The sequence below is a fragment of the Drosophila serrata genome, unplaced genomic scaffold, assembly GCF_035046125.1.
Source record: "Drosophila serrata isolate PLE 108 unplaced genomic scaffold, ASM3504612v1 contig_241, whole genome shotgun sequence".
Taxonomy (NCBI): Eukaryota; Metazoa; Arthropoda; class Insecta; order Diptera; family Drosophilidae; genus Drosophila; species Drosophila serrata.
The window spans coordinates 333,736-1,392,601 of record NW_028257139.1 but is presented as its reverse complement, the minus strand read 5'-3'; the positions used below and the strand labels follow the sequence as shown (position 1 = coordinate 1,392,601).

Sequence of the window (1,058,866 nt, the reverse complement as noted above, 5' to 3'; positions counted from 1 at the left end):
ATTGATTCCTATATTATTTTATTTTATTCTTATATATACATAAATCATATCGGTCTGATATAATTTACAAAACTCGAGACTTGACTATAGGTCAGATTAAAAACAAAAATCGTTTACTGAATAATTTCTCGTGATGAACTTGAAGCTTCCAAAACGATCTATGTTTGATTAAAATAAAATAATTTACTTGAACAATTAAGCTATATGCTAATATAAATAGAAAAATACATTTTCAATCAAGAAGTTTATGAACTTAATACCATTAAAAATGTGTTATTTATATAATACCTAAAATACTAAGTAAATTACATTGAAAGGCAAACCATTTGAATACTATTATTTCGTTTATAAGTCACCATCTGTAACATCCGTGCTCTCTTTAAGATTTGATATCACCCTTCTTACCCCATTTCTCGCAGTGCATACGTGTGTGAGGCGTATGTAGCTGTAGCTGACAGCTGCCAAGTGCCAGGAGCTTGTCGTCAACAAGTCTATCAAAAGCACGTTTGTCATTTTTGTTGCAGTGGCCCCAGCTAGCAGGTGGCGCCAACCCCCTGCCACCCCCTGGCAGCCCAGCTACCCCCTGGCCGCCCCCTCACTCGCCTGGCTATGTACTAAGTGTGCCAGTGTGTGTGCGTGTTTGGCTGAGAGTTGCTTTTGTGTGTTCGCCAATTGGAAGTTTGTTTGAAACTACATTTTATGCTCGTTCTGTCCCGCTCTGGCGCAAGACCCTTTTTCCCATTTTCATTTGCATTTTCCCCGTCTCGCAGCGAAAATCAATTGTTATATGCAATAAACGCAAGACAAGCCAAGCGCTGCGAACCAGTTTTTGTAGCGGAGCCAAAATCGTTTTTTATTTTTTTTAGCTTACATAAACTCGCGGTCAGAGTGTTTGTTGGATGTAAAACAAGTTTATCAAATTATATACAAATACATTATTTTCCCTTTGTTTTTTAATTATTAATTGAAAAAAATATAGAAAATAGTATCTACCATTTATTATTCATACTTGTCATTTTATTGTCATTTATGTGTATAATTAATAAACTAAATAATTAAATTTATTTTAAAGTCATCTGTAGAAATTTATTTGGGCAAAAGAAGCTTAAAAATTACATTTTCTTATGTTTTAAAATGTGTAATGCTTTTAGATTTTAGAAAATTGAAAAAGAACATTCTTGCCACATTTTTTGTATCCTTATCTCGAAGGTGTTGTTAAAAATTGTTAATTTATAGGTATTTTTTATCTTTAAATCCTTGAAGTGTTTTATAATTTCAGTCAAAAGCTTTAAGGGGGTAGACCACCCTGACATTTTTTAAAAATGTAATTTTTTTTTTTTAATCAATCTTGATGCTGATATTCTTACGGTCATTTTAAGACATCGGGCTTAAAAATATCTCGTTACTTGTGGATTCTACAGCCATTAGAAGTGAGCGCTGCCGGTATACCGTAGAGTACTTTCTTTATCTTCTTTTGCGTTTTTCTCAAAACAACGTTTTTTAAAACGGTGTACATGATTTCTCAAAAACCGCCGGACCGATTCTCTTCAAATTTTTTACACAGCTTCTCTATAATGCCCTCTATGGCATGACGTAGGATATGTTTTCGATATGTTTTTTTGTTTTAAAGTTATAAATTTTTAAATCAAAAATTTTGTTAAAAAAAAAAATTTTTTTTTTCAAAGTGCTCCCATTTGCTCAAAAAAATTATTTCCAAAAACGGCTACGTCATGCTATAGCCATACTTATATAGCTTAGAAAAAATTTTTGTTTTTGAATTTCGGATAACAAATATGGTGTGCAGCATGTACACCATCCGACCATTCCCTAAAAAAAATTCGTTTTTTGACTGGCTATATCTCCGAGGTTCGTAAATATTTTTTTTTCTTTCAATAAGTATTTTTTAGTTTAACATATGTACTTTGATGTACTAATAAATAAAAAGTTGTATTCCCAATAACTTAGTCAAAATGAATTTTTGAAAAACCCTCCAAATTTCATGCGTTCAGGGTGGTCTACCCCCTTAAACGCAGTGAAGAAGTCATTTCCGACCCTATAAACCATATATATTCTTGATCAGCATCAAATGCCGAGTCGATCTAGTCAAGTCCGACAAAATTTTATATTTTTCAAAAATTTAAAAATTTTATAAGGGGTTACATCGTTAAAATTGTCGAAAATCGCGAAAAAATTGATTTTGTAAAATTCAAAAACGTAGTGTGGAAATTTTTTTACCTTATAAAAACTAGCATAGAAAATCTTTCCGAATTGAAATTAATTCATTTCTGACTTAGTTATGATGATTTGCATGATGAAAACTTCAAGGGTATACAAACTTCGGCTATTTTCAGTTACCTTTTTATTTCTTCTTGCTGAGACATATATTTAACCTTAAAGTTTAAACCCAAAAAGGCAATTGTTGGCTTAAATTTTTCAGCAAAAAACAATTTCCTTCAAAGCAGCTACCAGAAGCTTAGTTGACTTTAAAGCTGAGCTCCACAGTTTACACTTCACACCTCCCATCATCATTCAGCGACGTCGACAGCGCTGCTGTTGCTTTATTCAAATTGAGTTGTTGTTTATTCATGCATTTGTTGCACTCCCCAACGGTTTATTGTTACCCCCCCCCCCCAACACCAACCCCTGGACACACACACACACACACACTCATGAACATATATTCGTTTGTAAGGGGTTTCCCCAAACCCTTCCACAACGAGCCCCTTTTTCGCCACGCTTCCGAGTCATGACATTTCTATGCTCGACTCAAGTGTCTGTTACGTTTAAATGTCGACTCACAGTCACATCTACAAGTACGGCAACAGCTACAACCACAGTTGCAGTTAAAATTACAAACGCACACGTGTGTGCTAACATGTGGCATTTGGTGTATCTATATGCATTAGCGGGTCTGTGTGTGTGTGGGTGCGGGTTTGTTGGCTTAAAGCAAACTTTCACTTTTATACGGCCAAAGACAAAAACTGGCAAAACGACAGTCGTGACCCCACTGCGTTTTTGTCTTTGTTTTGTGTTTTGCTTTTTTTTTTGTTTATTTACAGTTAAAGAATTGTTTGTTGAGGAAATGGTTAAGCAGAGGTGACATACTTTTATACCCTTGTAGAGTGGTATAATTTTAGAGAGTGAAGCATTCATTTCTGACTCTACAGATCATGGTTTAGAAACAAAAAGCAAAGTCCCAATCTTTTTAAATATTGTAAGATTACATCAATCAAATTGTCCAAAATATATATATATTCTTCAAGTCTCTTCCTAAACCTAGTAGAAAACGAATCGTGGTTGGTTTGCAACCGGTTCAGAGCCCCATTCCCAATTCCCAATTTCCAGCAATGCAACACAATAACCCAATCGCCAATTCGGCACCTAAATACATTATAATTAGACGCATATTTAGTTTCGATCGATACGGTTTCGAATATGAGAATTAGAGCACAGCGAGTGGGGAACAGCAACCCAATAATATTACACATACGCCGTGGTGTACCAATTTAAACCTTTATGCGGTCTGTATAAGGCTGGGGAAAAACGTGTTATTCATGCCGCGCTGTTTTCTTTTTTTTTTTGTTGTGGCAACCCAAATTAAGCCTAATCAAATTGCAATTAAACAAACGTAGGGCAGGCTCAAAAATAGAATAATAAATTTGCTGGGCGATAATCTTGTTGGTTTGCTCAGTGAGGCGGTGGTTAGCCCAGATTAGCTTAGTTAATCCACTTTGCAGTAATTATCCCAGAACTAAGGCAATCTGTTTTCCTAGGACCGCCCTATTTTTCCGCAAAATGTCCGGTTTGATTGATTTACCAGAGCTGGTGAAACTTATCTTCCGAGCTATGCAGTCGGGATCCATCCATCAATGTCAGTAGATTTTTGGGGCTGCAGATAACGTATTTTTTTGTTAATTAAAAAAGAGCTTTATATATATTTTATCGGACTTACGGAAAGTTCTTTCGGGCTGTTTATTTGGAAGGCACTGGAAAGCTTTCTTACCATTTCCAACTACGGCCAGAAAATGCAAACTAGTGAGTGAGTAACCAAGGAAGGAGGAAAGGATAGAAAGGGACAATCAATTCTATAATCCAAACAGCAATCCACTCCCAACTGGAGACTCCAATTTCCATTTCGTATTGCCCTCAAGTCTTGTGCCATTCGCTTCGGTTCACTGGGAGTTGGCCACCAACCCGCTCTGTTCGTTCGATTCCCAATTTCATCCGTTCTCCGGTCATGGAACACCTAATAAAAGATCATTTGCATATGAATGCTTCGTCAGAACACGGAATCCAATGTGTAAATTGTTCAAAAATGCAAAAATGAACTCAGCTCGGGTCGCGTGGCTGACACTGAGACTGGTGGCGAACCCATCACCTGGCATCTGGCTGCAAGGACGATGAGTGCCAATGTCGTGGCCCCGAAGGCAGCTGTGCGCGTGTGCTCGGGTCGGGGCTTTTGCATTCAAGTGCATCCCGAGTTTTGTTGTTCACTTTGCCGGATTCCGGGTACTTCTCCAGTGACAGCATTGCGACCTCCTTCATCTTGCCTGCCACCTGATGCAGTGTCAGAGGGATTTCACTGCCGTGCACCAACCACATTACGTATACGACATGTATGCGCGGGAAGAACTCGAGTGTCTTATTGATTTTGTATAAATAATTTAATATGGTAAATTTATACCTAAATTAAATCAAGCAATTACTTTGTTAACTTTAAGTTTTTACCAGTACCTGGTCTGAAGTGGAAAGAGTATTCAGAATCGAGCGTGGTTTTCCTTCATTAAGCTACGTTCCATCTCTCCGGTGGATATTTGCATTTGCAGTGCGCTTTTTCGGCATTTTCATTCTCTACAAACAACAAACAAATCAACTTATTTGTCTGTTTCCTGCTCTTTTTCCATTCGCTTTCCATTTTGGCTGCTGGTTGTTGGTGTTGCATCTTGTTTGCTTGGCACTGATTGAGTGCAGTTTTCGCACATGCACACCACACGCAGATGGGCCAGCTTTGACTTTGCCCAGAAGAAGAGTTGATTATGACCGCAAAAAAAATGCTTGCATATGTATATATTTCATCCAAGAAAGGAAATGAAAAACGTACAATATCATCCTAGCAGGCGTACCTGGGAGATTAAAGTTTAAACCAATATTAATGTTCATGAACTGTGTTTTAAGTAGGAGGGATTATCCCAAGGAAAAACTCCTTTGCTAATTGGCCTAAATGATGGGCTCAAATGAGTTTCTGCTGCTTAAACTTTGCTTCATTAAAAAGTTAAATTAAATCTATAATCTCCCGTCGCCCCAGCTTACCGCCCCTCTGTGGGTGTTTGTTTATGATAATCCTTCTCAACAGCAACATTATTATCATCGTCATCACCATCGGTGATGCCGCTCAAAAGCTCAACAAATCGTTTTTCGTTTTAATTGAAATGACAGAGTCTCGAAAATTGTTATGAGCAAAAAATTTAAATGGATTTTCCTATGCATATTTAATGGTATGTTGGCATGTTGCGCTGTTGTTCCTCCCGTTTCCATGGTAGCTCCTATGTACATATATTGTGCCCAACGGGGTTGTTGCGTGGTTTTTGGTGATTTTGTTGATGTTCAATTAGGAATAGGGACAGAAACGCAGACATTGAATGGTCAGATAGTTGGAAAAAAATATTTGGCTGCTCGTGTGCGAGTTTTTCATAATTAATAATATTGATTTGTCTCCGTTTTGGATTACTTATTGCTGCACAAATTGAAAATGAATAAAGGCAGAAATGTACAAAACTATGAATGCGTTTATACAACGAATGAATAAATATCTAAGACCACTAAGTTTTTTTGGGGGGTTATAGAAATTCTTTGGCTATTTTTGAAATAAATAATAAAAAAGTAATTTAATTTGTTTTTATTTATTTTGCTATTGTTGGAGGCTTAATTATCCATCTTTAATAATTGTTTTGAGTGCTGAAGATGGTAGGGAAAGTTAGTTTAATGTAACTTTCTCGCGTCAGCAGCTTACCATAAACTAATCAAAATCAATTTTCATTTTATGCTTAAACAGTTCAAAATCGTTAGGGATTTGAATTGCATTGGAAGCATTTAAGGAATGAAATCCTAGCATTTTCCATCTCCGATTAGCTTCTCCTCCCTGACATAGCTTTCCCTCAATTCGATACCGCACCAACATTCTTGAACTGCCAGTATTTAACTTGTCTCTGTGCCGCTCTGAAGTGAATTTCTCTGGGAGCAAACAATCAAACTGTTATCCCTCAACTGTGCGATATTTCCCATCTCAACTGGCCAATCATCCGCTCCTTACCCACCGCCCCAGTGCTGCTTTGCTCATCCTTCACACAGGATAGATCCGTCAGTGACTGAACAAACATTTCATCATCGTCATCGTTATCATCGATTTGTAATGCCCGGGGCGGAAGCGGAGAATTCCCCCATCACAGCTCTTGCCAAATCAAATCTTTAAACTTGTGCAGCCATCCAGAGATTATCGCTGAGTTTCCAGGCAGACAGAGTTTCCCCATTTCCCACATCCGCACCACCCCATTCCACTTGTCTGGCAATAGTTGTGCAATAAAGTTTAACGCATTTTTTTTTAAACCCTCCCTCTCTCACTCTACACTTTTTTCTTCTACTCTTTTTGCCACATCATCGATTTTTATTGAAATTGACACTATCTGAGGGACGCCTTAAAATGGGCGTCCAACATGAATCCTTATAACAATCTCATTGCAAGGGACACTTTTAATGAGCAGTTACTGAAGCACATCCACTTTGGCTCTTCAGGCGACTTGGCTGGGAAATGCAAGAGGAAAATGGGGAAATGCGAAATGAAAAATGGGAAATGGCAAACAGGCAGTCAAGAGGAAAGTTCTTAAAAAGTTGCTAATTGGATTTGATTTCCCGATATGAGCGTAAATTTGATTAAAAAAATCTTCTATCTTTTGGTTCTGTTGCTCCTCCATTTGTCTTTGTCCCTGCCAACGCTTTGCCCGATTTTCATTAAGGTTGCACAGAAATTTCATTACAAATTTATTACCAACTTTTTTTGTTGCTGTTGTTCCTCTCTTCTGGGTCCGCTCCCTTCTCACCCAATTGCCACACTGGACTCCTACGATGCCATCTGTTTGGGAGTGCGGACAAGCTAATAACCAACAAGAGTTCACAGAGACATAAAACAAGGTTGCAGCCAAAAGGAAGGGAATGGGCCAATGGGAAAGAGAAGCAGTTAATAACTAGAAACGAAGCTTATCTTAACAATTCGAATTTGGAATACCCTAAGGCAATGTAAGTTTGTCTAGGAAAGACGGTTGAATAGGACCAATGACAATTATAGATAAAGGAATGTAATGTATTTTGATGGGAATATATATATAAATTTCCTTTTCTGTAAGTTCTGATTTCATTTGGTCTGTGATTCATTATATTAGCTCATCAATTGGCATCCTACATTGTTTATAGAGTTCAAGGCGTTACAAACTTCTGATCAGCATGCTTATACCCAGCAAGGACATAAAAGCTGAAAGGGAAAATAAAGAAAAGAAACGGACAAACAGTAAAAATGGCAACAAAGAATGGAAATGGTTAAATGTTGTTGGCCAACACAACACACACAATACCCGGCCGACTACGAATGAAACATCTGCGACTCGCTTATGAGTTTCTGAGTGTCTGAATAGCACTCCAGTGGACTTACAATAGGAAAGCCTGTACATGTTTCCTTTGACACTGTAAAATAAAAACTAAAAGGTCTTAAATAATGATGATTTATTAATGTAAAAATACGAACAAACTAACTAGTTAAAAACTAAGACAGTAGATTTGGGTTTTAAACAATTTCGCCTATAGACTGCACTTTCATGATTCATCTTAGTCTTCTTAACCATTTTCCCCAGTGTAATACTGTGAACTTAAAAAGATGCTCAACTGGTTTTCTGTTGGCCAATAAAAGACAAAAACAAGAGCAAACCAACGACAAGCGCAGCCAACGAAATGAAACGAAAGCGAAAGCAAGCCACGCGAGACAATGGCGTTAAAAAGTGTGGCAACAGACCAAACACATTCCCATCGCTGGCAACAGCCAGTGAGATCATAAAATGTACAGATACATATACAGATACAGATACTCGTAGATATGAGCACATATGGACACATGTGCAGCATATTCAGAAGAGCAAATTGAGTCAGTAAGTCAAATCGAATTGAACATGAATCGCGGAATCGTGTGCCATCGATGAGTGTGGAAACTGCTCTCGATACACAACTGAGCATCGCTGAATAAGTGCCAGTTTTAATAAAATATTAACTCAGAGGGGTAAATATATAATTATATTGGACTTCAAACGGGAAATCGGTAGGCATATATTGGAAAAGCAATTCCGCATTCAATTGTTTACAGTTCAACGGAAGTTTTCCATAACTCAACAGTCTGGATAAATATAATTATATCAATGTACGCAGTGGTGAAAGGAAATCCTTTCATAGAAAACTCAATAGGTCATGAAATCCGGTCCTTAGGGCAGATTATATTACTGCTCTACTCAATTTAAATCTCTTTAATGGCAAACAACCTGCAAGACTTTATGCAGACGCCTATAAATACCTATGGCCCGGGGTGTCACGAGCTCATCTCATCTGAACTCTCATCTCATCTTGTCTCATTTACGACTTCTCTTTTACTACTTTGTATTATGCAAGTCATTAGGATGGCCCCCTTTTATAGCTGAAGGATGTTGCAGGAGTCCTCTCCCTCAATAATGAGACAGAAGTGAAATTTATGGATGTTTTTAATTCGCTCGTTGGCTGCTTAATGACTGCATCCCCTTCCACCTTTTGACCTTATTTATTTGATTTCGCCCTCATTGAGAAGCACAGAGATTCTGCGATGGCTAATTAATAACTTTGTGGTAAAAGTTTGATGGCTAAAAAAGGGAGAACAGAAAGAACAGTAATACTTGACTGAAGTAGGAGCTCTTAAAAGAGGAAAAATGTTGAGTGTAATATAATTTATCTTTTAATTACTTATTCATATTTTTATAAATCAGTTGAGATAACTTAAATTATATGTAATAAATTATTCCAGACGAAGATTAACATGCTTAGTCCATTTACTAAGTATACGTGATATACAGTGCGTATACGTAATATTTATTAAGTATACGCCACCGAAACCAGTAACATAATATACAAAAACAAAAAACAAACTTTTATAAATTTTCTTTTCCAATAAAGTAAAGACTACACAAGAAGCTATGCATTTCACCAACGCAATTTTCCCAAAATCATCTTTCTTATCCCTATATTTACATTTAATCAAGATGACAGTGCCATTGCAGCATCGGAATATTTGCATCTCGGTTCTGTCATCGTTATCCACTGAACCGAATTCGCAATGTGAAACGATTTTCTTAACTTTATTTTACTCATGCCAAATCCATTTACTTTCTTCTTTCCCTCTGCTCGACAGGCACACCACCATCATCAACATTATCAGGACGCGTAATGGAAATGGCGCCCCGAACAATCATGTGAAATTGGTGTAAAATGCAGACAAGATGGAGCCCCGGCATAAAGGAAATGGGAATTGTGCGAACGGCAATAACACATCAAATTGGTATTAGAACTTGTTACTTTGGCGCCCCGTCCTAACTATACAAAAAGAAGGGGCGGTAGCTGGGCGTGGCCGTGGTGAAGCAAATTGGAACAAGAACGAGAACGACTTCGTTGTCTGCCTTGTCGCTGGTTGCAACATAAAAGTCAATTAATGTACAATTACAACAACGACGGCAACAGGAGCAGCGGCAACAACCAAAGGACCTGCTGGCTCCAAAAGGCAAGGCAAGAGAGAGAGCGGTGAAATTACAGCAAATTACACGCAACGAGTCCTAAAAGCTGCGGTCCAAGTTGGAGCAGGATCCGGAAACCGAGTGGTCCGAGGAGGAGGAGTCGGTGTACCAGAATCTAGAACTGGTACCATCATCGCCACCACTGCCTCCCCGTCGCCATCAGCATCACCGCCATCACCATCAGCCACACCACTGCCATCCATTGTCCGGCGGTGGCAGGGACAGCAGCAAGAACGACGGAAGCAGGACCCAAAAGGACGACGAGGACGTCCACGAAGGCGGCGGCAACAAAATGACTTTCGTTAACAAGCTGAGCAAAAGCTTTCGCTGGCTGCGCTGCTCGACATTGTGCGCAATTTTGTTTTATATGTTCTTCATTGGCCTGATCCTGCACAGCACCAGTCACAAGCTGCAGCAGCAGCTTAAGGAGCAGGGCAGCAGTAGCAGTAGCAGTAGTAGCAGCAGTAGCAGTAGCATAGCCTCAGGCCCAGCCGAAAATGGTGCCCAACGTGGGCCAACTAAATGCGATGCAGGAACTAGAGCAGCAGCAACAAAAACACCACCAAAACACCAGACTAAAGTCCCAGCCCATGGCGAACAATTTGGATTTGGGGAATGAGCATCAGAGTCAGCAACGGACACACAAGGGACAGGAGAAGAGGCCGGGTAATGCCAGCCAATCCCCTAACCAGCCCGAAACTGTTATTTTGGCGGCCAGCAATGTGAACGAGAAGCAAATACTGGCAAAAGCATTCAAACGGTAAGTTGCCCCTGTAAGGGGGTGCCTGAGTTATGGCCTTGAGTCCTGGGGCCCCTCCTCGGTTTGTTCGGTTGAAAATTTGGCACTAGTTCGGTGGCTTCTTTATTGTTGCACACAACGATGTTGCTGCGGCTGCTTTCATCGCCCCAACGCTCTTCCGTTCATGGTTCTCCTCTGCCTCCCTGTAGCCAACGAAGCTCCTAAAGTGACCGCCATAACTCTGTGTACGACAAATTGTAAAAATTAGTGGCAAAGGCAGCTAAAATTGATGGATGTCCTCCTATAGCAGCGTGAAGATTGTACAACGTTAGGGGGTAAAATCGGATCAATACGGACCGAGATTTGTTTTCTACCACACTTTTGATTCGTTCCGAGCAACCAAGATAATCGAATTACAAGCTGGCTGTCATGCGAAGATAATAAACTTTGATTGAACAGTTTTATTGTTCAAAAACAAGATTTATTAAATTATAGCGGCAAGTCCTATGAGGATTAAGAAAAAATTCGAAAATATATTCCATATTTACTTAATTCAGGCAGGCATTAAGGCATATATTTCGATACTAATTATTTAAACGAGCTTTAAAAAAATGTCCTCAGCTCCTGCCTAAGCGATTAGGCCAATTACTCGGACTTACTAAAACCCGTAATGGATTAGTTACTGCGGCGAGTACCGAGGTGGTCAGGCGTAAACTGAAAAGTTTTTAGTCCTGCGCCGGGGTCCTTGGGGGGAAAAGTGCATTCCGATGCTCTAGGGCTTTCGGGGGTAATCAAGCAGTCAAAATGCCAGGAATCTCTCAACCAAAAACCGAGATGGCAACAGGAAAATAAAACTTGAGGTGTCGAAAAGGATTTGCAAGAAAATACATTTTTTTTGGGTCAAATAAATAAGTGAACGAGGGAAATCAAACTGTCACAGCAATTTTCATATTTATTCGACTTGTTTCCTTGCCCTTAACCAAAAGTTTTCCCATCTCTTGGCAGTCAAAGTTGTGGTTTGCTAAACTTGAAACTTATTTTTGCTAAAACTCATTTCGATTCAATAAACAATAGAGTGGAGAGGATTCCTTTTAGCTGTTGAGCTTCTCTCTGATATTAAGATAAATGACATTGGCTTCAGGCGATTAAACTCAGCTAGGATTTTAATTACCAGCAGAGACTTGCTATTTACCTTGGCATTAAATAAGAAATTGTGTCATTTTCATTGGAATAAATGCAGATTAAATAGTGGGAAAATAGTTCTTCGGCTTATAAAATCAATTTAAAAGCTATATTAATTCACAGGTTTAACTTTTAAATATATACATCATTTCCAGATGTGTTATTTATTCTAATTATTTTCCTGACTCAATTTTTTTGCTATTCAAAATTAATTTCAACCACTTTTATGGTCAGCCTCAGACCAAGGCCATTTCTCTTAGCTTCATTTACCTTTATATCCTTTTTATTCCTTTCTAAACCGACTTTCGCCACTTATGACAACCAGTTCAAAACCCCAAAGGCAGCCCCCCAGGAAAGCTGTCCATCAGCGGAGCTATGGCTGTAGTTTTCTGTAAATATAAACACGGGAAAGCTTAAAGCAAATACGAGTATGGAATGCCCGGCACCAAAGTCCGGCTAAACTCCAGAGGATCTCTTTTTGGAGGGGAGGCCCGGAATCCAGGCGTGAAAGCATTTGGCGTTTACACTGGTGTCCGTATTTGTTAGCAAATATATATATATATTTGCTGCGTTCATGTGTTCGGGACACATATTTGCAAAGGCTTTATTAATATTTGATGAAGGATAACATTTAAAGCCCCAAGGTCCTGAAACCGAGTTCAGTTGAATTTCTATTCAGACGAAATTAAAATTATTTGCATAGCATTTATTGCCTCTAACAACCTGATTGGGGGGGGAAAAAAATTCAAATCAAATTAAAACACTGAAAAGCAATTAAAGTGCAACAGGGGCACAAACGCTTTAAATGTCTATTGTTTTGCGTATTTTGTGGATATTTAAGGCCCCTCGGGGGCTTTGTGAATTATGTGGAGATTTCCACTTGTCTCCTTCGCATTAAACTGCAATTAAACCGACCAGAAATGTTGTGATAATTGCGTGGCTGAAATTAATAGCCGTCATTTGGTGAACCCAATTCCCGCTCGTGACCCTCCTTCACCTCTTCTGTATTTAAATTTCATTTTAATAATGCGGTCAGCTGGGGGAATGGGCTTGGACGAGGGTTTTGTGCCCGGGTGTCCAATTTTTAGGAACAATTAAATGTTATCTGCAACTGTCTACGCTGCCAGTTGATAGGGACATTGTCATACATTTTAATTGGGCGCTCATTTTACCCTCCCCTTTTCCCCTTTCTGTGGACAACCACATGCCATCGACAGTTGTGGGTGCAGTTTTGCAGTTCCAATCTCATTCCCCATGCATGACCGATGCGACCAGTGAGGCGAGCTAATGTCCACTGTTCCGTGTCCCCTATCCGATGTACAATTTACCGGGTCCGTGTCCACGCTGACTTTTGCATCCAATTAGTCCTGCCTGCGGCGACCGTGACACCCACCCACACCGCCGGCTCTGCCTTGATTGGGTGTTCTCCTAAAATTGCACACTTCCTTCTGCAGGAGCCTGTCGCCCCTCCGGCAGCGCGCAAAAGTATGCTATAAACTTTGGTGGCAAGTATGAGCGCATAACGCGGAAAACTTTGTTTCCGCCCACTATTTTAGCGATTGTTGTGTGTGGTGGTGTATGGTTCGGCGTTGTTAATGTGATTTATGTATTTTTATGAGAAGTTAACACCCAAAGACTTATGCTCACTTACGGAAGATACTTACTTTTGTACTTATAGTGAATGGAATGCTTAAATTTATGTTTAATTGAATATTGCTTTAAATAAATGGGAAGAGCACAAACAAGTTAATCAAAATTTATGAAAATGTAGTCACTTGTTGAACTTATACATAAAGATTTCAAGTGCACTACCTGTAAAAAAAAAATAAATTGTTTTAATTTAATTTGTAATTTATTACCATATATCAAATGTAATTATGCCCTTACAGGGTATTATAATTTCAGTTAAAAGCTTGGAAAGCAGTATTTTCCGACTTTAATAAGTGAGTCTAAATATATTCATAAACAATACTCGTTCAACTGCCTTAAAGAAATAAGTTCTTTCGGACTAAAGCCAAAGTGGTTTACTTCTGACTATTATTTTCTTTTTGAATTTAAAACTACATCTAACAAATGATTTATTTACAGACTTTTATTCGAAAAAGGAAAGCAAATTTAGCAACTGTCTAAAGTACTAAGACTTGAAATTTAAGTCAAGAGGCCTAGGCCAAACAGTCGAAATAAAGTTTTGAGTAATCCCATTAAATTTTCAACAGTTGAACCTAACTCTGCCATCGGTTTTCAAAGCCAGAGACAGAACAGGATAGAGAGAGAGAGAGAGAGATAGAGAGAGAGACAGAACAGGATAGAGAGAGAGAGAGAGAGAGAGAGAGAGAGAGATAGATAGACAGAGCAGGATGGAAAGAGAGATAGGTAAAGGGGTTAAAAGAGTTGTGCAGATGAATGTAAACACAAGGTTACTAGAGCCCCGTGTATATGCAATCAAATAATAGTTTTATGCACCACTCAAAAGTCCTTCTATGCAATGCATCCTGTCTAACAAATCCTTAGACAGAGCATGATAAAAAAAATCTGCAAGTAGAGAGTGTGGAACTGTGCAGGAGCACATCGTCTGTGGCAGAAGCAATTGGCCAACTTCGGTGGAACCGCAGGCTTATGCAAAATGCACTTGCCGCTTTGCAACAAATCCCCGAAACTCAGACCAAGGGGTGACCCTGGAACCCAACCCTTTTTGATGCGAGACCCTCAATTGCAGAAGGATTCTTTCAATGAAAAACGAATGGAAAAGTTATTCCCATTCACATTTTTTGCGAGCCACTTTCTTGCACGTACCAAAGATGCCAAAGGAAGAAAAATGCAAAGAGCAAAAACTTTCTTTTTATATTCGAGGATAGAAGGAGGGTATCCTTTCCGTTTTGATCCCACTCGAAAAGGACCGCAAACGTTTCTTATATACATTTCAGCTGAAGCTGGTACTAGGACGTGACCGAAACGAGGAATTAGGTGGACCGGGCGGAGCATGAAGGAGAGCAGCAAACTTTCCCCTCGCCAAAGGAAGCGGGAACTTGAAACCGTTTTAGTTGCAACTTTATTTATTTATCAACTATATGCTAATGAAACCACTATGCGGCGGCGTTTCCGCCTTCTGGCTCTGTCTGTGTCTATGTCTATGTCCTTGTCCCTGTCCCTTCTGCTCCTCTGCGGATGCGGAGTTCCCTTCCTGACGGTTCCCACACACTGGCACACAGACTTCATCCATATACAAACACACAAAGAGACACAATCGCAGGCACAAACAATTGGTCTCGACTGCCTTCCGCTGATTATTCCAGTGGTTTCCTAGTCCCCAGTAAGGAGCTTTAATATCACACCTGTTTTGGGCAATCGCACTTCATTGTTGGGGGCGGAGAAAGGTATACCGCCTACAGGCACACTACGAGAAAGGAAAGTCGAGAGGCTATTACTTTAAATAATGTTTGTATTCTCTTTATAAGCATCACAAGTAAATATTATTATTATTATTATTGTTTGCTTGCTAGTTAGTTAAGTTTGAGTACAGTTATTCGCTTGCTGTTCTACTTTACCTTCATTTAATTATTATATTTAATACATTTTTCCAAGTGCAAAGTTATTCTATGGGCTTAAGAAATCATTAGACAGCTGTCATATGCAGCATTCGGTGGCACCGCTTGTCTGTGGCAAGGTAGGCAGTGGGGGAACACGGGGAGGTGCTCCTGGCAAGGACCGACAAGTAGGAAACGGGGATTCTGCGTGGAAATCCAGTCACTCCCATTTAATATATAATGAACATTTGATTAGACTGCCGTAACACAGTTAAGTTTGGAATTATTCAACAAATGCTTTCAGTTATTATTTCATTTAAAATTTCGAGACAACTGCAAAACGATTTCAATATAACTAAAATAAAGAAACGATTTGTTATTTGCCATTAATGTGGGGTATTTAACACACAAAACTTTCATCGTTTCAAATTTTATCTTAAATTAACTTCATTTATTAATAACTTTCAGAGCCGATCGAAATCGAGATGGAAAGCTGTCCATCCAGGAGTTAGGCCAGTACATTAACCGGCGAATTGTGGAGCACATCGATGAGGCAATCTTGAACAATGCCCGTGAGTTCCGGCGCGTGGATATTGGACCAGCGGATGGGCTGATCACCTGGGATGAGTACCATCGCTTCTTCCTGCGAGAGCACGGCATGACGGAGGCCGACATCGATGAGCACGATGAGATTCGGCACACGACACTGAATCGGCGGGCCAGGGAGGACATGATGCGGGACAAGGCCCGCTGGTCGGAAGCCGCTCGCACCGATCTATTCACTTTGACCATCGATGAGTACTTGAGCTTCAGACATCCCGAGTCCAGTGTGTCCAATTTGCTGGAGCTGGTGGATGACCTGCTGCGACAGTTCGATCAGGATGGCGACGACCAGCTAACGCTGGAGGAGTTCTCCGACCTAAACGTGGACGATGATGATGATCTGCTGCGCAAGTCCCTGATCTCCAAGACGCTGGTAGAGCGGCGCGAGGAGTTCAAGCGGATCATTGACAAGAACCATGATGGCAAAGCCGATCGCGGTGAGCTCTTGAACTACGTGAACCCGAAGACCCCGCGATACGCCCTCCAGGAGGCGGCCACCTTGTTCAGTCTGTGCGACGAGAACAAGGACGAGCTGCTGACCCTTAAAGAGGTGAGAGTCCAGAGAGCTTCCTAAAACAAGTTTGTATGTGATACTAATTTAATGAAACTTGATTCTTATCTTTGCAGATGACTGACAATGCCGAGATCTTTCTGCAATCCAAGATGATAGACACGGCAAACAGTTTTCACACAGAATTCTAATTATCGGTTGCGTTGCCTTTACCTATACCTTTCCCTTTGAGCATTTATAGTGATATTAATTTGTAAGTTTTTGCACCTAAATACTACAAGTTCGGTTAAACGCAATGCATTTTGTGTTCAATTTTATACTTTAGAAGACGTAGGATCAGATGTAAAGCATGAAAGGAAAAAATTTCTCATGTGATTCTTCAATAATTAACTTGTAAGCATGCAAAGCAAACGTAAATTGGCACACACACAAACAGATATATGTACCAACTAAATATACGTAATTTTATGTAACCCTAATTATAAGTGTATGTGTGTGTGTTTTCTTTTGTGGGGCGCGATATCCTTTGGCAGACATGTCGCCATTAATTTCCCTACTCATCTGAACTCATCTGGCCTCGCTTATCTCAGATTACAAATGAGTTGCCCCTTAACAAAGTATGAAATTAAATTGTAGCCGCCCTCGAAATCCCCTTAAGGACATCCTCCCGCCGGGCTGACAAATCACTCCACATTAAGGCTAAGTCCTTGTTCAATTTATTTGTCCCTTGCTGCCGCCTCTGCTCCTCTCCTGTAAACGAAACACGATGATAAATAAGGCAAGGCACGAATGATAAATAAGTGTCACTTGCAATAATTTCCCAGGAATCGACGTAACTGCTCAAAATTGACTTTTGTCATAGAAAACACAGAGCGAGATGCGACTGGTCCGCATCATGGCGCTGCGCCAGCGTCTGGCTGACAAGCTGGTCATGCCGGAGCGTCTGAGGGACACCATCGTGGAGAAGTGGATAAAGTGCTGGACCAGTGTGGTGCGCGACTACACTGAGGTGGCAGTTGGAGCGGTGCGCGAGTCCTATGCCCATCCCAGGAGGGCGCTGGCCTATGGCACTGGACTGGTCCTGCTCTACCAGACTGTGGCCAATAATCCCGGCGAGGAGTATTTCATGACGCAACTGCGACGGGACAACAGTCTGATGATCACTGTGGCTCCAGATCAGCAGAATCCCGTTTCTGCGGAATATTTGCTCATGTTGGAGCGAGCCATCAACCAAAAGAAGCTCCGCCTCCTCTCGCTGGGCATCTGCACCCTGGTCTGGGTGGATCTATACGGCGAGGATGACTGCACTTATCCGGCTATTTGTGAATACACCAAGGTGAGCTACCTCAACTTCCACGAGCGCATCATCGATGTGGGCTTTTGGAGCCAATACTGGCGGCTCAAGTGGAAGATGCGCAACTATGATGTGAATTACCTGTAAGGGATCTGGATCTGGATCTGGAGTAGCTGCTCTTCCCTTAAGTCAACCTATGTTTATTGGTCCCTCTTTAAAACCGAATATAATGTGTTATATATACAGCCTGACGAAGTCAAGGAGATCTCCTTGAGAGGGCATTTCACAAGTAATTGACTTTCTGAGGGGTGTTAATACTCTTCCAGTTTGTTAGCTCAGAAAATCATTTAAAGAGTACGCCAAATAGTGATGGATTTGTTGTATACAAGATAAGAACGAGCAGGAGTCGAGGCAGGATGTACTTAGCTACGTGACATGTGTGTGGGGGCAAAAGAGGCCAGTGAGGATAACGTTACGGGCATGATAATCCCCAGTCCAAGTCGTATCTAATCAAAGGCAGCCCCGCCAGCCACTGAAGGGAGAGGAGCTGAAGGATCAAGGGACTTGCTCTACCCGGACCCAACAATAAGCGAGCGGTGTTGGGTAATTGAATCTAATTGTTCGGAAGCGCAGATAATGAGTACGTAAAATGCCAAGGACACGTTGCCAGCAAGTAAGTCCTTGCAGGGGGAGAATCAACTGGCTGGATGGGGAGCCACGAGAAGAAACATATACCCACCGACATTAAGTAAATAAGCAAACACATCAATTCGGTTAATAAGATACATGCGTAGGACATGCCAACAGGACGATGCTTACGAGATGAGGTTGGGACGGACCAGGATTAGCATGCTCCTTCTCGATTATTTGAGTTCGGTGCGAAGTAGACTTGGAACAGAATATGGCTTAGATCGATCAAACTGGATTTTAAATTAGCTCTTCTGTTGAAAAGATAGATTGACGGATTGAGATTTTATATAATACATTTTTAATGTTGTAAATGATATACTTAGGGTAGTCTAAGAAGTTGTCTTTTTGCTGATTTAAAGGTATGTGAAAAGTTAGTAAGCACAAGCAAAGATTTATGTGAATGTAAAGTAACAACTTATTCATTTTATAAACTATATTTAGGGTATTTTCATCTTCATTTTATATACTCTATATTTTATGTAATATTATATTTTAAGTTGTAAATACCCCTAAGAACCTTTCCAAAAATCTATAACTTACAAAGCTGTGTTACCAACTCGAAATGGGCCATAATTCTGAAATGTTATAAGCCCAAAAAGGCATTTACAAAAATTCTCTTTTATCTTAATAACCTTTCTTTCACATTTACTCGCTGTTGGAGAAGACTAAAAGAATGGTTCAAAATCCCCATGATTCATGAGTGGTATTCATAAATTGAGTTAGCAACATAAAACAAATGGCATAGGGCTAGGCTAACGCAACGAGCCGCAAAAAATGACACCTTCCTACATGCCACATGATGGCAGAGATACCAGACAACGCCGCCACGAATCCCGGCCAGCTAATGGAACGGTCTTGTTTGGTACAAATGCTTTGCATTATTGGGGCATCATGGAACGCGGTAAAGGACTGGTAACGAGAGGAGGAGTTCCAGTCCACATGGAGGATACACGTAAGTTACATTAGTCAGTCACTTGCCAGTGGGAAAATTGCTGAGAGTGCCGAAAATACTTGCAGGCATCGGAGGAAATTGTTTATAGAGAAAGGCAAAGGGCCGGCCTGAATCGCCCGCAACCTGCATAAATATTCCAAACACATACCGAGTATTCTATCTGCCACTGTGTGCCTCGTTGTGTTGCGTTGTGTTGCCATAAATGCTTCATCTTCAACTCATACATATTAAAATCTGGCAAAATAAACTTCAACAGTTCACAAAGCACCGCCACACACATAACACAAACATGCTGGCAGGACCCTCAGGTCGCAAACAGGGAAGGGGTTGGGTCGCTCATGCATTTTAAAATTCCAGCCATTAGAGAAACCAAGTTATTTTGTATGCATAATATTATTCGAGTTCTTCTAACTCGTTTCATGTTGCTTGTTGTTTCTTCTCGTGTTTTGCTTGACATTGCATTTAATATTTTTTGGCAGCACAAACCGCAAAACACTTTGTAAGTTGACAGTGGCAAGAGGTGAGTCTGTGGTCTGAAGTCGAAGGAATTAAATGTTTTTCCTTCAATTTGCTGCATAAATCAGTTTTAAATGTTTTAGAGTAAAATAAACTAAATAAGAGCATGTCCGGCAAGCGAGAGAACACACATTTCTGCTTAAATTGGTTCACAACCCATCGTTTAACAATACACGCCCTTCGAGCCGAAAAGGCAAGCAAGGACAATGGCAAAAAGACGTGTTTTTTGGGCCTCAATTTGTTATTGTTAAAAAAGTTTTCCAAAGCACAAAGGCAAGGTATTTGGGGTCGTAATAAATGTTTATCTGAGTTAGATCGCCTACACAGGGAAATATCATAAAGCTTGGGTAAATAACTTAATACTTGGCTTTCAATAAAGAAATACCTCCATCAATAAGAGGGAAATTTTATTTCATTAAGTGGAATCATTGAAAAATTATTGAAAATTTAATTGGCTTTATAGTTTATTAAGCCAGCCACTTAACTATAATTACCAATAATTAAATTGGCCTTTGAATCGATTGCAAAATTGATAAGTAATTAATTATGAATATTCCCGAGCTGCTATTTTTCTCTCAATTAAAAATATTAATATTCTCATTATGAATTTTTAAACAAACGACATAGAATTCAACCTAGAGAATCAGTGATAAACGAGCTTGATTTTAATTTGAATATTTATTTAATTCGGCAAAATCAGCGGTAGAATCTCAGGACATTGTTTGTTTGTGAATATGAATAAATCCCTCCTTGATAGCATTCGAATATATAAGAGAACTCGGCTACAAAGAATGTTGTGTCCATAGTGCGGGCGAGCCCAGAAATTACAACAAAAGGTAATTTAGCAGTAACAACTTCAAGGCAAACACTTAACTTACCTGCGGCTGTATATGTGTGTGCTGCGGAGGTGAACTCATTCACCTGCATGATGGGAAGTAAAAAGCAATTTTCGTAACATTTGCATGCCTTAAACTAACACAGACGAATAGAGCGCCGGCAGGATAAGGATGAAGCTCCTGACGATGGCGATGGCGCTGGCGGGATGGTAGAAAAACCTACCGGCCTACCTCTTGGCTCAACGGCGGTGGTGGGGTGAGTGTGAGAAGTTCGAGGTTGTGCGTGCGAGTGTTGGTATAAGTAGAATGGAGTACGTGTTATGCTGAAAATGCAATTTGCCTTCTGTGCGAAATGTACGGAAAATTTATGCAAATTTATCCCTTGACCCCCACAGTGTCGCTCGTGTCCTCACTTTACGCGCTCCCGTCCATAGCCCTTCGCCAGCATAGCGGAAACAGGAAGTGCGACCATTGTTCCTGCGCGTATGTGTTTGTGTGTGTGCATGCTTACACTGTGTGTGAGAATTTGTGAAAGCACTAAAATGAAAATATAGTGAAATATGCGATGGAAGGGAAGGAAGGGAAAGGAAGAGGTCTCCCCGCAGCTAGAATGAAGTATGCTTGACATAGACTTGATAGACGATGGAAATTATCTACAAATCTTGTATTTAATATCTTAATTTCTCATTAAATAAAAATATATAATAATTATATAGGAACTTACCTTTTATTTTATTTAATTGTAAATATAACAACACTAAGTGGCGAGCAACGAAAAGTGTCATTAGTTAGTTTTTGGAAATCTAACAAAATAACCTCCTTTTAAACTGGGTAAGGACATTTTTCTAAACATTTCCTCATAAAAATAATATAATAAAATATGAGATAAATGAAATTAGGTTCATTTATCGAAATATAGAAGTAATTTTTGACACATCTTATAAGAATAGCGTCTTAAAAGTACATATTTATTAATATTTTTAGCTTTTAGTGTTCTTATTATAAATGACCAACGAAAAATGACTTATTACAGGGTATTCAATGGGAACTATCTACAAATACGACCTACCAGATGCAACAACTAACGAAAACAACAAATACAACAAAGAACAGCAACTGGGAACGCGACTGGGACCGCGGCAACAAAAAATATGTGTTCACAACGTGGTGTAAATTCGCCATCGATAGTTTTGACATTACGTATACGCAGTGAGGGTCGTGTGTTACTGCCATTGTGGCACCCCCTGCGGCACCACTCGGCGGCAGCGCAACAAAATGGGCCAGACCACGGCGTCACAACGTTAAAAGCGAAAAAAATTCGAAGGATAAAAGTGGGAAAATATTGCAAACATGGCCACATTGGTGAGCACCACAAGAAGCTGAACCTGGCCAATGGCAAAGAAATTTGTGTGTGTGTTTGTGAGCGGCGGTGGAAAAAAAAATGAAAAGCCCCCGGTTAGTTCAACAGAGCCATTCGCTACGGTATATGTGTGTGTGTGTGGAAATGCACAAGGGAAAATTAGTGGTCATTCTGTAATAGATTTTGGAACAACAATACAAATATTACATTTCTAGATGAAAAAGAAAAGTTGTGAGGAACTAATTAAGTTAAATAAAGGGTTGGGTTTCTATAATAATAATATATGCCATTGTTGAAATCGAAGGATAGACTTAGCAAAAGGCTCTTTAACCTCATAAGACTTTTTAGTGCACCCCATAAATAATGATACTTAATTATTATTCAATTTTTAACACACTAAGCAGGTTCCCCGAACGGGTGTTTTACTTTTGATTTAAGATTTCGAGTTGTTGACCCATTTTATTGCTATTTTTCTGTGCGTGCATGTGCGGAATTGTTTATATTGCGTTGCACGTGCCTTTGACATGCCGATCCCTGGCCTGGTCCCCGTGCCTATTTATGGCTCCTGGCTCTCCTCTGTGTGGCGAATGTGAGTGTGGGAATGTTTGCCAGTGTTTTGGCTTTTGGGCAAAGAAGTTGAAGCGTATTAGGCAAACACAAGCCTCAGGCGTTTAGTACAAACACACACTAGCACACACGTGTTGGCTTCCAGAATGCTTGAGTGTGTGGGGAGTGTGAGGGTGCTGTTGACTCCTCCCGTCGGTGTGAGCCAAGTGGCAGATAAACGACCATGCTTAATGCGACCAAATCTTTTTAACGCCGCATCAAGCCATTTTTCAATCCCGATCTGGGCGCAAAGATTAAGTTGTCTCTAAGTCGTAACACAGCCGGAGTCCTTTAGTTCGGGGCTAGTGGCAAGGACTTTGGACAATGGGACAGGGGTTCTTAAATAAATCACACTAATTTCCTATTCCTTTTTGTTATAATGTGCATCCTTTGCGAGATTGCATTGAATGTTGTATTAAGTTATGGGTTTGGTGCTTTAAAAAATATTAGGGTACTTTCAATGTACACTTTAATAAAAAAATATAAAAAAGGGAGGAATTACAGTATAGTACATATTTACGAAAATCAGTATCCATTGGATTAAATAATTTGTAGCATACTTATTTGCAACTTTTCAGTGAAAAATTTTAAGGTATTCCTGTTTGACGTTAAATAATAAGAATTCCCATATAATAAAATATCCGAGGGTTTTTTTTTGATACGATATTGCAATATAAATATTTATTCCTCTATGGAACTATTTATCGATTTCTGTTCTATCCCATCGTCCAGTCTGCTCTTGCACCTGGTCAGTTTCACCTGGCACAAATTGCAGCACTTCACGGCAGAGTCGAGGTAAACAAAAAAAAAAAAAACGAAGAATGGCAAAAGAAAAAGTTTAATTTCTCGCATGAAAATTAGTTCAGTTCAGTTAAGTTCAGTTCAAAACAATTATTCCAACTTTGCGAATTGGAATTCTAGGAGACTCTGAAAGACGTAAATGAAGCCTGATGAAAGTGGAACTTTTATAGCGGAGAGCGGCGTAAAAAAGTGAGAGAAAGAAAGTTTCGCTTACATAATTTACAATATACTTTTATGAATGCCCAGGGAGCCAGTGAAGCCGACTCTGTGCCAGGATCCATATATATATATATTCACATTATTGTGTCCTGGACAGAGACGGAGATGGAGACTGAGACTGGCGGCATTTTTAATCAGACCGGATTTCGTTCGCTATCTGTCAGCGTTCGTACTTTGCGAGCAAAAGTTGTATAATAATATTCATGCCTGACATCAAATTCATTAAGAGTGATTAATATTTGTTTACTGTTTACGTCTCCTCCGCCAGCTGGCAGCTTTTGGTGTGGCAAAAGGAACATTAATTAAATGGTTTCCTAAAAGAGAATCTTTATACGAAATGTTATATGCGATGTGACATTCGCTGTTCGCTCTCTTGTTGGCTGCAAATTAATAGCGAACCGGGGATTTACGGCTTGAAATATTTCAGGGATATTAGCCAATTTCTGCTGCCAAACCAGAAAGGGGTTTTTGCTCCTAAGTCGCCGGACAAATGACTCCAGACCGATGCGATAATGCGGCTTAACGAGTTGCATATTATGGCAGTCATAAATGTGGCCAAGACTCCGTCTTTGTATGGAGTGGTTCTGCTTGTTTACGGCGGAATATTGGGTGAGTTCTGGCCTCCATGGGTCCTGGAATCGAGTTGCTCAAAGCACTTGCTTTTTCGCCTGCCCATTGCCTCTCCATTTAATTAAGCCTACAGCTGCAGTACCCGCACAACGGTTCGATAAAGTGAAACATATTCCCCAGTACACTTAAGAAATTTGGGTATTTAATATATTTATTGTCATATATTTATTTTTAAAACTCTGTGGACAGAACAAATTGTTCTCTTGCGGTATGAAATCTCCTTTAAAATGTATCTAAAAGTATTCAATTGAAAAGAGTACCGAAATGTTTTAAATCCATTACAATAATTTATTACATCTTGTAGTTATGGACATTTTTTAAGGACTTTTAAATTACATCTTTGTAAATAATAAAATCAAATAGATTTTCCCAGGAAAATATAGTCCGAAAATGTATAAGATTATTATTTACCATACTATTGAGTTTTATCATCAAGATTCTATAAATATTAAAAGTAAGCTTTCTCTCATTGTGTATTCTGTCCCCATTACCTGAACAACCCGACTTGTTGGGTTGGCGAAGGTCCTTGTGCTGTGGCCGGGACTGATTCTCCCGCCGCGGCGGTTGACTTCAAAGGTTCCTCCTGCTTTACATAAATATTTATGCGAGTTAATTTGTCGGCATATATGCCAAAGGGTGGTCAAAAAGAGGAGGGGACACTGGTTAACAGAGGTCAGAGAGGTCAGTTGGGTGCAATCAATCAGACAAAAGGCAATATTTACAATTTGAAAGCAACGTATGTAAGGAATTAATACGACTCGGTTGACGTCAGGCTGTGCACCAGAGAGGGGTCGCTGCGTCTGTCCATGATACCCGCAGGTAAACAAACAAATAAGGACGAGGTCCTTCGATCCTGCTGTCGCTCCACCCTCCTCTTGGCACCATTCCGTTCCGGGGTTCAACGTTTCGCCCCGACAGGGTAGCGCCTGTCGTTGACAGCCGCCGTACACACACACACACGCACACTCACTCAGTCGGACGCTCTGATAGGCACGAAACCCGTCACTTACATGTGGGCATAAGTGTGCGTGCGCCCACCATTTCGACTAAAAATAAACAATAGTCAAAAGCAGCAACAAATAACAGAAAAACAAAAAGGAAAACTAACTTCGGAAAGCCGAAGGTTGTATATCCTTGCTGGATTATGGAAGTATGCATGAAAGAAACCGAACTATGTTAGTTTTCATATAGCTTATTTTCTTGTTCTTATTACTATTGAATCTATGTCAGCTAGATAATATAGTATATATATATATATTTAGACATATTTATAAATATATCACTTATACGGAAATTAGATGCTTTGATGGTTGGATCGACACGGCTGTCAACTCTGATCAAGAATATATATAGTTTATAAAGACACGTTCTCTTCAGTGATTTGCAAACTTATCACTAAAGTTATAATACCCTAAAAGCGCATAACAAATGGACATAAAAATAACAAGTTAGAGTTTCTGTCTGGGCTAAATAAAACTGAGCTCAAGTACTCTTTCAATGGTCATAACGAACGACAGACGGATAATAAAAACAAACTTTAGTTACATATATTCAAGGGATATATTCATTAAGGAATTTTTAAAGAATTATGAATGGAACGAAAAGCGATAGAAATTTTTATATTTAGTACTTATAAACACATTTATTGAAACATTAAATAATTCACACCCTAAGTCAAAAGCCCTTTGCATACACAAATCATTCACAAGTCCTTGTACATTTTCCTCTAAGAGTACTTAAGACCCCCTGCCTGTGTATTGTATGCACATAAAATTACATTAAATATTATTTCATTTACGGTCCGTTTTCCACGGAATTCGCTGACTGTGTGTGTATAGGATTGGCGGCACAAAGGATCCAATGGTGCGTATGATTGACATATTTGATTGTTTAACTTGTATTAGTAAAGTCAGTAAAGTCCACGAAGAGGGCCAATAAAATCACAAAGGGAAAGAAAAGGATATACGGTCATAGGGTAGAAGGTTGTGTCACGAAGGCTATCCTAAAAAAACACACTAACATATACTAGGCTTTAACCCTTCGAGCTAGGCATTATATAGAGTGGTTTGCGTATAAAAAAAAGTGTAGTAAAAACTATAAGGTTAAAGGGTGTGAAAAGGAACTACTATTCATCGGCATTCGATAGAAATTATATTTAAAAAAACAACTTAGTTCGATTTAATTAGTTAATAAATAGATGACAGTTCAAATTTCCATGATAATGAAACATTAAATTTGAAAGCATCAAACCCCTTCATTAGTGAAATTATTTTGACAAATTTTCATCTATTTGTATAACCAACTGCCTAAGATTGCGTCACATGAACTTGGTAATTTGGTGAAGGACTGGGAAATCTGTGGCACATTCTATTTGCCAGAGATTTGCTTGGTCAACTGACTGTGGCTTGGGCAGCGTAATCTCCTTACCAGGAGTAAAGGGAAAAGCTCTGTTGTTTCACATTCTATGAATGCAAATGAAGGTTTCTGTGCTTCCATACAAATACACACATGAATGTGAGTATTTTGGTATTTATCAGATTTATGTCAAGCTTAATGTGTGCAATGATTATTCATTTAAATGTACACATATGCAGCTCCAGCTCCAACCTTGTCGTCCTGTCAAAATCACTCTGCAAGGTAATCGATTTCATAACCAGTTCTCATAAAAAGGAAGTGTGATGGATTGCCACAACTGTCATCATCATGCAACGGGTTCCGAGATGCCTTTTCTTTTCAAAAAAGTGAGCTGTTACATATTGTTGTCTGGCGTCCATGTAACTTGTCTAAAAATACTCCAAGGGAAAATCAAACAGAATAAAATTCCTTTCGCAATCTACCCCTAACAAGCTGCAATTCACGGCCTGGCAATCGTGTAATGTAGTGGGGGTGGTGGAGTTCATGCTGCTGCTGATTGCACAAAGGATGCCCCTCAAGTCCTTGGTGACGTGTTGAGCGAAAGAATGAAACCTGCGACCAACAGTTCGGCGGAGAAGGACTCGCTGCAACCGACCTGTGAGCCTGCAAGGTGGAGGTGGATGATAAATTATAGTGCGAGGTAACCTGCTCGTACCTACAATGAACAGTTTATCCTTGGGGGTAGGATGAAGCCATACGGGGGGCAGCTGCACATGTTAAAAGGAATCCCATTGATGGTCTTGCCCTGGTCCCAGCTGGCGAATGACAAAAAAAGAAACGAATATTCCGCAACAATTTCAATTTCTCAGTTCGCATTTCGGTGCTTTTCAAAAGTCGTAAATGTACTTGGCAAATGAAAAAAAGTTTATTCCACGAATATATAAACTCTGAAAGAAAAAGTTAACTTAATATACAGGTACCAGATATATCCATCTAGGTGTAATAACCGGGAAAATAAATAAGAGCATTTCCAAATGGAGGTAAAAAAGGAACCAATGGCAACGCAAGATTAAATTGGGATCACCTGGCGTATGAGTAATTTCCGATGCAATCAGCAATTTTTCGCCTTTTTAGTCCTTTCTTTCAAGCAATACCAACGAACGTAAATTAGTTTCGTAAAAGCTAACAGTTCAGGCTAAAATTCTTTTGTGTTCTGGTTTGGGGTTTCGACTCTATTGTTCATTTTTCCCTATGATTCAGAGCATCCTGCTTGCTTTTAACTCTCCCTCCCGTTATCCTGGTTTTTAGACGAGGTCCCACCACCCAATGCTCATTATTGGCATCATTTGAATTCCCGCTTGATTGTTGCAACTAAAGGCAAATTCTAGTAATGTTATTGCTCCTGCTCTTTTAATACCCTTAAAAGATTTTTAGTTGGAATAAGCAGCTAGGAACGTGGCAGTTAGCAGTACTTGGAGAAAGGTTAGTCTTTTGAATCTACCTAGGTTCGTTTATGCAGGTTTTAATTGCAAGGATATACAACTTTCGACTTGCTTTCCAGCTTGTTGTTGTTTCTGTTGTTGCCAGGACACGTGCATGGCCGAGCTTTGCAGTTGACATTCCGCTACGCACGTTGCTGCTCTTCGTCCTGGCTGCTGCTCCTGCCGCTCCTCCTTTGGCTGTGAATGTTGCTGCTGTCATTGTCTGCACAACAAGCAACGCTAAACTTTTCTGATGCAACTGCGTAGTTTTCCTGGGTCACCGAGGTCGCCCAGGGGTGGTCAAACCAAGACAATTCAAAGCTATGGCAAGGGGTTAATTGTTTGAATTTGTAATAGTTTTCCCTTGGAAGAGAACGAACTGTGAGTTGTTGATAAAAAACTAATCAATAGCAGGAGAACGAGTCTAGGAACTGAGTGTCCAGAGAAATGAAAAGTTCTATGTCAGATTTGCGCACTTAATATCAATCTACGAGCCTAACAATTCACAACGAATAAGAAATAAATGTGATTGAAATATGCCTAAAGTATGCTAACCAAGAATACATGTTTATAGTTTATGCTAATTATTGCTAATATATAATACTAGAGACTATATTTTATACAGACTATCTATTAGTTTTTGGTAATACCCTTGTAACATATGAGTTCCGAGTATAAAAAGCTCGCTAACTAAAAAGCAGCAACAGTTGTGTTTTGTCAACTACGAGAGTGAACTACATGGGAGCTTGTTCGGAAAGCTAGATATCAGCAGGGCTGTTTGGGGGAGAGGATTTGGGGGGTTCTGGGGGCTCAGCTGACTGAGCGCAGTGCGATGCAGTGCCCCAAGTACTCCAAGTGCAAGCAACCGTTGGCTGAGTGCCTCACTTATGCTCGCACACAGTCTCGCTCTCGCACACACACAAACATGCACGCCCCTAGCTTTTGTGTTGACGCACTAGAACGAACGGGTGGCTTCGAGTTACCGGTTCACAGTTACCGCTTCCAACACTGAAAGAAACTCTATTGAATATTGAATATGAATATCTGAAAAACATGAAGGAAAAAGGGGAAGCCGAAGCTTGATATTTTATCATGTAAATAATCATAACTCGGCCAAAAATTCATTAATTTCAATTCGGAAAGCTTTTCTGTGCTAGTTTTTGTTGGGTTAACAAATTTGCATACTACATTTTTCAATTTTACAAAATCAATTTTTTCTCGATTTTTGCCAATTTTAATGATGTAACCCCTTATAAAATTTTCAAAATTTCAAAAATTTCGGAAAAATTTTAATTTAAACCGGACATGTCTAGATCGATTGGGCTTTTGATGCTGATCAATAATCCATATGATTTATAGGGTCGGAAATTAATCCTTCACTGAATTTTAAGCTACTAATTGAAACTATAAGACCCTTGTAGTTTTGCAATTTAATCATAAAATAAAATATATTTTAGCTGAATATAATTTCTTGCTGTGTACAGTTCCCACAGGTCTCTGGGTCTCTCGCCCGCTACCCGTTTGTTTCTGGCGTCGGGTGGAAAATGCTGAGCTGCTGCCGTCAGCGAAGCTACTCTCAGCTCTAGCATTTCGCATTCCCATTCGCCAATTAGAGACTGGTGCGAGCGTGTCGCGTGTACGGAAAATAAATTCGATATTCCGGTAATTTTCCGAGCGGGAAAAACTTTCTCACAGGTCGATATAGAGAACGCGATCACTTGATTATTGAGTAGCGAGCTTATTCCTTCGTCCTTTCAAGATGGCGGTACGTGGAGCGAATGTGATGTGGTTCCGGCATGGATTGCGCCTCCATGATAATCCCGCTTTGGTGGCTGCTCTTAGTGACAAAGATCAGGGAATAGCACTGATTCCAATATTCATATTTGATGGAGAGAGTGCAGGTGAGCGAAGCACGTGTCTGTGTACCAACTAAACAATTCACAATTCTCATATTTGCATTTGCCATTGAGTTCATTGAAACTATATGCATATAAGAATCGAACTTACGGCTGTCATGGGAATAATTAAGAGGGTTACGTGGTTTGGATCAATTGGTATCTCTTAGCTTTTTATTGAATATATATACAAAGTGACTTAAATCAACAAATATAATCGTTTTTTACGACTTAAAATTGAACGTCTATATATCATTTTATATACAACCGAATTGCTACCTTTTTGTTTTATGTTTGTTTTCATTCAAAGTCAAATAATCTAATTGAAATTTAAGGAATATAATAATGTAATTGACAATGTTATAAATGTTTACTGATGCCAAACATTGTATATTAGTGGGTTAAGCAATAAATAAAAATGCAAAAAAAGCTCGATTGCAATTACACACTCATTGTACGTATGAGCTAATATCATTTTTTTTTTGCGACTTGCCTGTGTTATCAAATATTTTCCCTTACCCCGACCTCCGCAAATTCAGCGTTTTCGCAGCTGTGCACCCCAAAAGGGGGGTTGGGGGAATGGAAATCAGATGGCCGCGAAAAGCGGTAGGAAAAGGAGGGGAGGAAAAACCTAATGCACTTTAGCTTGGCAGAGCAAAACAAACGATGCGCTATAATGCGATTTGCGGCTGGCGGTTCCATGAATGCACGAGTGCACCATAGAATATAGAAAGACAATGCAAAATCGGGTAAGGGGAGGGGACAGTGAGAGAAAACCTGAATGCAAGTATAATGCCTTTTCAGAGAGAGAAATTCGTATGGAACCCATAACTTGACCGATAAGCGTCATTTTGCGGGTAAAATCGGAAAAACAAGCAACCGAGTTTAGCTCAATGTTTTGTCAAAGGAAAAGCTGCAAGATAACAGAAAGCTGGCCAACTTTAAAATGCAAAAAATTGAGGTCGGTTATGTAATCTCAAGAACTGGTAATTTGAATGCACATTGTTTAAATAAAAATAAATAATTCAAATTCAAGAGACAATGCTTTGCGAATATTTTAAAATGTACTACATTTTTATACATTTTTGTATTATTATACCCTTGCAGGATATTAGAATTTTAGTCAGGGATTTGCAATGCATTAAAGTAGTCAGTTTCGACCATATAAAGTAGATGATATACTGATCGATCTTATCCTTTAGTAATTTTGGCTTAAAGCAGTTCATGGTTTTTTAAACATATACGGATATAAGACTGTCTATCCCTTAATTTTTACAATAAGATATGATGTTACTTACCATTTCCGTTTCAGGCACCAAGTGTGTAGGTTACAATCGTATGCGCTTCCTGCTGGACTCCCTGCAGGACATTGACGATCAGATTCAGGCAGCAACAGAGGGAAGGGGACGCCTTCATGTCTTTGAGGGTGAACCGGTGAATATCTTCCGTCGGCTGAATGAGCATGTGCGTCTGCACAGGATCTGCATGGAGCAGGATTGCGAACCGATATGGAACGATAGAGATGACTCCGTCCGGTCGCTATGTATGAGTTGGGCATTGACTTTGTGGAGAAGGTTTCGCACACTCTATGGGATCCGCGGATGGTGATTGACACGAATGGGGGTATTCCACCACTAACGTACCAGATGTTCCTTGTAAGTACTCATCAAACAAATCTCTAGAGTAATTATATTTAGTAATAACAATTTGTTTTCTACCAGCACACTGTTCAGATAATTGGCCTACCACCTCGCCCTGCTGCCGATGTCCACCTTGAAGATGCTACTTTCGTTGAGTTGGCCCCAGAGCTGCGCCGCAGTGTGGGCTACTTCGAGAAGATGCCCAATCCGGATCACTTTAATGTCTACGGCGACAACATGGGTTTCCTGGCCAAGATCAACTGGCGTGGTGGCGAAACCCAAGCCCTTTTGCTGCTGGAGGAACGACTTGAGGTGGAGCAGCACGCCTTCGAGCGAGGCTTCTACCTGCCCAACCAGGCTCTGCCCAACATCCATGACACACCCAAGTCTATGAGCGCCCACCTGCGCTTCGGATGTCTCTCGGTTCGTCGCTTCTACTGGAGCGTCCACGATCTCTTCAAGAATGTCCAGTTGCGAGCCTGTGTGCGCGGCGTTCAGATGAGTGGCGGAGCCCACATTACGGGACAACTGATCTGGCGAGAGTATTTCTACACGATGTCTGTGAACAACCCGAACTACGATCGCATGGACGGCAACGAGATTTGCCTGAGCATCCCGTGGGCCAAGCCAGATGAGGATCTCCTACAGCGCTGGCGCCTGGGCCAAACAGGCTTTCCACTGATCGATGCTGCAATGCGGCAACTCTTGGCTGAGGGATGGCTGCACCACACGCTCCGCAACACGGTGGCCACCTTCCTAACCCGCGGCGGCTTGTGGCAGAGCTGGGAGCACGGACTGCAGCACTTCCTGAAGTATCTGCTGGACGCCGACTGGTCGGTCTGTGCCGGTAACTGGATGTGGGTATCCAGTTCGGCCTTCGAGAGGCTGCTGGATTCCTCGCTGGTCACCTGTCCGGTGGCCCTGGCCAAGCGCCTCGATCCGGAGGGGGTCTACATCAAGCAGTATGTGCCGGAGTTGATGGGCGTGCCCAAGGAATTTGTGTGAGTGGATAGAACTTAAGATTCCTTCGGGAAAGCCCAATCTTAACATCCATTTCCCCCCAGGCATGAACCATGGCGAATGTCTGCGGAGCAGCAGGAACAATACGAGTGCCTGATCGGAGTCCACTATCCGGAGCGCATCATCGATCTCTCCAAGGCGGTAAAGCGCAATATGCTGGCCATGAAAGCGCTCCGCAACTCGCTGATCACTCCGCCGCCGCATTGCCGACCCTCCAACGAGGAGGAAGTGCGTCAGTTCTTCTGGCTGGCCGACCAAACGGTGTAGAGTGGAGCAGCCCGTAACTGTACACACACACAAAAATAATAGGACTATTGCCACTCGTATATTATATATCATTAATAATGCTTTATTTCTTCAATTAAAATAATTACTACAATACAATTAGTATTTGTTTCATTTGGTTTCGATTTATTTTTAACAGCTCATAACGTGTTACTCATATATCAATTGTATTCAGCTTACTGTAAAAATCGTTTATGGTGTATATATATAATTATTATTATCATTTGTATTACTTTATCAAATTATATGTTAATCAACAGTATTAATTATGGTTTTTATTTTTTTTATTACGAGAAAAATTGAACGCGAATTTATTTCAAATATTGAAATGTAATTTTATGTCGATCTACTGATCTCCTTCATTTTCCTTTCGTTAATTGAGAATGCCGCTTGCTTGTATCTTATTAGTTTGTGTATATTTTATTTTAATGCCTAAATTCTGGTATTTCTTCTAGATGTGCGCCATACAAATTAGATATTTTGGGGATTGATAGGACCTATAAGGATTTATTGTTGAAGTTTGAGTCCCTCGACAGTTTGCTACAAATAAAATTGGAAAAAATTATCCTCGAAACAGACCGAGGTCCTGGTTTTCGTCCCCTACAATTTAGGACCTTTTGTACACCCTGAATCGCCAAGAGATATAGAAATTTGGAATCTGAGAAAATTTTAGATCTATAATCTAGAAATTTAAGGGCCATGTTTAACTGTGGGGAATCCACATTTTCACTTAATCTTGCACATTCCTTAAATTGGCTAAAGTAAACATTTAGAGCGATGATGCTGGCCATAAGTTAGATTTCTGGTAAATATTAATGTAGATTTCACACACACACATAAATATATATGTTTTTGTATACGTTAGCTAAGTAAATAAATAAATCGAAGTAACCAATTTGCAATTAACCAACGAACGCGAACAAACAAGAACGCACACAGCAAATAACAACTTGGCGCAGTTTATACATTATGGAATATGTTGTAACGCAGCATTTTTGCCTTTTATAATAATTACATAGTATATTTTTATTAAAAGTACTCCCCGTGTTTCAAGTGTCCTCTGTGTATGTATGTACAAATGTATAATATCCTGCCGATGCTGATGCATTCTCTGTGTGTCGAGTGGGATGTCTGTGTGTTCGAACCGATTGGCTATAAAAATAAAACCATTTTGTGCAGGCAATATATTTAAAATCCTTTTGAATTTTCCCTCGACTATTCCATTCTCCTCTTCTACATGTCGCTAGTTGAATGCTTTAAGCCTATGAGGTTCTATTAAATTCATTTGCCTTTTAATTCCTCCATTATCCTTTGGGTCTCTAAGTGCCGCCGCGTGTGTGTGTTTCAAGATCATGAAAATATATGTAGATTTTGTTAAAAGCTTTCATACTTTTTGGTTTGACAGGTTTTAGTTAGAGTTAAAATGGACGTTTCATAGATATATATTTAGTTTTACATATTGGGGTAACTCTCAAGTGTTACTTCTAGGTTTGAGCAGAAGTTAGCGGTAATTAGGAAAGTGCTCGAGGCGATCTTGAAGGTGTGAGATGTATCTAAGGTGGTTTAATTTAAAGATTTCTTTAGATTTCGAATTATTCAGATATTGGCAGTTTCCTAGTGTCTCTTGCTTGGTAGTGTGTGTTTGAAAACTTGTGAGAATGGAATTGTACATTTCATTTGGGGAAAATCCCATCACAATCCTAAAATGATATACAGATATACTATCATGTTCGTCTGCACAAACTTACATAGTCCAGGGGCTAACTCCACTCGCAGGCGGTTCTTCATACATACATAAATCATTCAAACTCAAGCCCATGAAAGGCAACTGTTTGCTCAGTCAATCCTAGACTCCGTTCCCGTTCCCGCTCTACCGGCATCTTGAAATTTGGTTTGTTGCATTGACTGCTGACTTTTTGAAATGCAAATCGAATGCCGGCCACAACTGCATAACCAATGAATGCAAATAGACGTGCCTGGCTGTATAGGCTTCCATGTACATATCCTCAGATGTCTCCGCACATCACAAATTCAAAATGCTCCGAACTCCGCCCGCCGCTCTGTCTCGATTCTCGATTTGGTTATCGAACAGGATGATTGTGTTTAACTTTTTACATTAACTTTGATCTGGTTTATTTTTACAATTTTTAAAACTGCAACTTAAACAATTGGATTTCACGTGTAACAGGCTGTCCTGTCGCATTCTGTCCTGTGTGTTTTTGCTCCTGTAACATACAGTGCAGGGAAAGGAACTTAACTAACTTACTGCGGTTGCAACTCGGCTTTCTCGGGTTCTCTTTAATTTGTTGGGTTGTTGGGTGCTACACTAGAACTCAGCTCTGTTGCTGCGGTTGCAGTACACTTGGTGTTTTGCTTTTGTTTTAGTTTCTGCTGCTACTGTTTGCTTCGAATTGCTTTCATTTCGTTTCAGTTTTGCTTGCTTGGTGTTTGTTTGGTATTGTAAATTTATTTATGCAATTTTATCTCAATTTCATTATCGCCTGCTCGCCTTGCCATGTCATCTAGTTTCTGCTTTGTTTCTCCAGATCCTTACATACACATATATAGTTTGTTTAGAATTTTGTAACTAGACTTATTCGGCGTCCGCGCGCATGCCTCGCACTTCGCCAACCTGCCGCGCCTTGTCCAGGTCTTCCTTGGTCTGGTCCTCGATGGCGCGTATGTCAGCCATTGTCAGACCGTACCAGCGATCAGTTGAACAGAAAACTTGGCTGCAAAGGGAAAGAAGGGAGGTAAATCTATAATATCTGCGGTCTTATATGAGTGTTTTGATTTGTGTTTCGAACAAATTCAAAATGCAACGCCATTTACCGATGGAAGTTTGTGAAGAGACGGCGCTCCGATTTCTGAATGAATGTTTCTACTCTATTTTGCAGGCCGAACCATTTGAACTCGCACGTCACCAACTTGTAGCAGGTCATGACGGGTTTTACTTTCTTTTTCCAATCGGCTCCCACCAGGGGACCGCGGCCCGTCTTCTTTGAATGGTAGCTGAAATCGGAAAAAATAACCTATATATTTTAATCCATTTTAAAGAGTCTTCTGATTGTCACTTACGTGGTTGGATCCTCATCGGGTTTGTAGTCCGCAGGCAGGACAGGATCGTTGGCAATGTCAATATGCACCACCTCACGCATTTTCAGCTTATCCGGCGTCAGCTCATGCACCTGCAAATACGGATTTTGTGCGCAAACCATTTAAAAACTCTGAGTCTCTGCACTATGAAACATTTAAAGCGATTATCTACTGACAGACATGCACATGGATCAATCAATGGCAGTTTGGAACTACAAAGCTGAACAGAGCAGACAGCAAATGAAATGATAAATCAACTACACTCACGTTCTCGGTCTCCCCAATGTTATAATCAAGGTGTTGCGAATAGACATCTACTCTAAAGTTCTTATTCATGTAACCGGGATTCTTAACCGATAATCGATAACAGAAAGTAACCAAAAACCGAAACCAAAACAAGCCCAACCAAAAGGAAATGAACTCAAATGGCAATCAAATGTGGTTAGTGGTTAGTTAGTCATGGTTAATATTCACAATGCATGATGAGATGAAGTGATGGTTTGTGGAGAGAAAAGGGAAAAAACACAAGGTTAGTAACGTCTGACAATGGATCCTTGACTTACATTTTCCGAGTCGCCCTCATCGCCGACGTGGAGCGTGTCGATGATTATTTTAAACGCCTCTTTCATAAATTTGGGGTTCTAGAAATGCAATGTAATTATAGTGTAATCAGATTGTCGTGCACTCATCCACGACGCACTCATCCTTGCCGGAAGTTTACAAAATAATATAGACCCCCCGTGTTCCCATTAAAACCCATTAATTACCGTAATAATCGTTCGACAATAGGGATAGGCATTCCATGCCTCCTCATGGATCTCCAGTGAGCCCTTGGGCGCCAAGAGTCTTATATAGGCTGGAACTTTTGATTGCAGATGATAGATCTTATATGTGTATTGCCCGGAGTTGTATTTTCCACCTGCAGTAAACAACGGAAACGATGTGTCAGTTGTGAGTTCTCAATTATAAATTTGCGAAATACTTTACCCAGCAGGGGAACATCATGGAAGGGTTCGTTCTTTAACACCTCGATGCCCTCGCCACCGCCCGTATTCTCTTTTGATGCCTCGGCCACCGAGAATAATTGTGCTACTTGATACTGTGGCAGGGGATAAAATAAAAGATACGAGAAGTGGAAAGTTATTCTCTGGGCTTTCATCAGAAATTTCCATCAGGACTCACCTCTTCCACAGTTAATGGCAAGGTCACACGGCTGCAACGAGAAAAAAGAACAAAGGATGACACTGTCAGTGCGAGCGAATATATATGTATGTATATGCGTAAAGGATACACGTTTTAATTAAGTTTGTTATAACAGTTTTAATTAAATATCAGGCCTGTGTATAAAAAGAAACGGACACCCTTGATAGTATGGGTTAATATGGGCTTCAAACATATCGTTAAATATGAAATTAAAATGGCTTTTGAGTCTTAAATATTTGCTTAATAACAATTAAAGTCAGTTGCCATACTGAGAGCTTTTTGGTTAAAGTTTACTTTGATAAGTGACTCAACTATTGTGTTATTATTTCAAAGGCTTTCATATTTAAAGATAAATTAACTAAACAAACAAAGGTTAATTGCGGCATAAGCACATTTGCTTACAAAATTTGCATAATTACACTAATTTTACACATTCTGTGCACTCAACTCGAGCCCTAAAGTATGCAGCATTAAAGGGAAGAAACTATCTTCGGCCACTTGTCAGAATGACCATCTGTCTAATCACAATCAATTGAAGTTTATTGATACTTGTTGAGATAAGATTGGAATTAGTTGGCTTACCCGATGGCAAATAATATAGCAACAACAAAATCCAACCTAATTGTGTGAAAGCAAGACTCTTGAAACATTTAAATGACTTAGTTTTAATTAAAATACTACATAAATGGGCGTTGCTTTGCAGAATGCTGCAGTTATGCATTTCTGAAATGCTGGCAACATAATAGTTTTGCAAACATTTTCTAATTTTATTTGCCTGCTAAGTATAAGCGGCCTTCAACCAACGCAACCCACCCACTTCTGGGCCAAAAACACTCATCCTTTAATTACCAAAATAACAAAAAAGGTCGCAAGCAACGGAAGCTGCAGGAAATGTTTTGGGTGCCCCATATAATTATGACAGCCTTGAAACTCGTTGACATCGCTTGACATTTGTCGCGGTTTTGCAGGCAACATTTTAATTCCCAAAGCTGGAGCAGTTAAATTCCAACGAGTTAGGAGAATGCTCTTAAAAGTTGGCTTAAACTAGGGAAAATAATTTAAAAACAGGGCCTGTAAAAATATTATTTTCTCAATGCAATGTTTGTACTCCTCTCCAAAGAGGTTTAAGTACAGCAATTATTCAATATATTAAATCCAAGAAGCAACTCTAAGCATTATTTATAAAATAGAAACTTCAAATTCATATAATAACGACTCCCAGCAGAGTCCTAAAAAAATTTTATAAAAACGATTTCCAGCTGAGAAACTCATTTCCTTTAAAGGGGTAATTTAAGGGACAAACTGTAATCAACGGATAGTCAAAAGACCTCATGTTTTCATATAAAATGTTTTCCGGAAAGTAAAAGGATAAATTACTCCTATGAGGCGGGGTAGCCTTGGCATGCATTCGGAGTTTTCCCCCACGACATTGGCAAGGTGTGAACGGAAGCTCCTTGGCCATAAAGCAGGCAAGCTCCGTGCTGGTTGGACTTTATGAGTTGCAATCCGTATACCGTATACACTACGTTTATACATATGTACATAAACACCAAACAATGCAACACAGCAGCTGGAAACACGACACGACTCGAAAACAATCAAAGTGTTGTAGGTGAGGGAACGGATCCTGAAAAGGAGACCTCCTTCCTGCTTTTGTTTGCCAAGCGTCTTGCAGGCGCAATTAACCTTTTGGTCCTCTGTTGACACTCATAATGATGTGCTTCCTAATTGCCAGCCGACTTGAGCAACTGGTAGGCGTGGCCAGAGGGACTTTAAGCCTTTAATGTACTGGGCCTCCTGCACAGTTGGCCAACTATGCACCGCCCCTAAAAAGGTTAAAGTTCGCCGAGCAACGGTCGAGGTGAGAGGGTGGAGATTTAACTTTTGCCCCGAGTTCATCGGGGGATTTCCCCGAAAACAAGATGAATGATTCAGCCGGGCGGGGTGTATGGAATCCGCAAAGTTGGAACTATAAAGGGACTCGGGGCAAGTTTAAACACTGTTGTGGTGTTTAATTATTAAAAAGTTATGTGAAACTTTACTTAATCATTTGCGCTTCATGCATTTGAAGTCCAAATGAGCGTATGTTATACTTTTGTTTAACTTTATAAATTTATAAAATGTCAGACTTTAAACTTTAATGTGTGATTCCTTAAGATATTAACTGAATTCACATAATTGTGACAAATAAATAAAATAAAAATAGATATATTTATCCATAGTGTTTAAGTTTTTAAAACGTTTAAATGTTATATTTATAAAAACTAACCAATTTTCAACTAAGCTATACATAATTCTTATCAAAATCATTCATTTTTTATCTCTTACAACTTTATTCGTTATTTCAAATGGTACAACTTTAACACAAATAAATTGTCATAAGACACACTTTATTAAGCTTCATTTTCCAAGAAACTACTAAAATAAAAAGTAATAATAACAAAATACAAAGACACCCAAGAACAGAGGCAACACAATACGTGATTTTGTGACAAATAAAAAGAAAGAAATACAAATAAGTAAGTAAATAAGTTTCCAGCAAGGGATGAAGGGAAATAACAACTTCCAACTGGGTCACAATATCCCAATTTCGAAAGATCAAACGATTTATGGTATATTTTGTTGCGAGGGTTTTCATGAATCAGAGCACAATGGGAGCAATAAACAAATTATGCAAAAACAAAAACAGAAACATAAAAGAAATCGCCACATATGGCAGAGAGAGAGAGAGGTTAAGAGCGAAGGTTTGGCGCAAAACAATAACATCAGCAGCGGCGGCGGAATATTGAAGAACTCTTAATGAGACCAATGTGGCCCAAAAGAAACACACTCAAGGGTCCCCCCACTGACCACTTTGGGCCCCCTCCCTGGTGTCCGTAAACAAGGGAAATTGTTTGGGTTTTGTTGCCATAATTAAAAATGGAAAGTGATTGTGTTTGGGGGACTACCCGAGAGTGTGTGTGTGTGGGCTGCGTCGTGGAGGTCAAGTAGAAAGCTCTCGGCCAAGGCTCTTGCGGACCGTCCAAAACTGAAAGGCCAGTAATAATTGATTTACCCCGCAATAAAGATGTCACAAAGAGATTGCCATTGTGCTTAATAAATGCCTTGACACTGACTCATTCAACCAAATCCACAGAAAACTAAAGCTTTTAACGCAAGCCTTTTGCGTAATGATTTGGATTATTACACACATTTTGTAAGGCATGAGTAAACGTAAAGAAAACTACACAATATTCCGCATGGAATAGTATATACATTTAGTCAATATTTGAATTAATTCGAATGTGTTGTTTGCTTTGCTAGAAAGACCATCTTGCAGACTTAGTTCAAGGTCAAAGCCTAACCTCCGACATCCGTATAAAGCTGTTTTAAAATGGAAGTAAGCCCAACTTTTATCTGGTTTCGATATTCAGGTTGAACTTATAAGAAACAATTCAAGGTCACTTAAAGAAATCTAACTTAAAACCTGATGAAAGACATGAGTAGGCTTATGAAAAAACCTAAAAGTAATAAAGTAATTGTTTACAAATTTAAGAGCCATTAAGTAGTAAATAACACACATTGGCCAACTCTTTTCAGACCTCTTTTTGAGCCAAACCAACAGTCAAGCGTCACACTCAATTGCCAACAATTTTTGTAATGAAATAACTTAAACTAAACACACACACTCTCTCTCTCTCTCTCTCTCTCTCTCTCTCGAGGTGTGTGTATGAGTTGGAAACCACAAATACAAACCGAAAACCAAACGCTGTCTGTTATCTTATCGCGGAACATAAAAAAACACAAATGGCGGAACTAAATTGGAGCTCGTGCCATTTTCGAATTGATTGCGGCGGAATGGACGAGAAGACCAACAGGGGAGGGTATCCGACAGATATATGTGTAGGGGATACAAAGTGCGCCAATCAGTTGGGTCAGTAAAAGTCACGCCAGAGCAACTTTATGACGAGTGCCAGGCCGAGGTGGATTGACATTGAAACAAGCTTTTCCTTTCAGAGATCAAAGTTGAAGCGGGTTAAAAGTTAAAAACTCTGTATTTTATAACGATGAGATGGGCAAAATTGAATCTCTAATGTATGTACATTTATGGATGAAAAACATTAGTTAGTTAAAAAGGTTTGAAATTTACAGAATTTTGTCAGTTCCCAACGTTTTCAATTTCAGTTATTTGTTGATATTCATGAACTGCTGCTCACATTACTGTGAAAATAAATATAGTACGATCTTTTTTTATAGTAAACAATAAAGTGTTGACCGACTGCACACATTATCAGATGAAACATACAAAGTGCAGCCTATCGCTTTTGATTCATGTTGCCACTCTGCCCCGTGACCATTTAAAATTGTTTATCCACCTGAGGCGATCTGCCACCACCACCCGGCACACGTTGCCTTCATTCCCACATTCTTTTTTCCTTTTATTTAATTGTAGCGTTGAAATGTTCAGTGCGCCAAATGGTTTATACTCCCACAGCAGGCCGCCGGGAAATGCAAAAATCTGGCAGGAAAAGGCATTTGGAAATGCGAAAGGCAAAAGGCTCTCGGTGGGGAAATTACGACATCAATAACAATTAAACATTTATGGCATTACTTCTGTCAACTTATGGGGACTATAATACCAGGAATTTCATTAAAGGCTCTCACAAAGCTGAATTGTATACTTTCAGCCTACAAATATGGGCACGTAATGGCACTTAAAGCTAAATATACACAAATCGCCGGTGCACACGGAGAATGTTGTAGCTACTCTAATTAGCACTAGATGCTAATCTGTGACTTTCAGTCAAATATCGGACTAACTTACAGTTCTGTAAACAGTTCTTTTCTTATAATAATTATACTACTGATATAATTCTGGTCAGAATCTAATACACAGAGCTATACCTGACATCCATATTTATTTGTAAAAACGGGGCCTTAAGTCAAAGCCCACTATTCCTACCAATATTTTGCTTGTATGACTAGGTTACTTGGTATTTCTATTTTCCTGTCAAGTAACTACCTGGGACTTTAACAGTAAGACGAGAAGCCAGCCTTATCAATCAATTATCTGAAACAAACCCTTTATATAGTCGATCGTAGCTTATAACCAGATTGATGTGCACGATAAGGGTAACGCCGGCTATAAAAAGCGATAAGAATTGTGTGATTTTGCAGTACGACTTTTCCACGTGCAATCTGTTTTGTATGACCTTGGCTTTCCAACAGCTGCCAAAGTCAAAATCAATTATTAACTCGGCAATTTCCTTTCGCCATGTTTTTGTTCCCCATTTTTGTTAATGAATAAAAAGTAACTTTGGCAAATGTGAGGATGGATGGGAATACAAAAGCACTCAGTCCTATAGAGAAATACAGACGTGTGTGAGTTTTTTGCAAATAAGAGTGAATAAAATTTAAATTAAACAAGAAGGGAAAAAAACTTCGGGAAGTCGAAGATAATATACACTTGCAGTTTGAAATCCCATAAAGTTTAAAATATACGAATTCATTTAATCGATATTTTTATATGCATATGGGCAATTCTCCAGAAACGTGCACCGCGGCCAAAAACTTAAAATTGCTTAAAAACGAGTATTTTTAACATGATTATATTAAAAATTGATCAAGATGATCAAGACTAAGAGAATTTTTCATTTTCTAAATTAAGTTTCAAAAAAATCGATGTCAAACACGCGCAAACGCAAAAAATGTTGTTTTTATCAAAAAAAGGCATAAAAAATGGCATGTTTTGTTTTGATGCCAATCTCTGAAACCGAAGCATTTTGCTTTAACTTTTGGTTTCTAATATGACATAAAAAACCCAAAGATTCAATATTAAGTGCAAAAGGACATATCCGATCACCAATATTCGTACAGTTTCAGTTTGAATTAGCGCTTTCCAAACTGTCGCGTGCGACCGGGACAAAAAATTGAATTTAAAAAATAACTACTTAATATTTTAAAATCAAACAAAATACGTTAGTAAGATAATTCATTGCGTAATTCATTAAAATTTATTGTACTACAATTTTTCATCACGTTTCGCTGAAATCAGAGCTTAAACTGGTTTTTTTCTCATGTAACTTCTATTTTTGTCGCGTGCGAACGCAGTACATTTTAGTGAATATCTTGAAAACAAACAAGGGTTCAAAATCGACCTTTGCACCAATTATAGTGCTAGCCAAGAGCTATACGTTTCAATTTTTATAAAATTAAAATAAAGTCTTGGCAAATGTGTTTTTTTAGTTTGAATGCGTACGAATGTCGCATTCGACACCAGAGAATGCCCATATATTATCAAAGTTAAAAAAACGCATAACTAAGCCAAAAAAGCATTAATTTTACTTCTGAAAGCGTTCCTATGCTAGTTTTTATGAATTTAATAAATCTGCATACTCAATTAAAAATTAAAAATTTTTGCAAATTTTTGACAATTTTAAAATTTTGAAAATTTATTTTTCTACCGAACATGGATAGATCGACTTGGCTTTTAATTCTGATCAGTAATATATTTCTAGGGTCGGAAATGACTCCTTCACAGCGTTACAAGCTTCTGACTAAAACTGTAATACCCGGCCAGGGTATAAAAAGATATATTTCTATGCGGGTTAAAGAGAGAGTCTCAGTGTGTGCGTGTATTTTTTATACAACCGCGATAAACAGCGTAAAAATACATACCATAAATGTTATCATTTAATTTGTGTACAAATTTAAAAGCCTCGGCTTATTCGTATGTTTATTTTAAATGGGTGGCACTATTTGGATATAGGAAAGGATTCTGGTCTGGCAAGAGTGACTAACGGAGTGGCGGTTATCGAATTCGTTTACGCAACGACCTTATCGCACTTTAACAACTTGTTTGATTAAATTTTGCCGAAAGCTGGGCCGAAAACCTAAAGAGAGGCGCAAAAGAGAGCGACGTGAGTCACACAAAAGCGACAACGTGGCGCCGCTAAACAAAAAAATAATAATAAAAAAAAAAAAAAGGAAAGTCAAGAAAGCCATTATGAATCAAGTAAATTTTGCGATTCTTACGTTGGCTTACGTAGAAACTTGCTTACGTAGCTTCGATTCCAACTTGAAACTTATTACGTCATCACAAACAGCTGCATGGTGGGCAACGAAGAGATTGTGAGAGCAAAAGCAAACGGGGTGGCGGAGAGAGAGGAGCGGGCTGATAAGAACAATATTCTGTTGTTGTTCTTGTGGAAAATGCCCGCAAGCTTAATTGCAAAAGCAACAACAGCAACAAACAGCCGACAAGACGCCAGAGTTCTTAAGAGAGTGAAAGAGAGGCGACACGCGACAGAGACCCACTCACTGAAAGAGAGAGAGCGGGAGTCTCGGAGTGAGCGGAAAATCGATTTGTCACAAACCTTTGGCGGCTTGCACGGCTTTTAGGGAAATTTAATAATCACAGGTAAGCTGAATAAAATGTCAATACTCACAATTCTTTGATCTGCATCTTTTCCAAATATTTCAAGTTGTCCTTTCCTCCTTGAATCGCTGCGGGCAGAAGATTCCGAGGGGCGGCAATACGGTGACAGAAAGGGGGAGAGCGAGAATATAGCATTAGATTTTATTTGAACTTTCTTTTTACAAGTTCCAAACATATGCAAATGCACTTGCACTCGACGCGTAACCTTCGCACGCACTTGCTATATTTAATTTATATATCTGCAGGTCCCGTTCGACTCGATGCCAAATGCTAGAACTCTGCGCTCGCACAGTTGTTTATGTTTATGACTTTTACGCCACCGTTTTAGCGGCTTTTTAGTTGGAAACTTTAGTTTCCTTGATTTTTTCTCCAATTGTCGGCAAAAAAACACGAGTCATATGCACACACACACACACACACACACACCCAAAGAAGCACACGCACTCACACACTTCCAAGCGGAATCGCAACTATTTCATATGCCGATAATTTATTACAGGAATGCTGACGTACAACTTGCGGTAGCGCTGGTTGCCTGAGCTCGGTATCGTTTCGCGCTAACTAAATCGACGGCAGTAATATTAGTAATGAGTTTTTGTTGTTAAGTTACTGCGTGTCGGTCGGAGTTAAGGTTCGATGTTCATGCAAAAATATTTCGATTTCGATAACTATCGACTTTACGATTTTGATATTGGTTGTGCTGCGGTCACACTTAGCGATAGTATCTGAAAAACTATTCAAAGTAGATATGGTGCGATTAATATGGAGGTGGTCAGTGGTCCACAGAAATTAAGGGAGTTCTCTACCTACTACCTACCTCTACCTAATTACCTATACAAATAAATGACTAATTTTCTAAATAGTCATGTAGGGACCATACGGAAAGTGTAAATTTTTTTATTAATAAAATAAACATTTTTTGATGATTTTTTTATTCAGGTAAAGTATAAGAGTTCTTGATTTAAATATTTTTATAACAAATTGGCTTAACTTTCCAAATCGTCAATTAGTTCAGGTTTTGGCGGAACAGGTTCAACTAAGCGCAATCTAAACTTGGCGGACCCTGCCTTCAGCGGGATATTCTTTGCCCATACTTGACAATCGATAAATATATCGCGGTTAGGCGGGATGTTAAGGAATTGAACACCAATAAAGCGCTTCAAGCCAGGATCTTCGTCATCGCCTTCATCCAGGTTCTTGGAGGAGGTATTATAGGTTGTGAACAAATCAGTTATTTCGAAGTAACGTTCCGGAATATATTTGATCTTGATGTTTAATCCGTCATTCTCTTGTACTTTGCAAGCCGGCCAGATGCGGTTAACCCGCTGATCTTTGGGACGTGCAATTACATGGTAAAACACATCATGTGGAGCTTCTTCCGGTAGATCCAAAGCAGAGTTGTATGTTATAGGTTTAAAGCCCAGCGACTGGGTAAGTTTCAGCAAAATGCAAGGTTTACCGGTGGCATAGCCCCAGAAGAGGTCTGTGTTACACTCCGTCATACGTTTTTGTCCAACGATTCCGAATTCATCGACATGACGATCTATCTCCCGTCGAAAGGCGGCCATCTCTTTAATGAGGTTGTGGCCAAACACAATATGTTTCTCGTCGCCCACATGCGTTCCGGGCACGGTACAGAGGCCGGGTATCTTGGTCACTGCCGGCTTGTCAGCCGGTAAGCGGAAGTGAATTATCAAAAGCACCATTGCACCTGTAACTAGTGCCAGCACAGCAAAAAAGATTGTGATGTAGATCAGATATTTTATGATACGGCACATGGTAACGGGAGGCGGCGGCTGGTAGACTCGACGGGAACGGTGATGAATGTATTCCTGTACCCGGCGATCGCGACGCCGTCGAAGTCGATCTAATTCGTAGACACCTGAGTAGATTACGGCTGAATTCGGCATGTGTAGTACGTTCTGAATATGTATAAATTGAGAGCTGTTAGAGTTTTTTGGAAAGCCTGCTGGGTACGAAATTTTGAGCTTTGAATAGCGGAATATTATAATTGCTGAAGGAAACTCAACAAAACTTTTCCTAAGGTGTTGAAATTTCAAATTTAAATATAGGCGATATCAAGTGATCGATAAATTCAGGTAGCCCTGGTCCGCGAAGCCATCGATGGAACTTGTCTTCGTCCAAGTAATGGTCACACTGACAGCTGAGAAACCAAAATAAATGAAATAGCTTCAAGCGAATATGAACGCAAACCGCAATTCTGCGCCGCTAAACCGGATTCCGGGCTCCAGCCAGGCGAAGGAGCAGCACTGCAAAGACTTGAAGAGCCTCACCCGCGTCCAGTTATTGGAAATGAGGGACAGGCAGGGGCACTACATTTCGTCCACGTGAGTTCATAGTCAACCTGTGGAGTTTACACTTACTTTCCCGCTTTTTCCGGCCAGTAAGCGTCTGCATCAGTTGCCGGACAAGGGCAAGCGTCTACTAGACTCGTATGCCAAGCTCCTGGATGAAATCAAGCGCCGGGATGAAGTGGAGGAGGCTACCCGACTTCTCAGCGGTCTCAACATTGCGGAGAAGGGAAAGGTGGCTCTGAATAATCTAGAGTGGAATGGTAGAACTATGGATGAGGGCGCCCATGTGGACGACATATTGGACAGTGACGACGAGGTAGAGATGGATCCCTTGCGCATCATCGCCCAAGGCACCATGCATGAAAAACGAGTAAAAGTACTGCCACCGCCTGAAAGTCTAATTACAGCTGCTGATCTGGCAGACATTGAAGAGTTCAAGAAACCTTCCCATTCCCCGGATTCTGCCCTTGCTGGTCACAGTGACACTAGTTCACAGCCCGCTGAGATCATTGATCAAGGGTTGTCCAAGGAGCAGCATGTCGACCAGCACGCCCTCTATCTCATTGACAAAACAGAGGGAAACGTACATCCGCCGGCAAGAGAGAAGTTTAGACCCTTTCGCACCACGACATCTAATGTCCACGATCCCGATAAGGAGCGTGTGCGCAAGAAGGGCAAACACTGGGAGGTGACGGCGGCCACTCCCCCGCTAATTCAGCACAAGGAAGTGCAGCTGGTGCCCCTGGCGGAATCGGCGGCACTTCAGTTACACTTTATGCAAAAGATCAAGGTGAGCTTCTAAATAATTTCCTTCGAAATGTCTTATTTAAACTTAATTCCGCAGGAGCTCCGCATTCAGCAGGCTGAACAGAGGCTCGCGAAACTAAAGGAATCAAGAAACTATCCTGATGAAGCAGTAATTAAATCAAAGGAATCCTTTCGCCACTATCGCAACCCCCAGCCACATTTTCTCATCGAGGGCAGGCCAGGGGCCAGCGAGTCCAACGAAGTGCAGGATCCGACGATCCAGGATAAGGCAACAGGCACTAGCGACATTCACTACACAGTTTTCGAGTAAGCTCCTTCTGCGTTTTTTCCAACAAACAAACATTGTGAACTATTTATTTGGCGTAGGCAACAATTACTAAATAAGATTATTACTACTGGCATAACTCACTAGGTGCCTGTGCTCTTTATATAGAATAGAATTGTGTGGCCGTGGAGGCCTGTAGCTCGATTTGCCCCATCTTGAACTGGAGTCGCTGGAGCCACTTCAACAGCGCCTCTGACTTGAGGGCCTGCTGCTCCTCGTAATCCGGAGCATAGTCCCGCACATTTTGCAGACGGACGTGCAGAGTATCTGAGAGTTGGGTCTGCGAGGAGAGTACGGGACTCCACATGGGCAGCAGTTTTCCGAGCACCGTTGAGTTGGTGTCCTTAAGCGCCTCCAGTAGACTAAGGAAGTGCAGGTTGACCATCTCAGACAACTTGGAGTTAGCGCTCTGCGTCTGGAAGTCCATGGTGGTCGGCTGTTGGTCCTTGTTGACCGTTGGCTTGGCGTGGGACACCAGCTGCAGGATGCAGGGCGTGACCTTAGCCCAGAACTCGAAGAGCACTCCTAGCGTGCTGCCCTCGGCATTGCTGTTCGTGTTATGGGCCATCTGCTCCAGGTATACGGTCCACAGTTGACACAGAGTAAAAGCATGGAAAAGCGAGGACATGTGCAGCACCGAGGTCTTCGATTGTTCCGCAAACCCGGCAAAGATCACCTGAATGTGATCGGCAATGTGGCAGGAAGCCTCCTGTGGCACTGGCTGCGAGTAGGTCACTCCCTGGTGCTGATAGTGGACACCAGCTGTTCCCTGTCCGGGCGCTGAATTCGGGGGCAGGGGCGTGGGTATGGTGTGCGTCTCTTGGCGACGCTGCATTAAAGCCATGTGGGTAAGGGAGCCGAGCAGGAGCCAGGAGAGCAGACGCATGTGGCCCACGCACTCGGTAAACTCCTTGGGCCTGGGAAGAGGATTATATTTTATGAAAATTCTAGAGTTGGCACCCGCAAAGTGGACTTACCCCTGCTGCAAAGAGGACGGAGCATTGTTTAGCCAAGGCAGATATCGGGAGACGGCCTTGTTGTCCCGGGAGTTGCCTCGCGACATCTCTAGGGCCAGGTATTGAGCCACCGCTCCCTTTAGTACCCCACCCAAGGTGTCCTCTCCAAGGCCATTGCTGGCTTGGCCGTTCTTAAAGTTCTAAAATTGTAGGGAAAGATTTTTGTCAATTGAAATCGATGTTTTAAGTGAGCTCCTACCTTAATCTTGCTGAGCGTATGGAAGTCGGCCAAGAAGTCAATCACGTCGTTGATGTATTGCCTCAAGCAATCGGCTGCATTGGTGGTCAGCATGGGAGCCGCATCGGGTAGGCCAGGTGCAGATCCTGGCGGTAATGTACCCCCGGCATCGAGCAGCACGAACCCGACGATTGTGAGGAGATTATGATCCGGGATATTCGACTTGAATTTGAGGGCCTGGACAAACTCAAAAATCATCTGGCGGCACAGCAGGTTCTTGTCGCGATCCTTGCTGAAGGAGCGAGTGTTCAGGGTGCACAGTTCGTAGAGGGTTTGGTACTCCAGATTTGTGTGCTGCACACAGTAGGCCATGATCTTGGAGTATGGATCGAGCAGCGTTTTCGGAACACAGTTGAGCCTCAAGGTGGCCGCAATAATGTCCAGCATGTACTCCGCATTGCTCAGGCTAGGCATGATCACGATAACTTGGCGAAGCAGCGACTCCATGGCTTGCATTGCCTGTGACCAGACGGCCAAGCCCACACCTGCCTCGGCCGGCACACACTGGAGGTTGAGATACTCGGCCATGTTGCGGAAGATCACAGGCAGCTGGTCGACAGGCAGCGCCTTCTTGGACGTCAGCGATTCGCACACCATGTAAATGGGACTGGTGGCATTTAGATCCTGGAAATCCTGCAGCGCCTTGGCAATACTCCGGAAATGGTTGTGGCGTATTTTCACTGGAAGAAGGAAGTGGTCGTGGTCAAAACAATTCCTCTAATCTCGGATGATCATTACTCACTCTTCATTTGGGTCTGGAAGACTTGCAGGAAGATACCATTGGGGGCCAGCTGGTGAAGAATGCAGCGGAAGAACTGGAGAGCCACCGCCTGGGCACTGCTGGCCAAAGGTGGACCATTCTCGCCCTGCCAGGCATGGGTGCAGCTCAGACAGATGCTGAAAGGCAGAGCGAAGTTTGAAGTTTAAGGAGGAACTTCAAATCTAAAGTGAACTTACCGCGATGTCATGGTCAGAATCTCGGGCAGGAATGGAGCTGCCATAGCGGGTTCACGGTGGATAAAGGTGCCGAGAATAACGATGAAAATTCCAATCTCTTCGTCTGTATACTCTTCAATATGGGCACCACAATCCGAGCAACGCTCTACGATGGTGTAGTCACCTACCCGGCGGGAGCTCTGCTGCTTGGGAGATGGGATTGGGTTTAAAATTTTGTTTAGTTAGCTTAATCCAGGGTCTAGTTTTAGTAATATGTATAAACTTACCCCACGCCCAGCATGGGAGGTTGACTGCGCTCCATGACCATTTGTAGTCTCAGCCCCAATCTCATCTCCATCGTCATCAGGTTCGGTATCCACGGGTTGAAAGGGTGGCGGAGGCCAGGAGCCCGCATAGCGAGATCGGATGTCCGGAATGGCATTGGTGTCCACATTGAAAGGGGCCAGCTTCTGGCGAGGCCGCTTGATGCTGTTGCTGGTGGTCAGACCTCCACCGCCATTAGCACCCGCATTCTGCTTGAGCTCCTGTTGAACATTCTTCAAGATGGAGGTGTGAAGATCAGCCGGAGGCTGGGAGGGTAGCTGAGCATTTGGGTTTGGTGGTGACTCCAAGGCCACCTGCTTAATGAGACGACGGGGGGAGTTGGTACGACTGCTGGGCGTAACGTCGTCCTTGGTGCTCTCCGACACATCCAGACTGTCCTGCTTAAGATGACTTATATCCGGGATGTTAAGGCCATCCCTAACCCGCTCCACCAGCGTGGCCACCGAGTCCTGGGTACCAATGGGTAGAAGGCGCTCCGGTGTGGGAATCTCCAGGGCGGCAATGCTCTTGGGTGGCGGCAAGGTCTGCATTCCTTCGTCCACCTCATCCCGCGGGTTTGGCATCACGCTCATCTTGGAAAGCGGCGACTCCGGCGAACCATAGTTCTTGTCAGTGCGCTTTAAGGACTTGGTCTGGGATTTCTTTTGCCGCGAGTCATCTGCCGAGGAGCTTGAGTTCCCGGCACTGCACTCCACGATCGTCTTGTGACGTCCAATGGGCTTGGTGGCCACAGTGGGAGCTGCTGTTGAGGATGTTGCCTGGACGGCAGCCGGAGCACTGCCTCCACTGTCATTGCCATTGGCTGAACGACTGCCACTGCCACTGCTGGATCCTGCCTTCTTTTCCACCGCCGCTGTGGTCGGCACATCTTGTAGGGCTCCCAGAGCCTTAAGATGATTCGTGGCTATGGCGGCAAACATCTTTGAAGTGGAAGCGGCGGCGTTCTCCAGCGACTTGTTGCGTACGGTCACAGCTCGATGAACATCCACTGGAGGACTCACAATGGCCGTCTCAGTGGTCTCCGCACCCACCAGCGGGGTGACGATCATGCGCACGCCTTCCTGCAGGCTATGCCTTGTATGGGTCGTTACCAGGGTCTCACTGGTAGTGGTGGCCTTGATCTTGGTGGTGTATGTATCGCCCACCTTGGTGGTGATCATTGACTTGTGGGCTTTGGTGGATTTCTGAAAGGATTACAATCGTTCTCTATATCATATACATTTAATGGAACTTTTGGACATACCTCCTCGGTGTACTCAAGGGTTCGACGATTCCTTGGCATAACATCCTCGAAATGTATGGTGTCGTCAAAGGATCCCTGTAAGTAAATAAAAAATTGTATTAAATAATGTAATTAGTATAAGAACTGGAGACCTACCGGTGCACTGCTGCCATGTAGAGTACTGTCCGAGAGATCGCTCTCGGGTATGGCCACCAGCTCCGACTCCGTTTCATCCGCATCCAGGCTGGAGTCATTGTACTTCCGGAAAGCATGTTGCAGCTTTGGCGTGAATGCCACGTTCTGGCCCTTGCTCTTGGAGGCGGCACTGGTTCCCTCTGAGGGGAACATGGGGCTGGCCGGCGGACTGGCCTCCTTGTCGTCCGGATCGGTGCCCAGCGAGGGCTGACTGACGTCCCGTGAGCGAGCTGCTCCGCCCACGCCCTGTATGTCCAGGATTGTGGTAGTGGGAATCCGCCGACATTGATGGAAGTGGCCGCGCAGACTGTTCATTATCATCCGGATGGCCGAGATAACGTAGCCACTGAGTGGAGGTTGGGTGTAGGAGTACTTGTAGAGCACAACCAGCAAGGTGAAGAGCCAGTTGCGGCGCGGATATTGCTCCAAGTGCCATAGAGAGTAGTTAAAGACAATATTCTGGTACTCGCCCGTGGTGCTGGTCGGATTGGGAGCATATAATATGATCTGCATAACCGAGGGCAGAATGAGGCCACCGATCAGGTGGTTCTGGTCCAGGACCTGCGGCAGGTTGGCCAAAAAGGCATTGAACACGGCCGAGACCCTAGAAAATAGTATGTTAGTTATATATCTCAACTTCTTCATGACTCTCACCTTAAAGACTCTGGTGTTGTGTGGAAGGTCTTGTCGATCTGGTTGTGGCCGAGCAACAGGAAAAGGTGCTTCAATACTATATTTTGGGTCTTGGTCACGGGCTTCTCCTCCGAGGGGAATGCCTGATCCGTGCGAGACATGAATTGCATGAGCATGAAGACCAGAAGGTGAATGGTTTCCCGATCAGACTCCTCCAGCTCTGTGATCCTCGAGAGCAAACCGATGAGGTTCTCATCGTTTAAGCCGCCCAGCGAGTGGATGTGACCATCTACATGGAATTTGAAAAATAGGATCTTTTTAGAAATGATATTATATAGTGGAAACTTTACATCTGCATAGAAAGGAATAGGGAAAAACACCAATATCTTTTTGATTTCTTTTTTTTGTTTTGGTTTTCATTTACAGCCACATGCCAATTTCACAATTAGATTGATTTTCTTATTTGTAGATTTAAAAATTTGTACGAGTCTTGTATAATGTACAGTGAAGTCTCTGTTGAGCAAAGGCCAATAGGAATTAATTTTAAATTTTGATGGGGAGTTATAGAAAAGAGAGGTTGAGGATGGAAGAAACACAATGTTCTTTTGTAGAGATAGAGAGTGGTCCGCGGTAGAGATGTTGAGCATACGTACCAGTTCGAGGGGGGAACACACTTAAAATGACATTTTGGATAAAAGCAGAGTTACACACACAACTATATATGAACGAATATATATATTATACAGATAATACAGATATATAGAGTAGCGAAATATGGTTTAATTGATAGATGGTAAATAATGTTATGTAAATATGTATATAAATATAATAATATTACATGTGTCTGTTTTTCATGCTTCTTCGATTTTATTCTGCCTTAAAAAATAAAACAGTATTACTTTAACAAAAAGGGGAAAAGTTAACCATTACAGTTTGTTCACACAAATCATCATAACTAAGCCAATAATACATTAATTTCAATTCGGAAAGCTTTCCAATGCTAGTTTTTATTAGGTTAACATATCTGCATTATTAGTTTAAAGATACAGAGAATTTAATTTTTTTATGAATTTTTGAAAATTTTAACCCCTTATAAAATTTTCAAAATTTGGAAAAAATTAAATTTGGACCATACATAGCTAGATCGACTCGGATTTTAATGCTGATCAAGAATATATTCGGTTTATAGGGTCGGGAATTACTCCTTAAGCTTCTGACTAAAATAATAATCTTTGCAAGGATATAAAAAGTCAAATAAAAAAACTATATCATTCGAACAAAGTAGTTCAATATACTAATTTTGCTTAATATTTAATGCCCTTTATAAAAGTTCTGTAGTCACGATATAGTGTAATAGTATGTATGACAAGCTTATTAAATATGATATACAATTGTAAGAACTAATATAAAAAACTTTTTCTTAAAAAGAATTATGGAAAAAATATACGTGCCAAAATGTTTTTTAAATTGTTTGTTTGGTTTTTTGTAAAATTAATATCTTTTAAATGGAAATCTCATTCTGATTGATCATCATGAGTTGAAATGAGTTTAATATACAGAACAGGCTTAATGAACACCGACAATTAATGGATATGCCACTCATAAGGAAAATATATTTAAAACTTAAAGTATTACAACAAGATTATCTTAAGAAATGTTTAAAATTATTTTCTTTTTAGTTAAAAAGTTTAATTTTCCTTTAAATAAAGTGCTTTTAAGTTCCATTTCCTCAGCAATAAGAACTATAAAATTATAAATAGTAAGATTGACTATTCAAATAATTCGAATATAGCAATAGACACTCGAACTTAGGTACGATTTTTTGATATTTTGGAAATCATGATTGCAGATCCCTTATGAGTGGCACACCACACATTATTTTCTCCGCTAAGACACCGATCATCAGACACCACTGAAGGAAGGGGTCACACAGAGCAAACACAGAGATACGGTGGACACACATGCTCTATCACCTACCTGGGTTCGCCGTGCCGCCGGTGGCCGCCGCACCCGAGAGCTGGGGATGAGAATGGGGTGCGGCATCGCAGGTGCAGTGCAGGGGGAAGGCCAGAGTCGAGGGGCTGGGACTGGGGGCCGGCACGATGGCTGACTGCGGGGGCAGCAAATTGGGGGCCGATGGATGCTTTTGGAAGTGGGAGTGAAAGGAGTGGGGGGTAATCGGATTCCCTGTGCTGCTGCTGGTAACTCCCGCAGCTGCTCCCGTTCCTGCCGCTTCCGCTGTCTCCTGGGCGGATGATCCGCTGGCTGCGGCTGCATCGGCGGCCGCCTGGGAGCGCAGCAGCGTCTCCGCCTCCTGCAGCGTGGGCATCGGACTGTGGTGGCTGGGCGGCACGCAATGCACTAGGTACTGGTGGCTCTGGCTGTGCGCCGAAACCATGCCGGCGGAGGAGGAACTGGTGGCTACGTGTGCACTACTACCGGCATAATGATGTGACAGGTGGTGGTGGTTGTGTGGGTAGGAGTGGTGTGGGTGTGGGTGTGGGTGGGCGTGAGGATGCGGGTGGTGGTGGTGGTGGTAGGGAAAGGCCGTGTGGTGGACAGGACAAGGCGGCGGCTTGGGTCGTGTGGAGCCCGCTGCCGTTGCTGCTGGATTCGCCGCCTGGCTGCTGCCAGAGGCACCCCCACTACTACTGCCCAGGAACTGACCCAGTCCGAAGCGCGAGGTCTTCCGCTTGAGGATCGGCGCAGACACCTGCCGGCTGTAGATCTTCTCCTTCTCGGGCACTGCAAGGTGAGAGGAATTAGTTGGAATTACCTTCTCTGTTGCAATAAACTCACCAAACTTGCTGTCCTGACGAGGCGCCATGCTGGCCGGTGCGGACATGGTCCGTTTATAGGGCCACTTGGTGCCGAAGGAGGCGCTCAGCGTCTTGGCCATGCTGCCACTGGTGTCCGACTGGTTCAGTGCCTCGCGTGCCTTCTGGATCTTGGCCGAGAGCGCCTCGCTGCCATTGTCCGAGTTTCGCAGATCCCGCAGGTACGAGATGTCACCACATTTCTCCAGGCTGATCTGTGCCTCCACAAAGAGCGTGTCGAAGCGGTTGAGAAAGAACTCCCAGCCGAGCATCTTGCGGTCGGAGAGGGAGTTGTGCAGCTGGTAGACCGACTGGAGCACCACCGGTCGGTCCACGATGAAGAGATCAAACTGCGACTCCAGGCAGAAGAGCAGCGACCGTATTGCCGTGTCATGGATGGTACCGATGTACAGGGTCGCCCGCTGCGCCACATACACATTGATGTCATCCATACTGGCGATCAGGTGACAAAAGGCGGTGGCCAGCGCCGTCTGCAGACCCACCTCGGAGCGCAGGGGCGTCGAGTCCATGAACCGGGTAATCACGGTAACGCGCTCCACTGCCGTGAAGCGGACACGCCAGTCCGTGTCGTGGAAGGCTTCCTGCACCACGCGCCAGAAGACATCGGAGCCCAGCGGCAGCGTGATGCAGTGCAGCAGCAGAGGCACGCCCACCTGGCAGATGTGAGAGTGCTCCGCGTTGCATAGCTCCCACAGGCTGAGGGCGAACTCAGGGTCAGGAGATCTTCTTGAGGGTTGGGTCATTACTTACTTCTTGATCAGAAGATTCTCCTGGCACCAGATGAAGAAGCCACGCTGCTCCCGAGCGGCCTTAGCTAAAGCATCGCCATGAAGGGCCATTGTGTTGAGACACTGAAGGACATAGTAAAGAATCTCCGGCTTCTTGATGGTAGGGATTTCCTGTGAACAAAAGTCATGTGAGGAGAGATCTCGCCTTTGAATTCTCGATTAAGGTAATTATATCCCTCATTCTAATCCGATTCAATTTCATTCAAATAACATCCATACCGTCAGAAGCTGATGTATGTACTGCAACGGCTGGGGCAGCGTGTCCAGGGTGAACTTAAACTTGCCGACGGAGGTGTGCCAGAAGTCGTCGCTGTCCTCCTCCTCCTCTTCCTCCTCGGAACCGCTACCATTCTCACCGCCGCCACACGCTGCTCCGCCATTGGCACCATTTTCACCCATGACCGAGGCCCGGGTGACACTGACATTGGCGCTGCCCACATCCGCGTCCGAGAGGATACGGGCTATGGCCCTGTCGGTGGGCAGGATGGAGGCCAGGTCGAGTTGCTCTGAAACTGTCTCTACTGTGGCCGTCATGATCTGCACGAGACAACGGGGAACGGGATTAACACTCGGTGACTCGGGTCGTGGATCTACACAGGATTACATCGTATTATATATACACGGGTTTACGTGGTGTGTGCGGTATGTTACATTCCTTATAAACAACACATTTAGACAAATGCAATGTTCGGGGAGTTTCGACATTTCATTTACACTCCTCGGGCCGTCCTCAGGACGAGTAATTCGGTTAGGTAACAAAATAGTTTACATCAAAATTTGTACAGAACACACTTAAAATTGCAAAAAACTCGATACATTTTCGGTGCATTGCTGTGAGTAATATTTATAATATCTTATTTTTTGTCTCTGCTGGTGGCTGGGGACAGTGCTGTACATTGAGCATGCTATTTAACAATGAACAAATTAGGAGAATTATGTGAACAAATTATCACGGAACGCAAATATTTACATTGTTAACAAAGGTATGTAAAATTGAGACGGACAAATAAAATGTACATTTAAGAAATTTGTTATTCGATTTTTGGTTCGTTTTACAATAACTTGTAATTTATTTTCACACACATACAAGATACTTTGAGACACAGTAGTTGAATAAAGTAATTAACAAAAACTAGTAATAAAAACTATGAATAAAGAATCTATTATTCTGTTAAAGAAGCTAATCTGTGGAGACCTTTCCATTAGCCATGTAAGATGTCTTTCGACCTAGTCTTATCCTCTAATAATGATTATAACCACAAAAAATAAAAGATTATGCGTTCAGAAATTAAGGACACTTTACTTTGTTCTAGATTGGTAACTCCTAGGACTTCGTTTTCCGCTAGAATGCCTCTAAGGCTAAGTAAGATTTGGAAAACTCCACTAGAGTGCTTTAATAATTCCTCTAAGACTGCTTTTATAAATAAATTTCAATTAAAATAGCATGGTTATCAAGTCAAATGATAAATAAAACGTAATCAATAGCAGGAAAAATACTCTGTACATTTATTTACACTTAACACGAAGATTACAATTTTTGACTGGACATAAACAAGTATAGATATTGAAAAAAGAATTATACAATTATCGAATCGGAGGAGGGTTTCATAATTGGGAAAAATGAAGAAACTTAAGATTAAAATAAAGTTGTATAGCTTTTGTTGGTTGAATTGATTGTCTTTTGGTTTAGTATTTCTTTTTAAGAATGCACAAAGTACCTCGTCTGTGGCGTGAACTTTTCTCAATTCATTACTATCAACTGAATGCCCATATTCGTTATTCTATAAAAAATATGTGAAGAAATGAAAACGTTTGTATAATCGTTGGACAATTATCGATGGTCAATTGTTGGGGAAATAAAAAACATTGAATTCGAATTTGTGTTACGGAACAACACAAGATCAAATGAAACAAACTGTGTGTCGAGGAAATAAAACAACTGGAATGCTCACTTCAACTTAGTATTGCTTTGTTGCTGTAATTAATTTGAATATTTATAGCAAAAATATTGAGTAGATATATGTAGAGTGTTTCAATATACCTACAGTCAACGCATAATATTTTGATTTATATATCTATTTCATTTTTTTTTTTTTTGTTTTTCATATTATTTTTTGTTTGTTGTGTGTAAAGAACTTTTGAATTCGATTATGGTCGTCAATAAAAGAGTGACAACTAAAGAACATAATGTGTCTTAAGGATTGCTTATGAGCGAAATACATACGGAACAGACGTGGGGCATGTGGACGAGCACTCCGCCCACGGAGTGGGGTTCCGGTTGGGGCACGGCCACCGGCACAGGACCTTTGTAAAGAGAAGTATAAAACAGGATTAGAGTCGGAACTGAACCGATCGGGAGGCGAGTCCAGCTAAAAATGAAGTTGGCTTTAGTGGTCAACACAGAACTGATTGGCATTCACAAATAGATCATGCATCCAAGTACATACATATAGAAAATCCTTTGTGTCTTAAGGAAAAGGTGGAACAAATGAATTTCTCTGAAAGTATCTCATGCACAACTTTTCAACAAGTGGTTTCATTTACTGCCAATCGGGGGATCTACGCGGATTATATGTAAACGTTAAACTGTTTTTCAACGATTTGAACTAAGTACCGCCTACCGAGAAATCATAGGTCGCATTAAAAAAATCAGACAGTATAATGTTGTATTCTGTGCTTGCAGTGTTCAGACTTAAACTCGCAGTTTTCTGTGTGTCGGGTAAAAGGAGTTCAACCGAACCGAGGGAAAATCGATCTATGGCAAAACGGAACTTAACTCACTAGGGACGGTCAAGCTACAGAGGTCTACTGGATATAAAGCTTGGTTATTCTAAATCAAATACTCTAGGAATGCTAAACAGTGACACAGAGCTGTTCATTTGTTACGCGATCATTGATCAATACGCGATCATTGATCGTAATACGCACAACATTTCAATAGCAAGATGCATAGCGCCCATAAATTTAAATTTGAATATGCAAGAAACTAAAATCGAAGGTGGTATCAAGGCACTATAATTCCTTTAAATCCTTGATTACCTAGGGTTAGTGATCACGTAATATATGAACAGCTCTTGGAGAGTTGTGTGTGGACTGTGAGATAGAGTTTGAGTGATTGAGCGGAACTATTGTTGTCTTTTTCTGTGTGACATTTCTGTTGGTGTCATAATGTTAGGTTAATAAAAAGATTGTTGTTTTGAGTTTGAGTAACGAAATCGAAATGTTGCAAAAAATGCTTCATAATGTAATGTTAATTTGTATTCTTGATTTTTTTTTTAGTTTTGGTTTTTTTGGTTTTTGTTTTGTAACGAATGAAAAATTTGCTGTTGGTGCATCACCTGCCATTATAATAATTTTTCCATCGTCTGAAAAGAATTGATCTAGCTTAAAGATATCTGATAATGATTGATAGAGTTTAAATTTAGTTTGGTATTAGTTTTGCAGTTTTTCATGAGTCGACATTTTTTTGTAGAAGATATTATATATTATTGGGCATAGACGAGAAGTTTTCGATAGTGTGACAGAGATAGACAGTTTCGTACGCGCGGAATAGGGTGCGAGCGAGCGAGCGAAAGAGAGAGACAGCGTTAGTTATTTTATTTTTTGTACAGTACAGGCAGACGCGTAGTAGAATATGTTAGAGACAGAGAGAGAGAAACAGATATACATATTTATGTAGAGAGAGATAGCAAGATAGACAAATAGTTATGGTTTTTGAAACAGATAAATACAGGTGATGGGATGACGGGTTTGATTGATGGATTGGTTGCCTCACAAATGATGATCTTTTAGATGGTTGTTAATTCATACTTCTGGGATCAGTTTAGTCTGGGGATTGTTTAGCTGGGTCAAGTAAGAAGTTTACAAGGCATAGCAGTGCAGGTTTCTAGTAGTAGTAGGTTGTAACAAAGTTTGGTTTGCACTTTAACGTGGGTTTTTAGGCTAAATCGGGCTGTTTATAAGGACACTCGACATGGCGAGAAGTCACTCCATACCATCCGCCCGTATTATGTATTATATTTTATATATATATATATGTTTGGTCCATTCTGAAGTACTGTCTACAATTAGCTACTTTTTTGTGACGTTTCACTGCTTTACTGTTACGGTGGGAACTTTATTTATAGGTGGATTTTTGTGGGGTTTCGGGATAGAAACTGGGACAGGTCTTTACAGACAGTTTATATGTTACAACCGGGCTTCGTATCGGGGGCTTTAAATAAGATAATGGAATTTGGAAAGTGTCGAGTTTACCTGCAAATCCTCCTAGGGGTCCCAAGGGTATCGGTAGCGGTGCCATCGAGAGGGAAACATCTCGATCACGGGTCTTTTCCTTGTCCGATTCGGGTGGGGACTTGCGAGAGGACTTCTCCTCCTCGATGATGTCCTCGATGGGTACCTAAAAACAATAATTTAAAGACAAATCCGGAAATCTAGAGGTTCGACCTACATCTGGTGGTCTGACAGGATTCAGGGGAGCCATGAACTGGACCAGCTTAGTGGAGAGCTGATGCCACATGATCGAGGCCTCGCAGTAGGCGCATTCCGCAACCTGGAATTTATTTCAGGAAGATACGCAAATATTTAAAATATTTATATTAATATTAATTAGAAAACTAAATAACCTTTAGGGCACAGACATGGCTGCTGAGACCCACACGAGCAGCTGTGACCATGCATTTGATCAGCCGCGAGACGTTCTCGCAGACGCTCGTGTGGATGCCCATGTGCTGTTCCACGTCCTGTAGCTCCATCTGCTTCAGCAGAATGTCCAGCATGAGAATGCAGCAGGTGAGGTTGTGCTCAGCATCCGTGGAAAACTCCGTGTGGCGGTTGGTAGGAGCCTCATCATCCGAAATGGCAGATGTGTTGCCGGAGTCATCCTCAACGACAGGAGCTGTGGAAAAGGAGAATCTATTAGTTTACTAATGGCTGATGCACTTCTCCCTTGACTATCTCACAGATGGAACTGCGCCTGGGGGGATTGGCCATCTCCGCCTTGGTTTCCTTGCTCTCCTTGCATGGAGTCTTAGGAATCTTGGCCTGAGACTGGGCATCCTTCTCGCGCATTAACTCATGCTGGATGCCGTACTTCATGATCCGCACTCCATCTCCGAACATGGCAAAGAGCTGCACCAAGGGAATGAGAATCTCCAGCTTGGTGAGGATCTGCAGCCAGTGAAGAGCCTGTTGTTGCACCTTGGCCGTGGTCTTCTCAAATCGAATGGCAACAAAGTTGTACATGGTCTTTGCGTCGAAGCCCAGCGGCGACATCTCCGGATCGAGGATCTTGCTCAGCACGATCTTCAGCTCGTTGAGCTCCTTCTCGGCCACGTCATTGGTGATGGCCTCCATCCAGTGCGGCATGACGTAGTCCCAGATCTCGGAGGTGATCACCTCGTACGGCACCAGGCAGATCAGCCGCTGGAGTCCTTCCTTCAGGTGGCTGGTACGCGACGCCAAGGTCTCCCAGTGGCCACCGACCCGGGCGTACTCGGGGGGATGAGGCAGGAGGCAGGAGATGAAGACGTTGTAGTGGATGCGACAGATCTCCTTCAGCCAGTTACATACATGATCCACCTTTAGCTTCTCAATCGTACTCTCCACCTGACCGGCAGCTAAAAGGAATTATTAGATGAAGTCAATGAGGGTCCTCTGAATTCCTTACCGTCGTATGAATAGGCGGTGACATGGAACCAGTGGAAGAGCATGCTCAGGATTCTGCCCAGCACCTCGACGGGTGTATCGGCGGTGGGAGTGCAACGACCCACCAGCAGCCAGATGCCATAGCGGCCCAACCGCTGCCGTTCCTCGAGAGAAATGTTGTCGGCGGTGAGCGCGGAGCCATTCTTCTTGGCATCGGACGACGAGGACTCCTTGCCCGGCTCGAAGTTCAGCGGCTTAGCCTCGCGGAGCAGACTCACCACCGACTCGACCATGTGCATCTGCATCTCGGGGTCCATCTGCCACGCGGGCTGCAGGCTGCGATGCACCACGTGGTCGCCACCACGGCGGGAGTTGTGCCTATTGCTGTGGCACTGGCTGCAGTAGCGAATGGGATGGTTGCCATTGAAGCTGGCGCACTCCGTGGAGAAGCAGATGGAGAAGGCGGACTTTTCGTTGGAGCGACAGTTCTTGTTCTCGCAGACCATGGACACCTGCTGCATGGGATGAAGGATGTCGCCGAACTCGAGGCTGCCGTGCTCCCGGTGGATTTCATTGGCGCACTCGATGCACAGGTAGAGCGGCGGTGGACAGTCCGGTGTATAGGTGATGCTGATGCTGTGGTCGTAGCACACCTTGGCTGCCTCCGCGTTTCCGGCATTAGGACAATGCTCCCGTTGGCAGGTGAAGGGCACCAGGTCGTCTGAATGGGGTTTAAATGAGAATTAGTAATATTATATCTTAAAATATATTAAACCATCTAATGTTAACTTACTAGTTAGCTTTGAAAGCAGTACTTTCCGGTCAAAGAGATTAGCGTCGAAGGCTGGCCAGTAGTAGAAGAGCAGCTTGGCGGCCGAAGATCGGGAGATAGCGGTACCATAGGCCACCACACAGAGGATGTCCTTGACCACGTTGTGCTTGAGGGTCATCAGGCACTCCAGCAGCTGACAGTGGTGGGCTGGGTTATTGGAGTACTGCAGCACCATCATGATCACCGAGGACACGGACTGGCAAGCTTGGCATTCCTGCTCATCGGAGCTGCGACGGGCTGGTTGGATAAAAAAAGTGTTGTTAACCAATATTTCTAGATATATAGATAGATATAGAATCGGACTTACTTATAGTAAAGGGCAGGATATAGTAGCATAGAGCGTTGACAATATCTTGGTGCAAAGCTGGCGGTAGAACAGATATAGTGGAGCTGACAAGGTAAGGTAGATTATCAATAAGATCCTTGTCGAGAAAGGGGAGGATGCAGCTTAGGCATTGCAAGAGAGCTTTTCCAAACACTGTAAAAATATCCAGGTTTTATAAAGAAAAGAGCGAATTAGTGTGGGGTATCTATAACTTACCGATTTGTCCATACTGGATACAAGGTGCCACATCAATGAGCATAGTAAGAGCGTTGTATAGGTTGCCATATTCGAGATTGGGATAGGCAGACATGCGAGTGGGATCTTCGAGGGGATCGCGTATAAGCTCGTGCGGCGAGGTTCGCACATCCTTAAGGACAGCTGTGGAAACATTTTACACCATTAAAAATCAATCATTAACAAAATATTATATGTATAGTACTTACTTAGTAGAGTTTGAGAAAAGTATTTGATATTGTTGGCAATATCTACGCCAGAGGGCGCGGGTAAGACGTTGTGCAATAGACGTACATGGTATTCATGAAGGGCTCTCAATTTTGCCTGAACTGTATGGGGAATAGGTAAAATTTAGCTCCCTGAAAAGTTGAGACTCCTGGGGACCACTTACAGGCGGCAGCACGAGTGCCCATGTTGATGAGTTGCACCTTGAAGCTGCCAGTCATTATATCAGACAAATCCTTCGCATTGCCGAAACTGCTGCCGAGGGACTTCGCATTCTTTAATTAAATAAATTAAAACAGATTTGTAAAAGTTTAAACTAAGAATGACGTAATACATTCGTGTGTGTGGCATCCCAATCATTAATACCTAATTGCAGGTTTATCTTCATAGATAACTTGAAAGTTTCATATGCCATGGACGCTTAGAGATCTTGAAATAATATTTTTAATACATTTACCTCGAAATTTGTTAGTTTCTTCAAAAGATTTGCAATTTTTTACGGGTTACACTGCAAGCCACGTCCACGAAGAAAAATCTCTATAACTAAACTGAGTTTATGGTGTGTATCTGTGCAAAAGTTCAGCTATCTGTTGGCCGCATTTTGACCCCCACTCAAGGAATTTTACTTATTTATAAAGTATTAACCCAATTTTATACACCGGTTCCCAGCTAAATATATTTCAGATATATTAATTTAGTTAAGTATAGTAGTCTTGTATCAAAACTCTTAATAAATGTAAAGGAATCTGTGAAAATTAAAGTTGGGGGTTGGGCACTTGACCCACTTTTACCACCCACCCTGGGCAGCAGCTTCGGAAAACAGCTGCTCCGAAGTAGGACATGCGCATATCGCGTGTTTATCTTAAATTTTCCGCACTTACCGGGCGGTTTCCAACAAGTGTTTGTTTTCCTCGGACCGACGTAAATATTTACCATCTGAAGACTGTTCCGGAGTTTGCGCAGATTGCATTCGGTGTTTGTAAACAGACTACAGCTGTTTATCCCGATTACTGGCATGCAACTGGTATCTTTTGAATAATATTTCCCGGTTCCATAGATACATACATACATATATGGTTGTCACCAGTAAACAAATTTTTTATCATATCCTAGGAAAATTCAGGACTATGATAGATGCTTCCTCCTTTGCAGATATTTTCTATAGTTTTCCGATTTTTACGGTCTGAAAAACATTAATGATGGTTTGAATATTAAGGTAAATTACCAGCAAATTTAATTAAAATAAACGATTTAAATTTTTGCTTAATTTCTTGTTAACTTGATTTTACAAACCAACAATCATTACCACCCCTTCATCATTACCACTCCTTCCCATAATAAAATACTCATTACAGCATTTAACAAATTCGGGGGTGTCTCACTTTAAGGCTTCGCTGGAAAGTGAAAACCTTGAGGATTTCGTGGGGTTGTCCAGTGCTTTGTCTGGCTTATGTGGAACCCTTTAACCCCACTGTTTGTAACTTAGGACTTGAAACTCGTTCTGGAAATCGGAGCCTCTGGTTCAGATATTTTAACAACCGATTTAACTGAACTCTGTGAACCCACAGACGGCCCAAAACGGATTGGTTTACTGGCCAGGATGAGTGCGTTTATTTTAAGAGAAACTTGCAATTACAATTTTATGAACTAATATAATAATGAATTTGGTTGGCAATTGTCGTCGGAAATTCTTAAAAATCTCTTCTAGAGGCAGTAAACTCCCAGTTCTGGCAATGTCCTATGGATTCGGATTGATTTCATCGGAAGTTGGACGATTGGGTACCGCATCTTCTGGCTCAGATGCATGGGACGATGGCTTATTGGGCTCCACAATATCCTGTTCAGTCGCAATGGGAAGATCTTTCGGTTCGAATGTGCTCAGAATGTGCTCTTCCTCGGACATGTTTCTGGAAACTTTTTTCTTTGGTGTCTTTGGCTTTAAACGATCTGGCTCGTGATCGATTGCCAGACTGACTTCATCGGAAGCTGGATTATTGGGTTCCAAATCCTCTGCCTCAGCCACATGGGATGACACTTTATTGGGTTCCACATTCTCTGGCTCAGTGGCAATGGAAAGATTGTCACGTTGAAATGATCTTAGAATCTGTTTCTCGGATACATTGCTGGGAAATCTCTTCGTTGGCGGCTTGGGCTTCAAGAGCTGTGGCTCCGGGTCAATTACCAGATTGATTCCATCCAATGATGGTTGATTTGGTTCGGCATCCTCTGGCTCAGCCGTAATGGAAATATGTTCCTCGGACACATGCCTGGCCAGTTTAATCATTGGGGTCTTGGGTTTCAAGCCCTCTGCCTCCGGGTCCATTGTCAAATAGACTTTCGCCTCTTCCTGCTCAGCCGCATTGGATGATGGTTGACAGGGTTCCACATCCTTCGGGTCTGTCGCAATGGAAAAAAGATGGTCTGGTTCGAATGTACTCAGAATATCTTTCTCGGACACGTTCCTATAAAATTTCTTCTTTGGTATCTCGGGTTTTAAACGCTCTGGCTCCGGGTCCATTGGCAGATTGTCTTCACCGGATGCTGAATGATTGGGTCCCGCATCTTCAGACTGAGCAGTAACCGAAATATAGTCACTCTCAATGGGCGTCTCGTGCTCCACCCGCTCTTGATCCGCCCTTATTGGCTGCTCCTCACTGGCACCCTGAGGTGGTAATTCAAAATCGCTTGCTGACTGCGACTCTGGATCATCTTGCACCAGTTGCAGTTTCGGCACCCGCACCTCCTCCATCTCGTTTCCAGCAATGGTCTTCTGCTCATGGGCCTGGTCCTTGGGCTGGCTCTTCGTACGGTGGAACCATCGCTTCCAGTAGACTTCCGCCTCATTCGCAACCGGAAGTTGGTCACTGTTTATGGGGGTCTCGGGCCTCAAACACTCTGGCTCCGACTGAGTCTCCGTCTCCGAATTATAATGTTCTTGCTGCAGTTTCAGCACCTTTATGTCCTCCTCCGCTTCTGGCAATGGTCTCCTGCTCGGGAGCCTCGTCTGTGGGCTGACTCTTTTGGCGGTGAAACAACCGGTTCCAGTACAACGATATGGACATCTTGTGGGCTGTGGGCTTTGGGCTTGGCAATGGCGTGTCCTGCGGAATCGGATTTTCCACGGAAGTATGCTGATCACGGGTACTTATAAACGACAATGTTCTATCTATAAAGAAAAATTCGACCAATTAGTAACACAAAAAGGACACCATAAATAGGAAGTAGGGTAATTCTTCCTAAGGAAACTCTTACCAGGAATAGGTGCAGGTTTTCCTGCAAAGACACTGGGAACGGTGTTGGTATCCTCACTTTCTTCGTAGAAAGAGGTAGCGCTCTTACTTCTCAAGTAAGCCATCATGTGCGGCTTATTGCTAACCTTGAAGAAGCGCTTCAGCAAATTAGTCCTGGACCAGGTTTTCGGAGATTCGGCGAGTTGTATATCCCGTATGTATTGGAGTAATTCATCCTGCCTGTTTTCGACTGGTACACCTTGCAGTTTGGACAGAGCTTTCTCCTGCAGACTTGACATCTTCCTCCCAAATGTTTTTGGGGTTTTTTTAAGTTAAATTTCGAATTATATATAATAGCCTAATGATTCTTAGCCAAGTAATATAATGGTTTGGCGAGAAAATCCATAGCCTACTGTTCGGGGTCAGATCTTAATACTAAATTGATTTGGATAAAAGCGATCTGTGATTTCACAATTTCCATTCCATTTCACCATTAAAATATGCTCAAGTTTACTTTACTTTTAATAAACTTAACTGTAAATAAACATGAACGGAAAATAACTTCGGTAAGCCGACGTTTATATACCTCTGCAGTTTGCCATTGAATTTAATTTTCAAAAACGCATAACTAAGCCAAAAATGTCTTAATTTTAATACGGAAAGCTTTTATATGTTAATTTTTACTAGTTTAAGAAATCTGCATACTCACTTATATATATATGATTTATAGGGTCGGAAATGATTGCATCACTGACTAAAATTATAATACCCTGTCAGGGTTTAATAATTCCAAATGACCAAAATTGTTGTTGTGTTTCTTTCTCTGTGTGTGTTGTGTGTGGCAATTTGGCGATGCTCTGTTAACATGTGTTAACAGCGACATCGAAACAGGTTTCAATTGATACGATTCTGATTTCACTGGCTCCTGCACTCTCTCCCTGTCTTTGCAATCGAACTGTTTCCTCGGTCAGGACAAAGCCAATCGAAGCCTGGCTGCAGTCCCAGAAAAAAAGAACTGAAAAAGCTGAAGCCAAAGGCAATTCATTCAATATGTGCACACAACACAATACCCCTTGTTATGCTGCCTGCTGTCCATTGTTTCAAATGTTCGATATCCGTTGTCGGTTGTCCAGTTGTCCAATAGTCCGGCAGTCCAGTTTGCCTCTGAGCTCGGGGCCCACCAACAAAGTGGTTTTGAAAATCAATTGAGGAACTGGTAGCGATTCCTGCTGTCGACACTGCGCCATCCCATCCCATTCCCGAGCATAGTGGTCCGTTAATTTATGTAGTTATGTATTGGCCGTTGCCAGGATAACCGAAACAATGAGCAATTGCTGCAGCAGTTCCAGCACAGCAGCAGCATTGTCCACCAAAAGGTGTTGAAATTGTGAAGAGGCACGGATTATTGTTGAAGTTTTCATGATTACTTTTTAAGGGAATTTTTAAATATACGTACATGTATGAACATTTTTGCAGGTTCAAGTATGCAGAAAGATTGTTAGTTTGATTCATTTCACCTTGTTTAATCCTGTAGTTCCATTAAAAAATCCCTTCAAATTTCGTGGATATATTTATAACGATTTAAATGATCGTTTTTGAATGAGTAGCGGTTTTATTTAAAACTGTCATAAGAACCCTTTAAATTTACCTCCTTTTCCCACTCTTGAATTTCAGAAAAAGCTAATGGAAAAGTCTCCCTCGCACGGATTACAAAGGAACATCAATAAATCATCAACAATAAAACCATAAGGGAAATGAACAAGGATATTGCAAGGGCAATCCTTTTGCCAGCCAACAGCTGCTCCTTCCTCACTCCTTCGAAAAGTGTGAAAATGTTAACGTCAACGGGGAGTTGTCTCCGCCAGTCATTATTCTCGCTTATCCGCGGGGTGGGCGCCACATAATGGCCAAAACGGAAATGTTGTTTGCAGCCAATTCATGGCCAACACACAACATAAACACCCCCTGGAGGTACACACACACACACACACAGAGTAGTGGTGGGGCAGTGGGAACAATGGCATCAGCGGAATCAGCAGAAGCTGCAACTCCAGACCACAAAATGTGTTGCCACAACCCTCGGGGCAGTGAATCAGGAGCTGGAGCAGGAGCAGGGTCTGCTACTGCAGCTGGAGTTGGAGCAGGAGTCGGGAGTTGCCGAGGGAAACTCATAAGTTGGTCTGGCAGACAAATCTTCGGAGCAACTGCATTCATTCATTGGTTATAACAATCAAACTGCCGTTGGCAGTAGCACTACACAGGAGCAAAATAATGTGCAATTTGTAGTTAAATTTAATTTAGTTTTGAAGTTAAATTCTATACAGTTGGGGTTACTAGAAAGGGGTTTATAGTTTTACTCTTTAAGAAAATTTCAATCAAAATGGTATCACATTCCAAGGTCTAAATATCTTAGAGTTTTAGGTTTGAAATAAGAGTCTGATTAAGATGTGCTCTAATGACCCTATGTCCTGCCCTTTAAAATTGATAAATACTACCTTGGATACCAGTTAAAAATATTATTTACAAGCCAATTTTCTTTATTTTCCGTGTAGCAATCCCTTTCATCTCTTGTCGCTCATTTGCAATGCCATTCAACTTGTTTGCCGACAATAGCAACAGCAACAGCAAGAGCAATGTGCAAGGGCAACCGCAAACAATTCTCTGCTGTTGACTTTAATATTTCGGTCTTCGTTTATTACAATTTTTCCCCCCTCGGAAAATCGTCATAGATACCGGGAAGTACGCGTTTTATGTGGGAAAGGTAAACCTTAACCAGTCACTCGGGGAGATCCGATAAAGGAGTCATAAATTCTAGAGCTCTCTCCTTCTCAAGTTCAATTTGGCACTGCCGTTCGGTTTTATAGATTTACAATATTTACATAGTTGCCGCAGATAACTGATAGCTAAGCGATAAAGAGTTCAATCGCATCGGTTTATTGGCCAGTCACCACGTTTGTCTCTCCGCTTTTAAATAAATAGTATTGTGTAATGATAATAATAATCCAGGCATGAGCGAGGTTGAGTGTGCGCAGTGTGTGAGTGCTATCATTGTATAAATAGTAATTTCTTTTACGATTTCTCACTTTCACTTTTTACCCAACCTGAGGTAGATGTAACTCTGCCACAAGACTTGGATATGTTCCTTAGGAGAAGAGTATTTCCTACCAATAAGTCACAAACATGGCCATGGAGTACATCAAACATGCAGGTCTCCATAAATCGGAACTGTTGCAGGCGCCACTCCTCTCTTGCGGAATATCGGCCAGATATCGACTGATGGCTATCAAAGGCGCCAGAGTCGGCCAACCAGAATGTCAACAGTTTAATAAATAAAATCAGTCGGCTTGCCAGAGCCAGATGGGTTACCAAGTTTGCCCTGGCAGGCGCGCGACTGCAATTAAAAGCAAAAAAAAGGCATTGAAAAGGGGCAAGTTGAAGCCAAGATCGACGGGGATCATTCTCAGGTGCACAGGGAGAATTACTGAAGAGGTTTTTGGGAACAAATATAACAGAAAGTATAAAACTGTAGAGTATTCCTTTAGCAAAAAGATTAACTAGATCATAAATTATAACATAATAATGAACAAATATTAAGAACTACAACTCAACCTCTACAGATTACTCTTAGTTTGAGGTTGTTGATACTAGCTTAACTTAATCATCTTTCTGTTAATTTTAAGCTAGCCCCATGGAATGCATTCCCATTTTTATATCTCAAAATCCCAAATCTCAGATTATTTCTCTCTGTGTGCTAGTGCATATGATGCTGCTGATTCTGTCTCCGCTGTCGTCGTGTGCGACAGGAGCTGATTGTCGCTGGTCGCAGATCAGAATCAACAGCGGCATCGAAATCAGCGTCGACACATGCGATATTTGAGTCTCGGCTGAGAATTATGATCGATTTATTATGCGACAAAGAACGACGGCAACACAAGCGGCAACATGGCCAAGTGGCTGCGACAGGTTTTGGCTCCGGCTTCGGGTTCTTGGCTCACAGAATATGCGCAAGACATTGATTTTCGCCAAGTAATGAGGCAACTCATTAATCATTTTTTCGTTGCGCACTGGCTGGGGGATTATGTTGCTGTTGCCGTTGCTGTTGCTGTTGCCGCTGCCATCGCTGTTTGTGGCGCATTGGCAACAGTTGCTGCCCCTGACGGAATGCTGGCAACATGTTGAGCTTGCAGCTGCAGCATCCTGGCTGGCTGGCTGGCTGGCTGACTGCCGTCTCCTCTTGTTCTCTGCCTGATTTTGTTAACCTTTTGACCATTTCAAGTTATTTTTGTATGCTTTACTGCCAATTTGGTGGTCATTGGCCATTCACTTGACTTGCGCCTGTTGCCTGCTGCCTGTTGCCTGTTGCCTGTCCGTTGTCTGTTGGCTGTCTGTTGCTGTAGCTCTTGGCACACAACGCACCATGTCTAACAGTTTGGCCGATTGCCCTGTCCCGACTCCCATCCCCATCCCACCTCCTCCGCCTCCTGTCCCTGATGTCCCTGTTGCCTTGATATTGCTCTTGAGCTTGCTCATGTTGCTGCTGTGGTTGCTGTTGCTGCTGATGTTGCTGCTGCGGCTGTGGCTGTTGCTGTTGCTGTCATGCGTCGCCATCGTCTTGGTCGCGGTCATCTCCTGGGTTGTGGCTCATCCGCTGACTGATGCGGTCTGGTGGATACACTGGATGCACTACACCTGCAACTAAAGGAACATTGGATAAGAGTTTGCTTTAAATTGTTTATTTTATTAAGAAGTGTAAAGCTTCTTTCTTTCTATAACAAAAACCATATATGTAGAAATTTAAAATTATAATGTTACTATGATATTTTCTTGGTTGGAACAAAAAAGAAAAGCTGCTCTCACAGGACCAAGGCAGGGTGTAGAGGATTACCCTGGGTGGAGTCATCGCCACTTACCTGCACTTGTCGCACGCAGTTGGCCAAGTTTGTAAATGCCTGTCGTTGCGGTCGTTTGGGGGCCATTAGCCTTCGCCTTCGGCTGAGGCTTCATTTTCGGGTTAGCCGCACGCACAAAATGCCGAAATTCTGGCAAAATTTCTTCATTTCAGCGAACGAACTTTCAGCTCTTGCAGTTGTTGGCCATTATTTATAGTTTTTGATGTATTCAATTTATTATGCAGATGGTTAGAAAGTTGCTAAATACTTGATGTACGACTCTAACATATTGGAGGTAATATTTCTCCTCGAGGAGTCGAAGGAAGTTCGAGGGTAAAACAGCCAGATGCAGATGAGTTTATTAGCCATGCATGAGTTTTTCTGGGCCCCCAGAAGGAAACATTCAATTATCGGGAAATTTACGATTTTCTCACGATCAGTGGTGATCACTCGGTGATTTATGGCTCATCCATCCAGTGGAAATTCGTCTGCATAATTCCGATCCGTAAATCGATCCATCCGCTATCAAAGTGCGCTTAAAGTTCATCACACTTCTGAGGGCAATTAATTACTAAAGCTGGCTAAAAACTCACCCGCAGATAGAAGCCAGAAGCCAGTAATTAAACACAAACGGCCAAGACAACTTAATTTTGAAGGTTGGCCGAATCGAGCGATCAACATGCAATTCTCCATGCATTAAAGTTTAAAGGCCAGCTGGGGGAAAAAAATTTACAAAGCGGAGCGGGAAAAACATTTTCTAATTTATTAATATGTTTAAAGGGGGAAAAAATCTATTTAGCCAACAAGCCAGCCGCTTGACAGCTAACATAGATCGCCGTGGTCGGCGGAGACCATTAGAAAGCGATTAGATAGCGATATAGATGCAGATACAGATACGGATAGTCGCTCGATCCCCGATCGACATATGTAACCCACGAGCTCCGCGGCGGCCAAAACAATGTCTGCCCGCCGCCGCTGCAGTCTGCAGTCGAACAATGGCAGCTAAACATGGCAAGTTAACAGTTTAATTTACCAGGAGACAAACAAAAAATGCCGCTACAAGCTGTAGCTTAGCTATCGATACGCGGATGCTTAATGCATCCGCCAGATACGTAACATAGAAACCCGAAAAAAATAGATTACTAAATAAAATACCGCTCTCAATCTCAGGACCAAACAAAAGCCGGCTATCCGAACCAAAAAAAAGGCCCCACTGCAGCTATCGCTCATTATGGGGCTTGATCAATGGCCGGAGTCTGTGAGACCCCCGAAAAAAGGAGTCCAGCCGCAAGATAAACGCACTCTGTAGACCCCGAAACAAAGGCTCCAGGTCAGGCCAACAAGTGTATGAAATACGGCTAGAAAAAGTGGCCAATAAGGCAACGGAACGGTAACAATCTGGCTAAGAGCTGCAAACGGCTTCCGCCTGGCACCCTTTTTCGGTCCTAATTTTGCATGCCTTGGCTCCGAAAAACTCAGCACAGGCGAAATAATCAAAGACCCAAGGCTAAATGACCGTTGAAGATTAGCCCAAAATATCGGTAGTGGCCAAGAGGCACTGCGTAAGGCCCTACTTTAAGTTTTAAAACTTATGTTTCGGCACTCTGCTCTACAATTTAGCGAAATTGGGTTCAATAAAGTTTAATATCCGAATAATTATTGCAAATTGATTAATCTTTTCACAATTCTTTCCTTGCCCTTTTTTTATATTAATAAAATATATTTTATGAGCAGTTTATTAAAATTATTTATTATGGAAATAAAAGATAAAAATTGTGAGATTTTGTACACAAATCCTCTTAACATCATTTTTGTGGGAATTCTTTTATATATTTCTTTTAAAAAACTAAGTTTATATACATTAAGTAAATAAAATATTATTTTGTGTAGTGAATGGTTTTATTATAGATTTTAAAAACATTTTATATGAAGCGAAACTAATGTAAAAACATTACAAATTCAGTAAAAAAATGAAGATAATTTAAAGATATATTTTTACTTTATAAAGAGGCTATATTTTAAGGTATCAAGATATACCTCCTATGCCAACCCCATATTGCATTTCGTTATGTTAATAAAACATTTAATTAACGCACCATTTATGGCCATCGGCCCCAATCGAATGCAGTCCTTTTGGCCTCCACTCGCTCCTTCCGCATCCACATCCTCATTCACATCTCCATTGTGGTGCGTGCAGCGTATCTGAAGACAAGAGGTTAAAAAAACTCCGACACAGCTGCGGTTTAGGCGGCATTATGGCTAAGGCCGCAATAAAAAAGATATATATAAACACAACACAAAAAATGCGGTAACCGCAAATGTTTTTGGTGTAATTTCTGGTGTTTTTGCTTAAACGCTTTAATTTGCATTCGATATGCCACAGATGCTGATTCCGATTCAGATATAATTTTAAGATACACTTTCAGTGTTCTTGGCCTTTTGCTTTTTGCTCCAGCGCCAAATGACATTGAAATGAATAGGGTTTTTTGTGTTTATTGCAAAAAATCGGTTGCCGAATCGGTTGAGTTGGCTTATAGAAGGTTGTTCTGGAAAGTTTTTATTAAGTTTTTTAACCTTAACTTGCCATGGGAATGGTTGTTCAAAGTTGACAGGGAAGGTTCTAAAATAAAGAGTAAAGGTTTCGATATTTAAAAACTACTACCACTACTAAACTGGTTATTTACCATAATATTTTTATACTATTCACCAAGTCAGAATAAAAAGTCCTTCACAGATAGAAGCTTCACCGTCCAATCCTAAGTAGTTTTCTGTGTCACATTACCCACCCGATTTGGTGGCATTATAACCATTTTTCCATATTCATACGTTAAGACCATACGCATACTTTTTAGCTGTCAAGCGGAACAATGATTATTTCCAAACCGAAAACTGGCTTCCATGGTTCTCCAACTTCAATGAGTAAAAAAGGAAACATTTTGGCTTTACCGTTAGTCGGCTATAACCCATCAATTATATTGTAATGATGTCTGGCTGCCGCTGCTTCAGCTGCTGCTGCTGCTGCTGCAGTCGCATCTTCAGAAATCATGGGCAGGAATGGCAAGTGGGCAACGTGCTCATTATCAACGTCATCGTTGGCCATCCAGCCATTGGTAACGGAGGAGGGCGAGGGGCCATTAGAATGTGGCCAAACGTCCCAGTCCCAGAGCATTCGGATTCGGAAAGGAAAACTACTTGTAGCGCTGATGAGAATCGCGTTTTCCAAATCCACGCAGCTTCCACCAGGTCGACACTCGATCGGTGCACTCGGAGAAAAGTATTCCTCTAGGGTTAGGGGAAATAAGTTATCTATTTATTTTATTTAAGTAATATTTTAAATTTATTAAAATTCATACGTTTTCATATAAATATTCCTTTTAACCAATAAAAATAAGGGTTTATTTAATGGTTCCTGGGAAAAACAAAACCTTAACTGGGAGTTACCATAGAATTATGAATTTTCAATTGGCTTGATTGAAAAAAGCCAAATAAAGCAAATGATTCATTTAATGTTTTATCTGCTCTTTATGCAACACTCCAATAATTAAATATTTTCTTGATTAACATTAACATTAACTGCCCCAACTAAATAGTAACATAGAAAAGCTTCACGATCGAAATGGATGAATTAATTCATTCAATTTCAAGCTGCAAGAGCGGCATATCCCTTATCCCGAATCTAGTTTTCTTTCCTGTTCGACTCTCTTTCCCAGAAATCTTTTCCAGTGTACACCTTGAAACTTTTTAGCCGCTGTAGCATTTGCATTCGAGTGTCCACTAAACGTCAATTAAGTGGGCTTTAGCCACTACTCGCGATGGTCAGGCAGTTTGATTTGGTCACCACTTCGCCGCCTCCTCTTGACCCTTACCGCTTCCCCTTATTCAGAAGATTTCTGCGCTCCAACTGCGATTTTCACTTTGCCCCTTACAAATGCATAACATAACATATAAAGTGAAGTAATAGCTATAACAATATTGTGTACACAAGGATCGGGGAGGAGTACTGGGTGGGGTCTGTGGAGGAAACTTGGAGATGCTGTCTGCCTCACCGTTGTTATCATCATCTGCATGTGTGTGAGCATCGCCCAGCGGGTCCTCCAGTGGCTTTCCCAGACCAGTCGATGGTGTGGTGATGTGGTGGATGCGGTGGCGGCGGCTCCCTTTGTCATTTCGCCGTGACGCATGCGTAACGTTCGATTTGATTCAACTAATGGACGAGAATGATCTCTACGTGTGGTTGTGATTAGGTTGAGCTCATTATACCCTTAAAGGGTATTTTTATTTCATTCAGAAGCTTGTAACTATGTGAAGGAGTCATTTCCGACCCTATAAATTATATATATTCTTGATTAGCGTGAACTGCCAAGTCGATCTAGTCATGTCTGGTTAAAAAATAAATTTTTGAAAAATTTCAAAATTTTATAAGGGGTTACATCGTTAAAATTGTCAACAATTGCCAAAAATTTTAATTTTCTTAAAGGTGAAATTGAGTATGCTGATTTCTTAACCTAATAAAAACTAACATCAGAGAGCTTTCCGAATTCAAATTAAGGCTTTTTCGGCTCAGTTGTGAGTTGTTTTTAACCCTGGAAATGTCTAGAAAATTGTCATATAAAAATATCAAAAAATTTTGATTTAAAATCTGTTTTAAATTCATAGTCCTCAATATAATTGCAAACTACAAGGGTATATAAACTTCGGCTTTTCGAAGTTAGTTACTCTTCTGGATTTTGTTTGGTTTTAGATTCGGTATTGGTTTGTGGTCTAGGTAGACTGTGAGGCAGACTCATCTGAAGCTGATGGGTGGATATGTGGCTGAGTATATGGATTCGGAGATGTAGCAGAAGCTGGAGTGCTTTGTAAACAGATAAAGTACAGGTGAAGCGGTCTCGGCAAGTGGAGCCATTCGCAGAAGAGGCTTAAGATGCTACTAGGGTCTGTGGTACAAATATTTGTTTACAATAAAAATGTATTATTGTAATACCTTTAGAAAATAAATTAATGTTTTCTTTCATACACTTACTTATCCTTGAATACCAGCAGGTAATACAGAATAGATCAATAGATAGTTATTTTAAATATTTTCTATAATAAAACGACCCAATTATCTTGAGCAGTTCACACACTTCTTAACAAGTACAGATCTGTTTTATAAACAAACAAAAATTTATTGTTACTACCATTGATTTCTCATTAATCACCTTTCCAGTTTAGCGGGGCATAATTAATCAGAGATTTTAAAACAATAAAACTGTATTGCAATAATTGATTGTGCTTCTATGCTAAGTATGTGTAGAGACTCTATACCCGATCATGATTAATTGCACTTGCAATTTCGTTTTGAAAACGCTGAGAATAAATCACGAAATTCCGAATACGCCCCCCGACCAGCCCCCAGTCGCTCATTACGAATAACCACTCATAATGATAATCTTTAAAACTAAACGCCCGCATTGTCGCGTCAGTAAAAATGCATCTTTACTATGTATATTGTCTCTGTCTGTCTCATCATATTTTCCACATTTAGCACGGTCCCCGGCTTTATTTGTCAAGTGCGCAATTATTTATCGTTACTTTTAGCCAACTGTTGGAGGCGCCTACGCCGAGTGACTGCAGCTGGGAGGCTCTAGCTGCCAGTTACCTACAGATGCTGATGCTGCTGCTGCTGCTGCGATGCATAATAATACCAATTTCTGGTGCCTGGCAATTAACAATCTTAACCTTGTTGTGCATGATGCATGTGGCTCCGATGATCATTTGCGCCGAGATGATGCTGATGCACTTAATCGTGTGTGCATAAAGAGTTGCTAAATGTTTTCGATTTCAGCCTCATGTCGAGTGCTCTTCGATTTTGCAATTGAAACGATTTTATTTTGAAATAGTGAGTACTGCCAATGCGATCTGTGTTGGCAAATATGAGACATCATCGACCGCATTTGCATAATCGATGGGTGATTGCTGTCGTTGGGTATTATTAATAACGAAAGTTTAGCTTGACTTTGATGGGTTTGATATTCTCGTTAGCATTTAACGTGGCTTCCTGCTAATGAAGTTGAACATTCGCACAAGTCTCCAGAGTGTGTGTTCCATTCCCTGCTGTTTTTATGGCCCGCAGCACTCAGGCCTTTTAATTTCTCATTTAAAATTAACACAAATTCCAAAAGAGCTTGCAGAAATTTCTGGCATAACATTTAGCCTGTTACCCACGACAATTCCACTCACAGCAGCAGCAGCAAAATCAGCAACAGCAGCAGCAGCAACATCAGCAGCAGCATCACAAGTGCAATCAGAGTAGCGTGACTTTGTCGTTTGATTGTTGCTGCAAAAGTGAAGGTTGAAAAATGCTCGAAAGGCGACAATTAATGCTCTAATAAAGCCAAAGAAAGATACCACTCGAACAGTAGTACACGGGAATAAAATATAATAAAACATTTCAATAAAAAACTATATTTCTGATTGCGTTATTTTTTAACACAAAACTTAGTTTGATCCAGAAATAGCTTTTAAAGTATACCTGGAAACCTTAAAGATCTCAAAGATGATTATGATCTAGTTAATATAATTTTCTTTCAGTGCAGCAGATGCTGCTGCAGAAGCAGCAACATGCGAAGAGGGCAATTTGCAGATGCAACTGCAACATCTGCCACAGTCGCCGCTTGAAGTTCCGTTAATAATGTTGTTAAAACACTCTGATGCCTTGATAAGCGCTTTCGTTTTGACGCTCTATTATGTGGGCGTGGTCGTTGGAAACGCATCCGACTTTGTGACCAAATCCGATCTGCGCAGGACCAGGCGTGGCCATTCACTATCCCGCCCTGGGGGCCTGATAATGGAAGGTATTGGTTATCAGTACACAATGCGCTATCAGCCGGGTTTCTACCTAACCAAGCTGGCCCAGCAGGAGGCCGAAGATCCCCCACCGGCGACGGAGGCTCCAATGCCCATGCCCATGCCAACGCCAGCTACTCCACCGCCGCAACCAGCTCCCACAGAAGCCGAGGAACCGGAGCCCACAATTCCAATGCGTTCAACATCTGCACCCACAGAGGTATCAAACATCAAAGAGTCCTGTTAGGATGCTGTCCAGTCAATCTGTTCATTATATCCTAGGAGCCTCCACCTCCACCAGCTACGGATTCCATGATGATGATGCCCACGCCGAGTAACCCGCCCAAACCCAGTCCCAGTTCCGGTCCTCGTCCTAGTCCCAAGCCCACGATGAGACCTTCAGTGCCTCCATTGCCTCCGACCAGCACCAAAACCTCCATCATGCAGCCCCATCAGACGCTGAAGAACCTCCTCTTTGGATCACCTATTGAGGCGAATTTGATACTGAAAAAGCCAAATGCACCTCGCTCCAAGGGCAAGGGTTTCCTCAGCCTGTTCGAGGTGATAAAGTTCCCGAATACGCGGTGTAGTGTGTCCATGGGTGACATCCGTAGCATGGAGGGCGTCTGCTATCACGAATTCGAGTGTAAGAGCCTGGGGGGGATTCCCACCGAGAGCTGTGCCGAGGGCGTGGGCGTATGCTGTGTATGTAAGTGAAAGTCCCGTGATCAAATCGATTGGAATTAGATATAACATCCGGCATCTTTCACTTGCAGTTGTCAACGGATGCGGTGATGTGACTAGCCAGCAGATTCTCTACTTCGAGAGTCCCAACTATCCCAATGCTGTGCGCGAAATGATGATTTGCGTTTTAATTATCAACGTGAAGAAGGGGGTCCAGCAGCTGCGATTGGATTTTCAGATGTTTGAGGTGGGTTTGCTCTCTTTGTAATAGCATATATATCCAGAAATATTCTCTGAAATGCAGCTAAGTCGTCCCACCAATGGAGATTGCCTGGATGATCAGTTTATTGTCTCAGGTCACAACACAAACTTTCAGATTCCCGTTCTCTGTGGCATTAACACAGGTCAACACAGTAAGTAATACAACAACATTAAATATAGAAAATGAGTATGTATAAATTACCAATTCCAGTTTATATACATGTTGGCGATTCTAACGAGGGCAAGGTGTATCTCTCGGTGTTCATGAAAGTCTCCGGCGGAGGACGTTCATTCAATATAAAGGTAACCCAGGTGGACGAAAACCTGGCACCAAATAATTGTCTTCAATATTTCACGGAAGGAGAGGGACTAATAAAGTCATTTAATTATGATTCAGATGGTTCAATTGTGGACAATCGGGAAGCCACTTACTTCGTAAGAATGCTTTACATATAATACTAATTAAATCATCTTATTTAAGTCTTTTCTCTTACCAGAACAATCTAAACTATGCCATTTGTCTGGCGAGATTGAAGAACGTTTGCAGTGTGAGTTACAACACCGAGCAGTTGGGTGGCGATCAGCCTGATTTTCAAATTGTCAACAAAGATGAAGGTGAGACCATTTATAACCAAATAACTTGATAATAATGTTGTTTATCTTAAAGCCGAGAACGATTTGATCTCCGATGGTCAGGCTGGGGCTGGAATCTTCAACTGTCCGGATGACTTTATAGCCATCAATTCGGTACCGTTGTGCGGAGAGCGATTCAACGATGGCCGGGAGACCGACGATTACACCGTGCACGCCACCGTGAGGGACACCGCCGCAGGACCCATCATCCTGCCCTTCCGAACCGATTCGGAATATGTGGGTCGCGGCTTTCGTCTGCTCTACAGACAGGAACTGTGTGTCTGATCGACATGGAGATCACTGGTCCATCAGATGCATATGTTCCGCTAGATGTTCCGCTAGATAGTACACTGTGGGAGAAATTTTAAATAAAATTTCATTCAGTTTTTGAGATATATTTAGCTTTAAGTATATTTTGGTTTAGAGAAAGAATATCTGTTAGAAAGTGTTTAAATTAAGATTCAAAATCGATTCATGATTGTAAAAATTTTGAAAGAATACAAAACCTTAGTAGAGCTTATATCTGAACCCATGAATTATGAACCGATTTCAAAATAGTTTTCTCAGTACATGCATTGAATTTTGCACGGTTTTTGTGTAAACTGCAGGGCATCGGAGTTGGGCATTGACTATGGGATTGCGAGGTGCCTCTATGGGAATAAGCGGCGAGGAACGTCCCGTCACAGTTCCGTTCCCAGGGCTGCCCCCGTGTTAATGTGTTTTATGTGATTCCAAGCGATTTGGTGGCTTAGTCTTGGCGCCGCCCACCCACCGACTAGGCGGTCTCTGGTGCCCGGGTTCGTAGTTCACACAACATACAAGGGACCATGTCGATCGGCGTTGGTGTTCGTTGACAGGTTTATTTCAAATTTTCACGTCTCGCCTTGGCAAAAGTTACTACTATGGGTATGACGAAATCTATAACTCGCCGCATCGCCATCACCATCGCCATCGCCATTGCTTGTCGCGGTCTCTATGCTTAAATTTGTAATAAATTTGATTTTTTCCTTTCGATTGCGATTCTCCTCCGGTTTGCTGCCCCTTTTGCCGCATGATAAAGTCACAATTAACCCACGCCTTTTTCGTAGCGGTACTCTTACATATATTTGCATATCATTTTGATTGTTTGGATTCGGGCTGAACTCTGATGCCTGATGCCGTCTCCGCTGACATGGTGATGACTGAAAGTGTGCACCAGCGCCACCAGAGAGCCCCAGACGGAGCAAAAGGCACCACCAGCCAGCAACTAGACCAAAGCAATCATGGAAAAAAACCTCCAACGAACCCACCTCGCGACCAACAATATAAATCGGAAAGAAGAAGAGGGCGAAAAATGGCATATTGCATGCACAAGTTTTGAAGTTTGTCATCAAATGACGTTTTTGGAACTCCGCGGTAAGCTTCATGGTGGCACACTGGTGAAGGTTAACATGATGAGGAAGTAAACATAGATTCATAAAAAACAAGACTTTATAAAAAGAATGGATATAATATATAAAGACGAAGGTGTGGGATAGTCAGTTTCATATTTTCCAGTATTGCAACGCTAACAAACTTAAATAAATTGATCTTAAATCTCGTTAATATTATTGAGTATTATTATTAGTAAATGGCTTTATTCCATCGCCTTTAGTTTTAATTATTTTATGCTCTACAATATAAATAAAATACCAGAAACCCTAAATTGAACATCATAACAGGATTAACAGGACTTCAAATTCATAGGTATAATGTTTATGTCAAGTTTAATTAAGTTAGTATTGTGTTGAGGATAAGATCTTCAAATACTATTATATTATTAATCAAACTAATGGCTAATTTAGCAGGATGTTCCTTTAGAAATATATCTACCTATTAAAACCTTTTCTAACAGAATTCATAAGGAATTCATTTATAAAATGCTAACTTTAATCCTCAAAAATTCACTTCAAATCCACATTAAAGTGACTATAGAAATTACTAATACTCAATGCTCAGCCACTTAATAAATTAACTTACACCCACTGTACCTTTTTGGCCCCAGCAACGCTGGCATAAATAAATAAAAAACGACAAAGCCACGAAAAAAATACAAAAAAAAATATTGTATAAAATAAAAATCCCTTCAGGGCGTAACGTGCACTACATTAGAAATTGAAAATCCACCGACGCCGCCAACAACAGCTCACAAGAAATCGCAATGACTATGACTATGACGATGACGATGGCGATGTAAATGTGGATGTAGATGTGAATTTGGATTTGGATGACTGTGACTAAGAGACGAGGACGTCGACAAGCAAGACGACATCCACTAAAAGACAACATGAGAATCTTTTTTGCCATGGCAAAAAGCTGAAAAACAAAAAAGCCAAAAAAATAAAAGCGCCGTTTGATGGAAATTAGGGAACTGAAATTCATTTTTGAGGTTTGGTTTGCTTTGGTTTTTGGCCGTGTCTAGGTCTTTTTCTGTGTTTTTCCTATTTTTGTTGGGGGTGTGGGAATCACAGGGAAATGCAGGCGAGCGTGCATGGCAACGCCTTTTGTCACAGTTGCAATTTTGTGCCTTGTGAGCACACCGCCAGATTTGCATAATTTAATCAATTCGGAATGAGTCGAGAGTTGAGCAGAGTCTTCAGTTTAAGAGTCTACAGGACGATTGCCAAATATTACCAGTCAAAGATAGGTGTTTTAATTGTATCCAAACCCCCAGGAAAAATACATCTATACTTATGAATACCCGATAGTTAAAGCACTGTCAATAAGACAAGATATAGAAAAGAATGTAACATATTCTGATTCAATTCAGGTATTCAAACAGAAATAGCTAGATGGTCTCGATAATGAGAAGGAAGTGCTAATGTCCCCCTTTTATTTACATGTCTTTAAGCAAGTATACCCTATAAGTGTACCCTGTATGAGAAATCCAAGTGGAAACCACCGACCACAGTCCACTCCATTCGTGGCATTCGGTTAGCATGCCTGAGATCGCAATCACAATCGAAATCAACATTGCCATCGCGGAACAGATCAATGCAGAGAGTGGGACACCGCGAAGATCGGTAGATTGAACCGACAAAATATTGGCAAAAATGCCAATAAATTTTTGACAAGACATTATACAAATGCTAACTTTATTAAATGGCTGCCTGCCTGGGACCACCGTTTGAGTTGGTTAATGGCAAAGGAGCAATGCAGTTGGCATGCGCCGATGCCTGGAATAAAGCGATCAAACCGGAGGGGCCTCCACCTTATCGCTGGGAGTCTATCTAATGAGCCAAGTCTTTTTTGTTTGCATCTGCTATTAATTTAATGACCAGCCGGACAGTTGATCATTTGGCCCAATGGAGCCTGGCTTTAATGATTGTGTAAGCAGCATGGGGTCCTGTGTTCAGAGCCAATTTTAATCGATAGTAAGCTCTTGCCAACCAAGTCGTAACTCAAAGTAATTAGTCATTGCTAAATTAATGACATATCAATCAGGATTCTGTTTGCCCAAAGGTTAACATTTTTGCAGGAGTGTCAGGAGTGCTTGAAAGAACGACAAGATCAATCTACAGACTTTGGTAATTAATCAATAAAGATATTTTTATATGAGAAATTGTTAAAATATGATGAAGAACTGAATATATAAACATAATACACCTTTCCTAGACACTCTAGAATAAAAAATGATTAAATAATTTTATAATGAACTCTATTATTTGCAAAAGTCATTTGTCTATGGTTACAAAGAACTGGCAATTGAAATAAATATGTTTCATCTAATGCAATTTCTCAACTGAGACGACCCAACCCACTCGGTGATACCAAGCCCCCATAGGAGGAGCCCCCAGCATGAGAGCTTTTTCTCAGTGACCCACAGTTCTTGGGCAAGATTCGCAACGGATTATTATATGGGCACCGGCACCCACTCGGGTACACCTGGTTTGGTTATAGGTTACGTTGGATTCTCGCATTCGGGCTCTAGGTTCGGGTTCGGTTTCGGTTTCAAGGCTTTGAAGACTCGCCCCGAACTGACACCAACACATCAAGTAAGCGTTTTATGATTCACGCCTGCATTAAAATCCCATCTCGGTGCGGGGATGGGGGGTCTGGTCGGGAAACAACGGACTCGGTGCGCAACTTCACGCCGTAATTAAACTGTCTTCGGGTGTGTAGTACAACCGCTCAAGCATTCAGACGTCCACAATCCATCCATCCATCCATTGCCATTTAAAGTTTCTCTTACTTAACAGATTCCGCCGCTCCTCCCGCCCTCTGAGTCGCTTTTCACACTATTTTCTACTAATTTAACGATTTTGTTCGACCCAACTCGGCGAATCGGTCCAGACCTACGCTCTTTTATTGCCGCACTTTTAGGACATTCCGACGATGGCGATGACGGTGCCGATGATGGTGATGGTGCCAACCCTTGGCCATTGCCACTCTTGGCCATTTATTTGCTTGTGTAAAAACTCCAAGTGTTTGCTGCCGGTCAACACACAATGGAAATTGGCACATGAGGCATTTTTCCGCCAGTTTCATTTGACAAAATGTTTGCTTTACGCAAAGCTTGATTTGCTTTTAAAATAAGAAAGGAAGCTAACTTAGGGCAAGTGAAGATTGTATACCTTTGCGGTTTGCAATTGGATTAAGGGATTTAACTTAAAGTCAATCATATCTAAATGAATTCGGGAAGCCTTCCAAATAAACATTTTTCAGTTCTTTAATATTCATTAAAATAAGCCAATTAGCATCCATTTAGAATCCTTCGATTTCGAGAAACCTCGTTATACCGTCTTGCTACTTTCAAGGCGCATTTATCAAAACATCACAACACCCCACCAAAAAAGGAGCCATTCGTAGCTTCTAAGATATTCGACAGGAAATAACAAGAGGTCCAAAAAGATGGCCACTAAATGGGTTTCGAGGCAAATAGGAGAGAAAGAGATTCCGGCAGAATGTGCATAAATCGCGTGAAAAATGTGAAAGAAGAAACAACATTTTGACACCAAAAAAACTAAGAGGAAATCCCAGTGCGCGACTCAGCGCTGACTAGATGATGATTATGAGTATGAAAAATTAATGATAGTCACAGCATGGCAATGGTTGCACGCACACGAGAAATGAACGAGGGGGCCAACGATGTAAATAGGCAGATTAAGCATACGCAACGTTGGCCACTTTGGCCAAGCCTTGTCAGCGTCAATTCTGCAAGGCTTATCCGTTAGTTACACACACAGAGGCATCGGCGCAGTCATGGACACAGATGCAAACAGCTTTCCACTCTCGGCATTTTTAATTTTTATTACCATTTGCCAGATTTTTGCATTCAGTTATGGCTCTTACTTTGCATTTCCACATTCTCCCCACAAATCTCTCTCTCTCTGTCTCTGGCCGTTGCGTGCATTTTTCAACGGCTCAGTAGCCGGGTCACACAGCCAAACTTTCTTTCTTTCCTGATTCGCCATCAACTTTAACATTACACTGTGACAAAACAGAGGCGGTTTAGACATATATTGATAATAGTTATTTGTATATACCCAACGCCTTGAGATAGGCTCTTTTAAACCAATAATTATACTTAAGTTAGTAAGTAGCTCAGACAATTAATCAAAATTTCTTTAAATTTTTCTCTCTGTAAAACCTAAGCCTAAGTCGCCTCATCTTCCACCATTCTCTGGCCAGCCAAGTGTCACAGTCACAGCCTCCGTCTCCAACTCCGTCTCCATCTCCATCTCGATCTCGATCTCCGTTTCTGCTCAATTCTCTAGAGAGATGGAGATGCGTGTGCCGTTTTTCACCTGGCATTTCTCACAGCAACTGCGCGCCGATTAACGCCGTCCAAGTTGCGTTTAATTGCCGCACTTTTATTTAATTCTTTGGCGGATTTACTCTGTCTTCGCCATGCTCTTGCCGAAGTTCAATTTTCCGCTTGTTGCCTTGCACTTAGTTGCAATTACATTCTGCAGATTATGCAACGTCGCTGCTTAAAGGCCTTAATTAAGAATTGGCAATTAACTTTGAGGTTTGATAAGTCTCTTAGGAAGTCGGGTTATGCTTGAGGTTAAACTGTTTGCTGATAAGCCTGGACAGGGGAATATATTTATGGTTAGAGGTTTATCCCTTTTATCTTCAACATTAAATTTACTTTTCCAACAAAATTTAGTCCCTTTACTGGGGGTGGATGTCACAAGTTCCAAGTCTGAGTAGATATTGAGTTTAAAGTTTAAAACGAAATAATATTAAATATGGAAAATTCCCATCGATTGTATTAATGATTTTCAGGTGATTATTTTGCCTGCTCATTAAGTTATTCCATTCTGCCCATTCAGAGTTATATTAATACAATCGTTTAATGCAGCAAATTAATGACGCATTTGAGAATTGGAGAACCTTGCCTTTGGCCTGAGTACTCATTTCGTAAGCCGTTTGTTCTGAGCCATGTTCTGAGAGCCAAGTACTTAAATGCAACTTGTTAGCCGGCGAATGGAGACTGCACAGCTCAGGATGAAAAAGTGAGCAGATCTTGGCAAACGACAGCGTCATCTGCTGCGCCTTCAGTTGTTTCTGGTGGCAAAGTTGTGTAGTATTGTAGTCATCGTTTTCGTTGTCGTGGTTCGCGACGCTCGTAAAACATGTTTTTTCAATTAAAAAATCTACGAAATGCCTCACCTCACAGTGTATATGCCCGCAGTCCAACAAGCTCTCTACCCGCTGGAGGCTCATTACTTGTTGCTCCGGCCCGATTCCGAGTCCATGGCCGTAAGCCTTCACTTGGTTAGTCAGCGAGCCCTAGAGACCAAATGCTCCTCATCCTCATCCTCTGAAACTCCTCCTCTAATCCTCTCCAGCCGCTGGCAATGATGATGACGGCCAGTAGGTAGTGTTGAGCGTGTGACTTTATGCGGTTGTTAATATGACAAATTAATTTGTTAGCCAGATTTGCCTTGCACCTCTCAATGATTTGCCCATTAGGCTCTGTATATGGATAGGGTGCATTAAGCTATCTTAGCCGAGGCCAGGCTAATTCCTCATTCTCCCAGTGCTTTTCTCTATGTCTTAACTCACAATTTTTCCTTACTTGGTGTTTACTTTAAGTGATTACCATAAGAGTAAGGATACTCTCTTGTTTATAAGGAGAGTTAAAGCCATGTGCTCGCTTTTCATCATAAGTCTCGAAACAATTAAAAATTGTCACCATAACTAAGCCAAAAAGGTCGTAAACAAAACCATGGCAAAATGCTCTGTTAGCCAACTTGGCGTTCAAGCAAATGCAAAAGCCAGCGCTATAAATTTCCTCTATGAATGACGCATCAGGGCCATCATTTTTGTGGCCAAACAAATATTTAAAAAATGGTTAATAGATCGTTGAAAACGGGATGTGCGCCCACATCGAAACGAAAATGCTATGGAAAATGTACCTGGAGCTTGGGCACCACCAAGTGACGGTGCCACCAATTGCTTTCAATCAAACACAAACTCTGTCATCGATCATTCGGCAACGTTTTGCTTTGGATCCGATCCGATGACTGACTGACAGACAGACAGAAGTCTATCCTTTGGGGCCAATAAAGCAAAAGCCGCTCCTGGGCCAACCCAGAGTTACCAAGCTCAAAATCACACTTGGAAAATTGGTTTCGGAAGGAAACTTTAATTTACTTAGATATAGCTGTTCAATTAGTAGGTTTGAAAGTTTAATGTATACATTTTAAATTCTGGAAAATGTATTTTAATAACTTAGCACTAAATTAAAACAAGAAAGAATGTTAAAAACCATGATATACCTTGCATTTAGTGAGTTAACTTCCTCTGCAAAGCTTTAACTATTACTTTTGCAGTCCTTTTTCTTTATAGCCTAACTCGTGTAAAGACTGAACTATTAAGAATCACTTTGTGCTGATGTATTTTTCTCAGTGCAATGACCAACAAAGACCCATCCTGCACCCCGAGAAGATGCAGCGTGATGACAATTTGATTTGCATGCAATGCAAGTGCAATTATTATGGCAAAAGGTGACCAGTTTTCGCCGATGGTTCGTCGATGGTTCTCCTCCGATGGTCACCCCCAGTGGATGGATCCAATTCAGTGTGCCCTGCACTCCGGATCCCCTTTTGCAGTTGCCACTCGGTGGCTATTTTGCATAAATGTCATTATTGTTGCCGCTGCAACTGAGAGGCAGTTGGATGTGGATTCGGTTTCAGGAGTAGGGAGTCCAAAGGAGTCGGGAGTCGGGAGTCTGGACCGGACACTATCTCAAACTGATTGACAGTTGAATTGAAAAGTTTGGCGACATTTCTCCTTATTTGATTTGTGGTTGCCGCTCGCGTCCTGGGCAAGATATGCAAAAATTGCGGAAAATATTTCTCTGCATTTTCATGTTCGCCATGTGTACTTTTCTCGCTTTACAATTTCTTATATTTTTACACTTTTCACCAGCTAGCTGATATATGTGATATATGGTTCATAACTTGTTATTGACTGTTGCCGGTTTTTTGTAAATTTTATTCATTTATATATGTCTTTATTCTTGTTAATTAACATCCAGGAGTTTGAGTGACATACAACGCTTACAGTTCCTATAATAAAGTTTCGATTAAACTATATTATATTAAATTATACATATATAAAAATCTATTAAAGTATTTATATTTCCCAACTCCACTCCTTGCTGCCTGCTCAGCTCTACCGCAGGCATGACACCCATTACCCCGAATTATTCGCAAAATATCCAAATTGTGCACTCCATTAACCCCAGGAATGGTATAATGCCAGTGGTTTTCCTTCGATTTGCACCCGGGAAAATCTTTTGACAAATCGCCCGAGGCTTATCTACGTGTTTAGCAACATTCTAACGGTGGTCACAGACGCAAGGCAACATTATTGACAAATATGACAACAAAGCCTGACACACATGCCACATGTATGCAAGCCGGGGAAAAACTCCTTCTGCTCCTTCTCCTCCTTCGAGAGGAGGTGGAAACACTCCTTGTTGGCCGCAAATGAAATGAGTTGACATGCATCGACAGCTGGAAAAATAGCAAAGAAGAAAAAAAGCTGATACATAAGAAAAATGCCCAAAAACCTGGCCAACTCGGCGGTAGTCCGCGAACTGTGCCAAATGACACTGGACGGTCTCGGAAAAACGCTTTTGGCAGCACCCAAATGCACTTTTCACATAATTACCAAATGAGCCCGGCTCTGCCAAAGCTGAAATTTGAATAGCCAACCAGACAGGCGACTAGGCAGGTTAGCAGGTAGAGTCAGGCAGGCAGGCAGTCTCATGAAGAGACCTGGCCAAATGCAGCCGGGGAGTTGGCCAAGCCGAGCCGGCCAAATGAATGGCATTTCATCGACGGCCGACAGAGCGGGCAGTTTAATTGCCAACGCAGGAGGCTTCAGCAAAAGCTGGAACTGCCATGAAAGAGGTATCGGTGCTTTGGCTACCGGCAGGCTCTTCCACGGGCTTGGCGGCATAATCATAAAATCCCCAAGTTTAATAAACATTTCCACAGAATCTTTGGCATCGCCAACCGTTGGCTAACTCGTTTCACGGCGTTCTGCTTTGGCGCTTCTCCTTTCGTTACCTGTCTTAAGGGTATTCAAATTTTCAGTTAAGTGGGGAAAAGTTTAGTTTTTTATCTATCAGTACTTTTCACAAATATTTTTGAAGGTCCATAATCGGTGTATTGTTAAGCTCACATTTCGTTTATAAGTAGTATTATCAATGACTTATGTTAATTATCTATTCCTTTATTTTGATTTGGGCTAATGTCCTAACTTTAGTTGGCAAATTAGTCTCTAGAGAAAAGATTTCTAGGGTATTTAAGCTTCGTTCTTAATCAGCTTTCTTCCTTCTTTTTTGGCCAGTCTTGGTTTTGGTTTTGAGTTGCCGCCCGTGCAGTTCGCTCACCATAAGAGTCTCAGTCGTTGACTCATTTATGACCTGCCACTGCCAGACGACCGGATCCCAAGCTCTCAGCTCCCAACGCTCGGCTCTTGAATGGCAGCCCTTCATGGTGAGCCATCGGCTGACTCCTAGCTCATTTGCAGGCTTTTCAGTAATTAAATATAAAACTGCATTTTTATGTCGCCGCACACCTAGTAATTAAAAGCGATATTAGTTGACGGTACTATTGCATTTCATTTCATTTTCCGCGTCGGGTTAGGCGGTCAATCCGCGATAGAGGAATGCCAGATGACTCTCCAGAGTCCGGACCACCAATTCAAGTTCAAAGTGCTTCTAATGAAAATTTATGGCCTGGCCAAAAACAAGATCAAAGCGCAGTGTTTTCCCACAGCAAAAGTCGGCTCCTTGACATTTATATGGACACATGAGGCAGCTACTTCAGCCAACAATGGGGCGCCACACAAAGAGCTGGGCTGCGGAAAAACAGGGAGAGCAAAACCTGAGAAGTCCACGAAGCATACATAATACAAATAAAATATCTAATGGTGACCCGGTAGCCTTAAATGTCAGCCAGACAATGTATAAACTATAGTGATGTCATATGCAAATACGGGGTGTGCGCTGTGTGTGTGTCTGTATCCTACGGAAGTGTGGCGACACAATGTTGCCGGGGCGTAATTAAAAATAACAGACATGCATCATCGATTCGAGTGACGTCTGCAAGATGGGAATCCCGAGTTGCACTTGACATTTCTCCACTAGATTTTATAACCCAAAGACGCCCTTTCCCCTTTTGACGTTGTGGCCACATCGTAAATTGCAGCAAGATGCACTTGTAAAAATGGTTATCTGCAGCTTAATCAAATTCCTCTAGACTAAAATAAATTATAATAATAAAGGTACTCTATTTTTGTACATATTTCTTAGTTTTAAATTTATTGTATGCTTTTGATTAACCTAATAGAATGGGTATGTATGCTCTTAAAGATTCCCTTTAGTTGCTGTTTTAATAAGGCAAACTTTTATGTTTTTTTATGTTGAACATTCATCATCCAAAATTTAAGGAATATTTCCTTTGTTTAAAAACCAGAACTTCCATTTATTTATAGTGTGACTTTCCGTTTTGTTTCGAGGAAAACAATCATCAAGCGGTTGACAGCAGACAGAAACCACAGGCAAACACTCTCCACCGCCGGCTATGCAGTCATAAAAATTAAGTTGCAAAAATTTCCTTTATCTCCAATGCTTTAAGAAAGCAAAAACAAAACCCAGATGCCACAAACTACAAAATACAATGACGGAAGCTGTAAAAGTTGATCGCCCCGCAAGTGTGAGAGAGCCGAGGCGAGTATGTAACTTTCTGATGGAGATGAGATGACTTGGAGATGCAATTACGTCAACAGAAGTGCCATTACCATGATGATTAGAAAACTGTAAATTGTTAATTCGCTAATTGTTGAGAATCTGGCTGTAAAAAAAAAGAAACTGTTGGAAAATGGCATACACAGAATGAGAGAGAAATTATCATGGTGTCGAGGAAAAGAAAAGCATTGTTACATCAGTTGAAAAGGGATATTTTCTTTTCAATTTTCTTTGAGTTTGCTTATACGAATGATCGTTTGAGTTTTGGTAGATATAATAATAATTTCAAGTGTTTTTTTTGTTTCCTCATATATTATTTCTAAGTTAAGAAGCGAAGACAATAACCTAAAGCACAGCTGCTGCTGCAGAAAAGAAGTGGCACAAATTAAAAATAATAAATCTTTAGGCCACCTTGGACAACCACTTAAAGTGGTAAAAATGCTTAAAAAAACATACAATTACTTGAAAACTTTTAGTTAAAATTAGGAAAAATGCATTGCAACCTGTCAGGGTCATTACTTAAAAGACGAGCAGCGCCCTATGTTGTGTAAATCTTTCAAATGCCTTTCAAAGCGATGCTAAACCAAAAATTGTAGGTTGTTCTCCAGCCGTTTTTTTTTAACTTTTCAAGCATTGTAAATCAATATTTCCACCTAAAGAAGCTCAGACGAAGCCGAGTTTTTATTGCGCAACATGTTGCCGGTGGAAACAGCATTTGGCATTCGAAAAACAACTGAAACACCGAATATACTAAGCACTGAACACTGAAACACACATGGCTCTTAACACGTCAGATAATTGAGTTTTTGGCACAAATTTGCATGAGGCCACAATGGTGATGATGACGATGATGTCTGTAGAAGGAATTCGCCATGAAGTGCACTTGAGACATGTCAAATGGAAGATCAAAGCGAAAGTCAAAAGTGAACCATGAGTAAATCATGAAAAGGCAGTCACCTCAAGGCATTTAATAATGTTCAAAGTTTCAGGTGTGTAATCCTGTGGCATTCATTAAGGAAATAATTACATCAAAATCTGTTTAATCGAATACTTCATTAATTAAATAAAAGGTTGCTTGACAACCCATATAATATAAAATATTTTGACTAGCAAATCGACTTTAAACAACTCTTCTTAATATCTTAATACTGCCACTTTCTTAATACTTATTCCCCTACGTATTTTCAAGACTATTTTCTCGTTAAAGCTTGAAAGTAGTTGAACTTATTGATTAAGGGTTGACTTCTCTTTACCCCCATCTCCATCTCCATTAACCTGCTCCAGTTGGCAGGCCACTCGAACTCAGGCTTGACACGCTTTCGGGCTGGGAAGTTAAGCCAGTTTCCGGGGCAGTCCACCCAACTTGACTAGCCTCGAGGTGCGACCATTATGTCCCGCCTGTCCAGGGAATCCGTGTCATGGCACGAATTTCCAAGTCGGAAGTGTCGGCACCTAACAAAGTACAGGCAGTGCCCAAGCCCACCAAGCCAAGCCCAGACCACCACCCACAGCCCACATTTTCGATGGGCTGCACCATTGCCATATCAATTCGATTTCCTTGCCATGTCGTGCAAGGCTGCATATGCACTGATATAATTCTTAAATCTTAAAATAAAATAATGGTATTATTCAGTTATACCAGCTAAAATAAACATCTTAAAATTAAAGCGTTTCAGAGAGCTTCAGGCAACTTAAAGAAGTTGAAGTCAAGGTTCTTTACTCAAGAAACTTACTTACCATTTAACTACTTACCATTTAACTTGAATATATTTATATTTTGTATTTAATAGTTATTCAAAATCTCTTTTCTTAATATTTTTCTTAACACTTACATACCCATTTTTCTCAGTTTATTGTGCATGTGTTTATGGCGAATATCCTTGTAAATCGGCACGCCAAACAAAAACTTTACCTTCTGTTGCCTTTTGTTTTGTCACGTTACCGGTGGCCCTTTACCTTTTAGCCCTTATTGTTGATTTCAGACTGCGCTTTTTGGCAGTGCCAGGCGAAAGGCTTTCCAATGGACTAACCTTGCCAGGCTGTGATTGAGGTGCCAGATGGCAGGTTGATTTGATTATTGATTGCCATTCATAAATTTGGAAATTAAAACAATTTTGCTGTATATAGTTTTTGTGAGTTTTTGATAAGGTTACGACTGTGAATTGGGGTTTTGCTTGGTTGCAGTCATCGCTAAATGTTTTTCAAACTTGTTTATTTAAGTCAAACTTTTGTTTTGGGGTAAGCAAAAGTTTTAAATCCATATCCATACCTCAAAAAAGTAAAAACTAGAACATATAAGTATAAATATAAAGTGAAATGAAAGGGTATTTAGAACACACACATAACCCAAATTTAAAGAATAGATTACAGGTTCTCTGTGTCTCTAATCCGGCGATAACAGAACAATGGAGTATCAGTGCTAATAATAGAACTGCCAGCAACTACAAAAGACAATTAACAATTATGGAAATGCCAGTAGAACCTGTCGGGCCAATTACCGGACAACACCCACGTAATAGTCACCTGTTAAGAGAGGAGACCAGCCGGGGGTCAGGTACAAGGAAGGGCAACCTGTAACGAGTCTGTGAGTCGCCGTTGCCGCCTACTCATCTCATTACCTGGACACCAGGTGAGCAAACACAATTAATGAAACCGCGCTCACATGGCATCACAGTTTCTATTTGTAAACAAAAAAAAACAAAAAACAAAAAACAAAAAACTGTAAAATACTCGGATTTTTTTCGGACTGACTGCGGCTTAAAAAGGTGTTAATGAACGGCCCGAAGGCATTTTTGTTTTAGACTCTTGTTGACACAACAGCCGGCGATTTCTAGGGAGCGAAACGGAATGGGCACAATAAACAATTGTTCGACTTTATGGAATGCTGAATATCTCTTTTATTTTTTCTTGAGGTTTTTGGCACCGCCATAAAGGTCAGGCTCAGCCTCGTAGCTGTGAGCCGTGAGCTGCAAAGAGGGTTTGTTCTGGGACCCCACCTAGAAACCATGATGAATCTAATTAAAATGCAATTCATTGCGGGATGCCTCGCTGTGCGCATCAACTGGAATGCAAATCGAAATATTACCCAATAGGAAGTGCATTCGGGAAAATAATAAAATCATCAGCCACAATAACAAACAGTCGGGGTAGCCGTCCGCCGCCGCTGGCAAAACAAACCCAAACCCAAAATCCGTCCAAATCATAATGCACCGCAGAGAAAACCTCCATGGCCCCCGCAACCAAAAAGCAGCAGCATCCACTGCAGCAGCAACATAAAAAACAGCAGCAACAGTTGCCATCTCATCCAGGCCGAGATCCAAGCAACGAAGGCGTTGAAAATTGTCAAAGAACGCGCCGCATAGAGGATACACTGGTCAGAGCTTGTAAAGTATTTCGAAAAGAGTTTTGGAATTAAAATTGCATTTTTTTTTTAAGCAATTATTTTTGATACAATTGATTCTGTTCCATGCCAAAGAAAGCCAAACATCAATCTAAGCTTTCATTGCATTATTGTTGCAGGCCAAACAGAAGCTTAGATTTTTAATATTTATATATTAATTTAAAATTCAAACTGAAAAACTTTTCTAAAAAACTAAAACGTAACCGTTGGTAAAAAATCGGATCATTTTTTTATGCATGAGATAATTAAAACGAATCTGCAGTTGATGCAATTATAATATGCTATGATTTATAAGGTCGGAAAGGACTTATAAAAGCGTTACAATTTTCCGACTAAAGTTAAAATATTTTGCAACGATATATGTACAAATAAGCTAAGATCCTGATACGTAACAAAATTTAATTAAGGTATAGGTGAAGTTTTATAATTCTATTGGTTTTCAAAAGTGGTCACAACCATTAATCTTAGACCACTGTGAGCAGTGGGCACTGCTCCAACTGCTGCCGGATTCAATATTCGATTGTTGGCAGTCATGACTCAAAGCATTCAGAAAGCGGCAAGACTTCGACGCCGCCCGCCCGTTGCATGCAACATCATCTCTCATCGCTCGGCATCTCCTCAGCATCTGCAAAGCAAAGCGAAAACGGTAAACTAACAGGCGTTGCATTTGGGAAACCAGGAGAGGACCAACCTCAAAAGTGCGCACCTTAAAAATAATCTTTAGACGTGTTGGCTGCTGGCCCCGGCTCCAAACTCCGAATGCAACTGGTGGAAAACAGTAAATGAGGAAAATAAAGGGGGGAAAAATTGTTGCCAATCGATTTCGCGAAATAGAAATAAGCGGCATCCAATATATACAATATATACAGCATTCAATGTGCAACTTGCTAAGCTCTGTGCCCAGCCAGCACTCATCGGCATCTCGGCATCGTCACAGTCATCGGTCCAACTTGTTGACATTTGCAGCATTTCGGTTTCAATAAAATATAAGTAGAAATAGTTTTTCAGAGTGCGATCGACTGCATTTAGTGGGGCAGCAGTTGCAGTTGCAGCAGCAGCAACAGCAACAACTTGCAACCTGCAACAAGTGCAGGCAACTTTTTCAGATTATGCCACTGCAGTAGATGGCATAACGGGTTGGGTCTCTGCAAAGCCAAGAGCTCTCCCTTCATCCCACTTGGTTATCGGGGTTTTTGGGAGGGTTTCACCTGCATCTACACACAAATATTTAAAAAAAGAAACTAAAAGAGACTATAAACTAAATATAAAGCTAAATATAAAGTCAATCAATCTCCATCTGTGTTGTTCCTAGGAATATCTAAAGAAGATATTATAGACTCATAGGAAATAAAGAATATGGCCAGGGTTTTAATATACTAACTTAAAAATTCGGAGTTGAACACTCATGATACGATTTAGAGCTCTATAACTCCACCGACTAACCCTTAAAAATATAAAAAGAATCGCATGGAAATAGACAATTTTTTAACCCTATCCCCCGCCCAATCACACCCACAAAAAAACCCTATCAAGTTAAACCTATAATCATCGGCATTAAAGCCATCGTGCCAGGAGACCACCCAGTTGTCAGACGATATTTTCCAATTAAAAACCGGAAGACTGCTAAATTATTGCATTAACCGAGCATAAGCCTTTAATTGCCCCCAAAGAATCGCTCCTCAGAGACTGACATAAATCAACGATGAGTGTTTACGTTGAACTCAAATAGTTGTTTGGGCCAGCAGGGAAATCCAAATCCTATTAATCAGCAACGGCGGCTAAAATCAGGCAATGGAGAAATGAATACCCAACCAACCTAATGCTAAATGCCGACAAAAGATGACGAACCGAGATCCCAAACCAAAAAAAAAACACAATAAGAAACAATCCCTGTGTAGACGCCGTCACCTATGTGGCTTTGATTCTGACACCCGGCTACGGTTTCCGATCCGGTCCAATCCTACTCCTCCGCCTCCTCGTCTGGCTGGCCGGCTGTTAATTGCGTCTAATAAGCAGTTTGGCGCTGTTCTCACAAAACGCCAACGACACGCGGAGGAGGAGCCATAGGCTGACCACTCCGAAATAAAAAGATATATATATGTATATACAACATATACACCCATGATTAAAGTCGTGCTCATTTGAATCTCCATGAGCGGCGGCTGTCGGTTAACTGCTGCCAGTTGCCAGGTTGCCAGGTTGCCTGCTGGCACTGCTGCCTGTTAATCTCAAGATCAACACATCGAACAGTGGTCTCTGCCCAGGGGTGAGGTATCTTTCTGGTGTCGGGGGAGTGGAATCCTCGCCAGACAGCGGCTCCATAAAACAAATATTGCTTCGTGTACGCTAACTAGTAGTAGTAGCCTTCCCATCCCCATCTCCAACTCCATCTCCATCTTCATCTCCATCGCATCTCGGGCTTTATTGAAAAGTTTTTGATTTCTTGCTCAATTCTGGGGCCGAGAGAACTTTGTTTTATTGATTTTCGGTTGAGTTTCGCTTGTAGATTGTTGTATTTTTTTCTGTACAGAAAATCTAATCATGCAATAAATTGGCCAATTGTTTGAGCAGGCAGCTTAGGAGCCGCCATCTGTTAACAATGGGCCCACTGAATACTGGTCAATACAAATACAGATTTCAGTATTTCAGTCGACTGCCTTGCACATTTTTTTTTTGATTTATAAGCCGGCGATTGAATTAAATATTGAATCGCCTGTAATTGATCGTTTTCAGCCTTGTAATTAGCATGTGGGAATTTGGGGCTACCAAAAGACTGGGAAATGTGGCTAACAAGGTGAATAACTTTACATAAAAATATATTTACACTTGTATATATTAAATGAAAAGTTTCTTGAAGCTTAATACCTATAAATTCAATTCAGTTTTCCTTTACAAAAAAAAAAACCATTTGATTTCCCCTAGAAATAAATCGAGAAATCACCAAGCTAATTTCATATTTCACCTTTTTTCCCCATTGCATTGCAAAATATATAAAAACTTTGGCTTTGGTTTTCCCTCCTTCAAGGTTGCTTATGTGTGGCTTTGCCGGATCAGTGAAAAGCCATCTTAAACTCAAATCCAGCGACAACTTGTATCTGGGTTATCGCCGTGTGTTTTGCATTTCTTTGCCATTTCCAAGTTAGCCAGCCCACGGATTTGAGCCAAGTCGAGGCTTATTGCAAGCCGCAGAAACCGAAAGAGCCGCAGAAAAAAAACTTAAGAGATCCAGCCGGAAAAGCAAATCCAACTCAGCCAGAGGAAGACACAATTAATGGCACACCTTGGCACGATAAAAAGGAAAACTCAGTCAGTGCAAAACGACACAAATATTTTATCAAGCCTGAGAGAAATGTAAGCAGCAAAAAATGTAAAATTAACACAAGGAAAAAAACCTAGGGAAAGGAAATCCACTTGTTGATTTTTCAGCAAACAGCAAATTCAAATATTATTTTATTAATAATGTATTTTTGTATGTAAACAACACTCTATTGATCTTTAAATAATTTTTTCTTATTTACAATACCTTTAACAGATTTTCTTCTGTGTAGAAAAACTCTTATTTTCTGAGCCTAAGTTGAAGTTGAGAAGGAGAGTCGGGACACACTTCAAAAGATGACAAAAACCAGCCATGAAAATCAAGTGCCACGAGGCATCTGGGGGAAAAATGGGGTAGGGCCGCAAAGAAAAGAAAAACTCCTCAGGCCCACTGCATGAAGGGGAGAGGCCGGGAAAGAGGAAAAGCCGCTGCTCAGCGATGCGAACGATATGGCAGGAAGCTGCAGCAGTTATCGTGTCGAGCAAATAAAATAAAAATAATAAACCAATTATGCACTTTGCCACAACATTGACTGGAAAAAGTGAGGCACTTCGTCTGGGGGTTTTCTCTGCCCTCGGAGGAACTGCTGCTGTGGTCAGTGGTGGACCAGTGGAACATGGAAATTAAATCAACAAAATGTGTAACTAAAAGATGACTACCAAAGATAGTCGCAAGCGAGATAGTTTCCCCCACTCCGCTGGGCTAATTTAACTAACCAGAGATGAGCCGCAGATTGCATTTGGGGGCTGGGCCTCCAGCATGGGCTTGGGAGGACCCTACCATCCGACTCCTCCTTGGCAAGTGCCTGGTATCTGTGGTGTAGGTTGTCGGCTTGATTTGCCATACATAGTTTGGCCTAGGTAGTTGCCTGGGCGGGCGTTACAATCTCGGGTCATTCCACAAAAGCGGAGGAGGTCACCAGCCACATTCCCCGCCTGGGTTTCACTCTTTAAGAAAAAAAGGTTTCACTCCTCGTTGGCACTGGAGTTTGCCTTGCTTTGTTGCTGTTGCTGTTGCTGTGGTTACTAATGAAGCCCCCAACTCCAACTCCATCTCCATCTCCATCCATCCGACAACAAGCTCTGGCATCCCATCCTCTAGCGATAGTTCCTCTTAATCTAGCCAGGCCGCCATGTCGATATTGTTATTGTTGATGAGCCAGCGATGATAGCCCGAACTGAAGGCCTGACGACAAACATCAGGGGCCAGGTCTTTGTTTATCGTGCATGAAGTGTTTAGTATTTTTCGGTCTCAATGCAGTGACAACGAGTCTATGGACTTTTCTATCTACTTTGTTAGAAATTATGATAAGCGATTTCTAAAGAAGTTACCTGTTGAATGTGATAACTTGAATTCATATTAATTACTGTATACATCATCTATCTATCTATCCTTAAACAGTCACCCTACCAAATTGAGAGTTCTACTGAAACCAAACCCTTATAGACCGATAAGCAGGGCATTATCCTCGTCGTTACTGTATGCCAAGTCTACTTAATTTTGCCTTCGTGTCCCTAGGTACAAATTATCTGCAACAATGCAATGGGGCATGCCAGCATTTTGGGAAGCTTAGTTTGGTAGGTGGGTCTGTTTGGTTTGCTCTCGGTCTCAGTCCCAGTCCCAGTCTCAGACTCAGTTTCAGTTTCGGCATCAGTCTCGGCCCAACCCCCCTTTTGAGCACCATGTAAATATGTGGCTGCGAATTTGTCTTGGTTTTGGGTCTTTGGGGTAATTAGTACCCCTCGAGGCAGAGTCGCAACAGGTTGATGGCTGTTTGGTCGTAGGGCCCTGGGTCTCGGCTTGTGCTTAAATATGACATTTGTTGCCGTTTTGTTTGATGTACACTCGAAATACATTGCAAACCGATGGAAAATATTTGCTTAAAGGTGAAAGTTTGTAGGTTGTCGCTTTGTCTCTTCCTCGGTGGCCTGTCAAAGCCTAATGGATTTAAGGCGAAACCGAAAGTTATTCGAAGAACCGGCAATTAGAGATGCATTTTTTTCGGGAGGGGACTGCAGTGGTAGTTGAAAGGGTCTGTCAAAGGTCTAGACAGACAGTCGATTAGGTAAAGATTGCCCACCTACAAATAATTCTTTGGAGAGGGGGATTTTCTGCACAAAAAAATACACCAAAAAAAAAGGAAAAAGTGCATAAAAGTGAAAGCTCATTGGGGAATCAAATGCATACATTTCATCTTCATCTGGCAATGTTTGCCTACCCGGGTTATTGAAATTCAATGTAAATCTATCGCGATATGTCATACAGGCGAGGAAAATGCGCCGACAGGTTCAAGACAACCAAATCCGTAACCACATCCACATCCAGCCTCGAATTTACCTGCATCTCAGGTGCTCCAGCGGCGAAAGGCAGCAGCATTGTCAGCCCGGCTCCATCGTCATTCACATCGACATTTGGCCAATGCATTTTGCAAAAACACACACACTCCACGTACAGACATAAGCTGATAAATGCATTTAATTCGAGTCAGCCGAAAAAAAAGGAAGGTGCACTTGGAAGAAAATTGTAGCCAAAAAAATAGGATGAAAATAATTTAAAATCCAGAGCATGCAAGCGCAGTCTATATATTTTAAAGTCTTTAAACTTTTGCGAGTAAGAAAGCGTAACCTTCTTCGCAAATGTAAGAGTGTAGCTCATCTTATTATAAAATATCCTTAGCTCTCGGCTTTCATGGCTTATTCCATTTGATATATTTTTTTGTGCAAGTGCAACCGAAACGAAACCGTGGCGAACCGAACCGAATCGAAACTTTCAAGAGTCAGTTTTTCCTACTGCAACAGGTTGCACAGTTGGCGAATTGCAAAACTTGTCAAACGCAAAACGCAATCGATACGAATATCAATCAAATCGTGGAGATAAACTACGCGTCCGAGTCACCGAGGAGACCGAGACCGTTGACAACCGTGGGCAGCCGCCTGGAAGATCGTGGAATCAATGGGGCCACATTTATGGCCGGTCGCTTATGCATATGAAATTGTCTTAAGATCTTTTAACGACAGCTCCCCAATCCGGAAGCGATAAATACTTTGTGTCTTGTGGGCTACCTATTTGGATTATGTTTTGTCTTTTTTTTTATTTCTATGTATAATTGTGACTCAGTCGAAGCGACATCTTCGACATTAATTCGAGTTTTATCTTATTTTAAAGATACTTTTGTAAAGACTCTTTTGTCTTGCCTGCGAGTCTGGATTCGAATCCAAGTCAGAGCCAGGAGTCTGGGGGAATCAGCGACTGGAGCTATTAAGGTATTTGGGTCACCATTTATCGGTGGTTTTCTGGTCTCCGTCTCTGTTTTCTTGTCTTCGAAAGATGCTCACATTGGGCCACAAAATTAATTATGACAGTTTATTTATTTAATTATTTTTAGAGGATTTCAAAGGGGAAACCGACACAGCTAAAGGAACGCTAATTATGTTGTGACTCAGGGAGGGATTAGGATGGTGTGTTGAAAGGGATTTAAGTCTGTGACAAACTGCGAAAGACTTTCCTGAAATATATGGGAGATATTGGATATAACTTAAACAAATTATAAATAGTTTTTAGGCGATAATAAGTCCACACCTAAAGGATCCACCACTGAATAATTGATATGTCTTTGGTTTCTTTAACCCAAAAATCAGCGTAATATTCGGCAGATCCCCTGATCATGTTGAAGTGCAAGAAATTTCCTTAATGTGAACGTATCAACACAGGCCAAACTCTTCTCTTTCCACATAATTGAGTTAAACTTTAAGACATCCTTCTTAAAAGTAAATCCTGAGCGGTAACAAAAAAGAAATCGGCGATAATTATGATGGAGTATGGAGCTCATTTCCAGCACTCAATGAGCGGTCGCTGATCTTTTTATTTTTTTTTTAAGGCGAAACTGAAAAAGATGAGGGACCCATCGCCGTGAAGGAGATACTGATTCCTGCACCGGAAATGTAAGCGCCGATCAGAAAAAGTTGCCAAATGTTAATTCAGCCTGCAGCTTTTCGATCGTTTCTCGAGGCAATAGAAATACCCGAGGCGAAAAAAGAACCATCCTCCAAAAGGGTATAAAGAATCACTTTTTTACTGTACAAAATTACGAGGTTTGTGAACATCCCGACATATTCTTTTTTGTATTGAAACCTGCAGATTTTTATGGCATCAATTTTGTGAGTAATAAAGTCAAGTGTTTAAGTTGAGCGCTTTGGTTTTATATAGCAAGGAGTAAAGTTGGCTAAACGCCATATTTTACGGCCTCGATTTCGGCTTATTTTCACCGGATAAGTCGCACAATTTTTGGGGCCTTAATGAGCTGCGACGTTTGTCTCATTGACTCCTTCTACTTGGCCTGGACTAATCTGTTTCCGAACTAATTAGGCTACACGCGAAACGGAGCAGGGAACGGAGATAAACAGAGTTCAGTTCAGAAATGCGTTTCACCGGACCTCTGTGTTCTGTCGCTGTTTTTTCTGTTTTTCTCGTTTCGGCTTTAAGGAGCATTAATTTTAAGCACATTGTCCAAAAACAGCGCCAGGTCAGCCAGCAGTTGTGGGAAACAGGGAGAGTAAAGGGTTAAGCGGAATGGGTTAAGCGGGACGCATGACGATTGCGGTGCGATCCTCACGAAGCCGCCTTCAAAAGCTGTCAAGTTAGCGATCCCCACAACACAGTCCCAGTTGCAGTCCCCGTCCAGGTTTCTGTTTCTGTTGCTGTCTCTCCAGTCGAGCCAAGTCGAGTCCTACTACTCCCTCCCAGACCAATTCTCCAGGTCCAGGTCCAGCTCCAGTCCAGTTCCAGTTTGCCGCTGCGTTGCTGCTTCTTCTGTCGGTTAATGTCATTATCAAGATCGTTTGCTTTAATCTGCATAAACAAATCAAATAAAGTAAAGCCCCGGTCTGGCAAAAGTGGCGCAGCATCAGCATCAGCAGAAGTTAACTCTGACTTTTTCCCCTTGGACTCCTGGCCAGACTCCCTCTTTGAGCCATACACTTGAGGAATGTTAAACGCAGTTTGCAGTTATTTCATGATAAAATATTTAAAATGAATATTAAAGTTTTTTATATTTATAGATCTTTATGTTGGTGTCAGTTATGATCTGAAGTTTGTGATTGTTAATAAGCTTAGTTATGTTTACAAGTAAGAAAGTTAAATTTCGAATGTGTAATCTATCACAACTAAAAGTTCTTATAGGGCTAACCAATCTGAATTTTAAATTCAATATTTTTAACTCCTTATAAAATTTAAACAAAAATGGGGTAAGCTAGTTGGATCATCTGACATGACTAGAAGGGTATGAATATTCGTGAATAATTTATAATTAAGTTAGGTTGCTAACTTTGAGTATAAGTTTGTAGATATTCTTAATATAATTTGCTGTCTCATTTTAAATTATAATTGGATTTCATTGCAATAAGATAATTAATTGCAAAATAAATTGCATCTATATACATGATAAAATAGGGATGGTTAAGACTTACCTCAGTAGAGATATCATGGTATCATCAAAGTGGGCTTCTTCCTGGTTATCCAGATGTATCACATTGCCCAGGTAATATTTTTGGGGTCGAAGGGTAATCACTATCACTATCACCGTAGATGTAAACACTAGGTAGGGCACGGACAGAATGAGGCCAGCGCTACGGCAGTGCCTCTATTTATAGTCCACGAGCAAAGAGAACAGAGAAAGTGAGAGCGAGAGAGAAAGAGCTATCTCTAGAGATAGAGAGATAGATAGAGAGAAATACATATACCGAAAATAATAGAGTTAATAGAGCAAGAGAGAGAGAGTGTCAGAGAGGGAGAGAGAGAGATAGAGAGACTGAGAAACAAAGCGATATAGAGTTGCAATTCGCTCATAAATAATTAATACAATATAAATTGTTTATATTTACTTAAAAAAAAGCAACGAAGTAATAAATACTTTAAATATATCTACCGATACAAATTAAATTTATAGTTTTACACTTACAGTTTTGCATTTTCTTTTAAATTTAACGATCGTTTCTATGGCTGATATATGATATAGTCGTTCGATCCGCTCCATTCCGACTTATATTAATATATTAAAGAGAGTATAAAGAAGACTAACTGCAAAGTTGCATGCATATAGCATTAAAATTGAGAGACTAGTTTGCAAAGGATCTTCTGATTAAAATTGCAAGGGTATAGAAACGATAGGTACTATCTTCTTAGATCTCTTTTTATTATTTATAATTATTCGAAATATTGAAATTTATATTTTTGTTGTAGTGTACCTGTCCAACTGTTTCTTCTCTCCGTCAATACATCGCGTTGGTAAATGTTGTAATTGTTGTTGCCTCTGCGATGAGTTGTGTGCCAGGGAGTGAGTTTGGAGCTGCATCGGGATGGGGGTAAGGCTGGAAGAAGGCTTAGGATTGGGATCGACTTGGTCATTGTCATCTGAAATTGGTAAAGCACGCAGCGGCAAATTAATTAGAACACCAGTTGGATATTGTTCCAGCTGAGATTCTTACGAAACTTACGAAAAGAAACAGTAAGGGAAAGGATATAGGATATAAGAAAATACCCTGCCAGGGAAGAGGCAGCAATTATTATTATGAATAAGCTTTCTGATATCTACCTTAAATATATTATTAAGGTCAGTAGAAAAATACTAGATGTATACGTTTTACGTTTTAAAGTCATTTTGTGCTAATCATAAATTTAGTTTATATGTATTAGCTTGAATAAATCTTTAATAATTACTTCTCCAATTTGTAATGTACACTTTTCCCTCTAATATATTATGTATTAGCTAAATTCTTAAAATCCTAACTTTTTTCATTGCATTCCCTTGAAAAATTTTATGACACGCATCTGAATATGCGTAAGATAAACCTCAGCCGAACTTTGTTGCACTGGCCAGAATCTCCTCACTCCACGCAACGGGGCCGGTCTCTGAGCCTGCTGATGGGGATCTCGGCAGTTCTCCCGCCTGCTTTCGCCTCCCAATTCTCCAGCTCCAAGTCCAACTCCACTCCAGTTCCCTGCCACGTACCCAACTCATGAGGACAGAGCCTCGAGATAATGACCACCTATAGAGCACACGCAGCATACCGGAGGAGATACACAGGCGGGTGCACGAGAAATCCCAGCAAAGATTGGGAAAGGGCTGGCTGGGACCTGCAACCACGACTGAATCGGGGACTGACACCGGGCAGGAGACTGCGACTGGAACCTGCTCATGCTGAGAGATCCGAGTTTGTACTTAGTTAAGGCTTTCTCGCCGATCGTCGCCGGCTGATTCCAGTGACGACCTTTGAAGAGCGAACACCATACGCCATATACCATATACACCATATGCCATGGCCAGGGCCAAGGTACTTTTCTTGATCTTAGAAGTGGCCCAGTGGTTCGGGTCCCAGCAAGTTGCTAAAAAATTACACGTGAGTGGGGGTACACAATGGCACTGAAAGAAAAAGGAGCTACACTTCAAATATATTAAATAACAAAGTATAACCCAAACTTAAAATTAAACATCAATGATACTTAGTTTAAATACCCTACACCTTATAACTTAAAAGCTATAAGTATCGGAATAAAATAGAATCAATTATTTTCGGTGCATAAAATCAAATATGGCATTAAGATCGAACCACGATCCATGCTGTGTTGCTCACGTTCGCCTCATAACTTCCTCCCCATCCGTATCCCGTATCCTTACATTTTAGATTCCATATCCCCCGGAATCCAGAATCCCAGACACAAACGGTCCTCCTCCCTTTCCCCAAATGAAGCAGCAGCAGGTTAATGAAATGCGTTTCGGCCAAAGTTTTCAATGATGTTGTTGCTGTTCCTTTGGGCCTCTCAGGGTGCTCTGAGCCCATCCTTTGGCTTTATTGCATTCACTTTCGGTGCCCCATTCGACTGGCTTAATGTTTCAATATTGTCGAAGGCCCCGGCCAAAGGATGATGATCAATGATTGTTAGCTTAGCGTGTGGCCATGCACGGGTAATAAGTTAAAGTCAGCACAAAGGTAATATTTCTGCGGTCATGCTTAAGATACAAATTGTTTTTGAACGGGAGGGCTACATGGTGGGTTCAAAAGGCACACGAGGATTTGGCCAAAATCGAAAGCAACGTGAGGGGTCTGCCACAGGTCTTATATAGCTTCATTCGAGTGTTGTCCTCTATGGGATTTTTATTCTAAACTAATTTCGAAATAACACACAAAATCAATGTTATTCATACGATAATTAAATTGTTCAGGAAACCCCAGCCAAATTGGAGTTCCCTCCCACGAAAAACGGCCTAAAACGGATTCCTGGAAGCGAATTCCTACAGTTGGAGCTGCCACACCAACATCCTCTCTATCTATGACTCATCAACACCAACCAAGTCCAAACTCAGGTCCAAATACGAATCGCCACGAATCTCTTGCCTGCGGGCAATCTGTCAACTGGCGTCAGACGATCTTAGACAACGTTGGGACCCGGCCAAAAGAGGGTCTCAAATGGCGAACTGGGCAAGCCAAGGAGTGAGGCTTGGCAAGTGGGAAAGTGGTTAAAGCCAGGGCCCGAGGCGATTTATACCGCGTTACGCGTAGACGCGGATAGTAGGAGTCTTGCCTGGTGACGATGAAATGCAGCGATGGAACTGAGACTGGGACTGAGACTGGGACTAGGACTGTCTTGCTACTGGTATATATCTCTCTTTTCACCGTTTGCTCTGCCCGAGGCTATCAATTGCCCAAAAATGCTGCACAAATTGAAACGTTTGACTATATTTGGGTCAGTTAAAGTGATCACATTAACAAGTCAATAGGAGTGCAGCATCCTTTTAGGGCATTGCACGTCAGCCAAACGGGATGGGGTTCGGTATGGGGATGGTGGAGTGCCACCGAGATAAGTTGGTCATGTCTTTGAAGCAGGAGCTGAAGTTGGAGCTGGAACTGGAGCTGGAGCTAGAGCTTGATGATGTCACTGTGGAAGGGGCGGTGGTTGACACAATCAGATTGATGTGGCTCCTTGGACACCGATACCGGCCAACTGGCCAGGCCTAAAGGTGAGCAAAGCGTGCGAACTAGATAGGGTTTGTGCCCAAGGGAGCTCCTTAGTACCTTAGAACAGCCAAGGTGATTCCTTCCAATTGCACTTGTTGGTATCAAGAGCTTAAAAAGTGGTCAGTTGGTTAAGTTTAATCCTATAAAATGTGTATAAATTTCTTTATGAACTACTAAGAAGGAAAGGAAATGCTAGAACCCTCTTTTCAACCCATACTTAAATTCAATACTTCATATATTATTCCTTACTTCCTTATTTTCTGTAATATTTTGCTAAAAAAATATGAGAAAATCCTGAAACCTAGAAGACCATAATTCAGGATGCCCCACAACGTACCCCCATATTAAATATGTGCGATCTTGGCAAAGAATAACCTTAAAAACATTTAATCTGACAAAAGAAATAAATAAAAGAATTAACATTTACTTTTAAGTACGCACACAAGTATGCAGCCAGCTTCTACTTCTCCTGCTCCTGCTGCAGCTCCTTCTGCTCCTGTAACATGACCACCCGCGACTCCTTATCCACAGCCACAACGATGACGGCGAGATGAACCAGGGACACAGATACAGATACACACTACACTACACACCGCCAGAAAGAGCCATGTCCGAAGCATTTTTGAAACATGCGAATTGCTTGTACGTGACACGCAACAGCAAAGGGAACGACAGCGGGCCACAAGGAGCGCGAGATGAGTCGCAGTCGAAGTCGGGATCGGGATCGGGATCGGTGTAGGGATGCTGCTGTGGCTCAGAGAATGCAGACGGCACCCAAGACGATGGGACCGCAAAAAGAGACGACCATGTCCAGTCAACCACTTAGCCATGAAAGCGGTAACTACATGCAACAGATGAAGCATGCGCTGGGGCATGCAGCAAGCAAGCAGCGAGCAGCATCACAGTCAACAGCAAAAGGTGAAGGTAAAAAGGCAAAGTTAAATGCAAAGGTAAGGCCAAGAGTAAAGGCAAAAGGTAAAGTACTTGGAATGTGGCCGTAGCAAGGAGCAGAAGCTGCAGCAGCAGCAGACGCGGCACGTCGCCTTGGATCACACCGATGGATGCTGCGTCGGGAACAATGGTCACAGTGGCGTGAATCCTTAAACAGATCTCGCACATCCTTGTCCATTAAGGAAACTCACCTTGAATAAGCTTAGCGGTTTAAGATAGTTACACTTCTGTTACTTCCATAAAATCCTTTTATGTCTAGGATCAATCAATCTAACCATTTCATATAATTAAAAAAAAAACATATTAAAATGAATGTTTTAAATATGTTAATCTAAACATCTCTCTTGTCCCACTGTGCAGCGATGCTCAATGAAATTTATTTGGTGATGGTTGAGCGAAGCGTGAAGTTGACTGCCGCAGAAGCCCCCGCGAAAAAACCAGAAAGGAGTCTCCATCTCCATCTTCCTTACCTCCGTCAATGCTCCCGTCTGTTCCTTTGGGTTGGTCCATTCGCGATCAATTTAATCCCACAAATAATATGCCTGGGCATTGGCCAGAATTTGCTTTCGAGACGCGAGTAAAAATAAGTAAATATGGAATAATCGGTTTGTGTGTTCCATAAACATTCCACAAAAACACAAATCTGCACGATTTCTATAAAACAGACTTACGAGATACCCTTTGAAAATAATAGTATAACTTAAAATTAAAAATAATCATACCTAAGCTTTAAATAGTTCATGGTAAAATTTGATACAGTTGGGTTTTAAGTATCTTTTGTTATATTTAAAATGTATCATTTTTTGACATAAAGAGGAAAATTACAAAATCCATTCATTTTGTTATATCTATACAAATATATAAGTTTATTTTTACCAACCTTATACCCTTATACCTTATACTGATTTCAGCGATATCAAGGCTCAGAAAACTGGGCGGGAGAGCTCAGCTCCCACCTTATCGCCCGCTGGAGATCAGAAAGTGTGTGACCAAGGGAGCTTCTCCAGGAAGTACACGTAACACACTGAACAAAAATTTTTAACTTAATATATGACTAAATAAAGTATAACCGGATCAAAAATATACTTGACAAGAAAGGAAGCTAATTTTCGAAAGCTGAAGTTTGTACAGCATATTTTAAAACAACTTATCTTTTTTTACACTTGCAAAGGTTTTATAAATTTAATCAAAAGATTGTAACTCTGTGAAGGATTTATTTCCGACCCTACATATCATATATATTCTTGATCAGCATCAACTGGCGAGTCGATCTAGCCATATCAGGTCGAAAAATAAATTTTCGAAAATTTTTCAAAATTCCAAAATTTTATTAACCCTCTATAAAATTTTGGAATTTTGAAAAATTTTAATTTAAATTTGTCAAAAATTGGCCAAAATTTTAATTTTCAAAAATATAAATCTGAGTATGCAGATTTATTAACCTTATAAAAACTAACAAGAAACAGCTTTCCGAATTAAAATGTATGATTTTTTGGTTATGAGTTTTTTAAGATTTGGTTTGTTGAAAAAAAGTGTCATAAAAATATGGATTTGAAGCTTAGTTAGGATCAATATCCAATTCAATTGCAAACTGCAAGGGTTTCCTCAATTCAATAGCCTTAATAAAGCATTAATATTATAAGAAAGCTCTTATATGGACATAATAGTCCCTGATTTTTTCTGTGTGCATTTGTGAGTAAGAGTTTGAGTTGGAGTTTATGCGACTGCTTTGCATTTCTTGGAAATTATTTCCACTGGTCAACCTGTGCAATGGACAACAAGGGACTGCTGACCCCAATCGCCTGCTCTTTCACTTTGACACTTGTCCGCATCTGCGTCTGCTTCCACATCCACTTCCAAGTCTATATCCACATCCAAGTCCACGTCCATGTCCACATCTGCGTCGGAGTCGGCGTCGGCGGTGATCCCAAGAAAATTACGCTAATTTCGAGAGCCACTTACGAATTGAATGCCTCGGCCGGACTCCGGCCAGCATCTGGGATAATCGGCAGAGTTGAAAAGGCAATTACATGGACCGGGGAAGAGACGCGGCGAGGAGCTGCTCCAATTTTCCTCCAATTTAATTGGCCTTTACACCAAACGCTTCTGCAGCAGGAGCAGCACGTCGCTCGAATCACTCAAATGTCACCATAAATTCCGCGCATGCGCACACATCGGTATGCCTATTTTTGGGATCTCTTCTCTTTCACCGGTCGCTGCTCCGGTTACCACATCCACATCCACATCCATATCCTCGCCACCACGACAACTGTTGGACGATCTTTTGTTACCATTTTACCATTTACCATGTGCAGCTCTCCTGCTTGGCGCTTACAAGCTGCCTATTTTGGGCGTGGGGCCGTTTCGAGCGAACCATTTCCACCGACTGACTCTCATTTACGCCGTCCGAAAATGTGGCCAAGTGTGAATGTCCAATTAGCGGGGTTGTGCCACAAATGGTCAGTGGACTCCCAAGTGGGTGGCAGCCAAGCGACGCAGTCAGATTGAGTGGTCAGGAGAAGCGAATCCACATCTGAGTGCAAATGCCAAGTTCACATCCACTCCCAAGACAAATAATACGTTTTAGGTTTGAGTTTGTACTTGAGAAATATTCGATTCTTGGAAAAGCTTGGAAATAAAGTTTATTTCAAGTAGAATCTATATTTAAAAGACTGGAAATAGTTTATTTAACGGATTATGCCACATTCACAGTAGAAGGAAGAGTTAGCTGAAAGTTTCAGTTCAGTAATTCATTATTTAACATCAAAATGTGTATCAATAAATTCCAACTATAAATTCGGCATTAATTTTAAAGATAGATTTCATGGCATGTGAATTGATATCTAATTAAGTTACAAATCTAGACTTTGCGTTCACGAAAATTCGCATAAATCCATGCTCACTTTATAAGCTCTAAAAATATACGTTTTAATTGAATCCTTAACGTCTATTCAATTCCCATTTTTCGATTGATTTTCATAGCCAAAAAACTCATAATGTATGTCCAGAAACTAAATGCAGTTTAAGTCACAATTACGCTTATTAGTGGCAATCAAAGCGTCGCTGTTTGAGTTCAATATGATTTTCGATCAATCACCCAGGAGGAGATCGAAAAGTCGAGAGGGGACAGCACTTTAGAGACAGGATTGGGACTCACATGGCAACAAAACACGCCTCCTTCCCGGTCTAAAGGAGTGCGATTATATCACACAAACACGTACCGCTCTCGATCATGTTTGGCAATGGCAACTGTGTGTTGCGACTGCCATGGGAGAGGAGAATCGAAAGTAAATCGAACAAATTTGCACGCACCAAATGCAGGTGCAAAAAACTATGCGAGCCTATTAATTAGATCAGCGGTTTTATGGTCATGCCGGCGTCATATATCTTGTTCCCAACCGTCGTCATAACGCTAAATGCGATCGCAGCAGCCGCAAAAGAAAAAAACGGAACCCGCATCATCATCATCATCATCATCCCGATGATCGTGCTGCAAGTCTCACGTGCTCTCCACCGGACCCCGTTTGATCTTTTCCAGCAGTTGCAGCACCACCAAATCCCATTCGGAACCCAAACCCATGCCCAAAGGAGGTAGAGCCAGAGCCCCTACACCATGTACCATGCACCGTGCACCATGTGGCGCCCGGCTGGAGGCGTCCAAAGCGATGGCGTTAGATGGCGCCTGTTCCGACCACGAACTGAGCGGGATTCGTCAATACCAAAAATGTTTCCCAAGGAGGGAGGTCACTTTACATCGAATGAATGCAGGGGTTACTTCAATAATTGGGTTATCTTTTCAGCTGGTGTGGATGGGTGAGATGGTCTTAAAACTTGGATAGAAATAGTCATATTTGGTTTCTATCTATAATCTATTTGGTATTCAAATATCAATAAGAATATGTCTTGTCTCATCATACTTTCAAGTGTTAGAGAAACAATTTATAAACTAAACATATAAGTTTATACAAACTGTCATTAACTAAATATGTTTTTTTAAAGAATTTCAATGTTGACCTAGTCATGAGATTACACGCCTTTCTTTTTAAAACTTTAATGAGAAGAACTGAACTAAAGAACTGATTAGCAGTTTAATTTTAGTATCATTATTTTATTTACATTTTCAAAACATAATGTTAAGCTTTAAGTCCTTTTTCAGAGGTAGTCTTTAGGAGATCTTTTTACTCAGCCTCCCTAATGTGATTTCACAACCGAATAGAAAATGGAGAGACAAGACAACTATTAAATAAATTTATTCAATGAACTCACAATAAATCCTTGCCAAGAACATACAACATAAAGTTAGAGCTTAAGTTTAAAGACTTTAATTTAATACTCTATTTGAATTTGAACACACATTTTACTTGTAAACCTATAACACTTAAAGATTTATATTAAATTGATTAAAGTAATCAGGTAAAAAAGACACAACATAAAGTGGGCATTACCAAACTAATTATTTGATTAAAGAAAAATAGCTAAGTGTATACCTCTTATTACGTATCAGGTTAAGTCCTGCAAGTTGCAATTTTAATGTCAACTTCGTCTTCTTATTAAACCTTACCGCACCCACTCCAAAGATACAAATAATTGTATAATTCCTTGCCTTTCCCAGACTCATTACAGCCAGCAAAATGCCAATTATTCAGAAACAATTGTCATTAAATGAAAATCGGTTAATAACATTAAAATATTTCGGTGCATATCAAACAGAGTGAGGCACAAGGAGTCGGCGGAACGGGATGCCGAGCGTCAAAGTCGGTGGAAAGGAGGACAAGGCATTATAATGATGATGCGCTCCTCATGTTTGTATCTCCGAGATTTCCAATTTCGAGGCCTGGGATTTCCAATTGATATTTGTCTGCCAAAGCCAAAGGGGGAATCTCTCAGGCCCCAGACGCGCTCAGGCTCATAAATTGAAAAAATAATATTTACCCAAAGTAAACGCATTGAAAACAGTTTAAACAATAATCGGTAAGCGGCGATCAATAAATGCAACGAGCGACGGATGGCAATGGCTCTCCATCTCCAGCTTTTGGCCACATCTTCCTCCAGCTTCTCCATCTGCGAGTCGTCATCTTCCACTTGGCGGCGGCAACTTCTCACGCAGATGTGTATAGTTTTTGTTTTTGTGCCTTGACTCATTTAAGCTTCTTTTTTATTTAATTTTTCCTTCACGTCGATATTTTCTTCTGGTTAACTTCTGCGTCGCTTTTCGAAAGTACAACATTTACAAATCTTTTAAGAAATCTTCACTGGCCAAGTCTTTCACATGTCTTTTGAGGTGGGAATGAGTCAGTGTACTAAGAAAGCAGTGTGGTAGGAATTTTTGTATTAAGTTATATTATAACTATTTTGAAGAAAAAACTTTATTTAATAATATTTATTTCCATATTATAGTTATTTATTTAATATATATTTCTAGCAATAAAAAATTAACATTAAATATGTATTCGTAAACTTACTTTTATTTCTTGAACTGTCTCTTGGCAAAGTTTGCGTTTTAATTACACGCAATGCTGTTGCCATGCTGCAGGGTCGAGACCATTGGGCAGAGGTTTCTCCAGTTCTCCACCGACTCCGATCCCCATCGATTCAAGCGTTCCTTCTCAGGCAACTGTCGTTGTCATCTTCACCTCGAGTGCTGTCCCAGCTCCGAGACACTGTTTGTCCCTCTTTCTTTGCGTTTAACAATTAGAGTCCAATGAAGCGTACTCCTTATTTTTATGCATTATCGACTTAGTGCCATCAGGGAGGTTGTGCGGGTGTGCAGAGCCAGAAGATCTCAGAATGGCCAAGAGATCCCAGGCGCTTAAATTGCAGGTGACTTTTGGTGAGACGCTCTTTCCGGTCTTCACTCAGATGAAATACAGTCGAACTTCAATAACTTAAAACTAAATAGAAGGAATTTTTAATCATTCATAAGCATAAGGTTAATAAATAAATAAATTAATTAAATATTTCCTTAGCATCAAAGTTAAGCTTGTTGTATTTCGAACAGCAGCCACACTAAATGTTTTAAATGAAGCACCGGTCACACTAATGGCTCTTCTTCTATATATTCACAAAGAATTATCTACAAAACTGTTTTGTATATTAATTGAAAGTCTTTAAAGTCTTTAAACTATCAAGTTCTGATTTATACAAGTTCAACTGTATCCAGAACATGAAAAAAATAAACTAAAACCAACCAACTTGTTGACATTATTGTCGTTAATTTTAACTGGCAAAAGCCGGCAATGACAAAGAGACCAATGCCAGTGTCTTGTAAGTCCTATAAACAAATGAAAGACAAACATTGGCCCGGAGGAGACGAGACAAAGCCTATCAGTCGACCGGTTGAAGGCCCGACTCGGGATCCTTCTCAGAGTTTCTTCCCAGCTCAGCTCTCCCGTTGTCTGGGCAAATGTTAATTTTGTCTTTTGCCAGTTAAGCGTGTCGATTTTTTAATTAGTCGCATCGTCTTCCCAGTGATTTATGGTCCAGCCAAGATGGCCCAACCAACCGGACAAAGGAGCAGGCGCAGGCGCAGGCGCAGGCACCGGGCACCGGCCACAGTCTGCACTTTGAAGTATTGGCTAAGCTAATAGGCGCTAAGGAGAAGAGATCCATCTGGAGTTTGGTGCCCGAGGTCCTCCATCTACTTGCTGGATGCTGGGTTATGAGAGAATGTGATGTCGCTTATGGAATTTCTGCATAACTGCCAGCTCGTTTGATATAGTCACCGCGCCTTTATGGCCCAAAGAGCTGAGAGCTAGAGCCAAGGTGGCTATAAGCAAACAGCTAACAAGTGCAGGCACGGGTAATGAGCTGACATTGAACATGCTAGGCATGTTAGAATTTTTCGTTTGATGGCAGCTCAGAAATAAGCCATATCTCTTAAGATTTATGCCTCGAGTTACAGAGGTCAACAATGCGTGAGTAGCCAAATTAAAAATGTACAAGACACTGGCCAGAAAGAAGAAAAAATCTAGTTAAATTTTAATATAGAAATGTTGTTTTTTAATTATATCATATAAAAAAGAAATCATTTCTTAAAGACTTGCAGTTTTTATTTGCCAGTGCATTTGTTTCTCAGATTATGTGAACTAAAATCAAGACGAAGAAAGGTATCCAAAGTGATCTCCGTTTTAGCGAGGCCAACATTAAAACAGTGTTCTAATTAAGCTAACAAAATTCTGACCATTCCTAGCCGAAATTGTCTCAGCTGGAGACCAGCTATTGGATCATGTTCGAAAACTCCATCGCATAGCACCCAGCTCACACAACTCGTACAAAGAATCCGCAAATCAGAGGTCTAACCATATTTGCCAAACTTAACGATTGCATCAACATTTTTGAGCTCACTCGTTACAGTTTCGTACAGTTTTCGTTGTGGGTCTTATGACAATGTCTGGTCTTGTCTCTTGGAATGCTTTAAATACACTCACGCAGTCCGGCAAAGCGATTTTAATGCAGTGAAAACCGTTTGATGGAATTTCCACTCGAATGGCCAAACACCTTTTCGGCCCAAACTTAACACATCGTAAACAATCCGCTGAGAAACTAGTCGGGACATAAATCAAACTGCAGCTGATGACCCCTTTGGGCCAAGACCTTTACTCTCACTTTTCTCCATCCCAGGCGGAATCCACTGTCAAAGAAGGCAGAAACAAGAAGCGCGGGCGTTCCTAAACATGTCCAGCATTAATATGCAAATCGATGGACCCAAACCCATCATAAAACAATGTTGAAAACACACAAAAACATCTTCGATATATGTGTCACTATGTCGCTGTGCGTGAGTGGCTTAATAGACAAAGTGGTAAAAGCCAGTTCCGGGAAGCAAGAAGCCACTTAGAGATGGGAGATGATGCCGCCAATTGGGAAATCTATCGGAAAATGCACTTTGAATTGTTAGGGATTGAGTTTAAAAAGATAATTCCAAGACTCCGTCGATACTTTTGATTATGAAACTTGGTTCAAAAGATCGTACTTTTTGAATGAAACAAGTGCAGTAACTTGTAAATTTATATCGTTCAGTAAACTTCTAAAAAACTTGGGAGAATCGTTCATGTAAGTACAATTTAGTTACTAAAAACAAACAATAAGATATTCATTTCATTTGATAGGAAGCTAAAAATTCGTGTAACACTCACGTTATCAGCTCTAGGTGCTCTGCTGAAAAACGCTAAAAGAAAAGCGAAGAAAAGCCATATCAAACCAAAGACACACTGAAAACGAACCGAACCGACGAACATCTTAAGCTCATTTGTCACATAAAAATCATATATGTAATTTGCTTGACAACCAAAAGTGGACACCGAACGTCACGCGCCCGTTGCAGCAAAACGCCTCCATATTGGTGTAGGCTTTTGGCCAGGAGACACAGCGTGCTGGAGAAGGGGACTGAGGATCGAGGAGCTGGATGCATCTGGTGGCATACCCGGCTTCAATCTCGACGGCGGATGCGTTTCGGTGTCGCGTTGAGTGAGCGTTTCCTTAAATTAGCTGCACTTTGGATGCACCATTATGCCCGGCACTTGATGCGGTGTCGTTGTCTTCTGCTTCGGCCCAGAGCCGGGCTCCATCATCTTGACCATTTTTGGGTGGGCATTAAGTGCCGGGCTCTCTGATGCACTGATGGAGTGTTGAAGCCAACGGTCGAGGTCAGTGGCTAAGAAATTTATGGCCCAGTGATGTTTGCATGATGCCTGATACTCGGTTTCAGGTGGGCGCAATTGAGTTGGATCATAAAGCGCCACAAAAGAGAAATTACAATCGCCATCGCATAACTAGCTTTTGGGGAGAGAGGGCTCTATGACATGAATAATTTTCGAGTTTATCGGATAAATAAAAAGATGGAAGAGTGGTTGTCAAACTACATAAGTTACTGCAAGGAAAATATTTAACGTGAGTAATATATATATTAGACTGGATTAGAGTTTAATATAATTAAGTCACATAAGAACTATAAGAAAGTTCTATACAATTTTACCCTTTGATACCCTTAAGAAACAAGAGGTTTTATAACTTTTTCTAGAAGAAAATGTAATCAACAGGCATACAAAGACATCACAAACTCCATACTTAATCAACAAAATAAGAAAATAATAGAAGAACCCACATATAATCTATGTATTTAAATGAAATTACAACAATGTATGCTCCAGGCAAATTCTTTCTACTCTCTAATCAGTTGAAAGTTAATTCCGTGTCAAAGCAAAGATGCTTAATCAATTATCCACCGATTTCCCACCTGACTTGCAAACTTGCGAATCTCCACTTCAACTTCCTTGTGGCACCTGCAGGGAGGCGGGAAAAACATGAGGAAAAACTAACTCTTACTCTCGCGCATCCGGTTCTCAGAGGGCGGGGGGAAAATAGAATGGAATATCTTCGGCAGAACCGTTTAAGCAATCCATTTAAACAACGAGACACTTCAAAGCCAAGCTGCTGAATGCTGAACGTCTATGTCTATCTGCGCTAAATGGAAAAGCCCTCAACGGCCTGGGTAAACATTTGCAATTACAATTTTAGCATATAATTGCAAACATGATAAACACTTTTATCTGCTGTTTGCTGTTTGCTGCTGCACTGCACTGCACTGTGATGTGATGTGGCCAAGACGAGCAAACCTGGCCCAGAGCCAGGCCAAGACCAGTCCGGAGTCGCCACTGCAACATCTCAGATGCAGCAGCAGGTTAGCTGAAGCTGCCAAGAAGAAGCGTGTCGCCAATTGATCGTGAGGTTTACCTAGAAAAATGTCGCGACAATTCTGCACGCAAAAAGGAAAACTAAACGAAAGGAACAAAAGACAAACGACTAAAGCAGGGACTTAGAGATGCGAAGTTGGATCTTATAGAAGATATATACATATAATACAAATCTTGTATAAAAATCGAACTTGAATAAGTTAATTTATTTAGAAACTACTTATCTTAAAAGTATGTCAGTCTTTGAAGAGCTTTAACTTTACAAATTTCAAATAATAATAATAGTAAATGCCATACTATATAGCCTCCATTTGGTATCGAAGCTAACCTAAGCCTTGATTTGTAACCTTTTCCAAGCTATTTTTAGCTGACTTGTCATCAGCAGCAGCATCAGCAGCATCCAGTTTAAGCCAAAGGCAAGGCTTTCGGACCGAGGCCGATGCAACTAGCGGAGTATGCAATTGAAATTGAAGAATTACGCGAAGAATGTCAGCGGACATAGTAGATGTTGTACACACACTCGGCTGGAAGAGCATCCCGATCCCGATCTGGCCTGAGGGTCGCATACATTAAGGCCGGTTTATAAGTAGCTTGGCTCTCAGATAGATATATAGTCAGCTGATCAGGGGGGAGTCGCCGTTGTCGTCGTCGGCCCCCGCCATTGCCATTAATTTTTTTTGCTTTGAGGCCGCGGCGGCATCTAAATGAACTAAAGATCAACTTCGCTTTAGTAGCCTTAGCCTCATTACGAATGGAAATGATGATGGACAATAATGACGCGACAACAGGAAGTCCAACTTGCAATGCCGACGACAAGTCGTCAACTCCACTCGTCGAGTCCCGTCCCCAGCAATCGAATCCAATTCGAACCGAACCGAACCGAAGTGAATGAATCCCCCCCAATCGAGAAGAAGAACTCAAACTCAAACTCGCACTCGCACTCGGTCTTGGACTCGAACTGGAACTGGGCTAGTGCATCGTTAAATTGATTTGTGTGTGATCTCCGATCCGACAACTAGTTTCCAATGCCTGAGAAAATGGCCAGAGATGTGTCGGCGAGGAAAACGAAATAGTTTCTGTTTCAATATTTGTTTGAACATTTCAAAAATGCCACTTAAACGAGAGTCTTCTTTTCATGAGCCAACTTCCGTTTAAGGAACGTTCTTGGCCTTATCATTGTCATAAGAGAGTTGTAAAGAATTCCGTGAATGTTAATGAGATGGGAATAAATCAGACTTTATGGACATCAACACAGCTGCACTTGAGAACATTTAGGCAGTAAGGTATATATATTTGTAAATTAATTATTAAGTTGGCTAAAAGAGTGACAAGTATGTATATTTGGTTAGGGAATCATAGAATCATATACAAAGTTTATATAATTAAAGTGCAGAAGTGATTTCTTCCCATTAAGGGAATATCTTATAATCCTTTAATCACTAGAAGGAAAGGTAATTCTTTAGAACCTCTCCATTAATATAAAGATCATAGCAAAATCCCCCTAATGGCACTCGACGCTGCTGCAAATTGAGTAACAAATTTACGAACAATTCCAGAAAATGGCAGGGCAGCCATAGCCATTGCCATGGCCAAAAGGAAACCGTTAAGACCCATTGCGAGGATTGTCATAATTTCGACAGGCTCACAATGGGAAAAATGAAGCTGGAAGCCAACACCCGCAACTTCAGAGGCTGGTAACGGGTAACCTGGCCCATTCGGCTGACTGTCCAAATGGCAATAGGAATTAAAGTTAACAAATTTCCGACAATGTTTGGACAGTTTTTCCGAAAAAGCCAGCCAACAACTGCAAACTGCAAATGACGCCAAGTACCGTAATTGTGGCTCTTTTGGGTTCTTTTGTCCGCATTCAAAGTTGTCAGATAATAGTGGAAATGCTGAAAGAACAGGAGAGAGTCCGGAGCCTGTGTAGGGTATGGTGCAGGATAAGTGCACTCAAAAAAAACAGGAATGCCGAAACCTTAATAATACTTTAATGGGAACTTCCAAGCACTTCAGTTAAGTTAAAAGAACAATAGTTTAAATACTTCCTTAAACCACAAAATAATTTATAAGAAATTCACTTGCTATCCTTTGTGGTAAGGCCAAAGAACCCCTACACTTTATGGCTAACTCTAGAATACTTCAGGTAACTTTACCCAAAATTATTTTAAATATTTCTAAAACCAATATAGAAATTCACTTGATATCTTTTGTATCAACTTCTAACCTTAATAATTCCCAGTGTAGACCTATTGCAGATCGTTTTGCTGACAATGCAACTCGTAGGTAGCCAGACCAGCTTCCTTCCATCAGCCAACGCAGACGCCCCAAAGGCCTAAAAGTTGCCGCCAACTTCCAATTGCCAAACATTTTCCCCTTACCCGTTTTTTTTTTGCGGGTTTCTTAGGTGGCTTAAAGGAGAAGGAGACTTTGGCTACGAGCTGCGAATGTGTGTAAAGTTAAGTTGTCGTCGGTCGATTGTTGTTCGATGAATCGTGATTTTGTCAATTGGAGCTCAAATTTTTTTGTGCTCGGCTTCCTTTGTGACTGTGAAATGTGGCATGATGGTGTCTTTGGTAATGGGAAATGGAAAAATGGGTGTGGGAAAGGCAATTAGAGCGATGGAAAGTGCCTCTAACTGGTTCTAAATCGAATGGGAACCGAGCTGAAGGAATCTACTTACCTGTGCTCAATTCAATGGATTGGTAAAAGAAAATAGGAATCTACATACATATACATATAGTTGTAAAGGTTTTATAAATCATTTAAAAATTAGCAAATTTAAGGCATTTTTTCATCCTGGGAAAAATTGGAGTATTTATCATAGTTTAGCCTTTCTCGTGAAGTGAATTAACATAATACATAATTTATAATTCAAAGACTAATCTTTGCAACGACTTTATTATTATGCTTATTATTAGACAATCAAAGGGGGTATCTTTTATATTTCTTTAAAATCTCAAATTTTACATGTGACCCACAAAGTCCTCGTCAAGTACTTATCCAACTCTTAGGCTTAGACTCTCCTCTAGAAGGTAGCACCAAAAATCAAATATTGATGAGTTAAGGCTAAAGGGAAGAGGGCTAGGCCGTAACTTACCACTTTTTAGAGGAACTCTCTTTAGAGGAATGATAACTGATCACTGATGATCACACCAAACAGAACGGTTCTCGGTTCGTTCGGTTTATTTACCTTTGACAAACAGAAAGGCAAAAGGGAGACCTGAAACGAACTTCAAATATATCAACACATGCCACAAATGTATATAAAAGATGTGAAGGCAACACGACTCCGGCTGCAGGCCTCATATTCATATTGATGTATTACGATAGTTTGGTGGAAGTTCCAACTCGTCCCAAGCTCGACTCTTGGGGCTGTAAAAAACGCTCGTAAAACCTACAAAAACATGGCTGGGAACGCGCCCAAAAAAGTAAGAAAAATACAAGACACAAATGAGTTGGGGAATAAAGAACCAACTGCAGCCAGCAAACAAGCCAAGAAGGTCTTAGCCGGCAGATAAATAATGAAAACGCATACTAATTAAATGGTGAGAACTCTGCCGAGCCAGCCATCTAAGCCATGTCCAATTATTTGCACCCGGAGAGACTCGTATCTCAGATCTCAGGTTATTTATCATCATCAGCGAGAGTATCATCACAAAAATATGTTAATTATGACGTTGAGTCTAATTGTTAATGTCCATAGACAGTGGTGTAGGTTTCCTTTTTTTTTAACATTTCCCCATTAATTGATTTCAATGAGATGATAATTACCGACAAAAGGGCAATTAATGCAAGCCACAGAAAAAGAGACAACGAAACCGATATATTAATGAAATGAAATGAAATTTAATGTAGACCCCCAAAAAAAATCAACGTTCAGCTCTCAGCGGCGCACAGAAGTTCCCACATCATTAATAAGAAATAAAGCTGAATAAAGGCAGCGGAGGAGACACACACGACGACCGGGAGGGCGCTACAAAAGCTGAAATTCAAACGAACCACGAGCACCAGATACAGATACAAAATAACAGATACAAATGTATCTACATGACGACAAATTATGCAGCGACAAGCAAGCGCAGCGGCCAGAGATTCCTCCTTATCGGACTTTTTTTTTATATACGGATTGCCTTGCTTTAGCATAACTTCTTCTTTTTTTGTTTTTGTTTGTGAAAATAAATTATAAACAGTTGGAAATTAAGCCGAACGTTTTGTCCGCTGTCCGTTTAGTGGAAATTTATTGGTCGGGCATCTTCGATGGCTACCTGAACGCAGACTTTGATCTACGACCAGATTAAGATTCTCTATTCCCGACAGAGCTGACAATTTATCCTTTTTACGTATCCTTGTTTTTTAATAGTATTACATGAAGGAAATAAAATATATCAATGTGTATAATTTTGTAAGCTAGAGAGCTCTAGATCTGTGAGCTGCAGATCCTGGATTCATTTCCTAGAACGGACAAACATCCTTCTTGTCGCACGATATATTATATATTATTTTTAAAAAATATCTTAAGTTGTATTTTCTGTTAATTCCCTTATTATATATATATTTTAGTTCTTTAATTCCAAATTTTTCTTAAGTAATTTAAATTCCAAAATAGTTGAGTGGCTGCACTGATTCCCGCTGGTCATCTTCACACTCTATTAGCTGCAGCTAAGCTTCTATTTATCAGTTCAAATCTAAAAGCGTTTACGGAAATATTTTATCTATTTTATTTACATATCCCACCAAATAGATATAGCCTGCTTATACTCTCGGCTACTTAAGTTGCTAAGCCCCACTCGGATGCGGTTCTTCAATGTGTTCTTTGGGTTATAAAACTCCATCGGTGAATCATGGTGAAGACCCCTGGTTCTTCGGTTCCCCCAGCTTCTTTTCCTCCCTCCCTTCCGAGGGTTCCAAAGGCGAAGACAGCCTCCCAATTTGAGTCTCAGACTCTCGGAGCTCTGATCTCGGTGCCTGCATTTCATTTATTGTGTAATTCCCTACAATGTACTTTTGGTTGCCACGGATTTCTTGTCTTCGCTTTTGAATTTGATTCTTGATTTTATGTCAGTTTATTTATGATAAGATGACCTTTTTTTCCCCTTTTTATCCGCTGGATTCGTCTTTCCCGTCCATTTATATTTTTTTTTGTTTACCTTTTAAAGGGTAATATAATTTTAGTCAGATTTTTGGAACGCAGCGAAGAAAGCGATTTCGACACAATATCTATTTATAAGAGCATCAACAATAGGATCGATCTAGCCTAGGAAAAAAAATTACAATCTTTTATTCCTATTTTAATTTTAAAAATTTCACGATTTTCCGAAACGCAAAGCAAAATTTAATTTTTTAAACTTTAAGCTCAATATGCTGGTGTTTCCAAATCTTGTTGGTTTAAATATAATTCTATGATATGATAATAAAATTAAGTATGATTTTAGTTATCAAGGAATATTTTCGATTTCGAAAGCGTCAAATTCACAAATTGCTCAAATGAATGATTGACAAAAAGTTAATATATTTCAATAAAAACTAACATAATAGAGCACCTTTTTTTAGTTGAGATCAATTTCCTTTGATACAATTTCTACCTGCAAGGGTATACAAACATCGACTTCCCAAATGTATTTTCCTGTCTGGGTTTTTTCTTTTTATTTATTTTTTTTGACTGTCTTAAAAAAGGAGTTCAGTTTCTCTAGTTCTCACTCAGTTTCGCTGCATGAATGAATGTATGAATGAAGCTCATTAAATTATGGATCCCTTTAGGAGGGGGATGTGGGAATCTGCCTGCAGAAGATATTGAAATATGAGTAGGATGCCCTGGATGTTTTTAAGGCGAATTCAGGATTGGGGATTGAAGAAGGATTATGAATTAATAAAGAGATTTGTGTTTCGGAAAGTAGTTCTTAAAATGTTCTTAAAATAAATATTATCATATTTTACAAGCTTGTGCTGTTTATGTATTTACTCTTGAATTATATGATCATATATTATTAATTTCATAATATCTATTTATTTATTTATTTGTTATTAGTTCCTTTTATGTTCTACTCTTGTATAAACCTATCTGTAAACATACTATAAATGTGCTTTACTATTTTGAATTCGAAACCAATTGGTGGAGATTTGTCTTGTATCAGCTTCTATTTTTATTTCTTATAGCCAAGATACAGATTTTCAAGATCAACAACGCAGCGTCACGAGAAGAGATGAAAAGCGAGATCTTTTTTTGCGATTAGAGCAAAACAATGAATGCACGATGGATTCGAAAACAAAAAACAAAAAACAAAAAACAACAAAACAAAAACAGACAAAAATACATAACCAAAAAGCATAAAAAACATTTTCAAACCTGAGAGACAAGGCAACAAAAATGAGAACAAGAACGTTGAATTGTTGTTGATTTTGGTTTTTTATTTTCATTTTTCCCCTCTGTTGTTGTGTTATGAGAAACCAAACCTTTTCCAACGCTCTCAGACAAAGGCATTAATGTGGAATGAGTCTGGTCCCGGGACATAATATCTTTTGGTTTTTTATATACATATATATTTTCCCTCTGACAGACTTCTTGGAGCAATATTACTGTCAACGAATGTTGTGTATGTGTTTATCCAAACATAATTGAAATGCGTTCTCAATGGGTTAATTTGGTGTGGACCAAGGGGCTAACGTAAACACAATTAGGTGCCAAAAACAAAAAAACCCCAAAATAAAAAGAAAGAAATGGTGGAGCAGAGTGAAGATCTTCCACTTATGACCATCTCATCTCCACACGGGCCAAGATGAAATGACAAAATCTAGAGTAAACCAACTTGATAAGTAAACAACGAGTGGTGGACAATGATCATTGATGATGGTCTGTTTGGGCCTCGAGGGTGTGCAAGGAAGACGACCTAACAAAATATTGTCTTAGTGCATTTTAATGGTTTAACCCTTGAGAAGCTGCGATGCATCTTTGCCGCAATTGCCGAGGAAAAGGTAAGCGATATGCCGACCACATCTCCCCAGTGCAACGTGCACCTTGCCCCGTTTCCCGCTGGCTTAATGACTCTCCAGTTTGCAATGCAAAGTTTACACTCGTCCAAAACAAAGTGCCTTCTAATGGTCCAAAAGAAAATGAAGTTACCTTCTCTTATTTTGAATATTTTAAATGGATTTGTAACTGGAAGTTTCTTAGGGATTTTAAACTCTAGACTAGCATAAAGTTGATCTTATTTCAGTTTCAATATGCTAAAAGATATGTTCATTAAATTAGTTTTTAAATACTCCTCGAAGCATGTATTTATTTAATTCATTTTCCCAATTTTTCCCAGTGCATGTCCGCTTAATTAGGCAGCATCTTCGCCAGAATCTTGAACTGGACGCCGTCTCGTCGCTTATTTCTCCTTTAGTACCAACCGCTCAGTTAGTAAATCAGACAGATATACGCAGTCGGCGGGCAGGCAACTTCATTAACAGACTCTCTCGGCCTCTTGGGACGTTTAAAAAGTAGAAATAAACTATTATTTATGATTATTGTGAGAATTTCACAATGGCATGCGAGAATTTATTGTTAATGTTCTCTAGCTCTCTTCGCCAATCTCTGCCGTTCTGTGATTTCTTAACATTTCTAGGAGATGCAGCACTGTGGTTTGGCATTTTAATGCAAATTGTATTTCTTGTTTTTTTTTTGTTTTTTTTTTTAAGTAGAAAAGAAAATATTTTTATACCTTTTACAGGAAATTATAATTTTAATCTAAAGTTTGTAACGCTGTGAAGAAGGAATTTCCGACCCTATAAATCATAATATTCTTGATCAGCATCAACAGCCGAGTTGATCTAGCCGTGTCCGGCAGAAAATACATTTTTACCCATTTTTGGAAAATTTTATAAGGGGTTAATAATTAAATTTTTCGAAAATTCAATAAAATTTTAATTTTTACTAGATTTTAATTTTGTAGGCAGATTTTGTAGCCTAGTAAAAAGTAGCACAGAAAAGCTTTCCGAATTAAAATTGATACAATTTAAATGTGATCTATTTAAGAAACTTTTCCATAATTAAACTGCATACCGCAAGGGTATACAAATTTCTGCTTTCCGAAATGCCTGTTTTTATTTTTAAATAAATAGTTTTATTAAATATGTATATAATTAATAGCAGAGGTTCCTAAGGACCTGACTGGCAAGTCGACCTCTTTCTCTGCTGAAACAAATGCAATTTTAATATGTGTATATTTTAATGCCTGATTATTAATATTTTAAATTTATTTTTAATGTGCAATAACATTCAATATATAATAGAAAAGCTCCCTTTTCACTTCAATTTTCCACTTTACTTGGTTCAAGTTAAAACCAAAATATAAGAGAGCCAATTGAGAAACCAATTTTTGTTTTCTGGCTTTACCGTATGCCTAATGAATTATTTTTTTTGTAAGCCTCCTATAAGAAATAAAATTGATCGTTTAAAATTTAATAATTTTCCCACGACGGCAACTATACACCTCGGATATTAGCACTTTAAAATTTATTAGCCATTTCAAAAGCATGAAAAATTTAATTCCAATCAGCAAACAATAAATAAATATTTACATCCCCATCCACCACCCCAATTGAAAAATAATAAAACGTTTGCAATTATAATTCATCCATAAATTTTTTTATTTTTTTTTTCATATTTTTGTTGTTTGCATTTTTTGTTTGTTTGTTTTTTTGTTGCTTTTTGTTTGGTTTGTTTTGTTTTTTAATTCATTTTTTTAATTACTAAAAAATTTCATAAAATTGTTTAGGCTAAGTCGTAAGTACAACACTAAATTACAATTGTATGCAAGTAACTACTATTTTTTATGGGTTTTCATTTATCGTTTTCTTCTGGTATAAATATTTGTGTGTTTTTTATGGTCTTATCAACTTTTTACAATTTTTTTCTCAAGTGTTTCTCTACTTCGTTTGTTTGTTTTTTTTTTTTAATTTTTTAGGTTTCCATTTTTAATAAAAATATAAATTACTAAAAACGACTATTTAAAAAGTAAATATTTATAAAAAATATATGTGTGTTTGAAAAACTTTATGTACAAAACTGGATGAGAGGAGAGCTGCGGGATAGCAAACGTATAAAAATATTTGTATTTGTTTATATACTGTGTAAGATTTATCAGATAAGTTGCTGCACAGTTTGTTTTTTTAGCACTTTTACAACTAGTTTTCATTTCTTTACACTAACGAGGAACCATTTGCAATTAAACACTGTAGTTTTATTGATTTAATTTTGAAGTTTTGGAATTTCGCAAACAGGTTTTGCGTTTTGCGTTTTTCGTGCTGCACATTGTCTGGTTTTGTTGTCTTCGGTTTTGAGATCAAAATTAAATTGTATAAACCTTTTTTGTTTTATTTGCCTTTTATAAAAAACATAATATTAATAATAAGACTATGTGAAGACTGTGTGAGAAAACACGAATTTTCAGTTATGTTTTGTGTATGTGTTTGTCTTTATATATTGTTTTCTATATTTTCATTAATTTATTGTTTTTAATTTTGTCTTGTCCTGTGTTCCAATTCAGTTAAATTTTTTGTTATTTTTCTTCTTACAATTTATAAATTCAATACATTTCGCTTGCAGTTAGACGCTAACTACACTTATTATTGACTTCTTTTGCGCCGCCAAAAAATTGATATATGGGTTGTAAATGGACAAAATTAAAAGGTAGAAATAAAATTAAAACAAAAAAAAGTTAAAAAGTCGAAATAAAAAAAAATACAAAATTATTGGTTGATAGGTTGAATTATAAGTACTTAAAATAGAATCACTAAATGTTTTGCTTGTCTTCGCATGTTTGTTTGTTTGTTTGGGGTCTTTAAATTAACACTAAGCTAGGGTCGAGTTAAGTTTAATTTTCCTTTTGTTTGCTACATTTACATATACATAGTTAGAAACTAAATAGTCGAGATAGTGTCAATTTATGTACTTATATATTTTTTTTTAGTTTTTTTTTGTGTCATGTCTTCATCTTTTTGTCTTATCCATTTCGTATATCGATTGTGACCTATGAGTACTATATACAAATCGCCCGATCCGGCCATCTGCCTTGCATAGAAAGACAGCACCGTTCCTGGGGGCGGCGTCATTGAGGAGATTGGTTTCTTTCCAATCGTTTTTAGCATTAGTTTATAATTACCATTAATATTTACAATTTATACCGAACTAAGTGAAAAATAGATTAATTGAAGCAGATTTTTCAGTAACATGCAAAACGTCAAAACGTGTGCAGAGTCGGCTCATCGACTCTGTCGTCCAGTGGTTCTTGGTCTTGGTCTTGGTCTTGGTCTAAATTTTAGCTAGCAATTGGTCAAGTGATTTTTAAGGATTTTAGGGGGGAAGCAACTGTTTCCGCTGGCTATTTCGATGCAATTTTTAGGGGGATTTCCTGCTGTGTATAAAAATGTATTTGTAAAATTTGTTTAAATTAAAATCTTTACAAATATGGATAGCAAATAACCTTCGAAATGGCTTTGGGGAACAACAGTCATGCTAATTACTTTCAAGGGACTTGAGGAAATTCACGAGTTATGCCTGTTACAGAGTTTCTACTATTTTCGTGACGACTAAGCCTGCTTCAATCAACAACAACATTTTGGCGTCTCTCTCCTATATTTCAAACCCAACCCAGTCTTTTCTTTGTGTGTGTGTTTTTGCTGTAAGCTCCTGGCGGACCTCCACATGTTCTTTTGGAGTTACATGTGCGGTGTGCCGCAGACCACGGATCTCTGCTGTTGCGCTGTCCCCGCTCCGCTACCCGCCGCCGAGGCGGCGGCCATCAGCTGGGAGGAGCATGCTCCCGCCACACCAGCCGCCGCCAGCGAGGGCCAACGCTGGCTGCAGTAGGATCCTTCGCCAAGGACCGAGATCCTTTTGCCCTCCGCCGCACCCGGTGCTCCCTTCACGGAGCTGCCGGCGGGTGAGCTGCGATGCATGAGCGTGGGATCCGTATTGAGTTGCTTCTGTGACTTGGCCCTCTGCAGGGGGGCCACACAAAAGTCCGAGTTGGCATTATTGTTGTCCGCCGCCGAGGCCACATATCCGCCGTACATTAGACACTCATCAGCCGCTGCTGCTGCCGCCGCTGCCGCTGCCGCCGATGCACAGATATTGTTCACCGACTTGTCCCAGGTGTTTTTGATTATATTCGGGTTGCCGCCATCGAAGGTCAGACCGCTGCTGCTGCCAGTTTTGCCGCCCAAGGACGCCGAGGCCAAGGCCACGCCCACAGCGCTGCCATTGTGATGCAGTGTGGCCACCGCATTCTGTTCGTTCTGCTTCCTGGCCTCCGCATCATCCTTCTCCTGGGCACGCTTCCTCTTCCGCTTCATGCAAAAGACGACACAGGCCGCGATAACCGCCACCAGGGGCATGGCCACGGAGAACACAGCTATTAGAACCACCTGGGCATTGGTCAAACCATCGGCTCTGGCCTGAGTGGTGGCTCCATACTGGTGGGCATCAAAGGTAACCGAGTCATACGATTCCTCGTCACACTGATTGCCGCGGAAGCCATTGGCGCAGACGCATTCAAAGGAGTTCACTCGATTCATGCAGGTACCGCCATTGTGACAGGGTCCACTGACGCACTCATCAATGTCCACAGAGCAATCCTTTCCGGTGAAGCCCGCTCGGCAGGTGCACTGGTAATCGTTGTTCAGATTCGTGCAGGTTCCTCCATTGGCACAGGGTCTGATGAGGCACAAGTCCACTTTGCTGCTGCAATGAGGTCCATGGAAACCGGCAACGCATTGGCAACGATATTGATTCACCATATCTATGCAGGTGGCTCCATTTTCACACTGGTGACCCAGACAGTCATCTATGTTCGTCTCACATTTGAATCCGGTGAATCCCGCTGGACAAATGCACTTGCCATTGGGCTGACAGCTTCCACCATTCAAACACGGATTCGGACTGCAGTTATCCAGCTGGAGTTCGCAGGTTGGTCCACTGTAGCCGATGGGACACTCGCATTGGTAGCCCTGACCTTTGCCCCCCAAACCGGGACGAACGTTGCGACAGGTGCCATGTTGGCATGGCTTATCGGAGCAGGTGAGCACTTTCTCCTCGCACATCTTTCCGCTCCAGCCACTGGGGCAATGGCACTTGTAACCCGTCTTCGAGGGTGGCTCATCCACGCAGGTTCCGCCATTCTGGCAGGGATTTACATCGGCATCGCAGGAGTAAATCTCAGTTTCACAATCGTCGCCACTGAAACCGGGTGCACATTTGCAGGTGTAGAGTCCCTCGCCGGTATTGAAGCAGGTGCCACCGTTCTTGCAGGGACGATGGTTGGTGCAGTAGTTCAGATCCTGGTTGCAATACAAGCCACCCCAACCCTCGTTGCAAATGCAGGTCCAGGGTTTGTTGCAGGTGCCATGGATGCAGTTGGGTTCCAGTACGCACTCGTTGCACAGAGCTCCCTTCCAACCCAGTTGGCAACTGTAATTAAAGAGAGAAAAAGAGAAAATAGTGGTGAGTGTGGGTGAAATTAAGAGTTCAGTGTGACCAAGCTTCTTAATGACCAACTTAATGTGACCAATCTTACTTTTAAAGCATGCCCTGCTTACTTATTACTTTCTTTTGAGTGCTGATCTTTTCTTAATATTTCTTCTTGTGTAGATACTGATCTTTTCTTTTCCTCTTTTTTTCATGCTTTTCAAAGGGTTAAAAAGAAATCTACAGATACACTTAAACCTCTTTGAGTCTGTTTATTGAAGCGCCGCGAGCGCTGGTTTACTTTTGACTTTTGAAATGGGCGCGAGCAGGACGGAAGGCCTGTCTTCCATCACCTGTTCCACGCATCTGTGCGTCCCACTCCCTCCCCCGACATACGTACATCCATACACTTGTTTGCATGCCACGCTTGATTGCAGTTAACGAAAACGAAGAAGTTGCACAAGAAATGAGCAAAAAGAGACAGAGAGACAGGGAGAGGGAAAGGAAGATGGCTTGTCATCTTGAAAAAGTCTCGTTCGCAATTGAAATAAAACGAATGTCTCTTCTGCCAGAAGTCATATCCGCACACTCGAAAAAGGCAAGAAAAGGGGGAGCTTTTTGAAGCAGTTGAGGGAAATGTTTAATTTCTCACGATCATAAATTGATTTCAAACCAATGAAGAAATAAAATAAAAAAGGAGTTGCTTCCTTTGCAATACAAAAAGCACGCTTGCACGCACATGCGTGAACATGCAGGCCAGATGCAAATGGCCAACTGTAATGCGAAAAAAGCCTTCACCCACAAAAATTTCAATAGTTAATAATTCAAAGTAAGACAGGTAACCTGTTGACTTGGTGTAAGAGAGGCAAGCAAAAAATATACAGACAGAACGACAGACAGTCACTCAGACAAGTAGTAATTGATATGCGTCAGCCAGTGTGTACACAAAGAAATGTCAAAAAGCAGCCGTCGTGTTGCCAACTTGCTTTACTACACAACACACTTGAGATTGTGTGTATTTGGTGTGGTGTATGCGCTTAGAATTATTAAAATATTCCCACAATCAAACAGCAAACTTGGCTAAGTGGCACGCATACCCGGGCGTCTCTGCGGTTTCCAGCTAACAATTCCGATTCACAAAACGAATCGATCCACTCAAAACTCTGAACAATGATGTGTTGATTTCGGTGCTCTTTTTTATTTGGCACAATTATCGGTGGACCACAAAATGTTTGATTTCCGCCTAAGCAGTGAGTGAGAGAAGGTTTATTGGCCAACGTAATGCATAAATAATGAGCAACATCCTCTGCTCCATGGAGTTTGAAAATCAATTTCGGAGCTCGCTACCGGTGGCAACACCGGCAATAATAATCTGGATATTTTCCTACTATTTTTCCCTTTATAATATTTCATTTAAATTTTTACTTAAGCTAGTGCAAATTATGTAAGAAATAAAACAATAAACCAATGCGACACGTTGTTCTCGATGCAGCACTTCTACTTTGTTGAAATTGTATGCTGAAAATATCTCAAAATATTTGCAAACGTGGTCAAAAGTGTTCCCTTACACCTTCAGGGGCAGCAAAAAAAAATGTGGGAAAAACTTTGGCTACTTGTAATTCAATTTGCCCGCCTGGCTTTTACTTCGCCTCAAAATTGTAATGCAAAACCCCGGACAAATCAAATGACATCGCGCCGAACCGAAAGAATTTCTTGCGGTCGCCGAACGAATGGCAGCAAACTTGCATTCAATCCAAAAGAGGGGAAAATAAATACAAATAAAATAAAATAAAAGAGCAAAGTGTTTTCTGCCCTTTTGCAAAAAGCTCACGGTAGCAGTCAAACATTCAGCATTACATTGAAAAGGTGTGCCCCCATCATGATCGTAGTCGTTTTACTGGGTGTTTCTTCTCGTTCTTCTTTTTTTGCTAGATGAGCCAAAGCAAAAGCAGAAAAGCTAAAGCAAAAAGCATTAAATAAAAGCAAACAAAAAGCACAAACAAATAAAACGTGCAAAGTACAAAAAAAGAGGACAAGAATCATCATTTAAATTGAAGGCAAAGGCACCCAAAGCAACAGTTAGTTGCTGTCTTAATTAAGAGACATGTTGCCAAAAGGCATTGAACTAAGACTCTTCCAAGCTATTTTCTTCTATTTATCTATAGCAGATTTCTAACTATATTATAAATTTTTTCCTATGATCCATTTCAATGATCCTAATTAATGAAATACATTCGAATAAATTACTTACACGCATTGATTGGGTTTCTCGCAGTGTCCATGCTCACAGCCCTTGGCGCATTTGGCTGCAAATAAACAAGAAAATGAGGGAAAAATTTAAATATAAATTAATTGAAATGTAAATGATACGGGTGGTGGGGCGAAAAGACTTTCCCAAACACACACAAAAATAATAATAGCCTAAATGGGCCGAAACTATGTAACTCTCCCCACCTGTTCGGGGGACACCCACTCAGCCAGGTGTGTGTGATCTGCCCACTCACAGACATTCAGATCCATCAAAGTGAGCCAATTCCGAGGCAGAAGTGACGAGAAAACTTTCTTTTTCACGCGTCTGGCAATGAAAAAAATAAGAGATGTCTCTTTGAGGAAATAAAACAACAGCCGCACGCCAAACAATAGAAAAACGCTTAAAAACGTTTTAGCACAGAGACTAAAAAAAAGAAAAACTATAAACTATAAAAATGAATCATGGCCAGTGGCTCTCAAAGTGTTCAGTGTTTTGGCAGTGTGCGAGAAGAGAGTTTTTAAGCGAGCCACAAAGAGCAGGAATAACTTGTTTCTAAGGCCAAAAAGGAAACACACAAAATGAAATAATCCCATGGCCAGGAGAAGATGAAGCAGCAGCTGAGGCGGAGGCCGTGGCCCAAAACAGAAAACAGATTCCCAAGCTCGAAAGGTTCGACGAAAACATCGATTGGAAGCCGGAGTTGGAGACGGACTTGGAACTTGGGACTTGGGACTCGGAGCTAGAGCTGGGATCTCTCCAAAGAATGTGGCAAACATGTTTCGGCCGGCGAGTGAAGCCGTTGAAAAAAAAAGAAGAATAAGTTGAAGGCAGCAGGAAGCTGGGGAGGAGTTTGCCACAAGGGCCTAGAGTTGGGGTAAAAGTCGTGAACAAAACTAAAAAAGGCAATGCCAAAAGGAGCCCAGAACGTGGAAAGGAGCTGTTGCTAGATGCTCCTCTTTAAACCAAGTTTCATTCAGAAGCAAGCGGCGGCGGCAGGAAAATTGCTAGAAAATCACAAAAACGTGTTCTCAGCCTTAGTCTTGGTAGTTCCCCTTTTAATATATATACATGTATAGAGGGAAAGAGCGTAAAATTGGCAATTGCCAATGATTTTTATTACCATCGCCCGCAGCCAGAACTGGAAATAGATTTTCGCAGTTGGCTTGAAAGTGAAAAAATAAATTCACACGCCGCAAGGCAACGATAATCGTTCCTAATCGAATGATATATATATCCTCACATTTGACTTTCACTTTTAGCCAAAGGGTTCTGTATTAAAGTATCTTGCAGATGCACCACACTCACAGCACCCACAGGCAAGTGGCCTGCCATTCATGAACTTTTAGCCCAAATAGCTCATTTCCTTGCAATTAACTTCATTCATATAAGCCAAAAAATAAAAACTAAAAAACGAGAAACATAAGGGTAAAAAGAGACCTTCTTTTGGGCCAATTTACTTGGCCACTTCCACTTGAGCAAGTCTCTCCTGTTCCTGTTCCTTTTTTTTTTGGTTTTTGTATTTTGTATATTTTATTTTCAAGCTGAAGGTTCTGTTTTGCACGTTTGGGCTTTTTATTTGCTGCTTCTGCTGCTGGAAAACAATTTTCACACATGTGTGTGTGAGTGTGTGCCTTAATTTTACCTCATTTTTGCGCATTTAAGTTGAAAATAAAATATAGCAAGCAGGAGCAGCTGCCTCTTCTGCTGCCAACTTGCTAAACCGGCAGCAGGACACAAAAATTATCTGCCCCAAAAAAACACAAAAAAAAGAGGTAGAAGAAGGAGAAGACGAAGGCCGAGAGACCAAGAATTGCCGAAGAAGCCAGCTCTTCCAGGAGACACGACATTTAAGGTGTAATCAGACGTTGCCCAACAGCCCTTAAGGAAGTCTTCTGTTCTTCGGTCATCTCTGGCCGGGATCCTCAGAAATGCTCGGCATGCAGACGATCAACCAAAACCGAACCGAAACCCATCCGATCCGAAGACCAAGAACAGGGAATCCAAGTACCGAGACCGAGACCGAGACCTTATGATCATCAAGCTGCTGCTGCTGCTGGTGTATCTGTATCTGTATCTGGTGGATTGAAGAAGAGTTGAACCCCTTACGCAGACATACAGATACCACACCTTTTTGGTCCGAAAACCCAAGCCCTTGCACTTGGCGTGGGAAGATTTTTGTATGCCTTGTTCGGTTCGTTTTGGCTGCTGCTCTGATTCACAGTTGAAAATGTTGGTAAAATATATATATATATATACATATAGTAGCTGGCAACCTGAACTACAAAGGGCTGCCCGAATTTCGGCTTTCGGCAAGTTTTTTTTCTTCTCTTTGGATACTACTCAAAGTTCGTTAGACGTTTTGTTCTTCGTCAATGACAAATGGCTTTTCCTGCATTTTCGGGTTTCGGTTTACGCATCCCAAACTTCATTGATTTTTAATTTATTTGTTTGACTTTGATTTTTGTTCCACTCGAACAGAGAGTAGTATTCAAATTTTTGTGTAGTTTCTCAATTTTTGTCAACTCATCATCATCATCATCATGGCATTCGAAAATAATTATACTTTAATTCGTTTTGGGGCAGCAGCAGCCGCTTTTTTTGGGCATTGTGTACAATCATCTCATTTGATTTGACAAGCAAGTGATTTTCAATAATAATGAGAGCTGCCAGGCTCTAAAAAAAAATGATAATAATAATAAATAAAAACTGAAGTTTTGAGCCACTTGAGCCAAGTGATCGGCCAGAAGCAACAACAAACAGAGGGCCAAGAAGTGTTTTCGGTCTAAAGAATGCGTGGCAAGATGATGGAGGCTATTGATCCGAATGGATATTTGAAGCTCAGATACAAATTTCAAGAAATCATGAAATAATTATAATGAAAACCACACAATTTCCCCAATAATATCTATAATATATAGTATCTAGGATATGTTCTACTTACGTATATGACAATAGTCTCCCTGCCATCCAGTTAAGCAAATAATATCACCCGTCTCCGAGCAGGTGGAGTGCCCGAAGGAATCATCACGTGGCCTGCAGAACTGGGAGCATCCTGATCCATAGTAATTGGCATCACAGGTGACACGGAAATCGTACTCCAGTGAGGTGTACTGTGACTCTGACTTGTTGGTCTTCCACTCGGAGGACACCTCCAGTACCTGCTGCACCAACAGCCGCTGGATAAGTTGATCTGTAACGAAGAGGAAAAGATAAAGATACAGATTAAGTGTGTGAGAACAAGTTGCGGGCAAACGATAAACTAATGAAGATTAATTGGGTTAAAGATGATCCGATGAGATGGCGCTCAAGGCAAGAGACCTATGTTTGGAATGCAGCAAATGGAAAATGGAAAATGGAAAACCCAAAAAAACCGAATCTGAAACTAAAGTCGAACGATGGAACTTGAATACCCCCGAAATGCAATTGCCTGTCACAGAGTCAAGTGCTCAAGCTGAGGTATGCGGCTCGGCTAGGGTACGGAGGAGTACCACTTGGTATTTGGCGATGAGAGAGGCAAGACTGGCAGACAGACACACACGGGGCATGGCACAGGCAAAGCCAACAAAAAATAAAAAATTAAATAAAATACTTGCAGCAACAAAAAGTAAAAAACAAAAAAAAAAAGAAGGCAGCAGTCAGACCGCCAGCCAAGCTCGTCGAAGCATTTTTCAGCTGTTCGACGACCGGTCTCGACTTTGGGAGATGGCTGGCTGGCTCCGCTGGCAACTCGTTTGTGTGCAGATACAACTACAGATGCAGATGCAGATACAGGTACACCCAAAGATACAGATACAGACACAAGCAGCGATGCAAAACAACAGATACATGTGCAGCCACATTATGCCATGGTCTATAAAGTAAATTGCAGGTGCATGACTATTCGAAATGCAAACCTAAAGCTAAAGCCAAAGCTAAATGCAAAGGCAAAGATAAAGTCTATATACTCAATGTCAAATGACAAATCAAACTAAACTAAGACACAGAATAAATCATAGAAATTCCATCTCTTCAAAACAGTGAAAGTAAAATCCAGTTAACTCTAAAAATTGAGCAATATATTGCCCAAATTTATACAATCACAGCCACAGACATACACACACATTTGGAGCAGGCTTATTGACAGGCCAACCAGTTGGCCAATAAAAATATTAAATGCAACTCCAAATACTCACTAATTAATTACCAAAAATATGCACAGACAACAAGAATTCTTGGCCAGTTAGCTAGCTGTTAGCTGTTTGCCGTTGGCAATTGCATTTTTTGTTATTTTTGGGCAAAACTCGTGTGCTTCACCTGCTCCACCAGCCAACGGGACCGGCTAACAACATGGAAAAGCATTCAATGCAAAAATCGCACCAACCGACAACATTCCCAAAAAATATATACAAAAAATAAACAACAAAAATGGAATTGTACTTTGTGGTTTTATTTACATTTGCAACAGACACACACTAGCAGTACTACCAATACTCCTCTGGCTTTAAGCCCATAGGATTTGTGGCATGACAGGTTATTAGACAAGCCGGCACAAGAGACGCACAATTTTCTGGCCAGTTTGGCAAGTTTTTGTGAAAAAAAAAGAAAAACGTGCAATAAAATATATATATCACAAAAATTTTACTAAAAATATTTGTATAATTATCTATGGAAAAGCTGCTGCGTGTGACAACTTTCGCAATGCCTGAGAAAAAGTGAGTAATGCGATGGCGGAAATATGGCCAAGATTTTCCAGTTTCCCTCGGGAGTTAATTAAATAATAATAATATTTGTTAGAGAATTACTATCCACATATCATATTTTAAATAAAACTAAAATCCATCCTAACAAATGAGTGAAATGAGCAACAATAAAACCTTGACTTGACTTTGTATACAAGAGACCTTTTTCCATCTCCTGGAGGACTCCCCTACATTTTATTTCCAGCATCCGCCTCCCCAAAAATGTATCGCTGACTTGGACTTGAGGAATTTTTTCAAAAAATACCATTTTATCAAGACACACGACGACAACAAAAACGAACAAAAATCGAAAACCGACAACGACAAGTTTTGTGGCAGACAGAAGGCTGGCAAAAATACAAAAATACAAAAAAAAGAAGATCGAAGGAAGCCAAGTTGGGCTCTTCTTGTTGCCGGGTCCATCGCTTCTTCTTGATCCAATGAGTTAAAATTAAAAGATAAGCATTTTAACAACATCGAACCAGGAGGAGAGAGAGAGCCGGCAACGTGCAACGTGCAACTAACAACTTTGGCATTGGCAGAGATTAATTGGTGGGCAGGGATGGAGGTGAGGAGCCGCAGCCGGAGACTGTGGTCCATGAGTTGGAAGATTTGCTGAAAACGCATCAAGCCAAGAGGAGAATCCGAGAATCACCTTGCAAAATACCTTGTGCACGGTAAAGAATATTTGCGATTATTAAATGGGAAAACAAACTTGAATTTTGCATAGAATTTAAAGTATCTAAAGGCGCAATATCCTAAGAAACCCATATTTCCTATAAATAAATAAATATCATATTTAAAACCTATTCCAGATTTGATTTTCCTGGAACCTTCCCAAATTTCCCTCTGTGCACTTTTGCCTTCGACACGAGAACATTTAGATTTCTTCTGCCCAGCAGGTCCGGTTGCCTCTTGGCTCTTGGCTCTGGGCGAAAAACCTGGCTAAAAAGGTCGCTTGGCGTTTAGCTCCCTGCCCCCCTGCTCCTTCCCTCCTTTATGTAATTTATGTTAAATGAATATAACAAAAAAAAGAGCTAAACTTGTTGCTGCGGCATAAACTTGCTATGCAAGTCCAAGTATGCGGGAGATCGAGGAGCAAAGAAAACTGAAAAAAAAATAAATATAAACTTTTAAATAATGAAATTAATCCTTGACAGGCGGCGGCGGCGGCTTCGAGACTAGGAAATCTCGGTGTGCACACAGAAATTGAAATTGCAATTGCTGGCCAAGGAGTTACTTGTACCGGTCTCTGTTAACGATAAAGATCTATTAGCCTGGGACCGCCTTGGAAATTAGCCTGCAGCCCAGCGGGTAGCCGCCAGTGGAGGGGAAAATCTGTTACGGAATGGAGCTCCGCGAGTAGAACAATTAAAATTCCTTCAAGGAATAGGGCAACTAAATATAGAAAATCAGAAAAAGGGACGACAACAGAAAAGAAATGATTATAACAAAGGGGAAAGAACAAGCTAGAGATTCCTATGAAAAATCCATAAATCTTGAGCCAAAAGAAAGTGCAGGTAGTTAAGCCCCAAGCAGGTAGCTGCTCCTCCTTCTCCTCAGCTCTTTCATCAAATTTTTGTGTGGGAAAATTCGGCCACAGAAAAAGAGTATACATATATGCCGGAGTTGAGGAATTCTCTTTCTGTTTCAAGGACTAGATCCTTGTGTGGTCCTTATCTGTGCAAGACAATCAGTTACTACACACAGAGATCCATGTAGCATTGTTCCAAGATGGATTACACACAAACACACACGATCTCTTTCCCGATCTGCGATCGAAGACTTGGACTTAGTTCGTGAGCCCCGCCAAGAGCTTAATTGCATTTTAACCAAATGAGGGATGGGCCAATCCTCAACTTCAAGCACACTTCCGTTCCAGCGGACAGACAACAAAAGGCGACAAACTCTGGCCCGGGTTTATCCATCCCCCAAAGAGAGTGTGTATCTGTGTGTGTTGTTTGTTATTTAAAACCACTCAATACCCCGGAAATCTTACACTGAGCGAGAAGAGCTAGAACCCAACAGAGTATCAAGTTGCGATCCTCGGTTACTTGGATCGCAGGAAGCAGGATGAGTTCATAACCAACCAAAACATTTTTGGAGCATGCAAGGAAGTAATTTTACAGGCTAAAAAGTATAGTAATTTAATAATATATATAACTTACTGTTGGAACGGGCATTGCCACTGTTGTTCGTATCATGCCAGGCCTCGACGATCAGCGAGAAGGTGCCCTGCAAAGGTAAAAGAAAGAAGGAAAATTAAAGAAAGTTCAACATCTAAACGGGAAGTGACAAGCAGTTGAACCTATCAAAAACCCCCATCGACTATAACCAATTTTAAGGCTAATGGAAAGCACTCATTATAAGGGGATTATGACAGTACGCCCACATGATCCGCAACTCCAACAAATATCTCTCGAATCTAATGCAACGCGAATGCATTTCAAATGCAAATCGCCAACTTCGAATGCAACCGGCAGGCAGCGCCCTCAATTCACACTTGATTTCGAATGCAGGCGCTGCTGGAAAAACCGGCAGAGATGACACAAAATCCGAATACTAAAAACCAGCCCATGGAAACTTTTGCAGAGGTGTCTCTGCCACAGCAAGTTTTCAACTTATATACATATACACATATATATATCTAATGCATTTTGATTCGCGTTGCATTGCATGTAAATGACTAATTTTTTCGACCAACTTTCGATTGTGCGTGGGACGTATGACTCTGTGGCAGTTGGAGATGTAGAATTAATTTGGTTGATAAGCCACAGTGTTGTTTGCTTTGCCGATTGATTGCATAACGATTGCTTTACTGTGCTGCGGATCTCTTCTATGTAGTTTGTCGTATTTGCAAATAAACGTAAAATTTATATGGGCACGACAGGAAGCAAATCAGACATAGATGATCACACAATGGGAAATGAGCAGGAAAGGTAATAACAAATGAAATGAAGCGCTGCCGATGGTTTATTGGTTTTATTGTGCAAAACAAAAAAGAAATAAACTTTTCAATGGTGGCTACGTGATTTTTCAAAATGTGGGAAATTCTGTGCAAGGTTTAAAGGGGAAATGTGTTTAATCAGTTAATTTAAAGCAAAGTACGTTAAAATTAGTAGGAAATTAAGGCTTTAAGCCGCTTCAAGGCTTTGAATATTTGTAAAACTCAAATCTTAATGCTTGCTTTGCTTGCCAAAAAGGGAATTCACCTGAAACTCCTTCCTGTAGCTGATAATTCAAGTACATATATACTTTTTTTGTATATATATATTGCAAGTACTTGTGCATTGGCGTATGCCAGATCCAAAAATAAATGAGGCAACATGCATCAGAGGCCGCTTAGTGAATATCGCGTGCGTCGGTGCTGTATATCAACGTCAATATCCAGCATATAGCATAGGGATCTGAGTATAGGGTGGAGTGCATATATATATGCCCGGGAGTAGGAGTGGTAGCCATGGACAGACACGTAGCAACAGCCACGGGGGGAGAACACACACCACCCGAAGAAGACTGAAGACACAACACAGAAGACACTGAAGACACAAGACACAAGACACAAGACAAGACTCTGTCTGACGGGGGGACCAAAAGTTGCAAAGTTCAATACGAACAAGAGGAGCGTGAATGCTGATGCTCGACTATTTTTAGTCACTATCAGGAGGGGGGGAAATGGGAGGAGGAGGAGGGAGTGGCAGACGACAAGGGCGGGTGAAGAAAATGGGGAGTGGCAGGGATAGGGACTGAGGCAACCCCCGTGCCACATCTTTTGGCGTGTCGTCAGGCATGCGTGGCTCCTCTCTCTTCGTTGTTTTAATTAAGTGCAACACTAAATTAGTTGATGAGGCGGCAGCCGACACAGTCATACTATAATTAAAATTTATAGTTTGACCTAGAAATAATTTGAAGTTGAAAGTGCGCAAAAACACACAGAAATAAAGTCTTAGAATGTGTTTAGAAGCCTAAAATAAACTAATAACTAATTTTAGCTTTTCAAGGAAAGAATGTAATATGTTCCTATAGTATATTGATCAAACTAATCAAGTATTTCTTAATACAAGATCACAAAGATGATCTTAGCTCAAGCTATATTCTTTGTATATTTCCCTTTTATCCAACCCCAATTTCCCCTTTTGGCTCGTGCTTTTTAACGCTCTTTGGCTTTATTTTAATTGTACCAACCCACAGTTTGCTAATTGCTTATTTATGTATGTAATGGTAATGCTCGCCCGCAGCTTAAACCGCTAAAAATGTATGCAGCTTACACATTTCACGTGCCACAACACATCTCAAGGTACCTGGGTCTCTTCACTTCCCATTTCTCCTTCCTCCCCCCATGACTCTGCACACCTGAACATACACCAATGTGTGTGTGTGTGTGTGTAATGATAGTGACGCTGCACATGCGCAGCACTGAACAATTAGGTAATAAAGTGTCTACGCAGAGAGAGAAATAGCAAAATAATACTGAAAAAAAAGAGGGGGATTTTGAGCTAGAGGTAAAAACCACCCCTTAAACTATCGGCGTGCACTGACACAAAAAAACGTTACAAACTCCAGTTAATGTTGGCATGGAATATTTTTGAAGCTTGAGTAATTTCTTGGTTTCTAGGGTGGACCCATCCTCAGTGCCCCAGAGACTCTTGCAGTAATAATAATTAAGAAATGCATGGCATGCCGGGGCCGTGCCACAACCGCAATCTATATATATATATAGTATATAGTATATAGTTTTCTTGGTCAGTCGAGCTGAACAGAATAAAGACGAGCGTCTCTCTCTATGGTGGTATTTCAAAATTTTTAGCAATTTATTAAGCACACGTGCGCTTTTAAAAACCTGGTAATAAAAAAGGGAACTTCTTTGACTTTAATTAAAAAATTATTTCCAAATAAAATTCAAATTAAAATACTCGATTTTCAGTAACTTCTTATGGTAATTTTACTGTTAGAAAAGTCAAGAATAGGGAAAGTTTAGGGCAAAAAGTAACGGCAATTCCAATAGCTCTGGGGTTGGTTTATATGCCATATAACCTTGTGAGAGAGCGATCTGAAAATTTGTCAAGGAATGGTTTGATATGCCTCGGATCTTATAGGATCCCCTTGGTAATGGTGGTGGTGATGGCTGTGAATGGTGGTGACGTTCCCGGTGATGGTGGTGCGGCGGCTTGCTGCGGTTCGCGCACGCGTTTTTCAGCGCATTTTTAATAGCCGACAGATGTTCGGTGCGCCAACAACCCTCGACAAGGACGCCCAGCGGAAATAAATGCGGCACAGGGGAGTACGTTATTCTTCTCCAAACTGGAGGAGGAGAGAAAGAGAGCGATCGGGAACGGAGGGACGGTCAGTGGCTATAAAAAGCCCAAACAAATTAGCTAAAGATGACGCACGAATAAGTTTTCTGGCGAAAAATCAGGCGACGGTAAATGTACATATATGCATATAAGGAAATTTTTATTGACTACCAGGGTAAAATCTAAATATAGAGTGTTCTCTTGAGTATAATTTTTCACCTAGTAATTTATCAATTTAGTCTTTAATTAAGTTATAACCCATAATTAAAGTCCAAAGCTTTCACCTTTATATTGTTTTTATTTCTAATTTCTATGCTACTTACCGGCCATGAGAACTGAAAGGGGAATTGGATGGGATTCGTGAAGCCCTTGTTTTGAAATCGCTGCGCATCGGTCAGGTTGACCGAGTTCTCGCCCAGAATGGGCGTAACCACATCCCCGTAGGTGCACTGGGAGGTGGTGTCAATGGTGGCCTGGTAGTGCTTCAGGCAGACGCGAAACCGCGTCTTGCAGCTGCCCAGACATTTGCCCGTCGCCGCGTCCGCATCTCCGCTGCAGCAGCGACCCTCATGGTCGCGCCCATGCTCATTGCTGAAGTACTTCAGACGCAACTCGAAGCTGCCGGAACTGTGAACCTGCAAGAACGAGGAGGGAATATATTTTATTAGTCAAATCAAATTAAAAAGCAATTCATTAAAGGGGGGGCAACACACAGGCACATACAGAACCCAAAAGAAACAAGGGGCTAAAATCGAGAAAACAAAGAATGTGCAACAGCAGCAGCAGCAGCTCCCTGGCAAGACGATAAATCTTTCAACGTGGTATTTGAAGCAAAAACTGAAATTGCAGAGGAATTTTTAAGCACAGAAAGAGAGAGAGAGAGGGAGAGAGAGAGACCCATGCAAAGGACAAAAACAGGCTTATGAAATATTAAGCGAGAACCGAATCGAAAAAAATCGAAACCGAAAAAGCCCGCCGCCACATGACAAATGCTCAGCAAGCGGTCGTTTTCTTCGCTTCGTTTCGGTCCGATTCGGTTTCTGCAATAAATTCCACTTGGTTCGCCTTGCCGCCTTTAACTCGACTTGGCTTTCTGCTCGACTTTCGTTTTGAAGCGCCGACAATATTTGCATATTTGGATTTGCAAATTTGTTTGATAGCCCGCGTCCCATAAATTTCTCAATTAATTTGCGAGAAGAGATTTTTATTTTTATGTGGTGTTGAGCGAGGTGTAAAAGGAAATTAGCTAAATGGGTCAAATGGAAAGTTTGACAGATTTTAGTTAATAATTCAAATGCTTTCTGGTAAGGAAGTTGGTTTTTATTCAGTGTAAGAATTTCCTAAAAGCTAAGATTTTACCTCAAAACAATAAATGAAACAGAGGAAGTCAATTAAATTCGTTGGTAACATATCTAAAATCTATAAAACTAGAGTTTTTTAAGCTCTTCTTTGAAGGGAGATTCACTTTACACCTGATTTTGGAGGTGCCACTTAAAATTTAATTATGACTTCATCATCTCGGCCCATAAATGGGTCTAGACAACCAGCCAATGCCCAAAAATAGGCGCACTGCAGAGTTATTGCTCCGTTTTTCTATAACTGTTCGGCAATTAACATTTCAGCCACAACAAGTGAAGCTTGTTAAAACGACAATTTAATTGTTAACAAGACATGAGCACAGCAGTCAGTCGTAGGTATATCTGTCTGTCTGTGTGTTACCTCTCCGTAGAGTGCTCCACATGTGGCTAAATAGGAATGGGAAGTTTTGTCGGTTTTCCTCTTCGCTTTCGTATGAACATGGGTGTTTAATTGCTCAATTAAGCAGAAGTGCGGTCCACACAGATGCTGTGTCTGCGGATCACAGGTGTAATCCTCCCAGGAAAATAGAAAATGGAGCTGGCGCTAACATTGCTTAAAGGCTTAACCAATTGTGATGGTTGGGTGTGGAATTTAGAGCAAATGTTTGACCTTAAAAGGTTTATTAAATTAAATAGACTCTTTATTTGTTCTATTCATAATTAATATTTATCTTTGTTTAGCAATTTTTAATCATTTAAGATGTTATTTTCCACCAATTCTTAATACAATTAATATAAATCGAGCAAAAATCAAAGAAAGGCAAAACGCCAAAACGAAAGACTTAGGCAACGAACGCAGCAGGCAAGCAGGCGAGCGCAGCAACAACAACAAATGTGTATTAATAAGCAGCCAACAAAAACAAAGCGGACGCAAAAGAGCAGCACACAAGAAAAACAACAAAGAGCAGAAGAAAAAAACGTACAACAAAAAGAAGCAACAGCAACAGCAGCAACAGGCAGTGACTCTGGCAGCGACGCCGACCGAGGCAGCAAAGAAAAACGATGAAAAAATGTACAAGTAAAACCGAATTGTTTCCCACGGCATACGATTTTGCCGGTCAACACGATGGCGGCGAAGAGCTAGAGAGACAGAGAGAGGGTGAGAGGCAGCGATTGGAGAGCCCAGAGAGCGGTGGCAGCAAAGGTGTAAGCGAAGCAACGCCAGGTGAAGAAGAGCAGTAAATGCAGCCATATTGAAAGATCGCCAAGAGAGGAAGCGAGAGAGCGAGCCAGAGCCCCCAAAGCTATAACAGTTTAACACACACACACACAACACACACAGGGAGAGCGGTAGAGCGCGACTTTTGTTGTTGTTGTCAGCTGAGCGCAAAAAGAGCAAAACGTGACTTAAAAGTGAATTGGAGTCGCGTGTTTCTCAGTGTTGTGTATGTGTGTGTGTAAGCTTACAAAAACTGCAGCTGGCAGCTGCTCCAAAGAGCGAGACAGAGAGAGAGAGAGCAGAGAGCGGCTAAAGCTGAGCTAAAACTGGTTTTCAACGGCGCTTTGAAGAAGAGCATAAATATGCGCAAAAAAAAGAACAAAAAGGGAGGCAAAAAAAGAATTAATAGACGATGCTTGCGATGCGTCTGAATTAATAAAAAGAAACCCGAAAGAGAAAGAACAACAAAAGAAATGTTAGAAAAACCATTGAGCGGAAGGAAGATGAAGATGGGGATATGGTGGATGGGGGAAAGTCAAAACTACATATTATGATTTTGATACGCCGCAAGAAACTGAGACAAACAAAAAGCCCAAAAACACACACACAAAGGAAGGTGCAGTCAAAATATGTACACAAGAAACAACAATCAATTTGCATAACACTAATACACACGTTGGGAATGGTGGGAAGCAAAAACAAAACAAAACAAAATGTGCAATCGTTAAAACCACAATAGTTTTGTCCAGCATTTGACACCAATTTTTGGTTACAGTTTATCACACTTTTCTACAAAAATACCACAAAAGTAATATTAATATTTGTTTAAGGATCACTTAAAAAAAGAAAGGCAATATTTTTACTTTTAGGCAATACAAATCAGAAATATTATTTTAAATTTAATTTAACGATGAAATATAATTTATTTCCTTTTTATCTAAAAGTTTAAGCTAAAATCTTTGGTTTATAGTATTTTTAGGTACATTCTAACTTGCACAATCTGCCACATTACTTTGGCACTTTGTACACTTGTTAAGGTTATTTTCCGCTTTTTGTTTTATTTGTTTTTGCCTTCAACTATGAACTCTCTAGGCCCCAAACTTGAAACCCCAGCTGTATGCTTGAAGACCCTTTTTTTGTACAGCTACGAGGGTTCCCCCAGGTGGAAACTTGAAAGCTGGAAAAGGCCAAGCAGCTCTCAGGTGGGAGACAGACACTTGCTAAAGTGTTAGAAAATAGTGCGTTGCATTGTTTACCTTTTGCTTGAGCCGTTCTTTGTCTTTGTGTCTCCGTTTCTTTCTGTCATTCGCTTTTTTTTACTGAACACACTGGGTACTACTCCTATTTTTACTGCGATCACTCAGGCTTGAAGCGACTAGTTAAGTTAGTTAGTTCTTCGTTTCTCTTTCTCCCTCTCTCCCTCTTATTTCTTGCCATTTCCACGTCAACTTACCTTGTTGACTGACAGACATTTAAACAACAACAAAAATAATGAAAAAGAAAAATAAGAAAACACAAGGGGACATAAAAATTTATGAAAGCACGCATTTTTATTATAATTTTCCACCGACTTTTCCCGGACTTTCGTACACAGGTGTTTGCTGTTTAGATGCCCTTTTTCTTCCACCTGGATGTTGTTTATTAATCATTTAAATTCATCATCATAATCAACCGTTAGCACAACGGGCCTGGGAAACAGTTAGAAGAAGCGCAAGTGAATCACCCATTTTCTCGCAGTGTGTGGGAGTTCGCCTCTAAATTGCAATTAATTACGTTATACGGAGCAGAAGAAAGGGGAACCGAAGAAATAGAGCTCGCTCCCCCAAGTGTCTTCATTCATTCATTCATTCATCTGCCTTCATTCCTTCACCGCTCAATGTTAATATGAAAATTGCATAAATGCAAAACCAAAAGACATGGGGGACGGGGGGGAGGACTGGGAGGGACTACGGTTATTTGATGGTTAAATTGAAATTGTGAGAATATCACATTATAGGATGGGTATGAAATTGAATTAAATTGCATTGCTAATGGCTGGCTAATTGCCCGAGATATTATTCTAAATGGCAAATTAAACTATTCTACATTCCACCTTTTGACTCGGAGTGAGTCAGAGTTTAGGGATCCATTAGGCAGATGTTCCCATACATACTACTTATGTATTTACGATCCAACTTATTCAAGACCCCAGGAGGTTGGCGTGGAGACACTTTTTTTTGGAACGTTGCTCAAATTAGCGACTAAATAAAGGCCCGGAAAAAAGAAGCTGGTACAAAGTAAAGCACGCAACATGCCAAAGTTGAGGAAAAAACATGAGATGTATGGAGAGTTTGGGAATGGAGCACATGCAATGTGCACCGGAAATAAATGGGGTTTCAGTGATATTTCTTGATTAGCTAAATTTCTTTTTTAATTTTCAAAGTAATTATTGCTAAGCTGAGAAGGAAAATTGTTGTATTTAGAAAATGGAGTTGATAAGTGAAGTTGAAGACATATTTTTAAGCACAGCACAAATCAAATTTTAATACAAATTCTTGCCTTCAAATTTAGGATTACATTTACTAAGAATAACTGTCTTAGAAAACGTTTAATATAATTTATAAAAATCGTTTAAAATCTTCCTTACTGTTCCCTATCATTTATTTAAAAATTTCCCGTAGACTCGACTCCCTTTTCTTGCCGTGTTGCCAGGGGATGCTGGCGTTAAAGATCAATGAAAGCATGGCAGAGAACGAGGCGAAAGGAGGAAAGAAGGAACGGAGCAAGTGAAGCTGCGCATGTGTCGCCGTTGACCTACGCAGAGCGTAAAGTAAACCGAAAAAAATCGCATGTAAAAAGCGCATGCAAAGCGGAGAAGGGAAGAAGAGATGACAGCGACAACGGCAGATGTTGCCCAGCATCATCATCATCATCGTCGTCATTGTCATCATCATCCTCATCAGCTTGTAGTGTTCGCCAAGCTTAATATTGAAATCGAGCAGTTTTTGTTTAATTTTTTGCTGCTGTGCAAGCGGCATGCGCCGTTGGTGGTAAATTTTAATGTTAATGTTGAAGAAGACTTCGACTTATTTTACACAGCAAAATATAAAGGAGAGGAAACCTCAAGTAAACTTCAAGATAATGAAAAAGACTATTCAGAGTTTTTAACTAAGAATTATTACAAATTTAAAACATCGAATTTTAGCCTGAAATTCTTTTTAACAAAACGATCTCCTGACTTACAAATATTTTCCTTCTGTGTAATTGTATTCAACAGTTTTTTTTATATATTTTATTTTTGGGAATAGACCTGTTTGGCCATTGGCCTTGCTCATTTCACAAACTAGTTTTCTATCTAGAAATATGTTACCCTAAAAGGGTGATCAAAATAACCACCCCTAATATCGAACCCGCTTAATTTTAGAACTTGCTCAGCTGTTTCATTTTGAAACTTCTCAAATTACAAGCGATAGAGGGGCACAGTTTTAGGATACATAAAAATACAATTATTTTTTCTAACGATTCTCCCAACAACGAAAAATTTCCTTTAAGAATTTACTAACAAATAAACATAATTTAAGGGAATAATCCAAGTTTTGTTTTTTAAATTCAAGAGCCCTGGCAACTCTAACACCTTCGCTCTCTTTCTTGCACGCGATGTCCCCGCACGGCAGCTGCAGAAAACGGTGCACGCATGTGTATAGCGGAATAGGGAAAAGTGCCAAAAACATAAACTGCAAAAGGGAACGACGAGGAGAGACTTGTTGGGGGCAAAAACTCACCTGTACGATGACTGTGCAGCAAATGAATGCCGTTAATAAACATTTAATCCAATGCATGTTTATTGTTTATGGTTTTTGTTTTTTTTGGGATGAATTGAGTGTCGCTTTTTAGTGTAATAATCCACGGGTGTGTGTCGTGTGTGGTGTGTGAGTGTGTGATGTGTGGTGCGTGTGTGTTGTGTGGTATGTGTGTGTATGTGCAGCAACTACTCAAATTGTTTACTGTATTTTTATTTTTTGTTGTATTTTTCGGTAATCTGCTGCCTGCGATTATTCGCCTTTAGCATTTTTGTTGTTGCTGCCAAGCTACACGTGCACGAGCCACATTGTTGTTGTTGTTGTTGCTGCTGTATGTTGTGTTTATTTATAATTTTCGCGAAAACTTATTTTTTAGCGGCCTGCTTCGCCTCGCCTCCTCCTCTTCGCGGAACGCAGAAAAGGGAGAAGGAAAACTAACGGCGCTGCTGGCGATTTTTGTTGTTATTCTTTTATTTTTTGGCGCAAACAACAGAGAACAGAACACAGAAATATGCACTTTTTATGTTTGGCGTTTTTAAACTAAAAAGATCACTTGCGGCTCTTTTTGGCGTCGGTTCTTTTGCACCGCTTTTGGAATATAAAATTCGGAACTGCCGACATTCGCGGAAAACTAAAATTTCACTGGCAGTTCGCGGCACACACAAATATTCTCGATTTATTTTTCAGTTATTTTAAGTTGCGCGACCGTTGGTAGTTAGTATGTGCTTTCGTACGGCCAGCTTGAGCTTGGGGAATCGCTACCGAGGCACAACCGCTTTCGATGAGTGAAATTTTTAAACTGTGAATGAACTGTGAATTTCGAACTGAAACAGGCTGGCACGTTTTTAGAAAAACGAGTTTTTGATAACAATTCGCTCTCGACGGCTAACATAGGGCTGTTAGCCCGTTTACACGTTTACAGATACATGGGGTAGAATTCTCTCCTCTGGGGTAGAATTCTTGTATATTTCGTCAAATCCCAGGTAGAAACTGCTCTCTTGGACAGAGGAGAGCGCAAGTTAACAGAGGTCCCTCTCGTTGGCTGTCGACGGGAGCGTAAGTTAACAGCGAATTTCTCTCGCTTTCACGAAGTGTGCTCTCGGGTTTGTCTTCGGCAAAATTCACGAAGTACTTGGTCTCTCTCTGTTGTGTAGCTTCTCTCGCTTTATTCCTTCACGTTGCATCCCACTCTGGCTCACCGACTGTGAATCGGGTGAATATGTTGCTGCAGCATTGTTGCCGGTTAATGTTGCGCTACTAGTTTCTTCAACATTTTATTGTATGTTAGTTTTCCTATATTAAGGTTTCATTAATAAAATAATGCAAAATTGGAACTAGCATGTGATGGAATTTCAAAATAAAATATTCATAGTTATTTTCTTTTCTTATTTCCCGCTCTTTTGGATAACGGAAAAAAGGATAAAAATTCCTTTTGTTCGGGAAATGGGGTTGATTGCCTAAAAAAAGGCATAGATAAGCCACAGGAACCTCGCTTAACGGGATTTTTGGCCACGCATTTTGATTTCTATTTTGCATATGAAAGGTTATATATCATTTATTATAATTTTTTTGTGCCGGAATGTGTTTTCTGCGATTTTCATTATTTATGTTGTGAAGCGTTAGGAAACTCGTTTGAATTTGCTGAAAAATAATATAATGATAGTTAATTTTATTTGATTTAAAATTAAGCTAAAAAAGGATTTCAAATAAACCCATAAAGAGATTTTTAATTCCGATTATTATACCCTTGTAAGGTTATTATAATTATTATTAATATAGTCAGAAGCCTAGCTCTGATCGTTTTCCGATTCGCTTCCATATTTCTATAGCTAACTTCGGTTGTCCTTTATTTTTGTAATAAAATCCTTAACGATTACAGCTTGGTGGTCTCTTATCTCCTGATATCTCTTATCTACCGTATCCTGTTCCCGATGAAACCAGGATTAATGGGAATCGCTTTCTTGATCAAACATTGTAAATCACTTGGTAATCGGAGTTCATTGAAAACTTCTGATAAATGGGACCAACGATGCTGTTCGGCCAGAACTCTCTTCGCGCGAAATAAAGTTGTTGAAATTTGTACAATAAAAATCGGTCTTCATTAATTTGCATCGTACCCCAGGTATATATTTGCATATGCATGAGACGAGACCCGGAGGAGGCCACAGAAAACGAAACCAATCACGTCAACACCCAATTTTACAAGGAGTCTCCTGGCTCCAAAGACCCCAAATTTCTCTTCCTCCGACTTTCAAGTGTCCGCCGATGATTTCAAGAAGGATACAGTGAAGCTTCCTTAACACGAAGCATTAATTTTAATAATTTTCTAAAAAGGAGTCGAAATTATGTATGAAAAGATTAAATTGCTTTGGTTGTAGACAATCTTCTCAGCAGATTCTTAGCCTTTGTTTTATTACCTTATTATTAATAGATCCTATAATAATATATATTCATGTTTTATTTATACCAAATTTGTACCCAAAAATATATATTTTTCCCAAATATTAAGGTACAAGAAAGGCGGTTTAAGGTTGATAGAACTTATCCTCTTTTAAAACGTACTATATTATTCATTTAGAACTTTAAAAAATTGAAATAACTTATAAATTCAGCCTCATAATAATAATTATCTACAAAATTCTAAAACTATTATTTCACTTAAAAACCATTTAAGATCTTTTATAAAATTCGAGATAAGAAATAAAGTTATAACCTTCACTAAGTCACCTCAATGGATATCCAACTGTATTTGTAATATTTAAACATAAAATATATATTTCTCGCCATCAATTCGGAGGTAAAACATTCGCACCGGGAGTTTTTCGAAGCTCGCAAAAGAGTGAAAAGTTTTTAAATTAAACACAAATTTATGATCAAACAACGGCAGAGGTGCAATATTAAAAAAAAATCGAAGAAAGAAATAAATAAAGAAGGAGCTGAGGATTGGGAAGATGAAGAACCTGGAGGCTGTGGGGCAAAGCCAAACGGCAGCCTCTCGATCCGGCGATCATGGTCGTCTCCCACCAGCAGCACCCCCTTTGCCCCCCCCCGCGATGCCCAGCGCCATGGTTAGCACCTGTAAACCGGTTGGCAGATCTCCGCAGGTAACTGAGAGAGACCGAGAGCTCAGTCTCACCCAAGAAACAGATGTCCTGCTGCTCCAAATTGAAAGCGCAACATACATCATCCATCCTTTTTGCGTGGACCCTTGCTCTTAACTTGAGGCAGCGTTCAGAAATTGGGGTCATGTACTTGGCCAAGACCAGCACGGAGACAGGTAACATCTTTCACTTGGCAGCAGCCTCCACCAGTGGAGCCTCGTATTTTATGCATGTATACATATATATATTTTTTGTGCGTTGTGTTTTTTTGGGCTTCATAAAATGATTTTTTCTGGTGGCTGAAAAACTTGAAAATTTGTCGCGTGGCGAGATCCTAAAGGACCTGGAGGCGGAACATGGTGTGGAGCGTGTGTCCCTCATGATCTGTTTATAGTTCAGATGAATGATGCAATGATGCAAGGCAACAACATGTTGCTGATATCACTTGTAACGCTCAAGTTTTAGAGCTTATTTTTAATGAGGAACGATTAACAAGCAAATGTGTTGAGAAGCGAAAGAGTGGGTAGTCTACGGATCAAGCCAGACTTTGTAAAGAGAAAGTATACAAATATTTGTAATACTTACAGTGTTATTTAAGATAGTTAAAAGTTATTCCTGTATTAAACTGGCATATGAATATTAATTTTCTAAAAAATTGCACCCTTTAGTTAAGATTTATTTAAAATATAAATAGTTTGTTAGTCTACGGATCAAGTCAGGACATTGTACAAAGAAATTATATCAATATTTATAATACTTACTCTACTATTTAAGATTAAAATATTAATTAAATTAAAGTATTAATTAAAAATACATTAAAATATTAATTTCCCAAAACTATGCAGTCTTTTCATTCACTTTCTTTACAACATAAATATTCCCTATTATAAATCTTGTAAAACATTGGATACTTTTCCAAGGATTATTACTATTATTATTCCCTTCCCTTTTTGCAGGTGTCGAAGCCAGAAAATTCCCATCCTTGATTTTCCCACACAGGATGCAAATGCAACAGGATCGGAGTGGGGAATTTTCATGCAAAAGACAAACGGGGAAAAGCGGAAAACCAAGAACCAAGGCATGGAATCTCCGAAAATAGTATCGAAGCATCTCCAGAGGATAAAACCGAAGGACGCCAGACAAGGACATGTGCGCTTCCCACACAGACGAGACTCTACAGCAGGTACATGTCCTATCCTAAAGGAATATCTATCCACAAAACGAAGGAAACTTCTTCCCAGGCAGCTCAAAAAAAGGAGGAAAATAAAAACCAGCTGCTTTGAAATCTCCTGTTCCTCTTCTTTAACGAGATTTTTACTATACACTGGGAGTTTTCTGTTTTTACTGGAAGTTTTTACTGTTTCAGGTGGAGGTGTCGCCTGGGTACTTCAATTCACTTCCGTGTGAATTCCTGGCTCCCAGGATTTCGCACAACAGCTGGACTAGTTAATCCTTTGGCAGTTGTTAGACGCAGGATTCCTCGACTTTCGCTTAATTGGCAAGCCAACTGGCCGTGGCCAGAAACCGCAGCAGTTGCTGTCGCTTTGTTATTGAATTCGACATTTTATCGGAAATCTTTTCTCTTTTTTTACTCAGATCTTGGGAACGGAAACGCGACTGGGATAGGGATCCTTAAGATTCAGAGCACCCTGTTTGCGAAACACGAAAATATGAAAGAGGGTCGAGATCAAATCAAGGAACATCGAATGCGAGGGTGGATCAGGTGCATTGCATAATCTTTACCTTTGTCTTCCTGCATCTTTTATATGGTGGGAATATTTTTATTGTTTAAAGAGCGAGAAAGCGGGAAAGATCCGAAAAAGCGGATCCAAACGGAAGTTGTTTAGCGTGGGAAGTCCTGGAAGCAAACAGAGCCAGTAACCCCTTCAGTGACTTTATCTAATTCCGGTGGAGATCATTTTTAAGAGGGTGGGATTATCATACAAAAATTTTACTTTGGTTTGGTTTTTTATTTATATTTATTAAGGAATTAAATGCTTAAGTTTATAGAAACAAATATATAAATCTGAACATGAAACTAGAATGGAAACTGACCTAGGGAAACCCTTGAAGTTTGCAATTGAATTCTAAGATCATAATTAAGCTTTATATATTCACGTTCTCTGAATCGATATTTATTGGAATTTTTATATGAAAATTCTTTGGACAAGCTGATTAAAGTTATAATATCCCCCAAGGATATAAAATCATATCCTCTGACCCTGATCTAAGACATCTTAAAAAGCTTTGCAGCTTTGCTTCTTGGAATCCACAGGACTCCGCTCATTCATTCAACAACGCGATTCCTGGAATTCCAGCCTCATGTCCTTGCCCATCAGCTGGACCATGGTACCACAACAACAAAAACAACAACCAAACATCCTGTTTTTTTTGGGAACTCAACTAAACTGTCCCAACTGCCTCGTTTCATTCATGAGATCTGTGGAGATCGCATCCATCGAGCAGCTTTCAAGGCGAAGAATGCGTAAAAGTTTCGCGTAAACAGAAACCGGAAACGTGAAAAGTGGAGGCCAGAAGGAAGAAGGAACTTTCGGTGATTCGTGGGAATTTCATGGGCCACTTCCTTCCGAGTGCGCGGGAGTCCTAAACGGAGTCCTTTTTGCTTTCTATGAGCGCGAATCAAGTTACGCGTTGATTCGAACTCAATCGGTTGGAACACTGAACGAAAATTGTATTTTCTAGTAGAAAATATTGTATTTAAAGAAGATTTTATAAAAGATTTTTAGAATATATTTATAGAACTATTAATTGTTTAATTTTTAAGATATATTATATTATAGAGCTGAAAAATTATACTTTAACGTAAAGAAGAGGGTTGAATAATAACTTTGAATCTTGAAATTCATATATAAAATTAATAAATCAAAGACATTCAATATATTATATGATATTTTGGTGCAGTTTCTTTAATTTAAGATATACATATATATTTTTTTCAGTGCCTCCTTGTAGAGATCTCTCTCTGTAGTTCAGCTTCGGCTCCATCCATCATCCACATGCTGTTTGCTGCCTTGGCTGCTGTTTTGTTGTTTTGCACCTTGAGCCTTGACTACTTCCGGTTCGCTGCGCGAAGGACGACAACTACATAGCAGGTAGTTATGTTGGTTGTTGTTCTGCCGGTTTGCTGCATCCTTGTGGCCGGACATTTCCTGCGGGCCACTGGCCATGCAAATAAGGATGTCGCCATTTGGAAGGCAAATATGTACATACGTATATGGCGGAGCCAGCATCAAGTGGCTGCCACAAGTCCTGCCATCAGGCCGGATGTTTGTTGCCATCAATCGATTTTGAGAATAGCGAAATTAAAGTGCTCTAAGAATGCGATTTAAAGAAAAGAAAAAGTAACTTTAAATGGCATACAATATATATTTAATTAAAGAATTTTCCATTCTAAAATGCATTTGTAGTCGTTGTAAAACAATACCTTATCATAGTAGCTGATCATTTCATTATCTCTTTCCACTGCAACCTAAAGCTTTATTTGCTTTGTAATTAAAAAAAAAACTTGTCTGGCTTGTTATTTTAGTTAATTGCTTAAACACAATTTTCATTGCCATGGCCAGGACCCACCTCGCAGGACTCAAAATAAACAACATTAGCCAAAACGGCAATTTGCTGATATGGCCACCAAACAAAATGTCTAGACAGGGCAGGTCCCCAGGTACACCTGCTCAGGTAGCTCAAAATTAATCATCCAAATAGGGCCGAGCAGGGCGGAACGGTATCTGTAGTGGGAGTTACTCTCCGAAAAAGTTACGAAAATAATTATCCTTACACGAAATGATTGCGCAAAAAGTACAAAGAAAATCTTTGTTAGATTTCCCTTTTGAAAGTACATTTTTGCCGATGCTCAGCAGGCTGTCGAATGGAGAAATCCAGAAATATCTTTCAAGACTAGACTACGCCATTACGTGTTGTTTTTTCGAAGGACTATGCTCGGCAGGATGTCGGTACAGTTAGGATCTTGGACAAACTATGGGTGGGACCGACATGTGTTGGACACAGGCCAGGGTCAGGCACGCACTTAACCCAGCGATAAGATATTTGAATACCGGCGACACAAAGAGATCCTTACCCAAAATATGGCTCGAGTTTGCCAAGTTGTGAAATCAATTAGTATATCTCACTATGAGCGAAGGATCTTTGAAGGACGCTTGGGTTATGGATGACTAAAAGGCATATGGCTTGGATAGAACTAGAACTTTGCCTTATACAATAGTATAGAAGTTGATATTTGAGAGGTAAATATAAATGAACTCTTGATCAACTGAAATTAAGATTTTTTTGTATATATTAGATATTAAATAACAGACTACATTTAGCGATCAAAGTGCTCTTAAAATTCTTATAAATTCATCGACTCACTTAAATATGTGATATAGAAAATCCATTTAAATACTGAAATAAACAAATAATGTGGTTCATTAGGATTAAATCTCTTTTTCAATAAAATAACAAGAAACTATGGGATGCAAAAGTTTACATAACCTTTCAGTTTGCAATTGAATTCTAGAATCAAATGGGAAATAGATCATAACTAAGCTTTAAATATTCACATTCTTAGAATCTATATTTATCGATATTTTTATATGAGAATTTTTTCAACAAAGCAAATTTTAAAAACTTATAACTAAGCCAAACAGCATTAATTTAGATTCAGAGAGCTTTCCTATGTTAGTTTTTATTCTATTAATAAATCTGCATACTCAATTTTACAATCTGAGATATTCAAATATTTTTTTAATTTTTTTTTTAATTTTTAATGATGTAACCCCTTATAAAAATTTGAAATTTTGAAAAAATTTTCGAAAATTTATTTTTTGACCGGAGACAGCTATATCGATTCAGTTGTTGATGCTGATCAAGAATATATATTATTTATAGGGTCGGAAATGACTCCTTCACTTAGTTTGAAGCTACTGACTAAAATTAAGATACCCTTTAAAGGGTATAAAAAACAACATGTAATTTTGAAAGCAACCAACAATATATGATCATATATAAAGATTCCCTTAAATAACTTAAGTCCCTGGAAGTCATCAATCAAATCTCTCACATTAAAAATCCCTAACTCTCTCTTAAAGATACACTATCTGAAAATCCGATGACAGTTCTACTCGGGTCTGTTATTAAACCTAGTAGTATTTACTTGCTGGAAACAACTGAACCATTGAGGAGATTTCTGAATCAGAACCGACTCGAAATCACAGGGAATATCTTTACCGTACGCACTCGAGCAGGTACAGTTTCGTTACGCCAGCTCCGTGGACAAGACAACAAACAACAACAACAAGAATGAGCCCGGTAATCATAATGAACAACGAATGTCAAAGCCAATAAAGAGTCGCGGAGAGAAGTCAACAACATCATCATCATTCGCATCAACGTGATCGTGATCGTGTCAGGTTTTTTTTCTTTTACTCTCTTCCTCCACCTTCACGTGGAGCCAGATAATCAGCCCGCATAAATACAAATTAAAGTGCAGCCAACTTACGGTTAATATATGCAACACCAACAGCAACATCAGCAGCAGCAGCAGCAGCAGCAACAGCAACAGCAGCAACATCAGTAAAGTTAAATAAAACGACGAAAGAAATAGCATTAAAATTAAATTTGTCGCGTGTTTGGTCGCCTGCTGCTTCCAGTCATTTCCCTTCCTGCCTCTTGAATTTTCCCCCAACTGAAAGTTCGAGGGTGCTTCGAGGGAAATCGAGGGGTATTATATAGTACAGCCACTGGCACTGGCAAGGGTCTTGGATCTTGGATCTTGGATCTCGGGCCTGGCCAAGGTAAGTTGCTGGTCCCAGCATTCGTCGCCGCTAATCATGGTAATTATGGCGTTGAAAAAGTTGCCAAGCCGAAAAGCAAGACAAGCACATAGCAGTCGAAGAAGATATCCGCAAAAAAGAGCAAAAAACACCATCGAAAAAGACACAAAAAAAACATGGCAAAAATAAATAAAGGCCGAAACTGGGGAGCAGTGCCCTAGGATCCAAGGAGAAAGGGTATATGTACGGTTATGTGGAATGTTAACTATCAAACGGGGGGTATTACGTTTAATTTTATTATTAAAGATTTGCAGATTAGAGATGTTAGTGAAGCTAATTAAAAGTAAAATGTCTTAATTCTACAAAGTATTAAATATTGAAAAATATGAATGCTATTTTTAATGCGAAAAATTAAGATCAATCAATCAATCCTTTGAAATCTTTAAGGTATAGTAAACCGATATGACTGGTTCTGTATATATATTATTTGAAATAAAAAGAAAACAATATTGAAAGTTAAATCTATATGTAGTTTCTATGGCTTCAAAACTGATAGACTTTCATATTAAGGAGCATTATAGACATACCTAGGTCGACTCTGCTGTTGAAGTTCATGAAAAATATACACAGAATATTATATTTTATTCTATCTAAAAATGAATTTTTCAGATTGTACAAAACATTTAATAAAATGTATAATATTTTGTACTTAAAAAACATTCAATTCAAAAGAACCTTTTACTTTAAAGGGCATCCACAAGTCCACTTATCCCTTATCTCCATTATTTTTGTTGCTTTTTCCATCGGCCTGGTGATGCGCCAGCTCTCTCGGCTGATAAACAATGCTGGAGTGAAATGAAAGAGGAGCAACAGTAAATACACCTGTTGACGGGCCGTCGATGTGACTGACTTGTGGCTACGCATGCGCAACACCAAGAAGCAGGAGCAACTGAAACTCAAAACAGAAACTGAAACATCAACATAAGTTTCTTGAAGATTCCGGGCCTGTTCGGTGCTATGGGGAAGCGGAAGTTTATTCGCATAAACACAAACACCGGATGCAGCTTGCTTCCAGGACACGCTGGAGTATATGGAGCCCGAGAAATTAATTTCAACTGCAGCAGTAAACAACAGGTTGGAGTAAATTATTTTTTTTGCTCATCGCAGGGGGGCATAAACCCGTTTAGGCTTATCTCACCGAACATCCCCGAAAATAAAGCGAGCGAAAATGTTCAATTTCGGCTAATCTCCTGCTCCTTAAAAACCAAAAAAGAAAAAAAGGAAAATAACCAGGCAGCTGCGACTCTTTTGCAGATCGCCTCTGGCAACTTTCCATGAACTTAATCTGTTTGATATTATATGGCAAAACTGATTTTTCCATTATCATAAATGACAAAATGCATTAAGTGCTGCCGTCCCCCTGGTGAAGGGAAATATTTTGATATATCATTTAATACGGCTTTGCGGCATATCTGGGTCAGTGATTAAGATTTTTAAATGCCAATTATCTGCACTGCTGCGCGATTCCCGCTCGACAAGTCGTAAAATATTTCCAAATTCGAGGGGGAAAATATTGACAGACAGGCACTTGGAGCCTTGGCTCGTGCTAAGCTTTTTTGCCAAATGCCACAATCAATATTTGAATTTCTATATGCACGTATCGACATTCCAAGAAATATTGGGGTTAAGTTCAGTTTCGTCTCTCTCAGGTAGCAACTCCAAACGAACTCTATATAAGGTATAATATAGTATCCAGACCCCTGATAAGGTCGCTAAGCAAACGAGATAAGATAACTCTTCGTGCAATCTAAGCAAATATAAATCGAAATATGGAATGTTGAAAAGTTTAAAGAGTTCCTCGTAAATACATTTTTTGTACCTTATCAATCCGCCGCCAGGCAGCTGTTCCCGAAAGATAACCCAGACAGGCACGCGCTTCACCCAAAAACCCATCGAATCCTATTGCATATAACATATCCCCTATAATATATCCATATCCCATTCTTAGTGTTTGCTCAGTAGTGCCATAAAACCCATCGCCATATCCTTCCGCTCAGGCATCTGCTGTATTTTATGGCTCTGATTAAGCAATTTGAAACTAAGTTGCGCCTCATTAAGTGAACTCGCAGTTTTATTGGTTATGCCTAGTAAAATGCAAGGATCTTTTATGGCTAAGTAAATAGCGGCAGTTGACAGCCAGGACTTGGTTGTGATCTCCTTAAATTGATATCTCTTAAGGACCACCCTGAAAAAACCTATAAATGTCTATAGGAATGCTTCTTTGCTAATGCTAGTAATGCCATATGGGTTATATTAAAGATACTTATGATATTAATTCAAAATACACTTTTTAAAGGTTTAAAAGTAAGGAAAACTATTTTATTTTCCTGAAAATATAGACCTGTGTAATGTCACTAAGCAATTAAGTACCAATAGATTTACTAAACACTTTTAAAATATAAACATCTTAGCAAATACTTTTCAGAATGTAATATACTTTGGTTACCTGTAATAATTAACTATATAGTAGCTTTTGTTGGTAATTTTTATGGGTACTCCTTAGTTTTTCATGAGGCAGTCTAATCCAAAATGAAATCAATCTATATATATCCCACAAAGAACCAGGTAAAACAACTTCAAACCTTCGCAACTTCTTTCAGAAGCTCATCTTGGCATTAATATTATCTTTATACCAAGGAGACCACAATGATGACTGCAAGCTGTGTTTGATATTGATACCGAACCAGTAGCCCTAACAATAAGCCATAAAGTCAGACAAAAGATCAGTCTTAGATCATACTCTTCCCCCAAAACTCATTCTCTGGCCATTCTCAGATCCACCCCTGAGCAGATGAGACGACGCCTACGGTTCTGTCGCCCAATTTCTGATCCAGTTTATGTCTTCCTTTGTGCCACAAAAAAATGTTATACATTTCGCATTAGATTTCCCTTTGGAACCATTGTGCCCCGGCAGACTGAGTGACTGACTGACTGCCTGTCAGTTTTCTTGCCTTCTGTTTATAGAATTTTGTGGTCGATCAGCTCCCGGATAAGATATTTTCGTGGGGCTAGGATCCTTAGAGTCCATCCATCCAACCATAATTACAAGGATAATCGGCTGATTGGTTATCCATCATGTAATATTTCAATTTCCATCGAGTTGCCTGAAGTCGAAGTCGATTGTGGATCGATCGCTTGAGTGGTTGGCTAAGTGTTTGCATCTCGTCTTTTGATATGGATAGAGATGGATATCGAAGGGGCATAATGTGCTATCAGCCAGGCAGCTGAGGTAACACGATGATCGCATGTATATTTGATATGGATTTAGGTCAGTAAAGGGAATAGAAATGAGAGGAGTTTAAAGTATAAAGTACAGTAGTTTCAAAAGTAGGTTGCATTCTGAGTACAGACAATAGTTTTTAGTTTCTATTCTTATTAAAAAAGGGAAGGAGAAGAGCTAGAACATGGTCTTATTTGTGATTACTTAATGAGTACTCAGTTTTCATAGGTTTATAGCCATGAAATCATATAATATCTATGGGATACTCATATTAAATAATGCAAAAACGAGGTAACATTTTTACAGATTAATTTAATATAGTTATAATTGAAATCCTTTAAGAATTCTTGGCAACATATAAAACTTTAAATTTACCCAAATTATTAGAGTAACCAAGCGAACACCTCAATTGAGGGCAGACGACCCTTGGCAATCTTCCCAACTTCCCAAATTACTTTACGGCTAATCGTTTTGTGCAGCAAAAACAAGGGGAAAGATAAATGGTAAATACAAAATGAAAACAAAGCAGAGTGGAGAAATAGAACATATTGCTGAAAAGCTCGTAACAGGCGCAAAACGTTGCCTGGGCCTGACCCCGCTGGCAACCCCAGCGGCAAGGCAAGTCCAATCCCCCAAACCCACGACCACGACCACGTCCAGAGATCCACATCCCTATCTCGGCCAAGAGACAACAGTTGGTGTCTGACAGCAACCTGACTCTCCTCCGATCAAACTGAGTACCCGGGAGACTCGGACTCAAACTCAAACTCAAACTCCGGGACTCCGGACTGTGTGAAATTGCCAATGCGCATGCGCGCAAACAATAACAACAATTTCCACATTTAATGATAATAATGATGGCGATAATAGTCCGAAATTAGTTAAACACGAATTATAACAAAACAAAACAAGAGGAAAGGGTGTCTCAAGATAAAGAATGAGGTAATACCCTATCTTTAGATAAAAAAAGTAAAGTATTTGATGAAAAAAAAAACATCAAGTCAAGACAAGCTCTTAATAATATTAGAAATTTTTACAAAAATATTCTGACTATGAAACTTGATTTGGTTAATAAGATCTTGTCTAAAATATAAATCTTGAATTAAGTTAAATATTTTCTTTATATACATCTCTTCATAAACTTAGTTACCACCTTGAAGGGTACATCCTGGAGAAAGATATCCGTAGCTTGAGGTGGTATAAGGGTGCTTGGGGATCAACTATTTGAGGCCTTAAGTGCCGCCAGCTGTTGCCATGAGCGGAGGAGAGCTTCGCTTCGAACTGCGAGCGAGATTGCTTTAGCCGAGTTTAAGTCCCAACTTAATTTGGCTCAGGTGGCGCGCATTCATGGAACAAATTTATAACAATTTTCAGATCAGCATGGGTAGTAACAAAACAACAACGAGAAGAAAATACAGGGACTGAAAATTGCTAAAGGGTTACTAGGCAATCCAGCAATATGGCCATTAGCGGAAGCATTCATCTAGAAAACAACATTCATTATAAGTCTAAGGGAATTCTTTTCATGAAGGGTTCCGTCCACCCGTCCCCCCTTTGGTCTCAACCTGCTTATATTTTTGTCACGTTCGAGTCAAGAATTTCCATTTAGCTACTTTATGACATACTTATTGCATTTACGATTTGCCTCCCCACCTTTTGAACTGCGCGAGGTTGACTTTTGTCTCCAAAAGGAACTTTGAAGTGACCGCTCGGGGCGGACAAGTTGGTTCATTAATGGGGGTTTTTCCTGACTGATTATCACGTGTTGATCCACTCAATTGGACTGTGGATGTTGGACGACGGTATATTTTTAAGAACTAAAAATATTGCCTACTGACGGAGAGTTTAAGAATCATATCAAGAAGTTCTAAGAGACTTATAAATGTGTCAAATAAGGAAAGACCTCCCACTTCCAATGGTGAAAAGTAAAAGGTTATGGTCAGGAAAATTCTTAGAACAGTCAGTAATAAAAAAAATATAATATAAGGATTTTTGAGTGAATAAAGTAGAGAGGTTCTTGATATTTCTCTAATAAGATTAGATAAGAAAAGTATATATTACTACTTTGATTTCAAAACATTAAGACTTCTAAATGATCAATTAAATTAGACCGCAATTTGTCGTTTTATTTATTTAATTAATTAATTCTTGGAAAATTCCAAAGACCTATGATATTTGATAACTTAATTATAACTTTAACAAAAAGTATTCTAGAAATTCCAGAAAGTCTGCTCATTGCTGCTGTTCAACATTCGATACCCAGTCACCGAATATGTTGAACAATTGCAAATAAATTAGTGAAAATAATACGAAACGAATTCGAAGGTGAAGGAGGATTTTTCCGCCTTGGCGGAAAAGAAGAAAATAAGTGAAACAAAGGACGAGCTGAAAGACAGAGGTGAAAACCGCAAAAATGACAAACGTAAACGGCACCGCAGGATCTTTGGCATCAGGATGCTGAAAAGGCAGGCAGGCAGACCTTCGGGACACCAGTTTCTGGGTTCTGGGTGGGATGATCCCGACAACACCCACAACCGAATCGTGATTCGTGTCCTGCCATCCTTTGTTTTTTTGGACAGGGTTCTAGGTCTAGGTCCAGACACATGCGGCGTTGCAGGCGGCGCTGTAACAAACTGTCTAGACCTTGTCACTGATGCTTGACCGAAAAATACACTGAGAGAAGAAAGAACCTAATAGAAATTGAACTGAAATATAGAAAAATAAACTACAAATATAACTTAGTCTTTCTAAATGAGACGAACTGCTTTAAGTGAAATTCAATCAAATGTTTAAAGGCTAAAAATCTTTCTAGATCACTTCAATTATATAGGTTAATAACAATGTAGTACATTTTTCTCAGTGCTTTGACCTGGACTAGCATTTAGTTCCGTAGAAAATCAAGCAGTGTCCTGGCTTGTCCATATGTCAGCAGCAGCAGTTGGTTGAGTCGTCCTTGGCTACCGATAGGGATATTGATATCTCCTGGCCGTATGTCTATAGTTACTATACTCCCCTGCCTAATCTTTTTGTTATATATATTTATTTTTTCTCGGTTGCCGCAATTGTTCAATTTTGCTGACAACCTTCGGCAAATTGCTACTGGGAAACCGAAGGATCCCGGCAGATATATCTCAAGGAATCTTTTGGATATTTTGTTAACCAAATTTACACGCGACAGGCGGCTGCAACTTTATCAGCTGAAACAGATCGTTCGAGCAACCTGCAAAAGAAACCCTTCTAACTTAACTCACAAAAATTCAATTTCGAGCAGCTCCAAATCAAAGGTGTTTGCTTGCTGCTTGACCCTTCAGCAAAGGATACTTAGTCGAAGGGAAAAGAAACCTGAAAAGGGAAGCACTCCGACGAGAGGAGCATCTGCCAATGAATGCGTAATGACCAACTGCCAAAAAGCAGTGAGGGTTAGGGACCGGGGGACTGGGCACAGGGACTGGGGACAGGATCGGGAGCACAGGACCCAAATCGAGACGAGACGGCTAATGAACGACGATCTACAACGTGGCTAAAAAAAAAAGCCGAAACCCTTGCTCCTTACAGATGCCAACGGGTTGGACACACGAGGAACAACACAACAAAAAAAGGACTAAAAAATATATATAAAACAAAAACAGTTGCCGAAGGGTTCGAGTCAAAGTCAGTCAAACGATGGCATGGCGCAATTATCGAGGCGGGTTAGGGATTTACCACCTGGAGTCTTGGATCTCGCTCTTGACCAGCCGGCTAGAGTCAGCAGCCGTTTTTCCTACACTTTAAGAAAAAAAAAGCTGGTTAAAGAAAAGGATTTTTAATCTTGAAAATTAAACAAGTAAAAGTAAATAAAGAAATATGTAAAATATTGTTACACAAATGGGAATTAAGCTTGTTATGAAGGTTCAGCAAAGTTATTCTTAACAATATCAACAACATACTTATTAAATCTTTTAAAGAATAATAGGATAATTCTTAAATGTTACTTTATAATTTCTTATTTAAACTTTCTCCAAAAACATTTTATTGCTTTATCCTGTAAGTTTTTCTCTGACTAATATTATTTTCGAAAGGGTTTGGCATTAAATTTAATTGAGCTGTATCTGTTTTCAAAATCGATTCGAGTTGGCATCTGCAACAGAGTGACCTTTATCTTTTTCTCAGCGTCTCTAATGCCTAGCGTAGGGCACGTGCCCAGCTTGACTTCGGGTATATATTTTTGATCCTTGAGCCAGGAGCGTCGACTGTACCCAGGAACAACGTCCTTGCAGTGGCCGTAAACAACAGCGACTGCCGGCACCAGGTGCTAGCCGGACGGCATTTTCTTGGTCTTATCACTCGGTCCGTGATCCTTAGCCTAGTCTTTCTTGATCCTTTGTCCAATTTCGAGTGGTTCGGCGACCCATTGTCCTGCTCTGTCGTCACCCGCTTTGTCCTGCGCAGCGTGCGTGTCCTTGCATCTTGGCCTATTGTTTTGATTCATTTTGTCAAATTTATATAAAATTTATTACAACTCACGGAGTCTGCGCTAGCGAAACCAACCAAATATCTTCTTTTAATGGTGTCAAAATATGGAATGGCAGAGGGAAAATTCATTGGACCTTAAATCAATGTTTTAAAGGATGGGGGAAAACTGGATCATGGTTGGATAGTCAAGGATAGAGAGCAGGAAGCGGGAAAATATCTTCTCTTTAAGAGAAATTCTAGAATCTTTTGATGGTTTAATTTGAAAGGAATTTTCCAGCGGGAGGTATACATGGCGATTTTCTGGAAATTATATACATTGTATACTAGGATCGAATATTCTTTAGTCAAAAGGATTCCTATACCTGGAACTGGCTATAATCTCTTACTAAATACTCTTAAATCCTTCTGATATCCTTTATAGATAACATGAATTTCCAATAAAATCCTCTAGTTAGATGTACGATAAAAATCATTTGCTTGCTAATTACCAGAGCAGATCTGGCAGGAAATCTACACCCACGAGGAAGGGAAAACTGTAATTCCACAACTCAAATATCCTTGCAGTATTTAAGCCGGTCAGAGGTCAGTCTGGGCCAAAAAGCACGTGCCATTGTTAGATTCTTCGAGCAGGTGATACATGAAATACAGACTACATCGAGGTCTCCCATTGTTTGGCCAGAAACACCCACAGTGCGTGCACGTATGCAAATATTTTCAAAGGCCAAAGCCAAAGGCAGCTGCAAGCCACCGAAAACTAGACAAAAGGAAGCAACAGGCACGGGATCAAATAGGATTCAGGACCACAAATCGAGAAGGACCAATGGCAAACAAAGGTGAAACGCTCTGAACCTGCTGCTGGCCAGGGTATATGTTGTTTTGAGGTATTTGCATTCCGGCAATGGTCAAAACAGATGCAACATTACAGCACAATTTCCATAAAAAAATCACACTTTAGTGTGAATCTCTCATTCTCAATGTGGATTTATGGCCTTATAATAGAAGTGTTCTGAGAAACGATTTGGTTTAAGAGGTGAACCCCTGACTTGAAATACATTTGAAGCCATGCAGATGTCTTCGTCGATTTACCAGCAACATTCAAATATAACAAACACTAACCCTTTTGAGTTGAATTGGGGATATAAGCCGGATTCCTGATTCCTGATAATAATAAACAGAATAAACATTTGCGTAAAATTCTACGGGATTGAACAATCTGAGAAATGTCACAGACAAGCTGCAAAAACTTTCAATTGATTGATAGAACCAGCGGATTGAATACAGGGAGTGACATCTATCATTGAAAATGAATAAGTGTAGGCAATTTTCGCCTTGACATCAATGGGTTAATTCAGTTTGTGGACAAACAATGTGAGGGAGCTAGAAGCGAGATACAAATAAATACAGCTGCCAATGAATTCACGCAAATTTTAGCAAAAGGGTTATGTTGTCATATTGTCAATATAGAGTGGCTACTTCACGGTGGTGGAATATATTATACATGGGTTAGGAAATATAGAGCATGAATAAAGGGGAATATACATATAATAATTAATATATCAACTTCGAAGCTAAGAATCTCACTTATTTTTCTAGCATTTCTTTGATATTTTACCACACCTCAACTTCAGTGGTCTTTAAAGATCTTTCGTAGTCTTTTTGGCTTACTCATGGCTCAAAGTCAAGCGAAACTTGGCCAGCATGTGTTGGCCTCCACCTGAATTGAATATGAAATGAGAGCCCATGGAATGGTTTATTTCATTTCCAGAAGCATTGAATCATCATCAAGTATTTAAACCTCAGGCGAACCCGCACTATTCCGGCTTCACGATGATTCCTTGATTCATTTCAGCCGAAAGAGATTTTGCTTTTTACCAAAGAATAAAAAAAGAATTTAACAAAGAGAAAGAAGTCGGACGATGGCATTGTGCGTTGTGCGTGGAGGACAATGCTCCAAGTCTCTTTTTTTACACAAAAAGGAGCGGCACGAAGGACGAAGAAGGACGAGAGCTGATCATGCGTGGTGTTATGTACGCTGTTTGCAGCCTGTTGAGGAAACATCTGCCCCGCTCAATTTTTTCCTCTCCTTTCCTTTTTATGCCACGTCTTCTTGTTGCTTGCTGGCTTCTTGGTATTGTTGTTGCTGTTGTTGCTCTCAGCACGCAGGACCTCTTGGAATAGGATACTTACAGAAAGTAATGAGTAACATTAAAAAACCAGACTACACCGAGGAAAAAGTGGTTTAGAAAATAAGAAAAGAAGCCTTAAACTTAAAATATTCTGCCGGGAAAATGTTTGAGCTATTAATAATATATTTATTTTAAATTTTTTAATAAATTCCATGTTTAAAATACACTTTCTTTATTTTTATCCTCTCCCTTTTTAAGTAAAAAATAGTTTAATCTTTAATAAATATACTAGATTAATCAGTACTTATAGTTATTCCTAATACCTAATATTAAACTTTATATATGATATATTTTTCAATTGAATACTATCGATATTTTCCTGTATTCTCCACTATATCCTTCTATAAATTTCTCTAGTATTTGTTCTCAGTGCACACTTCAGCGTTGGCAGTCTGTACATCCGTTCCCTACTCCCTGCTAGCTCTGTACAGTCCTTAAGAAAGGACTCGCCTGTCATCTAGGAACAATGTCAAGGTCAAGCGGAGCGCGTGTCCTCCCCGCCTACGACAATATATCCTCGCTGTTTTTTAATAGAAAAAATCTCTCAATTTAGTGAAGGCACATGCAGGATATGCGTATCCTGCTTTAGTTGCTTGTGCGGCATGTGCTCCTGCGCCGGCAGCTGTCACTGGCAATGATCGTCCTGTCATTTCATCCTTGGAGCGTGCGTAGACTGAAAAGAAGACTAACAAAAAAGTGAAGCCTAAGTGTACCAAGAGTGGGGAAAAAAATGATTTGATATTTTTTAGTCTATTTCCTGCCTCTCAGCTGCCGTCAATTAACATACTGTCCTGCGCCCACATAATGTCCTCGGCCAGCAGCCAGACATCTGTCTGCTCTCCACCTCTGGAGAATATATATATAAATATATATATTTCAATTCAGTTTTTGACAATATTTGGCTTCTGCCAATCCTTTTGCTTTTGTAGAGCGACAATTGCCCTTCGTTTGACGCAAAACCTAATGCACAATACCAGGATTATCCTATATTCATGTGCAATCCTTTCATTGTTGTCTACATTTTAATACGGTGCCTGTATTTTCGCCATGGTTTTCGCAATTTTGCAACTGTTTTGGTTGTGGAGTAAATAGGGGACATCCTTTGGCAGATGGTTTCAAGGGAACAGAACAGATTTTGGTTGGGATAGCCATACTTTAAGTTCTATAATTTAAAGTAAAAGGGAACCTCTGAATAAAGTAAGCTCAGATAGATGGGGGTTTCAGCAACTTCAAGTTCACTTTGAAAAAAAATATATATCAAAAAGTATGTCTTTATTGTTCGAACCTATATTTTCTTAAACAATTTTGACAAAGTTTTTATTTAAGGCCTATTTAGACTCAATATTCTACATCTTCCTTAAAGGATATTCACAATCTTTAAGAATAACAATCTATCTATATTCACATTGGTCATAACTCATCAACTGCCTATCAATAAAAATTAGAAACAAATTCCAATTAACATGGAAAAAAGTCTATTGTACCCCTCCTGCTATTCCAACGAATTTCTATAATTCTCTAAACAATATCCATTTGTTTTCCATTTTTTATAGAACACGCTCAGGTGAAAAACAGACATTTAGGCGTATCGAACCCCTGGGGCAGAAATGACCATATCCTGGTGTTCGTCCTTGGCCAAGTCCTAATCTCTAATCGCTCGTCACGCTGGCAGGAGTCGCTGCAGGACTCATTTGAGACGCTTTAGACCTGCGATAAGAATCGGCAGGTTCAAGCCGCTGGCCAAGGGCAGGTAGGCCTGCCCCATTGTCCTGCTCACGATTTCGTCCTGGCCAGCAGCAGGAGCAACAGTCTGCCGATGTCAGCCGGCATTTAAAACGTTGCAATGTGCATTGTATAATTTATATCATAATTCTCCATGCATTGTGACCATGTTCCCAGTGTTTCCTTCTTTATGATCGTTCTGCAGCTTTATCCTGTTGCTCGGGCTTATCTTGATTTCAATTGTTGCTTTCCGAGGTCCTGAATTCATAGCTGTTCGTATGGGTTTTTTACTGTATTCTTTTTTTAAAGCTGGGAATTGAGAAATTTAGGAAGATTAGTTTGATATGAGGTTTATAAGTTAGGTAGATAAACAGGGGGAACAAATCTACTATATCATTTTTATTCACTGTTTTAAAAGGTTTTTTAATACATATATTGTATGAAATATTCTAATTAAAATCATGTATAATTTAAGTAAATTTTGATTACAAAGATTTAGCTATTTAATAAAAATGTTTTAACAGGAAATTCACCATAAATTTTGAATTGTAAAATTCTCTTTTCCCCTACAAAACTCTCCAAAACAGATTCTTTATTAAAGATTTACAGATTTCTTAAAGATCTCCTGCTAAAAAACATATTGATAAGGTTCCCCTTAAATATATACATATTTTTATCTTTTCTCCTAAAGGTTTTCTTTCCCATAATCGATCCATTGTTGCTTTGTTCTTCCATAAATTTCCTCACAAAATCCCTGTAATTTTCTTATCTACTCCCATCCAATTATAAGTCCCTTTTGCAAACATATCTTTCTCAGTGTCATCTTTCGTTTTCTCAAAAGAGCAAACGACTTCCTTCCGATCATGCAAATTTTTGGGACATTGAAATTAGAGTGCAGGAAGACCTGCTCCTTAACCTCTCTGAACCTGTAACCGATAGTTTCCTGGGAAAATCTTTGACCCGCCCTGTTGTAATTTGCAAAGATCCCTGATCCCCGAATGATTACAGTTGGCCAAAGACACAAAAACTTCCGGTTTGCCGAAAAAGAAGAAAAAAAAACGAAGAACAACAATAGCGGGGAAATAGGAAGCGCAGGATTCGAATACGGATACGGATTCTGGGACGTCAGACAAAAGATGCGTAGGTACCTGTCACTGCCAACGACAGATGCGTTCCAAGGATGCACAAGGATGCGGAAGCCTCGAATCAAAACAAAACCAAAGAAATCGGGTATGGGAATGCGAGTGAGCTGAAAGCGGAAATAACAGAAGTCTCGTGGTTCCGAGATCCCGATTTCAGTTCAGAGCAACAGTTGTCCCTGCACTCCCGAAATCACAACTGTTCTCTGGGTCTGTTTTGAATTTATTTCCATTTTTACTGCTGCCATCCAGTATGTTGTTTTCGTTTCTCGGTGTTTTTTTCAGGTCCAGCATGTGCGAAGAGCATTAAGCATGGTCCAAGCCTTGAGGAAGATGGGATGCTGCACTGATGCTGCGGTTTTATAATGTCAAACATGTGTCCGTCGAGCCGCTGCGCATGCCTAATGAGGAGATGGATCTGGGATGCTGGAAAATATATGTATCCCAGGTCCTAACGGCAATCGAAATTGTTGAAGGCATATTTCCATATTGATTCTGATTGAAAATAGCTTAGAGTTTTTTCATTTCAATGGTAGGAAAGGAAGGAAGAAAATATTACAAGAGTTACTAAAGTTCTTAAGAGATCTAAATGTATACTCACCAGTCTACTAAATCTTCATTAGTACTTATTTATAAAAGTTTATGAGCATTTCATTTATAATGTTCAAGTTTCTCTTATTCACTCCCCCTCAAAGAAAACTGACTCATCCCAAAGCCCAGCGCCACTTCAATCCCATTTAAAGTCCACTCACAATTTGGATATTTGCATTTGTCCAAAAACCACACGAAAATGGAGCAGTTGCGAAGGCATTGAAATGCCCGATGCGAATTTATTACGTTAAAAACCCCGGCTGCATGCCTGATTAAAGGCCAGTGCAGAAAATTAAATGTAACATGCTCAATAAAAATAAAGATTGAATCAAAATATGCACAAGGAATAAATATAAATTGACCATAATAATCAGCCATTTGCTCTGTCACAATCCAATTAAAGACAACTCGAAGAAGCTCAGAGACTTCGCGGCTGGGAAACGATCCTGGTAGCCAGGGACGTGATGATAGCATTTTAATGAACAAATTAAAAATCAATGCCCGCTCCCGCACCGCCCGATAATAACACGTACATTGTACTTAAATTAAACAAATCCCGAACACAACCCACAAAATTTGTTGTGGCGGCCAAAAAAGGGAGTCCATAAAGAACTGTCGATCGAACACCGATCGTGAGAATGGAAATGGCGACAATGTCGAATGCCGCCGAATGCCGTCGTCTTCTTCGCCTGCCTCCTGAACCCCATAAATCTTCATAAGCTTGTCACGTTTCCAGTGCAACAGCTACTCGTAAATATCTACCGGCTCACCGCTGACGAAGCTCAAGATCTTCCCCCCAAAAAAACACAGAAAAAAAAGGGAATTAAAAGGTGCCTCAGGTGAGAAACTTGAATGCTCTTTAGGGAGTATTTAGTAGATACATTTGTATTTTAGCTAGAAAGCTCTCAAATCTGTAAGATGTAAGATATTTCTTCGGGTTTTTAATCATTTACTTACTTTTTAGATTATTTATAAACTTATTGAATGATATAAGAGTGCCCAAAAAAATGTAAAGAAATTAATATATAAAGATCACATGTTTTTGGCTAATAACTATGTATTCTCCTATAAATTACACTCGCTTTCCAACAAAGGAAAATATATAATATAAGTTGGATAGATCCAAGTGAAACCTATATAAGAAATACTCCCCAAAAAGAGCATTTCTGAGGAGCTACCAACAATTATTTTGACATCAAATACCCGCTCGCCCGTACCAGAGTTTTGGAGCTGAAGAAGCGCTCTTGGTAGTCCCATCTTAGCCAGCGATGACTCCCTTTCCAGCTCCCCGATCGTATAATGGTAATGACAATGGCAATGGTAATGGTGACAATAGCCCGCCCCACACAACACAACCCGAGTTGGTCGTGAGTGCGAGTGCTTCTTGGTAACACGTAGAGGGGACTCCTTACCCCGGGCCAAGATGCTTTCTGGACTGACTACCGTTTTGGTTTTTTTATATTTTTGTGGCTCTGGGATTGATTCTGATTTGGCAGTCGGGACACGTGTGAGAGAGTCGACGTCTCGCCTCCTCAATTTGTGGGCAACGTGCAATAAAATTTGGTTGTAAAAGTTGTTGTTTATCGTTAATGTTTTGCATTTCGGAAATGCTTAAACTGTTAAGAGGGCGAATGTGGAAGGGAATTGGGCGTAAATGAGGCAAGGAGTTCAACAACTTTTAAAGGTATTTGGAGCTCTGAATGAGCAGGAGTTAATAGGTCTTTAATCCTTAAATGTAGCTTTATTTAATGCACCATTTTAAAATGATTTTCCCTATACAAAATCTATATAAACCAGCTTGAAAATGTATATATTGTATGATGTATAAAGGTTCCTTATAATAAATACATATTGGCTGATATTGCTTGTATTTAATTGTTTCCATTATAAGATGTTTTTTTTATATGATTGCTCCATTTATCTCAACCCAATTCTCACCAAAAGATTTCGCTAACGAGTCTATAACTTTCCTAGCTCTCTCCCCGCTTGGAATTTCCACTTGGGGAGAAATCTTTTCCCAGGCGGAGAAGAAGGAAAAAAATAGAGTCGACCCTCACCAACTAGTGCGACTCAAGCGCTGACAGGCCCAGTTAGTGGTACTGGCCAATTGGTAAGCCAAACAAATGCCGCCACCGATGACGGTCCACTCCACTCACTCCACTCATCCGCGATTGACATCTTCATCATAAATAAAAGTGAAAAAAATACCAGCCGCTACAGTTTTCCTAGAGATCTCAATCTGAATGTGGCAAGTGAATGCCAATCAAGGGGACAAACAAACCAACAGACAGGCGATATATGTTGGGGCTGCAATCATAACAATAACAATGCCATTGACATTACAATTACAATCGCTATTACACTAACAATTACCATTTCAGCCGGCAATCTGGCCTAATGAAGACATGTCCCCCAGCGGAGGACAACGCATAATTACACCAAAATATTGCGACTGTCCGCTAATGGATCCAGCAAAGTGTCTGCAACTCCTTTCAGACAAAACAAGTACACAGAAAGTTTAAGTTTAGAAATTAAAAAAAATCTTAGAATATAATTTCGTTTAATTTGTTTCAAAATATTAACAATTTGTCCATTAAAGTTTTCTTGTATTACTTATTTTCCAACCAAATTTTGCCTATTAAATATGTTAATATTTTGCAGACAATTGAATACATTTCCTCTGTTAAACTTCTTTCAAGAATCAACAAGTGGAAATAGATGGAAGATACTCTTCATTATTAAACTGTAGTGAGCAATCTTTAGCTATGTAAACCTTTTCCATATATAATCATAAAGTTCCCTATTAACATCTAATTTCTCTGACTGCATTTTAAAGTGACGCACACTTAATTATCGGTGGATGGTGTGGCACGCCCGCCTCGTTTTGGCTAGGTGTTAACAAATTCATTTCACTCGGCAAACTGAGGCACTGTAAAGTGGTAACTGGTTTGGTTTCCATCACCATCTCCATCACGTAGCTTCCCCCTCAGAGCCTTCCTTCACGGTGGCTCTATCGCAGTCACATGGCGGCGGCTCTTGAATCTGGGAATCTGGAATCTTGGTGTGCCAGGGAGGCGGCAACAGTATTTGCATGCTGATTAGCCTTCAATGTCAGACAGGTTGCACCTCACTTTCCCATGGGGCCCGAGACTCGCCGCCACAGGTCTCCACCTCATGCTCCAATTTTCAACACTTTTGACGTGCCTGTTAATTGATTTAGAGTGCTAGCTGGAGCAACTCCATCTCGATCTCCATCTCCATGTTGGGCCTATGATTATAGAGCGCCACTTGCTCGTTATGGCCAACTTTGGCTCTGCACTGGCCACTGTAATGACTCAAGCTACTACTGTTGCCGGTAATTGTTGGCCATTTTACTCTACGTGTTGTCTCATGGGGGGTTAGTTGGAGTTTGGAGTTTCTCCCCCTTCACATCCATTTCCTTGGCTGGTAGAAAATGTTTGCCTAACTGCTCAATCGTGCAGAAATGACAACTTTATTAGCAGTTGGTGGGCGGCAACGACAACCAGTGTTTAAATGGGAGATTTATTAAATAAAAACAATAAAAAAGGGCTAAATTATGGAGTATTCTTTTTGGTAAATATAATTCTTAGTAATTTTAAATCAATTTATATGTATAAGACCTCCTTAATTCTTTGGAAATATTAGAAACCAATATCCCGTAGATGCTTCTTACTCCCACTTGAAGGCATACTTTCTACCAAACTGTACCCGCATTAGCTACTCTAGTTACCCCAGATTTTCCATCTAGGTTTTCCTCTAGCAAACGGCACCATGTGCTGGAAATTTCCTTCATCCAGCATTCCGCGAAAAACAAAAATCATTTCTAGAGGTTCAGGATCTTTGGAACACCTTGCAGGGTCATCGAATTCGGCTCGCCACCATTTCATTTTTTTACGCTCGACGGGAATCGAGGACATGTGCAAGAGCAGCAGCTTGCCGAGGGGACGACTCCGGATAGGTACCTACCTATAAGGATGTGCAACAAATGAAACGAATCTCAGAGGGTCGGGCAGCAGGTACACGGATTGGACTGCAGGATCAGCAGAATCCCAAATGCAACAGGCTGTACTAACCCAAATGGATCCTTTTCTCTTTTTCCTTTTTTTAAAATGCAGGAGAGATTTACTTTTGTGTTTTTACATTTTCTGTTTTGTTCTTGACCCGGCAGCTGCTAGGCGAGAGGAGAACTCTTAAAAATGGTAGCACTCACAACAAAACAGCAAGGTTCTAGATCCTTTGCCAGTATCTATTTCTGTGGATCGAACCGCCTGTTGCTGAAGAGGTTTCTCATTCCAATCGTGCCCTTACTAAGGTATTCCTGTAACAATTCTGCGATTTAGCCAACACCCAACAATTTAAAAGCGTCCAAATAATTATAGCAGCCATTGGCCATTTCCATGGAAGTCGTCTAGATCGATAGAGGACTGATTTGTATTCGTGTCTGGGTTTCCATATGCAAATAAGCCAATGTCTGGTTGGCCAATAATGAGTATTGTCTATGGCCAATCGGAATTTCAGGCTGTGACGGGTTGGATTTCTAATGGTTTCTGAAGAAGATTGAAAAGGTGACACAATCTAAAGCTGAGGGAGACTTATTGCAATTTTCCAGGAGAGAATTATATAAATAATACAAATACAGAGACCAAATTTAATGCAATTAAATTTCACTTTTCCTTTCTTTCCTTTTTAATATCAGTTCATCCTCTTTTAGGAATAATTATTAACCAACAAAACGCATTGAGACACGACAACGGGCCATCACACTTATAACATATACCTTCCTACCATAATATTTAATCAACATTAAACAAAATTATACACATCCAAAAGAAGAGCGAGCCAAAACAACTTTTTAAGGGAGAGCTTAAAAAATAATGCCAAAATTTAACGATTGGAATGTTTGCGGCATGATGTCGCCCTTTCATGCCACACACGATAAATTACAAAAAAAATTAAACAAAGTACGACAAAAAAAGGACGCGAAGTGAAGCCCGATGATCACCGGCTGCCCTGGTTTTGATTTACGTATCCTTTGTTTTGTCTGGAGTCGCGAAGCCCATCAAAATCTGGTCAGTAGCAGCAGGTTGAGAGAGTGGACTATGTAAATAAGTGATCAGCGTGTGGCGATCGAAGGTTTTTAATTACACAAAAACCAGCAGTTGACATTTTCGAGGACTGGCATATGGCACGCGTTGGGGCGCAGAGGTCTACTAAAAAACTTAACCAGAGTTTGTTGACACTGGGGACAGATGTCTCGGAATAGAAGTTTAATCTTTTAAGAAATTAAAGAATGTTTGAGTAAAGGTTTAGTACAATTTGATGATGAGGGTATAAGAAAATAAATGTGGCATGCTAAGGATCAGAACTTCTATTCGATGATTTTAATAACCGAGGGATTTCTTGAAAAATCATGTCTACATTATACTTCCAATACGAAGCTAAAAAGCTGACCTAAACTCGTTTTTAATACTTTAATAATTCTGCATATTCAAATGGCTAGAGGCTGATCAAGAATATATTCAATTTATAAGTTCGAAAGAGACTCCTTCATAGCATTACAATGTTCTGACTAAAATGATAATACCCTAGCAATAGTATAATAACTATAAAACTCTATTGACACTTGGGGCCAGCTGTTTGGTGTAAATGTTTGAACAGCTTAAAGTTAAAGACGAGCTGCTGTGTTAACATTGCGCAAACATGCCACAAAAACGATACATGGGGCAAGTCCTGGCCCGAGCATTTCCGCATAAATGTATTTTCCTTTGTGGCATTTCTTTTTCAATTCATTTCATCCCAAAAACAAGCCAAGAAGTCAAAGGCAAAAGGAAATCATTCTGCTTCTTATTCTTATTCGCATTTACTTACTTCCACCCCAGGAACTGTGACGACTTCTGTGTCCTTTTGTCCTGCCAGAAGTTATTTTTTTTCATTCCTTTGACAGACACATTTCATACAATGGCCTGGCATTGTGATGATTTTCCATGGCTGTTAAATTGATGGATTGCCGTGCGACTTTTGACACCAATTCCCCCATGGCATTGATGTACTATGGAGGAAACTCCTTAAGGATCTCCGATTTTTCTCGGAGAAATCTTAAGCAAGCATGCATAAATGCTGGGGACAACTGTCACGGATTATTTGGATACATTCGGTAATATGTGATGTTGAAATGACATTTACTACGTTTTTTGGGGATTTATATGCGACAGTTTTATGGAGGAAAACGAAGAAGTAACGATAAAGAACCAAGTATTTGGCATAGAAATTAAATTAATGAAGAAATACGTTTGTACTTTGAGGTTAAAGGAATGTAACTGATTTATACTTTAATTCCCGTGAAATTTTGCAATAAATTAAAGCGCAATTTCAAATTAAATGTATTTATAAAGGATACAAAAATGTATTTTTCTTGTTTCAACTTTGCAATGTTTTATAATGTGGATCAGATTCTGTAACTATACCTTTAATAATTCCTTTAATCATCAATTGATCAATCTAGACATTAAATATATTAAAGATGTTTAAATATAAGTATGAGAATATACAAAATTTAATAACGATAAAACCGAAGGCATTAAATTAAAAGTTATGATGTTTTTTTCTTTAGAGTGTTCGTATTTAAATATTCAACAATTATTTAAACAATTAAATAAGTTTTTTTTATAATTCAGTATATATTCTATAGGGCTAATCATAGACTCGTATATCTAAAACACCAACATCTGGCAATGCATCCTAAGCAACCCTTTATTCTAAGACACACTTGTTTCACTTGGCACACCAAGTGCACAGTCCTCCGTCCACAGATGTATCTATTTCCCTCCAGAAGTTTTGAGTTTCTTCACCGGGGAGATGGAGCGAGGCAAAGGGACTGAGAGGAGGAGAGCCAGGAAAGCGGACGCAGCCACTTGAGAAATCCACCTGCAAGACTGGAAACGATCTGAGATCTCCGGCGATATATATACACACACTACACTACACTCCTCCTCCTTTGCAGTTATAATTTTTGGTTGCGTGGCTGGACTGCCTCGTCTTCTCGTCGCCGAAGCTGAAGCTGAAGCTGCTGTTTCTACTTGAGCAAACTGCTGCAGATTACCCAAGTTGAGCCCTTAAGTGTGTTCCATATCGGGTTTATCATTCGCTGTCATTGTCGTCGTGGCTACGAGACAGCCATACGCTTCACTGACCCAACGAGCGACGCGACGAACGGATTAAATACATCATTTTTGTTCCTCCTTAATGAAGGGGTTGAGCCGAATTCAGTTCGCTTCGATGGTCAGTTGCTTGCTGGAAGCTCTCTTTGGCCAACACCTGAAATTGCAGCTTACCCGAAAAAAATTACAACCGAAAAATGAAAAAAAGTAAATATAAAACGGAAACTTTGTTTCGGGGGACACTAAATATGCTATATGAAGAAAGTCCTGCCATGGATATGGGGCTCCGGGGCTGGTAATAAACCCGAGCGCAATGATTGATATTGAGGAAGTTGTCCCCTCCTCCTGTGGTCGTATTACAAAATGCAATTTTTTAACGGGGGCTTTACACTGAAAATTATAGGAAAATAATTATCAAAAAAGGAAGTTAACATTCATATTTATAAATTATTTAGTAAATCATATTTATTGTTAGGTTACAGTACATGAAAGTATAAATATATTATAATAAGATAAGTTCGTGCTTATAAAAACTTCTTAATATATATTTTTATTTATTCGTTTAATTTATACTTCATTTAAAAATCCCTAACTTAAATCTGAAAAATAACTATATAACTAATAAAAAGTTTTAGGCTTTACAAAATATTACTTTTTATTTTAAACCTTAATTTTCTCAGAGTGCTTGTTAAATAAATTTGCATCGCGGGGATTGGGCTAATAAAGTCCTTAGCAAAGAGTTAACAATTAAGCAAAGGGATGAAAGCCAACAGGGTGACTTTGGAAAAAGAAAGGGAGATATTAAAGGATATATATACTCTAGAGATAATCATTAAAATATAGTTTAATAAATTTGCTATATAATTACAGAATAAAAGAAACTATTGCTCTTCTACAAATAATTCATGAAATATATCTTAAGACTTGTATATATTACATACTAGATCATGGATAGGTTTCAAATAGAATATTATTATATTATATTATAATATATATATATATATTATTATATTATATTATATTATATTTTAAGCTCAATAAGCCATTTATTGTTAGTTTCTATATCATGGATAGGTTTCAAATAGAATTATATTATATTATATTATATTATATTATATTATATTATATTATATTATATTATATTATATTATATTATATTATATTATATTATATTATATTATATTATATTATATTATATTATATTTTAAGCTCAGTAAGCCATTTATTGTTAGTTTTAATGTATTTAGAAGTTCTGTAAAATGAGAATAAACTTGCAAACCTTTCCCAAATTGATCATTGTGCTGCCCCTCCTGCACTTTATTCTGGGAAAACGCCTTCAGGCCGAGTCTGACGAACTAAAACGGCGCAAAGAATCGGGTAAGTTAATTAATATTTTTTAGATCATTAAAAGCACAAATAGAGTGTCTTGTCAGAGCAATCTAAGGCGCAGAATGTGAATATTGCGTGGCTGATGAGGCAGCAGGATAAGTTGCAAAAGGACACCCTGTACGGAAGGAAGTAAGCTCACACAAATTACCCCAAGCCGAAAAAACAAAAAACGTATCGACATGCGTCGCTCGAGCTGAAACGGAAGCAGAAAGTCAAGGTGCAAACCAAAAATCATTACACCTGTTCACGAACACAACAACCAGAAGAAGCCGCAGCAGAAGATGTGAGTGTAGAAAGCGTAGAAATCGAAGGGCAGAATGGCGGGGAAATAAAATAAAATTTAACGCTCGTAGTTTAACTGCAAGGGGTTGAAGACGTTCCTCTTTTTCGGGGTTACTCTGTGTATATAATGTTTATTTTCGGGGAAAATTGGTCACGGTTGAGGCACCGCTGGTTACTGCTGTTGCATGTGACAGGCGACACAAATGCAAAGCAAATGAAAATTTTACTGCCTTGATATCAGAAATTAATAAACTTAATGAGCGGCCATCTGCAAGTGGTTCCACTTGTTGCAGCTGCAACGACGATTTTTGCACGAAATTGCATTTTAATTGTTTTTGTTAAATTTAATTTTCGGGAGGGGCATTAGCACTTTTGCAGCTGCCTTTCTTTGGCCATCGGAGAAAGGTGTATTAGGAAAGGGTTTCCACCTTTTATAGGTATTAATTAAAGACATTATTTGAGGGTTAAGCAGTATAGTGGCAGATGCAATGAATAATTAAAAGAAAGGTAAAAGGATTTGTCTAAGACTATAACTGACTTCTCTTTTTCATTTCTTTCGGTTTCATCCAAAGAATATAATTACATGTCCGTTAAGGATAGCCTTTAAATGATAATGTACTTGCCTTTTTAATGGTCCAGTATTAACTTTATCATATTATGTTAATCTTTTTAACCGAACAGTTTAATTAAAAGGGCCTAGCCTGTTCTGCTGATCTCAAGGAAACCATTTAGATCCCTCAAGATATCCACCCCTTTTTTATTTAAGTATATAATTTGCACGCCTTATCAGCTGGAAACTCGTATTTCCCGCCACAAATATATGCATATTTTTGCATTTTGAAGGGGATCAAAATTACGTCACTGGGATATTACTTAATCATACATTTGACTGGATACAACATACATATAGTATATTTTATGCTGAACGTAGGCAGGAGCACCTTGCAGCCAAGCTTTGGGGGAAATCGAAGTGACAGTTGAGTTTATGAGAAAACGAAGCGAATACTTATTTTTTCGGCAAATGCGTCAGTTGCAATTACAACTGACAGGGGCAGAGGATATGACAGTGGGCGATCGGTTGGGGATCGGGGGAACCGGAGAACCCGGGGAAGATCTCACCGATGACAACCTGCAACTGTCAAAATGTCCGACAGTGGCAAAAACTGTCAGCGATGCCGGGCGGCATGCGGAGGAGAGACAAATGTGACGCCATATAAAATCAATAAATTATGAAAGCCAAAGGGGCGGCGGACTCTGCAACACACCAGTTGTGTTGCATAATGTATTCTAAGGACGCCAAAAAGGAGTGTCGTCAAACCGGTTGCAGCTCCATCGGGCCAGTGTCCTTAGGGAGTCGCCCGATCACCTGCATTTGGCGTTGATTGATTTAGTTAGTCGGAAAAGAAGAATATAAAAGTGAGGCCCACTCTCTGCCCTCGGCCGCCTTAATGAATTAATTAATGAAGGCCGTAATTAAATTTGCACTTTGCTTCTGGGCCTGCTGTTGCATGTGCTAATTTATGAGTTTTTAATTATTTTAGCAATTAATGCTACTTTTTGCCAAGGCGCTATAATTATTTCCTGCCAACAGGATCAACAGGATATGCTGCTCATTTGTCAGTTGCGAAGCGTTAAATCGAGGCAAAAAAAAGGGGCAACTTCCTTCATCCAACCAAAAAACGAAAGACTCAGGCGACGAACTTGTTTTCAGTTTTTTTTGGGGCGCCGAAAATTTAATATTTTTTCCCCCGTTTCTGTTCGTTTTTTTTCTGCAGCTGCTGGTGCTCTTCTTTATTTTGTTTTATAATTATGAAAAGGCATTATATTCTCTGAGCCCAGGCAATAGAAGCCAGCTTCAGGTGCATTGCCAGCTCATGGCATTGTTCCAATTTCCATCGCCCATCGAGAAAAATTGTCAATTCCAAAACTCAATTGTCTGGAAATGCTTCACTTGCAGCAGGTACTCGTAGATCTCTTGGTTTTTCGGCCTCCATACATACATTTTTTGGGGGTGAAAACCACAGAGAGATCTTCTTTCCACCATAGTTTTTAGTTTCCAGTGTCTCTCTGCTGCAGGTGGACAGCTCGAAATGTTCTCAGGCCAAAGTGAATGCCTCTGGTTCGGTACAGTTATAAAACTGTTTTAGATTTTATTTTTCTTTTATTTTTTTGCCTTGGCAAAACGTGGGAAATGAGTGGCCAATGTTGATGAATAGGTTTCAGTGTCAAATAAAAACCAGGTGAAGCTGGAACAACTATCTAGGAACAAGCATCGGTTGTGACTTTTACCCTTTTAAATGGGTTTTAACATGGCTTCAGCAGAAGATTTTATGCGAAAATAATTTAGGATAACACTGTATAGAAAATACTTTCATTAAAACTAAAATGTTATTTATTTGTACATTTTCGTAATTTGTAAATTTCCATTTTCTTGTAGTAATATTTTCCATTCTCCCTTTTCTTTCGATGTACAAATATTTGTGTTATGCATTAAATGGACTGTTTTCTGTTTGCTCACCTCACTTTCCTAGCAATTTTCACTGTCCATAAATATTTTTCATCTCCGGCAGCTGCTCTCCAATCTCCAATCTGCAATCTGCAATCAAATGACTCGACAAGTTTTAGTAAAGATTTCTTAGGATTGGGGTTTTCTCTTTCCCTGACTTTGCTTAATTGTTTGCAAATGAGCTAATTAGTTAATTAAGATGTGATTACAAGGGCAAGCTACTACTACTCATATTGTTGTTCAAGCTCCCCAGGGTTAGTAAACCGATTTGGGCATTACAAATTTCCGCAATTTCAACTTGAGATGAGATATACAGAAAAACGGCAAGGAAAATACAGAGTTAAAACAAAGCAGCCATAACCATAAGAAAATTAAGCCAAAGATTTAAAAACAATGAGCTTTGAACAACTTAATTGAGACGTTGTGACTGAAGTCTGAGCTGGCTTCTTGTCATCGTTAAGGAGTTAATTTATTTATTATCCACAGATTTTTACGGCTCCATTGTTTTTCGCTTATACCAAGAGGGGGGCTGGACCCAAGAATAATAAAATATTAAACGGACGCTGTGGCCGACGAGAAAGAGGTAAAGAACCGGCTTTGGCTAATTAGGAGCTTCGAGGAAAATATATGTAACACCGAAAACCAACTCGAAAATGTTTCTTTTTATGGACGCTCATCTCTGTGCATGTTTTCTGTTGTCTCCGCTTTTTTTTTTTTGTACCACCACTTTATGATGTCGAGAGATTTTGCACCTTATGAGAAAATCTCGAGACCTGCTGGCCATCTCCGCATCTGCGCAGCCGTCGACTTTTGCTGCCAATCTTGTTAAACTTGCCTCAGAGCCGCATTGACACTTTGTTGCGCTTTGGCTCGTTACAATCCCAATCCCAGAGTTTCGAGCGGGAAGTATGTCTCTGCTCTTTTTTCCTACCATTTTTCAGTTTTTAGTTTGTGAGGCTCTGTGTATTTGAAAGTCCATTTGGCTGTCAAAAGTGTTAATTTTTAAGTGCCTAGTGAGAGTTTTTTTTTTCTTCTCCCAAAGCGAGGCCAAACAGCCACTCAAAGGCGGCTTTCATCTCAGAAGCAGCTGCCGTGTAATTGTGTTATGTGCACCGGTGTGGGGCTTAATGAGAGCACGGGTTCAAGTGGCAAGTTGCTTGTCTATTTTTTATTTGCAGCATTCCTAGACCCAAAAGTGAACTCATTAATTTGTTGCTCCAAATGGGTTGCCAACTTGACACTTTATACCCTTAAAGAGTATTAAAGTTTTAGTCAGAAGCTTGTAACTATGTGAAGGAATCATTTCCGAGCCTATGAATCATATATATTCTTGATCAGCATCAACAGACGAGTCGATCTAGCTATCTTTGACAAAAATTTAATTTTTTCAACATTTTACAAATTTTATAAGGGGTTACATCATTAAAATTGTAAAAAATTGACAAAAATCGTAATTTATTAAAATTTTAAATTGAGTATGCTGATTTATTACCCTAATAAAAATTAACTTAGGAAAGCTTTCCGAATTAAAATTAATGCCTTTTTTACTTAGTTCTGATATAATACTTTAAACTTTGATTTCCCGAAACAATTGTTATACTAAAATATTATCAAGTATCGATTGAAAAAGTGTGAATATTTTAAGCCTAGTTACGATGGATTTCCGATTTTGTTCTATATTTCAAATGCCAACTAGAAGAGTATTTGAATTTCATCTTCCTGAAGTTAGTTGCCCTTCAAGTTTCTCTTGAAGTTTTTCCACTAACATGTGTTGGTTATTGACCCAGCTTTTTTTTGGCATTCTTGCGGTTAATTATGAGAAGATGTTTGGCACACAAATTGTACTTGAAACGGTTTTAACTTAAGAATAACCCGAATTGGAAAATATTAGGTGTTAATGTTAATGACATAGTTTTTAAACTGATGTGCAATATAAAGGACTTGAATATGGGTTAAAAATTTTGCATCGTTTCATAAATAAGGAAAAATATATACCAAGGCTATTGTCATAAATTTGGTATACAAAAAACAAAAAATAAACAGATATTTTTAAAAATAATTTTAATTATATAAAATGTGTCTTCGATTGGGTAATGAACTAGGAAAACATCTTGCTTTCATTTGTACTCCTTTTTAAATGCTAACAAGAACCTCTAATCCTAAGGCGATCCAATACGTAACTTTACCCTATTTAAACATATAAGTTAAATACTGATTAGTTGTTTACATGTTACCTCTCTATATACATATATTTATATTCAACACTAATATCCTATTCAATCATTCAATTTCAATACTAATTAGTTCTTTACATGCTAACTTTCTTGCTTTCTATATTTATATTAGATCCAGAATTTATTTTTATCTTACTTAATCTTAAAAATTAAAATACCAATTAGCTGTTTACATAAAAGTTTTCTACCTTAATCCATTTATATTCATTCTTTGTGATTAAGTTCACAACTCGCCTTATTCCCACCATAATTTTCCCTAACTGTTCATTCATTTTTCCTACCCTCAAAAATATATTCCATCGAAAAACCAACAAACCAGTAAGCAATTTACATATATACATGTTTTATATGTTCTGCTCAGCTAATTGCAAATAAAATGTTGACCCCAATATTAAGCGAACAGGAGAGTTATTTCAAATTTTCGTGGCATGTGAGAACCTTCTTCAAGATGTTCCCCAAAAAAGAAATGTTGGCCTTCATATTTAATTATTTCAAAAATTGCATTTTCTTTCGTTCGCTTTTTGCTTTTATATCATTTCACTTACATATTTGTGGTGAGCGAGTGTCATTAATTTGGCCAACAGGTGAAGGGCATTTAGGGGGCGAGGGGAGGTGGTTGCAGGAGGCCGAGCATGACAGAAGAATTGGACAAGTTGTAAAGGAAATATTTTGATGTTACCGTTATTTCTGTGGCAAGGCAGCAGCTTGTCCGGGCCGAATTAATTGATATATATGTGAAAATGTATATAAAAATATATTTACCTGTTTCTCAGGCCACTGGGAAGAGGCTTATAAGCTCAATTAAGCCGAGTGTAAGCGTGTCCAGAGCTCTGGACTGACAGTACATGGACACTTAATTGATCAGCACCACATTGAGTTGCGTTTCAGTCGAGAGTCCCAGGTCTCACTATGTGGAAAATCCACAAACTAAATCCAAATTCAAATCCTCAAAACCGATTCAAACGCATTATCATCTCCATAATTCAAAGGCTGGCTAAGACATTGCATGACTCGGTGGGATCAGATAAAGAGCCGGCGAAAAATTGTTGGACACACGAGCAAAAAAGCATTCCGCACAAATAAATATGAAGAAAGGCGCAAATAAAGCTTTTCGTGGCCAAACGGTAGCTGCCAAATGCTGTTGACACTTTTTCCCCCAACTTTTCAGAAGATAACGCGATGCCCTGGGGCTCAGCGTGAGTTACACTTAAAGAAAATGTGTATACATGAGAAATTTAGAATCAAAATGTTTGATAATAACAGCTTTCTTGTAATACTCGGTTCCCTGTCAGGAAACCTCTTTAGTACTTGGTCATTCTAAGGGTCAATTCTTGGAAAGACTTATGCTTAAAGGATTCACATTTAAAATATCCATCTATAAAGTATTGTATCTGGAAAAGCACAATCTTATAATTAATTACAGAAGAAAGCAAAAAGGTTGTGACTCCAGTATGATATAGTATATATTTGAATTATATATTTTTCTTAAGTGCATTGCCACTGGCACAGAGTCAACTGCAATGCCTCCTCCATCGCTGATCACAAACGTCGCAGACGGCGTGAAAACTGAAAACCAAATTCTCGTACGGCAAACAAAAGCAACGCAATTTCCATCCATGACTATGTGGAAAATAGTTACGTCCGTCTGACTGGGGACTCACTGCACAGCATGCGCCAATTTCCCAAGAAACTCAAGTCGAGAGGGATCCGGGCAGGGCTTGGTAAATATTTTGCCACTGTTTTGAATTTAGATTTTTCTTCTTTTTTTTCAGCCTTTTTGTTTTTTCTGCTGGTATGTCTTTTGTTCTGCGCCTTGACAATCCAACTGGCAGATGCCACCGGTTGTCGGGGGAGTTGGGAAAGTGGCAGAAAAGTTCAAGGGAAATGATCAGACAGTCTTGGTCTAAATATTTCCTGTTTACGAAACCCACTTGGGGGTCGAAAGCATAAATCACAGGATAGCTACCTAGGAAGTAGTGGGAGGTATAAAGGTGCGAATAACCACTCACTGAGTTTCTCTATATGATTATTTATACTAAACAAAAAGTAATATTAGTTCAAAGAAATTAACATGATAATGTATATAGATATAGGTTTTATTTAACTCTCAAGAATTGTGAAAGTGTATCTTCTTTTTTTGTATATATCTTCTCGTAAGTATGTCAAATGCAATTCTCCTCCCTTCGCTGACTGATCCAAAATTAATCGTTGTCGCAGATTTATATTTAGGGCGTTCATCACACGTTAACACTGGTTACGCCCCCCAAAGGGGACCATCTTGAACGTGGCTTAATCGATTTCACGACACTCTCTGTCCTTCCCCCGGCTGCTCTTCGATTAATGCTGCTGCAAATCCTGACCATCATTCATGGCAACTCGAAGACAATGCGTGGACATTTGCGCCTCATGTTTGGCTGCTGGCCCTAAGTTATGACCAACAGGCAAAACAAACAGAAACTACTCGCAGCAGAAATCAATAAGGAGAAAACGCCACAATAGGCCCAGAGACATTCTCCGTTGGCCTATTGTGCGTGTGAGCCTTCTGTTTACACTCGCTTCGATTGTCCCCAGGCGGCGGGATATAGTAGCGTGAAATATCGCAATCGCAACAATGGCATCATATATTTCCCGAATGCGCATACTCCTCCATCCGTGTAATGTGTGTGTGAGTGCCACTCTTGATGCCCCGATGATGCATGGGCGCCGCATCTAACGGGGACGGGACCATCTAATGCCCAAAGCATTTTTCGACCGTTGAAAACAAAAGACTTAAGCGACAAACTTGACTCAGGCATTGGCCACGGTTGGGTCAATCGAAAGCGAGGGTATCCTGGAGGGGAACAAAAACCACAAAAGAGAATTTTGCAATATATTTCCTATACTTTCGTATAATTTGTATATAAAAATTAACACTTTATATGTTAAAACAGCCTTATAAGGCAATAGGATACATATATTGCTCAGAAGAAACATGAGCTAAAGTTTCAAAATTAGTTTTTGGTTTTATCTGTGAGATGGATTATTTCTCTATAAGTTATAAAGTATAACCTTTAATTAGAAGGGACATTTTTATTAATATAAAATGTATTATGTTCATCTAAAGCAGGGTCTTATTTGAATGCAATAAATGTAAATGCGTTTCTGGATCGAATGATATTTCATCGTTGGTATTCTCGCTCAATCTTGTAGTCAACTGTAAGTTTCTTTACTAGAACAAACTTAAAATATTTCAGCTTAATGATTAATAAGAAAAGTAACAAAATTATGAATGGAGTGGCATACAAGACAATTTCATTCATGCCTCAATTTTCCTTAAACCTTTTAATTTCTCTCATATTTACAGCTGGAAAACACTACTGAACCATCTAAAAACTTACTCACACCCAAATCTAAAAGTATTAAAGCATATAAATATTATCTCTGCTCTATCATTTCTTCTTGAAAGTGTTCCCAAGATTTCAACCGAAATCTAAACGTTTCTGCAGGCTGTCGACCCTTTCACTTCACGCCACTCAAAACTTAATGCGTACGTGCCTGACCACACAAAATATGGCTTAAACGGCGGCACAAAATCTCGGCAGATACAAAAAATCACACAACAGAGAAAGATTTATTATATTAAATGCACGCATTTAGCGCCACTTAAGACGCCACTGGAGCGAAGCAGGAAGTCAACATAATTCTCATCAATATCAATAATACTTTTTGTTCGGCTTTCGTTTTTGTTTTTCTTTTTTTCCTTCTCTTACCCGTCCACTTGTAATGATTGTTATGTTTATATTTTTCGAGGAGAGCGACGTGAGAGCTTGGCAGTCGCCAAGCTGCATGATGCAAGTTGCAGGTTGCAGGTTGCAGGTTTTCCAGTGGCCAGTTGCAAGCGCCAGCGCCAAACTTCAAATGACATTGCGCGAGGCGAACAGAGGCGAGCACATCAAATAATACTACTAATAATAACCATAATAATAACAACAAGCAATTTCATAAAATGCAGCACGTCGAACCAGCTTCGATGAAGGTTGCCACAGCCAGCAGAAGGCAGCAGCTTTGCCATCGTCTTAGCCCCGATGAAGTCAATAACAAAAAGCCATGACAATAACAGCCAAGCAGCGGGAGAAGCAGCAGAAGTTGGCTATTGGCTACTGGTTTCCTGCATTTCTAGATAAAAGAGCCAAAGAGGGCCAGTAAAAAGTTATTTTCAAATTGATTTCGATCTCACTGCACTTGGACAGAAGGTAAAAATAATAATAAAATAAAAGTAATTCTTATGTGATTGCTGATGAAGATGTATTAATAGATCTTAAGGAACTGCTGTGACTTCCTATATGGTGGTATAAGTGTGTCTAAAAAGTTCTGGGAAGATTACTTTTACAATTAAATATTATATATAAAATGGAAAGCTTTGATTTATAGTATTATAAAGCAAGAGAGATCTAACATTTACCATTCTATTATAAAATATCCTGCAAGTCTTTTTGAAATCCTAATAGAATGTACCTCAAACTCAGTTTACTATCAACAAATTTCACTAGACATATTTTATTTTAAGAGCTATATTCCTCACCAAGCAAGTACTTGATATTAAACTAAAAGCTTAACATTTGCTTGGTCATTTCCTTTTTTTTTTTTTTGGCAATTTACCACGCTTTCCTCTGTGGACGTTCGCAATCAGTGTTCAGTAGCTGATAATTACGTTTCCCTGTGGTTTCCCTTTCATGGGGCGTTTTCAATTTAATTTGGCCCCGACCATCCTGCCCAAGACCTTTCACAATCTGCGACGCCTGGTCGTGTGACTTTTAACGCACATTTTCGGGCACTTTAACGCCGCCACCGAGCAGGGAGCACGACTCCACTGGTGGATCGTGGACCATGGACCATGGACGATGGACCATGGGACCCCGGGACAGTGACGGTTGCATTGACATAACACCTCATAATTTGCGGTACACGTTGAAGGCTACAGCCACGCCCCCTGCACACGCACTTGGCATGGAAGCGACTTTCGCCTTGAGAATTCTCAAATTGCTGCTGCACAGAGAGAAAGTTTGAGAAGTTTCAACACAATAAAGGAATACTAACTTGCGAATCACATTTTGTTTAGATTTTTCAAGGATCCTTTATCTCAAAACTATTCATCTCTTTTATACTTTTCCAGGGTTTTATAATTTTAGTCAAAAGCTTTTAATTCTGTTAAGGAGTTATTTCCGACCCTATTATAAATCATATATATTCTTGATCAGAATCAAAAGGCAAATCTATCCAGTCATGTCTAGTCAAAAAATAAAAAAAAATTTAAAATTTCAAAATTTCATAAGGGGTTACATCATTAAAATTATCAAAAATTGACAAAAATTTTAATTTTTCTAAATCTTACTTTGAGTATGCAGATTTATTAAACAATACAAAACTAACATAGAAATGGTTTCCGAATTAAAATTAATGCTTTTTTGACATAGTTAAACGTTTTTTAAACTTGTATTTATTGAACAAATTGTCATATAGAAAGACCGATAAATATCGATCAAAGAATGTGAATTTTCTAGGCTTAGCTATGCCCGATTTCCCCTTTGATCGTTTAACTCTTTGCCTTTCCGAAGTTAGTTTCCTTTCGTGTTTTATATTGTTTCCTGTGTATTCTCACTTGGAAAAGAAAGTGTCATCATCAGCGGCAACACGTTGGAATCGCCGGGGTGTCATTGCTGGCACTGAGATCACAGAGGGAACACAGGCACCATCATCACCCAGAGCAACCCAGAGCAACATCCACATCCATGTCCACATCCATATCCAATCTGGCCGGCGCTCGCCAATTCGGCCACACCCCGAATCGCTTTTACATGGCCGCGGGGCGCTCACAGGGCCTCACCTCGCACTTTCTTTTACGCGTGTCCAGCTGGGATCCCGATCCCCAACCGATCTCCCCATGTCCCCATGGAGCAGGCTCTGTGATGTTCACACTTTAGGAAAGTTTGGTTTGGACGCACCAGGGCCGTGAGGTGCGAAATCATTGTCGCCCGAAGTGTGGCCATCATCATCATCGCCGTCCTCGTCTTCGTCGTCAATGCTCTCAGAGCTACGAGCCTTTTCCGTTGAACTTAAGTGCATATAATTTATATGGAAATTGTCCGGCCCAGTAATGTCATGCATTTAATGCTTAATTTATACAGATTTTTGCTGATTTTTCTGTATTATTTTCGTTCCCTGAGCAATTTTCGGGGTTTTTTCTTCTCTGCCGTGGGTTTCAGGAAACTACTTCTTTGGCTGAAATGACTTGCTTGGGAAGTTCATTGCTGAAATAGTTAATTGTTCATAAATATTTTATCATATAAATTATGAATTTCATTCGCCATTCCCAGGGAAACTTTTCTTGCAATCTGCCAACAGTCATTAGCTGGAGACGCTCTAATAAGCACAAGCCAAAAATTAAGACGATGAACAGTGGTAGGAAAACTAATTTAAATCGAGGAAATATATAATAAAGGAGAAATAATATGTAAAGCATATTGTAAACAAAGATTTTAATGACAAATATTTTCTATTATTATATTATATTATATTCCTTAACTTATAAAGTGTTTCATGCTCATAATTGTAAAACAATTCTCATGAAAGGAAGACTCTTCTTCTAAAAGTAAACATTAAATTTAATTTATTTTATCTTTATAAATTTCTATGGTTATCTATGACTTCCTCACCCACAGTACCCACAAATTGTTATGCCCGAAAAATGTTAATAAAATCATAATTAGTTGGCAAGAAGCCGAGCTCTCCTGAATGGGCACGCAAGCATTTCCCCAACGAAAGGCCCAAACAAAACAAATAAAAAACCAACGAAATAATACTTAAATTAAATGCTCAAGTGAAATTGTTTACATTATTGTATTGTATTAGTTGGCGGTAATTATAATTCTGTGGAGGAAAATTGCATGGCGCTTGGCGCCACCTTGACGTCTTCGACTTGGAGGACTTTGACAGACCTCCTCCAGCAATAGCTCATCTTTCCAAAGCACCTCCCTCCCATAGGGAATACGTGCCCGGAGTGGTGAATCAAGTTGCCAAAGTTCCGAACGGTTTCAGGCGTAACTAATTATAAAAACATGGCCGAGGGAGAGATGCCAAACAAATACTAATTGGCGGCTAACGCGTTGTTAACTCTTAACTATATGCTGTAAAAATGAATAATCGTGTTATGCTAAACACTAGTGACAACAGACTTGGGCTTGTGTCTACCTATCTTCTCTATATGCAAATGTCTTTTCTCTATATTTTTAATAGCTGACAAAGTCAGATCATCACCAGAGATAGGCGTTCCTTACCCACAGATAAGTTGGCGAAAGGGCGTAAACCAAATTGAAATGTTTCATCATTTTATGGACGATGACGCTACAAGCTCAAGTTTCTTTTTTATTTTGGGAATTCATTTTCTGTTCACACGCGAATAAAAAACGAAGCAAATAAAGTCCAGAAATACGAGAAATTTTAATACAATTTAATTTGCTACCATTTTTTTTAACTTCCCCCCTCCGGTTGACATTCACATTTTCATTTCGCGTAATTACAGACCGAAAGGGGCTCCCCGAATCGGGGTCACACGACCACATCCAGCTCCTGGGCACCGAGCATGCTCATCCAGTCATGCTCTCCTCGGGTATAATTAGGCCCAAAAGCATATTTGTCAAGTTTCGGTTTCAGTTCAGGGATCTGCGGATCGTCGTCCACAGATCAACAGGATGCGATATGTTAATGGCGAATGCATTGCCAGCCTGGGGAGCGCCTTCGAATTGAGTAATTGTTTAGTTTGCGAAATGTCCGAGGGAGCTGAGCAAATTGAATTCTGCCAGAAAGACGGGGAGGTTAACTTAATTAAATTAAAATATTAAAGAAGTACAATAATTTTGTACCAATATGATATTGTTTGCCAAAAAAGTCAAGTTTATTATCGTATTTAATAGAATCGTTGAATTTTTCTTACATTTGATTCTAGCTTAGCTTCAATCACTTCGAATGGGTTTTAGTAAAATCTTTAAATTTCCCACATTAAAGAAATGCCAGATGTACACAACAAGTTTTGCCAACTTAATTGACTTTTTGTTAACAATTCCGCTAAAAAAAAAGTGGTTATAAAAACAATAAAGCCAAGCTTAGAAAGAATTAGTTCTGCGAAGGCGAATGTAAAAATACTCTATCAGATTTAGGATCTTTGTGAATATAATATGTAATTGTAAAACACATTTGTTTCTTTATTTTATTTAATTCCTTATTTAAATCAAGAAAAGGTTTTATAAACCTATGAAAAATGTTGTTGTTTTGCCTCACAAATTCGTTACTGTTTTCCGTATGCGTTTCTCAAATTTGGAAGTACTTTTTGAGTTTTTAAAGTATGGTAAAGATATATTATAGTAGAAAAAGGAACAATAAGGATACCTTTTAGTTTGTTCCCTTAAATAAATATTTGAAAACCAATATTTCAGTAAAGGTAAAGTTAATTATCAATTGAATAAAATAAGTTTCCATCAAAGCTTCTTAGAAAGTAGAAAATATTACCTAGTCTGAAAAACATATCCCTTATACTCCCAACCGAGAGTATATCAAAATCCAGCAACATGAACCACAAACTAAATTCAATAATGAACACATATCAATAAACACACGACGCAGCTGTGGACAAGTGACTTGGCCTGGCTTTCAAAAACACTAAACACGAGCTTCCAAGATGCCCCAAGCAGGCAACAATTTGTGCAAAAAATAAATATAGAAAAAAACAAACCGAGCACAGCATGTTGCCTGACAGGAGTAGCAGGAGCAAAAAGCCACCAACAGCAGCACAACAGCAAAGAGCAGCAGTCAGTCAGTCGCAACAACAATTAAAAGAAAAAATTTAATTGATGCATTAAAGCTGGTAACGTGTTTTCCACTCGATTCCCGGCCAAGCGTTTTTTTCCTCCCCAAGACAGAGACTCTGCTCCGACTGCACTATTTTTAACTGACTTAGACTAGGACTAGGACTTCAGCATAGACTGAAGAACAGAGCTCATTATGGCAGTACGACGGTAGTGGCATGTTGTTTCAAATATTTACATTAAAATTGTTTGCATTGACTAGGCGGATGTTCCCCCTGGGCGGTGGATTTCATAGGTTTCCTCTAGACATTTTCGGAATTTTGATTTCCAGGCATAAATTTCTTAAAGAGTTGTAAAAACAAATGACTTAGACAACGAACTTTGGTAAGAAAAACAGCTAGTGGGGAGGTCTTTGAATAATTATTTTATATTCACAATTAGAGACTTTATATTTTCTAGCGTAATTCAAGCTATAGTATCTTAAAGATACTTTCCTATATTCTGTTCATCTTGTATGCTTTAGTACATTATTACATTGTGTATCGCCGACACTGACAACAGCCGCCTAAAAAACAATCAAAGGACATCTGCCCCTACAGCTAAGTTTGCTCTACGCACCGTCATTATATCCATTATGCGGAGATATAAAAAGACGTTGACTTTGTCTAAGATAAATTGAATTAGAGACGCCAAACGCGCGCATTCATCATCCATCCGGCTTTGGGGGATGGGGACATATGATAGATAGTCGCTGGAGGGATGTGCCCAGAGACCGGAGAGGCATTAAAAAAACCAGAAGACCGAAACCGAGGCTGAACCCTCGCAGACAAATAGTAGGAGTAGACATTTTAATTTTCCCGAAAGAAAAAGAAGACTGCCAGATGAATGGCATTCTCTAGTTCTTTAAGGGTTCATCCCATCGTTGCCGTCCCTTCTGTTGTTCTTAAGTGGCAGGGAAACTAGAGCAGCCGCCGTGTTCTTCTTTTACGTTTTTTTCCTTTAAGGATGAGCCCAACTCGAGGACTAAGCCGCCGGGATGCGTAGGCAGAGTATGAAAGGAGTAGGACTTGGAGTTTCCCCCTTTTTGTATCTCGCTTTTGAAGAAAATTAAATCCTTTTGCTTATTTTTTCAAGGTGTGGCCATGCAATCTGCACGGAGCACAGATAGATCCGTGTTTATTGTCTTGATTTATAGACCACGGAACATCTTGGCCGGCTTAGGTTGGCAGTAGCCCAGGAAGGAGGCTCCCGATGAATAACAGAAAAAGGATTCAAGTCTTGCGGCTTATTAGTTGCGCTGGATTAAGTCCCGAGAAGGGATTGGGTCCGTTTTTTCTCTTCTTTTTTTTTTGTTTTTCAGCCTGCTGCTATCACGGAAGCAGCTGCATTCTGAAGGATTAACTTTAACTTTAAAGCGAGTTCACCAAGTTCCTGGCACAGTAGTTCATACAAATCGCTGCATACCACTGACCAGGACAAGATATAGTAACTCCCCGCAACTTATCAACTGACGCCAATGAGCCAGGCTAACCTGTTGCCGGCTTTTCAACAATTTTCTTTTCCTGCATCCACCACAACAACTGCTGAGGCAGCCAGCAGTAGCAGACGACAACGATTGAAATGCTGTTTGTGATTTTTAATTGAGGAAAAAAAACTAGAATTCAAGGATTGTCTGGGGAAAACGAATCAGAGAGTACCCTGGTTAATGGGAAGTTGAAGAAAAGAGAGAGAATTTATGATTTAAGATGATGTATTTTATATATTTAATTGAATAGAAGACAATTGAGATACTTTAAGCTCACTGCAATTATAAAAATATCACTTGGTTGTCTGATATAATATTAGAATATATATGAAATAATGTTTTGAGCTGTGAAGATAAATATCTGAGTTTCCCTGACAACAAATTTAAACTATACTAAGTAGCTGAACTACATAAATTTAAGGGGGAGTTGTCTTATACTATCTTAATATATTAAAAATGGTACAAACTCTTTAATACAAGGGTATTAAGAGGAGTATTCGTGTGTTCCTTTCTGGACCTGCTTCGATGGAGTTCTGGGATGGCTGCTAATTAATAAACGCACCGGGGCAGTGGGAGAAAAGGGGGAGGAGAGTGGCTGCCCGACGCCGCCGCAGATGCCACTTGGCATAAATGCACACTTTTAACATTTCTCGGATTCCCCAACTGCAGCGAAGACGGTCGAAACGTGCAGCTTTATGGCAGTTCTCCAAAGTCGTCAACTGGAAGTCGCCAGTCACTGAAAGGAAAACAAGTTGCAGTTGGAATATTAAGAATTGTCATATTGAAAAGATAAATATGCCACTGGAGGCCATGCTAGGCAGAAGCAAAGCTCAGCGGAAAGAAAACAAAGCTAAGATTTTAAAAAATAAGCTATATACTTTACAAAAGGCTATCGATCAGTTAATAAATACATTTTTAAATACAATAAAATGTATATTTTATTAAAGAGAATATATACTATTGTTCCTATTTCTAAAATATTTCAGAAATAGTTATAATTTGGCTTTGTTTTCTTCAGACACTGCTCTGCCTAGAAGCGAGACCTCTTTAAAACAGTTTGGTTCTTATAATATAATAGCTATAAAATGTATATGTTTTGTATATTACTGACTTAATGTTCTTTCTGTTTGGCACAAGAAACCTTTTTGTACCGGGAATCATGCTCCGTTACTAATTGCCAAATATGACAATGATTCCAATGCCCTTATGAGCTTCGCTTTCTCACCAACTTTTTATAGTTTTTCTTAATTTAATTACGAGTATGTATTATTTTATGCTCGATTGTTGCGCTAATTTCAACGCGTTGGCGGTGTTGATTACGACAGAAACTTGCCTTGACTCGAAACAAAATTTTTACATTTTTTTATTACACCTCTCATTAGAAGGTTTTTGTTTCCGCCATCAGCAATTATGTTGACGGGTGATCCGTGAATACCTGGCTTTTAAAGGTCTTGGCCAACGAACTGGACGCCATCAAAGAGTCAGGCTAATTTGACGAGTGTCAACGGAAATGTTTTAACAGTTTTACAAGTATATTAATTTACGATTGAAACTGCCATAAAAATAACATTATGTTGCTCATCAGCAAATGAATGGGAATTTGATTTCGGTTACTAAAGATATTCATGAGATATAATTTAGATTTTAATACAAATTTAGGTTTAAAAAATAGTACCAATTATTTAGAAATTGTAAATACAATCTTTTAAATAAAAGATTTTAGCGAAGGATCGAAAACTATTTCACTTTGAATTCAAATTTGGCAGTGGAAACTGATCATTTTGTTAAATGCGTATTACAATTTATCGGTTAAAAGAAAAACAACTTATCTATTGTTTGTGGGGAACACACCATCCTTATTTACACTTTAAAACAACTAATTTATTAACAAATATTTTCATCTTTATTAATTTTGGTTCGTTTCAATTTATATTTTAATACAGTGAGAGAACTACTCGGTCCCTCCACTGCCATGAGGTCCTGTTGATGGACTCGGCGCTCGACTTGTGGCCGGACTGCTGCTCGGTGGCGTGGCTTCCGGACTGCGTCCCAGTGGCACCAGCAGAGGACCCACGGGTCTGCGGGCACGTGGAGCTCCGCGGATTCCCCGGCTAATAGGGGTGGAGGTCTTGGACCTAGGTCGTCCTGGTCCACGTTTGCCGGACATTCCTGGCGATTGTGCGGAATGAACGGGGCTTGTTGTAAATTCTGTTTTAAAAGAAAAAAAAAAGATTTTAAAATGTTGGTTTACAAAGTATATTACAAATATGATTTGTACTTTAAGTACGAAGATTTAAAAGTTTTTCAAACATAAACTGAAAACTTCTAACACATTAAATAGAGAAGAAATTAACAAATACATTGGAATATATTAAGATGAAGCAGTTGACAGAACGAAATACACACTTAAGTAATCTCTCTCAGAACCTATTAGCTGATTCGAAATATGTCCTTTCGAAGGGTCAGCAACATTCTTACTAATTCCCCTGACATTTATCGCCGCACGTTTCATTGTATCCTGGCATTTACTCGTTTACCCCTGCCATGCATGCAATTGTGGTTTTTTTAATTGCCAAAAGTCCTTCGTCTGGCCGAGTGTAATTTATGCAACGTTGCGTATTTGTCATTGCGATTATGCCTCCATTTTCGACCAAACGTGTTCCTGTCACGTGTTTCTCCCCCTCGTCAGGCGTCTGGGTTTTTAAGCGGATTTATTCAATTATCATTTGTCGTACTTCCCCAAAATCCAACTGAAAATTGTTACATTGTTTGCGGATTTTTCTCCCTTTAAATTTATGTGATTTTAAATTCAGGAAATTTACCATGTTCCAGATGCGAATTACTTGGCTCAATTATGAACCAAATCCGAGCCTTGCAACGTGTTCTTGCAAATTGCTATGGCATTAAATCTGTAAATTAGTTCATGTCCTTTTCCACAAGTCAATTCAATTAACAGCTTTGATACTTTAAAGGAAAAGTCACGAGGGGGAGACATTGACAATGCAGGCAGATGCAAATCTTTGAACAAATATTTGTCTTGACTTGACGCCGCCCCGAAAGGGGATCTCAATTTTATCAGAAATTATTTCCTCAAGAGGAACTTATTGTATAAAATTTAGATGCAATGTAGAGTTCCCCTTTTCTGGAAGTGCGTTAAAATTGTCACGTACCACAAAAAGGCGGCAGTATTCCTGCGGGCCGTACTTGAAACCTATCAAAAAAACAACATAAATTCATAAAAAAGAGAATGAAGGGGGAACCGGTAGATCAACCACAAAGCTAGATTCAGATAATGCAACCTCTAGGGGAGGAAACTGACAATAAGTACCCGAAAATACTTGTTTCGTATGAAAAAAAAGGGCAGCGATAAACGTGATTATGACAAGCGATTAGCGACAAGTGACACTCGATTCAACAGAGGGGGTAATCCTTACAGAGGAAGTGTGGGTTGTAAGGCGGAAAGAAAAAAAGGGTGCACTGGTAAAAACAGGTATAAAATTGTAATAGGAAAATATTAAGAATTTCCTATACATTGTAAGGAATAAATAATTGTTGAATTGAATGTTTTCAAATCTTGTGTCTTCATTATCAATAGAACCTTTCTATATTTGTTAAAGCCTTTCCTATACTCCCTTCTGCCATACTTAACAAGCCAGAAATAGTGGACAAATCTATAATCAAATCCTGATCCTGATATGATTTCGAATCAATATATGATTTAGTTGTTTTCTTTATAATTTTTTTCGAGTGTCCTTACCTTCTTCGCCGACTGCAATTCCGGCGCTCTCGCCACCGCCGCTTACTTCCTGCTTGGGCTGCGGCGAAGACGTTTCTCCTCCTGTTCCTGTTCCTGTTACCGCTCCTGCTCCCGTTCCCGCTCCCGTTCCTGCTGCGGTCGGCGTCTGGGTCTGGGTCGGCGTCAGCACGCGCTGGATCGAGCCATGTCCGCCGCCGCGCCGCGTGCTGCCTCTTGGACGACCCCGCTTGGTGCCGCGCGGGTGGTGACGTCTCCGCATCGGCGAAATGCCGCTCAGGTCGCCGAGGAAGTCTGCAAGGCAAAAACAAAAAAAACAGAACGGAAATTTATAGGTGACTTGGTATTGATTAATTGCGGTTGGCGGTTGAAATATCAAGAAACATCTGGCCCAATAAACTATACTATATAACGAAAAACAAACATTAAAATTGGAGTTTCGTTACATTTACCACAATTTTATGGCTGGCAACCGAAATGTTTAATTAATGGGGATGGCTCGGCTCGTCCTTTTTCCTTCTTGGATTGCCTTAAGAACTGGTCTAGAGATCTCGTTCTCTGAGTATGCAATAGCACCCACAATCCGCACCATCGTCGTTATTTGTGCCATGACCATATTTGCGCATTCAACGTGTTACTTTTTATGCCCCCGCAAGACAATGGCACAGTGGCAGCCACAAACTAGTTCAACTTTTATCATGGCCTAGACTGGGGCAACTGTCAAAGTCAAAATATATATATGTATAGGAATGTATATATTTCCATGTTATAAATCTTAACCCGCGAATAAAAGAAGTATGGAATTTTAGAGGGAATAATATAAAAGGTATTTCACTTTTTATCCTCTTGCAGTGTGTAATTATGTGAAGGAGTCATTTCCGATCCTATAAATCAATTATATTCTTGATCTAGCCGAATCGATCTAGGCATGTCTTGTAGAAAAAAAATGTATACAATTTTTTCAAAATTTGAAAGGGATTACATCGGTAAAATATTCAAAAATTAAAAAAAAATTAATATTCTAAATTTTTATCTTAAGTATGCAGATTTATTATTTAACTAAAAACTAACAGAAATTATGTTCGAATTAAAATTATTGGTTTTTTGACTAAGCTATGAGATTTTTAAACTTTGATTTCTCGAACCAATTGTCATATGCGAATATTTTTAGCTTAGTTATGATCTATTTCTGATTCTATCCTATAAATTAATTGGAAACTACATGGGTATATAAACTTGGTCCTCCCAAAGAAAGTTTTCTGTCTTGTTGGATCCTAAGAATGCGTTTCCCCAGAGTCTTGCTTTTAAATATGATGTGATATTTGAAATAATTTTACTTCACGATCTGCAATTTGAACAAGACAATCTTAGCTCACTTCTAAATACAACTTTCCTGCAATAGTTAGAACCTGTATAACACCAACATCAATCAAAAGAATTCAGCCTGAGACTCCAACATCTAGGGTTAAAGTTTCGCCAAGTTATATCTGTATATATCACCGACTCAAGTCGCCTTAACTGTAAATTGCATAAATAAAACAGCGACTGCTGCGGCAAACAAACAAACAAATAAACAAGGAGAAAAAAAAGCGGAAAAAGTAGCAATCAGCGGGCAGACGAACATTGTCAGACAGCAATGTTGCTGTTCCACTGGTGCGGTACAGTGCGGTACATAGATATCTCGTCTGGTGCCCCGGCGACAACACATCACCTGGCGGCGCTCAGCTATTTTGGTATGCTGTGCACACAAGTGCCAACAGCATCATCATTGGCCATCAGATGATCATCTCTGCGCGATGATCGGCACTCATCATGATCGACATTGTCTAGTCGGTACAGTGATCATCGACAACAGTCGCCAAAGGAATTGGCAACAGGAGATTCATTGCCATGAGAATGAGAGGTCCCCCCTTTTAACGATAAAGGGGCTTTGGTTTACTTTTACTATTGCAGTGCAATATTATTGAACTGAACTCTCTAGATGCCAGCTACAAGTTTTATCAATAATATTCAATCCAAGGCATTTCTTTTGGGGTTTTTTTGGCAGTTCGTTTTCGGTTTGTTTACATATATTTCGGCCAAAGGCAGTGGCATTGCAGCAGAACATCAAAAACACTACCAAACAACCAAATTTTAGCTTTATTATTCATCATTATTTTAGCATTATTTAGTTGTCAACTGAAGGGTTGATGGGATTTCAGGAAAATACCTGGGAAAGAGGGATATGCTGAGCTGGAAAGTTGCTAGTTTCCGGGAAACTTGAATATTATTAATCAGCTTACTGAAAATTACTTAAATTTCTCATATTAAATTATAAAGAAATTCTGTAAACTAAAAGATCAAATCTATAAATATAAACTCCTAGAGTTTCTATGAAAATTCTTAATTGTAAGATATCTATATAAATATTTAAGAAAAATAATTTTCAATGATATTCTTAATGAACTTAATCTTTTTAAAGAATTCCCCACATCTTTTTACCATGCCTAAAGGACTCTTTTAAACCCTTCAGAAATTATGGAAAATAAAATTCCTTGACACTATCCCACCCCACCCCTCAGACCACCCTCCGAATTGAACTTATGTTTGAGCTCTTGCTATCAATAACAAGTATTACCTTCGCCCCAGTTGTATATAAAGTTGTAATAATATTTTTTGCTACATTCACTTTGGGGTTTTGGCCCTCTTCATATTACCAATTGGCACGAAAGCCAAAGAAACGGCAACAACAACAAGCACCCGGCAGTCAGGAAAATATACTACAAAAACACGGGAAGTAAAATGAGAAAAATAATATAAGCAGAGGAGGAGAATGGAGCTCGGGCTGCGAGAGAGAAATAAGAATCCGGCAGGCATAATCGGATTTTACAAATCATTCATTCAATTATCTAATTGATTTGACTGATGATCATTTGTGAACCTTGATCCTAGCTCTCGGGGCCCGGTGCCAAAGTCAATGTGACGCATGTTTGTTACGCCTGATAAACGAAATGAGGTACGGGAATCTCGGAGCCCGGATGCCTCACCTTTGACTGTAATGCGCCGTCCATGACTAAGTGGCCTCTTTGCCTTCCTTGGCTGTTTTTCTTTATTATATTTTTTCCATTTTTCCCCTGAGTTCTTTTCTGCCTTGGCAGATTTGCAAGCTTAGATTACATTTCGCAGTTGCTGCCACTGCCTTCAGTGGCAGCTACTGTAAGCCATAAAAGTCGAATAAATTGCGATTCTTATCTGTGTGTGAAATTGTTAATTTTTTAACGGATTAGCTAAAGTCGGTTTCGTCGCGGACGGTATCATAAGTAGCCTGAAAATCGTTTAAAGGAAACATTCTTAACGTAACTCTTACTATAACACAAAATCATTAACTTTTTATATAGTCAGAAGTTTAAATATTCTGTTTTGAAACGTCCTTACTGTTACTGATCGGAATTCAATATACAGAACTGAGACTTGAGCATTTCTAGGATACTTTTTAAAAACATTTGGTAATATTATGATTTCCATTAACAACTGGTAACAAATATTTAAATTTATGCAACTTGGAAAAGCACACAGATTTGATTTCAGTTTCCAAGCCAAATTAATTAATTTGGAAAGGCTAAATCAAATTTAACATCTATAAATGATTCAATATAAAGGTCATATAAGAAACCAATGATCTATTGTCGATTTATTACAATTACTTTGGATTCAAATACGTAAATGGTAAGAGATCTCCCTGGCAGCAGCATAAAATCACATGTAGAAATATTCATATTCCCGTCGCGTCACCGGTTGTGAGAGATACAAAAGCCGGATCTGGTGGAGGCGCCATCCCTGAGGCGTGAACTTCTTCCTCTTCATGGGCGGCTTGACATCCAGGATGTCGTAGACGTGTTCCGGATGATAGCAATGCGGCGGGAACTGTGGTGTAACCTTGGGCTTCGACAGACTGAGGATACGTGGCGAGATCTTGGCCTTGAGAGCGGCTGGGCGGATGGGGAAGCGCAGATTGGCCCAGAATTCACCTTCAACATCCGAGTTGGCGAAGCAGCACGGGACTTTGGGTGGCTCGAAGGGTCGTCCCTTGTCATGATGCGCTGGCTGACCCCAGACAATGACGGGGGAGTATGCGTTCACGGGGTAATCATACTCGTGCTTCGGCGTCATCTTGCGCTCCAGGGGAGTGGCCAGTTCAGCGATCCTTTCCTCCAAATCTTCCGGATCGATCTGCCTTGGTGGCTTTGCGCAGGGCAGATACTTCTCGGGGCAGGGTATCGGCTCCACCTCCACCTCTGGCAGCTCCTTTGGCAAGGACTTGGTGGCAGCCCATACATAGAAACGGCGCCAATCCGAGTTTTTCATTGGTCCTTGTTTCTTCCATCGCGTCACAATGCGAGGCTCCCGGTTGATCCGGCGCTTGATTGGCTTGGCATTTCGCTCTACCCATTCCAGCCAAGTGGGCTGAAAAGAACTGTCAAAGGCGATGATGCTCTCCTTGGTTTCCTCCGCCACGATGCTCATGTTGGCGGCTCTATTGCTGGCAAATTACTCTTACTTAAAATTTTGTCAAAAAAAAATGGGATTGTAAAATCCTAATCGAACTTAAAACATAAAATAAAATTTCTGTTGTGCCGGGTGGTGGTTATAAAAAGACTGATACATAACCGAGTGACTCTAGGAGAGAAGCATACTTGGTCGGATCTTATAGTTCAAAGCGGATCTTAAGAGTTTTCAATCGCAGTAGTCAATGAAAATATTGCTGCTTAGAGAGCACTTTAACTTTCGTCTCATTCAGATTCCCGTCCCGGAAAAAAATTTTAAAAGTGAAAAGTAAATACTGAATTTTTTGTGGAAATGACGCCAGGCGAAAGTTTCGATTATGTCCAACCGCTTATTAGTTTTCCGGAACTGACCGTTCCCCAGGTGCAACGCATCACGGATGTCCGCGAGTTTATGTCCAGTCCAGAGAACTACAATGGCGACATTGAGGATCTAAAGGAGCGACTGGGGGCCAAGTTTCAACAATGCAAGGATCTACTTAAAATCCTCGGTGATAGGCTGCAGTTGAAGATAGACGAGCTCAAAGAAGTCAGGGAGGAGATGATAGTCCTCAGTGTTGAAATGGAAAAACCAACGGCAGCCCTTCGTTTTGTTACTAATCACGAAAAGGTTAAACTGAATTGCTTGGGTGAGTCTGAGGATAAAGAATATGAAATTTCCGATGCCCTGGGATGGTTCAACGTCAAATTAAGCAGAGCAAATTGTGAAATCTTAAGCCTGAAGAGCGATTTGGACTATATTAACTATCTGCTGAGCATTTCCCAACTGAACATCAAAACTGTGATCAAGTTTTATAATGTTTCAAACCAATTCGAGGAAGAGCACACTATATAATTGCCAAGTCGATATAGGCAACAAATAAGAATTCATTTATGAAGCTACTGTAAACAAGCAATAAAACCCAAACCTTTAGCCGAAGTTTAGACGTTAGTTTACTAATTACAATACACGAACGAAATACAATTCAAAATCAAACTCCAGCAGCATTATGGGCACAACAAAGACACCCTGTATAGAAATAAAATTCTGCTGCTGTCCGGGACACAGGTTGGGATAGGTATAGCAATCGGAGCTGATGCTGTTGCCATCCTTTCCTTGTGAATTTCTTTCTCGGTGGCGGTTCAATATCCAAGGGGCCTATTGGCCTCTTCGGAGTGGGGTAGATCCGGGGCTTGGACAGATTCATAAGGCGCGGTGAGGCCTGGCCCAAGAGGGCTGCACGGCGGACACGAAACCGTAGCTGAGACCAGAATTCAGCCTCGATCTCATCATTTGGAAAACAGCACGGGACGCGTGGTGGCTTGAAGGGTCTTCCCGGATCGCGATGCGGCATGACGCCCCAAGAGATCATAGGGGAGTACGCGGGCGAGTTGTCTGGCTTTTTGTACTTCTCGGTGATCTTTCGGGGCGTTGCCAACTTCATCATTATCTCCTCCATCTGATCTTTGTCCAGATGACGCTTCGGTCGGCCACAAGGCATGTATTCCGCAGGACAAGGCTCCTTCTCCGGTTTTGGCAGCTCACGTTCCCGTGGAAGTGCCCGTTCGAGAGCCCAGCCGTAAAAGTTCTTCCACTCCTTCTTGGTCATGGGTCCAGCCTTCTGCCACCGGGTAGGACAGTGGGAGTAATGAGGCCTTGGTCGCTTGACCGGCTTCGAGTTACGTTCGCACCATAACTCCCAGGATGGTGGTTGCTTGGTATGAAAGACAGAACTTCGTACCTTAGAGCCTTGCGGGGAGGCCAACGTTTCCACAATATCATTGCGATCAACTACGATCTCTAACTTGGCATTTGACGGATCTCCGCTCTTCATATTGGCCCAAAACTAACACTTACAAACTTACACAATTTTGGTAATTTTTTCAGATTTTTTTTTTTATATGAAAACTCTTTAATTTTTTTACTGTTGTCTTGCGACTTACCAGGCTGGGAATATCTGAGAAATGAAGCTAAATAACTGATAAGTTAAGCTGGGCCTACTATTACTATTACTATTCATATTTTTAAGGATTTTCGAAGCGGAATAAAGTCGAAAACTTGGAGAGATCTTTTCCTTCATAGTGATAATATCCACATAGAATAATAAACCTTAAACAATAATGATAAATGAGTTCAGTATTAATGCTTTTCCAAAGACTTTAGCATGGAGTTTTTTCAATCCTTAGATTTATTTTGGAATCATGGTTTTAAGCTTATGATTTTCTATTCGTTTTTATTGCCTTATGTAAAGTTTCGAGTGTACCTAAAAAGATTTACAATAAACTACAGTTGTACCAACTTAATGCTTAGCTCAAAAGCTTGAGTCAATACAACTGTAGTCTATGGTAAATCCTTAGGAACTGACTAAGGTTCAACACTGTCCCATTTCGGCTAGAACCCGGAAATTTGGCAGGCTCAAATACTGAAGTCGTTCCAGATGACATCGCCACTGTCTAGGTGACATTTTCCTGCGACAGTAAATTTCCCCTTCGAACCGAGGCGGTTCCCAGCAAATTTCACGGGGCCGGGATAGCTTGCAAGTCTTCTTGCTGGGAAGGGCTTCAAGGGCCTTCCGAGAGACGGGAAAACGTAAATTGGCCCAAAACTCTGCCTCGATATCCTCGTGCTGGAAGCAGCACGGAACCTTTGGCTTCTTCGTGGGTCGACCTCGTTCCGGACAAGGATATGGTCGTCCATTGGTCTTTGGCCGATAGGTAAATACCTCCTTTGGTGGCGGAATGTACTTGGAGCGTTCCCAGCGCGGCCTGCTCAGTCTCCAAATGTGCTCCTCGCGAGCTTCTGTGCTCTGCGAGGCCACACTACCGCCTGACCTGAAGAAGGTTTAAATTCTAGTTTAAAATAATTCATTTTCGCTATTTTTTTAACTCCGATGAGTGAAGCTTTAATCACTCTGATTATAGAGTAATTTTTGAAAGTCAAAAAGGGACATTTACATGCGGTTACTCAGCCTGCCTTTGGATGCTTCTGCCTTAGCGGCAGATGCCGCATTTTCCTGATACCGACTGTGGAAAATTGCCCACTCATTACGGCTCATAGGTCCCGGTTTCTGCCATCGCGTTGTTCCCTTATATTCTGAGGGATAAGAAGGGGGTACCCTAAACTCCGAAGTCGGCGAAGAGTTTCGACTGTTTTGGCAAGGCATTTTTAGGAAACTTTAAAACTCTGATTTATTTATTTTTTTTTTCTAATTTTATTCTTATATTTTAAGTAAAAAAGGAAATTTTAAATATATTTTTAAACGTTTTTTACATTTTGTTTTGTGTAAAATATTGGCCTTAAGGGTTCGCCATTTATTGATTAAGTAATTTCCATTTTTATTAACAAATATTTTGTTGTCTATAAAAGCTAAGGTTACTGAACCTTAATATTCATTTTAGTTATAATATGGATACCAATCTTCATAGGTTAAAGTATTCAAAGAAGAACCAGGAATTATCAATTTTCCATCTTCACACTTCAAATTGTTCATTTTTATGAATAACAAGTTAATTTTAAATAATTGAATAAGTTTTGTTAGCTTTCTACTAGTTTAGTAATTATTCTAACTTGCTTTACTGAAAGCGGTACCAAAACACACTCTAAAGAATATTTCTTGTGATAGGATAAACAATGGAATAACTTAAAGGAAAATCCAATTTTTACTCAACTTTTCCTTTAAAGACATTTCCCCCAAACTCAGCTGAGATTAATGCTTAAAAAATGTAAAAGAAACGTAAGTTTTTTCTACTCTCTAAGCCCAAACGGCTCAATCACAAGCGGACCACGGATCTGGGAATCGTTGGAAGCCAGAAGTTTAAGGCAGATGCATAGTGGCATTGCCCGTGGCGACACGCATTCGAGGTCATAACCCAATTCCTTTCATGGCCAACTGTTGGTGGACAACCTAGCCAACTGTATTCCTCTCCTGGAGCCAATTGAAATGCGGTGCGCAATGCAATCGATCGCACTTTTTGCCTGCCTTTGGATACCCGCTCTTCTGGCCTTTCTAACGCCATCTCCTCGGGTGTCTTCTGGCCCGATTGGAGGAGTTGGTCTCTGTTGGCCATGTCGCCCAACTTCATCATCGTCTTTGCCAGTTTGTAGTTATTGTCATTGTCATGATTTTCAACCGCCACACTGGCTTTGCTACAAGAATTTTAAATTAAAGACCGACCAAGCACTGGACACTTCCTGGCCGGAACTGCGAGGGACTCGAGGATTAGCTGGCAAGGACAAGGACTCATCGAAAGAGTCATCAATCTGGGGACCGCAAAGTGCTCATAACATGTGTGAAATTGACACCACAGATGCGACTCGAACTAACGGAAACGCCAGCAATTTTACGCTACATTGGCTTAATGACCAACAACCCCGCTGGCAGATGGCATAGCCTTCCCTTTTTGGAGCCAGCCCTAAAAAAATTATACACGAGTGCGATAAAAAAGGACTGACTAAGTGGCGAGAAGTATGTTCCTTTTTTGGGATCATTAGGGGTACGTTCAGACTCCTATTAAGTCCTTGGTTTCATGGTTTCTAAATGAAACTTTCAGCGAATCAATAAATACCAGAACTAGAAAGTAATTTAATAAACATATAAGTCTAAAAATAACTTTATAAATCACTGTGAATGTATAGCATAGAGGGACGAAGAAGTTGTATTAAAATGTCTACCTATTTATGTATTTTAAATGTATTAAATTGGTGTAGAATAAAGAAATATATACAGATGTCAATATTTATATTTTAAGATTAACCATTAATCATTCCCCAAAACTCTATTATTTCTTTTTTCCTTTACTTAATACCCAATTAATATTTATAGCATTTAAATTCCTCGAATGCAATGCAAACACAAATGTCTAAATCGGAATTCTTAAGCGGATTCGTTTCATTTTCACATTGCAAATATGATTAACCAATTTGAGTCAAAACCACTTTAATTATAGAGTTTTCAATCGGGCTGGCCAACAGCAATTGGCCAAAACGAAGCTGTACGAAGCCGAGATCCACGGCACGTACTCGCTATGGGCGCTATGGGGGCCAATAAGGTGTAAATTTATGCGGCAGAGCGAGTTGGGCTGAAATCGAGGCATTACCATTAGCAGCCGGGCCTATGCAATTGATTGTTCAGTTAGTTTTCAGTACTTCTGAATGCTCAACGAAAACGCACATTTTTCGTATGCCAGCGAGAATGAATTTTATGTGCTTTTTGTTTTGTTTTTACCTTTTATAATTAGCTGCTGCTGCTGCGTCTGTGTGAATTTTTGTGGCCAATCAAAGTTTTTGTTAGCAGTTTTGATTTGCTGCCAAGATTCGCAGCGTAATTGTATCTCATGGCTAACGTGTATTCTATGAGATACTTTTTTGCCACTGTTCCCTGGGAGCTCCGATTTATATACGTATGTAAGTGCATACGGGTCGGGTCTGTTTATCTGTTGAACAAGTGTTTTGGTTTAATTATTTTCATGTCGCACAAGCTCCGCTGACAAAGTGGACAAGGATCTTGCTGATCCTAATGAATATTTAATTTGGGGTGGAGTAGTGGAGTAATAGCATCGCCCAGTGCTTGGTCTCAGCAATGTGGCAGGCATTATGTTTTTGGGCTCATGTGAAAGTTGCACAAATGTGTGGCACGTGTCCCAGTTGAGTGGGGACCAATTAAGAAATTGTTTCACTTGCTGTTGCACAAGACAATTAAAACGGGAGTGGAGGGGAATGCGAAAGGCGGAAGAGTGCAGCACGCACTGGGAAATTTGAATGATGGTAAGCTATGAAAAAAATGGGGAAAATTTCCTCACAATAAAAGAAAGAAATGTGCTGCTGTGTAAGATGGAACCTTGTTTAGAGAAAGCTTAGGTATTTCAAGAAGCCTGAATGTCATTGTTTTTAAAGGATAGTTTTTTATGTCTTCTTATGTCAGAGCACAGATATTTTATTACATTACTGAATTGTTTAAGGACTTATCAGTGTGGTGAAATTTTGGGTAAGATCATTAGAAGATTGGAAGATCATAGGGTGGATTTTTGTACCACTTTTATAAGTGGTTTTCAGGACTAAATATTAATATAAAATTTGAATTTAATATATACATAAAATATATATATTTCTATGAGATATTAGACCTTATTACAGAACTTGTATCTGAATGCTTTTTGGGAAGAATAATAATTCTATATATACTATTAAACATTTTGTTTATCATTTTATATATTGATAGCTATTACCATCAATATAACGATTTTTTCATAAAATCTTGAAGTGACATCGATTAATAAGTGTATTTTTTTAATATGCCTCAAAAAAGCCTTTGTTTTTAGAGAGACTTACTCTGGGATTCATGACAATTCCTCATTTTGTCCGGCGGAAAAATAAACGGGCAATAAATGTCGGTTAACATTACGAAATCAAAACAAAACAAGAGCAACCTGCTTGGATTGGCAATTTATGTAGCCACAACACGTGAGCTCATTGATTAAATTAGTTATGTCTTTTGGCCAAGCCCTGTGCACATAAAAAATTATTTATGAGCCGGCAATTCGGTTGGTTTTTTCTTTGACTCTTTCTACGGCTTTCCTTAGCTTTTTCGTGGCATTTTTATGCTAAGCTAAAAAAACAAACCAAAGTCAACAAAAAATCGAACGACGAGTGACAAGCGAACCAAACATAATCAACTGCGTTCACATTAAATTGGGTTGCGTGCTGGAGAAAAATAGTTCAACAGTAATGACAATTTATTTTCCTTAAAAGAAATATATATATATTTTAAACTCCTTCACAGTAAGCTGGTTTAATTCAATTTGTTTGCTATCCTCTCCCTTTCAATAGTTTAACTCCTGAAATTTATTTCTTATACAATGAATTTTAGTTAAATCTTTCCAGTTTTGTGCCATCACTGTCTCCCCCAAGGAGGGTGCCAGGGGCGGAGTAGGATTGGTAGGACTCACAACCCGCACATCAGGTTGTAATGAAAATGTTATCAAACGACAGACGAGCATTTGCAGTAACGAGAGGAAACGGGGACATAGGCAAAATTAGCTGCGTTCGCCAGCGAATTGCGGGCCAATCAGTGAGTGTGCCACAATTTGGCCAAACAAACAGGCAACAAACTGGTCAAGTCACAAGATGCCATCGGACCAAGTCCCCTCCTCAAGCAAAACTGTCGTTGCAACTTGCAACGTGCAACGTGCAACTTGCAATCTGCTGAAGCTGCACTTGTCTCGATTTCACATCAGTTTTTTATTTAGTTTTCTATGTTTGCTGTTACGGCAGTTTTTTGCCCGTTGCCTACTTTTCAACGTCTTGTACTTTCGATTGGTTAATTGTTAAACAAATTTGAAATGTTTCTGCTTTTTGCAGTCACCCCGACAAATCCCCTCCGCGAATGCAAATCGCATGAGCTAACAAGCTGCAATCGTTGCACATCCCACATGCAATTGGCAACTCATAACAACCAACATGCTTTCGGTTTGAGCCATGCTTGTAGCAAGTTGGTAGACCACATTTTCGGCTGCCTCCATATTGCTGGTGATTACCAAATATAATTTGAGTTATTAATCATTATAAAAGTGATCGGTTTGTTGGGGGGAAAGAAATATATATAAAATACATATAAATGTTTCGAGTTTAAGTTATGTGTCATTGGTACCCACATTTTTCTGGGTAAGCCGAAAGCTGACTTCAGAGGAAGTCACGGTTTAGCAACCAAATAAATTATACATAAGATGGATATATTTTCTTTTAAGGATAAAATATAAGAACTCACTCATTGACTCGTTTTGACCCATCAGAGTGGGACTGTCGCCATCCACCACGAGAGCTTCATTATCGGAATCATTATCCATATGCTGGACACTGGTGGCTCCGGGCACATAGGTCTCCTGGCTAAGGGTCGGATGGTTGCTATCCGTGCCCACACTGGAGGCAGACGATTGTATGCCCACATCGATGAGATCCTCATCCGGATCTGGCTTTAGCCGCTTGGCTGCCGAACTGCAGCTGGCCACATCGTCGTCGAAATCTCGTAGAACCGTAGTTGAAGCCGGAGTGGTTGTGCCACCCACATTTACATCCTAAGACAATAAAAGCAAATATCATAAAAAGTTATACCTCTTAATTTTCAAAATGTAACAATCAAATCAATTAGCATTTTAATGGTCAGCGGAAGTGAGATATATACAAATATATTCTTATACAGCGATTGTTTATCTGCTTGTATCTGCTTGGGGGTTCCCCCCGTACACCGTTTATAATTTATGCCAAGCTATCTTTATACTCCATCCCCTCCTTCTGGTATGTGGCACTAAAATCATTCATGCCAAACTTAAACAAAACTCAGACTTGAGTTATGGGCTGGTCAAGGAAGAGGTTGGTGCTAAGAATGGGACGTATTCAGGGGTTGGACTTGGGTCTTCTGGTAATTGCCATGCTTGAGGAAATTGCTCGGAAGTAGGGTAAAGAGTTTTGCATACATTTTGCCCAGATTTTGATAGTCAATTGCTAGGGAAAACAGTAGCAATTTTCCTACATTTACCCCGCTGCTAAATCGTTCCGAGATTAATGATATTACATTGTTAAAGTTTAAAGCAAAATGGTAAATGAGTTGTGAAAGTTTAATTTAAAATAAAAAGAAGAAGAGTTCTGCTTTTTATAAAATAGTGTGCATTATATATAGCAACTTAAAACCTAATTATATTTAATATTTTATAGCTATAAGGAAATGGGAAATTTAACTTTATTTCAAGCTTAATATTAATTTGAAAGAAATGATTCTTGAGCATAGCTGTTTGCTTCGTTTTCTTCTAACTAAATCTTTATTTTCCTGTTTAAAATTAATGGACTGATAAATCTTTTGCTAAATAAATTTGGTTTTTCTTTCTAGAAAGCTAAGGAAGAAGAAATAACCGGTGTTTTAACACTTTAAAGTACAATTTGGGAGATAATCGGTCAGATACGGATACAAATGACATATCTTCACCTGATTCATTTTGATGAGGAACTTTAGAAGTGAAACTAGAAACTGACCCTTAGTAGTAGAGTAGTCTTGTATTAATTAAACTGAAATTATTGTCAATACTAGTTATTAATAATCCATGATAATTAAATCAAAATTAGGGAAAAAGATCTTAGTTAAATTTCTCCACCAATAAAATGCAACAGGGCATAAAGTACTAACTAAAATTATATACCATTATCTATCAGAGAAAGAGAAATAAACCGTTCCATAATAAACAACTGCGACACACATCTTTGGCAACAGAATCTGTTCCAAATGAATGCGTTTCTCTCTTCTCCCGATCAAAAAGGCCAAAAGGAAGACACTGGCTGCACTTAACCTGCAAACGTAAAATGTAAAACGTGCTACTTGCCATTCGAGCATTGGAAACTCGAACTTCCGACCGTAAATGAAATGAAGTGATACTTTGTCGGAGGAGAGGCCAGGGTGAGGGATATGACTGCGTGCCATTATATAGCATTGTGTCGGCCGGTGGCATATGAACTTGAGTGGAGTTCGAGTACCCGATTTACTACAAAAAAAGAAGAGAAGATGTACACGCAGAACCAAAAACGGAAGAAGCCACCAAGGCGAAGACACAGGCCCAAAGGCAGACGGAGCAGCAGCAGCAGCACCACACACCATAATCAGTGTTCCATTGAACGCACAAAATCATTTAGCGAAACCAACAAAAACAAAGCACAAAGAAGAGCGAGGGCCCTAGTTTGGAGGTGGATAGTAGTATGTAGTATGCAGTGGTGCTGTGGTGTGGAGTAAACTAAAGAAGCCTGCCACCCCGACGAGATCCAAGCCGAGGCAAACCAATCCTATCCGAAACCAAAGCGAACCAAAAAGCACTTCAAACTGTTTTTTAAAAGAGTCTCCGAGAGACAACGAATGCCAGTCCAAGTAGGGTAAGAGCAAAGTGTTTGTTTTTGGAGAGTAGGGATCACAAATGCACAGAAAGAAATTTCTCGTCTTGAGTTCAAAAAACATTAATTTCAATCATATTTAACATGGTTAAGATATGTATTAACGAGAGAGTGAAGAGAAGATAATGATTTGGATGTATTAAGACGCATATTTCTGACTATATCATTTAGATAACTTTAAGAACAGAATTTGCTTAATACAAATGAATATATAATTAAGCAATTAATGCCATTTTTGCTACCTGTACAATAGTTGAATGAATGAATATAGTCGGCTGGCAGTACTAGTGGCTTATGGAGTAGGTTCAAAGCACGCTATGTAGCAGACCAAGACCAGCCAAGAAGACGATGAGTTGAGTTTTATAGCAAATTGAATTGTCTTTGTTGCTGTGCGTCTGTGTGTCCGAGTGTGTATGTCTGTCTGGTGATGTTGCATGAATCACGTGACCATGACCACCTCTGCAATGCCATAGGCCAAGAACAAGATGGCCCGGACCAGCTTCTCGCTTTTGTGCTCTGTATATGGATGCATCCGCAATTTGAGCCTCGCTCAAAGAGATTATTTACTTTCATTAGGGGGCAGCCAGCAGACGAAACTTGTCGTGTAGCAAGTGCAAACTTGGTCTAATAAACAGCCATTAGACGGTTGGCTTGGATCATGCATGAAATGGACCGAAGAACGCTCGGTTCTAACAAGATTTACTTCGGGTCGAATCGCTCTTACCTTATTCGGATGACGTCTTTTGCGTTCGCCTTGCGTTTCTGCTGGAATCGGTGAGGACGACTGTAGTTTGGCCTCCTGGCGATCTGCCATCAAAGGAATTAATAAATATAAATTGGGAATTAAACATATTTCTCTTCCATAAATATCTCTAATCAACTCACATTTCATTTCGATCTCCTCGTCGTCCAATAGCAATGAGACCACTTCCTTTGGCTTGAGTGTGTCGGGTTTGAAATTGCCGCCACTTATGACCATGCGTTGTATCTGGAAAATAAAATCGAAGGGGTGAACAAATACCAATATTCAATGGAAAGAAAGATATTAGAAATTCCAGGCAGGAAATGAAATAAAACTCGTACAGCGTTAGCGCCTTAGAGTTCCGGAGTTCGTCGGCAGCTACTTATTTGTCGGCCCGAAATACTTTTATATGGTAATCGAGGGATTTCTGTTTCGGTAATTAAATGCAATAAATGCACAAGAGAGCGAAGAAGTACTCGTACTTATAAAGAACCCAGGAGGCGTAACAGAAATGTCGCCTAACCAATTGTATAATTAATTTCCGGTGTTGGTTTACTCTACCAACTCCAACCCATTCCGATCCCATCCACAAGTGCTCGTGTTTCGCATTGAGGATTTGTTTTTATAGAAATCCAAAGGCGCAACAGTGCCTAGGGATGGGGATTTTAGGATCGCTTTTTTGTTATCAACAAAGCACGTGCCTAATATGCGACTGAACAATGGAAAAATGGTGCAACCTGAAGAGTTTGCGGTTTGGTTTGGGTTTTCTTTGGTTTTCGTTCCCCGGTTTCCTGTCCCTGATCACTCACCTCGCTTTTTTCTCGAGCCCTCTGCAGAATCCTCTCCTCGATGGTTCCCTTGCAGATGAGTCGGTAGACGGTCACCTGTTTGGTTTGGCCCAAGCGATGAGCTCGATCCATGGCCTGTTGATCCACTGTGGGATTCCAATCGGAATCGTAGAAGATTACCTATAAATTTGCAAAATGATTAAATATTTGTACAAATAATGAAGTATAGATTCTTATAGAGATATCAATGGGAAAATATCATATTATAATAATAACATACTAATAATTTATAATTATATACGATAATATAATTTTAGTCTTAAGTTTGTTATATCTATTTTGTTATCATCTTTTATTTACTTCTTTTTAATGCGAACTGGATCAATAATTGTTACTAAAAGCCAAATAATTACAACCATTAGAAAACCATAACTATACAACGAATAGAAGGTAGGTATACTATTTTTTCTAGCTGAATTTTCCCAATTGGTATGCAAATGGTAACTGCACACGCACATCCTTTCGCGACTCTTTTGATGATTTCGAACCTGCATAAATTAATAGTTCCTTCCCCGAATTCGGGCAACCTATAATCCACTTTGTAGTGTCACGCATTTTCCGCTTTTCCTGTCCCTACCCAACTATTATCTGGAGTAAGAGAAATGTCTCTCGGTTAATATTAACCCTTCGTTGCCCTTGTTGAGCTGCACTTGGTACGTGTTTGATGTGCAAGTGTTCAGCGATTCCTCGTCGCCATCTCTCAAGGGGTTTGTCAGTGGAGTGGCATTTCCGGCTGAGAGAGATGGGCCTAATTAAAATCGAACTGCTTAAGGGATTGATGTTTTCCTTTTTATTTGGAACACGTGTTTTGAGATCTATTCAGAAGCGAACAGAATGGGTAACCCCTGAAGGAAAATGTCTATCAAATCGGAATTGAAATGAATATATATCGCACGGGAAGTCTGCTATAAAGGAAAATCTAAGAACCCCTGAGAACGTCTAATGTTTAAGGAAGTTTTAAGATTTGGAGATAGATTTTTACATGTGTCTCAATAATACGATTATTAACTATTAACATATATATAGAAGTTGGAAATATTCAAAAATCAAATGAGTAAATCCATAGGAAAATAGGAATAACTTAATGTTGGTTTTAATTTCTCGAGCATTGCAAATCTCTCTTTAAAAGTAAATCACACTTAGAGAGAGTACATTAAATACCTTGTACAAACCTTATCGGGTAACTCTATTACCTACATTTTAAGTACCCTTAAAGTGAGTGAAACCGAAAGATTGGTAATCGAAAAAGCCGCTGCCTGCCACCACATTCACAATACTGCTCGATAAGGCGCCGCATGGCTTTTTGCGGTCCAATAAAACGGCATAACAATCTATTTAACCCAGTTGACAATATTATTTACTGGCTTAGAAGAAAAAAAACGCTAATTAAGTGCTACTTTGCCGATAAGATTTGGCTTTCAGCTAAAGCAAGTAATTTAGTTGGCACATAAGCAGCTTGATCAGTCCCATTCCAACACCCAACGATTAACGATGAAGTTCTGGCTGGGAATTACTTTGGCTCTTTTGGCTTTAGCTCAAAGCAATGGAAGTATCTTTGAGAGGACCTTTAAGCGTCTTCACGAAGAGCCCGAACAGCCTGCCACTCAGAACCGAGCTGATATAGTGCAGACCCTGTGGATTGAGCAGAAACTGGATCACTTTGATGCCTCAGAGACACGCACTTGGCAAATGGTAGTTAATACTTTGTTGCATAATCATTTATAAGGTATTTCAATTGGTAAACCTTTTTTCCCTTTAGCGTTATATGCTCAATGATGCTCTTTATAAATCTGGTGGACCTCTATTTATTTATCTGGGCGGAGAATGGGAGATCTCTTCGGGAAGAATAACTGGTGGCCACATTTATGACATGGCTAAGGAACACAATGGTCTCTTGGCCTATACAGAACATCGCTATTACGGACAGAGCAAACCCCTTCCGTAAGTAGTTCGTTTGGATAAAGAGATATACTTCTGATGATATAATATTTCACTCTTTATAGTGATCTTTCCAATGAGAACATCAAGTATCTTACTGTTAATCAGTCCTTGGCTGATCTTGCTTACTTTATCGATACCATCAAATCGACCCATGAAGGTCTTGCCGACTCCAAGGTCATTATTGTGGGTGGTTCCTACTCTGCTACCATGGTAACCTGGTTCAAGAAGGTCTACCCCGACAAGGTGGCCGGAGGTTGGGCCTCCAGTGCGCCACTCTTGGCCAAGCTCAACTTTGTTGGTGAGTTTAGTCTTCAAAGAACCTTGCAGAATCTTATTAAATAATTCATTTTGCAGAGTATAAGGAAGTTACTGGACAATCCATCGAACAGATGGGTGGCTCTGATTGTTATAAACGTATTGAGAATGGCATTGCCGAGATGGAAACCATGTTTGCAACCAAACGAGGCGCTGAGGTTAAGTCCCTGCTCAAGCTTTGCGAACCTTTTGATGTCTATAGCGATCTTGATATCTGGACCTTGTTCAGCGAGATTTCTGACATCTATGCGGGAGTAGTGCAGACTCATAAGTAAGTGAAAAGCTATCTCAACGTTATATTAAATAATAAACATTCCACTTATTCCTTAGTGCTGGTCAAATCGAAGGTGTTTGCCAGAAGATTATGTCAGGATCGAATGATCTCACAGGCGTTGCCGGCTATTTGTTAGATGTTTTCGATGAGAGCGGTGCCAAGTGCTACGACCTGAGCTATGATGCCATCATTGGAGTGCTTCTTAACACCGCCTACACGGGCAATATCAGTAAGTTAACTTTATAAATATCATTTAACACATTAACAAATATATTAATTTATATTTCCTATTTCAAATATAAACAGTGCGCCAGTGGATTTTCCAGACTTGCAATGAGTTCGGTTGGTACCAGACATCTGGTTCCAGCGCCCAGCCCTTCGGTACCAAGTTCCCTGTCACCTTGTATACCACCATGTGTGCTGATATTTATGGCTCTCAGTATAGCAACGCGTTTACCACCAACCAGATCAGCACCACCAATGCGTACTTTGGTGGATTGTCTCCGGGTGTGGAAAATGTTTACCTAACCCATGGACAATTGGATCCCTGGAGGGCCATGGGAATTCAGGATGCAGATCAGGCAACCGTCATTCCAGGTGGGTTTTCGATGGTTTAATTTCAATTGATGAAAATATATTTATAAAATATATGGTTATCCTATAGAGTATGCCCACTGCAAGGACTTCAATTCGATCAGCTCCAGTGACACGGCTGAGATGAAGGCCTCAAAGGAACGCATTGCCGAATTGGTTCGCGATTGGGTTAAATAACCTGAGATAATCGATTTGTTAATGGGAAATTCTGTTAATATGTACACTTCCTACATACTGCTTATATACATTGACTAAAGCGAGATAATCGACGATAAGATTTAAACGAAAATCTAATCAATATGTGTTACAATTTAACCGATTAGTGATTGTTTGTTTCGATATGTCAAGAATTGGCACACACCTTTTTTTCTTAGAAATAAATATTTAATGAAGACAGAATTAAATCAAAGTATTATTTTTATCAAGACAAACTGAATATATATCTATAAACCTTGCACGCTTCTAAAATAAAATCAAATTAATCTATAAAAACTGATAAATCAAATACATTTCATGACCAAATGCCGGCTGATTAAGTAATCATGACCCATCTGTGATTTTGATTGTCGTGGTGCTATAAATAGGGATTTTCCCACTAGTTAAACTAAAGATTCACATGAATTCCGATCGATTTACGATGGACTGCAAGTAGGAATTCTAATCTCAAGTTTGGAGGCTATCACATCAAGTCGCCTGGTCCCTTATCACAAGTGTAAAATTTACAATCCTTATCGTAGCCGCAAATTACTCTCTAACGCGACAGCGTCGATGGTCAGCTTATAAGGCTTAGTCAGTCCAGTTAGTGGGTTCATTTGTGAAAATGGCTGCGATTCGTTTGGTTTGCCTGGCTGTGGTTTTGGTCCTGGCCTTAGGCCAAGCTTTGGAGACCTCCAAAGTGAAGGATGTGCCCGTTTTGGTCAGGACTCTCAAGAACTTAAACCGCGGTCCGCCACGGCAAGTGGTTACCAAGCGTGCAAATGTTCAGGAAAAATGGATTACTCAAAAGCTGGATAACTTTGACGATGCCAACACTGAGACCTATCAGATGGTAGGTTAATTCAAAAATACATACTTTCAGTGAAGTTATATAAGAAATTCATAATATTTGCAGCGTTATTTAATCAACGATGAATTCCAAACTGAGGGAAGTCCCATTTTCATTTATTTGGGTGGCGAATGGGAGATCGAGCCGAGCATGGTCAGCGCTGGCCATTGGTATGACATGGCCGAGGAGCACAAGGGTGTCCTTGTCTATACCGAACATCGTTACTATGGAGAAAGTGTTCCAACCTCGTGAGTTATCCCTCCTTCAATACATTCTCTGTTATGGTAATATAATTTAGTTTGCTTTGCTCATAGTACCATGTCAACGGCTAATCTCAAGTATCTCCATGTGAAGCAGGCTCTGGCCGACGTGGTCAAAGTCATTGAGCTTTTGAAGTCGGAGAATCCTCAGCTGGCCAACTCGAAGGTGCTTCTGGCCGGAGGTTCTTACTCGGCCACCATGGTGGTGTGGTTTAAGCGCCTGTATCCTGAACTGATTGTTGGTGGCTGGGCCTCCAGTGCCCCGCTTCTGGCCAAGGTTGACTTCACCGAATACAAGGAAGTGGTGGGCAGGGCTTTCCTCGAGCTGGGCGGCCAGAAGTGCTACGATCGCATCCAGAATGGCATCGCCGAGCTGGAGTCCATGTTCGCCAATAAACGTGGAGCGGAGGCCAGGGCCATGTTGCGACTGTGCAACAGTTTTGATGACAAGAACGATCTGGACTTGTGGTCCTTGTTTGGCAGTATTTCGAATGTGTTTTCCGGTGTGGCTCAGTACCAGAGGTATGGATATATAGTTGGAATATATAAATTAATTAATTAATTTGTAAATTAATTACTTTCGTAGCACTGGAGACATTGAATATTACTGCGACTATCTGTTGAGTTTCCGCGACGATGCCACGGCCATTGCCAACTTTGTGTACTGGGGCTGGGGCATGCCCACCTGCATCGATGCCACCTACTCGAGCACCGTGGAGTACTACCTGTGGGGAGTGGATCATTTCGATGCTGGTATGTTGTTTGTCCCTATTCCAAAGGTCACCCCCTAAGTTCTTGTTCTCCATCGAAGGTCGTCCCTGGTACTATCAGACTTGCAATGAGTACGGCTGGTACCAGAGCTCTGGATCCAGGAATCAGCCCTTCGGCACCAAGTTCCCCGCCACCCTGTACACGACCCTCTGCGGAGATGTCTTCAGTTCGCAGTATGGAAATGCCCAGATCAACAGCAATGCGGCACAGACCAATGAGGACTTTGGTGGCATGGAGCCGGGAGTGGAAAATATCTACATGACCCATGGAGCTCTGGATCCCTGGAATCCGATGGGTCATGGCGTCGCCGAGGGAGCCACCCTCATTGCCAATGCCTCGCATTGCTCCGACTTTGGATCTATCAAGTCCACTGACTCCGCGGAAATGCGAGCCTCGAAGGAAAAACTTGCCGAGTTGGTGCGTCAATGGTTGGCCTAAGTGTTTGCCAAATATCAGCAGAGATTCTTGAAATTATTTTATGTAATAAAGGAGTTATACAAATTCATCCCGTTACTGTTTTCTTTAAATATAAAATAAGCTAAACAATCATGAATATAATAATCGTAATAATTGATTATGAAATGTAAGCATTTCCTACATTTGCAGGTAATTTTTCTATTTATCTTCAAGCTATTTAATAAAGCTGCTGACTGACTTTTAAAATAAATGAAAATGTTAAACATCAAGAAATCTTAAGAAAAAACTGGTTGGAAAACAAACACAAGGAATTGTAGGGCTAAATTGAAAGCTTTACTTTCTTTGCTTTTAGTACCATTTAATAATGTATAGGAAAATTATTTTAAAACTTTTCATAGCTATTTGTAAATTTAGCTTTTCCTTCTAGAGGTAGACGCCATAGAGTAGGCAACGAAAGTTAACTTAGATACGTATAAGTGTTACTTGAAAAATTATGAGCCTTATATTATAAGGAAGTAATGATGATACCAATACAGGTTATTATAATTATTATTCAGTAGATATCATTCATTCAATTTACAGTCTTGGAATGTTTATATATTCATAATCCGCATCAATAGCCGAGGCGAGCTAGCTATGTACATGTGTACGATATTCAAGGAGTCATTACAATTTTGAAAAGATTATAACAAATTATATTTTTTTTTAATTGAAAATTGGGATGGAAAAGATTAAAAAAAAAATAAATAATGAATTTTTAATTTTCTTGGTCGAATAACAAACACCCAGAGTATACAAAATATTAAAGCATTTCTTCTTGATAAAAAATAACTTTTAAAATATTTGTTTATTATAATTTATAAACGATCTGTCAGTGTATATAAATTCAGTTAAGGAAAAAAGAAAGTTCTTTTATGTATTTAGTGAATCAGGACAATGACTATAAATTGTAGTATTGAAATTTGATCCAAAACGTATTCTGTGTCAATGAAATGAAATTAAATAGCATAAATATAATCTTGCTCCATACATTTCAGGATTTTAAAGTTTAATGTAAATAATTAAAATACATATAAATTATTATTATACCAATTGTCTCACTATAGTTACATGAGTTCTAATAATTATATTATAAGTTCCTCGTATTTGATAATACAGTTACGTTTACTGATGTCTTTCATCATGATAATACCCCGGTGTACTCTCAAAGAAACAAGTTAAATCAATATTTATCAATAGACAAACAATGGTCAATAAAATGGTCAGGTTTGATTGAACAATTGCGAAATGATTACAGCGCACGTGTAATGAGCACTATCCTACTGGGTAAAGATCCAATAAAACGAATATAGAACACGAGTTTTGTTGCAAAAATAAATGTAATTAATATTTTTGAATTTGAAACGATCACAGTAGAAGCTCCGTGAAAGTTTATAAGTTATTGGGAATAAAAGCTAAAATTAGCAAATCCTGAAAGTTATTTAATTGAGTATATTTTCGAAGTAAAATACATATCTCTTGTTTTTTAGTAAATGGAACATTTTATAACCAATATTTGCATTCTTAAGGTTCGTTACTTAACCAAATCTTTCTCTTCCCTTTGACTTTCAAATAACTTACATGTAATTATTGATTTAGAAAATATACAAGACTTGTGCAAGTTCTTTGTTTTTGCGATAGCTTTAAATTGAAACGAACGCAGAGCTCTCAACTTTATCAGGGCAATATATTTTCCCATATTTGTTTGTCTTTCAATTAAGTCATCGAAGACCCTATCTCAAGGGTTGAAGCGGTTGTTGGTAGCGAATATTTTGAATAAATAGTCCGCCCACCGCCGTGGGAAATCATTCGCAAACAGGTGAACTATCAAGCAATATGAAGTATTTCCTAGTTATTCTAGCCGTAGTAGCACCCCTGACTGCAGCAGCCAGTCTGGGCGAGGAGAAGCCAAAGCCTAACGCCTTCGTCCAGTCCCTAAGGGACATGCATCGGGGTCCACCAGTTGAGCCCTCAAAGTTGAGAGTCAAGGTGGAGGAACGTTGGATCGACCAGTGGCTGGACAATTTCGATGATCAGAACAATGCCACTTGGAAGGATGTAAGGACTGTCCAGGAATGTACTGTAAGGAGGACTAACCACAACATTCTGTCTGCTTCGTATCCTTTAGCGCATCTTCATTAACGAGCACTACTTTGTCGATGGCTCGCCCATCTTCATTTATCTGGGTGGTGAATGGAAGATTTATCCCGATTCCATCACATCTGGTCTATGGAAGGACATTGCCAAGAAGCACAATGGTTCCCTTGTTTACACCGAACATCGTTTCTTTGGAGATAGTATCCCAATAACGTAAGTAAATTTGCGATTTTAAAATTAATAGATTAATAAAAATACTTTCATTTTAGCCCCCTCTCTACTGAGAATCTGCAAAAGTACCAAAGCGTCGAACAGGCCTTGGCCGATGTTATCAATGTCATTGAGACCCTAAAGGAGGAGGACAAGTACAAGAACTCCAAGGTTGTGGTCTCCGGCTGCTCGTACTCGGCCACGATGGCTGCCTGGATTCGAAAGCTCTATCCTGACACCATTAAGGGCAGCTGGGCCTCATCGGCTCCGATTCTGGCCAAGGTGGACTTTAAGGACTACATGAAGGTTGTAGGCAAGGCGTATGCAACTCTTGGTGGACAATATTGCTACGATTTGATTGACAATGCCACTGCCTACTATGAGGATCTCTTTGACAATGGAAAGGGCAAGCAGGCCAAGAAGGAGCTGAATTTGTGCGACAATTTCGATGTTGATAGCGAGCAGGACCGCTGGCAAATCTTCAGCACCATTGCCAATATCTTTGCTGGCATTGCCCAGTACCAAAAGTGGGTTGTAATGTGAAAACAGATTATTCTGACGGTAATTAATTAATATTCTTTAGGCCTGAGAACTATGACATTCCCCAGTACTGTTCGGTGCTGCGATCCTTCAGCGACGACGATTCCGTGGCCCTGTCCAAGTTTATTAACTGGAGAATCCATGAGCATTCTGGCGAATGCATCAGTGCCACCTACCAGGGAGCTGTGGGATACTACGAATGGTCCAAGGAGAACTACGAAGACAGTAAATTTTTGTCTGTCTTAAATATGTTCCCAAGCTAATCAATCTTTTCACCTTTTTAAGGCGATCTGCCCTGGATCTTCCAGACCTGCAGCGAGTTCGGTTGGTTCCAATCCTCGGGCAGCAGCCACCAGCCCTTCGGATCCACTTTCCCTGCCACTCTGTACGAGGACACCTGTGAGGGTGTCTTTGGCTCCAAGTACGACTCGGCTGGCATCCATGCCAAGATCAGGAATACCAACAATGTGTTTGGTGGCCTGGACGTGAATGCCACCAATATCTACTTTGTCCAGGGTGAGTTGGATGGCTGGAGCAAGGTGGGCGCTGGAGTTGCCCAGGGAGCCACCATTATCCCCTTGGCCTCGCATTGCCCCGACCAGACATCGATCAGTGCCTCCGACAGTGCCGAGCTGGTGGCCTCTAAGAAGAAGCTAATCAAACTGGTGGCCGAGTGGCTGGCTGATGAGTAGATATAATTATGCCTAAATATGTTTTTTATTAATGCCTTTAAGGCGGCCCAAAATTGTAATCAATAAATAGAATATTTATTAATCATATGTATATTTTTACTTTGAATTTCACAAAACAATTTGATAATACTTCTGTATAAAGGTTCTAAATCAATATTAATACCTCTAGACCTCTATACCTATAACTCTATAATATAATACACCTATTTCACTTCATGTCGTAGTTCTAAAGAGGCCACTTGTCCTTTCAACAATTAACAAATAGCTCAAGTGGTGTCTATAATAACGATTGCCATGAGTAACAAGAGCTTAAGTGGAATTATAGAGAGTTTTCAAGACCCTAGAGATAGCAAAACTTGAACTTGATGAAATGGTCTTCAAAGTTTTAGAAAAGAGACAAAGAAACAGCTCAGAAAAAATTTCAAGCTAAAATTATTTGCAAATATGATGCCATAAAAACGGATAATTTATGTACGCCACAAATCCATCAAAAAATGTTTCAAAAGGTGTGACCACTCAGACAGTCCATCACGGACCTACTTTAGGCCCCAACCCCAAAAAGTATGGTAAAGGGGGATGTATAGGATGAAGAGCGTCCATCTACACCCAATGAATTGCACTAAATCCAGAAACGTGCTTGGGATATCAAGATCAATAGACAGCTTTGCTTCCCTGCTACTGAAATACTTTGCATTGCTTTAGAAAATGTCATAAATCTTGAGGCTCGAAACGAGTCACGTATTATAATGCCCTGAAGAGGCTCCAGCATAGCATAGTTAATGAACAAGTTCGCGTCAAACTTTTCAATATGAAGATCTGCTTATAAATACATGGCATTAAGTACAATTAAATCGTTAAATTCGTATCATTTCAAATGTAACTGGTACAGTTTTCTCTCTTCCCCGTTCAAGTTCTTTTTTTTAGCATTTATTGCCGAAAGGCAGAAGAAATGCCAAAGTGTTGAGTTTTGGTCAAATTATTTCGGTATGCGGCCAATACATGAACGGGAAATTCTTTTGTTTGTTGGCTTAAAGGTTCTCAAAGAAAACAGAAGGAGAAAAGAGGACTCATTTCGTTGGTGTTTCAAGAAATTTATATCGAAAAAGAAATACAAATTTTTGACATAATTTAAGAGCTTGCGGAAATTGGCTAATGTTTAAAATATGTGCATTCTGTATACCTGAGAGGAAGTGAGTGAGTATACTTTGTTTCAATCTTTTTAAATAGTAAATGATTATATCCTAATTGTGCATTACTTTGTTTAGTTCTTGCATATCTTGAAGATTAAATCCTATAAACTTAAATTACATATTCTTCGATTAATACCTTTTCTTAACAGATTCACCAAGAAATCAAGTAGGGAATCAAGAATTCCAGCATCGAATTAGTCAACGCAGAATATAAACCCAAGAAAACAGAGTGAAAAGACAGCCACTTTGAGCCTGAGAACCTGGCTATAAAATGACAGGGAAGTTGGTGCTGGAACCAAATTACTCTCGGCCAGGGTGCACAAATAACAAATCAAAACCGGTGACAAAATGATTTAGGATCCGATCGAAAATGTTCACACGAAGTACCACAATTCAGAGCTGAGAGCCCAAGGTACCTACCCAAGGCAGGGAAGGTCGGACATAAACGTTGAAATCGAACAAGCAGAAGCAACTCTGCGGGGAGAAACATGCAAAGATTCTGTTCGATATTGAATCCTTTTCGCTGAGAATTCTCCTACGTGGTCGCTGGACTCGAATTGGTGGGTCTCATTGTTACGCGGCGATAAAGATCACACGAGTAAATCATGGTCTGCCGCCGCCACTCACTACCAGCTCATCCCCATCCGCATCCCATCCCCACTGTCCAAGATCGGGCCTTGACTGTCGCAATGCATGAACAAGTAGTTGAGCAAATGGATACAAGAGCCACGCAGTGGTTTTTCCATGTCCCGAACGCCGTCATTCCGTCATTAAGTTCCGAGACAATGAACAAGGAGTGAGCTTATCTAAATATCACCCGGAATACTATCCAAAAATGTACAGTCTCACAAGTCTTAACTAGAGCTGTTTTTAAAAGGACGTAAAGGAAAAACTTTAAACAAAAACACTCGAGAAAGGGATTTTCCCCTCAGACGTAGAGCAAGCCCAAATAGGTTTTGGGAAATGTTTCTTAAAACAACTCAAAATCAACTCTTATATATTAAATATATTTTAAAGAACCGTTAGCTGATTTGATTATCATATTAAAAGTATGGCAAGCATTTTTATAAAAGTAGTCCTCAATTATTATTATTTGCTTACAAACGCGACGATTTAATGCGCCCAATTTAGAAAACCTCCGATAATCCTTTTTAAATTACTGAACCCGCACATTATCGTAGACCTTCACGATATCTTGGTCCTGCTTGAGCCGGTTGAGAAATTCCTGGTAGCTCTTCATTTGACGATCGTTCAAATGGACCATCGGCTTGTTTGGGCAGTACCCCAGCTCGGTGTGGATAATCTTGTAGCCACAATGCCTCAGTTTGGCCGTCACCTCTCGCAGGTCATGGGGCTGGCACTTGAACAAAACTTCATTCTTTTCAAAATCTGTGATGCAGCTGCCAGTAGCTTTGCACCACATTGCATCTGTGCTCAATGTTTGATGAAAGTCGTCGGGACTCAACATTGACTTGGGGAAATTGGCCTTTATAAAGCCAGTTTCCGAAAGTAAATGACGATTGAAAAAGCGAGATTTGTTTTGCCTCAGGAAATTGGCCAAGCGGAGCTTCATCTCGTTGAGGTTATTAGTCCTGACCTTGCAAACCATTGCCACCAGTTGACGACCGTAGTCCATGTAAAGGAAATAGGTGTTATAGTCACGCTCGTACAACTCGCACTCCTTCAAGATACGCTGAACCTGACTGTAAGGCAGCTGTAAGGGCGAAAGATGAGCTCGCAGCTCGAAATTCTTCTCGGGATCGATGGAACCACCACCGCGATGCACTGCCAGCCGCAGCTCATGGGCCAGTCGCACCTCATCTGGTGTATCCTGGTCGAATGGGATCTGTTTTGTGCTCGATGGAGTTGTGTAGTTGAAGCACTTACTCGAGCTCCTGGCCCCAATAATTGGAGCCCAGCGCACTTTCTTCACGATCACTGCTTCCGTATCGTCTGATAATTCCAGATCCAAACCATTGCGCTTATTGTTTTCCAGTTTCTCAGAATAATTGCGGATAATCGATGGCCTGGGTAGCGCGGGACTTGTGCTAGCCTTTAGCTGAGTGAGTTTTTTAGGAGGTAGTTCGGTCGCGGTTTCTAAGTCGTGATTGTAGGACATTTTGCCAAAATTTTTAAATTTTTTACTAGGAATTTTTTGTTCAGCACTCCGAAGGTTTTCTTAATTTAATACATTAAAAGTATATGTGTGAAACTTCGATGCTGAATAGATTGAAAACTTTTATATAGGCTACCAAGATGACCAGGATAGTATATCGAGAGGTAACAATATACAAAATAAGGCTGTTATCAAATATATCTGGTATTGGTTTTGCGTTCTCTCTCCTCTCTAATCACATTACTTAAAATAAAGTCAAATAAGAGTGATAGAAATAAGATAGACTCACCGTATCAGCGGCTGTTAAGTTAATACCGAGACCTCCGGCTCTCGTGGATAGCAGGAAAACAAATATATCGGCTCTGGTTTGGAAATCGGCGACCATATCGCGACGTGCTGAGATTTTACTGGAGCCATCCAATCGCATATAACGATGCTTGCGATGCCACATGTATTCCTACGCGTAAAAATTGCCCAAAAATTAGTTAACAATAAGGATTAACTTAACCCTTAAGCTCTCACCTCTAGCAGATCGATCATCTTGGTCATCTGTGAGTAGATGAGAACACGATGACCATTCGCCTTCAGGCGGGTCAACAGTGTGTCCAGCACAAAGAGTTTTCCGGCATCCGTGATCAATGTTTCCTTGTCGGGCACAACAATCGAGGACCATCCACTACGGGGCTTGCATAGGGCTAAGCCATTGGAGACGAGCTCCCTGCCCATGCTATTCTCACACTGATCGTGGCGAATCTGTGTCCATGCAGCAGCGCGGCTATCACAGCTGCAATAAAAGATTAATCAATTAAAAGAAAAAATAATAATTATAATAAATCTTTCACTTACTATGAATGCCTGTCCACCGCCTGCACCTTTTGGCCCAAGTCATAAAGAAGGCGCGGCATTGACAGAGGTTCGCATCGATAGCTTCTGGGCTTCCTGGGGCGATGGGGAAACTCAGGCAATAGCAGAAGCGTGGTGACCTTTACATCGCTCTTAGCATTCACTTTGGTTTGCACCTCCACAGACTCCATCTCCAGCTCCTGCTTGGCCTCCTCAGCCATATCCTCGATCCCCGGTGTGGAGTTTTGTTTAAGTATCTTGGAGCGTATCACACGATGTTCAATGGTTTCCTGCATGTTATAGGTAAAGTAGTCGCCGAAGGCATAAACGCTGCTCTCATTTGTCGTCTGGAAAGAATAACTGAGTGTTTAGATTCTACCATTTATTATTCAAGTTATCCACTTACCATTGCTGTGAAAACAAAGTTCCTGAGCACACAGTCGGTGAGCATATAGTCCGGTATGAGTTTATTTTCTAGCATCGGCTCCAAGAGTTGATATCTGCTGGCACTTTGTTTTTTCCACCAAAAGCGACGATATGCCAAAAGTGGATATTTCTCTAGAACCCGGTGAAAGTGTAAGAGGCTGTGGATTTTATAAAAAATTTTAAATTAAATTTCATTTGTTTAAGAGAGCGCACAATATTACTCACAAACTAATCAGCCCATTGAGGGTTACATCTACCATATCGCCCACAGATAAATCACACAAACGAGTAAATCCAAAGCAACTGTCCACATTGACATCCTCAAACAGTGATCTTTGCATATACTCGGACTTAAAAATATTAAACCTGACGAAGAAAATATAAATTATTGAATCAATTATATATGAAAAGCAGTTAATGTTTCACTAAAACGTCTGAAAGTGTGGTACCTATTATAGAGCAAGTGCCGTCGACTTGGCAACGATCTATGAAGCAATCCGTTCTCGTAAATCAATCTGGGCATCGTATACTCCGCACAACGCATGAAAAACGGACTTCTGGCATCCCGCCTTTCAAATAGCTCCGGATGATTGCACACTTTACGGAACTGCATGACCAGGTTCATCAGATTCGAGGCCGAAGAGGACGACGAGGTGGCCGTGGAGCTGCCACTGGTCAAGTGCAGGAGATCTTCGATTCTGATTTTTTGTTTTAGTGCCCGGTACAGTAGCTTTTGGCGAATGGTCAGGGGACAGTAGACCATGATCTCGATCTTATCCGATAGCTCGTTCTCTACATCTTTTTTGATCCGCCGCAGCATGAAGGGCTTAAGTATCATGTGGAGTCTGGAGATTTGCTTTTCATCAATGCCTGTTTTGTTTTCTGCGTGCGATTCAATGTCCTTGGAGAACCATTCGTTAAACTCGTCATGGGAATCAAAGAGGGTGGGCATGATGAAATGTAGCAGTGCCCACAACTCTGCCATGCTGTTCTGTATGGGAGTGCCACTGAGGAGCAGACGATTGCGACAGCTGAAGCCAAGGAGCAGCTTCCATCGCTGCGACGCGGCGCTTTTGATGGCCTGGGCCTCGTCCAAGACCATATACTGCCACTTGATTCGGTTAAAGTATTTGTAGTCGCTGACAACCAGCTGGTAGGAGGTGATCACCACGTGGAAGCTGGCGTCGCGGGTGTGCAGATGTTTTTGGTCCCAGAACTGTCGGAGGATCTTCCGCTCTCCGGGAGATCCCCAATAGGGGACCACATTGAAATCGGGCACGAATCTGGACATTTCCTGCTGCCAGTTGTGGAGCGTGGAGGCGGGTGAGATTACTAGGAAGGGTCCCCACACTCCGTAGTGTTCGGCAATGTGACAAAGGAATGCTATCGATTGGACTGTCTTGCCCAAACCCATTTCGTCCGCTAGAATGCCGCTGATTCCCTGATCGTAGATATTGGCTAACCAGGTCATTCCCTTGATTTGGTAGCCTTTTAGGGTTCCCTTGAACATCTTTGGCTGCGGCAGATCCTTCATCTCCGGCCTGGGTTCTGGCTTTGATTCTACCAGCTCTTCCTGTTCCTCTACGTCTTCTTCCTCCTCCTCTTCCTCTTTTTTCACAAATACGTCGAATGCTCTGGTTTTGTCCAGATCCCTTTGCATGGCCGCCTCAGCGTGCTCTTGGGCCAGTAGCTTCATTTCCCCAGCATCGTAGTCATCTTGCACCATCAGCCGTGCATTGGTTTCCTCATCCAGCTGGCTAAGAATCCTTAGCTGATCCTCCTCACTGCCCTGGCCCAGTTTCTTGGACATGAAGTGAGCGTACAACTCGGTTTGGGTGATCAGGAAGTTGAGCTTGCGTTGTTGGCGCTTCACCTCTATCAGCTCCACGTCTTGCTTGCGCTGCTCTTCTGCTTCGCGCTCTTGTTTTCGTCGCTGGTCCCGCTCTACGCGCTCATAGCGTTTCCAGTAGGCCAGCATTTCTCTGGTCAGTCGCTTGGCCCGCCACACTGTCTCCTTCATGATCCGCTGGGAGTTCAGGGCTCGCTGTCGCACTACTTTGGCACACATTCCAGCTACCCGTTTGCAATTGGCCAGCATCTCTTTGTGATTGTTACTTTTAATGCGCTGAAGGCGGCCAGTTTCCTTTTTGGACATAATCTGCCAAATGCGACGACGACGGGCGGCCAAGGCAGCAGGATTCTTTCTCTTTCGCCGAACTTTGGTAACCTGACCCTCGGTGCCGCCGACCACGTCCACTTCCTCCTCGATTTCCTCCTCTTCCGGGTAATCCAGGGCCAAACTCGCCAGCTCTCGTTTGTAATCTACCTCTCCACCGTCCTCGTCTTCGTCATCGTTGGCGGGCAGTGTGTCAGCAAAGGTGTATTTTCCCAGCTCAGAGGCAGGCACCTCCCCAGACTCTGGCGATCCAATGGTATTACGCTTCTTGCGTCCTCTTCTTCGTTGTTTGGGTGTCTTTGGACCCGTCTGCGCTTCAGCCAAACGGGCCATAAGAATCTCTTGCTTTGTGCGGCGTCGTCGCTTACGCACTCCAGCGGTGGCCTGCTGGCGCTCGGCGAAGACATCGTGATTGGACAGAAGGCCACTGCCATAGTAAGCATACTGGGCATTCTACAGAGATAAAGTGATGTTTTGATTTAATTTTATTACTTAACTTAGTATGATTTAGTAGGACTCACTGTGGCCTTTTTGTAGTAGTTCTTACGCTGACGTTGCTCTCTTATGTGCTCCCTCAATAGCTGATGCACATACTCATCCTCCGTGATGGTGGGATCATCGCTTTCCGTATCGCTTAGCAGGAGATCGTATAGCCACTCCCGATCACTGGTCAGGTCGTTGAAGTTATATAGCTGCGCCTTTACACTTTGTCGCTCTGAATATATCTTGAATGTTATCCAAAATCCACACATAACCCCCTTCCGTCAGCCACTCACCTTCTTTGCTCCCCAGCAAACGGTGTTTACTTTTGCCGGACCGCCTCGGTTTGACCACGCCTACTGTGGAGAAGTCATCGGAGTCCTCTGCCTCCGGCTCCTTTTTCATCTCCCTCTCCTCGTCGCTGTCTTCGTTGCTACTCAGAGGTCTCCGCAGGGCTCTTTTGGTCATGTCCATGAATGGGCGCATGTTGAGGGCCGCCTCCAATCGTTGGATGTGCAGCGGCTCTGCATTGGCGCGAGGCCGTGGCAGGGACTGCAGCACGGGCTTAATATCCATGCTGGAGGTGGTTTATATCCGCTTTTAAGTGGAATTATCACGTAATTAAGAAATTCGTTCGGCATGCGTCGAGGTAAACAACAATGTGACCGCGCCACGAGCGGCAAAAAAATACCATAGCCAACCAGCTTACAGTGGGCTAAAATAAAAGCCAAAAGGAACTAAAACGCAAGTTAAAAAATGTCCGTGAAATGAGCGTCGATGAGTTAGCGAACGTAACGGTGGGCACTAATTCAAATAAAATAAAGTTTTTAAATGCTTCAAAACGAATTTACTATTGCTTTTTACCGGGTTTGAAAGTATTTCACATTTGGATATATTAAAAAAAGCATGTGATAAATCGTGTTTTCACGGATTTCTTAATATCTCGGCTTATCAAACAAGTGCAGCAATACCCGATACCTAAAAAAGGATATTTATTGTAGTGTTACCCCACCGAATTTCAATTTTTCAACCCGTCAGTTTTGAGCAAATTGTATAAAAGTGATCTAACCTCGGGGTCGGCTCCATACATAACAGGGCATCCAAAATTGTACGGCTTATAACTTCGATGTACGAACGCGTGCACATATGCACGGTATAAAGGCATACTAGGGAAAGATTAACGAATATTTAGTGAAAATTTCAATTGTTCTTAACCGTCAGATTTCGAGAAAATCGAATAACAGTGGGTGGTGTATATGGACTGATAGCTAAGCCGCGAACTTTGAAAATGGAACCAAATGGGAACCAGCAGAGAACCACTCGCTGAACCAGACCATGGAACCATGCTAAGAAAAATACTAAATTAAAAAAAAAAAAACAAATTGTTGAATAAAACATTAAGAAAAGTGACTGCCCAATAAATGGAAAAGCCATTTAAAACAATTTGGTGGAATTTTCATCCAAATCAGGGAAAATGTCCTATTTCGTTCTTTTTAGATTATTTTAGTATATACCATGGCGGAATGTTTTGCCCCTCCCCAACGAGCAAAATCGACGGTAACATTTACAAAAATCTTACGTACTTAAATGCGCGCTTGCAAACTTGTACGGTATCTCACAAGATAGGGAAAAATACTCTCTAATTTCGAATTAAATATTAATTCGATCTAACCGTAAGATTTTGAGAAATTCAAGTGTTTGTCTTTTCCGACCTAATTCACAAACATATCGATAGGGGAGCTTCCCAAACCCTATCGATGAATAGCCCGCCAGAAAATATTCCTATTAGCCATTTAAACAATTATATGAAATATGCATGCCACATGAATGGAATTGACATTCCAAGCATTTTGGTAGTTGTTTTATCAAAATCCGTTCAGCCGTTCATGAGAAAACCCCACTTTAGCATTTATTTCCATTAATGTTCATACGAAGAATAAATACACCTGGCAGCACTGTCTGCCTAACATCAAGTCAATTTCATTTAAAACTTTATTATAAAACTTATGCATACTGAAGATCGTACCATTAACGGGATTGCAATTCTGAATATTTTGATCCACGATTCGTCAAAATCCGTCCAGTCGTTCATAAGAAATCCCGACTTTTTCATTCATTCCCATTTATGTACCGGTGAAATATAAATATATCCGGCAGCCCTGCCTGCATAAAAACAATAAAACTTTATTTAAACTTTATGGTTAAGCCTATGCAATAGGAAGATTGTCCCATAGACGGCATCGCAGCTCTGAACATTTTGATATATGTTTCATCAAAATCCATTCAGTCGTTAAATAGAAATCCTGACTTTTCATTTATTGCAGTTGGTTACCAGGGGTGCATAGTCATGCCTCCTTAGTATATAAATTAGTAATACAAATGTTAATTTCTCCAAAACGACTGAACGGATTTCGATGAAACACCTACCAAATTGCTTAGAATAACGATATTATTTATTGGGCAGACTATTAAATGTTATTTCGAAAATTTGCATCTCAAATCTAGCGCTTCAATGCCCTTGCTTTGCAATATGATTTCAGGTCAAAAATTTGCAACGCTGTGAATAAATTATTTTCGACCGTATAAAGTATATATGTATATTCTTGATCAGCATCAACAGCCGAGTCTATCTAGCCATGTCCATTTGTCTGTCTCTTCAATTATAAGCAAACTAGACCCTCATATTTAAAGCTATCTAAATAAAACTTTGCATTTAGTCTTCTATATACTCTTACTAGTGTATAATCCATTAAAATGTTCAGAACTATTCCATTTCCATACATTTGTCCCACCATTAAGTTTAAATCACTTTATTTTATTTAATATTCTTCGTTGAACATACACACAAAAATACATACATTTACGGTAATAAATTAAAAAGTCGGGATTTCTCATTAACGACTGAACGGATTGTGATAAAACATATATCAAAATGTTCAGAATTGCGATCCCTTTAATGGTACGATCTTCATTTTGCATAATTTTTTTTAAATAAAGTTTAAATCAAATTGACTTAATGTTAGGCAGACAGTGCTGCCAGATATATATTTTTTTCGATTAAACATTTATGGAAATAAATGAAAGAGTGATGTTTTCCCTTGAACGGCTGAACTGATTTTGATGAAACATCTACCAAAATGCTTGGAATGTAAATTTTATTCATGGGGCATAAATATTTTATACAATTGTTTAAATGGTCAATAGAAATATTTGCTGGCGGGCTATTCATCGATAGGGTGTGGGAGGCGCCCCTATCGATATGAGCCAGTGATTGTGAATGGGATCAGAAAAGGAAAACGTTAATTTCTAAAAATCTGTGGGTAAGGTTTAATAGAGATTTAATTCGAAATAATAGAATACTTTTCCCTATCGGTTGAGATACCGCACAAGCTTGCACGCGTTTGATTAGCCGAGATATTGAGAATCCGTGAAAACACGATTTTTTACATGTTTTTTTAAATATATCCATATGTCAAATACTTTCAAACCCATTAAATAGCAACCGTAAATTCATTTTGTAGCATTTAAAAATTTTATTTTTTTTGAATTAGTGCCTTAATTACGAAATAAATTAGAAATTAAAGATCCCCTCTATGTTCCCATTTCCCACCGTTCCATTTCGACGCTCACTCATCGACGATTATTTAACTGACAGTTAAAAATTCAAGTTAATGCTTTAAAGACTGCAGTCTGATAACATGCGGAAGTTCAGCCAGCTGACTCAAAATTTTTATCATATTTCTTCTTCTTTGGGTAGTTAGAAGAAAATTTGATAGTCCGTGTTGGACACTGCCGTCGGACTGTGCCATCTCTTGCAGTCTTTCTGTGTTATACAACACTGGTATGCACAAGTTCAACAGCTGTTTTTGTGTTTGTTTTTATTTTGTTGCCATTGCGTCGTGAAATTAACTTGACAAAATTAAATCGATTTAATATTCAATCAGTGCATGAAGATCTATTTAAAAATAAATTACATCTGTTATGTCTTGGTCAAACGGTCTAATAAAGGAAATTCTAAATCCGAAAAACTATATTATTTCATCGGAACTCGGCGTGGTCATTGCGGACAAGTTTCCGAAGGCGCAGCATCACTACTTGGTGCTGCCATTGGCCGATATTCCCAGCATCTTTCAGGTGAACATAGCATTAATATTCCACAAATCTTATTCAATTAATAACCAATACGACTTACAGTTGAATCGAAGTCATCTGCCCCTGTTGGAGGAACTGCATCTGCTGGCCAGGAACGTGGTTGAGGTGAAGGGTGTCCCCTGGACGAACTTCCAGGTGGGGTTCCATGCAGAGCCTAGCATGCAAAGGCTTCACTTGCACGTCATCTCTAAGGATTTTGTGTCGCCAACCCTGAAGACAAAGAAGCACTGGAACTCTTTCAACACGGAGCTTTTTGTGCCCTACGAAAGTAAGAATGTCATGTCTTGTTATTACATTAATAAATACATTAGCAATATAGAAAAAATATTTAATTTTTGATATGTCGCTCCTTAAAGAACTTCCTATAACTCGATAGAATCTTAAATTGTAATTTTGTATCTTATCGATAAATTAATTTTCGATAGATTAATAGTGATGATTAAGTTATTCATATTTAAAGCGCAGTTATAAGACAACTTTATGATTTAACCCCTAAATGCACAGTATTCCTTATTTAATTGTTTTTATGATTACTTCTTGTAGAACTCTACGCTCTGCTAGAGAAGGAAAACAGCTTTTCACGCCTGGAAAAGTCACTGAGAGACGAGCTGCTGAATAAGCCTCTGCTTTGCAATCAGTGCGAATTTGTGGGGAAAAACTTGCCAACACTTAAGGAACATCTGCTGCAGCACCTCCAAGATTCAAAGGGAACCACTAGTAGGTACTAGTTCCAGTTCTTTCAGCTGAAAATCTGTTCCAGCCGGTTCTCGAATGACAAATGACTCTGAGCTTTTCTCGGTCAATTTCGGTGATTCCTCTATAATTTAAACAGGTAATAAAATGGAGAAAAACGAGAAAGACAAGAAAGCCTTTTTTCGCGATGAGCTGAAGCGTAAGTTGAAGGATAAAAGGAACTTTCTCATCGAAACCGATCGAGCGGTAGTTATTAAGGCAGATTTTCCAAAATCGCAATTCCACTTCCGTGTAGTGGCTAAAGAGGAAATCAGAGATATAACTCAGGTTTGTAATTGCCAGGTGTTTCTTTTCTCTACTAATGTTTCGTCATGATATTTAGTTGACAGAGGAGCACTTGCCCTTGTTGGATCACATGATGGAGCTAGCCAACCAGATCATCGAACAGCAGGATCACCTAGAGTCGCGAAACTTTCGCATTGGGTTCAAGGTGCACGCCTTCTGGAATAGCCTTAATTTGCACGTTATCTCGGATGATTTCTACTCGATGGGCATGAAAAGGATACGTCACTGGAATAGTTTCAACACAGAGCTCTTCATACCCTTTCAAATGGTCCACACGTTGGTGAGTCTTCAGGGCTCCATTGAACCCATCACGGATGAGAAGTACAATGAGCTGGTGAACCAAAAGCCGCTCGTGTGCAATCAGTGCGAATTTTCCACTGAATTGCTGCTGGATCTGAAGGCGCATTTATACCATCACTGGATGCGCAAGGAAGGTGAGCGGGAGCAGAAGAAAAAAATGGGAAAAATAGTTCGTATGTTGGATGAGGCAAAGCTAAGTGATGATGAACAAGCGGTGGCCAAATTGGATGATGAAGCGGCTAAGCCGCCAAAAATGGCTGAGACTAAAGCCGGAATTCCTACTCAAAACATCATGGTGCAGTTCCAGCAAGGAAAAGGTAACGGAAACTTAATGTACGGACCTCCGGTCAACATGATGAATCAGCTTAATCCCAACAATCCGTTCCGGAATACGCCGCCCCTTAACATCAACTCTTTGAATCCGGCGCCTCGACATAACTTCAACTACAGACCATCAAATTGTAGTCCGAATAGGATGCCTGGCCCCCATGGACCCCAGGCGCACTTTAATAGACCATGCTTTCCGCCAAATCCGAATTGGAATCAATATTATCTTCCGCAGTCGGGATTCAATATGTATGCCACAGGTCCACCTATAAACCAGCTGGGTCATCCTCAGCCAATGTGTGCACAGGGATATGGTCCAACTGGTCCACCCAATTCAGTCAGACCGAAATTGGTACAAAAGTCTAAGCAAAACAACAACTTTCCTAACACTAACAACCAGAATCCAAACAAGGCTGAACAGAAACCCAATCTACAGAATCTGAATCAACAAATTCCTCGGCAGCAGAAACCGCCTAATCAGCATCCAACTCAAAATGCACGTCCCAAACAGCAGAATCGTCAGAACTCGAATCAAAACAATCGTCAAAATCCACAGAATCAACAAAATACCCAAAACCCCAATAAGCAAAAATACTATAAGAAGCCGGCAAACCAAAAGCAAGGAACTCAAGCTCCACCACCTACTTCCAATGCCAAACCGACTGGGGGCTCCTAAACAGCAATTCAACGGATAGAATTTCTTTATTTTTTTAAATAAAAATGTTATAGTAAAGAAATGAATTTAGAGACACCAAAAAAAATTTAAATGTCCTAAAGATAAAACAAAAAATAATTGTCTTCTCGCCATTAAATTATCGTTAAAATACGAATTTAATTTCATAATAATTAAAAACTAAATTATATTATATTTTAATGTTTTTGCGGGGTATTATTATTAGACGTTTCCGGCCTTAAAAAGTATGTTTAATCTTGACCACTATCAATCGAGTCGATCTACCCATACGTCTGTCCGTTGCTACGCTATCTAAATCGGTCTGTTTTGATACTTTCTCTGTTCTTTTCTTTACTCAGAGACCTCATTCTGTCCGTCGCTTCCCCAATGACAGTGAATGTGGTGCTGACCTTAAAAATAACACCTGACCAGTGCAATATAACAGGAAGAAGCTTATTATTCAGGGGATTCCCCTATATGAGACAGAATTACTAAGAATATTTAAAACCGAATCAGCTGACTGAAATGAATGAAATTGTTCCTTTAAGAAACTACATTGATATCATCAAATAAGCTCAACTTTAACTACACAAATTTATTGAAACCTTCAGATATCGTTTTAATTGTACTTGGAAAAACATGTCCTGGAAACCATGACTTACCAACCCCACTTGTACAATCATTTGAGAGGTTCAATTAGTGTGCGTTGGCCAACTGGAAAAATATTAGCCCACGGCTAATTAGGCAGCTGCTGGTGAGCAACCCAGCGGAGATGATTCGCCCCCTGCAGAGCCAGCACCACTCACTTATTAAATTATAATTCTAAATTTGAAAAACGGACAAAGTTTGTCGGAGGATAACTGCAGTTCCCACGGGATAACTTTCTATCTTAATTATCGATTCGAGTCTGCTTTAAAGTGAACTTCAAGGTAAACCGTACACTTCTAGGACTTGGAAATGGTACCTAACTGCTGGGGAAGCTGGAATATGTATGTTCGTTCCTTCAAAAATAATACTTAAGCGATGTTATATTGTAAATTGCTGTTATTGTAGGAAGATATATTGACTACAATCATTATGGTTACTTCAGTAACTGCATCCATAGACTTCGATTTTCTATAAATAGCATCCTTGTTAGTTGGAATATTTAAGAAAATGATGATGATGATGATCTCCCTGAGGAACTTGCTCATAGGAAACCGAATTCCAATGACTGCTTAATTATTTAAACCAAATCATCACTGAAATACAGAATAAAATATTTAAATAAAGAAATGAATAATATTCTTTGAGTATTTCCTTAAGAGTAGTCCAAGTCCCTGGTGTCTTATACATGTTCACAGAAGCCCGAGCTAATCCACAGCAAAGGCCATAAACAAAATTCAAGGCAACAGCCCTGAGCCAGACGCAGGGCTCCCAGTGTTTTTGTTGCAGTAATTTAAATTCGCCTCGACATTTTTTAGTGTGTCACAGTGTCAAGGTGTCCGAAAGCCAGCACTCAAGCCACATCCCCATCGATATGCTTTTGGGGGTGAACTTGTCTCTCCATTCGCTCCACTCGTTGAGCAATCAACAGCTCCATTAAAGCTATCTCTCGGAGCCTTGCCACCTGTTATGTCTCGAGCAACAGGAGGCCATTCATAAAGGACGTTACTTTGGAGCCAGAGAGGGCCGGAAAGCTCATCCTTTTTGAGGGGCAGCCCTGAGTTTTACTCGATTTGAGTCCTTTTTGTCAGGCGCATGCTCGCAGACGGAAGCTTTTTACATTTTATATTAATGGAAATCCTGATAAAAAAAGACAACATGAGACTCTGCTGTGCTTTTTATTTAAATTGTCTGCTTCATGATCTGAAGGTCTGGCTAAAATCACTCATAATATATTTATATAACTTAATAATATTAATTTTTTTGGGCCTGGTAATAATAAAAGTAATTTGCTCTTGCTTCTAGATTTTCCCAGTGTTTATTCTGATGGCTAGATCGACTTGGCTGCTGCTGACAATTAAAAATAACTGTTACATATCTTTATGTCAAATCGAAATGCTGAAAATGCAGAAAAACCTTTCCAAAACAGAAATGGTTCGTTTTGGCAACCATAATATTTTATAGATATTTTACAAATTATTTGAAGGCCCTTAAATTATAATTTTATGTGTTTTTCATATTTCTTTAGAAAACTAACATACTCAAAAAATGCATTATAAAATTATCATTTTATAGTTGCCTTACATTTGCGAGCTTGAAACCGTCTTTCGCAATATTAAATTCTTTTTCTCACACCAACCAGTTTTTCTTTTTAAATATTTATAAAAAGTGTAACCGCCGTGTTGGGTGTCTTTCGAGCACATGTGCAGAGAAAAATGTTATTTATATGCTGATGCCTTTCTGCCAGTCAATTTTTGGGACGATTTTCTGCTGCTGCCAGGGATTGCTTTTACGTTGGATAATCCTTTTCTCTGTCATTACGTCGAACAGCGCAGATTCAGAGGACAGATACGGCCAGTTGCAAATAAGAGGCTCAACATCAATTCCACGCTTAAAGCAATTTGCAGGTTCTTCCCGGAAAAAAGCAAAGAAATAACAAGGACCAAGTAAATGTCGAGAACGAGTAATAATCATAATAATAACTTTTCATTGCGCCATTTGTCGCTGAACGCCCCCAAGTGAACAGGAAAAGAGTGGCTTGTTCCTTTCGAGTGCTTCGTCTGTCGACAGGCAACCAAATTTAATTAATTTGACAAAAAAAACAATATAAGAGGAAAGTGGCATGGAAAACTTTGCTCAGAGAAAATATATATACTTTATATATCATCTTATCAGGTGTTATGTATAATAATTTAATAATTATGTATCTGGTTATTTTGAATTGATGTAGCTTAAAAAAGAATCTGCCATTGAAAGCCATTTTAAAATTCTCATCCCATATACTTTATTATTTATTTTATTTATGTGATTTTATTGTGTTTTATAAATGATTTATATACAAATGACTCAACAAAACTTTATATATTTTTGGTAGTTTGTAAAGAGATTTTTGCTAACTTAAGTTATTTTCTATATATTTCAAAAATATTCGATGCTATAAAAGGTGAACAAATAAAATTTATATGATGTATATTAGTATTTATCGTAAATGAATAAATTTCTTAAGCAATTTAAATAAATTCTCTTCTTATTTCTTCGCTTTTCTTTTTTAAATCATTCCTTCACTTAAGTTTACCCATCTTAACTTTCGTTTCCGCAATCCTTTCTGTGTGAATGCTGAGGACACGAATCCTGCTGAGATGCTCCGTTGTCGTGTGGCATTTTTCACAAGGATAAGGAGCATGTGAGGAATATGCCAATTACACATTTTGTGCATTCTCCTGTTGCCTACTCGCATCGTTGCGTATATTTTTATGTTCAGCTTTTTTCTGTGTCAACGCTGTAAAATGTTTTTATGCTTTCTTTTTCGCGTTGTCTGCACTACCCTGCAAACAATTTGGCGATTGTTGAATCGCCGTTCGCCAAGAAGAGTATTCTGGGAGTCGCAAAGAAGAGTCTTCTGGGAGTCGCCAAGAAGATTTGGCGATCATTAGGCGATCATTGGCGATCATTGGCGATCATTGGCGATCATTGGCGATCATTGGGAGTCGCCAAGAAGATTTGGCGATCATTTGGCGATCATTGGCGATCATTGGCGATCATTGGCGATCACCGCCGATAAGAGTCCTTGGGAGTCGCCAAGATGATTAATATACTTTATATATTTTTGATAGATGATAAAAAGATTTTTTCTAAAGTTAGTTAGAATACTTAAAGAAGTATTCTATTTCTATATTATTTCTATTCTATTCTATTTGATATAGATAGATAGAAGATTGACTTTATATAATTTTGATAGTTTGTAAAAAGATTTTTTCGAAAGTTAGTTAGAATACTTAAAGAAGTAACAATAGCTATTTCGATGCTATAAAAGTTGAACAAATTTATATATTCTATTTAGTATTTATCGTAATGAATAAATTTCGATTGGCGATCATTGGGAGTCACCAAGAAGATTTGGCGATCATTTGGCGATCATTTGGCGATCATTTGGCGATCATTGGCGATCATTGGCGATCACCGCCCGCCGATAAGAGTCTTTTGGGAGTCGCCAAGAAGTTATGATAATATAAAATACTCAACAAAACTTTATATAATTTTGATAGTTTGTAAAAAGATTTTTTCTAAAGTTAGTTAGAATACTTAAAGAAGTATTCTATTTCGATGCTATAAAAGTTGAACAAATTTATATATTGTATTTAGTATTTATCGTAATGAATAAATTTCTTAAGCAATTTAAATAAATTTACTTCTTATTGGCGATTGTTGAATCGCCGCCCGGAGTCGCGGTAGCGATTACTGGCGATTTTTAAGGTAGCGTCAAACAATGAAGAAATATGAAACGGTAGTTCCAAAAAGAGTCTTCTGGGATCTTTGGCGATCATTTGGCGATCGTCTTCGCGGTGGCGACTGCTGGAATATTGAATTTGGCAAAGCAAAACTATCGCTATTCCCAGAAGACTCTTCTGGCAATCGCTGAAAATAATTTGCTGCCAACTACCTTTTTCTTATTTACTTTCTTGTTACTTTTATATTCCTTCAATTCCTTGTTTTTGACGCTACCTTAAAAATCGCCTGGAAGATCAATCTTCTAGAAGATCGTCACAAAAAAGTCCTCCAGTAATTGCTACCGCGACTCCCAGAAGACTCTTCTTGGCGAGCGGCGATTCAACAATCGCCAAATTGTTTGCAGGGTAGCACACACGCGTGTGTGGGTTTTATTTGAGAGTGTGTTTGTTTTTGTGCCTGCAGCGTCATTGCGCATACGAGGGGTTGGCTCCAAGCGGCTTAAAGCAGGCTAAACTGGGCTAAGTCATTGGGAGACCTTTAACAAAAAAGGTGAAGGCAGTAAAATTGTTAGAGCTTTTTGAAATATATTGAGGCAGACATGGATATAAAAATAAAATCGGATTCAAAAAGTGTGAATAAAAACCCAATCTATGCGAGAGGGAAATATATTTTACACATAAGACATGTATGAGTCCTGTTTTTATTCAGTGTCTCTTTTGTTCTCTCAGTACTTTTACTGAATTCACCTTGATCTAGTTTAGTAAAACAATTTTTTTGAATTTAGATAACTTAATTATTCATTTTTCTCTAGTACAAACAATAGGGGTTGCTTGATATTGGTTAATAAAAACTATGAGCAAAACTGTAAATTTATTCACTCAACATGAAGCCGCTTTATGCAGTGCAAATTTTATTTTTGCTGCCAAATTTAATGGCTTTTAAGGCCAATCCCTATAAAAGGAGCTTGGAACTACTTAATAAAGAACCCATTTCAGGATTGTATACAAAAAAGGAACTGGCCTCAGTGGAGGAACTTTGGTTAGACCAAAAAGTCGATCACATGGATGAGAATAACAATAAGACTTGGAAAATGGTAAGATAAATATCCATAAAATCAAATGTGCATAATATAATTATAGTTTTTGTAGCGATATTTGCGCAATGCCAAGTATCATGTTCCCCAAGGACCCATCTATATATTCCTGGGCGGAGAGTGGACCATCAGTCCCGGATTAATGGGAACGGGATTAACCCACGACATGGCTGTGGAAAATTCAGGAATGCTCTTTTACACTGAACATCGCTACTACGGATTAAGTTTGCCGCATGGGTACAAGTACAACTTGGCTTAGTAAATCAGGATTTAATCATTATAAACTTTTCCCTACTACAGAGAGAAGAGTTTTCAACAGCCCTATTTGAAGCAACTGAATCTTCATCAATCATTAGCTGACTTGGCTCACTTCATACGCCATCAAAAGTCAAAGAGTTCTGAATTGAGAGATTCCAAAGTAATTTTGGTGGGAGGCTCTTATTCGGGTAGCATGGCAACTTGGATGACTCAACTGTATCCAGAGCTAATAGCTGCCAGTTGGGCTTCCAGTGCTCCCTTACAGGCCAAGGCAGATTTTTATGGTAGGTGGGAATTTCTACACTTTTATATCCTATATTCAAATCTTTCATCTTTTAGAATACATGGATATGGTCAGTAGCTCTATTAAGCTGAGCTATGGACAAAATTGCTCTTTGCGGATTGAAAAAGGTTTAAAGCACTTGGTGAAATTATTTGATGACAATGATATCAAAAATTTGCTGGATAAATTCAATGCTTGTGAGAATTATAATCCCAGAAATCCCTTGGATCGAGCAGCTTTCTTCAATGGCCTGGGCAACTATTTTGCGTTATTGGTGCAAAGTTATAGGTGCGATTAATATTGCATTTGTTCAATTATTGTATTTATTTAAAATACAAATTTTGCAGTGCCTATATACCCCGACTTTGTGAGACCCTCATGTCCCTGGACACCAATGATGAAGTGGCATTCGTGGCTTTTTTGGAGCTACTCAATTCGGAGGGCAGTCGCACGTCGGAATGCCAAGACTTTGGTTACACTTCCATGCTGCAACTTTTCAGCGAAGGAGCAGATCAAAGTTCAGGAAGTATGACAGGAACTGCTAGATGACTTTTTATACTAATAATAAATTTATTTTTAGCTCGTGCGTGGTTTTATCAGACTTGCAATGAATTTGGCTGGTACACCACCACAAAATCGTCATCCTCCTTGTCCAGTGCCTTTGCCAGGGAAGTGCCCTTGTCCTACTTCGTGTTCCTTTGCCAGGATGCGTTCGGAGTGGAGCAGACTGCCCAGAAGTTGGCCCAGGGCGTCAAACAAACGAATAGCCAATTCGGCGGATTCGGCTTCAATCAGAGCGAGCGTTATGCTCAGGTAATCTTCACGCATGGCCAGCTGGATCCGTGGCGTGCTCTGGGCCAGCAAACGGGGGACCAGGCCATTGTCCTGGCGGGTAAGTCCTTGTCCCTGTCAAATGATTGAGCGACCCCACTCAGTTTGGTGCCACGTGCCGCAGGCTACTCGCATGTGGAGGATTTGGCCAGCATCCGAGTGTCGGACAGCGTGCAGATGAATCTGGCCAAGCTGCGTGTGATGTCCTTTCTGCGACGCCACATATGAAGCGTCCGGAATCCACTTGAATGAATTATTGAATAAACAATGCGTCGGGTGATGAGAGCCCATTTGAAAATGTCCTGGAAGTAGCTCCTCTGGGGTCCCTTGTCCCTTGTCCCCTCGTTCGTGGGTAAACAGTGACAAATGGAGTGATGCTGGACACTAAGTGATATGTCTTGGCTGTCCTGGTTGGGCAAACAAATTTCTTGAATGCGGCATCCTTGTTGATTAGGAAATTGCACTTGTCCTTTAGCCTGTGCACTTTCTTCGCTTTGTTTGTCTTGCCCTGATTGGCTTGATTAAGGCTCTAAGTGAAGGGACACCTACGCCGGCTCTTAAGATTGAGGTTTGGCCTGTGAAGTGTAAACAAATAAAAGAAAACAAAGGCATTGGCTAGTACATTTTTTAAACGTAAAATTAACACATTTTTACTAATAATATAAACAAGTAAAAGCTGCTAAAACAGATTTGATTTAATATCGAAAAGATCAACTGCCTCCGAAGAGTACACAAAGCTGTCATGAACTAAGCGTTATAGCAGATTTTATTATTTTTAAATAAAAATATATAATATATTTATAAAATACACTTATGTATTTAAAGCCCCCCTTAACCTGAACTGCGATAAACTTGCGGAATATGAAAATCGTGAATATCTTACCATAAACCTCGTATCTGATTATTTCCCGCCCTCGGAAAAGCTTTCGCCCGCCACTTTTCCCCACTTGAGTGCAACGCCAACGCTTTGTGGACATCGTCGAATCAGCGTCACCTGCTGTCCTGCGTGGGCGCCCAGGAACGATGCCCGGTTGGCACCACAAAACTATTGGATACATTCGCACGGACTGTGGGATTCGTGGGGTTCTGAGTTCTGAGCTGGGGAGGACATTGCGTGGGAGGTTGAATTGGGGCGGGCCGGCTTTTCCAGCTCACGCTCTCTCTCTATCGCTCTCAAGCATCTCTCTTACACTCACAAACTTTAGCTTTATTTACATTTTGACCCACTGTCTTGCTCTGCAATTCCTCTCTCTCTCTCGTCTTGGGCCATGTTTCATTGCTAAACCACGGCCATGCGGATGCTGTTTGGTCTGTTCGCGCTAATTAATATTTGTTGCTTCATTTATTGGTTAAATTACGACGAGACTAGGTTTTGCGTGAGTTGCCTTAAGTGGCGAAAGGATTATCAGGCTGTGGTGAGAGAGGACTTGCAAAAGGTTATATATATATATATATATATATATATATGTCCTTGGATCCAACTATCTATTTAACCACATTTTTAGAACTCTTAGCAACTTAATTATCTTGTCATATAAATTAATTTTAGTTAAGCTGGAACTTTATTTGAAAACTGATGTCTATAAGAATTTGTAAGCCCAAAACTTATAAAATTTCAACTCAAATATACATTTATGGAATAATATTTTCTTTAAAACATTTCGTAAAACAGAATAAAACAGAAGTATAATATAATTTTGAACATTTTCAGATTATTTGATTAACTAAACATAATATATATTTTCATAGCTTAAACTTTCATCGTCCATGTCACCCCAATTAACTCATTAATGACAACATTTAAGTGTTCCCTAAGTGGTCGAAATTGAAACCCAATCATGGCCAATAAATTCATAACCAAGTATCAGCTTTTAGAGGTTTCGAAGAATCCCTTACCCCTTAGGGCTCGGGAGCGCTCCTGGTAAGCCAGCCCAAAGCCCATCAACGAAACCAAAGAAATATGGCCCAGAGCCAGGTGCTCGAGTCCTGCGAGTGGCATTGAGAGGAGCTCGGCAGAGAGCGAATGCCGCGGGGGAAAACTCAAACGCACAGGGGAAACAAGAGAGAGAGAGAGAGAGAGAGTGCAAGTCTCCGAGAGACTTTTCCACTCACCACAACGGAAAACTCACTCGAGAAGGACTCGTGCGTGGGAAGCTCGGAAAAGTGCTTAAAAGTCGAAGCCAAAGCGCTCAACGCTTCAGTCGAGTTTGAAACTTACACTCAAGCGGAGTTGTAAATAGTGGTTCGAGTTGTTGGCTCGTACTCAAACGTACTGTAAAACCATTTCTATTTTTTGGCAACTTTTGTAAACCTAAGCAGACTCTTGGAAAATATTTTAGAATATAATATATATAAATAAATAAATGGAGTTTTAAAACTAAAGTGGAATTCAAGTGGCTAACCTTACGCGTGTGCTTCTATATGACTCTGTGACTTTAAGCCCTTTAAGATTGTGCAAAAAAAAGGAAGAAGAAAACTGTCAAAGCATCCGCAAATCGCAAAATTCCCACGAAATTTGAGTTGAAAAGAAAAATCTGTGTGTGTGCGGAAAATTGCTTCTTTACGGCTCCGCTCTGTTGCTGTTGCTCTTCATTACCTTTACGTTATACTTACTACCCCATACCAAGCTCCTTCAGCACTCTTCTTATATTTATTTCGGATTTTTTTCTTTTGGCAGGCCTAGGCCTCGTTAGTCCTTGCCCAACCCCCCCTGTTCCTACTCCCATGATACACGTTGCGTATACGCCGTGTGCGCCTGGTGGTTGTTCGTCTGAGGCTGAGTCTGAGTCCTGTGCCTGTGCCTGTGTGTGCGTGTGCTTTGAATAACAACACGCAGTTGTTGATTGTTCCCAACTTCTTTGAGCTCCCCTCGCACGGTTAACCGCCCTGCTCTGGCTTTTCAGGCTGCTGTTAAATTATGCATTAAGAACCCTCCTCCCTCCTCCCCTGAAACCCTACAAACCAGTACAATGGAGAGGAGCAAAAGAATGCAAAAGAAATGGTTTCAAAAATACTGGCAGCCAAAATGCTGGCACATTTTTGTTTGGGTGACCGCCCTTCAGACCTGATTTGGTCGCCTCTTCTTTGGTGTTTTATTTTTAAGCCAAGGTAGCCAAAGAAAATGCCTGGATTTAATGCTATGAAAAGTTTTCTGGCTTTTCAGTTTTTCTCTTATTTCTATACAAAAGAACAACTTTACCTTCTAGCCACAACTCCCATTTAATCGGCTTAAAAACGTTTGAGGTATGAATATCCCAGGATTTTAGGGATAGGAAATAAAGGTGTTCTTGAGCAAATGTGTGTGATTTTGTTCTTACAACTATTATAAGGAAAGAAAAGTGCAATTACTATTAAAATATATGTTAATCAGTCACATTTTCATATCTAAATTTGTGGCTTGAAGTTTTTATAATTAGATAAAAAGTCTCAGTTTGACTCTTCAAAAAGTTAACCCTTGCTAAATGCTAAATTTTAACAAGAGACATCATATCAAAGAATGTTTTATTCCCTAACTTATTCTGATATCTTTAATTTCCCACAAAGCTCAGTGGTGGCGCCTTTGAAACTCTATTTCTTAATTCTCCTATAAATCGTTTTCACCTGTTTTATTTTTCCAAATTTTACAAATGGCTTTTTACACTTAACCTCATGCTCTTTTTACCTTCAACCCCGACCAATTCGCGTTCAAGCGTTTTACGCCGCATTATTTGGCCACATTTTGGTAGTAATTCACTTTACTTTTCCCCGCATTTCGCCTTTGCAGGATATTTTTCCTGGTCTCCTCTATTTGTCTGTGAGTCTCCTGTGGCTGATATTTACTATTTGGCTAACGTGTCTTAGGAGTCCAATGCTCCTCCTTCCTGCCAGGATATCGTTCTGTATTTCTGCGTGTTTTCCGGACGACTCTGATGCCGTGTGCCTTTTTAGGTGTTTATTAAATCGGTTTAGCCAAGGCAGAAGTTTCATTTTCAGGCTATTAGAGAGAATTTTATGTTCTTTATTTTTGTTTTTATATCCCTGGCTGAGGGTATTTTATGTGTTCCTGGGAATTGTTACAAGATTTAACGGCTTAATTCACTGGTGGCTGAGCTAAAATTTTCTTTTGTCCTTTTCGAATAGCTTAAAATTAAAGCCAATCAAAACTTTATAGTTTGGTTAAGCGGAAACTTTTTAACAGCCTGGAAAAAGTTGAAATTTCAACACGAAACTTATCTCTCAGCTAAGCTCTGCTTATTCGAATAAATATTATTCTGTTCATTATTCAATTTTCAAGGCCGGAGAGGAGAGATTTCGAGAGCTAGGGAAAAGGACTAATTAAAAAGCCTGACTGCGCTGTCCTGCCCTTAACTTTTCCCTTTTCAAATTAAAGGGGGGCCCAAGGTTTCGATGGAAGGGCAAAAGTGTGTTTTGTCGTGTGTCCATTTTTGATTGCCCCGAAAAGTATACCCGAAAGTTGAAACACTTTCCCACTTTTTTCCCAAACTTCTGCTGGCGCAGAGAAAAGAGCAAGAAAAAAAAACGGAAGGGTTAACTTGGCCATAATTAAAGGTTCGTCTATGTCTGGCCTTCTTTTTGCCCATTTTCCCGTCGCTTTCATTCTTTTTTTACTGCCGCCTTTCGGTTACACGCTCCGTATGTGTTCTGGGTGCTCGAGAGAGTCATTAAGGGTCGCTCGAGTGTGTGAGTGTGCTGGAAATCCATCTAAAAATTATACGAAAAAGGGTTGTTCAACTTTTCTATTCCCTGGTGAACTGGCGACTGTCGCCGTTATATGCCCAAAAAAAAAAAAACAAGCAACGGAAAATGAGCGAGGAAAAGTTAAAGTTAAAGTTCGTTAAGCTGATTAGGTGACTCGAGTCGCTGCGGTATGTAAATTGCTTCCAGGAGACGACTCAGGATAAGCCAAAGGACAACTCTTGAGGTCTCAATTCAGGGTTTCTGTTGCAGATTAAAATGTCTTGCCAGAATAAGTCATCAAATGTGGCAATTAAATGGGAATATATTCTCTTTTGGACTCCTATTTTGTTTAAATGAAAGTCAGACTGGGAAATTCTTTTGTATTAATATAAATAATATATAGTATGTAAATAAAACCTTCTTGCTAATGACCTTTACCCTTTTTATCTTATCGTTGCAGTGTAGAAAAATGTAAAAAGTCGACTAAAAACATATATCTATATATACACATATAAATATTTGTTTGCCTGCAAAATTATTTTCAACTTTAATTTCAACAAAACGACAAAAACAAAAACGAAAAACGAAAACGAAAATCAACAAAATATATACAACAACAACAAAAAAATATAACAAACAACCGAAAAACAACCAAACGGGTTAAAGCTTGCATGTAGTCCGTAGAAACCACGTAGTAAACGTAAACGAAACGTAACGAATCGAAACTTTATAGTAACGTTAAAGATAGGGAATACGGAAAAAGGTCGCAGCTAATTTCTGGTGCGTATAACTCCATTAGAGAACGATTAGCGTATCGAAGGACGAACGAAAGGACGAAGGGAGAGCCCGTTGCAGTGGCTGAGGGGGCCAAAGCGGTAATTCAATCAGAGGGCCGCCGAGTGGCACGAGGAAAAGTTGCCGGAAAACTGCTTCTGCGAAAGAGCAGAAACCCCTGAAACTAAAGTGAAAAAACGAAGATAGAAAACCTCATCAAAACACTTGGTTAAAGTGGAAAACGTGTGCGGGTGCGTGCGCGTGTGAAAAACTTTTCGATTCCAAGGCGAGTGTTTCAATTTTTCGACACCCCGGCAGTCCATGGACGTGGACCATCATCATCATCACCACCACCTCCACCGTCATCTCAACATGTGGCCCACCTACGCTGTGTGCCTGCTGCTCCTGCAGGCCACCACCGGCACGATGGCCATCGATTTGAGTCGTCTCTATGGCCACATGGCCAATCCCATTGTGAAGCGGAGTGGTAAGTAATCGAAAGAAATTGCAACTCCATCTATTTGATTTCGGTAGCTCATTAGGGCACACCGGGCGTATACGCAATATTTCTTGCTTTGAGCTCTCATTATTACTTTTTTGTTTTCTTAAAGCAAATTTCCTCACAGATTGACCTTTATTTTGGAATTGGGATTCTTATCTATCTGTTTTTCTTTGATATTATCCTACCTTGGTTGATTTATTGCCCCACGTAACCACCTTTAATTGGAATGTAAAAATGTTGCACTCCTTTATTTTTGGGAGGCATTGCAGTTTTATTTTATTTTAATTTCATTTGACTTGATTTATTTTTTTTGTTTGGCAGGTGAGCTGCATAATAAATGTGTACGTGCTTTTAATTTATGTTTGTTTCCTTTTTTCCTTTTTTCATTCAGTTCCTTGTGTAGTTTTGGGACTGGTGAGAAAAAACTTTTCCACTTGCGTGTTTCGTCAGAACGATGGGAATCTTTTGGTTTTTCCGTTTAAAGTTTATATTAATGGAACTGTAAGGTAGATGGAATTTTTTAATTGGCTTAGCAGGTTACGGGTTTTTCCAGCTTTCAGCTCGTGATGTTATTTTCCAGAATTTTTCTTTTGTAGCTCAAATTAAATTATTTAATTTAACACCCACGGACCGCAGTTGATTTGTGGCATTTGAAACATGTCGATCACGGTTCGCGGTGATTTGTTTGAGTTTCCATTTAATTAAATTAACTAATTGACGTATGTCCCCTCTAACTAAAGAAGTAATTAACTCGAACTTCAACAATAAATTGGCAGAACAAGTGTTTGCCAACTCAATTTGCGGCATTATGGCAGTGGGCCACGACCCCATAGACTTCAATTAGTCATTGCCATTAAGTGCCGCTGCCCGCCGCATGACCAAGTCATGAATATGCATAGCATAATTTATGTATTATACTAATTTTGGTAAAACACACCATTAAACGCTTAATGCCATTTTGAGCGTTCAACCAATATAAATCGGTCTAACTTATAGAGTCCTTTTGGATTTCGTTAATGAAAGCTCTTGCTTTCGTTGCAGTCGACACATTGACAGTTTCTTGCATTCACCTGAATTTCTACTCAATTCCTTCTCAATTCCTTTCTAGTCACAGTGTGTCAGTTGCAGAAAATGCACTTTTGAAAAAAATCTTGAGAAACCTCATTTCCTGCCGCATGACGAATCACAAAACTGTTAGCGTCAAAGTGGCCACAAGAGAGCACTGAAAACCTCAGCAAAAACAAGCAAAACGTAGGAAACAAAGTGAATTTTAATTGGGAATAAGTTCATAAAAGCAAGCTAAAAGCATTTTAAATATATTTTATAGGATAACATATATATTTATGTTTAAAATATAAATGTTTACACTTAATATATTTAAAAATTTTAAGGCAAAAAGCTTTTCTACCAAAATATGTTTTAAGTTCTAGATACTTAAAATCGAGACGTTATTTCAAAAAATCTGATCGGGATAGACTGTAAGTTGTAAATACATCAAATAGAGCATTATTACTATGATTTTCGTATGAAATTATTATATCTTTTCCAACGGTTCTCGTCAGTACCTATTTTCTAATAAATCCTCTTTAATATTTAAATGCCAGTGTGTTCCATTTTAATGTAAAATATATAGGTCGCAAAAAATCGCTTATAGAAAAAGAAAAATATTCTTTACCTTTACTAAAAAACTACATTCCTTATCGATAATTAAAAATCTAAACCATCTGCGTTGGTTATTATTAAATATTTATAACTCCACTTTACTTCAACAATACTGGCTCGGGAACACTAGAAACTTTTACCCTGGATAAACCTTAACCAATTTGTCGCAATTTCCAGTTCACAAAACTCCATGAATTGGAGAGAGTGAGAGCTCACAACTTTGGTAGTGGGCAGTGTAATAATTTCAGTTTTTCCTGTCACTGACAACATATTTTATGCTGCAATTTTCCGTAGAATAAGAAAGCGCGGGTGCATTTTCACACCGCTTTTGGCTGCTTTTAACTCAGCTTTGGCGCCTGGCCACGGTTGGGCTCTGGTTTCGGTTTGGTTTTTGTCCTGGTTTCGGTTCGTTTCGGTGTGGCGGAGCTCCTGAGTTTATTTATTGTGGCTCCCTTTTGTGTCCCGTGGCATCGTGGCTTCCTGACGAAGGATAACGAGCGTGGGCTGCCATCAGGTCTTGGCATTGTGTTGCTCGTAATTTTTGTTTTCTTTTTGGTCAGCTTCCCGATCTCGTGGCTGTTAATAAATGTGCCACGGGAGTCAGAAGGACCAGTTACCACGAATGACAGCTTGAAAGGGTTCTGCATCACTTTCATTTTCTGTTTTTAGTGGTTGAAAAGCGTCAAAAACTTGATTGACAGTTTTAAAATTGGTTTTCCCTTCATTTTAAAGTTTTAAAGTGCTTAATAGTCAATTTTTTAATTAGGTACTATCTCAAAATTTAAGTAATTTCATACTAAACTTGTTTCTATACATTTTAAATGATTAATCAACTTATACATATATCCTTTATTTTACCTCATCATATTCCTTTGCCTATTTATCTACCATGTGTTTGGCTCCTAAATTTCCATTTCCTTCTGTTTAAATAATTAATTTAGTGGCATCGCCTAGAGTATCATAAATATTAAGCGAATAATTCAATTAGTTTTACGAGGCAGTCGTATAGCATAAATTATGCAATATTTGATTTGTTTCTTTGCCTAATGTGTTCGAAGGAAAAAGAAAAATCCTGGCAGGTGCTTGTGGCTTGGGGTTTTTTTTTCGCGCCGGCTTTCCCTGGTCCCAGCTGCCCCAATGTGCGGTGACTTGAGCGGCAACAAATGGCAAACAAAGCGTAGCATTCTAGATGCCAGTCGCTGGAGCGTGCCCCACATGCAAATAGCAAATAGCTTGAACAAGAAACAAAAAAACAAAAAAAAAACATAGGAAAAGAAAAAGAAAAACGTAAAGAATCCATCTGCAAATGGTGCAACCAGCGTGTGCAATGGGAGCTCTGAGCCAGCCGAGGACATATTGGCTTACAAAACATTCCGTGGACTTGGCCATTTGCACTTACGTGATCGCTCCAACTGCAGCTGGCACAAAATGAAATTTCCATAAAAGGAAAGCCGCAAAACGGCAAGGGAATGGCGTTGGGGCCCGGGAAACGGGAAACGGGGGCTCCGAAAATCAACAGAGCGCTCAGGCAAAAGCTGAAACGTGATTACGCCTCGCATAATGGCCAACAGAAAAGCGTTTTTCGCATTCAAAAGGCAGCAGCAGCAACTAGACTTTGGCTCGGAACTTCGAAAGCATTTATGCCAACCCTGGGACAGTTGTGTGTACTTGAACCTGAAACTCTCTGAATAATTTTATTAACAACTTTCGGCCTCGGCCAAGTCGAGTCCGCCATGTTTCCTAATTAATTTCCTTCGCCGAGTATTTCCCGTGGTCTCTAATGGCCTCCAGGAAAGCTGAGAAGTACGAAATTTTAGCTGGTGTTAAACTTTTAATGGGATCTTAGCCGGGGATTTGTGATTGCAACTAAAGAGAACCGTAATAAAGCGCTAATTAAGAATGGAAAAGAAGTTGCTAAGTGTAGAATGTATTAAAATATTTTTTAGCAAATTTTTAAGGGACATTAAAGGAGGAAGAAATTAAATGGGAATATGTGTACAAGTATCAAAGGCTTTACTTAACCAATGTTTTATTATAGTTTAAAGTTAAAAAGATAAATTACAAAATGCAGGTGTCTGCAAAACAAATGAATACTCGCATCTGACTCGAAACCAATTAATTTTCTATAAAATTTGAGATGCTGCAGTATTTCTACCTTCACACATTTGTCCATGTGGTCCCTTGTCCCTGTTGAATAAAAGGAAATATTTATTGTTATTGCCATTTGGTAGTTTGCAGCTTCTGGCATAAATAATAGCTATATAAATTTACAAAGAAAGTTGTGGAAAATGGAAACAAACATGGGTTCGGACAGGCCAATTTTCACAGGCTATAAAAACGTGTGCCAAAAGGTATGAAATTGAACGATGCTACGCATACAATGCGTACGATAAATTTAATTACGTCGACAGTTTAATTATGCTTGATTGCCAAGATTTATATCAGGAACATGTCCTGATAGAGCCCAACCAGTGTTTGCCGTCAGTGATATGCAAATCTATGAATATTTAGTATGCAAATTGAGGTTCTCCATAGGCGAAATACCGCCCTAACTTTGACTGCATATACAAGTTACATATACTATATGCCCATGGACACCGATCAATCCTCACTTTGTCCCCATTAAATCGTTAAACTGTCAACTGGCTCAGCGGATATAAGCCAACAAATGGCCATCATCGGGTTGTGTGTGTGTGTGTTTTTGGCCGCGAAATTGGCTGTGGGAAGGTCATTAAAAAGTCTGTTGTGACGCCGGCGGATTCCATTTTCATTTTAATATGAAAATCATGCGGCATTGAGTCCAGTTGGGAAAATTTCAGCTGGCTTTAATTTCCAGTTGGTCCTTCGTTGCCATCGATTGCAATTGATTTCCCCCGCGTTAAGCGGCAAGTTTAACACTCCTGCCCCAGATTATCAATTTGAGTGTAAAAATGTTTATGGTTTCTGTCCCGCCTTAAAGTCGTCCTTAAGCTCCAGACGGAGACGCGTCAAGTCATAACTAAATGTATTTTTCTTTTGAATTTTCCTCATCTTCTCTTTTTATTGGGCCGTATTATTTTACGATGCTCCTCGACGGCAACTTTCTGTTCTCGCCTTCCTCCGTCTTTATAGAAATATTGGTTTTATATCTTGTCAATTTTTACGGCCCTGTCTGCCGGGCCGAGGAAAGTGTTTTTCCTTTCGTCGCTGGCCGTCGCCCATTCATTGTTGCCTCATTTATTATTTATTTTCTGCGCACTAAAAGTTGGTCAGGCCAAGGAAAGAACGCAGGCAAGCCGCTCGTGTAATATGCAAAAAAAAAAATAGGGAGGAAAAAGCAACTAAGAAAAACGTATAGTACAAAAGAGTTGGTCAAAAGGGGGCTTTTGGCCGCGTTACTCATACGTCAAGGTGGTTATATAAATAGAACTATTGACTTCGGCGAAAACACCAGTTTTTCATTAACAAATGTGTCGTCAATGGGGGAGAATATCGCGTCCTATTGATTTTCCAGCAAGGAATACGGAAAAGTTAAGCACTTGAACTTGAATAAATAACCATTGAAATCACGAATGCTATTTTTAGCTTAACTGCTTTGCTGTCTGTTTGTTGGGAAAAGAGATATAGAGAATTTTATGGGAAAATGTACAGACAGCTAAGAGAGTTGGCAACTGCTTAGCATACTTACACATTTATGGCCACAATGCCAGGCCACGATATTATTTCGAATGGCAAATGCACAATATATACAAAATCCAATTTCCAGCAACAGAAGCACGTTTTGCATTCATACAAATGGAAATCTGTGGACCGCATAGACCAAGATTTGAGCTCTGGGGAAAGAGGATAACCACAAATGCAGACTGAAGGGCTTTTCCTGTCGAAAATCCACTTGTGACTTGCGCATTTCTATGGCTCTAGCCACAAGAATTCTTTGGCCATTCCACCATCTTAGTTTTGCATTTCCAATGTATAGTACATAGTAGTAAGTGTGTGTCGACTGGGGAACACGTTCAAATGCAGGATCAGGTTTTTTTCAATTGCAATATTTAGTATAATATTTTTCCGCCGCACAATTTTCCCCTGAAAATTGCTTCGGAAAAGGTGCGCAATGTGGCAGGGCACAGGTGGGCGAGTTTTCCAGACATTTACCAATTTCCAGTCATGTGCAAAGTATGCATAACATTTACCTTTTCCCTGAACGCTTCGTGGCATGTTTGAGAAATTAACTGGGCCCCCACTTGCGACATGGACTAATGCAGAACAAAATTTCATTTTTCCTTAATTAAGTTTCTTTTACGAGTAAGGGAAACTTCTGTCTGACACTTGACACTCTCGCCTTATGGTGGAATTTGTAATTAGTTTGAAAGCTTCTTACATTGCGCTGCAATCAGCCTTCATTGCTCTGTTTAGACTTACGATTATTGCTTACCAAGACTTACCACCTGAATTTCATTAGCCAAAAAATCCATTTAATTTCATGACCAGGCCGAATAATGCCTTTAAGACCTGGTAATGGAAATGTGAGAGGCTTTTTCTCTTTCTGACTTTTCCAACTAATTGAATTGAATATTTCGTTTGTTTCGTAGCCGTTGAATAATTCAATAACTGATACAATTTTCGTGTTGTCTAAAATGCGAAAATATAATTATCTGAACATCAAAATCATCAATTATTTATGACCCATCTTTGAACCACAAAGCATATTTGAATTTATTTGCAATTTGCTGCGGTCGACAGGTGTAAATTTTCATTTGTTTGTGTTTCGTTGTTATTTCTGTGGTCTGTCGATGATGCCTAACCCACTTGATTACACCAACAACCTGGAGAGTACCGCTCAAATTTGGTTTTAAATCAAAATGGAAAATGGGTAAATGGAGAAAGTGGAGTGTGGAGAATGAAAAATGGAAAAGTTTCCACCTAGCCAGCCACATGCGCCGACATTGTTGGCCAAAAACGCGCCAGTGAAAATTGAGTGAAATACACACATACTATACATAAGCCGGGAAAAGGGGGAAAGTTTTCATGCATTCACAATGCCAGTGGCAAACTTTTGCCAGAGAAGTTCAAGGCAGCCATCGCCTCGATGGTCAACATTTCAGCACTATTTCCCTTTTCTTTTCCTGCAGGTGAGAGAAGCTCACCTCAGGGTTTCCCAGAATGCTCCACATCTCCCTCTTAGCCCTGTTGAATGGTGTCGTTGTGGGGGTTCTTTGGAGCGTTAGTACTGTGATGAAGTGTGCCCAAGTTATCTGCTGTGGGAGATGCACCATAAGCCAGATTAAATGTATTTTCTATTACTGTTGCATGCCACTTTCGTCCAAGTAGACACCCAGCAACGAGACGCTCTTTTGGCCAGTTTACCACTGGCCAAGAGCGTGTGTGAGTGGGTGAAATGGGAAGTGATGGCCACGTTTACCTCAGCTCAGCTAAGTGTGTCACCTAAAAGCCAACACAATTTGCCATCAGTAGCTTACTCGGTTGGCAGCACGTGTCTATCTTATTTACAACCAATTAGTTCTATTCATTAGAAAAAGGTTGTATTGAAGTCATGAATTTTGACCAAAACAAACATTGATTTCGGAGCTTTAATTGGGTTCTTTTTCCAAGAAACGAATTGAGTGAGAACTCGAATGGTTTTCGTGGTTTCGTTAGCAGACAATATCCAAAATAAGATGAGTAAAGCTAAAATAATTTGGCTTCTTCTGTATATATTTTAAGATTTGTAAATAACATGCATATAATTGTATATTATATTATATATCCTTTTATAAATATATGTTATAATATATTTTATAACTTCTTCAGTTGGCATAAATAACCAAAAAAGAACCCATTTTTTCGCATATTTTCCATATCTTGTATAAAATGATTTATTTCTTAAATTTGGTCTGCATCACCTTGAATTTGGTTGAAGGACTCCCGAGAGTATGTATAGGGCTAAAACCAGAACCGAAAAGCGACCCTATCTACGAGTGGGGCTTAGGCCTCAACAGCTTCCTCGATAACGGATCCTTGTTTTGTTGGCGAACCCTCGGCGGTTGTTTCGGCTGGCTGGGTGCTGGGCAGCTCCTTGCCAGCAAGGGCTAGCAGAGCCTCCGCTGGCATTTCCGGAATAATCTCCTCCTCCTCGCCCTCTTCCCCGTCGCCGAGCTTCTCTTCTGGTTCCAATGGCACCCAGCAGGTGCCCTTGACCAGACGATCCTCGATTTCGGCAATCTCGTTCTTGTAGTACTGATTGAAATCGGGTCGCTCCCAAATGCTCCTGACCCATTGCAGGTTGAAGTCCATCTTGGCACAGCAACAGAACTTCCTCGACTTGTGGCACTTGGGGCACTTGGCCGGTTGGCGGGCTGGATGTGTATATTGTTGCTTCTGTTTCTTCTTGCAGCAATAGGGACACACGTGCCGGGTCTTCTTGGGTGCAGAACTACATGGCACCGGCTCCTTGGCATATACCAAATGACCACGCTTCTTGGCACAGAAGCAGCAGTTGCAGTCATCGCCCTCCGGCTGCCGCTTGCGGGTCTGCATCCGGTCATAGAACTTCTTGTAGACGATCTTAATCTTGGCCTCGTAGGCCAACTGCTCGGCACAGGACAATCCGTCGAAGCGGGCACAGCTCTCCGCCGACTTGCGAGCGGCATGGACCCAAACGCACTCATCATTGTAGGAGGGTCTGCCCTGTTCGTCATAGGTCAAATCCTGCTTCGGTTCGTAGTAAAAGGCCTTGAAGCCGCGCTTTATAATGGCATAGGCCAGATGGGCCTCCACCTTGTTCATCAGCGACTTCTTGCCCAGCTCGTGGAAGAGGTCCTCCTTCCGCAGCCGCTTCTTCGGTGTGGTGTCCAAGCAGTAGCACACCTGGTCATAGTGCAGGAAGGCATAGGAAATGATGTCCACCGTCGATTTGGCCTTGCACTCGTGCAGTCCGCAGATGATCATCACCTGGGCCAGCGTATTGGCCAAATCCAGGACGTTCTCCAGGAATATTGAGGAGGCATTCACCTCACCCAGGCACTTGCACTGCGTGTGCTGGTCAATGATGCCCAGGGGAGCATGCCTCTGGCACTCCTTGTGCTGGCAATTGTTCCGGCACCGGAAGTCGGGCATCGCGTGGTGAGCCTGCATCGCGAATCGGTCTGGATGTTACTACAGATTTGGATGCCTTCTCTTCTTTTCCAATCGTCATAAAATTTTTACAAATTTTTATTTTTTCTAAATAAATTTTCCAAGTTGTTAAAACGAGAGTAGCCAAAGGAATGTGTTGGCTAAGGGGGAAGACCCCAGCCTGACATAACTAAGGTTTTTTGGGCAAAGGTTGCTCAGTTGAGATTACATGAAAAAGCAGAAACCATTCATTTAAATTAACATAATACCTAGTATTTACTAAGTCACTTAAAATTTACAATTTATTTCCAATTCATTTGATATTTCATATTGAAATTCTAGTGTTAAATCTTAGTCTCGCCACATAATTTGAAACAATTTATAGCCAGAAACTTTGTGCATAAATTGAGTCATACAAATTGTGTGTTTTACACCCATCCTTCTTGATTTTCTTACAAATTTGGTTACTTTCTTGGCTTCGTGTTCACTTCGATGGGGGGCTAAACAGTATTTGATACCGCGGCATGGATTGTTTGACTTGTGTTTCGGTTTGTTTGCCCATTCCTCGTAGACACGTATAACTTTCGATGGGCCAAATATTTGCTTAGCCAAAAAGGGACAGTGGAAAATTTCAGGAGCTTCCTATTTTGTATGTCCTTTTTTGTTTTTTGTTCTTTGGTCAAGATACATTCGTAATTGTTGATGACGGCATTGAGTCAAGTTTATGATTCGGTTTGGGTGCGGGTCTGGCAGTGGCATAAATAAAGTACGACATTCTACTCACTCAGCTCGCTCCCGGGGGAGTTGTCGGAGCAAATACATCAAAGAATTTATTGGACAAGCTCTGTCATATCCGTTTCCTGTTGACAAATACCACGGGAACACAGGGGGACTCATCTAATAACATTTTTCCAAGTAGCAAAAAAAAAAAATGCTGACAAATGTAAATCCCCATTTGCCCAACTTGACCCCTTGTGTGTACACGGGTATCTCTGTGTTTCTGAGAAATTGTTGCACTTTAACCTTTCGCCATGAGTGTAAGTATGCTGCTGTTGCTGGCCAAGAAGCCAACGCTTATACCCTACTTCCATATATATATAAAAGCCGCTTAATCTGTCTCTGGCAAACGGGCTTTGGCACAAAAGGCAGAGAGTCGTAAAAACTTTGCTTAACTCATAATGAAATAGCAGCAGGGCGCGCGCCTGAAGATGAGCGATTTCAAGCCAGATAGGATTTTCCCAGCCCGCCCGACTTATCCTTTTACCATTTTCTTTTTTGCGCTTTAAGCTGAAGTGCAACAACGTAACTCGTAAACCTGGGGCAATCGCGCATAAATCTTGGCCAGACAAAATGGCCAACTGTTGGCCGGCAAAACTTTTCTTGGAAAAGAAAGCGAAGCAATCGCAGTGCTTTCACCGAACAATAAAAGTTGACAGGCTGGAAAGGACACGTGGCATTGTTTAGGTGGCAACCAGAGAGAGAGAGAGTCTCAAAGAATTAAAGTTAAATTCAATACATTTTTTTGAATACATTTTTAGGTATATCAAATATATTACTTTATCGATATAATATGTTACCAGATTTGTATATATTGTAATATATTTATTACATTTGATCATTATTCTATAAAATTCTTAAATAACAAACATAACAAATTGAATAATTATATTTAAATTCCTTTTAGGGATCAGTATATAATATCAAGTTCTTATTTTTTAGTTAAACGTACATAATTTAGATGCAATATAATTAATAATAACTTTTAATAGTCGTCCTAAATACGAATGTACCGAAATTAAATAGATTTTTGCTGTATCTCACTCTCAAATTAGAATTTTAAAACATCGCAATAGTATTTCCTAGTTTAGTATTTTTAAAACCATTCAAATTGGAGTAAAGTAACCGAGTTTATTTGTCTTTGAGTTTTAAAATAAAATACGAAAGAAATATTTTAAATATTTTTGTTTTAATCTTTATTGTGAATGATTCCTTTTTAGAATTGTATGGAGATTCCCTAAGGATTCCCTTAGTATTTCTGTTTAAAAATGTGGACTTTTCTCCTTTTATCACCCTCACTTTAACCCCTCGTAAAACTTACACAAATCTGTAAATAAATCCAGACAGCAGTTGTTGATTTTTTGCAGCCTTAAAAATATCAATCAACGGAATTTCGGGGACCATCCAAATATAAGCCCGCCTAACCCACATTTATAACCCCCAAAACGCATAGACTTTGGCACGTACCTAAAATTGGTCCCAACGCCTCTCCTCTCCCCCCTCCCTCGCGAAAACACACTCGCATGTAACGTCCACGTCATTCGCATAAAACCCTTTAATGGTTATGCAGGCACCAATTACCATTAAAAACGGACAGCCTCGCCTGAAACGTATACATGCACATTCGCATGGAAACAGGAAGTGGGAAAGAAAAAAATAGCGAAAATCAATATATATGTATGCCGTGTGAAAGGCTCGAAAAACGGGACTGTGATTGAAAAATCCTCGGAACGGTGAAAGCGATTTTAGCTAAGCGACTCGCTATGATTTTCCACGTTTTTTGCTCTCCCTTGTTAGACGTGCCATGATTTATAATACCCTGCCATTGGGATCCACTCAATATAGGTTGGGAGCATATCGGAAGTTGCACAACCTTCGGGCTTCATAAACTACAGAAAAATCTGTTCTCTCTATAGTATATTGAGTAGTTTTTTTTGCTTTAGATTTATAGAGTTTTATTGGGGGAATTATGTGTGATGAGTCAGTTTAAATTAACACAAAATCAAACAAGTTGTAGGTAATATATAGAGGAGTTTTCTTTCATTTTATATAAAGCTAATTAATAGATTTTAATAAATTTTAATAAATTTTTAAAAGCTTAAGAAAAGTAAAACTAAAGGAAAACAGTTTAGTAATAATATTTAATTTAAAGTATAATAGTAATAATTAACATTTTTTGGATACTAAGGGTAATGGATCTATAGGAAAAGTTAGATTCAAATAGTATTTTACATCGATCCCTTAAAGGTATATTTACTTCTATGAATTAAGGTATAATTTCTGTATAAACTCAATATAAAATTATAAATAAATAGATTATTTCTTATATTTTAAATATAATACATATATTTAACTTATACTTACCCCTTGAAGAGCATCTCCGTAACGTTGCAAGTAGGCTAATTTACTTGAGCCCTGACTTTCCTTTGCCTTTTTTGTGTGCGTGGCCAAATGGCAGGACATAAATCTGCAAATGTGATAAATGGTTATAAAGCCAAGCGTAATGTTTATTTAAAATAATGATGATGATGAGCAGCTGCAGCTGTTTGGCATCCATTCCCCCCCCAGAAATTGCCTTTCCTTCTTTTTTTTGCTCATGTATGTAAATTGGCGCCGACCCTTTGATGGCCAAAAGGAATGTATATGGCATTGAGGATATGTGCAGGCTGACTGACTGGGTGGGTTTTTCATTCTGAATGGTGAGTGAGTGGCTCTTTTTAGCGCTACAGACAGCTGTTAAAGTTCAGCTGTCAATTATTCATAAAATTGCGCATACGTCTGCACTCATTACGCATACGCCTCGTGTGCCAGTTGGTCTTCTCGTTTTGCGTGCTCTCGGAATCGCTTTCATTTCACTGGATCGTATTAATTTGATTTATATACAGACACATTCGCATGCGACATTTGTCCTTTTTTATTCCACTCCTTATATTTATTGCGTTTTATGGTTTTGCTTTAGCATAAATTGGCATAATTGAGCCGCAGACTGCTCCTGCCAACCGGAATGCTTTGATTTATGTCCCGTCTCGGTTGAAAACTTTTGCGGCTAAGTTCTCATAATTCCAGGGGCAAGCGTTTCTAAGGATATTTGTGTTTATAATTTACGCACGAAATCGAAAAACTTTCTCTCGACTTTGCGGCGGCTTAATATTATTTCGAATGTTTGCCAGATTTGCATAAAATTTGTGCACTGTCTGATGGAAATAAATGTGCTACTGGCACTTCTGAATTTCACTTTCATTTGCATACCCCAACAGCCAAAATGTGTGGCAAATAAATCCCAAGTAATTTATCCCTAAAGTTATTCCATAGACCGAGTTTTTTTTTTGTAAGTTTTCAATTATTGAGGTTTAACAATTTGTGGCTAAACTTGAGGCACACAGCGATTCGCTGACCTTTTCCGAAAACTAATACCAAATCGATACATGTTCTGGGCAACCTCAATAAGCCGCCTTGACAAATGGCCCCGACGGCTAATTGGGTGAGCTGAAGCCTCTGTCCTATCGCTGGACATTGATCGGAAAACAAATTATTTTGGCCCTGTCCCCTAGGGCCAATCAATGTGGTATCATTACAAAGCCATTAAGTTGGCCAATCAAAACGATGCAAAAAGGACCTCAGCAAAGACATACCCAAACGAATCAAATCTAATTTAATCAGAGCGCCAGGCAATTGGCAAAATTAGTCTATATTATAGATATGCTGGTTTGATCCTTGAATTGATTAAAAAGAATATTACATCAGCCAGCATAAAATAATTGTCTAATGGAATCGAAAGGAACTATATTCATGCTGGTATAGGATATTTATGTGAAAAAATAATCTTAGAAATGGGCAACAGATATTTCCTTTCGTCTAGGCAATGTTAACAGAAGAGGCTTGGCCTTTGATTGATTGATTTGCCCTTGGCTTGGAAAAGAATTCATCATCCATGTTTGAGTGGTGTATTCCCGGCACAAACAAATTTATCATTCAAATCAATCAAACAGCAGCACAACGCAGTTTGAACAACTGAGAACGATACGAATTCGAAAAAGGGATAATAATTGGATAATTGAAGTCCCAGTTGATGTTTAGTGAGGAGTTTTTGGGCTGTAATTTAAGGCATATATTACAAAAAGCAGCTTGAAGCGTTGATTTAACTTAAAATTCATAAATTTAGAGAATGACTTTGTCAGGTCTTCTTTGCCCTGCTTTGGATGGAGTTTAAGTGGTTTAATATTAAATTGTAAAATTTCACATTACATAATAAATGTGTGAATATTATATATAAACAATGTAACTGTAACCTTGAGTTGTTTACCTGACTAAACTCAATTCAGGGATTCTGTGTCTGCGTTATAATCAATTTATGTCTGTCCATTACAGACTGAAAAGGCTCCATTACATGCGTGTGTAGTATCCTTGTAATTTGGATATCATATCCTTATGATATTGAAAAATATATATACCCAAGCAACAAAATTATAAGAAATTTAAATAATGCAAGAAAGATTAATTTTTGTTTGATATTAGCTATTAATTTACTTGTTACTAGAACTAAAATTTAAACCAAATAAATTCAAATCATACATAAAAATTAATATTTTACTGACAATAAACCAATTAAGTTACCGGACTTATTTTCCCAAATAAATTGTTTTAAAATTCTTCTTGTTATTGCTATAATATTTGTGACTTTTAGAGATATTAACACCTATTAAGAGAATAAAATTTTCTACCAGATTTATCAAGGACACATCTTTAAACTCAATGTTCACTGTTTGCTTTAGCCATTTGGCCTGTCGTTAAGGTGGATTTCGCAGCTGGTGGTCCTGAAACTGGTGGCTAATTTGGGGAACGGGGCTTCATTCGCATTAGGCCAACATCAAAGTCACAGTTAACATGTGAGGCGGGTGGTAAAAACGTTTTAATCTGAATAATTTATAAACTGTTTTATACATATATTTTTTTTTGCGCACACGTATAGCTTCCTCCATGTTGTTTATCCTATTGTTTTTCCTCCTCCCCCCAATGGCGTCGGGACCACCTGTGTGAGTTTTTCGCCATAATACTCTGGATTGAATTTACATATTTACATCCGGTTGCTAGGAACACAACCAACCATATGTGCTCTTCGTTCTGGTGGGGATTATACCTGTCTCCACACTGAGGCGCTAAGCTGTGGGCCCAAGGATATATGTGGTATATGTTACTTTTGTCTTATCGCAGACATGGGATGTTGTTGACTCCTCCCCGAAGGCTTATCGATTAAATGGGTTCTGGGGGAAATTTATTTAAAATTAAGTCCGATGGTTTATGGAGCGATTGATGGGTGAGCAAGGGATGTGATGGATACGCAGATATCTGATATGAAATGGAAAAAAACCGCTGTTCAACCCAGCCCATCGTCATAAACCAGACTGCGACTCGAATTGCCGTCGCATTAAATATCAAAGAGTCAAGCTATTTCATTATTGTGAAATGCAAAAGATACCTCCGCGACCTTCGTCGCTGTACATCCTACGCCTTTTGTAATTTGCGCATTGAGCCGTGTGATTTTCACCAGGTGACAGCAAAGAAAAACAGCTACAAAAAAAAGAAGGCTGAAAAAAAACAACGCCAAGGAATGAAGAATAACAAAATATTACACTTTGTTGGCGCAACTTTTGTTGCTCTTGGCGCTTTTATGAAAAAGGCAATATGCCATAAAAAGTACAGGTGGAAAGAAAGCTAAACAAAAAAAATGTACACAAAATAAAGATAGAAAAGCTTTTGCCTGGCTTTAATTTTCTGTACCTTTTTTCTTTTTTTCACACCCTCAACCGGGAAACGGAAAACTCAGCCAATAGAATGCTAATCAAAACGAATGTCGGTACCATCTGTCAATTACGGCAACTTGCAGTCAACATCCTGCAGCAAACGACTTCATTGTACTTCCGTAACGTGCCCTCCATTACGGTCTCAGGCTAAACTTGAACTTGGCCAAAACATTTTCGCCCTGATTAGGGCTCATTAATTTTGTGGCCTGTACGCTAATGTCTTGACATTTCGATGTGATTCTAAGGGGAAAGCTTTGTTCGTCAGAGATCAATTTGGTTGAGTGTGGAAAAGCGGCGAGAAGTTAAGGGAAACTTGTGGAAACAAGTCACAAACTTTTTTGGAACTAAAGTGTTTTATTTAATAGCAACAGGAGGTACTTAAATAATTAAACTAAGGCTTACTTAATTGTTTTATTTTATCGAAGGAAATATATGAATATATAACCATTATCTATATCATAAAGGGTTTATCATTTATTTACTTTTAAAGTTACGGGTTCGAATATAGTTCTCTTCTATTATTAGTTTATTTTCTAAGTTTATTTTCCACCTGAGTTACAGTAAAAACTATTTGAGAGAATACGGAAAAGTTAAACACTTTACTATGTTATACTTTTGGAGACCTTGAATCCTTACAACTTCGGCAAATAACTTGGCAAAATTCAAACTCGCTGGGGAAAACTTTATAGATAGAGAATGTTAGTCTTGTTTTTTCTTTAAAGGTGAACTTCTATCAAATACAACTTCCGAAAATTCTCTTTTCGTAGTATTATCTTAACCACATTCAACTTGGACCTTATGTTAAAGCCCTTATATGCCAAAAACATACATATATTAGCCTCAAGCTGAGCGGAAAACCCCAGCAAAACTAGCTTGTTAAACGTAAAACTCCTCGTAGTAGATGCGGTGAAAAGTTAAGCACGCTTTACTTAAATTTACTGAAACCATTTAATTGTTAGAGTCGTAACTATGGGGAGAATATGGCGAATTAAATGGCGAAATGCAGGCAGGCAGCAGGAGGGGAATATTTAGTTTTAATGCGAACCAACTGACTTGCCACCGGGGACACCACCAACCATGTCCATGTCCACGTCCGCGTCCTCCTGCGTTGGCGTAATTGTCATATTTCTTTGCCAGCAGCAGCAGCAGCAGCAGCACCACGCAACTCAAGTGGTAATTATTTCAGCGTTTTCCTTTGCAGAAAGCGAAGTGCAAGGTCCTCCGGAGCAATTAACATGAGCTGTGGCGTCTTGCTGAAATTGTGTCAGCCAGGACAAGGTGAGGCACTCAGGACCCAGGACCTTGGTGCTATTTAGGGCTTGACATTTGCATTTTAAAGCGCGGGGAAAAACTATTCAGACATTTGAAAGGGAAAAGGATTCAATGTTTATTCCTCACCCACCTCGTAGAGTGGGTCAAGGCGGATGAGTTTAAGCAACCGGAAAATGACACTCTGAAAGCCAAAAGCTTATCAATAACGATTTGTCCTGAGTCAGCCATAAAATCAAATGGCAATTAAGGGGGCAATCAATTTTACAACTTCCTGAAGCCAATCCCCCAGCAATTCTTCTTTTATGTTCAGAGTTCTTATTCTGTAATTCAATTACCGCTCCCAGGGAAGTGAACAGAAAGCTGAGAATTGACAGTGTCATTACCACGTGAGTGCATAAACATTAATAATTCTCGGTTTATTTCCACACCATCTCACAATGACAGTGAAGAGACGGGGCAGATGGAAAAAGTCACAGACGGAACCGGAAATTCCATCAATTTAATGACTTCCCTTTTCACGACATTGACATTGGCCATGGTCGTTCACTAAAATATGGGTCAAGGCAGTCCCGACTGTCAACTGGCAACGACCAAAAACAGCGGGATATCGTTACAATTCAGAGATTAAGATAGAGTTACACCAACACTCCCGTATTTATTACTGCAGTTGACTTTTGTGTCTCACTGTAACATTTGATAATTGCCTGCGGCACGACACTCGCACGTAAAAGTTGTTAGCCGCCAATTTGATGGCACTGCAGGCCATTTGTTAAAGCAATTAAATGGTACGAAATCATGTTGTGGGTACTAGAAATTGGTTAGTTATATTCTGGATATTTATTTTGGATTTTTTACTATATTGTTTACTGGTTTTTATGAGGATTTTCTATTGTTTTATTTACAATGTACATAGTTAATTCGGAAAGCTGTTTAATTTTTTTGAGCTGAATTTATTATTGTACATTACTGTAGTGTAGCAACTTATACAATAGTGAGCGTACAATATTGTGTATAAAGTTGTTTGTATTTAAAAGCAGCTATGACTCTTAACAATGATGTACTTAGACAAATTATGAATATATCGAAAAGAAAGGAATATATTTAAAAATAAAATAGAACCAAATACACCATTTTATATAAAACATATAATTCTAAAATAACTATCTTAAACCTTTTTAAACTCAAAATAACTCTGTTATAAGGCTTGAATATCAAACTCATTAGAAACCTTCAAATTTAAGTACCATTCAATTATATTTGTTTACTAAATAGTTGCAAAATTGATATAATATAATATGTTTATTGCTTTATTTTTGATTTAAAAAATGTATTAAAATTTATTTTTCTTAAAATGAAAAAAGAAACCATTATTTTACCAGTTTTCCCTATATCTTAAACTAGTTTCTCTTATAGATATTTGGAATGACTTGATTAAGCCATAATTAGTTAATCTTATTTATTTTATACCATTATTTAATTTATTTTTTATACTTTTTATTATTTTAATTAAAGTAACGCTTGTGCGTGACATTTAAATTGTTATAAACAAACCGCAAAGTGAACAGTTTTTCCTATTGCAAATTGCAGACAAACAGAAATATCCACATACCGATTAGGATCATGTGAAATGTTTTCATTGTCGTAATAGTGTCAGTGGCGTTTATATTTTGTTTTCGTTTTGTTACTATTTTAGTTGTATTTTTGTTGATTTTTTGCTATATTGTTTGTGTTTGCTTTTAAGTTCAGAGCACTTGCCCCACGCTTTGTTGGGTTTCTCATTCGCCTGGCATTTGTGTTTGCACGAAATTATTTCCATTCCGACTCGTTGGTGTCACGCTCCTAATGCGAACTTTGACTGGTATATATATTTCTAGGATATTTCTCTATGTATATATCTGTATATCTCGGTATATGCATCTCAGTTGGTATTTGTCTGTTTGCGGCTGCCATCGCCACGCCAACCAAATGACAATTGTTGGCCTAGCATTCATTCAGTTTGATTGCGTGAAGTGCAGCCACAGACGGTCCCACTATATTTTAGCCATTTCGTTCATTTTAGCCATTTTGCGAATATATATATTCTTAGTTGAGTAAAGGATCATTCAAAGGGAAGGGCGCTGTGGGGACAGACGACCTTTCACTCCCTCACTTGTTTTAGTTTAATGACGTTCTTCTGTCTGTCACATTTTCGGGGGAAATTCGCTAAAAATACAAGGGAACATTTTGGTGGAATTTGTAATTCCTTTTAAAGCACTCACACTAATTATGAACAGATATATATATATTTTATTTGTTACATATTTCTTTATTTTAATATATGATATAAATGAATCTGTTTTATTTATGTAATTCTTTAAAATCAGGATAGAACAAGATGACAAACTATATTTTTTGTTAGTTTAAACAACTCTGATTTATGTAATATTTACTTATTTTCACTATAATTTATAGCTTATAATTCCTTCCCTTTGCACTTAATCAAATTCCACCCTTTTGGGTGAAAAATTAAAATCAAATTCAGGCTTGGCATGTGCGTTTCTGCTAACAAGCCATTGCTGATGGGTTTGGCCCTAAAATTTCACCATGCCAAGGAAAAGCTTGTGCACCTTAACGATGTGCTCTCATTTCCGCTTCATTTCCCCTTCAACAATTTGCGTAAAAAATCAAATCCCACACGGACACGCCTAAGCCCTTCGACCGGAACAAATTGCATTAGTTTCCCGCACTCTCAACTGTTTGGTGGGTGGAGGGGGCCATATCCCATTCCGGCTTTTACGATTGCAAATTTTTTCCCATTTTCGCACATGTATTTTTTCCGCACTTTAACAAAGGCATTTCCTTTATGGAAAGCGTATTTTTTGTTCCATGTTTTTATTCGCTGTATTTTTTTGTTTTATTGATCAATGGTAGTGAAAAGTTTCACGGCAGACTTTCGAGAGTCATAAACTTGCCGCGCACTGGGTTTTCCTCTAGAGTTTTGTTTTAAACGGTTCTGATTTTCTGGTTGGCTGTGATTTCAGTTTGGTGCAACAGATGGCAAAAGTTTTTCCTGGTTGAATGCATTAGATAGAGAGAAGGACCAATCGATGGATGGCAGGAAAAGATTCTAATGCAATTTCCTTACTCTAGCAGGCGGCATAAATTCCCATTGCGGTGGAAGTAATTAAAATTGATTAGGAGTCGAATAGTAACTCCACTTTATAATTTATGGTTTATTGAGCCTTGAACTTCACTTTAAGATGGTAATTTATGTATCCTTCTTCTAATTTTAAATTTTAATTACCAGTTGACAGGCGTAGGGAAAGCTGGGAAATCTTAGAGACAGATAATGTGAATATTATATTACATGATGTGAGTGAACTTGCATGTGAGAGAGGGAGTGTGAACGGGTCATCTGGGGATGAATATAAAATTAATAGGTGTGGCATTGTGTCTCTACATATACCTTATCATGCAACTAATTAAACTCCACCCCATCTCCATGATGTACTTTGTATGCACTTGTCTGAGTGCATTGCCTTGGCCAATTTGCTTAAGCGGCCTAATGGATACTGGTAATTAATGTTTCAAAATGTTTGGCCAATGAATTATTTAAGAGTCACTTTGCTGGCTGAGAAGTAAATGTGTAGCGGTTGGAATATTAAATTGATTTGAAGAATGGATTTCCAGGTTTATTGTATTTGAGAAACAGAATGGGCTTATTTTTACTTAAATGATGAAATGCTGTTAGGGGAATAATATCAATTCTATATTATTAAATTTAATCTATGCTATTATACAAATCACATAATGAAAAAGATTATAGGATTATACAGAAATTTATCTTATTTTGTTTAAATTGAAAATCGAAGCTAAAGCTTTGTTATGTGTTTTTTATTGATCTATATGAAAGGTGAAAAGCTTTGATTTACACCTATATCATTTCTGTTTAGCATTGGTGGTAGTCAAGTTGTACAAATTATTTCAGAAAGTCTTTATAGTTGTAATTAAAAGATACAACCTCCACAGACCAGAGAGATATATTATTTTGAGAATTTAAAGACATTTGGCAGTTCACCCAAATGATTGCTATTAATGGCAATAACAACACTCAACAGACTTTAAATATATCTCAATTTGTATACATTATAGTGTCTCATTTTCTGTTTTAAGCAACTCATCTCTGAATATTATCGAGATTATTTAAAACCCCTGTAAACCTCATCTCCACTTCCCACTTTCAGCATTTCTCTTTTTCCAATTTCTGGCTTTTCCCCAACTCTTACCAATCGATTTCCCAATTTGTCATTGGCTCACATACACTCCTCAGCTGGCATTCGAGCCCGAACACACTCACAGATGCAAAAATAACGCCAGAACAGGGCTATATCTCACACTCTGTTGGCCATAACCGTAACCGTAACTGTGGCAAGACAATCGAAGCGACGCGATGGCGAGATGCATGTCCTCGATGGGGTGAGGGGAAAAGGGGAAAAGTACATTTTCTCATAGTGTGGCACCAATAAATTACGTCAGAGTTTTGTTTTGCTTGTGTGCACGTGGCAGTGCATACAAATGTGCTAATTTATAAGGAAAACAATTAGTTTCTTGCTGCTATTGTTTTTGCCAATGCAATCAAACTGGTTTCAGCGAGCAAAAGGAGGCAAACCCAGAACACGCATATGTATGTATGTATTTTCCGCCATCCAACTGTCAGCCAAGGAAAGTAATTTTCATTAGTGAGCGGTCCTGCCAAGGGTGTGTGTGCAATTATTTAGTTGATATTGCGTATACGTCATTTTGTGCCCTTCCCTTTTGTTTATTTCACCCAGTACAGTGCACAATACATAGTATGAGTATGACTTTGGTTAGTCACTCTGCGGTTACCATATGCAAACCTCAATTATGGCCAGGAAATGTTTGGATATGGTGAAAAGAAAGGCGGTTCCAAGGAAGTTTACTATGCCATTTGTCTTGAAGAAGAGAAAGTTATGACTTGAGGGGTTCCGTAATTAATCAGAAGTTGGCAGAAACAATGGGAAATTGTAAAGCAAGAGGTTCTGAAAGTAGAATTTGCATTGTACTTTGAGAAATAGTTAAAGCTTCAATTAGACAGATTAGCACATGAAATAACTATGAACCTTAGTAATTTAATATTCTCATAGTATCAGCATTCCTAGACTTAAACTATCTTAAAAACTCGTAGACATTTTTATTATCTTTCCTCCCAATTAACCTCTAGACTTAAGCAAACCTCCTCATAAGTACAATAGACACATCAGACACATCAGAAAGTCAGCCAAAACTGTACATAACTTTCCCCCTGTCGTCTTTAATGTAACTTTTGGTGATAACTGTACCTTTGCTGTCGCTTGTTAGCTTCAAATTTGTATCTTGGGTGTTCATAAGCCGGCATCTGTCAGCTGAATCGATGTCTGGCAGAAACTTGAACTGAATCCATGTTGTTTCAACCACAATGTTCTTGGACAGATATTGCCCGATGGCCATAAAGAGCAGCCACCCTTAACTGGGGACCCGCCCGGGCAATTGCTTGGGTCAGGTGAACTGCAATTGGCAGGCATCTTCTATACATAGAGGAGCAGCTGATATAACACACACAAGCTCCAGCCGAGAGCAATGAGGCAACATTACGTATACGCCATGCGTGACAACACTTTCTGATGTCGTTGCTATTGCTAGTCTCTTGGCAAATTGACACATGAAAACTAAAATTCTGTTAACTATTCTCACAGGTTGTGTTTATTACACTGGCGTACATAGAATTACTTTTATAACAAAGGTACTCTCTCTTTGTTTTCATTATTTAATGGTGTTGATTGCATACAGGGACAGCAAGTGTTTGCTATTATTTTTACTTAGGATTATATTACGTACAGATTATTACTATAAAAGTTGATTATAAAAATCAATAGTTCTGATGACAAGCATTTTCTTGCTTACAATTTTATGTCCTGCAACATTTTTAAGACTTATTTTATATCCTAAATGTCTTAAAGGATACTTGCTTGATCAAGTGTCAATTTTGTTGCATAGTGTTATTACACCCCTTTTACGGCCACAGTGGCAGCGAGTTAAGAATATTCCATAGAGGCAAGGCAACAAAAGCCGAAGGAAGAAATATTTCCTGGTGTCACGTGCAGCGCTTAGCAAAATCCTGTACAGGATAAAGGATAACATTTTGGCTTCTGGCTTTCGGACATTGTCAGGCGGAAACAACATTGTGTATGTGAAGAAGCTTTTCGCTTCATTTAACTCTGGGCTGAAGCCCATGTATACGCTTAGTATTTTTATTATTTTCGTATGCCCAGAGATAAGGAAAGTCTGAGCTGAGCTCCCAGGGGAGGCAGAGTGCTGCGTGCTGTCGTCTACTTATTTATGACATTTATGCAACATTATGTGTGCAGCACACGACTCTGTTGAGGCCCCACCCCGTCGATTTTTGAAAATTAATATATATATATGAATATGTGTGTGTCGGTGGAAAACCACAGCCGATTTAGTCTTTGGTGTGTTGTGTGTGTTTATGTTTATAAATATGTGAAAAGAGTGCTTGGCTTGAGTTTCAATGAAACCCCGGGGGATAGTTTTTATGCATCAGAATGGGGCAGCATTTATGTAGCATGCTTTTAAGAGAAAACTTATTACGAAACTTTTGAGACTCTTTAGGTATTTAAATTTATATTTTAGGAAATTTAAATTTAAGGAACTTTAAGTTTAAGGAACTATAAATTACCAATAATACACACATTCTATTTCATAAAAATTCCCTTCTAGTGTTCATACCCTTCCCGAAATTCAATAAACAACAAAAGAGAAAAAAGAAAACATCTTTAAAAAGAATTCAACTTGAAATTGCCAATTCTTTTACTGGCTTCCAATCACGTATAATCGTAAACCGGTTGGGCATTAAAAATAATAAAGTATTCAAATGGCAATCAATTGGCGTATAAAATCGAGAACCAACACCAAGACTAAACTAAAAGCGACTACGAAATATATAAAGGGAGGAAAAACAAAACGCTTTCGATGCCCACAACAAAGTACCAAAAGTTGTCCCTTTTATGCCTCATAAAAGCCAACTTTAAGAGCGGGTTATAAAGGCCAGCTTCGACACAGAGACCGAGACCGGCTAAAGGCCAGGCCAACCCTTTGGCCCCCCTTTTGACCTTTTCAATCTGCGCACCAACACGCACAATAAACCGAAACACTTTTCGCAGTGAATCATTCGCTCGGGGAACTGATTTTGGGGACTGTCGCCACTATATTGGATCCCTCTGCCTGTCAATTAGTAGGTAGTGTGTGTCCATGCACATAAATATCAATTGTTTTGACATTAACCGACGAAATAATTAATCACACGATATTAACTTGTCTGGTGCGTGCACAGGTTCATTTACCTTGGCAATATTAAGGCTTAAATGTGGCTCCAGTCTCAACATTTTTCCAACAATCATTCTGTAGATTTTATTATTTCTGGTTGTCACCCGCCCGAAAAGTTTCCAAGATAAAAGAAATTTGAGCGAAAACTCCAGCGTAACTTTAATAGAAAAATATGTCAAGGATGTCAGGATGGAAGATGGACTTATTCCTTTGGACGCAAAATTAAATTAAACTTCTGAGCTGAACAAAAAGGATTTGTTATTTGAATGCTTAACTTATTTGTGGCAGCCATAAAACAAAAGCCAAAGAGCCAACATTTTTTGTTTGCGGCCGGGATTTAACCCACAAATTCCGAACCGTGCGAAATGGCGTTGAAAAATGAAAATTGTTTTCCCCCAAAAATGCGACCAAGTCCACGTGCAGAGCCTAATAAAACCAATTTGCCTCTGCCAACAAAGAAGAATCCTACACAAAAAATATGAATGAGGTTTATATTGTAAACAAGCCGGGAAAATACGCTACACAATAAATAAAAGAAATTGTCTGAAATATGTTGAATCCGCCTGGCACAGCCGAAAACAATAAATTCAATTAACTTGCCCCTCTTGTTGTTCCCCTTTTTTTTGGAGGGGGAAAAGGATGGTGTTTGTGTTCCACTCTGATGGCAAAACATTATCATGCCGTTATCCTTTTCATTCTTTTACGTCCTCGACATAAAACTGAAAGCTTACTTAACGCCATTTTATGCGGAGCAAAAATGTTGTGAAGAAACAAAAAAAAAAAAGGAAACAGAAAAAGCTACACAAAAGCAAATTAATTTGCTTAATTGTCAGATAACATTTTTTGTGATATTTTTTCTTGGCTTTTAAGGGCAGTGTTTGTTCAACAATTTAATTGGATTTCATATTTTTAGGCTTCCGTAATGAGTTTTAAAATTATATTAGAATTGTGTATATTATTAATGAAAGAAAGTTTTACATATATACTAGGAAAATAGGTTTATATTTGTAGATTTAATTCAATTCAATTCAAATTAAATATATAGTATGGTAACCATTAGCTAGCATGTTTCATTTATTGATTACGTATACGCAATGTTGCCTCTGAACTAACAAGTGTCATATAACGACAAAAAATAAATAAGCAAATGCACATGAATAAATGAATGAAATAAATGTCATGCCAAGCCATTTAGCCCAATAAAAATCAACACAATTTCTGTCGTTTTTCATTTTTAAATCTCCAAATATTTTGGCTTGCCCACTAAGCTCCCCCGGCTTAAATCTTTTGCTGTAAAATATTTTTACCATAATTTTCCAAACGTTGGCTGGAGTTTTAAACATATTTTTCATTTCTATTTGCAGATGCCTGTCATCCATACGAGCCCTTTAAGTGCCCCGGCGATGGTAATTGCATTTCCATCCAATATTTATGCGATGGTGCACCCGATTGCTCCGACGGATACGACGAGGACATGCGCCTCTGCACCGCGGGTAAGTCATCATCATCCTTCTAACTCATGGAATGGCTTTGAAACTGGGATTCTAATTGATTGCCCAACATTTGCCCATAAATAATTCGGTTTAGCTAGCTCCATTGATGTATAGACTTCTGGTAAATGGGAATTGTGTCTCAAAATTATCCGGAAATTAGCCAACATATTCAAGGCCAGAATTGAAATTAATGCGGCCCAGAGTAGGATCGAAAAACTTTATCCTGCTGCACATTTTGTTACATTTTGCACCAGCTGGCAAACTAATCGAATTAGTGCAAGCTGCACATAAGTTTTTTTAACTAAATCTGAGAAACTTTCGCTCCCAGATCGCTGTTCGTCAACTGAGGTTTTTTTTGGCCAAGTTTCAAGTGGAAAGGAAATGAGCTCGCTGTCAAAAGCTGGCCAACAAAAGTTGCACAAGAAATCTTATTAAAGTTTTGCACAGATTTTTGGCCAAGCAAGGCTTTTAACCATGAAAGATGAAAGATATTTAAAGTTTTTAAAGGCACTCATTTTAAAACAAGGAAAGGATATTATGATCTTTCTGGAATTATATTCTTTTATGTTTGAATATTTAAAATAAATATTATACATTACTGTATTAATTAAAAGTCATGAGAATCATCTTGTTTTTCATTTAGCTTTATAATTAAATTAGTTCTTTTGATATTAAAACACGTAAAAGGCATCAATAAAATTACATACTCCACAAATCAAATCAACTTAAATAGTTATCTCGTCCTTGCCTTATTTTATCAATTGAATTTCCCCTTTTTAGTCATTTACCTAGAACACAAGAAGCACTTGATTGCAATCACCAAAGTAATTGCCTTAAATTGAAAAGCAATTAAAAGAAAATATCAAATGAATAATTTCATAATCGATGCATACTGCCTTACTTAATTTGTATATATATATATATAAATTATATATAAATCAGATGAAACACAATAAAATTTGGATAGAGTGACCAAGAATAATGTCTCCTAAAAGTTGTTTTATATATATACCCTAATTATGTCATGGATGGCATGATAAATTGTAAAATTTGCACACACAAAGGCCGTACAAATTGGGTGGAAAAACTTCACCTTATTTTATGGCCAAAAGAAGATTTCCCACCCGCTGAGCAAACCGAAAACGGAAAATGCGAAACTTGAGGCCAAACTGCAAATTGTTGCTGCTAATTGCCAGCAATTCACTTCACTTCGCCCGAAAGTTGAGATACAAGCCGACACAACTTCCCTCTCTCCTTTCCCAGTCTCTATATCAACTTTCCTTCCCGTTTTCCTTATCTCATACCTCTCCTTAGTTTCCCAACACAATAGCATAAATTTACGCTGGTTTTCCGCCATTGTTCGTCTCGACACGACCAAAAAAAAAGAACTATTTTTCGACAATGAAATCATTTAGGAAGTGTCGGCTGCCTTGGCGCTGGCTTAAGTTATTGCCTCAACCTCGGCGCTCTTTGATAAATTATTCGCCCACTTTCTCGTTATTATAGCCCCTGACTCGTCCTTTATCCTGTGACTCCTCCTTATTGGGTAGCTAGGCAACAGTTGAAACACAAAACGAAGGCAATTTTTGCCTGGCCATCACATGTTTAATTATGGAAAAGCCTTATCCCACAAAAAGTGCTTGAGAAATATGTACTTTAATGGGTCCTTATTATTGTACGATTAGAAATCAAGGAAATACAAGAAATATATATGCATTTTTTATTAGAAAATGTATTTTTGGCACTCTAACTTGAAGATATTAATTTCTAAAGATAAAAACTCTTTCACTTTAAAGAGAAAATAAAGATATACAAAGTTTAAAATGAAAAACATTTTCTATACTCTATTTCAAAGGATATTCACATCAGTGAATTTCAAATAGATTCAAGGCTCCATAGAAACTCCATTGGCATTTCTTTTTATAGAAATTTCGATATATTATTTTCTCTCTTTTGTATAATGAAAATTCTTGTTAAAAATATGCTGAATGTGCCAAAAACTTACCAAGAAAAGAACTCCAGGCTGAGTAAAAGTTAACCGAATTAAAGCGAAAGTTAAAGTTCTGCGTATTCCCTCACACATCAGCTATTTTTATATTTCAGAGGAATTTTCATTACGCATGCAAATTATTTTATTAAAGTTCCATTGAAAAGAAAAAAAGGAAAATATATATAAGAACGAGTTAAGTTACAATAAAAAAAGTATTCGATAAACTTTTTCAACGCGCTGCATTCGAATACCCTAGGGAAATTAACATAATTTTGCATACATTTTTATCAGGCAAAAGCAGCGAAAAGAAAGTTGAAAAAAAAGAAAAGAAATGGTTAACCCATAACCCATGCTGGCAGAGGGATCTCTTCGAGGCGAAATTGCCACGTAGTCTTAATCTAAACTGCTGATATACATCGTCCGGAATATGTAACAAGTTAAAGGCAAACAACAGGCGACAATACCCGCTCCCAGAGCTTTTCCAAACATCCCAGCCCGCCATTTGAGCCTCGTCCCTTGAGCGTGGCTCAGAACACAGGACGAATACTGAAGCTCATGTAAAGGATGTGAAGAAAAAAACAAAGCATTTTTAGAAATTCGTTGCGATTAAGAAATACCATAGATTTGAATTTTGTGGAATTTAGTTATAGAAGTAAATAAGTTCTAGCATTAAAAGTAATAATTTGATATAGAATTTGCAATTGTTCTTGAAAAAACTCTACTAGAGAGGTCTTAGAAGCTATTTACGTTAGTCTTACTTAAGCTTCAGGACATTCAGAGTTATATTTTCCTAATTAAGACTTATAAATCTTACTTCTCTTCATAAAATCCAAAGGCAAACACCTCGAAAATACAGGGTATGACAAGTAAAAAACGAAAGGAAGTAAAAAACGGTTTGCAAACGTCGCCATTTGCATAACAAATACAGTCAGTAACTGAATCAACACACACACACACATACACCCACTGAAAGGACAGCCATCTAGACCCCGTGTGTCCTTGCAGCCATTAAAAATGCCAGCATATGTAGGGTGGCTGGGTAAGGGTTAACAAGTGCAGTCAGTGGGTTAAAAAAAGGACCCAAGCGCCAAGTAAGGTCTGTCCTTTGTGCATGACTGACTGAGAGACTGAGAGACTGAGTGACTGAGTGACTGAGAAACTGTGTGACTGACTACCTGACCAACTGGCTGACTGATCCATAAATGTTTGCCGGAGCCAAAGAAAACGCAAACAAGAAAACAAACAAACACAAAAGAAAATGCGAATGAAAAACTTTCTCTCAACAGTTGAATGAAAGCGAAATGAAAAATATATATTCCTTTATGCTCAGAAATTGCCTTAGGGGGAATATACCTGAAAGGGAATTTCCAGTCTGGCAGGATAGCAAAATAATTTAAGGTTTTGCAGCAACAGAATTTAAACATTAATAAATTAAAATAGTTGTATCCGAGAAATAAGATTAAAATGCATTATCCTTTTAAATCCATTTAAATCGTCTCAATTGTATTCTGCAAAAAAAAAAGGATATTTACTTTACTATTCATTACAAACGGTGTTTTTTTGATTTCTTTAAACTTTTAATGCGTGTTGTTTTCTGGTTCTATGCAAATGAGATTTTTTATTGTCCTATAAATAGTTAAAGGACTCCAGCGTTGTCCATATCTCCAAGGACCTTCTGCCCTTCAAAATAAGCCCTTTAATAATTTATTCGAGAGTAGGGGAGGAATTTCATATGCACGCGTGCGTTGGAAAAGGCGAAAGTTGCTCTGATGAGCAACCAAAGTTCACTATTAATATTAATGCCTAGGAAATTGTCAGACGTCAGCAATAAAATATTAATTAACGCCTTATTAAATATGTTTACAACAGCTATTTCAATTACAATGGCTTGTAAGTGAAATGTATTGTTCGCGTATTGATTCCCACATTGTTTGCTTGTCTGCTTAATGAACAAAATTAATTTAAATCCGTATAAATTATGAATGCAAATGCATTAAGCTGTCTGTAATCAGGGCCATCCGAAGTTTATTAATTACTTTTTTTCGCTGGGTCATATCACTCAAACGAAACTTTATTTAATTGCATACGTTAAAAGTAATAATGTGTGTTTTATTAATTGCAGCCAAGAGGCCGCCGGTGGAGGAGACTGCATCCTTCCTTCAGAGCCTGATCGCCTCCCACGGACCCAATTACCTGGAGAAGCTGTTCGGTAGCAAGGCACGTGACGCCCTCTCACCCCTGGGCGGAGTGGACAAGGTCGCCATCGCTCTGAGCGAATCGCAAACGATTGAGGACTTTGGCGCTGCCCTCCATCTAATGAGGTGAGTGCCCCAAACCATCCACTTTCACTGCATCACAAGCTGTGGCAAAATGTGTGCACTGGGGGAATAATGTTAAATAATATAATAATATTATAATAATTATATAATAATAATATCATAATAATAATTATAATAAAATAATAACATACTATTATAATAATATTTAATATTATTAGTATACTAATTAGTCTATACGAAAATTTCATATTTCTATTTAATTTATTTATGGACTACGTGTGCAGATTTATAAGAACATGCTGTATTTCTAATAATAATGATAATAAAAGCTTAATAATAATATAGCTGAAATTTGTCTAGATTTATATTATATATATATTTTTTATTGCACATGTAAATATAGATATTGAATAATCAAAATTTTATTACTTTAAGATCATAAACTCTTAGTTAATACTTTTGTAATATTTAAACCTTTCTACAGATCAAAAACCTTTAGTAATGTAATTTATAATATTAAAACCTTACTCTGCTAATTTAATATAATTAAATATTGTATTCATATATTTAGTTTAAAGTCTGCTGTCTCAGTATACAAACATTTTCTCTGAGTGCATTGCTCTGGGGTGCAATTTATGTGCTTGGGTTGGTTCTTTGGCTGCCACAAAATCCTAAAGAGAAATTATTTCCCCTTTTTTTTGTCAACGGCTTTTCGTGCAGAAAATATAATTTTAATCCAGGTTCTAAGTTTATATAAATAATGAAAGCTCTTTAAGAACCAACTTGGCATTGCTCCGGGCTATTTTCACATTGTTGGGGAAAATCCTTTTATTCGGGAAAAACTATAAAAAGGGGGAAAGTCCAGAGGCAAGCCGGTTCCTTTTTAACTCACCCTTTCGCTCGCCCAGGACCTTTGTCCTTGTCCTTGTCCCTTGAATTATCTCTGAATCTGCTTATGTGTGTGCGTGTGTATTTCTGTGTGTATGTGTGTGTGCTTTTCGAGTCCTTTTCTCTGCACAGCTATTTTAGTAGCTGCAGGAACAATAACATTTGCTGCTCAAGGGTTCAAGGCAACCGCACACAAACAAACGTGTGTGTGTCATGAAATTTTAAAATATTTCATTCATATTTATCATATTTCCCTACTTTTTTGGCTTTATTTTATGAACAGCATCTTTATGGGCTTCTGGTGCTCCTTTTGCATAATATTTGTTTTGCTCGTCCTAAGTAAACGAAAATATTTCTCTCTGCTTAATGAATTAAATTATTAAATGGAAAGGACATAAATGGAAACTTTAGGGACATGATTTAATAGCAAGCACATATAATAAAACTGTGTATTTAGGGTTAGTTTAAGAAGATTTTATTATTTAAAAGAGATTTTATTTGTGTACAAAAAAAATCAACTACTTTATTAGCACAAAACATTTGAAGTATTTCTTTGCTTAGCTAAATTATCATAAATCACTATTATTTAAACAATAATCCCTAAGGCTTTGATATATATTTAAAAATAAAATCATTGACTAGATGCTTTATCCTTTCGATAAGGTTTTCCCAGACACATACACATACGTTTTCCCAAGCTGCCTTAATTGCATTACTCCCTCTCCATGGCAGCCTCCAGGCGGCCTTCGCCGGCAACTTGCTCATGCTACAATTTCCAAGATAAACAAAGGCACAAAATTAATTAACAAAAATAACAACAAGCTAACTGAACACAGACGAGGGAGATGGCCAAATATAAACACACACACCAACACACGAAATAACATGAAAGAAAAATTTTCATTAAATTAGTACAACAAAAACTAACCACAAAAATGGAGCCGCAAGGTGAGAGGTTGGAGTGGCAATAATAATAATCATAAAATTGTGGGCCATGCAGGCACAGGATCTCAACATGCGGGACAGACAAAGGACACGAAAATATTTGCCTTCACGCACATGTTGATAAATTAGCAAAACACCCAAAAGGAACAAAAAAAAAAAAAAAAAAAAGAATAAGTTTCAGGGAAATGGGGGTCAGGAGAAAATGTGAGAGGGCGCTGTGTGTCTGGCTGAGCTGGAAATTTACACAATTTCATCAAGGCAATTAATCGCCCAAGTGTCATAATGTCATTCTACCCGGCTCAAGACTCTATTCGAGCGACGGGAGACGGGTCGGAATTGAATGGATGTACTCGAACCACAAGACACGCACAAATGTTATTAATGTGTATTTTGCACTCTTGTTTTTCCAACCCAACTAAACAGAGAGAAAAATTGCAGAATTTTCAGTGTAATTAAAAGTTTTTTCCTTCTCATAATATATATGTTTTGTATACAGAATGAATCCTGCGGACCGTCTAACTTGAATTCCAAAGTTATATATTTTATCTATTAGCAAGTCTTGAAGTTGGATTAAGTATTTAACTGGCAGTTATTTTAAATATAATTTAAATGTGATGGTTATGGGTATCCCTTTGACTATTTCTCGTTAAGCTGATTTGGCAAAGAGACAATTTCTGGGGCTAACATAAATAGGGATCTGATCTGAACTCTCTGTCAAGTCTTTTTCGGGGCCGGCAAAATTAAAGATGATTTCATAAGATCAAGAATAAAATATAATCAAAACAGTAGAAGTGCTAATACTTTTTTAGCGAAATCAGTTTTAACCTATGATTTGTTTTTTCGTTAACATAAATTACATTTTTGACAGGTCGATTATAATTTTTAACAAGTTAAATAGTTTTTCACCTTTTCGAAGAAATGCTTTTTGTGGAGCTTAGAAGAAACATTCCTAATATTTTTTATTTATTGTATAATTTATTATATACCTGATGTAATTCAAGATTTTTTATTTAATCTGCTATAGTAAACACTTATTTTTTTCTGTGCACCTTTCCTTTCTGTTTTTCCCACTCACTTTACTAATTATGCTGATGATAATGAAGTTTATCTAGCAGCCGCAACAAGCTGAAAAATATATATGGGCACGGGTAAAGAGCAAAGTTGGGCGGTTTGGGGTCAAAGGACACCCCGGGATACAAGCCGCAGGAACAATAGCAAAAGCAACAACCCCACGTTACCTGCAGGGATTAATTAAGCAAAGCGTATAATTTGAGTCTCACCGCAGCAAAGCAACAACTTGTCCCAGGGTGTTTGTGTGTGTGCCAATGTGGGTTTGGTGTGTTAAAGGAGCTTTTGGCTTATTTTTTGAGTTAACAGTGGGTTATATAATGATGAAATTAAGTTTAAAGATAAGAAAAATAACTTAAAAATCAGTATTTACTATAGTGTAGATATTTATTTGATTGTAAATATTTATTATAATTTGAATATATATTTTTTTAAAGTGGCCTATTACTTGAGTTAACAGTGGGATAAATAGAATTTATATTTAATTAAAAAGCAAGAAAAATAACTTAAGAATAAGTATTTACTGTTGTGTAGATATTTACTATTTTATATATATTTTTTTTTATAATTTAAACATATAGTTCTTTATGTTATATGGATAGAAAGCGGACTTCAAATTCCCAAGTACAAATTCAACTACACTTCGTTTCATAACCACACTAAATTTTGAGAGAGATCCTAAACAAAACTATTAGATGAAATATGTTTCTTTGCGAGTAAATTAAATGATTTTATTTTATAAGCTTGCTGTTTGCCTTGGACCAAATATATATAGTTTTATATTAAATTATATTAAATATTATATTATTTTATATATATGTATAAATTAATTAAAGTCTTAAATATTATAATATATAAATTACCACTGTTTACTGGCTATTTTCCTCCACGGAACTATTGCCAGCTTAAAGCCACTTTGAACCCCAAGTCTTTCCAGCTCTTTGCACTTTCCTGGGGCTTTAGTCATTTGGCAAAGGAAAACTTTATTAAAGTTTGGCCATTACTCACAGAACAAACCTGAAAATGAAATCCAACTAATTCCGTCTTATTTTTCTGCATCTTATTTCACAGATCGGACTTGGAACACTTGCGCTCGGTTTTCATGGCTGTGGAGAACGGGGATCTCGGGATGTTAAAGTCATTGGGCATCAAGGACTCGGAACTGGGCGATGTGAAGTTCTTCTTGGAGAAGCTGGTCAATACCGGCTTCCTCGACTGAGTAGCGCCAGATCCGGCTTCTGGATTTTATTACGCACACGCACAACCCATCAATCCTAATTTCTATTCGTATTTGGGCACGCCCTATGATAATTATAATTATTAAATGCGAATCTCACCAACAGACAGACACACACCACACACGTATCTACACTCATCGTTCCGTTACAGAAAACACACATTACACCCATTTCCAATCATTTCAGCCAGAAGATATTTTCTCAAACTCTATTTTTGAGTATAATTTAACCTTTTTGCTTTCGAAAACCTCTTATTAAATATTTATTTATTTTATTTTCTGTTTCCAAAAAAACACTTTTATAAAAAACAAAAATCATGCTAACAAAACTGAAAAAAAAATTGCAAAACACCACGAAAAAGCTACAAAAAAAAATATATAGACGCGAAGAGAACATAAATATGCAAAGAAACCCAAAATTTCGATCACAAATCGGCTTCTCTACATCAAAAATAAATATATATACAAATATCTCAAGCTTTCTCCCAACTTTCTGCGCTCTTTCTTAAACTTTCTTTATGCGTTTCGTTCCTATCGCGATCTATATTTATTTTGAGAAAATCAATGCGCAAATTTCAGATCATTGCAAAAACTTCATAAGAAAAAATGAAATAATAAAATGTGGAAGCAGGATCGTTTGGCAAAATACAAAAAAGAAAAGAAAAAATAAAAACAAAAATAACAAAAAAAAAATGAACAAATTTATCAATGTTTATATAAAAAACTTTTTTCTGAAGCATATATATGTATACAGATATTAAACAATTTTTATTGATGTATATGTAAAGTGTTTCAAGGCTTCTTAGATCCGTCACTTATGGTATTCACAACAAAAGTCCCTAAAAAATTAATGCAAAACCGCAACCGAGGCTATCAGTAAAGAACCTTCCAACAATTTTCTTATGTACTAACCCTAAGTACTCTTTATCTCCTTTCGATATCCGTCTATGAATTGTATATTACAAAATATTACATTTGTTTATGTTTTTTTGTGAGTAAAATAAGCAAGAGCCCTGCAGGCTGCAGCTATTTATCTTTCCAGTAGAACCAAAAATGTTTAGTAAAAAAATAAAAATAATAAGTAAAAAATGAATAAACTAGATGCACAATATCACAGCTTCCCTGTCGAGCTACTGTGCAGGATATGAAAATGGCTCTGAGTTGCATAATTCACAAAATGTTTTGAATGTCTAAGCGAAAATATCTATCTCGATCATTCAGAGGGATTTCAAATACACACATATATATATATATATATATTCCAAGGAATAATTATAAAGCCTAACCTTAATTTGAATATAATACACACAAACTTACTCAACTCTCAATATATATATATATATTTCTTAGAAAGAAAGAACGAAATGAAAACACACACAAAAGCAAGTTGTAACCAAAATGAGATTCTTACGTTTTGAGGGCCAGTTTTAAAATTGCCAAAGAACTAAAACTGACCCAAACAATTTGGAATAACATCTAAGCAAAACCAAAAATTGGCCCTCAAAACACAAAAACACATCTTACTATTAGCGAGTCTAAGTCTCTAATTCAAACAATTATCAAATGGAGCACGGAATTGTTGAGCAGATAGCGTGACAAGTAACTAAACGAGGAAAAGTGAAAACCCAACGTTGAAGGAAAATTCTTAAAATTAAACCAAAAATTTAATGGAGTTATAAGTACCTTGAATTAGCTGATAGATCATACAACAACTACAGCAAACACGTAAACTACAATTATTTATTTAGAAGAAAAAAAACGAACAAAAAAAAGAAAGAAAAACTTTTATCTATATAGTTGTCTATTTAAAATATATTTATGAATAAATGTTTAAAGAAACTAAAACAAGTCAAGAGTAATATTAAATGAATGATAATGAACAGAAACTGATCCATTGAACTATATATAATGTATATGTATCTGACGAGTAGGAGAGGATGTGAGGAACGCCCAGTGTAAATAAGGAGAACAAACTACGAATTCCATAATCGATGCAAATGAATAAGGATAAACCCAAAAAATATTACAACAAACAACAAAGTGATAATTGGTTTTATTTTTGGGTTCCACAAACTGTTATTTGAGATACTTTAAATATCAAAAAAACATTTAAAAAACGAACAAAAAAAATGTCCCTTTCTTTGTGAATATTTTTTAAAAATATTATATACAAAAACCTATATACAAAGCATGAACATTTTTTAATCTTAAGCCACTGAACTTATATCGCATACATATCAGCAGAACTCTTGTTAAATAAGGAGGAAAATCTGCAAAAAAAAAGTTACAAGAACACGAGAATCTATCAAATACAAAATATATGCAACATATCAATTACCAAAACAAAAAACATATCAAATATGAAGCGCGAAAAGAAAGTTGAAATCAAAGAGAACCCACTCTAGTAAAGTTAAGCGAATTATATAAATATATATTTATGAGAAAACACACTAAAGGAAATTTTAAAAAACGTTTTACAAATCCTATTTATCATAACTATTTATTTATGTTTCAGTTTAAATTATTCCAACTTGTTACTTGTTTCAGGGTTTTAATACCAAAACTGACCCATTGAACCATTAAAATGCTGAAACAATTTAACAATCAGAAACCTTCAAATATTACGAATACAAAACAAAAATGCTTGGTCATATTAAACTTTTTTATTTTAATTTATTAATATTATTTTTAAAATGACCCCCGTTCCCATTTAAGTTGCTATACAAAATAGAGAAAGAACGTAAGAAAACTATCAAAACCACCAGAACAAAATACACAAGAAATAGTTGAACTATATATTTAAATAAAAACTAGTAAACGAAACATATCAGTTACCTAAATCGTAGCAGACAAAATACTCCAGCAAACAAGAGACAAATATCTCTTCAAAAATCATACAAAAAAATACTATACAAAATTATATGCAATACATTTAATGTTTGAATTAAATACAGATGAACAAATTCGAGTTTTATGATGAAAAATCACACGAGAAACGAAAAACAAAAAAAACTAAATCTATGTGTAAATGAAATTACAATTAGAATTGCAAAATAACCCATAGAAACAAGAGATGAAAACTAAATTAAATACAATTTTTAACATTCCAATGATGCTATTTCTTTGGTGTGCTGTTTTAAAAACAATTTAATGTGTGCTTTAATGGGTGGGGAAATGGGGAGTTTTGTAAGGTTATAGGAGGTAAGGTAAGGTTTTATATTTTATTGAGGAAATCATTTTAATTTAATTTGTAGGTGGTATTTATAATGTATTAGATCCTTAACTGAACAATTTTAATGCATACATATCAGTCTAATGAGTTCATTAATTAAAGGAATTCCAGACGGACGACAGTTGGGAGCTATCTCAAAGCAAGTTCTACCTGAGCGATAAGATATATGTGTGTCTCTCCCTCGCACTCCCACCTAGAAAGAACTTCCCTCTAATTACTTTCGCTGAGAGAGAGTGAGAACGGAGATAGCTCATTCTCTCAGTGGAAATAAAAGCGTATATTTTTATACCCTATATTCTTAAAATTAAAAAGAGTGGTATCAGGTCTTATAAATATAAAAATTTAATCTTTATCATGAAACTTTAATTTTTTTAAACTTTGTTTAGATCTAAACGGAATAAGGATAAATAATAATAAGTTCAGGAATTAATTTAATTGTCTCAAAATTGATTTCTTACTAGTAATACATGAAAAATAGAAATGGCAGATTTATCAAAGAAACTACATTTTAAACGACAGTTAATAAGTTCTTTAAAGAAATGTTTTCCTTATGAGATGTATCGACTTATTTATGATCAATTTATAGTTCTTATAGTTACTTATAGGTTTTCTAATTACCATTTTATTATTTATTTATATTTTTTATACATCTCTCTTTTGCCTAATCACTTTTATATAATTTCTGTAAGTAATTAAATTTGTACGAGGTATCCCCTAGTTGATAGTATCTTTTCTAGACTTCCTACTTGTTATACTACTTTAAATTCTAATCAGCCTTTAGATTTGTTTGTTGTTTTTGATAGCCTCCGTAGTATTTGCTCTTGATTAGCTGAGAACGGGGAGCGTCGGCGAAAACTCCCGGCTCACCTTAGTCGTGTTTAAATCGAAAGCGCATGCGGTTGTCGGTGCTATCAGTTTTCGAGCCTCCATTATCGGTGCTAGCTTAAGGTGTCATTAAATCTCTCAAGTGTTACGGCTTAACTAATATTGCAGATTGCATTTTATGTATTAAAAGTATATTCTGCAATATACTTATATTTGGAAAATATATAGAAGTCAGTGAATATTTATTGCTGCCTAAGAGTATGCAACAGTGTCAAGTGTAATCTTGTGATCTAATCAATTCAATATAAATTTCGATCGAAAATAATGCATGATCCCAGCGATTATGATTCCGTGTACAGTGAGGATGATTTTCTGGACACCGTCCGTGGAGCTGAGACTCCTCCGTTGATGAACTACGAGGAATTCCGGGTGAAGACGATGGGTAAGAGTCTGGTTTTTTCTGTGCACGCCATGGCCGAATTATTTCTGTCTTATCTTTTGTGTTTGTTATGGGCTTTAAAATGCGAACCCATTTTTGATATGAGCCTCTTGATAAAGTGTCTCTGGGGCGGTACTTTTTGCATATACGGGAAAAGAAAATTGAATATGGAATGGAAATAGAAGGTGGATACTAAATTTATTATTGGAAATTTCTTGAAAGAAATGTATTATTAAAAAAATGCAAATTTGTTAACGCCTATTTTAAGAAGTACGAAATATAGGTAGCATAAAATATATAGTGCTACAAAAGAATTTTTCAACAAAATTCTAATCGTGTACCAATTTTGGGATATAACAAATTAGAACTGTTTATAAAAATACACATATTTAAAAAAAGTTTTTTAATATTTCGGCACCAGCTAAAAATTTTAAGGGAGTATTGTTATATGTATAGTATTCTTTGTAGTAGTAGTATTTGTTGTTTTTTATCCAACATTCTTATAGATCTCAGCGCACAAAATTAATTCGTAGGGTAAGGTCAAAATTTCGGTCCCAAAAGATGGTTTAATAAATTAATATACTAATACTGTTGTAAAAATTAATAATAATAAATTATTAATATAAGTAATTATCCCTCATAAGGTTCCGTGAAGAATTAAATTTTATTCGACATTTAAAAAAAATGTGTTTTTGTTGGAAGATATGTACATAAGTCTATAAGATGTTTTCAAAATATATTTATACAAATAAAAATTACATAATATTAACAATAATCTATTTAAATATGGCTAACTTTATTAACTTTAATAATCAACTTTATTAATTTAGAGTTATTTAAAGCTAGGCAATACAATTTTTTTACTTAAGTATCTTGTCTTCTCATTTAAAATTTTATTTTTTTGAGATTTAATTTTTCCATCTGAATACCATTCTCAGCATGGCATACTTTTTAAAATCATTATTTGTATGGTAAACATTATTTGAGTATATAATTTTTTATATTTTACTCAAACAGGCAGGTTATTTTATAACTCAATTGGGGTGGTTTTTTATTCAAATATTTTTATAGGAAGAGAGGCTCTTATTGGAACTCTCAGAGAGAGTGCACAAAGAGCGAAAAGCTGAGCGCCAACCACTTGTTTCGTTTCCACCCGTTCCAGTCGAATAGATCGGCAGCTTGTGTTGCCCACACTTTGATTCGCTAAATAGCCAAATAGCTATTGAATTAGCAGAAAATAAATTACATAAATTACTACATAAATATAATATATATTATATAAAAAATAAATTTAAAGGACATTAAAAGTTTATTGTTATATTTCCTTTTTTAGGATTGGTCTATATTTAATAAATCATTTATTAACATAATTATTACTCTATTGAAAATCAATTTCAGTTGTCTGAAAATCATGTTTATAAATGCCTTTTTCGTCTATTATGATTGTATAACGTAGTCAAGAAAAATAAAGTTAAATTCCTGTTTATATATTTAATTTAAAAAAAACCCGCTTGGCTGTTGTCAGCACTGGCCAAGAAAAAGCTAAATTGTCAGCACACTTGATTCCGCTGAGAGAAACGGTTGGTTTTGGAGCCATTCGATAAAAAACTCGCGATCGCAAACAACGTAGTCTTAAGCCGAGAATAAATAAAAATAGAAAAAAGAGGAATGCGAATGAAGCAAAGTGCAAAAGGTGGCTGGTAAAGTGCGTGTTCTAATAGTGGCCGAAAAAATGTAATTAGATCACAAAGTGTAAAGAAAGTAGCTCTCTGGTTGAGCAGAAAATAATGAAAAGCGTAAAAAGAGTTGACGCGCTGCCAGCAAGTTCAAGGTGTATGGCTTGTTCGCGTGTGTATGTGTGTGTGTGCAACAAGTTGTTTAAACAAAAGTGACGAAATACCAAACAAATTTAGTGGAAGTTTGCAGTGAAACGTTGTTACCGTGCAGCAGTTTATGTTTTGCCTTGGTTTTAAACTCTTTCAACTCTTTTTCTTTTTCACAAACACACACATACATATACATTCTACTGACTGATTCTTTGACTCACAAATTACCCACGACGCCGGCAGCGACGCCGACTGCGCAGCCGTGCGATCAACAAAACTGTTGTCTGTTCCCTTTGCCATATTCCATTTCTGGTTTTCGCTTTTCATGCCGCCTGTTCCGTTTGTTCCCAACGTTCCGCCCCAACCGGTGTTTGTTTTTTATAGAGAGCGTAAGGGAGAGAGAGAGCGAGAGGGGGTCTTAGAGAGCGGGAGAGCGCCACCTGTATCGTATCGCAGAGGAAATTGATAAAGAAAAACAAGAAAAAAAGGAAAACAATCAAAATAAGTAAACAACGCAGCTTGTTAAAACTTACAAATGGTGGGCAAACAAACAAGAAAACTCATTAAAACCTGGACGAAAATGTTAACGGTAGTTTCGTGACTCTTTCAGTTTCTCTCCTTTCCTCCCGTTTTCCATTGTTTATTTTGGTCGCTGCGCGTGCGCAAAAGTTGGAATTTCGGTGGGAAAATCCAAGCAAAGCGAAATGGGGAAAACCAAACAGAAGAAGAGCAAATTGCAGGTGTCAACTAAAGTTTTCGGCCTTCTCCAATTCCTTTTCAATTTTGTAGAATTTCTTGGCGCACCTTCGCTTTCAGCATTTCACGCGAATCATTACGAAACGAAGCAGCAAACAAAACAAAAGGTGCGAAAGTGGTAAAAAATAAATAACGTCATAATAAAAACGGAATGTAGTGTGATATCAGTTGTCATTCCACGAAGTTGATCAATCAAATCAAAGTCAAACCCAGCGAATTGTGCTCCATGTGATTCAACGAGAGTTTTATTTATTTTTAATACGATTCGACGCTTGAAGAGCATAAATTTATATGAATTGTGTTTGTGTTGTGATTTTAACTTTTATCGAAACGAAACGAAACGAATTCGCCATTGGGATTAACGATCAACGAATATGGAACCGGGAATTTTAATTGGTAAGATTGATATTTAATATTAAAATGAATGTAAATACATGGTTTTATATTCTTTTGACTAAAAACCAAGAAAAACTTTATTACATAAATAATTCAATTTTCAACATCTTTTGCTCAGATTTAAAATCCTGAAATGTTTTTATGAATAGTTTTAAATGAGCTTTTCACAAGGATCAATATAAATGATTATTCTTCTCAAGAAACTTGGTTTAATTGTTTATTATTCTTAATTGTATTCAATATGGCAATTTTTTTAATTTATTCCTACACATGCTGAGAGATCCACAATTAAAACTAAGCCATTAATGATACCCATTCTGCTCAGAAATTAACCCCATTGAGGGGAGAGATGCAATCATTTTGAGAGCTCAAAACTCGTGCCCCCATTTCACATCTCTGAAATAATTTCCATGCTTTCTTCAGCTGCAAGTCTGAATCGAAGACAAAAAGGCGGCCACATGTTGCTCTCAAAAACATATGGAAACACTGTAAAAAATAGCTTAAAATTTAAAGTTATCAGGGCAAAAAGATTATGGATTTTAGCCGTAAAAACTTAGATAGCTAATAGATTACGCTCATCTCTTAGGAATGCCAATGGCTCGATGGAAAGTCCATTTAAGGGCAACTCTGTTTCCAATAAATAAAAACTATTACAGTTTTCCGACAGTGTAGATCAAACAACAAACTGTTGGCACACCCCATTCACAACCACAGCTATTTACCCATGTAGATGGCCTTTGCTCATTTGGTTAAGCATTTAATGATCAGAAAAATACTAAGCCGGCTGTGTTCTCATGGCGAGGGGTGAAAATTCGAAGAGGAGATATGTACATATGATGGAACTGTGGGGAGCCCAGAGAGGGTGTGGTTCAGTAACCAGTGACAAATGCTCTCTGCGTAACCCGCGCTCAGCTAATGAGAAGCCAAACCGCCAACAGAGGAGGAGGAAAATTTGTGGAAAATGCGGCTGAAAAAGGGGGTATACGCCGGGGGGCGAACGTGGTGTCGTATTTTGTTGTTGGTGCTTGCGTGTAATTGAGACTCGATTTAGAGACGAACCGCACCAATTTGTGCCAGAAGTCGAGTGTGTGTGTGGGTTTTTCTAATCGGTAACAGAAGCAAAAAGTGCGGGTATATTCTATATACAAAAGGACAGATATTTTCCGATCGATATGAGGGGGTGAAAGTATTAAAATATCATATATAACTAATACATAATTAAATAAGATTTAAAATAGGTCAAAATGTTATATTTGAATCATCTTTTATTGCCTTAAAGGGCTTATAATATTCATTTGACACACTTGGTCAAAAACAACACCTTAATTTCTACAGAATTTTCATTGTGTTCTAAATATAACAAAGATATAATTATCTAAGAACATATAAAGCCCGCGAAATTCAGTTCTCGCTCGTTTTTGGAATCGAATTTCGAATTAAGTTGGAATCCGACAAATGTATCTATGACTGTCTCTGGTTTGTCTGCGGCTTTAAGCCGGCAAAGCCGCCAGTTTGGATCAACTCAACCAGCTGGGCTTGGAATGCGACAAAATGCGCATTTGCATTTGGCCACATATGTGTCGGTTTTTATTTGATTTTATTTCACCAGTTTTTTGTGCTTTTTCTTGACTCGAAATTGCTGATTTGAATCTGGAGCACACACTACCAAAATGCAAACACAACCAAGTCCCACACACATGAAGGAGTGAAAAAATGTGCACGTTCATAAAAAATTACTCCAACTACTGCTTGCAATTTGTTATTCTCGCCATTTTGGTCTTTTTTTGGTTGTTAGGTTAATGGGTTTTCATTTGTTTATTGCTTGATTGGATTTTGTAGCTCAACTGTTGGGGGAAAAACTGGAATGGTTTGGACTTAAACTTGGATACTTTTTTTTTTAGACAAGTAGAAGATACAAAACATCAAGTAAAATGTATGTTCTTTAAGCCTCTATTCTTGTAATAGGTTTAAAGCCATAGATTACTGAATATTTACCCCAAAACTATTAAGTTTATAAACTGCAATACTGCAAATTAATGTTTTATCCAAGTAAAAACTCATTGCTAATGGATCTAGCTACCCTCTAAGACCTATAACTTCTCATTCAATTATTTCTTTAGGCCATCAATCTATAAGCTCCGCCTCATTCCGATCTCAGATCGCTGACAAAGCCCACCCGCTGAAAATCGAATAATAAATTCAATTCATAACTCAAACTGTCTTATCATTGATCGATGTAGCGTGCCAGTGAAGAACCAGGCAAAGAGTTTATATGTTACAAACATATATATCTTATATATATATATATATAGGAAAAGAGAAAGGGCTGCAAGAGAGGCGTATTCAGTTGGATATATATTAACAGTACGTGTGTGTACACACGTCTATATGTCAAAATGGTAAACGATCAGTTGCAGTCGATGATTTGTAACGCCTCAATGCGTTTAAGCCGGCTTGAGGGAGAAAAAAAAAGATAGTGTGGCGAAAGGAGAGAGATGCAGATACCCAGCTTTTGGTCAAGTGAGTTAGCCAACATTTCACTCGACAATCCTCGTCTGACGTTTTCTGTTTTGTTTTTTTTTTGTTTCAGCGATGATTGGCTTTTCAGTTTTTACCTTATTGGTCAATAAAACTTTCTAATTAGTTATCGTTCACCTCAACTTGTTGTTGCTGTTATTGCTGTTATTGTGCGAGGGTGAGCTAGCAATGGCAAAATATTGATTAAACCCGGTTAACAGTTTGTGCCATGTTTATTTTTAGTAACATTCATTGTTTAACTACAAGTGGTTGCTCAGTGTTCAACAGCCTAGAGTGCACCTGAGTAGACAGTGCGTTTCGCAACCATAGGTCAGGGCATACTGTACCATCTCCAACAAATTCCTCGAATTTTCATTGACAATTCATTTTATCAGTATCCAAAATACGTGAATTTATCTAAACGTTTCTATTAAATTTTGATAATAAATAAGGTCGACCTTAAAAGTAACTTAGTTATCAATAGGCAAAAGCAGGCTCGATGATTGAGGGGGGATATCAGAAATCTCAGTTGAATAAATAATAAAGTTATATACTTTAAGGAATTTGGGAGATATTTGTTACGTAAAGTAAATTAATCAAGTCATAATCAAAATAGATTATTTAACAAAGTAACATATATATTTACGCTTTATTTGTTGCTATATTTACAAAAAGAAAAGTTAAGTTTTTAGTTTGAAGCATGACCAAGTTTTGCTGAAAAATAATAACAACGATGTTAACCATTTTTTAAAGCAGATTCTCTGATATATATAAATATATACATATATACATATAGCAAATTCCTCTGCACTGTAGATATGACACGTTCTGATAACAATTGTCTTAACAAAAAACTTCGTCGGCAGGCTGTGTACACCTGTAACTGATAAAAAAGAAAATTGCCAGCCATTGCTCACTTGCTGCCAACAATAAATGAGAGTAATGGAAGCGTAAGATGAGCATCCAAATGTAAATAAATAAATCGTTAAGCTCACTGCTGATAAACAAACATTTTACTAAAGCTGAATCCGCCTGTCGCGGACCATCACATGCAGGGAATTCAATTAAAATGCCAACAGGAATAAGAACAACAAACAACCATCAGTTAATTGGCAGGAATAAAATGAAGCGAGTGGCATTTACAAACTATCTGTATTTTCCACACGAGTGTGTGAGTGTGCGTGTGTATGTCCGGTCATTATTTGTCCAATAATTTCCAGCAACGAATCGGTACATACATACATATGTATAAATGAATAACACATGACTCGAATGCTGCCAATTCTCACGCTCCGAGAGGAGGAAAAATACACATACTTAAGCATCTATCCATAATGGCGGGTCCAAAGACCCACAGGCTTTCACTCACTCACAACATATTCGTTCATAAAAATAATAACAAGGAAGCCATCTCGTTTTGAAGTAGGAGAAACAAAAAAAACATACAGGAGGCAGGATCAAGTACTTGAGGCAATTGAAGCGGCATTCAAGTTAAGTGAGCTTTAATAAGCCCTAAGAGAAATAAGATGTAAGGTAAAGTGAATGGCAAGAAATACAAGCTCATTTTTAAAATCACAATGAAAAGCCCCTTGGGCGGAGTTTTCCCTGCTAATGGGAATGTCTTAACGAAAGCCACACTTGTTTGGAAAACTACATACCGGTATTGAAAAATATACAATTTAGAGAAAACACATTTTAAAACAATAAATTGGGTTTTCTTTTGATTTTTATTTAAATAATGCATTAAAGAAATATTTTTTTTTACCATTTAATGTAAGAACAACTAACATTTACATAAATTAGGAAAGGCTTTGGCAATCAATGTTCATAAATCTTTTTAAGTATCTACACATTTGCCTGTTTAATGTAATTTTTAGTGAACCGAGAACATAATTTAAATGTATGTACTTAATGCAATTGAAACCTCATTTAAAGCCTATATACAATACCTTTTCACCGTCTTTAAACGACACCTTTCAAGAATTCAACTGTAAGACCGAGTTTATAAACCAGTTTAAGACAGTAAACAATAATCACCACAGGGAATTGAGAATTTGTCAACCGTAATGACGATGCAAGCCTTGTTGGTGCTGCTTAACTTGCAATTAATTTCTGAATGAATGAATTTCGCGATAAGTAAATTCAATTATCCGTAACATTAATGAATGCGTAAAATTTAAGCAGCAAACGGCGGCGGCACTCAAACCGGTGGCGGTTAAGTGATTTTGTAATCAATTTTCAAGCAAAAGTGGGCAGTCAGCAGGTGAACAAGAGACTTGGCCAAGAGACGCCGAAAAAATAAAACTTAATAAGGCGTAAATCGTTTTTAGTGTGGGCTAAGAGATATGGCTAAGTAATTTCATAAATATTTATAGATAAGTGACGGCCAGTGTCTGCAATATTGTGTAAGTGAGACAACTGAGCAGGAGGTTAAGGAAAAATCAAAGTCTGTGGAGTTTATTGAGGGAAAACTTTTAAATTTAAAGACTATTAGGAAGTTTTAAAAATTTAACTGCTTTATGAAAATTATAATAACAAAAGGTTGTATAAAAAGTATGAGTAAAAAGTGTTTGCTTGAATTTACCATGACACCATTTAAGCCAAACTAATTAATCATTAATATTTTAAACCCGACTTTATCAACACCCATAAACACTTTGGCTAAGAGCAGACCATCCGGCTATAGCCGGCGGAAGCGTCAAAATAGTGTTGACCAAGCTGAAGCAAAACAACAACAGCTCTGAAATGGGAAAATATGAAAAACAAAAATGAATTAAAACTTCCGCTTGCAGTTCGGTGTCTACAAATAAAAACAGCAACAAAATTGTGGGGGCGTTGATAGAGAGACGGTGAGGGAGAGGGAAGAAGGGGGAGATGGCCAGGTATTGTGGCCTTTTTTTGTTGCCCTGTCTCCCACATTGATAAAGCCTTTGGTAAGAAACTCACTCTCAAAGTGTCGGACATGCTGGTGTTTGCCAGAGGCGTTCGCTTGTTGCTGGAACAGGTTTTCCCAGGCTTTTACCCACCCCCCCAAAACCTCTCGAAAAAAAAAACAAAAATTCCTCTCTGCTTTGCATATATACGTAGAGTTTTTGGGCCATTGTAAATGCACCGGGCTTATTCTAATTTATGCGGGCCCAAAGTTTTTGTTCAAAAAATGTTCACTCGAACGATGCATTTAATTCTCGTTTCTGGCCTTAAAGTGTGTCTTAATTATGGCGTTTGGTATTTGAGGAATCCATAAACACTTTCCAGACGAGGCGTAAAATGTGAAAATAAATATAAAGATTAGCGCCATGTGATACATATAGTAATTGAGTGATTTTATTTAAGTAAGAGGTGTTTTATTTATTTTCGTTATGACTTTTCTATACACTTTCCTCTTTTATATAAGAATTTGTGAAGCTTAGAGTTTGGATTAAGTACCATACATTTTTATAACGCCATTTAACATTATTCAAAGAATAAAAAGCCTGCAAGGAGCTATTTCTATTAAAATAAACGTCACTTCCTCTACTCCAACTTGGGGAGCAAAAACTATTTGTATGAAAAGTTTTCCAGTTTCTCAATCAACAACTGAATAAAACATTATTCATTTGAAATTTCGGATTTGTTTTACTTCAATTCCGGCAAAACTCGATTGGAACACATAACTATTAAGCCAAAAAGCTGTTAAAATAAAATGTGCACCAGCACACAAACGATCATAATAATAGGAACAAATTTCAATGTAAAATTTAGCATGAAAAATCTATGGTTTATGTTACTGATTGAATTTTAACAATATTTATATAAAGGTTACTATCTCTATATAAATACAGCAGAGAAAGCGTTGTCCTTGCTTACAAAGTTATATGAAATCAGTTTTTAACCATATAGAACCATGACCTTATAGTAAATATTTAACACATTAGTTTCAATGTAAACCTATTATTATGATCCAATCTGTACATCTATATGTTTTGCAATAAGAACACAAAATGAAAAGCAATCGAAAAATTAAGGGAAAGGCACCGCACTATACACTCTTACGTATTGTACAAAAGTTCAGGCTCCAATCTAAATGCATGTCACATGCAATGAAACGTCGTAAGAAGTCACGTTCCAAGCCATACAAAAGTCGCCGGTAATCGAACTCAGTTTAATAATAGAAAGAAAAAACAAACAAATACTGGGAATTTGCTCGATATTTGTGACTGCGAGCAGAATGTTTGTCGCATAGCGATTGACAAAGTCTAAATTTCCCATAAGGCCTGTAAAACCATACAATTAAATTTTTCGCCTCCCTCACGGCCCAAAAAGAAAGCTTAAAATTTCCATTATAAAATCATGACAACGAAAACCCATCCAACCATAGGGGAGTGCAGAACATTTTGGTGGAGGCGATGTTATGGGCTTGGCTGTAAAGCGGAGCCAGATGGTGAAAATGTCTCATTTGCTTTTACATTTGTTACATTTTTAATTTTAGAAATTCCTTTTTAAATTCTTGTCATTTTATAAAAAGTAATTACTTCTATATGTTATTAATAAGGCAGAAGTTTGTCACGTAATTTAATAGACATTTCTGACCCTATTATGTATATAATACAAATCTTTCTTCTTATTTTTATATAATCAGAACTAATGGACTGTAAATATAGTTTGATATTTTTAATTTCCACTATATAGTATGACTTAATGCCATCATATTTCACTCGAAATCAGTGCCCAAGTATTATAGTAAAATTTAAATACGATTTGAAAGTACTATCCCACCCATTTAGATGTTCACCCGAATGGAACGCCTTGGCCCCTTCATTTTACTAGCAAAAGGCGTAACGTAATGTTTGCTTTTCTGGGTTCCGTTCCTTCTATTTCGAGACTGATAAGAGGTGGAACTACACACACTATATTGCTTAGCTTATCAATTTCGTGGCCGCCGATGAGAGTTCCTTCACCTCTTCTCCATGTTACTTGACACACATGCCGGGAAAACAAATAAATATTTGCTCAATGGCGCTATTGCTGTTTGTATCTCCAGTGCGTGTTTGGGTGCGTATATAGGTACATATATGTATATTCGTATATGTATATAGATTCAAAAACCGAGGAGTAGAGCTGTCTGTTGACCCACAATAAATGAGGGATCGAGCAGTTGGCGGCACAAGCCAAAACGGGCTTCCAATAATAAACAGACCGAGCAAAGTAGAGGCCAGTCCACGCCCCATTCCCTTCCCTTCGCTTTGCTTACATAAATAATTTTTTGTTTTCATTGCAACCGATACGGGTCATGCTTCGGAATGATAACAATAAAAATCCATAAAAAAATTAAACAATAATAAGAAAGGGTGCTGGTTTGGGGCATTGAAGTTTCGCCAACATTGCAAATTTTTTACCAATTAAATTTTTCAATACAAATAAGTCAAGGAATAAAATCAAATAAAACAACAATAAATGTGGTTTAGCTACATTTCCATTTTCAAAGGTAAAAACCCATTTTATCAATAAATGTTTATAACTAACATTTTACATTTATCTTGATGCATTTGAAAGGAAAAAATATTGTAAGGATAGAGATTTATGAAATAATTTCTTAAATATTAATCCCTTAAATATTAAATAAAATTGCAGACTTTGATTTAGAATTAGTTTCCAAAAATGGCTCACTAATTAGACAATTTATTTTTATTACGTGCTGCATAACAAGTATTTAATAGGCTTGCTAAATAAAACAAACTGCAAAATGATTTTGTCACGTAGCCATTACTATAAAAGAAAAGACATTGAGAAAATATTCAAATTAAATTAAAATAATAAAAATTATTAAATTTTCAGATATTCGTGTTGAATTCTCTATAATGTAATCTAAATCAACGTGAATCTTAACTATAGTTCTTTAAAGTATAAATTATCAAATTATTCAAGTAAAATTCTCTAAAACCTGTAGTTCACATACGCAACAAAAAATGTTTTAAAAAGTATTACTCACACGTGATTTTAAAAGTATATGTTTTATATAGCAGACCCCCAATAACTATATTATTCATGTATTGTTTTGGATTAGCTGAAACTCTATTATTTGCAAACTAAATTGGATATTTCAAGCTTAATAATTGGCTTTCAGCGGACTGTCAATAAATCAACGAGCATGTTCGACAAACTTTTCACACTCCATGGAGCCAACTTTCATCTAACATTAAAACATTTCGACGCACACACAAAAGCACAATAGAGCTGCCAAAAGAATAATGCCACAAAACAACTTTATATGATGACAGGAATAGACAGACAAATAAAATAAAAAAAATATAACGAAATTGTTTCGCTGCTCAACTGACAAAACGACTGGCATTCAATATATGTACATACAAACCTACATAAATTTATACATTTCCCTTACCGGCTTACGTATCATATCGAACTTTTGTTCTGCTCCTCTCGATTTACATACGGGGAGCTCCACAAACAAAAAGCTATAAAATATCAATTTATTGCTTTATAATTGAAGGCAATAAATGTTTGTAAAAATATTCAACGACATCGAAGACCGATCCAACTTTTTGTGGGCGGTTGCGGGTGTGAATCGAAAGGGGGCGGAGAAAGACGAACTGTAATGACATCAGTACATCATTCAGACAGTTGCTCCATTGGACACAATTCCCTTGAATTGAATTCAGCAGTTGGCACACAATATTTTTATTGTGCTTGGTTTTTCAATTTGCAATAAATTTGCGTCGAAACTTAACTATATTGAAATAATCAGAGATAGAACTAAAAATATATATAATAAAAATTCAACAAAAAAAAAAATATGAATTGCAAATTTTGTGTGATTGCTTTGCTTGCCAAGGTTATTTGTTGGTAACCCATAGTAGTAAATATTTGAAATTAATTAATTTATGTGTTTGACATAAGAGGTTTAAATCCGCATAAAACTATTTATGCAGCAATTTTTCATCTAATTATAATTGATTTTAAGCATGTTTAATCTGATGGTTTTCTAGTTATCTCAAGTTAAATATTTCATCTAATTTTGTGCAGTAATTTATAGCAATCTGATTTGATTCTGGAATGTGTCACTAATAAAGTTTTATAAATAATAAATGGTTTCTCATCACCTTGCAGATTATTCCATGCTTAAATTCTCTTTATATAAATTCTCGTTCATTGAAATAACTCAATTATGAAATATGTATGCACAGCTTGAGCCAAATTATTTATCCTTCATAAACTGTAAGGAAAAGTTTTCGTAAAAACTTTATGCAAAAGAAAAGCAATAACTATCATTAAAATAACAGTCTCTTTTGTTTTACCAATAAGTTAAATCGACTTGTTTTGCTTCCCATTGCCACAATAATGTAGAGGGGAAAGCCAAGAGAGGACTTTCAGTGAATTTGCCAGCATTGAAAGAGTTTTCCGGTGAAAAAACAATTTGCAAACAACTTTGGTAAAAACAAACAGAGCAGAAAAAATATAAGATGCTACCTAATAGCAGGCATTGGGCCAACAGTTTGAATGTGTATTATGGCATAAGAGGGGATAGGGGATAAAGTCATCATCACATACTCAGATGTATGCAACTTCCTAGTAAACAAAAAGTCAAGTTGAAGCTGCTTTTAAAATTGCAAGAGGTGGACTCTGATGAAATTGCAGTAATTGACACTGAAAAACACTGCTGTTGTTGTTTAAAGTCATGATAGGAGATGACGTCGGCGATAATGATGCTGCAGATCCAAGTTGATGATGTTGCAGTTATCCGGAGTATAGAAAACTATATACATATAATTGCAGACAGACCAATAGCATGCCTCAGAGGGGGAAAACCAACACTTTAAAGAGAGAATTTCATAATTTATGTTTTCTTTAAAGCATAGTTCATTGAGCCATTCCACTGGCTTTTTCCAGACCCGTCATTCTAGAGAGAGAGAGTATATAGTTAATTAATGCAAAGACTCTAAAGCTCAATTAATGAAATTTCATTTAATTATCAGCAGGCGGTCGTTTGGTCACCGAGAATTCCCAGAGAATTCGCATTTCACATCGACTTCGACGGCCCAATGTGTACGTGTCGCATCGTCAAGGACCATTAGAAGCAGGATCTATTCTGCTGGGTCCTTTGCATGGAACCCGCCCTCCTTTTAGGCCAACTACTTTACAGTTGGCCTCATTTGTGGGTCACATGCAACAGTTAGTCGTAACCAGGCGGCAGCATCGTGACTTGCCACATCGATCAATATTGTGTGTGTACGTTTTATTCTCGCACTGAGCGTACTGGAGCAACTTGGCTTTGGTCCCGCTTGGCAATTAGTCTCCGGGGAGGAGCATGCCTTGTCCTTCATTTATATGGCAATTAAATTTCGCATCGAAAACGGGTGTGGGTGTGCGGGTGTACGGGTATGATGGTGTCTTGAGTGAGTGGCTTTGCCACATTGCGATGAATGCGATGATTTATGGCCTACGGAATGGTATATTCTTGCCTGGATGTACATTCAAGTCTTCCTCTTTGAATTGGTAATGAGTTATTTCAGTTGGTAAATTGCAAATTCTATGACTAGAATTAAAGGCAAGGTTTATCTATGAGAAATTATATGAATTCTATGTTAATCAGTTTGCCTTTTGGAAGGTCCTAATGGAAATGTATTATTTGTAGAGCAATGTTTAAATAGGGTAAAGTGTTTCTTAAAGGATTTCTTAATAGATAAAACCCTTTAAGAAGTATTTACATAACTTTGTAGAGATTGAATTAGTTTTTGGAAGACTTTTATTTTAGTAATACATAAAGATTTTTAGTTAATAAATTTCACAGATAAAAATTATTTTAATATTTAAAGAAATTCAAGCTTACAAATTTGCAAATAATAAATATAACTATACAGTCTGACATAATAGATCTACAACTCTGATAACGCAAATAAAAAATATGCACAATCTATAAAGTTAATTTAGTGTCTATTATTACTCCTTATAATCGGTATTCCTAAATTATGTATTCATCGAAAAGAATTGCCTTAAAATGAGTAGTATTTATAGGCACAATTTTTCTATTCACACACTTGTCATAGAGTTCTTTTTAAATCATATATGCAAATATTTAAAGACAAATATTATTATGTGACACTTTCTAAAGATAGAAATTACTCCATTTCTCAATTTCTATAATCTAAATATAACGTTCCAGTATCACACTTAAGGAATCCTCTTACCACTTTTCACAAGCTTCGAACCCTCTGATTAGCCTGTTACATAAGTTGTAATTAGCTTCACTCACTTGAGTTTTGCCTCATCACCTCATCACCAAACCGATTAGAACAAGTTAATTACGGTAATCGGCTCAGAAAGTTGTCCAGAAAGCGTGACATGGCTAGGTTTTCTATGCATTCCGTGTGCTGTCAAGTTTTTCCCAAAGCCCAGTTCACCTGTCACCTGGCATAGAACATAGAAAATCCGTCAAATCAAGTAATATATTGCAGTAATTACTTACCCCCGAAATATATAAAACAAATCGATCAGTAATTACACGCAAGCCGCTGCCAATTCATTTAATTGTCTGCTCAAGGCGGCCATCAATCAGAGACTTCTTCCAGCGAGCGATGCAAATTGCTTTCGTCCAGATTGAGTTGCGGTTTCACACAAAACTAACAAATGACGCACACAAGAAGGTGGTACAACAATATCACAGCACAGAAATAAAAAAATTGGTAGAAAAATAGGTAACAAAAACGTAAGCTTTTATAAGCAAGATGTATAATAGTTTTTAACTCTTAAACTAGTTATTACTTATCACATACATACCGCAATGCATTTATTAATGCTGTCAGTGTGGTAGAAATTTGTTTTTATATTGCCTAAAATTGCATCTTTTTATATACTTCAAAAGTATAATATTTACCTAAGATTTATTACCTTAAATTATACATTTTTCCTCTGTGTAAATTCATCTCTATATGCTGACCAGAGCTCGGGGCTCTCAGCGATCGAGTCTGAAAACTGCAAGCGACGTCTCCGCTAATTGATTTCGAGCGAGTGATTTGGCACGTTTTGTTGCAGTTCATTAGCAAAGTTGGAGTGCGCTGAGTTGCGTTTTGGGTTGGGCCCTTGCCATAGACAAGACTTGGGGCCTGGATTCCACATAGTTGCGTTCCATAGAGACTCTTTTGGGGCTGGGCCTGGGTCTGGTCTGGCGCGATGGCCTACAATCTGGCCTTAAAGCCGGCTGTCTTGGCTCGAGGTTAAGCGAAAGAAAGAAAGAAAGTTGGCAACGATTTTGGCACTAATGGATCTAACCACTTCTTTCTTTTTTCACCCCCCTTTTTAGATGAACGACAGCACATACAGAAGAAAACCTTCACGAAATGGATCAATTCACATCTCATCGATACCCAGTGCACGCCAGTGAAGGATCTGTTTCTGGACCTGAGGGACGGACACCGATTGCTAGCCCTGCTCAGCACCCTGACACAAACACAGCTGGTCAGTATATATCATATATGAATAATGATGGGTGGTCTGACTATGAGAGATTTATTGGGGAGCTATGAAAACTTGAGACTTTTTCCATGATTTTTCTTTTATTTATCTGGTTCTTTGCAGAAACCCGAAAAAGGTCGAATGCGAGTGCATCACATCAACAACTTGAATAAGGTTATTCATGTGATCCAGCAGCATGGCGTTAAGCTGGTGAACATCTCCAGCGATGACATTGTGGGTGGCAATGCCAAGTTGACCCTGGGCCTCATCTGGTTAATTGCGCTTGAGTTTAATGGTCAGCATCTAGTCAAGAGTCATTCGAGTAATGGAGTGGAGAAGTCTCTATTGGCCTGGGCTAGGCAATACACGGAGCCCCATGGCCTGCAGCTTGGTGATTTCTCCAGTTCTTGGGCTGATGGAAGAGCCTTCCTAATGATCCTGGATGCTCATGTGGAGGAACTGCACCTGCAGTCAGCTCTGCAACAGCATGCATTGCAGCGACTCCATCTGGCTTTTGATTTGGCTCACCGGCATTTTAAGATCGAAAAGTTGTTAGATGCCGAGGATGTACACACTCACAAGCCGGATAATAAATCGATACAGATGTATGTAATGTGCCTGTATCATGCCATGGAGTCCATGAGAACCCGAGAGCAGGATCAGGACCAGGACCAAGATCAAGATCCGGGAAGAGTGCCTTGCACCAGCATCACAGACTTGGATGAGGTGCCACTGGATAATGATCGTGCCAGCTTGGGGATATACACTTCGGACAGTGCTGGCAGTATGGATCAGAGATCTTCAGAGGAACTGAAGGGCAGCTCAATGAGACCTCTGAGCACGGCAACCAATGCCAGTGTGGAGATCAGTGGATATCAGACAGCTCTAGAGGCTGTACTCACTCTGCTTCTAGAGGATGAACAGTTGCTATCGCAGGACCTACCCGATCCGCAGGACTTTCAGACAGCCAAACTGCAGTTCCATGAAAACGAAAGCTTCATGCTCAAGTTGACTGAACATCAGGAGTATGTCGGTGAAGCTCTCGAGGAGGGAAGCAACCTCATTAATGAGTCGCAGAAGGCGGGAGCCGGTCTCAGTCAGGAGGATCAGAACGAGGTGAGGCAACAGATGGTGTTACTCAATGAACGCTGGGAGACCCTTCGATTACGAGCTCTGGACGTCCAGGCGAAGATCCTAATGCGACTGGCAGAGTTCCAGAAGCAAAAGCTCGAGCAGCTGCGACAGTTCCTTACCAGCGTTGAGGATCGCATTTCCCACATGAGCGATATAGGACCAACCCTAGGAGAGGCGGAAAAGCAACTCCTAGAGGCTCGGCAGCTAAAGTCGGATCTAAGCGAGCAGCAGGAACTGGTGGACAGTCTCAGCAGCATGGTGGTCATTGTTAACGATACCTCTGGTAACTTTAATGATCTCGAGGATCGATTGAGTGCTTTGGGTGAGCGGTGGTCACATGTGGTCAAGTGGAGTGATCTTCGAACGGAGAAACTGCAGCAGTATAAATGCATTTCCCGGTGGCTGGATGCTCGGGAGCAGGATCTTAAGCTAATGGAGAGCCGGGATGTGACCGATGTAGGCGGCATTACGCAGCGCATCAACGAACTGAACTATTGTGCCAAGGATCTGCTGGAGCTTCAGAGATACCTCATAGATCTGCGACAAATGGTGGCTGCCACTCTGCAGGATGGCGACGACAAGGGGGAACGAGTTCTGATCCAACTGGAGAGCTACGAAGATCGCCTGGATGCACTGAAGCAAATTGTCGAAGTGCAAACCGTGCGCATTGAGACCAAGGGCTTTAACTTTGGACGAGATCGTGCCAGCTACGATGATAGTCGGGTGGTGCGTCCGGAGGGTTGGCTGGACTACCAGATGATCATTCGATTTGGCGAGGAGGAGACCGAAGAGGATGAGGAACACGATTTGGCTAGCAAAAAGCGTAAATTACGAAATGCCGACAACTTTTACGCACTGGAAACTCAAATTGTAGAGCACTTTGCGCAAGTCCAGGAGGTGGAACAGAAGCTTCAGCAATTGCAGAGGCAAAGTCTCCGACAACAAGTGGATTTACTCAAGGAACTTCAGGCGGAGACAAGTCGACGCAGTGGCACTCTGCCGGAACTAAAGAAGCTCTACGAGGTGTGTGAACTGGAGGATCCTTCGAGGAATCTCCTGTTGGAGGAAACCAATATTAAGCAACTGGAGCAACGATATGCAGCTCTGGCTCAAAAACTAAGCAGCCAGCAGAGTGAAAGCAACACGCTTTTGGCCAAGGAAAAGTATTACAATAGTCTCACCGGATTTAAGTTAGTTCTGGCCGATTCCAGAGATTGGTATAAGCAGCATGCTGGCTCAGCCAGTGGTAAGGAACTGGAGCAACGTCTGAGTCATATGGAATCCCTGGCATCCGAGATTGCGGAAGCCAAGAAGGCCACGGAGGACTTGGATGATCAATTGCATGAATGGAAGCAGGACTTTGGCCTGTTCTACGATAGTTGGCATGACATGAAGCATGCCCTGCAGGCTTTAATCCAACAAAGAGGTGGAGAAAGTCACTCCAGGCAATTAAAGCAAGTCCAAGACTTTGTGGCCAAGGTATCCAATCAAAAGGTTCGTGTTTCCAATCTGGAAGTAATGCAGAAACAACAGTATTTGCTGAATCAATTACTGGACGAATTAGAGTCCCTACGACCCACTTATGAGCATTTGCCAAGACACCTGCTTAGCGAGGAACTGCAGGCCACCTGGCAGAGACTTCCGGAGCAGCTAAACGAGCGTGTGATCAAGCAAACTACAGCCATAGAAAATCTAAATCACTTTACAGCTGAATATAATGCCATTATAGCCATCCTGCGAAGTGTTTCGGACAAGAAGTCGGAAGGAAGTGGCAGCCAGGACCTTCGCAAACTGGAGATTGATGTAATCAGTGCCAGGAATTTTAGTGAAATTTTAATCAAAGATGCGGAACCTGGCCAAAAGGAATCACTGCAATCACAAATTAAAGCTCTGAATGCTCTGTACGACCAAGTGGAGCAACTGCATCGCGAGAAGAAGCAACAGCAGTCGGCACTCCAATCACAGATTGAGCTCATCCAGCAGCGTCTCAAGCAAACCGATCACTGGCTCACCGAACTGGAGAATAATACACCCAAGTCGGGGATTAGTGATATAGGTAACTCCAATGAGCTCTTCCAGAGCAAGTGTCGGTTTCAGACACTCAAGGAAACCTGCGAACGGGAGACAGTGCAGTTCAGGGAACTCAACGAACTGGGCGGTGAATTGCTACTCCAAATGGATGAACTGCAGGACAAGAACAAGGAATCTAGGTACGGATCCCTGGCCAAGCAGTTTACCCGCCTCAATGCCCGTTGGACGGAAGTTACCGAGCGAGTTTATGCAAAGACCGCTCTCCTCGAGCATATATCCACGCAACTGGGCGAGTTCAAGAAGTTCATGGTAAGTGAGACGGGTTACCTGGACAGGTTGGAGAACAAGATACGCAACACACCCGAGAATGCAGCTGATGCGGAGGAGATTATGGAGGAACTTGATGTGAGTGTGATTGATTTTTAGATTGATTTTATAAATTTTACATATTTTATATCCGTTTATATTAGGATTTGGAGAATGTCCTGCGCTCACACTCTGAGGAATGGCTGGAAAAGATTCAAGAAATTGGCGCCGAGCTAATTGACAATGAATTCATGGCCGACTCCATGCGTGGGGATATCGATGGCATTGTCCAAAGGTGGACACAGCTCCAGCAGCAGGCCAAGAAACGTACCGAGCTTCTGGAGCAGAAGGTTAGCGAGGCGGAGCAATCCGAGAAGTGTATTGTCCAATTCGAGGCTTGGCTAACACGGGTAGATGAGATACTCAGCGATCATCTGGAAAACGATGTGACCATTGAGGATCTGCCAGAGGATTTTCAGGTGAGCATAATATCCTAACTAAGATTAATGAATATATTTAATTGGTAAATAATCAATACTTCCTTTTTTTACAGCGCTTGGCTCGTGAATTTGTGGCCAATGAGCAAAACTTCAAGGAAATCCCTGAACTTATTGCCGAGCATACGAAAAATGGCAAGATTGGTGCTGCCAATAGGCTCCAAGAGCAGCTCAATCTCATGGAGCTGAGATTCAAAGCTTGTCAGGCCAAGCTTAGCAAATGCACCGCCCCACAGCCAGCTTACGAATCCCGATTAAATCGTGCCTACGGTGATCTGCGGAATGTAGAGCGATCCACGTTAGTTCTGGATGTGGCTTCCGCCGGTCCCAGTACAGTGCAAGCTCAGTACCAAAAGTGTTTGGTAAGTATTTAAGAAAATATTGAAAGAAAAATGTTGAGCAAGTCTTATTTTCCACAGCAAATTTACCGCACTCTGTCTGAGATCAAGGCAGAGATCGAAAGTACAATCAAGACAGGACGAAGGGTATGTGAGGACAGGTACACTAAATCTCCTAAGCAGCTGAGTCAAAGGATTGATGCCTTGAAGCATCTGTACAATGCCTTAGGAGAGAATGTGACCCAGTCAAAGGCCTTCCTAGAGAGCCTTCTCACTTTGGCCAGGCAGCTGGAGGAATGCTTCGATTTGGCAGACACACTCATACGTCGCTTTGAGTCGCCGCAGGAGGTGCACGATAGAAACTCCATACTCCTGGAATTCGAGGATGTGCTGCGAAAGTGTGAGGCACAATACAATGAGTATAGCAAGTCCTGTGATCAGAGCTGCATGGTTGAAACACGCCAGAGGATCGATGGACTAAAGGCTGTTTACCACAAGCTGACCAGTGCGGATATTATTAAGCGTTTAAGGGAAATGAAGGCCACCTTGCAAAATCTGGATAACATATCACTGGAGACATTAAAGTGCGTAAAGAACTACACCATTCGGAATAAGGGAAAATGTTAATTTAATGAATTTAAGTAAACCTTGATGAGAGGGATATTATATCTCCTGAATCTCACTAAGTTGTATAATTAGAAAACCCTTTAATTTTCCGTCTGGTGTAATGCCTAATCTATTTCATTCGCTGTACTAATTCCATTTGTATTGCAGGGCAATGGAGCATGACCTGAAGGAGATAAATGTGCCATCGAATCCTGAAATTGAGAAACTGCAGCAGCAAGTAATTGCAATTGTCGTGGTGAGTCTGAGCCAGCAAACAAAATCCTCTTAATTAAGCAAAGCTTTTTCTTCCGCTCTGTCTCATATTATCCATCTCTTCTCGTATTTTCTCACTTTTAAATTATGTAAGCAAACATTCTTTTTTTTCTGTCTCGTGTTTATCGGTTTCCATTTTTTGCCTTTCTCCCCGGGTTTTGTGTGTCTTTATTTGCTTACCTCACATTTCGCTTTTACATCGGACTCCCATCACCACCTCAACTCATCATTTTCCCTTGGGGGAGCTGGGCTGCAGCCAACTGCCTGATTCTACTCGAACACCTTTTGGCCTGGCTCAAAGCGAATGGAATTGGGTTTCCTTTTCACTCTGCTTTTACTTATGTTTCACATCATTGCTTCGACATCATTTGATTTATCAGCATGAACAGAGAACTGATGTAAAATTTAAATTGTAGTCAATGGCAGAAGAAATGGGATCAGATTGACATTTCTGTAAACCGTATTAAAAGGTCTTATAAGTATGTGTCACCTTTTCGGAATAAAATATTAGTTCAATTGGAGGAATCTAGCTTGAAAAGGTTTCTTGTTAGATTTGGGGCAGTTTAGTCAATGCTAGTTTAACAGACTTTAAGAAATCGTAATAAATTTATAATACATTACATTTGGCAACTTTAAATTTAATTTTTTACTCTATGAAAACAAAGTTTTAACTACTCTTCTAAAGAGATATATGGTTAAAACTGTTTGAGTACTAAAATGAAACCAAGATTTCGTTTTGAAAAATCTTAGATTGGTACCTTTATAAGTTATTGATTTTTTATATAGGGTTCTGTTACCTTATTATAAAATATTTCCTAACTAAACGCTCTAACTTAAACATAACCAAAATGAAGTACAACATAATACATTAGGCTATTAAATTTATAAACTTTCAACTAATTAAACCTAAAATACATACTACTCTCGCCATAAACTGCTATCATTCTCTCCTCTGACTGTAATATACATAATTATTTTACCCAACTCATTATTGTAATTATATTTTGCTAATTCCATAAACCATTTAAAAATATTTCCACCAAAAAAAAAGCTAATCATGAATCAAACCACATTTACCAGTGTGGATAAATGCCAAACTGTCATTATATCACCCCCAGCTAAAGAATAAACCATATATATTATATTTACTCAATTAAACCAGAAATCACCGTATCACTAGAGCTCTACGGGATCTAACTTTGGTGTCATTTTCATGCTTCAAATTTTTCAATGTGTATAGTTTTATACCTGATAAATCCCTTCTAATTGTTATTGTTGTGGCGTTCAATTGGTTGTGGCTGCGTCAAATGTCCAAACCATGTATCCCAAAATGCAACATAAAAACGTAATCCTTCCAAACCACCGCTCACCACCACCACCAAAAAAAAAATATAAAAAAAAGAAACCACCGCTCACCACCAAAACCAACGCTAATAAATGGCCACTGCTTTTTTAATGGAGAATTGTACCTAAATGTAAAAAATATACCCACATATATAGGCTTCATGGGCTTTCAGAAATGCATATCCTTTAGCTTTCGGAGGCGTGTCCTTGTAGTGTCTTGTAATTTATACCAAAAACTATGCATTTATTGTGCAGGATGCGCTGAAAACGCGTTACAATGAAGCCACAACGCTGGCTCCACAAAAGTCTCCGGTTGCGGATGATGACACGGAAATCGTGATTGTCAGCGATACAGTGCGACAGCGACGAGCAAGGACTCCCCAGTCAGGGGAATCCCCCTCTTCGGCCAACACCAGTGCCTCAGAATCACCAACGAAGTCTGTGGAATCGGCGGCAGTAACGAGTGGAGACCAAGTCCTGCCCGATGTCCTGCCACCGCAAACATTCCGCTTGGCCGAGTCCAGTACATTGTTCTCTCAAATCTCCCTGAATCCGGACAAAGTTTCCAGGACGCCACCCCCGAAACCGGCGAAAACCAAACGAAAAGCGCCCACCTCACCTGCCCAAGTAGTGGAAATTAAGGTGAAGAATATTCAAAACGACAAGATGTCGGTGCAGAATATAGCCCTGGAACCTCAACAGGGTGAAATCGTGGACACTGTCAACATACTGGAGAGCGTGGAGCCCTTTGTACCCGAATATGTGGAAACAGTACAAATTGTGGACCTTTCCGAGGACTCGGACTCTTCGGTGCGAGTTGATAGCGAAGGCAAGGAGGTGCGACGCTCGAAGAGCAAACATTCCCTCAACGATTCTCCCCTGCCCAGGGTCTCGGATAATGACGAAGAGGAGGAAGAGTCCCTACTCCGTCCGGAAGCTGGCAATACAAGCACTCCTTTCCTGCGAGTTGAGAAGCATCGCATATCCTTTGATGAGAAGCGGAAACGGATAGCCAACGAACGTGATATCTTGCGGGATTCCGAGGAAGAGGAACCCAAATCACCACGGACACCACAGGTCTCAGTGTCCAAGCCAAAACGTTGGCGCCAGCTTCAACCGGAATTGGATGCCCTGGAGCCGGAGTCACCTGGTCGCGATAGTTTCTATAGTCCCGACAAAGAGTCCGGTTTTGATGTTGAGCCTCTTGTGTTTTCCGACGATGAGGATATACCGCGTTTCTCCATGGAAATGACACCAACAATTGACTCCGATAGTGATACGGTAATTTGGTTTAAATATATAGATGGATATATATTATAGTTTGCATATTATAAGAAGTATATCTTAACTTGAGAGATTCATGTTTTAAATGTTTGTTTTTCTACAGAGTCGAATTGAGTCGAAGCCTAACTCATTTTTGAGTAAAGTACTTGATTCAATGCCTTCACCAGCGGATGACTCGAATATCACTTTAAAAAGTCCCCTCAGTGAGGTGGAACCACACACTTTGGATGATAGAGTTCGGGAGTTTGATAAGCAGGCCAAGCAGATGATTTACAAGCTAAAGTTAACCAAGGCCAAGATTGAACAGTGTCACGAAAGCGAGGCGTAAGATTTAATAAATTCTTAATAAACCATATAATAACCTTTTAATTAAACAGAGAGGATCTTCGCCTGCTGATTGCCCCTGATGCTGCCACTTTGATATCCCAGGGAGACTCTTTGGTACTGGAGACCCATGGCAAACAGGGAAGTATATCCCGTCTAGTGATGCGCACACAAATTATATTAAGAGAACAGTTCCGCGAGGTACAACAAGCCAGGTAAGAGTCTGCCATAGGAATCACATAAATGAAATATTATTTAAAACATTTGTATTCCCTATAGATCCAAGACCTCAGGCAGTGGTGCTCCAGCTCCTCCATTGGACAGTGTCAATATTGAGGAGCTCGTCACAAAGGGACTGCGTCGCATTAATGTTTTAATAGAAAAACCTGTGGATCTAAAGTCTAGCTGTGATCTTGAAAAACGCATGGAGGATATCAACGTAAGTGGCCAAAACTGGCTAAATGCCAGCATTTTGAGGTGACAGCAAAGTATAAATTTCTAAAGACTACAATTAAATAATTCTATTTGAAGGCAGCCATTAGTCATTTATGTGGTTGGTTGATTTTTGCCACAAGTTAATTGACCCCTTGAGAATCTCAGTTCCTATATATATTTCTATAGATATGTGCAGTGGCCACAATGGCTAAATGGGGCCCATTAGAAGGCCCAAAAATAAACACATCTGACATAGTTACACATCTGTGTGCAGTTTGAGGGCGGTGAGGAGTGAACACAATATTTAGTGGGTCAAAAGAAAAGAGAGAGATCGATCAGACTGAGATTTTTTTCTAAAGAGATTTTAAGAGATTCTGCTGCAATTTTGTTGTGTCTTTGAAGGGATGGAGCACTGTAGCGACTTCTTGTCATGTTTGATTACATTTTCTACATCATTTTCAACATTTTAATGATGGATTGAGACATGAAAAGATTTAATAAAGTTGTCATTTCGAATAGAAATTGAAAATTAAATAAGTTTTTAGGTATTTTGTACAATGTTTTGTATGCTATGGGGTTAAAACATATTCCCTTATATATATAAATCTGATTTTTTATTAACAACATATATTGTTAGTCAAAAGTCAACTATACCAGGTAGTTTTTCGTGTATTAATGGATTCTTTAGTATTCTTATATTTTTATTAAAAGCATAATTGAAGAGTTTCATTATTAAATGATATAAATATGAAATATATATATAAATACAATCCCCTAAAAATGAAAAAAATACTTTCCATAGTTGACAAATATACCTTTATATATTTTTTTATTATTCCCATTTAAAACCCAACTGGCTCTAAAAAAATGTTTAACAAAAAATTAAAGATTTCCTTGCTGGCAACATATGATAAATCTAACAGTTTCAGCAAGTTCCATCCCTAGACAACAGAGTCATTAATCACTGCAGTCATTTGTTGTTTATTTTTATTTTTTATTTATTCATTTTTTTATGGCACCCGTGAGCGTAGCGACAAACGCCAGCGCTTCTTAAAAACATAAAACAAAAAATCAAAAATAGAAAAAACATTTTGTTTTCCGAGAGTAAAACACACACAGAGAGCGATAGTGGGAGAGTATAGCATATGGGAAAAAGCTGAAAATGGGTAAAACTAATTTGAAAGAGGGGAAAATTCCTCCTCTCTCTCGTTGCCGGCAAATATTTGGGCCTTTGTTTTTATTTTCATATGTATATATTTTTTTTGTTTGCTCCTCTTCAGTCGCATACGGTCTCTTTTGGACATCGGTTGCAGTGCTTAAAATATTTTGTATGTTCATTATTTTTTTTTTGGATTCGCTGTTGACTCGTTGATTGATTGTAAATTTGGCGAAAAATTGAGTTTGGCGCGAAAAGAAAAATCGAAAGCAAAAATCGGAAGACCAACACAACATTGGGTTGCACTGGCAACAGTTTGCATCGCGCTGCAGTGACGACCATCAAATGCAATTTTGTTGGTTGACAAACGCCGTTCGAGAGGTTGTAGGCGACACACACACACACAACACACAATCGTTCGCACACCCTCATCCCGCCCACTTGCTTTTGTTCTTTCCGGTGCGAGCGACGGGTTCCCTGCATGATTGCAGTTAAAATTGAATTCCAATCGCCGTTGGCTGCAGCAGCACTTCTCCCAAGCGGTGGCCATTTTGTGTGTATGTGTTTGTACAGCTTCCGTTTCCGCTTAAAGGCTGGAATTTATTGTTTACCTTAAGGGCACTCGTTGCATAAATTGAACGTTTTTATATCTTTATTGAAGCCTTTTTTTTTTTTGTTATAAATCGATCAAGGTTTTTTGCCTTGATTTCATGATTTTTTGTAAGGCTCTAAAAATATTTGTATTAAAGCTTGTTCTTGGGTAATTAAAAATTCACATTTGTTTTTATAATTTAAAATACCATTAAAATATAGCTATAGAGAGTATAAGTGTAAAGGTGGAATTCATTTTTTATATATTATAAATGTAATATGATTTATTAACTTTCTATTATGGCAGAATATTTTCATATTTAATTACAAGCCACAATGATGAGGAGACCTTGATTTGCATAGTTTCATATCTATCCATTTAAAGAATTTTTACACTGCGGTCAAAAGGAACCTTTAAATTAGGTTGAAAATATACAACTAAATTTCTTGAAATTAAATAAATGTATTTCTCTGGTTCTTTTACAGGAGCGTCACGACGATTTACAGGTGATTGTCGGTGCCATCGGCAAGAACGACCAAATGCCAAAGGTCACGCCCCTCATGATGAACGAAATTGAAAAGGTTTGGCCAACGCATTCACATCGCAGAACCTCCAAGCTCTTACAACTCACTTGTCCTCCTTTTGCAGACCAAAAACAATTTGATAGCTCATGCGGATTCCATTGAGCTCTCGCTAACGGAACTGAGAAATGGCTCCCGAATTTCGAATGGCAAGGAGCGAGGAGGAGATGCAGCCACCAGAAGTGCCACCATCAGTTGTCGTTCGGGTAAGCTAGCACCCACTCAATACTCAATACTCAATCCTCAATACTCAATTGTTTGTAATAGTTTTTATTTCGGGAGCTTTAAGGGATCCGAACCTAGGACTAGGACAAGGCTGGGCAATGTAACTGTTGATTGCCGGAAAGTCTTCAAATGTTTGCTTGGATTACGCTCGAGTTCGCTGCTTAAATGAGGGGAAAGTTTAGTGTCAAGTTGATTTTGCAGAGTGGTTCAACTTAAAGGCTAAGGGTTGCCCATCAACTGTGTGTTTGTCCTGCTAAAAGTCAGTTTATTTAATGCTGATAGCAATTGCAAATTTACAAATTGCTCAACTTAATAAGCTGCTTTAGGTGTTGCTTTTAAAGCTCTGGATTTCAGTGATTATTCTTTTGAATTCATCAATTGACGTAGGTTCATTTGAACTTAACATTTTGGGCCACTTCAAATCTTGATCACTTGAATTTCATTTAATATTTCCATTAATTAATGCTAGACAAATATAAATATCTATCTTTGAAATTTAATAATCATTTGTGGGTTGAAACAAAAAAAAATACGAAACTCGTTTGTAGATGTAAGACGCGGAAACTCTTGAAATAGCACGCACAATTTATTGTTTTCGTTACGGATTGGTTTCCGTCTGCGTTTATTTAGATAGCATGTTGATTTTCCGATTGTGGTTCAGCTTAATGGAATAGAAAATATAAATTTTTGGACAAAACTTAAAGAAATAATCTTCAGCCTGGTTTCAACTTGAACATTGATCTGCATATTGTGGAATTTCTGGTAACATAGGTCACGTTTATTGTCTGCTCTCCTTTCATATTTCTCTTGTAAAGTTTTTTGGGGGAAAAGGGCTATGCACGCTCCAAATGGGCCATGTCAATGGCACTTTTGACATTTTATGTGAATGTTTTCGCTGTTGACTTACCCGATGGGGTTGTCCATGTTGTCTCGTTTTCCTGTTTTGAAAAAACAGACGTACACATATGTGAATGGGATAAATATTGTAGCTAAAGTTGAAGTTGAAAGGGGGAGTTTGATTTTTATTTTTATTTTAGATCAATATAAAAAAGTCCCTTTGTTCTCTGTAATTATCTCTAGGCTTATTTGACTATAATCTTTGATATTATATATTCAGGGAAGGAGGAAGAGGAACCCGTGCATTTCACATTGAAATAACCCCTAGAATATATTAAGATATATATTAAAAAGAAAACTATTGAATATATATAGAAACTAGAGATGTATCCAAAGGAAAAGGGTTATATCATTGACTATATTTTTAAGTTTGATTTACTGATATTTAACATATCAAAAAGTTTACAAAAATTCTAACAAAAGAAAAAACTCCATTAGCTAATCGATTTATTAATTGATCTTTGAGTCAATTATCGGTACAATTTTAATCTATCTATCAATAACTGCTGACATCACCCCTACGGCCGTCCTAATTGGGTTTGGTTCTTTATTTGGTTTATTTTAAAAGGATTTTATTTTTGAATACAATAAAGTTTTGACCATAATTTAGCAAAATACAAGCTCGCAAATGTGTGGAATGTAATCACGCTTCACCGCCTAACCGGAGTGCTGGAGAAGGAAGAGTAAAATGTGCAGAATATCGTCTCCTCCGGCACTCCCACTAGAGGGCAAACTTATAGTTAATATCGGACTGGGTTTTGTTATTTTCCTTTTTGATTCTCCGAATTCCGGTATCTTTCGACCACAATGTGTGTATTATCCTGCATTGAATCCGATGAGGTCTCTTGCGACGTAAGGTCGAATTGTCGGCTCCATTTCAGTTGGTCATTTGAGGTCTTGATCAGTCCCTGTGCCTTGATATATTTTTCAATCTCCTCCTTGGCCTTTTTGGCAAATTGGGTAGTATGGTCGGCGAGCCTTTTCTCAAGTGTTGTGTATGCCATCATCATGTCACCCATTTTTTTACCCTTCCTAGCGATAGTGTACTCACCCTCGTCGAATAGCCTACGTCTCTCCGCAAAACTCGAGACAGAACTCACACTCAAGTGGCTATTTGCGACACTATAGTCTAGCCTGGTGACCCGCAGGCTGACATCACTCAGCCGTTCCGAGTCCAGTGTCGTATCCGGCTGGATCATAATCACGGTCGATGCGTCCATCAGTCGGACCTTTTTTATTCGCGATCTTGGGACATCCTCCGCCGTCGGGGAACTGGGTTGCGCAAATTTCAAATTCACATCGGTGAGGCGTGTGGACAGGGCTTTGGCATTCAGAGCCACAGACTTGGTGGGATGCGGAGTGCCGGTGGATAATAAAGTTTTGAAATTTGATTCCGAACCCGCCAGTTGCTTATTCATGTGGACACTCTGCGGGTAGGGAAATTTATAGATTGTAGATCTAAAACTCGGATATTCGCACTAGCAAACCTTTAAACTTGCAGTCAATGCGGACTTGGTAGTTTTCATGGTATGGTAACTTTCTATCTTGTCCCTCGATATTCCCGATATTTCTGACTGCTTGATCTCGAAATGGCGACGCATGGATAGGCGGGCCTTGAGCAGGTTGGCATCCACACCGGGATCCACATGAGGATACGGTGTCTGGGCCTTGGTGGAGGTCCTCATCAAACCATAATCCCTGGCCGCGATCGCCACCTGATCCTGAGTCGAAAACTCCAGATGGCTCACCTTCTTGCGGTTTGGTAGGCTAGGTTTCTTCGTCATTTTATATAGTTTTATATAATTACTTAATATATATATATATGAACAAGAAATCAATTGATTTTTATCTTGTTTATCTTTTTTCGTAGTTTTTTGTTGGTTATTTTTGTTTAGTGTAGTTTTTATAAATACGAATGACAACTAACAACCAGACGACTGCAGTTGTTTATTCTTTTGAGTTTATAAGGACGGGCTCAACGTTGGGCTTTAAATGTAACAGTAGGTGTTTTCACAAAATAGAAACTTCAACTCTTATGTCATCTGTTTTAGGAAAAATGGAGTGAGAGAAGTTTAATAATGATGATAGACTTAACAAGAAATTGGTAACTAGATTTATGAAAAATATCACAAGGGGACTTAAAATAGGTAAACAAATAAAGAAGATAAACTTTGAATACCATAAATGTAACTAGTATTTATTTATTTCGAATTTGGGCACAAAACAAAATTAAATTTAAACTTTGTCTTAATAAAAGATACAACAATTTTTAATTACTTTCAATTTAAAATTAAAATTTGTAATATCAAAACACTGCTTGAGAATGGACTGCTTGAATAATGGCGAATAAACTGCTTGCATAGTCTTCCAAAAGCTAGCTGATATGTGCCTGACAAAGCAGTGCTTTCTCCATAGATCTTTAAAAGGAAAATGGAAGGCAGTGACAAAATGGCGGAAAAGCAGTGCAAAATGGGTTCAAGGATATTTTGAAAATTGGCATTTTTGAGCTTTCCAAAGCTATGTTCACTAACTTTATTCTAGCTTTAGGCTTTAGGCGCTTGAAACAGCTGTTGGTAAAAAATAAGTAACATTTGAAAATAAATCGTTCAGCGACAAGGAAGTAAATAAACCGCCAAGGGGGGAATACCCTTTTTAAAATACAAAATAAAAGCAATATTTAACATTTTTAAATATATAAACCTAAAAATATAAACCTAAAAGTGTAACTCCGGCTTTCTTGAATTAACTAAATGTGCAATCTGTTAAATACTAGCCTCTGAAATCCAATCCAGTTATAAATATACTTCGAAAAGGTTTAGTTTAAATTTAAAAATAAATATTTATAACATCATTAAACTGAAACTTAAACTTGTGCCAAAATAATAAATTAAAACCCATCAAGGTCAACCATCCATCACCCAAAATGAGACTTTAAAAGCACTTTCCTTTCCGCCTAAATGTCACTCTGTGTTTTTTTTTTTGTTTTGTTTGTCTTAAAGTCATCTTTGGACTCGCCCTAAACGAGGGAAAAGGAAGCCTAACTGAGTGGCAAGTGGAAAGACAGGATGGCCAAGTAGATGGGGCCTCAGAATTTCACGCTTTCTTTGGCTTTTAATGAATTATGACATTTTCCTGGTAGAACCAGCCCCTTTTGGTTTGTGATTGAAAGTGTGGGAAGAGGAAGGAAAACGCAGGAGCCACTGTTATCAGCTCCTTTTCCTTTTCTGTATGTTTTATATTTTCCTTTCTATATATATACTTTCTTTTATTATCATTATTTTATTTTTTTTTATAAAATTTTCAACCATTTTGCACCTGTTCCGTCAATGCCACAAAAGGGGTGTGCAAAAAGTGTGTGTATGAGCCTACCTGGGACATTCATCAGAATGAGTGAAAAGAAATTTTACACTTAACGTGTTTTCCACTCCTACTTTACTGTGTTTTCCCGAGTGTGTGTGTGTTGTTGTTGTCAGCGGTGTTATTATTCCTTGCTGGTTTCCTTTTTTCTTCCTTTCTAATGCAAAAATATACAGGGTAAAAAAATAGATCCCTAACTAAACTCTTGAAATTATTAGATAATTTATTCAATTTATAATAATGAAAAATGTATATAAGTTTTAAAAAATTGCAATAGAATTATTATATCTATCAACCAATTTATCTATCTGACGAAGAAAATATGATCTATACAAAGGATCTTTCTGTTCGCTGATCGAAAATTCTGTGGCCAAAGGAAAGCATTTTAAATAAAAATCAAGTTCATGGATATTTGCCATTTTATACACAGAATTATTCTCGGTTTCCTGGTCACCAAATTTCTCCCAGTGTATATATTTGCTTAACAGCTTCTTGTGTGCTTGGAACTCTCATTCATTCAGTCGCTCACTCACTCTAAATGCTTTCAGACGCCTCAACTTGACACGGCCAGTATGGCGGCTTGCCAGGTTCCTAAGTCCTGAGTCCGGCGTCGTCCTTTTGGTAGGGCCGAAACCAGTTTCAGGACTAGGCGGCATTTGTCGCCCCAAATCCCTTGTCCTCGCAGACCAGCCTAATCCTGCCAAGGGACACTGCGAAAACTACAAACCAAAACAGGAAAAAAAAAATTATATATAAAAAAAGATAAAGCCAACGTGTCTTTGCTTTTTCGGTCTTGTTTTGGTTTTGTTTTCACGGATTATTGGCAAACTCGAGCCAGGAAAAACTTTCATAACTGTCGGCAAGACTTCAAGTCGGCTCCTTCCACCTGATCCTTTTCTATTTTTTTCCTCCTTCTTGCGTTTACTTTGCCCTGCGCCTACTTAAACTTTTCTCTGCATTCTCCTTTCGTCTCCTTTCATTCAAGTATTTCAAGTGTTTCCCCTTTGATTATTCAAGTTTTGAAATATTTGCACCATGGTTTGGCTTTCAATGGATTGCAATTGAAAATTGTCATTTAATAGAATAAATGTGGAAGTGGAAAAGTTGAGGAGAAAGCGTGAAAAAGAGCTTTCTTTGTGAAGCTGAAATAATATTATTATGTGCAGTCATTTTTATTGGATTGAAGTGACTTTAGTTTGGTTTGGGATTCAATATTGGTTTTTACTGTTTGTGTAGTTGAAGCATATGTTGAAAATCAAATTAAATTATTATTATATGGAATCTGAAGTGATTTTTAATAATTATTCGTTGGTTATTAGGACTTGATTAATTTGTAATTTATAAATTAAATGATAATATGTAGTATAAATTATGAAAAGAATCTAAAATCTACTTCATGCCACTGTGCCATCTCGTCAACTAAAGAACTTGAGACTTTTGCTTCATTGAAATAGTTTTTCATTTACTTGCCTCTTACTGAAATGTGCAACAAAGTCTAGAAAAGTGGGGGTTTAGGGAAAAATGCCCACAGAAAAGGAAATGAAAAAATAAGATAGATAGATGGCCAAAGTAGAGCGAGGCGAATGATAGAGAAAACTCCAGCATTCGAATCGCGGCTACAGTGACCCCAATAAGTACACCGCCAAGTTGTGGTCCAGAGCCAGGAACAGTGAAAACCACAGGTCCTACCGTTTAATGAGCAGAGTAGTCCGTCATCAGCAGAAAAGCTTTCTTGTGTGGGTGGGTTTTGTGGGGTAAAAAGGACACGCTAATTAACAAGTAGTTTGCCCCATTACCTCGTTTTTACTTGCCACCTAATTTCAATTTGTCCCATTTTCGCATATATTCGCAGAGTACAATAACGAACCGAGCGGGACTGGAGCGTTGGCCGGCAGCTTCGACAAGTCGGTGCTGCAAATTTCCGACTGGCTGACTTGGGAACAAAACATGATCAAGATACAGAGTGTCCTCATCGACGATGTCGATGCGGTCCGACTGGCCATTGAGAAGCAGGAGGTGCGTTGCCATAGTTCCACGGTTCCTGGAACATGCATCCTTAACTCATATTCCCATGTTTATCCCCCTGGTTTTTGTTCACAGAAAGTTCTGCGGGAGCTGAAAATGAAAAAGCCGCAGCTCAACGAACTGGTTCATACCGCGGAAGTGCTCAAAGGCGACATCAAGCGTCAACAGTTGCAGGAGAAAGGTGAGTCCTAGGGGAACACTAAAAGGGGGAAAATAGTACTTCCATATAGGGGTTCTTTGGGATGTTACCTGGGTCAGTTCTGCGGGCTTGAAGTACATACATGGGTCAAGTTTTTGTCACTGAAAACAAATCATTTAAATAAGTGATTTTATGTGTTACAGAAAATATTAATTAAACTAAGAAAATTTCCGGTTTGTTTATAAGAATTCTGATTTCAAAAACTATACATAAAATAGTATACGAAAGGTATACAAATAAGACTTATATTCTACTCCTACTCTCAAATATTAATGCAGTACATTAACATATTTATGGATTTTCTGAGAAGATTGACAGCACTATGGCACTTTTTTTTATATATATTCCTTGTTGTACCTAATATTTCCTTTTATTCTAGTCAAGATTTAAATGTAGTTAAGAATTTTATTTTTGCTTGTCCTCAAAGCTTATCCTTTTCAATGAATTAATGAATCTTTCCCTTTCTTTAATTAAAAGACCGTCAAATAGATTTGAATCATCAAACCCCGACTATGTCCGATAGTGAACGTACTTTCGAATCTCAATTAATTTTCCAACTATGCTCGACCAAATTGGCTCACATATGGAAATTTCATTAGACCTCGTTTAGCTGCCGTGTGCCTTTGCCAGGGAATTGGCCAGGGAAAATTGCAGATTGCTGATGGCAATGAAACACGGTTCCATTTCCTTTACCCCAAAAAACACTCTCTGCCCGCCGCAGAAATCACTTCGGTGCAAACAAATTTCCGCCGGGCGAGACAAAATGCACACACAAAGAGGGGGGAAAATGGAAAACTAGAAGCGAGACATATGAGTTTTGCGGAGAAAATAGCAACAGAGAACGGCCACTTAAAATTGCTAACTCAGTCGAGTAGGAGGAGGGAAAACTCCCTGACTCAGTATGTGGACATGTGATTAAGGTTGGGGGGACTGCTGTCAACATTTGCATAACGGGGCCGTGAACCTCGAGAGCCAGTTCCGATCTGAAAGAAAAAACCCCTCTTTAAAATGTCTGCCCTGAAACAATGTCACACAGACACAAACACAAGCCGGCAGAGAACAAAAGTCCTAAACAAAAACACAAACAAATATACAAATCGCAAATAAGAAAGGGCCATGTGCTTTTTGCTACAAAAATCATTGGATACTTTTAAGCAAGAGAAGGTTTCTCTTTTCTAAAATCATTGCATACTTTTGAGCAAGAGCAACGCTCTCTTTGCTAAAATCATTGCATACTTTTCTCTTTGGAAAGCCTTTATAAAAATCATTGCATACTTTGCAGTCATTCACACCAGTTTGAACATCACTGGACTAAGAGAAATTCCTCTCTTTGGTAGAGCCTGTTTTTTTTTTAAACTCCCTTAAAGTGTCCTTCCTTTGGCATCTTCTTTGTGGAATTTTAATGTGGCAGCTGGGCGCAAGCGGCATGCAACATTTATGCCAGTTGACATTTAATTGACAAGCAACGCAGCGAGCAGGGAAAATGGGAAAACTCCTCCGGATGCTAACTGAAATATTTTTATGCCCTCTGCGGATAGGGGGAGGAAGGGAAGTGAGCTGAAGTGAAGCCTGCACAGCACAGCAGCTTGTTACACATTATTATGATGTTTGGTTTGTCATAAACATTTGTAACTTGTCCTCCACGTTCTCCCTCGTCTGTCGTCTCTTGGCCATTTGTACGTGCATTTCTGCCTCCTTTTTGGTGGAGTGTGTGCTGTGTGTGTGTTTGGGCCTTTTGTAATGGAGAAATGCCATAGTTAGTTGCCTGCAGCAAAGTTTTTATTTTTTTGTCCTGACTCTTTGGTGTGTAACCTTACTTATGGTATTTAATTCAGTGAATTTTAATGTGCAAATTTTTACCAGAAACAATATATTTCACATTACGAAAATAAATGTTTATGAGCGGGTGTTTTTCTTTCAAAAATTTTAAGGGGAATGCTATAAATTTCAAAATCTTTGAAAATTGGGAATCTAAATTTGGTTAGAATATAGAAATATATAAAAAAAATATATAGAAAGGTAAATACAAGTAATATTTTTTGTTTTATTAAGAATATTTTGTATATACAAGTTATTTTTTTATTTGTTTTATTTTATGAGACCGTTGTTTGATGTCATTTCATGTCCTATTGTTGCTGAAGAATTTTTAAGGAATAATAAGTCATCTGAAGGTAAAACTTGTAAGACATTTTAAATATGAAATTATATTTAATTTTATTTTATATTTAAATGAATCCGTTTTTTTATGCTTAATTTGGGTTCTTTAAAATAATTGTACCTAAATTATATTAAGTATTTATATTCATTCCGTTCGTTCAAGCTTTTAAAAACTTAATTTTAATTGCAGGATAAAGCATATATATATATATGTTTTTTTTTTTTTTATATATATATATGATATAATCCTGATTCTCAACCGACTAGACATACCATTTACCATTTGATAAACTCTTTTTTAAATAAGTTTAACAAATAAATATATTTAATTATAATACTCGAAGATCTGAAATTTTTTCCATATTTCTCCACAATATTTTCACCGACTATTTTCCTAGTAATTTTCTTTACCTTCAAATACTAAATCCTTACCGACTCCCCTTAATGGTTGGCAAAAAGCCAAGGCAGAAAATGTAACTATTAGCCGAGCATTGTATTTCAATTTGCTCTTCAAAATCAGTTTTGGATTTCCCACAAAAAAAAAAACAGGTCATAGCCGGGCCTAGTTTATTATCTGGAAAAGTGGCTGATAGAAGAAGACAAAAAAGGAACCTGAAGCAAAGCGCTTCAATTAATTACAATTTTGTAGAGTGAAGCTTAATTAAACCATTATTCATTATCTCATTTGTTCGGTTGTTCGGCTGCACCCTATTTTTGCCACACTCTCCTCCTCAGAGCAGGGGCTCCCTCCCTTTTGGCCAGGAGTCCCACAAAGTTTTCGCCAACCCAAATGACCCCAAAAGTCCTTATCATAAATAAAACGAAGGCACTGGTTGTGGGGTTTTGTGGTGTGTGTGTGCTCGAGTGTATCCTGGGTGTGTGTGCGTTGAGGTTGCCTCGTAAATCTGTCTTTGACATGCAATTTCTGTGCAGCGGCTGTTGCTGCAACTTGGCCAACAAGCAGGCAACAACCACTCGGAGTGGGCATATTATCTGAAAGGACAACGCACTCGGTTGGCCAAGCACAGGCTCAGTGGCTTTTTTACCCCCCAAGCCCCTCCCTCAGTTTTCCCCCAAATTGCCTTTAATTGCAGCCTTTCGCCCTGCAACGCCTTCAACTTTTTCACCCCGCCGCCTGTCCTCGTCATCTTGTGTTTTGGCGCTACACACGCCCGCTTCACGCCATTACACGCTTTAATAGGCCTTACCCTTACCCTTATCCTTATGCTTTTCCCTCGAAGAAAAACAGGACACCCCCCATGCTCTGCCCTGTCCCCCTTTCTTTATCTAAAGTTGGTCCTTTCCCCCCAGTTGGGAGCTTTCTTTTCAATGGTCTGGCATAGCTTCCTGGCATGTGTCTGCGCTTTCGAGAAGTTCGTTGCTTTTGCTACTCTATATTTTGAAGTGGAAAGTCGATTGGTTATTACGTGAAAGTTGTGACTGAAAGAGGGTTTTCTTAGGAAAATAATTTTAAAATATATTTTTGGGTGGTTCATACTTTAATTTTAAAGATTATAATGTTTTGGAGGGTTTTTTTTCTGTCAATTAAAATGTTAAACCTTAAACTAATTTAAAAAAGATTTTAGCATATAACTATTCATTATAATAAAAAAATGTATTATAATGATATATATACAAATAATATATTTTTAAAAGGACCTCTAAACAATATTTTAAATATTTTTACACACGAACATAGTAAAGTGTTATTTTTAATTATTATTAGTTATTTTCCAGTTATTTTCTACATTCTATATGTATATAGGAATATTTTTAATAGGAACTCTTAGCAATTTTTAAAAAATTTTTAAACATGATCATAGTGTTAAAGTGAATACATATTGCTATACAGCTTTATACCTTTATAGTTTCTTATTTCTTATTCATTCTTTTACTGCATTCAAAATTCGTCTTTAACTTATTATCTGTCTTTCGGCGTCTTATTTCTTTTTTTAATTACTCCAAAATGTGAAGTGAAGCAGAGTCTCTCCTATGGCTGCTTAACCTCAGACCTTTTATGACACAAAGGCAACCCATTCGCACTCTTCACCCTGTTGGCTCGTAGAATTTAAGTAAGCATTAAGTGAAATTATTGTCATGGTTGTTAGACTTTTTAGCTTCGGCTTTTGAGCCCCTTTTTAGCCCTAAAAGTTAGTTATTTTCACTGAAATAGTTTGGTGCACGAATAAAATTTTGCTGTTCAGCGGAAATATGCGAAAAATTTGTGTCTAAACATTGCAGGTTATATGCAGGGTTTGCTTCTGGGAAACTTTTCAAAACGCAATATGTTTGCGGGTGTCCTTTGTTGGTGTGCGTCACCTAGACAGTCCTTGGGGAATATCGTTCCTTCTGCCAGGCATTCCCAGCGCCAAAGCTCCTCTTTCAGCAGAAGAAAAAAATTAGAAAAAAATCCCATTTCTCTACTGCAAAAAAAAAAGAAGAAAATGTAAAGGATTAAGAATAGAGAATTCTAAGGAAAAAGTGCGGGACCTGATGCACTCACTCATTAAGCAAATTGTCCTGGGTTAACACACTCCTGCTGTTGCATACGTGTCCTGTTTCTGGTCCTGTCTCTTTGCTTATGTCTGAGCCAGCTCATATGACCAAAATGCCATGGCGTTAACAATTTTTGTTGTCTAATGAATTTTAATTAAATTCATTAAGCCGGTTGCAGCACTTGTTGTGTGTCTCAAAGGGCATAACAATGAAGTTGTGGCATTTCACAGAATCTTTTGTTCTGCAGGAAATTTGCATTTATTTTGCCATGAAGTGGCCTTTATAGTGGGAAAAATCTAGGCTTTAAATTATTATTAAAAGTGGAAATGTTGAGAGAAACATATAAAGAATAGAATAGTTAAAAGTTTAGTTATTACAATGTTCAGACTTCTTATATTTTTCTTTCACATTCTTTTGCCTTCAACTAGTTCTTTGGTAACTATTTTCATAAAGAACTTTCTTATCACTTGTCTGCCGTTTCCTATTTTCCTCCCCATAGTTTTCTTTTACTAATTAAGGCCAATGCACACCAGGCACTTTTCTAGGGACTTGGCAACCCATAAAAGAAAATCTACATCTAGAGCCACAATAACATAAACATCAAATTCCATCAATGGCACAAAGAACAGCTCAATCTCCCTTAGACTCTCTCTCTCTGGAACACCCTCTTCCGCTCCGTTCCGGTTATGGGAGGGTGGTGGGTGGGTGGGAGCTACTGTTGCAACCCTGTGCAAAAATAATCCTTATCAGTTGTCAAGGTTCAGAGGCGTACGCACAACATGTGGCAGGAAGGTTGAATGTCTTCCGGCTAAAAAGTGTCGAAATGCGCATGTTCACCCATGGATGCCCAAGCAAAACAAATGCCAGTGGATTCGGAGAGCGAAAACTGAAGGAATGCCGGTGAAGTTATATTATGCAGAGAATATCGTAAAAGTAGGGGACAGAGAGAGAGAGAGAGAGTTGGGTTAAGAGAGTCATAGTGGGTGGTTGTTGGTTGGTGCACTGTGAAAAAATTGAATTTACTTAGGCTTTTACTTTGGAGAGAAATTATTAAAAAATAAACAAAAATGCAAGGAAGAGTTTATTGTCTTGTCTTATTCCTTTACACGTTTTGGATTATTTTATTAAACTATTTATTTTAAGCATGTAACAAAGCTACAGTTAAGTGTACTCCTTTGAGTTAAATTAGTATTTCTAGCTCTTGCTGGTTCTTTAACTTTCTTACTTGTTTTAAAGAATGCTTTTATAAGTCAGCCAAATGGCCTAAATCTTACCAAAACAGTAAATCGAAAATTCCTGTCACTATATATAAAACTAACCGCACAGTCAAATCCTCTTAAATAACACTATTAAATTTCCTTAATCTCATAACTTAAGATGATTAAGATGATTTATACCAGGGTAAATTTACGCCCCATAACAGCCCCTATTAATTAAACCAATAATTTATTTTAAAAATTTTGCTAAACTGTAGCCAATCTACATGACTTTTTTTTGCATAAACCATTTGATATCACCATCCTAAATGTTTAATTTATTTTCATACTGGCTAATCACCTCTTTATCTTTTAGAAATTATAAACTTTAATGGGGTGAAAATGAAAGATATATATATGTATATGGTCTGAAACTATGGTTTGAGACTCGACTACCCATCAAAGGAAATATGCAAGTGGGAGCAAGATAGCGAGTATTAAAAATCTATTGTCAAGGATTTTTTCTCAAATTCTTCAAGACTTTAAATAAATTATATTTAATTTTAATTTCAATTTTACTAAGTTCTTATTGTATCGCATCATGTATTACTTATAGCTTTTTATTGGAGATACATAAATTTAAATTAAAATTTGTATAAATAATTACCTTAGACTTACCTCAGACTTAATTTCTGCCAGTGGATAGGCATTGCATTTTCTTTTGGGGTTGCTTTATCCACTCCCCCTTTTTTGCTTTGTCTCCTTTGCCTCTATCCCCCCGGCCGCTCCCCTTTTTTGTCGCTCACCTTTTGTTTACCCATTTGGGGGTTGCAGGGTTCGCTGATTGCCGCTCTTTGGAGAGCGTCACAAGAAAGCTGTTCCGTGTTGAAATTCCCTCTCTATCTCCTTTGGCTTTGCGCTCTCTCTCTCTCTCTCTCTTTTTGGGGCCCGTAGTTTGCTGAAAATCCATGGAGGACATTCGTTGGCTTTGACTGCGTACAAACGGTTGTGAAACTCCTCCATATCCATATCCATTTCCAAACCCCCAAAATCCCGTAGAGTCATTGACGCGTTCTCTGCATCGTGCGCGTCGCGTAAAAATCTCCGGCAAAAAATATAAAAAACCAAATAAAATTGTAAATTAAATACGAAAATTCATTCGTATGGATTAGAAAACAAGTGCCAGTTTGTGTGTGAAAGTTATATATAGTGGGGCTAACATGCCGAAAGCCAAGCAAAGTCAAACCACAAAACGGCATTTAAAGTTTTGTGTCTGCGGCGGCTTATTGCCCTGCCCTGCTCCCTTCTCGCTCTCACTGTCTCCTTCTCTCTCTCTCTCTCTCTCTCGCACTCTCCCCATCTCCCTCTCTCTCCGCCGTATTTGTAAATCAATAAACGCGAGGGTGGTAAAAAGCCGCAAAATGTTGTTCAACAAAAAAAGGAATACTGCAGCGATAGCAAAATAAATAAATATACCAGAAATTTATCAAAACAGTTTGAGAAAAATTAAGAAATATGCATTAATTAATAAGTAAAAAATTTAAAAAAAAAAACATGGACTATGTCTACAATGACTAAACTTTGTATAAATTAAATATTCTTGAGAAGGACAATGTGTGTACTCTGTACCATGAAGCTGAGACTTTTGTAGATAAGTGAGACATTCTAGACTTATATAAAACAAATAACATTTGTATGAAGTTATTAAATTCATTTGCAACAGCCATTTATAATTTTCCAAACTTGTTTCTCCAAAATTTATATTAATGACAACAGTTAGCCTGTTCTCCAAACCTTTGATTTCTACAAAATCTTTAGTTAAACCGTAAGGCTTTTAAGATAATTAAGTTTTCCTTTTAAAACTTTAATATTCAACTGCTTCAAGATTTTGACAAAATCCCATTTTGTTGGCCTTTGTCCTAAAACAATTTTTTAAAGCTACTGAACTTAATGTAAAATGTTCTATCATAAAAACTAATTTATTCAACAACACCAACAACAAGTATAATCCGTAATATAATAATCCCATAAAAACTGTGTTATAAATTACTAAAAGCTCTTTATAAGCCCATAATAAATCCATAGAAATTAATTATAGAAAAATATGAAATACCATTACAAATGAATAATCAAACAGGCAAATTCAACCAGAAAAAACACACCAAACATTCACGAAAATCGTGCTCAATTTGCATATAAATATTCAATAAAGCAAACTCCATGCGAAACAAAAAGCAGACGCGTTCACCAACAAACAACAACAACAATTGGGTAAATAAAGTGGGCGTGTTTTCTGTAGCGGCTGCTCTTGTTCCTTGTTGTTGCTGCTCACATCATAGCGAGAAATGAATGTGTTTCAATAAATTACACGGAACGAAGCGAAGCTGAAGAGCGGCAGCGGAAAAGGAAAAAAAAGGAAAGCATAACTTAAGGCGTGATCACGTGTACGTGTACGTATGTGCGCTGGAGTATTAGTGAGTGTGTGTATGCGCGCCCAGCAATTCATTGGAGTCTACTTCATGCGAAACACACAAAAAATAGCAACGTTTGCGAAAAGAAACGAATGGAAAAATTGCGAAAAACAAAAACCAAGAGACTTTCAGTTCGCTAAAATGGCAAAAAAAATAAACAACTACAACTTTAACAAGGAAAGCTTAGCCAGCAACAGCTCAACATAAATTAAAATGACTGAGAAATCAACCCGTAACTGAACTACAACAATAGACTTTAACAACAACTTCAACCATACTTTCAACAACAAGCCACGGCTGGAGTTATTTGACTTGATTGCATACTTCTAGGCGGAGCAGCGAACCATTTTATCTCGCTCGTATCGCCCGCATCTCATCGCAGAACGTGTTTCGTACAAAAATAGTTTATCCATCTACCCCGAACAATGCCACTTTGCCTTCTCTATTCTTTATTGAGCCACCACAGACACTAAAGTTTTCCCGGGTATAGCATGCTTTCAAGCTATTTATAAGCAAATTTTTGTTTCCTAGTCCCAGTCGAAAACTTAAAATGAGAAATGGTCGAGATATTTCCTCTGAATACTGGCACTTTATTGAGGGGAAAATATGATTAATGCCTGACAGAGCCTAGAACAATGGATGTGTCAATCGAGTGTCGTGGAAAAATTGCTTCTCATTATTGAGGCCATTATTGTGTGATTACCGATAGCCAAGGAAAATAGTAAAGTCAATAGGGAAAAGGCGAGGGGGCAATGAGTACTGAATTTATCGAGGCTTATTTGTGGGCGGCCATCCAACATATTTGTTATTGAACTAATTGAGTATGTTGTTGGCCGAATGTGGAACATAATGCCGATAAGTGCAAGAAATTTGAGGAATTATAACTAAATTCGTGGGTTTGCTTGTAATTGATGGATGTCAAGTTGGTGACATATGCATAACATGCTCTACACATTTGTCAAATGTTTTTAGATGCTTGTGGAGAATAATATATTGACTAAGATCTAGGGTTAAGTCCTTCTAAATCTATGAAATCTTGTACATTAATAAACTATTAGTTTTTAGAGCACCATAGATTCTATATGGTTCTCAAAACATGACAAAAAATTCCCTTTCTCGGAGTATGCTCCAACTTTTGGCAGTATCCTTTTTCATTAGTTGGCATTCCACTGCCTGCTAATCCGCTTTGTATAACTTTCTGCAAAGCCTCCAGCTAATTGAGTGCAATTGTGAGGCAGTTGAAAAATGGTAATGGAAACTTTTGCCAGCTGAAAGTGAAGTTTTAAATAATCAACTTTTGTCATAAATTAAATAGATCTGGCGTTGGCTGCATAATCAAGGCGACTGCAGACGCGGCACTAAAAATTACGGCGTGAAAGCTATTAACTGTAAGTCACTGGCGGAAGGAAGCTATGAAGGAAGGAAGGACTCAGAGCTCTGAGCTCAGGATCCATCCCCAGTTGCCAAGAGGGGGTCACAGGATAATAGTTTTCAGTCCTGACTGACAGCTGAGCTGGGCGTATGCAACAGTGGCACTGCCAACAAAAGAATCACAAGTGGAAACTGAAATGCACTGTAAGCCAAATGGCCAACGTCCCGACATTGTTGTCTGCACTTGTCCGTGTTAAGGTTTGGGTAGGGATTCAGGTTGGAGTTAGGGTGTGGATCCGGGTGCGGGTCCGTGTCCGGGTCTTTGGCAGAAGTTAAATGCACCTGCCACCAAGTCGGCGGTGGACTCGGTGGCTGGGATTTTTGGGGAGTACAATAGGGAGCACTACATGTCTTGTCTGGTGCCGACGGAACCGTTGTTGTAGTTGTTATTGGTGTTATTTTTGTTGGTGTTATTGTTGTTGGTATGTTTGTAGGAGCAGGTGCCAAAAGTTAAATGCACTAGCAGCAGCAGGCCAGGATCTTGGCTGCGTGAACGTTTTTATAATGTCGCATGGAGAATAAGGATAATACTGTATCTAGTAGCTAGAAAGAACCCAGAACAGTGATGATTTCATTATAAAGACCTACAAATACATTATGAGACTTATGTTAGGATAAAATTTCATTAAAATGATCTACAAATTTTTTGTTATAGTTTTATTTGTGAGAAAAGATATACAGGACGACTAATAAAATTACTAAACTTCGGTATTCTTAAAAAAATATGTGTCTTCCTAAACCATTTTAATTTATGTTAAATATTATGAAATTCAATATTTCAACGACTTTTTTGTTTTTTTTTATTGTGATTGCACTTTTATTTTAACTATTAGCCTTCTAACTTTATGATATCAACTTTTACTGTAGAACATTTTAAGGTAAAATAAATAATAATTTCAACTGACTTTAGAGTTCAAGGAACAAGAAATTTGTTTGTACCTTATTCATTAAATTTAAAGGAATAAAACTTAAACCTATAGTAAAATTACTAGCATTTTTCCTAAGAGACTCCAATTAGGACTACTAACTGAATTCTGAGGACATCTTTTAAGAAAACTTACGAAATAATGATTAATGTCAGGACATCCAAAATGTTTAATTTCTACTTTTTGCTTTGTATTCTTTAACAGCCAAGAGCATATTCATTACTCTAAAATGCAATTATATTAGGAAAAAGCTCAAAATAAGGTTCATCATATTAGTTTTCGTAAAGAATTTAACAATTTAATTTTTATTTCCATTGTGTCCCACTTACTTGGTAATCACTGTGCCAAGCAAATAAACCGGCAAAGCGGACAGCGCCAAAAAGTATGCTACGAGAGAGAGCGAGAGCTAGCCGGCGCAGGCAAAGGCATAAAGTGTGGTGAAAATTGTGTAATAAGTGTGTGAGTAAGTGTGTGTGAGAGCGAGGGTGAGAAAGTATCAAAAGGAGAGAGAGTGTGATTGTAAGAGCACTTTCACACTCTCTTTTTTTGTGATTTGTTTTGCTCTTTGGCTTATTTGCTTGTGGCCGGTGGCAATGTTAAGTTTCCGGCACGTTTTATAAACAAACCGAAATCCCCCAAGAGAGAGAGGGAGAGAGGGATAAAGTGCAAGAGAGAGAGAGAGAGAGAGAGAGAGAGTTGTGTCTGGTGTTTACCATTAACATTTACCATTTTACCAATGTCAACAGTGCCGCCTTTTTATACACGTTTTTTATAAATTTATTCCGGCTTTAATTGAGTCGAGAGCCGCCTAACAAAACACGCACATAATGCGGCACAAGTGAAGTGTTCAAAGCAAAAAAAGACGTATTTTTTTGTAACCAAAACCCAAAACCCAAAACCCGGATTATTCCTTCAAACGCACAAAACCGGAAATGACGGCCAAGCCACCGCCCCCAGTGCCGCCCACCTTGAGCGGCGACAATGGAGCACCTCCAGGACCAAAGCTGGCGCCTGAGATACCACGTCTTAGCTCGGAACTGGCTGCCCAAGCGGCGCTTCGAGGTCAGCAACTGCTCAGGAAGCAGGGTTCCCAGGATCAACACTCGAAATCCGGCATTCCACCACCCCTGCCGCCCACCCAGAGTCGTCCTGTGCCGGCGATTCCCGCCCGTGGAGCCAGCGATCGTACCGCACCGCCAGAGATTCCCCCAAAGCGGCACAGTCTCAAGAGTCTGCCCGATGGTCAGGCTATGGTGGTGCCAGGTCTCCCACCACCAATGAGACAGCCACCTCCACTGCCCCGGAAACCGGCTTCCACTCAGAACTCTGCCCAAAACTCGGCGCAAAATTCACCGCTGGCAGGACTCAAGTTCAAGGATAAGCCACCGCCGCCACCTGAAAAGCATTCCACTTTGTCGGCTGAGGGAATGGCTGCCCGGAGGAGTTCGAATCCCTTTGAAATGCCACCACCACCACCGCCTCTGGTACTGCAATCGGCTGTAGCGGCTCTCAGCGAGCAGAGCTCCAAGAATGGCCTTAATCCAGTGCCCTCGCCGGCGCCCACAAGGGCCAGTGAGGCTAAGAAGATCAATCAGCAGCAATCCAGCAATCAGCGATCGATGGCCTCACCCACAGAGGAATTTGGTTCAGAGGATGCCCTGCGAGGCATTGAGAGTGGACTAAGGAATATGGAGCGGGCCATGCAGGAGCAGATGAACCTCCGCAGCCTCGAGGCAGCTGTCCAGAATAACTTCGATCTGAGCTTCAAGGCCAGCCTGGCGGCAGGCACTCGACACTTGGGTGGCGGATCCGTGAATCTGCGTTCAGTCAACTACGAGAGGAACCTGTCCCTGGACGAGGGAAGACAGTCTCTGGAGGAATTAAAGCAACTCCGAGCCCAGGCCCAGCAGCAGTCCCTGCACAACGCCTCCTCCTCATCGAGCTCCAACTCTCAGGTGGAGCAGTCCATGCGATCCACCATTGAGCATCACATGCGCTCCTTGGACAGAAATTTGCCACTGGAATTGCAATACAGTCGACATCGCTTTCAGAATAACTTGAATGCCGTGGCTGCCGCTGCAGCAGGTGGTGGAGGTGGAAATGTCGGTGCCGGAAATGTGTCTGCCAGCTCCAACACTTCCGGTTCGCAACAGCAGCAACAGCAGCAGCAGCAGCAGGCACCGATGCCATTGAGCAGTGAGTTCCGTGAGCAGATTCGCCAACAATTGCTGGGAAATATACCGCCACAGGTGGTCCATAACATGGGTCAATCGCCAGGATCCGCCGCTGCCGCTGCTCTGTTGCAACATCAGGCGCAGTCACGGGCCGCTGCTGCAGCTGCTGCTGCTGCTGCACAAGCCGCTGCTGCTGCCGCCGCTCAAGTGGGCGGCGGACTCTCACGGGAGGAGTTACGAATGCGACGAAGGTCATCCCACGATGAAACCCAGCTGACCCAAAACTCAGCCGGTGGAATTCAGGGTAAGGTCCTTTCGAGAGGAGATTCAAGGAATGCTTTTTTTTGCATTCATGATGATTTTTCATATTTCAATTTGATTTCGTAAAACATTTTAAGATCATTGAAAAAGTTGATGTATTGTTTATAATATATATTTTTTTTATACCTTTAACATTATAGTTATTGTTAGCATTATGACTTTTATTAAGAGGTCTTTTAGTAATAATTTGCTGATAATAGGTTAATTTTTTGGACATGTTGTCCGTTTGTCATTACTCTTGTTTAAATGAATTTTTTCTTATATTTGTAATATTAATTTGTATGCCAATTCGAGGCATATATGTTAATTGTCTGATTTATTCCATATAAATTAGGGTGGGACTATTATATATTACTGAATTAAAATACAAAAGTGTCATCTAAACGCAGCGTATAAACCCTAAGAGTTGTGTTCTATAATTCAGTTAATATTTTAAAAAGTATTATTAATAAATATTGTAATAAAGATATAGGCGCTATAAATTCAGTAATTCGATTCCTAACTTTTATAGTTTTATTGTTACTTTTACTTTAAGTTATATGCTCTAAAATTCGATAGGCATTGATTATATTTAGGTTTTTAGTATTATACATAATTATTTCCCTCACAAAAACTTGTACAACTTATCAACCATTTTTAATCTAATCTCATCCCCGTACAAAAAATCAAAACTACGGCAAATTAAAGATAATATTACATTCTACAATTTTTGGCTAAATATTTATGTTATTTTTTCATGATTTTCGACCACGTAGAGCTGAATCAGTTTTCGCTAGCTCCGCACTGTTCAGCGGACTTAGATTATATGCGTTGCTGTCTGAAAGGTAACCACACACCAAATGGGAAAAGAAAAAAGTGTGTTTGTGTTGTAACTTAACCCATCCAAACCTGCCTCCCGCACAGGGCTCCAAGCTTAACCCATAACAGCACACACACGAACCTGAAGCCGACAAAGCTGACAAAGCAAATTGCTAACGAAAGTTATTATTATCCTTATTATTATTCCTACTAAATTGCATGGTTGGGCAATTAAAAACAATAGCAAATATAATAAAAAGATAGGCAATAAGAATCTGGCTAATCTTTCGTTTATTTATTGATACCTAATATGGTTTTATTTAACTTTGATTTAACGGACACTAAAGCCATAAAGTGAATATTAAACTAATTAAATTTCTCGATTCGCAGTGACCCGTTTGCGTGAGCATTGGGACGAGACCTCGCAGTGTGTCCTGCAGCGAGCTGCCCAACTGAAGAACATGCTGAGCGACTCCCAGCGGTAGGTCAACACTTGAGTTGCACTTAACCCCTCCCCCAGCTTAACCCCTGACACCTTCCGCGTTTACCAATTAACCGCAGGTTCGAGGCCAAACGCCTGGAGCTCGAGAAGTGGCTGGCGAGGATGGAGCAGAGAGCGGAGCGAATGGGTACCATTGCCACCACAGCCGACATCCTGGAGGCGCAGCAGAAGGAGCAGAAGGTAACTGGATATTATCCTTAAACTTCGCTCTCAACTTTAATTATCCTTTGTTCCCCCGACACAGTCTTTCCATGCGGAACTGCACCAGAATAAGCAACACTTTGATATCTTCAATGAGCTGACACAGAAATTGATTGCAGTGTATCCCAATGATGATACCACCAGGATCAAGAAGATGACGGAGGTCATTAATCAGCGGTGAGTTAGGGGGAATATTTAGCAATAACAATATTTAAGTGATATATTAAGATAATAATAATAATATAATAATAGGTTAAATTAAGTTAAAAAATCTTTTAGATCATTAGAAAATAATATTTAAGAGTGAAATAGTATAGAACACATTTAATTCTTTAAACTTAAACACTAGAGGGTATAGTTTTTTATTATATCTACATATTTTAATTGCAATATTTTATCTCTTTTCCAGCTATGCTAATTTAAACAATGGAGTCATTAATCGTGGCAAGCAATTGCATGCAGCTGTCCATAGTCTACAGTCATTCGATCGGGCCATGGATCAGGTAAGCCGTATTATTTATTTTTCATTTACTTATTATCATATATTTCTGGTTTAATTTATATTAATTTTTTCTAATTGAAATCTCTTTACTTACAGTTCCTTGCATTCCTTTCGGAGACGGAAACACTTTGTGAAAATGCCGAGTCTGAAATTGATCGCAATCCATTGATGTTTAAGGTAAGTTTGCGCTTTAAATTTTTCTTGAGTTTTTGAATACAACCCGCTGCTGACATAATGATATATTCACTTTTGCAACAATTTAACGATACTTGACAGATTTATGCAGTGTTCGTATTATGTTTATTTTCTTGGAAAAGTTCAACGACTTTCTCTTTTGTTGCCTGAACATTTTGCAAATAAACTGAGAAAGATGATGAGCAGTCAGGGGATACAGTGGGGCCCAATTAAGGGGAATTAATGGTGAACTTTTAATATAAGCTCGGTACAGATTGGGCAATATTTTATAGTAAAAAGTTTTAAATATTATTGGGACTAACAATTAAATGTAAGTTATATATTTAAATAATTGGAATGTATTAAGTTTTCTTATAAAAGAAGCATTATAATTCTCCTAAATATATTTTTAAAAGAACTCTTTTCGCTTTTGGTATTCGTAATGCCACTGACCTTGTAAATTTCCATTCCCCTTAAGTTTTCTATTTATAAAAATAATTTTGTTTTGTATTTCCAAAGTTTCGCTTTGATACTGCACTTTGAAAGAGTTTTCTTTGGCTTTCTTAATTGCTTTTATCTTTGCCGATAAGATTTGGACATTACTTCGGCCGCTCAAGGGCTAACTTCGATCCACTTGAACTTGCCTATAATGATCCCAATCCGGATCCAGAAAGGGACTTCCACTCGGAGCACTTGTACTTAATGTCTCAATAGCAATTGCAATCAGTATTGGCATTGTGGCCACAAATGAGATCTGCCCACTTGCTACATGCACTTATTGATGGCACCCCATCTTAGGGGAGATGGAGGTGGCCCACCGCTCTTCCTCATTTTCATTTCCATTTCCCTATTTTCCATCTCCCCCTGCTCCTCACCTCCATCGGAATATATATTCTCGAGAGTTCAGTGTGGCGCGCGTTTCTCAAGTGATGTTGTGGCGTCTGTTTGTTTGTTTATTTGGTTTGGGGGATGGTTAAACAACGGGGAAGGCATCATCATTATCATCATCGCCACCATCTTCATTGTTCCTTCTTTTGTTGTAATTACATTCGCCTATTTAAGATAATTATTATAAGAGGCTTTCTCGCTTCTCTTTTCAATATTCCTGGCTTTGTCTCAACCATAAAATTTTTCGGTCTTGCCATTTCCCCATTTAAATTCAATTATAATTAGTTTTATTGCTGGGTGTTTGGAGGGTTCTGAAATTAAGAATTTTACAGACACAAATTTAAATACTTTTTGTAGGAGGAGCTCATTTTTTCGATCTATTTTTTGATTGGGAAATAAAACCTATATGTTTTTCTGATATTTTTCAATTTTTTTCTAAAATCATTGCTGTGAAAAGCCGTAATAAATATTGTCAATATATGTTAAAAAGGGAGGGAAGGAATTCATTTAACACCAAATTTCTCTCTTACTTTGTGCAAATCTGTTTTAAATATTGAATAATTTATAATACAAATAAATCATTTAATAAATATCCTTGGAAAGCTCAGAAGGAGAGCTTTTATTTTTGGTTTAAGGACATGATATATTTCCTATCAAGGACTGTTCCCACTATTATTCCTTTACAAAATTCCATAGCGCAGGCGTTATTTGTTTTAAGAGCTTTGTGAAGCTTTCTGTTGTAAATGTTTTTAATAGTGGGATGAAAAAGTCTCCAAATATAATGGGAAAAGTCCTGTAAGATATATTTCCGCCTCCACTTTCGTTTGTGAACTAATTTAAACTGTAAGACGAGTGTTTTAAGATATTATAAAATATTTAAAAATAATTTTACTAAATATTAATAATTAATTAATAATATTAATTTGTGAAAGTAAATTTATATTATATTTCAATACTGTTCTGCAAATTCATATTTAAAGACATTAGTCTGAAGTGTTGAACAGAGTATTCTGTAGTCGGCTATAAAAATATTTCCTTTGTTTTGTTTATTTTGCCGGTAGAAAATAACGGTATCAACCGGCTGTTTGTCACTCTCCCAGGTGCTACAACCTCATTGGAGACTCTCCGAGTCTCCACTATTATGGCCGCTCTGTTTTCGTTTATGCTCTCTGTTGTTGTTATTATCTCGGCAAGTGTCCAACTCCCACACATGTGAAGAGCCGACAGCCGACGAGCGGAGGGCTATGGGCTAGTGTTGACAAATTAGCTATTTTTCCATTAGAGGTAGCGCCTATTACGGGGCGTATGAGTAATACATTTTACAATTACGGATAAGTTTATCCTGTTTATCAAACTAAATCATTTATTATTAAAAAGGGGAATTAGTACTCTTTTAAATTAAATATCTTAGCTTTTCCTTTAAGCAAAAGAAGGCCGAAAAGTAATTAATAAATAATTAATAATTAAGTTTAAATTTCGATGGTTTTAAAACTTTTCTACTACTTCTTTTTAATAGGTTAATTTATTAAAACCATTTATTTCATTACCTAAACAATATAGTTAAATGCATAACTTTTAACTTTAAAGTATTTTTTGTCTTTAGAAAATATTAAATTAAAAAAAAAAACAAACCTATGAACTAAATAGATACTTAATTGACCTTTAAATGATGCCAATCCAAAATAAATAGGCCTACAACTCTATTATTTTCATTCTTGGAAAATAAAATAAAAATTGTTCCGATATTTAAAAATTATTGTCTATAATAGTATAGTTTAGCTTTTTTACACCCGAAGTGCGTGCAACACTTCGAAGACCCCGAGTAGCATGTGCCGAAGTTCGATAGACGAACGAACGAACAGAACTTTGTCTACTTCGGATAACTCGCCAGCTGCTGGCATCGCTGGATGCTGGAGCAAAGTTTTCGGTTTCGGCTTCAGTTCGTGTTTTGAGATGCGCCCGAACGCGCGTGTATAACGGAGAAAAGTGCCGAAGCGACAGATAGACCTTAACCGGTTCCGATTTTATCATAATTTTTTTTATTCATTTATCGTAAAAGTAAATAAAAACAAATATCTTAACAAATTAATTAAAAACCTAAATCAAAGATATAAATTTATCAAGAAACTGTTAAATATTTGTTTAAAGAATTAATTCCAAGTCGGAAAGGAACGAACCAACATGCGTTGCCTACTTTGAGGCGAGCGTTGCACTCGCACCAACACAAACAAACAAACAGTGCACACATGCAAATTGAATTCGCCATGCAACAATTAAACACAAATCTCGGCTCAAAGCAAATGGCGGAAAAGGCGTCACAGCCGTCGCCATTTTCTCCCCCTCAGCCGGTCTGTTAGTGTGTGTGCGCGAGTGTGTGAGTCGAGCTTGTTTGCCCGTGTGTGTGCGTGTGTGCCTGTGCATTTTAAAGTGAAATGTGCATTAATTATGCACACATATTTCACTCGAAACATACAAACACACACACACACATTCGAACAATGACCAACCGATGTTTTTGTGTGCGTTTCGCGTTAAATGAAATTGAAATTTTGTGTGCGAATTTATGAAAATAATACTCGCTGGCAATTATAATCGCCTTAAGAATATTGCACCAGTGCCACTTAAATGTAACGAGAAATATCCATGCAATTAACAAATGGAATTGCCGAGTGAAAGCAACCATCAATTAACTTGAATAATGTTGAATTTGAGTATTTTAACAAAATGTTGTGGAAAGTGTAACAAAATTGTATTCAAAGGTTTGCCAGGAAATAGTTATTTACATAAATCGATTGATTGTTAATTGTTCTTCGAGTTATAGAAAACTGCAATTATAGGGGAAATTTATTCCATTCAGAATTATATTTATTATAATACAAAGTGTTTATATATTTTTATTATTTTGTTATACTTTAGTAAATATTTATGTGGTTCCAATGAAAGTCTATAAATGTTCTATAAAAATTCAGAAACAATCAAAATGCCTTAAAACATATTTTATAGTTAAAAGTAAATATTCATTTAATTTATTTTTAATATATATGGTATCTTAGCTATCTTCATATTCGTAAGATTTCCGACTGACTCTCTAATATCACATGGAATTTTTTTATTATCTTATAAATCTTCCAAATGGTCCAAGGTACAAGAACTTGAGCAATACCTAAAAACTAGTACAGATATTTACATAGTCCACGTTTATCACCATCTAAAATATCTTCAGATACCATTCATAATTTTATTATGTCGTAACTCAACCTTAACCCAGATAATTATCTACTTACCAGTCTCAAGATTCATAAAAAAAAGCTCTTCAAAGAAGCATGAGGACTTAAAAAAAAACGAAAACAAATCTTGAGAAACTTTCAATTCTCGGTGAGGAATCAAAGAGCAGACCACATAAGATCCCAGACGTGTTAACACGATTTAGCATAGACGAAAACGAGATTAGTGATCGAGAGGAGAGGACAGGAGGGAAAGCCGATTATTTATCAAAACGACAACACAATCGACGGGGAAATGCTCATTCATGACAAGATTTCCACACTTTCGAGGCCTGGGGCCCTAGGAAAACCAGACTCTAGGTGTGGGAGACGACACTGGTCAACATGCAACACAGACCACAAATGTCAACCCGCCGAATAATACTTGACAGGTATCTTTTTGGATTTTACCTGTTGAAGCTCAGAAACAGAAACAGAAAACGAAACAAAAGCAACAAGTAAGCAAAGACAAAAAAGAGATACAAAAACAAGTTCACAACAAATAACAACAGAATGTGTGGGCTTTTGGAGTTTGTTTGTTAGAAGCACTCGAAGTCGTCTGACCGATTGTCAGATGTTGCTGTTGATGTTGCGTGGGTTCCCCCGAAAAGTTGTTTGATTTGTGGCGCGACTTGGGCTTATGGCCAGCAGCAGCAGCTCTTGAGCATTAATTGTCTATTTAGTTAAAAATTATAATCACCGAATCAGATTGGCTGGCTTTTGGCTAGGCTTGGCAGCGTGCTTAGTTATTTCGTAGTTTATTTTTTAGACCGCATTAAACAGCGCTTTTAAGTTTGTTTTCCGTTTTATGGAAATTTAAACGAAGCCTAAAACAGGCCATTAAACTTTGTGGGTGTTTATTATAAGAAGGGTTTCAAGCGGAAAATCGTTAAACGAAGTAAATAATAAATGATACTCCGCGACTTTATAATTTTAGAGATTTAAAATATTGTGAGAAAGTGTGAGGTGCTTAAAAAATAAATAGTTTCATTTGTAATGTGTGTTAAGTAACCCTTTTTTACTAAGAAAATTAAAGGTTTGCATTATCATATTAATAATAAAATAATTAAGAACATACTTAAATTAAATTAAAACAATTTAATACAAAAACTTTTAAAGCCTTATATTTAAGTTTAAAACTTATTAAAATTGCTAGTGGAAAAGAATAGACAAATTAATGAATTATGGAAATTAGGGCTTTCTTTCTTTTCAATCCTAAAAATAACAAGAAGTAATTTTATTGAATTCTGTTAAATTACAAAATTTATTAAAGTGTCTAATTTTTTTTTAATTTAAGAAGATATTTGAGTTCTCCCTTAAATTTCCTTAAATTTAAACAGTTTTCAGGAAAACATGAAATCAAAATTCTTGTTGAAAACATATTCCTCAAGCTTTGCATCTATTCTCTATGGAAAAACTCAATTATATTCCGCAGCTTTATAGTTTTCATCTCAGAATAGTCCCCCATTTCCATTAAAACTTGTTGTGGCAATGTCAAAAAAGTCAAACCGCTTGAAAATAACAATTACCGTTGGCTGCATTATGAAGCACTCGAAAATCTTTAATGATCGCCGGCCAGAATCAAAAACTCTCGGAAAGCCGCAGCCGAAAAACAACAGGAACTGCAGGAAAACTATAACAACTATAACAACGCATGCCCGCAGCACAATTGGAGTGCACTTTGTTAGACCAATTAATTTACATTTCCGCGCAAAGCGTGGCCAAAAGCAAAAAACAAAAAACACATTTGGGGAGGAAAACAACCAGAGAAGTGGGGAAAAACAAATGCAAAGCCAAAGCGAATGGCGGAGTGAAAAAGTTTACATAGAAACAAAAATAAAAAGGGACGAGAGGAGTTCCACTTGAGGGGTAAAGCAATGGCCCTTGACTTGGACGTTGAACGCCGCCGATTGACCAGGACCTGCAGCTACCCCGCCAGCTCCTCCAGTTTTGTTTTGTTTTTGTTGTTGTTTCCTCTCCATGTTTTTTTTTCTGCCCTCTCCTCCATACAAGTCCCCATTTGGACAGGCGGCGGTCACTCCTGCGGATGTGTGTGTGTGTGTGTGTGCCATGATGGTTAGTTCCCGATGACCACTCTAGCCTGTGTCGAGGACACTCTCTTGTCAGTCAGTGAGGGGCATACAAAAAAAAAAAGAGAAACAGTGCATTGCATACTTTTAAGCCGCGACAGGATTCGCGAGTCCTAGGAATGAGAGTAGTAAGGATCTTTGGATCTGACTAATTGGAAATATTTAATTAAGTTGTGTTTTAAATAAGAGGAAACATTGATTGGGAACTGAAAGGCAGGGAAGGTACCATCGGATGCATATAAATATATTTTTGTAAGAAAATTATTTGACTTAAAATAATATATAAATGTTTCCAATAAATAATATAATATATTTTAATTATGAATAACTTATCATCCTTTGATTATAATTATTTAATGCTTGAAATCAACCAAAAATCAGCTAGGGAACCCTGATTGACATTTGAAAGGCAGAAATAGGATGATTTAAAATTCATTTTTCTTGATCTAGTATTCTAGCTAAATCTATTGATGTAAAGATCTTAGATAGTTTTCAATAAATAAAATACATAATAATTTTGTTTACTTATTTTTCCTAAACAAAATAATAATTAATAACTATTTATTTTCAAATAACATATTGATAAATAACTTATCATTGATTATAAATTAGTTTTCCTCAACAAAATAATAATTAATACATACTTTTTTGTTAAATAAATTATTGATAAAGAACTTGTCACTCATTACTTACTTGTCACTCATTACTTATTGCTTAAAGTGAACCGAAAATCAATTAAAGTTGTACAAAAAATATAGTTAAATTATCTTCAATTAAGTTGTACCTTTGAATTAGTACCTAACTCATGTTCTTTTATCTCAGAATCATGTTCCCTATTCCCCTTATATAAAAACATATATCCAACTAGTCTCCCTGGCATCGCCATTCATTTCTCTTTCACGGCAGATAAAGTTATTTGTCATTGCCATCTGCATGGGACCCACCAAAGATTACAACTTCACTTTGACTATAATTGCTTGAACGTGGCACTAGTTCCTTTTCTATCCTTTGGCAATCTCTCTCTGTCTCTGTCTATAGGTCCTTTTCTCCGCGTTATCCTGCACAGCATTTCCGATGCGGCAGCAGCCTCGAGTTCCATGCAAGTCTTCTGTACTTGCTCTATCCTTTATTTCTATGATTTTCCTTTACTCCTTTTTTGTTTTCTTTTTCTCGTGTTATTGCATTTAATTTGTGCCAGTGTCGGGCTGACTGCTTCCTGTTTGCAGGACAAAAAAAAAAGTAGAAGAGAAAAACAGGAGTGAGTGGGAAGTGGGAAAACTGCAGACGCCTCACAGACACTGTGACATGTTTACAACGCCTCTATGGCTCTGTGCTAGTGTGTGTGTGTGTGTTGGTCCTTACAAATGATAACTCGCGGCCAAAAACGCGATAAAAGCAACAACACAAATACCAACTGGGAGAAACGATGAGAAAAAAATATGAAAAACTTGAAAAACAACTCTAGGATTTCAACAGCAGAATACCCGGCAATTAGTGTGTGAAAAGTGTAGCATACTTATTGGGTTTAAAGAGGTTTATTTGGAATATTAAGAAGATTAACTAAATTTTTCAATTAAATATTTAATATAATATTCACAAGATATAGATATTTAAATAATTAAATTGTTACTTTATTTGAGCATAAGATGTATCTTTTCTACTTATATTTAAGGGTATCAATTCAAACATTTTAAATATCTATAATTTTAAAGCCTTTAATTCAGGTGCTTCCTTTTCTACTTATAATTAAAATTAAAGAATTAATTTTTTTTCTAAGTTCTTTTTACCTCTAAAGTTAAATTTTCGAAGATTCTTTTATAACCAATCAATGCTACAAGCCTTTTATAAGTTACTTGTACTTTATGTTATTGAATTGAATTATATTTTATGTGAAAAAACCATTATACCCTTCACCTGTGCCAGTATAAAAATAGAACAAAATCCAAGGGTGTCCCTGCAAAGCGAATAAAATAGTGTTGCCAACGAAATTAAATGCGAACTTTATGCAGCTGGAAATGCAGAGACCGAGACAGAAATAAAGCAACACAAAGGATGCTTTGGTTCTTTCCATTGTTCCCTTCCCTTTGCCACACCCTCTTCCCTTCCCCCTCACACACACACAGACACACACACTTACACATTTTGTCTAGCCCTTGCATACTTTTGTGTGAAAAGTCCTCCATTTTCCGTTTTTTTTTTGTGACTGTGAGTGTGACTGTGTGTGTGTGTGTTTGCGCTTTCAATTCCATTTCCACTTCATTCGTTACTGTTTTGCAATGTTAACTACATTTTCGCATGTTCTCGGCGTTCACACTAAATGTTATTTATTCTGCTTTTCCAACGCTTTTCCGCACCCCCTTTTCTAACCCTTGGGTTTTTGTTGTAACTTTTCTTCTTGGGTTTCTTCTCATATCTTTGTGCTTTTACAAAAAAAAAAGTATATATATATATAAGAGAATTATGTGCATATTAAAAATGCATTATCATTTTGTGGGCAGATTTTAGAGTGGCAGGAATTAAATGAGGGTTACATCAGGGTTCTGTTTCTGCCATTACACTTGTTTTTATATTTTTTTTGAAGGACAGTTTAGGGATGACTTAAAGGATAAAATGGTATTTATTTAAATTTAAAATGTGATGTTTACTTAAATATGTGTTTGTTTAAAAAAAGTAAAGACTATGTAGTATGTCATTTTCCTGAAAAAGATAAAATTTTGTGATTACTTGAGAAATATTTATTTGGAAATTAACAAGATATTATGTTGCTTTATTATTGTTTTATTTTTTTTAAATATTCGACATTTTAAATCCTCTTACTTGTTCAGTATTTTAAATAAATTTAATCTTGTTATTTAATTATTCCTTTAAGACATGGTTCCATTGACTAGTAGTTTTCTTGCAGTTTCTGCCTTCCGTAAATTTTCTTCCTTCAAATTTATCACCTATGCACATTTGTTTATGTCCACTGCCATCAATCCAAAAATTTGCATTTCCATCAATATTTTGCTTGGACGCTCTGCAAAAGAAAAATATTTCACCAAATAAATCAACACAATCTTCTTTCGACAGTTGCATCGAAAAAAGAGAGAGATATAGAGAGTGGGAAAGAAAATCCGAAATGAAAAGAAAAACCAAATTCTTTTCCAGAGGCCAGAGAACGAAAAATGTTCGACACAATTCACTGACAATTGGCAAATGTCATGACAACATCTGTGGAATGGCAATAAAAATAAGAAAACTTGAATTTCATTTAAATAGCAACGAATATGGGAATACCCTTCCTAAATTAAAATATTTTAGAATTGAAAGAACTCTTTTTTAGAGAATTTTTAGATTTTTAAATGCCATACAGTCATTTATTATTTCCATCATAATTTTGAAATGACAAATTTCTTGTTTTCAAATTAACATTTTTTTCCACTATCTCTTATCACTTTATTGTACTTTATTATTCTTAAAAAATATGCTACCCCAAAAACTGCAGAACCGGAAAATATTTTCGCAAACATGTGATTGTCAATCAAAAATACCAGATCAGGAAAAACAAGCTCAAATTGTAAACAGAAAAATATGGTGCAGACTGTGTGTATTTAAAAAAAGAACAGTTGGAACCACATAAAAGATAATAAATCCACATCCAAACTTCAATGTCATCTTTCGCGTGGCTAAATAAATAAATCTTAATGCCATATTTCTATATACAGTTTTCCTCTATTTTTTTTTTTTTTTTTTTTATTTTTAGTTGACCAAATTAGCTTAAAAGCGGGCACACAAAACGAACCACAAAAGCCAAAAAATGTCAGTTACTGGGGACCAGAAAGTTACAGCAAATTATAAGCGACATGTGGCTGAAGGGGCAGGTTCCATTGAAACCACAAAATGTGGGTGGTTCTCTGGCGGTGATGCTCGTGGTTCTTGTGATGATTGTGCCCTGTGCTGTTGTGATAAAGTTCACAACTATTTGGAAATGCCAGCAGCAGAGCACAGAGAGAACACATGCGCCAGATAGGGCTTATCGGGACTTCAAGATAATACAAGTTAAATAAGATAAAAAAAATTGTAGAGAAATCATCGGAGAGAAGCGAAAGTTTTTTCACTCGAATAAAACAAAAAAAGTTTTTACACCAACTTGGATAATATTATTTCAAATGCAGTTGGCTTAACCCAATTCTTGTATTTCTTTCTTATTTTGTCAGTTCAGAACACATTTTCACGGTTTTTCACTTTCGTTTTGGGCGACTCTCTCTCTCTCTCGCTGTGCGGTTAATTAAATATTCAGTTAGATAAAAGAGCTTAAAGAAAAGGAGCTTAAATTAGAGACCCAGAGCCAAGCAGAAGGGTAAATAAGCTCATAAAAAATATGGCAGCGGTGGCGCCACAAATTATTTGCCCTTACCTTAACGGTGCGATGGCAACAGCAAAAACAACAATATCAACAACTCCGCCGGCGAAAGGCAATTTAAATTCTAATGATAATACCGCAAAAGCCTTTTGCCAGGATCTCCCCCGGGTAAGAGTTCGGTCTGGGGGACTTTACCCAGTTCCAATGTGTAAGCGAGCTTAGCAAATTAGCGCGCCTGGCAACCTGTGCCTGCAGCTTACCATGAGAAAATATCTTCAGGGATCCCCCAGGATACCTGGCCAACATAAATCGCAGCAGCAGCTAGGAAATTTGTACTTCATTTCCTGTTTTCCCTCTCTCTCTCTTATGCATAATTTTCAACACCTTCACGGAGAGCCCATCCTTTATCTTCCTTTGCCTGCTTTTCTTTTGCTAATTACGCTTTGTTTACGCTCTCTGGAATAATGTATATAAATGAGCCAGAGGCAGCTGGTGTTTACTAAAAATATAAGCCATATAAACCAAAATACAATCAACTATCGATCTTTGATACGATGAAGAAATCAGTGAGAAAACCCTCCCCCAAAAGATGATAATCTGGGAATGCATTTCAATGAGTTTCAATCAGAAACCCATTTAAAGTGCCAGTTATCATTGACGAAATTGAAATTCATTCGAGAACCCAACACAGCAGCCGCTTAACTCGCCTAATTAACCAACCAATTCAAAGCTCAAAGCAAATATAAATCATCATTAGGGGGAAACCGAATTCGAACCCCCAAGAGTTTGAAACGTTAATAGAAAAACCAATGGGGGAAAATAGTTGAAATTTCCCTTTGCCACTCAAGCAATTTGGTAAACTGAACGTAACGAAATGGAACTTTTGGGGGAGCCAGCGGACAAAAAGCTTTCCGCAAAATCAAATGCCAAAAGGGCTAAGAACACGATAATAATCCTATCAAATGGCTCGAACAACAAGCAACCATTGATCCCAAGGCCCAGTCCCTGCTGCTGGTGGTTCTTCCACAAAGTCAATTTTTTAGCACTTTGTTGCCTTTTGGCCAAAAACAAAACAGAAACTTAAATACATTTCGGCCATCCATTGCCATCACTCAGGCTGCGTGTGCCAACAATTATTGCGTCATTAATCAGTCGGCATTTGCAAATTCCCTTGTCTCCTTCTTTTTTTTGGATATATATCCTTGAACCAATATATATGTATATTTGTATATTTAGAAGGATGAATCTGGGCAGCAGCTGGCATGACTTTTGTGTGGCTGAGCGAAAAAGGCAAAATCTTCAATTTTATTGATTGTTGTAACTGAGTCGGTACAGAAATCCCAGCGAAGGAAGATGAATGAACACTCTTGACGCATGAGACTGGAAAAATGTTGGGGAAAAGTGTGCTAAAAAGATTATTGACCATACTCTGTGAAATGTTAGATACACTAACTGAAGCTCTCTTTCCCTTTGCCATAATAATTTGTATTAAATAATTATCACTAAAAAGAAAGCAAAAGGTTATTCAGTTAAATATTAAATAAGGTATTTAAATAAAATCATTTTCTTGACAAGTTAAGAATGGGTTCTGGTAAATCCTTTATAATCCAGTGTCCCAATAGGCTTTCAGTTTCAGTTTACTTTAATAAAAAGAAGAGTTGAAGAACAAAAGGAAAAGCCTTGTGCTGGCAATGAAAACTCAAAGAGTTTTCCATGTGACTTGCCGTTGGCTGTGAGTCCCCAGATGACTGCAGCGGAAAACAAGGGAAAGGATGAGAGTCCTCTGTAAAAGTGTGATCCCACTTCGGCCTCCTTGGCCAATGGCCATTTATTGGGCCATTCCACTTTTGTGAGTGCGTAAGACTCCTGGAGGCAAAAGGACCCCGAAATGCTTGCGAAACGCATTAAAGGCCTCGCAACACATTTTCATTTTTATTTCCCGCACACTCACACTCGTCCCCACTACCATTTTCTGTGTCCAATCGCCCAGCGGCACTCACAGTTGCGTATCAATAAAATATCCATACATGCATGTTAAGTAAGAGCTACCCTTACCATCGTCTGAGCTGTGATTCCTGCACCCGAAACGAATTGGGATTTAAGTGTTGTACAAGGAGGAAAGTGGAAGGAGAAGGTCCTGCCATTGTTGCCGCCATATAAAAATGAAATGTACAAGCCAAGATACATATACTGGCAAGGGAGTGAAGGGGAATCATCATCATCCCGAACCGGACTTGTAAGCAGTTAGCCAAGAAACGTGCCCGAGGTTATTTGCAAAAGAGAACCGAAACCGAACCCAAAAACCAAAAAAAGAATAAGATGAGAGCAGAAAAAGGGGAAGACAGTAAAGGGAAACTTGTCGTTATGTGCTTGTTCAAGTGGTTTTCACTTGATATTGCGTATACGCCGCATTGAACACTCCAGTTACAGTTGCAATTGGGAAATATCTAAACGAAAATTTTCCATAAACTTACATAAAATGGAAAATCAGTTGTGAACAGGAAACAGTCAACGTATAAATTGAATATAATATAATATAAATTGTGAATGTTTTTGAATAAAGTTAATTGATGGATTTTATTTTAAACAGAGTATATAAAGGCTTTAAAATAACCTTTTATAATAATTATCATTGACTGAAGAAAGATTACGTGTTTTTCTTATGGATTTATTTTAAAACCATTAATTTTCTATTTATAATCTCTTAGACTTTCTTCCAGTTAATGATTTTTCAAGTACTCGGTTGACATTACGTATACGCAGTCATTTTAAAATCATCTATCCTTTGTCAACATTACCCAAATCAAGGAAGAGTTCCTCTATAGAAAATTATTAATTTTCCACTTGTACTTAGTAAAATTCGTTTATAATTAATGATTTTATCAAGTTCTCGATTGACATTACGTATACGCAGTAATTTTTCGCTCATCCATTTGCTGTCAGTATTAAACTTCACTTACCCAGCTTGTCAGCTGCTCTACCTGCCAAATCCCTTTGCTTTGCTTTTAATTTGTTTGAAACACTTTGTTATTGAAGTTTCCACTTAGTTATTGTTGCTATTTTCCTTACCCGGTAGTTGTTGATTTTGCATAACAAATTCATTAATTTTACGACAACAAGTTAACGAAACTTTTGCCTTGGCCATTCACAGGACCTTCAAGGAAATCACGTAGAAGCAGCTGTGTGTGTGTGTGTGATTAAATCTCGGCAAAAGTTTTTGCTTCAATCCAATTGTTGCCGTTTTTATTGTGCAAATTATTATTGTTAGTCAATTGAATTAATTTCGCGCACACACTCCACATTCCCGTCGCTTTTCTGGGAAAACGATTTGCTGAATTCAATTAGTTTATTGTGATTTTATTTGTGCCAGCAGCAAAAAAGTTTCTCACAGCACAGCAATGGCAGCATGAAAACGCCCCGAAGAACTAGAAGTAAATTGAAATGCTAAGAATGAAAGTTTTTCCGGCATTTCCATTTGCCCGAAATTAATGGAATTTCCATTTTGGCAAAGCGACCACCACCAGCTCCAGTTCCCCCTTTCAATTAGGTGTTTGTGTTGGCTCTCTTAATAAATAGTTCCAGTTTCGATACTCACATTTTTAATGTTTCTTCTTTTCATAGCTGCCATTCTTTATTCCCTAAAAGTTTAGAATTTCGCTATTTGCTTTCGATGCACGTTCGTCCCTGAACTTTTATTATCGAAAATAATCGAGTTTTAATGTCCAGCTAGGAGACCCAAGAAATGGTCTCACATAAATAAATAAATGTGTTGGGCATAAGGAAAAAAGGGGCAATTTCTTAAATTCGCTTATGGTTCTTTTGAACTTGAGTCGTTATCAAGATGGTTGTTATGATTATTATACGATTTTTTGGAGGCTGAGTGGCATTAAAGCATCTCCAGCCTAATTGTCATAACTTAGGTCCCCCATTGCGTATACGTAATATTTATTGTGTTTTGCCCCCAGGCAAGGCTTTTGAATTATTTAGCGGCGAGGCAAGGACGAATTATGCTTATGATTAGATTTATCTAGTCGGGCTATATTCCTTCAAGTTTCTTCTTCAACTTAAAGTCTTTGCTGGAAATTCTTCAACTCATTTCGGCTGCTTTATTCTTTATTTATAATTTCCGTTAAAAGTTTTTTTTATAGCTCACACACCCACACACACCTTTCCCCATTTTCACACCTTCATCATCATAAAACCCATATAACCCAACGCAACGCACACACACAAAGACATGCCACAGTGGAACAAGCGTATCATTGGCATGCCAAAATCCCATAATCCTACTTCGGCTGGCTTTTAGCGGATTAAAACTTTTCAGTTGAGTGCCCGAAAACCGAACACGGACTATCTTCCCGGATGCGACCCCCTCTTCTCTTCGCACGGGAATCTTGATTGTGTTATTAACTAGCGTAAATGGGTGTTAATTCCCAGACAGGCCACCGTGCGTTTCGGGAGTATAAGAAGGGTTAGAGTTCTTTGGAACTAGTTTTGCTCAGGTTATGTTTGTAATTTTTTATTATCTATAGGGAAGCATTTCTTTAACTGTAGGGCTTATATATTATTTCAGCGTTCAGATAATGTTTAAAATATTTTGTTTTTAGTATAGGCAGTTATTTCTTAAATTACAGAATGAATATATTATTATTTATAAACAAAGAGCGTATCGGGAGTATACGAAGTGAGGTAGTAAGAGTTCCTCTTTGGAACTTGTTTCATTCAGATTATGTTTATAATATTTAATTATTCTTAAAATAAAGAAGCCCTTCTTAAATTGTAGGGTTTATATAAGAGTTCTTTAAAACTGTTTTCGTTCAGGTTGTGTTAATAATATTTTAATATATGTATATGTATAGGGATATACTATATAATATATAGGGAATCTTTCCTTTAATTGATGAGTCAATATATTATAAAAACGACTAAGACAGAATACATGTAGATTTTTAGAAGGTTTCTTAAGAGCTGAGTACTTTGTACTACATATTTATATTCTTTTATAGCTGCTATAATAATATTTAAGTTCCCTTACCGTAGACATAATAAATAGATATTATATACTGTAACAAATATAAAGCTTGAATTTCGCAATATTTTTCTGTTTGGTTAAAAAAACAAGAGTTCTTTCGTTTTACTTTTCTTAATAAATTCCATGGCTTTTTAAAATAAAAATTATTTATATACAAACTTTTTAAGTTAAGTATATGTTCAAAATATGTTTAAAGCATAAGGAAACATAAAGTTTAACCCAACATTTCAACACTTCTAATATCCTCAAAAGAATTTCCTTTTAATTGTCCTTACACTCTCTTTACGCACTGTATATCCTGTTATGGCCTGTGGCAGCTCATTTGTTGCTTGTTTGGTTATTTCAATTAAATGTTAATAAAATTGTCTAACCGAAAAAACTAATTTCGGTGCTTATTCGTGTGGACAGAGACAGAGACAGAGAGAGAGAGGGAGTGGGAAAGACTAGAAAGAAATGGAAAATTAGGGAGCAAGTAAAAGAGAGACAGAGAGAGAAAGAGATGAGGTAACTGTGCGGTCTCCAAATTGGCCAACTTAAGTACCGTTACGTTCTAGTTGAGCATTTCCTTTTTCTTCATGGCATTTGCCAGGGTTTTCCCTTTTTCTTTTTTCTTGGTGAGGGAAAAACTTTATGGGAGCGCTTACATTTCCCTAGCCATTAATTCTACCTTGCTTTTCAATTAGTGTTGCCTTCGGACCGGTTTCCTTGGCCAGTTTTGTCTTTTATCGTTTCCCTCCGTAGCCCTCCTGCTCTCCGTTTCTATATGTATATATATATGTATATCCTGATTTATGCTGTCGTCCTGTAGGAGGTATCCCACCCACATCCTGGAGCCTCGCCAGATGGCTTGAGGTGACTGCAACGGGGCTTATCTCTAGGCACCTCCCTTCCGGGCCCATTCCCTCCATCTTAACTAACTCGTCTTCATTTCTCAGCTGGCTGCGTATTTGCCGGGAATGGTATATAGCCATGGAGGTCGGTGCTGTCCATCGGTTTGTTAGTATTAGCCATGTTGGCCATGTCTATTGGCCAGAAGGTGTCGTGTTGATAAATTGCCAAGAAAACAGGGTTGGCAGGTGGTTGGTTAAAGCTTTTGCAAGAGTGCAGGAATTTGTTTTAAGTTTTTCTTCTTTTTAATATTTGTATATTTGTTGGAGATATTTTTCAATCAATTGGCGATTGTTTTTCTATTGAATTTTGTATTATTTATATCTTCAGAGCTCTTAAAATTAAAGATTTCGAACCCTATTGCCATTCTTCTTTGCAAAAGTTATCTTTCCTGTGGTTTAATTTAATCTTACCTACACATTGATTATTTTTTAAAGTTGTTTTTATAATCCTTTATATATTATATATAATTTCATTATCTGATTTATCTTATTCTTCCACCCCATCGAACACATCGACAACCCTTTTATGGAGAAGAAAACTTTAGTATATTTCACACTATGCAAATTGCAAAATCGTTGGCATTTCAAACGCGCTAACACCTGCTTGAAGGCTTAACCAAACACAGGCAGAACTCCCCCTTTTCACCGTGCCACGCCCACCCAGACAGCGACGCCCCCCTCTCTAGCTTTTCCTAAAGGATTTCCCAGCGCATTCGCTTCTGGCTTCTATCAGTGTCGTTTTGTTATTTATCCTGCGTGCCTCTTGACGCCTTTGGGGCATGCCACTTAACACACATCGACCGTCGCTCCTGCCACGCCCCCTTTGTTGGAAAGAGGCAGGGGGGGGGGGCAATGGGCGGGGGAGTTGGTGTAATCTTTTCTTGAGCTTTGCGTGCAATGCGTCGCGTTATTTGCTTTTCATTCAGCTTTCTTCTCCTTTTTTTTGTATTTTGTTGCTTTGCTCTCTGCTTTTTTAATTTATCATGTCTATTTGTTTAGTGTTTGAGCCTGGCCCATGGCGTGTAGTACAAGTGGAGTCCTTTTTCCTAGCTGCGAGGTCCTGTCCGTGCTCCTTTTCCTCTTTCTCCTGTCCTGTTCATTTGTTATCGCTGTGTTTGCTTGTGTTGCTCTTGCTGCTTTTCACTTTTGAATGCTGCGGATTTTAACTCTCTTTTTTTTGTTTTTTATTTTTTCGTTGCGGTTTTCCACTTAGTCGCTCGTTTTTTTTTCTTGTTTTTTTTTCCTAAATGAAACGTCCCTGGGCTTTTGCGGATTTGCTTTGGTTTCCATTTTCCTCCTCTACAGTTTTTCCCATATCCCCAATTTATCCTTTTTCATCGAGTAACCGCCTTGTGGTCAGACTTCCTTGCTGCTGCTGCTGCTAGTTTGATTAGGTTTCCAGCACTAATTGAAAATCATTGAATGAGGTTTTCACCATCGCCATGTGTCCGGTTAATTTGTTGTCTTTTAATTAATTTATGTCAAGTGTTATTAGCGAAAGATGCGGTTACCGTTGGATGATTGAAAATTTAATAATTAAACAGCTTGAGACTTCGTTTAAGTGGAAGTTCTACACATAACATAATTGTATAAATTTTGATAAAGAAAACGCACTTAACAAAAGATTTCTTAGATTGTATTTTATACATTTTCAATAGTTAAAAGTAGTTCCTCATATTTCATTAAAAACATTTACCATTTCCTGTGTAGAACAATTAAAGCCTGGCAATCAAGCTATAGTAATTTGAAGAATATTTCTTTAAAAGGACTTCCCTTTGGGCTATTTATCTTTGCCAACTCTGAATTCACTTTCTAAACAAACCACGGAACAACAATGCAAACAAATGAGAGTGGGACCCAGATAGAAATTCTCTGTCCTATCTCGAGACACTCGCTGCCGCAAATTAAATCAAATTCCTTGCTCAGACAGCGCGCAGGAGAGATAAAGACCAAGGGATTCGGGGAGATTCATCACACAAACACACACAACACAGGGTTCGTGACAGTGACAGGACATCTTATTTAATTTCCAAGGGCTCAGGACCAGGACCTGATTCCGCATCGGAGAACTGGAAACCGAGCATAACATTAATTTTTGTTAATCTATTTTCAAGTTGCTTTTTGGTCAGCTGCAGCTGTGCGTTGCCCCTTTTCCTGAACCGCAAGTAAATATGCTGTCATTAATTTAAAACTTACACAAACAAAACCGAAAACTTCCCTTTACTGTCTGTCTGTCAGCCGTTTGCAAGCTTCTGAGAGTTATGTTCATTAGCAGAGAAGCAATCCCCAGGAGGAGGCTGCATAGAACAGAGCAGAGCAAGGAAAGCCAGCTTGTGAGATTCTGAGAATTTAGTTGGAATTCCTAATGAGCGAGAGCAGGCAAATCTAACCCAAATATGTCAAGACGATGGCTTGGTATTTTCTATGCCCCATGCTTTTCCAGGGTGCAATGCTCCAAGGGGGTCAGCAGGTGTGTGTGCACTAACAGAAATGTTTAACTATAATTATAAGATGGAAAGTAGTGTCATTAAAGAGTTTTATTTATACCGAAAAGGTTACAAAAATCATTCGGAATTTGGGTCGTATTTGATAAAATTGATATAAATATATACTTATTTGTCTAAAGATTTAAAAATTCAGCTGGTTTTTGTCTCAGACAATTTGTTTTGGCTTTTAGCAAATTAAGCTACCATTAAGATTAAATAAATACGAATTTTGTTTCCTTTATCTTCATAATATTTACTATTATTTGTAAAATATCCCAATGGTCATATGAATTTTCTCGCAGTGCTGCACATGTGTGTGCAAAGTGGGTCTCTTCAGTTTGCTGTGCATGTGCTAAAGTGTTGATACAAGTTACTTTTGCCCATCCTCAGTACAGCCCTTCGTCGTCCTAACACACTGACACACTCGCCATGTGAAGAAGTGCCCTGCATCCTTTCGCTTCTCTCCTTGCTCTGTCAGTGTCTCTGTCTCTATATCCTATACCCTATACCTAGTCCCTGTTCCTTCAGCTGGTCATAAACCACAACGGAGACAGGGGTGTGTTGAGGAGGGGGAATCCCCAGGACCCCGGGTTCAGACAGCTGAGCACGTAGCATGACGAGTTGACAAAGTGCATCACGGGCCATGATGCAGGTCTTGCCTGCTTGCTTGCTATTTACACAGCTCAAAAATTGTCTCAGCTTATATGGTTTAATATAAGGAATATTTTGCAGTAAATTTACCTTAACAAACATCTTAATGGTGTACCTGTCAAATTTTCATTTCCACTCTAATTAATTGAAATTTGTAAAGTTTAGTCGATGTCAGGAGTGTTTGTCTTTGAACTAAATTGCATAAAATGAAATTGCATTGTAAAATGTCAGGCGAAGATGAAGAACCATTTGATAATATCTTTTAATTGGTAAATTTAAGCTATTTTCTTGGATATGGAAAATTAAATTCAAAGCAAAGGAATTTATAGTAAATAAAGGAAGGTTTACGAGCAACTTCAATTATTATTCAGGATTACATTTCCTTTAGATTTTAAATACTTTCAAGGATTACCCATCTACTTTCACCTTTCCCGACTTAAAAAACAACACAAAAGCACGCAGCAAATGTATGCAATTAAATATTTTAAATTTCGGGCAGTGCAAATACAGTGGCCACGTAAATTAATCTACCCACTCGGCGCATGTAACTCGGTCTGGCTTCCGCTCCTTTGAGCCCTCCATCGCTTTATCTCCATATTCATATGTGCATTTGGTTACATGTTCGCGCGTATTTCCCTCATGGCTTGTTTCAACCGTCCTTTTCCGCTTTTCCCAGCCATTTTCCCCCTTCGGCCCCATTCATTTGTTGGTTTTTTTATTTCAGCTCGAATTTGTGTTTTATAATTTATGCGCATTTTTTATTAAATATTTATGCTTGTTTCGAGTTCTAAGCCACACAATTCCCCACCTCTCCTTCGGGAGATCATTGTCGCTCATTTCCCTTTATGGCGTATTTACGCTCTAAAGCGTGTAAATGTTTTCCATTCCATTGTTTTTCCCCCCTCCTGTGATGACACGTGGAGAGGGGTTGGTTGGAAAATGGTAGTGAAAGGCTTGAGGTTGGGGTTACATCCCTTTTCCAACCCACACGCAGTGTCATAAATAGTTTTGTCAAAGCAACCACAGAAACTGCAAAAACTTAAGTTTTCAAACATTTTCGGCTAACAGAAATTCTTGGTCAAAACTTGGTGAAAATTTCAAGGAATTTTCTTTGTTTTCCCTTTCTCTTCTCATGTGCTGCCATTAGGTATTTTATTTGATTTTTATTATGTTTTTGAAATGTTTTAAGAAATGGAAATTTGTGTCAATTTAAATTCTCTCTCAATTATATTGTCAAAACAAATTGGTGGGTTTTAATTTCTGTGCTGGAATTGCTATCGATTTATTTAATGGAATTAGTTTAGTTAAAGTGAGAAAATATGTTACAGACCTTAAAGCAAATACGTTACACTTTCCACAACAAAAAATATAAATAAATAAATATATTGAAACACATTGGTTATGCTCGGTTATGCGTCAATGTGCATTAATTTCAAATAAGCAATGACTAATATAAACCATTTAATAAAAAGTAAAATAAATTAAACCAAAAAAAAATACGAAATAAAATAAACTATGTGATTACATTAATACAAAACTAGACTCTAATTAACTAAGGAAACTCTTGAAAACTTAGTTTAATCCCAAAAAAAAACGCTTGGAAGTGTTACACCTTCGAAAATAAATATAATAATCAATCCCCCGTGCGTATCCAGGATATAACAAATAAATGTTCACTAGTTGCACCTCGAAGTGCAATTAAATTGAATGTCAAAAAAGAAAAAAATAAATAAATTCACCCGTCCGAGTGATTGATTGATTGACGGTTTGATTGGCAAACGTACAGTTCATGGCTGAGTCAAAGGAAACGAATGCGCCATGACCACGACAATAACGGCGAAGATTGCGCAACAGCAGCATCAGCAACAACACCAACAACACCAACAACACCAACAACACCAGCAACATCAACAACAACAACAGCAGCATCAGTCATCCAGTAACATGAATGGTTTTCGAATTACCGGCTATCCAGCGGCTGCCACGCCCCCCACACGCCCCAATCCTATTTATGCCAAGCCCAACGCCCATGAACTGGACCTGCACATCAGCGAATCGCTTATGTATCCCGGCAGCACCCAGCAGCAGCAGCAGCAACATCAGCAACATCAGCATCATCAGATGCTACAAAGTTCGCCGGGTCCACCGCCACAATTGACCAGCATGCTGCCCAGTTCCGGATTACCGGGAGCAGCCCAACCGATCGCTCTCAAGGGCAACAATCCCTTCCTGAACAGCCCGTCGCCCACGGAGGTGGCACCCACGCCTAGCGTGTCCACCTCTATGCCAACACCAGCAGCAATATCAGCGACCATTTCCAGCAACTACGAAATGCCCGAGTACGCGGAGCCATCCCGATTACGCGGTCTGAAGCAGCGACCCCACAGCATCGCAGTGGGCGGAGCAGCTGCCTCCAGTTTCGTGGACTACAATGCCCAGCAGCAGCAGCGACTGCTGCAACTGTCGCGCCAGCAGCAGCAGTTGCGCAACGCGGTAACAGCAGCAGCGGCCACAGAAAATGGGGCTGGCAACGGAGGCGGCAGCGGCAGCGGTGGCGAAAAGGAGGCTCTATATGCAGCTCTCTTTCAGCAGTACCGGCAGAGTCCCACCAATGGACAGCCTGCTCCACCAGTACCACTGCACAGGAAACCTGCGGTGGCTCCGGTGGTTCCTCGCCGCTCGCAGAGCACTCCCAGGCCACCCCTGCAACAGCAGCAGCAGCAACAGTCTGGTCTAAATGGCCAACTCAATGGAAATGGCACTCAGCGCCCCAGGAGCTTGGATCGCTTCAATGGTGGTGTCCACACTGAAGCACCACCCATTCCCCTGAGGCGTTTTCCCAACGGAACGGGCAGCACCAACGGCGGAACATTGTCGCGCCAAAAGAGTCCCAAGAAGAGCAACAGTGCGGATAATATGCTCATGAGTCCGGCAAGCAGTCAGGTGAACACCATGCGACATTCGATAAGCTTTCACGGTGGTCAGGAGACGGAGAATGGGCCCAAAGGCGATCAGGCCAGGCCAATGAGTTATGCGGCACCTGCTCCGGATCAAGCGTATCTGGAGCATCAGCTTAGAGCCTACTCGGAGCAGCTGAGGACCATCACCGAGAGTGTGCGCAAGTACTCGGAGCAGGCCAAGTTGCTCTCGGAGCTCAAGAGGCAACAGCAAATGGCCAAGCAGAGCCAGACGAATCTAAATCTGTTGACGCCAACGACCTGTAATAATGGGGCCACGGGCAACTTTCAACCGAATATGATTTCCCCGGAGATTGTCAGCAAATCCCTGGCCTCGCTGTCCACCAGTCAGGCGAACGAGGCCCAGACGCCCTCCAATCAGTTGCGTCTCTTTCTGGACAACATTAGGAGCAGCATGCGGCAGGAGTATCAGCAGCATATGCCAGAGGATGTGCTGAAGCCCACTTCCACCTTGAAGCGTAACGGAGCGGATGCAGCGGCATCTGGTGCTGCTCCTGCCGCTGCACCTACTCCTGCTCCTGCCAAATCAGAGCCTGAAGCTGCACCCACGCCCTCGGATCAGCTGCGGCAATTCCTCGATGCGATACGCGCCAATAAAATACCTGAGAGCGTGGACAAACCCAAGATGACCAGCTCGCAGACCCTGGACTCGTTTATATCGAAGCCCTTGCAAATGCCAGATGTGACATCCGGCACGCCGGGTGGCGGAATTCCGGGAGTAGCATCAACAGGAAGTGGAGCAGGAGTGGGAGCAGCCAATGGTCAGGCAAATGGCCTGCCCACTCGAAGGAGACCAAAGAGCAGCATTTTACCCAGCAGCAACAATGGGAAACTAGAGCAGCGGGAGCACTCCCTGGTGACCTCCGAGAGCTTCCACCAGATCTCGGACAACCTGAGGCTGATGAGTGAGGATCTGCAGGCCCTGAGCCCCAGCAAGGCTGTGCCCAGTTCGGCCAGTAGCAATAGCCTCAAGAATTTGGCCGCCAATGGCAACAGTTCACTGACCACGGAGCTAAGGGTTATAACCAGCTCTCCGTACAGCACTTCCCCCAAACTGCAGCAAATGGTGATGAGCAAGTCGAATAGCTCACTGGGATCGGTGACCACGCCTTCGAGTGCCACCACCACGCCCTCCACAGCTCCCATGATCACCGATTTCAACGAGATCCTGGACAGCTTTCAGGCCATGGCCGATAAGTACAAATCGAAAGGTTCCTACGACTATTTGCGCAAGTGTTCGGAGGCCTTGCGACAGCACTCGTTGCAACTGAAGTTGCAGCAGCAACAACAACAGACACACTTGCAACACCTGCCCCACCAGCAACAACAACAACAGCAGCAGCAGCAACAGCATCAGCAGCAACAGCAGCAGTTGCAGAATGGCTTCTGTAGCGACGACAGCAGTTCGTGCAGCACCACTCCTGGCAGCATACGGGAGGCGGTTCAGAATCTCCTCCTGCAGCCGAGAAATGGTTTCCAGATCCTCGATGATCGCATGCGATTGTTTATCGATATTATCGATAGCCAGGATCGATTGAGTCAGGTGAGTGGAGGGATTTAGAGGTCGGTTGGTTGCATTTTTGGAGATTTTGAAAACGAAACCTTTATTTAAGGGGTTTATAAAAATTATTTCAAAATTATTTTTTTATCGATTTAAAAGTAAGAGCTGGAAAACAATTAAATATTTTAATGTTTTCATCGATTTTTTTTATCGAAAAAGCATTAAGTTTTACATAAATTAATTAGCTTTCCTATGTCAGCAGCTGGGTTTATTTAATTATTATTTAATCTCTTGCACAACTATAACTTTATTAAAATATATTCTCTTTCTTGCAGGTATGTACTGTTGACCTATTGAAAACTGAATTATACAGAGTAAGTCGAGCATGTTACCAAATTACATTTAAGAACCGCCTATTGCCCGAGACATAAAAACAAATGTATGAACATCAGATACACTTTTATTGGCTTACATAATTCATCATCTTCGAAATGACCAGGGCCGGGTCAATGCGCTTATCTTCCGTTGGCCAAAAGTCCCAACTCTCCTTCCTTGCTTCCTTGGCGGCTAAAAGCCATCAAATCAGTTAATGACCCAGAAAGTTAAACTTTGCAAGGAACTGGACCGGGGGGCGTGGATCAATTTCCATCAATTTTCACCAAATTTGCTCAAAGCCAATTAATTTTAATAAACTACAAAGTCATTTTGCGGTGGCAAGTAAACTAATCTCGGCCGGGGCGAAATTGAAATTTTAATCAACGGCATAGAGGCCATAAAACTTGACACACGCACACACGCACATCGGGTGACAGGGACGTATTGTAATCAAGTGAGACGACGACGAGTCGGGGAAAATTCCCAAAACAGTAGATAATCAAAATACACGTACCGCACCGGCTTTCCCTTCACCGTTGATATGCTAAATAAATCAGGTCCCGAGCGGAAATGTCTGCTGTCATAATAACACCTTTTCGGTCCAGCATTGCATTGTCCTTTGCCTTCTCGTGACATAAAACAATATTGCTAATGACAAATGGGAACTATGTTGTAGTTCTAATTGTGGCCTTTGTCTGGCACGAAGATCTCTGCCCCAGCCAGGCTTATCGCACATTGCCCTTACAGGACTTGGGCTTAATTTAAATTTATGTGGTCCTCTCCCACTCATCCCTTTGGGTAAATGTTTATGTGTGAACGTGTTGGGGTTCCTGGGGGAGGCATGAGCTCCTGGAATTGAGTTTATATGTCTCCCATGATAAGTTCATCGCACAAAACCGAAAAATCTGTCAAGCCCAGTGGGTTTGGTGTAGCTTAAGAATCAATATTTTACGGGGAAAAGGAGTTAACCTTTGTAGACCTTAGTTAGAAAGTAAGTAAAGCCTAGATAAGTGTGTGAAATAATTGCTACTTTGTATAATTAACTTAAAAGGCAGGAACAGGGGGAGTTTTATTCAGACAACTAAGAAATTTTTAGTTAATTAGCATAAGCAAATGTACACAACTCCCTTAAAACACTGACAGCTCAAAGCCATTTCTCTAATTATAATGACTAAGTTTTCCTCCAGGAAAAGTCTAATGTTCAATTTTACTGACTCCTTTATTCCCGCAGAAAATGTTAAACTCGTTCTACAAATAAATTTCTCATTATCATAGCTCTCCTACTGATATTATTGAGGGCAACAATTTAAGTGCCAGAGGCTGCTTATTTGTTTCATTTAGGCAAATTGCATTCGTATTTGTGTTTTGCCAACGCAAAATGCAAACAATAAAAGTTGAATGCCACCACCATCACCCATGACAAACACAGTGCACTGTGCACAGTGCTGCCGAAAAGTATGCTTCTCATAATGCAATTGCAAACAATTACCCCGGACTGAAGTAATTGCATTTCCAGTACACACACACGCACACAATTCACAATTTACAATTTACAATTTACAATTTGCATTACAAAGTAATTATTTCTGCAACAGTGAACCCCCCGGGCCGGAGAGAAAAATTCTCCAGCTTGCAGCCCACTTTTCCCCACCCGAATTTCACCAATTTTTGTTTAGTAAATGAAGTGCAAAATCAACGCAATGTGGCCCCTTTTTCCGACATTCCCACTTATTGACAGCCCTGACCGAATGACATTTATTTTAATTAGCTTCGCATGCCAGCGCTACGGGTGTGTATATGGCTCCAAAAGGACCCTAGGTCCTGTCAGGATACCGGAATTCACTTTTAGCCGTGGCGCAATTAACAAATGCAATTTTGTGGCCTTTAATGTTTATTGTGTGCATTTATTTGCATCGAGGGTGGATGTGTATGTACTGGATGATTGTGTGTGTGTGTTTGTAGAGGCGTGAAAACCCAAAAAAATAACTTTTTAATTACTGTAACGGACATTGCGGTTAATTACACTGGACAACATGGTTGGCGATAAGCCAATTTGTATGGCTTCAATGGGTCTCTTATTGCCGTTGTAATAGCGTTGATTGAAATAACGAACTATGCGGGTTTTCAATACATTGTATTCCTTATTTGAAATAGGTTTTTTTTGTTTTTGTTTTTTATAAATGAGTTATAAATTGAGTTAATAAAATGTAATAATTTTGAACTGAGTATCAAAAATTACAAAAAAATGTATAATAATAAAAGTTACATTTTCTTGAAGTCTTATTATGGTATAAATACAGAAATACAACTTTATATTCAAATAAAATGTAATAAAGTGTTCAATTCAGTTGTAAAACTGCTATAAAATAATTTTTTTTTAACTCTAAATAAGTCAATACTTGATTACAATGTAAAAATTTTGATCGCATTTATGCCTTGGTCACATACGGTGCGTATGCGTGATTTTCCCAATTTAAATTTTACGGATATACAAATAAGTGGCTTTATTTGATTTAAAAGTATCTACAATTTGTTTTCAGATTTTTAATTAATAATTTTAATCTAAGTAAGTCTATATTTAGCATTCAGGTGCTGTTGGCATACAGTGCGTATGCGTTATTTTCCCAATTTAAATTTCACAGATATACCAAAAATTTGTCTATATTTGAGATGAAAATAGCTAGAAATGATAATGTTAATCCAAATAAGTATATATTTTTAATTACAAAATACAAATTCTGGCCGCAGTTCTGCTTTTTGGCGTAGGTGCGTATACGTGATTTTTCTCATTTTTCTAAGATATACAAAGAAGTTTCTATATTTAAGATGTAAATAGCTACAAATTAGAATTTAACTCTAAATAAGTTTAGATTTAGTCACAAAATATAAATTTTGACTGAGTTTATGCCTTGTTGGCATACTTTGCGTATACGTGATTTTCCCAATTAAAATTTTACAGAAATACAAAGAAGTGGCTATATTTGAGATAAAAATAGATACAATTTTTTATCAAATGTTGAATTAATATTTTAACTCTAAATAAGTATGTATTTTTAGTCACAAAAATAAAAATTGTACCACATTTTGACCTTGTTGGCATACGATGCGTATGCGTGATTTTCCCAATTTAAATTTTACAGTAATACGAAGAATTTGTTATATTGGAGATAAAAATAGCTGGAAATTCTAATTTAACTCCAAATAAGTATATATTTTTAGTTACAAAATACAAAATACCGCAGTTCTACCTTTTTAGCATACGCAGCGTATGCGTGATTTTCCCAATGTAAATTTTACAGATATTCAAAAAAGATTCTATATTTTAGATGTAAATTGCTAAAATTTATAATTTAACACTAAATAAGTATATATTTAGTCACAAAATATAAATTTTGACTGAGTTTATGCCTTGTTGGCATACATTGCGGATGCGTGATTTACCCAATTAAAATTTTACAGAAACACAAAGAAGTGGCTATATTTGAGATAGCTCCAATTTGTTTTGAAATTTTTAATGAATAATTTAACTCTAAATAATTATATATTTTTAGTCACAAAAATAAAAATATGTGCGTATGCGTGATTTTCCCAATTTAAATTTTACCGATGTATGTAAATTCGAAACTAAACATTATTACTCCCTAATTATGTTATTTATTCGCCAATGTAACGTCGACAGATGACCGGCAGTAAAGTGTACGCAATATTTTTTTCGCGCTATTTGATTAAAAACCGCAAAGGCAACCATCAAAGTGCGTGCTTAAAATAATTGCAATTGTCAAGCGCTGAAAGCCGAGAGGCTCAGGTGGTCGAAATGGCAGGTGGTGGTGGGGGCAATGGCCTGGCCATTGTCAACGGCTTTCAATTGGAGGCTCAACACACACAGACATACCTTGTTTGCACCTCCCGCCATCCCCTTGACCGTGTCGCTTATTAATTGCATGTCATAAATCATGATTATGCCACTTGCTGACCAACCGCTGGGCTAGTCGCAGTTATTATTATTAATCTTTGTCGCCCACACACACACTCGCTCACAGCTAGAAGATGGGGCGTGGCAAGGATGTGAGAAGGCAAATGGTCTCGAGAGAGTCAGAGGAGCATAGCCATATGTTGGGACCATGTAAATTGCGATGTTCATTCCGGCGGCCAGCCTATCTTGATTAATTGCGAAAGTTTACCAGAACACAGGGGCCAGAACACAGGGGCCAGGACACGCGGATACAGGACACTGGTTCGCGGACCCATGGAAATATGTCAGCTGCTTCCCTTTTTCAGGGAAGAAAAACATTGGCAACAAAAGTGGCCAACAAGAGTGGCCAACGAGCGCCATAACACGCGTATGTTGTCGCGTAAATTGGTTTTAATATTTAAAGCACTTCATTACTTACATCGCTGTGATGCACTGTAAAAAAAAAGGAAAAAGCAGGAGGGGGAAGAACAGGGAAGGCCGAGTAAAGGCAGAGGTCAGGCCGAGTCGAAGGACAACACCCTGTTAAGCCGCTGAAAAGTATGCTACAAGCTGCTGGCTTAATCAACTGAAATTGAATCAACTTTTTTTTTGTCGCTGAGAGAGAATCCCTCTAGAGGAACTCGAAATTAAATTTCTTAAATTGCGCCAATAAATAATAAAAGTGAGGAAAGTTAACACTGAAAATGAGAGTATATTCAACAGGTTATGATTTGTTTATGTCAGTTTGAAGTCCCTTTAAAATTCAACTAAAATGTAATGCAATAAAATATTGGAGGTTCAAAGTTCAACGTTTTTTAGAACACGTTTTTAAGAGATTTCAAACCCTTTCCAATCTTTGTAGCTACTTGTTTTGTACTTATTTGTTTCTTTCTTTATCTTAAAAGCAAGAAATATTTATTTATTAAGATAATTATTACTCTTAATAATTTATAATCTTATGAACCTTATACTGTTTTTCTAAGCTTACTTGATTTTCATCTCAATATAAATGTTACCTTTCCCATATTTAAATCAAATACTCAATTTAAGAAAATATTTCTTGATAAATTTCAAATAATAATAATGCTTAAATAAATACCAATTCAAAGTGATGTTTACTCAGCAAAAACATTTCAATTCCATGGCAAGTGCCTTTCTAATCACAAATCAATTGAAGGATTCAGTATGGATTAGCTTTCACCTCAACTGAGGGTATCGGGGAATGAAAGGATATCGAAAGCTATCAAAACTGGAAGTTTGCAAAGTTTGTGTAAGAGTAAACAATTTCATTTTTTTTAACCTGTCTTGCAAAAACAATGCAAAACGAAGATCTAAAGCCGGCATCAGATGAAGCGAAATTGTTTGCATGCTTTCAGGCGCCTCAGCATCTCTGACAGGGCGTCATATGCAATACTCAACAAAGTGCATATGCGTATGCAATATGTGTGTATACATACATGTATTCTCGCTGAAACACACACACACACACACACACACTGCGGCAGCTTCAGGCAATTGAAGGCAGATTCTTGTCTTTTCCCATTTTTTTTCCCTTGCTGATTTTTGACATATTTTCTCTGGCAGCAGCAGCAGCAATGCCGGCAAACAAACTAACAAACTTCGGGGCGTTTTTCAGGTGCAACTGGGTTAACATGGCTACGATGGAAATTGCTGCAAGAAAAACAAGGTTGGCATGGGTGGTGGCGGGAATGCAAATGCTCTCAGAAAATGGATACAACCAAAAAGGAAATAGGGAAAGAAAATGGGTGGAAAAATCTGAAAAACTGCTCGCAGTAAAACGAAATGCATTCGCCGCTTTCGCAATTTGTTCAGCCCCCCTCCCCCCAAAAAAAAAGCTTTCTTTTTTTGAGCATATGCAACAGCTCAATTTTGTATTGAATGGCCCTGCACTTGCCTCCGATTTTGACTGCAGATTTTCCACGGTTTTATTTCATTTTTTTTTTTTTTTGTATATATTCCTGTTCAGATTGTTTGTTTGAATGGCAGCTTCATTAATGCGAATATTCAGCCGCCAGACAATGGGCTGAGGTCGGAAGCTTCTGTTTTAATGTCACTGACTTTGCCGTTCCTTTGCACTCCTGTGTCTGTGATTGTGACTGTGACTGTGACTGGCTGTGACTGTGACTGTGCTGATGAAATCAAATTGCAAGTAATTACTTTAATGCTGCCCCTGTCAACGCTCCCCCTTTTCCCCTGGCGCTGCATACCTTACATTTAAAGAGTGCAAAAGACCGCAACTCGTTTGCGGTTCGCGTACTCATCGTATTTGTATGGAACCGCCATTAACTGCGGTGAAAGGAGTACGCACATCCTTATACATACACAAAAAAAAGAAAGTAAAGTGTATTTCCCATCGGTGTGTGGTAATGATTACAGGTTTGATTGATTGCAATTGAATTCGAGGAAAATGAAGCAAAGATTTCGTTGGTATTCCCTTTGAATCTCATTCACAGTCTCGCCAGTCGGATTGTTAATGATGTGTGCCAGTGTCTGCACTATAATTAAGAGAAGAGTTTCACAGAAAATTAATGAAGTTAGTAATTGGTAGCAGAATACGGGTTTTATTTAAAAGGTTACTATAATATGTAAAGAACATATATAATAAGAATATTGTTTCGTGAAACGAAAATATTGCCTTGAGCTTGAGGCTTTCCTCAAAAGCAGTTTCTCTGTCAGAATATTTTTTTCTAATTCTTTATTCTATGAACTAAATTATAGGTATTTAAACCAATTTACTGACCAATTTCAATACAATCGAGGCAATAAATTATATCTTATAATTACAATTACAAATTTAAAAAAAATTCAACTAACAAAAACTGTATTCCTTGTTCAGAAAATAGTTAGCATTTTTGTGAAGATTATGTGCCTCTACTAAATGCTCTCATTTATATTCCTTTATTGAAAATTCTTAAATATTTAATAATTATACTCCAATTATATTTTAGAGTTTTCTCTCTAATATTAAAAGAATAATTTTTATTTATTACAAGAAACGAGGCATAATAAGTATAGATTCTTATTTATTCATTTAGCATCTTACTATTAGTTCCCTTTATTAGTTACCTTATTTTTAAATAGCAACTTACACACAAATACTCACTATTATTATTAAATTTAATACCAATCTCATCTAGTGACATTTAATTCTGTTACCGCCTTCCATTTGAATAATTCTCCATCAAAAAACCCCCTTAAAAAGCAGTAGAAACTCCTATTTTGTATGCAAATGCCACGCCCACCGCCCCTTCTCTCACATGATCGAAACGGAACCTTATATTTTCGATGACTTGTTTTCGTTGCACATCTTAGCATCGATTACATTTTTGCCAAATTGAATTGTGCAGCAAGGACTGAACACAAAAAAAATCTAGAATAAGGAAAAGAAAATGGAAAATAGAAGGAAAAATAAATTGCTTCCTTGCATGTTTTCCAACCCAGTCACCATGTGGGACTGGGGGAGGGGCTGAGTTTGGAAAATTGGGTTGCATGATGACAAGAGTTGAATTCAATTGAATACGACATGCTGGCAAAAAAGAGGGAGCACAATTTGCATCGATGTGCAATTTACGGCCTAAATGTCAATTTCACTTAAGACCGACTTTCACTAGATTTTATTTTACTCTTTCGATCGAAAAGTAAAGGCGCTTTAAGCTGGTGTCCTGTTGACACTTTAAGTATAATTAGTAGGCAAAAAAACGACAGAAGAAGATAGAGATAGAGAAAACAGAGAGAGAGAGCAAGGCAAACAGAAGGAGGAGAATAAAGAAAATCCTCGACTTTTCCAGAGTGCACTGCATCAAAGTCAAAATGGCGGTCGAGTGTGTTTGGCCAAGGAGTGAGACATTTGCAGATGCTCGACGGATTGGCCTCCCCCTTTCGAGCCGTCATAATTCCAGCTTATAGTCACCGTTTTGGAAAGTGGAACCCCGCTAACAGGGACGTTGCTTTTGTATTTTGAACATATTGTTTAAAATTCGTAAAGAAAACATCCGAAAATATTGAAAATAATATCATTTTCAGACAAGAATGTAAAAATTACTTTTTATTTATTTATTTATTTATTTTATTTATTTTCCCAGAGCATACTTTTAATTTACTTAAGTTAATATTTTAGAAAATAAAGGTATACCGATTATTTATCGATACTTAATCTGAAGGCTGATATACTGATCGATATTTTAAATAAGCGCGATATATCGATATTATATTCATTTCTTTAATATAATTTTTGGAACAATACAAATTTATTAGCTATGTTATTATTATAAACATTTTTATCGCAAATACTTTTAGTTCAAACCTATAGCTTTATATTTATGCTGATATTATTTTATTATATGCTTTCCAAAAATAACCAAGTTAATCCCTTTTAACTATATTAAAAATAGTTGTTGTTTGGTTTCTAACTCGCATAAGTTTGACTGTCATTCACTTTTAAGCCTACTTTTGTCAGACAGAGGAAAATGCAGTCACTGAAGGCAGGAAGGATAATTGCAATCCTCGCTAATGCTGGAATGCTGGTGATTGTGCACCGGGCTTTGTCTCGGCAACAACAATCGTCACTCAATTACTCCCTGAGCTTTGATGCATTTTCCTGGTAGGAACCCCGCATCCCTACAACAACTCTGCAATATCCTTTGTCAATCTCTGGCGGGCATTGTTGACATTTGTCAACGAACAGTTTTCCCACCGACCAGACGCGTTCTCGCCTTTTTTCGGGATTTATTGTGTTTAATGTGTTGAAAAGTCTCCTTATTTATGGCAACTGGATTTGTGGATCCGCTTTTCCTTTTCCCCTCTCTCCTCTCCCCTCGTTGCACTGGCAACAGCTGTGGAATAGTTGTCACATAGTTTCCATGTGTTGTCATTGTCTTTGTCTCGGGCTCGATTGTGTGGAAAATTGAAAAAGAAAAGAAAAAGAAAGTCAAACAAACCCAAACGGGGAAGGGCAGGCCCAGGAAGAAGGGAGTCTTTGGTATTGTCCTTTCACATTGGCTGTTGTTGTTGATGTTGTTTGGGGGACAAAAAAGAAATTCGATTTGCCAAGCGGATATTAAAGGTAAACATTGACTCGATAGAAGGGACACAGTAGTGGGTAAGATTTGATTAATTCCGAAATCAAAGTGAGTTGATAAGCAAAGTGAATTGTTGGCTAAGCAACAGAAGGAGCACTAGAAATGTTTGCCATCTCTACAAAATATCAATGTCATCGTAAATCCGACTTTAAGACGAAATCCCTGAACTGTTGCAATTTTTGCATTTCCTAATGGCATTTCTCTCACTCAACTTTGGACAGAAATTTATGGGGATTTTTGTACTATTTTTTTTGCCTGGCATTGGCTTTTTGCTCTGCTGGCAAACAAAATAAAGTTTTATGACACGAAAAATGTTGCAACTAATATTTTAGAGGTTGTATTGCTGGCTCGGGCTTCCCTTCTTTGTGGCTGATGTTGCTGCTTTCCGACAGAAAGCTAATAGTGTTTGGCCATTTTTCAAAACTCCTCCTCGCGGGGAGTTGGAGGATAACGTCCAGGATACACACAGCTCAGGAGCGTTGCGCTGTCGTTAACTCAAAGTTTGTTAAAAATTTTTATCAGCATGCCGAGGCAATGACATGACCACATCACAAGGACGCGAATGGGGATCGGGGGTCGGGGCAACAAGGACATGGCTGCCAGGCTACAGGATGTAGGAAGGATGGAAGGATGGTGGAAGGTGGGCCCGAGTGTGGAGGAAACCGCTAGCCACAACATGACGACGTCACTGACATGTGACCATACATACTAATAAAGCGTTAGTTGCTCGCCCCGAGCTGTTGAAATTTTTTTTCAACATACTCTACCATGCATCTGATGAATTTCGGTGGGGAATTTCAGTTAAGAAATAGTTCAGTGATTGATGGCTTAAAATTTTGTTCACTTTTTCTAGCTTTAGATGTTGCTATTGGAATAGTTAAAGCTCTTGCTGGAGGGGAATTCTATAGCTTATATTTAAAACTAATATTTGAAGTTTCTTTTTAGAGTAGAAATACTTTTAGGATAATTTATGGTTTGAAAAGAGTTTCTTGGAGCTGAGAAATCAAACTTATTTAAAAGTTTTTATATATTTGAATACTATTTTTAACAAATTGTACTTGTGGCTAAATAACTCCGGTTAAAACGTTAAACTTTCTGTTTGCAAAACAATTATTTGATCCTGGTGATAATTTATTAATTCGCATTTGTAAACAATTAAATGTGTTTTCAACATAAGTATATTATGCCTTCAATGTATATCCCAAAGTATCCTTATTTTCTACAAAACTTATACCAAAAAACTTTTCCTTTTCAAAAACTTCCTTAGACTTTGACATATGAATTTTGGTTGGTTGCATCAAAAGTGTGTAGCTTCTCCGTCTGAGATATTTTTTCCTTAAATTCTTTCCCGATCCTTTAGGACACTTTTTCTAGTGACAAAGTCCACGTGGCAGGAGATAAGGATTTTAGCTTTCCTGCTTTTCTATTTCTTTTTTCTCACTTTTCTTTTTTTGGCTCTGGGTTGGCTGATGCCTTCTGGTTGGTCCCTGCTCATGTTTCTGCTTTGCCAACCATTTCCCTGGCTGAGTCTGCAGCATTAAAGTTGTGTGTTGCATTTACGATTCAGCTCCGCTTGACACAGCCAAGGATAGGAGGGATCGGCGGCAAGAAGGGTACGCAGACTTTTAGTGGCACCATTATGAGATGAAGGACCCTTTTTAGCTCTCGCAGCAAAGCTCAGTCAGTCAGGCAACCGCTTTATGTGTGGAGTTCATTACTTTTATGTGATTATGTGTCATGTGTGCGGACAGCAAGTGTGTGTGTGTGTGTGTGTCCTGGTGTGCGACATGTCAGTGTGTCATTGGCATTATTAGTTTTCCCAGCACACTTTTCCCCGGCAGGGTTTTCTTTTGCCTTCCTTGGTCTGTGGCAGTTGTCCCAAAATTAGTTGCAATTATTTATGGCCTTCACTTTTTTGTGGGATTGTGGGATCCTCTGTTTCCGGTAGCTAATCAGATGAAAGTTGTTGATGGCATGTGGGTAGACCCGGGTCAACTAATTTCTATATTCTACGGCACAGATCTGTATCCGGAAACCCTAACCCACTTATGACAGATGTTGTAAGGCTTTAAAATTTCCTTTAAATTCTACCATTTTATCCTTGAAAAAAATAGAAAAATCCTGTGATAAGTGTGCGTTCGTTGGGCTCTGCGAACATTTGAGCATTTGCCAAAAAGTTCGGACCCGTTCCCTGTTCACATCTGCAGCTGGGCAGTAATGAGTTACCAGCCAGCTTCCATTCATTATAGCCGGCCAACACATGGTTATATTACACATACGCAGCGTTGTACATTGCGAAAACATGATTTTTAACAAGTGGGAGAGGGAGAGAAGGGAAAGGAACGAACTGAAAGCAACCTAAAAAGCAGAGGGGGAGAAAAAAACGTGATAGCAGTGATGTTCTCATCGTTGTTCCATTGCCAACAACATGTGAAACATGTGAGATATGAGCGAGGACCAAAACAGGGATTCCCCCTCTCTGTACTCCCTAGATGATTCCTACTCTTGGCCAACGTACATAGTTAACTGTCTGCGGATTTTGCTAACAAGACTCGTCAGTGATTTGAGTGCTTCCTGCATCCGAGTTTGTTATGCGAGTTGGAATTAGCATAGTTAGGGGTAAAGCGAGTTCTCTCCTGCTCGTAATGATGTGCAGCAAAATAACCTTTCAATGGGTCTTTCATATTTGTTGCCAATGAATATTAATTGCTATCAAATAAGTATCAGATGGGGAATTATAAAATAAACTCTTTCAAAGATTATATATTGTATATTCATTAAGATACTTAATTGGTAAGCTTAAGTACATGTGTTTCAACTGCTCTTCTGTCTCTCAATATTTTCTCAGGCTTCGCCTTTAAAGCAAAACTATTTTTTAAGTTTTCCCCATTTTCGCTTTTACCCATTGAAAGCCTTTTTTCTTGATTATTTTACCCCATCTTTTGTGCCCTGTCCCCATTTTGGGCGCAAACTGTTTGTGGAACTAAACCCAGCACATTTGTGGCCCACATTTTGTCTACTTGAAATGGTCCCTCTCACATTTTCCACTTTTTGGAGGGAGAAAGGGCTCTTTTGGAACCATTTTCTTGGGGTTGCCCAAAAATCATTAGCAGGCGACCAAAAATTCAGGTCAGCCGCTTAATGTGCCGCATAAGTACCTATAAGTATGCAATGCACTTTCGTCCAGGTATGCCACACTTTGCACAGACTCCAGGACTCACACCTAAACCTACACCCACACGCATAGAGAGAGAAAGACACCTGTTCAGGCCACGCACAGATTGCGGCAACAAAATCTGTACACTTTGGCTCCATTAAAGCCGCACGCACGAGGAGGCCACGGTTGCCGGTATTGCCCGTGGGCAGCCAACACAAAAGTGCGCTGTCAGTGGCTCACTTACCCACCACCCACATCACCCACCTCACCTCACCCACTCTTGTGACAACCACCCACCCCCTTGCGGTATTTATTTAGCCTATAAAGCTTCAGTTGGTTACAGCCATCTCACACAGCATCAAAGCGTTCAACCATAGGAGAGATGGTAAAAAAGGAAAGTTGGCATAGCCACGACTAGGAATACCCTTTTTCCAAAGCAAGTTTAATAAATATGAGAGAACTTTTCTTGCTTGAACCCCTTACCCCTATAATGTTACTCTGTCTAATTAAAAATCCTTTTTAAGATTTAAAAGAGAGCTAAAAGTCTGGGTTTTCCTTCTGCTTTAACTATTAGTTTTATATGTTCATAAAAATTAATCAAGCATCATGAATATCCCCACAAAACTCCACAGGTACCGCGGGGTATCTCAACTGGGAGGGCGGAAAATGAGTGGAAAGTGGAAAGTCGAGGGAAAAGTGACACACAAAAGCAATGGCAAGCACGGCGGCGGTTCATATGGCAGTTCAGGAGGCAGTTGCCGCTGGTTGGACTCTGTTGACCTAAAAATCTCATTTGCCGCATGCTCATTTCTGCCATCACTTTTGTTACCTTACTTTTGTCGCACCTCTTGGCGGTGTGTAGCTTTGTTTTCTGCTCTCAGTTCCAGCAAATGTGCCCCAGGCCAAGAGAAATAATAAAAGCACAACAACAGCACAGATTCTTTGATATATATATTTATATATATATATATATAAATATATATTTTTTAGCGCATGAGAAAAAGTGCAAAGAGGAAGTGCGAGGAAATGAAATTCGAGCCCGCAGCATGACCTAGAAGTGGTCCATAGACCATATGTTCTACTCCATTTTCTCTCAGTTAATTTCCTGAACATGACGAGCGGCTTTCCTTGTTTTTTCACTTTTCTTTTTCTCATTTTATTTTTGGTGCTTGCCATAATTTTCCTTATTGTTTGTTTTATGTGTAGAACAACATATCCAATTGAAAATCAAAGTTTCTGTCAATAACTTTGCTTGAATAAAATGAAAAGCATAAGGAAAATAACTCTCAAGAAAATACTAACCACAAACTCTTGTTCAATATTTTATATTCATGTTTTGTTAGAACTTTTACTAATAATTATTTTACCCTCTTTTTCATTGCAGGTAAGCTAAAACAAATCAAAGGGGTGCATAAAATAAGGTAAGATAATTAAATGCAGTTTGAGAAAAGCTCGAAATGGAAATGAATTGTAAGTACAATTTATTAAATATCTGAAAGATACTTAAAGTATTACAGCTCACAGCTTGTAATAATGATTAAAATGTAAGAATAGCGACAATTTAAAAATACTTAAAGCTATTTATGACAAATTAATTTTGTTATTTCTCAAAATCTGACTGCCATTTCCTCCATTCGATTCACGAATTGTCATTCACTAATTGAATTCAAATCAGATTTATTATCGTTGGCCAGTTGACACAGATTTTTGCTCAGCTGGGGGTTTCTCTTTCACTGGATTTTCCTTCCATTTTTCCCCTCCCCCGACTTTTCGGGATGTCAATCTAATAAAGTGCAAGTGAAAGCGGGGAGAATTCTGTGCAGTTCTGCGCTGTCACTTAATAATTCAATGCCCGAAATGTAGGCAATGGATGGTAGCCAGCCCTCAATGTCGAGCAGATTTTATTATTTTTCGGTTTCTCTTTTTTATTTTTTTTGCATTTTGTATTTTCTAATTTTTTTCCTTTTTGCTCCTTTTGTTTTTCGGTGGAAATGTCACATGGAAATCTAAATAAGCAAAGCAGCGAAAAGAAAAACGGGGAAAATTGTGTTAGCCGCGACAGAGCTGACAAAATGATAGATGGTAAGGGAAAGGCCCGTCAGCGAAGGAGAAAAAATTAGCGTGGGCCTTTAAAAAAAGCTTCAAAAGCAATCAAAATGACAACTTAAGTAGGCTTCCCAGGGAAAACCGAGCAAAAGGAAAAAAGGAGCAAAGCGAGGAAAGTGAAAAGAGAAAAAAAAGTTAAGTCAAAGTGAAATGAAAGTGGGCACGAGGCGGGAAAATTCCCATCCTGGGACAGGACACAAGAATGAGGAGGAATCTTGAGAAATGTGGGCTCAATTAGGGTATAATTGTTTGTTTTCTCACTTGGCTGGCTAGCCAGCTGCTAATTGAAGCATCAAAAGTTTTTCTTTTTTATTGGCTCCCGCCAAGTGTGAAAGGGCAAAGATGTAATTCAATTCCGGCTTTCCCTTTGCTCGCCTCCCCTGCCAAATGAAAATTGATGTGGACTCTCGGCTAAGCAATTATGAAAATGTTCGCCGGCTTAAAAAACAGCTCCTCTGCGGCGGAGAACTCCCAAATCGTGCGTAAAATTGTTAAACTTTACTGCACAAACCCAAGGCCGTGGACTGAGCCAAGAAATATATATGTGTGTGTGGAACAGATTTTCCTGCGGTTATGTGTGTGTGTGTGTGGGACCCAAATGCGCATTTAACTTAATCAAGATTTTAATATTTAAAGAATTTCCAGTCTGGCAACAAATTGTACTCCTCTTTTATCTCTTATCGTCTTCACTCTCCTTGACTGCCTCAGGCCAAAAAAAAGGGTTCTTGGCCCGAAAAGGAAAACTATTCTGCCAAGGACAAACAACATTATCTCTCTTACATGATGCTTGCCACACTTCAATTGCTTGTAAATGCCACACAATAGATATATATATGTGTATATATATATATATACGTTCACCCACTCCCTTCAACCCGATAAATTTGCAGCCAAACTAAGGTTGTTCTTTTTGTTGTTGAGCTAAAGTTTTCCTGTAGTTTTCCCTTTTTGCGGCTTCTGGCTGTCGACTTGATTTTCAGTCTTGTATGTTGCGCATTTATTTATTTCGACAGGTTGGAAAAATATATACTTCTCTTCTATATATTTTTTGCTGTGTGAAAATCAATAATCAAAATGACAGCAACTCTCGGGGCCAAATCCCCAAAAAGGTTTTAGGAAAGAAAAAAAGAACTAGTTCACCAAAAGATTTCTGTAAATATTTAAAATGTGGTCAAGGGAATTTAAAATGCTTTCAGCCTGGAGGTCAAGTTAACTTTCCTTGAAATACAGCAAAATCATGAGAACTCTGGAGTATTAACAAAGCAAATAATCAAGAGAATTATATATATTTAATAACTAACAACTCCTACTAATTTCCCTTAAGTTTATAGTCACCATTATGAACTTCTTCTAAGGATATCTCAAGCTGTAAAGCACTCACTCAAATTGTCTTGATGTCCTGTGGTCCCTGAGTCGTTAAAAAACTTTGACTATAAACTATAAGGGACTATTTCTTATAACCAGAGCTCTGTCATAACTCAGTGGTATTCACTGCTTGACTCTTTTTCCCAATGCTAAATCATATTTAAAGGCGATTAAATATAGCGAAGAGTGCAAGGCACATAAATTATGAAAGAGACCAATGGGGCGGAGGGTGTGAGAGGTGTTGGGCCAAATCTCATTCTAAGGCGACAAGGACACTCCAATGTGTATCAGGATCTGTATCTGCGTGTGTGTCTGTGTCTGTGCTGTGCTGCCAACAATGACAAATTACCCAAGAAATAAAAGTAAGAAGGAGAATCGCAGGACTCGAAGGCAAAAGGAGCACGCAACACACATAGAAAGTATCTCGCAGATACAACATGTTAACAGCGACAATAACAAGTTATGAGGCAGCTCCTCTCTCTCTTCTTCTCTTTCTCTGCATAACAATAAACAGCAAGTTGCTGAAATTTATTTCACAAAACTATTGTGCAAATAATGAAGCGGCCTCCGGGTCTGAAGATGCTGGGCGGGACTCCAAGTAGATGTAAAAGTTATGAGCATAATTCTTGCAAGGAGCTGAAGGAGCAGGAGGGAACACATGTTGGCATGTTGATTGTCGCCTCTAGTTTGGAGTCTACTTCTGGGCGGGCGGCTTATCCTCGGTCGCACACTGTGAGTGCCAAAAGTATTTGCCAACTAGATTTTTGACTTAGCCATGCAGAGTGCGTTGTGCTGCCCTCTTTCTCTTAGCCATGCCTCATTTTGATCCGCTTTTCGTGGCGTTTGCAAAAGTAGTAGTGACTCCCCTGCGGAAAAAGCAAAAAAAAGAGCCTAGAAACTTTGTCAAGGCTTTAGTGTGGCAAATCCCAGCGACCCTGCCCTAACCGCATCACATTAAGCGCCTGGGTCTTGTCGACTTCATCTGGCAAGAGGCTTAACTTTGATTTCAGCCACTCTGTCCCTGACTCTCTCTCTGTGTGTGTAACTAGCCCACTTAAATACGCGTTAGAGCAGGGACAAGCCTTAGAGGAAAGAGTGTCACATTGCAGATCCTAGTTTGGTGAAGAAATAAGTAGTTTATGGTGATAACATTAGGAATATGATAATAAAGATGGGGTAAATTCATATGTATAATAAAATATTAAATTTAAGGAAATATATAAGAAGTGCAACCATGACACATTAACTAAAAAAGAACTAAGTCATTTAATAAATGAATGGCATTACTTCTAAGTTAGGCTCTAATACCACTTTAAAGTAGAAAACTTCCCATCAATTCTAGCTTAAATTATAATTAAATAGTACTATAAACTTACTTGCTTCTAAGAATCTGTCAATACGGAAACTTAAAGCAAATGAACAAAGTCAACTTAAAAACCTCAAAACGGTTATTGCGGTCTTCTGCCTGTTGATGATGATGGCAACGTTGGAAAATTTAAATGAATTTAAACTCAGAGTACCTAGAAGTACCTGCGGTTCTCATTCTCCTCCTCCTCCCTAAAAATCATTTTCAAATAAATAAACTAAACTTGGCCGCCGTGGCGGAGAAAAGTTATCGGGCAAGGACTCTTATTAGCCAGGACTAAAAAGACAACCAAGAGGGAGCAAAGTGGCAGCACAAGTAGACAGGCAATTGCGATATAAACAGTCAGCTGAGGCAACTGGGGAAACTTACAGTTGACAAAGTGGGAAAGTGGGAAAGGAGACTAAAGTTTTTCTTAGAATTTGTGTTTGTTGTTTGCGTTTTGTAGAGCAGAAAAAAGGAGCCAGTCACATCACTTAGGGGAAAACAACTTTATCGCTTAGAGGGAATTGAAAATCTAGATTTTCAGCAAAAGGAGTAGATCGCATTATATCAACCAGCCGTTTTACCAATTTGTTTATGGTTTTTTTTTATTAACATAATTGATTGCCTCCGATTTGTGGGTGTGGGAGATGGTTCTCTGCTCTCAGTGTTATTAAGAAAGCTGCCACAACATGCAACCATCTGAGACATAAAGATGTTCCCCTCCTGGCGCCTTTAAGGCAAAATCGGTGGCGAAATCAAAAGCACGCCATTACACTTCCGCCCCTGGTGGAATTAAGTTAGCTGCTTATCCTTTATCCTTGGCTGAGCCAGCTGAGTTTTCTTCCTTATTTCCCTCACTCATTTCCCCCTCAGCTTTTTACTTGATTGATGACGCTCATTTGTGCTACGTGTGTTCGGCTTTCCCTCGTACTCCCAGAGTCCTCCAGGTTGTGCCAAATAATTTTGCTTAATTTTAAATCAGTTTGCAATTTGCTGGCAAAACTTTTCTATAGCCTCAGTCCCTGCTCCTGTCCCTGATCCTGCGGTTGAATTTGGTTTATTGCCTCTGTGCGTGTTGCATACTTTTTGCGGCGCCTGTCGGAAATGTTATTTAGCCGTTGTTTTTCTTGCCATTTTTTGTTTGTTGTTGTTTATAATGTTTAAGCACACTCACGGGTAAAGTTAACTGCAAGTTACCAACTTTATTAATGTGTGACGAGTATACAGCCTTGTTCACAGGCCTCCTGCTTACTTATTTTTTATGGACTGTCTGCGGTCTTTTGTTTGTCGTTATTGCCCTTCCAGTTTATATTGTTTACTCTCCGTTTTTTCCTTGCTCTTGTTTTTATTTACTTTTATTTACTTGTGGGCAAAAAGTTGACAGAGGTACCATTTTAGGCATTGATTTATTTTTATTATTTCGAAAAGGCAAGCAAATTATTAAAGCGGGTTTTGGGTGACATTACAACAATTTAGTAGAAAATTTTACTGGATTTAAGCTGTACAAGTTGTACATGTTTTTTGGTAAATTAATGGAGTAATAAATCAAAATGGAATAAATACTTAATTTTAATCCCTGTATAACGTTTTTAGATGTTATTTCTGGTATTTATAAACCACTAAATCATACAACAAATATTTATAAAAATGTGCAAGGATCTTTAATGCTCAATCCAAGATTTCTTCTTTTATTGAGTTAGAAATTCCCGTGAAAATCATTACCCTGAGAAGAGGCAACCACAAAGCTTTTGGTAAATATTTTCCAAGCTGAACTAGTCTCAACAAATACTTTCCAGGCAGGATTCTTCAACTCTTTCTACATTTACCTTTCTATATTTATTTTCACACTTAACACCTCAATGACATATTTTTTTCAATTTTCTTTATTTTTTTGTTGCTGGACTCTTTCTGTTTTTGCTTCAGTGCTATAAAATATAAAAGGAAAATGGAAAATGCTACTAAAGGGTGGTCCAAACATCCTGTATACATTATAAATGTTGGCCAGCCATAAAGAAATAAAATTTCGCACTTTCGTGTAGCATTTTTTCATTGCATTTATTTGCCTGCAAGGATTTTTTAGTCTTTTTTTGTAGAATCCTTTCCATTATTTACCCTTCCTTGTTATGCACTCATTTCATTAAAAGTTAAGTCGCTCTTCGGGACAATTTATTTTAATAAATTTAATTACCTTTCCCTGTTTGGAATTTTTTGTGTACTTTTTTCTATTCTTGACCAAGGAACATCGCTGGGTTATATTTTCCCTATATATTTTTTTGTAATTGTCTGGCTGATGGAAGGATAGGATGGGAGGTAGGAAGTGAAGTTGTCTGAAACTTTCATTACCTATTTGTATTACATAATTGCACTCACATGTGAAAGTCCCGAATGTATGTGTACATAACTACAGGGGAGTGTGTGCGAATTGCAGCAGAAAGTTTCACCGTCGGAAAGTTGCATTACTGTGCGTTGATAATTTGTTAAAAGTTTTCCTGTTTTCTTTTTTTCTCCCACTGTGTTTTTATGATAGTTGAGGGGGCAGTTCCCTTAGGTTAAGTTGAACTTTTTTCCCTATAATTGAATGAGTAAGAAGGCTGCTTAAATGGAATATTAAAAGTATATTATAGAATGCTTTTACTGGCATGTATTTTGCTTAAATTAAATTATTCCATTAACAACTTTAGATGAGTTAAATTTTCATCATTAAGGTTTATGGAAAATGTTTTTGCCTAAAAAAACCTGTAACCTATTTCATAAAAATAGTTATTACAAAAGCACATTAAAACTTTAATTAAGAGCAATTATAGGACTTTTATTTTATTTTGACCCCTGAAAGACCTGACCTGAATTTAATTTCATCGTTTGCAGTTCAACTCGTAGCATTTCTTCAACTCCAGCAAGGAAGCCTCAGCTGCAGTTGGGAAGAAAATAAAGGCACATAATGCCAACCTATATAGCTGGCAGCTGTAGCTTCTAATTAATGTCAGTCTGTATCTCTCCAACACTGCTCCTTCGGGCTTTCCTCTTTTTTTTGAGTTTTCCCAAACTCTGGCAGGGGCGTGGCTTTGAGTAGGGCTAACGCCTTTTTCATGTCATAATAATTTCTGGCTCCTTTTTTCCCTATCCTGCTGCTACTGCTGCTTTTCCTGCTCCACACAAAACTGAGAAATGGCACATGAAAAGCGCCAACAAACTTTAATTAGTTATGCAAAGCGAATGCAGCTTTGGAACTGAACAAAAGAACAGGAAAAACAACATAAAAATAAAATAAAGGGAAAACCGATTAAATTTAAAGCATAAAATAAAATAAAAGTCCATGGAAAACAGGATTTACAAGCACACACAGCTGGACTTTCCTTCTAAAAAAAGGGAAAAAGTTTCACATAAAACAATTGCAAACAAAGAATTCAAATTAATTGTGCGCAAAATCGTAATTGCATGCGGGTAATTAATAAATTATATCGCAATATGCAAATCCAAAAGCGAATGAATGTGTATTTTGTGATGTCATAATAACAAATTAACGTGAGTTTAATGTGCCGTACATATTTGATAACTGACCGCCTATATATAGTATGAAAGTTATGAAAACATTGTTTAAACATTTAATTGACACAATGTATGGAACCTGCAGGGCATGGCTAATAACCTGGCCTGACCTCATTTCGGGCCAAACTTATTTTAATTGAAATTTGAATTGCAATTGGTGAATATCTGCGATATGGAAAATTATTAAATAACTTTGCATATTTATTAATCAATTTTATTTGTATAAGAGAAAGGGTTTTGTAAACAGGAAGTTTTTTCTGCAAACGAAAATAAAATGAAATGAATAAATTTATAATATACTTCTATAAAAAAGTTCTTGTTATTTTCCTACATTTATTCTGTTTATAAAAGTTGCAATCATTTAACTTGACTCTAAGTTTTTAGTCTAAGTTTTTAAAGACATATTTTTAAAGGTCCCTTTTATTAATTACTTTAACATTTAAATAAATACATTTCATTTATTTTTGTACTATTTCTCTTACAAGAAAATATTTGTTTCCTTCTTCTTTTCCTTGAATCCTTGAATTTTTCAATTAAATTGTATTGATACTTTCTAATAAAAATAAAGATATTAAATTCTGTTATGAAGCTCAGCTAAAATGGACACATTTTGACATTGCTTTTGACCCAGTAAACTGTCAGTTTAGTTTTCCCTTCCCTTCCCTTTCTTTACATAAATTTATTGTGCAACTGACTTGCATCTCAATAAGTAAACTTCCGATCTAGAGGCTTCCCTCTTCTTTGATATCCTCATTGAGTATCCATAGAGTGTCCCTCCATTCCTGCACTTTGGTTTAGTTCATTACATCGTTTTCATTTGGCCAATTTGCTCACTTGACCATGGTTGATTTTTATTATTTTGTCAGACAGCAGTCGTCAAGAAAATTGAAATGTTTTCGGTTTTGTTTTGTTTTGTTTTGTTGCGTTCTGCCTTTTCCCAACAGGACGAAAGGACTTTCGGACTGACTGACTGCCTGTGTACTGTCTCCAACTAGTTGCATTTGGCTATCCCTTGGGTTAAGTGTCCTGCTCGGTTTCACTCCGTTGGTCCCTGTCTGTGTCCTGGGCCAGCTTTCAATATCTGTTATTGTCCTTCCTTTGACTTCCTGCCGTTGCTGTTTGCATGCTACTTAATGTGGCACTGACTGTTGCCACTACGTGACTTTGCTGTCATCTTCATCACGAAGCCAGTTAAAATGCGGTCGGTATTGCAAAGGCTACTTTCCTGCTTCGTTTGCTTTTGCTTCTGGCCCAATCCCCTGGCTTTTGCCCAGTTCAGTTTTGTTTCCATTATTCTACCATCGTTTAGAGAACTGGCTTAAGCGAGGAAATTAAATTGCCAAAGTAACTAGAGGACAATATTGTAATTGGAAAAATGATCACTATTACTAATATATTTTATAGTAAATACAACTAGCATTCAAACTTTAAATCAGGCATCTTGTTATACACAGATTTTACCTCATTTTGTGGCCTGTTAACTGTCAGGTCTTTTGCATTCTCAGCCAGCCTCATTCGTCGACCTCAAATTATTTACCCAACCGCAAAAACTTTTCCTCGCAAGTGGGGAAAAGTAAGGGCAAATATAAACTGCAATTTACCAGGTTTCATCTCCCTCTCCTGCAGCATCCCTTTTCGGCAAACAAAATATGCATGTGATATGCTTAATTATTTATTACGACTAATTTGAAAAGTCCCCAGCTGATCTCGTCATCGTGTGCAAACTTTCACGTTGCTGAGCCCAGAAAAAAGAGGAAAAAAAATACTATAAAGAGACAGAAACACAAGCCCAGCTGGTTAAATGCTGAGGCAGAGAGACACCGTCGCACCATATGAGTTTCAGTTTACATAGGTCAAAACAAGCCCAGACGGGGGGACTAAAGGGTAATACCCGAATGAGGGAATAAGACCCGACCCAGCACCTCACAAAGTTTAAGTAGTTTAAAAAGTGTCGTCGTCGTCGTCGGATTGGGATGCTGCTGATGATGAGCTTACCAGGCCAACTAACTCGAGACGAATCCTTCCAGTTGCCTCCAGTCACTCCTGCTCCTGCTCCTGCTCCTGCTCCTGCTCCTGGTCCTGCTCCTGTTAGAAATCCTGCCAAACGCCTTTTGCCACCCCATTCAGGCCGCCGAGCACACAAAGCTCGTTTAAGTTTTAATAAACAAATTAAACTTGCTGTCTGTGCAGTTTTTGGTGCTTACTTATTCGGGGGCCAACAGTGTCACCAGATATCTGAAATGTTTGAGGGCAAGTTGGGGTTAAGTTCTATAGCATTGGGGTTCTGTTTAGCAGGAATAAGTAAAAAAGGAAAAGATATATATATTTTTAAGGTTTTATTATGGTTTTTTAGTTCAATAATTGTAGTTGTAAGCAGAAAGACATATTAAGTTATATTTAAGAAAGCAATTTGAATGCTTACTTATTCATTTATAGAATCTAAAATATGTTTATTTTATATATGATTGGAAATATCTTATTCGTTGTAAGCTTCCGAAATTATAATACCCTGCAAGGGTATATTCAAATGGTATTTAAAGAAAGTGATTTATATAATTGTTCTATTTATAAAGTATACATCTAAAAGGAAAAAAAATATAAATAATTTGTAAATAAATTTCAAATTAAGAGATTTGTTGAATGACAATAAAGAAAGAATCCTTTCAAGGATTGCTTTTGTCATTTTCAGATACTTAAAAATGTTGCGTTACAATTGAATTCAGCTGTTCAAAACTGGAAGTGCTTCGTACTAAGAGAAAAGTCGCGGAATAACATTCATTAAATCCTAATTTGCTGAGGATTACGAACAGATATTCGCATATGTGGGATTTCTGTCTCCAAAATAAAAGACACAAATATTTATGCTGGCGCAGCCTCGAAGCCAGGATATGTGCCGAGCAATTTGCACATTTGGCCCAACGCCCGCAACAAGAATTTCTCAATTATTTTTACTTCTTTTTTTTCGTTTTGGTTGGTTTACTTTCTTTTTTTGTTTTTTTTGGTTAAGTCATGTCTTGGCGGAATTTTATTATCCTGGCTGAGGCTGGGAAGGATGCGCCACAGTTGCGCAATTATAACGCTGCCACAGAAATTTTGTTTACGTAAATTTTATTTCATTTTATTTCCCGCGCTTTCGTTTGCGATTCTCTGTACATTTTCCATGTACTTGTTTTCGCGAGTTCTTTGCTTTTACTTTACTTTTCCTTTATGAATTTTAATGAACGTTATTTTTTAGCTGCTGGCAAAAAGGCAAGAAAAAACCCAACTGCAATTTCTTTAGACACAATTTGGACACTTGAAATGCTCAATGCAAATGTCATTTCATTTGGCGCAGCAAGTTTTTTGACTTCACTTCCGTCGTTGATTCGCAACATATGCAGTTTTGGCTTTATTTTTGTTGCCAGCTTTGCATGGTAAACTTGCCAACTTGGCCAATGTGCCAACTGTGAGTCCTGTGTGTGTGTGTGGGGCATCCTTTGTTAGTCCTGCTAAATATTCGCCAACGTGGCGAGCAAATTTCGTTGGCAAACATAGCCCCTTTTTGGCGTCCGCGAAATTCTTGCTCTTGGGCGTTTGTCTCTCTATAAAATTCCAATTTACATATTTGCACATCTAAATCGCACTGAATTTGCATTGTTTGCCAGGGTTGACAGTTTAAAAGAACCGAAAAGGACGAGGAAAATCAGAAGGCTTACTTTGTCAAAGCCAAAAAGGAGCTTGTAACTCTTTTTTGAGTTACTCTTTATGACTATAACGCATATCAACAAGTTTTCAAATATTTATTCGGGGTTAAAAAAGCTAAATATTATAACTTATACAATAAAATAAATAGCTGACAATTACAATATAAACATAATGTTGAATATATTATTTATTTAATAGATGAGTTCTCTGAATTTAATCTCTTTTTTAGTACACTTACTTTGTCAAAGCCAAAAAGAAGCTTTCAACTTGTTAGTCAGTTTTCTAATATATATTTGGTTTAAAAAGAAACAAATTTAATAACTGCTCCTGTAAAATAAATATTACTGACAATATTGAAATATTCACATTCATACATTTGTGTTATTCGATATTTATTTATTTAATTTCAATATGAATATAATGTACAATATTTGATTTATTTATTCTACGAGTCCTCTTGTGTTAACCCCTTTTTTTGCTACACTCGTTGACCTTGAATTTTCCCCACATTTTATGACCAGCAGCTGGGCAACATTTTTCATGCTCGCCAAACAATTTCTTAATTAAAATATGTTTTACGCTGCTTTTAATTTGCATATGTGTATAACATTTAATGAATTGCTAACATAAATTGCGGGAATTTGCAGCAACTATTTTAAATTAATAAATAGCAGTGAAAAATGTGCATATTTAAAAATTAAAACAAAAAAAATAGGAGATGGAGTCGGAGATGGAAATGGAAACGTCAACTTTTGGCCAATTGAAATGCGGGGCGGCAAACATGGCGTATGATTAATATGCATTTAAAAAAGCGAGCAAAGGAATTTGTATTTTTTTATTTATGACTGAACGTTGAACTTTCCGCTAAAGTCAGCGAGGCACACACACACAACAACTGCCACTCGTGGGATTTGGGTTAATGGCCAGTGAAGGGGCACAAAGGGAGCCGAGGAAACTGTGGGAAAACAATGCCGCTCTAACCAATTCCACTGCCAACCCCCATGCCCCTGCGACAGGCCAAAAGGTGGCCGAGTGTACGTGCAAAGCTCGCGAAATAATGGCAAAAGGTTTTTGTGTGTCGTTGTTATATATATTTTTTTTCCTCCCTCTGCACCTAGACAGGTGGAAAAACAAGGAGTAACAATATGCAAAGGTGAGGCGAGTGAACAGGTGGAGGGAAAGGCAGGCGATTGTTATAGCAGCTTAACAGTCTGACACGCACTAAGACTGTGACCGAGATGGAAATAGAAGCCAAATGAAGAAAACCACTGAGACAAGGTAGATGCCTCCCCTTTTACACCTGCTCCACAAAGGATTCTCAGCAAGGAGCATCAGTTCCCAGCTGGACAGTTGCAAAAACACCTTTGCAAATTATTAGTTAGAAGAAAAAATCAAGGGAGCAGTCTTAAAAATAACAATGTGTACAAGAAAAATGATAGAATCTAACAGAATGATTATTACACTAACTAGTAAGTGACTAAAATGAAATATTCTGTAAATGGAATTCATGGCCAACGTTTATGGTATTTATTGTATTAGCAAATTGTTAGAAAACATCAAGCAAGTTGATTTAAGCTGACACATGCTGTACATTTTTCTTTCAAGGAAAAAAAAACACACAGCAAAAAAGGATGACAGCTGAGTAAGAGAACAGATCCCCAAGCACATAACGAGCTGAAAAAGATGCTTTGAATACGAAATACAAAGCCTGACATAAAAAGAAACAACAGCAATGAGCCGAAGTAGAACCCGAAACAATAAAGGTAGCACACAGTTCAGGTCACCAAAAAGCAAAGAAAAACCTGTTCAGGGAATGGGGGAAAAATAACACCGGATCTTGGGGAACCCCCCAAAGCCGTAAACTTGAGCCTCCTACCGAGTCCAGGAAGAGACGAAAAGGATTATAAGCGCCATGTGGGTGAAGGATACAAAAAACGAGTCAGAGAGAAAGATTGGGAGAGAGAGTCAACGATATTTGCCTTTCTGTGTCCAGAAGTGAATTAAAGCTGACACAGAGCACTGGCAGAGGATTTGGTACCAGACCCAGAACCAGACTCAGACCGAAAAGTGCACCCCGCATATGTGGGTGTCTAATAATATGGTCAGCACAGGACATCCGGTGGAGCTGAACCTGGAGCGTTGGCAGCCACAGGAGTTGGGTCAGAGCCGAGATAGCCAGGCAGGGAAACCCAGGACATTTAACTTCGGTTTCGGTGTAGTCACGCTCTCCTACCATTTTCCCCCCCGCTTGGCATTTGCTGTCAGCAGCTCAGAGGAAGAAACAAAAAAACCATAGGAAAATGGGGGAAAAACCGGCGCCACATTGATTGCGAGTCGTATCCCCTTTGGCCAACCGCTTCCTAACCTGGTTTGTTACCTGATTATACGCAGTCCCCCTGTATTTGCTCAGTGCAGCGTAAACTCTGCAGATAAGTCAAAGGCAAAGTGCAGCCAAGTTAATATTGCATGCGGATAAATTGAAGCTCATATTCTCTCCTTGGCATGGCTTTATGCATTTCTGATTTCAAAATTTTCCGTCTGCATTTGATGGCTCAACTTTTAGTTGTTATATACTCAGCAGTCTCTAAAGTTTAAGGGTTGTGTGTGTGTGTTTTGTGAACATAATCAAAGAGCTGGCCAAAAGGCAAAGCAATATCATGCTTATGGCTTCTTAAATTGGGTAAACAACTTTTGGCTCCTGATATGTTTTAAAGTTTAAATAATAGTTATTAAATAAATATACAGTCTAGTGGGTATCCTTTGGTCGTTTCAAACTCTCGTATCTGGTTTGTTTTGGCTCTTCTAAGCATCTCCGAACTTGGTCATATTTGAAGAAAATTGCCAAAGTAAGCAAAAGCTAAAGTTTTGTGAAGAGGGATAAGTGGCAGGCATTGGTTAAAGCAAAGCAATTTTTAGACTTAAACATAGAGGTCTTGAAGAAATCTTATATTTAAGATTCTGGCAATCTTTTAAACAATAATGTAAAACTATATCCTTATAGACTTTAAATTCCAGTAATCCCTCATCACATCATTGGCTTAAATTCAAGAGAAAAAGGGGAAAAAACTTGTGTGTTTTCCCATTGACCTGGAAACCGAATTTTCCTCTCTCTCTCTCATCTCCACTTTATAAATTCCTTCCCCCATCATGACCAAAAAGAATAAAAAATGAAATGTTTATAGAACATTTGCTCTGACACATCGCTCAAAATGATATAACAAGAAATAAACATAATCGAATAAATAAGCAAACGTGGGGAGCAGCCAAACAGCCTGATACAACCGAATCGAATTCCAGGCTTCAGACTTCCCCCATCCTGTGACTTCAGCTCAGAGCTTTGGCCATAAAGGATTTACACGGATGTTAACAGGGGCTGGCTAAAATATGTAAAATGCTACAATGGCTGTTTCAACAGCAGCTGGATGAGGATAAGGAAGATGGTCCCCTGTTTAAATTTGTTGTCATTTTTGTTTCGCCCGATGGGGAATGGGAATGGGACTGAGACTGGGGTTATGGCTGTCAGTAATGCTCGAACGCCCCTTGTGAGGACCACTTGACAGGTTTTCCCGGGGGCTTGAATGTGAGGCACAAGGATGCGATGTGAGGTCCTGGCCCTGCCCTACCCTGCCCTGCCTGGCCAAGTGAGCATTCGTCACTGGCGTTTCGCCGACATCACTTGCTGATGTGTTTATTATGTGCCTCTAATATATTTATGAGGCGTCTTATAAACGCATTTTCATTTTATTTACATTGCCTGTCTCCTTCGCTCAGCGAACAATCAAAGCACAGCCAGCAAAAAACTGAAGAGCAAAAACAGCAAATAACACCCGTAGGTATTTTTGGTTGCTTTCAAAAAATTTGATTTCAAATTCATACAGACATCTTGTGGGTCTCATCGCTTTTTTCTCCTTTTGTTTTGTACCCTGCACCCAAAATTTTATCATACGTCGTGTGTGTGAGATGATGCGCATAATTTTCCTTATGAATTTATATAGAGGAAATTATTTTTGGCAAGTCGCCTCTCTGAGTGGTTCAATCGCATGAATTACCGCAGTAATGGAGGTTTTTTTTCGAAAGAATTCCGAATTTGATTAAATACCTTTAAGGACTTTATGTGGTTTACCTTAAACTCGCATTTTCCATCAATTTTCTTGCTTAAATCTGGGCGCATTTTAGACACTTAAACTTTAGTCACAAGCATTTTATGAGTCCTGCTATAACTTGACCCATTCGAGGCGTAATTATGTGCAGAGAGTCATATAAAAGCCTTATTTACAGCTGTGATTCAAAGGCAGGAAGTTAGCCACGGCCTCCTAGTGCATTTTTCATTACATAAACACAAGGAAAAACGAAGTCTGGGGAATCTATTAAATATATAATGGGAAAAGGGTTAATTTGAACTGTTTCTTAAAGCTGCTTTACACAGATTTGATCTTGATTAACAGGTACTTAAATCCATATTTAAAATATGTATATAGACTTTAATGATAGGATTGAAATTGATTTTCTTTCTCTGTATCAGCTTCGGTCACTCCAACCGGTTCTTGGCATTTACTTAATTGGCGCTTTAAACAGGGAAAATGCAGTCACACACATATACTTTTCTATATACATATGTTACTATATAAAAGTATGTACGGGAATATATATAAAGTTATAGTGGGATCCCCGTAAGCTCTTGTAGATGTATTAGTTGGTCCATGTCGTGACTTGGCAAGGACAAGCAACGGAAATGTGAAAAATGAGGCAACAAAAGCGCGTCGGAAAGGCACACTCGTACACTCATACACTCATACACTCATACACTCATACACTCATACACTCATACACTCATACACTCATACACTCATACACTCATACACACTCACACACACTTGGAGAGGGGACAAGCACAACCATATATTTATAGCCGCTGGCACATAAGAGCAGCTTACGGCTGCATTTGTCCGCCGGCAGCCACGAAGCCTTTTTTCCCCCGGCTAATGGTCGTGGTCCGAACAATCCTACCACTTGGTCGTCCTTTCCACCCGCCATTATGACCAAGTCCCGAATATGGCCACGTTTTTATTCGCCATTAATAAACCCCACAAAGAGCATGGAAGGTTAAATGGTAAATCATCCACTGATACCCTATAGGGACTTATTTTTGAGCAGAAAACAAAATAATTTATGAAATAAATCTAATGGAAGTTTAAGTTTTATTGCAGCAAAAGATTAAGCCCACATAATCATCCTTTTAGTAAATAAAAACAAAATGATAAAAGTAAGAACTTAATTAAGTTTACATGTTAATAAGCTTAATTTAGTGCCTTACCTGCTTGTGGTATTTAATGCCAACCCCGAAGCCGTTTAGTTCGTTATTCACTTTTGAGTAAAGGACATCTGGCCAACACACATGCCACATAAAGAGGTAAGGCCATGAGATGAGCGTTAAAAGAGAAGGGGAAAGTGAGGAAGAGTGAGCTCTTTCCTCATGCAGGAAATTGTGGTCTTTCGTCGCACAAATTAGCGGCATTAGTTCGGTGAGAAGGGACTATGCCTGCCTCTGGCAGTGCGATAATGACCAAGGGGAATGCGTTACGTTCACTGGTGATGGAAACTGCCGCTTTGCTGGCACTTTTCCGGCGTTTGCCGTTGGCATTTTCTCATTTTAATTGATTTAATCGGCTTAGGTGCATGTGTCGCGATCCCCCAACTCCTTAATATTCCCGCTTAAATCCTGGACTTCTCATTAAAAATGCCTTGTGTTTTCCGCTATGCGTTGCCCCTTTTCTTTCCAGTTTCTGACTTGTTTTTGTTTGGGCCATTTCCGCTCTATTGACGTATAAACAATTTTTGCGCATTAATTGAATCGACCTCCCACTCTCATGTGTGTGTGTGGTGTGTGCGTGCATGCGTGGTGGTGTGCGTGCGTGTGTGACATGCATAAGCCAAATTAATTGGAGCTTCATTTCGCACACACGAACTCGTCGTCGTTGTCGTCGTCGTTAGCTGGGATTTCTTGCCTTTTATTTTCTTGTTTTTGTTTACTTGCAACAAAAGCCAACGAGCGTCCTAATGAAGGTTTAATTAGCAAACACACAATCACACACACACACACACACACACACCACACACACAGGGGTAGCTACACCCACACACATTGACTGGAAAAAGTAGAAATGGCGAAGCTGGATTGATTCTCGGATACCATTTCAATTATTTTATGTGTGCTCTGGGCCAATGCCTAATTCCAATTTTAATTAGTTTATTTGGTATATTTTGTGAGTGATTGATTGATTAAATTAGCTGAAATACAATTAAATAAATGCCTGGACAGCAACAGCAAAAGTGCTGCGAGGAGAGTGTATAAAATTTGGGAAAATAAATCATTAAATCACATTTAGCTAAAGAGCTTTCTAAAATAATCCTAATATATATATTTGAATGTATGACTTAAAAGTTTTCAAACTACAAAATTTTGCTCGAGTTTAGGAACATCAAAAAAAGTATAAATAAGTTTGAAACAAATAGAAAACTAGAAACCAAAACCAGCCAACATTTTTAAGCCCTTTTTGTGTCCAAGAGACAAACACCATACCTGTGACATGCGACAGGATCTCTGGGGGGAAAATGCCGAGAAAGCACAGAATATATGACAGCCTTGATGGGTTGGCGTGGCCACAAAAACAGCTAGTACAGATGCGGTTAATAATTGGCCAGGTGGAGAGCTTTCAGAGTTGTCACTCCGCTGGACAAGGCTCCCACGACCCGGTGGAAAAATCCCCTATTAAGAGTCAGTGTTCCAGTTTTTCCCCTCCAAACACCAATTTGGCCGGCTTTATAAATGAATTCCAACTACAAGCACACAAATTTATTAGCATTTTCCCCTCGTAACAAGCCAGTCGCCTCGTGTTCTCAATTCACAATTTTTCCCACCTTTTTTCCGCTCTTTTGCAGGACCTACAATCGGAAATTGAAACCCATCGCGTGGTTTACGATCGTCTCGATGGCACAGGCCGCAAACTTTTGGGTTCGCTCACCTCGCAAGAGGATGCGGTTATGCTGCAGCGTCGCCTCGATGAAATGAATCAACGTTGGAATAATTTAAAATCGAAAAGTATTGCAATCAGGTAAGTGCTTTCGGCTTCTTGTTTTCCTATAGCTTTTTTTTCATCCACTCCCCAACGCCTCCTGGTTACCTGCTGGGATTGTTTGGGGCCGTGGCTGTGGGTAGAAGTATTTCTGTTCTGGTTTTTGTTGTCGGTCTGCAATGTTTGCCGAGGAAGGTGGAGTTCCTGTGGTCGGAGGATGCTTGAAATCTGCTGAATAGAATTAAAGTAGCTTCATGCATTTTTCGTTCTTTCCTTTTTTTTGGCTCCAGTGCTTAAACGGGCATGGCACGTGAGGGGTCTGTGTAAAGTGTGCCCTAGCCCCGGGGGTGTTGTTAAACCGTCAACAGGGCGTATGATGAATGATGCCGAATCTAAGCCAAACTGCAGTAAAACCTCTCAGACAGGACTTACTCTCCCTTAAACTACTTAAAGTGTTAATTAAACGACGTTAAGCCCTGCACGGGGGAAAAAAGAGCAATACAGAGACAATGTTAAACAAGCTGAAAACAAGTGATTCCCCCCCACACACTTTTGCCTTTTGTGCAGCGGGTTAAGCAACTTTGTCCTGATGAAAATGGGAAAAACAACGACGGCAGGAAAAGTGCGCTGTCGAGCTGCGAGGAGATGAAGAGCGTGGCGCCTGTGACACTTTACGGCTGACAAAGCCTCGCGTCGAACTGAAAATCAATATTAAAAACGAAACGAAACGCGTGAAAAGTGATGGAAAAAGCGAGTGAAGAGCCGAGAGAGAGAGCTCCATGGTCCACGGACACTGTGTCATTGATGAAATCGACTGGCAAACACTGCCCCAGTATCCATGGTCCTTCGTCCTCCTCCTGTCCTTTTTTCCCTTTGTTTTTCTTTTTGGGCTTGTAATTTTCCCCATTTCATAAATAAAAGCTTGGCCAGAGCATACAAATATTGGACGCTTGTTGATATTGATGCTGCCGATGATGAAAGTCGAAAGACCGGCTGCGTGTTTACAAGAGGAGGAGGAGGAAGGTGGAGCCGGGGGAACTGGGGGGAAACTGGCCAAACTGGGCCAAAATGAATAATGATGATGGTGGTGACACACAGCAATGCGCTGAATGAGGAGCCGGCGAGATCGCATAATGAATATAAATGGCAATTATCCAATGACCGTGGCCACACGGGCGTATACGTGATGCTGCGCCCCAAAAAGTAGGCAACGTTAATTCGCTGATAATTCCAGACGCGTTTTCAATCGTTTGTATTGTTTGTTCATCAAAGCGTCTATAAAAGTAAATACGATCTACGGTTATAGTTAAAAATGATAGAAAATTAGGTTATTTTATATTTATTCTTGGTATGCAGGAGAATATATTATTTATTATGTTTATTATTTGTTTGTAATTAGAGTTAGCAAGTTTAATTGAATAACAATAGCAACTTGTGCAGCAGTTAAAATCATTAAAGCTGACAGAACGAATCCTTGTAGAAAGACCAATTTTGTAAAAGGGGGCTTCAACTTATAGGTACATTTGATAAATAATAAGAGAGTAAAATCTTCTGTAATTAATACATATATCTATATTATTTAACTGAACCTTTGTACTGGTTTATCATCCTTCCAAAATTTAGCTTTTACCCTTCAGGCCAGTCCTTTTCTGGTTTACCTTACATTTCACTCAAGAGCTTTTCAATTAGACAAAAGCAGACAGCTTGACGATTGACACCTCAGATGTGGTTAACCCCAACCGTATCTGGGCTTTTAGGCCTCATTGTTCCAGCGCTCTGGCGGCCCATTTCCGTTGGCCAAACTTGAGGTACTTCCTTTGTTGTTTGTTGGGTGGAACCACCACCTTCCTTGACGCTGTCTGGACTTCGTTGTTTGCGTTGCGCTGACTGACTTGCTGTTGGCTTATAAATTCCTATGAAATATTTTGGACCAGCACTTGAAAAGTTTCGCCGTGGTCGCCGTCATTTGGCCATCGCAGTTCCACTCCGCTCTGCTCCGTCTATTTGCTTTTGGCCATTGTTCGCCGTTTGCTTGTATTAGCCGCGGCACTTTTTGGCTTTGGTTCATTTTATGTGCAAAGTTTTCCCGGCTCTTTGAACTGTGCAAACTTTTTGTGTGTGGCATCTCTACAGGTGTGCCGGATCCGGAATCGGTTTTTTTCCTCCTCAAACCTCCGTCAATTGGGATGCTTGTGTCTGTCTGTGGGGGAAGATTGATGAACCCGTATCTGTTCCACGGATTCCCTTTCGCTTTAAGTCCGGTTTTTGGAGGGTTGAAAAAATATGATTAAATCGGTTTTTTTTTTGCGGTAGAACAATGATATAGAAATGATAGATATGAAAGCACGACAACGATCAATCATTGGGAGAATGAAAAGCACTTTAATTGAACTTAAATGGGTTGGAATCAGATCATGTAATTTCTATTAAAATTTTGAAGATTTGTGTGAATCAAAGTAATTCATTAGACTTTATATAAATTTATTAAAGGGAAAATGATGTTGTTATACATAATATTATGCCATTCTGTGCTAAAAAAAAATGCCTTTTTCAATTAAACTTTAACTACAATAATATCCGATGACCCTTTAGAAACCTTTATCCATATAAATTTCTTAATCAATTTGCTTGTCCCCCGTCAATAAGTGTCAGAAGCTTAGTCAGAAACAGAAAGGGAAATTTGGGGTAAAAAACAACAATGAGGCTGAAATTTGTAGAAAAATCCCCTTGTCTTGTCCATCTCAAGTTATTTCCTTTTATTATTTGCATGAGGAAAAGCGAAAGTGTGCGGCAAGCGGCAGAGTTTTCCCGGCAAAAAGGCCAACGATGATGTTGATGATGATGATGAGAGAGGTGCTAGAGCCAAGCCTTAATTATAAGCAAAACCAGAGCAGCAATAATAAAGAAATGAAATGAGCACGGGCAAAGGAATTCGCCAAAGATAAACGGACAAAAGGACAAGGCAGACCGAAAAAGAAGAAAATCACGAGAAAACGAGGAAAATAGGGGAAAAATGAGATGACAATGAGGCAGTGACTATTGTTATTACCGGGTCGCGGAGCTGGAGATTTTTCAGATTTTTCTCTGTGTTATTTTTGCCGCTTTTCACTCTCCCGGAGCACAATGCAGCCAGCACCCAAATATGCCAGGACAAGGCGGTGTCCTCAATGTCCGCCTTTCAGCTCCCCCTTCCCCACGTCCAAATAAAATGTGAATAAAATGTCATGGCATTTCACAATTACAGCGACAGCTGAATTTTAGCATAGACCAGGCCAGACCAGAGCCCCATTTGTGTCTGCCGCCCTGGCTTTCGCTCTGCCCTCGGCCAAATGCCAAAACAGGACACTTTAATAGACCTCACTTAAGGAGGAAATTTGTGTTTGAGGCAGAAGGATACCAAGCAATCCCGAAAAGGAGGACGGCAGGCGCCGGAAGGCGGTGCGGAAACACAAGGAAATAGACAAATTGTCGCTGACATTTTGTGGGTGCAATCAGCACAGATGCTTCCCTGTCTGCTCTAAAGTGCAAATTAAATTTAATATTATTACAGCACTTTTTCTTGTGCACTGCGGAAAGGAAAGGGGCTCTGTCATACTTTTAAAGCAAAATTAAATATTTTTTTTACAACTTTTCAGAGATTAAAAGTAATGTAATGTTTGTGGTTAAAATTAATATTATTATAACATTTAATATTAAGTATTTTCTTGTCGTATTTCCTAATTTATATTTTGGTTTTGTTTTTTGCCACAGGAATCGTCTGGAGTCCAATTCGGAGCACTGGAATGCCCTGCTCTTGTCGCTCCGCGAACTCACCGAATGGGTTATCCGCAAGGACACCGAACTGAGCACCTTGGGCCTAGGTCCTGTGCGAGGAGATGCTGCCAGTTTGCAAAAGCAGTTGGTAAGTTTTCATTCATTCTTTATTATATTTTTTGGGTCACTCAACCTTTTTCCATTTCCCACTTTTTCTTCTTTTTTGTCAACGACCCAATTTTAACCTTATTTTTGAGCGTTGAAGCTCCCCCGGGGGCAGCACCTCAATTTGTTGCCAACTAATTGTGTGGAAATTCTGGTTTTTGCATGGTCTCTTGACCCGTTTCCAGGGGGCTTAATGATGCCAAAAGTGGCTTGGATAGCTGCCACTTTTGGTTGCATAATTTAAACAAATATAGCTTTGTGCATAATTAAATAATAAACCCAAAGTGTAGGCTATTTTAATGTGCATTCCAATCAATTTGCAATTGTGTATTGATCGTTTAATGGCAATTGAACTAGGAAGCCAGGCAATTATTTTGCAATTTTCCCCAATTACATTTGCAGTCTAATGAAGCTTAATATTTTCATGTCAGTTTCTTTGTGGCTTAACTTGTCCGAATACTAGATGTTTTTATTTAACATATCATTTAATGCGTTATGTTTGTAACTTTGATTTTAGATTCTCGTGTTTATTAAGGAAACTTAAACTTGTCCTAGAATATTTCCTTCTTGTTTCCTTTTCTTAGCCTCGCAAAACCCATAAATTTCAATTGGCTTGGGTTACTGAACCCTCAACAAAAATGTATTTAATGGTCTGCAATACAAACCTGAGTTTAGTTTCGAAACTTTCGCCTAAGTAGCCATAGGACCTTCTCTATTGAACGGATTCATCTTGACCAAATTGCGGATTCGACCACGCCCACAGTTGAGCATGGAATTCTTAAATAATTGTTAAATGATGCTTGTTATGTCAAAAACACGAACCACACACGAATCACACTCACATTGCCCTCACATGGGGAAGAATCACTTAGGAACCTGCCAGGAACGGAAGGGAACAAGAGGTAGTTGGGGGAAATCCAAGGAAAAAAGTGGAGAACCAAATCCAGGCGGGCAGGCAGACCTCTTTCGGAATGGGGAAACACTGTCTAACACAGCATGAGCCACTTGAATTTCACTTGCCCCCACTTAGAGGAACCGGGACCAGGACCAGGAAAAGAAAGCGGAGAAGCAGCTGGAAAAAAATGAGTCAACTTTCACCCCGCTGAGAGAAGGAGGCTGGGAATAAAGCTGGTGAAAAGGGGGACCAGCAGGGGGCACACTGTATAAATCTATTGCCTGCCACTAAGTTACGGTCTGCCGAACATTTACATTTCGGCTTGAAGATTTTATTTGCCGGCGAACGAAGGATTCCAAGGGCCACAGCACAGATCCTGGACCAGAGTTTTATATTGTTGCATTTTGTTATTCTCCCAAAACTAAATGCATTAAACACGAGAATTTATTGCCACGAGCTGCAGAGGATGCCATTCCCCTTGATAGTTTATGGGCCCTGACCACTTGAACTATATTTTTGATGGTCCTGGCAAATATCATTGCCCCGAAAATATCCACCATTTCGTTTCGTTTCGTTACATATATATTTATTTTTGTAGAGCCAGTCGAGCCATTCGTTGATTCATGTATTGCATTCATTGCCTTTCCACTTGCAGGACGATCATAAAGCCTTTCGCCGCCAATTGGAGGATAAGCGGCCAATTGTCGAGAGCAATTTAACGAGCGGTCGTCAGTACATTGCCAACGAAGCCGCCGTCTCGGATACTAGCGATACGGAGGGTAAGTTTTATTTTTATGACCACCGCCACAGTCACCACAACGGCACCACACACTAAAAAGTCGCCCCACTAAACTGCCCATTAAGTGGACCACAAAAAGGTTCTCCACGAAGTGTCCTTTGGCCAGAAACTCAAATTGGATTTTTTTCGGGGTTTCAGCGTTTTGGGTAGAAAATCATGATCTATAAACTGTTAAAGCAATGATGGAGAATCCTCACATAATGTGATAGTTATAGGGTTAGTAGACACACTCTTTTTTGTCCTCCTTTTATAAAGATTTTTAAAGCTGTTGATTTTAACTTCATTTTAATAAGGTGTCTTGCTATGGAACTCCCTTCAAAATGCAAACAAAACTATACTACAACATTTTCCTCTATACAAAAAGAATGATTTAATATACATTTGGAATCATTTTGAAAAGAATTTCGTACTATTTTAAAGTGGTAACCAATTACAGAATTTTATTCAGCTTAGTATAAAAGTTTCTTCTTCCTGTAATCTTCTTTTAATTAACAAATGTTTCTTTTACTTTCGGTTGAAAAGCCAAACATATTCCTTTGCTGAACACCTAAAAATTTTCATAATACCTTCTCGAATAGTAGATTTTAGCAAATCCTATTTCATATTAAATGATTCTCAATAGAATTCAGCCAGAGCCTTTTTCATTTCAATATCCCCATCTTCCTGTACACTACATTCCCTTGAGGATTTCACAATTGATTGAACTTACTGTCGAATATCTCTCACGAATCAATGAAAACTAACATGTAAGAATTTGCTTTAACTATTTTACAAAAGCTTAGCAAGCTCAAAAACCGCACACGAACACAAATACACACAGAGCCGAAGGATACGAGTTTGGTACGTGAGCGCCTAAAAGTAGACAACTGTTGTTGGGTAACCAGAGAATTGCCAATTGATTTTGCACCACCACACACACACTGCCTGAGAACTGGCTTTAGTTTTCATCCTACTTTCTTTTTTTTAGACTGTAGTTAACAATTTAGCAAATGGCTGTGTGGCTGAAGCTCGGTGGGTGAGGTTAGTGACTGGCTGGGGATTTGTTTTTGGATTTTTTGTTCTTTTTTGTGACCTCATCCAGTGTCGGTGGGTGGCAATGGTGGGTGGAGCCGTCGACGATAATTGAGACCAGAGCAATTAGTACGATTAGTACGCTATTAGTGCCAGCCATCAGCTGCGGGAGAGAGATTTGGTTCGACCCGCTTTTGGCCTTTGATTTTGGCCATTCTGCTGTTTATTCTGTGGTCCACCAATCACTCTATCGCCTGTCGGTTCAAATGAATTTTAATGATTATTGAAATTAAATAAAAGAAGGCTAATCTTTAAAGCTTAGACATAGAAGAATTAAATAGAGAAATAATTGAATTAAATTCGGAAACACCAATAGAGAGTCCATAAATTTATTTAAATGCATTTTTGGATCATGGTTTTCAATGCAAATATCAATCAAACTTTTGCCAGAACTTTTTATAGTATTTATAGAAATGTCCTGCATCTATTCAGAACATATTTCAATATCCCATCATTTCTTCTTTTTTAATATTTCTCTGTGCATACAAAATTGAATACGAAAAGTTTCATTCAACGTGCCGCGACGAGTCAGTGAGGCGGGCAAAAAGCAGAAAACATGCAAAGCGATAAACTCAATCTTTAAATTGAATTTGAATATTACGACAAAACTTGGTGGCGCCGAGTTGGAGGAAAAGTATTCAACTCTCGATATTTGCTCAGCATCACATTACCAGCTGTCCAACCTCTCCTTTGGCCATAAAAGTTGCTCGCTGTCTCCGTCCGTGCATTAAATTAAATTCGGATTTAGCCAACTTTGAGCTGGAGTTGGCCCTGTTGTCGTTCTTTTTGTGTCACTGTGTTGGCTTACAGCAGCAGCAGCAACAGCAGCTGCCACTCGTCTGTCAGTCAGTTGGTGAGTCTCCGTCTCCTATTGCATTTCCCTTTGCCGCAAGAGCGCCTCAGTTTGTCTTTCAAATTTCCTGACACTTTTCCTTTTCGATCTTCCCTCTGCCTTTCATCTGCCATCATTGTTATTGCCACAGAGAAGCGAGAGAAAAGTATCCTAGAGTCTCATCGCAGCTAATCGATGGCTTAAAGACATTGATATTTATTGAATTTACCTTGGGACTCGAGTAGCGAGTTAAAGCCTGGCTAATTGATTACCCCGGTGGCCAAATTAGAGTTTCCCTTTGTTTTCACTCAACTTTGAGCTTCAGCTTGGACTTCTCCCCAGAGCTTACCTGTCCGTGGGATTATTTTATTGCAAACTTAATCGTAGCCTGCAATCAGCATAATCAAGGCTGCCTGAGGAGAAGAATCATCGACCTGGCTGGGCATTAAGAGCCATAATATCATCTCTAATTCATAAACTCCGGCACGTGAGACAGCATCCTCCCCCAATTTAATGGCAGAGCAATTGTACTTTGTTTTTGCAGAACTTTGTCTTCGACTCGAGTTGATTTTCATATTTTTGCACAGCGCTCTCTTATCATTATAATCTTTCGTTCTTTTTAGCCAACCATGATTCCGAGTCGCGTTACATGTCCGCCGAGGAGCAGAGCCGGGAGCTAACACGCAGCATCCGGCGGGAGGTGGGAAAACTTTCCGAGCAGTGGAACAATCTAATCGATAGATCTGACAATTGGAAGCATCGCCTGGATGAGTACATGACGGTAAGTCAGATTTCGAGATTCTCAACTTTTCCTCATCATTTTCGTGACATTTTCATTCATAATTTGAGTGGGGGATTATGGAAATGTTCCGAGGGCAAGAGCAATTTGCTTTTACAACTGCTCGTTAAATCGCATTATTTGGAGAGGAGCGAATCGCAGAGAGTTTGGGCGTGAAAATGCCAAAAACTACTTGGCTGAACTCTTGAATTTATTTCGGAATCCTGAATTTATTTCGCATTCCCCACACACACATTTTTCCACGGCCCAACCGAATGTGAAAAATACTTTATTCAATTACATTTTCTCTGGCCACAATGTGGAAAAAAAGAAAACACAAGTTTCGCCCGTTCTGGATACATTTTTTTTTTTTCGTGTCTTATTTTTTGTTTCTTTTTTTGTGAGTTTGTGGGGGGGAGGGGCAGTGCTAATAAATGCAAGTGTGTTTTTTATGACGCCTGTCGTTCGGGCTTCAGTCTGTCACAAGGCAACAACATAATATATTCTACCACAAATGTTTCGAAAGGGGGTTATTTCTGATGTCTGCTGCTACTGCCTCTCGTCGTCGTTACTCATACGCACCGTAAATTCGATGCAACAATGTTTGATGGCATAAAAATGTCACACAGACTGTGCAAACAATGGATACAACATGGGGCCACCATTGCGGACCAAAGCAAAAACAACTCACTGAGTGGGCCGCACAAAAATGTATAAAATATCAAAGCGCATAAAGTGCACATATTGTATGCGAAACTCGTCTGTATTTTGTGTGTGTGTTTGTTGTGCGAGTGTATGCTTGTGTTGTAGGTGTGTGTCAGAGTCCTTATGTGGCGTTCTCTTCGCGACCATTCGACCGAAAATCAATGCGACCAAGTTGAGCGAATGTAGTAAAGCGGGAAAACTGTATCGAGGAAAACAATGCCAGAACAGAATGGCTAGAAAACATCGGCTTAAAAAGGCAAGAAAAACATCATAAAAAGTGTTTACTAAAATATGGGATTAGACCAAATTTCACAATATTTTTGTGGGATATTTTATAAGTACAAGTAAAAGTTATAAAAATATTGGAACAAAGCTATTATAAGTAGTAATACCAAGTCCGATCCTTTAAGTCATTTTATCATGAGAAAGGTTTAGCATAAAAATCTAATTAAATAATAGCACTATTTAAAAACTAACCACAAAGAATAAGCATTTAAAAGCTGTAAAGAATAATATCTAAATTTAAACAAACTGCTAAAATCACAACACACAAAAGCACATATCATGAACCAGATAAATCATAAACAAGATTATTCACAAATAATAATCCTTTATGTATATTTTCCTTCTGGTTTTAATGCCTGTGCCTTTTTGTTTTACTGACAAATTTCACATTAGGGAACGATTTAACAATTTTACTGGGTCAAATTTAGCATTTTTCAGACAGATCAAATCAAAAAATGCAAAATGTTGACCCCCTTGTTGATGGTTCAATAGGAAAAAGCTGCAAATATTTATGTATATTTGATGGTGTCGATGGCCTAGTTAGGGTAAACCGCTTAAATCCAAAAATAAATATATATTCTTCAACAAAAAGCTTTACACTTTTCACTCTACCAGTTTGCCGCTTTTCCAAAGGATCCTTAAACAAAATTCGTTTGCCCAAGCAATCAATTCAATTTGCAGCGCAAATCGCTTAGAAAATAATCTCTCAATGCCACTCGACACCACGAAAAAGTGCAGACTCCTTGAAAAGTGCTCAACATTTTGTGCATTTAATATTTTGTTCAGTTTCCCATAAAAATTACCTTAAAAGCGGTGTAAACAAACTTGACCACCTTCATGGAAAAAGTTTTAAAAACTATTTTTGCTATACTGTTCCCTCCGCTTACACAAAAATGTATTTTTTATTTCGGAACGGGAAATTTCTGATAAGAAAAACTTGAACAAAATTAACAATGTAAAAAAAAAATACAGAGGAAGGAAAGGCATTAAAAAGGTAAAATAAAGTATAAATTAAAATGGGAAAATGGAAAATAAAGAAAAAAGTTTGCACGAAAGTTCTGGATCGCTGGGAATAATAAAAAAAAGAATGTTTAAAAAAGAACAAAGTTAAATGCACGTTAAAACAATTACAGGACAGGCCAAGGGATGGGTGTGAAAACTTTGCAATGGTTTTATGAAAGTCCGTTTGGGCCACGTTAAATGAAGTCGCCAAATAGCTGAGGCAAAGTTTTAGCTAACCGTTTTACCAAACCCCATTCTATGCCGCAGCCCAGTGGCCATGTGGTTAATTGACCACTCCAAGAAATTTTCTATTAATTGAATAAAAAGTTCCTCTGGGTGGAAATTTCATTTGCATGGCAGGAGGAAGAGGAAACTGTTTTTTTTTTCCTGCCTGCCATTGCATTTTTCCACAAGTTACGTATACGCCCCTTCGTACGTGGCCAGCAAAAAGTTGAGGAAACCGCTGACAGCAGGCCCACATTACACATGGTACATATACATGCCAATACTGCAGATGGAAAAATATGTATTCAATTATGGGTTTATAGATAACTGAAGATTTTCAATTTAATTATCAGTTATTTTTAAACTTCATGATGTCAATTATAGCTGTCTGCCATTTCTTACTGAAATATTTTGTATATCAAGTTCTTTATTGATCTTAAGTTCACCTCCAAAGAAAACAAATAAGTAATTTCTTTCCGTGAGAATAATCGAAATACTTTAGCATTCCCTGCTGACACTGACATTTTAAAATTAATAATGAAATTAAAGTGCTTCGCAGCAGGTGAGTGAGGAAATTCTGGCAGCAACTTTAAGTCGTTGGAATATCCTGCCTTCAGCTAGGATTTGCAATCAGGCCTGCGGCCTTAATGAACTCTGATTGGTACTTGCCTGGCCAGAACTCAATGCAGTGTGTGCCTCCTGCAGGGTCATCCATCACAGTAAGGGCAGGGGTCACCGTCAAACCCCTTTTTGGAATGATGCATCGCCACCCATCAGCATTCCTTGGCATTGGGGCTCGCAAACTCAATCAAATGTGGAATGTTGGGTGCCATGCTAATGAAAAGGATTGCTCAGAGACGAAGTCAGAGCATTACGAGGGAGACAATGCCCCTAAAACTACTACTTCTGGCTCATTTGGCAAATAATGCTGGACTCTGAATTTTATTGAGTTAACTCGACGAGAGAGTGGGGGAATTGGTTCCCCAAATTCCCATAGGGGACACGCTCCAGAGAATCCAATCCAATCGTATCGAACCCGAACCACTTAAAATGCGGATTGTGGGGTACAAATTGTGGGGGAATCGGTCATCCACAGTCCACAGTCAGCAATGGCATGCTGAATGAACGCTAAAAAGCAATTGCTTAACGCTTTGAAATATGTTTCATTGATTTCCCGGAAAACTGCTGGAAAAATAGCACGAAAATGGTGAAGGGCGGTCAGCTTTGGCCATAATTTAACCACATGTGGTCGATATTGAAGCAGGACACTACTACTACTGGCAACTCATTTAACCCCTTATGACCACTCGGGCACAGCTGCTGCTCCTTGGGCACCCAGAGTTCCCATGGCTACCATGGCATCCCAGAGTTGAACGTTGGTCCTTGTCCTCTGTCTGGCTCCTTAAAAGCTGAAAAATGTCCCATGTAAAAGTTGAAAGTTTTCGTTGCAGTTTGTTTTGGTTTATTATGCAGGCCAGGACACACAATGAAATCAATTTAGTTTCTCTCCTCGCCCTCTCGCTTCGGCACAAAACAGTTTAATAAATCACTCATACGCAGCGTGTGTCCCTGCCTGTGATTTATGTGCACACTTTACGAAGTTGCCCCCGGTTGACACGGAGACACGGAGTAGAAATATAATCTATGGAAATTTTTTGATTTAGCAACAGAGATTACTCAGCTAGTAACTAACTAACAAAAGCTAATAAAACTATTTTGTACATTTTGCGCAGACATCTGTGTTGTTGTTAGCCGGGAACAAAACCGGAAGAGAGAAACTGCCTCATAAGTATGCAACATTTAATGTTAGTGGTTCAATATACTTGCCTCTATTAAATTTAAAATAAAATCAAAGCTGTAATTAATAAAAGAGTATACTCATCTTATATGAAAATACAATTTTTTTAAAGAATATATAAAATATATGTGCTAAAAAAAACATTTGTTTCATAAGCAGCCTAAGGTAATATTGGTTATTAAAATAAGTACAATACAGTTGTGTTAATACATAAGGGATTTTTATATATCATTTATATAAATATATATAAAATATTGGCTTTATCGTTTAACTGCTTCATATACAATTTAATGGAGATTAAATAATTTAAAATTGAAGTTATCCTCATTTTTGTGTGAAAGTAATCCACCAACAAGGGACTTATATACTGAAATTTCTGGCCGTAATATAAAGCCATTATATACCATTAAATCCTTTAAAAGCTAACAAAAAATTGAGCAAAAAAAAAGAAGGAAAGGCTCTGATGTGGAAAGAATATGGCCCTTCAGACCATATAGATATATATTTCATCTCTCTCGTCAACCGCTTGGGAAATCAATTGATTGTGGCGCTAAAATGCTTTGACTATGCAATGTCTCGCTTGAAAGTTATTGTTAATACCTCGACTGTCTGTCTGTCTGACTGTCTATGTGTGTGTTTGTTCAAGGATCCTTTTCCACCCACAATCAATGTTTCAACCGCATATTGCAGTACACGCCCGTCTGACTTTTTGCGGCATCCTCCTTTTATTTTTGTTCCCATTTAGTCTTTTTCTCCACGCTTTTGTTATTTGCACCAACTGCACAAATATGCCACGAAATGTAACCAATGTATAATTGTCAAACGTGTTGTGCTTTATATTGCCACAGACACACACACACCCAGCTGCAGAACGTGGCTCACCATGTGGCCAATTCATTTGGCCTGTCAATATCCCAGCTCCCTTTTTTCCATTGGCCAACGGCGCCATTTTGTGCGGTAGTCAACTTTTTCCCATTTTCCAATTTCACCCTCTTGACCCTTCTAGTAGCGTTGAGGATTTTCATTTCATAAATATTTGCCGTTCCTTCCTGTGTATGTTTTTCTCTCGCTGGCGGGGCAAAAGCAATAAGTAAAAACAAACATTTGGTAAATATTTGCCCGGAGCCACAATATGCCATGAAATAGTTCTCTAATTGGCTTTGCTTTCCAATTAATTGAAAGGGGGTAAAGGATCCAAGCTGTAACAACTGGCATATTAAGTAACATATTTACCATTGCTATGAAAATATTTTCATTGAACATGTTGTTATGGCATCAGTTTTGTTTTTTCCCCACAAAAAACAGACAATATATCCTGATTAATCCTTAGTTTAAAAATCGTGTAGTATAGTCTATAAGCCTTCTGTAACAAACTTAACAACATAACTTATACAAAAACGTAAATACGTTTTCTAATAGTTTTCATGCTGATTTTTCAAAACCCAAACTAAACATTTACCAATTTACTGATTGAGAAACTTTATGGTGAGGAAGTAAACACAATTTAATCTGCAAATGTAAATGGCAAACAATAACTTATCTGGTGGCCAAAGGGGGAATTCTGTAGTTACTAAACAAATGCCACTACATCTAATGAAATGTAAATGTAAGTTCAGAGAAGTAAACATTTTACATTGCCTAGCTTTCCTTTTGTTAGCATTTCCAATTATTAGGTGTTTTCCTCGGGAAATTCCCAACCATTCATCAACATTAATAAACGCCACAGATAAACTGAGAAACTGGGAGGAAAATGCATCCCAAGACCACAAAAAACAATTAAAGGGACGAGCATTCAATTTCGATTTTTCGGAAATTCAGAAAATCCAAATGCAAAGCAAAATTCACAATTTCCTAGATACATTTTTGGCCTCTGGTTTTCGGAATTTCCATTTCTTTTTTCTTTGCCTTGGCAGACGACAAATCGCCTTGCGGAAGATAAATTTTGGGGAAGGGAGTGAGGAAAAACTGCCCTACAAGGTGGCAGACTGGAAAAGAAAATTATGCGCTCGAAAATAGATTTTTCCGGCTGCACATCGCAGACAAAGACAAAAAAGTGTGTCTGCCTTTTCGCTCTCTCTCTCTCACTCTCTGTCGCGTCTGCAGTTCATAAATTTGATTTTCCACATCCTTTTTTTCCCACCTTTTTGTGGCAAGTGTAGGCTTAAGACAATCCCAGAGAAAAAGGAAAACACCAAAGGCCGAATAGCATTTTCTCGCTTATGAGTTGGAGGCATTTTTCACACTTTGTCACGTGTGAGCGTCGCGACGGTCAAAACAGAAAAATTATTTGCCAATTTTGCATTTCTCCTTTTATTTTCATTTCTTTTTTAGGCTAGGAAAACACAAGGAAACACATTTTTTTTCTTCTGAAGTTTTCTTTATGAGTTTTTGGCTTGGCAAAAAATAACAGAGAGTTGACAGACGTGAGGGAAAATCGGAGTAAGAATGTAATAATTTAGAATATTTTACGGATGGGATTTATTTACATATATTTATTTTTACAATGCACTTTGGAAAATAATAGATTTTTAATTTAAAAAATAAATCTATTATTCATATAAAAATATATTTCATGCAATTACGTTTTTCCAACTATAATGAATGAATAAAAATAGTTCTACTCATAAATTGTAAAATACTGATTCAAACTTTAGTTTTCTTTTAAATTCTGTCAGTTGCACTATAAATTCAAACCAAAAGAATTGTTTTATATGAGCAGACTCTGAATAATCATTTACCCTTTATTTACTCATTTTTCCCCCTGAACATTCTCAATCATATTCATTGTGAGTCACAAATACCATTCATTCAGAGCCCAAAGCTTCCGAGAACGAAAAAAATCGCACAAGAAATGCGTGTAAATTATCAAATAAAAAGGCCATAAAAACAAACGAATAAAACCAAAACAAACAAAAACAAAGCCAAACGAAACGAATATGCGGGAAGATAAAAAACAGGGCATTCAAATGCATTTATAAATTGTATCGAAATAAAGCCCAAAACTCGGGCAATAAATAAACCAACAGCGGAAGGTAAAGGCAAAGTATCTGGCAGATTGAAAAATTATAACAACACTCTCGAGAGTGGCCCCACTCGATGGGTCCACTCAAAAAGACAACCACTTAATGAGTGTATGAGTGGGAGCCTCGAAGAGTGTGTGTGTGTGTGTGTGTTTGAGTGTGTGAGAGAGGGATAGGGCTAAGCACGGGAAGACAGCAGTAGCATAAACAATGCATAAACAGCACTCAAAGTGCGAGCAACAAGTTCGAAGAGAGAGCGAACAAGTTCCATTTTTTTTGGGAGTGTGAGTGTGAGTGCCAGTGTGAGTTCTTTGAGTGCTATTTTGAGTGCAAAGTGGCTGCAGCCGGCTTTGTTGTTGGCTCACTTTTCAGTTTTCAAAGCGGCGGCGCGTAAGTTGGTTGCGTTTTTTGTCGCGATCGCGATCTGCCGGTAAAAAAACCAAAAGATATAAAATAAAACTAAATAATTGCCAACGATAAAAATTAAAACAAAAAAAAAGAAAATTCCTAACTCAAGGATGTAACCTCCACAAAAGAAAAAAGTGTTTAAAGTGCGAAAAATATTCACCTTCTTTCCACACAAAATGTAAACCAACGCCGCGGAAAGAAAAATTGCAGAAAATAAATTGTTTTGGTGTTATTGTTTCACTTTTTTTTTGTAGCAAAACAAACGAGAGTAACAAGAGTAATAAGGTCGAATTTATAATAATAATTTTTCGTCAACGCTGCAACACCAACAATAACAACAACAATAGCAAAGAATTATAACAAGAATAACACCAACAATTTTGTGTGTGTATAAATGAAACAAAAATTCTTTGTAACAGTCACGTTTAAAATTGTGCGCACTTTTCACCAACTTTTCTTTTTGGCCGGATTGTGACAGCGCGTGTTCAATACAACATTATGTTAACCGCAAATAAAACAACCCGTTAAAATATATATGTATATATCTGTATGGTGTATAATCTTTCCGTTTTCTCTCTTTCTGGCGATGGGAATAAGCTGAATAATAAAAAAAATATGACAACGGCGTTAAGAAAAATTCTTGCTAGCTCAGCTTTTGACGAGTGAAAATTACAAAATTGCAAACGCAATGAAAATTTATTAAAAGAAAAAAATTGTAAACGGGAAAAATACTTATGTATTCTACAGTTAAAGAGTTCAGTAAATGACATGACTTTGTGGTTACGCTGTGCAGAGGGGAAAATTAAATTCATATATTTATGGTATTTTAAGGATTTTCGAACTGAATCAATACTAAATTTGTAAATTTTGTATATGGAGAATTTTAGCAATTTTTAGAATTACTTTTATTAAGTCAAAAAGGGAAAAGTTTGTAAAGTAAAAACAAAGAATAAATTGATCATTAATCGTATATGTAGCAACGAGCCTCATAAACCAAATTATATTAGCGACAGTATTTATTCTTCAGAATTATAATTAATATTATATTTATTAATCAAAAGAAAATGGCTTAAATTTCTCTGAATTTAAGCATAATTTTCCCGGTATGTTGATAGACAGCTTTAGTGCCACCTGTTGTTAACTCAATCCATAAGTCAATTTCCAAGTATTGTCAAATATTTGTATGGCGATTGGGAACGTTTGCCAGAGACTTGACCATTTAATTGCCTGCCAGGAGATGCTTCCATAGATAAGCTGCTCCAATTTCTTCAAGGGAAATCTCATTTGCATCTGCAGAGATTTTCCACTTTTAATATACCACGCAAAACTGTCAAAAAGGAAGATAAAGAATATATATATATATGTGTATGGATAACCCCGAGGTGCTTGCTCTCCCTGGCAAGGTCGTTTATTATTATTTACTTTGCATTTTATTGAATTTTTTACTGGATGGGATTTAGTCGTTGTGCTCAGAGCCCAGTTTATTTGTTAAAGTTGTCGCTTTATTTCGCCCCCCTTGTGTTTTTCCCCCATATCCTTGGCAGTGGCTCACTTTATTTTTGTCATCATTGGAGTGTTACTCCAACGCGCCTTGTTTCCATATGAGGGATGTGTGTGTGCAAGTATCTTTGTATCTCAACTGGATTTACATTGTCTGGCAGCATCTTTAGGTTGTGTATTGGTGTTTGTGAGGCTTTATCTTCTCCTCCGGCTCCTCTGTTGCTCATTCGCATACTTGTTGGATGTTTGCTCTGTGGATTCTTTTCCTCCATTTTTGGTCGGGTGTCAGTGTCAGCAGTTGGTTAATTAGAGCGCACATGACTCAAGTCCGATCGATTTTTCTCGCTTCTAAGCTAAAACTTTCTAAACTCCATCAATAAATTGTTAATTTATTATTATTCGCTGGTCCACCGCCTGCTGTGCCCCAAATTCTCATCGATTTCCGTTGTTAAACCCCTGCCAAAATTGTATCCCCTCTGCGATCGTTTCGCTGATGATGTCATCTTTGGAATTCGAGTTTCGAGTTGAAGCAAATAATACCCATTAATACTTACTGTGTTTCTTTCTAGCGATTAATTTCCCCTCTAAGTGATCATATTTCTTGTTTTTATTTTTCCAGCCGCATTCTGTTTCGGTTGTATCGGAAATTCTAATTTCCAACACGCTCAAAGTATGTTTTCCTTTCTATTGATTTCTTCATTTACTGTCTGTTGTTTTGATTAACCCATGAGCACAAGTGTTGGGCCCTATACCTTAAACAATCTCACCCAATAACCATAATTATTCATTTGGCACAGGGACTATATCCATATCCATTTGCATTCCAACTACCAGTAGAGCATCATCAATGTGACGCATTTATCTATAACAACAGATAACTCTTTCCACTTTAAGAGGGGTCTTGAGACCCATATCTTTCTTATGATATGGTTCTGTTTTTTGTGTGTGTTGTTTGTTAGCTCTTTATTGAAGCGAAGCTGTTGACAAGCATTTATAATTAATGCCGCCGCCGCTGTCCAATAAAATGCATGTGGGGATTTTTGAACTCGCATAGAATGGGGGTTGACCCACTTGAATTTACGAGATAAGAAAGTTGAATTCTTCCCCATCTCTCCATCTCAATTGGTTTCCGAAATGTTAATTGTGAGTCACAAAATGTATATTTTGATTTTTCCTGACTTCCCCCCATAACCAAGCCAATTATGGAAATGTTCTACAGCTGTCAGCTGGATTAATTCGAGGCGAACACATTCGTTTGCCTCAATACGGGAATCGCTACGAATCTAGTTCAAATCATTTGACACTGACAACCCGAAACCGATTCGACCTTGGAACCCGTTTGCACAACCGATAACCAAGGGGTTCTGGTCCCAGTTCCCACACAAAGATCGTCTTTCAGTAATAATCATAATATAAATACTTTTCGATTCCCCCGATATTCGATTCTGATGAGGCGGCGCTTTCCCGCTTCGAAGCCACGTCTTTCCCTTTTTTGCAAAATTCATTTAAATTTCACGAATTCACTTATTCATTTTTATATCTCTCTCTGTGTGTACTTGTATTTATTTGTGTTCTGTGTGGTATTTACCCGATGCGGGTCTGCGAATTTGCGATTGCCGCCTGTTGTTTGCCATGTGCTCGACATTTTCGTGCATTTCACGTACTAAACGCCATTTAAACACCACATTTAAATATGCATGTGCACATGCAGTGTGTGTGTGTGTGTGTATCTGTGTGTAAAAGTCTGTAAACAAACACCAGCGACTGCGATCGGATTCCCCATGTGCTCTGCTCATTTATTCCATTCCGCTGGGATCTCTGGGTCGAAGAAGAGGGCTCTGGACTTTGGTTACTTTGGAGTTTAAGTACATGCATATGTGTATACATTAAGAGAGCTTTTTGGGAAATAATAAGGAAGAGGGAGCTGAAAAGAATAAAATTCGTTACTTGAAACTTTGGCAGCTGCATAATGAAATCATCAGAGAAAAAGATATATGTACATATAATGGGTCACATTAGGGGAACTCAATGGGGTGTAAATTGGAGAGGAAAATATCTACAGACTTCAAGTATATTATAAGGACTTTCCCTAAATGGATAAAGAAATATGCAGTATAAAAGGAGGACTCATTAAGTAGTTTATTGATATTTCTATATATAATATTAAATAAGTATCAATAGATGCAGGAAGGAATTTCTAAAGAATTAAGATAACCTTTGTAATTTGTATAAAATTATAATTTACTAATTGAAAGGCTCTACATTTCATTAATGATCTTTCGCAAAATACTAACTCTTGGGAAAACAAGAAACTCCAATTTTCGAATATACAAATATACATTTCCCAAATCCCCTCAATGCATTGCGTCTTAGAAATCTCTGACTACCTCAGGAATATCTCGGTTTCTTTCCCAAATATACATTTTCCAAATACCCTCAATGCATTGCGTCTTAGAAATCTCTGACTACCTCAGGAATATCTCGGTTTCTTCCCCTCCAATCCCTCTACGATTTCCACTCCTTGCCAAATTTGGCCAAAAGTAATCTATCTTCAAAAAGCTGCATTTCTGGCCGCAGCCTTATATGCAGAACGTCTTGTGCATTGTGGCCACAGAATCTGTGTTGTTCCATGGCAACCATCGAGTAGCATGTGTTCGCCAGCTTCCCCCTTTCAAGTTGCACCCACACTCCTTCCCCCCCTTTTGGTTTGCCTCCCCTCAGCGCAGTTAAAAGCCGAAAATTGTTTATGCTAATTGCACTTAATTTATGCATGCGTTCAGTGTCTGATGAATGTGTGTGCGAAAGATTTTAGGAATGTGACTGCAAGATACTCGCTCCCAGAATGTGTAAAAATTAATGAAAATTAAGTGGGAACTACAATAAATGAAGTGCTTAAGGGTATAGTTCTTATAAAAGTCGTATACTTAATCTACTAAATACAGAAAACATGTTTTAAATGGTCAGAAAAAATGAATATGTTACAAAACTATTGTTGTCAGATGATATTTCTATAAGAACTTGAATTTTTCTTCTCAAAATGCATCCTTAATTCCCCGTGACATTAGTATTTTCAATTGTAGAAGCACACACCCCATGCCATCTTTGGCCAAAACGTATCTAAACTTGGACAAATGTCAGACGAGTGTCGACGCGGATCGTGTCTTAGTCCCCGGTGTCTATTTCGGCCAATTAATATGCAGTTAATGGTGTTAACGGTGTGACGTGCTTATTTATAGGCCCGCAGATGCCACTGCAAATGGCAAAGCGTCGGAAAGTGGAAAATGGAAAATGGCAAATGCAACTCAATTCCACCAGCGCCAAATAAATGGCTGGCATTCGCAGCTCAGACATCAGCAGCCGTGGCGCCATTGCACACATTTTGCATGTCAATTTGGTCTCAGCGGAGGATGGAGGCGGAGGAGGGAGGTTGTATCTGCCGGATTGCATAAGAAAGTCGGGCATTTTCGTCGATGTCAGGGTGTGGAATACAGCTCCAGTCCCCAGTTCAAGTTCCACTATCTATCTGCATCTGTCCTGGGAACGTAACTCACTCCAAATAAATATCTTATGTGCAAAGTTGCACCTAAAAGAAACGCAGATGAAGATGGAACGTTATAGGATAACTTGGCTAGATGGTAGATCTAAATAAGGTCAACAGAAATTCTTTCCAAAAACAAATAATATAGGATATAAAAGCTTAGAGATCAAAAATCATCAAAGCAAGTTACATTGTTCTCATGACAAAGTATCTGTCGGATACACTCGTAAGTTATCTCCAACCCGTTGAGCCAAAATGCATCTCTGTCTGGTGAATAATATATACATAAATATCTGGCCAAAAAGTGTGACAAATTTCCCGGAGAATGCAACTCGACAGTCGCATGCATGAATCAAAGCATGTATCTCAATAAACAAGTGGCATTTGCAGCCAAGTTATCTTCCAGGCGCAAAAAAAGTATCTGGCAAATGGCGCAATTCAGGTAATCGGAATTGGCAGCTTCACTTTGTTCGCATTGTTCTCGGCATGGCTCCATGCGAAATACTTACAGATTGGTACAATTTTATTGCCTAAACGGGGCTGATTCACACGTAATGTTGGGTTAAAAGGCAGCTGGCCACCGATAAGTTTTTTTGCCCCTCCTCACGCACTGCAAACACTGAAAACAGTGGCAGCTGTCAATGGGGAGTCGATGTCGGTTGTGTTTCAATCAATTAAATAAAAATTGCTGCACTAATTGTACGCTTGCAGTGCTGACACAATCACTTTAATTGAACAATTATGCAGTTGCACTCAATTAAATTTCCTGCGCCTCTCTTTTTCGGTGCAGAGACAGCTCAATTAAGGGCCGGCCTGGAATTTCGCCTGGCTGAACTGGCTGAGTTTGAACCCGGGGCAAAGTCAATGGCTTGGGATCCTCATCCATTGGGAATCTCATTTTATGCAAATCACTGGAGCAAACAGATTACCCGAAAGGCACTCACTCTGTGACTGTGACTCTGACTGAAGTCAAGTATTCATAATTCCGAATGCTCTAATGAGCCCGAATGTTTGTCCAAATGTTGACAACCCAATTGGGCGGAAAATGGCTTAGTGCGTTTAGGGGGGCTTAGAGGGAAGACTTGGGAAATTCATTTAGTTATCCATCCCCGAGTTTGGTCATTAATCAATGTCAGAGTTCGGCCCGCATCAAAGACTGCAGGCCAAATCGAATCCGGCGTACTTGGTCAGCCGTGAAGCATTACCAAGCAATTGTAAAACGGGCTTAGAGAAAAAAGGGAAAGTTTAAGTTAAAAACCTGCAACTTAAATGGGAAATTAAATATTCTTTCAGAGAGAGATATTCAAAGAAATGTAGCAAAAATATTCTGCAAACTCTACGTATTCAATTGAAAATAATTGTATCGATTTTTACCCGTCATGGCCAAAACTCGAACATGCATAACAATATTTTTTGGCTATTTTATTTATATTTGCACAGCAGCAGTATAAACATTTCTTTTTATGATTATTTTAATTGAATAAATTCGTTCGGTCTGTGACCAACCAAACAAGCAAAACAAACCATAGCTGCGCCATTTCTCTCCAATTTATTTATTAAATAAACATTTTCCGATTACCTTTATTGATGCTCTGTCGGTGGCTCGGTTCTTTTCGAGCTGCCAGTCTGATTAGTCAGAGCTTTTATCTAAAAATGTTTTGGCTTGGAAATTTGTTTTCAATGGGCAAACAACACAAAGCCAACACAAATTAGATAATTCGATTTAAGCTGGGATCTTTTAAATAATGCAGATACTGGTATGCTTTCCACCTGGAAATAATTTGTTTTTAAGTACAATTTATGAATATCTATTAAATTGCGTTCAAGATTGCGAATTAGGCACATCTGTTGACCGATGGACACCATCCAGCATCTGGTTTTCTCCTGCCTCTGCTCACCATTTGTTTATTTCTTCATAAATATTTATTCAGCCATTGCTGCGAATTGTTTCCATTTTTCTGTGCTTCAGTTCAGAGATCTTGAACCCATGCACTTTGGGTAATTAGCTGGTTGTGTTTGACCCTGAGAGGAGACCACTACTGAATTGCGCTAAATTTAGGCCGCTGGCCGAAATCTGTGGGAATTTATACAGTACTATACTATATAGTACACACAAAAAGCTTGCCCTGTGTAAAATCAATAATCATTTAAAATTCAAATTCGGGCAACGCATGAACCGGAAAATGGCGAGCAAGGAAACCGAAAAGCGAAAACCGGCGAATGCAAATTGGAAAAGCAGATAATGAAAAAAAAATCTAGAAAAAGCAGAGCCACTGAGTGGAGGGTTGAAGTAGGTTATGCCCTCCATGCTAATGAAATTAAAAATTGATGCTTTGGGGCCGCCGGCGACGGCATCTAGGCGCGGGTATATGCTAAACAAATGTCATTTAATAAATTGAAAAAGCCAAGCTAAGGGCGTTGCGGGTTGGCTTTTCTCATGCCTGATTGATTCTGCGGCGTTGGCGGTTTAAGTGGCGGACTTTGAGACACCGAGAGCTTGAACCACAAGAAAAGCCAAGCGGCAAAAGCCGCCTTCTGCCGCCAGCGAGCTCTTGACACGTCTTCGATGGAGTCGATAGAGTCGCCAATGGAGTCGGATCGGCTTTGGGATCGGATCAGGTCGGCTTGGGGTATAGGAGCAACATTTTGCGGTCTGGCCTGGTTGCTCAATCTTCCTGGTTTCAGCTGCCAAGCCGGCAAAGACGTTGACATCAATTAGCTAAAAGAGATAGAGTGCACTGGCGATATTTCCTAATAATCATAGGAAATTTAATATAACAAAATTAGCTGGGTTTACATAGATCTGTTCTAAAGTTAATATAAACTAATTTAAAGTTCATTTTTGATATACTTTCAACTCAAGTAAGTCTCTAGAATTTCTTACAGTATATCAATATACAAGCTGATACTATAAAAACGATCAACATTCGTTAAGGAAAATTATTGCCTTGCAGGAAGTTTTTCCAGGCGATGATGATGATGATGTTGATGACGATGATGATATCGTAGCAATAGAAGCCCCTTTTCAGAATCCATCCACTTAACATGTGGGCGGGTTTTTCTCCGGCGCCAAATGGCAACCAGCTTTCCCAGCTTCACCCCCCTTCTGGCCTTCGCTTCATTAGTCGCCGCTCAATTTATTTCTCCTTTACACGCCAATTAATCAGATTATGTCAAAATGTGTCACTGGGTTAATGCAAATATATTACGATAGCCAGCGACGAGGCATAGACCCCAGATTGTGGCTCTTCCCGGCGAGACTCTCCGATGAGTATCCCCATCCAATCCGGGAGAGAGGCTTCAGAGCTCTGCGTCTGGCATTCGCATTTGGTTTGTTTGGAAAGCGCTTAGATCCACTTAATTAGTGAACTGCAACTAACAAAAAAGGTGGGGGGAGGGAGGGGGAAAATACAGTCGCAGCAAATCACATTTAAGCTGATTTGGTCTGGGGCAAAAGCAAAGGCTGGGGCAATAAATCAGGAAATTGAAAATTAGTTTGTATACCTTCGTCAATTGATTTGGAATTGAAAATCGCTTCAATTGGATTTAATTTAAAGGGAAAGCGAAACAAGATTTTATCAATTTGGAATGTATATTGTCTTGATTTTAGTTTTAATAATATTTTATGATATATGTTTGACTAGTGATTCAGCAAATCTTTAAGATCTAAGTTAAGCCCTACACTTTAGTCATGACTTTTTAATGCAAAATGACCAGAAAAACAGCTGCTTTTCTTTTCATATGTAGCCAAAATGTTCCTTTTCTTAATCACACAATTGTATTTATAAAAAGTCATGGATTTACCTAACATGAATTAAATTGGTTTAAGTACATGTTCCTGTGTTTAAATCCCCCTTTTCTTTTGTTATAAATACAACCCATTTGTAGTACTTTTTTTAAGTAACTTACCCAACCATTATTTCCGAACAAAACAATCTGACAAATCGGAGTTCTGTTACCTTGGCAACTGGCAACCATTTCGATTTCATCAGAGAAGCGCTTTGGGAACAAAACAATTGCTGCGACTCCATCTGCTCTGGGACTTGTTCATTTGGCATTCAGCGGAAAAGTCATTAAGTGACACACCCGTATACAAAAATACTCTCCCACCCCCTTCGAAATAGATGCCAGCATATTTATCATTATTTTTTTCTGCTTCACTTTTTGTCCCCGTAATAAAGAGGGGAACAAATCGTGTATAGCTGGGCTTGGTGCAAAAAATGTTAAAAATAAAAAATAAAATTGGGGTGGGGATCTGTCGGTGCTTAATCACGCATATCACCCAACTTTCCGAGCTTTTGAGCCAAGTTGTTTGCTTTTTTGGTTTCAATTTTTCGTGTTTTAATTTTTCGTTTTGTTACTGGGCGTGTTTTTGTCTCGACTCGCTGAAGGCGGCGCACGGAAGTTGGCACCGCAACGGAAATTGAGCCATCAAAAGTAATGTATAACCGAATCTACATGATAAATATATGTATGAGCAGAGCACACAAATTTCAGGTGCCCGACTTTCGCTTTCTCGAGGCAGTAAAAAAAGAGTTGTAAAAATACTTTACAACTCATTAAAAATTATTATTGTTTCTACAGAAAGATGATGGCTAAGTACCAGGATGAGCCGGGGTCAGGGATTGCCTCAGAGAGACCCTTGCGTAGGTGTCAATTGCGATCCCTTTGGTCCTTGGGGGCAGCCTTTTAAGTTATAACAAAATAGAAAATTGCGTAAAATTTTGCGGCAACATTTTGATGAAACTCGAGGCGAAACACGAGTGGTGACACGGGGAGGAAGAAGGTGAAAAGGTGGCAAAGGTTAAAACCCGTTTTGTTCTTATTACAGTTGGGTTGGGAAGTTTGCTTAAGGCTGCTGCTGCTCAGTTCCCACGAATTTTCCGCCAAAAAGGTTACGCAAAGTTTTCGGCTCAACGTAAGGCGTTTTGAAAACGAGCTTGGGGTGCCTTGAAGTGCTTTCCAGAATGTTTAATTCAATTTGTTGAACTAATTTTTCCTCTGGTTTCAGGGGAAAGTTGATTACGAACAGCTGGTGTTGTGGAATGTGGGAAGTGAGGTGGAAGTGATAACGATAACAGCTCTTTGATTGACCCAATCGGTAGTATCTCCCGGAAGTGGTTGATATCCATAGATTAAACAGAAATTAAAACCTGTTGAGCTCTGTTTTGGATATCGGTTTTCATTATCTGACTTGCCCTGTTCAAGTTTTTCACTTAACCAGATATTGGTTTAATAAATTCGATAAACATACAGCTTGAGCAATGGATAAGCTTTAATCAGGGAAAAGAATTTTCAGAATTTCAAGTGGTTTGTCCTTTATTTGTGATAAATTATCAGCTAAACTGATAATGACACAACGATTAACAGGAAAAGACTTCGATTTGACCATAACTCTATAATATATCAAGCAGAAAACAATGGAGAATTTCACTCACAATGTGTAATCTCACTTCTGAAATCTCTGGCTCTACCATAAGTCACTCTACCTTTTAGTACATGTTTGTTCAACAATTTTCGCTAAACGTTTTACGGGCCAAAAACCATTGGGGAAACCATTTTCAGCTGAGTGCCGGGCAGCCAATCCAATGCACTTTATTAATGGCATCCATGACTTGGCTGACAATAGAGCCCAGCCCAGAGAAAGTCCGCCCATATCCTGCTGCGAGTCTCAGCCCTTGTCCTTGTCTGCTGCAGTTGCACTTAATTTTATCTATTATCCTCCATTTTTGTCGTTGTCTAAGGAAAATGAAGATTCAAAGCCATAAACGGGCAGACATGTGAGTGTGTCTGTGAGTGTGTCTCTGTGTGTGTGTGGGTATCCTGGCATCAATGGCAGGACAAAAGTTGCCAGCATGCTTTAGTTTTCGCCTTTGAGGCATTGTTGTTGCTCGGAGGATACGATTTATCCTGGCATCAGGTGTGCCTCCTCTCCTCTGCCCCTGACTGCTCCTAGCATCTCCCATCTGCTGGCTGCTGGAAAATGTGATAAAATGATTATAAAATAATTTTCACAAACAATGGGCCAGTCTCACGTTCTCATCCTAGCCAGAACTACGTGCAAAACGGTTTGCACTTTTTTTCTAGTAGCCAGAAGCAGGATGATGGTCCAGAGGCAGCTCTTCTAATTGAATAGATTAAGGGGTCAGTTCTTTAATGGCTTCAAAGCCACATCAAAGTTTCAACTAATTTTATTCCGGCAGAGCCCTGCTCCTGCTCCTGTTCCTGTTTCTGCTGCTGTCATAATCCGAATCTCTCATAACATTTTACTATTGCCATAAATATTCGCATATTATTATGCGTTCCCTCCACCCACACAACACACAAAGGCGGCATGGAGTTGCATTTATTATTAATCCAAATGCGTGCCCATAAAATGCTGTGAAAATGACTTTTGCTGCTGCTGCTGTTGCTGTTCCTGGCATATAGAGTCTTGATTTTGACTCTAAAAGGAAAAACCTTAAAGTGAGGAGAAGAAACTCGAGCTTAACTCTGTCAATTAATTTCAGTTCAAGCGAGACTTACCTGGACCACACATTCACATACACACTCGATAAGGCAAAAAAACTCCACCCACTCGAAGAGCCAAAAAGAAACATTTGTATCTGGCCAATAAACATGTCTTAAAGCTCTCCTGACAGGCTCCGTTTGAACCAGTTTAAGCACCAGGCACAGTATCACATACAGTGAAGTCTATAGATAATGGATTTCCCATTTAAGTATGTCAGTTTGTTTTTAAAGGAAGTGTGCAATAATAGAGTGATTAGATTAATAGACTCAATAATTAAATTGATCAATGATCTGTCATAAGTTACCTACAAATATAATATACATTTCGTTCCCTAATGAACCATAAAATAAGTAAACTTTCATTGAAAATGGTTCCCTTTATCAATGCTCCACTGTCTTCAGGCTACAAATGCAGACCTTCAATTTGTACGAATGCGTAGAGCTTGGCAATTCGAGGCAAATTGCCATAGATGAATAGGACAGAGTAGGAGCTGAGGCAGGAGCAGGAGGACCGGCATGAAGCCAATGCTCCTGGCTCCTGGCTCCACCTGAGCCAGATCCAACTGATGCAGTTCACATTTGCAACTTTATTTATCGCAACGAAAACATCTTGTAAATTTTCCACGTTATTTTCGCCTGCGGCCACGTTCGTTCGTTCTGTGTGCGGGAAAACTCAACAATTGAATCCGAAGCGTTTCTCCTCCACCGAACCACCCATCTCCACCCACTTACCAAGGCGAGGGAAATTGATATGAAAATTCGTTTTAGCCAAAGCCTTGCTGCCACGCCTCCACCAGCACCGCCACTACCACCCCCTCGGGGCAGGACTCTCGTCTGATCCTTTTGCCTTGTTTTGATCATTTGCCTGTGATAAATTGCTTCATGTCGCCTGGCACTCTTGACTTTTATTGCTGGCCATGGGCAAGTCCACAGTCTGGCCATCAAAAAGTCTTTGGCCGCCTTTTTTTGTACTATTTCCTTTTTTTTCTTGTTGCAACTGAAACTGGGTAACTTGGCCCAAATGCAATGCACTGTTGGTTTGGCTTTGTCAGTCGCTTTTGAGTTTATTTGCCGCGCGACAAGTTTGTGTGTGCCATTCGCAAATACAAATTTGATATCATTTTTCAACGCCAATTTCAGGCAGTATACCAGCACTCATATACATATAGAATTATTCTCATTGAGCCTTGGAAAATGCACTGGCTTTTGGTGGGCGTGGCCGGGAGTGACTTTTGCGGTTTCAATTTTGCCGCATGACGCATGAAATTTCCGCTTTTCTAGCGTATTTCCAATCCTTTTTTTTGTATTATTCCCCAGAGTTTGAGATTGGTTTGGGGGAAAAATATGTGGAGGAAGAAAAATAAAAAAATGATATTGAAATCTGTGTTCTTTATTGAGTGGATTTGATTTGGGTTAAGCAAGTGAAAGGAATTTAATTTCAATGGAATTCAAAGCGACAAACTTTGAGGGAATGGTGGCTTGAAATATGTCCAAGAGAATGGAAATTGTCTTTTAATTTTAACTAGTAAATCTTAAATTTAATTTGAGGGTTTCAAAGACATTTCTTAAACTAAATTTCGAATGTTTTCACTGATATTTTGGTATGCATATCCCATTAAAGACATTAACAAGCTCTACGCCCTCACATTTTTCAGCTTTTGTTCATCATTTGTATGGATTTGACAATCGGGAAACAAAAGAAGTCACAACTGGAAAATTATTCATGGTCGGCCACTCAGAACTCAGACAGGGCAGGGAGGGAAATTCGCTTCCTCTCTGTCTCTGTTGCTCTCCTTGGGAAAATGCATAAACCAAGCAGAGCGAGACCAACAACTCCTAAACAAAAGCCCCACACAACCGAGGGTCGCATAATGCACTTTTGCTTTTATTTTTTGTTGTCTTTTTTTTTTATTTTTAACTTGTTTTTCTTTTTCTACTTTTTTGGTGAGTCTCTCTTTTTTTGCCTGTTATTTTTTTCTGCTCGTTTTCCATCTGAAATTTCCGGTTGGGCTTTTGTGTAATCCGGCAGAGAGGCGGCTTTGCATGATTCGGATTCGGATTCTTATTTGTTATTTGTTGTTTTCAGAGTTGAATGACTCTCCCGCCCGGCCCCTGTTCAAAAATTCTGGACACACTGGGCTTGAGTTGAAGTCGAGCTTTCAATTCAATCAAATTGCAATTATCGTAAGCACGTGGTTGGGTCCTCAGAGTCGTGGTTACGGGGTGGGATCTATGGATTCGTGACGCTTTTGATTTATCTTGGGTCATTTTCATACCGATATTCCATTGCGATCCATGACTCAGCACTCCCCATTCTAGAGATCTTGCTGGATTTTAGGAATTTGTTACACAGAAAGAAAGTCTAGCTAAAATTATCTTTTAAAAACTTGCCAGTAGATGTTAAATACTTTTAATTAAAAGAGAAATTAAAGAGTCTAAAGTTCGAAATAATAGAGGTTAAGTAATAAATCCTCTTAATACATATATTAGTTATTTTTCCCAGTACATTTCCTAAGCTCACAAAGCGTGGAATGATACCAGAGTGTGACCGCAGGGCTTTCTATATCTTTTGTATCTTTCGGATACACGAGGTCTCAGAAGAGCTCTGCTGGGCAACTTAATTAGTTTGGTTGTTGATAAACAAAAGCCGAATCACAAAAGCCAGGTAAACGGATTATTTTTTCGGTGCTTTTCTCGCGTTTGACTCTCGACTCCCTGTGGCTTCTCACTTTGGTGATTTATTATCGTCTCAGTACTGAAGCCAGTAAAATATTTAGCTTCCCCACATGTGCTGAGCATTGTGGATTAGTTTCGCCAAAAACACAAAAAGAAACACAAACTGAAAGTGAAAATACACACACTTTTGTTGATTTGCGGAGCTGATAACATTCAAATTGCTTTTATTTGTGCGGGGTGAATAATTAAGCAGCATTGTATCGAGTCGAAATCTATAAGATTATTGCTCTATTTTCCCTTCGTTTTAATGCTTGGGGAATCGACTTCAATCTGTTGCATTTCAATTATTGGCAATATTGTATCTGTGCGCATCCTTTTTGCAGCCAAACTGCAAAATATTTGCATATTTCCAATGGCTATAACGAGTATGTACATTCCGCACACATTCTATCAATATCAATTCATATTCCTATATATGTATATACATATAGTATATGTAAAAAGGCGACTATTTTGTATGCAGGCCAACGTTGACTGTTATCTCTGCAAAGGGGGGAAAAAAAGTGAAAATTATAATGGAATTCATTTCGGATTTCCATCACGCAACCCACAAAGTACATCAATCAAATTGAAATGCAGCTCCCGAACCCTTCGGCATATTTCGTAATGCATTTAACCATGTTAATGGCAAAAAAATAATGCAATAAATATTCTATAAATATTTTCTTATTGCATTTTTTTGTATAAGGTCTCGTGCCACAAATATTGCAACCATATTGCATGGCGGCTTTAATTTCCAATTAGACGTTGGTTTTGCCATGGCAATGCAACTCCGAAAAACAAAATTTATGCAGAATCAAAGGGAGATAGAGAGACGGGAGGGAGTGGAATGTGGCTTTAACTAATTAGACACTTGTCATTCGTCGTAATGTTGTAATAAATACCGTTACAATGTCATTACTGACATTCCACTGCCCCCTGCTTCTTCCCTGACCATTTTCCACCAGCGAAGAGGGGACTTCCCCCTTTTATGCCGCACTCACTCATCAAGGCGGTGAAGTCTTTGTCAATGGCTTGTTAGTTTACTTGTCTCCACCCTGCCCCCTGCCCCCTGCCCCCCTTCGACTTTATTTAAAACTTTGTTTTGCTTTACAGCTTAGAATTTTTAATGAGCTTTCGTCTGCCTCGCACATTTTATGGCCTCTTCATTTCTTTTTTTTGTCCAGTAGTTCTCGTTGTTTTTCCGCTTTTCGTTCGGTCACTTCTTTCATTCTTGAATGTCATCTATTTTTGAAGCTTTTTTCCTTGCTGTTTTTCCTTTTGGGGCTTAAGCGGGGTCATTGCCTAGCCACTAGCCGCATTCACTTGAGACTTACTTTTCTGCGGAGTCAAGACCTGTACTTAATATTCTATGGAAAGCAGAACTGTTTTTACTATAGTCTCAAGGGTGACAGGCTTTGTGGGGAAAGCGAGTCCGGGGCCTTAACCTTCATTTTGAAACTCTTAAAAAAATTAATTATTGGAAATAGGTAGAAAAAAAATCATCCTAGAGGGATTTTCTTATTTTGTTTCTTCTTTTTGGGAATTTCATAAAATAAATTAAGAGCAATAAGTAGCACTAAATTGAAGTTTTATGTCCTAGCAGTTTGCAATCGAAGTATAGGATCGTATTGGCAATCGATCATAACTAAGTTTAAATTGTTCTTTATTGAAACGATATTTACTGACAATTTAATATGACAATTTTGTCGAAAAATCAACTTTTAAAATCCCATAACTAAGCCAAAAAATCATTAATTTTAGTTCGGAAAGCTTTTCTATGTTTGTTTTTATTAGCCTAATAAATCTGCATATCAGTTTAAAGATAAGGAACATTGAAGTTTTTTTCCAATTTTCGACAATTTAATATTAATATTTTTATGAAATATTAAAATTTTTTAAAAATTTTGAAATTTTATTTTTTGCCCGGACTTGGCTAGAATGATTCAGCTTTCGATGCTGATCAAGAATATATATGATTTATGGGGTCGGAAATGACTCCTGCACGTAATATTTACAAAAAACCGATTTTTGACCAATTTTCGCAAATTTGAATGATGTAACCCCTTATCATTTTTCGCAAAAATCTAAAAAATTTCGAAATTTTATTTTTTGCCCGGACATGTCAAGATCGATTCGGCAGGTGATGCTGATCAAGAATATATAAGATTTATAGGGTCGAAAATGAATCCTTCAATCCATTTCACTCTTCTGATTCAAATTAACATTCAAATAAACATAATATTCTTAAAGTTTATAAAAAGGCAGAATATTTGAACAAGTAGCAATTTTAATATGTTATATCTTATTAAATGCTTACCTAACTGACCCATTTACATTAATCATTCCCTTTTTCCAATAAAAAAAAGCTCAGAAAACGAAAAACTTTTAAACTTCTTTAAAGAACCCCAGACTTAGCCGTATTTCCTCATATTTCCTCACCTGTAACTTGAACAAGTAGTTCCCTTTAGTTTGTTTTGTAATAAACGATCGTTCCACTAACCTATCCCACTTTTTATTGGCTTTTCCCAAACACCTTTGCTCTTCCCGTGTCCCACACTCCATTCCATTTATCGCACCTTGGCAATGTCATGGGTCCAAATGAGCAGAACAAAACACAGACGAGAACTCAGAACTCAGAACCCAGAAAAGAACCAAGAACCCATCCCAAGACAATATATATCTTAACTGAAACATTGGAGTTGGCTTATCGGCGGGTAAATATTGCCCAACATAATTTACACACATCCATGGTAGAGGCAGACTCTAGAGGGGTGAGATGGGGTGTAGATGGAGGGCCCAAGGTAAACAGAATGCAGTCAACCTTTTTGCTTGGCAAACAACTCGCGATGTCTGGATAATTAACGCTAGTCAAAAGTTGGGCGGCAAAGAGGGTCGCGAGCTGGGAAATTTCGGCGTAATTGAGTGGCTTATTGACTCGGCCATGCATATTTGTAATGGGAATTAGGGAACACAAATCGTACTTGTTGTATTTGTGTGTGTACATCATGGGCATGCCTTTGTCATATTTGGCCAGAAAATAAAAGGGAGAGAGAAAACGGAATAATAAACGCTAAATCCTGTCGAACCGGTTTATATAAATAGATAAGCGCATAAAAACAACGTTCATTACGCAAGAATGTGCCCTAAAACGATGCAGCCAAGTGCCTAAGATTTTCCCCAGGAGAAGCAGCAACAGCATCATCGGAGAGGCGAAAAACCTGAAATCTGCATAGAGCAAGATTAATTAAGCAGCATCTGCAGCAGCAGAGAAGAAGGAATATCTGCAGCAGCAACAGGAGTGACAGCAGCAACATCTCACCAGCACTAAAAGCGGCTTCAACAGTGTCTTAAGCAGAGCTATATCTTTGAGCTAAACCTATTTAAATACCATTAAAAATAGCTACTTGAAGTTATAACCAAGATCTCTGGCCAGAATGCGACTGTTTTCAAGCCAAGTTGCAACATCTCCGCCTATTGGCAACAGTTCAAGCGATGAGGCTGGCGAAATTATTGAAAATTCCCACACCAGAAGCAATGGTGGCAAGTCAAGGTCATTGGAGCGTTATTCGGGAGCACCCAAGATTCATCCACAGACGGCGGAGATGTTGCCCCTCTATGCCACGCCCACCTGCAGCACTCGGCGTCGCCTCCTTGCGCCCTTTCGTTCGATGAAGCGTCGCAGCCGGAGCAGCAGCAGCAGCAATGAATCGCACCACTTTAGCCACCACCTGAGCCACCTGAGCAACCTAAACAATTTGGTGGTGGTGAACGTTGGAGCGGCAACCGGCAGTGTGGGCGTGACCAAGGCCAAGGCCAAGGCCAGCTCGCAGAGCGGCGACAGTGGCACCGGCGGCACCGAATTGGAGCACGACATGGAGCAGGATGAGGGGGAAGAGGACGAAGACTTGGACGATGATGATGAAGGCGGGGAGATGGATGAGCTGAGCCTGAGCTACTCCCAGCTGAGCAGCAGCGGATGCGATGAAGCAGATCCACCCATGGAGGCACCACCAGAGGATCCACCTGCCACAGTGGCTGCCAGTGTGCAACATGTTGCCGATGAGCGGCGACGGAATATGATGTCGTTGTACTCATCGTCCTCCGAGGAGCAGCTCCATTGTCGTCTGGGTGACATTACACTGGTGGATGACACCTACTCCAACTATGATCCGCAGAATGAGGCCGAGCGGATGTTCCTTCAGGTTGTGGGAATATTACGCGACGAAAATGAGGTTTGTGCATTGGCTAATAGTCGTGGTCGGAATATTGGTCAATGGTTGATAGTGATCAGTATTATTAACTTTTTTGTTGTATGTAAATAGTTATATCTTGAACCAAAATTTAACTCCACTACCTAAGAGGTTTTCCTGAAATTTCTCAGCTACAAATATTTCTTTATAATTATACATTAAGACTTAAGCTTATATTAATTCGAATATATCTCCTTGAAATTCATTTATTAAACGTTCTTGGTTTCTTTAAATTACCTTAACATAAGGAATAACCCTTTTAGCATATTGTCTGATTATAATACATACATTTTAATTTGCCATTTTAATTAAACAGCTTCTCTTCTCTGCTCTCTCGTTCTTCTTTTCCATCATTTCCTTTGAAATCTTGATTAATTCCCACCCACAGCCATAAAGGATTCATTTTCCTTGTTGGTTGTGATTTATTTAAGTAGATGTGTCCTTGTTAAAGAAATAAAAGAATAAACCGAGTTTTCCTCTCTCTCCTTCATTCGCTTCATTTTTTACGCCTCTGCCCTCTTTGAAACTTTTTTTTGGTCTCACTTGCAATTTCAATTAATTAATGCAAGTAAGGATTTCCGTTTCAAGCTTCAGTGAGTAAGGAGTAAGAAAGCGGAGAGGAGAATGTAAAGGAGTGAGCAGATGATTTGATATATTGATTGATTTAACTGCTGTTTAAATCAGTATTTTTCCCACAAAATGTCAATTAAAGGTAGAAATATAAGCCCGTGCTGTGGCACATGACTTTTCTTCTCAGAAAGGAAATGCATAACAAGCTCAAAAGGGGGTGCCAGTTATAACAGAAATATATTTATAGTGTTCTAAAGAAAATGTATATATTTACAATATAGCAGAAACAGAAATTACCAAGCAATTCCTTACTTAATTTCTATATTTCTTGGACTGCAAAACATGTTTAAATTTAACGAACATTTTCTATTGAAAGCTTGTTCTATTACCCATTTAAAGTCCCGTGGATAACTTCTTCCTGTGCACTCTTTGTTGATGCCATAGAAAGTATGGCGACAGAGTTTTCTTTATTTAACTTAACCAAGTCCCCCGCAGGTGAAGCCGAGCCTAGCAACTGTTATGATGGAGTCAAGCGGCTTGTATTAAATTACACAGAGTTGCGCTTTTTGAGCACACACACAGACACCATGGACAAACACCCACAACTATTGCCAAGGCTCCCGCTCCTTGTTGGCTTTTGCAGGGATTCCTTTGCCAGAGTCACACACAATGCACGTTCCTCCCACTCCTCCCACTCCTCCTCCCTCGCTCGCTCGCTCGCTGATTAAACACGGAGCTCAAGGAAAACAGGCAGCTTTAAAAGTGCAATGCCCTGTTATCAGTGCATCCCCCCGCAATGCCTTTTCCATAACGACTTCGATGGCAGACAGCCTTCATCTTGTGCCTTTGTTGCGGCCCCCACTTTGCTGGCTTTTTGCCACTAATTAATGGAGGTGCCGTCATTGCAGCGTTATATAAATGAGGGATAAGTGAGGGGACCGCGGGGGTTGCATATTTATTGTAAACAACAAATTATTGATTGCCAGCGACAAGTTCTGGCCGCTGCCTTTGTTGATCGCATTTCGCCGCTTCGCTAATTAAAAACAGAAATAGGAGCAGCCCACAACTCAAAGGGGATTTGCACAAAGGTTTTCCACTGGAGTTTGCAGGAAATAGTTTGTGTGCCTAATTAGCACGGAAAGATTGTGAAAGTGGAAAGAATTGCAACCAGAATTGTGAGGGGAATGAGAACGAACTTACTTTGTTTTCCTAGAACTAGATAATATCATTGTGTTAAAATATTAAATGAAAACTTTAAAGGAAATTTCGATTTAAATTGAGTTCTCTTGATAAACAAAAGAATATTTATATTTATTTAAACTTTTGCCTAAACTAAAGATACTTCAACCTGTGTCTAAAGGTTCAAGGAATTCTCTGCAAATACTATACACAATTTACACATTCTGCCACATGCCTTGAACTGATTCCTTAGGACAACATAATTTCTTAAATGGCTTTTTTCATTAGTGCACTCTTAAAGACAATATACAAAATTTCCATTTCAGGAAAACCCTTGGGGGAAATGCCACAAACAATACACATGGTCATATATGGGGGGCAACTGGCCATACAAGTGCATTATGGGTTTATACCCGCCCCCGGGAGCCACAAAGAGTTAAAGGCTGCAAAAGCTAAGGCAAAAGTCACAAACTCGAAGAAAACTAAATTAAAAACTACACAGAAGCCAAAAAGAAGAGGATCCGATGAGGCAGCCCGGGGAGAGTCAGGGAAAACTAAATGAAATAAAGTAAACGGAGCAGGGGCGGGAAAAGTGGCGGGGGGATGGCATCCAGGACTTCGTCCTGGCTCCTGGCAGAAACTTTTGCTTTGCCAAGGTAAATGCATTTTGCTTGTTGCATGCAAAACGCCAGGCAATGAAAGTTTTTTGTTGCCGGTTTATGGAAATGGAAAATGGAGAATGGCGAATAGAGAATGGGAAACGCCAAGGTAAAAATTGAAAAGCGAAAATTTTCTCAAGGGAAGTGTGCGAGTGTTGGGTGAAAATGGGCCAAATGAAACGTGCGCAGATGTTGCTCCTTTTCCTCCTGTTGCTCCATGGATCGAGTGCTGCCTTTTTCACAGTTTGGAGTTACAAAGAGCCAAATTGGTGCAACGGAAAGGAGCAGCCAGGAGTGTTACGAAGTGGGTTGGCCTGGGGTTTCTTGGGGATCTTGGTGCATACAAAGCACATAAACGTTAAAGCTCAAGCTGGCTGCTTTTAACTGCTAATGAAGAAGCGACTTTGGACACGTTCTAAAAACAGGAAGGGGAGAAGGATACGAAAATTGAGCAGCTGTCTTTGATTCACACATACTTGGCAGAGAAAAATTATGCTCTAGACCACTTTTGGGGTTGAATTGAGAGCTTAATAAGAAAAGAGTTCCTCAGACAACTCTATAAAATTAGTATTTAGGCTAAAAATTACCTTTACACAAAAGTTTCTAATATGTACCCATTAAGGATATAAATTTTGTTTAAGTTACTTACTATTTTGTCTGTAAAACTATCCCCTCGGTTGCTCATAATAAGCCGTTATGGCAACATAAGCTCAACTAAGCTCATAAATATAATTAAAAATGTAAAAGACGCCTGCAAGTGGGCAACAAAAGCGGTTGTTCTGTGGGCGGTTACATTAAAGGCATTTCCCTGACAGTCTGTGTTCATGTTTCTTCATTGTCTGGGGTAAATAAAGTCCTTTTACTGGGGAAAATCGGTGCAAGGAATTCACAATATAGCTAATTACACAATGCTGTCACATTCTGTTATTCCAACTAACTAACTCTTCCTTTTGTTAATTTACTTACTTGCAGAAAATGCGTCAATTCCAGAAGATCCTGGAGGATCTAAGCTCCCGCGTTGCCTCCGCCGATCAGACAAAGGCCTCCTGGCAGCCACCCTTCTCCGTGGGTGAGGCCAACGAGCAAATGCAACAGTTGCAGCGACTTCGTGACAAGATGACCACTGCCAGTGCCCTCCTGGATGATTGCAATGAGCAGCAGTCCTTTTTCACAGCCAACCAGGTGCTGGTGCCAACGCCCTGCCTCTCCAAATTAGAGGATTTGAATACGCGGTGAGTGGAGCTTTCTTTATTTCTTAGTTACGTATTTAAAATTATTTTATATTTATTATTTCGACAGCATGAAACTCCTGCAAATTGCGATGGATGAGCGCCAGAAGGTCCTGTGCCATGCCGGAGCCCAGCAGACGCATGAGAATGGCGACGATGGACGCACCACGTCGAACAGTGGCACCATCGGTCCTCTGCCTAATCTCGGCCAGAGCGTGAAGCCACCATGGGAAAGGGCCACCACAGCCGCCAATGTGCCTTACTACATCGAGTGAGTATACCTTGTACTAGCAAAAATTAAGACTTTAAAATTATAATTTAATTCCTGCAGCCACGAACGCGAGACCACACACTGGGACCATCCAGAGATGATAGAGCTGATGAAGGGCCTGGCGGATCTCAATGAGATCCGCTTCTCTGCCTACAGGACAGCCATGAAACTGCGTTCCGTTCAAAAGCGATTGGGTGAGTAACCTGAAAACCACTTCATTTTCCACTTTGTTAATTTTCTCCACTTCCCTTGACAGCTCTCGACAGGATCACCATGGCCACCGCTTGCGAATCCTTTGACCGTCATGGCCTTAGGGCCCAGAACGATAAGCTAATCGACATACCCGACATGACCACCGTGCTGCATTCGCTCTACGTGACAATCGATAAAATTGATTTGACGCTGATGCTGGACTTGGCCATCAACTGGATCCTGAACGTCTACGACTCGCAGCGCACTGGCCAAATCCGTGTGCTGAGCTTTAAGGTGGGACTCGTCCTGCTCTGCAAGGGTCACCTGGAGGAGAAGTACAGGTATCTCTTCCGGCTGGTGGCGGATACCGAACGTCGAGCAGATCAGAGACGACTTGGACTGCTGCTACATGATTGCATACAGGTAGAAAAAACGAAGGTTATATTAGCTAATATTATATTTAAAATTCTTCTCAGGTTCCTCGCCAACTTGGCGAAGTGGCCGCCTTTGGGGGTTCCAATATTGAGCCCTCGGTGAGATCCTGCCTGGAGCAGGCCGGCATCTCCCAGGAGGCCATCGATGGCAACCAGGAGATCTCCATTGAGCTGCAACACTTCCTGGGCTGGCTGCAGCATGAGCCTCAGAGTCTGGTGTGGTTGCCAGTGCTCCATCGACTGGCAGCAGCGGAGGCGGCCAAGCATCAGGCCAAGTGCAACATCTGCAAGGAGTATCCCATTGTGGGTTTCCGCTACAGATGCCTCAAGTGCTTCAACTTTGACATGTGCCAAAAGTGTTTCTTCTTCGGACGGAATGCCAAGAACCACAAGCTAACGCATCCCATGCACGAGTACTGCACAACTGTGAGTTTATTTCTATAATAACTTAATAGTTTATTTATTTAAAACCTAATCAATTAATTAATTGAAATGCAGACCACCTCCACCGAGGACGTTCGTGACTTTACGCGCGCCCTGAAAAACAAATTCAAAAGTCGCAAATACTTTAAGAAGCACCCACGAGTCGGCTATCTGCCCGTGCAAAGTGTACTAGAAGGTGAGTTTTCTATAGAAATGTTATTAAATTAAATATAAAATATTAATTTAAAATTCTATAAACCAGGTGATGCCCTGGAGAGTCCTGCACCCAGCCCGCAGCACACGACCCACCAGCTGCAGAATGACATGCACTCGCGGCTGGAGATGTATGCCTCACGTTTGGCTCAGGTGGAGTATGGTGGCACGGGTTCCAACTCCACGCCGGACAGCGACGATGAACATCAGCTGATTGCTCAGTATTGCCAAGCTTTGCCCGGCACCAGCAATGGCAGTGCCCCTAAGTCGCCCGTCCAAGTGATGGCCGCCATGGATGCGGAGCAGCGCGAGGAGCTGGAGGCGATAATCCGTGACCTGGAGGAGGAGAATGCCAACCTGCAGGCGGAGTATCAGCAGCTGTGCACTAAGCAGCAAAGTGTCACGCCCGACGATTCCAATGGCATGACACACTCCGGTTCCAGCATGACGGGTCTCTCTGGCCAGGGCGAGCAGGGACAGGTGGGTTTTGAATACTCTTTATATATGTTTATATTTATTAATTATGAAATTGTAGGACATGATGGCAGAAGCTAAGCTCCTGCGCCAGCACAAAGGACGTCTTGAGGCCCGCATGCAAATACTGGAGGACCATAATCGCCAGCTGGAAGCCCAGTTGCAGCGACTCCGCCAGTTACTGGACGAGCCCAATGGTGGAGGCAGCAGTGCCACTAGCAGTGGCCTTCCCAGCGCTCCTGGCTCTGCCCTGAACTCCAAGCCCAACACTCTGCAAACCCGCTCGGTGACCGCCTCGCAGTTGAACACGGACTCACCGGCCAAGATGAACCAGCAGAATGGCCACTACGAGCATAATTCAAGTGAGTGAGGGGTTAAGAAATGGGTTGGTTTAAGGAAAGGAGCTGTGTGCTGACATCCAGCCTTATAATAAGAACTAATTTGTAAAAGGTTTAGTTTGGCAATCTTATAAGAACTGAGTTATAGTAAGACCATTCAAACATAATTAACTTCAGAGATATCTTTATAGGGAATACTATTCAATATATGATGTAAACATCACGAATTAGCCTTTATTAGCCAGGTTATAGACTTAAAAAGGTTCAAAAAGAAGAAGTTCTATTTTATTCTTTATAGCTAAATATTATCCAAAGTAGTAGAGCCTCAAAGGGAGTAAATTTATGAAAACAAATACTAAGTTTAACAATTCTCGAAAGTGGCTTAGCGTTAAAGCACTGTCAGCTAAAGAACTTTACCCAATGTTTGGACAGTGACAACCTTTCAACCGACTGGCAAAGGTGTCTCTCCTCTTGCCAACTAACCTCTAATTGCGTGCTGTTCTTGTCTGTTCTGTCGTTTTCCCCCTCTTTAAAACTCCGTTCCTCTTAATGCTTACCCCACCATTGCATCGATATGCAACCCCATCGATAACGAAACCACAAACACACACACACTCAATCTCGCAGAGGGAATTATGCTGCCGGGAATGGGTGGTGAGCTGCAGCAGCAGCAACTGGCCAGTCTGGCGGCAAAGCATCATCAGCACCAGCTCAGCGGCGCCCTCAACGCACTGCATCAACAGCAGCAGCAGCAGCAGCAGCAGCAACAGCAACAGCAGCACCATCCGCAGCAGCCACTGCAGCATCCGCAGCAACATCCGCAACAGAGAAGCCTGTTGACAGGCAATGGAGCCATCGACATGTCCGGCGGCATGCAGACAGCGGGTGGCTACTTGGGGGATGACGGACGTCCGCCCCCACCACCGCACTCTAGCCTGATGCAGCACCAGCAGCAGTTGCAGCAACAGCAGCTGCAGCAACAGCAGCACTTGAACGGTGCGGAAATTGCGAACAGTCACTGTCATTTGTGGCGGGTTTAATTTTGTGGCCGCCATTGTACAGCTTGTGTTTGGTTTGTGGTGCCTACTTTCGGGCGCCGGATTTTCTGTTCCGTTTTTCAACAAACTCTTGGAAATTGATTGTAGAGATTGTTAAGATTTTTTAAGTTTTTAAATAATTTTGTTTTGCAAATTTAATTATCAGTAATTTATGAGTTTTCTTCAGTCGCCTGGTTTTAAGTTCGATTCTTTTGTGTTGTTTGTGTCGATGTTGTGCCTTGGTCGTATATTCTATCCTTGAAATACTAATCTCGATTATTTCTCTTGCTCTGCCTCTTATTCCTCCGCCCTCGCCCCACAGATCTTGCCTAGAAAGTGTTGGATTAAAGCGGTAATGCAAAACTTTTATGTTGTCACTTGAATTTACCTCAGTTTAAAATAGATTTATAATCTGTATTTTTCTCAATTTTTCTATAGAGAACGTTAGCGGCCTGGTGACCATCATAACCGAGCAGGAAATGGAGAGCACCAACGACGACCTGGACGAGTCGTCGAGCAGCAACACCACGAACACAACGACAACCACGACCACGGAGAAGACCTGCGTGGAACTGCAGAAGTAGTACCCCTTTCTCACCTGCAGGGCAAGGAACTTATCAAACGAAAACAAAAAGAAAAATAGTATGAAAAACCCAAAAGGAATAGCTGCAAGTGCGGAAATCAAATTGGCGGGCCTGCAACAAATTCTAAACAAAAAGAAAACATACCTAAACCTAACATAAAGATAATGTAAAATCCATACAACTATTGTGGTACATATACATATATTTATACATATGCATACGAGGAAGGAAAGAGAGAGTTTTGTGAAGAGCTTGCCAAAAGCTGAGGAAACTTTTTTAGTAGTTATGAAAGATACAAATCTATATATATTATATACACCTATCGAAGTACTATTAAGTGAGACATATTGAATGCTGGAAGAAATGCAGAAATGATTAATGATTAGATAAGCTGTAACGCCCACACATATATACCCACGATATAATAATGAAAACACCTATATCATAATCTAAGCATTATCATAAACTGTTATAACTCGCACTTATTCAAACAAAAAAAAACTGACAAAAAACAAAGAAGATCAACTTCAGAGATACAAAAACTTAAGGCAAGGCGAGAAAGTTCTTTGAATAGACCCCATATCATTTGGAAGCTTATACAATAAGCGATTTCAATGTAAATGTCGAGACATTCAATCAGTTTTTATTTGTATCCTTATTTATTCCGAGTTTCTTGTGTATTATTTCTTAATATTATTTAATATTAATATCTGTGCTAACTGAAAGTGTGCTGCAATGTTTTTAATTAAAGAACTATTATTGAAACTCATTGTCTATTATTATTTGTTACTAGCTCTTTGGTTTTAATTTTTGTAGATATCGCGATCACCGTGAACCTAATCATATGCTGACGAATACGATCACTAAATGGACCACCTTTTCTATATATTTTATCGAATCGAATCTATCTAATATCGAATACTACCAGAACCATGAAATACATTAGATAATCCACACAACATTCCAATGCAACTAGTCAAATTACACAAATGGATAACTCTGATATTCTTACGAATGAAATGATAACGAAAACTGCTTTAAACTTACCTATAAATACCACAAAGAACTAATCGAATCGATAAATTTAAATGTCTACCCAATATCGTACAATACATCAATATAAGCAAAGGATATAGCAAAAAGAGAGAGTGACGTTTTAACCTAGATATGCCCCAGATCGATAAATATATACACACACCCATATATTATATATACATATACATATATAAATATCAGATATTAGCTCTGTGTATAACTTCTAAAATCTTTTTTGAGTTGATTCGTCTTGAAACTTCCACCCTTAGTTAACTAAATTTATAAAAGAAATTAAGTACGAAAATGAGGACAATATGGAAAGAGATTTAGGAACTTTTATAATTTTGATTTCTAAACTATCAATATTTATTTACCTTTACTAGGTTCCACTTGTCACTAGAATTTCCAGGCACTTAGCGAACTAAAAAATGACTTAAGATATAGAATGAATTATATAAATAGATATATATTACTATCAAACAAATGCAGTTAGCTAAATTTTCATCCACTTCTGTGTAGTGAAATGTCCCAACTATGAGTATTTTTCTAACCATACCGTACCAAACCAAACCAAATCGAATTGTGGAATAGGAGTCCTACCAATAACCAATCAAGTTTAATAAATGAAAACCCTCCGTTTCAAGTTATAAACAAATGAACCAAAACCGAAACCAAAACCAAAACCAAAACCTAAAATGCTTAAATCAACTAATCTAATCGTTAGAGAAACATATCCCATTTAAAGGCATATACTCGTACCATTTATAGGAGTAGAGGACGAATTTATCGAGAGCAACTGAGATCCGAGTTGAGAATAGCCAAAGCTGCCATTTGTTTGTCTCCCCCCTAAATCCCAGTTTTATACTGATAAACGATAAACGATATCAAGCAAAGTAATTCAAGCATATCCCGAAATAGTCTTCATCATCCAGTGGTTGTCTATGGTAGATTTAAAACTTAAAACTCATAAATCCGAATATCCCAGGATATCGGAGACGACGCCAAACAATCAACGAAGAATTATGAAATAAATATTATACACTTGTCAAAGGAATATTGTGAGCTATATTAGCCGCTTATTTATCGTAAGTACACACCGTATATTAGTCTCTTATTCTAAGCAGATCCACTTAGCTAAATTGTGTCCAATTGTAAAGGCCTCAAGAGCGAGCACAGCACTTTGTATGGTATCTCAGCCTAAAGCCCTTAGTTTAAATAACGAAATATCACACATCACACACATCAGACAAAGGCGGTCGCAGGGCCCCGAGCTTGGCAACTAATCGTTTGTGTTGGAATAGAAGCTTGGAAATTAATTTAGTGGTAGCAGGCATGACTCAATCGTACCTATCTTTTGATACCGTTTATTACAAAACTAAGGACTATAATCGTATTTAAATTGTATACCTAAATCGAGTGCAGCGAGACCAAAACGCACTCAACATAATGATGAACTTTTGAAGTCAAAATCAAAGTCGAAGGAGGGGAAGTCTATATAACGATATCGTACACATTTCAATCTGTTCTACGAATGGTAGCTCATAGAACCTATTCAGAATACCACAAAGCATAAATATACAAATGGAAATTTGCATTGAACTAAACATATTTATATCATACGGCGACATACTCGAAACGTTTATATACAACTAACACGCATACATACATATATTTATACATAATCAGATAAATTATACATATGGAGATATGCCACATACGATATCATATAACATATACATATATGAAACATTGCGAAAAAGTTGATACAATAAATAAAACACATCAATTGCGTTAATTTTGTGTCATTTTTCTGGTCCTAGAAGGTTTGAAGCCCTGTAAATAATTAACAAAACGCTCTCTCCTTCTGGTTTCTTAGTTTATTTTTCTAGAGTCTAAACTAACCATTCAACAACATACACTTTAGATATGTACATAGGCTAGGCGTATCCTTAAATCAATCTACACATCGGATCGGCATCAAATCCCTCGAAGAACACAGCAAAAGAGATTAAGTTTGGCACAGAGTAAGCCGGTGATTCAGTTGTGGGTCAGTGTGTAAGCTGCGTGCGATAGGTGAATGGATGGATGTATGAAAGTCGAATCAAGTCAGATCAGATCGTTGCGAAAACATTGTTCCCTCAGTGGTGGTAATAGGCGTGCGGATCGACAGGTACAGGTGCAGGTGCAGGTGCTGGAGCCGGTCCCGGAGCCGGATAGTGAGCATAGGCGCTGTGTGCCAGGGCAGGATAGGCGGCATGGAAATGGGCAGAAGGTAAAACAGGAGCAGCCACAGGCACGGAAATATGAGCTGGTGCAGGAGCAGGTGCAGGAGCTGGGGCGGGAACGGGAGCTGCCCGGTGGAGAGCACTCAAGGCCAGAGGATAGGAAAGCAGGGGCGCCTTGGGCACTGGCGGCAATGGTGGTGCCGGAGCCGGGCCAGGCAAGTGATGATAAGCCGGTGCTGGTGCCGGAGCAGGGGCCAAAACTGGAGCCAGATGAGCTGGAGCCTTGTAGGCCAGCGGTTCCTTACGCACCACTGCATTGAAACCATGATGGGGATCTGCCGTGTAGTCAACGGTGCGCTTGGTACCATCAGGATCTACCACCGAGTAGCTGCCCTTCACCACATCACCGTGTCGCGTCTCATGCTGCGACTTTAGATCCCCTGTGTAACCATCCTGAATGTCATATCCAAAGGAGTACTTTGGATCGGGATCATAGGGTTCGGGAGCAGCTGGCTTGGGCGCCACATAGGGAGCGGGATAGGGGCCATGGGGCGGGGCATATCCTCCATAAGAGTGCAGCGGTCCTGGTCCAGCTGGGCCTCCATAATATGGTCCGGGTCCAATCACACCTGCATAGGCGATGCCAAGCAAGGCGCTCAGCAAGAAAAACTTAACAATATGGAATGGAGTGTTATTTAATTTATATTAAAATATATTCAAGTTAATTAATTCTTTAAATTTCAAGTTAAAATGTTGGACTAAGCTGAAGTTAAGCTAATTTTAATCGGTGTTATAATTTCCTTGAATTAGCAGTCTTAGGATGACTGCTTTTAAGTGATAAAATAAATCTTAAAATATATATAATTTATTCTCAACTAAAGTGGTTTCCCAATTCAAAATTGTATTACTTTTATTAGTTAAAAAGTTCCCAAATGTTTCTATGAATTCTTATCTTTATAATACCCCTAAGGGGTATTAAAATTTTTGTCAGAAGCTTGTAAAGCAGTGAAGGACGTATTTCCGACCCTATAAAGTATATATATTCTTGATCAGCATCAACAGCAGAGTCGATCTAGCCATGTGTGGCCAAAAAATTAATTTTCATAATTTTTTCAAAATTTTAAAATTTTATAAGGGGTTACATCATTAAAATTGTCAAAAATGGTCAAAAATTTTCATTGCTTTAATTTTTAAATTTTGTATGCAGATTTATTAACCAAATAAAAACTAACATAGGAATGCTTTCCGAATTGAATTTAATGCTTTTATGGCTTAGTTATGATATGTTAAAATGTCGATTTGTCAAAAAATTTGTCAAATAAATATATCAATTACTAGTGATGTAAAGAAAATAAATACTTTAAGCTTAGTTATAATCGATTTCCGATTCTTTTCTTCTTATTTATTCACACCTTCAGCATAACGTTGTCCTTTTTGCACGATATCCTTTTGCCACTCGCTCACAGTTGTCACAGGATCAGCTCGCACAACTCACACACCACCTCAGAGAGTGGTTGTTGAGAGTAGCTTTGAAATTCGACGACGATCGCGCTGGAAGGAGTAACCCAAACTGTAGGCCCTGGCCGCGGGTTCTGGCCATTTATACTGCCAACCGGCGCCAAATGTCGCCTGCTTCACATGGCGCAGCAGCCGAGGTAAAATACACTAATTCGAGATCAAGCGAGAGAGACCCGGCAGAGTTTCGGTTTCGGTTTAGCCAGCGATCATGCACATGGCGCTGGCGTTTGCAGAGGAGTTGCTGTTGGTTAACTAAACTGGCTAGAAGGGGAAAAGGGGTCCGGGTCCCGGTGGCCTCTTGCCCACCTGGCGGCAAAATCGTGTGCCTGTGCCTCAACTTTGGCGCAGTTATCGTGTCGACTTAGAAAGGTTATTCTTCCGCTAAACCACTTAAAGGGACCCCAGAGTCAGAGCCGGTCGGAGCGGTGCCCTTTCACTTTTGTTGCTTCGATTCAGCGACGGACAGCGCGACTTTTTTGGCAATTATGTGAGAATTTATTTGGCCGCACACAATTGAAATGTTAAATTAACATCGACTGGTGTAGGACCTGCTGCTGCTCCCCGCGTAATTAGCCGAACAGAACACAGCCAGCTTCGATCGGTTGGATCGATTCCATATGAAATGGCAATGTTGTGCATACGCAAAAGGTCAATCGTTCTGCAATTGAATTAAGAGTGCCTGGAGCTGTCCCACAGCCAGAGGGGTCTCAGTGCAGTTTGGGGGAGGCTTTAGCAGCCTAATAAAGCGGAAAGGTCAACGCGCCAATGGCCCACAGATCGAGCCAAAATAACCACTTGCAGTCTAGGCAAATAATGTCATTAATAATACCCTTCAAAGGGGTGTGTAGTGTCAATAGAGATTCACTTGAAAGAGACATTTCAGACTGTCTGAAAATAGAATAAATTACACACAAATTGCTAGGCATTAGATACCAATTCATCTAATCTGTAACCTTTATTTTTAATATTTACAAGAAAGAGTATTAATAACTTAACAGAGCACTTTACTCTTCGTGATTCATTCAAATTGAATTCACTTTCAATTATCCAACTTCTCACATTGCCAAGTGTCTGCGACAATTCTTCTGTTTACCGTTTTATGAGCTTAATTTATAGCCACAAATTTGTATCTGGCATCTGGAGAACTATTGACAGCTGCATGCATTGTTCCGCCGCGGTTGTTGTTACTGGCCAACAAAGTAAGTATAACACAGAGAATCAAAGTCGTGCCAGTTGATGTCGATGCCATATGTTTTAACTATTTTTAGCCTGAAGATCAAAGCAATTGATCAACACGAATGTCAGGCTAATGCAATATTGTCGTTAAGAAGGTTAAGTAGAAAACCCAGACACTAATTGCAGAGCCCTACCAATCATTGGCGATGGACGTGACATCTCTGGAGTCCGATTGGAAAGCAGTGGGAAATTTATCTTAACTTACCCAGAAGTCCATCTGTTTTTGGTGGACAAAACAATTGGTATTTAGTATTTGTACCATTGTGGCTTCATAGCTTTCGGTCAGTTCGCTTAGAGATTTGGAAGGTCTCAGTCGCTGGAATTGTTTCTAGTCAAGGATGGATTTTAGTCAGATTCTGGATAGGTGCGGCAACTATGGAAGGTTCCAAATAGTGCTCCTTCTCCTGTACGGCTACACGAATATTCTGGGATCGCTGCACTACTTCTCCCAGACCCTCATCACCTTCACCCCCGAGCATTGGTAGGACTCTCATCTGCTTAGTGAAGGAAGAATCCTAACAGGATATTCATCTATCACGTCTCCTTCAGGTGCTCCCATGTTGATCTCGTGGGACTCAGCATGAAGGAGCTGCAAAGGGCTTACTCAAACATATCCTACCCATCCTGCACTCTCCTTCGGGGCGTCATCAATGGCACGGGCGTGGTCGCAGAGGGTGGCGAGTGCAAGGACTGGATTTTCAGGCGAGAAAGTGGCTACGAGAGTATCACCACTGAGGTAGGCATTACAACACTGTCCCTTTTTTGTAGTAAATACTAATAATTACTTATAATCAGCTCAAGTGGGTTTGTGGCAAATCCCACCACTCGGCGGTGGGTCAGTCCTTCTTCTTCATGGGCTCTGTGATGGGCACCACAATCTTTGGTTACCTCTCGGATCGCATTGGTCGCCTGCCATCCCTGCTGATGGCCACTTTGTGTGGTGCCACCGGGGATTTTGCCACCTCATTTGTGTACACTTTGCCCGGATTTGCCGTAGCCAGATTTGTGTCTGGTTTGTCCACGGATACCATGTACTATCTCATGTACATTCTGGGTAAGTACCATTCTAATAAGGATATAAATATCCTTCTGTAAGGATGCTTAATATCATTTTATTTATATTTATCTTTTTAACGTTTTCAGTATTTGAGTACTTGAGCCCCAAAAGCCGTACCTTCGGTCTGAACATCATCCTGGCAGTTTTCTACTGTTTCGGCCTGGTCACCTCACCCTGGGCCGCCATCTGGATAGGAAACTGGCGTCGCTACCTCTGGCTGGCCTCGCTTCCTGCCCTAGGAGTACTCATCTATCCGCTGCTGATCTGTGAGAGTGCTCAGTGGTTGCTGACCAAGAGGAAATACGACGAGGCGGTGGCATGTCTGAAGCGAGTGGCTAAGTTCAATGGCCGCAAGGTGGAGGACTCCGTATTCGAAGAGTTCGTCAAGCACTATCACCTAAGGGCGGAAGAGGAGCAGGGTGTCACCATTCAGGATGACACTTTCTTTGCAATGTTCCTGACACCTCGCCTGCGACGATTTACACTGACTTTGTTGCTTAAGTCGTGAGTGTCCTTTTTCGTTTTATACCTATATATTATATTCTATGGTACCTCCTTCTGCTTCCTTTTTTATCCAGCGTCATCATAACCCTCTCGTGCGATGTAATCAACCGAAATATGGAGGGATTGGGCAGCTCGCCCTTTAAGCTCTTCTCTTTCACGTCGATTGTTTATCTACCCGCCGGAGTGGCCATCCTCCTGCTCCAGAACAAGATCGGGCGCAAGGGTATGGCCTGTGGAGCCCTCTTTGTGGGTGCCATTATCACCGCAGTGACTGGGTACCTTATAGCCAACCTAAATCCCATGGACAATGCTTTACTACTGGCCATAATGGTGGGTTTGGGCCGATTCGGAGCCACTGTCTCCTACGATGCAGAGATCCAGTACGCGGCAGAGATCATTCCGACGAGCGTGCGGGGACAGGCGGTGTCCAACATCCATGTGGTTGGTCTGGCCTCCAGCTCGCTGGCCTTCTATGTGATCTACTTGGCCCAATACTATAAGCCGCTGCCCTCGATCTTTATCAGCTGCCTGATGTTCTTTGGCGCTGGTTTGTGTCTTACATTGCCGGAGACCTTGAACAAGTACGTTGCAATTGAAGGATTTCCTTCGGTCTGCTTTACTATGCTTGTTTACTTTTACAGGAAGTTGCCGGAAACCCTGGCTGAAGGTGAGAAATTCGCTCAGGATGAGAGCTTCCTGTACTTTCCGTGCTTTCGCAAAAAACGAGAAACAACCAAGTTGGAAAGTGTCTAAGGAAAGACTACAGACTTTGGGGGATTTATTTGTTTAAGCTCATTGTACATTGGTCATTGCTTGTCATCTAATAAAATATCCGATCGAAGACTGATTACACCTATTTCCGAAAGTATATGTTGTGATTTTTTATCTTTTTATGCGAATTGTTCATTAAAGTCACTAAGAATCAGGCAAAAACAAGGCTTCAATTTTGACATTTTCAGTAAAAAATCATAAATTTCTGGATTTATGGAGAACAAAATGAAGAAGACTGTCGGAAAACTTGTATGCATTTTTTTAAATTTTATAATTAATTCATAATAACTACATACTTAGATTTCCAATGATTGACAATTACAATCCACTGCCAGATTTGACGTCACTCATGAAATCGTCGCAATAATAACTGTAAATAAATAGCTTTGCATGTTGGCAATCACAGAGCCGAAAAATCTATATTTATCTCCTCGTCGCTGCAGTTCGACCCCAACAGAGGCCTATAATTTTTTTTGGATTTCATCGTCACAATTATTTTGCTACTTGCCTAACGAAATTGTGTACCTTAGAGAGTATTCAAATATAATAATATTAATTATACAAAAAAAATGTTCCATAAAAAAAGGGATAGAACAACATTTAAAATGAGGCATAGGAACAAGAGTATTTCAAGCAAAATTAATAGAACAGTAATGAGTATGCCTGAGTGCATACAGTCTCCGTGTTATTCGTATCATTCATGTATTGTGCAATTTCGTTTTCGCAAAAAAATACGACTGCAGGCAAGTCGAAAGCCTCACATCAAACTTTACTTTCGTTCCGTGCGGTTGACATTGCAATTTCACTCGCAAATCGCGATTTGTCGGTCAGTGACTATACAGATTTAATCTATGGCAATTCGTTAATTCTGTTTCTTATCGAGAGTTTCTACATTGTTTTTAACAAAAAGACGTGCACCCTGGATCTCTGAGCTAGTCCATCTAAAAAGCTGGCAGGTTTGAGTTGTACAAGGAATAATTGAGACTTCGAGGTGCAACTAAGCACCTCTATAAGAACCTTGAAGAACCTTAATGCTTTGATTTCCTAACTAATTGATAAAACACACCGCTTCTTCAATATTTATAACCAAAATGTTTTTTTGGTACTATAATATCCAACAAGGCTCAAAGTCCGTGGCAGATTAAAAAGTAAAACAGTAAACAACATTTTGAGAGCATATGACGAAACGCCACAGCTGTCAAACATAATCTACGCGAATTATTTCTGATCTCGGTCTGGCAAGATTTGTCGAGCTCTCTAATTGGTTTTGCAAATTAAGCAAACGAAATTCAACGCGTGCAATTAAGTGAGTCGCAAATGCAGCGGGAAAGATGAGGACACGGGTTCTGGCTCTCCTCGGCGATCGGAGAGCAGTGTGACTGGAAGTGCATTTAAAACATCATGCTGGAGGTGGACAAGATCCTGGAGAAGTGCGGCGACTGCAGCCGGCTTCAGTTGTGGATGCTGTTGCTCTTCTGCCTGGTCAATGTGCTATCTGCCCTTCACTATTACTCCCAAACAATCATCAGCTTTGTGCCCACCTACTGGTGCGTATTGCGTGTGTGTCCCCCATGTCGTATACTTAATATATATTACTCATACGCCCAGGTGTGCTGACAACTTGCCCGCCAACTTTAAACCGCCGGAGACGTCTAGCTGTCTGCCATTGGGACAGAATAGCTCTAGCTTGTGCCACAGCTACGACTATGAGTTGTATATGAATTACCAAAGCTTAACCAGCGAGTTGGACTGGATATGTGGAGATGCCTGGAAGCTCACCCTTGGCCAGTCGATGTTCTTTGTGGGCTCTGTGGTTGGGTCTATGGTGCTCGGTTACCTGGCCGATCTTGTGGGGCGTCTACCCATCTTGATTGTGGCCAACCTGATAGCCCTGACTGGTAATCTCCTCACCATCTGGGGCACCAATCTGACGCTTTTCTGTACCTTTCGATTGATCTCGGGCATTGCCACGGATAGCAACTTTGTGATGATGTACATTCTGGGTGGGTTTTATTAGCTTAAAAATCAAATGAAATATTTATTTCTCCCTTGCTTAGTTATGGAGTACATGCGTCCATCTCTACGTACCCTTGGCCTAAGCATTTGCATTGGATTCTTCTACTGCTTGGGCTCTATGGCGGCACCTTGGATAGCCGTGCTCATGGGCAGTTGGCGGGAATTCCTGCTGGTCACCTCGCTGCCCTTGCTGGTGGTGCCACTATTCTACTTGATAGTTCCTGAAAGCATTCAGTGGCTGATCTCCAAGCAAAAGTACGATCAGGCAGTGATCTGCTTGAAGCGTGTGGCCCGGATCAACGGGCGTCATGTGGAGGAAAGCTTCTATGAGGAGTTTGTGGAGGAGTGCAAGTTCAGTCAACAGAATCAGAAGGCCTCGCCTCACCTGCTGCACCTGTTCAAGACACCTCGCCTGCGCCGCAACACCTTCATTCTCTTCTTCAAGTCGTGAGTACTCTTCGCGGAATATGGTTCCCCTAATTCCCCCGATCCACCCACACGAGCAGCATGGTCATCACCCTCTGCTACGACGCAGTCTCTCGGAACGTCCAGGGCCTTGGCATTTCGCCGTTCATTATGTTCTCGCTGAGTGCCACCGCCATTCTGCCAGCCTGCCTGCTCATCATCGCTCTCCAAGATCGTATCGGACGGAAGGCAATGGCCTCTGCCTCGCTGCTGCTGAGTGGCATTTTCATCTCGGTCACCGGGGGCATCCTCTATGCAGCCTCCGCCTCCGACAGAAGTGAGTTGAACTCGATCAACCTGGTTGGGGTTTTAAAAGTGCAATAATTCTCTAGCTTAAGATTGAAGTTAATTTAAAGAAAGAAAGGAAACTAATTTCAAAAAGCCGAAATTATATACCCTTACAGTTTGCAATTGAAATATAGAATCGAAGCGGTAATCGATCACAGCTAAGCTTCAAATATTCACATTCTTTGAATCAATATTTATAGATATTTTAAGATGACAATGAATTTTTCCAAAAAAATCTAAATTTAAAAAACTCATAGCTAAGCCAAAAATGCATTAATTACAATTTGGAAAGCTTTAATATGTTAGTTTCTATTTGGTTAATAAATCTGCATACTTAATTTACCAATTAAAGAAATTAATTTTTTTGCCAATTTTTGACAATTTTAATGATGTAACCCCTTATAAAATTTTGAATTTTTGGAAAAATTATGAAAATTTATTTTTTGACCAAACATGGCTAGATCGATTCGGCTGTTGATGCTGATCAAAAATATATATAATTTATAGGGTCGGAAGTGATTCCTTCACTGCTTTTCATGCTATATAATCCTGATATAATACCCTGCTAGGGTATCCATAATGAATTTGTTTTAAAGGCAAAAATGTCACCAAGAGTATAAAAATTGTTTGTTATATATTGTTATATATATTATTATTAAGACCATTAATCAAAATCCAATGCTTCTCCTTGTTTTGCAGCCACAACCCTGCTGGTTAGCCTTTCAGTGATCGGTCGCTTTGGGGTAACAGTGGCCTACAACTCGGGTGCCCAGTATGCCACCGAGCTGATACCCACCTGTGTCCGTGGCCAAGGTGTGGCCGCTGTCCATGTGGCTGGCTATGCTTTTACCTTCTTCAGCGCTTTTATCCTGTACACGCGGAGCATCTTCTCACCGCTACCGGAGATTATCCTGGGCATCCTATCGCTCCTTGGGGCCTGCCTGTGCCTCCTGCTGCCCGAGACGCTCAATCGAACGCTGCCCACATCGCTGGAGGATGGCGAGGACTTTGGCAAGAACGATCGATGGTACACCTTCAGTTTCCTGGACAAGCGTAGCCCATCCGCCACCACGCTGGACACCCAAAGTGCCAAGATGCACTCACAGTCCACAGATTCGTCTGTCTACTTTTGAATATATTTCTTCTGTGGCTTTCACCTAATGCTTTATAAGATGGGAAGGGGTTATTAATAACCTAGAATATATACAAATAAATCCAAATAGAATAAAATACACCTATAAACAAATCGCCTAAGAAGCTTTTTCTCTAAAAAAACAAAGAACAAAGTCACTTGCCGATCGAGAATATACACTTATCCTTTAAGGATCTTAACTAACTTTACAAGTTATTTTAAATTTAAAAAATGGCCACCAGAGACCTTTTTTGAAATGCGTAGCGCCATTATGAAATTCGAACTGAATTATATCTACGGAAAATTCTAACAAAGTGCCTACAACCTTAAGTCCCTGTAATATAGACGCGCCATTGTTTGGTTAGACTTACCTGTATCTATTTGCCAGACAGCTTCACTTTATCCACTTCCATAAAGATAGGACAGGTAAACTTATGCTCGGTGGGCGTCATTATTAGGTATATACAGATCCGATCCCAAACTCTCCCCACACGCCAACAGTAGCCAGACGTCGGAAATTGTTCAAACGCTTTCTTCGGGAGATAAAACTAGCAGAAGATATTCACTGTTTGCAGTGTATTACCGCAATATAGAGCCATATAGTGAGCACTCGGACTCGGATTCGGATTTGTACTCGGATTCCGATCCAGATTCGGGTATATACCCACCTGTTCGCACCGCTTCGCCGGCATCAGTCGTTCACTCGCGACCGCAGCAGTCTCGTGTGGCGAACAAAAAACAGAATAAGGAAAAATATGGATCTCCAGAGTGTCCTGGAGAAGTGCGGCAACTTTGGCCCCTACCAGATACTGCTCCTGGGTCTCTTCGGATACACAAATATAGTGTCCTCCTTTCACTATTTCTCGCAGACCCTCATCAGTTTTACACCCGCACACAGGTTTGAACGATATTACGAAATTTGTTGCCATTTGGGCTATAAAAATTGGAAAAAAAACAAGTGGCACAGCTTTGTAAAAATTTGTTGCCAAACAATAACAATTAAAACAATGGAATAGAAATATTAGAAACCACAAAATGGAAATGAATAAAAAGCTTTGTGCTCTAATAATAAAATTTTCTTTAATAAAGAAGAGTTTCTTTAATAATGTTTCCACTTATAACAAAGATTAATTAAGATATCCCCTCTAAATTCAATAAAATCCTTTGAAAGAAATCTCTTAATCATTAACCAACTTATTATCCCTTGTTTTTAGATGTTCTGCACCCTTTAAGGATCTGCCTGGCAACGTCACCCTCTTGGAGGTTGGCTCCTGCAGTGTTCGGCAATTCGACGATGACATGGTTTCCTATGGCGACATCAAGTGCCACTCATGGGAATTTGACAGGGAAAGCAACTATGAGAGCATCACCACCGAGGTAAGTGCTTTCAGCCTAAAAGTAGGAGACATTTCTCGAGACTAAACACTGTCGTCTGTTTCTATTGATTACAGCTGGGTTGGGTGTGCGATGATGCCTACAAACTGGCTGTGGGTCAGTCCTTCTTCTTCATTGGCTCTGCCCTGGGCAGTATTTTCTTTGGCTATTTGGCTGATCGCATTGGTCGGTTGCCAGCCTGTGTCCTGACCACCTTAACCGGAGCCTCTGGTGACTTCTTCACATCTTTTGTGAGCAGCCTGCCCTGGTTCTCGTTCACGCGCTTCATCTCTGGTCTCTCCATGGACACACAGTATGTCCTTATGTACATTCTGGGTAAGAGGAGTCATCTCGAGGCTTGAAAGATATTAGAAGTAATATTGTTTATTTCAGTCTTCGAGTACTTGAGCCCAAAGCACCGAACCTTCGGTCTGAACATCATTCTGGGCGTCTTCTACTGCATCGGTCTGGTGATCTCGCCCTGGATGGCCATCTGGCTGGGCAACTGGCGCAGTTACCTGTGGGCAGCCTCTCTACCAGCATTGGGAATGCTGATCTATCCTTTGTGCCTCCACGAGAGTGCCGAGTGGCTACTCACCAAGGGGAAGTTCGACAAGGCTGTTAGCAGTCTAAGGAGCATTGCCAAGTTCAATGGGCGGCATGTGGAGGACTCCGTTTTCGATGAGTTCATTAAGCATTATCGCGAGAAGCTCAACGCCGCACAAAAGACATCCTCAGATACATTCATTGGGATGCTGAGGACTCCAAGACTGAGAAAGTTTACCATTATTCTGCTAATCAAATCGTAAGTTGAAGCGTTGGTAATAGTTTCGTATAAGCTCTAAAACTCTTTTTCAAATCTTCGTAGAATGATCATCACCATAGCCTTTGATATCCTGAGCCGCAATGTGGAGGGCGTGGGCATCTCGCCCTTCAAACTCTTCTCTTACTCGGGACTCTGCTATTTGCCCGCTGGCTTAACCATCATTCTGTTCCAAAACAAAATCGGACGCAAGGGCATGGCCTGTGCCTCGCTCTTTGTGGGTGCCATCATCACAGCGGCCACTGGTTACCTGGTGGCCATTCTTGATCCAGCGGACTACTCCATACTCTTGGGCTTCATGGTTAGCCTGGGCAGATTTGGGGGAACTGTGGCCTACGACGCAGAGGCCCAGTATGCGGCGGAGATTATTCCGACCAGCGTGCGAGGACGCGGAGTTGCCAACATCCATGTGGTGGGCAATGCCTTCGCCTTCTTCAGCTCGTACATCATCTTTCTGGGCACCTTCTTTAAGCCCCTGCCCTCGCTGATCATCAGTTTCCTTCTCTTAATCGGGGCGGCCCTGTGTCTTACTCTTCCCGAAACACTCAACAAGTGAGTATTTGAATTGGATGTTTCCCTTTCTGTTTCTCCTATATAAAACTATATTTTCCTTTCACAGGAAACTGCCACAGACTTTGGAGGAGGGCGAGGCGTTCGCCAAGGGCGAAAAGTGGTACTATTTTCCCTGCTTCTCGCGCAGACAGCAGACAGACAAATCCTCATCTCAGTTGGAGTCAGCCAACGAAATTACAAAGTAGCCATAGTAAATGTATAAAAACACACAATAAAAACAAATTAAAAATCACAAATAAACAGTAAGATAAATGTATACACGGGACTTTTTATGAGGGGCAATCAAAGTAATTAGTTAATGACTTAATTCCTGAAGGGTATCGGGTTATGAAGGAGGTGCTTCTGTACCCGTACCCGATTTCACCACATCCGGAACGCATTTACCGAGTGCACATGTATCGTAAACCCCAGGCTCAGACATCTATTACGCTTGTTTAGGGTCCATTGGCTTGTTCAAACTACCCAGGAGCCTGTTTACGGCTTGATTTATGCGGATCACGCCGGCGGTTCCGGAACTTTTACTACACGCCAAGAGAGAGATTAGAGAATTCTTATTGCATTTCGAGAGGCTTCGGCTGGCGCCTCAGCGAGGCAGACCTGTAATCTATACTATATATAATCTATATCTCTAAACGGGAACTCCCATTAAAATGTCAGGCGCCAAACAAAGAGTTCTTAGATCCGGCTAATCCCAAAGTAAGTACACACCGTTTCAGGCGTGACTTACAGCACAACAGCGGCGGCGGCTTATTCTATAATAAATCTAAGACAAAGTCAACAAGCCGAAATTTTTCGAGAAAGTCCGTCACTCGGGCAGTTGACCAAGTTAAATGCCTGATAAGCGAGCAGCTGCAAAAGACGCAGTTCCTCTAAGCCCTGTTCATAAGGGCTTTTTTCATTCAAGGTCACGGTTGAAATGAATTATTAAAAAGTATTGCCACAAGGAGCAAAGCTAAGACATCTTAACTTTATGTACTTTTCGATTTCACTTGAGTTAAGCAAACAAATCCTGTGTGTAGGGTTGTTCGCTCACCTGTTCGACTGAATGTTTGCTCTGGTCTCAACACCTTATCATTGGCACACACCCCAAAAAATAAACGTGGGAGATACTCGGAGATAGCCTGGTCCAATCTCTGTTACTAATTACCCATCCTAATCAGAGGCAACGCCTATATCGTTGTACTATACTATATAAGGCAGTCGTCGGTCCAAGCCAAGCGTCAAAATACTGCGCGCACAGACAGAATGTAGCTGCTTTCTTCCCTAAGAGGTCTCAGCGCATAAACAAAAGTATATTCTTTCTATATAGTAGATATATCAAGTGATCTAGTTAGATTCTATTAAGATCGATATGGATTTCGATCGTGTACTGGAGAAGTGCGGAAACTTTGGCCGCTTTCAGTTTGTCCTGCTCATTCTGTACGGCTACACAAATATACTCAGTTCGCTGCACTACTTTTCCCAGACTCTGATTACCTTTACGCCAGAGCATTGGTAAGTCAAGTCACTTAATTAAATAAGTAAATGTACTAGATTTGTTTTACATCTTTTGGAATTATTTATATTCCATTCACAGGTGCTCCCATGACGATTTGATGGGCTTAAGTGCCTCTGAGCTCCGCTCCATTTACTCCAATGTTTCCCATTCCTCCTGCACTCTACTCTCGGAGGTGATCAATGGCACTGGGGTGGCCGCCCAGGAGGCCTGTGAGGACTGGATCTTTGAGCGGGAGAATGGCTACGAGAGTCTGACCACCGAATTGAAGTGGGTTTGCGACAAATCCCACCAGCCAGCGGTGGGTCAATCCTTTTTCTTCCTGGGCTCTGTGGTGGGCACCATTACCTTTGGCTTTCTGTCGGATCACATTGGCAGGCTGCCAGCCATGCTAATGGCGGCTATTTCCGGAGCAACTGGTGACTTCATCACCTCCTTTGTGCACACTCTGCCCTGGTTTGCCTTCTCCAGATTTGTGTCTGGATTGTCCACGGATACCATGTACTATCTGATGTACATTTTGGGTGAGTTGACAACTGGAGATCTTTTGTTGTTTTCTTGGATTATATATTTAAACTTACTTTATTTACTTGTTAGTCTTCGAGTACCTGAGCCCCAAGCGCCGCACCTTTGGCCTGAACATCATCCTGGCAGTGTTCTACTGCTTTGGCCTGATGACCTCACCCTGGATCGCCATGTGGATTGGCAACTGGCGACGTTACCTCTGGTTGGCCTCGCTTCCTGCCCTGGGAGTGCTCATCTATCCGTTGCTGATCTGCGAAAGTGCCCAGTGGCTGCTGACCAAGAAGAAGTATGACGAGGCGGTGGCTTGCCTGAAGCGAGTGGCCAAATTCAATGGTCGCCAGGTGGAGGACTCCGTGTTTGATGAGTTCGTGAAGCACTATCGCGAAAAGATGAACGAGGAGAGCAAGCTGAACAAGCAGATGGACACCTTCCTGGGAATGTTCAAGACACCCAGGCTACGTCGCTTTACTACCACTCTGCTGGTTAAATCGTGAGTTCTATATATATGATTTATCATATATTGATCTAACCAAGTCCATTTCCATCTCCAGGGTCATCATAACGCTGTCTTACGATGTAATCAATCGGAATATGGAGGGCCTGGGCTCTTCCCCCTTCAAGCTCTTCTCGCTTACCTCCAGTGTTTATCTGCCGGCGGGTTTTACAATTCTCCTCCTCCAAAACAAGATTGGACGCAAGGGCATGGCCTGCGGAGCCCTGTTGGTGGGTGCCATTATCACAGCCGTCACTGGATTCCTGATTGCCTTCCTGGATCCCAACGAGAACGCTGTCCTGCTAGCCTGTATGGTTGCTCTAGGTCGCTTTGGATCTACCGTCTCTTATGATGCGGAGATCCAATATGCGGCGGAGATCATCCCAACGAGTGTGCGAGGACAGGCTGTGTCCAATATTCATGTGGTGGGTCTGGCCTCCAGCTCAATGGCCTTCTATGTGATCTATTTGGCACAATACTTTAAGCCCCTGCCATCGATCTTCATCAGCTGCCTGATGTTCTTGGGCGCTCTGCTCTGCCTGTCGCTCCCCGAAACTCTGCACAAGTGAGTGGAAATTGCTTCAAATTAACTGGAATTTTTTAAAATTAAATTATGTGATTTAGAAAACTACCGGAGACCCTGGCCGATGGTGAACGCTTTGCCATGAACGAGAGCTGCCTGTATTTCCCATGCTTACACAAACGCCGCGAAAGTCTGACCAAGCATGAGGACCTCAAGTCTGAACCCTAGAGAGTGATGCACCTGATATGCGACTACTGCTTAAATTACCTGCTAATTGCAAACAACCTGATGATGGGGCCACCTAAGGACCCCAGTAACCCAATGGTCTGATAGTTATTACTCATGTGAAGGATGCATAGTAATTAAACCAACACCGTTTTTTTGTATAATACACCTATACATAACCCTATATACATATTCAAAACAGAACTGGTATAATGATATATATGATGTAATCCATTCTTTCACAAATAAAATGTATACTTGTAACTTAACTACAAAGGCTTACTATAAAGTATATTTGCTGTATTAGCAGTTTAGAGACTTCTATCTTGTATATGATTCAGCTCAGAAGGTCAATGAACGCATGTAATTGACTAATTTTACATTGAGCAATTATAAAAATAAAGCTTTTCATTATTAATCATATTAAAATCCAGCACGCTTATCTCATTAATTATTTTTCAAGTATCTAAACTTCCAATGAGGCATTGAATTATTACTCTCAGCTATCATTTGTACCTGATTTAAGACCTGTGATTAATGATAAGTGTTTTCAGACTACAAATTTGATATATGAACGCAGCAAAAAAACTTAGAATTAAAGTTTTATAGTATAACCACTATAAACAATTAGCAAAATTGAATTAGTAATGTTAGCATCAATAAAATGATTGCAATACCTTTTTCCAGTTTTAGCTTAGGTCCATCGTTGATTTTAAGGACATATAAGATAATCTCCAACACAATTATATAGAATTTGATTTGTATATTTCATATTTTGTTGTTTTCTAAATTTAATTAATTATTATCAGTTTTCTTAATGGTTCTCATTTGCTTAAAGATCGAAATCAAAAATAGAACATTCAGTTACTGGCCTAAGTAGTATATAGCACTTATGTACAGAATATATATATAGTGTATAGGATGTATGAAAAACTCTTATGTTAAGTATTCAATTGATTTAGTTAAGTGATTTTGTGCCGCTTAAGTGTTAACTATACGATTCCATCTTATACACAATCAGCGATTTGGAAAAAAACAATTATTTTCGACATAGTTAAATGTACAGATAAACCCTAGATCTTTACCAGCTAGAGTAGGTATACATATATAATTAAATATAAATTTATATAATCGGGTACACGTACACACTATACAAATATGAAAAGGCTTTCGCATACTGAGCACATTTAAGGGCCTCCTGGTGCCCACTGCATCCTGGGGTTTGGTCCGGCATGGATCTTTTGGGGTCTTAAGGTCTAGGCAAAAATTGGTTAGCTAAACTAGGATCTAAAGATCTTCCCCCTCAGTGCTTGGCATCCTTCAGGGCCTGCTCCTCGCGATCGGCATCGATCAGGGACTGCTTGCGCTTTCCATTCGAGGAGGACTCCATCTGTTTGGCATCGATCAAGGAGTGCTTCCGCTTGTACTTCTCCAGCTCCGAGTCGGACTCCTCGTCGTCATGGCGTTTGTGCAGGCAGGGGAAGTCAAACATGCGCTCGCCCTTGCCAAACACCTCACCCTCCTCGATGGTTGTGGGCAGGCTCCTGGATAATATAAAATACATATTAGTCAATTTATTCTTAACTTAACTTAACTTGATATTAAACTAACCTATTGAGCGTCTCTGGCAGCAGCAGGCACACAAAGGAACCAGCGAAGAAGAGCACTCCCAGGATAATAGAGGGTGCTGCCTTGAAGAAGGTGCCCAGCCAAAGTATATAGGGCGCAAGGAAGGATGCCGCAAAACCGGCCACATGAACAGCGGCCACTCCCTGGCCGCGCACACAGGTGGGAATCAGCTCGGTGGCATACTGCGATCCCGACTCATAGGAAATGGCCACGCCAAACCTGACAGCTATTGTGAGACAGGCCAGCAAGATGGCATTGTGGTTGTGCTGCTGATAAGCAATCGCAATGCCAGCGGCGGTGGTGAAGATTCCACCCACCAGCAATGAACCTGAGGCCATGCCTTTGCGTCCAATGCGATCCTGCAGCAGGACCAGCAGGATACTCGAAGGCAGTACGGCCAGGGCGCTTAGTGAGAACATAATGAAGGGTGAGATGCCCATGCCCTCCACATTTCGGGAGACGGCATCATAGCAGAGAGTGATGACCATGCTGCGGAAAGAGAAATCTTAGTAAATACATATTATACACATTGATTAAGCGAAGGACTCACCTCTTGAAGAACAAAATGAGAGTGTTCTTGCGCATGCGCGGCGTCCTGAACATGTCCAGGAGCGTGGCATGCTTCTTGTCATCGCCACCCTGCATCTCTCGGGTCATCTGACAATGACGCCGGAACTCATCAAACTCCGCCTGCGTCACCCGACAGCCATTGAACTTGGCCACCCGCTTCAGCCGCACAATGGCCCCATCAATGTCATTGCGCGTTACCAGCCACTGGGCGCTCTCCTGCACCACAAAGTAGTAGAGCACCACCAGAAGGATGGGCAACGAGGTGCAGGCCAGATAGATCTGCCAGTGCCCGGCCAGAACCGCCAGCCAGGGTGTGAACACAAGACCCAAGCAGTAGAACAAACCCACGGCCATGTTGAGGCCCAGGGTTCTCATACTAGGGCGAATATATTCAAGCACTAAATGGGAGATTTTAAAGGATTAATATGGATAATGAATTTAATTGAAATTAAACCCACCTATAATGTACATCAGATAGAAGTTGGTGTCGGCAGCAAGGCCCGAAATGAAGCGACACAGAGTAAAGGTGGCCACGCTCTTGGTGAATATGGTGGAGAAATCCCCGGCAAAGCCACAGAAGTTGGACAGGATGAGGGCAGGAACGCGTCCAATTTTATCGGAAAGCAGACCGTAGAAAAGGGTACCCACCACGGAACCAATAAAGAACAGACTCTGGCCAATACGCGCCTTGTACGCCGAATCACAGACCCAGTTTAGCTGCAGAGATATATCATTAGTTTTAAGTATAAGAAATGAAGTATAATAGACCCACCTCTGTGTTCATGCTCCTGTATCCAAAGTCATAGTTGTAGATCCAACGCTCGCAGGCCAAAGGGCTGACTGTGACATTGTGTCCATTGATGTCTTCCAGTCTGGTGCACGAGGGGTTCTTGAACTGAGAATAGATCTCACCGATCTCCTTGTAGGTCATATTCACTAGCTTATCATGATAGCACCAATGATCTGGCACAAAACTAATGACTGTCTGCGTAAAGTAATGCTGCACAAGGGGAATTTCTTAGTATTTAAATTGAATATAGGTCAAATTATTAACTCACCATCGATACGATGATATTAATAAACCCAAAGAGGGCGAGTATCATGAACTGGTAGCGATTAAAGTCGCCACATTTGGCCAGAATCTGATCGAAATCCATGTTGAGGTGAGTGTTAGATTGGAACTTAGTGAGTTTATTTCTGTATTTTTGTACTATGGATGCTTGTGACGATGTTTTCCTCGAGCGTTGAGGAGGAGATGCGGCAAGGCCAATTGCCAAAGGAGTTCACATGTGTTTTGGTATCACAATTTATTGTTAATAGTCACATTTGCTGCTTTGGCTTAGTCTGCAAGAAAGAGTGTGTTTCATTAATTGAGGTCATTGTGCTTTTCTCAGAAAGCTAAATATTTAAATCTTTGTTCTATATATATATCTAGATAAGATTATTATGGTTTTGAGACGTATACTAAATAAATAACACGGCGACAAAGAGCTCATAATAAATATTTCTACAAACAATTCGAGTGGAGAAATACCACTTTCTTTGATTTGTTTACACATTAAATATTTAAAGTCTGCCAAAAGTTTATTTGCTCACACTCAAAATCGTACAAAAGGAATGGATAATGATCAAGTATTATTATGTTGATTTGGTACTTAATTTATTTGTAGCTCATTGTGTCTAGCCACGTTCTGTCATCAATTTCCCTTCTAGTTTCTTTCTGCTAATTGGCTCAGATTTATTGTAATATTCAAATAAGTAGGTATATTTAGCATGTTGATGGGGAATTTTGCGAAAATATCAATTAGAAAATAACAACGAGGTAGACACATATTGGACAAAGATAAGCCCTCTGGCTACCGTAGACTAATCCGTAGACCGATGATAACCAACTGTGATCAGACTTTGGCCAAACATCGTTCGGTATGTTGAACGAGCTGGGAATTAAGGTCAACGGAGCGGTTACATCGGCTTATCACTGCTGGCAAAATATTTATATAGGCGTTCATTTAGATAAAACCCGAAAAAAGGGAAGGCTGGGGCACTGACTAATAGTTCCACTTGGCGGGCATGGAAACTGAGACTGCTGATAACTCGCTGTTGTCAAGTACATCGATTCTCAATTGGAGCCCCCAGACACGTGTGGAGTGATGACGCTATAGACCTCGTAATTCTCGTCTAGATTTCTCGGAACGGTTTTTGTATATTTCTAATGGAGTTTCAATGGACACTCGGCAACAGCGTGTCTGCCCTGGCAATTTGTGATTTACATCTTGGCGAAATAAATGAATAAATTGCGAAGAGCTTTGCGCATATTTCGGGTGACTGCAACTGGTTTCTAGTTTAGTTTTTCCACTCTCAAGAGGCGGGCAGTGTCCAAGAACCGAGCAACTTTTTCTTGTTAGTTTTGTATGAAATTGAAATGGATCCAAGGTTCCTGCTGATTATACATTATACACATATCTTGTCGGAGTGTTGCAAACCATTCAAGGCTGGGGCAAAACACATTTTAATTGATTTTACAATTAATAAACACCTTTTCGTATCTTGAATTTCAATTAATAATTCTAAAATTTTATTTACCTCTTACTCAGACCACTAATTTGTTTACGAAAGAAACAGCAAAGCAGAAAGTTAAATTTAAACAATTCTTGCAGCGTAGAAACAAGCGATTTTATTCTGCGACGCACCGCAAACAAATATATATTTTATATGTGTATTCTTGTTTATGTATTTTTCCAAATACTTTTCTTGTTTTTCAAAGTTCAATGGCTCTGTCCGCACACGCCGTGGCCAATATAAAATGAAAACACTCAACGGAGAACGATGTTCAAATTGTTTTGTCTATTTGGATAATCGCGAAAAGCGAAAAACAAATGCAAACGCTTGAACACACAATTTTCTACCGATTTTAAAACATGAACTTATTTTATTTAAAAGTTTTTTAGTTATTTGTTCTTTGGCTTTAACGCTTGGCGGAACCGTTTAGGCCCGGTTGGGACGAGCTGGCCAGAGCTCGATTAGTTGCGATGTGTGTCCGACGAACGCTCCTCACAAACTGAGCTGCCAAATGCCGACGATTGTTTATTAAAAACGCCAAACAGCTGTTCCGCTGCTGCGCCGCGGAGCGCCAAAAAGGCAGCGACTGAGGCGGTTAATCGAATTCAACAGGGCAACAAAAATAAAAATAATAATAATAATAATAAGATGAGGAGTGAGGGGGGGAGTGCCAGAAACAGGTCATAATTAAATCCAAAACTGTGAAAAACAAACAATTTGCCTGGCCAGGCCAAGCTCGAGATTTGGTGATTTTCGTGAGGCTTTTACGAGCGACCACACGGCGTATACTTGATTGGATTCGATACGATTTCATTTGATTTACATCCTCATACACTCCACCCTTGTGATCGAATTGTGGCACATGCAAGGGAAATAGCCTTGCTAATTATTTAAGCCAACGAATATTTTATTAACTCGCCCTATAAATAAGTTTAGTTTCATTTGGGCTTATAGTTGTTAAGTCTATTCGCAGTGTAGTCCGGATTAAGCAATTTCCGCGAACAACTTTTTGATAATGCAATATGAAAGGGGGAAATTCTTGACTGATTCATTCCATTACGATTATTCTGCTAATTATTCATCACAAACTTAACGTTTTGTTTGTGATTTTGTAATATCTACTAATTTATGGACTTTTTTGAGGTCGCTTTCTTTTTTTTATGACTGTTTTATTGGGATTTGTATTTATTTTCTTCTTTAATATATATAATTTCTAAGCTAAGCATTTGTAATGTATGTATTAATAAGTAATTAAATCTTGTCATTGTTTATAGTATTATATTATATACTTTATTTTAAACTTAATTTAAGAAACGATTGTTCAAGTTTTAAAAGAAGTTTTCGTTTTTTCTTAAAATTTAGGCTTAAAATTCCATTCTTTTTAATGCTATATAATCTTAATTGTTATTATTTCAAGATCTCCACAAAGCTACTGACCTGCTACCCTTCTTAGCTTTTATTTAGGCATAAACTGAAATATGGCTGTATTAAAGATTAAATGCGGGTGGAGTTTCTCATTAGCCAAGAACAAATAAATAATGAAACTGTGTAGCTTATCATTAAATGGACAAGATATGATACCGAAAGTGAGTGTGAACTTTGCCTCAGCTTACCTAAAAACAAACCACAAAGACTTTAGAAATTTATAGACAGCATGATTAAGCCACATTGTTGTGTGCTCTTCCGCAATTAGTAGACGACAATTTATAGCACACTTGAGGAGCTGTCGTGGTAGCTAACGCTCCGTAGTAAACCATAAATAAATATCAAGTTGTTGGCAACAAAAATCAGAAATCAAAGCTCACGGCTAATGCCGTAATGTAATTAAAATCCAATCAAGTGGGTAAGGTGATTAGATAACGCCCAATTTCAGACTTCGTAGTCCTCAAGTAGCCGACTTCCACCATGTGCTAACTAGCTAGTGAGTAGCTGCCATAAAATTGGGGTGCGTAGACTAAAAACTCAATGCCATAACGCAGAAATCGGATTCGATCTTATCGCACTTTCCCCGAACAAGACACAACACGTGCTGGTTGCCGTTGCTTATTTGGCCAACTGTACCCCCCGACAGATGGATGATCTTTCCACTAGAGACAGAGAAATACTTATTTATGGCTCTGACATTGCACTCTTCTTTGTCTGTATGTCTTGTGTGTAAACAAAGGAACAAAGACAATGTAGGGATGTCTTGGCCCTTTACAGACATTCAAATTCATAGAGGAGGAGACAACACACATTACTCATACGCCCTGTTATCCATGGTTCATATGGGGGATTTTCACCGAACTCAATGACTAAGCTGCATTTTTATTTTCAGCAATCGCGCTGCTGATCCTCTGACACTCTCCAGCTAACTTTAACACATACTTGAAAAACAAATAATAAGAAAGGCATCAATAAATCCAACATCAAATCAAAGGCGCTAACAAATCGGTAGTGAGAATTACGACTACCACCTTTTGGGTCTGTATTAATTCGTTAGACTAATATTAACAACGCCTAGATTATGCTTATGCAAAGGTGTTAGCCTTAACGGAGTATATTTGCCTTTAACTACAGAGTTTTTTATTATTATTTTGGACTTCGCAACAAAGCAAATATAGGGGAGGATCTTGGTGCCAAAAACAAAACTTATTCTGATCGATGTTCCACTTTTCACTTCGTTTTTATTATAAGCATAGATTTTCTTAATGTCTATTTCATAACTTTTTTGAGGAAATATTTAAGAAACTGGACCTAATTTTATCTTTTCATTACATTTTCACTATTTACTTTTATATAGTTATAGATTTTTAATCAAACTTTGATTTTGGGTTTTCTTTCTTTATTATATTCACTATTTAGTTTCCTTCAAATATAGGTCCTTGAACCATTTGTTTTTTTGGTTTTTCTTGGATGATTTTTTTAGCACGCAAAATCTAAATTTCGCTTGTACCATAAACTGTTATTTGCGTATTTTATTTAATTTTTTTCACACACACTTGCGAAATATTTCGAAAATGGATTTTATAATAATAGCCATCAGAGATTGAACTTACTAATTAAACAATTTGTTATAAATTTTACATTTCGCGTCTCTGCTCCTGGCAAGTGCACGAATGAGTGGAAGTGGAAAAACTAATTCTCCTCAGTCGTTCTCTTGCTGAATTTTTCTCTCACTGTATCACTGCGCCTTCGATCAGCTGTTCGCGACTCGCTTTACGATCTTTTGCTGCCGCTCGCGTGAACAATTGGTTTCGTTTTGACATCAAGTTCAACGAATGTTGTCGGTTTTAAATGCTTTCGCGTGCCAGCAGACGCAAGCTGCATGCTGTAAATGTAACTGCAACTGTAAATGTAACTGTAAATGAGTAACGGATTCTTTACTCAACGGCTCGTTCAATAGCTCCTCTCTCAGCAGAAGGGAGGGAGTGCATCTATCTCCCTCACTGCATCCCCAAACTTACAGAGGGAGAAACTCAAAGGTTGAAAAGAACATAGTATTCAAATATTACTAAGTATATAAAATGTTATAAATATACGTAGGCATCAAGTAATATTATAAATCAAAAACAAATCAAATCTACATTTGTATCCATCTACAAAATATCGCCCCAGTATATTAATAATTTAAATAAGGAAATTTCAATCTCACTTTTGCTCAGTGTATAACTCCCTACCCTTTCCTCTTAGCATCGAATTTCCCTTCAATTGATCCGAATGTTTGCCTTTGTTTGCCGCTGATTAAGCTTTTATGACACAATTTCTTTTGTTTGGAGTGCAAGCAGCAATTATCATTCTATGAATATTCACATAAATAGAGATAAAAAACTGATGGGATCAATTAAAACGCTTGGCAACAAACGCCTCGGCATCAAAGTGCTTTAATGGGTTAACAATAAGGGGAAAGAAAGCCAGATGGGATTTACTTGAATAAATATAATAAAATAAAGATAATGCTTGCAATTATATCTTTATACTCCAAAATTACGCCGCAGAATCGGGTCTACATAGTTTTTAAATGAGTAATGCTATAATCTCGAGACGAAGCACATTTCTGAAGGCCAGATTAGATAGATGGGGGTGTAAATGTTACACAAACAAACCGGAACCACACATGTAGTACGAAAATTCGAAAAACGAGTTCGAAATCGAAACCGAAAAAAGGGTAAATGAAAAGCCCGGGAGATTCGAATGATAACATGACTTCACACAGAGGGAGGAGCTCCCAAGAACAATTTATGATAATGATAAAGCTCACTTACTCTCTCCGGCAAACCCACTCTGTCTCTCTTCGAGTTGGCCATCCGATCCGGACTGGTTTGTGTCAGTTGTAACCAATTATGAGCAGGGGCTCAGTTCGAGTACTTTTCGTTACGATTCCGATTCGCATTCGCAACTCGTACAATCAGTCGACTCGTACAATGCGGCGTATGCTTGACGACGCCGAAAAATGGCGTCAGCAGTTTTTTTCAGAATAGCAAAATTCCATCTACCCCCAAAAGAAAATAAAACGAAACTTGAATGGCGCAACAAGTGCTACTCCATAAATTCCCTAATTTGCAGCTCTCTATGTTTCTGGTCCATTTTCGGTTTTATAGTGAGATGAGATATTACCCATCTGATATCCAACATTCTTGGCAAACAACATGAAATTCAATGCTTCGAACGTGATGCCTGAACTTGAAAAGAAAGTCTATAAAAAACCTTGATGTATGTTTGTCATGGAAGTAAAGACAAAAGACAAAGGCAACACTATATCAAGAACAACTTGTCAATGTCTATACATAGTTTTATTTTATATTTTTCTTCCTATTTACCATGAGGATTTGTTTTTGAGATTAGAAATCAAACGATTTATAAAATCTATAAACAATGTAAACAGTTCAAGTCTTTGCAACATACTAGTTATTACAATAATAGATTTTCTGCTTTATATTTTACTATTTGCCTTGATTATTACATAAATCTTTGAATATCAGTTCATTCTAGATCATATAGGAAACAATTTTAAAGACTTTTTTTTACATAAATAAGTTTAAAATGGAAATAAAACTAATCACTTCTAAGTAAAAAGCTTGTATAAACTCATTTTATATTGAACACACCCTTAACTGAAACTCTCCAGGAAACATAAATAATTTACGCAGCGGGGAAAGTGACACCCAAATCATTTAAAGCCAAGCAAGAACCAAGAAATATAATTGTCCAAAAATTCCCCCTACAAGTTCTTTGACCCACTCCACAAATGCTTCCTTGAAATGGGCACAAAAAAAAAACGATCACATTGATAAGAAAGCCATTCAATTGCTTGGCCAAACATAAACACAACAATCAATTATTGCATAAACAAATCGATGAATGAAAGTGCCGACTCACAGAGAAATTCTGAGCAATTTGGATCGAAGTCACCCGAGGAGACTTCTGCGGGCTATGCAAATGATGTCACGAAATGATGCCGTACCAGCATAAATGTTTTGGGAATATTCCACAGTACAAAACAAATTGATCAGAGGGTTGAGCCACAATCTGGTATGAATCGGATTGCCTGAACAAAAGGCAGCACAAAGGTTTACCTTTTTGCCAGCGATTGCTGCGAGTATATAGACTATAAACTATATAGACAACAGATCCCCACCCAGACACGGCTCCAAGCCCAGGCCACCAGACTGCCCATTAACATGTTATGGTCGCTGACAAAAACAGACTTTCGATCGCGAAACACGTTGGTCAAGTCTTTCTCCCTGCCAGACACGAAAAAAAATACAAAACTAGTGCAAAACCCAGACACACAGTGAGATTTTTCAATGGTGACCCTCAAATCGAAAACAACTGGGCACAAAAAAAATCAAACAAACAAAAATAAACCAATAACGAGCTTGGCAACGATGTCTCCGGCGCACAAAACTTTTAAATTTAATTTTATATAGTATATATATATTTGTTTATCGTATTCGCAGACACGCATACACAACCGATAGAAATGAGTCAAAAACGTGACTTTAATTTTTTTGTTTGTTCTTTAATTTATGGCCCTCGTATATGCGCATAATTACTGGTTAATCAAATGGATGTGTATCAAGCAAACCAGTTTTGCTACGGAGCATCAATCATAGAGTCCGGGCCCGATAAAGATCGACATAACTATTGGCTTAAGTTTGGCATCGGTCAAATGTCATTTGTCTATAGAAACCAGTTACAAAACGGCGAAAAGGCCAAAACACGTTACGAGATCCGCTGCACGGAGGAGGGAGCTCCGCTTCCACGAACGCAATCTAGATTATCTATCCATAGGAATATGAATGCCCATACCAGATCCAACTGGTTGTCCAGAGATAATACTATATGATATAGTTCTCCGTCGATCGCTTGATTTCCTTTTTTTCTCTCGCGGCATTGCAAAAACTGTAGCGGCAGTTCAGGTGTAATTGCTTTCCAAGTACTTTGGAGCACTTTAAACCAGCTATTGCACTTCCACAGCAAAACCCAAAGCACTTTGCTCACGAATAGCACTTGAGAAAATTATTGAACTACTCAAACTGAAGATTACTTGGTTAAAGTTTATTAAAGTTGTTTGTCAATGGGTAAGTTTTAAGTAAAATATTTTATTTTTGTACCCTTGAAGAGCAGTCAGAAGAATGCAAAACAGTGAAGTTAACTTCCTTTCTCGTTTATATTTTCTTTGATGTTTTTCCAATACAACTAAAATTATATTTGATTTATTACTTTTAGTTTGGTCTATAAAAAATACATACGCTTGTATATATTTATTAAGCTGTAAAAAGCTTTGTTTAATTAATTTTTAAGTGATTGAACTAGAACTTATACTCTCTTAACTTAAATACATTCTGTTTTCTCATTAACGAACATTTCTTTATAATTTTCTGTCAGCTTGAATCACCTTTATTATTTTCTTGTTAAAAAACGTTTCTTTTTTTATTTATTCTTTCACCCTTTAAAGTTCTTAAAACTGATATTTCAGCGAATAAAGTTTATATTTAATTTGGATATTACCACCGCCAGCTTTCAACTTTCTTTTTATCAATTCCTGTTTATTTAACTTAAGCGGGTATTTATAGAATTTGTGCCTTGGCAAGTTTAATCCCTTAGATGTTTATCAAAGCATTCCCCGTCTCCTGTTTGGGTCACTAAAGTATTTAGCAGCCATTTGGTAAATATGAAATATGAAAACAAGGTCATGCAAAGACCCTGCAGACCCTGCCCGCAGAGAACATCTCATTGGCATTCAGATGCGTTGATGTTTATCCTTTCCCTTTTCGCTGGTTCACAATTCCCAATCCCAGAAGCCAGTTAAGAGAACCCACTTGGAGTCATTATATTGGCCAAGGCAACGTGTGTGTCTTGGCCGTGATCCAGAAATACTTAATTGAAACCAGTTGGTCGACTGGGAAATGGGAAATGCATAGAATAAAGTGCGCCTGCATTCATTGGTCTATTTTTAAAAGGGGGACACAATCTCTTGTACACGTGCGCATAAACATTTTTGAAAACATATAACTGACCGAGGGCGATTGCATAAATTTGTTAATTGCTATTTATATGTCCGACACTTGGCGACACATCCACAAATAAATAGATCGATCGTAAAACTTTCCACTCGCCTGTGAGAAACTCTCTGCATGCTGCCTCTTCCGATCCGATCACCAACTGCACTTTAATTGTCGTCAATTAATTGTTTGTTTATTCACACTGTGACTTGGGACTGAGTGCACTTTGCCACGGACTCACTACAAACGATCCGATTGAGCATTAAAGAGTCTGCTCTCTACTACACTATACCCGTATATCTGATTGATATGATTCTTGAACCGATTGTATTAAGAATACTGAGATCTTGAGACTCTAAGATTTTGAGATTCCGCGTTTCCGATTTCTGGGTTCCTGAGCGAACGCCGTTTATGCGACTGTTCAATGCTTGCCAGGTATTCAAAAATATCGGCCATGACTTTGGCAAAGAAAAACTAAAGCAAGTACAAGGGGTTATTTGGTGTTTCGACTACAAGATGCCCTTTAAGAAAATCAAACCTTAACAAGAGTTCAGTTTCTTCTAAAGGAAATTGTTTAAATTATTAAAACTACTCATTATTTATTAGAAAAAGAAATGTATCTCAAAGGGCTTAATTATATTTAATCATTATTCAACGTAAAACCAAATTATTCGGATCGGTAAAAGTTGTTAAAAAACACATTATTTAATTGCATTGTTGTTTGATTTGAACTTTCTTCCGTTTAAAAATTCGATATACATTTACTCTATTTTTAGTTTATTAAGTTATATTTAAAATCATTACAAAATTCAAATCATTACAAAATGTAGATATAATTAATAAATAATACTTAATAAATGTGTTTAATATATATATCAATTGTCTAATATACCCTGTGTTATTAGTGGGTATAACTAGAATTTAATTTGTTTTCTTATTCTTTGTCTGTCTCTCTTTTTCTATCTCTTGTTCTTCACCTTTTTTTCTCTTTCTACTTGATTTTGTTTTTTGATCAGCTGTTTAATACCGTTCTTCCTTGGTTTTGTGCACGAATGCTCTATAAAAACAGGGTACCTTGCGTGATCTTCCTCAGGGATGATCATCTATAAGGGAATTTTCCAGTCGTTGCATTTGATAGATCAGATCAACCCCCTTACTGAGATAAGAAAACTACGCAATTTTATGTTTTCAGGATGCAGTCGATGCGTTACAACGCAATAAACCTGGTGGTGGCAGGTAAACAAACAAAAGAAATTTAACAAAACCAACATAATCCGAATGAGATTCCGAATTCTTCCGCTAAAAACAAATCCCCATTTTTCATATATACAAAATATAAGAGCGAACTGCGAGCTGAGAGCGTGAGCTGCATATTATAATTAATAAGATTTATGCATTTCTTTGTTAACAATTATTTATTATATATAATTTGTTTTAACCAAACGGAACCGGTTCAATATGCGTTTGATTTTTAGTTATGATTTATTTGATTATTTCTCTACCCCTAAACTAATGACGTCAGCAGCAGTCATTTATACCCTTTACAAAACCCAAATAAAATTATTTTATTTGTTTTGCTTGCGTCTCTGATATGTTTGAGAGCATTCACCGCCAGAGAACAAGTCTGATAAACGATCGAAGCGGCGATGTGATGCCAGGTGATAGAGGTGAAAATTAATCACAATCGTAAGAGACATTAGTTAATTAGAATTAATACTATAAGCCAAAAATAAAAACCTATATTCCATCAAACAATATTTCGTAGAACAATGTTGCTAATGGAAACATTATAATCCTTAGAGTAATTTAGAGTATATAATCTTAAAATATTCGTGACACGCTATCATCTCCATTGGCGACCTTCACATTGAGATTCAGCTAAGCAGGAATTCTTTATTTTCGTGAGATTTTCCGATTCTTGGCAACATCGTCGAATGAACCTGCTTATTCATTTGTTGACTGTCTCTCAGCTGCCAGCCTATAGGATTATAATTAGTCTTGTACTCTATATTTGCACTAAGAGTGGTATTAGACCATTCAGACTAGACTACATTGTAAATGGGTTAATGCCTTAGTGCCTTAGACGACCTTGCCCGACAATCGAGTTCGTCTCACACGATTTATTTGAGGGGCCTTCACCAATTGGATTTATTATTAACAATGGCAAATTGCATTTTTATTAACAATTTGCGACAGTTTTAACTTGCCTATGCCATTTAAATTGATTGAGGAATCGAAATATGGAATTATATATTTATTTTTTAACATATCACCCTTTCTAGTATACCCGTAGCAATTCTTTATAGATAAGAACCACTCCAAGTCAAAAACGTGTCGCTTATCGGTTCAATCAAATTATAATTAATTAGGTTTTTATGCATTAAATTAGATTTCTGGGTTTTATGACTGATATTAAGGGCTCAAGGCACATAAGAATGAATGGAATGCTTTCTTATAAGCTATACGATATTTCTGGAATAGTAAAACCAAATGATTTATAAGGGGAATATATAACATATTGCCTTATTCAATTTGCAAAGTATTTCTAGTAAATTAAAACTAAATAATTGTAAGTTTGCTTGTCATTTCCCCTTTTTTCCAACTGTTTACTATTTTAAACGTGTTGCCAAGTAGATAATTTATTATATTTCATAATCAAATAAATATGCATATGCTTGAAAGATATATTAATAATTTTCTTTTCACTTTTTCCCCAAGAAATATATAATTTCTACTATTCATTTTAGTAGGATTCTAAGTCATAACAGCACTTAAAGCACAATTATTTAATTGTTCTCTTTTTTGTGATTTTTTAAAATTAGTTATGCTTATGCTGGGTTTTTCTGTTTTTTCAATATTCCAATTTATGGGTTCGCTAATTTAAATGCGAATGGATGGCATAATAAACTAATTAGGAGTCGAATGACGCAAATCTGTGTTGTTTATCCCAAAAACGAAACCCGATATACTTTCACCACGGTAATCAAATCTAAACTGCTCCTGCAAAATCCATAGCATCGTAAATCATCCGGGGATTCATGTTTGCGAAGGGAAAATTACCATCTAATACTTTGCAATTTACAATTACAGCAATGCCAGCGAAATGGACAGCACTTGGGATGAGGGGCACTTGCTCCTCCGACTGAGAGGGTCTCTCCACCTCCCCCCCGTCGTGTAAATGGAACTCGGAACCGCTGTCTTCCGGAGGGGGGTGCCTGCCAGGTCTATTTATAGCAATGCTCAAGGACGTCAAATATACACAGACAGACTTTTGCCTTAATTTATAAGCACGCAAATCGCGTGTGGCATAGTGATATATATATACATATTCAGATGTTTATATGTACTTGTATGAATTTTCATGAACGCAAAGTTTGGGAAATGCATACAAAGGCCGAAAGTTGTTGCTATGACTCAACGGTTCTTTGATTTCCTCCTTTATGCTACAAGTCAAAAGGAAACTGCTTTCATTATGTTCTTGTTGTTTTCCTGGGCTTCTGTATTTTGATATACGAACAATTAGCCATGGTTTCTTATGGTCTGCGTGTGCTACTTTTATTTGTAAACACGACTCGATTTTAAAGGTGAAAGAATAAACAAGTAATTGTAAGGAAATTTCCCAGAGTCCATATAGTATATAGTTATATGTGTAAGGCAAACATACAAATTAAATTAGCGCATTTGATTTTGTCTGTCTATATCAATCTCTTTGGTTTAGCACCGGAAATGTTCATTTTAATAACACGGCGTATACGTAATTTGCGCAATTCGTTCCCAAAATTCAGATTGAAGCGGTTCCAATGATGATAAGTGAAATTGAAAGGTTAAATACGATTTTAGAAATTTGTGATTCATTGAATTTTAGTTTAGTAAATGCTAAATAAATTAGATTGGCAAATAATAAATTGATGAATGCGTATCACAACAGTTGCCCTTCGGTTTTATTCATAGTTTAATGGCCTGAAATTGTGAAAAATTGATTTGGCAAGTTTTGTGCAAAATCCCTGAGCCGTACCACATGACGTATGCGTAATTTTTCACACACTTCATTGATTTAACAAGGAAGCGGCGGTGTCCTGTTCCCAGGACGGGGGATTCTCTGCTCAATTTATGCTCGACTTGAGTATGTTGTCAGGCTCAGTCATGTTATTCTAAAATTTAATATTTACGCTTCAGAAAGCATTATCATTATTCAATGTCAAAGCAGAGTCTTGCGAGTATGACAGAACTCTGAACCGAAACTAGAACCACTTTCGCACTCTTCGTGCATTATTTAGCACCCATTCGAAGGCACAATGTAAATTTGTAATGCGAGAAGGTTTAGTAAAGAGAGTGAGTATTAAATATTGGTTATAATACGCCCCAACGATGGGTAATTACAGGCAGCCGGTATTCCGGCCCAATCCAGACTGAATGTAAATAATTGAAATGGCCCCAGCATAAGCGATCAAAGTCATTACGATTTTGTGTAATTATAATTATTGAATTAATAACCCGATATCACGGCTGGAGTGATTCACTTAGCCGGAATTATTAAATCAATAAAATTATCAATCTCATTAGCATGAAGGTTGCCAAAGCTCTTTCTTTTTTTTGCAAATGTTTCCCTTTCCCCTCTTTGCTTTTTGCACTTTTTGTTATTTTCTTTTGTGAAAGTTCAAGAAACTCAAACTTTGTACGTTGCTCTGATATAAATCGGTGCCCGTTAGTGAGTTTAACTTGTCTGTCAAGCACAAAGAACCAAGGTCCTGACAACTACTTTCACAGGGGAAAATGCACAAAGGACAATGCAAGTTAGAAAGACTTGCTAAACGGAACAATGATGACAGAAGCGATAGCTTTCTTTGCTTAAATAAAGATGTTATGGCGAAGCGGAGCACTAAAAATCGATACAAGGAGATGGGGAAATGCACCGAAAAAATTGGTTTATTGACCTTAAATTGTCAATTGTTGTATTAATTTGTTAATATATAAATAAAGTTGATTAGTGTATATAATATAAGGAGATGGGGAAATGCACCGAAAAAATTGGTTTATTGACCTTAAATTGTCAATTGTTGTATTAATTTATTAATATATAAATAAAGTTGATTAATGTAGTGCTATTTAAATAAATACGCGTTTAGGATATTAAGTTTCTCTTTTAATAGGTACCAGTTTGATACATATACATCTAATTTCTCTATTTATAGGGGTTCCCCGAGAACTTGTTTCCTTTTTCTATGCAATCTTCCCCTTTTTATAATTAAAGATAATAGTTTTTGTTCAGTGTACAGGTAAGCCTGAGACCAAGAAGCCTTTGGAAACTGCACCAAACCGCATAGCCTTAATTGGCATAGCATGACACCGTAGCTCCAAAGACTCCAGCGTGGAATTCAATTATGAAACTAATGAAAACAAATATAGCTCACCCAGAGATGCGGAAGCGGGGTGTCTTAACAGCTCAACTTGACCCGCCACAATCCCTTGGAAGGCGACTGCAAGTTGCCAGGACAACGGTTATGGAAACTACGCTTATAGTATATCCTAGGGCAACGCCGCCAGGAGCTCTGGCTCCAGCCTGGGCCACCACAACGCTTTGGGACAATAGACGAATGCACTGGTCATCGAGCCCGGCATCGCGTCGTCCTGCGTGCGTCCTGCGATGTTGATACTACCAATTCGCGCCGTAAACTGAACCCAAAAAACCAAGGCAGGAAAATCGTATCCACCGCTCGCTCAGCCTCTGCACTGCACGGAGCAAAGCGAATGAAAATGTAGGCGAGTTGTATTTTCACAATGCCGCCATGTGCGCGCCGGTGGCGGTCGCAAATCAGCTGAGAGACCGCCCCACATCGAGCGGTGGAGCGCGCACGCTTTTCTCGAGTGACGTCACTCCCATTGCGACTCATGCGCAGCCAACAGGGAGAGACAGAGAGAGAGAGCGAGATACTTGGATACCAAGTATCTGGCCATGAGTATCTGTATCTCGAGGAAGTCGCCTGCTGTGGCGCCGTGTGTGCTTCGAACGAATGCATGCTTGTTGCGCCATTCGAATCCCCTTCACCCCATTTTGGTTGAAGGAAGGAAGATGTGTGGACGCCGCTCTCTTATTAGACCAGGGCTGGTCGATGGCGTCACAGAGCGCTACAAAGAGAACAGGCGGGCATATCTATTTGTAGGGAAATTAGAATTATTAAATGTTAAAATATATTTAAGGATAATCAATAGGTCTACAATGTACTATTTTCTTCCATTCTTGTTAACACCTAAAAAGTCTTAAAAATGTATTAAACTTTTATGAAATATTATACAATACATAAAAAAAAATTATTTGGATATATACCTAGTTAAAAAATCAATGAAAATAATATGCTAAAATTGTACTTTATGTATTTTCATAAAGCTGAACAAATGATATTGTTACTTTTAGTCAGAAGCAGTAAAGGAGTCATTTCCGACCCTATAAATTGCATACACATATTTTCTATCAGCATCAACAAACTAGTCGATCTCAAGATTAAAAAAAATATATACCAATTTATACAAAATTTGAAATTGTAAAAATTTGGAAAATCTTTAATTCTTTTAAAATGTAATGTGAGTTGGCAGATTTATTTACGTAATCAAAACTAACGCAGAATAGCTTTTCGATTTGAAATTAATAATTTTTTACCTTATTTATAAATTTTGTAAACTATGATTTGTCTATAAAAAAAGATAAAAAAATATTGTGATCGATTCTCGATTCGATCCTGCAATTCAATTATATATATTAACTTCGGGTTACTTGAGTAAGTTTTCGTTCTCGTTTATTGTATCATTTTATTTTGGTCATGTGTTAATGATCAAATGTGTTAATGATCAAAATCTGTTGACTCCACATTTTATAGTTCTAAAAATACTAACGAATACAAAAACTTCAGATCGATTCGACTGTTAATTCTGCTGTCATAAGTGGTCCTTATGTTGATATCATCGTATAATATTATAACCTTAATTTTAGATTTACTTACATTGTCTAAAATTATATTTACCTTCTGAGGAAATATATCAAATAAAATTTTGGAATATTTTTAAATTGCAAAAACGGGACTAGTCCATCGAAAAAACTTACTCTTAAGTTCTACACAAGAAAAGATAATTAAGCTTTTCATATTATAAACCACCAATTCGTAGATGTTAAATCATTATTATATGTATATCTTTTTATTTTTTCAACATTAAATAGAGATTTCAGTATATTAACATCAATATATGTATATACAATTCAATGAATGCAATAAATATTTATGTATATGTATATATGTGTGTAACACTATCTAAAATAAATGTTCATTTACGAGTCATGTGAGAGCCTGAGTTTTTCCTTTAACAATGAGTAGTTTCGTCTGAGTTTCAAAGTATGTAATATTCACTAGTTTTATAGTTATAATAATTGTGCTCGTTTGTCGATTGGCACTCACTTGGGCTGCATTAATACATCATTAAGTATCCAATAAAGCATTTTTCTTTAAAAATTTCAATAAAAAAGGATAACCTAGATGAAGGTTACGTTGCTTTCATAAAAAAGTGTGTGACACAAGTAAAGCTAATAACCAAATTGCAAAACAATTGCAATCAATTTCCATAAATGAGTCATAACTAAGGGCTAATTAAGTGACTGAAGGAACATCCGTAACAAATGAATCACTTTGAGAACGAGCTTAAAACTAAAAGATTTATGTATCCATGGTCAGTGAGCATTTTGTGTCCTAACAATCTGCACCGGAGATTCCAGTTATTGGATTCTCGCCGTGAATAATCGCATCCATTTCAATTTGTGTGAGATTCTCAGTAAGCAGCTTTTCAATATTAATAAACTTGGCATTTGGCTCCTGAATTGAGGCAGCATCCAAGTCCTGGTCCACAGGAGTCTGAAGCACCGAACTGCTGCGCTTGGCACGCTCTAAAAATATTAATTATTACAATTATTATCAAATAAATTTATTTATTTATAAGTACGTACCGAAACGAGCTCGATGTGCCTCCTGCTCGATGATAATTTCATTGGTAACATAGACTTCTCGTCGAATTTGATCCCGCAGCTCCACACTCATGTCTGGGATGCACCAACGCACTAGAATCATCACCAGCGCCACAAAGTTCTGCAAGCAAAGAAATCAATGATATTTCTGCACCTTATTTCATCAGCACTTTTGCCCCTGATTTGTAATATTTCTTCAAGCTAATTTGGGGTCAGCAAAAGAGAAGCCTTGGAAATGCCAAACTTTCCAGCCAAGTTGCAGTAAATGCGATTGGCTAAATGCAGCTAAGACAAAGCGTTAGCCTCAACCCTAATATTCAGGGAATTGGGTACGAGCTCTCTCACGCCGCACTATTCTGAAGAAGAAACCCCATAGAACCAAAAAACCGGCACACCAAACACACCTTCAAGCCAACATGCAACATTATGTACTTCGGACTTTGGCTTTTTGCAACATAAGATACGGCCAGAGAATAGCGATAAAGTGCAAGTAAAATGAAATAGAATAAAATGTCAGCTAAATGGATAATTGGCCCTAGTTCTACTTAGAGTCTGACATTTGGTCAGTAGCTGTGAACAGCCAGAGGCGAGCGGACGCGATTTCCAAATAAAAAAAAAGGATAACAGAAAACTACAAACTTCAAAACAAGCGATACCAAAAGCGAATCAGCTATTAATTACAAGAAACAACAAATTCGGGATTTACTTAACATATCCTTAAAGCGTTCAAAATGAAGAACTTTGAATTCTTGAGCCTGTCCTCGGTGGGCATGAGCATAGCCTGTATGGAAGTTCTGATAGCTCTCAGTGTCCTGGCACCTTCAAGCTATTACCTGTACTTTGATTTCGTGGACATTGAAAAATGGGAGCATTCTGACGAAGTGGAGGCTTTAACGCCATTCGGCACCTTCTTCTCCACCTTGGGTAAATTATATAAATTTTAAAAAGTTCAAAATACATTTTGAATATGAATTTCAGTGGATTATCTGTGGGTGCGAGAGTTCTCGCAAGTATTCTACATGACAGCAACTCTTATAATTTGGGTGAAGGCATTGATAAATCTAATGGTGGCCTGCCTTCTAGTCGATGGCATCAAGCAGGTGAGGCTTTTCTTTATAAATATATTAAGAAAATCCTTAAATATAATGATACAAATTATGATCTTAGAAACGACTTGTATGCATTGCCCCCTGGTTGATCAATTCATGCCTTTCAATGGTCGTTGAGACGGGCATTTTTGTGAGTCTGGAGCTACGAATTGACGAAATTGATGCTGCCGTGGATCGTAGAATAGCAAGAAGTCTTATTTTTGGTATCTTTATAGGTAAGTTTCGATTTGAATAAGTTTAACAAAAATAAGCTCATGGTTTTTATTTACTTTCCAGTGTTAAATGCACTATTTTGTTATGGTATTTATGCTCTCTATCGGAAGCTAAAGAAGTCATCGCCCAGTGAAAATCTCGAAGTTATTCCCCAGAGCCCACACACATTCAATGCCTGAACTGATTTGGATTCCTGGTATATCCTTAAATCTTAAACTAAATGTCATGTCTCACACATCAATGTTTTGGAATAGGTAAATAAAATGATATAAAAACAAAATATTATTAAAATAACTTACCTCGAAGACCACCACAAAACCCAAACGACAGGCCAATATGATGTAGAACATGCTGCTCAAATTATATTTTTCCGGTGATGAGGGTGGCAATCGAAAGTCAGTATATCTGGAGAGTTAACAACAAGACATAAATCATATAAATATTATTAATTAATTATATTTACTACCTGCATGTGGTAATGTTACTGAGATCGCCAGCTAAGCTGTTCAAGGTGGGTGAATCAGAGACTTTAAACTCGGACAGAGTGAAATCCAAATAGCCACTCAGAGTGCCATCCTTTGAAATGTAATTGCGATACACCAAACGTGGGATCATGTCCGAAGTGAAGGCTATAATAAAACCCTACAAAAAAATATATAAACTTTTAATAAATCCCTTAAATCCCTATAGAATAATCTTACATTTGTGATAACACTTAGCTTTCCTATGCAATCCAGTATCCTGTACCACACACCAATATCCCGAACTCTCTGCGACACAGGACGTTTGTGGTGGGTTAACAGTTTCTTGGCGTCCAGTCGCATCTCCAGGATATTATTCAACAGGGCAAAGAACGGCGCCAGCGGAAAAGCAGCCACAAAGATGGTCACAAATCCATACTGCAAGACCATCTCTAGGTACTCGGGAAACAAACCACGAGCACCCCAATCCAATAGCTTGAAATCGCGCATCCAACGTTCGTCTTTCGTCTTATCGGGATTCGGGGTATTGTTAAATAGACGCGATAGACCCACTTGAATGGCCAAAACCTTACGCCAAAACATGGGCAGGTAAACCTCTAAGATGGTGTTAAAAGCCTGCTTGCCCACCATTATAATGGCCAGTTGGATGCACAGCTCGGTGAGGCAGCCGCCAGAAGAGCACTGTTGGAATAAATGATTAAGTATTAAATATATATAATTTATATTTATTATTCAGACTCACCTCCTCCTGGCGATAGTCAAACAGTTTATTATACTGCCCAGGATGTCCAACAAATTTACCCTTGAAAAAGGCTATGTAGAAGATGGAAGCATAATAGTTGACAAACTGTAGCAGGTAAATTTTGAGGGTAAGCGAGTCATCGAACTGCGTTTGAGTGCGCCACATTTCCAGCTCCGTTAGATATTCAGCCAAATGATTGTACATCTACAAAAATAGATGATCTTAATCAATATAAAAATAAATAACATGCAAACAAAACCTTACATAATTAAGTATGTAGAGCAGGCACAAATTCACAAAAGCCGCCGATGCGGTGGCCAAAACAATGGCACTCGAGGTGGTCATGGGACTGGCCCCCACTTTCAGAGCCGCCAGCATGGACATGCGGTAAACCACCACAGCCAGCAGAGCCACAAAAGCCAAGGCAATTAGCAAAAGCACCACAGAAAAGCTAAAAACTGTAGCCGGTAGCTTCATGCGCCAGAAAGGAACCGTTGGCTCCTTAATGTTCGTCACATAGTCCACTCTAGTCGGCGGTATGTGCTCCAAGCGGGCCAAATACTGCGGCCTCGGGTGCTCCTCATGCACATCGAAGCCTGTGAGATCCCAGCGATGTGTGATCTCAGCTGAATAACGCTTCCACAGCTCCAGGAACAGGGTGGCCCAAAAGGACATGAATACCGCAAAAAACACGGTGCTGGGATTGTCGATGAGGTATGTGACTTTGGCATAGTTACAGGTCTCTTTCAGGTCCCAGAAGTTGCACCAATCACAAAGCGGGCACATAGTAATATTTGTATTGCTACGTAGACAGATATCTTTTCTATAAACATTAAAACAGATTTTTGTAAGTACTTAATTAACACTTTAAAATAGTTCGAGAGTTACTCACACAGGCACATAGTTCTTAAGGGAGAACCAGGAGTATAAAAAGCAAATTACACCCACTATAGAGGCCAGCAGCAACATGTAAGTATAATACCCCAACCAGGCGAAGTACAGACCTGAAAAAGTTCAAGAGTTATCATATAATTGTCATTGTTTAAATAAAATTACTTATTTTCTTACCAATTTTGACGCCAAAATATTCCTTGATGTCATCCAAAGGCTGATAGCGATACCATTTGTGCACGCAGGCCCAATGTTTGTAAAGTAAAGCTCTCATGGTACCTGTCTCTGTTATTTCGCCCTGCAAATTATACAAATTTAAGTTTAAATTAATATGTATATAATATATATTAAATATATTATATATTTTGCACTCACATCATGCAAAGGATATGCAGCACAATAGACACCCTCGGCTATTAGCCGCTCTATGCCAAAGGCCATGTCATGCTGATTCTTGGCAGGAAATCGTTGACGGTCCAGGATAAACTCTACAATGCGAGAGCGAACGGCAGTGGTAAAGAAGCAGTCCTGCCGGATGTCGAAGCTTTTGGGAAATATAAAAAATATATTAGTACAACTTTTTATTAACAATTCCCATTTGGACTCACAGATACTCCTTGTCGCGACTGTAAATGGCGGTGAAGCGATGGGCTCTCTTGGGGAAAACATTCTCATCCACATAGATGTGACGCAGGAAGAATTGGCAAACGGTTTTGAGACTAGAAAATATGCTTTTCGTTGAGCGATTGACCACGGACATGCCTGGAATCTGAAAGAATTGAAAGTTTAAAATATAATACAGATTGAAAATATTTAAATATATATTAAGATAAGGCTTTGCTTTTGTATGCGATCCTGGTTAGGCTTGGGATTAAGTAAGTTTAGGGTTTAGACAACTCACTGTAGCAGTAGCTAAACGTTCAATTAATTATAATTAACAAGTTAAAAGGATTAATGGTAAAATATTTAACTGATTCAACGCTTTGGCCAACCTTCTTGGACAGGTATTGAGCCGCATTTTGTAGACGATTCGATCTTTCAAATATGCGCAAATTGCACAATGACTATAATCATATAAAACATAAAATAATTAAATAAGTAAATGGTAATACAAATCAATCATTAAGAAAATCAAACAGCCAAAAACGTATATTTTCTTGGTTTTTATACAGGGCCCAAAAGTATGCTTTAATTTGGATTTGGAATGATATAAAAGCCATATAATTCATTACAGACTCACCTCCTTCATGGGCATACGCAGCTTAAGTATCTCTGCATAGCGACGCAGGACCTCCAAAGGAGCATGGATCTACAAATGATTAAGATACATTATTAAACATCATCTTTATAGATTTATCTTTACGTTCACTCTCACCTTTACAAAGCAGATTTGATCCTTCTGGCTGGCCTCCACCTCCAGACCTTGGCTTGCAAGATTCGCCTCGAACACTCGGCGCTTCTCTGTGTTCTCCGTTTCCGTGGGTTCATGGGGATTAATCCTGTAGGCCAGCACAAAGTCAATGGATCGTATGCAATCCTCGAAGAACAGCGAGGCATTGATCTCTCCCCGCTGATAGAACTCCCTGGGGCAGCTGCACTCGCGATCATCGTAGGGGCCACCGCTTCCATTGCCCTTCACCGAGCCCGGCTCAGTCATTGGCAGGAGAGGAGTGGAGAGATTCGATGGGTTGGTCCTGTTCCCAGTGGGCTTCTTGCCATTGGCCTGGGGCCCGGCACCGTCTGGCAGTTGTAGGGTTGAGGCGTTGCTAAAGAAATTGACAGTGATGGAGTAATATTAATCTTTCTTGAGTTTGATTGGTATTAAAACAATTGAAGTGTAAGTTTAATTACACTTTTCCTGACTGCAGCTCTTCAGAATTGTAGCATTAAAAAACCTACACTACCTGTTAATATTAAACACCTTAAAATATATATTATATATATATCCATAATCCTAAAGAATAAATGTCACATTTTCTTAGTAAACTTCGTGTTCCTTGGGATCTGAGCCAAGTTTAATGGGCAACCCGGGAATGCTTTCAGCCTCTAATGTTTATGTGAAACAATTTGAAGGCCGTTAACAGGAGTCAGCCTTGTTTAATTTCCCGGGTGGCGACTCCTGGCGTGCGGAGAACTCCTAAGGGCAAAACGACCCCGTAACATATTTAGGTCACCTCAGGGGGGAAGAGCTAAAGCTGGTGAAATTTGATGAGCTAAATCATTTAATTAAACAATTATCCAAAGGGAAGCGCTCAATATGACCTCTGTCAATGTTTACTCTATTATCTCAGCATATGTTTTGACCTATTAAAAAGAGTACAGTAGTTCACTTTGAGTTGATAATGAGCTATAAACCGAAACAAAATCAATACACTTTATTACATACAAACATTTGCTATTTGCCAGCTAAAATAAACAGCTTCATGTGATTCGATTTCTGGTTGAGCTTGCTGGATGAGACATATCTAATGATTCATAGAAGATTTCTGATTTCAAATTGTCGATAAGCTCAAGGGATTTATGAATAAATGTCAGTAGAAAGTTTACATTCTGAAAATCAATTAGGTAATTACGAATTAATGTAAGTATCCGCTTTAATGATTCTGATTTTATTGTATTGCTGATAAGCACTGAAGCGATCTGTCTGGTCTGACTTTTAATAAATGTAAAAATGATGGCTTATGCCTTATCTTGAATTCAGCATTACACTTGTATAATACAGCTTTAATCTCAATCAATTTAAGAAAGTTGTGTATTCTTATACAACAATAAAATGAGCGGAACTTTAATTAAGGTCAGTACTTATTTATATGTTTCTTTAAAAAGTAGTAAGAATTTAATTTCATTTCAGCCTTTTTAATGATTGTTATTAATCATAATAACCTCACAAAAAAAATCAAATATTGATTGGTGGTTTTGTAATAACAACAAAATCCGAGAACTTTAACTAATTTCCCTTCCCTTCTTTCATAAATCTAACCCGCTTTTGGCATTTATTATTGTTTCGTTCTCTTTTGTTTATTGTTCGTCTGAGCTTTTTTTATTTCATCGGGCAGATTTTCAAATTTTTCGGCCTTCACGAGTCATAATTATCTCCAACTTCTTTGAACAAAAAATATAATGCTAAAATTTACATACAAAACACTTTTATGAAGACTAATCTTTTTCTAGGCCCACACATTGGCCTTTAATTTAATCAAGGTCACGAGAGTGTGAGAGAAATTAATTTAATAAACATGTGTGGGGTTTGATTTTATTCGAATATTTTTTTGCATCAGCGAAAGGTGGCAAAAATATATAGCTTATATAATTTAGATGCTCACTCATATCGGAATTACTACATATGTATATGCTTTAAAGGCTTATTCATCCGGCAAGATCGTAATACTCAAAGTACACAAAAAACGACACAGCCACGAATAAAGAAAATATTGTCTTTGGGTTTTCTGCCGAAACGAATGATTAATACTTGTTAAGGGAACTTGATACACACGGAAACAATAACCTGTTTTCTTAATGGGTAATCCGGATTTTAATTCGATAGTTAAGTTCACGACCTACCAATAGATTGTATCACATATGTCGCGGAAAAGTCTTGCGAGAAATTTTCACCTCTAGTCTGCGCAAATATTTATTAAACAATAAACTTAAAGTCCACGAGCGTTGGCAATGGCAACCCAGCAAGCTCATAAGCTGACGAGCAGAGCGCCACAAGTGCGCCAAAGAGCGAGGCCACAAGCGAAGAGAGTAAAGACGGGGTTATACGCCGGCTGGGGGCAGCAATCAGCTGTTTTGAAAGAGACCAAAGAGCTTTGAGCACATGCTGATCTCTCAAGTGTCAAGAAAGATGCAAAAAGTAAATAAAAGATTATTTCTGAGTTTTTATTTAGAAAAAGAGTCAATAATTGTTTGCTATTGCTCACACATATGGCAGATAATTATCTCAATGGATATTTACTGTAGGTTTCAGCTAATGTAATCAGTAAATGGGGAAGTACTCTGGCTTAAATGAGTCAACACAGTGATAAGCATATTTTCCTTATAAATATAATATAAATATGCAAATTATCAAAAGAAATATACATGTTATATAGAAATAAATAAAAGGAAATGTAATTTTTTCAGCTGTTATTAACTATTCACATTATTAATATCTGTTATATTCTATACAAGGGGAGCTACGAAATATGTACTTCCCTTTGTGCTACATAACCCACTATAGTTTAATATCACCGTTCAGAACACCCTATATTCCGAACGAAGAAAACTCAATTACAGAAATATGACAACAAAAAGCAGTCCAACCACTGACAGCGGCTTTAATTATCTTTAATGGGCACTTCCTCGGCCTAAAAAAACGGTCTGATTGGACTTTCCCCTCTCTTCGTGCTTACCTTTCCGCAAACCTGGCTCTCTTATCAGCGGTACTGAGTGATTCACGCGATGCTGATATTCTCTCTTGATCCACGAACCGCTGCGTTTCCTTTCCCCCCCAGATGCTCTCATTTGGCGCTAGCCGCTCGTGGAGCCCGGAACGCTTCATCAGCTCCATATCGAAGGGCGCCAGGGGAGTGGAGAAGGGGGGCTCTAGCGGGACGGCGGGGGAACCCCGTTCCAGCAGCTGGAAGCTTTCATCGTTCGTAGAAAGCTGAGGGGACTCCTCCAGGGCGGCCACTTTGGCACTGCCTAAATTTAGCATTTTGCTAATGTGCGTGTATTAAATTTAGCTAAAATCACTGTCCCTCTCCCTCGTCGTTCTCCACCTTCTGATTGGCTTTCACAAGACATCCAACAGATGCGCGCGCGTTGTGGTGTTAGTTGCCAAAATTGGCTGCGAGACCAGCAATGAAAAACTTTGCACCATTTAGTTGCATTTTTCTAAACTATAAACTAATATCACATTTAATTAATTATTGCACTAGTTTTGTTTAACACCGGATTCCCGTTGCGTCGATTTAACGGAACGATGAAACTACTACTATTTTTCTCTTAATTTTCATGTCCGTCAAATTAGCGTCGATGAGTTAGCGTCGAAACGGAACGGTGGGAAAATGGAACATGGAGGTGGCCTTTAATTTTTAATTTATTTCGTAATTAGGGCACTAATTTGAATAAAATAAAGTTTAAAAATGCTAAAAAATAAATTTACTATTGTTTTATACTGGGTTTGAAAGTATTTGACAGTTGGATATATTAAAAAAAAGCATGTGAAAAATCGTAATTTCACGGATTTCTTAATATCTCGGCTAATCGAACGCGTGCAGCAATACCCGATACGCCAGAGTAAAGGACATTTATTGTACTTTTAGCGTACCAAGTTTCAATTTTTTCAAACCGTCAGTTTTTGAGCAAATTGCATTACAGTGGTCCAACCTCGGGGTCGGCTCCATACAAAATAGGGCATCAAAAATAGTAAGGCATATAACTTCGATTTACGAACGCGTGCGCATATGCACGGTATATAGGCTTACTAGGGGAAGATTAAGGAATATTTGGTGAAAATTTCAATTGTTTTTAACCGTCAGATTTCGAGAAAATCGAATTACAGTGGGTGGTGTATTTGGGCTGATATCCAAGGCGCGAACTATGAAAATGGAACCAGATGGGAACCAGCAGAGAACCACTCGCTGAACCAGACCATGGAACCATGTTAAGAAAAATACTAAATTAAATGAAAATAGCAATTTGTTGCATAAAATATTAAGAAAAGTGACTGACAATAAATAGAAGAGCCATTCAAAACAATTTAGTGTGATTTTCATCTAAATTAACGAAAATGTATCTATTTTGTTATTTTTAGATTATTTTAGTATATACCACGGCACACCAAAATCGACGCTAACTTTTACAAAAATCTTACTCTCTTAAATGAACGCGTGCAAACTTGCACGGTATCTCAATAGATAGGGAAAAATAATCTCTAATTTCGAATTAAATCTTAATTCGATCTAACCGTCAGATTTTGAGAAATTCAAGTGTTTCTCTTTCCGACCTCATTCACAAACACTGGTTTCGTAATGACCCTAACGCCATGTGCCAAGCCCCAAACCATATTCCGACGCTAACTTTTAAAAAATTATAACTCCCTTAAATGAACCCGTGCAAACTTGCACGGTATCTCAAAAGAAAGGGAAACATATTCTCTAACTTCGAATTAAATCTTAATTCGATCTAACCGTCAGATTTTGAGAAATTCAAGTGTTTCTCTTTCCGACCTCATTCGCAAACACTGGTTTCGTAATGACCCTAACGCCATGTGCCAAGCCCCAAACCATAATCCGACGCTAACTTTTAAGAAATTATAACTCCCTTAAATGAACCCGTGCAAACTTGCACGGTGTCTCAAAAGAAAGGGAAACATATTCTCTAACTTCGAATTAAATCTTAATTCGATCTAACCGTCAGATTTTGAGAAATTCAAGTGTTTCTCTTTCCGACCTCATTCGCAAACACTGGTTTCGTAATGACCCTAACGCCATGTGCCAAGCCCCAAACCATATTCCGACGCTAACTTTTAAAAAATTATAACTCCCTTAAATGAACCCGTGCAAACTTGCACGGTGTCTCAAAAGAAAGGGAAACATATTCTCTAACTTCGAATTAAATCTTAATTCGATCTAACCGTCAGATTTTGAGAAATTCAAGTGTTTCTCTTTCCGACCTCATTCACAAACACTGGTTTTGTAATGACCCTAACGCCATGTGCCAAGCCCCAAACCATATTCCGACGCTAACTTTTAAAAAATTATAACTCCCTTAAATGAACGCGTGCAAACTTGCACGGTGTCTCAAAAGAAAGGGAAACATATTCTCTAACTTCGAAATAAATCTTAATTCGATCTAACCGTCAGATTTTAAGAAATTCAAGTGTTTCTCTTTCCGACCTCATTCGCAAACACTGGTTTCGTAATGACCCTAACGCCATGTGCCAAGCCCCAAACCATATTCCGACGCTAACTTTTAAAAAATTATAACTCCCTTAAATGAACCCGTGCAAACTTGCACGGTATCTCAAAAGAAAGGGAAACATATTCTCTAACTTCGAATTAAATCTTAATTCGATCTAACCGTCAGATTTTGAGAAATTCAAGTGTTTCTCTTTCCGACCTCATTCGCAAACACTGGTTTCGTAATGACCCTAACGCCATGTGCCAAGCCCCAAACCATATTCCGACGCTAACTTTTAAAAAATTATAACTCCCTTAAATGAACGCGTGCAAACTTGCACGGTGTCTCAAAAGAAAGGGAAACATATTCTCTAACTTCGAATTAAATCTTAATTCGATCTAACCGTCAGATTTTAAGAAATTCAAGTGTTTCTCTTTCCGACCTCATTCGCAAACACTGGTTTCGTAATGACCCTAACGCCATGTGCCAAGCCCCAAACCATATTCCGACGCTAACTTTTAAAAAATTATAACTCCCTTAAATGAACCCGTGCAAACTTGCACGGTATCTCGAAAAGAAAGGGAAACATATTCTCTAACTTCGAATTAAATCTTAATTCGATCTAACCGTCAGATTTTGAGAAATTCAAGTGTTTCTCTTTCCGACCTCATTCGCAAACACTGGTTTCGTAATGACCCTAACGCCATGTGCCAAGCCCCAAACCATATTCCGACGCTAACTTTTAAAAAATTATAACTCCCTTAAATGAACGCGTGCAAACTTGCACGGTGTCTCAAAAGAAAGGGAAACATATTCTCTAACTTCGAATTAAATCTTAATTCGATCTAACCGTCAGATTTTGAGAAATTCAAGTGTTTCTCTTTCCGACCTCATTCACAAACACTGGTTTTGTAATGACCCTAACGCCATGTGCCAAGCCCCAAACCATATTCCGACGCTAACTTTTAAAAAATTATAACTCCCTTAAATGAACGCGTGCAAACTTGCACGGTGTCTCAAAAGAAAGGGAAACATATTCTCTAACTTCGAATTAAATCTTAATTCGATCTAACCGTCAGATTTTAAGAAATTCAAGTGTTTCTCTTTCCGACCTCATTCGCAAACACTGGTTTCGTAATGACCCTAACGCCATGTGCCAAGCCCCAAACCATATTCCGACGCTAACTTTTAAAAAATTATAACTCCCTTAAATGAACCCGTGCAAACTTGCACGGTGTCTCAAAAGAAAGGGAAACATATTCTCTAACTTCGAATTAAATCTTAATTCGATCTAACCGTCAGATTTTGAGAAATTCAAGTGTTTCTCTTTCCGACCTCATTCGCAAACACTGGCTACATATCGATAGGGGCGCTTCCCACACTCTATCGATGAATAACCCGCCAGAAAATATTCCTATTGGCCATTTAAGAATTGCATAAAATATGCATGCAACATGAATGTAATTGACATTCCAAGCATTTCAGTATTCATATATATTATATATTGTATGTAATTATAAATTATATATTTCGATATATCGATAGGGCCGCTTCCCACGCCCTATCGATGAATAAGTCGGGATCTAAATTCCGGTAAATCCAATTTTCCAGAATCGAAGCACGCGTTCTAAATAATTACAAAATAAAGCATTTCAAATGATAAACAAACGACGATCGGTGCTTAAAATTAATTAAAACTGAACACTTTAGTCTTGATTTTGTTATATATATATTTATTATACTCTCCTGTGCAATGAAATCTAATCCTGGTCTTGTGTTTTCCCTAGCCCGCCTTCTATAGTGCCTTCTTGCTGCCTTTGCTTCTTGCCCTTGTAGGTTTTCGTTTTCGATCGTCGGTTCTCCTCCCAGTTCATTTGCTTGGTGGAGGATTTGTCCCTGTTGAAGACGGCATTGCTGGTGCCTTCTTGCAAGTTTCCTCCAACATGGAGGAGCAGTAGTCGGCGGCGGCAAACAGCGAGGACATGTCTAAAGAAAATTCAAGAAAATTGTATTAAAAGAAAGTTTCTCGGAAAAGAAAGCTAATCCTACCGTTACTTTGTTTCAGTGTCTTGGCAAAGCTGCGACCATTGAATCTTCGCCATCGTCGACGTCTTCATCGTCCTCCTCCCCTAAATCATCATCTCCCCAGTCCTCGTCTATGTCCTCCATATCATCCTCATCCTTGTCCGTTGTTTGCAGACCGCTCTGCACAAGGGTACGGCCAAGGATCGGGCCAATGCCGGCGCCTTGCTGGTCACGAGCAATCCTCTGGGCAACCTGGAAGCGCTCACCACTCTTATCGGCTTCTGTAAGCTCTCCAACAAGGCCAGCAACTATGTGATCACTGTGCTCACGGATTTATGGCAGGAAGTGCTGCTGCCGCCGAATAGGAAGCTCCTAGCCGTGCATACTCGTGGCGCTGATTGGAAAAAACTGAAAAAGGACGACAAGCTGCGGAATGAGCAGAAGCGAAGGGTCTACGCCTATAGATACTTCGAGGGAGAGCTAAAGGATCAGTACCATGAGTTCTTGAAGAATGTTATGCAGGGCCTGCAGACGGGCCAAGAGCACAACAAGAACTCGTCCATTGTGGCTGCATCAAAGCTGCTGGCCTACGCGCAGGAGAAGGAGCAGCTGCTGCTGACCATGCTGGTGAACAAACTGGGTGATCCCATCGCCAAGGTGGCCTCCAAGGCCCTGCATCACCTCAGCGAAGTGGCTCAGCGGCATCCCAATATGTGCGGCGTTATAGTTGCGGAGGCGGAGAAGCTACTCTTCCGTAACAACATATCTGAGAAGACGCAGCACTTTGCCCTGTGCTTCCTCTCGAGCATCGCACCCTCGGGCCGGCCCGAGGTCTGCACCAAGCTGGTCAACAGAAGGGTGCCGTTAACAATCGTACCATGCAGGCCATTCTGCGGTGCCTGCAAAAGGCCATTGTGGAGGCTCAGCCGGCAAAGGACAGCAACGGAGAGCTGCTCAACAAGGAGATGCAGGACACCATCTACCGACTGGTCCACTTGGCCGACATCCGAGTGAGTGTTCAAACGCTGGGCCTATTGCTGCAACTGGTGACAGTCAAGACTGAGAAATCGGATCGGTTTTACAATGTACTGTATGTGAAGCTGCTCGACCTAAACCTCATAAATGTCGGCAGCAAAACGGCGGCCCACTTGCTCCACATCGTCCATCGTGCCATCCATATCGACAACCACGTGGGGCGGGCTCAGGCCTTTGTGAAGCGCCTGCTTCAGTTGACACTCTACGCTCCGCCTCACATAGCCGCCGGCTGTCTGATTGTTATTCACAAGCTGCTGCGCATGCGCAAAGAGCTGGTCGGCGGCAGTGGAGCATCCGATGAGGTGGCTGCTAGTTAAAAATACATCTTGCCTGAGGATATGGATCTGCATAAGTTTAGCAGTGATGAGGAGGAGTTTTATGGGGAGATCGATTCCTGCAAGTACGATCCGTACCATCGTGTGCCTGCCTTTTCCGGAGCTGTTTATGCTCTGCGTCACGACCTTTTGCTGCTGAGACAGCATTATCATCCCACCGTGCAGGTCTTTGCCGATCGGATCCTAAACCGTAAGTTTACACATGAAATTCTTTAACCTAAATTCTAATATATCCTTTTTCTGCAGAGTCCCGCATTGATTACTATGGAGACCCGCTGAGGGACTTCGGTTTAACGCACTTCCTTGAGAGCTTCGCCTTCAAGAATCCCAAGAAACTGGACGCCAGCCAACAGACTGCGGAAGTACCACTGTGGCCCACAAGCGCTACATGGCACATGGGGCACGGGGTAAGTCTGTGCGATCGCTGACCAAATCCAATTGCACTGAGGACGAGATGTTCATCTTCAACTTCCTGGAGCACAAGCGCCGCCAGGCTGAGATTGTGGCGCGAAACAGGAAACAACTGGGCGTGAAGAAGGAGGAGCCAGCGGAAGGAGATCAGGAGAATGGCGAGGCTGGTGAGGAATACCTGAAAGAGGGCGAGGTGGACGACGGCGAAGTCGAGGCTTATTTGGATGGTTACTTCGGCAAGGAGTTCAAGGAGGGCGCCGATGCGGATGAGCAGGAGGACGAGGAGCTCAACTTTCTCGAAGAGCTGGGTGGAGAGATTCAATCAGATAAGTCTAAGAAGGACAAGAAAAATAAGAATCAGATGGCGGACAAGGATGAGGATGATATGGAGGACATAGACGAGGACTGGGGAGATGATGATTTAGGGGAGGAGGACGATGAAGACGTCGACGATGGCGAAGATTCAATGGTCGCAGCTTTGCCAAGACACTGAAACAAAGTAACGGTAGGATTAGCTTTCTTTTCCGAGAAACTTTCTTTTAATACAATTTTCTTGAATTTTCTTTAGACATGTCCTCGCTGTTTGCCGCCGCCGACTACTGCTCCTCCATGTTGGAGGAAACTTGCAAGAAGGCACCAGCAATGCCGTCTTCAACAGGGACAAATCCTCCACCAAGCAAATGAACTGGGAGGAGAACCGACGATCGAAAACGAAAACCTACAAGGGCAAGAAGCAAAGGCAGCAAGAAGGCACTATAGAAGGCGGGCTAGGGAAAACACAAGACCAGGATTAGATTTCATTGCACAGGAGAGTATAATAAATATATATATAACAAAATCAAGACTAAAGTGTTCAGTTTTAATTAATTTTAAGCACCGATCGTCGTTTGTTTATCATTTGAAATGCTTTATTTTGTAATTATTTAGAACGCGTGCTTCGATTCTGGAAAATTGGATTTACCGGAATTTAGATCCCGACTTATTCATCGATAGGGCGTGGGAAGCGGCCCTATCGATATATCGAAATATATAATTTATAATTACATACAATATATAATATATATGAATACTGAAATGCTTGGAATGTCAATTACATTCATGTTGCATGCATATTTTATGCAATTCTTAAATGGCCAATAGGAATATTTTCTGGCGGGTTATTCATCGATAGAGTGTGGGAAGCGCCCCTATCGATATGTAGCCAGTGTTTGCGAATGAGGTCGGAAAGAGAAACACTTGAATTTCTCAAAATCTGACGGTTAGATCGAATTAAGATTTAATTCGAAGTTAGAGAATATGTTTCCCTTTCTTTTGAGACACCGTGCAAGTTTGCACGGGTTCATTTAAGGGAGTTATAATTTTTTAAAAGTTAGCGTCGGAATATGGTTTGGGGCTTGGCACATGGCGTTAGGGTCATTACGAAACCAGTGTTTGCGAATGAGGTCGGAAAGAGAAACACTTGAATTTCTTAAAATCTGACGGTTAGATCGAATTAAGATTTAATTCGAAGTTAGAGAATATGTTTCCCTTTCTTTTGAGACACCGTGCAAGTTTGCACGCGTTCATTTAAGGGAGTTATAATTTTTTAAAAGTTAGCGTCGGAATATGGTTTGGGGCTTGGCACATGGCGTTAGGGTCATTACAAAACCAGTGTTTGTGAATGAGGTCGGAAAGAGAAACACTTGAATTTCTCAAAATCTGACGGTTAGATCGAATTAAGATTTAATTCGAAGTTAGAGAATATGTTTCCCTTTCTTTTGAGACACCGTGCAAGTTTGCACGCGTTCATTTAAGGGAGTTATAATTTTTTAAAAGTTAGCGTCGGAATATGGTTTGGGGCTTGGCACATGGCGTTAGGGTCATTACGAAACCAGTGTTTGTGAATGAGGTCGGAAAGAGAAACACTTGAATTTCTCAAAATCTGACGGTTAGATCGAATTAAGATTTAATTCGAAATTAGAGATTATTTTTCCCTATCTATTGAGATACCGTGCAAGTTTGCACGCGTTCATTTAAGAGAGTAAGATTTTTGTAAAAGTTAGCGTCGATTTTGGTGTGCCGTGGTATATACTAAAATAATCTAAAAATAACAAAATAGATACATTTTCGTTAATTTAGATGAAAATCACACTAAATTGTTTTGAATGGCTCTTCTATTTATTGTCAGTCACTTTTCTTAATATTTTATGCAACAAATTGCTATTTTCATTTAATTTAGTATTTTTCTTAACATGGTTCTATGGTCTGGTTCAGCGAGTGGTTCTCTGCTGGTTCCCATCTGGTTCCATTTTCATAGTTCGCGCCTTGGATATCAGCCCAAATACACCACCCACTGTAATTCGATTTTCTCGAAATCTGACGGTTAAAAACAATTGAAATTTTCACCAAATATTCCTTAATCTTCCCGTAGTAAGCCTATATATCGTGCATATGCGCACGCGTTCGTAAATCGAAGTTATATGCCTTACTATTTTTGATGCCCTATTTTGTATGGAGCCGACCCCGAGGTTGGACCACTGTAATGCAATTTGCTCAAAAACTGACGGTTTGAAAAAATTGAAACTTGGTACGCTAAAAGTACAATAAATGTCCTTTATTCTGGCGTATCGGGTATTGCTGCACGCGTTCGATTAGCCGAGATATTAAGAAATCCGTGAAATTACGATTTTTCACATGCTTTTTTTTAATATATCCAACTGTCGAATACTTTCGAACCCAGTATAAAACAATAGTAAATTCATTTTTTAGCATTCAGAAACTTTATTTTATTCAAATTAGTGCCTTGATTACGAAATAAATTAAAAATTAAACAACCGCTCAGTGTTCCATTTTCCCACCGTTCCATTTCGACGCTAACTCATCGACGCTAATTTGACGGACATTAATTTTCAGCTGTTTTTGTGTTAACGGATAATCGATAAGCATGTGGCAACCGATAAACACACTCGATTTCGAGACTAGTCGGAGTCACTCGATTGCAGTAGTCGATTTTTTTCGTGTGTTATTTTTAAAATTAATTCCGGTTTTATTTATGTTCAGTTATTATTATTACATATTATTAAATTCCAATGCTTAATATTTGGGTTTTAAAGAAAATTTGAGTTTATAATTGCCTCAGTTTTGTTGAACAGACGTTTTTGAACGTTGAAATTATTTTACAACTGTAAGAATGCAAAAAATTGCTTCACGAAACATTGTATAAATAAATTTTTTTTTTAAAGAATTTAAGATCTTGTTGTGCCACAAAGTAGCAAATATATATATATATATATATATATATATATATATATATATATATATATATTATTATATATTACTTTGATTACTTTCTATAGAATTTGCTTAAACAAATTGTTGATAACATAAAAGATATCTATAATAAAATGGATAGATCTAAGAGTATGAGTATAAGTTATATACTCTTTAGTTGTATATAGTAAAAAAAAAAATATCATTATTTTAAACTTAATTTCAATATCTTTAAATAGGTTATACTCATTTTTTTCCTTATTTCTCATGTACACATATGTACCTGTTTCAAAAATCTCAAACTGTGCAATATGTGAAATATTTAAATCTGAATGCGGATTTTATGCGATTAATGCATATATCTAGTGCAGAATATATTAATTTAAGCAACATATGCAAATAACAACAATTATAACTAAATCTCATTAAAAGATAAAATGGCATGAACTATGCTTATCACTATGCACCTTATACATCATCCAACCCGGTATCAGAAAAAGAAACTCAAATCAATCAAAACACATGACTTCTCAGATAAAACAACAACGTGTATTGGGCAAAACACAAAAACAGGAATAATACAATCCCAAATTGGGATGAAGGGGAGACAAACTCTTCTATTCTCGCTAGTTTTATATGGAACAACAACGCATTTTCACTTTAATGTATGGAATAATAATACAGCAGTGTTTCAGTAAAGTAACCACTATTATTACGGGGCTAAATTATGCATGGACATCGAATTTGGAGGGCACACTCTCGACGCCACTGCCTCTCTACTTGTGATTGTAATTCTTGTGGACCTCGGGCGAGATGTTGTACACGTACTGCAGGATCTCCTGGATCACGGGTTCCTTGCGGGTCTGGATGGCCCGCTCCATGTCTGCCAGCTTCACGCGGGTGTCCGCATCGATCTTGGCTGCCACCCCCTCGCGGCTTCCCATGTGCTGCAGGGGATTAGACATAAAAGTTAGCTCACAAGTTACACACATATTAAGCGGCTGTTGGAACTCACCTTGGCCTCGAATTCCTTGAAGGCGCGCTCACGCTCCTGACGGAACTTCTCGATCTCCTCGGTGGCCTCATCCTTGGCCTGCTTCAATCTCCTTGCCTTGCCTGCGGGAGCACCCCGGAAAAAGAAAAGGAGAAAAATCAGTACAACTCTGGAGCCCCTACAATATGTACTCTTTTCCACCACATCATGTGACCCAACACACAACGGTCATTTGAGGGGGGTGTGGTGAGGTGCAAAAACAGTTGGTATTCTGCTTCGCCCATATATTCCAATTGGAGTGATAATATTTTCTGGTTACTTACGTTTACGGGCCTCGGCGACCTTCTCGGCGGCCTTCTTCTCAGCAGCGAGCAACTGCTGGATTCCCTGCGTTTGGCTGGCCATTATTGTCTAACTTTTACTTCCCGTGGTGTACAGTGCAAGTCGAAAAAAGCAAGTGACGACGAATTAATTCCAGCTACGAACTGTGAAAATTGTCATATGACGAGGCACACACACGCAAACTCACCACGGATCTTTGTTGGTGTGCGTTCCAATGCTGGCACACAAGCTTCTTTCTAGCTAGATGTAGCATAATTAAAAATGTCACATCTTAATTTGCTAAATTAAGCTTATTATAAAATGTATTTAGCATTTATAAAGAATTATTTTGTTAAAAACATGTATTTTCGTCGCCAATTAAATATTTCATACGATAATAATGTCTCACAGCATCAAAACATAAAATAAGTTTTTGCAGCCTTTGAATGTCCTATTTCCATTAAAGGTGTATTGTGCAATGAAACGTTGATACTTTATATATTAGTTTGCAAATTCCTCATATTAATAAATGAATCTATTATAATAATAATGAACTATAATAATAAATGAATATTTAGCCGTATAGGAAATGACCCAAAAGTCACCGGTTAATTTTCAACCAAAACATAGTCGCATTAAATGGATATTTATTTTTTGTTTTTATATATAATTTTTAAACTATTCTTATTCTTCTTTTTTAGTTCAAACATTCCAAAACGTTAAATTCATACGAACTTGGTTTCGCTAAATGACTGCAAATATTGAATATAGATGCTTTGTACAAAGTCTGCAGTTTTTGTGAATTTTATGTAAAATTATAGTATATTTTAATTAACTTTGTTCGATTAGTCCAGAGAAGTGATATAATAAACACTATTGATATTCTAGAACATTTTTGTAATTTATATTATATAATTAATACATCTGTTATATATGACAAATACATGGGTTTAACTGGGACATTCAAATTAAATACTTAATTTGACATCTGCAATTGGTAGTTGTTTTAAAATGAAAAACATATCGTTTTTTTTTTTTAAACGATAGTTCCTTTACAAGTGTAGTAAAATGTATACTTTTTATAGTGAGTTCTGTAAGTCTGATGGTTTCTTATCATGTCAATAAAAAAGTTGATGTGGCTTTAGAAAGCTGTGCAAATGGTTATTAGAAGAACTATGTATTTTAAATGTATAGTAAAATTCATAGTTAAATAAATAATAATGGAAATGCGGAAAGGTTACTAAGCTTAAAACTCACCACGGTGCAAAAAATAGTTAGATTCTTGAAAAAGTAGTTAGCTTGTTACTCAGTATATTTTTGGTATATTTGACTAATTCTATTTTTGAGCAGGCCAGTATTATTTATTAATGATTTTGCGGTCACACTGGGCGACGCACATTACAAACATTATTCAGGTTTTTGTAGGGAAAAATATATAGAATTACTCCAAATTTAGCTGTGCAAAGTATTTAGAGAGCCCACCGAAGATGTCCTTCTCGTTTCAACCCACAAACTCCGGGATAGGTGGCGCCGCAGCTGCACCCGGTGCTCTTGGTTTTGGCGCGCGTCCGGCGACAACGACGGCTCCTCCTCCAGCCTTCGGAACAGCCACTGCCACCACAGCGTTTGGCGCAGCACCGGCAGCTACACCGGCTTTTGGAGCGGCAACAGCAGCCACTCCAGCCTTCGGAGCAGCTCCGGCTGCGACTCCTGCGTTTGGAGCAGCCCCAGCAGCCACGCCTGCCTTTGGAGCGGCACCGACAGCCACTCCGGCTTTTGGGGCAGCAACAGGTACCACTAGCGCCTTCGGAGCAGCTCCTGCTGCCACCACGGGCTTCGGTGCAGCGGCCACGCAAGCGCCTACCTTTGGAGTCGCTGCACCTGCTGTAGGCACCGTTGCACCCACGTTCTCCTTCGCAACGCCGGCAACTACTGCACCCACTACGGCTCCGCCGGCTTTTGGATTTGGGACAACTACCACAACTGCTGCCGCTGGTATTGGAACCTTTGCCTTTGCCAAGCCCCAAGCCACAACGGCAGCCAGTCTGAACTTCAACACCACCACGACGACGGCAACAGCGCAGCCCTTCAATACAGGATTAAAATTGGGAACGACCACCGCCACGACGTCGCTGGGAGGCGGCGGAATCTTTGGAAAGCCCGCCGGGCAGGCAACTGCCGCTGCACCCTCAACATTTGTGGGACTAGGCGGCATTGATGTAAGTGCAACGCAGCCCAAGTTGGGCGATAATAAACAGGATGGCATCAAGGTGAGGGTGATATTAAACAGCTTGTAGATTCCCAAATAATATGCAGACATTCCTTTTAGATCAGGGAGACCCAAGTGCCCGACGAGATTGTGAAAACCGTGGATGCCCTGAAGGTATACATTAAGCAGCAGAAGACAACCTCCTCGGATATTAGCCGGACTTCCACCTCCAAGTTCAGCAACGTTAGCCACGAAATCAACAACTTGAAGTGGGCTCTGCGGGATATGTCCAATTCGGTGGAGACCAACAATCAGCAGATTCGGCTGTTGCGCCAGGAAACATCCAAGGCCATTCAGTCGCTGGAGATGGCCCAGCGTACGCAGGACACGCCCGCTGGTCTTCAGTTCGAGCACAGTGCTCCGTTCCAGTACTTCCAGTGCCTCGTGGCAAAATACGAACAGGATTTGATAGCGTTGCGCCAGAAGATTGCTCATACCGAGAGCCTCATGCACGCCCTCTCCAACCCCCAGAGCATTTCTCCAACGGATATGATGCGCTGCTTCCGCCAGTTAAGCGAAAGCTTCATGTCACTGGCTGGACGTCTGCAGGAAGTGCACCAGCGTGTGGAGGAACAGAAGGAACACTACCTTAACTTGCGTCGCTACCGATTGAGGGACGCCACAAATGTCTTTGAACGGATCGACAACCCTCCTCTGCCATCGGTGGAGCCCCAGAGGATTAGCAGCGGCCCGACGCCCTTCTCCAATATCACGGCCATCAGCAGCCTGAATAAATCTTATACGTCAGCGGCGGCGGCAAATTCCGCCAGCAATGCGGCAGCCAAGTAAGATTGAATTGTTAGCATGTTTCAAATAAATCGTTATGTACCAGAGAGAGAGACTGTCTCCGGCTCGGCCTTTTAAGTATATAGCATAGAATATATTTCAGTTGCAACAATATTCACTTCTTGACCACCTGTATGACATCCTCGTCGGCCATTACATGGGCGATTCCGACGCGCTGTGGCGAGTACTTTGTGGAGGTGCCCCACACCAGGGCGTACTTAAACTGGGCAGCCAGTGTACGATGAATGGCATGGCACACGTGCTCCACACTGACACCCTGTGGGAAGAGAAGAAAGTTAGGACAGGAGTCCATCAAACATGCAGGAATATAAACACAACTTGCCTTCCTAAGAATCAGACCATCGTCAAAGTCTGGCGGTGCTCCGGGCTTCTTTGTGTATACCCTAATTAGCTGCAGCGCCTCCCAGAGGGCCTCCAGCATGTAGTCCAGATTAAGCTTCATGTTGCAACTGACGACAATTGAGTTGGGCTGACGCGCCAGGCGGTCCACCTCCTCAATGGAGATCTGATCGATCTTGTTGTAAACATACAAACAGGGCAGATACACACGATTCGCGGTGACGACATCGATGAACTCGTCCTCGGTGCAGTCCTCGCGGAAGAGAACCTCGGCATTAAAGATTTTGAAGGAGTGCAGGATGGTCTGGACCATTTTCTCGTTACACCGCGATAGCGAACAGGTGGCATTGAAACTCAGGCCACCGCCCTTCTTCTGCTTGAAGTAGATGTTGGGCTTGCGCTTGTTTAACCGAATGCCCACGGACTCCAGCTCGCGTTCGAGCAGCTCCCGATGGACATTTGGCTTGGTAGCATCCAGCATCATGAGCACCAAATCGGCAGTGCGGGCCACAGCGATAACCTGGCGACCACGCCCCTTGCCCTGGGCAGCACCCTCGATGATACCCGGCAGATCCAGCAGCTGTATATTGGCACCTTGGTACTCGATCACACCCGGAATGCAGGTCAAGGTGGTGAACTCATAGTTCGCTATGGATTTCCACAAATGGAAAAGGGAATTAGGGGATCTTGAGGGGTGTGGCTCTCTGGCTACTGCTTACCCGCCTCCGATTCCGTCTTTGTCAGGGTGGACAGCATTGTGGACTTGCCCACCGAGGGAAAACCGATCAGCGCCACCCGCGCATCGCCGCTCTTCAGCACATCGAATCCCTCACCCTTCTCGCCCTTTTTCGATGGTTCCAGCAACTGGGAGCGGTACTTGGCCAACTTCGCCTTCAGCAGACCCAAATGGTACTCGGTGGCTGGGAAAGAGGAGTAAACACACTCGGATTTAGAGACGCTGAGCAATTCCTAACCTAAATTCCGATGGCCAGCGCGGCGGATTTCGAAGGTGGCCTCTCTCATCCGCCTTTTTTGCCGGTTAATTACACAAAACTCACGCTAACCTTTGTTCTTCTGGGTTCGCGCAATTTCGCGCTCGATCTCGGCTATCTTTTCCAGGATTCCCATTCTGCTGGTGCTGTGATTAAAGGCCGGGCATGTGAAAATAAAAAAACACCAAGTTTTGCTTTTATTATTGAGCAGCGGGCCCCAGGGATGTAAAGCTTTGTGCGTCTCTGAGAGTTTTAGCTTCCAGCCCTGAACAGCTGATAGTTCCAAGTGTCAAGATAACGTTCCTAGTTGGACTTTCTATTTCCAATTTGAATTTGTCGTGTTTAAGAAATTTTAGTAATTCCGTCTTGGAAATTATTAATATAATTATAATATATTATTATTTGAATTATTCAATTTAAATTTCATTAAATTTGTTTATATGTATTTACATGGAAAAAAGAGTTTAAGACGAAGTTGGTCAATAAAGTGGAAAACATTTAGTCTTTTATATTTTACTTTTTTATGATTTATTATTATAAAATATTTTCAATAACATAAAATCATTTTATATATTTTTGTTGTTTTTATTTTGTTTTATTAATTTTTGTTTATTGTTACATTTAGAACAATCGTAGCCAGTATTGGTAACCAATTATTAAAAAATATAAATTTAAGAATGACAATCATTGCTATTTACTTTATAAATAAACAAATAAATAAATAAATAAATTAACGGAATTAAATAAATGAATTGGTATAGTTTTCCTGGTTATCCAGACGTATAACATTGAACATATTTTTGGGATCGATCACTATTACTACCACTTTCACTATGATGTAAACAGTAAGGAGGCCTCAGACTGACTGAGGTCAGAGCGAAAGCAGTGCCTGTATTTATAGTCCCCGAGTTAAGAGAAGAGAAAAATGGAGAGCGAGAACAGATTTCTCTAGAGATAGGTAGAGAGAGACAGAGAGATAGAGACAGAGGAAACAAGCGAGAGTAAAAGAGAGTCAGAGAGAGAGAAATTTAGAGAAGAGCAATGTAGAGAAAGACTTATAGAGAGACACAGAGAAAGTGAGAGAGAGAAAGTTTTTCTCTGCCATTACAATGTTATGTTATTACAGGAACGGAAGTTAACAGCGGGACGCCATGCAAACTGAAATTTAAAATATCATTTTTTAATGGAGTGATATCATATCCGGTTTGAATTTAAAATTTGGCGGGAAACTGTCTGGTTGATAGCTGATAATAAGAAAATTTTGTTATAAAGTTATAGGTATGATTGTAAAGCCTTTAAGGAAACGAATCCCGCAGTCCAAATATTATTTAATAATAATTATTTGCTAACTAGAACCTAGATTTCCTAGATCTTCAAATCTTATAAACGGCTAACACTTTCAATTGGATTATTTTTATTTGTCAAAAGAACTCGTAAAATATACGCAAATACACGCAGGTAAATACTGTTACGATTACAAGAAACCCCACAACACGCAAATGACAATAAATTACAATAGTGACTGTTGACTTGACAGAGACATCGAGAGAAAGAGATAGCGCGGCCGGCAAGGATGAGCTTTCCAGCATTGGTGGCCAAAAGGGCCAAGTCCTCCGCTGCGAAATCCCTCCCACCGGCAGCGATTTTAGCAATTAGTTGTTGGCATAGAAGCCATGTCCCGAGTTCCCCATGAACTCCCTCCAGCGCTGCCCCTCCAGCGGATCCAGTTCCGAGCAGACCTCACCTGGTCTCAGGGTTCGACAGGTGCACGTGATCCCGATGCGGGTCACCACCAGCTGTGACTCGAACTTTGGCAGAGCCGGTTCGGCGTCCACCAGTCGCTCGCTGAGGCACTGCTTGAGGAACTGTTTGCGCAATACGCGCAGGTTATCGATGGTGTAACCTGGAAGGAAGGAAGCTTACTCAGGAGTCTCTTGAAGCCTTTAAAATATAAACTCACTTTTATATGCGCTGATTTTCTCCTCCACACAGCTAAGATCCTGTGGCGAAAAGAGCGGCGGATAGGCCTCCGACTCTCGGATGTTGAGCACAAAAGCAAAGTCCAGCGAGGAGCTGGCATTACCAAGCGCCTTGAGCAGGACGCCGGTAGATGAGATGGAAGCCAAGTACCAATCTGGTCCGTTGGGATCATCGCCTCCTGTTGTTTCCTCTCCAGCTGAAGTGGTGGCACCGGAAACACTCTCTCCCTCACGTCGTCGCCGACGTAGTGTCATCTTACTTCTTTCCTCGGCAGTACCATCGGCGGCCTGCTCTCGTGCTTCATTATCTAGCTCCAGATCCCACAGGCTAAGCGGAGACTGAGCCACCAGGGGGATCCCTGTGGTGGTACTAGACCCTGTTTGGGCAGTGGTGCTGCTATCTTTATCAAGGTCATCACTGCGAACATCACGATTCCCGGAGCTGGGATATTTGGACCTCAGGCGGATGGGTCGATCGACCTGCTCCAGCAACGGCGGGACATCATCGTTGTACACTAGATCGTATTCCTCCTGGACGCGCAGTGGATTTGTACTCTCCGGCAGGGGATCATAATCCTTCTGTAGAGTGGGATAAGATTAGTTATATATAATCGGAAGCAGGATAAGATTCTACTTACAAACTCCTTGTAGGACTCCTTGGGATATCCCCCTGCCATGCCAAAACTGGGCAGCTCATTGTCTGCTCCCTGGGGCAAGAGCTCTTGCAGCTGTTGCTCCGTCAATGCATTATGTCTGTGGTGACCCTTTGTCCTTCTGCCCACTGGCTGCTCCGTTCCAGCTCCAATGCCAGATATCGCTGTTCCGGCTGCCACCTGGCGCAGTAGTTGCTCCCGATTTCCCGCCAGTAGCTTCTTGAGAAGTTTGGGATGCTTTAGAGGGGATTTCTTACCAGCTGGCGCCGGTCGTTGTGTGCGATTCAGCTGAACCTCCAGATCATCGGTGCTAAAGAGCACAGCACCTGGGGGTTCGATGTGTCTGGCAATCCCGTAGAGCTTCAGCACCGTGGACTCGTTGTAACGCAGGCGACAAGTATCCGCTCTGGCCTGCAGGATGATGTCGCTATCCGGCACGAATTCGTAGGCATCACGAGCTTCCGGACGATTCCGGCACTGCAGCTGCCAGTGGAGGAAGAAGTCCCCGCCAAAGCTCTGGGAAATGGAGACTCCACCGAGTAGGCTATTGGCACCACCTGCATCCGTCATCATGGCATTAAGTTGGGGCAATCCCGTCCGTCCATCCAGAATTGTGGTCTGTGAATAGTAGTAAACGGGAAAGCCTGGACCCGTGTTGTACTTCACCATGAAATCCGTCACATTGTCATGGTCAAAGTGTCCCGGCACAATGGCACTGACACATTCGCTGGCCGGAAATGTGTAATTCCACATCATCGTATAGTTGGCTCCATCGAAGGCGAGGACACTGCGGTTAAAGGCTGCCACCACCACATCCGAGATGCCATCGCCATTGAGATCGGTGAGCACGGCGGGCACCATGAGGCCCGATCCCTGTTGCCGGTAGAGCGGCGTGAAATGCTTCTCACTCGTGTGAGCCATCAGGGAATGCAATCTCAGGGAGTAAATGCCACCCGGTGTATTCTGACCACCAGTGAGGATCAGCAAGAGCTCTGTGCCATCTGCCTCGGTGATGAGTTGAATTGGCACAAACATCTCCTCCCTGTAGGGCGTTGGTATGCTGCGGATAACCTTTCCAGTTTTACCAGAGATGAGCTTTATGTGACCAGCCTTGGACTCTTCCCGCTCCTCCAGATGAGCTGCTATAATTTCTGGCACTGAATCTCCATCCAGATCTCGCAGCTCGTTGATGGTGTACAAGTCCATCACAATCGGAGAGTTGGTCTCCACCTCCAGTTCATGGAAGCGCCAGATTATGGAGCCAGTGCGTCCATTGATGGCATAGATCATCTGCGGGGTGAAAAGAAAAGATTAGCAAGAGAGGATTGAGTTGTATAGAAGGATTAAACTCACCCCAAGTCTGCCGGCAGCCACACAGTCCGTGCCACCGTCTCCATCTACATCCGCGCTGCAGTGGAGCGAGAAGACATTAGCCACACTCCATGACTGCCACAAGATGGAACCATCGCGTCCATTCAAGGCCACCACTCCGCCCTCACAGGGCACCTCCTCGCCCTGTTGGGCAGACTGACAGCGTGGCAGGGGAATACCCTCGTAATGGATGTTATCATCCACTCCATAGCCAAAGACCACATCCCTGATCCCATCTCCATTTAGATCAGCCGCACGCAGGGGACTTTCGCTATTCATCCGCGGCAGACTGCGGCTCCATCTCTTCTGGACACTGATCTGAGTGCATGGCACAAACTCACTGCCCAGGGAACTGCCATATCCAATGCGGGCAGAGTTAGAGGACATGGCCGCCAGCTGGGCAGGATCGGTGCGCCACCAGTGACGTATACGCTGGAGCGGCAGCGGGAAGAGCGTTAACATGAGAGCTGCCAGACTGAGCACGGCACAGAGGACCGTCAAGGCAGCCAGGGCATAACAGAAGGGTTCACAGCACCGACAACACCGACGTCTCCTGTGCTGCTTCATTATGGGAGCCGATCCTGATCCTGATCCATTTCCGGGTCCGCCAGAGCTGTGCTTCCGCCGCGGAGCCATTAAGGGTCGCTTAAGACCTTGCTCTTCGCTGCGCTGTAAGATGGAGATGAGATTGAGTTATTATTACTAATTAGTTATTTACAGAACCATAAATTTGGAAATTATATATTGGAAGTAATATGTAACTCAAAAAGAGTCCTGGTAGCGTATTTCAGTGTTTATCTTCTTCTTAAAGCTTTAACTAGCTTAAAATTCTGGTGTAAACACAGCTATTAGCTAATGTTAAGCTCAGATTTTATATTTTTAAGTGTATGTATTTTTAAAGATGTTTCTGTTTTCTCAGAAAACAGCACCCTAGATCCTGCTGTGAAAACATTCCTGACTTTGAACTATGATATTATTCCAGTTTCCTTTCTTTTTGTAAAACACACACCACTTTTTGCACTTGATTTAATTATCTATTTACACACAATGTTACTCCCTAAAGATGCAGCCAGGGGTGCTCCAGTCCTTATTTTACGTCTTAACTCTCCTTTTCCTTTCCAAAACTCTCCATAAACTCACCTTGGCTGACCTCGCATCCTTGATGAACACCTCGTCCTCGACATCATCGCTGGCATCCTCATCGATGGACGAGTCCCGTATGGCAATCCTCTTTGAGGGCACATATGGTCGCAGTTTGATCATTTTCTGTCCCAATGCCGCTGTTGCGGCTTCACCACCTAGCTGCACCTGCCGGAATGCCTTAGTTTTAGCCAATCAATGGATGTGTTGCAGATCCTTTAGAGCATCCTGCGACTCCTTTCCTCCTTGCAACTCCAATTGCAACGATGCGCGTCCGGCGATTGTAGAAAAATCAATAACGACGTCACGGTTTCACGCTCAGCTGTTTTCCGATTTCGGAGCATGCGCTCTGGAAGGGATTGTGGTGCCACCACCCAAACCACCACCCAGGGAAGCAGCCGCCACGTGTTGGCCAGCGGCTACAGGTTTGTTTGTCAACAATGTGGCGTCCCACCTGGGCAGCAGCCCACTCTTTGGCTCTCTAGCTCTCTTTTTGCCACCCTGTGGCTGGGGTTTCTCTCTCCGGGGCATCTGTTGCTGGACAGAACCACCACCACCACCTTGCCTTTTCCCTTGCCATTCCTAATCCCACCCAGCTCCACCCTGGAGCAACTCTCCCGATTAGCTTCGCTCCCCCCCAGCAGCGGTTCAATGTCCTCGCTTTGAGAATTTCATGAATGAAGTAGGCGGGGCCGTGGAGTTGGGCATGTGGCATGTGGCATATGGGGATGTGGCAGGTTGGGGGACATGGCGGGCTTCATTCACCAAACTTCCGCATGCTGAGAATATGGGTCACATATTCTGTGTGCCGCAGTATGTGGTTTTTGCCCGCTCGCTGGAGTTAGCGATTAATATTTAATGAGATTTTGTCTGCCTTTCAACAGCAGGAAATGATACGGAAAAGATATGTCGGGACGATATTTTAACAATCGATTAAGGTTAGTATTAGTATTATTTTTATTTGGGTATTAAAAGTATTATAGATTTTTTATATATTATTATTTATTTATTTGATTTGAGATTAAGCTGCAGGATAAATATCAGCATAGTTTTATATATTATTTGAGGTTGCCTTTTAAATCAATTTCTGGCTCAGGGTTTGATTTTTAACTTTAACTATGACTGTAATTATATTTGCACTTAAACTTGTGTTTAATATACAATATTTTCTACAAAATTATAGCTTTAAAAAATGTAATGAGAGCCTTAAAATAGTTTCAAAACTTTATATTAATCTTTAATTATTGTCATCTGATTTAAGACATATAAAATCGAGATTCTACTACTAAGACAGAGCAGCAAGTTTCAAACTTTTCAAGGAGTCTTATCAGTACTTATTTTATTACCAATTATATACACAATTTTAGTTTGGTAATAAAAAGGTTATTTGCTATAACAATTTACTAACAAAATACACTAATTTTAAAAGAAACCCTACTTAAAATCTAATTAATATGAACACATTACCTCTATGAAAACAATAAAAGCTTCGTCGGGATCCAATTCCTTGTTTATTATCACAAAACTGACTCTCATCTTTAAGGATCCTCGCTTTATATATCTCTCCATCGTGTACTAAATATATTCGGTGACCTTGTCGCTGCTTTATTTATCACCTTGCAATCCAAGAAAATGTATGTAGTTTCGCTTTCTGTATCTTCTTATTTTTTTCCCTCAAAATGTATTTCACATAATTTTCTATGACGTAGCCGTACACGCTTGTCAAAAGCCAAACACAAGCTAAAAAGCTGCCCTGTTCGTTCGTTTTTTTTTTCACCCAAAAATACAAAAAATAAAAAATAAAAGTATTCAAATTGCAAGTGCGGCAAAAACCTTTTGCGAATTTGCTTTAGCCACAAACCATACCCGATGATGATGCTGTTGCTGCCCTCAGCAGAAACTTAAGAGCACCACTTAGAGAGGAGCAGTGGGTGGCGGTGGGAGGGACAGGAGCACTCAGGAGCACAGGTCCAAGCTCGACTGCATTCGAATAAACTATAGAAAAATCAGCGGCTTTTTATAGCTGCCCCATCAATAGATGCAACGGGGGGCAGAGAGAGAGAAAGGGGGAGAGAGGTTGGTGGCAACTTAAGTGTGCTATTATCGCATCAGAGATAATTTAATAACGACGACTAGTCGTCGTCGTCCTTCTTCTTCATCTCGCTGCCTCGGAGGCCAGAAAAGGATGTGTTGTGAATCCTGTCGAGAGTGTTGCGGCAAGGCGTTGAGTAGTAGTGCTTGGTAGGGTCTATTTGGAAAGGGGTTCGAATAGAATAGAGTAGTCACCTTCTACTTCTGCACACATGTGAGGCGGTGAGGTGTCAGCTGCCTGAAGGTCACCAGGAAACTCGTGAGAGGAAACTACATTTTTAAGTCATTATAATTGTTTTCAGAGGCTGTAGAGGGTTTTCTACGAGTATTTTTGGTTTTAAGATATATTTGTACTTGAAAAGAAGATTATTTCAAAATATTTTAATTAATTAAAACAAGTAATTTAACTATGATATGCTATCAAGGTACTTAATATTTTGCAAAGAATAGAGGATATTTTTCACGCAAGTCTCTTAATTTGTTGATTCCGTCCTCTTGATGCCAGAGAATGAAGGGATTTTTTAATGAGTATTTTCGGTTTTAAGAGAACATTTTATATTGAAAATACTTTTAAAAAGTTTTTGTTATGATTTTATGTGTATTTGTTAAATTTAAATTTAATTTAAAAGTATAAAAACTAAAATATATATTTTTCAATCAAGCTTCTTTATTTTGTAGTGCTTATTTTATAGAGTTTAGGGTTCTTTTTACAAGTATTTAACAATTTGGAAAGTATTTTACATAGCAAAAAAAATATTTTAAAATATTTATAGAGTTAATTATAAAGTATGTATATTCAGGTGATTTCAGTATACACTGGAAGTGTCAGAAAAAAAGCCTTCATATCTATTTGTGCAAGTATTTCATTTTTTAGAAAGAGTTTACATATCAAATATAGTTTTACATTTTTTTCCTAATCAGTTTTACTCTGAATTAATTATAAAATAATGTTTATTACGGTATTTCAAAGAATAAAAAATATTTCACCAAAGAAGAAACGGATTTTAATCTATAAAACTAAGAATAGATAATAACCCTTAGTAGAAGAATTCCTTTTCCTCCTAAATTCTTACTATATTGCCTTAGCTGAAAGCCAAATAGTTTTTAAGTTCCACAATGATTTCGCCAAATCTTTAACTGTATTTATTATTTTAAGAATATAAAGCGCTCCAATGAAAATATAAACTATATAAATTTTATTTACTAAAAATTCATCTTTGAAGCCATTGGAATATATTAAAAATAAAGGTATTTTGATTAAAGCTAAGAAAAAGTGCCCCTAAGTAACCTGTGGTTATTTAATACATCTAATATAAATATAATATGGTAAAACAATGTATTTGGTAATTACCATATGTTATTTCTAGAATAAACTAAATTATTTTACGTTTCATTTGTATTTCGCAGCTTTTATTTATCCCCTTCTGACCCCCACTTATACCAAGTGCTTTTGTCATCTCATTTAACTTGATTTTCCATGCAATTTTCCTCTGTCATTTGTATTGTATTTGCACTTCTATTTGTGCATTCCGAGTTGACTTCAGTGGGGGGGATTAAGGGATTATCCTGGCACTGCATTCATTAGCTGGAGTTCCTTTCATGTTCGGACGCCATTGAATGCGACAAATGCCACTCCTGGGCATTGCCACTTGCCAACTTGCGGAGAGCTTGTTAGGGAAGGACAACTAACAAGCAAATTGATTGAAAAATGCTCAAAACTGAGGGAAATCCCTGTTCAAGTCCAAGTCTGAACAATGCAGCACAAAAAATAAAATCCGTAAACTTGGCCAAGCAAGGAGCATTTCCCTCCCTCCACCAACGAATTAAACAAGTTGCCGTCGAATCGATAGACATATGTCTCTCATCATTTGAAGGTCCTGCACCCCACATCCGGGGGGCAGATACATATGACAACAATGTCGATGACGACAGAGCCGAGCTCAGATTATGTGGCAAACGGAGGCAATGCCAAAGCACTCGAAGAAATTATGTTAAGTGACGACTCGGGCAAGACAAACACACAGGCGGCTCACGGCACTGGGGAAAAGGATATTTGCCTGTCCTATATATAGGATATATGCACAAACATTTGCAGCCGATAGTTCCTTGTTCCCGCCACATTAAAGTCTGCAGTTCTGGCGGCTTTCACTTTCACCAACGCTCTATCGTTCGGAAAGGGACTCTCGTCCTTCCCCAACATGCATCCTGCATCCTTCGTTGGTGAACTTTCGCTTCGTGCCTGGCAACGTTTTAAATTCAAATCTGTTCGCCACCAACTGTCAGTTGTCAGCGAAAGTTCGAACGGCCAAGACGTTCAAAACGGAAAGAAATCTTAGAATAAAATCCTGTCTGCTCTTTAATGAAAATTATTGAAAAAATATTTATCAAAGCCTCAAACACTTTTCCACATATAAATAAAGTTTTCAAAATATATTTTACATAACGCAAGAGATCTTGAAAAACGCTGTATTCTTCAAAAATGCCATCAAGTGCGTCGAGCTGATGGTTATGTAATCTCGGTGAAGATTCCAGAAATCCATCAGAAAATAGTGCAGTAATATCGAAAATAAAACGTAATCGTGTTAACCAGCAGAGTGAAGTTAATTCTCAATTCATCAGTTAACTGTGTAAGAATTTATAAATATTCATTGAATATAAATTGATATATCTTTTATAAATTGATGGATTAAAAAAAAAATTAATTTGAGTACGAAATTGATAAAAACTAGAATATGATTTTATAACAGTTTACTAATGTGACTTCAGTAAACCATTTTATTTTAAAGAAATTAATATTTTTAACAAGATCTGAAGTTAAGTTTGAAGACTTAAATAATTTAAAAACCATTTTATTTCTAATAAATGAAATTGTGCACCAATTTGTGACAAAGTTTATTACCTTTAATAATTTAGAAGTGTTTCATTGAGATACTAAGAAATCTATAAAAATTAAGGAACAAAATCATTGAATATAAATAAAAAACACATATACACTATGTTTTGATAAAGCACTATTAAAAAGTTTTATGCAACCCAAGATATTATTATAATTAATAAAACATTTTAGATCGTATGCAATACGATATTCTTGATCAGCATCGATTGTTAATATTTATTGTAGTAGTATGATATAAACTTCTTCTTAAGGCTTTTATGTAAACGATCGTAGAAAAAGTGGGATTTTTAATATAAAAAATCAATAAAAATTAATAGCTCAAGAAATTATTAATAAAATCGACGAATTGCTCCTATTTTGGAGTTAAATTAGCAGCAATCAATCTAAACTAATAAATTTGGCTAAAGTGATGTGATATTATGCATAAATGTTTTATGTTTATTTATATGTTTTAAATGTTTCCTTTCGCGTAACAAATTAACTAACATTTTTGCCCACAAGTTAAATTCATAATTTTTTCAGAATTATACAATTTTCAATCTCAAAAAATATGCTTCAAAAGCAAAAATCAATACAAAAATCATTATTTATTGATAAGAGATCAGTATTTAGTAAAATATCAGAGAAATCCTTGATGTTTTATATCCCGAGTCACCCAAGTTAATATTGCTTATATTTTGTTCTTAACAATTATAAATGATTTTTCAAAACCTTAATTATTTAATCAACAATTAATCAATGACGTCCATAAATGTTTTCCAAAATTTAAATATATTGATTCTTTAAGTTGGCCCAATTTGCAAAAAACCAGAAGGGGGGACCTATATAGACTTCTGCCTCGCCAAGTAGCGTGGCAATTGTCCTTGTCTAATGGGGGCTCTGCAGCATTGGCAGGATTCTTTCTATGCCCGCTTTCTTCCTTTCTCCACGCTCGCCATCTGAGCAGAGAGGAGAGCGACGAGCGACGAGGGGCGTGGCACAGGCATCCTCGCATCCTCGCGAGCGCATAGAAAGGCGCATGGGCCACTTAAGGCACGGCTCTCCATGCCACCAGGAGGCACCACCACCTCCCACCCACCTCCTCCTAGCCGCCCCTCGAGTGGCTTTAATTGTGAATTAAGACGGTATTGTGCGGCAAGAGACTGGGACGGCGACAGGTATCGCTGCCAGGGTTGCCAAACCCCCGGTCGTTTGAGACATCTGTCAATGCCGAGGCTACTCTATTGTCGAGGGCCACTGTCCCTTTGTCTCGGTTTGATTCTCCACCCTTCTTCCCCTTCATTTTATTTACTTTGTTAAGCGGCATAATTGTTGCTATTTTCGTGCCAATCGCTCTCGATGCATTGTCAATGCCAGGGGGAATCTTCAAGTGCCTTTGATCCTGCCCACCTGATGTCCAAGGTCAAGGGTGAGACCTGGAAATCGTTTCAATTTGTTTTCCAAGTCGGTGTCACCTTCATTTTGCAGGAAGAACCCTGAAACAGGGGAAGATATTATGAATAATAGTCATTGAAAACAAGTGTTTAGGACGAATTTCTGTTACCTGATAGTTATTGATTTAAATAGCTTAATATAAATATCCTTGATTAAATCTTATTGAAGGGTATATCCTGTGACAGTTTTGTTGAGAAATTACTATAAGGACTTTGTTTTAAGCTGGGTTTTGTAATAAAAAGGACTTTAACGGGTAAGCAATGAGTTCAATAATATTAAACTAATATTATTATATGGTATCTCCAAGCTTAAATATTTTCTAAAATCTAGACTTAATTGCATTTTTTAATTAGGCTTAAATACTCTTGTAACGTTTGAGTTCCTGTTTAAAAAAATATATTAATATAAATCAAAGCAAACTTTAATTGCAACCTCATACCCTTTTCTTGGTCCTTCCTTCAGAAAGATTGCCGAAATGGTATTCCAAATAATTATCCTGGTGATCTGTACCATCTGTCTCAAGCACTATGCCAAAGGGGAGTTTCAGTGAGTAAAACAAACCTTGAAACCTTAAAACCTATACAAAAATCACAAATGAAAAATCCATATAGACAAAGTCTGGCCATTACCGATATCCTGCCCGAGGACATCAAGCGATATGATAAAATGCGACCGCCCAAGAAGGAGGGTCAGCCCACGATAGTCTACTTTCATGTTACTGTAATGGGACTGGACTCCATTGATGAGAACTCAATGACCTATGTGGCGGATGTGTTCTTTGCTCAGACCTGGAAGGATCATCGTCTACGGTTGCCGGAGAATATGACGCAGGAGTATCGATTGCTGGAAGTGGATTGGCTAAAGAATATGTGGCGCCCAGACTCCTTCTTCAAGAACGCCAAATCTGTGACTTTCCAGACCATGACCATACCCAATCATTATATGTGGTTGTACAAGGACAAGACGATCCTGTATATGGTCAAGCTGACTCTGAAGTTATCCTGCATCATGAACTTTGCCATTTATCCACATGACACGCAGGAGTGCAAGCTGCAAATGGAAAGTTGTAAGGGTTTTGAAGAATATATTAAAGATTCGTTGTAATATTTGTTATTTATATATAGTATCCCACACCACGGATGACCTGATCTTCCAATGGGATCCCACCACACCGCTGGTGGTGGACGAGAACATTGAGTTGCCGCAGGTGGCTTTAATTCGAAACGAGACCGCGGACTGCACTCAGGTGTACTCCACGGGCAACTTCACCTGTCTGGAGGTAGTCTTCACCCTCAAACGACGCTTGGTTTACTATGTTTTCAATACTTATATACCCACTTGCATGATTGTGATCATGTCCTGGGTATCCTTCTGGATCAAACCGGAAGCGGCTCCTGCTCGTGTCACCCTCGGGGTCACCTCGCTACTCACCTTATCCACGCAACATGCGAAATCACAGTCATCCCTGCCGCCGGTGTCCTATCTCAAGGCCGTGGATGCCTTCATGTCCGTTTGCACAGTATTCGTGTTTATGGCCCTCATGGAGTACTGTCTTATTAATATTGTTTTGAGTGATACGCCCATACCCAAACCGATGGCTTATCCACCCAAGCCGGTTCCTGGAGATGGCACTAAAAAGGAAGGAGAAGGTGGTGCTCCGCCAGGTGGAAGCAACACGGCTGGGAACAAGCAGGCCACCATGCTGCCTTTGGCTGATGAGAAAATTGAAAAGATTGAGAAAATCTTTGATGAGATGACCAAGAATAAGAGGGTAAAGAATGATCATCCTTATAGTTAACATATATTTTTTATAAAATATATATTTCCCCTTAGGTTGTGACCGCAACTCGTCGTGTGGTTCGTCCTCCGCTGGATGCTGATGGTCCCTGGATTCCGCGTCAGGAATCACGCATTATACTGACCCCAACTATTGCCCCTCCACCACCGCCACCGCCGCCATCGGTTCCGGATCCGGAGTTGCCCAAACCCAAGCTGACCCCTGCCCAGGAGCGGCTTAAGAGGGCCATTTACATTGATCGCTCCTCGCGGGTCCTGTTCCCGGCTCTCTTTGCCAGCCTCAATGGCATCTATTGGTGTGTGTTCTATGAGTATCTGTAAGATCGGATCGAAACCTGACCTCTGACCTGTACATACTATACTTTCGCCGGCTCTCTCTCTCTCGCTCTCTCTCTCTCTCTATCTCTCTCTGTGTGTGTCGCTCCATCCGAGTGTTAAACGTTGATTGTTCGCATATATCGATTTACTCTTAAGCTTTCACGCACAAGCTTTAAGTCAATGAATTTTAAACTTAGACAATTGTTGAACCACAAAAAAACATAATGAGATAAAAACTCAAGATGCATTATAAATTATCAATTCAATTCCTAAGATGCTTAAAATTAATCAAGCCAATCGAGCTGTAGCTGCTGTAGATTAAGTGAATTGTAATTTAATGTCTCCAACAAATGCTTTTAATTGTAAATAAATAGAGAAATCATTCAAATAAGAGCACGAGCTTTTCTTGGTTGTAAGGATGTACTAGGTCCTTGAAGGACTAAAGCTTACAGCTTTATAATAGCTTTTGGAAAAAGTTCCATCAAAGGAACACAGTCTGAATTCTGGCCATAATAGTTTCTCGAGCGTTTTGGCCAGACCATTCATTTTTTAACACTTATTTTTTCTTCTTTGCTATTTATTTTTTATTTCTCGGTAGTTATAAGTTTATTTCGCGCTGCTTTTTCTTTTAAAGGTGTCAACATTGGTTCGCACAATGGGAACTGCTCGGATTTCTTTGGAGCCATAGACTTATGAATACCCAATTAATTATGTTGGTCACACGCTCTTCTACACTTTTTCCCTTTTCACGGTCGTTAGTGACGCCGCAGCTATAAAGTTAAAGAAAAGGTTAAAAAACGTAGACAAAATGTACCAATTGAGCAGAAGATAAGATGACTTTATGGAGAAGAGATATTTATAAGATACACCATCTGCCCGATTAAAGATACGTTGTATTTTTCATTAAGGCCTTGTAATTATTTACCACCATCTTATTTCCACTTAAATTTTTTGTTTAATTTTTGTGGGGTTTCTCCTACTAACATCAATCATGTGTGTTTATTTTTTCGGTTAAACCATTTGCATTTGAAGTAGACCAGGCCAAAAGAGTTCGGTTCGGTTTTTGTTTTGGGGAAACCACACCATGATTCACCCAAAAAGCCACACAGTACTCGATGGAGTGGATTGCATTGGCAAAAGGAAAACAAGCTAAGGTTGCGCAAATATTAAATATATATTTTGGTCTGCGGGAATACCTGAGTTTTGAGCCACTATGTGGGCGAGTGTTCAATGCAAATTAGTTTCGGGGGTTCAATGGGTTTGCTGGTCAAGGCAACTTTGTTTAAATATATTTTAATTTATAAAAGTACATCCATAGATAAGAATTATCAGAGTAAGAGAGCCTTACTCTGACTGAGAGAGAGAGAGAGCTAAAGTTAAAGTTTGAAGAAAGTAAAAATCCAGCTGACAACCTCACAGTTCCCCCTCTGTTACCTGCGATCTTCCCACAAACAAAAGCCGAAACGAAAACGAAACGAAATGCTCCAGCAGCGGCAATAACAACACGTTGGAGTTAAGGCCAAAAGCTGGCTGAAAACGACGCCACAAAATGTTGACTGAGTGTCTTCGGCTTTGCGTTTTGTCTTCTGCATTTTCAGTTTCAATTTCAGTCGAACTCGGGCAGCAACGGCACACGGAAGCAGGCCGCTTCACTACGCTTCCAAAATAATAAAAAATAAATAAAAGTAAAAAAAACCCTATATAGAGCAGAAATCATAAAATTTACTGGTGATTTAATTCGAGCAACAAGGCTTAAAAGTGAAATTTTTTGCATCATTTCGCAATCGGAGCATCGGGAAATAAAAATAAATATTACAAAATTCAATTAAAGCTATTAAACTGGCAACAAGTTAACACCAAGGCTAAAGTCATACCAATATATTGAAACCGAGAAAAAAATAAAGAAATAAAATAACAAAAATACAACACTTTTTAACACTTTCATTTTCGTTCAGAGTCGTCGCTTTTCGTTGGGTTCGTTTGTTCGTCATCGCATCGCGCCGTTCGTTGAGTGTGTTAAATAATAGTAAACAAAAAAAGTGAACGAAACGAAACTACTTAAATATTGTCGGCAAATGTTAAGCGTCTTTTTTGTTTAAACCAAAAACGGAAACTGCATTTTGAGGCATTTTGAAGTTCGTCAAAATGCAGGCAACGCCATTTCTGCTCTGCCTGGGTTGGTATTCAGTATAAATAAATAAATATACAAAACCCAAAAATTAACGCATAATTAACCTAGTTTTTTGGGCCTTCCAAAATCGATTTTAAATACATATGTTGTAATAGTCATTTATGTGCTGCTTATGGTTAATTTGTGCTAATGTGCTGCGCAAAAAAAAAACGAAACTATATAAATAAAAATAAAGCGAGGGAAAACAAAAGACTTAGGCAACGAACTCGAATGCAACCGCTGTTTGGGAGTCTTTCTTCGAATCATTATTCGTGCAACTGCGCGATGACTGCTTGCAACTTTCGTTTGCTGCCAATATAAAGCTTCCGCTCGGTGACGTCAGAGCCAAAAAGAAAACCAGCTGGCATGCAAATCACACAAATAAAACACGGCTAACACCAAGGCCAATCGGAGATCTCCCCGCGTCCCAAGTACACTTTCGTACGTGTTTCTTGGTATTATAACAGCGCCAGGCTTTACCATCTACTATTATGCAACTAAAAACACTAAAAATAAAAGCTAAGAAAAAACTTGTCAACGCCGACTGAATGTTGGTGCCAAGAAATAAAAAAAAACTCCACTCCCGGCGGGTTTTTTGCTGATGCCGCCTGACCATGAAGTGTTCAATTTTAATGTTATCTCCGCGGATTCGGAAGTCAGCTGCCAGTTTCACTGCCTCTACTTACCCCCCTAACTGGGGGGATTAGTAGTTGGTACTTTTCCAGCCTTTCTTTGATTATATTTTCACTTTCGTTGACCGAACAATTACTTGGAAAATCACTTGGCAGGAGCTTATGAAACTCTTTGCTCTTAATTGGATTACAGATGGAGTTAATAACAAAGATTGCTGTTACTTTAAGGAATATTACAGTTTATTGTTGAATTTCTGAATGATTTCATTTGTAAAATATATTATATTTATGTGAGGTTTTAACTATTACACTTTCCTTTCGAGCTTAGAGCACTCTTTCTTTATTTTACTGCAAAGCCAAGATGTCTGGAGAAGTGCTTTATGTTTATAAATGGTTTTTATAGTAATAAAAAAGTTTTCTCTGCCTGGAAATGTTTTAAAACCTTACCTTAAAATGTCTAGTTTAGATAAAAGTAAGCACTTAATGTGGTTTTGGCTTACCAACTTTTATTTCTTCTAGAAGTTGTTAACCATTTAAATGGTTTATAGCCGCAAGACAACTTTTATGAGCGCACCTTAATGTTCGACTTGACGGTACTTTATATTATTATAAATATTATCCAAAAACTAGAACGAAAACAGATATATTTTTCTACTTTAATTGTGCTCTTAAGCCTTTAAAAATATTTCATAAAAACAAGTGCTAAATCATTTTCAAATTAATTTTCCCTTTTTTGCTTTACGTTTCAACGAAATGTGTGACACTTTTTTTGGGTCAAAATGCAAAAGAGTCCAAAACAAATGAACAATGAACCGAAAGGAGAGCATTCGTATATGTGGCGAATGTGCTTAGTCTGTTTAGGGGCCCCTTTGGGGCATTCACTTTTTCCCAAGAAATCATTTCTATATAAGCCCTATAATTGGCCAGCATTTCATTGTGCTTTTTTTTTGAGGCGAGCAGACAAGCCAGAGCGGCGGCTGAAACACAAAATAAAGCATTGCCATTTGGTATGGGCAATTTTATTCCAAGTGAAAGTGGCAAAGTTGCAGTGCACACCTCGAAAAATGTTAATGAGGCAGCTTGGGCTTGGGGATCTTGGCTTAAAAGGAAAAACAAAATAAGAAAGAGGCAATATTAAACCGTAACTGTAGCAGCTTAACCCAAATCACTGCCAGATAATCAATATTGTTATCTTACCAAGCAGCCAGGTGAAATCTTTATTGTTTTGCCGACCTTGAGAGGTGCTTCATTATCCACTTATATAAAGAATATCCAGCGAGGAAGTTCCTCCTTTTTGATGGTATCTTTCCCTTAGGAAAAATGTCGAGTCATTAAGCAAACCACGAGGAGGCGAACCCATAATAAATATCATAAAAAACCAAAAGCAAACCAAGCCAAACGGACTCTGATTATGTCACGGCAGCCAAGCAAAGTAAACACACTGCTAAATAAACATTAAGCGCTTCAGTTGAACGACAAAACAGAAAAAAGGGGTTAAGACATGGGTGTACACGGGGGGAGAGGAGGGGAGTGGTGTGACGGGGGGAGCACTGGAGTCATAACCGGCGACATACTTTCCACATTTAAAGGGACAACGGGGCGGATGCGTAATGCCAATTTGTGACATTATTCAACAGACGGCAAAGCGACGGCAACGATTTAGCATAGCGGCCATTGTTCGATTTGAAGTGAGTTAGGTCAGTTAGGATCCAGTGGATATCAAGTGCTTCCTGGTTTTAAACAGTGCGTTTCATAACTTATAAGTGAACACCAATTACTAAAGTAATTATAAATTAAATGTTTATGGCGTATTAATTCACGAAGCAAGGGAATGCCAGGCAGCACTAATTTATTTGTGTTTTGTTAAATAAATAAATCTTGATTGCTCTAGAAAATATTAAAGACTCATTGGGTTTTCTGCTGTTTGATAATGCTTCTTTATGAAACAAGTACTTTCATATTATTATGTCTTTGATTATAGGACACATATGAAGAAATATTAGGCATCCAAGTATATGTATAAGCTTATAATCAATACCAAGCAGTACTAATTTATTTTGTGTTTAATTAGGGGAGAAATACTTGGGAGTCATTGGGTTTTTTGTTGTTCGATAATGCTTTTTCACAAACATTCCAAGATAATTATTAGATATCTTTTATTAAATTTTAGTAGTCCCAGTATGAGTAATTGTTGAAAATCAATAGTTATTGCTTATATGTACGTTATCAGGAAACATCAACTATGTATTAAGCCTTCTTATCAAGCAAATATAACAATTCAATACATATAGTTTTCTTTTTGTATGCATATACTATATTTTATAAGTACATATATAGTATATATATATGAGATATTTTGCATATATGTATATAAGATAACATGAATTAAATTGGATTGATATTAAAGATACAGCACTGGGGAAGCCTATAATAAATAATATTTGTTTTGTATTTTATTTGACAAGTTCTCCCAAAGCGCTATTTGTAACTAGCTAATTAATTTTCAGATAATACACAATATAAAGAGATTTAATTATTTCCAACTATTTACAACTAACTTAAACAAATGTTAAATAAAATATAGACCAGATATTTACTGTAAAAAAAAAAGTTTAAATTTAATTTAACTAATTTTTTATAATTTAATAACCTGTTCCCTCTTTCAGTACTCTCCGCTGGAACATTACTCCTCACCAGAGCACAATCACAAGATGATGTCCTTGATGAGGAGCAGCCTCTTCACTTGACCAACGACGGTAAGTGCCACCAGGATGCGTATAGCTGCCACGGACATTCACAACTTTAACTCTTAAGGCAGCGTCTTTCTTTCAGCCGCACCTTCATGACCGACGCCTTGGACGTCAGCTAAGTGAAGATTTGGGACTGAGTTCGGCCAGCACGGGGAGTGGTTCCTCCTTCGCCAGCAGCCAGTCCAGCTCTGCCTACGATGATGAGGATGATGAAGAAGACGATGATATCGAGGGCTCCAGCGAGTACTATGACAGCGATGAGGAGCAAACCGAGGGTAGCAATGAGTCACTGCCACGACAGCTCTCCCAGTCCACCTTCAAACGCATCTCGGAGACCCTGGGAGCACTAAACCATGTGGGTCACATGCTGGTGGACATAACACGCGGTGGACAGGATCAGTCCAAGACGGAGGATGTTAACAAGAGTGAGGACAAAACTGATAGCTCCTCCAGCTCTACATTGAGTGTATCCAGCACCACGGAGGTGGTTCCATCCTCCACATCCTCACCTCTTGGAAAGTCTGAAACCCTTCCCGGAGTCTCTGGGAAACTACTGGATACTCTGCCCATTACACTATCCGCCAATAGTTTGTTGCCAGCTGGCAAGCCAGCTAACTTGAGCGTTATCCAGGTGGCCACCAAGAGATTGGATGATCATTCGCCCATGTTTGTGGAAAACAAAGAACTTAAGCTAAAGAAAAAGAAAAAGAAGAATAAAAATAAGCAGAAGGTAAAGAAACCCAATGAGGAGTTGGTCCAAGGAGCACAGCAATCCCAGCAGAAAATCAAGATTCCCACAACACCTCGAACCACAACCAGCACCACCACAAGCACCACTCTAAGACCCCTGGATCAGTTGGCGGTGGCTAGTGATGAGGCGGGAACCGCCAAGGATGTGGAGAACTACTGCAAGACGCCGAGTGGAAGGCCAGGACGCTGTGAGGATCTTAGCAGCTGTCCAGCCCTGCTGCTGAACCTAAGCAGCTTGAGGGAATCGCTGTGCTTCAAGAGTCTCTTTGTTCCTGGAGTATGCTGTCCTTTGTCCTCAACCGCTGCATCATCTGAGAGTTCTACCGTATTGACCACTCAAAGGCCACTGAAGTTGACCACAAGACCACCTCCAATTACAACGACTACAAAGGCCTCTCAGTCCACTAAAAGGACAACACTGCGACCCACAACCAGACCCACCTCGGGTCTAGTGCTCATTCCCCAGAAGAAGCCACCAACGACAACGACGACCACGACGACAGAGGTGCCGCTGGAGCCGGAGGGTCTGGATGAGATTGGAAACAATATTGTGGATCCCGATGAGTGTGGTCAGCAGGAGTATTCCACGGGTCGAATTGTGGGCGGAGTGGAGGCACCCAATGGCCAGTGGCCTTGGATGGCTGCCATTTTCTTACACGGACCAAAGCGTACAGAATTCTGGTGTGGCGGCTCCCTGATTGGCACCAAGTATATCCTCACAGCTGCTCATTGCACCCGCGATTCTCGCCAGAAACCGTGAGTTTAAAGATAATAGAAAGCTCCTCTCAAAGGATATTAACTTCCTCTTTATTATAGATTCGCTGCTCGACAGTTTACAGTGCGACTGGGTGACATTGATCTGTCCACGGATGCGGAACCCTCAGATCCCGTGACCTTTGCCGTTAAGGAAGTGCGCACTCATGAACGGTAAGTTATCTATAATTAAACCGTTTGAAAATATTTATATAAATTCCAAAAATTTCTTTTCCAGTTTCTCCCGAATTGGCTTTTACAACGACATTGCCATCTTGGTGCTGGACAAGCCGGTGAGGAAATCCAAATATGTGATTCCTGTGTGCCTGCCAAAGGGTCTCCGTATGCCGCCCAAGGAGCGTCTGCCAGGACGCAGAGCCACCGTTGTGGGCTGGGGCACCACTTACTATGGTGGCAAGGAGTCCACCAGCCAGAGGCAGGCGGAGCTGCCCATCTGGCGGAATGAGGACTGTGATCGCAGCTACTTCCAGCCCATCAATGAGAACTTTATCTGTGCAGGATATTCGGATGGCGGAGTGGATGCCTGCCAGGTTAGTCAAAGCTATTTATCCTTAATAAAAAAAGGTATTAATTTTATATATTACTTTAAAAGGGCGACTCTGGTGGTCCCCTGATGATGCGTTATGACTCCCACTGGGTCCAACTGGGAGTGGTTTCCTTTGGCAACAAGTGTGGTGAGCCAGGATATCCAGGTAGGTTACTTAAAGACATATCCTTGGATTTTACTATACCATTATCTCCTTAAAGGTGTCTATACTCGCGTCACTGAATATCTGGACTGGATACGGGATCATACGAGGGATTGATCTTAAAGCAGATCCCAACCTATCCACCTTAGCCGTAACTGTAGCCTAAAATTTAGGTAACACTAGTCTATGTACTCTTAATGTCCCTACTTCTCCCCTCCTCTTCCTGTTCTATGTATGTGCAGTGTCTTATTTATTAACCGCAGCCCATTGCTATAATGAATAGCATTTGTTGACTAAATTATAAAATATTTAAAGATTATAAATAAAGTGTGTGAAGAAAAGATCTATGATTGTTTAGAAGTTTATTAAAAGAAATATATTCGAATTAGTAAATATCAATTGTTAATTGTAATCAAGATCAAGATGGTAACTTGATTAATCTATTAGATTTTATAGGTTCTTTATGCATATATTTAATATGCCTCCTATGAAAATTTCAGACCGACTTGACTAAATCGATTCGCCTGGTGATGCTTATACATACATACATATAAAATTTATATTTTTTTATGTACTTTAATTGCTTTTTAGCTGCTTTCTATTGCCTGTTCTGTTGCCATTAAGTTGTATTAACTTGTTACCAAATGAGTATAGTATATAACAACAAAGTTTTATTATAGTTTGTAAAGTTTTTTATATATTTTACAGCTAGTTACATGGCTTTATTTATATAGTTTGCTGTGGAGTGGGATTGTATAGATAGTGATGTAACCCAAACAGAACTTAATGAAACGTAACTAATTGATTGTGATTGGTGATTCACAACATTAGAAAAAAATGGGAAATGGGAGTTACATTACCCTCCAAGCCATCACCATATCTATCTACAAATATCTTATATTACTTACAATTTCCGGTAGCACACCGTAATTACAGTTCGAAATCAAACAAAATAGGTTATATTAGCTAAATATATAGTAATTCTCATGCTTACAAGCTGATTAACTATACTACTTGACATTCCCGAAATTATCAATGGTGATGCGACTTGCTGATAAGTTCATTCATCCTACTAACTATTGTTTTTTTTTATTACTTGCCGGGAAATACTTGGTAAACAAACGTGAGCAATTGCATAAAGTTGTCTTTTTTTCGCCGGTTCTCTCTCTTTCTCATGCTCTTTAAAAAAAGTCTATATATAATAAGCACTCAGTTGGCATTAAGCTTTCACAGCTGACGGACGCGAAAAGGTTTCCCTCCAACCGGCAAAGTTCGCGTATTATTAATAATTCATCAATTCATCAGTTCAATGTGTTTCGTCAAGTACTTAATTTACCATCTGTACTTATTGTGATGATTTACTATAATTATAAATCATAATATTGTTCAAAGTGTGCCGATAATCTTCCAACATTGTTGTTGTGCGTGGGACTTCAAAAGCTTTGTGTGTTTTGTTTATGCAAAGCTTTCGTTTGGCTAAACGCGTGGTAAGTACTATACCAAAAAAGTAAGAGAAAAAAGCTTATTTTTAAGGGAGAATATGCTATGCATATTGGGGAGAGATGTCAAAAAGGTCATGGAGGTATTAAGTTGGCACTGAAAAAAGTTGACTCACTGGGAATTGGATAATTATGTCATTTGGGTTACCTAATATATTATATTAATACGATATATTATTTACATCAAATCTTATTCCTCTTTTATGTTCTTAAGTGTAAAGGCTCAAGCTTTAAGCTTTAACATAGTTACTTATGTTATGTTAAGCTGAAATGTAAAAGCTTTATGCTTCTGTTATTTATGCGATGTAAGCATTTACAAGCATTTTGTGACAGCTTTCAGGGCGGTTTTAAAAACAATATTAAAATAAATTAAATCGTCTGAAGTACAGATTTAGTTTTATGTGCTATTTATGAAAAAATTATAAACGAACTATAATTTTAAATTATATTTTTTTAAAAATAATATTAAACTATATCTGTACTTCGAATTTGTATTTGTATTTATATACGATAAAGCTGGTGATGTAAGATCTTCTCATCATTTACAATTATTCATCGCTTTGTTGAAAAATTTATCATATAACCGGAATTGCTTTGTTTATACATAATTGGCTTAAATTAATTTGCCGAAATCAAAACTGCAAAACACCTATAAAACTTAATTATAGGTTTGTTAAAATGAATTTTACTCTTAAAATCCGTTCAACGAATTAACGTTTATAATAATTTCATAATTTTTCGTAATGGGATAAATTGAACCTTAACCTTCCTCACTTCAATTGAATGCAAATTTGCATGTTTTCAATTTTATAAAATAAAATAAATATTTACAAAAAAGATTCAGATTGTTCCCGCCCGGGTTCGAACCGGGGACCTTGTGCGTGTGAAGCACACGTGATAACCGCTACACTACGGAAACGCTTGGAGATCAGTCGGATTAAAAACTATTAAGAGCGAAACAGCTGTTTTCGCATACACTATTTCTATTTATATTCTTTTATGATTATTTAAAAGCTTTGCTAATCTTTAATTCAAGTAATGCTGAGGAAAATTATGGTGGCTGTTTTTTTTGTTTACAACATTAATAGTTAAAATATAGATTTCTGGGAACAATTAACACTTTTAAATTATTATTATTGTTAGTGTAAACTCTTAGGCCAGGAATTCTGCCTTCATCACCTATTTTTTAATTCTAAACAATCTACTCTTTCATTTCTATATATAGTTATCTTTTTATTTTTTTATAATAATATTTATTTTTTATTTATTTTTATAATAAAGTCAACTTGATTTTAAAAATAGATCTGAAATATAAAAACTGTCCGTAAAACTTTCCTTGTTTTTACAAATTACTCTTCGGATAAGATTATGTATTTTACTGCTTATCTGTTTTGCGTTATATTTAAATACTAACTGTAGTCTTAAAAAACAAAAATATGGAAACGAAAATTCCCAAATGGAAAATAATTATTTCTGGGTCTTAAGAATTTATTTCTGAGGGTATAGACATAAACTAATATTTGTTAAATTTAAATATTAGTGAATACATAACAAAATGTAGAAAAAGTAATTTGTGGGCCTTACAAAATTATTTCTAACTGAATATGCATAAAAAAATATTTGATAAATTTAAATATTAGTAGAAGTACTATTTATATAGGAAATATCGAAATATCGCCCGAAATAATAAGTAATTTTACAATGCAACAAGTTTTTAGCATCAAGTATGGCTTAACAAGAGATAAAAAATATAGATATATGTTTCGAAGAAACAGTATTATTTTCTTTCATACTATCATATTAATATAAAGACAAAAGTTATAAAATATTAAATTTTAAATATAAAAAATACAAAAAAGGATCTCAATTATGTTCCCGCCCGGGTTCGAACCGGGGACCTTGTGCGTGTGAAGCACACGTGATAACCGCTACACTACGGAAACAACTGAAATCAGCTAGTTCCAATGGTGGTCATATCCCGAAGATCATGGTTAAATACCATTCCATACCCATTATTGCTTGGCAGTAACAACAAATCCAGAGGCAGCCTAAGATTGCCCCGAACAAAATCCATTTCTCTGCCTTGTCATGCCGCTCTTAATTAGCCCTTACTTGTCCGCTCCACACACAATTGGCCAAGAGTATGGTGTGGTGAGGAGAGGTGCGGGGGGCGAGAGAAAGACATTCCCGACATGCCTGAAAGACGCTGACCAGATTACCAACCAATGCTCCCTCTCTCTCTGGGGAGGAGGAGGAGGAGCTAGGGATGCTGCGCTAGCCCACCTTTAAATAAATTCGAGCACGCTGATCCTTGATTAAAATTCCTATTGTCTTGTACGCTTTCGGCCGGGGCAAGAAACGCCGCCCCTTTCATTGCTCCGCTTTTGTGCGGCACCGTGAACGTAATTAATATGCAGGCCAGAACGGACTCTAACTGCTCTCTGGCACTCGTTATAATTACGCATTTAAATTGGCACAAAGGTTGAGGCCAGACACGAACACTGAGCCGAATAAGGATATCTTTAACTTTGGGTAATGGATTATGTATTTGAAGCTATTTTAATATAACAATATTTTAAATGGGAAACAGTTTAAAAGGATAAGAACTAGATAAATATTTCAACTAATTTCCATAGCAATAATTAATGACAAATAGAAAGGCTTAAAAATAATATCTAATCTCTTTATATTCCATTTATGAACTAGAAACTCTTTTCCGGCTCTCAAAAATTTATTTTTTTTAATGTTTTTTAGCCACTTTAAAACTTAGTTTATAGAATTATTCAGTTCTTTTTATTGGGTTTAAATATTTTAAACTTACTTTTAACATATTTTTAGTTATTAACAAACAAATTTCCACTCACAGTGCAATCATCAAGTCCTTCCGGATTCTCTAAAACTATACTTACCATTCCTAATATTTTTAAGCATTTTTTACATATGTTTATCAAATTCTTAATGTTTTGTTATTAAATTTTCATATTTTAAACTTATTTTTTACTTAATTTTATAATTCTATTAAAAAACAAATTTCCATTCACAGTGCAATTAAATAATCCTTTAAGATTCTCAAAAACTCCTTTTACTATTTCTTAATATTTTTAAGCACTTTTTACATTAATTTATAAAATTCTTATAATTTTTTTTAATAAATTGTAATATTTCAAACTAACTTTTAACAAATATTTAGTTATTAACAAACTAATTTCAACTCACAGTGCAATTAAATCCAAGAGTAACGCCAAGAGCTCACAAGGAAGCTCCTTCGTGTGTGAGTGTGCTGGGGTGGATATATGTATATATATACGTATATGTGTGTGTGGCCCCATAAATTTGGGTCAATGGGAAAAACGTCAGAATTGAGTAATTACAACATAATTTTCAATTTTGCAGTTTACGTTGTAAATTAATTTGCGGTCGACATTGGCGTAGCAGCCTCAGATCAAGCTGTTCCATTCCAACCGCCTTTCACCCCCTTTTCATCGCCGGGTTAACTTGGGTGGGGTTTTGATCTCTGTGTGCTGTGTGCTCTGAGCTCTTTGGGGTACTGAGTTTTGGGTTCAGAAGGGGATTGCACAACAATTAAAGCAACAATTACTGGACAGCTGGACAGCTGGAAAGCCATTGGATTTGGCGTTGTGTATTTGCGACGAGCTTTATACGGTAAATGTATATTGTTGTTCCGCCATTCTCGGTTGGGGGGTCATCCGTTTGTTGTGCATAATTAATTGTCCCCCCTTTAATATAAACGTATTGATACCCAGTAGGTGAAGAGGTTAATTGGACTGGAATATTTGCAAGCCAAGAGTAGCCTTTCCCTTGAAATTCCATTTCAATTGGTTCAAGTTATTTTGCAAGCCTTTAGCTATTTGCAAAGTAAAATAGACTTCCTTATAGCACATGTTTTCGAATTTATTTTGAATTATCTCAAATTTAACTTGATTAAATTTATATATTTTTTTGTATAATTAGGTATTTTATTATACTGTATAATACCTTTTGCGTCATACCTTTAAAATTCAATTGGTTACTAATTGGAAAATACAATTTATTCCACACCGGAAACGAATCTAATGCTTTTGTCCTCTCCACAAATAAATTATATACTATACAAAAATAAATAAATTAGCCTGGGTTTCACAACAATTAAGTTAATATGGTAATTTAGGGGTGGCCAGGAAATACGTTGACGTAGTAGAAATTTGTATTAGTAAAAATATATAACTAAGTAACTAAGTAGGAAATAAAACCGCAAACATTTTATGTTGTATTTTATAAAAATAGTCGTGTATAGTAAAAATATATTATTAAACCCTAAAAGATGATAGTTTAAGCCTAAAAACTAAGCTATGTGCTTTATTTATCACGAGGTACAGATAAGTTTTTCGTATTTGAAGCCAAGCCTTTGAAAGTCTTAGAAACAAAGAATTGTTTTAAGTATTTAAGTTCCTAAATAATTCTATATATTAAGAATTTATTATTCTGTTAATTCCGCTAACTTAATTTCTACAATAACACTTTGAAAAGGGCTTCATAATTTATTAAATTTAATTTCAAAAACCCAAAATGAAAAACAAATGAGTTTAGTGAAAACCACTGCAGTGCAAATTGACAGAAAATTCAATTTTCAATTAAATTTCAGTACGTGACAGATGGACATTCGCTCCAGTAATGGAGCCGCTCTTTATTTTATTCCCATTTTTTCCCCTCCATCTCTCTGCCATTCCCTTTGCCACTGGGTATCAATGTATTTTTAAAAGTGACAAAATAGTTTTCTCATCACCATCATCAGCAGACCCCTTGGGGACACTGACTGTGTTGTGTTTTTCTTTCTGTACAAAACTGTTTACGATTTTACAGCTGAATGGATTTTAATTGGAAGCACCAAAAGACACGCTAGTGTCAATGACAGAAGGAGAGAGAGAGAGGAGGAGGAGGAGCATGTAAGGGAGGTGTTATCCTGGCAGGATTTCTCCGAGAAGAAAGGAGTGGAAAGGACATGGGCAGCAGCAGCTGTGACAGGACTTTGGATCATGGGGAGGGTTTCTGTTGCCGCCCAACAAAGATGCAATAAAAAATTGACCCGAAAATGTGTAACAAATGTTGTGACATATTTTCGCAACGTTTTCTCACAGCTCCTACCAACGCTGCTGCCAATGATCCTGAAAAGCGCAAACGAAAAGAGTCTGAAAGGATGCTCGGAATGGGTTTTTCCCCCCGGGGGGTGGGCGGGTGCAAAATCGGTTTCGGGCAACATTTGTTTTGGCCCACACATATAAACGGTACGGAAAAGTGGGCAAAAATGAATATATGAAAAGGGGAGTCACTGCCAGAGCGGGGTGAAAATCTGTAACTGTAAATGTAACTGCAGCATGGCATGAACTTAATCTGCTGCCGATTGTTTTTCTTTTTTGCTTTTCCCCAAAAAAGAGGGGCAGCGGGCAGATTTGTTGCTCAATTTGTAGCCAGGGTGGGGGAGCTCTACTTTGAGCAACCCAAATACGGCAGCATTTTCAATATTGCGGCAACAATTTTCATGGATTTTTCGCCTTCTTTGTGTTTTTTATTTTTTTTTGTTTGTATTTGGCAACTTGGTAATAATGAAACCCGCTATTGGGGTCCAGGCTGCGGGAAGGGGTGTGTTCATTTAATTGAAAACGAGGCGTGGCCGTGACTGGGGGGAAGCACCCGCCGCACTTAAAGCGAAATTGAGAGCAGATGGAACGGCAAGCGAAAAAACTTACAATAATTGCCCACAACAGTTTGAAATTGAACGAGAAGCCACTCAAAATGGACTGAAGTCCGGAGCAGTTCCGGTTAACTGAGATGATTACCATCGGGCGGTAGATAAAGTTTCTGCGGCCACTTAATGGGTTATTTATAGAGCGTTTTCCCACTGCCAAAGTCTGAGTGTTGAAATTAATTAAATTATACAATCAAAATCTTCTTCATTGCAATGAGGAATGCTTTCTATTAAGAAGGGTAAATGAGAGAAAATAAGAAAAGGTGGCTTATTATGTAGTAAAGTATTTTTATTGAGCGTGGTAAAGGAGAGGTAGGAAAAGGTGGCTTATTATGTACTACAATATTATTATTAAGAAGGGAAAGGGAGATAAGGAAAAAAGATGTATTATTAATTATATAGTTCAGCGTGTTCAACCCTTTCAATACCCTTGCAAGGGTATTATAATTTAAGTCAGAAGCATCTCATGATGTGAAATAGTCATTTTCGAACCATAAATCATATATATATTCTTGATCAGATTCAACAGCAAAGCCAATCTAACCAACTCTGGCAAAAAATTACCAAATTTTTAACATTTTATAAGGGGTTACATTCATAAAATTGACAAAAGTTTGCCAAATTTTCAGTTTTTATTTCTCCATTTTGAATTAAGTATCAAGATTTATTGACCTAATGATTAATTAACCTAACTGAAACTAACATAGAAAAACTTCACGAATTAAAAAATTATTGTTTTGGCTTAGTTTTCCAAACATTGATTTTTGACCAATTTGTCCTATATAAATTTTGAAAAGTATCGTTCCAAATAATACTTATACTATTAAAGCTTAGTAATGTTCCATTTCCGATACGATTCTATTATTCAATTAAAAGGTATATAGGCTTCGGCTTACAAAGATAATTTTATTTCTTGTGCTTTGGCTTTACTACATTTTATTATTTAAATATTATGTTTTACAAATATTTCTTTGAAGGTAAAAATCAGCAAAATTAAAGATTAACTATTAACTTAAAATCACATGTTTAAAGGTAGAAAATCATTTAAAATAAAGTTATACAGTTATTAACTGTATATAACTTCGCTTTTTTAAGTCCCCAGAAATGATTTCAAGAACTATGTTCAATATATTTTTACTGATAGAAAAGCTGGAAAGTAGAAGCATGGGTCTTAAAACCTTGGGGATACGAATAATAATACGAATTTTCCAAGGTTAAAAAAAAAATACAAGCAATCTCATTGGATTAATGTCATCTCAAATTTCAACATCTATTGAGATTTCCTGAACATTTCCGATTAATTCACTTCCCCTCACCGATTTCCTTTGACCCCTTTCGAGTTCATCAATAGAACGTGATATCCATTTGATTGCCATTCGTAAACCGATTCACACAACAATGAACGAAGGAAATATCTCAAATTTTCAAAAGACAAATATGCGCCACAAATCACATTTCCATGAATATATATACTAAATATGTGTCGGGGATGGCGATGTGCTTTGTGTCCTGGCTGCGGACATGTGTGCTGTATTATTTATATCAATTTGAATGATATACAAATTGGTATTGCAAACAGCTCGTGACTATAAACAGAGAGTGTAACCTGATACATTGCTTGTTGCAGTCGCTCGCCAATTTCTTCTACTATGCAACACAGACGACGAAAGTGAGAGAGAGTTTTTGTGTTGGTTTGGACGTCATGGCGACCTTTTCTTTTGGAGCCTCGCCTTGTTCGCCATGTTATCTTTGTGTATGGACAAACACTGGCATATACACACACATCACACACACACAACACACAGACCCCACTGACACTGACAAAAGCAAGGACACAAGGCCATTGGGAGGTGGAAAAGGCAAACAGGAGACGCCCCTTCCATGTAAGTAAGCGGGCAAACAGAGCGATACCCTGCAGCTCAGATCCTTTGAGCAGGACGCATTTCGCACACTGACCCACCGTCCACTGACCACCGCCCACATCGTCCACCTGCCTGGCTTTCCCCGCTGCATTATATCGAGGAAAACCGGGGAGGGGGTTCCCGGGAACTACCATCTCTTTTTCGCCTCTCGACAAAAACCAATAAGTCAAATGACCGAAAAGGCTTAACAGACCATGAAAAACGTAAGAAAGGTAAGCCAAAAGAGGGTGGGGAGGAGGGACGGGGGGTTTATTTGGCGAAAAAAAGAGCCAACAACAATAAGCGGAAAATCAGGATAATGTAACAAAAAAGAATGTTGCCAGGAAATCGATGGGAAAAAATGAATAAAGAACGGGCGAATTAAAAACGATAAATAAACAATGATGATGCCTGAACGTCCGGGCTCGGAAGCTCGCTTTGGGTCTTTGAGTACGTTTTTACAATGTTTTTTGGGCGATGGTTTTCCACATATATCGGAATTCAAATATTTAGTTACATTTAAGAGAGATTTGAAAGGAATTCACAAGATAATTTAAAGTTTTAAGGGAACTTTTAAATACAGGGAAAAAACAAGGAGAGTGCTACAAAGCTATATACATAGATTCAAAAATTTAGTCATATTAAAACGAAATCTTAAGGGAATTTACAATATTTTAAAATGTTAACGGAACTTTTAAGTACAATATTAAAGGGTAAAATAATGAAATTGTTACAAAGAAATTAACATTGATTATTACTTTTAAACGTTTAGGAATTTACAATCTATTATAGCGCTAAGCAATTTTTTAAATACAAGATTGAAGGAAGAATCAAAGAAATTTTTACGAAAAACATTCATAGATTATTAGTCTCAGAATATAAAGTCAAATTTAAGGATTTTAAATAAATTAATAATACTTTTTGTTAAAGACACTTTTAAGTACAAGATTTAATAGAAACCAAATAAATTAGTGCAAAAAACATTCATAGGTTATAAGTTTAAACTTTTAAAATATTTTTAATACCTAATACTTGCACAATTTGTAACATATATAATTTATTAGTGTTTTGAAATGCTCAGTTTTTATTTTTTTTTATTTTAATTAAAGAAATTTCTTTAAGATATTAAAAAAATGGTATGTTAATTGAAGCATCAAGGCAAAAGTAGTTTCTATTTCAGAAATTGATATTAATTACTAAAATTACTAAGAACTAAAATATGTTTTCTCTAAATTTAACAAATACATGCCAACATTCCCCGCTATTTAAAGAATAAATGTTACTTTAAATATAAAAAACCAATTATAAAATATACTACTTCCAATGCAGTTTAGGTTTTGTATTTTTATACCCTTGCAGGGTATTATAATTTCAGTCAGAAGTTTGCAACGCAGTGAAGGAGGCACCTCCGACCATATAAAGTATATATATTCTTGATCAGGATCAACAGCCGAGTCGATCTAGCCATGTCCGTCTGTCCGTCTGTCCGTCTGTCCGTCTGTCCGTCTGTCCGTCTGTCCGTCTGTCCGTCTGTCCGTCTGTCCGTTTCTACGCAAACTAGTCTCTCAGTTTTGAAGCTATCTGAATGAAACTTTGAAGTTAGCCTTCTATATACTCTCACTCGTATATATGTCGGAACGGGCCGGATCGGACGACTATATCATATAGCTGCCATAGGAATGATCGGAAAATTTTTACAAAAAAAATTTTAACTTTTTCAGTTTTCAATAGAATTGGATCAAATTTGAGATATAGCCATTTCATATTATTCTACAATTTTGTATACAATTTTATGAAAATCGGACTTCTATATCATATAGCTCCCATAGGAACGATCGAGAAATTAATAAAATTAAAAATTATAACTTTTTCAGTTTTCAACAGATTTTCATCAAATTTGAGGTGTAGCCATTTTATATAAGTCTTAAATTTTGTGTCAAATTTCATGAAAATCGGACGACTATATCATATAGGTGCCATACAAACTATTGTTTGATGTAGAAGAAAAATGGAAATCTGTGAATATATAATTTATATGGTATGGATTCCTAGTCATAGAATTTCTATATGCAAGGGTATATAAACTTCGGCGTGCCGAAGTTAGCTTCCTTTCTTGTTAAACTTAGTTTCTCTTAAATTTAGAACATGTTCGTGTTAAATAATAAGTTACACTTCAAGTTTATTGCATTAAACACTTGAATTAAACCGTAAACTACAACTTTTCCCACTAGCAAAGCTTTATTACTGAAAGGAATTTCCTCAACATTCTTGTCCAATTTTTATGTGCTACAATATTTTATGAAATTCTTTGCACAGAATAGAAAACCATTACAGAGCTCACTTGATTCCTGTATTACCTTTGACTATTGCAGATTGCATTGAAAAGCTCTTAGACTCTTAAACCAAAAACAAATCTCATTGTTGACTGTTTGCTGCCGTGATTGCCGCATAAGAGTCGAGATCTACGAGGATGCTGGGGAAAGGAATGAACTGGGGGCTTGGTGTGGGTCCTGGTGTGGGTGTGGGTGTGGGTTTGGGTCCATGGGTCAGAGGAAACTGAAGGAAATAGAGGCAGCCGGCGATGTCCCATTTGTGCCAAGTGTGTGACAATAAAATGTTTACCGATAGCAATACCAGCAGCAGCAGTAGGAGCAGGAGCAGGAAAAAGAAGCCCGCCTAGGAACAAACTGGCAAAGCAATTGAATGTGGCACAAAGTGCTCTAGTGGATGGGTGGTGGATTGGCCAGGGATTGGAATTTTCGTGCTGGGTTAGGGATTGAGATTTGGGAATGGGAATGGGAATGGGTTGGGCCCGGTGCCATCTATTAGAAAAGGTTGCCAGGCAAAAAGGCGAGCCGTCGACTATTATAAATAATAAATGCTGACTGGTCAGCCAAAGCTGGTCGAAGGAAGTGTCCTTTTTTGCCTTGCTCAGGGTTGGAGGGAGAAAAAAATAAGGAAAGACAAAAACAATTTGCCGGCTCCTCACACTCTAAATCATCGTCTTTCGGCCCCCGTGTTCGAAGCATTTTTTTCCAGCTCACGCGCCCTTGGCTCATAAATCTCGGCCAAGAGTGAAATAAAGCTAAGCGTAGCTCCTGACGTCGGTGTCCTGGCACCTGGCAAATTGATTTGTTGGTTTATTTGGTATGCCGGAGCAAAAAGGTGCAGGTGGAGGAGTTGGAGACGGCGAAGTTGCCCCCAAAGGAGCAACGTAAATTCGGGCGCCGCCTGTTTGTGTCGTAAAATACGGGGACATAATATGAACTGAGCTATAGTGAAGTGTCCTGGTCCAGCATCGTCTTCATCCTTGGCTCAAGAAATGACATTACGATGAAGTTAAGCAGCTGAAGGCGCACATAAAGCAATTTTCAATTGGGGGAAATTGTGGTGCCTCGGTGTCGTCCTTGATCGATTAAATTCAACGTCCGGCCGACCACTTAATGCCTTTAATTTAAATCAATCAATCAATCAAGCAGCTGCTTCCACTTGAAGGGAGACTGTCCCCCACCACCTACTGTTATTTTAGTTTTCCCCTCAATTTTCCACAGTTTTCCCGCCGGCTTAGTTTTCGGTGGGTGGAATACATTTTTGGGTCCCTGATTTTAAGCAGCTTAACCGTTTGGCTCAATGACCATTCTTCTCCAGCCTTTTGTCTTTGTTAAGCTACTTAATTTATCTGCTCTAAAGGTCCTGCACAGCTCTCTCGCTCCGTCCTATCAGCGGATGCCCATCGGTGTGTCTCGTCGTCCTGCGTTTAGGTTAAGACAATTTAAAGTGGCCCGAAATTTAAATCAAATCAAATCATTGCCGCTCATCCACCCCGGGACTAGGCCCAGCCTCCAGGGCAGCAAGCGGACAAGAGCAAGTGACCTGAATTGAATGCCTTCACTTGTCCATTTGAATGCGTGTGTGCACAACATGGTCTATATATATTTACATATCTATACATAAACATGTATTTACTTGGATGTGTGCATGTGGGTTTCCTTAAAGGCTTTTTAGGTCAGAATATAGTTGGGGTTACGAAAAGGCACTTCCTTTAATCTTTCATTCAGAAAAGGGTCTTTAACTGAAGTTTATGTGGGCGTAGATATAAATATGGCTTAGGCTAAGAATAAATAACAATTATAAATTGTTTAAAATAAATATAATTAAACACAAACTAGTCAAATTGAAATTATTAGTAAAGTAAAGTAGTATTTTCTGCTTTCTTTAGTGATTTGAAAATGGAATTAATTAAATTATTTTAAACAATTTCTTAAAATCAGTAGTAAAGTTTGTATTTTTAAAATGTTCTAAGCAATTTAACAATTTCTGCAAGTATTTTTTAGGAGTCATAAAAGAATCTTACCAAAAGATCTTAATCGCAAGTCGACATATTTTTCTGTCCGCTTTGCCAGCACATGTACAGCTTGCACAGAATGTAAATAACGCTTTATTGAATGTTTTATAACTATACAGTCGAGTCCCGATAATTCGAAATGGCAAGGGGATCACTTTTTTTACGAATTAGACGGGAATTCGATTTATCGAGATTTCTATTTAAAGGGGCTCAAAAATGAAAGAGTCGAATAAACGGAGTACTTACATTTCACATAATGTTTACATATGTGTTTAGCTTTATTAAAATTAAACAAACATAATAAATATGTACATTCATGTGTACGTTTTTCAAATTAAAGGAAAATTAAACAAAAAATTAACAAACAAAATTAAGCAGAAACATTAAATTATTAAAAACGAAATTTCAAGCTTTAAAATAATTGGTAATTTTTGATTGCTTCGTGTTTTTTTCTTTTATTTTTTCCATTGCGTTTTCTAAACCTATTAGGTTGTCACACACTATTTGGCACATCATGAGTCGAAAAATAATGTTTAAGTTGAGGAATTAATGCTCTGGTTTGTAAATTCTATAAAATTTCTTCTCCGTTCTGATGTCTGCAAAATCTAACGTCGTCAAAATATTTCGCATCGCATTACGATTTATAAGAGGTTTCGAAACAAAATTACGATTTATAAGAGGTTCAATATTCTTTGCGTTGCGCCAAATACTACGAATTAACGAGGGGACCAAAATGTATGGAATTTTTACGAATTAACGAGTTTTTTTCAAGGGGACAGAATTTTTTACGAATTATCGCGATTTTCGATTTAGCGGGGTACGAATTATCGGGATTCGACTGTATTAGATATAGATAGATTTGAAGAGAATATGTAAATAGAAATTGTCGTGTTTTCAAATCATTATTACAATTAAATGTACTTATTTTTTCTTTAACATTTATACAATTTTACAATACAATTTTAATAAGCCAAACTTTTGTCTTAACATCACTGCTCTTATGAAAAGTTTGGATTTTGGTGGTATACCATTAATTATTACTCTTTAATTGTTTTACGAATCCTTACCCTAAAATCACATTTAAAAATTGTCAAATGCTAATTTAACCAAAAGAAACAAGCAGTCGATTTACTTTAGGGGAAAGAAGTGGTAGTAATAAAAAACAGATGACATTTTTCCCAGAACGACGACTAACCACGTCAAGCTCATTTCTGTTTTGCCATATTGAAAAATGAAATTACTTGAAAACTTAGTTATTGCTCTGACCTTTTCGGGTTTCTGGAACGGCCTTGATTCAATTTCGAGTTGGCTGCATGAGTTGCATTTCCTATTGAATTACCCCAACAAATCCCCACGATTCCCACGCGCAGTCAACCCTTCCGCCGTTCACCTAACAATCCTTCAATATTTCATGACGCAATCAATAACGTAAACTAACACAACACGTGTCCCGACAAACGTAGCGATTACAGTGGAACGTAACTAAAAGGGAATTGGGAATGTATTGGAGTGTTTTTATACCCTTGCAGGGTATTATAATTTCAGTCAGAAGTTTGCAACGCAGTGAAGGAGGCACCTCCGACTATATAAAGTATATATATTCTTGATCAGGATCAACAGCCGAGTCGATCTAGCCATGTCCGTCTGTCCGTCTGTCCGTCTGTCCGTCTGTCCGTCTGTCCGTTTCTACGCAAACTAGTCTCTCAGTTTTGAAGCTATCTGAATGAAACTTTGTAGTTAGCCTTCTATATACTCTCACTCGTATATATGTCGGAACGGGCCGGATCGGACGACTATATCATATAGCTGCCATAGGAATGATCGGAAAATTTTTACAAAAAAAATTTTAACTTTTTCAGTTCTCTATAGAATTGGATCAAATTTGAGATATAGCCATTAAATATTATTCTACAATTTTGCGTAAAATTTTATGAAAATCGGACGACTATATCATACAGCTCCCATAGGAACGATCGAGAAATTAATTCAATTAAAAAGTATAACATTTTCAGTTTTCAACAGATTTTCATCAAATTTGAGATATAGCCGTTTCATATTATTCTACAATTTTGTGTAAAATTTTATGAAAATCGGACTAATATATCATATAGCTCCCATAGGAACGATCGAGAAATTTGAGAGGACTGAGAATGGCGGTGGCTGTTGTCGGAAGACTGACAATCGCGGTGGCGATAACATTTTTAGTTTTCAACAGAATTTAATCAAATTTGAGATATAGCCATTTCATATTATTCTAAAATTTTGTGTAAAATTTTATGAAAATCAAACGACTATATCATATAGGTGCCATACAAACGATCGTTTGATGTAGAAGAAAAATACAAATCTGTGAATATAAAGCTGCAAATATAATATGTATAGGTGAATGAAATAAAAGCAGGTATTACTTCATTGTTTTTAAAAACACATATATATATAATTTATATGGTATGGATTTCTAGTCATAGAATTTCTATCTGCAAGGGTATTTAAACTTCGGCGGGCCGAAGTTAGCTTCCTTTCTTGTTAAATTTCAAGTTGTAGAAATCTTTTAGAAAATGTAATTTTACTGGATTTAAAAAAGAATTTAAAGTTGTAGACATTTACTTATGAATTTAATTAGTACCTAGATAGGTGCCTAATAATTTGTATTAATTTTATAATGCTTGCTTTTGAATTATGTATTTTTATACCCTTGCAGGGTATTATAATTTCAGTCAGAAGTTTGCAACGCAGTGAAGGAGGCACCTCCGACTATATAAAGTATATATATTCTTGATCAGGATCAACAGCCGAGTCGATCTAACCATGTCCGTCTGTCCGTCTGTCCGTCTGTCCGTCTGTCCGTTTCTACGCAAACTAGTCTCTCAGTTTTGAAGCTATCTGAATGAAACTTTGCAGTTAGTCTTCTATATACTCTCACTCGTATATATGTCGGAACGGGCCGGATCGGACGATTATATCATATAGCTGTCATAGGAATGATCGGAAAAGTTTTACAAAAAAAATTATAAAATTTTTAGTTTTCAACAGAATTTGATCAAATTTGAGATATAGCCATTTCATATTATTCTACAATTTTGTGTACAATTTTATGAAAATCGGACGACTATATCATATAGCTCCCATTGGAACGATCGAGAAATTAATTCAATTAAAAAGTATAACATTTTCAGTTTTCAACAGATTTTCATCAAATTTGAGATATAGCCGTTTCATATTATTCTACAATTTTGTGTAAAATTTTATGAAAATCGGACTAATATATCATATAGCTCCCATAGGAACGATCGAGAAATTTGAGAGGAATGAGAATGGCGGTGGCTGTTGTCGGAAGACTGACAATCGCGGTGGCGATAACATTTTTAGTTTTCAACAGAATTTAGTCAAATTTGAAATATAGCCATTTCATATTATTCTAAAATTTTGTGTAAAATTTTATGAAAATTGGACGACTATATCATATAGCTCCCATAGGAACGATCGAGAAATTAATACAATTTAATTTATAACTTTTTTAGTTTTCAGCTGATTTTCATCAAATTTGAGGTATAGCCATTTTATATAAGTCTAAAATTTTGTGGAAAATTTCATAAAAATCGGACGACTATATCATATAGGTGCCATACAAACGATCGTTTGATGTAGAGGAAAAATGCAAATCTGTGAATGTAAAACTGCAAATATAATATGTATAGGTGAATGAAATGAAAGCAGGTATTACTTCATTGTTTTTTAACACAAGTATATATAATTTATATTGTATGGATTCCTATTCATAGAAGTTCTATCTGCAAGGGTATATAAACTTCGGCGTGCCGAAGTTAGCTTCCTTTCTTGTTTAAATAGAATTTAAAAATGTAGAATATTTTTTTCGTAATTAATATAAGTATAAGTATAATTCGAGTCTACAAATTTGGTCAATTTAATGTCGCTTTTTTTAAATTTGTATTACCAGAATAATAACCTTTTGAGACATTATTAATAACTATACAGATTTTATAGTTCCTGGGGAACATGTTGGTGAATATGAAACCGAGACTGTATGAGAACGAAATTTTATATAAAATGATATCCTTAAAATCTTTGTAGACGGGATTTTGCATTATTAAAATATATTCTTTAAAGACGGAAATTGTATTATATAAATGCATTCCTTGAAGAGGCGATTTTGTATTTTAATAATATATTCTTTAAAGGCGAGATTTTGTATTATAAAAATGTATTTTGTACTATGAAAGTGCATTCTTTGAAGCGGGATTTTGTCTTTTTGTCTTTTGCATTCTTTCAAGAAGAGATCTTGTACTATAAAAATGTATTCTTTGTGGTAAGAGATCGTTTTTTATGAAAATGTATTCCTAGGCAAAGGATTTTGTATTATAAAAATGTTTTCTTTGAAGATGAAGATGTAATTTTCTATTTTAAAAATGTATCCTTATGCGAAGGGATTTTGTTACTACAAAATTTAATCTCTGAAGTCGAGATTTTATGGTACTTGGAAGTGATAAAAATTCAGTTCTGAGAACATTCACTGTCTTCGCTTGTGGCATTCATCCGGCATTACACTCCCTCCACAACTCGTCCTCAACTGACATTTCGCTTGCATTTAGCTGCAGTTCGATTCGCTTGCATATTTGGCCAATAAATTGCGCTTCCCGAGCGAAATGCAAACTGGAAGCCTGGCTACAGCCTGCAGCTGGCAGATCCTATCTGCCATCGCTTCGGCTCTGCCGCATTGCTATCGGAATGTCAAAGTTCAATGTGCAATTTAAATGCAACGCCCTGCAATTGGCTTCGCCTATCCTCCACATCCATGCAGGTGCAAGAGCAGCAGGAGCAGCAGCACCGTGTTCCGTGTCAAAATAGAAGAAACTGCAAACAATTTGTATTTAAATTTAAAATTCCCTGCTAGAGCAGCAGAGTGGAATGCAGAGCCTGCGGCTGTTTTTAATTGGCAAATAAAAATGCGCAAACGAAAAGCGAAATTTTTGCATATGAATGCAAAATGTGAGCGATTCTGAATTGAAATTTATGTGAAAAAAATAATATGAAATGGCTATATCTCAAATTTGATCAAATTCTGTTGAAAACTAAAAATTTTATAATTTTTTTTGTAAAACTTTTCCGATCATTCCTATGACAGCTATATGATATAATCGTCCGATCCGGCCCGTTCCGACATATATACGAGTGAGAGTATATAGAAGACTAACTGCAAAGTTTCATTCAGATAGCTTCAAAACTGAGAGACTAGTTTGCGTAGAAACGGACAGACGGACAGACGGACAGACGGACAGACGGACATGGTTAGATCGACTCGGCTGTTGATCCTGATCAAGAATATATATACTTTATATAGTCGGAGGTGCCTCCTTCACTGCGTTGCAAACTTCTGACTGAAATTATAATACCCTGCAAGGGTATAAAAATACATAATTCAAAAGCAAGCATTATAAAATTAATACAAATTATTAGGCACCTATCTAGGTACTAATTAAATTCATAAGTAAATGTCTACAACTTTAAATTCTTTTTTAAATCCAGTAAAATTACATTTTCTAAAAGATTTCTACAACTTGAAATTTAAAAACACTCCAATACATTCCCAATTCCCTTTTAGTTACGTTCCACTGTAATCGCTACGTTTGTCGGGACACGTGTTGTGTTAGTTTACGTTATTGATTGCGTCATGAAATATTGAAGGATTGTTAGGTGAACGGCGGAAGGGTTGACTGCGCGTGGGAATCGTGGGGATTTGTTGGGGTAATTCAATAGGAAATGCAACTCATGCAGCCAACTCGAAATTGAAACCCGAAAAGGTCAGAGCAATAACTAAGTTTTCAAGTAATTTCATTTTTCAATATGGCAAAACTGAAATGAGCTTGACGTGGTTAGTCGTCGTTCTGGGAAAAAGGTCATCTGTTTTTTATTACTACCACTTCTTTCCCCCAAAGTAAATCGACTGCTTGTTTCTTTTGGTTAAATTAGCATTTGACAATTTTTAAATGTGATTTTAGGGTAAGGATTCGTAAAACAATTACAGGGTAAACATTATTTTTCGACTCATGATGTGCCAAATAGTGTGTGACAACCTAATAGGTTTAGAAAACGCAATGGAAAAAATAAAAGAAAAAAACACGAAGCAATCAAAAATTACCAATTATTTTAAAGCTTGAAATTTCGTTTTTAATAATTTAATGTTTCTGCTTAATTTTGTTTGTTAATTTTTTGTTTAATTTTCCTTTAATTTGAAAAACGTACACATGAATGTACATATTTATTATGTTTGTTTAATTTTAATAAAGCTAAACACATATGTAAACATTATGTGAAATGTAAGTACTCCGTTTATTCGACTCTTTCATTTTTGAGCCCCTTTAAATAGAAATCTCGATAAATCGAATTCCCGTCTAATTCGTAAAAAAAGTGATCCCCTTGCCATTTCGAATTATCGGGACTCGACTGTATAGTTATAAAACATTCAATAAAGCGTTATTTACATTCTGTGCAAGCTGTACATGTGCTGGCAAAGTGGCAAAGATCTTTTGGTAAGATTCTTTTATGACTCCTCAAAAATACTTGCTGAAATTGTTAAATTGGTTAGAACAATTTAAAAAATACAAACTCTAGTACCGATTTTAAGAAATTGTTTAAAATAATTTAATTAATTCCATTTTCAAATCACTAAAGAAAGCAGAAAATACTACTTTACTTTACTAATAATTTTAATTTGACTAGTTTGTGTTTAATTATATTTATTTTAAACAATTTATAATTGTTATTTATTCTTAGCCTAAGCCATATTTATATCTACGCCCACATAAACTTCAGTTAAATCCCCTTTTCTGAATGAAAGATTAAAGGAAGTGCCTTTTCGTAACCCCAACTTTATTCTGACCTAAAATGCCTTTAAGGAAACCCACATGCACACATCCAAGTAAATACATGTTGATGTATAGATATGTAAATATATATACAAATATATATACCATGTTGTGCACACACGCATTCAAATGGACAAGTGAAGGCATTCAATTCAGGTCACTTGCTCTTGTCCGTTTGCTGCCCTGGAGGCTGGGCCTAGTCCCGGGGTGGATGAGCGGCAATGATTTGATTTGATTTCAATTTCGGGCCACTTTAAATTGTCTTAACCTAAACGCAGGACGACGAGACACACCGATGGGCATCCGCTGATAGGACGGAGCGAGAGAGCTGTGCAGGACCTTTAGAGCAGATAAATTAAGTAGCTTAGCAAAGACAAAAGGCTGGAGAAGAATGGTCATTGAGCCAAACGGTTAAGCTGCTTAAAATCAGGGACCCAAAAATGTATTCCACCCACCGAAAACTAAGCCGGCGGGAAAACTGTGGAAAATTGAGGGGAAAACTAAAATAACAGTAGGTGGTGGGGGACAGTCTCCCTTCAAGTGGAAGCAGCTGCTTGATTGATTGATTGATTTAAATTAAAGGCATTAAGTGGTCGGCCGGACGTTGAATTTAATCGATCAAGGACGACACCGAGGCACCACAATTTCCCCCAATTGAAAATTGCTTTATGTGCGCCTTCAGCTGCTTAACTTCATCGTAATGTCATTTCTTGAGCCAAGGATGAAGACGATGCTGGACCAGGACACTTCACTATAGCTCAGTTCATATTATGTCCCCGTATTTTACGACACAAACAGGCGGCGCCCGAATTTACGTTGCTCCTTTGGGGGCAACTTCGCCGTCTCCAACTCCTCCACCTGCACCTTTTTGCTCCGGCATACCAAATAAACCAACAAATCAATTTGCCAGGTGCCAGGACACCGACGTCAGGAGCTACGCTTAGCTTTATTTCACTCTTGGCCGAGATTTATGAGCCAAGGGCGCGTGAGCTGGAAAAAAATGCTTCGAACACGGGGGCCGAAAGACGATGATTTAGAGTGTGAGGAGCCGGCAAATTGTTTTTGTCTTTCCTTATTTTTTTCTCCCTCCAACCCTGAGCAAGGCAAAAAAGGACACTTCCTTCGACCAGCTTTGGCTGACCAGTCAGCATTTATTATTTATAATAGTCGACGGCTCGCCTTTTTGCCTGGCAACCTTTTCTAATAGATGGCACCGGGCCCAACCCATTCCCATTCCCATTCCCAAATCTCAATCCCTAACCCAGCACGAAAATTCCAATCCCTGGCCAATCCACCACCCATCCACTAGAGCACTTTGTGCCACATTCAATTGCTTTGCCAGTTTGTTCCTAGGCGGGCTTCTTTTTCCTGCTCCTGCTCCTACTGCTGCTGCTGGTATTGCTATCGGTAAACATTTTATTGTCACACACTTGGCACAAATGGGACATCGCCGGCTGCCTCTATTTCCTTCAGTTTCCTCTGACCCATGGACCCAAACCCACACCCACACCAGGACCCACACCAAGCCCCCAGTTCATTCCTTTCCCCAGCATCCTCGTAGATCTCGACTCTTATGCGGCAATCACGGCAGCAAACAGTCAACAATGAGATTTGTTTTTGGTTTAAGAGTCTAAGAGCTTTTCAATGCAATCTGCAATAGTCAAAGGTAATACAGGAATCAAGTGAGCTCTGTAATGGTTTTCTATTCTGTGCAAAGAATTTCATAAAATATTGTAGCACATAAAAATTGGACAAGAATGTTGAGGAAATTCCTTTCAGTAATAAAGCTTTGCTAGTGGGAAAAGTTGTAGTTTACGGTTTAATTCAAGTGTTTAATGCAATAAACTTGAAGTGTAACTTATTATTTAACACGAACATGTTCTAAATTTAACAGAAACTAAGTTTAACAAGAAAGGAAGCTAACTTCGGCACGCCGAAGTTTATATACCCTTGCATATAGAAATTCTATGACTAGGAATCCATACCATATAAATTATATATTCACAGATTTCCATTTTTCTTCTACATCAAACAATAGTTTGTATGGCACCTATATGATATAGTCGTCCGATTTTCATGAAATTTGACACAAAATTTAAGACTTATATAAAATGGCTACACCTCAAATTTGATGAAAATCTGTTGAAAACTGAAAAAGTTATAATTTTTAATTTTATTAATTTCTCGATCGTTCCTATGGGAGCTATATGATATAGAAGTCCGATTTTCATAAAATTGTATACAAAATTGTAGAATAATATGAAATGGCTATATCTCAAATTTGATCCAATTCTATTGAAAACTGAAAAAGTTAAAATTTTTTTTGTAAAAATTTTCCGATCATTCCTATGGCAGCTATATGATATAGTCGTCCGATCCGGCCCGTTCCGACATATATACGAGTGAGAGTATATAGAAGGCTAACTTCAAAGTTTCATTCAGATAGCTTCAAAACTGAGAGACTAGTTTGCGTAGAAACGGACAGACGGACAGACGGACAGACGGACAGACGGACAGACGGACAGACGGACAGACGGACAGACGGACAGACGGACATGGCTAGATCGACTCGGCTGTTGATCCTGATCAAGAATATATATACTTTATATGGTCGGAGGTGCCTCCTTCACTGCGTTGCAAACTTCTGACTGAAATTATAATACCCTGCAAGGGTATAAAAATCAACGTGGGCATGGCCATTGAAAAAAATAGCGCAGTTTCGCAATAGAAAAGGAAAATAAGCTGGGCAGGGCTCCTGCACAGGCACACCACTCTATACACACACACACTCCGCACACACAGCGGGCACATTCATGGCAGCAGGAAGCATCGATTATTCAAAACATCCGCAATTGGGAGCGCTTATCAACATGGGCGCCATCTTCAGCTCGCCATCTATGCGCAGTTTGTCAAAAAAATCTCTCATTCATTTTTTCCAACGCTTTTTCAGAGTTGAAATTTATTAAGCCACGGACACGTCAGTTACACAAGGGAGAGGTATTTGCACATTGGTCCGAAAGTTATGTTTGGAAAACTGTATTTTGCCTCGAGCAAATCATAGCAAAATATTTTGATTTGAAAGAGTATTATTTGAGGTCAAAGATTAAATATTACCGTGGGGGAATTCTAGAATATTTAGGGGATTAACCAAGAGCAATAAGCTAACGCTCCTATAAGTTATTATTAATATTATAGTTATAAATATTTTATCAAGATTAACAAGGGAGTTTATGTTTTGAATTATGGGGATTCCCTTTCTTTAGGTGTCTTAATAAAGAATAAAAGAGATAAATATATGTTTCAAAAACAACTTGAATATTTCCTTTAAGCATTTTATTCTTTATATTGAAATTTACTTATTTATTCGTTACCAGAAGCAATAGAAGTGTAGTTATGATATACTCACCAATGCATAAAACAGCAATTTTAAATATGATAAATGGAATCTAATGTAATTTAATTTTTGTCATTCTTAAATACTTAATACAAAATCTTAAAATAAGACCAAAGATTGCGCTACTTTCTTGACCAAATGTCACGATTTCATGACCAACAATCTTAATTATTTTGTCAGTCCACCGTTTGATTAGTGCAAAATCTAATTGTCCTCATTTTATTCACTTAAATCGAAGTTATACTCATTGCCAGATTAAAAAAAGTGATATTTTCAAAAGGAAAGTATAGAATGTGATATGTATATAGAGCTATTTCGTTCTATTAAAAACGGAAACGGAATGTGCTTCATTATACTTGTTGTTGAAGATCAAACATCAAGTTTTATAAATTACAAAATTTCTACATTTAATTAAACTCGATCAAAGATCTATAAAATATATAAACCTCTCTTAATCCCACACTTCTTACCAAACCGTTCAATTAATTTGTGCAAAAGTGTATCTTTTCCTCTAGTTTCCGCTTCATTCGACCCTTTTTATTCCTGTGCTCGTTTGTCGCATCCTGATGAGTTTTAGTGTCTATTGTCGCGTACGGGATAACCGCACCAGGACCTACTATACCCTCTGCCAAATATCACACACTCACACATACAGATGCGGCCACGTATCCTGTCACATACACATCGATGGGCACATCCTGCGCCGCCTTGGCTCATTCATATGCATGACGATGTGTCCATTTTTGTGGCTTGTCATTAATGCATAAAAAATGCTAATGGGCCAGCGTTTATGTCAACGCTTTTGCCAAAAAGGTGCAAACTGTTGTTGGCCATCAGAGTTGTTGGGCAAAATGTTTGTCGTAATGCCTTTTAAATGAAGTTGTGCGCCATTTGGCATTTGAAGTTTGCTCTGTTTGCAACTGTTTTGTCCGTGTTTTTGGCCGTTTGCAATGATGGCCACCAAATTGAGTTGGCTCTGCGGTGAGTGGTTTCTGTTCGTTCCTTTTTTTCTGTGCTGTCCTGTCCCGCCCTATCCTGGCTCCAGGACCCTCCTCCATCTCTGTCGTTTTGTTCGGGGGATAAGCTGCAATGTCAGATTAGTATGAGAGAATGAGAGGGGTTTGGGTTCTGCTGCTGTAATGCCAAAAGGGTTCGCATGGGTAATTGTGTGTGGATGGCTTCCGTATCGCAGGATGAGGAGGCGTTGGCTGAGAGTACGGCAAAGTGTTTATCACTAGACACCCGATAAGGTGTGAGGGTTAGTGGCCCGGGCAAGGACATAGGGACGGCAGCGACCCCAGGATTGGGGGGACAAGTCAGAGAAAAGCCATACTCAAGTGCGATTTCAATGGAGATTAAAATGGAATCGGGCAAAGGTTCAGATTGTTTGCAGTTAGCCATTGAAAACTTAATGAAACCATGTGCGAACTTCAATTGGCTTTTGACATTTGTGTGGTGACCTTTGATATGTTCAAATTGTACAGATTTTACTTAAATCAGTTAAGTGGGGATTAAGAAACTTTACTTTAATGGCGCGAAGTTTAGATGTGTAAGACCATTATCTGGGTTTTATTTGCTATTAAAGTAGCTATAAATAGACTACTAAGGGTGAGGTTTAGACTCTAGGAAAGAGTTCTTAAAACTGCTACTTCATCTGAAAATATATTTGAAAAGAAAACTTTACTCATTAAAGATAGACTTTCAATAGAATAAGATGCGTTTCAAGCTTCTCTACCTCAAATTTTTGTTTTCTATTCTGGATAATGATAGTTTGCGAAGCTTGAAACAAGAGTTATTTTATGATAATCTTATTAAATAATATAGAAATATAAATAATTTAATTTTTCAGAGAACAGGTTTCTTGTGTAAATTGTAATGTTTGTTATAGGAGATATATCGATTCCCTGTATATTTTCTCTGAAATGTTGTCTCAAAATGTTGTCTCAAAAAGTCACATTTAATCCGCAAGAACTCTGGGCACTCTGCTTCGCCGTGACCTCATTTTTAAATGGCATTTTCTTCAAATCCAAGTTTTCTCCAAGGTTCCATTAGTCTCTACCATTGCTTCACTGTACCCCCCGCCTTTGGAAATCAACGATCCGAGGCAGCCCATTAACGCTCTACTGTATCTGTTCCATCTGGGCATGCAGATGTGGGTTTGTGTGCGTGCTGTTTGCCTTTGTGTTGGTATTTGGTATTGGTATTGGTAATGGAAGTGGTAGTGGTAGTGGTGTTTACACGGCCCCACGTATTCGCGTTTTAGTGTTATCTGGGCGTCGACATCAGTGGCGCGTAACGTGGAAATTTTTCAGCCCAACTCAATGCGCCAAAAACAGTTTGCAGGCCAAAAAGCAGCAGCAGGCGAGGCCAAAAACAAGTAAGAAAGTGTAAAGTAAGGATGCCCCGACCATTCAAATACCGATTAGTTATAACTACAAGTTATTATTTTATAAGTTTAAAAGTTCTAACCAACTTGGACTTGTAATGATACCTTTTCTTAACCTATTTATGTCTCAGTTACCAAGATTTCCCTGAGAACATATATTGAAAAACATGGAATATATTAAGTTTTAACAACAAAAGAATCCATCTGATTCCTATTTATTGGAATACCATAATACCCATAGCTTAGTAGCATACTGATTGTAACAAAATTGGGACTCGGAGGAGTCGAGTTCATTGCGTTTCTGCAATGGCGCTGGGTCAAACTCTGGGGGGCCCTTAAAGGGGAGTTTGGTGGTCTTTGAAATTCGAATGGGGTTTGGGTTTTGGGCTGGTGCCGCACCAGGGACCGCAGTCAAAATGGCAATTTATCATTTTGTATTTAAGCGCGATGCACAGGTGAGTGCGGAGGGGGAAACGGAAAACCAAACGAAAAACCAAACCGAACCAAGTGAAATGAAATGAAATGAAAGGCGGCATGTGGGCCACGTATTTTTAGATACTAACAAGTGATAAAAGCCAACCACGTACCACCCAGGCAGACACACACACAACACACACTTGGTTGGAAGAGACGAAAGGACGGATGGATGGATGGATGGACGGATGGAAGGCTGTGATGACTGACGAACTGAGGAACCGACTGACACCTACTGCAGGCAAAGGCTGACTCGGCATTCCTTAACTGCGTATCCATCAATGTCGTAGCCTGTCGTCCTCCTGATCCTGCCACTGCTACACAGGAAGGCTGCTCCTTTCCAAATTGCTGCTGCTGACGTGCCTGCATTAAAGCTATACAAAGGACCATGGGAACAGGCAGGCAGTAAAGAAAAATTGAAAGCCTTTTATAGGCAGCGCACACATCTGCACTTTGAGAAATAATCACAAAACAGATAAGCAAAGGCTCTTTTTATACTTTACAAACATGTTTCAACATTGTAAAGCAATTAATCCTATTATATACATTTCAAAAGAAGGTCAAAGGCATACCGGACTCTATAAAAGCTATCTAAAAACAATGTAATTACTTGTTATTACTTATAATACTCCCCCCTATTAGAGATAACATATTTATTGAACTTAATAGAAAGAGAATTGGTTACCCGTTTTAATACAATTTTTCCTGGGTGTAAAACCAAACCATTTTCCCAGCCCTTCATCGCTCCCTTTTCCATCCACCCGGAATCCATCCCCATCCACCATTCTCAAGAAGAGAATGAGATCCATCCGAGCAGAAGCTGCTAAATTTTTTGGCAATTCAATTGACGAACCCCAGAGGCGTTTGCTTTTAAATGCTCCACTTGGCTCCTGCTTCCTGTGTCTGCCACTCCTGGCACTCTGGGGCTCCTGCTCGTGTCCTGGACTGGGGATGCGTGGTTTATTAGCTGATCCCATCGTCCTGACAAGCTACTTTTGACACGCCCACCGCCGTAACAACAAATACAGGAAGTCTTAGGCGGTAATTTACTTTTCAGCGCTCTGCAGGCAAATTATGCAAGACATTTTCCCGCTTTTCCCCCTTCAGCCCTTGGCTGGAACTTTTCCGCAAACCATCTCCATCTCCTCCCCTCCCTTTTTGGATCTGCTGAATTATGGTAGCAGCTTAAAGTTTCCCTCGTTTTTCCTGCTCGGAAAGAGCATTAGAAGTTTTCAAGTGCTTTGTGGATTCCTTTACCATCGCAGGAGACGGCGGAAGTTCCTGTGAAAATTGAAAGAACAAGTTCAATTTTTGGGTCGTGACTGTCTGATTAATCTGTTGGTAAATAAATGTGATTACAAAGAAGATGTAATTTGTCTAAGCAAATAGTGTGAACAAATAGAATATTCAATGATTTTAACAAATATAATTGGATATTAACTAGTTTATGGACATTTTTTGGTTGTTTTTAAATTAAGGTTTGAATAAATAAGAACAGAGAAAGATGTGGTAAGATTTTCATAAGTTTATACTGAAATACAATGAGAATATTAATTAATTGTAACATTGCATTAATAATTATAATAATTATTCTTGTGAATAATATAGTTGTCTTTATATTTTATTTTGTAGTCCCTATAAGGACGAGATTTGCGAATGTCTAACTATCAATAACAATTGTCCTGATATAACCAAACTCCTTTAGTTTTTAAATTATATGGAATTTAGTATAAAGATGAAGATGTTAGTCTTGGCTAACCTTTAGATCAAGTCCCTATAACTTTTAACATAATTCCACTTAAATACTCTACCATTTATTAACAATAAACCCCTTGAAGTTAATGTTTTCCTTAATCAGAACAATTATTTACCCAAGTGTAGTTTTGAAGACTCCTTAAACTCGACAAAAAATAAAATGCTTGCTACCTGAACTTATTTAACCTTCAAGGTTGTGCGGCATCACGCAGCTAACAGCAATTCACGGCCATCAAAATCTATTGGGGGCAAAACTTGAAATCTGTTCTGTGTTCTGTATCACAATTGAAGTTTTAACCCCCGGAAAAGCCCTCCATTTTGGCGTCACCTTTGGCAGTCAGACTCATAATCGGGACACGTGCTGGGCTTCGTTATTTCTCTCTTTATTCTTGGCCTGGCTTTCATTTACGGAACTTTCGTTTTTAGCCTCATCCACCCCCACCATCTTGGTCTTTTCAAATTGTCAAAGTTTTTTCTCTTACCCTGGGTTTTCCCACCATTTCCCAGGTTCTTTTTTTGTTCTTTGTTGGATGGGGCTAACTACTTTGCCGCTTTGCTTTTTTTTGTGCTCGCTTTTATGGATGCTCCTTATTTAGTCAATGACTTTGACGTCGACAACTTTAATCGAAAGCAATCTGAAGGCTCTGGGTCCCAAAGTCGACTGACTTTTCCTTTTGAGGTGAGGTGTGCGCAAGCGTTTCGCTTAATGCCGCGTAAATTGTTTCGCAGCCAAAGTTTGCACATTTCGCGTTATCCGCCATTTGCATATTAACCCGAAACGGGAACACCGGGGTCCGGAGACCCGAATCCCAGGACTCAGGACTCAGGACTCAAGACCCGAAAGCCCAAAGCCGAAAGGCTCTCTACTCTGCTAAAAACCCAGGACAGCTGCCGTCCAAAAATAGTTTTCAATTAGTGTGTTTTCGGGGCGCCTCTGTCTGAGCTGGGTTTTCCGATTGTATTTTCCCCTGAGGGAGAGGATGGCTCTCAAGTTTATTTTGGCCAAAAACTTTCTGCCAAGCTCAACGAAATTATGCGCATTTTTATCGCTCGCCGGCATTTTGTTCATATTTTTGTATGTTTATGTTTATCTGTGACCAGAAGTTATTGGCCGAATTAAACCGAAACTTGTTATTGTATCGGTAGGAATCCATCTTTTGTAAGCAATTTAAAGCGCTATTCAGCCTGCCTTTGATTTTTGTTCGTTTTTCCCCACCCCTCTCATAAATCATTGGCAATATTTTTTATTTTATTGCGGTCTTTTGTACCTTATTCGGCCGAAACATATTGTGCATAAATCTTTAATATTAAGTAAACACCACATATATTCACGTCTAAATTTAAATTTATCGCCTGCTGCGCATTAGTTGTACTAGAAGGAGGAAAAAAATCAGTCCGGGACCAGGACACATTGTTTGGGAGCTTAGCCCGGGTAGCTCTGGATGAAATAGGACTAAAAGTTAAATGGAAATCTATGGCTTTGTGGCTTATTGTACACTGCCGGTGGTATAAGCGGGGGACAAAAGGGGTTTTTAGGCCTTGGGAAATGGGCAGATGGAAAATGGAAATATTATAAGCTGCAGGTAAATGTATGCAGAAAAGGATATTTCTCTTTTATTATTTTTTGTTCTGTGTTTCGAGTAAAACGAAACTCAAATAAAAGAAAACCAAGAGCGGGCTTAAAAACTAAAATCTCAAAAAGGAAAGTACAACAAAAAAAGAAGACGACGGTGTGGAAAAGCGGGCAATGTGGGTGGTAGCACTGTCAGTACCATGGCGGAGTTACCTTGTTAAGTTGGATGAAAAGTTGACACTTGAGCGTTGGAGAAATCACTCAGAAATGCCAAAGCAGCCACAGCAATTGGCCTTGTTAGCGGAGGTGGCTCAGAAAACTTGGAAACAAGGGTTCATTCCTTGTGCGCAACTGTACTGGCTCCGACTCCTTTCGCTCCTTTCGATCCTTCAACTTCTTTCACTTATTTGACGCTTTTCAAAACGCTCTCACATATCCGCAACAATCAACTGCGATTCGTGCGACTTTGCGATGAAGGCGGCGAGGGTGAGGCCCGCATTTCGGGGCTAAATGTCAAAAACTTTCGCATTTCCCTCCTGGCTGGTGTGTCCTGACATTAACTGAATGCCTCCCAAAAAAAAAACATGGTGGGAAGCTACCGGAAAACACTGCATATGCAGAGGGAAAAAATACTTAAAAATGGTTAATTCATATATCCTTATTTCTTATAAAATTATTGTTGTTTGATTTGAGAATTTAAGCTTTTAATATATATATACAGCTTTTTGTTGATTTGTTAAAATTAAACATTGATGTTGCCAAATTCTATATTGAAAAACACTTTTTCTGAATTATTGATACTTAAACTACTCAAGAATCTAAAAGCCTGTATAAAGTAAACAAGAATATTATGTAAAAGGAAACGAAGATGATACTTTGATCATATAACTTTGCCAAATTCTAATTTCGGACTTTTAAGAACAATTTTTCCGAATTTTTCCCAAGTTATAAGTTATACAAATATTGTATACATTAAATCAAGACACTAATAAGGGGAAAACTGTCTAAAATGGGTTCATGGAGACAAAGATCTGGGACTTTAATATTGCCAAACTCTAACTTGGAAAAATTAAGAACAATTGTTGAGATTTTTTCGAAATATTTATACTTCAGCTATGGTAAAATAAGACAAGATTATTATGTAAAATGAAACTAATTATTTATTTATTTATTTATTTATCTCAAGTTAACAAATGGTTCTAAACTAAAACTTGCTTTGGGTTAAGAGCCAAGTCCGCTTATGCCAAAATTAAACAAAGATCTAAGGTTTTGATGTTGTCAAATTGAAACTTTATAATTTAACAACAATTTTTTTAGAATGTTTCTAAAACATTGAAACTTAATCTTAATATAATATTGATTGATTGCAGTGTAAAATGCGCACTTTTTGATTAGGAAAAACGCCAGGTAATCAAGTCTGCGGGTGCCGCCACAAAAGCTTACGGTGGTGGGGGCGTCGTGTAAATGGGAAATTCGGAAAACTGTGAAATGAGAACATTGGGTGGGGAATCCCACGCTTGCCTGGTGAAAATCAAATAAATAAAATAAACCACAAGATGACGTCGTCGCCATGACAATAATGGAAAAAGTGCGGGCGGGGTGCGAGGGGCGGAACAAGCGTTTGTTTATTCGATAAATCTATGGCAAGGCGAAAAATCAGCGTCGCTTTGGCCATCGGAATGGCAGCAGAAGCTTGTTTTTTAGTAACTGGCAAGCGTTCAAGCCGAGCGGGCTAAAGCCGGGCCCAGAGAACACCGCGGGAGCGAAAGAGAACGAGACTGTGAGTGCGAGGGTGACGACACTCCACGGTGGGTTGTAGGAAAACTTTGTAACTTGGCTGGGAAAATGGCAGGAAAATATGTAGTGTTTACGTGTGCGCTTCTCAGAGTGTGTGTGTGGTGTGTGTGGTGTGTCTGACTGTGTGCGGTTGTTATTATTGATGGCTTCACTTTAACTTGCAGCTGGCTGCGGAGCTTCATTAAGTGAGGAGTTGGCTGTTGGATTTGTTGGCTTTGTTTGGACGTTGGCAACATCGACGCCGTTATGGATTCACCTACACCGCCAATTGTCATCGAAGATTCAAACGGTTCAGCAATGGATGCCTGTTTCACGGCATTTGACAAAGACGGGTGAGTGGAGTGGGTGCAATGAGTGTAATGAGTGTGTGATATAAAATTCCTCAATAAAATGATAAAATTCTCACACAAATTTCGTATTTAATCAATTATTTATGTTAATCCTGCAATTATATAATCTTAATTTATACTGCCAACGATTTTGTTTGCATAATTATATAATTATTTATTTGTGATTCTATTGAAAACTTTCACACCGCAAGCCGCAAAGTAGATATTTGACAAAACAAAAGTAACCAAACGATTAAATATGCTTTTAAAAATATATTCGACACTTGATAATATAAATAAATAAACTGATATTTCGATACATTTAAATGTATTAGTTCGACAACTGCCAAAACTATTTGCTATTTGCTATTTTTATGACATCAAGTGCAAAAAAAATAAATAACCTTTTTAACACCGTGCATGCATTAATTCTAATTGACAGCTGGAAAAGTTTCATGTACCACAATTTATACTATCAAATCAATTTTTGCAAATGTAAAAATCAACGCTGGAAATTTAAATGAAAAAAACAAAATCCATCTGTTTTTACAAGGTCAAATTATATTATTTCAGTAAAAATGTGAAACGAAAAGTTAAGCTCATTAATATAAAGTGATTTTTAATTGTGGAATTGCAATACCTTTGGTGTGTTTATATTAAATGTTATTTTTAAAGGATAAAGTTACTTAAAACTAAACTGGAACTTTAAAAATGTGTTTAATGAGAGAGAGAGACTGAAACTAAAGCATTTAATTTCCGACATAAATATTTGAAAGTGATTTATTCAAATTCAAGATTTTATAAATTTCGATGCTCTTTGGTTCCCCATTTTTAAAGGGGAATTAAATATTCTTCTCCCATCTATTTTTCTCCCCTTAAATTACTCTGTTTCTAACCCTAACTTGTAATCCTTTTTTCACAGCGATGATCGTCTCAATCTGTCAGAATTTTCTTTAATCTGCCGTGCCCTATTCCGGAATGATAAAGGACATATCTATGATGTTCCACCGGAGCGCCTGGAGCAGATCTTTGCCGTTTTCGATACGAATGGCGATGGATTCATCGACAGGGAAGAGTTTAAATTCTGCTGGAATCAGTGGATAAAAACGGTGAGTCTCCTCCACATGCCAAATACTATTTATGGATGCTTGTTTTCGCGGTTAACGTTTTGCGTTATTCAGTGATTCATATCCGGGGACTCGTAAAATCATAAAAAAATGTGATAATAAAATATTTGTCAACATGTTTCCACCCCACACACATGGAGCTAAAATTTGCAATCAAAGTGGCCGAGTACTCGGATTGTGTGTGTAATTCAATCCTGATCAGTCCCAGTCCCAGAACTTCCGTCGGGGGTTTTTCATCTTTGGGATTTTGGGGGGATTGGGCAGCGGTAAAATGTCGCTTACAGCGAATGTCACACGTCATGGGGGGGGACATCAGTGCATGCGTTAGTGTGTGTGAGTGTGTGGGTGGGTGTGGGTGTGTGTGTGTGTTATGGGTGTGTGGGGGATTGCTTTCATCATCATTTCCATTCCGAATTTCGTATTTCCCATCCGTATTCCCATTCCCACTTCCATTTCCACATCCACTTCCATCATCATCATCAGGACTCCGCACAGTGGGATTTTATATAATACAATTTATACAATTTTTGTTTTGGAACATATAAATATTTTGTTGTATTTAAACATTAAAAATATAAGTATATATTTATAAAGTACTCCTTTTATTTTTGCTACTTCTTATTAAAAGGTATATTCGTACATTATTTATTCTTTTAATAAATTGATATCAGAATGATTTTTTTAAAATAATAATGTTTTTTGGTATTTAAAAAATGTAAATATGTGCATTTAAATAGTACTACAATTATTTTTGTTACTTTTTACAAAAAGGTATGACCTAATAATGTTCTTTTTTAATTTAATTGATATCAGAATGATTTTTGAGAAATAACAAGTAATTTTCTATTACTTAGACAATGTAAATATGTGTATTTGAATAGTTCTCCTATTATTTAAAAGTATGACTGTATATTATTTAAAACAAATAATATCATATCATATCAGTATGATTTTCATGTTTAATTATACAACTAGTAACGCTTTTGAATTTATATATCTCTTAAACATTTTCAATATAATCCTTTCTCATTTCCTTCTTTATTTTAAAATCTATATTTTTGCCCCACTGTCCCTTGCTGTCCTGTCACTATGGTGTAGAGTCAGAGGCAGTGGCAGTCGGCGGCATATGCAAATGTGATAATCCGATGCTGGGACTGCCTCACACACAGATACACAGCTATACACACAGGCACACACTCACACACACTTTCACACCCTCACACACACACACAGACACACACACGTGGCCACACTCCGCACGTAAAGTGATAAAAACGCGTGACAAATAAAATGCCACAGAACTGGGGTAGGGCAACATGAAGGGATTCCATGCTGGGCGGTTGCATTGAAGACATCTTCCCGGGCATATTAAAATAGAAATGAACAAAAAATTTCAAATAATTTTATTGTCGTAGTCTATGACTTTTGCACATCTCCATCTCGGGCATCACAACTTTGTTTGCCACAGTCTCTGCCATAAAATTGTGTACGTGATGGGAAAATTTTTGCAAGGACTTCTTTATTTTTCACGCTTGCTTTAAGCCCCACTTGAAGCTGGAAAGTAAATTTTACAATTTATTCAAGTTTTAAGCAATGAAATCAAAGTTCAATGGGAACATTTTCTTGGAAAACTTTCGATTGCTGATAAAACAATTGAAATGAAATGTTTTTGGGGGGAGACTTTTCTAAAAAAAAACCTCAAGTTTTGTTAGTATTTATTACAAATTTAAGATTGAAAATAATGGTTTTGGGAGAATTTTGTACTCCAAACATAAAACGCTGCCTATTCTTTATGTTTTTAAAAAGATCAGTAAAATGATTTCTAATTCGGTGCAGAAATTCGATGTATTTTTTAAATTATTCTATTTAACGATATGTTTGCAAAAGTTAAATAAATAATATAAATTAAATGGAAAATATAATAAAGGTAATGAGACTTAGTCTGCATCTTTCATATATTTCTGTTTAAAAGATACAAATGACAGCTCGAATTACTTAGCAAAACTTACTCTAATTAATATTTATGAACTTTTACATTTTATTAATATACTCTAATGGTTTATTATGACTTCATTAGGCATTTCCAAATTATTCCCAAAAACCCCAAAATGGGTAATGTAAATGCAAAATGGTTGGTGTGTGCTAGTTTTATAGCACTTTTATGACGCCTTTTGTTATTTTAATCCTATTTTTAGAACTTTACGAGCTATGGCTATGGTAAGCCAGCAGCGTGTTTATTTATCCCACCTATGGCAAAGTGGCATCAACTTTGATGACCCGGTGTCCCCCATACCCACTTCCTCCCCCAGACACACACACACACCTTCTGAAAACTGAAATCCCGGCAATATTACGTATACGCCATGGTGGTGGCAGCTTTATATGTAGCCTGTTGAGTCCTGCCCTCCATTGTCACGCGACAAATTATTTCTGATGCGGAGGCAAAAAAAAAGAAAGAATAATCATTTTATTTTTGATATGCCATTTACCCCGCCCCCCTGCCCCCCTTCCGCCTATTTACACCGAATTGCGTAATATTGTATAAAAAATTTATTAACGCATAAAGAAGCAGGCCGAATGAAATCTTCCGGCAGCTGATACTGTAATAACGGCAACACTTAAAAAATGAAACCCCACACCCCCCCAGGCCCCCTTGGGTAGTCACAGTTTTTCCCAGAAAAAAGTAAAAATAAAATAAATTCGATGGAAAAGACAAAGAGAAATGCTGGCCCATAAAATTGACTTTTGTTTGTATTTCCGCATGAATTGCATAAATGGTAATTTTGCAGTTTAACGTTTGCATAAAGCGTGAGGCGGGGGAAATCAGAAAGGACGCGAAGCGCCAAAAAAAATATACAAAGCAAAAAATAGGGAAAACAACAAACAAGCCGAAAAATTTGCATAATAAACAAATCAAATGGGATGGAGGGTTGAGCTTAGAATTATGAGGATGAAACACATACACAGCCACAGAGGCAAATTAAATAAACGCATAAATAGAACATTAACGCCATAAATCATTTGCAACGGTCGCTAAATATTTTGCGGCTCCTGCGGCTGCCTGTATCTCTGTATCTCTGTATCTGTGTATCTGTGTATCTGTGTATCTGTGCTGGGATTGCACATTGAAATCGATTGAAGTTGCGGAAACGGAAATGGAAATGAAAGCAAATTTATGGAAATAATATGACCGAAAGGCCCAATGGAGTGATTGCGCGTGTCCAGAATTCGTTTGAATGTAAAAGGTAGAATCGCGAACCCTGTCCATTATTTACCCCAACATTTTGATTTATTTGATATATATATATAATTCAATGTGACGCGCTTACGTTTTTGATGTTTTTATTGTATTTGCATTTGCCCAAGAGTGCGTAATTTATGTGCTTAAATGTGCAGAAAATGCTTTTTTAACCAGCTGCACAGTTAGGTAGAGAAGCGAAAGTGGCCCCGAGCGTGAAATGCTGCGGCTTTCACATTTTCTGGGAAAACAACAACCCCGGGTTTTTGACGAGGGACAAGCCTTGAGCCTGAAGCCTGAGTTTGGGTCCCAGTTTTCTTCCATTTCTTCCCCCGGCGGCAGGCGGGACACATAATATACTTAAAATACTAATTGACAAAGGTGAAAGGACACATTCAGGCGAGTTTTCCTGATAAACTCGCTGGACTGGCACTTTATTTAATGCGAATCTATTTCTTTTGTTTGTGCCTTCCTTTGACATTTTCGGTCCTCTCAATTGACTGCGAGAGGCGCATGAAAGGACCATTCTTTTCATGTACAAGTATCACATACACCTTCTCCACCTTCTCATTTTTTTTTCTCTTCATTTTGGTGCCTTTGTTCGTAAATATTTCATTTCTTTAAACTGCTTTTATTTCTCGTATAATAAATTTATGGCCAACTCACCTGCTCGTTTTCTCCTCTCGTAGCAAACACACTTTGTGCACCAAGAAAAATATGTCATTGTAAAGATTTAATTGATTTTAAAATTAATATTTGGAATTTTATTCATTAACGTTTATTCAATGTTTCAAGTATAATATTAAATTATACAATTTGAATATAATGGATTAACTTGACTAAATAAAGAACTCAAGACTGCAAAGAATAAACGAGTATTTAAAAAGGTTGTAAATACACAACTAATTTAATTTAATATATACACTTTTGTAAGACCTTTTCGAATCCTATTCCCTGAGTGTATTTATGAACAGAGGCTGCCTTGGCATGGGCACAAGTGGGAGTGGCAGCCATATATCATACAAGGCATCATCATATAGTTCATTGAACCCCTGGCCATAAAGCAACTCAAAAATCTTCAACAGCTTTAAGTGTCTTACAATGTCTACCGTTAATCTTGGCCCACACTCATACATGCACAGGCGGCACTCCAACATGGAGAAAGTGAGCAATACACACACACTCAGACACAGAGACAGTGTCGTTTATAATGTCTTCATTTATGGCACAAAATGTGGCACATTTTTTTGTGCTCAGTTACGCACCGACACCGACACCGACACCGACTTCGAAAAAAGGACACGGCGAGTCCTCTATCTCGGCAGCAGCAGGAGAAATTACAGTGAGTGCCAAAAGTCGCCTCACAACTTCTCTGCTCATCGAGCGGAAAATAATATCGTGCTATAAATTTCGCTCAGTTTTTCCACCGTCTCCTTTCCCAACATTTTCCTCTCGGCAAGCTTAATTTTTGCTGGTCGCTGGATTTTTCCCTCACCGTTTGTCGACTGATGAAAGTTTAACGACCAAAGTTGACACGCTGCGGCGATTATTTAGAAAGTTAATGACTTATAACATACCCCGAAAAAGTCACAGGAAATGAACAGAAAGAGAACCATAGGAGGCTGGGAAAGCTGGAACAAGATTCATTGATTTACTGACCAGTCTGAGAGTTGGTTTTAGTTGATTGGACTTTATTGAAAAATGAGTCGCCATTTCTTAAGCTCTTGAACGGAATCGGCGAAAAAAACACGATAAATGGAAGGTTAACTAGGATGGTCCGCCATTCATCTTGGCCTAAAATGTAAATTTACCAAAAATTCAAGGAGCACCCATTTGTTTTCCTGTCAGTAAGGTGACCAGGACATTAAGCTTAAATCATCAATTTAGGAAATTAAACTTATCAATAGATATACCTATAATAATGTAATATTTAATTTACTTTTATTTAAGATAGTAAACCCTTAAAATAACAATCCATAAATCCCTTGCCAGGTAGTACTCTTTTGGGTGTCAGGTAAGCATTTCCCCCGAAAAACTTTTCCCTTAATCGAAATCGGCTCTGGCAAAACAATTTCCACACTATCCATAAGTCGTGTTGGAATTTGCGCCGCCTTTCGCCCCCGATAACCCCAAAAAAAGTTCTGGGCGCTTATTTATAGTTGGTTTTCATTTCTTTTGGCGGCTGCAATTTCCACCTTTCGCCTGCTCCATCTCCAAGTCCCAACTCCAGGACCTGGTCCTGGTCCTGGTCCTGGGCAAAACTCCTTCGTCTGGCAGCCGCATAAATTGTATAATGTAATTTTCCAGCGAACTGACAGACCCAGCATGGCTCAGCCCACAAATCCACAAAACTGTCAGGACGATGAGAACTGTCTGCCTATGCCAAGATATATCTGTGCATATATCTCCGCATATATCGGTGTATATATGTATATATATTGGGAAGCCGCCGACCAACTTATGCAACAATTTCGGAGCGGAAATTGCTTTAGCACCTGCCTCCTCATGTTCGTTCCCAAAAGGTGCACACGTTTGTGGTGTATATGTGTGACACCACATAGATATATATACATATATTTATATATAGATATATAGCTATATATATATATATTGTGGAGGCGTCTGGGTTTGGGCCTGACTTCGGCACGTTCGCCTTTTTGGCACATACTTCAATAGCAAGCTGAATTCCATTCGATTCCGGGGCGCTCGTCTCGTCGTCACTCGTTTAGCTTGGCAACTTTTTTGGCTCACACTTTGACAGTTTGTCTGCCTGGCTGAATCCGAGACTTGGGAGGAGGAAGGAGGAAGGAGGAAACCCAAACCTGGCTCGGGAATAAGCTTTAACCCCAAAAACGTCGGCGCCCTGGGTTTTACTGATTTCGAAATCGACTCGAGCTGAGTCTGTGTAAAGTTTCACTTCCACCTTAGTTAGTTCTGCTGCTGTGTGTGTTTGTGGATCTGGCAGGAGTTATTTCTATAACTTGTTCCTTTTGTTTCCGGGGCTAAAGTGTAATTTGAATTTAAGATTTGCTGTGGTGTAGCCAAGAACTCTATACCCCAGCCAGTGTGTAAGTTGTGGTTCCTTCGCCCCGCAAACCCTCTTCAATAATTAATTTAACTGAAACATATTTGTGGATGGGGGTGATGGTACTGTGACTCCCCCCATTGCATCATCAGAGATTCATAGTTTTAACTATGAATTAAGATGTTTCAGGAGAGGGGGGGAGCTGTATAAGCCAGGCCAAAACAACGGACCAGAGGTCAGCTGAATCGGGCGCGTGTTAATTTGCCAAGTTTTGCAGCACCAGAAAGATGATGGGCCATGATGATGAGCCAGGAGCCAGGAGCCAGGAGCCAGAGTCCTGGGCAGCATCTGTGCCAGATGGGCCGTAATTGGATGCCCGGGATGCCCAGGTTTCTTGAGCCAAGCGAAAGGCAACTTGATGTGCAAATTGTGGCCAAGTCTTGGGCTCTCAGTCTGTTGTTCGAAGCCTTTTGTGGCTTTGGCCATGTTTGCCCCTCAGTTATCAACTGGGATCAACTCCCCTCCACAGCTTGTCTAATGTGTCTGGCTTAATTGTTTGGAGTTGGGTTCGGGTTAAGAGGAGGTTGGTTTTGATTTGTAGTTGAATTAACAAGGGCCGAGAGGCCTTGGGGCAACTGCAAATGAAGACTGACGAAATATCAAAAGTTTCGAATCAAAATGTTTCAATTTTAGCCAACTGTTTTGAAGCTATAAATCTTTGGCTGAGGAGACAACGTGTCGTATGCGTAACCACACTTGTTGCAGACAATTTTCATCCTTTCCATATGCATGTCGCCTTCGCGTGGAGAGTTATTATCGTTTTATCTGCAGATCCTTTAATGCCTTCCTTTAGTCACTGTCGCTAGATATATACCGGATATTTAATCTTTGCCGGGAATTCCCTGAATCCAAATTACCAGGCACTTCCTTTCACTTAGACATTCGGAAAGCACTCGATGCTCAAAGGGGGGGCAGGGGAAAAGTCTGGAAACCGGGGCTAAATTGATACATTAACTACCTTGATCCGACTATTATCTCCGCTTTTCCCTCAGCCCTTCTTCTGCTGGAAACTATTCTCAAAATGTTGAGAATGTTCGCCATGTAAATGTAAATCACTTCCTCTCGACTCGGTGCAGTACGTACCCTGCTCCATGCTCCTGGCATCCAAAGTGGTTGCATCCCAGTGGCAACTGCGACTGCCAACGTGGTGATAAATCATCAACTGCTTAAGCGGTGTCTCCTGCTGCCCGCCTTCCAGTCTCCTTCGGTTCACCTGCCCGCCTGCCTGCCCCCGGAGCCGCTGCAGCTCACGTTCCAGCGCTTTAAGGCATTTAGCTGGATGACATATTTTAAATGCCCTGCTAGCCCAAACAACACAAATCAAAAGGAGTAGCAGTGGCAGGAGCAGGAGCAGGAGCAGGACTAGAAGCAGGACGAGAAGCAGGAGCTGCAATTGCGTCTCTCGCCTCTGTTTGCGCATAGATCATAATCATTCATAATCAGCGTGCACATAAATAACAAATTAAAAGCGCTTCACTAATTTTAAATATGCTCGAACATAATCAGCTTACAGTGAGCCACAGCCAGCGACAAGGATGAGGATGAGCAAGGATCATGGGGGACTGGGAATGAGCTAGAGCAGGGAGCAGGGAACGGGGAGCATAGCAACGTTGATGATGCTTTCGCCACTGTTGATGATGCCGCTGCTCCTGCTCCTGCTCCTGCTCCTGGCTGCCAGTCAAGATAGCAATGACAACCTAACGAGCTGCCTTTTGCCTCGTGTGTGTGTGTCTGTCTCCATGTCTGTGTCTGCGCGTGCTGTGCTTACGTGTGTGTGTTTGGTGTGTGTGTGTGCGTAGGAGAGAAATTTAGATTCTCTTAAAAATAGGATATTATGCAAGTCTATTTAAGTTTGGTCAGAGGATTAATATGAATACTTAGTGGGGCTTAATGATTAACCATTTGGGATAGATTCAAAGAAGAAAAAAAGTTTCAAGGATATTTTATGTAAAATATTTTAGTAGCAAAAATAAGTAAATATAGTTATATAAATTAATATTTTTAAGTATGCATAAAATGGAATATGAAAGGTTTTTAAAAATAAGTTGTTTAAAATTGATACAATTTAATACTACGATTTTTGGATGGAATATGCACTACAAATAGTCTAAAATATATCACAATCATTTTTTAAGTGAAAATGTTAACAATTTTAAAGGAATCTATAACTATTTCTTTGTCAAATTTGTTTAAAGTCTGTACAAAAAAATAAGTTCATGCTTAACACCTAGAACATTTTTATTGTGGTATTTTTATGGAATGCTACCGATGTTTCCCCCTCTTTATTTTCCTTTTGTGTAAAAGATCAATTTTATTTTGCAATTGATTTTAAATAACTAATTTATATACTTAATAATTTAAACATTTTTAGAATAATATGTAAAATATTTCCAATAACTACCGACATACTTATAACATTTCAATAATGACATTATTAAGAGCATCTCATGTTCGTTGCCAAAAAGTCCTTTAAGATTTATATTTTCTTTCTTCGCTCAATCATTTATAGAATATATAAGGTATTACAAATGTCATACTTTTGTCAAAATAGCTTTAAAATCTCTAAAAACTAAAGTAAATGCTTCCGCGTCTTCTGCAATATTATAATTGTCGTATTTTTATGGAATGTTACTGATGATGTTGCTTTACTTAATATATCTTTGGTCTAAAGTAAAATGTTAATTGTCATTAAATAATAATAATAGGAAAATATTGAAATATTTATAGAATTAATATTATGATATTTCAATATTTAATGCCGAATAGTCTCATTAACCTGACTCATTTATCACATTTCCCGAGTGACATTATTCAGAGCATCGCATATTCGTTGGTACCTTGCCAAAAGGTCCTTTAAGATTTCTATTTTTTCTTATTCGCTCATTTTTTTCGACTGGCTTTTACTTCATTTAAAACGCATTTATAACGCAGGACGGCGAAAAAAGAAACTCATCAGTCGGCACACACACACACAGATATACACACACTCTCTCTCTGATACACCGCTAATGCAGAGCCCATATATGTATACAAATTTTCTTTTTAGCTTTTCATGTTTGTGCTTTGGGTACTTTGGACCCGCCCAGAAAGAAAAAAAAAAATCCCTCACCTCGCCGCTTCACTTACTTTTGGCCCATACAATTTTTCTTACGATTTTCTTTCATTTTTTTTTTGTGTGTGTGTCGTTGTCGCTGCTCCTGTTTTCCTTTTCTCACGTTGTTTTTTTTTTATTTTTTCGTGGCTGCTCATGTTGCCCAGCTCTAACATTTTCCAACCTTCTCCCCTTACTCTCTTTTCTGGCAGATTGTGCGACCGGTGAACGCGTTCCTCATTGTTGATGTACAAAATGATTTTATAAGTGGTTCCTTGGATATAAGTAATTGCAGTGCACAGCAGCAAGGACACGAGGTGAGTGCCGGAGTCACAAATGGCAGGGGTGCCAATGGGGGATGGGTTTTTGTGGGTGGTTCAGTCAGTGCTGTCAGCAAACTAAACAAGGGGGGGGGGGAAAATATGAAAAATTAGATAACATTTGCATAAGTTACAATTAGGGGGGAAAGTGTTTTTAAAGGAATATAGATAGTTTTTGCTAAACCTAAAGAAATGTCTGTGCAAGCACACAAAGTCGTAATGATTGGGAAATTAAATGAAGAAAGCTTAATTTAAAAAATATCTGGTGGTCAAAAAAAATTCAGAAATCATACAAGTTTAAATATCACTAAAAAGTATAACTATATAATTTTAAAACCGAAAAAAAGTAAAGTCACCTTGCCATCACTGTTTGGAGTGAAGTTCTGGCAGCAACCTGGCCAGCAGCTTAGCCCCGACAGGTGCGGTAAGCGGCGACGACGGAAGGACATAAAAAAATAACAAAAAAAAGAACGTTACAAGAAATGAAAATGAAGGGCCTTGGTTCGGGCTTGCCGCCAGGATGAGAGCCAAAGCCATTGCCGCTTCAGATGAGATGAGGATAAGCTGGTCCAAAGGGAGAGAAGTGGAGGGGATGGTCTGGATGTCAGACCTCAATACCAGATCCTGCGGTGGCACAGGCATGATAACGAGACGGAGGAGTTGCTTGGAGGAGTGCGAGTGAGAGAGTGCACGGAGCGGAAGCGGATATGCTTTACTTAAGTCGCATCCGCGCTGCGACACACGCCGGAAGTCGTCGAGATCTCTCGCTCCCTCGCACTTCCTTCTGCTCGGCAACACTGTCGCATTTCCATTTCCATCTGGCAACTGACATCGTCTGTGGCTGGTACATGAAAATTTGTCAAAATTAATAACACGCACTTCCGTCTCGTCGCATTACGGGGACTCGACGGCACTCGAGTTGAGTTTGTGAGGAAAGTGCCACCTTGCCATCAGTCCCTCTCAACTCTCTTCCGTTTCCCCAGATACTGGAGCCCATCAACAAGCTGCTGGATACGGTGGACTTTGATGCCGTCTTTTACTCACTGGACTGGCATCCCAGCGATCATGTTTCATTTATTGATAATGTCAAAATGCGAGCCATGGACGAGTCGTCGGCGGTAAGACAGCCACGGTAATTGCACGGAAGTGCCAGACTAAGTGTATTCCCTTCCTCCTAGTTGGATGCGGACTCTGCCCAGGTCTTTGACACGGTCATCTTTGCCGGACCGCCGCCAATGAAGCAGCGCCTGTGGCCGCGTCACTGTGTGCAGGACTCCTGGGGAGCCGAATTGCACAAGGACCTCAAGGTGGTGGACCATGGCATCAAGGTTTACAAAGGCACCAATCCTGAGGTGGACTCCTATTCGGTATTCTGGGACAACAAGAAACTCTCGGATACCACCCTAAATGCCCAACTGAAGATGAAGGGTGCCACGGACATTTACGTTTGCGGACTGGCCTATGATGTGTGCGTGGGTGCCACGGCTGTGGATGCTTTGTCCGCCGGATACAGGACCATTCTCATCGACGACTGTTGCCGTGGAACGGATGTACACGACATTGAGCACACCAAGGAGAAGGTGAACACCAGCGATGGCGTTATCGTGCACACTAATGAGGTAAGCGATGAGATTACTTCCAAAAAATTAAATAAAAATGGTAAAAAGTGGAGCTCTGTGCTGTGAACACTGAAGAAAAGGTTGAAAAATATCGAAAGGAAAGGTCCTAGACTTATCGCTATCGAAATTGTTGCAGCAGAATATCGATTTATATCGCAAATTTAAAATATCGATTTATATGCAGTGTATAAACACTAGAATTCTGTGTTATTGAAGACTGAAGAAAAGACTGCAAAATATTAAAAATATAGGTCCTATCTAATAGCTTTTCGCTATCAACATTATTTAAGCAGAGTATCGATTTATGGTACAAATTTTGCAAAGTTTAAATATCGATTTATAAACAGTATCGATTTATGGAAATTTTAATACTAATTGTTCCTGCTTTCTTAGTTACTTTACCTAAAAATATTCACTCTTTTTCTCTCTTAAGGTCAAGGCCATGGCTGAGGGTCGAGATCGCCGCCCCGAGCTGGGCTACAAGCTGGCAATGGAGCTGAAGAGCCCCGACTCGGTTCTTTCGCAACGCAATGGTTTCCGACCCACATACTAAATTTCGAAAATGGAAAACGGAAAACCCAACATCACGCTAGGCTTCTCTGTTCATGGATTCAAAAAAGATAAAGAAAAAGACAAAAGGCTTTTATGTAGTTAACGGTTAGAGCGTTTTCGATTAGACTAGTTTAGAACACCTGTGAAGTGCCTCGGTAGTTGGCTAGCTTTTGCTAAAGACATTCTAGAATTGGTAACCTCTTTTGTAAGCCTGTTATCCATGTGGATTTTACATGACATTACAGTACTAACCATCTTGCCGTCGGATATAATAGGTTTAAACAAATGACGTTTAAGTATTACAAAGCTCTCTCTATATACCCCAAAACCAGCACCCTTAAATGCAATTCCAAGAGCAAAAGAGTACTAAAAAGTTCTTAATGTTGTGCGATGCACCTGTTTTAATTAAAATTGATATTATATATTATACAAACAACAAATATATATACAAAGATATAAATGTAGAGAACAATATTTATTTTGAAATATAACAATAACAGCTTCAGTGAAAAAAATATTGTATGTACTTACCCAACGTTCGAATGGAAATAAACGAATGGATTTGTGAAAGAAAAAAGTATTTTTTCATTAAACGAAACCAGATATATTTATATTTAAGAGATATTTTTAGAGAGTGCAATTCTTTCCTATAAAAAATCATAGAATATAGAACAATATTGCCATTTTCCTCATCCATACAGATCACTTTTATCCACTTTGTGTGCACTTTTTGACGGATGAATACATATATGAGTGTTCTTTTTAAGCGAATTGCCAGTTGAGAGGCAAAAACTTGAAAACAAACCTTATAAATGTCCTGGCCGAAAGTGTGGCACAGACTGTTAAGCGCTCTTTTTTTTTTGTCCTTTCTCCGAACCAGCTTTTCTGAACGTGTTTTGCCGAGTTTTCCGGAGCTCTGGAGGCGGCATGGGGAAAATAGAAATAACAATCCGTGCAGCGTTTAAAGAAACTTTTCTGTTTTATGTGTCTGCCTGTGTGTGCATTTTTTTCTCTGCTTTTCCTCTCTGTCAGAGGTTTTTGTTTTTGACCAATTTTTGGTATTTTTGTTAAAGGGAAGAAGAGAAAGTTGCCGGCTGTTACTTTCCTGCCCGGCGACTAAAAACCAACTTTAAATTTATTAACACCCGGCTACTAAGCAAGCGGCTCAGAGTGGGCGTGGCCGCATTGTTCACAGTGTAAAGTGCAAACTTTTTATTTTATTTTATTTTTTTCACATTTCAGCATATTTTTCCATTTGCCAAATGGGCAAAAGCCTGTGGAAGAGAGTCCGAGAGTCCTGGCCAAGTTTTATGGTAAGCACTCCCCCTTAGCTAGGATACGAGAGAATGCCAGAGTCCTGGAATTCCCCCACCGATCCCCCTTCTATCACTTTATAGGGTGTGTGGTGTGGTGTGGTGTGGTTTTCCCCCTGTCCAAGGACTACTCTGGCTTTTGGTCTTTTATTCGGATCGGGAACAGAGCCTCAAATCGTTTACCTTTTGTGGCGTCGTCTGCCATAGACAATGAACTTTAGCTCCAGCCCTAGTTTGTCGTTCCACACCCAGAGACTCAGAGGTGCACTAGGAAAATATAAAAAATATAGTAAAAATATTAAAATAATAATTTTCAAATAATAGTACTCAAAAATACATTAAAGTTGCATAAGAAATACATATAAAATACAAATAAATACATTAACAAGATATATAAATGCATAGAAAAACGTTAAAAGTTTATAAAATTCATCAAAAATACTTTAATTCATAAAATGCATAATAAATACATAAAAATACATAACAAATATTTTAAAAATAGGTTAAGTAAATATTTTAATGGAATATGATGTAAAAGCAGGTAGCTCTTCTAGGAAGATACTTCTGACTCTATAAATATTGATACACTTTTGATAATAACTTTCTCTTATTTTCTTATTTTCAACTAAGAATTAAATTGTAAATTACTATAATTACTATACTTTTTCTCTCAGTGCAGCAAACTTTTGTTGTCATGGCGTCGGCCGTGCTGCTGCTGCTGCTGCTGCTCCTGTTGTTGCTGCTGCTTCTGGCTACTGCGATGGGCCTTGGCGATGTGGCGGCGGCGGCGGCATCTCCTGCGGTCATGCCACTGAAATCCACACGCTGCCAGCCGTCAGCGGCACTGGAAAATGTTCCACTCACATAGATACACACACACACACACACACATACGCACACGTGCGAGGAGGAGAAAAAAAAAGAAAGAAGGGAATCGCTGATGAAAATTGCTTGCAAGTGGTTTCTGTTTCTGTCCTGGCTCTGACTCTGACTCTGCCCCCAGCCCTTTCGCCATGTAATGGTCTCTCGTTTTGCTTGTAAAACTTTTGGATTATTGTCAGGCACACACACACACACACACACACATCCATTCGTGAGCCTGGCTATTTGCCAAAAGGCCTGGACTTGGACATGGAATAAGGACCACGGAACAGGGACCGCGGACCATGGACAACTGAGCTGAGGACTGACTACGGGTTCCATGGGAAACGGAATACGGACATGAGGGTTTCGTTCGCGTTTTGCTCTTAACAGCAAATTCTCGCATATAGTTTTTTTTCTCCTTCTTGCACTCTCACTCCCATATCCATATATATCTATCTATCTTCTACTGCGTAGGCGTCGCCATTTTGTCCATGACCTGGAACTGCAAATTCTGCCTGTGTGTGGCTCTGTGTGTGTGTGTGCTTGGGGGCGTCGAATGCAGATGAATCCAGGATGCCGGAAAAGCCGGAGATTCTCACAACTGCTATCTGCAGGCGACTGCTTGACTTGTAGCTTGTACGGAGGCGCTAAGCTTGTTGTTCGTGGCTTCTGGAGGGGGAGTACGAGTACCACGTAGCAGCTGAATCATTATGTTGCTTCTGGGATCTTAATCGGAAAATAAACGGATGATGTCACAGAGCAAGCCGGCTGCCAATAGTTTCGCGAAATCAGGTGAGATTTTGATTGGTTTATCAGCAAGTAACCAAAATTTAACTATTATATATAAAAACCCCAGATATCAGATTAAGGAAATGCTGATACTTATTTAATTTTATCAAATTGGTTTGTAAATTAAAAGCAAGAATTATATATTGCTCCATTTAAAGATTCTCCAAACTTGATATGATTATTTTTTGGAACATTAAATTTTTTTTAAGTCAGCAAAATTTGTTTAAAAGCGTTTCTTCCAAGAAATACATCATAAACTAAATATAATTCTTTGTAATTGTTTATTGGAATATTTAAAGTATAACAAGTGTTATAATATTTAATAATATAACTACTTTTAAGTTATAAGATTGCTTTAAATCTTACTGTGATTTTAATATTTTCCAATACAGGATTTAAAATAAAGACTACCATATAATTTTTTCAATGAATTTTAATAATTTAATCAAAAGTATCTCAACTTTGGGGTTACATTTTGTATTTTAGATTTTAAAATTCATTTTATACAATACAGTATATATACCTCATTTTATGCATTGATTTATTTAAATGTTTTCATAATCTAAGCTTTGTTCCTTTAAATTTTACTTAAAGACGTCTTGGATTATATATTTTTCCTTAAACGAAAGTCCAAAACTAAAAAAGAAAAGAATCAAATAGTTGCTACCCATCATATAGAGAAGTAAGTTTCTTTCGATTTGAGCAATTTAAAAGGGTATAAAGTCGATCGTGCTTTAAGTTCACGCCGAAACAGGGTGTAAGTAGGTCAGGAGAGGAGAGCCTAAATTGCAATATTCCCTCTGCCCCTCTCTCTCTCTCTCGCCTCACTTGCTATTATAAGCAAGGTGGCCTAAGCTCGGAAGCTTCCATTATCACGCTCTGCATTATTCCGCACTCTCATTAGAAGCGACCTCTCCCATAGGTAATTAAGAAAATCAATTCATTCAGTGACGTGGCGGTGAGTGAAACGGAGTTAAAAATTTGATCGCTAAGTATAGGATCGCGGCCGCGTGTAAATGCTAAGAAAAGTGCGTCGGAAAACCGCAGTTGTGAGAAGTGCCGATGTCTCTAGTTAAGATCTGTTAGTGTTTTGTTAGTTAATATTCGTTTGTTCTTAGTTTTTCGGTGTGTAAAAGTGTAAACAGAAATAATGCGCAATACCACGCCCTCTCTTGTCGCCGTTCAGTTCCGCTATCCGTTAAAATGTACACTATAAAAAATTAAAATAAAGTATGTGGATAAAGTTATACTAAGAAAAAAAGAAGAAGCGAGGAAATCTGAAGGAATGATGGATAGGAGAAGCGGCAACACCCTCAACAAATCTAAAGGTAAGTGATTTTTTTCGCGAGTAGAGAAGCAGCAACAACAATTTTTAAGCGAGTGAGTAAAACCAAATGATATCATTCTTTCTTTTCTCTATCCTCCTTTTTCTTTTCCCTTGGTTTTGCATTATCGAAACGCATCTTTTCCTTTTTCTTATTTGAGTGTACTCTCTCTTGTATATTATTTTCGGGTAATTTATTAAGAAACGGTTGTTAGTAAATTTGCTCAATTATCTGCTCCGAAAGTGGAACCTGAGAGCGAGAAAGCCACTCAATAAAGGCGATCCACTCTTGTGGATCCACTCAAGTTTTATATCAAAGCTGTGCTGCTTTTGTTTACCTTTTTTTTTGTGGGTTCCTTGTTTCCTTTTTACTTTTTTTTCTCGGGTGATTGTAATTTTAACATTTAAATAAATTGGAACCCATGGGCTTGAACCTATATTACCTATTCTAATACCTATTACCTATGTTTTTGTTAGTATTTCTATTTTTTATATTCTCCTTTATTGTTTGAATTTTATTATGTATACCTTGTACTTTAGGATTTATTCTTCTACCATTATGAATCTTTAGAAAAAATATTGGTTTCTTCTTTTTTAAATCAAATTCGAAAAAAATTAAGTTTAAAATGCCTTTCTAATTGTTCTATAATTAGGACAATTCAGGGACTAAAGCAAAGGGTGTCATGAAAATATTATAAATTTAAAAGTATTGTCTGCCTGCCTCCCTGGAAATTCAGCAACCAGACAGCAGCTAATAACAAAAACAAAACTGGTTGGAAAAACATCTAATACGAAAATAGCACCTAAAACAACTAAACGGGCTTAAATGGCAGGACGGTCGTTGACCGTTTTTCCGGGGCGGGGAAACAAGAGCGGGACCGGCAAATTAGTTTTTCACTCGCTGCTGTCTGCGAAGACCTTATTGAAATCATAATTTATTTATTAGCGGGAGTGGCAGTAGCAGCCAAGGACTGAAGGCAGCGAGGGGGAGGGGAGTTGCTGGATAAACTGAAAATGTCAAACCAATTTGCTGCGGAAAATTTCGGTCGCTGATTAGATTGGATGCCATGGCCAAAAGTTTTAATTATGAATATGAAAAATTTCGTGCACTCCTGGCTGGCGAAGCGAGTTGTAATTAAATTTTTGCACAGGTAAACGAACTTGTTTCAGAGATTTTCGAGAGGGCGGCGGCGACGGTGGGCGATAAAATCTTGAGAGGGTCCTTGTGTTGTTTTTTTGTTTTTTTGGCTTCCTTAACTGATTTAGCGACAAATATGCTGGAGCAGGAAACTAGAGCTGGGATATCTGAGAAGTTGTATCTGAGATGATGGTTCCGAAACTGCAGCTGAGCGTTGGGCGCAAAACTTTTGCTTGGTTGCACGGGTCGTATACGCAATGTTTTTGCTCCTTTTATGTGTGTGTGTCGCCAAGGAGGAGGAAAAGGATGAGGAGCAGACAGGAAGTGACTGCTGTCGCACTGAAATGTTAATTCTAATGCAGTCAAATGAGTTTGCCATGCTGGCTAGGCTGTGCTGCGAGAAAGTTTTGGGCTTCTCCACAGTTTTGTGCATTTGTGCAGGATGTGATTATGAGGTTTTCCATATTAGAAATATATACGTGTGTGTGTCACCCACGATTCTTGGGTATAAGAGTATGTATGTGTGTGTGTGTGGCAATAAAATGCTTTACTGATTTGCAAAGTTTTGTCATTAAGCACACTTGGTGCTGCCGCCATCACTTTGGCCTGATTACAGTTTAGAATTTCACAAATATTTGCCTGGGAACATTTCATCTTTCGCTCTTGCCCCTGTATCTCTTGCCTATTTAATTATTTATTTATTTATTTGCTGTCTTTCTTGTTAGTTTACTTGATTATTTGCCATTTTCCATGCATGACAGCGTGCTAATATTTGTCGACACTTTTATTCAGAGAGCTTCGCTAATGTTTCAGAAGATCTCACATTAAATCGATTAAATGAAATATGAATAATGCTTTTATTGTTTGACAGCTGCTAATGGAGTAAAGTGAGTGCAGTGATGGGGAAAAGTTTGGAGAGAAGACTAATGAATCGTTCGAAATTGATTCGGCATTATCAGCCCGAGTCCCGCTGGCAGTTACCATTAAATAACCGGGAAATGTGCGTGCTTCTTGGGCAATCAGCCATTTCACTTGCCTTTACTTGGGGAGGATAAAAAATATATAGCCATGCTGGTCGGCCATAAATAGGCCTTGCAAATCGGCCCCTTGGGGCACATGCGTCGTATACGTGATATTTTTTAATTACATTCAAAACGCTTTGTGAGTCCTGCGTGCGGAAAATTCGCTTTTAATTGCCCCAGCAACAAAAGCTGGTCCGCCCCTCCGCCCTCCCAAAAAGCCTCTGCTGGAAATTCAATTCGAAAGTGTCCCCAAGCGCAAGCCAGTGGAAACTAGGAAAACTCCTTGCCTTCCTCCCATGGCACAGATGGAAATATACTTAAGGAAAACGAGAATGAAAATGAAAATTTAATTAATGCCGCCACTAAAAACCAGAAAAACCAGGGCTCGCTGGGGGCGGGTATGGTGGAGAAAATTCCAAACTAATATGGAAAATATTTTGTATTTGCAGCAAAACTTTTCTACCGGCTGCGGCAAGCTTTAGCAGATGGAAAAACAGAGACAGTGAGAGTGGGAGTAGAAAGAGATAGCGAGAAAGTCAGAAAGAGAGGATAAGTTAGTGTCTGGAGGATTAACTTCACATATGAGATTAAAAAATAAAAAACTGAAATGTTACCATGGAAATATAAGAAAGATTTTAATCCTGAAAACTTGGAATAATTCATCTTCTTTGGTTAGTTAAATTTTAATTGCTTTTAAGCTTAAATGGTACTATGGAGATATAAGAAAGATTTTAAACCTTCATCTCCTTTTTTAATTGCTTTTAACATGGCTTACAACTTAATTCTTAGTTAGTTGTTTTATTTTATTTCTACATTATGTATAATTTTAAATTTTCTATGTGTAATGTGGGTTTGCTTTTCTATGTGCTCTTTAAAGCCAACTTTTTCTTAGAAAAATCCTATTTATATCCAATTGCTACAAGATTTGTTCATAGTTTTCAATTTAATGCAAAGTCAAGTCGACATTTGTGGCATTTAAAGTGCAAATGAACTGAAATTAGCGCCTGGCATCGAGGGGTTGTGGCGGGAGACAAATGAAAAGGCATTTAAAATGTCAACACGACCGCAACATCGTGTGCGAAATGGTCAGCAAAAGGTGTGTATCTGTGTGCAGGGATAACTATGGATGTATGGGTTGGTGTAAATGTATGTGTGGATTCTCCTACAGCAACAACGATTTTTGCGGTTGCACAAAAGTAAACCAAAGTGACACAGAGTCAAAGGTGAGGGCTAAACGAGTTTTTGGGGGCTCGGGCCCGCAACGCTTAAATGCTTGACCACGAAAAGGCCATTAGAAAATGGCCGCATGTGACCATCTATGGCTGTGTGAGTGTGTGTGTGTGTAGGGTCCGGGGGCCAAAAGCCATCTCCGGGTGACAGTTGGAAATTAGGCAAAAGCCAACCCGAAAAGGAAAGAGGGGGAAAAAAAATTAAAAAACTAAAGCCACAAAACGTTTGCCAACACGTGTAAAGTTCTGCAAGTTTTTCCACCAAGGCTAAAGTGGCCATGTGTCTGTGCCAAAAGGATGGACAACTTGTCAAAAGGGACACAGGACTGCCACTCACCTGAACTTGTTAAACTTTAATAGAAAAACTTTCATATTTTATATATAAAAAATAGAGAATGTATCCCACTTACATTTGAGTGGATAAACTACCTTGTGGTTCACTAGAAGAAATATATCGCATTTAAGTGTTTTATAATAATAAATTAAAGTAACATTAGGAAATTAAACTCCACTCATTTTTATTAAATGTTTTCTAAATAAATAAAAGGTAGAGGCTTTAAAATCAGTTCTAATTTTATTAAATGAAACTTAAAACTATATAATTTCTTAGGTTATTATATTAATTCGAAAATGTACCTACAATTTCCCCATTTATTTAATGATTTTAAGGTTTTTCTGTAACTATAGTTTGCAACTATACTTTCAAGCTAAATCTGAATTTAAGATCTGAAATGTTGTTTAATTTATCATTCCCTGCTCTTGAGTGGAACAAATTTTTCTTTTTGTTCATCCAGCTCATCCTTTGGGTGTCGTGCACACACACAAAAAAAAACCCACTGGAAAGCAAATTAAAGCTGCTCAAATGCAAACTCAGGGATCCAACCGAGTCACGCTCTGATTCCCACCTCTAACAACAATGACCGAAACACCTGAATTTCTGCGGATGTATTTCGAAAATATAATCTTTGCCGCATTGCCGTTGAATGTGTAATAAAGCACATGACTTTGGTCTTTTATGGCCGGGCCGTGTTAAATTTGCTTCCCAAACTCACCTTGAATCCACGGAACAATGACCAAGGCACATGGCCACATGGCACTCCACCGATGATTCTCCGGTGATTCTCCGCTGATGCGAAAGTGTGCGACGGTGGCAGACACCAGCGACAACAATGTGCAACAATTAAATGTCAAAGAGAAGCTCTTGATGGACGCTTAAAATCACTGCATCTGTCAGCTGACACTGGAGCTGGGGAGCTTCGTTTTTGTGGCCGTTGTTCCACAGGGGCAAAAGGAAAATCTGGTCATGGGAGTGTGGGAAAACACAAGTCACGGAACGGTCACACAAGTCGCACAACTCACACACACAAATACACATACACCCACAGCCATGACACACATATGGTGGAGCGAAGCAGGTGCTCATACCGTTTAAAATGTACACCCATAAACAAAAGTGCAAACAAAGCCATAAACAGGGGAGAAGGACCTCAGAGCAGGTGCTTTGGTAGCGAAGAGGCGGGTGCTAAACTTTCACCCCATCCATGTGCCAGGGACCATGTCCTTTGCCAGGACCCGGCCGTTGTCGTTTGTTAGTTTTGTCTGCCTGGATTGGACAGTGTTTGTAGGTATGACCAAAAGTTATTCCAATTCCAGACTTTAAGAACATATTAAATAATATTATTGTTCTTTTTATTATCACTAAATTTAACTTGTTTTTACTAGGTGAGAATTTCCTACTAGTTATTAGTTTTCTGGCATAGAAATAGTTTATTTCTCGCCATCCTGAGGGCACACTGTTCTCGTAAACATTGGTGGCAGCCAGCGAAGGACATTGAATGTCTGGGTGACAGCGGCCCCCACTCGAACCCTTTTCTAGTTCCCCTCCACTTTTCTTTAGTCCTTCCGGTCGCTGGCTCTATCCTGCTTCGTTCCCAGTTTGTTAGCTTTTAGAGAAGGGGTTTCAGTTGCCGGTTCGCGGCATCCCAGCATCCATGGATTCCATGGGAATCGTCAAAGGACGAGGACAGGGAGGAGCATCTCATGGAGCGGGAGATGGAGCTATTGCTGGAGCGGTCCAAGGCAAAGGGCCTGTCAGCGTTTTCTGTGCTGCGCTTTGTTTTTAATACATGTACGTGGTGGCATCGTTTATTATTATTTTTGTTTGTGTGCTACCACATCGGTGGCACCGAAGGACAACGCTGCGTATACGTAATATAAGCAATGCATGCTGCCTGGGCTGGGTGAGTGTGTAACCCATGGGTCCATGTCACGCACACATTAGAAGGTAAACACGCGTTCCACCACACGATGCATAAACATTTGGACATTCCATTCGCCCAGCTATTTCTCCCCAGCCATGTGAGTCGCCAGGATATGCGTGTGGGTTACGAACTAAATTAAATTTTTACATCAACATTTGCGCTTCATTAGAGGCTGGCGAATGGCAGCAAAGGGATGGATTGTCAGCGTGGTGTATTCAGTGTGTGTGTGGGACAATGCCAAGTGTTGCTCGTCGAGGAGTGCCCATCCTCTCCGGTGGGAATGGATTGGGCTAAGCAGTCCCAGGCCCAGACAAATGAGTTGCGAGTGTTATTGGTGGGGAAAATGGTAAAGCAAACTCGCTAAATTAGCCCAGGGCCTTCAGGCGCTTGGGCAGAGAGGGGTTGAATCCTGCCTGGTTTGGGGGATAAAAGGATGCTGGCCAGACGGAATGTTAAACTTATCGCAGGCATAACGATTCAATTGATGGACTAGTGGAATTGATAGTCTGGATAATTGGATAGAGTGCGTTCCGTGTGGAGGAGTTGTGAAAAGCACTGACAGCAAAAATGTTGAGAGCTAGGAGAGAAATGTAATAATTTTGATTAGCCTGCAGGGGAAATGAACGGAAATTCAATGAAGAGAATTCATAGATAATCAGACAATTAAAACCAAATTAAATAAGCAGAAATGTAGCCTTTTAATTCACTGAAAAACTCGAATTTAAAACAGATAGTAAATTTTTAAGAAATTCCCCACCAGTACATTGATTTTCTTTGGATTATACCAAAAGATATCAATTAAATGTCCAACGGTGATAGCAATTCACGATAATCCTCAGTATTATCTGTGGGCTGTGGATCCAGCATGCAGCACACCTTCCGCTTGTGGATACAGGTGGTAATATTCCGCCGATAATGATGGTCATGTTCACAGTTTTCCACCTCCAAACATTTACCGCCCACGTGGAAGCAGCTTGTCAGATCTGCAAAGAGATTGGGATCAGAATTGAAAAATAAGCATAGTTTTTGTACTCTCACAGTTCTCCTTTCTATACATGTAGGTGTAGTAGGCTCCAAATCCAAGAAGTACGAGGGCGATCAAGCACAAGAACACCAAACATGGCACTTGACTTGCCATTGTTCCAGGGTAGTTGCTCTATGGATTATCATTAATTTACAATGGGTATCTTTAGAAAGGTGAGCTTGAAAGGTAACTCACTGCCCCCTGAGAGCTGTGGGAAATGGGAGGAGCCGGGTGGAGAAACCTGAAAAGGCCTCCTCCGCTCCGCATAATACCCGCTAAGTGAGTAAGTAAATTATTATGATAATGCGCTTTTGGAGAGCCAAGTGCAGTCTATGGGCAATGTTAAATGGAAACTTCTTAATTAAAAACTTGCTGCATAAAAACCGGCAGCAGAAAATCGAGGGAAACTGCACTGCAAAAAGTTTATTTAAAAAGAAAACTTGATAACTTTGTTAAGGAATTTTTAGCTGTGTCTGATTTCCTTTAAAATTGTGATATTAATTCCTTATGAATATAGTATGTAAAGCAGGTGCAAACCAATCAAATTAAAATATAAAAATTGTACTCCTTTAAGGTGTTATTTTCTATATTAAAAGATTATTGTATATGACCTAGAATCCTTCTTAAAGAAAGCTTTTCCATTTTTTAATGAACTCCCATTCATAGCATTACTTTTTCGAATTCTACGGATAACTTTCACTTTTCCCTTTTGGAAAATGAATCGCATAATTTGAATTTAGATTGCAATAATCCTTATTTTTAATTTAAAGTGTAGAGAGTGGGAAAAGGGAAAGGACCCATCCTCGAGACACCTCCGTTCGTTCCCCTGCAAAATCAGTGTGAAGCAAAATAAACCGCTTAAGGACTTGCGACTTGGCAGCGCGTTGGAAATAACAAGGAAACTGCCCTCCAGCAGGAGTCTGCTCGTGTTTGTTAGTTCTCCAACTGGAGGGGAGGGGGGATGGAAAAAGGAGCTCTAACCCTCCCCAGTAGTGGGGGTGGAATCCAGGGGAGGCTTTGGCGGAAATGGCGGGGCGGATGTGCTTGGTCAGGCCATTGGACCATTGGCCAGTTAGTACGAAGCTACAGTGGGTAAGAAAAAAAAAAAATTCAATTAAAAGCAACAGCACGTAACTGAAACTTTTCCTTTCTCTCTTTTATTTTTGCAAGTTTTGTATCTTTTCACCGACACCAACATCCCAGCAGCACAGCATCCCAGCGAATGTGTGTGTGTGTTTTTATTCCTACTCTTATTCGAGGGGAGGAGTGGGCGTGCCTCAGGGCCGCCTCCCGGATCCACAGCACTTTGAGTTATAAGTTGGTGCCAGCTGTCAGTTCTCTTCGCCTTGCCTTGAAAGTTGCATGTTTGCCTGGCAATATTCTATGCCACGTTTTCTCTCTGTGCCACCACGAGAAGTTGCAGCTGAAAAATTTAAGATATCGGATTTGTGGCTGGTCAAAAGCAAGTCAAATCAAATAGAGAGAGCAAGCTGGCTCTATGAACTTCTATAACAGCTTCCATTAAACATTTATCTTTACCTGATTTGAATATAAAGTTTAATTTAGAAGTTAAGGTAAAAGCTATAGCTATGTTTCAATTAATTGAAGTTAGATCCTCTGATGGCCATACCTTTTGTCCTACTCCATTGTACTCGAACAAATGGCGTATTTCGCTGGGCCAACTTCCTATTTAATCAAGTTATCCACTCGGTTCGCTTGGCCAGCTTCCTTTTCTCCCTCCCCCACGTAAGTCTAATGCAGCCCCGATTCGCACATTACGTATTCGCAGTGTGGCCTGGCCGAATGACGTCACCAGAATCAGGTCAAAAAAGAAGCGGTGCAAAGGGGAGGAGAGGATAAATGGAGGCTGAGCTGCTGGGGGCTGAGGCGGGGGCTGGGGGTTTGGGGGTCTGGGGCATACAAATTATGTTGGAGCAGCAAAAATGGCAACTCACTGTGGAATATTTTCGGCTGCTTTTGCTCTCTCGCTCTCTCTCTCGCGGATGCTCCCGTCTCTTTCTGGCAAACTCACCTTGAGCTTGAGGTTCTTGGGGGTCCTTGCTGGGTCCTTTCTATGGGTGTGCTACTTAATGGCCATTCATTTGCCCACCAAAAGCAACAGCAACAGCGAGATGAAAACTGAACTGAAAAACCCCCTGGAAAGTTCATTTTCGTTTTTGACATTTTTCAATTTTTGTTTGCTGCCTGGGTTTTTTTTTTCTTCTGTTGTGTTTTGTTGTGTTCTGTGTGTGTGTGTGTGTACTTTGCGGGGGTAAATTAAATTCAGATTATGCGGCTGGCAGAGGCTCTTAACAAGATGAAATGAAATGCGATGAGATGAGATGAGAACGAATGGTGGAACAACCGAAAAGGAAAAGTGACTGGCATTTATTTTCCATATATTGATTGCTTTTTAATGGATATTTTCCTTTTGCTAGCGGCATAAGGTAGATACTGTCCGCTATCCTGGAAAATCCATTGCCCATTGCCATTCAAGTTGCCTCCACTTTCAGGGAGCATTAATTTTATTTACATAGTTAAATGGTTCAATTGTTTGGCTGTTGATTTAGTGCTGGAATTTCAGACAGTAAAATTAATTGTTTGATTTGTGGCGGCATTGCCCGTTTTCCGTCGCTTTTCCCCACTGTCGTCCTGCCTGCGTTTATTTTTATTCTATTTTCTTTTTTTATTTTTGGCGTTGCTCGGAACCATCTATGTAGGTCACTTTTCCATTTCCACTTTCCTTGGTGTGTTGTCCCTAGTGATTTACAGTTTTATTTGCACAGTTTATAAATAAAACTGTCAAGTGAGAGACGCCGTTCACTGACGTTGGCAGCTGCTCATCTAATGGCATTTTCCCATGCCTGTTTAAAGTCCCCTACCTCCCACTCTCCCTCCCGCCCGACAGAGCGCCCATCTCGACCATTTGTTATGCTGCAGGGATTCCCCAACCCCCCTCCGATTTCAGTCCAGTCCGTCAGTCACTAGTCTAGTCAATCAGTTGGAACGTCAATCAAGCAGCAGCTAAAGTTACTGACTAAAGCTATGGCTTTAGCTGGAACTGGAGCTGGAACCCAGCGCAGCAGGTAACTAACTGGGAAAAACTGGCAAAGTAAACAGGGAACAGGGCGCTTCCTGGAAAGTCCTTTAAAGCCAAATGAAACTTTAAACATTTTTGTGTATAGCAATGGAATCGTTGACCAACTTGGAATTAGATATGGAGTGCATTTTAAGGTCATTATCTATTGGCTAATTTTAGTTAAGTGTGAACTACAAGATCTTTACAAGAGTTTCAAAAATAAATACAAATTACAAGCCAAATTATAAATATATAATAAGAACTGTTACTTAATATTTTGTATTATTATGTTTGAAATCTAATTAGTTTTCTAATATTATAAAATCAGGTTTATCTATAAAAGAAATGTAAAATAAACGCATTTAATACTATGAGTTTTGGTTTACATTTTAAGCTATCATCTATATTGTTTATTTAAAGCTGTATGTAGATATTACTTGTTTAATCAGTGAATCTGCATTTACACCTGAAACTTAAGCAAATATCATTTTGAAAAAGTAGTATACATATTTAAAATGATTATTGATATTAGAACTACAGCTAGAATATTCCTACCTTATCTTGAGTACTCTACCCAAAATTCTTTAATCAGAATAAACTCTTGTTTTTTGTAATCTAGTTTGACGGCATACCCCTCTTGGCCTATAGGGTAAAAAGGACAATAACAAATCCATATACACACAGACCCAGCTCAGTCAACATAAAAAATTCACCACGCTTCGCTCTTTTGGGCCAACAACTCTTTGGCTTTGCCATTTACTTGGCTGCTTTCTCTTTCGTCTAGGAGAGCCGCCCAGCCTCTCCTCTCCTCTCTCTCTCTCTCTCTCTCTCTCACAGGGTCCTGGCTCCTGCTACATCCTTCAGCCTCCCCATTCCTGTGAATCCCGCACGCATAGACATGGCAACAAAAGTGGTAGCAACGGCAACGGCTTTCATCTTTGCTTTATTTTTTTCCTTTTTTTAGCACACGCGCCCAAGACTTGCCGCCTGATATGGCCGAAAGTTTGGCCGCATTCCGCTCCGCTCTGCTCTGCTCCCCTTCCCCCCTCTCCGGTCGTCTGTCTCCTGTCGACTGTCAAATCAATTTGTCAGAAATCACTGACAGCTGCTTACAGCCAAAAAAACACACACACACACATGGTTGGCCATCACAATCGTCATTCGGCCTCTGAAGAGTTGTCATGCCAGGAGAAGGAAGCAGCCAGGAGAGCGGCAAAGCGAGTTAGTTCCCAATACTGTAATGGCCTTGATTTTTCGGACTCGATGATACCCCTCAATTATATTAACCTTGCTGGATTCCTAGTACCTACGAATATAATTGCATTTTTTTGGGAATCAGAATCATAGTTTGGCATTGAAGGTTTCAGGGTTAGTGTGATGCTGAAACTGAAACTGAAACATTGAAATCCTGGACAAATGATAGCAGTTGGAAGCTGAGAATTTGGTTTCTTAAAATCAGATTGAAACTTTGTTAATTTATCGTTATGGATATATGCATTTCTGGTTTGATTAAGACTCAAATCAGGTCATTTTAACTATTAATTTATCTGTTAATATATGAATTAATTTATCGATTAAAGTTTCTTTTAATTCACGTTTTTCTGTTTCAATTATTGACTTATTTTTCCAGTTTGCTCAAGTCAAAACCAAGAATATAATTATTTTTAGCGATTTCTTATTTCTACATGGATATGGTAAATAAAAACAAAACATACAGTTTCTATTTTTCAGTAGCTCAATTAAAATTCTAAATGATTTATGGGATGACTGCTTGGACATACATTTTATAATAAGTCTTTTTAATGTGATGCATAAAATACATTTTTAGGGCATATATATTTCTTTTTCCTAGATTGATAACCAAAAGGAAATCAAAACAAAAATACGAAAAGCATTTTAGGAATTTAATGAGTCAACAAAAGAAAGATATTCGAAAGCCTTATTACTAATTTTTTTTTAAATGATTGTAGATTTATTAATGTATGGTTTTCATAAATATTTCCCAAACATATATTTCCTGATTATATAAGATCAACTGCTAAATGGTAACAAAATAATTCCGGTAGCATGTTATACCCTTCCGATCCTTTAGTACCGGGTAGGAATCGCATATAGTAAGGGACATGGGTATGGCGTGAAAAAGATTGCCTAGGGTGTAAATTATTGCGCATATTTTCATTTCTCTTCAAATTGCTTTGCAGATTGCCAGCATTTGAAAATTGTCTATGGCATCCTCCGAACGCTTTTGACATTTACAACTCATTTTTTTTTCTTTTTGGTTTATTCTTGTATTTTGCGCCCTAAACCGAAATAAAAAAAATGTCGACGCAAGAAAGTTTTCAAGTTCGACTCTGACAGACAGCGGCTTTTGTTTGCATGCCATAGACACACACACACAGAAATACACACAGAAATACACACACCCAAATGCACTAGCAGACGGTTCGGTTGAAAGTTGTGCGCTCCGAGGCGTATACGTAATTTAACAGACAATGCCAAAGCGAAGACGAGAGGCCCGATGTGAAAGAAAAGGCGCTTTTCCAAACAAAACAACGGAAAAAAGGTGGATAAAAAACAAGGAAAGGTCTTTGACTGAGACGGTTCGGGATGTGGAAGGATGCCCTAGCTGTCGGAAGGGTTCAGGTAGTTTTAATAGCAGTTTTGCCAGCTAAGGAAAAGGGAGAAATTTTACACATCACAAGGCAGGTCAATAGGATTAATGAAATCCTTAGGGTAGTTAAAAAGAAGTTTAGAAATATTTATGTTTTTTCACCTTTTCTGAACCTTAATTCTTAGTACTCATGGAAAGAACAGTAAAAACAACATATTTATGTTGTATTATACATATTTATCTGCCTGCTTAATAATTTGAATCCTTTTAAATGAGAATTTATAACTTAAAATGAAAAATATATAAATTTAACATTATTTTTATTGAAATAACAAAAGTAAAGCGTACGTTTCAAACTGTGTTTTCTTTAAAATGTCTTGCAAATACACATGAAATGCAAATATTTGTTGATTTCCATAGAACGAAATAAAGGTTGTGGCATACACAGGAACAGGAACCAGAAAAAATGGGGTTGATTATGCAAAGGTTAGAATGGTAAATAAAAAAGAGATTTCAACTCCTCTATATTATATATCTATATATATTTATCTATGAATGAACTTGGAATTCCTTAACAATTAAACAAGATTGAATGCTAACCTTAAATGTGAAAAAGTTTTTGAATGCCCAGACCCAAAAGTTATGCCAAGTATTTTTATACAAATGGAAGGAATTACTCCTCAGGCTCAAGGGAATCCAAAGTTCGTTCATCAGTTCTTTTTTGGGGGCATTGTTTCGGTTTGTTTTTCGATTTTCCGAGATGTTTTTTTTTTTCTTTTTTATTATTATTATTTTTGTTTTTTTTTTTTTTTTCGGCACGCCAGTAGCAAAGGCAGCAACAATCAGTAAGGAGAATCAGTAAGCAGCATGTTACTGCTGTTGCTTTTTATTTTTATTTATTTTTCGTTTGTAATCTCTACCCCTTTTTTGTTGTCTGTCTCTCAGGATGGGTGTGTGTGTGTGTGTGAGGAAAAGCCTGCTTTCTTTTTTCCCTCTTTTGCTATTTGGTGTATTTGACCAACTACAACATACAAGCTCATAAATAAGTAGGCAAAGGACCATGGACCAGAGCCAGTGTTAAAGGGGTGCGTGGCGTCTAAAGGGGGGAGCTGTGCGACTGAAAATGAAAAATGGATTTCTGTGTCAGTTGGTTGCCATAATTTCGGCTTTTCCTCTTTTTCTTTCTCCCCTCACCGTATCGCATCCAGCTTCATTCATTTGCTTTGGCTGCTTTGACGCGCATTCATCATTTGGCATTCAGTTTGGTTTTGTTTTCGGTTTTCATGCTCTCTGTCCCTCTCTTTTGGTTTGATTCCTTGCTATCTGCGTCCGTTTATTTAATTAATTATTTTAAAGATTCTCCTTCTCGTTTTGATCCTTTTTCTCCTTTTTGCATTTAATTAATGTGGGATTCGAAATAGGCGGGTTTCCTTCGCGGCGTACGAGAAGCGGGTTAAGCTATCTGGCAACCCATAATTAGTTTCGATATTTAGATAATAACCGATAGTTTTAAGACCTAATAATAAAAGCTAGAAGTAAGAGAGTCGTCGTTTGAGAGAGCTAGTGAGAAGTTGTGAAAAGAAGACGCTGTGTGTGAAAACGAAAAGAAAATGAACTTGTGAACCTAATCTAAGCACTTATGTTTAAACCAATCTTGTAAATAAATTATTGTATGTGAATTATTAAACTAAATTCCCTTTAAGTGCGGGGATTCGTCCCACTTAAAGAAAGATTGCAAGAAAAGGGACAACTACAATTGTTTTCGTTGCGGACAGCCAGGTCATCGTGCTGCACAGTGCACGGTCGAGGTGAAACAGGAGAGTAACACCAATGCCGTTCACTTCGAGAGTGAAGCCGCGAAACCAAAGAGCGAGTTTACTGTTTCCGGACTTGAACTAAAAGTTGTCAAGCATTCCGTCGTCCAATTCAAAGGACTTGTCGACACAGGTGCAGATTTATGTTTACTGCGCAGGAATATCTTCCTTAAGCTGGGCAGCAAACTTCTTACTGGGAAAGAGAAATGCTTGACAGGAATAGGCGAGAGTCAGGTGTTGACGTTTGGAAGTATAACTCTGCCAGTCGAAATAGACAACATACAAATGAATGTAGAATTCCACGTAGTACCGGAGGAAGACATGGGCTTCGAAGCTATATTGGGCAGAACTATTTTGGAGCAAGTGGACATGAAAGTTACCAAAGAAAGATTTTCCCGATCCACGCGACAAGAAAAGTATTCAACGATTCCTAGGTCTGACTTCATATTTCAGAAAATTCATTGAGGGATATGCTACCATTGCCAGGCCTTTGTCGGATTTGTTGAAAGGTGATGCCAAGTTTGAATTCGGGGAAAAACAACGATTGGCGTTTGAAAAGTTGAAGACTGCTCTCATCAGTGAACCAGTCCTCAAGCTATACAATCCAACTTTACAAACTGAGATCCATACAGATGCGTCCAAGTACGGTTTTGGAGCAGTCTTGCTACAGAAGGATCCCGAAGACAGTTTATTTCATCCGGTTCAATATATGAGCCGAAAGACTTCACCATTTGAGGAGAAATATGACTCGTACGAGCTGGAGGTGTTAGCTATCATTGGAGCTCTAGTGAAGTGGCGTGTTTATGTGTTGGGCATAAATTTCACAATTGTTACGGACTGTAACGCGTTCAAGATGACCATGAACAAGAGGGAAGTTCCTCTTCGCGTAGCTCGTTGGGCTTTATACTTGCAGGATTTTAGCTACAAGATTGAGCATCGTTCCGGTACGAAAATGAAACATGCGGATGCTCTGAGTCGAGTCTCGTGTTTCTTTTTATCAGACTCTATAACCCACCGTTTGAAAGAAGCCCAAACTAAGGATGAATGGACACAAGCAGTTAGAAGTCTTGTAGAAAGGGATACATACCAAGATTTCTACATGGAGAATGACGTTCTTTTCAAAGACCCGAATCGCGAACTAGTTGTTGTACCTTCGTCGATGGAAAATGAAATAATTCAAAAAGCGCACAATCAAGGACATTTCTCAGCCAGAAAGACACAAGAACTTATCGAAAAGTCGTATTTTATTCCCAAGTTAAAAGAAAAGACAGAGCGAAACGTCGAGAGTTGCATCAGATGTATAATTGTAAACGCCAAAGCGGGTAAAAAGGAAGGGTTTCTTACTTCAATTGACAAAGGTGACCGACCCTTCATAACATACCACATCGATCACGTCGGACCAATGGAGACAACGACCAAGCGCTACAATCATATTCTGGTCGTAGTAGATGGTTTTTCGAAGTATGTTTGGCTCTACCCAACTCGTAGCACGGGTGTGGATGAAGTCGTAAGCAGTCTGGAGAAGCAAGCTGTACATTTTGGAAATCCTTGCCGCATAGTGACGGACAGAGGCACTGCTTTTACATCTCAAGCATTCAAGGAGTATTGCGAGTCGAACAATATACAGCATTTGCTCATAGCGACAGGTGTACCGCGCGGAAATGGACAAGTCGAAAGGATTCACAAGACCGTCGTACCAATGCTTGCAAAGTTGAGTTATGAAAGTCCTTTTGCATGGTATAAGCACGTTGGAAGAGTTCAGCAGATTATAAACAGCACCGAGCCAAGAAGTACCAGGATCACGCCTTTTAAGCTTTTGACAGGAGTTGAAATGCGATTGACCGACTGCAGCGAGCTGAAAGATTTGATGCAGGAGTTTGCAGTAAAAGAGTTGGATGAAGAAAGAGAGAAATATCGCCAAACAGCCAGAGAAAGTATCAAACAGTTGCAGGAAGAGAATAAGAAAGCGTTTGATTTGAAACGGAAACAGGAAAGAGTTTATAAAGTCAATGACCTAGTAGCGATCAAGAGGACCCAGTACGGAGTAGGGTTAAAGCTTAAGGGAAAGTTCTTAGGGCCATACAAAATAGTTGCTGTCAAAGATCATGGGCGATATGAAGTTGAGCGTATAGGGGACACAGAGGGTCCGTTCAAAACATCAACCGTTTCTGAATTCATGAAGCCATGGCCAGGTCCATTCGGGGCGAATGAACAGTCAGGAGGGCCGAATGTGGGATTCGAAATAGGCGGGTTTCCTTCGCGGCGTACGAGAAGCGGGTTAAGCTATCTGGCAACCCATAATTAGTTTCGATATTTAGATAATAACCGATAGTTTTAAGACCTAATAATAAAAGCTAGAAGTAAGAGAGTCGTCGTTTGAGAGAGCTAGTGAGAAGTTGTGAAAAGAAGACGCTGTGTGTGAAAACGAAAAGAAAATGAACTTGTGAACCTAATCTAAGCACTTATGTTTAAACCAATCTTGTAAATAAATTATTGTATGTGAATTATTAAACTAAATTCCCCTACATTAATTTATCAAAAGTGCAAATGAAAATTTCTCGGCCTGATGCTGACGCCCTCCCTTTTCTTTTTTTGTTTGTTCTGCTGAACTGTCCCTTTTCGTTTATGCTTGTTTAATATTTTATTTTATTTTAAATAAAACAAACTTTAAATTAGCCTGAGAGCGAAGCAGATCCCTTGTGCAAAAGTGGGGTTAAGCTGTGTGGCTGTGGGGTTAGCCAAGGCCAAAGTTGCGGCAGAAAAAGTTTCATTCATGGTTGTTTTTTTTTCCCCCATTTTCCTTATTTTTCCTGCTGCTGCTGATGCTACCTAAACTCTGCTCTGGTTGTCCCTGCTAATGCTGATAGGTCTAATAACTCCCTGGGATGCTGTAATCCTTTGGGTTGTCTTGTTCGCGTCCTTGGTGTGCCGTCGTTGTTGTTGCTGTTAGTCTAATGGACACTGCGAGTCACGTAAATGAGCCCCGATGATTATGAGGCGATGATGATGATGCTGATGATGATGCTGATGCTTATGCCGGCTACGTGTTAATTTCTGTGACAGCGTGGCCAAAACTTTTGCACTTAGGAGCTCTAACCGAAGGTATAGAAATCGTGGACGTATACGTTATATTCAATAAACAGCTGTCTGGCCAATTTCGGTTGCATTAAATATTAATTTGTGCAACATTTTCGGAGCCAGACACTTTGCATATTTCCCGTACATCCGTTAGCCAAAAACGGAAATTAGTTACAGAAGTTATAATTAAATTCCTCTGGCTGCATGTGAGATAAACCCCCCTTAAAACATCTGTGCCTCTTGTGCAGCAAACTGAGCTTGTAAACAGGCCTGGGGACCTGGTGTGTTGTGTGCCCATGGACAGAGGATTCCAAAGTTTGGCCAAAACGTTGCCATGGAACAGCACTTGAGTGCACAGCCGGACAATGCTTGGCATATGGCAGGGAGATGGAAGAGCAACAAGGGGTTTTGGCCAGGACACTCTAGCCATCGAAGAGGAGTCTTAATTAGAAACAATTTGAGGCTGACTGATTGCCGGTGGCCGGAGAGAGTGGTCCCTAAAGTTACCCAAAATGTTGGCAAAACGCACTGTTGACTCTTGTTGATTAGAAACAATTCTTTGATTGAAAAGTAAAAGGGAAATATTTTGTTTCATGTTAAGTATATGTCCTTGTTATTATATATTAATAACTTCTAATTCAGTTGCCTCAGCAAATAAAGAAAAAAATCAATAAGTATCGGAAAACATGTCAAGAATAGGATATTGTATGACAAATGAGTCTTTTTTCCCCCCTAGAAACACCACAATACATTCTAAATTGTGTCCTTCCTTGGCGCTTCCAATGTCATAAATTTCCGCATCAAGACCGTTTTATGGAACCGCAAATTTAGGCTGAAGAGCTCTCCGGGGACCGTCGTGGGCCACTCCCTCCCCGGGGCACACATGTATCGTATCGTATCGTATAGTATCTATTATTTCATTTCGATCATTGCCGCCAACTGGTTGTCGATTATTGAAATTGATTTGCACAATTGAACGCGGTGGCGAGGACGCACATAAATCACACATGCATCAATTATGGAGCTCTCGTAGTCAGCGGCGCCGTCAACGATGCTGTGCATCAATATTTGATGCCACAAAAAAATACAGACAGGACCTCTCATCCACTTCCTCCTCCCCGAAAAATGGGAGGCGTTTCCCAGTGCGTGCCGGGTACGAAGTTGGCATGTTTTCCCAGCCGCCGACTAGAGCAGCTAACTCCAGATGGAAATGGAGGTCTGACTGACGATTACAATTCTCATTTGCCATTCGCGCTTCGCTGCCGATCAATTATGCAAATGGGATTGGGTCCTCGGCTGGGGAGAGGGTTTTTCGGGCGGATGACATATTCAATAATAAAGTGTCGCCGATGACAATGTTCCTGCAAAGCATGCCACAGCATTTATTACAAGTATTGCGTATACGTAATGTTTGCCAAAGGATTTGCCCTTTTTTCGGCGGAAGCTGGTGCACCACCAACATCCCCACCATTACCACCATTGGCAATTGTCTGCTCTGAAAAACAGCTGGGGCGTATACGTAATGTGAGGTCAGAGACCATATGAGGCAGTAAGTGGAGTAACTCGATTGAAGTCTGTTTTTTCCATGTTTTTTTTTTGTTGTATATTACGATGTGAGTTCTCTGTTCTCTGCTGGGGATTGCGTCTTTGGGAAATGGGATTTGGAGCTGGCTGCGCATTTTCATAGCCATAATTGGATATGCTGCTGGAGCCGGTCCAGCATTACGAATTCATGGCCAGCCAGTTGCCTTCTTAGCCCATTTATTATGACCCCCGTAATTAGCCGGGCGCGCTTTCAATATTTATCCCCATATCCCCCGTATCCGTTTCCGGACTTAGGCCCAGTAAACACTTGCCCGCGACCGCCATTAACACATTTCTGCTGAGGCCAGTTAAACTCAACTGGCAACCGGAGCCCGAAACTGACCCGCCAAAAGACAATAAAGTTCAATATTAATGCACCCTTTGACTCCAACGTGGGGCTCCATGGGGAGGAGTTGCCGAATCAAGCGCCATAAAGACAAGACAAACAGGCTACTTAAAATAAGACCCGACCCCAGAAAGAAAAAACATTTTTTAATGATCTGTCATAAAAGCGGCAGCGAAAATTGAGCGCCGGCCACATAAAACTGAATTTATTAGCATTGCATACTTTTGAGGGCAATCAAGTAACCAGAAAAAGGGAACCCCCCAGGAAACTGTTGCTCCAGGAGGGCAGTGATCCGGGATCCAGGGATCCAGGACCCCGAACTTAACTCGGAACAAGACACCCAAATCCTTTAAGCACTTCTACTGCAGTGTGGCGCCACCAAATCGCTCTCTCTCTCTCTCTCTCTCTGTGTATGTGTGGCGGCAATTAATTCCGAAATCACAATAGCCATAAAGATGATGATGCGACTACAATTTGAATGCCCGGCCACCACCACAGCAGCATCCCAGTACCGGGACCCTGCTGTCAAAGACAGCACCAAATTGACAACAATAGCGACAAGCGGCGTTCGTAATAAGTAGTTTGGCTGCTACTGCGACCCTTCTCTCCGCGGCCCAGGATTCCGCACAGCCACTGCCTCTGACCCTCAGGGGTGGCGGCCATTAAATCAACGCAGGACATGCCTGGCAGGACACTGCGCCTATTGCCGCACACAATATATCAAAGTTTATGTTGATTTGAGTGGCGCAGCAAACTTTTAGCACCCGAAAAAAAAGAGAATGTGTGCACAGAGAGAAATCCGGGGAAATATGTTTCATATAAAAGTGAATATATTTGAATAGTTAAAAATACTATTTAAGTATATCACATCACATCACGTAAACTAAAAAGGCCTGAAAGGTCTTGGCAATAGATTTGTGAAGATCGGAATCGGCGGAGATTTTAGCAAGTTTACTGCCAAGCTTTTGATATTCATCTACGTATGTAAATAGAAGCTCCTGCATTCTGCCAAGGATCCACTGGAAGCGATAATATTCATCGGATCCGACTGGACTTTCGGTTTCGCTACAAAGGATCTTTATGATACGTTGCATGATATCCAGAAGAATGCTTCGGATGGCCGAATCGGTCACAGTCAAATCTTGAGGCTCTTCCCTTACCGCGTGGCGTTTCTTTGGGCCCAATCTTTGAGGATTTTGGACAAAACGCACCGTGGCATGGAGTATCTCCCAAATGTACATCTTGGTGAGCTCCCTGCGCATTGCCGGTCCAAAGAGCCAGGACACCACATACTTGGGCATGAGTACCTCCATTCGGATCATTTTCTGAATTACCATGATCATGAATTGTTGGTTATTAAACCATACTTCGAAAATTCCCTCCAGAATTGTAAGCTGCTCATCCTCGCCTTTAGCCAAGTCCTGGCAAGGAAATGGGAAACAAGGATTAAGGATTACTAGAATTATGTAAGGGAACTCACCTTGAACATCTGTAGATACTTGGCTATCGTGGCGGAGGTATGAGAGAATGATTTGGAGCTCATATGCATACAGTTTTGGGTAAACACATTGATCTTGCACAAATCTGTAATGCCAGAGGCACTCTTTAGCATTGCCGAGATCCTGTCAACCTCAGATTGCTTGTCACGCATTGCTTCCAGGAGTTGCTCAGACAACTTCGCACCCGGAATTTGGGGATCGATGTACTTGAAGTGGGGATGAGGCTGGGGCGGAAGGAAGCTACCCAGACTTTGTGGCAGCAGTGTAGATATTTTTCGATAGTACGATAGTCTGTGTATCATAAAGAAGCAGAACGAACATTTAATCAAAAATCAATGAAAGGTTAAAGAACTCTTACCTGATACATTTGCCCACTAGCTCCCTGAGAAAGATTGCCTTTGGCTGATAGTAGCTATAACCTAGACAATCCTTTGCCCACTGGGCCCAGTGCCATTGAAATCCAAAGTTGGAGAGATGTAGCGATAGCCAGTTAACCAAGCGATCAAAGCAGGCCACGTTCATTGAATCTAGTTTTGAATATATGATATTCGAAGCCTGCACCACAATGGGAGGCATCTTGAACGGCTGGAGACGGCACAGCTCGATCAGAATGGATCCGTAATTGATGGCGGACCAGGCGGCATTAGGCAGGCGCAGCATTTCGCCCAAGATCACCTCAACGATGCTGTGGCACACAGCTAGTTCCGGCTTGGAGGCGGCAATGTTCAGAAGATGCTTGGCGCACTTCTTCCTGTCCAGGTGATGGGACTGAAGCACGTACAGGATCTGACCCTCCAGTAGGTATCGCTCAATGCTAAGCGTTGAAGGCAGCTTAAGCTCATCGTGCGATGTCACGCGGAATTCAAAGATGCGGAAGATCACCTCCGTTTGGGGATAGCTCCAGCCCCGCTGGTGGGGTGGCATTTCAAATTTGGGCAAGGAGTGCTGAAGAGCGGCACTCAGCTTTTCATCAAATGCCAGGTACGGGCGTGGCAAGAGCTGGTGCTCTGGCTCGGGCCACTGAAGCTCCTCCATGGTCTTCACCTGATTCCATAGCGCTTCCAACTGATCGATCTGCGGTGGCAAGGTGCCATCCCGCCACACACTTAGTAGGGGCAAATTCAGAGGAATTCTCTTCTTCACATGGATTTGAAGCGTGAGCATGAGCCGCGAGAAGCCTGACCTCTGATCCAGCTCCTTGCCCACGAAGGGCAATGCGGAGAGTACACAAAAGGCCAACCAATCGCGTCGGGCAAGCTCATCACCATTGTCCCTCGTCTCACTGAGATCCTCGCAATCGGTGACGAAAGCGTTGAGCAGTTTCATCAGAGACGCACCAGTGATCACATTGCAATTGAGTAGATCCGCCAGGAAGCGCAGAAGGACACGGACTTTCAACCACTCACCCTCGATTACATAGTGCCGCAGTTTCATTACCATAAACTGAATGCAGTCGGCCCCAAAGCGATAGCTCCTTACATTTGCGAGACCCACAAAGGTAGCGTAGGCACTCACATGGCCCGGATGCTCGAGCACGCAGGTCTCCAGGATGCGAAGGATATCTACCTTGTGGCTCTCCATGACACTGCTCAAGAAACAGGAGAGATTCTCCAGCTTCAATTCGATGGAGCTGCCACCCAGGTAGCTTAAGCCGTGCATCATCACATCCATCGTTTTTAGAATATTCTGGTCGACGACCAAACGCGGTTTTTTATCAGCTTGCAGCTCAGAGTCCTCATCGCTCGATAACTCGGACGCTCGGTAGTCTTTCTTCATGTCAATAGATCTAGGGATACATTATCCTCTTACCTATGAAATTATGTTATTTAACTAACCTTTTCATCGTTGCAGAATTAGAAGAAGCAAATATTCCAATTATTTTTTTAGGGCGATCTGCTTGGTTCGACTGGAATCGAAATAATGAGCTACAATTTCTATTTTTTATTTGACATTCAATACGACAGATTAAAACACAGCCTGCTTGTTAGTTATATATATTATATTTTATTTTACACTTTTTGAATAGGTTGCATAATAAACTAATAAAAAAAATGTATAATTCTTAAACTACATTAAATCTACTAGAATTCCTTCTCCAGATCAGACTTCAATTTGTGACTTTTAAGCTCTCTTTAAATGTTTGTTATTCATTTTTATATTTTTTACCGAAAAACAAAGTTTAATCGGATTATATCGTTGCTTTTTACGTCATTTTAAGAATTTTTTGTTTTTTTTAATATATCCCTTTTTGAATTTATATAATATAATATTATAATTATAAATATAAACATACTCTTAAAGTAGATTTCTATCCAAAGATCAGAATTTTATGTGTGAATTTGTAGCTCTCATTAAATGGGTTTTTACATACATTTTGCATATTTCAAATGGTACATTTTTAAAACTAAAAAAAAAGAAATAATTTTTCTTATCCTTCGCTTTTGACTTCATTTTATATAACAAAGAAAGTTGTATAATTTTTCTTTCCGTGCATGGGCAATGGGACCGAAATTCGTGTTATTGTCTGCTTTTATTGATTTATTTGGCTTGTGTCCACTTCCTTTACCGCCCTCCTATATATATATATATATATATTTTTTTTTTTATCATTTGCCATTTTATTTGTGTGCTTATTTTTGATTAGATTTATTTATTTTTATTTTCGCTGAGCCGCCATCGTCGGGCGTCGCCGATGAAATTTAATAATTCTACTTAATGCAATAATAATTTCGTCGCCTTTTGTTGCCGGTTCCAGGCTCGGAGTCCGAGATTCCGAGTTGGAATCTGAAGCGTCGCAAGGACGAAGGACGAAGAGGAGTCCAGATCCCAGTTTGGGTCGGGTTTCCCTCCCCCAGCATCGTTTCCGTCATCATTTTTGTGGCCAACGCATAATTTGTGCGAAATTTGTCAGATTGCTGCCACAGCGTCGGACGAGAGCGCTCTTAAGTCGGAGTAATGCCTGGCGAATCGGGCGACATTGAGTGGGTGGATGGGTGGCAAGGGGGGTGCCCAAGTCATTTGTAATATGTTTTATTTGACTTGCGGCAGATGCTCCGCTCAATGAAAGCTAAGTAATTGACGCTGCCAACTCCCAGCGGAGCAGGGCAACTTGCCTCCGCGGCAGCTGATTACAATTAGTTGGGAGAAGGAGAAGGGGGAGAAAGGAGGGAAGTTTCTCCTAAATTGTTGCCAGCCGGGAAAATTGTTGCGGAAAGTGTGCGGCGGTGGCTTCAAGCGTTTGACGTTGACGCCAATTGGGAGTTGGCATTTATTTACCGTTTATATGCTTGTTACCTATAAAAACACACGCACCTGACAACTCACTTTAATGTATGTCAAACCTCAGCACTTGGCAACTTGGATGGAAAAATGGAAATGGAAAAATGAGTACAGAACGTGGAAGAAAAAAAGCAAAAACCAAGAATTCCAGCGGCCTCTTTTTGACATTTTGAGTGACATTATTTGTGTCAACAATAAAACACTCAAGCAGCCATGAGCGAGATGCTAGAAGGTGAACGAGAGGTGTGTGGGGGAGAGAAAGCAGATCACGGTGCACTGAAATAAAAAAGGGGGTATGGAAAGCAAAATAATTATATTCTTATTAATTTCATTTCATCCTAGAGCTACAGTATTTTTAGTTAAGATTAACACGCTAGTTACAACTATTTTTACATGAAGCATTTTTATGACCTTTTAACTAAGTTTAAATATTCAAGACCTTCTCTTTTTATATTTAAAAGAATCTTTAACAGATTAGGTTAGGGTTTAATGCACATCTGTAATATTTGTCTATATATCCTGCTATACTGTATATATATCCTATCCCATATACATATCCCATATGTCCCCATAATGTCTCCTTAATGGTATTTTTCACACATTATTCTGACGTACAGATACAAAATAAACTATTTAGCGAATACTTTCAAGAAAATTTATATACTAGTTTTAAATCAATTATTAAAATGTGTCTTATATTTTAAATTATTATTTAATTGATATTTCAAATTAACGTTTCACTAATAATATAAGACTAGATAATCCTTTATTTTCCGTATTTCTTATTTCTTTACAATTTTATTTAACAAGTTTTAAAAAAGTATAGTTTCTTAAACGAAAATTTAATAGCAGCACTATTTTTTGCTTTTATTAACTAACTTTTTTTATTATTAAATAACTATAAACTTACAAATACTTTATGCCTTCTTGAATTCGAATTGATTTAGTAAAAAAATCAAAGTCTTGAGGATTACTTAAAATTAGAGTGGGGAATAATATAGGGGATGTTCAGGTAATTAGTAATTCTTTCTTCATACAACTCCCTACTAATATTTCTCGCTGTGTACATAGAGGGAGCTGGAAGCAAATAAGCACAAGTACAAAGTGGAAAGTGAAAATAAGCAGTTGAGGGAAAAGAAAACCGAACTCAAACCAAGGCCAGTGCAATTTAAAATTCAATAAAACTTCAATCAGCGTTTAAAAATGTGTTCGTATGTGTGTGTGTGTGCTTGTGGAGGGTGTGCCGTTCGGTGAGTGTGGCTCTGTCGATGTGTGTGTGCGAGTGTGGCAAGTGGAAAGACAGCGCCCAGCAATTTAAACAAATTGAAAGCAAGCGCAAATAAAAAACAGTTTGTTGCCACTTTTCACATCAATTACGCACTTCAGCCAAAATAGACGACGAGGACGAAGACGAGGACGAGGACGAGGGTAAAGACGAAGGACGAAGGACGAGACGAAAAACGAAGACGAAGACGTGAAAGAAGATGAAGGCAAAGCCGAAGACGAAGAAGGCATCGAAGGGAACTTGGCAACGAAGATGAAGGGGGAGAGGTGGCGGCAAGTCCTTCGACCCCACAACATCCCCCCACCCCTCCTCCTGCTCCTGCTCCTGCTTCTAGTACAAAAATAACACTTGAAACTAAACGCGCATTCAGGCGACGCCGCTGCCGCTGCTTCGGCCGTCGTTGCCACACCCACCAACAACAACAACAACAACAACAACAACAACAACAACAACAACAACAACAACAACAACAACAACAACAAAAACAACAACAACGAGAACAAGAACAATTTTCGCCTGTGTACCACGGGGCGTATGTATATTTTTCCATGCCGCTGTGTAGTTGTTGTTTCCTAGGCGGCGGTTAAGGGTGCGGGGGTGGTAAATTCTAAGGCGAATTGAAGGGGGGAGGGGGAGGATTCCAATTGCCACCCACTAAGCCACCATCCCAGCATCCACACCACACCCAGGACCCACAATTTGAATACGTGCCTCACCGCCGTTTTGTCTATGTTTTCCTTTCGCAAAAAAGCGAAAGTAAATGTTTGAAAATCGTAAGGAAGGAAAAATCAAGTAAGCATGAGTTAAAAATGTTAAATATTCGTCAGGCGATGACGAAGATGAGATGCTCTGGGTGGATACTGAAGGATATAGGGATAAATATTTATATATAAATATAATCTACAAGTTGTTGTTATAATAAGTTAATGTTTCGGTATTGGAAAACGCCGGGAATGAAATTTTGAAATAGATAAACACAAGACCAGAAAATAGTGCTTATTACGGCAACAGTTAAAAAATTGGAAAGGAATTTAGTGGAATTTACACAAAATGTTTTCTTAATTTTGTAAAATTTATTAGAAAATTATATTTTTAATTTGTTCCTTATAGTTTCTAACTGGTTTATACACCAAATTGTCAATGTAGTTTGGAAAAACTTATGCCATAGATCTCCATCTATGTCTCTCTATCAATTTATAATAAGAAGAAAGAAAATATAATTATAAAGAAAATTGGTTTACTATAAAACATATTTAAAAAAAATTTAAGTAATAGCTTGGTTATATTTTATTATATGGATTTTATATACATTTTTTGTATGATTATTTTAAAATTGAAGGTAAATCTTTGCTAGAATCCCATATTTTTTAAAGTTTCCTAGTGTGAAATTGCATTGTTTTTGTGCTATAGATTTTTTTTTAATAACAATCATATGAACTAACAAAAATTTTCAAAAGCAAACTAATATATTTTCCTGAGGGCCTAAAATATGCTCAAATTTTAAATGTGTACTTACCTTTACCTAAAACAGAAATTTTAAACCCATTCCAAGAATTGTGTTTAAAGCACTTTTCGGAATCTGTAAGTCTCTGTTTCCATGTTTTCCCCTGAGAGCCACAGCGAACGAAACATACCCTTTTCGCAGGGTATTGGAGATGTGGAGAGCAGAAAAAAAAAACGGAAAAACGGAAAATGCTGGCAAGCTTTTTATTGCGCGTGATAACAAGCGGGGAGGCTGGTGGCCGGAATTGTCCTAAGGTGCTGATGGACGGGAATCGGGGGCAGGGGCGTGGCAAAAAAGGGGGGGGGGGGGTGGCACAGCGATATACACAGCAAGAACTTACAGGGCTTGCCGGAGGGGGGCGTGGGGGAACCGAAATCTGCTGGGCCTCTGGTGTCTGGGCAGTGCGCTGTTTGATGTTATTATAGATGACGATGACGATGATGATGGCAATGCTGATGGCGATGACGACAGCGCAAGGATACATCGCCTCCTGTCCCATCCGCCGCCCCAGATCCAGATCCTGCCCCTCCCCCCCCCCCCTCTTTTACCGAGAAGGCTGCCAATCAAAGTCGTCGCGCAAAATGTCTTGTTCTTCGGCTTGTTCAGGTTGTCAGGACTCCTCAAGTACATGCGTGTGTCCTGTCTGTGTGTCCCTTCCGTTGCCGTGTGATTGTGACTGTGTCTATATATATATATTCTTAATATATAAATATATATATTTATAATAGTGTGTGTCTGCGTGTAGGTGGCTGTGTTCGTTTGACAGCCATTACTTTGTTGCCTAGGTGTCGCCGTCGCCATTGACAATGATTGGCCATGGCTTTAAGCTGCCCGATCCGCCAGGCATTTAATTCTCTGCCGTTTTTCACATATTCTATTTGTATTTTGTAAACTTTTAACCGGTTCCTGTAATCACATCACAACTTTTTCAATCGAAATTGGTTTTAGTTTTGGCTTCTTTTTTCTCTATAGGTTTTTAACATTCTATTATTAGAAAATGTAGGAATGAATACATTTAGTATAAAAAGTAATTCTATTGACCTAAGTTTGAACATTTTCTATTTCCAAAATTATCTTTTGGTTAATTTTATACTTGTTTTTCTTTTCTAAAAAATCGTTTACTAACAACAAACATGCATACATATGTATTTTATGTCAGAAAAATGTTGCAAAAAGTTGAATTTTTTAATGGCGATTAATGGTGCAGTTCTGCCTTAGCGGTCTTAATTAATGTACCCTTAAAAGGTAGGTTAATTTTAGTCAGAAGTTTGCAATGGAAGAGTTATTTCTGTCTCTATATATATCCTTGATCAGAATTACCTGTCCAGTCGCTCTGGCCATATCCTGTAAAATAAAAATATAAACATTTTTTGTTAAATGTTATACTGCTAAGCATTCACAAGGGAGAATAATTGTTAAGAGTTTATAAATCTATCACAGAAATGTTTTCTAATTTAAAATTAAAATATTTTTGGCTTAGTTATGAACTATTTCTGTTTAGATTCCACAAACCAATTAAAAACTGTAAGGATATACAAACTTCTCCTTCCTACAGCCACCTTCCTTTCTTGTTTACAAGTAAACAAAGGTTTGAGGAAAATACTTTGGAGTATTTAAATAAAAATTTACTGTCCATATAACTTAATAATCTTTTTATAATAGCCTGCACATACATAAATAATTGCGTTTACAAGTTTGTAACTCTTAGTTGCTTTTTATACCCATGTTTTTATTAGCCTGCCTGTTTCTACATAGTTAAAACTTGTCTCACAATTTAGTTGATACTATGTTTTGCAAGTTGTATAAAATTATTAACTGGAAACATTATACTAATTACCATTCGTGGAAAAATAAGAAATGAGGCTTTAAAAATCTTAGGTTAATACAATTTTTGGACGATTTCTAGAGTTTGGTATAAATTTAACCATTGTATTTATAGTTTGACTTCAGATAATATCCGTATTTCTTTGTTGCCTCTTTTAGCAGTAAAAGGATTTATCAAATTAAGAGCATCAAGGACAGTTCTTTACTGCAAAAGACAAATTTCCTTAATAATTTCATGAATTCATACACCAAAAACATTAAACTAGGGATAGGAATTTGATTTAACTTAAACTTAGCACTTTAAATAATGAAACTTTATCAGTTACTCTAAAGAAATTTTACTATTTTTTCGCTGTGCAGCGAATGTAAATCGAAAGTACCAGTTAGACATTTGGTATTCATTATTTAAGACGCAATGCGCGACATTTGTCAAATCTATGGGAATTACTACTTCCGGCGGAACTGGTCGGACCGCTCACCTGGTCTGCGTTTAGCCAGGAGTCCTTGCTTCTTGCCTTGGCGCTGTTATCCTGTTCCGCGGGGAGGCGCGTCGGCTGCTGGCGCCTAACAATATGCAATAATAACAATTTACATATTCATGAGACGCCCGACCCGCAAACAGCAGCAGCAGCAGCAGCAAAAGCAACAACACAAGGGCCGGCCAAAGGATGGGGCAAGGGGTGCCGATGGGTGGTTGGGTGGTTGGGTGGGGCGACAGTTTGCATAAAGAGCAGCAAAAGAACGCTTAAAAAAATCAACAAACCCACAATCCCCTCCTTTGCCCAACCTTTGTAAACCCGATTGGGCAGCAGCCCTTTTGTTAAGCCGGGGCGTAACTGTAGCTGGCCAAATATTTATATTTATTCCGCTGGGTGCCTCCTCTCCTCCCCTCAGCTCACTTATTTATTTTTCATATTTTTATGATATTTATTTTTGGGGCTGGTATTTTGTTTGCCCCGGCAGCGTAAATTTGTGCGCTTCGAATACTTTCTGCGAGTTGGATTTCGAATGCCAATGGATGCCAAATGGGTGTGGGTCACGGAGTTTGGGCTTTGAACTGTGCTGGGTGGCACAGGAAAAGGTTAAGCTACAAGTATTATTTTTAGTTGGGATGCTGCCACTGCCGCTGTTGGCTTCTGCTCTTACCATCCATCCGCTCTTTAAGAATCTCGGCAAGAACCTACCACAAAAATGAATCAAAACAATGGCTGAGGGAAATCGGAAAAGCAAGAGAAATCATCAGAGAGAGGGAGAGAGAGAGCGTGAGATGAACAGCATCCACACGGGATTAGAGAGTCGGCGCTCTGCCCTCTCTCTGATGATGATGATGATGATTATTTGGGGAAAAACTGTGAATTGAGAGCTGAGAGCACTTGGGAGCTGCGAGCTGCGAACTGTGGACTGCGAACCAAAGTCCGTCAGTCAGGTGCAGACAGTTGACGTGTTCGGTTGACAAAAGCGGAAACGTGCACTAGTTTATTTTTTCAAAAAAAAAGAACAAAAAAAAAATAACAGAAAATAGAAAAACACAAAGTAACAACGACAACAACAACAACAACAACAGCAACTGACACACACAGAGCGCCTCGTGAGAGCAGGACAGTGCAAGCAGGACAATAGAGTGCAAGAGAGACAGAGAGCGAGCGAGCGGAAACGGAAACAGCAATGACAGCGGCAACTAGATAAATGATGAATGATAAATGCTAAATGATAAAAATGTGAATAAAATTGCGACTGGCCAAATAGAGCAAGACGAAGAAACAGCAACAACAGCAAAGGAGCGCCGCTGTGTCCGTGCCCGTGTCCGTGTCCGTGTGTGTGTCCGTGTCGTGGCCTAGTGTGTGTGTGCGTGTGTGCGAGAGAGCGAAGCGACAGCGCGCGTGTGTGTGTGCGAGCGAGTGTGGTTTTGTACCCCAAGTGAGCCAGTGTGAGTGCGTGTCACATATCAGCAGCAGCAGAAGCAGCAGCAGCAGCAGCACCAGCAGCAGCAGCAGGAAAAGTTCAGTGGAAAAGCGCGCTGCCAAGCAGAAAAATTCAAACGTAAACGAAGTCAACAGTGGCAGCAGCAGCGACGCCGGCAGAAGGTAGGGCCAAGACATTTTCCCTTCACTATCCACAGCGGCAGCATAACTCACCACACCCTGATCCTGCAGCCAAGCAGCGTCAGCATCTGCGCACAGATTTTCCGAGAGTTTCCCGAGAGCGAACAGGGAGAGCCAGCATTTGGGGCTGCTGCACGTGGAGTCTGTGCAGAGCTGTTTGCCATCCATCCTAGCAGCAGCATCCAAGCATCCCATCCATCCATCCATCCAAAGAGCCATCCTTCTAACCCCACAAATAATGGCAGTGGGAAAAAACATACACAAAAAGTTATGAAAGTTCTTGGGCCAATTGTCTTTGGTGATTTCTCGTTGCCCCGGGTATACAGAGAGGGCAAGTAATAATGCCTTTTAAATTGAGACAATGTGCGCGAGCGGAGCGTAGAAATTGGAAATTGAATTTCCACGCAATCCTGACCTTGCCCCGGTTTTGATTTTGGCCGAGATTTTGGGGCAAAGATTGGGGATTGGGGATTCCTCGGCAATTACCACCGACATTGCAACGCGTTTTGATAAACTCTCGCACACATCCTTGCATATTCAGACCCCAAAAAGAGATGCCAATAAAAATGTAGGATACTGTGTCACACACACACACACAAGCAAAGGCGGCCAGATTGACGACGGGTGTACCAGTGTGTGTGTGTACGTGTAAATGACCGGAAACTGTGCTCAAGTGCTCTACGAGGCTACTTTGCCAGGCAGGAGTCTTCGTTATACTTTTTTCCCCCCCTTGTATTTGGGTCTCATCTTACTCGACACTTCAATTGTCAAATTGTCCTTGTTTATTGTTGCAATAGTTTTGCTGATGGACAGGTTTTCCTGCCTGCTCCTTTCACTTGTCTTTAAAGCAACTCCCGCAGACACAGTCGCTTTTTATGGGCGTCGTCCTGTCGTCTTTGCAGTTTCAGTTACCCAGCTTGCAAGTTTCCTTTTTCTTTTATTTTTTTTCTTTTTTGCAGGAGCAAAGCCTGGCAAAACGAAACAATCAACACGGAAGTAGATTCCTCCTTGTGTTCTTTTGCTCCTGTTGTCGTTGTTTTTTGTTAGTTGTGTTGTGTTGTGTTGTTTGTTATTCGGAGCCGTTTTGTTGTGCCTGTGTGTGTGTTTGTGTATATAAATCAGCGTGGCCTAGTGCGCTGCTTGAGGTTGACGGGCTTTTGTGCCCGTGCCGTGAAATGCGAGTTTTACGGCGGAGTGGTTCGGCTTCATCGGGTTGACATTTAAGTTGTTTCTTTCCTGTCATTCAAAAGCGAGTGTGTGAGCGAGTGTGTGTGTGTCAGTGTGTTTGAGTGCCATGGGAAAGTTCAAAAGTCAGCAGCTGCAGCTAAGGGCAAATGAAGTTCCAGGAAATGCTCTGCCGCTATGAACTTTTCCCTTCTATTTACGGCGCGTACGGGGCGTATGAGCAATGTCTGAATGTGCAACGCTCAAAGCCACAACTATTGGCAATCAATTAAATTAAGACCCAGACCCAGACCCAGACCCAAAATTGCACTGCACGTGCCACAGCAGCCGATGGGGAAATTGAAAATTGCATTTTCCCCGTCCCACCGAGGCACCGAGGCCGTGGAAAATTGAAATCTGTCAGCGAACTTGATTCTCAGATTCATAGAATTTCATAAACAGGACAACCGAAAATGCTGAAATGCTCTGGCAGGCAGATACAGATACAGATACAGATACAGATACAGATACAGATACACAGCCGCAGCTACAGATACAGATACAGATACTTGACGTTGGGCCAGACAAAGGCAAAAAGGCAATTATAGAAATACAGACGAGCAGCAACAAATAATAAAGGCAAGTTGCCATAGACAATCGCAACAAGAGCAACAACACCAAGGGGCAGATTGGAGGAGACGCTGGCAACGATGTTGACGACAAGTAGCTGCAAAAGTTCTGCGACGTTTTGCGCATATTAAACAAAGTTGACGACAGCCACGCCGGCAGAGTGAGCTCCGGATGGCGATGGCTCCGGACTGGGAGCTGGGAGCTGGAAGCTGGGAGCTGGGAGCAGGGACCAGGGAACTCCGCACGGAAAACTGCGTACTACGAACTCAGACTTGCGGCAGCCACAGTCGCCGTCTCATTATTTATTTGATTGCCCGCACAGCCAATGCTCGAATTACCCCCTGGGAGACCGGGAAAACTGTGGGCGGTGGGCGGGGGGAAGGGAAAGCTTGGGGAAAAACCCGAAAGCAGAACCGAAGCGAGAGCAAAAGAAAAAAACATAATAGTCAGAAGCATAAACGTAATTAATAAGGCAAATTAATGCAAACAATAATACAAATTCATTTTCGTGCACAAATGAAACTAAATTACAACAACGTGAGGCAAGGCAAGGCAAGCCCGAGCCAAGCCCTGCCCCAAACCCTGCCCCAAACCAAGCCAGCATCCGACAATAAGAGGGAAAAACATGAAAATTGAATGCTAATTTGGGTTGAGCCGAAAACTTGAATACCCTCCTGGGATGCATAGTGGCGAATTTTGTTTGCTGTCGGAGGAACTAATTTCAAGTATTTCTTGGGGCCAACTTAGACATGAGAAAGGAATCTGCTTTAATTTAATCTCTTGCTGCACAAGGATAATTTGGTCAGGGAAAGGCAATTTAAATCCGGAATTGGCACTTGTTGTACAAATGGTTTTAAAACGATTCCAGTACTTTTTTGGGGGGAATAAAAGGAAATATCATAGATTAGGTTTGAAGATATGTAAATGAATTTAATAAATAGTATTTATCTGGTTGGTCGTTGATACATCAAGCAATATACATTCTTTTAAGCTTTATATAAATTTAGTTTTATATAAAAAGCAAACAGTTTTGTGCTCTTTGAGTTATGCTGTCACATTTCAAAGTTTCTCTTGAAAACATTCTATTTTTTAAGCCAACTTATATCGTATTTTGTTTGTTTTTAAACCTCTTAAGGGCTTAAAGGGGAGTAGAAAATGAAACTGATACGTAGAGCTCTTGTCACTTTCTGTAGTAGAATTTATTTTACTTACTTAAAAGAACAATGCCTTCAAGTATCTAAATATGTATTATATTTCCTAATTATTATTATTATTTATAACATCTTAACTTAATTCTGCCAAAGTAATAAAATACAAGTGAGGCTGGTATCTTCTATGGATAATTCCTTGCAACAACAGCAATGGGCAAGTTATAATACCCTTTTCAACTTACAAGAACAACAATAAGTGGCAGCTAATAAGCACAGGTCACACACACACACACACACTCACACACACACCTGCATGGGGGAGGGGGGCCATCGACAACTAAACAGTTCGTTGAGCAGAAAAACGAGGAAATCTACTTAATCACGTTTAATTAAGGTGAGTTTATAAGTAGCCCTCCCTCGCCCTCTGTTAGGCACTCCATATCAATGTGTGTGTGTGTGTGTGTGTGTGGGTGTGGTGTGGCTATAGCTGTATTAGTCTGCTGGTATGTGTGTGTATCTGTGGAACACACCCACATAGATATATTTTTTGCGAATTGCTTTTATTGCCTTGTTGCCGAATGAGACAAAAGAGCTTGCCAGGTAATCACAACTGGCCACAGAGTTCTGCCCCTCCATTCAACCCCCATTTCTTCGGAACATAAATGCAAATTAAGGTTAAATGGGTGCGTCACTAGTTCAACGGATTATATTAATAAGCAAGTGCTTGGTAGCAAGTTGATTTATTAGTTGCTTATGCCATACTCATCTTTGGCCACATTTCCATTTCCGTTTCCGGTTGGTTTAGTATCTTTGCCCTGCTTGGAAGCCCTCATCTTCTCTCCTGGTGATCGCAGCCTTAACTCACTTATAGCCTGATCCTCAATACGACGAATTTCGTCTAGACCATTCTCCACAAAGATCTTGATCAAACGATCCGACATTTCCGGTTGCTGCTGGGCCATAATAATTGAAAGAGAAAATTCGAGTGACAGGAGCTGGGAGAAAAACCTAATGAGAAAACTAAAACCTGGCTTACTTAATGCTCGAGTTATTCTTTGGTTGCTTTCACTTTGATTTGTGCCAGGCCAAAATGTTTGTCGCTGCTGTCACATACAGGCGAGTCCTGCCATCCATCTACAGCCCCGAGCGAGTAGTTTTCCCCCTCCCCGTTCCCATTTCCCATTTCCCATTTCCCTTCTCTCTTTTCCCCAGCCTGCAATCTGTGCCGTATGTCACACATTTGGTTAATTGAAAAAGCATCAAGGCCCTCATCATTAGCAAAAGCTTCGTGACTTATGTCGCTGCTCGTCCGACCCCATCTCCTGTCAGCCGCACATCCTTCGGCACCCTGGCACCCCTCCTGGCACCCCTCCTTCCTGCTTTCCCGCTGCTTTCCCCGTGTATGTAATCGATGCATGTCGAACAGCAGCAGCAACAACAAGTGAATAGCTTGTGTGACACGAGCTGAAAAACGAAACGAACGAGCCAGAAAGGAGAGCACAGGCAGGAGCAGCAGCAGCAAGGACGAAAAATGGAACAAACAAAAACCTATCAAGTTGTATGCTCGTTGATTTCAATTTGTGAATTGTTGTTGCTCGGCGAATGCATTTGCATATTGCTGCACACACCATTCACCCCGCTGGCCCCGCCATTCTTGTATGCTTTTCTAATTAAACCCCCCAACTAACACTCATACAGAGGAAAATTGAAACAAAAAATAATTAAAAATCCCCAAAAGGAGAAAAATAACAAACAAACCACAGATAAGGGTGAAATTTGCTCTATAAATTGCGCTGTTTGCCGTCCTTTTTTTCTATTTTTATTTTTTGAACCCACTGTTTGCTATTTTCCTTTTCGGCTCCTGACTGGGGTATAGCTTTGCTCTGCTTTCTTTTTTTTTTGCCATGCTCTTGGCTAAAAAGTACATAAATTTCAAATAAGTCACGTTTCCGGCATAGTGCCCCAGCACGCATACATAGATACCAAAAGACCGTGTCCATGTATGGCGTCGAAAATTTTTGCTTTGCATTGTTGTGGTGTCTGCGGCCAACGGCAAATAAATAAAATAATATAGAGAAAAAAAGAAAGGAAAACCATAGTGATTTCCATTTTCCAAAAATAAAAAAATGGAACCGAGTCGAAGCAAATATTTGCCTGTTTAACTTACTTTGACTGCAGACTCTTGCTTCTTATTTTTCTGTCAGACAAATATATTTTTGTTTTTTCAAAAACTTTTTGATTTCTTTAGTTGAGTGTTTCTTAGATTTTTAGATTATTGTCAGGTAGTTGAAGTGATTGCAAGTGTCATTAAAAAGCAGAAAGAAATATGTATAAATTTAGTGAGGATATAAAAGCTTAATATCTTAACAATAAGTTTTAGAGGAAGAGTAGTTAAAACTATTGCTAAAATTAAAACAGAAAACATTATACAAATATATATAACAAAAATAGAAACAGCATTAAAAGTATATTAAGAAAACCCAGGAATAATACATATTTCATTTACTGCTAATATATATAACAAAATTATCAAGTGTCTTTAAAAAAGACAGAATATAAACCTATACAAAAATATATACAACAAAAATAGAAATTGCAATAAATGGCTTTTTTTAGGATTTCCAGAAATAATCTTCCATTTCCTGTTAATATATTTGTAGTTTTCCTTCTCAGAAATGTGAATAGTTCACTAAGAACCAGCTATAAATAATTTCAAGGTAATTTTGTAACCATCAACACAGTAAATTTAGTCCTCAAAGTAATAAGGATTCTTGGAATATACCATAGCCTAAGCTGTGTCTGCCTCGAACACTGTGCCTGCTGATTGCATTTCCTGGAATTAGAAAGTTTTCCTAGAAAATCATTCTGCATTTTCCCTCCCTCTCCCCCCCCCCATCTCTGACAGCTGTCATTTTGCTGCATTCCCTTTTCTGTCCCGCCCATTCCCCGCAAAGTCACGTAAATAAAGCCAGCAAATGGGCTACAAGAGCTCGCACATGGGAGCGTCTGCTGATTTATTTGCCACATTTGTGTGTGCTAGCTGGGTCTTGCCACTATTTTTTGTCTAGTTTTTTTTTGCACCAGCAGCTGCAACCAATATTATACACACTTTATGTGCATATTTTTATGCGGCATGCTCGTTGTTATGGCATTTGCCGTTGTTGTTTGCTCGTTTGCTCTGGTCGGTCGCCTGCCATTTGCCTTTGCCGGTTTTTACGACTCGAATTTGTCGTCTGCCTTCGGGGGCGGGAACTTTAATTGAATAAGTTTTAAGCGGATTTTGAAGAGAGAGGGAGAGAGAGCTGCTCCACTATATATCCTTGCGGTACCACGGGGCGTATGTGTAATGCTTAATTGAAATATGCAAAACGCTAAAGCAACCTGAGCAAGCTCAGCGATTTTTGCATAACAAATGCCGCGAGCAGCAGCAACAGCTGAAACAAAAGGTGTTGCAATTTGATTGCAGGAGCCGAGATTTGCATTCATAATGGGGGGGAATTGCTTGTAAATAAATTATGACCAGAGCTTGGCTCACCCAGCTTGGCCCAAAAGGCAGGCAGACAGTCACCGTCACAGGTGGCCTTAATGCTCCCTAAAAGTTGTACAAATTTACGGCTTGATTATAGTTGGATTATATTTCCGCCTTGATTCGGTTCGTTTTTCACTTCCGTATCCAGAGGTTCAGAGGTTGCATTACAAAATGAAATGCCATCCGATAAATTGATTTCTGCTGTCAATATTTTTGCGAAAATTAACAAATGGAATGCCGGATACAGAGTACTCAATAATTCAGGGCTTGCGATTGCAACCTTTCGGATCGATAAGAATATATATATATTTCCCGTTTAATTTACTCGCTTAATGGCTGATAAACCAATTTAATAATTGCCCCAAGGGGGCACCACCAAGGCGGGGCGGAGGCGGGGGCGTGGCCAGTGGATCATCATACCCTGTGCAGCGGCCACAAACGACTTCATCTCGAACGGAAGTCGTTCCCCCCTCTGCGTGTGGGAGAAATCCTTTTGAACATTTTTACATAAAAATCAACTCTGGTACCTTTGAGGCGCCGGGGACCTGAACCGGCACTGGCACACACAGTCAGTTTCGGGGGAAGGAAACTCACGTTGAAATGTAATTTCATGGCACACAAGTTTTTAATTAAATTTCATGGCAAAAAGAGCTTCAGCTTCAGCCGGTAGTAGTGGGAAGAGTCGCTGGCGAAGGCCTTTTAACATGCAATCAACAAACCACTCTGGCATGCATATAGGGCAGCCATACACCAGAGCGTATTATATATACACATATATATAATATATATAATATACGAATGCCGCACAAAACTGCAGCCTTAATGCGTTTTTCAAGTGGCAGCCAAGCAGCAGCAGCAGTTGCAGCATCAACCCATTCGTGGAGGGTTGGATGACTGGACCCGCTTTCTCCGGGTCTCCGGGTCTCCGGGTCCGGCGGCAATCATCGTCACATAATTTTATTAAGCTCTTGGCCCAGACACCGCCGCCAGCCGGAGTTGGTTCAAGAACCCCTTTTTCTGGTCCTCCTGCTCCTCACAGACTCCACTCTTGGGTCCCATTTTGTGGTTGGCCACATGCTGCCGGTTATTGGCCATCAAGGGGTTTCAAATAACTCTGGCTGTCAAACTGTTTATACGGATATTACGATTTTATGTATATAGTCTCCTTGGTGAGGGGAATCAAAAGAGGATATGCAAAGGAGGTCTTCTTGAAAGCAAATTCCGATTTTAGGAAATACAAACGGATTCGTGAAAAGTAAACTTGCACACGTTGAAAACTTTTAAGAAAACTCTAGAATTTCCCCGGAAACTTTAGTTCTCAGAAATGCACACACAATGTTTGCCAGCTTTTTAATTGCTTTGAGAGATCAGGTTTCCTTTTAGTTACGTTTGTTTCGAGCATATTATTCGTTTGCTTTGAAATTCTGTGTGTTTGCTGAGAGAAAAGAATATGAAACTATTTTTTTTTTCTTAAAATCAACTTTTCCTTCAACTCTTACTGAAAATGCTTTTAAAACCAGCTTTCTTGCCGTTTTCCTGATCAGGTTGCCTTTTTGAAATGAACTCCTTTTGATTTAATTACTCTTTGTCTGAAAATCCAAGTTTATTTTTGCTCTCCTTTCAGAGTTTGCATTTATATATTCTTTAGAGGGACTTTTCCTGCTATCTTTTTCCATTGGTTTCCCTTTGAGCTGAGCTCCTTGGTGGCAATTAGTACTGGCTGTATTTTTTCCCCGAGTTTTTCTCTCCATTCCCCTGCCTGCCTGCACTTGTCAATTGATATTTATTTCATTAGCCTGGCAAATCAAACAAAAATGCTTGTCAAGAGCTGGCTGACTGCCTGCCAGCCAGGAGACATTTGACTCTGTTTATTGTAAACAAGAGACAATCGATGTGGCCTCGGGTATCCCCTTATTTCACCCACAAACCCCCCCACTATACACACACACACACACACTCACACACCACTCACACACACAGATATCTAATGCAATTCGCTGTTGGCGCAATTGCTGTTGTTGTTGGCCATAGTTCTTAGACAGACGACAGCACACATTACGTATACGTAATATACACACATGCATGCGGGCGAACTGGCAAAACCCCCCTTTTGCCGCGCGAAACGGGGCGTGGCTCCAAAGGGGAGGGCGGCGCAACAAGTTATGTCGCCGCAATTAGTTGGCCTTGCCCCTCCGCAAAATTTCTTGGCACTAATGCCAAAACCTAACCAAAGGCAGCCAGACAACCGACAGCCGCGAGTATGTGCCAGAGTGTGTGTATGTGGTGATGGTGTGTGCCAGTGTGTGCCTTGTGCAATTGATGAGACTCATGGGTAAACACTCGCAAATTCAATGATATTTATAATAAACCACAAAAGCTACTTATAATTCACACAGAACAGGCAGAGCGGGCAGTGTTTTTGAGCGGGCCTAATTATAGCGACAAAATAGTTGACAAAATTTATAATATATTAGATATTATAATACATTTAAGGGGGCTTACGGAGAAATAGAAAGAACTTTAAAGGGGATTATCAAGCATTTCAAATAAATAAAATAAATTGTTATAAGTTTCAACAAATTATAAAAGGTTTTAAGGCGGATTTAGTTTGCATCTAAACTTGGTTTAATTATATTTTACTTTGAGATTGCAGGTTTTAGAAAAGGGTGGAATAATTGTGTTTTAAATAAGAAAGGAAACTAATTTCAGAAACTGATTTCAATCGATCATAACAAATCTGAAAATGCAATTAACTTAATTTTGTAAAGTTTTCTGTGTGGGGTTTTATACGGACACCATCATATTTCGCTTTAATACTTAGGAAATGTAACATTTTATGAATTTGTAATAATGTAAATTATATGATTTTATCCCTTAAAAACCTAATTCAAATTCAGTTACATTTTTTGTTTTTTAATTTCAAATTAAATTAAATTATTTGCAAATTAAAATATATATATTATCAATCATTGATTTTTTGTCCTTTGTATACCTCCAAGAAAACATAAAATATGAGTTTTTTAGGTATATTAAATCATATTTTTATATGCAAATTTTTTTCGGTAAATTCTAGTTTTTCAAAATATCATAGCTAAGTTAGAAATGGATTATTTTCAATTCAGATATCTGTTCTAAGCTAGTTTTTATAAGGCTAATAAATCAGCTTACTGAGTTTTAACATTTAAAAGACTAAATTTTTTGCCAAATTTTGTCAATTTTAATGATGTAACCCCTTATAAAATTTAGAAATTTTGTGAAAAATTTGTAAAAATTTATTTTTGTACGGGACATTGCCAGATCGATTCAGCTGTTGATGCTGATAAATAGTATATATGGTTTATAGGGTCAAAAATGAATCTGCTGACTTTCACTGTATTACAAAGCTTCTAACAACTAACATTATAATTCCCTAAAAAACTATAAGCATTTATATTTAATGAAATACTTAAATTGCTTTAAAACTATACCAAAAACACACACTTCAAGACCCTTAAATTCATTTATGCTAAACAATATTCCATATGAAATGAAAATATGTAAATGGCAATATATCAAACTCTCATAACACATTTTCAGTGATATAATTTAATAACTACAAAAATATAAAAAATAAACACACACACTTTAAGACCCTTAAACTCATTTACAACTTGCTAAACAATATTCCATATTAAATGAAAATATGTAAATGACAATATTTCAAACTCCCATAGATATACAGACATTTTGTGTGCCTGAGAGCCACATACCCCCATTTTCGCCCAGCCCCATTCCCTAATTCTAATAAGCAGGAACTCAAATATTTGCCAGCAATGCTTTGCTTTAGCCAATTTGAAATCACGGTGTGCACATGTTATTTGTGAAAGTACATTCTTGGCAAATAACTCGTTGAATATTTATAGTCAGCCGGCGGCGACCTTCACTTTGACACCCCGCCCACAACTCGGCACCTACAGTCCCCTCCGCCCCCAGTTGGTTGGGTCGTGTGAGAAAATTTGATTGCATGCATTATGCAAATGTATAAATATTTAGCAAATTGTTTGGTCAGTGCTGACACTATGTTTATAATAAAATATCTTGTAGTTTCTGCCCGGCACCTCCTTTGCTCCTCTTGTGCATACGTGCTGTGGAAATTTATGTGGCAATTATCAACACTCTGGAGGGAGCCAGCCAGGCTTCGACCCGAAAATATTCATTAAAATTTCCATTGTTTGCTTGGGAGATTTTTCACTATTCACTGTTTTCCCCTTGGTCGACCGTTCGGCCATTCCGTGTCCCTTTTGTTTGGTGTGTGGCTTATCGCAAGTGCAATGTGTCTTCGGTGTCTCTTGTGTAAATTTAGAAATTTATGGTTATTTAAAAATTCATCCCGCACACATCACAGTCTCGGGGATAGTTCGTTCGTGTTCGTGTGGCCAGCAAAATATGAATAAATTATCGTGTCCATTGTTGGCCAGACTCTGGGAAAAGTAACTGAATTGGGCCCGGGCCAAGTGGAGAAAGAAGTTTTGTTTCGCTCGTAAGACTTTGGCCACAAGCAACACGGATAAGGACACACCAGTCTAAAAACAACACACACACACACCCAAATAGAAACAAAATTGAAGTGGAGTGGAGTGTAGTTCACGGATACACACCCAGGGTATTGTCTTAACTGGAACTCGAACCCCGAACCCTTAAACATGCTGTTGACATGGCTTTTGTCATTTTCTGGTTATGGCCAGGCGGACAAAGGCAGGAAACTCCATTCGAAAAGGAAAGAGAGGTAAGAGTGGGGAGACTGGACAAACTTTGGCCACAGTTTGTGCCATGTTGTTGATGCCTCTGTATCAAATTTTAAAGTGTTGAGGACGAGGCGAGGATTTGGCCACATTCTGCACATTCAAGTGGCGAGAAATGATTTTAAATATTTTTCAACTGCATGCATTTTAATTGGAATTCACAAACGTGTGGGGCATACAAAATGCTTTTGCTTTTGTGGATTATGAAAATTATTTGGTGGCATTAGTTTCGGGGCTGTTGGTAAATTAATTTAAATGAGCGCCGTTGGGTATTTTTTAATCAACACGGATTGAATTTTGTGGATTTTGCCATTTTATTGGCATTTCCCTGATGTTGCAGGTTTAATTTGCGGGAATGTCCACTATGGAATCGTGTGTAAAACACATTTTTCTGAATAATATGCATTTATTAATTACAACAAGCTTCGTTTCCACTTATTCGCATTCCCTGAATTTTGTATTTATTCACATTTTCCGCGGAAGTTTCCCGATATTATTTTTACCTGTATTTGTAGTATTTCAGAGGAATATCTTTCTGATATGCATTTGTTAATTAAAACAAACTGCTCTTCAACTTATTCGCATTCCCTGAATTCCGTCTCGTATTGAGATTTCCCGGAAGTGGAAAGTTTCATCAGTTTACCGATTTTATTTTAGCCCTTCTCGTTCACCTTTTCCTGTTATCTTTTTTTCTCGGTTTTTCTCCTCGATCTTCTTCCCTGCCCTTGTAATTGACTTGAATGTTTACTCAGTTGAGCTTTATGCCATTTCTGTAATTAATAACAAACCCGGCCAGCATCCCCCTCTGCAGCCTCTGCCACAGTCCCCTCTCTCTCTCTCTGTCAACCCTCCTGAATGATTAATGAAGCTAAAAATGTCAACTTTTACCCCAGCCTCTCGACCATCAAAGGTGAGGGGGAGCGAAGTTTTTGCACCTGGTCAGGGTTCCGCATCAATTATGCATTAATCAACACTAAATACATTTAAGTTGATATTAATTTCCTACGGCAATTAATTAGCGGAAGTGGATCTCCGGATGCCTCCTGCCTCCTGCATCAGACTTTGTGGGCAAAAAAAAAAAATAATAGCACACATAAATCGGTCCAAAGTTGCAACAATTTCAATTTGCAGCGTTAACTCGCAACAAGCGCAGCGCTCAAAAACTTTAGCCGTAAACAACAAAGAGTTGTTGACGTTACGGCGGAAAAAGTAAAGAAAAGCGGAGGAAAGGAGCTTGCCACGTTGCCATCATTGAAGCAAACCGAAAGCAATAAGCAGTTGCCACTGGGCCATAAAACAAACAGCCAGCTGAACCATGGAGCACCCCCTAAAAACCCTACCAACCCTACCCAAACCCACCCATCTCCTCGATCCAATCCACTCACTCTGCTGCAGTCTGTGAAAATGCAATCAAGTCGCTGCAGCTGCAGCTTAAATCGCTGGCGACACCAGCAGCGGCAGCAGCGGCAAGAGGCAACAAAAAGTGTCAATTGACAATGAAACCGAAATGGGATGGCATTGGGGCCAAGCGGGGGGGTGTTGCAAGTCACTCTGCGAGTGGCGAGTGAGTCAGCAGGACATAAAATCCTCGCCCCGGTAAGTGAGTCTGCTTTCGGTTAACGATTTGGCCATTTGGCCAAGCACTTCCATCCGCCACCTATACACACAGTGGCAATATCAGTCTTACTATCGAGGTATCAGCTGCCACTGGGGGCGTATACGCAATGTGAGCTATTCTTTTTTCGGCTTGCAAAAAGTTTGGCTCTCCCACCGGAGTGTTTCATCTTGGCTAGCCTTTGCTTTTTGGCCAACTTAATTGAAATGCGAAATGAAAGATTTTCCCAGCAGAAAGTTATTACGTACAACTCCCATTACCCATCAACTAAATTGAAAGGCACTCGTTCTCGTTCTCGTTCTCTTATGGAAAAGTTTGCCATAGATGATCAATGGCCAATAAATGATTAAGGACCAAACAAGCAAATGTTTTCTGATTTTTTGGCCAATCAATATACTTGTATATATATTATCAAGATGTGTGTCTGCCAGCAAACAAGATTTGCACGAAAATAACTTTGAACACAAAGTGGGAAAACTTGAAGTTCATATTACTTTTTCAACTTGATTCCCAGTCCTCTGTCCGTCTGACTCTAAATTAAATTGTACGGCCAGCTATAGTGATTATACTGCATTTATTTCTGGGGTATGACGTGTCTGCTGAACATTTTACTGGCCAACTGTGAGAAGGAGGAATATGGCAACATTAAAATGCACTTTGACAGGCGTCGGATAGCTCAGTTGGTTGGCCTCTAGTTTGCACAATGTTTAGGCAATTATTTACTTTGGTTGCCACGCACACAGTAGCAGCAGCTTGGATATACGGGGGACTGACATGAGGTCCTGAATTGAGCCCCCAAAAAGCTTATCTTGACAGCCATTAAATGGCCGCAAAGCGCTGGAATATGTGATTTATGTATGTGAATTTAGCGGTGCGCTTGTGTGTGTGTGTGTTGGTTTTTAACAGACTGGGTGTGTGTGTGTGCGTGTGTGTGTGTGTGCGTGCGTGTGCATTTTTAAGGGGGTTCCCCGAATACGATAGAGGGAGCAAAAGATATGGGACATAGCATGACTGTTAAAAAGGGGAGACTTCTAATCGCGCTTATCTGCCCCGACTCTTGCCACACCCACAACCTAACCCCTCCCCTCCCCCTGTCTATCAACTTTATCGCCTTCGGGGTGCCGTTTAGTTTATTGACCCATCCGAAACCGAATATGTAGGTGTGAGCCGACTCATGTAATGGCCAATTTGTTGGCGGCAATAAATCCAGCAAATTATTGGCCAATTTTCATGCAAGTTAATTTCCAGTTAAAGTTCAGATTTCACCCACAAATACACACACCAGTGCACACATCGAACACGGCACACGGTACATCCTATAAATAGCTCAGACATATAGGGTCCTTTTTTGATAGATGAGTCCCGACGCCTCTCCTTCTTCGGTTCTAATAATAGAAGAAGCACACACAGACACACATCCCGCCAGAAGAACCCCAGCACTGTTGCTAGCTTTCATTAATATTTTCACTGGGTCGCCCCAAACAATGTATTGACATTTCAATTAATTATGAGTGCGAACCAGAAGGGGGTGGAGAGACGAGAAGCTGGACGCAGGCTGTGACCTTTGGCTCCTCTCAGCCAAGTGATACGAGAGAGCCTGACATTTGCGAGATGGAAGCGGAAAGTTTGCAAAAGTTTTCGCATTTGATGCGGAAAATATATATACATATATTTCTATAGGAAGAAAGAAAGTTTTCTGGAATTATTAAAATACAGTAACAGAATTCTGGATAGAATATAATATATATATAGGTTTTTTGTATTTATATATTTAAGATATATAAATAGCTGAAATTAACGTATTTTTCATTAGTTTTACTTGTTTTCTGTATATCAAATAAGTCAAGGAGGGTTTTATTACTCTTATAAAAGCAAGATGAAGCCGAATATTAAGTAAAATAATATCAAAATGAGTAATTCATAATAAATTTCTTTTAAAAAACGTATTTTTCTCTGGTATTATTGATATATATTGTTTAAAAATGTTTATATATATTAGCATATATTACTTTCCTTATGGATTACTAGAAAAGCTAATATAATTGAGTCTTCCCTTTCATATCAAGGCAACCAAAACCTGGTAAAGAGTGTGTTTCTTGCTTCAACCAATCCCATATGCAACGCACTTTGACCTTTCACTCTCTCCCTTGTTTATCCTGCATCATCAATTCAGTGACCCAAACGTGTCAACAGCTGCAGCCGCCCACAGAATTTTCTTTACCCTGTAATCCAACAACATTGGAAAACCATTTCTACTTTAGGCTACTGGGTATTCAGGTTAAGACTAGTGAAAATAACTCTTAAAGGTTTTGAGATACATCTTTTTATTAATATTTCTCAGACTTTTACTAGCTCTATTAATTTGTTTTTATGTATAAAAATAAATGCATAAACCAAGCAACTGAGAGAGCAGCTTGCTTTCCAAAACACACACACTCGCTGTGTGTTCAATGTTTATCAAACTGACTCTTAAATGTTAAAGTTAAGTCTCCAGACTCAGGTGAGCTTTATGCAAATCCTGGCGCTGCAAAAAAAAATCAGAGAAACACACACACAGGCACACCCATAGGGGAAAGAGTCCTAAACGGCAAAATGCTACTAAGCCCACTTACTTACAATTTAGCAGGAAAATAAAGCGAACGAGAGACAGGAAGAGATAGAGAGAGGGAGAGAGAGAGAGAGCAGAATCATATTGCGAAAACGAGAGTGTAAAATTTTTTGCATACATAAAATGAGGAGCAAAATGTAAGGGCAGCGAAATAAAACAACAGCAAACAAGCAACGGCAACAACATCTACCATCAGCTATGGCTATGGCGATGGCGGCAACAAAATGAATCCAGCTTTATGGCACGCACACACTCACACACACTCGCACACACACACACACAGACGCGCACAACACTTGACTTTATTCAGCCGCCATGGCAAGTGCCTTAATAGTGTGCGGGAGCAGTGGGGTGTGTGTGTGTGTGAGAGTGTGTGTGAGTGCGGACTACTTTCTTGTGCGGGCGGCACAAAATCCAATCAACATAACGAGCTACAAGCGCCGCTGAGCGGCATAAAACGCAAAAAAAAAACACATATATATATGTATATATACGACTGTGTGCGGGATGTGATTGTATAGCTCCCGAGTGTGTGAGTGTGTGTGATGGCACATACGCACATACAGCTCTTTTGGCCAAAACACTGTGAGAAATTATGCTGCCAACGGGATAAAGAAGATAACGCTATAAGCCAGGACCCAGATCTAAGCCCCATAAATCCCCCTTAGAGAAAAATCTCTTTCAAGCCGCAAAAAAATAAATGAATAAATCTAAAAATATACCTCTGAATATGACCAAGAATTAGGGTCGAAAATCAGCATCCTTTTGAGTCAAAATTTTGGAAAAATAAGAGAGATCCAAGGGACTTGTTTAAGAAAGTAAAAAATTAACTTTAATAGGTAAACTTACCAGGAGTTACTCTTTGAAATCCATCCATAAGATTATCTATAAATTAAAAATATAAATAAGTTTAAAATATAAATTTAGGTTTCCAGACTCAGGCTTTCTCCTGAAACTAGTAACAGATTAAATTATTCCCAATCCAGATCTTAATCTTAATCTAAGCAAATCAATAAGATATTTTCCCTTTTGAGCTCTTTTATACCTTAATTTATGTTCTTCCCCATTCATAGACAGAAAATGGAAAAGGACTGCTATAAATTCCTCATACAAAACCGCTTTCCATCTCAAATAGTTACCAAATATTTATATGTTGAGTAACTATTTTTTCACAGTTTTTTTCGACGTTCATTCAACCCACGAAGCTTGGCAACAACAAGCGGCTAAAACAGCTCAAAGCTTCGAGCTGAGGTAGACAAGCGCCCAAGTGCTGTTGTTTTTATTATTGTTGCTTTTTGTTGTTGTTGTTGGTGGTGGAACAGTAAAAACATTGCCAAGCTCAAAAGTGTGTCGACTTGACACAAACACACAAGCAACACAACACACACGACACACACGCAGAAGCAAATGAAATAAAAGTAAACCCATTTACACCGCACACGGAAAAAAGGGGGGAGGTTGGAGGGGGTTTTTGGCGCCAACTGCTTGGCAAGCTGCAAATGTGGGACATTTGGCAGTCGCAGTCGCATTGTTAACTTTCTTTGACAGCGGGCCAAAAACAAAACAAAAAAAAAAAGAAAATACAGAAAAAAACAGGGAACCCCCGGGTGCATGTCCTCAACTCAACGCCGATGTAGGTGCAGCAGCAACAGCAACAACTGCAACAACAGCAGCAGCTGCAACTGCAACTGCAGCATGTATTTATGGCACAAAATTGCAAGCACAGCAGCAGCAAATTAACACAGCACGAATGCAAATTCAAGCGGCCAGGCCAGCCTGTTGCCATTTTCATACCCATTTCCATTTCCATATCCATTCGGATTTCCAATGGCATTTGCATACCCCAAGCCCAACCTCAAGCCCCAAGCCCCAATCCGAATCCCAAACCCAATCCATTCCCGTTCCCATTTCGACAAATTGATTATTTGCATGGCGATCCAGCTGGCTGGCCACATGGCAACAACGATGGCAGCTCGCCTCGGTCAGGGCCATGCCAATGCTCGATGTTCTGGGGGCAGCGGCACATCCTTGGGAAGGGAGTGCCAAAAATAGGCGTGGCAGCGCACCACATGCAACACTTATCGCCACATGGACAGCACGTCGGGCCAGTGGAGTGGAGAAAAATGCTTATAAAGGATTAATTCGATTCCAATATTCGCATACGCACTTTGCATTTGCCATTCAGTGAGCTCTGGCATTTTGCATCTACGGCCTACCAAAAGCTGGTCATCAGAGATATATATACATATATAAATGAATGTGTGTGTGCATCTGGAATATTGCCGGTCATTGTTGGCATTGTTTTAAATGGGCAAACCATAATGATTGTTTCGAAATGAAAGTGAGCAGCAGAGCGTGAGAGGGTATACATAGTGCCAAGGGTCTGTAGCCTGAGGCATCCTGCAAGCCATAGATAAGCATATTCAATGCAGGAGATTATTTATTTTAAGTGCCTTAAGCTTGTGAATAATTTAACAGGGGAGTAAAGTTTAATTAAGTGAATTCATTTGATTATGCTTATGTGTCTTATGTATGATGGGGATAATCTTATTTAACAATAGATAAAACAATGCATTGAAGGGGTCTTGAAATAATAATAATAATAATCATAAGAAAGGGGAAAATGTTATTATCTCAGTGTCAGTTATATGTATTTGGAACAAATGGAATAATTAACTACAAACAAAAACGTCTTCTATAACTAGAAAGATAAAGAATTAATAAGATTTCAATCAAATACCAGCATTCCATTTGCTAAAACCATTGATCTAAATATTAGATTAAATATTGAATGAATGAAAAATCAAAGAGGAACTTAATCTTCCTAAAGATCTCTTAATGTAATTTATACAATTTCTATATGACAATAAATTATACAAAACATCAAAAGAGCATACATCTGGCAACGTTCACACCTTAAAAAAAAGGAAACAGTCTTTTGTAGCCCAGCTGCGATTGCAATTTGCATTTTTCATGAATGGCCCGCAGGCTGCAGGCAATTTAATGGATTCCCTGGGCAACAGCTTTAAGCGGCATTACGGTGTCAAGACCTTTTAAATTTTTCAATTTCCCATTGGGATCACATCGCAGATTTAATTGCATTTATGGCCACACTTTGCATTCGGAAGGCCCCATTAACAGACAGAGGCTGCCATGAAGACACTGTGTTCTATGCAGATTGAGATGCAATTCGATGCACCGAGCGACACAGATTGGCCAAATGGCATGTTAATTGGGCTAATACGATTTCAAATTTAATTTAACACGCCGCACACACGGCGTCGAATCAGAGCCAGGCATGTGTGTGTGTGGTGTGTGTGGGAATTAGTGAATGAGCACTGATTTTGGGGGAGAGATGAGATTAAACCACTATGATTATCTATTGAGATGGAATTCAGATTAATGTTTTGTAACATTATTGCTTACAGCTCGCAGCCAGCTAAGAGGAAGGACCTAGGAGAAAAGAGCAACGAATCAGGACGCAGGACACGCAGACACACCAGGAGGACACCATCACATTCCCCAACATGGGCAGCGGACACTATTTCTGGGCGATCCTATACTTTGCCAGCCTGTGCAGTGCTTCACTGTAAGTACTCCTTAATGCCTGAACTATCCAGATCCGAGTCACACAGAATACACTCGCCACTCGCATACAGTAGCTGCAATATTTAAACCATCACGCTTCACAAATTGTGTCTCTCGCGTCACTTTACCATTTATTTTCCACTTACTTTTAACTTTACTTAATTTTAATTCCGCGCGGCTCTTGTTTCGCGTGTTTCACACTGCACTTGGCCGGAAAGTGGCATTCAAGCTGCGATTTACATACAATTGTCGTTAATTTGGCCCAGCCACGCCCAGTTATGAAACAGCGATGCCGATTTACATATATATTACGTATAAGCCACTTCATATGTCTATACACTGAGGTTTAAAAACCATTGCGTATTATTAAACAAGGAATAAAATGTAGTTCAATAACTGAACTTTAATAAAAGAAATCAATTCTGGAAGAGAGATTTCTCTAAAGATTTCTTATTAAATAATTTGTAAAAACTTCCCTATTTTTGTTTTACAGTGTATATATGTATCGGTTTATACAGAAGTAGTTTTAGTAGCTTCCAGCTGTAGTTTGCTTTTCAGTTGTCGCTGATTTACGCCCACAACTTTAGTCACATACTTGAATTTGCATATCCTGTCTCACTTATACACACACTCACAGACATACACTCGCCACGAGGACACCTCATTAAAATGTAATTAATTTTCGTGTAATTTTTTGTCGGAGCATAAATTTTGGAATTATTTTCGCTCAAGTCGAGGTCAGAGTCAGCAGCTATGTGACTTTGCCCCGGCTTTTTGGTATGTGCGACAGTGTATAATACCAGCTACCAGCTAACGGATAACGACAATCACACCCTCCCACACCTCCAATCAATTTGTACATACCTTCTTAAAAAAAAAAAACAACAATAATCAATTAAGATAACTTGCTGTAAATTGTATGCAAACATTTTCCTTTTATGCGACATTTCTTAAAAAAAAATTAATAATTACTAACAATTTGCTCAGCTAATGTTTTTTCCAAATCTTCAATAACAACTTAATATTTTTAAATTCCAACAAAATTTGAACAAACACAGTGAAGCAACAAATTTTTAAATTATACATGCGTGCCTATCCATATCCTGATTTCAGAGCAAATAATGCCAAAATAAATTTCCGAGAAAAGGAGAAAAAAGTCTTAGATCAAATTTTAGGTGCAGGCAAATACGATGCCCGAATACGACCATCTGGAATCAATGGCACAGGTGAGAAAAATTCCAATTAATACTACATAGTTTTTAACCGAAATAATATATATATAATATATATCCTCTATGACATTTTTAAATAATTTTAATAACTTCTTTATATATGACTTTAATGCGACTTTTGTTTGATTGTGCAAATATGCCTTATTTTTTTGTTTGCTTTTTGTTGATTATGTATGCCAGGGAATAAACTATATCTATATATATACGATAACTGCTTAACAAAATTACCAAGCTGTTAGCTAGTGTAAGCCTCTTAATCGAAATTAAAAATATAATGAAAATCAAAACAATAGTGAGACATACCTGACGTAGCTTAGTATGCAAATCGGAGATCAGCATTATCTATATAGCCTAGTTAGATCAGATCTATAAGTTAATCACTCTACATTTACGTCGCAAAACTCACGTTTGAACCAACCTTTATGCCAGATGGTCCCGCCATAGTCAGAATCAATCTATTCGTACGCAGTATTATGACGATTAGTGATATTAAAATGGTAAGTTGCACTGAAGCAGAGGCAGTAATTCGATAACGATTCGAAAACGGTTCGATAGATTGACCCCTTCCACCAGACACCACCTTTATTCTCGAGCTCCCTCTCTCACTCTCTCTCTCTTGCTATTTAACTTTGCCTTTCCATTAAGAAATTAGAAAGCATTAAAACACACGCGCACTATAAACACACACAAACACAAACACATACACACACACACACACACACACTTGTTTTTGCGTTTTGCGTTGACTCGTTCTATATTTCCCTCGATACTTAAATATATATATATAAATAAATGCGTATGAACCATTCGATGCTAAGTATTTACGTTTGATTTTTGCCAGTGATTTATATGGCAAAATTCTACCAGTACATATTCCCCAGTTTCTCTTTCCGTTCCGATTGTTTCTAGAAACAGCGTTCCTTTCGTTTCGTTTGAGATTAACAGCAAATAAACCCAGCAAAGTCAATATAAGCGACACCTAACACCACCGGAAAACGGAAATCGAAATGAGAAAAATCCATTGCCTACTTATCGGGGCCCGCTTTGGCAAAGCGGATATCCGCTCTCCTATACCCTGCCGGCGATTCTGGCGCCATTTTCAATGTCATTTTAAAAACATTTTTAAATGTAATAATTATATATGTGTTTGTCATTTTAATATTGACTCTCTCTTACTAAAAAAAACCCAATTCACTGTCCAGTTTGAAGTGCTCATTTTATCGTTTCGACTTTTTCGTTTTACAATTATATAAATAACGTTTTGATTTCATTTGCAGTTAATTTTATTGTTGTCATGTTGACTTTTACCGCAGCAATGACATTATTAATAATGTAGGGGCAGCATAAATATTTGAAAATAGCTCGACACAGCCTCCTCTCCCCTCCCGTCACCGTTCACAGTCACATTCCCAGTCACATATTACATACATATATAGGACATAAATCATGGCAACGATGACTCATAGAGTCACGAATATAGTCCGCATATTTTGCCAGTTTGATAAATATTAACTATTAAGGCATATCAATTAGCATTAGCCACTCCGGAAGGCAATCACAGAGATACTACCACCCCACCGTATTTTGTTCATACTCGTACCACACACTCACAAGCCACACCATACACCCCCCGTACATAGAGCCACCAGAATCCAGACCCCCACCGTATAAGCCACCCTCTCGAAGGTCACAAAAACAACTCATAGACAAACAAAGCAACTTTAGTAACGTACATAAATTCTAGCTTAACTTAGGTATATAAAAAACGCAAACAAAACGAAACAAAAATCGAGAAGAAAATATTCTTTGACTTAGCTTAGCTTTGTAAGCAAAACTGGAAGTGAACTTGCTAGTAACTTTTTGTATCCTAGTAAGTAAGCAAAATCCAACAAAAAAAACGAAAAATAAGAAGGAAAACAACAACCGGGAGGAAGGCTATAAAATAAAACTTTATTACAGAGGGGCCACATAAAGGCATAAGGACTGCCAAAGGCCGAATATTCGAGGGTACAAAGGGTGTATCACAAAAAGCGGACCGACGGCGAAGGAGGTCGCATGCCGGGTCATTTTAAGTTTGTTTTAGGGCCGGACCCTGCGGCAGCTGTTAAAAAATCAAATCTCTTCTTGTATATTACATTGAAAGTATTGTGCAAATCGGTGAAAATGTCTATCTATCATGTATCGTCCTCCAGATGGTCCCGCCGTGGTGCGCGTCAACATATTCGTTAGGAGTATATCGAAAATCGATGATGTAACCATGGTAAGTTCGCGCCACCAAAAAAGCCAACCGACCCACCATGAAAATGAAAATAAAAACAAAGAATGAAACCCCACTTAGTACCCCTTGACCGCAAGTGGATGCTCAAAGTCGTATAGTCATAGGTCTCGGGTCAATGAACCCACCCAGTTGCTCTGTCTCTTTCTCTGGTCCCCCAGTCTCTTTCCCTCTCTCTCTCTCTCTCTCTCTCTGTCTCACTCTTTGGTGCCCGTCCAAAACTATGTTCTGGTCTCTTCACTCTCGTTAGGAGCCAAAAGGCAACTAAAAAACACTCGAAAGGAAACAAGAATATATTGTATAAACATGAAAAAAAAAACATATATATATGCTAACGTACTATATTATATATCTGATATTGGTATCTATAATACATAATACTTTGTTTGTTTGACTATCGGTGTAATTTGATTTTCGTATTTGATACTTGATTTTGATTTATTTACGTATTGGGTTGTTAGCAAATTAAAAGCCAAATTGTCTGATTAGTTTTGACTTTAAGTTGACGATTGCATTTTAACTTAGCGCCTTTTGTTCTGTCAGTTTGCATTGGTAACTTGAATTCTCTCACTTGCATTTCTCTTTGTTTTTTTCTCATGTCAAAGAATTGTAAAATAAAATACTCACTCCACCGTTTTGTAGTGAATCAAAAAAAAAAAACAAAAAGATATACAAAACATTATGCGAAAAAAAATGTCTTTTTGGATCTCTTTCCTACACAGTCTATCTACCTTCTAACTATCTCTCTCTCTATATATCTATCTCTGTCTCTCGCTGTGTCTATCTCTTTCTTTATTTCCAACCATAAAATAAAATAGTCCAATTTTTAGATTAATTTTCCCCGCTTTTCTCCTACACTCTCTGTACAAATTTTATAAATTTCCACTAACAATAATTAATTAATTAATCCCATTGAACTATTTATAACCGTGATGAGCGGATGCAGACCATTTACTATTTAGCCTCGGACTAATAATTATATACGAGTTTATTTTCAATAACGCCTTTTGCTTACTAAGAAAAAACCAATACTAAAATATCTGTGAATTAATCAAATTTATATAATTTATGCTATTCTCTGTACTTAGTAAAACAATAAATTCAACTGTGAACTGTTAATTTTAATCGTGTGCTTTGTATCTGTGTCGCCAAACTATTTTTTATCCTTTTAACCGCCCTCGTAACCAATCTTTTTCATCCCCTGTAAACCCGTTAAAAAAGAACTTAAACCAAAAAAAAATAAAAATAGTTTACTTTCTTCATTTAGTTAATTGAAACACATAAAAACCTGAATATAGGATCGGCTTAAATATTCTCGAAACGAATTTAAACGTTTGAGAACGGAATCTGGAACTGAATCCGAATAGCAGAAGGAAGGCATGCAATATTTATACAAATCTTTTAAATTAAACACACTAAAAATTATATATATAAATCAAGGAAATTAAATGGTAACCAAAAACAATTTTTTAATGAGATCCATACAGACATTTTCCTTTATTAACATTCTATTAAATTCACATCGTTTCCTTTATTTTATTTTCTTTTTAGTTTAGGTCTTCTTTTCAGTTTTGTTTAAGTTTGTTTTTTTCGTTGTTTTTGATTGACAAGCACACATTCCGTTCACACATAAAATTCATCAAAATTTAGCGTGTAAGTAAGAGTAAGCTCTAGCGTCTAATTACTATGATAGTTGGTAAGAGTGACTAGGCTAAGCGGATGCAGGAAAAGGCGGTGGAGAAACGATTTTGATATGCCGATTGATTCTAGCTAATTTGGCCACCATTGTGAAAGTCAACATGTTCCTGCGATCCATATCCAAAATCGACGACTACAAAATGGTGAGTTCCGGCCAAGAGCACAGCCCAGAGCACAACTACACCACCACCACAACTCCAAGTACAGAAACTACTACAGATAAATCCCAAGCGCTTCTATCTCACTTTGCTCTAATTGTGCGTGCGTGTGTGTATGTCTACAAAAAGATAATCCAGTAACTTGGGCCTATTAAATAATTGCATTACTAATAAATGTCCTTAAGTGTGTCTGTGTGTGTATGTGGGGGGACGTAAAATATATATATACTAAATCGGGTCACTTTCGATGCCTCCGATGCAACTTGTAAATTTTCTTTATATATATATATATTAGGGGAAGTCACGAAAGTCGCTGGTGATTTGAAAACACTTGCAATTATCCTTAAAAGAAGTCAAGTTAAAATTCTTAGCATACTTTTTGGGGCAGATGTAAGTGATTTCAAGCCACCAATATGTATATCTCTTAAGCTAGCCTTACCGATGTACTTGTATTATACAAACAGAATATGCATAACTATAATCCCGCTGTATCAATATATCTTAAACTATGTAAAATACCTATGATTTCTTTGTGTCCACTTTTTCATTTAACGAAACGCGAGGGGGCAAAACCTGCTTATTGCTTGCCACCACCAACCACCGCCCACCGACGACGATGCCGAGAGAACCGAGTAAAGGCTAATTTGAGTTTATAATCTAAGTTTTAGCTATAACCTAGGCTAGACTTAAGGCTTAAGTCGTAGCACCGTCAGACAACAAGAACAACAGACACCCACATCCGACATCATTCTTCAGCCACCAAGCCACAATCCCTCAGATCATTCAGTTCAGTTTCGTTCGATTCGATTTGATTCGGTTCATTCACTTATGGTAAACCATCATCATTTTAAGCCGCTAATTAAGAGAGTGTTCCCCTTTCAAGGGGGCCCTCTGACAGCAGGGCTAACTGTAAGTACTAACTGGGAGATGTCGTGCCGGGGCGACATGTGTTAACACTAAATGGGGGGAAGAGCCAGTGGCAATCTCCATCTGTCCAGTTCGGTTTCCGCTGTCAGGAAAATCGTTGGCAAAAAGCGGACAGCTCCGACAGCCAACGGCTGGCATAAAAAACCCGACAAACACATTTAATTTTGCGCATAAAAAGCAACGCGCTATAAATAATATGGAATTATTTGTAATAATTATTCAAATTTATTTGTTTTCACTTTGCTTAATTGGTTGCAATAACGTTTTCCCCACTTTTTTCTGGGAATCGCGCGAAGTTTAGAGGAATATACTAAAATATATAATGATACACATGTTACTTAACCAAACTAACAGCGTTTCTACGCAATTGGTTTTAATTCAATTTTTCATTAAGTCCCAATTATTTTTGTTAATCCCCCCGTCTCCTGTGGAAATGGCATGACTGAATGTTATAGTTACTTTTTATGGCATGCACTTTAGAAAGTTTTTTACTAATTAACCGTGGGGGGAAAAAGTTTGTGTTTAAAAAGCTTAGCTAAAGGGGTGCATTTTGTTACTTTCAAGACATCATTCGACCGAGGGTTCATCACAATTCAAGCCCTCAAAACTGCATCATTGTTTATAAACGATTTCTCAGCATGAAACTTTAACAACTTAAGGTAGTTTTAAGTTTAAATTTAATGAATAATTTCTCCTTTGTTCGGGGAATAAACAATTTATACACGGTTTTGAATGTACGTTTTTAGGTGCCTTGCTTTTCTGCTTGCTCGTTTTGCTTTTGTCTTGACGTGTTTCTTGCCTGCTTTTAGCCTGCTTGCATTTTTAAACAATTAAATGTGTGTGTGCAACACGTTGCATGTGGCATTTGCATTTGGTTGCATTCCGAACAATGCGAACATGAAATATATTTACTAGTCATGACATTCGCCTGGCCGAGAACATTGCAAACTAGCCGGAACCCAAGCCAAAACGACAGCTTTCCATTATACGCCATGTATCAATATCAATATATACGAATATCAATATCAAATATACCACTCAGTTATACATGCCAAATAACAACAATATTTCGCCTCGCCACGCCTTGCTCGCTCTTTCATACTCCAAAACCAAACAAATCTCTGTCCAACGTAAAGCCAAAGCCCCCGTCAACCAAAAAATCAAATCAAATTCAATTAAATAAATCGAACTGCAAGCCACCCTCCCTAATTGAAAAGCCCCTCAGTACACAGTCTAAAAATAAAGAATAAAATTGAAAAGAAAGGAAAGCTCGAAAGAAACTCCCCTTTCAATTCGACAAAGCGAAATTTGCATTGTAGTTCTGATTGAATCCTCAAAGAGTCCCTTTGATTTCGTCTACTAATGAGAGTTTCCCTCTGCCCAAACACCACCCACCATCACCACCCACTTCCGGCGCCCGCAGGAGTACAGTGTGCAGTTAACCTTCCGTGAACAGTGGACGGATGAGCGCCTCAAGTTCGACGATATCCAGGGTAAGTCTAGAGAGCACTCTAAATTGGATTGGCTAATCGAAAACTCTCCGTTTCCCATAGGCCGCCTAAAGTACCTGACCCTGACGGAGGCGAATCGTGTGTGGATGCCCGATCTTTTCTTCTCCAACGAGAAGGAGGGACACTTCCACAACATCATCATGCCCAATGTTTATATACGCATCTTCCCCAATGGCTCTGTGCTATATAGTATACGTATCTCGCTGACATTGGCCTGCCCAATGAACCTCAAGCTATATCCACTGGACAGGCAGATATGTTCGCTAAGGATGGCGAGCTGTGAGTATAGTCTTCTCTATTAATTTATATAAGGAAATTAATATAACTTAGAATAAAATATGTCTAAGAAACTTTAAAAAATGTATGACCTTAATGGTATATCTGCCTTAATGTCTGAGTTTTTTATTATCTTATTTTCATTGCAAGAAAGCTCCCGAGACCTCAATAATAATCAAACTATTATATTAATATGATTAAATTTGATTAATATTAGTTAAAGACATTTCTGTGGTACATTTCTGAGCTTCTAAAGTATTATTGTTAAGTGATAAAAACGTAATCTGTCCTGAGCTTTAACTCTTATTATTCTATAACAACTAATTATTATTATCATTAATTTTTATTAATCTCCGACAACTAATGGTGCTTGTGTATGTTCTTTCAGATGGCTGGACCACCAATGACTTGGTCTTCCTCTGGAAGGAGGGTGATCCTGTGCAGGTGGTTAAGAATTTACACCTGCCACGCTTCACTTTGGAGAAGTTTCTGACTGATTACTGCAACAGTAAAACTAATACGGGTACGTGCGTTTAGTATGTGTGTGTTTTTTGTTGGACCTTTCATTTCTCGTTTCCAGAGAACTCATATATGTATTTCCCAATAATGTTAACTATTCTCCTAGAACTCTCAGCTTTTTTACTCGTTCAACTCGCTGGTTGCGTATATTTTATGTTTTCGTTTTCGTTTTTGTTTGCATTTGTATTAAACGCTCCCCAGCGATTGCATGCCAAGTGGTTTAACTTTAGCTCTAGCCATATCGTAAATATGTGTGTTTGGGTCCCAACTGGAGAATATTATAAACGGCCCCATAACCACTTCATAGCACACACACCCAAGCATACACTCTCAATTACCCATACTACCGCACCCAGCATATATACATACACGTGGCGAATTTTATAAGATGCCGTTTACACATGCGCCATTTCAATGAGCATATCGTTTTGGGCCGTTATCAATGCCCGAAACGCATAGAATCAACTTTTTTACGATGTAATTCGCACACTCACACACACGCGCTTTCCACACACACACACACACACTAGCACACGCGTTTACCTTGCCGTTTTTTATGAGCACTTGGAAATCTGCGCGCGCTCAAAGTAAATGTTTACCTTGGCGAACAACTATTCCAGTTGCACGACCAGGGAAATGGTGGGGAGGGGGATTCCCCCACTCCCACCCCTCTGCAATTTTCCCCGTCAAAATGTGAAACGGAAAATTGAAGGCAAAAATGGCAAAAGCCGTACGGAAAGTAAATTAATCGAGGAAATTGTCTGCGACGACGTTGTTTAAACTTGCACAAAGACGATGCACTGAACAAGATGGCGATGTGGATGTAGATCCCAAAGTGGAGGTGGAAGTGGAAAATGGAAGCAAACAAGAAAAGAAAGCAAAGATTTTTCCACAAGTTGGCAGATTGTGTGTCAGCATATTAGGATAGTTAACGGCAAGCCCGAACAAACAGAGCAATCATTTGGAATCCGTGTATTTATCTAGTGGAAACTTCACCTAATTCAAACATGAATCCGCTGACTCTACACATTTATTTTTTGTTTACCAATTACTGAGAATGGAAGTCTCTCTCTATCTCAATATCTCTCTTTAAATAGTGCCATCATCCCCATCATCCATCCACAAATAAGTTAGCATGAGCCTGAATTTCATCACTCCCGATATATGAAACCAAAAAAAAAAAATAATAATAATCATATTTAGCTCAAGTCTAATTTATATCAACTAAATTGGGGTGGACTCATAGCTATATCTTTGTAAAAAATACTTTTTAAAGGTGTTTAAGAGAAGGCAATAATAAATATCCTTTGGACAAAGCTTTAAATAATCTTTCAAGATTATATATTATTGCCTCCTCTTAGATTCCCCTTTAAAAGTCTTGAAATCCTTAGATATTGCCTTGATGCGCCTCCCCCTTTAATATGACTTTTTCCACTTAGACGTTGCGTAGTTGTTGCAATTTAGATCTCTCGCCTTGAACCTAGTTGCTCACATAAAGTTTATTAATTTTATATCTTCTATGAGCGTTGAACGGGATTTAAGACCGCTCGTATCCGAGCTGGCCAGAATGAGAGTCATCGCTTGATTGATGATGGCCTGTCGCAAAAGCCAAAGGCACAACCGATGGCTGCTAAAGCTAAAGCCAAAGCCAAAGCCGCCGCAATGCGAACCATTCCAGATGTGATGCCATACCCGGGCACCCGTAACCAAGCCCGAGCCCGTGCCCGTGCCAGTAACCCAGAATCAGAATCAAACCCAGACCAAAGAGCCGAGCAAATAAACCACACACGCAGGCAGCACTCAAGTGCAAACAGGGAAATGAAAGCCTGGCCAAAACAGACACAGAGAGAAATCTTAATGAAACAGCAGCACGCTTAAACGAAACAAAACAAAAATTCCCCGAAAAAAATATGAGAATGTAAAATAATAAACAACTTTGTCTTGAAGAGTATGGAACGCTTTGCCAACAAATTAACGGAAATGAAGCACAAAAATCGAGGGGGTGGTGGGGCAAATCAATGAAGGCGGAGCTAGGCGCGTCCTTGGGGGCGGGGTTGGGAGCAAAAAGGGGGCGTGGCTTGTCAAGCGGAAGTCAGCGAAATGAAAAGCAGAAAAGCAACATGAACCAACTGAACACAAAAGCCGTCGAACTTCATTTCCGTTAAGATTTTTGTTGCAAAAAGTCAGAAATTGAATTCATGTTGATACCTTTTTGCCTATGATGCAATTTTTCATTTGATTTTATAATTTTTCAACTCTCTGTGTGCCAAAGCACCCTTACAACACCTCCTTCTCCGTATTTCTCAGAGCTGAGTTTATTTTTATTTTTTGTTTTCCTGTAAATACATTATGTCTTCTTAAACCCCACCTAAAAAAAGTCCCCGTTGTATAATATGTTTTCGCCACTTTTTATTTTCTTTCTTTTTTTTACGTTTCGGAAAACCCATTTTTTTGTACATACCAGAAAAGACTCGACATGACCCCAAAAAAACTAAAAAAAAACCTTCTGTAAATGTGTTTTAATTTCTATTCTTGGCAAAATTTCCGAGCAAGACACTTTTATGTTTCCTCTTTATTGGATGTCATTTCTTTGTACCATATATTGGATATCTATCTGTGTGTGTATATACCTTCTAAAACTGTGTGTGCGTGTGACAATTTAAACCAAAAAAGCGAAAGCAAACTTGCCTAAATCAAAAAGATGAAAGCCTCTTTTAATACATCCTCCCGTACATTTTGAGTTTGACACAATTTATATACCTTGTATACTCATAGGTGAATACAGTTGCCTCAAAGTCGATCTACTATTCAAGCGAGAATTCTCATATTACTTAATACAAATTTATATACCATGCTGTATGTTGGTCATTGTATCATGGGTATCATTCTGGCTGGATCAAGGAGCAGTGCCTGCACGAGTGTCACTGGGTAAGTTTCAATCAGTTTTCTATATATTTTGTGTGATCTTATCTATCCTTGTACTTATTAAATGTGATTTTTAATATAATAGGAATATCTGCTAATATATTTGCTCATATATTAATATTTTCGTGCCAGAAATAGTACATACAATTACATAATGGTTAAATTACAAATGCAAAATTAATACACTGAATTAGTATTTATTTAGACCAAAATATTTAATGATAATTTGTAATTTGTAATAGGTTAAAAAAATTTATAAAAAAGTATTTAAAAGTACATCATATTTGTTATAATGTAAAAAAAAATTGTTAGCAATATATTTAAAGAATGTGATGAAGTTTTGAAGCCTTAAACACAAAATTATTCTTATGTGTGTCTATTTAAAACGACCTCTGGCTATTAGAGAAAAAGATATATTTATATATGATTTCACCTTTACAGGATCAAGAGTAATACTAAATAGGGTTAAAAATTTAGTTCCTATTTATTTATAAATTTAAATAGTTGCAAGATAAAGAGTTTGAATTCAAATCCCTTTGATCAGCGAACAAGTAAAGGCACCAGTGAGTTAAGTTACAAAAACCATAGCATACTTATGGTCGCTACCTTGAGAAAGTATTCAAGAGAGTTCAGAGACTGACTCGCACACTCCATTAAAGTGTTTCTTGTAACTAAAAGTATAGTAAAATTTACCAGCTACTTAACTTTAAGATCCAATTACTTAAAAGAATTCAGAGACTGACTCGCACACTTGACTTAAGTTTTTCTTGTAACTAACTAAAGTAAAGTTTACCAACCTAACTATAAGATGCAATCTGTAACCCCTAACCATACATTGCTACCTAGTGAAAATGCATCCATCTAATGTAAAAATCCCTCTATATAATATACCACCTTTCCAGGTGTTACCACCTTGCTGACCATGGCCACCCAGACGTCGGGCATTAATGCCTCCCTGCCGCCCGTTTCCTACACGAAGGCCATCGATGTGTGGACCGGCGTGTGTTTGACGTTCGTGTTCGGGGCCCTGCTCGAGTTCGCCCTGGTGAACTATGCATCCCGTTCAGGTTCGAACAAAGCTAGTAATTGAACTTTGATATGCTTCTTAACTACATATAAATGTTAATTAATCGATGGTGTTTATCTTTTTTTACTGTTGTTTTATTGTACTGAGTGATGACGAATATATATCTATATATATACGTACATATCTATATATAGTATAACCATATATATATAAATGTCTACGCATACTTGTACCATACAAAAACCACACCGACCCGAAAGCTCGGCCAAAGCAACACTAAATACACCCACAACAACAACACACTCGATAACCAATGCCAGGATCGGCGTGGCACAAAACAACAACAACAACAACAACTTGAAACCACAAAAGTCCTGGGCCACATCCTTACTATATATAAACACACACACAGAGTCCCGCTGTGCCCACTCTCTTGTCCCCTATGTCTGACAATGAGCGAAAGCCAAATCGAGTTTAGTCGTAGCATTTTTGATAGATTTGTTTTTCCTTTTTTAACCTTTTGACTTTGATAACTAACCACGAAAAGGTCCTTCGAGTATATCAAACTAATCCAACGTTTTTATGTTTACTCTCTTATTTCATTGTGCGCCCGCCATTCATCGACATGCATCACACTGATCACCATCCACTCACACTCACACTCACACTCACACTATTCACTCTCACACTCACACTCACACTCGCACTATCCACAATAACGCGTTTGAAAAAATACAAACAAAATACAATTAACAAATTGGTCGACCTTCCCTTCTTTCGAAATAAAATCGAAAATCGATTTGTGTTCGGTTCCATCTCGGTGTTGTTTAAACAAAATGCTTGTAAATATATAAAACAAATATGTGTGTATCTGCAACCGATCTCTGGTTGATTTCCGTATAATTTGATATTATCCTGCGTACCCTTTGACCTCGTCGATATATGATTGCACTCGATTTATTGTTTCGTTTCCATGATTGATCCTTGATCCTCATTCATATTATTGTTTTAATTTTTACTAAACATTTCGAATCGTTTAACGTTTTTGTATGTGTGACTATCTATCTCTATCTCTCTTTTTCTGTCTGTCTCTATCTCTCTCTCTCTCTCTCGCCTAACACTATCGCTGTCTAACTGTATAACTGTGTATAACTATGCATCTAAAACTAACACACCCAATAAAACCTGTAAAAATCCAAAAATCAAAAAAACCTATCGATCTGCCGTGGAACAAATAAATTCTTGTCAAACATCTTCTATCACATGCAACATATATCTATGATATATACGGATCGGGCCGCAGACATGCATAAGGAGAATATGAAAAAGAAGCGCCGCGATCTGGAGCAGGCCAGTTTAGATGCCGCTTCAGATCTGCTAGATACAGATAGCAATGCAACATTCGCAATGGTACTTACCTCTTGATATATCTCTTTACGAAAAACGAAAACCAAACAGCTTTTCGGTTTATTGGGGGTCTTAGATACAGCTATGACAAAGGGTGTACTCTTCCGATTTTCATTTTGATTATATTGAGCTGAAACCAGAAAATAAAACGAAAAGTTTGTTAAACATTTTATTGTACAAATGATTTATAACATATTTAAAAGAACCACTCATTAAACCCTTACAAGTTATTATACATTTTCGTCAGGAGCTTTAATTTGATATCATACCACTGAGGGATTTATAATTTGAGTCAGATTTGATTCTTCAATTGCCATAAGCCCCAACTTTACCTTTTATTCTTTGGTTAGCTCTCATTATACTAAAGTCAATTGCCAGAAGGCTAAAACGGGTAACTTTAAGTGAGCAATTATTATAGAATCGCGTAAAATCCTTTACATTTATTTTCCTTTTTTGAACCCGCGGGTCTGGGCTTTAATCCAGCAGAAATTTATCTACTTTCATGTTGGTTTTTTTTTAGTGGAGTACAAAAACCATAATTGGCAACAACAAAACTGTTATGATAAAACTATTAAAACAACTATTTCCTTTTATATTTGCCTCTTTTTTATTACCACAAAAAAATGAAATACGAAACAACAACAACCACCTCCAAAAAACAAATGCAAAATTCAACAACTTTTTTCAAACGTGCTCATCCCAACTACAATTTTAACAACAACTACTACTAACCACCTCCCCCAACAACATCAACAACCATCCACAAATAAACTAAAAATAAAACCTGCAAAAAAACAAACCAACCAACCAACCACCAAACCATCACCGACCATCGCTGGCAACCAAAACAAACAACTCGACCGGAATTGAATTGAAATATTTGCAACGAAATTAAATCAAATTACGCACATGCCATTGCATCCACTCGACCGAACCACCTGAACCACCTGTGCCACCTGTGCCACCCAACCACCCAACAACCAAACCACCACCGATCGCCCCTCATTTGCATCCGACTACAATCGAAACTTTCATGTCAAACGGCGTCGCAATTTACACGCGGTGGCGGTGGCCAACAGAAACCGCTGGTCCGTCATCCCGGCGATCCGCTGGCATTGGAAAAGCGGCTCCAGTGCGAGGTGCACATGCAGGCCCCGAAGCGACCCAACTGCTGCAAGACCTGGCTCTCCAAGTTCCCCACCAGGTAACTGAGATTCGGAGCCACGCTCCGGACGCCCCATTAAAAGAGTATCCACTCATCCAAATGCCCACCGTGTAGATATATCGTTTAGTCCCCCACATTGTGTTCCGTAGTAGTTGATGGATTTACTTTTTGATGTTGTGAACATGTACTATTCTACTCTCTGTATCTCTTTCACTAACTCTTGTTGACTTTTTGCTATCACATTACAACTATTCAACAGTCATTTGAAATCCTGTGAAAGAAACCGAAAAAGATTAACGAAAAACCAAAACGAAACCAAAATAAAACCCGATATCTGCCGCTTGCTTGCCGTTCGTTCGTTCGTTCGATTCTGTTTGCTCGCTGTCTTTTGTTGCCACAAAAACTGAACTCAAAAAACTAAAAAAAGATATATAGTAACGACTTCTAATGGTATCTGTGAAATATTTAAATATATAATTGCATTTCAATTTGTTAATTTGAATTAAGTTAAACCCCTTTTGGATTGCCACCGCTTCTGGTGGCGTTTTGATAAAGTTATGCTTTGCTTTTCAGTCATTTTCTGTGTGATTTGTTTGTTTTAAAATATATATACATATTTAGTTGTAGCCATTGCCAAAGACCCTCCAAACCAACCCCCCCAAAACCCAGCCCAACCCAGCATCCCCAGCTTCTTCCACACTGTCGTAGATCTTAACTTTCCCCACCAGAAAGCGCACTTTTTTTGTTTGGTTTACCAGCACACGTAGTGTTTTTCCGCCTTTTAAAACAAACAAATTATTCTCTGCCAAATATTTGCAAAATTAACTTTTTAAAATGTTGAAATGAAGAAAAACAGTGAAAAAACTAATCACAAAAATCAAAAAGCCAATCTCTAGATGATCAATTAATTTGTATTTTCGTACTTGCTTAATATCCAAAGACAATGTTCTAGATCGAAGAGGATCGACGTTATCTCGCGGATCACCTTCCCGCTGGTCTTTGCCCTGTTCAACCTGGTCTACTGGAGCACATATCTCTTCAGGGAGGAGGAGGATGAGTAAATGCCGTTACCTATTGCCAAGAACCACCAATTACTTTATAGAAGGGTTGGCCGGTTGGCTGCTAGCCAATTAAATTGTACTAACCTATTTCTTTCACTTCTTTTTTCCACTTCCTTATCGGTTGACCTCATTTCATGCTTTTGTCTTGCGTTTGCGTATGGCTTCATTTCCAATTTGGTTGATTTCTTGATTGACACACGTATGATTGAATGATTGAATTTAAATCGCCAAAAAAAGGACCTTCTAAGGCGCGTCTCTGACACCCAGTGGCTATGTAGAATCCAACACGAAATTAACTAAGAATAACGTTAACAATGATCGAGGGATACGTTACGATAATGCTAAAAGCTATATGCTCTATATATGTTTGGTTATGTCTCTGGACAGTGCAGTATAGTTGAGAGCGTATCCTGGCACTTCCACTAAACGAACCGATGATGACGATGAGGATGAGCAATTTTCGGTGAATAACAAAAAGAAAACAAAGCTATATAGTTAAGTGTAAGTTAAATCGATCAAGGCGACGACTGCATAGTAGTTAATGTTATAAATAATTATACGAAATAACACACACACACACACACACACATGTTCCACTTGATTTGTTTTGAGGATGCTCTCCAAAATTGTTACAAATTGATGAATTATTTTAGCTGATAATCGACGATAATCGAGTTTTGTTCCAGACTCTAGCCTAGTTTAAAAAATAAATTGCAATTGATTTGTACTTAAATGCGTTAAGTTAGTTAAGCCGCCGAAAAGGATATATATGAAAGGAGAGGAGAGGCGAGGTCGTAGACAACAATTCGACGTTTGTAAATATGTCATACAATAAGTTTTAAGTCAACTAGTTTAAACGAATTCTAATTGTAAAAAGCGTGTAGATAAATTTAAGTTTAGTCGATAATAGAACAACAAACTAACCGAAGCGAGAAAACTCTAGGTAAATTCAATTTAATTATGTTCACCATCGAATTAAATAAAACAAAACAAAAAACGAATCGAAAATATCGAAGAAATTCCTTCAACGCACACAGAAACGAAAAACAGAATTTTATTTTCGCATTATTTGAAAAAGAAAACAAACTCTTAAATGCTAAGTTCAACTGGAATTGGTGGGTATCTGCAAGTTATTTTTCACTCGAATTTCTTAGAAGCCCTTAAATTAATTAATCATTTTCCTAAATCTATTAGTCGCTTGCGTTAATTTTAGTGTTGAATTTTAATTAATAGTAGTCAAGTAGCAATTACACTCAAGGGGGACTAAGCCCGCAATTCTGATTCCTGTTTGATTTGAATCCTTAGATTATTATATTCAATTTACAATTTACCATTAACCAATTTACCATTTACTATTACTTAATTATGTATTGGACCGCCAAGGTCACTTAGCTAGTTAATTTTGCTTAATTAGATTTATGAAATATAAATATACAAATGCAAACCATAAACCAATTAACAGACAATACAACAATATTTTATCATGTAGTGCAAGTCCCCGCGAACTTGATGAATACTACTCATAAATTTACTGCAAATCCAGTATGAATCGTGAATTAGATCGAGATATATGCAGTTATTTTTATATCCAAAATAATATCTTTGGTTATTTAAGTGCCTTTTGTATGCCAAGAAGATTCCTTTCTCTCACATTTTCTCCTTCTAAACAAAAAACGCTCTCTGTCTCTCTTGAAACTCCACTCCAATCTTTTCACTTTGATATAACCCCGAAAATCCAATTAGAGAAACGCACAAACGATACCCTAAATATATGGGGCTCTAATTTTAGAATAATAATAACTAATGTGAATTCTACATAGCGACAAACAGAAACAAAAGAAAACCACAACAAACAATAACTTCAGATAACTTTATAATAAAATCGTTTTTTGTAGATTTTTTTAAACTATTTTAATTAACTTTTAAAAGGCTTGTTTCATCTCTTCTTTCGTTTATTAAAAACTCTTTGTTTCGGATATGCCCATTTATTTGCTATCATTTCTAATCTAAAGGTAAGAAATTAATCATAAAGAGAAATCAAAAATCAATTGAAACTTATGCTAATATAATAGACACCACAAAAACACGAGGCACCCTGCATAGTAACTGTTGTCATTAAACAATTGTCACGTAAACCAAAAAAAACACGAACGATCTGAGAGACCCAAAGATCGAAACTCGGTGAATATCTAATAGATACTTTCATGTTGTAAAAGTTGTGCCAAGCAAAGCAAAGAGAAACCAAAAAAAAAACTAGTCAAAAAACAAATATCGAATGAAATCGAACAAGCGAAATTATAACTATAACTCTAGCTATAGTTGTATTGTATATGAAGCTATTGAACATACAGGGTTTTTAAATGTGAGCATATATAGTTGGTGAACAGAACAGGCAGATCTAGGAAAACTCGGGCTTTGTTAACCGGAAGGCGTTGATCGATGTACTAGGCAAAGAAGAATAATCATAGAGAAAAGTGAAAGGCGGAAAGCGAAGAAGATGAGAAATAATTAAACTAGTTATTACACCAGGTAGGTGGGCTTGGGGTGAGGGGCGAAACATCAGATTTCGGCATTTAATTTTAGTGAAAATAAACATTCTTAGGTTGTGTGCTGCTTCTCGTTTGCCATTATCCAATTATCGGTCAATTATCATTTTCCAGGCAAATCGTTCGGCAGCAAACAGTCCAGTTTCACTGTAAATAGTTTGGCTCAAAAGCATGTAAATGTCATTTAATGGTTAGGTTTACGAACAAAAAACGACTACGGGAGACGTAACACGAAATGTGCACAAGTTTATATAATATATAGATGCGTTCAAAAAAGACTTACAGGTTTTGATTAACAAAGGAGGAGCGTAGATATTAAAAATCATTGAATCCCATGCGAATGTGGTGACGGAAACCCAGACGAGGGCGACTAGATCGTAAGTTAACGTTAACGTATGTTTAGATCTTAAGAGACGGCGTTGAAAAATGCTTCGAAAACAGACTAGTTCACTAGTATTCACAGTACTCAGCTACTAAGCGCCAAGGCAAATTACTTCCACCATCACTATCTGAACGATTCACTCACCAAATTCACTCCACTCACTCGATGTTTAATCTTTGCTAATCACCAATCAAATCAAAACGACACACACAAATCGAAATCGAAATCGAAATCGAATCGAATCGAAAACGAAACGAAAACGAATCTAATCTTTGCACAATTTGAGCGGGACAAACGAGTTTGAGTAATTGCAAGTTAAAATTTAGATAAATCATAACACATATCTTCCAAAAATGGGGGCGTCTCATGGCCCATTTCTAACAATCAAACAACTCCAACTATAATTTCTATAGTAGAAATGTAAATACAAGCAAGACCGAATCTCATTTCTATCGAAATTGCGATCGAGGGCGCAGAAAGCGAACAGCAAAAAGTTACCCAAATCAATAAACACAAATCACCTTACTTTATAGAGCTAAGTCAGTCACAACCACACTTCAGCAAAAGATCACATAGTCTTAAGACCGAAACCGAAGCATTTCGGAAACAAATGACACAAGAATTTCGCTGTAGTGCAACCCAAAAACCCGAAACATAACCCCAGACAGCAACAACTAACAACCGAAAATAATTGATTAAAAAACGAAAGTACATATAGATCCGGCATAGGACACATCAAAGCCGTCAGTGGAAATTTAAAACAGCAAATCAAATGCCTAAGTGAAAGAATTAGTAGCGTAATTTTACAAAATAGTTGAAATAATTGTTGTCACCCAGATGGAATGAAATCCTGAAACGAACAAGAGAGAAATCCAAATAATTGTGTAAAACCCGCAGAATAAAGATGTTTGTGAAATGTTTATAAATAAATGAAACAAAACGAAATGAAAGAATACCTAAATGTGTTTCTTTTTTAATTGGATTTTTATTTAGTTTTCAGAGATTAAATGATGAATCTCTATCATTTTCAAGGTAAGTATTCACTAAAGAAAAGGTCTGCGATAAAGAGCATTTCTCAAAGGTAAAGATATATTTTTGATTAGAATATGGGCCTACATCGAATTACATCGAATTAAAGATTAGCATGTCCAAGTGGTCCAGAAGATATGGTATACGTTATGATATATGTAATGATTACACAGAAAGTAAAACTGAAACGATACTCTTCATGTGCTTAGAGGATAAGTTACAGCCAAGAAAAATGACCTTCAAAATAGCAAACCTCATGATTTTTATCAGACATTGTAATGTTACACGGCATATTTCCACACAAATGGAATTCGGTCAGAAATATTTTTACTTACTCATTTTTGCAATAAACTTGATTAACTTTAGTAACCTTCCTATGTTGGAACCATTATCTTTACCAAAATTGTATCTGAGTTTACAGCAGCTCGAGAAAAAGATAACCCAGTGAGCCAAAATACATATCAGTATGTGCTATCTTTGAGTTAGTTCTCTGCCGTTTCCATTTATCTTAATCCACTTCCTAACTCAACTACTACTTCACAACTATAAAAGGAGGAAAGCAGTCCAAATCGACAACAGTTTGAATTTAAAATTACTTAACAACGGAAGCAAGCAAGCATCTTACATAATGCCTTACTCGCCAGTGAACTTCTATGATGACGATCTCAAGATCTGGAGCGGAGAGCCAGTGGAACACTACTTTGACCCACATCTGTCTATCGGGGAGATCATCTTCCACGAGATGCGGCGTCATCCCAAGCTCATTGCCCAGGTGGGTCCATAAAAGAGTTTCCTAGGAATCAGAAATAAAATAATTTTACTTGAAGATCTCGGCCACGGAGAACACTGTGCTGACCAGACAAGAGCTCCATAACAACTCGATGAAAATTGCTAGCTATATGCGTTCATTGGGTCTCCTCCAATCCGATGTGGTGGGATTATTAGGCAGAAACACCACCGCCTGCTCTGGCATACGCCTGTTTCTTTAACGGAATCGCATTTCACTCGCTAAACATTAGCTATGATCAGAGCACCATAGAAAAGCTATTTGACATTACGAAACCTCGTCTCATTTTCTGCGATGGAGATGAGTTCGAGAAGGTGCGAGCTGCCACCGCATCCTTAGATGTGAAGATCATCACCATGCGCAATCATTCATCGGACTCTATTAGTATTGATGAAGTTCTGGCGACACCCATTGAGGAGAAGTTCCAACCAGCTCGCCTGGAACAGGGCAACGATCAGAATCTGGCTATTCTCTGCTCTTCTGGTACCACCGGAACTCCCAAAGCGGTTACCATTACCAACAGCCGACATATCCTGGCTGCCAACAAGTAAGTCCAAATAAGTTGCTCTTGATCACAACTAACTTTGCCCATTAAAACTGGTACTTATAGCCACCTGACAACAGCTGACATTCAATACTCCCACAACACCCTCGATTGGATAAGCGGTCTATTGACCACTGTAACCTCTGGAGTGTTGAGCACCACCCGGATCATTGCTGACAATGCCTTTGATCCCGCCTTTGCCCTGCGAATCATTGAGGAGTACAAGGTAACGTGGCTTATTCAGCCGCCATCCTGTATGGCCATGATGGTGAATTCTCCGGAATTCGAGACCAGTGATCTGTCCAGTCTGCGGTACTTCGTCTTCGGAGGATCTCGTGCTGCAATAGAGGTGCAGCAGGCCATCAGGAGTCGGCTGAGCAGCGACTGCCTGCAGTTTATGTATGGATTCACGGAACTCGGTGCCATGGCCACCTACAACTGTCACTTTGACGAGAAGCCCAACTCGGTGGGACGTTTGGTAAGGGGCCTCGAGATGAAGATCGTCTCTGAAGATGGCCAATCCCTTGGACCGGGCGAGATGGGCGAAGTGTGGATCAAGAATAACCAGCACTGGGCGGGTTACTATGGAAACCAGCTTGAAAGTCGGAACATGAGAGATTCTCAGGGATGGTATCTTTCCGGAGACCTGGGATACATGGATCAAGACGGCTTTCTGTACATCGTTGATCGCAAAAGGGACATGCTGAGGTTCCAAGCACAGCAAGCATAATGTACTATCCCCACGATATTAACTGCGTAATATCAGAGATGCCCGAAGTAGCCGATGTCTGTGTCTTTGGGGTGTGGGATCAAATCAACGGGGATTAGGCTGCTGCCGCTGTGGTAAAGAAACTTGGGAGCGATCTCAGAGCCGAGGATGTTGTGGAGTATGTGAGGAAGCGAACGGATTCCAAGTATAAGCACCTGAATGCAGGAGCCATCATTGTGGACGAACTGAAGCGCAGCTCCAACGGAAAGACCAACAGAATGGCCAACAAGGAACACTACTTGCAAGTGAAGTCTCAGAACTAAATGGCTAATAAAATTAAAGAATATTCAAATACCAAGTATATCATACATATATATATACATATATACCATATATATATACCAAAAAATTGTTCCTTACAACCTTTAAAGAAATATAAATGGTGTAAAGCTCTACAAAATATCTCTTGATTCTTAAATTCATATATGAATATGATATGATATAAACAAATAAACGAAAACACAGAATATATATATTGCTTAGTTGACCGATTTCAATAAAATAAACCTAATCATTACTGGTGGTATTTAAAAATGCCCTAAAAGGTTATAATAAAGATAGGCAGGACAAAACATCATAAAAATTAGTTTTCTCCTGAGAAGTTAGTAATATTAGGTTTGTATTAGCATATTTTAGACAAATTTAAATATGAAACACAAACATAATATATATTATTTTGGCCGTATAAAAATATATCAAGAAAAAATCTTGATTAGTAAGCGAGAGGATTTAAAAAAAAAACTACGGTTTATCTGATAATTTTAGGGGGGATTTGTTCTATTGAAAATGAAACCGAAAACTGCCTATAGGGTACACCAATTATTTTGTGATCTTAAAGAGATAAGCAGGCATTAATTAATGGCAACAAAAGATTTATTAAAATATATATCTTCCCAAATTATTAGCTCCTTTCTTTTAAATGCAAGTAGTGATTCTTGTTGGCAATTCGATTGGTCTTTCCATTGGCGCTGCGCATGAGATCATCCACAATGATGGCTCCTCCATTCAACTGCTTATACTTGGAGTCCGTCCGTGTGCTCACATATTCCACTACATCCTGGGCCTTAAGATCACTGCCCTGTTTCTTTACCACGACGGCTGCAGCCTCGTCTCCATAAATATTACTCCATACGCCAAAGACACAAACCTCCGACACTTGAGGCATCTCCGAGATGACACTTTCGATTTCGTGGGGATAGTACATGATGTTCTGGTATTTCAACATATCCTTCTTGCGCTCCATCACGTAAAGGAATCCGTCTTTGTCCATGTATCCCAGGTCTCCGGAGTGATACCATCGCTCGGGATCTCGCATCTGGCGGGACTCCAACGGGTTTCCATAGTAACCTGCCCAGTGTTGGTTATTCTTGATGCACACTTCACCCATCTCACCAGGTCCAAGGGATTTGCCATCCTCAGATACTATTTTTAGCTTCAGGCCTGCGGCCAATCGTCCCACCGAATTGGGCTTCTCGTCAAAGTGACAATTGTAGGTGGCCAAGGCACCGAGTTCCGTGAATCCATACATAAACTGTAGGCAGTCGCTGCTCAGCCGACTCCTGATGGCCTGCTGCACCTCTATTGCAGCACGAGATCCACCGAACACAAAGTAACGCAGACTGGACAGATCACTGGTCTCGAATTCCGGAGAATTCACCATCATGGCCATACAGGATGGCGGCTGAATAAGCCACGTTACCTTGTACTCCTCAATGATTCGCAGGGCAAAGGCGGGATCAAAGGCATTGTCAGCAATGATCCGAGTGGTGCTGAACACGCCAGAGGTTACAGTGGTCAAAAGACCGCTTATCCAATCGAGGGTGTTGTGGGAGTATTGAATGTCAGCTGTGGTCAGGTGGCTATAAGTACCAGTTTTAATGGGCAAAGTTAGTTGTGATCAAGAGCAACTTATTTGGACTTACTTGTTTGCAGCCAGGATATGTCGGCTGTTGGTAATGGTGACCGCCTTGGGAGTTCCGGTGGTACCAGAAGAGCAGAGAATGGCCAGATTCTGATCGTTGCCCTGTTCCAGGCGAGCTGGTTGGAACTTCTCCTCAATGGGAGTCGCCAGAACTTCATCAATACTAATAGAGTCCGATGAATGATTGCGCATGGTGATGATCTTCACGTCTAAGGCTGCGGTGGCAGCTCGCACCTTCTCGAACTCATCTCCATCGCAGAAAATGAGACGAGGTTTCGTAATGTCAAATAGCTTTTCTATGGTGCTCTGATCATAGCTAATGTTTAGCGAGTGAAAGGCGATTCCATTAAAGAAACAGGCGTATGCCAGAGCAGGCATATGAGTGCTGTTTCTGCCTATTAATCCCACCACATCGGATTGGAGGAGACCCAAGGAGCGCATATAACTGGCAATCTTCATCGAGTTGGTATGGAGCTCCTGTCTGGTCAGCACAGTGTTCTTCGTGGCCGAGATCTGCAAGAAGAATTCTAGGATATTCCTTTTCCGATTCCTAGGAAACTCTTTTATGGACCCACCTGGGCAATGAGCTTGGGATGACGCCGCATCTCGTGGAAGATGATCTCCCCAATAGACAGATGTGGGTCAAAGTAGTGCTCCACTGGCTCTCCGCTCCAGATCTTCAGATCGGCATCGTAGGAATTCACTGGGGTGTAAGGCATTCTGTAAGCTGCTGGCTTGCTTCCGTTGTAATTTCAAATTTCAACTGTTGTCAATTTTACGCTGCAATCTCTCTTTTATAGGCCAAGCCCTCGCACTCTGTTAGCTGATTTAGATAAGATTTATTTGCTGCACGGGACCAGTTGGAAGATATCGCTTTACGCCGCTTTTATGATATCGTTTCTGCTGTTGGGTGGCTTATCTAAGAGTTGGGTTTTGATTGCTCATGTAACTTCTTCTTAGTTTATTGATCTTTCATTTGGTAAGGAATATTGCAGATTTTATACGAGTATTCCTTGGTTGATCTAACGAAACGATGTAAGTCAACATTTTGTTGCGAAATTCAGACAGATGGTTTGTATCATATCTGTTTACGATATTTGCATCCAAGTTCCACTTGGATGGAAAGATTTGACGTAATTTTACTTGTCCCTGATAAAAGTCAGGGACTTGTTGTTTTGCAAGTAACTTCTTGGCCAGAAGCTTATCTTCTCACCAGCAGAAGACAGTTTGTTACATATCAGTTTCACTTTCTGTCTAATCATCGCTGTTGTTGACTTTTTGGGTGCGCCCCCTTTACTCTATGTCTATTCACTCTGAGTGGGTAATCTCAGAAATCTCGGTTCCGATTTGCGTTTTATCTGAGAGTTTTCACAATGCGAAAAACGCTTTGTCTTTGCCAATACATCTCTTTTGCGACTTGCCTTAAATTAAAGGTCAGCTAACTTGGTCAGATAAAAGAGAAGCATGCGCCAGAATTTATGGCTTCGTAGGGTCAATTCATCAGGAGTCAATATTTACATCGTCTTGGCTATAGAAGCTTTAAGAAGGCTTAAGTTTTAGATTAAAATTGACTTCTTTTTTTATATGAGATACAATTTTTGGGTTTTTATATCAAAACTCCTTGCAGTATTGACTGACCTAAGTTAAAAGTTAATATCGTACAAGGAAAGCAACTTTGTAATTTAGGTAGAATTTTAATTTAAAATATTGACAGAAGCAAGTTTAATAGGAGATAAGATAGGAATCAAACGGCTTTAACCAAGTCTCAAAACTATTTATAAATATAAACCTAACATTATTCCCTTATAGTTTCAATTCAATTAAAACTATTTAAAAACAAGAAAGAAAGCCAATTTCGGGTTACCAAAAATTTCTACACCCTTGCAGAGAAAATCCATCATAGTTCAATCAAAAATGCATTCATTTTAATTTGGAATGCTATCCCATCTTAGTTTTTATTAAATTAAGAAATCTGCATACTTATTTTAACATTTAAAAAAAATTAAATTTGGACAATTTTTGAAAATTTTTGAAAAATATAAATTTTTCTCTAACATAGCTGGACTGACTCAGCTGATGATGGTGATCATGAATATATATGATTTATGGGGTCGGAAATGACTTCTTCACATCGCTGCATGCACTTGACTAAAATTGTAATACCCAGTAAGCGTTTAATTTAAATTTATAGCAAATGAATTGGCAACATTTGAAATTATAGCACCTGCGTATAAGAACACTCTTATACATTTATTTTAGTTTAAGAAACCAACAACACCAGTATGTCAAATACATGGCGCTTCTGTATGAGTACTTGGAAATTAGTTCACAAAATAAACAACCCCACTTCTATAGCGGCGGTAGTGAGTAAATATAAGACTTGCACGATTTTAAATAATGGCAGAAGTTTCCGTAATAATTCTTTTTTAAATAAAATGGCTTTGGAAAAAGTTTCGCTGAATTTATAAAATTGTTATATATTTAAAGTATTTTTTTTAATTCTGTACTAAAGCCCTATTATGTTTATCGTAGGTATTATTATTGGAAATAAAAAACTGTTTTTGTGCTCTTTCTTAAAACCAATAACTTTAGTTTACGGCTAAGGTGCATAATAAAATATGCAAATAGTTTTATTAATATAAAAAATATTTATTTTTTAACAAGAGTTAAGCTATGTTTTAAAAATGATTAAGAACGGAAGACAACTATGGCTGGCCGATACTTTCATACCGTTAAAGTTTTCAATTGGACCAGTCGATTAATTTGAATTCGGAATGTTTTTGGTTACATCTGAATGTCAAGATAATTTTTAAAATTTTTAGTAATGCAACCCCCTTTAAAAATATGGTAATCATGCCCACTCCTATAAAACACATATTTAAGAAGATTTTAGAAATTGCAAGACGGAAATGAAGCTTCCACCAAACACAAATATTTTCAAAAACATTTTTTACCGGCATGAAATCGCTAAAGATAAATACTTGACCCCGCATTGCATGTTAAATTATTTAATATCAAATAACGGCACATCTTAAATATAATTAAAGCCGCCAAACGGTTTGCCAACCACAGCGATATCGTGTCAAGCGAACGGCTTTGCAATCAATACGTGAAATTAAATGTCCGGACACTTTAACTGCTAAATTGCCGTCTAATTTTTGCAATTTCGTTGACCTTTAAATAGGAGCGACTGCATCCAAGCGTGCTGCAGTTGCAAACGGCGCGTACATCACGATGTTGGATCTCAACGGCAATCCCGCGACCACCTACGATCCGATCCAGAAGGTCTGGAGCGGCACCAGCATCCAGAGCCTTTACAACGAGGACCTAACCGTGGGTCAGATTATCTACCGGCAGCTGCAACGGCAGCCCCAAAGGATATTTCAGATTTCACACACGGACAACACACGGCTGACCCGCTTGCAGATGCTGCAGAATGCATCCAAGGTTGGATGCTATCTGCGGGACCAGGGATTCGACACGGAAACGGATATGGTGGGTCTTCTGGCCCGGAACTCCACCCATGTGGCAGCGCTGGCCTACGGTTGCCTCTTCAATGGCACACCCTTCCATGCCGTCAATCCCAATCTGGAGCAGAAGACCATTGCCAGTCTCTACAGGATCACCAAGCCACGCATCCTTTGCTGTGATGTAGCGGACTACGAAAAGATCAAGGACATAGCTGCCTCCCTGGGAGCTCTGGTAGTGACGGTTAACGGGAAACTGCCAGGTGTCCTGAGTGCCACGGATCTACTGCAGAATCCCCTTCCCGAGGATTACGAACCAGCGCAGTTCCTACGGGGAGTCGATCGTACCATGGCTATCCTTTGCTCCTCGGGCACCACCGGAACGCCCAAGGCAGTGACTTTGTCCAACAGTCGCAAGCTGTTCGAGATGCACAGGTGGGTTCAGGCTTATCTTTCATATAAAGTTAGATATAAGATACATTTTCTCTTATCTTTTAGCTACCTAGGACCAGATGACGTTCAGTATGCTCCTAGCACCTTGGACTGGCTGACGGGACTCATCACCCTTGTCACAGCCGGGGTATTCGGTACAGTTCGTCTAATTTCCAGCGATATATTCAGCACCGCACACTTCCTCGATTTGTGCGAGCAGCACGAAATCAGCTGGACCATTATGGCCAATTCCCATGTGGCCATGTTGGCCAACTGTCCAAAGACTAGCACCCAGAGGCTACAGAGCCTGAAACATTTGCTCTTTGCTGGTGGCCATTGTCTAGTTGGGACTTTAAAGAAAATGCAGTCCTTCCTGCATGGTCCCGGTATCCTAAGGAATGCCTATGGCCTGACCGAGGTGGGAACGCTAATCTCCTACAACTACGACACCCAAACGAGGCCCACTTCGGTGGGTCGCCTCATGGCGAATATTCGAGTGAAGATTGTGGACTCATCGGGCCAGTTACAGGGACCCAAGGGTATGGGTGAGGTGCTCTGCCACAATGGGCAGTCCTGGAACGGATACTTTGGAAATCCCCAGGCCACGGCGGAGATGAGAGACTCTGAGGGATGGTATCACACCGGTGATGTGGGCTACTTCGACCAGGACGACTACCTGCACATTGTGGAGCGCAAAAAGGATATGCTAAAGTATCTCGGAATGATGTACTATCCCCACGAAGTGGAGGAGGTGATAGCCCAGATGGCCGATGTGGCCGAGGTCTGTGTCTTTGGCATCTGGCGGGAAATGGAGGGTGATGCTGCCGCCGCATCTGTAGTCCTCCGATCCGGCAGTAACCTGAATCCCAGCCAAGTGGAGCAGTTTGTGCGAAAGAACGTATCCGTGCAGTTCAAGCATCTCCATGGTGGAGTGCAGATAGTTCCCCAGCTGGCGAAAAGCGCCAACGGCAAGGTCAATCGACATGCTGTTAAAGCGGCATATTTAAAAAATGCGAACAAATCTTGAAATATTATACTGATATTTGCACTGATAATAAACAATTACCATGCAGAATCTTTGTTTAGTAATTGCAAAAACTGTGCCACGCAGCTAGAGATTATAGCCGTGTTTTTGTAGGGTATTATAATTTTAGTCATTGGTTTTTTAAAGCAGAAAATTAGAATGTTCCGGCACTCTAAATAATATCATCTTTATTTGTTTGAAATCAACAAGTTTGCTAACCTTTTCCCTCTGAAGAGTTTACTTATCATAACACCATACCAATTTTCCAGCTAAGCAGAAAATTTCAAGAGAAATTAAACACTTAAACCTTTCTAAGCTATCATACTCTCAAGTAAATAAAAAAAATACTCATACATTTCTCAAGCAATTAAGGAAAACCTAAAGTATGTAGCTCGGATGCACTCATACTAAGCTGATAAGACAGTGCCAAATGTCTGTGTTTACAAACTTTATAGTTATATTTGAAGATAGATTAGTAAATAAATGCTAAACCTACAAACAAGTTATTTAACTATCTAACCTCAGAATAGCTTCGCTCTCTAAGAAACTTTACGTCAATTACAAATCGATATGCGATAACGTAACCTATTAATGTCTATATTTACTTTTATCGCTGAGCTGGCTCTCAATTTCAATCTGAAAATCTGCCAAATCATGGCGTATCGCAGCCTCACTTGCCTGCTCAGATAGTAAGAGCAATAGTTCCCGGCAATTACCCCAACCAGAAGTCAAGTGTATTGTTATGGAGATTGGCTCATTGAGCGTCGCCTCCCCGCCGTTGATCTCAAGTGTGAATGCAATCGCGTGTCGGTGTAATCAGTGCATATGTTACCCTAGTAAATACCCCTTAAAGCTATCTAAATAGTTAGCGAATACAGAGCTCTCGGCTCTATAAAAGGAGGACTGTCGCTGCAGTTCGCAGTTAGTCGCGAATTTAGTTTAAAGCTTTACGGAATGCCTTACCGACCAGCAAACTTCTACGATGCCGATCTCAAGATATGGAGAGGGGATCAGGTTAAACACTATTTCGACCCACATCTGTCCATGGGAGAGATCATCTTTCAGGAGATGCGGCGTCACCCACAACTCATTGCCCAGGTGAGTGTTCTCTCAGATGGATAAAAGTGAAAACCTAAACATTATCTTCTAGATCTCGGCCACTGAGAACACAATCTTGACCAGGGAGGAACTACATGCCAACTCAATGAAAGTGGCCAGCTATATGCGATCCTTGGGTCTCCTCCAATCCGATGTGGTGGGCCTTATAGGCAGGAATACCACCCACATGTCCGCCGTGGCATATGCCTGTTTCTTCAACGGAATCGCCTTCCACTCGCTGAACATTAACTATGAGCGGAGCACCATTGAAGAGCTATTTAACATAACCAAGCCACGCCTTATTTTCTGCGATGGAGATGAGTTCAAGAAGGTGCAAGCTGCCACCGCATCCCTAGATGTAAAGATCATCACCATGCGCAATCATCCAACGGATTCCATCAGTATTCATGAAGTGCTAACCACTCCCATCGAGGAAAACTTTCAGCCGGCTCGCCTGGAGCAGGGCAACGATCAGACACTGGCCATACTCTGCTCCTCGGGCACAACTGGAATACCAAAGGCTGTGACCATTAACCATAGCCGCCAGATTTTGGCTGGCAACCAGTAAGTAGAAACAACATTGGGCTTACTCCTCTATAAAGATTCCTTCTGCAGATGTCTTACCACCAGCGACGTCCAGTACACCCACAGCACCCTCGACTGGATCACCGGACTACTGATCACCATCACTTCCGGGGTGTTCAGTACAAAGCGCATAATAGCGGACAATGTATTCGATCCCGCCTTCTTCATACGACTCGTCGAGGAATACAAGATCACATGGATAATTCAGCCTCCGTCGCACATGGCCATGATAACAAACTCACTGGCTTTCCAGACAGCGGATCTTTCAAGTGTCAGGTGTTACCTCTTCGGAGGATCCCGGGCTTCGGTGGAGACACAGCATCGTATCAGGAATCGTCTGAGCCGAGACTGCCTGCAATTTGGATACGGATTTACGGAACTGGGAGCGATGGCATCCATGAATTTTCACTTCGATGAGAAACCCAACTCAGTAGGTCGCCTGGTAAGTGGCGTCAAGCTGAAGATAGTCTGCGAGCAGGGAGAATCCCTCGGCCCCGATGAGGTGGGCGAGGTGTGCATTAACAATGGCCAGCACTGGGCGGGATACTATGGCAATCCGGAGGAGACCCGCAAGATACGAGACCCGCAGCTGTGGTTCCACAGCGGTGACCTTGGGTACGTGGACGATGACGGGTTTCTGTACATTGTGGAGCGCAAAAAGGACATGTTGAAGTATCAGAATATCATGTACTATCCCAACGATATCGAACGAGTTATCTCAGAGATGCCAGATGTGGCCGAGGTGTGTGTCTTTGGGGTATGGGATCAGATCAATGGAGACGAGGCCGCTGCTGCCGTGGTTAAGAAGCAGGGCAGCGATCTCAAGGCCCAGGACATTGTGGACTATGTGAAGGAACATATTGAGGCCAAATATAAGCAGTTAAATGGAGGAGCCATCATTGTGGAGGATCTTGTGCGATCGCCCAATGGAAAAACGAACCGCATGGCCACCAAGGCGTACTTCCTGGAAGTCAAGAACTCAAAGTAGATCAAAGGTCTCAAAGAAATCAGAAGAAATACATTGCAATCCCAAGATATTTCATAAATTCTTAAGTTTAAGTAGTTATACCTATATCATAAATAAAGAAATCTATAAATTAAATAAATTTGTATCTATCAAACACACCTAATTCTTTCTTTCAAGATGAATTATTACCGCTTTACAAGTGGGGCATTCACCCATTTTCCAAGGTCTTTCCATTTATCTACTCATCAGTCAATCAATCCCACATCAAAACTATTGTATCTAGAACCCCATTTCGACTGGCTTATCTCACTGGAACTGCTTATCGGAGAGCTTTCCGAGCTTCGGCCTCATATCGGTGACGTAGTGACCCGGTTGGACGATAAGATTCCACTTGGACTGGAATTGGCCTGAGCATGGCTAACAGTCGCCAGTCGCTGAAGAATCGTTATTGGACACGCACCCGGACTTGCGTCCGGATAGAAAACCGTTTGTTGAGACCCGGCCAGCTCTTATCAGTCGCCAGAATGGAACGCTCGAGCACGAATTTCGATAAATACACTAAAATTTGGAGTGGACCAAGGCCGGCGAATTTCTTCGATCCGGATTGTTCGATTGGTAAAATTCTATTTGCGTTTATGCGGAACCATCCATCCAGCATATGTCAGGTGAGTCAACATGTAAAGTTCCCTTTCAATGGGAATAATAATCATAATTTCTCTTTAGATTTCCGATACCGAGGGCACTGCTTTGACCAATGGCGAGGCCATCACCTTTGCCATTCGCATTGCCCAGCAGCTGAAGGCTCTGGGACTGAAGCAGGACGATGTGGTGGGCATTGCAGGGACCAATACCACCTACCTTATGCCGGTGGTATTGGGTTGTCTCCTCAACGGAACTCCCTTTCATGCTGTCAGTCCCTGGCACGATGAGGACACAATGAAGCACCTGTTCTCCATCACCCGGCCGAGGCTCATCTTTTGCGATGGCTACGTCTATCAGAGATTGAGCATTATTGCCAGGATACTGAAGTCACAGGTGTATACTCTAAAGGATCATCGGCTGGGCATGCCACGCGTAGAGGATCTGCTGGAGCCCACAAAAGCGGAGCTGTATTATGTGTAAGTTTATGAATATATTCAGAGACAATAAGGAATCATTCTAAGATATTTGCTACTCCCTAATCCAGGCCTGAGCACCTTCTTCTGGGCGGCGATCAAACAGTGGCCATTCTGTGCACCTCGGGCACCACGGGTCTTCCCAAGGCCGTTTGCATCACCAACTCAGCTTGCCTCTTTGACTTTGGGTAAGTCTTGGGCAAGAGTATTTTCTCATCTCTAATTATCGATCCCTTCCAGCTTTGTGACCGGTCAGGATGTGCTGCTCTCCTTTAGCACCATCGACTGGTCGGCGGGCATGTTCAACATGCTTTTCAGTTGCTGCCATGGCTCCACACGGATCATCACCGACCGGGCCTACACACCCGAGTACATGCTCCAGCTGGTGGAGAAGTACAAGGTGACTCTGCTGACAGTGGTTCCGCAGCAGGTGGCATCGCTTCTCAAGGCACCGACTCTCAGCAAACAGCGCCTCTCCAGCATCCGCTTTGTGAGCGTGGGCGGTGGCTCTTGCTATGTGGCCAATCTCCTGAAGCTACAGGACTTCCTGATCAAAGGACAAATATCCTATGGCTATGCCCTGACCGAGTGTGGTGGTGTGGCGGCCAACATGGGTGTGGCCAAGCCCTCGTCAGTGGGCAGAATTGTGCCCGGAGTGCGAGTGAAGATCCTGGATGACGCCGGACGAAGTCTCGGCCACGGTGACACTGGTGAGATCCTAGTGCACAACGGAAAGCAGTGGAATGGCTATTATGGCAATCCTAACGAGTCCAAGCGAATGCAGGACTATCAAGGATGGTTCCACACCGGAGATATGGGCTACTTTGACGATGAGAACTACCTGCATATTGTGGAGCGGAAGGGTGACCTCCTGCGCTTCCATGGAGCCCAGTACTGTCCCCATGAACTGGAGCAGGTCATAGCCGAGCTACCGGACGTGATCGAGGCCTGTGTCTTTGGACTTTGGAACGAAGTGGACGGCGATCCTGCGGCGGCAGCCGTTGTCAAAGTTCCGGGCAGTCGCCTCACCGAAATGGACATTGTGGAGTACGTGGCCAAGCGTCTGGTGGTAACCCACAAGCAGCTCCACTGCGGGGTATTCTTCCTGCCAGAACTCCCTAAAACTGGCAGCGGCAAGGTGCTCCGCCAACAGGCACGCGATCAGGCGTTGGGCAAGAAATGGGCCGACTACGGCAATGGACACTAATCTTTCCCTAGACTTAATTCTGTTAGGCTTAAAGACAATTAGTAATTAGCGCCGGGTGACTCATCCAGCCAGTGTTAAGAGTACTGCCGAAAAAAAAAGAAATTAAATATATACACCCAAACACACAGACAGGTAGACAAGTGTGTATGGTCGCGCTTTCGGGGGCCATTGCTTGATATCGCCGGCTTATCTCCCGATAATTGCGTTCCAGGTGCGATAGTTGCGTACAGAACACACATTGATCATCGGCGGTGTTTGAAGGGGGAAGGGAAACGGATTGTCGATCAAGGTAATGTTACCGATGGAGGTCAGCATTCTTGGGTCTACTGATAAGAGGTGACTTGGAAGGCAATCCTATATGTTGAGAGACAAACATCTTGTCGCGAATCGAGTAAAACAAGATCTTTAATTGCAATCATTTTGGGTGACGCATCTTGACGCATCTAATAAATTAATAAAACTGAATCAAATGATTTGTAAAGCTTGTAGAAATATGGTATTCTTTAATTAAATTACTTTTTACTGATCCAAAAATATGTTTTAATTTATATATAGTAATCTAATCCCTTTAAAAGCATCTCCCTGAGAAAGAGTCAACAGCTGTGTACGTGTAAAGCGACCCTCGCAGCGACATATCGAGTGCCTAATGATCCTAATGATCTGCATTCCAGTTGGGCAAACACCAAAACCCTTTGGTTCAAAAGCGGCAATGGAAGCAACAAATATCATTTAATTGACAGCGGAGCAAAGTTGCACTTTGTATTTGTACGTGATCTTGTAGCCCTGCAACTGGATACTTTGGCCCCCGCATCCTGAACTCTCTGATGAGTGACATGCCGCCCCGAACTGAGTCACGATCGATCGTTGGTCCCGAAATAAACTGCAACAATTAAGAGCCATTTGGGCTGGGAATTAATTCGGCGGGGATCAGTGATAATGATCGCTGGAAGCGGATTGACGAACGGAAAGAGCATCTTCATCTGCGTCGTGCTTGTTGTTTTCAATGTCAAGTTCAAGAAATACGATCCATGCGATGCATTTTCGGGGTATTAAGTAGTGCTCATTGATCAGAGTTGCAGACTGGAAGACGTCAGTCAGACTGACAGAATGGCTGCTGGTTGCCAGAGCTATGTCAAAACCTGCTTGGATATGCAGGAAGTGCCGGGCATGACCAATTGGATGCAGTGGAGCAGCTTCTCAAAGCCGCCTGGCGCCCATCCAATCCGATCCGATTCGATCTGCTCTCGGACAGCGGTTCTAATTGTCAGGCAAATACCAAGTACCAAATACCAATTATCATTTGTCAGTAACGCCACTTAGAATGTGTTCTAGTGTAATTAAATGCCTACGCTCTTTGTGCGACGATCGCCTGAATGGTTTCTGATCATGATCACAGATCCAGAGTCGCAGATCGGAGATCGCATATCTGCGATCTAATCTCCGCGCTGATTAATTCATTAGCAACTGTCGACCAGTTTGTCAGTTACATGGCAATGACTGTTGCCCGCCGCCATTGCAGCGATTAATTGGCGTTATTAATCGTGTAGAAAATGCTAAAATTGTTTGCACTTATTTATAATACTAAGAACTAATTTATGTCTCACGAAGTTACGGATTGAGGGATTGTTTAATTACTCCAATCATTTGCATATGTCACAGCACCAGTCTCGGCTAAAGCCCCCTCCCACCAGTATCCCCCTTTTTCGAAAGTGGACCCAATCCAGCTGCTTAACTTCACCCCACATCCAAATCTTGCCCAACAGGAATCTTATTAAGTCATCTAATGCAGCCTCACATTATTGGAGTGTACGGAAGGGCATCATGCTCGAGTAAGTCTCAAGGAGATCTCGAAGGATCGAAGGAATATTACCCAGTATGTCTGCTTGGTACTTATTTTATTTTAGCACAAAAAAAAAACAGAGAAAAGTATGACTTGCACATGCCTTTTACTCATTATTTCCTCTTAATTCATTCATTTATTAATTAATGAAATGACTGAAAACCTTCTATTAGAAGTTTACATATAGATTTTTTGTATCCACAGCTAACCTTTTTAATATCTTAAGACTTAAATATGATACATTCCCTATTTAAATAAATATTAAATAAAATAAATTTATTTAAATAAATATTATCTTTAAACAAATATTAAACCTTAGTTTTATATAACAAGTTATGCGATAAATCAAGGCTTTAAAACCTTAAGTAAGGAAAGAAAATCAATAATTGCAATTGCTAATAAATCTATTATTCTATTATTAAAATATCTATTCCATCTATAAACTAGACATACCCCTCTGATACCCTACACAGTACAAGGGCATAACAACTTTGACACATTGCCTTCGACATGGGGGGAGAGCGAGCTGAGAACACAGAATTTATGGCGCTTAAATTGCAGTCATGCGCATGAGCGGCAACGACTAACAAGATCTATGCATGCCTCCCCTGCCCCATCAGTCTATATCCCAATCCCAATACCGATCCCGATCCGATCCCGATCAGACTTCACTTCACGTGGCTAACCCCTTCGCTGTGGCTGCGGCTTAGAGCGGATGTTTGGTGTCAAAACACTGCAGCGAACCGATGCTGGATGCCTTTTCTATGGAATTCTATACCGGACCCGGGTCCTGGCCCGTAATTTATGTAAGCGATGTGTTCGCCAGTGAAAACAAGAGGAACGCGGGATCGATCGATCGGTGATCGTAAAAATAGTCCGGGCCCCATGTTGCTGTGTGCGTTGATGTTGCTTTTATCAATTTGTGTTAAGTTTGCTTCTAAGCACGGAGCAGGCATAGATCATAAAATGGCACCCCCCGGCATCCGACAGATGATGGTTGGGGATCGGCTTGGATCGCTTGGATCGCTTGGATGGCTTGGATCGTTGAGGATCGGATCGAAGGGGAAAATTTACATAATTACCGCTGGCGGTGCTTTGGTGAGAGCCGACCGAACGTGTCAAAATGAAAAGTGTTGCATGATTAGCGAGTAAATTACAGGCGGCGAGGCATAAATCTATCCCAGGCCAGTGCCTCAGGCCCCGAAGATAATCAAATAAATGTAGCGATTAATAATAGATGAAGATGCAACCGCAGTGGAGACAGCGGGCAGAGCGACGGCGGATCAATGGTGCCTGCTGGGTTCATCAGGGTCTAGATCTTGGCCAAGAGCATCTCGACCAGAGCAGCTGCCTGGGATCGACTGGCGCCTGGAGCGTGCGAATTTCTCGCCGCCCGTTGTGGGAGGTGTGAAGAACGATTGCGGCCATGGACCAGCGACTCCAGGAACTGGCCACCTCCAGCCCCAGGCTAGCGGCCAGGCCGACATGACACATTGTTGTTCGCGTAGCATAACTTGGTCAAAAAGCGATGATCTTGGGATGCGGCCAGTGGCCGATGCTGATGATGATGGAGGTGATGCCTCAGCCTGCAGCCAAAACTCAAATGAAACCGGCTGCCAAGTGCACTGAGAGAAGGGGTCTAGATAGGTTTGGTCTTAGTCTTATGTTATGGGATATTTACTGGTGTCAAATTATAATTGTGTTAATAACCCTTGCAACTTGAGAATATATTCCATATTTTTTACCTATAATTTCAAGAAGTTTTGTCTCCAAATTTTCCACTATTTAAAAAAAAGATATCCTTGAGTTTTCCTGTCAAATCTGTTAAATTGTATCAACTAATTCCTAATTCTAAGCAGTTACAAAATTTTCCAAGTGCCTCCTCGTTATGCAGATCCCAGCGATAGATACGCTTCCTTAACACGTCTTTGCAGCTCAGGAGCCGGAGGGGCAGAAAAAGAGATTCCGTCGCCGGGTGTTGTTAAGAGCAAAGTGTTGTTAGCCGGGCCCGGGAATCGGTAATATGTTCGTCACTTGTTCGCCAGTTGTTGCATTTTTAGCGGTGGTTTCATATTACCGTTGCCCAGTGGACGGGACCCGGTCAAGGTCTCCCTTTGCGGTGGTAACAAGTGTCCCCAAGTTGGCAGAGCCAGAGCCAAGAACCAACTTTCATTGAGCAAAGGCAGCGGCGACGGGTTTGCATATTGCATATTGCATTCCAATTCATCGAATCGCATCGATCCGAGTGGAGTAAGAGTGGCTTGGAGTCGCGTCGCCTGCATTTCCTGTCGCATGCGCCACATAAATTAGTTTTCCATGTTCACTTGTCACTTGTATCGCCATTGGCCAGTTGAACCCGTTTGCCGGCCATTGCGGGTGTCCATTCCACTTAGAATCCGCATCCGAGCGATTGCCCTTATCAGTCGGCCGCTTCCCCAGCACAATTTGCAATCAATTTTGGCAAAGAAGCCACCTAATTGCTTTTGCGGTTTATTTATAGGGCCGCCTCACGCACCGCCCAGTTAAATGATATCAAAGTTTTCCTTATTAAGAGGTGAGTAGGAAAAGGGAAACTCTCCCGCAGCTTATTCCCAACTATGTTTTGTAGTTCAAGTTTAAGCACCAAATTCCTAGGAGTTATCTTGACCAAGTCTAAACACTTTTACTCGCTTATCGTCATGACCATAAATTAGGGTCTCTGTCAACGCATTCCTGCGTTTTTCCCGCATGAAAATTATGCAAATCTGGCATTGATATATTGGGGTGACTGACTAACCAACACGGAAACTCGCTTCCTAATCGATTTTTGAAGCAAAAAAAGCCGGAATAAACCAACAGATCTTTAGTGAATGACTATGACTAGGATAAGCTAGATTCTGATCAGAAATTAAGCTAATATAAGAAGAATATAGTATAAGAAATGCTGAAAAAGAAGCCAACACCAAGTACGAGAATGTATAAATGTATGTATTTTCTTGCACTCACCTTTTATTGCACTTTCTCTTTGCATGTTTTAAACATGCATTAAGTACTTTAGGAACACCTTTTTTCTTATTAAAAATAAATCAGAAATCAAAGCATTTCACTTGACAAGCCTTCATTTCATATTAGAACATACATATGTATATACATAGGTATGAATGGATATATGTATGTACATATGTGCATATGTATGTTGTTCAGAGCAAAAGAAACGGGAGGTACTGCCGCTGTCGTACCTTCCTCTTTATATATGCATACACCTGCACATACATACATACATATGTACATACAGCAGAAAAAAGACACAAAACTATTAAAACACTTTCCTATGCTGAACTAAAGGCTTGTACATACATATATACATATTCAAATGTATAAATGCACTTACTATTTTTGATTTCTGATTGACAATTAACCGAGAAAGACACACACACTGGGAATAATTAATTATTTCTAATAATAACACATTATTGCACGTGATCTTCATCTTCACACTTTCAATGACACACAATGAAGTGAAAAAAGCTTCCGCGAAGCTGGGCTTGCGACCATTCTACTGAGAGGGGGGAGAGAGAGAGAGAGTATTAGAGAGAGGTTACGGTATTGCCAAATGAGAAAGGGCCCTCTCTTTAAAGTTCTCTTAACAGTGGATATTTCTACCTGAAATTTTAAATGAATAAATGTTTAAAATACGGTATATTTTACTAAAATTAATTAAATTAAATAATAATTTGACTGAAAGCTCCTCTTCTTACGAAATGGACCACGGCAAAAATGCATTTGAACAACCCAAAATACTCAAACCAATATAATTGTTTTATAAACTATTTAATATTTTTAAATAACATACAAATTAATTTCCAATAAGCTAAATCTAAGCTAAACTTACAGTACTGTATTCTGTTGCCTTTAGCGTATAACCTGCATTGGGCCGCCATCTCTCAGTTGTTTCCGTAGTGTAGCGGTTATCACGTGTGCTTCACACGCACAAGGTCCCCGGTTCGAACCCGGGCGGGAACATTCCCATAATTTTTTTATTTTTTATATTTTTCGCAAGCAATATTTATTCAATGCCAATTGACCCAACCTCCCAGTTTCCGCTGTTGTAGTTGAAGTTCATTCAATTAATTTTCTCTCAACCACATTTAATTTTTATTTCGATTTAATGAGACTGATTTTATGAGCATTTTCAGGTGTGTTTGTATTTATAAACACGGCCGACCCTCAGCACGCACGGAATTTCAACTGCTTTTACGACTCACAGCGTCCCGGCGTCACTCCCAGTTCCCTGGCGTTTTTATGACCTTCCTTGGCGGCTGCAGCCCTTGTCGACTGCCGCCACCCAGGGCGAAAGGTTGTCTGGAAATAGGACAGCATCCTATTAAAGAAAGTGCTGTTATTGCTTAAATATGTTGCATGCAGCGCGTATTCTTAGGCGCTGCGTTGACAGACGGTGCATCTTTCTGAATGCTTTGAACTTGACAGAGAAACTGGGGAAAATAAAATTAATGTGCTGAGTTTACTTTTGTTTTTAGATTTAAAATTACCAATCAACTGGACCGGAAGTCCTTTGTTATCCTTTTTGTTCCTTAGCTGTTGGGAGTTAGGTCGCGCCGCGCTTGTGGGTTTCCGTAGTGTAGTGGTTATCACGTGTGCTTCACACGCACAAGGTCCCCGGTTCGAACCCGGGCGGAAACATACTTAAATTTTATTTTATTAATATTATATAATTTCATGTTTGTATGAAGTAAATATTTTTAAATCAAAATCTACAATATACATAATTTGTTCAGTAAGCCATACCTATTTTATAAACTTAATTTTGTCCACTATAATTTTACATAAAAAGCTTTCTCTCTCTCTTCAAACTTCAAGCTTTCTCGGCTACACATAAAGGGCTCGACTGTTAACCGTGGGAAATGCCTTCACAAGCCAACTATGACATCCGTAGTCCATCAGGGGATGTAGCTCAGATGGTAGAGCGCTCGCTTAGCATGTGAGAGGTACGGGGATCGATACCCCGCATCTCCAAAATAATTTTTTTTTATTATTTTTAATACTTGTCATAAGGAAGTTCTTTTTTTTTGAGCTGCGGAAACATTTGCACATATCGCTTACCCAGAGTCTAGCCATCTGATGGACATGCTCTCCCATCGCCGGCGACATTTGTGTCCAATTATTTAGTAAATAGAATATCATGCCGGTTACAACTCCATTTCACACGCTTTTCCAAGCGACTGGCCGAACCGGCTCGTTATGCAATCGCTCTGTGACTTTGACTCCTTGGTCCCCCGTCTCCTCCACTCTCATTTCCCGGCGGCAGTGCGCGGCATGGTCACCGCCCGGCAGACATCGCAGCTAATCCAATTAAGCGTATTCATCATATTCACGCAATGCAGGCCATGAACTAGAAATGCAACTAAACCAGACTCGGCCAGAGGGTGGCGGCGGCGGGTATCATCGGAATCGCGGATCGGGGATCGGCGAACGGGTATGGAGAGAGATTCTGACATTTCCGTCATGTCCAGATGATTGAAATCTGTTTAATTGAATTTAACTTAGGAATGCGCTCAAGTATGCTGCTAAGGAAGTATCTGTTTATCTATTTTATTATTTGGTTATTTGTTGCAATAGAATAAAAGCTTTTTTGAGGTTCGTTTTCCGTAAATTTTACTATGATTTCTAAGGTTTTTATACCAGTCATCTATTAATTACATCTCCCTTGTCGCAAAGTCTTTATTGCTATGATGGATTTCCGATACTATAATTTCCGATCCTATAATTCCAGTGCAAACTGCCAGGTTATATAAACTTTGGCTTTCCGAATCCACTTTTCATTCTTATTAAATGTTATTTTTTCTATTTTTCAAAATGTATTCTTATTAAGATTTATGTACTGACTAGACAACACGTATTAAATTTGATATATTTTGACTCGTGGTTATAATTAAAAGAAAAGAAAGAATACCATAAATGGATTTGGTTTTAATTGACTACAGCAATAATGCCAAATGTACAAATATATAAATGTATAAGCCTCGATCAACCTAGAAGCTATATCCCACTCATGAGGATTCCAATTGCAGTTTGGTTGTTAGTTGTCATGTCGGTAAACTAATTTCACCGAATTTCAGTGGGCGTTCTCTATTTCTCGATTTTGCTATATACTGCTAATGGTCATGGCATTGACATTGATCAGCTGCAGCTGGTAAGACTGGGTGGCTTTTTGGCGGGTATACCCACACTCGATTTAAGTGAATAAGCCAAAAAGCCATGGGGCATATTCTCAATACGTCACGTAGACCTTAAATTGTAAATGCTGCTTTAAAAATTGTAATGTTTGTTGCAAAATGATCAAATATTTGAATGTAATGAAAGTTATTAAAGGAATAGAAATGACGGAGAAAAATTGTTTTAATTATGCAGTGCTAGAAATAGTTTCATCAAGAATAGAATAAGTATGCTGAGTCCAAGTCTTTATTTAATTGGTGATTTGAACTCTTAATCGACTGCTGAAAATGTGTAAGGACTTTAAAACAAACTATTTTTATAAATGTTATCTAAATATAAGTTTTCAAGAAGCCTTTTTTTAATAATCGTACCATTTCTTATAAATTTTTACCCTCAGAAAGATGCAAGTAATTAAATGACGTGCTTTAGTGAAAGGAAATACCTTAAAACAAAATGCAATCTTAGCTCTTGGGGGCATATTCCAGCTAGAAATTATAGCGGTCATTAGCTGCTGACAGCCCAAAACCCAAAGGTAAACAAAAACAACGCCTTTTGTGACATTGTGAGCAGCTATCAAAAATACAAATATATATACTATATATAGTACGTAAGCGCCACTAGTTCGCGGGCTTCTCCCAAATTGAACTCTTTTAATCAGCCAAGCAATTAACGCTCTCAGACTGCCAGCTACGATATGGTGGCCATATGATGATCATGATCATGATCCCCGTTAGAAGAGCAGCTGAATCAGCTGAGCTGATAAGGCCCGGAAATGCGCGTGGGGAGCGTGCGCCGGCGACGTCACCCGCTCATTTTATGCTTACGCCAGCTTTTTGCTCCCTGCTGGAAGCAGAATGTTATGTTGCCAAGAGAACTCGGATTCCCGATCTATCCGATGGTCCGAGCTTCGACCGCTGTTGGGTCTTTGGTCTGGGGGTTCTCTCTCTCTTTTATTATTCTGATTTCTGATCGTTTCGGCTCTTCTTTTTATCGGCTGCTGTGGGGGCTGGGCGGCCGCCGCCGCCTCGTGTTTCGCCTATTCATGCGAAAAATTCAGCAGCGTCTGAATGAACGCAAATGTGGGAACATGAGCGACGGCGAGCAGCAGCAATTTCGCCATTTCAAGGCCTACGTGACTTGTCTCACACAGGGAAATCGGAACGATTTCAACTGGGGAGCAACACACCAAATGCGGTTCCGACTGCGGTTCTGGGATATGGATGGGGATCGGGAGCAGAGCGGATCGGGTCTGGGTTTTGTGGGGGTGCAGAGTCTCCAAGCTTAAAGTGAACTCTATTATCCATTTATAATGCAGGTATTACAGTAGAAACTATCTGTTGAGGGATACATAATAAAACAAATAATAAATAAATTCATTAAAATGTTCCTAAGCCACTGAATAAATTATAAGATCTTTAAGAAATTCACCGGAAGTAATAGAATAAAACAAATAGAAATCAATCAATAATAATAATATAAAATAATTCAGTTAATATATTTACATATTTATAAATAATTCGTTGCTATTGCTTAAACAAAAATCAAAGTTATTCACACTTTGTAATTGCTGTTAATACCATTATTATAATAATAATAATTTTTATACAAAATTTACCTTAAATATTTCTGGTTAAAGCCAGTTCTTATCTATATAAAATTTATAGCAAAATAAAATCTAGTTAATTTAATTAGTTACCCAATCCTGGTTAATATATCTATAGATATACTACACTAAAGTAAAACCATAAATTTTAAGGTGACTACAAAAATTTTCCATTTATTTTTCAGTAGCACAAAAACTATTACGAAATGATTTAAGCTTATTTTGTTACTCTTATATCATTCAAATATACATTTCAATTTTAAATTAACAAACTGACATTCGAGTTTTTTAAATTTATGGACTTTTAATAGTAGTGATACCTGTAATTGCCGCACTTGTCGCGCTCTGAGATCTCTCGCGAATTAGTTGCGGCGACCACATGATCTTTACGCTTGCGGCACGTGCTGTCACCTACTGGCCATATGGGAAAGGTCTTTGACTGTAGTCAGCTGGTATCAGCATATTACGCCAGCAGAGAATGGAGAGCGGAAAACCGAGTGCTTCCAGCTCTCAGAGAAAGCCGAGCAAGGTGCGACTAGCTCTCCGGAGTAATCAACGCTATCTGCTCACCTGTTTCCAGCGTAATCAATGTGTGCCATAATGGTGACAGTTGGATTTAATCAGCATACGAAATATTCCCCGCCGCTATAAATTTTCCAGACATTTAGACATACAAACACTTTGGTTTTTTGAATATTTGAATACTTTATTTACAGTAGTTAGAGCTTAGTTGTACGCTCCGAGTTCTGCTTTCAGTCTTAATGATAAATACGAAAAGTAGTCTATGCTAAGTGTAGATTTAAAGATAGAACTCTTATGCTTAAAGATCAGGAACTTTAGCTTTGTTGTGTGGATCGGTGGTCCAATATATGAATTAACTTCCTCGATAGAAAAAGGGGTCTCTTTACAGGCTGACTCTTGTGTGGAGGAAAGCCCAGGTGATCATCTGCAGGATCAAGCTGGAAAGGGCACAAAGTCATTATAGAGGAGGGTTTTGGGGTGCGGACTTATAGAGAGGATATAACACAAAACCATGCCAGAACTAAATGAAATGTATAGTGATTTAAATTTATTCAAACTTTAATTGAGCAACGTGCAAAAAAAAAGTAAAAACAATTCAATTCCATGCAATATATACCCAGTATATCACTCATCTTACCATATTGACTAAAAAACACTTTCTCAATTTTGATATTAATGTACTTTTAATTTTATTCTTTTTTAGTTTAATTGCTTTCGCGTTTTTCTCATGCTCTTTTCATGGTTCATTTACTCACTTATCTGGAAAATGTTTGTATAATGCAATTATAACAGAGTTTTGTTAGTCTAAGGCCTAGAGTCATCTTAATTGTAGTTTTATAAATAAATATTTTCAAATAAATAAATAACTCAAATAGTACAGGCTACAATCTATAATTTCACGCTTATCTCTCGTCGAAATTAAATTAAATAAATTAATATTACATGTTAGTTGCATAAGTATCTGTAAGTAAAAATACAATGTTTTGATTTCTGGATCCTTTCTCTGGTTTCTAATTCATAATAGTTGTTTTCTTTTCGATGTATCGTTAGCTCCATAGTTTCGATTGGGGGTTTCCCTTGGGAAAATTCTTATTCAAAATTGATTTACAGAGCTTAGGCTAAGCACTGAGAAGCAGCGAGGTTCGATAATACAAAGATAAAAAACTGTATCTTACGACTAAGCCGTGTATCTGCATTTTGTCAAAATATTGCTTGCCAAAACCTTGATTTTCAAAAATTCTTATCCAAACAATTTTCAGACAAATCGGGTAACATATTCGAATTTTCTTCGCTTTGTTTTTTATTAACATTGGGAATAGCTCTTTGCAAGTTTTCAGTTTCTATCTGTTAGAGTTTGTTTCGGAGTGATCGTATTTCTGAGTATTTTCATCAACGTGAAATTTCCGCTGCAGAGACTCAAGTATTTCAATAGACTCTTTTTCATAAGGTTATGGGGATTTTCTATATTTTACATCTATATAATTGTGATTGGGATGGACGTGCGTGCATTTTATCATACATTTCGATTATATATATATTTATATATTCCAATGGGTTGAGAGGTTCTTATAAAATACTCGAGACTCCGTCGTAATACATTCGATATTCATCGTCTTTAAGGGGGTTCGCATCATCGCCGGGGAGACAACAGTCCGCTGCATCAAAAATATTATATTGAACCAGGGAAGTTGGTACGTTTGGGTGATGTAAAAGGTATGTACACACTGGCTTGGTGATGTATGTATGATATAATTCGGAAGGTGCAGTATAATGCGGTGTATGTATGTACATAGTAGGTGACTGATTGTGAAAACTTGCAATTACAATATCTTTTCCATACTCAGGCCAGTCTATTCTCGGTTCTCCCTTCTCGTTTCTCTCAGATTTTTCACATTTTGAACGTTTTGAATTGATGTTTTTCGCCAAACCAAATCTTAAGTTTACCCAAATAAATATTAAAATTTTGAAAAATACTTTGAAAAACACACAATAACCAAATAATAAGAAATCAAAAAATACAAAATGTGAGAAATAACTAAAGTAGATTAATAAATTTTGAAAGATATCTATTAAAATCTATAAAGATTTCAGATTTAAGGTTAAAGTTAATGCCAAAAGGTAAATGGTTTTAAATTTAGAAAAATATTCAGTTGCCAATCCAAAAAATAATATGTATAAAAAAGTTATTGCCAATACAAGTTATTTGAGGAAATGCTCAAAAATATATTTTAGAAAAATCTCTACTTAGTGTAGTTCGATTTGTGAGAAAAGATGGAGTTAGCTCTGGAAAATTTCGAATGAATTTGCTTAGGGTTTAACTTACAAATCGTAGTAGAGCGAATCATCGCCAACTGCTCCGCTGCGTCCCTGCGCCTCGGAGGTGGCGTCCTCGTAGCTGGCATCCTCCATAGAGCCGCCATCGGTGTCGGTGTCCTCGGGATCCTCGGGCTCCTGTTCGCCATCCTGCTCCAGATCCTCGCCGCTGGCCAGGCGCACATTGCGCTCCACCCGATCGCTGGTTTCACTGAGAGCCAATGCAGGCAGGGGTGAGCTGCTCTCCCAGTGACTCTCCGGTGGCGTGGCCAGGCTGGTGGCCATGGTGGTGGTGCTGCTGGTGGACAAAAGATCTTGCTTTCGCTGCTTGCGCTTGCCACCGGCAACAGCTTTGGCTTGGTGTTGCCTCTGCTGTTGCTGCTGTTGCTTCTTGCCACCATTCTGCCGCTGCTTTCCGGCCTTGTTGCCTTTCCGTTTGCCACCCGACTGGATGTTGCCCTTGCCCCGCTGGTGCTGCAAGCCCTTGCCCTCTGCTGGGCTAGGACCTGCACCTGACTGCTTCTTGCCACCATTCTTCTTGCCACAGTTGGGCGGCGGTCCTCCCTCGGCGGCCGCCTTCGCGCGCAGCTCCTTGCACAGCTGGGCCTTGGGACCCAGCTTCCGCAGGTTACCCGCTCCAGCTGCTGGCCGCTTCTGGCACTGGTGCAGATCCTCCTGCTCATGGGGCCGGCACTTGCGCCGCTTCTTCTTGTCCTTGCTACTGCTAGGGGTACTGCTAAGGGTGCTACTAATGGTACTGCTACTGCTAAGGCTACTGCTAATATGGCCGCTCTCGCTTTGACTACTGTTACTAATACTAATCAGGCTGCTGGCACTGCTGCTGCTGCTGCTGCTGCTGCTACTACCACTGCTACTACTACTACTACTTCCGCTTCCACTTCCACTCCCACTTCCGCTTCCGCTGCACTGCGGCGGCGCCTTAAAGTGGGCCACATCGATCAGCGGTATCAGCGGCTTGCCCGTATCACAGAGTTGGCGTACGCCGTGCTTGACGCGATTGGCCCCAAAATTCTTGGCGATCAGCTGCTCCACCCGATCCTGCGGCACCGTCTCCGTGATGGCATTGGTGTAGGTGCTCAGCTTCCGCAGCGATCGGCTGGCCGAGATCTGGGTGCGCCGGAGTTCACCCTTGCCATTGAGGGCCAGGTAGAAGACCCGCCGCGCGTTCGAGTTGTAGGTGGAGGAGTATGTGTTGTAGTTCTGCAGACCCATGTTCTCGTTAAAGACACAGTCGTCGGTGAAGTCTTTCTGCAACAATCAAGGACTGTGATTAAATTATTTGGCAAAAGAAAGATGGGAAGAGAAGAGTACTTAATACTAAGGAAGGAGTTTCAAAGTAAGGCTAAGTTTATGCTAAGGAAAATTCGAAATTTAGAATGCGAGAAACCATACTCTGGTCTTGAAATATTAAGTTAATAATATTTTTGTAAGAAGTGAAGCTAAAATTTCGGAAAGACACATATAGATCTCTAGTCAGCAATAGCTTCTAACAAATTCAAATTGATTTAGCATATTTAACTCAAAATCTTTAAATTATTTTAAGAGCAAAAGCTTAAAACTTAAGATATTAAATAGAAACTAACCCCTTAAAAGTATCAACCAGTAGCTATGGAAGTTCAAAGTTAAAAATCTTCTAACCAATAAGTGTTTAGGCTTCTTCAAAGGGTTACTAGTTGTCTTCTCCAAACTTCCACAGAATCCGAATAATGAGCCACATTCCCCACTGAAAATAAAACTTCTTTGAATTTACTGTCCAGGGGCGGCGTCTGTATCTTTTATCTATCGCCAGAGCAATCTGATGGATAAATGCGCTCATTATCACAGGATGTGCTCCTATCGGCGTTGACCATCGATAGCCTTCGATGGCCATAAACATTTCTACTTTATGAACACCTCATGACAGCCGAACAAAAGGACCCAAGGAGCCAGTTGAAATAATTACCTGGGACTGAGAATTATACATTTTTTTTAGCTAGGTAAGAAAAATGTAAATCGAGAGCGTGGAAAGAAAGGATTCTGAGCAAAGCCCCCGTATTCTTTTGTGGCCTTTTGGATGCGCCGACTGCCCCAGACATCTGCAGATCAAATTCAATTAACAACATTGAATTAAATCGCTTGTCAGGCAATTAAAATTGCTTCGCAAATAAAACGACAGCGAGGCACCCATTGTCGGTGAAATGTCGCCGCTTAAATTTAGAAATTAATCAGGCAAAAGGCGGCCCGAAATGAGCCATCAAATGGGTGAGGGCCAGGGCCAGGCCAGGAGCCCGATGATGCTACTCCCGATCCCGATCCCGATCCCGATCCCGAGGTCGAGTCAAGTCGAGACAAGTTTTTTGACATACCGAGTATGTGACAACAATGTGTGCGCCGCCCCTCCACTAGACTCCCTTTTTATGATAGGCATTTCCAGGCATTTTGGTTTATTTTTAGTCTTTAATGGCTTGCAAGTGAAAATTGGCAGACACCAAAGGGAAATGAAGTTGTACTTTGATAAGGTATGTTAGACCCGGAGACTGAAGCCATTAGACCCTCTCCCTCTCCCTCTCTCTTTCCATTGAAGCTTATCGAGTGGCGCCACCAGGTGACTCTAGGAGAAAGGTTCTGAGGAGATTACAGGGAACACCTACGAACGGTAACCGAACCACTTAGGGGAACTCAACCCGTGCACCGCGTGACGTGCTCCGCCACTTATCGCTTCGAAACAGGACAATAACGATGATAATGATGCAACATATTCATTGGGTCCGCTCCGCATTAATTGACCAAGCCCAGTCCAGGTTTACACCGCGGGCGGTCCGTCTCGCTGGGAGAGAACAAATTATGCAAATTAATAAGCAAAACCGTAATGTGAACATTTATGGCTACGACATTTTAATTGCACGAGACGCTGACTCACAAGAGGTTTGGGTTGGAATTTATGAATTGGCAAACGTTTCAGGCTTTTTGTATTCTTTCTGGTCAATTAGCAAGGCCGAAAATCACCTGCTTCGGTGGTGGTCACAAGATCGGACGAAAATACTTGAAATATTATGGTGAAATGTCATTAAAACCGTCACCAGGCAAAAGGCGCCTATGAATAGAAAATGACGGGAAATATTTAAACTGTGGGTAAACCACAGGGTTTTAAAGTGTTTCTATATCTCATATGCACTATATATCACAAAGTAATCACAATTTTTGTTTGGTGAACAAGTGTTAATGGAATGTAGATATTTTAAAAGTATTTTTGCGGAATTCTTTGTTATATATACTTTTAAAACGAGCCCAAAATGGATATGATTCTTTAATTTTCTAGAAAATATTTTATACAACAAATTCTTTTCTCTATTATATATATCTGAGAGATATTTGTTCCGAGTGTCCAAGATATATCCGATGCCAAAATAAACTAGACGGCCTAATATAACCGCCCACTTGACCAACTTAAAGATATGTTGGCTATGTTATAGACTCTTTTCTCTCTCTTAGGCACGCGGCGCCTTCAAAGGGCCGCCTACAAAGTTGCCGCTGGTGAAGCGCATCAATCAGCAAAGTATCTGTATCTGCAAGATACCAAGCGCGAGCGTGGATGCGGACACGCCTCGGCTGACAGAATTGGCACAACGCTGCTATTTCGGATGCGAAAAGGTCAAAGTGCTAGCGACGGGCGGAAAGAAAAGAAATAAATTCAAATCAAAAACTAATGTCCGCCGGACCATTGAAGCGCATCCGAAGCGGTTGCATGGCGCCAGCCCAAAAAAGGCATCCTCGAGGCAGACGAAATCGAGGATCGGAATAAAGTGTCGCCTTGACTCCGATGGAGGTGGAGGGAGGACTCACACTCACACTCGAGGACATGCGACCGCCATCAGTTGCCACTCGAGGACCTGCCCGATCGACCATAAGGACACATTCCGAGGGAAAAAGGGACAAATGCAGGACTCTCCAGTGTTTTGCTGCTGATCGTGTTGCTTTGTTTTTGTTCACATTTAATTTTTTATTTATTACCCGACCTCTTCGGTCGCTCTTTCATTTATTTGAGTGTCCTCCCTTTGGGTTCCTATTTTTTTTTTTCGGTTTACCTCAATCTTTTAACAGGCCTTTGTTTGTTTTTGTTTTCTCTTCCGAAGGGGTGCCAAACAATGAACTAGAAACGATAGATACCGATAGGAATATATGGTGCATACACCAAATTTAGTTATTTGGGAGTGGAAAATTGTAACTAGAAATCAATTTCGCGGTTCAGGGAGTTGGGATAATAAGGATGCTTTGTTTTTTGAGTTATTTTCTATAAAGTTATCAAGCTAAGAGAGTATATTTTAATCGAAACAATAGCAAACGACGGAACCAGACAATTGTAAATCAATATCATTCAGTTCATTGTTTAAAAGAAAGAGTCAAGATCAGATATGATTGGAATTTTGAAACTATTCCAATAAAAATTTAGGTTCAATACATATAGTACAAGATTATTCAAACTTCGGCAAGTTTATATGCTACTGCAGTTTGTAATAAAATTATACGATTAAATAAAAAATCGGTCATAGCTAAGCTTATAATATTTAAATTTTTTTTAATAAAGAAAGATTAATAGGGCTAAAAATTAGAAATAGTTTGTGTTAACATTTAAAATATTTAAGTTTTTCCAATTTTTCACAATTTTAATGATGGAACCCTTTGTAAAATTTTGAAATGATGAAAAAATTTCGTAAAATGTATTTTCCAACCGAGCATGGCTTAATCGACTCGTTTGGTGATTCTGATCAAGAATAATTATGATTTACAGAGTTGAAAAATACTCTATTCAGCGTTTCAAGCTTCTAACTAAAATTATAATATCAAATCAAAGGGTATAAAAATTGCTAATTAAAAAAATCTAGGTTTAAAGGAATATTATATAGGAGTTAAATTTATTTAAAAAATTATCTTTTCTGTTTGTATTTACACCTTCAAAGTCTTTTCCTTTTGCCCAGTTATCTCTTGTACATCTTCTAGCTTCCTCAGAATTTCCGAATTATTAAATTAACCCCATATAAAATATATTTATTTATTCTGTACAATATTTTAAGCTTACTTACCGAGCCATAGGCAACGCCGCACGCGTCCATGCACAGATACAGGCAGGTGGCCACACTCTGCAGCTTGATGCGTCCCACATCCACGGTGGATCGCTGGAGAATCGCTGCAAATGAAATGGGGAGAAAGCATATTAATTAATTATCAATCACACGTTTGCTGAAGTGGAGACCTGATTTTTGCGGGCTGACCCACTAACTGGGCCCAGGTGATGGCCAAAAGGCTTGTCCCTGTCCGAAAAGTTTGTTAATTACACATCCGACACCTGGGTAGCTGTCAGTTTGCAAAAGATTGAGTTAACCGCTCGAAGGCACGGGTTAAGCAATAAATGTTTAATAAAATACATAGTAGGGGGACCCGGTAAATCATAGATTCCCATTGCTAAGCAAATTTGTCAACTGCGCCCCTTGAGTGAGATATTATTTATGACTCGATTCGCGGCAGGTTAATTGAAATTGCGCCGCCTTGCACTTGAGGAACGAGGAAAAAGCCACACCAAATTCAAGTTCAGGTTCGCTTAAGGTCAAACCACTTGTGGGGTCCATGGCAGGAGGGCCAAAAGGAGGAGGTGGGAAGAGAGGGCCGGCCTCTTTGTCAGTTGGCAGTTGGATGGTTGGCTGGCCAAAGTGTGTCAGCACTTGGCCGCGGTCCGTTCAATGAACTCACTGCACTTAGTGCACACAATAAACATCAATTTATAAATACACAGCAGCTTGTTACGGGAGCAATTGGAGAAATGAAATCTTAGCCAGCTGCTGTGGCAAGGAAATGCCTGTGCTCCTAATAAAAATTATTATTAGAGATTATGGACGGGTCCCTGAGTGGCCACTTGAGTGATGGAAAAAATGCATTTCGAACTACTGATAGAAAGTTTTGAGCTGCGAATCAGCCATTAAATCCTTAACAAGACATTATTTATGGGACAGCTGATATGAAATCCTTGACATAAAAAAGGGATATAGAAGCACACACATGCCGGCCGGTATTTGTTAATAAAAACAATAAATACTGGGTAATAAACTGGGAAATATCTGATGAATAACTTGGGGATTCATTGCATATATCTGAAACTGTGCCAGTGGATAAACACTGGCGGGAATATCATAAAATATTGCTGTCAATAGGTGGGCAATTTATGGCCCACATGCTTATCCCGTATATGCAACTTTTATTGCAACTGCAACTGCAACTTCGGTTGCAACTTTGCCTAAACAAAAACAGGGGAAAGGCATGCGTTTTTTATTTACAGGGCATCATTCTACCTCCCCCCAAATACCCCTTAACCCACCAATAAAATACGGAAATTGTAAAGTTTCGGCGAAAGGAAAAAGAACATAAATAGTGTAAATTCAGTAGCAACAACAACAAGAAGAGGCTGTGCTCCCATTCTCCCTTCCCAATGCAGTTCCCTTTTCCGTACCCGTACCCGTACCCGTTCCCTTATCCTATTCCCTATTCCCTCTTAGATTTACAATTTCCCTCCCCCAGAAATTTCCCATTCCCATGAGTAATTGTTCCATTTCTTTTTTTCTGGAGTGTTTGGCAATTGCATTTTAGTGGATTTCATTGGATTTTCCGCTGCTCCAACTCTTTTGTAAATACTAAAAAAAAACAACAGAAAAAACAGAAGGAATAAACTAAACAAATGACATGCTAAGCGCGTCAGTTCATTTGTTAAAATCGAAGGGGTGGGGGTGACCAGAGGGGGACTTGGAGCCCAGCGACAGCCTTTCACTTCGCCGTATGCCATGTGGTGTTGCATTTCACTTGCGTCGTGTTGTGCCTGTCGTGGTGTGACTTTTTCTCTCCGAGCCTCATTTAAAAAACGATTTGTTTTGCTCGAGTTAACAAAAGTAATTTTTCTTCTTTTTTATCTTCTTGGGGTACACGCTGCCTTTCGGACAGCGACAACTTTTAGCGTATTAAATTGTTAAAAAGAATAATTTATATTTATTCTTGTGGGAAAGTTTTCTCCGGCCGCTAGTTCTGTCTCATTCACACACACTATATGTTGCTAATTTTAGCTTGAAGAACAACAAAAAGTTGAATGAGAGTGCAGAAGGAACACACACAGAGAGCGGGCTCTCTCAGCTTGAGACAGAACTTTAGCGAGGTGCTCGGCATGTGGCGCCGTGGCTTAGTTGGTTAAAGCGCCTGTCTAGTAAACAGGAGATCGTGAGTTCGAATCTCGCCGGGGCCTATGTTCAATGATTGAGCATTTCATTTTTTTTTTTTAATTATACTTATTTATTTTTTTATTTTTTATTATTTATTAATTTGTTTTAATGAATGATAAGTATATATCTAAAATTGTATATATATTCTATGAGAAATCTTCAAGGCAGTGAAGTAGTCATTTCCGACCCTACAAATCATCTCAAAGTGCTTTTCTTGTTAATTTAATGATTTGTAATGTTTTAAATATTATCTAATATTCATATCATAAAATTAGGATAAATATTCCCACTCGTTTCAATTAGAAAATGAATTTTCACCCAATCTTTCCATCCAATTTATCTTTTCTCCAGTAATAGTCATAGAAATCTGTTCAATTTGCTCAGCTCATTATTATGTGTGTTATCGCAGCCGCTACAATAACAATACGGAATTGCTTGAGGTGTGAAATAAGTGCATATTGATAATCGAACGATCTTTTATTGATCCATCAACGAAAATGTGCCTGTGGGGAAGTAAGTAGGTTCAATCAGGCGTTGAGTGCAGTTCATTGAACCAAGGGGGAATGGGAAATCCAAAGTTCGAACTCCAAAATTAAAATGTATCCGAATTCCTGGCACGCTTTCGAGCTGCTTTAAATTACCCACATATTAAGCACGTAGTTGAGCCCCCGAAGACACCAACAATAAAATCGCCTCCAATGGCTGTCACGCTCTGACAATAATTAAAATGTCAGAAAATATGCCTGTCAAATCGCTGGCATTTTCGGAAGGTGCTCGATTGAGTTATGTTTTGGGCTGGGTTCTGGGCTTCCTTGTCATCGATGGATGGATCGATGGGACTGCAACTTGGACAGGGATCCGTTAAGGCGAAGGGCGCTCAATTTATGCAAATGAGACCTTCATTTTTTCCGACAGACGATGGACTGGCTTTGGTAATGTTGAAATTTATGTGCAGGCCCTCAATAAAAGTTGGAGTTGACAAAAAAAATGAAATAGTCACCAGGTATTTAAATAAATCCATGCATATATGTATGGAATTGCCTTTTATTATATTTTTAATTATGCTGACAAAAAAGTGTGACGTTTTGGCGTGACATTTTATGAAAATTTACGATCACTTTTGTGGTTATTTAACATAATATGGTATGGTATGGCCAGCCATCAATGGTCGTAAAAAGAATATCTCTGGGAATATCTGAAAGCGAGGCATTATCCGCCTTTGTCTGGACCTCGAACCCCTCGAAGCATTCACTACCGTGCCACGCCGTCTTTTGTGGCATCTGTATAGTCTCCACCTAATTTATGATCGTGGGCAGCATATTTTGACAATTTGATTTGAATCGAAGGCGAGCATATCAATCAATGGGGACTTGAGCAGATGTATATGCATAAGCCCCGATCCAGATGAAGAGTTAACAACTGTCGCTGTCTATTAAAGCCCAATTAGTGGCGCTTTATTGAGTTGTCGTTTGGCCGGGTAATAAATCTTTGACAAGAAGCTGTGTGCCGCCTGCACTCGAGTAGATAAACGGCGATAAATCAAACCGCGGGCGGTATGATAAGCCGATCTGCTTAGCATTTGCAGGTGATTGCTTTTTTTATATATTCCGAGGGGGGAAAAATGCCAAGAGACCTACTTATGCGATGGGAAAACCTTGGCGACAGTTCCCACCCCAAAAAGAAATTGCAATCCGTATCTTTTTCGGGATTCCGGCATCTCAAATTAGCACCCATCCACAAACAAAACGCTGGAGTGCCAAATTGAATTCACAGTTGGCTAAACCCAACACTCGCACCCTCTTCCTATCTTTTGTGTGTAATCGAAATGCATTTTTGTGGATGGAAAGGATATCCTGCAATTGAATACCTTATTGGCCGATTTCCGATAAAAGCAAGTACGCAAAAGAATAAATTACAATCGCGTTGACAGTCCCACCCTCCAGGGGTTGTTTACCCGATAGAAAACGCCCACAAAAATCCATTTTATCTTATTTGGGAAATGTTGCAATATCTCCGGAATGACAAATCATAATGGAAAACGATGTCATATCGCCCGGATGAGATCTATTCCTACCGATGATGGGCACTGACATTACCAATTTAGATTGGAATTTCCCTTGCGGTGGGATTCTTGGCTTTCTCCCTGGGATACATTAGCTTTATCAACGCTACCGTTTTCAGACTAATACTTTGGCCTCCATCTGGGTCCAATTCATTAATGAAAAATGAATGCGACTATTGAGAATGCCTTCATTTGATTAAATTAGACTAATAATGTGTAAAGTATGGGCAGTTCCAGTTCGAGTGGCTTGGCCCACCAGAGGAGAGACCACGAAATAAAAGCCGATTAGGTAAAAGTTTTCCAGTGAAAGTTCACCACATTTGAATAACACCCAATGTGTGTGAGTTCTTACAAATTAATACAAGCCATCAAAGGGGAAAAACAAACGAAGAAATTATGTTAAAAAAAATTATGTATTTGTAAGCGGAAAAAAAGTTGTAAAATGTAAAAACAAACACATGTTAAATATGCCCAAAAAAATATGTCTTAAGAAAGATGTTAAAAAACTGTAAATTGTTTTACATGAATAAAAAAAGCGAACCGAACCACGCCCCCTAACCACCCTAAGCCGCCTCGGAGTGCGTGACCAGTGACAGGCCAATTTCAGAGGCGCCCGCAGAGAGATCCACAGTCTCCATTATCCCCCAGTTGCCCAGGTTTGTTTTTCCGCATTTTCTCGCTGGCCGCGGCTTTTTCTTGTCCACTAAACAACCAGTTGGAGTGGAAATGAAATATGTAGATGAGTCTTTAATTAATTTGAGACACGACAAGACAAGTGGCGTCGTCTGTGGCTGCGTCTGCGACATCGTTGTCTGCCTCCTGCCGCTCCAGCATTTTCCCCACCTCCTCCTCCCCATAGAGATCCCCACCTGATCCTCGCTTTTTAGGCCAAGAATCTAGTCGAAGGAGGTACCTGCTCTGCGGCAGGTGTTGAGTCATTTGGTTGACTGGCCATTAGAGTCGCCATTGATCACCTATCGATTGATCGAGTGCCACGGGTCTGTGACTTTGTAAGGCTTGAGGGATTGCAGTTGGGAGGATAAGTATTGCTGATTTTGTATGGGTTAAACTGAGAAATTTAAGGATTTATAATATTCTTTCTTCATTTCTTATATTTAAAAAGAAGTTCCCGTTTTATTTACTAGTCTTAAGATGACTTCAAAGACTTCCACGAGAAACCTTTCCTATATGGCAGCATCTTATGCCTTCCTTGACATTTTCTCATATTTTATTTAAAGTTCTCCTTTCATTTACCCTTTTAAGATGACTCCAAAGACTTCCTCGAGAAACCTTTCCTATATTGCAGAATCTTATCCCTTTCTTGGCATGTTTTCATATTTAATTTGAAGTTCTCTCTCTCTTCAGATCACCTTTAAGAAGAAACCTTTCCTATATTGCAGCATCTTACCCCTCCCTTGATATTTTCTCATATTTAATTAGTAGTTCTGCTTTCATTTAATACTCTTAAGATCACTTCTAGGAGTAACCCATCTCTCTTCATGGTCACACTCCTCGAATCCCGATCCCCTTTCCCCAATTCCATGTACATCACTTATATGCACTGCCTTAGATCTCTGACCTCTGTGCCAAATATTTACATTTGGCATTAAGTCGATCATAAATTTTGCGAACCGAGCAGTCTACTAAAGCCGGCTCCGCTCCACTGCGATTCTGTGTCACTTGGCGGAGGCTGTCAACATTGTCGCGGTGGTCGAGAGATAAGAAATTACAGCTGCAAGTACGCTGCACTATCAGACCGGGTGGGCGTGTCTAGCGCCCTCATCTGTGGGCAAAAGACAAGCAAACCTCATTGTACATACTCCCTCCCATATTTGCCTATCGCCGGAGGCATGGTTTTTAGCAATTCTATGACCCTTTTCCGTACAACATTAAATATTCAAATTCCCCGAATGATCCTTAGCCCATTTCGCTTATCTGACATAACAAACTATCAGGAATCAATTAGCCAAGAAGCACTCGAGCAAATATATTTGGTACGTATGTAACGCTTTTCGTTGATTTATGCAATGCTACAAATGGAAACTCTTAATTATAATTATTTGACAGACTTTTGCGGGGAGCTGGGGAATCAAACTTAAACTGTTATAAGTCGCATATATATTATTTAGCTGGCGTTGCCTGTCACAGCCGCAGTTGTCAAATTGTTAACCGTTGGACTCCGCTCCGGCCCAGTCGTTGCCCAGTTGCCCGGCCTGTCAGCGAAGCTCCAGCGTCTGGTTAGACGGCATTTTTCTACAGAGTTTGGAGTCGGAGACGGAGACGGAGCCACAAAAAAACAGAAGTCCATAAAACATTTTTAGCATGTGCAGACTGGCGGCTTTTAAAATATTCAATTTGGCCGAGGCGACAGATGCGGGCTGATGATCTGGTCGTGTCAATGGTTTGAGGTTTTGTTTTTGCATTTTATGGCTACAGAAATGATGGTCTATCGAACAAAGAAGGACAGAGTTTTTCCAAGAGATTATTCTATGTTTTTGTTGCACTGAGGAAAAAGGATGATACTTTTATCTAAATCCATCAAAAAGATTTTACCGGAAAAGGAAAGAAAAAGCCTAAGAGTTTCTGTACCCAAAGATACCCAAAGTAATTTCAGAAAAAGCCTTTCTTCTGGCTTTCCATTATTAACCATAAGGTTTTTCAGTATATACCGAAAAAACAAAACAAATATATAGCCTTCTGAATTTTTTATATCAAACTAGCTAAGAATATTAGTACCGCTTAGAAGTTCTGGCTTAAAACTGAAATATAATTCGCATCTGAATTGATGTGTAATAAATCAGCAAAGACTTTGAGTAAGCAATAACTATTCCTACCAAAGAAATCAAAAATTATATAAATCCCAATCCTACAAATAATATCTTTCTATCCCAAAAACTAAAACCCTATTTCTGATTTTATTTCTATGTGTGCTAATAGTTCCCTTGGCATAGGAAGTTTCCCAACCCAGCCGTGACCAGATAAATTAAGCCGCAGTCAAAGTTCAAAGAGTTTTTCCCCCTCTCGACGACATTTGACATGGCAAGCGATTCGTTGGTTCCCGCCTCGATGACACACATATTATGCAGTTCCCCAAAAACTATATCATATGTACATTTATATTGTCAGCCAAAACGGAAGCCACCAAAAACTGGAGCGTAACCAATGCGGCCAGAGGGTCGGGATCCCATAGCCAAAGTGTCGCCTGTCAACTGTGGGGGAATTGAAAATGGGTGATGGGAATGGGCCTCCGTATTTTTAGCTGTCGCCAGCCCTCGAGACATTTGACATGAGAAATAACATTTCAATTAGTTGATCGAATGCTCGATTTGAGCTAAATTGCCATTGGGGAGCGGAGACTCTCTGCCCTCTCTGCCATAAGGGAGCAATGTGGGGATAGCTTTAGCTAATGCCTGCACAAATGTTGATTCCCGGACACATTTGCAGCTGATCCAGATATCCACGTGCGAATGTGTGTGCGATATCGCGAAGTGTAATTCGAAATGGTATCTAACAGATACACGCGCCGCACGAGGCCACGAATGTAAATGCATCTGCCGGTGTATTTGTGCGGGGCGTAAATAGTCCAGAGCGCGCTTAGTTGCGTTTGCAATTAATTCACAGTAAACAGCAAATGTTGCAAATAAATTAGCAGCGACAAAAAAGTATCTGCAAGTGAAAACAACAACAGCCACAACAAAATCGAGTCTGAGCCGCATGGAGCGTGCAATTGAAGCCGCATGCGACAGAGCCACTTTGCTTATCGCCAGCTAACATCGACTTTGGTTTGCCAACGTCAATTGTTTCGGGGATTTGTTAAGGTTTTTTGATACCTCTTAAAATTACAATTAATTACAAATTAAATAACTAACTTTGAGGGTTAAAATTACTTGTACTTTTCGCTTTTTTGAGCTTTCAGAAAGCTGTTACAGTTGAGACGCTAAATTCCTACTTGGCAACAACATTTAATCTTTAAAAGCCTAAGAAAGTCTTTCAAGTGGGAATATCTTATATATTTTGTGGCTCATTAAGTACTCTGAAAGAATTATTAAGCCCTTAGAATTTAATTAGTAGGTAAATGCTGCAGTTTTTGGATAACCATTGCTCTTTAGAGGGTATCCCCATTTCCATGACTCAGTGCAATGAAATGAAATGCCATTGGAAAACGTCATAATTATCGGGGGTAGCTGGCTGAGTGGGCCGCCATCAGCTACAGCTACAGATACAGATACAGGGCGCTCGGATACAGATACAGATACACTTAATACTACGTTTGTTTGCCAGGCACAATGCAAAATATATTGACTTAGGTCAGTGGCTCATTGAACGCAAAATGCAAATTGTTGTTGCCACTGCCTGCCTGCCTGCCGGTCGGTAATTCGCACTTCACACCCTGACGTGCATGTGTCTAAACGAGTATATACTATCTGTGGCCATGTGTGTGTGTATCTGCAAGATACAAGACTGCAAGTAGCTATAGCTGGCAAATGTGATAAACAAACCTGACGCCAGACGCCTTGTGAGCAGTTAAAATTAAAGGCAAACAACGGAAAATATTACCTCATCGAGAGGGATGGCATAAGTTATAGACCAAACCAATATATATCTCCGACGATCAAGGTTACTTTTGGAATTTAAAATGCCCAAGAACTCTTTAGAATATTGAGTTACCGTCCAAACATTACCCGTATTCAACTATCAATTTACTAGAAGATCTAAAATTATTGACCAGTCCGCAGTTAATTTTTATTGGTCGCGTCAATCTTCATGAGAAATGATCAGAGAATATTCTGGGAATTCGAATACTCAGTGACTTCCATTTAAAGGCTCATTAAACAGATAATCATAAAGATATTATTGGACAGAGAATCTTAATATTGCTGGAAACAGCTAATAAAAATTCCCAAATATAATAGAGACATAAGAAATCTGTCAGAGCCTGACAGCCAGACAAATAAAAGCGCGCCCAGCTAATAAAGATATATGTAAATATTTCATAGCCATTTCCATTCCCCCTGAGTGAAAGTGAAAATCAGCATAAAAATTGTTGTTAACTAAATTGTTATTCAACAACCAAAAAAACTCACAGCAATAATAAACAACAGACTACAAGCACAAAATTTAGATAAGAGCCTCGAAGAGATACTCTGGAATTGCTTTATTGTCGCCGCCATGTATCATCCGATTCGAATCGATTCCATTCGATACGAATCGAGGAAATTTTAGCTTTCAGCACTGCCATATGCCCGAAAATCTCCAGTGCCGAGAAAATCTTTACGATGTGTCAGACTATTAAAGATATTTAGATACACTCCTGGGACTGCTGGGGCTCTATATTTAGCTCAACATTTGACTCAATTAGGTCCAAAGTGTGTGTGTTTTAATTCGACCTCAAAATGGGATTACACTTGAGCACAGTTGTTGATTGTCCAAGTGTTCGATTAGACCAATTACCGGCCCCCATTAGGTGGCTAATTGCATTGTCGCCTGTTGGCCAGCTTCGGACCACCTGCATTGAGCACGCGACTGCCATGCGATGACAGCCAGTCTTTTGTTCAACAAAGTATAAATGAATACCTCTGTCATAGTCTTACTTGGACTCCAACTCGGACTCCAACTCGTAGCACTTGTAGATCCAGATAGCTGGAGAGCTCAGGTGGAACTAGGCAGTTAACAACGTCGCCCGCGTTTATCGTTCATCGACGGACAATGTAATTGTGATTTATGCAAATTGCCGGGCTCAACAACACCTTTTGGGTGAATTTATGCTGGCATTCAATTTGACCACCTCCCATTTTCTCGGATTCGGACTTTCTTCTTTCTACTGGAATGGAGAAGGTTTTGCTTATTATGCTTGGCCATCTAGGAACTGTTTATTGACTTGGTCTGCGAAACAAAATAATTGGACAGAGATCGGGCTAAAGATGGAGGTGGTGGCTCCACCATGGAACCCACACGAACTCTCTTGTTTTGATTTCTATTAATATTTTCTTTGGAAAAAATGATTGTTGCACCCCATAAAAAGCCGTACACAGAGGCACGGACAGGCATTAATCAGCCGGAAAAAAAGGAAAGAAATCGGAAAGATCCGCAATTGAAGTAGTTCTGTTTGCATAGTGCTTGTATTTTTGCAGGCCAAATGAAAACAGGCGGCTGTGGCCAAAATATATCTGAAGATCAGAGGGGAGGGGAAATACTACCAATAAATGGGGCTGTGTGTGGGGAGGCCGAAACATGCGTCAATAACCCCATTTCGAATCGATCGCTGGCAATGCAATGCAATTGAGTTTGAGATCCTTTGCTGGCTGCCATCACATCAGATGATGAAGATGCTTTTCCTGTATTTTTATTAGCTCCACTCTCGTGCCGGCTAAGTGGGCAATAAAAGCGGTTAGGGAGAGCAAGAAAGCGAGTATCTAAGTATCTGAGTATCTCGTATCTGGTCAACCTGATAGTGGGCCACATGCTTTTTACTTATCTCTCATCTGACCACTCTCCTGATCACTTCCCTCTTGGCCAGTGGAATTGGCAATAGGTGTTAGTGGCCAGTGTTAGTTTATGCGTGCTCTGGTTTCATGATGTGTGAATGGGCTCGTTAAATGTTTGGCCAGCTTGATGGAGTGAGAAATTTGCCAGGTTGCCAGCTTTGTTGTTAGTATGCCAACAGGTTTGTAGAAGGTTCAGACGTGCAACACTCTTGATTTACTTATGGCTTGTTTCATTAGTTCATTACAAGATTAATTATTTAATTAGATACGTGACAACTTTGGGCTCTATAAAGTTTACTATTAAATCCTCAAAGTATCTAAACAAGTAGTATGAATTCTTTTTGAATGAGATCTTCAATTCAAATATGATAGATATTTCTCAAGCTTTGCCTTATTTATTTACCCACTTAATTTTATATGAATCGTTAAGCCATTTATGTGGCAAATTAGGCAAGGCAATGAATAATTTGCTGGCTAATTTGATGGTACATTTTTCAAAATAATTATCCGGCTCATTCCAATTGCATTCCGCTTGCTCGCTCTGTTTCAGTTTGGATTTCTCAATACATACATCTGCTCCACTGATGCAACATTGTTGCCCAATTGAACACTTGTCCAGCACCTGAGATTCTCTCAGTTCGAAACGAAAGCCATTCGAAATGAATGTCTGTGCCATAATTTGCGCTACATTTTGTAGGCCATGTTCCAGACATTTGTGTTTTGTTCAATGTTTGTTTGCTCGCTGTACTGTACTGTATATACAACGCACTCATAGAGTTGCATAAATCATAGATTCAATGCACAGAGAATGCGTAAATAATGCGAGGATTACGAAGTAAATTATAAATGGTGAGCCACTTAATTATGAGTACTAACTGCCAACGATATCTACACAGAACCAAAGTTTGGGATCTCTTACACATAACATAATATCATATAATATAAGTAATATTTTAAGGAGATACTATTGCGATCAACTTTTATTGTAATGCAATCCATTTAAGATCATTTTTTCTTACTGTCTCGAGTGTGTGTGCGACACTTTGGCTTCTGTCCCACTCGAGTGCATTTTTATGATCGCTCATTAATTTTATGGCTTTTCATTTGTCGGATGCGGAGGCGGAACTCTGGCGATAAGACTGCCACCGATCGCCATCCTCGATCCCACACACATTTGTATGTATATGGCTCTGGGAGCTCGTTAGACAGAGCCACTTGTGATTGATTGGTTCGAACCGTGGCGATCCTCTCCAGTGGCGCAATATCACGTATCTCGTCGAACACTTGCTCCAATGACCGCGATCAGGCTGAAATCGCATAACTCGCAAAGAGCAAAATCCCGATTTTACGCACCGTTCAAAGCCATGGCCAAAACACGTACCACAATCAGCTAATTGGATGGCCAACTGCCCGGTGTCGCTTTCATTAGCATGCAAATGCAGATCGCAGGCGATATCTGGTCCGCTTCTGTTCCTTAATGGCAGCGACGTGTTTCGGTGCCTGCTCTTTTGTAATTAATGTGATCCGCCGAATGACCTTAACTGTGTGTTGTCAGACTGATTAAAAAGTGTTGCAAAAACAAGTTGTTGTACTCAGCCCCCGCACCAGTTCCTGGGACACTGTCGGAAGGATCCTGAAAGCTAAACTGAAACCGAAAACTGGCTCGCGGGTATTTTGTCATTTTAATGGTGGCTCAGGAATTGGCTTTTGGCTTTCGGCTTTCGATTTTTTTGAGTCTAATTAAGGCGAACATGTGGCAAGATCAATGTCGGTGGCGCCGCGGTGGCGTGCGTACAAGTATCTGACAGATACTTACGCGTTTATGGCAAATAAAACCAATATGCTACCGAAAATTAATTATTTACGCCATTCGCAGCCTCCTTAATTGCACTTCGCTTTCTGACAAATTGCATTCGCGTAATGGGCTTTTCGTCTGGCATTGTTACTGCAAGAATTATGCGAATTTTGCATGCGATTTAAGCGAAATCCCCACCATGGCATTGAACCAGGCGGGGATATCTTCATTCGGTTCGGGTTCCATGGCTCTTTTCATGCCTTTTCCCTTCAAGTTGTCAGGCCACCGAAGGCAGTTTCCTTTCAGCCAGGGGATTTATGCAATATTTAGGAACGTTATTTTGAAGGAACACGCCTGCAATTGACAAAGGGCAACCAGAGTGGATAACAAGATCTACACAGAGGAATAAAGTTGTGAATAACAATTTATAGAAAATAATCTACACAACCGATTGAAAGCTGTTATACGTTCTATAACAAGTTTACTGGTTAAACTGTCTTATGTTTCCGCAAATGTAAAGGGATATTTTAAGCCTAAATTTAATTGTTCTCAGTGCACTTTTGCCCATGCAAATGCCTTAAACTGTGAGTGTGTGGGCCCCAGGTTCATGCCAAAGTCGTGAGGAAATAATAGACCAAGTTGATGAGTTAAGCCCTGCCTACCAAAAATATTGTCAACGATTTGCATGCAAATTGCACGCGGAAGTTGCTGCTAACAAGGTCGTTAACTCAATTGTACTTGCCCAGAACTTGGCTAGAACTTACCCCGAACTTGGCTAGAACTTTACCGTATCCTCAGATGGAGTTAACCAAGTCAAAGTGCAAATATGTGGCCACCCGACGCCTCTGCATTACTCAAGCTCACGCCTGCGAATACAATTCAATCCAGAGGTCCGCCCGGGGTCGAGCCCAGCTAATGAAGTTGAGGCGTATCCGAATCCGAGTCTGAGAGATATAGGAACCTGGCTAAATTTAGCCAAGTTTGGCCGGCTCTGGGCCCTGCCACCTACGATAAATCAAAGTTAATCAGATCTAGTTTCGATTGGGTTTTTATGGCTCGCTGCGCCTGCCAGCCATTCGGCTCCATTCGATGCCATTTAAATTAGCTGCCGGGTAATTTATCGCATTGTTGGCTCTTTGCAGGTTTCGTTTAGCGCCAGGATGCCGCTAAGTCCAGACACAAAGGCCCTGGGGTCCAGTCCTCCGATCCAGGCCTGTCTCAGTCGGTTGCACTCGACTGGAACTGAATGGGGAGAAGAGCTACCAGCCGGCCTAGTCGATAATTACGCATATTTTGTTGCCTGTTTTGACGCTGCTTTTTATTTTTATTCAATTTTATGCAGTCAGTCAAGTCAGTTAGTCCAGGGTGTAAGGGTATCGAAAGCTTGCCTGACTACGGAACAGGGCTCAACTTATCAGCAGATTGTCGTAAATTTCACTCCTTAATTGGGAAGCTGAATATTAAATTGTGAGAGCTGAAAACTAGCTCATAAGCCAGTTTATTATTTATGAAATATGACTTGAGGCAATTCCTGTTAATAGGTACTAAATATTAAGGCAAAGCTAATGGACCAATTAATTGGCTCTTAATGGATGTTAATTCTAATTGTGGCAGTTATTAGAAGAACTGGAGGAAGAAGGATTTCTATGAGATCAAATTCTTAAATTCTTCATTACTTTTACTTTTCAAATAGTTTATTTATTTAAGGCAGATAGTTGCTAGTACCTCGTCACCCTCTTAATCGACCATTTAAACAATTTCTTCGCCTTCTAATAATTCTATTTTTAGTCAACTTGTGTTATTCCTGACCTCTATCATTGATAGTTTATACAAGTGGGCATAGGAAAATAATCCACAAGGGCATGAAAACTTCGGCGCCTCAATAAAAATAAATGCGCCGCCGTAGTTTAATATTATTTTCCTACACTCCATTTAGCATGGCGGGCATTGTATTGGTGTGAGGATTGGCCATCTCTGGGTTTTTAGTAGCTGTTAAATGGCACGGACACAGTCGGTGGTCTCCTCTCCAGAGATCTAGGTTTTAACACCCGATCAGAGAGTCGGGACTCCAATGCTCTGGAAATGGGTTTCAGTTTACACACTTGTTGCCGACTCCTTTTTGCCCACATGGCATCGGGAGACGATGGAGTTTCGAGTCTTGTCATCGCCTGGAATAAGGCGCTTATTTATTTGCCAGAGTTCATAAGAAGAATCTCAAGGTATCGCATTGCAGAGACGTATCGCAATTATAAATCAGTTTAAGTCGCTTGGGCTCTGGACTCGGGACCCCCTGACATTAAGCAATGAAACCTTTTGAGCTCTGTTTGGCTTTGTCTTTGTCAAGTGGGCCGTCTGCAGTCGGATGTCTGCCCTCCACCGTCACCTGTCCGTCAATCCTGTCCAGAGATCGCCATCCACGCTCCGTGTGGCACCTTTGTTTGCACAACTCCGACGAACTGATTGCCAAACACCGAACACCGCGGACGAATGAATGATTGCCTCTTGGATCTTGGATCTGGGATCTTACGGATCTCTCGCCGATCTCTCTCACGGATATGCCATGTCTATGTTTGCTAATAACTCAACAGCTAATCAGCAGCAGATCGGACTGGGGGGAGGGAAGGGGTTGTGTAGCGCAGCGTGTAGCCCGCAATTAAGCGAGCAGAAATGTATCTTTCTATCGCAGCATCTCTGTATCGTTTGTATCTTTGTATCTGCATCAACAAACATGCATCAGCACATGCCGCGCTGCATTAGACAAATCAATTATGCTGACTCTTGGGTGGGGCCTCTCGATAGATGTTTAAGCATCTTAATGGAGATGGGGATAAGCCGATCAGTTGAGCTATGGGAAAGGAATTCAGAATTGCACCAAAGCAGCTTAGGTTACCTTCAAGGTGCACTGAAATAATAATGATCAAAGATTTAACAAAACAGGTTAAGCTAGGAATATAACTATATTCTTTGAATATTATATTATCTAAATACCCCTGAGATAACTTTATTAAACCAAGTGCAATATATATTTCCCCGACTGAATTTAAGACCCTTCCGCATGACCACAAAAAGTAACATAAATTCCCCGCAAAATTCCATCAAAAAATGTTTGTCAGCTGACTGCAAATTTGATTGTTATCGCGGAATGTTGGAGCAATAACCGATAAGGCTCAACATGGTTTATTTGCCGGACCCCCTTTTTATTTACCACTTATATTTATAGCTGGGGCAAGAAAAGTGCCGCCCAACTATTAACGCAAGTCCGCGCTTTTGGCCCGCTATTAATCAACATAATTGATGACAATTGGCGGTTAGGTTCTGGTGCGTTGTGTCGTAACAAAACGCTTATCGGCCATAGCTGAATCTAACACTATTAGTCAATGGATCGCATCGCACCAGCTGCCTATCATCAATTTATCTGCGAAATTCTCTGCGGCGGGTAGAACTGCATTCTTTGGCTCACTGATTTATGAATTTGACCGCCGAACCGAACCATTTGCGAGGCGGGTCGAAGGAGCCCCTCGATCAGTTAATGACCCTGCCAGGCATTCAATTTCTGGCTCCATCTCCAAGATCAATGACCTCCCAGTAAGTTAGTAGGCAACGGCACAGTCATTGAAATTGAAATCAATTCAAGGCACACACTCCTAACACACAAATGGCAATCTGCGGCTTGATTGGCCCACCGATTGACGCTTCTCGGGTTGACTGAGTGACCTAGTGCAGCTCGTGGAACTGCCAAGATCAATAGCTTTTCAATTGAACTCGATCTGGGAAATTTGCCTGCAAACAGATGGCTTGGGAAATCACTGGAAAGTCCCACAAAAGTTGTGATTCACTTTCAGGAATATCTAACTCTGTTTAATTTGAACAGAGAAAAGGTAGAAATATGCAAAGTAAATATTCAATGTATATTTTAAAATTCTAAAGAATACGGTACATAAATTGTTTATTTACCTATCCTCAAGCTTAAGTGGTTTCAAAAAAAAACCTTTACTTCAGAGGAAACTTGGAAAACCCCTTATTAAAGCCCTTAATAACGTTCAATTTTCAATTGAAACATTTTCTTTAGAAATTTGTAGAATGTAGAAAACCCTTATAAATTCACAAATAAGCAATTGTTTCAGTACCAAATTACCCAAATTTAACAACACTCTACATATGTTATTATTATAATCTTTGTGATAAAACCTAACTGATTCAACATAAATAATCTTCAAATTGTTTAAAAATTCCATTTAAATAATAATATAAGCACTTCCGTAATATTTCCATCATTTGCATGGCATTTGCATTCTTTAAGCTAACTTTCAATGATCCAAATACTTAGCACAATTTTCTTGGAAAATATATCGCTCGCGTTTTAAATCGCCAGCAAGGGTCTATGCTTTGTTTCTTTGTTTTTTTTTAGTTATTTAGTCAAGCGATTAGTGTCAATTTGTGTGGAGCATAACTATAAGTACACAGTCATAGTCATCTATGTGCACTTGTAGTTATGGCCATTGCTGGTTGCTTTCTCGCAAAGTTTTGTGCGGCGGCGTGTTTATTCAATTAGCATTTATTTTCTTACGTTTCTGCCCGGCTATTTGGCAACTCAAGAGGGCTTAAACCAAGGAGAAAAAATATATATAAAAAAAGAAGCCAGAGCAAGATGTTCCCCCGAAAGGGGGGAAAGACAACGATGGCATGGACATAATTGCAGGCTATTTATCACGGCCAGTTCGCCGCTGACAACTCAATGAGCAGGCTACGCAATCGCAGAGCTCGAATTAACACACCTAGGACACGTAGCAGATGCCATTGGAACACCTGCCCCACCTGCCGCGGGTTCAGGTTCAAGTCCCCATGCTTCCATCCCGATCACGATCCCCACTCCTCATCCTCATCCTCATCCGCATTCGCGTCCGCATCCTTGGACATTTAAATGCAGACAAAGTAATTGCGGAGCACTGGCTGATTAAAATGGATTTATAAATTATGCAGCGGCGCGATTAAAATCGCCTGAACAGTCGCGTCGGCGGCGCTAACAAAGCTGTCTGCGCTTCTTTTCCCGCCCCAAAGGCAAAAGGCTTTTCCCGCTGCTGACTCCTTACGTGCCCGCAGTTTGGCTAATAGAAAGATTTATCACCCCGTCGGCGACTTGCAGGCCAAGTTGCAGGTCTTGCATCCGCAGGCGCAGGCGCAGCCGCTGCCAAAGTCGCATCCAAGCGTCCGATTTCCAGCTTAGCGATAAAAACCGCCTTCAACTCGCGACCGCGTTACAATTTCAATTTTCATTTCATTTGCACGGGGCGTCAAATTTTCAGCCCTAAAGCATTATTTATAGACACAGAACATAATAATATTATTAATCCAAAATCATATAAAAATCTTATTTTTATTATGTAATATTTTTAGGAAATTTTAAGAAGTATAATAATATTTTTGTAAGCAAAAGTTGAACTTAAATAAATCTACATTTGTTCAATTTATTTTTCATTACTTAGCTTTCTTTGTAAATTTGAATTTTTCTCATTTTTTTCAGTGCCTATCTTTGCAGATATCTCTCTCACTGGGTTCTATCTTCGCTTTTCCTTTTAATTTATGGCATTTAAATTGCAATTTCTTGTCGATGAGCCTCGAGGGCTGAAACGTTGAAAAAGCTGGCCAACTCTACTCGGACTGCGATTTTCACACCTTTAAATTGTAACGCTTTTTCAGTTCCCCAAGTGTTCTTTCCATTAGCATCTTTGGACAGGCCTGGAATATGCATATCCGCCAAGTATGTATATATATATATATGTATATTTGATTTGGATCGGAGGCTGGGCCAGCCCACATGTGAGCTGGATATCCAACCACTTTTCCTTGATTTGTGGTCAACGCGAAATCACTTTTCATGGGAAATAAATTTCGTTGAATGGACAAACTAACGGATATGGGAGATACATTTGGCAGATTTCCCGCTGATTTGATAGATTGATTTTTTTTGGGAAAACTTGCTTAGGATATATGGGAAAGCTTAAGCGTTGTTTGAGTCAAGTTTTTAAAGAATACCAGAATACTAGAAAAGTATAGATACTACTTTCAGCTTAAACAAATTCAGTAGCATTTTATAATATTCTCACTATTATTTCTACAATATTTATTACATTGATTCAACTATTTGCACCGCCATTAATGGCTTTAATAAATCTTCCCATACCTAGTGCTAATTAAAAAACCAAAGTTACATATCACACAGACCCACCGTAAACGATGGCCATTAAAAAGCCATTAAAATGACGCAAAATGCAAAAGCGGAAAGCAAATAAATGACCACACGTACGTCATTCAGACAAGGTAAACTATTTAATACTCACACCTTGAAACGAAAAAGAAAGTGTCGCCGAAATGCCATTGATTTTACCTGCCTTCGATTTAAATGCAATTAACTTTGACCACCGCACATGCTCGTATCAATTAGGCGAACGACCGCCCAGATATTGATTGTGGGCCAATCCGAGAGCATTTATCTTCATTAGACCACCGTCGAGATACAAATCAATCTGCCTCAGCAAAGAGGGTGGAGACTTTACGATGCATATATGTAAATATCGACTGATGTAATGCCGCAGATAGGCTGGCTGGCCCATTCAGTTTTCCTTTTGGCCAACTGTGTGGCAATGGCGTGGAAAGCCTTCCCCCCCCCCACAACTCCATCGCTGTCGATAGGCAAATCAACAGGTTGGACGGGCGCCAGTCACCACCGGACAAACTGGTACCAGGGGCTCCTCGCCTCGTTCAATCTCAATCTCAATCAAAGTAAAATTGTATCTGCATCCGAAATGATTTGCGAGCTGGAGAGCAGAGTGGGGAGGTCTCCATACCAATCCTAATCCCAATACGAATACGAATACGAATTCTTCTATGAATGCAAGGTGAATTGAATCTAATCAAGGCACCGTTAGGCCAAGATCCCAGATCAGTATCTAATCGGGAGCTGTCCGAAGAATTTCAAAGCAATTAAAACGCAACGTCTGATGGATGCTAGGCCTTTCCGCACCTGGATCTCTGTATCTCCTCCTCCAGTGCTTTTTTTCTGGCCAAAACAAATGCAGTTGTCTGCGATTCAGCCTCAATCGACACCCACGGCGCTCGATATTTCAAATGGAGTTAATACTTTAATTGATCTTGCCGTAGGTACATTGATTTTGGTGTTACAACAGCGCAGCTGCTCCACACGAGCCACCCACGAGCTACCGTATTGGGGGATCTTCAAATGCACTGATAAAAAATTAAAAGAACGATCAAGAAAGTTATGGAAAATATGTTCCAAGATACAAGAAACAGGTATGTTTTCTTAGAACTTAAAAAACTAAGGAACAGAAATATATTCTGGAAAGTTATAATACTTAAGATGAGAGACACATCTTTATTTTATTTATTAAAATTCAGAAGACAGCTTAAGCTTTCTTTATTTAATTTCTATACCTCTTTCTTAGCTATAATTCTTTATTTTCAAATACTTTATTCCCAGTGTACTGCCACAGAATATATCTCAATTCTGGAATATGGGGATGAAAGTGTATTTCGAGTGCCTAGAGATGATTATGAAAGTCCATTCGAATGCGGGTTGGCGCTGTGGCTCGTGCTAATGTCAAGCAGCGTGGATGCTGCATCTCCCAGAGGAGTTTGGTTCCCCGCCTTGGTGATTAAGTGCACTGGATTTGTACTATATATATTTAGGGAGCAGCCACTTAACGCAATAATCCAATGGTTGCCATTGTTGAACTCTTTCTTTCAGCTCTTATATAGGGATTTATACTGCTAAGAAGTTCTTTATTTAATTCTCAGAGATTGTGCTTATTTCCCTTATTCCATTTGTCTTAATGTTCATTACTAAAGTTGAATGCTTAAAGTTATACTTGTGGCATTAGAGAAAGTATCTTTTAGGGGTTATAGTTTTTAACAATAAGGAAAAAGTTTACTGCAATCTTTCCTATTGAAAACTGATTCTCATAGCCTTAATCCCAACCTTAAGACCACCCACTTTTTGTGTATTCAGATTGACTGATCACCTTAGTTGCTCCCATTTATTAGCATCTGTCTCCCATAGAATGTGCTACTAATTTGGCACTCGGCAACAAATTCAAGTCCGCAAATGTCCAGCCGCCGTGATACCCCTCATAGATCACCACCAGAGTGTCTGGCGTGGGAGGTGTGTGTGTGTGTTGGATGGCGGGCTGTCACGGACTGTCAGAGACGTTGCAATGGTAATTAGCAAGGCACCCCACAATACGAACTCCGGTGACATTTGTCAACAATCTGTCAAAATAAAATGCAACAAAGGCGGCTATCTGGCAGGCTGGACGGCGACGGTCATAAATTTAATGCATTGCCTATTGGCCAGGCTTAAGCAATTTTTATGGCCGATATGCGATATCGGTGGGGCATCGTGGTCAATTAGGGGGGCACGATTCCGGTGGGCGAGAGGCCCGAACAAAGGCCAGCAGCAGCAGGAGCGGCTTCCCCATATTACTTACATTCTACAATGTACAATGTACAATGCTAATGGAATTGGCCTTTTCCTGCCACCGAATTATCATTCATAAATGCGGCTTATAAATGGGTCAATCAGTCTGCTGCCAAATGGGGTAAGAAGGCAAGAGAATTAATCGAGAGAGAAGAAACCAAGTGTCCCGACTATGGGATACCTGTTACTGGCTTCGAAACATCCTCAAAAGGTAATTTACTTTTTCTTTAATAATTAAGCCAGCTTTAAATATGTTTCACATGCATCGCTTTCCCAAAAATTGCTCTTTCCTTTTCAAAAATTCTTACCAACCAACCTGTAATAAAATTGTTGAACAAGTTAACAAGTTGCTTGCCCCTGGGGCACTGGGAGCACTTTCAATTGTCAGGGAGTCCGGCAGCAAATTGAACGTTTAAAATTTATTGTCGCTGTTCAGTGGCCACGTGGGTGGTCATTTCATACATTTTCCCTTTTTTTGTTGAATACTCCGGAGTGGGTCACTGGTTCCAGCCTCATTATGCAAGAGGGCCCTTTGTGGGTCATTAAAGCTGGCCATAAAAGCAAGCCGGCCGATATCTCCTGTCCGAAGAACTCATTCATCCATGATTGCAGATCTTCCGCCTTGAGAGGTTTGCAGTAAATAATGCGGAATACCATGGCGATCTGTTTGGCAAATTAGCGAGCTCGTTAAGAGGCCAGCCAGGCAGCCAGGCAGTGCAGCTTCTATGGGCCGAAAAATGCCATTGAAAACAAACAGATTGCAGCTCTTAAAACTTCGCCTAGCACTTTTAGTGGCGCTCATAAAATTGACCTGCCACGGAAGCCTTTTTTGCAGCTGTCCGTGGGGCAGGGCAAGTGTTTGATCTTCTTGGAAAGTGGACTCATAAAGCCCATTGATCCGACTATGATCATCGGGTAATCAAATTGGATAATTAATACTCTTCTCAGCCCTGTGAGTGGAGTGGTAATGTGAACCAGAAAGTGGAATGAAATGCAAAAGAATTTCCACCGATGCGGAAGCACTTTCCAGAGGAATGCCGCCTAACCCTCAATCGGAGCACGTTATGTCATTCCATTCTGGCCCGAGGCCGATCTGGATGAGCCCAATCAGCTGCCCATTCAACCAGACAGACTTCCTCATTGCCCTGGATAATCCGGCAGGCGGTCATAGATACTAATTGAAACTCATTGTTCACTTTTGACGCCCATCAATTGCCTGACGATGCCCTCTCTCTCTATCTCTCTCTTCTGGCCAGCCCAAACAATTGACACTTTTCCAATTGCACCTTCGTACACACACACACATGGCCATTGGGGAACAGGAGGGATCGAAGGGGGTGGCAGATGCCACGGGGAACCCGCACACCTTGCACCCATGCCGCCGCTGGCGTCAATTAGTTTAAATAAAGCGAGTATACACACAGAGAACAGGCTTCGAGTCAATGGCCCAGGCCCTTGCCTACACTGGGAAAAATATTCTTAACATAAGAGGTGATTTACTAAATTATTTTGAGGGCTTTTTTAATTACTGAATCGATGATTTCTTGCTTACAGCTTTTGATTTTGATAAGAAACATAGTTTACTTAAAAAATTCGCATGTTTCAATTAGTTTTTTGAAAGTTACAAAGTTACCTTTAGAGTTCAGGTATATCTAAAAAAATTTGTTATACCTATAAATATTTATAATAACAACTTCCTAGTCTAATTTAGTTACCTTTCGGAATTAAGTAGCTTAGATTCTTGGAACTATAAGGTTGATACATACAAAGAAGACTGCAATTATCTCACATACAATAAACTTAAGATGTGATCCCATTATAAAATCATTTCCCTAAAGCTTAGAAGATAACAGCCAACCATTTCTCTGGAAATTTTTATGGAGATAGCTTCAACACAGAGTCATTAGTCATAGGTTTTGCATAGAAACAGATGAAAGATGAGAGTATATGAGTGCCTGGTAATGGCAAAAAAGAATGTTAAGATATATCTAGGCGCAAATGGTTCTCTACTATTCTATATACTATGATGTATCTTATCCAAATTGTAGTAAAATTTATACCAAAAATCCTTTCTATAATAAAATTTTATCTAATTTTTTAGAGTGCAATCCTATGCCCAGGTTCAGATCCTCTTTCAGACACACGCCACCCTTTTCCTTACCCCAACACTCTTCCCGAGCTCCACCGAAAATCCAATGAGCTTGGTCATTAGAATTTTTTTTGTATACACTGCACAACAACTCGGGACTCGGTGTGTGTGTGTCATCACCTCAATTGGGTTCACTTCCTACTTGCAAGGCGGAGCTGCTGTGATCACGAAAATGTATCTGCGGCTAGCACGAGGCGTATCTGCAAGATACGCACCCGCCCATTAGTCGCATTTCGCTTTTCACTTTTCCAGCGGAAGTCATTTTCGAGTTAAATATTTTTCAAGTCACCATCTCGGAGAGAGAGAGAGAACCCCTCTACATCCATTCGTCGTTTTATCTACGCAAATTGCACACGCACTTAACCCGCTTCCAGTAGCTGAAATAGCTAATATAGAGCGGGATCCCAGGCACGCGGGTCTTCTGGCCCCCCAATCCCCCATTTTACTTTTTTTATGACCAACCATAGTCGCGCATATTAAGAGGATCGAGAAGGGGGCAGCATTGAGGCACGCTCTTGGCATGCAAAAATGCTTTTCAGCTCCCCGAAAATCAGACCGATCGCCGGGTAGATTAGTGCGGCAATTTGTCGATTGCCTCTGTAAACTTGAGCTATTAAGTGCGAACATATTTGAAGAGAAGGAGGAGGAGAAGGAGGTTCATGCGATCCAATCCAATTCAATCCCAAGGAGAGTCGGCTTTCGTTTAAACCGGATTCATAACGTGCCTCTTGTAAATTCAAAATTTGTTATTTTGCGCGCGTGTGTTTAGTGGTTGCTACGTTACTGAATCTTGTGCCGTGAAACGATCATTAATATGTCATTTACAAGTCGCCAAATTGTCTCTAATAAATTGTTTTCAGCTTGCTCACAAAATAATTTCCAACGACAAGCTGGTCAAGACTTTTCCTCCAGCTATTATTGAGTGTGGAAATGGGATTTTTCAATTTGTTTATAGACTGTAAATGAATTGTTTATGAATGAAATATGCCTACCTTAAGAGTATTCATAGGTAATAATAAAAATAGCAAAAAGTAATAGAATACATAGTAATAGAATTAATAGACATTCTTAGCACTTAACAACAAATTAAATACATATATATTTTTTGTGCATCATTTACATTCCCTGCTAAACATCCATCAATTTCACTTTCAACAATCATTCAGCACCCCTGGAGATATAGAGAACTTTCGCTTTTCTCGGTTTACCTTGAGTAAACAAAAGTTTTTCTTTTACATTTTTAAAGAAATTTGGGAAAGTGCCAACGTTATACATGTTGAAAAAGGTGTAACCTCAGTTTACTCGATCAATTCTCAGAACTCTTGGACTCTCTTATCAACTTCGCTTTCCTTTGACTCTAGCACAAGATTTACGATACCAACGGCAATTGGCAATTACAGTGCAATTAATTTATAATCCCCCGGGGGCAGGGCACTATTAGAGACCTACTTAGGCCCCTAGAGTAGGTGACACACTTTGGGCCTAAGATTATATGGGGCAATTCCAAAGATAACGCACTTGGAGCTTTCCGATATGATATTTATGATTGTGGGAGTTGGGGGGGGGGGAAATAGTCTTGAGGAATTTTCTCATGAAATATTCCAACTTTAGGTGTTGAGCAATGAGTCGAATTATCTGCACTATCGGTGAGCAATTTCGATTCGAATTAATCACAACATTTGCCCGAAAATCCGGTTACGTTAAAAAGGCTTCGAGTTACCGAAGAAAATCGTGTAAAAAGTGCATTTGCATCGCCAACGCAAAGTGCATTAATAAATCGATCCAGTTTCGGTTTCCACTTGGGTTTTTCCTGTTTCTTTTTTAGCATTTGCAACTTGTAGGTGGCCATGTTTTGACTGTTTGCCACTTGTTTGGGGCCCCTCAGCTCTCTGAAGTTGACCGCTTTCCGTATATATGTATACCCATCCGATTTCGTGCTAACCCAAATTTGTTTTTATACTCTGCGAAAACGCGTGTCTGGGTCTCCAGATTTACGACTCAAATGACCATGAACGTGTCGGTATGGAGATGTCTATATAGAGGAGTGTACGTATCTGGGAAATTATCGCTTTGCTATGCGAACCGCAAGTGAAATGAATCGAAACCAAAACCAAACCGAAAAGTAAAGAAAACTCTCAAAAAATGCAGTAAATGAAGTGTGTAAAGTGTCTTTATGCCGCTGTCTGAGTGTGTATTTAGAGTGTTAGCTTTAGTTTGAGTGATTTGTGATAACCTGAATATGAGGAAATTATAAGAGCACATCCTATCATTTTATTACAGGGAAGTATATGTCATTTTTCGAATTTCACTTTGCAGGCACTTATACATCACACAAAACACAACCATATAGTTCTGATAAATGTAGAAATTAGTGATAAAGTCCCTTAAATAATTTCCTAATTTAATATTCTACACAATTAATAATATTAATACATATTGTTAATATAAAATCCCAGCTTATTATCATATTACTCATACGCCCCATTTCCCTTGTTAGCCTTCACTTCAGTTATTTCATTGCCAAAAAAAAACAATATTGTTGCATTGTCTCTCGTGGTTTCTGTGCCACTGGGCTCTGCTTATATTTCTGCTGGTTGGACCTGAATCTCGAACGGAGTGAAAATGAATTGCCCGTGTAAAAATGATTGTAAAACAACGCCAATAACCACAGCAGCAGCACCCGAAGCAGAAACCACCGTCGAGAACTGCGTGCAAAATGTCATTAATCATTGTAATTTATATTGCGGGGCCAGCTTCATAAACCATCGAGATATCGACATCGACGACTTCGGGGGCCGTTTACAAAATATTTTTTGGTTTTATGAACTTACGCATAATTTAACATTGTGTCGTCAACATCTCCAGAAACAGGAGGGGCGTGGCCAGGTAGTTAACCAAAAGATACTTGTGACCAACTAGACCTAGACCTTTTTTTATGTAACCAGCAAGTGGAGGCGGAATGCCAGAAAGCAGAGAAAGGCGACCACCAGTTCATTGCCACCTGGCTAAAAATAAAGAAGTCATGAGAGAGAGGAAAATTCAAGCTGCTGCCGGAAAAACATGTGTGCAGAGGAAGAACTACTAGGTACCATCTAACCCACGCCAACTTGTGGCCAAATCCATTTGACATATTGCGTCGTCCGCTCGCCAGTTTGGGTTTGGCCATCCACGGAAGCTGAAGCGGAACATAATCTTATCTAAAACAAAACACTTTCGCGGTGTTTCCAAGTCCCCAAAAATGATCTGGCCCCGGGGCATAAATCAGCCAGCACTACCGGCACCACCGACAGATGATGAGCCACAACGTTGACAATAGGCTGTCAGGTGGTGTCTTCCCATCGCCACCCACTCGCTTACAAGCAGATATATCCAAATACCATTTTCCAAATGTATTTATATAGCCATCAGATGGAAAAGTCTGCTGCTTGCAACTATAATTTCCCAGTCTCCAAGATGTGAGTGTGTTGAATTAAGGGAAATATTTTAATATCTTAAATAAGGAAACTTTTGACAAAAATTTACCCAGGAATAAATATACTTTTAAGTAACTTCACTATATAAATTTTCCCCTCCATTAAGCTCTCGAAAAGAGTATTTAAAATTCTTGTAAACTTATATTTCGTTTTTAACTTTTTGTCTAAGCTGAAAAATCGAACAATAAATTCTTTTGTGTGTGTGTGCCGACGTCTAGCCAAAAAAAACGAAAGATCACCCAGTAGATCTTTCAGCATCCGTGACGTAGCCAGTGGAAAAATGTTTGTGTAAAATTAATTTATCGTATTATGTGCGGAAAGTGATATAATAGACATACTTGGGAATTAGCGATGTTGAAATTTCCTTTATTCTTTTCAAGTCTGATTGCTGCTGCCATGTCTATATGTAAGTATTTATCAAAATCTTGAGGGGGATTAAGGTTGATGCAATTATCTAAATTTATAAAGCTATACAAGAGAAGGAAAATCAGATCACTTTCCCTAAATCGAAGCCCAACAAAGACCAAACATCAAATATTTAACAACTCCAGAACATGTCTGGATAAAAGGTTGGGCTTTTTATTGTGTCACAGCAGACCTCTCATATTTAAAAAGACAATTAACACTCTAGAGTGTGGAGACTGGAGTCCAGAGTCTAAAGTCAAGAGGCGAGTGACAGTGAAAGTAACAGCAACAGCAGTCAGATCGATGCAATGTTGGCCAAACTGTCGGAGCAACTTCATCAACTTCAGCGGCCCCGAAAGACGGGCCGTAAATTAAGTTATCAAAAGATGCTGTCGGAAGCTCTTAGCATCTCAGACGGAGCAGCTGGGAGACCCGGTCCAACTTCAACTGCTTCACTCAACTTCACACCTCGCGGTCCACGCACTAAATCAGTCGCATAATTGCCAAGTGGCCGCCGGGCCAAGTACTCGCCATACATCATCTTGAAAAATATGCACGCCTCCCCTGAGAGAGTGTTTTTTTTCCACCCGGATAGGGATCGGGATAGGGTTCAGGTGTAGGTCTTGGTCTGGTCTCCAGCTCCTGCTCCTGCTCCGACACCGTTAGTCGTTGGAGCAATTTGTGGCCATTGCAACTGACTTTGCGCTTCACCTGACTTTTGGAGGTCAACTGGTTTTGGCAAAGATGATGATGAGCCCCGCAGATGTAAGCTGACAGAGTGGAAAACTCACGAAATTTGGCAATTTTCATTTTGTTTGGACAGCTTTATTTCAAAGCATTTGTCTCTACTGGCATTTTTATTACGAGTTTTGTTTTGTTGGCTTAGCGATACGTGTTTTTCCAGTGGCTTATGGAACTGTTTGGAGTATGATTAGCTAAATATAATATTTATTTAAATAGCTGAGAGGCTTCTATAGTATTAAAATACAAAGTAAAAAAACACAAAGATTGAACATAATAATTGACGCATAAAAAGAAAAATAACTCTTCTGAAACAACAAATATTTGAAAACTAATTTATTTTCAGATATAATAAGTTATATATAAGTGACCCAGTCTCCTCTCATTTGTAACCAGTTAAGGCTAGTTTTCAAACGAAAAAAACCATTTAAAGCATTTCTTTCTATCTTAGAAAAATACAATATATCTCAAAGATTTCAAAAAGAATCTTTCCATATCTTTGTCACAGACATTGTCGTATTCTTCTCAAAGCAAATCAAGTGCGAAACACGTTTATTATTTTATGTTTTTACCACCACAATAGAAATTTTAGCAAAAGTGTCCAGAGATTGTTCCGTGATCGTGATTTTTGGTGCACTTTGTACAATTTACAGTCCATAAAACCCTCACTAAGTCACTAATAAACACAAATTGCTTTGTTACTTGCCACTGATTTGGCTTGTGAAAGTCTTTGGGGTTTGAGGGCGAGAGTACCCATATACCAACAGTGGGGAAAGACTAGAGAGGGAGAGAGGGGTGAAGGAAAACCTCCCAACATTTTCCACTTGTTGCGTGACCATAAAAATCTTTCTCGACTCCATCAGAGCGGTCCTATAAAAAAGCTCTCTTAAATGCGGCAATTTCAATCTTATCGCACTCCACTCACATTATCGGTGCCGTTCGATCGAGTCGAAAAAAATCAAATTAACACCTGAGGCAGCCACCGTGAGTACCGAGGACTGTTTGGGGGAATTAAAAAATTTGTACCTGTATCAAAACAAAATCCCCGATATTGCTATCTATGCGGCATCAGAAGCTCATGATGTCTCAATGCCGCAAAAATAAAAAAAACCGGACTGCTGTGCTGTATGTGCAACAAGTTTTTTTTTATTATCAGTGCAAAGGAAGTCAATGAAAATGAAGCTGTAAATTAATTCCACCGGCTGGCTGGCTGCCCCGAAAAACGTGGCAAGAGTTATGCAAATCTCTGGCAGAGGAGCCTCATGATGATGATGATGATCATCATCAGACTGACCTGACTCATCCCCCTGGGAGGGAGCGGTTAATTAAGGCAAGATTTATGCCCTTAGCCCACTAAAGAATTTATATGCCAAATAATACAATGCCCGCAATGCCGCAGCATTGCCAAATCAAGTGTCTAACTTAATGATGCTCAACATAAACACGCAGACTAGGGTACAAATAGAAAAAAGAATAGGAAATAATCTTTTTCCTTCGTCGATTTCTTTGGCAGATCTCAGTGCGTGTTACGCAGTTTCTTGGCGTTTTATGAGAACTTTCAACTTGTGGGCGCTCCTCCACCTATGTATATGTAGGTACCTCCATCCATACCCAGACACTGTGGGATACATATACAGTATATCCCAGAGGTGGTGTGGGTGGGCAATGTATTATTTCTGATATTCTAAATATTTCATACAGTCATAGACATTAGTTTGTTTGGTTGTTTATGCAGTCCAAGTGGAATGGGTGGCACACAACAACAAAAAAAAAACCAAACAAGAAAACCCCTACGAAAAAAAAAATTGAACATAACACATATATTCAAAATAAACTGAAAAATTTAAGTGACTAACGAGGGATGGACGGATGGATATACTTTGAAGTTCATATTGGTTGGGGGGAGGTGGCCCCGGAAATACAATTCCTTAAAAAACACTTGGGAATTATAAGAGAATATGCCGAATCAATCATCAGATTTGCAGATGTTTTTGAAGTTTAAATAGAATAGGTTTCATTTGGTTTCAGAGATCTAAATGTTATGCTCTATTATATGATTCAACATTAAAAATGATTCAAAAATCATTTCGAGAAATTATATGGTTTGGGAATCTATTCGATATGATATGATATCTGATACATCAATCAAATATATACTCTGCTTTTATAATTAAAATGTAAAATAAATATATACAAAAATATTATTATATATATTGATTCACTAAATTTACTGTTCTCATCCTGATTTAAAAATCATATCAAGAAATTATATGGTTTGGGTATCTATATAATATGATATGATAACTGATATTTTGATCTGATATCTTCATCTCTACTTTTATAACTAACATGTAAATTAGATATATAAAAATCATCCTGGTTTAAAAATCATCTTATGAAATTATATGGTTTGGGGATCAATATGATTTGATATGATATGATTCATATCGGAGATATCATTACTATCTAAATCAGATATATTCCACTTAACTTTTATAATTAACGTGTAAAATATAAATATAATAAAAAAAGGTAGTTCACTGTTCTCATCCTGATTTAAAAATCATCTTAAGAAATTGTATGGTTTGGGTATCTTATGATATGATATGAAATGATTCATATCGGAGATATCATTACTATCTAAATCAGATATATTCCACTTAACTTTTATAATTAACGTGTAAAACATAAATATAATAAAAAAATTAACTTGTGAAATAAAAATATAATAAAAAAGGTATTCAGGACGAAATTCACTGTTCTCATCCTGATTAAAAATCATCTTAAGAAATTATATGGTTTGGGGATCTATATGATATCTGATATTTCAATCTGATATATTCCACTCCTTCTTTATAATTAACTTGTAAAATAAATATATAATAAAAAATGGTTGTCACTTACTAAATTCACTGTTCTCATCCTGAATCCCAATGACGGTTCCATCTCGCATCACCTGCAGCATATGATTTTTGATATACAACCGTATTTTGCGGGATGACCAGTCCAAATGGGACTGGGGCACGGTGGAGCGTTCGTTACGATCCAGATTGCTGATGGGAGGAGTGTTACTGCTACTGCTATTTATGCTTAGATTACTTCTAGGGTTGCTCAGTCTTTTCGATTTCGAACCAATGAAATTATTGCCAGTCGGCGACTCTTGCTGGTGATGAGGATGTGCGTGCTGCTGATGCTGCTGCTGATGCTGGAGGTGATGCTGATGCGGATGCTTCTTCTGCTGCTGCTGCTGCTGATGCTGGTGACGAATGCTGCGCTCGGTGCGAGACAGGACAGCCAGATGCTGACTCGGCACTGCCGAGATGACAAAGCCCAGGGGCTCATCCTTCTCCAGCTGCTCCTGCTCTCCTGCGGAGTCTGGCTCTGTGGAGCTCTCCATATCCCATGTGGGGGATGATGATTGGGGAGGTGTGCTTGCTGTGGTTACTATGGCAGTTAATTGCGTGCTTAAGCTCTGATTAAATTCAGCATTAATACTTTGATTTGTGGATTGATTTACATTACGTTCACTCACGACTACGCTTGCCACTAAACTACTACGACTATGATCACTTTGTATATAACTATTACTATTGTTCATGCTGCTGGCTGGGTAAGGGGATGAGGATGCGGATGCAGCTGGTAGTGTCTCCATCGCGGGCATCGCAAAGACCAGGCCCGGCCAGGCGATGATGAGCGAGAGGAGGGCGCCCAGCAGGGCCAGGGCCCTCCAGTCCAGGCGCAGGTTTCTTCGCATCAAAGATCACCACAGATTTCGAGCCGTGAGCCGCAGTATTTCGCCCCGAGTTGCCGAATGCCTGGGATTGCGTGTAAGTCGTCGCTCTTTCAGTTGTTTATTGTTTGTTTGCCAGTTTATTTGGGCGTATGCCACGCCCTCGGATGTCGTTGAAACATATGAACGCCCCGTTTTGAGAAATCTTTTTTTTTTATTTGTTTTATTTTACTTTCGATTCGTTCGCTTTTCGGTTTCACTGGAAGGAAGAGTCTCTCTCTGTTTTGCCCGTTTAATAATTTTGTAATAAAATCTCTTTTCTTTTTCGCCTCTTTACCGGCAGGAAAATTAGGTTATCATATCGTAGACTTGTTCAACACTTTTCATTTGCTGTTGCGGATCTTCATCTTCGTCTTCCCCGCTGATAATGCATCTTATCAACGCGAATGATTGTCTTGTCATGTCAAATCTTCCCTTGATACAGCCGGGGGATCTTTGAATGCCGCAATCTCTTAGCTCTTTTTCTTTTTTTTTTTGTTGGCCTAAGTTGAGGTGGCCAACATAGTTGGAGATGATGGGCTGTAAATAAAAGAATTTGGGTTAACATTTAATTGACAGCGGTAAAATTAGGCTTATCATTAAAACAGAGATTACATTGACTTAATTTAACTTAAGTAAAACCTATTCATTTCTCACATGTTCGAAATTTGTTGGTTAGTGTTTCTCTAGACCAAAATTTATGACATTCCCGAATTGGCTTTGAATATTCCATTGCTAACATTTTTGCACCTCAAAATTGGATTAAGCAAAGTCATACATAAATTCATCAGCTAAGCGCTTTCAACGCGATTTTTGACATTTTAATTAGTTGTCGGCTATATAAAAAACCCAAAGCGACAGCAAGTGGCCCAGTTTTGCAGAGAGTCAAGCCAAGGTACCAAAAAGATACAATTGTATCTATGGGGTGCGACAAGTGATCTGAGGGAAGTTACATAAAAACTGCCCAAAGGGAGCAGTTACGCAAAGCAGAAAAACACCGAAAATGACTTTCCCAGAGGCATAAAGAAGCGGCAAAGAGACGACGGGGAAATTGTTTAAAAATAAATTGAACAACAACAAACAATTCGCGCAGAAAACTGTGTCGAATTTGAAAATAATCACGCACTAACTGCGGCGTCAGGCGGCAGAGTATCTCTCTATCTGCACTCGGTATCCGTATCTTTGGGTGGCGCACAGGGCACACGGGGCGGATGAGTGACGTTGCCGCTGCACTTAGACGCGACTCCTGATTTTTTGGCACGTGTTCAGCAAAGAGCCTACGCAGCGACAGAGGCATTTTTTATGCAACATTTAAGTGCACCCCGTTTTAATTACCATAAACACACAAAAAACAAACCCAATTGGCGACAAACACAGACACCACTCATAACACACAGGGAAGTCATATCCCATCAAAATGTTAATTGCTTTTGCGTCCTTCTGGCAGACTGCCCTCGGAGTTACGCAATCCAAACCAGGCGTTGACTTTGAGATCAAGATATAATACATTTCGGTTACGAACATTCCCAATCGTAAAAATTTGGTATAAAAACAAGGCCAAATTCCAAGATTAGTATTTGTGTCATATTAAAATCGCCAAAGTTATTCCCTTACCTGGTGGCAGATCAAGAAATATATATTCCAAGTATGTGCGACTTTAATGCCTTTCACCCAGATACAAATATGCATTAAAAATATTTATTATATGTGTGCCACAGCAGGCAAAATGTGTGCCAAGCTTCACCGCAAAATCTGCGTTGTTTATCTCTTTTCTCTTCAGTTTTAGAGTTTATGTAAAATTCTCAAAGGGAAACAGCCTGTCCAAAAGATATAAAAAACTTCCCCAAGCTGTAAAAATAGCCTCTGCACACCTAATGCCTAAATATGTAGATGGATTATATAAAAATCACACCTTTGGGCAAACACAAATTAATCTGCTTTTACGACTCGATCCATCTGTCACTCATAAGCCTACTAAATTCAACAAATTATGAAGAACATAAAACATAATGAAATCTTTTGTGTGGTTCCCCCCTCTGCTTCTCCCATTCTTGGCAAGGAAGTATATAATCAAAGGCAATATTTAATCAGACTGAAAACCTGATTACAGTGATTGCTCTGGCAAATTACGCCCATTTTGCAAAACAAAGATTGGGCTTCCCGAAAGCGAAAGTCCAACAGTCACTGAACTTGTACCTGAACTATAATCACTTATGGCCCAAAGCCCAAAGAACTCTTTTCTTGTTTGACTCACTTAACACTTTGTCATTCGAGTGAATTTTTGGATCCGTTATAAAACTTGATATTCACTTAACCCAAATTTGAGTGCCAAACTTCGGTGGCAATCGCCTAATCAAATTAATGTCCAAAGCACAAAAAAACAGCGACATTCAAAATGCGAGATATTCAAAGAAAAAGTATATTAATGAATGGCCCAGAGTCGTGTGGCGGCAGTCTTTGTTCAGCGAATGAATACATTTTATAATAAAATGATCTTGAATATTGTACAATGGGTGTAAATGAGATAAAGTGAATGAATAGCAGTGAGCAGTGGCTATGAAATAGCATCATCTGGTGATAAGGGAAATTACATAGTAATGAGATTAATTATATTGCTACTTCTATTTAAAGTATTGAGAATTAGGTAGGGAATTGTATGCTTCGTTTTTGGGGTTTTTATGTAAATAAATATCATTATTAAACTTAAAGAGTTACAGTCTAGAGTTCATTCTCAAATACAAACTAAGCTTACTTATTGTAATTCTATATTATAAGTCTACTGCTGTCAACCAATATCTTATATGTCTGCATCCATTCTCATCCATCTCAAAACTTAATTACATATTTTAAATATCTCTAGAAATATACAAAAACTTCCATAAACCCCGCCCATAGTGCTTTTTAAAGAGCATCTCGTTTGATATTATCTTTGCAGCTTGACAACAAGTAGTCACTAAAACCGTTGAGCAAAATACTCAAGCCAAGTATTTAAATTAGGGTCTCCATCTGAAACCGAAGCCTAAGCCTAGTCATTGAACTGAAATGGCAGTCGCTCCACAAACTTATTAGCAAATTTCGCTATGTGGTTTTTGTTTAGCTTTGGTTTTGTTTCGTTTCGTTTTGTTTTGGTTTTTGAGCAACGCCAAATTTATGCGTTTCAAATGCGTTTGACATTTGCGCTAGCCGCTGTTTTTTTAATGGCTCCGCTGACAGATGGGCTTAGGCATTTGGAAAGTATCTACCGGATCGGAAAGCCTGGGACAGCGATAAATCTAAGCCGGGCTGCGCAACTTAATTAGTTCATGTCAGACGCTTGGCTACTCAAAAAAAAAAAAAAAAAAGAAAAAGAGCAACAAAAGGGGAAAAGCATTTATTACACTCTGAACTATTGGACATATGTAAATTTGATTAGACTTCCAGTTCTCGCGTTTGCCATTGCTAATATGCAAATGATTCACAACGAAAAAACATAATAATAACCAAACAAAATATATTATAAGAGGTGAATAAAAATTGTAATAGTCTCATAAAATAAATACGCGATGACGTTAGCATAATGTTAATATATTTATACCTTTTTCAGGGTATTTTAGTTTAAGGCAGAAGACTAAAAAAGTCATTTTCAAACATATGAATCCTATATATTATTAATAAGAAGTTTTCCCATTTGTTTCAAGTTGAATTAGTAAGAATTTTAATTGAGTGTGAAATATTATTATTAAAAAGTAAAAGAATTTAAATGAATGAATTTTGGGCTTAGTTAAGATCGATCAAAACTGCAAAGGTCTGGCTTTCTAAAATAAACTTCCCTTTTTCGCATTTTAATATTTTAAATTTTAATCCAAAACTTGGTAATAATTTATTTTCTAGTAAATCTTCTTAAAAAACTAAAAAGTCCATCCGATAACTTTCAATTTATCATCAGAGATCATATACTAGTTTTATATTATTTAAACAAGCGTTCTAAACAAACATCAAGTTGGTTAACCAGTTTAAGCATTTGAAAAGTTAATGTTTCGGGTTTTAATTATATTTATACGTTTCTTGGCTACTCTATTGTTTTTAATGATTTATTTACTTGTTTTTCAGAAGCAGTGCCAATTTCCTATATTTATTACCAGAATCCATTACGAAAAGAAACAATTTAGTAACACCATAATATCTCATGCTGCTTGCGGTTGGCAACGGGTAAAAAAATAAAATATGGTAGACCACAAATTCCCAGACTCTTCACTTACATGTGCAATTTATTCATGGCTTGTGGTTACTATAGTTTGGGCAATAAAATAAATAAGCCCCGAAGAATAAAAGAGACAATGTTGTGTTGCAACAATTGGAGGTAACACCACCCCCTACCGTCCTTCTGTGTATGAAAAAATATTTCAATGCCAAACAGAAAGCGAATAGAATTTAACAAGTATAAACAGATATATCATATGTATATATATCTGTGCTGGTTTTAACAATGAAATTCTAGTTCAAGAACGGATATATTTTCGATTCATTTTCCCTGTTTAGTGTCTGACGTTCATTGTCTTGTTGACACTTGTCACAAGATGGAACGAGAACAAATATACTTGTTTTTCCTACGTACATCTGTGTATTATGGAATGCTTAGCTAGAGATTGATGTGCGGTGGCATTCGCTGACAACTGGCTTATAGATGAATAAGTATCTCGATATAATGCAAACAAGAAGGTGCATTTGTCGCTGATCTGGTTCTCCTCAGACCCCTCGATGGAGCTCCATCCCCACCCCCGCCCCCGATTGACTCTCGTGTTTACAAAACAATTAATTTTCCTTGGAAAAACAAGAAATGCAGTTAACCCGGGGTGGGGGGCAGGGGAAATGAAAAAGATACCGAAACATAACTCAGGCAGGGAAATGCACTAATCGATGTGCCGCTTAAGATACTTGAAGGCAGCACTGTTAGATGCTACTTGCCAACAATCCTTTCCTCGGGGGAAAGCTGGCGCTGCGCCGGGGAAAATGAAAAAGAAAAGTACGAGCAGACAACCTGAGCAACAAAGGCAGCGCTTTTTGTGTAATCGATTTGAACCGGAAGCAATTGGGTTGCCGCAGTCTCCGCGGCAGCGGCAGCGGCATCGGAAAATAAAATCCTCTCAAGATGCAGCTATTTTAAATATTTAGTGCACGAGACAGGCGAGGGCAGTACACTGCAAACACACACACACCATTCTCACCATTCAATCACATGCGATCCGATGCTAACAACAAGGCAAATATCGGATAATATATAAGATATATAAGTTCTTAGTTAGGATTTATAGAGAGACAAGAGATACTTGCTTAATTTTGCAAAGTAGTTTGAAAGTTTCTTAAAATATTACTGTTCTTAGGAACTTAAAAGTAGTTAAAATTACAGATATTATATGATATGTGATATGTGATATGTGATAATATATGATATGATAAGTACATAGTACACATCACTTAATCATGCAAATTGGGACTTGGACTATAGAAAAAACTATCTTAGTATTTTATTTATATTTCCAAAACATTAATGTTCTAGATGCTATATAACATCATTTATTATATGGGAATTAAATGAACACTTTATTCAGTTTCTGAATGAATTTCACATATAAGTTCTATCGAACAGGAATAAAATAATAAATAAATATAAAACTGTCATTCAAAAATATATGAATATAAAATCAAAACAATATTTTTATAGGAAATGATCTAAGAATTTTCCCAACCATATATATTTTCCTAATGATTATTATTGATATTTAAAATGACAACCTAGTCTATACTGAAGGTGAAAAGAAATATATTTTAAAGTATTCTTAGCAATTCCTAAATATCATAAAAACGACAGAGTAGCCAAAGAACTTGTAGATATAATTAAAAATCCGAAACCTTTACTTTCATATGCTTAAATTGGTTCACCAATTTGAGGTATATTTAATTTTTTATTTAGTTTATTCATAATGTATAAATAATAGAATCTGTACTACTTCCTCCATATACTTTCACAGCAATTAAGAATGAATCAGCACACAAATTACACCATTCCAACTCATTAAATCTTTTAAATGATGTCTATCTTTAAGTATAAATTTAGCGGAAGTATCTTTACCATTTCATCCGCATATCTCAATATATTTGCCGCATTTACACCCATGTAAATTTAATTAAAACAACAAAATGAAATACAACTCACACACTAACCCACCGGCATACACTCAGCTCCCACACATTTTCGCACATTTATTGTAGTCTAATTAAAAGTCACGCACTTTACGTGCGAAAATTAAAAGGAAAACCGTCCGCTTTAGAACGAGAAATCAACGACAACAAAAAACGAAGAAAATCAAAGACAACGCGTCGTATTAGTAATGTGACAAGCAAAACAACAATAAAAACAAAAGCAACAATTGCGTCTAGGATATTTTTAAAATGCGTCAAACAACAAATACAAAAAAAACACTGCCAAAAAAAAACACTGCAAAAGAAGAAACAACCAACCTGAGTGGAAAACGCGACGATTTTCTCGTTTTCATTTCGGTTTTTTCCTTTTGTTTTTGTTGTTCGTTTTTTAACTATGGGGTGTACCTAAAGTTGTTGCCATGTGCTAACGTGTGTGTGTTGTGTTGTGTTGTGTGTGTCTCTAAATGTGTGCCGCACATTATGTGGTCTAGTGTTCACGCTTCATTAAAACAAACGCTGCATTTTTACTGAGTTTCCCGCATTTTTCTTTTCTTCTTTCACCTCTCTCCCACAGTTTAGTTTACTTTATTTTTTTCGCTGTTATGGTCGACATTTCTTTCCCAGTATTGGCTTTTCCAAATGCGCCACTTTTGGCCAAAAAGGTAAAAGGCAAACCGACAAACTATTTACACACCACCGTAAAACGTGTATATTTCTTCTTTTGCATGCGAGAGCGATAAGCTTTATCTGCGAATTATGATTGTTGTATTTCAAACTTTACCTTTGGCCACCATCAATCATCCAGCAATTTGTAAATGTGTCACAGAGTCAAGCGAAACAATTAAGTTTCAGAAGTCTAAACATATTAATTGAAATTCTCAAAGGTCCAATCAAATAAGAAATTCCTAGTTAAATGCCTTTTTAGTACCCGAAATTTCTTGTTTCCAATTCAATTCAATTCGAAACTGCTCATACTATTCCTTAATCATTCTTAGTTTTTTATTTGTTTGAATGAATAAATTTACGGCTTTATTTTACGATTTGCTTTTCACTTGATGAAATGGCATTGACGTAGCAACAAAAAAATAATATTGGAGGGTACAAAGTTACTTAATCAATTATTTCCTAGTGCCCTTGAGAGAGAGAGCTCAAAGATTTTTAGTTAATTAAATTGTAGCATGAGAAATATTAAGAAATGAAACACTTTGGTCACGATACAAATATGCACGCTATGAATTCTAATAAATTTTTGATTAAATTGTTTTTTTTTTTTTATAAGGTTATGTAATTTAATTAAATCATTTTTCAATTTCAATTTTATTTCTCTGAGAAGACTCATCAGAAAGCTCTTTGAAAAATATTTAAAGGCAGCAACAGGACTTAATCTATTCGCAAATTTATATGTCAAAATTTAAGATATAACATTTGTATACCTTTTTATAATTATATAATAAGTATAAATTTGTTTATAATTTTATAAATTGTTATATTTATTTAATTTGAATTTAATATCATAAATAGAAGCATATTTTTCAATATCTATTTAAAGGTGCCCCTTGATAATATTGATAATAAAGCTTATAGAAAAATGTTATAAAATTAAAAGGTGCAGGCAAAAAATAGTAATTTAAAAGAGGCATAAAATAAATTGTTTTCCAATAAACTTTCTAATAAAAAACGGGATTTCAAATAAGCACAAAGCACAATAAATTATTTGATTTGACAAATAGTGTCAATATTTGATTGATAATTTAACAAAAAAAGATTAAAACTGACCCACAACAAGAACAAAAAAATTATAATAATAATTTCATGCAGAGGGAATCTAAAAAATGCTTTTTAAAAATATCCAAGAAATGCCAAACACTTAATAGGTTCTATAAATAATCGCGTTGATTCGCGCTAAGCACTCGGTGCTGCCATTAATTATGAAGGATATCACCTTCAGCACTCTCCACAATTCATTCATTTTTCATTCTCGCTTTAATACGCGCTATCTCGATCCCCATATTTCGCAGCGTTTTGTCGCCCGTCAAAAACTATGATCCGCCGTGTGATTAGCAGTTGTTGAACCCAAAACGCACACACCTATACCTATGCGTACTATTTGACGCAATAGTAACGCAGATACAGATACAGATACAAAGTCAGCGGACAAGAACAACAACTCAGCTTAGATAATAGCGCAAAATGTTAGATAATAGTCAACGCCCGGCAATTTATAGGACAAAAACTGCACGCGCTCAGCAGTAAAAACAAAAAAAAAAAATTGCAGAAAAAAAGTTTGCGAATTTAGATAAAAAAGCGCCTGCGTACATTTGCAAATAAAGATACGCACAATTCACAGATACAGATACAGATACAGCTCTGTAGACGACGTTAGGGATCCGCGAATGTGAATGTTTCTTTTTTGCCAAAAAACTATAAATAATCTAAAAGAGTGGTGTGTGATTAAATTTATATAAATTTCGCTTTTATAGAGTAGAGTAGGTGCCCCTAAAGTCGTTTGCTTTCACCGGTTTGCAAAAATATTTTTTCTGTTTTTTTACTCGTGTGTTTATTTGGGGCAGATTAAGGCGGAAAAGTACTTGGAAAAGCGCAGAGTTTAGCCGTAAATTAGAATTAATTTGTTTATAGATTTAGATTCTACGATTTCAGTCATATTCTCCGAAAATATACAAAACGAACATGAATTAAATTATTATCAATTAGCATCGGACTAATAGAAAATCAGATTTTCTAATGATTTTATTTTGCTCGCAAATTTGTTTGTTTTGAATTGATTAATTTCGTATTTGCACTATTTATTATTTAATTACTTTCCCTCTTTTTTGCTCACGGGACAGTTAAGTAAACTTATTGCTCGGCTCGTTGCCAAGTGGAAAATGATTTCAATTCAAATTCAAAAGATGCCAAAATTCCACCAAAACAAGTATTTTAATACAAATGAACAAAGTGCAAAGAACTGGGAACTATTTCGGAATTCTAAATTGTATTTCCCAACATTTAAACTTTGGTTATATAAATCGTACAACACAAACTTGGTTATTAATTATTGGATTAAGAACACGCTTTTCGGTAAGTATTTTGCAACCAATTATTTTGGAATCTACAAAAACTACCAAAAAAATAGGAACTTATGTAACAGCATTTGAAGAGAACAATTTACGCACCTTATTTTATGTTTATTTGCCTTTTTTTCAGTTTTACGATTCTTTTTTTGGACGCGTGGTTTTTCGGACTCGATGTTGGGAGAGTAGTTGCACTTTGCACACTTTTTTTTATAAAACTTATTGCAACAACAATTCACCCATATATATATTCATTTTATATAGGTATTTTCCAAAAAACACAGCACTATAATATATATATTTTTTAATATATATTTTTCAGCTCGTAAACTTTACGATTTATGTGGCCTTTTTCAAAAATTGTAACGACTCGGTGGGCCGGCAATTCAACTTTGATTTCAAAACGAACTTTCTTGTTTCAAAAATTTTCCTTCCGATGAGATTATAGTTTCGATCTCGTTTAGAACACAATTTCACACAGAACCGGAACATCGAATATGGCGGGAATACGCGATATCTCGGCCACGATCACGATGGGCAATGGTTCAGATACGCCAGAAGATGGATCGAATGGATGGTTCGAATGATTCGAAAACGCTCGACGGATAAGCGGACTTCGAGTTCGAGTGCTACTGCGACTGCGGACGCTCCGCTCACTGTGTGTTTCCAAAGCGTGTGCCAGTCAGTGACTGAAATCTCAAATATGTAGCTATAGCGGCCGCGTATCCGTCAGATACTTCGGTGGCGCTTCGTGCGTCTACCCGAGCGCGAGTGCTGCCGCTGCCGCTGCCTTCGGGCCAGAGCGAGCACAGCGGCCGCAGCAGGGAGAGAGAGTGAGAGCGAGAGTTGTGGGTGGACGAGGGAAGCCGAAGACTCGGACAATCGGGCACTCGGACCGCTCGGACACTCGGACTTGCTCGGACTCTAGGGCGAATCAGGTAAAAGATTGGTAACAGTACTACCACCAGGCGGTATTAAGATGGTCAGCTTTGGGGACGATCACAACAGTCCGGAGAGCCTGTGTGACTTCCGACTTATCTGACGAAAGTGTGACAAGAGTTAATGAAAATCGATAGTGCTAATTTTGTGATCCAGTGATTAGATATTAATAAAGGGTACATCAAACTCAGCTGAACTCATTAATAAATAAATGTAAATATATAGGAAAAGTAAGAAAAGCAGTAGGATCTAGCAAAAGATTGTAGAAGTTAACAAACTTGTCTTTCTAAGTAAAAATTAACCAAATTAATCTGATATCAAGAAGTCTTGATGTAATCACCTAAAATGTAATAATAGTTTTCGAACATTAAGCAAATAGTTTCACAGATGGAAAAGGAATATATAATATGTAACATCTATATTTATAATTCTATATAATACATGTTTATAAATAAATTTCAATTATTATAAATATAGAAGTTTATAGGTGTTTTAACCACAGTAGTTTAAACAAATATTTTTATAATAATATAAGAATATAACAAATATTTAAAAATACATATTAATTATTAAAAAGAAATGTTAACTATAGTATTCTAAACAAATATTTTTATAATGATATAATAATATAATAAATATTTATAAATATATATATTAATTATTAGAAAGATATGTTAAATGTTTGACTATGGAATTTTAAATAATAATGTTTTTATTTAAATTAGATAATTATTTATAATTATATAACAATTATAAATATCTTTTCAAAACTTAAAAATAACCTTACTTTTATGCTCACAGAAAACACTTTGTACTCGTTTAGATACAAAATTAAACAAATTAGTAGGCAATATATTTATATCTTTAGCTCTCAAAGATAATGTACTTCGTTCACGACAATCTTCTATACATAATTTATTTAAAATAACCAATTAAAAATAACCAAGTTTGCGACAGATCCAATCCCCCATCACGTGCCGGCTTTTTTTTGCTTGTCAGTGTGAGCGTTCTGATTGCAGGTGCTTGTATTTTTGCTCGGATTGTTTTGGTGGCGGTTGTGCTTTTTGGCGCGTACACATTTCCAGTGCCTACGTATTTCGCAAGTGATTGTAGATTTGCACAAATACCCCTTAACTATATGGGCCCAAAGTGCAACAGCGTCATCAAGCACTTTGCCTAATATAATGGGATTTCGACTATGAATCAGAATCACCGGCAACTCATAGCTACGTTTATCACATTAGCTTTGGAAATGCTAAACTTTGTCAATCCAATTAACCTATCTGGACATAGCAATCGATATATCACTAAATCTATTAATGGTCACCGGAACTACCAGTACAAAATATAGGCAGTCCATATGGGAGTTATGAAAGCACTGAGCAAATTTCTTTGAATAAAGTGTATCTTATCTATGATGGCTTTTAAAATAAATAAAATCACATGGAACAAACTGTATGTGTTTACGTTGAACTTGACAGTGGCAGTGAATGGACAACGTCATTGGGCAGGCATTGGGGGTAGGAATTCCTGATTGGTTGACTGAAGATAAGCTAAGAAGTTAAGTATTTACTGAATTAATTGAGGCATTTATATTTTTAATGGTTTCCCAAATGCACAGAAGTTTCCTTGATATAAATTTACTATATATAGTAATTGTGGTTTTGCCTTTGCTCTGATTTCAACTTCTGACCTTCAAACCTCAAAATTTATTTTGAAACTGTTGCACATCGTCGGTTGACTAAGTGGTTTCGCCTGCCTACAAGCTGTCCCCAAAACAATTAACTCCATTAAACGGAATAGCTGGAACCACATTTTGTGCCCTGGAATTTGACGCTTATGAGACTGTGAAGCACATGCCAAGTGTCCCTGCCCTCGACCTTGCCCTTTGCCGGCAGGAGGTGCTCCTATAAATAACCTTCTCCCCCGCAGTTTACCAGATCAGCCCTTCTTTATTCCTTTATTCCCCACATTATCCTTCCTTCGGTATGCAGCAAGACAATTAAAATGATTAATTAAAGGCAGGAGCAGAGGCAGCGGCAGCAGCAGGACATTTTCGGGCTAATGACTTAATTAACTCGGGTGTTTGAGTGTTCCAGCCTAATGTGCTCGCCTCAACGACCCCTGACCCTTTTTCCGCGTAAGCCGAGTGCAGTCCGAGGCAAGATGTTGTTAAATTAATTAAAAAAAAAACCGTGGCCAACCGAAAATGTGGCAAGTGATGCTCGTCGAGGTGTTCAAGGGGCAGCTGCCCTGGTCAGCGCCCCCCAACCATCCGGATCCCGATCCCGTGACCGATCGATCCCCTATATAAACCTGACTTCCAGTCTTTTACACCTTAAGGCGGCCGCACGCGTTTCCAGCGCGATTAAAAACGCGCGGCGCCTTGTCTCAAGGTTGGCGGCTTTTCCTTCCTCAGATCTCCGACAGAAATGTATCTAGATTGCAATCGAAGCAATATTAAATTACAGAATAAACAATATTTACAATATTGTCATGTTGTCCACTGTCAGCCAGCATGTTTTCTCGTTGCAGTAGCGACACTTTTTCTGCAGATACAAAGGGATCCGTTGGATAGTAGAGAGTAGAGAACCAATCAAAACTGATTTTGGTGATAAATTCCTTGGCAGTCACCATACATTAACAACCATTAAGCATCCATTAGTCGTAGCATCGATCTGGCCGCTATAATTTATGTTAATAAAATTGTAATAGTCGCCTGTCAACGATTGGCGACGGAACAAGCGGCAGCCGACGCTCAGACTGACAGAAAGTCAATTCCATTGGCATCGAATCGAATCAATTAAAAACAAATCTCAAACTGATTGTGTCGCCAATGGGTGACTTTAATCTTAAGCCAATACGGCAGCTGATACGAAAACAAGTTAACCCATAGGAATATAGTATCATACGAGACAATTTTAATTTTAAATAATATTACAAATAAGTTTGTTTAGATCAAAACTTGGAAAAAGGGTTAAGGATTGGTTTCTTTTTTGACAGTTAAAATCTCAGATAGAGATTCGACTGTTAAAGGAAAATATTTAATAATTGCTTGGATTAATTGTGTTTCTTGGGACCTGTGATTTATCTGAACGATAAAGGATATCAGAGTGATATTTAGTACCAAATTGTTTACAGATGTGCAGGAAAAAACCTTTTTTTGGTTGATTCCTAAATTCAGCTATCCACTCGAAAAAGACTTGACGGGAAGTACCTGGTTCCTGTTAAGTTTAGCCTTTACTATCTATAAATTCTATCTATTTATCTATCTATCCGATAAATTTTAACTATAAAACGAGACACCAACCCTTACCTCATAATATTTTATATAAATACAATCACTTTCTCAAACTATTAAAAATATAAATTTCAGATCCTTGAGAACTATATTGAAAATTAGATACTTTCCAACGGGTTAAGGTCAATGCAAATTATGATTACTGGAAAATGCTGTTGTCGCCACCATGTCGATTGGGGGTGGGGTTCGCAGAGATTATAGAATAGTATCTCTGCCACGCAAGTGGAATCAATATCGGAATCGGAATGGGAATGAGAATGGGGGGTACCCAGCTGGGTGATCGATTATGGTGGAAGTGACTATGCGGCCGGGGGTCGCCAGTCACAGTAATTGATTTGTAAATATTTTGATTCAAATTGCAATGCTAATTGCGATGGCAGCCACTGCCGCAATAAATTATGAGTGCACTTTCCGAGCGGGCCTTGAGTCTTCACGCAGATCTATCGGAAAAGAAATAAATCAAAATTACCCCAGCACACGGAACTCAGAACACAGAATTGAAATATTTTCTGAGATATTTTATGCATGAAACTGATGCTCTCCTGCTTTTATTCAATCCTAGAGCTCTTTGTCAGTTTCAAAGCTGGACAGGTTTTGACACCTGACAGCTTTGAAAATGGTTTAAAGCTGCAATATTCAAAAATAGAACATTTCGGTCTAGCCTTTAAAAGTAATTCCTATACTTGTGGACCTAAATTTGTAGTTTCATAGTTCTATTAACAAGTTTCCTACGATGCCAGTCCTGGAATTGGCCATTGTCTGGGCCAACCTTTACCATGGTCTAAGACGTCGATTCATCACCGAGAGGTACTTAGCAAGGGTATTCCATCTTGATCTTATCTAATCATATTTTATGCAATTTAGTCGCACTGTGGCCACCCAGTTGACAACTCCAAATCCGCAAAAGAAGTCGCGGAATCGCCGCAGACAGATGTGCATTGGAAGAGGCCTTCGCACTTCACATCGTCTGCGGGAAATTCATTTGAACGCGACCGTGGAAAGCGTCAAATCGGAACTTGAGAACTTTTCTACTAGGGAAAACTTTTCAGTCTCTCTGACCTCCTGTCAAGAGGTTCCTTGCCTGCAGGTGATGCCTACAATGTCACCTGCGTTTCCTTAAGCGACAGCAATTGCAAAAGCGCCTCCAGGAACGATCCCTGATCCTCAATGCCATAAATGTGCTCCAGGTGAAGTGGAGTCACTGGTGGCACATTTGCTGGCCCTCTCTAGTGGCCGCCAGTGTGCAGGTGAGTACCACTTAATATTGTTATTATAAACATATTAAAAATTCAAAACATTACCAAGGCAAGCTTTGGATCTCCAAAACTTTGTCACTCACTGATGGGGTTGTACGAGGAGGGGGATCAAGAACCAACAATCCTGGCGATTGCTTGCTTCTTGGCACAACATTTTAAGAAGGTAAGGAATTTTCCAACGATTATTAAAATCTAATATTTAAACTGCCTTTAGCTTTGCAAGCACTCTAATACTGCACTTTGCAATGCTGGTCCCGGACCCTATTATAGAACCACCTCGGCAGCCATGGAATTGATTGACATCCGTGAATTCCTTCAGCAACTAAACGAAGCACTGGTCAACTATCTTCTTAGGCTTTCCGAAAGCCAGAGATCCTTTTATGAGTGAATAGACAAATAGCCTTGAAGTTATTAATAAATTGATGTAATAAACTAAATAGGGCAGCCCTTAACCATTCTAGAAAGTATATGCATGGCTTTAATTTTCATATCTAACCCAAATCTGTGTCAGTAAATCTTCAGAATGTTATTACATCGATTTGCTCCTTCTGCTGGCCACTTTCCATGCCAAGGTGTGGCCAGGATCATAAAGAAAGAAAGAAGAAAAAACCAGGCGCCAGTTGGGCACTAAAACTGAGCTTCATGTCCCGGGCAGGTGCTCCACAATCTTTCCCGGAGATTCATGAGTCAATTGAATGGCTCCTTTCGGCGGAAGAAATGAATATCATCATCAAGTCGCTTGAATTGCTTAAGAATTATGGCGGCGACACATGCAATGGTCGTGGCCCGATCTGATCTGAATCTGGCCGGAATCTGCATCGGATTCGGATTTGGACTCGGAATCGGGATCGAGGTCGGGACCAGGCTATGCTGTGGCATTCCTTGGCGCGGGTGCTTACCACATGACGATGACAGCCAAATGAATCTCATTTGGTTTGCCAAAATATTTATGCATCGCTCGCATTGACTTTGATTTGGTGCTGCAGTGGCTCGACTTTCAGCTCTGGGCCACGCCCAGAGACTTGGCGAGCTTTATTTATGGTTTCCATGAATCAAAGGAAATCTGTCAAACAAGTTTATGACACTTTTTTGCTCCCTATCCCCCTCTGGGGTCCCTAGTTTCGATTTCGGCAAGCCGTTGACATTTTAATTTGGCAGCCATCGATGACAATTTAATAAATTTGCTGCCTGATTTTAATTGGGTTCGGCTTGAGCAGTGTCAAGCAATTGATGGTATGATCTGGTCTGGTCTGAATCTCAAGTAAAGGGCACCTTGAGCACACTAAACTAGGTAATGAAATTGGGATAATACAGAGAAGAATATGGGACACTATTTTGGGAACTGACTGCACCCCTAAGTTTCTTGAAAGACATCATAGATTTTAGATTTTAAGGGATAAATGTAATACAGTATATAAACTTTATATTCATAGAATATCGGTTATGTGAAAGAATCCAACAGAATTAACTACTTTTCAGCTATCTCTGTATTTCGATCAAATGTTTTGATAACTTTTTTTTGGAAAACCACTCACTCCTCACTCACTAAATTCCGATATCGAAAGGCTTCTAGTCTTTGGATAGACTCAACCATTCTCTCACAATCAGTCAAGCTGTCTCATAAGAATGCCAGAGACACTCAATAGATCGCCTCTTTCTTCCACAATCTACATAAATGTGAGCAATTTTTATTGTGCCTGCCAACGTAATCGATATCGATATCATGGCTATTAACCAAATCAGTGGAACGGCTATCTATTGCCATGCATGGACGAAATTTATGGAACTTTGTGGCAATAACAATTAATAAAATTAAAAGAAAGACTCGTTGAGGTCCAGAGCTCGGGTTACTCCACTTCGAACCATAGATATCAGAACTTAATCAAAGCCGAAACAACAAAAGACCATTCAGAAGTTCTCTTTCGTTTTCATGCACTGAGAAAAGCTACGATAAAAAGACATTAAAGTTATATAAATACCCAGAATCTGGTATATAACTTTCTTCCTATTCAAAGTCCCCTGGTTTTCCTCAGTCTTATTTGAGTTTTTATATTTTGTGGCGGGTCTCTAGCGCCGCTCGTAAAGTTGGCCAAAACCGGCCAGCAGCCAACAGATGGACCGTTAACACATTCGTGTAGAGTAGAGAGCGGCGCGCAGAAGGAGGATCCAGAGCGGGATCTTGAGATGTGAAGATCTAGGCAGATCCCAAGTCTAGACTGGTAATCCTTCGAAGATCTTGTCCGGCGATAAACTGGGCTCTCTGTCTGATTAGAGCGGCCTAATGTGACAGCCGCGCGACTTTCCAGTTCCCTGCGAGTGTTTTTTGGTCACCTTAACTGTAGTTTGAGTGATGTAATTGGAGCGGATTCTATTGGTGGCGGCGGACCAGCTGCCCGGGCGCACATATTGTGCCCGGGGCGAGGCATAAATCACCCATGTTAGAGGGGCAACACAAAACCGGCTTTTGGTTGCAGCATCCTTTGGCCAAGACCCCTTGGCACCCTTTTTTCTTGCGGAGGTGATGCATCAGCAGACCCAGAAGTTGCAATCCCCTCGGTTCCCGCATGTGCCATTGAGATTTATGTGTGACAGGCAGCGCCTCTTGTGAACGGATTGCGTGTGGTCCCCCTTTTTTTTATTATATTTGTGTACTCCATTATTTTGGGTTTCGGTATGCATCTTTCTGTTCTTTATTTTAATTACAACTCAATGAACTTCGAGTGAACTGGCTCAACAGGTGGCCCCTTTCTCTCACCCAACACACACACACGGAGTGTTCTTTAACTGATTGAGCCGCGGCATCAAGCATCATTGACATTGAACTTTTTATTTGATCAGCGAGTGATATCATCTGCAGCCGTCAAGGTTCCAGCGAAATCAATAATCTCATCTCGTATCTGGATGCATCGCAAGGGATTTTTGTTTTTTTTTTTCGATTGTCAGCTCGTATATCAATTTCAATTTTACCGTTAAATGAGGCGGCGGCAAACCGAAGGTATTTGATATGGAGGAGCCCAACCCCCTGGAAAATATTACCTAATCACTTTGCCTAAAGACCCAGGAAAAAGCAAGTCGAGGGTATTAAGAGTCCAGAGAAAGAAAAGGTGTAATAAATTTGATGGTCAATCTGTTGAAATAATGCATCAGTGCCAAAACTGTTCAAGTTTTCCAAATGTCATTGATAAATTAAAATATTGTAAAATAATTTTAGTGTTTTTGAAACCTTATCGGCATATATCTGGTCTTGACTATAATGCTTATAACTTAAAAGTATATTGAGTTATAGTAAGACCATAGCATACATATTTTTCATATTTATATTTTCCATGCTGAATATTGGATATTTAATATTTATAAAAGTCAGAACAACGTTTCTATATGGCAGACGCTCTTTTTTCGATCTGCTTAGGTTTGAAATTGATTCCTCCAAGAAACATATCAATGATTTATTATCAAAAGATCTACTTATCAAAAATCGGTTAAACGAATTGAATCTTTTCATTCTTTTTAAAGGCTGTATACTAGTTTGTTAGGTGTTTCATAACTTTACAGCGGGTATTTGGGACAAGTGATATCTAATATCAATATATATTTTCTTTAAACTATATTCATATAGTTTAGTTAAGTTAGTCAAGTGACCTGGTATGTCCAAATCAAAGAATCAACTACCTCCTATATTCTCCTCAGTGTATTGACAGTTCTTTCGAAAACACTTTAAATGCCAAACTAATTAACCCGCAAAATGAATCCACCGCATGAATTATATAAAAGATCAAAATGCCCCTAGGCCCTGGCGCTAAAGGTTCAACCGAAATTTGTTAACCATCTGCAGATTTTTTACGGAACTTGAGAACGTCTTTATTACTACAAGAAGAAAGGTGGAACCGAAACGAAAGCCAAACCAAATACGACTTTATTACTACCAGAAGAAAACCAAAATATTAAGCATTCATATCGAACGTTTTGAGGTCTTTCTGGCCTGCCCTTGGGGCCTTTTACAAGTCCAAGGCCCGGCGGAGGCGTCAACACAAATCTTTTTATGTGCCAACGGATATCGGGAATCCTCTTTCGAGTCCGTTGGCGCCCGCGTGGAAGGTTCACTCACTTCTTTTACAACTTTAGCAGGAAATGGATTGGAAAAGGAAACACAATGCTCCGCTTAAAATTGAAACTAATAATTTACGAGCTCATAAGTGGCGAGTAAGCAAAGCCAAGGCTTTTCTGTGGGGGCAAAGGCGACGCTCAGACGACTCTCCTGATCGAGGTAATGGACCAAAACTCCCAAAGTGTCAACTATCCTGGGTCGTGAACTTCACCTGAATCTAGCCCTGCGAGAAAGAGAGAAGCAGAGCGGTTTCCAAAAGAGACGGACTGCGTCTAGGGTTTCGCGCGACAGCGGAAAGAAAATCAAGTGAAATTGATATTTTTCTTTGCCACAACAAGAGGAGGAATCTGGAGAACAGAGAGCGTTTCTATTGAATTTTTATTTTTTTTAATGGGGGCGGGGTGTGTGCAACAGGTTTCGTTAGATCATTTTATAGTCATTCAACGGGGACATTTGTTTTCCCATAAAATATTTCGACATTTTTATTGATTTCTAGTTGCATTTTTGTCATATTTCATCCCAACCCACCGCTGCCGGCGGTCAAGTGAGTCACTGGAATTTTGAACTTTTGACGGTCAATAAGATTATTTGTTTTGGTTTTTGAGTAGACCGAGGCGCGTCACAGCCGCAAATTGGGCATGTCCAATAAAAATCCCCATCCCGACCATAGTTTATAGCGAAATTTATAATAATACGTCAAGAAACTACCGCAGAAATTCACGTTGCCAGGATTTGTAATAAGCTTTTGGCTGATCTGTGTGGACTTGGGCACGTAGTCCCCCATTTCGAGTGAGTCAAAAAATTGGCAAGTGCCAATAACTAATTATAAGTTTTAAAAGGCAGTTATGCGGAAATAATTGGGGAATTCCACAGAGTGTTTTAAAATCCACACACAGTGACCAATACTTTTGAGACCAAATATGTACTTTGCTTATAAGCTGACGTTAGCGGGATTGTTAATTACTTTCTATAAATGTTTTCCAATATTCTATGTGAGTTTCGACACGTAGACCTCACACAAGCAATTTCTTCTTTTAAATTCATCAATTTTGAAAATAGTTTTCGGAAGGATGTGTGAATTTTAAAAATATGTAAACTAACATTAAATATTTTACATAATTTATAGAAAGTAGTTTTAAAGAAAAATATGTCAGGATAAATTGCACTTTCTTTCATTTATTTTTAAAATGCCCGCCAGATTGCCCTCTGGCAAGTGAATGTCGATCTGGCAACTCCGTATTGCTTACGTTAACAGCTCACATAGTTTACGTCTAATTTTATTTGTACGATTTAAATTTATTATTTAAAATGGTTTTTAAAATATTATTATGGGTGAAAATAATTAAAATGTTAACCTTATTTAGTTAAGCTTGCTTAAAAACCCTATGTTTTTGTTTTGTTTTTTTTTTTTTGCTGATTATTGTTTTGTTAATCATTTTAATTTAAAACGTTCACGTTCAAGTTTAGAAATGCAGCATTCCGTTCCTATAATCTATAAAAAATTTAAAATCAACTCACCCCAACTGCCAACCATTTTTTGCAGGCGGCTGGCAACCCTAATGTCCTACGTAGCATCTCAGCTTACGTTACGCACATCACGTCTTCCTATTTGTCACTAGTTGAGTTTTTTTCGTTGTTACAACTCGGACACAATGGCGGGCGCAGTGGTTAGATTAACGGTTAAAAGTGGTTCCTTAATCGCGCAGAGATCCGGGGTGGGCGTATCCGTTGCCCGATCGGTCAGATTCGCCAGCGGATCTTCACAAACGGGCGGTATTCCCGGCCAAAAAACGCGACGTCTGCTTACCATTGTAGGCGGCAGCACGGTGTCTTTGGCAGCTTTGGTGGCTTTCATCAAACTGCGCTCCGCGGAAAATCCTGTGAATGCTGTTAGCCTGAAGCGACGCATGGTAATTGAGTGTGGAACGCGATAACAAGTGTGCCAAGTGTTTGGTGTGGAAAAGTCAATAATTGGATGAAAAAGACCTGCGCAGCTATTTTTAGCTTGTGGCATGTCGACGCGTTACGTTACGTTATGTTGCGTTTACCGTAAGGGGATGGGAGTGCTTGGCTATCAGCTGTTTTTCTACGTTTTGTTTTGCCCAGCAACTTCGCTGCACGGTGTTTGTTTTGCTTTTTACGATCTAATCAGCGTTTAATTAGCCATTAAAATCAATTCGCCGTGTAAATTCTAGTTGCTTCTAAGCAGAAGCAGAAAGACGAGCTCACAGAAATCGGGCTCAGGGTCGTTATCACACTATAAATGATGTAAGGTTTTTGTTGTTGTTGCTGTTGTGCGTCTCCAAGTTCAATGAAGTTGCAATAGCAACAACAACTAATGGCTGTCAACCTGTTGACATTGTCTCTGGGGCAGGCCCAGCAAGAAAACAAAAGCAACAACAACAACAAAAGGCTGACAGAGTGACGTGCGTGATGTGCGATAAGCTTAATTTTTTTTTTGTTATGTGTGATTCAGGGTGTGAAGTTTAAATATTTACATTGAACGATTCGGCAATTGCTTATCAGGGCTTAGCTTTTTGGGCATGGGTGGGGAACTCCACAGAATTTTAGATTGTGTCGTTATGCACGGAGAGAAAAAGGGACAGTATTGTCATTCGGAAAAATTTAGACATAACACGTAATTAATAGTTAAAAGATATTAGGAAAAAGAACTGGTACCCGTAGAGAACAAGGCCATAGAGTATATATATTCTTGATTAGCATCACGAGACGAGTCGATTTAGCCTTGATTCTTATTTGATTCAAATTTGATGACATATTTATATACTTAGCGCAAGTTTTTTTAAACCACATTTAAAAATCATTAAAAATCTATAATTAAATTAATTAATTATATTGAAGTTATTTAACAGATTGGGTAACCCAATTTCTCCCCAAGTTAACTTTTTTACCAAAGTTTCTTTGTTACTTTTAGAATTTTTATCGGAGTTATATTTTCGGAAAATCGTTTTTTAAAATGAATAAATGTAAAATATGTTATTATCCTCTTCAAATACAGTTCATTCAAGTAGCCATTAACTCTAAATCTGGTAGGATTAGGTGCCTAATATGTATTATAAAAAGACTGAGTCTTAGTTATAGATATATTTAAAGATGGATTTCAATTCCTAGTCCATGTAAACCGTCCCACTATCAAATCCCTATGAATCTCTTCTCTGATTTCAAATAATCCTCCCATATTTGCATATCTTGAGATCGACAAATTCCAAAAACTCCCATGGCTGCAACCTTTCGGAATGAATACTCATTCCAGTTCCAAATGCCACACACCTTGAAAAATGCATGATGAAGTGGCAAAGTAGTTAGCCCGATACGCCCACGCACCTGCAGGCGGCGAATGATTCGTCCTAGAACTCACTGCCCCGAATGCTGACAGAACGCCAGTTACTGAAATTTATCTATCAATCGATCTGGTTGCCGATTTGATACACCCACCAATATCCACACAGCAACAAAAATGCCCATTGCCAGACGCAGGCGTGGCTTTAGTTTTTATTTTTTTGAGTTGCAACATTGAGTTCGGCTTGAGTTTTGGCTTTGGTTTTGGTTTTGGTTTTGGCCTGGCCCTGACATGTGTTATGACAACTGCGTCTGATGATGATGAATGAGTTTTAATTGTTGCCTATAAATCCAGTGCCTGCAGTCATTTCGAGTCTCCTTGTTCTTGGCCTACAGTCTTGGAACAGTGGTTGAGTAAGATCTTTCAAAATATATATTCAAATATTCAGTTTCCCTGAATATAAATCAATTTTGAGACCTAAAATCTGAGATATTGTTACCTTTATGTGTTATAAATATGGATTCGATCATCTTAATTTTATTTAAAGATATCCCTTTCTTAAGGATGTTAAAGTTACTATAACAAAAATACAACTTTTGCAATTTCAAGCTATGAAAGCTAATTAGAAATATTTTTATTGACGATTTTCCTATTTAAATATATTCAAATCTTTAAAATCAAACCCCAAGCATAGTTAATCTCATACTGAAATTATAAATTATTATTATAAAAGTATACATAACGAACTACTGTACCCTTTGAGTTGCAGGAGGAATGATGTCAGCTTTGCTTTTATGAGGAATTGTCCCCGATCCGCCTCTGTTTGTTTGGGGGCGTGGGCGTGGTCGCAGAGGGTTTGCTGCACATGTCTAACATTCAAAGTGGCCTTTGTTCAGATCGCTTTTTTTTGGGAACAGACCCGGCCACTGGGAGAGTTATGGCCTGGGAGTTGTTGTCTTTTCACCACAAATAAAGTACGATTGAGTCATTCGCCCTGTCTACGAGCATGCGGGAAAATGATTACTTGTTGTGGGTGGCATTAAATGTCAGATTTATGGAGGATCCACGGTCACAGCATGTTCTCAAATCAATTTGACACTTTATTTGCCAAACGACCGACGTGGGAATCCTGTCCCTGCCGTCCGTCAAAAGTCAGAAATTTGGATTTCAAAATTAAATGCAGATCATACATGTAATTCGCGATCTGAGAACGACAAACCGGATCAAATTAATATTTCTGAGGCACCTCAGCTGGGGCATTAATCAAAACGTCACCAGATCACAACCGTCCAGATTACAGTCCCAGCTTTTGTCCCTGTCGGTCGGTTAGCCTTTGTGACCAGGCGGCGGAGCTTTGGTTTCGCTGATTTATTTCAATTATATATTCCCCACCAAATACGCCCAACGGCATATTAAGTTACCATCCATCGATGGCCTGATTAATCCTTTCCGATTCCCTAACCCGCAGCGCGATGATAGCGAGCTGGAGAACGTAAAGCTTACAGCCCGAGAGCGTCGGTTCATCAAGTTTGCCTCCGTGGAATATGACGATCAGCTTTACATGACCCCACAGGACTTTCTAGACTCTGTGGTTGAGCAAGAGCCCAGACGTAAGTATACATTTCTGATTTTTATAATATTTTTAAATATTAATATATGCTTTATTATATTAGCTCGCCTGAAAAGACGACAACTTTCCAGCGATGAGGTGGAGAAATACAAGGAGAGTACGCCAGCTTTGAAAAAGGGTTCTACGCGACTATTTCGTAATTTAAGAGACAAAGGTATACGAGAAGTAATTAGGTTTAAGGATTTCAAATGACGTTAAAGGATATTAGGACCCTAAAAACAAATAAAATTTATTATTAAGAGTGTTTTCTTAAATATTCTTAATTCTTATAAGTATACAGCTTCCAACCTCTTGAGAATATTTCATATAATATTCAGCTTTCAGCCTCTTGAATTCGTTTTAATTGAAAATTATTTAACATTCCTACATAGTTTATTAGTGTATTTGCTAAATAAATTCGTACTTGTGGATTTCAAGAACACTTTCTCCAACAACTATTACCCCTAATATGCACTCTTCTCAGGGATAATTTAATGAATATTTCACTAAACCTTTAATTTCCTTTCAGGCATTGTCTCCTATACGGAATACTTGTTTTTACTCTCAATCTTAACAAGTAAGAAATACTGGTTTACAAGTAAAGAGCATTTTAAATTAATCAAATTCTTACTTTTTAGAACCCAAGTCGGGTTTCCGCATAGCCTTCAACATGTTCGATACTGATGGAAATCAGAGGGTGGACAAGGACGAGTTTCTAGTGGTAAATACCAGGGAATCATTATCCCCCATCGAATGCTCATACCTCCTATGGGTTTCTTAATTGATTTGATTTACTTATTATTTTGTATCATTTGAAACAACAACCAAATTTGACATCATTAGATAATTTCCATTTTGGCCGGCGCTTTCAAAGACATTCAAAATGTCGATCCACAAACCAAGCGAATTGTAAGCATTTTATTTATTAAGTTTAACCATAATTTAATGATATTATTTATGTATAATGAAAACTAATTTGTGATATAGCTGGCCCTACGGCGATGATGTAAGCTGCACACCACTTTCACTTTAGTTTTATTGTAGTTTTTAGTTTATTCTTGGTTACAACCCCTGATTTATGTATAATTTATTCTGTTTGTGGTCTCCGAAAACGATCTCGATCGCAGCTATCGCGTTTAGTTTCCTACGACGAGCAAAGCCAAATGATGAAGCCCATGGCGGTGGTACAAACCAAGAGGGGTCTAGTAAGTCAATCAGTAACCAGAGAGTTTATAATACATATTGGCTTTGCTTCGCGAACACTTCGCCCAAAAATTGTACAGAACTCGATATAAATATGTATGCTTGAAGCATATGTAGAAGCTTAGCGTAGTTATCCGTTGTTTATTTGTGTTTTTGTTAATTTTAATTGTACGAATGCTAAATTTGTACACGCTTTGCTTAAAGTTATCTTTATGTTTTCATAAGAATTCAATGTTACAGATTTTTTTGGCTTTGAATTTTGACTTTTTCCTGTTTGTAAGATTAAGTTTTTGTTTAGTTTCGTTTCTGTTCCTGGCGCTTTTTGTTTTGTTTACCAAAAAAAAAACAGGCCTACACCCTAGAATCGCTCCAACCAACCACTGTGATTGATCCTCACTAAACCACCTAACTTTTCTTCTCTCCAACCTAACCCCTAAAAATCCTGCACCAAAAACAAAAAAACTATCCCTCAACTCCGGCATGTACATAAAATCCCAGATGGAGCGCATTTTCAGCGGCGCTTGGAAGGAGAAGCACGGCGAACAAGAGCCGGAAGATCCCGAGCCCCAAGAGTCCACTTCCCTCGAGGTAAGGTCTTCCCGAGTCCCAAGCATGATGAGCCTGGTGTGACTAACGAGTCAATAATCCCAATTCAATCGATACCTAACAGTCCTCGTGTGCAATCTCTTCCAGCAGAACTATGTGAACGATGGCGAGGGACTGCAGCGACGTCATATGGTGGCCACCACCCTTCAATTTCATTTCTTTGGCAAACGCGGCACGGGAGTAATTAACTATGACAACTTCTACCGCTTCATGGACAACCTGCAGACGGAGGTGCTGGAGCTGGAGTTCCATGAGTTCTCCAAGGGTAACAGTGTCATCAGTGAGCTGGACTTTGCCAAGATTCTGCTGCGATACACGTATCTGGCCACGGATGAGTATGATATCTTTCTGGAGCGTCTGCTAGAGCGTGTAAAGGAAGAGAAGGGCATCACTTTCCACGATTTCCGTGACTTTTGCCATTTCCTCAACAATCTGGATGACTTTACGATTGCCATGCGCATGTACACCCTGGCTGATAGGGCTATATCGAAGGGTAAGATAAATATCTCTTATATCTATAAGATAAGTCTTAAAGATACACAAAAACTAATTATATCTAATGTTATTCTCTTCCTTTTGCAGATGAATTTTCGCGTGCCGTGAAGATCTGCACCGGCTATAAGCTGAGTCCACATTTGATTGACACTGTGTTTGCCATCTTCGATGCTGATGGTGATGGTCTGCTGTCCTACAAGGAGTTTATTGCCATTATGAAGGATCGCCTGCATCGGGGCTTTAAAGTAAGTGGTCGTTTCTTTGATTACAACGAGGCACTGGACGCCTATGACGAGCCCGCGTACCCCATGTTTGTGGCCTGGCGGCATCGGGTCTGCCGACACCTGGACTACTTCATCGACAGCGATGCGCTTTGGCACTGAACTCTCATATTTAGTTTAATTTATAATATTAATTTTAACACGTTTTATTACTCGCTTTATGTCCTTATTTGGCTGAATGTGTTACTCATTTGTGTTTCGTTTTTGTCTTGCCCGTAAGCGTTTCTTGGCTTTAAGCTTAGGTTTATATCGTTAAATCATTATTTAGTTTAGATTTTAAGACATTAACTCAACTGAAAATCGTTTAAAGACATTAATTATACATATTAAACATATTCATATTATTAGTTTTATTATATTAACCATTAAACACTGATAATACACCGAATTAATCTTTATTTTTAATCACATTTGTGTTTGTTTGTCCTTGAAAAACATTGTGGAAATGCAAAGGACAGGACTTTTGCACTGCACTGCTTATTTTTTAAATTGTTTATACTTTGTTGTGTTCCTGTTTATGTTAAACCCTGCTCATTATCACATTTCCGATCGATCACTTATCGGAGATGACTCACGAAACACACTCGTCTAACAGCGAACAGCGTTGTGATTATATAGTTTAGGCTGAAAGTCCAAGCCCAAGCTGATTAGTCTTGAGATGTATTTTCTCTCCCTAGCAAGATGTAGTTGACCTCGACCAGCGTGTAAAGGTTTCCATTGAGGTAGTCGCTCCAAAAGGTGAAAATGAGGTCAGTGGGCACTGGATCCCACGAAGAAGAAATCTTTTGCTTTTCTGCTTCTCTTCCTAATTTTTGTGTGTCTCCCCAATTTTCACTTTTCCAATTCAATCCATTTTCCATCCTGCGAAAGGGCAGTTACTAATACCAAATGTATTGCCTTACAGTCCGTGGCCAAATCGGAGGGCTGGGATGCCTTCAAGTACTGTGTGCGCAACGAAATGAAGACCATGATGAAGTCGGCCAATTAATCGGGACAACCTTAGGATGACAACGACAAGCAACGAGGCCAAAGTGAAACAAATTCTAGTTACAAATCTATTTCTTCTTCTAAAGAACCAAAATCTCGTGTATAGTAATAATGTTTTTTATATACATACATACATTTTGTTGATCCATCCAATTATTTATGAATTTGTTATTGAACGAACTCGAAATTCTCATCTCTCATAGCCAATATATTCGGAGAAATTGTTTTAAATTGTTACAAATACTTGTATAGTGAGAATAAAATTGTTTTGTAAAATTTTTAAATACATTTTTATTTAGCTTTTTTATGTTTTTTAAATTAGGCTTAAGACTTGTTAGAAAATGCAGCCCGTTGTCAAGCATCATCAACTGTAACATTCTATTTCTAAACTATTATACAAACCAGAGCTCGCAAGGTTGGTTCTCGTTTAACGATAAATTTTATTCTCTATCTTTTGGCTCTGCTGATGCCACTTGCTCCTGCTTTTACTCTCTCCTCTATGCCAAGTTAACTCAACAAGTTAGTTGTGTTTCATACAACTCTCAAAAAGTTTCGCGTATCGTCTCTCCGAATCAATTATGTCTGTGATTCTGTGAGAGAAGTGGAATGATCAAAATGCGTAAGACAATTTTACGAGCTCTGTTTTAATTTATATTAAATATTTATTTAATTAGGCTTAAGATTTGTTAGAAAATGCAGCCCGTTGTCAAGCATCTAGTTGTTCATCAACTGTAACATTCCATTCCTTAACTTTAATACAAAGTGCTTTTAGAATATATTGTATAGTTTCTGCTTGTCAAAGAGGAGTGTGTTGGTGTATGTATGTTGGGGTAGGTGACTACTTAAACTTATGGATAAATATTCAATAAGACTAATTACTAATTATAAAACTCGAACTATTCGTTTAGATCAATTTCTTGCACTTGGGCATTGAACAAAAATCAAAAATTATCACAGTTAAATTGCGTGCATTCGACAGACGACACACTACATTCTTATTGCTATAACTATAGTATACAAAATAGTTTCATTTTCATCTTTATCGTTGAATATTTTAGCTAGAACTGAATTGGGAATCGTTTTGGAATAGTTGCATATACACAAATTGCACAATTAAAATCAATAAAAATTATAATAATATTAATAATAAAATTATTAAATGATTAAAACTTAAACTTCTAGTTCTATTTCTTTTCTGTCAACTGCCCTAATCCTGCGCTGAAGGCGGCAGCGTCCAGCTTACGTACTTCTCCTTGTCCTGCGTCGTCTCCTTGCCATAGTTGCGATTGTTTCCCGGCTTGGCATAGCGTCGAAACTTGAAGTTTGCGAACACATCCCGCTTCCCCTCCGCCTCAATTGATTGTCCATCCAGCTCCAGATTCCTCTGCAGCCCAACACCCGAAATGGGCAGCTCATCGCTGGGTCTACGGAAATTGTAGATACCCTTCCTTTGCTTCAGCTGCTGAACCTGGCTGCCAGCTGGTGGCGGCGTCTTCTTGGGACTGCCTATCTTAGGCAGCGGCTTTGGATCCCGCATCAGCATGGGAAACAATGCGTCGTCTGCGTCGAAGTACCATGGACGCGAAAAGTGATAGCCGGCATTGTAGTACGGCTTGAAGATGGGCTCGTTTGAGCAAATACTGAACGCATGGTAAGCGTGTGAGATGAGCTGAGGGAAACGATCCACCCAGTAGTTGGTGAACTCGTGCGGTATGCAGCCCAACATCTCCTGGGCGGCCATGGTCAGCTCATGATAATGATGCTTCTTGTTACGCAGAGCCCGGAGTAGATCCCGAACACTGGCGCCCATGTACCCGCGATACTTTCTTAAATCATCTGTAATCATGGGGTCTAGATGGGTATTCCAGTCATCCAGCACGACGATGCGTCCGTTCTTTTCCAGCGATTTAAGCGGCTCGGCATGAAATTGTAACTTCTCAACACGATCGCTTACATCCTGCAGAAACGATAGCATTTTAGGCTCATCCCAGAAAAGCGGATGGTTGCCAATACAGCGGGCTGGAGGACGAGCCATCGGATCTTTGTGTATCATGTCCGAAATCAGCTGCTCAGCTAATACCTTTGAAAGATGAAAGAAGTTTGTTAATATACATTTAGATAAAGTAATCTATCATTGCTTACAATTCGGCTGTTCTCAGTCTGATCTTCGGCACGCAGCTTGGACAGATTGTACTCGTGCGAGAGTATGTTGGCCTGACGCTTCAGATTGTCCCCAAACGCATGGTGACCCCCGCTCAGTACATAGTAGTAGACGCAACCCAGGGAGAAGATATCCACTGCAGTTGTCTGTAAAGCAGAAACAAAGAAACGAAATATATTACTTTCCATTCAAAGAGACCCCTTAACAGCAAATTTCAACTCACCGTTCGCTGAGCACGCATCATTTCCGGAGCTATCCAGCCATCGGTACCTGTAACACCCGATCGCCGGGAGAAGCTCGTCTTGCCAAAATTAAGCTTCTTGCACAGACCAAAGTCTGAGATCATTACTCGCACCTTGCCCTTGGCATCTGGCAGCGAGATGAGAACATTCTGTGGCTTAATGTCCCGATGAACAATGTCCAGGGAGTGGAGGTGACTCAATCCAGCGGACGCCTGACTCAACACCTGCCACACATCGATGTGATTCTGCAGTTCCAGCGAACGCTCTCCCTCGGTATAATCTTGCAGTGTGGCGGCGCACAATTCCACGGCTATGTACCGGAACTGACGATCCTGCTCGGTGCAGAAGTAACGTACCACATTCTCGTGGGCATCCGATTCTCTGAGCAGTGCCACCTCCCGGTCGGCAAAGGTGAAGCACTCTGGCAGCAGCCGCTTGACGGCCACAAAACGTTCCTCAAAAGTACCCTTGAAGACAAAGGTGCCCTCGCATCCCTTGCCCAAGACCTCGTTTGAGTTGAAGCTGATTTTCCCCACTCGCACCTGGCCGCCGCCCAAGTCTACTAGATCCTGAGCACTCGCGTTGCTGCCGTTGCTTCCGTTGTTGCTTCCATTGGAACCGTTCTGAGCAATAGCAAAGGTCTTCGAGCCATTTTCGCTTTGCTTCTGCAACTCCCTCATGGTGCTACAAGTGTACCAGAACAGGGCAATCATGCCCAGAACGATTACCATTAGAATCTGGTGAACCTTTCCGCTCGGATGCTCCATGAACCACTCGTTGATAAAGGCCTGAACCTTGTTGCTGTTCTGCAGAATGATTGTCTTGGTTCGGTTTATGGTATTGCCATTCGCACGCTGATCAATGCCGATTTCCACCAGCTCAGGGTCAGTTTGGACACCAATATCGGCGGCATTCTTTTCATTATTGGCCAGCAATCCATAGCCATCGTTATAATTGTGTATGGTGGCCAGGCTGTGGATATCCTTGCTGGACGGCGTTGGCGATAGCTGCAGGTTGCCGGTGTTACCCTCATTGGGCATATTATAGTGTCCCAGCATGATGCCTGGGTGCTCCTGCAGGACATCGTTAATATAAATGGTGCGCGGATCTGTTTCCTGGCTATTAGACGTCTGCTCTCCGACTGCGGGTCCGTCGAGAAGTTTTATGGGTGGTGTTGTGGAAATACGGGGAGTATTTTTGTCCACCAGTGAGGGCAGAGCATACAAGCCCTTTTGGTGTTCGCCCACATAAAGAGATTGGCTGTGAAGGTAAAGAGGAAATAATGTAGGAATTAGGGATGCATATCTTATTTAGAAGTAAATTATAGTTTTACTTACAATAGCTTGACGGTATTCACATTGCCCGTTTTGGACTCCTCGAGAATGGCCTGATACGCCTCATCGGAGACCGTGGTAAAAGGCACACTAAGCAGACCATCCGGTCCCAGGAGAAAGGCGGCTACCACAGGACTGCTAAGATCCCGTTGCCAAAGAAATTTACCCTGCTTGCGATCTAGTGTTACTATATGACCATTGGTGGTAGTGGTCAGATGGATGTATTCTGGAAACGGAAAAAATAAAATAAGAGCTTGTACCAGTTATAGTTTAGTTTTTTGCCTTACCATATTCCTTGGCCAGCTCTGGTGGGGCGCTGAGAGCGTTATAGTCGTAGAATGTGATATTCCAGGGCTTGGCATTCTTGTCCTTGGCCAGACTATCAAACATCATCACTGTGTATTGAGTTCGGCCCAAATAGATGGCTCTTGATGTGGCCCAGCCAATCTGTTCGCCCTCCTTGCCATCCATGCTGGCGTCACCGAAGCCCATCACCTTTTCCCGCCTGCCAGTCTTGGGATCCACCATGTACCAGGTGTCGCTCTTCTTGCCCGAATACAGGATGCCATCGGATGAGCGACAGGGGGCATTGGCCACCAACTGGGGAATGGTGTATGGCAGCTTTTTGAGACTACCCATCTGACCCAGCTGGTAAATGCTGCCATCACGGGGATCGGGCAAAAAGTGGGGCACCTGTAGATTCTCCTGAGGTTCTGCCACTATGGGGGGATCTAGAGATAAGAATAAAGAATTTATAAATTAGCTTATTGGTGACTCGATGTCTTAGTCGAGTGATTTGATCCACGTAAATCTCATTCATATCCGTGTATCGTTTTCAGCAAAGTTTCTAGCAAGGAAATCTCAAAATGTGTATCATGATTGAAACTTGTTATTAAATTTTAAGCTTTTTCTAAAACGTATAGATTTAGATTCGTAATCTAGTTTTTTAAAAAATTTTGGCTTTGTATGACATTCTATTGCTTATGTTGAAAATGATTCCCCGAATAAACTTTCAATGCAAAAACAACTATATCATTATTTCTTAATAATTTTTAACAACACAAACAAAAAATTAATCAGAATGAAAATTTTGTTAAATGTTTTCTCAGAAATTTGAGTAAATCATAATTCTTATCTGTCACAAATTATAAAGTATAAGTAAGTTTAACGCATCAAACTGCAAGGCAATAGAATATGGAACCTCATTCGGTTTGAAATGAATAATTTACTAATTGACCCTTGGGAAAAAGAAAACTTGTTTCCAGTTCTCTAATCAAATGAGAATAGTATGTGTACATATGTATGTATATGTATTAAAAAGTAAGTTTACTACAGTTATAATCAGGTGTCTTGCCTTATATAAGATTACATTCATTATAATTTAAGTGGTTACGCTTAAAATAGCTTTGTAAGTTTGTTTATTTAATCGCTATTTTCTTTTCAATCTATCATATTAACGTGTTTGAAATGGGAAACCCCCCTTTTAGTTAAATATTTGTTGCAGGCACTGTTAACACATGTCATTCCCTTTAATTTCTTGATACTCTAGCGAGTAATTCGAAGTAGACTGAAGCGAGTGCAATAAATTATAACTAGAACTCGTTCTCGATAAGGCTTATCTTGTTGTACTTTCAATATAAGGGAACAGCGGTGTAATCTACAAAATAACCCCTTGGAAGAACACGGTGGCAAGCACACAGCAGTCTCTAGTACAAAATTCAATTCCCAAATAAACTTAAATAAAGCGCTTTTTGCCGCCTGAGACAATGTCAAGCCAAACAACAGTTGAGTAAATAAGAACCATAGACCTAAAGAGAGCCAAGGCGGATTATTTCCACGTTGTTTACGTCGCCGGATCGGCGTGTTGGCAATTTTTGTTATCGCCAACGATTCGCTTAAGGCAACAGAGTCAAATTATGGCTTGGCGAATGCAAGTGCCCAACGCATGTCCGCCAAGATAATGAGGGAATAATTTTAGCAAATTGTTATATATTTCCAAGCCCGCTGAAGTGTCGCAACAAATTCGAACAAATATCGAGGAAATGAAAGCAAACAATTTGGAGTATTACCCATCATCCTTATCAGTAATTAGTTACAGTCCCAGCACATGGCCCGGTAAAAATTCTTGGCATTAATCGAATGTTGCCGTTGCCACAATTTCTGGGGCAGGTCATTTAACCCGCCTCGGCAGCACTTTCATTAGCATAGGCATTCTAATTAGCTAGCGGTAGTCGGTAGACAAAACCTGATTCCCTCTTGTGGATGAGGTAATAGAACAGAGGGCCTATCGATACGCTGATCTTCCATGCTGGAAGTAATTACTCCGAATCAAAAACAAATTATTGGCCTGAACAACTCACAAAACTGTCACTGAAATAGGTATTTTTCCGTTGTATTTGTAATTGGGATGCGGATCATTTGGGAACCGCAGGTCAGATGCTGTCCACATGTCTACTGCCCAGAATGTTCAATCATTTGCAGTTCCACGAAGACAGACGGCAACCGGGCAGCATGAAATATCTAATAATACGAATGGACATATGTACATATGGGCATGTACATTGCAGTGCTATCACATAAAACAATCTTTACGGGGCGTGGGTTTTTGTGTATTAAAAATGTTAAAACAAAACATGTGTTTAGGGGAAAAAACCTAATTATTGTCTAGGGAGTCATTTGGCATACTCCCAATGCTTTCTAACTTGAAGCTAATGACGGAGTTTTCAAGCAATACTTATCAAAAAATTAAAGAATTGAAAACGGAATACAATCACAAACCCGAGAGTACTATAAATAGCGGGAGCCTAAGAGAACTAGGAAACAAGTCAATAAAGAACATTTGTATATGGCAGGGGTGATCTCTGAATGCTCTATTTGTAGGGCTAACGATTAATATCAACAATCTAATAATCGAAATCACTTAGGAATATTAAAAGAAATATTTCCGAAGTTCATTTTACCTATAGTTCAGTAAACATTTAGATGTGAAATCAATAACGAATCTTTATGTCAGTCACCCGCCAACCACTTTAATCGTTTTGGTAGTAACCCACTCTTTTAGTCATTGTGACTCACGTTAATATATGTATCTGGCTAAAATCTTACGAGTTGTATAGGGTAAAGCTATTCGGGGGCAAGATTAACACGTTGTTGCCATTAAAAATCAATACGTCACGCTGATGAGTATAGGAAATATATTCATTAAACTAGACGGAAGGGAAAATGGCTCCAAAGTTCGAACCACCCACTATAGAAAGGGTATGAGCAACTGGTGGTGGTGGTATCGCAGCAACACTTAATTGAAGGAATTGTGTGCCGGAGAACGCCTGTCGAGATTGCGTATATACGTGGGTCTGTTATCAGGCCTCTAGGCACCGTTCAAACATAACGCGATGAGAGTGAAAATTAATACAGCACCAGAGTGGCGGGAGAAAGATCTTTCCTATCCTACGCGACAACAGCTGTACTATTCGTGTGCTCCGATGAGCTCATCGAGCCGCATGTTTGTGAAATGCATTTCGCACTTTAAATTGCAAGTGCAACGCAGCCTGTGGAAGTAGAACACTTTTTCCAGTATAGGAAAACTATGCCCATAAATTGGCAATGGTATATTTAATGGTTAAGCTATTTTTAAGCTACAGGTTAAGGCGGCATTTGCAATGCAAATTACAATGTTTTTGTTACGAGTTTTTGAAGGGTTTTATGGCTAACTTTGTAAAAATTAAGTAAATTTGAAATTATTTTATATAGATGTCATAGATGTATCTACAGAGTTTCATCAAATAGAATGCCAATAGATGAATACTCGTCTGACTGATTTTGTAATCCCATTTTATCATTTCAATCGTATTTACCCTTAAATGGAAACCTTTAAAAACTACAAAAAATAGGTTGGCATAATCAACAACCTGCTTTCTATTTCCCACATGTTTCAAGTCCCACACACTCTGGAAAACTCGGAAAATGGGGGTGCAGTGGCAAATTGAAAACCGTTAAATGGTGCACGTAATTACCATCTGCTATTGTCCAGCGTATTTCACTGGTCACCGGATCGATGGCAGTCAGTCCGCCGCCCAAAGTGGAGAACACCATGAGGGCCTCTTCGTCCCGGGCGAGGTCCGTGCAGTCCTGCGGTGGGGAGGAAAAGGTGGCTTACTAATATGACCAACATATATCGGCGGCGTGATGAAATATTAATTGATAGGCTACTGTCCACCACCCTTAGTGGGTCATGCGTACCGCCCCTATACCCGTGTGTTCACGTCCACTCACCGTCTTGTCATCCTCGCCGCTGCTAACGACTTCTGCCGAGTCGGTTTGTTTTGCTTTGGCGGTAGCTGATGCAATATGCCCGCTGGCCAGCAAGAAAAACACGCAACAATAAGCCACAACGCAGAATCTCATTTTGCAAAACACTGTGCGCTCCGGCAGCCGGTCGGGGGTGGGTGGGGTAAGAAAGAGCGTGAGAGAGAAGGGCCGTGAACAAATATTTGCGATTTCCGTTCCGTTTTCAATTGCACTCGCAGTCACTCTTTGTTTGTTGTTTCTGGCATGTTATTGCCTCTTTTATTGCTTTTCAATCTGGGGACACTCTTGCAGGTCTAGCTGAATTTAAGTTAACATTTTCTTCGCACTCGCGATCAAAAAATTCCATTATTCGCCATTGTTGAGTAGTTTGAGTAGTATGACCGGGTGGTTGGTTGTTGAATATGCTTGATTCGTGCCGGTGTGACCATGGCGTGCATCTATAAAAATTACCATCACTCAACCATTATCGATAGTGAGTTTTAACAGTTATCGATAAATTACACAATGAGTCTTGTTTTTACGGGTAATTTTGTTTTTAAACGCCTGCTCCACACGAATGTCGGTGGGAACAATGCCAAACAGCAACCGCGCAACCTCAAGGGCCGCAGCAAGAGCTCCCAGGAGTGGCTCACCCGCCAGTTGGTGGATCCGTACGTGGAGAAGGCCCGGATGATGAACTACCGCTGCCGGAGTGCCTTCAAGCTGCTGGAAATCGACGATAAATATGGAATCCTGCGACCTGGAGATACGGTTCTGGACTGTGGGGCTGCACCAGGCAGCTGGACCCAAGTGGCGGTGGAGCGGACCAACGCAAATGGCAAACAGGAAAAGGCGCCACTGGGCGCAGTGTTCAGTATTGACCTGTTGCACTTCCATGCTGTGCCCGGGGCCACAATCTTCGGCGGCATGGACTTTACCACCTCCAAGGCACAGCAGCGATTGCGCGAATCCCTAAACGAGCGAAGGGTCAACTGTGTGCTTTCCGACATGGCGCCAAATGCCACAGGCGTTCGGATGCTGGACCAGGAGAGTATTACGAACCTCTGCTACGAGGTGCTCCGGTTTGCACTGGTCATGTCCGCGCCCCAGGCCCATTTGGTGGTCAAGGTGTGGGATAATGGAGATGTTCCCAAGCTGGAGCGCGACATGCTGCGCTTCTATGAGAAAGTGAAGCGTGTTAAGCCGCGTGCCAGCCGTGGTGATTCGGCGGAGCACTTCCTGGTGGCCAGGGGATATAAGGGGCCTGTAGATAGTAGTAGCTAATTGGTTAAGTTATTGTATTCATAAAAACGTTGTTGATTCTTAGATCTTTGTGTTTTAATTGATATTATGAGCGAAACAAGAGTTCTTTACAGAAAATCTAGGAAACACCATTTGAAAACATTGGCATTTATATTATAAAATATTTAACCAAACATTTTCTCAAATGTTTTAAAACTCAACATTTATTCAAGATAAGAATTTAAAAATATAGAAATTTTAAAAAAAAGGCCAAATGTTGAGACGCCACACCTTTGAGTATCCGACTCCTAGTGCTTGTAGTGAGTAAGATGATTGATCATCTCGTATAGCCACTTGGGTTGATCGTGGGGAGCCATGTGACCAGCATTACGCACCATGATCTCCACCAAGTGGCCGGCATGCTTCACATAACCAGCCACCTCGTTATCGATGCGCCAGATCTCTCGAGGAGCCACTTTGTACTTGTCAGAGCCCGGAAACTTGAGTTCTTTGAGGTAGTTGCGAGTTAGCGGATAAGCCACAATTATGTCCAATTGGCCGCTATAGATGCACACAGTGTAGTGAGCCAGCAGTTCAGCAATCCAGGGAGCCACGGTGTCCATGACGTCCTTCTTTAAATGGATTTCCACCTTGTTTTCCTTGTCCAGATCGTGGAACGGTTTGTTACCCACATGGATGGCCCGACGTGTGGCGCCTGCCTGTAGGAAGTCGCCCAATCCGGCGCCATCGTCGTCGTGCGTCTTAAGGTAGTTGTAGTACCAGTTGTAGCCCGTAAGGTTACTAAACAGGGAGCCATTGGTTAAATCCCCGTTGATCAGTGAGTCAAAAACGTCAAAGGCACACTCCATGTCATGCTTCTTGATGCATTCGGCTCCCTTCGCCTCGGCTTCGTGGAAACTCCGCAAGCCATTGTCATCGATTAGACCCAGTTGGTAGAGATAATCGCCGTACTTGAGCTGGTGTAGTGGATCCGACAGTCCGTTTCCAATGGCCACCCCCTTGAGCGGCACATAGACTCGCGTCTCGATGGCATTCTGCACCTTGTGAATGTGGTAAGCCAAGGCTGGCACATACTTGCCGGCGTAGGACTCGCCTGTGACCCAGAACCCAGTGGAGTTGCTCCATTCAAATAGCTCGTACAGCTGCATCACGGCCTCGTGGAGATTGCGGCCCACATCCTTTTCGTTCTTGGCATAGCCCGCCTCATTATCGGTAAAACTGAATCCGGTTCCCACGGGATTGTCGATATAGATCAGGTTGTGCGTCTTGCTCCAGGTACAGTTACGCCTCTGTGGTTTTCCATGGCTGTCCAGCTCGATGGGACCGTTTTCAGTAAACAAACCGAACAAAGAAGAGGCTCCTGGGCCGCCCTGAAGCCAGAGAACCACAGGGGCATATTCTGGCTCCTGCTCGGCAGGGAAGTACCAGAAGAACATGTTAGAGTTGTAGCCCGGATCCACTGTCAGGTAGCCGGAGTAGCTCTCCACACCATGAAACTGCGAGCCGATGACGCGGGCCAGCTTCTGAACATCCGCCTTGGGCATGGAGGCATTGTTGATCAGCGGCGTGAGGAAAAGAGGCTCACCAGGATCGACGCCGTCCTCGAAATACCGGTATCGCGGATACGGATTGATAAAGCTTCTTCTATAGGAAGGGCGCTCCCCTTCTCCCGCGGCGCTGCATATAGCCACCACTATTAAAAATGCGCAATGAGTTGCAATATTCATCGTTCGGCTGTTCTGCTTGAAGTAAAGAGAAGAGCGGAATGGTCCGTGATTGCTTTGCTTTGTTTCAGCGTTGAAGGGTTTACGCCCCGACCTACTCACCGAGTCGGCTGATAAGAGTATTCAGTTTTTTTTTTTTATAAATAATCAAAGTTCTTGCAATTCGTCTCTTTTCGCAAGCCGGCAAAATACGTCGACCACGCAACGGATTATTTTCAGTGCAGCCGTAGCGGTCAGTTCGCAGGGTTGCCAGGTTTTCTAAAAATACATATCTGTTGTGATTAAACTTTGATTTTGGCCAACTATCGAATTGAATATAGAGTAGAGTAATTTTTTAATATTAAGCCACGTACGTTTACATGTTTAAATTCCGCGTCTTGTATACGGTATGGGAATCTAAAAGTCACAAAAACTAAAAAAAGCGACAGCGTATAGTTATTTCTTACGATGATATCGATTTTTTGGGATTTTACTTATCGATGAGTGTTTTTGGTCAACTACCACCACTATGATTGAAAGTACCAACTTTGCAGATTCTTCAAAATTCAATAAAAAAAAAACAGTTGGCAAATTCAAACTTCGTTGACAGTCTTTCGCTTTAAGTTAAACTTGCTGAAATTTCTCTGATCTGGAATGCTGAGCATTAGTTGATTATTTCGTAAACTCTATGTAGTATTCGTTTGTCTTACATTAATCAAGAATAAATTCCTATTAGGTCTGAAATTCAGTGTGTTGCAAATAAAACCATTGGAAGCAACGACGATAGCCGACGATCTGGCAACACCCAGTTAGTTGGCATCAAAATTTTTGTAAAAGCAGTTGCCTTGACCAGCGGCAAACGGAGTTTGGGCAACAGTATAACACAGCAACATTAACATGTCACTCTGCGACACAATCGACTACATCACCCTGGGCAATCCTGTCAGCAAGATGGTCCTCTCAAGCGCATCCGCCTTGCTCCGCACTATGGTAAACAATCGGGATCTCTAGGCTCCCTACACTCTACGCATTAAGTTTAATTTTTCGCTTGCAGGGACTGCGTCCAAAGCAGGTTTCAGTACAGGATTCCCTAATGCAGGTCCAACCATCCATACATCAATACGTGCATCCGCACGGTTCACTGTACTGTCTCGCCGGTAGTCACTACCACTTCGTGCGTCTTGCCGGGATTGGCGGAGCATCGGCCATTTTCATGGGCGCCTACTGCAAGTACATTCTAAAGGATATCGGAGACCCCAAAGAGCAGATGGATTCGCAGGCCTTCGCCGATGTAGCCAACCGCATTCACTTTCTGCACTCCTTCGCCTTGATGGCCCTGCCCTTGGCCCACTTTCCAGTATTCGTAAGTTTAAAGCCAAGATCGCAAAGAACAGTTACACAAAAGCAGTAATAGACCGAATCAGTAAAGGAATTAATCTTCGGCACTCCGAAGTTTGTGTACTCTTGCAGGTTGCAATCAGATTATTGGAAATCAATCCAGTTCTGTCAGATAGAGTATATATGTATGTACATTATATATATATTAATTTATCAATCATATTCATTCGATTAAGAAAATTTCCATTTTATTCGTTAATTTTTTTTAACTAGATAAAGGTTTCTTTGTTATATCGTTTATTTCTCTGAGGATTTCTCCACCCCTCAAATAATCCCAACATTATAAAATCAATCTGGATCGTGTTTAGTTTATTTGTAAAGCTTTTCTTTGATGGTTTTCTTGTTTACATAAACTCTGTGTAAAGTTAGATCTCTGAACGGAATTTATAACAACTCGCGTTACTCTCGAATCGAAATCGAAACTCCAACAATCGTATAATTGACATCCTGCTTAGCTAGTCTAATGCGTTGATTGACATTACAAAAATTGAGCTATGAATGAGTTGGGTTTCCGCTTCTTGCTTTCATTCTTTATATATATATGTATATATTTATATATAATAGGTATGCGTACGTTTATGTATATGAAATGTTTTCAAAGCTAAAGCTAAATGTTCAACAACCACTAATTGCAGCTTACAAAGTAATTCTCATTTCCACACACGATACACTTGTATACTTGCATTAATTGGGTTAATTTTCTGTTTATTTTGTGATATGGAGCAGGTTCATAGCTGATATGGGTTCGGGGTTATGTAGGAATTTTCTTAATTTCTCTCATTTTCAATATTAAACATTTGTATTTAAAAATGTACCAAAAAGGTATAGATATTTATGATTTTGTTTTGTTTACTATTATTTTGTAATTGTTTTTCATTTTTTTTATCAGCCTTATTTGATAAGTAAAATATGGAGCCTGTTTTGCGCCCTCTTTTTGTTCGGGTTAAAGCCAACAACTAAAGCTAACATCAAAATACGCACACAAAACTCTTTTCGTCTTCTATACGCTTTGATCTTGGAATATACTATAACTAGGGGGCCTGTTCCGAATTTTGCTTGGTTAATTTCAAATGAAATCTTATTTTTAACAGAATAATCAATATTTAGGTAAATGTTTTGAGCACTTTGTTGGAATCTTATCTTGTTCTATATACTTTTTTTGTTGTTACACTATAAATTCTTTAATATGTTTGGCTCAAGGGTTTTTTTTAAAGGTCTGTTGCATTTTTTTTTTTGTCAATTTAAAATCAGAACAGGCCTCCATGAGATGTTGTGTGTTCTTGTGAATATTTTGAATAAATGTATCTTCTTTTTCTCCATAGACTGGCATATTAATGGCAACAGGCACAGTGCTGTTCAGCGGCTGCATGTATTACCGCGCCTTAACTGGAGAGAAGCGGCTGCAACCATACGCAACCGTTGGAGGATTCTGCCTAATGGCCGCGTGGCTGTCCCTGGTCTTTTAAGGAGGAAAGCAGGCCGACTTATTTATATCTTAAATATAGCACATACCGAACAGCTATGTCGTCGGGGGGCAACTAAAGCTAAGCCAAGTTAAACATATATATATCAGCTATAAATGATAAATACATTCTGCGTTAGTCTGCGTTACTCTTAGTGCGCTGGCAGTAATAATATTAATAGTATGATACATTTAATATTGTTCTAGTTTTAAAAGAGAACTCTAGGAGGGCTTTGCAGCTAATGGAAGATACTTTTTGAGTTAAATGCGTAAAATTTCTTAGAGTATATAACAGTTTGCGCTAAATGTGAAATATGAAATAAAAATGTTAATGGATTAACAAAAGAGCCAACCGAGCTGTTACATTTATTGTATACCTGTACATTAATAAATTACTATAAAAAACACACACATATATGTTAATACTAGGTGTAACATTTCTTAGAATTCTTCATCCTTTTTTTTGTGATTTTGTTTTGTTTTTTGTTTCTTTTTAGGGATTGTTATTGTCGTTTTACTGGAACACATAATACAAATGCAATGCGACCTTTTGAAGGCCACTGCAAAAAGTTCAGCTAAAATTAATTATTGCACAATTTTCATTACATTTCTTTCTATTCTTTTAAGGTATAAAAACATTGGTGACGTTCACCAGCACAATCTATTATTATTTTACAGAATCGAATCAGGAGGGGGAATATCTTATTGTCTTTACCATTTCCGGTACCATTATTTTTTTTTCAAAATGTTTTCAAAGCAAAGCCTAAGGATAACTTATTAAACTGTGCTGGTGGACGTTGCCATATACTTCTCCTACTTCAGCTTATTGTCTTGCTGTTTGATTTCCCATCTTTTGTTTCTTAGTTTTATACACCTGGTAACTAACAGTTAATTTGTTTTGTACATTTAAATTGTAAAAAAATTCCTTGGCGGCTGCTCAGTGCGGATGTCTGCTGCTGCTGCCGCCGCTGCTACTGTGCTATCCTAATAACTTCTGCTTTGAGGCCTCCGCAAAGAGGAAGGTCTTCTGGATGCCCGCATTGGCCGCTGGATGATTCGTAATTGGTTCCAGTATCTTAAGTATGTAATCTTTGAAGGCCTTCGGAACGGCGAAATGTCAAGAGTCCTTTTTCAGCCGCAAGTTCTCCTCATGGGCCTGGAAATCGAAAAGTGAGACACATACTCTACGATATTTTCAGAGTTTACTCACCTTTTGTGCGACCTTGAGCAAGGCATCGAATGTCGAGTCACCCGTCTGCTTCACCATGCTGTGGAACACCTTCTGCTCGCTGGTTGTGAGCAGTTCAAAAGGTGAGCCAAACTCCACTGCCCTGCCGGCATCCATGACCAAGACTTTGTCGGAATCCATTACCGTGTGCAGACGATGGGCTATGGTGAGCACTGTGCAGTCCTTGAACTTGTTCCTAATCGTCGTCTGGATGAGAGCATCCGTCTGTGGGTCCACGTTCGCCGTGGCCTCGTCCATCACCAGGATTCGATTTTCGCGGAGGATGGCCCTAGCCAAACATACCAGCTGGCGCTGGCCAACGCTGAAGTTGGTTCCACCCTCGGAGATTTTGCTTTGCAAGCCACTGGGCAGATCGGCCACCACATCCTTAAGCTTGACCTCCTCCAGGGATTCCCACAGCTTGGCGTCGCTGTACTCGTCAAAGGGATCCAGGTTATAGCGCATTGTGCCCGAGAAGAGTACCGGTTCCTGGGGAATAATGGAGATCTTGCTGCGCAAATCGTGAAGTCCCAGATCGTTAGTGTCGCGCCTGTCGATCAAGATGGCTCCCTCATTGTAGGACAGCCGGAATAGAGCATTGATCAATGAGGACTTTCCGGCACCAGTGCGTCCCACGATGCCCACCTTCTCGCAGCCTTCGATAGCAATGTTCAGGGATCGGAGTACATAATCAGCCGCCTTGTCGGGGAAGTATTTTAGTGACAGGTTGTCAAACACGATCTTTCCATCCTCTGGCCAGTCCTTTGGCGGCTTCTTCTTCGGCTGCGACTCAAAGTCACCCTCCGGCTCCAGATCCTCGTATTCCACAACTCGTTCCACTGCCGTCATGGTGTTTTCCAGCTCTGCCGACTGTCGCATGCCCCACTGCACCATACCGGTCATGCCCATTGCCTGGGTGATGGCTAAGCCCACATCTCCGCCATTTTCCGGGGAGAACAGGAAGAAGCTCAGCGTGATAACGGCGATGTAGACGACGCACACACAGTCTAGCCAGTAGCCGAAGGCTCGGCTCGTGGCCAGGAACATGTAATAGCCAGAGCTGTGCATATCCTGGTAATTGTCAAACTCCGCTATCAGTTCTTTCTGCGCTCCAAAAGCTCGGATGGTGGCCAGGCCATTAAGGGAGGCACTCAAGTGAGAGTAAATGGGTGATCGGGCTTTGGATGAAGAAGATATTATAAGGTATAAATAAATAATCAAATACATTTCAAAATATAATTAAAGTTTCTCCACTTACTGACAGCTTCGAGGCGCTTAACATCTCGGGACGTGTTTAGATAAAAGACTCGCAGTATGTAGAAAATTATGACCAGGAAGACAGTAGCGAGGATATACCAGACGTTAATGATGCACAGGACAACCACGATACCCACAATGGCGAGGAAAATCTGCATCACGTCCATCATCACGGACGGAAGAATCTCGTCCACTTGTCCCAAGTCTTTTGAGAAGCGGTTTAGGATACGGCCGGAGGGGTTCGTGTTAAAGAAGTGCATTGCCGCCCGCGTCACGCCCTGGAACATCGTGTTATGCAGGGTCGTGGAGCTACGCATGGCCAGGTAGAAGAAGAGCATGCTTCGAACCAGGGAAAAGACGATGACGGAAACATTGATGCCGGTAAAATAGTAAATGTCTATGGGGTCCGTGTCTGCATTGATGCGGGTTTCAGGGAATGCGCGCCGCAGACGGGCCATAAATGTATCGCGCTCGGCCTCGCCGTTTTTGTTTACCCTTAAATTCATTCATTAAATCGTTAATATTTACTTAATATATAAAAATGTATATGTAAACTCACCAGTAAGACAGGAATATATCACCACCAGAGGCCAGTATCTGGGCACCAATACAGAAGAATGCAAACACAATAAACAGTCCATAGCCATTGGCCCCAAAGTACTTCTTGTAGAGTTTCATTCCGATGCGTCCCTCCACTCGAGTTTCCTGCGTCTGCATAGGCGACTCCGCTGCCAAGGATTCGGCGGTAGACTCCATGGACGAGATGCTGCCGTGTCGGTCCCGCAGCTTGCTATTCTGACGGGAAAGGCTCTTCTTATCCGCTGCATCGCCTGCACCTTCGTCTTTCTTGCTGGGATCCGTCAGCATCTGGGCAAAGTCTAGACCACTCTTGCACATAGACTCATAGGTGCCCATGGCGCTGATCTTGCCCTTGTCCATGATTACTATGACGTCGGCCTGCTCCAGGAACTGCAGTTGGTGGGTCACCAACAGTACGATTTCCTCTCGCAGGAATCCCCGCATGCACTGGTCGAACAAGTGACGACCAACATGCGTGTCCACGGCACTGAGGGGATCGTCCAACAGGTAGATATCCGCCTTCCGGTACACAGCTCGAGCCAAGCTGATGCGCGCCTTTTGACCGCCTGAGAGCGAGGCTCCACGTTCTCCCACAATGGTCTTGTCTGCATACGGCAGCAGCTCGAAGTCCCTCTCCAATGCGCACTTCTTCACCACGGTGCGATAGCGGTGCTTGTCCATGGGCAGACCGAAGAGAATGTTTTGTCGCACAGTGCCGGTAAAGAGCCAGGGTTCTTGGGAGGCGTAGGACAGGGTGCCGTTAACCTTAACTGATCCCGAGTCCTGGTTCAGCTCACCCAACACGGCCTGAATCAAACTTGATTTGCCGGAGCCCACTGGACCAATGACTGCCACCAATTGACGGGGCTTGAACTTCAGGGAGATGTTGTCCAAGGTGTAATCGGTGCTCTTTGGATCCCACTTGGCCTTCAGTTTGCTGATGTTGATACTAGGCTCCGCTGCACTGCTGCGCCGGCTATCGGGCTTCAAGACTCCAGTGGCCTGGGCCAGAGCGGGATCGGTGATAAGACCCGTTTTGCCCAGCTTCTGCTCGTCCAGATCCTCAGACTTGTCTCGCACCTTGGTCTCCTCATGCAGCATGAAGGTCTGAATACGTTTGATCGAGACCAAGAGCTCTGCGAACTGCGAGATGCCCATGGGGAAGTAGACGGTCATGGTGTTGCGCAGGATATTATAGTAGGCGGTGATCACGAAAGCCTTCTCAGCGGTCAGCAGCTTTCCCAGCAGCACAAAGCCCACCAAGCTCACAAACACCGAAATCCTCGTCACAAACATAATGAAACTCTGCAGCGTGCCACGAATATAGTTCACATTTCGGATGGCATTCATCTCCTTGGTGCGTACATAGTTGATCATTTTGCTGAATGGAATCTCCCAGGCGTACATCTTGATCACCTGAATGCCCGAGATGATCTCGTTCATCATGCGCACTCGTTCATCCGTTCTCAGGGCGGTTTTTAATCGAAGCACAGAGGTCTTCTTGCCCAAATAAGCCTGCAGTGGGATAAAAAGCAACATCACAGCCACGCCGAAGAAGGCGGAGATCCCAATCTGTAAGGCAAGAAGTTTTTTTTAGTAATCTATACTTAATGGACTCGAAGGAAAATCAATAGTCTATATATAGATTTAAGCTATCATTAAATTACAATGTTTTCTTTTTAAACAAGCAACTTGACTCGAGTTCAGGAAGCTTTGTTCTTCTCTTAAGTGGCAAACAACGTAGATAGATAACCTACCTCCCTGTACATGAGATATGTGATAATGCCAATCTCCACGGGGCCCAGCCATAAATAATTCATGTGGATGACGGAGACGTCCAGCCTGCCCACATCGTTCGAGATGAGATTGACCACCTGACCGATGGTGGTGTCGCCCAGTGCCGTTCGGCTCAAGCGCAGCGCCTTCCGATATATCATGCCTGCAGGGGGATCATTATTCATGTGTCACAATAAAGAACCATTCGCTGCTCCAACTCCAACTCCAACTTACTTGTCATGGCAATTCTGGCCTTCATACCAACATGGAACATGCCCAGCATGTACGGATGCATTAAGAGCACGTTGAAGGCGCTGGTCAAGATCACGCCCAGGGCGTAGAGATAGGCCTTTGTCTGGTTATCGCCCTCTTGGTTGGCCGTGTCCGCATAGTAGGCCACCAGGCGTCCCAGGAACAGCGGCTGGGTAACTCTAAAGGAACAGGGATAATAAATAAATAAATCATTCAAAAATCTGCCAGTGGGCGGGGCCAGCCAGCTTACCGGAAACCGATCTCCAAGATAAAGAGCACCAGACCTAGAAGTGCCAGGCGCCAGCCGAACACGTTCATCGAGGCCTTCAGCAGGCTGGGGGTCTTCTTCTTCTTTCGCTTTTTCTCCACCTCCTTCTCCCACGCCGCGCTCAGCTTGCTGCCCAGGTGATCTGAAAATCATGGAGATTGAGATATCAACAAAATGCACCCAGCCCCAGTGAAGGTAATAAATTATTTCTGACGACGGGAAAATATGGTCTGGTTAGCGATGGCCAGATTATATGCGTTTGAAGATGCTTCCAAAACAAACAGCCAAGAATAGAGTTCCGAGACTTGTTCTTTTGCGTTGAATTATAATGCATGTGTACTAGAACAATTAATATTAATCATAATCTATTACATCAGATTTGGTAAGTGCAGATGCTCTGGACCAAAAATATGTTTAGATATTTATACAAGCAAAGATACTGTGCCTCGTGTGCTGTGTGTTCTATTTTAGATCTTTTCAATTGACTGTGAAATACCCCTTATCATTTTATGATACCCATTAAAAGGTAGTATAAAGATTTGTACGAAGGTTCTGCATTTAAGCTATATAATTAGTGTTATCTGTTTGATTATAGACATCGTTTCGTCATCAGTTCGGACAGAATACTTTAAACTTTTTTTGATAACTGGAGATCTATGAAGACTATTCTGATTTAGGAATTTCAAGAGCATTCTTAATTTTAACTTATGATTGCGCTGTTGTTGGGGGTTTTCTTTATATTTTCCACTTTGAAGTACATTTTAATATACTTTAATTAAAGCATCCTCTGATCCCGCAAACTATATTAGTAGAATTCATGCTGTCACATTCAGTCATGTTCACAAATAAACAAGTTTATAAGGTTGCGCTACTGTAAATGATGGCTAAAATCAATTGCTTTATCATTGCAGGCATAACCATGGGCCATAAATCCAGGGAATTGTCAATGGAAGTGCTTTGGCTCGACCGTGAATTATGGCTGGTAACAAACGCAAATCCCGGTCAGCTGCCAGCTGCATTTACTCCAATCGATCTTATCGGCCGGTATCCCCTTACCTCAATTGATTCCGGCACTTCCGCACTAAAGCCTTGAGGGCTTAGATAGCACACCGATTAGAAGGAATTGGAAACAAAAGCTTAAGCTCCTCAGTTGCAAATATACAAATGTATATAAATATTTGCCCAGATATGATGGCTATGCTATTATTGTTTGCATTGCATAAGTCCCACTCAATACAGTATCTCTAGGTGCCCATATATTATAAGTAAATAAGCCGGAGATAGCTAATTGTGTATATATCGGGGGTGTTGAATAAGTGTTATCAATTATATTCGGCAGTAAATTCAATTAATTGCGCCAAGCGGACGCTGTCAAAGATATCGGAGTTGTCAAAGTTTTGAATGTCGAAATCAAAGGTCTAAATGTGACAGAGATTGGATATCATCATCGCCATCGCACTTTCGGTGGATCATATAATTCAATGAATGATGGTGCAGAATGTTCGTATCCAAGGGCTATCTTATCACCGGGATTATAGTTCCGCTTAAAAATCTCAATGAAAGAGTAATGTCATATTGCAATAAGCCAGACGTGAGTGATATGCAGGGGAATCTAATCGCAACTTCCCCATTTGAAGAAGCGGAGAGCCATACAATGCTCGCCTGATCCTTCGAGGTTCGGACAAGCGGAATAACCGAAAGCCGTTTCGGTCAGCAAATGTGGACGCATGCTAAGCCGTATCTAATCGCAATGGTCGGGTGCCTTGAAGTGTCTCCCGGGCACTTCATTTGGGGAGTGTCTGAATGCTATAGATAGTGTGGTAAATATGCCGCTTTGCTGATTATATAAATTACAGCCCACAGCCCGGGGCAAGACAACGACCGGCTCGGGTACCAGGGATTTCGTGCGACTAATGTCCATCTTCAGAAAACACTTTACCGTTGGACAAAGGGCACTGAAATCGAAACTCGATCATTGCACCCGAGGACGTGGTGAATGGAGTGCCAGACCCACTTATTAGTCACCTCCACCTAAGCCCACCCACGTTCCATCTCATTAAATCTATGGCCATATGACGTCACGTATGGCTTAATCTCAGTTACGTGCTGATAAGAGTAAGCTCCTTGAAACTAAAAGAAACTTATCAGAGAAACTGCCTTAGCGATTTCCATTTAATAATTCAATTAATTTGATTATCGAATGGCCAGAAAGTATAGCCATAAATTATCTTGGTCCCGAAATCCCAATCCCTTACTTATTATGCAAGGCACGCCGGCCGAAAGGTATGCTCTTTTGAGTACTTTAGCACTAAAGTGCAATTACTCACGGAGTTTTTGGTTTTTTGAAGGAACAATGGAGGAGGAGTTCAATACAATCCAGTCCTAAACTCACCTGATCTATGCTCTTGAAGGGCCCTATATAAATCGCTCTCGTCCAGGGTCTTCTTCCGTCCTTTGAAGAATGTGGGCATGGCGAAGCTAAAAGAATTAAGAATTTACGAATTAAAAAGTTTATTTAAAAGTTGATATATGGAAACTCACCAGAACATCAGGGATGAGAAGATGTTCGACGTCTCGCGCGGATTCTCCGGCAGTTCATCGGCTTTCATTGACTGCATTTTGGTCGTTTGTGTGTATTAACTCTATCGATTTCCTAGGACATTGGTCGGGTCTGTGTCCGGGGTGCCGGTTACTCTAAAAAAGGATAAATCAAACAGAATAGATTAGTAAAGAGTTCGTTTTGTTAGAATCCCAAATGTTGGACATCGATTCTTAAGATTGTGGACGCACGATGACTTGTGCTTTTGTTGTTTTATTATTTTAGCTATTATTAGTGGTTTGTTTTCGTTTGAGGCAATAAAAGCTACGTGGTAAACATGGCCCATATATTTTTTTTTTTAATAAAATTGATGCACACGAATTTCCATGGGATTCCCGATCGTAATTGAATCGCTTTGAACAAGTCTTTTAAAAAAACTAGGTTTATAATCGACTTAGCAGCCAAAAATCAGTTGGAAAATTCTTTTTCAAGAACTTTAAACTATTTAAAGTCAAAGTTAAACGGTTAAAAATTTAATTAAAATTGTTTTGACCACAAAGACTTTGATTGTTTTGTATGAAATGATGTCACTTTTGTTTTGTAGACTTTATATATTGGTAGAATCCTTGCAACTTTTAGTTTTGCAACCGACAAGTAATAAAATTCACTTTTCCACTCGAGGCAGCGCACTGTTAGTAATGGGAAAATCCTCCAAGTCGACAACTCACGGTAGCTTTCCCACCTTGCGCGGATAAGTCGGCAGCTTCTCGCGTCAAACGAATGGGCGATCGCCAGGTGAGCTTGGCCCTTATATAGGAGCCGGGGCAGCACCTTACTCTCTTGTGCTCTCTCTTATCAAGAGATCACCTGAGAGGGAGCGAGAGCAGACCCACAGATAAACGATGCGAGCAGGAGCACCGACACCCACACCAGTGTACGACAGTTCTTTGAGAGCGGGAGAGCAGCTGTTCCTCCTCTCTTGAGGCTACTGGTGCTCCGCTCTGTTATCACTGGGAAAGCTCTTCTCCGCTGCTGCGTTTGTTTATTGTTTATATTAGCCCGGGGCTCACTACACATTGTTAATACCTCCAGGTTACGGACACAGCAGGCGGTGGATGCGACGGATGCGGAAATCAAAGTGCGAAGGAAAAACTAAGAACTCCAAAAGTGACGGCAAATCAATAAGACAACAAATGGGACTTCCTATTGCGATGCTTTTTGTTCTTGTGCTGGGCGTCTCTCTGCCTCCCTCTGCCTGGCTACCACGGGACTCGGCGAACGGATATAAAATAAAAACGCGTTTTCCTATTTGATTTGTGCTGAATTTAAAAAATTTGTGCAGAGAAAAACATAAAAACGTTAAACAAGTTCCTGTGCGTGCGCGTCAAATCTGCGCAGAGATGCAAGCGGGCTGTCAGAACGCAAATTTGGCAGATACACAGTCACACTAGAAAGTATTCGTGCACGAACGTGTTGTTGCGTGATTAGGGAATACAAAATGGTAAAACAAAAAGAAATCAAAAATATTAATTTGTAAAAATTACGCCTTTAAAATTAATTCGTTTTAAAGAACTATTTATTTGTAAAAATTAGAGTTTTAAATTATAAAATTACTCAGTTGAAACTCGTAAATATTCCAATAAAAATGAGCTAATTATAAAGTTAAAGCTCATTTAGCATCATCTGTGTGCTTATTGTAAATTGACCATTTCTAAAGGTTTAAGATGGATTCGGTTTTACAAACAAAAAACATCACTGCTTTTCAGTTATTTATAGAATTCAATGATTTAAATACTCTAGATATACAAAATTGTAGCTTTATAAAATATAGTGACTTGTATTATTACCTTTATACCAGCATACAAAAATGCAAGCTTTGCCATCATCAAGATTTGTTTGAATTCAAAATCTATTCGTTTCCGGTGATTATGTAATAAGCGTACTCCCCCGGATCGTCCTCTGTGGGTAGGTATAAAAGCTCTTCAGAAATCTTTTCCTCCACTGGCTCATACTCGATGATTTCGACCGTATTTGTTTGGACAATAGGGTCTGCATCTTCCAGTTCCTGCAACTTGGCCAGATGCTTTCTAGACTGCACGTGGCGGACGAAGCAGAACTTCCTGGCCGTCTTGTATTCACAAGCTGTGCACTCAAACGTCCCTCCATCAACAGCAATATAGTTGTCGAGCTCCCTATCGATCTCCAGAGAGATGGGCGAATTTTCCTCGTGTGCCGCTCGGTTAACTTCCTCCACTCCTTCATCCTCTTCTAGAGGGGCAAACTCAATGAACTCGCTTTCATCCGCTATGTTCTGCATGTTCTGTATGTGCTGAGGAGTCTTATTGTGTCGCGCCAGGTGTAATTTTTGGGTGGTACTGTAATCACAGAGCACGCAAGTCAATACCATGTTGTCTCTCTCTTTTACAGTATAAAGCGCTGGTTCTATAAGCTCTAGGCTTTCCATCTGCGAAGTTCCTGCCTTCTTCTGCGCCAGCTTCTCCTCCTCTTCTGCCGCTTGCTCCCTTCGTATGTGGCGCACCGATCGCACGTGCCGAACGAAGCAGAACTTCTTGGCTGTAGTGTATTTGCACAGTTTACAAAAAAACGGCGGTCGATCAATGTCAGAATCAGAGTCATCCGAACAGTAATCGTAGTCCAAGTGTTTCATAGAACGTTTATGGCGGCGCATATCTCTTCTTCTGTCCGTCTGGTATGTGCAGCCGTCGATATTGCACATTAGTCGTTTGATCTTCCATGGCGGCTCCTCTTCCTCATCTACGAGCGGTTCGATCTCAATAACTAAAAGAAACAATGCAGTCAATCTTCACATAGCTCTCTGCCGCTTCAGTTACTCACTTTCCGTTTCGTTATTGTAATTAAAATCAAGGGAATCAACCTGCGACATTTTGATAAATAATAAATGAAACCAAAACAATCCAATTGTGCAGCAGTATGCCCGAAGATGACAAAATACCTTGCAGCAGAGTTTTAGTATTTTAAAAAAAAGTATTTTCTTTCCTGTGCTGTAATCTGGAAAAAAATATAAAATAGAATATATATTATTTAAAATATATAAAATATAAATATAAATATAAATAAATAAATAAATAAATATAAATATATTTTTTTAAGAACGGTAAATTTAGAAATTCACGAATGCCCTACAACAATTTGTAAATACCACTTGTTACACAGCCGGTGCCCAACTCTGGCCACATTATACATTTTTAATATTCTTTTAATTTGCGAACTATTTTTTACTCTCGATTTTAACCCGTTTTTATGCAATATATCTTAACAATTTAAGCATTATCCAACACATATCTACCATGCAGTCCGTGCTCACCCGCTCGCTGAATATTGGTAAGACATGGCCACCAGTGGACTTTGATCTCCGCAGCCACCAAGCAATATTTGTATATGCAAGATCCTTGTGCTGATATTGGAGATCTTTTCAGCCCGAAGATCGTTAAATGTCCGTCAGATTGCCTCCCTTTCGGCACTGCCAGACACTCATCAGATGCTCCAGAAGACCTGTCGGGACTTTGCCAACTGTGAGCTGAGTGGAAATGCTGCAAAATTCGATCGGGAACACCTGTATCCGGAGAAGCAAATACGCCAGATGGGCGAGCTGGGCGTAATGTCAGTGGCAATACCCGAAGAGTTGGGTAATGATAGTTAAGCCCCCTAATACAGTCCATTTATAATCATATTTCCATCAACAGGTGGCACCGGTCTGGATTATGTGGCCTATGCTATTGCCATGGAGGAGATCTCACGCGGTTGTGCCTCCGCTGGTGTTATCATGTCGGTAAATAACTCCCTGTACCTGGGACCCTTGCTATCTTTTGGAAACGACGCACAGAAGAAAGCCTACATTACACCCTTCACAACCGGCGAACGTGTCGGTTGCTTTGCTCTGTCGGAGCCTGGAAACGGATCAGATGCTGGAGCTGCCTCCACTATTGCCACTGACAAGGGTGACCACTTTCTACTGAATGGAACCAAAGCGTGGATTACCAACGCCTTCGAGGCTGAGGCAGCCATTGTGTTCGCCACCACCAACAAGCAGCTGAAGCACAAAGGCATCTCCGCGTTCATAGTTCCCAAGGGTACTAAAGGCTTCTCGCTGGGCAAGAAAGAGGATAAGCTAGGCATCCGTGGATCTTCTACCTGTCAGCTTATATTCGAAGACTGCGCGGTACCCAAGGAGAACATGCTGGGCGAGCCTGGATTCGGATTCAAGATTGCCATGCAGACTCTAGATGCCGGACGCATAGGAATCGCTGGACAAGCTCTTGGCATAGGTCAGGCGGCCCTGGAACTTGCCGTGGACTACGCCCAGAAGCGACAGGCCTTTGGAAAGCCCATCTCCAAGCTGCAATCAATTCAGCAGAAGATTGCAGACATGTCGTTGGCCATGGAGTCTGCCCGCCTGCTTACGTGGCGCGCTGCCTGGCTAAAGGATAACAAGCAACCATATACCAAGGAGGCCGCAATGGCTAAACTGGCTGCCTCCGAGGCTGCCACCATGTGCTCCCACCAATGCATCCAAATTCTGGGCGGAATGGGATACGTGACGGATATGGCCGCCGAAAGGCATTACCGAGATGCTCGCATCACAGAGATCTACGAGGGTACCTCCGAGATCCAGAGGTTGGTCATCGCTGGTTCCATTCTCAAGGAGTATGCTAATTAAGAAGAGTTTTTACGTAGAATTAAGCCGAAAGTTGATTGATAAATGTAAATCTTTTTAAACAAAAATATTTTTTGATTGTAACTATTGTCCTGCTGTAAAATGTGAATGGGTAAATAGGAATCTTGTGTCGTATTTTTGGTGTCAATTAAAAGATTTAAAATAAATTGATTTAAAATATATAGATTTACTATAATTATTGCTGTTCCAAATATTTCGAAATTTATCATTTTTAACGGTTCTTATAAGAATTTATATATTTTCCTATTCCGTCTGATTAAATTGCAGTATGTGGTTTGTTTTAGTATATTCTTTCGCAGTTGGTGGTATATTTTAAGGCAAGCTGAAGCCTGGTCACACTGTGCGCCTTCCAGCGCATTTTCTAGATTTCCTTATTTATTGATATAATTTTCCGTTCCGCGGCAATTATCGCGATGCAACTGCAGCAAGTATGTGGTAATGAGACTGTTTACCACTAAGGTACGCGCGTTCGCCGAAAAGAAAGTGCGCTAATTGTCCGAAATCCGTCCAAAAACAGTGTGAAGTGAGCAGAGTGCCAGGAATAGCTGCGGGCAGATCGAATCGAATTGGATCCGAATAGCGATGGATGTGGTGTGTGTAATCGATACCGCCGTGGGCGATCATCTGGAGGACCGCATCTGTGCGCTGGAGGAGATCAAGCAGGCGGTTCAGGCAGCGGGAGCCAATTTTCAGCGGGTCCAGGTGCGAGGGTGGTTATACAATTTTGGCATTCCATATATCGGTGTGCGGGGGCAGTAGCCTGCGATCTGAATTCGAACCACTCTCCCGTTGCAGTTCGAGCGCCTCGACTTTGGGGAGACGAATGTGCTGGAGACGTTTTACAACGCCGATGTGGCCGTCATCGATCTGAGCATCCTTACGCAGCAGCGACCGCTGTCCTATCACTATGGTGTGCGGGAGAGCTTCGGGATGAAGGAGAACATCTTAATCTACAACGACGTGGAGTCCAAGCAGACACTCAGTCTCAAGGTGCGTATTATTTACCTGTCCCAGTCCGTCTGGGAGATCCGCAAACATCTTAAGGCGTGATCGGTTCGGTTTCCGATAAGATAAATGCCCAGCTAGGTGTGTGTTTGCGCTTACCTTTAAAACGGCAGCCAAGTCGTGACTCCCTGCTGTTGTTGCTGCCGCTGCTGCTGATCTTTCTATTTCCGCCGAACTGTTTTCGTTATTTTTGTTTTGGCCGCGGCAATAAAACAACAAAAGCGAAGGCTCCAACAATAACAATAACAAATGCGAGCGCGCCCACGCAAACACTCAAAGAGGCACGCACACACATTCACACAGACGCCGACACACGCCAACGCAGTGTGGGCCTGCATTCACAGTGGTGGCAATAAAATTGACCACACATCACATATAAGCTGTTCCCCTCCACTCCATTGCAGCTCTCCTGTGCCAACTACTTTTTTCTCAGCTACAAATTGAATGCGGAGAGCAATTCCTGCCATCTGACCAACCTTTTCAACAACAACAACAAGGAGCCCTCGGCCGAGGGTCGAGTGCCCACATTGCAGTGGCGTCTCAAGCGAAAACTGCAAGATGTGGAGATTCAATCGAAGTAAGTGTATTTCCCATATCCCAGCCATCAACTAGGTCATCCAATGTCAGTGAAAGTAATATATCTTCCGGAAAACCTTGCAAAATTCCCCTATAATATATATTTTTCGATTTTCCACAGAGCACACATGCGTGAGAAATTTCTCAGCGACATGCGAACGGCGAGGGATACGTATGCCACCAACGGCGCCAAGCTGCAGAGCATCCTCCACGAAATGCGAAAGCGATTGGATGATCCGCATGTCCTTTCCGGTGAGGTGGTGCATAGCTTTATGTGCTCGCTGAGGGATGTCCAAGACTACGACGCTATGGTGCGACTGGTCAACGACCTGAAGAATATCCCAAACACCCGCAAATATGTGGAGACAGGCAACATGAGTTTCTTGTACGCCTTTGCCCTGAACCGGAGAAATCGGAAGGGTGACAGGGAAAAGGCCCTTGAATCCTCGCTTAAGGCTCTGGAGAAGAAAGAGAACCATTTTCCGGATATGCTCTGCCTTTGTGGGCGCATCTACAAGGACATCTTCGTCGAGTCCGACTACACAGATGCCACTAGTCTGGCCCAGGCCATCAAGTGGTACCGCCAAAGCTTCGAGGTGCAACCGAATGAGTATGCGGGCATTAATCTGGCCACGCTGCTGGTGATCGAGGGCAAGGAGTTCAGTGACACGGAGGAGCTGCAGCACATTGGCATGACCCTGAACAATCTGATCGGCAAGAAGGGGAGCTTATCCTCGCTGAGCGAGTATTGGGACGTGGCCACCTTCTTTGAGATCTCTGTCTTGGCTAAGGATTATGCCAAGGCGATTCAGGCGGCCGAGTGCATGTTCAAGTTGAAGCCGCCCAACTGGTACCTGAAGTCCACCATTGGAAACATATCACTCATTCACCGGTTCCGCAAGCAGCCCGAGGAACGTCTGCCCGCCATTGAGGAGCAGGTCTTTCAGTTCTGGATGGACTTCTTCCTAGAGGCTACGAACACGGAAGAAGTGAAAAACAGTATTCGGTTCCCCATACTAGTAATAATCTATCTGTTATCTTCTATTGATCGTTTTATTAACGAATATATTCTTTATTCGACAGATTCTTGAGCCACAGAAGATCTACATGCCCAGTTACGTAACGATAAACATGGATGCGGATGAGAAATCCATACAGATCGTAAACATCTGCTTGGCCCACACAAAGAACGCATGTAAGAGGCTGCATGACTTCCTGTTCGTGGCCTCCAAGATCAAATCCGTGAGTCTGTACAAACGGGACGATCGCTGCGCCTATCTGTATGTGCATCACAACTCGGACGACTTTCAAATATACTTTCCCTCCACCGAGTGTCGGCAAAAGTTCTACGACCTGATACTGGAGATGACCGCCGATCAGGTGGTATTTGTCAATCTCAGCAACGATGAGGCGCAAATCGAGGTGGGTAATCTTTTTTAATTATTATTTAAAAGGAGTTTAACCCAAAATCTTCAATTGCAGTACGAGTACGACTATGACGATCAGAACCGAAAGATGGTGCTGGGTAAGGGAACGTATGGAACCGTGTATGCTGCCCGCGACAGGCAGACGCAGGTGCGAATTGCCATAAAGGAAGTCCCGGAGAAGAACTCCCAAGACGTACAGCCCCTGCACGAAGAGATCAAGCTGCACTCGCAGTTGCGGCACCGAAACATCGTTCGGTACTTGGGCTCGCGATCAGAGGACGGCTTCTTCAAGATCTTCATGGAGCAGGTGCCGGGAGGCTCGCTGTCCGACCTGCTGGAGACCAAGTGGGGTCCGCTCAAGGACAACGAGTCCACCATGGCCTTCTACTCCAAGCAGATCCTCGAGGGCCTGAAGTATCTGCACGAGCAGGACATCGTACATCGCGACATCAAGGGCGATAACGTGCTGGTTAATACATACAGCGGCGTGGTCAAGATCTCCGACTTTGGCACCTCCAAGCGGCTGGCCCGCATTAATCCCATGACAGAAACGTTCACAGGTACTTTGCAATACATGGCACCGGAGGTAATCGATCAGGGTGTGCGTGGGTATGGTCCTGCGGCCGATATTTGGTCTTTTGGTTGCACCAATGTGGAGATGGCCACCGGAAAGCCGCCGTTCATTGAGTTGGGCTGTGCCCAGGCGGCCATGTTCAAGGTGGGCTACTACAAGAAGCACCCCAACATACCCGAGGAGCTGTCACCCAACGCCAAGAACTTTATCCTTCGCTGTTTCGCCATCAGTGTGCTAGACCGTCCCTCCGCCTCGCAGTTACTGGACGATCCCTTTCTTGCCGAGTAAGTGCCTGACAGCGTGTTCCTTACTGGCATTTCTTTATATATATTCTGGTGTATTCAGTAAACAACGCAAGTTGCGCCCGGTTCTTCCTATCAACACGGAGTTTGGACGCAGCATTTCTGTGCCCGCCGATCGTTTAGTCCACAAAACAACACCGCCGCTGAGTTACAACACCACGTGCAACACGCCAACTACGCCGGAACTGGAGTAAGTTTTTACTCAATATATTTATATTTAACTGCGCTTTTAGTTATATCGTCTTCTATTCTAATCGCGTTTAATTTCTAGTAGTATATATATATGGGTTGTTGTTATCACTCAACAGCCTTATTAGTGATAAGCCAAGGGCGCATTTAAGTTTGAAAGTCAGGAGGGCAGCATGCAACCTATTCTCAATGAATATTGATATTAAATTAGAAATTATACCTTTCCAATTCCAGCATTACTCACACTTCTTCAGTGGACATTGACGAACTGCCCAGCAACCAGTTCCTTCTGGAGAGACGCAACTCTTCTGGCTTTCTGCTCTCGCCCGAGATCGAACCAACAACGCCGTCCCTGCGAACGAGCATCAGTGAAACGAGTGAGACTGACGGCTTCTATAGGCTGAAGAAGGATTCACAGCGCAGGACAACTTTGTCCAAGGTGCTGGCTCTCGATGAATCCAAGATCTGCGACATTTGGCTTAAGAAGGTGGAAGCCGATCAGAATGCAATTGCTATTCGGAAAAGTGACCTCGAGGTGCTAATCCGTGGCCTGCGGGACTACATCATGAACGAGAACGAGAAGCACTTGGAGGCAACCATCAACGAACTGAAGCAAAAACTGAATAACGACGCTGTTGCCTTGGACCATCTTCATCTGGCGCTGTACTCCTTTCAGGACGCGGTGGTCTGCGTGCTGCGATTACACTGCATCAAACCTCACTGGATGTTTGCCCTCGATAATCTTGTGAAAAGGGCCGTCCAGGCGGCGGTTACTATTTTCTCTCCTGAATTGGGCGCCAATCTGGCTGATAAGGATCTGTCTGGCAACGATGACGAGAGCGTACACACCAGCTTGATGCAGCAAGGCTCCACAGACAGCCAGGAAAAGCAACATCAGAGCCTGGATAAGGTGCTAGCCACGAGTAGCACAGCCGGAGGCGTCGGATTGATGCCAGCAGAGTCCGGGGGCGACGCCCTAAATACCTCGGTGGAGTGTGTCCGCATTTTAAGGGACATACGGGATCATCAACAAAAATTGCAACGTCAATTGATTGAGCAGCAGCGCCAGAGCATGAGGGCTCTGCACAACATTAGCCAAGAGTTGGCACACATATACATGGGGGGAAGGAAAAGATTAAGGTGAGTAGTGCTAATAATAAATATTAAAGACTTCTAACCACTTTTTCTACTCCCTTTGCCCAGGCGCACAATCAATGGATTTAACAAGAAGTGCCATAGAATGAGTCCCAGTGTGGGCGGAATCTCCGGTGTCCGTCCCTCTTCAGCGGGCAATCCACGGAGGCAGCAGCTAAACAAGCAACACTTTGGTCTCCACGAGGTAGACGAGCAGTTGGAGCAGTGGCTGACCCAGCAGGACATAGATGAGTTTTCAAAGACGCTCATATTAAATGAGGGTTTCACGTTTGAGGATTTCATCTACAATATGGAGAAGCTGGACCTCATGAGGCTGGGACTGCGGTGAGTTTAAAACTTAGAAATGTGGCCAGACAGATATCCATTTTTAATTAAATACTTGCAGCGTTGGCATCGAAGTGCGTTTGTGGAAACTCATCATACAGGAACGAGCCTGCACCTCATCCGATTGCGTGGACAGTCCAGCCAGCACTTACCACAAGCCCATTGGCGGCCATTGTTCCTTGGCACTGATCGACAATAACAATACGTTACCATCACCCACAACGACAACACCTGGAACGCCAGGCATTAAAACGAAAATCAAAAAGAGTGAAAGCGAATACGATTCCTGCAGCGAGTGACCATCTAGATGTCCCGATGGATAGTTGTGCCTTAACAGATACTATTGATGCGGATTAATTGTTGTAATTAATGTTGTCCATATGCTACTAACAGCTGTGAAGCTCAGTGAGATTCCCAGCCACCTTGATGTGGAACTCTTGGGTTAGGCAGACTTACGGCTGATTCAACTCGGAGTTGGGCAAGCCATAGGTCCGCTTGCCGAGCGTTTTGCCATTGCATGTTAATTTATCAAACAAAATGGAATTTAAGTGCCTTTAATTTAAAAAAAGAAACAAAAACTGAAACGGAAAATACATTGTGAAGTGCTTTACAAAAACTAACTAAAAATTGATTATTTGAGTTCTTTATCTTACCAAGAGGTTAATGTTAGAAAATTGGAAACTATGAACTTCCCAATGGCAAGAGAAGAAACACTTCGAGTAACTTTTCTAGTTCGTTTGCATTTATTATTATTTTTTTGTTAAGCTTTTGTTGTCTTTAATTGACATTGCAGAAGATTTAATTATTGAGTTTACATTGATTTTTGTTATGTAAGAAATTTGCATAATTTTTTGTTCATTGTTATTGTTGTTTTTGATGTTATTCGAAAGCGTTTCGTTCTGTTGCTGCAGTTGTTCTTGCCGTTGTTGTTGTTGTTGCTGTTGTTGTTGCTGTTGTAAATAGTTAGATGTTGTTGTTGTTGCTGTTCTGGTTGTTGCGCCAAAGGATTTATGCCTTGGACTCGGCCTCGCTGGCAGTGGCCTGGGACTGGGCATCGCTGGACTTGCCATCGTCGACCTTGCCGAACACGCAGCAAGGGCACTTCTCCTTGAGGGCCAAGCGGTATTTAGGATGGCTGGATGAGAAAGGAATCTGTCATGGACTGGCGAAATATATTGTATAAGGATCCACTCTCACCTGATGCCATATACAATGGGGTTGTAGCAGGCGGCCGACTTGGCGAAGCAAGCTCCCCAGATGGTGTTCAGTGGTGTGAGGCCCTCGAACTTGAACAGGCCCATGCAGTTGATGACCAGGTATGGAGTCCACGCCATGAACCACAGGGTGATGGTGACCAGGGCGACCTTGGCCAGCTTGCCCTCAGCGCTCTTCTCGGCATCCTCAGAGGAGCGGAGGGACTTGACATTCATCTTCTTGGCCTGCTCGCGCATGGCCTTCTCGTGGGCGGATACAGCCTAAGGGGGAGGGAAGTATTGGATAAGTACCCCCTTTTGTGTGGACAACCCATGGACAACTTACAGCAATGATGAACCAGTAGGAATAGCAGATCAGGAACAGCGGAATATAGTAGACGAAGATCGAGTAGAAGATCAGGTATGAGCGTGGATTCCAATCGCGCTCCAAGTAGTCAATACCGCACGATGTCAGGTTACCCTCCGGCACGTACCTGTAAAATTATTAAGGGTATATTTTTAGGAAATAAAATAGGTCTAGTTTATACTTCTCTTCAATTTTGTATCAGAATATAATATAAAACACAACTTTCACTCGAGGACACTCACCTACTCCAGCCGAAGGCGGGCGCCAGGCACCAAATGCTGGACATGAACCAGATGTAGGCTATTTTGCCCAGGGCCAATGGAATGGTCATCGGCCTGCCGGCCATGCCCTTGACAATCACTTGGTAGCGGTCCAGCGAGATCATGCACATGGACCAGATGGAGCTGCAGCCAAAGGCCGAGCCCAGTCCGGCATAGATGTCGCACATCATTGGGCCAAGCACCCAGGTCTCGAAGTACAGATTGATGCCCATCATGGGCGTATTGGTGATCATGATGCCAAAGTCGGAGATGGCCAGATTGATGACCAGCAGGTTAGCGGGCGTGCGCAACGACTTGGTGGTGGCGAATATGTAGATCACCACGCCATTTCCGCACCAGGAAATCATGCCGATCATGATCATGTAGGCTGTGAGGATCTTGGCCCAGATGGGGTCCATGGCGGGGAACTGGTTCCAGTATGGGCTGATGAGGTGGGCCATATCGGGGGTAACCTTGTCCACCACCGATCCATTGGACAGGGGGGCAAAGTGTGGCCCCAGTTGCGCGGCTGCTACTGCAAAGCTGCAACATCGGACCAAATAATTCCAAAATTATAAATGATTTACTCCCAGCGGATCAGGCCGTACCTCTCCATTGTGTTTTAGGTTCCTGGCTGCGTCACTATATCCCGCCTATATCACACTTTCTACATAAAAAGCTGCAAATTCACTAATAATATTTCAAACACTTTTTACATAAAGGATGCCTGAGTTCTGAATATTTCACTGGGGCGGACTATTCGCGGCGATTGGTCGTTGGAAACCTGCAACGCCTGCATTTCGGGCCCTGGCTTTTATAGTTTCTCCCGCCAGCCAAGAGCCCCTGCAGTTCAAATTCAATTAGCCAAAAATATACAAAAGTATATGGAAAGTGTACAAAGGAAAGTGTCGACGGACGGCTTTTGGCTTATAATCATAATAACCATAACAAAGGCGCACAAGAGCAGCTATCGCAATGGGCCAATGTCAATAGTTAAGTTCTTGCCGATGCCACATTTCAAAGGCTTCCGAGAACGGCTCTGGCCGAGCTTTAATTTTTGATGACATTGTGACATAAGGGGGCTGGTGAAGAAAGTAGCATATTTAATATGTCAATGCTCAATATGATTTTAAACGAAATGGTCAAGCAAAGAAAAACTAAGTAGCAGAAAGATTGTCAAGGTGCTGCCACAGTGCGTATGCGCAATTAAGTATACGCAGTGTGTGCGTTGTGATGGAGGAATGTTGCCTGATTACTTGATTTTAAACCCTTGACTGTCTCACAAGCCATTAAATAATCTCTTAAAATGACCAAAAATGCTGAAGCTCTAAGCTGCTTATGGATTTTGCTGAAGCGATCGATCTATTCGCACCTCCATTGTCAAGTCCAAACGAATTTTCCACCCATGTGCTTTGGGGCTTATGTTTGGGAATTAAAAGGGTATATTTGTGATAACTCAGAGAACAGTCAGATTTTTCATTTCTATATGTATTTGATTACTTAAGTTCTTATATTCAGGAACATTTTATTGTAAGAAACTTATGAAACCAAAAATAAAACTAGTTTATTATTTCAATATAATCTAAAGATAATTTTTCTTTTAATATATACTTTTAAAAGAGCAAAATTAAGCTCACAAAAATGTAGTCTAGAGCTTAGTACCAGGTATTCTATGGTCGTGTCACTGGTCTTTAGAGCACTTTTGGCTCTATTTTGTGTGTGTGTGTGGGATGCTTGCATTTATTTTTTGTCAATCCAACTTTGGCATAAAAGCCTTTTGTTCGCTTCGTGCGACCGCTCAACACATTCGGCTGAATTGGGTCAAGTTTTAGGCTAATCCAGCTGGCCGGGATGTCACGCTTAATGCCCAGCCCTAATATGGAACTTAACCGAAATAACTGTCACTCCATGTGACAGCCGACACATGTTAGGCTTGGCAGATCTTTCGGTTTAAATCAATTACATATACACCGCAAAACAATACAAAAAAAAGACTGCTAATAAATGTATAAAGTTAGACGGCAAAATACCTAAAAAAATGCTAAAGCGCAAAACCGGAAGCTGGACTCAGATCATCATCGTCATTATGATCATTACGGTCGCTATCGGCGTCATCGTTAGCCGCACTTGCGGTTCCTATATGTCTGTTGTGTGGGTGTGTGGGCTTTGCGTGTGAAATTGTTTTAAAGAAAAAATAGTATTCAAAACATGAATCGCATTTGAATTTATTCCACATATTCGGGTTTCTGTAGACAAAACGAAAAGTCACCCGCCCACCTGCTAAATAGCATAAACATAGCGAACCTACAAAATGGGTACAGCAACAAATAAAATCGAAGAAAACAGCAAATAAAGCGACGGCTCACTGCAACAAACATTGCGAGGAGGATGAAGGAGAAGCACAAGACAATCATTTAGCATTAGCAAATAAGCAAGATAAACGCTTCGATCCGTGGCTGTTGTTGTTTTCCTGCTCAATGAGGCAGACGAAACTGAAATTGGAGAAGAAATAGTAATTATGGGTGACGCTTTGGATGCCCTACAGGTGCTAAAGAAATTACTTTGTATAGTTTTTAAATTCCTTTTTAATGTATTCTAAAATGATGTTACAAAATGTAAGATAATAAAACTAAGACCAACTTTTTGTTGCATACTTATTATTGCATAGACTTAAAGCGAGTTTCAAACTGTAGCAATTTCTGTAAATATTTAAAAATAAATCTAAAATTTCAAATATTACATAAAACCGTTCTTGTTTTTATACTTAAAAAGGTACCGAATATATTTAAACGCTTTTATTAATATTTATTCAAGAACGAAAGCTAAAATTTTATCTAATGAGTGTTTGTTCCAATAATCTTATATTTAATATAAATAAATTGATATTCTAATATAAATAAATGTTTATAAATAAAGACAAAATGCTAAGGTTTGTTAAACCACCCTCTTAATTTTGTATTTAATGTTTTCAAAACCTTTCTTAGTGATATTCAAATTGTGCTTTCGAATAATATCTAAATAACCCATTCTTTACTTCTTTCCAATTCGCACGCTTTGTCAAAGCTGCCATGTGAACCATGACTCCCAGCCTCCAGGGCACAGTGTATAATTAACAAACACCTATGATTTGATTTTTGTATTTTCTATGTTCGACAATGGATCGGCGCTCGCCAGTGTGTGCGTCTGTCTGTCTGTGTGTGTATGTGAGTGGGTAAACGACGGCAAGTGTTCTGCCGGCGTCGCTGCTTTTGGCGCAGCGCCGTCGTGTGGGGGTAAGTGAGAGAATGTGCAGAGCGGGAGCAGCTGCTCAAAGAACGCCAAAAGTAATGAGCGCATCGCTCTCTCACTCAATCGGATAGTGATGGCACCCCCAGGCATTAGATGACAATATTTAAATATTTCGAAAGTGAAGGTGACTTTACAATTGCAAAATATTGTTTAATTTATTGGACAGATTTTGAAACATAAATTGTTATAAATATCCCTCAGGGGAAATTGTCCTTTGAATTGATTTTTTTGTAAAACTAAAGTTATGCTGTCAGTTCTTACTACTTTCGAACATATCTATTATATCCTTGAACTCCTTAACTTAAAGAAACTAAAGTTAATTCAATTTCCTAATAGTCCCAAAATATTATGACGGCATCACTGATCGCAGGTCGCGAGTGTGTGGGAGCGCTCGTTCTTGGTGGCTGCGAGTGTCATTAGCGTTGTTGCAGCAGCAACAGCTGAGATCACCTAGCAAGCACTCTCACTCACTCATCCGTTCGCTCTATCGTTCGCTCTCAGTACCGTTCGTATTGGATCTCGGAGGCTGATGTTATTTTCAGCGGCTGAAGATTTACAGTAAAAACACGGACCCAAGCAGCAGCGCGTGCACCGCTATACGCTCAGTTATACGAAATCTCCGATTTTTGAGGGCTGCTCCGCTCCGTTCTGATCTGTTGGCTGTTAATTTTAGACTTGCCAAGCGGAAGCTTGCCAGAGTTTTCCAAAATATTCAACGGGACGGCCGCCGCGTGTGTTTTCCTGTTTGGTCATCATCGTCATTGCGAATTTCACCCAAAAAGAAGGAGGCGAAAAGTGTCGTGCCGCGAAAATGCCGATTAACCTCTGCTCGGCACGGGTTGGTTAATTAATTAATGGCGGAATCTCTCGGTGTCTCGGCACGCCGTTGTCGTCAGCACGCGCGCCTCCGGGCCTAAATGCAATTAAAAAATTAATAAAGGCAGACAAATATCAAAACTATACATACATATGTACGTCACACGCACCACCACAGCCTCATGCAAACACACACCCCGCGGCATATGTAAAGTGCACTAGGTGTGTGTGTGTTTGTGTGTGTGCAGCAACTACTTCGAAATTTATTTTCGAATAAATAGTACAAAGTTGAAGAAGCAGCAGCCGCAAACGCAGCTCCCGGTCTCATCCCGTCGGGCATTTCCCAGCATCCACGATCTCGCGATTTTCTTCGTCTCCGTCTCCGTCTCCCATCCCTTACCCATACCATCCCCACGTAAAAACGGCGAAATAGTACAAAACACCGCCCCAACGGCATCGATGCAGCAGCGGTCAAGCTAGTAGCAGCGCCAATTTAATTTGTAGCATCTATCCCATGGATTACTCACCCCAGTATCTTTAGAAAATGATGTTTGTCTAAATGTTTATCGCAGCTATTTATCAAATTAACATCCAATTTGCCTATAAACTTTTTCTCATATGGTTTACTACCTGTATTTACGTTTAATCATGCTAAATTCCTTCCCTAAATTGAATTAAAAAAATTTGTAGAACTTCTATGCATATTAGGAGCTTGCATAAATTTTAAAAACTATTGAATTAGTATCTAGATATGTAATTAATTAGGAAAGTCACGTGGAAAATCTGTGGAAACCATCCCTAGTTCCTTATTCTTTCGACCAACGTTGTCCTATCTTACGCAGGCACAGTGGGCTGCACTTGGATTCAATTACCTCAATTGATTAATGTTTTGTTTGTTTACAAATGCTATCCATATAGAATGCAGAGATGACTCAACGTGACGCGATAATTGGCCATTTTTTTTAGTGCTTAAGGTGTGAGGTCATTAATTAATCCAACGATATGATAATTGTTCTTGACAGCTGTCACTGTGTTTTCAATACAAATTGACCTGCAACCACTGTGTCCGCCGTGTGTACGCGTCTTACGTACGGAGGAGAGTATCTGCTCGATATTCCGCTGATGCGATGCCTGGTCCCGAACCCATATATCCGTGTATACTTTCGTGGGGTGCGTGTGTCGGTGTGTGTGTATGTTTCGGATTCGGCGGCGTCTGAAATAAACGAAATAGGAAATTTTGGTATTTTCTTTTATATAAATAGATTTCGCCATACGCAGTCTCTACGGAGAAAAGTTGAAAACGCTGAAAATGTGAAAAGTGAATGAAACGCATGTGAATCTCGAGCGCAACGCAACAAAGCGAATTAAATACGGAACAAATTAAGAATTTAATAAATTATTGAAATGAAAATGTGAGCAGTGAAAATGTGATTTCCAAAAAACAACTCATATAGAGAGAGAAAGAGACGCGACAACTTAGTAGTAGTGACACACAGAGAGCTTTCGAGATACTACATCAAAATGCAGGCCAATTCGAGCACCACCACAACAACCACGACCACCAAGACCAAGAAGCTGAGCAGCGGATCGGCGGGCAACGTGATCAGTTCCGTGGCGGTGACGAGTGCCATCAAGACGACCACCACCACACGCAAGCCAGCGGGCTCTGGAGCGGGCGCCAGTCCCAAGTCGTCCCCCAAGTCACCTGGCTCCAGTGCGCCCGTCTCCGTCTCCGACATCGATTCTAATGCGGAGATCGCGGAGCTGTCAAAGAAGATCAACGAGCATGCCGACGCCATCTATCACACGTGGAAGAGCCGGGGTATTCCGCCCCCGGAACTGCTGCAACTATACACAAATGCCGGAGGAGCCGGAGACTTGTCCGACGTGGCCTCTCCCACGGCAGATACCGAGGGCCTCAAAAAGATGGTCACCAGCTTCGTGAACAAGGACAAGGAGCAGCGGGGCAAAACCAATAGCCTCAAGAAGTCCGAAATCACAACCAATGGCAAGGTGAAAAAGGCATCTTCTCCTGCAACCTCCAGCTATACATCCGTCCCCGAACCAGCCCTGCAGTCCCCCAAAAAAGTGGCCGCCATTTCCACCAATAAAGCCTTGCCCGATGTCAATCTCAACTACGACATAAACCTGCATCTGGACGTCAACAATCTCTCACAGCAGCAGACGCACAACCTGCTCAAGATCAGCGAGTTGATCCAGCAACAGAAGGATTCACCGGCGACGACGGCCACTGCCAAGAAGCGCCAGAGCAGCAAGGCCGCCGCCACCAACAGCAGTAATTCCCTGGGCAGCAGCAGCAGCAGCAGCGGCAGTAGCCAGAAGCTAGCAGCTACCGAGCAGCCCACCAAGAAGCAGAGCAAGGCCGGCATCAATGGCAGCAGGAGCGCGAGCGGGCCAGTGGCTGTTAGCATAGACGTGGTGGATGCGCCCGCCACGAGAGCGGTGACTGTAGCCAACAGCAGCAACAGCATCGCAGTGAGTGATAAAGGCAACGAGCCAGCGACCACAAGTCGCAAGTCAAGCAAAACCAAAGAAAACAGTGCCGAAGGCAAGCCGGCAACCAAAGAGAAGCCAGCGGCAACGGCAGCAGAAGCAACTGCAGCATCAGCAGCGATTGTAGTCACACGCAAGTCAACAACAAGTCGTAGCGCCACTGATAACGCAGGCCACACGGCTGCAAACGCACCAGCAACATCGACATCAGCAACATCAGCAACATCGATGGATGCAACGCCAGCAACATCGGGCAGCACAACGATGCCAACGTTGAATAAAGTCAAACCGACGAGCGGGGCGCGGGCGGCCCTCGCCAATGGCCAGGACAAGAGTAATATAACCGAATCCCTCTCCATTATAAACGTGTCCACACTCCAGGCGTTCCGTTCCGTCTACTTCCAGTTAACCTCCTCACCCGCGGCTCCGTGGCCGAGCGCGTGCTCATGTTTGAGAAGTGCCCGGATGTGCGGCACTCGTTTCTGAACATCAAGCGCCCGCAGGCGGACACTGCGCCCAAGAGTCTCCTCAAGGTGAGTGTTGTTCAATGGAGAATATTACGGGAAGTCGCATCAATTTGCAGGTCGATAATCGTGTGCTCGGGGGTGTTATCTAACAGTTGAAAATGCCAGAAGACACTGTGAAAAAAAAAAAAATAGACACTACCCCCCTACCCATCGCGACAACCCCTCAGAAGATCGAGCAATTGCAATTGCAATTGCACATTTGTTTTCTTTCGGCTCTTTGTGGGCCGCTGTTATCGGTGCGAGTGCGCTGCATCATTGATTGATTTAAGGTTACCTCAAGACGCCACGAGACGAGAAACGCTTGCCAAATGGCTGGGGAGGATCGGTGGGGGCTATATTAGAACCCAGTGAGAGTGAAAAGGGTTAGACCACACGAGGCCGATTCCATTTGGAACCTGAGTCACAAGCTCAGCTTTGAAGGATCAAAAATCTAAACAAAATAATTGCAAAGCAGCAGAAAAATAATGGGAAAACATCAACAAATTTACTTTGAGAACCTCGATCGAATTCCATTCCAGATTGAAGCATGTTTTAAACCATTCTATTCTTTTTTTGTACTCATTTTATTGTTTAGTTTATTTATTTGAGTTATTTGTTTTTATTACGAAAGGCAACATAACTCTTCAGTTAATGCAAATTTAAAGGCATTTGAATTTTTTTTAAGCGGAACGTTTATAACTAATCTTCAATTGATAAATCTGATCTTCTTAAATTAGAAATAAGGCGCTATTAAAGTTCAAACTTTTGAATTTACATAAAATGTAATTTAACATATAATTTTAAAAAAATACTCTAAATCTTATTTGTATGCTTTTCATTATATTAAAGAGATATACCTTTTAAAGGCATAAGATTTTAAAAGGAAAAGGGAAATTGCTTATTAATAGAGAATTTAATATATATATTTTGTTACATCAATCAGGTTTTTCTAAAATTATAATAATAATAATTCTAAAATGAATATATAAAGTCTTATATTAAACAGTTTTCCAATTTTAGATAAACTAATTGTGCTGTCAAATGATTTGCTCGACTTGGTTATAAATACATATATCAGCAGATTTATGAATTATTGCCAAAGTTAACTCTTAAGTATGAGCATATATTTTATTATAATTAAATTCTATTATAAATATTAATGAGATTATATTGAGCGTTTTGGGAGCAAAAGAATTTTATCAGAAAAATATATCCAGTGCAGATTAATTTAATTTAATAACAAGAAATAAGGCAGACTTCCAGTTTGTATTTGGATCGAACTTGATATTAATTATAACTAAGCAAAAAATCATAAGAAATTCAATTCCGTGTTGCTTTGATAACAACCCAGTTATGTTATAAGGTATTCCAAATTTTAAAAATTTAAATATTCCTTGAAATTGTTGATAATTTTAATGATGTACCTCCATTAAAAATATTGGTAAATTTTTATTCCTAGCGGAAAGGCCTAGATTAACTCGGCTATTGATGCTGATAAAGAAAATATACAGTGACTCCTTCACTGTGTTGTAAGCTTCTGTTTAAAATACCCTGCAAGTAAAACCAGGTTTCTTATTCGATATCATCTTTAACCAGACGTTACTTTTATATTAGCTAAAATCTTTCATATAAAGTCGTGGAATACATCCCTTATTTTATATAAAATAATAATAGAATTAATGAATTCAACAAGAAGCATTCCACTAAAATGTGCTGTGACGACGATCACAAGAGAACCTGTTGACTACTCAGCATCTTTCGTGGGGAGCTTAGTCGATGGGGATTTATAGTGGACTCACTTACCCACATCGAGTGCCCCTGGTGTTGTATGCATATTTTCGTATATAAACAATCAAATCAAGCATTTACGATCAGTGCGCGATCGTGCTAAAGCAAAATATATCCGAGGGAGGAGGCAAAAACAACAAAAATGAGGCGAGCAAACACAAAACCGAATTCAATACAACAATACAACACATGATCATCATCACTTTCAGCGATTCGAAATGCAATTTGTTGTTTTTGTTGACTTAGAGCTGATTGTTGCTTTGGTTGGTGGGGTTTTTTTATTTTTGTGTTTGTAGAATTGCTTAATTATTTAATTACATGTGCGGGCGGCCGCTTTTTTTATTCTATGAATGACTTACCGAAACAAAAAAGAAGAGATCTTTTGCCTCCTGAACTTTGCTTTACTACGATTGCTTGTGAAATTCATCACTTGGTCTCTGATCAAAGCAAACAGAACTGCTAAAAATACAGTCCTCGGAGAAACACCAAAAACTATTTTTGCAATTAAGTTCTTAGGCAGGCACAGACACAAGTTGAGCAGCATTTAGCATGAGTTCGATTCTCAAGTGTTTTTTTTTCGTGCTCTTTGCCTTTTGTCTATAAATTAGGCAACAATGCGTATGCGTAATATTTGACTATAAACGATGTGTAGCCGGGCGTATACGTAATGGGCGTAGATGCCAATGAATTGTTTGCTTTTTGTACGAAGGGGAGGTGAATGGTGATGATGGTCATCAGAGAAGATTAATATTTATGTTGCCGTTGACAGTTTTAAAAGCATGAATGACCATGCCTGGATTAAAGTCTAAAAGATATCCTCATTCGGTATATCACCAATGAGGTTATTGGGTGCAAAATTATAGGAAACTACAAATGTAATAGAAATATATAAAGTGCCTTTCCTTAAATATCTTATTTTCTAGTAAAGCTTTGTTATTTTATCTCAGTTTTAACGGTCCCAAAAATTATTTAAAGCGGAACACTTTTAGTGATAGGAATAAGTGACCGTTTTTTTCACAATTTGTTTTCAATATAAGGTCTAAGAATAGGTAAATAGAATGCTAATGTATTTAAAACACTTTTAGTGATAGGAATAAGTGATCTTTTTTTCACAATTTGTTTTCAATAAAAGGTCTAAGAATAGGTAAATAGAATGCTTATGTATTTAAAACGCCCACACAGGAGTATTAATACTTTTTTGTATTATATATTTATCAAATACAAATTGTTCCCCCAAGATGTCTTGCTTCCGCCTGCGCTTTTCCTTGATTTAATTTAATGCAATTTTTCCATAGAAATTCGGACTATTTTGTGTACTCCCCCAAAAAAATTCGCAACATAAAAATCCCACGGGCCAAATATGTTTCCATTATTTACCAAAGCGAAAAAGTTAATTTAAACAAATACCTTTTTTGTTGCTATTGCTCCCGTAAGCCACTCACCGCTTAAATTAGACAACAATTCGTGTTAGTGTTTATTTGAATGGCAAACATTTAATAATAAATTCAAAGGTAAAGGGCGAAAAGCACACAGACGTCGATATGGGCGTGGCTGTCTGCGGCTTTGTGGCCGAGAGTGAGAAAAAGTTTCCGCGAAAACGTAAACAAAAGAACATTTTTCGAGAATAAATTGCAAATTTTATTGAGTGGCGCTTTGGCAGCCACAACAAGCGAATGTAAACAGTTAAGTGAGTGATATTAATTTTCCCTCATATTTGCCGACAGGTCAAGCTGCACGCCACACCGCCACCGCCGCCGGAACAGAATCTGCTTCAGAAGGAGATCCGCTCCACGAAGAGCGTCTATATACCCAGGTGAGAGGATCCAAGCGTCGCAGTGATATCTATTTTCTGATTACTTCAATCCCCGACAGGTTCTACTTTCCCCATGGCAAGCCACAGCCCACGATTGCCATGGAGCGGGTTATCCGTGGCATTCTCTCCGCCTTCGACAGCTTTCCCAATAACCAGGTGACCAAGGATGAGCTGCCCCGCATCCTGAAGATATGCGGCCTGCCCTTTTACTGGCGCCTGCCGGTGATGGTCTTCTGCCAGTCGACCAGCACGGGTCTCGTGGAGCGCCAGCGGTTCGTCGAGTTCTGGAAACAGTAAGATCGAATCCTTCGTCGATCTTCTTCACCTTAATTAAAATTGAAATCAATTATCCTTTTAGAATGAACATATATTGCCATGAGGCGGCCTCGAGATTCGTGTACATTCTGTCGCGTGGCCAGAGATTCCGCTCGTACATCGTGCCCGAGGACCTGGTGCCAATGGTGCAGGATGTGGTGGACACACATCCCGGCCTGGCGTTTCTCAAGGAGGCCACCGAGTTCCATTCCAGATACGTGCACACAGTCATCGCGCGCATTTTCTATTCGGTGAACCGCAGTTGGAGCGGCAAGATCACAATATCCGAGCTGAAGCGGTCCGATCTTCTGGAGGTGAGCTACCTTTTCCATCTTCTTGAAGTCGCATACTAATCCTTCCTGTCCTTAGATGATTAGCCTGCTGGAGGAGGAGGAGGATATCAACCAGATAATGGCCTTCTTTAGCTACGAGCACTTTTACGTGATCTATTGCAAGTTCTGGGAGCTGGACAAGGATCATGACCTTTTGATCAGCCAGGAGGATCTAGCGAAGCACAGTGATCATGCTTTGTCCACACGCATCGTGGAGCGGATCTTTTCCGGCTGTGTAACGCGTAGTGACAACAAAAAGGCTCCGGAGGACGAGGCTAAGATGTCCTATACGGACTTTGTTTGGTTCATCCTGTCGGAGGAGGACAAGCGGACACCGACGGCCATCGAGTACTGGTTCCGCTGCATGGACGTCGACGGCGATGGGGTGCTCTCTATGTACGAGCTGGAGTACTTTTACGAGGAGCAGCAGCAGCGAATGGAGGGCATAGGCATCGAATGCCTACCCTTCGAGGACTGCCTGTGTCAAGTGAGGATCATACTTATTTCTTTATTAGAGTTCTACTTTAAATATAAATTTGTTTTGTTTTTATACAGATGCTAGACATGATCAAGCCGGCTAATCGCGACTGCATCACATTGGGCGATCTGAAGCGTTGCAAAATGACGCACGTGTTCTTTGATACCTTCTTTAACCTGGAGAAGTATCTGGATCATGAACAGCGAGATCCCTTCGCCTCACAGCGTGACGAATATGTTAGTTTCAAAAATATCTTCCGAGATATGGTGTTTCTTTAATAGCTTTATTTACTTACAGACCTCCGATTGGGATCGGTTTGCGGCACAGGAATACGAGCTGCTCATTTCAGAAGAGAACGATTGAGGTCCGTCAAAAGATATTTATTAACTTACAAATTTTTATACAAATTTATACACTACGAAATGAAAAAGAAACAGAAAAACAAAACAAAAACAAGGAACTACTTTTAGTCCATATGTGCAATAAATTCAGATTATTTATTATGAGTTCTGCAGATTTAGTTGAATTTTAATGATGAATATAATAAAAGTAATTTAAAACTTATCGACTCTTGAATTTATCTATAAAATTAAATCAATTATAATACGAGATGATGCGGCATCTTACAAGGAATCACTGGTGACCTTTGCCTCCATTAAGCATCATCCCAATTTTAGCCCCCTTCCAAGACAACCTTTTAACTTTTCGTAAAGTTGGGAAAACCTTTCATTTTAACAACAAAATATTCCTTTCCAAAAGTTTCCAATACGATCATTAATGAAAAAAAACCAATACAATTTATATTTTTTAATTTTTTTCGTTTTTTTTTATTAATTCTTTTTTGTTTTTTTTTTTCAAAATTGATTTCTCAACTTAAAGTAGTTAAAAGTAGAACTTGCTGCTCAGGTTTGTCGTCATTATAACGCTACCAGAACTCATTTAGAAACTCATTTTAGACTATGCAAAATTTGCCTAAATATATGTTTACGTTTGTATTTATATAATTGGTATATGCAAGAGAGGATCCTAGCGCCCAGAGGTACAGACCTCGACCACATCCCTGCCAACATTGCAGATTTCCGATCTTAAGTGTTTTGGGTATTTTAAAAAAAAACATGTGGCTTTTATTAAATGGAACCAACTCTTTAGGATTGGTCACTCTGCTTACTACTGTGTTGGGCTAAAAAGATTGCGCTGCTCGTCGATTATGAATCACAGATGCATATAGGTTTGAGGATGTTGCATACACAAAAATACACGGGGAGCTTTCTTTCATTCATTCCTCATCGGGCATATTTTACAGATTGATGGGGCTTGAGGGGAGCTACGACGAACCAACCAAGTTATCAGTCAAACCAAACTAAAGGATATATGTCGTGTTAGAATAGGTAGATTCAAAGATATATGAACGAGTAAGAATGGGGAAGGTTGAATAGTATTTTGGGAAGAAGAGGCAATTATTTGAAAGCTAGCAATAGAAAAGAATGAACAAGCTAAAGAGAAAATTTAAGACAAAAAGGTCTAAAGAGAAGATAGGTTTCTGTTTGTTGAAGTTTTGGATTGGTTTCTGTGTTTTGCTTGGCTTTGGATGTGGGTATCGGTATCGGTATCTCTGATCTACTGTTTTAGTCGTACTTTCTCACTATCCTCAAAGTTCTTATCATTATCGTTTGTGGTCTCCGTGTCAGCGGTAACGGTCCCAGATGCCGGGGCGTCCGCTTCGCGGCTGTATTCGGGCGTTGATGTGCCCTGAACGTAATCGGCGGTTATGTGAACACCTCGAATGTCTGATCCCGGCACTATGAACATTGGATCCAGAAGTAGTTGCTCCTGTGACGGGTTAAGAAAAAAGTTTTAAAACTAAGCCAAAGGGTCAGGAATCTCTTGTTTACCATTATGGAGCGCAGACCGCGTGCTCCTGTATGCCTCTCCATCGCCAGCTGGGCTATCGACTTGACCGCATCCTCTGTGAAGGTAAGGTCCACATCGTCGAGACCGAGCAGTGCCTTGTACTGTGGCACCAGGGCATTGCGCGGCTCCGTCAGGATACGGACCAGCATGTTAATGTTCAAACTATGGAAGGGTACAATTACCGGGAAACGGCCAACGAATTCCTGAAACACAAGACAAGATTATTGGTAAATCTAATACTGTATCATCACTTGCCTACTTACCGGTATCATGCCAAACTCAACGAGATCACGAGCCTGCACCTTGGTCAGGCATTTATCACGCTCCTCCTGATCGTTGTCCATGGGACTGGCGACTGCCTGAGCTGCTCGACGACCAGATCCGCTAGTTGAGGGCATGCCAAAACCCAAATACTAGAAAAGTAAAGGTTATAAAGATTGTTAGGATATGTGATGTTAGCTTCTGTCGATGATTTTTCCCTTACCTTCTCGTTAAGACGACGCGCGATAAGCCTATCCAGTCCTGTGTACGCGCCGGAGGCCACAAACAGAATGTTTGTGGTGTCTACCTGGACGGTCTCCCCTCGCAACTTGCGCGGCGAGTTGCGTTCTGGCACATTGACCACTGTCCCCTCGAGCATCTTGAGCATGCCCTGCTGGACACCCTCGCCACCGACGTCACGCAGTTGGTGGATTCCAGGAACAGCACCGATCTTATCCACCTCGTCCAGGAAGACGATGCCCGTTTGGGCACGCTCCACATTATAGTTGGCGTCCTGCAGTAGCTTAGAGATGACACTCTCGATGTCTTCGCCCACGTAGCCGGCCTGTGTCAGCGTGGTGCAGTCACAGATGGCAAAGGGCACGTCCAGACAGCGGGCGATCGTCTGAGCTATCAGAGTTTTGCCAGATCCCGTTGGGCCCAGCATGATAATGTTGCTCTTTTCCAGCTTAACATCATTGGACTGACGATCCAGGATCTCGGAGCCGGGACGGTTGTCGCCGCCGCCTCCTCGCGAGTTACTGGATGAGGATCCACTTAATCCGCTGCCCAGTCCGGGACCACCCATGCCGCCGCCCAAGCCCATTTGGGCGGGCGCCTTGGGGGGCAACTCACTGCCGGGTGTACTGTTCAGCGTGTGACCGATTCCGGTGATGTGCAGCAGGTCGGGTCGGGGAATACCATCCAGACCACCACCGCCGGAGCCACCAGACGCTCCGCTTCCCTGCTGATTCAACTGGGGCAGGTTGTGATGGATGCGCTTGTAATGGTTATAGACGGCAACCGCCAGCACTTTCTTGGCAAAATCCTGCCCCACCACATGCTTGTCCAAGTACTCCATGATCTTCTGGGGCGGCGGTGGCGGTTTGCGGTGGTTCTTGGGTTCATCCTTGGTGCGCTGCTTGGTCTCGACCTCGGAGAGCACAACGAAGAAGTAGTTGCACTTGGCGCACTTTACGAACCGCGTCGAACTAACGAACGTCTCGACCTGAGTGCACGCACTGCCGCACTTGGGGCACGACAGGAACTTGTCAGATCCACCTCCAGGTGGATCTCCGCTGTTAGTCGTGCTCGCTCCGGACCCCGATCCACTAGGACTTTTGTTGGAACCACCACCAGACGCACTGGTACTGCTATCGCTTCCTGTGGCGCTCCCACTGCCGCTGGCTCCGTCTCCCATATCATCAGTGGATCGTGTGGTGGCGTTCGTGATGTCAATGTAGGCGGGTATCGCCACCGCAGGCTCTAGCCTTACCAGTCGGCTGATGGCACAGTTCGAAGTGGCCAGGTGAAAGCGTCGCACACCCCAGATGCTGACCTCCGAGTTTGAAGTGCCCAGGATGACACATCTTGCTGTTCTCTGTGTCTGACCGACTGCGCTTCCTGAGAGCATAAAAAAATAAATTAAATTAAAACTCTCATGCTTATCAGAGTAGGGAACCTGAGCATGGATCCCAATTGAGGACAAAGCGAATAATGGAAGCAGCGAACCCGCCGCCGGGGTTAATGTTTCCTCTCCCAAGCACAGAGTGATATTAAACTGATAATTACAGGGTCTCTCGGGAGAGAAAATGCTCACTAGATTGGACAACAAAAAGGTAACAAATAAAGGCCAAGGGCAATTAGCATCTTCCGATATCATCAATGACTTGTCACTTTTAAAACTGCTACTACGTTTCTCCCAGTGCAGCTTTTATTGGCGTAACTTCCGCCGCTCCGCTTTCCTAACCTGCAGGTCGACAAATATAATAACCAACAGTTACTGGCCATTAAAAATGTGTAAAACAATTGCTCCGTCAGAGACATGAAAAAATAGTGAAAAATCCATTGCGTCAGAGTGGCAATCGCAATAATTAAGCTAGCTGGCCGTTCGGGCCCCTTATAAAACCAATTCAAGTTCAGTTTGACCAGCAACGCATGACGCCTCTCTGATTGGGAAGACGCTGACGAAGTCGGTGTGGACGTCCAATCAGATGTATATGTGATCGAACCCCCTTTCAAAGACGCCTCTGGTTGCCGTTGACCGCGAGCAGCTTTGATATCGAAAGAAGACGACCTTCACTCAGTGTTTTGGTTCGAACTAGACAAAAATTTACAATTTAGCGAGAGGCAGCAGCTACAGCTAAGCAAGGCTGATAAGCCAAATGGGAATGAGATCGGGAAACTGTTTTGCCAGTTGGGTTTTCGTGGTGTTGTTGATTCGCGGCGGCTACGTGACGCTGGCGCAGCAAATGACGCAGTTACGTATGCGATTTGCACAACAACAATGGGAGCAATAACAAAAAAAGTGGCCAAAAGTAACGCCAGCAGAGTGCACTTACCCTTCGACCAGATACTGTATTTGGGGCCCAGCAGGATGATCCGCCGCACCATGCTCATGGTGGCTGCTGCTCCTCCCTCGCCTCCTTCTCTTCCCCTGCTCCGCTACTCCTCCTCCGTGTATTTCTTCCTTCCTTTACTTCTCAGCTGGCCGCTTCAGTGCTCCTCTCTGCTTCTTGCTGCTCTTCCGATCTGCAAAGTTATTGTTATGGCTGCAGTCTGTGTTGCTCAGCTGGGGTTGCCTTGAAGTTCGTTGCTCGGATTCACCTTTGCAGTGCGAAATGCGTCGCAATTAGGCTGCTTTTCCGCCTGCCGTGCGCTTATTTTCAGTGGAAAATGGGGGAATAGATTGCGCTCTGCACGTAATTTGTGTGGCTGTGTGCGTGCTGTGTCTCTCGTTGCTTTTGCTCTTCTCTCGTCCAGCTATGCTTCTTCTTGCCGATGCCGCAGTCGCACGGAGTCGTAAGCCTCTTGGTTAATCACCTAAATTAATTTATTTGCAACCGCAACTCGCGACTTTTTGGCAGAAATATTGAAGTTTTGGTAAAATCTCAGCAACGTCTTCGCAATTACACGACAGCAATCGATAGTTTTTATCGACAACAGCTGTTTGGTCTCCTCCTCTTGTGGTGCACAGTGGAACGGATTACGCCGCACAGTGAAGCAAACACCAAACAGCGGACAGAAAACTATAAATTTTGGTCTATGAGGAAATTTGGTAAATGGCCGAGACCGAGAATTTCCAAATCAAAAGGATGACTATGGGGAATTTTCAAAAGATTACTCTTTTTTTTACAGTAATCTGAGTTGATTTTCAACGTGGATATTCAACTTAGATATTACACAGGATTTTAAACTTAATGCTAAAAGTCGAATTAGTAGCCGGGTATGATGCGACCCTTCTTGCTGGCCGTTTTCAGCTTTTTGTTGCGCTTGTCTTTGCTGCGCTTGTCGAGGTTCTCCTGGCGCTTCTTCTGCCGCTTCTGGATGTCGTGCTCCACCTTCTGCTTGCGCTCGGTCCACTTGGTCTTGGCCTTCTTCTTTTCCACTCGCCGCTTCTTAATGGCCTTTTGCAGCAGCTTTGTGTCGTCCTTGACCTTCTTGCCCTCGACCTTGTCGAAGGCCTTGCGCCAAGCGATGTCTGTCTGTATTTCGGCCGCCTTATCCGCTTCTCCCTGCTCACGCAGCTCTGTAAGGTGCTTCTTGGTGTCTCGCAGCTTCTTCAGGATCTCCTTGGGGTTCTGGTGCGACTTCTTGGTCTTGCCACCCGGATTGGCGGCAAAGTCCACCTTGGAGTAGACTATCTTGGCCTCCTGGTTGTACACCGGCTGAACCTTAACGGGTTGTATTTGTGCCTTGGTGTCCTCCGAGTCCGCGTCCTGCTCGGTCTTCACCACGCCGTTCTTAAGTTTCTGGTGCTTAACATTCTCGTTCTTCAGATTTTTGGCCGAGGAGAGGAGCAGTTTCTGGACGCCCTTGCTGCGCTTCAGCTTCTTGGCCTCTCGTCGCTTCTGTTGGCGCTCAGTGGTAGGGCCTTTTTTCTGACGCAGCTTGTTTTTGATGGACGCGATTCGCTCGTCTACATCCTCGTCGTCGGAACCTTCTACTTCTTGTTTGTGTTTTTGGACTTTCTTGTGGGCAGATTTATTGTTGTCCGGGAGCAGGTAATCCTCGTAGGTGTCTTCATCTACAAGGACAAAGGTTTAGTGACTTAGTAAATGGTTATAATTAATGTTTTTACCTTCTTTCTTCGAGTAGGGCACTTTGTGAATGGTCAGCAGGTTGAGAATCCGCTGGTGAAACCTTTTGGTGACGGCTAACAGGTCTTCCTTCTTCTTTGGCTTCTGTTCCGCGTTGCGCTCATTGTCGAACTCCTCACGGAGCCGTTTAACGATCTCGGCCTGGGTCATTTTGGCCGCAAAAATAATAATAAAACTATTATTTACGAACCGCACACGTGCGTTCCAAATAGAGATGCAAGAACATCGATAGTAACATCGATGCAACGATGATTTTGCCAATTTTCTAAATTATCGATGTTATTTTACAATCGATGTAAAAGCAAAGGAAAGGTACATAAAAGGTAATATTTTTAAAATTTAAAATTATACTATATATTATTATTATATAAAAATAAACAGGGCAATTTTAATGACCGCTGGACGCGCCAAGATAAAGAAATGTGTGACCAGATCCCACACATTTTCTACAGCGTTTTGTAGGGCTTTGTTGCGGAAATTCGGTATATATTAGCGCTCCTGCTGCGGTCACATTCGGCTCACTTTTCCGTAAAACATCGTTAAAGAATGACTAATTTGCCAGTTTTAAGTATTTACTCAATGGCCAGCTAATTACACTTTGGAAACGAGCAGAAAAAGCAAAGTTTAGTTAACGTTGGAGACGCGAGCGGGAAAAGCAAAGCAGCCAAGATGAAGAGGCAGTTTGCGAAAATCAAAATTGCAGCCGAAAATCTGTCAAGGTAAGTTCAAAGGCCAGACGACGACACTGCGGCGCTGTTTGCGTGTGTGTGTGTTTGTAGACTGCGCTCCAGGCGGACGGACAGGTGTTGCCTCATCACAACAACAACAACGTAAACAGCAGCATCGCCAACAAATGCAACAAAAGCAGCAACGCGACAAAAACAAGACGAATAGCAGCTGCTGCAATGACAACAACAATAACAACAACTGGCCGAGTGATGACCTAACGGCAACCCCTCTTCCCTACACTCTCCGCAGGTCGACAAAATCGGATTGCAAAGATTCGGAGCTGGAGACGATCGAGCGGCAGGTGGACAGATACCGAGACACCATCGAGAAGATCGTTCGGAAGCTGCCGGCACTGAGTGGCAGCGGCAACAGCAGCAGCAGCAGTGTCAATGGCCAGGTGAGCAGCGAGGAGCAGGACAAGCGGACCAAGAAAAACAGCCACTACAAGATTGCCCAGGCGCTGGACGAGTCCGCCAAGGAGCTGCCCAAGGATATGCCGCTGCAGAAGGTCCTCGCCAATTGTGGTTAGTTATCGGGTATCGGGAAGTGCGTTTGTGATTGTGCGAGTGCGAGTATGCGAGTGATTGTGATTGTGGCGTGCGCGTGTGTGTGTGTGTGGGTAACATGCCGTTCGACTGATAAGAGGCACAGTGGGCTCCAAATCCGATAATCGCTGCCAGACATGCACATATGCATACGTATGGGTTTTCACCTCCATTTCGGTTTGGTTCGCATTTGTGGGCAATGGAGAATACTCGCGGATGACTGTGTCACGGGCTTGCGTGTCTGTGAGTTTGTCTGCCTATGTGTTTGCGGCCTCGCCTTGTCGCTTGGCCTTGTGGCATTTACATTTCTCAACATCCACATCAACATGAGCAGCAACAACAACAATAACCATATTGACAGCGGTTTTAATATACAGTCAAAATTAGATAACTGAAACCATCAACAAAAAGATTAAGTAAATAGTAAAACTACATTTTCAAAGATAGATTTTGTCTAGAAATGTGCAAAAATTTTACATTTTGGGCATAAGCATTGATGCTTTTCCATACCTATCATAAAATTTGTCTAAATATCTATTTCGATATATTTTATATATCTTTTCAAAACTTAACTAATTTCCTAAATCAGTGAAAATTCATTAAAAAAATGCTTAAATATTTGTTTAATATTCTGGCTTATCTCTTAGCTTTCAGATCTATATATAATTCGAGTTATCAAGACCTCAGACAATAGCATTTTCTTCTAGTTAGGGTTCGCATTATCGAACTGCGTCTGTAGGGAGACCCCACTGTCGGCCTGAGCTCTTTTTTTTAATGATTATTATAATTTTTATTATGAATTATTCGCTGCTTTCTTTTCAACCCGCTGTTCGCATTCGTATTGGTTATACTTTTTTTGCGGTTTCGGCATTATCTATTTATATACTTTTTGTTTTGCCAGCTCGTTGGCCCGCCCCCACTTGCGCCCGCTTTTATTGCCCTTTTCTTATGCGATTTACTTTGCATTTCATTTAAATTTGTTACACATCCGTCGCTCACGAAATAGGATAATAACAAAGAAGCGTAAACGGCGATAATTATGCTGGCCCAAAGTAAAAGTAAAAGTCTGAGCCGAATTCATGCATCATCGTCATGATCAGGCTTCCATCAGCTGCGTCTTTGCTCTCCTACTCCTCCTCCACCTCCACCTTCAGCGATCTTCTCATTAATTTTGTGGGCGCTCCCCCTGGTCCGTATTACTCATTCCGTTTTTTGTTATTATTTTTTTTTGTGTATTGTTTCCATTCGCCGCTTGCCATTCTCGAGCACTTCGCATTCCACATACTCGCAGATGCGTGTGCGTCAATTGCAATTTGGATGCAATTGCCATTCCCAGTGGCCCCTTCGGTTGCAGTTCCAGTTGCAGATGCAGATCCAGCTGCAGATGCAGTGGTTCAAGAGCAGCCGGGGTTGTTGTGTAACCGTTGCCATACCAGGGATCTCCGTGCCGTGCCAAACCCCCGGTTGCTCCACTTCCCCACGTTCCTGATTAGACACGAACGTCTCCCCATGCATATTATTACGGGCACAGTGTGAACGTGTGTCCATGGGTTAAGTGTGAGAGCTCGGCTTGAACGCCTGGGGAATTATAATTGGGTCAATCTGGGGAAATCAATAATGGCCAGCATGGCAAAGCTCTAAAAAGTTAATTTTCTATCAATCTTGCTATTGCAGTTAAAAAAATTAATTTATTTCTGACGTTAACTCAGTAAAAGGTAGTTTTTATACCCTTGTAGGGTATTATAATTTTAGTCAGGAGCTCTCTAAAATTTATATATATTCTATTTATATATATGTTATAAGGTTCCGATCGAAAACTGCAGGGGTATACTTACTTCGGCTTTCTATCTTGTTTTTAACTCAAATTATGATGAAGTAAAAGGTAGAATGTGTATAGTTAACAAGGTCTTTCCGGATACTTCCATATATAATTTATATAATATAACATAATATAAAATATGTACCCTTAAGAGTACTTAAAATGTACCCAATATAAGGGGGTTTCCCTTTTTAGTTGGTAAGTTAGTATTGGACCAAACATTTCACTTTACCCATAAACTAACATTAAAAAAACACCTTATCTAGATCCCAGAAAATAGATTATTCATGTTAAAATGTTTTTCTTCTACAATTGACCTTGTGACTTATATAATTGTTAGTCATGATCACCTATAGTTACATAAATTGTTTAGACCAATCTCTACAAGTGCTCCAACTGAAAATTACCTCACTAAACAGAGATTTTTGTCGCCCATGTAATGGCCATAATAACTGAGCGATATCATCTCTCTTTTAGCCCACTGTGCGCCCTTTGCAACTTTTATTGTTTGCCACGATGCGCTTCAATTCAGCTCCGTATTCCACTGGCAAAGGGTGAGCGAAAAGCGAGCATATCTTGAACGTTATACTCCAGTGCCGTTGCCGCCGCCTCCGACGACGTCTTCTTCGTCTTGGGCACTCCTCCCTCTTCGCCTCCATGGCGGATTCAGCTGTCGAGCCTCAAGTCTCAGGGCACTCAACACAATTATCACAATTTTGCTTACTCAGCTCGTCAACCTATTCGGCAGTCACCTCCCCCTTTCGAGTCTGCCTCCCAATCTTGTCCCGCATCTAAGCTGAGCAACTCCAACAACTGGAAACCGGCACGCCAACATCTTTGCAGCTACCGCTTGGCGATAAGGTCTTAAATAAGCACTGACTTCCTCACTTGCGGGCGGAATAGCGACAAACACACTGAAAACTCTTAGTAGTTCCTCCAAGATTACTAACCTTAATGCGTGTTTCTAAATTTAAATACAAAATTCGAAAGTATTTGGGAAAATAATCTCTTGATTTTCGACTATAGCAATTAGAATTTCCATTTGTTTAATTGTTCTTAAAGCTTATCATTCAACATTTCACACTGTGGGGTAATTACGTGTCCAAGTTTCCATTAAACACTTGCTTAAGTACTCATTTCTCCATGTGTTTGGCATTTACAGGAGAGCTGGAGAAGACGATGGCCGAGTGCATCATCGAGAGCGAGTTGGAGACGGAGACCAGGGTGGTGCGGCGACTGAAAAACATTTTGGACAAGGAAATCCAGGAGATCTCGACGCTCAAGCGCAATGTATCGCGCACTCTGCAGGAATACACCTCGCTGAAGCGTAGTTATGAGGTGAGTGCGGATCATAAATCTAGCTGGGATTATCCATTAACTGAATGGCAGTGAGTAATGCTGGATTTCCGTTTTCACCAAAAACTTTTGCGCTCGCGATGACAATGGGAGATTGTTAAATTAATTAAGGAGCTTGGCTGAAATAATATCCCCGAAAAGCTACCTCCGCTGGTCAAGTTGTCTCTGATTAACGAACAATAACAACCACAGCCGTCGGTAGTGGTTGTTTCCTCTCAAGGAAATGGCACTGTGTTTCTTTTGATATTTGTTTGTAATCATTTCTAGTTTGATAGCAAACAAACAAGAATCAAATCGACTCAAACCGACTTCAGGCTTCAAGTAAAGTTCTTACAATGAAGTAACTTGATAGGCGGTTCCCAGAATAAAGTGTCATATATAACGACGTAGACAAATCCAATACACTTTTCCAATCAAAGCCGAACCACTGTGTCGAGGCGGATGCCAAGAAGCGCCTGGCAAAAGAAGCAATCAATTTTTAATTTCCATTTATTATTATTTCTATTGCCATGGCTTTATCTTACGCCAGTTTCTATTGTTTGTTGGCCACCAATCCGTATTTGTTGCTTACCGTTTTTTTATGATTCGTAGACGATTGTTGCCTTATCGCTAGCCTGGAGTGGGATGATATGGAGTGGCTCGGGATGAACGGCGTTTTTGGTGTTCCAATTTCTTGACACCCAATTGGTTCTGGCCATTGGAGACTCTACTACAAACAGTTAGAGCCGGTTATCCGAACACAAAAAGTTACTCTTGGAGTTTTATTGTTTTCGTGTTTTCTTCTCTCGATTTTTTTTTGCTTGCTTGCTTGCTTTTTTTTGTATTTTATTTTGCTTTCCGTTTTATATTGTACAAATCACGACTATGGCGTTTCAAGCCCATATCGAGCCAGTGGTCTCTGTCCGCGCTGTCTGTTTAAGGTGTCGGAAGACGTTCATTGACTTGGCGGCGGTGGTGGCAGCAGTGACATCATAATTGAAATGGATGCCCTGCAATCGCTGACCAGCCGAAGTTATTTACACTCCCCCGGGTATAGGGTAATCTTATCGCCGTCAGCTTGCCATAATTCGCTAATCAGGTGCTCTCGTGTTTGGGTGCTCTGTTCTAATTGCAATCCCTGACACGGATCCAAACTGAAAACAATACATATATGCACAACGGAGCTGCCTTTGGAAGTGCTAACTTTGGTGCCCGGAATGTGCCACTTGTAGTGTGATGTAGGTCACCGAGAGGTTGCTCCGGCCTCATGGAGATGATGATGTGACTCACAATCGTAGTCTCGAACTATTCAATACAATTCGCGAGGGCAGGAGTAGATATTGATAATGAGCTGGATGCCATTGTCTTCTGGATGGCGGAGATAGTGTCGTCGTAACTTGTCGTTTTGTCACGATTTGTTTATTTTTAGCTACATTATGATACGGGCAAAGATGATGATGAATGCCAGCAGTAAATTGTTTACACAAAACGCACAGCTGGCAATGCTGTTGTAAACAAAAAACTTGTATTGTACAATATATGCATGGCTCAATTTAGTACTGGATTTAGTGAGTTTGCCATATTAAAAGATGTATGGGACATTTCCTTGTCACAATATGATATAATTCCACCGATTGAATCACTATTTGTTTATTTATTTTTCTCCCAAAGATCAAGGTCTGATATATTTAGACGCTGAGATACGTTTGTTTGTTTCCTAAATTCCCTCGCATTTAATCTTAAATACTCTTTCACATAGTTCAATAGCACTTCTTATCGGAACAGTGTTTTATAAACTCCTTTGTGAGTCAAAAGCGGTGTCACCATAGTCAGTGGCCCCAATGCAACGCGCGTGTGTGTTCTGAATCCCATATTTCACCCATTGTCCGGCTCGAAACAAAGACCTTGATGGGAGCCGTAACAGCTGAGGTCGTTCTATTTTGAGATGGCCGCAAATCATCCATCCGACAACTTCTCCCTTCTAGTCATTGGGAAAACTATTTCCAGTAGTGGGTGTTGCGGCAGATAAGATATTTCACGTGCTTGAACTTTGGGCTATTTGGACTATGACGATTTCCATGGCATTGCCGCCGCTTATCTGTCATTCGCTAATCAGTGCTCTGTTCTCTCGTTCTCCCCGTAGGCGGCAATCCGGCTGGAGGAGCCGGCGTCCAAGGTGAACCACATCAAGAGCCAGCAGGAGGAGTGCGAACTGAAGCTGGAGAAGGAGCGAGATGCCTGGGCGGCCCAGATGCTAGAGCTGATAGCCAAAGAGGACGAGATCGTGAGCTGCATCCGCGACTATGTGCTTAACCAAAGAAACTACCACGAGCGGGCACTGCAGCATGTGAACGCCTCGCTGGCCCGCATTCAAGACACCATTCAGGGCACGGAGAAGTCCCGCTTTGGCACTTCGCTCAAGGAGCATCTGACATCCACCAACCGCGAGATCTCTTACATCGTTGAGTTGTGCTGTTGCTGCCTGCTAGAGCACGGCCTGGAGGAGGAGGGCCTATTGCGCGTGGGCTGTGCCAGCACCAAGCTGCGCCGCATGAAGCACGCCCTGGAGGCGCAGCACGTGAAGACCCCGTTGCCGCTGGACTACCAGGATCCCCATGTCATTGGCTCCATACTCAAGCTCTACCTGCGCGAGCTGCCCGAGCCGCTGCTTACCTATGGCCTGTACAAGGACTTTATCCGGATTGCCGAGCGGCAGAACGAGTCCGAGCGCAAGACGGAGATCAAGGCCATTCTGGGCAAGCTGCCCAAGGAAAACTATGTCAACCTGCGCTACCTCACCCGCTTCCTGGCCCACGTCCAGCAGCGCTCCGTGCACAACAAGATGAGCTCCCAGAACCTGGCCATCGTCATGTCACCGAACATGCTCTGGCCGCGTATCGACAAGAGCAGCAACGCTCCGGCCGACTACATCGGACAGGTGAACAGTTCCTCGGCGGCCAATATAATTGTAGAGATGTTGATCAGTCAGTGGGATTACTTCTTCACCGGCGATGTCGAGTTCTATCTGACGCTACAAAAGCAAAAACTCTTTGTCGAAGGCAAAAGCAAGTCCAATTCCTCCAACGAAAACCTGGACAGAAACGATAGTGGTAAGTATACTGCACAGTCGGAGTTCTATAGCTCCAGAGAATACCTGCCTAATACAGTATTCGACTTGTGAATTTCCAAGTCTACTTAAATTTCGTTACATTTTCAACAAATGAAAAATAAGAAAAACCTGCCTCGTAAGCTATTATTAAATGTCTTCCGTCTATTGATTAATTCTATTTAAATTAATGCCTTATAATTTGATACCTTTTGTGCAATAATAAAGTTTCAAGTTGAATTAAAATTAATCAAAACTATTCCTTGAAGCAGAGTTTGCAAATAACAGTCCCAGTCATATTTATGTACGTAAAATCGATGTTTTTCTGTACCATTCTCTCTTATATAATGATATTGAAAGGGTGTAACTTTAGGTAAGAACTATTAACCAGCGCTTAAATTTAAAAGAAATTACGACAAAACAGATCAACTGTTATTTACAAAGTCTGCGTGGAAGTGATTTCTGCCAATGGGAGAATGTATCACCTCATCCGTTTGCAAGCTCGTCTACTGTCCCATTCTTTTGCCTTCACTTAATTCATTACCTAATATTAACCTGGGCCATCCCTTGCAGAAGTCATGGAGAGTCCTCGCTACGGCACCTTGAGGCGTCAGAAAGCCAATGCTCCATCGCCGCCAACCACCAATGGCAATGGAACGAGCATCATGACCACATCACAAACGTCGCATCGCCCGCATGCCAAGGAACTATTCCCGCAGCAACAGCCGCCGGCGGAGAAGCAGCAGGAGAAGCCCGTCAAGCCGCCGCTACCAAATCTGCCGCAGTTCCAGTCAACCGCCGTCAGTGGGCCCATGCATACGCAGCTCGAGCCACTGCCCCCGCCACCTGTGACACCCGCCAAGCCTGTGCCGATGACAAGAACACAGTTCTTTGGTCTGGATAACTTGCCTTCTCCTACGGCTGATCGCAAGAGCACCGATAGCATTGGTAGCTTTAAACTAAAGCCAGATGTGCCGCAGAAACCGCAGCTGCCCAAGAGGCCGGTGGTACTAGGCGTTGGTGCGACCAAAGTAGATGGGAAGAGCGACGACGAGGGTGCCATAACGCCCACCCAGGCGACAATCGATAATGGCAATGGCTGTGTCCGCTACAAAACGGAAAACTTTCTGGATAAACTGCGCCAGGAGACCAGTGACACGAACGGAACGCGGGAGGAGGTGCCAGCGGCCAAGGAGAGCAACCACAACAGCGAGACGCAGCCGTCTGCCGTTACGGAGACACAACAACAGCAGCCACAAGCGCAACCTCAGGCTACGACTCCGATCTCGCCGAACTCGATTTCATACGCCCAAGAGGCCAACGGTGCCAGCACCGCCGCCTCCCACAAATCGCAAGCTCTCGGATTAGAGGCAGTCGTGGAAGGAAGTCAGAGTCACTAGGTGTTACTGTTTACTCGTTAAGACTTGAACGCACAGTAATCTATATATATATATATATTTAAATGATCCTTGCGGTTAAAAGAGGAGACGTTGTGCATTATAGAGCAAAGAGCCTCGTGTGTATTCTGCATTTGTATTTTTGCCTTGTCAATAAGCAATCTAATTTGTACGAGTTTAGCCATATAACATTTATCAAGCGATATCCACATACATATATGTACGCATATATATATATATATATATACATAGTCTGTAGTAGGCCACCGTAACTCAATTGTCGAAATTGGATTTGTTAGCGCCCAAAACTGAGCGAGCTCTCAATTGTTAATCCTTATTTAAAAGGTTGTGATACATCAGAAAGGTTTGTGTTTCCTTAATTTTGTTTTGCAACGCATTTTCATCGAAATTTCATTGTGATTTCTCTTAATTAATATTATTATGATTTCGTTAAAGGCGTAAAGTACGCATGCTGATGCTCCATTCTGAATTCGGGCTGACACAGAACTATTTCCAATGTATTCGTTTGATTTATTCAAATCACCAAGTATGATTATTATCATTTATGATGTACTATATATATTTTGTATCTTTGCTTTATTAATTTGTAATGCAACTATTATTATTTTTATTTAATAATAAATCTTATGTATGAAGCATTGTTGTGTATATAGAATATACATTAAAAAAATAACATGAGTATAATTTTACCAGAGAAGAATTTTCTGTCTTTGTTTGTTAATGTTTATTTTGTTAGGTAATTATTAGAGAAAAATGTTTGATATCATTTAATTCAAAAACATCGATGTATCGATCTTTACTGATATCACTAGTAACAACATTTAAATAGTCGGGGCAAACTAACCACGTGGATCTCTTGCACAAATTGGTAATAATGATAAAGACCTCTTGGAATCAAAAGATTAAACTATCTGCAGGAAATTCAACTGAATTGTGCCATAATAATGAATACCTGAATACAGATAATGATTTGTAGAAAAGAAACCTACCATTACTACCTAACTATAACTATCATATCTGCCTAAATATACTTTTTTTCAGACGCTGCTTCAAGGGTATAACTAGCAATGACCAAAACTTGATGTTTAGAGAGAGCTTACTACTTGGGAATAGTTTTGAAGAGTGCATAGGAGGACAGACCAAACCGACATATACTCCATAGTATTTGCAGAATTTAGAATGTCTTTACAGTTATGTGAATAGGTTCGTAAGTGGAAAGCTGGAAAGTATATGGAAATATATGAATATATTCTGCTAAAGTTTAAATAAAAAATCCAATACACCAAAGTTGGACCAAAAATTTGAAACTGAAGTTATTTGTGAAACTGGGAATTGCTTATTGTTAAAAGTGTGATGAAAACGTTAAAGAAATCTGAAAAATAATATTATAAATAAGCCCCAGAAGTATGCAGAGACATTTGATAGTGTTTTATGAGTGTTCATTCTACGAAAGGCATATAAAATACACTTAGTTTAATTAATTGTAACATCTATCTTATGCTGCTCAAGTTAAGGCAAATATCAAAGGCTGGCATAGTGCCAGTGATCTCCAAAAAGCGTAGGAGTGTATGGCTATAAGCTTTATCCATTAGCAGCGATGAGTATCCCTCCGTTGTGTCCTTGTTTTCCCTCTTTTCATCTGGTGTGTCCAACTGCCTCACGTAATCCATAAAGTTGTCCACATTGACGGGAGCCTCTGCCTTGGCTTGGGGCGCTGTTTCCGTCTGCAGCTTCCGCTGGAACTCGGAGCGGTAGTAGTCATTGATCATGGACATCATCCCCTTGGAGTACCAGTAGATAATGCCGATCAAAAACAGACCCTGAACGAAGGGTCCAACCATTTTGTATAGTCTTTAAGATAAATTGTATGTAAACTATTGACTTTTTGATAGATTCTTCACTGTTTGTGATCTTCGCGGAAGGTCTCCAGCCACTGATTAACCATGTAGAATTGCTCCTTGATATGCGGCCAGGCCATGGTGACAATTAACATTATTGTATTTGCAAAGACAAACAGTTTCATCATCTCAAATGCTATGGATAAAATGTGAGGTATTTATTACAATAAAGTAAGACTTGTTCGAAGTAACTAATTACAGACCCTCCGGTGTGCGAAGATAGTCGCCGAAACCGGAATTCAAATCCTTATCCTCCTCCTTCTGCTCATGATGATTTGGGGACTTTTCCTTGCCTGAACCCTCGGGTTTGTCTTTGCCGGAGTTTCCACCCTGACCATGGGCGTGTCCCTTCCCGTGACCGTGTCCGCTGTGCTTGTGCCTGCCGTATCCAGTGGACGTATTGGCAAAGGCCGATTTCTTCGATTTCATGGCATCCAGATGGATGCAGTACTTCTGTTTGGATCGTCCTACCACGCCAAGTGCTGCACCGCAAATGATTCACACCGATGGCCCAGTGCCGTGTCGCTGCTTCTGCATATATTCTATGGCTTCTATTTTATTGATTTGCGATTTCCGAGCTTCGCTTTGGGGGCAGACCAGGGGAGGATTGGGATAATGGGGGATGGGGAATAGGTGACCAAATAGCAATATGTGGCTAGTAGAGCAATGCGCTTGGATATTTAGTCAGGCATGTGTGCTTATTATATGTACTACCTGCAAATGTGTGTCAGCTTAGTGGATGAATTGGCTGGGTGGGCGGAGGAACACACTGGTCCCAAATGGATTTAGCTTCAGTAAAAATTAATGGGACAGGTAAAAAAGCTCTTATATACCCACTTAATTTGCATATTTAAAATCGCTCTAAATATTTATAATTGTAATTTTACTTTGTTTGGATTGAAATTTATACTGGGGGAAGATGAATACAATTTACTGGAACTGTTGAAACATTAAAACTAAATGAAATCAATGAGAAAATTACGAAAGGATTATCCCAACTTTCTGACAACTGCATTGCTGTTCACCTAGGATTTATACTATCTATTAAACGTTAAATTTACAAAATTTTTAGCACTGCTAAACTTTTGATTTATTCCCAAAAGTATGCAAATTAGTATAATAAAATTGTTTAATTTTTTAACAAGCTAAATTCGAATACTGATTGCGAATACTAGAGATGCACTTAAACTTAGAGTACTTAACATTAGTAACTCATTAGAAATATTACGTATACGTAATAAGTTGTTGCTTCTTAGGCAATGCTCCTGCTACAGGTAGGTGCTTCTCAGGCGGAGTGGTCAGACAGCAGGTGCAAATGCCACCCAGGATGACCAGCAGGCAAAAGGCGGACAGCGAGAGGGCGGGGCTTACCTGCCGGAGCAGGGTGAGAAAGGAGGCGGACAGCTGCCACACCCTTGCCCAAGTGACGGCCGAGAAGGAGAGGCTGCTCCTCTGCTCGGCGGGTACCAGTTCACCCAGACAGGCCAGGATCATGGACTGGGCACAGGAGACGGCCGCCTGGGGCAGGGAAGCCATAAGCAATCCCAGCGTGAGACCATACACCTCGGGCATATCCGCTTCGGCCAGGAACCAGCAGATGCTGCCAATGCTACCCACCACAATGGCGAATGCTCCCGCCCACTGCCACTTTAGATCGGAGCGGTTAAAGGTGAGATGGAGGGCTAGTAGGCAGCCCAGCATCTCGGCCAAGCCCATGGCCAGAGTATTGGACACCAGGTGCTCCCTGCCAAAGGATCGCACGTGGAGCAGCAGCCCCGTATTCACCACCATGAAGGTGGCCAAAGCCATGTGAGCAGAAACCAAACGGAAACTGCTCCTTCTGTCTCCCGTCCACAATTCCATCCAGTGAGCCGGTGGTGGTTGTTCCTGCATCCTCTCCCTAAGCTGCCCCAGTTGGTGAGGCAACTCTTTGGAGACCTTATGCATGCTTCCATTCATGCGAGATGCCTCCAGCAGTATTGCCACTGTTTTCTCAACGGCCAGCTGGGTGTCCTTCGCGTGCTGCAAATGCCAGCGAGGTGAGTCCGGAGTCCAGGGCAGCAGGAAGACTATCACCAGCAGGAAAAGGGTCACTCCCAGATATATGTGCTGCCAGCTAGGAACTCCAGACGCAATACCTGGGAGCAGGATCAATCCCAGAGCCCAGAAGCAGTCGTAAAGAAGCTGGGCCCCCAGTCGGTGCTTGCCCCCTGTTATGTCGCTAACTGCAAGGATATAATATGTTTAGTTACATCATCATACGTCATCTTGATGTATCACTTACATATGGCGTGGCCGGTGGTGATCATAATACAGCAAGAAACCGCCGCCAGGCAACGTAACCCACAATGAAGGCTGAAATCCTTGACCAGACCCATCAGGAGGCTGCACATCAGCAGGCACCAGATGCCTGCAGAATAAATCTGACGAGGACTCAGCACTCGCATCAATTTGGTGGCTGCCACGCCACGCCAGTACTGGGACCAGGCCACAAAGAAGTCACACAGGCAAACCAAATCGAACTCCATGGTCAGGGAGTGGAAGCCGGTGGTGTAGAGGAACTTCCGGCACTGACGCATGGCGTAGCCGGAGTCACCATAGTTCACCATAACATAGCACTGATCCAGGGAGACGGTACAATTGTCCACCGGTCCAAAGGAGCTCGTGTCGCAGGTGTACTCCTCCTCCGGATAAAGATCTGGGGCCGTAAACAAGATGCAGGCCATGAACCAGGCGGCCGGGATCTTGCAGAGAAACAGGATGAGCAGCGAGCGCAGTTGCCAGGGACCAAAGTCTCCCATAATTTGATTAATCACATCATCTTCTTTGACCTTTCCAGGGTCACTCATTACTTTAGAGGAGGAAGTGGCAGGAGGCAGTTCATTGGCCTCCGGATCAGTGCAGGTGAAGATGTGCGTGAGGTGGCCCAGAACCAGGGGCGTGGGCGAGTGGCGGCGGGCGCTTGGTTGCCAGCCTTGAAATCCGAGTGTCTCCTTCATCGTCCTTGGATTAGCGCCGAAATTTAGTAGCCACGTCTTGGGAGTGCCAACCCTCCAGCATGACTGCGATACCGCTTAGCACCTCACCTGGCCAGGTAAACGCGAGGGCTTCGCTCATCGGTGCCTGCCTACGATATCGTCGCTAATCAAATCAATCCAAATAAGCGGATCAATGTTCCTAATCGATTAAGCAAACATCGGACGGTGATCAGTACGAGATTGAAGGGAGAATACTAGCTGTAGGAGAGGACGGGCTGGGCACTTGACGTGATTGAAGCTAATAAATTGACCAGGTAAACATCGTTGGAATGTCGTATACCTTTCTGAAAGCCAAAATTTCAGCTCTAGTTGAGGCTGCGCAAATTCCTTGAACGAGTTTAACGCTATAAATATATATTACGTAAGGCTTATTTGATCATCAAGTCTACCTTGTTAGGTTTCCCGATCAAATGTCTTATGAACTTGACTTTTTATGTTGTTGAAACATCCGAATCTATACTTTATGGAAAATGTTTTGTCAAGAAAAGTTCAGAGGTAGAACTTAACTATGTTACCTTTATATACCTATTTTCCTCTTAAAACAACCATATTTTTATTTACTTGACACACTTGACTTGACTTTGCAGACTGTGTTTGCATTTTTTCCATTTTCTTGAATGAACTCTAAAGTCGATCATGAACCAAAAACCCAGCCTTGTCCACGTCCACTTCCATATATGATGTAATAGACGTATTTGCGCAAATGTTACGTCTGAGAGAGCTGGTTACTTTCGTTGGTCAATTGCATTTTCCACTTGCATTTTCACGGAAAACTTGTTTCGGGAGGACTAAGGCCTTTCTTTGCAGAGCAACTCGTTGTCTGCTGCTGGAAACTGATTCCACGATCAGTAGTGATTGTGGCTCCAAAGTGACAACATCATGGACAATGCTGGAGTGGAAATTGTGGATCACCAAGCGGACATCTATGATGATGCAGTGGTCTTCATAACAGGTGAGTCCGAGTAGTTCTCTGGATTAAATAAGCTTAGTTGATCTTGTAGGTGCCACGGGATTTGTGGGCAAAACGCTGCTGGAGAAGCTACTCTGGTCTTTTCCACGGATTAAACGCTTATATATACTAATCCGTCCCAAGGGTGGAGTCACGGTGGAGGAACGTTTTCGGGTATTCCTCCAGAATCCCATCTTTGAGCGTCTTTCGTTGGAGCACCCGGAGAGGCTGAAGAAAATCTTTCACTTTTCGGGAAACATTGAAGACGACAACTTTGGTATGGCATCAGAAAATTGCAAATTGAAACTGCAAGTGTTTACCAGAGACTTCCACCAACAGGTTTGAATGAAACTGACAGAGCCGTGCTATGTGCCGAGGTGAACATTATTTTCCACAGTGCAGCCACGGTAAGCCTGGGATGAGGGAACTCTATTTGCTTAAGCACTAAGTTGGGTTTTCTAATGGATTTGCAGGTTCGCTTCAATGAGTGCCTAAAGGTCTCGGCACGTGTCAACTCTCAAGCCACGTACAATCTTCTGGAGCTGTGCAGGGAGATGGCTCAACTGCGGGTAAGGAAAGCTAACGAAGTTCGTCTCTTTATGATCATTAATCTGGATAACTTTCTGCAGAGTTTCCTTTACGTTTCCACGGCCTATTGCAATCCGGGTCGCAAGTATGTGGATGAGCAGGTTTACCCAACGATGCCACCGGTGGACTGGCGGCAATTTCTCGCCTGCACACAGAAGATACCCGATGATTATCTGAACCGACTGGCGGATTATATAAAGGGTCCTCATGTAAACACTTACACCTTTACCAAGTCCATAGCCGAGCAGATAGTCAACGCCTATAGACACGTGATTCCCATTGTCATCGTGAGGCCCTCGATAGTTACGGCGGCCTATAGGGAGCCCTATCCTGGTTGGATCGATAATATTCAGGCTATCAGTGGTATTATGATGGAGATAGGCAAGGGAGGAATCAGCAGCATTCTGGGGGACAAGGATTTGATATGCGACATAATACCAGTGGACTTTGTGGTCAATGCGATGATTATGATGATTGGCAAGGCAAAGTTGGGCAGGTGAGTCCGTGGAAGTAGCTGCTTCTCGATGTATCTTATTCTATGATCTCATTAGCTTAAGCATCTGCAATGCCACCTCGGGAGTAACCAATCCCATCACCTGGCACCGTTTAGGAGAACTCACCATGAAGTGGTCCCGCATCTATCCCACACGGCGTATGATTATGTTTCCCAACTTCAAGTACAGATGTAGTGCCATCAAACATGAAGTGGCAGTGTGGGTCCTGCACTTTGTGCCCGCCCTGCTCATGGATCTGCGAACCCTCCTCCTGGCCCAGAAGAAGCGTCTGGTCACTCCCATAGCCAAGAAGTTTCGACAGGCTTGTCTGGCAGGTAATCCTCTTAGAAGTCTTCTTTTGAAATTAATATACAGTGAACCTGCTTTTAGGGAGCTTCTTTTCACTGAACGAATGGATTTTTAAGAATAAAAGTCGATACTATTTCAAGGATCTGATCAGTAATGGCACATATCCCACGCTCTATTGGAATCTTGAGGAACTTGACTACGATGACTATGTCCGACGCCACATGATTGGGATAAATAAATACCTTCATCGCGAAAAGTTCACCGTTGAGGCAAATAAATTCTCAGTGACTAGGTGAGTTATATAAAATATAGACCCTTTTTAACCACCGAACACTTAAGATTACTAGAATATTATAACTTACTGCCAAGGATGAAGCTTCCTTTTATGGTTAAAATTATAAAACCTCTTTTCACCTTACAGGATCTATTGGTTTTGGATCTTCCTGCACCTGATTTTCTACATGTTGCTGGTTCTCTTTATATTTTAGTTCAAGAGTGCCATTAATCTGTTAAGATAACTATAGTATTTAGATTAAATATTTCATATACCCTTCCAAACCGGATAAGCAGGTGACTATAATAAGAAACAATCCATTTTGTGTAGAATAACTGCGAACATTTAGAATTAACAATTCACTTAACCTAATCACAGAAAAATGTTTCATTAGCTGAGTAATACAGATACTTTGTTTGGATTGGCAAAAAAATAGTGCTCCTCCATCTACAGTCGAGTGTTATTCACATCCGATTCAATGGTCCACACTGGAGCATTTAATGGGGATTGCTCCTTCTTGTCACTGGGCTCCACCGCAGGCACAACTAGTGCCACACTTGTCCTGGGCGTGAGGAGCAGACAAGTGCATATTCCACCCAAAATACTGAACACACAGTATGAAGTCAGCGACATGGCGGTGTCGATCTTTCTGAGGACGTTAAAGAACGGGGCCGAGAGGAGCCAGATTCTCGCCCAGGTGACTACGGAGAAGACATAGAGCTGCTTCTTATTCGCCGGCATCAGCTCGTTCATGCAGGCCAGGATCATGGACTGGGCACACGAGACAGCAGCCTTTGGAATGGTGGCAATGATCATCCACAGGGTAACCTTCAGATCGGCATCCACTGGGGATAGACAATATTAATGAACACAAATCTTAAATGGAGACAAATAGATGAGTATCTACTTACTGGAGTCCGCGTTGGTGAAGATCCAACCCATGCAGCCCAGTATTCCAGCGAGTATATTGAAGACCCCGGCACACTGCCACTTCCATTTGTTATGCTTGAGGGTGAAGTGAAGGGCCAGGAAGCATCCAATGATTTCCGAGAAGCCTATGAAGGATACGGATAAGGAGTTAAGAACCTCAATATGTAACGATAAAGAAACTTATAAGTAAAGTATAAACCTGAAAAGCACTGAGTACTAATCAGTAAGTTATTCATATTTTATAAATATTAATTAAAACACCTCTCAAATTGTAATTAATAATTCACATTTTGTACGTCGATATAACTTATATTGTTAAAGCTTTAATCTAAAGTTCAAAGATTTAATGAAATTTTTTATATTTTTCACATTTTTTAACCTTTTGTTTCTCATGACTCAGATATATTTTATTCTCAATCTTTTTTCCCAGTCCATTTATAATGATTAAATCAAGCTTGATTGATATTTTAAACTTAATTTGGAGGTTGTCCCGATGATCAATGGTTTTGTGTTATTATTATAAACCTTAACTGAGCTTTATGATTTCACTTTTCAGCTCTATAAAGTATATATATATATTCTTGATCAGCATCTACAGTCAGATCGAAAGCTATCTGAATACAGTTTTGCAGTTACTTTTCTGACTATTCTCTTTGGTATGAAGGTTGGAAAGGCCAAGTCGGACTCCTATGTCATATACATATCTGGCATTAGAACGATCGAAAAATTGTAAGAAAAAAAATTATAGCTTTACGGGTTTTCATCAAATTAGTATCTACTTCAAGACATGCTAATATTGCATTATTTTAGAATTTGTATTTAAATTTGTATGAAAACTGGACGATTATTTATTATATAGCTGCCGTGAGAAGGATCTAGAAATAAATAGCATTTGCAAAAAAAGTTGCATTTTGTCGTCTATTTCACTCGGAATTAAGAGGTGAGTGTGAGTGCCTCTTGGGCTTCCATTTAGAATGTACAACAACAAAATAGATCGTGGTTCCAGGCGAGCCCTCGTAAATTGGGAGAATATTGGATGCCAAGAGTGGAAGCGTGAGAGAGAGTGTCACTCTCTGGACTCCGGCGCTCACCGCTTAAGCTCGTCCCGTTGTTTTTGCCGCATTCCGAACTTCCAATAATTCTGCAATTCCCTTTGCACTTTGCATTCGCAGTCGTCTAGTTCGGTCGTAAAACGCGCAGCGCGTGTGAAAAAAGTGCGGAAAACGGGAAAACTGCCGGAAAAATCGACGTCTTTGCGGATTCTGCTCACCGTCGTGAAAATTCAGTTCTCCGGAGGGTTCGCAACCAGATAAATGTGCAAAAAACCCGGTTGAAAGTCTGTAAATTCTACATCTGGTGGTGTTTGCTGTTTTTTTGCCCAGGGAGAACGAAAAATTGAAAAACAAAAACAACATTCCAAAAGTGTCAGTGTTTTAAACAAGTCCTCCTAGTTCCTGTCTCGGTTTTCGTTCATTTTTGGATGTTCAACCTGCGTATTTACTCCGGCCTGCCGTTTTTTCAGTCAATACCTCTGTGAATTATATATCAAAGAAGAGAGGAGGAGAGAGAGAGTGCTTTCGCCGTTTGGACCACCAACAAACAACAGAGTGAGTAGGAAGATCATTCATCTTTCTTGTCCTCTTCGTAATGCTCTTGCTGAGGCATAGACTTTGCCGTTAGGTTTTCTCTGTCTGTTAATTGCCCTTGAAAATTTAATGTAAACAAACGCAACATAACTGCTCTCTCACGGGGAGTATGTGGATCCTAAAATGCAATCCATATTTGTGGATTGAAAGCCTTAAGGCGGGGTATACAAAATGTATTTATATTTACAAATTGAAACATTCCGAAGTGAAATAAGCCTTAAATAAATTATTTTTAAGTGCCATTTTTATAAGTTTTAGTTCTTTTTTCTTTACATTTGATCAAATTGATCAACTCTTCGTTATCCAATTGCAAATTTCAAGGGTATACAAACATCGGGCTGTCTTGTTGGATATAAGATATACAATTATTGTGTTAATGTTGTTGTAATTAAGATTAGTATCAGAAATACTTTGAGAACGTGAAAGCCACTTTGCATACGTGGTTTTGATAAGGAATCTTTTAAGGGTTCTTTAAAGGATGTATTTATAGGTTATTTAACTCATTATAACTGCTATCTTGATTTGGGACCAATATATATTTTTAAATTATCTTATAAAATGTACAATTCTAAAAATCGCAAGTACCTATTTAAGGTTTTTCATAATCAACATTAAACCGTTGATTGACATCAAATTAATAGGGTGTAATATAATATTTTAATGAACACAGCTCTTAATATTTACACTCGAGCAGGGTATAACAATTTTCTTAATAAGCTTAAAAAACTGTGAGGGAGTCTTTTCCGACCCTATAAATCGTATATATTTTTTATCAGCATCAAGAGGCGAGTCTATCTAACCTTAGACACAAAACAAATTTTTAACCATTTTTCCAAATTTTATAATCGTCAAAATTATCAAAAATTGGGAAAATGTTTAATTTTTTAAATTTTAAATTGAGTATGTAGATTTATTAATCTAATAAAAGCTAATAAAGGAAAGTTTTCCAAATTAAGATCAATGATTTTTTGGTATAGTTATTCGATTTTAATCTTTAATTGGTAGAGAAGAAAATTGTATTTAAAAATATCGAGAAATCGAATAAAGAAGGCAAATATTTTAAGCTTAATAATGATAGATTTCCAATTGTATCCTATTATTTGATTGCAAACAGCAAGTGTATATAAACTTCGGCTTCCCAAAGTTGGTTCCTTTCTGATTTATATAAACATAGGAATTGAATCTTTATTTCAATTAAAGTGAGATTAGTTGGATTATATTTTAAATTAACTTTTTAAAAGATTTGTGTACTTACCCATGGCAATGGTGTTCGGCACCAAGTAGTCCCTGCCAAATGATCGAATGTTGAGCAGCATCCCCATGAAGTTGATAACGAAAAAAGCCTGTGCCAGGTGAGCGGCCACCATGTGCGTCTTGGCCCGCTTCCCCTTCCACAGCTCCCGCCAGGGGGCCGGTGGAGGTTGGGCCTTGAGCCGCTCACTCAGCTGTTCCAGCTGCTGGCGGAAGTCGGGTGGGATCTTGAAGGTGCGATCATTTATAGCCGCCCCCTCTCGCACTATCTCCTCAACGTTATCAATAGAGACGCGGTCTACGGCATGCCGGAGGAGCCATCGTGGCGAATCGGGTGTCCAGTAGAGCAGCACGATCAGCATGATGGTGGGGAAGGTTATACCCACATAGATCAGGGACCAGCTGTTGAAGAACGAGGAGAGTCCTGGCAGCAGGATAACGCCAACAGACCAAAAGGTGTCATATAGAATGATGGCCCCAATGCGATGCATTCCCGCTGTGATATCGGCAACTAGAGGAGATTAGGTAGAAGTAATATTAATAACAAAGAGCTAAAGAAAGTTTTCTCAAATGCTTACATATCGCCTGTCCCGCGGTGAACATGATCGCACAACAAACGGCGGACATGCAGCGGAAGGCACAATGAAGACTAAAGTCACGGGCGTAACCGGTGACCACTCCACATACGATCTGGGCCACAGCTCCTACGCAGTAGGTGTTCCTGGGACTAATGCCGAGCATCATTTTGGTACCCATAACGCCTCCAACAAGCACTCCAAACAGATGCCAGTACTGGGTCCAGGCCACGAAGATGTCCCTCAGACAGACCAGGTTAAACTGCATGATCAGGGAGTCGAAGCTGCTCTCATAGGTGAACTGTTCGCACTCTGTGCTACTTCCGGAGGCTTTATCCATCACATAACACTGATTTTCAGAGACTATATAGCTGGAATTATCTCCACTGTCAAGGTAGCTGGTATCGCAGGTAAATTCCGAGCCGGGATACAGCTCTGGGCCGGTGAATATGATGCAGGCCATGAACCAGGCGGCGGGAATCTTGCACAGAAAGATGATGAGTATCGTTCTCAGTTGCCAGATCCCAAAGTCCCCCACGACATCGCCAATGATGTCGCTGCCCGGAGGCACTGGTGGTGGCCCAGCTGTCATCCGCTTGGCCGCATCCGTTTCGATCTCATTGGGCAGGATGTGGGGTAGCGTTGTGGTGCCTCCACCTCGGGCTGGTGACTCGTTGACCATTGCTCCAGTGGCGCCTCTCTAGAAGAGCATTCTGCGAAAAGCAAGCGGAGATGGCGACATGCCGTTCCATTTGTTTGTTTATTAATATTATGTCAATACCCGTGGCACGCAATTGATATAAATTGAAAGCGGTTTACAGTTGAAGTCAGTTGTTCAAAGGCATTGAATATCACGCGGGATTCCTGAAATATCTGCGGTTACTATCTCTGATTGATTTTCAATATGAAACAGATGGGTGAATGTCATAAATAAACATGATTAAAAAAGACTTCCCTCATAAATATGGAAAATTTAGAAAGGCATTTTCTTTCAAGCTGAGCGTCTTAGCTCTATTGATATTTACAATTAGCAGCAGTAAAACTGACATATCTCGGTTTAATTTATTTATTGCCATCTTGATAATTATTTGTAGAGATTTATTTGTTTATTTTTTGTTCTATAATGTAACCTTAATTTATTTAATTTATTGACAGATTAAGTAAGCCCATTGGATTACTTGAACTGTCTCAAAGTTCTCGCTTGATATCATATCACAAATCACGTTCACACTGATTAGGGCTTTATCGATAAGCCAAAAGGAGGTTGATTAAAGCAGATAATAAGTACCGCTCCGTTCTGTCGTACTATCTGGTTGTTAGTCCCTTATTTGCAGGTCGCAAACCTTGCGACAGATTGGCAGTCATAAGATTTAGTTGTTAATTCCACAAAGATTTACTTGACGCCGCTTTTGTTGGACCAACTGAATACACAGAGTCTTTATGCTTCAGTTTCACAGGTGCTAACTCGCTATTGTCTGGCTGGGAAGTCCGTCTGTCCGCCTATTGGTCTCTTATTGGTCGCGCAAATATTTTAATATCTCATTTTCCAGGCAGTGCTAATTGCAGAAAACTGGTCCGTGCGCTGGTCGTGAATATTTGATTTCCCTATTTCACTAAAACACCGATATACCATCTAAGGCGGTGTCAGTGGGGGCAGGTGCGAGTTATTAGTTGAATGACTTGTTTCAAATGGAAATGCAAATTAATAAAAGCTTACGGAGGCAGAACTGAGCCCCTGGGAGGAGGCGGGTATTCGGATCAAATGAATGGAATGCTCGAGTTTTTGACAGGAGTATGATTAAGCGAACTCAATTTCCACCTAATATGCACTTTTCTATAATGAAAAACAGACATTTGAGATAAAAATGAATTACCCGCATATTACTTATTAAATTATTGGTTTTATTTGTCGTAAAAAGCTACTTTTTATATGATCACTATATTTAAACCGATCTTTTCCAAATATTTCCATAAATTTTCACTTCTTGCTTTATTGTTTGTTCGTTTAATTGCATTTAAATTACTTTTAATTAAGCGTCAGTAAAACTTATTCACATTTCTAGGTAACTTTTGATACTTGCAGGTTTACTGTTCGATATTTATTTATTAAGAATCTACTGTATTTGAGATATAGTGTATTGAGATACTTATTGAATTATTGGTTTTATTTGTCGTATTTATATAAAAAGCTACTTTTTATATGATCACTATGTTAAAACCGATCTTTTCCAAGTAAATCTGTAAGATTTTATTTATTGCTTTATTGTTTGTTCGTTTAATTTCAAAGAAATTAATATCAAGGGATAATCAAAATAATTCACATTTGTAGGTAACATTAGATACTTGTAGATTTGCTGTTCGATATTTATTTATTAAAGATCTACTGACCTCTATCAAAATTACACCTTTAAACTATCTTAGATCACTGTTTCACCGCAAAATAATTCCGTTAAATATGTTTCATTGGCCAGACAATTTGTTTCTTCGCTGTTTGATTGCATACAAATTAATGTAAATGAATTAACCGACATAAATGGCAGCCTTTCGATTCACACGTCCCACTCGGGGTTTTCTTCTTGAAGCACACGCGTCTCAATCGTCCGAGAATCAAATGGCAACTGACGCCAGAGTCGCTCTGTGGGGCTTCAGGCAGGGAGCGAGTCGACTGCTGTGTGTCCCCTCGAAGCGTTAATTTTCTTAATGAATTTGCTCAAATAATAAAAAATACAAATTCTATTGAGCGGGTTATATATGTTATTGAAAGTTTATTCTTCATATTTTTGGACTTTTAAAGTCTGCATTTTATTACGAAACTCAAAGGATTTTTGGGCTATTTCTCTGTTTGTTTGCACATTTAATATTTAATATTATTGACAGCCGGCCGGTGGTGGTGGGTCGATAGAGTGTCTTTCAATGCTCTTTATGTTATTAGTTTCAGTTCGAATTTACCCCTATCAGGTGTGCATTATCTTGGTGCGGGTTGGGGGGTCGTCTCTCTTCGAAGGAGGAGGGTTTATAGCCGGGAAGCCATAACGTTATTACTTTACGTTATCAGTGTGTTTGCCTTTCGGGCTTGTACAAATTCGTCTTCGCCTTCCTTGCGGATTTCTATTTTAATCTTTATTGTCTCTGCTGCTGCCTTTTTTTAGCCCATTTGGTGACACATCGCATCGATTGATGTAGTATTCTCTCTACATTAACCTACATCAATATCGAAACTGTAGATGTACTTGATTTTTAACTTTTATCCTGTTGAGTATAGTTTCAGGATGTATGCATACAAACGTCATGAATTGATTATCACAGAGTTGTCATTTAAATTTGTTTAATTTGATATAATTTGTAACGCACCGTTTTGCTAATTAAGACTAAAAAAACCAGAGTTTAAACAAAAGAAAATGTATAACTTAATTAGCAAGATCTGACTTTGAATGCTCTGATTTGGATTGGATTAATACCGGTTACCTTTAGGCAAGCCTTTAAATTTGTGGCGAAATTTATCAAAGTGATGAATGTGAGAGTGCTTCAATTTATACATTTTATATTTATTAATCAAATGCCTAATGAGTTTGAGGTTTGTTTGAGGTTTAAGAGAAGAGCTTCATTAGGATCCTTTTACATTTCTTATCAATATAATTCTTATTAGTATATTAAGGCACAACCAATGTATCTTCATGCTGTAGATCCTTGAAAGAGCCTACTTTTAGGCTTTCTTCAAGAAGCTCTTCAAATGGTCTCCGAGCTGTGCGATCTTAAAGCTTCGGGTTGTTGCTGTTCCATTTCCAATTCAATCTCACTTGAAGGGTGAAAGTTAATGTGCCAAATATCGGCTATGCTCACAGCCATATTCCGTTCAAAGTTACTCAAAAGTTCATTGCTATAGGCACTGCATTCCGAACTGGCAGAACTGCAGCGGCGCATTATGATGGCCGACTGGCGACGATAGGTGTTAGGAGTTGGCACCTGGCTGATGTGTGGCTGCTCCGAATTCCAATAGTAGCGATTGAGGCGACGCAGAGCCAAGCCATAAATCCAAGCTAAGGTGGCCAAAATGGTGATGGGCACCAGGTGATGGACGACAGTGAGGCAGCTGAGCAGCGGGGAGAAGACCAGGCACAGACGACTGAATGAGACCACAGATAGGAGTAGATACACTCGCTTCTCGTTGGACACCATTTCACCTGTGCACGTGGTCAGCACGGCTATTGAGGCAGAGTTGGACACCTTTAAAATGAGCCAGAAAAGCAGTTCCAGTCCTACCCGTCGGGAGTTGCGTTCTATTGGGTTATAAAATGTTTTAGATAGTATAGATTTCATGGTCATTAAATCCTCACCAGTTTCTGGTAGCAACCAGACAAGATATGTGCTGAGACCGGCTATAATCATGAGATTTCCAGCCCAGCGCCAATGACGACGCGTATACAGGATCATATAGAGTCCCACAAAGAGTCCCACCATCTCGGCGAATGCCAAGGCGGCGGTGTTTACGTGCACCTGTTGGGTCCCCAGGTTGCGGATCATCAGCAAGGTGATGTTGTAGATGACCATGGCTCCGCCCCAGATCCAGTGAATGTATATCACTTGGCTACGCTTCGTCTCTCCATCCCAAATTTGGCAGTAGCTGCTCTTTTGCTCGGCCTTTAGCTCTAGCTCCTTGGCGAGTCCTGTGAGTTGAACGTCCAGGGTGAGGGGAACCTTTCTATTGTTGTAGGTGGCTGACTCCAGCAGTTGGCTCAGAGCATCCTCCACACGTCTGGTGCTGCAGCAGCCAGCGAGGAGCATCTGCTATCCAGCGATGTAGCCAGACTAGTACAATGAGGGACGAGGAGATGGCCACGTAAAGGTAGCTCCAGTCATCAAAATATATGGATATGGCAGGCAGTAGGACGAGACCTATGGACCAGAATAGCTCCGACAGAGTGACCACAATGATGCGAGCCTTTCCTGAGGTGATGTCGTTTACTAAAGGAAATGCATAAAAATTAGTTCGTTTCTTGAGTCTTTTGATTTGATTTAATTAAAGACTTGACTCACATATAAACTGTCCGGAAGTGTACATGAGAGCACAGAATATGGAAGTTAGACAGCGGAAGTAGATGTGCAATTGATAGGTGTCCACCAGGCCAGTTAGATTACCACAGAATATCTGGCCAATCATGCCCAGCAACATCAGGCGACGGGGACTGATTCTGAAACATATAAATATATTTTAAAAGTTAAAATAAGAAATATATTTAAAAATACAAACCTCTTAAGGGCCGAGAAGGCCATTAGTCCACCAATAAGTGCACCGAAGGCATGCGAGGATTGCGTCACCGCCACTAGAACGCGGCGAGAGCAGATCAAATCGAATTGAGTAATCAATGACCTGTAATCGGTCATGTGCTCCACGTGCTCGCAGGGCAGCGAAGATCGTGCATGAGGCTCCAGCGATTCCGAGGCATTCCATTCCCTCCCATGACTCCGCACGAATCCTCTGGCCAGGGTCTGGGAATAGGCATTGCAGACATCCACATTGAATAGGCGATCAGTGCTGCGTGCATCCTGCGACAGCGGATGATTCCTGCTCAAATGCTCAGTCCGGGGCCGGCTGGCATTCCACTCCGATGGGTGGCATACCAGCTCACCCTTCCAGGGTATCGGAGCGGTGTAGACAATGATGGCCGTGAACCAGGCGCTAGGAATTTTGCATAGGAATATCAACAGAATGGTGCGAAGTTGCCAGCGTCCGAAGCTGCCGTGGACCTGCTCCACCACGTCCAGACCAGGGCAGGATTTCCCCAGATTGCAGACACTGGACTGCGATTGGGACTGAGATTGCGAGTCCGGCATGTTCCGAGCAAGCTTACACCTCGGTGTACGTCCGTGCACTGAGTTTGCTAATTTTTCATCGATCCCCATCGCCTGAAAACGATGTTTGCTCTTCCGTTTAGTTGTCCCCTCAAATTGGTGCAAATTAGTCGGAGATTTTCTGCCCCGACTGGGTGAGATGTCTTATTATTAGGTTTGTTTTCTTTATTCCATCAGTGACGTAGGAGTTGGAGGAACGGCACATCTACTTAGTACCCAATAAATATTGATTGTCTCTCAAAAGGAAGCAAATAAATTTTCCACTAATAAACCAATGTCATAATAGTGCCCTAATTAATATGATTCACACAAATGTTTGTTTATCTTTAATATAAACTGTGGCTTGATCTATTTAAAAGTCGGATGGCAGTGGAATATTAGGCTGGAAGTAGAAGGAATAAATCACTTAAGACCTAAAAGTATGCAGCCTCTAAAGTGGAGCCTTTGATTTTGTTTTGGAAATATATATTTTTTCATATCCCAAAAGTATACTTTACTTTCTCTAGGATTAACAATAAACTCCAGTGCCTTCAAAACCCATTCAGCCATAGAGAATAATAGAGAACAATGGTTTCATATATTCAATAATTCATTTGTTTTTATTCAATTTTACCTGCTCTTATTTCATGTGTTTGCATTGCTTTTTGTTTTTCTCAATGTGTGTTTTTGCGCGATACAAAATTGTTTTTTGTTTTGTTTTCTTCCCCCAAAATCATAATCATAAAAATGCAAAATAAAATTGTTTGTGAGCACGCTCAACATATGCAATTCCATAATTCCCATTATGGCTGCCTTTATATATATATAAAATGGCAAATTCTGAGTTTGCCTTACAGATTACAATTATGCAATTAATCAATATTGGAAATATTTTACATCATTTTTAGGGGGCAACATGTGTGCATGCTATTGAATAATTTAGGCAATTGGCTTTATGTATATATATTTCGTTGGCTTTTTGTTTGATCAAATTTTGGCTTTCGTTTGATATCAATCTCCAATTAATTATTGTCTGAAACAATTATGTCAGCTAACAACTCTAACGTGCTTTGTGTTGTTTTTATACCCTTGCAGGGTATTATAATTTCAGTCAGAAGTTTGCAACGCAGTGAAGGAGGCACCTCCGACTATATAAAGTATATATATTCTTGATCAGGATCAACAGCCGAGTCGATCTAGCCATGTCCGTCTGTCCGTCTGTCCGTTTCTACGCAAACTAGTCTCTCAGTTTTGGAGCTATCTGAATGAAACTTTGCAGTTAGTCTTCTATATACTCTCACTCGTATATATGTCGGAACGGGCCGGATCGGACGACTATATCATATAGCTGTCATAGGAATGATCGGAAAAGTTTTACAAAAAAAATTATAAAATTTTTAGTTTTCAACAGAATTTGATCAAATTTGAGATATAGCCATTTTACTATACTCTACAATTTTGCATAAAATTTTATGAAAATCGGACTACTATATCATATAGCTCCCATAGGAACGATCGAGAAATTAATACAATTAAATTTATAACCTTTTCAGTTTTCAACTGATTTTCATCAAATTTTAGGTATAGGCATTTAATTTAAGTCTTAAATTTTGTGGCAAATTTCATGAAAATCGGACGACTATATCATATAGGTGCCATACAAACGATCGTTTGATGTGGAGGAAAAATGCAAATCAGTGAATGTAAAACTGCAAATATAATATGTATAGGTGAATGAAATGAAAGCAGGTATTACTTCATTGTTTTTTAACACAAAGATATATAATTTGTATTGTATGGTTTTTTATTCATAGAAGTTCTATCTGCAAGGGTATATAAACTTCGGCGTGCCGAAGTTAGCTTCTTTCTTGTTATTTTTTGCTTCTGGGGGAAAACAGTAGAATTATGTGAATCTCTATGCTCATATTTATATTGTGTGTATGTTGTTTAACTTTATTCTGCCGTATTTACAGTGGTCTCTAATATTAAAATAAAATAAATGCGTTGTTGGATCGAAAACATTTCGCAAGCACTATGCTCTTAGACTAATTGTGGATTTGGCTTCGCAGAGACTTGGCGTAACAAAAGAACATAAACTACTACGTACTTATTACAAATTAATTAATGAATTATTTAATCTAAGGTATGGCCTGTGATGTGGCGGATGCGCTATGAAGGCGATGTTTCAATTCGAGTGTGTTTCTGCACTGCTCTCTCTTAACTGATTGAATTAAATAAAGTACACGCAAGTATTATGCAAAGTATTTACATTTCGTCTGAGGGTTACAGGTGCGACTTATTAGCAAGGAGTACAGTAGAGTAGGTCATATAGGACTTCTTCGGAGGTGTGCTTAGCTTAGGATTTAGGTTTTGGTTTAGATATAATGCGCGCACTGAGATTTCGCTCGATCGACCTCTAGTTACTTGAGGTGAGAATATGAAACAAGCCAAGTCTGCTAGATGTTTGTTCTTTATCTGCTTAATTAACATTATGCTTACGTGCTAGTTTAAAGTCCTTCGGTTGATTTTTTTTGCTGATGCTTTTGCGGTGCCGTAACCTTAGTGACCACCCCGACTATCTTATTATCCTTCTATTTTGCCCTGCCCAGCTACATATTTATGAGTTGGTGTGTGTGTTTGTGTCCTACAGCTAGTCTCTAATCATTAATATTTGGTTTGGAGTTCAATGATCCGTGCTGAGCCCATCGTCCACATTGCTGTCCCAGTTGAATTCCGTGACGCCCTGCTTGAAGTAGATGTTGCCCAGGTTGGCATAGCGTTGCTCGAAATTCGAGTCCTTTGCCTTTAGATGTTCAAAACTGCAAGGAAAACGAAATGATAATTTTTAGTAATTACTAGAATATTTATAAACAAATCAAGTACGGTTTCTAATCTGCCTAAAGCATTTAGTGTGGGTGTGGGTGATATAGATTAGAAGGCTGCTATTTTATAGTCTTATAAGTCTCATTGTACGTTTACAGGGTACTATAATTTCAGCCAAAAGTTTGAAACGCGGTGAAGGAATCATTTCCGACCCTAAAAAGCATATATATTATTGATCAGAATTAAAATTCAAGTTGAAACAGCTATTCAAAATTGTATAGGGGTTAACATCGTTAAAATTTTAAAAAATTCGCAAAAAAAAAATTGTATTTTTCTTTTTACTGAAAAGTAATTATAGATTTATAGATTTGTTACCCTAACAAAAACTAGCATAGAAAAGCTTTCCAAAGTAAAATTAATGGCATTGTTATTGTTATTATGGCTTATATTTTATGATCATGATGTTATGATCATGAGCATATTCAAACTCAAGGGTATTCTTTTTTTTTCCTTCTTGTTTTTATTATCCAATTGTACTCAATATTCACAAAACGAAGAAACCTATTCATTACAAAGATTTCTTAAGCCGAATTTAAATTTCCTTTAAAATTATTGCATTAAAATATATTTCATATGGCTTTCCTTTATTTCTTTCCGATTTCTTTATAATATCTTCAAAATACCATTCCGAAATGCATGTCCTGTATAATTAACCTTTTTTTTAGGTAGCCATTGTTTCTTCTGCCTTCCAAGTATTCCTCCAGGTAGGCAAAAATGTTAATCACTAGCACTTTGAGCGGGTAATCGACTTTCTTCTGGGATTTACAGGACAACTTGTGTTTGCATTTCCTTCCCGTTTTTCCCGTTCCACCTCCGTCCTCTTCCTTAAACCCGAAACCCTCGGCATTGTTGCTCTTCCGACAAAAGCTGCTCAATTTACTTCTGCGCAATAGAACCGCGTCTTATGTGTGCGAGTGTTATATGTGCACCCGTAATAAAAAGAACCCTCAATTGTTGATGCAGCTGCCCGGGTCTGGGGCGAGTACAGCTGTAGGCTCTGTGTACTGTGTGTACTGTGTGTATAAATCCAAGTCTTGGGCCGGGCAAGACTTCTCTTACCTTGCCCGGGGCACATTGTGAGCACTGCAGAAAATGTCATAGGTCATAAGCGGGCATTGTGCGGCCCAAGACAAAGGATATAAGGCAGGGATGCAGCCTTCAGAGATTTCAAGGGAAGGAGGAAAACGGAGGAAGGTGAAGGCGAAGGGAAAACCCCGTCAACAGGCTTAAGTCACAATTAATGAAGCGAGCTTGCAGCCACCAAAAGTTGTTGTTGTAGTCACTACCAAATGGTGGTGGTGCATGGGTATTTTCCTCCGTTTCCTAGGAGTATGGGTATTTAATGCAAGACGGTTTGAGGTTAAACCACCCTTGAGGAGGAAGCCCAGGCGCAGGCGCAGCTGTTCCGTTTCGCTTGAGGAACTGAGGAACCAAGGAACCGTTCCATCGGTTGCCCTAAGGGGAGGAGTTGAACCCAAAGGGCCACGTGTGCGTAATCAGCGTCGCAAGAATCCATCCATCGGCTTGCATGGCTGCCTTTCCTTTTTTTTGTTTTCTCGTTGGGAAGGGAGGTTCAGCCTGAGAAAATTCCGTCACATTTGGAAAGAGTGAAATCAAAATCAAGAACTCGTTCTTTAGGGTTGTGACTGAGCCTGAGAAAAGCCTCAATTTTCAAGTACACCTTCTAACAAAAAATGGGTTTTCACACCACAATAACTCACATATAATGTGCTTCTTTGATAATACATTTATTTTCCGGTTGAAGGGAGAACGCAACTATACAAATGCTAAAATTTAAAGATAATAATAATAAGACGTCATACATTTTCAGTAGGGAATATGTAATGCATGCTAATGAAGGGGATATGCCTCTTTTAACTGCTTCAATATTTAAAATCCAAATCAAAAATGAGTCAATTTACAACTAGTTTCAGAAATTCTTTAGAGAATTGATGCCTCTATTAAAAAGAAAGTGTTGAAATGTCAGCCAAGAGCAGTTTTAAAGGATATATCCAAAAACACCTTGAGCTGGATTGTGTGCCACGTTCTTTGTCGCATGAAATGTATATTTCTGATCAGATCTTAGCTAAGGTTTAATTTATATAATTTATAAATAGAACAATATAGTAAATGGTACGGATAAAATTAAGAATCGGCCTAGACGTTGCGCGCCTTAAGCACCTGCTTCTGGGGCGGACTGGGCACGTTCTCCTTGCCGGCGAACAGGACCGTCTTCTTGGGCGTGCTTCCTGCGGCGGACTTGGGAGTGCGAGGGGTGCGTGGCGTGCGCGGACTGCGCGGTGTGTGCGGGGTCTGTGGCGCCGCCTTGGGTGTGCGCGGAGCAGGGCGGGGCGAGGACTTGCAGGCGAGGAGCTCGCTGATCTCGCTGCTGCTGTCCTGGCGTACGCACTTCTCCGAGGAGTTTAGCAGCCAGGAGGTAATCTTGTCGCACTCGGAGCGCAGCTCAGTGTCGATCAGCAGATCCTCAATCTTCTCCAGATCGGTAGTGTTCGACCGGTTGGCCTTGCCGGGTGTTCCCAGCAGAACAGCTGCCGAAGCCGGCTGCTTAGACTTGAGGGCGATGTTCTCCAGCTTGAGCTGCTCACACTCCTCTCGAACCTTCACCAGCATTTGCTCCTTGTTGTCCAACTCCAGCTGGGCGAACTGCAGCACGGTGGCGAACTCGTCAAGGGCCCGCTTCATGTCCGCCATGTAGGCCTCGCGGGTCTCGTCCTTGCGACGCAGCTCGTGGTAGTGGGCCAGCTGGGCATCGCCGTCGATACGCTCCTGGAACGAGTTAGCAATCTGATTGAATTTTGCCAACGTCTCAGCCTCGCCGGCAAGCAGCTCGTGGAGCATGGACTCCTTCAACGATACCTCGCTTTGCAGCGTCTGGGAGGATGAGCGCAATGCGGAGAGTGCCTCCTGGCTTTCGGCCAATTGCTGTCGCAGCTGCTCCGCGTCCGCCTGGAGTCCCAGGTAGCTCTGCTCCAAAGCTCCCTTGGCCAGCTGCACCGATTCCAACTCCGCGCGGAACTGCTCGACGTCTGCGTCCGATTTCTTCAGTCGCTCCATCAGAATGTTGACGGTGGCTCGTGTGTTGGTGAGGGTCAGCTGGTAGTTATACTTCTCGGTAATGGTCTTGGCCATGTCCTGCTTGAGCTGCACCAGCTGCTGCTGCAGTGCATCGCTCAGCTGGATGTAGTAGTCGATGCCATTGCGGAGCTGCTCTTCGCACTTTTGCAGCTTCTCGTCCCGCTGGCGCAACATGTCATTGGTGGTCTCCAGCAGCACCATCACATCCTGCTTCTCCAGCTCGATCTTGATCAGCTCATTCTCGGCCAGCTTCTGGCGCTTGTCCAGCTCCGCGCGCCAGTAGCTCTTCTCGCGCTCCACAGCGCCCTCGAGGTCGCTCTCCACCTGCTGCTGCACCTTGGCCACCGCCTGCTGCTGCTCGGCATGGCGAGCCTGCTCCCGGCACAGCTGCCGGATGGTATCGCAGTGGGCATCAATTTCGCAGTTCTTGTCCAGCAGTTCGTCCTGCAGCGATCGGATGAGGGTGCACTTGTTGGCCAGGTCGTTCTTCAGTGTGTTGCGCTCCACCTTGAGGCACTCCAGCTCAGCCTGGCTGCTCTTGGCCTCCAGTCCATAGGCCAGGGCATCGTGCTCGATCTGCTGCTTCAGCTGACCAACATCGGCCATCAGAGTGGCGTTGCTTCGCTGCAGACTCTCGACCAGCTCAATGTTCTGCGCCGTCTTGGCCTGCTCCTGGCTGCAGTGTTCGCGGGCCTGGGCAACGTCCGCCTGGAGGGCAGAGAGCTGCACCTGCAGCTGCTGCTCCACTGCCTGGCGCTCCTCGTTGGTCGCCTGCAACTGCTCGTTGGCCAGACGCAGGGCCTCGCTCTCGGCAATCAGTGTCTCCACTTGACGCTCGTGCTCCTCGCGCTGCTGCTGCAACTGCTGCTCCAAGGCGGCGAATTGCTCCAGCATTTGCGAATGCTCCTGGCTCATCTGCTCATTGTGGGCCTTGTGCGAGAGGTTCTCTTCAGTTAGAGCTGCGATCATCTGCTCTGTCTTGGCAGTGGCCAGCTCGTGCTCCTCGCGCAGCTTGGCCTCGGCCTCCTTGAGCTGCTCTACATGGCGCCTGAGGACATCCAACTGACTCAGTTGACTCTCGATCAGCTCATTCTTGTGACGAATCTCATACTGCAGCGCCTCCTTGCCCTTCAGCCGGCTGGCGGACTTGGCCTCCTTCACTGGAGTGGTGGCAGCGGAGTGCAGAGGCGTTGAGGCGGCCGTGGAGGCTCCACTGGCAGTGCCACTGGCCCCCGCATCCGTGTGGCTGGGCGTTGGACGGAAGCGCAGGCGCTGCGGCAGGGATGGGGTACGGAATAGCCGCAGTCCCTTTGACTTCTTCTCGTCCTTGGGAATGGCAAACTCCTTGGCCTCCTTGGAGCTGGATGCAAAGCGCACGGCATCTTTGAAGAACTTTTCGATCTGCTCCTTGCGCTCCGGCTGAACGGTGGGAGCAGATGCTGCTGCTGCTGTGGGCGTGGCACTGCCCGCTGATCCTGCCGAGCTGTTGGAGGCAGCCGGCGAGCTACAGATGGCCACATCCACATCATTGAAGCGCTTCAACTTGGCCTTGGAGAACGACATTTTCGTGTGAACTTTTGTGTCTTTTTCCGGGAGGAAGGGATCTTCGATCAACAATATAACGATTTCTTTGGGATCGGTCTTAATAGCTCATAAACAACGATCGCTTTAACTTTTTGGTAATAACAATAACTCAATGATCAAACATAAACACAATTTTAACTTTTTTTGGTTTGTTTCGTTTTAAAGTTTGTTTTGTTTTTTGTTTCTTTTTGGTCGGGGGTAAATTTTGTAACAAATCGTCTGCTAGTTCGTTTTATATAATTTTTCTTCTGTATTTTTTTCGGTCCGTTCTATCCTGCAATAAACCCGCTTTCCCGTTGCTACCCGTTGCACTGTACCTACGCGTTGCGATGTCAAAACCTAACTGAATTCAACTTTCCACAGAGATCCCTGAGGCAGGCATTCCGTTTAGCAGGAGAAGGTTGAAGGAGAGTTCGGGAAAAAGAGATAGAAGGAGAGAGTGAGGGAGACAAGCGAAAACAACCCTCGATTAAGGGTCGTTGCAACAATGATCTCTCTCTTTCTCTCTTCGAATGCATGGGAAATACACTATGTCAGGTTGGGTAAAGCCGACATCTTTTACAAAGATGATTCGGAACAAACTTATTACGATGTTGTTTCTCTATAACTTCAATGTTTATATTTGTATATATATACTTACTTTTGTAAAGAACAAAAGCTTTACTTTAAAGGTAATGATTTTAAGCAGGAAAATATGTTAAAGGAATTGCAGATATCGAGAATATGCAATATAATATATTTTAAATTTGCAGTAAAAGTGTCACTTTCCAGCCTAAAAAGTATATATATTTTTTGATCAGCATCTAGATTGTTATTATTGTCAGTTTTTCGAATAAAAACAGCTGCAACTTTATCTTCTTTCAATACTCATAAGAACATAAGTTCTTATAAGGACAGATCTGACGACTATATCATATAGCTGCAATCGATCATAACTAAGCCAAAACAAAATTTTGTTAAATTTTTAGTACAATTTTTGTTTAATATTATATTAGTTATTGATTAAGATTTCTTTTGGCTATAATTGGCTTTTTAGTCCTTCGTATACCTCCAGGGTAACCTAAAATTTCTGTATTCAAGGTATTTTAAATCAATATTATGATATGTTAGTTTTTTGGGTAAATTAAAGTTTTTCGAATAACATAACTCAGCCAAAAATGCCTTGATTTCAATTTGGATAACTTTTCTTTGCTGGTTTTTATAAGGCCAACAAATCTGCATATTAAGTTAATATTAATTTACAAAATTAAAATATTTGTCAAATTTTGACAATTTTAATGAAAAATTTTTGAAAATTTCTTTTTCAACCCTAGATGTCTAGATCGATTCTGCTGTTGATTCTGATCAAAAATATATATAATTTATAGGGTCGGAAACGACTCCTTCACTGCGTTGCAAGCTTCTGGCCGAAATTTAAAAAAACCCTGCAAGGCTTTAATTACTAATTACAAATAAGACTTCCTAAAAGTTATTCTCCCAAAATTTCTAAAAAGATTTAAGGGTATTCCACATTCGAATATAACCCCAATAACTCTACTCTGTGACTCCTTTGTCGGTTTGTTTTGGTGGTGGATCGTGCCGCAGATCCTCGTCCCTTCTACGTCTTATCGGAGTATTTGTCAAGACGTCGCGACGTCGTGTGTATGCCAAGAGACCCATTATATGTTAGGAAATGTTTTCTTTTTAGCGCGCGCAAATGTTGCAATTGTATGTTAGTTGAAGATAGCACGAGGAGGGTTCCCTTCCAGGGTGAGATAGGACGACGGGGTTCCGCATTCCCTCGCTCCGATATGGGAAAAGTGCCGTGTCAAAGACGCTCGCGCATCTGTCTGCTCTTCCTGTATTTCCCCTAGATTGCTTCCAAGGATCGCAACTACGAGGACGAGTGAGTGCTCGTACAAGGATATGACTGGATAACTAAAGGGGCTGATTTATCCGTTAGCTCCAACCCAGCTGGCAACCAGCATAAGTTGTTAATTCGATACGAAATCCGATGCCCGCATAATTAGGAGGAAAATGCGAGAGAGTCGCGCCTGCGCGGTGAGTTGAATGGGATCGAGGTTGATTGAATTGCATGGAAAATGGAAAAGCGTCGGGTGCAAATTGATTTCCCCCGATCACGCGAGGGAGTTGGTCGCATTGGGTAGTTGGGAAAGGAGGGGAGATCCTGCTGATACTGCGGTAACAACTGCCTGCATTCCCCTCTCCTACCTTTAGTGAGACTGTCACAACTGCCAACTGCTGCTCAGCTGGTTGCTCCTTTCAAAGGCAAACAATGCCCGGAGAATATTCCAGCAAACGGAAGGTGATAATTCTAGGTTAAATCAGGCAGGCATAAAATTCTGGGTGGGTCAATCACACACACTTACAGCTGTGCCGGCGAGACAAGAAGATTTATTTTCTTATATATCTTAGGGTTTCGTATTCTATATTGATTGTTTGTAAGGAGTTATATATAGAGGGACCCTAAAGTCTTAGGCGCTTTCCTTAGCAAAGGTATATCTCTCTCCTTTATAATGAAAAGAATAGTTTTAATACATTTTAAAATGTTTTAAATATATAAATCATTTTAAAAACGCATTAAAAATAATGTTAAGCTAATCATCAAATTTTTATGCCCGAGCACAGGCACTTTCCATAGGTTTTCACAATGTAATTAACAATTTCCCAGAGCAAGGACAACCCTTTTGGTATAATTTTCCCATGCCTGCTCATGCATAACGATGATGATCATTGAAAGCGTTATAAAGTAACGCGATCTAATGATGGCACCATGGTCTCCATTCTCCTCTTATTTCCCTCCAAAACAATATCCTTGTGCCGGGGGCAATGTCAACACAACAGACGGAAAAGTGACGGAGACAAAGGACTCGGTGACTGGCTTGGCCCCTGAATGATCAAAGGGGTTTACGCACCCCCGTGGGACACAAAGCGCTACAAATATACCTGGACCTGAGTCATCGACCTCCGATCCAGATCGTTCCGTTCCGGGGGATGCTTGTAAAGAAAGAAGGAACACCAAGGAACCAAGAAACCGGAGTCATGTTCAGGTTTTTTCGACCAGACAAAACTAGCTGAGACAGTAAATAACTATCGGCACAAAAGCCAATTAAGTTGGGTGTTATAAATATCAATTCAAATATGTATATATAAGACAGGACTCACCGCTGAAAGAGTAACGTCTTGGCAAAGGCATACAGCTCAATGTCCAGGCCATTGAGCTTTTCGATGCGACGCCTCTGATCCTGTCGCAGATTCAGGACAGCAGCCGCCGAGATCGTGGTGTTGTGCTGCTCGAAGGGAATGGCAAAGCGCAGGTTGAAGGTCTCCTCAAATATATATTGGGACATCTGGCACAAGAAAATTGCAACATTTAGTAAATACATTTCTTTATAATCAGTGTTCAAGCTCACCTTTTGATACTCAGTCAGTCCAAAGTAGGCCATGGCGGCCAGATTGCGCTTGGCGCTGGCCAGCATCACGCGATCCCTCTCATGGGCGGGCATCGAGGACTTGTTGTAGCAACCAACAAGGGCCAAGTCGGCCAGCATGCGAGTCTGCCGGTTAGCCGCCAGATTCGACTCACAGCCGGCGAACTGGTCCAGGTCCACGTCCAGCCAATCCTTGCCTTTGTAGCAGGCAGGGAGCTCCGCGGCAGAGGCCTGGCGACCCAGGCACCAGTGCCGTGATCCCTTCCAGGTGGCTCCACGCCTTACGTGTCGATACTCGGACATGTAGCGGGCAATTGGCTCACGGAGCAGCGAAATGTAAAAGTATCGCCGCTTGGCAGTCTCGCCCTCATTCTTGTCCAGCTCCACGTCCACGCAGCTGGTCAACTCGGTCCAGTCGGCGTGCAGGCCACACTTCCAGCCCGTCGAGTAGCGGGAGAAGAGCCAGTTCTCATTGCGATGTGGCCGGAAGCAATAGCAACGCTTCCTTTGCCGCTGGCACTCGCAGGGACGCTGCAAGGGATAGGAAGCAGAATGAGTAGAGAAACTAGTTAGGATATTAAAGTCAATCTCACCTTGAGGTCCAGATCCCTGACCAGATGGCGGCCAAACGAGGTGCCGCCCGTTTTCTGGATATGCAGAAAGACCATAACATCATGGCCATCCATGTCGAACTGAAAATCATCGTTCAGCACATCCTCGTAGCTCAGCCCGGCATTGGCGATGATGTTCTGGGGGGCAGAGGCTGATGCAGATGAGGATGCCTTCGATGCCATGGCCGTAATACCGTTGGAATTGCCATTAATGCTGTTGGCCTGATGGAGTGGGAGCTCATTATAGGCGAGTATATCCGATGACTGCAGTAGCACGGCGCGTTTGGATAGGGCGCATACCTGTGGTTAAAGTGAAGGGAAAGCGGTGTTATATATTTACAGGATCGAATTTTGTTGTACCCTTAAAATTGCAACTCCCTCTGCACTCCCTATAATCATAAGCTGAGTGAAGCTTCTGTTTTAAGGCCATTATTTTATTTTACATTTTCTCTGTCGGAAATAGCCTTAAATTAAATTTATTGGCTGTTTGTTTTCAGCATTAATTAAATGCACATCGAGATTAAATGCATATTTCTGGTTCGACACAGGTGGGCCCTCCAACCGCGCGGAACTTCATTTACCGGCGTTGTGGAAAGGCAAGTGAAAATTTCCCACTCAACTGGCTGCATTTTCCTCCTTTTTTTTCTCTCCTTGTCGGTTTGCACTTTATTTGCTGGGCGCCGGTATGCGCCATTTTATTTATGGCACGTACTCAAGGCTTATTAAAATCGAACAAGGGTTTATCCCTTTTCATTGCACTCACACCAATTAAGTACCGTATATGAGCGATGTGAGTAAATTTAATGTTTACTTTCGATAATATTAATGGCTGCACACTGGGAAAGGGTTTTGTTTGCTTATATGATGGGTATTAAAAATATGATGGCATAGTTTCAGGCTGCAAAAAGGATATTGCAGGGGACTACGATAGAGTTGGAGGGTTTGGGAAAAGGAAAGTCTTATTGGAGTATGTGTATTTTCCACTAATTGGACCTATATAGATTCAAGTGGGAAACATTTATAGGTGCACCACTGTGAAATACCCGGTACTCAAAGAATTTTGCATTTCAGAAGATAAAAGCGTTTTCCAGTGATACGCCCCACAAATGTAAAAGGCCTTATGCAATCATCTTTTCCATACTTTCCATATTGAAACCACGTTTAGAGACTTTGATAAATGCCAGCGATATGAAAATAGAACTTTCCACCTTTAGTCCAATACGATTATAATTAAAAGTTAAAAGTATGTCCCTAAACGTACTTTTTACATATGTATATACAAACTATACATATAGTATCTATCCTCAGATGTTCTTGTTGTGTCCCTGTTGGAAATATTCAAATACAATCTAAGATTGCAACATATTTTCATCTCAAAACTTTCTAATTAGAACAAGTTTTGTCCCCGGCAGTTTCCAGTTGTTGCCATCATTATTTGCAAATTTTCCGAGCTGACGTCGATGGCAGATAAAACAAGACCTCAGCTGTCCACAAGTCGGGACATATACAAACTAGATACAAAACCAGATAGGCATGGATACATACATAGTTCCGAGCAATCAAACTAGACAAAAGTTTCTCGATTAAAATGAGCAACTTTTGTGAAATTCTCTTATCTGACAATTTCCGCTGCTTAGCAGGGACCAAAATGAGCAAAACACGCAACAAGAAACTGAATGGACGGGAGGGGGGGAGGAAAAACAACAGAGCGGACAGAAACCGAGGAAAACTCAGCTCATTAAACAATTGGCAGGCGGGCGGAATCGTTGTTGGTCATAAGGAATTAAGCAACCTCCAAGGGTTGCCATGGTCCTGCTTTCATTTCCACTACGTTTTTCCTATCATTGAGTCTCTCTCTCTGTTTTTTTTTTTTTAGCAATAAGTGTGTGTGAGAGCATCAGTGTTGGTAATAAGATAAATAAAGGGAAGTTAAAAAATACAAGTTTACCTAAAAGAAAGGTAAATACGGCATACACTGTGATTACTATATTTTGCAAATGAGAACAGCTGCAGGATATCCCATTATAGAACACGTTCCTTTATACCTTACATTCCTAGGGAAAATATCAAAAGTGGTAGTTAGTAATACCATTTGTGTATAATGCATTTAATGAAACATTTATTTAAAAACTATATCACTAATTTCTTAATCAAACGATCTGTGAATTAAATCAAGTCGACTATTCTAAGTAAACAAATAAAAGAATACTTTGCTTTTGTTTTTGGTGTGTAGTAAACCACGAATAAACTATATTATTATATTTTGTAAATCTAGACAGAATATTCCTGATTAGTTCTATAAATAATGCTTAGATTATTGTACCTTTTAAAGTAATTTCCCTATTATAAAAACAAAAAGCACATTAGTCCGAAAAAAAGATCAATTTGGCAGCACTGCGACGAAGCCTGAATGCGTGTAAGCTTGTTACCATAAAAGTTGGCCATTTAAATGGCCGGAAAACCAAGAGAGCTGCAAAAAAAAGAAAGGAAAATAATGCACAGCCAAAGAGGTGTGCTGCCCTGGGGGAAAGAAAAGTTTTGAATTTATTGTGGCCACCGCAGCGCAGCGATTCGATTATCAAAAGGAGAAAGCGAAGGAAGAGGAAAAGTTCCCCTCTAATTCTCTCAACCGGATCCGGGGCTATCGCTGGGGTCCTGTCCGGAGGCTCCTTACCGTAATCCCCATTTGTGGGTCTGCTTCGATTTATTTGTTTCTGATATATTGCTGTCAAGTTGTTTAGTGGCTTAAGTCAGTTTACCAGCACTTGAAAAGAGCTTTAAAACATTTGCAACGCCTGTAAAGGGCATTAGAAATGTTGAACAAGTGCGACATACCGACAGACAGAGGGCAATGCTTAATGACACTCCATAAATTAAAACATAATAAATGTATATGGAGCACGTAAATACGCATTAAATACAATTTGGGGCCGCAGAAAAAAAAGTGAGGCGAAAATCCACCACTAATGGGTAATTTAATTTTATTTTCGGTGCTTCGACGACGAAACTTAAATGAAACTGTGGCCCAGCAGCCGCAAACAATAAAAAAATAATAATAATAACAGTTTTGTGTATGCCAGCAGCATCCAGTGTGTGTGGATCTGAGCACTTTGCCGGGGCTTTAATTGCTTTTATGCCTCCACATAAAACTCCGCCCTCAAAATGTGTGTGTGTGTGTCCAGTCTTGTGCAATAATATAATAATACTCATTTTGTGCTAAATTTGTTAGAAGTTTATGTGCACACACACACACACATATTCCTGGCGGAAGTATTAAAATTTGATTTAGCTTAGCGGAAATGCAAAAATGTATAGCATGCTTTTCGGCCAGTTGAATTTTCGGAAATCAAATTCAGACAATTATAAAATATGCAGAAAATGTTGGCAAACCCAGAATATTCACAGAATTCTAATGGAAAAAGAGGGATTAATGCAAAATAGTTGAAATTACTCGGAAGTAAACATTTGTAGTAATGTAATGCAATTTCTAATTGAACAGGGACTCTATTCTCTTGATAAAAGCTTGTCATGTTTCGCTTTTTTTAGACAATTAAATAATATATAATTTACTCTTTCAGCGGGTTAAACAATTCCGGTTTAAAATTATTGTTTTGATTGGCTGATTTTTTTTTGCCGATAAAGATTTAATCTAAGCTAATTATTAAAAGTCAATCGTCCGTAATATCCTTTATATTAATTATGCTCTTCCCTAGAATTTAAATTCCTTTTACAGAAATTAAATAAATATATATATTTTATTTAATGATTCATGTTTAACCATTGTCAAAAAAAAAAACAGCTTGTTGAAATAAAATCCTCATTACTTTTGCCCTATTTATTATGGCTGCCAATCACTTTACTGGAGATTATAGCCATTAAAGTCAACAAAGAAGCCATTTAACTCCCACAACAGTACGAGTACCACAAAAGCTCGTAGCAATAAAAACAAGCTGAAAATATAAAAATGCAGAGCAATAATTTTCATTCATAAACCAAAGTGCAAGCAAACAACAAATGTCGCATATCAAATGTGGGGGCCCCAAAGTGAAAGACCGAAAGTAACGGCGGCTAAATTAATATTTATGTGGTGGTCGTTGGTGGAGAAAAGAGTCCTGGCTGAGATTTAAGATTGTATGCTTTATGAACTCGCGGCAGCTCAGAAAGAAAGCAAAAAAAAAAAAAAAAAAACCCATCGGAGAGAAAAGCTGAGGAAAAAATTCCGTGAAAAGTTCCCCTTCTGAAATGGGGTCAGGACACACAGACAGCGTCGTAAATCTCGAGTACCCGCAAAAATCAACAATAAAACTTTCGCTGCTAAAAACATAGAATTCCCAAGATACAATTTTGTGCTTTTGTCATAAAAGGAAAGAGACTCGTCCACCGAGTGGATGAAATAGCAATAGAAACCGAGTACAACAAAGTACGAGGCAGTAAAACTTCAGTTGCATGTAAATTGACAAAGGCAAAGGAAGATGGAAGGAGCAGAGTTATATCCTGGTCTCATCCATTGGCTTTATAGCTTCTCAATTAATTTTAAGCCAATAAAAGATCAATGAAAACTTTGTAAGTAAGGTATAGATTATGTATCTATTTTAATCCGAGGTTATGCCACTTCTTTTTCTGCGTAAACCTATCACCCTTTAAGGACCTTATTTCCATAAAGGAAGTGGCAGCGGAAGAGGACGCTGGGAGGTGTCGCATTGGTGGTTGGGCACACATCGGTTGGTGTCATCGTCTCGCAAATATCCGAAACTGCATCCGCATCCCAGGTGGCACAGGCTAATAAAGCGGCAAAGCGGCTCGTTGACGAAGGGTTGGGAGCAAGTTGGCTCACGGCATGGCAGGCAGGCGCGCTCCTCATGATCCCCGCAAGCTGTTAAGCGAAAGGGGGATGGAACTCTGTTTAGGAGCTACTCCTGGGGTTTGTTTTCCTTTTTCGCTCACCCACGTCCATTTAGGGGAACCCCACTGCAGCCCCGGAGGAGTAGCAGGAACACCCCCAAGGGTATTTGCGGAACCAACATGGACAATGGGTGAGAGGTGTCGGTTCCCGGACTTGTTTTCCCAAAACAAAACTGAGGCTAAGCTTAGTTCAGTTTGGAGATTTCAAGCGAATATAATCGTTTTAGGGGACAATTAGTTACGTTTTGGTCAAGCGATTTAGAACGCTTAATAAAGTTTCTTAAAAAAGTAAACTTATTGATTGAAGAAATATTTTATTAATACCCTTTTAGAGTATTTTCAAAATAAATTCAAAAGCTTCTATTTATATGAAAAGGAGCCATTTCCGACCCTATAAATTATATATATGCTTGTTCAACCTTAACAGCAGAGTTGATCTAGCCCTGTCCGGTGGAAAAATTAATTTCCTAATTTTTTTCAAATTTTGAAAATCGTTAAAATTGTCAAAACTTGACATAAAATTAAATTTTATATATTTTAAACCTGAGAACATAAACTTGTTAGCCCACACACATAAAAGCTTTCCGTATTTAAATTAATACAATGAGATTTTTATCTTTGATCAAAAAAATTGTCAAATAAAAATATCGATAATAATCGATTTAAGGAATCTATTTCCGTTTCGATCCTAAAACTCAATTGCAAACTTTATGTTTATAGAAGCTTCGAAAACCGTAGTAAGTTTAATGTTCTTTTTTAAATCGAAAAGAATTAAATTTTCAAGATTTAATATAGTTTTGTTTGCTTAGTCTTGCTTTTCCTGATAGCTTAACTGAGCACAGTTTTATATTTTTTTCTCCATAAAAACCTAATTGCTTGGCTTTTCCCTCTATTTTGTTTAAATACCATGGATAATTATGTTAAACTATTTTTTCCCCTTAAATATTTGCACTGCAAATACCGTTTAATACTAATTAATTGAATAGTTTCCCTCCTATACGGATTATTATAACTAACAAGTTAAAATAAAAAGCTATTAATACCATTAAATTATAATAAAAACATGTATTAAATAAAAAATAACACTGTATAATTAATTGATGTGGTATTTTAGCAAATAAAAGCACAGACAGACATTCCACCGCCTGTTAGCCATTAATTCAGCAATTATTTGCATCTATTTTGGAGCCAGTTAAGTACACTCGAAAGCCAAATTCCGCTGCATTTAATGGTTTGAACCGTCATTGGTTAGCTATAAATGTTGAGAGCATCCGCTTTGACAATGGCCGGTCATTCCCATTCCGATGTCCAACAGATTCCCAGGATAAAGGGAGAGAGACATAGAGAGAATGAGAGTGACCCAGGACCAAGGCGCTGTTCAAACTGTCGTTCGGACAGGGAACCAGAATCCCCGTGGGTTTAGTCTCAATTCCCCTCCCTTTCCCTTCCATTCCAGAAGATAAAACCTGGCTGGTTTTTAAAACGGAAATGGTGGAAATGGTAAAAAAAAGGCGTACCTGGCCGAGAGCAGGTGATAAATGAGGGTAGGTTGGTTGGTTGGCAGGTTGGGACCTGCATTTGATTATCGTTTAAACAAATATGCAGCTGAAATTGCGGTGGCGAGTGAAATTTACAATGAAAATTGTGTAAATTGTGGGCATTACATTTATGAAGTTTTGGCATGCCACCTGAGTGGGAGTTTGTATAAATATACATATGTGTACCTGGGTTTAGGCCAAGTCACGCTATTAGTGGGCAGTGTAAATATTTCATTGCCTACCTTTGTGGGCTGTGCAATTGCTCTTCCCGGAGGGCAATGTTTGGATTGGTCCCCAATCCCCAACAATAGCTAAGGGTGGAACGAGTGAATCGTTGGATACATTTCAATTAAAGGATTTTTCCGCTTCTCGGGGGAAGGAGAAACAACAAAAAAAAAACGGACTGTCAAATGCTCTGGCAGGCAATTCGGTTAAAAGGCGGCCGGAGCTCACGGTTTCGTCCATCTTTTGAAGAGCAAAAACCGTTGACAATTTGCATAAATAAACCATTTTAAATTTTTTGTGTAGCCTCCCCACAACTGAACCCTTTTCTTCTTTTTTTTTTACCCAAATTTTTTCCCGAGACTGTTAGTTGAACGATTGAGCGAGGCAGCTAATATTTTTGCCCTTTTTTTTGTGCCAACGCTCAACAACAGCAAGATGGAGGAACAATAATAGCGGCAGGATCTGTGGCAACAGCAGGACACAGATTGCGATGATGGGGCCACATGGAGTGAAAGAGCATTTTTAGTTTGGCCTTTTTCCTTTCGTAGCTGAGATGTGAGATGATGGAATGCGCTAAGAGGGTCGTCCTCAATGCTGCTATAATTTCGAAGAAGCCATGGTAAATGAAATATGGACGGGTTTGAATTGGCCATCAAGTGAGCAGATCCCTTCGACTAAGGACTAAGGACTAAGGCCTGGGATGTATCTGGATGGGAAAAAAGGAAAATAAATTGATTCGCTTCGAGTAGGGGAAGCTCTCTCTTATGATGTCTGTGATTTTGCAGTGCCAACAGTAATTTCCGCACCTTTTTGACGTTTTCCTGTTTTCCCTTCGCCCTGACCACATTTTCTGGGCTTCTTGCTTCGTGATTGAGAGCTTGTTGGCTTTCAAATATTTTGTCATTTCATTTATCAAGTGTCATTCTGGGGCCTGGGTCTGGGTCTCTGCGACCTGTCACGTATAACTATTTCTGATTCGGAGGAGCATTAAATCATTGACAGTTGCTTGTGTTTTCAATGGTTATTCTATTACCTTCTCCACAAGGAGAATTATGGTTGTGCAATTTATTATTTCTCTCATCCGTTTCGCCTTTTTTCAGTCCGTTTTGTTTTGCCTAAGAGACCGAAACGTTGAAAGCTAATCTATTTTAAGTGGCTGTAAAGCCTTCAAGGATGTAGGAATGTGTCTTGTGTCTGCGTTTCCTTAATGAAATGTAGCATAATATTTTCATTTCGACCAGAGCCCCGTGTGGGTATGTGTGATAAGCGTGTAAATCCCCAAAAATAGCCAAAGACAAGCACAAATCCCACAAGCATATATGATGAGGACGGGCAGTGGGAGTGGGAGTGGCTCTAGCTCCGAATGTGGCTCCAACTGTGGCTGTGGCAAGATGAGGAGCTGGTGGCGACCAATGACCATAAATCCGAGTAAAATGTATTTTGACATTTTGCACGCAAAGCGTGTTGCAGAAACTAACTAAGCGTGTGCGGGCCCGAGCTGGGTCGGTCTTCTCTTCACAAACGAAAGGTCATTCCAATGATGATGAGAAAGGACATCAGGGCAGGACTTCCCATGAAGTGTTAACATGCGATAACAGCGGCAACGAATAAAACACAATGAAGCGCAACTGATGAGGATGCGGTGAATGGGCATTCGAATGCGGGGACCTTGATGATGATGCCTAATGCGAATAGAAAGACCCCAAATCCCTACCAAACCCAATCCCGAATCCAAGTTCAAGTCCGACAACGAAGCCCCCAAATGTCGAAACTGAAACACACAAGTTAAATCGTTTCTGTTTTCTGGCTAGATTTTTTGGGGGAAGTAAATGAAGTGAAATGGCTCGAAACGAATGATAACAGACCAATCAATGTATATATTTTTCTTATACTTTCTCACCTGACTAAAATATAAATATATCGAATTCCTGAATTTAACTAACTTTAAACTTGAAACTAAACATTATATATTCATTTTTACACTTTTAGAAGTAATTTGAACTAAGAGTCTTTATCTTCCAGCGACATGCTTCGTTCTTGGCCCACAAAAACACATTTTTAATTACCTTTTCTTTTTTCTTGTGTACACTGCATAAAATGCCAACTTTATTTCACAAAAGCAAAAAAGGGCAACAAAAAACATGTTGGCAGGATCTCAAGCTCTAACCAGTAAACATTTTTTCACGCTCATAAACTCGGGAGGAAAATTGTTTCGGCTACTGCCTCGGTGTGGGTGAGTAGCGTAGAGAGTGTGACATAATGGCGGTGCCAGGCTGGGCTGGTTGGGAAATGGAAAAGTTGGAGGACGAGGACCGGACCAAGAGGAGCCAGCGGGACCAGCAGTGGGCGCCTTGGCCGCACTGTCACGGTCATAAAAATGTGCAACGTATTTCGTATGGCGCTACCTTCGCCCACACACTTTCGGAGCTAATAATAAGCGAGGCCATGGAAATGGTTTTAATGCATAGGGAAAACACAAAAAAATAAGAGGAGGGAAAAAAGAAAAGCTCATGGAAACAATTTTCTTGTTAAGTGGGCTTTTGGACTTTACATTTTACTTGCTCCGGCAGGCAACTGTTTCACATTTGCCTTTATTGTACTCAAGTTGGGGCGTAAATTTAAATGAAACACCATTTTTTGTTGCCTCATTTTCCGCGGACACAGGACGCCGTTTTTCATGTACTTCCGCTGATGATGCCAGGTCTGGATTTACATAAGGCTTTAAGCGGAAGTCCCTGAAATCATAGGTAATACCCAAGCCCAGACAGACCAGGATCCTGAGGCTGACAGATAAGGTAAGCTACTACCTCCTGTCTGCGGTCCATCACAGGAATTTGAATATTAAATTGGAGCGGGATAGGTAAAAGGAATCCATTTGGGCATGAATTCATTTGGCCTGAAAATGGGATCAGCTGAACGGAATACACAATTTCCGAGGCATAAAGCAGAGCTTTGACATTTATCTATAATCGAATTGTGTGTCCTTTTTCCCTATTAATTGACTAATAATATTATTATTTCATACTCGGTTTTTTTGCACAGTTTTCCGGCTCGTCTGCCGCGGACATGATGATGTGGGAAAAAAACTGACTGGAAAATGATATTTTTCATATACAATTTAATACGGATATTTCAACTTTGAGCGTTTACAGCCGTGGCCTGTTTTGGCTCTGTCATCTTTTTGCCACAATTCAATTTTCGTGCGACATTTGTTTTGGCAGGACATGAAAAATGGTCAAATGTTTTTCTATAATGCGATTTTCCTTAACGTTTTCTTTTATGTGCTTTGTGTTTATGTGTGCGAGCGAGTGGCTTGAAAATGCTGATTGAAATGTCACCGAAAAAAAAAGATTGGAAAAACAACAGATTTGTCCTTTTTTCTTTCTGTTTTCTTTTTTCCTTTTTCACACAGCATTTTTTTTTTGTTTTTTTTGTCCCTGCCTGCCTTTTTATACGCTTTTATTTTAGTCCTGTTTCTGGTCGGTTTTGTTTCGTGTTTGCAGCTGATTTGATTTGGCTTTCGGTCATTGTCCTGACCAACTCTGTTCTCCTTCTGCTAAGCGTTCGCACTTTAATCAAAGAAGAGAAAAGAATGCTCCGGCTAATCTGCTAAGCGTTTTGTGACCCTTGGGGGATATGTTTTCCTGTTGTTATTATTATTTCTGTTGATGCCGGATGGAGCACTTAACGTATTACCCCATATGCCAGGATGCCAGGATGCCAGTGTTGCTTTCGGTCTGATGAATCATCATAACTAAACACCACACAATGTTACTTAATTGAGATTTTGCTTGTAATTGAAACCGAAAACTAAACTTGCTCTTTGTCTGGCCATCAGAGCACACCCACACAGTGTCCAATTATAATTTAATTAAATTCGAAGCACTTTATATGCAACTATTTTCGGCCCCAACACATACCACACCGCATCAACATTGCTGGCAGTCCGGCATCTCAAAACTCTGAAGCTGGAGTCCTGTCAGTGGTCGGTTTTTGGGGCCAAATGCCGGGCACGTTTCCTTGTTTTTGCATATGTAGCTCTTCTCCACTTGGGAAAATGCTCCTCACTCTAAAGTGCAGAAAATATGCCATGAAATATGGAGTTAAAGAACTATAAGCCTCTGCATTGGTACTAGGAACTTTCTTATGTGTCTCTAGAGGACTCTGTTTACTCTATATAGTTCTTTAAACATTTGAATTCGATTTAAATTGCATTTTTACTAGCAGTGCATGCCTGTTGCCTCTCACTATGTGCAACAATATGCCACAACAATGAAGCGAGTCGTGCAGCAGGCCGTGCAACGAGGCGTATGAGTGTTGACTGCCGTGTGAGATGGATCTCTGTGTGTGTGTGTGTTTGTGTGTGTTGTGGGGGGTAAAGGGGCGTGGCAGTTCGCTTGGCTTATTATGCCGTTGCATGCAAGGCCGCACCAAATCATAACGAATGACAGAACCCATTGTGAAACAGAGGGAAAGCAGCCACCTGCCGGTTAGCTTTAAAACCCAAGTAAAAAAAATCAACAAAAAACAAGTATTCCAAAGAGAAAGCCCAGCTGCATTGAGTCACTTTACTTTAGTTTATTACTACGAGATAAAATATATTCCCACACATTTGCTTGTGGAAAATTTTTGTAGAAAAAACAAACAATGCGATTGCATTGCTGTTATTATTATTGTTCAGTTTCTTGTTGTTCTTGGCTCAATTGTTTGCCCATTCATACACCTAGACATTGTCTTTCCTTCCTGGCCATTATTTGACTTGCTCCCATTTCGGTCTGTGCCTTTGCCTTTGCCTATTTATTTATTTATTCTCCTAGGGACTAGAAACAGCAAGCCTTCTTTTTCAGTTCTTCCCTTAATGTGTTTATATAATAAATTTTGACTTTTCTTTCACACACACACACAAACCCAAAAAAAGGGTGCTCAATGAGAGACAAAAAGCTGTCAAAGTCGAAACTTTCTACAAAAAACAAACAAAAAGCAGGTGACTCTAGATATTGCTCATACGTGCCGTTGGCTGACACGACAACTGCATACCCTGCCTCAATGTTTTTACTTGAAATTACTAAAACAAAGTGGGAAAGAACTTAGGGTTACCCCTCATACTTTTATCACAGCTACATCCTTCAGCGGTTTTGGCCAAAATATGCTGGTTGGCTCCATATACATTTTGGCTTGGCATTGCATGCTATTCTTTATGTGATTTTATTTTTTATTTTGTGTTTTTGCCACTGCCATTCCACTTCACGCGTGCTTATCGCACACTCGTGAGGTGCTGACCTCGAGTGGCTCGTAAATAATAGCAGCTGAAAGCGCAAATAACTCACACTCGAAATCAGGCAGCTCGACATCTAAGACATGAAAGCGGCTACAATAATAATTGCAATTATCCTCCTTCTGCCGGCTAGCCAGCAAAGGTAACTTTCAACGACATCCCACCTAGGATTACCTGGATTAATTACGAAAAAATATTTAAGCTCTGCAGGTATGGAACGGAAAGTGCTGTCGTACAATCCCACCTATGAATTTTGGTTCTTTATGCCAACTGGCAGACCAAGTTATGTGCCTCAAAGCGTGAAAGACGTTTATTGGAAAACCAAATCGGTTTGCTACACCGATTTTTGGTTTCACTGCGGGAATGGTAAACCAATAGCAGTGTAAATTGATTTGTTACTGGTAAAAATATAAAACATTGGATGTGCTTAATGTGATCGTGCAGAAACCTTGTATTAAAAAAGGTATTAAAACGATATTATTATACATCATTCATAAATAAATAATGATTTTGAATCAATAAGAGTGCAAACTATAAAGACATTGTAATGTAATTTAGATAGTTTATTGTAAGGTGTTTGTCTTAAGACCTTATAGGGTTTATGAGTACAGATTACGGGTATATACGATTTGTGATAGGGATTATCAGCTGAGTTAATACGCACAATACTTTCTAAGTACAAAGCTGTTACCATCCAAGAAAATTTATAAAATGTCTTAGCAAGCTTGAATTTTATCCTCCCCAGTTTCTTCCACGATACAAATTTTATATTTCGTTACTATTTATGATTTATCCTATTTTATTTCGAAGTTATTGCCCTATATTTTGAGTAATTTGGGAAACTGGAAATCTTTGGTCCTTTAAGAAATTGTCCAATTATTTTGTGTGTTTATAGTTATTTTATTTGATGTATTTAATAAGCTGCTTCCTATAAGCAATAACTGAAGAAGATCCTTATCAATATCTTTAAAGTTAAAAAAAATAGCTTCAACTCTAACAAAGGTGAATAATTAACTCTCTTTTTTGAATAACAATATAAAAATTACCTAAACAATTGGCATTCCAGAAATCTAATATATGAAATGAAATCTAATATAAGTAGTTCTCTAATAGAAGTAGAGTCTAAAAAATCTAATATATGTAGTTCTTTGAGACATTGCAGGGCTAACAGCAGCAAATATGGCTATTCTCATTTTGAATAATTTAATTCAAATTTACAGATTTATTTTGCACATAACTAAATTTGACTCAATTAATACTAAACAGAAAATGAATGTGCAAAAAAAAAGAACTATAGTTTTTAGTTATTGCAACGTTCATGTGTAATGAACGTGATTGCAAATTTATAAGCAAATAAATTGTGATTTAAAATCAGCTTAAAGCCTCAACTTGATTATTATAAATAAAACATTTAAAGTGCCTATTTTATAATCCAAATTGTATTTTTAGTGCATTTATTGTAAATCTGATAGAGGATTAAATACATGAATATGACTAATGATAAAATCACAACGAATTAGTTTTGTTTTTTATATTATAAAGAAAAAATTGTATAGTGAGCTTTGTAGGAATATAAAAATGTGCAGAGCTTTGCTTATATATTAATTAATTAGCTTAATAATTACCTTATTAACTACGTTTTAGGTATTTTGATTTAGCAAACGTATACTATGAGTTCATTATATTGTTATTAAAGCTGAATTTAATATTTTATTTATTTGTTATGCAACCTGAATCTAATGATTTTAATTTACTCATTTTCCCATTATTTATCATTCGCCATTTGTGGGGTGTGTACATGTTAAAGAGTCTTGATGATGAAAATTCAACTTGCAGTTGGAATTATTATTAATATTATGTTTACTTTGGCCAAGGTTTGGACAAGAATGGAAGCGAAGGGAGCCAGGGAATCGGCACAAGCAGACATTTTATTGCATCGCCGTGGGGCAGAGACTCTGTGAAATAGAGTCCTTCCGAGGAGAGAACATTATGATTCCTCATATACAGTTTCCCAGTTTCGCAGAGCTCGTGTGCATTTATTTTTTTAACATTTGTATTATGTTGCATCACGCAGAGGAAATGAAATATGAAATAATTTATGAATCAAGGCGATGGCCAGAGAGAGATAAGAGGAGGAAGTGACAGAGGAAGCCGCATCAAAGCAATGCCATTGCGCAGTCAAATTTATGATAAATAACCAAGCTATATGAAATGCAAAACTACAACGAGTATTTGTATATACATATACGTATGTATAGCAGGAAGTTTGAGCTGGAAGCGATTGTTTGGCTTTTCCCGACTGGCAAAAACTTTCCCAAGCAGGAGAATGAAGTGCGTGGAAAATGAGTCATTTGTTGTAGTTGCTGCAGGCGTTGGCGTTGCTCCTTTCGCACAAATAACAAGTCAAAAGTGAAGACAAGTTTCCCGACAATCCCCGAAATCCAGCCAAGAGAGTTGAGCGGAACAAAGCCAAAGGAGCTCGGAAAAAGTCTCAGAAATGTTGAGACTTGAGAATGCTGTTGCATGTTATGTTTAAATACATCACTTGTCTCAGTGCATTTTAGCTTTGAATTTCATCCATTCAAAATTTTAAACGGCTCCAGAAAGTATGCAACACTTTGGGGGGCATCACGTATACGCCATGTGGGTTAAGAGATTCAATTATAAGTTATGTTAACTAATAAGTTTTTATGAATATTTAAGGAAAATCAGGAACGAGAGATGTGTGCGACTTATTTGATTATTTTTCTTAATGAAAATCTTAAGAGTAATACAATTATTTAAATTATTATTTATTTTCTTTCTTTGATGGAGTCTATTATAGGCAAAAGTTTTCTAAAAAAATATAATTAAAACTTTATGGAAATTTCCAAATACATATATTTTTTCAATCAACTTCTCGGAAAGTTTTTGTGGTGCATCAAAAATATATTTCAACTTATTTTAAACAAATCGAATTGGCATTCTGACTGGTAAAAACTTTGAACCAAATGGGAAAACTAACTGCCAACTAAATGTCTGCAAATCAAAACATATTTGATCGGAAAAAAATCGGTTCTTTGCTGGGGGAATTCACCACATATCTCTCAGGCTCAGACAAAGTGCCAACTAATCTCAGTTTTTTTTGTTAGCTTTGCACACACACACACACACACACATCGGAGCCAAAAAATTGAAATTGTTGCCGTGTGGGGGGGGGGGATATTGTTCACTAGTTTTTAGTTTTTCAATGTTTTCAATTTATTTCGACAGGTTTTAATTTTGGCAGTTGAAATGACTTTCGGAATCAAATTCTCTGAGCGGCTAAAACGATTTTATTTCATCTTTCATTCCACAAAATATTTCTTCATTTGTGTGAAACTATGGCCAGTATCAATTGACTTTGCTTTAAATTCATGGAAAATGAAAAGAAATACTGTGGATTTACGTTCATTTCATGTTTATACAACACGCTCATAAATATTTATGAGCATTATGATGCAAAAATGCTGCAACATAATCAAAAAGCTGAGCATTGCAGGGAGGAGAACCACCAGCAACCAAAGCCCAATGCAATCAAATCAGGCGAGATAGAGGTGATGAAGGACCCGCTGGCGGGTCTTTCGAGGAGCACAAGCAGCATCCTTACGAGCAGTGTGAAAATTATACACCGCTGACAATAAAAGACAGCCACCCGGAGTGCTGGCGGTTGAATGCAATGTCATAAAAGATTCCTTGTCTCGCATTTCCTTCCTTCCTTCCTTCCACAAATCGAAGAAGGCAGCGTGATGAAAAAGGTGAAGTGTACATACAGGTGCGATGGATGGATATCCCCCAGCTCACAGCTGGTCAACGTCAATGCGACAAATATGCAAAATATACAAAAATGTCGATGAGCTGGGATTGCTTGTGCGTTCAAATGGGATTTCTGAATACCAATTTACGAGAAATCAGCAAGGGAAATCGGAAATGTAGAAAGTCACCAAGGAAAGTAGTGATGATGAGCATCGAGAGTGTGAAAATAGCAAATCAGCTCAATACTTAAAGGATAATGCAGCGAGACCAATTAAAAACTAATTAAGAAGTCAAAAAATTTTATATATTTTGTATTAATTGAACCATTATTTGTCTAAAAAATATCTAGTAGGGGTTTTTGGATTTAAAAGTTCAATATTCACTAGCATTTTACCCCGTTAAGATCTGAATTTCCTTCGCTTAACTATATATTTCCCATACATCCTCAAAATACCTATCATTTATTTTAATCCCCATTTTGAGGTATTTAAGATGAATTAATCTCAAACAATCGCATAACCCCAGAATTCCTTTGCATACCAAAATGAAAATTTTATCTTAACCAAAAATAAATCTCCCCTGGTATGCATCATGATTCCTCCTGGGCTTCATTTTCAATTGCTAGCCATAAAGTTGGAACCATAAATAGCCGCAAAAATGTTGGGACAATCCTCATATGGAAGCCAGCGCAGAAGAATGCTCCTCACGGATATTTATTCCATTACCGAGCAAGTGACTTTTGTTTTCTCCTCGCCGCTGTTGCTGTCCAGCACAATGAGCTATTGCCCTGCGACCGGACCGGGATTGGGAAGTGACTTTCGCCTCCTCCGGCTCCTGCTTGTGTTCCTGTTCCTGGTCCCATTCCGGGTGGGATGACACCCTCTCCCCTGTCCGGTTACCATTCGTTTTGCGGACGGAAATTTACGATTTACACGTATGCCAACTGCAATGGCAACTGCAAATGGGAATTTGGGGGCAAGGATTTGGGGAGTCATTGCTGCTGGTCCTGCTGCTGCTGCTCCTGATGGTGGTTGGTGGCAACGATAATGGTTTCCAGGCAGCGACTGTTTTCCCTGTTGTTTTGGGATTGGTAAAAAGAAGCAATCGCTTATAGTACAACAATGGCAAGAGAGCTCCGCGGTATGCAATAGCAGTCTCAAGTATATCCAGCACATGCCACACATCAAGCTGAGAGACCAACAATTATTGCCAAGGCTGACAACAATAAAGGTGGGGGGTGGAGAGAGATGGCATTGAAATTCAATTTCATTGTTGTGCGGAAAAACAGCACCACCAAACACGGTTCCACGGCGGCAGTCTTGGGTGCTGCTGCTGCTGCTCACTGCTGTTTACACAATCATTGTGTTTGCATGGCCAATGCATTTTTCTTGTTCGCCTCTCTCTTGAAAGGAGGAAAACCAGAATGGGTAGGATGAAACCGTTGCCTTCGCTGCAGATTTTTGATTTATCGCAACGCACGTACCAGGAATTCGAACTGCTTCTGCTACTGTGCTGTGGTTGTTTCATGCAAATTTCTACTCGGTTTTTCCTCCTCTATCTGCTTTTTTTTTTGCCTAGCATAGGAGCAGCAAATTTGGTCCTGTGCTGGGGAAAAAGAGTTGAGCCAGCAATTAACAAAGGGGGGAGAAAATCTATTGAGGGAATTCAAGCAGGAAATTAATGATGCTAAAGTTGATAATGGGGAAATGTTGGGGTTGTTTAATAAACAATTTAAAATCATTTTCGTTTCAAGATATACAAGAATTCTGACCAAACTTGAAAGCAATCGTAATCTGAAAATGTTCTTTAAATATTTGTCTCTCCGGTGAGGCTGTCTCAAATAAAAACAAATAAGAAATAAAGAAAAATCAAACAAGGCATGCAAGTTTTATTATTTTTGAAATCATTTTCAGGCGTCAGAAAACCTGAATTTAAATTTCAAGTCACTACACTCAACAATCTCTGCTGAAAACTTTAGGATGTGTCAGAGACTTGGTCCCTGCTTTGATTTCCTGTGGCCTTAGCATGTATTGGTTGTCATTATCAAACCGAAAGGTCTATTTACCATTTAGGTTCAAAATGGCCCGCAATTTGGGGTAAGGCAAGGAGAAAGGCAAGGACCTGGAAAGTGCAAAACGAGACGAGAAACGGGAGAGAAACAACCAGGGGGGAAGTATGCAAATTTTTCCAGCTTTTGTCTACTTGGCTGGGGATATGTTTAGCTTTGGCCTCCCCTAGTATCTAGATGTGTATGTTGTATGGGTCCTGATCCTGGCGTTGGTCCTCCTTTTCCCCTTGTAACGAGTCCTTGTCTTTTGGTGGCTGGTGCCATCAGGTGGACGCATGGCTGGTGCCTCGTTTGCTGATGCATATCATGATTGCGGCACTTGTAAACACGGAGCCCAGGGTCGGTCGAGGAGCAGTGACAGCTGATGGACCGCAGAATCAATATGCATTTGAATATATGGTGGGAACTGGGGGAGTTTCCACCGCGGAGACCGCCACCGGAGACTGCCATCGCCGTCAGACAAACACACACAACTTTTCACGCACGTGACCCCACGTCTCAGTTTTTCGACATTTATTTTTGCCCTTATGCAGTGGCAAGGAACTTCCCGAAGGGGAACCATTTTGAATAAGAAAGCAAGAGCTATTTATTCCTGGGCACGAAGGGTATTGTATTTGTATAACCTGTGTCGGTAAATCTTCCCGCAATAAGTTATTTTGCCTAAAGTTTCTTAGTTTTATTACTATTTTTCTTTTTCTTTTAGCTTTTATGCAGGGAAAATGGGGTAGAAACTACACTTGATGAAGGTAGCTGAAGCAAGCATCTTTTTCATAAAATTTGTAGTACCCTCGGTCTATTAATATTTCAATCAAATGTATATATTATACATATTTTCTTGGTATTTAGTAAACCTCTAGAAAGCTCTTTCTGTAACGATTTTATAGGGTATTCTACCGTCGAATTTCGCATTTCTTTTTCGTAAAGTTTCCCCCCACGTATGTGAGAGGGCCCAGGATGCTGGCCAACAACATTTGCATAAGAAGTGACTGATGGCAGTCCGATGGGAGACAGGTGGAAGAATATATATCAAGAGCCAAACTTAATTATACACACTGCTGCTGCTGCTGTTCCTGGCAAAACAGTACGAAAAGCAAATAGGGCGCAAAAAAAGGAAAGGAAAGGAAATCCCAATTCAGCTTGAGCAGCATCAGCAAGTCCCAAATCCAATAAATAAAAACAGACGAGGGAAATGCTTGCCATGTGTGAAGAAGCCAATGAAAAGTCATCATAATAAGCCTGGGGAATACAGAACAACGGCAACAAATTAATGGAAACCCAAAGGCGTCGCGTCTGTGACACATATTAAAAAGGTTTTCAGGAGAGAGGCTTAGATGGTGATGTGAATAAATGTAATTAAAATAGGGATCCTGCTGGCCAGATGATTAATTAACGATAATAAATGCCTACTCTGGTTGTTAGCATGTGTAATTTCGAGAGAGAAATGGCATAATATAAATGGCTCTTTTGAAGTATCCGAAATTCATTAGCAAACACATTGACTGTACGGTTGGGTAATTAAGAGCAAGTTCATTAGTGGCAATCTATGGATTAATTGATTATGCAAATAATGTCAGGTAGATGCAATCAGCAAAAAGGGCCCATCCGAGGAGAGAAATGATTTGATTAACTCTTTCTGCAACTTGTATTAAGTAGAAATCTCTGCTCCATGAGCTCCATGGGGATGTTGAGCAATTAGTTCTTTAACCACAAACAGCACAAAGTCAGACAATACCCCGAGCAATATTAAATGATGAGCCAGACGACGGTGGGCCCTAAATTAAAGCGAGCAAGAGTAAAGTAACCCTTATCTAACAAATTGCTTTGGCACTGAGCGACGACCGAAACTAATTAAAATCCTAAACTTTTACCTGGGATACCGTCGACTGACTATGGCCCAACTATTCTTATATAAAATCCCTGTCATGACAACCGACGAACGACGACGAGAACGGGCTCCCAACTTTCCCCTTGGTTTTAGCCAATTTGAAGCCAAGTTTCTCTCTCCGCGGGCATACAAAAGTTCTGGCAATAATACCGAAAACAAATATGTTGGGGGGAAAAAACAAAAGCCCGGAAAGCGGGAACCCAACGCGAAACTATGTAAAGTTTTTAATCATGGAGCGGCAGGCGTTGAAATCAAAATCAAACGGTGGCGCAGAGTGGGAAAAACAACTTGCGACAAGCCAATTAAAATTTACCACAAGGCGGCTTACACGGCGTATGCGTAACATTGCCGCACGCCTACAAACAAAAAGCGATTTCAGTTTATTAAAATTTAATTTACCATCCCAGAAACATGGCATGGCCGAAAAGTTCAGTTCAGTTCCTGAAAATATTTTTCTCTCAATTTTGGGTTTCGTGTTTCCCTTTTTTTTCAGCTCTTTGAATATTGAGTTTCTGCCCGCAAGTTTCGGAATTTTTGAAGGCTTTTTTTTGTACTAGTTTTTCGTTATTTGGCACTTGAAAACTTTTTTGGCCAAACAAAAGGTGGGCTTCACATTTTTCGTTCCCCAGAAAAAAAATAATGAAAGTTTCTTGCGCTTTTGAATATCAGCGCCTGCGGTTGAATGAAGCCTTTAGAACCCACTCACACTCTCTTTTTTTCCAGCAACAATAAATGAGTAGAGATTGTGGGTTGTGAGCTTCACGCCGAAATTTTCAAAAAGTCTGTCAAATGCAGCCAAAGTTTCACAACTGTAACAGCAAGACAAATTTATGCTGAAGGATAAAGAAAAAATAAGTTTGAAAACTTGTTGGGGAGAAAAATCTGAATTGCATTATATATTGACTTGGTATTGTTGAAAAATCTCTAGGAAATTAATAAATATGATAATAAAATGAGCAAAAAAAGCAAGTTTAAGCTGAGTAAACTTTCCCTTTGGCCCCAAAAGGTAAACGAAAGTAATTCGCCCTTTTTGCAGTTTAACGAAGTAGAAAATGCCAAGGGTTATTAAATTTTCAAATTGAAAGGCAATTTTTCGTTGAGCAGTAAACTAAAACTAAAAATCTCTGGCAGTCGTTATGAAACTTTAATCAATTTAATTTAAGAAGCTCAGTGAAGTCGAAATTGATTCCTTTTGTGATCAATATTGACTTAGTTTTTGTTCAAAAGTTTCCTGCGTAATCTGGCCTCTCTTGGTTGGTCAATTTTTCATTCATTTTCCATATCGTCTTGGTGAGCATTCTTTGTGGTCAAGGAAATGGAATTAAATTACTTTTCACATACCAGAAGAGTACTGATTTCTCTTTGGCTGTCTTCAAGGACCCTTTGCCAATTGTCAAAGAAGGAATCTTTTGCTTCCAGCCAATCCAGTCGAGTGTGTGTATGTGTGTGTGTGTGCATTGAAGTTGTACAAAAGAGCAACAAACAACCAGAAAAAGAAGCTGAAGCAGAAGAAGTCATATCAAATAATGCACATTTGCGCTTCCGCTGTAAAAATGTCGAAAGGATATAGACAGGACCTGCTCCTGCTACTGCTCCTGCATTGACTCGCACAATATTGGCTGAGCGCGTTTTTCGCCTTGGCAAGTGTTTTAAAATAAACAACTTCAGTGTAAATTGCCTTGGGCAACATCTTTTGACTTGGCTCACTCACATGGCAGAGCTGTGAGTACACAGAGCGAAGCTATTAATTTTATAAAAGAAAAAGCAAACTGTAATATATAACAGAAATTACTGAATACTTTGAAGTAATATCTATTGAATATAGATATTAAATTAAACATTTTAAAATTGTTTAATTAAATATAATTATAAATATTTCAAAATAAAATCAGTTTATCAGAGAAACTCAAGTAATGTAATTTCTTTTACATTTTGGTCCTTCGACCCGGATTGCCACAATTCATACAGAAATTGTTCACTGTGCCCGGGTATGGCATTGTGGGTGTATCATCGCTGGGCTCTGCCATTTTCTTCATCAAGACAAACACAGTAGATGCTTGGAAGACATTAAGAAATCAACTTTAGACGCCAACGCGCCTTTTGTTATTGCTACAGTATGTGTGTTTTTGCACATTGTTTGCTGTTTTAGTCTTTGTCCTTGGCTTGCTATCCCTTCCCGGCCCGGCTTTTGGAAGTGTTTCAGGATCGCTGTTATTGTAAATTTCCCCCCACTCATTCGCCGGGAGGGGGTATAGTAGAGGGAAAAAGGACGAAAATCTACAACATAAACATAAAGTTATTATATAAATATGAAGTTACCAAGAGCAAAAAGTGGGACGAGTGAAACAGCTAAGCGGGTAGAAAACTTTTCTGCCTTGAAGGAAAGTTTCTTTCCCTTTTCACAGGGTTTTCTTCCCACCTCCCCCCTTTTCCCCTCATCGCTTTTTTTCGACGGTCTGTGGGTTCTGGTTTCGCTGGTTTTTGGCCTGTCAGGCCATGATGCAGAGGCTTTTGAATTATGCGGCAGATTAAGTCCCAAGTGCATGCCTTTCGTGTTTATTTAGCCCCGCAAAACCAAAGAAATCCTTCGGTTCCCAATCCGGGAAAATGATGAATGGGAGCGAAATCTCTGAATTGTGTTGAAAGGTTCATTAGGAGAAACATAACGATGTCGATGAGGTGAGGCAAGATATAAATGTTACAAAATAAAACTCTTTTGTGGGTTCTTGTTCCCCAGTTATAATGTAATACTTTTTTGTGTAGTATTTTCCCCAAACAACATGATATCATATATTAATCGATTGGCAAAAGCAAACGATGAAAATCACTATGGATTTCGTTTTATATTTTTTAAACAGAAGCTCAAAATATAAAAATCAATTTAACCCTCTGATCGGTTTTTAAACCTCATTGTGGCATATTTGTTTTATTTGTTTTTCCACAGATGAAATTGAACAAAAATTCAGTGTTTTATACATGGGCGTTACCTTTGGGAAACAATCCTTTATTCGTTTAACAAAACGCAACAAAGTATTCAATTTAAACAAACCAATTTGACAATGCAGGAGGAAAGCGACTGGGCGGTGGAAAATGCCAGTAGCAACACCAGAAACAAAAGCAGCACAGAAACAGATATATGTTCTTTAGTTTCGGATACAATCCATGTGCATATGTGCGATTGCGGACAGGGATAGGGACAGGGACTGAGATGGGGATTGTGGGGATTGTGGGGATTGGGATGGAGAAGTGATGGTGGTAAATGCGACCGCAGAATAAACAAGAACAGCGGCGGCGGCGGTGGCAGCAACTGAAATGCCGACAGTGCGAGACAAAAGCATGGCAGGCTAAAGCCATTACTCATACGTCATGTGGCACGGACCAAAGGGAATTTACTCGCACAAATACAAAATTCATAAAAAGCAACTAAAGCGACGGGGTGCAAAAACAACAACTGCACAGAGACACACAAAAACACACAGATATATACTATATGTATATATATATATGGAGGATTGGCAAGTGGATCAGGGGAAATCCTCCATTCCTCTACTCTCCTATGGCACCTCCCGGAGGGATTTTGGATTTCAAGCAGCTTCCCTCGTGCGTTTTCTGTTTCTGGTTTCCTTTGGCTTGGCATTATTTCTATTCCCCAATTACCCGTTGCCAGGACAACTTCTTGATTTTCACACCCTTTTCACCCCGTTCGTTCGTTCACCAGTCACGGAGCCATGTCACTGTCTGGGGTCCTACATGCGTCTAACTTGCGTTTAACCACAAATTAAATTATCCGACAATTTACAACTGCGTGCTGCAGTGCTCAGCATCCCCCTCCCTAAAAACCACACTCCGCTGGAGTGGATAACTCACCCGCAAAATGTATCCTTAAATTCCTCAGTCTATTTTTTGTTTCTTTTGGCCAAACATATTTTTAAGCACTCGCATGAGAAGGTAACGCAAGCTTATTTACTCAAGAAACTATGTATGTTGCTCACCTGCAAGAGAAGGGGAAAAGATTGGTTGAAAATCCGTAACAAGATTATTATACAAAGAAAGGGAAATTTGAAGATAATAATAAAACAAAATAATATTTATTTGTTAACTAGGAATATTGTCCTTTTTTTCTTACTCTAGGTTCTTAGTCGTCTGATTTAATGTACATATGTACATATATCAAATCTCGATTTATTATGACAAAAAAAACTAATATAGAGCATAATTCATGCCGGCATTGCACCTAAAATTTCCAAGTCAGAATTCTGTTACAAACTTCAACATACCCAAGCAAAGTTTACAGTTTGATCAGTCTTAAAAAAAAGGAACGATAAGGTTTACTTCCTTCACTAGAACTTAAGATGTATACAAAAACACCCACTGATTTTTTTAAAAAAAGATCTTTAGATCAGATCAGCAAAAATATTGTCAAAAAATAATTAATAGTAAAACATAGCTGCAAAAATTAAAATCTAAACATTTTCATTTAACTTTAAATGGATCTGAGCATTAACAACACACCATAATAATTTTAAATAAAATATAAATTAATTAAATATAGATTTAATTTGTGTAAAAAGTTATGATAACTTCCCTAACATATATTTATTAACAAAAAGATTTTACCTTAACAAAACATATTTCAATTCCTATTTAAAATGTAATAATAGAGTATTCATATTCTGACTCTTGGTTTAATAAATTTTCGCAACAACAATAATAACTAGAAAAAGACTATTTCTCTTAGCCCAAGAATAAGTGATCAATCATATATGTCCACATACATATGTCAACCAATTTCCTAGAAAAAAAATAAAATAAAATGCACAAAATTTATCTCTGAACAGTATTTTAGGCATTTGCAGCACGTAGCCGACGACCGAAATCAGGAGAGTAAATAAATAAAATATTTATATACGTACGAGTATATTTTGGCCCCCTCCAAAACTGGCATCAAACGCCAGAGCCGGAATTGACAAGAACGTTTCCTAAATGATTTCTTCCTGGTTATGTCAACAGGGACTCCTCCGGGGTCCCTAATTGCCAAGTATTCATCACACGTGCGGCCATGCGAGTAAACGTGACAGATGCGAGCCCATTTATGTACATACATCGAGCTTAATCACAAGGATACGGAAAATAGGGATAAATCCTCGACCAGAATTTTGTTAATATTTATGTATTAGAAGTTTGCTTTAAAATGTCCACCAAAAAGGTTATAATTCCCCTTACTTGGGTATTTCGTTTCTCCTGTTCAATCTTTGCTAAGGACCAAGGACTAAAACCAAAGCTGAGAAAAAGGAACAAAATTGGGTGGCAAGCCAAGTAAAAATATATATTTTGGCCCAGTTGCCAGAAAACAGAGAGGTGGAGAAGATTGCTCCTGCTAGCATTTAGATAACTTGGCAAGTATCTTGACTCAAACGTTGAATTATGGGGCTCGACTTGGATTTCCTTCGTTCCCCTGTTCCATTGGTTCCTTCTCTCTCTCTCAGTGGATATCTGCGTGCTTGCAAATGCATTTAATATTTTATAGGTAGCAGAGGGCTCAGTCCGTTGAGCAATATATCCCGAAGAGTAGGCTATATATTTGCCATTATCGGATGAGCAGCCGGGGCAAATGCATTCTCCTAATGATGCCAGCATGAAATCGGCAGGCAGCCTGCTCAAATCGAGATAATCTCTCTTGAGGAGAAACTCCCAAACGACTCCCAACTTGGCTCATTTGATTCGCTAAGCTGCTTAGCCCGGAAACAGCAGTGGCATGATGTACAACCAAGTGAAGCTCATAAACTTTGAGGGCGTCGCACAAAATCCATTTGCAACCTTGTTTACGCTGCGTTTGGGAAACAAATCAACGCGGAGTGCACAGAGTACCAGGTATAGGGTATAGGGTACCGGGTTCCGGGTCCAGAGTGCAACCGCAAGCAAAATGCCTGATTGGCAACATAAATCAGAGCGGACAGGCAGTGCCGCAGCCGCAGCCACAACACCTGCCCCCTCCAGCCACGCCTCCTTTGCGTTTCACCTGACAGCAACCCGACAGTTGCAATGCCCACAAAATAGTACCCAAAGAACGTCCAAAAAGTAGGGCAGGAGATCAACACCAAAGCGGATAATGCCCTTTCTGTAACATTATAAACAAAAGGATTGAAAATAATCTAAAGCTTTGCCTTGTTGATTTCAACTGAAACATTTTCCAAAGGGTTTTCTTTTATTTATAATTACCTAACTAGTAACTTAAAAAGCCTCAACTATTTAAAATGACTAAAAAGGACAAAATAAATCAACTATACAACAGTAAGAATATTAAAGAAGCTTTTTATTCATTAATTAAAAAGAAAATGTAATTTGGTTAAAACTTAAAGAGCCTCTCAAAGAGTATTCGGAGCACAGGTCGACGCACACACACACACATGCCACATCGACGTGGCAGAGTGGCAACATAATGAAAGCAACTTCGTGACGCGCTTTTTCGGCCAAGTTGCAGCTGCAACGTGGTGGGCATCCCACCACCAGCATCCCTGCCAGCCCTGCACCTCCACCACGCCCATGACACAAACGCTGAATGACTTCGTTAGCGGCACAGGCACACATAGAGATACCTGTCAAACTTATGCAAAACAGGGTAGCGGGACAGGTGAACGAGCAGCAGAAGCAGTAAAAGCAGCAGCCGGTGACAAAGTGCGCAAGATGCAGCAGGAGACAGGGGATTCCCCCCCTGCAATCCGTGCGAGTTCAATTGAGCAGCAAATTGTCATGGAAAATGCCCAAAAAGAAAAAATGAATATATGTATATATATAAATACATATGTGTGTGTGGAGTTAAGAGCGAAACGAGGGGCGGGGAAATGGGCAACGACAAAATTGTTAGCACAAATAAATGGCAAACTGCAGAAAGTCAAACTGCAGCCCGAAAACGTTTCAAATTTATTGCGCCAACCTGCGCTATTTGCATTCACTTCACTCGGTTTATGGCCCCTCGGGAAGGTTTATGGCCAGAGCAGAGTTTTGTGGCATTTATTATAGATGAGGAGTGAGGGATGCAGATTTTTAAAGGGTGTTAAAAATAACATCTAAAATAATAGTATCTATATTTTACATTTGGTGGGTATTTTAATTTTATTCAGAAGCTGGTAACGTTGAGAATTAGTTATTTCTGTCCCTATAAATCATATATAGTCTTGATCAGAACCAAGAGGCGAATCAATGTAGCAATCTATAGCAAAAAAAGGGAAATGTACCAATTTTATAAGGGGTTACATCGCTAAAATGGTCAAAAATTAACAATTATTATCTTTACTATTTTTGTTATACCCTTGCAGGGTATTATAATTTCAGTCAGAAGTTTGCAACGCAGTGAAGGAGGCACCTCCGACTATATAAAGTATATATATTCTTGATCAGGATCAACAGCCGAATTGATCTAGCCATGTCCGTCTGTCTGTCTGTCTGTCTGTCCGTCTGTCCGTCTGTCCGTCTGTCCGTCTGTTCTTCTGTCCGTCTGTCCGTTTCTACGCAAACTAGTCTCTCAGTTTTGAAGCTATCTAAATGAAACTTGGTAGTTAGCCTTCTAAATACTCTCACTCGTATATATGTCGGAACGGGCCGGATTGGACGACTTTATCATATAGCTGCCATAGGAATGATCGGAAAATTTTTACAAAAAAATTTTTAACTTTTTCAGTTTTCAATAAAATTGGATCAAATTTGAGATATAGCCATTTTGCAATACTCTTTAATTTTGCATAGAATTTTATGAAAATGGACTACTATATTATATAGCTCCCATAGGAACGATTGTGAAATTAATACAATTAAATTTATAACTTTTTCAGTTTTCAGCTGATTTTCATCAAATTTGAGGTATAGCCATTTTATATAAGTCTTAAACTTTGTGGCAAATTTCATAAAAATCGGACGACTATATTATATACGTGCCATACAAACAATCGTTTGATGTGGAGGAAAAATGCAAATCAGTGAATGTAAAACTGCAAATATAATATGTATAGGTGAATGAAACGAAAGCAGGTATTACTTCATTGTTTTTTTTAACACAAATATATATAATTTATATTGTATGGATTCCTATTCATAGAAGTTCTATCTGCAAGGGTATATAAACTTCGGCGTGCCGAAGATAGCTTCCTTTCTTGTTTTTTTTTTTAATTTTGAATAGAGTATGCAGGTTTATTAATCTTATTATTTTTATTTCCGAAATAAGATGACAATTTTATCGACAAATCAAAGTTGAAAAAACAGACAATTATAGACTTATTTATAAGTTTTTTCAACTTAGATTTACCGATACAATTGTCAACAAAAAATATCGATAAATATCGATTCAAAGAATTAAATGAATGAACTTAATGAAATAGTTTTAAAGATATATGTTTATTATACAAAATGAAAATAGTTTCTTTCTCTCAAAAACTATTTTGATAAAATTCTGGTCAACTGTAGAAAACTGTTTTAAACTAACTAAATACTTTGTTCTAATACTTTTATATGTCTTTTCGTTATATCTTTTCAATGGAAAATATATCCTTTACAAATGCTCTTTCCTACTTTTCCGTCAAGTTCATTGTTCCTTTTGGAAAATCATTTAAATTAAATGATGGTTAAGGAATTTTCCAGCTGCAGTTGAATGCTATTCTTCCTGAAAGTTAGAATCTCTGGCATTTACTGAGCTGAAGCAAAGCGCACGTGTATCCTTTATCCTTTATACCTTCTTCCCCGCCATCAAGACTCAACTGTTCGATTACCCAAACTTCGATTGGCGATTTCGTTTGATTTTCTTTCTTTTATTTTTCTCTCTGCTGCCGTTACACCTTTTTGCTGCACGCTGGAACTGATTTGCATGCTGTTCGCTTCCTGGCGCTTGTTTTTCCACCGATTTAGCACGACTGCCTCGTTCTCTGCCCCGCCTTTCCCGCAATGCACCAGCACCTGAGTCCTAACGAATTTGCTCTGCTGGCAAATTGAGTTCTCCGCGTCCAGCAAGCACATACACGAAGAAGCTGCCGAAAGTATTTGCTTTAGTTCTAGTTCTCTCGAGTCTTATTTATTTATTTCCCAGGGCTGTGCCGTATGGAGCTCTGAGAAAATGGTGTGCAAATTAAAATGCAACTCGAGTTGATTTCCTCCCATGTGGGTTAAGCAAAGTCTGGTCCTCTCACTGGAGCCACATCTCATTGGTAGATTTTTCCCAGTTGGCATTGCCAGCACTTGTTCAGCCCAACAATTAAAACTAAGCGTTATCCTTCGTGTCGCCCCTCAGAAGACCTAGTTGTCATGGGTTTGTCGGTATTTACCCAAGTGTACGTGTGAATCTGTCCGAAATGTGAGCTTGTTCTCCCTTTTTTTTCTCTCTATTTTGTCTAGTTTTTAAAAAACTTTTATACCAACTCATGCTTAGAAAAGTAAAGCGCAGCTGTGCGTCAACTGGCATTCCTGGCAGCCGTCAGGAGGGAAAGGGAATTAAAAATATTCCGAGTAGAGTTGAGTCCTGCTTTGGAAAACGCTTTCAATGCTCTAAAAACATTCAATCGGGGAGATTGATTCGCAGGGCCAAGGAAACCTTTTGGGATTAAAGTTATGTACTTTTTGAAAGTAAATATAAATTGCTTTCACAAATATTCAGAGATTTATGAGGCAACAATAATTGCTATCAATTTAGAATCAATTAAAAAGGTTTTTCAAAATATGTAAACAAATATTTTTGAATTTATTCATCATATATTCGATTTCTGAGACTCATATATATTCCTTGAAATCCCTAGTTGATACATCAGATTCCATATACATTTTCTTTAAGATATCTCTTTCCATTCCTTTATCCTAAATTCATTCATTTAAATCCAGCTTAAATGTCATAATTTTTTCTTGAAGCAAAGTTTTTTTTGCCATTACCAAAGCCAGCCAATGAAATCAATATGTTTCAGCATACGTGAAGTGCTCGGCGGCCATTTGTCTATTATGCGTGCTTCAAACTTTCTCAATTTGCTCTTTAAATATACATATGTATGCTTTTCAGCCGTTATCCACCCCTGAATCCCATATCAATTCAAAATAAATATGCTTCAACAAACTCATTGCCAAAGAAAGGACATTTTTGGTTCAAGGGGATATTCAATATGCTACGGCGGGAGTTCAGGCCGAAGGAATACTACAAAAAATTTGCCTGATAATCCAATAAAGTCAACGAGGAGTATGGAGAGAGCCACTCGACTAACGGCTTTATTGATACGAGGACGAAACCAGCCGCAGACTTCCCACTGCCTCAGTACACACAATCACGCAGACATCGAGGTCCACAGCACTCAGGACAAACCCAGATGGAAGCTAAACCACATTTATAAGCCGGGCCAAAGAAACGACATAGTGCATAGTGCCTGCCTCCTAAAGGAGTCTCTCAGTGTCTGTCTGTCCTGTTGACATTAGATTGTGTTTAAAGTGGTTACGCATACACGGCAGGATTAGGGTGTGCCTCAGAAACAATGTTTGGAAACAAGTAACTATATATCTCCTTGAAAACGAACAAGAAGAATAAGGTTAAAATGAGTTCTTCGACCGACAAAAAATCCAAAATCTTGATTTATGATTTTTTGCGTTCTTAAAAAAATCTTTATATAAGTACGAAAAGTTTTAATATCAAAAAAAATTTTAGAAAATATATTCAAGGTTATTCAACATGTTATATTGGATAAATAAATATTGGATTTTCATTATTTATATTTAGTATACAATTTTTTAAAACAAAAAGCAATAATACCCAGTGCTTGATTAGGATACCTGGGTTTTTAATGATGATTGGCACATCTTATATTTATTTAAGTTCAATTTTAATTGAAGTACAAGTCCTAAAACTAAAGTGTTATGAAGAAAAAACATCATCATCCCTATTTGATACTTACTATGTATGTACATAAAGTAAGTGCTAACGAAAGGCAAATAGAAATCTGCAACATTATTGCCAAGAAAGTCCCTTTTCTATCATTCAATTATATATAAATTTCCAGAGAATTCTTATACAAACTTATTTAAAACTTAGTATAGGATATTTTTAAAGGTTTTGAGATATTTTGTTTCAATAGTTATAACATCATTGGTACCTTGTATTTGGGTAACGAGTTTAAATAATTAATTTTAAAAACCATTTGAAGTTCAATAAAAATATCAAAAATGCTGAATTGTAACTTTTTAGTTCTATGTTTGAGTCCCAAATTAGCATACGACTCCGGTCCACCCTAACATACACGCGTACATTCATTTAGTGCCTTGAAAATTGTCAACTTACATATTTATGCAATGGCGGGATCATGCCACATGCCACATTGTCGCATACTTTGCGGCAGGCATTTGCGAGTGTGTGCGTTTATGTTTGACAATCGTTTGCTTATGTTCTTTAGCCGGCTTTATGAGACGGAGGAGGGAAAACGGGGCGCCGGAAGTCTAAATGACATTTACTCAATTTGCGCGCAATTGATTTTTTCCGTTAGCCCTTGCAAAAAAACAACGACGCAGGAAAAAATGAAATAAAAATAAATACGTGACTTTCAGGGATATGAAAAATATAAAATGAGCAGCGGCAGAAAGTAGAAGAAATAAAAAGGGCAAAGTTGAGGCACTTCACCATTGAGCCCCTACATAAGAAGCAGTTTGCCTTCTCTTTATATTTTATTAACTTCACACAATTTGCTCGCACTCCTCGCTTTTTTTTCTATCGGCAATATGTCGGAGGGATGACTGACGTAAAGGGTCTTAAGGGTTGGGCCAAGGACTTGGCTGATTGTAGTCGATATAATCGCACATTATTGACACATTATTCTAGTGGCACTTGTCCCTTGGCTGGCTTGGCAACTCTACGCCCTTTTCCTGTCTATAGAATACTTAAATTCGTTGTAGTTGTTGCATGACTTACATTATTTAATAATTTAATTTAATGATTATAATGATTTATGGTTAATATTTGAGCAGACATATGTTGAACATACATAGGCCATTAATTATAATTATGCAAATTGGTATTTTATTTCCTCTCTTTTTTTTGTAAAAATAAAAAGAGCACACGTACAGAAAGGTGTGGCTTATGAAAGGTAGTTAAATTAGTGATTATATCCTGGAAATATCCTAGTAAAATAAATAACTATTTACATATTTACATATGCTACCGATAAGACGAAGATAAGAAGATAAATAAACCAGTCAATAAATTAATCTTATAGGTTTATGCAATTACTAAAATCTTCAAAAAAGGGTATCTTCGAATCGAATCCTTTTTTTACATTTATTATATGAATAGCAAGTGTGCATGTGACATGGCAATTAATGTGGCATAAATCAATTGGTACGTGTTAATTAATGTGTCGTATTTTGAATTTAAATAAATATCTCGCAATTGTTTTACATCACAAAAATAAAAATTAATGAATGCCAGAAAGGCTCAACAAATGGCAGGAATCACCAGGGAAAAGGCCATAATTGAATTTTTATCTCCGGCAGCAGCAGCAGTGAAAACATGCCAGCAGAGAGGGGAGGCAAAAGTTCGACTCAATGAACAAGAAAAACGAACCCAGAGAAAGAGAGCAGGACTATAACTATACATGTATGTGTGTGTATATCAGCCAAAAAGTATGCAGCATAACTTCTGTAACTTGGGTAGTTAAAGGCGGGCATGCAGATACAGCTACAGATACAGATACAGATACAGATACAGCTAAAGCTACCCCAGCGATACGTGACCCACTTGGCAAGCACTGCAGAGATGCTACTCGATATGGAACCGATGCCGGAACCACCGGAACCCCTCCTCTCCTGCCTTCTATTTATGCATGCAAAATAGCAATAAAGTATAAATGTTTCAAACACTTTTGGCCTGCGAGCGTAAATACGATGGTGAAACGAGAGCCTGAACGTAATGAAATTGGGAATGCTGTGACCTGACCTCTTAACCTTATTGATTTACCGAGCAAGGCAAAAGTCACTTGGCCATAAATCCATAATTATATTAAAAATACTACTCTTAAGCAAAGTTCTTCTATATCTTCAAAGTATAAATAATTTTAATTGCTATTAAAAATGTAACCATGCTTGTGGATCAACAATTTATTAGCCACATAATCGATGATGGAACGAGTTCATAAACAAGAATGATCACATTTTTCGTCGTTATATATTCAAAACTTTACACTCAATTAAGCTGAGCACTGGCAAAATTGTCTAAAGTAGATGAAGGAGGATGCCAGGAGTGTTTAATGAGCGCTCTATAATTTGACATCATTTCGCAGTAAGTAATCTCAGCCTCCGCCTCCTTTGTGCCCCATTTAATTTGCATTGAAAATATGAATATTTAAATTTTTATTGCCAGTGCATCTAATTGCTTTTAGTTTAATTGCTGTAAGGACGTCTTTTTTGGGGGGTCTTGTAAGCCACTGTGTGCTGCTGAGTGGGAAAGGATTTGAAAACTGTGCTCTGTCTGTGCCAGCCAGGGGTTCCCTTTAATGGAATTATGCGCTTAGGGGCAAAAACTGATTCTAAGTGGAAAATCTCCTGCACCCTTGACTGGCTCAGAATTAAGTATAAAGTAGTTGAAGTTTTCGTTTCCGGCAATGCTTGTAAAAGCTTAGTCAACGTTTAATAGACGAACAACCTTTCGAACAGTTTGTGTAATTTATTTCCTTAGAATTCCCAATTTACCTTGAATGTGAAGTTACTTTAACTTGAGCACCTTTTGTCAATGAATATTCCCCTTCAATTGTCACTTTCTTTCCATCAATGTATTTATTCCTTGCCAAGGATCAAGTGCCTCGCGAACCCATCTCAGTAAATCCTCAGCTTATTTGTTATATTAAAACCTTTTTGCGAGTTTCGCCGAGTTAGCGTCTCCGCATAAATCAAGCTGAACATTAAATTATGCACACCAAACCGGCAGACAAATCCTCCGGCACACTCCAAAAGGACAAAGGAAACAGATCCACAGCAGCCAGGAGGAATAAGGAATAAGTGAGAACGGGAAATATGAAATGTGCTACAATTATGTGTTTAATGCATAAATCAAAAACTCATTTAAAATGAAATCATGGCTTTCAGCAAATCACAACAAAGAGTCACAACAGCGAAGCGCCCAGAAAGCAATTATATAAGAGAGAGACACGAGAGGCGAATATGAAAAATTCAAAAAAGCACGACGGCACAACAACGTGTGTGTGTGTAAAAGATGGTTATGAAGGGAAATAAATTGAATGCCCCCAGAGTTTGGGGGAAAGAGCAGCTATTAAAAGTAATATAGCACTCGTACACACATCATAAGTTACGGGGGGTGTTGCATGTATTACGAGCAAGGATGTCGCATTCTGAGGGAAAACAACATTTATTGCAAAAGTATTAAATGGAAAAATTCTTAAAAGTCTTCGTTATATTTTATATTACAATATAGTTTTTAAAGGGAAGTCCAAATTTATTATACAATTAAAAGAAAAGTTCAAAAACCTATATATACATATATCTTTCTATAAAACTTCAATTTTGTTATATTAAAAGTGTAGCAAATTCCTATTAAAATGCTTTTTAAATCTCAATCAATATTTAATTAAAAATGCCTAAATTGTCACCACTGTTTATAGGCTTCGTCGCCCCTGTCGCAGGACGAGTTTGACACTGTCATCATGTCAACAGTCAGCTGCCGCTGCTCACACGTGAATGCCAGACACTTGAATGGCGCTTCGTCCTGCACCTCGACCGGAGCAGCAGGAGTTGCAGTCGCCATTGGAGCTGCACTCTGGAGTTGCAGGAAGTGAATGGAGCTCTCGACAAGACAGGCAAAACTTCAACCGGGCGTGGAGTGTTGTCGTCATCGTGTGCTGCTGCCACCTCCTATGTCGAGGGTGATGAGCAGAAACCGTAGCTGGAAGAGGTCGATCCTGTCAAACTGTCCATCCTTCCAACCCTCAGTCAAAGATTTTCACCAATACTACGCATACATGCATAATACACATCAAGAAATTAAAGGTAAGACAACCTATGAACCTATAAGCATAGCAAATGACAGTCAAATCCCCAAATGAGCTAACTTATCATTACTTTATATCATATTAACACTTGAAAGAAGACAATATAATATACAAGATGCATAAATCAATACAAGTTTTTTGGACATGAAATGGGTAAAAGTCCGAGAGAGCACTATACTTATTTTGTGCCTACATTGAAATAATAATTACATTTAATTATTTCAAATGGTATTTCTTCAATTACAAATTAAAGAAAATTATTAAAAAATTCCAAAGTTATAGTGTACATATTCAGACTTGACAGACTCTACAACTCCATTGTGACCATCTTTAGATAATACTTTTGTTCGGCGCATGTCAAAGGAACGAGCTGGGCAAACAATTGAAATAAAGGAAGGCATGGAAGGCGAGTATGTCAAGTTGAGTTAAGTTAAGGGTCTCCTTTGGCCTCCTTTTGCCTTGGCTCATGTGCTCTCTAGTGGGTGTGACAAGTAGTTGGCTTCATTTCAAAAAGGCATTTGGCCAAATGCAACGGGCACCGCACAAAGTTAAGGAATTTTAAGTGGAACAAGTCAAGTGATAGCCCACAAAAATGTATTGACATCAGTTTGATGTTGAACAAGTCAAAGACTGGGGTGAGCCAAAAATAAAAGGCTTCAAAAACATACATGGCCATGCATATTTTACAATTCGATTGTTTTATACACACGATGAAATATCAAATGCCAGATAGTTATTGCAAACAAATCCCATTTATCCTTGATATACAAATAAAACTGCTGTACGTTTAGATCCATGTACATAAATGCACAGTAATCGCATTTCATATGCAGGATATGAGTGCACGTATAAAGTTATTTGTTTACCGACGAGTGCACAATATCCTTTCTAAGCCAATATTGCGCCGTTCCACAATATTATTTCAATTCAAACACTCAACAATGAGTAATGCAATTTCTCAATGGCTCTCATCCTGCGTCTCTTGTGTGAGTGTTTCGAAACTTTTTAGCACAATTCCATTGTGAATGTCGGCTTCGGCTTCACCCTTCAACCAACCCTGATGTTGAGCGCCGGAAAGTGTTTTATATTGACGACTCGGCTCCAACGTGAGCACTGTTCTTTCCTACCCTCTTCCGTTCCCGCCATGAAAATTTAAAGGAAAACTCTTTTATCCCCAGAACTTTGGCCGATAATCGCTGGCAATAATTCATAACCATAAAATATCAATTTTTCATCTACAGTTTTTGGGTTTCCCAAGCGCTATCATAGCGGCATAAATTTAAATCTTTAACGGCAGTTGTCCCAACAGTCAACCGGAAGCGAGGGGAGCCAAAAGTGACATCAGCCATCAGAGAAGGCAGCAGCAGCCCCATCAGAACCGTCAGGAGCGACATCCTGGCAGACTGGCAGACAAGTGTATCGAGGACAAGTGACAGTTATAACGCCAAAAACAACGAGCACTTCGGTACATCATCAGGCGGTCGGTCTACTATTTGTGTGCCAAAGGGACGAGGTCCTGGCAACAGCTGGAGGAAAACATACGCCAGATAATAAAAATGTATGCCTGATTGAAGTTTGTGAAGATTGTGATTTTTCACTTGCCGGCGACACACATTTCGTGTTCTCGATGGTTACATTTTTGCTGAATTATTCATACAGAAAAATCATCTTAAAGTTTTCGTCAAGCAAAAAAACTGAGTGAAGAATCGATTGGTGTTGAAATCTTAAAGTCTTCTTATCAATAAGATTAAATATGAACTATGTATGTATGTTATTGATGTTATTTAATTGTTATTAAAAGAATGCATACAATATTTAAATATACCCAATTAAATGAGATCCCCCAGATGCCACACAATTCACAGGAAGATGTCTGGTTTGTGACATTTTCTTTCTTAAAGTCTTCAAGAAGACAAACGATGGTAAATCATTATCGAAAAATAAGGAAACAGCAGCTGAAACGCGAGAAGTTGCGCAGGACACCAGTCGTGACAGTTACAAAACATTTTACAAGCAATTCAACACTAACAACCCAAAGACAAGCTGAGAGTGGCGTTGAGTAAGTAAGAGTAGTAAAGTGTGGCAAACAGGATTCTAGGGAAAGGGGGAGCAAGGGAGGTCCTTGCACACCATTGGCAAAGTCAACGATAAAGTTGTCATAGTGTGAAGCAAACAATTCATCAGCGTCAATGTGATAAATTGTATTTCCACCGCACCGAAATTGCTTGAAATTTTTATTCGAAACACAAGGCAGCGGGGAGGGACAAAGTAGAACAAGATAAATTAGCCGTTTCAATTTATATATAAACAATACGATGCAGACATTAAGCATACGCACTGTAGGCCTCCGAAAATGTGTGAAAAAAAGATGCTATAAGAATTAATTAACAAAATGAAAACTAGAGGGTACAGTATTGCATGATTTTAATTAAATTAAAGTAATAATTAAAGTCAAAACTGCTTTGTATTTAAGAGTATATAAATTCACCAAAAGCAAAATGAATTCTGAATTTAAATAGTGATAATAGACCATTAATTGCTTATTTTTGTAGTTTTATATTATTAAAAGCACAAAATTTACCGAACCGAATGAATTAATACATTGTATGTATTTTTGTTGTAATTTTATATTGCTAATTGCATACTTACCAATTAACTTAATTGCTAATTTACCAACCTAAATTTATTGATTTCATGTACTATTTATTTATTTATCATTTAATATCCACTTGAGTCTCTTCTTCTATTTATTCGTAAGCTGTTTAATTGTAGTCTAAAATAAGAATTTAAAAAAATGTCTAAAGCTTTCCTTTCCAAACTGTTAGCTAATTAAAGACCTTCCCACTATTAGACTAATTAGAATTAAGCATTTGCTTAGTCAACAGACATTCTGAGTGACAGACATCCAAGGTCTGAAGTCGCGTTTCATGCTGAGAGCGACTAACTAGCTAAATGGCATTATGAGTAGACAAAGGCAATAGTCTCTAACTAACTGACGGCATAACTGACTGACTAACTGACGGGCTGACTGGCCGACTCGCTGACAGGCACTTTGACGACCACCACTTCGACTTTGACTGGCAGCTGTTGGCGACCAGGCTGTTGTTACCATCTCGTTCTGACATATTGAATTAAAATGCAGAGGAGCCCGCTCCTGACCAACCCAAGGAAATTGCCTTCACTCAAAATTGTTGATTTTTCTGCAAATAAAATTATTTCTAAAGAACCGTTTTTTGCTTTTTACACACACTTTTTAATAATAATATTTTGGATTGCTGACAAGATCATAAGCCTGCCTGCATGGAATCTAAATGCAAATAGAAAACTTATTTGCTAGGCAATGGAAAAACGCAAATGAAGCTATTAAAATGCAAAGTACATATTTTTTCGAATTTATATAAGGTGCATTTCTTTGCTTATTTTTACTGGAACCAATTTGGACGCTTCAGAAGATGATAAGTAATTGAATTTTGTACATAAATCATACATAACAACAGACCAAAGACCTGAATGTCTGATCGAAAGCGGAAAGGGTTGTAAATAGGGCTCTTTAGCTTTAAGGCTCTTTAATATAAAACAAGAAAGGAAACCCACTCCGGGAATCTGAAGCATTTCCTTGCAGTAAGCAATTAACTATAGGATCGTATGACAATTTTTTTCCACAAGTTTTTCTCTGTTAGCTTTGATTGGGTTAATAAATTTGCATACTCAATTCGGTGTATTAAATTAACCCTGGTAATTATAATTAAAATACAAATTTTTAGAAATAACTCTTAATACAATGTCGTTTAGGTAAAAATGTTACTTTTTATACTTCCTGATACTAAACTACCACTTATTTTCACTCCTTTCATGTGTGAAAGTGGAGATAAAACTCACATTTTAGCTGTGCAAAAGCAACTACTAATTCGGCACTTCATTTAATGGTCATTTAAGGTAATAAAACTGTACGACTATTTGGTTCTTAATTATTTAGGTTCCTAATTAATTGGATTGCGCTGCTTACGAAATAAATATATGTACTTTAGAAAAAGGAAAACGAAAACCATCACGAAGGTATTAAATTAAAAACAGGAAATGTTAGAGTTTTGGAATTCCTATTAATTAAGCTTTCAAATATATGTTTTTAATAACATACAATAATTATGATTATTAATGGAAACTTTATAGCCAAGGGTTAAAATTCTTGATAGATGTACAACCATAAGAACATAACAATTTTTAATAGCACTCTTTACCCTTTCCAGATCCCTCTACACACTTCTTGAGACATAAATTAGAGAACTTTGGACGAGTTTAGGGTAAGCCAGCAATAAAGACCAAGATTCTGCAAACAAGATTTGTTTCCAGCACAATTTATTCATTCCTTTCCATGGACAAATAAATGTGTGGAATTGCCATGTTGTTTGGGTAAACGCAGTTGAATCATGGAACCCGAAAAGGCAATAAAAATAAAACTATGCGTTAATTGCAATTCCCAATTGACCACAAAATGTACACGGGCCGCAGTATTCCCAACATAAACTCGGGCCTAGGGCTTTGACAAATGACTTTTTCGTGGGTTGAGTGTGTGTGGGCCATGACATAAAGTAGCTAATTACCGTTAGTTATGTTGCCACCCACAAAATTCCGCAATAAATGTGTCTCCTTGTGCGGCAGTGTTGTGTGTGCGTGTGTCCTGCGGTAAAAGCGCCAGAACGGAATGTTTCCGTGTACGCAATATCCGGTCAAATTGGATACAAAAATCCAAAATTAGTAGAGTGGCATTCAGTTGGAAAGTCAAGTATTTATAGATAATTAAAAAGTTTGACTAAACAATAATAAAATGATGAAGCGGGAAACTGTAGTCTAGAATGGACCAGAAATTTTCCCATAGAAATTCTGCGAATAATGTTATGTTTGGATGAGAAATTTATAGGTTTATCTTTAGAGAAGATCCTAGTATATCCTTCAAATATTACCCAAGTTTTAGTTAGAAAAGATTTTAAATAATGTCTTAAGTTTCTTGGGACATCAAAACTACTTGAAAATCGAATGTCTTATTCAACATTAAAAAAACAGGTTTCATTAAAAGCATTACTTAATACTTACATTATTACTTCAACGTTCCTTATAGAAGTTTTGTAATGACAGATAAATTTTAGTTCATTTTGAGGTGAATTTAATTGAAATTAAAAAAAAAAAAACAATACTCTTTTTGCCACCATATTTTTTTTATTCCCATAAAAACCCAAAGACACTAACTCTAATTAAGGGCGTAAAGCGAAAAATTTCCCAATTAGCCCACCTCTATTTTTCAGATGGGCTTTAAAAAAAAAAACCAGAGCCGGAAAACGAAACGGTCGGACGTATTTGTATTCATTAAGGAATTTCCGCAAGTTTTCCCAGTGCTTTTTTCTTCTCTCATCTTTCAGCTTTCCCTGCACTTTTCCTTCAATGTTTGTCTAGCTGCGTTCCGAGGGCAACGGTTGATTAAAATGTCAAATGCCTTGCATATTTTAAATGCCATCGCGACGACATTCAGGCGCGTCAACCCCAAAGGGGAATTCAACCGAAAATTGAGGCTGGCTCAGAGGACATATTCTAGGAGGACAATTAAAGATGCGAAGACTTTTGTCAGAACCTAGGAGGAGTTCCGACAAATGAATTGCGCATATTTAATTGGCTCTTACACAAGATGTCAGTTTGTTAAAATTGTAAGAAAGGTAAGGAAATATTATATACCTAGTTGACTTTATAATGGCTCAATAAATATAGAAATATCTATCTGGGATGCTGAAGATATAAGAACCTTAAAGAAATGTGCCTAATATATAACATCGTAAAAGGAACCTGAGAACTAGGTAGCTAAAAAATGGCATTCCAAAGTTTTAAACACCTTTTATAAGTATCTAGAAACACTAGTGAGCACCCTAATATATCAACTATTAGTATTAATATAATTATTTTCCAATTAACATACAAATACTGAAGTCCAATCATCGTCAAAATATATTGATGACGAATTTGTGGCTGAATCGAAACATCTTTATATGTAAGAAATTTACCTGAAATGAAAATAAATTAAAAATCAGATTAGAGATTAAAGTCAGGCAGTGCAATACAAATAAATTAGTAATCTAAGGTTAATCCTAGCTACAAACTTAAATGAAAAATCGCACCTAACTTTATTTTTAGTACTCGGAAAAATGGCAACAAAATGGGGAAAGTTTCTCGCTTATCAAGTACTGCCGGGCGGAGCAAGTGGTTGCCGAAGCGAAAAACAAATTGTTGCTGGCCTGCGCGCAATGGAGTTGAAGATAAAACATCGGAGAGCGCGACAACGATGGCAAATACTACTAATTTCGCAAGGAAATGCGGAAACGGAAAATGCCCCAACAACGCCAGGCAAAGTAGCACACAACTTTGCTTACAAAACTTTCCAAGAACAAAATGAAAATGCGAAAGAAAAACGAAAATATGGGTAGAAGCAGGCAGCAGGAAAAGCGAGAGCTAAAATTAGTCAAGCGCAAAATCAAGACGCTGACTCCTCGCTTTTGGCATCTAGTGCGGCGTAATGTTGATATATTAACTTGTTTCCATCTCGCCGGAAAGAGAAGAGGAATCTTGAAGTTAAGAATTAATTGCCGTCAACTGAGGGGAGCAACAATCGTTAAAGTCTTACTCCTGCAGGATAAAGTGGAATAGGATTTAAAGAGGATAAAATATACCCTAGAGAATTAATCTAAATGAGCATACTCTATGCAAAAAAAAAAGCACAGAGCCACATTTTTAATTGATTTCTAACAAATTCTTAAGCCCACATATTTTCATAATTGTATATCAAGTTTTTATATGATTAATTTTCTTAAATACGTACTAAAGTCGGTTCCCAGTATCAAATATTTATTTTTAAAGCTCTGTTTCCAAAATTATAAATATTGCCTTATAAATATGAAATGTATATATTAACATAAACATATATTAAAATTTAATGAATTAAAAATCATTACAAATTACGGTAATTTATCGTATTTATTATATTGTTTAATAAAAAACAAATTAAGAAAACTGTTCCCGTATATAATTTCTATATTTATTCATTCTAAATATTTTAGGATTTTAAAGAGATATAAACCAATTAATCGCACACATATGACAATGATAAGATATCAATCTACATATTCGCGTCAAATATCAGTACCGAGTATAATAACGATATAGCATTCCGATAAAATACGGATAAGGTACCGATATATTTGTTTAGTAGGCGTATCGAAGTTATTGTCGCCTTTTTCTTTAGTAAATGGAATATATATTAACATTATCTTTATAATATGTAATACGTGATAATGATATATTTTTTAACCTCAGAGATAAGTTAAAGTACATTTAAGTACATGGTCAAGTTGAATCCTTAAGAGTATACCAACTTCAGCCTTCGAAGCTTACTCGTGGTCCTCTTCTTTTTCAAGCACTTGGAACATAAAACAACTTTTTGGTCTTTTTTTAACGTTGACGGGATAAAATAATAAATCACATAATATATATGCGCTCGACGCTTTTTTGTTCTTCTCTCTTGGCTTTTTGTCCCCCTAATGTTTCTTTGCCGGAAACACGTCAGCATGTTATGGCAGCGGAAGCTGATATAACTTGAGTATGAGGTGAGGTGTGGTGTGTGTGTGTGCGACTTGAGGTAGAGAGCCAGGTTGCATGTAATGAGGCACTGATTGGCGCATGAGAAATTACCGCTTGCAGCTCCTGGGGCTGATTATTTTTTGTTATTTTCCTCTATGCCTGAAGGCTCCTTCCTGGGAGCTAAATCAAACAAGTTGACACTTTGCCACGCCCCTCTTTTTCTGGCACCGGGCCGTGCATAACTTTTGCCACTTTATGTGGCACCGGCGTCAAGAACTTAACCTGCGTCCTGTTGCAGTTGGCAGGAAAATGTCGCAGACGGGTTGGTGGGTGGTTATCCTGCCTGCTGTGCCTCCTCCTCCTCCTCCTTAGCGCATTATGCATTGTGACACTATTTTTTCTTGTTTTTACATTGCTTGAGAATTTCGCAACGTTTCTCAAGTGGCGTTGCAAGGCGTAGCACTTTGCATAACTTTGTTGCATACTTTGGAGCTTGTCCCGGCCGCGCGTCATGTTCCACGTTACCCGATGAAGCTGCACCTCGGTTCTGTTGCCACATTATGCATTATAAATGCATAAACATTATCCATGACGTTTACTTAATGCTCGCATAACTTGCGACCTGGGAAAACTTTTCAATAATTACTGCAAAAGAACTTTAGAGAGTAACAGTCAGTTTTCCTAAGCAGCTGTCGGTGAACGTAAAAGATTCTTCTAGAAAAATGAGTTAATTTAATTTCACTTGAATTTATTAATATTTAATTTATATTTTATATTAGAATGTCAATAAGAAAGTTTCCGTCATGGCACAAACGCTCCAATGGCTTACAATTTTCTTTTAGAGGCAATAAGCCATCTTGAACAGCGAAAAGTCTTATCCTTCTTACATTCCCTTTTCAATCTTTGTATATAAAATGTATATCGTGCCCACTTAAGTCCATCAAAGCTGCTGCAATTACCTTGTTAATGCGCATAAAAATGCCTGAACAAGTGAGACAGAAGAGACACACAATCCCTCTTTGGCAAACAGATTGCTGCGGAATCCTCCTATGAAGCTGTTATGCCGTCAGCGAAAAGGCAAAAAACAAACACAATCAGATTATAAAACAATGCAAAAGAGACCAAGTTTCTTCTTTTTTTTCATTTGCCGTAACGCAGAACAGTTTTAATCCGCTTTTAATTGCTTGAAATCCAATTGGCGACCTACATAGCAACCTGGTTCGAAGTTGCAGCACCTAACCCATACCCCATACCCCATACCCTCAAACCCTCATGCCCTATAACCCTTAGCCCGTAAAATGGACAAGCAATTAGCAGAAGGAAAACAAGAAAGAAACGAGAAACTAGTTTGCGGAAGGACTGAGGTCGAATGAAAACTTTTATTCGAGGTGGCAGAATCCAAAGCCCACGAAAGTAGGCTACAAAAAGTGTTTCACTTAACCACCGATGCGGCGATGAAATGCCATTTGGCCACCAAATTTATTATTTAATTTGCCAATTTATTTAATTTCCCCCTCTCTGATTGGCATTCGGGGCAATTGCATTTCTAACTTTACTGTTGGTACATTGGAATATTTTCTTCTTAATTATGTTTGACAACATTGCAATTTGCACAAAATGGAAAGCGACAGGAGTGGGGAGACAGGGAAAAGTTTTCACAAACCACAATATTATTAATTCCAAACCGTACAATTTTCTTTCGCAAGAAAACACAATTTCATCGTCAAGTTTTGGTTTTTCCCTTACCAGTGTCAAGATGGCTTTCTTGTCGTTTGTACTTGACGTTTTTCACATTTTTCCCGCCTTGACTGTTCTCTCGTCCCAGATGGCCAGTGTCTGTAATTGTCTTTACTTGGTTTCGACTTTGGCTTTGTAGTCCTGTCCTTTGAACCTGAAAGCACTGCTTGGTCTTGTACCTTACATTGTACACTAATTGATATTGCGTTTTGACAGGTATGTTCCAAGGGTGTTCAATTTTATTGTCATATTCTGCAGAATACGGAGGCAATATCTAATTTAAATTGACAGCTAAGATAAGGACTTATAAGTTTAAAGTCTAAAAATAGTTTTATTAAAGCCTGGTTTGCAATTAAATAAGATACCTGGAGGCATTATATCTTTTTTAATTAAACAATTATTTTCAGGACATAAATCTAACATCTAGTCTCCATGCTTTTTCCCCCTATAGAAGCCTACTAAATGTGCCTGGGGAAAAATGTCGACCATTTTCACCTCCTGTTCGTAGAGTGCACAGTTAGGGTCATTTATAAATGGCTACTCTGGGCGATGCCAACTAACCCACACAAATTTATTATGGTCTAGTCTAGTCTAGTAGAGTATAATAAATTCTCTCACTAAAACCTGAGCGACATTCAACAAAATAATTACCAGCATATTTCGAATGTCTCACGGGGAGGAGTGGCAAGATATAATTTATCATTTTGCTCCAGCTCTGGGGGGAAGCTCATTTCATAACTCAAAAGCCTTGAGAGTCATTTATAAGGCTAGAGAGGGCGAAAGTTTTTCTTTTTCCTCTCTCTTTCACTTTTCTCTATGGGACTAGGGGGCAGGGAAACTTTGACTTGTACTTGTTATTTAACACTTTTCAGTCGGGGCGGAGTCAACACCCACAGCTGACAGCTGGGCGTGGTAAGAGCTGTTAAAATATATATATATATATACATACATATATATTATCATTGAAATGCACATGCATTTGGGGTGAGCTAAAGAGCAGAGCGGACACTTGAGACTGCCTGGAGTTCTAGGAAGGATATTCCATTTGAAGTGCGAATAGTTTAACCCAAGCATTCGTCTCTGTCCCGATGTGTGTGTGCTTGCTAGTGTTCTCAGCTAAGCATTGCAAACAAGTATTTAGTAATTAATTACACTTGTGTCTGAGAGTCAGACTGAGAGGGGGAGCAGAGGGTGAGGCGAAAGCCACGACTTCTAGATATTCAGCTTGACATGTGATTATGCGCTTCTAGACCATGTTTGCAAATTGGCACTACCATGTGTGCTTCGGGTTGTCATCTGTGCAGTTTGATGCCACTGAATCGCTTTGGATGGTAATGTTTCATTATAAGCATTACAGTTTTGGTTTATAAATTTAATTTCTACTAGATAGGTCTGCCTTAGATGAGCTTAACTCCACATGATTTCATATTTAGTTTATTTGACCTCAAAATATATTATATTATAATATTGACTATATTTAACTACAAAAAAATGTATACGACTTTATCTACAGTCCATATAACCCTATATGATCTAAGAATAATCGTATTGACAACACAAAAAAATAACAATTGACCCTTAAAACTATCCCTATAACCGCAAAAAAATGCATAGTCATAAAGAAATCTATACAGCGAAAAAAAGTCCCCATGATAGAAAAGAAAATCCCGAAGACACAGATCATGATCACAAAAAATCCTATTTTATTTTTCAAAACACAAAAATATTATTTACCAAAAACAAATTACGTCAAAAATCCTCACTACAAAAAATAATACTGACCAAAAAAATTTCTTATTGATCACAAAAAAGTACCTGGTAACTCCCTATGACCATAAAAAAATCCCATTCACCACAAAGAAATCCTTATGTCCTAAAATGTGTCATATGGTATTGCATAATGGTACAGGCGAGACGTTACTATTCTTTCAGTTAATTTATTCAAAGAAAATGTGTAATTAAATCTACCTATTTAAATAAATGTGTAAGACTTTTATCTTATGATTAGAAAGAAGGGAAAATAAGTTTTGTTCTTCAATGAATTTGTATTTAGTTCTGTTAAATGATTAACAATTTTTTCCTACGCATTTATTTACTTTTTTCTTACACACTTATTTAATTATGTAGATTAAATGAGATCAGAACTAAACACAATTTCTTTGCATAAAATAACTTTCTTCACCCTTTTTCTTAGTCATATTTACTTGAAAGCTACTTTCTACCAAGTTATTATGAAAAAGCTGGTCGTATACTACTTAAATTTATATCGTTGCTTCGACTAAGAGCTCGAAAATGTTGCATCCACAAAGTAGGCAACGCTAAGGCAAACTTTTGCAAGTTCGGAAAACTTTGAAGAATGCAGCACAGGTACTTCCCCTTCCAGTACGCTTCACTTGCTCCCTGATTTTCGCACACATAAATTGGCACAAAAAAATAGCAGCGCTTCTCGCTCCTCGTGCTTAGCAAATTTTTAGCTTAAAGCGTTTTCGCATGATTTGCTGGAAAATCCTGGAAAAGCTAGAAGGGGGAAACAAAGGGGTAGGAGTTGTTTGCTTTTTTCTACCCACCATTATTTAACTTTTCGCTCCTTGTTACATCTGTCAGTGGCACACCTGCGTTAATGTTAAGGAAATGTGTTCATACAGTATGCATATTATATGGCCAGTTAATAAAATCCTTTAATGCAAAAGAAACTGTAAAACTTTTGAGACCACGTTAATTGGTTCAAAACTTGATCATGGAGAACTTTTCCTCATGAATTTCTCAAGTGAAGGCCTAATTTGTTCCCCCCTGAAAACTGACTTTGATGTCCTTATAAACTTTGTCTGGCCTTTGATTATGTAAACCAATAATCTTTATAGATTTTCATTTTCCTTCTGCTCCGTCTTAATTGAATAAATCATTAAATGAAGCTAACCTCTTGCCGCAGCTGCCAGAAATGGGCCAATTAACTTGATTGAAATTGTGTAATTACAATTAACATAAAAGTTTGTTATTATACTTGTTTGACTTGTTTTGCAATTTGGTAAAGGCTTGACACATTCCACTTTAAGGAGATTTTGATTTGTCGGCAATTATTGTTGCTTTATGAGTTTTATAAAACATTTCGAGTTCCTGCTGAATTTAAGGGGTGAATGTAAATATGAATTACAAACTTGCTAGAGTTTGTTAAAGATATCTATATATATATATTCAAAGAAAACCTTATGGCCCTTAATTTCGTAATGGAGTATAAAAAGGAAAATATATTTATTCTAGAGAAACACGAACGAGTTATTCTACAGATAAAAAATTTTAAGGAAATGTAAACGATTAAAAACAAAATTGTATCTACGTAAATGAAGCTCTTTGAAATCTCATTACTAAACATTTTTGTGAGTGCGATTCAAGTGCCTGGAAAAGAATATATTCATTGAAATTCCAAATGTTATTTGGCCATTTCTGGGAAATAGTTTGATTCGAGTAATCCAAAAATCTTTCTGACATTGACATAAATTGACATTTTATGCAATATATCTATAAAAGGACTGCAGTAAGAGATTTGGTTACCATGCAGGAATGGTAAAGAACAAATAGTATTTAACCCACATTAAGTTCAGAAACCACTGAAAACCACCCACAACTCGGGGAAGAGCAATGTAAAAGTTAAGTCCTAGAATTTAACAGCATTAATATACCCATTCTTCAGGGGATCGGATTGCATAACAAGCATTGAATTGCCTTTGGTCGCGTGGCCTTATTGGCTCATTAGTAAATGAACTGTAAATGGACAGACAAAGCCTGTCAAAAGATATCAACAACCTGCCCCTTAACGTTATCGGAGCTCCCACCTACCCTAAGACTTCCCGTAATTCCCCTCACTTATTTATTTTCAATCAACTTAATCATTGGTAATGGAAGTTTTCCCAAAGGGCAGACAATAAGTACTCTTATTCAAGTTTCGAGTTACCACAACATGAAGGGTATTTATTCCAATAATAATAGCAAAATATGTGAAAGTAATTAATATCGAGAGGAATAATAAAAACAGTTGGAATGCTTTCTATGCTTATCTTTTATCAGTAAGTTTGTTCTACCATTATTTCAGCCAGCACGAATTGCAAACAAAATCAGCTGCGGTTCAATGGCCTTGAACCGTCGTAACAGGTAAGCCATGAACTCGACTCTAGTTTGTTGACAAGTTGGCATTTGACTAATTACCCATTAATTTTAGCACAGGTATATATTTAGAATGTAAACACAAAAGGTAATATGCCTCGCGTGGCAAGACGAAAAGTCAAAATACACACAGAACATGCCAAAGTCCAGACCAACTCCCAGTATTCACTGTGTTAATACAAGACTTTGGGGAGTTGATACAAATGCTATATTTAAGATTTTAACTTAAATACAGAGGAACTTAATTGGACCCCTCATTTAACATAATAATAGTTAATCAAATGGGAGTACAGAACAAGCTATAACTTTTGAAAATTAAGGAACAGTTGGATAGAAAGAATTATGAAGGATAAAATTCTGGGATCAATATATTATTATATTCTAATCGTAGTAATAAAAAATTGTATTTGATAATTTAACTATCTTCTAAGAGAAAATAGATCTAGTTTACCTAGAAATCTCATAAATATCATCCTATTTAATCCGAAACAAATCAAGAGCTCAAAAGAGGCTTTATCAGACTTCTGAAAATATTTATAAACACTATATAACAGGCTATAAAATTTAAAATTAAAAGTCTGATAAGAAAGGACAATCAAAAAACAGTAACCCATCTTATATGCCACAAATACAGATAATTACTTTGGCCAGACAGCAGTATAACTTTCACATGGAGGTCAGGCCATGTCATAATGTCGATTTGCGACTGACCTCAGCAATACCCAAAGCCACATTGCCTGGTTCCAAGCTCATGAAAAACTTTTTCGCGCTGTCGCTTTTCAGATAAAACGCGAGCGAAGCTAAAAAGGGACATAAAACGCGGGCCACGTTAAGTGCAGCCATAGAGATTGGTCTAGTCCCGATGCCACCATGTGGCGTCATTAACGTGGCAACACGTTATTGTTTGACGGCACAAAAGGGGGTTGGGTTGCGTCCGGAAATTGCGGTGGCCACTGAGAGGTGGAGCAGGAGTAGGAGCAGGAGAGGAGCAGGAGCAGGAGCAGGAGCAGGAGTAGGAGTAGGAGCAGGAGCAGCAGTTGGAGAATTAGAGGCGACAATATGACCACACATAATGGTGTGGGGCCCACGGTAAAGGAACGTAACGGAACGTAATACCAAAGGGGGGCGCCGCCGCGCTTTATATTCGCCATTTACGTGTTGAACATGGAATTTAATTTCTTCGGTAATTAATTGCAATCGTGTTGGCATTAGGTTTAATGCTCTAATTGGGCAGATGTTTGTCCTCTCCATGAATGTGTATCTATGGATGGGTGTGTGTGTGTTTGTGTGTGTTTAATGGGGTGCCTGTGTGCGTGTCTCCATATCAAATTGTTTGACATTTGCTCCGCCATTTTATTTGTCCAGTGAGTCTAGAGGATATTAAGATGAAATGCAATGCTCGCCTAATTGATTTTATGATTTGCTTAATTGTGTTAGCGCTTGAACATATTAGGTAGAGGGTTTGTCTTCTCCTTTCTAATTAAATAGGGTTTCATTTAACAACTAATACAGCGGGATCTGGCAATTAATTTCATTGGGATCATACTGTTATCTGCTCAACCTTAATTTTATTTACTACAATTGCAGATCGTGAGAATTTGAAGTTTACTCTTAAAAAATTATAATTCTTCTTACCACTCACCAAGCTCATGTTTCATATACAACTCAGAATTCATCTCTTACCTGCAAAGACAAGTAAACAAAAGAAATACACAAATTAGAGACAAAATATTTGCATCCATCAAAGCGGCTTGGTTGTGTTCTAAAAATATATAGAAATTGTATTCCTTGGTCCAGCCCAAAGGCGTGAAAACCGAGACCAACACAAAAGCCTATTAGAACCCCCACACCACACAAAAAGGACAAAAAGGATGCCCAAAAGAAGCAGCAAGAGGAAATGAGATTGAGAAAAAAGTAGCCGGAAAAAAACGAATACAGGAGAAAGAAAAGCGACCCAAAAGGCGACCGTTATTTTTTTCCATCTTTTTTAAGCAGCCGCTAAAAAAATCGTTAGCACACGTTTAGACCAGAAAAGGCCAGAGGCATCACTCATTTGCGTTTACAGAGGGAATTTTTTGTTACAGAATCAGCGTTTTTTTTTGGGTCAAAGTTGCCAAGGAGTTCATGGAGAGGATTTTTAGGGGAGGGAATGTTCTTTAATTACAATGTAAATACAAAGTCCAATAATATTAAAGTGTATTAAAGCTGAATTCTTTTTTAATGACAATCAAAGAAGGGCAGAAGGAAGTATGTGCTCTTCATTTACTACCTTTTATTAATAAATTCTTATTCATTTCAGCATTTATTTGAACTCTTATCTTAACGAAATCATTTTCTGTATGAAAATAATTATCTTAAATGAAAATACTCAACCGCCACAACAAATAAAACCCATTTCTAGCGAACAAAGAAAATATGGTTTCGCAAAACAGCTACTAATTTTATATAGAAACATTTATACTGCTTATAAAATCAAATTCACCTCATAAGTAGACAGCCAAAATGTTTGCGCCGTGTCATTAATGGGAAAAGAGTGTCAAAACACACAAAGACTTCCCTCTAACCCCTAAAAACCTACCCCCAAAAACCCCTCGATGAAGAAGAGCATGACGGAAAAGCAAAATGTTGCCGCTACACGTGCCAACATCAGCGGAAACGCCAACGCACTTGACTGAAATGTTGGCAAAAGCTGTAAAATGGCTGCAGTCCCACTTCCGGTATGTATATACACAGCAAGGAATAATATAGGTTGTTCGTTTAATGGAATAATTTAATCCTAAATTATGAATAGTAAATGAATTTCGTTAATTAATACATAAAACCAAAGGTTATTATTTAAATTATAACAAAGTTTGTTCATTATGTATGTTACTTATTACTTCGGATTTTGATATGAAAATATAGATAGGTTTATAGAAATTTTTCCTAGTGCATCCGGAGCAAAATCAGGCGCCAGAGCAGGCATGGCATGAAATTAGTGGAAAGTAGCTAGAAAAGGATGCTCCTCTGTGGTGCTGGCCTGCGGTCCACGCTGCCAGCTACTTTATGCCTTCCATGCTTCCTGTGTCATGTCGGTTGACCGCAAAATTAAATTACAAGAAAACCCCAAACGAACAACATGGCCAAGAAGGGGGCAATGAGGTTGTGCCCAACAACAACAAGCAATAATAGACAAAAAAAAAATAAAATAATGTAGAAGGAAGCCGAGGAGGATTTAAAATGTAAAACTGGGACAGCCAAAGTCGAAACAATAACCAAACTAAAGGGAACGAACCGGAGCGGAAGAAACCAAGATGGACAGTCCAAAGTTGTTGGGAAAAGGTTTCCGCTTTCACTGAACATGGTAATTACGTGTGTCCAGGCTAACTGACCCCTTACACGTCATCGCTAACTGTCATTAGTCCGATTTCGGTTGGATTTAAATCCCACCAACCCTACTCCTTCAGGGTGCTCAATTAGCAATTAGTTTTATTTCAATTCAGTTTACTTAAGTACCCCAATCCCCTAACCTCTGCCCAACCAGAAAATGGGGATTTGTCTAACTTTTCCAAGTACTTAAGAGCTTAAGGTAAAAAGTTTTTTTGGGTCTTCAGTTTTTGCCTTTCATTTACGTAACTTTTTTTTTTTGGGTCACAGCTTTGTCAAATGGATTGCAAGGGTTGCCCTGGCCAGGTGGGCAGAAAGCAAGTTCAAAGGTATTTTTGTTTTACGGCTCAAAAACTTAATTAGAAAATAAAATGGGGTAAAATTAGCCAAGTAATTGGGTGAGTTTCCTGAGCGTGTATTCAAACAACATTTCGTTTTCACTAATGAATTAAAAAACTTTAAAACTTGCCACAAAACCCAAAAGGTACGAATTTCCTTAAAGATTTAAGAGTTTTCGACTTGCTTTTATTTATAAGAGTATCAATTAAATTGTAATTAAAGCAAGAGCCTCGTATTTCTATCTTTAATACTTGTAAATACATATTTCTTTCAGCTTTAACTCGTTAAAAATAGGCTAGGCTGATTCCCCGTTCCTAATTGAGTGCTTCCTTAAGAAGCTTCTAAACAGCACAGTCATCGAAAGCCCACACCCTAAACGCAATCCCATAAACTTGTCCATATGTAGATATATAAGACGACGACTCACAAATGATTCAAGTTGGTCTCGGCCTTTGTCATTGTCGGAAAGAGAGCTGGAAACCCGGGGAGTGTCGGCGCCATCAGCTCTGGAGGGGAAGAAAAAATAAAGGAAAAGCTTCCACATTGTCGCCAATAATTCAACGACGACGTCGGCGGTCATAAACGAAATGATTTATTGGCCAAAGAGGGCGAGAGATATCAGAATCCGAAACCAACTCAACAAGCCGCTTAACGCATCCCCACGCCCCTCACATACGGATGGCTCGATGCTATCAATGCATATCGCAGAGATAAATTATCATTTGCAATCAGCGATGCAAGGAGACAGACCCACAGACTGACAGCAAAGAAAAAAAAAGAAATATAATTAATGGCAATGTTGTCTGAGATGACGTTTTGTTTAGTTATCTTATTACTGTCTTTTTTTTTGCCAGCCGTGATTGGGTGTCAAATCGTCTCTGTCTGCTTCTCTGGTCAATGTGACATTTTTATCGCGGCAACGTTTTGCATATGCTTAACACATTTTCGCCATTCGTCGTGGTATTGTAGTGCCTCTGTTATTTGACATTTTCTAGGCAAACTTTATTTTATTTTAATGAGAGTGCCACAGCCTGGTAAATGAAAACTGAAACGATGGCGCCAGCATAAATTATACACGGATGTTTGACTTCTTGTCGTCGTCGTTCTCCTTTTTTATTGTTTTAGGAAGTTGGCGCCAAATGTTCACAATATTGAATGAAAAACAAAAGCATTTCCCTGCTGATTTTCAATGAGTCGTTGTGGGTGGATATCTATTCGTATTCAAATATGTTTTCTATTCAAAACAGAACTCTGACCGAAGTACAATATTGTGATTGCCTTCAAATAAATACATAATATTGCGAGTAATTATGTTGTATTTATATCGTTAACATATTCTTTTTCTTGAACTTGTGAATGTTACTATCTTTCCACCATCTATCTTATTTGCATTTATTGATTTAAGAGAAGAACTCATGGAAATACTTTTACAACCAATTTACTGACCACTTCTGCCTTTCTTATTACCATTTATGTGTTAACAAGTGCAATCCATTTACCACTCTTGTTTGTGTTAATGCCTCAGCAAATTTACCCATTTATCGACTACATAATTTACGAGGCAACCTAATTAACCCAGCTGGCAACTAAATTTTTGCGACCAAAAAGAATGTAAATAAGCCGCAATTATGGCTGTTGCTAATTGAAGCAAAAAGCCGCAAACCAACGCAGTTTCGTGAGGGAATATTAAAGCCTCGGAAGCCTTCCACCTTCCACCACCGAGTTGCGCATTGTAAAGTAAGCAAATAAGTACCGCACACACAAGCACATGAATATTCCTGGACCATTATAACAATTACTTGCACTTGCCCTCTCCCAGGCATGGCCCAAAAACAAGTATATACATATATATAGAGAGAGACTACCAAAAATTAACAAAAAAATAATAAAATTGAGGAGAATAAACCGAGTAGAGAGAGTGAAAAGTTGAGTGAGGCAAGTCAAACACTTGAATGTGGGGCAGGGCAAGGCGAAGGCGCTAAAAACCCCGAACACACTTTTGTGGGTAATGGGCCTGGCCTAAAGACTGTGCCCGTCCGGTTCCCTGTCACCCCATTTTTCTCCCAACTTTCTGTGCCATCGGGGCGTATGTGTAATATCGTGTGGTGCAAGTGCATGTTGACTTTGGTCCCGTGCGTGTGACTGTGTGTCGGTTGGCCTGAGTGTGAACCAACAATATACACTATACGTATACACTGACCTACATAGAAGCCCGGCTTCGTATTTTTGTATTTTCCTTTTTACATTTGAAGCCCGCATGTTCCTGCCGCATTTCCTACAAACGAATTTTCCTTACGCAATTCCCTTTTTTTCTTCTCCCATTTTTATTTTGGGCGCCCTTCTGTTATTTGAAATTTTCCAGTCCGTTGGAGACCTTGTCGAAGAAGAAAAAATATAAATAAATGAATACAAGAACGGAATATAACAACAAATTGCAGGCCTCAGCGGGTATTTAGTTAATGGAAATTAATAATACAACAAGAAAAAAACGGGAACTTTTCCCACAATGATAACTCAGATGAGAAGGCGGGCTAACAGGATATAGCCTGGCAGCCGATGCAATTGCAATTTGTTTTTCCTTTCCACAAATAACAACCCATTCTCCGGATCCAACCTTCCGGTTTGACTGCCGCTGCTCGATTCACTGACTTGTAACAAAAAAGATGAATTTTTTATTGCTGTTATAAAATGAAAGAGGGGATAATATTGAAAATGGGGTTTTCAACGCAAATATTTGGGCTTTCGGTAAATTTTGCATTTCATTTTTCATTTCTTTTTCATATAATAAAAGAATATTTGTGGTTTCAGGTATTTACTTTATTATTTAACTTGTTATGAAATTAATGCCAAACAGCGTTATAAGTCTGAAAAGAGTAACAATCAAGAAATTTTTATACGTCATTTATATCTTTTAAAAAGGCTAAAATTAAAAAAAGAACAGATACGTCTCGTTCTTAGTCTAATTATCCTATAATTTATTAAGAATTTAAATTAAACCGGGCGGAAGGCAAAAGGAAATGTTGACAAAGGCGTTATAAACATGTTGCGCAACACGTAAATAAAAAGAAATGTTTCTAGAAACATGTTGATAGCGCAGATGTTCAATATAACATAAGACAAACATTTTATGATCTAATAAATCCTATATTCAACGGGTCAAGATACACAAATTTAAATACTTTATAACTTCATTATGCATTTTAGAAAAGTAACTTTAAATATCAATATATGGAAATGTTAACATAAAAACCCCAACCTAACTATCTCCCTATAAAGATTGCGCCACATTGATACAATCTGGTGGCGGCATTCCGTCTAAATGGAATCTTTTTCTTGGATGGCAGTTAACATTTTTGGTGTGCCCTAGCTACAGCCCACTAAATTAGCAACATGCCACCATAGTCATGGCATATCCGTGGCTATCGTGAACATATTTTAGCTGAAATTACTTAGAATATTTTCGTGTCTGCCTCGCCATGAAATGAAGCCTCGTGATTGCTATCAAAGGGATGGCGGAGTGGGCTTTGGATGTTCAGGGCCATGACAAAGACTACTAGAGGACTGGAAATTATCCCCCAAAAAAGCTTTTTGAACATTTTTCGAGGCAATTTCTATGTTTTTTTTTTTGTGTCTGTTCTGCCGGCGTCGTCTGTTTCGGCTGTCGTAAACCAGGCGAAGGCTATTAATTTTATCACCGGGACAGGTAGAAAAGTCCAGGACCAGGACCAGGATCGGGCTTTCCGCCAGTTTCACAAAAAGTCCGGATGGGGTGGGTAATTTTAATAAAATTTTCGTACTCGAAGCGTGGAGCCGAAGCTTTTCATAATGTAGATTTTATGCTGATTCAATGTTTTCTTCATTTCTTTAGGTCGCTGTATGAGTGCGGCACAGATTGAAGTTAGGCGTGGCGTTAAATTAAAGGGGGGCGGAGCCTCGAGTGTTTGAAATTGTTCGAGGCTTATGTGGCGCAGTCAATTTGTGTTAAATTTTATCAATCGTCGGGGGAGCGCGCAGAACTTAAGGCATAAATCTCTTTTAGTACCGCAGCCGGGAGAGTATCTCGGAGCCACTGCTCTTTCCCTCCGAACCGGCAGAAGTTATGAATATTGATAAGGTCGAGAAAGGTGAACCATTCCTAGACTGCTTTGCCTTTGGTGTAATGTTTCATAAAGCGTCGTCTGGCCAAGATTGGCTTTTCGCCTCATTTGGTATTACACATTCACAACGGCAGGATAGGTCCCATCTTATCTCACACTCGCTTGCGTTGGAAATTGTGTTTAATATTCAGTCGTTGGAAATTAGTTTTATGTCCAAAGTGTTTCAGAAAAGGTAAAGCCAAAAGGTGGTAAAAGGAACGACAGCTCTTGCCTGTTCTTTAAGGGAAAAGGTGGCTCGGTTGGTCGTCTAAGCAAATTACTAGATGTCGTACAGGTTAATTGAATTGCCCCACTGGCGACGACACGTGTGCCACAGACACATTTTCTGGAAAGTGCGTGAAATTCCCAAGGAGGGAATTGCTTTAAGTTTGGTCATTAAGAAGGCTTTATGTTGGCCAAGAGCTTCTGAAAATTGTATGGGCTTTAAATGTGTTGAAACAATGTGGTTTTAAAAAGTAGAACGAACGAAACTGTAAGTTCTTTTATAAAAAAGAATATAATTTTCGAAAACAAAAATGTATTGGATTGTATTCCTAAACTATTTATAATAAAATATACATAATAAAATATATAAATGTGTACCACTTTTTTAAGAACAGATCCCCTTAACCCATGTGAATACACTTGATGAGCGTCGTCAGCCGAGTCAATTTAGCCAAATTCGTTTCTGCCTTTCCATGTGAAGCAACATATCTCAACATGTCCCTAGCAACATGTCTTTATTCACTTGTTTAGCAACATGTTTCTGGTACAGTTTGTTTTGTCTATCGTCTTCCGCCCTGTTAAATGTAATGGTTTTAATAACTTCTGTCATAATTAAACAATATAAATTAGTCATGATCATGTTCCTATTAATTTATCCAAAGAAAGATCTCACTTAACTGAAGTTCATCCATTTTACTCAACTTGAGCTATTAAAAGATCTCAATAAAATGTGTAAAATCATAATAAACTATGCGAAACACTCAATTACACTAACCGGCAAACACAGCCACCTCCACTTGGTAATTACTTGGATCCATTCCAGATTTCCCCCCCATCCAGGCACTTGAAGTCGTCAGTTGAGGCAGCTGCAGCTGCACTTCAACACTTCGCTCGCATGCAAATAATAAAGAGCTAAAGAAAGACTCTGGGTCTGGGGGCCAGGGAAGGGAAATGAAAGGCAAACAAACACTAAAGAACAATTACAGCAAAAGCTTATCGGCAATTAAAGAAACGCGCCCCACGGAAGCCGCGTTGCAAATGCAAATTGTGGAAATTCAAACTCTTCACATTGCCCCAGGTCAGTTCACTTGAGTTGAGTTGAGTTGGGCTCTTGGAGAGTAGCTGGAATCATTTGCTGGCCATTAATTGCCGGACAAAATGCATCCTTGTGCGTGCCACACATGCTATAATTGTTGCAGTTTTTATGCAATTTAACGCACAGCGAAACTTTTCAATTGCCGGCGACAATTTGCAGCTTTATGGCGTAATTTATGCAACGTTAACATGCACCATAAGGGGAGGGAGGAATGAGAGTCGCTGAGATGTGACATGTATGCTGACAATTTGAATTAAGTGTAGTTAATGTTGACAAACGTCTGTCCGGCCACGGGAACAATGTTTCCCACCGCCCCATCATCCACTCGGAGTTCACTGGAGCAATTCACACGTATATATATACATCTATATATCCCATCCACCCGCAACCCCTATATAGTATCTCAACCCTTGGCTCCCAATAGCAGCTGACAACAAGATGGGGCACTCTGAAGTGGCATAGTGCCCAGAGAGAGGCAGGGAGCCAAACATGATTGATGAATGCCCCGGACACCGAGTGCGAGATTAAGATAATCGACATTTGTATAATATAATTTACTAAGGGTCGACTATCTGCGGGCTTAAGTGAAAATTGAGAGCAGCGGCATATAACTATGTGGATTGAATAAATATTAATAAAGTCAAGGGGTATGCGGATGTGCGGACAAACTAAGTGGTGTTGACTCAATTTTCATTTGATTGATTATTCCAGCATTTTAATAAACCGAAGATAATCAACTTAACATGTATATATTTAGTTACTCTCTTATAGACATTTCCAATTATCAATAGCTTTATTTAGGTTAAAAGGCTTTAAAATTCTGATTGTCTTGGATTTAATTCTACTTTCACATTTTCCATTTAAATTGTTAAACCTTTGAAGCAGTATCTACTCAATTATTGAAAATGTCAACCCATATTTAATGAACACAATTTCTGGACTAACAACCTTTGGCATCCTTTGACATGCACTACATTCTGTTTACGGGCCACAAACATTTTAATAGCTTCAATTACCTTCACTTCATTAGAGAATTAGTTCAAGCTAATGCAGTTAATAATAAAGAGGCCATAATAAAGCGTTAGCTAGTAAAGCATGTTGTTTATGTATAAACAAGGATTAATACTTTAATTGTGAATTAAGTATTTATCAAACTAATCTGGAGTCAGAAAATCAAGTGATTCGCTTATAGTAAGACTTACATATATCTGATTATATTTACAATTTGAACAATATTCTGAAACACAGCTCCTGAGAACATCCACCATTTCCTACCAAAAAAAGAACCACAAGCAAACTATATGCTCGCATGCTTCGATGAGGCTTAAATAGAAATCGATACTTCCTTCCTGATTTGACACCTTCCGTTGCCATTATGGCAGCTGTTGTCCTTCCTGGCTGCACTTTCAGGTACACACAATTGTCCAGCACACACAACCAAGATATTGACACAAAAGAAAGGCCGGGGAAAATCAATAGAAACAAAGCCTTAGTCCTTTGCCAGAGAGCACTGTGTGTTTGTGTGCAAGTGTTTGTGAGGAGGACTGCAAACAATAGCCACGTACCATGGGTCACAGGAAGATCTTATCTGAACAGGACCCGGGCACCAAGGAAGGCAAAAGAACGTGTTAATAGATATTAGACTGGTTGTTAGTTCCCAATGTTTCGAGGACAGGAAATCGGAGCGTGACTGAAATTTCTAAATACCTCTTTTTTCCATTTTTCAATTTCTATCGAAATTTTCAACGAATATTAACCTTTGAATTTATTATTAACTTTTTTTTATTTGTTTTGTGAATCAAAGTAGTTAATTTTATTGGATATTTCGGTGTGTTTGTGGCATACGTAATTCGTAGGATTTGAATTCCCCAAAAAAGGGTCAAGACGAAGGCCTAGAGACGCTAGTCGAAAATAGACAATCTAAAATATTTTAAGCATGCCAATGAGTAGATGATTCTCAATTGAATTTGGCTTTGCTTTCATTTTCTTTTTTTTTTCAATTCAAAATGTGCCACTTAAATGGAGTTCCTTTGGAAAACCCGTTACCTTAACGCTTTCTGCCGGCTGTGTCTATTTTTGTAGCCCGAACAAAAGTGCATTGACATTGCCCCAGCTGCTAAATTCATTGGCAGTCCATGCCAATTCTAATTCTTCGTTTTTTTGCCATTGCTTTTGTGTGCCGTCTCATTTCTTTTTTATATTTTATACATGCATTTCTTTTTTTCATTTTTTGAGCCCGCATTCGCTTAGCTCTCAAGTGACGACGGACGACCGAATGCCAAATGCCAGGCCATTCAGAGTCAACGAAGTCAGCCTCACTTCTCCGCCGTTCCACTAAACTGCCTCAAATGCCCCGTGACGCATAGAGACGATTTAATTCTTCTTCTGGGCCCCCTTGTCGAAGAAATACCCTAACGGGAGGGGACTATTTCGGCCCTGAAGGGACTTGGCAGCACTTCAAATAAGGGGAATCCCGAGAATTCCAAAAGTCAACAAACTTAAATTATCTACTCCTCAATTAAGTCATTTTGATGAAGACGAAATATTCACTTTGTCAAGTTTTAAATTTTTATCCTCAAAATATATTTGTTCTTCTTAATGTATTTCATATAGTATAGCAAACAATTTCTTTTGGTGAGTGGTTAATTTTGCAACCTTTATTTACTCTATTTGGATGGCATTTTTTACTCACTTTAAGCCTGATGATTGGGTTGATTTAATCACACATTTGAATTTGAATAATCACGTTTTTTAGTTCAGAAATAATTTAACCAACGGATATAACCTAAACAATTTGGTGCTGAATTCGTACTTGAGAATTTTAAGGTGCTATTTCTCTAACAATTTACGCAGAACGATGGCAGAATTCAAAAATAAAAATGTTCTCCTTTAGTTTCTTTCATGCAATTTTAAATTATTTGAATACTTAAAGCATTTCCTAAGTTAATTCCTTACAAATCTATATATCTTTATTCCCAGAGCATGTTGTAATAATTTCTTTAGGGTATCTTCATTATTCGCTTGCTAAAACTTTCTTTTCCTCTTGGTTTTACATATTTTGCATGCCTCCAGTGGGGCCTCAACGCCTCGGCGGTCGCCCATTTGTCCAGCTCCAGCTCCGTCTCCTGCCTGCCCTTCCCTGCTCCTCCGGTCGCATCCCCCCGAGTTCCATTTCCATCTCCATTTCCATTTCCAGTTCCACAGTTGCCCCAGCACGCATTTTAAAGTGCAACAACAAGCATAGCGGAATTGCATTCATATTCATGTGACAATTTGCATGAGATACAATGAGGCCATAATACGAGTAAAGAAGTCACCATAAAACATTATTTTTTTTGCTTTCTGCTAAAAAAGCAAATTTTTTCTAATTTATGTTCCAATTTAAATAGAACAAAATATGAGAAGCAACTTTGCTGAATGAGCAAAACTTTTTGGCACCAATACCACACAAATCTTTCTATTTTGTGAGATTAAAAATAAACTCAATTGTTATAAGAATAATGGTATTCATAATCGTACCCAAGCCAGTTGGTTGAACTTAATGGTTTTTAGAAAATTTATAATTATATTGAGAGAACGAGGTGACCTTAAGAATTTTTTTCAGATGAAACAAAGATAATGGTTTGTTTGTTTTACTAAGTGTTTGTCATGAAAAAATTATGCTAAGGTTTAGATTTTGAAGCAATATTTCAGGCAAAATGAATATTTATAGTGATTTATGTACAAAATAAAACGCTTTTCCAAAGTTCCCTATACTTTACATGAACGATATACCATATGCCTAGAAATAATATATTCTTCACCCAGAAAAAGAACAGGAAAAACTAAAGATTGAGCAAAACAAACAAAGAGGGACAGAAGCTGGCTTCCGTTTGGTCTCAATTGCATTTCTGTGTTCTCATGTGCGGTCCATGTTTCTGTTTCGGTTTCAGTTCGGTTTTCCCTTACCCCGATTTTGTCAACATATGTTCGGCATAATCACAAACAAGCTAGGGTATTACTTTAACACAAACATCAGTGAAGTAGAAGTGTAGAGGGAAAATCCCAGAGAAAGAAAAGAGTGAGGCCCCCGAAATTCAATTTGCTGCATTTTGGGATTTAATTTGAGAAGATTCGATGAGTTCGGATTGGTGTCTCTTTGGAAGTGCCAAGAGTTCTTTTGTTTGTCGTATTGTTATCATCATCGACATGGGCCTCTTTAAGCGGCTTATGCTAAACAACCAAACACACTTCAGTGAAAATTCCGGCAGCCAGTGCCAGTGCCTAGAAAATCCGAGCTGTCTAAGTGGCCATTCCGTTATGGGGCGTTGAAAATTGGCTGCACTTTCTGAAGTTGCCACGATGATGATGAATTGTTCGAGGCAGCTGCTGATGGCCTGTCGGTCAAGATGAAAAAGATGAGTTGGGGAAATGCTATTTGAACCATAACAGATAGATAGATAGATACACATTCCCTTTCGTTTTCTTGGGATCCATTAATGGGTTAGACCCGGCCTATAAATACACTTGCGGCGGATGGCCGTGCACGGTTCGTCTGTCTGGGGAATCGTTTGATATTTCCATATAAATAGCCATCGATTCACACTATTGACATTTGCACCGCCACCGCCACTCCCTTAAAGTCCTCGGTCAGCTTGGTCCCTTGCCACGATTTACGACTTCCGTGAAGCACTTTCAGTGGCCAGTAGTATGCAATCGGCATTCACGGAGTGCCTCCGATTTAAATATATATATATGCACATATACAAATCCTCAGACATTCGACTAAACATGTAGCCAGCCGTGTGTGCTTGTTTGATATGCAGTCCATGACTCGGATGTCTGCATTGATGGATATTGCAAGAGGATCCAATACCGAAGAAATACAGTCGATCTTCCCTGGCTCAAAAATCACTCTCTCGAAATTGTTGTAATATAACCTGTAGAGGTATGCAAATAATTTTGCAGGAAATGAGAAAGGGGAGTGTATAGGAATTTGTAAATTAAACAAGGTTTCTATTATAAGATTTATTTCTCATCGAAGACTTTAGGTTATATTATATTATAGAGTAAAAAACGTTTGCAGGGTGCACCTAAAATTCCCAAGTACGAATTCAGCAAGTACCAATGAAGCTGTTTTTCAGGCTTCTTGGCTGGGAATAAGCCAAGCCTTGTCTTTCATTAACATTTTTGTGTGTTTATAATCTGATAAATCATATCCTTATACCATTATCCATTATTTTATTGTATTAAAAACTTCCCATTCAGAATACTACAAATCGCATTTCGTGGCACTGAAGTTGTACTGTACCCTTAAACATTTCACAAACAATCTCTCACACACTCGAAATGTGAGTTTAGGGGGATACCATTGGGGGTAGGTATAAGATGGCATGGAATAAGATGGAGTGTGGCTGGTGGTGGTGATGGAAGCCCACTCAAATCCATGTATATGGGTGGTCGAAGGAGAAGCTAATCTGATTTATCAGTCTGAAAATAGATTTGTGCAAAATTGAAATCGCAAGAGGATAAGGGGAAAGTTATACCCAAGAAAACGAATTCAAGAAGATTAAAGCGGCACAGAAAATATACAGCAAAGTAATTGAAAATCGAACGATATGGCATATATTTCAAGAACATGAAAAAGGCTAAACTTTCCCTAGAACACCTTGACTAATTAATTTAAAAATAATGTCATTTGGACTTATTTATTATGCTCTTATCTCTTAGGGCTAGCAAAATTAATCACCAGCCAGTAACCTTCATAAATCAAAATGAAGAAACATTAAGGATATCCCAATATTAAGACTTTTCTGCCCTCAAGTACTGCGAAACATCAAAAACATGTTTCGGTCAATAAGAAATTCCTCTTCTTCCTATGCTCGTTTTTTCTTTTCTTTTTTTTTGTATTTTTGTTTCACTTAGCTTGTCGCTTCCACTTGAGCAATTAATACGTGAGCAAACTGAAAAATATGTCAGGGATGTGGTGGAGTTGGTAACAGTGAGGGGGTGTTATATAGAAACAGAAACAACGACGGAGCCAAGTGCAAAACAATGTTCAAGTGTTGTATTGTAACCGAAAGAGCCAAAACAAAGGGAAGTAATATAGTTGAGAGACACGACTATGTGATACCCGGTAGTACAATACAAGTTACAGAACATAAATCAGAGTTTTAGCCGGTGTATAATAGGTTTAATGCATCCGATTCTTATTGGAAGTATAGTGTTCCAAAGAATTGACCTTAAAATTCCCAAGTATGAATTCAGCGATAAAGTTCTCTTAAGCTAGGTAAACATAGATATGAAAATTAATACTATATATTTAAGAAACCTAAAGACTTATTACCAATTTCGTTTTTGGTTCCATTTCTATATATTATAATACTTTTTAGACCAAAGTAACATACCCTTCCTACGCACCCAATACGGCATAAGCCATCATAACATTTAGAGTGTGCAAAAACTCCAGATTTCTTTCTCATCTCACGGCTTCTGTTTCCATCGTCTGGTGTCTGCCAATGGATTATTTTTATCACATCTAACAACCCCCTCATATGAAGAACAAGTTAAAAGCAGAACAGGGGAGTAACATAGACGGAAACCATAAAGCGAAACATTTTGCGATTGCGAAATCCAAACACGCCTCTCACATTGTCACACAACATGATCTATATACATATGTCTGTATTTATATATATATCTAAGTCTATATGTGGGAAAGACAATAATCATGATTGTAATTATCACTGTCATTATCGCAATGATGATTGAGTTTTGTGTCTGGAATGAAATTTAACGTATTCCACGCAGAATAATGAATTGTACTACGTTTCTCCAATGGTATGTCTGTGTAAAAGTATATGGCATTGTCAAAAATCTGCTCATATTTCAGTCAACCAAGCGGAAATCCTTTATGCCCCACCATCCCTCTCTCAGTCGTCGGCTGGGCACCCATGGCGTATAATAAATACTAACGGTTTTTCCAGCCTCCTAACATTTTTGCAGCTCGTTAAATGGGCGAGAGAGGCAGTAGAGAGCAAAGTTCCCTCCTCACACACACACACTCTTTCTGCGGCCATCGCACCCTCTGGTAGCCATTAGACACTCTCTTTCTGCATTCATTGTTAGTCCCGTCGACTTTTTAGTTACTCCCGGGTTTTGGTTGCATTGTGTGAAAAAGTTTTAATTGGATGCTTATTACACAAATTTGCTCGTTTTCTTTACTTTAGCACACAGTTTTTTGTTGCCTTTGCGGTGGCTTTGGTATTTGAATTTGTTAGTTGGAAACCAACTGGCCGGAAAAAAAGGGAGTGAAAAGTGAGTCAGTTTGAGCGGTTAAATGACATCGAAAATTGATACCTTTAATTAATAAAAAAATCCAAAAGGACGAGTCTGGAGACCGCGCGGCCAATAGATGGCGTCACGTCTGCGACGCCGAGGAAGATTGAGTTCCACAATCATGGTCGTCTGGGTGGTGACTTCACGGGAGTTACCCGTAAAGACTGGGTCCAGCAGCTCATTGCAATAGCGATCGACCAGCTCCGCGGCATTCGGCATCAGGGTATCAATACTGCCCTTGATAACGCCCACCAGGGTGTCCGGAGTAACACAGATATTGGAAACCTTATTGGTTTTAATATTCATTATGTTGAGCAGCAGGACATCATCGGTGATGTGGCCCAGGAGCAGATACAGCTGCTTGTCATGCACATAGCGGAGTGAGTATTTGGTATCATCATCATTCCAGAAATCCGGAAGCAGTTCACTTCCCTTATCATCATCTAGCAATGTCTTATCATCACCAATGCCCACGCAACGAAAGTTGTAGTATTTGGTCAGCAGGAAGTGAGCGAGAGCAATTAGCAGATCAGCCTTCTTGTTGACATCGGACTGGACGGTCCTGTAGAGAAGATCCCAGCCGTAGTTGAAGACATCCGACTTGGAAAGTGGCAACGAAGTTGAGTCCATAGTCTCAGAAAGAATCAGTTCTCATTCAGCTCAAAAGTCCTTGGGTTGGTTTGATTGAGTATTCGACAAGAATCTAGACCTTATGTACATCTCAAAGCCTAGTAGTTTCAAGTATTGTTGTTTCGAGAATACTATCTACATTCTCTACATTATTAAGGCGAAAACAGTGCTTAGTTTGCTGAGGATTGACAATAACATAAGCTTAGCTAAATGCAAAAGCACAAAGATGCATAACGCCGTACCGGAATTTATCAGCTGTGTGCTAAATGTGCAGTAAAATCACTCCTTTATTCTAGAAACATTGCCTTTTTGCATGCCTTTATGTATTCCAAAAATGCCCTCTTGAATTTACAGTGAGCTAAATATTATCCGCACAGAACACCCAGCAGCAACAGCAATCCAAATTAGAATTCATTTTACTGCTCCTGCAACGAAATGATAGTTCACCGCCTAGAGTCCTCCCTGCGCTCACATTTCATAACTCTGAGCCAAAAATAATCCAATTAGCCAGGACTTAAATGCACATGCTGCTGTTGCATCGTGCACATCGCACGACGAAATAATTCCAATTAGAGTTACAACACGCTAATTGCATTTTACAAAACGTTTGAATTGAATTTCTAATTGGCCATTGCTGCGGCACAATGATTCCGCGCATAAATGAATAATTCTAAATGGATTCCCGAAATGCCAAAAGAGGCAGAAAACATCCAACTGGGTGGAGATGAGATTGAAGAATGAAAATTTGAAAATCCCAGCGATGACGCCATTGCACAATGCACAACTGTTACCACCAACTGACTGACTCTGATGGCCATTCAAAAATAATCGACAAAAAAAATATATTGCAACGTTATAAATGAGAATTCAGTTTAACGAATCAACAATTTGGATTTTAGGTTATTTCAATCCGATTTCAGGGAATGCACAAAATACAGAAGCAAATTATAGTTTAAATCTCCAAAAATATTGCTGTTTAAGTCCAATAAATGCCGGCTTAAAATTTGCTATGCTAAAATAATAAAAATTCCACAGTTTATGGCGGTGTAAATTATTATTATTATTAGGTATTATGCAGATGTTGCAGATATACCAAATGGCAAGCATTTGATTCGCTTTGATGAACTTAGCCCTGAAGGTATCAAGAAGAGGTTTATACAAGTATATGGGAAGGTCGGTATACCATCTACCTGCATTGCCATTTAAGATCATAAACGGCTATCAGTTTACAGCGCTTTCAAAACATCAAATCCTGATATAGAGACCACATAAAAGATACTATTAGATACAAGTCGACTTCAAGATGCTCTTATTGGGATTCAAGAAATTATTATTATAATATTCGTAAGGGGAGATAAGCCGACTTAATGATGGTACTCTAGTTTGGATTTTAGGAATTAACATTTCTCTAAGATATATCTATGGAGTTAGAGTAGAGTTTTGTTATTAATTTAACCTTTAACTCATTTATTTATGATTTTATGTACAAAAATGCAAAGAAAATATAAAACTTGTTTTTAAGATACTTAGTAATTTTTATTATATTTTCTTAATACTTTTATAATTTTTAGACAAATACTCGACTTTCTTTAAAGACTCTATACCCGCAACACTCTAGAATATATAATTTTGTGAGACAAAAACAAAACCAGTTTCTTCTCAGAGCATAGCCGAATAAGAAGGGAGAGAGAAATTGGGAGAGACTTGGGCTATCAAAAAACTTTTATCACAAGGAAAAGCTAAACCAGTCAACGGGTTTTATTTTTTGGCCTTTCATTATTGTTGCTGTTGGCTAATTTGTCGTGGGGTCTCCGATATTCGAGCTGATGCATCCTTTTTTTTTGCCAATCGAGAACCGATACCTGAGCATCTGATTTTCAGTCAGGTAATTTTTTTGATCTTTTGCGCACGAATTAACTCCAAACAGGCGTGAATAATATGCCCTGGCGATCTTTTGTTTTTTGCCTGTTTGGGAGTCTGGAAACTCATGTGCCTTAGACAGAGAGAGGGAGAGAAAGACCACATTAAAGTGTGCCGCCTGACACACTTCCCCGGTTTGAGATACTCCTCCCCTTCGATGGTCTTTATGACATGTGCGGTTTGAGTTATGACCTGCTGCTCCGGCTTTTTTTGCAGCATGTGCGGTGCTGAATTCCTTTATTCCTGTTCCATACATATTTCAGATTGCTGATAGTTTAATTGGTCTGGACTTTATGTGTTTTGCGGTTTTTGCTTGCCACTGCCACAGTTCTGGGCCTTTTTTTTTTTGTTCCCCTACTCGCTACCGGTCTTTGACTGGACGTAATGAAGACGTCACATGACAGGCATATTAATGCTAATTGATTATGCCAAAGTTCTTAAAAATAAACAGAAAGAAAGATACATATGTATAGTAAAAGCGGCTTTGGAACTTATCGTGATCGCACAACCAAAACAATTAAGGGCACTCTCTGGGAAGTCTTTTAAGGCAACTTGTATCTGTGGAACCCACACACAAAGTCAGGCATAAATTTCATGGAAAGATAGTATTAAGTCACGTAATACAACAAAATCTATTCATAATTGATGTGTTAAAGGTAATTGAGACATTTAAGTCACAGCAGGGCCTCCGTTTCTCCAGAACATGGGTATATAAATCTTTGGAAATTCAAGATGACAAATCCAAGGAAATGCTCCACGAAATTCCCAATAAAAATCTGTAGAAATCTATAAATCCCACACTCAATTAAATTGATTAACGTTGCCATAAAAACAGGCGGCAATAAAATGCAGGCTTAACAAACAAAAAATCTTTGCTAATAAAATGCTTTAACCAAAAAAGAGAGAACAAGTATACAAATATATTGAATGGAGTCAAACTTTTTATGACTCCGAGAGCCACAGTTTTGGCACGATCTAGAAGCCGGTGGTAACGACAAGTGTTTTGCAGTTTTAATAGAGACATAAAAAATGTTATAAATACAGGAATCTCCTATATATTGTTCGTTGTTTCCCCTGTAATTTGGAATATTTAGACCACAAAAAGAGAAGTTTAATAAAACAAAAAAAACGTAGCAATAGTATGGGGAAACCGACCATAAAAACTAAAAACAAAACATTTTCATTGTGGATTGCGGGCGCGTGTGTAAATTTCGGAAAAACAATAGCCGCACACAGACACAACACCGAAAAAGTCATAAATAGTTTTCATTTCATTAGCTTCGCTTTGTGAATTTGGTCGAGCAACTGCAACAAAATATGAACGGGGAAAATGCAGGCGCTCAAAAATAATAAACATTGTGCCTTGCCTTGTTTATTCATTGAGGCAAACCGGAGTGCCGCCGAGAAGAAGAAAATATTACAAACACAAAAACACACCTGTAATTGAACTCTGGACCAGTTTCGAATATTTTAAGTAAACAATTACAGCTCCGACGTCATAACAATCACACACAATCCACAATCCTCTTACCACAAATAATTTACAGACCAAACAAACTCGAACGGCTTGAGCCGCCACTCTCACATATCGGCATTTAATTAATGACTTTTTATCAAGTCTGAATAAATATTCAGAGATTTGGGATTTGCATACATTGAAATAAATAAAATCAAATTAGAAAACACGCAGAAAATTAAAACAAGAGTAGCCACGAGAAGTTGAGGCATTTAATATTCAGAGTAAAAGTCAACGATTTTATTTATGGCTAAACTGGGCCTGCTTACACATTTAAGACCATCTCAGAAAATAGTGACAATATTTAAAATTTTATAATTCAACAGAAAGAGTTTTGATATATATAAGCATTATTTAAAATTGAAAGAGATCTTTATATTTGGCTTTCAATAAAAGCAGCTTTAAATAAAATATAGGTAAAATGTATTATAATAAGAACTTATAGATAAGAAGGTCTGTCTTAAAGAGAATCTATTTGATTAATTTTAAATCAATACAGTTTCTCGTCTAATCTAAAAACAAACCATATTTTAAACCAACATTTTCTCAAATGGAAAGTTCAAATGACTTGTAATTAAACAAAACCAAGACCTCAGCAGGGTTCAAGTACAGTGAGAATAAATAAGGTTCCTTTGATAAGGAAAGTCAAAGTAATTTATGTTTTAATTGCTCCCTGGCCATGACCCATTAAGAATACAAATCTGCGTCCTCACATCCAATATAAAAGAATATATTGTCTATTTCCTACTATTGGACAGGCAGCAGTGGCAGTGCATGAGTCTTGTTTTCATGTTTGGTTTTCGCCACACAGTTTTCCTTTGAGCATGCTTTTCCCCCATGCGCGTACAGCTAATTAAGCTATTTTTAAAAAAGAGGCGAATTTTCCAACGCACGCACAGAACACAGAACCCTCGTCACAATGTCTGGCAAGATCGCGTGCATAGGGGAGAGGCAGAGCTGGCTGTGCTCAATTAATGTCGTTTTGCTCGCCATTTTAATTTGGAAAATGTATACTCATATATATTTTCCAATTGCTCTTGCACACAGTTTGCCAATTGTCCAAGGTAATGGCAGCCATAAAATAAATATATGTATCATGTATCTATATCAAAAACACAGCCCCCATTTGACATTGAACTCATTCTAAAAGTCACGCCCACAATGATTTCACTCACTCTTTGGAGGCTCATCGAATTCGTTTTTTTGTTTAATTAAAGACTGCCAAAAAATTAAATTGAAACATATCTCAACAGCTACAGACATACAACCCATCAAATACAGAGAGATATATGTATATAGGAGGAGAATTTTTCCGGCTGCCTAATACGTTTGGTTTGCTGTTTGATGGCACCGACCAAAGATTGCATGCAGAAATTTACGACCTTCTCTTACGAATTTATCGTGGCTAATATTAGAGATGACTGACACGGGCACAGGCTGGATTAATTGTTAAATCTACATATCTATATATACATATATACCGCTTGAGTTAATACCACCGCCTTGTTTGAGTTTATGGGTCTCCGGGGTGGAATTTAATGCGCTATTTTGCCTCCATTGTCATCTCTCGGTTTGGTTTTATGGCCGACAATGAATGCACTTTACACCTCGGCTATTAAATCATTTATTGGAAGAGCGGGGAGCCAGTCTTATTACTTCATTCTATTAAACAAATTTCAATTAGAAGCGTGCCAAAGATTTATGTGGTGGTGGGGGCATTATGAGTAGAGAAACTGTATCAACAGATGGATTCTGTACACAACTTTATATTATATTTCAGATTTCCCAATACTGAAGGCTCCCCTGCTGGACGAGAATCCAATTGAGGGCAAATTTCTTTAGCACCTTTGTGTATACGATTTCAGAGTTCTTCGTGTTCTAAAGGCGCCAAGCGAAAGGTTGTAAACAAAACATTTTGTTTTTTGTCTAATTAAAGCTCACCAAAATAGATAAACAGTCAGACGGATATCTATATATTATAGAGCCCTCTGTAAGCCGCTGGGAAACATTCCGACGACGCATATTAATAAACGAATATATGCATACCAATAAATTTATGGATGCGCAGTGCAAAAACGAGTTTCGCCTGTGGACATGCCTCCAAAATAAAAAGGAATGAACGCCAATTTATATAAATATAAATTATTAAAGCATTTTGCCATGGGTGCCTAATTTGCATTGGCGCCAAGGGGGCCTAAACCGACAGAGAAAAGTAATTTATGTTTAACGCAATGAGAATTAATTAGGAGTTTCGTGGGGGTGACTTACCTGATCTTGACAAAAGTATCCGAATCCGATGATGCCGGCGATGGCCAGGAAGAGACAAAACACAATAATTGTTCGTATTTTGGAGCGTGGTTCCATTTTCTTGATTTCATAAACTCCACTGGGTAGCAATAAGGCAAAATCACTATCGACTTGGACAGATACGTTCTTATGCATATCCACGGGCATGTTCCATTCCCCCTCCGATCCTCTAAATAACCGCACTAGATCATCAGGGAGAGGCCCATCCGAATCCAATAGAACCGGAACTGGGTGAATTGCATCGATGGCCAAGCCAACTCAATCATATTTCTGCCGCTGCCCGATAAGAATTCTAGATATGTTAATACCCATCATTGCCTTGTGTCTTCTATTTTCCTGTAGCTGCAAATGGGCAGAAATAAATAAAAAGTTGTTAAATAATTTCATTAGTGAAACTCTTTCCAACGAAAAGCTCGAAAAAATCCACTTGACCTGGTCAGATAAGGGGGTCTATCAAATTGTCTACCCATTATCAGCCAACTCACTCAACCAGCGAGTGACAACTTTTAAAACCAAACACAAATAAATCAAGAAAGTTTAGTAAAAGGCTTGAATGATAAGAATTTTACAATTAAAAAGTAATTCCAATTTACTTTATATATACTATGCCGTATTTTGTACTAATTATAATTGTAATTCATTTATATGTAAATCTGACGCTATTTTAATTGGAAAATTTATAAGCAAAGCGTAAAATTTCCATTAGAGCAATAAAACTTATCTTTACTTGTGTGGGATATCTGGAAATAGACAGCTAAAAATTTATGCGATCGGCACAAATAAAGTCTGAAGATAAATCACATAAATCAGAAAATGATGACGGAGCAGGATAGATGTACAGATTATGAACTTGGTACCTATTCAATGAAACTCATTATAAGGTTTAGAAGCACAGGGATACCATATCTATCATATCTATACCTAGTGCGAAAACGCTAAAACCATATAGTGATTAGAAATGAGCGAAATCTACTGGTGATATTGCGTTTTTATCAGTTTAACGAAAGTAAATAGAGATATCTCACGTGGGTAGTTTAAGGTGTAGCACCTGACTTTGCAGCGGTTCTACCCACAGACTAAGGAAGTGTATTTCAATAAATAAACACCCAATGGTGGCCGGCAATCGTTAGTCAGTCCGACGCCTAAACTGATTTATACTCTTACAAAGAGTATAGGAAATCTTAGCTGATTTTATAGTTCAAAGAAGAAGGGATTTATATATTTAAGAGTAGCAACTAATATGCATAGATGGACCTGGACGCCGGTATGGACATAGCAAGATTTAAATTTTTTCTGATATCTTTATTCTTTTATTTTTGATAGATTATTCTAGTAATATTTTGATTATTTGGAACGTTTTATTTAATTTAAATTACTGTAAATAGCAAGAAAACAAGAGCGTCACACCGTCGGCTTGTCAAATTATCAGCCTTTTCTTAAAGTTTTCATGTAGGCGCGTTAATTTTGCGAGCGTTGCCTTTTGGCTCAATTGCAATTGTTGTAAACAAATTGTTGTAATGGAGTTGCTTCTTGGCAACATGGCGAAACAGAAAAAAACAACAGAAAGGGGAGAACGAGAAAGTGCAAAGAATGGCGACAGATGTGGCGAAACATGTTGCCAGGCAACAATAACAAACGACAAGTGAACGGGCATGCTGCGGACACATGGCTCTTTGCTTATTTTTTGCGATGCTTTACTGTACTTTGCATAAGCTACATCAATTATTGGTATCTACGGTGCTGTGACGTCAGTGTAATAAGAATAATTATAGAAGCAAGCAAGCTATTTATCAACATTGCAACACACACAAAGAGGAACAGCAAAAACACAAAAAGAGAGGAAGCGAGAACGAAAGAGCGCGGGAGGCACAAGGAGAAGAGAGAGTATGGGAGACGGAAAGCAGACAGAGCGAGACGCAGCGCCAACAGCTGTTCTGCTGGCCAGTTTGATGGCCAAATGCTAATTTGCCAAATTTACCTGCGTTTCACACACTTTTCACTAGCCACCAGTGTGTTTTGTTGACTTTCCACAATTATCGCAGCGGCACACGATTACTTATTTACATTTTTTTGCTTTTTGGCGTTCGCACGCTCGCTTAGCGCGCCTTCTGCTTTGTGCCACACATTCTGTGCCAAAAAAACCCGCGATTCGCACTTTTGACTGTTTGGAACTCGTTTCACAACGCTCTTTCGCGCACTTAACACTATTCACTGACTATTGTTTAGTAATTTGCAACGTTTTTAGCTTTTTGCGTCTGTTTTTCACGATTTTTTCTGAGGCGGAGCAGCAGACAAAACGTCCGTTATTTGGGAGTTCGGCGAATGAACTGAACAAAACGGAACTGTGCAAGTGCCAAACAGCTGACTGTGCTGCCAGGTTGCGGCAACTTTCTGGCAACGTCACTGTATATCGGTATCGTGAATCGATTGCTGTCACGACGAATTAAACACGGCATTTTTAATTTATATTTTTACAATCTCAAAAGGAAGCGTGAATGTAATTACACAAATTGTGTGTAGCTCATTATCCATGCCGCCCAACAAGAACTAGTTAAATCGGATATTAACAGCAAAAGAAGAACTCGTTACTCTCTGTGGCCTGTACGCCGGTCTGGCAACTTCATCATTAGCGGCAAAAGCTCGTTGTAGTTTAAATTCAAACAGGTGTTAAAGAAATTGTTACCTTTAAAAAGATATTAATATAATTCATATTTTCAATTAAAATGCTACACAAGAAATGGCATTTTGGCCTTTGTTTCGAGATTTCAAATGCGCTGAAGAATATTTACCTTCTCAGTAATACAAAAAATGTAGTTAAAGTTTAGATTTATTTTTAAGGTATTTCTATATTAGTAGTTTTAAGTTAACGCTCATACATACATATGTAATATTGTTTTGCGATTATAAATTTGAAAACTTTAACTTTTTGCTAATGCTGAGTATAAACTTTAGATAAATACAATTATTTTAGACATTCGTTTATTTTATTAGTATGTATCAATGTGTTATAAATCCCATTTAACATAAGTCTAATATTAATCACAGAACACAGGCTCTCCAAAATGCTGCCTAATTGCCTCCGCCGCCCGAGGATGCCGAACTGGCATTCCCAGCACTGGCCGCAAAAAGCTTCCGGAGATTCTGCAGGATGCCCCAGAGCACCGTTCCCGCCGTTCCCAGCGTCTCCAGCACATCGAACCCAGTACTGTCGATGGCCGTTTCCCGATCCTCCTCTGTTTCGATGGCTGGAGAGCTGATATTTCCGCCGGAATGATGCGGCTCGTGCACGCCATGGTGTCCGATCAGGCGGTGGGTGTTGCTCTTCACATGGGAATCGTTCACTCCGCCACCGCCCACCGTATTGATAAGATGCTTGACCGGCTCCAGAACGGGAATGGCCAGCTTGATGCGATGCTGCTGCTCATGCTGCTCACCAGTGGCCTCCATGTCATCGTCCAGCGTGATACGTTCACTGACCGACTCGTCATCCGTATCGATGGTGACCTGAAGACTGGAGTTTCCCGACCCTGGCAGCTGAAGCAAACTTCCAAATAACTGCTGCAAGTGAGCCGAATTGATGGCCTCCTTCTCATTCCGCTCGAAATCGAACTCCTCACGGGGCTTATTCATTGGCTTCACCAAGACAGTAACATGTTTCATCCCAGGATTGGAATCATTGGGGTCAGTTGGCTTGGCAAATGTCGTCGTTGTCGTCAGCAGCAAAAGCCACACAAACTATGAATATAGACGTAGATATAGGTAGAGATATACGTAGATATATAGGGAGAAATGGAATATTTAATTGGCACTTAATGACCGTCTTCAACATGTACGTAATTGAATATTAAAAAGACTGATAATGAGGCTTTCTATATTCAAATCCTAACGTACACGCGTCGCTGGACCTTGAAATTTTTCTATCAGTTATGAGAGTACTACAAATCAGAGATGAAATTTTGGAACTATGATTATAGGAGTGTCGTCATTGTAATAGGTCGAAAATAAGTAGGAAAGGTGCATTAAGTTATGGGCTTTGCTAACTGAAACCTCACAAAACACATAATTTTGGGCCACAATTGGATTTTACTGACCCACTTGATGTAGCCACTGAACTGGCTAAATCGACTCTCCTTAGACCCTAGTTATTATTTTTTTAGTAAATTTGAAGTAATATTAAAAATCTTGTGGGTTGCTTAATTTTCATTTATTAGTTGTTATATTTCTTTATAAATAAAATCAAACCACTAGAAAACTATACTAAAAATATCCCTAACTAAAAACCTGATACAATTTTATCAAAACTGCCAAGTAACTAAGTTTTAGTCTCACATAAACAAAGATACCGATCAATTAAAATGTCAAGTATAAAGCTTACATTCAAAAACACAATAATACATAGGGAACTATATGAGGAATTGGACAACCGCAACATTGTCAATGAGATATCCAAAACTCTAGCACTTGGCTAGAAATCGAAATTGAAACCGAAACTGAAACTGAAACCGAAACCGCTGCCAGCAAAAGCAAAAATTAAACTAAACTTGATTGGGTGAACAACCAATACTTAGGTGGGCGAAGCTAGAGCTTAGCTGAAGGCAATGGGTCGGCCGATAATCAATTAATATGCATATAATGTACAAGCAATTGTAGTATCCAAATTTAATTCAATATGCATTTAGAGGCCCCTCAAATAGTAGGTTCTCTTGGGCTTAAGAGGTATCCCATACATCATATCATTCTCTGGAGAGAGCTGAGACCGGCATGAATTTTGGAAAGGAAATAGGCGATCAATGGATACACTTATAGACTACAAAAATAATAAAAGAGGTAAAACATAAAGCAAATTTTGTAGATCTCAGTGGCCCGGCAGATTTGAGTTTGGAGCATCGCATAATAATGTTATTCAGTCTAAAACTATAGCTTGCAGCTATCAGACAGTTTTCTGTTTTTGTGTTTTTTAAACTTAATTTCTGGACCTAAATTCCAAATTTCTAAATTTTAATTGTTCGATCAAGCTACAAGTATATTAATAAATTATGAAATTATTTGGTAGAATTCCGCGTTTTGTTCAGGTAAGTATTGACATGGCGTATTCGGGGTCTGTGCGTTGTAAGAAAAGAAATGCACAAAGAAAAAGAATTTCTATAAAATGTTAGAACTGTATTTCGGTGTGCCAAGGGCCCTTGATAACGCTGAAGATCTTAGCAGTTAGCTGATTTTATCTGAATCAAAGATAACATGCCTAAGAATTGATTTTTCCGACTCAGGGACAAGTTAATCTCGTAATTTGTAAACGTATTCGTTGAAAAACTTAACGCCAGAGGATAATACGATGTACAGACGGATATATTCAATAGTGCAGTTATATTTTTTTAATTTTGTAACCTGTATATGCGATTATATAAACACATCAAAGTACTAAATTAGTAGAGAAAAGATGTACATTTATTAGCAAAATATAGTCAGTAGGCCTTGCGTTCTAATATTTGGCCTGTCAGTTGGTTTCCAATTTATTCTCTTCCAGTGCGCTCCAGACTTAACACGCATCTATTTTTTTTTTTTAATTTTCTTTTCTATTCAAAAGTGAAATTCTAACATTTTTATTCAAACAAAATTTTAAGTTGAAAATAGCAAAAAATGCGTGGTATTCTTGGCTGCTTGCTAACTTACCGCATGGAACCGCGTCTTTTGCAGATATCACGTTGTTTCAGCTACCATGCTCCGCATTTCCGTCCGCGTAGTGTGCTCGGTGCCAACAAGCTTTTCGAGCTAGCCAGCTCCACTTCCCCCGGTTGCCAGACGACAAAGATTACAATATCGACGAGTTCCGGTCAAATTCGGGTACAGAGGTACTCGCAGACGACCTCCAATGTCTTTAACATCACCGAAAATGTGGACATGCTGCGGAAGCGGATTAGCTTTACTGGTGCACCCAACACTACTGCTCAGATCCTGCCCATTGGATTAATCACACCAGAAGCTGGTGGCGAGAAGGACCTTAAGATCGTGATTGTTCCTTTAAACTTGGCTGGCATGGATGCCAACGCCCTGAAGGAGACGCTTGAGGCCATTAACCAACTGCGCATGTACGCGCACCATATCGAGGCCTTTTCCAGCAGTATGGTCGACGACTACAATGCCTTGAATGAGGCCTTTCAGGAGGTTGAAGCGAAGAAGGAACAAGAAGCAAAACCGGAGGCTACCGCCGAAGATAATGCAGTCTGGGAGGACTTTGCCACACCCGATGCCACAGCCGATGCCGTGGCCACTCCAGCGGTCGATCTGCCCCTTCAGACCGACACGCCATTGCAGCGCCAGGAGGCGGTTAGCTTCCTAATTGATACCTTGACTAATGCCACTCCAGCAACTGCCACCCCGCCGCTGAAGACCACCAAAACTATATCGGCCGTGGCTCAGCCCAATCCGGAACCATCTAGCCCTGCCTCGACCATGGAAACCGACCTTCAAGCAGCTATTCAGGGGGGCGATGCCATTGATGAGGTTCAAGTGGATGTTCCACAGGACCTAAGTGATCGCCTCAACTGTATGGCCGTCTCCTCCATGGAGCTCTCATTCGAGATGGACATGACCAACCTGCGCGAAGCCCTGTCCAACAAAGACGCCAATGCTGTTAGCAACCAAGATCCCATGATTTGCATGCATACCAAAGTGGAAATGGAGAAGCCTACAGAGGGAAAACAAACTGTTCCGCTCAGGTTCAATGGCTTGATTTCGGGACTTGTGGAGCTCGATGCCCAAAAGCTGAATTTGACGGACGAGCAGATGACCGGCTTTAACGATAGCCTCACTGCGTTGGCGGCCAACCTGTGCAGCACAGCCTTGGATAAAGGCTTCTCCAAGGACATCAATCTAACGTTAAAAGCGGATGACACCACCATGAGCCTAGCGCCTAGTGCCGAACTGAAGATTGCTGATCAGCCTCAGGCGAATTTTGCGCTTCCTTTGGAAGTGCCAGTGCCGACTGATAAGGATGGGTGCAAGCATCCACCTGTAAAGCCGAAGCGGAAGTGTCCTGGCAAGTGTCCTCTAATTGATGATCCCTGCAAGGAGAATCCCTGCAAGCGACCCGCCGAAAAGCAGAAGCCGCCTAAGAAAGCTGAAAGTACCACGGAGATCATAGCTTCGGCCAAGGACCCCTGTGAGAAAAAGGATCCATGTGCCAAGGACGACAAGGATGCCAAGAAGGACCCATGTGCCAAGGAAGGAGGCAAGGATGGCAAAGATGGCAAAGATGGCAAAGATGGCAAAGACGGCAAGGGTGGCAAAGATGGCAAAGACGGCAAGGGTGGAAAAAATGGAAAGAATGGGAAGGGTGGCAAAAATGGCAAGAACGGCAAGAAAGACCCTTGTGCCAAGTTCAAGAAGGATGGCAAAAGTGGCAGCAAGTTTTCGACTTTCGCCGCACATCATAAACCCAACAAGCGCTACCTATCCACGGCACTGAATCAGGTTTTTAAAGAGACTGGATCACATTCAAGTCCTAAGGGTCCACGTTTCCTTGTCCACTCGACACTTCTGCGTCGTCACTATCGTGGCACCGTTCCAAAGGCCCCAGAATCTGACCTCAAACAACGAATGGTGCACAAGGCTAGTCCTCCTGCCCGCTTTACCATACACTCGACCATTCTGCGTCGAACCTATTCAAAAAAAAAGAAGTCTGGTAGCGGAAAGTGCTCTAAATTGCAGACCAAGTTTCCTACAAGTAGGGGCAAGGATATCAAGGAGCGCACGGGTATTCGCGACGACTGCTTCAAAGATGACGCTGACAGCTGCCCCTTAAAGACCTGTAGCGGCAAGTGCTCCAAGGTCAAGTTCCCCAAGAAGAAGTGTGACCGCAGTAACAAGGACAAAAAAGGTGCGTATAAATCTTAAATAAATGCCGACGAAGCATTAAGGACTCCACTTCCCAACGCAGAGTAGACAGGCTGTTGGGCCAGGGTGCTCCAGTTCAGCTGCAATCGCAGCAACGATCATTCAGCACCCGGGCTTGTACCCAACAGTCTCCGTCGCATTCGGATACACCCAAGCGCGTCCCCAATAGCCAGGCATATGCTTTGCATATTTCGGACCCATATAAAGTTGAATTGGTACCAATGAGTAAACCCAGTCCAAGAGATTTCGGTGAGATCACAGTAGAATCGGAGCATATTTTATTTAATAATAACTCCCTTTGTCCCCTTAGATGTCCTTATACGAACAGGTTCAGTGGCAATCTCGGGCTCAGACATTCATGTCTATGAAAGCGGCAACCGTGCCGTAGAAGCTATGTCTCTGGGTCACGATGCAACGGGATACGTGGAAGAAGTCGGCCGCAGTGTCCATCATCTGCAAGTTGGCGATCGTGTGGTTGTCGAATCGGCACTATCCTGCAGCATTTGCGACTTTTGCAAACAGGGTCTTTACAACATGTGTGCCGGTTTGGTATACAATGGCTTTCTGAGTACCTTTCAAACGCATCCGGCTGACTTGTGTCACCGTTTGCATCCGTCAATAAGCATGGAGGAGGGAGCCCTAACCCAAACCTTAGCCCAGGGATGCCAGGCGTGCTTCAAGGGGAACATAACACCTACTAGCAATGTCCTTATTCTGGGAGCCTGTCCAACGGCAGCAGCAGCTGCAATTTGCGCCCAAGCAATGGGAGCCAAGAAGATAACAATAGCTGGATGCATTGGTCCAGCTCTCGAAATGATCGCCAAGGACTTGGGCTTCGATACTGTTGAGTTCGATCACAATAGCATCTTCGGCGAGGTACTCGAGATCATCTACAGCAAGTTTCAGGCCTGGCCCAGTTGCGTGATCAACTGTTCCATTTCTGCCATGTCAATGAACCTGGCAGTTATGGCTCTGCAGCCGTGTGGTATATGTGTACTATCAGAGTGCGATTCGGAGTGTGCCAGCTTCAATGCACTTGACGTTCTGATGAAGAATATCCGGTTGATACCTAGTTTTCGATCCGCCAATATGTAAATGCACCAAAATATGATTGTATATAACCCGAAAATCAATTATCTCCCGTAGGTATCCTACTGCCCTGCAACTTATGGAATCGGGTCAGGCGCCCATGATCAGGTTCATCACCGCCACGTTCCCCTTATGCGAGGCGGACGAGGCCTTCCGGTGTGCGCAACATGAGTCGAATATGGGGCTGGGGAAAGTCATTGTTAACTGTGCAGAAAATACGACGATGGACGAAGATTGTTGAAATTCTTAGTGACATAGTAATATCTAAATGGCTGTCTGAAAAAAATAAATAGTTTTAAGAGTTGCAATAACAAGATTCGCTTGGCTCTTTTAATACATTCTAAACAGCATTATAAACAATGGATGATTGGTTGGACCCATCCTTTATTGTTCGACATAATGGACTCTCCCTTGAATAAAAATAAAACAAGTTTTGAGAGTTTCAATTGCAACAAAAATCGCTTCGCATTTTACTAAGAGTTCTGCGTTTGGCCCATAAAACAATTAATTTAAAAGTGCGCTCATTAAAATAATAGAAATATAAATAAATATTTAACAGCATTCTATGTTCTATTTTCTCCGGCTCATAAGTATATTTGTTTATGTATACATACATTCATATATTTATACATATAAATATATATTTATAAAAATTATTGTACTTCGCTGCTTACAACAAACTATTTTACAATTTTACAAGAACACAAAATCGAAACTCGCTAAAGGTATGTATTGTGTGTATGCTAAGGGGGAATGAATGTACACAGAACGAAAATTAAAAAACATTAACAATTAGAATAATAACGCATACATCTCTTTTAATTTTAAAGCATTTGACTACATCGCATACTTTGGAACATTGCTTGGACTGAGTATAAATAATAATTAGAGCTAACTAATAAATATGCAGAGTTAAAGATATGCCATTTTGTATGAGTGAAACTAATTAATGGACTGTTTTGTGGTTGCGGTTGCGGTTACTGCCTGGTTCTTTCTTTGTTCCCTGGTTTTGGTTTGGATATTGATATATTCCAATTGCTTTCGATCATTTGGCCAACAGTAGCTACATACGTGTTGTATACTAGTAGAATCGTCAGAGTCTAAAATAAAAACTTCGCGTTCTGCATCCGATCATGAAGGTAGTTTGTCTTTTGTATCCTTCCGTATTTGTTAATTGTCGTGTATCTGCATTTCCAACTCCACATCTGAGAGATTTATCTGCCGCATTGAATTGATAAACATGTAGCGCGACGTGTAGATGTAGAGCCAGCGAAACCACTTCATCTGCGACTGATGCTCCTTCATGGCACTTCTCACAATCGCCGCCTCCCTCCAGTTCAGAATGCACCTAAAAGACACCACGAGGATTGTTATTCAAAAAACCAACTAATGGGATTTGGGCCACATTTCATACCAATGTGTTGACATAAAGCACGTGCACAGAAGATCGAAAATGGACAGATATTTTCTGACCACATTTATCGAGTCCAAGGTGTAGAACTCGCAATCTGCAACGGGATGATGATGATATGTACATAAAAAATTGCTCTATACTATAATATCTAGGGCTATAAATAGCGACAAATGCAACGATGGGCACGCCAATTAACATGCACCCATTGTTTGCTGCCCGTCGCCGCCCGCGTGACTCGCACGCCTTCTCGCCTCCTCACCTTTGGGCAAAAGGTTGGCCAAGCACAGCGATGCGGCCGCGTAGTACACGGCGCAATGGTTCGGATGCGAGCTGACGCCATCGCGATCGAACGTGAATATCGCCTGGATGTCGAGACTTTCAACGGCGTGGAGTATTAAGCTAGCCACCACATCCGGGCGCCAGTCCACATTCGGGTCATCCGGCAGGTTGGTTGCATTCATCAGCACAATGTTGGACTCGGGCACACCCAGCTTGGAGCACGAGCGCCACAATTCCTGACGCCTCAGCTTGGCGGCATGTTCGTAGTTGCCTGTTCGTGAAAAATGTATTGGATTAATCGGACAATATATAACGTAATCTTTAGGATACGATACAAAGATAGTAAATTAAAGTAATTGCAAAACTCTAAAGCTAACAAACTACAATTTCTCTGACAGTTTTTGAGACCATTTCGATGATAGGTTCTTGGATATAAATTAATTTTGGTTCTGGTTTTTAATATCTATTAATAGACATTGAAAAAATTGAACCAAAACCGTAGTGGTGCAACAGTTTCGGCTATAGAATAAAAATACATTTGTTTGGGTAATCTAAAACAAAAAATACATTAATTGGCGATGTTTTCCATCGAACCAAATCCGTGACAGTTCAATAATGTTCGTTTGGTTATCATTGGGATTATATTAATGGCCGTTATTGCGCCAAAACAAAAATCGTAGGACTATATAAAGGTTGGAAGCTGATTTTGAGAAGGGTAAACGGTTAATGATTCTATATGTATATCTATCAATGGTTACGACGATGACAGGGGATGATGTCATTGATGACTAGTTCTCACCGTTGGACAAGCAGAGTATGTACACCTGGCAGCCTTGACGCTGTGTCAGCGAGTAGATCAGTGGCCCAAAGAACATACACTCGTCATCCGGATGGGCGGTTACCAGCAGGACGCGCTCCATATGCGTCGTCTTTGGCAGCCGAACGCTACGCAGCCGTAGTCCGGACTGCAGTGCCTGTTTCAGTCCACCAGACTCCTGCTCGTCTCCGGTTCCGGGCGGAGCATTGTTGTTGTTGTGAGCCCCGCCAGTCGGCGGCGTGGAGAGCCAAAAGGTGAGCTTGTAGAGGCCCAGGCATACTAGCAAGTACACCACACAGGCGATCACTACGTGCTCCAGTGCTTCGGCGGAAGTGGACTTGATACGGCAGTATATGGCCTGCGGGGTGAAGGTGAGCTGCTGCACCTGCTGCTGCAGTTGCCGCCAGGGACTGGACTCTCGATCGATGCTGCTAGAGATGCTGGCCACGTACTCGCTCAGCCAGTTAAATCTCATCTCTCATTGCGTCCGGCCGCGGGTGAGAATTTGGCGAGAAATTCTTCACCAAAAATGGACATGTAGCGGTGGCCAGGCGGAAAGGCGATAAAAAGCGGCGATCACGGTGCGCGGCGTAAAGTTTGACTATGTCACTAGGAGGATCGTTGCTTAATTGGTAGTTTAATACTTGAAAACGTTTTGGTTTTGAGCCCGCGCACCGCTTTTGCTGCTAAAAACTATACATTTTATTCCTTTACGTGTTTTCGTCTTTCGGGGGCAGCAGCTAGGGATGGGCAACTGCACCAGGTGCGTGGCATGTGCGTGAGTCACGCTGTTTTGAATTCTTGTTGTTGCGCCCAGGTTTTTACAGCCTTGTCGAGTGCGTCAGCCGCCAGCACAGGTGAAATTATCAAATTAGCACTCGAATAAATTGATAAACTCTATATTGCCATTCATCGTTCGCTTGCGAATTGCACGCCGTGAGCGAATATCGGCACGTCTCTAGCAGTCAGCTGTTTGGTAAGAACACAACAATAGGGGTATTCTTAATGTAGCAAATATAGCAATTTACAAGTTTTTTTTTCATAAAATCCGTGTATTTACATATGTATTGTATACTGATTTATTTAATAAAACTTATTCAAATTGTCCTTTTCCATATAGTTTCTTAATGTTGGTATAAATATAAACAAGAACACTTATTCATATCACCAAATTACAAATGAAGTTATTTTATTACCAATAAACCGATATAAATAATGCACTTCAATTCATTTGAAAATAGTTTTATTTATAATTAATATGAATAAGAATATTGTGATTTAGAAACGCGCTTTACTGGAGTACCCCAACTGCACGTTTACCGCAAAAAATACCTCACCAGAAAACACCACAGAAAATACTAAGAAATACCCGCGAAAATACCGAGCGCCTGCTCTCTCCTCTCTGAACATGCAGTCTAGTTTTTTTTATTTTGAATAAAATTTAAAGTCACTTATTTGTATGAAATTAAGCATTTAGTAAGTTTTTGAGCGAGTGATTCGAGTGCCCGAGAGCCCGTTGACCGCCCCCCGACCGCCCAAGCATCGTGGGCAGCCCAAGAAGAGCCGCTAAAAGCGAATAGACCAGGCACCCAAGTCGGCAGCGTGCCGCACATCAAACCACGGAGAGCGAATCGAATCTCCCAGCAGCGAGTGGAGGAGGCGTGCGAGGTGCATGCAGCACGTTGTAATTAGGTTAGCAGCATAACATAACATGGCACAGCACCAACAGCAGGGCATGGACTCCGCCTTGTTCGAGCGCCGATTGCGGCCGGTGTACGGTAAGTGGAGGAGACGTTGGGAGGGAGCCAGAGACTAATAAAGTTTAACCTCGTTAATAGACAACCTGGAAGTGGGCAACAACCGCAAGGCCCTGCAGGAGTCCGAAAAACTGCTGCGCAAGCATCCCACGCTGCTCTGCGCTCGTGCACTGAAGGGACTCTCCCTGCTCCGGCTGGGGCGATATGACGAAAGCCATGGCTGCCTGCAGAGCGTCGCCGAGGAGAAGCCCACGGACGACTCCACTCTGCAGGTCCTATCCTTCTGCTACCGGGAAATGGAACAACGTACGTACGAGGTTTTCGATTTAGTGCTAAAATGGATAATGAGCTGACCTTTAACGTTGTAGCTTTACAATTTATTTATGAATTCAATTCCATTTTTCGCTTTGTGGGATCAAATATCACACCAAATTATCTCTCAAATTATCACCTCTATAATCTAGGCTAAAGATGTTCCATTTATTGAGATAAGGCATATTATCACTTGCCTTTACACTAGACATTGTAACCGAAACTCTTTTGGATCTGGCTTTACCTGATTTAATGTAAAATTAGCTGTGGGAGAATAGATTCGAAAGAAACTCAGGCAATCTATTTTCCTTTTTTATAAGATAGTGATTATTTTCTTTTCCCAATACCTTTATTTATAAATTTCGTTACACTTACAACGTACATAAGTGTAGTTTCAAGCTAAGAATCAATATGTTATACATAACATATGTATACTTATTAAATATATTTAGCTATGTTTTTTAAAAGGTCTTAGAGACTATAAAAGGTAGATCTGATAATCATTATAGTTATCAGGCAATAAGGTTAAAACTTTCAATATATGTATATTTCTTCCACTTACGTTATATAGTTAAATTTTAACTTTCAGTATTTCTATATGTCAAGAAATTGTATTGTATAAATCAATTTCACCTAAAGGCTAAGAAGTCATGTTGTCTTTTAAGTTAAAAGCACGAGAAGTGAAGAAAATCTTTGGCTTGATTGGGAAAATATTCAGAGTTTTAGAAAGTCCTTTAAATTTTGAGATAAAAGCCAAAGGACCTAAATTTATTTTTTAGTGCAAACAAATAAAAAACATGAAGATCTCTACAAGCTTTTAATTCCAGTTAAACAAATGCAAATAAATAGTAAAACGATTTTTTTTTTTCAAAGTAAAACATCCGCATTTGCATATCCACCGAGTTCCCATCGACGCCGCCCCTGATCACGCATACGAAGTGCCCACAATTCATATTTTCGTATTTTTCTTGGCACGCGCACCTCGCCCGACTAATTAAAATCGTATTCTCTTAGTCTGACGACGGCGACGGCAGCAAGTGCGTGCCAACGATTTGAATATATAGATACCTGTACTGTAGCTATTATTGCTAATTTTACATATATCTCCGCCTCGTTACAGTGGATAAAATTGTGGAGCTGTACCAGCACGCGGTGAAGCAGAATCCGGGAAACGAGGAGCTTCTCGCCCACCTCTTCATCTCCCATGTGCGCGTGGAGGACTATAAAGCCCAGCAAGCTGTTGCCCTGCAGCTCTACAAGGCGCAGCCGAAGAATGCTTACTACTTTTGGTCTGTGATCAGTGTGGTCTTCCAGGGCATCCGGGGGCCAGAATCGGCGCTGCCGGAGAAAAGAAAAATTTACCTGGGACTGGCGCAGCGCATGGTCGAAAAGCACATCAAGGAAGGCAAACTAGAGACGGAACAAGAGGCCTTCCTCTATCTCCACATCCTCAAGCTGCAGAATAAGTATCAGGAGGCATGGGAATTCCTTACCGGCGAGTTGTGCGCCAAGCTCTATCCAGGTGCTCCGGTCAGCATGAAGTTTGAGCTCCTCAAGGAGTTGGGCAATTGGCGGGAGCTAAATGAGCTACTGCAGCAACTTTTGGATGCCGAGTATGTACCACTAGATTATCCATTTATGAACACTGATGATATTTATAAATCATTCTAGCCGCGATCGATGGGATTACTACAAGGAGTACATTCAAAGCTCCTTTGAACTACTGAAACTTTCGCCCAAGGGAGAAGAGAACGGAGAGAAAGATTCGCTGGTCAGGTGTCAGGAATTCCTCCAGCGCATCATAGAGTCTTCGGAGCGCAAGAAACGGGGTCCCTATCTGGCCCGCTTAGAGCTTCACCAGCGGATGAGGGCGGGTAAACTGCCCGCGGAGCAGCTAATCGGCGACTTTGACGAGATGGTCATTGAGTACTTTAACCTGTTTGGCGACAAATCCTGCTGCACCCATGACATCGCCTTATTCTTGCCCGCAATTAGCATGAAGCAGCGGCAGGCACTGGCCAGCAAGCTGCTACTGGAGAGCGGAGTTAGTTCCACGTCGTTGCCGCAAAATGTAAGTAATTAATGACTTCCATCCAATATCTTTAAATAACCAATGGGGAAAAATAACAGAAGGAGCAGATGCAGAAACACCTTTGTGCCCTCCAAATCTCTCGTATGTGTGGCTCGCACATTGAGCTACCCGTTGACCACCTAATTGCCTTCTATACGGCCCTTAAGCTGCACTACGAGCATGGCAGGAGTACGTTCGGCAAGAAGCTGCTGGCCACTGAGATGGGACCATCGGATGCGTATGCCTTGCTGGCGGCAAATGTGATGTACGACCTCAGCCGGAGGGAACACAAGTCCGATCATTTGTTCGAAGCCCTGTGCCTGTTGCAGTATGTCCTTCGCAATAGCACGAGCAACTTCCACGTGAAGTTACTAAGCTTAAAGATATACCACCTATTTGGCTGTCAAGTGGGTGCCCAGGAGATGTACGAGTATCTGGACATCAAGCAGATCCAACTCGACTCGATGGGATATGTGCACTGCCAGCTGTTGCCGCTGGGTGGACGCTTCTCCGGCACCAGAACCGTCTACGATGCTACGCTGAAGTTCTTCACCAACAGTTACAAGGAGCGGCTGGAGTACATTGCCTTAACGTACCGCTTTTGTACGTTCTCCAAGATGGAGGAGTTCATGAACTTTAAGGAGCGGCTGACTAACAGCCTGCAGTATGTCGCCTGCTCGGTGGAGGCCCAGATCTGTGATCTCGTGAGCTGCTATGGAAATGTTACGCAAAATCTTACCGCTTACTCGGCGATGAGCATTGAGCCAGCGGAGGATCGAATTGCATGGCACGAACTGAGTGACAACCGGGACTTGGACGCCATTATTCGCTGGGACCCGTTGCACCAGGTGAATGCTGCCGAGGAACGTAAGGAATCCTTCGACCAGGAGGTGGAGGTGCTGCAGGTGCGTTCGTTAATGCTTCGCCTGTTCGCTTCCTTCATCGATCTGTATCATGGCTCGGGTGCGAAAGATGTGCCAGCGGGAACGGAGACTGCCACTCTGGACCTACTGCGGGAATCTTGGACGGGTTTGTTCCAACGCCTGCGTCTGATGAACTACAAACCGCTGCCGCAACCTTTTCTAGTCAACCTACTGCCCACGCGCCTGCACCTGCTGCTCAAGGTGCCTTACGAACGGTTCTTCGATGACCTGGCCCAGTTGGTTCTCGACCTGCACAGCGGATCCGGAAAGCTAGCCGAACAATGCAAGCGGGTGGGAGACAACGTCATCATTGTAATGGATGTGTGTGTAAAGACCATCGCCGAATGCAACGAAGGGAACGGCAAGGACGGCCTATGGAACCGGCGGGAGCAGCAGCAAAACGTGGCCGCCAGCCTAGAGGCAAGTTACATTGATGCTCGAAGTAATATTTCTAGATTACAATTCATAAAGTTCCTTTCTTATAGATTTTATCCCTGTACGCATTTCTGCTCTCCGTGCTGAACGAGAAGCTGCAGGTCAGCTCGAAGACTAAGACAAAGAAGAGAACGGCAGACAACAAGGAGAATGGCCCACAACCAATTAGCGAAAAGGAGCGCAGCCAGATGGTGCAGGAGCTGATGCGCCAACTAAAACATAAGCTGGAGGCCTGTGATGCGGCTATACGTGAGTAGCTTACTTCATTCACACATAATATCTAAATATGCTAAATTTTTCCTTACATTTTCTATATTTAGGCACTTGGAAGGCGCCGGTGCTACCCCGGGATCTTAGCTCCTTCATGTCAGACATGTCGCTGAAGCCGGAAGTGGAGGCCACGCTTATCGGGGATGTCTCGGCTACGTTTAAGGACTCACACGAGCTGATGGTCACCGAGCTGCGTAATTTGCTGAAGGACAAGATCCGCATGGCGGCCAAGTAGATGTTTCTTTGCTGTGCAAAGGCCATCAGCTAATCACGATCCAAGTTCATAGTTTGTTATTTAATTTTGTTAACGAATACAACCAATCGTCCTCCTACTTTTCCCGCAATAATTATCTCGATCACAGAGCCATGTCAGTGTCAGCACTTTTAACTCAAGTTTCGGCATTTCCCTAATACAACGCATTAAAAGTTGTAAAGATTGTAAAACAAAAATTTAACAATACAAAGAGAAAAGATTGTGTACCGCTTGCAAGTAAGTTAAATAAAAGATGAAATTGTAAAAAGTAAAACCGAACGTGAAATGTGTAAACCAGGAATCTTAAGTTTTATACATAAGAATTTTCTGTATTTTATATTCTTACAAAATCGTTCCAGTGCTGCCGGCTTTTATCGTGTTCAGATAGCCGGCAGTTCGTGGATCATTTAAATGCTGTTGGGTCTGCATATGGGCGACCAAATTGTGAGTGCGGGCAAAGGTCTTGCCGCAGAGTTTGCACCTGAGAACGCATGAAAAGAATTGTTTGTTGTTAATTACTCAAAGTTCAGCTTAATGTAATCGGTCTTACGTGTGAGGTTTTTCTCCCGTATGCGTTTTGTAGTGTTCTTTCAAGACGCTAGAATATGTGAAGGTTTTGCCGCATGTCTGACAAGCATAAGGACGTTCATTTCGATGGGTTCTACAGGTGAAATTGGTAAGGATAAGTCGTAAAAACGTAAAAAAAATAAAACATTTTAAAAAGTTATTCTCACACCTTTCGTGCTTCACAAGGGAAGTGCGATCCGCAAAGCAGCGTTGGCAATATTGGCAGGTGTAGGGCTTAGCTCCCGTGTGCTGTCGTATGTGGCGCATCAACTGGTAATTGACATGAAAACTCTTGTGGCAGATCCTTTAAAGGGAAGACAATGATTTTAATAAGAGTGCAATTTAAAATCAGGAACTTTCCCTACTCGCATTCGTATGGTCGTTCATTATTGTGCCTTCGCATGTGCGTGTCCAGGGTGCTCTTCCTAGGATAGCCATTGCCACATATCTCGCATATATGCAGCTTGACGTTACTAATCGCAGGCGCTGGAACTGTTTCAACTGCCAACACCACTGGCCTCTCCTTCAGTGACGAAGCTGTTACATCCTCGACTCGTTCCTCTTCGGCCCAGACAGCCTCATCAAGCACCTCCACCTCTAGTTGCTCCAGCTGTTCCGTTTCCACAACAGGCTCCTCTACATCTTTCACCACATATTCACTTAGGAAGTCATGGGAGCGCTGGCAAATCTGTCGGAACTTATGGGCGAGGATTAGAAAGGCTTTGCATTTTAGACAAATCCTGGTGGGGAAATGCTCCTTGCGATTTATCTGCCAAGAAAATGTTGATTTAAAGCTATTATTAAAAAAACTTCGACAGCTTTCCCCACCTGAATTCCACTGAAACTCTCGAGTTTCTCCCACAGTAAATTTCCGCCTCGCTCCTTGTCCTCGGCTTCGTCGTAAAGGGAGACCATTTGGGCGTCACCATCCTGCAGGCACGTCCTGCAAACGTTTAGCATATCCAGTTTCAGCTCCATTTTTGCTGTTCTCTTCTCCGGTGGAGATCTTTAACAGTTGGCTCGCAGGCTTCGTTTACGGCTTGGAGCGTGCATTCTTCACCAACAGTTCATTATGCTCCATTCAGAAAGCTTTGTAATTAGTTACGTCATGATCGGTGATCCTAAAAATGAGGTTGATTTCTTATTCTTATTATTGTTATCCTTCGTGTTCGTTCTATTGCTTTATTCTTCTTCTTATTCTTTTTGCCTTTCACCGGTAACGATTGTTTTGATTCGTTTACCATTCGCCCCGAATGCGCTCAAATTTTAATTTTATGAGAGGAACAGGAGCAGGAACTCTACTGGAGGACAGAACTGTACTCGGATAACAGGACGATGCATTCGCAAATGGAACAAAAGGAGCCCCAGTGTCGCATCTGTCTTTTGCTGCCCAAGGATGAGTCTCTCATGCCCACGGAGTCGGACTTTTGCGAGCAAATCCAACGCTGCACTGGAGTTCAGGTGAGCATAAGTCCTTGTGATTTCTAGAATCACACTAAGAAATATAATTTTTGTATCCTTAGATCAAGGAGAGCGCTAGCTTGCCCAATCTAATCTGCACCAGCTGTGCCCTGCTACTCCGGGCGGCACTCAAATTGCGATCGCTTTGCCAAGAAGCGGAGAAAGCGTTGCACCAGCAGAGGATCAAAATCGACATTGAAGATAATGTCCTACGGCTGGAGGATAAAAGTAAAGATCTGCCCAGCAAGGAGGTTAGCTGCAGTGACAGCGAAGTGGAGTACGAGTACCTGGAACCCTACGACTTGGATGCGCCTGGTAGTGTCGATGAGATAATTAGCATAGAACATTTGACCTCAACTCCAACATCACTCCTCAAGGAAGAATCAGTTGAATCTATGACTCCAGAGCCAGAGGCAGGTGAAGATGATCAGGCTCTTTCGCTTTCCTGCAAAATTTGCAATAAATCTTTCCCCGATCGGATAAAGCTAGCAGCTCATCTAAAGGTCCACAACAAAGAGAAACCACATGAGTGCGAGTAAGCCACTGGTAAGATAGATCACTTGGCCTTGTGGAGTAACCTTTTTTTCTTTAAGGATCTGCCACAAACGCTTCCGGCAAACGCCACAGCTGACTAGGCATATGAACACACACACGAGGAACCGTCCGTACAAGTGTGATTATTGCGATTCTTGCTTTGCTGACCCTTCAACCCGCATCAAGCACCACAGGTAACTTGAATAAGCTTTCTCAGGAACACTAAAAAATCATAAAATATGTTTTAGAATTCACACCAATGAACGTCCGTACAAGTGCAAGCATTGCAGCAAATCGTTTGCCTACTCCAATGTCCTCCGGGTTCACATTAAAACGCATACGGGTGAAAGACCGTTTAGTTGCCAGCACTGCCAGCGAACCTTCTCTCAGTTGCACCACAAAAACGCACACGAGAAGTCCCACAAACCAAAAGACTACGCAGAAGCCAAGATCAACTTGGTAGAGAAAATAAAATAAGTTTAACACGGTTTTTAAAAAGTTGTTTCATTATAATCAGACCTCCGCTTGCAGTTGGAAAGAAATAAAGCCTTTCTAGCCGTACTTTCCTCTTTTTCTAGTTCAACCAAGAAGCAGTTTTATCGCTTGGTCGGTTTTATCGGTTGATTCGGGATCGTTTTCTTCCTGGGATCTTATAAAAGAGTTTTTCGCTTACATTTTTTAGGCTTTTCTTTAAAACAGAATAGTTTCTTAATTGATCGGTTTTATCGTTTGATTCGGGATCGTTTTCTTCCTGGGATCTTATAAGAGTTTTTCGCTTACATTTTTAGGCTTTTCTTTAAAACAAAATAGTTTCTTAATTGATATTTTAATGGGAGTTTATATTGATATTTTGTATATTTCAAAAATATGTGATCTTCATAAGCTATTTAGATTTATTACAAATCACTCTTAGGACTAAGAAAATCATAGATAAAAGCTACTAAATATAAGATCAATATATACAATTGAAGACTTTTTATGGAGTTCAAACTAAAACTATTTGATTTTAAAAGGTTTGTAATATAAAAGCTTGTAATTTAACATTGATTGTAAAATTTAAACTAATTTTTGTTTTGAAGTCGCAGTACAATGGAGATAAACGATCTTAACTTGAAACTAACTAGTGAGGAACTCCGTTATCTCTTCCTTTACAAAATCGTCGTCTGCATTCATTTCTACAGCTGATGCTTTCCAGTTATTGCGCTTTTCTTGCGTCACTGTCTCCGCGGTGTTCTTCATCTCTACATCTGACGCCGACTTCCACTGACCACGCCGCTCATGTGTCACTCGATGTAAGCGCATTTTGTACGCCTTTACAAAGCCCTTGCCACAAAGGTCACAACTGGGAAAAGATAAACATTATTTTAAGAATTCTACTGTGAAAGGCGGAAGGAAAACTTACACGTGCGGCTTCTCCCCCGTGTGGATCATCTTGTGAAACTTGAGGTTGTCCGAATAGGTGAAGGTCCTGGAGCAAACATCACACTCATAGGGACGCTCCTTGGTGTGAATTCTACGGATGGCAGTAATGTTTTAAGCCATTAGTCACTGTGTTCCTCTGTTGAAAATATAACTTTGAGACATACCTATGATGTTTTGTCTTAGTGGAACGATCGGCAAACGCAGCTGGGCAATAGTTGCACTTGTAAGGCCGGTTCCCTGTATGGGTGTTCATGTGCCTTACCAGCTGCTGATTCTGAACAAAGCCACGGCCGCAAATCCTGCAACAGAAGTAATTTTAATGAGAATCATTTATTCCAACGCATGGGTGTAACATACTCGCATTCATGGGGCTTTACACCCGAGTGGAACTTCATGTGCTCGGTAAGACGGGCCTGGGTGGGATAGATATTTCCGCATACATCACAGATATAAGTGCAGTGTTTTTCCCTTGGTTTTCGGCCCAGCTTTCGGTCGACGGGATCTCCATCCGCAGTAGGGCGGTTTCCCTGAGATGGTTTTTTGACAGAGCGTTGTCTGTTGACCGGCGTTTTGGATTTAGGCTTTTCCTCGGCTAACACACTTTCATTTTCATCGGAGCTGAGAGCAAAATCAGTCATATCGTTGCTTGCCAATTGGTTCGTTCGGATTAATCCGCTTGTTGAGCGCGTTCTCGATTCTTTAACCGTTGGCGTAGAAGGCAAGGGGGAAGTGTTATCAACAGGGACCAATTCCTCAAATTCCTCATATTCTGCATAAGATTCTGTCTCCTCCATACCGGTCTGTACGCCATCAAAGACAACCTCCGGGTTTTCCGCCTCACTGCTGCCATCGTATATAATGGTTTCTTCTCCTTCGGCTCCCTCCACAACGTACGTGATCATCTCATGGGATTCTTGTTCTTGGTGAGCCTCCTCTTCCGTTCGAAGCTCTTCCTCCTTTAAGGCGCCTTCTAGTTGGCTTGTGTCCTCTTCCCAAACTTTGAACACGTTCTCAGCGGTGAAGTCATCCGAGAGATTCTGGCTATCTGCATCTCCGCCTGTCACATTGGTGTTCCTTGCCTCCCGGGCAAGCATGTCCATGACGTGCTGGTGGGACCGCTGACAGGTGAGCCGGAACTTATAGGACAGTCGCAGGCACCGCATACACTTACTGCACATCTTATCGGGGAAGTTATCATCCTGGCTGACCTGTCGGGAGTTAATTTTCTCAAATTAAGGCTCTTCTGGGTGACTGAATCCAACTTACTGGTACCCCAGCGCAGATGTGCAGCATTTGGTCCAGACGAGTGCTGGCCGTATGGCTAAATATTTCATGGAGCGTCTCCTCGCCATCGCCATTCAAGCATACGCGGCACACAATCCATTTCTCGTTGGACTCCGTTCTCATGGCTAATTACGCAGATCTAGTTAGTCGTGGTTTTGGAAAATGCACAAATGCCAACAGCTGAATGCAAGCGTCCGGGGCCATTCACAGGGGAACGCGTTTACGCTGACACCGTGCGGTAAGTATCGTATGACCATTTCTGGGGATCGCAAGAACTATCGTCAGGAAATAAATAAAATATTAATAATTGCTCTAGGAAAACTAATTTGTTTTTCTTTGTATTATCAATTATGTTGTTTTTAAAAACATATCTTTAAAATTCGACTGTCTTTTATTTTTAAATATTAAAGTTTCAGACAGATTATATGTTATACCTTTGCACGATACTATCAGAAATGTGCAACGCAACGCAATAAAAGACACATTTTCGATTCTATAATGTAAATATGTTTTTTAACATACTTAATAGCCGAGCCAATCTAGCCGTGTCCGTCTGGCCAAATCGGACGACTATATCATTCAGCTTCCATAGAAACAATCGGAATATTTGTTAGAAAAACAATGATATTTTATCCGGTTTTCAAATTATTTTTTTATGTCATTTGAGATATAGCAACTTTGAATTATTATATAATTTCGGGTACAATTCTATGAAAATCAAACTACTATATTATAGAGCTGGCATATGAACGATAGAGAAATTATTAAAACTTTTTCAGTTTTAAACATATTTTTCTCAAATTTGAGTTATAGCCATTGTGTATTATTTTAGAATTTTGGTTTAAATTTTATGAAAATCGGTTCACTATATCATATAGCTGCCATAGGAACGATCGAAAAATTTTATAAAAAATATTGTAATGTTGTAATGTTTCCAGTTTTCAAAATATAAATTTGAGATATAGCCATTTTGTATTATTTCATAATTTTTTTTTTTTTATTTTATGGATGTTATATTAAAATTAAGGAATTTCTTGTAGCTTTAATAATAAATTTACAAATTTAAAGTATTTGTTTATAAATATACATCGCTGCATTGTTGTTTTTATCGATGTTTTCCTACCTTCAATGGTCACCCTGCTAATCGCTATTCGCGTTGCAACGCAGCCAGCTTGTCTCCCGACTACATTGTATTTTTTGGCGTCGTCTTCGTAAAAAGCGAGCGTGTTCTGTAAAATAAAATATAATCGATTCCAGGATAGAACCACGTTTCATCCTCGACAATGAGAGACTCGGCCGCCCAAGCAACTGCGGCTGCGGCACCTGCAACCACGCAGAAGTGGATTGTGTGCCGGGTGTGCCTGCAGCAGCCCAAGGAGCCCATGGCCAGCATTTTTAACGATGATACGGAGAAGGACATGACCCACATGATCCGCGAGTGCGGCGGAGTGCCTGTAAGTGTGTCCCATTTCCATGAAACTCATTTATAGTTTTTTCTGATTCCATTGGCAGATCAAGAAGTTTGATCACTATCCGGACAAGATATGCGAAAAGTGTTGCAAGATGCTCAAGATGTCATTCAAGTTTCGGCAGACGTGCCAGCGTTCCTACGGACACCTGCGGCAATTCGTGGCCCCCGTGGAAGTAGAGCAACGATCGCCTGCAAAGACAAGGGCAAATCAGTCATCCCATCCGAAACAGGAAACCGAGGAAATGGAGCATGACCAGGAGTTAGAGGATGAGGACCTAGATGGAAGCCAATATGCCGAGGGTGAAACTGAGGAACCGGCGGAAGTCCAGGTCCACGACTACGCCGACGATCTCGAGGAAGGCATACTCGTAGAACTTGAAAAAGATCGCCTTGTGGCTGTTAAAAATGAACAGGTTGAAGAGGAAGGCATCATAGAGGAGGTGTACGATGTGTACGAGACCTACGAGGGGGACATTATCACCGAGCAGGAAATGGCCGAACAGTCGCTCTCTGGACTCTCGGCAGACATTGAATACCTAGAGCAAGTCGATCAGGATCAATTAACCGAGAGCGCTCAGGAAGATGATCCTGACGAGGAAGAGTTCATACCAACAAGATCGGCTAGAGCGGCGGCTAATAAGCGCGGGACCATAAGGCGACGAGCCAGCACGCGCAAGGTAGCAGCATCGTCATCGAAATCAGCTGCAGGAACATCCAAGGACGGTGCACGCGGTGGTAACCCGCTGAAGATCAGGCGGCTCAACGATGCGACCACTACGAAAATCCTTATTAATGAGGAGGGCGTATCAATTGGTGAAGTCTTGGCGCGAAAACATGCCGGTGTCAAGACTAAGGGCGGCCACAAGATTCTGGTTGGCGACAAGAAGGAATTTAAGTACATCTGCGACGTTTGCGGCAACATGTATCCCTCTCAAAGTCGCCTGACCGAACACATCAAGGTTCACTCTGGCGTAAAGCCTCATGAGTGCGAGTAAGTGTTTGTTTTCATCCATAAATTAGGAAATATGTACACTCAAATTTTTTCGTAGCTTAAAAAATCAAAATAACTAAACTCAAGTTTTTGCTTTTCAGGATCTGCGGCCACTGCTTTGCCCAGGCTCAACAACTGGCCCGGCACATGAACACACACACGGGAAATCGGCCGTACAAGTGCAGCTACTGCCCGGCAGCCTTTGCTGACTTGTCCACCCGCAATAAGCACCACAGGTTAGTGGGTTTAATCAATTTTTATCTGAGCTGGATTACATCAATACTTATCTCTGGCAGGATTCACACCAATGAGAGGCCCTACGAGTGCGATGTGTGTCACAAGACATTTACATACACCAACACGCTGAAGTTCCACAAGATGATTCACACGGGAGAAAAACCACATGTGTAAGTTTCGCGCCTTCTATTTCTCAAATGTAATCAATATCTGAATGAAAAATGTTTGGAAAATTTTTCAATGGCAAATGTTGATCGATTTTAAAGAGATTCTTATCTTTAATTTTATTTTCGCTTCCTCTCCTTTAGGTGCGAGATCTGCGGCAAGGGCTTCCCCCAAGCGTACAAGCTGCGTAACCATCGGGTCATTCATGAACGCCGCAGTGTCTCTAGCAGAGACAACGTCGATGGACTGATGGGTTACGACACGACCAACATTGTTGGCCTAGAGATGTAGATTTTTTTTCCCCCAACAGGGGAAACTTTAAATATTAATAAACACACGCGTGTAATTACAGATCTAATTATATTGATGAAGTTTAAGCCTAGTCTAATTATGCGGAAATAAATTAAGAATAGCTGCGCAGATGGTCTTCGCGTCGGTCTCCTCGGGATATAGCTGCAGGACGGCGTGCACCTGGTGCGGTGGAAACAGACTGCCCAAGTGATATCGGAGCAGACGACGCTGCTCCTCCCGTGGCAGTTGATGTGAGCTGTGGAGTTCCTCGTTAATGCGCGAATCGGAGGCGGAAAGATGGACAAAGTTGTGAGCGGGCAGTGGCAGTACCAATCCCTGGTCTGTGACCGGGGCGGAGGGCGTGCGCGTCAGATACTGATGGTGATAGTTGGAGCTGGACTTGTTGGACTGTTGATGCTGCGGCGGCACCTGCTGCTGGAGAGGTGCACTGTAGGTGGGCACTAGAAGGCGATAGGCGGGCGGCGGTTGTTGACGCTGCAGCTTCTTGTGGCGGTTCGGCTGGCTGGTATCCGCAGAACCCTCGGACAGATCCATTTGGGCCGAGAAGCCCTGGCACACCTGCTCGATGGTATTCGATTTAGTGCGTCCCAGGGGCTCCCGACTGATGAGTGAGTTGATCTTTATGTTGTTATTGACACCCGGACTGAGCATTTGTTGCCCACCATTGCTGTGCAGGGGCGCACTGTGGGAGGCCTGAAGCGGCAGGCGCTGCAGCAGTGGACCCTGATTGTGATGCCGAAACTTGCACTTCTGCCCGTAGGTGCATTTCTTACCATAGGGACACAGCTGCTGTGCATCCACCATTTTCTGCTGCGTTTGCGAGCAGAGGAATAGGTCCAGGTTTGGGCCCGATCTGCCCAGCGGATCGTCGGGTGGCATGAAAATGTCGTTCACAAAGGAGTACATTAGCAGGCGCTCCTGCACCACACGTCGGAAGTCGTTGCTCTCCAAAATCAGATCCCTGTAGTTGTCGTTGGACACCACAATTCCGTCCGTTTCCACGGCCAACTTAAGGATAAACCGATCATCGTAGCAAGACACACGCTTGCCGTCCAGATGCCGCGATGGCGTGAACACTAGCACCCGTTCGTGCTCCAGCTCGTAGAGCAGCTCCTGGTCGGCGATGTTGTTGTTGGCCAGTTCCTTGCGCCAGTTCGGCACGAAGGCGGTGATGTCACGGTGACCCCTTTGCCGGAACCAGTCCACACAGATGCGGATGCCGCGGCAGGAGAAGATCAGGTTGTTGCCGTGCGACAGGGCCACGTTGCTGCCATCGATGACAATGTGTCGCAGGGCGGTGCTTATTGGCCCGGCCGCGGTACTGGCATTGGTTACAACCGGGTTACTATTGGGCGCCGGATTACTGGGTCGGGGGGCGTCGGACGTCAGTTTGATCAGCTCAGCCAGTAGCTCATTTTGCTTGGCCTCCGATCCCAGGCGGGTGAGCGCCGAATGTATGGACTGCTCGCTGTAGCCCAGCTTCTTGGCGAACTCCAGATTCTGGCGCTCCGTTCGGTTGAGGCTGGGGCCGAGACTTTCGTCGTCGTCGGAGCAGCTCTCCTGCTTTCTCACTGGCAACTTGTTGCTGCCTTGCTGCTGTTGTTGCTGTTGTGGCTGATGTTTTTGCTGCTCGTGCACTTCGCAATTCATTTTGATGCGCATTTAGTTGACCAGCTGGTGGCTCTCCTGTGGCTGCTTGCTTCTATTGTTTGGCAACTCCGATATGTTGTATATTTAGCCGTCTGTGCAACAAGTTCCGTCTATTTACATTTACAGACTTCCGTGTTGTTGTTTTTGTTGCAGGTAGCTAGAGTGCAGTGTGGCCGCAGGCCGAGCAACGGAAAATACCACAAACAAGTTGTATATAAAGGTGTAAAAAGGCAAAGCTTTCGCGACAAAACATTAACAAAAGAAATAATAGAAAATTTTAAATATTTAATAAGTACGAATGAAATGATTAAGTTTAAAAAATTTTCGGGTCCTAGAAAATTAATAATTAATTGAATTTATTTGAATTACTATAAATACTATAGACAAAAAAACCTCACTATTTATAGAAAGAGTAATATTTCAAATTTAAAAATATTTTATATTCTATCCATGAATTAACGGAAAATAAGTATTTTAGAATTTTTAATGAAATTATAATGTTCAAGGCGTTTTCAGTATTTTAAATTAATCGACCTAATTTAATTAAACATGAAATTTATAGGCGAAGAACACAATTAAAGTATAAATTTATTTGCAACATTGTTCTGCATTGAACACTTTTATAATATGGAAAAATGTATAATATTTAGTTACATACCTGAAATAGAGTGGTCACTGGCACGTTAGACAAAGTAATTGATTGTCTTATTATAATCCAATCTGATACTATAACTTTTAAGTTTTCCTGGGCGATTAAGAGATTATTTTCTTAATATTTGAATATATTTTTTTATTTATTCATTTATTAATTTTACTATATATTTGACATTGTGAAACAAAACCTCAGTTCGAAGTCAATAACATGCATAAACGTCTCTTTTTTGGATTGATGTACATAAAGTATATATCGAATATAGTTTTATAACAATTTTCACACTACTATCAACATTTATAGATCTCCCTTAGTTAGATTTAACAATAAGTTTTAGTTAAAATAAAGTACACGCTTTTCGCATTGAATTCTTTGTTTCATTGTTGTACGTTTGGTCCCTCTTTTCATGACAAAAAAGAGTGCACTGCCTTCGAATTAGCTGCAAATTCAATAGAGTTTACTAGGTATAAGTGGTCACATCTATCTGGGTTACATAGATATCTATATTCTACGCTTGAAGTGCAATTGATTAAATGCATATACAATACACAATACGTCCGTCCTCCCTTCCAGCGACAGTAAAGTAATCTCATTAATTTTGTCCTGTCCCGGAGCCATTATCCTCATCTTTGGCCAAGTCATGTGGCAATTAGTGCGACAGCCGTCCGTACTAAAAAATAAAAAAAAAACTATAAAAATGGACGTAAAGTTTACTACGTGTGCCATGGGAACTGTGTGTTTGGGTAACTGAGTTTCGCTTCAAAAGCTCCGAGTCATTCTTTTCACACGCAGCTTCAGTGAGTTTCCCTCAAAGGATAATCTTGCATTTCGAGTGGGAAACTCTCTTGCCCCAAAACATACAGATTTTCCTGACTCAGGATAAGTGCTAAAATTTTTGCTCTCGTGTTCTTTCAATCTTTTTCTTTTTTGGTGTTATGGTCGTCGTTAAATTTATTGTTGTTGCTCTGCGTTTTTATGTTAGGATTTTTCTTGCTTAACGGATAATTAGTAAAGTTTTCCATGGCTATTGTTGACGATGCACTATTAAAATACGTTTCGGTGGTTGAGTGTCAAAGTTAACTTTTGTGTTCGGCTGGTGGTTAAAGTTTTTACCATATTTCTTTTAAGGTTTAAACTAATGATTATTCGGGAATGAATGCGATTTGTTTTAGTACAATATAACATATCCACATATCTTTAGTAATACACTCTGGAATTTTACAAATTTAATAAGGATAAGCCTAAAACTGTTCATAATAACTCAAAAAAATTGAAATATATATGTGTGTTTCAATATAGTAATAAAAATAATACCGTAAAGTCCTAAAGCTTTTGGGAAAATAAAATAAGAGCATAAATTTATCGTGAAATCAATGGTAAGCGCCTGCAAATAATCTCAAGTCAAACAAAGAGCCTCCATCTCTAACCTCATATGATTAATTTTATTCGCTGAACTCACTACTCACAGAGAGTATTTTAACTGAAGCATACATTCTTGACAAATAAAATCCCGCAAGAGTTAAATCTCCATGTCAATAGACCCATTTACTCATAAGTAATTCGCCTGGCTCTTCGTAAGGACCCCCTCTTAGCTGGAGGATCTAATGGTCTCCACGTGGTTGGTTGCCTGGCAATTGATGAGGTCTCATCATCGTGGCCTGCCAATTTGTCAAACGATAATTTCTGGTCCAACGAACTTTGTCATTTATCAGTTGTTTAATTTTTAAAAGCATTTTCAGGGGATAAAACCCACATCCCCCTCGAAAAATCGAGTTATTTGTTTGCTCTTAGGCCTCTTGATGGGCCTAAAAAAAGAAATGAGGAAAAACAACAACCGAAAAAAGCCTTGCAAGCCGATGACGGAGGTTGTCTAAGCTGATTAACATTGAGTTCTCGACACATTCGCAAAAGGCGGATGTGTGTTTGTTTTTTGGTCTCCGGGTGAGGTCGATGTGAGCCGGAATATATGTTTATATATTGATAGGATATTTTAGGCCATCCGGCCAAAGAGAAGAGCTTTAATTTATGCGCTCACAGCTTCTTTTCCTCTTGTCCAAAAGGACCTCTAAATGTGGTCCATTTTGGTCTAATTTAATGCGAACTCTTTCTGGCCTTTATCTCCGGTTCCGAATCCCTTTGCTGCCATGGAATCGCTGTGCGATTGCTTCTTTTATTGTTCCTTTATTCTTTGTCTGCGTGCACTGCACCGAGTTTCCGTTACTGTTTTATTATTACAGCCTCGAGCCATGTTCTTGAACCCAGTACGAAAAATAAAAATGAGAGGAAACCGAACAGACAAAAAGGACAAAAAAAAAAAAGGAAATGGGAAAGGATATAAGAAAAGTCACTCTCTGGCTGGGTACGTCTCTCCCTCTGTCCCTGTCCATCCGTTGGTTAAATGCTCCCGCGCTGTCAATATTCGAAATTGGCATATATGTATGTACACTTGAAAAAACATGCATTTTTAAAAACTTAATTTTCAAAATATTAAAAATAATAAATAATTAATCTTCTCTTTAAAATTGGTTCAGGAATGTAAAGAAATACCGTATGAATCAATTCAATGAATTCACTTGTGACTATCAGTTATTGTTCCTAAACTCCCTAAGTACAAATTCAGCGAAGAATTGTTGCCAGCAAAATTATTATTTAAAAAATTGTATCAAAATTAAATCAAATACGTTGCCGTATTTAACTGGAAATCTATACACTTGGCCCTCGCTTAACACGGGGGTTACGTTCCTAGAAAATGTCGTGTTAAGTGAAATCGTGTTAAGCGAAACATGGATTCAGTACACAATAAGGGGTTACGTTCTCAAAATTCAAAACTGGCAGCAATTAAAATTTTTGATTGTTCAAATTTGGTCGGTTTTTATTAAAGTTTTATTTTACAACTTAAAAGTTAATATTTAACTAAAAAAGTGGCTTCATGTAATTAATAATTAATTAATAATAATAATTAAACTTAAAAATGGTAAAAACAAAGGAGATCATTTCATTCTATTAATATCATTCATTGTTTAAGCCAGTTTATTTTAGCATGTTTTCTTTTTTAATGGCTCTTTATAAAAAAAAACTGTTATTTTCGACTGTTTTGTAACCTTTAAAGCTTCTTTATAGCACTCCTTATAAGGCATAAGTATTTTTTCCAAATCGTTCTTAAACTTAAGTCGTCGTTCGATGACCGGATCTGCATTTATAAAGCACGATTCTAAGTTGCTAGCATATGCGAATCCTTCTTGGAGTTTTTCTATTGTTAAACTAGGAACGGTCTCTTCAGAGCTGCTGTCATCTGATTTCGAATTGTTTGTTTGTTTTGATAAACGCAGTAAAAAAATACATATCGATATTTTGCAATCGTGTAAGAACGAGGTTTTTAGCGTGTTAAAGGGGGAATGGGTGCAAATTTGCAACCGTGTAAGACCGAGTTAGTGCTAAAAGAGTTCGTGTTAAGCGAGGGCCAAGTGTATTATAAAAATCCTTAAAGCATTTAGAATAAAAGCTTTAAAAAAAGAAGCTTTACTTTTTAAGGAAGTAACTTTAAATTTTAAATTTGTTAAACTGAAAAAAGTAAACTATAATAATTTAGAGAACCAAAATTTCTTGTAAATTTTAAAATATAATTATCAATAGGTTTATTTAATTTAAACTGTAAACGGAATGTATCATCTATAACTTTATATCATTCCTTATTAGTACGTATTTCTTTAAATATTTAATATTTTTCATCAGTTCTCCATATTTTTCTCGGTGTACATATGCACGTTGCTTGCGGTATTGGGAGGCAACAATATCGACACAGCGCACTTGCAAAAGAATCGCATATATTTCTTTCGTTGCCATTATTCCATGGCGTGAGGTTTTGGGTGAACTTTTTTTGTTTGTTGTATTATTTTTCCTCGTTGGCTTTGACAAACAAAAGGTTGTGCTGAATGGTGGAACTCGACTGAATTGCATTTTAAATTGAAATGCCTTGGTGTGGCATAAAATCGTGGAATTTATGTGGGGAGCTACCAAGAACTTCTATTCTCTTGCTGACTGGCTAGCTAGATAATGAGAAGAGTTTAAAGAGAAGCTCATTGTGCTTTTTGCGTTTAAAGCCATTTCTTGCCAAACTATTTGCGATAACGAGTAACAAAAATTACAAAATGGAGAACGGCTAATTGGCTGGTCAAATGTCAAGTGGCGGAAGTCGCCCACTGTGCACAGCTGCCCGGCGATAAACCCATGCTTCCGCTGTCACTTGAGAAACTGCTGCAAGGGCAGCAGCATCTTGGAGCAACAGAAAAATGGAGAATCGTTTAAACAGCACCAATTCCTCCTCTGCCTTCCGATTTGTGTACGTGCCCTTGTATGTGCGTCGGATGTGTATGTGGGGTGTGTGGGGCGGATGCAGCCACTCCGGGCTATTTTTGTTGGCCAACTAAATCGTCAACGTCAACATTGTCGCAGACCGTGTTGACATTTAGCCTTGCAGAGGACCACCGCTGCAGATGGGAAACAAAGAACGCGAAATAACGGAATAAAAGAACGGATACGGTCCGGAAAACCCTTAGGCGTTGATGTAATATTCCCGCTTCTTCTGGCATTTCTCATACGCAATGTAGCACAGGGCGATGGTAATAAGAACCAGTATGGTAATCCCCATGATGATGCTGACCAGGATAATCTCATCGTTGATGCTCTTGTACGAGTGACCTGCAAGGAGAGGCGGAAAAACAAGCACAAACAAGATTTAGAGGCCGACGTGACAAATTACAGGCAATTATTCTTGCCAGGTGGAAAGTTGGTGGAAGTTGTGAGTGGGTTGCATGCAAAAGTTTTTGCCTGTGGGCTCCCTGCTGTTGCCAATCAACATTTCGGTTTTCCAGGACTCCATCCATGCATATTCAAACAATACAAAAAAAGGCATAAAAAATAGCAAAACCAAAATGAAGCTGGACCATGACAAATGCATTGTTGTAAAAATAAACGATGGCCATATGCCAGAAGCAATCTGGATGACAACCCACGCAACGCAGCGGGTGAGAAAAAGACATAAAAGATATACGCAATAAACAAAAAAATAAAATGAAAATTGGATTTGCAATTCGCTTTTGTACAACACCAGCTGTTTCAATATTTTATTATCTCCATACACATATTTGTATTATTAATGCAATTATCAACGAAATAAAATTTATGTGGCGGCCACATTATGCACACAATTGTACACATATTGGTAGGTAAATTTGATTTATGGGCTTTATATTTAAATAATCTATAGGTTTAGTTATTTGTCAACTTGTCAGGAAGTCAAATCTAAAAGGATTAACATTTCTATACAAATATTAAGCATAAACAATTCAATAAAATTGCATATTTTTACAAGAACTTATTATTTGATATCCTTGCACGGTATAATAATTTTAGTCAGTTATTTGAAACACAGTGAAGGAGTCATGAGAGTTGAAAATCTGAAATTATCTAAATGAAACTGATCTATATCATATGTATAGCATATAAGTCGGAATGAGTCGAAATCGAAGACTACCTTTTATATCTTCCATAGAAGCAATCGGAAAATTTGTAATAAGATAAAGCCAATTTGTATAGTATTGAATTTTTGGTTTTAAATGTATAGGAAATTGGTAAATGAAAAAACAAAAAAAAATTTAATTTGTATCATTTAACGTAAATAAAGTACGCGTTACTTCCTTGTAATTGCAGTGAATAACTTTCTCCTTCTCTGTCTCTTTCTATATCTCTTGCTCTTTATTTTGATCTATCTTTCTATATATATATCTCTCTCCTAGTATATATCTCTTTCTCTTTCTCTCTCTTTTTCTTTCTCTCTATATTTTTCTATATATAAATTTTTAAAGAATAAAAATGATATCAAAGGAAACAAGAAGTTCATATAATATTAAAAATAATGTATAATTGACGAATTTACAAATTGAATTTAAGTTCGCCAAAATTTTGCGTTTGACTTACTGAATCAAATGATATTTTCAAAGAATTCTATTGCATTTATGCATAAATGTAGCAATATGTTCATTAGGTATAGAGGCACATAACATAAACTGTAATTATGTATAAACAGGCTTTGCACTAATTTAAAACATTTATACAAATCGTGGTCGGCAGAAATTCAATTTGGCGTAACCAAATCCATTTCCACTCTCCTGACTTTTGGCAAATAGGCTCTCATTGTTCGTGCCCATTTAGGCCAGATGTTTGCTGTATGGGTAATTTAACACATAATCGATGGAGTATTCCCTCGACATTTAATGCTCGACACACATCAAACGAATTAAAATCTTGTTTACAGGCAGCCAAAGCGACGCCGCCGCCGCAGATTTGTTAATTAGAAGGTTCGCATTATCAGGGCTCAAAGCCAAATGGCCCATGGCCCCAAGTGATGTTTCCCCATAAATCTGCCTTTCTATATCATATGTACACATATATTGTATATATAGTAGCATATAATGTTTAGCATGAGTGTGTTTGTACGTTTAATGTGTTTGATTGCCGGCTTCGAGGCGTTGAGTGTTCCTCATGGTTCATGGTCACTGGGCCCAGATAAATAGGCAATCATTTCGATTGGTTTCCACCTGCTGTACAGGCCATTAAACTCGAAACGAATGCAGGAAATTAAGTGTTAAATATCTTCTTCAAATTTACACTTTTAGACCTATAGAACATATTAATGTAGATAGATTTTGATTTACATAAATAAACTTAGTTAGGTTTAGAGTAATGATTAATATTGGTATAATACAAATTTACTAAATTAGGAATATAAAAGAATTGTTATAGTAAACTGTTTATTTGTTGTACAGTTTACAGTCTAACTCTTAGCAAAAGTCAATTAATAAATAATTACTCTCATTTTAACTTGTTATACTTTTCTACTTTTCTTCTTTAAGAGGAAGGAATTAATGAGAATTATAAGGAACTTACTGATATGCAACAAAAACGTAAAAGACGTCCATATTTCATTCATATTCAAAGTTGAAAAATATATAAAAAGGAAAATAACTATATCAGGGAAGTCGAAGCTTCTTTAACTTATTTATTAATTTAAGCTTTGTAAATAACATCTTACATAAGTTATATATGAAATTTTTGCAAAAAACATGGATTTAAATAGAAATTTAATAAATTTATAAGCGTTAAATCACAATAAATGTCATTTTTCACCCATACATGGTTGAAAATTTCTTATTTTTTATTTATAGAGTTTCCCTTCATAAAAAAACACCAAACACTTTTGATCATTTATATTATTTTTAAATGAAAAATCAACAAAATCTACATATGTATATGGTTAGAACGATTCGATTTTAGATACTTTATCAATATATATACTTTAGTAGTCCTATGTTGCAATCACTAACGAATTGTATAATACAAGCTTTAAGAGTATAAAATAACCACTTCCTGGGAATAAATGAAGTTTAATGACTTTAATTCGGAAAAGTACAAACTTTAAGTAAACAAGTGTAAAAGAAAAGAGGAAATGGGATATGCCATAATAGACCTTTAAAGAGAGCGAACATTAGCATGGTAGAGTATTTGCAGAAAAGTTTTCAATGCGGTCAAAGTTTTGTAGCCCGAGCTTCTTGGGAAACTGTTTGCCTTTTTCTGTATATATATAAAATGTAAATCATACATTTTCGTTCATGATCACAAATTGCTTAAAACATCAAAAGCGCAATAAAACTTTGCCGTTATTTGTGGGCGAATGGCCGAGCGGATGTGAAATTTCTGGTCGGAAATGCTGAGCATGAAATAATAATTTATAGAGATGCCTATCCCAGGATGCCTGATAAAGTTCAGACTGTCAAAACGTAAATTATGAAAGCGTGAAATATGCAAAAACGAATGCAAGAAACGAACGCCTGTGTCACAAATTGAAATCCGAAATGGGAACTCTTGGAGCCCATGGGCATAGACCGAGCTAAACTGAGCGTAAATTATTAAGGTTCACGAGTGGATGAGCCCAACACATTTTTTCGGGGATGCCAGCCAAGGACACATGTCCCGTTTGCAGATAGATATATATTAAATTTCATTTATTGTTTTCTTCTCTACCGAATATACAGTCAATAAAGTCATTTGACAGATTATGTGAATAGCCGAACCCGAAAAGAACACCAAGGATAGAACAATGGTCCCTTACTCTCAGACATTGTTATGTAATATCCGCTGCCAAAAGTGTACGGGAGTGTGCGTTGTCCTGTGTCTGACATCTTTGGAAATGTTTTGTGGCCACAAGGATTTGGCCAACATTGAGGAATTTAATTTGAGCCAGATTGGAGCAAGACTCCTCGCTTTCTCCAGCTAGAATGTATTTCCTTTTTATACTTTTATGGTACACAATGAGAAAGGACCACAAGTTTGGTCAATAAATCTAAATCTTATGTGTGTGATGGTAAGTTTGATATAAGAATAAATAAGCGGAGAGAAATAATAAAATAAATTTCTCTGAGTGTTCTTTTCTCAAATTTCAATTTGACCTCCCATTATTATGAGTCTTGATGGCACAGGAAATTATCAATTAAGCGACATCAAAGACCAACATTAAATTGAAATCTAGCATGGATATAGATATATGTGTTTCTTTCATAACATAGTGCCTGCTGCGCCAAAACTCAAAATTTTGTTTATTTTTTATATTTATGACGAATTCCTGGTACCTATCAATTCAATTTTAACACAAAAACTTAGGCCATATCTTCCAGTGGACTCAATATGGAAGAATCCAAGCCGTTTGTTACAAAACCTCCGGATATAGGTTTCAGATCAGCATTAATAATTCATCTTTCCCTGTTGTAGGCCCAAGAGGTTTGCCGCCCGCGAATGTTGCAAGTTCCACTGGAAGGGAAAGCTAACCGTGATCATACCGATCGTTACATCTCCGATCCTTGTGCTGGGAATTCGGGACGACAGGAGTGTAAGTACAGGACATTAATGTTGATATAGTATTCTTAATCGTATGCTTCGTAGGAGCTCAAATGCTTGTACCTGATTGCTACCATGGCTCTCCTGTGGATCACTGAGGCCATTCCCATCTATGTTACTTCATTGCTACCTGTTCCATACCTCCCCATGTTTGGTCTTGTTGTAAGTGTGCTGCATTTTGATTTCATTTAAACACATTTCATTGACTTTTTTGTATATGATGCTTTCTAGCCCCCTGAAGTGGTGTGCGCCAAGTACTTCTCCGACACAGTTGTCATGTTTCTAGGTGGTCTAATTGTGGCCCTGGCAATCGAGTATTGTAACCTTCATAGTCGCATCGCCCTGCGAGTAATTCGAATTGTAGGCGGAAGTCCGAGGCGGTAATAATATAATATAATTACTATAAACATATAATCATAATGCATTTCAGCTTGCTGGCGGGTATTTTGCTAGTCACTGTTTTTGCAGGCCTGTGGATTTCAAACTCGGCAGGCACGGCCATGATGTGTCCCATAGTCAAGGCCGTAATGAATGAAATGGACGTGGTAAGTTAATAAATCTGAACTATTTTTTTATGCTTGATTTTTGTTTTCCTTGCAGAATGATGTATTTCCGGTTTATATGACACAGGAGGAAGAACCAATGCCGGAGGGCGAGTGAGTAGAAAGAATTATAATGCGATGAACCAGTTATATTGCCTTTGATCTTTTATAGGGGTCCACATCTAAGCAGCTTGGCAATGATCTTCTATATAGGTGTAGCCTATTGTTCGGCGATTGGGGGTGTTGGAACTCTGATTGGCACTGGCACGAATCTTGTCTTTCGAGGCATTTACAATCAGTAAGAAATGAATTGCTTGAATTCCTCTGTTGATGTTAGAAATTTGTATTATTTGGTTCATTTTACTTCTTACTTCCAGTAAATTATCATAATTAATGGTCTTCTGTATACCATTTTTCCACAGGCGCTTTCCCCAAGCCGACGTCGAGATCACATTTACCAACTTTATGCTATACTCGCTTCCCTTAGTGTGCATCGTAAATGCTGTACTTGTCTACTTTAGCTTTCTGATCACACATATGGGTCTGTTTCGACCCAATAGCAAAACGGGACAGGCCGTAAAGAAAGCCAATGAGAACAGGAAATTAGTGGAAGAGGTCATGCGGCAGCGTCATGTAGCTTTGGGACCCATGTCCTGTCACGAGATCCAGGTAGCCATTATATTCGTTGTGATGATCGTTCTTCTCATTACCCGCAGGCCCGGGTTCTTTCAAGGTTGGGATACGTTAGTCAATGCAAAGTGAGTTTTAAATGAGTTTCGAATTATTTAATTTATTTATCGATGAAAATATGGTTTGGTATCCATCAAATGGATTTTCACCTACTTTTTAATATCTTTTCGAGTAGTCAAAGTAATTACTTGTATTTTACTTTAGGCAAGTGAGAGGCTCCGCAGCAGTAATTTTAATTATACTGCTGCTTTTCGCCTTACCCACTCAATATGTGTTCTTTAAGTACTGTTGTGGCAAAGGTAAATATTTCAATATCTTTAGCAAGTCTAGAGGGTTCTAGATCTCTCTACTTTTAGCACCATTTCCAGCCCAGCGGTTAGATTCCTTACTTGCTTGGCGATTCGTACATGAAAATGTACCTTGGGGTCTCTGCTTTTTATTGGGTATGTTTATTTAGCCACTTTTCTCAGGATAGTTCTAAAATGTACTCCTTTTTTCAGGTGGAGGATTCGCATTGGCTGAGGCAAGTCAGAAGTCTGGGGTGAATAAAATGGTAGCCGAGTCGTTGAAAGTTTTTAGCCCACTGCCGGCGTTTGCAATACAGATGATCATGATAGTTTTAGCCATGTCGTTCTCCGCTGTTAACTCGAATGTGGTCGTTGCGAACATTTTAGTACCGATCTTATGTGAAATGGTGAGATATAAAAAGAGAGTTAACGAATATTTGTAATCTTTTTCAAATAACTACATTTCCTGGCTCTGCCCACAGGCTATCGTGGTAAGAATCCATCCTTTATACCTCACACTGCCCTGTACCGTGGCCATCAGTATGTGTTACTTTTTGCCAGTGAGCACACCCCCCAATGCCATGGTTACTCAATATGCAAATATCAAGACCAAGTATCTGGTGAGTGGATCGTTTCTGGATACTTAATCGATTCGATTTAACTGAAATGCTTCTTTTAAGGCCTTGTCGGGTATAGTGCCCAGCATTATTGGATATGCTATAATCATACTTAACTCAAACACATATGGGAAGTTAATCTTTAAGGACCTCACGGAATATCCAGCATGGGCTGATGCATCATATAATACGAGTAATGTGAGTTTTAAAAATAATTTGCAATTATGGTAATATATATACATTAAATTTTTTACATTTCTTAAAGTCGGGCTGAGATTTGTTGTGGCTCACTCTGATGTTATCTTGGAGTCCTGCTGACTAAGGGGAGTTATTATATGACCACCAAATCATTAAATATTTATTTTGAAAACTGAAGTGTCGTGTGACAAGTGACGAAAAGAAATTGAATAAATGTAACACTTTTTGTTTTCCATATATCGTTGATTTTGGTAAATATTTGTTTTCCTTCGACCCCCTTATATTTTAATAACGACAAGTGAGCTATGCATATTCATTTATTCACATCATATATTCATAAAAGTCAAACAAAATGGAAGAGTAAGTTTGCAATAAAAAATACAAAGGAATAACAAATTTGATTATTCGAATTTCAATTGTAGGGAAAACAAAATTGGAGGGGGCCAGGCGATTAAGCGATGCTGTAGTTTCCATTGGAGGGGTAAGGCGACCATTCTCATACCTCTTTTTCTGTTGCCTGTACTAATATATGGATATCATGAGAACAATCCGGTAAGAATTATTATTTTTTTAAAGTCAGCCTTTAAGGGTTTACTACAATCTTGCAGGCCTACAAGTGCATGTTCCTTGTGATGGTTATGGCACTGTATTGGATCACCGAGGCTATACCCCTTTATGTTACTGCTCTGTTTCCGGTGGTTTTTCTGCCAATATTTGGTATTTTGGTATGCATGTTTATAGATGTGCACAGGCTTATATTATCTAGGTTTATTTGTACGATTTGTAAAGCCCTCGGAGACCGTTTGCCCCTTTTACTTCAGTGACACTGTGGTTATGTTTCTGGGTGGCCTACTGATCGCTTTGGCCATCGAATACAGCAATCTTAATCAAAGAATCGCTCTGGTGACTATTCTAATAGTGGGCTGTAGTCCAAGGCGGTAAGTCTTAGTCTTCTCTTTAGCTTAGAACTAAGATCCCTTTTACAGTCTTCACTTTGGCTTGGTCATAGTGACTTGCTTTATATCTATGTGGATCTCGAATTCGGCGGCTACGGCCATGATGTGTCCTATAGTTAAAGCAGTGCTTCTCGAAATGGAAGCGGTAAGCAATTACTTATAATGATGCCCGTTATTCAATTTATTTTTATATTTTCAGCAAAATGTGTTTACCATTTATAAAGCCCAGGAAGAAGAGCCAATGGAGGAAGGAAGGTAAGTATCCAATAAATCCATAGAAGAATCTTTTTTATCTAATCCAAATTTTTCGACAGTTCTCCACACCCATCGACCATTGCAATGTCCTTTTATTTTGGAATCGCATATGCCTCTTCGATTGGAGGCTGTGGGACCTTGATAGGAACAGGAACAAACCTTACCTTTAAGGGATTGTATGATACGTAAGTTGGGATTCCGATTATCGATGGTTTTGGTAATTCACCAAAGTCCCCTCGCAGGCGGTTCCCACATTCTGTTGAGACACTGGACTTTCCGATATTCATGGCTTATGGCACACCCTTTGCGATCGTGATCATCCTTTTAACCTATATTTCACTGCAAATCACCCATATGGGTCTGTTTCGGCCGAAGAGCCAGGTGGGAATGGAGATCAAGAGGGGTGCCGAGAATAAGGATGTCGTCAAGGCTGTGATAAAGGAGCGAAAAGCCGAACTTGGTCCCATGACCTGTCACGAGATCCAGGTGACCTTAGTGTTCATATTGATGATTATCCTGCTATTCACGCGAAATCCGGGCTTCATTAAGGGCTGGGGTGACTTCCTGAATGCAAAGTGAGCTTTTCTCAGCCATTTTGAGCTGCGAGCGGATCAAGTACCTTTCTTCATTTATTGCCAGGAAAATTAAGAGTGGACCACCGGTATTTTTTTCAGTGCTTTTGCTCTTCGCCCTACCAACTCAGTACACCTTCTTCAAGTACTGCTGCGGCAAGGCTCCCTTTCCCGGGCAGACGTTGGATTCCTGTCTCTCTTGGGTCTATTGCCTCAAGAATACGCCTTTCGGTCTTTGCTTTCTTTTGGGTAAGAGTTCATTCCTGATGTATTTACAAATATCAAGAAGAAAAGTACGATTGAAACAGGTGGAGGATTTGCCTTGGCCGAGGGCAGCCGGGTAAGTGGAATGGCCAAAATGCTGGGAGACTCGCTGTCTTTTGCCTCAAAAATGAACGAAGTACTGGTAGTGGGAATGTGCGTTTTGATCTCTTTGATCTGCACAGCCTTTGCCTCTAACGTGGCCATTTGCAATATTCTCATACCGATCTTTTTCGAAATGGTAAGCTTTTTATTTGTGTTGAAATTATCATATATCATTTTGAGAAGGTAATATTTCCGTCCAAGCGCTTCTTTGTTATTTTTGATAGTAATATTCCTTATCTTAATTATTTAGGCCTTGGCCATCAAAGTGCATCCCTTGAAATTGACATTCCCGTCAGCTTTGGCCCTCAGTTTGGCCTTCCATCTGCCAGTGAGCACTCCACCGAATGCAATCATAGCCGGTTATTCGGGAATGAAGACAAAATATATGGCTTTAGCTGGAATTTTGCCAACCTTTTGGTCCTTTTGGTGTTTGATATTCACCGGAAGCGTCTGGACAAAAATTATTTATCCGGGTACCAAGAATTTTCCCAAATGGGCCCATTGAACGAATAAATATATATAGAAGTGTATAATAATATTCAGGTAGTATATATGTATGTAGTCAAATGGAAATATAAAGTAATTTAAATATTCTGTGTACTATTCGGTGGGTTTTATTTGAATGTTTAAAAGGTATCACACAATTGGAACTTAACTGCAGATAAAAGGATTTAAAAAAACACCCATTAAAAATCCTGTCAAGTTTAAAACCTCAATAAGGACAATGGTGTCCAGTCAAGCAATTTGATTGATTTTCAAGGAAATCCAAATAAAACGAAAATCACTGCAAATAATATTATCATCTATATTGTTCCTAACAAAATGTTTCTTTTTTTTGTCAGTTCTAGGCTATAAAATAACCATAAGGAGTTTAGACTTTTGTTTGATGACCAATAAATTCATAATGCTCAATTTGTGGCTATAATAAATAGAAGTAGAAAACTTATTCACTCAAAAGAAGAAAAGCCTATTCGGAGGAATATAGGGAGGAAATCTAGCCTGCGGGCGGTCTTTATTTATAAGGGCGTTCGAACTCACTTAACAGACATTTTGGGACAGAGGGAAAACAAAAACTTTATGCAAACACAGCAAGAAGTCCTTCGCTCATTTCGCTTCAGCCAATTCCTGTACCTGAGATCATTCACCGGAGTGAAAATCAAGCCAAACGTTATTACTTCGTGCGACTGAATAATATAATGCTTTTCCCAAGTGAATGATATGTTGAGTACCAAAGTACCGACCCAGGAATCGCACACACAAATCCCCAGCTGACATACGCATAAACAAATAATGTAGAAACACACGTGCACACTTATTCAAGGCAACTGCCTTGGGTACAAGAAATGCCAACGAAATAAATGTAATAAAAACTCAGACAGGCGGAGCAAAAATGCGCGGAACATACATACGTAATCAGGACACCAATAAAAACACGCTTTTCAACACTGATTACGGTGAGGCATGCGGCAGGACTTCATCAACAATCCCGAACATTCAGCATCCAGTATCCAGCATCCCCCCCATACTCCGCCCGAGGCAAGGACGGCAGGACGACGCCAGTCCTACAGGAAGCAGGAGGAGAGACTTTGGCAACCTAAGCCCGCCAAATGGGCGACAGAGCGGACAATGGCCCACCCGAGAAGCCACCCAACCACCCAGCAACCCAAACCAAAAAATCTGTAAGGATGTGTACAGTGGTTAGGGATGAAATAACAATGAGGCTTGTCATTTATTCATGAACCAGTAATAATCTCAATAAATATCATTTTTATCATTTTGAGCTCAACTAAAGTGTGCCCGCCGGTGCGAATGAATGTAATAATTTATTTATAAACAAATATCAATAACACGCTTTGGATTTTGAGATTTCCGGTACCTAAATCTGCGTTGAAATAAAGGCTTCGCAGTTATTTTTCCATTACAAATATATCTTTCTATAAACCTTTAATATTAAGGAAATATTTTAAGGCTCTACGCTATAAAAAAAAACAATGAAAATCAATAGGTCTAGAACCAAATTCGATAAACCTAATAAAAAATTTACTTATTTGCCTATATCCATAATAAATAAGAAATTCTATTTGGAAAATTAATTTGTAGTTTGAAATTCACAATTAAAAGTTAAATTAAATGAACGATTAAGCATGTTATAAATGAAATAATAATATACGTATATAATGAGGCAGCTTATATTAAAAAAAAACGTTTATAACCTAGTTTATAAATTATTAAGCACAAAATATTAATTTGAATGTGATGTACTCAAATTACCTTAAAGCTGTATTAAATAACTACATTATTTTCTAGATTTCTTCATCAGTGTTTCGCATTATCTTTATGTACTCACTACTGTAATAATTGTTGTCCGAATAACCGTATTTGCCGGCTGTCCTGCCCCCGCCGGCCATCTTTATAGATTGCTTTGTTTCCTCAGCTCGTGTTGATACTTCCTGCTTGCCCCTAAGCTGATGTCGATGTTGTTATGGCTCGTTGCTAGTTGCTTGTTGCCGTCACTCCTGGGTCCATAAAACACTCAAAGCTGAATGGTCTCCTGATCGGCTTTTGGTTATGCTACAGTTCCTGCTCCTGCTTCTGCTGTTGCTGCTCTCGATGCCGGAAAAATAGCTAAGAGGAGAAAAATGAAGGAGATGCAAATAAAATCAGAGTAAATCCAGACCAGCAAATTGTTAATGACTCTGTCAGAAGCATAATCAACTTGTGCATGAAGCAGAAATCAGTAATCGCACAAACACAGAGGAAACGGAAATCCACAAGCTGCAGGAAGCGGAAATAAGTCATAAGACGTGTTCTGGTTTTCTATAATTATAAGTCAAGCTTGAAATCCGTAGAACTTTTATTTAATCTCCCATGTCAAATAGAATATTTTAATTAAAGCCCAAATATAGTAAGTTAAAGATCCATGTACCAAGTTTAAAAATGTTCTGTTTACGTACTGTCAACGTTGCGTATACGTAATATTTACAATAAATGTAATTTAATTGACTTTAAGCTTATTTAACCATAATTTTTTGTTAATTTTGTTCTTAATTAAATGATATTTGTTCTTAATTAACCTTTTATTCCTTCTAAAGTATGGAATTCTGGGAACACGCTAGCTTAGCTGCTAGTCACGTTACGTATACGCAATGTCAGCTTGTTTTAATTAGAGCCAACACCCAAACAGGAGGGCTACCCGCGTCTGTTCGTGTAATTATGCATATAATTAATATGCATGTACTTATTTAATATTAACCAAATTGCTGCCACTTGGAGCGTGTCACCTCGGGCAACATCAGGAGCAGCCATTGAGTTTTACTCCCATGGCAACAATAAATTGAGTTCAATTTGTGTAATTAGTGTAAGGAGCTTTAGCAGCAAAAGGTGAATGGGAGTGTGTGGGTAAAAATGTGGGATATTAGGGAGTCAGGCCAATTTATACACATTTACACACACACACACCCAAGGCTCGAATTGTTTCCCAGCTCAGAGAAAGCAATTTGGAAATTGCATTGCCTCCTGCCGGGTGACAGGAGGTTAAAGGTGGAGGCCGTGCGGTTATGCCTAATGCATTTCTCTAGTTAGTCTGCTCCATTTAAGGCGCTTGGGGACCAGGTCAAGGGGGCGGTTTGGGCCAAATGAGCTTTGCTATTTGCCTTGGTAAAACGAGCACAGTAAAACTTGCCAACGATGAATTTTCTGTGAAAATCTGAGCTCAGCGTAAATTGGTTTTGCTTTGTTGCGGATGCAAAGTGTTTTTCTAACTTAATTAAAACTTTGGGAAAGCTGTTAAGACTAAGTGCGACTACGAAAAGTGTGATCTGATAGTTAAGGTGTTATTTAAGATGCTGTTAAGCGATAAGTTTTCGAGTGAAACAATTAGCAAACAAAGTGGAAAAGAAATTGGTGTTGAATTGTTAATTACAATACGTAATCAATTAATAAAATCAGCTTTCATTGGTAAATATTCAAATGGCCAAATAGTAATTACGAAGACTGGCATAAAGCTTTTAATGCGTTCAGTTTTCGCCACTCAGATTTAAATGAGTAATATCACTGTAATTACGTTATTTGTTCTGCAATTACATTTAATTCCAACAACAGATAATTAAATGAGATAAAAGTGCTCCTCTATTAATATCACAAAATGTAAATTAATTTACTGAAACGCCATCGGCAGATACACACTGTCACTTCCGCACGCAACTTCTCTCATAAAGCGTCATCAATCAGGACAAGTTTTTGTTGTTTTGTCTAAATAGCTGATAAAGTTAAGCCGGGAGTCCTTCGAGTCCTGCCTTGGCTAATCTGTGTACTATATCGCATCACTCACTTAGAAACCAACCATTTGGGGCTGAGCTATTAGACTCCTGCCAATCCAGAAGCAAACTTTTGTCTGTCTAACTTTTCTGTTGGGCAATTTTCCTGGTCTAATGCAATTTATCGACTCCTACGCAACACAATATGTTGTAGTCGTGAAGTTATTCCAATTAAAATACTCATATTTTGCATATTCTTGTTGGGGGGCGTAAAATTTGGTTATAAGGAAAAGTTTTCACTGGATCAGTTTTGAACATTTCATGCACGTCCTGCGAGAAAACTCAATTACGTCGGAACAGAGCAATTCCTTTCCTTGCGCCGAGAAAAGATGGATTCGCCATCAGTTTTCAAGAAAGGTGGCAAACAAATAATAATAGGACTTTTTCCGTTCTGCTGTTTGTGTGCTTTGTATTTCTCTGTGTTTTATTACACTAAAAGAAAGCTTTCTATTGGTTACAGACACTGAAGTGAGTCTTCTTTTCAAAATGTATTTTTTCGTGGGAGAGATGATGACACAATTAGAATTTCAACCAGGATTTTTCCCTAAGTGTAGCTGCAGTTGCTGGGACAGAAGCCAGAGCAAGGAGACCACAGTCTAAGTGACAACATATGCTGGACGGCAGATACACACGAGCGGCAAATGGGAAATAATAGGAGTTTGGGGAACTGGAGGATGACATGATAAGCAGGAGGATGGGGATAGGAAGCAAAGAGGACCGGAGTGATAGCTTCCATGCCAAGTCCCAATAGGTTCCGTTCCCGGTTCTGACCTCCTCGAAAGCCAAGTGATGACCGAAAATAGCACTAAAATTGTCGCCTCTGTTTTGTCAGGCTTTTGTCTGTCTTTTGGGTATGTTTATGTATATGTTTTGACGGTCTCCGTATGGGTGTGTGTGTGTGTGTGTGTTTGCTGTGTGTTGTGTACGCCACATCCTGTTTCCTGGGCATGGCGTGTGCGCACGAGTGCCATTGTCTAAATTATTTGGATGGCGCACATTCTCCATTGAATTTGCGTGGCCTGCACCGAGTGGCTGTCGTCTATGGGATCCTTCTTCTCGCTCGGCATTGTCAGAGGAGCTCCCTGGTGGCTCCTGATGGGGCACTCGGCGCCCAAAAAACAATACATCAATTTGTATATGTATGAGCAAGTGTCTATGTGTGTATGCACGTGACGCTGGCGTTTGTCGTGGCAAGTGATTCCTCATGATTGGCCTAATTGTCAGTCAGGTCAGAAACACTCACACCCCCGTTCGATGTGAATGGAAAACCAATTCCATCCTCCCAACTCCTTCCTCCCAATTCCCCGAACTTTTAAAGTACTCACAAGCACACATATTTGCGACTAGGGGTGGCCTTTCTTTAAATTTTTCAAAGTAAATCTAATATTATATATTAGAAGAATCCATAAAATACTGCTAACCTAGAATTTAAATTTCGAGTTGTTTTTCTTTGATTATATATAGATATTTAAGAAGTTGAGAATATAAATCTGGCTTTAAAAAATATATTTATTTTCATCCTCACTGTTTAAATTTGGCAAACAGATAAATTCCCGGTTCGGTAAAATAATATCATATTTCAGATAATTTCGGATAACCGGATATATAAATAAAATGGCTTTAAGACCTTTTTTTTCTTAGTTTATCTTTCTCGTTTGGATAAATTAAAGAAGGCAGACACTTATAATTTAACGACAGGTTTATCTGTTGTTTAAATGTTTCGGTCAGAAAGCTATCAGAGACTTTAACAGTGAATGAAAAACTGGACTCTTAGTATTATATAGTCTCTTTATTACACTTAAATATTTTGTAATAACCATAATAATAAATATAAGCATAAAACTGTATATGACTTACCCACCACAATCGTAAAAGTTCGGGTAAAATATAATAAAATAAAAATACATATATTCATGTGATTCTGGTCCACCCCATCATCAGCACGTACTGTGTGTGTGATTTCGGTTGCAGGTACTGTATGTACAACAAGTTAATTGATGTGCTAATGGATGCTTTGTTTTTAAATGGGTTTTATTTTTACTGTGCGACACCATTTTTATTGAATAAAAAGTTTCTGCGCCTTTTAAGTCAGTTTTTGAATACCATTGAAGTACACACAATTTTAAACTGATAAACTGAATTCAATATAAATTAAAGCATACCACCGGTCCTCAGAGGTTTCTTGTCCTTCATCAAATTTTATTCCAACTTCAAAGACTTCGAATGAAGAAAGTTCACCATTATTCCTCCCGAGTTTGACAAATAAACGGATATTACTCTTCGAATGAACAATATTCCTCTGAACTTAAATTAGTTTCGCAAATAAATGGCAAGGCAGCGTTGATGACAACGTTCTTCGCCTCTCACTTTTCTTATTTTGGATTTTATTGATTTTCTGCTTTCTTTATTGGAATCTCACCTTCAGGTAACAAATCCGTTCGCCCCCCTTTTACTGCAAAGGCGCACACCTTTATTTACCTTTACCTTTTGCATTTTGCTACTTCAGTACTCAATATGTTAACCCAAAGGGGATTTGGGAAGTTGGTCGAAAAGACTCACCTGTAATTAGACTGGGGAAAACTTTCCGTGCAAGATGTTTTTATTAATTGCACATGTGTGGGCCACAAACGCCCATCAAAACGGCTTTAGCCATAAGTCTCGGCTTCACTTGCTTGGCAGCAGTTCTTATTCGAATTGCAAGGACGTCTTCAGTGGCTTAGAAGGCTTTCCCACATAAAAGTAGAAAACGATTCCAGAGTATTAAGCACCGAGAGGCAATATTTTAATGGAAATATGCTTGAAGTTTTATGAATTTATCATAACGAAACGTGTTTCCACTTTAAATAAAAACTGCCTGGCGGATGGAAGAGATGGTCATAAAAGATTTAACTAGAAACGTTTTATAATAGAGGATGAGAAGCTGTTTTATGACAGCACAAAACTGCACTTTGCTTAAGTTTACATTTTTATGAGTGTGGCAAATGTAGAATATTGTTATTTAATGCAAATTCTCGCATAGGAGAGACCAGCATGAGCATTTGGTTTTTATTATGCTTCCAAAGATAATTTCAGGAAAAAGACAATCTGAATTTCACGTTATATATTAAAATCCTATTTGCAGTTAATTTCAAAAATAAATGTACAATCAGATAGAAGCTAAAGCTTCCTAAATTATTACGTGACAATTTTCCGTCGCAATTTAAATGAAATTGCTTGTAAAGTGTGGAGAAAACAACCTTTTCTGTGAGATCCTGTTCAGGGTGGATTCTGTCCCCATTCTTTCATTAATTTGCCAAAATTTAAATGAAGCTTTGGTAATGAGAAACCAAACAGAAGCAGAAAGTTTTTCTTTCACAAAAAATTGCCAAGTAAGAGGGATTTTTAAAAGAGTAATAAAAGACCATTTATAATGCGGAGAATAACAATTCCAAGAAGACACCCAAAGCACTTTTCAAAGTCCTATTTCACAATAAAACCATAAAATTCAATAGCTAAATCATAATATGCAAATGATGACCTGTGAAAACAAGGCTTAAATACTTTAAATGGGCTTAAACTTTAAAGTCCAGGACCCGTATCGGCCAAGTTGATGGATGGTGATTGGGTTGTGAAGCGATACGGAGCGTGAACTTGACTCTAAACTGTGAAAAATGGAGTGCTGATGGAAGTGTAAAAATGCCAGAATGCAGTAAAACAGCGGCCATAAAACATCTCGTTCGCTGCTCGTAAACTAAGGAAAAGAGGCTCCAATACCACACCTGAAGAATGGTTGACATTCACCGAAGAGATCCGGCGGAGCTCTTTAATTGATTTATATTGGCCATATGGCTGAGCGCTTACCATGGGCCTTTGTTGTCTGCAAAATGCCATTAAATGGCTAATTAAGATTTCAGTCCGCTGGCAATCGTCCAGCAGTTGGCCGCAAATCTCACGCCTTTTAAATCCTTTTCTCTTTTTGAGCCCGGTTTTCCGACCCGTTGGGCTAAGATGTCCGGATAGAGGACGACACAAAAGCGCGCGAAATTACACAAACAAACAGGACCAAATCCCGCACGCACACACAAGCACAGTCACGTAAATACGATGTGAACGACTCCGATTGGTCCCAGAAAATATGGCGCCAAACGATTCGAGGATGTCGCCGCCGTTGGAGCCTCCGTTGGGTTCCCTTTTTGTGCCTCTAACACATCTGTCCCATTTGACGGCGTTGGTTTTACTGATGAATGAAACGAGCGCAAGATACCAGGACAGTCGGCGAGGATGTGGAAAGTTTCCAGCATGGCATGGACCAGTAGCCGGAGAAGCTTTTACTACGGTTAGAGCTTTTACCCCGCATACTCATTCTTTTTTAAGGATACAGTGCTGTGCGAATAGTATCCTGCAGCCTCTTATACAAGTATTAATAATATTAGGATATAGAAGAGCATACTGAATATAGCAAAAGAATTTTTTACTTATTTAGAAATTAGTAGGGTTAATCATTACAATTATAACGCAAACTTTGAACGTAAGCTGATTTTACTGATCTGAATAAGTATAATAACAGTATGCTGCTTTATAATAATGCTATAATAATTGAATACAGTAGTGCCCAAAGCCCTTACTCCGACAGTCATTAACTGAACCCAACTAACAGAAATTATGCTTGTAGCACAATTTTTGCATAAATAAAAAAACAAAGTTAACTAATTACAAAAATGTTTGGTTCTAAAAACATCATTTACTTTACAATTTGTCAGAACATTTAACATTTGTTTGCGATTTGGTTTATAGTTGAAGATGGAATTTGGCTTTGGACTCATACTAATATGCAATATACATTTCCTTTGATTTCGACAAACTACGCGGCGAGTGGTACTGTACCGGACTGTACTTTTGATTTATTTCCGAATTCGAGGGCTTATCAAAAGTACAAAGCGATGGAAAAGTACAAGCAGCAGAGCCACAAATCTCCAACGGGACTCATGTGGCGGCTAGCAGTTTGGCATGGTAATCGATGTGCTCCGCAATGAAGGTGGCGATGTAAAAGTAGCTGTGGTCATAGCCGGCGCGCTGTTTGAAGATGGTTTGGATGTGTTCGTTACCGTCGGCGGCGGTCAAAAGATTTTCCGGGAGCAGTTGCTTTGCCCCGAGGAAGTTGTCCGACGCACCCTGGTCGATGAAGAGCTCCTGCGGCGTGCTCTCGTAGTGAGACACCAGCAGAGTAGCGTCCCATTGGGCCCAGTCATCGGGATTCGGTCCAATGTAGCCGGTAAGGGCCTTCTGACCCCAAGGGCAATTAGTGGGATTGGCAATCGGGGCAAACGCCGAAACTGATTGATACAAGCCAGGGTTCTTCAAGGCACAAATCAAAGCTCCATGGCCGCCCATGCTGTGTCCAAAGATACCGCGCCGTCCCGGTACCACGGGAAAATTGGCGTTCACCACATCTACAAGCTCTTGGGTAACATAGCTGTACATCTTGTAGTGCTTGGACCAAGGTTCTTGCTTGGCATCCACATAAAATCCCGCTCCGGTGCCAAAATCGTATGCATCATCCTGACCATCAATGTTTACACCACGCGGCGAGGTATCTGGATTCACCACAATCAGATTGTGCCGGGCGGCGTGCTGCTGGAAGCCGCTCTTCTGTATAAAGTTCTCGTGAGTGCAGGTCAGACCGCTGAGGAAGAAGAGCACCGGACACAATGTCTTCTCTTCGAGAGCTGCCGGAGGCAGGAAGACGCCAAAGGTCATTTCGCAATCCAAGGTACTGGAGCGGTGGCGATACACGCGCTGCTCACCCTCGGAGCACTTGGATGTGGAAATCAGTTCAAGCGTCATGTTTTGCTGTGAAAGTAAGATTTTTCGAATTAGTTTATCGAGTATAAAATATATAAAAACTTTACGTACGTTTCCAAAAATAAGCGATAATCAACAGTGTGACCGTATGTTGAGCGCCAAAATACATTAAAATGTGTTAAAAGCTATCTGATCTATTTTGGTATTTTGGAATGGGACTATAAAATACATATCACAATTAAATTAATTTATGAAACCTAATTAGCACCTCAAAACAAAGTTTTCGCGCAACGTTATTGACTCATAATAGAATATCAACTACTCTATAATTTTATTTATAATTTCATAATCGAAAAGTGTTAATAAAAATACCAAAACTTTTTTACTAGTATTTTTTAAATCGATTGCAATTAAATTTTACCGTTTTTGGTATTTCTTATCGTTATCGGAGTGGTCGAATAAGAAGAAGCACTGAGAAAATATTTGCGAAATCGCGCACGTGAATGTTTTTGAGTTAAATTAACAACAAGTACATCTAATTAAAAACTGTACCATGTCGGAAGAAGCGGCCAGCACCTCGGTCTTTGGCTTCAAGAAGCGAAACATCAACAAAGGTGCTGCCATGCGTCGCAAAAAGGAAAGTAGCAGCAGCAATGACTCAGGTGAATCTCGTAATTTACCGCCAAAAATAAATGAAACTAAATCTCAGTCATTTACCAGCAAAGAGCAGTGATGAGGAGGCCCAGGGCAAAGCTACCGCAATGGCCCGGGCGGAGAATCGTAGAAAGCGAACCAATCCCAATTTCCAGAGCACCAAGACATTAAACAAAGCGAAGCGTCAGGCAGGAGCACCCGACGGAGACGCATCGTCATCTGCCTCCGAGGACGACAAACTCGGAGTGGCCTACAAGTCAAAGCGCGAGGCCCTGCCCAGTGGTCCGCAGGATCAGGGGGCCACGTCCATCAACGAAATGGACACAGAACTCGACCGCGATGCCCAGGCCATCCATGCGCGGGCCTTAAAAATTAACGAGGATCTCGAGGGTAAGGCGGACGACAAGATTTACCGCGGAATCAACAACTACGCGCAATATTATAAGAAGCAAGACACTGCCGCGGGAAATGCCAGTTCCGGTATGGTGCGAAGCGGACCAATTAGGGCACCTGCTCACCTCCGGGCCACTGTGCGGTGGGACTATCAGCCGGATATCTGCAAAGACTACAAGGAAACGGGCTACTGTGGCTTTGGCGACAGCTGTAAGTTCCTGCACGATCGCAGCGATTACAAGGCTGGCTGGCAGCTCGAGATGGATCACGAGAGTGAGCGGCGGGGTGATGCCGAGTCTGATGGCGACGATGGCAAATATGAGATTCACTCGGATGAGGAATCGCTGCCTTTTAAATGTCACATATGCAGGCAGAGTTTCGTCAATCCTGTAGTGACCAAGTAAGTAATGATAAAAATTAAGTTATTAATTATATTCTCATAACTATTCTATTTTGTTAATAGATGTAAGCATTATTTCTGTGAAAAGTGCGCCTTAGCCCAGTACAAAAAGTCTCAACGCTGCATTATATGCTCCCAGCAGACAAATGGCATTTTCAATCCCGCCAAGGAGCTAATAGCTCGTCTAAAAACAAATCCCATGCAAAACTCTGATAGCGAGGAGGAAGAAGATGTGCAGGAAGCTAACAAAGGAAATGAAGAGGAACCTGCTCAGGAGATTTCCTCCGATGAGAGCGATTAAATAAATTTTAAAGCAAGCGGGTGCAGTTTCGTAGCTGTCAGTTTGATTGCGGTTAACCAACTTGCATCAATTTGCTGCCTGCTACAAAGAGCGATTTTATGAAATTTTGGGTAAGAATATTAAATATACTTCTTTAATTATGTATATACATTTCCTGCGTACTTTAGGAAAAAGGGCTTTTCATTCGCTTAAGCGGATTCCTTAAGTTTAGGTTCTGTACGACTGAAAATATGAGCAGCTTGAAACAGGTTCTCCATACAAATTGTACTTTCTTTATATTTAGTCAGACACACTTCTTATAAACCACTGCTTTTGACGGCTAATTTTCTAATCGTGGTTTTTGAATCCTTTGCTATCCGACTAATTATATAGCCAAAATATTTCGAAATTCAATCATTTAGTCAAAGGAATACCCTAAATATTTATAAAATGTAAAATACGTGTAGAGAAACAGTAGATGGCGCATTGAATGAGTTTCCACATTTGCAAATATTTTGATTTTAATTGAAATAGTTTAGTTTAAATATAAATATACTTCATAGTTGTTGGCTTCAAAGTAAGCTAAGGATTGTAAACAAGGTTCGTAAACAATATATAATTATGTCCCAGGGACATGTCTATTAAAAGAGTTCAATAAGAAAAAAGGACATAAGTATATTTTTAATTTTAGCCTTTTCCTGAACAGGTTAAATTGTGTAAACAATGTGTCCGAAGGTTCGTAAGGGACGTTATGGTTGGGGACGGGATTCTTATAACAAGTTTTGATACTTCTGATTTTTTAGTATTACTAGACTTCGTATGAGCAGGACTCTTCTCTAATTCTCTTAGTTGAACCTGGGTTTAAGTCCAACGGGCCTCATTGTAATTACTTAATTACTTGGTGCTCCTGGCTCAAATAGAATCATGAAATGAATGCTTAATTCTCTTTTCAGAAAGCGAACTTCTCGTTTCCTACTTTCGCTTTCCGAAGATGTGATAAGCTGCTATCAGCCAATAAGCCTATTGCCTTTTAACTTTGTATCCTAGACAGACTTTTGGCAAGGCAAATGGTTCTATTAATCTGACCAATTTTGAAACTCCTATTGAGCCTGTCTTGGATAATGAAATAATTTCTTGGAAAGCATTATTAAGCGCCTGTCCAAAATAGATCCATTTACTATATATTTGCTCTGTATTTCTGGTTTGGCTTTTTTTGTAGTTACTATAGGAGCTTAACTAATTTATAATTACGGATTGTTTCGCTCTCCTCTACAATATTTGTTTCTTGAACACAACTCACCTCTGTCATGCTGTGCCCGAAATTGAGAACTCCGGAGGTCCGCTTGAGGCCTAGCATAGAAAATGCGAACGAACTTCTACCACTCGCTCTTGGTAGACGTACCGAAGATATTCTCATGGCCAACGGCCACTCGAAATGTTAAGCTATTATTTATGTGAATTCGAATAAAATCTGTGATTTTGATGGTCTTAAAATTTTAGTTAGAATAATCCAAAGCCAACTTTGTCACAGCCTACGAGGCCAACTAAGTGCAAAAAAATCCAAGAGAAACTTACCCAAAGGTAGCGTCTCTGCCAAACAAGAACGGCGAAAGTCCAGCGCAATTTTATATCCATAATTCAATTGCCAGAACTTTCATTTCCGGTTTCGTGCGCACCAACACACACAGGCGCAAAGGAAATGGGCAATGGCTGAAAAGAGTAGAGGAAGAGAGGAAAAGGATAAGGCTAGCAGGAGCAGCAGCAAGCTTCATCTCCATGGGGGAATTCGTTTGCCTTTGGCACGCTAAATTCAAAAATCTTCTGCCAAACTTCTATGCCGCATTGTTCGCCATCACAAAGCCAAAATATTGGCCAATTGTAACGAATCGAAGCTAAGCCACAAATTCCAGCCGGCTTTGGTCTTCCTGCCCCCCTAGATATGGGCATACAAAATATGAGCATGAGAGCATAAGCTTCTAAAAACAAAGCAGCTGCCCGGCTGAGCCGAAAAGTTGAAGCTTCAATCTATGATCCGGGCCAATAGATGCCACAATGTCGAAGGGTTTGTTGGCCAGGAATGTGCAGAGTTATGGATGGGACTTTGGGAAAGTGTCTTGACAAAAAGCAAAGGCAGGACAACAAAAGATTTTAAGAAACTTTACAAAATTATGAAGATGTGAACTATATCATATATAATATCATAACAGCGAAAAAAAATAGGTCATTAAATAAAAATAAGTCATTTAAGGCTAAAGTCTCTAGCGATTTTTCTAGTATCTCCATATGTATATTTGTTACAGGAATATGTATATCTTAAATAAAGTGTATATTTATTTCTTATTAATAGTTAGTGCCAAAAGGAATAAGATCAGTCCGCATATAGTTTTAAAGGACAAATTAAAACAAGAAGGCACAGAGATCTCACCAAAAGTGTGATCCCTTCTTACCTACAGCAAGTTATAATTATTATTAATTTGATATGTATTTATTTATGTATGAAATATTTATTAAATTGAGTATGTAATATGTTTCAAATTATGTTTTTTATAAGTATTTCTTACAGTTAAATAACCTTACAATAAAAGCTGTGGCCTTATTTCTATATTATATGATATATCCTAAAGTTAAAACTTTCTAAAAGATTAAAATATGTTTCCAATTTTGCATATGTCTCTTTGCTTATAAGACTCATAAGAGATAGTTCTTAAGCATTTAAAAAAATATATATACAAATAAATAACCATACAAGAAAAATAGTTTATTTTATTTCTATATTATAGGTAGAAATATCACAAAATTCGTAATTTTCTTTCTAAAAGTATATAAAAATATGTATATTCTAAATATGTTTATAATTTACTTTTCTCAAAAATACTCCTATAAGATTATTTTTATAAAGTAGTTACTTACTAAATAAATAATTAAAAAGTATGTATAGTATATCCGATTATATTCCTTACACTAGTCAATCAATAGTCATTTTTATTCGAGTTTTTAAACATTTAAAAGTTGCGTTTCAACTTGCTGTACAAATTGTACTTACTTTACTAAACTTAAACGCGAATTGAGTAAGTCACGTTCGCATTTCTCACATTTTATGTGCCACTCACTTATTGGCAATGCAATAGTTAATTGAATGACAAAGTCGTGCATGATGAAAGCAACTTAATTGAGAGGGATGGAAGGAGCATGAGCACTGTGGCCAGGAGCGGCGAGAGCTTTCAATAAAACAGGCGCCAAATCAGTTTTAATTATTTCCATAAATGCGAAAGTGAGAGGCATACGTGAGCAGTGAGATTTTATAGTTTCTGTCAGTGGCTTTGATTGCCAGAGCGCACAAAAATCCGGAAAGGTTCTGCTTGCTCTTGGGCTTGTAATTGCGAGGGCGGTTAATTTTTCCGCCTAATTAGGAAGTAGAAATTTGTGTGCTGACGGTTTCTCACACGATTGCCCTTTGACCTCAATGTAATTAAGCGTTAAATGTGTTTGACGCCTTCGTTAAGCGAAAGCGTTTACCAAATTCTTCAGATCTGTTTAAGTTTATAATAATGTATGTATGTTGAATAAAAGTAAAATAAAAAGTTATGTATTGTTTTTATAGTATTAATTTATATAGTTTAAACACTTTGGCCTCAGTTTTATCTGAAAACTCTAAAATTCTAAGTATTGTGTTGAGCATATATTATAGATTTTCTAATATAAACAGGTTATTTTTCGCTAATCTAATGATTTATTGTATCCTCAGTGTATGTTTTGTGTATGTTGGGCCAGCTGTCTGCACGTTTTGCCTCGTTGCACGCTGTTTGTTTTCATTGGCTTTTATTTATTGGCTTCCAATGCCATCGACTATTATCCTCCACTGGCCTCGGAGTGTGTCTAGGAAAAAGTGTCCTTCCCTTGAATTTTCTGGCTTGCTCTGTCGGCTCAACTTGTCGCTTATTGTGTCAATTATCATTAATTTCTAAACGCTCTCCTGTCCGCACCAAGGTTGGTAGCACCTTTTTGAATGATACAGCACCATCATCCTGGGGCCCAGTCCAACTTCCAGGACGTGTCCCCGGGCCATGCTGAAATGTCACCCTCGGTCCCATATAAATGGTTATTGCCTGTGCGTTCTATCACCGGGACAACACCCTGGACGGTGTCCTGTGACATTCTTAAAGTTTTCCAAACTTTGCCATCTGTATTTATGCTTTGACTCCTGGTAATTTATTGTCCACTGAATATTAAGTTGTGCTCGTTGACCAGGCATTACTTTTGCAGTTAAATGTTAACTTTAGTTTGTAAACGACCAATTAAAGCCGCTTGCACTATAGTTATGTAATTATTACGTAAATAATCACCTCCCCCCCTCCCGCGAACTGATGGTCATAAATAATAGGCAACAACAACGATATTATGGCACCGCAAAAACCCCAGGCTCATTAATCTTTCACTTAATAGTCCCAAATAATTATACACAACAATTGCATTGCCCCTGCTGACCAATTAAAACCCAATTTAAAGCGATAACAATTTAATAAAATACCGCTATTGAAAAGAAAGAGCGTTTTCTAAGCGGAAACAAATATGTATTTGTATTAAAAGTTATGACCCGCAAATTTGTGTATCTCTGATAAAAGTTCATGTCCCCAGAAGACATGGCCGCAGCAAGCTTTAATTTATAACAAACATTTCGCAGAGAAGAATCTTCGACACTGGCAAAGTTCCAAAGGCTGAACGGAAAAAGAAAGTTTTCTTCAAAACAAAAACCACTCGACATGTCCGGCCACAAGAATGCTTGTCACTGGTTAGCCGCAATGCAAATAAAGATAAAATGCAAAGTGGGGAAAAAACTGGGCAAAAATGCACCACCGAGGATGCTTGATAACCACAATAGCATAGCTACAGCATGCAAACAAATCGCTGCTAGTTTTACGCCATTTTCAAATTGATGTTAGTCGATTTCTTGGGGCATTCCCCTAACCTCTGACCCGACCCCTGATGCCTCTTCTTTGGTTTTCTGGTTTACGACTTTACGAGAGTTGGCCCGCTTTTGGCCAGAAACTTTTCCCTGCACTTTATGATTTTTGTGCAAACTTTTGTCAGCTCGGCCCTCTGTTTGTTTGTCGCCCTTTTGGTTCTTTATTGACGGGAGAGAACCAGATGCCTTATGTCTGCCCATTCCCCAACCACATTGATGTTTATTACACTCGTAACGTATAAAAATATTCAAAAATAAAACAAAACAAAAACAATAATAAGGTAACAAAAGTTTCTGTCATTTCGTCTGACATTTTTCAATTGTGTGAAAAGTTGAGCCCAATGCTCGAAAAGTGCAAGTGAAAATCAATATTTTCTTTATTGGCGTATAAAAATTGATCTTTATCGAATATATTAAATAAATTGGAATTTTTGTGGCCCAAAAATGTACTGCGTTGGGAATATTTTTAGAAGAGCAACGTGTGGCAATGATAAAAATATCAGATACATAGTTCAAGAGAAGTATTTGAAAAACTTATTTATTATTCTTTAAATTTCAGCTGTTGGTCTTGAAAGTTTATTTGAAATTTTAAATTAACATAATGCAGTTGATAAGTGAAGATGGATGGAAAGTTTTGCAGATTACAAGGACACAAGGCACAATTTGCTATAAAAGGATTAAACCTTATTTTTCCAGTCTGTCAAAGGATCAGAAAAAGGAGAAGTTCATATACCAGCCAGGTAAGTAAACAATATTAACTATTAAATTTTTTTAAATTATTCATATTAATGAATTATGTGATGTATCCATTATTCTGGATATTTTCACTTGCCCTTAACTTATTTTGCCTACATAAAAGTCAATCCCAACTGTAGCCTATTTTTTTGGGTTAAGCTTTGCTCATAGTAAATGTTGACCAATTAAGTATCCACTCTCACAACCAATTGTCCTAAAAGCAAAAACATTAAAAAATCTAGTTTCAAATGTAATAATGTCCTGTACCTTGGACCGTGAATGTCCGGCAGAAATGTTTTCAGCTTGGCTATTCTGGTGTGAAATCGGAGCACTCAACGTATCCTGTGCACAGTTACGACTTCCGGCGAAACACACAAATGAGCTACAAAATACATTTCCACCCACAACAATAACAGGCTTGCTTGCCTGCAATGAGCAGGGACTGAAACAACAATACAATGGTTGACTTGTCTCTCCATGTCCTTTTCCCTCTAAGCAAATGAGGCCATTTTGTTTGGATAAGCCTGCTAAAGCGGCAACGCTGCGAGGAAGGAAAACCATTGTCCAGTAAAAAGTTTCAATAAGGAAATATGGGCAAATAAAATAAATGAAAAGTGTCTAAAAATGTCACTTTAATAAGCTCAAGAATGGAGAGACAAAAAAAGGCAGAAAGTTTTTAAGCCCGTGAGTTGTGTATGTGTGTCGTCTGTGTGTGCATTAGTGCATCAGTGTGTGGGTTTTTGGTGTTGACAGTTTTGTGAGAGTTTGAACAACAAGTTGCCATTTGCCGTTTCTTCCTTTGGTCCTGGCTAAGCTGCAAATATTTTCATTATAAACTTTACGACAGGTTTTTCCCTTATGTGTGTGAGTGTGTGTGTGTGTGAGGGGGTGAACGGAAACGGAAATGCGCCATTAACTGGCAAGTCAAGCTTATTAGCTGCAATAAAAAATAATAAGCTACAAAGTTATGTTGCAATTGTGGCATATTTTTTTCTTACCCAGACGGTCTATTACGTTGCCTTTTCACACACATACTATATACGAAAACTTATACTTGGGATCCCTTGCGTTGAAAATTCTTTGCTACTTACTGACTTGGCTTTTTGCACTTTTCTTTCTTCTCTCTGCTCGCAGAGAACTTTTCTTCTCATTGTGTTTGTGTGACAGCCAAGGACAACATGCCAAAGGGGACATCCTTTTCCACAGTTCTCCCTCACTGTGTGTGAGGTAGAATAGAATGAGAGCAAAATTCAAGTTAATTTTATTTTACAAAATCGTGCTACAATATGTTCTGGGTCTTTGAGCCAACTGGCCGAGGCCGGTCGGTCTCTCTCAACTTGATAGTTGACTCCTAGACGCCCCCGGCAGCCGGCAATGAGTGCGATTATGAGACTGGGAATGGCACTAAGACCGAGAAAGCGAGAATGTGTGGACAAGACACTGAGAACTTGACAAATTGACAATGTGGCAGCCGTTGATAGGGACAGCGAAAAAGAGTCCATTCAAAGAAGGGAGCCTGATTAATGTAAAATGATTAATTTCTTGCTAGTTGAGTTCATTTTTGATTCTGAGTACTTTAATATGAATTTAGTTGATTTAGAGACATTGAAAAAATGGGGCAATTATGATCATTACTTGGGATTTTATATTAACTGAAATACTGTCTTAGTAATACCTTGCAAATAAATATTGTTTAGTTAAATTACGTAACTAACTATCAAGCTTATTAACCTTTGGTACATTATATTAATTGATATTTGTAGTAATCCAATTATATTTAGTTGAAAAAGTCTGCTATTTAGCCAATTTTCGTCTTAATTTTTCATGTCTATAATAATAAATATATCAAATAAAATGAAATACTATAATTTAATTGTGAGAGCAGACTTTCATACAATTCCCGATTTGTTGTCTAATAAATGGCTTACCCTTTTTTTGGTCAGTTTGTTAGTCTGTTAAATTGAAATTTATCTCTAATTTAATCCCATTACGTTTTATATATTTTATTTGCGTACCATTGTCTCTACAATTTAGCTCAATTTCCATTGATTTTCCCCACTCTCTCTAAAAGTTATTTTCATAATTATCCAATCAAAACTTATTGTTATCCATTATAATTATAATAATCATAATCATGGCTGTGGCTGCCATGCTGCCATTAAAAGTTCTGAAATTTAAACACCTGTCAGTCGTTTCAACGTTCAATGGCCCGGCCTGGGATTAATAACAAAACAATTTATGCAACTTTTTCGCCGAAAAGGGAGGGTGAACATAGGAACTCTGTGAGAGAGTGCTGAGGGGCGTGGAAATGTAAATAATTTCAATAATGTCCTGCTAATATCGGGGAGCAATAACAATAACAGCCAGGGGCGTGGAAGGAAAAGTACGAAGACAGGCACTGACCCTGCGGTCAAAATATTTATGTACCCCAGACCACAAAAAAGGGAGACTCTGTGTATATATATGTATGTATATGTCTGCGCCTTTCAATCATGGTTTATGCCCCAACATTACCGTTGGACGGCAGCAGTCGAAAGGAAAGTTTTCGTTACCTTAATGGAGCCAAGTGAAATAAGTTCTCTGGCGATAACGGGAAGACGCAGCAGGAGTAGCAGAGTCTTTGGGAACGTATTAAAAAAGTTTCCACTGCCAGTTGAACTCCAACAACAGGTTGTACAACATTTTTAACCGCTGTCGAACTCCTGCTCCTCCTCAAAAAAAAAAAGTATATACGAAGACATCTTTATGTATTTTGTTTTTTTGGTACCTTCTCAGGAAAATTCACCTCTCTCAAGCACGGAATTAAGCCGGACTCCGCGACGGCTACGAGACTCTGATTCTGAGTAAATGAAGTTGAAAAACTTTACTTTTATCTGTTGATACAAAGTAGGTAGGTGGTTTCCTAGTGGCCTCCTCAGTGGTACTTGACAGGTTCTTTCCCTTTTGTGGTTACTTCTTGTTTTTGGCCAAAGGTTTCCACAGCACTTCCTGGACTGTTTTTATACCCTTGCAGGGTATTATAATTTCAGTCAGAAGTTTGCAACCCAGTGAAGGAGGCACCTCCAACTATATAAAGTATATATATTCTTGATCAGGATCAACAGCCGAGTCGATCTAGCCATGTCCGTCTGTCCGTCTGTCCGTCTGTCCTTCTGTCCGTCTGTCCGTCTGTCCGTTTCTACGCAAACTAGTCTCTCAGTTTTGAAGCAATCTGAATGAAACTTTGTAGTTAGCCTTCTATATACTCTCACTCGTATATATGTCGGAACGGGCCGGATCGGACGACTATATCATATAGCTGCCATAGGAATGATCGGAAAATTTTTACAAAAAATTTTTAACTTATTCAGATTTCAATAGAATTGGATCAAATTTGAGATATAGCCATTCTACTATATTCTACAATTTTGCATAAAATTTTATGAAAATCGGACTACTATATCATATAGCTCCCATAGGAACGATCGAGAAATTAATACAATTAAATTTATAACTTTTTCAGTTTTCAGCTGCTTTTCATCAAATTTAAGGTATAGCCATTTTATATTAGTCTTAAATTTTGTGTCAAATTTCATGAAAATCGGAAGACTATATCATATAGGTGCCATATAAACGATCGTTTGATGTAGAGGGAAAATGCAAATCTGTGAATGTAAAACTGCAAATATAATATGTATAGGTGAATGAAATGAAAGCAGGTAGTACTTCGTTGTTTTTTATTACAAATATATATAATTTATATTGTATAGTTTCCTATTCATAGAAGTTATATCTGCAAGGGTATATAAACTTCGGCGTGCCGAAGTTAGCTTCCTTTCTTGTTAACTTTGTGATGAACGGAAAGTTTTTTTCATGCTTATCTGGTTCATAAACTTGTTGCTGTTTGTGTTTTTTTGTATGTATTCTGAAGGATTTATATGTACCTTTCTCTAGAGGGATTTTCAAAGCTGTTTAATTAGCTGAAACTCATTGAAAAATAAAAAGATGTTAAGACTTTCTACAGGCTTTTATTGTGTTTATTAATAAATCTTTTTGCATTTTAAATCAAATTTTACATACTTTTAGGTAGATATAGATTTATTTTCAATTCTTTTATTACTTTCCCATTAATATCAATTTCAAATCTTCGCTTTGCGAAGGATACTAACTTTTCGTTCAATATATAAACAGCAGGCGAGGCCCTTAATCCTTTGTCTGCGTTTCCCTTCCCGAAGTGGGAGAAGTGCACGTAGAATGCATTAAAGATAAAAGCCACCGCAGCTCGAGGAACTTCAAACTGGAAAATATGATACAAAAGGCAACTCGGCATGGCGACACTATAGAACCAGAAATAGAATGAGGACTATATGCAGTGTGGCCATAACTTCAAACAGTGGTTTTTATGCTGAATGTGCATTTTACGACTTTTTAAGTGTCAGGGCAAACAAAACTTGCCGTTGGGGGTCCCCAGAACCCAAACCCAAACCCAAAACTGAAAACCAAGCCAAAGCCCAGTCCAGACTGGGAAACAGGAACAGAACTCTGCCTTGCAACTGGCAGCTGCTGCTTGGTGCCGCTGGTGGGACACCTTGGATGTATACAAAAGACGCCAGACATATTTTCTTTCAACAAGAATAAACTTTGCTTTTGAAATATATTTTCAAACTTCTAATACACTGAATGGAAAAATGATGTAAAATAACTTGCACTTATTTTATACCATTTAAACAAACATTAAGTTATGTTTCTTAGCTTTATTTGAATTTTTAACAGTTAAATTAATGTTTAAATATTTGTCCGATGATTTCAGACTTTGCCTAATCTCTACCAGCACAAAGTTTAATTGCTTTAGCTAAATCTAGCGTCTTTCAAATTCCTATTCCAATTTGTCAATGAATTCTCTGGTCACCTCGTCTTTAGTTTGCTATATAGTCTTTTTTGCAATGTACTTCTTCCTGGTTTTCCCTTGTGAAAAGCAAAGCAAGGAAAAGGCGCATTAAGTCCAAGTTTACGAAAAACTTAATTCTATTTTTAAAGCGCCAACACAAACAGACTCCGACGTACACACGCACAGGCACACCTCTATTTATACACACACACACACACCCTCACCTAAGCAGGGGAAGGCAAAGGCAGTTCCGCTTCCGTTCGTTGCTGCATGCAGTCACGGCTTCCCCTTGCACTAAGTTATCGTCTTTATTGTTTGTCACATACATGACCTCACAATTGTGTTCCTGTTTCTTGGCTGCCATCGTTGCCTTGGCTGCCTTAGCGCTGAATGGCGATGCGGGCGGAAACGGAAATGGCATAAGTTGTTGTCGCCTACTAGTTCACACGTAAGTCCGTTCATTCAACAATAAAACGACAACGACGACGACGACATTGCTGCAGCGCTAAAGACGTTACAAAGGGCGGGCCTGCGAAGCTGGCCACTATACAGGAGCATGAGGTCGCCAACAATGAAATCCCATAAAAGGAAATCAAGGCGGGGACTTTTGCCGGGAATTCAGAGATGTCATTGTTATACACATTATGTGTGTGTGTGTGTGTGTGTGTGCTTCTCTCCTTTGGAGTTCTTGAGCTTCATTCTAAAGTTTATTTTCACGCACTTTTAAATTGAGTTTTTTATATTAGGCTTATTGTTAGTTTGTTAGTAGTTTTAAAAAATGCAGATAAAAACAGGTGACATTTATTGTTAGGAGAAAGCTTAGTACATCTATTTTGATATATTCTAGAGTAATAGACTTTTAAAACACCCAAAATAGGTGTCTAAAAGTATGCAATGCAATTTGAAGAATGCCATAAATGTGTGTTTCTAATATTGTAGAATTTTTAAAACAATTTTAAAGGTTTTAAGAATCCTGGTGATATCTAAAGCAACTTGAGGCTAAAAAAAGGATACTGAAATAGGAAAGGGCTAAACAAATTGAATATAAACTAAACATACAATTAATCTATATATATCTGAGTACCTCAACAACATTATGAAGTTTAAAGGAAATGATTTAAATCGTTTTTAGTGATCAATAAAAATCACATCACGGCATCTCTATCAGACACACCTGCAGTGTTATTGCCTGCTGATATTTTGCAGGTACCCCACGGCGCTGTAAAATTAGCAAAAGCTCCTTTCACAAGACCAAGCAGATGGAGCTAAGCAAAAGAGGAAAAAAAAGGATACAAAAATCTAAGCGGATGATGGGCAGAGGGCATTTCATAAAAACTACGAACTTCCTAAACTGATTCGATGGAGAAAGTTGAATAGAAAATTGCAGCTGCAAGAGTTTGCTTTTCATTTTTCCTGTCGTTTCGTTCCGTTGTCACTGTATTGGATCAACCTCGGACCTCTTTAGTCCGGTCCTGATGCGAATATTCAGCCCACACTTCCTGCGTCGTCTCCTTTCTGAAGCATTGCACGTTTTTCTTATTCAAAAGTTATTGTGCTGCTGTCAGGAAAGTTTTCCCTTTTCCCTTTTCTTTTTTTTCTACGCCCTCTCCCAGCACCTTCAGAAATGGTCAGTAGCAAAGCCAAAATCCAATAATGGCTCAGTCCCTGTGGCCATCTCTATCCCGCCTTCAAAGTGCTGCCCGGTGAGAGGGAGAGGGTGCGAGAGATTTACGCACACACATGCATTGCTTTCAAATACTAATCTACGCGCTATAATTGAAAAACTAACGGTTTTTGTAACGAGTTTTTCGTGCTTTCACTGCAAGTGTGCGAATTTTGTGGCGCTCTCTTTCGCTCCTTCAAGACTGAACGCTGCGTGAGTGTCGCATACTTTCTCTCTCCCACACATCCAGCCACTTTTCCCAGGCCTTTTTGGAAAAGCTAAAGCTCTGCTGGAGTTTTTCCCATAAACTGCAACAATCATTCTTTTACCTTCGTATTTTTTTTCTGCTCTTACAAACATTCGCTCATATTTTTTTTTTGTGTGCTGACTTTTCGGTGCGTTTTCTATTTTTTCAGTTTGTTGGTTTTTTTTCTGTTTCTTTAGAGTTGCGGTGAGGAAGGGTATTTAGACGCTGTTGTGGTATAGCTTATAGTTGGGGTACTCTGAATTGAATATGACATTCTCTGGACACAAAATGATTGTATATTTAGAACTAGGGTTTTATATGCATTTGATGTACTATAATTGAGGTTATTTTATTTTAGATGTGGTTTTAATTTTATAGATATTTTCATAATTTAATGTTACAAATTAATTTGTGATAAAAATATACATATATTATTTTACTTGAAATAAAAAAAAGAAATCAAAGCTTCAACTGATTCTTATCCTTTATAAAACTGATTTAATTTAATAAATTTAACTTATTTAATTCGAAAAACTGGTCTTCAACATTAAGATCAGTCAAAGTTCTTGTTTAAAGTTCCCTTAAAATTCCCAAGTCGGAATTTAGTGAGGTGCTAGTATATAATCGCGAAAATATTGAAGTGCGATCATTAGTTAAATCTGCTGATGAGGTTTTGTGGTGAAAGGAAATCACTGAAAACAACAAATGTATTTTTCTTCTAGGAAAAAAATCAAGTCGATAGATAGATATCAAAGTAACTAAAGTAAGTGCTCATATAAATTTCTCAAATAGTAAATTTAAAAACCTCAAAATTCACGATTTATTTTCTGGTTTCTTAATTTTGAAAGTGTTTCTATAGAATTCATTTTCTACACAAATTAAACTGAAAGTCATAGCTGACCTAATAAGTATTAAAACCTAAACCAAACTCTTTCATTTTCACATATTTTAGAAGCTAGCTTCAACAGCAGCAGTAGAAGCCATAGAAAAAAAGCAAAAAATAACCATGAAATTGGAAAAATATGATGACACCTTCGTTGCAAGTGAAACAATGGCACCACTCTTGTTGGTTGTGCGTTGGGAAAATTCTAAGGGAGTGTGCGTGTGAGGAATTGCAGCGTTGTTGGAGCTTTTGTGTGCACGGCGACTTGAACAATTTTTAGCTTTTCCACTTTTCGGCAGATTTCTACCGTTGCGGGCGAAGCGAACGCGAACAAAACCGTAACCGTAACACAAAAAAAGTGAAAGATAATTTTTTGGAAAATTTCGTCTGAAAATATTTCGGTGCTGTCAGGCTGATGGCAGCTTTCAATTCCTCTTTTTTGTATGACTTAATGCCTGGTGGGGGCGGGAAAGCAGGTTGGGCTTGTGGTATAAGGCGAGCATACATGGCCATGAGGATTTTGGCTTTTTTGTCACGATCTAAGCCGCGCTTCTGTTCCGATTGCCCGTGTGCGTTGTGACTCGCATGAATATTGGCATTCTTGGCTTTTCAATTTCGTTGAGAGTTTTTCCTGAAACGCTTTTTTTCTCGAAATTTTCCAGGAACTGGAACGCTTTTTTCGCAGGCAACAAAGAAAAAATGTAGGTTTACTTTTCTATTTAAACAGTTTTTGGTTCGTTTTCAATTGCTATTAAAAACTATATTGTGAATTAAAATAAGGAAACCTAACATAAACTGCAGAGAATATTCTTCATTTCCCTGCTTTATTGATTTTATATTAGTTTTCCACATTTTATTGCAATTATTGATCAAAGTGTAACATTTTGTGAAAGTGTGTCAAGTGCTCATAGCTCAAATTACCTGACCAAGTGGTGCGGGGCATTAAATTAAATACCTTTTGTCTGTGGCCATTAAATGAAACGACAACGACTGTGGTCCCGAAACCCAAAGGTGGGGCAAAAAATCAGTTGTGGGGCAGGAATTTTTCGCCACGGGTTTTACTACGAAGGCAACGTTGACCAAAAAGTATGCGAACGAAATTCAACAAAAGGAGTCCGAGGAAGAAATTCAATCAATTCGCACGTGACATGATTATTTTATGTTTTTTTATTTATTTATTTATTTATGGTGTATGCATTTTATTTTACTGTATTATTATTTGTTGTTCTACCTGGGGTCTCGGGGTTTTCTTGGCTCCCCATACAAAAAAAAAAATGCCATAACGTGACGCCTGTTAAAAGTTGCCGATCAATAAAAAGGTTGAGGGTGAGGGTCTATGACCTAAATTGGTTCGTCCTGTGAATTACCTGCAGGAAAAAGGTGGCTTGAGGTGGTTGAGAAATACTTAAATGCCTAATAATTTGGTTTATAATTAAATACAAATGATGGTGGAAATGAGTCCTCTTTGAAATGGAAAAAGGATATGATTGCAAAAAGAAATTAATAATCTTTTTATTCTAATTTTCATCCGTATTCTTTCTACTGGGATCTTAAAACATAAAAACGAAAGCAATAAAAAGTAAGATTCTAAACCTTATTATTAATTTAAATTCATCCTTTTTCAATGGGATTTCCTTCAATATGTTTGATTATTAGTTTATTTAAACACCCATTTTAAGACCGTTCCATATGCCATCGATGGTACATTTAAATTCCAGCATCTGCTTTAAATCTTTGACCCTTAGCGCAGGACCCATTTTTCCCCATTTCAATTTATGGAAAAATAAAACAAGCGGGTATGGGGGGAGGGGGGAAAAGGAAAAACCCGGCAAACAAGGAAAAGGGAGGCTAAAACAAGCAGGCAAACAATAAAGGCGTCCACAACGATCCAGCGCCGGCAACTTGTTAGTTACACTTAACGAGCCAAAAACCGTATTTAAGTCAAATCGAGGCGGCAGAAAACAAAACCCAGGCCCATGTCCAGGAGGAGAAGGAGGAGTCTGGGATCGGTCGGAGGTGTGACCGTTGTGAATGTTGTTGGTTTTGGTGTCAAAGTAAATACAATCAATTTGATTGTGCTGTCCTTTTTTTTTGTCGCTATTCCTATTCTCGACCCTGGTCGAGTCGCTAGCGTGACCCTTGTGCCGGGGCCATCGATTGATAATTTAATTCAATTGTGCTGCGACTGCCATTAAAATTGGCTACTGGATGGTTGGATGGCAAATGGCAACTCCACCGGGGCCACATGGAATGTTAATTTCTGGGATAATGTGAGGCAGCAGATTTTTACTCCCTCTCTTTTTGGATGGGAAATCATCGACACGTTTTGTGATGGATAACAACAGAATTTATCTGGGTGCAAAAATGTTCTATTCGGTCACGTGTTGTTGTCATATAAAAATCTTATTCAATTGGCAATGCCAGTTTGGAATTTCTGATCAGGCAATCAGAGCTACATCTATGAAGGTCTCTCTCTTTATTTTTTATCGGATGAGTTCTACTTTTTATTTGTTTGGACTTTTGTGCGCGTGGCTATGGTCAAAATTCCGTTTGTTTTACGTAGTTTACAAAGATTTAATTTATTCCGCTAATGTGTTGTAAAGCACAGAGTATTTTTGCAAGATTGATGCTCTACTTATTTTGTAAACTAACTAGGAAATGTTTGAAATGAAAGCTCCCCAAAGACGACTCTCTAATTATTAATTTAAATTTTCAAAAACAAAACCCTTTTAATTTATTCTCGGTCAATTGTACATTTTTAAATTACGATTATAGCTATGCTGGGTTTGGCACTCATTATACAGTCACAGTTAATCCCAAACTGGGCAGATAACGACGAGCGTGGCCTATTAAGTACCAAAAACAGTTTAACTCCACCCCTTTTTTGGCGGGCTAAGAAAATGTAGAACGAAAGCCACGGCCGGTCTGGACAGTCGACAAGGACAAACAAAGGGATTCAATTTGCATGAGCCACGTTAACAATAAATTTATAGTCGTTTTTTTTTGTTTGGGGTCGCCAAGGACATTCAGGCTCAGGCAGGACAGGCACTCCTCCCCACCATTTGCCTCGAATGAAATGCTGCTGTGGGACTGAACACGTTCGACTAACGTATTCGTGTGATTTGCATTTGGATGATGCTCCTGCAGAGTTCTATCTAGCTCGATTGTTATCCCCAGGATGTTATTCCCTTGCTTGTGTTTTTCTATAACTGAAACTTGTGGTGCAGGGTATTTGCAAATTGGAAATCCTTAGGATCCTGAGGATACTCTTATAACTGAATTAAATTAATATTAAATTAATATAAATAACAGATCGATAATTCGAATCAATTCGAATAAATCGAATCAATTAAAGAGTAATCGTTTTATATCTTAATGAATTCTATTTAAGGTAATCAATTTTAAGACAAAAACCCCCCTCGTTATCTAAATATTTGCATCTTAAAAACAAATAATTCCCTTTCCAAAAAAGAACAAAATTCCTGTTATAAATACATTTTATTATCAAGTATGCCCCCAGTCCAGTAATAGCGATATCCCTATGTGCCCCTTGGTGGTTGTCGCACCATTGACAGGCGTGCGGCTGTAACGGAAGCTGCGTCTTCTATGCCGGCAACATTTGTTGATATGTCGCTTTGTTTCGCTCCCCCCCAGAATCCCCAACCTCCCCACTATATACTTCCTTCTCCTCGTGGCTCTTGGCTCATTGTTATCGCCACAGACAAGTCCTGTGAGTTGCTGCATTGCCTTTGGGCGAGGAGCGGGGATTTATTCGCCTCTCAACTTGCCCGCTTGTGTGCTTTTTGTGCCTTTGTCAAATGGCTTTATCATTCGAATGACAGTGAATCCAGATCCGGTTACCAGACTGACTTATGAGGGGAGCTCTGGAGCGGAGAAGTGGAAGAAGTGCTAGTATCTCTATGTGCCTGTGTGTGCACCTCCCAAAAGCCGCAGTCAAGTGGCTTGCGGCTTAGCTAATGATTCTAAATGGCAAGTTATTGAAATCATTTAAATGCGCCATAAGCCAACGCATAGCCACCAAAATCCGTTGACATTAGACAGTAGACCTTCCAGCTTTGAAAGTGTCTGCTTTACAATCGTTGGCAGACATCACGTCTGTAAAAGACTACAGAACTGCACTTCAAGTCCACAGTGGGTTATATCAGCATGGGAGTGGAGTTTTATTTATTATAGAAATTTTATTAATTAAAAGAAGTGGAATATCAGGTACCCAAAGCATTTTGATGGTAGAATTAAAAGGAATATAGACTTTACTTATTTACTTTGTCTAATTATTATTTGCTATTATTACTAACATCTTAAATTATACTAGGGCGTACAATAATGTTGACAAATGTTGCTAGGAACATGTTTCGGAACACCTAAATATGTACAAATGTTGCTAGAAACATGTTGAGAAATATTGGCGAAATTGGAGCTGTATAAATTGAACAGTGCGGAAGGCAGACAATAATGTTTATAAATGTTGAGGGGAATATATGTTTGCATCTATTTGCTCTGTAAACTTTAATATAAAAGTTGCCCAATACAACATATACAGAAACTTTATTGTCTAATAACTTTCCTTTTTATTTAACTATTTTTAAGACTTTAATATTACATAAAGAGTTCTCAAGTTTCTTAAAATCACATTCTAAATTTTCTGTTTGTGTGTTCTTATTTATTTTTGTTGTTAATTTGTTGATCTACATTTAAATATTTTTTAATGGTAAAGAAAATCTTAACTCAAGCTAAATTAATTTTCGAATTCAATTTACATAACTTGATTCACTTTGAGAGCTACATTTTCAAGCATTTCCATCAACTCGGGCGAATGTCTGAGTGGTAGTTAGATCAGTTAACACACAACCAACGGCATAGCGTCGCCTGAACGGCTTCCTGACAAAGTGACAGACTGGCGGATTGGCAGACAGACGGCGACTTCAGTTCCCGTCACGATTCTGTGAACTTCGCAAATGGCCAGACCGAGAGATTTGCCAGACTTCGAGCCACAGACTGAACTCGACTGAGCCCACTGGTGGGCCATATGCAAATTTTAATTTTATACATAGACACATAAAAATAAATTGTTTTTCGTCGACTCTGGAAGCACTTGCCAGCATATGCAGTGCTCTGGCTACAGCAATATATGTAGTATTTATACGTGAGTGTGTGTCCGGGCTACTTGTCATGCAGGCTCTGTGTCCAAAACCCCTCTCTCTCCCTCTTTTTGTCTCATTTTGGAAATTACTACCACAACTTTCTCTACTGCCACTGCAGCATATTGATTTTCTATTTTAAGGGATTAAAACGGAAAATGTTTTACCCGAGATTTTGCATTTTTATTGATTGGCTCTGTGTTGGGAATTGGTCCAGGTCTCTGTTATTGCCACACACGAGAGTGTATTTTGAATGCTACAAAATACACTCTTGGTTTTTCAACTTGTTCTTGTTGAATATGCAAAATAGTTGAAGGCAAGGGAGCAGTGTTTTGTTGGGAAAATATGATTTCATTTCATTTGTGCTGTTATTGTTGGGGAATTCGTCACATTTATTGTTTTTAAAAGTTTACTTGTATTCATGGGAGTTGAGATTTGTTCTTTTACATGTTATCAATAAATTGGGCATTTGTTTCGAAAAAAAAATATATATAGCTTGTCAGCTCAAAGAAATGTCCATTTCCGGTTTAGGTTGAGTAAACCAAGCAAATCCAAGCTTTTGTTCCTAATTTGGGGAATTCTCGCCGCTCCAACGGCAAAAGTTTCAGTTTCCTTTGCCGTTCGATTTGAGAGTTGCTCGGGGCCAAGTTTTTATAGTTTATAGTTTTTTTGGCATAACAAATCAATTTCGTATTAGACTTGGGTCGCCTCTCAATCCTGGCAGGAAATAACTTTCTGTTATTGTTGCCACAAACTATAACAAGGCGCTTAAAATATATAAAAATATTGTTTTCGTTTGTGGGATTGCAACGCATCGAAAATTGAAATGTGGCCGAGGGCAACGGAAATTCCCCGAACGGCCCCCCAAGATGGGAACGAAACGAGCAGCCAGTCGAAGTAATAAAAACTTCTTGAAAGCTCTGCATTAAGAATATAACAAGCTAAAGGTTTTTTGTGTCAACTGTGCAACTTGAACTTGAAATCGAACTGATTGAAAGTTGAGCGAGCATAAAAGGCAAAACGCAAATCAAAGACCTCCAACCCGATACGCAAGCCACATGCGGGCCCGCTCCATAGCCGCTTCCTTGGCTCCTCCGGTGTTTGCCTAATGCAGCTGCCAACATTGTCAACTAAAACTGGATGCTAACAAGCAGAAAATGGCAGCCAACTACTACTGCGACATACCAACTTGAGCTCGTAAAACTGCCGCCCAAGGATAACTTTTTAACAACTTGGGTTCGTGGAAGCCTCCTGCCTAACTAGCAGCCAGGCCAGATTGAGCCCTGACTCGGGCAATTTGATTTTTACGAGGCCGACTAACGAGTTTCAGTTGCAGTTTGCATGGGGAACAAATAAATACAACGTGGCGTATGAAATCTCTATGTAAGGCAATCACCGAAGGGGCCACGTACACCGGGGCGTATGCGTAACGCGGCCCACTCCTAAGTGGCTTTTGGGGGGATCCCACAAATGTGTGGGCTAATCTGCCATCGCTCAGGTGTGTTAATTGCCTCAACTGAATAGCTAGGGTGCTCTGTCATTTACGGAGAAAACTCTTTCATAGCTTTTGACCTTTAGCTTAGCCCATTGATGACCATTAGTAGAACTTTGAACTTAAGTGAATCGAAAAAATTAATGTGGGGATGTAACCTATTTAAAAATAATTACAACAAATTTAGTATGAATACTATATAATAAAATTTAGTTTAAGGCATTTATGACCATTTAGGAACCTTGAACTTAATTTAGCTACAAGAAATTAATAAATTAATGTCCTCAATGTAATCTGTTTCTTATTTTAATTAAAACTCAATTATAATTTAGTATAAATTGAAATTAATCATATTAAGTGCAAGTTTTCACTAAAGAACCTTTATTAAATACATCAAAATATTCTTTTAAAGGTTGATAAGAATACCTATATTATTTTCCAACATGTACATATACTGAAAAATTCTCAAAAAAAAAATTAAGGATATCCCCAAAAGGGGTTAAGACATTCATTAGTTAAAAGACAGCCAATATTTTCGACAACCGACACGTGCCAGTCATTAGTTTGCTGTCTGCGCAGAATTTTGTCGTCTAACTAATTGAAAATATTTATATTCTGCCTTAAAAAACAAAGAGGGGGGAGAAATAATTTTAATGTTCATTTAATTTGTCAAACAAAACAATTTGCATAAATTAGTAGCTTGTATTTCTGCTCTTTGCCGCTTGTAAATTTATTTATAAAGCGAAAGTTTCCCTGTTTCCCTGTTCCGGATCTCCAGATCTGGCTCAAAGTTTGACATTTACATGACACGCGGCAGGGCAGAGTAGGGCTAACCCACGCGAAATATGTCAGGCAAGAGCAAATTTTACTTTGAGTCAATTAGGCGCATAAATTAGAAAAGTCTACCACAAGTTTTAGCCCGCTTTTGCTGCCATGGTTAATGCGATTAGAGGCAGCGGCGAACAATGAACAATTTGCGTATAATTAATGCGCATAGTTGGCATTTTTATGATGCCTGGCGACGTCATTCCTTCGCTTTAAAGGCAAAAGACGTCTCGTCGTCCTTCGTCAGTGAGAGGGAGAAAAATAGCTCCACTGACTTACTTGGCGGCGGCGTCGGAAATGGTTGTGTTTATACTATGTGTATCTCGTGGATTTGCTTGGCCGCCAGCCAAGTGCCTGCCTCAGACAGGCCAACACTTTTCTTCATTGTTTGGCCTGGCAGCAGCAACAACTAAAGTTGAGTTGAATGAATAGAAAAAGGAAAAGCCAAATGGAAAACAAACTGTGAATAAGAAGTTCCCCAACGAATACATTTTGACGCGCCTGGGCCGCAATGCAGTTGGTGTCATTTCCACTTCCTAACCAAAAATGAACTTGGCGATGGAGGCAAAAGGTTAGACACTGAAGTCAAGAGGTCATGTCAAGTTTTTGTCAATTTTGAGGGAGAAACTATCGGTTTTCCAGACTTTGTTCTATTTTTTAAATTTATTGATATTTTTATCACGTCAAGTTTTGGTCAATTTGGGGGGAAAAACTATCAGTTTTCCAGACTTTGTTGTATTATTTATAATTCCCACTAAAAGTACGGTAATAATACTTATAATATTGCTGTTGTAGAGCAACATATATACATCCTTCTTTTACAAATATTTGTTATGAATACAACTTTATGTAATTATTTAGCTCTATAAAGTTTGAAACGCCAAAAAGTTTTGCCAAAACTTGAAAGTAATTATTTACATGCGGCCGATTATAAAGGAAATTGTTTAAATTGCAATTATTTTTTGTTGAAGGGTTTATATAAAAAGTGCTTTTAACCCATATTGTAGACAAATGTCCAAAATTATTACAAAAAACTGTTTTCTTTATTTGATAAAAAATATATTAAAGTTCAAGCTTTTATAAACCATAAAGTTAAAGGTTTTTTAATCATTATATTTTATGCAAAAGTCTAGAATTTGTACAGAAATTGTTTAATTGATTAGTTCATAATTCTGTTTAAGATAGTTATTATTCCTATAAAATTAAAAAGAGGCGTTATAGAAATCATATGGGTCTTTAAAACCTTTAAAAGGAGAGTCTTTAGGTATGCAATGCATTTTTTAAACTGACTAAATGCAAATGAATAAATATTTATTGTTATTGAGCAAAGCTCAAAAACCAATCACAAGACTCTAGAATTGACTTAAATTTAATGTTGATTTTCTAATATTTTCTTAATAATATCTTTAAATGACAGTAATTTCCCCTAATGTCCTCATTTAAAGCAAACACCAAACCCAATCGAAGTCCTTACAATGGCATAGCTCAGCGGCGAGTCATTCGGTAGTCCGTCTCGGTCTCAGTCCCTTCCCTCGAAGTGCTTCGAGTATGACTTGCAAATGCAGGCGCTAACCAGTGGAAAGATTTGCATATTCCCATTTAGAGTCGAGGCCATTACGTGCTCCTACACTCCTACCCCCGGAACCTCGATCCCAGCTTCATCCCTTCATTCCAACAGATGACGACGAGGCTTGGGCAATTTTAGAGCTCCACGTAGCAGGGCCTAAATTATCTCCTGTTGCGGAGTCGCTGCTGGCTGTCTGGTTGAGTCCGGCCATTTGTGAGTCTGTGGCCACATTGCGTATACGCCCGCTAGTCCCTCGTTAATTGCAATGTTTGTCATTTGCCTGTCAATTTGCATTTAAATTACAAAATTTAAACGCTCGTTTTTTTTTTTTGTTTTGTTTTGTAGCCATCGCAGGAACTTTACGACTGCCAAGATATGGAGTGCGAGGAGCTGCAAAGTGTCTAGGTGGAAAACGAGGCATTTGTCATGATGTCCTGATGCCTGTCCCATGGAGAGTCACTTAGACGTATGCCATGGATGCCATGAGCCCGCTTAACCCAATCTTTTGTTTATGTGGATTCTCAATGAGGCACGGCCATGGCCGCGTAACGTTTTCGGGCTAATTTTGTTGCAAATTGCTCGGCTGTAAAAAATTGTGACGCGGCGGCACTGAGCTCTCACAACTCGGCGAAATTGCCGTGTACTGCGAAACTGTGAGCTGCAAACTGGCAACTGCCAACTGCCGACTGACCTCGAACTTTGCTCTCTGACGCGCGGGATGTTTGCCATTTAATTAAAGCGACTCCCAGCCAAGCGCCACCCAGCGCTCGTCCTTAGTCCTGTGCGTGTTGACCTTATTATGTTGACTTTGTGTGTGCAGTGCATAAACTGTGATAAAAATCGCATATTCCACGCGGCATTGCCCGCCCTGCCTCCATCCTTCCTTCCTGCTAGATGAACGTGCCACTCCCCCCCATCCTTTTTTTAAATGTCTATAATTTATGTTGGCCGTTAAACTCGCTGGCTGACTTCAGCCTTCCTGCTCCGGGTTTGACTTTAGCTTTAGCTTTTGCCTCTGCTCTGGCTTTGGCTTTAGCTTTTGACTTTGGCTTTGCTTTTTCCGCGCTGGTTACAACAATTTGATGGCATATAATTATTAGTTCGTATAATTTATGGCTTCATTTTGGCTCACAAAGTTGTGAGCTGCCTTGCGCCTTGTGCCTTGCCTTGTGTCTTGTGCATTTCAAGTTGAGTTTATTGGGGCTTGGGATCGGGCCCGGCTGATTTATAACTAATTTTGCTGACATTTTTATGAGGCATCGAGAGTGCAGCTGCAAGTGATTTTAATCAGTTCAAGCAATATGCAAAAATATGAAAAGAAATTTGCTTTTGCCCGTCAAAGGGAAATCGAATTTCGCTTCATCAAAGTTAAGGAAGAAGGAACATAAACATGACGATAAATGCAAATAAATTGGGGGAAGTTTATAGAAAGTTCTACTTTCGTTACTTTGTGATTACTCTTGCATTTATGTGCTGTTGGTTATTATGTAGAATTATTTAAGGGATTTATCTTAACCATAATGGGATATGATAAATAATGCATTCTGTATTTAATTAATATTAGTTAATGCAATTGTAACTTGGAATTAAGGGTTCAGAAAGGCTTACTAGAGAGACTAAGGACATACTCGACTTCTGGGCTTTGAATATTGTTTGTAAGTAATAATTTCCAAGTACAAATTTATCTGTAATTAAACATATTTAAACATATTATTCAAGCGAATGTAGTTTTAGCAAATTTGTCAGGAAATGCCTGAACCCAATTTGTTAAAAAAGTCACTTCAACTTAAAAATATTTTCAGTATTTCCTTTTTAAGGTATAATATAATTAGATTACCATGGTTATAACATTTCTAAACCCAAAATTTGTTAGCTCTACTGTTCCTTAAGTTCTGTTGATGACAAATTTTAGGACGTTAACCACCGTTGCCGCAGTTTCTGTTTGTGGTTGCAGCCGCCGTTGGCTTAAGGGTATCCTCGACAAAGGGTTTTTGGGACGAGATGAAGGACCTTAAGTGAGTGGTTTTTGGCGAGCATGTGAGCATGTATGTGGGGCAATCAAACGCAAGAATGCTGCTAACCACTCATTAAGGGGATTCGAGGAGGTGGCTCATGCGAGGCAAATTGTAGAGTCGATATTTTCTTTCTTTCTCGAAGCAACCTGCAACATGCGATGGCGATGGCGAACTTTGAACTGTCACCGAATGCTTTCCCCACATTCTTGGGGTGTTTTTGTGTATTCCCTTCAGTTTATTTTTATTTATTATTTTTTGTTCTTTTGCACGTTGAACTTTGAAGGCGTCGAAAAGGCCTAATTATCTTAATTAATGAGAGCCAAAGCGAATTTCGTGGAAGACAAATGTGCCAGGCTGTCGGGCGATGGGTGGGTTCGGGGGTTTGGGTGGTGGTTTGAGGTGGCCCGGTGGCTTTTGTGGACCTGCCGCGCTGCCTGGCGGCATTCACTCAACGGTGCAAGGACGTTCTGTGGGTGCCATTTTAATTGTCTCTCTGCCCGCCAACCGCTACGCTCCGCACCGTCTTTCTGTCTGCCCAACTGTCTGCCTTTGTATATTCCCTTGTTGTGTGTGTGTGTGTGTGATTTTCATTAATTTTACTTCGTTTTTACCATTTGCAAGCGTCGGTGGCTGCGGCCGATTTTGGTTTATGGCCTCGCTACCCGCTCAGCGCTTTTCCTGCCGCTTTTCCGCGCTCACCCGCTGCTGTCCTACCATTTTTCCCCAGCTCGTTTTCGCCTGCTGTCTGTGTGCGGTTTTTGGGTTCGCCGCAAAACGACGCAGGAAAAAGGCTCTGGCAAATGCCCGGCAGGCAATAAGTGGAAAAGCGTGCTAGGTGCCAAGGAAGAAGCGAGGGGGGAGAAGAAGTACACGAAGGAAATGGTAGCTGGGAAAACAATAATAATGAGGCGCCATACAAACACACGCTGCAACACTTTGGCCAAACAAATTGTTAAATGCCATTCCTAAAGCGGCGAGTTCTATGCCATGTGGAATCCATGTGAGGCTGTCCGCCGATGTGAGGGATAACCCACACAAATCTAGGCGTCTCTTGTGGCTTGTGGATGGTGATTTACAGTCCTCTATTTTGGCTGAAAAATGCACGGAAAGGGGAGTGATTAACGAGTGTGGAACACATGTGGCACAAAGAAGGAGCGAAGTATGTTTTCAAGGTTCATATGCAAATTTCCAGGTGATATCCTGCCTCAAAAATGGCAAATTAATTTGATGTTAAGCCAAAGTGTTTTTTTTTATATTGAATTCATGAATATTCATGCATACTGTGTGTGGAATTCAAGTGTGAATAAGAGCCATAATGTTTATTTTTGTAAAAGATAAGGTTTTAATTTAGATTTATTTATTTATGGGGTGAAATCTCTGCAACTTAAATTCTTAATAGCATATGAAATGTTTTGTTTTATCTGACTTTTATTTATAATTTTTTTGGTCTTATGTTTTTCCTCTGCCTTTATGACAGTCAACCAGTTGGATTACTGAAAAATTCATGCATTGATGAAATGATTGATGAGGGCGGAAGCCAAGTGTGGATTTCATGTCGACGTTGATAGTTTTTTTTGTTTATTTTGATGGCGGGCACAATAAATGGAAATTCCCTCGGGCTGCACGTGCGGGTATTTAAGTGTGTGTGGATTGCAAGTTTGTAACTTGTCAGAATGCTTCTAATATTAGGGAAATTTTAAATCCGTGATTCCCTCTCTCCGTGTTCCATAACCAAAGCGTTTCGTTCTGAAAACTGCGCAAGTTCCTTCCCACTGGAAAGTCTCTCTAAGGAGAGAGTTAAACCGAGATTGAGAGAGAGAGAGAGTGAAAAGAGAGAGCTTTCCTTTTGTGGATCGCATTGGAACTAGCACAAGACGCCTGCCATTTTCCCCCCCAATTGTACTTGGCCAACTCTTTTGTTGTTGGCCATCCCTACTCCTGGGACAAACCCAGAGTCGGCTCCTTCGGCTCGTCTGAGTGACCTGCAATGCCTGCGTCAAGTGCCGATTGACAACTGACAACTGACAGCAGAGCCAGCCGCCCATAGAATGGGGTTGAGCCGGCTTTAATACTTTTATATCCGCGTTGGGAGCGGAAATGATATTTTCCCACAAGCAGAAACGGGCATTATCAGGACATTTCAGTCCTAAATTTATAATATGCCTCAAGTATATGGATATTGTGCATATATGGCTGCGTTAAAACATAAAACTTTACTATGGTATAACCAATATTTTCCATTTAAATAAAAGGGTTATTCCATTAAATTTAAACGGGTTGCTGTTGCGGTTGGCAAAGAATTATTCTAGTATCTACAATGAAAAATGTTCTTCATTTGTGGCATGCAGTAATTTCACTATATTTCATTCATAAACACAAAGTTAGCTACAAATAATAATTGAAAATACGTTTGTTACACATTGAACAGTAGTTGAATTCGGTTAAATATTAATACATTGTTTCCTTGACATTTCGTATTACGATTTCGTTAGCAATTCAGTTCATCATCGTGGTCTGTCTTTTGTGGGTGACTTTGGGTGGTTTTCTGCTTCCACTCCATTAGGCAGCGGTGGACTGTTGCTGCTCCTGGGTGGTGCTGGTGGAGGCAACGGCTGACGATTCTGGTGCCTTCTCATTAATCGCCAGCCAGGGACATCTTTTCTGCAACTCCATGCGGTATCTGGGATGACTTATGGCATAGACAAAGGGATCGATACAGGCCACCATTTTGCAGGCGCACGCTGGAATCATTGTGGCTCCGGGAGTTAGGAGACTCTTGTCTCCAAAGGCACCAATTAGGGACATCACTCCGTAGGGAGTCCAGGAACAGAAGAATAGGAAGCAGATCGTGATGGCCGCCTTGGCTATCCTAATCTCTGCCGTCTCCTTGCTCTTGTCCACATTCGAGCGCAGCGAATCCACGTTCATCTTCTTGGCCTGATCCCGCAAGGCCTTCTCGTGGCTAAATACATGACCCACAATCTGGGAGTAGTAGTAGGTGATCATTGTGGTGGGGCAGACGAAGCTGAAGAAGAAAATGCAGCCCACAAAGAGGCGTGTATCGAAGTTATCGGTCAGGTAGTCAAAGGTGCAGGAGGTTAAGTAGCCTTCGGGCACAAAGCGACCCCATGTTTCCGTGTAACAAGCCACCACCCATGGGGTGGCGTACATATAGATGAAGATAATCATGGCGATGGCCTTGCCATGGGTCATCTTACCCTCCATGGGTCGGGTGATCACATTGAAGCGGTCGTAGGCTATAAAGGCATTCGTGGCACCCGCTGCAATTCCTGTATAAGAGCCAATGATGCCAAAGATCTGGCAACCCAGGTGCCCCAAAGCATAGCCCTGGTGGAAACTATTGTAGATGAAGATTGGCGTCTTGATCATCATCATGAAGTCGCAAAAAGCCAGATTGATCACCAGGATGTTTGAGGGAGTACGCAGTGACTTGGCCGCCGAGAAGACCCAAATGACCAACCCATTGCCCAGCATCGACATAAGCGTGAAGAATATGTAGAGAGTGCCTAGCAGGTAGTTCATCGACTCGGGCGGCTCAGGGTACGTCAGCCAGTGCTCCGGTATGTGACGCAGCTCCTCCGGCGGAACGTTCCAGCCCAGCAGGCGCGACTCCGCGGACAGACGCGGCTCCGGCCGCAGCACGGTGGACACGTTGCCGAACAGACTGGCGGACACGTTATCGGACTCCATGCTCCGGTCTTTGGGCCAAGACGAAATCACTGCCGGCATGGTTTCTAGCTTTTATACGGCCCACTAGCCACTCGGAATTGGATTAGCAATGCACCGGCGGGGATTAACCGGTGGGGATTGGTCTAATCCGTTGCTGACATTTTTGCTGGCACTGCAGTTGCATTGATTCCTTGTATGTTTTTTCTGGTTTTTGCACTGCTAAAGGTCAGTGTTGTGGCCTTTTTTGTTTTGGGGGCACAAACCGAGTGAGTGCTTAGGTAATTAGTATTAGGGCTGTTAGGTTTAGGTGATTTCCATATTCAATTTATTATTATAATAGATAGAGACCACTTTACCTTAAAGTGCTTCTTCAATTTTAAATTGTTTTCAAAATTCCGCAACATTTTTGACAGCGATTTCCTTTAAACTTGAACTAGAAGAGAGTCTGCCATATGGAACGAAATTTGGTCCCATAAGCGAGTGCAGCTCAGTCGAGCGTGAACGGAACTTTGGTGCCGCCGAGGTACATTTTCTAAATTGCTTTCCCCAAAAGTATGCTTGAAAAAGTTTTGTACGCTATCCTATCTGATCTGCACATACATATATCGCCTGTATGTATGTATATATATTCCCAGTTTGGCGGAGGGGGCGCCATAATCAAAGTGTAGCAATTGGGCTGGGGCCACGCCTACTTATTAACTCATAAAACAAAAAGTGTAGCATACTTTGGCGCGCGTCCCAAGGCGACACACATACACATCTAAAGCTGTAGCCACAGCCATATTCGAAGCCACAGCCAGGACGAAATGTGTGTGTGTGTAATTATATGTGTGTGAGCAGCAACAATTTAGGTCATAAATCATATGGAAAAAGTACACAAAGGCATGCAAATATTCCCCAATTCCCCGTCAAGCCGACAATCACACATACACACATCCATACGTACTTGTGTGTGTGTGGCTGTGTGTGGTTGTGGGAGGAGCTGAAAGGAGGTTGGGGATCATACGTGTGCATATGCTAAAAGTATGTGCAAAGATTGATTTCCCTTTGTTTGCCTTTTAGTGTGTGAATGTGTTCTCCTCTGTATTCACCTCAATTCCGCAGGCCTACGCGATGCCATGCCATAGCCCCAACCCTCAAAACCCGTCAGCCCTAAGCCCCCAAGTACCCATCCCTCTCGCAGAACACCCCAAGAAGAGCAACCCATCCACCCCCCGAGGTGCGCTACGTACATCAACTACATACATCGCCATGGGTGGTAATATTATATGCTGAATGAGTTGCCTGTTGAAATAATATGCTATATTCACTTGATTTCGATTCTTGCCTCTGCCTTTTGCCTTCCGCTACATTTTTTGTATGCCCTTTGATAGGGAATTATTCTGGGGATTAAATATTTGTAGCTTAAATTCGTAAAAATACAATAATAAAAGTATAATTTGAGATACATAATTGCTTCATTTTGTATTACCTATTAATATATGCATATTAGTTAGTTATATATTAATAATAATATAGTAATATAGCACTTATCATTCATAATATTAATTAACCTTTTATAGAATTAATATATTTAATATAAAATATCATTTTTAATTCAACATTTTATATCTTTATATCTCCATTTAGGAATATAAGATTGTTTCCTAAAGGGCACTATATTCTTCGGTGTCCGAATGTAACCTTATTTTTAGCCATTTGCATTGTTTTCGTTTTTGGTGGCAAGGTGAATGACTCTGTGGGGACTTTGGTTGCCAGTGAGAGAGAGGAGAGAGGTAGTACGAATCTAGTGTGGATTTCCATGTAATTAAGGACAGCTGTCGGCGGGCCACAATTCCCTGGTGTCAGGGAGTCTCCTCCACTGAACGGAGGAGCTCCACTGCTGCTCCCACTACCAGCTTGGTTAGTGTAGAGCATAAATGGAACATGTGCTCTCTTAGTGGAGCAAAAGGTGGAGCTGCCATTTCCACTTTGTCAATTGTGTCGCAGGCACTGATTAAATGATTTCATTAAGCGATTTGCTGCCAATGCCGACAGCGCCAATTAATGAAAAGCGGAAATAGTAATTGAAGTTGATAAAAAAAATGGTTAAGAACTGTAAGTGTAATTGCACAAGTGAAGCATGAAACTATTTTTAATTTTTACTTATTTTATTTTCATCATTTCGTTCTAGGATTCCTAGAAATACTTTTTTTAGCCATCTTTTTTCAATAAATTTTTTAAACGAGGTGGAAAATTCTATTTTATATTATATTTCCTTTTATATTACACCTCTCAATTTTGACAATATCCTTAAATTTAAGTATTATTTTTAATCACACAAGATTTTCTTCTTTAAATAAAATCAATATTTTAACATTTAATTCCATTTGTAATAATGTTTTTTAAACCTCTTATGCATAATATTTAACAAAATATAAATACTGTCTCTTAGTGCACTCTGGATAAAATCCTGCATACCAGATTGGCAAAAGGATTGGGTTTGCCTTGAATTGCGGTCAACCATAAATCCATTTCTGCTAAATGTGAAAGATTTGTGAAATTTTTAGCATTTATTGCTGGCTATTCATTAATTGGTTTAAGATATACAACGACAAGGACATGGACAACGCTAACGGGCAGCAGCTGCTGTGCGAACACAAACCAATTTGCAGTTTGTAATGAAAAATTTTGGGCAAATCTGAGAGAATATTTGAATATTTATTTGCATTACCACCTGCCCCAATTGCACCGCACTTGCATACCAAACCTCCCCTTGCACTAGACAATTCCTCACATTACTCATACGTGGCGTTGTGCAAAGTCTAGTGTATTCGAAGGCGTTTACTTGTGTTTGTGGCTGTCTGCAGTGTTCAGTCTGCACTAAATGTGGCCCATATGTGGCTCCAAGGACCTCCAGCTATGGCACGGTAATTGATTATCAAATTCAGCGTTGCATTTTGCCAGTGCCGCCGCCATTCCATGGCTCCAGGCCATAAACGGGGTGCTAAGGGGGTGAAATGTAGCATCGCAGCATTGGCCACAAAGTCCGTTTGCTGCTCCTGCTTCCTGTTCCTCGATTACTTTTCGCATTCACTTTTTTTTTCTTCTTCTCGTTGGCATAAAAAACTTTGCTAGCTGCTTTTCTTTTTTTTTTTTGTTTTGGCATGCTAAAAATGGGCTCAGGGGATGCGTGTGTGTAGCATGAGTGTGTGTGAATCTGCTGGAGTAGCGAGCATATTTTTAATGTGCAAAAATCTGTGAAATTTGTGCTATGTCGCTTTGATTGCAGTTTGGTGAACATATTTTATTGTACGTATGTGTATGTGTCATGTAAAAGAGTGAAAGAAATGAATTCACTTTGGAAAAGCTTATGTGCGCCAAATGGAAAAACTTTTTACAACTACTTCTGGCATTAGAAAATCTATTAAACAGCTAAGCAGTTACAAAAAAATATAGCATTTTGGGTGGTTTAGTTATTAATTTTTGATTGGAAAAGTTATGGGGTGCTTGTTTTAGTAGGGTAATATCCGCTCGGAATACTTAAATTAAAAAAAGGTGGCGGCTTTCATACTGAATTAAAGAAAACAGTTGAAACAAATTTATAGCATAATAATATATAGTATAAAAAATATTTAAATGTAGTCTTTGTCACTTTAGAAATTGCAAATACTTTTTAATCTACCCACAACCTTGTCAAAACTGTCGTAATTAAAATGACATTGCCATTAAACTTGTCTCTCGCTTTGGGTAATTTCAACAACATAAATTCCTAGCCATTTTAAATTCTGTTATTTTCCCTATACAAATCAATTACTTGCTTTAATCACTAAATATTTATTATGTATTTAATGACTACCAATGATACTATGACTGTTTTGTGAGCATTTAATATTGCTGCAATGTCAATTCGATTAGCATGATATCTAGACACTTTCAATCAATAATTATCCGGCAGTTAGTTGATATTCAATTTTGACCCTCAACCCGTTTTCCCAATAATAACTTTTTCCGTGTGGATGGTGGAACCTCCCTTCCGGCCCGGCTAATACAAATACAAAGCCATTAAGGCATCTATTATTCAGCCACCGACCTAGAGGGCAACAAAAAAATGCATGGAAACCCGTTATTGTTATCAATTCTAATTAATTAAAATGAAATTTGGCTGCGGCACCAAATTGAACATTTTTGCAATCAATTGAAATTCAATTAAAATACGTTGCCAGCTACTATATAGCCATTGTATTCAGCCTACCAAAACCAAATCCAAAAAAGGGTTTCGTTAGACCCAACTGAATATATAAGCGAACATACAAACATTATACCCCGATATATAGGTATTTATATATATATTTGTGGCAGCCATTAGGCAGGGCACCAATACAGTAAAATGAAGCAAAACGAAATCCATTTAGTTCAATTAAATTTATTCATCAATTAAAAACAAAACCTAAGCAACGAGCACGGCAACAAAATGGACCGCATAAAAAGCGAATTTCAAATTGATTGCTAACAACGGAAACGGAAATGCGAGCACGCCATTAGGGCGTGCCTCTAGCCAAAAATTTCCACTACCACAAGTCCCTAAGCATAATAAACTTGGTTATGCCGCAAATTATTCAAGCGAAACGCTTGACTGCACCACTTCTTCGACCGAGAAGTCGAGTCCTCCGGCCACTCACAGTTCCAGTGACCTTGGGCGCAACTGTACGCAGCGCCAAGGACACATCCACCCCACATTCGGCCATGTGGCCATCAACTGCATGATTGTGTTCATCAATTAGTTATAAATCACACGCCTTTGGGCATGGCTTTCGTTTCGGACAAGTGGACCCATCAAAGGCGATGTGGCTCGCTGAAATTGAAATTCCACCATAGTTGTTTTTCGGTTGCTACAGTGCTGAGCGAAAGTATTACACCAGAAAGCAATCTAATTGGAAAAATAAATTTGGAAATTAATAAATCTTTTAAAACATTTAATTTTTTATGAAATATAATAGTTTTAATAAAAGTTTAATCTTTAAAGCTGGCAATGTAAGCGAGTATGAATGCTGCGCTTTTTCTTGATCATTTCGATGACTTTCATAACCTTTTCATGATCTTTACATCTATAATATTTATATATTTTTTCGATGTCTATAGAATAATTATCAGCACTGTGAGCTGCCCAGTTAATATGGGTTCTAACAAATTGCAATGTTTACACACAATTGTGTGCTGGGCCCACACTGCGTATGCGTCATTTGGTGGGATGACCTCCGCTTATACGATTAGGAATTGGGCGATTTATGATGATCCTTAAAGTACAATGTTGAGATTTTCTCTTTTTCGCCTGCCAATGGCCCAATGTCAATAGATGATTAACTTCAACTTTGTTTCGTTGGCATACCAGTTGCTGTTTTGTCTTTAAACAAAGTATCTTTAAATATGTTGTTGCATCCCTCTCTTGCGGCATGCTTTCCTAACTCATCACAGTGCCATTGTGTTCGTGTGAACGTGGTCAGTGGAATAATCACGGCACAATTATTTGTATAACTCATTTAAGTGCTGGCCCAGATGCAGATGACCATGGTTAGGCTATGCTGGCTGCCAGTTTGTTGTGTGTATGCACTTTTGTTATGTAATTACCGTGGCGAACGAGCGCTTGATGCGGACTCTGATTGGATGCCCGATTCCAGGCGGGCGGGCTTGTACGGCCAACTGTTACAGCTGTTTATGTTGGCGCTAAACAAACAACCCAAATAGTCGCCCACACACACATACACCCACACACACATACACCCACACACACACACACACACATAGGAGAACATGGCCAAGGACACATGGCAACAATGGCAGAACAGCAGCACTGCCAAAAAAAAAAGTTCATCAGTCATTTTTGGAGGGTCTTAAAAGTATTGTTAGGAAAATGTACAATTTTTAAATAATAAATATATTGAATAATTGAAATCAGTTTATAAAATTTGAGTTCTCTTTTCAAGTTTTTATTAGGTATACCTTCAATATGTGTCTGGTATTTCAAGCTTAGATAGTTGACAGCAGCAATTAGAACTTAAAATGCATAGGTACCTGTAAGAACATAGAAATCAAATATTTATTTAATCCTGCCTTTTTAAATGAAAAAAGTGTTTTATATGCCCTTACTATTCATTTTAGTCATTATATACATTTAATATAGATTTCAATTTGACATTGAAGAACTTGTATTTATTTATTCGAATAACAATGTGTAATCTAATAGTAAAGCCTAATTGTATAACCATATGTCAAATCCATTTAGCTATGATTTTCCTCTGTGCATTTTCTGTTGATGTCCTGGCTGTATTTCCTTTAATTTGCGTTCCATGCCTTTTGCAAGAATGTCAACAGGCAAGTGTGCAAATGCATTTCAAGGGAGAGGGATTGGAAAACGGACTCTCTGCCTCTAGCTATGCCGTCACATCCTGAGGGACTGTTTTCAGTTGGTTACGAATTGTGTTGTTCTTTTTTGTCCTGTGTTTAATGCTGATTTCCCACGGATAAGGCTGGAACAGTGCGACAAAGTCGGACAGATCAGGATGAGGGGTTCGCTGAGCTCAAAAGATTATTCCTAACATTTGCATAATCGTCCACTTGCTAGACAAGTTTTGTACAAATCTAATCGCAATTCCAATTACTCGTAGCAAACCCAGACTAAGCTATTTAAGTTGTTTTGGCTCGGTTACTATTGAAATTTATAGTTTAAAACTTGGCCATTATCGTAGGAATGGGAACAAGTTGGAGCTCCCCGGCTGCCACATAATGTTGTCGTTAATTTTTATGATATTTACCAAGTTTAATGCATTTTGCCAATGTTTGCGCACAAGTTTAATGATGGCAAACGCACGGATGCCCCATCTCTGACTTTCTGCATATTTCTTCGTTAGCCTCCCAGGAGAAGCCCGCAAATGTAAAGTTGTTGACGGGACCAAAAGGCAGCGGTGGAGAGACAGTGCTTATATCATGAAATGTTTCAAAAGCACTTTACAGCGCACTGAGGGGATGTAATGGTGATGGTGGTGGCTCTGACTAGACAACGCTAAGGTTAATGGCATAAAGTTTATCTGCAATTACGATATGGGTTGGCAATCAGCCACGCCCCTTGTCTGTTCCAATCTCTCCACCCTCCACCTCGCCCAAGTAAATATTTATTGCTCTATTTTAAAATGCACTTTAATGCATCGACGATAATGGCATTGAGACATTTAGCCCATCTCCCTGTGGCACATGAAGAAATATTCATGGCAAATCGGAATCTGATATCGAAAATCAAATATGAATTTTTCTCTGGGCTATAATTCAATTTTGGTGTTTCGCACTGGGGGTAAAGCGAGTGATAAAGTTGTCACAACAAACTGTCGGCCCGGCAAAAGGCAAATAGAAAATGAAATGAAAATTTCTATTTGTCTCAAAGTGAAATCCAATTAATCAAAAATGTGAATTAGATGGCTGGGGCGGAAAGGGACAGGGCCGTCGTGCACAGCAGACGACATCATATTGCATCAGAACGTAGAAAAGCGATAATTTATCATTTTCAGGACCAGGAAATACAATTGCCGGGACGTCCGGGGACGGGAGCTCGGGTTCTGGTTCTGGTTCTGGTTCTGGGATTTTGAAATTGGAAGCGCAAATGAAAATGTGCAAAAAGGCTTTGCTGCTGCTGGCCAGGTGGAAGTGGAAGTGTGTTGGACAAGTCCCGGACCCAGACCGAGAGCGAGAGCCTAGCTGAATCCGAAAATTCTGGTTACATGCAAAACTGGCGCTGCCTCGGGGTTTGTCACTTGAGCTGAGGCTGACACAAACATGTCTGCAAAGGATAGTTGACTAAGGAAAACGGACACTCTCATCTAGGATGCCGTGGTGAGGATGGGGGAGAGAGACACTGACTACCGGCCCCGTGCTGGTGGTTGTCATGCAAACGATTATAAAATCATCATTTATCAAATTATGTCACTCTCCCTCTCACTGGCAACAGTCTGCAGGGACACACTCTAGGCCCTGACCCGGTCTGAACTCGGCCTGATCCCAGAGTATGCACAAAATAATGACGTCTTTTGATATACGACATGATAGCTCAAGCGTATGCCTTGACATTTTTATACATACAGGCTACAGGCGCTGGAGATGTATAATTCAATTTCAGGCTCTTCAATGGCATCCTAGATATTGATTTTATAAACCTGAAAGGTCGATAATTAACGCTTATTTAATTTTATAAATTGTAAAATTATTCTTAACGACTTGTAGATTAATTTATTTGCTAGAACCATCATACAAAGACAGTGACTTCTATAATAAAATATAGTACATGTAGTTCATCTTTGAACAGCAAATAAAATTATTTAAATTTCATGTTCCTTATTCCACATTTCAATCTTTATTCAAAATTCCATATTCTATAGTCCATAATACATAGTCATAGTCCATATTCTATATTTTTATTTATATATCATATTTTGTATTCCATATTTTATTTAAAAATTAAATGAAATTAATTGAAAATATTCCATATTCTCATGTTATATTACAACTATCACTTAAAAAGAGTTTTAATAGTTTAAATATATGTATCAAAAATATATTTTATTTAACACACAGAAGAATAATAACCTCTTACAAGTGCTTAACTTGTAAGAAACCTTAAAAAACCTATTTATTGGATAAATATTTCACAAAACTCGTTTATAAAACGTTTATGGTTTTTTTGTTTTGTAGATGCTCAACGTAAGCTTCATCTCAAGCATTTGGCATTCTTTAAATTCCTAATGGGCATCCGCTACGACACTGCCACACATATGACAAACTCACACGAGGAGAAAACTTAGGCTTGACATGGAAAAATATGCCATCGCACTCAGTCCTGGGCGGACGAGTGGTCCTTGAACTCGTATTCGTATCCCCATTCACAGCGAAACAATGGCGAAGCGAAACTATTTCACGTAGCTGAAGCAGCGGAGGAAATGCAAACGTCGCACTTAAAACTCTCGAATATCCTTGGGGAACCCTTCAATGACTGTAAGTAAAAGTAATTTTCTAACTGCACCACTTTTTTTTGTCCCCTTTTCCTCAGTCTCTTACCCCATTTTTCTGTCTATCTTTCGCTCAGCTTTTCTTTCGCCCAAATGCAACTTTCACTTTTGGGTTCGTGTGACATTAAATTTTACGTGAATTGCTTCATCTTCTCCGAGTATTTTTTGTTCACCTTGGGCCGGCCGCACGTTTGTCTGTGTTTTCTCAGCTGGAAAACTGAAAATGTTGCCCGCTGGCGGTTGGATAAGTTCTCTGAAAGGAGAAACCGAATTACGAGGGTCGCATCAATGCCAGTTTTGGTTAGTGCTATATAGCGCTGAAACACTATTTCGCTTTTTCTGAGCTTAATGATGATAGAAGAGAGGAAATAAATTGATAATTTTCAAGAAAAGTCAACTTAGTTGAAAGCAAACGTAAAAAAAAGGTGAAAGACATAGTTAAAGAGACTTAAAGTGGTGATATAGATTATTTGAATTTAGTTCTCCGTGAATTAAAAACATTCATTTAAAATGGTTAAGTGTTTATTTCTGTGTCAATAATAATTAATTGAAAAAATAAATTAAATTATTAAACTTTTGCTAAAACTGATGTAATTAAATTGTTATTAATTCCATTTCAATAACTGTAATTGTTAGTCTTAAAATCATTTGATTCTCCTTATTAAACGTGATTAGTACTCAATTTTATTGATTTTCTTTGATTAAAATGATTGCTTTAATCAGAAAACTCTCCAAATACTAAAAAAATCCTTGTTATTGAACTCTTTAAATTGGGAACGATATTCAAGAGATAAGAAAACCGTCTGTATTGGAGGCTGGTGGGAGCCGAGGAGTTGAGTAAGCCTGTCAACATGTCAGTCGTGTCCAAAAGCAATTTGTCAACCAGTTGTGATTGGCAGCTAAAGCGAGTCAGTGAGCCACGAACACATATCCGCACCCCCTCCCCCCATATTCACACACACTCCCACACACACACAGACCCTCACCTAGAATGGGACGCCGGAAATTCGCAGCATAAACAAAATGGTGACACATGAGCCGAAATGCCCAGAGGGCTTGTCAAGAGTCAAGACAGCCACCATCTCCGTGACTTTGAGAGCTGCATCTACCTTTGCCCCCTGTCCATGACATCCAAAACTCAATTGATCTTGCTCGGATGCAAAAGATGCCGCAATCGAAGCAAACACAATTAATATTCAAGATTACAAAATTTGATTTAAGGCAATTGTTACGACCACACGCACACACACAGCTTCCAACACATTCAATTTCACTTCTGATAAATTAGATTTATTACTAAAGCAACTATGAACTCTGTGCTTGCTCACTTGATTGAATTAATAGTATCGATTTTGTGGTGTTAGGTTATGAATTAAGCAAATCACACGTGTGAGCATGTGCAACCTATGAAAAATAGTAATAATAGACAGTTCATAGTACAGGTTTCGACTCTATTATTTTGTTTAAAATATAAGTATATTAACCCAGGGTAATAAAGACATCCCTTAAAAATATATCTTATAGATCAAAATCAGGGACATACTTCTTATTGTGAACCTACAACTTAACTTGCCAATCTATTTTTATGGCCAACGATAAAAAGCCATTTTGTCGTCTATTGCCTTCCGTTGCGGCTTGCCTTGTGGTTGACATCCTGTATGACAGCCCATTCTTTCCAATCTCAATGAACTTCCTGGAACGCATCGACGCCGGATAATATAAAGGTGCCTGTGTTGTTGAGACCCAAAACTATGATCATAAAAGCAAGTGTTTTGGGGGTCAACGGAAAGTATCAAAAAGTATAGAAAATATAATTAGAATGTGAGGCGGTGTGGTGCTTGCGTTTGGCCATAAAGGAAATTGAAAATCTTTAGAGTGGAACACATTTCAGAAATTAATTTAAACTTTTCCCACATTTACTCATTAGCAGCAAGTTTTTGGTCATATATATTAGAAGAGCGCAAAACTTGCGGCTCAACAAGTTTGTCCTGGCGAGTGAGCGAGCAAGAGGCAAGGCAACTAATTTGCCTGTGATTTGTGTACAAGCCAGCTCCTAGCACACTTGCCCCAAAGATTTATTCGAGTTGGCCAAAGTAACATAATTTGCGAATAACGCTAACGCGAGCGGGAACGCGAACGCGAACGGGATCGCGACCCACAACGCCATGATGGCCGCCGCCGTCGCCATCGCCGCCATTGTTCAAATGCAAAGTGGCAAAATGGCGGCCGAGCTAAGCTTGAAATAAAAAAAAAGTTGCAAATGTAAAAGGGGGGAATGATTTAAAAACTCGCCGCTCTAGGTACGAGTTTTAGGCCTCAAGTCGACAATGACCCACCCCACACTTGGCGGAAGTTTGCCGTAAATAACTTTTCTTTTGCCAACAAGAACAACAAAGCCACTCAGCTGCATTGGCTGCATAAGCCAAGAAGAGGTTTAGACTTTTGCGAAAGTGTTGGCCAAAGCCTACATCTTTCTCCCTCTTCTACCAGAATTCTTCCGTTCTAGCTCTCTTTTGGCCATAAATCATGCACGCGTTGCTTTTGGTGCTAGTCTGCCTTTGTGTGTGCCACATCTCTCCTCTCCCTCTTCCTCTCTCTCTCCCCCTCTCTTTCTGTGATGGAGTAAATTTTAAGCCGATTTCCGTTACATGGCCAAAAGCCATCCTCATCTGAGTCTGTGTGTATGTGTGTGTTTGCCTCGCATGTTGGCCATCAACGCCATTGCGGTCATAAAGTTCACAATAACAAGGCAAACAAATAAACAGATATCGTGATCGTGTTGTCAAAGTTTATGGGGTCAAAGTTTATAGTAACAGAGAAGCAGGAAGAAATGGCACAGCTCAGTCTTCATCAACAATTTTGGCAGGACATGTGGTCAACACAGGTCAACACACACCAAAAAATATAAAAAAATCAATGAGTAATAGGCAAAATACACAAAGAAGCAGAGTCTAAACAAAATAAAGTGCTCTATTTTATAGTAAAAATATCTTTTGTGTCATAAAAATCTGAAGTTTAGATATCACAGTATATATGTTATTTCCAATACCTCCATAGAAAAGTTGTATGTTGTATAACTGCAAGTCTTTATAATAGATCGTAAAAAAATCACATTAGACTATATTGGTTAATATTCTGGCATAGAATATACTGAGAAAGTATAAGAACTACAACCTTTAAACACGTAACATTACATAACAAGAAAGGAAGCTAACTTCGGCACGCCGAAGTTTATATACCCTTGCAGATAGAACTTCTATGAATAAAAAACCATACAATACAAATTATATATCTTTGTGTTAAAAAACAATGAAGTAATACCTGCTTTCATTTCATTCACCTATACATATTATATTTGCAGTTTTACATTCACTGATTTGCATTTTTCCTCCACATCAAACGATCGTTTGTATGGCACCTATATGATATAGTCGTCCGATTTTCATGAAATTTACCACAAAATTTAAGACTTAAATTAAATGCCTATACCTAAAATTTGATGAAAATCAGTTGAAAACTGAAAAGGTTATAAATTTAATTGTATTAATTTCTCGATCGTTCCTATGGGAGCTACATGATATAGTAGTCCGATTTTCATAAAATTTTATACAAAATTGTAGAGTATAGTAAAATGGCTATATCTCAAATTTGATCCAATTCTATTGAAAACTGAAAATGTTAAAATTTTTTTTGTAAAAAGTTTCCGATCATTCCTATGGCAGCTATATGATATAGTCGTCCGATCGGGCCCGTTCCGACATATATACGAGTGAGAGTATATAGAAGGCTAACTACAAAGTTTCATTTAGATAGCTTCAAAACTGAGAGACTAGTTTGCGTAGAAACGGGCAGACGGACAGACGGACAGAAGGACAGACGGACAGACGGACAGACGGACATGGCTAGATCGACTCGGCTGTTGATCCTGATCAAGAATATATATACTTTATATAGTCGGAGGTGCCTCCTTCACTGCGTTGCAAACTTCTGACTGAAATTATAATACCCTGCAAGGGTATAAAAATAATGTAAAAGTTAGTTCAAATACTATAACTTAATACTATAAATTTATATTCATTCCACATACGAGTATTTTTGCATATTAACTTTTCCTTTTTGAAACCCAATTCCCTCATGTCTCATCAAAATCCAATAAATATCACACATACGCCGCGTGGCCATCAGACATGCCAGGAAGTGTCATATAATTTTGTCATATCTACGCCCAATAAACAAGACCCAGGGATAAGGGTCAGAGCGAGGGTAATAAAAGGTTGGCCATACCTCAGAGTGTGCCAGAAGAACAACAAAAATTTTAATAGAGCCCTTAATGCATGAAAATATGAGCATAAAAAGTTGCCAAGCCCGTGGGCAAAAACCCAAAAAACCGCAGGGCACCGCGGAAAAATTGCTGTAAACAGGAATAAGAACCGCAAGCAAGTTGCGTGCATCACGGCTTAAACAAGGCGCACCAAAGGCTGTCGACTCCAGGAGAAGAATGTGAGAGGCCACCCAGGCCGCAGCTCCAATTTAATTGCGTTCCAAATAGTGTAAATTGAATTTTTAACGCCAAGTCACCCCACAGAGACATGCATAGTTACACGCATGTGAACACGGCGAGAGGCGGAGTACCGGGTTCCGGAGTTTCGGTGCTTCCGGGGATTCCGTGCTCATGGGCTCATGGGCTCATGGGCTCCCGGACACACTACCGACTCCGGAGTTCTGCCGAAGGCGGAGCTAAACGGAAATTAACTTGTTTCACACGCAGCCAGTCAAAAAGCCACAGGAGCAACTGCGTCAGCAGCAGATTCAGATTTCGAATCAGAGCCATAGCTATGGCCACTGACTGAACCGGGCTCCGAGCCTGGCCAGGATTTCTTTTCACCATCTTGTTATGTGGCGTGTCGCCCGCCATGTTTTATGCCCGTGGGCCAGCCAACAATTCACTATCTTGGGGCTCCGGCACGTTCTTCGCCAGCATGTGACGGTCATGTTCGAATAAAAAACGCAGAAGAAACTGTTAAAACTCTGGGAGTGCTATTTTAAATACTCTAAATTAAACTTTATATGTTTACAAATATCTTCGAAAATATTCTGATGATTTGCGCTTTAAAGTGATCATAGAAGAAAGACAAGAATTAAACGTTAAATTAAGAAAAATCTGATGTCTTGCTAATATATACTAAAAAGTAAGCTCTACACAACGATCCGATCATATTTACCTCTGTTGATTTATGTTATACAATTATAATCATGTAAAGTCTGAATGATTACTTTTAAAGAGACCTTAAAATGTGTAGATACTTAAAATAATTTATACTAAACCGCTAACGCAATTATGAAGCTGTCAAAAATCTTCAGTTCTAAGTGGCATACTTTTGAGTCAAATTATAAAATGTTTTGCTAGAAAGGGTGTAGAGAAGAAAGAAGCAAAAATCGTGGCCCAAAAGGGTTTGCAACTCACTCGCTTCCTGGCCTGGCCTCTACCCTTTCCCCATTTTTTTCGACCGTGGCCTGCTCTGCACGCTTTATGCAGACAAATGGCCTTTTAAATTGCTTGCGTGTAGCCAGCTGTCCTGATGCCCCGTCTGTCTGTCTTTCTGTCTGCCTGTCTGTCTTGGCTGTCCTGCAAGTATTACTCCCCCATTTCCTCTGTTGCCCACTAGCTGGCTTCTGGCTTCAACGCATTTACATGATGATTTGATATATGAATCGCTGCCACACTATCAATCAGCGCCTTCATTGCCCAAATGCCAAATGCGCTGAGCATAGCACCTTCACTCACATCGATAGATAGCGCTGTAATTGTCTTTGACAATCTGGCAGGAATGGGATCTGGGATATTGGAGGATAAAGCTGCTGCCTGGATGAGGTGTCAAAGGTTGTACAAATTAGAGGCACATTTCAGAGAGTCAAGGATAATCGGGATATAGATGTGGCTGGGAGAGGGGAACTGGACGAGGATTTATTAAACTTTGACATAGTGATTCGATTTGTGAAAGGGAAGAACTCATTAAAGCTTAAGATTTAGCAGAATTTTTACATTTTATGTTGACCTAAATACTTTAAATCGGTGAAAGAGCTTAATAAATTGGTAAAAGCGCTTACTAGGAGATATTTTAAATACTTAAAAGGATATATACCTATTTTAATGTATACTTCGATGCTTATCCTTCAGAAAGCTAAAGGTATGCTTGGATAAAATATGTTCAAGGTGTTTTTCTTAAAAATAAAACAGTTTCAATTGATACAACATAATACCTTGCTTACTTACATTGCTTATTATTATACTTTTCAAATTTCCTGATAAATTCCGTTTTAATTACTGCTCATTTGGTGCTCCACATCAAAGGCATGAGCCACAAAATCGGATCTCTCATCATATTCGAATGGCGGCATATAAATGTCGTAAACACATAATTATTCGAATTTGTATCCCGAATCAAACCGCGGACAACAGAGATTGTTACTGAAGCGGCACACAAACACATCAAGTGGGATGTGGGGAAAAATTGCCGTCATCAAATTGGTTGTCAACGGAACCGCAAAATGTTGCACGATTCGCAGGCAGAGGAGGAAGGAAACCCAATGCCAGGACTGCTTCCGTTGGAGCAGCCCGAAGCGTATTTCACAATCCGTCCGAGGACACGCAACGCGCTTGATTAATTGCGCCCGGTAATGTGAGGCGGAGAGGTATGTAAACTGCCATTAGAGCCACCCACCCAACAAAATGCAACAGTTATACCACAAGTCATACAGACTGAAATTTTATCGAGTTAATAATATGTCCACCGTCTTGGGCATAGCTTTTGTCAAACAAACTCCCATTGTTTCCCCTTAAAATATTACCCAGAATTAGGTTAATCATAAACGTCAAATTTTCAGCTATCAACCAAAAATAGATCTTAAAGTCTAGCTTAATTTTTGTCCGTGCTGTGGTACTTGAAATTCCCCAGGCCCAACCGAATAACTAATTCCAGTTGAATAAATTTTGCCACTGGCTTGACTGGAAATCAATTGATCTGCTACCAATTTTTATTTAATTTCTTATTTTTTTTTTTTGTATTCTCCTGGGGTAATTTAATTTGAGGACCTTGTCCAAGCAAACGTGAAATGCCTTGAGCAATGGGCATCTGAAATTTGGGGGCGTATCGTTTTGGGTGTGAGTTTCGACAAGTTAAGGCGATTAATCGCCTTTCGAGGACCAGGAACACCCACACACACACTTGAAATTGAAGAAAGCGAAAAGGACGAAATTGAACGCTCTGAAAAATGCCGGAAAACGAAAGCAATTTTCCTGTGTGGCCATTTCCACACCCACGCCCCCTTTATTTTCAGACGGGGTCTCCCATATATTCGTTCGCAGCAAGACTTTTATTGCAGTTGCCGTTGTTGTTGTTAATGGTCAGCTATATGGCATTGTTATATCCAACAATTGCTTCATGTTCAGCGGTTGTAGGAATAAAATAAAAACAAACCACGAGCCAAGGAAAAACAAAAACCAATAAAATAAATACAAAATGATATAACGAGGCCCCGGCCCCATACAGCGCGAACCCTTGATGCGCGACTATTAAAAAAGGATTAAAACCATAATTTCATTTTTATTTTCTTGGAAAAAACGGAAAAACAACAATATCGATTTATAAAAAACCATGAGCATAACATGAACAGAGGCATGATTTATTATTTAAAGAGAAAATTATATTTTATCTTTTTTCTTTTAGAAGGAAGTAATTAGTACTTTAAATTAGAGGGAGTATAGTGGGAGGACTTTGACTTAGTTCCTCCTATTGTTCAATATTATGTTGCTTTTCACCAACATTCCTTGAATTTTTTTCCCTTTGTTTTTTTAAATTACTAAATGCACTCTAAAAACTAACATTGGCTTAATGTTGCGGAAGTCATTGTAACATTCGATTCTTGCGTGCTTTTTACGTGTATATTTGTATGAGGTTCTTTTCGAAATCCCCATATATTTTCGTTTATGCCTTTGTTATGAGGCCTTTTATGCCTTTTGTCTACGTCATTGATGCCTTTTTACGGCATCATTCCCAGTTGGTAAGAGCGGCTCCGTGATGTTCGAGCCACACTAAAGGGGGAAAAACGAAATACCGGAATGATGCTTGCAAAATCCCAAAGCACATGTGAGCACGGAATTTTTAAAATCCACCTTAATTATTTATTGATTTGACTTTTACGTAGTTTTACAAGGGTTACCCTTTAAAGTGCACTAACTAAAGTTATTCATTCATCATGATCAATTTATCTGTCAGTGTCGTGAGAGGGACTCAGATATGCTGCATAATATTTTCCAATTTATGCTGGCTGGGAAATTGACGTGACTCGCTGGAATAATGAAATAAAAGTGTAAATAATTGAATTTGGGTAAAAACAATAACGAAGTTAAACAAATTCAGTGCCAGCCCAGAGTCCGCCAACATGCAGCATTATGCTGATCGACATATACATGCGAATATATATTTATGCATTTTTAATATTGTTTTTCCAAACAAACTTTTTTATTGCTCGGAAAGCAAATTTGTCTACCCAATTGGCCAAAGAGAACAGGGAAAAAATTGGGGGGAAAAGTTTTCCTTTATTTGATTTGTAGCGCTTTTTCCAGTTGAACAAGGCAATCAATAGAAATGCATGGCCACGCGATATTATTATTATTATAAAGAACAAACTGAAATATGGCAAAGGGAAGAAGGGAGCCGACGAGGCCTGTTGAAAAGCATATTACAGAAGCCAAAAAGTCTCCGCCGCTTTTGGCCAACATATTAAAAACGCTTTTTGAAATTTCCACTTGACCAAACCAATTAAAATCATAAATTTCCAGCGCCTGTGGTGAAATTTCATTCAAATATAGCAAGACCGTTTTTTTTTTAACTGCTGCTCTTTTTATTTTTTTATGTGCAATATATGCAGATAAATTCAAGGGGGCAATGTGTGGGAGCCATGGATATATTTGTGTTTAATATTTTTCCGTTCCGTTGCGCTACAGGAGGAGCCGCTGGGGTTATGGCTGGCATGTTAAAATTTCACACGATACCGCGAAAAAATGGCAAAAATTCTGCGGCCAAATATGACTTATAACCGAAATGGTTTAATTCAAGGATGGAAACCGATATGTGGTGAGAGTCCGATAATAGGTTTAATCTCAGAGAGGATTGAATGGAATTCTTTAATGAAAAAACCTATATAAAATAAAGTTGAGTTGGATTTAATTTTAAACTAAGTGTCTTCTTATAGTGTTTTTATCTTATTTATTTATGTGATGACTTTGATCGCCTTTTGATGGAAAACTAATATTGCCTTAGAAATAAATCCTAAGGCTTTGGTTTGGGAAAGTGCTTTAATTTGGTTTTAGGATAAAAAACGTTAAAAATTGTATTGTAATTTGCAAAAATATTAGACAGACAGTTAAAGCTGAATGTTTCATGAGAAATATCTTAATTTTAATTTAATGAAAAGTTAAGCCTATGTTAACATTTTCGAGATTTTTGTACATATATATATATATGTATATTTTGTTTCTGTATAACGAATTTCCTTTTAAATAAAATTGTAGAGTGCTTTAAAGGCAAACTTAATAATACTCGTAAAATGCTTATTGTAAGCATCTAATTAAATGCTTTTGTTTAAATTTCCATTATTGTGTTCAGCTTTCCAAAGTTAATAAGCTCAGTTATTGCCACAGAAATGTGGAATTGAACCATTTACACATTACCACACACATTCACAGCCATTTACAAATATAACTTTCCTTCGGCTAGGCGACGCCATTTGGCCAATACAAATTGTAATAATTGTTTGGAAAATTGTTGCTCTTAAAAACACATTCACTTTCCCTTTATTTGTTTCATTTTTTTTCTTCTCCTCGGGGAGAAATAAAGGCCTGCGTGTGTGTGTGTTCGCGTTTGCTACTTCCGGCTTGACCACTCACACAGGCACACATATATGTATCTGTGTGTGTGCGTGTATCGTGGCGTATATATGGCGTATTGGCCGCCATATTGTTTTCGACATGTGCATGTTTTTGATGTCAAGTGGTCGTCTACTTGAAAACAATTTTCTCTCTGTGGTAGTGAATGTGCGTGTATTTGGAATTTTTTTCCTGCTCTTTCGGCGAACGCAGTCCTGTTGTCGTTCTTCTGATTGTTCGATGCTGCTCTCCGCTTCGGGTTGAGGCCTTAGTTTCTGCTGCTAATGCTGTTTTTGTTGTTGTTTTCGACCCAATTGCGACCATGGCATCCATTTTGTTGACGTCGTTATCAATTAAGCGACACGTTGCGTAGTAGCCAGGCCACAGTTGGCGTCAATTGAGTGAACGAAATGGCCAAAATGGGTGGGGGGAATAGCCAGAGAAAATCAACGGGAGGGGAGGGGAGGAGTGGGTTGCGACAGAAGTTGTTGAATTGTGCAGGGTCAATTGTTCGTAGGACGGCACATAAAAACAAGTTGCAGTTAACAAGGACAAGGCCTTCTTCTTCTGTGCCATTCAGTTATTGTCCTCTAAATAGCTGCTGACCATGTCCGAGCAAAATATTACCCGTTAGCCAGCAATGACTCAACTAGAAGTAATTGACGTAAATCTCCAATAATGGTCTGTATAATAAGCTTCACTCTCTCTCTCCAGGGTGGACCTCAGCTGCTGGGTCAGTTTGTATAAGATGTATTTTAATGCCCCTATAAATAAAAAAAATATATATATTACCAATGAAGCTATAATAATAGCCAAACAGCTTATTAACTAAATTGTGTCAAATAAATACGTTAATTGAATTTATTGAATTATTGCACCAGAAATCCATAGATAAGAAAAGTATTATAACTTACCGACAACTGGAGAATTGTGATGAATTGAGTAAAAACTAAAAAAATTTGTGTAGAAAAAAACATGCTAGTTATTAGAAACAAAGAAACTATATCTTCACTTCTCGAACTGTAGGCTTGGACTTGACAATTGTTTTTGATGTTTGTTGTATTAAAACTATTCCAAATTATTTTCAAATTGCATTTCAAAATAATACAATTTAACAATTTAGTTTCCTAAGTATTGTAAGTGATATGTAAAATGTCAAAACTTTTTAAATACTTTTGTTAAAGGTGGGTACTCCTGTGGCACCACTGATTAGCTAACAAGTCCACCTTAATACTCCCATTTTGAGTTGTTTGCCAGTTAGTGAGAAGTGTATCACCGAAAACACGCACAATTATGCATGTCAAATTAAGTGTAACTACGCCCAAGTAATAGAATCTGTTGGGGGTAGTGGCAGGGCGCAGGGGGCAGGAAAACTAAGGAAAGCGAACACGGCGGGCGGGCCATAAATCTTCAATGTGCTGGCCTGGAGAATCAGCGAGCGGTAACTAATGATGTTCATAATCGGAGTGGCATGTAAAAGGATAATGGCAAAATGCTGATTAACAGGGAAAGGCAAGCCACAACTTCATTTAAGCTCTCTCGCTCTCTCAGCACATTTGTGTTTCTCTACAGAGTGTTTGTTTGTGTGCGAGTGTGAGTGTGAGCCGGAAGTGTCAGTAGTGGACGCCATTAATTTAGCGGAAATAAACAAACAAAATGAACGGGGGGAGAAACAGTAAACCGCAAACTGGAGTGCGAGAGCAATGGGGGAAATGAGGAGGAGAGTGAGCAAAAAAAACAGGCTCGAATCTCGGTACTTGGCATGGGCTTGCTTTGAACAGGATATGCTCGTGCTCTGCTTATAATTGGAGCATAAAGTGAAGCTGTAAGAAATGTGCAGGGCCGTAAAAAGGCCAGGAAGTGGCAAACGGAACAAAAACCAAAACCGAAACAGAAAACACACACCAGCAGAAAAGGAGCGGCAATAGCGGCAAAGATACATTTACAGCTTGGCCTCGTTACACACACTCGGCGAAAGAATTGTAGATTCTGTATGAGTGTGTGAGAGTCCTCCTATAAATAAAATCCCCTCAGCGACTCTATCCGTATTTTGATACCAAGTTTTTGTGGCAATAAATGGGGTATATATGTTATGCTTAAAGCAACAGAAATCTTTACTGTCTTGAGCCCAGAATATATTCATTGTCAGGGGTTTTTAATTTATTAGTTTTTATAAAACATAATTCTAATGATGCTATGGTATTCTTTAAGTCCATCATATCTCTAATCCCCATTCTTTTTTCCTTGCTACCCGCGTAGAGTTAATTTATGACCTAGAACAATACACATACAGAAACACAGATTGCGCCTCCACTTAAGTGTTAGAACCGAAAAGACTTTCCAATGCCATCCCGTGCCGAGTCATGAATTTTAAGTGATTCTCTCTGCCTGCCCCTGGTTTTTCTTCTTTTTTCTTTTTGTCTTTTCCGTTTGCATTCTTTTCACAATTAATGTAAAATTTAATTTGACTTGGCTTGAGCACACGTTGCGTGTGAAAAGGGATTGCGAAAGGGTCTTAACATTGCTGCTGTAATTAAAAGGCTTTTCATATAAATATTTTACTTGTCGGCCCAAGATGGGAAAGATTGCAAGCATTTAGGAAGCATTTTTCGCCAATCAAGTGGATTTGGAAAGAAACACGAGAAACATATTGCTTTATTTAATTCATTCTACTTTTTCATTAAAGAGATTTATGAAATATTCGTATGGATTCAATTCATTTCATTATGCAAAGCAAATACTATTAGCTCTGTCCTGACATTTATATTACACGTTAACTGTAACCGAACCATCAGCAAGTGCAGATATATATACGGAAATGCCAGAGAGCAGGACAACGTCCTGTTTCACACACACGCACACACTTGTAGTAAATTGAATGGGCAATTGTGGTTTTCTATTAAAAATGAGAGGGGGCTTCTCACGCAAAGTGCAGTTAGTGGGTGCGAAATCCGCACAAATACATCGACAGACTTGGTCCTGGGGCCGGGGTATTTGGCCAACAATTTTATGGCTTTGGCTATTATTTTACCATTTTTTTTGTTGTGTCTGCCTGTGTCTATAAATATTTATTACAATTTCGTTATGGGGCCAGCAGATTGAATAGGAAAGGCGGCCACTGGAACAGGGACAGTTAGTTAGATGTGGACAGATTTATACTTGCCATGACAGCAAAGTTATCTGGGACCTCACTCACCCGATCGGAGCAGACTTCCCATTCAATTAGGCACACATAACTCAGGGTAAACCAAACCCACATCAGCGCACCAAATTGCTGATTCAATTGCGAATGCGGGTCAACGTTTTCTTTTTTCGTTTTTCGTTGGTTCGGATCGGTCAGGCCTAAGATTTCCATTCTGAATCGTGCCGCAAAACTTTTTACAATTCTCTTGGTAAATAAATTAGAACCCAGCGGGGGGCGCTGCGTAAAATCATTTTTAATTATTTGCAAATAAAAGGCGTCCGAACTCTTGCAATTAAGGACCGAAAAGTACCCACCGAAAAATGAGCAAATCATAATGAATAAATGTCGCACCGGAAGTGAGCGGAAGTCGCTCCAAGTATTCCACCCCTTTTTCCGCCATTACATTTCCGCTCAAGTAACGGGGATTATCAGGAAGGGCTGGCGGCAGAGGAGGTTATTCCTAATGGGAAACGCTGCTTGGCATAATAAACTGTTCGTTTCTTTTCGGAAGCTTTTGTTGTTGCCTTCAAAGCGTGTTGACTTTGTTAATAAGTTTCGTAATAAGTTGCCGGCTGGGCTAAAGGATGTCCAAGGATATAAAACAAACCGCAAGGGCATAAATAACCCAAGAAAGCGGCTAAAAAAGTGTGGTCCAAATGGAATTTAAGGAGACTGATTAGTAGGGGTTAAGAGTATACCCTACTACGGAAAGAGTATATTTATTTTACAAAGTCGTTTAAATATTTTCTTGTTACAAAGTTTATACATTCTCTGCTATATTGCTATTCCAATTAAATGAATACCAGTGGACTCTGTTACTTTACTGAAAAGATTAATTAAGAGTGTTTCTTTAGTTACCTCTGTTTTAATTTTCCACAGCTCGCTCTTAATTTGGTTTAGTTTTTTATTTTCTGCTAACTTTAAGAGGAAATATCATTCAACTGTCACCAAACCACAAAACCCCCTAACCAAAACCCGAAGCCAAAGTTCTACGCTAGACAAAAACGTTGGCGAGTGAGGAAAGTAGGCAAAAAAGATGATTAATTTACGCGTCCAGCAGTCCATTCGTTGTCCTTTCTCGGGATTCTGCTCAATGGGACTCCGGCTCATTGTTTGCGCAGATTTACAAAAGCAGCCGAAACTTAATTTGATTAACTTTGAGTAGGTTTTTTTCGTCGCCTTTGTCTTTCCGGTTTCGGTTCATCAGCAGATGAGAGCCTAGAGAGAAAATGAGGAGAGCAGAGGATGGGAGGAAAATGGCGTGAAGTGGAGTGATGGAGGAAGGACGAACAGCAGGCGAGAGGCAACGTTGACGTTGATAATGATGTGGCTGGCCATCATCAGCGCTCGTCCGTTGGCCATAAAAAGTTACAGACTTTTAAGTGTCCTGCGTTGGCATTTTATTTTAGTTTATTGGTTGGCAATGGCGAATGCCAGAGCCGTGTTTATGGCCGGAGCGTTCTCCATAGATGTAGGGGGGAGCCTCGTAAATCGGTATTAGTGTACTTAAATGATGTCCACGGCATTGCGCAGACAATGAATACGAATCGCGGAGCGAAGGCAAATTGAATGCCAATTTTATTTGAACTTAATTAAATGACTGAAACTTTTCTTTTTTGTTCCTAAAAGAAGAGTCCAGGCTGGGGTATATAAAGTTTGCAACAGATGCTGCTTGGTATATTGCAAATGTAACTGTCTTTTGTCTATTGGTCAATTGAATTTTAATTAACAAATATTAACATGAAGAGAGAGGAGCTAGCTATAAGTTATTTACTAAATCTACGATTTTATTTAGTCTTTTTTAGACAAGTCCATGGATTGTGTCCTTGTGCCTGTAAATATAATAATACGACTTATGGATTAAATCATCATTTGGGTAAGTTCAAGATAATATATCTTATTTTAATCATTGGAATATTTGGGGACTTCATTATAGTTTTTATTTAAGCTGAACATAGGATAGATTGCGTATACACATTACGTATTACGTAAGTTAATTAAATTTAAATTAACAATAAATAAGATGGAGATAACTATAAGGTTTTTACTAATCATACAATTTCATTCAGTTTTTTTTTAGACAAGTCGATAGATTGTGTGCTTGTGCCTATAATTTTAATAATACGACTTATTGAAAATCATAACATTCATGTGGGTAAGTTCAAGATAATATACCTTATTTCTATCATTGGAATATTTGCGGACTTCTCTATACTTTTTTCTTGAACTTAAAATAGGATAGATTGCGTATACGCATTACGTATACGTAATTTCAATTAAAAGTTTTGCATATTTTCCAACAATACAATCTTTCTATTCTTTTTACCTTAACCCTATATAAATGATTAACTTTTCCAACATTTTTCCATAGTGCTGTTATATTTTATTCACTCAATATTGAACTTTTCATAACTTAATTAAGCAAGGGCCAAAACTGGAATTGCCTTCATATATGCATTAGCTGCTGATGCCAGTGCTGCTGCTGGTGTTGCTCCCATGCCTGAAACTTTGCAAAGTCTCTGGGAGAGGAGGGCTAATGTCTTTGCTTTGGCAATTTGGTTAAGGGCGTTTTGCTGTTTTGTTGTTCTGCTGCTGTTGGGCGCCGCTGTTGCCTCTATTCAGCTGCGATCCCTTCACCTTTCCATCCCCCTTCCCCCATGCCATGCCCTGTGTGCTGTTCTCGGTAATGTTTGTTTTCATTAACATTGTTGTTGCTATTGTTTTTCGCCCGGCAACAACAAAAACAACAACGACAAACATTGACGCAACTACACTTGAATGCATTTTGTGCATAGAGCCAAGTAAAAGCAACAACAACACCATCCGAAACAACAAAATAGGAGCAATAGGAGTGAGCAACAAAAACAATGGCAACAACAGCGAAAGTCCCTAAGGTATAATTTCAATTTCAACACTTTACAAACACGCCACAGTTGCGTCATTAACTGTAAAGTTTGCATGCGCGTCTCGTCTGCAGTTTGCATTTTATACACTGAAATAAATTGTAGGAGCTTTAAATTGGAGCAGGAATAGTTATGATTTTCCTGTAAAAATTTCATGACAGACATATGAACAGCTTTCGAATCTTAAAAATCATGTGGTGTTATGCATCTTATTCATTATGTCCACCTTTTGTCATGGCTACATCGACTCCTCTGGTGACATATTGAATATTAAGAGAAGCTTGGGTATAATAAGTATATATTTTCTAATGATAAAACATTTTTTAAACTAACTATAAATTATTACAAAATCACACAAAATAGTTAATCAAGTAATTCTTTAAGTGCATTAGTGTATCTATGTCTGTATGACTGCGTGGCACTAAGTGCGCTCGCTGACGGAAATAGCCGAAAGCAACGACGGCGGCAGAGATGCGACCTCGGAGATGAGTTCAACGCAACGTCAGGTGCAGCAGCAGCAGTAGCAGCAACAAATGCTGCAACAACAGCAGCAGCAGCAACAACTGCTGCAACAACAGCAGCAGCAGCAACAACAGTGAGAACAACAGGCGCATAGCACTTTTCTAGTAGTTGCCGTTGTTTCATAAAACTTTATTGTTGCATGTTTGTTGGCTTGCGCTATTGCTGTCACCAGCCACATTGCTATTGGTTGTTGTCGGTGTCGCCACCGTTACCGTTGTCGTTGTCGCGGCTGCTGCAATGCTTCAAGCCAAACATAAAATTATTTCAGCCACCCCCCGCCCTCGAGCATTGACTAATGCTGACACGCCGGCAACATGAACGCTGCAGCAGCAGCAACATCAGGGCCACCAGAAACATGGCGGGCACTACAGCATTTGTGGACCATTAAGTTGACGCTTTTCCGTTGAATTTGCTGTGACATTGGTTCAAATGCAGCACCGACAAAAAATATACATGAGTATTCGAATATTCGAATATAACAGCATAAATCCAGTCTTGTGATGCCTTTAAATTAATGTTTTGTAAAAAACTTATAAGGACTTGGAACATCGAGTGTTATTTTAAATAGATTTTATGTTGCAATACAAAAGCATTCATATTCCCATATTCTACTTTTTGAAAATCTACTAATTTTTTATTACCTTTTGAAAATAAATATAACTAATTTAAATTACTTGTAGTAGAATATTTTTTCTCTGTGCACCGAGATGTGCGCTCGTCTGCCTGTCGAGGGCGTTGATAGTCATCTAACTGGGCGAGCAGCCACCAAACAAAGTGGAAAAAGGCCACAGTTCCGCTTGGTTATCTCGGCCAACCTTCAAGGTGAACGACGGGAAACTGAAAAACGTGGAAAATTTTTGTAGTTACACATCATCATACACATCACATCATCGATTTCTTAGTTGTCCCAGGAATAAGTAGAAAAATCAATTTCAGTCCTGATGGAATAATCTAATTTTTATTACAGCTGCATAGCTATTCGTCATTTGCGTACTCCCTCCGTGTATACAAATACAGATATAGTTGTAATTATAGCATCGAGCACCTAATTTGGGTTAGGGATTATTCCCTTTCAATAATTGGCACGGGTTTTGGAAAAATGGTACATATTTTAAGCTGAATTTTGATTTGTTTTTATTCTTAATCAGAATATTTGGATGGTTTCCTTAATTATTGGGTGTAAGTTTATTGTTTAGATATATGTTGAATTGTAGGAAGATGACTACAATAAGAATTTATAGTAAAAATATATATTTAAATATTATTATTTGCCGTGCTATTGTTTTGCCCGCCTCTGTTTATACATAACTTTAATCTTCCACAATTCCCTATAGAGTAAATGCTGCCGGATGCATAAGCTGCAAAAACACTGGCAAACCGGATTGCACATTTCTTTTATGCAGTAATCATTTGCGGCACTTTATTGAATTCCAAGCGGGAGCGGCAACCGAAAACAGTCCGCACAACACATTCCCCGCCCTCTTCCGACTGTCGCTGGCAGGTGTTGTTTTCCCCTTACTTAGTGGCAGCCACCATTCTCCATTTCTCCTCTCTGTTCCTGGCTTCGATTTTCCCTCTTGTTTTTCTCTCCCTCACATCACATGCTCGCTTTGGCTTCTTGCTTGCCACGTTCGTGATGTTTGCCTTGCTTTGCTGGGCAAAAAAAAAGTGCAGGAAAGAGATGCATACTTTAAGGCGAAAGTCAACCGCAAAGTGAATTCCGCCATCGACAGACGCCATCTTGCAGTGGCAAGTGTGGCCGTATTAGCTATTTCTTAGAATCTAGCTATTTTTTTTCTTGGTATTGGAGTAATATCAATATTTATTATTTGCGTGCCCTTTTTTAGTATTTAAATTTGGGTTTTTTTTGTAAATCTATGGATTTTTCTTTAATTAATACTTTATTAAATATTTTACTGAACTCAAATTAAAAATTCTAAAAACTTTCTTTACATTTTAAGCTTATCTAAAATTTCTTTTGAATTGCCTTTACTTGTTTTTACACTAAATAGATTTGTTTTGCAAGCCAAAAGGGTAGGCATCACTAAGGATGTGCGAGCTCCGGGAGCTGTAATCTTGGGCAATCTTAATGCGGATATATTAAACTTATTTTTACAGCATTTCTCTCGGCGATTCCTTGCCTGGCCTCCCCAATCTGGATTCTTTATTTTCATATACTTTGTATTACTTGTGCCGTGCCCCTATGCCTTTCACATCCTGCCGGTTCCGCAGATTTCGTAAGCGCGATAAACTAACCGTCTGCCAGCACCCCTCGCCTGCTCCCTGGGTGGTTTTCAACACGGGCTGGTGGGGCAGACAGACAGACAGGCAGTAAGTGGTGGTGCAGTGGGTGGTGGTAGTGTAGGGTGGAGGCTATGTGTGTGTGTGCATGTACGAGTGTTTCGCAACTTGAGGCGCTTGCCACTTCCGCTGGTGGTCTATAAGAAAACACTAACACACTCGCCGGCTGTTGGCTACAACTTTTCTTTTGCTTTCCATTTAGATTCGTTTGGTTTTCTACTTTTTTTTTTATTTTCGGTTATCCTCCCACTTATTTTAGTTTTATTGCTCAGCATTTTATTGCACAAATTTTAATATTTATTTTTGCTTTTGGTTTATTTTGCAATACGCCTGGAAGGCAATGCCAGTGTGTGGGTTGAAGACTGTTTGTATTAGTTTTTCCCCAAACACATACACCATCCAATGGCGCTGGATGCTTTGTTTGCCGTCTGCTCGCGTTTAGTTAGCGTTTTTCTGTTGCCGTTCCGTTTTAATGTTTAACAAACTTGAATGGTGCAGTTGAGAGCTACCAAACAAACAGAAAAAAATATACAAACGAAACCGGCTCCCTTCCTCTTTCGGTCTTTTCCCCTTCTCTGTTTGGTGAAAAGTTTTGTGGAAATTATTTTAAACAGTTTAAGCCGTTTTTCATTTTTCTGCTTGCGCTTGTATCTCATCACCAGAAACTTCGAGCATCATTTAATTTGCGTATAAATTTCAACATCCTAATGGAATAATAACGGAAAAGAACAATTTATTCATAATTTTGGGAGTCAGCACGGTTGCATTTACAAACCATTACGAACCAACTCGATATTTACAAAAAGTATGCTAATAGTAGCTAAGTCAATGCATCAGAAGATGGGGCGAATAAATCTTCTCTTTTTTTTTTTAAAGCCATGCATATCTCGGTAGTGGTGGAAACTGTCTTTCTTGCTGCCGATGATAATGGTCACCAAAACTCCCATGTCTCATGGACCTTGAGCCTAGGGAAGTACTAGGTGGTGCGAAACCGTTTTGCTGTTGTGAGGATCTGGGGTTACGGTGCTCCATTGCTGTCGGCAGACAATAATGGTCACCATAGCCCCTATGTATTATGGATCTTGAGGCCTGGGAAGCCCCGAGAAATTCGAAACACTTTTTGTGATGTGAATATCTGGGGTAATGGGCCTCCATTGCTGGCGGCGGATTATAATGCTTACCATGTCTCATGGTCCTAGATTCGCAGGAGGTCCTGGAACGTACAAAACTCCTCTATTTAATTATCATGCTTCGAGTGTTATTAGTATACTCACTGTAAACCATTTCGGAAACTCGTCTGAAAACTTTGATCGTCATAAGTCGGGCGGTTCGTGCTTGGAAGGTATTCGGAATTATCACTTTCCTTAAATCGCGGCTTACCTGGCAGATCGCCTGAATTGCCGATTGTTGAAGCCATTAACATCATTCCAAGACTGTCATTACCATAGAGTTTAGCAAAATGTTCGATGTTTTCCTGGAAAAAAACGAAGAAAAATTTAATTATAACTCACATATTTCGGAAAAGTTAGTCAATATGAAGTCTTACATCTGGAGATAATATGCCGGGTACTTCAACGCCGCTATAGTCCATGACTTAATTTTTTTTGTATATAATTTGATATTCTCAGAAATTCGAAACTGAAAAAATAAATTTTGGAGCGGGTTTATTTAGTTGTGATGGAGAGAACAGCCCAACTTAGAATAATATTTGCTTGACAAATGTATACATTTCATATATACATTCATAGTTGATGTATTTCTCATTTCATAAGTTCGGAAGGCTAAATTCTTTACTTTGTCTGGCATTACATTTTCCTTTAAAAGTTGACCAGACTTAAGATTATTATTTCAATAAATATATACTTATATATCTTAAATAATAAGCTTCATCTGAAACCCGATAAACAGTTTTACACTCTTATCGAAACACCTTTCGACGCTTTGGGCCAAGTTAAATGTAAAGCAGTTGACAGGCAATTATTGCACCCCTATAAGGATGTCAACTACTCAGCACTTTCATTTAATTCGCCATTTATTAATTTACGCTGAAAATCTTTAACGACAGGTTCAGGTTTTACTACTGCCATGGCAACCTCATTACCGCCGACTTATTGTCAATAATTATTTGCGGCTTACAAGCATTTTTCATGCCCTTAGCGTATATACCCAATTTATGAATAAATCATTTGATGTCTGGATTCGCCAGTGGGTTGTCGTCCGGCAACGTCCATGTTTCCCCCCGACCTTCGAGTTGACATCCTTTCACCGGATAATATGCAATATGCATTTCGAGCTGCCGACCCGGTGGCCAGGTGCCGTCCGGTAGCCGTTGAGCTTGTTGTTGAGTTTTAATTAATCGAGAACTCATAAAAATATTTAAATGCAAAAAGCACTGAGCTTACGTCCATATGGCAAGGGGGCCGGGACCATATCGTCAAGAGTCGGTGACAAGTGGGAAATCCCAATGTATGTTTTATTGCCAACGAGTGGAGAGGGACGAAAAAGCGGTCCTCAGCGCTGTCGGTTTAATATTAAATTAAAACGATTATTTTTTTGTCAATGGTCAAAATAAAATAATTGTAAGTTGTCAAATAAAAGGTGGACACCCTACTCTGAACAACTCCGATTTTCAATTAGAACTGTGCAAAACATCGCTTTAAAGGAGAGTACGTAGTGCTTGTTATCGGTAAATCGATAGAAGGTGACACTGCAATTTTCTGTCACTTTTCATAAGTGAGTGAATGGTTACAAACTTTCGTAATTAACTCGTTTAATAAGAGCTACGCAGCTGCTACAATGGTCGATCCAAGTGTCCACCGCTATAACCTGAACCCAAATGGTTTGTACGAAAAGGAATAAAACGTTTAAACCATGCTAATATAGATTTCCATTATAGAGGACGATGAAAGTTCTAGTGGCTCCGATAATGGGTAAGTTATTGTTTAGTATTCTAATGCACTTGAAGTTCTTATGCAAACCTTTTTTTCAGTTATGACAGAGAGTCCTCCAGCGAGTTTGAAAGAGCTGCACGTCGCGGTACGGCACACCGAAGTCGTTCGCGCACTCGCCGTTCATCGGCTAATACCGTAAACAAGAATGACTTACAAAAGCAACACGCTCCGATCCCGCACATACAGGAGGAACCTTCCAGTACTTCCAATTCCGGTTCTAGCAGCCAGTCATCGAGCTCCGAGGATTCCGATACAAGCACTGGAACTTCGTCCTCAGATGATGAATCGCCGAAACCAACTTCCAAGGAAGTGTCCAATTTTATTACTAGTACTGGAACTTTGATCTCAGAAACTAAACCGTACCAGTCAACGCCAAAACCAATCTCAAAGGAAAAGTCAAATTCCAATATAAACGCTGACAACTCCGACGCAAGCACTGGAACTTCGTCCTCAGAAGATGATTCACCGAACCCACCTTTCAAGAGAAAGCACAATTCGGATAAAAACTCTGGAATCTCGAGCTCAGAGGATGATCCGATGCAAGCATCGCCCAAGTCAACTTTAAAGGGAAACTCAAATTTCGATCCTAACACTGAAGCTTTGTTCTCAGTGGATAAACCGATGCCTTCATCGTCCAAGCCAATTACCAAGAGAACGTCAATCTTTGATATAAACACTGAAACCTCAAGTTTAGATGATGAATCGATGAAAGCATTCCCGAAACCAATAACCAAGAAAACAAAACTGGAGAAAGTCTCTTCCGCCTCCAATTCTGACGATGAAAATGAACGTTTAGTTTCAAAACTGTCGGGTATCCGATTCGATAATGATGGAGAAAAATCTCTTTTCGAGAAGATTTCCGAAACTCTTGAGGATCAACAAAGGAAAGAATTGGGAGACAAGTTGACGGTGAAGTTCAAGGTAACCATACCTGAAGTTGGAGCTGGACTGCTCGGGGATTCCTTGCAACTTCTAAGAGTGCCTCAGTTCATACCCGTGGAAACTGGTGCCTTTGATGCTGAGACCTTTAAGGACAGCATGACATCGGATGATCTAAAGAGCGAGCAAGCCCGTGGGGATTTCCTGAATCGCCTGAAGACAACAGTGCGTTGGCGAGAGAACAAAGATAAGATCAGGGAATCAAATGCTCGGGTTGTGCGCTGGTCCGATGGCTCCGAGACCTTTCATGTGGGCGCCGAGGTCTTCGATGTGATGCACCATAAGGTGATTGATGACAAAAACCACTTGTATGTCCGCCTGGAGAACTGCTATCAAGCCCAGGGATCCATTAAAGATAAGATGACACTGCGTCCCAAGCTGGACTCCACCTTTGGTCAGAGCCATGTCCAGGGCCTGCGAAATCGAGCCATGAATAAGCCACAGACGGGCGTTGTGAAGGTACTTTCAGATTTGGTCGCCAATCCATTAACAGATCGAGATCGCCGGGCCAAGGAGGAGATAGCCAATCTACGCAGGGAGGAGCGTGAAAAGCGTCGTGAAATACAGATGAGCATGAGAAAACCGCGTGTAAAGCCCATGCGTCATTGCACGGCAGATGATTCGGATCCGGAGCAGGCAACCGGGGAACAAGACCAACTGGAGAATGACTCGTCAACCGGGCGCGGTTACACTCCAGGCATACGCACCAACCGTAATTTGGATTTAAATCACATGAGATCGGTGTCAAGTGACGAGGACGAAGAAGATGGTGACTATGACAGCGATGTGAATGATATAATAAACGATGACGATCTCGATGGTGACGAAGAGGAAATGTCCGACGAGCCGCGTACCAGCACCTCCAAGTCCAAGAAGGCACCATGGAGCCGCCGCAGCCCGAAGTCGGACTCCGACGAGGATCCCATGACGCGCGTCGTTAAGCACAAGACCAAGCGGCTGATTTACTCTGATTCGGACTCGGACTAAGTGCCGACTCCCGATGGGACGAAGAATTCTAATAAACATAATGCATTAGCTATCCCACAACAAAGAGCGGCTAACATTCGCGCTCTGGCTGATAATTAATTAACTAACACATGGGCGGGATAGGGCCATTGCCTTAATTAGTGGGCGTGGCACCAGAAGGGCACATTAGAAGCCGAACACAGAGAGCTCTTGGTTTAGGGTAGGGGTCACAATGGGGTCGTGATTGCAGCGCGTAGCCCTCTAACCCGAACGCCATTGTCCGACTGCCAAACCAGCCGGCATTCCAACGCCCAAAGCAATTAGTGGGCAGGTGCACTAGATTGCAGCCAGGTGTTTTCGGTGCCATTGGGTGGCTAAATCGAGTCAGGTATCCAAGTTGCATTCACCGCTACAGGACACTCTGATGCTGCAACTTTTCGATTGAAACTTTAGTTTTGACATACTGTGCCTTTGGGGAATTTGAACTCTTTTGGAATTGAAAGTATTAATATAAGTAATCGGAATCAGGGAATGTAATATATGAAGCAAATGTTTGGTCGAAGAATTCGAATCTGGGTTGTATTGAATGCATTGATAACATACAAAACATCGATCAATTCTTACAATGTAGCCAAATTTCAAATTACAGAATTGTTTATCAATTTTTAAATGCAAGTGAACAAATTCATGTGAATTAATGTCTACTGCTAGGATTTGTAGTTTTAAATTCGAAAATTTAGAACCTGAAATATGAGGTTGGACTTAAAATCAATCTTAAAACTAATTAAAGCCCTGTTAGAACGTTTTAAATACAGCGTTAGCTAAAGCCTCATGATTAATTGAACATCCTCTCTAACTAACAAGCAGACAGTTACTGATGTTTCCCCAAAAGCAAGGTGTATCTAAAATCCATATTGATCAAAGGCATTATTTGAGTATTCTGGATTTAGTCATTGTTTGCTTAAATCAATCCCTTTGCATTTGTTTAGTTAACTGGAGAAATTTGATCTGTGCCGGTATTATCAGTTACTTGCACTGAGTTCTCTGACGATGCTCATTTGTTCCAAAGGCATATAAGCTCATTAGAATATCTACTTTGCCGCAGCTGTTGCACAACAACATCGCCCTTTGTTGCTACAGTTCCTGGGGGCATTGCAACGCATTCGAATGTAACTAAGATATATACGCCTTAACTTGTTACGGGCCATAAACTAAACTGTCACCGATTTTCGGGGCTGGAACGGAGACTGGAGAAAGCCGCACGACACGCCCGTAGGCCAAATATCTTGCACACATATTTGTCGACAAGTTTGCAAACTGTGCGGGCGAATGGCGGGAAAATGGGTGCGTTTTGGGTGCGGGTTACAGCTCATGCTTGGGGGGCAGAGTTATTCCGGCAAAGCATGTCAGCCTTAGTGCTAATGCAATTTAGTGCCTCCTGCAGCAAATGAACCTTGATTATGTGTTTATTAGACACCAATTTACGCCTGCTGCAATGTTGCAATGTGGCCTCTCCACCGGCGGCTGCTTCTCATTTAAGCTGCCTCGACGACTGGTTGGTGCACTTAAATTCCATACCATTCTCATAAATATCCCCTGTCAACTTATCGCATCGATGCTCATGCGAATTATTGCAAAATATCCAAACCAATTACTTCAATAATGCCGATCAAAGAACTCAAACTTGAGCAGTGTCGGACAAGATGACTTCAGGTGCTTTATGGTTGGTTTGTTTGGGAATAAGATTAAACCTTTGATTGTTGGTTTAGGAACAATTAAATTGATGTAAGCTTAGTACACAAATTATCGAAAATAAATTGATGTCTAAGAGTTTCCAAATTAATTAGCACGAGGCAAATGCTTCAATAAACAATGCGAAAATACCAAGCTTGAGATATGCCATCATATATTGTTAATAAGAACAATAATTGCATAATGGTCAACTAGCTTGATATTATGAATAATAGTCTTATAGCTTGACACGGTGTTAATTAGAGTGTGAGTTAAGAAAGGAAATATGTATTAAAGTCCTAAAGGGTTCTTTGAAGTCATTAACCTTAACACAAAATGTGGACTAATCGCTTGAGAATTAATTAGCATAGAGCTAAGGCTTTGATAACCGAAACTCTTAATATTCCAATCAAATTATATCTACATAACAATCTTTTTTTTATGATAGGCCCTATCAAATTTTCTAACTGTCCCTGATGAACCCCGAGGTATTTTCGACCACTAACAAGCGTTAACCAGATACACCCATTAACCCGAAAGTCTTGCTTTTATAGCCATTATACATACGCAGGAAGGTTATACTTGTTAACTAAAGCAAACACAATTACACTTACGCACTCAAATTTATTTACAGGACATAAAGTAGACACTCGTTCAGACACACACACACACACACACACACACACTTACACACGTACAGAGCGACCGTTGAATAACCGGATTCCTGTTAGTTTACATACCTCAAAGGCATTAATTATTTATGAAGCGACGGGCAGGATGGGGCGAGCGAGAAAGGAATGTAATAAAATTACAAGCAAATGCCGTAAACACGAAAGGTTTTGAAATTCAAGCGAGGGAAAGCGGTATTAAGTTTGCCGGCCGTGACAACTGGCAAACTGGCTAACTGGCCAACAGTAATTAAAGGCTATAATAAAGCTAACGTTTCTCCTGAAAGTATGCGAGGGAAGGAGTGTGTAAGAGGGATACAGAGAAGACGGGATTGTAGACACATGTCAGTTGTCAACGCAGCAATTTGACAAGACCCGCTCCGAGAGGTCCTGATATATCCATTCCCGCAAAGACAAAGGAGGAGCAGCCACAAAACGAAGCTAAATGCTGACCGAGACAAACCATTAGGGCCAGCACCACAATAGAACGGTGTCAGACACTACTTTTTACTTAATTTTATAGTAAATTAATAAATGAGAAAAGGTTGAAAGTCATTTTGTAAATACTTAACTTTAGTTATTTAATAACCATCTATTTTTGAGTTGTTTAATTACAGAATTTATTGCCTTATTTCCAATTACAAAAAAGATTTTCATAATATTTCTCTTTAAAATCAAAAAGTGATATATTCAGTTCTATATTTAATATCATCATTATTTACATCATCTTGATTTATAACAAAACCCCTTTAGAGAAGTCTTTAGTAATCTTTTAAGTACACTTATTTGTTCTTAACAAGTTTGTTTTATTTAAATTTGAATCAATTCAAAAATACTAAATCCCTTGTGAGTAATGTTACGCACTGTATCCATCAGCATGTATGCCACACCTCAGATGCTTGACTTGTATTCTCAAGCACTTTAGCTTTGTAGATTTTATATCTTGCGGCTTGCATTATAAAATTAGTGACATACTCTAATGTGGAAAACGGCATGTGAGTGAAAATGGGAAATGGGAAACGGTTTGAGACAGAGGCAGAGGCAGATAAGGGCACTTTGGTCCCTTGGGCAACTTCAAACCATTTCGGAGTCTCTGTCCCTTTCTGTTTATGACAGTTGTTGAAATTTTACAGCTGCTCATTAACAATTCGCAATTATGCCACAAGCTTAATGCGTGTGTGCGTGTGAGTCTGGGCATGTGCACATGTATTGGGCCAATATTTGTTTAAATCAATGTACGCTTAGGCTGCGAAACTATTCCATTTAACTTTATTCCATTAACCCAGGCCATTTCCTACAAATGCCTGCACACTGTTAAGAGCCTTAAAATCGTTACACATCGTATGTGTTTTAGGGTCATTAGTGCAATATGCATTAACAAACGTTCATAAATAACTTTACACTTAATGTGAAACAGGCACACATACATACACACACACAGTTAAGCTGGTTTTATTGATCACATTTGTCATTAAAGCCGCATTCATTGAATAAATAATTCAAATAAACATCCATAGCCGTAAATTGCAAATCTGCTTGATTTGACTAATTGTTGAAATTGATAGCAATAATTGATATATTTGCTCGCAGATTCTATTACAAGCTAATTGAAAGGCATTAGAGCCCACCAATTTGAGCCCATTGCATTTCTTAGCGCTTTAAAGTAGATGACTTCATAGTAGGATTAATTATATAGACATAATTATCTTTGTTTGAAGTAAATGCTATTTCTAAGTTTTGTACTTATCTATATTTATATGAAAAACTTATGCAACGGCAGACTGAATCTAAAAATAATTGTATAACCCTGATTTTCGTTTTAACAGCAACAAATATATTAAATAATATAAATGTATTAAAGTCACCCTTTATAATAATTACTTTCCTTAATAAGCTGAACATCACTGTTGAGAAATATTTTCCCTACCCTCCTTTGTCACTTAATAAATGGCAATTATGTGAAAGCCACAAATGATGAAAGAACGCACCATATGCCCGTGTGTCCAACTGTCGGGGGGCACATTGCTCATTTTAATGGCTGTGGAAATGAACTATCGCCACGTGATTTTGCCAGAAGTTGGACCCCCGAGCCAGTCACATCAATAGATACTTTCTCATAATTAACGTACAGAAATATACATATATAAATGTGTATGTGTATATGTTTATCCAGCACATTTTCCTCGGTAAAGTAATCCCCTGGACGGACGCGTTTATAAGGGATCATAAAAACGAATCGTTTTGTGGCGCTGATTTCTCTTGAATTTCTCTTGGGAAAATTTAGTAATTTTCACGCACAATTTACTTTGATTTATTAAATCGTAGTCGGATCCCTTTGGCCCTTGCTAAATTTGCATACGTATTTTTAATGTATTAAGCCAATTAAGGCTGACACGCACACGGAAAACTGTAAAACTGACCCATGTCCTGGGCTGTCCTGGTTGTCCAGGTTGTCCTGTCTGCCAAGATTAATTTAGACGAAGCTGCTTTGTGTTTCATTAAACAGATTTAGTGTTATTTACTTAAGCACTTAAAATAAATGTGCAAATATTTTCATCGGCTTCAAAATTTAATTGAAATTCCTTTGCCATGTCCCAGCCATCCTTCCTTCCTTGAGGTGACAGTTTAAGCACGCTCAATGCCATCGGATAATGACGTTGATTGTGGCATCTCCTTGGTCGTTCGACGTCCTCTGCCTTGCGTCCTCTTTGCAGGCATCCATCAATCGCAGGGCCCTGGCTTCCTGGCCATCCTGCAAGCCTGGTCTGAGTAGCAATAGCAACAAAGGCGCATAATGTTGAGATGTTGCCGCTGCTGTCCTCATCCCTGGCTTCAAGCTTCTCTGTTCTCGTCCTGCGCCCTATGTCCTTGTTTCCATGCTCGTTCTGCGTTGTTCTTGTTGCACTTTGCTCTGACATTTTGAGTTTATGGCATATTTGCATTATGACTCTGCCTGACCTGGCCTTTCTGCTCCTTCCTCCAGCTGCTGCTGCTCCAGCTCCTCCTGGTGCATCCTTTTAGCGGCACATGTGTGCGTTTGTGTGTCCTTTTCATGGTGCACTTGAACAATGACGTTGACTTTGTCGTTGAGGTTGCCATGAATGCATGGGCCAGAACTCCAAAGACCGGCTCCTGCGCCTCCTGCTGACTCAGCTGTTAACAAGGCAAATAACAACGCTTGCTTGGATAAAAATTATGCAAGGCTTAACAACCTAAAACTATTTCGTCCCCACACACATCTACACATCCCTTAATTGGTCAATTTTCCTGCACTCTCCTAACTCCACGAGTCCCGGAAAGGGGATATTCTAGAGTTTCCATTAAAGCTCTGTGAATTTTCCCAGGCCATCAATGGGTTGCAGCTGTCAGAGTTCGGGGCCAAGTTGCATTCTGTCGCCCTGAGTGGTGGAAAGTAGAATGAGAATAAGCTACCAAAGCACTTGCCAAGGCCATCTATCAAGCATTATGGTCTGGCTTTTGGAAAAATCTCCTTTGTCTCAATTTAGGCACGTTTTAGGTTTCAGTATACAGAGAAAATAAATCTGACAAGGTTTAAGTATAGGAAGTAAAATATATATCGTTACAAACTATTAAATAATTTAATGAAATGGACAGTTTAGTTCACTGTATTTTTTTATAACATTCAACACTCTTTTAGTATTTTTATACAATTCTTCTAGAGTAATAAAGTAATAATCGGTTAGAAAACTTTATTCTTAAAACAAAATAAAATCTTCTTTTTTAAATTGTTTTCTGTGTAATCGACTAAGATTAAAATGTTGAGGTTAAGCTTTGGCTATTTGAAACGAATATGACCGAAAATTAAAGTCAAGCTGAGTCCGAACAAACTTGATAAGCCTTTTAGTCGGTTATAGTCTTTTGTTATCCCTTGCTAATACCAGTCTTTTATGTAACTAAAATGTGTTGATGGCACATTTTTAATTGGAAGTTCACAGATTTGCATCTGCTTGAGATTCAAAACAATTCTAGTTTTGGTTTCACTACTTTATTTGCTGCTTGTTTTACTATTTTTTTCCTGTTTTTGTGTTAGGCAAACGTGTCTGTTAACCAAAAAATCATAAGATGTAGTGAGGGCAGTGGCAAACTGACAGAGCTTTAACAAAGCCGACACCATGATGATGGCAATGATGGTAGTGAGATGAGAGGAGATGCGAAGCATTCCAGTTTGTTACATGCCAAACACAACACACACTAGCTGCTACTACCTACTGGGTTGAACAAAAGCAAAGGGGCCACAATGTCTACACTAAACCTGAATGTGAAGCAATTTGCTAAACAAGAAAATAATTGACTTGCCACAATGTGAGGCATGCTAGCTGAACGGCCACATACACTGGGAGAATCCCCCAGAAAGGCCTCAAATATCAATAAGGAAGTTTCTAACAGTGAAATTTAAGTAACACAAAACTTATTGTTCAAGTATATGTATATATTCTAAGCTATGGAAACTGTTTTGTAAATATTTTTCTCAGTTTACTTCCGCAATGTTAGGCATTCTTAAAGAGAGCAAATTGAATTTCCACTGAAGGACCGAAAGGCGCTCTTAAGTATGCAACACTTTTCCCCCTTCAGCTCTTCAATTGAGCGGCTAATGGCGTAGAAAAACGGGTCGCGGGAAAAGCGCATGGCATAAAAATTTATACCCTCAAATGAAGCTCGTGATGGCTGCCAGTCATTGTTGCTGCTGTTGCTCTTGCTGCTTTTATTGCTGTTGATGCTGATAAGTGGAACTTGAGCGTCAACAATGCATGATGCTGGCCCTCGTCATCGTCATCGTTTCCATTTTCCCATCATCCCCATTATCCCTAGCCCCAGCTCCATCCCAATGCCGCCCACTGCAGCCGGCGATAAGATAAATTAATTCAAGTAGTTGGCCAGACACTAAGCCCATACTAACGGCCACAGTGCCACAGTGCCACAGTGCCACACGACCCACACCCAGCCACGTTGACTGGGCAACGAAATTAGCTTCATTTTTCGTCCCCCACTGTGACCCGGGCCGCCATCAAAGGGCATGCATAATGACTTGACCTGCGGCTTATGAAATACGAAATGCGGAATTCAGCTACAGCTATAGCTTCAGCTCCAGCATGCGGGTGTCCAATGAGGACACGAGGACGAGGATGATGATGCCATGTCAACAGGCCTGAGACACGCGTCGCCAATTGCCGTCCTCTGATTTACTCGTTCCGACCAGAAATTGTGGCCATAGACCGGGGCCACAAACTCAGCCGTCGCTTGTCAAATATCGCAAATTGAAAGCGCGTGGCGAATTTTCATTTCACATGCCAAAAAAAAAAAACGAAACTAAGCCACGAGCTGCAAATTGCGATCGAGTTGATTGAAGTCCGTAAAATATGCGACTGCGATTGAAATGAATGCCAGACAGTAAACTGAGTCTCCAAATAGCAGAGTTACTGATAAGTTTTACACATTTTTATAGGAAAAACAAACTTATATTCCTTCTTAAAGATGAGATAGAATTACAAAAGAAACATGGGTCCCACTCTCTTCTTAATTGGTGCTTAAAACCCAGACTTAAATTTTGATGGAAAGCCAAACCAGATGGGGAAACAACTCAAATCCAAAAGGGCACTCTGAAGATACGAAGGGGAGGCAGTGTCTTCAAAGTCTGTTTGCTTGTTAGTTACCGATGACTGAACTGAACTGACTGCTCATCAACATCGTTATAATCGACAGACCATCTCTCCCCCTCCCAGCATATACCTAATTTCTAATCAAATGTTAAATGAATAATTAAGCTTCAAGGTTGATTTTGATGCCGTCCAAACGGAAATTGCTTCCGATGGACAGCAAGCGAATTTAGCTTTTTCCTTACCAAACATTTGCTCTTAGGAAGTATGGTCACTCTGCCTACCTATGTACATTTTGAGCCATCAAACTCTGACTCAGACTGGTGAATCCTATTGGTAAACAGTCTTGAAAGCTTAACTGAATTTGAATTATGCTCAGTCAAGAAGAGGAATTGGTAAAGAGTTGGTCATTCCGGAAGCTGAATTTATGGCTTACTCCGATACGAATATTAATTTCGATTTACTGATGAATTAGCAAAAACGACTGTTCTGCTTAATGTTCGAAACTCTGGGATTTTAAATGCCAATCGAAACGAGTTAAAAAAAAGAAGGGAATTGGGACGAGTGCCCCAAACCATGACAGTTGAACATTGTGCAGTTTTTTGATTTGCCAGTTAGTTTTCCCAGCCGGGCCTTGTCAGTTCAACTCTCACTGTCTCTATTTCCCCCCGACCTGCCAGCCACTTCATGTAAAATGAAGGAAGAGCTGAACTGGACAGGACATCAGAGACCGGAGGCCCTGGAGTCTGCTGATGGATGCAGGAATAGCATTCGCAAACCAAAAATAAAAAAAAGCGAATCGAAAAACGATGCAAAATAACAACCAGAATCGAGTGGCTCAATAGCCGACGACGTACTTAACCCATTTCCCGGCTCGTTTTACTTTTTTTTTTGGGGGGAGAAATTAAAATAGTCGAAAAATAAAGTAAGCACGGACAATCGAAGTTGAATGCTTGAAGTGGGTTCTTGTATACTCAGGGAGCTGGGTCATTGAACGGCCTGCTAGATGTTATTCCTGTTAAATAATTGAATGCAGTTATGGCCCGGCATTCAGAGAGTCTGAAAATTTCATTAAAAAGTATAATCGAAATGTTAACAGGCAGCTCTCGGCGAGAACTGGAAGCTGGGAAAACATAAAATTATATTTTAAGCACTCTCCGGCAGATCCCCTTCTATCTAAATCCTTGGGATGCTAATGTCTGTGGGCAGCAGCAAACAGCTCCGTTCCCATTTTCGGAGTTGTGCAGCATTCTCGCCTTTCGTCCCGGAATCACTTGGTCCTGGCCCACTCGAAGACTTTCTGCCCTTTGCACATGGCCTGCATAATGAATGGGAATGTGTCTAAGAGCCCTTTTGCCCAGCGAACCCTCAGCGGTTTGTTTTTTCAGTTTAATTTTCCCTCTCAGCTGCGTTTTATACTTCGTATTTTGGTCCGCGCCATGTTGATTACAATGCGAAATAAAAGCGCAATTTGTGGGCATATTGTGGGCAAGCATTATAAGGAAGCATCATGAAAGGCACTTTTGCAAAAGGCAGGATAGAAGCGGATATATTTTTAGAAAGACGGAAATACCATGAAGTGGCCGCATTTAAGGCCGCAGTGAGCAAGCCAACTTTTCATTGATGTTGAATTTAAGTAGTGCAAAATTTAACTGCTCCCTCTCTTCCTTAATGATCTCCCGATTAATTATATATTGTTCTACAAATATTATTTTAAAAATTGCTGCCTGATTAATATCTCTATTAGTCGAATCTCTGCTACATATGCTAATGGCAGGCATTGATTTTATACTGAATTTCAACTACATTTTGGGGCGCCGCAAGCTGAAATGCAGGATTTTGTGTAAATTTGGCTAAATTATGGCTGCCAATCACCCATCTGCATGACAAGTAATAGATTGAATCTCTCTCTCTCTCTCTGAGTTCCCTTCCCTCCGGTTATCAGTCACAGCTTTGAGCAGTAAATTTGGCCCAAATGAATTGAGTGTCTTTTGCTATTGTATTTTTCTTTCTTTTTCGATTTCTGTGTCCTCTTTTTTTATATTTTGCTTATCGGCATAATAAACGCTGGCAGCTGAAGGCCAAGTTCAGTGTGTGTGCGAGGCTGTGGCTGTGTCAAGGGCAACCGACATCGACTCCTTGGTCACATCCCTCGACTGACCCAACTAATTTTATGCCCATTTGCAGAGGGGCTGCCTTGCGGCGAAAGCCCTTTACAATTTCGGAGGGGGAAAAAAACCGAAATGTGTTAACTTTATCTAAATTGTTAAAACATTTACCAAATGACCTCACGTACCTCAACGTGTGTGAGTGTGTGCGTTAGTGGATATGTGAGTGTGAGTGTTGTCCCTATCGCTCGATCGTCCTGTGGCCTTTTGCATGTCGCATGTCGTCCTTCCTGAAACGTGACTCCTTTCCTGCCCGACCCCTATTCGTGTTTTCCTTTCCGTATTTCTTCCCTGGGCGAAGTTCATTTAGATGTTCTCTCCCCCAAGCCACCTCCTTTACTGCTCCTCCCTTGTCTACGCTTTATTGGCTGGCCAACATGTTCTTTATGGCATTTTGATGCACGATGCATGGCAACCCTTTAACTTCCGCTTGGCTTTCGGCTTCTTTTTGAGGGAAGCCTTCCGTTCTGGCATTTATTATACTTATTTCGGAGCAGGCTCACGTATTTTGCGTATTAAGCATACGCCCCGTATGACGTTTCATGTCAGTCACTTAAAGCATTACATGAGGCATTACAGTGCCAAATTAAAGCCGCTTTTTCGAAGCACAAAAACGAGAGAGAACGGAAAGATTTAAATATTATTGAAGTTCGGGGAAAAGAAAAGTCCATAAGCTTAATCAAAGTAAGAAAAGAAGCTTAGCATTATACGGAATTTAGCTTCAGGTTTAGGTTTTCCAAAGCAATTTATGAGAGGCTGTAGTAGACAAAGAGCTTTTTCAATTCGTAAATATTTCACATCAAAGCATGAAATTCACAAATCTCTGGCCTGGAAACTATGTAACAAAATTAAAACAACATTTTTCAATAATAACCCACAAATTTGTTTTGAAAAGTCTAAAAGTTTGGCAAACATTTGCATTTTACCACATTCGGAATTCGACATATGTATATACATATATGTACATATGTATTTGTGTGGCCAACATTTTTTTTCATCCGTTTGGAATGTCAGCGATCTTTGCATATTTTCCGGCGCAGTAGAGCGTATTCATTGACATCTCAGGCAGCTCACATATGTGCTACAAATGAGGGCCACAAAGTATGCTAAACAAAAATGAAATCCTCAAAGTTGCCAGGATGGACTGAGACACAAATTCATTTTTCTCTATCGTTCCAGCTTTATTTTGCCCTTTTTGCGGAAATTATGCTTTGTAAATTGACAAGTTGATTTAATGGCAGTGGGGGAAAGGGTTCAGAGTTGAAAAACTAAAAAAAACAGAGTTTAAATTGTTTAAATTTCATTCGTGGTTGCCTTTCATCATGTTAATGCAAATGCCACTACCTAAATGACGGTGTGAGTGTGAGTTGTGTGTGTGTAAGCATTGACGAAATGCTTTTGGCCTGTGCCCGAAGTATGTTATAAAAATATTTTATGACATGTAAAAAGCATCAATAAAAAGGTTTCGGCCGGGTTTATTTCGATCCCAACCCCAAGCACTCCCACCATTATTTACTTTTTCGACTCCGTTTATCGCTGCTCTCATTGTTGTTGCTACCGCGCTTTATCCCTTTTGGCCACGCTCATGGGTTATATTTCATGTGTGCGCTCGGTCGCTTGTTTTCTTCTTTTTTGTGGCCATTTCTGGCTTTGGCTTTTAGTCTTTGGGCCGTTTTACGGAAAATTACATTTAAGTATGTGTTAGAATTGACGCCGTAACAGGTTGTAAATAAAGGGAAAAACCGAAATTTGTATTACATTCGACTTTATTTAAGCTGCATATTTCATTCATCATACAAGCGAGGTGGCCGGGTCACAGGAGTTCAAGTGTAGTGTGGAATTGTGATAAATTGATTGAAACATAAATATTTTTAACATAAAACAGTGACATTGTAGGAAGAACCAAACTGGAAGTGAAATAAAAGTGTGAAATATCCAAAATACTCGTTTAAATTGAAACAATTAATTGTTTTTATCATTTTATCGATAAGCTGAATAATAAAGCTTAAAATCAATTATCTATTAAAGAGGGCGGGTCTATAAATATCTGAAAATCCTTAAAGTGCTGTCCATAAAAAGAAAATGACATGGAATTTGGTATCTCTTGAATTACATTGCTTAATTTCCGGTACTTTTTTAAGGGATTTAATAAGCATAATGATTTATGGAGCTTAGTATAATATAGTTTTTAATGTTATTTTTTGTAAGCGTATCTTAAATGTTTAATCATTTAAAATAACAAATATTTAGTTTTGCACTTAACTTGTCTTTAGAAGAACCCACTTTATTCCATTGTTCAATCAGTTTAAGGTGTAAATTTAACCTAAAATATTTAAAACCTAAAATGTCATCAAATTGTAAGCAAGTAAATTTCATAAACTAACCATATATAAAATGTATGTATTACTATAAGGGACATTAGTTTGCATTCATGTTTTGGTCAATATCTGATTGAATTACCTTGACTTTTCACCCAAACCAAAAGCGTATTAATGTCCAAAGCTTTGGCCACTGCTGCCACTGCCACATGTAATTAATCCTTGCCATCGTCCTGCAGAGGAAATAAATGCATTGGTTTGGCTGACTGGACCAAATTTTTAAAGCTAGTGGCAAAAAAAATCTCGTTAAAAGTTTTCGAAAATAAATTTTATACACTCGAACGCACAGCTAATGTGATAAAGCAGAAAGAGGGAGCGGTATCGGGGAAAAAATAAAAAAGTATTTTGATAAGCCGCTTATGACACGCCCCCTTAGCTGATGTCACAAACGGGCATTTGTGACAATTTCCCTCCCTGCGAAAATTTTTCGAATATTTTTTTGTTGCCTTTGCTGGGGTAGTAGTAACTTTTCCATGTGCATTCCGAACTTTTGTTTTCGTTTTGCTAATTGTCAGTGCAAAGCCGCAAGCGGCATAAAAACTTTTCCCTCTTTTTGCGAGTTACTCTCCTCTTTTTTTATATTTTTTTGCGTGTTTGCCAGCAACTGTAAAGTAGAAATTAATTTCACTGTAAATGCACATAATCAAGTGTGTGCGTAGGGGGGCAGGGTTTGGGAATTTGGAGCCTTCTGCGGGGTACAAAAAAAAAATGAAAAAGAAAATGATAAAGCGCCTGCTCTTGAGGCAATCAGCAAAGACGAGTGCAGAAGCCGTAGACCAACTCCATCAACGCCATCCAGCAAAAAGTTTGCCAACGAGCCAAGTAGAGAAAGAGAGGCCAGCAGAATGACTAGATAGGGATAGAGATAGAGATAGAGACAGAGTTGCAGACACACAAAAAGATGAAGCACTTGGGAGCAGACATTCCGCGGACGGACTGCAGCACAACTGGGATCTTAATGAAAAGGCAATCTCATCTCCTTGTCTAGTGCACGCCCTAGACTTTTCGGAAAACCACCGAAGCACCGAAAGGATGCAGGAATCCTTCCATCTCCCTCCGAGATGCGCAAATGCTTAATTGAAAAAAAATTATGCAGACGGCGCAATTAATGTGAATTACTTGATCCCCGAGTAAGATTTGTCCAAACCACACAAAAGCGAAGCGAAGCTGCATACAGTTTCCCCGAGAGTGCAAGTGCATGAGTGGGTTAAAATAAAGCATACGCCGTGTATGCCGTCTCATGAATATTCAAGTACAAGCACTTTGTGTAGACTCGAAGACTCAAAGATAGCAGCTTAAGCTATTAAATGAAATCCTTAGAATTGTTAGATTACGACTGAGTGGTTAATATACTTCTCAAATAGTATAGGTTTTATGAAAGGTGTAGACATTATATAAGGTAATCAATATCTTAAATCTTAAGGCAATAGCAAGAGCAAGAAAAAAAACTAACTTTGGGTATTAGATTGTTATATGTATTAAATCGAAAGTAGACATTTTGATAATTGAATTTCCAAGTCTAAGTCTAAAAAAAAGACTATTTGGCAACCAATAAACAAGCTTCAAATTGACTTAATCATGTCAATAAACTTTAAGAGGAAATCTTTGTGCTGGGTATAAAAACAATGGCAGCTGCAGCAGCAACCATAACAAGCTCTTCATCATGGTCAACAACTTGACTCGGCCAGGAAACAGGCCATCAAGCACTGCAGCTGGCAGAGAGGGAGAGAACCTGAAACTAGCTGTTCATAATCTATGCTAATTTTCGCCTTCTCTATGGCCAAGAGATTGTCGGACAGTTTTCATTTCTTTATGCAACACACAAAAAAAGATGGCAAAAAAGAAGTGGCATTAAAATTAATGAAGTTGAGACACACTAACAACAATAGTAGCACTAGAGGAGAAAGCCAAGTGTATCGACTTTAGAGTTCTCTGTATTATTGATTCGTGTTGGAAATGAAGTTCTGTTAAGAAAGTCTCTTAAGACTGTGCTGTACCGAAATCAATGATACAAATTTGCAAAACATTTTACAGAAATCAGAAACAATACATAGTGGCTTGCTTCTTTGTTGTATTATTGTTTTACTTTTGGATGTTAAAGCTTTCTATATTACTTGTACAAACATCCTTATATTCCTTATAACTAATTAGTACTGAGTATACAAAAAAATATACCAACAGATGAGGCTGTGGCCAGGACTTTAGTCCTTTGCCAAGCATGTTTCCACTGCCCGCTAAGAGGAGAAAAATCTTAATCGTGATCTTATTACGCGCGTTAATTACGAAATACAGCAAAAAAACAAGAAAGAAACGCGGCAGTAAGCGGAATGCCAAAGCTTGCCAGGATTCCACTCTGGTTATGGCCAAAGCGGCAAAATTAAGATGCCAGTCGGTGGCATCCTGCGATGAGGAATAAAGAGGCAACACCAGGAGTATGACCATCTCCGAGGGTGGTGGGGTAAGAAAAATTAAGAAAATAGACGGCGCATAGATAAGCAAGAGTGCAATCTAGCGCACATTTTGCGGGCTGTTCATTTATCCATTGTTGGTGCCGCTGTTCCGGTTGTTGCTGCACAAGTTTTATGACCCGCTGAGCAACATTGTTGCCACTGGCCATTTTTCATTAGAACAATGCAATGGAGCTGCTGCAATATTACATGCATACCGAAGAGCAACTGAGAAAAGCTACACAGACTACACAGAAACTTTAATCAAAGTACGGGAAAAGCAACTGAAAGAAAAGGAGAGGAAAAGTCTGGATTTGGGATTAAAGGACGAGCAATGAACTGATCAATGAGCTATACATTTATTACAAAATTATTGACTTTTCTTTTATGAAAACTTAAAACACAAACTACAAAGTCATACCAAATTAATAATGTCCCGGTTACCAAATCTTTAATTTGTTGTAGAATTATAAAACATAAGTATTTTGCATATGCAAATTTGTAATTATTAGCAATCATATTATTTTTACTTCTCCTTAAATTAACTATGTTCCTACTGGGAATATTTCCCTTTTATTACCCAATAGTATCCCCTTTTGGGATTATCTTGTACACTTCAAAACCTTTCAAACGCTTATTTTATTTGTAAATAAGCAGGTTTTACGCTAAATAAATGCAAAACATTACTTAGGGAAAGCTCATTACCGGCAAAACTCTATTTAGTTTGACTGAGCGTAGGAGAAAGGAAAGCAACTGTTGCATAATTTATGCGGGGAAAACACAAAGCAAATAAATGCAATAAAAAGCATTTTAAAAGTGAATCCAAAACCCGGTGCAAAGCAAAACAAAAAGGTAAAACAATTGACTGTAGATATTGTAGTATTTATTTTTTGAGCAGGAAGTTTTGGGTGGAAATTCAAAAAAACCGCTGCACGGGATTACATATATAAGCGGCTTGGCCGCTTCACCACTAAAAACAAACAGGAAACCAAATGCTATATGCAACAATAAACAGGACAACTGAACACACAAACACAAAGAGAGAGAGACATAGCGAGTTAAGCCTTGCCAGCCAGCGGTTTAAAATATTTATATGGCCCTTTACTGGAGCGGAAAGGATATATCCGAAGCGAGCGTATAACTCACAAGATGGCCACTTAATGCGCCGCTCAAAGTCCCGGCCAAGGATATAATTATAAATCACGGGGCACCGTCCTTAGTCGCAGGCTCCGTTGCGCTTGGCCACACTCAAATAACTTAGCGCCAAGTTGATGCATTCAACGCAAGATTTAATGCCAAACAGAGTTTGAAAAGCCATCATCAAGTGCATGTAACCGAGCAGGACATTGAGCAGGATAGCGAAACGGGAACGGCAGGACACAACAACCAGCAGCAGAAGTAGCAGCGGACATGGCCGGAGCCGGGGCTGAGAAACCCAAGATATACATTGCCTGGACATTGAACGACAAGTATAAATGTTTGACCATCAATACCAGATACCAGCGTGAACATGGAGATCGAGATGGAGCTGGAGCTGGGAGCAGGAGGAGCTGCTTCTGAAGTAATGGCAAAGAGCCCAGCACCGAAATGAAATCGCCGTTGACACATCACACACGGAAAGCGTACTGATACACTGGAAACAAGAATGATATGAATACTAAATCTGTTTTGTTTTCAAACAGAATCAAGTAAACTCTACAGTACAACATAAATTTATCTCAGTGTACTGAAAGCATTGAAAGCAGGTCTCTGGCAGGATAAATGGTCACACAAAAAGCGCAACAAATGGAGCTGCCATGCAAGGCAATGCGATGATGTGTATCGTCAGCTCGTCTAATGTTTGTGGCTGCGGTCGAGAAATGTTCTTGCGGCCTGGAAAACTAAGGGGGGTAGCAGGGTTATTTCCCCATCAAACTTCACCTCAACACACATTTCCGGAGCGGACAAAAGTTCATTTTGCGTTTATCAAGGAATTCAATTAGCATTTGCTTTATGCATGATACAGCATACACTCAGGAACATCTTTTTCCCCCAAACAATTCTACTTTAAAGCGGTATTCCCTGCCTTTGGTTTTCCCTAGTTTTCCCCTTTCCTTCCTCTCTGGTTTACTGTAATTGCCCTGAGAAACTTTGCTATTTGTATTTATCTTTTGGCAACTTTGAGCGTCGCACGTGGAGAAAACGCAAAAGGGGGAAGTGGCACGAGCGCCATGTAAGCCAGCTGCTGCTGCTGCACTCCACGGGGCGTATGCGTAATTTTGTGCCACACTTTTCTCTTATTTTCTTTTTTTTTGTGTTACTTTTCCGAGAGTTTTTCTCTTCTCTGTCGGTTTTCTCTCCACTTTTGGGCATGGGTGTGGCCACATTTTAACGGGTGGAGGGGAAGTGAAAGATGGGGATAGTGAAAAGTATCCTTTTCTCTCCTTGACGCACGTAAATCTGTCGCTTATTTTAATTGTCAGCCATCTGCTGGTTTCTCTCTATAATGAGTTTCTTCATGAACATCTAAATGATTATATATTTTACACATTTATCTTTAATGATTCCTGTGATTTACAAATCTATGGTGTTATTGTGTGATAGGAAAATCATTTTTCTTCTAAAATAATTAAATGTTGGTGTTTTTGTAAAAAATTGATTAATAGTTACTAGAAATTATTTGTGCAAATTTTTTGAAGGTAACCTTGGTACTCTTTATTAATTTTATTAATAATAATAATAGTTGTAGCTAAAACCCTAGAAGTTAAAAGCAATTAGACAGCATTCTCTATTGTTAACTCGGTTCAAATAGTTATTTCTTTATCTACAACAGCAAACAATAAACTGTTCATAAAATGTTTATAAAACAGTTTTTACAAAAAAGCTCATAATAATATGAGAAAAAATATAGTAATGTTACCTACGTTTATATCGAAAACTCTGCACAAAAGTTTGTTTTTGCTGCCAATGCCCTGCTGTTAAGTTGATGAATGCGTCGCCATCGACAGAGGCGGCAAAATTGCGTCTATACTTGTTTTTTTCTACCCAACTAAACCGAATGGGGCTCGACAAAAAATGGCTTGCATGCGATTTGATAATCAAAGATGGAGGCAAATTTGTTGTTTGCTTGTTGGCGCTTTGCTGTTGACAGCAAAAAACAAAAAACAAACGGAAGGCAGCCAATGGAAAACAGAAAACTTTGCCATGTTTTTGCGGGTGTATGGGTGTGGTCGGCAATTGTGATGCATGTAAACAATAAAATGAACAAATCAACATTTTATGAATTATTGACAAGTGATATCAATCATTGTGGCTGCCTCATCCGCCCCTTTGCTGTACCGCCCCTCAGGCTGACCATATCTTTTTTTGTTTCCAGTTTGCTTTTCGCTTTTAGTTGATGGAGGATTGCATCTTTCTGACTTGCTTTTTCTTTTAGTTTTGTTTTCATGTTTTGAATGTTGGATTGGCTATTAAATTGGATATTTTTCCAGAATTAAAGCATGAAATATTGACGAAATAAACCCGTAAGAGTACAACAACTTTTGAATGAAATCTGCGTGAAAAATATATGAATTTCCTTACCTCTCTCTCGGAGATCTGTTGTTTTTTGAAGCTCCTTTCAAATATACATATATACTTTATGGGATCATAAATGCCATATTTTAATCAATTCTCTTTTGTCTTAAAGTTCTAATAACTTTTTACTCTACAGATTTCGGATATAATAATATTTCCAAATGTGTTTTCTAACAAAAGCATGAAAGAGAAACTAAGCTCAGAAATGTGCAGGTGCTAAACATTTAGAATGCTATAAAACTAACGAAGATAAAACCAAAAAAACACCAAATTACCTGAACACATTTACCATGTGCTCGTGTTAGAAAAGTAATTTAAAAAAGAGGTGCATAGCTAGAACAATAATAAGGATGTGAGTTTCAGCAGCTGTGGGGAAATAAAATGTTATGACGGCAAAAACAATCACTGGAACTAAGAAAAATATTATTCCCGCTGACCTTTAAAATGTGAAGTTAAATAAAAACTACAACAATTGAAATCCAAATATTTGTAGGCTAATTAAATGGCAGTATGAAAAATCTAATCATATTTAAATGCATAAACACACTCTAACAAGCACTCTAAAAGTTCGTTTGGCATTTTCACAAATATATGTAGTTGGCAAAAATTATATTTCAACTAAGATGAGGTAAAAGGGGTATCCATAGTGAGGGGACATGCACCGCAATTTTGGGCTCATTTGGCACGCACCGAACAATTTTCTGCCACAATGCGCAATTTGAAATTAAAAATACTTTGGTTTCTAACGGCTACACACAAATATTCGTAGGGCACGCGTTCTTCATATAATTATATGAATTTCGTCTCGCTGGAAATATTTGGTTAATTATGATTGCGGTTAAATAATTGCTGGTTAATTAACATTCATGGTCATGGGTGGGGCCAAGTAACATTTGTGTAGTTAAAATAATAATAATTTAAGTGGTTTCTATTCCCATGTTGTTTACAATTTAAGTTACTTAAATGTACCTCTACCATGAAAATGTTGTGTTACAAATATATTTTCCTGGACATTTAGTGCATAGATAAGCTTATTTTTAATCTCTAACTGAACTTTATTACTAAATCAATTTAATTTGTACTCTTCTTAAAGTTAAAGTTCAGTAAAGGTTCTCCTTTACAATTTTGTATTAAATTTAAGATCGTGCCAGTACCAGTAGAATTTAGTAGATGTTGTGCAAATTTTCTGTTTCACATTTGCATAGCTCTAGCTTAAAGTACACACACATACACTCACGGTACATATACACAAATGAATTGCTTCCGCCTGCGCTTTGTTTCCGTTTCCCTTGCAAAAATGGCCAAATTCTGCCACAGTCTCTGGCCTCCACATCCTTGGCTACTGCCGCCTGGCGTCTCACCCTCCCAGCTCCCACAACATTTTGGCCATCACCCACCACACACCACCCACCACCCCACACACCCATCCCTTCTATCTGTGCCTCACGTTCGCTTCGCTGTCACTTTTGTTTAATTTTATTTGTTTTGGCCCACGGCGCGTATACGCAACGCACTGCAATATTGAAAAATTCCTTTGTTGTCATTCGTCCTGCCCTACCCTTCACTTTGTCGCTCTAGGGCTTCGCTCTTACGCTCCTTGTAAGTTGTACGGTCTTCAGTTGGCTTTGTTTGCATTTCTCTTCAGTGTACAATTTTTTGTGTCAATTGCAATGAAGCCATTTAGAAGTTTGTTTGTATTGCCCAAATATATATATTTCGCTTTTTGAGCGCAAATATTGACAATTGTGTGCTTTAATTAGTTGGAATTTAATCCTCGAAGGCAAAAGTGCAGATATGTAACTAAAGTAAAGTAAAGTGAGGCATTTCTTGGTTCCAGGGTGGGGGTAATTAGTCACGTAATCGAGGTAAGTAAGTGAATTAATTAGAGTAATTAATTATGCAATACAGGAGTTTGAGGTGACATGAAAATCCTTATATTCTTACTTTGAAATTTCTTCCCATGCTTAGAAATGATTGATTCAACTCAATTTATAAATACTTTTCGTGCTTTAAAATAGATGACAAAATAATAATCTTCTTTTTGGAACTTTTAAGGGATTCTTTTGAGAGGATTCTACTTACCGCAAGCCCATTAAAGCAATTAAATTTAATTGTCACGGCCACTACCATGCAATTTCAAAGATTCCCAAATTCCCCGAAAAGCTGCGCCAGAAAAGTTCTATAAATACCTGTGAGCGAAAGCAAAGTTCATGGGGACAAGGACGACGGACGATGCTGTGGACACCACACCGTTGGCCCATTTGCGATCATTAATCATGCGGACTTGTAATTTATCTTGGCACTGGCTTTTTATATTCCCCCCAAACTTGATGAGTTCGCAATGGATTCACTCCCACCTGCGGGGGGCGGGCAGGAATAAAAACTTTGCTACCCCAGGCGGCAGCCTCGAAAATACTTTCTAAATACTTTTTTAATAGCTTAAGCGCATTTCCTGTTTTTATTAAAATGAGACCCAGACCCAGACCCGAAACATATGCCCAACAATTTTTTTCGCCCCCTCTCAAGGCAGGGAACTTTTTGTCACCGTGGAAAGTTTCCGCCTGGGGCATGCCACGCGTTGATGGGGACTTGCACCTGCAGCCGCCACATGCCTCCTCGATAGGCAAGTTTTGGCTGCTTGGCTGGGCACTTTTATGTAAATCTGCTAAATTAAGTGCCAGCCGCTTGTCATCTCTCCCACCCTGCGTCCTACCTTCTTTCTCAGGTGATTGTCGGTCGTCCTTCAGAGTCCTGTGTTCTTTGCCTTTTGCTTCCATCTCATTCTTTTCTACTTTTTTCATTAATTCGTTGGGTGCTGGCAAGACAAAAAATTTAAATGAAATATTTTGATGGTCTCTCTGTGCGACTGTGCAAATAGAGCAAAAAGGAACAAACTAAAGAAAAATGTAATATTGCAAAAATATTTTACAAAATTGCAAGGCATTTCCCAAAGTTCACATAATGAAGAAATATAGCAAGGGGAGTTTTATTAAAGTTCAGGTAAAACTACCCTGAACAGGAACTCTCAATTAACTCTGTTTGATTGCCTTAATCTTGGTTTTAATTGTAAACGAATTTCATTCAGCCGGAAGCGCCTCATTCGCTCTAATCCCTTTTACAAATTTAGGTGCCGTTTAAATACCCTTCACAATGCCGGCGGGCTAATGACTAAGCCCGGCCAAAGGCAAAGAGCGGAAATGCAACAAATAAATACAAAAAAGGCGACTTAATGCCGCCAGCCGCAGTGGAAGCACAACTGAAATAAAGTTGTCACAGAGCCCGGCACAAAAGCCCTTGGGGGCAGGCAGGCACTCTGGAACCAGGACCTCGTCCAAGCCACATGCTCATTTAGCTGAAGGACACAAAAAAAAAACAGGGAATGAGTAAAACAAAATACAAAATAAGACGACAATTTTATACCCTGTTTTAGAAACTTTAATCAACTTTACTTTGGGTATTATCTTAGTTTTCTCACTCGACTTAATGTCAATGGAATGAATTCCATTTTAAACGACAATATAAATTGCTTTTATATTGTTTTTGCTCAGTCCGATACACCCATTTTCTCTAGAGAGACAACAACAAAATGCAGACTACAAAATAAACTAGAAGTGAAATAAAATTCTCGCCAAAGCAGAGGAACAGAAACAGCAGGCGTTGCACGTCATTAGGGCAACATGCACGGCCGAGCTGCAAGGCCGCCTCCCTCTTCCACACTCTCTCTCTTTTGGCTGCGGACAAACATGAAAACTGTTTGGCTAAAGTGAAAATTTTATTTTACAATTTTCTGTTTAAGGATTTCTATTTCCGCCGGGCCCTCGGCCAGACATGCCAGCATCTCTCTCGCTCTATCTCTCTTCCTCTCTCACTCAAAAAAAATAACAGAAAAGCTATAAACAAATAAGAGAGGAGATGCAGGGAAGTTGGAGTAGGAAAAAGAAATAAATAATGTATGATGTCGCCGGCATTTTAATAGTTTTGTTAGCCTTTTTCTCGGCCGACGCCGAGCAACGGAAGTAACTTTTATGCGCGGCCTTAAAAAGGGTTTCGCCCACGGGAGGGCGTGGCCGCTGATGCGAGGACTCGGCATGGTGTGTACAAGGAAAAAAAAAAGGAGTACTGCCACTGCCACTGCCGCCGCTGGCTGTGTCTTAATGGATTTTGTGGCTCTTTTTATTTGGCACCATACTGAGAGCTGGAATTTCCTGCGGCCATCCGACGGCTCAAGGTCTGCTTCCCCAATATTTTCCCCCTTTTTAAAGTCGTTTCAAGGACTGGGCTTACTCCCGATCCGATCCCATTCGATTGGAAGTGTATGGTTGTGTAGTGGACACGATGATAGGATCAAGAAGCCAGCATGTATTGCGTTTGGCAGAGATGACTTTACTAGTACATTTCTTTGCTATTTATTTTTCTAAAAAAGAACAGTATCAGCTTATTTAAAAGTATTCCACAAAGGGAATAAATATATCAAATCTGCAAAGATAAAGAGCAAGCTCATTAAAGTTCTTTAGATAAGATATATTAAACCGTTTAATTTTCGTTCTAAAAACAAAGTCATGTCGCAGATCTCCAAGTATAATATTGGTAAAACCTTCAATTAAATTGACTGACTGTCAACAGACGTGGTAGATATACGCTCGACCGAATCAGTTCCAAAATCAAACTGAAGAGATTGAACTAAATCCGCGGGATGAAGATAAATCTCAAAGTTATGCTGGTCCACGCTTTCAATTGCTCCTGAATCACGGTCCTTTGCCAGTAGGCTGCGTATTTTGTTGTTCCAATAGCAGCGAACACTTGTTAGCCATCCCATTTTCGTAAAACAGAAAGTATTATGAAAGCGAAGGCACAGCCATAGATGATGATACAATTTAGAAGTTCAGAATCAAAGCCCTGGCACTTTGAAAAGCATTTCGGTGCCGAAAACAGGATAAATAAATGAATACTTTGCTGTAATTCCCAAATGCCCGGAATACACGCAAGGCAAATGTCAACTCACATGTTTTCCCTTTCATGGCATTGCCACTCTTCTGCCCCGGAAAATCTCATGGCACCAATTGAAGTGACTGAAATAACTTTTTTTCTTTTTAGCTGATTCCCTTTTGTTTAGCCAAGTTTTCCTCTTTTTTTTTGCGTAACGAGTCAACATGTAAGTTGTATCTCAAGCCTGCGAGACAACAACAAATGTCAAGTCTCATAATTTGAGTAGGTGTCTTATGCTGAATGGAGATACTGCTGCTCCTGGTAGGGGAGATGTCTTTTGTGCTCGGCGTTGGTTGAGTGTCGGCGATAAGATTTCCATTTGAAATGCATAGGAACCTGATGCCACTTAAAAGTTGCCAAGTGCCGGTTGGGAAACGCATTTTGTCACTCTTCGCGGCAACAACTTTTCTAAGCGTCTTTTAATTAACAGCCATCAAGTGCAAGGATTCCAAGGATCTTGAAAGGCATCCGCCACCACACGCAAACATTCGCTGCTCTCTCTCTCACACACACACACACTCACACAGTTGAGCCGACCGACGCCATATTGAAATTCATTAACATGGCGTCCTCTTCGTTGTCGTTGTCCTCTTCCTCGTCCTTGTCGTCGTCGTCGTCGCCGTCGCCGGCTTCTCATTAATATGGCAAGTTAAATATTTATAGCATAATTCTAGGAGCTGCTACATCACCAGCGCATTGTCTCATTCATTGTTGTGGCGTGGATAGCGCGGAGAGCGTGTTAAAGAAATTAATTAATATTCTGTTCGCCACACACACTCACACACACACACCGACACCGACCGGGTTTAATAATGGCGCATGTGTGACGCGATTTCCTCTCGCCATTTTCCTCATCTCATGCGGTTCGCCGAGGTTTCATTGCCGGGCCCCCGTTTTCAGCGCCCCTTGGCGGATTACTTGCCATTTTTCGTTATAGCGCCTCAAGTCTGACGTCGCTCATTGTGTTTGTCACTATGTGGAGCAGTGTAGGGTGTACCTGTGCCACAGGAATTCAAATATAAGGTCACTCTATCACACTTATTTCCATATTAAGATGATTATCTTTTTGTATATCTTAAAAGAGATGGGCTTTTACATCTCCCATAAATATGGATTTGAATTATTTTGTATATACTTTATATTTGTTTAAAGAAGCTAAGAAGTTTTATACTTTAAATTATTCCTACAAAGCTTGACACTTCGTAGCTGTTTTCTTTTAATGAACTTATATGTTAATCTTCGGATTTTTTAAAAGAAATACAATTTCCGAATCCAATCTATAAAGGACCACCCTAGTGCACACACTCTGTGACATATGTACATGTGTGTGTGTGTGTACCATAAGGCTTAAGGCGGTTTCGTGCTGTTCGGCTTGTTTTAATCGTGACATGCCCGCAATCCATTTTTATATATCACATGGCTCCCAAATTAAGTTATAAATTAAAAAAGCACTTTGTCTTGAGTTTGCTTTTGAACGAATTAGATGTCAGCCTAAAGGTGGCAGAGAAGGGATTAACAATTCTGGGAATGGCTTTCTTTTAATGAGCATCATTTTCTGCAAAGATTAAGATGAGAAATCTCTGTGACTTTTGTGGGCCTAATGTGTTTTATTTTCTCCCTGGCTTCGTGGGGGAATTAAACCCATTTAGATTTTGGAAATTGACTTTGCCACATAAATAATACGTGCAGTGGCAGTGGCAGTGGCAATGGCAGTGACACTTATCAGAGTCTCCTCAAGTGCAGCCTATGCCCCTTGAGGACCCAATCTATACGGAAATCTCCATGAACAGGCGGCACAGCACTTGACTCTTCCATTTAAGACCCTTCAGGAGGTCCCCGGGCCAGGGCAGAGAGAGGAGGGGTGCCTTTTTGCTAACCAGACAGTTTAACTTAATTACAGGCTCCGCTAACTGGCGCAACTGGCAAATGACTGAGAGAGCCTCCGGGCTCGTCGACACATCAGGCGTAAATGAACGGAAATGAATTCATAAAATGCGAGGCGCGAATGCGTTGCAAACTGAAAAACTCGACGTGACGCAACGTTGCGCGTTTAAAAGTGTAAATATAATATGTGCCCCGTCGCTTGCTTTGTCGCTGACTCGCAGGACCAAAAAAACAGGCGCGGAGTGCTGAGGGCTGTAAAGTTCCGGGACCACTGCCACTGCAATTGCAGCTAAGCCATTGAAGTTCCCTCAGAGTTGGCAGCCTAAAATAAAAAAAAACCTCATCACATTCTGAATAAAGGCAATGAGCAAAAATGCCGCAAAAATGGCAGCCCGAAGGGGTTGAACAGTGACAGGTCGCTTGGTCCCGTGGTGTCGCCAAATTAAACCGAAATAGAAACCTCCGCGCAGGAAGTTGCATTCAAATGTGTTGACATTAAACCATTGCAGTGCCGTGTAAATAGCGAAAATTTTGCACACTTAAACCGAGTGCAGAGCAGAGTGGGATAATTGGAAACCAATTGCCAACGGGCATCCGCAAGCTAGGGGAGTGCAGTCGAGATTTGTTTGGATATACCTTTATGGTTTAAATAGGAATTTGAATAGAAAGGGGTTTACATTTTTTGGAGCCTTTAAAATGTAGTTTCCCAATTGCTTAAGCAAATAAATATATTAACTTTATTAAAGATTTATTTAATCGTACTTGGCATAGTTCGCTGTTGGCCAGGATCCTAGGCTTTCATTCAAATTCCTTTCACATAGCACAGTGGCTACAATCTTTCATCATTACTTGGAGAAAAAGGTCTGTGGATGTGAAACTTGCAGTTTGCTTATCTCTCGCTTGTTGGCTGTCGTTACGTGAGCCTGTCATCCCGGATTAAGTGCGTATCCTCGAATGCTCATTTGGCCTTTTGTTTGGCATTGGGCGTCGAGCCGAGCCTCAAAGTTGCCAACGAACTTTGGCCCCCAAAAAGTTACCTTTCTCACAAGGACACACAGGCACACACACACCCGCGTCGAGGCTTTTCACACATATGAGGCGACGACGCGTGTAAAAGTTTTTGTTGCATAAAATTAGGCGCGCAAAGGGAATCGAAGGGGATCAGCGCGTTTGGCAAGGAGTGGGAGCAGCTGCCTCATCGTCTTTAATCAGTGGCGTGCGCTCGTTTAACGCAAATTAAATTTCTGTTGTGTAGGAAAACTCCGCTCTGCTTCACACCACTCCACGCTGCTCATGATTAACGCATTTTCCTTTTAATTTCCCCCAAAGCACACACAGACACACGCACCAGCACACACATAACACTGCCGCCTGCATTTGTTGATAAGATTTTAACACGCCGCGTAGGTTTCTCGCAACAAGCCCGAAAAACTTTTACCGTCCGCCGCTGGCTGTTTTCCCGCCGACAACTTTCCAAGCTGGGCCCTAATGCGCGTGGAAAAGCGGTGGGGAAACAGTAAGGTGAGAGCGGAGACAGGGACCCCAAAAATGTCTAAAGCCTTTGGCGCACTTTGGCAATCCGTTACAGAAGCCGAGAGTCCCTTTAAGAATGTCCCTTTTCATTTCCTTTTTTTTAAAAATCTTCGATATAAGCACCTTCATAAATTTTGTCCAAAAATTATACATCATTTTAAAGACATTTCTTGAAGCTAATTCTGATGGTATTGAAAAGATTGAACCAGGGAATAAAACTAATAATATCATATATGAAGTATAAGTGTTTAAAGATTTTGAAAACTAAAGAAAATGTACTTGTACTAAAACATATTCCCTCCCATAAAGGGTATTAAGCCTTCCGATATTCAACAAATATTATAAAGTTTTCAGCTTTTTTCCCTCACTCACTTGCTTCTTTTTGCTTGTTTCTGAGGCTTGTGTGGAAAAATCTCAAAGCTGTCTTAAAATTTCACCCGAAAAGTTCTGTGAAAGTGGGAAAAAAACTTCCAGGCCAGGTCCTTTGGATCTCGGCTGTCACACGAGAGCAGATCAACAGATTAAATGAAAGTTTTTCTCTTCTCTTTTTTTCCCCTATCATTCCTGGGGCTGTTTTGTTATGGTGGCCGCTAATTCCCTTGGCAATATTTAGGTATGCACACGAGGCATAAAGCATTTTATATTGTTGCTGTCATTTGGCATAAAATGTTCGCTGATTCCGGTTAATGATGACACCGGAGATAAACCGAAACGGAAAGGCAACAATGGCATAAGGGATGCCAGGCCAGGTGAGTTTTGCTCTTTTGGGGGGCAGAGTTCGCTGGCGATAAGGCCGTTGACAAATGTGCACTTTTTAACACCTTGCGGCACCGAGGCTGGTGGTGTTGATATGAGTTGCAGATTGGCCACACAGATTTTTGCCATGCAATTAAGAAATTCTTAAATTGCTTTAAAGGACCGTACATGGGTTAGATAAGTAACATCCTTAATGGGATTTGCAATGTCTTTTTTCTCGGTTAATGCATGGTGTGTGTTCTAATGGATGCAGATAGCAGTTAGGGCAGGTCTAACGATATATTATAGGACATTTCTAAAACTGTTTCTTTTTGTTTAATCTATTAAGATTAGAGCTTTCTTGATAGTAAGTAGTAAATAGTGTGGAAATAGGATTCTAAATAGATTAAAGATGCCAATAAAGTTGCTCAAGAAATATACCTTGGATAAAATATTATTCTTATTTGATATTTAAATATAATATTTATCGAATCAATTATAACTTCTTTATTTACCCTTCCAATTAAGCAATTTGTAAATGTATTGTAAGTAATCAACAAATGGTTGCTTATTTGCTCCTTTTCCGATTTGTTTATGCATAGCAAATATTTAATCTCCCAAATAGCAGAAATCGCAACTGAACTCATCATCTTCTTGAATGTGAACTGCTAATAACACCGACAAGGGCAATAACTACGACTGCTAGTAGTTGGTGTATATAGTGTATAGTGCCACCTATAGAACAGAGCTCGACACATGCCAAGTGCACTCTGATCCTATTTCGTAGGGGGGGATTTGACCGAAGGGAGGATAGGGTGTGTGTGTGTGTGTGGGTGGCGGCAACATGTGAGTTGCGTTTAGCTAAGGCCAACTGTCAGTGGCGTGAACAAGTGCCATTGAAGTATCCCGAACATGTTCATGCCTCCCTTTGCAGTTGGTTTCCATACCTTAGCCCCCCTACGCGAAATTGTTTCAACGGTGTTTGTACACTTAGAAAGATTGAAGATGTTAACAACAAATTTACATCAAAAGACATTCAGTATATCCTTTTTATTTAAACTTCAAATTAGGGTATTTTTCTGAGAAGAACTTCTCAACTTGTTTTGATAAAATTGGTTAATTGTCATTTGAACTCCCAAATAATACAAATATAAACTTAAAACGAACTTCTATCGATCTTCAATCTGTGTACCTTCCTTATTGCATTGAAAAATATGGCATAAATTTATAAAAATAACTCAATAATGTAACAATTTTATTTCCAACAATAATTCCTGAAACCAACCTTAATTCACTCTGAATTTTGGTCTTCATGTACATGCCTAATGTGTTAGGGTGTGCGTAGAGTGGATTATAATGTTAATGGAAGGATGGGAGTGCAAACGTCTGCTCACGACATTCATTTGAGCAGCAGAAACCAGACACATACACTCATGCACACACCGCATACTTTCACCATTCTATATCTATCCGCGTGTTCAACAAGCAACATTATTGTCATTATCATACGGCTTCAAGGACGCAGCCAAATGGAACGATGAAAAAATCCCCGAACACACACACTCTTGCCAAGGCGTATATAATTAAGGAGCCGCTCAAATCCTGTAACCGCAGGAGCCGCACAATCAATCTCAAGTTGTCTGAGTGGATAACCCACCCACCGGCGTAAAATAGATTTATCAGGAAAGCGTTTCTTGACTCTGGGTCCAAAAATATATAATAACTTCAAAGGCAGCCGATGGTGCGACAGCTGTGGAAGCCGAACGAAATCACGTATACGCCGCGTGCACACCAAAGTTGTCCTGTAATTGAAACTATTTACTTTTTGCCATTCTCATTAGGGGCCATTTTCGTAAAATTTAACGCACTTCCGTGCAAGTGTTGCCTCGCCTGGCTGGCGTCTGGAATTGGCATCGCCAGAGGTGCGGGACGATGCTAATTACTTGAAAATCAATTGTCGCAATTCATTTTGAGCTCGGGTTTCCGGTGCCCCCAGGCTGTGCGGGTGCTGGTGTGCTGTGTAAAATTAAGTATGTTAATTTAAATTTATCGTTCCAATGATTTTCATTTCCTTTTCGCCGTTTCCCTTTTACCCAATCCAACTTGCATATTTCTTCAAACGAAGTTTTCCTTTTACTCTGGCTGCTGTCGCCGCTGCCACCTCACTTTCTGGCTGTGGATGGCAATGATTTTTGCAAATGGCCTTAATGAAGGCGTAGGCAGCAGCAGCTGCTTTTCCCCCTTTAGCCGTGTAATCAACGACGGCGCAGCCATTGCCATCAAATTAGCAAACGTCGCTAAATTAGTGGGCAAAAAAAAGGATAAAGAATCTGGAAGAAATGTGTGAGTACTGGCCTTGTATAGGGTTACAAATGAAGCCATAATTTGCGGATGCAAAAAGAGTATAATTGGATCTGATATGTGAGAGACGGACGAAATCACACAAATCATTTGCGCTTCCATTTCCATTTCCTAAATAAACTTTTAGCTCAACTTTATTTCCACTATGCTAAATGCTCTGCTCCTTTTTTTTACTATTCTACACGAAAGGACTTTTCTGTGCTCAGGTCGAACCCTGGAGACTCGCACACAAACACGTGCATTTAGTTTGATTTTATTTTCGGAGAATATTTTTCGTTTATCAATTCCTTTGTGTATGGATAGAAATTTACGTTTTATTTACCAAAGTTGCGATTTATTCTACATTTTTATGCTCAAATTAAATTTACCGAAATGCTACTGTTTTTTTTTTTGTTTTGCAGCAATAATGTACATTTTTTGCTGTCGCTGGGGAAATCATAAACAGTTTTCGCTGTGATTGCTGGAAAATAAACCTGAATTGTGGCTAAATGATAATTCTGAAAACTAATACTTTTTATGATTTTAGTTATTATAAACTTTTTCATAAAAATTCATTTGCTGCCGCTGACACAATTTAAATTTCACAAATAATTGAACAATTTGGCAAAGCACTCCTTCTCCTACTCGTACAGTAATTTCCTGTTCAATTTCGGGAGCAAGTTTCTCCCTTGAAAGTGCTCTAAACAAGTTAATGACTGGGAAATCAATTTTTTATATTTTATGACTCGACTTTCTCTGGGTGTCACATTTTCACGCATAAAAAGACAAAGAAGGGAAACGACGCCAAAGGAAATTGCTGAGAGAGTGAAAGCTTTTGCTAAGTGCTTCAGAGGGAAAAAGGGATTCTGCGGTTCCTTATTTGCAGCACATACGCTCCTGTCCCCCCGTTTTGTGGGTTTTGTGTGCTCTCCCCATATAAATGCAAATGGCTTATGAAAATAATTTGACAGTAAATTACAAATTTATGGTAAATTGCATATTGAGGGATTTTTCTTGTTGCCATCTGCCGCCGCTATTTATTTTTTTTCCTCTCTCTTAAGAGCCTTCATTATTGTGGCGTAATAAAGGGCTCCTCTTACCTGAGCCGCCCACTTACCTGAAATGCCTTTGCCTATGCCCCCTGGCAGCTGTGAATTTCTTTTGCCCTCCTTCTTATCAACTTGATTGCGTTAAATGGAACATTTTCATTTTCTTTCTTTTTGATATAATTGGGTGTTTAAGGTGAACAATTTTCGTTCGTTCGTCTTTATATTTCAGGAAACCATTACAAAGTAAAAGGAGATTTCTTCAGAAACAGGAGAGGGCGTAGGCAGTGGGTAGGGAAAGGCTTAAGTGTCACACCTCCTTCACCAATGTTGCCGGATAATAAGAGGGAATGTACACTCGAGTGATTATTATATAAATGCAAAGGAATTTTTATTGAAATCCTGGTGGGAAAATCCATTAAACCCCTTTTCCCATGTAAGCGAAAATATGGGAATGTGGAAAAGATAATACCCAGATTGGTGAGTACAAAGTGATTGAATATTGAAAGGGATCAATACCATTGTAGTCGTGTTGTTGTCTACAAAAACAAAATGCTCTTATTAGGAAATCTTAATTAAATTGTATTTGTATTTGTTTATATTAAGCCTTTCAATAACAACATGATTCGTTTGAAAGAAAATATATTTACATAGGTATATGCATTACCCCTTAACTGTTAGTCAACTATTTAAAGAAGTGCTGTTAAAGTGCTGTAGAACTAGAGTTATTCTTTGGAAAAGAAAATATATCAATGATATAATTCCAAGAGGACGTAGAACAAGAGAACAACAGCATAATTTATATTATAATCACCTCGATTACTTAGAAAAGTATCTACCCTTTCATCCTGCAGTATCTATCTTTAAACTACTATTTTTCCCTTCATTTCAAATAGAAACGATCAATTAAGAACGATCTTTAATTTGCCACATGAAAGGAGCCCTCGATGTTGCCATACTATGTTTGTGTTGCTGCGACTGCTTTTTGCCTGCATCTAAAAGTCAGGAAGAAAAGTCAATTTCCATTTGAAAAATCCAATTTCTTACGGTTGAATCTGTGCTTGGAAATGTTGCTCATGTATCAACAACCGCCAGCTGTGAGCTGTGAGCTGTGAGCTGGCCATGATGTCTTGGCCAATTCCATTGAAAAGCAGCTGCATCGGTCTCTCGGTCTGGTCTGTTTGTCTATCAATCTGGTACGGCTTTCTGGCTGGGAACGAACCTTGTGAAGCTGAGAACTTGGCAGCCCCCGGGCTACGGTCTGCTCCTCATTGCCCTGATTTATCCAATCCATGGGAGCACCTTTAACTTTGTGTTTTTGCTGGCCAAAGTTTTGTGCAATTTTCCATGCTGTTTACAAAATGAACGGGGCAAGAAGCAAACAAAACAAATTGCGAAAGAAAACTTTGTACGTTTTGCTCGTTTTGGCTTTCGGACAGAAATGCTGCGGGATGGCGAGAGTCGGAGATACGAGAAAAATGCAATTTTGTGCAAGGAGCTCGCAGGAGGTTCGGCTGCTGGTGTGAGAGTTCGCCGAAAGATGTTGCATCTGACTTGGCATTGTTTCCCCCATTTCACTTTGGCCAGGTGAAAGTATTCCTTTGTCGGTCATTAAATTACACTTTTCCCCCGCTTTATTCGGGCTCCATTGCCAGCTTCTTCTCCTGCTGCAGGACCCCACGTCCGCGCTGCTTTTCAATTGTACTTCTCAAAGTTGTTTAAAATGCAGGACATTTCACTCCGGACCCCCCTCTCGCAATTGCTGCCGCCAAGTGTGTACTTAGCCGGGCATTTGGCATTTTGCAGCCCAAGAATATTCCTAACCGTGGCCACACCTTCACAGCTGTCAGTCTAAACGCATTTTCTAACACCCAGGGACCTTCTGCCACAGTGCCCTGGGAAATGCATGCGGCGGAAATGCAACATCAGGTGCAACAATAAAATGCTGAGCTAACCAGCCGTAAAAGCGATTCATTGATGTGCAAATATGTGAATGCTTTCCAGTCATAAAAAATAAAACTCAATTTCATTGGCCATATGGCGCCACATGATCGGTGAACAGGTGCTTAATGCTAAAATGCTTTTGTTGTGCAAAAATAATGTGGCATAGAATTTGTATAGCAATGATTTGTCATAATCTTTAGCATTCTTGTAAAGAAAATTCTAGGTTTTGTACTCCTAAGAATTGCATTCAAGCAAAATCTTTTTGACTAAAAGAAAATCAGACATTCAATATAAATACATTAAATATGAGAAATATACATTGTAACCTGGTTGTCTATGCTTTTGTTAATATTTATTTTAGAGTTACATGACAAATAAGTTGCAAGCTTAGAAACACAATTTATTGAACAAGAAAGTATTTAATATAAATTACTATTTCCAAAGGCTGATTAAACATGAAGGAATAGATTTATTTTTATTCCTAACTAACAAGCGGTAAATTAAAACGAATCACACTTTAAGCTAAACTTTCTTACACCTACAACCCGTACTTAATGACAGTGCATAAGTGATAATGGTAAATGGAAGCTGCAAAGTGAAAACGGAAGCAACTGCAAGATTAAATTACGTATACGCAACGTGTTCATCAAAAATAGAATAAAACACTTGACACGAAAAACCAAAACTGAAACCCGTTTGGCTTACTTCAACTACCATCTCTTTTCTTGAGCTCAGCCTTCTATTTGGCTATTGTAAGTGGCCAATGGGGATGAAATTGAAAGCTCAGACGTTCAAACAGAATCCGATACCAGGACGAGAGTAACTGGACTCTCGTGGCCAGAGTGGAAGGAGCACGAGTGGGCCCAATGCCAAAATGGCCTAAAGTGGCATTCAAATGCGAGAAGGAACGTTTCCCTTTGGATTTTCCGAAGCCTGTCGAATGCACGAAATGGGCTTTAAACTCCCCCCAGCGAATGAAGATGAAAACGTGTATATCTGTGTGTGGAAAATCCCTTATATGGGGGAAAATCGAGTTGAGCCCTGAGTTCTGATTCACGTAAACTTTGACACACGCGCGATTTTCCCGAGTTCTTAATTGAATTCGTGCAAAAATGATTAATTTACCTGGATTTTGCGGCGGAAGCCGCCAGCTGTCACTGTCACCACTTGATGTATCGATGCCAGCGGAAGGTTATTAAGCGAAGTATCCAAAGAGTCGATGGGCAAACAAATGCCTTTCAAAATCAACTGCTGCAGATCAACATTATTATTTCCTCCACAAATTTCCGATAATGAAATACGCCAAAGACTTTCTTCGACACGTTTTATTACAAAGTTTGCATTTTGCCGGAGACGCAGTAGTCGAAAATAACACCAAGCACGGGAAGAAATTAGCTAAACTTTACACTTTATACTTGAAAGTATGTATATTTCATTTTTCCATCTATTGAAACTATTAATTACCTACACTTCTTGTAGAAGTATGTTCTTATATCCCAAACTCTTTATATGGAGGTGAAAAAATATCCTGTAACAATTTTTACTGTGTACAGGATTAAAAGTAAAGCGACAGCTTCTTGGCTCGAAGCAACAAAAGACGTCGTTTCGTGTCGTTCCGTTTGTTTACCTGTTTTTCTGACTTTTTTAATGTTGTCTTTATGTGGAGTATTTTCATTTCTCTGTTCAGCCTCGCTGCCTTTTATTATTATATCCGGCTTACGTGGCGTATGATGAACACATCTATTGGTTGCCAGGCATTCCCGTTCCCCATTTCCATCTCACTTTTCTCCATACTCTCCAATATGTTTGACTAGCCTCGAGGTGTCTGTGTGCGTTTGTGAGTTTTTCCCTTATTGAGTTTTGAGACCAAAAAGCACACCACACACACACACACACAGGCAGAGAGAAAAGGCAATCGCACACGTGCGCAGAGGTGGATTGTTGTTGTTATTGAATAGCTTGTTATATTTGACTCCGCTTTAAAGTGGCATTAAAATCGCACAAAGGCAATGCCACTGATTGCGAAAACAGGTATTTCAGTAGCCATAGCTACAAATCGAAACTAATTTCGCTGTGACCCACGCCAGTTATTGACCAGCATTCATTTAAAGTCGTGAATCGTTCTGCTTTTGCGTGATATGGTGGTCTGGTGAAAACTGAATCTATACACAAGTTGTTTACTATTTATGGTGGATTTTTACCAAAGTAAACAGATACTTAGACTTATTTTTTCATGGAAATTTCTTTATTTTCTATATATGTATAATATTTAACAAAAGTACATACATAAATACTGTAGGAAACTCAATTTGTTTGAATTACAAGTTCCACCCCATCGAACACACATGCCACATGCAAAGTCAGGAGATCTTTCATATGACCATCAGGCTGAGGTGGCGGCTTTTTGAATTGCGGCTTGTTTTGTTAACTTGGTTAAACCCCTTGGGATACGTTAAGTCCCCTTCGACAGCCTCGAAGACATGCCTATCTGTCGCGTTAACAGCATAGACAAACACGAGGCTTAACAGCTAAGTGTCAGGGGTCACACGGATGAACCCGCGATAAAAACCCAAATACGGTACAGGAAGCATGGATACAGGGGCAAAAAAATCCTGCCTGACATCGCCATTAATGACACGGCGATAACTTTAATTTTTCATTTCGACAGCAGGGCACATTGTTGCCATTTCCGTTTCCGGCTGACGGTGACACACGTACACTTCCGCGTTGACACTCGACAATTACAACACGTGCTAGATGTTGTTTTTTTTTCTGAATGCCCTCCGCTTTTCTTTCTTCCTTGCCTCTTTCTTTGCCATTTTAGGCGCAATTCAGTCGACAAGTTTTCCTCAATGGCGTCTTAAATCACACACAAGCCCATGAATTGACACACACCTGCCCCTGTGTGTGTGTGGGAGATGAGGTGGGACTAGAGGGGGGCGGTACCTAAGTTGCCACCGTAAAATATTCAAATTAAAAGGACTTATGTAGGCACTCAATGTTACCGCCATTATGTTACATTGTTGTCTGCTGTCAGGATGGTGAGCAACGACCAAGAGCCAAGACCAAGACCTCGACCCCGGCTTTCTTCCTGTTTTCCACCTCCTTTCAGACCCACCCACATCCATTCTGGTACCGGCATCTGCTCCACTTGCATTGTGGGTACGACTTCCGTCGTTTTCAACGCTCAACTTGCCATTTTTGTTTTTTTTTTTACACTTTAGTTGACAGCGGGAGCCATTTGTGGCAACAGCCACGCCCCGATTTCGGCTTCCCCATCGCCCAACCTGGCTAAAAGTGTGTACACTCACAAAGTAATCTTTTCTTTGTGGTGGAAAATAATATTCTTTAACATAATATTCATTCAAAATTGAATTGAATAGTTAAGCTAGAGAAATCCTAAAATTTTAAACTAAAATACACAGATGAAATATCTTGCATTTTTATATTTGTCAAATACCTTTGCAAGTTTGTTTGAATACGTTTTGTAAAACCTTTCATTGAACAAATATGAAAATTATTAAACATAATATATTATTTTCTCGTGGTTTTAACATGTCTTTAATATTCTAACTATTCTTTAGTCGGTGGAGAAAAGATTTCATAGAAAATACATTGATTTCTCAAAATATTGTGTAATATAAATATTAAAAAATATAAGGTGCCTTTTGTAAGTTTTGTGATTTTTTAAAAGCACTTCCATTGAAAAAATATGAATATTAGTAAACATATAATATTACTTTCTCTGAGTTTTAACATGGTTTATATATTTATACTATTTTTTGGATAGCCGTCGGCTTGAAGGTTATATAAAAGTATGTATTCCTTAAACAATATTAAAAAAAAAATATTGAAAAATTGAAAGTTTTGGGATTTTTTTTAATAGCAACTCAATGTAAGGGTTATATTATTAAACTGTTATTTGATATTTAATTTCATATTTTAGGGAGGATCCAAATAAACCTTAGTGTAACCGTTTCTAGTTGTCCTTGGCGATGCCTGAATATTGTTGCTGCTGTTGTGAGCATATATATGTCGCATTTTCCGGGTAATTTACATTCTCATCACAACATTGCGCGGGTGCTGAGGCTGGTAAGGAGGGAGAGAGAGAAGCTGGAGGCAGCTCACCTATACAACAGCGACAGCACCAACAAATGACAGTCGAGAAAATTCTCTTTCGTTGCTCTCAGTGACTCGGAAGGTTTTAAAATAATAAAACAAGCATAAAGTGTGTCAGTGTTTTTGGGCTACGGACCAGAAGATGCCCTGTAAGCAGAAATGATGGATGTGGCCTGTGCTCCTTATGGGGCAAAAGCAATTATGGTAAAACTTTATACACAAAATCAGAAAATGCGGAGAAAGTATCATCTGCAGAACAAATAACTCACTAGAAAGTACAAGCACAAAGGGTATCAAAATGTAATTACTTTTTATATGATGTCCCATTATTTGCTTTTATTATTAGTTGCTGTAGTTTCACATTTGACATTTTTATTATTTCATTACAACTCTTAGTGCGGCTTTGCGTTTTATTACCGCAAAATTAAGCGCATCCATTCGCTGTCGTCCAAGGAATTTGATGAGTTTATTGAAATGGTTTGCATAAATTGCAGCCGCCGGCAAAAGTTTAAATTGAAGTCTAGCAGCAAAGGCTCTCGAGCACTTTTCGCGATTCATTTCCAGGAATGTCAAGTGGCCGGAATGTAAGCCAGAGGAGTGTAAAATCGGCATATCACATTGGATTCATTATAAATACAATTTCACAGCGCGTAGTCCTTGCAAAGGACGAACTGCGTGGGGGACGGGAGTGTACTAAAGAGCAATTCCCAAGCGATTGGTCTGCACTCTGTTTCAGAATTTCATTCGCATTACTTTTTTGTTTCAGTTTCTGCTTTTCCTTGGTCCCTTTCATGCTTTTTGCCCGGGCAAGTGAAGCGCACTCAAAAATTTATTGTCTGCAACTCGAAGTTCGACATGAATTTTATTTATTTGCATGTAAATCGGATTTGTGTGACCCCAAAGACGTTCGAGCGTGAAATATACGAGCAAACAGCCGCTGACCGCGTCAGCTTTCTCCTTGCCTCCTCTTTGGGTTTCTCCTCTTGTTTTTCCACTGATTTTATCACACCGTGGAAAATTATGCTTTACTTTGATCACTGAATAATATAGCATAATATGTACTTTGAGATCAATTTAGAATATATTATATTAAAGCAGTAATTTCCTGTCTTTTCAATATACTTTGCTTTCGTAAATTCAACTGTTTTGTATATTCCGAAGGATAGCATTCATATGTTTCCCTATGACCTACTACAACTATTACTATGCTTGTTACTATTTGTATTATTTTACTATTTCTATTCATATTTTCTCTGTGTATTGTTTTTTCTTTCTGTCCCTGAAGGTGAAAGGTGCTGCATTCGTCGCCTGAATGAACACGAGAATCAGGCCTGCTTCTCGTTTCGCTCAACTTCTCAGGCTTTGTTTTCCATTCGGACTCTTGGCTTTATTGTTGAGGCATAGCAACCTTTTTTTTATATATTTTTATTTCCCCCCCCCCACCAACTGTCGGTTTTTGGGGAGCCTGCCTTTATCATTTTAAATGTAGTCGGACATGGACACGTCGGTTCTCTGTTAGGCTTGCATGATTCCAGGGCATTCTCGGACTCCGGCTCGGTCTGCTGGCCACTTTGGTGTGTGTTTTATTAGCTATTATGCCTAAAATATGGCTTACGTCCTGTTTATTGTTATTTATAATGATTCATTTTGCACGTTTTTATGGCTGTCAGGGGCTGAGTAGGGCTCCCACCGAAGGCATCTCGGATAATGTTGTGCGGTTTGTCTGCCATCCGCCTTCACTCTACGCAAGTTTATTTGCTTAATGGGTTTCTTTGCCTTCTGTGTAGGTAAACTGAGAGAGTCTGCACGGGATGGTTATTGATGTTTGCAAATTATCTTCGTAATTGTTTTAATGGCCACTCAGAATGTTTTTGACTAAATAACGTGGTGTAGACAGGGGGAAAACACTTAAAACAATGTTAATTTGCTATGAATATTTGTTGTAATATTTAAAATTTGAGCTTAAAATGCAGAATTTATTAAATATTAAAGGAATCTACAAGTTTTTGCTTTTAGAAATAATACTTTTATGAATTATTTCCTCTAAAAAATACAATATAAGGGATTGTAAACTAAATAAGTGATTTTATTATGCCATTATGCAATATCAATCGTCTTGAAAGACATTAAATCTCTTGCATATCTGAAGGAAAGGGTATAAAGCTTGAAATGGTATTTCAATCTAATAAACCCACGGCAGCCTGAGAGTATGCAAGCAATTTGGAAGTCAATCAAGCAGTGCTCGCCGTGCAAGCAGTGCACACGCCCACACACATCCATTTGCAACCATTTCCTGTTGGCTACAGTTTAATCCTGCTCAATCAATTAGGGGAATAACGTAATCTACCAGGAGCACTCCCCCGTTTTCCCCTCGCTGCAATTTCGTTTTCAGCTTGCTGCCGTCTTCTGCCATATATCATGGCTTGCTTATGTTTTGAATAATTTAGTCGGATTTTCCATAGGGGTTTTTTTTTGCCTGCTATTTTGTTGGTTTTTTTTTGTTATTTAAAAAAACGATTTTGCCAATGTAAAACGTGAAATGCAAAGCTGCCAGTTCCAGGATATGCGAGATGCGCACACATGTTGCAGCTGCTGTTGCCAGGATGTTGCAGGAACAGGAGCAACATCGGCTGCACGACGTGGAGGAGCGTCTGTGCAAGCTAGAGGAATTGTCGCATAATGATGTCTACGATAAATTTTACAAATCCTTGAGCCCGTCTCCAGTCTCTTCGTAGAATTTTCCACTTTCCTTTAGTTTTATTTCATTTACTGACAACCTTCCTCTGTAGGTACACGATGCTGTCCAGAGAATCTGGGAGCGACGTGGCTGTGGCAACCTTTAAAATATTTTTGCAATTTATTTACTCTCACACTACACACACACATACACAACACACCCGCTCACCCGCTCGCTCATACACTTAACGTAGTTCACATATGCAAAATAAAGTGATTACAAAGATACACACTGAGACACGCACATTTCCCCAAGATGCTGGAGGTGGAAAAGATGGCTTGGCTCATGCATGTTTTAATGCACTTGCTTGCAAGACGGAACAAGGAAATTTCATTTGCATGTACATACAAACAAACACATTACCATCAGCCCAAAGTGTGTGTGTGTCTCGTCCTTCGTCCCTTTCGATTTGTTTATATGCTTTCATGTTAGTTGATTTTCCACCCAAATATTTGTACACATTCTTTCATATTAAAATCTCTACTCATGTCCACACCCAAGCATGGTGTAATATTTTATGCAAAATTAAACGTTCTAGGGATAAATAAAAGCAGATGAGCGAAAATGGCTTAACTTGCCTTAAAACCTTCCAAATGATTTTATAATATTTTTATAACAAGATCAAAATGATTAGGATCAACACCTCGCACAAACATTGTTCCGAATTTAAAAGAAAACTAAACAAATTAGAATAAAATTAATTGTATTTGTGATAGACAATAACAACATTTCTGCTAACAAAGTCTATATTTTATTGAGAATGATTTATTTGTAATATGAGAAAAAACCGAACCAATATAAATTTTAATAACCTTTTTATTGTTCTAATAAATTATATGCGAGTTTAGTATTCCATTATAAACAAGAGCATAAAATATTTTGGTTAGCTTTGTGTAAACATAAAATTTACAGAAACAAAAAGAACTAAGGCACAGCTTGCGGTTCGAGTTTATATATTTTTTAGATCGACACCATAGAATAATAAATAAAACACACCGTAAAAATCTCATGTAGACACTTATACCTAATGAATGTCGTGGAAGCTAGCAAGAAATTAAACATCAGCAAGCAGAACATGAAACAAACTGGCCGGAAAAAAAACTACATCTCGATATGCACACAAGAGAAGGCCTCACACACTCCCACTCGTTTTCGGATACAGAAGGCGTTCGCTCAATAGACTCAAAGTCGATGCGCAACACATGCTGCTGGCTGTCATTAAATTTGTGCCAAAAATTCCGGCAAATAGGCTCCGAACGAACCTAGGCTGAGGAAGACTTTTCCACAATCCAACACGAACGATAGAAACGCCTACCGGAAATGAGTGGCAAATTTGGTTGGAAAACACCGAGTTGAGAATAGAGAAATACAAATGTTTACTAATAGCGAAACTGATACTTCGTATCCAGAAACTGTTTACACGCTGCACACGTTGCACACCAAGTGTGAGCTGAATCTACAATTCAAATCGAGGGATTCGGTGGTGGGTGGCACTGGGCGATGGTGCTGCCTTATTAGTAAACAGGCCCGGGGTAAAATATGCTCAGTAAAGATAGCAAGCAGCCAGAGCTGGGAAAAATAATAACCAAAATAGAATAGAATCGGAAAATAACACTGCATATAGAGCAAATAAACTCGGGCTCTTTTTCTCCTGTATATAAATTTGTGCATTTTTATGAGTTTATATCGCAAATTGTTTGCGTGTTGCCTTTTAATGCCCGCGGCTAGAATATTTTTGCGCGTTTCTTTCTCCCCGTTACCATATTCTATTTTTTGTATTTTTGTTTTTTAATATTGGATATTCAACTATTCCCGGAGTCAAGGAAGAAGGGGGAGAGAGTTGGCAAACAGTGTTCAAGATATGCACAAGAAATTATTTAAATTGAAAATTGTTTGTTTAGCATTTGTTGGCGCCGACCAAAGATAAATTTCCAACTGCATGACCATCAAGGGGAGTGTTTAGATATAGCATAAAAAGTATATATATACATCGAGAACCTAATGCACAAGGAGACTGACTGTTGGACCCCACTAACTGGGTCATTCAACCTTTTGGACCAGAGAATTTATTCGTAATTTACAACTGCCAGCCGAGAGAAATTCATTTATGGCAAATCCATGGAGCTCCGACTAGAAGTGGGACTGAAACTTCAATCTTTTAATGCCTTCATGGCACATAAAACAGAAATAATCGTTTCTACATGTCTGTTGACTCCTTGTAAACAGCTATCTTTGTTAAATAAGTGGAGCAGGAGACCCGAAACCGGCAAAAGCTCAAACTGGGTAAACAAAAAGAAAAAAAACCTGCTAAACCAAATGTACATTTCACTTATTTTGCATACAAAATTCATTTACGACCATGTTCGGAGATAAAAGCGAAAAGAAAAATGTTACAGAGCTGCTCTGTAAATTTGCCGAGCTTCGGACTTTTCTCTTTTTTATTTTTTGGGTGGGGAAGGACAAGTAAAAAGCATTTCGCATATATCAGATGTGGATTTTGGATAAGTGGAACTTTATTTGATCCATACCATTTGGTTGCCACTAAGCATCGTTGCACTCCGAATGCCAAAATGCATAATTAATTAATTCACTTTACACACACTCGCACGCACACACACACACATGGTGTGTTTGTTTCTAATTAACGTAAAATTGTTTTCACTCTGTTCAAGCGAAACTAAGGCTAATGGGAGCCCAACAACTGCTGTCAGTTAACCAATCATTTTAATAATATTACAAATTTGGTTAAATTAAATTAAAGCTGTGTACCAAAGCTTTAAATTCCTGGTAGATATTTAATATGTAAAATTGTAATAACTGCTTTAAATCAAAGGAATTCGCTGCCTGTATATAAATATCGAAAAATTCCGGGAACAAATAAGCGAGATTCAGAGCAAACCAAGCACAAAGAATTAATTAGCACAGTTAAGTGGAAGGCAGCTGGAGTTGGGCTAAAAGCCAGAAGGGACAGGAAGGTATAAGGCTAAACCCAATCTGGGTGTATCCTCTTTGTGGGCACTAGATACAAATTGCTGAATGTGTCCAGATATACACACAATTGACCTCGATTTTGTGCGGTCTGCCTTGAACATAATTATCGACAAGTGTTCCTCCAAAGCAGCTTATTTCTGCTCTTCTTTCCGCCCCCAAGTTGTTGTTCTTTAAAGCCCATTTTCCGTTGCTTATTTATGCGCAACAGTTGGTCAGTTGTCTTGGCCGAAAAAACAAAACAAAAGTGAGCCTCATCGCCTTTGATGCTCTTTGCGGCCGCTAAAAGTACTTTATCGTATTGACTTGGGATTGCGATGAAAGAAAAAATAATAATGATTGAGAATATCTAAACAAAATCATAAACATTTTTAATTTTACAATATTCTGAACATTGGAAAGTACTTCAGAAGTTTATTAGTTTTATTGTATTTCGAATTTTAAAAAGAAATCCATGTTTTTATCTATCTATCTATCTATCTTTAGATCAAGCTAAGAAATTTTATGTTATAGTATTAGAAAAAAGAGTTTATTCACGGATTATATTATTACATTATTTTTTATATGCATATTTATTATTTATTGGAAAAAACGATGGTAATATAAATATAAATATTTATAGTTGAATGACTATATATTTAAAAAAGAAGCGTATTTCCTAATTATGGAGTTTTCAGTCTATAAAGTCTTTAGTGAAATCTAGGCTTTATATATATTTAATTATAATACTACAAATCAAAATTCCCAAATCCTTGCTCACTATTGTATAAGTTGCTACACTACAGTAATGTACAATAATAAATTCAGCTCAAAAAAAAAAAAAAAAATCTCAAATCCTTTAGTACCTATTCTTTAAACGTTTTAAATTTTCCGCTTTCTATATATTATTAAATTCAAAGAAATTTGTATGTTATCTTAAGTTTTTATAATCTCAACTTAAAGTAGGTTTCAATAATACAATTTACACCTTTCAACTTGTTTTATTTTCTTAAGAAAATATACTTTCTTCTTTGTCTATTAGGGAAAAGTTTTCAAATTTCATTTAAAAAGTAACAAAGCAAATTGTGTGACTCTTTCAAAGAGCATTTTCATCTGGTTCTTCCCAACCGATTGTCCCCGCAATTTTGTACTCATAAATCGGATGCTTTTTACACAAAAACCATTTCGATTGCCAGTGCCAAGACTTTGGGCCACTTTTTGTAGGTCGCTGTGTGTGGTGGACGAATGTCGACGTTCACGCCCACGCCGATGCCGATGCCTTCACTTTGACACAGACCCGCAGAATAAATAGAAATCCATGCACACACACGCATATTTTGACACTGAGCTCCGAGTTGCTCAATTAATTTTGATTGCAGCCTTGGCAGCTGTTTTTGATTTTTTCCCGTAGGTGTTCGTTTTGTTCGTTCGTAGATTATTTTGTTTGTGCTGCTTTTCATCGAGGATTTTCCACAGACACTCAACACAGTTCATGGTGAAGTTCATTTATCCATAAATTTCTCATATTCAAGTATTTTGTTTTTCTTTTCGTTTTGTGCGAAAAATAAATAAATTTGAAATGTATTCATTCGTTTTGAGCATTTTTTAGACGATGCGTGAATATTGCTTTGACTCTAACTAGATCTGTGGCAACCGCAAGGCTGAGGTTTTTCAAGATGAACGATTTCATTTGATATATACAAATTAATTAAGATGATTGGACTAACGAATTTCTATATTGTCAATGAAATACAAGTCTCACACCTTTCCACAACTGAAAAAGCAGAAAGAAATGTTTGCATTTTCAAGATTTATAGACTTCAGGTGCGAAAAGATATCGCGTAGCGCCCCATGTGTTTTGTTTATGTTTATTTCGACGAAAGATTTTATTGGGCACCTTGCCTTAGTCAATAATAGAAACTTAAACTTGAACTTGGCCAAATGCTTGTCTAGATAATTTAATTACATTTTCACATAGTGCACTCAAATAAACAAATTGAAGCGTAAACTTTCTTGTGATAGTGCGTTGGCTTTTAGTCAAATTATTTGCGGGCAAAAGTTTGTCATATGAGCAAGAGTTTTAATGAAATTACGTATTGATTTTAGTTTTTTTGGACCAATTACTGGTGACAAACAAAAATGTTCGAATTTGTATATCAGTAAGAATTCAATCTAAATGATTTGATTTCCTATAATTCGATTTGTGGGAATTTATCAAATTGTTTGACAAAAGGAAACATAAAGAAAAGGAGATTTAAAATTATTATTAAACAAGACAGGAAGCTTTGATGCTGATCATTTGTAGAGTCGGAAATGACTCCTTAACAGCATAACAAGCTCCTGACTAAAATTATCATACCCTTTAAGGGTATAAATATAATTCTCGATTTAATTTACAACTAGCATACATGGCGTATACTTAACGTAAAAACCCTTAAATTAAGTATACGCCATGTGTGACTTAACGGAAAATAATTTTAAAAATTATATAGATAAATAAGTTCCAGTTAAAAAGCAAGTTTGGCAATTCAATTATAAGATCGCATAGGAAGTCGATTATAATTAAGCTTTAAACATTTTATAGTTATAAATATTTTTATATTAATTTTATTGACAAAACAAAGTTTTAAAAACTCATAACTAATCCAAACACTCATTAATTTAAATTTGGAAAGCTGTCCTATGTTAGTTTTTATTAGTTTAATAAATCTGCATACTCAAATTAAAATTTAAATATATCAAAATTTTTGCAAATTTTTGACCATTGTACGGATGTAACCCATTAGCTTTTTTAAAAAATTTTTGAAAATTTGGAGAAAAATAAATTTTTGCGGGACAAAGCTAGATTGATTCGGCTTTTGATTCTGATCAAGAATGATCATATATGATGTATAGGGTCAGATCTTATTCCTTTACTGATTAAAATTAAAATAACCCTCTGCTTGGGTATAAATATAAATATTCTTTATAATAAAATTATTAAGCAAATGGCTTACTCTTTCAATCTCACCACCAAGCTTTGTAGTTACCCAGTGAAATTAGCTAAAGATATGCAAACAATCTCAACCGTTTTACCCGCACAAATATGTATCTTTGAGATACAAAGTATGTGCTCTTGACTTAGCATAATTGCTGGCAAATTGCTTGAAATTTGTTCTGCCAAACCAGAAAGCGAAAGGAATCGACTTCAATAACAGATATCTGGCAACTGGCACTGGGCACACTTCTGTCTACGTTTCCTTTCAATAGGTTTTTCCCCCTTTTGTATTTTCCCCTTAGATTTTCGCACGGTGACGTCACAGACACAGTTTCCGCTGCTGTTGGCATCTAAATTTGTTTTTGGCCACCGCCGCCCCCTTTCCGGCACCCACACTGGGCATTATTTTGGGCGATTTTGGCATCGGGCAAATCTATATCTGTTCGCTGACGTCGACGTCGACAGCGGCATTAGCCTAACCTAAAAACATTTTCATGCATTTTCGTAAATTATCTTGCGGGATTCGGGGCTCTTAGGCTATTTGGAAAATTGTTTCAACAAACTTGCGTCAGTTGAAATTTGTGTTTCAAACGCGCCACACACTAATTTGCATTTCAAATTCAAATAAAATAAATAACAATGGCTGTAAGTTTCACAAAGGATAATCCTGTGTCCTGGGTGGATTAAAAAGGAACATTTAAATATAAAAAAAAAAGAAAACAATTGTGTGTTTTTAATAGCTGTAATCGCTTATTAAAAATCCATTAATTTAACCTTAATTATTCCCCTAACGTGATTTTACTTCGGAAACATGAGCATCAGTTCAAAATTTAACAGTTTCCCAAGCTCAATTCATGGTTTCCGATTGCATTTGCAAAGTGAGATGAGCACGAATCTGGCTACTCGAAAAAAAAAAAACAAAACAAATTACAAATATTTATAAAATTACTGAAACATTGCGAGTATGATATGAAAGTCACGTTCAGATGATATACTCAATCAATTAATTTGCACACTCAAACAAAGTGGTATCAAATAAAACGAAATGAAAAGGAAAATCAGCAAATTAAATAGCTGCGTAAAAAAAGTGCCAAATAAATAGGAGGTATATGTATATATTTGAAAAAATGAAAATGCAAAATGACAGCATATTCACTTAATGTGAAACTGCTTATTAAAACAATAAATTTGCATTTGATTTATGTATGTACAGCGTACATATTCACAAATGTGTTTGGGTGAAATCACCCACAGAAAAACATAAAGCAATCAATGTTTATATGTATTTATAATTAAATAAGCAATTAAATGACAAAATATTTAATTGCAAACAGCGTTGGCGATTTAATTAAAAATTTCTTAAATTGATTAAATATTTAAATAGTCAATTAACAATTGACGCAGCAAAGTATTATCCAGTTGTACTCCTCCAACAAAAGCCCGCTTTTTGCCCGAGGGCCTTAGTTGGTTTTCCGGCCGAGTGTTTTCAACGTCGCCCACTCGCACAGCAGCTGCCAGATCATAATTCATTCTCATATATCTCGTATTTGTGCCATTTATTTTCGTATATTTAAATAAAAAATCACTTAGTTGACAGTCTGGCCTGGGGATGGCAGAAAAAAGTAACCAAAAAAAGAATCCCTTGGGTCCTGCTGCCCAGTTAACCAGTAATAAATTTGTACCATTCCCTTGCCGGATCAATGGAGAAAAGCCTGCCCTACATTCGCTCGCAAATCACTCACTTTAATACAAAAAAATAAAAATTGGTACACTTTTCATGCATAAGTTATTTGGCACATTGTATATTCCTTTTACACTCTCGATTCATAATTAATTTGCAAATTTCCGCTGCTGACATTTGTCTCTCAATAACACTGACAAGTTTTTGCGACAGACAGTCACAGCCGGCGGGCCATAACTTTGCGCTTAATTGAAGTGAATTATTTGTTGAATTAAGGGCGAAATGTCAGAGTTGCATAAAAAAAAAACATTTGTCGAACTTTGTCTTTGGGGAGTGTCACTTTTTTCTCGTATTTTAAAATATCTTTGATACTTTTTTTTTTGTGCAATTATTCCCGCGGACTTGGTGACAACTTGTGATATATAAAAACTTTTCAATTTGTGCATACAAATTAACATGTAATAAATTCTCTTAATGACACACTACATTTATTATGAATAGTTGCGCTATAATGTAATTTTTTGTTCTTGTTTAACCAACGCCATATGTTTATAATATATTAAAAACCGAATGGTTTCTTTTTTCCATTATTTTTTGTTTAAAGTGGACCCATGACCTTTTTTCGCAGTCAACAACAGTTTGACATATTTTAATTAATGTGTGTCTATTTGCGGGACTTGATTCATTGCATTTTTAATGGAAAATTCTGGAAGGATGACTTCATGCTTTAAGCAGAATTTTGGAATGTTGTTTATGGCAGCAAACTGTTGAGCCAAAAACATTGCCACAAAATAATCAACCGAAAACCCAAACAAATTGTTGACGCGCGCGTCTGCCGCTTTCTTGGCAACAATGCAAAGGCCATAACCGTAAAGTCCAAGGAACGAAACAAAAATTTAATGTAATTTTGCATTGCTTAGCTTGTCTTTTACAATCCACTCAAGGCCACAAGGCGGTGTCTGTAAAAAACAAACATTTCATACCAATGGGATGATATAAAAATATATATATAAATAAAAAATAAGAAACAACAATGAGCAGATTGTCAGCCCCCTTGAGTTTGGGCGCAATTTTCATTTCACTTGCTTTTGGTTAATGTTGGCCAGCATCCGCCAATTGGCAGCTGGCCAAATGACAAATTGAAATAACAACAGCAAAAATGAGCGTTTATCTTTATGTTCAAATGAAAATTTTTATTTATGCCAGCAGCCGGAAAAAGGCAAACAAACTAAAAAGAGGTCGCCATTCAAGCAAACAAAAAGAAAGAAAAGATATCGCCACCAAAGTTGAGGGTTATTTGAAGGTCAGGCCAAGAGCAGTCGCACTTTTTAAATGAATTAAAGGTCTTTCGGGTAGTTCAGGGTTGAGTTGAAATAATATACAACAAATATATATATTTTAAAAAATTGCAAACAATAAGAAAAACATAGAAGCTCATTCAGGGATACTAGTATTTTTAAACTTAATATTCCGATTTGTAAATGTTAACAAAAAATAGCTTTTTGATTTTAGTTAATTTATCTAAAAAATTATCCTATTTAAAGATCGATTAATAATTATTGAACGAGCTCATTTATTGCAGTTTTTCTTGACTGCATGAACTGACCACAAAATGTCAGTGAATGCTGAAAGTTATATGTATTCATATCCTAATTATTCAGTTATAAAGTTGTTTTTACTTCTTGTTTAAAATAATAACTTAACAAGAGGTTAGTAAGTTCTACCAAGCAGAGATTTCTGTGTGCGAGTGTTTTCTCCACAAATTAACGAACTTTTAATGAAACTCCACAAGCGTCGGCCAGAAATTGACTCCCAATACTGTGAAGCTGAAGCTGGCTGACCGCAATCGATTTCACTTAGCTGTTCATTACCTACAAAATGATTTTTTAATGCAGCAGTAGAAAGGAAAACCAACTGTCAAGCGGCCAACCAAATAAACCAATTAATAATGAGAAAACCGAGCCAAGCCAAACGTAAAATGCAATTCTATCAGAAGATCAAAAACAACAACAACAATAATTGCTGGCTTGTTTGTACATTCAATTAAAAAAAAAAGTGCACCTGAACGTATATAAAAAGGAGGGAGTGGAGAATGAACCCGGTTACGAAATCGAATTGGAATTGAAGCAATTGCGAATGCAAATTGACGTACAATTCATTAAAATCCCCTCGGTTCATTGGTCGCCATTAAAGCGTGCCATTGCAATGGCTCGCTTCCAGCTTCAAGCTCAATTTTTACCCATACACACTCACTGTATTTGTGCATAAATACATGATTTAAATAAATAAATAATTTCCCCTTGGAAATATGAAAATGCGGCGGCTTTCAGGCAATTGTTGTATGCAACAGACTGTTGTGTGGCGCTCAAAAAAAATAACAACAATATATAACCAACAAACAAAATGGCCAAAATAACAAAAATAATCATTAAAAAATACAAGAGTTCGAAGACTACATACCCTAAATTCATGTAATTTCATAAATTATAGCTCTAAAAATTACAGAAATCTGAAAAGCCTAATCAAATTACATTATTTAATTGTTCATTGGGAACAAGTTACTTATGTAATCGGTATCCAAATCCCTATAGACACAAATTATGCAGACACACTCAATGTTCGCAAAATTAAATGGTTAAAAATTATATGGTCAGATATAATATAAAACCTCTTTAGCTACGTTGTTTTTGTTATTCAATAATAATATTTTTTAATTGTTGCACATTGTTGTGTGCAATTTGACATTTTGCGGACATTTTGGTTTCGAACCGAAAAATGTATTCGATTCGGAACGCTTGGCCACAAATCAAATGACAGCTTAAAACGTACAAACAAAAAGCCACAATTGGCCAGCAAAGCAATAAAAATAAAATAAAATTCGCCCATGAACAACGCACAATAAATTAGCAGAAATCGCGGGAAATATTAATGAGCCTAGGTTGCATATAAGCATCAGATTTCAATTACGAAAATATATATTTTTTTGTTGGGCAATTGTTGCATATAAAGAGGCGCTTTGAATTGGATAAATATTTTAGAACCAGATTTTGCATTGTTTTTAATTAGCAATACTTGTTCCGGGGTCAATTGGATTTGTGTGTGGCCCGACCATGGGGTCAATGAGTCGGAAGTCTGGGCGCTGTTTCTTTCGACCTAATCGAATTTTAAGGCCCACCATTCACTTTTTGGGTGAATGAACTGTGCGTCCGCAATTGACCCACGAGTAAATTTATTGCCTTCACGTAAATTTCAATTAAACAGTTAGTGGCTTTCCCTGTCAACTCTCCCATAAAAGGCCCAAATGGCCCCGACTGTCCGGACAGGACAGGACAGGACTCGCGGTGTCGGAATCAAAATTAATTAATTGGAAAATGAATCTATTTCTGGGCCAGCCTCCTTCAGGAGACAGTACTCTGCCCTGTTGGCATTTGCTTTGATTTGGGCATTTTCCAAATGGAATCACACGGACACACAAAGAGCCCACTAAGCCCCCATGCTGACCTCTGAACTTTGGGCAAAATCCTGGCTGGAGATTCTCCTTGTTTATTTTTGAGACAATTTCATGGCCCTCGGCTGGGCTCGTTGGCTCTGCAATTGTCTACGATTACAGCAAATTGATTTGCCTGGCACTTAGCCGTAGCTATCCTGTTTCAACCGCCTACATCCTGTTGCCATGATTCTCTTGCTCTTTGCAGCCCCGCAACAAGGAACAGGAACAGGAAGTCCTCAACTGGGTGTTCGCTGTGCTGGGCGAGAAGGTTCCCAGTGGGCAGTATGAGGATATCCTTAAGGACGGCATCTGGCTGTGCAAGCTGGCCAACAAGCTGGCCCCCGGCTCCGTGAAGAAGATCCAGGAGCGTGGCACCAACTTCCAGTTGATGGAGAACATTCAGCGTTTCCAGGCCGCCGTGAAGAAGTACGGTGTGCCCGAAGAGGAGATCTTCCAGACTGCTGATCTCTTCGAGCGTCGTAACATCCCCCAGGTCACTCTATCCCTCTACGCCCTGGCACGCATCGTAAGTATTATAAATAAATTTACTAATACATTAAAGTAATATTTTTAAGGAGAAACCATTTGTAACCATTTATATTTCTTTGAAAATATCATTTTTCTATTTAATGTGTGTTGATTCACACGACCATTAGAAGGAATGAGATTTCTTAGGCATTGCGTGTGATTTTCTTGGAATCCCTAAAACATGTTTATAATTGATTCTTTGCAGACGCAAAAGCACCCCGAGTTCACCGGCCCCGCCCTGGGTCCCAAGATGTCCGACAAGAACGAGCGCACCTTCACCGAGGAGCAGCTGCGCGCCCACGAGGGTGAGCTCAACCTGCAGATGGGCTTCAACAAGGGCGCCTCCCAGTCCGGACACGGTGGCTTCGGCAACGCCCGTCACATGTAAAGTGACCTTACCACTCCCCCCAACCCACAAAGCCAAAAACAAACACAAACACAACACAACAAACACCCCACACAACAAAACACCGAATTCTAATTAGTTCAAAAAAAAATGGTTTTTGTATCTCGTGCGTTGTGCCGCATGATTTAAGCAGTGCCAAGCTCTAAATGTAATTTATATAATATGAAACAAATAAATTAATTAATTTTAATATAAATGTCAAGTTGTTGTCGTCCTCCTGCCCCCTCCTTTGGATTAGCATTATGTTGTTGTTAATTAGCGGGGAGCGACGCACAGTCGCACGCCTGTCGACAGTTAGTCGAGCGGTTTAAGTGGTTTACCCCGCCCCAAATGGAGCCATTCTGACCCACCAATCCACCCACCCACCACCGACCTCGCATGAGACACCTTTATTTCTCTGTCACCGAGACTCTGAGCTGAGACTCTGTTGCTCTGCCGTTGCCTGGTCCACCTGAGATTACACAAATTACAATTTCAACGCCTGCACTGACAGCGATAAGCATAAGAAATGTCAAGGCCATTTGTATTTCCATCAGTGTGAGTGTGTGTGTGTGTGTGTGTGTGTCCAGGAGACAAAGAATCGGGTGAAGGAGAAGGAGAAGGAGATGGCCTTGGAAGTCGACTTGGTTTACTGTACACTGAGAGAACTTACAAAAAGGATATAGAGAAAAGGACTGAAACCTAGGAAATCTAAATGCACACTTCGGCAAGAAAATTATTTAGTTTAACTGACTAAAAATCAGTTTTTAGTTCATAAAATAAATATCACGTCCCTTAAAAAACAACAATTAGGAACTCAAAATGATATCGTAGTTAAATGGCTACCTTTAGAGCACTTTACAATAAATTACTTTAAGTAAAATTCTATAATGAACAACAAGTAAAACATGTATCCCACAGATTCTCCTTCATAATATCTTCCTGTTAACACCTTTACCATAGAATACTTTTAAAATAATACTTTAATAAACAAGTAGGAAATTTATCCCCGGTACCCTTTTAAAATAATACTACCAATGAAACAACTACCTTAAGCAACTTTCACAATAAAGTACTATAAGTACTATTCTTGAATGAAGAACAACTAAAAAAATGTATTCAATAGATACTTCTTCAAAATTATCTCCCAGTGAAATCTCTACCTTTAACACCAACACAATAAAGTACTTTTAGTACAATTCTTTAGTAAACAACAAGTAGAACATGTATCCCATAGATACACTTTCAAAATGTTTCTCCCAGTGTAATCACCACCTTTAGCACCTTCACGCTGCAACCTGGTAGAACGTTTATCTTTTTCTCGTCTATGCCTCGGACAAAAGAACAGCGCAAAATAAAGAGGCAGCTAAAGGAGGCCAACGGAAAATAGAGAGCAAACCACAGGCAACGGACTGCGAATATAATGATGGCGACCAAACAAACATTCAAAGAGGGTAAGCAAAACTTATCAGACGGACAAGCCAAAATGGCGAATGTTGAATGGCTTATGTAAGTATGTATATGATGCTTGTGTTTGTGTGTATGTTTGCTTCTTCCAATGATCAGCCGAAACGGAAATGGAATGTGTATGCTCGTATGTGGGTATTGGGTGCGTGTTTAATTTCCACTTGTCGGGAGGCGGGAGGGGATCACAAAAACAAAAACACAAAAGGCCAGACAAAGCGCTCTGCCAGTGTTTGTATTAAATGAAATGGTCACTTTGACAGTCAACTGACAGCCAGACTATGCCTCTCTCTCTCTCTCTCGTGTGTGTGTGTGTGCGTGTGTGTTTTCCCTACTCCATTAATTTAATTTTATTTATGTTGACAATTGCTGTAACAAACACGCATGTCAGCATACCCGCAGTGAACTAGGGGCCATGGTTATAGATACGGATGAATGCTGTGGGTCAGGGGGGATGGACATTCCCTTTTCAGCCATGCCGATAGTATTACAAATACTTTTCCACTCAGACCACCTCTCCTCTATTGCATTCAAACACACATACACACACACACGATAGAGTGGAGGAAAACGCACACGCTTCAGCAGAAAAGTATACTCTAATAATGCAATTTATTGGCAACCATAGTTGACAATGACAATTGTTGACTTTCCCTTTTCAGTTGTTTGCTGTTCTTGCCTCTTTATTTCATTTGGGGCTTATTTTTTCCTGCAGCTTGACATATACATTCCATTCGGTCCGAAATGTGTGTGTTTGTGGATTCATTCGATTTGTTGTTTCATTAAATTTATTTAATTTATATATATTGTGGCCAAAATGACAATTTATTGTCATTTGTATTTATAGGTGGGCGGAGAGCATTTCCATTCCTGGAATTTCCCTCAATAGGTACTAGGATTATTATTTGTTTTGTAGCTCAATACAATTGATTTCTACGATTTCCCTCATTTTTTGCCCTATAAATTGTGTAATTGCTTGCAAATGAAATGCGATTATGATTCATAATGCCAATTATGTTATATTTGCTGGCAGATTTTATTATTAATGGCGGGGGGTTTTTTATTTCGCTATTAATATTCTTTTGTGCCGGACAATGATTTATTTGGAATAATTATGGCCAGTCGAATGTATTAATATAAATAAAAATACACTTCATATTTTCCAAGGTTTCCTTGAATGAATTTTTAAAATAAAACGAGATATTTTTCTTAAATTGCATTATTTCTCCTTCTTAAGATAACTTAATGTTTTCTATATTTTTTCTGTCTAATGCACATTTTTCAGGACTTCCTTTATTTGTAAGACTTTCCGTCTAATTGAGCGAATGCAAAAAAACGCAAAGGGCTGCCACAAGCTAAAGAGCATTTCCACTGTGGTAACAACGATTTTCTTTATTATTATTTGGCTTAAACATGCAAGCGCATTTATTTTCCTGTTGGCCAAGTTTTACTATCCCTTTTTTGCCGTTACTGCGCAGCGGATTGGTTTA

General features: G+C 39.5%; 93 protein-coding genes, 5 long non-coding RNA genes, 6 other non-coding genes and 2 pseudogenes across 217 annotated transcripts; 54 read left to right on the top strand and 52 right to left on the bottom strand.

Moving 5' to 3' along the window:
- The first annotated feature begins 9,910 nt into the window (after positions 1 to 9,910).
- Positions 9,911 to 16,886, top strand: myd (stromal cell derived factor mayday). The gene is given in 4 exon segments (XM_020958268.2): positions 9,911 to 10,328; positions 10,330 to 10,608; positions 15,762 to 16,446; positions 16,524 to 16,886. Coding segments are annotated over 4 exon segments (1,227 nt in total). The 5' UTR covers positions 9,911 to 10,140; the 3' UTR covers positions 16,599 to 16,886.
- A 297-nt stretch (positions 16,887 to 17,183) lies between these two features.
- Positions 17,184 to 17,958, top strand: LOC110188634 (mitochondrial import inner membrane translocase subunit Tim29-like). The gene has a single exon (XM_020958409.2). It carries the CDS (start codon positions 17,285 to 17,287, stop codon positions 17,846 to 17,848), a length of 564 nt encoding a protein of 187 aa, XP_020814068.1. The 5' UTR covers positions 17,184 to 17,284; the 3' UTR covers positions 17,849 to 17,958.
- An 11,799-nt stretch (positions 17,959 to 29,757) lies between these two features.
- cry (circadian regulator cryptochrome) lies at positions 29,758 to 33,086 on the top strand. Its single transcript, XM_020957866.2, is given in 5 exon segments — positions 29,758 to 30,048; positions 31,355 to 31,585; positions 31,588 to 31,697; positions 31,764 to 32,683; positions 32,747 to 33,086. Coding segments are annotated over 5 exon segments (1,626 nt in total). The 5' UTR covers positions 29,758 to 29,906; the 3' UTR covers positions 32,970 to 33,086.
- On the bottom strand, positions 33,027 to 45,442 carry vib (phosphatidylinositol transfer protein vib). Of its 7 annotated transcripts, none has more exons than XM_020957870.2 (9): positions 45,217 to 45,442; positions 44,714 to 44,771; positions 37,266 to 37,296; positions 37,071 to 37,182; positions 36,851 to 37,002; positions 36,647 to 36,724; positions 36,066 to 36,175; positions 35,820 to 35,999; positions 33,027 to 35,719 (listed from the first exon to the last, which is right to left on the bottom strand). In XM_020957870.2, exons 2-9 carry the CDS (start codon positions 44,728 to 44,730, stop codon positions 35,581 to 35,583), a joined length of 819 nt encoding a protein of 272 aa, XP_020813529.1. In that variant the 5' UTR covers positions 44,731 to 44,771; positions 45,217 to 45,442; the 3' UTR covers positions 33,027 to 35,580. The 7 variants fall into 7 exon arrangements, with proteins under 7 accessions (XP_020813529.1, XP_020813527.1, XP_086687898.1 ...); XM_020957868.2 differs by lacking the exon at positions 36,647 to 36,724 and adding an exon at positions 36,351 to 36,431 and having other exon boundaries at positions 45,217 to 45,376; XM_086831772.1 differs by having other exon boundaries at positions 45,152 to 45,373.
- A 112-nt stretch (positions 45,443 to 45,554) lies between these two features.
- Positions 45,555 to 46,772, bottom strand: LOC110188678 (uncharacterized). Its single transcript, XM_020958481.2, has one exon. The coding sequence runs from the start codon at positions 46,611 to 46,613 to the stop codon at positions 45,690 to 45,692; it is 924 nt and encodes a 307-aa protein (XP_020814140.2). The 5' UTR covers positions 46,614 to 46,772; the 3' UTR covers positions 45,555 to 45,689.
- On the top strand, positions 46,761 to 48,452 carry Polr2M (RNA polymerase II subunit M). 2 transcript variants are annotated; one of them, XM_086831770.1, is made up of 4 exons: positions 46,761 to 47,051; positions 47,109 to 47,808; positions 47,863 to 48,092; positions 48,199 to 48,452. In XM_086831770.1, exons 1-4 carry the CDS (start codon positions 46,906 to 46,908, stop codon positions 48,248 to 48,250), a joined length of 1,128 nt encoding a protein of 375 aa, XP_086687896.1. In that variant the 5' UTR covers positions 46,761 to 46,905; the 3' UTR covers positions 48,251 to 48,452. The 2 variants fall into 2 exon arrangements, with proteins under 2 accessions (XP_086687896.1, XP_020814139.2); XM_020958480.2 differs by lacking the exon at positions 48,199 to 48,452 and having other exon boundaries at positions 47,863 to 48,194.
- On the bottom strand, positions 48,109 to 64,375 carry unc79 (UNC-79 domain-containing protein). Of its 11 annotated transcripts, none has more exons than XM_020958474.2 (27): positions 64,041 to 64,375; positions 63,750 to 63,858; positions 63,568 to 63,687; positions 63,341 to 63,502; positions 63,107 to 63,277; positions 62,761 to 63,036; positions 61,990 to 62,688; positions 61,283 to 61,939; positions 60,947 to 61,218; positions 60,772 to 60,873; positions 60,576 to 60,720; positions 59,660 to 59,716; positions 58,546 to 58,625; positions 58,040 to 58,102; positions 56,541 to 56,858; positions 56,284 to 56,432; positions 55,496 to 56,229; positions 54,674 to 55,441; positions 52,718 to 52,985; positions 52,025 to 52,667; positions 51,890 to 51,964; positions 50,589 to 51,830; positions 50,323 to 50,504; positions 50,108 to 50,262; positions 49,327 to 50,045; positions 49,089 to 49,267; positions 48,109 to 49,028 (listed from the first exon to the last, which is right to left on the bottom strand). In XM_020958474.2, the coding sequence occupies exons 2-27, from the start codon at positions 63,802 to 63,804 to the stop codon at positions 48,212 to 48,214; spliced, it is 9,108 nt and encodes a 3,035-aa protein (XP_020814133.2). In that variant the 5' UTR covers positions 63,805 to 63,858; positions 64,041 to 64,375; the 3' UTR covers positions 48,109 to 48,211. The 11 variants fall into 11 exon arrangements, with proteins under 11 accessions (XP_020814133.2, XP_020814134.2, XP_086687889.1 ...); XM_020958475.2 differs by having other exon boundaries at positions 55,364 to 55,441; XM_086831763.1 differs by having other exon boundaries at positions 59,660 to 59,686.
- Positions 64,376 to 65,170: 795 nt separating this feature from the next.
- Positions 65,171 to 67,239, bottom strand: LOC110188387 (uncharacterized). The gene is given in 3 exon segments (XM_020958107.2): positions 65,171 to 66,514; positions 66,516 to 66,749; positions 66,836 to 67,239. Coding segments are annotated over 3 exon segments (1,704 nt in total). The 5' UTR covers positions 67,113 to 67,239; the 3' UTR covers positions 65,171 to 65,321.
- An 11,118-nt stretch (positions 67,240 to 78,357) lies between these two features.
- On the top strand, positions 78,358 to 80,498 carry LOC110188432 (uncharacterized). The gene is made up of 7 exons (XM_020958158.2): positions 78,358 to 78,747; positions 78,810 to 79,236; positions 79,304 to 79,458; positions 79,516 to 79,624; positions 79,684 to 79,907; positions 79,970 to 80,087; positions 80,140 to 80,498. Exons 1-7 carry the CDS (start codon positions 78,373 to 78,375, stop codon positions 80,388 to 80,390), a joined length of 1,659 nt encoding a protein of 552 aa, XP_020813817.2. The 5' UTR covers positions 78,358 to 78,372; the 3' UTR covers positions 80,391 to 80,498.
- A 45,817-nt stretch (positions 80,499 to 126,315) lies between these two features.
- Delta (neurogenic locus protein delta) lies at positions 126,316 to 149,518 on the bottom strand. Its single transcript, XM_020958340.2, has 6 exons — positions 148,698 to 149,518; positions 142,743 to 143,054; positions 139,294 to 139,360; positions 135,349 to 135,597; positions 132,408 to 132,462; positions 126,316 to 130,159 (listed from the first exon to the last, which is right to left on the bottom strand). The coding sequence occupies exons 1-6, from the start codon at positions 148,752 to 148,754 to the stop codon at positions 128,410 to 128,412; spliced, it is 2,490 nt and encodes an 829-aa protein (XP_020813999.2). The 5' UTR covers positions 148,755 to 149,518; the 3' UTR covers positions 126,316 to 128,409.
- Positions 149,519 to 179,347: 29,829 nt separating this feature from the next.
- LOC110188638 (uncharacterized) lies at positions 179,348 to 179,906 on the top strand. The gene is made up of 2 exons (XM_020958414.2): positions 179,348 to 179,530; positions 179,587 to 179,906. Exons 1-2 carry the CDS (start codon positions 179,413 to 179,415, stop codon positions 179,673 to 179,675), a joined length of 207 nt encoding a protein of 68 aa, XP_020814073.2. The 5' UTR covers positions 179,348 to 179,412; the 3' UTR covers positions 179,676 to 179,906.
- A 16,900-nt stretch (positions 179,907 to 196,806) lies between these two features.
- Ino80 (chromatin-remodeling ATPase INO80) lies at positions 196,807 to 231,847 on the bottom strand. Its single transcript, XM_020958377.2, has 14 exons — positions 231,438 to 231,847; positions 231,183 to 231,376; positions 228,935 to 231,114; positions 228,711 to 228,851; positions 228,466 to 228,643; positions 228,063 to 228,406; positions 227,739 to 228,000; positions 227,506 to 227,673; positions 214,677 to 214,835; positions 214,011 to 214,113; positions 213,850 to 213,932; positions 210,964 to 211,270; positions 198,684 to 198,974; positions 196,807 to 197,134 (listed from the first exon to the last, which is right to left on the bottom strand). Exons 1-14 carry the CDS (start codon positions 231,715 to 231,717, stop codon positions 196,878 to 196,880), a joined length of 4,947 nt encoding a protein of 1,648 aa, XP_020814036.2. The 5' UTR covers positions 231,718 to 231,847; the 3' UTR covers positions 196,807 to 196,877.
- Positions 202,325 to 203,327, bottom strand: LOC110188619 (uncharacterized). 2 transcript variants are annotated; one of them, XM_086831762.1, is made up of 2 exons: positions 202,688 to 203,327; positions 202,325 to 202,611 (listed from the first exon to the last, which is right to left on the bottom strand). In XM_086831762.1, exons 1-2 carry the CDS (start codon positions 203,181 to 203,183, stop codon positions 202,520 to 202,522), a joined length of 588 nt encoding a protein of 195 aa, XP_086687888.1. In that variant the 5' UTR covers positions 203,184 to 203,327; the 3' UTR covers positions 202,325 to 202,519. The 2 variants fall into 2 exon arrangements, with proteins under 2 accessions (XP_086687888.1, XP_020814045.1); XM_020958386.2 differs by having other exon boundaries at positions 202,325 to 203,327.
- On the top strand, positions 203,422 to 204,140 carry LOC110188621 (uncharacterized). Its single transcript, XM_020958388.2, has one exon. The coding sequence runs from the start codon at positions 203,517 to 203,519 to the stop codon at positions 204,054 to 204,056; it is 540 nt and encodes a 179-aa protein (XP_020814047.2). The 5' UTR covers positions 203,422 to 203,516; the 3' UTR covers positions 204,057 to 204,140.
- Positions 204,131 to 205,178, bottom strand: LOC110188618 (uncharacterized). The gene has a single exon (XM_020958385.2). It carries the CDS (start codon positions 205,033 to 205,035, stop codon positions 204,193 to 204,195), a length of 843 nt encoding a protein of 280 aa, XP_020814044.2. The 5' UTR covers positions 205,036 to 205,178; the 3' UTR covers positions 204,131 to 204,192.
- On the bottom strand, positions 205,407 to 206,525 carry LOC110188620 (uncharacterized). The gene is made up of 2 exons (XM_020958387.2): positions 206,156 to 206,525; positions 205,407 to 206,032 (listed from the first exon to the last, which is right to left on the bottom strand). Exons 1-2 carry the CDS (start codon positions 206,362 to 206,364, stop codon positions 205,573 to 205,575), a joined length of 669 nt encoding a protein of 222 aa, XP_020814046.2. The 5' UTR covers positions 206,365 to 206,525; the 3' UTR covers positions 205,407 to 205,572.
- LOC110188616 (putative serine protease K12H4.7) lies at positions 216,108 to 218,243 on the top strand. The gene is made up of 7 exons (XM_020958383.2): positions 216,108 to 216,407; positions 216,475 to 216,656; positions 216,719 to 216,954; positions 217,011 to 217,242; positions 217,302 to 217,474; positions 217,552 to 217,842; positions 217,910 to 218,243. The coding sequence occupies exons 1-7, from the start codon at positions 216,207 to 216,209 to the stop codon at positions 218,014 to 218,016; spliced, it is 1,422 nt and encodes a 473-aa protein (XP_020814042.2). The 5' UTR covers positions 216,108 to 216,206; the 3' UTR covers positions 218,017 to 218,243.
- On the top strand, positions 218,627 to 220,420 carry LOC110188615 (thymus-specific serine protease). The gene is made up of 5 exons (XM_020958382.2): positions 218,627 to 218,887; positions 218,951 to 219,132; positions 219,199 to 219,666; positions 219,731 to 219,897; positions 219,956 to 220,420. The coding sequence occupies exons 1-5, from the start codon at positions 218,660 to 218,662 to the stop codon at positions 220,351 to 220,353; spliced, it is 1,443 nt and encodes a 480-aa protein (XP_020814041.1). The 5' UTR covers positions 218,627 to 218,659; the 3' UTR covers positions 220,354 to 220,420.
- On the top strand, positions 222,178 to 223,997 carry LOC110188614 (putative serine protease K12H4.7). Its single transcript, XM_020958380.2, has 5 exons — positions 222,178 to 222,429; positions 222,500 to 222,681; positions 222,738 to 223,205; positions 223,262 to 223,443; positions 223,504 to 223,997. Exons 1-5 carry the CDS (start codon positions 222,208 to 222,210, stop codon positions 223,908 to 223,910), a joined length of 1,461 nt encoding a protein of 486 aa, XP_020814039.2. The 5' UTR covers positions 222,178 to 222,207; the 3' UTR covers positions 223,911 to 223,997.
- LOC110188617 (uncharacterized) lies at positions 226,092 to 227,384 on the bottom strand. Its single transcript, XM_020958384.2, has one exon. It carries the CDS (start codon positions 227,217 to 227,219, stop codon positions 226,257 to 226,259), a length of 963 nt encoding a protein of 320 aa, XP_020814043.1. The 5' UTR covers positions 227,220 to 227,384; the 3' UTR covers positions 226,092 to 226,256.
- A 2,811-nt stretch (positions 231,848 to 234,658) lies between the features above and the next one.
- Aptx (aprataxin) lies at positions 234,659 to 237,826 on the top strand. Of its 2 annotated transcripts, none has more exons than XM_020957974.2 (5): positions 234,659 to 235,275; positions 235,336 to 235,561; positions 235,837 to 236,010; positions 236,126 to 236,313; positions 236,369 to 237,826. In XM_020957974.2, the coding sequence occupies exons 1-5, from the start codon at positions 235,123 to 235,125 to the stop codon at positions 237,632 to 237,634; spliced, it is 2,007 nt and encodes a 668-aa protein (XP_020813633.2). In that variant the 5' UTR covers positions 234,659 to 235,122; the 3' UTR covers positions 237,635 to 237,826. The 2 variants fall into 2 exon arrangements, with proteins under 2 accessions (XP_020813633.2, XP_086687887.1); XM_086831761.1 differs by having other exon boundaries at positions 234,961 to 235,275; positions 235,837 to 236,014.
- Positions 237,827 to 243,249: 5,423 nt separating this feature from the next.
- LOC110188671 (putative serine protease K12H4.7) lies at positions 243,250 to 244,698 on the top strand. Its single transcript, XM_020958468.2, has 6 exons — positions 243,250 to 243,335; positions 243,399 to 243,640; positions 243,696 to 243,927; positions 243,987 to 244,165; positions 244,220 to 244,531; positions 244,595 to 244,698. Exons 1-6 carry the CDS (start codon positions 243,265 to 243,267, stop codon positions 244,696 to 244,698), a joined length of 1,140 nt encoding a protein of 379 aa, XP_020814127.2. The 5' UTR covers positions 243,250 to 243,264.
- Positions 244,699 to 246,669: 1,971 nt separating this feature from the next.
- LOC110188266 (IDLSRF-like peptide) lies at positions 246,670 to 287,450 on the top strand. The gene is made up of 5 exons (XM_020957955.2): positions 246,670 to 246,739; positions 249,608 to 250,408; positions 275,769 to 275,897; positions 280,010 to 280,208; positions 284,139 to 287,450. The coding sequence occupies exons 2-5, from the start codon at positions 250,243 to 250,245 to the stop codon at positions 284,284 to 284,286; spliced, it is 642 nt and encodes a 213-aa protein (XP_020813614.2). The 5' UTR covers positions 246,670 to 246,739; positions 249,608 to 250,242; the 3' UTR covers positions 284,287 to 287,450.
- On the bottom strand, positions 255,122 to 263,897 carry LOC110188265 (uncharacterized). The gene has a single exon (XM_086831760.1). It carries the CDS (start codon positions 259,193 to 259,195, stop codon positions 258,047 to 258,049), a length of 1,149 nt encoding a protein of 382 aa, XP_086687886.1. The 5' UTR covers positions 259,196 to 263,897; the 3' UTR covers positions 255,122 to 258,046.
- Positions 287,451 to 288,406: 956 nt separating the features above from the next.
- Positions 288,407 to 438,205, top strand: Dys (Dystrophin). Of its 31 annotated transcripts, none has more exons than XM_086831736.1 (38): positions 290,371 to 290,500; positions 291,416 to 291,778; positions 304,590 to 304,744; positions 304,865 to 308,311; positions 308,377 to 308,691; positions 308,766 to 309,071; positions 309,129 to 309,631; positions 309,822 to 309,909; positions 311,526 to 312,551; positions 312,658 to 312,878; positions 312,932 to 313,093; positions 313,158 to 313,317; positions 315,547 to 315,642; positions 315,710 to 315,848; positions 321,974 to 322,137; positions 322,222 to 322,327; positions 336,273 to 336,341; positions 336,706 to 336,796; positions 336,877 to 336,997; positions 337,062 to 337,195; positions 337,428 to 337,521; positions 337,617 to 337,697; positions 393,387 to 393,559; positions 397,271 to 397,421; positions 398,989 to 399,112; positions 401,659 to 401,816; positions 411,376 to 411,426; positions 431,153 to 431,412; positions 431,480 to 431,680; positions 431,741 to 431,874; positions 431,937 to 432,295; positions 432,349 to 432,732; positions 432,805 to 432,925; positions 432,992 to 433,422; positions 433,478 to 433,778; positions 434,382 to 434,750; positions 435,114 to 435,143; positions 435,230 to 438,205. In XM_086831736.1, the coding sequence occupies exons 2-37, from the start codon at positions 291,757 to 291,759 to the stop codon at positions 435,122 to 435,124; spliced, it is 10,728 nt and encodes a 3,575-aa protein (XP_086687862.1). In that variant the 5' UTR covers positions 290,371 to 290,500; positions 291,416 to 291,756; the 3' UTR covers positions 435,125 to 435,143; positions 435,230 to 438,205. The 31 variants fall into 31 exon arrangements, with proteins under 31 accessions (XP_086687857.1, XP_086687874.1, XP_086687859.1 ...); XM_086831735.1 differs by having other exon boundaries at positions 290,396 to 290,534; XM_086831731.1 differs by lacking the exons at positions 290,371 to 290,500; positions 291,416 to 291,778 and adding an exon at positions 288,407 to 288,803.
- Positions 303,018 to 304,180, bottom strand: LOC147643873 (uncharacterized). Its single transcript, XR_015271399.1, has 2 exons — positions 303,756 to 304,180; positions 303,018 to 303,697 (listed from the first exon to the last, which is right to left on the bottom strand). It is a non-coding gene; the product is annotated as an uncharacterized LOC147643873 (long non-coding RNA).
- On the bottom strand, positions 317,303 to 318,925 carry LOC110188542 (uncharacterized). Its single transcript, XM_020958299.2, has 2 exons — positions 318,252 to 318,925; positions 317,303 to 318,191 (listed from the first exon to the last, which is right to left on the bottom strand). The coding sequence occupies exons 1-2, from the start codon at positions 318,546 to 318,548 to the stop codon at positions 317,526 to 317,528; spliced, it is 963 nt and encodes a 320-aa protein (XP_020813958.2). The 5' UTR covers positions 318,549 to 318,925; the 3' UTR covers positions 317,303 to 317,525.
- Positions 438,206 to 438,272: 67 nt separating the features above from the next.
- Cpr92A (Cuticular protein 92A) lies at positions 438,273 to 440,209 on the bottom strand. Its single transcript, XM_020958281.2, has 2 exons — positions 440,048 to 440,209; positions 438,273 to 439,304 (listed from the first exon to the last, which is right to left on the bottom strand). The coding sequence occupies exons 1-2, from the start codon at positions 440,054 to 440,056 to the stop codon at positions 438,549 to 438,551; spliced, it is 765 nt and encodes a 254-aa protein (XP_020813940.2). The 5' UTR covers positions 440,057 to 440,209; the 3' UTR covers positions 438,273 to 438,548.
- A 1,442-nt stretch (positions 440,210 to 441,651) lies between these two features.
- LOC110188557 (organic cation transporter-like protein) lies at positions 441,652 to 443,815 on the top strand. Its single transcript, XM_086832026.1, has 5 exons — positions 441,652 to 441,870; positions 441,939 to 442,125; positions 442,185 to 442,443; positions 442,533 to 442,950; positions 443,025 to 443,815. The coding sequence occupies exons 1-5, from the start codon at positions 441,728 to 441,730 to the stop codon at positions 443,701 to 443,703; spliced, it is 1,686 nt and encodes a 561-aa protein (XP_086688152.1). The 5' UTR covers positions 441,652 to 441,727; the 3' UTR covers positions 443,704 to 443,815.
- A 660-nt stretch (positions 443,816 to 444,475) lies between these two features.
- On the top strand, positions 444,476 to 447,736 carry LOC110188316 (organic cation transporter-like protein). 2 transcript variants are annotated; one of them, XM_086832025.1, is made up of 6 exons: positions 444,480 to 444,677; positions 444,844 to 445,268; positions 445,330 to 445,724; positions 445,779 to 446,184; positions 446,244 to 446,479; positions 447,190 to 447,736. In XM_086832025.1, exons 2-6 carry the CDS (start codon positions 445,123 to 445,125, stop codon positions 447,621 to 447,623), a joined length of 1,617 nt encoding a protein of 538 aa, XP_086688151.1. In that variant the 5' UTR covers positions 444,480 to 444,677; positions 444,844 to 445,122; the 3' UTR covers positions 447,624 to 447,736. The 2 variants fall into 2 exon arrangements, with proteins under 2 accessions (XP_020813683.2, XP_086688151.1); XM_020958024.2 differs by having other exon boundaries at positions 444,476 to 445,268.
- A 570-nt stretch (positions 447,737 to 448,306) lies between these two features.
- LOC110188372 (organic cation transporter protein-like) lies at positions 448,307 to 450,632 on the top strand. The gene is made up of 6 exons (XM_020958085.2): positions 448,307 to 448,520; positions 448,837 to 448,999; positions 449,074 to 449,332; positions 449,390 to 449,801; positions 449,865 to 450,371; positions 450,439 to 450,632. The coding sequence occupies exons 1-6, from the start codon at positions 448,378 to 448,380 to the stop codon at positions 450,575 to 450,577; spliced, it is 1,623 nt and encodes a 540-aa protein (XP_020813744.1). The 5' UTR covers positions 448,307 to 448,377; the 3' UTR covers positions 450,578 to 450,632.
- Positions 450,633 to 451,611: 979 nt separating this feature from the next.
- Positions 451,612 to 453,918, top strand: LOC110188391 (organic cation transporter-like protein). The gene is made up of 5 exons (XM_020958113.2): positions 451,612 to 451,886; positions 451,969 to 452,411; positions 452,485 to 452,902; positions 452,964 to 453,470; positions 453,530 to 453,918. Exons 1-5 carry the CDS (start codon positions 451,744 to 451,746, stop codon positions 453,654 to 453,656), a joined length of 1,638 nt encoding a protein of 545 aa, XP_020813772.1. The 5' UTR covers positions 451,612 to 451,743; the 3' UTR covers positions 453,657 to 453,918.
- A 483-nt stretch (positions 453,919 to 454,401) lies between these two features.
- On the bottom strand, positions 454,402 to 471,685 carry LOC110188249 (organic cation transporter protein). 5 transcript variants are annotated; one of them, XM_020957921.2, is made up of 7 exons: positions 471,310 to 471,685; positions 456,911 to 457,196; positions 456,625 to 456,852; positions 456,311 to 456,569; positions 455,833 to 456,250; positions 455,265 to 455,771; positions 454,402 to 455,197 (listed from the first exon to the last, which is right to left on the bottom strand). In XM_020957921.2, exons 2-7 carry the CDS (start codon positions 457,007 to 457,009, stop codon positions 454,957 to 454,959), a joined length of 1,752 nt encoding a protein of 583 aa, XP_020813580.1. In that variant the 5' UTR covers positions 457,010 to 457,196; positions 471,310 to 471,685; the 3' UTR covers positions 454,402 to 454,956. The 5 variants fall into 5 exon arrangements, with proteins under 5 accessions (XP_020813580.1, XP_086687854.1, XP_086687856.1 ...); XM_086831728.1 differs by lacking the exon at positions 471,310 to 471,685 and adding an exon at positions 466,013 to 466,339; XM_086831730.1 differs by lacking the exon at positions 471,310 to 471,685 and adding an exon at positions 462,656 to 462,704.
- A 1,379-nt stretch (positions 471,686 to 473,064) lies between these two features.
- Positions 473,065 to 482,339, bottom strand: subdued (anoctamin 1). 3 transcript variants are annotated; one of them, XM_086831725.1, is made up of 15 exons: positions 481,735 to 482,333; positions 478,716 to 479,106; positions 478,581 to 478,649; positions 478,312 to 478,404; positions 477,949 to 478,109; positions 477,716 to 477,884; positions 477,518 to 477,638; positions 477,342 to 477,453; positions 476,714 to 477,272; positions 476,450 to 476,653; positions 475,927 to 476,388; positions 475,692 to 475,867; positions 475,525 to 475,630; positions 473,886 to 474,024; positions 473,065 to 473,825 (listed from the first exon to the last, which is right to left on the bottom strand). In XM_086831725.1, exons 1-15 carry the CDS (start codon positions 482,037 to 482,039, stop codon positions 473,632 to 473,634), a joined length of 3,261 nt encoding a protein of 1,086 aa, XP_086687851.1. In that variant the 5' UTR covers positions 482,040 to 482,333; the 3' UTR covers positions 473,065 to 473,631. The 3 variants fall into 3 exon arrangements, with proteins under 3 accessions (XP_086687851.1, XP_020813751.2, XP_086687852.1); XM_020958092.2 differs by having other exon boundaries at positions 478,333 to 478,404; XM_086831726.1 differs by lacking the exon at positions 478,312 to 478,404 and having other exon boundaries at positions 481,735 to 482,339.
- On the top strand, positions 473,965 to 475,505 carry LOC110188378 (uncharacterized). Its single transcript, XM_020958093.2, has 4 exons — positions 473,965 to 474,827; positions 474,882 to 475,003; positions 475,071 to 475,227; positions 475,289 to 475,505. Exons 1-4 carry the CDS (start codon positions 474,635 to 474,637, stop codon positions 475,402 to 475,404), a joined length of 588 nt encoding a protein of 195 aa, XP_020813752.2. The 5' UTR covers positions 473,965 to 474,634; the 3' UTR covers positions 475,405 to 475,505.
- Positions 482,340 to 486,373: 4,034 nt separating the features above from the next.
- LOC147643872 (nucleolar complex protein 1 pseudogene) lies at positions 486,374 to 488,876 on the top strand (annotated as a pseudogene).
- A 2,934-nt stretch (positions 488,877 to 491,810) lies between these two features.
- On the bottom strand, positions 491,811 to 492,759 carry Vha13 (V-type proton ATPase subunit Vha13). The gene is made up of 3 exons (XM_020958057.2): positions 492,601 to 492,759; positions 492,299 to 492,399; positions 491,811 to 492,230 (listed from the first exon to the last, which is right to left on the bottom strand). The coding sequence occupies exons 1-3, from the start codon at positions 492,680 to 492,682 to the stop codon at positions 492,060 to 492,062; spliced, it is 354 nt and encodes a 117-aa protein (XP_020813716.1). The 5' UTR covers positions 492,683 to 492,759; the 3' UTR covers positions 491,811 to 492,059.
- A 1,192-nt stretch (positions 492,760 to 493,951) lies between these two features.
- On the top strand, positions 493,952 to 495,702 carry Nup58 (nuclear pore complex protein Nup58). Its single transcript, XM_020958055.2, has 2 exons — positions 493,952 to 494,868; positions 494,928 to 495,702. The coding sequence occupies exons 1-2, from the start codon at positions 494,086 to 494,088 to the stop codon at positions 495,654 to 495,656; spliced, it is 1,512 nt and encodes a 503-aa protein (XP_020813714.2). The 5' UTR covers positions 493,952 to 494,085; the 3' UTR covers positions 495,657 to 495,702.
- A 23-nt stretch (positions 495,703 to 495,725) lies between these two features.
- LOC110188348 (developmentally-regulated GTP-binding protein 2) lies at positions 495,726 to 497,329 on the bottom strand. Its single transcript, XM_020958056.2, has 4 exons — positions 497,078 to 497,329; positions 496,733 to 496,933; positions 495,997 to 496,661; positions 495,726 to 495,930 (listed from the first exon to the last, which is right to left on the bottom strand). The coding sequence occupies exons 1-4, from the start codon at positions 497,139 to 497,141 to the stop codon at positions 495,769 to 495,771; spliced, it is 1,092 nt and encodes a 363-aa protein (XP_020813715.1). The 5' UTR covers positions 497,142 to 497,329; the 3' UTR covers positions 495,726 to 495,768.
- A 1,073-nt stretch (positions 497,330 to 498,402) lies between these two features.
- Positions 498,403 to 506,269, bottom strand: LOC110188292 (uncharacterized). Of its 5 annotated transcripts, none has more exons than XM_020957992.2 (5): positions 503,616 to 506,269; positions 500,991 to 501,677; positions 499,623 to 500,927; positions 498,966 to 499,563; positions 498,403 to 498,908 (listed from the first exon to the last, which is right to left on the bottom strand). In XM_020957992.2, exons 1-5 carry the CDS (start codon positions 503,715 to 503,717, stop codon positions 498,658 to 498,660), a joined length of 2,943 nt encoding a protein of 980 aa, XP_020813651.2. In that variant the 5' UTR covers positions 503,718 to 506,269; the 3' UTR covers positions 498,403 to 498,657. The 5 variants fall into 5 exon arrangements, with proteins under 5 accessions (XP_020813651.2, XP_020813650.2, XP_086687850.1 ...); XM_020957991.2 differs by lacking the exon at positions 503,616 to 506,269 and adding an exon at positions 502,149 to 502,738; XM_086831724.1 differs by lacking the exon at positions 503,616 to 506,269 and adding an exon at positions 501,727 to 501,965.
- A 63-nt stretch (positions 506,270 to 506,332) lies between these two features.
- ort (glycine receptor ora transientless) lies at positions 506,333 to 511,075 on the top strand. 2 transcript variants are annotated; one of them, XM_086831722.1, is made up of 5 exons: positions 506,333 to 506,866; positions 509,036 to 509,115; positions 509,181 to 509,635; positions 509,694 to 510,340; positions 510,403 to 511,075. In XM_086831722.1, exons 2-5 carry the CDS (start codon positions 509,045 to 509,047, stop codon positions 510,685 to 510,687), a joined length of 1,458 nt encoding a protein of 485 aa, XP_086687848.1. In that variant the 5' UTR covers positions 506,333 to 506,866; positions 509,036 to 509,044; the 3' UTR covers positions 510,688 to 511,075. The 2 variants fall into 2 exon arrangements, with proteins under 2 accessions (XP_086687848.1, XP_086687847.1); XM_086831721.1 differs by having other exon boundaries at positions 506,337 to 506,866; positions 509,032 to 509,115.
- A 1,211-nt stretch (positions 511,076 to 512,286) lies between these two features.
- LOC110188431 (uncharacterized) lies at positions 512,287 to 518,784 on the top strand. Its single transcript, XM_020958157.2, has 7 exons — positions 512,287 to 512,860; positions 516,153 to 516,242; positions 516,305 to 517,742; positions 517,803 to 517,913; positions 517,978 to 518,290; positions 518,353 to 518,452; positions 518,508 to 518,784. Exons 1-7 carry the CDS (start codon positions 512,830 to 512,832, stop codon positions 518,564 to 518,566), a joined length of 2,142 nt encoding a protein of 713 aa, XP_020813816.2. The 5' UTR covers positions 512,287 to 512,829; the 3' UTR covers positions 518,567 to 518,784.
- Positions 518,785 to 519,656: 872 nt separating this feature from the next.
- Naam (Nicotinamide amidase) lies at positions 519,657 to 564,138 on the top strand. 3 transcript variants are annotated; one of them, XM_020958014.2, is made up of 7 exons: positions 519,657 to 519,936; positions 550,365 to 550,532; positions 551,452 to 551,638; positions 561,283 to 561,387; positions 562,374 to 562,508; positions 562,569 to 563,009; positions 563,443 to 564,138. In XM_020958014.2, exons 2-7 carry the CDS (start codon positions 550,447 to 550,449, stop codon positions 563,560 to 563,562), a joined length of 1,074 nt encoding a protein of 357 aa, XP_020813673.1. In that variant the 5' UTR covers positions 519,657 to 519,936; positions 550,365 to 550,446; the 3' UTR covers positions 563,563 to 564,138. The 3 variants fall into 3 exon arrangements, with proteins under 3 accessions (XP_020813673.1, XP_020813672.1, XP_086687846.1); XM_020958013.2 differs by lacking the exon at positions 519,657 to 519,936 and adding an exon at positions 550,077 to 550,183; XM_086831720.1 differs by lacking the exon at positions 519,657 to 519,936 and adding an exon at positions 550,091 to 550,211.
- Positions 520,795 to 520,867, bottom strand: TRNAV-CAC (transfer RNA valine (anticodon CAC)). Its single transcript has one exon. It is a non-coding gene; the product is annotated as a tRNA-Val (tRNA).
- TRNAV-CAC (transfer RNA valine (anticodon CAC)) lies at positions 521,819 to 521,891 on the bottom strand. The gene has a single exon. It is a non-coding gene; the product is annotated as a tRNA-Val (tRNA).
- A 3,331-nt stretch (positions 564,139 to 567,469) lies between the features above and the next one.
- Positions 567,470 to 637,660, top strand: GluClalpha (glycine receptor alpha 1). Of its 16 annotated transcripts, none has more exons than XM_020958577.2 (13): positions 567,470 to 567,855; positions 617,437 to 617,597; positions 618,710 to 618,822; positions 622,874 to 622,944; positions 625,310 to 625,379; positions 625,440 to 625,676; positions 626,062 to 626,196; positions 628,968 to 629,120; positions 630,020 to 630,199; positions 631,448 to 631,554; positions 632,631 to 632,755; positions 633,657 to 633,773; positions 634,015 to 637,660. In XM_020958577.2, the coding sequence occupies exons 2-13, from the start codon at positions 617,536 to 617,538 to the stop codon at positions 634,022 to 634,024; spliced, it is 1,380 nt and encodes a 459-aa protein (XP_020814236.1). In that variant the 5' UTR covers positions 567,470 to 567,855; positions 617,437 to 617,535; the 3' UTR covers positions 634,025 to 637,660. The 16 variants fall into 16 exon arrangements, with proteins under 16 accessions (XP_020814236.1, XP_086687842.1, XP_086687839.1 ...); XM_086831716.1 differs by lacking the exon at positions 622,874 to 622,944 and adding an exon at positions 619,258 to 619,325 and having other exon boundaries at positions 630,020 to 630,184; XM_086831713.1 differs by lacking the exon at positions 622,874 to 622,944 and adding an exon at positions 619,258 to 619,325.
- Positions 574,181 to 574,746, bottom strand: LOC110188745 (uncharacterized). Its single transcript, XM_020958587.2, has 2 exons — positions 574,540 to 574,746; positions 574,181 to 574,484 (listed from the first exon to the last, which is right to left on the bottom strand). Exons 1-2 carry the CDS (start codon positions 574,637 to 574,639, stop codon positions 574,300 to 574,302), a joined length of 285 nt encoding a protein of 94 aa, XP_020814246.2. The 5' UTR covers positions 574,640 to 574,746; the 3' UTR covers positions 574,181 to 574,299.
- On the bottom strand, positions 587,846 to 590,395 carry LOC110188738 (nuclear cap-binding protein subunit 1). Its single transcript, XM_086831701.1, has 3 exons — positions 588,895 to 590,395; positions 588,518 to 588,827; positions 587,846 to 588,458 (listed from the first exon to the last, which is right to left on the bottom strand). The coding sequence occupies exons 1-3, from the start codon at positions 590,310 to 590,312 to the stop codon at positions 587,907 to 587,909; spliced, it is 2,280 nt and encodes a 759-aa protein (XP_086687827.1). The 5' UTR covers positions 590,313 to 590,395; the 3' UTR covers positions 587,846 to 587,906.
- On the bottom strand, positions 592,394 to 656,989 carry LOC147643870 (uncharacterized). 2 transcript variants are annotated; one of them, XR_015271397.1, is made up of 5 exons: positions 656,861 to 656,989; positions 656,476 to 656,540; positions 631,563 to 631,681; positions 614,858 to 614,893; positions 592,394 to 595,948 (listed from the first exon to the last, which is right to left on the bottom strand). It is a non-coding gene; the product is annotated as an uncharacterized LOC147643870 (long non-coding RNA). The 2 variants fall into 2 exon arrangements; XR_015271396.1 differs by lacking the exon at positions 614,858 to 614,893 and having other exon boundaries at positions 595,615 to 595,948; positions 656,861 to 656,985.
- LOC110188430 (Acyl-CoA synthetase X2) lies at positions 638,363 to 640,097 on the top strand. The gene is given in 5 exon segments (XM_020958156.2): positions 638,363 to 638,506; positions 638,562 to 638,695; positions 638,697 to 639,068; positions 639,132 to 639,786; positions 639,789 to 640,097. Coding segments are annotated over 5 exon segments (1,614 nt in total).
- LOC110188741 (luciferin 4-monooxygenase-like) lies at positions 640,690 to 642,530 on the bottom strand. The gene is made up of 3 exons (XM_020958575.2): positions 642,331 to 642,530; positions 641,757 to 642,268; positions 640,690 to 641,693 (listed from the first exon to the last, which is right to left on the bottom strand). The coding sequence occupies exons 1-3, from the start codon at positions 642,472 to 642,474 to the stop codon at positions 640,736 to 640,738; spliced, it is 1,614 nt and encodes a 537-aa protein (XP_020814234.2). The 5' UTR covers positions 642,475 to 642,530; the 3' UTR covers positions 640,690 to 640,735.
- Acsx2 (Acyl-CoA synthetase X2) lies at positions 644,965 to 646,729 on the top strand. Its single transcript, XM_086831706.1, has 2 exons — positions 644,965 to 645,657; positions 645,721 to 646,729. Exons 1-2 carry the CDS (start codon positions 644,990 to 644,992, stop codon positions 646,679 to 646,681), a joined length of 1,629 nt encoding a protein of 542 aa, XP_086687832.1. The 5' UTR covers positions 644,965 to 644,989; the 3' UTR covers positions 646,682 to 646,729.
- On the top strand, positions 647,398 to 649,482 carry LOC110188740 (uncharacterized). Its single transcript, XM_020958574.2, has 3 exons — positions 647,398 to 647,776; positions 647,829 to 648,340; positions 648,392 to 649,482. Exons 1-3 carry the CDS (start codon positions 647,633 to 647,635, stop codon positions 649,347 to 649,349), a joined length of 1,614 nt encoding a protein of 537 aa, XP_020814233.2. The 5' UTR covers positions 647,398 to 647,632; the 3' UTR covers positions 649,350 to 649,482.
- Acsx4 (Acyl-CoA synthetase X4) lies at positions 649,744 to 652,184 on the top strand. The gene is made up of 4 exons (XM_020958573.2): positions 649,744 to 649,993; positions 650,052 to 650,446; positions 650,515 to 650,631; positions 650,684 to 652,184. The coding sequence occupies exons 1-4, from the start codon at positions 649,853 to 649,855 to the stop codon at positions 651,648 to 651,650; spliced, it is 1,620 nt and encodes a 539-aa protein (XP_020814232.2). The 5' UTR covers positions 649,744 to 649,852; the 3' UTR covers positions 651,651 to 652,184.
- A 430-nt stretch (positions 656,990 to 657,419) lies between the features above and the next one.
- On the top strand, positions 657,420 to 657,492 carry TRNAV-CAC (transfer RNA valine (anticodon CAC)). The gene has a single exon. It is a non-coding gene; the product is annotated as a tRNA-Val (tRNA).
- Positions 657,493 to 658,097: 605 nt separating this feature from the next.
- On the top strand, positions 658,098 to 658,170 carry TRNAV-CAC (transfer RNA valine (anticodon CAC)). Its single transcript has one exon. It is a non-coding gene; the product is annotated as a tRNA-Val (tRNA).
- Positions 658,171 to 658,430: 260 nt separating this feature from the next.
- TRNAA-AGC (transfer RNA alanine (anticodon AGC)) lies at positions 658,431 to 658,503 on the top strand. Its single transcript has one exon. It is a non-coding gene; the product is annotated as a tRNA-Ala (tRNA).
- A 3,488-nt stretch (positions 658,504 to 661,991) lies between these two features.
- On the bottom strand, positions 661,992 to 721,659 carry bnl (fibroblast growth factor branchless). 4 transcript variants are annotated; one of them, XM_086831703.1, is made up of 5 exons: positions 721,138 to 721,659; positions 699,903 to 701,307; positions 669,223 to 669,326; positions 664,152 to 665,410; positions 661,992 to 662,265 (listed from the first exon to the last, which is right to left on the bottom strand). In XM_086831703.1, exons 2-5 carry the CDS (start codon positions 700,750 to 700,752, stop codon positions 662,211 to 662,213), a joined length of 2,268 nt encoding a protein of 755 aa, XP_086687829.1. In that variant the 5' UTR covers positions 700,753 to 701,307; positions 721,138 to 721,659; the 3' UTR covers positions 661,992 to 662,210. The 4 variants fall into 4 exon arrangements, with proteins under 4 accessions (XP_086687829.1, XP_086687830.1, XP_086687828.1 ...); XM_086831704.1 differs by lacking the exon at positions 721,138 to 721,659 and adding an exon at positions 710,121 to 710,725 and having other exon boundaries at positions 661,992 to 663,483; XM_086831702.1 differs by lacking the exon at positions 721,138 to 721,659 and adding an exon at positions 710,121 to 710,725.
- On the top strand, positions 671,347 to 671,420 carry TRNAT-AGU (transfer RNA threonine (anticodon AGU)). Its single transcript has one exon. It is a non-coding gene; the product is annotated as a tRNA-Thr (tRNA).
- LOC110188567 (uncharacterized) lies at positions 714,841 to 715,981 on the top strand. The gene is given in 5 exon segments (XM_020958327.2): positions 714,841 to 715,065; positions 715,123 to 715,369; positions 715,371 to 715,505; positions 715,564 to 715,677; positions 715,729 to 715,981. Coding segments are annotated over 5 exon segments (744 nt in total). The 5' UTR covers positions 714,841 to 714,991; the 3' UTR covers positions 715,903 to 715,981.
- Positions 721,178 to 729,276, top strand: MICU3 (Mitochondrial calcium uptake 3). Of its 11 annotated transcripts, XM_086831711.1 has the most exons (12): positions 721,178 to 721,529; positions 724,389 to 724,530; positions 724,594 to 724,704; positions 725,059 to 725,106; positions 725,168 to 725,250; positions 725,373 to 725,438; positions 725,657 to 725,734; positions 726,231 to 726,320; positions 726,426 to 726,831; positions 726,921 to 727,078; positions 727,792 to 727,863; positions 728,019 to 729,276. In XM_086831711.1, the coding sequence occupies exons 1-12, from the start codon at positions 721,272 to 721,274 to the stop codon at positions 728,100 to 728,102; spliced, it is 1,596 nt and encodes a 531-aa protein (XP_086687837.1). In that variant the 5' UTR covers positions 721,178 to 721,271; the 3' UTR covers positions 728,103 to 729,276. The 11 variants fall into 11 exon arrangements, with proteins under 11 accessions (XP_086687837.1, XP_020813588.2, XP_086687834.1 ...); XM_020957929.2 differs by lacking the exon at positions 727,792 to 727,863; XM_086831708.1 differs by lacking the exons at positions 725,657 to 725,734; positions 727,792 to 727,863.
- Positions 728,038 to 736,627, bottom strand: Ire1 (serine/threonine-protein kinase/endoribonuclease Ire1). Its single transcript, XM_020957926.2, has 7 exons — positions 736,111 to 736,627; positions 735,852 to 735,966; positions 732,126 to 732,569; positions 731,842 to 732,064; positions 730,486 to 731,764; positions 730,244 to 730,408; positions 728,038 to 730,181 (listed from the first exon to the last, which is right to left on the bottom strand). Exons 1-7 carry the CDS (start codon positions 736,240 to 736,242, stop codon positions 729,309 to 729,311), a joined length of 3,231 nt encoding a protein of 1,076 aa, XP_020813585.2. The 5' UTR covers positions 736,243 to 736,627; the 3' UTR covers positions 728,038 to 729,308.
- Positions 736,628 to 736,650: 23 nt separating this feature from the next.
- On the top strand, positions 736,651 to 737,443 carry Mrm2 (Mitochondrial rRNA methyltransferase 2). Its single transcript, XM_020957943.2, has one exon. The coding sequence runs from the start codon at positions 736,651 to 736,653 to the stop codon at positions 737,407 to 737,409; it is 759 nt and encodes a 252-aa protein (XP_020813602.2). The 3' UTR covers positions 737,410 to 737,443.
- A 132-nt stretch (positions 737,444 to 737,575) lies between these two features.
- LOC110188255 (venom serine carboxypeptidase) lies at positions 737,576 to 739,115 on the bottom strand. The gene has a single exon (XM_020957940.2). It carries the CDS (start codon positions 739,113 to 739,115, stop codon positions 737,676 to 737,678), a length of 1,440 nt encoding a protein of 479 aa, XP_020813599.2. The 3' UTR covers positions 737,576 to 737,675.
- A 482-nt stretch (positions 739,116 to 739,597) lies between these two features.
- On the top strand, positions 739,598 to 742,360 carry LOC110188258 (transmembrane protein 256). The gene is made up of 4 exons (XM_020957944.2): positions 739,598 to 739,770; positions 739,828 to 740,081; positions 740,146 to 740,454; positions 741,812 to 742,360. Exons 2-4 carry the CDS (start codon positions 739,989 to 739,991, stop codon positions 741,953 to 741,955), a joined length of 546 nt encoding a protein of 181 aa, XP_020813603.1. The 5' UTR covers positions 739,598 to 739,770; positions 739,828 to 739,988; the 3' UTR covers positions 741,956 to 742,360.
- Positions 740,778 to 752,455, bottom strand: Mrp5 (Multidrug resistance protein 5). Of its 2 annotated transcripts, none has more exons than XM_020957925.2 (10): positions 751,698 to 752,455; positions 749,853 to 750,005; positions 749,704 to 749,789; positions 747,294 to 747,453; positions 747,026 to 747,222; positions 746,773 to 746,954; positions 744,996 to 746,587; positions 744,438 to 744,931; positions 743,162 to 744,357; positions 740,778 to 743,107 (listed from the first exon to the last, which is right to left on the bottom strand). In XM_020957925.2, the coding sequence occupies exons 2-10, from the start codon at positions 749,927 to 749,929 to the stop codon at positions 743,069 to 743,071; spliced, it is 4,023 nt and encodes a 1,340-aa protein (XP_020813584.2). In that variant the 5' UTR covers positions 749,930 to 750,005; positions 751,698 to 752,455; the 3' UTR covers positions 740,778 to 743,068. The 2 variants fall into 2 exon arrangements, with proteins under 2 accessions (XP_020813584.2, XP_086687826.1); XM_086831700.1 differs by lacking the exon at positions 751,698 to 752,455 and adding an exon at positions 750,937 to 751,279.
- Positions 750,508 to 751,017, top strand: LOC147643869 (uncharacterized). Its single transcript, XR_015271398.1, has 2 exons — positions 750,508 to 750,645; positions 750,943 to 751,017. It is a non-coding gene; the product is annotated as an uncharacterized LOC147643869 (long non-coding RNA).
- LOC110188256 (uncharacterized) lies at positions 751,760 to 752,755 on the bottom strand. The gene is made up of 2 exons (XM_020957942.2): positions 752,707 to 752,755; positions 751,760 to 752,649 (listed from the first exon to the last, which is right to left on the bottom strand). Exons 1-2 carry the CDS (start codon positions 752,753 to 752,755, stop codon positions 751,760 to 751,762), a joined length of 939 nt encoding a protein of 312 aa, XP_020813601.2.
- Positions 752,643 to 754,742, top strand: Arc42 (Activator-recruited cofactor subunit 42). Its single transcript, XM_020958129.2, has 3 exons — positions 752,643 to 753,213; positions 753,309 to 753,518; positions 753,576 to 754,742. The coding sequence occupies exons 1-3, from the start codon at positions 753,180 to 753,182 to the stop codon at positions 754,547 to 754,549; spliced, it is 1,218 nt and encodes a 405-aa protein (XP_020813788.2). The 5' UTR covers positions 752,643 to 753,179; the 3' UTR covers positions 754,550 to 754,742.
- Positions 754,743 to 754,844: 102 nt separating this feature from the next.
- Ask1 (apoptotic signal-regulating kinase 1) lies at positions 754,845 to 760,746 on the top strand. Of its 2 annotated transcripts, XM_020957836.2 has the most exons (11): positions 754,850 to 755,026; positions 755,085 to 755,269; positions 755,363 to 755,557; positions 755,977 to 756,149; positions 756,270 to 757,167; positions 757,232 to 757,570; positions 757,631 to 758,433; positions 758,495 to 758,641; positions 758,875 to 759,780; positions 759,844 to 760,119; positions 760,181 to 760,746. In XM_020957836.2, exons 2-11 carry the CDS (start codon positions 755,150 to 755,152, stop codon positions 760,416 to 760,418), a joined length of 4,095 nt encoding a protein of 1,364 aa, XP_020813495.2. In that variant the 5' UTR covers positions 754,850 to 755,026; positions 755,085 to 755,149; the 3' UTR covers positions 760,419 to 760,746. The 2 variants fall into 2 exon arrangements, with proteins under 2 accessions (XP_086687825.1, XP_020813495.2); XM_086831699.1 differs by having other exon boundaries at positions 754,845 to 755,269.
- A 93-nt stretch (positions 760,747 to 760,839) lies between these two features.
- Positions 760,840 to 762,727, bottom strand: ninaE (neither inactivation nor afterpotential E). Its single transcript, XM_020957837.2, has 5 exons — positions 762,548 to 762,727; positions 761,922 to 762,482; positions 761,659 to 761,806; positions 761,317 to 761,594; positions 760,840 to 761,254 (listed from the first exon to the last, which is right to left on the bottom strand). The coding sequence occupies exons 1-5, from the start codon at positions 762,553 to 762,555 to the stop codon at positions 761,128 to 761,130; spliced, it is 1,122 nt and encodes a 373-aa protein (XP_020813496.1). The 5' UTR covers positions 762,556 to 762,727; the 3' UTR covers positions 760,840 to 761,127.
- Positions 762,728 to 765,356: 2,629 nt separating this feature from the next.
- LOC110188469 (uncharacterized) lies at positions 765,357 to 766,392 on the bottom strand. The gene is made up of 2 exons (XR_002319922.2): positions 766,195 to 766,392; positions 765,357 to 766,140 (listed from the first exon to the last, which is right to left on the bottom strand). It is a non-coding gene; the product is annotated as an uncharacterized LOC110188469 (long non-coding RNA).
- Positions 765,736 to 774,353, top strand: LOC110188468 (uncharacterized). Of its 2 annotated transcripts, none has more exons than XM_086831692.1 (9): positions 765,736 to 766,065; positions 767,306 to 768,891; positions 768,963 to 769,090; positions 772,576 to 772,664; positions 772,724 to 772,957; positions 773,023 to 773,293; positions 773,349 to 773,798; positions 773,867 to 774,025; positions 774,087 to 774,353. In XM_086831692.1, exons 2-9 carry the CDS (start codon positions 767,565 to 767,567, stop codon positions 774,150 to 774,152), a joined length of 2,724 nt encoding a protein of 907 aa, XP_086687818.1. In that variant the 5' UTR covers positions 765,736 to 766,065; positions 767,306 to 767,564; the 3' UTR covers positions 774,153 to 774,353. The 2 variants fall into 2 exon arrangements, with proteins under 2 accessions (XP_086687818.1, XP_020813857.2); XM_020958198.2 differs by having other exon boundaries at positions 765,777 to 766,065; positions 767,322 to 768,891.
- A 233-nt stretch (positions 774,354 to 774,586) lies between these two features.
- On the bottom strand, positions 774,587 to 779,302 carry ClpX (Caseinolytic protease chaperone subunit). Of its 2 annotated transcripts, none has more exons than XM_020957891.2 (6): positions 778,523 to 779,302; positions 776,185 to 777,584; positions 775,964 to 776,113; positions 775,682 to 775,903; positions 775,425 to 775,619; positions 774,587 to 775,149 (listed from the first exon to the last, which is right to left on the bottom strand). In XM_020957891.2, the coding sequence occupies exons 1-6, from the start codon at positions 778,578 to 778,580 to the stop codon at positions 775,114 to 775,116; spliced, it is 2,061 nt and encodes a 686-aa protein (XP_020813550.2). In that variant the 5' UTR covers positions 778,581 to 779,302; the 3' UTR covers positions 774,587 to 775,113. The 2 variants fall into 2 exon arrangements, with proteins under 2 accessions (XP_020813550.2, XP_020813551.2); XM_020957892.2 differs by having other exon boundaries at positions 774,587 to 775,113; positions 778,523 to 779,294.
- On the bottom strand, positions 779,290 to 780,706 carry Surf6 (Surfeit locus protein 6). Its single transcript, XM_020957893.2, has 2 exons — positions 780,262 to 780,706; positions 779,290 to 780,207 (listed from the first exon to the last, which is right to left on the bottom strand). Exons 1-2 carry the CDS (start codon positions 780,428 to 780,430, stop codon positions 779,396 to 779,398), a joined length of 981 nt encoding a protein of 326 aa, XP_020813552.2. The 5' UTR covers positions 780,431 to 780,706; the 3' UTR covers positions 779,290 to 779,395.
- A 21-nt stretch (positions 780,707 to 780,727) lies between these two features.
- Positions 780,728 to 789,372, top strand: RhoGAP92B (Rho GTPase activating protein at 92B). Its single transcript, XM_020957975.2, is given in 6 exon segments — positions 780,728 to 780,999; positions 781,259 to 781,533; positions 784,536 to 784,711; positions 786,852 to 787,818; positions 788,388 to 789,112; positions 789,114 to 789,372. Coding segments are annotated over 6 exon segments (2,262 nt in total). The 5' UTR covers positions 780,728 to 780,949; the 3' UTR covers positions 789,183 to 789,372.
- Positions 789,373 to 790,654: 1,282 nt separating this feature from the next.
- Xport-B (exit protein of rhodopsin and TRP B) lies at positions 790,655 to 791,073 on the bottom strand. Its single transcript, XM_020957979.2, has one exon. The coding sequence runs from the start codon at positions 791,071 to 791,073 to the stop codon at positions 790,723 to 790,725; it is 351 nt and encodes a 116-aa protein (XP_020813638.2). The 3' UTR covers positions 790,655 to 790,722.
- On the bottom strand, positions 790,655 to 791,625 carry Xport-A (exit protein of rhodopsin and TRP A). The gene is made up of 2 exons (XM_020957976.2): positions 791,334 to 791,625; positions 790,655 to 791,266 (listed from the first exon to the last, which is right to left on the bottom strand). The coding sequence occupies exons 1-2, from the start codon at positions 791,557 to 791,559 to the stop codon at positions 791,130 to 791,132; spliced, it is 363 nt and encodes a 120-aa protein (XP_020813635.2). The 5' UTR covers positions 791,560 to 791,625; the 3' UTR covers positions 790,655 to 791,129.
- Positions 791,626 to 791,749: 124 nt separating this feature from the next.
- Positions 791,750 to 794,129, bottom strand: LOC110188708 (solute carrier family 22 member 3). The gene is made up of 2 exons (XM_020958516.2): positions 793,415 to 794,129; positions 791,750 to 793,355 (listed from the first exon to the last, which is right to left on the bottom strand). The coding sequence occupies exons 1-2, from the start codon at positions 794,127 to 794,129 to the stop codon at positions 792,355 to 792,357; spliced, it is 1,716 nt and encodes a 571-aa protein (XP_020814175.2). The 3' UTR covers positions 791,750 to 792,354.
- On the top strand, positions 793,914 to 798,045 carry LOC110188710 (putative fatty acyl-CoA reductase CG5065). The gene is made up of 8 exons (XM_020958520.2): positions 793,914 to 795,120; positions 795,170 to 795,394; positions 795,457 to 795,524; positions 795,591 to 795,686; positions 795,747 to 796,201; positions 796,257 to 796,534; positions 796,590 to 796,800; positions 796,930 to 798,045. The coding sequence occupies exons 1-8, from the start codon at positions 795,048 to 795,050 to the stop codon at positions 796,994 to 796,996; spliced, it is 1,473 nt and encodes a 490-aa protein (XP_020814179.2). The 5' UTR covers positions 793,914 to 795,047; the 3' UTR covers positions 796,997 to 798,045.
- Positions 797,103 to 803,821, bottom strand: LOC110188709 (organic cation transporter protein). Of its 2 annotated transcripts, none has more exons than XM_020958517.2 (5): positions 803,573 to 803,821; positions 801,188 to 801,897; positions 800,614 to 801,120; positions 797,694 to 797,837; positions 797,103 to 797,627 (listed from the first exon to the last, which is right to left on the bottom strand). In XM_020958517.2, exons 2-5 carry the CDS (start codon positions 801,864 to 801,866, stop codon positions 797,230 to 797,232), a joined length of 1,728 nt encoding a protein of 575 aa, XP_020814176.2. In that variant the 5' UTR covers positions 801,867 to 801,897; positions 803,573 to 803,821; the 3' UTR covers positions 797,103 to 797,229. The 2 variants fall into 2 exon arrangements, with proteins under 2 accessions (XP_020814176.2, XP_086687820.1); XM_086831694.1 differs by lacking the exon at positions 803,573 to 803,821 and adding an exon at positions 801,966 to 802,100.
- An 887-nt stretch (positions 803,822 to 804,708) lies between these two features.
- On the bottom strand, positions 804,709 to 807,039 carry LOC110188707 (solute carrier family 22 member 19). Its single transcript, XM_020958515.2, is given in 5 exon segments — positions 804,709 to 805,461; positions 805,519 to 805,936; positions 805,938 to 806,146; positions 806,219 to 806,373; positions 806,433 to 807,039. Coding segments are annotated over 5 exon segments (1,917 nt in total). The 5' UTR covers positions 807,017 to 807,039; the 3' UTR covers positions 804,709 to 804,910.
- Positions 807,040 to 807,605: 566 nt separating this feature from the next.
- Hs6st (heparan sulfate 6-O-sulfotransferase) lies at positions 807,606 to 892,023 on the bottom strand. 2 transcript variants are annotated; one of them, XM_086831695.1, is made up of 6 exons: positions 891,633 to 892,023; positions 889,616 to 889,996; positions 818,601 to 818,918; positions 817,990 to 818,538; positions 817,742 to 817,926; positions 807,606 to 809,832 (listed from the first exon to the last, which is right to left on the bottom strand). In XM_086831695.1, exons 2-6 carry the CDS (start codon positions 889,799 to 889,801, stop codon positions 809,697 to 809,699), a joined length of 1,374 nt encoding a protein of 457 aa, XP_086687821.1. In that variant the 5' UTR covers positions 889,802 to 889,996; positions 891,633 to 892,023; the 3' UTR covers positions 807,606 to 809,696. The 2 variants fall into 2 exon arrangements, with proteins under 2 accessions (XP_086687821.1, XP_086687822.1); XM_086831696.1 differs by lacking the exons at positions 889,616 to 889,996; positions 891,633 to 892,023 and adding an exon at positions 842,153 to 842,277.
- mira (coiled-coil domain-containing protein miranda) lies at positions 811,629 to 817,283 on the bottom strand. 3 transcript variants are annotated; one of them, XM_086831693.1, is made up of 2 exons: positions 812,774 to 817,283; positions 811,629 to 812,701 (listed from the first exon to the last, which is right to left on the bottom strand). In XM_086831693.1, the coding sequence occupies exons 1-2, from the start codon at positions 814,553 to 814,555 to the stop codon at positions 812,054 to 812,056; spliced, it is 2,430 nt and encodes an 809-aa protein (XP_086687819.1). In that variant the 5' UTR covers positions 814,556 to 817,283; the 3' UTR covers positions 811,629 to 812,053. The 3 variants fall into 3 exon arrangements, with proteins under 3 accessions (XP_086687819.1, XP_020814172.2, XP_020814171.2); XM_020958513.2 differs by having other exon boundaries at positions 811,629 to 812,683; XM_020958512.2 differs by having other exon boundaries at positions 811,629 to 817,283.
- On the bottom strand, positions 823,225 to 823,699 carry LOC110188711 (uncharacterized). Of its 2 annotated transcripts, none has more exons than XM_020958521.2 (2): positions 823,567 to 823,699; positions 823,225 to 823,491 (listed from the first exon to the last, which is right to left on the bottom strand). In XM_020958521.2, exons 1-2 carry the CDS (start codon positions 823,640 to 823,642, stop codon positions 823,268 to 823,270), a joined length of 300 nt encoding a protein of 99 aa, XP_020814180.2. In that variant the 5' UTR covers positions 823,643 to 823,699; the 3' UTR covers positions 823,225 to 823,267. The 2 variants fall into 2 exon arrangements, with proteins under 2 accessions (XP_020814180.2, XP_086687823.1); XM_086831697.1 differs by having other exon boundaries at positions 823,563 to 823,683.
- Positions 830,549 to 831,084, top strand: LOC110183660 (uncharacterized). The gene is made up of 2 exons (XM_086831698.1): positions 830,549 to 830,700; positions 830,761 to 831,084. The coding sequence occupies exons 1-2, from the start codon at positions 830,642 to 830,644 to the stop codon at positions 830,942 to 830,944; spliced, it is 243 nt and encodes an 80-aa protein (XP_086687824.1). The 5' UTR covers positions 830,549 to 830,641; the 3' UTR covers positions 830,945 to 831,084.
- LOC110187947 (proteasome inhibitor PI31 subunit pseudogene) lies at positions 883,106 to 884,542 on the bottom strand (annotated as a pseudogene). The gene is made up of 2 exons (XR_015271395.1): positions 883,303 to 884,542; positions 883,106 to 883,234 (listed from the first exon to the last, which is right to left on the bottom strand). The product of XR_015271395.1 is annotated as a proteasome inhibitor PI31 subunit pseudogene (transcript).
- Positions 892,024 to 892,465: 442 nt separating the features above from the next.
- LOC110187622 (uncharacterized) lies at positions 892,466 to 894,690 on the bottom strand. Its single transcript, XM_020957017.2, has 2 exons — positions 894,030 to 894,690; positions 892,466 to 893,389 (listed from the first exon to the last, which is right to left on the bottom strand). The coding sequence occupies exons 1-2, from the start codon at positions 894,084 to 894,086 to the stop codon at positions 892,724 to 892,726; spliced, it is 723 nt and encodes a 240-aa protein (XP_020812676.2). The 5' UTR covers positions 894,087 to 894,690; the 3' UTR covers positions 892,466 to 892,723.
- On the top strand, positions 894,523 to 898,952 carry LOC110187620 (uncharacterized). 4 transcript variants are annotated; one of them, XR_015271391.1, is made up of 5 exons: positions 894,523 to 894,726; positions 895,349 to 897,530; positions 897,591 to 897,796; positions 897,858 to 898,638; positions 898,694 to 898,952. XR_015271391.1 is itself a non-coding variant. In XM_086831685.1 (5 exons), the coding sequence occupies exons 1-5, from the start codon at positions 894,691 to 894,693 to the stop codon at positions 898,875 to 898,877; spliced, it is 3,384 nt and encodes a 1,127-aa protein (XP_086687811.1). In that variant the 5' UTR covers positions 894,523 to 894,690; the 3' UTR covers positions 898,878 to 898,952. The 4 variants fall into 4 exon arrangements, 2 of the variants coding, with proteins under 2 accessions (XP_086687811.1, XP_020812671.2); XM_086831685.1 differs by having other exon boundaries at positions 897,596 to 897,796; XR_015271392.1 differs by lacking the exon at positions 894,523 to 894,726 and having other exon boundaries at positions 895,155 to 897,530.
- A 115-nt stretch (positions 898,953 to 899,067) lies between these two features.
- On the bottom strand, positions 899,068 to 902,106 carry PIG-L (phosphatidylinositol glycan anchor biosynthesis class L). Its single transcript, XM_020957016.2, has 4 exons — positions 901,129 to 902,106; positions 900,310 to 900,600; positions 900,051 to 900,144; positions 899,068 to 899,984 (listed from the first exon to the last, which is right to left on the bottom strand). The coding sequence occupies exons 1-4, from the start codon at positions 901,619 to 901,621 to the stop codon at positions 899,807 to 899,809; spliced, it is 1,056 nt and encodes a 351-aa protein (XP_020812675.2). The 5' UTR covers positions 901,622 to 902,106; the 3' UTR covers positions 899,068 to 899,806.
- Positions 902,107 to 902,506: 400 nt separating this feature from the next.
- Positions 902,507 to 907,441, top strand: psidin (phagocyte signaling impaired). The gene is made up of 7 exons (XM_020957273.2): positions 902,507 to 902,924; positions 902,985 to 903,209; positions 904,336 to 904,828; positions 904,887 to 905,286; positions 905,346 to 906,629; positions 906,695 to 906,893; positions 906,965 to 907,441. The coding sequence occupies exons 1-7, from the start codon at positions 902,858 to 902,860 to the stop codon at positions 907,147 to 907,149; spliced, it is 2,853 nt and encodes a 950-aa protein (XP_020812932.2). The 5' UTR covers positions 902,507 to 902,857; the 3' UTR covers positions 907,150 to 907,441.
- Positions 907,442 to 907,473: 32 nt separating this feature from the next.
- LOC110187800 (uncharacterized) lies at positions 907,474 to 908,973 on the bottom strand. The gene is made up of 5 exons (XM_020957274.2): positions 908,563 to 908,973; positions 908,100 to 908,503; positions 907,904 to 908,038; positions 907,718 to 907,828; positions 907,474 to 907,648 (listed from the first exon to the last, which is right to left on the bottom strand). The coding sequence occupies exons 1-5, from the start codon at positions 908,710 to 908,712 to the stop codon at positions 907,510 to 907,512; spliced, it is 939 nt and encodes a 312-aa protein (XP_020812933.2). The 5' UTR covers positions 908,713 to 908,973; the 3' UTR covers positions 907,474 to 907,509.
- LOC110187878 (uncharacterized) lies at positions 907,714 to 910,227 on the top strand. Of its 3 annotated transcripts, none has more exons than XM_086831689.1 (5): positions 907,714 to 907,843; positions 909,022 to 909,195; positions 909,258 to 909,730; positions 909,789 to 909,923; positions 909,978 to 910,227. In XM_086831689.1, exons 2-5 carry the CDS (start codon positions 909,070 to 909,072, stop codon positions 910,204 to 910,206), a joined length of 963 nt encoding a protein of 320 aa, XP_086687815.1. In that variant the 5' UTR covers positions 907,714 to 907,843; positions 909,022 to 909,069; the 3' UTR covers positions 910,207 to 910,227. The 3 variants fall into 3 exon arrangements, 2 of the variants coding, with proteins under 2 accessions (XP_086687815.1, XP_020813021.2); XR_015271393.1 differs by lacking the exon at positions 907,714 to 907,843 and having other exon boundaries at positions 908,940 to 909,195; positions 909,258 to 909,510; positions 909,573 to 909,730; XM_020957362.2 differs by lacking the exon at positions 907,714 to 907,843 and having other exon boundaries at positions 908,940 to 909,195.
- Positions 910,228 to 910,565: 338 nt separating this feature from the next.
- Positions 910,566 to 912,710, bottom strand: trem (trade embargo). The gene is made up of 5 exons (XM_020957262.2): positions 912,418 to 912,710; positions 911,509 to 912,359; positions 911,316 to 911,450; positions 911,132 to 911,242; positions 910,566 to 911,071 (listed from the first exon to the last, which is right to left on the bottom strand). The coding sequence occupies exons 1-5, from the start codon at positions 912,556 to 912,558 to the stop codon at positions 910,846 to 910,848; spliced, it is 1,464 nt and encodes a 487-aa protein (XP_020812921.2). The 5' UTR covers positions 912,559 to 912,710; the 3' UTR covers positions 910,566 to 910,845.
- An 855-nt stretch (positions 912,711 to 913,565) lies between these two features.
- On the top strand, positions 913,566 to 915,719 carry idc (zinc finger protein idc). Of its 3 annotated transcripts, none has more exons than XM_086831687.1 (6): positions 913,580 to 913,889; positions 913,948 to 914,897; positions 914,999 to 915,133; positions 915,194 to 915,304; positions 915,443 to 915,586; positions 915,672 to 915,719. In XM_086831687.1, the coding sequence occupies exons 1-6, from the start codon at positions 913,719 to 913,721 to the stop codon at positions 915,685 to 915,687; spliced, it is 1,527 nt and encodes a 508-aa protein (XP_086687813.1). In that variant the 5' UTR covers positions 913,580 to 913,718; the 3' UTR covers positions 915,688 to 915,719. The 3 variants fall into 3 exon arrangements, with proteins under 3 accessions (XP_020812920.2, XP_086687813.1, XP_086687812.1); XM_086831686.1 differs by having other exon boundaries at positions 915,652 to 915,719; XM_020957261.2 differs by having other exon boundaries at positions 913,566 to 913,889; positions 915,443 to 915,719.
- Regnase-1 (zinc finger CCCH-type containing protein regnase 1) lies at positions 915,641 to 917,273 on the bottom strand. The gene has a single exon (XM_020957260.2). It carries the CDS (start codon positions 917,271 to 917,273, stop codon positions 915,684 to 915,686), a length of 1,590 nt encoding a protein of 529 aa, XP_020812919.2. The 3' UTR covers positions 915,641 to 915,683.
- Positions 917,274 to 918,025: 752 nt separating this feature from the next.
- Positions 918,026 to 934,120, bottom strand: LOC110187890 (uncharacterized). The gene is made up of 2 exons (XM_020957375.2): positions 933,693 to 934,120; positions 918,026 to 922,611 (listed from the first exon to the last, which is right to left on the bottom strand). Exons 1-2 carry the CDS (start codon positions 933,751 to 933,753, stop codon positions 922,466 to 922,468), a joined length of 207 nt encoding a protein of 68 aa, XP_020813034.1. The 5' UTR covers positions 933,754 to 934,120; the 3' UTR covers positions 918,026 to 922,465.
- On the top strand, positions 926,510 to 929,433 carry Indy-2 (I'm not dead yet 2). 2 transcript variants are annotated; one of them, XM_020957372.2, is made up of 14 exons: positions 926,510 to 926,669; positions 926,737 to 926,854; positions 926,908 to 927,024; positions 927,094 to 927,242; positions 927,293 to 927,407; positions 927,463 to 927,518; positions 927,577 to 927,702; positions 927,827 to 928,162; positions 928,299 to 928,393; positions 928,451 to 928,537; positions 928,595 to 928,788; positions 928,864 to 929,001; positions 929,062 to 929,196; positions 929,264 to 929,433. In XM_020957372.2, the coding sequence occupies exons 1-14, from the start codon at positions 926,653 to 926,655 to the stop codon at positions 929,270 to 929,272; spliced, it is 1,692 nt and encodes a 563-aa protein (XP_020813031.2). In that variant the 5' UTR covers positions 926,510 to 926,652; the 3' UTR covers positions 929,273 to 929,433. The 2 variants fall into 2 exon arrangements, with proteins under 2 accessions (XP_020813031.2, XP_020813032.2); XM_020957373.2 differs by lacking the exons at positions 928,451 to 928,537; positions 928,595 to 928,788; positions 928,864 to 929,001; positions 929,062 to 929,196; positions 929,264 to 929,433 and having other exon boundaries at positions 928,270 to 928,393.
- Positions 929,480 to 931,948, top strand: LOC110187888 (protein I'm not dead yet 2). The gene is made up of 11 exons (XM_020957374.2): positions 929,480 to 929,556; positions 929,619 to 929,748; positions 929,805 to 929,921; positions 929,986 to 930,134; positions 930,183 to 930,297; positions 930,352 to 930,407; positions 930,467 to 930,592; positions 930,650 to 930,982; positions 931,047 to 931,228; positions 931,288 to 931,481; positions 931,596 to 931,948. Exons 1-11 carry the CDS (start codon positions 929,549 to 929,551, stop codon positions 931,848 to 931,850), a joined length of 1,665 nt encoding a protein of 554 aa, XP_020813033.2. The 5' UTR covers positions 929,480 to 929,548; the 3' UTR covers positions 931,851 to 931,948.
- Positions 934,121 to 940,361: 6,241 nt separating the features above from the next.
- Positions 940,362 to 945,380, bottom strand: LOC110188051 (S-formylglutathione hydrolase). 2 transcript variants are annotated; one of them, XM_020957601.2, is made up of 2 exons: positions 944,470 to 945,380; positions 940,362 to 941,490 (listed from the first exon to the last, which is right to left on the bottom strand). In XM_020957601.2, exons 1-2 carry the CDS (start codon positions 944,584 to 944,586, stop codon positions 940,624 to 940,626), a joined length of 984 nt encoding a protein of 327 aa, XP_020813260.1. In that variant the 5' UTR covers positions 944,587 to 945,380; the 3' UTR covers positions 940,362 to 940,623. The 2 variants fall into 2 exon arrangements, with proteins under 2 accessions (XP_020813260.1, XP_020813261.1); XM_020957602.2 differs by lacking the exon at positions 944,470 to 945,380 and adding an exon at positions 941,554 to 941,686.
- On the top strand, positions 941,865 to 943,338 carry mdlc (RING finger protein mdlc). The gene is made up of 3 exons (XM_020957600.2): positions 941,865 to 942,104; positions 942,163 to 942,889; positions 942,953 to 943,338. The coding sequence occupies exons 1-3, from the start codon at positions 941,996 to 941,998 to the stop codon at positions 943,188 to 943,190; spliced, it is 1,074 nt and encodes a 357-aa protein (XP_020813259.2). The 5' UTR covers positions 941,865 to 941,995; the 3' UTR covers positions 943,191 to 943,338.
- A 3,316-nt stretch (positions 945,381 to 948,696) lies between the features above and the next one.
- On the top strand, positions 948,697 to 980,200 carry LOC147643868 (uncharacterized). Its single transcript, XR_015271394.1, has 2 exons — positions 948,697 to 948,872; positions 979,991 to 980,200. It is a non-coding gene; the product is annotated as an uncharacterized LOC147643868 (long non-coding RNA).
- Positions 969,920 to 971,879, bottom strand: Rh3 (Rhodopsin 3). The gene has a single exon (XM_020957598.2). It carries the CDS (start codon positions 971,333 to 971,335, stop codon positions 970,145 to 970,147), a length of 1,191 nt encoding a protein of 396 aa, XP_020813257.2. The 5' UTR covers positions 971,336 to 971,879; the 3' UTR covers positions 969,920 to 970,144.
- A 69-nt stretch (positions 980,201 to 980,269) lies between the features above and the next one.
- On the top strand, positions 980,270 to 1,056,129 carry LOC110187720 (myophilin). Of its 2 annotated transcripts, none has more exons than XM_086831691.1 (3): positions 980,270 to 980,290; positions 1,055,205 to 1,055,525; positions 1,055,733 to 1,056,129. In XM_086831691.1, the coding sequence occupies exons 1-3, from the start codon at positions 980,285 to 980,287 to the stop codon at positions 1,055,913 to 1,055,915; spliced, it is 510 nt and encodes a 169-aa protein (XP_086687817.1). In that variant the 5' UTR covers positions 980,270 to 980,284; the 3' UTR covers positions 1,055,916 to 1,056,129. The 2 variants fall into 2 exon arrangements, with proteins under 2 accessions (XP_086687817.1, XP_020812823.2); XM_020957164.2 differs by lacking the exon at positions 980,270 to 980,290 and adding an exon at positions 1,050,318 to 1,050,473.
- On the bottom strand, positions 999,856 to 1,000,909 carry LOC110187882 (uncharacterized). 2 transcript variants are annotated; one of them, XM_086831690.1, is made up of 4 exons: positions 1,000,689 to 1,000,880; positions 1,000,523 to 1,000,616; positions 1,000,417 to 1,000,446; positions 1,000,296 to 1,000,355 (listed from the first exon to the last, which is right to left on the bottom strand). In XM_086831690.1, exons 1-4 carry the CDS (start codon positions 1,000,731 to 1,000,733, stop codon positions 1,000,330 to 1,000,332), a joined length of 195 nt encoding a protein of 64 aa, XP_086687816.1. In that variant the 5' UTR covers positions 1,000,734 to 1,000,880; the 3' UTR covers positions 1,000,296 to 1,000,329. The 2 variants fall into 2 exon arrangements, with proteins under 2 accessions (XP_020813026.2, XP_086687816.1); XM_020957367.2 differs by having other exon boundaries at positions 999,856 to 1,000,355; positions 1,000,417 to 1,000,616; positions 1,000,689 to 1,000,909.
- Positions 1,001,865 to 1,004,083, top strand: LOC110187831 (uncharacterized). The gene is made up of 3 exons (XM_020957309.2): positions 1,001,865 to 1,001,981; positions 1,002,039 to 1,002,072; positions 1,002,132 to 1,004,083. Exons 1-3 carry the CDS (start codon positions 1,001,939 to 1,001,941, stop codon positions 1,004,017 to 1,004,019), a joined length of 1,965 nt encoding a protein of 654 aa, XP_020812968.2. The 5' UTR covers positions 1,001,865 to 1,001,938; the 3' UTR covers positions 1,004,020 to 1,004,083.
- Positions 1,056,130 to 1,058,866: the final 2,737 nt, after the last annotated feature.

Excerpts from the sequence above, each read along its gene's own strand:
- LOC110188634 (XM_020958409.2), top strand. The coding sequence starts at position 17,285 with ATGCGACTGGTCCGCATCATGGCGCTGCGCCAGCGTCTGGCTGACAAG.
- vib (XM_020957868.2), bottom strand. Across the intron at positions 37,003-37,070 it reads CCATGATGTTCCCCTGCTGG|GTGGAAAATACAACTCCGGG; the intron begins GTAAAGTATTTC and ends TGTTTACTGCAG. Across the intron at positions 36,176-36,350 it reads ACATTGGGGAGACCGAGAAC|GTGCATGAGCTGACGCCGGA; the intron begins GTGAGTGTAGTT and ends CCGTATTTGCAG.
- LOC110188678 (XM_020958481.2), bottom strand. The coding sequence starts at position 46,613 with ATGCCGAATTCAGCCGTAATCTACTCAGGTGTCTACGAATTAGATCGA.
- Polr2M (XM_086831770.1), top strand. The coding sequence starts at position 46,906 with ATGAACGCAAACCGCAATTCTGCGCCGCTAAACCGGATTCCGGGCTCC. Across the intron at positions 47,052-47,108 it reads GGGCACTACATTTCGTCCAC|TAAGCGTCTGCATCAGTTGC; the intron begins GTGAGTTCATAG and ends TTTTCCGGCCAG. Across the intron at positions 47,809-47,862 it reads ACTTTATGCAAAAGATCAAG|GAGCTCCGCATTCAGCAGGC; the intron begins GTGAGCTTCTAA and ends TTAATTCCGCAG.
- unc79 (XM_020958474.2), bottom strand. The coding sequence starts at position 63,804 with ATGACTGGCAGCTTCAAGGTGCAACTCATCAACATGGGCACTCGTGCT. Across the intron at positions 56,859-58,039 it reads AAGTTCACGCCACAGACGAG|ATCATGACGGCCACAGTAGA; the intron begins GTACTTTGTGCA and ends TGTCTCGTGCAG. Across the intron at positions 52,986-54,673 it reads CGGCGGCACGGCGAACCCAG|ATGGTCACATCCACTCGCTG; the intron begins GTAGGTGATAGA and ends AATTCCATGTAG.
- LOC110188432 (XM_020958158.2), top strand. The coding sequence starts at position 78,373 with ATGTTGTTAAAACACTCTGATGCCTTGATAAGCGCTTTCGTTTTGACG. Across the intron at positions 79,459-79,515 it reads TGGATTTTCAGATGTTTGAG|CTAAGTCGTCCCACCAATGG; the intron begins GTGGGTTTGCTC and ends TCTGAAATGCAG. Across the intron at positions 79,625-79,683 it reads CATTAACACAGGTCAACACA|TTTATATACATGTTGGCGAT; the intron begins GTAAGTAATACA and ends TACCAATTCCAG.
- Delta (XM_020958340.2), bottom strand. The coding sequence starts at position 148,754 with ATGCATTGGATTAAATGTTTATTAACGGCATTCATTTGCTGCACAGTC. Across the intron at positions 135,598-139,293 it reads TGGCAATGCCCGTTCCAACA|ATCAACTTATCCAGCGGCTG; the intron begins GTAAGTTATATA and ends TCTTCGTTACAG. Across the intron at positions 130,160-132,407 it reads GAGAAACCCAATCAATGCGT|TTGCCAACTGGGTTGGAAGG; the intron begins GTAAGTAATTTA and ends CTTTAATTACAG.
- LOC110188638 (XM_020958414.2), top strand. The coding sequence starts at position 179,413 with ATGAGAATAAACTTGCAAACCTTTCCCAAATTGATCATTGTGCTGCCC. Across the intron at positions 179,531-179,586 it reads AAAACGGCGCAAAGAATCGG|AGCAATCTAAGGCGCAGAAT; the intron begins GTAAGTTAATTA and ends GTGTCTTGTCAG.
- LOC110188619 (XM_020958386.2), bottom strand. The coding sequence starts at position 203,183 with ATGAGCATCGTGGCGGAGGAAACCAAGGAGAGCATCATCGCCTTTGAC.
- LOC110188621 (XM_020958388.2), top strand. The coding sequence starts at position 203,517 with ATGACGCCAGGCGAAAGTTTCGATTATGTCCAACCGCTTATTAGTTTT.
- LOC110188618 (XM_020958385.2), bottom strand. The coding sequence starts at position 205,035 with ATGAAGAGCGGAGATCCGTCAAATGCCAAGTTAGAGATCGTAGTTGAT.
- LOC110188620 (XM_020958387.2), bottom strand. The coding sequence starts at position 206,364 with ATGCCTTGCCAAAACAGTCGAAACTCTTCGCCGACTTCGGAGTTTAGG. Across the intron at positions 206,033-206,155 it reads GGCAGGCTGAGTAACCGCAT|GTCAGGCGGTAGTGTGGCCT; the intron begins GTAAATGTCCCT and ends AACCTTCTTCAG.
- LOC110188616 (XM_020958383.2), top strand. The coding sequence starts at position 216,207 with ATGAAGTTCTGGCTGGGAATTACTTTGGCTCTTTTGGCTTTAGCTCAA. Across the intron at positions 216,955-217,010 it reads GGCCAAGCTCAACTTTGTTG|AGTATAAGGAAGTTACTGGA; the intron begins GTGAGTTTAGTC and ends TTCATTTTGCAG. Across the intron at positions 217,843-217,909 it reads TCAGGCAACCGTCATTCCAG|AGTATGCCCACTGCAAGGAC; the intron begins GTGGGTTTTCGA and ends GTTATCCTATAG.
- LOC110188615 (XM_020958382.2), top strand. The coding sequence starts at position 218,660 with ATGGCTGCGATTCGTTTGGTTTGCCTGGCTGTGGTTTTGGTCCTGGCC. Across the intron at positions 219,667-219,730 it reads GGTGTGGCTCAGTACCAGAG|CACTGGAGACATTGAATATT; the intron begins GTATGGATATAT and ends TTACTTTCGTAG. Across the intron at positions 219,898-219,955 it reads AGTGGATCATTTCGATGCTG|GTCGTCCCTGGTACTATCAG; the intron begins GTATGTTGTTTG and ends TCTCCATCGAAG.
- LOC110188614 (XM_020958380.2), top strand. The coding sequence starts at position 222,208 with ATGAAGTATTTCCTAGTTATTCTAGCCGTAGTAGCACCCCTGACTGCA. Across the intron at positions 223,206-223,261 it reads GGCATTGCCCAGTACCAAAA|GCCTGAGAACTATGACATTC; the intron begins GTGGGTTGTAAT and ends AATATTCTTTAG. Across the intron at positions 223,444-223,503 it reads CAAGGAGAACTACGAAGACA|GCGATCTGCCCTGGATCTTC; the intron begins GTAAATTTTTGT and ends CACCTTTTTAAG.
- LOC110188617 (XM_020958384.2), bottom strand. The coding sequence starts at position 227,219 with ATGTCCTACAATCACGACTTAGAAACCGCGACCGAACTACCTCCTAAA.
- Ino80 (XM_020958377.2), bottom strand. The coding sequence starts at position 231,717 with ATGGATATTAAGCCCGTGCTGCAGTCCCTGCCACGGCCTCGCGCCAAT. Across the intron at positions 231,377-231,437 it reads TTTGCTGGGGAGCAAAGAAG|AGCGACAAAGTGTAAAGGCG; the intron begins GTGAGTGGCTGA and ends AGATATATTCAG. Across the intron at positions 227,674-227,738 it reads AGATGATCGATCTGCTAGAG|GAATACATGTGGCATCGCAA; the intron begins GTGAGAGCTTAA and ends TTTTACGCGTAG.
- Aptx (XM_020957974.2), top strand. The coding sequence starts at position 235,123 with ATGTCTTGGTCAAACGGTCTAATAAAGGAAATTCTAAATCCGAAAAAC. Across the intron at positions 235,276-235,335 it reads ATATTCCCAGCATCTTTCAG|TTGAATCGAAGTCATCTGCC; the intron begins GTGAACATAGCA and ends TACGACTTACAG. Across the intron at positions 235,562-235,836 it reads GCTTTTTGTGCCCTACGAAA|AACTCTACGCTCTGCTAGAG; the intron begins GTAAGAATGTCA and ends TACTTCTTGTAG.
- LOC110188671 (XM_020958468.2), top strand. The coding sequence starts at position 243,265 with ATGGCTGTGGAAAATTCAGGAATGCTCTTTTACACTGAACATCGCTAC. Across the intron at positions 243,336-243,398 it reads GGATTAAGTTTGCCGCATGG|AGAGAAGAGTTTTCAACAGC; the intron begins GTACAAGTACAA and ends TCCCTACTACAG. Across the intron at positions 244,532-244,594 it reads CCAGGCCATTGTCCTGGCGG|GCTACTCGCATGTGGAGGAT; the intron begins GTAAGTCCTTGT and ends CACGTGCCGCAG.
- LOC110188266 (XM_020957955.2), top strand. The coding sequence starts at position 250,243 with ATGGACGTGGACCATCATCATCATCACCACCACCTCCACCGTCATCTC. Across the intron at positions 250,409-275,768 it reads TCCCATTGTGAAGCGGAGTG|ATGCCTGTCATCCATACGAG; the intron begins GTAAGTAATCGA and ends TTCTATTTGCAG. Across the intron at positions 275,898-280,009 it reads CATGCGCCTCTGCACCGCGG|CCAAGAGGCCGCCGGTGGAG; the intron begins GTAAGTCATCAT and ends TATTAATTGCAG.
- LOC110188265 (XM_086831760.1), bottom strand. The coding sequence starts at position 259,195 with ATGCAGGCTCACCACGCGATGCCCGACTTCCGGTGCCGGAACAATTGC.
- Dys (XM_086831731.1), top strand. The coding sequence starts at position 288,686 with ATGCATGATCCCAGCGATTATGATTCCGTGTACAGTGAGGATGATTTT. Across the intron at positions 309,072-309,128 it reads CTCAGTACCAAAAGTGTTTG|CAAATTTACCGCACTCTGTC; the intron begins GTAAGTATTTAA and ends TATTTTCCACAG. Across the intron at positions 431,875-431,936 it reads TTCCGTTCAAAAGCGATTGG|CTCTCGACAGGATCACCATG; the intron begins GTGAGTAACCTG and ends TTCCCTTGACAG.
- LOC110188542 (XM_020958299.2), bottom strand. The coding sequence starts at position 318,548 with ATGACGAAGAAACCTAGCCTACCAAACCGCAAGAAGGTGAGCCATCTG. Across the intron at positions 318,192-318,251 it reads CATTGACTGCAAGTTTAAAG|AGTGTCCACATGAATAAGCA; the intron begins GTTTGCTAGTGC and ends CCCTACCCGCAG.
- LOC110188557 (XM_086832026.1), top strand. The coding sequence starts at position 441,728 with ATGGATTTTAGTCAGATTCTGGATAGGTGCGGCAACTATGGAAGGTTC. Across the intron at positions 441,871-441,938 it reads ACCTTCACCCCCGAGCATTG|GTGCTCCCATGTTGATCTCG; the intron begins GTAGGACTCTCA and ends CGTCTCCTTCAG. Across the intron at positions 442,951-443,024 it reads CTGACTTTGTTGCTTAAGTC|CGTCATCATAACCCTCTCGT; the intron begins GTGAGTGTCCTT and ends TTTTTTATCCAG.
- LOC110188316 (XM_020958024.2), top strand. The coding sequence starts at position 445,123 with ATGCTGGAGGTGGACAAGATCCTGGAGAAGTGCGGCGACTGCAGCCGG. Across the intron at positions 446,185-446,243 it reads TTCATTCTCTTCTTCAAGTC|CATGGTCATCACCCTCTGCT; the intron begins GTGAGTACTCTT and ends CCACACGAGCAG. Across the intron at positions 446,480-447,189 it reads AGCCTCCGCCTCCGACAGAA|CCACAACCCTGCTGGTTAGC; the intron begins GTGAGTTGAACT and ends CTTGTTTTGCAG.
- LOC110188372 (XM_020958085.2), top strand. The coding sequence starts at position 448,378 with ATGGATCTCCAGAGTGTCCTGGAGAAGTGCGGCAACTTTGGCCCCTAC. Across the intron at positions 448,521-448,836 it reads AGTTTTACACCCGCACACAG|ATGTTCTGCACCCTTTAAGG; the intron begins GTTTGAACGATA and ends CCTTGTTTTTAG. Across the intron at positions 449,802-449,864 it reads ATTATTCTGCTAATCAAATC|AATGATCATCACCATAGCCT; the intron begins GTAAGTTGAAGC and ends AAATCTTCGTAG.
- LOC110188391 (XM_020958113.2), top strand. The coding sequence starts at position 451,744 with ATGGATTTCGATCGTGTACTGGAGAAGTGCGGAAACTTTGGCCGCTTT. Across the intron at positions 452,412-452,484 it reads CTATCTGATGTACATTTTGG|TCTTCGAGTACCTGAGCCCC; the intron begins GTGAGTTGACAA and ends TTTACTTGTTAG. Across the intron at positions 452,903-452,963 it reads ACCACTCTGCTGGTTAAATC|GGTCATCATAACGCTGTCTT; the intron begins GTGAGTTCTATA and ends TTCCATCTCCAG.
- LOC110188249 (XM_020957921.2), bottom strand. The coding sequence starts at position 457,009 with ATGGATTTCGATCAGATTCTGGCCAAATGTGGCGACTTTAATCGCTAC. Across the intron at positions 456,251-456,310 it reads CTATCTGATGTACATTATAG|TGCTTGAATATATTCGCCCT; the intron begins GTGGGTTTAATT and ends TCTCCCATTTAG. Across the intron at positions 455,772-455,832 it reads CTCATTTTGTTCTTCAAGAG|CATGGTCATCACTCTCTGCT; the intron begins GTGAGTCCTTCG and ends CTCTTTCCGCAG.
- LOC110188378 (XM_020958093.2), top strand. The coding sequence starts at position 474,635 with ATGAAGAACTTTGAATTCTTGAGCCTGTCCTCGGTGGGCATGAGCATA. Across the intron at positions 475,004-475,070 it reads TAGTCGATGGCATCAAGCAG|AAACGACTTGTATGCATTGC; the intron begins GTGAGGCTTTTC and ends TTATGATCTTAG. Across the intron at positions 475,228-475,288 it reads TATTTTTGGTATCTTTATAG|TGTTAAATGCACTATTTTGT; the intron begins GTAAGTTTCGAT and ends TTTACTTTCCAG.
- subdued (XM_086831725.1), bottom strand. The coding sequence starts at position 482,039 with ATGCTAAATTTAGGCAGTGCCAAAGTGGCCGCCCTGGAGGAGTCCCCT. Across the intron at positions 479,107-481,734 it reads AGAGCCAGGTTTGCGGAAAG|CAACGCCTCAACCCTACAAC; the intron begins GTAAGCACGAAG and ends CAATTTCTTTAG. Across the intron at positions 475,631-475,691 it reads AGTAACATTACCACATGCAG|ATATACTGACTTTCGATTGC; the intron begins GTAGTAAATATA and ends TTAACTCTCCAG.
- Vha13 (XM_020958057.2), bottom strand. The coding sequence starts at position 492,682 with ATGGCCAGCCAAACGCAGGGAATCCAGCAGTTGCTCGCTGCTGAGAAG. Across the intron at positions 492,400-492,600 it reads GGTCGCCGAGGCCCGTAAAC|GCAAGGCAAGGAGATTGAAG; the intron begins GTAAGTAACCAG and ends GTGCTCCCGCAG. Across the intron at positions 492,231-492,298 it reads TCAAGGAATTCGAGGCCAAG|CACATGGGAAGCCGCGAGGG; the intron begins GTGAGTTCCAAC and ends AATCCCCTGCAG.
- Nup58 (XM_020958055.2), top strand. The coding sequence starts at position 494,086 with ATGTCCTTCTCGTTTCAACCCACAAACTCCGGGATAGGTGGCGCCGCA. Across the intron at positions 494,869-494,927 it reads ATAAACAGGATGGCATCAAG|ATCAGGGAGACCCAAGTGCC; the intron begins GTGAGGGTGATA and ends CATTCCTTTTAG.
- LOC110188348 (XM_020958056.2), bottom strand. The coding sequence starts at position 497,141 with ATGGGAATCCTGGAAAAGATAGCCGAGATCGAGCGCGAAATTGCGCGA. Across the intron at positions 496,934-497,077 it reads GCGAACCCAGAAGAACAAAG|CCACCGAGTACCATTTGGGT; the intron begins GTTAGCGTGAGT and ends CCTCTTTCCCAG. Across the intron at positions 496,662-496,732 it reads AAAGACGGAATCGGAGGCGG|CGAACTATGAGTTCACCACC; the intron begins GTAAGCAGTAGC and ends GGAAATCCATAG.
- LOC110188292 (XM_020957991.2), bottom strand. The coding sequence starts at position 502,271 with ATGATCAAACTGCGACCATATGTGCCCTCAAAGAGGATTGCCATACGG. Across the intron at positions 501,678-502,148 it reads AGGATGCGAGGTCAGCCAAG|CGCAGCGAAGAGCAAGGTCT; the intron begins GTGAGTTTATGG and ends TCCATCTTACAG. Across the intron at positions 500,928-500,990 it reads TGGCTGCCGGCAGACTTGGG|ATGATCTATGCCATCAATGG; the intron begins GTGAGTTTAATC and ends TTCACCCCGCAG.
- ort (XM_086831722.1), top strand. The coding sequence starts at position 509,045 with ATGGTATTCCAAATAATTATCCTGGTGATCTGTACCATCTGTCTCAAG. Across the intron at positions 509,116-509,180 it reads TATGCCAAAGGGGAGTTTCA|ACAAAGTCTGGCCATTACCG; the intron begins GTGAGTAAAACA and ends AAATCCATATAG. Across the intron at positions 509,636-509,693 it reads CAAGCTGCAAATGGAAAGTT|TATCCCACACCACGGATGAC; the intron begins GTAAGGGTTTTG and ends ATTTATATATAG.
- LOC110188431 (XM_020958157.2), top strand. The coding sequence starts at position 512,830 with ATGCAGGCAACGCCATTTCTGCTCTGCCTGG. Across the intron at positions 517,743-517,802 it reads CGCGATTCTCGCCAGAAACC|ATTCGCTGCTCGACAGTTTA; the intron begins GTGAGTTTAAAG and ends TCTTTATTATAG. Across the intron at positions 518,453-518,507 it reads TGGTGAGCCAGGATATCCAG|GTGTCTATACTCGCGTCACT; the intron begins GTAGGTTACTTA and ends ATCTCCTTAAAG.
- Naam (XM_020958014.2), top strand. The coding sequence starts at position 550,447 with ATGGATTCACCTACACCGCCAATTGTCATCGAAGATTCAAACGGTTCA. Across the intron at positions 550,533-551,451 it reads ACGGCATTTGACAAAGACGG|CGATGATCGTCTCAATCTGT; the intron begins GTGAGTGGAGTG and ends CTTTTTTCACAG. Across the intron at positions 561,388-562,373 it reads CACAGCAGCAAGGACACGAG|ATACTGGAGCCCATCAACAA; the intron begins GTGAGTGCCGGA and ends CCGTTTCCCCAG.
- LOC110188745 (XM_020958587.2), bottom strand. The coding sequence starts at position 574,639 with ATGGCAAGTCAAGTGCCATGTTTGGTGTTCTTGTGCTTGATCGCCCTC. Across the intron at positions 574,485-574,539 it reads CATGTATAGAAAGGAGAACT|ATCTGACAAGCTGCTTCCAC; the intron begins GTGAGAGTACAA and ends ATCTCTTTGCAG.
- LOC110188738 (XM_086831701.1), bottom strand. The coding sequence starts at position 590,312 with ATGAAGAAAGACTACCGAGCGTCCGAGTTATCGAGCGATGAGGACTCT. Across the intron at positions 588,828-588,894 it reads CTAGTGGGCAAATGTATCAG|ACTATCGTACTATCGAAAAA; the intron begins GTAAGAGTTCTT and ends TATGATACACAG. Across the intron at positions 588,459-588,517 it reads AGTATCTACAGATGTTCAAG|GACTTGGCTAAAGGCGAGGA; the intron begins GTGAGTTCCCTT and ends TTTCCTTGCCAG.
- GluClalpha (XM_020958577.2), top strand. The coding sequence starts at position 617,536 with ATGGGCAGCGGACACTATTTCTGGGCGATCCTATACTTTGCCAGCCTG. Across the intron at positions 625,677-626,061 it reads TTCGCTAAGGATGGCGAGCT|ATGGCTGGACCACCAATGAC; the intron begins GTGAGTATAGTC and ends ATGTTCTTTCAG. Across the intron at positions 629,121-630,019 it reads GCCTGCACGAGTGTCACTGG|GTGTTACCACCTTGCTGACC; the intron begins GTAAGTTTCAAT and ends CCACCTTTCCAG.
- LOC110188741 (XM_020958575.2), bottom strand. The coding sequence starts at position 642,474 with ATGCCTTACACCCCAGTGAATTCCTACGATGCCGATCTGAAGATCTGG. Across the intron at positions 642,269-642,330 it reads ATCCCAAGCTCATTGCCCAG|ATCTCGGCCACGAAGAACAC; the intron begins GTGGGTCCATAA and ends TTCTTCTTGCAG. Across the intron at positions 641,694-641,756 it reads CATATCCTGGCTGCAAACAA|CCACCTGACCACAGCTGACA; the intron begins GTAAGTCCAAAT and ends TGGTACTTATAG.
- Acsx2 (XM_086831706.1), top strand. The coding sequence starts at position 644,990 with ATGTTGGATCTCAACGGCAATCCCGCGACCACCTACGATCCGATCCAG. Across the intron at positions 645,658-645,720 it reads AAGCTGTTCGAGATGCACAG|CTACCTAGGACCAGATGACG; the intron begins GTGGGTTCAGGC and ends CTTATCTTTTAG.
- LOC110188740 (XM_020958574.2), top strand. The coding sequence starts at position 647,633 with ATGCCTTACCGACCAGCAAACTTCTACGATGCCGATCTCAAGATATGG. Across the intron at positions 647,777-647,828 it reads ACCCACAACTCATTGCCCAG|ATCTCGGCCACTGAGAACAC; the intron begins GTGAGTGTTCTC and ends ATTATCTTCTAG. Across the intron at positions 648,341-648,391 it reads CAGATTTTGGCTGGCAACCA|ATGTCTTACCACCAGCGACG; the intron begins GTAAGTAGAAAC and ends TTCCTTCTGCAG.
- Acsx4 (XM_020958573.2), top strand. The coding sequence starts at position 649,853 with ATGGAACGCTCGAGCACGAATTTCGATAAATACACTAAAATTTGGAGT. Across the intron at positions 649,994-650,051 it reads ATCCATCCAGCATATGTCAG|ATTTCCGATACCGAGGGCAC; the intron begins GTGAGTCAACAT and ends ATTTCTCTTTAG. Across the intron at positions 650,447-650,514 it reads AAAGCGGAGCTGTATTATGT|GCCTGAGCACCTTCTTCTGG; the intron begins GTAAGTTTATGA and ends TCCCTAATCCAG.
- bnl (XM_086831703.1), bottom strand. The coding sequence starts at position 700,752 with ATGCGAAGAAACCTGCGCCTGGACTGGAGGGCCCTGGCCCTGCTGGGC. Across the intron at positions 669,327-699,902 it reads GGATGAGAACAGTGAATTTA|CGATTCTCCAGCGATCCACC; the intron begins GTAAGTGACAAC and ends TTTCATTTGCAG. Across the intron at positions 665,411-669,222 it reads GCGGCGTTGCCTATGGCTCG|AAAGACTTCACCGACGACTG; the intron begins GTAAGTAAGCTT and ends TGATTGTTGCAG.
- MICU3 (XM_086831711.1), top strand. The coding sequence starts at position 721,272 with ATGGCGGGCGCAGTGGTTAGATTAACGGTTAAAAGTGGTTCCTTAATC. Across the intron at positions 725,251-725,372 it reads ACAAGGACGAGTTTCTAGTG|ATAATTTCCATTTTGGCCGG; the intron begins GTAAATACCAGG and ends TGACATCATTAG. Across the intron at positions 725,439-725,656 it reads ATCCACAAACCAAGCGAATT|CTATCGCGTTTAGTTTCCTA; the intron begins GTAAGCATTTTA and ends TCTCGATCGCAG.
- Ire1 (XM_020957926.2), bottom strand. The coding sequence starts at position 736,242 with ATGAGATTCTGCGTTGTGGCTTATTGTTGCGTGTTTTTCTTGCTGGCC. Across the intron at positions 732,570-735,851 it reads ACGCTGGACAATAGCAGATG|ATCCCCCCATAGTGGCAGAA; the intron begins GTAATTACGTGC and ends TCTTATCTCTAG. Across the intron at positions 732,065-732,125 it reads AGAGCTGGCCAAGGAATATG|AATACATCCATCTGACCACT; the intron begins GTAAGGCAAAAA and ends TTCCGTTTCCAG.
- Mrm2 (XM_020957943.2), top strand. The coding sequence starts at position 736,651 with ATGAGTCTTGTTTTTACGGGTAATTTTGTTTTTAAACGCCTGCTCCAC.
- LOC110188255 (XM_020957940.2), bottom strand. The coding sequence starts at position 739,115 with ATGAATATTGCAACTCATTGCGCATTTTTAATAGTGGTGGCTATATGC.
- LOC110188258 (XM_020957944.2), top strand. The coding sequence starts at position 739,989 with ATGTCACTCTGCGACACAATCGACTACATCACCCTGGGCAATCCTGTC. Across the intron at positions 740,082-740,145 it reads CCGCCTTGCTCCGCACTATG|GGACTGCGTCCAAAGCAGGT; the intron begins GTAAACAATCGG and ends TTTCGCTTGCAG. Across the intron at positions 740,455-741,811 it reads TGGCCCACTTTCCAGTATTC|ACTGGCATATTAATGGCAAC; the intron begins GTAAGTTTAAAG and ends TTTTCTCCATAG.
- Mrp5 (XM_020957925.2), bottom strand. The coding sequence starts at position 749,929 with ATGCAGTCAATGAAAGCCGATGAACTGCCGGAGAATCCGCGCGAGACG. Across the intron at positions 746,588-746,772 it reads CATATCTCATGTACAGGGAG|ATTGGGATCTCCGCCTTCTT; the intron begins GTAGGTTATCTA and ends CTTGCCTTACAG. Across the intron at positions 744,358-744,437 it reads TAAGCGCCTCGAAGCTGTCA|CCCGATCACCCATTTACTCT; the intron begins GTAAGTGGAGAA and ends CTTCATCCAAAG.
- LOC110188256 (XM_020957942.2), bottom strand. The coding sequence starts at position 752,755 with ATGTCGCAGGTTGATTCCCTTGATTTTAATTACAATAACGAAACGGAA. Across the intron at positions 752,650-752,706 it reads TTACAATAACGAAACGGAAA|TTATTGAGATCGAACCGCTC; the intron begins GTGAGTAACTGA and ends TGTTTCTTTTAG.
- Arc42 (XM_020958129.2), top strand. The coding sequence starts at position 753,180 with ATGCAGTCCGTGCTCACCCGCTCGCTGAATATTG. Across the intron at positions 753,214-753,308 it reads CACCCGCTCGCTGAATATTG|CCCGAAGATCGTTAAATGTC; the intron begins GTAAGACATGGC and ends AGATCTTTTCAG. Across the intron at positions 753,519-753,575 it reads GGCAATACCCGAAGAGTTGG|GTGGCACCGGTCTGGATTAT; the intron begins GTAATGATAGTT and ends TTCCATCAACAG.
- Ask1 (XM_086831699.1), top strand. The coding sequence starts at position 755,150 with ATGGATGTGGTGTGTGTAATCGATACCGCCGTGGGCGATCATCTGGAG. Across the intron at positions 756,150-756,269 it reads GATGTGGAGATTCAATCGAA|AGCACACATGCGTGAGAAAT; the intron begins GTAAGTGTATTT and ends GATTTTCCACAG. Across the intron at positions 760,120-760,180 it reads CTCATGAGGCTGGGACTGCG|CGTTGGCATCGAAGTGCGTT; the intron begins GTGAGTTTAAAA and ends AAATACTTGCAG.
- ninaE (XM_020957837.2), bottom strand. Across the intron at positions 761,595-761,658 it reads CCTACTGGTTCATCATTGCT|GCTGTATCCGCCCACGAGAA; the intron begins GTAAGTTGTCCA and ends CCTCCCCCTTAG. Across the intron at positions 761,255-761,316 it reads CCCATTGTATATGGCATCAG|CCATCCTAAATACCGCTTGG; the intron begins GTGAGAGTGGAT and ends TTTCTCATCCAG.
- LOC110188468 (XM_086831692.1), top strand. The coding sequence starts at position 767,565 with ATGCAGGCCAATTCGAGCACCACCACAACAACCACGACCACCAAGACC. Across the intron at positions 772,665-772,723 it reads AAGAGCGTCTATATACCCAG|GTTCTACTTTCCCCATGGCA; the intron begins GTGAGAGGATCC and ends AATCCCCGACAG. Across the intron at positions 772,958-773,022 it reads TTCGTCGAGTTCTGGAAACA|AATGAACATATATTGCCATG; the intron begins GTAAGATCGAAT and ends TTATCCTTTTAG.
- ClpX (XM_020957891.2), bottom strand. The coding sequence starts at position 778,580 with ATGAGCATGGTGCGGCGGATCATCCTGCTGGGCCCCAAATACAGTATC. Across the intron at positions 776,114-776,184 it reads CGCGTCGTCTTAACGAGAAG|TATTTGGGTTTTGGCATGCC; the intron begins GTAAGGGAAAAA and ends TTACTTTTCTAG. Across the intron at positions 775,150-775,424 it reads ACTTTGAGGATAGTGAGAAA|TTTGGTTTGACTGATAACTT; the intron begins GTACGACTAAAA and ends TATATCCTTTAG.
- Surf6 (XM_020957893.2), bottom strand. The coding sequence starts at position 780,430 with ATGACCCAGGCCGAGATCGTTAAACGGCTCCGTGAGGAGTTCGACAAT. Across the intron at positions 780,208-780,261 it reads GCCCTACTCGAAGAAAGAAG|ATGAAGACACCTACGAGGAT; the intron begins GTAAAAACATTA and ends TTGTCCTTGTAG.
- Xport-B (XM_020957979.2), bottom strand. The coding sequence starts at position 791,073 with ATGGTTGGACCCTTCGTTCAGGGTCTGTTTTTGATCGGCATTATCTAC.
- Xport-A (XM_020957976.2), bottom strand. The coding sequence starts at position 791,559 with ATGAAATCGAAGAAATCGGCCTTTGCCAATACGTCCACTGGATACGGC. Across the intron at positions 791,267-791,333 it reads CTATCTTCGCACACCGGAGG|CATTTGAGATGATGAAACTG; the intron begins GTCTGTAATTAG and ends TTTTATCCATAG.
- LOC110188708 (XM_020958516.2), bottom strand. The coding sequence starts at position 794,129 with ATGAAGGAGACACTCGGATTTCAAGGCTGGCAACCAAGCGCCCGCCGC. Across the intron at positions 793,356-793,414 it reads CACCACCGGCCACGCCATAT|TTAGCGACATAACAGGGGGC; the intron begins GTAAGTGATACA and ends ATATCCTTGCAG.
- LOC110188710 (XM_020958520.2), top strand. The coding sequence starts at position 795,048 with ATGGACAATGCTGGAGTGGAAATTGTGGATCACCAAGCGGACATCTAT. Across the intron at positions 795,121-795,169 it reads TGCAGTGGTCTTCATAACAG|GTGCCACGGGATTTGTGGGC; the intron begins GTGAGTCCGAGT and ends TTGATCTTGTAG. Across the intron at positions 795,687-795,746 it reads GGGAGATGGCTCAACTGCGG|AGTTTCCTTTACGTTTCCAC; the intron begins GTAAGGAAAGCT and ends AACTTTCTGCAG.
- LOC110188709 (XM_020958517.2), bottom strand. The coding sequence starts at position 801,866 with ATGGTCAACGAGTCACCAGCCCGAGGTGGAGGCACCACAACGCTACCC. Across the intron at positions 801,121-801,187 it reads CACCGCGGGACAGGCGATAT|TTGCCGATATCACAGCGGGA; the intron begins GTAAGCATTTGA and ends AATCTCCTCTAG. Across the intron at positions 797,628-797,693 it reads CTTCACCAACGCGGACTCCA|TGGATGCCGATCTGAAGGTT; the intron begins GTAAGTAGATAC and ends GTCTATCCCCAG.
- mira (XM_020958512.2), bottom strand. The coding sequence starts at position 814,555 with ATGTCGTTCTCCAAGGCCAAGTTGAAGCGCTTCAATGATGTGGATGTG.
- LOC110188711 (XM_020958521.2), bottom strand. The coding sequence starts at position 823,642 with ATGTTGGTTCCGCAAATACCCTTGGGGGTGTTCCTGCTACTCCTCCGG. Across the intron at positions 823,492-823,566 it reads TGGGGTTCCCCTAAATGGAC|CTTGCGGGGATCATGAGGAG; the intron begins GTGGGTGAGCGA and ends TTCGCTTAACAG.
- LOC110183660 (XM_086831698.1), top strand. The coding sequence starts at position 830,642 with ATGAAAGCGGCTACAATAATAATTGCAATTATCCTCCTTCTGCCGGCT. Across the intron at positions 830,701-830,760 it reads CTGCCGGCTAGCCAGCAAAG|CTCTGCAGGTATGGAACGGA; the intron begins GTAACTTTCAAC and ends AAAATATTTAAG.
- Hs6st (XM_086831695.1), bottom strand. The coding sequence starts at position 889,801 with ATGCCCGTGGATATGCATAAGAACGTATCTGTCCAAGTCGATAGTGAT. Across the intron at positions 818,919-889,615 it reads GATACTTTTGTCAAGATCAG|GTATGCGCCCTATCCAAACG; the intron begins GTAAGTCACCCC and ends CTTTAACCACAG. Across the intron at positions 818,539-818,600 it reads TCAGGGATCTGGACCTCAAG|CGTCCCTGCGAGTGCCAGCG; the intron begins GTGAGATTGACT and ends TATCCCTTGCAG.
- LOC110187622 (XM_020957017.2), bottom strand. The coding sequence starts at position 894,086 with ATGTTGCGGTTGTCCAATTCCTCATATAGTTCCCTATGTATTATTGTG. Across the intron at positions 893,390-894,029 it reads GTATTATTGTGTTTTTGAAT|TTTGTGTGGCTTTTGCTGCT; the intron begins GTAAGCTTTATA and ends CTATATTCATAG.
- LOC110187620 (XM_020957012.2), top strand. The coding sequence starts at position 895,292 with ATGCGTGGTATTCTTGGCTGCTTGCTAACTTACCGCATGGAACCGCGT. Across the intron at positions 897,531-897,595 it reads CAGTAACAAGGACAAAAAAG|ACAGGCTGTTGGGCCAGGGT; the intron begins GTGCGTATAAAT and ends AACGCAGAGTAG. Across the intron at positions 898,639-898,693 it reads AGTTTTCGATCCGCCAATAT|GTATCCTACTGCCCTGCAAC; the intron begins GTAAATGCACCA and ends TATCTCCCGTAG.
- PIG-L (XM_020957016.2), bottom strand. The coding sequence starts at position 901,621 with ATGAGATTTAACTGGCTGAGCGAGTACGTGGCCAGCATCTCTAGCAGC. Across the intron at positions 900,145-900,309 it reads GGCCAACCTTTTGCCCAAAG|ATTGCGAGTTCTACACCTTG; the intron begins GTGAGGAGGCGA and ends ATCCCGTTGCAG. Across the intron at positions 899,985-900,050 it reads TGCTTTATGTCAACACATTG|GTGCATTCTGAACTGGAGGG; the intron begins GTATGAAATGTG and ends GGTGTCTTTTAG.
- psidin (XM_020957273.2), top strand. The coding sequence starts at position 902,858 with ATGGCACAGCACCAACAGCAGGGCATGGACTCCGCCTTGTTCGAGCGC. Across the intron at positions 905,287-905,345 it reads CCACGTCGTTGCCGCAAAAT|AAGGAGCAGATGCAGAAACA; the intron begins GTAAGTAATTAA and ends GAAAAATAACAG. Across the intron at positions 906,894-906,964 it reads GGCCTGTGATGCGGCTATAC|GCACTTGGAAGGCGCCGGTG; the intron begins GTGAGTAGCTTA and ends TTCTATATTTAG.
- LOC110187800 (XM_020957274.2), bottom strand. The coding sequence starts at position 908,712 with ATGGAGCTGAAACTGGATATGCTAAACGTTTGCAGGACGTGCCTGCAG. Across the intron at positions 908,504-908,562 it reads AGAGTTTCAGTGGAATTCAG|ATAAATCGCAAGGAGCATTT; the intron begins GTGGGGAAAGCT and ends TTTTCTTGGCAG. Across the intron at positions 907,829-907,903 it reads TCCCTTGTGAAGCACGAAAG|AACCCATCGAAATGAACGTC; the intron begins GTGTGAGAATAA and ends TTTCACCTGTAG.
- LOC110187878 (XM_086831689.1), top strand. The coding sequence starts at position 909,070 with ATGCATTCGCAAATGGAACAAAAGGAGCCCCAGTGTCGCATCTGTCTT. Across the intron at positions 909,196-909,257 it reads AACGCTGCACTGGAGTTCAG|ATCAAGGAGAGCGCTAGCTT; the intron begins GTGAGCATAAGT and ends TTGTATCCTTAG. Across the intron at positions 909,924-909,977 it reads ACCCGCATCAAGCACCACAG|AATTCACACCAATGAACGTC; the intron begins GTAACTTGAATA and ends AATATGTTTTAG.
- trem (XM_020957262.2), bottom strand. The coding sequence starts at position 912,558 with ATGAGAACGGAGTCCAACGAGAAATGGATTGTGTGCCGCGTATGCTTG. Across the intron at positions 912,360-912,417 it reads ACATCTGCGCTGGGGTACCA|GTCAGCCAGGATGATAACTT; the intron begins GTAAGTTGGATT and ends AACTCCCGACAG. Across the intron at positions 911,451-911,508 it reads GTAAAGCCCCATGAATGCGA|GATTTGCGGCCGTGGCTTTG; the intron begins GTATGTTACACC and ends CTTCTGTTGCAG.
- idc (XM_086831686.1), top strand. The coding sequence starts at position 913,719 with ATGAGAGACTCGGCCGCCCAAGCAACTGCGGCTGCGGCACCTGCAACC. Across the intron at positions 914,898-914,998 it reads GTAAAGCCTCATGAGTGCGA|GATCTGCGGCCACTGCTTTG; the intron begins GTAAGTGTTTGT and ends TTTGCTTTTCAG. Across the intron at positions 915,587-915,651 it reads AACATTGTTGGCCTAGAGAT|ATCTAATTATATTGATGAAG; the intron begins GTAGATTTTTTT and ends GTGTAATTACAG.
- Regnase-1 (XM_020957260.2), bottom strand. The coding sequence starts at position 917,273 with ATGCGCATCAAAATGAATTGCGAAGTGCACGAGCAGCAAAAACATCAG.
- Indy-2 (XM_020957372.2), top strand. Across the intron at positions 928,538-928,594 it reads GGGTCTCTGCTTTTTATTGG|GTGGAGGATTCGCATTGGCT; the intron begins GTATGTTTATTT and ends TCCTTTTTTCAG. Across the intron at positions 929,002-929,061 it reads ATATCAAGACCAAGTATCTG|GCCTTGTCGGGTATAGTGCC; the intron begins GTGAGTGGATCG and ends GCTTCTTTTAAG.
- LOC110187888 (XM_020957374.2), top strand. Across the intron at positions 930,298-930,351 it reads TGCTTCTCGAAATGGAAGCG|CAAAATGTGTTTACCATTTA; the intron begins GTAAGCAATTAC and ends TTATATTTTCAG. Across the intron at positions 931,482-931,595 it reads TACCGATCTTTTTCGAAATG|GCCTTGGCCATCAAAGTGCA; the intron begins GTAAGCTTTTTA and ends TTAATTATTTAG.
- LOC110187890 (XM_020957375.2), bottom strand. The coding sequence starts at position 933,753 with ATGGCCGGCGGGGGCAGGACAGCCGGCAAATACGGTTATTCGGACAAC. Across the intron at positions 922,612-933,692 it reads GGACAACAATTATTACAGTA|GTCACTCGTACAAGAGCATC; the intron begins GTGAGTACATAA and ends CTCTCCTTGCAG.
- mdlc (XM_020957600.2), top strand. The coding sequence starts at position 941,996 with ATGTCGGAAGAAGCGGCCAGCACCTCGGTCTTTGGCTTCAAGAAGCGA. Across the intron at positions 942,105-942,162 it reads TAGCAGCAGCAATGACTCAG|CAAAGAGCAGTGATGAGGAG; the intron begins GTGAATCTCGTA and ends GTCATTTACCAG. Across the intron at positions 942,890-942,952 it reads GTCAATCCTGTAGTGACCAA|ATGTAAGCATTATTTCTGTG; the intron begins GTAAGTAATGAT and ends TTTTGTTAATAG.
- LOC110188051 (XM_020957601.2), bottom strand. The coding sequence starts at position 944,586 with ATGAGAATATCTTCGGTACGTCTACCAAGAGCGAGTGGTAGAAGTTCG. Across the intron at positions 941,491-944,469 it reads TCGGGCACAGCATGACAGAG|CAAAACATGACGCTTGAACT; the intron begins GTGAGTTGTGTT and ends TTACTTTCACAG.
- Rh3 (XM_020957598.2), bottom strand. The coding sequence starts at position 971,335 with ATGCCGGCAGTGATTTCGTCTTGGCCCAAAGACCGGAGCATGGAGTCC.
- LOC110187720 (XM_086831691.1), top strand. Across the intron at positions 1,055,526-1,055,732 it reads TCTACGCCCTGGCACGCATC|ACGCAAAAGCACCCCGAGTT; the intron begins GTAAGTATTATA and ends GATTCTTTGCAG.
- LOC110187882 (XM_020957367.2), bottom strand. The coding sequence starts at position 1,000,733 with ATGGACTATAGCGGCGTTGAAGTACCCGGCATATTATCTCCAGAT. Across the intron at positions 1,000,617-1,000,688 it reads CCGGCATATTATCTCCAGAT|GAAAACATCGAACATTTTGC; the intron begins GTAAGACTTCAT and ends GTTTTTTTCCAG. Across the intron at positions 1,000,356-1,000,416 it reads AGTTTCCGAAATGGTTTACA|GACCTCCTGCGAATCTAGGA; the intron begins GTGAGTATACTA and ends TGTACGTTCCAG.
- LOC110187831 (XM_020957309.2), top strand. The coding sequence starts at position 1,001,939 with ATGGTCGATCCAAGTGTCCACCGCTATAACCTGAACCCAAATG. Across the intron at positions 1,001,982-1,002,038 it reads CTATAACCTGAACCCAAATG|AGGACGATGAAAGTTCTAGT; the intron begins GTTTGTACGAAA and ends TTTCCATTATAG. Across the intron at positions 1,002,073-1,002,131 it reads TCTAGTGGCTCCGATAATGG|TTATGACAGAGAGTCCTCCA; the intron begins GTAAGTTATTGT and ends CCTTTTTTTCAG.